Below are 1,153,433 nucleotides of genomic sequence, written 5' to 3' on the forward strand. Positions count from 1 at the left end.
AATTTTACTAATTTTAAATCTCCACTACGTAGTAAAATATGACATGTATTAGACCAGTAGCTCACAAACATTTTCGATTATCGAAACCCTTGCTGAATTTAAGTTTTATTCTGTCAAATTTTGACAAATATACTGCAAAAAGATATATAAAAATGATTGCAGTAAATAACCATTTGTAGAGGCTTTTGGTTTGCATCAGCTGTAGACACGTACTATGACATTAAACGTGATTCACTGTATTAGACAGTAACAAAGAGTCTGGTTTCGCCCTAAATCATCGCGATCGAGAATTAAAAGGGTATTGAACTATCTTCATTCTGAACGGTATAAAATCCAGGACGCTGTCGTAATGAATCATGTCACTTCAGACAAAAATTAACTTCCTATAAGCACATTGGTCAGAACGATAGAAACTAATCTACCTATCGCTTTTATATTTAAATATATTAATTGGCTATGTGCAACACAGTTAGCACATTGAATACCGTGTGCACAATTTAAGCGTTTCAGAAACCTTGCGTTGCGTCATTTCAACTTCATATAACAAAATCACACGTTAAACTGTGGATTTACAAAATAATTAAATCAGTGCTCAAACAACTGTGAATCGCGTATAATTTTGTGTTAATAATTTAAAAATATATTTATCAATAATATATTATTCTTAATTACGAATGAATAAATTTGATTAAATATGTCTTTATCGCTCTATCAATTAAATTAATTTAATATTTTATTTAAAGTACTAACTATTCACAATAAGCTCCTTAAAATTGTTTTTTTCGGGATTTGTACCAAATGATAATTTGTGCAGCTAGTAAGACTTCATAAAATCTGATAATAGCTTATTGTACAACAAAATAATTGATAAAATATTTACAGAAATATTGAAATGTTAGTTTTATACGTAATGAGAGTCTCCGATGTGGTCGTCGATGATTGTGCTTGGCGAGTGTTTGGTGATGTAACCGAGTATCACATGTTTTATACTGATCCTTTGAATAAGCTTGAATAGGTATTAGCGCATGAACTCATTATTTGTCCGATAATTATAAAGGATAATATTATATATATTAATCATAGGATAGCGTAAGACTCGAAATTTCAAAGGCTTGGATTTTATTTTGTTGTAATTAATGACATTGATGCTGATTTTTAAAGTTGGCAATTGTGTAATTCTGTGTATTTTGTTGATTTATAATTTCTGATTTTTCTTGTTGAAAGCCAAGTATTGTCCTTTGCATGATTTTTAAGTCATTAAAATTGTTAATAATTGCATAGATTGTACTATTATATTTAATTTAATAAGGTTAATATTACTGTACTAAAAATAACTGTAATATATTGATAAGATTGATAAATTTACTCGCAGTTGCTTAAACATTAAGGCTTTGAGCAAAAAAGTACTCAATACATTGTGATTATATTTATTAAAAATAAATTATCCACATATAATTTTATATTGTATGATTTAATTTATATATTTGATAAAATAAAGTATTTTTCCCAAATGTTATTCAATTAAATCCGGTAATTAATAACATTTTTTTTGTAATTAATTATAAGTTTTTCTTTAAAGTGATTAATCGAACAGGCTCTGAATATATACTATATCTAAAGTATGCGAGAGAAAATTAATAAATTTGTGTCAAACGATATTTATAATCGTTTATTGAAATGTTATTTTTAACGTTCGCTTTTCACAATAGTGTTTTAAAAACAATACTCTTACTACCACATATTTTAAACCCTTAAATATATATTATTATTCTGTTAATTAATGCACTTTTTAAAATAGTATTTTAATACCTATATTTTACATTATTCTAAGAATCATTTTATGTAATGAATAAAATTGTATACACTTGCTGTTGTACATAAAAAAATATGTAAATTATTTTATCCACTTAATATTCTACAAAATTTTATAACCCTAAAAATAATGTAATTTTTCAAGCACAAAATAAAACATATGTTAGTGCTTTAATAATAATTTACATAACACAAAACTCATGTATTTTTAATTCAAAATATACGTATACTAAAACTATATCAAGATACATAAAAGCTCGCGTGGTAAAAGGAATAATTATATATTTTTCAGCGATATAATATTACCTTAAATCTGGTTTGCTAATATTTTATTTTAAAATATATGCTTAGCATATCTTTGTATTATATCATGAAACATATGTTATTAATAAATTTATAGCACGTTTAGTGTCATAGTTTATTGCATATCTCGAATTCATTTAATCTAATGATTGCTATAAATATATCTCCACACCACTATAAAAAAAATGATTGCTTCAATTTCAAAATAGATTATTATAATCAATTTTATACTAGGAAACTATGCATATTCATTATATTGTATAATTTCCTGAATGTGACAATCTTTCTGCTTATCTCCTTAAACATAATTGTTTTGACACGTCTTTCATAATACATTATGCATGAAATTGCTCTTCTCATACACGTGACATATTTTGATGATATTTTATGTTAAAACGGTATTTTCTCGGTTATTCTTGCATATAATCGAAATATATAGTTTTAAGGGTTAGACTATATACAATACAACATATAAGATTTTATATTATATATGATTATAATTTAATAACGCAATGTATTATAAATTTACAGTTCATATCGCTATTTCATGGAAAAATTTAATACGATTTTCACGCAACCTTCGTAGCTATCTTTGCAAGGTACTGATCATTAAATGGATTTTTCGTGCTCAAAAACAGAGAGCTTTTTATATAATAATTTCTAGCTTATGTATTCATACATAATAATAAAATTAGAGTGACTTATGTTTGTATATATGTACATGAAAATACCGTTTATTATTAATTTGAATAAGCTTGCCTTTTTACTGAGAAAAGGGGTAATATATATTGCAGCAACTAAAAGCACAAACAAGTTAACCCGTTTCAGTTAAAACCAACTTGTACATAACAGAGTGCTTTTAAAAGCTCAACATCGTTTAAAAGCTCAACCAATCGAAGCAAATTAAATATTTAAATTGCGTAATTGGAATTTATATCATGTCAGGTGACTTTCGCACGCCATCTCAGATTACCGATTATAAATATTAGTTCTAAACCTTAACTCACCTGTTAAACAAAAAGTAAATAGTCGCAACTTTATTTTATTGCTTTTCTTATTTTATTTAAAATAAAATTTATATTATTCTTCATAACATTAACAAAAAAAAACATAATTATACTAATGTTTCTTACTTGTTTTAGCTACATTAGTGTTCTTCTAACAATCTGATATATTCAGTTCATTTAACGAAAGCATAATAGGGTTCAATTTAACTAGAAAAGATCTGCTCTGTTTGTTCATATTATAGCAGCATTTTTATCCGTATATCCGAAAGTCGTCTATGTGACTAAATCCGACATATGACTTCTAACAAAGGATTTTCCACAGAAGGATTTGAGGACATGTGCAATCATTATTTTTATTATTTTAAATCTAGTTTCGGTGACCTTCGATCAATGGTATATGTTGCTGTTTATCTCTGCTGTTAAGGTCGTTCAATAAACAAGGAACCCCGAATTAAATTCCGATTTCCCCACAATAAAATTCTGCCTTGGGGCTCTAACCCTTTACACTCGTTTATTTCTACATTCGCATTTAGCACGCACACATTCCACTCTCGAACTCTCGCACGATAGATAGTGAAAAGTGAACATTTCACGCCGCCGAGAACATCACACAACTTTTAACGAGATGTCTCGTTAGCGAGGTGTAGTGCACGTTCTTTCACCTTGAATGTTTAACTATATTAAAGTTGGAAATAGTGTGTAGTAATATACTACTGTAATACAGTAAAACGCTTCTGCAATTCGCATCTTCGCTTTAATTAATTTTACAGACATGAAAATTATATTATTTAATCATTATGTAGACTTAAAATGTTAAGTATCTACCGTTAGAGTCTTTCTCTGTTAAATGATGCCAGGCGATTCAATTATTATTTTAAGCCTTATGTATTTATTAATGTGACCTTTTTACTTTTCCTTGCATTTAATACATATTTTTTATATACAAAATGTGTGTGAAAGTGTTTGAAATATCTTGAAGTGAAGTGCTAAAATATATTTACACAATAGAATTATATTGTGTATCGCGCAGTCAGCTTTGCATCAATAAACTGCGCGGACTGAGGCCAGATCTCCTACCTAGGTTGTCGCGAGTAACGGCTGTCGGGTACACCGGTGCTAAACTATTGATAGTCTCCGGAATCACTAATCAATTTAAGGAAAAGTATTTTTTGCATTTTGAAGGTGAAGAGATTTAAATTTACAGCCAAATATATGCCGCAAAAAATAGTAATAGTTTATGATAAACATATATAAATTAACACATATATGCTGCTAGCTGCCATAAAAATTGAAAGACGCTGGAGTGTCGAGTTGAATTATCATCGGCGGTGATCCGTCGTGAAGTGTTCTTGTGATGCAGGTGGACGATCCAATGTGACTCCTTAGCGTTTCTCTTGCTACGTCTTTCATCGTCTGCCAACTCTGTGTCATATATTTTATTATGATAATTCGAGACAGCTCTAGCGAATTGTAGATGAAAATGTTTGTGAGTCAATTGCATCGCTTCTTAGACACACCCAAGTAATGTGTTTACATTTGTAAATAGGAACGGTCCAGATTGCTACTCTGACAATTGTTATTCAAGGAGTAGAAAAAATATTGTTATTCGCATGGTATAACGCATTACTCTTTTCCACACAAAGAGTAGTTTTAGGAGTCTTGAGATATGCTATTAGATAGTCTGTAAAATATTATCGTTGAATAACATAACATCTTTTTTCTATTGAATTAAAAAAATCAGTGAATGGTCATTAAAATGACCTCTAAAATAAAACAAATTGTCCAGCTTTAAATTTAAGAATATAGTAATGAAAAGAATCGCAATGTTTACCCAAAAAAAAGAAAACGTGCATTTATTTGTACATTTCATTACCAACAGAAAAAAAATGACACTTTTTAAGAAGTGCTAACATCGTCCCGTCTAGGGCTTCCGACTCATGTAGAACCGGGTACCCACGCGTTTATAAAATAATCGAGTGCCTGGTTATTTTTATTTCAATATAATATTCGATTTCTCATTATTAAATAAATATCTCACACAATTATTAAGATGCAAAATTCTCCAGCAATTCTTCTATTTTGGTAAACTCATTTAGAGATTAATGGGTAGTGAGCGTGGTGTATCGAAAAGGGACAGAAATACCTATTTATCAGTTTTTATTGATTCACAGCGTAATTTTTATGACATATTTTGATTTGTAAAAAATACATAAGACGTAATCAGGGGACGGTTGTACACAAAAACGGCATTTAAGCATATTGTCATTATTTATTGTCAGTGAATTATGATTGTTAGTTTTGATCGCTATTCATCGGTTGATGGTTAGACCGCTAGCAAGAGATTTGAACAGATTTTTTTTTATATATTAAATACAATTTTGTTATTAATTACATCAAATAAATTAATATATATCTTTGATTTAGAAGTAACAAAAAGTATTAATTCTTCACTTTTTCAAATATGAAAAAAAAAATCTACCTGTATTTACAATTATGTGATTCGTTAATAAAAGATAATAAATTTTTCACTCAAAATTTTATAATCTTAAAAAAAGAGCGATTCTGAAATATTTCTTTGCCATTTTTTCTATCTTACTTTGGTTTCATGACAAATTTTAATCTTGACTGTGGACTTTATAATTTATACATTATGAGTAAAATTAAATCTTTTTTAGATACAACTTTATAAAAATTACGCTAGTTTAATCCGCAGTGTAACATAAGTTATCAGTAATCTTCAAATATTTTAAAAATGCTAAATTTGTGACAAACAGTGGTCAGCTAACTCGTTTAAAAACAATTCAGAGCATAAATATGCCCTTCCCTTATAATTTATTAAAGGGTAATTTTACACCAAGACAGCGCTCGCCCTCATGTATTCAAGAACACGATAGAAAAAATCAATGAATTTTTTAGGGATCTCCTTTTTCACCCACCGTATCATCTATTTAGATCCCTGCAACAGTTTTTAGGTAGAAAAACACATTTTACAAAAAGAATTTAAAACTTCAAAAAGTATATTATTTTTTATTTAAAAAGCACTATCATTTTTGTGCAAAAAATAGAATAATAAAAAAAATTGATATAGTACATTATAAATTACAAAAAAAAATATTCTACAAATGTTTTTTGTCTATCTAAAATAAGTTTTCTATCTAAAAGTGACTATAATCTAATAATATAACAATGTAAATTTAAAATGGTTAGCCGATTAGATATTTTTAAATACAAATGCGAAGGCTTGGCGACCTGTTCCTATCACTATTCTATTGTTGAGACAACTCTGACGATATAAATAACTTATACAATGCGATTCTAAAGTCTTTGCATTACGTTAGTGCATTCCTTTCATTAAAAAATCAATAAAAAGGCAAAAATGTAACATTATTTTTTCACTAATCTTAAAATAAACAAAAAAACTGTTTTTTTTTAAAAAAGATTTTATTACAGGGTAAAGTTTGTCATATATGCAAAAAAATAAACTTAATTGTTGAAATGCGATATAAGTTAATTAAAACCTTAAGCTTGTTCAAAGCACTTCGCTTACAAAATGAGCATGTAACTTTTAAATAATACTATGCAGTTAGCTACGAATTCACAACCCAGTTAAAATGTATGTATATTCCCATCCGGTATTAAACTTTTAATATACGCTGTACTATATTCTTAAACGCTTGTGTAAGTATATGTTTGCGGAATCGTTCCATCTAGCTTAATATTTTTATTATAGTATATTATAAAACAATAATATTATTTTTAAAGTTGGCTCAACCCAGCAATATAAAAATCTGTAAGAATGAAACGAATACAATACGTCTATCCAGGATATAGATCTAAAAGACACAATTAATTAATTACAGCGAAGTATAATGTCAATTGTTAAGTGAACGATATTGTATTACAATACCCTTTTGAGATAAGGTTATAAAAAGATTCTGCAAATTAGATTATGTTGCCATTAACGCAAAAAATAATCCACGGTCTAAGATGATCTGACTTTTTGCGTTATACTAAAACGCATCAAGATAGTTTAAAACTTATAAATAATTATAACTGTAATATGTTGTGACCCAACTGATAAAATAAAAGGGATGACAATAAAGAACACTGTTCTTGTTGTCATCCTTTGTCACTGATGGAAAACAAAGAGATTTTCCTCTGTTCATCACGACGTGTTTTGATCAATTTTAAGTCAAAACCTGATAACAAATGTTACCGTTTCTTTGAATTTATTATAATTTGAATTACGTCGAGCGGCGGATTTTTTTTGTAAAATAGTAATTTTACGTTTCAGCTGCATTTTTATGATTCATTTTTAGTCTTAACGTGTATTTATTGTATTGCACAATAATACAACATAAAATGTGAACTTAGCTGGTCCATTTTTTAAGTATGTATGTCTTTTAAATGCGTTATTCTCTTGAGTGTCTTTGTATGCAATTTATAGTGTACTATGAACGACACAATTTTTAAAATATGTATATGCTTTAAGCACGACTTTATTGTAGATATGGTAATTAAAGTCCATTAAAAATGCATTGCTTTCTTGTTATATTGCAGAAATTTAGCGAGTCGTATTTTATTAATATTATCTTGATGTACATATATTACAATCTTATACGTCAGTCGCATATGCAAATGCAATATATGTATTCTACGCTATTTAATAATAACTTTACTCAAACTGTAACGGTTATAATAGATTCTCACGTAATTACTATACCCTAAACCGAGAGGTATTTTGATGAAAGCCAACTTTGGCAAACTAACGTGAGCAAAATTTGTATTGTATACATTCACACATACACACATATGTGCTACATACCATAATTTATACAGTTAACTATCAGACAAATCTGTGTAGCAGTTGCAGCTAAAAGAGAACAACTAGTAAATACTAATTAGACTTCGGTATAACCCATTTATAAATTTCAATCCCTCAGAAATATTATTTTTTTAGTTAAATATTTTTATTTGGCAAGGTCGATTTCTATAGCGGTTTTTTTTTTGAAAGGCTAGCAATTAATATTCGCAAGATAAAAAGCTCTCGTTGTTCGAAACAGGTCAGCGGTCCACAAAGAACTAATAGTCTAATGCTTGTGATGTCCCATTTTTATAATGAACATCAGCTGATATATGTATGTATAATATCAATCCTTACACGTTTCATATTTATATAAAAAAACATATAAAGTTCAATTCGCAAACAATATTTTAATATAATTATATAATAGCTTTGAAGTGAAGATTTAAATAGTTCGTTTGAGAATTTAATATGAGTTGCAGCTCTTTGACATAGTATTTATAATATGTTCCTACTATGCAATAAATTAAATTTGCTTTTATATAATAATTAAATCGTATATTTTTTCTTGTTAAAATATTTTCATAGAATAATATTACATCATAATAAACCATTATTCGGTTCCAGGTAAAACGTAAAGAGCTTTTAAAAATCTTTGTAACTCAATAGCATTGTATGTGTATTTTCAAAAACGTAGCTCAAACGACAGCATAATGCATAAAAGTCGTTTGAGTAAATCGAAGCCATATTTTAATTTATATAATGAGCTTTCAAAATTGAAATTAAACTTTTATATATCAAGAGATTACGTTTAAAATTGAAACATTATTTGAGAATGTCTTTTTTAATCGACTATATACAAAAAAAAAATATTAATGTTCTTAAATATATTTTTAATTAAATTCATGGATTTAAGACAATAATTAAAATTATATAAATCGATGAATATATTCAAAGCTATATGCAATCACATAAAATTTCATGCAGCTTTTACAATGCTTACATTGCATAAAACCAATTTACGATCACGCTAACCAAAATTGGTTAAATACTTTGCACATTTGTGGTTGATTACCATATTCAATATTTTTTTTAATTAACTTTACTAAATCATACTTTATTATGATACAAAAATGTATTATTATAATCTTTAAATTAATCGTAGCTAAGTAATGTATATACATTTGAATTATGTATTTTATTATATATACAGTCTAAGCATATTATGTTAATTAAAAGCAACAAAACATATTAATCATTGTTATCGTTACAACTAACGTACCATAATTAAATGTATATTTATCCATATACAGTAAAACATATCTAATTATAAACTCAGTAGAGCGAAATTTTTCAAAAAATTCCAGTCAATTTAAATGCCACACAAAAACAAACCACCTTCCATTCTAAAAAAGATGATGAAATTCAATACAAATTGCACTTGTAACACACCTAGTCTGATACAGAGAGCACTTATTGCAATTTTTTTGTCTAGCAAAATTTTCGGCAAGTATTGTTAGACCAACAGCACGGGTTTCGTCCTGCCCATTCTACTGTTACTAATCTTCTATCGTTCACCAAAACGGTGACAACTTCTCTCGATGCGGGAATTCAAGTAGACGTCGTGTATACAGATTTTGAGAAAGCCTTTGACAAAGTTTGTCATAGTTTATTATTAAAAAAATTGTCTAACCTCGGTTGCTCGGATAATTTAACTCAGTTATTCTCGAATTATTTAGAATATTTTACCCCTTCGGGGGTTCCTCAAGGATCCAATCTGGGCTCTCTGCTTTTTGTGTTATTTATTAATGACATAAATACAGCAATTAAAAATTCAAGTTTTCTTCTGTACGCAGATGATTTAAAATTATATAAATGCATTCGATCTGTTGTGGACTCCTTCTCTCTACAAAGTGATTTAGACTCTCTTTGGAGATGGGCTTCCGTTAACCGTCTGCCCTTTAGTGTCGGAAAGTGCCATACTGTGTCATTTTCTCGATCAATTCGCCATCAGCTTATTTCTACCATCTCGGTGGTAACATTTTGACTAGAGAAACTTCCACTAAAGATCTCGGAATCACTTTCGAGAGCAAATGGAGGTTCTCTCTACACATACACGACGTCTGTGATAAATCTTCCAAGATGCACGGCTTTGTTATGAGGAATGCCTTTCACTTTGGCGGTCCGTCAGTTATTCGCATCCTCTATGACACCTTAGTTCGTAGCATTCTTGAATCGGGATCTATAATTTGGAATCCCCGAGTAGCCAAATATTCCCTTTTAGTGAAAAAAATTCAAAAAATGTATTTAAGATACCTTTACAAAAGGACATTTGGTTATTATCCGTACATATATCCCAGCGCCTTTTTTTTAGGAGCGTTGGGATATGATTCGCTGAGTTCTCGCAGAAAGTTGTACGTCGCTAAACATTTTTTCAAATAACTAAAAGGTGCTTTCGACAATCCAGCTATTCTCGAGGAATTTCAGTTTTGGGTTCCGGAACATTTTCGAGAATTACGATCGCGACCTCTTTTGATGGACGTTAAGGCTAGGACGTCCGCACTTGCCGACTCGCCTATAGCTATGGCCATCCGGCTTCTTAATACTCTGACATTACATATTGACCTGTTTAATGTTAGCTACGAGGATCTGATCCAGTTTGTATCATTTAATTTTGATATTTTATAATTTTTTGTTATGTTTATTATTTTTAAGTATTGTTCTATTTATGTATATATACGTTTTTTGTGTTTTATAAATTTAAAATTTGTTTTCGACCATCGTGGCGCATTGGGGTAATTTGTAAGGCCACGATGGTTTAATCTAAAAAAATAAAATAAATAAAATAAAATTGCGTATCAACCATGAGAAATGAACTTGTCGCATATACGCGCTATCTTTTCAAAAACATATCTAAAGTAAGACATTCTCGTTCTTTTCTTTTGTTAAAATATTTTCGTCATAAAAAAATGCACTCGTTTCGTGTTGATGTTGGTTTAATTGACGAAAATATACACTGTAAATTATTTGTTCTCTTGCCCATCGATTCAAATATTTTTAATTTTTTCTTCATTAACCCGTAAGATATAGGTTTTACACTACTCTTTGTAAGGCTTAAAAAATCTTTCTCTAATTGTTGAGCATATGGAAATTTTTTTCGAAAAATAAATGCTTTGTAAAAATCGATTCACCAGCAAAGACTCTTTAACTTCCAATAGCCGCACTTTAAACCCTAAATTTTTTTTTTCATCTCACAAAAAAACGTTTTAAAGTGGTTCGCAAAAACGTCTTTTTCTCCGAACGGTCGCCACTCATTTATTTTCGGGTGCGTAAAACAACCAATCAGCTATGGAATTGTAAGCATATTTAAAATTATTTAAAAAAATCGGGTCATTAAATATATGGAGAGTGAATGGTCTATTTAATAACTGCGTGTGCTTTTTTTTTATTTGTGATTTTTTTCAATTTAAGAAACTCATATTACGTATTTTTAAATTAACTGTAATCGATGAAGGTGAACTTTACTGTAAATATTTCTTAAATTGTTAAAATTATATAATACCAATGTTTTAATTGATTTTTGACGTTTTCATTGTCTTTTACAAGTAATAGTCAGTAACTATATATGAAAATAATAGTAAGCTCAATACTATGAAATTAAATACAAAGTAGTGACTTCTTTAATAATCAATATATTATCTATGACTAGTATGAATGTAAAAATATATAGTAGCTTACAATAATTTGATATATTGTTTTTTAATATATCATACATATGTTTTTAAATATAAATATATAAACAATTATGTCAATAATAAGTAAATGCCTTTTTTATTATTTCCAATAAATTGTGGTTATTATTGTATATGATTAAATATCATGCTTCATCTAAGCAAATTTGTCCTGATTTATTTACGGTTCAGGTATTTAGTGCGGTTATTGGGCGCAACATCCAAAATGAAAGGTGTCACAGGTTCTAGCATGTGCTGTGTTCGATATTAATTGTGTGCCATTCTGTGCAAATTGAATTTTAGCCAACAAATAATTGTCGACTCTCGTTCAATGCCGATAAGTAATCTACCAAAGCCACGCAGTTCTATAAATGAATTTTCACCGAGAGGCTTTTGCATGATTTATTTTTGCATTTATACATAAAAGATGAGACTCGAATGCTATTACAAAAAAGTAAATGTGAATATATTTGTTATTAAAAAAAAATATATTTTAATATTGAATATGATTCATGTTGTAGGTCTCATAAGAGTAAAACAATTACATGCACAATGGAGCTATTCATATTTCTTTGTGTAGCACGACTCGTATATAATAAAATTATAGGAATCATCAATATAGACACTTCCATTTAGGTCTCAAAGTCGTATTTTAATCATTTTAATATTACTCCTGAATTTTTAACGTTCCATTTTTTAGTGATTAGATGCCAAGTGCAAGCATTTTTCCCTCCTCATAATTTGACATTCCCGTTTTATTATTCTTATTCATCTTGAAGTACCCTTGGTGTTGTCGATCACTTATTAACTTGAATCTAATTTCCGATAATGCTTAATTAATACTATTTGTTCGTGAGTTTATCTTTTATGAAAGTTTTATTAATGTTTTTAAACCGTTTGATATTTTATCTTATATCACATAAATTTAATAAAATATATAATGATGAATTTAATTTGTAAGGATGAATAGCAATTTATTATATATGTCTGTTATAAATGTATAGAATAGATTATAATACTACAATAGATTGATTTGCTGAGAAATAGATTTATATACATAGATCTTAAAAATAATATGTATTTTAATTAAATAGTATTTTTAGCTCATGTGAGCGTATTTAAAAATAATAAATAAATAAGTTAATTTAGTTCTACATAATACAGCGCTTTTGCATCACCCCTACTCAAGAATCAAGATGGAATGAAGACGTTAACTTGTTGAACGAGGCAATTAGTCGCCGTTTCGCTGGACTAGAACCAGAAACAGGAACGAAAGAAATAAAATTCATTCCGGGCAATTGCCACGTGGTCCATTAGCAAGTGTTTGGCGAGCGCTTCATTTTCGCCCGAACGTTCATTAAAATCACATACGCCCGAGAAGAGAAGATTGGAGAAATATTGGTTCCGAGTCTGTCCATCTGTCAGCCTTTCTGTCATGGCACATAAAAATACCGGTTCGGTGATTATTACGTAAACGAAAATTGCGCACAGTGAAAATTTCAATCATAGATGATCAATATACATATGTATATTTAAGAATACGTCATTATATATGTAAAATAATGTATGTTTATAGCACAGATGTCAACATGATTTTACAATTATATTGGTAATTTACCTAATTTAACACAATTTTTTACTGATAAATCGCAATTGAAACTAAAATTAAAAAATATTTGACTATATATATTATCAAACAATTATCTAAATTTTGAATTTTTTCTATGCGCAATAATCCGGTCACCAAAAATACCGTCATTATACAGATTGGTCCATACGTATACTAATTCCATGTTGGTATTTTTTACAGGGCTGTGGAGTCGGAGTCGGAGTCGGAGTTGGAGTCGTGGAGTCGTGGTGTTTTGGCCGGAGTTGGAGTCGGAGTCGGAGTCGTGAAAAATGAGCAACTCCGAGCATTTTTTAAATTATGAAATTTATGAATTTTTAATTGCGTAATAATGAATGTGTATAGCGTATTAATATTAAACGTGTAGAAAAACACCAAAAATACCTGATAAAATTAAACTTTTTTGAGTCGGAGTCGAAGTCGGAGTCGGAGTCGGAGTGGAGTCGTGTTGTTGGTAAATATCGGAATCGGAGTCGGAGTCGTGTTTTTTTTAACGACTCCACAGCCCTGATTTTTTAATATTTTTGTAAAGTGGTACATAAATAACTTTATGACAATTTTTTATCAGAAATAGATTATATGTGTTACAGTAAATATATTTTACCCATTATATTTCAGTGAAACATTTAAGTGAAATTTATTTCTATTAGTGAAAATATAATTTAAATAATAGGTGCTAGAAAATTATACTACTGTTTTAAAGTCAATGAAATTTAGTTTAACTATTGCGAAACATTGATTTGCTGTTTAAACACAAATCTAACCTAAATAAATTAACCAAGCCCAACATGACGTAATGAAAGTTATAAAACTAATTATAGTTTTTGAGCTTACATAAAGTCAATTCATATAGGTTAGGTTTACGTTTATTTTTATTTATTTTAAATACTGTAGTATTTTGTCAAAAAATGCACCATTATAATTCTGTGAATTTCCGATCCATCTATGAATAAAAACAGTTTTACTTATACTCAGCAGTACAATTATAAATAAATTGTTTGATATATTAAAACTGGCTGAGAAAGTAAAATTATATTTGTACTAGTAAATATATACCATATACATTCAAAAACTGTACATTGTTTATTAGATAGTAGATCATCTTAAGACTAACTCTTAGCTGCTCTAAGATGACACTCGACCAAATCCGATGCTTGCAATTGAAAAGCAGCATGGCAGTCAAGGTCTGAACTCCGAAAATAATTATCTAAAGGTTTTGAAATCTTGACTCTTTTTCGCTAATAAGAATGAATAACAAACTCTGTATAGCTTTTTTTTCTAGTAAATTGCTAAAATATATAACAACGTACTGAAACAGCTCTGGTGATATTTTACAATACATGACTTGCAAAATGCAATTTTTTAGTGTAAAAATGCTTAAAAATATTTGTATGTAAAAATCATTCTAAATTAACAATATAAAGCAGCTTTTTTTTATAAAAGCAATTAATGTTTTAACGGGATCTACTGTGAACGGCACAAATCACATAATAATATTCGTTTTTTCATATATAATTGTTAGCCCAAAAATTGAAAAAAAAACGACTTTTAAATTATAGCAAGCAAATATTTATTAAGTCCCAAACCATTGCATTATCCAAACGATGTGTACGAAAGACTTTCTCTAGCTCGAAAGAAGTATTTAATTTCGAATACGGTATACCAAACTCACTTTTATCAAAAACTACCACTTTGCTTCTGACTTGGAATAAACTAGAGATTAGCCAAGCGGAGCTACGCTCAGTAGATCGAGACAACCCTAGAAGACCGAAGAAGCAGTCGCTTTCCATTTTCACGTCAGAGTATATGTGTTGCAATACTACAAAAATAAACACGTATAAATAATTACACAAATTGTACGGCTTATTTTAAAACTTTGTAATGGTACCTCTTCACTCTCTGGAAGTTACCGAACCCAAAGGTCTACCGAATATGGTCAAGGTCGCCGACTTCCGAGTAGCGTCCACACTGCCCACAAAATGTATAAATTGCGCACGGTGTGGTATTTCGATTAAAATCGACTATGAAAATTTAAGCGCAGATAAAAAAAAAGTTGCTCTGTAAAGCTGATAATTTTTCGCACCTCGTATATTGGGCATTTATTATTATTTTATTTGATTTACAGCGAAAAATTCTAACCATTGATTGTGATAAAACAGGTAAGTGTTTCTACGTTTCATAGCTTTTTCTTGCAATAGCTGTCATATTAAACACACAATATTATTTTGAATAAGTACCATTTTTTAGTACTTTTTCCTATATTTTTTTTTAATTTTGAGTTCATTAGTTATATTTTCCACCACTTTTTAATCTAGATTTTATATACAATATATAGCTTAGGTCTTTCTCTTTATGATACATGTAAAATTGACTGCGGATTTTTGCGGTTTTTAACACATTGCATACCTTAAAAATGCATTATTCTTAAAAATGGGACGGGGCTTGGACGCGAAAGTTAGGACCTAAACCTTTTAAACCATTATAACTTTTTAAATAGGTAACGTGTTAACGTCAAATTTAAAATACAGTTTTGTAATGATTGTAATTTTTTAATAATATGGTTACCGTGGTAAAATCAGTAAACGTCAAATTGTGGATCGCGTAAAATAAAATAAAAATTGGTTTAGAATCATCAAATATACACATATTTAAAAAAACGATACCGAGTATGATAAAATGCTAGTCAAATACTTTTTCTTAATAAAAAAACAGCAAATTTGTGACATATACAATTTTTTTTACGCTACGCGGCGAAATTCGCACAACCGTTCAACACGGAATTCCTCTTCCTCGGGCCTACAATTAAAGAAATACTTTAAATACTTGTATTTTTTAACACTTATAATATTATATATTTGACTAAGAGCACTTATGGAATGAACTAAAGGGGAGAAATAATTTTGGCCGTCCAGATCGGGCAAATACCACACAGTGCAGCGATCTTGAAGACGCCCATATTGAAATTGAACCGAGACACTCGTTCTATCTCAGTTTGCGAAAAACCATATCATTATCTCTCTCACTCTCGTCACTTAACACGCGAGAGAGCGAAAGGGGAAGTATTTCGCCACTTGCGCTCGAAAGAACATCCGACTACTATTTCTTTGCTCTCGGAATTTTCGGAGGCGCTCGAAGCTGGCAAAGTCGACCTAAATTACCCCCACTTTACCTCCCGTTCGCGGTAACCTCGGAGAACTTCCGAGAGATTTTAGAGCGGGGAGAACCGAGCTCGACCGAAGTAACTCCGAATTAACACATTATATTCTCCGTCCTTGGCCAACCGTCGCCTACTTTCGGAGAGTGAAGTGCAGGCATTAAATGCAATGTCTGAAAATAAATTTATTTACTTATAATAAGTTCCCTTGATTAAGGTTAAATGGAGTGTATAATTTTGATACAAATCCTTTTTTTAATATTTAAGAGATATAGAATAGTATTAGTAACTTACCAACAATTAAAAATTAATATAAATATTAAATAACTATTGCTAAATGTTTTTATTATACAAATAATATGCTGCATTAATCAAGTTTGTAATTATACTATATGGACGTCTAAGTATATTACTTATTGAAATGATTCATCAATCAAACTATTATATATCTACATGTATGTATATTATACACTATGTGAATACATATATACAGAGAATGCAATACTGATCAAATTTTGACAACTGTTAATATGACATAATTACGAATAGCTGATACAATCACACGTGGATTACAATCAATTTCATGTTACATAACTGGTGAAGCTTCGTAGCTTTTCATATATGATCATATTATCACTAAGGGAACAACAACTGCATTCATTTTCGAATTGATTTGTGTAAATGCATTTATAATTGCATGAATTTAGTTAAAATTTAATTTAGCTTGGTTTAAAACCGGTAACCAGTATCCTAAATTGCTATTTAATTGTAATTAAGTAATCAATTGAAATCGAAATTAAAAGGAAAATAGCACGTACATGTGTTAAGCCAAGCTAAATTAAATTTTAAGAAAATTCATTTAAATAAACAAATTCAATAATGAATGCACTTGTTTGTTCCCTTAGTAACAAACAAACGAAAAATAATAAAATAACAAGATCGAATCAAATACGATGCAGCTCAAGAGTCTGTGGCGGCTGGGTGACGCTCAAGATGATGAGTCCAACACCGGTGGTCGAAACGTCGGCAAACGAGATGCGAATAAGAAAAGGCGCGATACAAAATTTCTCACATCTCAAAAAGTTAACTAACGTGTTGAATAAATACGAAGCAAAAAATTCGTGGAAGCAAGGCCTTTAAACTATTTTAGTAAATGGATGTCAAATATGAAACGGTGACAATTGTTGTTACGCCAATGCACACATTTGCATTGGCGCAGGCATTTCTGGACCACAAAGGGTATGAATATGCATTACGCAGAACAAATATAAAGCGAGCTTTCTTTGTTTCGAGTTTAAACACAATTCCATAGTGTAAAATGCTACAGAAACAAAACTGTATTTATGGAAATTTGATTTTGCCAGAACAGTCACGCGTAAACATCAAATTATATCGCATGTGGAAGTGAGTTGTGTGTATGTGTATGATAAGTATGAAAAGTTTTGGAAAACAGATGTTTCAAATACAAAGAGAGACGTAGATCACTTGGTGCTTTGGTAACAGTGATGAATTGCAGCTTTCAGTAATACAAGAACAGTCGTTAAGCGATAGTCGTTATTTAAAATAATACTAGAAAGACAATTTATTTTATTTCTTTATCTCATCTATTTTGTATAATTATAATAGTCCTGCTATTCTAAAAAAAATATTGTCAACCTTAGTATTTTAACTAAAGTATCGTATAATATTAACACTAGTCTCTTACTGATTTTCATTTTAAATAAAATTAACTAAAAACGTAAGAATTTGAATGTAGATGAAATTTCTCTCTATAGGTTTTATTTTAATGGCAGCCCTTGAGTCTCATCTGAGCATTAAATGTTTTACGAGCAATTATCAAAAGTATTTTAATATCTTATATACTGTGCCAAAATAATTAGTTTAAAACCTGTGTATACTTATGAAATCATTGATCAAAGAGATATTTTCATAAATGGAATTATTTATCGGATGGTTCCGTTCTCCTCAATGTACTGAACTTAACATTTCACATATTATATATCAAATTTATTTTGACGTACGAAACTCCTTCGTGATTTATACTTTATATTTACGGTCAAAGAGGAATCACTTTGAACTTTCTTATCGGTCTATACAACAGAAGATATATCATATAGTATACGTATGTGGTTCAGGGGTTAGTATTGAATTAAAGCGTTGCTTTATGTGGGGTCATCGTCATAAAAACCATTTTGACTCGCACTCTCAGGATCGTTGTCCACTGAATCCCAGTAATATGATTTATGACCAAGGACTGAGGTCGCTTCCGATGATATCTTTACGCCGGTAATATTTTCAAATTATCTTCGATATGAGTATGTTGTAATTATATTCCCTTATAAAGAACATATTTCATCGATATTGTGGCTAAACATATTTTAATAAAATATCTACACTAATTTCCTCTGAACATTATTTGTATAAAACCATTTTTAGATATTTTAGCCTATAAAAATGAAATCCGAATGTTGGACTCGTAATGCGTTTGGTATAAAGGCATGGTTTATACCTGTGTTTAAGGGCGAGTAAAATCTTTATGAAGGATGAAATCGTAAAATTTGAGATATATCTTTTTATCAAATCGTGTACTTTCTTATGCCATCTTACAGTAAAATGCGTGTATATATATTTAATAAATGTAATGTATTATATGTATATGATATGAGGATTATTGTCGAATACTTATATAATATAAATATTAATAATACACCATTCCATTGTATACGCCAATGTTTTACTAATGCTAATTGATTATCCAGAATTTTTTAATATCATATCATAAAACCCTAAATAATGTTTTTGCTACGTATAATATGTTACACCATAAAAGAGAAACAGTCATTTCGGCGATCGGTAACGGATAAAGGGTAAAAATAGTAATATTATGCGCAGGGTAGAACGTATTATTTGGCACGCATCCTTTCCAATAAAGAGTAGTTTTTCCGGTGCTTTTAGGTGAATAACGTCTCAGAACGGATATGCTATTAGGTAGTCCATGTATTATTTTCAATTATTACATTATTATTTGGTCACGAGATCTCTCTTTCATTGATAGTTTTACTTTCAAAATGTGGTGGTTACTTGTACATTAAATTATAATAATTCTTACAGGTAATTAAAACCCTTGCAAATCCGACATTCTTCTTGATATTCACAAATATAATACAATAAATATATTATATAAAAAAAAATATATATATATATATATATATATATATATATATATATATATATATATATATATATATATATATATATATATAATATATATATATATATATATATATAATATATATATATATATATATATATATATATATATATATATATATATATATATATATATATATATATAAATAACTGTCGTTATTTCGAATATTAAATTGGACACATGTACCTTTTACACAATGTGCCCATTAAGTACCTCCACGCGTTTATGCTTCACTGTCATGTATTATTTTGCTTGTCAAAATGTTTAAAATTATGCAAAATATACATTTGGCCAACATTAAAATACAAAATTGATATTTTTATGTTAATAATATGTCTAAAATTAATATGAAATAACCAATAATAATATTTTTTTGCTATTACTTATTATTATAACACAATTTAGCATACTAAGTTAAAAGATTTTTACCTAAATAAAATGCACTCATTTAAGAAATTGTATTGTTAAACTATTTTTTAGAATATTAAATTAATGACTTATTATTTAAAATTTTCGGGTTTTTAGACCAAATGGACGCCGGAAAAGCCAGTACCAGTTAATTATATAAACATAAAAATAACTGATTAAGAAAATAGATGTCGTTAGCAGATGGTAGAGTTGAAATGATGATCTTCGCTGGCGTGTCGAGTTGTATTATTATCAGCTGTGATTTCAGTAAAGCAGTTGAGATATGCCGTGATTTTGTGATGCTCTCTGGACAATCAGGTATGTCTTTGTGTCTCAAAGTTCGTATCTACTTGTCTCTGCTGCTGTGAATCCACGGCGTCTTTCGTCTTATGTGACTAAATGTCACACTTTTTATAATGCCGGTTCAAGACAGTTTTGTCGAATCGCAGAAGAAGGTGTTAATGAGGCAATTGCATCATTTCTTGGACACACCCTTGAAATATGTTTATATAATTAATCCAGATGGCTACTAAAGAGTTCAAAGATGAATAATCATATACGAGTCTAGCGCGCGTTGATTATATAAATAGTTGTTTTTATTAGCGATATTAATATGTGATTAACGTCTCACGTACTATTGGGTGGTCCGTGCAATGTGTCCAATTATTAACGTAATTTTTTGGTCACGAGATCTCTCTTTTATTGTGTTGTGAATATACTGTTTATTGCCCTACTTTAGAGAATGTTCGTTATGGTGTCTTTTAAATTTTTTCAATTTCTCCACGAAATCATAGCCGACAATTATACAACTCGACATTCCAGCGAAAACTCACCGATTTTGCGGCTTAAATATTTCTTTATATATGTTTATAAAATAAACTGTTACCAGTGTTTTCTGCGTAGTAAAAGTAACACCTCTTTGGCGTCAAAACATTATGAACATGACCATTTAATACAAAATAAAGATATGGATATAAATAATGACATTTAAATAAAAAACAAAGCTCTTATAGAATTACGTAATATTAATGTTTTTTATATGTTTTATTAAATTATTTTCTATTATTCAGTCCAAAATGATAATATAAGAAATAAATTATTAATTCTTAGCATATTAATTCATATGTGGCATAGTTTTAAGAAAAATACTAATAATACTTATATATTGAAAAGGTTTTTGCGATACTATTACTAATATTTAACAGGTGACATATCAAAATATTATGTCTAATCTAATATTCGATCAATTTATGTTTACTTGTACAGCAATATCTGAAGAATATAAATATGTTTTTTATGATTCTATTATTAAAAAATACACATTACGTAATGTAATATCACGTTGTGATTAAAGTTCAGAGATCATCCAAAATTCATAGAAATGTTCACATTAGACTTACTTAGTAAAAACTTGATTAAACGTGGATTATTCGACATCAAAGAATCATACATATTATTTTATTTTTGCCTTGAAAATAGAAACACATACTCCGTGTTTGCAATCTACATAATGATTTTTATATATTTTTATGATAGAAACAATTTTCCAAAAATAATATAAAATATATAAGTATGTAAATATTATATTTATGTTGCACACAGTGTATGAAATTAACTCAACTACAGTTTCACACGCAACTACAATATAACGGTAAAAAAAACAAACCTCTATTTTATGATGTATATTTCGCATTTTTCTCATAACTAACACGTATTAATATTATTTTAACTGTTTATTTGTATTATATATTGATCATGTATTATTACGAACCTATCATCGATAATTATCCTGCACTTTTTATTATAATATATAATTTAAAATAATTTATAACTCTAACATATTTATTGAAAGCCAACGGGGTGGGCGACATCTCCAACATCGATATATTTCCGTGACCCTATACGTGCGTTATGGTGGTTTGTACGTGATGGAAAGCTACATGAATAGTACATACACGTCACAGCTCTACGCAATTTAATTTTAACTAATAATCGACTACGACGATATGCGTAACGCACATCTTGGAAAATATCATTTATGGTATTATACCTAAACACAATAATCCCGACTCATTATCATGATAACTTACTACAATGTGAATACGATCATAAAAAAACAATCGTCGAATATTATTAATAATGGAGATGATATAGATCGGATGACCTTATTCTCATAGTAGATAGGAACGTTTATGTTCATTATGATTATGTGTACCGGCAAATTAATATTACACATAAAGAAAACTCTTTTAACAAATAAAAAAAATTGCGTAATCATTCTTTATAATTCACTCTATACTTATAAACCTGTGTAACCAATCGATGAGTTACGTAAACTTTTTAATTTAGCGATATGTAGTAGATTTTAGTTCTTATCACCTTAATTGGAATTGTAAACTTCACGGATGTATCATAAAATAAAACAGTAATTTAAAAGCCTCAACTTCGCCTACTTATTAATCAATATGGATATTTGTAGATATACTAGATGTGACTTTTATTTGCGTAGAAATTAATTGCAATAATAATTATTCATAAGCCAATTACGGACTTTATGCTTCCTAGTAGTTATCGACTTATAAATTAACTGTCTGAAAAATAATTAAAAGCTCAAAGGTGCTAATAATAAATCTTACTAAATAAACAATATGGTTTGGACATTCTCAACATATACTCAAAGACTCCACAGATTATTGTTATTAATTTAAATTCTAGAAATTACAGTTATATTTTAAAATATTTATTGCTATTTACAATATTAACGAACTTTCCAGCTAAGTATAAAGAAATGATTCACCTATAAAATATTCATTTAGTAAATAAAAAAAAAACTTTTTCTATTGACAAATAAGCTAAAATGAACATATGTATATTAAATGCTCTAGATTTGTATAATACGGCTATTAGATTCTAAACTTTCATGCAAATTTCATATAGATAAACTAATTCAAAGAAGTGCTTCCAGCTCTAGAACTAAACTCTATCCCACTATTTAACGTAAAGTAAATTTATTATTGAAACATATTACTAATGTATAAATCTGGACCTGGAATTTTGTATGTTTTCCCGCTTTGGGTTACACAATAAAACTGCGAACCCAGCAAAATATTTTATTAGGAGTCAAGTTACGTCAAACTCGGTGTTAACCGGACAAAAAATAGAATACTACAATACATTAAAATAAAAACACCTATCAAAATATATGTATGTATATTAAACTGATATTTGAGAATCAAATGAAGAACATCTAAACCGAATTTTGACCAATAGGAGAGCGCACAAAACAATTATTACTTCTCAGAAGTCAAAAATCCACGTCAAAAGCAATAAAATCGTACCGACGCCGCCGCAGTGGGAACGCTCGTTACCGAGCGTTCCCACTGCGACGGCGCCGACACGATTTTATTGCTTTTGACGTGAATTTTTGCCTTCTGAGAAGTAATAATTGTTTTGTGCGCCCTCCTATTGACCAAAATTCGGTTTGAATACACTTTGACTAATACTCTCACATCAATAAATTTTGAAATTAATAAATCTCTCATATAATTTTTTTATGAGGTTCATGTCATAGAAAAAGCTGCTTTAAATTTAATTTAAATGATATTTGAATATAATTTTCTTTAGTAAAATGTTGATAATAAGTGAGTTCCAGCACCTTTTTTGTTTCAAAAAAATCCATGATTATATATATTATTTAAGCAACCCTGACAATGTTATTACCAAGTATCAGCTGTACTTACAGTATTCTATTAAAGTTATAATTGAGAGCATAAAATAAAAATACAATCATAATACTGCTTGTTGATTTAGTTTCATCTTATACAATATATTATTCTTTAAATAATCATTTTATGATTTTATTTGGAAAGCTTCTGGGAACTTCTACTTATTTTACGAGAAACATATATCAATGGATATACACATATAAAAAACTTAATAACTATTATATATTTCAAGCAGAGTATTTATCTATTATTAATTATAATTGACCATTTTTGCACATCACTTTTGCACATTTGTTGAAAATATCTGAAACACCTATGAAAATTATTTTTTTAGAAAAATAATTTTAAAGTATGCTCTTTTTAAATTACTTGAAATTCTTTAATATAATAAAAACGGCTTCGCTATTCTATTTACCTTAGTACGCAAAAACAACCTAGATTATAATAATTAAAATTTTCCATAAACGAGAGTATAATCTGCGGATTATTTACGAGTGCTTCTAGCGTTCATTAAAAAGCAAATAAGGACAAATAAATCATATTTTTACGATCTATTGTTTTAAGATGCATCATTTCAGTTATATATTCTGATAAATGCGCATATCTGTACGTACATATGTACCCGCTTAAAAATGTATAATATATATTTCTTTTTGTCCAGCTGATCCTGCATGGAAAAATTGCACATGCATATGCTGTACGTGTCGGGAATTCCAATTACAGCTTCGTTCCGTGTTTACTGAACGATTGTAAAATCGAACATGAGGACTGCATAGTTCATATTTGATATTTTTTATATTTTTAGTAGTACGCTGTTTACTTGTCATTATACCAGATCCGTGTTCTAAATTTATAAAAACTCGCTAGCTGTCGTGTCCTTCGTTGACTTTCAGTTAACTACATAATAAATCATGTTGTATAGTAAATCGAGCAAAAAATTAACATCGTATTTTGCGGCCAGAGTGCTGAATTTCAAGAGTTGATTTACTATAAAAATCAAGTAGATTCTAAAAATAAAGAATTTACATATTAACTATGGTTTTACAGTTTGACGTAATCCCGTAACGTATAAAATAAATTGCGAGTGAAATAAAACATATTATTAATGTGTTATGTTCTTGAAACAATAACATTGTTTTTTGTGAAGCAAATTAAAACGTTAAATATTATTTATTTTGTAATTTATTAATGGCACTAATAAAACGCATGAATACTTCAACGATTAGTGCACCACCTGCAGCACCTTTTTGTTGAACCAGAACCTTTTTTTTTCTTTCGCCTTAATCTCAATGGGGGCAAGAACTGGAAGACATTCGAGGTGTAGATCTTGGATCTTCCAGGTGCACTATCTCCAGTAGCAAATGTGTATAACTATACTCAATTATACAAAGAATGACGATGGTATACAGGATATTAAATAATCGCATTCTGAGATAAGCGATTGCTTTCTACGTGAAAAGTAATGCTTAAGTTGCACGGTGAATATTTTGATATTGTAGCGCCGGTACACATAGCGAGGGCGTGCGCTAATAACAGAAATTTGCTTACATTTTCTGTCTGCAATGCTAGATTAGGTGCGTGTGTGAACTATTTTTTGTCTGTGTTATTTTTCCGTTATCCTTACCTGCGAAACAGATACTATTAAATACTATTCTATAGCTATTTATTTTATCTCTATATTATTATTATAATTATTGGAAACATCTAATAGGTTCTAAAAAAAAAATGTATTTATCTATAATAATTATGTCATTGTAGGAAAAAATTTGATATTCAATAAATTAAATATTTTATTTAAAAATACCATTTTAGTATTTAAGTTTTTTTTTAATTTTTTGCAATAATATAAAATAAAATTATTTTACAATTAAAAAAAATTATTTCTAATAGATGAATGTTATGTTACAAAGTTGTGAGTTTTGGTTTGAAGATTAAATAATATCATATTACTGACTCCGCATAGATGGCTCTAAATATATATAGTTTTGGTTTGAAACTTAACTCTGAAAAATCAATAATACCTTATTTAACTTACTCAAGGTGTTAAAATAAAACAGCAGTTATTACAACAAGATATTTTTAATTAAAATGAATAAATTCAAATATAAATGTGTTGAAAATCGAACAACTTTCTGAATTATAATAAGTAGATAGACTATGTAATAAATTACACTAAGGATTCATTTGAATTGTATCAATATAAATCTGCTCTCCTCGAAGCTCCCCTTCCTCTTCAAAAATCACATATCGTCTCACCATAAATTCATTTCTTTACTTAAATGCACGTCAACGCCTCTCGTCGCTCCGTATTATATGTACACAAGTTTCTTTTACATATGGCACTTAAACAATAACAAAAATAAATCAACTTTAATGCTTACATAAAATCATACAATTAAATTATTAATGAATTGATTATAAATATTTAACTTTTAAAATATTATTTAATATAGGTAATGCATTTAAAAATAAATATTAGAGCAATATGCTCAGGTTTAGTTAATAAGTTTTATATGCAAAAATGTTTTATAAGATTCAATCTAAATGTTTAATATATGAATAATATAGTAGCAAAAAATCGATAAATCCATTAAATATATAAAAGTTAATATCTGACAGGTTGCCAACAGCCAGAGTGCTCGTCCTTTCTGAAGTAGTGTGCTCGATTATCTGGAAAAACTGTCACAGCCGGAAATTGATTATCTTGAATATACTTAAAGGTACTACGGATCTGGAAATATATATAAAGTATTGTTTAACGTTTATATATTAAGTAATCTCATTTAATTTCTTACATATTTTTCAACAACTTACTTGTGTAACAAAATGTGGAGGTTCCACTTGTGGCGTAGTCGACAAATGTTGTAAAAGAAACTCATCCGACTGTTTCAGCCATAAGTCAACACCTCTCAACGGTTCATAGTTGAACGGTCCAATACGTAACAGTCCAATATTTGTATCATAAATATCTATCACCTAAAAAAATCAGAATATAATTATTAAATACGTTGTTCGTGGGTTTATATTTTATTTTAATACTAAACCTGATTGGCATGAGGCGAACGACCGGCCAAGTGACGAGCCAAACGCAACGATGTATCAGGACCCTTCTCCGGGAAAGTGGCTGGGAACAATTCACCACTGCGAACGTTAACACCGACTCCGTAAATAGCTGGCCACATTATACCACAGCGCACTACAGTATTTAATTCGCCGACGCATGCTAATGTCAGATCGATTTCTAATGGATGTCTATGAAATGCATCTGTAAGAAAAATAAAGCAAATTTTAATACTTGTCTATAAAATACCGTTAAGCTGTTTTTAAAATTATTATGAAAGTATGCATAATATAGAATAGATTCGTTATTCTCTCATTCAATGTTTCATTATTGTATTATACTATTTTTTAAACTGAGATATTGAATTCACAATCTCTTCTATACTCTCGATGTATTCATATAATGATCTTTATATGTGATAAATGATATTAATTGAATGGTCAAGTGTTGAAAAGATACAATAACTAGTATCAAAATGCTGGCAAATCCGGGTACCGAAGCTAGTTGCCTTGATGATGATGAAACAGTAATTTTTTTATTATTATTAAAAAATAAAATATTATAGGATATTCTCTATGCGCTGAATATAGCTCATTATTATATAATTCTTATGCTATTTTACGATTTCAAATTATCATCACTATATTGATCCGTGAGATGAGGAATATCTGAGAAAATCTCATTTTTTATGTTGAATCGGTATTAAAACTATATAATAATCACTAATTTTAATGTTTAATTTAACTTTTAATTTCAGTACAATTTAAAGTGATTGTTCACTGGCTCTTGATATAAAATATAGAATATACTTGATAGTGCGATAAATTGCTATATATGTACTTATTTATATATGATAATCACGATCGTACAACACAACATTTTATTTAATAAATTCAGTTAATCTGACAGCGCAGTGAGAATTTTTTTGTAGACTCACAAACACTGCAATTTCTGATAGCTCTATAAAAATAATACATTTTTCAACATCAGTTTTCAAAAACTAATGTAATAACAGTAAAAGTAAGGCACTTAAAAGTCATTCTTATTTCATTGAATATCTAATCCCACATTTTTTTTTAAATTTCTATCGTATTTGGGAGATTGGAATTAGTGTTTTGTATAATCATAATTTTTAGCTTTGCCTAATAGTATAGATAAATATAATTATGATGTTAAATAAGAATATTAGCAATATTTCCATGACAGATTCATCGCATCGTCGCTAGATGGAATATGATATAATTCCAATTTGTATGAATCGATAAAAACAGTATTCTAAAGATGTCTATAATTACCATTTTAGAAGGCAATTTTAAAAACACAACAAAAATAGTAAGTCGCATAAATTTTAAAAATTTGAGTCAGCGGTCATAAACAAATACACCCAGAAATCACGTGAACTATGACCATTGATTAAAAATATAACAAAGGAGAACTGTCATACGTTCTAAGCTACTCCGGTACATCACTTTCATTGAATAAGTAATTATAAACCAGAAATGTAATAGCACGTGATGATCACGCATTAAACATTGTTTATGTCTATTGATTTGTTTTTACAAATCAACAAACTATTTTTACGTGACTTGACAAGTTTCCTCAATACGTCATGATGGTCATTACACAAACAATGATTATATCATTAAATATTAAAAAAAACAAATATGGTGCACACCTAAAATAGATGAGCACCATCCCGTATATATTTTTATAGCTCCTCATAGCTATCGCTAAAAACATCCTTATGTTTGGCAAGCTCATTGAGAAGCTAGATAGCTCTCTAGTGCTGGCGTCCTGGGCGCGACGGGCAAGAATAAGGGATGCGATCGCGTCTCCAGGCATTGAAAAATTGTCGACACCGACCCTTAGCAACTTCAAAAAGTGCTTTTTTCAGTACAAATTACGCCGCTGAGAATGCAATGAATTTTATCCCAAATCTCCTAGAAAAAATCTACTATTTTTAGTGGAAATTTTATATTGTTCTTAATCTTTCTGCAATAAAAATTGTTTCTAAAAATTAAGTTGGTGATTTTATTTTTTATCCCAAAGCCATTGAAAATGTGTTCGAAACTGTCATTATTAAATATTTATTATAGCACCCTAAATCCTGGAAAAACATGTTAAAATATATTTAGGACGATATTAACATATAAGATAACTTACTGATGCCCATCAAGACACTGTTAATCGTAAACCACAGATTCGCAAGCCAGATGTGAATCATTAAATTTACGTTTATGTTATCGTATTCTTGTTTTACATCAAATCAAGACCAACTAAATCGCAACCTCATCAAGGAACCTCGTTAAATTTAACTATGCGAAATTTCGACACACGTACCGTCCGTTGTTTTACCATACACGATTTTTTGGTAGACGCCCGAGAAAGATTTCGAAATGTTTCTGTTTTTTATTATTCGTTTTCGTTTTTAATGGTAGAGCCGAATCAAGGAATGAAAAAAACACAATCATGAGGTCAATAATAAATGATAGGCTTCGCGCGGCGTTCTCAGCGTCCGACGTAAAATTAGAAGTCGTAATTTGAAAAGTATCATTCGTTTAGATTATTATAATTTGATTTGGTTCGTGAGTGAACGGTGATTTATTTGCCGGGAAGGTTCGGACACACAGATTACAAAAAATAATAACAAAAATGTATTGTTATCTTACGCATGATCGAAGCGAAGAGATCCTCGGAGTAGCGGTAGGGATCGGAGAATCCGCCGACTAGCTGGACTTCAAGTCTGCCTTCTGGATAAAGATCTCTGGCCAATTCCTGGACTTTATTCACCATGCTGTTTACTGCCTCATCTGTGTCTGTTCCGTCCAAATGAGCTAGTGCTACAGCTCCAGAGCCTGAAATGCAAATTTTATGATTTAATTGGTATTTTTTTAGAAAAAACTGTGGTGTTGATGGCAGCACAGCTTGGTGTCCATGGAAACGAGTCAGAACACGCTCTATAAAATCAGTGATTTATCACTTGATTTACGCATCTTGTTTCGGTAAATGCGTGCGAAACATGCACGACGAGTAATGCACATAAAATTTAAAAAAAATCCAGATACTTTACAAAACAGCCCAGCTATAAGTTTTCTATTAAAACGTATTATATTTTGAAGTTATAGTTTAATTATACTATAATATTTTTTGCAACGAATTTAAAATAATCTGAATTTAGTGATCACAAAAATTCTCAATTTTATTTTTATTTTTTTTATTTTTTTTTATTTTTACTTTAGAGAGTACTAATAAATATTATTTTAAGTCATTTTAAACTGGACTTTGTATATAATAATAATGATTAAAAGTAAAATAGTGATTTTTTTATATGAAAATAGCTATAAAGAGTGCTCACTATTTTTTTTACCACAAGTTTTTCGCTAGAATGTTTTACATTATTTCACCGGAATATCACCTAATTTAATTTAATTCCGATAAGATTCAATCTTATATTATATGAATGTAACATAATCGCTAACTTAAAAGTCGATTAAATCACTATAAATCAAGTTATTTAATAAAAAAAATAGTTAACAAAGAACCAACGACATTAATCAGCTGTTTAATATTATATATTTTATGTAGAAATATATAAATGTATTAAAAAAAACATAATACACAAATGAAATAGAAAGCTACCAGTGAGAGATTTTCTCTTGCATATAATGAGGAATAATTGATAGTATTCTTTGAATGCTAAACCTATAACTTAAATAATATTAATGAACAATATGTAAAATTGGTGGTTAGGTTAGTTAAATACAGCAAAATTAATAACAAACATTAAGATTAAATCTTCATAAGAGGGCATTGTTCTAAATACGTAATTTATTACATTTAAATAAAATACAGTTGAATGCATATTTTTCACTAATATAATATAAATATAATTTCACTAAAAATCATTCAAACAAATTCACTGGTCAATATCAGTGAAACATTATTGTTTCAAGTACTTCCGGAACATTTTGGTTTATGTGATATGTTGCCTTGTAACATGTGACAGTTGAAAAACGTACATTTTCTGTTCAAACCCAAACCTATACGAATTTTTCAGAATGCTAATTCAAAAACAATGGTTAATTTTCAATGTTAGGTTAGGTTTTTTTTATGTATCGCCCCACAACTATTTTTTAAAACGAAGTTGAAGAACATTATCACGAATATAAAAAATAAGCACTATTCTGATAATTAATTGACTTTAATAATTTTGATTTAATACTTTTTTACTATTTAATCGATATAAAACACATTTTTTAACATAATTTTTTTTACAAGCAAAAGACAGTTTAGATTAGAGCAACATATAATTTCACTAGCACTTATCAGTGAAATTATATTTCACTAGTGAAAATATATATATATCTGTCGATAAAATGTATTCTAAATTTACTGAAATATATATGTACATATATATCTACCGATGAAAATGCCAGTAAAAGTATATTTTCACTGGTAATACACATTCACTGTAACATAGTATAACAAGCACATGACTTAGAATTCATTATTTATTAGTAATTGCTTTGTAAATAATCAGAAATATGTTTTAATATTATTTTTATAAATGATCATAACTATATTATTATTTACAGTACAATTTATAGCCTAGAACACATTTAAAACTTCGTTTTATGCTTATAATTATAATTTCTCAAAGCAAAACTTATGGTTTTAGAAGAGTTACGAAAATATTGCTCTCTATTTTTTTACAACACGATAATTAGATATGTTCTAGCATATTAATGTATTAAATTAGCTAAGGATAATCTTTGTTATATTATTTTGCCACAAATATTCTATAACTTACATAGTTTTTTATAATATAACTAAATTAATTTTTATTTAATATTATATGATTATTGTTAACTAAAAATAAAATGAATAATATATAAAATCAGCATATAAATTAAACAAATTTTTTTTTATAAAAAAAAAACAGTATTAGCTGGATAGAGATGCTTCTAAAAACTAAACAATTGAAACTAATCCATCCTTTATGCCACAGACTGTCAATTATAATCAACTCATACAAAGCGTAAAAGAAAATACATATAAACAACAAGTCGCACAGACAAGGTAATAAACGAGTGAAAACAGTAACCATATAATTATCCCCAATTCAGTGCTTTCAAGCTCTTTCGTTCCCTCTAATCGCTATTGACGTCTTAACAACTATAATGTAGACCGTGACGTAATGAAACTGTCCATTTGAGCAATTTGATAAAGGTTAATATAAATTATTTTTTGAGTTTATAAAAGTCTGTTTAAAATCTCATCCCATCATCACATATATATATTATATGCAGTACACATTTTTTTTTAATAATATAGATCAAAAGCTTTGCTATATGTAGATGTACGTATATTTAATGTTAAATAGTATTTATAAAGAATATTTTTTAATGGTTAATAGTAACGATAATGCAATAAACAACAACGTAGTGTCATGTGCATGGTGATAGAGACAGATAACTCCCCATCATCTTCTAAATTGGAAAAAAGGCAGGCGACCATTAACTTCATAAATAAATATAAACTGACCTGAGTGCCTCACTACGACGATAATACATGATGTAGTATCATCTGAGCCGAGGATGTGAATATTTCCTGAAAAATCATAATATATTTGTTAATGTACATCAAAACAATAAAGAGCCTTACTTATAAAACTATTATCCAATCGTTTCGGAAGGATCTGTGTAAGGTGGAATATATGTAATGTTAAACAAAACTTACTATCATGTGGTACAGTAGCAGCCATCTCTCTCTGCAAGACATACAGCAGTCCAGCAGGACCTACAACCTTGCTGGGCGAAGTTAACAACTGAGCTGCAGTCTCCCGATAAACGGGATGTGCAGCGAACAACGCCCTGGATTCCGTGGGCCATTCCTCCTGCAGCACACCGTTCAGCACCAGAACCATCCTGAAACACCATAAACATTAATAATCGAACCAATTATGACCGAGTTGACGCGCGAGACTCAATTTAGCATAATCGTATTCTAGAATTACAATATGCGCATATTGAGGCGATAGATCGTAATCGCATTATGCATAGCTTTATAACCACGCACTGGATGTGTTCATTAGAATTGTTATTATTCAAAAACCAAACTATCGCACAATGGTATAGCGATGAATATTCAATGTGCGGGAAGTTCACGACGGCGACCCCGAAAGGAGATCAGTCGAAGAAAACGACTGAGGTTAATGTGCATATGGTACAATAACATAATTTCATTTCGAACTTATCGACAAATCATTCCAGATCAGGAACAATATATTTACAAATAATATTATTATAAAAATAGACGCAATGGCCGCCCGGGTCGAACGCGTGTAATCTTAAGCAATATTTTATTCGAAATACAAGAGCAATAACATGGCGAGAAATTGCATCACTCAAGACTGAATAAGAAGCAAACCTTGCTTTTATTTTATTATAATTCTTCATTAGATTAATTTTACATAGAGTTTGAAAATATTTTTAGTATATTTTAAGTTGCAAATTTTTTTTTTTTTTTTTATTTGACTATGATTGAGCAGTTGGACAAAGGAAAAAACATTAAGCAGCAATCAATATATCAACTACATAAATAAAAATGTAGATTTGATATTGGAAGAAAGGCAGGTTATCAAAAACATCATTGAAAAAGTACATATATACAAAAAACTAGTCATATAAAATATTAATTCATCAACTGTAAGATAATACTCTCGCTCGCACACGTGTGTCACGCCGAAAGCAAAATAATAAAAATGGTTGAGAATCACTGTTCTTTAAATTAAATGATACAACTGTTTTTTTCTAACGATCGTTCATAAACAAATTACGCGCGAGGCGATAACAATTATTTAACTCATATGAATAGACGCTGTAATCGGTTGTGAAAAACCCATTAGTGCATATGGATGTTAATTTAATTAATTCTTTGAAACCCCTATGCTACGGTGATGATGGATAATAATTGTAGTTTTTCTTGTTAAGTAGTGACACGCAGTTTATGTTTTAGATAGTCGACATAAATGTATAAATATAAATATATTTTTAGTACATACATATAAACAATTATTGATAAGAAACATCATCAAAATATTAATAGCTAAAATATAAACTGATTATTATTAAAATTGAGTATAATTAAATAAGAGGAATCTTATAACAATGACAGGATTTATCACCACTGTCAATTGTTACCAATAGATAAGAACTACTACTAATGCGTTAAAACTTCACAAACATAAAAATTACACAAGTAGAATCTTAACAAGCACTAATGAAGATTATATCGATATTTATAGATGATCAAAATCAGTGGTTCTTAAAAAATGACACTTTCTTTAGGAAAGATATTCCGATCTACTAATTTAAACTTAAACTTTAAAGCAATTTTATATATTTTAGATCCTGGATTAAAAACCCCTATATTATTCACAATATTTTATTTCTTTATTTTCATAAAAAAAATATGATTATTTTAGTTTTTAATTACAGAACTATCGTACTTGAGCGATACAATTAAAGCTCCAACTTTTTAGCAAAATACTTAAGGTCTGTGATTTGAAGTACGAAAGTTTTATATGAAACTGAATTGCAAATCTATACTATAAAACAGAAAACACCTGTGTCTGTCTGTCTGACCCAATAACTCCTCCAAAATAATGAAAAGTAGCGACATGATATTTTTACATGCTTGCAACTTTCAACAAAAGTTGAAATTTGAGCTGAACAGCGACGTGCTGACGACCGATTATGTGTTACTACAATATGTGAAGAGAATTAAATATTGTAGCCATGTAAAAAAATGTAATAACAGGACAAATAAAATTTATTTCAATTATTTAAAAACAAGAATCTATCCCAGGCGAAGCGGGATAATAAGATATAAAGTATAAAACTGATTTATTACAAATTTGGTACCATCACTTTCAGCAGAACCACAATCCTATCATGAAAGATATATCAGTGAAAATGAAGCATAAGTATATCCTTAAATTGTGATTATTTTATTCATATTAATTGAAGGATATAAACAATTTTAATGGTAGACAGAAAATAAATTATTCTTTAAACTTCATATGTTGATTTTAAGTATCAAGGTTTCAAAAATTTGTTTTCTAACTGCCTGAATTTTTTTTTATAATTTTAAAGATACAAAGTCTGAACAGTGTTTTGCGTATTTTGTTTGACTTTCTGTTCTTTGCATGTATACATAAATGATTATTTATAAGAGGCCTAAAATAGTGAATGTTTATAGTTGTAAATGTGTGTTTATTTTAATATTCAGATATACTTTATTTAGAATTCACAATCAGTATGATTTAACATTGGTATTTTTTAACCGAATAAGTCTTAAAAGATGCGTATTAAGAATACCGTTTCTTTTGGTTTTTTTATGCGTATTTTTATTGTTGCGTCCTATATAAAAAATGTATTTTCACTAAACACATACATTTACTCTAAAGATTTTTTATAAATAAATACAACAATTCAATAGACCTAAATGTGTAACCTAAATATTTCCATTTTTTTTTAAATTTATCTTTGCACATGCGTGCGCCCAATGCGTTACTACGGGGTAAGCCTGTACCAACTGGATATGTCAATCAGACCTAATAAATACCTTCTAATAACTATTAACCACCAGACTGAAAGTCTGGAAATCAGTGAAATATATAAAATTAAGACGTGTAATATAATTTATAAAAAAATCGAATTTGGTGCCGTGGCTCGAACCTGCGGCCTTAGGGTTACCAGTCTGAGGTGTTACGGACTGCACTATTCTGTCCGTATTTATTTATCTATACTTCAATAAAATAATTACGCTCCACTGACTGTGATTTCTAGATCGAGTATAGCGAAATTTAGTATTAAATGACTACATTATATTTTCCAGTTTAATAGACATTGTGTTTTTGATACGAGTACTTTTGTATGTTACGTAAAAATCACTAATGTTCTTCGATTGTATCTTAACTAAGAAGACGCGTATTAAATAACTATGGATATAACATTTTTTATATAATTTAAATTATTACTTTTCCTATGATCTGTTCATACCTAACTAGACCTCATTAAAGATACACGCATTTAAAATGTGAAACAAGATAAAGATTCTGTCTCTTGGAAAGATGTAGGGTTAACATATTTATAACTATAAAGTCCATTTTCCTATTTTTAATCAATATTAAGGTCACAAATAAATTAAAGATTGAGAAAAAAGATAAATGGCCATAAAATTGCATTTCGATATTCTTTTACTAGAATACCTAAAAATTAATTAAAAATATATTCAATGAAATTTGAAACATCCCTCATATATCATCATGCGGTCTCAAGTCCTTAATGATCGTCCATACTTGGAAACTTGGATATTTTTGCGTTTTCACGACCGCTTCGTGAAAACACACATACAAAAGCAGATAGCAAAGGCAGAAACGCTCGAAAGAGGAACATGAGAGCAAATAAGCCGCAAGTCACATATTGTTCTGCGATCGTGACAAGTGGGAACTGAATGATTGGGGCAGAGATTAAGATCGGAATCGCCGCGGGACGCTCGCGATCTTTGCGGCAGATTGCACAGCATCACGAGAGCTGGACCATTGGAGAGACGATGGTGACTGAGCGAAACTGCAGTACCGAGCTTTCGAAAGCATCGACCAAATTGGGACAGTGTTATATGTATATTCGGAATTTTCGTACGTGTGCCGATGGGACAAGTTGGCGATATGGTTTAGTTGGGGTTTAAAGCTCTAATCGTTAATTGCCTTTCACAATCCTCAATAGCTTAACAAGGTCCAGTACCAAAACTGTCGTGACTGTTGCCATTTAACCACCATTCGAGTCGGAATGCAGGGCATCGCAAAGGAATTGATTGTTTTTTTAATTGTATTGAATTAAAAAAAAAGTTTATTATTTTGTAATTAAAATTTAGTGAATTATTAAATAATTTAAATAATAACCCAATATAAGCATAGAGTATAAGTTAATATTAAATTTTGATTTGATGAAAAATAAAATACATAATCATAAAAATAGATATTATTTACTTAAATACATCAAACATATTTTAATAAATTTACTGATTATTTATAAATTATAAATAATTGATCATTTAATGTGTAGCTCTTTTCAAGTTGGAAAAAGCAATAAAGCTATAAATATTTTAATATACGTCAATCATATAAATCATACAAACATTTAAACTGAAACGTCATAGATATAAGATTTTATTGCTGGAAACGCAATTTCTCAACGTCAACTCGTTTAATTTATATTATATACCTATTCACTAATAAATCGTAAATTATTTCAATAGGATTAAAACTAATAGCTATAATCAGTATGTGCATTACGCATTCAAAATAATTATTAGTGCTGCATCTGCAATTCGAAAGCCCTGAAATGCAACATCCGAGTAATTCACGACGAGAGGAGCAAAATAAAGGACACTATGCACTACACAGCATCGTCTGTGGGGTCCTTTAATTAGCCGGGAGAATCAACAAGATGGGGCACATAATTAATCGGCCATAAGATTGAGTTACACCCAGGACTAATTGGCTCATGGGATATATATAGAGAGATCAGGTGGATAGGCCACTAATTGATCACGAATATGAGAAACGCAATAATTTCAACGAAAAAACATAACGCGTAATAATTATAGAATAATTATAAGAGCCATATTGTTCAAATATCGGCCAATAATATTATGGCAAATGTGATTGAGTGCTGCAATTCATATTAAAATTTATATTGATAAGATATATTATAATAATAATAATAATAATGATGATAAATAATACGTTATGTTTGCTCTTATTATATTTTTCCAAAACAGTGCTTCATCAATGCCATTTGATTAAATTCATTAATAATAATATATAATAGAGAAAATTTATATACATTTTTATTAGTATTGCAGTGACCCTTTTAGAAGTTAAAAAATATATAAAATAATAGATAAAGAAAAGATAAAATAATCCAATATAATATTTTAGAGGTATTATTTGCTTATATTTAACAGATTTTTAAAATATTAAACAATTGGTTTAATAGTATTCGTTTGTACTATATACATTTAAATACTAATAAAAGTAATTTATTTATTGAGCACATTTAAAAATTAACTAAGATGAAATAAAATTGCAATGTAGTAAGAATTGCTCTTTTACAGATCATACCAATTGTATTGTGTGCATTATGTTTGGCACTTAGATTAAATAAAAATCGCGAACGTTTATTGAGCGTAAAAAATCCCATGACTTATCAAATAAGAATTATTAGGACTACTGCCTCTCAAGTGCTTCAGATTATTTGCTTGCACTTAGATATTGAGTTCATTAGTTTTATCAATAATAATAAGTAATATTTATCGTATATTATAAATATAATAAATACCTAGATTTTATCAAATTTTAAATAATAAATTTATTATGATGTAAAAATAATAAAATATTTCCATATAATATATAATTTAATATTATACAACAATATTATTCAGATGCCTCATATTCGATTAGGCGGATTTTTAACAGTAAAATTTATATTTTAATATCAAATACAACCATATTTGATCAAATATCTTTCATCGTAAATACACATAGAAACTCTCCGTTGATATTTAAATGGGTACGATATTAATTTTTATTATTACATATTTTATGCAGATTTATATAAATGTATTTAAAAAAATCTTACGTAAATGAAATAGAAAGCTACGAGTCAAAGATTTTCTCTCTTATATAATAATGAATAATTGATATAGTCGAAGTAGTTTTTGACTAAATTCATCAGAGACATTTAAGTAATCCGGAATTTTCGGAACTGTTGAATCCACAATTGATTACCTTACAGTACATTACCCATCTATTTATATTGACAAAAATGTTTTAGATAGTATTGTTATAAAAAGGCGCTGAAATATTTGAACAAGCTTTTAGTGAAATGTCATAAGTTGTGCGTTTAGAACGAAATACCGGTACCCAGCACACAAGTATGACATTGCGCCATGGTGCACACCGGTGCCCGTACTTTAACCCTTTGAACGCGGAAATCGACTAAAGTCGCCCAGTTGATTTTTTTTATCTTTTTACGCAAAAATCAGTAAAAAAAATGCTTTTCAAGAAAAAACTTTTTTTTGTGAATATGCATAAAATATAATTTTAAATAAATAAAAAATCAGAACATTTAAACACAGTATCAAGGTAAAATTTGCATTTTTCAAAAAAAAGCAATTAAATATTATTTTTGATTAACGAGTCCAAAGGGTTAAGAAAAATGTATATGCGCAATTGATCACATTCAGGATAAGCTTTAACGCCAAAGTGCCAAAGAGCCAAAGATGCTATTTTCCAGTCGTATTCATACTATAACAACAAAGAAAAATATATTTCGGTTTTAATTATTTAATATTATTTATATAATTTGTAATAAAAACTATTTTTAAAATGTTGATAAGCAGTTAACAGCAAAAACATATTTTATATGGCTTTGTTCCTAATCATAGTATAATAAATTATAAATTTTTAATTAAATTTGAATCAAAGTATCAATTTTAAATATAAAGTATATATTTTACATTTTATTAAAGTTTTTGTATATGTATTTTGAGTCAATACCAGTGGTATTCGGGAAATCTATTTAAGTATAAGTTGTCAAGCCCTTCAAGTGACCTTTAAGTTGCACAAAAAATAATGAAAAAAATACTTTACTACAAAAACGAAAATTATAGATATTTTTTATTCTTTGCCATTTTAAAAAAACCGTTTCTTATTATAAAAAAATAAATATAAATATTCATGAGAAAAATATTTTATAAATAATAATATAAAATATTTACTACGTCATTTTATTAAAATCATAAAAACAATTTCTCGCTGCGCAGCTAATTTAAATACGCTTTAAGCTTTTAAAAAAGAGTCTCAGAATTTCTGCAACATTCTAATAAAATAAAATTATAAATTACAGGTTCTTTAAGCGATAAAATAAATCGCGTTAATATCATTGAACAAAAAATCTACTATAGATAAAACATTCAAGTGAGCTTTGGCCACTGCGTGGTCAAACAATTCAAGATAAACACATTTTTTAAAGAAAAGTCTCAAAACCTTTTTTTAGTCTATGGAGTGATTTTATTTTTTTTTGCGAATTTTATAAAAATATTTTAAGATCATTTTAATTTCTAATATAGCTCTCTATGTATTGAGTTTGTAGACGAATGATCTAAATTAGTGATTCTATTGATCTAAATTAATAAAAAATATTTGACTGTAACAATTGGTAATGAAAAACAAAACATTTCTTAAGCTATTGCGTCTCAGATTGATGGTTTAGAAATTTGTTTAACCTATATCGTGTGCATGATTTGATCATGTGGCATTTAAACATTAATGACTTGGACTATTTTTAATCTAATGACACATTTCAAAAATAAAATAGTGAAAACATTTCTAGCAGAGCATTAAATGTCTATAATTATAAATGCTCATTTCTCTAAATCGCGTTAACGGACAGATAGGTGCTCGCATCGATACTCATCTCATATTTTATCACATGAACTTACATACACTCACATTATTGATTTATGGCAAAATCATGATTGATTGTCCAAGTTTTGCATATCACACGCGGCTGGACATGAATCATGATGGTCATTCTCGGACGTGAGCGATGATGCTCCTACGCCTAGGTAACTTTCGCCATTTTAGCACCTGCCAAGGGTGAGCATTCGAGATAATTACTTACTTCAAGTACAAAAACTAATGGTGGAGATAATGTGGTTGTAGCCCGTGGATGCATCGTGATGCATTGACACCAGTTCACACAAAAAAAAACAATCGCACTTGAGAGATAAGTCAAGACGCAAACAACACTGACGGATATATCGGTTATTATTCCTATTCAGCGCACGAGTCCAGTTTATTTTTATGATATATAAACATAATTTAAAATATGTATGCACTCACAGAGCGACACAACAATTGTTATTAAATGTGTATTGCTATCGATCAGTGTAATATACTATGTAGATCGTATATTTATCCTTAAGCAACCCCAAGTTTAGAATCTTCTGTATAGACTAAAATAAATTATGATACTAACTATACTTTTGCAATGTGAATTTTCACTTAATTTCACTACCGAATAAAATAACTAATATTTACATTATATGCTCTTCAAATCTGAACCTAAATTTAGACTGGAAATCACTCTGCGTGAAACTAAGCATGTGCCATTAATGATCATTTTATTAAATTAAGAGAATAAAGGGAAATTGGTCACTACATTTTAAGTTTATGCCCAAGTAAACGCCAATTGTTTATTAAAAATGTGTATAGCTAAAAATAAGACTAGAAGAATAGAAACTGAACGTCTAAATTTAAAAAATGTTTAAAACTCTAACATTTTAACAGCAAAATTGTATCATTTTTCTTTATGGCTAAATGACATTATATGCGATAATATTAAAATTAAAATAATATGTAAATATAAAACAATTAATTGCTTTTGATAAAAATATTTTAATATTCGTCGATAGTGAGTAGAACAATACATATTTTATTACCCCTTTTTTAATTTACTTTAAAATTAACTAAATCAGTAATACATGTGTACATATATGCTTTTAAACTTATTAGAAGATTTTCGAGTAATCTAAACATCTTACAAAATGATTAAAGCAATCTAGTCTTATAAATATTTTTGAAATATCTCGTTCTAAATTTTCATATTTTTTTGTCAAGTACTCTGTCACTCTGCAGCTACCGAAGTAGTATTTCGCAAGAAAATTATATTTGTTTCTGACTAATTTAATCTGGGGTTTTTTCAATCTGGGATTTTCCCGCACACTTATTAATTCGAGATCGGAATGTTGAATTTGCAATTTTTACCTTAAAGTACATTAACCAATTTATATAAATTACCAAAAAATATTTCGATATCCTACTTATACTATGAGGTTAGTGTTCAGTGCTAAAGTTTAACCAGATTTTGGGTGTATTAAATTGATTTTCAAAACACTGGTTTTGTTCTTAATCGTTTGTAAATTATATTCATAAACGATGTTCTAATTATTTGATATTGTTTTACTGAAAATCTACAGTTATAATTTATTCAAAAGAAACGATAAAATTCATCTCAACAATTTTTCGATAAAATTAACAAAAATTCTATAAAATACTTAAAAATATATTTTTTTTAAGTTATAAATTTATACAAACTTTTTAAATGGATTACAACCACCTGAATTTTCAGAACAAGTAGTGTTTTTAACTAAATTAAATTTACAGCTGCATTCAGAGCAGGTGGTGAGGAAAGAGACAGAGACTTCCGATTAAATTACAATTAGCAAACATTTAAATTCGACTTTATTGTACATAAGGATGAAAATAAATCCTTGGCAATGATTAATTGGCCGGCTAAATGAAATACGAATCAATGTTTTCTTGTAAATGCTAAATAAATCATAAAATACGAGTGAAAATAAATTAATAATTCAATAATTATGTACTCCTAGGTTTTAATAAATGTTTTACCATTATTTACGTTTATTTATATTTTAATTATTAACTATAATATATGTAAGTTATATGCAAAGCATTAACCCAAATTGTTGTAAATGAAATTTATAAAAATATATAAATACATAATGTATATTACATTTTTTTCTAAGTGCAAATTTATCAAATGGAAAACATAATGAGAAAGACACTATAAATTATCATTATCAAAACTACTTTGATATTAGGCAAGCTTTGAGTTAAACGTAATAAATTGTGTATTTAGAATCATAACTTGAACAATTAACTTATAAACCTTTACAATATTTATATAAAAAATAATGATAATTTACAACAGTTAAAATATTTGCTGATAATTTATGTTATTGGGAGAATATTGCATTTGGTTAGTAATTTAATCAAATAATTGATAGCATATGTACAAAAATTTAATGTAATTTTCGTCGCTTTCTTTGCTACAATATTTACACCTTTCTTCAAATAAAACATATGTGAATTTGCGAAACATTATCTGTTGGAAAAAATAGCTTACTGCGGTTTATTTATGCTCTGAATTTATAGAGAAACCTGTTCTTACGTCAGGTTTACAAGAAATGTACAAATTAGGGAAACTAAGATTATCTATTCTAATCGTTTACTTTCTGCTCTTAATATAATAAATACTAACCATTGAAGTACGCAAGACCAGAAAAGATTATAACCAGGAGTTTAATTTCAATGGAAAAAATACTAATCAAACTAAAGCAAAACAGCGCGTTTAATAATAGCTTCACAGAAAAATCTATATCTTAACAGCAATGAGTCAATTAAATAACATGTTACTAAGAAAAAAGCTTGAAACCAATAACAATATATATATCTTTTGGTTTACTATCCAAAATAACCAAAAAATACTGAATCGTCGCACAAGTCTAAATTTTTTTAAATTTCTAAAAGAATATAATCCATAGATGCCAATTACAGATAATATAAAATAAAATAACAGCGAAACAAATATATACAAATGAATATATGTAACATAAAACAACAAAATTAAATATATGATAACATTTTAGAAGTGCTTTAAAAAAGTTAATAACCTCTGTTAAACATGATATATTACATACTTTTTTAAAATATGCAAAATAACATGTAGGAAATAATTTTAAATTGTTTAATTTATATTATGTCTGGTAGCTCGGAACTAATTTGAAATTTTGAAATTATAATTCATATCTGATTATATGTTTTCCTAGATTGTTCTAATCTCACGGATGAATATCATCATGAGATATTAAAATAAAATCGAGCTAGGTTGTACATAGTGACATATATTGATTGTAAGCTGCAATGGTAGTATTTTATTATTAAGACTTTTTTTAGTCTGTTTATTGATTTTATTTACCCCGTTGTAACACATTTGGCTTACGCCTATCATGTCGCAACATATATTTAAAGTTGTAGATATTACAGCTTTAAGGGCAATACAATCCTTATTTTGTATTCTATGCTTATTTTATATCATTAAGCTTGAAAAAATTCTAACCAACAATATGTGGTTTTAATGATTTTATATCTGATATAAAATACATACATTATACATTATCGTTGCTTATAATCTAAAAATATTTTATGTACATATGTGCGAACATAGCAGTTTTCTTATCACCAAATAACATAATATAGACGGGAAAAAATCATCATAAAATATTAATAAGATACTATATTACCTCAACTACGTCACTCGCTAAAACAGTTCAATGAATATAATTACACTTCTAAGAAATATAAGTATGAACTAAACGAACGACCGATGAAACTAATACACTATGTATACGACCAACCCAGAACACCAAGAATCACTGAATGAATAAATAATGGAACATTGTGACCAATGTCTGCGTTATAAAGTGTTATCTTATCTCCTAAAGCAACGATTGGTTCACATTGAGAATGTACATAATCGGATGCTGATTATGAGCTCATAACATGTTCGAGTGTTATTCGAGCAGCACATTAAATAAATAAATAATAATTAAAAAACATTATTAAAAATAAAAATTATCGCAACAATAATCGAAAATATTTAAACGTTTAACATTATTATTGAAGGATTATAAAAGTAGTATATTTTAACATTTAATATTATTATCCAAGGATGATGTTTTTATTTTGAAAATATCTTCTCAATATTATTTTAGAGATAACTTTTGTTTTATTTATTTTATCTATGAGATAAAGACAAACGCAGACATAAATAATGTGAAAGATGTTAAAAATGATGAGCGATGATAATTCGTCGAGTTCGAAGATTATTTTTGTGGCCATAAATCACTATCTCCATAAAACGGATCTTATCTTGCCATAATATATTTTAAACATGTGTGTCGTTGTCTCATTGTAAACACCAACTATGTCATAATATTTTAATTATTTTATATACATTTTTGATTTTTCTTTTCTATGTTACTATCGAGGTTTTCCATTCTGTCCTTAAATATTTTATTATTAAAACTACTCCATTCAATTTAAAAAAAATGCTCTTACTAATAAACTAAACAAAAAGCGCCACTAAAAAAATATATATAATTCCTATCAATCCTTTTATTAAAAAAAGGAATAATAAATAATTCTAATCATAATGAAATAGTGTCGACTACCCGATTAGGTATAAATCCCAATATGCGAAAAGATAGGAGAAGTATAAAAAAATGCGAAATTACGCGTAAACATATATCATAGTACTGCGCTCATATATATAGTATATATTAAAAAAAAACAATATAAATACTTCATCATAATCAAAAAGTGGTAGCGTGATACTGTCTTTATCTAAAACAATATATTCTCTCGTTATGCGACCTGTCGTTTATTTAACGTCTGTGCGTACCGTCGTCGTCGTTCGGATAATATCATTATTTTGAAATAAAAAAAAATCTATAACGACACGTTTTACCAGCGTAAAGTGAGATATGAATATTAAAAAAATGTTTAGTAATTATAACGACGTTATGATGCAATACAGTGCAATGAATGATAATTGTTATTTATCTATAATTAACCTTCAATAAATGATTTATACATTAGAAACAAGCGTTTTTTTTATTATTGTACAAAAAGTTTACAAAGATAAATTAATACACGTACACGTTAAATTGAATGAGCCATCTCGACGCAACGAGACTCGACTCGAAACACAGTTACCGGCCATTAAGCCAATTAACTTGACGGTTAAGTTAACCGAATCAGAAGAGGAAAGCCTCCTTCGCACGTCGAATCCATTGTTCCACTAGACAATTTGCCAATAATTAGGCAGCGTTTAAATTTTAATCTCGAAAACAATCGGATTTCACACAGAAAATAAAAAAAACTGTATCGAGTCACGCGCGACGTTCAATAAACAACTTTAGACCGTAAAATGTTAAGAGAGAATGCATTTTAATGCGTTACGAATTGCACAAAGGAATGCAATAAATAAATTTGATTTTATTATGGAAGGACTAAGATTTGACTTGACAGGTTTTGATTTATATTCTACAATAATTGTAGTTCAACCCTCATCACTATAATAAAATCTATAGAAATCAAAGAGAGCATTGAACAGAGCAAATTATTGATCAATTAAAACGCAATTAAATAAAAAAAATATTTTAATGAACAATAAAATCTGTACAAAAAAATCAAACAATAAATAAATAAAACGATGCGCTTTAATAAATAAATCAAGAAGTCAACAACTAAAGAAAATTATTAGTTGTTAAAATTAAATGCACATCTTTTATATAATAGGTATTTAAGGTGTCCTTTTAAATACATAATTAAACTAGTTTTTTATTTTTTGTAAATTTTGGCATTCCTTGTTTTATATACCAACGTAAAAACTTCAACTTCAACTTAAAATATATACCAACGAAAAAAAGATCTTTAAAGTTTATACCAACTTTTCCTCAGTGAATAAAAGTCTCTAACAGTTGATAAATATCCATATTTATATCATAATATAAACTAAGGTAATAAATAAAGGTAGTAACCTGTGTTAGATACTTAATATGATATAACTAGACTTTAAAAAACTTATTAATTAATAAAATAACGACAGTAAAAGTACTTTAAAAAAATATTAACTAATAAAATAACGACAAAAAAGTGAAAATATTTTCTAGAGGTTTATGTATCAAAAATTTCACTTTTTCTACTTCAAAAATTCAAAATAAAAGTATAAAATAATACATATAAATCGAGTTGATTTATCATTGTAGCGATAATATTGTTGTACATCAGTATAATCGAGATATAATGATGCTGCTTTTACTGCTTTTAAATATAAATCAATTTGTATTTAGGCGGTAGTTTACTGGATTATTAAATCATTATATTTTTTCTAAATAAAATGAAAATCATAAAATAAAATACATTTTTGACCTATAAATGTACGTATGATATTAACCGATAATTACACATATCGACCGTTAGATATGGAAACATGTCAATTTATAAGAGTACACATTAAACGCTATATGCATATATTACAGTGCCTTATTTTATTAATAATTAGTAAATCGAAACCCGTATTTAATAACAATAATTATACGTCGATTTCTCGAGATATATATTAATATATAATATATTCTATGTAAAACACATTAATATGTCTGCTATTTTTAATAGAAATTGCAACATTAACCAAAAGTATCGTTCTGTAATAGCATTTAGCAGTAACCCAACGAACCTCGGAAGAGCGTTCGAAGGCATTTAATTGAAAACTTAGCTGGAAACGCCTCGCGAGATAAATATCTCGGCGCTGCCCTAACCATTAAGCGCCGTACTAGATAATCCGGTTTTATTGCTTTATTATATTGAAAACGGTTCGAAAATAGAAATTCCGTGAATATAAACTTTCTTAAAAACAACGAGAACTTTGAAATTGAGTCGATAAATCAAAAGTTTCGCCACCGCAGCCGACAGCGCAGATGCTTGTCCATAAAACCCTTTTACCAGTACCGTGATATACTGTATTTAAATTAAAATCACAAGAAATTGAAATCACGCGGTAGTGAAAGAGTTACTTTTTTTTATAAAATTGCCAAAAAGGACCTTCGGCGCTTTATCACGAACGAAACAAAAAACGCCTCATCTTATACACGCATCAAAGCCGGATCCTGTAATCGACTTAATTCGCCTTCATAACACCACAAGCAATTATTAAATATAATAAAATTATTATTTACACTAATGACACATGCAAGGGCGAGATCATTACGCCTCTCGATACAAAACGAACCGACAATTACACACATAAAGAGCAATCAATGCGCACAAATTACAAAGCGACTCGCGTTTTATATTATATATTTATAAATAACATTAAACGCGCACGTACGTATTTATTTATAACTTGTATTATATATTAACGTCGGATGCAGTGTGTAGATTGTGAAAATCGAGAGTTGTTTATGTATATACAAAAATTGAGATTGAATACATAGTATATACTTTATTATCATATTACAGATTACTGGCGATGCATTAAGATACGGTCAAAAGCCGTTAAAACGTACACTTTATTGTTATCTGCTTATAATATGAGTTAGTGTTTTAGTTATTTTTTTAATCAATTAACGTCACCGTCGATACTGTTTAATAAGTGGGCATTTTTATCTATAGTGTTTTATCTTTATTGTAATGTGAACCAAAAAACCGTACATCATATGAAATATTATTAATTATTTACTTAGGATTACTTGACTTTTGAAAGTTAACAAAGAACATCAATCATTTAACTGCATACTCAGATGCAATTGTTAACTGTCATTGATTAAAGTGAAATTCCAAAGAGACACGCGTTCTTTTAAAATAATATAATAGTAATTAAAAATTAACAAATCAGAATAGTTTTAATTCAAGTTTAAAAAATCACTTATTAGGACAATTTAAGATTTTTTGCTCTTTTTTAATAAAAATATAGAACGTACATATGTATACATATTCATATATATTCAAAATTAAAAAATTGAAATTAGGTATAGTGTGGCACATACCCTTGAACTGGCAATAAAATATATATGTATTTTATCAAGTACCATGATACTTAAGCAATTCGCTAATTTTTTATACAGAAACGATTTAATAAAAACGTTTGTCTAAATAAAAAAAATGCTTTAAAGCTCAATGTCATTGAATCAGTATGATAAAATTGCCAAATAATATAAAGTGGAATTTTTACGATACACAATAAAAAATTGTGGCAACCACACATAGATGCCCACGTTTGAAAGGGTCTTATTCTCAAAACTTAATTTACTGTGACCAAAATGACCATCCATCAACAAAGAAACAATAGCGTAAAGGATGGACTACACAAAACCCCTCGTTACGACCAGAAAAAATAAGTGTTCTTACTGTAAAATTCTTTGTTGCGAAACGGTTACGGATATAATAAATCACCGGATCTACAAGATTCTGTTGCAACAGAATACGACCTTGGACAATGGTCATCAAGCAAATGTCACTTTCTAAAGACGTATACCTATTTCGCTGTTCTAAGAAACGAGATGATCACTGCATGAATGTGATTGGTCAGCAAGCTTTGCAGTCCTGGATACTTAAGCCTGGACTCCGATGAAGAGAAGGTAGTCACAAGCACTTACTCGAAGAGTGGAGGCCCTCCTCCCGCAGACAACATACTGTCATGGGCCTAACATTCCGAGAGGAACTCCTCGATACGAGCACCACCGTAGCAGAGATGGATCTTCCGCTGTACACTCGCTGCCACACCACCTACTAGAAATCTGAGGACCTCCCACGAACATCACCACTGCGCCAGCTTCTCCACCACCGCTCGGAGAAAACGTCTCGCCATTTATCGTCTGTCGAAATTGTAATATAATCTAATAAAACTAACCAGATTCCACTAAGCGTCTCACTGGCTACGAAGTCACACTCCTAGTTGGAATAAATTCACTGATAAATTTATTTTTGGATTTGGTAGAAAAGTCTTTCGAAAAAAGATTGCTTGATATCAAAGAAGATAAATTGGCGTAACATTGTCATGAAGATGTTAATACTCAACTGAAATTAGAAGCTTGTCAATCAAAATGCAACTAAATGAAAAAGAAATGATTTGTGTATTCCGTTAATACATTCTAGAAAAGATATCCAGAAAAATTGTTCCATTTGATACGGAATCTGAATACCATTCCCATTTCTAGACATTTTACACGAATTTAAGCGCGGGTTTCCAAAGATGAATCTAATTACCACCCCATTAAGATCTTCGTTGAAGACTAAGACAATTGAAGCACTTTTGTTCATCAAACTTTTTGGACCATCTCTGAGAATAACCAATCCATCAAAGTAAGTGGTTGATATGTGTCTACTTAAGAGAACGACATTTAGCAAGGAAAGGAGTTGATAAAATTTGTCTTAAATAAAATAAATTAAATTGTATAGAACTGAATGTGTATTTTTTAATAAAATATTAACAGTGTGTTATTTCCATATTTTTTCTTATTACAAAAAAGTACTGCATTTATATATGAGACAATTATATACAATATAAGATAGCAACAGCAACATTACACCAACTATTGCTTCTCATCATTCAGGAAGCTATTATACGTTTATATGATTATTATTATAGCTCCTCGTTTACTATTGCAGTGGCGTTATCTGAATAAGAAATACTTCTACGCGAACAAGAGCCTCTTTATTATTTAAGAAAGTCTAGATGGCAACATGCGGCTGTCATTTAAGCTTATTGACATTCAAGTCCATATCCTTTACGTCAGTGGTAGTCAAAAGATTCGCTACTAAAAGTAATAAAAGCATCTGTGGCGGAAACTTTTCAACATCCCAAAACATGTACTATGTATAAGACTCTGGACTAATTTTAATGTCAAGCTATAATTAATTATCGACGCAATATTCGGGATATATTTAACACAATAAATCTGCTATTTTATCGAGAAAGAAATGTCTATAAAGAATTTTTGAAAAATTCTAAGTTTATGAATAAAAAAGTTTTTTATTCATACACTTAGCTTCTTTGAACTTAACTTTATATCAAATAAAGTTATCTTGTGTTTGCAACGCATTGTTTTTAAGTTTTGGTTTGATTCATGGTTTCTATTTCTGTTTTAACCAGAACATTAATACAATATTCGGTTAATTAAAAAAAATTGGTCGATCTCTAATGCAGTGTTAGAAGGTATTTTTATAATCCAAAAATTCGGTTTCAATGTATTATTTAGCCGATAGTCACAGATGCAATAAAATGAAATACAAAGCTGTTTATTTAAAAAATATTATTAAAAAATAACCTCTTGAGCGCCCTGTAGTTCATTGTCAGTCGCGTGATCGATGGTCGCGCGATTTTGAATTATTGCCCTCGATCGATGAAAGTCGCACAATGGACCGACAGATGAATAGGACAAGATCGATAATGCGCCACGTATATTATGTACTGTTAATATTAGGTTTCTTTTTTACTAATAATCGACTAACGGCTTGTAAATATACCAGTATAATAACGATACGTAAAAAATGGATATGTATACACAAGCAATTGTGTCTACACGCCTATTTGTTAACATCGACATAAAAAATATGATGTTATATAAATTTAATTTGAAATACCGGATAACGTCTTGGTTGTTCAATTGTGTTGCGAATCTGTTGTGGTATTTCTGAAAATTTTCACGGTAGATGATACAAATTAGAGAAATGTGTTTTTCAATTGCGCGAATCCATTTTATTTTTTGCAATGTACCGCAAGAAAAACGAGAGTCAATGACGTTACTGCAAAAAAAGATGGCATAACATATTACATAATGTGAGTTATATAATATTTAAAAAAAAAATTTAATTAGAAACCTATTAATAACAAGCATTATACTCACAAAAATGGTTGTGAAACATGTATTACTTTATTCTTACACACTTAGCTTATCCCGTTTTTAATGATAACATATATGGTTAAAATAAAAATGGGATTTATAAAATTATCCTACTAAATATCTAAGATAAATTTTTAAAAATCTTACAATTAAGTAAAATTAAATGTATTTCTCTTATGCAAAAGGTAAGAATTGGACACCCCAATTTTTAGGATGTCTTGTCGATATTAATGGATCAATTTCTAGAATAATAAAGGAATTTGCGACGCATTAAATATTTTAAAGATGCTCTTGTTAAAATTTTGTTAGAAGAGGCGTCATAAACATGACTCATTCTTAGAATACAGGGAACTTTTATTATGCAGTTATAAACTTATGAAAGTCTAATAAAGACATCATTTCCTAAGATTGATTTTGAATCCTGTGTTAATAAAATAAAATGGTTTTCCTTTTGAGTGTATCCATAGCTACTTTCCAGAGGATTCAGAAACTATAAATTAATGGTGATATAATCATTTTGATTGTTATTAAATTCATTCTTAGAAATTACATTTTGTTATTTTTATCCCGATCTAAACGCCTTTATGGTTGAAAAAAATGTTACCATGAATCTTTGCTTAAATCATAGAATTAATCCCTATTGCTGTAACATATGTAGATATTTATATTCATTTCCACGTCTTACTTTTGCTATAAAGATTCTATTGCAATCATGAAAACGTTGCTAATTATTAAAAATACTTTTAATGCCACATGTTCATAATAAAAATTATATGAAAATATTATTTGCGGCTATCATTTACACGGTGAGCATAATATTGAGGTTTTGGTCAGTTCTAAAATGTTTTCCCGCCAGTTGTTGAGTCACAACAAGTAGAACAATATTGATTAGCAAATAATGTCATATTAAGCAGCACTATAGCTATTTATATAGCTAATTAAATACATTTGCAGCAATATAAGTAATAAAAAGGCAAATCGTAAGTCAGATTTAATAAAATTTTGACAAGCTGTAAAATTTAGCTGTTCAAACCAAAACCTAACTCAAATAAATTAACCATTATACCATTATATTCATGTAGCTAATGATTTTAATATGCAAAAACATAAATATTATGACCAAGTAATAACTATTTATTTTGAATATGCATAAATATTAAGCTGACTAAAGATATGTTTACTTGCTGATAAAATTTAGTTTGTTTGTTAAACAGATATTGAACCTGGTATTTTTCACTGTCGACAAAAAGATGGTATGATGTCCAAATGATTTAATAACTGTTTTTTTATGCTAACCCAATATTTAAATGGCGAATCATTTAATCACTTCTCTATTTTTCGATAGTCAGTATTATTTCCGTTTAAACTTGCTGACATTAAAAATTGTTTAAGCATGATTAATATATGCTCTTAAATTTTTGCCTTGGAATCTAGTACAAGTATATTTTTGGTGTCCAGAAATTAATTGTTGAATATTTTTATTAATTAGAAATTTAATAATGAAAATTATTTTTATAAAAAAATTGTGTTGCGTTTGTGAGTAACAAATACAAAAAAAATGTTGCTTAGCCAGATTAATCATATCAATTAAATAATAGCCTCCTGTCACTGGATTTAACCGATAAGGGATTTGACTCCCGTTGCCAATGATTATTCTCGGCTCGCTCCCGGCGCTTAAAAGGGTTAAACTCAAACTCAAAGAGCACTTAATGTATGCACTGTACAATAATCGATTATTGTTCCCGTCGTCCCGGGTCACGGGCGAGCTCGATCGCGAAACGTTTAAGGATATACCGGACATTGTAGTAGAAGCCGCGATAGAGCGAATGGGAGGGGCCAGGTCCTCAGCTTTAGCTCCCTACGGCCCGAGGGTAGCGTCTCGAGACACGAGAAGAGGATGACTTTTTATTGTGCGATCGTGGCCGTCCTGTCTAATGGCGCTCATGTTGTGTTCCGCTGTGTTGTGTCCGCCGCATTTATTGCTCGTGTACATTATTTTTCCTTCCCGATTTATATGCTCATGTTTCGTATATACACAAAAGCCAATTATGCCCCTCCCGTCGGCCGGCCGCTCGGTGCCCTCGCACGCTGCTGCTACACACGCGTACGACTCCTATTATGGACCGTCATCGACCGGTTTCGGTTTTATTGTCTCCGCGCCCGGTCGATATTGTTAATAGATATTGCTAGATGAGATTCGCAAATAGAAATATTTTAGAACAGTGTTTCTTAAACTTTATCATAAAGCGAACGTACAAATTTGAGAGTAAAATGGTCAATATATATTTTATATGTAATATTGACTAGTTTCACCTCGATTGATTGAGTCCGTGCTGCGCTATCTCTGTTTGTGTACGGTATTGTTCGGTCCTCGCTACGTTTGCAGTGAAACAAAACATTTGCAAATTTAACGAAGGATAATGTATATGCTACTCCGTCAAGAAATACGTTTTTTAGTGACACAAACCCTTTAGAGGATCAAGAAAATATTAAAGGCGAAGCTCGCCAATAAAATACTAAAATGAGGAAATTATGCGAACTGTGATAGCGAAAGGATGATCGCAGAACAAGCGAGCAATTCATTGAATTTTAAAGCTTGCACTATACTCTCTGGAAGTTGGCCAAGGTTGCCCAAGGACGGAGAATATAATGGGTTACTTCGGTCGAGTTCGGTTCTGCCCGCTCTAAAATCTCTCGGAAGTTGTCCGAGGTTACCGAGAAAGGGAGATAAAGTGGCGGTAATTCAATCGACTTGGCTAGCTTCGAGCGCTTCCGAACATTGTCGGCAAACGGACCGAAGTCGGAGCTGCTCTTTCGAGCGCGAGCAGTGAGATACTTCCCCTTTCACTCTCTCGCGTGTTAAGTGACGAGAGTGAGAGAGATAATGATATGGTTTTTCGCAAACTGAAATAGAACGAGAAACACGGTTCAATTTCAGTATGCACGTTAACACACATGTCGAGCGCTGCATTGAGGTCACGTGGTCAAGTTATAATATCACATGCTTATCGGGGACTTCAACAGACTCTTACTGACATCTTTGAATATTTTAGTGCACCAAAAGGGATTAATTATATTTTTGATAGTATATTCTTCTAACAGATATCGTTATTATGTTTTTTTCATATAAAATTAAATAATTAAAAAATAATTAGTGGTGATTTTGTAAAAAAATCGTTTCGAATATCGTTATGTATTTTCCTAGATCGGCTTATATAAATGTCACACCATAACGAATTCTTATTTTGAATCGATGGCGACAAATTCTAGGATAGTCACAGATGTGATGTTCGTATTCTGAAGTTTTATTTTTATGCCTTATGGCATTTTGCAAAAGCCGACAAAGATTTTGCTTGAAAAGTTTTCACTGATATTGTATTGGTGAGAGCCCACACAAACTTTTATAATTATCAGTAGCGTAATTTTAATAATATGACAATTTAAAAATTGCAATTATTTGGCACATTTTTCGATCGCGCGCAAATATGCCAGCTGTACGTGACAGCAGCCGCCGTCCGGACGACATATGAAATTTGTGGCAATGTGGCCGCAACTTGCAGACTTCCGACTTCCAGAGAGTATAGTGCAAGCATAAGACGTTTTGCACATTGCTACATAAAAAGCTTGTCTGTGAATAAAAAAATTAACTTTTTGGATTTTTTAATGATTTTCTGAAAAGAGCGTTAGATAAAGAAATAACAGAAGACGAATCATGTGTTATGATCCTAAGACTAAAAATCATACAAGAAATTAAAAAAGGACTAAGTCCGATTGATCAATGCAGATATTTTTTTGCTCAGTCACGAAAACGCACCTTTTTACACAGCGCTTGAAATTTGACTTTTTGGTGAAGAAAAACATGCTCCCGTTTTTACAATCTCCTTACGACTCAAACAAACTGCTTTTTTAAATTGAAATATATCAGGTTCAAAAATTAAACCACCTTTCATTCAACAACTGGACCACCCAATATAGTGGTCAAATCAACAGGTCTAAAATGGTCAAAAAAGCTTCTAGAAAAAATTACAATAAAAACCTAAATAATATTTTTTGGCAATCTAAATGAAGATGAACACCACTGTAGCTAATGATAGATTTATTTTTATATACTGAAATGACATTTGCTTAATGCACGAAAACTGCCTAATTTACGCATTCGGCAGATAATTTGCCTACTTTATAAATGAAGCAACGGGCTTTCACTTTTCATTAATTGTGCAATTTTTTGGCTTTTTTACTTAACAAGCAATTTCACGGATTTGGTGTAACGTATACAAACTTAAAAAAATAACGCAAACATTATGCTCATTTGGACATATGTTTTGAGATAAGGAATGAAAAGAAGAGTTCGTTCTGACCGTTTAATTCATTTTTTGTTGACGCGTCTTTTCAATACTTCAAACCTTAAAAGTCCAACGGCATATATCTCATTCCCGAAATGGTATAATAAATAAAACTAAAGCAAAAATAATTTTTAAAAAACGCCAGTTTTAGACTAATATTCTTTATAAACATAATCTTTTGGCCTAGCTAAATATATAGAACAAATATCCAAGAAGCTCCGAAACATTGAAATATACTGATTTGAATACTTAGGACATTAAGATTCTGAATAATGTAGAGTTAACGTACATATACAAGTGAGGCTGTAGATTAGAAAGACTCGTTCATATGCACTTGGAATATGAATATAAAAAATAATGATTACTTAAGTAAATTATAATAATGACAATATATTAAATAATCAAGTCCCATAAATGACTTTCCCTTCTCTTCCTCAGACTTTGCCGCATTAGATCACTACATTTTTCCAAAGAGTGCAAAAATATTTGGACAGAATGCGATTGGTCATCATAAAATTATGTTCGCATGCAATGAAGTTTTTTGGGGAGAGGGTAGAAAATCAGATAGCTCTTTACAACTACGCGATTATTTTCGACCATGCATATTTAAAATTATTTAATTAAAAGCGAGCTTTCTATAAAAGGTTAGAAATCTCTGGACTAGAGCAAGAAAATTCAACAATGGCTAGTTTTACAAACATATTCAAAACCGACGACATCGGCCACGTGCACAATGGTGTCGTAAGAATCCGCAGTATGCAGAAAGCGCATCTTCCGCAACAAGCATCCCGGGCTAATAAATTATTTAAATTGCGATTTTGTCGTTTGTCTTCTCGGACCGCTCGATTTATTGCGCATCTTTTGCCTGTATTATTTCGTTTCGCGAAACTCTCTTGGCGCTGTCGTGACGCTTTCCTGAGTTATCGCCGGATTTACCGTAAAATATCACTCTGCATGATTTATCCTTAGCCTCTTATTAACTCGTCACCCACGGATGATACTCCTCTTCCGATATAGATTTCAACAAAAACTTGTATATAATACCCGTGGGAGTGTAGCCTCCTAGGATAAATAAATCGATTACTGAAAAGATAATATGCAACGAGTAGACGGTCAGGGAATATATGAAATGCCTCCGGTGTATCGGCTGGGAGTTTCCTATTTCCATATACCAATATCCGAGGCTGCTTCAATTCGCTCTTCTCCTTGCAAGTGCTTATTACTGTCCGGCCCTTTTGCGGTCTAGGTTTCGTATTAAACGTAGCTGTCTTGGCGCAAATTGTTAATCAAGAGACGTATGCAAATCTTAGATTAGGAACGGGGTAGATGGTTGACAAAATATAACTATTTAATTTTTATTCAAATTAAAAATTTGAGAAGGGTCTGTAACCTTTATAAGAACGCGCGATAAATTTTACTTTTAATTTAAATTAAATAGTTTATTGAAAGAAAAAGAAAAATACTTGCTTTGTATGTCTCAATTTTTAAAAACAGAATATCTTCGACAATTCAATAAATATTTTTACAGAAATTTAGTAAATTACGCAATTTAAATGTTTAACAACCGATAAAATAAATATTAGATATTTACAATTTCCGTATAATAATAATAGCATTAAAGAGTGTAAATATTATCCATTTAATACTATTTGCATTTCAATGGTTAAACGAAGCTACAAAATAAATAAAAAATCAGTGTGCATTGAGAACTTAAAAAATACTTTTAAATATGTATGTATAATACATGGAGTCCGGATAATTTATCGCCAGCAATTAATCGCTAGCAGTATACAGACGCGTCAATTGATCGCATAAAGAATTTATAGCCTACAAATTTTATCCCCAAGCTATACATATAATTTATTTAAACTTATTGGTCATTTTAAATTAATTATTTTTACCATATGCACAGTGAATTAAGGCAGTTTTATTGATATTGACCAGTGGAATTATCAATAATTCACTTTAACTGTCCTGATTAGTAAAATTATATTTATAAATAAATATTATTAAAATAAAATTCTAGATGCTTTTTTTATTCAAAATTATTAAAAAATAAAGTGACTTTTGCACCAACCTGTACCTAATTTTATGTTTGTGGTAAACATCGATTCTGGAGATTAGTGGGTTAAAATGGTATCGCGTAATATTTTTCGGTATGATTCTATGTTTGGAAAGCTTATGATATATGATCTAATTAGCTGTTTATAAAGTAAAAAAAAAAATTCTGTTAAATTTCGGTTTTAAGTTCGCTATTGCAGCAAGCTATTTAGACCTGAGTTCATTTAATACAGAAGTGGTAGAGACAAGGGTTTTTTGCGTATTGTAAAACATATAATACCAAAGTTAATTTAATGTAATATAATTAGTCTTCGCCAGGATGTGAAGTACAAAAAGATAAAACAACTAAGAACAATGAATTGCATTTATTTAACCCAATTTCGTGTGTAATAAAATTGAATTAATATTTAAATGATGGTTTTAAACTTAAATAAATTTATCGAATAATTATTTTAATTTTTATTGTACATAGTGAATAATTTATGTATCAAATAAGTTATAACACTTTAATAAATTTATCAGTAATATTAGCTTATATTCTATTAAAATATCATAAGATGCATTATACTGAAAAAATGAGGAATAACAGCAAATTGTATTAACTTTAAACTGAGATATTTGCGTTTCTTTGATGTGATATAAATTGTTTGGATGCAATCGAGCGATTAGTATAATACATATATCTGTTATTATCATTATATTATATATATCATCAAATAAAATATGCATATATTTACAAAATCATGAAGATTTTATTAGCAGCATAACATTATCTATATTTTCCCGAATTTCAAATGATTGTAATAATAACTTTGAAATGCTGAAACCAGTTAATTTTATTGTAAGCCATTGAATTTATTACACATGCTCAATACTTGTGTTACAGATGCATTTCGATATATACATAAAATACTGCAAACTGATCTCGAAAGGTTAATACGATTGAATAAATTGTTACATTTAATAAACCATAAAAGTTCTATATCGTCCATTTTTAAACCGATTTTTTACACCGTCTGATATTACGATGCAGTGTCGAGCAAAAGCCTCATACCGAGCTTTGTGGGTGTACTATAGTATGCATGTAACAAATTGCGAACCCGTTTATCTTTAATACCTGTAATTACAAGGCCTCGGCTACGAGTGGTCATCCTGTGTCGTCCAACCTCCAAGGAAACAACATTGTTCTTGAGCCTCATCGACATTTTGTTTGAAATGTGCTGGTATTTGCACTGGGATAATTAAACGGTAATTGATCGCGTTTCGCGATCGCAAAAGTGAAGCCCACATGTCTCGGTGTTGCTCTGGTGAAATTTTAATTGCACATCTGTCTTTCGCGAACTGGCGTTTATCCAACGCTGAGTTTTCAATAGCGGGTCTAGGTGTACTTAGTCTGGACATCAAATGGATGATAGTTGATCGATATTGCGTCGCAATCTGACGTGTGACGCAAGCAAAATTACCCTAGTGATAACTCATTTATGTTATATTACAAGTGGATGGATTATATGTTTTACTTAAGAACGAATAGCCGCAATAGTTTATCGTTGCTTTCTACACCGTAATATGGAGATAAAAAAATATTTAGTGACATCTCTTGTATACATTTGCAATTATTTTAAATTTGCAAAATAATTTTATTATGTTAATTAAAGACTCTTTGGTAATGAATCAACAGCTTAAATTATTTGTTTTAATTTTAACCGACTATAAATCCTTGAATACACACAGTATAAAGAATAGAGAAATTTTAAATTTGAGAAATCGCAATTGTGCTTCTAATCAAAATTAATACTGACTCGTATTGTTATAATTTAAACAGCTGTCTTCAGATGGTAATAATACATAGCAAAGTGAAAATGATTCATCAAAATATGAAGATATAAAACAAACATGAAAGATATGAAGGGTATAATATTTCTGACAAAAATCAGGGAACCGTAATATAACAAGTTATAACACTATTATTTTATGTGTGGATATCAAAGTGTTAACTTCACAAAAAAAAAACTACTTGATGGTTATTTTATTTCATAGATCATTAAAAAAATTCCATTGAAAAATCAAAGGATTTTTTTATCCCTTCACCAAACATCCTACAATGGTGTTTTCAATGACAATAAAGTTGTAAGATTTTCGCAGAATATGTATCACGATGATAGAAACAAAAAATGGAGCTGTTTCACATAAAAATAGAGTTTTAAAGTCATTGAAATGTCACAGTAAATGTGTATCTTTTAATGAAATAATATTTTCACTAGTATAAATATAATTTCACTAACTGTTTCAGTAAAATCATATCCAAATACATTTTCACCAGAAAATATATATTTATAATAAATGCTTTAAATAAGCATTATGATTTCCATACGTAATTTATTTTCATCGGAACGGGTTCTTAAATCACCAAAGCAAAGATAAATCCGCCGGCCGGTTAAAGTAAAAAAAAATTATTTAAATATTTTCGATCTTCCGAGAAAGTATGCATATTTTCAAACATTTGCCAAGAATACCTTAAGATTTTTTTTATCTGAATGTCTTATTTTATTACTTAGGCAAAAATAAAGCGAGTTCAAGCGTTAAAAATTTGTAAATATTTTTTTGTCATTCATATTAGGCATGAATCCGCCTTTACTTATGCAGCGTTATAAAAAGTGCAGTGGTTGCAAAAAATAATTATCATTTCCCGGAAGTCAAAAATTCACGTCAAAAGCAATAAAATCGTGTTGGCGCTGTTGTAGTGGAAACGCTTGGTAACGAGCTGCCAGTAAAAATATATTCTCACACATTCAATGTAAAATATATCATAGTTAGTTTTTAAAAATATTCCTAAAAATTTAATTGTATATATAATAATAAAAAATGCTTTCTGGAGAAATGAGAATTTTCGATTTAACATTTTTCTCGAGAAATTCTCGAGAAGAAACACTAGTCGTATCCTTCCATATTGATTTTTACATAGATGTTTTTAATTCTTCATATAAGATTAAATACTAGAAAAGCTTAAAGCATTAAGCGATTGTATTTGTGACTTGAAAGTTAATTCGCTTAAAATAAATGAAAAGCGCTTAAAGTAAATGTATCATATTTCAAAGATTAATTCACAAACAACAGCTTTCAATTGCACAGTTTTGATGAATCTAAATGATCAAGCAGTACGAAAAATCTATCGTACTTATCTTAAGAATTAGTCGGTAATAACTTCGGAAGCTAATTTGTTCCTTATATTGTTTAAAAGTATTTTTCATACCAGAAATATCTTTTACATTGATTTAACATTATTTTTTCGTTATAGATATCTAAATAATTATTTAAATAAAGATTCGATTGTATTTTTTAGCAATATCCATTTACTTTCTCTTTAAAATTTTATCGACAGATGTCACAATAACAATAAGCTATTACTAACAATAACTCTATAAAGCGCAAATTAATCAGGCTAGCCAAATAAATTTTTATTATTATTGATTATTTTCACATAAATGATAGATAAAGCTAGGTAATAAATTTCGAGCTAACGGCTGGCGATAATCGCTATAGAAACGTTTTAATGCTGTATAGCTATGTTATTCTCGCAAGAAAAAGCTGTATATAATTCATAAACGTTGTGCTTTTTAATTACAGTGTACGTAAGCGTACGATGAAGATATCAATGGAAAAAAATCAAAGAGCAATAAATATACACTGAGAAGAGGTGTGGTGGAGTCGAAAGGAGCATACCAGGAAATATAAATATACATAAGGCGATCGAATATGTGTGTTATTTATTTTTACATTCTCAAATCTGATTGTAATAATATACTTGTACTATACATAAATACGAAGTGTTCCACTAAATACAAGATATCTGTATTTACATAGTAAATTGTAAGTGCATATATGGAAGTATACAAGTAAGCAATCTGAAAGTATCTACGCATCATAAATAATAGCTATACATTTTTAGGAGTGGTTGCACGTGTGCGTTCTATCGTCTAAATCGCGAATAATGCACCGCTTTCTATCGAACGCTCAAATTAATCAAACAACAATACACGAAAAGAACTCGGGGAAAACATTCTAAATCATAGGTAATAAAAAAAATGTCGGCCACATTCTATAGTAGACTTATGAAGATTATTTTCACGACCGGTTCCAGTGTGGCATACCGGGTGTATATAACATAAATTTATTGCATTAGTTTCACCTTTTGAATCGTATTCGATCACCGAAAACAACGCCGACAATGGTAGAAGAAATCATGATGCTGTATGTATGTATCTCTAAAGTTAGTAATAAATGTTTTGACACGCTTGTACGCGATGCTATTAAAACATTACATAATCTTAATAACACAAAACGAGTCGAATAATAGAGGTAAAATCAAGGAAGATAGCTGACAATACTCGAACGGGTGAAAGTTGAAACGAAGACGTTGTCAGTATAAGACTTTCAATTTCAATAAATAATTAGTGTTTATTATGCAATATAATCCTATGTAGATTTATTAGGGAAAAAAGCACCGTAAAGATGATTGATTTATGCTCACGATTAACAACTTATATAATAATACTTTTGAATGTATTGATAATTAATAAGTTTATATACTTCATATATTGTACTTCATAGGGAAAGGGAGCAAGATAGAGATTATGATATTGACTATTTTTCGTCTTGAAATCTAAGGTTGTCAATCCAAGCTGAGTGATATGATTTTCTTAAATCTTAACAAAATATACTTATTATTAAATAAAAAAGTATTTAAGTGGCTTGAAGACAATTATAAAACATGCTAGTGTGTATTGCGTTTATTAAATGACAAATCATTTATCTAAAATTATCTGCAATTGCTTTTGTCCAACACTGATTATTGTATCGTATGATCTAAAACATGTATATTTTATAAATCGTAGAAAAAAGCAAGCTAGAGTAATGGTTCCTTATAAACTAGTTACAGACCCTATGCTTCCTTTTGATTATTGACCGATAAATTTACTGCCTATAAACAAATCATACACATTGAAAATAATAATAAAAATTTGCCCTATGAGAAATTATAATTTAGAATATTTTATTCTGCTACCGATAAATAACAGAATAATATCCTAATGCTTCCACTACACCGTCGCAGATTTCATATGCCCGCAAACTTCGCGGCGTGCATGACGTTCGGACGGCGGCTGCTGTCACGTACAGCCGTCATATTAGCGCGAGATCAAAAAAAGTGCCAAATAATCGCAATTTTTAAATTGTCATATTATTAAAATTACGCTACTGATAATTATAAAAGTTTGTGTGGGCACTCACCAATACAATATTAATGAAAACATTTCGATCGTAAATATTCAATTTACACAAAATCTTTGTCGGCTTTTGCAAAATTCCATAAGGCATAAAAACGATACTTCAGAATACGAGCATCACATGTGTGACTATCCTAGAATTTGTCGCCATCGATTCTTAGTAAAAATTCATTATGGTGTGACACATATATATTGTATAATATATAATATAATATATAAACCGATCTAGGAAAATAAATAAGAATATTGGAAAAGATTTTTTTAACAAAATCAAGAAACACTAATTATTTTTTAATTATTTAATTGTATATGAAAAAAAATATAATAACGATATCTGTTAGAAGAATATACTATTAAAAATATAATTAATCCCTTTTGGTGTCCTAAAATATTCAAAGATGTCAGTAAGATCGAGTTTCATAAAGCATGTTAACATGCGTCCCACTGTAGCATGTAGTATTATAAATTGACCACGTGACTACGATGCAGCGCTCGTCATGCGTGCTAACCATAGGACGCCTACGCGCATACTGAAATCGACGCGAGTTACTCATTCTATCTCAGTTTGCGAACCACCATATCATTATCTCTCTCACTCTCGTCACTTAGGGAAATATCTCATTGCTCGCGCTCGAAAGAGCAGCTCCGACTTCAGTCCCTCTGACTCAGAAAAAATGCCGACAATGTTCGGAAGCGCTCGAAGCTGGCCAAGTCGACTGAATTTTACCTCCCCACTTTACCTCCCGTTCTCGGTAACCTCGGACAACTTTCGAGAGATTTTAGAGCAGGCAGAACCGAACTCGCCCGAAGTAACCCACTATATTCTCCGTCCTTGGCCAATCTTGGGCAACTTCCAGAGTGTAGTGCAGGCATAAAGAACAGTGTTCTTGAACTTGGATTGTAGGTATTATTTATATATTAAATAAATAAAAAAATTGAATTGTTCAAACTTTTGAATTAAAACTAAACATAATATGTCAAATCTCTGACTATCAAAAACATCCAGCAACATGATATTAAATAATTAATGATTCATACTTTATCCACAACTTAATGATTCTATTGCCCTTTTCAATAGTTAGCCTTAGTTCAGTATTTGCTTAAGACTCAGAAGTTTTGGCCCATCAACAAATACGACCCGTATCTAGTAACGTTGGACTTCCTACTTGAGCTGTCGCGGTCAAGTAAATAAATCCCGTCAAGTGCGAGGTTCGTCCAATGATACGATTATTCTGTAATGAAATTCATAGCCAGTTGTTTTTCAGTCTATGACAACGATGTTATGTATAAGCAAAATGTATAAAAGTGGTGTCCAGATTTGTGATTCGTTAAATAAAACACCATAAAGAAAATAATGAAAAAAAAGCTTTGTCCCTTGTTTGAACAATTGATAAAAAAACATCGATTCGTTTATAAGCAATGTATTTTTATGTATTAGTTAAAAAACATTAGAACATAAACTTTTCTAACTAAATTTTTAATGAAATTATTTAATTAATATGCTATATGTATATGTTATAGTTAATGTGCATTATATATAAAAATATATTTTCACTGATATTTCATTGAAAATCAATATAAATATATATTAAAAAATCTATGTGAGTTTTAAGGCTTTCATTTGACAGTCGTTAATTTTGAGACGCAGAGACATTTGGGAGGTGTATTTGTCTACCCTAAATTTTGTAATAAACATGTGCCATTTGTTAAATTACAAAATAATGAGACATTTTTAAAAAAAATCGAATTAGAGTTAAATTAAAATTCACTGCGTCTCATTATTTTACGTATACTTCATACACTGAAAATATGAGAATTTTCTTTAAAAATTAAAATCACGTTTAATTAAAACGTTTGATTGTACTGAAAATTTTCGTTTGCGGGGCATTTTTTTAAATGTAGCAAAACTGAAAATAAAAAACATGCACGACATTAGGAGAGGTTGTAATTTTATATATACATTCACAAACTGGCTAAGTTTTGTTCCACCTTGGAAAAAGGTGAGATTACGTTCCTGATCAAAAAGCACGTGAAATAATTAAAGAACATATTTTTTCATTGTTTAATTGAATCGATGCACTAGTAGGGCAAAATAAATTGGCCCGTATACTGACTTATCATCTTACGTAGATGATCTATTCACTTTTATAATAAATTCTTACGCTTTTTATGCATTTTTAAGTATAATTAGTAATTAAATTTATGGTAACATTAACTTCAAGTAGTATTAATGTAAGTACTATAATTGATTAACGCACAGTGTCACTTTTTAATGCAATATTCCTAGTCAGTCCCGATGATGCACGTGGGAGTGCCCCCATCATATAATTAATTGCACGTGTCCGATGGGTCCGTAAAACTGGCTGATTTATGAGGTAGATCTCAAACGTCGATGAGGCCACCGCAGCCAAGAGGAAAGAGACCACTTAGGCCGCAGACAAAACCTGATCGTAAAACCTCACAATCGGACGAAAACCCTATCGGACACTCGCTAACCCATAAGTAATTAAAATATCAAGTATTGTTCGTCGACTCAGCGGAGTCGGCCGCATCATCAGTCTCGCTAATGAGGAAGTGCATTTTAGATGGCAATTGCTCAATTGTAAAATCACGAGAGTGATCCTAATTAGCCGACGATTGAGATACGTTGAGTTTCAGGAATTAACGGTGATTGTGTTATGAATATCGATAGAGCAGAGGGCTCGTGTGCTTCAATAGAATACGCAGATGTCGTGCTAATTGCTTGCTTTGATGTGTATATCCACGCAATGTGAAATGACTTTACAATATAATCGATTCAACCGTTTAAATTGCCAGTGTTGCAGAATTTTATCTATTAGAAAATTTCCTCTCTCAGACAATTTGTATGCAATATTCTCATGGAACAAAATCTATGTTTGTAAATAATAATATAGAAAAATTATTGAAATGCAAATATTTAATATATTCGAAAATCATTGAAGGCACATGTGCAATTTAAGGCCCTTAAATGAGTTAACTTTTGTCTAATGCCTGCACTACACTTTCTGAAAGTTGTCCGAACCGAAGTTACAACTGATGTGGGCCGAGACCTACGACTTCGAGTAAGCAACCACACTGTCGCAAATTTCATATGCCGTCCTGACGGCGGCCGTGAATAATGTCCGGACGGCGGCTTCTGTCACATACAGTCGGCATATTTGCGCGCGATCGAAATATGTGCCAAATAATCGCAATTTTTAAATTGTCATATTATTAAAATTACGCTACTGATAATTATAAAAGTTTGTGTGGGCACTCACCAATACAATATCAGTGAAAACTTTTCGGTCGTAAATATTCAATTTACGCAAAATCTTTGTCGGCTTTTGCAAAATGCCATAAAGCATAAAAATGATACTTCAGAATACGAACACCACATCTGTGACTATCCTAGAATTTGTCGCCATCGATTCTAAATAAGAATTCGTTATGGTGTGACATTTATATAAACCGATCAAGGAAAATACATAACGATATTCGAAACGATTTTTTTACAAAATCAAGTACCACTAATTATTTTTTAATTATTTAATTTTATATGAAAAAAAAAACATAATAACGATATCTGTTAGAAGAATATACTATCAAAAATATAAGTAATCTCTTTTGGTGCCCTAAAATATTCAAAGATGTCAGTAAGAGTCTGTTGAAGTCCCCGATAAGCATGTAGTATTATAACTAGTCCACGCGACCGCGATGCAGCGCTCGACATGCGTGTTAACCATAGGACGCCTACGCGCATACTGAAATTGAAGCGAGTTACTCGTTCTATCTCAGTTTGCGAAACACCATATCATTATCTCTGTCACTCTCGTTACTTAACACGCGAAAGAGCGAAAGGAGAAGTATCTCACCGCTCGCGCTCGAAAGAGCAGCTTCTACTTCGGTCCGTTTGACTCGGAAAATATGCCGACAATGTTCGGAAGCGCTCGACTGAATTACCCCCACTTTACCTCCCGTTCTCGGTAGCCTCGAACAACTTCCAAGAGATTTTAAAGCAGACAGAACCGAACTCGACCGAAGTAACCCACTATATTCCCCGTCCTTGGCCAACCTTGGCCAACTTCCAGAGAGTGTAGTGCAGGCATAATAGTAGCACTTCTCTAAAGTCAAGAATTTTCATCAATTGTATCGTCTTGTACTCGTAATTTAAAAGTACAGATCCCTGCTAAAATTTTAATCTATTGAAATGCATATTTTCACGGCATTCGCGGATCGCAATCTTACTCGGGAGTTTTACAAAAAAAAATACTATTTCCCTTACTTGAAAGTTCGATGGATGTAAATTTTACTAATATTTGACGTTCAATATTGTTTTAACTGGATTAGTAAATAAATAACAACATTTGAAAAGTATAAATAGTCAATAAGATATCCTTAAGGTGTTTTATTTTGAAATTGACATCTATATTTATTTTTAACATAATAACCATCGCCTTTTTTTATTTCAACGCCATATGAACACATTTGCTTAAAACTTAGTCAAGGGAATTTAATAGCTAATTTTAGACACAATTTTAAATGTTTTTACATTTTCATCAAATTATATAAGTCCCGTATCAACAAATTGCATCTATATCATTAATATGAAACAAAATTATTATCTACCTCGGTTATATAAAATTATATATTTCATCTATATGTATCCACAAAATAATGATTATATGCACATTTAACCGTTAATCAAACAAATTGCACACTCGCATGCGTGAGAGAGTATAATACAACCGACAGTTCGATGTTGAATTTTCCACAGGCAGCAACAAGAATAACGAGAATTACAATTTAAGTAATGACATACACGAATATAACTGGATAAGTAAATTACGAGGATACAATTTCCTCCTGGTTGAGTACCGCAAACCGGTATCTCGATACCATAACACAAGTGAAATGGCTTATGGATACTGATAGAAGAAGATGAGAACAACAACAAACTGGTAAGTGAATAGAAACTGAAAAAGCGGCGTTTGTGCACAGACGTCTCCGCCAGTTATAGGGAAAAGTTACAGTGGACACGAAGCAATAATCTATTAATTTATTGTCGGCGATTTATGAAAGCGGCATCGGCGTGACATGACATGAATTTTTAGAGATATCGCGGGAAAAAGAGATAAAGGCGGTCTTCGTGCGGAGGCTTGTGCTATATTAGAATATTTGTATTTAATAGATGGTACATATTTTATATTTTAAGCATATTAAAAACAAAATTAGCTTTGTAAGGAATACACATAGTTATTGTATCAGGAAGTAAATGGTAGAATGATAGATGCTCTACTGACTCTAAAAAGATCACATAAACGAATGTGAGGAACTATTTTAACCAATTAATACATGTGAGAAATTTAAGTGTACAATGCAGACTAATATATAATTTATAATTTATGTATAATAGATACTAAATAAATAGAAGATGCATATTGCTAAAATAGTATACAACCTTAAATTCTAAAAAAAATATTTCCCGTGTGTTTTTTATATGTTTGAGTAGGCAGTCATAATATACTAATTGAGCATGATTTATAATGTATGTATACTGTATTAACTAAAAAACATTAGAACATAAACATTTTTGACTTCAATTTTTAATTAAATTATTTACCCTTTGTAGTCCAAAGTTTTTTTAATAAGTGTTACCCCAAGAGCGAACCATTTTGAATGAATATTTTCAATTAAATGATTTAATGATCATTTAATACAATAAATTATATTATATGAAATAAATTATATTTTAGCAGATTTAACTTTAGAAGTTAAATTAAGTATATATTTTTAATTATAATTTTAAATATATATAATAATTTAAATTATATTTATTACTAAAAATATTTTTTTTTTAAATTTAATTTTTATAATTAAATGGAGTTTAATTGATACTTATTCAAGAAATGTACTTATATTAATCCTATTAGATTATGAAAATTGTTATATTAGTCTATTATTTTATTATATTAAATTGAGATATCTATTATTCATAATATTATAAATTTTATGATATGATACTAAATAACTTTGGAAAAAATGTTCAGACGTTAAAGACATAGAGCTGTGAGTAAAAAACAGATGTCCAATACATGCGGACAAAGGACTCCAAAGGGTTAAGAATACTTGTATAATTCAAGAAGCCATATCTAAGAATTAAATCCGCTTGTCAAAGTCTGCAAAGCAATGCGTAAATATACTCCGTTCCTTTTAACATAGTCACTTTGAGGTCTATCCATTTCGTCATTATTCATAAGCGAAAAAGAGATAACAACTTTGGGTGTACGCCCCAACAATTTTCTCTAAAGTACAAGATGCAAATATACGTTTGATATTACTTATAATACATTACTCATTTTTATATTTTAAATAGATTTAAAAAAATTAAAAAAATTAAAAATATTTTTTAATGTTGAAATAATAAAAGTTATAAGCTATCGAAATCAATCATTTACGTATGTATAGCGATAACAATTTGAAGACGTCCGTGCGCTGCGAGTGTCAGAATAACAATGAAGTAGTTGGAACGTATATGACAATTTTGCTCAGCGCAAGCAGACCAATGAAATACGAGATAAGCCTCAAAGTGACTCTGTTAAATGAAACGAAGTATATTACATATCACGGTAAAAATGCAATTTGTCAAAAATATTTTTGTAGTATTAAATAAAAATATAGATATATTTTTATTTTACCTCATTTTATAATGAGATAATGATTACAATTTTTCAACTCAACAGTCATATGATTATATTAAGGTTTATATCCTAAATTTCCATTATTTATCTTCGATGCACAGTGTTTAGCGACCGAGTTGATGGCGTCACTGTTGCAGCGGCCCTTTGTGTCAGTCAGGACTGCAACGATGATGATGATGATGATGATCATGATGAATGAAAGCGGACCGAGGGAGATAATAACCAGTTCCCATATAACACACGATTGCGTCTTCGGCTGCGCGATAGCTACTCCTTTGACAATGATGATAAAGGATGAATGTGCAATACCGTCGTCGCAAACCCATATTTATATGCGGGGATCAAGTCATTAATGATCTCAGTTGGGATTACTTAAATGTGAATTTATTGTAATAAATGTGAATATCGAATTCAATACAGTAATAATATTTTATTGTGTGCATAAAAAATATTATCGATGACATGGAACAGCTAATATCAATTAAATTTGCGGAGACATACTAATAAAAACAATAAGTTCTTCTTGTTTGTCATTTTTATTAATGGTAAGAGTGGTATCTAATCCAAACACAACTAGCCACTCAAGATCGGCTTATTTCCTGTCAATATCTCCAAAGAGAATTTCCCTATTTAGGAGGTCACGAATACACGAATATGAATACATTCGAATATTCGAATACTTATCTATTTCTTATTTAGTATTCGCATAATTAATAATCAAATAACGAATAATTAAAAATCCTAATCGAGACCCATTCAATTGAAGTAAATACGAAATCTTGCTAGAAATGCTCTTGGAAACTTTAGCTTCGACGTTTGAACATCTTAAAAAATTTAATGTCAAGAAATATCTTTAAGATTTAAGATTTAATCCACTACCTACTTCATACAGTCAGAAATCGCGAAAGGAAGGCAATGTGCATAAAGTTCATCGTAAACCACTCCAGTATGGACTGTTACAAAAAGACAGTGATACTTTATATGATGATTCAACTGCATAAAAAAGGGACAAATAAAAAACCATTTGTTAATATAGTAATACGTATATATTCCTATAAATAAATGTATATGTACATCCGGAACATTCAGCTCCGACATATCACTACACAATTCACCGCCGAATCAATACTCTTTAATGTAAATATTATTTTAATTGGTACAGGGAAAAAAAGCAATATTTATTTAGAAGAAATTAAATAAAGGGGACTTTATTAATATTTCTATATTTAATTTTTCATCGACTTATTGAAAATGTGTTTTTAATATAGTTCACATTTGCAATTCAAATTGGAGCAATTATACAAGGACTTATTTACGTCTATTTACGACCTTGTCACTGACTGAATAATAATTGTATTATATACGAAGAATATTAGGAAAGTTAAAATGGAAGCGATTTTTAAAATTGTGCTTGCAGTTTTGAATTAAAAAATAAGAGATCCGTTTGCAAGAAAAAAACTGCTTCATAAATTAAAACGCTAATACAGTGTCATAAATTTAAAATATAACAAAATATAAAATAATAAAAGAGAATCTGTTTATATTAATGAACTGATTAAATTAGGCTAATAAATTCTGCGCGCGTTGGGTGGCGTAAAGGAAAGCAAGCGCGTGGTGTAAGAATCAAGAATTTCGTTCACATTCTGACAAAATAGTGAATATGGCAAGATAAAAAAGCGTTCTTAATGTATTATGAACAAACGTAAAAATATTTTTTTAATTTTCTGTTGAAACATGACAGGCGTTAAGGTAAACGCAATCGACAACTACTAAGTAGTGAGACACCGAATTTAAATTAAAATCTGTAAATTAGTGACATCTATTTTATTAATTAAATAATATACTAACTATCTGTTATCACTAATTAACTGATTAAATTAAGCTATTGAAAATTCTGCGCGCGTTGGGTAGTGAATTGTGTGACTTATTGAAATCAAAAAACTCGTCCATATGCTGACAAAATGAATATAGGTAGATACATAGTGACTATGGTAAAATAAAAAAGCGTTCTAAATGTATGGTATATGAATACAAAAATGTATTTACTGTAAATCTTCTGTTGTAATACAGTGGAGTTAACACAATCAACAACTACCAAGTAAGTAGAAAAAGTAAATATCCGATGATCGATCGCAATTATATTGTATTTGTATAATATAATAATCATTAACGATTGAAAATATTAAAAAAGCTAGGGTCCATATGGTATCAGAAACCAGGTCTTTCAGGTATTAGTTACCGACTTATACTAATAGTCAAAATGTTTTTTTTTTTTTTTTTGCTTTCTGAATATTCCTCGTTTTTGTTCGGTTTTTCTTTGGTATAGCAATGGAAATAATAAATATCATTACCTTTCTAGTGAAGTAAGATGACAAAAAAAATATAATATAGTAGTATTTTACTTATAAAGCTTTTTGTAAATTCATGGGATCGGTCAACCGTTTAACTTTCAAGTCACATTGAGATCCGCGAATGATCTAAAAATATGCTTTGCTTTGTGTTCAAATTTTAGTTGAGGCCACTGCTCAAAAGCCATTAATATAGTAACTAAAACCAAAATAAGTCGTTATTTAGTTTTGACTTTAACCTGATTACATCTAGTCAATTGAAATACAAATATACAATTCAACAATTGTTTCTGACGTCGCACCATCAATGTTGCGCACCCACCCGCCTCTAACATGACCCGTTCACGATTGATATGAAAATTTTCCTTTTTTGCATGTGTCAAACACGAACGAGATCGTCGATGCGATTGTTATCCGTCGAAAGATCGTGCGTCAGTAGCCAAAAGCAGAAGCAACAATGGAATAATGGAAGCACACTTTATCTGGCAGAGTCATCGGTCCGATCCACGCACGTGGACTTCTGAACAATGAAGATTTTTCATAACAAAGCGAAAACAGCAGGAGACGAATTGAAATGTGACACGAGAGTGTGCTCAAGCGATATGTCGATAACACGACAAAATGACTCTCGCATCCAAAATGGAGTTTCAAATTGGTTATTTCAATTTAGCGCCATTAGCGAAGTTTTGATGAGTGTATGCAAATGCAGGAGTACCTCGAAGCCAAGCAAAATTCGTCTACCTAATCGATTTGCAGTTGCAATAATCTGATATAATATTTATAATTTATTAATGCAGATTTACAAGCATAGACTCACAACGTCACAACTTGACAAAGACCAAAACTATCATATTAATCTTTCTAAAATGACATTTTTTTAATGCTTTTTGTATAATATTTAATATTACTAGAAAAATCCGTTCCTACACATTCATCGCTAATGATGTGTGTTTGAAAGATAACTAAAAATATTTTTTAATTAATAAAAATTAAAGCAAAAAGTAATACAATCTAAAAAAATAGAAGCACGCGGACATATAATAGTCTAATAAAAGTCAAGACGAAAAATAAAAGTAAAATAATTTTATCCCTGAAAGACATATTTCAAAATTGACAAAATTCAACATCTGCTGTACCATATGATTACAAGACTTAATAAATATGTATTTAACGATATTGATAAGTTAAAACTAAAATTTCGCTATAGAATTTGATTTTGCAAATTTCCGTCAAATTACCATCAATTTATTGAACACTTTTTTTAAAAATCTTTTTGAGTATATTTTTTGTGGCAATCATGTCATTGGATCTAGTGACGTGTGGATCAATAGTCAAAGTAATAAGAATAGAACTGTATATGCGTAAGCCTAATGCGTTGCAACGGAGTGAATCAGTACCAACTAGATAAGTATTTTTTTTCGTACGAAAAATCGTAATTTAGTAAAAAAAAAAAAAAATCATGGAATCGGTGACATCTACATAACTAATTATAATTTACAATCAATAGATAACACATGGCAGATAAAGCCGATTTTTAATAATAGCGCATTTTTATAAATAAAAATTCTGCTTTAAGGGCCCGAACCCGTGGCCTGTGAGTTACTAGTCTAGGCTTTACAGACTACGCTATTCCGACTTTATTTCTGGTATACATCAAGCAATATAAATATGAAAAAATAAAAGTGTAAATTTAGTCAATTTTTATATAAAATGGGCTGGTAAATCAGTTTTTTTTAAACATGTCTCTAAATAATATACACAATAAACAAAATAACAGTGATGATAAAATGACAAAAATACTTATAATTCTTTGTCAATATAAATAATGCATGTGATACAAATTTCATATAATATTTATTTAATTTATTTATAAACTAAATTAAATGCTATAATTCGATTAATTGCTGGCGCTGTTTATAAGCATTAAAAAAATATCAATAAAAATTTTATTTTTAACAAAAAATTATTCGAAAATTAAGCAAATTTCCCGAGAAATAAAAATTCTCAATTTTGCTTTTTTCGAGAATTTCTCGAAAAATCATTCTCGAAAGAAAACACTATGTACACATAATATGTGAGCATTATAAACAATAGACTCAGAAGAGAACAAATTTAAGTTTTTCCCCAACTAAATCTTTATTGTACATTATAATTATATAATATAAAATTTAATATGTTTTAAGCATGAATATATTACATGCTTTTATTTATAAACGATAAAAAAATATAGATGGCATTTTATTAAAAAAAAACAAACATGCGCTCTAGTACATAGAGGCAAAAAAAGGCAAAAACCTCTCGTGTGTCACCGTTCCTCACAATTAACTATCGCATTATTACATTTAATGCTCATACAAAACCTTGTGTGTATTTCTGCATTTGCGTATTGCAATAGTGTATACGTTTTAATTCTAAACACGGCTCTTAATGAGCTCGTCGCGACTTTGTTGCAGTTTTTAGTTGCGATGTTAAAACCTCATTAAGGCTGTAATCGAATGCACTCGTGATGGATGATCGTCTCTCAGCGACTGCATTTATTACGTCAATTATCAACGTCACGATGACCGAGAAGTAGTACTTAAAGGCTTGAGACTCACACTTGAATTTATCTATATATCTATCGTTTGAGTTACTTTATTAACTCGCTATAAGTAAGTTATAATATTTTTATTAAAATGTTTTTAAAATAAATCTATTAATTAAATATCAACATAAACACAATGAGACCAAACATAATATTATGTTCTAGTTACTCAATACAGTTTAGAAAGCTACAATACTCACAATAATAGTAAAACAATTTTGAATTTCGGTTAACAAAATCTAAACTTGACAAATAGATACATATGATCTAAATTTGGCATCAGAACAAAAAATCTAAAATAATCTCTCAAGCATTAATCAATGCTCAAATAAAATCTGAGACTGTTTAGACTATTTATTTAATAAATAAACTAAGCACGTAGTACAAAAGGTTAAGAGTTACCAGGTTAAAATTCCCAGTCGCTGACTCATCATCGTGAACACCGCCATAAATATATAATAATAATAATTTATTATAAACATTTTTTTCGCACTTCAAATTATCATTTTTATCGGAAGATCGCTCGTATTATGAAATTACAGCGTTATATAAAACGTTAATAATAAATCAAACGCGTCGACTGTGCGCCCGTATTTATTTATTATACGGTTAACTTACTCAAAAACGAGTTTTTACGTTTTGGATTTGTTTATGTAAGAAAAGTGTTGCGGCATATGGCGAGTGTCAATGTTAAGGCGGAATTAATTTCTTTTCGCGTTGTTTTTATGTATTTTTTACATACACAGTTGTGGTAATTTTAACGTAAGACTGATTGCGGCGTTTCAGGTTCGCTTACAAGTGTCGTTAATAAATTTCAAAATGTACTGTTTGCTGTAACAGAGGATAAATAACAAGGCGAAATTGCCTGCAATGCCTAATAAACGTATGCCACTGGAAAATGGCGTTGGGACATATTTCATTTTGATACAGTACATACTTTTTAAAATGTATTTTGTATAATTACACTATACAATAACTTCGCTCTATTGATAGTTTACAACTTTACATACAAAAGTTATAAAATTTAAATTTATTTGTTCATGATATACATGTTACAGGGAAATTATATTTTCACTAGTATACATATCATTTCACTAACTCAACCAATTAAAATGTATCAAACGATTGATTTATAATTTTAATGTGCAATATCAATAAAACTGCGCCAATTGTTTTTAATTTAAAATGATCAATAAATTTAAATAAATTATATGTATTGTTAAACGTATATAATATATTAATATTACGATAATATATGCTTGCAATCATTTGTAGGCTATAATTTTTATGCGATCAATTGACGCGGCAGTAAACTTCTAGCGATTAATTGCTGGCGGTAAATTGCTGGCGATAAATTTTCCGGAATCCATATATCATACATATATAATTCTCTGCTGCTTATCAGTAAAACTGTATTTATTCACAAACGGATGATCCGGTATGAGATCAGACACTCACAAAACTGTGATGTCACATCGTTCGACAAAATACTTTAATATTTAAAAATAATTAAGTCAAATCCAAACATTACCAAAATAAATTAATTTAATAAAAGCTAAAAAAAACTGGAGTTCGATATTGGTTTTCACATAAAAAATATGTTACAATGAATGTGTATTTTTCAGTGAAGTTATATTTTCATGAATATAAATATAATTTTAGTTATTATATGAGTAACATAATATCTAAGTACTTTTTACTGGTAAATATATATATTTCTAATATGTGATAGTGAAATTATATGCTGCTCTAAAATGTATATAAAGCTCAATTTAACAATTGCGAAATGTTTATTTGCTGTTCAAACCCAAACCTAACCTAAAATAATTAACCTTATTGGGTCAAGTTGGGTTTAGTTAATTCATTTGGTTTGGATTGGAAGCTGTTCCATGGACCTTTCGCAACTGTCAAATTGAGTATATTTCTAGTATAAATATACATATACATATGTAACGGTGGAAATATATCATAATACAATTTCACTGAAACGCCAGTAAAAATATAATTTCACTTGTAATACACATTCATTATAACATATGTATATGATAAATAGTGTTGGGATTTATGTTATAAAATTGGATTTTTAAATTAGCAACAAGAAACTATTCTATGTATATAAAAATGATTTCACCAAACTCTCGGTTTTGATGTTTATTATTTATTCCTATCATTATTTAAACGTATATAATATATTAATATCATAAGTTAAATTTCAGCATGCAAAAGTTTTTTGCTATAATCAATTTTACTATTTTCTACGACTTCTTGTGACACATAGCTGTATGCCTTAATTCACTGGAATTATTCACTTACTTCACTATAACATTTTTTGCTACAAAGATTTTTATAAATTTCTGATCATCTAATTTATATTAAGACTATACAGTAGTTGAAAATTTGCTATTATTTTTTTAGCATATGTAGTTTTTTGTTAAAAACGATATTTTTGAGCGTAAACTATAGTCATACAAATCAGAATTTATTTTACTGGTTATGAAACATTTATGGATGCATAGATAAATTGTCACATATTTACCAAAATAAATAATAAAAAGGCCTGTATTTATTGGGCAGTGGCTTAAATAAATGGTCAGTAATTCTATAAATGTCAATTTTGACCAATAGTTAATTAAGCGTCAGTTTTTTTTGTAAATCTTACGTTTTTTTAACTAAATAGTTATTTTAACATAAAATGAAAATAAACATTGCTATAGAAAAGAAAATGGCTCTATAAAAATTTAACATAAAAATTTCAGTCGCAAAGACTGTAAATAATTGATAACTAGCCATATAGTAATGAAATTAATGATCATTAATTTATAATAGAAATCAGCGAATATTTTAGTTATTGCCATAAACAAATTATACATGCTTATAACTTCAAGATTATTTTCATGCGTCATGTTACTTAAAAAAAACTTTATAATTAAAATATTATCGGTACCACCCTTGATCATCAATTGCTTTTATTAAAGTAAGTGTTTTTCCAATAAGCATGATACAAACACACGTGCTGATCGCATATTTGGGCAACTTGAAACCAAGATTATGCATTTTAAATAAATTATATCATTGTCAATTCTACCGATTTTTTAATCATCGCCGTTATTTAGAAGATAATTTAACCAGATGTTTAGTAGACAATAGCACCAATCATTTAATTGACCAGACTCTATCACTTCGCTTGCGACTTGGAATGAACGAGTGTTTTATCTAACTCGCACCAAGCAGAGCTACACTGAGTATCGACCGAGTAAACCCTTAGAAGATCGAAAAACCAGACCAAGTCCAGCTAAGAAGTCACCAGAACCAAAAGTTTAAACAGATATTTTTTTAAGATAACTTGGAGATTATGTTACTCAAGACCATAATACTAAGCACGTATTTATACAAAGAAACCTCGGTTTACGAGCATAATTCGTTGCGGAAACACGTATTTTAAAACACTCGTATATCAAAGAAAATTTCCCTATAAAAAATAATGGTATCTATAGTTGCTTTCAACGTTTCAAAACCCAAAATTATTTATATAAAAATGATAACACAAAATACGCGTATCACTGAAAGCTCGTGGATTCTTTTTTTAACTTTAAATATAAATTTTTCCAATGACATTTGCTTTTGCTTCCTTTTAATTTTTTGTCAAAAATGTGGCATTGCATTGTCATTAAATAGATTCATGGCTCTCACTACCACAGCCTTACCCGGATGGTGCTTTTCCACAAAATTTTGCACTGTTTTTTACATTTTACAGATATCCCTAATCTTATTTGATGTGAGGGTTTTCTCGACTTCTTTCTCCTTCTCAGAAGAAGAGATATTTTTTGCGTCATGCTTTTTAGAATTCAATTCCTGGCCATGTTTCCTCGTATACCTTTAAGTCCCATGTTCTCCCCTAAGGAGACAATTTTATCGACATTTAGCAACTCCCATTTATGATCAAACCCCTAAACGAAATTAGGCCACAGTTTTCTGCAAGCAGAATCAAGAGTTATCTTGGTAATCCTATCAATAATCTTAAAGCAGCTTACGATGTGAAACTGATTATAAAGTTTTCGAGGATAAGATTTGATCCTTCGGTCACTTCAAAGCATCGCTGAAATAGTGATTTAATGTAATTTAGTTCGAAATGATTTTCAGATCCATGGAATGGATTAAGGAGATAGGAGAAAGAAACTTAATCTTACTAAACTCAAATTTTTTCAGTTAGTCTGCCTCAAGGATGAAAAGAAGCATCATCCTTTGTGTGACAAATTCTTTTCCAAAAACGTATGTCTTCATTACAAGAAGAATCATCGACTCTTAAGAGTAATCATCGGCTTAGTAGGAAAGAAAGTGACGCAATATTTACTACTCGCATTGCAAGATATCGTTCATTTATCAAGAAATAATTAAATTAAAAAAATACACGTATTGCGAAATTCTCGTATACCAAGTTTCTCACAATCTAATGTTCTACTGAACCAATATTTGCTTAATTTTTACGGCAAATTTGAAAATTTTAATAAAATATATTTAAAAGCCTAAAGCATTAAATATGTTTAAAATGCACTTAGTATCATTGACAACTATTATAAACAATAAAAATACAGTTAAGAAAGACTTTTAATTTTTTTTCATCGAGAGAAATATTGAAAAATATTTTTGCCAAATTAATATAAATATAATTGACGATATTTTTAAACAAGCTTTTATTGGAAAATAACCAAAATACCTTAATCAATTTATCTGGTCTTTTAAGCCGTATATTTTTTTATTAGGAGATAACATAAAATGTGATATTTTCAAATAAAAACATTTTTATTAATTCAAATGGTATAAAAAAGAATCAGAAAAAGTACTTTTTGGAATAAAAAAACTTTTTAATAGACGATATATTAAAATACCTCAGTGCATATTTTTAAATACAAATAATACATATTTTTTAAACATGTATTTATCAGGCGCGTACGGTAAGATACATTTCCATTCGCTCGCTCGCGTGTTAAGTGACGAGATTGAGTGAGAGATAAGGGCGTGCATTACATGCGTTCCACACACCCACTTCTTCTCACTCACTCTCATCACTTAACACGCGAGCGGGCGAAAGGGAATATATCTCGCCGTACGCGCCTGGTATATTGGTATTAAATGTCCTGAAATTTCATGGTGGACTCAAGATTTAGCGGTTTATCGTCGTTTGGATGTATAAAATATAAAATATAACACAAATATGCATTATATTTACTATTACTTATAAATAATTATCAATAATTCAGTGATAATTTGTCAAATGTAACGCTTAAGATTAACAAGAATAATAAAAAATCGACTAACCTGAGTTCAAATCAATCGACAGTCCTTGGAGCAGTTATCGGCAGCAGTTGGTGCAAGGCGTGAGATCTGACTGCACCTCGCGTAAATCTATTAAATTTACACGTGTCTCAGTTACATTCTCGCATTGTCCATTGTTTATATATATCAGCACACGTTTATGTACAAAGCACACGCGCGAAACGATCGCAAAATTGACGATTACTACTTTACTTGACGACGTTTGAACCGAGTCGGTTGTTTGCGGACAGTTTACCGACAATAATTCCCATGACGAAAGCTCGAAAACTCGACAACAACGTTCGACCTGTATCGAATTCAACGAGGTTATGATTACCCGACGGAGTGCTCGGCGAGGGCGTGCAAAATTGCCACCTTCAGCTGGTGCGAGACACGATTTGATCATTGTATATAAATATAAATAGATAATGGTGATGAAAAACACACCCTTGATTTGCGAGAATTCAGTCGAAAGGCGAATGTTTTTATTTGAATAAACCTGAATTTTAGAAAAACTAAACTTCTAATAATCCATTATTTGCTTATTAATCATAGTGGATTAAATTATTTATTATTACAATTTGTACTTTGAGATTAGCCTTATTAAACTAACTAGTCTTTTAAACATTTATACCTTAATAAAACTAGACAACTTGATTCACTAAAACTTTGAAAATTTCAGTCAGAAAAAGAATGGTTTAATCGCGATTCAAATCATCCGAGTTTTTAATGCTTGAAGGGAGTGATAGTGAGAATACAAGAAAAGAAGATACTAACAATTACATTAGTTACGTGACGGCACTGACTTCTGTTGAAACTTTACTGGACTACATCGACTTAAGGGCATTTGAATATAACGATATAATAGCTCTGAAAAAATCATACTAATATTTGATGATTAAAAAATATTATAATTTATATTGTTAATATATTACTCATATTTTAAAACCAAATAAAAGTTATTGTCCGTATTTTTCAATTATCCGTACTCTTCAACCCTAGCATTAGCCCAGATAATGAAGAGTATATTGTACTTCAAAAATAGTTTGTGAATCTTGTTTTAGCAAAAAATTATAAAATTTTATTAGCCATAAAAAATATCAATATTTTATTCAATGAAAATTTAAAATCGATTAAAACATTTTAATTAATTTCTCACATGATAGACCAGCTGTATAGTCAGCGGTTAATACCAGAAAGACGTGGGTTCAAATCCCATATGAAACTTTATGTTTTTAAATTTCCATAGTGGCAGATCTGCATTATTAATAACTATTACATAATTATAATTCCGATCCATCATCACAGATTTGATTTTCCTAAATTTGTATAATCCCACGATATCTCACTCACTGATTTTCGTGTTGATCGTACATATAATGTATGATTCTATAGTATAATTCTCGAATAATGAGCTATAAAGATATAAAGAATATCATAAATGTACAAAAAATATATTGTGTGAATAATATAAATGAAGAATGTGGAAATAAATACTGTAAACATAATTGTATTAGTAACTTACAATATAGAAATATACAGTATTTTAAAAACTCGATTTGTGATTCTAACGAACTTTTTTTATGTAACATTTAGTATTTTTTTTATTAACAAATCTATTTCAACGTCTTTGTTAAAATACTACGTTTCAAATTTGATTTCCATTGGAATAATAAGGAAATTTCAAAACCGATCTATCGGTAAATTTATATATTTTATAAGACATAATCAGTGTAAAGCTGCTCTATAGAGCCAGTTGCTGAAGTATGTATAATTCGTAAAGTAATTTTTTAAAAACTGTAACCAACAATAATAGTCACATTATTTAATAACGATCTGTCCATATGTTACAGAACCTAACACTAAATAAATATTTTTGGTCGTTGCAGAAAATAAATAAAAAAGACTAAGTGAAAATTTACTAAAATATCCGGTATTCGTGATAATGATAGATTATCATGTAGAAGTAAAAACTAAGGTATTTTTTCTATAATCACAATACGTTTCACTATTGTCTAAGAATGATACTATATATTTGCTGTTAAATAGTATATACAAAAACAATTAATAAATGTATATGATATAATGTGAAAAATCTAAATTAGAATTTTATTAAATTAACTCATATATTTTTAACTTTAATTAATTACTAAAAATAAAAAAATATTGAATGTTATATAATATTTTCACCGATATCAATGGAGGGGTGTACGCAATAAAATATATTTAATAAAGAAAGCTTTTGTAGTACAGCTGCCTTTTATTTATTTAATATAAGCTAAAATAAAAGGTACTCAGAAAGTTAACTTATTTTTAGAAATAATGTATTTATAAATAAGGAAATCACTAAAATAATTTTAACCTTTGTGAGATAATTATTTTATTAAAAACTATCATAACAATCTAAATTACGTTACAACAGCTATTCGATTATGTGTGTGTATATTTGCAGTATGTTTATTTTAAGACTATATATTATAAATAACCTAATATATATAAATCTATCACAAGTCAAAAAATAAAATGCTTTTGATATAAATTGTATATAATTTTACTTTAGAAAAATAAATTAAAAAAATGTTATTTACTTATATAAAATATTTCAAATGTTTAATTTGGTTCATATATTTCTCAAAATAAAAAGTGGAGGAAAACATAGTTGAATTTATTTAGGATCTTGATTAGTATAATTTGTCATTGTGCTCCAATAATAACTGTTTTTTGCAGTTACGATAAGAAATAATTAATTAGCACAGTTACCGAGCATTAACGGGTTGTCGACACCACCCCTAAAAAGTGAATTGTAACCCAACGCTCCTAGCAAAAACTCACTAAAAGATAAATACAGATACGACCCTCTTATAATGATATCTTAGAATTTTTACTTGAATTCTCTCTAACAATAAGGAGTACTTTGTAGATTACAGATAATGGAGCCATATTCGAGGACGCTACGAGCTAGCGTATCGTACAGAACGTGATTGACACGCGTTCTGTATAACGAAACCAAGCATCTTAGACACCTTATAACAAACTTTGGCGATGTGCATAAAAAATCTCCATTCTTCACGAACGTTACTCTCAAGTCATCGACGGTATTTCTGCTTAACACAACTCCACCTAATCTGTAAGAAAATTCTGCCGGAAAAGAAGATCTACAAAATATGATAACAAAAGAAGTAGATTGTTGATCGACCACTTTTACAGTCTTTCTGTAAAGAGAGTGAATCCGAATTTGTGCGAATACTATGAAACACCATCAGCTTGTAAAAATATTTCGAGTTATCAATTGCTGCATTTATATCGTTATTAAAGATCAAAAAGAGCAGAAGATCCATATTGGATTCTGTGGTAATCAATTGAGCTGTGCTATATAATATAATATGGTGGCTGTGTTAGAAAAAAAATATAAGAAAAAATCATCACAGCCAAATTCTATATGGCAGTGTGAAATTTTGGTGCAAAATTTTTAGCAAAATTGTGCACATCATTATGAAGCGCAAAATTGCGCACATGAGGATGCAACATATTTTTTTTATTATTTTGAATATTACATTTAATATGTTGGGACAAACGTTGTCCAATAAATGGCCTGCAAAAATATTTTTGCGGACCGCGAAAAAAATATTTTTTTATTTTGAACATTTTATAAAATCTAAATATTTTTTTATTATTAGTAGTTACGAAAAATTTTAATTTTATTTTCTTTGTATAAAGTGACAAAAACTGATTATTTAATTTTCTGCCTTTTTATTTTTTAACAAAAATATTTGCAAAATAAAAAAATGGCACGCGGGCTATTTTAAGCTGGACAGAGCTAATTTAGAAATTTAAATATGTGTTTTCAACTTATACACATTTTTCTCAAAAATTGTACCTATTTTTTTTTGTATAACGTCTGTTCAATTGAACAATTTATTTTTATTATTTTGAAAACATACGCGAACCAACAGAGCCAAATTAAAAAAAAAACATTTGGTGAGAACATGTTAAATACGTAACATATTCTTGCCGGAAATTAAATGCTCACTTCACATGAAAAAAATACATGATAATACTATTTATTTTAACTGTTTTTGAATCGTATTAAAAATAAAACAAAGAACTTATTTTTGATAAAGTTGCAAGTAAAAAAAATTGACTTATGATAGTGTCATCACAATACCTCTTGTACACGAAACAAAGACAAATATACTGTGTAAATCAAGAGTGAATCTATATTTATATACAATATCATAAATTTTGAATTCATAAAAAAATATTAATTAAAAAAAAATATATTCAATTTGTAGCTAAATCATTGTCAAGATCGTTTTAGAACGCTCGCGTAAAACGTATGCAAAATTACCTGTTGATATCGAACGTATAAACACTACTAAAATATAATGTTAAATAATAATAAAAATAAAATAAAACGTATTATATATTTGTAAATAAAAACCTTGAAAGTCGAACGTGCTCACGGTACTATTATTGCAAAAATTTAATTGAATAATCGGCCTTAATTGAGAGCGCGGTAATATTTTCAAAAAATTTAAAAACAGTAGTATTCTTTTTTCTAAATTAAATTTTTCAATTTTTCGCTTCTCGTACTCAACGCACTGTCTCGCCACTGTCGTAATCGGTCATAATCGGACACATTAAATCGGACTTTTTGACAGATCCGATATGAGCGCGGCGAATCGGCCTCAGAACGTCCTGCCCGGTCTGAGTCGAGCGAGTAACTGCAGATCAAGAAAGTGGCTCCGAGCACAAATGAACCGAAGAAACTGTACCCACTGCTGGGCCCACCTTCATTCAATTCAACTCACACACACACACACTGGTGGTTCTCAAATGACAATTAATAAGCGGATTGAGAACGACCGTTGGCCGTGCGCGAAGAAATGCTTTCCGGGTCCTATAAGTTCGATGGTGGGAATTTAATTTGGATGGAAATTCGCTTAACCGTTTAAATGCATCACGGTTGAACGTTGACACTTTATAACAGATTCTCAAACTCATGAAGCACAACCCGCAACTGACTGAAACTCAATTAGTAACTATTATGCTAATAAAGCGTTGTAAAAATTTTTTTAAACATCCCTTATTTTGGTGAAATAAATTTCATTACTTAGATCATCGGTAGGCAACCAGGAATGACCTAATGTTATTGAAAAACTGCACAATTTTTTTATATTAATGCATTATTTGTATTTGTATTCATCTTATTTATGACCTCTTTAAGCTTTGCTGTATACATTACTTATATATAATAAAACAACTAAATAAATCGAAATATTCGAACTCATACTGATTTTTTACAATCTTGGCAGTGTATACTGAATCTGGTGATTTATGCCATATAATAATAATAAAAAAAACAGTTTATTGCCTTGTGTGACTAGTAGTATCATATTATAAAAATTGAATTTGTTTGTATAAAATATATTATTAATAAATTTTATTGGAATGCTTAACTTAAAATTGATGTGTCTCTTTTTAAAATGTTTAGCACTTTTTCCAATGAGTATTAATAATAATATGAACACATGAAACATATAAACGATTATATAATATGTACATCCATTCATTTTATGGTATTTATGGACAAATATTAATGAGGCTCACAATACAAATAAATATTATAATTAAATTTATGTGATAGATAAATAATTATTATTGAACACATTTGCGATAAAACATCGTGTATGCTCGACTTTAATACGCGGAGCGCGTGCCACTTTAGCGATTCACCAGTTCGTATTATCATCGAATATAGCTTTTTTGTTTGGAATCTCAGAAATTCAAAGTATTATAAATTAACTATGTTTATTAATTATTAAAGTTAACTTTCTAACGATTATTTGGCCACAAAACGCGAATTGTATACTCTGGTTGTTCTAAGAATGTATTATGAATCATGCACAATACCCCCACAATTAAGCTGAAATTTTTACCGTATTAAATTACATTTTTCTTACAAGCGAAATTATTTCCATTAAAGCTATATGTCTGATATTTGGTAATAGAGGATTAAAAAGAGTCAGACCTATGACATAATGCGACTAGCCAGTGACATACGACAAACTAAATATTTTTAGATTCACTAGAGTTAAAATTGACAATTAATTTATATTTATTACATAAATTACTACATTTAAAAAAAATTGTGGTCGCGCAGTGATTTTTAAAATATTTGAATTTAAAATCGTCATTGCTTAAAAGTTGATTTAGCTGTGAAGTGCTATTTTATATTTTTTTATCATAAATATTAAACTAAAAATCTATGATTAGGTTTTTCTAAATTTTTTTAATTCTATTTTTTTTAAGTCGTAGAGTTTGACAACTTGTTAATTCTGTTTTTAATATGCTCAACGCCTCGTATATGGTATTGCAATTTTATTATCACACAATAACTAATCTTGTTTCACTAATGTTACGTATTGTTTGCAAAAAAAATACAATGATAAACATCGCAGCAAATCAACCCAGAAGCCTTAATTAATCACGAAAACATGAACAACAAAAGAGAAGCACACATTTCAAGTCGTTAACACGTGAAAGAGGACTGTCGCACGATGCGCCTTACAATAATATCGAAAGACAATAAGAAACCGTAATGACATTTCCACGACAGGTGACACTTTCAACGCCAGGTGAATCTATTAAAGTTATTATGAGAATGTCGTTCAAAGTCACACCATACCATCCGACAAAAAACAAAATGTAAATTAAATCACAGGATGTCCTACCCTTTGGGATCGATAATATATACCACAATAATAATAAAAAAATAGTGGATTAAATAAATAGCGTTAAACATTCGATAACCTTATAAAGAGTCATTACAATGCTGGGAAACTTGTTGGCGTTTAGCGATTAGAGCAACTCTTTTCAAGACACTACTTTATGTCTACACGGAAAAAATGTAAAGGCACTCTTCGTGCGTAAGAAAAATTTCACGCGGGTACGTCGAATTATTATAGTTCCTCCGGCGTCTGTGACTAACTAAGTTTAATTCGTAAACGACCGTGATAAGACTATAAAAAGTATTATTACTATATATTTCGAAAGCACACTACACGAGACTGAGTTTAAATTAATTTATGGAGTTTTGATCCACGGTGATATTTTTTACATCTTTTTAATTATATGTTTATGATTAGGCCATAAATATTCAACTTTGCGTTAGTTTATTGCAGAGCGTATCTAAAACTATACTATTGTATATGAAATAAATTTAATATAAATATGCATATATAATTAAAAAGAAGTTTTAAAAGTCAAACGGCCGCTTGTTTTTATACTGATAAAGCGGTTCTCGAATGTCCAGGCCAAAAGCTTATTATATAATTTTATTAATAGCTGTATAAAATAAGTTTAATGTTTAAAATTTATTTTATTTATTTATTAAAATTATAACCATCGTGACCTGACAGGTAAACCTAATGCGTCACGATAGTCAAAAGTATAAATATATCATAATACATATAAATATATAGTATGCACACATACAATTTCATATACGTATAATAACACACACACTCAAAGCATATAAACATAAAAAACTAGATAAAATAACAGACACAAATCACCTCAACAGGTGTGCATTGTCCCATACGAACTGAACCAAAACTTCATATGTGCAAGAGAAAATGTCAATATATCTATGGACAGAATTGAGCAGATGAATAGCCTTAGCCAGAGAAGAGTTGGCAAGTGCTCCAGTTCTAGACTTTACAGGCAAGAATAGTGGACGCGACCGAGAACTATAACCACCTTCAGGAGCCCACATTTGAAGCTGCTCGAGCACTGAAGGATTGTCTACGATGCCCTTGAGCAATTTCCAGAAAAGCACTGGGAAACAAGAACGGATAATACCCGTATTCCTTCAAGTATAAATATCGAAGAAATTTACGTTGTACTTTTTCCAGCTTCAATTCATTACATTGATTCATTACGCCTGGGATCCAAATGATGGAGCTAGTTTCTAGTATGCTGCGGACTAGAGTATCATAAAGAGTGCGCAATACTAAAGTATTCCTGAGGTAACGCGCATTTCTCAAGATAAAACCGAGCATTTTTAAGGATTTGCTTTGAGTCTCTGCAATGTGCTGGCTAAATTTCCAACGTTCTTCGAAAGTCACTCCTAAATCCTTAGTTGAAGAAAACTTTCCAGAAAATATCCGCCTAGATGGTATGAATATTTTGCCGGCGTTAACGACCTTGAAAATGAAATTGTGTGACATTTCTTTACACTGAAAGGCAATTGGTTATAGCAAGCCCATTTCCATATAGAGTTGAGATCCTCCTGTAGGTCGAGGGAATCAGAAATCGAATGCATTTTCTTGTAAATTTTCAAGTCATCTTCATATAATAAAAAATCTGAATGCTCTATTGCTGTTTCTATGTCATTAATGAACAATAAAAACAACAATGGACCCAAATTGGATCCTTGAGGTATTCCAGTAGGGGTCTTATATCGTTCTGAAAAGGAGTTATTATACTTGACGAATTGATATCTATTGGTCAAGTAATTTGAGAATAGATTTATGAGATCTTCAGAAAACCCGAAATTAGATAACTTTTTTACAAGTAAAGCATGGTTAACTTTATCAAATGCTTTTTCAAAATCTGTGTATATGACGTCCACTTGTACACCAGAGTCCAATGATTTTGAAACATAGTTAGACAAAACCATTAGATTAGTGACAGTGGATCGAGATTTACGGAAACCATGTTGTTGGTCGAGAAGCATACACCTGCAATGATTAAAAATGTATTTATGCAAAACAATTTCAAATAATTTTGCAGGTGATGAGATCAAAGCTATTGGCCTGTAATTGTCAATCTGAGATTTGGGACCCTTTTTATGAATCGGAGTGACTTTTGAACATTTCCACAATTCTGGAAAACAAGAGGATCTCAAAATTTAATTAAATATAAATTTTAGAGGCTGTAAAATACCAGACTTGCATCCTTTCAGAATGTAGTCTGGAATAAAATCTGGTCCCGAGGTAAAAATGGACTTCAGTCTGCTAAATCCATATTCCATATCAACCAAACTAAAGGTTTTGATTGATAACAAAGATGACCATGAACGATGAGTCTCATCGTAATTAGAATTAAACTCTAAATGTGACCCATCATTATGGTATACGGTTTGAAAATACCTAGCAAATCCATCTGCAATCTCTTCAGAACCTTCAAAATTGATGTTGTTCCAACTCATCGATGACAGTAAGGATTGGCCATCGCGTTTTGAGTTAAAGAATTTCCAAAAAATTTTCGGATCTAAAATTATCGACTTTTCACAGTCTCCAATATAGTTCCGATGGCAATCGGAAATCATCAATTTTGCACGCGATCGCAGAGTACGAAATTCTTCATAGATGCGAGAATTTCGTGTTCGTTTCCAGATTTTATGTATGACATGTTTCTTTCTATGAATTGTAATTACCTCATTCGAGAACCATATTGGATAAATTATATTAGTCGTTGGATATCTTCTGGAAAAACACTCATCAAAAATACCATAAATTAATTTATAAAAAACATCAAGAGCAGAACTAACATCAATTGTTTGATACAATTGTGTCCAATCCGTACGAGACAGCAAACCATTGAGGTGGTCAAAATCCACTTCCCTAAACTTCTATCCATACAGTATATTCTTACGTACTTTTTCATTTATAAATGGACGTGATTTTATATCACATCTAAACCGAATTTTGACTAATAGGAGAGCGCAAAAAATAATTATCCCTTCTCAGAAGTCAAAAATCCACGTCAAAAGCAATAAAATCGTGCCGTCGCTGTCGCAGTGGGAACGCTCGTTACCGAGCGTTCCCACTGCGACGGCGCCAACACGATTTTATTGCTTTTGACGTGAATTTTTGCCTTCTAAGAAGTGATAATTATTTTTGCGCTCTCCTATTGACCAAAATCCGGTTTAAATATTCTTTGATCAGCCCTTTTATATTAGGAGTCCATAATAATATCGATAATGATAGCTAACATATTTTTAAAACATAGTGTAATATCGAAATGCAGACAAACTATGGAGCAATATGTGAAATGCGATGTCTGTCTGTACTTATTATTCCGCATATTTTCCCCTGAGAGATGAGTTGGCTTAGTTTGTATTTTGGACTTGAACTAATAAAAGATCTAAAACTATAATTAGTTTTATAACTTTTATTATGTTAGGTTTGGGTTTGAACAGCAATTGGACGTTTCGCAACTGTCAAATTGAGTTTCTAATGTCTAACAATTTGAGAAACTGATTTTATGAAATGTATATTTGATACTTTACAGCATTGTGTTAATAAAAAAATTACTTCTTAAAATCGAAACGATATTTTTTTTGAAGTCAGTGAAAAGGAGGATTATTCTATTATATTTCCTACATCATATATAAACCAGAATACAGCCATAGGAGAGGTACTGAACTCTGGCATTTAGCTGAGCTTATGTTAAATCGACACAGACGACACATTTAAGTCCAGAGAAGAGAAGCTAATTCACTTCGGTCGTCAATGCAGTCACCTTCAATCGCCATGAGTTTAATACCGAATCAATATGATATCATCTATTTACAAAATAGTTCTGCACCTCAAATTAGCCAATTGTTAAGAAACTCTGCGCGCCACAGCGCTTCCAAGCCATACAAACATTCTAAATGTGGATTTTAATTTTAAAAATTCAGTCCGTCTACTGACGAAACGGCGCCGATTGCGGCCGATCAAGATGCATCCCAGAGACGCATGTAAATAATTGTAAAGGTGCGGCCGACCGATAATGAAATTACGGTAGGTACCAGTACATGCCGTGCCATACGGCACCATGCCGGCGGGACAGTGCCATTGTTTATAGATTGTGGCCGCGGCGATCGGCGAACGGGTCAATAATTCTCTCGGAAGGCATGGGAAGTGCTTGGACATCATAATTACACGTTCACGAGAGGCGATATATAAATTTCATGCGGAATTGTTGCGCCGGCTTTTCTAATTCTATTGGGTGCTTTATTGATGGCTAATTACATGCCAGCGGGGCGACGAGAGTATTCGAACCACGACTGGTAACGGCAACACCTTCGACGCCCGACGCCGATTGGAAAGCTCTTCCTTAATTCCAATCAGCTGATTAACTATTTAACTTCATCGCAAAAACATTGGAAGATGGATCTCAATATTTATTTGAATGGTCAGTATTTATATAAATTAATGGTTGTTGTAATATAAGTATAGTATTTTAGTGAAACGATCGGTGTATAATAATATAGAATACATCATCAGTATTTATTATAAACTTAATAATAGGATCTATACAATTAGGGTTATTATTACTTTTATTGAAACAATAAAATAACTTTTATAGAAAGCAGATCTATATTTTCATTCCAAGTAAAAGAAATAAAACAAACAATATTAACAGACACAAGGCTAAAAAACGCGGCGGGGTTTGAGTGAATATCAGGAAAATCGGAAAAGGGAATGAAAATTATCAGAATAATATTTAACGCCATATTAAGGCTGGAATACTCTCTATCGTCCTGGAAAGTAGTAAATTTAAAAATGATACCAAAACAAGAAAAACGACTCGTAGAAAGTACTGTCAAAAGTAAAACTGTTATTTCAACGAATAAACCCGATAATTGGAGAGAAAATAATTATTCCAGATCATCAATTTGGATTCAGAAATTGCCACAGGACTATAAAGCAAGTCCATAGGATTATAAAAAAAAATCAGCAATGATTTTAAGGGGAAATTGTACTATTTGTAGTATTTCTTCTTCGGCGAGTGCTTTATTTATGTTATTAAGTTTATTTGAATATAAATATTTACATCTAATTTGCCGCCTAGTCTTAATCTACAAAAGATACTTGAGTTTTGAAACTCACTTTCTAATTAGGAAAAATCACTTCCCAACTACAACTTGACTTTACATTAGAGTTCAGACTCTGAGCTCGCTACCCGTGGAGCTCGCGCCAAATCAGCACAGACGGTTTAGTGCGAGCTTAGAAAGGCAACTTAGCAACCTTTTTACGTATATATTAGTGTATATTAAAATTAATTTATTACACAAATTTGTATGCCTGGAATATTAATTCGTAACTTCAAAATATTAAAAAAAAATATTTGTGTATTTATATGTATTATGTGTGTAATTATATGTATTTTAACATATAATTACGAAAAAAATAGGTACACTTATTAATTTAATTGAAGAAAATTTATTTAAATGAAAAATATAATTTAACCTTATTCTTTCTTTAGGGTCTTTTATTTTATTTTTTAATATTTTATTGTAACCTAACAGGCGTAAAACCAATGCGTTACAACGGAGTAAGACGATCAAACACAATGAAAACCTACAAGGAAGTATAACAATAAATTTATTTTAAAAATATTATATTTTAAAATACATATAATATCACTTTTGCGTTTTTTTTATAAATAAAAATTCAAGTCTACTGCTGTGACTAGATCCCGCAACCTCTGGGTTCAAGTCTGAGACCTTACGCACTACTGACCATTCAATACAAATATTAATCATTCAACATTATAAATATACTGAAAGCTTTATTTCTAACCAATTAATATAAATACTGGCCATTAATTATAAACATTGACATTCAATATTAAAATACTGATCAAATAAACAAGCCTTTAAAGCTTTTATTTATTAAATCAATTTAAAATATTTGAAAAAAAAGTTTGACATTACTTTTAAAATTATAAATGTTCACTTCTTAACTTTTTACTACAATGATTAATATGTAGAATTAAACGCTAACTTCACTAAATAATAAAAATATACATTCATTGTAACAATTGATTGATATAAATACTGTGCATTTTTTGAAACAGCTTTTGAACAGATAGTTCCAAATTTTATATTTTAATAATACACAATAATAGTATGTCATAATTAATCATAAATATAAATTAATACTGGTTTTTGAATTGATTGATAAAACAATAGATTTAGCCATAATTTTTCGATACATTTGGCAATTCATAAAAAAACAAAAACAACTAACGATGCAGTTGTATCCTTAGAACAAAAAGTTCAACAATGTTATTATAGGCATATATTTTTTTCAAGATAAATCAACATTTTTAATAAATTTTTGCAATATTAACTAAAGTTTTTTTTATTAATTTAGTACTTAAAGCATCCTGTTTTTCTATGTAGTACTAATTAATTTTAAGTATTATATATTATAGAATACATCGGTTCAATGAGTCAAACAATGGAGGACGAAATCGTGACTTTGTCACTACTCACAAAGGTAAATTAATACCAAAGTCATAATTTACTCGCAATAATTATGTTAAAACGCCTATTTATTTTATTGTAAACATGGTATAGACCGACGCTTTGATGTATAGTGCAAAAAATGCAATTACTTTTAATGTGGCATAAATATTCTATGATACGAATGTTTACACAACACAGCGGAATTATGTAGTACAAACAATATACGTTCGATGGACATTAATGCAATATTGAATTTTAATTTATTACCTCATGAATATGCATCGCATTCGCGTTGATTCTACAACATTACATACACCTCGACGCGTTAACGACGCAATTTTTATTCGGTCAAGTAATCCACGAATGCGTCACGGTTTAATACATTACTAACACACAATACAGAACGACCAAAAAAATCGGTCATTACGGCGATGACACGGGTAATAAAGAAATTAACGGGCGAAGTAAAAAACATATTGGAATTTTTGCTCGTGCACGCGTTTTGCGAGAGAATCAGAATGAGAGGAAGGTAAAAAATAAGAAGGTACTGTTGCATCGTCTACTGAGGAAATCACCCTGAGCTCATGATGAGGTTGCGTGGCGAGAACAATTTGTGAGATATTTTCATTACGGCCGGCCGGTTGGAGCAATCAAAGAAGGTCATGACAAACATTCGTGTGTTTCCTTCGAAACACGAACCCTACGCCTTGTGTTTACGAATTTTACACTCGGCGCAAACGTATTCATTAGTTTGAAAGTCTGAAAATTTGCTCTCGGAGGTCGCAAAGACTCGGATCGGTTCAGCTAAAGGCACGACTGTGCGCGCCTAGAAATTAAATACCTAATCATATACTATAATCAAAATAGTTTCGATTCAGATAACGTAATTTATCTCAAATTATTTTTTAAATATTTTTAATTTGATAATTTTTTGATAAGTGATATTTATTTTTAAGATATGGCAATGGCTTATGTTGTTTGTATTGAGTATTATCACTAAATTGTGATTTAGTAATTGACAAGAAAACATGCATGTCATGTTGAACATTTAATCGATTTCGAAGGATGTTTTTCATGACTACAAGTATAGAAAATCTCGATTAAATTGATTGAATTAAAACTTCCATAACTCGCTTTGAAAGACGAGGATAAGCTACTTTCAGTGAACATCATAATTATTCAAGAGTTATGCTCTAATTGTAGTATATTTTTGTCCTAAGACATATTAATAGTAAGGTCAGTAGCTTTAATACAGTTTACACAAAAAAGAATTTCAATTTAATCAATCTAAAAATAACATTTAAATTACTTCTGTAATTTCCCGAGTTTTTGGCAAAGATCTTTTTTTTTAAATATTGACTTAAATATTTTCATTTTAAATTATTTTGGTCAAGCACGCCAAGAAAATTTGTAATATTTTAGATGTATTCATAAGAGTTATTTTACAACATTTAATTAAAATATTAATTAATTTCAAGACTTATCATATTGAGAGCAAGCGTAATTTTGACTGCTAGAGAAGCACTTTTTATTGTATTTTGCTACCAATTTACTTCAATATTTTTAAACGACTATGGCTAAAAAAATCAGGATAAGAGTTAGTTGCTAGTAAGCGCATTTATTACCAGCGCATGTTTGTTTAAAATACAAGAAGTGAGGATGATCACTATTCGCAGATTTCTACCGAGCCCCAATGGGTTTGTGATTAACACGTACAAAATGTGTACGTACAAAATCTACTCATTTGTCGGATGGATAGTGACGGGTGGCAATAGTATTATCAAAATTTCAATATTAGTTACATGGTTATTGGAAAATATATGGAGCGAAAAATCGGCGGACGAGGCACCGCCAATCGGCATCTTCCTGTCCATGTCTACCAATGAATGTGTTCCCTCCACTGCCATCATGTCATTGTTACCATAGTGCCGCCAGGTAATATAAAATAAATCATAAACATTTTTACAATATTAAAACATTAATAACACAAAACTATTAAAACAGGAAAAACTGATGACAGTTTTATAATCAACGCAAAATTTTACATTTATATTGAGTGAAAATAAAATGTATTCAAGAAAATTTTAATGAAACTATTACAGATTAACGATTTCATTTATATAATCGTTATTTAAAACAATATGGCTGATCGGCCAGCTGTTTTTTAAGTCGCGTCAAAAGTTTTTTTGCTATAGGTGTATTTATTTTAAAAAACTACTTAATATACAAATAGTAAGAAATAACTATATAAAATCTCAGCCTAATAAAAAATGTACTACAGAAACTGCAGGAATTAGGTATATTTCTGTAAATAAAAGGTGCAAAAAAATATTTAATCATTTTAATGTTTATTATAGAATATTTTATACCCCTTTATTTATTTTTCTATGATTTTTTTAACGGAGTTACGAATTTTTTTGTAGATAACTGCTAGCCAGTTGCTTTTTTTTAATCGCGTTATAAGTCCTTCCGCAATAGGTATACAGTGAAATCTCTTTGTAACGAATACCCAAATAACGAAATTCCCAGTATAACGAATTTTTTATTTATCCACGAAAAACTTTCATACAAAATATTTTAATTGTATCGAAGAATGATCTCAGTATAACGAATTATTTTAATCCGAATTAAAGATTGACACAATATTTCTTCGAATTCAGGTCGTCCTTGACTTGGCGTGTGCCAGATGTGTTTACAAGCGACATTCAAGGTGTTTCGCCGATCCTCAAACTTTTTTTATAAAACATTTTTTTAACAAATTTTATTGTGTTTATTAAAGTATCCTTAAAAATGGACAATTATTTTGATTGGTTATTTTGATGCTGTAGTAATATGTTAATTATAAATAAAATCAAAATATATCACCTTCCTTACATTCAATGTAACGAATTTTCAGTATAACGAATTTTTTCGGTCCCATGAGCTTCGCTATACTGAGATTTCACTGTATTTCTTAAGAAATCTACCTAATATAATATATTTTAAATTACAAAAATAACCATAGCAGTAAATTCTATACTAAAAATAGTAATTTAAAAATTACAGTACCATTTTTATACTATTTTTGCTTCAAAAATCATATGTAAAATTCTGAATAAAAAAATATTAAATATAGCAACTATACATTACCACAATAAGAATAATATTGACCAAATTTTTTTTAATTTATAATAAGAATAAGCATTTAATAATGCAAAATCTAGTGTTAACATAAGTGTATTATTTTTTTATAATACATTGCAATTAATCGTGAAAAAATGTATTTTGTCAGATTAACAGTAAAAATCAATGAAAATAAACAAAAAGGAACCTATGAAAAATAGAGCTGATATAAGCATGAATTTTTACATATAGCTCCAGTTATATTATCTTTGTTTATTTGAATATATAATAATTATTATGGAAAATATTTACTGTCTCTTTCTCTAAAGTAGTTAGATACAAACACTATACATTACATTTTGGCCGAATTTTGTAAATTACTGTTTTTGAAATAATATACTCTATAATAATAATATATTCCCAAGATTTGATCCCGACTGATGCAGAGTCTGTGGTATATCGTTTACTTGCATCAAATTAGATTAATTTCGGCGAAATTCTAGACATTATCCTTAAAGGCGTGTGCGAAACCAACGAAGCGGGCGTCCTGCGGCGTGGAGCGATAAAATTATCATAAAATTATTACCAAAAAAATCTCATAAGCTTGTTTTTGTTTTTTTGCAGTCACAAATCAAATCCAAAACTCCCCTCGCAAACCATTAATAAATTAATTATAACGCCCAAATACGTGTGTGTAATATTGTACATAACGAACAATGAACAATATTTTGAGTGCGAAATTAACACAATCGGCCGTTTAATTAAAATTAAGACACCTCATGAGAGATTTTTGTAAATATGTTAATTTGTTATTAATTAATAAATTCGGGTTTATGACCACTACGTACGCCACTGGAGTGAAATTCTGAATCTCTCAGCTGAAACGTTTTCTCATACCGAGAGGTCGATTCTCGGACAAAATCTAAAAGATCTTGGGAGCAGATAATGCAACGCGGTGCTCCGGAGACGAGAGAAGATGATACGATATCGACAAATTGTAGCGAAATATTACATAATTCGCGAATTAAACTGAAGATCGACGTACGATGCTGAGGTGCATTTAATAAAAATGGGAATTCCCTAACTAAAAGAACGTCATAAATTGTGTACATATTTCTCTGTCATAGAATAGCAAATAAAGACATAAATAAATACATATTAGCATGTAATTAAAATTGAACGAAAATAATCGTTAATCATTAATAATAACCGAACTATCTCGTGAAGGTTACATATATAAATCGGAAGACGTTTTTTCAGAAAGTATATACAAAAATAACTTACCCAACGGCAGAGTCAATAATTTTTTTCCAGCTATGGAACTATTACTTTTTTAAACAAACTACTCCTAGATACGACGTAACTAATAGACACAACGGAAAATAATAAACAAAAGAACAAAAACATTTTTTAATTAAATATTTTCAAAAAAACATTCGAATTACGTACTCTACTGTGTTCTCCTAGACCTAGATGTATGCAAAATGTTCAAATGTATTAAAGTAACTTTTTTCTCAGGGTCTTAGAGTGAAACTCAGCAATTTTAACATAATATATATTTTCATCACAGAAAATCTTATTTGTCAAAAAAAAAAATTTACATTATTTCCAATTACACCTAAACAAATATAAAAACCTAATGTTAGATCTCTCGCGTATTATTTTCCTTTAGAAACTTTTGGTATCACTTAAATCGAGTACTTACTGTAGTTTTACGATCGTGTATTAAAATTGTGACTATCGAAATTTGTCTTAAATTTACCCCTACCCTGTGCGGCAATAGCATCCCAGCTCCACTTTCTTTCGGCTGATAAAGATTGTTCCTGTGGCGGTAGATTCCCACGCGCCAACAGATTGCCGGTTCGGCCGTCGACAATAATTATATTATGAAACGTTATTGGCCACAGCCGAGTGGGAGGAGGAGGTGGAACGGAATGCGCAGGTATGCACCGCGATCGACGCGATAGCGCGGACGTGCCAACGGCAGACATATAGCCGACTTGTCAATCGGACGCACTGTCAAAAAACTGTGACGTCAACGGGAGGCGGGCGCGTGTCAACGCTGCGAACTTTATTTGATGACGTGAGAAATAAGATTGGAATTCATCTTAGGACGGTGCACTCAAATAATCGATTCACTGAATTATCCTAGAAACGGAGCAAACTCGCGGTGGCCAAGACTATATACAATATAGGGCGTCTTTCTTCAGTTGATAATGACCAATTGAAAGTGAGAGCTTGCAAAAACAGTTAGGCGGTAGTAATCCAAAAGTTCTGGACCACTTAACTAAAGAAAGAAAAAGAAAAAAAAGAGCTTAATTAATGGGTGCCGTATAAACTTAAAGAAAACGGAAAATGACGAAGAATTTCGTCATAAAAATAATTTAATCAAATGGGTATGACGAGTTAAATCGTCATAGATTTTTAATAACTTAGAGCGAGCGAAACGAAGAATAAACACTCGTACTAATCACACATTTTTAAGCCAGCATAAAAACATCAAAGATCACGCCATCATGTCATATGCAAAACAGTTTCGTACTAGTACCATTGGATAATAATCGTACTCTTTGTTCAAGTATTTATTATTCTAGTAAAATTATTTTAATGTATTATATATTACTGCAAGATATCATTTAAATATGTTTTATTATTGATTTCTAAAAATGTTGAAACGTCAACTGAGTGAAGATAAAAATGAAAAAACACTTACTGATGATAATAAACATGAAATCTTTTCGCACAAAAAAATTAAGAACCACTGTTTTGGAATATAATTTTTGTAATTTGTAAATTTTATTTTCATTGTTGTTTAATTATTTTATTATTTATTTAACACATTTTTTAATTGGCAATTTCTTATTTCAATTTTTTTTATGTAAATGAAATTCGGTATATCGTTTTCTAGTATTATGATATACTAAAAATTTACTGCATTTCAAATGGCTATGACGTCTTATTCCGTATTATCAAGCGTGACGAGATATCCCGTTAATGGGATAAAAAAGTCCCCACTATAGACTAAATATATTTATAATCGTCATAAGTAAATTCCCCAGTTAAAAGGTTAGAGGGTACAGAACGAGCGTGACAATAGGCGGATTTATAATAAAAATAGCCAAGCGGAATCTTTTCAATTGAAAAGTTCTTATATTAATTGTATCTGTAACACTTCGGGGATACCTTCAGGAATATAAGTGCGATACAAATAGTATCGGTAATTTCAAGTAATTTATATCCCAAAATGTATCATTATAGCGATCCAAACGTTTACCAACCGCTCCACAAAAACCTATTATTAAAAAAATGGACGGAGATATAACTAATCCAATTACACTTTAAGCAAAAAGTTGTCGAAAATGTGTATAAAGGCAGATACACAGAGCTCAAATGACAACTTCCGCTCAAGGCATCAGCTCGTGACACTGTGTTTGTACAAACTCGAAGCCAAGAAAAATCGGTAACCACAGGCAGAATTTGTACAACAGAAGGAGAAGATCAAAGAAGCAGTCGCTACCTTTTTCAAGTCAAACTCTGGTACAGCTTGACGTCCAGAATGAAAAACATATACAAACTGTACGTGAACGTTATTCAATTTTTTGCACAATATATAATTATTAACAAAAATAACTTTGTCTTATATCAAAAAATAATCACCACTGACGCAACGGCCAGGACACTATCACATGACAAAAAAAATGTACATTATTAATCCTGAAATAATATTTCATAGATATTTAGCCAAAGTGTAAGTAAATTTTAAAAGACTTCAACTCTTCTCGTGTTTTAATATGACAAAATATACTAATAGAACACCTCAATATTTTTCTATACACACGAGGGAACATAATTTAATTAAGCGCCTCGGCTCATTCATGTATTCAATTTAGTTCTGATGCAGCGACGCTTACAACAGATACATTGTCTCTGTTTTAAATTAACCACTGTTTAGCGCTCCTCAAACATTTTCAAGCCTCTCGGCTTAAATATTTGTTTAATAAACTTAAGTGATGGGATATCATTGTAAGAAACTTAAGTGAATCATTAAAGTGTATATATAGTTATATTTTTTTTTTATATATAATATATATTTTGAAAATATTAATTGGGAACCACCATATAGGTGATGCGTAGGTGCCCGCATAAACGCATTCGGTCTACCTAAAAACTTAACGAATTGGTCCATTATATCTCATCACGCTCAATATGTCGTATATTTCAAAGATGCGTAGCTTTTGTGTAGTTGTGTATACTTTTTCCGACTCTATTATGGAATTTTTCCGTAGAAGGATACGCCTTCTTCGATTAAAACGACACAATGGCGTTGTAAATAAATACTAACTGCGCTGTTTAAGGCACTCGGTGGCTAGCTTAAATTAAGAGTACGCTTTCAAAAACGTGACCTTTCACGGTTATATCTAATTTATTTTATGCGGTTGAATATAATAATATGTTTCATAGGTCGATGTATTTCTATTGATAAAATAAAGACAAAGTATGATATAATAATTGTAATTTAAAAATAAGTATCATCTTGACTTGATAATAAGACACTGTACAAGAAGATTTTTGGCACAATGTAAAAATTACTGACTGATTTCAGCTGCATCATTAGTTTTTATAGACATCCGTCGATTTCATTTATGTTGCAAAATATATCATCTATTTTTTTTTTAAAAATACTGAAAGGTAATTTATAATTACATTTCTATTCTAGAATATTTTTATTACAAATTTCAGTGTAGGATGAAGTACAAATTAAAATTGATATTAGATGTATAAAGCATAACTTAATTTTATCAAAACATAACTAGATAAGAAAAAAAAGTAATAATAATTAAGTATATACAATAGATAAAGGTCTTGTATATTTGTGACAAAATGTACAAAATTATCCAATTCAATCATCAGATAACTTTTACTTTGAAAAAGTTTTTTAAAGAAGATTGAAAAACAGTAGAATTTTAATTACTTTTTCATCAAAATTAGTTGCGAATTTTTTTATGCATTATTTGAATTAGATGCCGGGACACGCATATATACGTCATTCATTGTTCAAAGAAATAACAATTTAAAATAGGTAAATTAATATATATTAAAATTCTGCTGAGTTGATAATTTATTTATTCAAATAAACTATTTTATATGGTTTTCAAACTACATTCCCTGTTTTATTTTTAAATAATATTTTTCTGAACTAAGCCATAAAAAAATACGAGATAAGAAGTTTTGACCAAAATTTTTATGAAATATTACTAATATTCAGTAGCACGAAAAAGGGGCTCAATTGCGAACTTTATAACATACAAACCTACATTGATTGCAAAATTGATTGACGAATAAAAGCCGGTACCCCCAAATTGAGATGGTTGTACAATCGCAAATATATTTTTAATTATCTTATTCCAAAACTTGTGGTGAAATTATTGAAAATTAGGCGTGTATCAATAACTATTGTTGGGGTACCAACGATTTGCACAATTAACTTAGATGTTATTTTAGAATGATCATTTCGAACAAATAAAAAGAGAGATCAATATGTCTCAAAGGTAAGGCCTTAACAATGGAAGAGAGAGCTCGGAACTAGGGCTTCCAACCCGATTAAAATGTTTTACGGTCATTTTTTAAAAACAACTATTTTGTTATGAGGTTAACTATTTTTTACCGTTATTTTTAAATTAAATAAAAAATATTAAGTTTTTCTCAAAAATTATAAATAACGGACAAAATTTATGAATAAATTCCTAAGCGAAGCGACAACGATGGACTGTCTCATTGCTTCAACTCAACAAAAAAGATTCTTTAATAATAGAAATGCATAAAAGTATATCATCCATTATGACTGTTTCAGAAGTGAAAGACGTTTTTAATGAATTATTTCAACAACAACAAAAATTTTAATTATTTTAAGATACTAAAGGGCATACTGTAAATCTCAAAAAAATATACAATTTGTTATTAACGATTAAACCTACATTAACCGTGAGAAAAAGAGTTTTTATCGTTGCAAATATTTTTTGTACAAATGCAATGGTATTTTTTAAATATTATTTTTTTATAATTAAATCAACCGCAATACACATACACTCGTTACAATCTACAAGTACCGTAAAACTGCTCTTTTGTGTGAAAAGGATGTGCGATACGTTCAACCTTGCGCAATAAGATTATTGTTATTTATACCCCTTGTTAACGATCGCTAAAAGTGGACATCACTTTAATGGGTGTATTCAAAAAGCGATACAATTGGCCTATCAACGATGCAATTCACCAGAGCTGTCTCAAATCCGTCGGGAAGGCAGAGAGAGAGAAGCAGATGAAAGAAGATGCTACTGACTCAACCCCAAGGAATCCCAGGCACATCAGTGGATAGTCCAGCATCATTACAAAATCACATCATAACAAATAACAGCCGACAATAACTCAACACTCTCAGATTTTCAAGACCAGCTATTTTGACTCCACCGCGTGATAACAGCAGCTACATTTATATACATATATATATGGTATTGTTTAATAAAATAAACTGTTATCAGCATTTCTAGCTCTTATTTTGGCTTCAAAGTCACACACTTTAGGCTCTCAAACCTAAAACTATTTTACATACGCGCGTTTTACTCCCAATTACATCGTATCATTGAACATTTGATCATATAAAATGTATTTTATTGAATTATTTTTATCTGCCAGCGCATACGTTAATTTAAGATGACATTGCGACACAAATTGAACACTTATGTACATATGCACTGCTATGTTATTAGCTAAGCACACACGTACGGATCTAATTTGCTACATTTGACGGGGGCCCAGTCAATTTACCATAAGACTCGTTTTTTTAAAAAAAAAAAATTTAAATGCTAATTAAGCTTCGGAACACTATTTGCAAACTACATTTTTCAGTAGTTCATTTATTTTGCAACGTTATGACATTTTCAATTTTTACATTGGCCGCCATTTTGTAAAAAAAAATATTTTTTTATATACAGAACATATAGGGGGTGCTCAGTAGTTCTATACGATACAAAAAAAATATTTTAAATCTTCAAAACCAAGCAGTTACGAGCGTTAACGCTACTAAAAGTCTCAAAATCGCTCGTATGGGGGTCCGATCGAATTGATACATCGCTGTTTTTGAAGCAAAAAACTTTTTTTTTATATTTTATTTAGATAAAGTTTAGGCTTTTAAACGTTTCATATATAGCAATCTTTTCGTTTAAAATCAAACCTACTGAGTTACGAGTGCTTAAGTTTTTATACTTGTCGCCATTTTGCAAAAAATTGACACATTGAATTTTGCTAGCGAACATATAGAGGGTGCTTAAGAATTCTTAACTGTCACCAAAATTCAACTTTAAATCTGTATAAATAAGCTTACACTGACCTTAACTATAATATATTGCAAGTCTTATAAGCGTATGTATGATGGGTCGATCGACTCATAACACTAAACGTGTTTTGGAAAAAAACTTTTATTTTTTAATTTTTTTAAACATAAGTATATTCGAAAGTTCTATTTTGTATCAAAAATTCAAGTCTATATCTTTAAAAGGAACCAAATACTAGCGTTAAATATATGCCAAGTCGCATAAAAGCTCGTATGGGGGCCCGGTCAATTTACCATAAGACTCGTTTTTTTTTAAAAAAATTTAATTTTTTTTAAATGCAAATTAAGCTTCTGAACACTTTTTGCATACAAAATTATTCAGTAGGATTTCATTTTGCAAAGTTTTGACACTTTCAATTTTTACATTGGTTGCCAGCTACACGTTGGAAGTAGAGTCTCCAATTACTCGAACCATCAACTACTCGAGTATCGAATATTAAAATTTTAAAATACTCGAGTACTCGAGTACTTTCGAGTATTTACCAAATGTACCAAAATAGCTATTATTCAAATTCGTGCACATATAAATAAATAAATAAAATACTTAGTATGTTAATTTTTACAATTATTTTAACTTCACGAACATACTTTTTAAAAACAATAATGCAAAAAGTGTCTCGAATTTAATATTACTGCTAACCTTTGGTTTAATATTACCGTTATGGAATAAACCCTTTCCGTTGCTGTTGATGTTGGACTTATTGTCATTAACGCGTTGGATAAGGCTTCTAATTTATATCTGTTCGCTTTTTATAGGTATAAAATTTTTTGAACTCTCTTTTTATGTTCTCGTCTTTCATTCCCTTCTCTGCTTTTCTCTTATTTCCTTCGACTATTGACAAAATAGCATTTTGTAATTCTTTTTGAATAGATTTTTTTTGTTACAATATACAATATTGATTAATGCGAAGAATTTAAATCTATATCCTTCGAAGATGTATTTGGGTGAATCCCTTTCACTCTAGAGCTAAACGGTTCGCAAAGAACTGACTTTACTTTAAATGCCTTTAAAACACACAATTGTTTTGATTTATATTTTAAGCTGAGGGATCAGTATAAACAATTGACAACACTTTACGCTACAACTGCATAGTCATAAAACCTAAAAAATTTTTTGTTGATATTTCATATTGTTCATTGCCATAAATTAGATAAGTCGGGACTGTCGAACAGAAAACACAAAAGAAATTTCTCCGTCGTACCCAATAACATAGCCGACGACCGGAACTATGCAACTATGGAACTATGAAAAAATTATACCTGATAGTAACCGCTCTAACTCGGGACTTCGGGCATAAACGCCAAATAAATGCAAGACGTTAACCTTTACCGGACCGAGTTAAAATTATTTTTGTTTCTGAAATATTTCAAATTTTTTTAATTTCGAGTATTAATCGAGTAATTTTCAAAATACTCGATTATCAAGTACTGGAAAAATAGACAAAAATACTCGAGTATCGAGTACTCGATTACTCGAATTGGAGACTCTAGTTGGAAGCTACTTTTGGAATTAAACGTATCTAGAAAACTTATAGCGAAAAGCTAGAAATTAATGTGATTTTGTAATAGCTAAAAATCAATGCTCCAGTTTGAATCATTCCTTAAACACAAACATGTTAAATACTTTTATAACCACTCCTTTAGCAGCTATCAATGCTGAGGTAATTTACTTTGATTTAGGGAATTTATTAAGCTCAGCTGTCAAACTAGTAGCTTCCTCTTTGTACTTACTTCCTAATTTCACGAACCAAGAAATTAATTTCATCGACTTTCAGATTACGTTACGAATAAAAAATACTATAGAATGAACATCGTGTGTGTATGGAAAGCCCATTAATGAATATATACTATATTGTTGTAAATTAAATAAATAACTACCTACATTATAGGTTTAAAATTCGTTAACCTATAAATATGCCGCTAAGCTTAGTGTATTATTCGCTAATTTTTAATAAAACAAAAAAATATATTATACGTAAGAAAGAAGACAGCAAGAAATATATAAAGATAAATATACTATATAATTATAAAGATTTCTGATAAAGAAACAAATTTAATTGGGCCAAAGTTCTTTAGTCCCAATGTGCTGTTAAAAATCATACAGGCATGGCTCTCTCGCATCAGATTTCACACCACGGACGACACAATCTCCCATAAGATTCCCACGAACCGCTCGACAAAACCAGCCACCCCACCCCACCCCACCCAATCGATCACCGTTAGAGATTATCACCTGAACACTGTTATTTTACACCGCAGATTTCGCGGCATCCCATATAAAATGCATAATAACAATGCTAACGACGGCTTGATCGATAAAGCGACGAGCATGGTTACCGACACACAATAAAATAAAGTTTCTGTACCATCCATGGAAATAGTATTATGAAACGTGAACCATTAAGGCCGTTTCGTTGTCCGTCGCCCGGCCTATGATTTACGAGAGGCAATTACCGACGCAGCGAGCAGTCGCCGTTAATTGTCGTCCCACCTTTTAATTCTGGTGCTGTTTGGTCGGCGTTATTTATGCGTTGGTTCCGATGCTGAAACGTAACGGGGGTGATGTATGAGGCGGCAATGTTTGCATTTTGGGTGTATTGTTATAAATCAAACATCAAATATGTGATCATACAATTGCTAGAAATCGCAAGCCTGACCGTCCCTACATATTTATTTGTCTTTTTGTTGTAATATGACATGTACAAGCCCAATGCGTTACAACGGGGTAATTATTAATACATAATACACAATAACTACTAATACATCATATGCATATAACCAAACTAGTCTGAGATTTGGTGACATATAGCTAGTTTTTATTCACTTGTTGCAATTGTGACAAATATAAATCGGTCAATAACGATTTTAGATCCATGTCTTTAGATTGCTCATTTTCCAAAAAACAATGTTAATAGGCATCGTAGTGAGGAATCGCTTCTTTTGGAGCAGTTTTAGAATAATCTCGATGAGGGTGTTTTGTCGAGTAATCCGTGGGAATTTCAGGCAAATGTGTCGTCCGCGGACCGCTCGTGTCAGTGGCGTGACCGAATCCCGGACACTTTTACATAATCGTGGCCATGACAGGATTCGCCCACCTCGTGAGTTAATTGAATTCACAGACGAACGGGACAGGTGCTCGGGACGCTGATCCACGCTTTTGACTCGTTTGCCTCTTGTTTGTACTGAATTAACGTATCGAAGGCGATGGCGCATGTACATTGTACCTACATTAGGCTACAAGTCATGTCTTTGTTTTGCAAAGTACACAAAATAGTTATGTAAACCGGTAAATATATTTCACTTAAGGCCCGAACACACCAGCGCGGGTACCGGCACCAATAGTTTGACACATCGGGACACAAATAAGATTATAATGTGCAAAATAAAATTGTAATAAAATATCATATATGTATGATTTAAACCAGCTTTTCGTAAAAATCATAGATGTATTTCAAAACATTGGCAATAAGTAATATATGGGATTAGTTTTATGAGTAAATAGTGTATGTAAGATTGCTTTTCACATTAAAATTCTCATCTTAACCAGTCAGATAACATCAAACGGGTTATAATTATAGTTGGTAGTAAATAAAACAGACATAAGCCTGAAAATAACATCTGCTTTATAATTTATTATATTTGTATTACTGCAAGACGTTCACTATAAAACTAAATAGTAAAATGATGTATTTGGTTAAATTATTATTATGTTTCGTAATCATATTGCATAATATGGATCCTTGATTGCACTTAATTGAATTACTGATTGATACATTACAAGCAGCTCTTTGAAGTTTGCATTAAACCAAAAGTACCTCGGCGTTTTCATGGATTTAAAAAATGAAAAGATTCTCACTATGCTTCTAAATGGTACAATTTGTAGCAAAATTAATAAATTTAACGCAAATTTATCGCACCGAGCGGAGCTATACAGACTTGGAGAAGCGAAGTAGCCGCCGCTTCCCACTTCACGTCAAGCCTCGTCCAACTACAAAGTTTGAATTCTGGGGCTCAGGCCGATCTTCTAAAACGACTGTATTTTACGACAAAACTACGACCGCAATTATGTTTCTATAAGTTATTACACAAATTGTGTCTAAACAACACGATAAAAATATTACTAATTATCTTGTTTCATTTTTTTAGTAAAGTTTTCAATTATCAAGAGTTATTGTTATCTCGACGCGACCAGAGCATGATTAATGGCCCGGTCATCCTGTGGTCACACCTCATCTCGGATTACAGCGTCCTGATTAGTTCATTAGACACATATGGTTCATTAGGACATTATAAATGGCCGACATTTGTCTTTATTGTGTCTCGCCATTGTTTTAATATATTTTTACGTACTTTCTGAAAATTTTCCCTTAGGAGATTAGATCGCGGGGTGGCGATTGCTCGCTCCTTGAACATTAAAGGGAAAAATAACCGTCGATTTGTTTTAACAGGATTTGCATGGCGAAGGCCTCAGGGGGAACCCGTCTTAATCGGACCATCAATCGCCATCGGATGGTTACAAATCGAGCACAATCTCACAAATGTGTGGCTCTAATCTGATCTGAAAATTTTAATAGAAAACTAGATTGATACATGGGTTCAGAAAGGTACTTCTAATATATGGCAGTTGGATTAAATTGATTCATCTATTAAATTTTTACTGTATAGTTATTTGATTTTGTTACTACATTTTCAATATATTCAGAAAGTTGGTATTTTGATTGAGAAAATCTCTGAGGATCTGTCCAAAATCAGCCATAAATATTTACTCACAAAAATAACGTATTCGGCTAAGTATTTATGCGATCGACATTTTGGCCGCCATAGACGATATTATATTATATGCATACGAAATTATAAAGATTAAAGCCTTCATCCTCCCGATCTGTGAATTCAATGTAACCTCCGCTAAATATCCGTTACATACAAAACAATACTCGTCTCGTCGGTTGAAGTATCGCATACAGTATATTTTTTCTCCTCGAAAATATGATTATGTCCTTGTAGCATTGTTTGTTCGTAGCATTGTTAATTGGAGCACGATCGTCTCCTGGCGTGGGCGGATCCCTATACTTGTATGTAAATCGTCGTCATGTTTTGCTTCGATTTCGCGAGTTGAACAACCGTTTTGCCAACAATCGCCCCTTTGGGGGATAGTGGGCGTTTGGTCAATAAATTAACGGAATCCCTTCGACTATCCCGGCTTGACCGATACAAATGCGTTCAATCCGTCTCCCCGCACCTCGGATTTCAATACCGCCCGCCGAAGACTGATGGCCCTTCGGTAGGGCATCATTTTCTAAACCGGACGCTGCACACCAAACTCGTCGTTTTGCGCGAGACCGGATTGAAACGGTGGAAGCTTTCGCCAATGTTGAACCTAAGTACTGTTATATCTAAAGACCTTAATAAGTAGAAGACTATAGAAATAATGGATTGATGCAAAATATTGTCTGAAGAAAACCTCATAATGAGCATTTAAAATATTTTAAATTGAAATATGTACCAAAAAGTAATAGCTTTAAAAGCCAACAATACTTGCTCCATAAATATAACGGTCGACTAAATTCAGTGCTAGTTCAGCATATACAAAATAATAAACGTATAATAAGCTACCGATTATCCAGTCGAGTTATTTAATTATATTAATCCAAGTGGATTACCACTGCATAATCAAACACTTGCAAGCCCTTTTATGCAACTGAAGAATTTAGATTCACCAAAGCTGTGAAATGGAACTCGATTAGTTGTAAATGCATTGAGCACATGTAATTGAGACGAAGAATCTTTTAGCTTCAGACTGCTTCAATTGTTAAATTGTTTAGCAAATAAATAAGATAGTCGCTAAAGGTGACAGAATTTTAATGAACCGCTTTTCTCATTGTTAATATTATGTTGCAGTCACGAACGAAGCATCCATACACTTGTATGTGTTGGCATTTATATTAATTCAATTAAAATCATCGTCTATGTTAGGGGTTAGTAAACTGCGGCTCACGAGCCGCGTGCGGCTCTTGATGTATGCGTATATTGAATGTAAAAATAATCATAGCAGAAATTCTAATTAATAAAAAAATATCATTCGCTACTAAAACAATGAAATATAGAACTGTTAAGATGTGTTAAGATGTGACATACCGAAAAGTAAATTATATAAAAATTACTGATTTTTTATCAATTGCTGTATTTTTATCAGTTATATAACACCTGTAGGGCATACAAAATAACCTTTGAATGTTTGGATACAATTCGTTGCATTCTCAGCATAGCGTCTACAAAATGAAGCACTTTTTAAAGTTAATAAGATGCGGTGTCGACAATCCGTCAATGTTTGGCGACTTTCAGCTGTGAGCTAGAGTCCTAATCGCGTCCCTTATTCTTGCCCGTCACGGCCAGAGCGTCAGCGCTAAAGAACACTCCTATCACAATCCAGCTTCTCAACGAGCTTGCCAAACACGAGGGTGTTTTAAATGATAGCTAAGAGAAGCTGGGAAAAAATATGTTGAATGGTCCTCATCTATTTTATATGTGCACCATAATTCTGTTTTATTTATTTTTTAATATTTATTATTTTATTATTGTTTATATAATGGTCATTATGACACATTAGAGAGGCGTGTTAATTCATAATGGTCAGATTTGTAATAAAAAATAAAAATAAAATGTGATAATTTACATTCCAAAAAATAAAATTGCATCAATTTTAATAGATGATGCCAAAAATATGAGACATTTAAAAAAGTATTTGTTGTAATTTATAAAGAAAAAAATATTCACGGGGTCCAAAATTTAATTTTGTAATACACCAAAAAAGCGTTTTGTGCACATACATTTTCAGAATAAATTGAAAATTTTTAGGTGAAATAGACCGAAGTTCATATAATATATTTCACAACAAAGGGGGTTGTTTTAGGGAGGCTCAAAAAAATAGCACATCACACCTAATAATCTTTAATTATAAATTACAATGAGATGGAAAAAAACTACGTTTTCAATACTTGATGAAGTAATCTCATTTCTACATTTTGAAAAAGTGTCTAAATATTTACAAAAAATATGTGTGAGGTATTCACCCAAATGCGCAGAAAAATGCGTAACGACACTTGCAAACGTAAAAATCAGTAATAAAATATAATTTAACAATTGCACAATTCAAACAAAGTATTAACCCGCAAGAAGATTCCGAAATATTACCACAATAGATTTAAACTGAACAGAGAACAGACCACCACGGCTAAATCCTCGCAATATCCAGAGAAATAACAACCTTTTTGAACATAAAGGAATGCATAGAAAATGTTTTAAAGCAGGCCATTTATCACATCGTTATTACTCCTGTAATGACCAAATAATCTATACCCTTTTATGCATTATAGACTGCATAAACAATACCCCATCGGGCAACAGAAAAAACTACATTTTTATTACCCCCTTTGCATTATTCGATCTTCGGACTGTGTTAATTTAGAAAATTTCACTCTTTCAATGCGTGCACATATTTTGTTGGTCGATTATACAAGCACAGCAATTGATCGACTGATATCTGTATTATTGTGATTCGCCGGAGATGTCCTGAATCAACGGTACAAAAGGTCTGATTCCAAGAGAGATATCCCAAAGGCAGAGACGAGTATACGTTCCAGACGCTCTAGAAATAGTTCTGCGACTAGAGACATCCTTGCGAGTCGAGACAAGCAACGATAGACCTCAGAGGGCCATACCGAGGACATCATTCTCCCGCCAGCTTTTCCACCAGCGATTTGGTATATGTACTATAACTTAATAAATTGTTACCAGCTTTCCTGCGTTTATTTCTAGCTACAAAGTCACACCCCTTCGGCCTCAAAACGCGAAAAGGCAATACCTTATTTAAGTTCGATTATAAGGGAATCTTTTCTGTAATAATTTAAAACTAAAAAAGCAACTTGATTTAACGAGCCTTTATTTAATTACCTTGCCATTGAAATTGAAGATTTTGGGAAAGGAAAATTAAATTTGTTTCACAATACAAGTTGAGCACTTTAAAATATCTATAGAAAGCTATGACGCCATGATTTTTTTATTAGCCAATGGAATAGCCTTTTAAACTCATATGACCAGCTAAAAATAATGGATTTAATATTTTTACTATACATATGTATGTGAACAATAATTTTTAAGCATGAACCATATAAAAATATATTGAGAAACCTGAAACTAAGAAACTACAAACTTTCAGAAGAAGTGCTGGGTTATTGCTCATATTAGTTTTAAGGAATGCATACAAATTTAAATCGTATTTAAAATATATATTTGTGACTCTAAAAATTCTAGCTCGTTGTGCTACTAATATCTGGCTCTTTTGAACTAAGAGTTTGCCGATCTCTGGTCTAGGGTCAAGTGTTGAAGTATACAACATAATTAGAAACAAAACGCGGGCGAAGATGGATACGAAAGCTAATGTATTAGGAGATGGTTATAGTACGTATATAATTTTATAAAAAAAAAACTCATTTTCAACTCTAAGGCAGATTTATCATCTCAAAAACAACATAATACGCCCATAAACTAATACATCATTTAGACATTGAAAATATGAATAATTTATTTGGTTTAATTTTATAAAAGCTTAAAATCAATTTGAATGTTGTTATATTATATAATTTACAGAAGCAATCTCTAATAAACTAAAACAACATAATAAATAAATATATCATTCGTACAACAAAAACATGGTAGTGAATACTTTCATGTTATAAACATTCACTGAATATATAAATAATCATTGCGGAAGATAATCATAAGATTGAGGAACTAAGTCTAGAAATACTAAAAAATAATATTTTACTTAAGCTTAAGGTTAAATTATAATACATGTTTAAAAGCTTGTGCTAATATTACTTATATAACGTTCAACCTGTTCCATATGTTACTAAAAAAAACTAGACATGAACATAGTACGTATAACAAAAGCTTTACAACGTGCCAGTGAAACTTGAAACACAATAATGCATATCCAATTTCCTGATTCGAACACAATAGTAGAACGTGAAAATTGAAAATGTGATGTCGTTATATAATACGTAAATGTAATAAAAAAATATATGTAATAATATACATTTTTTATAAACATAGTACGTTTCAATTAAAAAATAATATTTATACATTCAGATTATAGAATATTAGACAATTAAAAATTAGCAATAATTAAAATGTCATTGATTTTTAAATGAAACGGTTAGTAAAGCTTCTTTCGGAACAATTCCTTAGGAAGAGACTAAATTTATCGCAAAAACTTAGTTAAAATCATACTAAAACTAGGTATTTGCATTTGTAATATGTATTTGCGAAGTATTTGTTACGCCGGCGTTGTATAAGCACACGATCTGATCGTATATTTGGGCGGATTAGAAGCTAAAATAATGCACTTTGCTAACACAAATAAAAACATTGTATATACAAATGTCAAAAGTTGACAACGAAAATGTTGCCAAGTCTCCAGTTGTATAAAAATAGTCGTTAAAAATAAATATTATCAGTAAAGTTTGTTTTCACCCTAAAGCATCGCATTAGCTAGTCGGTCGAGAGTATAATAAAGTGAAGATCACAGCCGACAATAATTCAACGTGACACTCCAGCGAATGCTCTCAGACTTTCAAGCTATTTTGGCTCCACTAACTAATAGCAGGAGCTACATTTCAATATATATTTGAGAATTAATATATGCTCATAAAAAGAAAATGTTACTATGTTTTCCAGCATCTATTTTAGCTGCAATCCCTTCGGCATCAAACCCCAAAAAAATTAAAGACTACATTTTTATCTGATATTTGTTTGGTAAAATAATGCGTTAATTTCAACAGTTTAATTTAAATTAAATCTTTCATAAAGTATCTAACAGATTTTTTTGTTAAGCATATTTAAAAAAAATATAATTATTATGAAATAAAAACATTTAAAAATGCGCGCCCTAAATAAACTAGTCAAATAACTGAATAAATCAGCTGCTCTTCCAAAAGCATTGATTGACCTAAGAATTCCAATATTCTACGCTATTTTTCATGAACCCATCTACAAGAAATGCGTCTCGCGTGTCTCTCACAGCAGCAGCCACACGACTAAACTCCTCTTCCGAGAATGCACGTGCGAATTCCTGGTAAGAGGAATCTGCGTTATCTGCTCTCCGTATCCGCGGAACCAACACGGTTCAAGTAGCCGAAAGGAGCATTGTTAACCAAGCCATAAATAAATATATATCTCACTTTTAAATCGCACGATATAGGACTAAACGCGTGTCCGAAGAGCTGGTTTTGATAAATAAAAAAATCATATATGGAATCTTCTTACCTTTAGCGACGTGTCGAATTCACAGTTGTCTGAGCATGTTCACGCCGCCATGATCTGAAATTACAATATAAGATGTTCAAGTCAAAATCGTAAGTCACGTTGACTAAGCATAAAGTGTATACTATTAATCCAAAGTGTCGAATAGCGATAAAGACGGACAGTGCGAAAGGCAAATTTGAAAGGTTTGATTGGCGTGTGTGTATGTATCATATGTGTCGAAAGGTGAAAGTGTTACATAAAAATTTAATGATGTTCTGTGGGAGGATCGAAAATAGTTTTCCATTGTTGATTATGTGCATCAAAAGCTCATCTTGAAATGATTAACATAATTCATATGTAAAAAAACATTGGAAACCACTGAGTCAACTCGCATGTTCATTACATGGCATAAAATATAAGTGTAGTTTTTAACGATACATTATATAGGGTGTCTTAAAAACAATAATAAATTGATCGTAGTAAAAATGTCAAAATATGTTATTCCCCGTCGAAAAGCATTAAATCAACGACGACGAGGATAAGCGACACGTATGAACGTTTATTGTTAAGCAACATCGACGAAAGGTAATGTGGTACTAGTAGATAAGGGCATGCTTTACCGCCCGTGCGTGCCGCGTATCGTCGTCGTTGATCATCGACGAAGTTATTATTAAAATAATTAATACCCATTATTTTTAAAATATCAACTTGAGCAAAAATACACTATTTTAATTTCAAAATACCATCGTTTATTTGTAAGCATCAACCAAGGACATATGTGCTCTATATATTTTTTAATTCTTATTTACATTATGCTCATCAAGATAATAAAGAAGCTAGATGTCTTCAACGGAATTCTTTGGGCACATACATCTCAAGATGTTTTGTTTAGAAAATAAATATTTCAGTTTCACCAGAAAACAATATTTCAGCTAAGTACGGTTATTAAGACATTTTAAGAGCAACCAGAGTAAAAATAATATTTATTTGTATTTATAATAAAAATGACTAAAATCAAATAGAAGAGGAACAAATAAATAATGCCGAATATGAATTCTATCCATTCGATTGGCGTCGATGAAAAATTGATTTAATTAAATAATTATAAACATTAGGCTAGTATGGAGAGTTTATAATTACGATTTATCCGAATTTTGTTTGAGACCAAGGGTCAGTCCTTCCTGACCTTCCAGACCTATTAGCAACGCGAAATTATCCCGGATCGGAGAGTTATTGGGATAAATCTTGGCAATGTACAATGAATGAATGACTGGGTCATGTGTGGCACGGTCTGGCGGATAATTTAATGAAGTCATTAAGCTTCATTAGGCTCAGCCATTAGCCGGGTCCAGCACCCCGGGCCATCGGCCATATATTCGGCCAAGAAGGGACAGTGGGCGTCTTCTGCTCCGGAGACACGCCCATTTGGGAATTGAAATGTGAGGAACACACACGTGACACGTATGAGTCAAAATCTTTATTAAACAATACATTGAATTATTGTAAATATCAATAAATATAAATATTGATTTAAAAAAATGTACACAATAGAAAAAATGTGATCACCTGTTTTGGTGATTATTGCGGAAAGAAATATTGCGAACACGAAAATTGCTGACACAAAATTTTTTGACATTACAAAATAAATGTTTATTTTGAAATTTATAATATCCAAAATAACTTAAGCATGTAACACAAACGATAACAATAAGGGTGTTTTTTTAGAGGTATAGAACTTTAAAATTAGATAAAACACATATAAATCGTGGTAATGACTATGGTATTAGCTTTATTAGAAAAATAATTTTATGCCATTAGATTTTTTTCTTTAAAGATGACTATAGTATAAAGAATAAATTGTCGCAAATACGCGTTAAAAGCGCAATAAACCAAAGTGCTATTAATTTAATTGATATTTTTAAGCTGACAGACGTGATGCATCTCCAAATGACAATAGAAAACAGCCGTTCTGTGCCTTAAAAATGGTTTTAAATTTTTGTGTTAAAGATAAATCAAACTGACGTATAACCTCTAAAGTAATTAATAAAAATTGCCATTGAAATTGAGGTAAATCCAGGGAAGTACATTAGAAAATAGCTAACAATAATAGACTCTTATGGCAAGTGTCCAAATATACTTAAAATCCCCTAAAGAAAATTTAGAATGTAAGCTACTTTGCTGTAGAAAAAAATATGCATCTTATTGTTATTACTATGGACTAAAATAGATACTGTACGATAACTAAAAACGCCGTAGTGGCCTAAAAAGAGTTGCAGGTAACAAAAAGAATCCCGAAAAAACATGTCTATTTGATGAGCCATTTGTGGAATAATTATTTTTAATTTCTTAATCGAGATAATAAAACAGGATCGATTGCTTCAATTATTATAAAATAAAAGACCCACTATAGTAATCAGTAACAAAGTTTTTAAACATGATAATGCATGTCCTCGACCGTAAAAAACCATACCAAAAAAATAATAGAATGGAAAGTTGTCGATCATCCTCCATATAAATGTCATCGAATTGAGATTTGTTGAGATCTTTGTAGCATTATTTATGTTTTCTGGGTTTTACTACTAAAAGAAATATAACATATGTCAGACGATATGACGACATACTAAATTACCATTTTAGAGAACTTTTTTTCCTAAAAAGTAATCAAAAATATGCTATAAAAAGACAAATAATAATAGTATGATTGTATCAGACGCTACAAATATAATTTTTAAAATCGCGTATTTTTACCAATATTCACGCAGTGGAGTCTATGTAAAAATCAGTCAAACATTGAAAGACAATATTGATGAAGTCTTTTATTACGTACCACGAGTTTGTGGATGTTTACCATATAACAACAGTCAAGCCTACTACTGTATAAATATCAACGATAAGCTGAATATTAGAGAAAAATTGAATTTCTCTGTAGGCTATTTAGAGCAACACATAGGGTACAGTTGATAATCTATGGATTATATTTTAATTCATAAATAAACCTTACAAAATGTCAATTTACAAAGTATAAAAATATATAATGATTTTATTTCAGCAACGTCTCGAAAAATTTTATATGTTTTACACAAACTATTATTTAAGTTAAATAGTACATAGTTTATGTAAAACATGTCAAATTAAACCATTATATATTTTAGAGAATTATATAAAATATCTTTAATTGTTTCATAAAAGGAAATGATATGTGTTCTTTTTTTACTTAAATTTCCAGATAATGAAGCGACAATGGTCATCCATAATTGGGCACTAAAACGCTTTTAATTTATTATTATATGTATTATACATACTAATGCATAACGTTAAAAAGCATATATGAATGCTTTTTACAATATTATGGATGTATGGAACGAAGTAAGAAAACATTACCTTAATGGTATACGATGGATTGTGAATGGTTTTTGATTTTATGTGCATATATTACACATCAAAATCTTCCACGCCTTTCAATTTATTTGAGTGTATACGTATTACACACTGTAATTCAGAATGCGGCAAGGATATTTATCCTTCCATTATTTAAATATTGACGTTTGTATTTAAAATATTTACTTATTGCTATGATTATTTTTGATACATGAAAGAAAGTACACTAGTACCTGCCGAGTATTTTAGAATGGTTACATTTTACAATTGTAACCAACTAAACATTAAAAAGTGGCCAGTAAATTTGTTGTTATTTTACTGTTTTTATGTTTTTTGGTTAGAGGGAAAAATTTGCAACCACTTCTAAATAGAAATGTTTGGCACCATCAGAGCCACTCGTGAATAACTCTGGTGAGTTAATCAAATACGACACAAAAAATGTATTAAATCTAGTGACCAAGACTTTGGTGATGTCATCATGGAGTTAAATCAAAAAAATGTCCAACAACAGAAAGCTAGTTACCAAAAATTTCATTCATCACCAATCTTACGTGTTCAAGGTCACTTCGGTTCTTGTACGAATGTAAATATGACGGTAGACATGTGCCAAGATTCTCAAAGAGCAGCGCCAAATAGCTAGATGTGAATATTGGCACGGACATTGTTGCGAAATTAAATTTTGATAGGAAAAATCGCGATACCTGTGCGTTAATTCTGATACTGCGAAAAAATAAACACTGTTGAGTGAAAACATGTACACACTTTATATTTTTGATTGAAAATATGCATAAACATCGTATTATAAGAAAATATATCGCTAAGCAATTTTCAATATCAGTATTGTAGTATTTCAGACAATATTCAAATTCTTAAATAACAGTATTGATACAACCAAAATACTATAGTTTCAGTATATACCATTTAAGATGGCTATTTTGTATTATTGTAGTCTATACCATGTCCATTACTAACATTTATTATATTTATTTATTACAAATCAGGTTAAAATAACTTGACAGGTCTTCCTGTATGACAGGATATAATAAATCACTGGATTCACAACATTTCCGTTGCAATTCAATACGACCTTAGACAATGCCCATCAAGCGAACGTCGCTTTCTAAAAGCGTAAACCTATTTCGCCGTTCTAAGAAGCGACTGCAGTAATTGGCTGTATGAACGCTGCATAATTGCGATTGGTCAGTAAGCTTTGCAGCTCTGGATACTTAAGCCTGGACTCCGATAAAGTGAAGGCAATCACCAGCAGCCACTCAAAGAGACCAGCAGACGCTCTATGCCCGCGGACAACATACAAACATGGATATCCCGCCGCCAGATTCTCCACTACCGCTCGGAGAACATACTGTCACCATTTATCGTCTGTCGCAACATATGTAAATATAATGTAATAAAAACTATAACTATATTCCACCTTGAGTCTCCTTAAGGTTTTCAAACCTTAAAATACAAACAAGTTGTATTCAACATTTCACACAAATACTTGCAAATACTCAAACATACTTAAAAATACACATACTTTAACACTTATATTATTAAAAATGCACACTAAACGTTAAATTATAGCAATAAATATGTTTTTTAACTATTGTGAGTACAGATAAAACAGATGCACCATAACACAGTGTGGGGGATCTTATTCTTGAAACTAGCGTTAATTTACTAGATTATTTATAAAAAATGATTCTTCGTTGCATTGAATAAATATTTCTTTGTTACGAAACGGTCACAGGAAACAATATATCACCGGAAGACAAATAGCACTGCAAGGCCACAAATTCCCGTTACACAATTAAACCTGGGAGATATCCATCAATAAAATGTCACTTTCTTAAGGCGTATACTTATTTCGTTGTACTAAGAAGCGAGTGCAGCGATTGGCTGGATGATCGCTGTATGATTATGATTGTTCTGCAAGCTTTGGACTCCAATGGTGAGATGGCAGTCACTTGGCAGACTCCGGCAGACACAAAAAGAGACCAGCAAACGCTCACCCGCCCGCGGATAACATACTGTCATGGACGCTTACACCAGAGGGATCAACCCCACCGTACGAGTACCACAACAGAGAGGGATTAACCTGCGCAATACCGTCTAGAACTCTTAAGGATCTTCCACGGACAACATCCCCGCGCCAGCTTCTCCACTAATGTTCAGAGAAAACATCTCGACGATCTAATAAGATTCTCACAAGTTTCTACCTCCGTCTTACTGGCTGCGAAGTCACACCCCAAAGGATTAGAATCCCAAACACATAATTCAAGTTCTGTATAGATATCGCCGAAAACATCTTTGTGTATGACAAGTTTGTTAAGAAGCTGGATGGATCGTCCTTGAGTCCTGGCATCCTGGCCGCAATGGGCAAGAACAAGGGACGCGATCGCGATTCTCTAAAGTACTCTAGAGCTCGCAGCTAAAAATCGCTAATCTTTGATTGTCGACCCCGCCTTTTAGAAACTTTAAAAAGTGGTTCATTGAGGAAATGCTACGCTGATAATACATATGGATACGATCCGTACTCCCTATTGTAGATATATGTATTTAAGAAATTGTATTTAAATTCTCTTTATAAACACTATTGGATATAAGCAATCACCATTAAGATAAGCTGCCTCTAAGGTACCTACTGAGTATAAAGGAACAATTTTCATGAGTTTTGGAATGCTTGGAACGCTCTAGTCAAACCGGTTTCGAGCAATAAAAGTATATTAGATTGCAATTACACGAGAAGCATAGCTTAGCGTATATTATGCCAAAATATAAATTAACATATTATTGTTTTAAAGTTTTCAATAATTAAATTTATTATTAGGAGTAACTTATATTTTTAATATACAGTAATTATTCAAATAAAAAAATCTTGCTGCGCAGCTTGAGCATCACACGTTTTTCACGGCAATTTAAACCACAAAGGAAAGCATTTTTTTTACTTTTGATGGTGAGGGTTGAGTTTTACATAGCATCCGAAACTATACTTCCAACCGCGAAAGTTTATAATGCGTTCCGTTTTTTAGCACCGTTTATTTGCATTTTGAACGAACGATTTGCATACGATCACAGCACGACACCTTGTTTATTATGCATGCATCCGAGACGCTTAAAGTGTTATACTCAAGACATTGTTCGTCGATTTTTAAATACATAGGACCACATAGACATTAAATACCATTAGGAAGACCAGGATATTTTAAAGAATTATAAAATAATGACTCAAGAAAATCTACAATTCTAATCTCAGGACACCCAAGAAGCAGCCCTAAACCGCCTGACCCTAATAAGGTAGCTGGTAATGGAATTCAATAATGATGGGTATGCACTATGTACGTACGTATGCATGCAAAAATCATCAGCAATACCTAAACTGGAATTCTCTCAGTGAGCTCGAATGAAGATCATTAAATTATTCCAAAGAATCGTTACGGCCACGATCAGCGGCAGGTTCGATAAATTCTCGCCTATTATGCCTAAAATCATAAATCCCTGACTGCGTATAAGACCGTAATGTTCGCACGCTTACTATATAATATTTCACACTTGTATATATACATAAATATATGGGAATTGCAGTGCAGGGGTTAAATAAAATAATCATAAAATTCAAGTACATATAGTAAAGGCTTTCTGGATACATATACAAATTGAGATAAATAATTATAACATCGAAACTATGCATATAATCTAACATTTCAATAAATAATTGTTATATACATATACAATATGTACATGTATATAAATACTGCAAGACAAGAAGGTTTTAACTGATATTTTTGTCGAATAACTTGCATATGTATATGTAAAACCAGCAAGTGAAAAACGTTTTACAGATGTGAAGAAAATTATGGGATTTAAACTATACACATATAAATGTGTATTGACGTTGAATAAAGTATGTATTAATTTATTTACATAAAATCTTATTTTAGTATGAATAGAATATGGGTTAATATTATGATTGCTATTCATAAATATATTGTTAGCTATTTCTAATGACAGTGATATTTTTAATTTAAGAAATTGTTTAAATAAATTAAAATGTATTTATTTACCATTGAAAAGAAAGCCTTAAGCATAATGATACAGTTTTGTTACAGATTATAAAAAAGAAAGCAATTTTCATAATGTCGAAATATATCGAAACCATGTATATTGTTCCTAAAATATCTGACATGATTCCACGTTAGCTTCAATCAAACTAACGAGCTTTCATTAGTTTCATTGTCATTACAATTTCAACAAAACGTGATTTTATTTTATTTATTTATTTAAATTAAATTAAGACCATTGTAACCTAACAGGTTACCCAAATGCGTCACGATGCTCAAAAAGCAATACATCTTATTATATCAAGGCCGCCGAGAGCCAACCCGGACCCTGGGAAAACAATGAATCCGGGCCTCATGACAAAAATGGCATTTTATATATTTTAACATCGTAATATAATTTTTTGAATAAATAACAATAGATACGAGTTAACCCTTAGGTATTTGATATGAATTTTCAGATCGAATAGCTAAATGTATTGCTATTAATTTATATTCATTGAATATTTTCTATCATGTCTAATATTTTTTAAACATTCAAAAAGCAATAATTTGCAAGCAAATTTTAACACAAATGGAGCCGCGTCAAAATACTACAATCTGTCCCTTTGAATAATAATGTTTTTTGTGAAAGTACTACCTAGAAAGTGGATGCTTTTGAACGCAATGTTCTGCTCCTCTTATTTATTGTATATATGTATGTACATACATCTCAAACAACTGTAGTTTAGTTCAAATTCATTATTTGAGGTCGGTTTTTACTTTTTTGTAAATATATTCATGTTATGATTTTTTCCAGAATTGGGCCCCTCTCTGAGAATGAGCCCCGGAAATTTGTCCTCTCTCCCCCCCCCCTTCATCTCAGGTTACAAACTGTATGATTGCGCAAATAACTCGAGAATAACCGAGTTAAATCATCTGAGCAACCGAGGTCCAACAATTTTTTTACTAATAACCCATGACAAACCTTGTCGAAGGCCTTTTCAAAATCTGAATAAACGACGTCTACCTGTATCCCTTAATATGATAAAAGAATCCACAAAAAAAATCGTGAACAAAACCGCTTTACTGATTAACCTGCAAAACGTGACATGAGAACCACCAGAAGTAGAGATCGCCATGAAAACGTAAAAACAAAATTTGTACGTGGCTTTCATAAAAAGTTAATCACTATTGTTAATATTTCCATAATAATTTGTCACGTCACGTCACATTTTATGGCATTATCATACTCAATACAAAGACATTTGTAAAATGCCACGATTAAGAAATTAATACACGCCTGATAAAAGAGAACAAAGAACTCAGCGTCTCATACGTTTTTATGTGTTATTTTTTTATACAGGCTTGGTGAAACAATGAGGCCTACTATAAATATAGAAATACAAATACGGACCCAACATCAAATGGCATTAGATAATAAATTGATTTTCACTATAAAACCTTAAGCTTGCCTTAAAAAGATATAACGTAAATATGAGCAATTAACAATTGTTCCTTAAAGAAAACTTCAAGGTATTTTTTGTTGCTACTGCTATTTTACTCAATTACATCTGCTGACATGCATAAGGTATATTTGCCCTCACAGCAGTTTTCCTAAAAAGTAATTATATTTTTCAGTAATAGATTTTCGCATCTTCCAAATAAATAATTAATAAACAAATTAAAAAAGGGTAAATCTGATTGGTCATTGTAGATAATAAAAATTCGTTTAAATTATATAATTATTAAAATAATAAAATGACTGTATTGATACAATATAGTTGTGACAGGTGAAGCTCTGTATGATTTTGCATAACTTAGCAAATTAAAATTCATAATAAGAGAAACTGGTATGGTAAAGAAACTTTGAGACAAATATATATATTTATATTTAGTTTTTAGAAAATTAGATAGTTAGATAGTTTTCTAATATATTTTATAATAAGAATCATATATTTTGTAAGGGTAGATAGATTTCTAATATATTTTATAATAAGAATCATATATTTTGTATATTGCGATAAATATCGTCTTGGTGTCTCTCTAAAATAAAGTATTTTATATTATTGTATATACGTATACATATATTACTTATGTAAATTTTATTTAATAATCTACAGACCACCATTAGCACAGTACTGTTATAAATCACTGGTTCCCAACCATAGTCTCCCTACCCTAAAAATTAAAATGATGTATATAATACTAAAAAATAATATTGTATTATAATTTAAATTTACTTATTTTCATTACCAATCGTTCACACTACAACGACGACGACATGGTTCATTGCTTTTAACATAAAATATTAACTTCTGAGAAGTATGATTTTTTTGTTATTCGTAAAAGTTTCTCGTCACCGTCGTACTGTAAAAAAATATATAATTCTAAATATTCATATTTTTTATTTATATTAAAAAAAAATATATTTTGTGGAGTTTCAAACACCTGCACATTTAATTTAAATGTCATTCTAACGACTAATTCAAACAAATGAAAAGAAAAACCATCTCGTCTCAAAGTAAGGCCTAACAATGATTGAGAGATTTCGGGACTGAACAATTTCGTTAATAATTGCTACTATTTCACGGATCACCTATAAGCACATCTGTCCTGAGAAAATTATCACTCGTAAGCACCAATTAGTACCGGAAAAAACTATCTCTGTGTATAAAGGATGAGCAACAGACAATGCGTTTTAACCTGCGCAAAATAATATATACCAACGTTCACCGGACTGTTTCACTTTTAAGGCATGAACACATTTCGTGGGAGTGTCCAAGAAGCGTTGCATTTGGGCCGCAAACATCCTCACCTGCAATTCGCCAGAGCTGTCTCGAACCAGCAATATAAAATATGTGACACTTAGTCACAAGAAAGCAGACAGACTGAGGGAGACGCAACCAGAGACACACTAGGAAAGACGCCAAGGAGTCACAGCACGAGATAAATCAGCGGATCGTCCAGAATTATTATAAGAACACGTCATCACAGAGCACAACCAACAATAATTTAACTCGACACTCCAGCGAAGAGTTTCAAGACCTGCCATTTGACTCCACCACCTAATCGTTATTACATTTCTATATATTTATTTGTGATAATTCATATATGCTTATAAAATAAATTGCCATCAGCTGTTCCGGCGTCCATTTTGGCTACAAAGTCACACCCCACACAAAAAAAAATTTAAATTGCGCACAGCGTAAATTTTAAACAGCAAAACTCTTATCATATATGAGCAATATACACATACATTTATATTAAAGAATATGTCACTTTTCGTACTACCTTGTTTTTAAAATTACAGTGGTTGTAAACCATTCAAAAATATTCGTATAAATTTAATTTATAGCAAAAACATTTTATGAGAAGATGGGAAATCATCATTTAGCATGAATGTATTTCAATAGCATTAATGCTAAATAAGCTATATATAACCTGCAAACGTCTTGTTACTTAGTGGTTAATCAATTAATATAAAAAATGTGATTATCCAATTTTTAAGTTACCGTCAGCTTGCGGCACTTAACGCAATCGACGCCACTAATTGATTCATCAAAGCGGTTCACGAACCAGAAGACAGCTTTCGTTTTAAATAACGCTAACTAAGAGTCTAAAGCAATTTACTCCACGGTCGGAGGAGTTGAGCGTGCATCTCCCCTGGCATCTATCTTGCACGCTTCCTGGTGCTGATGAGGACCAACTTTTGCCACGGGCGCACATTATAAATCGGGGTAAAACTATTGCGGAATGTTTGAACATCAACGTAATACATTGACTAGGAAAATTCACACTTAACCAGTGAAATTTAGCATCAAAGACTTTAATAAACTTCTAAACGTGTTGCCTATAGATGAAGATATTCTAAGGAAACTGTAAATTGCTATCGGATACTCCGCTTCCATAAAATACCATTGTTTAAACATCAAATATATTAGTGATTCAGACACGTGTTTTTAGTAGCAAAGTCTCATCTCGCGCGTCACTAGATAAGAACTATTCAGATTCACCCCCACTATCTTAAGTAATGTCCATTCACACTAAAATATACTTGGCAATTATCTTGCCTTGTCTTGGAAACTAAGAATCATTTTTAAAACACTGACGTCATGAGCGGATCTCTCGCCCTCCAAAGTTCAGATTGAACATAAATTCGTTGTAATTTTCAGAGAGGTGCCGTTATATCGCTTGTTAAGTGGATTTTCAATATTTAGGATAGTGTTTCATAACGGTTGCGAGAGATAGTATTGCGTGACGCATCCTGAGGCGTTATCTTCTCAAGGCATCTTGGCGACACGTTTGCGAAATGTTCCAGCTTCACGAGGAATGTTTTGAGGTCTTTATCACATCGTGTGCGGAGAGGAATCTGCGGTGGATACTTCTATTGAGACGTTTTGATACATCACTACCCCGAGAAGGGTTTATGTGGTATTTTGATGTAGCATTAAAAAAAATTACAGACTTGAAACTATCTATGAATAAATAAACATAAAATATAGAACCCCAAAATAAGAGTTTTAACTGATATTTTTGTCGAAAAATGAATAGCCCAGCGTTTTACAGCGAATGATAGTCGCCCATTTTAAAATGCCTATATCAAAAATTAAAAGAAAAGCGTCATTAAAAGCAGACGCACTGCAAGTTCACACTGTGTTTTTGTCTAAAAATATGTATATCATAAATTGGTGACTCTGAATCTCCAAATATTCGTTAATAAACTTTGTAGTTAAGAATTTTGAATGGCACTTGGCATAAAAAAGGTTTTCCACCCCACTACATATAAGCCATGGAAACATCGTTTTCAACAAACTTGAAACAAAAAGATTTTAAAGAAATTTTTTATAGCCTTGACTTACCTGGACGGGTTACTAGTTCACAGGTATTTGGCTTTCTTAATTTTTATATACAAGCGCATGGCTTGGACTAGAGAAAATGCACAATGCATACAGATGGTGCTGTTGCTCATCCATAAATGTTATACACTAACTGTATAATCCACAGAGAGCACATAAAGAAGCTTATTCCTGGCAGCTTTAAGCTTCAGGCTATTGACCAGAATATGGACTCGCAACACCAACATCTCCTACGCGCAAGTGCGGTGGCTATCCAGAGGAAGAGTTCTTTCACGCTTTATTTGAGAGAAGAAGTAAAACAGATTCTTAGAGAGCAAAACCCGGCACAATTAGAGCCTTTGTTGGATGGCATAACATGCATATATGGCGGACATATTTAGTTTTTTAATAAACTTAATATTTCTCTCCAGGGATCTTCAACAAATATTTTCACATTGAGAAACAAAATAGAAGCGTTTAAAATGAAGCTGGCTTTTTGGGATAGTCGCATAGAAGAGGAAAACAGAAATATTTTATCTAATTTTTATTCAATATTCGAATAGTTGAAACCTACGAATATTTGAAAACCCTAATGCATAGCCGAATCACTATTAGAGAGAATGCTGAAGAATTTGCAATTAGCATAAAATGAGTAGCGGCCAAATTTGTTACAAAACTGTTAATTTTCAACCAAAACAGCATCGTATATAGATTGCTGAGCAATTATTAATTAAATGAAGTGGACATGTGACGAATCATGATTGTATGGATATGACATTGAAATAAAGTCAAACCAAAAAAAGCACGTCAAGTTCGATCAGATGTCAATGTTTTCGTTACTGTTCTTTGATTATAAACTACGAATTCTTATCAACAAATTGTACGGTCTATAAGAGTATTGCATTTCAGTTTTACGCTATTTGCATTAAGCAACTCAAATATAATGACCAGAATTGTAAGCAAATAACTCTTTGATTTCGCAGCGGTTTTCATTCCACTTCTAATCTGTATTTTTGGACAAAAACGACACCGTCGTGATGCCACAGCTTTTATATTCAACAGATATAGTCCAGGTAAAGACGACATTGAAAGGACGACATTTGCTACCATTAGTGAAAAAAAATCAAAATAGCAGAATGAGCTAAAGACACAAATGTTTCGCTTTAGAAGAAACGCTGACATAACAGTATATTATCAATACTGAAGAAAAAACAAATACTTTTTATAAAAAGATAAATTATCAGTGTTTTTAATAATATTTCTTGTATGAGCAAATGTAACATTTTTTTTATGAAATATACATATGTTTAACTCATCAAATTGTTGTTTACTAGTCTTATAAAATAAAATCTAAATCTATTGTGATGTAATAAATAACACACAACATAATTTAAATACATTTTATATTTGTTACATAAAAATAGGAAGCAATGACTCATCGTTGCTTCCTATTTTTCTAACAAATCTAAAATATCTAATACATCTAATCATCCAACTTGAAAACAATTTGATAAAAAATTACACAATCTTTTCTTACGGTCGATTCTTATACTTTAATAAAATAAATCATACAACAAAGCACATCCCTAAAATAAAAGTCTTAGCAAAAAAGCACACTCCACAAGAAGTAGATAAATTTTTATTCGTGAAAGAATATTTAAAGCTTTTTAATATTTAGAAAATGTATTGAGGGAGTTTTAATAGTCTTTATATTGTTAAAAAAAGGCTAAAGCTATTAGCCACTATATTTACAATATATTAAAGTTTTCAGAAATGTCATAAAGATTTATTGTGCCCTTGAAAATAATTATGTTCTATATAGTATATACCTTTTTAAATGTTGAACTATGAAGAATATTTCTGTAATCCTGACCTAATATAATATATGACCAGAGATAGTTAAATAACAATATTTACTAATTAAATAAATAAACTATGGTTAATCTGAGATGTGATTGTTTTAAACATGATTGCATCATAATAGTAAAATGATTCCTTAACAATTCACAAGTCTATACTGTATTTGTTTTAACACAGTCAGTTCGAGAGCTACCAATTTCATCATTATTCATAATTGAGAAAGAGATGACAAGTTTGGGTTTACGCCTCTGCTATTATCACTAAAGCACACGATACGGATATACGTTTATACGTAATTGATAAATATAAAAAATATTGTAATGATTTTAATATTTCTATATACAAGAGTAATGATAAGTCTATCGAACGTGTATCCATATCGCGTACTTTAGATCTAATAGTAGGGACGTAAAACCAAACTTGCTATCGCTTTCTTAATTATGAATAATGATGAAATGGATAGCTCTCGAACTGACTGTGTTAACGCAAATAAAGTATAGTGTCACATAGCTAGTAATACATTCTTTAAACACATCGGTCGTTTAGTAAATATGTAAATATTATTGTTGCAAGTATTTCTGATGTCATGGGTCACATAAAAATAAAAATGTACGAAAAAGTAGTAACTAAAAAAGTATTTTTTTTATTAAATCTCGATAATGGAACATTTTAGACCATGTATGTATTTAACGTATTGTGTTTAAAATTGTATATTATACATATATCTAGAGTTTTGAATTGTTCATTTAAAAATTGTGCATATAAACTTATCACATTATATTGTGCAATTCCACTATTTCACATCATATTGAGTAAAACAAGGTTAAGAATAAGACAATTTAACAGTAAATTTGTACGTTTTAGATATGTATGTAATGTGTATATTATAAATCTTTCTTTTATTTATTGTTTCAATCCATAACCACTGTTTTGTTCAATGAAAACAACGCAATTCAATACTCACAAGGTTGCGAATGGCAAATACTCGTATGTCGACGCTCTACCAATACGAGACGACGAAGAGCCGCGAACGAACACACTTTCTAACGATAAAAACTAAAAGTGAAAAATAAACAACCCGAGATAACCCAACTTTTTCACATCCAGCTGCTGTCAGTGACAAACGTCAAAAAAATGACGCGCGCCGATCGCGCTGCCATCTGGCGGCGACTCGGAGAAACATCTGGCGCAATAGCCAAGTCGTTCGTCATCGTCGCGAAACTGCGTGTTTTTTCACTCCTACGCATTTTTTGCTTTGAGCGTCGTTTTTTCCCGACAGAAAAGATTGCATTGAAGGGCCAGGAATCTGGAGTGATAAATAAAGATTTTGTAGACACGACTAAAACGTCCAATCGTACTAAGACATCGAAATTAATTAATCAGATTGGTAATTAATTAAGATTATTACGTCTGATGGAGTACTAATTTTATTTTTTTTTATAAAATAAATATTTTCAGCGGATTTTAAATTCGGCCGTTAACTTAACTCTTAAACTGTCAAATTAGACGCTAAGTCACGGCGCTAATACATATCGGCGCTAACTAGACGCTAAGGTAACGCCCTTGCAAATTTATTATCTAAATTCCTTTTTTTTTCTTTCCGCCTGAGGTTGAACAGATTTTGCGATAATACAGATTGCGCAAAAATGAAATAGCATTTAACAGAAGGGCATTACCATTCCTGAGGCTATAAAATGTATTTTGAAAAAAATGTGTACATTTTATTATTTAAGGATATTTTCACTAAATAAACCTGCCTAAGATATGATAAAATCAAAGTCGAAAAATTGTTAAAAAAAAATATCAAAGGAGGACACTTAAAATCAATAGACCAATATTGCTGTGGGAGCTAAAAAAAGTCATCTCAGAATGATGTTTTCGGTTATAGCTAGTAGGAGCTGGAACAATTTATCTGGATAGGTATGTATCTCTTGTAAGTGGATACATTTTTATGAAATGCTTGAATTTTTGTATAATATAAAGGCTATCCGATTCCTTGAGATATTATAAAGACATAATGGTTAGATTTCTGATAAATAAATAAAAAATCATTTACGACAATTATGTTTGATTTTGTAGTTCCGTGTAATATTTATAAAAGAAATACTTTAAGTTCATGAATATATTTATACATATACATATGTATATGAATATGGCAAAAAAAAATATGTTTTACATCCCTTTATAAAAAAATATATATCATTGCACAAAAAACATTACATAATGATTCAGCTGTAGTTTGGAAATAGCTTACAATTTTATTTTCAAAAATCTATAATAAAATTTATTAAAATATTAAATAAAATTGATAATATATTAATGTATTTCTGTTCTGAAAATACATAAATGTGTTTTTACATATCTACTTACTAATGTATTATTATATCGTCATTTAACATATATTTATGTATTTGTTTAGGAGTATTTAAATATAAAAAACATTATCATGTATTGTTTTTATAAATTTGTACAAAAATTATTGATTATATATAATACATTAAAATTTTAAATGTAAAATCAAATTACTATTAATTTTATATAGAACAAATATTGGAGGTGTATATTTATAGATATGAAAAAGAGTCTAGGTCTAGTTTAAATTATAAATAAAAGATAGGTCACCCGGTTAAAGGCAATGAGCTACTAAATATTGATCAGTGTATCTATTGTCTACTTTGATCGACATAGAAAGATTATTATCGATAGTTAATCAACGATTATCGGAACACGTCTACAAATATACTTCTAGGAAGCGCAAATGTGTGATCTATATCTACTTTAGTACTGCTCATTACGCCACTGATCTAGATTTTGATTCTAATTTCTCATCTAGGTATCATCAATGGAATGATTAGCCGCTTTCAAATATCAAAAGTATTTTAGTACATATATATATACGTAGAAAAAAATAATTCTTACTTGTATTGAGCAAATATTCCATTAGATCGTTTTGATTCCTTTTACGTCATGAAAATTCCGTCTCACGTTGTCATTGTCAATTGTCGAATTGGCATTGACACTCGTATTCTTTTTCTAATATGATGATCATTTAGTCGGGACGAATCAAAAACCCATGCCAAGTTTTGATACACCTCATGCTTGGAATCGTCCTCTTAACGGCGGCGCTAGAAATCGATACGTAATTTCTTATTTCTGTCTGTAAAATCAAAAGAAAACGATAAGCGAGTCTACAGTCTGTCTACTCACCGTTTGTCACCCACTTTATTTATAATAAAAAGCAACCCATTAGGTAGATAAGTTATAGGTTACATGCAACGTGACTACAGTTTTATTAATAAGATTCTTGTCATTAAATGCTTTTTAACTTCTGGACTCTTAAAAGAAAGACACAAAAAGCGGCTTTGTGATTTTGATGACTCGAAAGCGTAATTTATAACTTTATATTTACTTTGCTACTCATTTAAATTTCCGCATGAAATTACCCTTATTTAATTAGTATTTTATGTGTTGTTCACTCAACACGCTTTATCTGAAAACACGCGTTTTTTCTGGTTAGCTTTTGATAATGGCGTCAGGGATTTAAAACATGTTGAAAATTGAATATATTTTAGCAACTCGAAGCAGGTGATCTATGATTTCTCTCCTTCATTATATTATTATTTATACAATAGACAAAGTTGTGATATGAGTAATATGATTAAAAAATTAAAAGGATGTTATTATTAATTGAATTGAATTAAAAGAAATAAAAGATTAAAAAAATGAAAAAAATTTCAGCTTTCTCCCCCTTCTTCCTGCACTAATATATTTTATCCGTTTCATTAAATTAAATGAATTGATGCTAAAGATCAACAATTACTTCTACAACAATTAAAATAGGATTGACTGCTTAAGGTTCGTGGGAGGTGCATTCATAAGTGGCAAATCCGTTTAAATCCTCGATCGTCACGTGCGCTTGTTAGAGTAAAAATCAATTTGTTTTACAAGTTTCAATTAAATGTATTACATTTACAATAAGTCAACTGCCACGTGATAGGTAATCCCGACATATTATTTATATATTATTGCACATCAGCAATAGAATATAATATAATTTTAATTACTAATTCATATTATAAAAATATTATTTTTTAAATTATCGCTCTGGTTAGCTAATAGCCTCAATTGGCTTAGCTTAAAATTTGTCAAAAAGTTACCGATAATTTATAAATATTAATCAACTATTATTAATAATATAACTGACTTACCTACATATTAGTTAACACGGCGCCACGCTCAAAAACCACCAGTTGTTACTCCCCGCTGCGTTTCCCGTGACTCTAGCGTGGTCTCGTTGCTGTGCGTATGCGCTTGTTACTTAATCAGCGTTCGCTCGTTCATGAATTTATTATATGAAATGGAAATGAATATTAAAATATTTTATGGTTATCAAATTTGACAGTTGCGAAACGTCCATTTGCTGTCCAAACACAACCCTAACCTAAACGAATATAATGGTATAATGATTCATTTATTTTGATTAGGTTTGGGTTAAAACAGCACGGGAAACGCGGTAGTTGCTAGTTTGAAACTATTAAGATTTTTTAAATATAATATTTTTTACAATATTTATTTCTGATAAACGTTTAGTAAAAGAATGTATGTATAATTTACATACATAATGTATGTAAATTTTAATTTGAACTAATCCATATCTTCATTTCTAAATGCATAAGTTACTTTAAATATGGTTAAAATTTTAGCTATCTCTACTATATTAAATAATAGCAAAAAAATCAAAAACATTGTGCTGCGCGGTTTAGCAAAACTATATTTAAAAATATTATAAAACTATCATAATTATTAAACTAAAAATTTGATGTGACTGAAAACTGTTAAGCTTTTATATGATTTTTTATTCATCATTAATTTTATAACTCATTAAAAGAAATATTTTAACTAAAGGTGAAGGTCTCTCATATATTAAATTTAATAAATCACTATGTAAGGTATTAATGTTTGTTTTTAAAATATAATTATTTATTTGCTATATTTTTTCATGTGAAACAAACCGGCGCAGCTAAAATATCAAGAGCTCTCGATAAATCCAGTATACGCCAAATGCAAACCCCGCCTTACAGAAATAAACTCCCGTCCGGAGATCCCGGGCAGTCGTCTGCAGACACCCGGGCATAAATACGCATGGTAACCTGTCCGCCGTAAAGCCAAAAAACGTTTCGGTACTTGACCAAAAATAAAATACTGAGACAAGGTGCAGGAAGTGCTACGCTTTCGGTCTGTGCGTGCAGTGAGAATCGAAACTTCCGGACGAGCTGAAAGTGCGTTAACGCGAGATCGTGTATCTCTATCTGTATTATAAGCCATAAAAATATTTCAAGACTGGAATCATATTTCGACACGCAGATTGTTTCCACTCAATATTGTGCAACGTGTACTAATTTTAACCAACGCGTCAACACAATCATTGTCTAGCGTTCGAACTGGCGAGAAATTTATAAAAAAAATTATAATGTATGTTTTATCACTCATGCATATAACTAATAATACGTGTAATATAATCGGCAATCAAATGCTACACCTCTTTTAAACGTCCCTTCTAAAATGTTCACGCTGGCAACCCTACTTATTCTTCATTGTATACATGATAACACTTTTTTTTACACAAATATAAAATAAATTTATTTATTAGCATTATTAACCGTTTCACCGCGGATGGCTTCTATAGAAGTCATCAAGAAAATCGCCAGTACTCATAGGGCACATGGGTTTTAATAATAATATGGTTATTTAGTATAATTTAAAGCTGTAAATCACTTGAATTTATTAAACCATAATATTTTGGAAAATATGGCATGAATATGTGCCCCCCCCACATATTAAAAAATTATGAAATAGCGCGCGAAAATATCAGCCGCGGTGAAAGGGTTAACTCTACGCTGATTACAACTGTATAATTAGTTTTTTGTTATTTAAAATAAACGTTCAATTTTATTAATTCCAGACACTTTTACTATTATCAATTTAAAAATTAGTTTTTATCAACAATTACAATATCAAAATCGACATTTGTTTTCGCTGTGCGCGTGTTTATTCCCGAAACATCGAATAAAAATCACAATTAACCATTTATCAAAGTCGTCAATAACTCTAATCTGGTTTCTGAGCGTGGCGCCGGTAAAACTGACAAGTATCCTAAATATTTTGTATTATTTGTGGCGATTATTATATCAAATACATCATAATAAATTATAATGTATAGCCAAAAACTAAATTAAAAATAAACTATATGGCATAATCTATATTAAAAACTATACTAAAATTTGGATATCTTATAAGAAAAAAATAGCATAAGATACAACTAAAATCAACGTGTATTTTACACAGATTGAATTATTTTATCTTTATGGTAAAAATATATTTATACAGTGTAATTAACAGCTGTATTCTAAAAATAATTAAATGTTATCGAAATTTTTATTCGTACAAATTTTTATGTAAAATTTTAAATATATTAAAATATAATCTCATAAAAAATATTGTTCGGATTTTTTGCAAAATTAAACTTGTTATTTGTTTTATTTTATTGATAATAATAAAGATATCAAACATAACCAAACCAATAATATGATATATTATGCTATTACTATTAATGGCTAACATTTTTGCTTATCAATATCACAATATAATTGCTAATTTTTTATCATTAATTAATAAAATGACAAAAATAGGGACAATTTTAGTAAATCTAATAGAATCTATTAACATTATCATAAATTAACTAAAGAAAATAATAAATATTATTATTTTAATATCATATTATTTAAAATATTATATACTACTATCCAGAAAGAGAAGACAAATATTGGGACAGTTTTATATAATATACTGTAAAATTTGGCAATTCTCAGAAAATATTAAATTTTTATTCAACTAAAACAAAACGTCAGTAGGCAATGGTATCTGAATCAAACACAATAGTTTTTACCATGATTAAATAAAAATAAATGGATAGTTAACCCAAATTGAATACAAAATTAAGAGTAGCGTATTTGAAAGAGTAATAAATGAACAGGTAAAATAATGCTTTTTTTCATACAAACGTATTTAAAACAAGCCCAGACGGTATATACAAACAAAAGATCAGGATAACAATGTTCATTGGCTCATGTTCAACATATCTTCAGAATTAGCCAAGCGAAAAATGTGAGGCCACTCACCAATTAACGCTTAATGCTAATAAATACCTTTTCATATTGATCATAAAATAATTAAGAATAAAAATAAAAATTATATATGTGTTCCCTACTCACAAATACTTCAATTTTATTGTTTTAGAACCATTTCAAAAAATGGTAAAATAAAATGGCAGCTCCAACCAAGAAAAGTTTGTCTGGGTCTATTCATAGAATTAGAGAATTCGAATTGGAAAAAGTAAATATAATTTTATAATTGAAATTATGACTAACTTAATATTTTTATCATTATTACTTATGTGAAAATTTCAGGTAAATCTTGCAGAAGAGTTTGATATATTGCAAATAGTAGGAGAAGGATGGTTCGGCAAAATTTTGCTCGTCGAGCATCGCGTTACGGACACAGAGATGGTATTGAAGGCTTTGCCGAAGCCTTACGTACCACTGAGAGACTTCTATAGAGAATTTCATTATGGCTTACACCTCGGAGTGCACAAAAATATTATTACAACTTACGACGTAGCTTTTGAGACTGCCGGATTCTATGTATTTTCCCAAGAGTATGCACCTCTTGGTAAGTAATGATTAAAAATAAGTTTTTTTTATACCCACACTTTAATTTGATTAATTTGCACAGGCGATCTCACGTCAAACGTATCCGATACAGGAATTGGTGAACTTCACACGAAAAGAGTTGCCAAGCAGTTAGCCTCTGCGCTGGATTATTTACATTTGAAAGATCTTGTACATCGCGATATAAAATTAGATAACATATTAATCTTCAAGTCGGACTTTTCAAGGATAAAACTATGTGACTTTGGTGAGACTAGAAAGTCGCAAACAGTTATCAGACGAAGGAACGAGTGGCTACCATACGCACCGCCTGAAGTGTTAAAGACACCTGTAGAGGAAACTTACAAGTGATTAAAACATTATATTTATAACTAACGAATACCTATATATATTATCCCATTATAAAATATTTTTTATCAATTTCCAGAGCTGTAACTTCGCATGATGTATGGCAATATGGTATAGTAATATTTGTATGTCTAACTGGTTGCTTACCATGGCAAAAGGCTGCTTTAGATGATCCTAGATATGTAAAGTAAAAACACATTCTTATCATTATTCTTCATAATATATATTTATAAATACATTCATATTTTATTTTTATGTTTAAAAAGGTACCTTGGTTGGCATAATAGTTCTAATCCGCTCAAAAGACAACCAAAACTATTCAAACTCGTTTCGTCGAAAGCACAAAAGTTATTCAAAAGATTCTTAGATCCCCGACCTTTCAAAAGACCAGCTACCATAGGAGATTTACATAAATTCATGGACGACAGATGGATGGCTAAAGGAATTAATGATAAAAATGGAACAGGTAAATTATTTTATTTTATCAATTAGATATTATAAGACTAATGTATTAATATATTTACAGTTGGCTCAGAAATTGATGAACTGTGCCCATCAATGTATAGTTTTCATAGTGACATAAACGAGAAGAATAAGCTGTTGCACATGTTTTACGAAGCAGGTATTGAAACAACTGTTGATAGAGCTGCAAAAAAAGAAAGAATTAGAGAATGGATTCAAAATAGTGTAATTATTGAAGAAGATGAAATGGAAGTAAATACTTTTCATACTTGCCAACCAATATGCTTACTTTATAATAAAATAATTCTGATGTTTGTATTTTAGAACGATAGCAGTAATTTAAATAGCATTTACAATTCTGATGAAGAAGAAGACAACATAAGGACTGCTCTTCATCCGATCGAACAGAATCATCAACGATGGTCATCTATAAGATACAACGATGAGAAACATATCAATCCGAGAACTGGTGAGGTTTTAGAAAAAGGCACAGCTTCAAACACCAATTCGCCACCATTACCGTATGATATGCAGAATTTCCAACCGTTAATGACTACCGCAAAGCAATTATTAAAAGACAACGAAAGTCCATCGCACGGTTCTGCGAAAGACAGCGCTTATGGATCCATAGATTTTAAAGCTTCATCATCAAACGCCCCAGCACAAGAACAACATCCGAACGGTAATGATCTGAGTGATCCGAAAATTTATCCTAGTCAGCAACTACAACAAGTATTACAGCAATCAAACGATACAACAAGTATAATAACAAAATTGCAACAGTACAGTCCATCACCGATATCGAATAATAAAATAACGAGTATTATGAACGGGCAAAAGGATAAATCATCTAACAGTCTAAATGATATGAGAAATTCTCCGCTGCTTAAAAAGAACACACAAATGTCTAATAAAAAACAATTATTTTCGCCAATGAAAGACACACCTTACGACATGAACAGTGGGGTCAAATATAGTTCAGATTTAGCAAACACAAGCAATAATAATGATATGACGATGAACATTGTACAAGGTAATATGAAGATCAACCCATATTTTTCCAATCAAACTTCAAACATAATGGGGATGAATCCTCAAATTTCTCAGATAGAGTCTTTGTTCAACATGAACGAGGCTACGTATGATAATAATCAAATAACTTTGTCTGAATCTGAAATCGATTCATTGAAACAACTGAAGAAAATGCTAATTGAAACGAAAATTGGTTTATCGGAGTAAGTATGAATGTGTATGTACTGATATGTATTAAATGCATACCCTGAAATGAGCTGGGACCATTAAAGATGAATTAATAAGCTTAGAAAAGATGTTCTTGAACTGCTATATATATTTATTTCAAGTGTGTTCCCTATTTATTAATTGTTAAAGTATATTTTTACTTTTATAAATGTATAAGATAAATTAATATTATATTGAATAGTGCATAATTTTTACTTCCCTCGATGTTGTACGTACAATGTAATGGTTCTTTTGATATTTATTTTACATTAAACATTTAATAAGCGCTGTGAAATATCGTAAGTTTTATACTCGACAATTTTTTATAATTGTATGATAAATTATTTTATATTTAATTGTAAGTATTGAAAAAATAAAATATATATATATATAATACAATATTTGCAATGTTAATAAAAATAACAATACATAAATGTCCCCAACTAACAATGGCTAATTGCAAATTAAGCAGACTAACGATTTACTGCTACTGAACTAAAAAAAACACACAGTAAAATCTCTTAGTATTTATAGAATTTAAAAAATGTATTGAGTCATCTATGTTCATAAATGCAATGTTTATCAGAGGCAAAAATATAAATTACACAAGTCGCGAAAGACGGATACAAAAGGGTCGTCTCGAGAGCGCAAAATTAGTTGAACATTAATAACATTAACGTTCCGAGTAACTAATATTTTTTATAAAAAAATATTTAGTGTTCAATTTATACATAATAATTTCTATGCCGTTACCCGTTCAGCACTATTGTTACGACTTGGTAAATTTGTTTATACGAGTATCGGGATGAGCAGACCGGTTATTTACTAATCCAAAAACGTGTATATTTGTGTATTCAAGTGTTGATTGAATTATTTAATGAGTTTAGTGTATTCCGAGCGTCTCGTCGGATTAATCGGGACCGACTGACGCCAAACGTCAGATTTCACTGCGAAACACTAGGCATACGAATCTTGCGTCAACAACTATTATTATATTTTTTGGGCCATGGACACCCAGCCCTTATTTATTAGCTACTACGACACTTACCTAGTCGGGCTTCGCTTCAGTACTCTGCTCGCACTGAAGGAAATTAAGGGATAGCGAGATACCTTAACTTACGAGTTTAATTTTTCTGTGACGGAGCTAGTAACTCAAATTACTCGCATGTCAAATCAATTTTCCTCACTGAAATAATTTGAAATGGTATTAATTAAAGTAACCAGATATAGAAAATATAAAAGAAGGACACTTCAAATAAAGAGACTATTTCGATTTTTTTGTTCGAAAAAAAAACAAAGAAAGACAAATTGTTACGGAAGTTTAAAAAAAGTCATTTCGAAACTTTTGGTTTAAAGACCAACTCGGAAATTTTTATTCAAGGAGATTGTTGCGGGTGCTAAAAAGTAAAGGGCATTTTGAAAATTTTCGTTCAAGGAGGGCAAAGAAGAACCAAAAGTGGATGAAAGGACGACAAAAATTTTGAAGAAGACGTCTGATCTTGCATTACTCCATTTCAATGGAAAAAATTTAAATTATATTAAATCTTCTGTTATAACCTGACAGGCGTAAGCCCAGTGCGTTACAACGGGGTAAATCTGTACCAATTGAGTACAATAATCAACCTATTACATCTGGAACCATTAGTTAACGCGCGTATTTGAACAAGTACCGAACTAAAATAAACCGATATTTTTCGGTTCAGCTCCGGTTTTCATTCCGACAATTTTTTTCCAGTTCGGTTATGGTTTGAATCCCTGATTGATATAAAAAATCTAAAGATCTAGTACAAACTATCTTCATAAATACGTAAATTAGTGTACTATCGGTATAAACGAGGGGCGGTTGATAATTAGTCGGCCTAGGTGAGAAATGGCGCCAACAGTATCACTACAATGGTGTTATTCATAAATACTAACCTTTAAATGTTTACTTGTTAATTGTCAGCCTGCTGCGTCATTTAGTTTGTGTTTAACAGTCATTGAAAGCCAACAACTTTTGCATTTTTACAAAAATGAATAAAATTGAATATCGTTCAGTGATTAGATATTTGTTTTTGAAAAAGTAAACGAACGATGACATCAACGCCGAATTAAATGATTTATGGGGACTCTGCGACTTCGATATCAGCAATAAAATATTGGACGGCTGAATTTAAACGCGGTCGTACGAGCATTTTTTTGATGATAAGTGTCCAGGCCATCCAAATGAGGTCACCACCCAAAAATGTTCGATAAAATCCATAAAATGATAATCGACGATCGATTAGATAGCTGAGACTGTGGGTATTTCAACCGAACGGGTATATTTTGCATAAATATTTGGGAATACGCAAGCTCTCTGCCAGATAGGTGACGCATTTGTTTTCTGTCGACAACAAATGCGATCGTCTGGCCTTTTCGAAGGAGTGTTTTGTCATGTTCAACCACAATAAGAAGAACTTTTTACGCCGTTTCATAACCGTGAACAAAGCATTAATACATCGCAACACACCAGAGACCAAGCAGTCGAAACAGTGAACAGCTCCTAACGAATCGAAGTCAAATAATCCAAGGTGTGTTTGTGGGCCAACATTATCATGGCCACAGTTTTTTGGGATACGAACAATATAATTCACATCGATTACTTTAAAAAGGGAAAAACGATCACGGGAGTATATTATGCAGAACTGTTGGACCGATTTTACGCAAATTTAAAGCTAAATTGACCGAATTTGTCGAAAAAAATTGGAAAATCGTTGAAAGAATTGTATAAAGCTAAAAAAATATTATGTTGAGAAATAAAATTAATTTTAACGAAAAAGGTTGTGTTTTATTGCCTAGGCAGACTAATTATCAACCGCCTCTCTTAAGGAAAGAAAAGATGCACAAAAATATACTAGGTACGCATTATAATAATTATTTTTACAAAATAATATTTTTTTTACTTTCTCTAAAATTATCAACTTACGAATATTTATTTAGGTATATATTATGTTTTGTTATTATTCTTTTTCTAAATAGTTATTTAATTTTATAATTGCTTTTAAGTATTAAATATCAAATATTAAAACGCAAAATAATATTTTTTAATTATTTAGTGTCCCCGAAACATAAATTAATTAAAATTAAAATTGTGTTAATAAAACCTTTTAAGTAGGAAAAAATAAAATGAATAATATAAGTTTTGCTTATTTGTATGCATATATATATATATAGTTATATTTTTTCATTAAATAAATAAGCAGTGTGTATGGTCGAAAAATATGATGTAATGGCCATGCTTATGATTGAAGTCTATCATAGCGGGTGATCGTGCCGTGTTTCGCCTATCAGGTTATTTTACGCTCATCGTGAATGGTAAATAACTGACAATTTCACTGATTTTGCCTTACTCTTACAATTTACCGTCCATGGACTTTGATCTGCTTACGTTAGAGGAACACCGCCAAATTGTTTACCTGTCACTTTTTATATTTTACCGCTAAATATCCTTATCGCCTTAAATTCCGTTAAAATACGTATTTATGTACCGATAACATTCAATTTGAATATTCCTCGCCGAGTATTATCATCCGCGCGTAAGTAGCTGCTCTAGATTAACGTTTATAATGTTTTCTGCAGATTTGACAGAAGTAAAATGGAGACAATACAACTTCCACCGACGATCGTCTCGTACTTGAAGAACAATGATGAAATAGAAGGTAGGCATTTTACCTTCAGTCGAAAGTAAGGAGTCGGATGTATTGTATTGTTAATTGTATTTACGTTGTAAATTTCAGATGATAATTACGTCATTGGCGGGATCTTAAATGACACCTGTCACGCGTGGTTATCGAACGGATCAAAATTCATCGTAATAAACCTATCGACCGCTGTTAAGACTGCAGCATGGACATTTGGTGCAACTTTACGGTAATTTTAATATACAATAATAACATTCTACCTAAAATAATTGGTTCAGTGACGATTGATCCCCAAAGTTTTTATATTTGTAAATACTAAAAAAATTATATCTAAATAGGGTAGGAGCAAGTTCATAAAAATATTTCTCTCGTACGAAAATTACATATAATTTTAGATAATCAAAAATGTTTTCATACTTACAAACCGTTAATGAAAAAACTAATTACACATATATTCAATCAAAAGCTACATGTGTAAATAAATAATTTTCCCAAATTTATAAATACGTATTTTTACATTTTCTTTTACTGTTTTAGCGATATATCGCTGCACCATAACCAAGGAGTGAATATATACTATGTTTATAATTTCAGAGATTACAAAGCAAGAGTTACGTGCGTGTATGAACTAACAACACCGTTGATCGAACAAACGATGCAATTACTCATTGGATTAGAGTGCGAGTTGATCGGTGGCATGGTGTGCCTATTTCATTGCAACGGTTCTCGCATACTTAGAGCCATTCAAATAGATTGTCAAATAGTTTGCTTGCAATACGTCGAAAAGATAAACGGCAGTCCCTTTGGATGTTTCGACAGTACCGTTATCATCGGAACGCACGGAGGCGGAGTTTTCCTATTCGATTTGAACAAAAAAGATTGCATGGAAGGTATTAAACACATGAAATAATCCAATACTATTTTTAAATAATGCTTATTGTATATTTTAGCCATTTCAAATATCAACAATGACATAATGGACGAACTGAACAATGCAAATTTGGTCGTCCTTTCGATCGACAACATAAATATTATATCCCAACAACGGACAATTGCCTGTGAAAAGGGACATCACATAGCCGTTCAAATAAACGAAGGATGTAGTCATAATTTACAGTTCATATTGCGCGATCCAGATAACGAAGTCAAGCTGGAGACGGATAGAGATCAAGTTTTTGTCACAAATATACTTTACGTGTCGCAGTTGGAGAGTTTAGTCATAGGGTTGAGTATAGGAGCATTTCAAGTATGGAATCTGCAAACTTTAGAGTTGCAGTTCACCTCGCCTTTAAACGTTGGAGGACTACCCATAGCTCACATTGGATTTATGGTATAAATTATATATTAAAAAGTGAGATGTGGCTATAAATAATCTCACGAGTAAGCAAAGTGAAATGGGAGCAGTAAGATTGAAAATAGACATCTGAGATCTTGAATGATCTCAGATGTCTATTTTTCATATACAGCCTTGAAAGTAATAGTAGGGTATCCTTTAAAATGTTGCAAAATCTGACCAATATATTCTGGTATGATCACTGAGAACACAGGGGGACGTCGAGGAATCCGTCCTCTTCACTTCATTCAGTGACAATTTGTGATAGTATCTATATCTATGATTTTTATCCCATTATAATAGATTCTATATAAGACATTATTTGATATGACGCGAAAAAGTCATCAATGTTTTATTTGTATATTTTCGAATTATCAAGATTTAACTATTTCCCAACGATATGTAAAAAATAAAGTTCTAAGATGCTCGTCTGATTATTTGATAGCTAAACCTCACGAGTTATATGTATTTTTTTATGTTTGTTATATTAATACATAAGTATTTTTTAGGAACCCTGTGATGATCCCAGAGCTTTTTGCTATCTATGGGTTATCCATTCAACATTGAATAGACATGATGAAGGTTTTCCAATAGCCATCATGTACTCTTTGACTTATGAAGGAAAGAAGTTGAATAAAGATCATAAGACGACATATCTAGTATGAGAATGATTTTTTGTTTTAGCCTTACCTCTAACATACGATATATAAAAACATTTCATTTTTACAGAATTTTCTATCATGCAACCTTCGGTTCAATTTAGATTTAACCAACATTGACGGTGCTAACAATATAGGAAAATTCATCGGCGGACGGAGTTTAGGATGTCAGACTTTAACTAAAGCTGCCAACAAAGATGATACTGACGAATGTAAAATATCATATTATAAATGTATAAATATTTGTATTTAATCAATTTATGATTTTCATTATAGATGTTCTGAATATTTGTCAAATGGTCTGGGAATGTTGGACCGTGAGCGCTATTGCTCCAGTGCAATCTTTAATGATATTCTTTGATATTGACCAATGGTACAAAGAACAAATGCCAGGTTTGTATTACACAATTGATTTAAACTCGCACCTTTTGTATTCATCTACTAATAATGACGAATTTTCAGAGATATGCGAATTGAAGACCAACAATTACTTATCACTGGTGAATTTAGGAGATATCTTTGCTCACACGGGAAACTCGTATCTATGCGACGTGAAGATCAATTCTGATACATTGACTTCGTATGTATCTGTGCAAAGATTAGAGGAACATTTCTTCCCAAACGCCATAGGATATGGTCAGTATTTTTAATTTATATATAAATTACACAGGCCTGCAAAAAACTACATTTTGAAATTGTTTTATTTTTGTTACTAACTGGTTTTTATGCAATTTTTGTGCTGATTCTAAAAATGACATCCATTTTTTTCTATCTGTCGGCGATCATGTTCATATTCCATTTTCCTTGGTATCGCATTTCCATTATCTTTATGTCCTGGTGAAATCTTTCACATTGCTCCTCGCTTACTGCACCCAAATTTTCAGGAAAGTAGTCAGAAGTGAATGGAGGCAATGTACTTTTAAACTTATGTTACAGCCCAAGATCTTTAATTTTTTCAACATATCTTCAATAATATACTTGTAGTTTGACCCTTTTTTATTTCCGAGAAAGCTGATTACAAGTTTAAATGCTTTTCACGCCTTTTGCTCACTATTTTTATTTTTTATTATGAAATTTTCATCCTTCATAAATTTTTTGATGTCAGGTCCAAAAACGTCTTTCTTCAACTTTGCCTCTGACAAACTAGGGAATTGATCTCAGAGATACTTTAAATATTCTCCTTCTTTTGGTAAAGCTTTGACAAATTGTTTCATCAGACCCAGCTTAATGTGAAGTGGTACCATAAACATGTATTTATTGTACATAAAAACTGTTTTATTGTATTTTTCATTCTACTAAATGTCAAAATTAGATAGATTTCTTTCATTATTTTTCCAGTAATCAGCAATGTTTACATTCAAAACAACTTTTACATCACAGGCCTGTGTTACCATTCATGGACTATAACTTTGAATCTTGTTTTAGAATGCCATTGTCTTACGAACACGAACATCACAAAATTCGTGACCATGGGCGTCCAACGTCAACTCTTAGCTTCAATAAACGAGATTGGACCTTCAATTTTACTTCATCCTACAAAGCTGTTCCATCAGTGCATAAGCACAGGTCTTATACCTTTATATGTAGATCCACAACCTAGCGTAAATACGCCAGAGGTAAGATTCTCTTAATTATATAATTATAATGTGTTCAAAGACTAACATTTGAATTATATTTTGTAGCCGATCCAACGAGAGATATTGCTGTCGGTAGCCCTCGAAGCTAGATTGATTCAATTTCTAGGTAAATGTGCTTGCGATTGGGCGACTGGATGTCACTCTTCAGTTGGATGCACTCTGCAACTGCTCTTAGATTGGTCTTGGAAGAGGACATTAATTTTGAAGCAGAACGGTGATCAACTAGCCGTTTCGTTCTTCGACCATTCCGGAGAAATGCCCGATAGATTTACAATACAGTGCCTAGACAATTGTGTCAGACAATTGGGACACATTGCTATGTTATACAACATCATCATTGAAAAGTGTTCAAACTATATTCTGCCAGATAGTAAGATTTATTTATATTTTAATTTTTATAAATTTGTAAGTATCTAATTGTTGTATTTATATTTTATAGAAATTTTTGAAATAAAGCACTGTCAGAAGATTGTAAAGATGGTTGCTCAATATTTTCAAGTAATACAATGGTTTCTGAACGTCGGACTCTTGCCAGAATTTAGCGACGATCAACGGGAAAACGACGATTATCGATTACCATACCCGATACAATCGCTAGTGAAGTTTTATCAAAATAGGTACATTATTGTTTTATTAGTAGCTCTAGAGTACAAATTAAACGGCATCCCCAATAACACATTTCCTTGTCTTAGTACTTATTGGAATAATTAGAAAAGCTACAAAATGAAATCTTTATTAACACTTAAAGTATAATCGCTAAAATTATCTGATCCAATATACCCATGGACGAATTAATTTGCACATTTTAGTATTGACTTTCATTTATGACATGGACGAAACTCGCAATTACTAAATATACTTGCTAACTGAAAATTAAAATTTACGATATACTTAGTCATACCTTTTTGTGCTGCCAATGAGTTTAACATACTGCTTAGGTATGTAAAGAAATTATATAAGTATATTTTTTCTATAATTTTAGGCGTTTCAAACTTCACTGCTTAAACGACGACGATCCGGCACACGAAGACTTGAAGAATAAGCACTGTCACTTCTTATTCATTGATCAATTCATCGATATCGAATGTTCAGGATCAAAATTACAATTGTAATAATTGTTTATATTCTTATTTAATTTTATATACTACTTGGTTGTGTATTATAATTTTATTTTTTGATCAGATTATGGATGCAAGACGAAAGCACCATAAAGGGACTGTATCCACCGCCGTCTTTACATTCATTGTTGAAGATTTATCTGATTCCGGACATGAAAGAGGAATACAAGCACTCTTTAGTCCTTTACGCTCTGGTCGATTACGCTATGATGTACGATAGCGAGAGATACGAAGGAGTCATTCATCGTTTGATGCAGTTCCCTACCATGTTCGGTCTGAGTAATACTGCTATAAAAATAACTCAAGCTTTCTGGCATTTAGACCATAAAGACTTTCAAGTGAGTATATTTATTTTATTGGTATACAAGACAAGAACATTATTATAATTTTTATATTGTTTAGCTTGCACTCAATCAACTACAATGCGTACTAGCCGGTGGTTGTCTAACCCAATGGCAACACAATGTCGTTTTATCAGCACTCTTAGTTCAGAAAAAAACCCAATCAGCTTTACAATACTTGCACGTGCGTAAACCGTGCATTTCGTCATCCGGAAACGAAGGTTTTATAAATATATATGATGATTGGGACGCATGCAGCAATTTATATCTGTCTCGTGGACTGATGTACGAAGCGTTCGAGTTAAACAAAGAGTCCATCAAGTCTCTTCCGGCTTCTGTGCACGAACAGAGGCTTAGAGTTTTCTTTGATGGTATGCATCATAAAAATATAAAGCATATATGAAATTACATTTAAAAAAATTGTAATTAAAGGTTGCAGGAAAGTAGGACTATTATCGAAGGTCGTTTTGCTTCCACTGACTCAAAACGAAGAAAGTGTCTTCATCAATTACTTGAAAGCTATTGACGATCCTCAATCTAATGATATTATCGTACTATACTATCTGCGTCGATCTAGGTATATAATATATTATAATTATTATTATGATAAAGTACTAATATTGAAATATTCATTTAAGGTATATTGAAGCAAAACAGGCAAATGAGTCACTCAAACGTTATAACAGCAATGCTCAATTACCTTATGATGTTACAAGTGATTTTAAAATGCGCAAAGAACACGTTCATAAAACGGAAGCTAGAGATCAGCTCGTCGATTTATATTACAAAACTCTACCACCAATCACTAGACAATTAGCGCAATACACAAATACGAATCACTTCAACCAAAAAAGTTAGTTTTTCATATTAAATTTTATTATTATATGTATAATACATACTGAAACATTTTATTTATAATTACAGTGATAATACCGACACCGATGACTGTGAATGTCCAAATATCGACTCATAAAGCCGCTTCATATAAATCTTCATTTATACAAGTATGTATTACATCTCATATAATACATGTTTAATTATAATATATGATTACTTTATTCAACCTTATTTCTTTAGGAAACAATCGATAAAGCCAACGAAACTTGGTTGAAAAATCCGACCATAGTTCGTAATCTGAAGCGTGCATTTCAAATTGAAGATACGCCATTTTTGTGCACTCCAAAGCTCACTAGACGTTCCGAAAGGTATATCATATCCATATCTGACGTGTTTATGTAATTTAGCTGTTATAATTTATGACTGTTTTTAATAGATTTGACGAAAAAATGAGCACCACTCCTGACGGTACGCCCGCAAAGAAGATAAAGTTAAACGATGAAGCAGACGAAATGGTAACGCCAGAGAACGTCATTAGTCCAAAGTTGAAAAAAGAAATTGCTACGTTGCTTCACACTCCTTTGGTAGAAAGAATATGTCGAAATTTCACCAGTTCGACTAAAAACAACCGATTTTCTTCTGCTAGAAGATCGTCATTCAGAAACGCAACTCCGCAGAGTATTTTAAAGGTGATGATTTCAATCAAAATATCTAATTTAAATTTGAAATATATTTGGAAGTAATGCTGATTAGTATTTTATATACAATTGTTACAAAACAACTATCGATCTAGTCTGAGGAAAACTATCATTCATCATGTATCGTTTTTATTTAGGTGAAGAAATCACATGATTGTTTAATTCCATCGCCAATTGACGAGCGATTAACTATGGAGACGGACGATGAAATTGATGCAGTCAGTCAATATTCACATTCAACAGTATCCAGGTATATACACTTAAGATTTATATAGTATATTTAGTAAATCTTCTTAATGACGATTAATTTTAATAAACTTTAGATCGATAAGATTTAATCTACCGTCGCAAAATAGTTCCCCTCATTCTTTTGACTATGCATCTGATTTACAAGATAGTTACAACGAATTGTGTGGGCACAGTATAAACAATCAAGAAAGTGTATGTATACAAATAATCTATAACACAATTGCTCATTGTAAAATATATTTTCATTATGCAGGTTAATCCTACCAATAAAGTCAACATCACTCCACGTAAGAGCATTCATTCTAATCACACAATAGTGAAAACACCAGAAACATCCATTGAACACATAGAAGAAACTCAACTAGAAAATGATGACGATGAAAGACAGTGTAAGAGCAAAGAAAATTTAGAAACATCTATTCAGCAAGTCGACGATGATGTTTCACACTGTGAATCGAATAACGACGATCAGAATAGTGTATATTCAGTTGATGATAATATCAGTCATCGTTCTATCGATTCAATGAGCGATATCACTTCTATTGGTCCTTCGCAAAGCATGGTCAAGTTTCCGAGAGCTAGAAGAAGTATCAGAGAGTGTAAAAAAATGGATAAGAGTAAAAGCTTCTATAAAAGCATGTCTATCGATGAAAGGTATGTTTATTATATTTTTATTTTTTCTTCATCGCCTCATTAATAAAGATTGTAAATTCACCACTTAAATTAAGATTCTATCGACGTCTGAAAATACTATTTTCTGTTCCATGTTGTTTCATTCTTAAATCTGAATAACTGGGGAATTTTTCATGTACATATTGAATTCGCGGGCCTGCAAAAAACTACTTTTTAAAAATGGTTTTGGTTAATTGATTTTTATGCAATTTTTGGTGCTGATTCTAAAACCGATTTGTTTTAATCTCTCAACTTCATACCAAAATAAGCAAAGTACACTTTTTCTTCAAAATCTGAAATGTCTCTTTATTGTATTTTTACAATATAATTGCGACAAATATAGCAAAAACAATCCAGTGATACACACTAGGTGGACAAAGGGACTAAGGGACATCATTTCAGCTTTTTCCAGAGGAGGGCAAAAGTTGGCCGTTTTTTAATATTTCATTAGGATTCATAGTATTTCATTAAATGACATCCCTTTTTCTGGGCAAGTGATCCCTGATTAGAATTGACGTCAAAAGCAATAAAATCGTGCTGTCGCGATGCAACACTTGATTATTTAGTGTTCATATTAAGACTTTTTATAACAATATTAAATGAGAATCGTTGAAGCACAACTAAACCAAATTTTGACCAATACTCTCATATCAAAAGTCCATAGTAATATTGGTAAGGATAACTACCATATTTTTAAAATATAGTGTAATATCTGTGCAGACAAACTATGGAGCAATATGCGAGATGCGATGTCTGTTTGCAAAGGGTGGGCCTTTCCAACCTTTTTTTTTCGTCCTACGAACGAATTCTGCGAACTTCGGTCATAGTAGATAACCGAAAGATGTTTTTCGAAGGCGTAAAAGCATTTTTTGTTGAGAAGAATCTCATTGTCTAGTATTTCGGAACAAAATAAAGGCGTATAAAGGATCATGGATTTTAGAGCAGCACTAGTCACTCGGGTATACTGAGTGAAAAACGACTACGACACCGACACAATTTTATTGCTTTTGATGGGAATGTTTGCAGACTAATTGTGGAGCAATATGCGAGATGCGACGTCTGTCTGTACTTCTTCCGCTTACTTTCTCCCGAGAGATGAGTTGGTTTAGATTGTATTTTGGACTTGCCCTAATAAAAGTTCTAATACTATAATTATTTTTAGAACTTTCATTAGGTCAAGTTGGGTTTGGTTTGGGTTTGAACAGGACGTTTCGCAACTGTCAAATTGAGCTATATAGACATTTTTATTTATTCCGATATAATTTCACTCAAATGACATATTATAAAAAATATTTTTGCGATAGATTCAAGACTGTTTTCTTTTTAGATTTTCTTTGAGGGGGTAACCCAAGAATTTTTGGTTTAGAATCAGAAACGTCATTTAGCTTTTTATTGCTTTTTTTTTTTAATATTTCGATTTTATCAAGATTTTTAGTATTTAATTAAATGATATCCATTTTTCTGGCCAAATTCAAGGGGGAGCAAATGCCCCCACATGTCCTCTTAAATAACGTCTCTGAAAGGACTGGAGAGACATTGGGATGAAAGGAAATATGTGAGGGATGGGGAAGCAGGTGACTAGTGAACTGGTTCTTACTAGTTTTATTGTTATAATTATGCTAATTTCAAGTAGTTTGGGGGCAAATGCTTTTGATTCTGATTTGTATTCTCTTTTTAAGTATTAACATACCTAAAATAATTATTTACTCTACCATAAATATGTATGTATTGCACATAAAAACAGTTACACATTAGAAGTATGATTTGTGAAGAAACTATGTGACCGATTTTTTCGTTATTTATCCAGTAATCGGCACATGAAAAACTATATAAATCACTATTTACATTCAAGACAACTTTTACATCGCAGACCTGTATTATCAATTCCTTGATAATCGAGTTTTTTTATTTATTTTCCTTTCCAAAAAAATCAAGTATCTTTCTACAGCACAACATTATAATTCTTTAAAATCTCTAATCCTTAAAGCCCAATACCCTAACTATATAATAATTTTGAGAAAAATAAGCATTTTGTTTTGGTTAAATCAAGTATAAGCTTTTATTAATAAAAATTATCATGTTTGTTTTCAGATTTGATATCATGGAAAAGTCTTCGTTTATTTCACAGGAGTGCTCCGTTTTTAATGAAACTAAAGTTACTGAAAAATCTGCCTTCGTCTCTGAAGTTCAAAATGATAATACTACTAACGTCTCTATGAGTGCAAATCTTATAAACGATAGTTTATTACCTTCGGAAGATGAATCTATTTTGGATACGTCAAATGCGACATTTTCCATAAGTAGTGAGATAAAATCGCTTTACAAAAAGTCAATTTTAAATGTTGGATTGGAACGCTCTAAGTCAGTTAACACAACGACAAACGATTCTGTGACTGAAGTTAAAAATACACAATCGTATACCCCAGAAAAAAGTAAAATTATATTCGAAGAAGTCGACGAACATGAAATTATTCATGTTGAATCTGAATCTAACGAGGAAGAAGATGAAGATTCAGTTGTTGCAGAAGCAGATCAAGCTATAGCTGAAGATGATGATTTTGAAGTCGATGCTGTAGAAACAATTAACATAGAAGAAAGTGAAAATGACAAAGATGATGTAGATCAAGAGCCCATTGAAATCCTCGATGAAGAACCATCAGAAGACGACATTGTAATCAAAGAACCTACAGAAATCTATGATGAAGACTCTGCTGTAGATGTTTTAAAAATCCAGGATAAAAAGTCTGCCATTGAGACGGAGGATATTTTAATTGAAGAACCTTCAGAAGTATATGATGAAGAACCTACCGAAGCAGCAGATGATATGTTATTCGAAGATGTTTCAAATATTCAAGGTGAAGCACCTTCTGCAGCTCAATTAGATGAAGGTATAGTTGAAGAACCTTCAGAAATATGCAATGAAGAACCAGCTGAAGTATCAGCAGATGCTATGTTATTCGAAGATGTTTCAGAAATTCAAGATGAAGAACCTTCTGCAGTTGCATTAGACGAAGGTATAGTTGAAGAAGCTTCTGAAATATGTGATGAATCCGCAGCAGTAGCGACCGGTGATATAATCGAAGATGTTTCAGAATTTCAAGATAAAAAATCTTCTACTGTTGTAATAGATGATAATGTAACCGAAAACACTTCTCAAACATATGACGAAAAACTAGATATTGCGATTGAAGAACCTTTACAAATATGTGATAAAGCTGTAGACGATGATATTTTACTGAAAGAACCTACAATTAACGAAGAACCGCTATTAGAAATCCAAGAAGAATCGATTATTAATGAAGCGAAACATTCAATCCTTCAAGATGATGATTCAATTATTATTGATACAGAAATAGAAAAAGAACCGCAAATAAAATCTGATAATGTTTCTATCGAAATTAATGATGATTCTAATGCTTTAAACAACAATATTCTTTCTAATGAAGAAATTGATTCTGATTTGCTAGTAAACGAAGAGTCAATAGTTAATACTATCATAAACAGTGATGAAAATAATACTGAATCTAAAGAAGACGAGGATATGAAATTAATATATAACGAAGATGATGAAACTGAAGAAAATGAAGATTCTCAAGATTTAGCAAATAAAGCTTACATTGTTAGTATTAATTTAATATATTACTGAATTATTTATAATACTTTGGTTTAATATTATTTTGTTTTACAGGAAATTACCCCAGAAAACTCTAATCAAGAATGCGATACTGAGATTAAACATAACAGCATTTTGTCTGAAAGTCTCGATTCTTCAGTTAAAAACGATACAGAAGTAAATATTGTTCCTGATATTAATTTGGCAGAGAGTAAAGAAAAAATTGTCAAAGAAGTTATCGGTGATTCGAAATCTGACTTAAATGAAAAAGAAGTCAAGATTATTGCTACTGAAGTAATCGTGAGTGAAACTGCAGCAGATAAAATGGAAGTGGAGAGTATTGCTACTGAAGTGGAAATTGTGAATGAAATTGCAGCAGATAAAACGGAAGTGGAGAGTATTGCTACTGAAGTGGAAATCGTGAATGAAACAACCGTAGATAAAACGGAAGTGGAGAGTATTGCTACTGAAGTGGAAATCGTGAATGAAACTACAGCAGATAAAACGGAAGTGGAGAGTATTGCTACTGAAGTGGAAATCGTGAATGAAAATGCAGCAGATGAAATAGAAGTTACGATTGAGAATGCTGTCGGTTTAAATATGCCCAGTTTGGAACACGCGAGTTCTAACGGAGATAGCAATACGTCATCTCTCCATCAAGGCACATCGAAAGTTTTGCTTTCGACGAGTAAAAGTAAATATCGGAAGAGGGTTTCTTCGTTTTCATCGGATAATTCTTTGCACATAATAGAAGAGAATTCAGACAGTGTCATCGTTGATGATTCAATCTCTTTGGAAAAATCGACAACTAGCACCAAAGACGATATACAAAGTGATGAAAATGTTAGGCGAAGAAGGAAGAGAGCAGGCTCAATTAGTTCGCTGGATGAAAGTAGAATGTCCAGTTCGAGGCGTTCAACAAGAAATAGCTCCAAATTAGATATGTCTTTTGTTTCTCAATCGTCTATGGATAGCGATCAAGAATCAACAACTTCTTCTTTGAGGAAAATGAGACGCTCTGTATTGACCAAACCAAACTTGTCTGTGATACCTGAAGACGAACGCTCTCACTTGGATAGAACTGCCATGAGCAGAAAGAATTCAAGTACCTCAAATATAATCGAAGAATATTCTTCAACGAGAAGGTGATTAATAATCTTATAATTTTTTTCTCAAAAAAATCTGTCATAAATATATTATATACTTTAGATTGACAAGGCACCAGCGGTCACTTTTGGAAAAATCGATTGAGACTTCTTCATCATTGCAAGTTGAAATAAGTTCGACCACTAGAGATTCTGGAGATTCGGGAGATTCCAACGGAGACGACGAACACGATAACGTGTCCCACTGCAGCAGCTTCACTGAAAAGACCCTCGATCCAATCTTGCTTCTGGATAAACGAGATTTTGAAGGTGTGTCTCGTGTAACAATCATTAAAACTGCACGATGCTAAAAATATTAACAATTAATATCCTCTATATAGGTCAACCTGACTTAGACGAATGCGTAGTATGCGATAGTGCCATTAACAGTAGTAGAGCTTCATCCGTCATTTCCGACATGGACGTTGATACAGGTCAACAAAATTGTGTCACTAACATAATAATGGTTTTTAATAGTTGTATAATTAGATAATGATTTAATTCAATTCGACAGGCGGATACAGTTTGCGAAAGCGAGATCTCGAAATTTTCAACAGTGGTAAAATGGCTCTGAAAGGTATGTCGAGTAAGATATCTTTTTATATATAAGCGTTTTATTTTATTTTTTTTCATTATAGACTATCATAAATCAAGAATCACTCCTGTGAAAATGATGGATTCCTCGATTGATTATCCCTCGGGTTCTGGCAGTCCAAGCTCTCGTCCCAGAAGAATGTCGTTCAATAAGGCCATTGAAGCTATCTGTACTCCAAAGAAGAAAAAAAGACCATCGACTGATTCAAGGGTTTGATTACTTGATTCATATAACTACACTTTGAAAGCTTTATAAATCGTGACTACTATTTATGTGTATTTTTCAAATATAACAAATATAATTTCACTAATATTCAGTGAAATCATATCTGAATATATTTTCACCGGTAGACATGTGATATATTTCTACTAGTGAAAATATAATTTAACTGATAAGCGCTAGTGAAATTATATTCTGTTCTAAAATGTCTTATGAAAATCAATTTGACAGTTGTGAAACGTGCACTTGCTATTCAAACCCAAACCAAACTTAAACGAATTAACCGAATCAAAATTGAAAAACTATAATTAATTTTAGTCAAGTTGGGTTTGGTTAGATTAAAAATAAACAATTTTTGTTATATATTCTTCAGTATTTTTTAAATTATAAATAAATGTTCTCTTGTTTCAGAAAAGTGACAGTGATTCATTGAACATGTCTCTAGCAGAAAGGCTACCGATAGGTAATTTATTTTAACCATTCCTATCCTAAGGGGAACAAAAAAACCTCACAGAGGGCGGGCCAAATTCGCAACTCTTTGAAAAACTCTTTCGTTTACAAAAAAATCATAACTTCTTATCCAGTGCATATTTAAATACAAATTTTGTAGAAGTTGTAAATCAACATCTTATCTAATTTTAAAATGTCTACCTTTACAAAAATAATATTTTTTCAATTAGCAATCGTTAGTAGTACTAAACAATTCGCACTGTATTTGACTTACGATCTATACAGAACAGACCCAATATTTATTATTCAGATATTAATTTAACAATGACCTAAGTTATGTTTCTAAGTTGAATCTATATCTCAAAAAAAATTTACAATAGAATTTATAGCTTGCAATGCACAGAACAGACCCACTATTTATTCTACATAAAAAAATTAAGAACAATTTTACGACTAAATTATGACCATAAATGATTTGAAATTGATGTCACGTCAAGTTAATTTTGGTGTCAAAAGCAAAGATACACACAAACTGCGACCCGTTTTATGATTTTTGAAATAGTAGAAAAAATTATATATTATACTTTAACACTGGTTTACTTTTACTTTCTATTCCATTCAACAATTTCCTGTATCAATAATATATTTTTTATATATATAATTGTCATAACTTTATATAATCGACCTTACTGTTGTATTGAATTATATTTTTATTAAATATACATAAATAAAAGTTAGCGTAAAACAAAAATTGGCACCATTTGAACTAATCTTACTCTGGCTTAAAGTTACAAAAATGGAAATTATCTAGCTTTTTATTCATAAATATTGTTTGATATTGCAATTGGATGAGGAATTCACTAATTATATTCATTTTCAAAACATTTGCGGGCCGCGAGTTGTGGATTACTGGCGTCAAGTCTGTGAGAATATGAACTCAAAATAGTTGACTAATATATACGAAAGAATTGATATTTTAATTAAAAAAAAATAGGTATAACTAGCTGCGGTACCTCACGACAGTGAGTTACCGACAGTTAGATACATTGTTTTTTAAATAACTGATTAAAAAAATAATGTTGAATAAAATTAACGTACATAATATAATACACTTTTATAAATCCTTTTTGACGTTTTCACAAAGGCCAAAAGAGACAGTAGACCCCCCCAATAACACGGTAAATTGGGGACGTGCAGTTGGGGAACTAGAAAATAGTACAATTTTTTGCAATACGTACATACGTGGGATATCCTCCCTTTGGCTCGCTCACGCATAATGTAACGGGCACCCAAATAGCACGTCCCCAATTTACTGTGTTATTGGGGGGTCTATTGTATTACACTTTTACTGCTCGAAAAGTTGTAAAAGTAAATCACGGAAAAATAGTACGAAACCGGCGTCCATGTGCTAAGATCAATAAATATTAGTATTCTAACATATATTTTACTATTAAGCTAAGCGATTTTTTATCTCCCTTCGTTAAATAAATAATTTTCTAGAATATTTGGTTGACTTTATTTTAATTTATTTTAGATGATACAATAATAGAAGAAACGGCAAAAACTGCTCCTAGTAAGTTTGTAGTAAATATATTTAATATTTTTTATTATTTCGTAACAAAAAAATATATTTTTAATAGGTCCACAACAAGAGTTTGACAAATCGAAGACTATGACTCCAAAGAAGAGAATTATAAGCGAATTTGCTAAAATATCACCAATCGTAGAACAATTGCCAATTGTAAAAGAAATTGTTTCTGAAAAAGATCGATCAATTATAACAGAAACATCGATGGCTATCAAAAAAATCAAAGAATCAATTACAAAAGATACTGTAACTGAATCACCAAAAACATCTACATCAAAAAAGCATTTACCAATAAATGTAACCGAAAAACTTATGGAGAAAATAATCACAACCGAAACGCCTAAAAAATTAACCAAGCGATTAACAGATATAGCTGAAAAATTGATTGAAAAAGCTAATGTAGCTCAATCACCAAAAAAATATACTGTTAAACAATCTTCGATTTTATCTAAAAAAGAGCCGGAAAAAGAAACTGTGACTCAATCGCAAAAAAAAGATTCTGTGAAACAATCCCCGATTGTAACTGAAAAAGAGCCGGCAATAGAAACTGTGACTCAGCCGCCAAAAAAATCAACATCAAAGGTCGTTTTAAAACGAGAAGCACTGAAAGAAGAAGATAAACTAACGGAATTACCAGTCATAAAAGAGAAGAGAACCAGAAGAACGTCGTTGATGCAATTCGTCGAAGGCGATCAAGCGGGTAAAAGTGTTAAAGAGAAAAGAATTAGGAAAGCTGCTTCTTTGCACGGCGACGATGCAGATGTAACTAAAGATATCGGCAGTTCTAGTACACATACCGAAGAAGTGACCGTAAAGAAAATAAGAAAAGCAAGAAAGGCGTCTTCGTTACACGAACAGGAAACGCAGTTAGAAACACCCGTCCGAAGGTAGATTGCCAATGATCTGTGTATGTATTTATGATATTTTATTTCCATTTTTTTTTAGGACTAGACAATCAATTATAACGACTCCCTTATCGAAAGAAGAACGTATGAGCATCATTAGCAGAGAACCGACTTATAAAAGGCGAACTGGTGTCAACAAGGCAGTTCAACCGCTTGAATTCACAGTTAAAAAGAAGTGATGTTAATTTTTTTCCATTTTTATATGATAATTTTTTGTGAGTGAGAATATTAATATAATAATCAACTTGATACTCGTTGAAAGCTTTTGTTAATATATAGAATATTTTGTGTATATTAAATAATATGTTTACATAATTGCCGTGTCTTATTTTATTTATCAACATATAAGATATTGTTACACACAGGTGGGAGCTCCAAGGAGACGTTTAGTGTCAGTGACAATAGAAAAAAAGATCATTGTGTAAATATATTTATTAGTTGTCAAAGTTTATATAAAACCTCATTAATCCATATAAAAATACATACTAAGAATTTTAGTGTGTTAGGAGGAGGAAACGAGGTACGCCGATGACGCAACACTCATCACCAACAAACTAACGACTTGATCTTACAATTAAATTGAGTAACACTAACGGCTCATAGAAGATGATTTCGTTGAAGAGTTATTATAAGGCAGACAACGAACATCAGTATTTTTTTATTGGATTGGTGAGGCTCTACTTTCATTCAATTAAAATAAACAGCATTCACAGAACGCGTTAAGAAATTCGGTACAAAATTTAGAATACTATGTATACACAATCGGTGTTTTTATTAATTCAGATAATGTGTAAAAATTAAATTATATCGACTCCCGATCTTTAATTAGGGAATTTTCTGTTTGTACTTCTAGAATATCACGCTTTCCGCCGATGCGTTCCGTCACAACCTTATCTTTGTTATCTTCACTTTTAATTATAGGTAAAACTGTATTAGTTTTGTTCTTAACATCTTTAATCTCTTTTACTACAAGTTTATCCACTATGCCAGTCTGATTAAAATTTTTTAAATGATCTTTATCAGGTTTTAGCTGAGCTTTAACTATAGGTTTGGGAATCTCAAGATCATTAATTTTGTGTGTATGATTTTTATGCACCGGTTTCGCAGTTGCTACAACCTCCATCATTTTTTTGGGTGCAATATTCTTATCTTTATCCCTTTTATCGATTGTCTTATTTACGTTACTATCCAAGTCAATTTTATCCAAACCCAAACTTTCAATGGCTATCTTGGCTAACTTTTGTATATTTTCCACCGCTTTCTTTTTATCTTCGATGTTGGAAATGTCCATATTGTCCACTTTCTTCAGCAGAGAATCTTTGTCGATCTCTTGTTTGGTCTTCTTCATTTCTTTCAATATCTCCTTCTGTTCGTTCATAATCTGCCGCTGCTCTTCTTGGTGCCTCTTAATAGTATCGATCAGATCCTTTTTTTTTAAATCATCTAATTTTTCTTCATCTAACTTTTTAACATCTATTTCTTTCACTTCTTCCTTTTCCATATTATCAATTATTTTTACATCTTTTTTATTCAAAGCATCTAATTCAGGCAATAGATTAATTTCTACGACATTTTTTATCATCGGTATATTTTCTTTTACGATAACCTTTTCTTTTTTAGAACTACTGTCTTTTAAAACATTAATATGATTCAATTCCATAAAAACTTCATGTTTTTTCTCGGGTTTAGAACTTGAAATCTCGTTACCTAAAAAAAATAATTAATATCAATAGTAGAAATTTCCTATGAATTTCTGGACTTTATTAGTTTTAAAGACACTAAGTTTCCATCGTAATTTAATTGGCTTTAAACATAAATAAACACCCAAATGCATCCAAATCAAAAAACATGTTTATAACATTTTGTCTAAAATGAGTTTCAAAATCCACTTGACTAAGTTTCTTTTTCTTTCAAAATAATACACTCGCATTGCTCTAAAATGGATAGAAGTTAACTAGCAAGTCAAAAACATGTTAATTACATATTTTTATGAGAGTCAAATATATTAATTTAGGTCAAAATTGTAGCCTTGTTATATTTGACTTTGTAGTAAGAGAAAAAAATATGTTTCATGAATTAAAACACATTAAATCTTATATTACCGAAAAATATGATATTTACGTTTAATAAATTATAAGATATCGAGAATTGTGGGTAAAATTCCCGCAGCAAAATCGAATTTTTATTTTAATAAAATTATACTAGTAATTGAAAGCTCTATTGTAAATTATTTAAAATATATGTTACCGAACAATCAACACCTACTTGTAGGTGTTAATTATTATCTGTCATGTACAGTATATTTACAATGATAATAATAATTACCATGATTTAACGGCGGCGGTGGTAATTTCATCTCGTTATTGCCTATATATGAATCATGTTGAATCTTTGCTTCGTAATTAAATTCTATACTTTCGATTTCGGCCGCTTGTAAATTGGCATAAGTTCCCAATACCATAATGATGATACCAAAACACAAAACGAGCTTTAAAAAAAACATAAATAAATAAAAAACAACTTAAATATATAAGCATAGATTGAATACCTGCGCTAGCATTCTTTCGTTTGTGTTTTTTATGGTGATGCATATGAAACACATTGCCGGAAATATTACGCAAATCATCACTCCTATCGTTGAGCCGATAAATCCCAAAACTAACTCAATGTTTGGCAACATTAGGCTGATCAAGAGAGTCACTCCAATTATGCTGACTGTTAGGCACTTGAATCTAAAGTCCGGTATCATGTTGTGTAGTAAATCATATGGGGAAACTTGACCCTAAAAAAATATAAAATTGTGTTAAAGTTTAAATATTATTGTTTGTATTTATGACTAATATGAACATACCTTTTTATATAATAATGAATATAAACTAGCTCGGCATGGAAAGATTATCAATGGAAAACTGAAAGCCAAAGACATGACAAATCCCATTTTGATAACATCACTAGCCGTGGTTGGACTGAGATTCGTTAAAATGTTACCTAAAAGAAATTATAAGATCATTAACCCTTAGCTTGCTGAAATCCAAGTTATTGACTTTTGCTACATTGGTGAAAATTGCCGGATTTAATATTATCATTGAAGAAAGAATCAGATACATTTATGATGGTTATTGGGTATTTGCTTTAGTGGCGAATAACATGTTTTATTATGTATTACATCAATATTTAGATAGTAATTCTAAAAGGCTCAGCAACCAAAAGGTTAAATAAATATATATTTCATCCTATAAAGTTCATTTTTCCTATCTAAAACACTTTTTTAACAATGTTTTAAATATTTATTTCAGATAAAGTGAATGAACTTCTGGAAAGTTAAGGTATAAAATACTTATTTTAAGTAAATAATTTTTCAATAAAAAATATACAGGTGGGGGGAGGGGAATTCAGAAATTTTAAATATAAGGCTCATAGAAAATATTATACACATACATATATGTATAAACAAGAAATGTGATGTGCGGCTTTTATGACACTTGTTTTCATGCTCACAAAATGCTTAATAGTAAAAAAATAAGTCAATCGCAAATAATAATGCTTCAGAAATATTTTCTAGGGTTTGTACCTTTACTTTATGAATATCACTTGAACAATAAGTTTCCTTCAGTTAAAAAAATACTGCATCTCATAAAATGTTGTGATTTCCCATAGATTAAAAAATGGACAATAAATTAATACTAACCTGATATAGTCTGATTGCAAAAAGCAACATATCCAAAGAAACCAACTAGAACATATACCGTTGAACATATGGTGACAGCATTTTTTGTGACCACGTTCATCTTTTCTAATGACGCATTTGGAAGTGTATCATAAATTTCAAACAACTGCCTAAAATGACAAAAATATTAGTTATAAAAATATAATTTCATTATATAAAAATAATACATACGTTTGACAAAAGAGAGACATGGAAAAGATTGGCAAACATTGTAGAACGCCAGAAGGCTGCCAATATTCTACTTTATCTATCCAATCGCCTTCGAGCATATGACTAGCAGCTTCGCCTATAATCTGTAATAAATATAAAATCTTATTATGAACTTCAAAGAAATTTAGACGTTTTTTGTTTTATATTTAATATTATTAGAATTTATGATTCATAAGAAAGGTGAAGGGCTGAATCATTTAAAATAACTCTTAGATACCACCAAAGAAATACTCTTGCACACTGAAATAATAAAGTCAAAACTCTACAATGATACAAGAAGACCAAGAAAAGATTGTTTATATATGAAAAGAAGAGCTTTCAAGTGGCTAGAACTCATAATTTGATATCGTCAAACAAGATGGAAAACGTTAATTAGTATTATATTTATATAGCTTAGGGAATTATTATATAGATGATATTTCAGATTTTTTTTCAATTGAGGAATTTTGCTAGATTTATGTGGAAATCAGCCTTAAAAAACTATTTTTTTATGAAGAAGACTGTCACAACTTTAAATTGTCATTTTTAACAATAGAAAATGGTTAAAATTATCTGAATTAGGCTGATAAAATGAATGTATAAATAACTGAAAAATGAAAATATATACCTTTAATACCAAACAAAAATAGAATCCGATAGTAACTGCACACACGTTACTCAAACTATCTACGTCTTTCAATAAACCCAGAGGTAAAACACAAACTACCGATAAGATTATCATAACGCTTGTTCTGCAAGAATGTTTCAAGTCATTATTTATAAGATTATTATCAATAATAAATAATTAAATACATACCTTAAAACGTTGCTTTGGTTTATGTTGAGCATTTTAGCAATTATTTGCGGTCCCAAGTCTCCGACGACGACAAAATACGCTATACACGTTCCCATTAAAAATCCTATTATACCTATTTCGACGACAAACTTGCCTGGATTGCCGAAGACATAAAACGCTAATATTTCAAAGTTTCTTCTTCTGGATTTAATAGCCGACTTTAATAGAAAATGACTTGCCAACCTGGATATCAAACCACTAAGCAACAAAAGGACGATGGACAGTATTATACCGCACTAAAAAAATTAACAAAAATAATGCATTATTTTCGAATTATACAGGAGTGTATTATTATGTAAAATCATTGTTGCATTCATAAAAAAATAATATTCAGTTGTATGATTAATTTATTTTGAATATCAAACAACAGTAGAATTAAAAAGATAATTATCATATGGTATTATGTCGCTATATACCTGTTTAAAGCAGTACGGCATCGCCAATATGCCTACTCCGATAATACTATTCGCTAAAGTGATGGCCTGTCCCGATATGGCCATCTTTTTTAGCTAGCTTCGATCACACGATTGGTTAAAATAATACTTAAACCACTGAGCAGCAGCGAAAGCTTCAAAGGCATTGCTTCCGAGTCGAAACTTGGTAGCAAACAGAGCAGTTTGAAATGTAAACAAATAAAAGTTACGCGTTGACAGTTCAAAACGTCATCGGTCGCCGGCAAGGCTAGGGATGTTCCATGGTGATAAAATACTCGTTAAATTTGCAAAAATCTGGCAGCATTAAGCAATTGTTTATTATATTTTACCAAAAATCGCTTTATTAACCAAATTAAAATTATATTAATGTCAATATTTAATTTTAAATAGCAAAATTTCACATTTATTATTGGTAATAAAGTTTGGCGCACATCTAAATTTGATTTAAATGTAATCAAAATTGATAAACGTTTTTAACTTAAAAAATATTTTCTTATTAAATAAAATTAGGTTTTAAACTGGTGTGTTATGGCTGGACTATATGTAAATAGGTACTAAACAAATAATTATGCTTTGACAAGGGCAAAAATTGCACTTAAGTCTCTTGAGTACCTTCCATTCTCCTTTTGTAGCTGGCTCTATTAATAATAATGATATTGAGACTCAAAACTTATAGCCCCTGTAGATATTCATTGCTAATTATAGTTGCAGTTAAGTGAAAAGAGAGAAAGACGCCAATATACTGAATGCCCAAGATAGGGGTAAGATTGCTGCTTTCCTTGGTACTGTCAGTCACCCTTCCAAGTGTGTCAACTGTATCGGTTCATACAGTACTCAGGAATGTTGTTGGTTGTTGCTGAACCATCATAGAAACTAAGCAGTCTTTTACATGTTATCTCGATCGATATTCTATTTTTATTTTATATGATTAAAACAAATATTAAAAAAAAATTGTAAATGTTCTCTTATTTTATTGTATCGTGTACACTTTCTCTATGATGTAAACCATAGGTTCCCAAACTGCGGTCCTCAGCTCCCCTAGTGGTATAGGAGGGAACAAATGGAGCCCTAGTTGCTCTGGAGGTAGTTGGGGAACCTTGAAAAAAACAAAAAGGGGTATTTTTAATATTATGGTACTAATACGTTATCCGGAAATTATATGTTATCCGTTATTCCGGACCAGGAAACCAACTGAGGTCGTCCACCGGGACAAACTAGGTTGAGATCAGCAGTGGACCATCGTCGTACGATGGGAAGCAAACGTGCTCAGTGCTAGGGTCGCTAGTGCGCCAAATATGGTTTACCCAGGTAAAAAATACCAAGAATTCTGATTGCAAAAGCAGATACGCATATTTTACCCTGAACTATGAACTGCGGCGAGAAAATTGTTAGTTGCATTTCCATTATCATACTTGGTAGAACGTGGATTTAGCGCAGTCGCAAGCCTTTTATCTTAAAATATAACTGACTGCAAATAGTTGAACACAGATTTACGAATGCTCTTGACAAAAATTGAACCAAATATAGTCAAATTACTGTCAAAACACCAGGTTTATCCTTCACATTAAAAACTAATTTAATTTTTCTTTTTCTCTTATATTTTCTAATAATTAAGTAAGTAACCTACAACTGTACAACTGAGTCAATTTATATTTTATTTTAATAAATACCTTTATCATTTTTTTCAAATAATTTTATTTCCAAAATACCTGTTTGAAATTAAAAAAATACTTTCGAAGTTGTATAAGGGTTTGCAGAGATTTTATTGCAACGGCCTTATTCCTCGTTCACCGAACATCATTTCATATTTTACATGTAACTGTAATAACTTTTTAATAAAAACACTACTGCAGCGAATTCCCAAAAATATTAAGTAGAGCATCATCCAAACTAAAAGATAAACTACAGCAATAACAGCAAATCCTGAATTATGTTCTCCAAAATAATTGATTCCTACTCGAAACAACAGTAACAAAAAATCGCATTAATCTCTTAAATTTATATTATAATTATTTACATATATATATATATGTTAATATATCAAAAATAGATTAAAATAATTTATTTTTAATCTTTAATACATTACAATAACAAATTTCATAATTTATCGGTTTACCAGTTAATATAAATATATGCACAACACATTACATGTGATATTGTCTCATATGACGTAGAATAGAATTCCTAGTTTTTAATGTCTTAGCACATATGTCACATTTAAAATGTTCGGAACTGTGATATAAATACTTGTGGTATGTAAGACTGTTTAGGCTTTTATACATTTTATTACATACATCACATTTAAAGTTATAACTCTCTTTATGAATTTTATGACGATTGATACATTCAAATTTAAGATCTTTAAGTAGATTATAGAATGTAGAATATTTGAAATTTGGTAAGTTTGGATCATCGTTGACAGCTTCCATTACTTTCCGTACAGTTGGATGCTGCCGACTAAAGTAAAAATTATCGACCTTTCTTCTTATAGCATTTTTGTAAGACTCGTCGATGGTGTCAACCATCTTTCTCTTCTGTTTCTTCCTATTAATAGGAGCAATACAGCCAGATTTTTCATAATCTAATATAGTTTTTTTTATTGTCACAACACCGATTCCGGTTTGTGCAGATAATTCAACGGCTGCCTTATTTTTTGATATATCTGGATTTTCTGTTCGCATCTTTTTAAATAAATTAATAAACATGAGACGTTGTTTTTCATCCACTACCTAAAAAATATTGAAAAATTTATTAGTTGAAGTATTTAGTGTGTATATATATTTTTAATATAGCTGAAGTGTTTTACCTTTCCTCTTTTATTTTTCTTTACAAGAGAAAGTGGATTATTTTCATACACACTTGGAGAATTTTCATATTTAACTTGGTTTCGATTCTAAAATGATAATTGAAATTGTTAATTTAAAATAGTGCCATAATTGTAGAGTACACTCAGGATAAGGATTCCGGTTTGTAGTTGTATGCGTGTACATTATTGCTCAAAACAATTTCGCTCAGAATATTATTTATTTAAAAAAAAAACATGTTTATTTAACATAGATTTATGATATTACAAAGAGTCCTTTATAAATTTTAGACATTATACTTTATTTCTTTGGATTGGGCGGAAAGTGTTTTTTTTTTTCCGAGTTTAGGCATAATTCTAAAAATATTAAATAAACCATAATTAATTAACTTAATCGAAACACAATAATAAAATTAATTTAATTTTTATATTTCTTTTAAAAATAAATCCTAGAAAATATAATCAAGAAAATTCCGTGTCACACTGCACTTCAAAAATAAATAACCTTTTTTCTCCCTTTCATATACCTGTATACAATACATTACCCCGAGCGTACTCTAGTAAAAAATTGTATTTCATATATAATATTTACACATACTAACTTTTTTTTTCTGAAGAGATGATGAATTAGACGAATCGAAATTATTCTTAATTAGTATATTTTTAACATCATTTTCTTCTATAAAATAATATATACATACGTAATTAAATTTTTAATATATAATATAATTATGAGAAAAAGCAATAAATTATTAACCTATTTCAATGTTATCGCCCAATGTTTCCGAGTCATTTTCTATTTTAATTTCAACTGATTCGAACTAAAAGAGACGGTTCAAATTTAAAAGTGTTATTCAATATAAGTAATTATTTATAAGTGTTTACCTTAATATGTTTAATTGTGTTTAATGAATCATCGGCTTGACCATCTTCATCTTGGCTATCATATTCTATTTTGATTTCGACAGGTTCAGACTATAAGAGGGCAGTTTTAAATTTGTGTTTATATTTTTTAAATTTGCAAATGGTTATTTGCATTACCTTAATTGTACATTTAGTTGCATTTAAGAAGTTGATGTTTGAATCATCGTTTTCAATTACCGGTTCTGTAATATATATGAAAAATTTTATTATTCTCACTATAATATTATTTGTTTACAACATACCAGTTTTAACAAGTAGTATCGTTGTAGCAGGGTTGTTGTTTATCAAAGATGTTTCTGAAATTTACAATCAAATCTATTTATATTATTGTTCTAAAATAAGTGCAACATTGCATTATTTAAAATTATATTTTGATAAAAAATTACTTTACTTACCATTCGAGCATTGTTGATATTCTGGTGTTAAAGTTTTGTTCTCGAGTTTTTTATCATTAGTAAAAGAAATGCTGGGCTTTGGATTTGCAATATTTTTAGTGTTGATAGACAGCGATGGATTTGAGAATATAGTAGGATAAGCACCACTCTTTAATCTCGGACATTTATAAGCCGTTTCCAGTAGAGTAACGTCATCACGATACATTTTCGCATCTCGTTCGATAAAACGTTCTTCAAAATGCTTAATGCACACACCCGAATATGTGCTAGGAACAAAGTTATCTCTATTTATTGCATCTAACCATTGCTGTCGTCTCGCGTTGTCATAAAAAGGAAATTTGAAAGTTGTCATATATCCTGAATCTTTGCTGTTACTCTTACAATAAGGTACGCAACAAAATTGCGGCATCTATAAAAATTATGATTTACATATTATCATATTAATAAAAAATAATTTTTAAATTAAAGTAAAAACTACTAGCTTGATTATGTTACCTTTACATAATCTAAAATATAGACATAAAACCATATAAATTGGCAAAAGTATTTTCTTTCACCCAATGTGATGACATTTGCCGGAGAAATGTTGCCATATTGCAAAAACATACTACATATTTGTATGAAGTTTTTATCAAATCAAAAGATCAAGACCGACGATAAATGCAAGTTTTAATGTAAATAACCACTGGTATAAGCAGATATTGTTATATTATTGAATCTACTACAGTTAATAAAATAGATATAAAACTTTTTATTAATTGTAATTAAAGGCTAAAATATTATACTTTACAATTATTGTAAAATATTGTACTATATATGTATAGCTTTCAAATAATCGATATTAATATGCAGTTGGAAGCTAGATGTCTATAATTTTAATGATTGTTATTCTTTGATAAACTTATATATGTAAATAAGGACGAATCGAAGAATTGAATCAGCCTGGGCCTATTTTTAAAATATCAAAAGAGAACACAAAAAATAAAAGGTCACCTTGAACATTTTTGCTCGTTAGCTAAAAAAGTGTCTCTCTTGGCGACTTTGATGGGTTCGCACAGCCAGTGCGGCCTCGTACACTGTCCACTCATTTTAACACCAAACATGTAACTACCTACTATAAATATTTAATAAAATACTACTGCAGAGGTTCAGTCTGTGTATAATTGCCACCCATCACCAAAGTTTACAAAGTTTTGGCCATAATAAATATTTAAATAAGTCCTCACAAGTATACATAAATATGTAAATAACTCCCCACAATACTATGTAGACCTTTGTATATTTTATCATACATGTTGTATTTGAATTATGACTCTTTTTATAAAGATTCATATGAGTTATGAGGTGTCTTTGTTATCACATTTATCACATTCAACGTCGTAATCATCTTTATTTGTTTTCTTACTGTATATTATGCTGTATTTAGTTTTAGATTGTTTATCACATTTGAAGCTGATAGTATTATTAAAAATATTCACATGAGTGCTCTACGAACTTTTGGTTTTGAATGTTTTATTACATATTTTTCATTTAAAATAATTATAATATTTATTTGTATGCTCGTCTAAATATCATTTGGACTAATAGTTATAAAGAAAATAACTATTTGTTCGCCAGAAAGAAAAAAACTGTACAATGTAAAATAGATTTATTAAATTTTTCATAACAATTTATTGCAGTTATAACTTTAAGAATACCTATGAGACTTCATGTGCATTGAAATGTCATTTTTAGTCTTGAACCTTTTGAAACATTTATCGCAACTAAAATCACAACTATAATTATGAATTTGCATGATATGAAGCGAAAGGTATTTTTTAGTTTTGAACGTTTTGTCACAAGTATCACATTTAAAGTCATAAATATCTCTGTGCCATTTACTCCTATGGCGGACGAGGTATCTTTGAGTTTTAAAAGTTTCATCACATTTATCGCAATTAAAGTCAAATGCATCATTATGAAGTCTCATATGGTGTAAAAGGTACCGATTATATTTGAAAGTCTTATCACATTTGCCACATTTAAAATCGCGGTAATCTAATATCACTCTATTATGAACGATCATATGACGCGAAAGGTTCGCTTGAATTTTAAACGATTTATCACATACGTCACATTTAAAGTTACGAATATCACTGTGAACCCTCATATGCTGGAAAAGATTTCCTTTAGTTTTGAATGCTTCATCGCATAAATCGCATTTAAAGTTATGAGAATCTACAACAAAAAATCCTTTATCGTGAGTACCCATATGACGTGAGAGATTTCCTTTAATTTTAAATGCTTTATCACAAATGTCACATTTAAAACTACATATATCGCTATAGAGTCGTATGTGGTTTAAAAGGTTCGCTTTAGTTTTGAACGCTTCTTTACATATATCACAAATAAAATTACGAAATTCGCTATGGCTTCTCATATGAACTCTTAGAGTAATGCTATTTTTTAACGTTTTATCACATATATCACATTTAAGATAATTGGGATTATGGTATATATATTTGTGTTCTGTAAGGTTGTGTATTCCTTTGAACATTTTATCGCACATATCACATTTAAAGTTATAATTATCTTTATGAACACTCCTATGCCTTAAAAGATATCTTCTGGTTTTAAATGTCTTATCACATTTTTCGCATTTAAAATCGAAAGAATCACGATGAATTTTCATATGACATTGAAGATAATTTTTGGTTTTAAATAATTTATCACAACTGCCGCATTTGAATTCATAGATGTTGTTGTGGCTTCTCATGTGCACTCTAAGATTATTTTTATTTTTTAATATTTTATTGCATTCTTCACATTTGATACCATGAGAATAGCGATGAATATTCATGTGAGAGGTGAGGTAATTTTTAGTTTTAAATTTTTTATCACATTTTTTACAATTAAAGTCATAAATATTGCTGTGGTTTTTCATATGCACACTTAGGTAACATTTACTTTTTAATGTTTTACCGCATATATCACATTCAAAGCCGGAAGCGGTAATATTACTTCTGGTTTCAATTGTTTTATCACATTTGAAATCGTGAGAAATTTTCATATGCTCAGCTAAATGACATTTGGATGCAAATACTTTTTCACATATGCCACAGTTAAATTTTCTGTTCATATAATTAATTAGCCACGATGCGCTTTCATGATCAGAATCAAAGCCGAGATGATTTTGAAGAAAGTTCAAGTGAGTGAACGTTGTATGACAATGCTCGCATTTATGTTTCATATATTCTTCATTACCGAGCGTTGATATATCATTTTTAATCTCAAATGAAATTGGAAGATCTGGAAAAATAAATGTAATTTTTTATACATATTTTTTATAAATATTGAGGAGTATATACACACCTTCACTTTTTTCATGAGTATTCTTCTCTCGTTGCTAAAATAATAAAAATTGACAATTTAAAATTAGTAATCTTGATTATAAAATCTACAACTTTCTCAGACATATCTCATTAGTAGACAGAGATGATAAATTTAATTACTTCCTTTCAGTTAGCTTTAAACATCAAAGCATTTATATACTCATTATATTTTTATCATCAATATTTTCTTATAAAATAATATATTTGTATATCGTTGGAATTTACGATCACAAAGATGCCTCAAAATGGTCCAATATTTTCCCTAAAATGAGAATTACGTGTCTTTAAAATCAGACTTTCGATGTGTTAATGCGATAGGAAGCAACGAGATAGGAAAATGTCAGTATTTGAATAGTCAATGACTGAATTGTCCTAATCATTTTTATCGAACTTTCTGAAAAAAAGCCTTTGTCTTGTTTAAGATATAGATGTTTATTATTATACAATTTTTTAAATGCATCTTCTGAAATCAATAATTTTGCGTTGTGAATTTTTTTTCAACCTAATGATATATTTATAAAAATTAATATTATTTGTATTAATTATTTCTTAAACTGGTAGAAGTAATCAATTTTCAAAAATGATTATTGCAATGCAAAAGTTTTGACTGACTTTCGGATAAATATAGCTATAACATTCACATATACGAACATTTGTGCCTTGAAAAGATGCCATATCCTTGTCGACAGTATTCTCAATAAGTATATCTTTGATGTCCTTTGCTTCTAGAATGTATATTCACACGTGTAATTATGCATATTATAGCGATTATTTTAATAATAAAGTTTGTTCTTACCTATATCAATTTTGTCGTCCATTCTCTCGCTTTGTCTGTAATTCTCAAATTTGATTTCAATATGTTCAGACTATAAAAACACAATATATTAAATTCAGAAAATTATCTACACTTATAAAGATGGTTATTTTATTTCACCTTAATCGTACATTCATTTGTGATAGGAGAAGCATTTTGAGTATTTTCTTCGAGGTCTGATTCTGTAATATAGGTTATCATTACTTACTATTAATAATATGAAATAATATAATTTTTTGATATCATACCCATTTTAATATAATGCTGTGTTGCAGTTTGATCAGTAATTGTACTGGAAGTTGCTGAGCAGTCCTGTGTTTTAACATATTTCTCTTCATCTGTAACAATCTTGTATGTGAAAGATATCGAATTCGTCGATAATTGTTAGAAAATATTTTGTTGATTTTCTTGAAATATTACATTACAAACATTATCAATGTTAAGCAAATATTATTAACCCGGTTTTTGCATGATTTGATTTTTTACTTTGAGTTTCAGTTGATATTAGTGAATAAATAAGGATAGCAATGACCTCAGCCTCCACATAAATTAAAATACCTAATAAATATATAAATTATTTAACTCAAGGAAATTTATTACAATAATATATTAGATAAAATATTGCTCAATGTAATATTTTTTTTAATAAAAATAAACATATTTATAAAAATATATAATATTTTAATGCATATATTATTCGTTTTAGGTCACACTAAAAATAAAATGTTGCTCAACCTAATATTTTTTATTAAGCTTAAACATATGTATAATATATTTATTTAATACTCATCTTTTATTAATGTAATGAATAAACAATTTGTTCTATTTAACAATTATTTTATATATTGCTCATTTAAATTGTCCTCTTATATTCACTTCAATGACGTAATTTAAATAGCGAGAGTTGAGGTAGGTATATAGGATACAGTAATGAAAAGGTATCTCTGAAATGGCACTGACCATCCGAAGATTGTTGATTTTCCGCTCTGTTCTCGATGCCTACTTCGTAAGTAAATGTATTGCCGAGATTTGTATTTGCAATCTTCCTGCATTTTTTGGTGCTCATAGACGGCGATGGATTTGGAAATATTGTAGGATAAGCATCTCGCGTTAGTCTCGGGCATCTAAAAGGCACTACCAGTAATGTGCCGTCATCTCGATACATTCTCGCCTCTCGTTCGACGAATCTTTCTTCGAAATGTTTCATGCAAACGCTCGAATATTTGGTGGGAGCAAAGTTATCTCTTTGTATAGCATCTAGCCATTGTTGGCGCCTAGCGTCGTCTTTGGGAAATTTAAAAGTTGAAGTGTATTTTGTATTCCTATTATTACTAGTACACCAAGGAACACTGCAAACCTGCGGCATCTGTAAAAAAATTCAATTTGAAAATTAATTTTAACAAAAAAGTAAACACAATTTTGGCTTACCTTTGTTAATCGTAAAATAACAGGCGCACCAAAATGTCTTTTATTTTTATTTTACTTTCCAATAAAAAAATCGAATCATAAGAAATTACCTTCAAGTGAAAATAGATCAATTTAGAAACAAATACAATATGAGAGGCGCAGTGTAGCGCTATATTAATTTACCAGATATATTCTTAAACATCGTCATATTTTCTTAAGAGTCATGTGGACTTCTTTGAGCATTTTGGATTGTAATGTGTAGTTATCGTTCTAAGTTTATAGTCTACTAGCAGACATACATCGATATTCTATATATATAAATATGTATAAAATTATACATATTTTTTGATCCATGAATTCAATAACACTCGAAATAAATATGTAGTGCGATAATATTATTTTGCTTTCACCGTCGCATTGACAGTCTGTTAATCCAGTGCTGCCATATTTAAAAATCATAAAATTATATGTCTATTTACGTAAAACGATTAAATAGGTACTAATCTACATTAAATGAAATTGAAGTCTATAGGTAAAATAAAATAAAAATAAAGTATATGCGATTTTTTTGTTTGTGGAGAAAAAATGTCATCACGGAAATTTTTGTCCGATGAGGTTAATTGAAAATAAGTCATTTCAAAAAATTTACTTAAATACCATTTTTAAAAATGTTTTGAGGAGATCTCGATACCATGTTAAATATAATCAAATACCTTTATTTCTAAAAGTGGATAAATATGTTATTCTTGTTATTTTTCAAAATAAAATACTTTAAGTTTTGTAAGTGTGTACATATGTTTAACCCTTTTATTTTCATTCAATTTTTTTTCTATAATTGTATTAATAAGCCACTATGACCAGTGATGTAGTTCTAAAAAAAGAAGTAATGGAACGCTATTTCTCTTTAGGGATGACTATGTGAGCTCAGGAACAATTATCCATACAATAAGCTGTCCATTAGAATTCAATTAAGCTCAAAGAAATTTTAACAGATCTAACGAATCCGTTTTTGGAAAAATATGCCAAACGTCATTTCAGCTTTACTACATCACTGACTATGACAAATTAGAAAAACATGTAATATTATTTTAAAAACCTCTTGGGTCGACAAAGGTTCAAGCTATTTTTTTTTGTAATTCGTTACTTCGGATACTTACGAATGTCGCTATATTTGCCGCATTTCGGCACGTCACTGCGACGTATAGATCGATGAGCTGTCAGAAGGGGTGATGTCTGCCGACAGCGGTTGGCGGCGGATTGAAGCAACGCAGAGGAACTTAGAGTGCGCCGAACGACATTGTCACGTGCCACACGTGCGTTCGATTCGCTGGCGGTGGGTCGTGCGTGGACACAGCTCCAGTTTGCGCCACGAAGCTCGCACCACCTGTCAGTTGGAGCTAGACACTTGCAAGGGCCCCGTCAGCTTCTGGGCGGAGCGCCTTCAGCTGCAGAACTGGTTGATGACCCTCAGGGACGTTCGCATCGCAGCCACCCAAATCGCCAGCGTGTAATGGTACTCGAATAAACTTTTTATGTTTCAATTTTTTTTCGTTTTATTTCTTTCCACCCATCCCTGCGCTCCAATAAAACCGTTTATTTTTTTATTAAATATTTTATTTACTGTAATAAGTTAAAATATTGTTAATATATTTAAAAAATATATATGTAAATTTTTAATAAAAACAAATACATTAATATAACATGCTGTTAGACATCATTCGAAGGCACTCGACAGTTTTGAGATTCGTCATGATTAATTTAAGTCACATCGGCAAGACGACGTCAGACGCTTCACTGAATTAAATTCAATTGTGAAAGGCAGTGTTTATCACTAGATAAGGCGGAAGATATAATTTATGGCACTTAATTACAATTACATAAAACGTTATTTTTTACACATTAGTATTTTTTAGATATGAAATTGCACCAATGTTAACGCTTCATTTTTTCCAGGATGGGTATTATCGCATCGAAGGACGGTCTCTTGCCGGAGTCTTCGTTCATGCAGATTGTTATTAACTTTGAGACTTGAGGTGAGATGCCGGGTCCGATCGAAATTCGCAATCCTTCCAGAGCGATCTTCATTCCGCACTCCATTGGCGACAGATCGGCGAAAGGCACCTGCAATTAAAGACATGTTTTAATATGGAGAAAGAGTTGAACCGTCTTCGTCAGGAAAACGCTTCACTTTTAACGTTAGTAGAGAGGCTCGAGAAAGAAGGATCCGCTCTGGCGGGACGTTTGGCTTGCGTAGGCGGAGAAGAGGCTAGAGCCAGAGGCAAAGAAGCTCAGTTGAATTTACAGCGACAACTTGCCGAGGCCGAGCGACAGCTTCAGCAGGCGTTACGAGAACAAAATCGACAGACGGACACGAAAAACGCACAAAAGAACGACATGATCGAGTGTCTTCAAAAGGAACTCACTAAAATAAGACTGTCGGAAGCCGAAAACGAGGCTACGATACGAGACCTAAAGACTAGAATCGGAGAGCTGGAACAAGACAAAAAAACCATGCACGAGTCGACCGTAGACAACTCCGTCGCGCATCTACAAGAAGAGTTGATAGCCGTCAAGCTCAGGGAAGCCGAAGCGACCCTATCGCTCAAAGATTTGAAACAGAAGGTGACTGAACTTTCCGATCAATGGATTAAACATTTACAGGAACACCGTTCGGAGAGTCGCAACGCTCAAGCGTCTCTGGGCGTTTTGAGCACGCCCAAGAAAATAATTAGAGCTTGGGAGAACAGAGGCGCTGATACGCAGCGTCTCGAAGAAGATCTCATGACGACCCGAATACGGGAAACGGAAACTTTAGCGGAGCTGAAAGACTTGCGACTGAAAGTGATGGAGATGGAGACTCAAGTTCAAGTGTCGACTAATCAACTGCGCCGACAGGACGACGAGAAGAAATCCATGCGAGACGAGATAGAGAAGGCTCAAAAGAGAGTTAAGGGACTGACGAACAAGCTGAAAGAGAACGAACAAAGATACGTAGATTTGGAGAGCAAGTCCAACTACGAACAAATGTTGACAAACATAAAATTTGCGGAAGATTCTCAGCGCATAGCCGCATTGAAGCACGAAATATCAATGCTCCAGATGAGAAACCAAATCACGATCACTGAAGACAAGCTGAAGAATAACGAAGATAAAATAGAGCAGGTGCAGCAATTGCACGATAAAACAGACATGTAAAATTAACACTATATACACATCAGTATTATTAAAAATGCCAATATTTATATTAAGTCGTTTAAAACTCATTCTAGTCTCATAATATGTGTTGTGATTAATTTTTGTAATAATTTATATGTGCCAAATAAAAGATTTTTACAATCTATAAATCGGCATTTTACCTCACGAGTGGCCAACTCCCACAGCAAGATAGCGAAGCTCCACATGTCGGCGGCTTCTGAATTTCTTTTCGCCGGTGGTTTTTGAAGTGATTCTGGAGACATCCATGCCGGCTCGTAAATCCTGCCTTTTTCTTGGAAGGAGAATTTCGCATCTCCCATATTGATGCGAGCCGTATAATCTTCATCAATCTACACGTAACAATATTAGCCTTTTAAAATGAAATGAGGTAACGAATAAGGGTATAATAACATTACACTTTCATAAAATTTAAAATTAAATTTCAGAGAAATAACTATTTGAGATAAAAAGATAAGCTGCATCAACGCATTGTTTAAAATTACCATAATATGTTTGCTGTTGAGGTAATATGTTGGTATAATTTTTTCTCTGTCCAACGAATACAAGAATGACATTCCTTTGGCGATATCGTAAGCGAAACGTATAGCCGCACCTGCGTCGACCACAAAACCTTTACCACTTCCTCCCGAATGAAGTAGATTGTATAAAGAACCCCAAGCCATGTACTGGGATATGACAATCAAAGAAGGCGGAGAAACGCAGCAACCGATCTAAAAAAATAATCTAATAATAATATTCCACCAACGTTAAGTGTTTATTGATCGTCAGATAGCATAGGCGAAAGGAGTTAGTGTGATACTGGTAGATAGTCAAATAATCTGTTCCTATTTACTGCAAAATTTGAGCGAACTATACCAAAAAAATTATCAATGTTTAAGTATAAAAATACATAATCATTGGCAATATAATGACCTAATTTTAGCAAACAGATTGGCACAACAATGAAATCATTTTATATTTATGAGTATAGTGTCCTGGTATTATGTAAACATCAACAAACAAGTTTTGAGTAAGTATTTATATATTTGATCTACATAATTGTTGAGTGAATAATACTTATTTTATGCGGAAATCAAAATTTACGTTAAGAATTTGTTGCGAAAAATCAGTGTTGTAACAAAAAGTAAAACACAAAAAAATAAACAAGTATCTCATTCGTCTTCTTTACAATTGTAACATAACTACGTTAATATATTAAATTGAATCACACGTTGATACTTTGTTGAGAGAATACGATGTGCATATACAATATTCAACTGATGATCTTAGCACGGAAAAGGCTTAAAAGATTGAACTTACAATGGGTAGGATGTTTGGATGAGAAAAGATTCTGAGCTTTGGAAATTCTTCATTGAAGTCTCTTTGGATTCTTGTGGTACATTCTCTCAAAGACAATACTTTGGCGACGATATCGTTCTTCTGCCAACGGCCACGCCATGTCTCACCTTTTCAAATCATATATTTAATAATTCCAAAATATTATTAAAGTAAAATTTAAACTACCTGAAGGCGATATAGCAATTCGCGTGTGCATCTGCAGTTCTTTAAAGTTAATGCCTTTGTGGCGGGATAGAGTAGCGTCTCTGCTGCGAGTTTTCAAGCCCAACCATGATTGATCCTTGAAATGCATTTTGTTCAAATCTTGTCCGTTTTCAACGGCCAGCTCTTGAAGTCTAAAAGTATTCATAAAACAATAAATAGAAACTTTATTCTATGTTTTTTTCTTTTATACCGTTGTGCAAGTGTACCCCTGGCTTTATCCAACGGAGTATCACCGTCTTTGTTAGCCAGTGATACCAGTGCTCCGGCCATGACCAAGTCTTCACAGATCACCCCATATCCCCAAAAGCAAGCATAATGAAGGGACGTATTGCCGTGTTCATTTATAAAGTTGACGTCAGCGCGATTTTGAAGCAACTAATTAATAAATAAGTATATTATTCTCTATATTATCATAAAATATGTGTTTTAAAATATAAATACCAATTGCACAATGTTTCTGTGTCCGTGTGCGGCGGCCAAATGAAGTGGAATATCGTCTCCTCGATTCGTAGGATTGATACGAGCGCCTCTTTGCATGAGCATCTCCACGAGTTTGATGTGACCTTCCTTGCAAGACCAGTGTAAAGGGCTGAATCCATGATCGTCACTGTAATTATATTACAAAAGTTCAGGGTGGCTTTTATAAAATGAAAAAATGTTACAAAAACAATCTTAAACACTGATCCGTATATATTTTTCATCATAATTCATATTTTCGTGAATTCGCTGAAATCAGCATTCATTCCAGTTCTTCTTTTAGTTTACTAAGCATTAATCTATTGATCAAAAAATACAATTAACACTAACATTGTGTCCAGCTAAGGCAAAAATAAGAGTTTTGGAGCGGTGTGTCATAAATTTATGTTTAGTAGACAAAATGTTAGCATTTATTAAAGTAAAAAGACTCAATATGAGTAAGTTCTGAATTAAGGAGTTAGGTAACAGTGTCCAATTGAAGTTGAGCTGGAAGTCTGATAATTTAAAAAAAATCTCGAATCTATCTCAAAAATATATTATTTTTTTTAAATATGTCATTTCAATAAAATCATATCAGAATACATTTTCACCAGTGAAAATATAATTTATCTAGCAGGTGCTAAATAATTTAATTACTTATTATTTATTTACATGCAATGTATAAATATTACAGTAAATGTGTATTTTTCAGTAAAGTTATATATATCACTAGTGAAGTGCAAATACATTTAAACCAGTAGATATATAATTCTAGTAGCGAAAATATAATTCAACTGATAGGTGCTAGTGAAATTATATGCTGCTCTAAAATGTCTATGAAACTCAATTTGACAGTTGCGAAACGTCCATTTGCTATTCAAACCCAAACCTAACCTACACGAATTAATAAAAAATGTCCTAATCATTTTACTGCCACTGTAAGTATCAACAAGTGTTCATATATTAATAACCAGAAGTGATTTTTTTCGTGTTCCGTTTGAAGTTTCTATAAAAGTTAAGTTTTAGAAAATTATTTTATAATATTAATGTAATTTTTGATATGTTGTATTTCTCTTTTTAAAATAATAAATGTGTACTTATTTTTTTATTAATTAATATTACTTGAACAGAAGGAGCGTTTTGACATTTAGCCTGCACCAATTAATATTATATTTTAACTCAAGGATTTCAATATTCTTGACACACCTACGGTACGTGACCAATTGAAATAATGTTAAAAAGTTGTCATTATTAAATTAAAATGAATATTCAAATTCCTACCGGAAGTCTTAGAATAAATCTTTATTAAGATAAAATGTTATATTAATTCTAGAATATAGTATGCGTAGGTGGCTAGACCAAATGGTGTGCTAATTCGGATATGTCAGGTTGGACACTCCCACACGCGACCTGCCTTACTTCTACGACAAAGATGAGGCAAAAATGGGAAAGTTAATTATATAAAATTCACTCGTTCTTACCCCAGGTTCATGTCGTGCTCTGTATCGTCCAACCAAACGCGAACTTGCATCGCGTTGCCGTCTCGACACCATTGGAATATGTCCTCCATGTTTATAGAACACAATTAGGCGAATACGGAAACAATTTCACATATATATCGCTGCGTTCTATGAATCCGTAGGCAAAATCCGACTACCTGTGTATATATAAACACTGTCGGTGACGTAAGGAACAGACCCACCCAAAACTTTTTAAAACAATCTTAACACGACGTTTTTCGACCATTGTCAATTTATGTAAAACCTACATTTTGACATGGGAAATTTATAATTTCACTATAAATTTAACAGTGTCCAGTATAAATTTGCAATATGAATGTAAAATTTTGCGCTATAAAGACTGAACAACTTTTGCCCTCTCACATGGAAAAAGTTGAAATGATGTCCCTGTATTAGACAAGTTTGTTTATAAAAAAATTTAAAAGAGAGCAGGTGGGAGCATTTACTCCATTTGAATTTGGCCTGAAAAGTGCATATCTTATAATGAAATACTAGAATTTAATCGAAATATTAAACAACCGCTCACAGACTGGATAATTTTGCTTCCCTTTCTGAAAGCTGGGAAAGTAGCAAATTTATAAGGGAAGCTATTAAATTCTTAGTGCAAATAATTCATAAATCAATTTAAAAATAATATATGCTTAATAAAAGTAAAAAATATATAAAACGTATTTCAGTATTTTAAAGCTCGAACATCATGGGTACAAAATATAATTAGGTGATTCAATTAAGAACTTAAGGTATTTTTATTTTAAAATTCTTGTTATCTCACGTACACAGATAAAACATATATGTTATATTAACTAGTTCTTACAGTTTTAAACAAATAGCAATGTAATTACAAAATATTCCTACAGAATTTTACTTATTATAAAAAATATATAAATTTAATTTAACCGTGATAAAACGAAAGATTTTACATTTTTATCTAGCATAAGCGAACAAGATATTTTCATAAAGGGAAAACATTAAATATATAAAAAATCATAAATGGTATAAGTTGCTCAGACTTAAGATTTATTACATACAATGTTGTTTAATTATAATTAAATTTAGTAATATGTTTTTATTTACATCTCAATGCACGTTCATATACGAATTTATAAATGCATGTTCATTACGTAATTACTCTAGAATTTCGGGTTTTCTTCTTTCGCGTACGACCTTGATCCACGTAAAAATGTAGTCTTATCAGAGAAGGACCAGTGAAACTCCTAGATTTTGGTTTATAAAAATTGCCAGTATCACTTCTTCGACCTATATATAATAGTGTTCAAATTGAGCGACATGCTGAATTTAAATCTCAGTTTGATCGTGTAATCAATTTAGTAAGTTATCTAGGTAAAGCATTTAGGTTTCACGTCACTAATACTAATTTATCTATAGCAGAATCGCTTACTTCGACATTCTCTTTGAAGAAAAATATGACGCGAGACAAAATAACTATTGTTTAGCGATGATTATATATTATTTATACACTTATATAGACTGACAGCTACTTACTTTTACTCCCCAATTCATGATATCAGTCTTTCATAAATTCACGCCGGTTTACCTGACCACAGCCATCATTCGCGACCGCCCCGGTAGGAAGCTAGACTCAGTCTGCACTGTGTACTAAAGCAAAAGCTCAACTGGATCGAAAGGTCGTAGTTACTAATATATATAAAGTTTATATGGCGATTGCAATTTTTATAGGAAAGGAAGATTATGAAAATGTATAGCTGATGCAGAATTTTAATTATTTATTTAATAAACTGTGCAAATATTAACATATAATACGTTCATTCTATTATTTAAATTATATTATGTAATTTTTGACAAACGTTGAAATGTAGCATGGCAATATATTTTTCTCTGATTTTATTCAACATGTTTTGTTTTCTATTCCTGATCTGTTCTACAAAAACTAACACAATAGATAAAGCCATGCCTATAAAAAGGATTTTAAAAGATGCAATAATTTGATTAAAGCCGACTACTGTGAAACTTTTGTTCGATTGACATTCCGGTTTTCTCGCTAACCATTTTAGCACCACTCTATTCAATTGCCCCGTTTCAGCAATTTTATTCATTCTAAGACATAATTTAACATATGATTGATATTTATATTTTATATATTTATATACATATGTACGATTACATACCCCCTTTTGAACATTTCGGAGTACTGCGATTGTTTCATTGCCAATATAGCTAACTTGCCCTTTGATATTACGTCGATTTCCTGAAGTTCGCATATTTCAGAAGCTTCGAAAGTCATTTCGATCAAGTGATAGACAAGACTGTATTCAATATGGTATGCAAAGCCACCGCGCTTAACTTTTTCGACGCCTTCTTCTAACGAATAATAAAAGCTTTTGGTTTTCTTTTTTGAATTGAAGTATGCCATGTTTGGATACACTGGAGTCTAAATTATTTACATAATAATGTAAAATTTATAATATATATATATATATACAAGTTTTAATGTAGAGGTTCATTACATCAAATAGTAAATTGTGAACGTATCCGACGTCGAAAGAACCGCAGGTTAAAGGACTATTTGCTAAATCTACAATATCAAACTTTTGCGATCTAAAGTTTAACAACGAAGAGACGATGCTCGACGTGTAAAAGTTGTATATGATTAAACAGGAAAAAAAGAATATGAAATATACCAAACGACTGGAAGATGTAATAGGCATTACTTCTGATCCTGAAACAACAAATTCATGTTATTAACATATAATATATAAAACATATATATTTATTTAGTTATCATTGTTGTACCCATTTGGCAACAAGCACTAATAACAGACAATACTATATCGCTTATATTCCAAATCGTCTTGTTAATATAACTAACAAATTTATTTTCAATTGATAAAATACACCACGTTGTTATGATTATCAAGAAGATTGTTGATAAATAGCAATACCAAATTTTGTTTTCAAACGGAGAGTAAAAGCTCATTTTAACATTTCCAAAGTCTCCTAAGTAACGAAATATAAACCCAGCTCTAAAATGTATTAATAAATATTTATTTTATTTTATTATATAAAACACATAGAGTAACGAATGATAATTTCTTTATATAGAAACATTCATGTTTTTCCATTTATTATATTCAATCCTTACTTGAATGGATAAGTAGAATATATAACGTCTGATATTTCTATTCTTTCATTATCTAATAATAGTCCACCAGCCATTATATCTGCCTTTTTATCACGTAGAATACCCAAAAGATTTTCTGCTTTGTACGATCCATTAGCATCTCTATCGCTGAAGTTGTTAGCAAAGATGAATTTTATTCTGTAATAAATATTAATAAATATTCATAAACATAATTCAGTAAAAAATATTAAAACTTACTTGAAATTGTATAGATTTTGCAATAATACAATGAACTGATAGTTTAATTTAAATATAGTATCTGAGTAAGAATGTTTATAGTCTGTTAAATAAGCATGAGCATCAAGTTTGCCTTCGTCACTTGAAATCAGCGTCACAATTCTCATCATCATTCCTTCTAAATGGAACCTATCCTTCATATGCAGTATTTTATAAAACATTTTCCATTCTAAATTTGTGTTATTAAACGACCATTTTCCGATATACGTTAAATTGAATCGACCATCTCTATCGAAACCTGTGTGGTAAGCAGAATAAATATCCATCTCATCTGTGCTTTCTCCAAGATTCGCAATAGATAAATCGGTTACGATATTAAGCGGAAGAGTTTGTAAATATTTTAAGGTATTTCCTATCGATCCGCAATCATAAATCAACCATTTATAAGTGTAATTGAAGTAACTGAAATTCTGTGAATAAATAATAATCATCATATAAATATTTGATAATATAATCGCATTTACCTCTAATAATAAAGTGTTTCGGTCGTAACAGCAAAAATCATAAATCACACCAAACAATTCTGTATAAGCTCTAAACATATTTTTAAGATCCTCTATTTCATGGTTATCGACATTGATCATTACAATTCTGATGCCATAATTTGACATAAGCTTTGTCATTTCAACTTGTTCTATAGTAAATAAAATTTTATAAATAAAACATAATATATTTTAATATTAATAATAATTATTATACCTTTCATTGACCAGCATGAAAGCATGATTATATTCTGAACATCTCTTTCATTGTAATAATCGATTGTGAATTTTTTTAATATTTCTTTTCTATTATTTACTTGTTCCGCTTTTACATTTACAAAAGTTGACACCAACAATAATAGTGCAACAACCCTAATTTTAACGAGCATGTCTAGTGCGTATTAAGCTCTATCAATTTCTAACTTCAATACAGTGAAACAATTTTCGATTATAAAAATACCTAGCATACAATATTATTTATGAATATATAACTAAGCAGCGTCAATTAAAATTGACATATGTGTTTACGTTACTTTTTTTATTTTTTTAACCCACTAAAGCTATTTGTTTGCATAGCAAAGCTGATAAAACACTATCTAAATATATCAATCTTGACTTATATGACTATAATATATATTGTAACTATCTTATATGAAATTGTGTAGATGTATACACTAAATGTGAAATGAAACGTAGCATAACTTCTTTATATAGCTTCAATAGAAGCGAATCACAGAGCATTATTAATGCTATTACAATTTTGTGCAATTTTGCAGAATCAAAACAAATTATTAGACAATTGTATTTGCTCTTTGATTTATAATGCAAATTATACTTAATGATGTACAAAGCTAACTAATGAATAAATAAATTGAATTAATATTTTCTAATCTTCTTTACAACTTTCTTGATTTTTAAAACTTTAATTCCATATTTAAACTTTTCTATAAAAACTATAATAAGAGCCAGAATAACTCCTATGCACAGTAATATATGAATCGAGATGATCTGCTTCAATCTAACTTGTGAAAACGTCAAATCCATTTGGCACGCCGGCTTTTTAGAAAACCACTTTACAATTTCTTTTCTCAGATGACCTGTTTCTGCAGCTCTATTTAACCTAAATAAATATGTTTTTACGTAAAAGATATTTTATGTACACATACAATACTTTTATACCGCACCCGTTCTATACGTCTCATATTTAGGCTACTAGGGATTTTTCAACCGAGATTTTTGAAAATATCGACAAAAAACAACGTAGAAGATTCATATTTCAGTAAAAATATAAAAAGTTGAAAATAAAACAAAATTTAAAGAGTGTAATAAAATCATTGTATAAAGCGTCATTCAAAACAAAGGCGGTTTCCAAACAAACCTTAAAGAGAAATCGATTAAGACGTAAACAATGACTAAAACAAACTTTCTAAAACCATAAACTGTAATCACTGTAGTCAAAACTTTTAACTGTTTATAACCACTAAGCTCTAAGTATTGTATTTATTCAATATATGATGCTATCATCGGGATTTAAAATTGATTAAAAGAGAAGAGACCACAATAGATTAATTTATAGAGGCCCACCCGGGAGGCACGATGGACTTTAAAGAAAAGTAGAGTTTGTCAATACCGTTTAAATATAAGCTATATTAATTAAGATATTTGTAAATATATTTAATAAGCATATGCAATAAAGTTTCAAATATATTGGGATTTACTCGATTTTTTACTATCTGTCGAATAGTATAAATTTGTTTTCATCCAGGTACTCGCATTTGTTGAACGCATTATGTTATTTAAATATTTGTTTAATGTCTTTTATTCCTATGTATTGTTTTTTCTGAGCATTAACGTAAAGCTAATATGCCCTTCATATATATTTGAAATAAACTTTTCGTCAAAAAAATGAGAATACAAATAAAATGCAGAGAGCGATACATGCAAATACATGCGGTACGACTTATCCGCATTCGACACCGCCACCCGGCACTGGCACCTGAATTACATCTGTATGTTGTATATATTATATATAATAGTTTGTGCAATAAAAATATATATCAAACATATTTTTACACCACTCGGTATTGAAACCATATAATGATATATGTCAATCATGAAATTCATATAGTTGGTATTAATCCAATATTTTTATTATGTATAATTAATAATACTGATGATAAGTATCAGAAAATCAGAAAATTTTGCTGATAAAGAATTATCTACTCAAGTGCTGTGATTCACGGGTGAGGTATAAATATATTTTACGAAAAAAAGTACCAACCCAAATTTGAACATTTCTGTGTATGTAGAATTTTTTGAACCCAAAATAGCCATCATCTCTGAAGGCATAGTTTCTATTTCCTTCAGTTCACATATTTCGTTAGAATCTAGTCTATTTTCTATTACTCTATATATTGAATTGAATTCTGCATGATACGCGAAGCCTCCTTGTTTAACTTTATCTATACCCTCTTGAATGGGTATGTAAAAGTTGTTCTTTTTCTTCTTGGAGTTGAAATAGGCCATATTTGGATAAGCAGGCGTCGGCAACTGTATGTCAACAAAATTTGTCATGAATATTTAAGCAAAAATAGATATTAGCTTTAACAATTTACATCAAATAATAAATTGTGCATGAATCCAACGTCAAAAGATCCGCATTTCAAATCACTATTGGCTAAATCTAATATAGTGAATTTTTCTTCTTTCGTATTTATAAGCGTAGATACAATGCTGGACGTATAAAAGTTATAAACTACTGTAGAACTGAAGAAGAATATGAAGTATGCAAGCCTGCTTGCAGAAGTTGCGGGAGTTAAACTGGTACCTGCAATAATACAAAATATGATATTCTTATAACTATTATTTATAAAATTAATATTATTTAATTTGCGTTTGGTTATAGATGCCCCATGTATTAAAAAAACTTATAAATCCACAAGAATCCATTATATTAAATATTAAATAATTGTTAAATAAGTAGAAGTAGTGATAGGCTATTTTTTCTATGATCTCAATTAACGTTATCGGAGTCATGCTTTTTTTACCACTGTTTATGACCAACTAAGCCAAAATATTTACGAAGATCTACTATTAATTGACTACTATCTAAAACCGCAAAATATCTGCAACTTTTCAATAAACCTTTACAATTTGCGATGATCTTGAAATCGACCTAATTTCTCAAAAACTCGTGCTTATGATTATGTAAGCCAGCTGTTTTACACACTTCCTAAAAATATACATTTATCTAAATTTGCACTGAAGCATTGGAATTTATTAGTATTTAACTCAGATTAACTATAAATAAAATATATATGTACATGCATACATATAGAAAACGTTTGATAGTTTATCAAAATACTTCAGATTGATCACCAGAAAAGTTCATTTTTCAGTGCAGAAATTGGTGATATTTTTATTTTTGTATTCATTTTTTGCAAATTTCTTTGAGTATCGAATAAACAGGTAGACTTACTTTATTTATATAAAAAATCACAGTTTTTTTTGGGACTTCTAACCATAGTCGAATAAACTATTTCAAATTTTTCCGGAAGTTATCACATAAAAAATGATAATACCATCAAGAATAAATATCTTACATATATTTTTCAATCACCAACTTGAATTGAGCTTATAAAAAATATTAGGATAACTCACCCATTTGACAACAAGCTCCAATGACCGATAGTACAATTTCTCCAAAGTCCCACAAAACTTGACTGTCTTGTTTAATGTATGTATATTCATATTTCAAAACACACCAAATGATCAATATAACCAACAGAACCACAAACGCGTAGCAACCCCAAACTGTACCACTGAAAGGTAGATAAAAAGTTGCTTTGATACCATCTAGCTCTCCGAAATGAAGAAAGACAAAACCGCACCTAAAAGAAAATAATTAAAAATTACAACCTCACTATAATTCCAATGTTGAGAACTAAAAAATATTATCAGAAATATTTTATTCTTTTAATTTAAATTAAAGTTCTAGAACGAATAGAACTAAGTTTTTATGAGTTTTATTTTTTTTAATTACTAAACTAACAATATACCACATAAAGGCATTACATGCATACATGGCGTACTGAAATAGATCCTTGTCATTATCGCTGAATACGCCTTTGTGTAAGGCAAGCTCGTTGAGGAGCTGGATGACACGCGTATGGCGACCGTTCTCAAGCGCTGACGTCCTGGTCATAACGGTAGAGAATAAAGGACGCAATCACGACTCTTTATGGTACTCTGCAGCCCACAGCTGATAATATAAGCATTGGATTGTAACACCAAAAAGTGCTTCATTTAAAATACGCTACGCCGAGAATGCAATAAATTATATCTTAACGCACCTAGCAAAAAGGCATTAGAAAACAAATAAAGATTTTTACTATTTTTAATATTATTAACCTCCCGATAAAGACCAATTCGTTACAACTGGGTAAATCAATTAGACATAATGAATATTTACATGTAAGTATGGAATAAATTATTTTGTGAATTATACTTATAATCAATATATTTCACTTTACAGCTGCGATCGGTTTTTAATAAAAGCGTATACTTATAAATGAAAATTTGAGTCTGAGGCCGTGGCTCGAACCCGCGACATCTGTGTTATCAGTCAAGACCATGCGAAATTATAACTTCATACACACTCTTGCAACGATATTTGAGAATTTTTATCTGAATTCTCTTCAACAATAATGAATACTTTGCTTCACTGGAATTCCATACATTGAAATTAGATTTATGAATGTAATGAATTAACATTTGTACAGAACGCGCAGCAGCAATAAATTGTTGAAGTGACACGCGCTCCGCATAACAGAATCGAGCAGCTTTAACGCTTTATCGCATATTTTGCCGATGTACATTCTTACTCGAATATCATTCCCAAGTCTTTAACGGAAGTATCTCTGATTAAAATCTTCCGCTGGATAAGAAATGTGACAATGCTAATTGATCGATAACCTTATTATTTGTTGTAGAGACAACGAATCTGCATTTGTGTGCGTTCTGCGTTCGAAATTGTCGCATGCATGGCATAAATAAAGGGAAGAAAGAGCAGAGGACCCAAATTGTATCCCTGCAGTACTCCAGAAAGAGCGAAATATTCTTTAGATCAACGATCACCAAAGCTAATATATAATAAGTCATAACAAACTTTGTCGTTTGCTTTTTGAAAGTTGTTATCAATTACTTATACTCTTAATTCCACACAATAAATTTAAAAAAGGATCATTTTTTATAATTAATCTTTGCTTGACATAAATTAGGATTTTATTATAATATTAAATTTATGTAACCTTAGCGGATAGGTCATATAAAGAGATTCGCTTATAGGGAGTCTGTCAAATTTCATGAACAAAGCTCCAGCCATAATATCTGCTTTGTTTTCGGCTAAAACTCCTAGTAAATTATCAGAGCGATATTTTCCCTTTGAATTTCTGTTACTCCAATTATCAGCCATGACAAATTGTATTCTAAAAATAAATTTGATTAGACCATAAATTTATAATCTATTTTTATATACTAATACTCACGTGAAATTGTACATCTCTTTTAACAATAGTATCATTTGATAGTTCATCTTAAATACAGTATCCAAGTGCAAATGTACATTGTCTATTAGATAAGTATGTGTGTCTATTCCATCCAAGTTATTCTCAGTCAGAGTTACAGTTCTAATGGGATAACCAAAAAGATTGCTTCTTCTCTTAATTTGAGATCTGTCGAAATACTTCTTCCATCCAGAATCCTTCTCGGACCATCTGCCAACATGATCTAAAAAAAGACCAAAACTTTCGTTTTTTCCTACCTTGTAAGCATCATAAAGATCCACGTGCTTCAAATTATCACTGGTTTTAGCCAGTATCAAATCAGTGGATATGGAGAGTGGAAGACTTTTGACTATGCTGGTGTTTAAATGATTGCAATCCAAAATTATCCAAGAATATGAAGATGTGAAGTAAGAATATTTCTAAAAATGTTGCATATAATTTCTGTGATAAATCAATTTTAATAATTCGAGTTGCTTTGTATTACCTTAAGTATAACAGTGTAACAGCAAGAATCGAAAACTACTCCAATTCTATTGCCCCCTTCGAATAATGTATTAATATCTTGATTCGTACGAGGCATATGATTATTAGTGATCGGTATTGATACACGAATGTTATTTTTGGAAAACGTTTTTATTAGATTAACGTGGTCTGAAAAAATAAGGTTTTTAATAATAAAAATCTACTGTTTTATAAGCAATAATTTTAATAATAATGTATTACATAAACTACGTATGGACCAGAAATTGTAAAAAAATGTAAATATACTATTTAAATTTCAATAAAAATTAAGAACGCGATGCTATAGTGCAAAATTACGAGTGCTAAGCGCGAGATTATGAACCTAAGTCCGAAATATTAAGAGTGCGGATGTATAAATAAATTTTAATTAAATTAATCATTTTTCTTTCTATAAAAATCACTGATAAAGGGAAGTTTATTTGCCTTTTATATTGTAATACATATCTAACAAAATAAAGGATTACTGATGATTTTATGTACTTTCACATCCAAGAGATATATTTTTAAAATATTTTCACTAAATTGTATGTTTTTTTCTCTTGCTTAACATTCATATCTGTACAATGTTATTAACAAAAAATATTAAATTGATATAGATATTATTTATTTTAATTTTATAAAAAAATATACGTACCGAAATGAGACCAACATAGAAACATTACAACGTTTTTAATGCCGCGAGTTATAAAGTAATCCAAAGTCAGATTGGAATGAATTCTTATCTTTTCCCTATGAAGCTCACCGCTAGAGCGATGGCACGCAACCAAACAAACGATTAGCCCAAAAGTAAATTTCATATTTTTACACGCCTTTAACCGTAAAATCGATCCGCATATCCTCCGACTTGGTCTGAAAATGAACTGAAAATTTTCATACAATACAATCACGCCAGCGGTGAATTTTTTATGAACTTTTTTTGTTATAATGAATGTCGGTATATGGCTGCTATTGAATAGGTACCTCATTGGAAATCTGAACATCAAAAAGAAAACACGCGCTTTCATGAAAGTTCAAGATAAAAAAGATAAAATAAAATAAATTACTGTATGTACAATAGTAATATTAAATGTAAAAAAAAATGTTACTCGCAAGTACTATATATGTATATGGGTAAGATTATTTTATGGATACAGCTTCTCAAAACGGATGTAATGTTGTATTAACCCGTACATTCATATGGTAAATAAATTCGAATTTCATTTTATCACGCATGCTTTATACTTTTATGTACCACCAGAATTTCGTATTTTCCTTAATAATGAACCTTCCATAATTTTTTTGTAGTATTTCACTTATCTGATATCTTGAAGTCTTTAGTAAGTTTATAGCTGTTTAATTGAATAAATGTTTATATTTTCTAACAGAAAAAGCGTTAATTTTCTGATAAAATTTATAACAATTTTCCAAACAAATTAAAATAAATTTTCAGAAAATAAAAATCTCCCTGCAGTGTTGACTTGCTAAAACTTTTTTAATAAGCATCTTTGGGAAAATCCCGGGGGTAGACTAAGATAAAAGAAGTGCGCTATCATCTCTAATCTGATCAGCAACCCGAGATCAACTGTACGGTTAACGGCTATCCCTAGCGCTTGGCGAAAGGGCGGGGTTTCTCGGAAACATTTGTCTAATCGAAATTTTATTCGATAATCTTACACTTTTTAAATTAAAAATATTTAATGACCCTTTCTGTTGAATGATGAAATTTTGTACATCCGAATTTGCCGAAGCTTAAAAAGTTTACCCATAGAAGCTTTATGCCTGCACTGCACTCTCTGGAAGTAGGCTATGGTTGGCCAAGGACGGAGAATATAGTGGGTTAATTCGGCGTTACTTCGGTCGAGTTCGGTTACCGAGAACGGGAGGTAAAGTGGGGTTAATTCAGTATATTGTCGGCAAAAGGACCGAAGTCAGAAGTGCTCTTTCGAGCGCGAGCAGTGAGAAACTTCCCCTTTCGCTCTCTCGCGTGTTAAGAGACGAGAGTGAGAGAGATAATGATATGGTGTTTCGCAAACTGAGATAGAACGAGTAATTCGGTTCAATTTCAATATGCGCGTAGGCGTCCTATGGTTAACACGAATGTCGAGCGCTGCATCATGGTCACGTGGTCAAGTTATAATACCACATGCTTATCGGGGACTTCAACAGACTCTTACTGACATCTTTGAATATTTTAAGGCACCAAAAGAGATTAATTATATTTTGAACTTCGGTTCGGACAACTTCCAGACAGTGTAGTGCAAGCAATACAATATAGTTTTAAAGTATTTTTATAATAATATAATCAAAGATTTACGTGTATATGTAAGTGTTAAATTTCGATAAAGTATTCAATGCTTAAACAAAGTATGCACTAACTATGAGTTTTAGTTGACGCTTACAATGCTTCATTTCGTGTATACTTTTCCTAGATTATGTATGCTTTAACTAGTGAATGTGTGAACTAGCTATATCGTCAACGAACAAGATTTGACAGACGAGCGTGTTTGCCAAACAACCTAATTTCAAATGACTAATCGTAGAGCCAATAAATAAAAATAGCACTGGACTAACTGTAAGCGAGCGTTGGTCAGAACAGTGAGCATCCCATGAATAACTCTCTACAAGTAATCCACTTAAAAAGAGGATTATAAAAATTGGCAAAAATATTTAACTAATTTAATTGATTTAAAGTACCTAATAAATACATAAATTATTTTATTTATTTTAATTTGTGTGTAATGTAACTGAAGTGATTTAACAGTGCATACATTTACTAGTTCATGTTCACGTTTTCGAAATTTACACAACAACAAAACAACAAAAAAATACCTATTCTGATTCTGTCAAACAAACAATCACAATATCATTCGTTGAACTTTGTATATGTATAGACAATATAATTATTAACTTAAGCAATATTAATGTATTTATATCAAACAATAAACTTCCGAACCACTCTGTATCGCGATTTCGCGCAGAATTCTCGAGCGCCTGTGCGAGAAAAGGCTTTGTGTTGGTGGATTTATAAAGGAGAATTTTTTTCAGCAACAACAGTAGACTGAAAACCGTACTCGCTGAGTGATAGTGTATCGTGAAACTTTTACAAGGCCAATAAAACTTTCTGCGTGGCAAAACACAAATAATAAAAGCGAACTAAATGGGGTAAGTAATAAAAAATACGATTTATGTATCTAGAAAAAATAATTTATTGTTTCTGATTTATGGCTACTTTTAATTTTTAAAATATGTTATATTATCTTAAATACATTCATAAAAATATGTACACACAATAAACATACATGAAAAGGCTGTACATTGCGTGTCTAGAAATGTTTGTTTAGGGACATATTTTCTAATTAGTTATGTACATATATTTATTCATATTATTGTTTTAATTTATTTTTGTGTACGTTACATTATTGTAAGTAAATAAATAACAATTGATGCGTTAAGCAAAACTTGTAATATTAATTTTTATAAGTTTGAAGCATAATTATGCAGTTAATTGTAATTAATATAATCGGATGTTTAAATGTACTTAGATATCAGTAAATATATGTTAATTATCAATAATTTTAGATAGAACAAGCAAAGGAACCATCTATACTGGATTTAGTTCAAAAAAATATATTTTCCCAACTAAAATATCAACATATTTTTAATTTAAGATGGCAACCTGTAGAAGCATCGTCCAGTCGTTTTAATTCGGGTCGGCATATTACCAAAATATAAATTTGGTATACTTTTAGAATGTCGTGCAAAATTCACGTTTTTCTCCTTTTAATTTGAAAGCAATAAATTGCGTCAAATGCCTCGTTCCTAATAATCGGGGTCTCTAATTCATCGATTAATAATAATTGGTTAATTCGACTTATATAAAGTGTATAACCCAAGTACTAATTTCCTCTCTAGTTAATTATAATCTAGTGTATTACATGTATCCAGGGCATTTTCGGAAATAAATAATTATTAGGTTATTGTTATAAATTGTAATTGTAACCTTATTTCAAATTACGTACTTTCGCAATTATAGATATGCTATATATTGCATATCTGGAATTATAATCTCCAATCGAGAGATATTTTTAGTTAAACTTCTGATTATGTGTGTTTACGGCTCACACAATAAGCACTGGTTTTCAGAGCTATTTTAAAACACTGTAGATCAGAAGCGATTTCAAGTGCCCCGTGGTTTTAGTACCGATTCTAAAAATACGTCATTGAATTTTTTGTTGTATATATTGTATAATAGTTATGTCAACATTAAAATGGGCGATGATGCGACCTTTAATTTAAGCATGGTTCATGAAAATGTATACATTAATATCGCCATCCAAAATACAGTTATAAAAAACAAGTATCTCCTCAAAATGTCGTCATTTGCTTAGATGCAGTTACACACTATGCTAACTAGAAATTAGATTACAACTAATTTCCAAATATCGAATATTAACCGATATAATATCAACATAATAAGAACAAACTTAAAATTGAAAATTATTCGTATTGATTAAAAAAAATTAAAAAATCAACACAAGCCATTGAAAAAGTTCACAGCTACACAATATTTACTCAGAAGTATGAGTATTTTTTTATAATTTCAGCAATTATAACGTGTTTTTTCCTCGTTATTTTTTTGTCTGCTATTATTTATTAAATTTCGAAAAAAATTAAAATATACAATTTGAGACACAGCTATGTTTTTAGAGTTAATCGGTTTTTATAATAGAAATTAAATATTTCTACCTACAAATATAAATAAATAGTCAGACAATTATTAGAATAACAAATAGTTATAAAAACGGTTGATATTATTTAATTAATATTCGGATTAGAGTCTCTAATACATTATATAATTACTACGTAAAGGTTACCTAATTGCTCTAAATAAGATTAGGAATATAAAGTCTATGATAAGACTGTGAGGATCTTGGGTTGTCACTAGAGAGAACATAACACTTTATTATATTACATTTTAAAATTATCAAAAACAAACTACTAATTAAATACAGATAAAAAACGTCACGGAGCACATTATTCGGGGGCACAGTCCATCGGTGACGCGCTATCAATCAATCGACATGCTATCGTGAATAAATGTCGCAGTCTCTGGAGGCGAGTTCTGTAGAATACATTCTCGATAAAGGGCGCCGTTGGGAACTTCCAGAGAATATCATAATTTGAACTTAAAATCCTGACTGACCCTTTAAAAATCCGGGTGCTGGTAACGGCAGTGGTGCACATAACGGATTTTAAAATAGTATACTCTGACCCACTAAAAAGGACCTCGATCCTCGATAAATTACACAAAAACTTATTGCACGGACTCACCTTTTCCTATGCAGCGGTATAAAAATATGCAGTTGTTGTGAAACACTTAAAAATATTAGTACGAATTTAATTTTCTTAAGAAATTAGCTGATTTTTGAGATGAGAATTCGCAAAATACAAATTTACGAGTTAACTTGGGCATTTCCGGGAAGTTAATAAAGCCCAACAAGCTAAAGTTAAACATTTGACATTGTGCCATCTGCGGTGCTCGTATCTAGAGACTACAATCAGAATATTAAAATACTCGAAGACTGGATATATTCGCTCGTTTTTAATTATTTGTAGAGTATTTTTTTATATTTGTAGTGGAATATTTGGAAATTTTTAATTTTTAATTAACAACAAAAACCGACTAACTCTAACTCTAAAAAGTATTTGCGTATTTTAACAACGCAGGTAGTCAATTCCCTTTCCCCTGATTTATTGCTCATTGTGTCTCTGTTTAAGAAAATTTATCTTTATTTTAATTCCAACAGTCATAGAAAGCCATTACAATTAATATCCGACAAACAAAATAACAGTAAAAAAATACTTTTGTAATAGCCGAAATTACAGAAATTAATCATACTTCCAATATATTATAGTGCTTCTGTGTTTTTTTTATATCTTTCAAATCAGTACGAATAATTATAAATTTGTAATATGTTTGTATGCTTTTATGTTAAAATATTTGCTTTAACCTACCGAGTAGTCTTTTTGGTAGTAGGAATAATTTAAATAAAACTTGGTACTGATTTAAAGTTTAAAACACTATTTTTATAATTGAAATATCAGGACTTTTTTTAATTGATTTATGTGAGCCTGTAAATATATTTTAATATTAATATATTTTAGCGTTTACTATTCCATATTTGTATAGTTAAAAATAACCAATATTTGTAAAATATAGTCATAACCGTAGGCTCTAGCATAGTTGGCTTGGTAATTTAATGGGCATCATGGGAAAATCTTGGCGTCAAACTAAGAATAAGGAAGTGCGCTATCATCTCTGCTATGGTTGATCCTGATTTCCCTAGCGCCTGGTGAAAAGTGGAGGTTTTTTGGAAGCATTCAGAAATGTGTGACTAATCGAAATTAAATTAAAAATCCATTAAATTGCTTCCGAGAAACGTTGTTATATTGTTTTTTAAACGAGTGTTTATTCGAAACAAGGGTTAATGTGTTATTGAATGTACCTAACTCAGCATAAATTAACCACTTCGATATGTATCTACAGATTAGTAAAAGTTAATAAAACCTAATCTATTGAAGTCGATCGACATTTTATTTATAATAATTACACAGACTCGATAAAAGTTTATCCAAACCTACGACCTATCGTTTGATGGTGAAAGGCTTTTTTAATTATGACAGTGTGTTTGCAAATGACAAATATTTGCTGTAACTGCTTTAAATCATTTGGTGGCGCAGTGAGAATTACTAAAATTTAACCCATTATTTATTGCAAAAAGAAAGAAGTAACGAATAAAAAACATCTAAATTTGTCGCAATATTTTTTACATATTGACGTAAATTTTTTTTTATATTCACCTTCAAGGCCGCAATTCAAGTGCTTTTATTTTTAGTTTACGGCACCTATTTGTGGCTTGCGCTTCAAACAGTTACCCTAGACTGACCTGTGTGTATATAAATGTAAAAGGGCATTTTTTAAAATTGCAAATAAGTGGTTACCAAGAATTCAATGAATGTTATAATAGCAAAAAATTTGCATATTAGGACCCCCAAATGAAATTGAAATTGTGACCTAAAGCGGAAGTAATTTGTATACAAATGAAATTCTAATTGCGACCCCAGCGTGAGAAAAACTCAATCGTATCGGGGTAGTATGCAAATGTTTATCACCTCACTCACGGCCAAGACATACTAGTATCGCAATGTTCTATTTAGAGTACACGTTGAGTGACCACTACAAAGCCCGGCGACGACATATAGGCGTGAAAAGTGTCCGATAAAATCAGCTAGCTATGTCTGAAACATTCGAGGGGTAGTTAGTCTGAGGTCCAATGACCCACATTTTCAGCTCCCAACAGAAGGCCGGGCCGGAACAGTTCGATATGTCAGTTTTGCGCTATAAAACTCAACTGTGGCCCACTTACACTTCCCTATCGAGCTTCTGATCGAAAAGCGAATGATCAGATTATGTAGACCCGTTTTCGGATCAAGGTCGGAATAGCTTATTAAAGAATCAAGATATCTCTGAATAACATAATGTGGGTGTAGCGGCAATTTCTATAATATTATATTCTAAAGGGATGGAATTTTAGCTTTTTCCAAAGGGAGCCGTCGCGTTCACACTGCGACGGCGCCGACACAATTATATTGCTTTTGACGTGAATTTTTGACTTCTGAGAAGTGATAATTGTTTTTGCGCCCTCCTATTGACCAAAATTCGGTTTGAATATACTTTTACTAATACTTTCATATCAGAAGCCTGTAGTAATATCGACAAAGAATGTTGACAAACTATGGATCAATATGCTAGATGCAACGTCTGTCTATAATTCATCTTCCGCTTACTTTCCCCTGAAAGTTGAGTAGGCTTAGTTTTTTTTTTGTTTAACTGGACCTAATGAAAGCTTAAAAACTATAATTAATTTTAGAGTTTTCGTTGGGTTTGGTTTGGGTTTGAACAGAAAATGGTCGTTTCGCAACTGTCAAATTGAGTTTCATTGACATTTTAGTGCAACATATAATTATACCAACGTTTATCAGGTAAATATATATATAAATATTTTTGCTAGTAGAAATATAAATCTACTCATGAAAATATATTTGGACAACACATTCACTGTAATATTTATACATCGCATGTAAGTAAATAATGATAAATATATAAAAAAGACCACATATGAAAAAGCTAAAATAATTTTACCAGCATCTGCCACTGGTAAAAATATATATCTACCGGTGAAAATGTATTCCGATATGATTTCACTGCAATGTCATATTTAAAAAGATATTTTTCGGATAGTTTCGGGGGGGGGGGGACAAAAGTTGGCGAGCTAGTGGTCGTTTTTTTAATATTTCGATTTCATTAAGGTTCATAGTATTTAATTAAATGACATTTATTTTTTGGCATCGAAAATACAACCACTTCCATCTTCACGTGAAAATAAACTCCCTTAACACACGAATCAGGATATAATCATAGCACGAGTTAAATATTAATTTCAATTGTAGAGAATAATTCGAAAAATACTAAACGTACTGAACTATTTATGTATTTGACTATACTTATTATTTTATAGGTAATATATTTAATGAGTGATGCTTTATTTTATTACATATTGTTGAAATATACATTGAAGGTTACTGACGATATATTTCACTGTTAACTATCACATTTTAAATATGGATATATCCATTTACTTATTTACTGATAGTGATAACTTGATAATGGTTTTCCGTGTGCAAATTTCAAGACGTCAGAACAAATTTATTGAAATGCTTTATATTTAAGATACATTAATAAATAAACATTTTGACTGAAGATTGTGGTCTTCTGATGATATTTTTTTATAGAATTGTTATAGAAACCATTTGCATTTTAAAGTTCATCGTTAAACTACCTAAAGCATCTTACTTATTTTGTCGCAAAAATCAGGTACATTTTACCATCAAATATATGATATTTTTCAATGTTTTGATTTGCAAACAATTATATTGAAACAAGATTGCTAATAATCTAAGCCAAAATATTTACATAGTCAATTTTTCAGGCAGGATTTATCAAAATTGACTAGGAAATACAAGAGTTACCTTGTGTTAATTTATTGTATACATTAAGTATACGTACCTTTTAAAAAAAAAGTCATAAAATATCACTAAAATAAAATGTTAAAAAACCAGCTTCTTCGCTGAAACCGAAACTTTGGCGCAAATAAATCTACATATAAACAATATCCCAGTAATATTGATTTACATTTTTCTATTTTTATAAAACATTCACAGGAAGTCGGAGTAAGCGGTTGACAAAGTTTCAGATCGCTTCAGTGCACATCTTAAGAGGCATATCTCCTTGCATTTTTTATCTCTTTCAAATATTGAAATTTCTAAGAATTTGGATTGTTTTCATTGCCTCTGCGAAATATAAAAATAAGAAGAGACACATTCAATAGCAATAAATATAAAATTTTCGCATCTGGGCAAAAAGCACTTTGGGAACTTTTATATACAAAAGTATATATTATTATTTAAAACCAGTATTACTGTTTTCTTTAATATCGGTATAACATTTAACAGGGTTTTCATTTACATTATTTTAACGGAAGGTAGACACCCGGAAAACTCGAATTTTCCGTTATCAATTATTATATCTAAAATAATATCAATATTTATCTGGGAGATTAAAAAAACTATAAAAATATTTTAAGCTACTATTATTTTGGTTTTCATTATAAAGTTTATAGGTATGGTATAATTTTTAAAAAAATGAGCACAATCATCGATTTCATTTTTTACAAAAATTGTTTTACGAACCTGCTGTAAAGCTACCAACAGGTCACGGCCGTGTCTGACCTGGGGAAAGTAATTAATGTGTTGGTACACAAACACATGCTTAAGAATGCATGTGAAAGTTTACAATCTATGTCATTTGCTCAACTTATTTTTTTTTAATTATACTTTTTAAAGATCGACTAGTCCTATTATATGAGCACGAGTTTTTTCGCCATTGAATAATGTTAGCAAATATTTTCTATATGTTGTCATAAAAAGTGACTAACGACCAATGATTTATTTTGGTATTTTTTGAAAACTAATGAGTGTTATGACATTTGCCATTTTGCTGAAAAGCATTATTTAGGATTAAGGCAATTTGATTCAAAATATAAATTATTGTATGTTTGGTACAGAAAGAACATTAGTCGTTATAACTATAAAAATATAACAATAAAAACAAATAACTTAGTTCTAAGATTAATAAATATAAAAAAAAAAAAATAGTTCATGGAGTAATTAAAAAGTATTTCCTAAACGATTTTAAATTATTTAAAACATAATGCATAAATCATTTACCTTAAAAAAAATTATCCGTCGTGTAACAATGAAGAATGCGCAGATTTAAGGACGATAGAGACTTTCGTGCTTTGAACGTATTTATTATGTTTAAATAAGACGATTTTGGTTAATCTGCATTGGATCACAAATTCACAAAGGAATGACCTTAAACGTGTGGTCACACTAAGTTAAATGACCCTGGTTAAACCCAACAATGTGCTTTCATTCTATGGTTGAACTCGAGGTGTCGTTAAATTAACGAGTGAAAAACAGACACTTTTCGCGTGTTTTGTAAGCGATTAAGATACATCGCTGATTAGAACACTATATTTGGACTGGTTGATTATAAGTTAGTTAATTGCAGAAAGAGTGATGAGGCGAAATTATCTCCTGCAATCAATTAGTTAAAAATACTATTATTTTTATGGGAATACCAGTATATACATATAAGTATAAGGGGAGTTACCTTAGCCCAAATTAATATTTGGAAAAATGTATTTAAGCGACAATGTTAATGAATTGCCGGACAACAGAAATATTAAATTATTTTTTTGTAATATTTGCTTAACAAAAGCTTTAAAGAAGCAGGCATAGATTTTTATGTCCTTCTTTGTATTTTAATGTAACGGACGCTATAGAGCTTTACAAAAACAAAAGACTTGGAACGAATATTAACATTTACTGATTAAAGGTTGTATTTCTGCACGACAACGTATGGTTGTTGCTGTTGCCATATTGCTTTATGAAGGAAATCATATTTCCATCACGATGGAATCAAAAATTAAGAAACTACTTCAAATATAATTGTAGCGTCCTCCGACAACAGTTGATCAACATAGCAATTCTTAAAGCTTTCATTGAAATGACCAAAAAAATAGATTTTTTTTGGCATTAAAAGCACACAAATTCAAAATAAAGCTAGTCTAAAGGCATACCGTACGTACAATGAAGGAATTAGTGGAAAATATAGTTTCTTTGAACGTGCCTTTTTTTATGACAAAAGAAAGCACGTTGAATGCGAGAGGGCTGCCTCGCAAATTGTTTAAATTTAAACTGTTGTTCAAAGATTTTTAAATCCAACGTACAGAAGTCTAATAAGAACGGAGATCAACAAATGCAATTACACCCGCAAAGTTTGTAATTAGTCGTGGCAGTTGAAAGTTGGTGAGCACTAAGCCTCCCTCGGGCTGGTCATGTGTATACACATGACCAGCCCGACATACATTTGGGACTCGCTCCCGACTACATCACCAACTTTAGCTTCAACTTGATCAAGAAAACAGCCGATTCGCTCTTCACGTCAAATCTAGTCCAGCTCGATGTCTGGAAACCAAAGTTCAACCCGCTTCGGAGAAGATTAAATACGGATAAGAGGACTTAATGCAGATACGGATAAGAGGACTTAATTTAATTAATTAATGATATAATCAATAATATATAAAAATGTATGATACATATATATGCAGACGATACTTTAATTTATTGCATAGATGATAATTTTAAAGAAGTTGTAGATAACTTTAATAATTAATTAGGTATTATACAAAGATGCTTTAAAAAATAGTGTATCTAAACTAAATGTATGTTTATTATAAATATATATGTTAGGTAATAATATATATTTATGGGTAATTGTAGATAATAAAAAAATAAAAAGCATTGTAATTAGGTAAACAATCAAAAAAATAGTAGAAAAATTGGTATTTAGGATGAATATGTATAAACACAAAAAAATAATCTACAATTGTATTATATTGCCCCACTTAAATTATTGTGCAACCATAATAAATATGCTCAATGAATTAGATAAGAGAATGTTGCAAAAATTACAAAATATAGCAGTGAGAGTTGTTTTAAATAAAAATAGATTTACTAGTTGTAGAAGTATGATTGAAAAATTGAAATGGTTGGATTGTTAAGAGATATTGAAGAGGAATGCTTGAGTATATATTTATTATATTGTATTATAAATTTTTCCCGACTCCGAATTTAAAAATTTCGATAAGATAATATTTTTTTATGTAAATAACAACAAAGAAGAAAGAACAAAAAATAATTATAATAATATTGCAAAAAATAATTAAATACATACTATTTCTAATATGTCATATGAAACATGACCCTGGATGTCATTCGCTTGGATTAGTGCCGTGCCATTGTATGTGTCTACGTGTAGGAATCTGAAATATAAAATAAATAAATTTGGTGACTTCAGTCTTTTTACGCATGTGAAGCAAAATAACATATATGTCTTGAGCATGACAATACCATAAAAACTCTTATCCGCCCGTTTCAATGACTATGATTATATTGTTTAGTAGTGACTTAAAAATATGTAAACGCTTGTACCATCCAGGTACCGCATAAATTATATTGTGGATGTTTTTTTGCCTGAATCTTATTCAAGGTGACTGATATTTAGAATATATTGAGTTAAAAACTAATTTTATTGCTTCCAAGTGGAGAAAGCCTCGATTGATCTAACATTATCTGTAATCATATAGACAGATTCGCAACAGCACAACTTTGAGCTATGTTAGTGGGTTAATAGCTTGTAGATTTGTTGCATGCAGAGCAGCTTGTGCCAGTCTCCGAAGGCCCTCCCTCGCCAATAAAACACTAAACACCCTGTGCATGGCGAGCACGAATTTGCTTCGGAAGTTGCGCCGAAGAAAAGCGGAAAAGCGACCCACAGAACCAACCCCATATAACCACCATAGATTTACATGGGTATCGAACTAATAAACATTCGTTGCCTAGCCTATGATTTTATGGTTCGTTCCTGATATGCGTGCATGCCTAAAACATCTTAAATAATAAAAAAATGTCTATCTAATCAATATAAGTAGATATAATGCTACACCATGACTATTAAGCTCAATAAAAATTAGATGATTAATGGACAATTTGTACATAAATAGCTGTTATTGGATAATAGAGCTTTTCGCGTTATTTATTATGATTGGCGATTTTGGCGAATTTTCCAACTATTAATATTAATAACATGAGTGGTTATTTCATCATATATTATAGTGCGCGAAAATAGTAGATAATGGTTACTTTCCGTAATACAAAATACCGCACCCATCACTATCGCGAATTGCTGTATAGCTTAAGTGTACATTTGAGTAATCAAATTCATATATGAATTGCTTTCTTCGGAAAAATATAGGTCTTGGGCATATTAAATTATGGATTATGGGAAAATATATTTTTTTCTAATAGAAGCCAAAGAAATTTTAGTCTAGTAATATTTTAATGGAATGGGAGATCTGTGTCTCATTTTCTGGTATATTGTGATTAATGTTATTCTAAGAAAAAAAATCGCTCACGTATTAAGAATAAATTCACATAAATTCAAATAACACTAAATGCATTGCTTTCAGCTTTTTCAAATCACCAGAATAAAGATCAGCTGCGATTCAATTAATTCAGCAAAATTAATAGAACATTTTAAATACACAATTTTATCGAATTTATTGTATATACAATAGCTAATAATGTTTTAAACAAATTTGATATACAAAATGATCAAATCCGTATCGACGTTTATTTTATACAGATTTGCGAATAAATTAAATAACTAGAAATAAATTAACCGCGATCGAATTATTGAATTGATTGAAATAAAATATTTACGTCTTAAAACAACAAATACACAAACACAAAAAATTATAGCGCACACCTGTTTTTGAGATAAGCGTTAAACGACTTTAAATGGTGGGCCATTTCAACATTTTGTTTCGTTCAACGAATTTCGGTCATAGTAGATACCGCCGATAAACATTATATTTACAAATGTTTTTCTAATGCATAAAATCAATTTTTATTAAGAAGAAGCGTCTCAATATCTCGCATTTCAAAACAAAATAAAGGCTCATAAAGAACCATGGATTTTGGAGCGGCACTAATCACTCGCGTATATTGAGATAGAAAACGACTACCTGTGCTGCTCAAATATATATATTTTTAATTTCATTTGAGATAGTATGAATATTCTACGAATATTCGAATATTCATTTAGTTGAAAATCTTTGCACAATCCTCAATCGTATAAAAAAACATATTTATGCATTAAGATATAAATTATAATATAAAAGTATATTGTTTAATCTACCTCGATTATGTTTAATGCAGTGGCGTAGCTAGGCGGACCGCCCCATGCGGTACTTGCTTAGAGGCGCCATTTTCGCAATGGATGGACGGTTCGTGTAGTCTAGTTTTTAAAATATAGATCCACGATCATCTTAGAGCTAAGTTAAATGTGCAAAACAATAATAAATGTTGATTTTATGACCCGACCGGTCATAAAATGCCACCCCTATAAAGAAAAATATTTTTGGCCGACCCGTAAATTTTGCCAGTTTCTTAAAATTGGTAAACGTCAAAGTTACAGAAGATGTTCTCTATTGTTTATTCGAGTCGAGCACGTGCTAAAATAATATAATACCTGATAACCATTACCATATTTCATCAAACTTGAAAACTATTTAGCACATTTTTTATATGCATTTAATATGTAAAGGGTAGGAAATATACATTTAGTTGTATATTATTAGAATGGTCAGATTTTGTACTAGATAATTGTATGGGGGGGAGGCAAAGTCTGGTTTAGTGGCTCATATTCACTAACTAAAAAATATATAAATCTTGATTTACATATACAATTAATATGCATGTTATAATAATCTTACATACATGATCATATTATCATAAACTGTCTAAAGAGCAACATCAATATGCTGTTCAGAATTCCGATTTCCCAGACACGCTAGAAATTAAATCATTAAATTACTCCACTGATCTGTCGTTATAGTTAAAATAATTTTATCATTTTAGGCGGAGAGACAGCACTGCCAGAAGGAGATTGACCGGTGCTGGTTTTCAACCAGAAAATCACCTGGAATCTGGAAATTCACATGGATTTCCCCCTGGCACCACCGTCGATGAACTTAGGTGGTATAGTAGACGCAAAACAAACGGTAAGTTCATACATTAATTACAATATTAATACTCTATTATATATTATAAATTTGTTCAATAGATACAACTCGCTGTCATGATAACTTGCATCCAGAAACAGGATCTTTAAAAGATATCACATCCGAATACACCAGATGCTTTAAACCTCCATCGATGGCTTCACATTCTTTGGGAGATATCACAGACAACCTCAGAAAAGTAATGATTATAAAATGTAAATGTGGATTGGAGGTATAATTAATGATGTGATGATTTTTAGGAACCTAAGCCGATGAGGCGATTTTCAAGCCGCTCCGAAAACATGCTAAATAAACAAGATGAAAATGATAATAAGTGGCATAAGCGTTCGAGAAGACAAAATCTTAAGTTGGAAGGTAACTATTTATTAAATTTAATGTTTTTATTAATGTAACGAAACTGCGATTTTGTCTAAATTTAATACAAATCGAAAGACTTGGCTTCTGGGTATGAATGCTACACGGGGTTGACTTTATATGTATCAATCGAAAACGGCTAAATTACAAGTGAAAACAACTTCCAGGTGACATGTTGTTCAAAACAGAAAGCGCAGACGAATTTATCGAGTACGTTGCTTCGAAAAGGCCGGACCTCCTCCGGAGAAGCACTCAATTGAAGCTAGAAGGCGATTTCGATACTATGACCGAGAACAGAGAAAAGTATATCTCCTTTGGGAACCAAGAGAGACCTCAGCTGTTGAAAAGAAATACCAACTTGCATCTAGAAGGCGATCATCTTTATCTGGCCGAATATAAAGATCTCTTCGTGGATTTTCCAAGAAAAAGACCCACTATCTCAAAACCCAGTCCTTGGTTGCGAGTCGACGGCGACGAAAAGATGAACACGGGTTCGGAAACCATGTGTCAATTCATAGAGCATATGCTCGATGGCAATAAATCGCAACTTATGAGAAGACACACCAACCTCAAGTGCGAAGGGGATCAGACTTTCATGCCGGAGTATACGGCCTCTTTTAGGGAATACCCTATCGAAAAACAGTATTGCATCAAGCAAGTACCTAGTTTTAAGTTAGAAGGGGAGCTGTACGCGACGCCCGAATACAGAGATAAATTCACGGCTTTTCCGTCGAGCGTGAAACTAGATCCGATCAAACAGCCCGACAACCTTCTGTTCGAAGAGGAACCAGGCTCAAAACAAACCAAGTCAAGCCAAGCTTTAAACATACTGACTGATAGTGGTCTTACTGTGTCCGCAGATAACACAGCAGTCGTGGCCAAACCGCCGACGTCGCCAAAACCCCCATCTCCAGACTTGCCAAAGCTCAGAAGCAAAAATGAAACTCCCTTCTCACCCAGCTCCAAGACGAACAATGTAAATTATCCAATTCCAAAACTGTCACGACCTGTCACTCCAGAAGGTCGTCTCACAGCTAGACCTCCCATATCATCGCGTGCCAGAATTTCACCGCAAATGTCGCTCAGGCAAACCAAAAAGGAAACTCAGGTATCAAAGAGCAACCCTCGCATGAAACGCTTCAAAACTCAAATGTATATTAAATATGTCTTAAATCAAAAACAGGCAATAGCCGACGACGACAGAGAGTTCGAGCCCAAGTATAACATTTACGGGACTTTAAAAACACAACCGATGAAACAGCCTGAAGATTTATTATCAAACAATCTAGAGAGCAGGCCAGAATACAGAAAAGCGTATTTAAATTATCTCATAAGAGAAAAAGTACCGAGGAAACCAGACGTAAGTCCATAATCCTTTAATTATTTATCTCGACACAAACCAAATAACTTGATATTTTAGATCGATGATGCTGAAGACTTGACAAAAAATATGGGAAAGGATCACAAGATGTACCAACCTACACTGAGAAGGTTATACTAGACAGTAGACGCTATATCTCAAATATTTACAATCAAGCATTAAATAATATTTTTAATCCAACAGAGGATCTAATACAAGTATGAATTCTCCAAGGAGACGATCTGCATCTCCTGTTTATCGTATGCAAGTAACCAATGTGGATGAACCGAAGAAAGGTTTTGGTAGAAGAGCAGTTCCAAGAGCAAATGAAAAATGTAAGTACTGATATACTTTTAAAAATACTGATTTATATTATCATACCCATTTAACAATCAAATTATCATATGTATTACCTAGAAACTAACATTTTACTAATACAATTAAGTTTTAAATGTTTTAATCATGTGAAAGGTTACTAATCAATTAGACGCGCAGCGCAAATTTTTTCATCTAAGCTACCGTTTTATAAAAAAGTGTGTATATGTACTTATTTTCCATTAACAAACAGCTATTTAATTTTAACTTAACTTAAGCGTATTTTAAAGAGTATCTTATTATAAGGGATATGTTTCACCGCTAGAAACATATTTTTTCCAGTGAAAATATAATTTATCTGGCAGGTGCTAATAAAATTATATGCTTTTAACTTTTTCATAAGTACTAATACATACATTTACATATTAATCATTTATTTACATGCGTTATATAAATGTTACAGTGAATGTGTATTTTTCAATGAAGTTATATTTTCACTAGTGAAATCAAAATAAATTTTAACTAGTAAATATATACTTCCACTAGCGAAAATATGATTTAACTGCTAGGCGCTAGTGAGATTAAATGCTGCTCTAAAATGTCTATGAAACGTAATTTGACAGTTGCGTAACGTTCATTTGCTCATTTGTTCAAACAAAAACTCACCTACACGAATCAACAAAACCCAACTTGACCTAATTGAAGTTCTAAGCTAATCAGAGTTTTAGAACTTTCATTAGTTCAAATCTAAAATACAAACTAAGCCAACTAATCTCTCAAGGGGAAATAAGCGAAAGAAGAAGACTGACAGATGTCACATATCGCATATTGCTCCATAGCTTGTTTGCACTTCGATATTACACTATGTTTTAAAAATATGCTAGCTATCTGATATAAGAGTACTGGTCAAAGTATATTCAAAGCGAATTTCGGTCAATAGATGGGTGTAACAACAATTATTACTTCTCAGAAAGCAAAAATTCACGCCAAAAGCAAAAAAATCGTGTCGGCGCCGTTGCAGTGAGAATGTTCCCACTACGATAGCGACGGCGACAGCACGATTTTATTGCTTTTCACGTGGATTTTTGACTTCTGAGAAGGGATAATTGTTTTTTGTGCCCTCCTATTGAGCAAAGTTCGGTTAAGATATGCTTCACTCGATTCTCACTTATTGTTAGTCGTAATATTGTTATAAAAGTCTTAATACACGATTTTAATGCTTTTGGGGGGGGGGGCAGGTGAAATAATTTTCTCCTCTTGTATTCGCCTAGAAAAATGCATGTCATTTAATGAAATACAATGAATCTTAATGAAATCGAAATAGAAAACGAGCAGCGACTGGCTAAATTGTGCCCCCACCCCCCAGAAAATGGCTAAAATTTCGTCTCTAGATTTATTCACTTTTAATTTCATATCACCGTGTTTATTTATGATGTAATAAATTAATAATCAACATTTCTTATACTTTTCAGCTCCTAGGCGAGGAAAGAAAACCACAGAATATCCGCTTCGCAGGGAAAACACAGACAACATAATCGACACTGATACGAAATTCTCCAGCAGGTCTAATTGGATTAAAAATATAGCACACTCCAATGAACACACAACAAATATGAAAAATCATGATAACCAATCATTCATCGTACTGGACAGTATCAACAAAGACAGGAATAGGAAAAAGTGGGACTCACCTTGGTGGACCAGCTCTTACAATTAAAAATTGTACATACACTATCCATTTGTACGTATATATAATGTGGTTATTGGATTGCTAATAAAGCATATTTTATAGCTATTACTGCCGAAATGTAGGAAGCAATAAATTCAATAATGTAATAGGAAAATGAAATTTTATTTCTTCAGTAAAATAGTATATTGGTTAAAATGAAAAATATATATTGTTTTTAATTCTCCCTTGGTTTCTTTTAATTGCATGTGACCTTAACCCTCGCAGTAATTCCGTATTATCAGACTTGAAGGACCAGCGAAACATATTTGAATATATATCGCCTTTTTAATAAAAAATAATATTTTGTATCAATCACATAAAAGTTGAAATTACTGAGTGAAAAAATTCTTTCAAAAAACATTCATAAAAAAGAAATCAGTCAAACCATTAGAAATAATAATAATCAACTACATAGTATACTGGTGGAAGTTAAGCTGATAAAATGCAATTGTTAAAATTCACTATTTGTATTTGTTTTAAAATTGATGATAATTAAAATCAGTAAGTAATAAGGAAAAATAATCTAAAATAATAATTTTATACAATATTGTATTTATAAATAAATCATAAACATGCGAATTAATGTCTTTCCAATACAAAAAAAAACAAAATGTTTTCGTTCACTAATCAAATCACAAATTAACTACTGTAAAATAATAACCAATATATTATATTATAAATAAGCAAATAATGTTTTTATTCAGTAATTAAATTTTTAAAAATATTTAATAAAAATATGGGTATAAATAATATAAACAAGCAAATTAGTGATTATCAGTAATATATATTATCTTCGAAAAATACAAGAGCAGCAATTTAATAAGCGCAGCGACGTCACACACAGTACCGCACTCAATTTAATGAAACGATACTATGATGACATAATGATACACATCTAGATAATTAATAGTAGAATAATGGGCATTAAGTGTGTTTATTTGAAACGCGAAATCCGGTCTACCTCGAAATGCAGCAACCCGTAACTTGTTTTTTATTATATATAAAAATATATAAATACAACTGTCGACTACATATTAATTATGTTTATGATGATCATTATTAGGAATAAGAAAAAATCAAACCAATACTCGCACAATTCATTGTGTATACATATATATGTTAGCAGCAATATAAATATCTCGAAAATTACTGAATCAGACATCGAAAGTAAAGATGATATGTTTGTATCTCTTACCAGCCGTACTTGACTGTTGCACCAACACAAAACGTAATTTAATGATTTTTCGCCCAATGTTCATTTGTTCAATTCTAGTTATTATGAAATAAAAATAACTATCACCACCGATATACATAAAACTATTTTAAATTTTTATTTTAAATTTAGCGAACACGTATACAAATTATATTAATATGCACTATTTCAAAGACGAGCTCCATTATTTTTTTTAATTTAGCAAAGAAGAAAATCTTACTTGTGTTTTACAAATATACAAAACAAAAATTGATATCTTACAATAAACTTTCCCCGGTTCCAGAAAAAATTATTGTCCGATAAAGATAAAGGAGGACAAATTGCTGTAAGAGCTCAAACAAAAAACATACTTTCGGAAATTTAGTTAAAGTAGTCTGGTCACCTTGCTCCATTTCATTATAGTTTTTGCTAACCTAATTTTTTTATAATTTTATCTATTAGATAGAGCGTATAGCTATTACACTTATTTTAACGCAAACACAGCGTGGCCCGTGTTTTTTTTACTGCCAGGCATCGATCCGGTTAAATTATATTTTCAAATAAATCAATAAATAATTTATATATCTATATAGATAGATAGTGTCGTATATTATTTTAATGTTATATTAAATATATAGTTTTAAATCAATTTTATTTGAATCGTAAAAGGGGAATTCGATCGCTATGCGTCATGGCCGCATATTGTCGCGCTTGTACCTACGCGGCGTCGGACGCGTCAGTCGCATCTTGTTGTGGTCGTCATGGGTAGAGCGCGACGTTCGGCGGCGAGTGTGGCGGAGGCGGCGACGGAGGCCGAGGCGGAGCACGAGCCGGAAGCGGCCCCCGAGGCGAACGGGCAAGACGCGGACGCCGGCTCCGCGGACAGCGCGTCCCCTACTCCCCCTGCCCCTCTCAAAAAGCGCGGCAGAGCTCGCCAACCGCCGCAACCCAAAGCTGAAGAGGAAGGCGCCGCCGAAGGAGAAGACGATGAGGACGATGACGATGACGACGAGGAATACGAGGTCGGCTCTTCCACTGTATTTATCGAATTAGCGCGTATTATGCAAATAGCGGCCGGCTTACGCCGCTTCCAAAACATCGCTGCCTGTTTTCGTCCCCTAACTCAAAATGGAAAGTGCTTTGTCCCAAATCGACATTAACTGCATTTGTATATGCCATTTGACAATGAAAGCGTCAAATATGCGCCATATTGGATATCCGCCATTTTTTCGGCGGTGTTGCCATACGCCGCGACTTCTTGATTGTGTCTATTGTGTATAGGGGACTCAATGAGCGCTTTTCTCGATCTTAGATATCGAGATAATTTTAATCTTAATTTTTGACGAAAGACATTTCAAACCGTGTATTACGGCGATTTTACGGGGGGGGGGGGCAATGTTTTGGGCAATAAAAAGAATCGTTAAACTTTGGAATCGAAAAAACCGGGTCGGAAATGTGTTGCGTATTATAATTTTATTCCCCTCCTGCAACAGCAATAACATTTACTCTACTGATTAAATTTATGACTAACAAAAAATACGTTTTTACAGACTTCTTAATTATTATTATCGCAATTTTAGATATTTTTAATTATTTATTTTTGTATCAAATGCTTTGTGCAGGAATGGCCGCTATTTTTTATTATTAAAAACTCATATTTTTTTTTAGTTAATGACTAATGGCATTTTTTAAATTTAATTTGAAAATCATTATATTATACAATTTCACAAGCGAGACATAAAACTAATGCCTAGGGAACAATGTTAGATAAGTAAGTCTATTTACGCCATATTTGTCATGTTTATAATCTCATTTAGAGGTCAAAAACGTTTTTAAATAAATATTCCCTTAGTAATTATTTTAATACATATGTTTTTTTTAACATATACCCTCCATGTACAACTTTTGGTATTAAATAACACTAACATTTATATTGCCATTTATAGTACAGTAATCCCTCGACTTACGCGAACTCGAAGTTACGCGGTTTTTTATTTTTTTGTTTGGCAACATTGCCGCCCGATATTTTTAGTTGAAATTTCAAAAAAAAAACATTGAATATTGTCTGGAAGAAGCTTTGTTTATTTTTTTCAAAATGAGACAGAAATGTCACGCATGTGATAGAATAAGGTCTCGATTTTGCCAGGTAGTTAAAATTGGAAGTTGACGGTGATGATATTAACGAGTTGCTGGAGTCGCATAGTCAGTAGCTGACAATCGACGAGCTTATAGAGATGTGAGAGCAAAACGACATTGAGGAATCCAACCCTTCAGACCCAGCTTCGCCACAAAAACAGATTACAATTATTGCAAGCTTGAGAGAAGGTCTCAGCTCTATTAAAAATGTTTTAAAAATCTTAAAAAGCATAGACCCTAACGAAGAGCGAATTACAAGCACAAAGCAAGGAATAAAAAAATATTAGCTTGCTACGAAGAAATACTGCGAGAAAAAAGAAGGCATTGTGTCATAAGACAAATTTGTTAGATTTTATGAAAGCGTTGAAATAACTTTTTCATGTAACTTAATTATTTTTTGTACAACTACCTGTAATTTTATTAAATATTTTCCTATAAAAACCAGTGTTTTTGTTAGTCTTTGATCCCAATTAAATAAAATATAATCAAATTTGTGATTTTCGTCAATCCCACCTATCGCGTAACTTCGTGGTATTACTGTACTGCAGGGGCCGGCTAAATATTGTTTTTTACATGAATCAATTAAAAACAAGTCAAATTACGCGCTACGTAACGGTATTTTTTTTATTTTATACTGATATAACTGATATTTTTTGTATTGTTTAAGAATTGTATAAATATTATGTATAAATATTACTTCCTAATAAAAGTATGTATGTTAAACCCAGTTTTTTTAATAAAATTACTCATTTACAATACATAAATATTTTCCAGTTTGGTACCTGGCCCGCCGAGTCTAAAATTTTACAATCTGGCCCTTTCTAAAAAAAGTTTGCCGAACCCTGCTGTACTGCATCAGAGACTTGTAATGTATTTGAAAAAGGCGTCTAACTGATTTAATTTCAATTGTAAAAAACTGTTTTCTTCTTTGCATATAAGATATATTATTTCCTTCTCAAAACACTAGTTATCTAAAGTCTCAAACTTATTAGTAATGAATTTGAATTCGTAAGTAATTTATGTAAGAAAAAACAAACAATATGCCAAGGCAAAATGAAGCGTAAATAGACTAATTTTTGAAAAATACTATATAAATATAATCAGTGAAAACATTTATTTATTATGACTTACATTAAAAACACAAAAGTATTCGATATAAACAAGAAATTATATTTTTTTGTAACTTAACTATACTTTTTAAAGAATAACCATAATTGCTCTGAAACAAAAATATACAGAAAAATAGAAAAAAAATATTTATTTATTCAGCATATGTATAATTATGTATTAATTGCAACTTAAGTAAGTCTTAAAAGCCAATTCTCACCCTTTAAATGCATTGGTAGATTGCAATTAATAAAACTCATGTAGCTGATTTTACTGTAAAGTACGATTTTAATATACATAATTTTCTTGCTACCTTTCTTTTGATAACTTTTTACTAAAATAAAAACATTTCTAATTCAATTTTTACAATTTCAGGTAGAACAAATATTAGATTCCAAAAAAGTCAAGGGAAAACTTCACTTCCTCATCCGATGGAAAGGCTACCAGCCAGAGAGCGACACTTGGGAGCCCGAGAGTACTCTCAATTGCCCAGATTTGATTGAAAAATTCAAAGAGTCACAGGTTTGCCACCGTACAAATGTTGACAAAATATGACTACATTGTATTAATTTTCTTCTTTATTTATAGACCAACGGCAAGAAGAAAAAAATCGGACCCAAAAGGTCTAAAAAAGAATTCGATTACGAGAACGCCGATGAAAATGCAGAATATGAGGTATCGTTTGCGATTCTATTTTATATACTCGCCTTTTATATATTAATTTTTAATGCTTAAAAATTATAGGTTGACAAAATACTGGAAGTACACCACAAAAAGAATGGATCTCGCGAGTTTTTAATCCACTGGAAGGGATGGGCAGCTTCGCACGACACATGGGAACCGGAAGACAATCTCTGCTGTCCAGAGTTGATGAAGAGATTCATGAGCAAGGTCAGTTTTGCTTATTTTTTCTAATTGATTGTCGGCCCTTTTTAACTATCGTTTTATTCAGGTGAAGGCGAAGCAGATCGCATCACCGCGCGATTTACGCGTGGCTCCTAAAATAACGAAACGCTTCACCTTAACGAGCAAAGACTCCGGTCGGCGCTTGAGTAAAAGGAGTAATAATCGTCAAAGGTAAACAATGTTAAAATCAGTTTGTCGAGTGTGTCTGTGTATGCAACATTATAAACGAGACGATTGCTCAAAAATAATTTTAATATTACTAATGCTTTATTTTGTAATTGAGTTGATTATCTTATCTGTAACTAATAAAACAATTATAAAAAATTCATAGTTTATATCTAACAATACCCCCTTGTTATTATTTGACCACCTATTTTTTATATCGGCGACGCCTCCGAACCAGTCGCGTATTATTTAAGTGCAGTAACGATACAGCGAATTAAACATGATTTTTTTTATTTCAGAGTTAGGTATGATGATGCTGAATAAAATGCAAGAAATAAAAAATATGGCCATCGTCGGGCGAAAACAGCCATATTTATTATTGCAGATTTAAAACTTACTATAATTGGAAATTTTATATTATAATATAAGTTATTATCTCACACAACAAACTTCCATGTTTTTTCGTTAAACAATCGTGTGCATGATAAATAACAATGTGTTCTTATATATTAATAAATACATTTATTGATACATGGTTGATACTATCGATGTTTGTGGACTATGCACAATCGACCTTCGGTTCTCGTTCGGTTCCCTGAGGTGTGTAGATGTATTATTTTTAGCTTGAAAAATTTACGTTCTCACCGACTGAAACGTCTTAAAACACTAATAGTAAACGTAACGTGTCGTCATAATTAGATTTATAACTTAATGGCATAGTTCATGTCTAGTAATAAAACAAAGTTCAAATTATCGAGTATGTATATAGAAAATGTTAGAAAATAGAACGGAAAATTGTAAAAAATATTTCGTATCCTGTGTGAGGCATTTTTTTTTATTAGAATAATGTGAACGTGTTTTTCTTGCTTTCAACTGATGTCGTTTTTTCACTAGTAGATATTGTGTATCTCTATTTGTAACAGTAGACAAATAATATAAGTTGTTTTGTTATCTTCTGTATTTTAATCGTGCAATGTAAACGATTATTAAATTCTTTTAAAGAAAAATTATCGATTTGAACTTTTTGAGAAGTTTAAATTTTCTATATTATACATAACAAATAAGATATATTTTTTATTACTATTAAACTTCTGATTTTAGAATTTGTCCTAATTAAAAATGTAAGTGAAAATTCGATGTTTTACTTCTTTTTCTTTATTATAATTAAAAATACATATATACAAAAAGTGCAGTTAGTTTTCTTGATTGACTTAATCTCTTAAAAGTAAAAAACGGCAATTATAAATTACTCCTAACATGACTAGATAAATTTCGGTAAAATGTTACAATATTATTTTTATGATGCAAGATTTAGATTATGCAGGATAACACAAAAATAAAGGTGACACGTGTTATACATTTTGGTTGAGGCTTTTTATTATCCTACCTTTCCTTCTATTGGCTCCGCCTAGAAAGTGTAAGCGTAGTGACGTATTACAAAAAGTAACATTTGTGTAGAATTTGCTCGAGCTCAATACTTAAAATGTTTAAACACACTTACCTTTATATCTCAGAACTCAGTCTTTACTTAATTTGAAGTAGAGGGCTAGGCGGTGGTCAGGGTTTTAAACTGCAGTGTTTTTATTGAGGACAATTTATATGAGAATTTACCTTGCATAAATGCACTTATCTCAAAATAATTTCCTGTTAAATTGCACCCGTTTTTATTCATAGTTCTGTAATGTTTCTTTCAGCCGACGATCGGGTGAGCATGCACCTTAATGCCGTTCTCGTGTGTGTTGGTTTTAACGATGAATTTATATTACATCCTGATGTGAAAGTATCGGTACAATATAGATTATGCTTTTACATACAAAAATATATCTCTCTAATTGTTTCAAATTAACGATATAAACTAAGCTGATCTTCAAGTTCAGCCATGTTAGAAACTTGAAATTTATCCTTCTCTTCTTTTAATAGATTTAAAATGGCTGCCAACTGCATTCGTTCGACCCTTAAACGAGTAAAATAAGCGAATTAAGTGACGAATAGCGGTGTATATGAACGCCGATATATACTCTATTTCTTCCTCTCGTTGTTCTGGCGTCATATTGGCGCTCAATTGATCGACGATTGCTTGACGACGCGCCGTTTTTATTCTCGATTGTAACGTTTCTGCGCTTTTCGTTTCTGTACTATCGGGAATGTTCGAGAGTCGCTCTTTGATCTGAAAGATCAGAAATTAATGCAAGTTGAAGAGCTGTTGAATATCATCGCTGCGAAGTTACCTGTCGTCTGGCGTATGTCGTGTAGAATACGGAGGCCAACAACGCCAGCAGTGTCATCGTCGTCGCTAAAAGATAATAAGGAGAAAGGTTTTGCGTGAATACTATAACGCTTTCCTGCCACCCGAGCGTGTGAGCTGTCATTTTTAGCAAGCTGTCAAGACGTATCGAACACCCACAATGGCCGCAAAGTTTGACAGTGCTACCATCGTAAAAAATAATACCGCTTTTCAGGTAACTAGCCGAAAATATCGGTTACAATATAACTGCTACATGACAAATGTACACATTATCGAACACACAAATGGTATGAATAAAATTTATTATAAGACATTTATTTGGATCATTTAACAATCATGAGATCCTCATAACTAAAGGGTTTTTTATTACTAAATCATTATCAATTGATTAATAATAGATCTGCGAGCATAACGTTCTAAAATTTGGCTATAACAAACTATTGATAAAACGGTAATTTATATAAGTAATGAGAAATAATTTAAAAATAAGATAATTCATTTAGATTTTAAGCAGCTACTGTAATAATTAAAATCATCGAATTTTTTTTAGTGATGTCAAATGAATTACAGTTTTAGAAATGTACATTAAAAATTAATATATTTTATCTTAAGAATTATTCGTTTAAAAATATTGTAGAGTGAATGAACTGCACTTCTTTTTGGGTTTGAACAGTAAATGAACGTTTCGCAACTGTCAAGTTGAGTTTCATATATATTAAGGAGCAGCATATAATTTTACTAGCGCTTATCAGTTAAATACTATTTTCACTAGAAGAAATGTGTATCTACTGGTGAAAATATATGCAATATGTAAATACACATTCATTCTAACATTTGTACATCACATATATGTAAATAATAATAAGTATGTAAATGTACATATATATTATAATGATAAGTATGGAAAGTTTTAAGTCATATAATTTTAGTAGAACCTGCCAGATAAATTATATTTTCACTGATAAAAATATATATTTATATGTGAAAATTTATTTAGATAAAATTTCACTGATATGACATCTTAAAAAATATTTTCTGGATAGATGGTGACGGGTGACAACTAGTACACATATTGAGCAGTTGCAGTAGTATTTTATTAAAAAGTTTAGGGACGGTTGATGGTGACGGGTGGCAATTAGACACAGATTGAGCCGCTGCAGTAGTATTTTTATTGACGATTACAGTTGTTTACATTGTAAAAAGGGCGGACGCGAGAAGATGCGTCCGCACGCCAGGAAGGTTGCCAGTGGAGAGAGAGATAACCGTCACGCCAATGCTACTCCAGCGCCGACCAGTTTTGGCCATAACAAATCTAAACTTGGCTCCCATAAAAGTATATAGTTTGCATAGTTATTACAATATGTGACCGGTACACGAAGCAGCACCGGCAAGTGGCAAATTTTGACCATAATCAAATCTATAAAAATACATAAATAAATTAACTCCCACAGATTCGAAACTGTTTTTTTATATTTTCTTCGAAAGATAGCTTGAGAATTTCTGGTTTACAGTCAGGGACGTCATTTCAGCTTTTTCCAGGGAGGGGGGCAAAAGTTGGCCAGTCAGTGGTTGTTTTTTTAATATTTCAATTTCATTAAATGACATGCATTTTTCTGGCCAAATTCAATCTGGGACAAATGCTTCCCACCTGCATTGTTAAATAACGTCCCTGGGATCACAGATAATTTTTTTAACATTAAATTCAAGTTTTTATGGAACCTGATCTGGTGATGTATTCAGGTGACATGTGTTGCTCATATTAAACATATCAACAATTTAAAAATAATTTTATGGGAAAACCCAGACCTTCTTTGGCGGACGTATGGTGATTAGGTGCAATTAGACACATAATGGGACACTTTTATTATTTTTTAAATTAGTGTAAATAACATCTACTTGATTGTCTTATCAAGATTTTATTTCACAAAATTGGAAAAATAGAACAGATTCGTTTCTACTGATTTCAATACATGATATGATATCTCACACTAATATTTTAACAATAAACTTCATCAGAAATAAAAACAAGTAAAGATTCGTATTTTATATAAATTAAAATATAATTATAAAAGGGAATAATAGTAGTAATAATAATTATAAATGTGTTATTAATACAAACACACACAAAACTACAATAATTAAGCAGGAAAGAAACATTATCAACTCCACTGAACTTCTTAGTATTATAGTTTATATACTTAGTAAATTTGCAAATGCTTAAATATATTGAAAGTAGATTTATACAATGCGACCAGATTTTGAAAATAGCAAAAGAGGACACTAAAAATAAAAAGCAATCTCGGATTTTTTTTTCGAGGAGACCAAATCAGGATATTATTATTACGGGAGCTAAAAACATGTTATATCAGAAATTTAGAACTTTTGTTCAAAGGTCACCTCGGAAAATTTTCTTGAAAATTTAAGGAACGCAAATTGCTGCGGGGGATAAAAAAAGAGTCATTTCTAGAAGGACAAAAAATTTGAGGAGGACCTATGTTCACCTTAATTAATATCAGTTATGATTTTCGGAATCTTCAAGTATTTTATGTTACAGTTCGCTTGTAATTCCCCGTTCGATATTAACTCACCGGCGCTAGCGTCGCCGCTGTCATATCGACCGTCGCAGAGCAGCGCAGTACAGTTCGTTCGGCTCGGTATGGCGGCTCCCGTGATCGTGCCGGCTTCTGCCAAACACACAGCTACGGTACGATAGACTTACGGACACTGCTTACGGACTTACGCATTACGCAACTCGGGACGATATCTCTCATTGCGTATTTTGCGCAAGGCCGGGTTAAACATTACCTTTTCACATTGCACTGCTATTAGATAACGTCAATGTGCAATAAACGCCGGTTTATAATTCACTTTTAAAATCAATTTTAATTATATTTTTCTTTTGATTTTCAGCTCATTTTCTTGCATGGACTGGGAGATACCGGGTAAGAAATTTATTGTGATTTTTAAATATTAAATTGTTTTTTTTTCATAGTAACTTGGAAACGATAAATTATTGTTTTCAATTTACATTTAAACTTATATATTTTAACACATTTCGCGGTCCGCTATTTTTGCGGAATTTTAAATATATATTTCTATCTCAGAAATATAAAATTTATTGCGTTCGTACGATATTTTTATGAACGGACTGCAAGGTGTTACTGTAGTATTTATATGAGTTTGACTGTTATATTCTGTCTATGTATGAAAAATGTATAATACATATGTTCTGAAAAATTGCTCTAATCGTGGCCTTTGTGGGATACATCTTTCGTTTGTGAATATTTTTCTAGGGTTTTACTAAATCTAGAGCCATTCGCGATAAACTCGTGAGAATAGAATCAGCCAAAATAAAAATAGATGGACCATTCTGACCGTTTCGTTTATTTCACGCGAAAGCGCCTTTTCAGAAATTCTATTCCTAACGCTTACATCACTTTATGAAAATATAAAAAATCAATTTATATGTAATAAAAAAAAACATTCCGATTTAGAATTATTAAATTCAATAGTTTTAAATCGGAACGGTGTTCTGGCTTACCTTCACCCTTGCATAATTGAATTGCCGTAATTAAACATTTTAAAACTGAATACTGCTACTTTTGCGATAATTAGAACAACTTTTTTTTTAAATAATCATGAATTTTTATAGATTCACAATGATAAAATTATTAAAAGCTTAACTGTGGATCGCTTACCATTAAAATGAAAAAATAAATTAGTCTTTAAAAAATATGATCGAGAGCCACTGACCTACTTTAAATAGATTGAGACAATTTCAGGATCAAATATTAAATCATGGCTGACTTGCGGTGGTGCAGTGTATTTAATAAAAAAGGAACTCTAAATGTATTTATTTTTTAGAGACAGGAGATGGAGGAGAGGATATCGATTTTTTAAATTATTTTTGGTTAATATAACTTTGGCTAAAAGTAGGCTATCATATGTCCCAGTTTAATCGGAATTTTCCCTGTTTCACAAAATTTCCGAGTTGACTATTTTTTAGCTCCCACAGCATTCCTAAATTAACAAAAATTTCCGAAATAATATTTTGAAACAAGATGGCAGATCAGACTAACCAGCAAACTTTGATCGATAGAAATCTGATGAAAACTATTTTTTTAAATTTCTTTTATATAGCTGTTTTACATACTTTACTTTTTTCTCTAGAATTTTTAACACTATCTGCAGGTCCCAGAATTTTCTGTTCTGGACTACTTCGTGTGACAAAATTAAAATATTAATATCTAAAAATCACTGATTTTTATTTTTGAAACGTGCTTCTGTGAAGCTGTATAATTTCATACTGTGCTAAATTTAGAATCTAAACTTCCAATTTGGGTTGAAGTTGTTTAAAACAAAATTTTCTATTTTAGCCATGGATGGGCGAGCACCGTTAGTCATATGCGACCTTCGCACGTCAAGGTCATATGTCCGACGGCGACTACTATGCCCGTGACTCTCAACGCTGGGTACCGAATGCCTTCCTGGTTCGATCTGAGGACCCTGGATGAATCGGGTCAAGAGGACGAAGAAGGCATCGTAAGAGCCAGCGAAATAGTGCATGGAATGATTAATAACGAAATAAAGGTAATTAATAATATAAAAAAAATATTTATATTAAGAATAGCATTGCAAAAATTCATTATTATTCACAGTCGAATGTGAGTTAATATTGCTATACATTTAAATATGAGCGAAAGATTTCCGTTCTCCATTTCCTGTCCCATCTCTTATTAGGCTGTAAAAAATTGAAATCTGTATAAAAATATTTGTAAAATCTACTACAAAATTTTTTTTACAGCAATATATGATTTTAAAAAGAGTATTGCTATTTTATAACAAAAGAAAATATTTTTTCTTTAAAAATCTATAATTAACACTACTCGCTGTTTAATAATGTTACAATATCAATTGCTTGTGTTTTCTACACCTTATGTTATTTATTTTTCAATATATTATATTAACATTTAACCAGCGGGTCGTTTTTTTTCCCGCATGATCTTTAAAAATGGGCTGTTTCGCGAGAACTTTACGCAACACAGATTTATAACAAAAATATATGATAACTTTTGAATTAAACGGAATTAAAAAACAAAAATTTATCAAATGTTCTGCATTGTATTGGTTCATATGTTAAAATTATTTTATCAATGGTTTTCAATCTGTGGTTTGCATAAAATAATAATTAATATCATAAAATTTGCTTTATTCTACTTTATTATATCTCTAGTTTAAAAAATAGATATTAATTAATTATGTAAATAAAATAAACTATATGAATTATCATATGTAAATTATATTTCGGTCTTCCATGGGCTAAATTTGTTATGCCAAGCTTTGTCACACTTTAAAAGTAATTTACGATCGTGTTTTATTACTTTAGTTTGTTAATGCAAAGAGTTCTTTGATTGTCCCCCACATGTGAAGTTGTGGTGACAATAAAAATATTTTAGCCTTGAAATTTTTTTTTCTTGTAGTACAAACCTTCATTCATATATGTCATCACAAAACACTTCAGTGTTTGTGGGTAGAAACAACTGGACCCGTCAAACATCAGAAATCGTAAAAGGTAGTTATTACCCGACCTGCCCGTTACCGCCAGTGGACGAAATCGGTAAATACTACCCGACCCTCCGGTTAAGTGTTAATATTTTGGATATGATCATTTTATATCTGTCATTTATGATTGGATTATTTCCGCTTTTAAGATGTATTGATTTATATTAGCATAAACCTTACCTAACCGTTATCTCCCAGTGATCTTAGTTTTAAGTTCATTTCAGCTTAGTAACACATTTTTTATAGATCGAATTTCTTTATTCAATGGTTGTAAGTCTAAGACTAAAAATAATAGATTTATATTCTAGGGCAGTAGCATAAAACTAATGATGCAGCTGTTATCAACTTGTAAGTTAAGATTAAATGCTAACATATATTTTATAATTTTTTGTTTATAATTTTTTCAGGCAGGAATTCCAGCTAATCGCATTCTTTTGGGTGGATTTTCCCAAGGAGGTGCGTTAGCGCTTTATTCAGCTTTAACATTCCCGCAGACATTGGCAGGAGTTACCGCTATGTCTTGCTGGATTCCTCTTCACAAGAAGTTTCCGGAGGAGATTAAATGTTCCAAAGATTTGCCGGTATTTATTTGTAATATTTTTCTTTCTCTATAAATTTGTGTTCCTGATATTAATGGATTACTTTCTTACGCTTCAGATTTTACAATGCCACGGCGACTGTGATCCGGTCGTGCCCTACAAATGGGCTCAGCTGACCGCTACTGTACTCAAGTCCATGATGAACCACACTGAGTTTAAAACTTACCGCGGCATGTCGCACTCTTCCAACGAAGATGAGCAAGACGACATGAAGAACTTCATTCATAAATTGTTAGGCAATCCTCATATGTAAAATAGTATATTCATTCAATCATTTCCGATTAATTTAATCGTAATTGAATTAAAGAATATACTATAACTAGGCAGGTTGAAATTCTAATCCGATGATTTACATAACATAGTTTTAACTGGTTGATGAACCTATTCATTAATTGTACGTTTTAACTTCATTATGTAAGCTAATGAATTATACATTATCATTCCCTTACATCACAGCCGTTTCATTGTTCGTTGAAATTAAAAAATATATTTTTGTACATAGTGTTATTTTGCTAATATAGTTACGCTCTTAACAAAAGCTCTTCCTTTGACCGTGCTTGAATTCGATAAAGTTATAAATAGTTCAGTAATATTTAGCATAGGTATTCAATTAGTTACTATGTTTTCATTAAATAAATCGGGTCGTCCACAAATCGGTATTTGATAAAATAGAAATGACGGTTTAACACACAAAATATCGATTCACACTTTGATGGTTTCATCATAATGTTTAAAACAATACTCTTCCAAAAAGTATAAATATTTTTATTTATCATAGATAAAAATATTTTTGAAATATATAGTTAAAGTATGCAATGTGATAAATAAATTAGGACCATTTACTTCGGTGGTCGCTATGGGTAAAATGATTGTTTTTATTTGATTGATTGAAAAATATTTTGAAATTTCAGAATAGAAAAATCATTTTAATAATAATTAATATATATTCTCGAAAGGTGTTTGTCGCTGGTTGATTCCATACAAAAAAACTTGATTCTTGAAAACTTGAAGATTTTGTTACTTTCTAATCAACCTGAGATTATTAGTAAATATTTTCGTATCTAAAATTCTGATATTTATTTGGATAAAGAATGAATTGGCCTAATATTTTCAAGGTTATTCATGTAATTTGTTATTTGCATATCTTGTTAATACATTAGTACAAAACATTATAATATATAAAAGAAGTTTAAGTATATTAGTAAAAAATGTATGCGATTTTAAATGTACCAATAATTAATTCAAATTGATTTTAAAGGTCATTCTAATGCGAACATTTCCACGAATTCACTCACCAATTGTTTATAGCGTAATTCGTATCTATTAAAAAATTCTATGTAGGAATACACTCAAGACGGCGAGCCGTTTTATTATATCGGATATTGAAAATTTTTAATTTACTCGCGTTTTACTCATTGATTATAATATTCATGATTCAAGTAATGATCATTTCTTTGAAGAAACTATTTCAATAAAAATATATATTTAAAAATTGACTTTTTATTTACATTAGTAATATACAACTTTCATAAAATTATACATTATTAGATCATCCTTAAGGTCTTTTTATTACATATATCATAAAAAAAACAATACTTGAATTCAGGGCCGTGGAGTAGGAGTCAGAGTTAGAGTCGTGGAGTCGTAGTGTTTTGGCCGGAGTCAGTGACGTAACTATGGGGGGGCGGAGGGGGCGGGCCGCCCCGGGCGGCACTTGCTTGGGGGCGGTATATTCGCGATGGGATCGTTTAGTGTGGTTCTTAACCCTGAATGTACTAAAACATATATAAATCCACGAATAACAAGAGATTAATAATAACCAATTTATTATTTTAAGAAATGCTGATTTTATGACCCTGCAAAAAATGTATGGGGGGGAGCGGCAATTTTAAGGATCGCCCTGGGCAGCACATACCCTAGCTACGCCACTGGCCGGAGTTGAAGTCGAAGTCGTGAAAATGAGCGACCCCGACCATTTTTTATATAAAATGCATTTTTTTAAATTATGAAATTTTAATTGCATAATAATGAATGTGTATAGCGTATGAATATTAAACGTGTAGAAGAAAACCAGAACTACCTGATAAAATTCAACTTTTTTGAGTCAGAGTTGGAGTCGGAGTGGAGTCGTGTTGTTGGTAAATATCGGAATCAGAGTCGTGTTTTTTTTAACGACTCCACAGCCCTGCTTAAATTAAATGAACTAGTACAAAAAAGTTCTATCGTCTGTATAAATTGAAGAGAAGTATGAATCAGGCATTCAACGCGAAAGCGCAGCAATGGTTTGAAATGTTCGCCACTTGCAATTATACATGGTACCAATTGAAATTTATTTACAAATGAAAGTACAGTATGGTGATGCATGCCTGTCACTTCAGCAAGTGTATGAGTGGACTATGTTACGAGTTCTATAGCAAACTCGCCTCTGCAAAATGGTTGTTAATTTGTATTAAAAGCTATAGACCAAAAACTTGCGCTTTAATAAAGAAGTAATTTTCTTAGCACATTACCGGTTGGATGCCAAATAATTGGCTTTAGTTAGACTTACGCAGACAATTTTTTAGCGCTACAGCAATATTTATTTAAAAGTGGATTACATTTAATCAATCGACTTTTTAACAACTTGTTTATTTTAATTAGTTAGGTATTTGAATATGGCAATTTAAAATATGCAATGTTATGATGAATACAAATTGTAAAGGGTGCGATTTGACAGGGAATTATTTTAAGAGATATGTGCATTTAAATAAATACTTTGTTCCATAAAAGAAATTGTTTGTGCATTTATGTAAGATAAGTCTTCATAAAAGGATTCGTTTCAGATTTCACTTGCACCTAATCTGTAATCCACAAACAATACGTTTTATGGAACAATTATTTTATAAATTGCTCATTTAAATTGTTCTCAATTGTAAATAACAAAAATAATTTTATAAATAACGAAATTTGCCTGTGTTTTAACGATAGTGGTTAACCTCAAAACCCCATCAGTAATGTGTTAATATGAAGGTGATTTAGAATATCTTTAACACGTTGACTGCTGATGGAATTTTCGTAAAATGTCCAATTAATAGTTTATTGTTTTTAGGTTTAATTTAATATAATTACTCGGAATACAATTATTTAATTTGTTTTGAGATATTATTGGGGTAAATTACAGTGTTTTTTCATGTGTCGGTAAATATGATATATCGGCCAAGTTTAATAGTAGTTTATATATAATGTGTGGCCGACAGCGCAAAATGACAATCTAGTTAGGTATATCGTGTCGGCCACCGGTGGTCGACACGGCCTAAACGGAATACCTTGGTGTCGGCCACCGGTGGCTGACACGGCAGTCAATGTGTTAAATATTTAGAAGCTATCAATTTCTTGATATAAATTACTCTCAACTGGAAGGACTATATCATATTTTAATTCAGTACTAGAGATAAATTGCTTATAAAACAATATATCATAATATCAATGCAGATGATACGGTAATCACAAGCCTGTAAAATAACCTAAATAATATATTTAACATATTATGTTTGACAAATTATCTCTAACGAGGCAAATGTATATTGCCTGGATGTTGCGTTTCTGGTTAAAACGTAGCATTTTTTAGATGTATTTTGCTGGACCAGCCGCGGCAGACTCGCCAATGTTATATAACCGATTCCAGAACCCTTAGCTTCGGTGAACGAAAACTCTCCTTTGGCTACGTATCCCATAACCTCCCTCGAACATTGGTTTCTAATATCGCTCTCGTCGCTAGGCAGCCAAAGCTCTCTCATTTTCGTTGCATATTCCTCGTTTAACGCCAAATTGTTTTGTTTCGGCACTGAAACATATTTGTTGGCCGTTTCCTGTTAAACAAAAAGTTAACAATGGGCGTTCATTCATATTCATGTTTCATAAATACATACCAATATTTTTCTTTTCCTTCTCACAGCTTTTCGGCGAAGCTGTTTTAACAATGTCTTGTGAGCCGCCCTCAATGCACACCTATCCTTTTTATTTACATCTCTTCTCAATGGTTCTACAATATCTGTTTGGTTTGAAACTTTGTCGACAGATTTCGGAAGACAAATAAGAGCAAAATCCGTAATTTTTCCTCTTTTCTCAGTAAGCAATCTTACGGGAATTAAGCAATTATCAGACCAATTAATCGAAGTATCGACTTTTCCTTGCACAACCATTTTCTAAAAATATAATACAATATTACAATTGAATGTCCAATAAACCTGAACGCCATCGATTTCTCATGAATTGTAAATGGCACTTAAAAATAGAAATTTCTTAAAGGTAATTCCAAGATCTTTAGTGAATGTTTCTCTACCCAGATTGTATCGAAATTAGGAGCCAAATCAAATCTCTACTGTAATGACTGGAATATGAACAGAAAGGACTTAAAATTACATATATTATAGTTTTTTTAGTACTGGTCGATTTAATACCGGCCATGAGTATACAAGCACACATATAATGAAGCAATTTGGCATATGAGCAAAAGTCGTCTCAACACTCGACTGACCAACGGGTCATTTATTCATTCCATTTCGCAAGAACTTTGGGCTACACCAAGTTACAACAAAAAAAAATATGATAACATTTTAATTAAAAGTAAGCAAAAGACAAAATAAAATATCAAATGATCCGACTTTTATTGGTACATATGTTAAAATTACTTTATTTGGTTGGTTGTATAGGATCAAAATTAAAATTATAAAATTTGTTTTATTTCTAGTTTAAAAAATATCTACAAAAACACTATAAAAAAACACTGGTTTTGAGGATTAGTTGACATGCAATAATTTTGTTTGGTGTTTGTTTATTATCACAGCCCTGTGCGCAAATTTAAGTTGCAAAATGTTCATTTGCTTTTCAAACCCAAATCTAACATAAACGAATATAATAACGGTATAATGATTAATTTGGTTAGATTAGGTTTGGGTCTGAACAGCAAATGAACGTTTCGCAATTGTCAAATTTGAGCGTGGCACCGTAATAAAAAACAAGTACCAAAATTTGGTTCAAGTAAAATAATTAATAAGTCAATTTTTAGGTACTTTCCTGTTATCGGGGGGCAAATTTATTCAAAAAAAATATTTATTCAGTTTATTTATTTATATACAATTATAAATGGCATTTTTTAAAGTAGATTCGTTGCAGTTATTAATGAGATGTTCACTGTTTTGACCAAGACGTTGTTTTGCTACATAAATTCAATAAGAACAGTGAACACAACAAAACACGTTCTTGCAGGAATTGTACGGCTTCTGTTTCGGTACGAGGCGGATTCATCAACACATTCCTTTCAATGAAAATATAATTGTATATAAATACATAAAATGTATAAATTTGACCAGGAAAGTAGCAAAAATAACTTTTTATTTAGGTTTAAATTTAAATATCAACGTTTTCCTTCATAACAACATTTTTCGTAGAAACAAAATCCTCAAAATTAGCATTTTCCATTTTTTTATTATTTATTTTGAATTTCAAAATATTCAGTTTCTTTGCATAATTTTTTTTAAAACTAGAAATAAAATATATTTTATGATTTTAATTTTAATCTTATGCGACCCACTGATAAAATAACTTTAACATACAGTAGACTCCCGGAGAACACGTTTCTTCTTAGCACGATCCCAGAGAAAATCTATGATTCGTCCCCGACAACACGCTTCCAATTCTTGAGCAGGAAACACGTCACATTGGCTCACTAAGAATGATTTGATACGGTATGGCATTGCATTTTGTACGTTCGTCTCTAACTCTGTCCCGAGCTCTGAATGATACAGCAGGGATAATCAACTATCAATATAAATATTATCGACACTTAATTTTTTAACTGCTGTTATTATTTATTTTAATTTTTAATTATAAGCTATGTTTAACTGGAATAAAAACAAATTTAAAAGAAAAGTTATTTTCTTAACCGGAACGTGGAGATAAAATATTTGTAATTTTAAAAGGTTATTTACATGAAGCGACAATTCATACAAGAATATGGGATTATATTGGAGGAAGATTCCAGAACAAACATATATTTCTAGAAATGTAAAATCTGCTTCTGGATTTTAAATGGCTAAAGTGGGTAAAATCTGAATAAAAAACTACATTTTGCAGAAGAGCTGGAAACATATTTATTAAATTTGCTCCTTAAACCGAAGGTTGTGCAGAATTTAAAAAACAATTTCATAAACCTCTAGCTCCATATTACAAGTTATGAAAAGAACTTTAGACAATCTCAGAAAATAAATCAAGATAATAATAGAACAGATGGTAAAGAAGATCATATACCAATTGATTTTGGATGATCGAGAGAGTGATTACTGTTTTTCTTTTATACAATAAATAAATCTGGATTTAAGCCTCGGTTTAAAAGTAAAATAAAAATAATATATCATGTAATATCCTTTCTATTTCTCGCACTAAAATGTAATATAAGTACAGTTGTTTTGAAAACATTTTAGTTGAAAATATAACTGTGAAACAAATACTTGTGTATGTAAATATAAAAGTTGAGTTTTGCTCTCCTACTCGTCACTTAACACGCGGGTGAGAGAAAGGAAAGAGATCATATCATTGCAAAAATTTGTGTTATCAGGGAGTCTACTAGTATAAGTCAAAACATTGATAAATTTATGTTTTTTCATTACTTTTAGTTGAAAACGTCACTCAAACGTTAGCACAATAAACACGGTGGTGTTTTTCTTTTTATTATAGCATTTATAATCATCAAAATGTATACCTGCAAGTCTTCCAATTGTTTTTTATCTCTTAATACATAGAAGTTATCTCGTTTATTGCCATCGTTCCAGTTGTTCAATAACGAGCTCCAGGGACAATGGAAAGGAGCTTTGATAGCAAATTTAATGAAATTTACACGCTTTTTAGGTGGCAGCTTAAAGTATTTTTCCATCAAGTTCTAAAATAATATACATAGTATATTTTATAAATTGGATTATATAGTATTGAAATTGAATTTAATTCACATTTTTTATACGTAGCTCTTCTTCCTTTCCGGCTTTTGTATCAGGTTGCACTTGGTGTACTCCACTTTCGAAAGCCAACTTGGTCGTTTCTCTAAGGCCTCCAGTTCTAGCGCCTCTCAATATAAACGCTAACCAAAACGGCATTCCATATCCACCGGGTACAATAACATCCCATCCGCTATTATAGCCTAAAAATGTAAATGGCATAAAAAAATGAAAAGAGTAATAAAAAAATGTAATACACCCAAAGCATACCTAATCGTTTATACTTGGAATTTGTACTTCCCGGTCTTTGAAGCAGAATTATAGGTATACTAGGTAAGTCCGAGTATGAGTTGCAAGTTTCTCCAGGTACTAAAATTGTATCGTGCCGCCTTTTATTAATCTCAAATGTAGAAATTTTCTTATCGTACACGAGTTTCCTTACTTCCGAATTCCACAATTGACTTTGACTCAAAGTTTCAGGAATCACAAGCAAATGTTTAAGTTCAGGTTCTCCCGGTTCGAGTATAGCTTTGGTTCTTTTGGCAGGCAAACCGATTCTGGGATCTTGTACGTTCAAGCCCATTATCACGCGACATCGCAAATCAGCAGGAGTTTTGATATGTTTAATTTTACTCCAATACTCATTTTGAACTTGATGAAGTTTTAAATTAGTGTCGTTTTGAACAAATTTATGGAACCAATCTTCCGGTTTAGAATATTGATTTGTTGTAACGATATTTAACGCTTGAACTAAGACACTGTGCGATAGTGGACCAGTCAACCTAAATCGATTTAGACTATCTTTAAGTTCAGTCATTTTTATATTATCGTTACTATAGCAACTAGTTTCGGATATAGCAGCAGTATCGAGTTTTCTTCTCTTAACACCTTGATCTATGAGTGTTATATCAGTTTTTAATTTAAATAAAATGTTAATTAAATGCACGAGTCGGTTGTAAAACGATGGATGTGCAAATATCCAAATGCATTTATTTTGCGATGTATTTATATCGTCGGTAGGTTTCCACAGAAACATGACTTTCCCGATGCATTCGTGCGGATATTTATCTATATCAAAAACGAACGCCGATCCTTCTCGCTGTCCGCTGACAAATGCATTAGCGACGATTGTCATTCCACATTTGGGACTAGTGATCTTTATAAATCCGGCAACTAATTCGTTCATCGGTCCGGAGATTTGTACGCATTTGTAGTATGATATATCTTGCAATAAGCAGTGAGCAGAGCTCGCGCGATAGCAAGCTCGAAATGCTTTATCGCACGGAGCCTCCGGTAACGAATAGCCCCAACGTTTCGTCATGTGGAATCGTTTCGCGTGCCAAACGTGAGTTTCCAGCCATCTGTTTCGTATACGTCTGTGAGCAGTGCGTTCCAATAGATTCCTCAACCTTCTTCGTTTCTTGCGAGATGCCGGCACACCCGAGCGGTGCTGCTGAGCTGAATGAGCTATTCTCGCTCTTCTCGGAAGACGATTAGTAGCGTGGCTCATCACCCGTCGTCGCATATGCACCGGCAACGATTGGAAGATCAATTTCGTACGACACGGCTCCAATATGCATTCAGTCATTACGCTTATCTCCTTACTCCTGGCTGCTGCGAACTTCAAGATATTCACATCGTCAGGAAGCTCGACGTTTCCCCCGAGGGAGGAGTCGAACTGGAGGCGTTCTTCCATTTTTCAGAATGTCATGCCGCACTTGTAAACATAACCTAACAACTGTCATCAATGTTACGATGCTGCCAGTTGTAAAATAATATCCAACATTGTTTTTTAAAGGCTCGTATTTTTCGGGTCAGAATTTTAACATGGTTTTGGTCAGAATTTATATTATATGGGTCAAAATTGATATGAAATGGTCAGAATAAATATTAGATTGTCATAATTTATATTATTTGGTCAGAATTAAAATTAAATGGTTAGATTTATGATGACACATGGTCAGATTCGATTTTTTCATTCTAAAATAAAGCAAAATTCATTTTATAACATGGTTTTTATTTATTAATAATTACAAATTTATATTTTCTTTAATATTGTATTAATTTGTTCTCATTTCGATATATCTTAGACATTGTCCAGCAACATCCAATTTATGACTAACTGTTCAAAAAGCGAAGACGCATATGTGAGTACCACAATTGGAATGAATTCCTGCGTAAAATATGTGACTATGGCAGCAAGTTACTTTATTATGACCATGTGCTATTCTTAATCTGACTGTATACTATTTTTATTTTGACCGCTTATTATTTTTATTATGGCCATTTAATATCTATTCTGACCATTTTGCTAACAAAATTCTGGCTGAAAATTTATTTTTATTCTGACCAAAATTTGATTTAAATTTTGATCATTTAATTACAAGTCTTTTTCAAATAAAGACATATTTCTTATTGAAAACTACCAAAGAATAAAAATGACAACCTTTCACGTGTAAACACAAATTAACCCTTTGTGCTCATAAGGTGAATGGGACTCACCAGCTCTTGGCTTTATATTAAAGATTTATTAAAGAAAATTTATCTATAATTGTTTGTTTAATTTATAATATAGCAACATCTCACATATTATTAAACGTACTTTGGCGACGGGAAGTGACGAGTGGCAATTAGACAAAGATCGAGCCGTTTTTTTGCCATAAATATTTTAAAAGGGGTGGTCACCAGATTGTCTTAATTTATTGTTATGTATTGTCAACCAATGATACGTGAGAAAACCTAAGAAAATTAAAATATAATTTTTAAAAATGCAAATATTTTATCTGATTTCTTCGTGTTTGGTATTAGCTTATTAATATTTATGATCTACGTACATAATTTATTTTTTTAATAAGAATTTAACATTTTTCTTGAGTTGGTTACCTATCTAGTACAAAAACGTTTTCAATGCAAAGGATTAATACGTTTTACCTAATCCAAACAAACGCTTTACGTTTATTCGATCAAATTTGCTGAAATATTTGGAAAAATTGTAACCCATCTTTATTTTCTTATCCGGCCTATTCTCCAGATCTGGCTGCAATTGGAACATTTCTTAAAAGAAAAAAAAGAAAACACAAGACGAGCTAAAATCGGCCATTTCGTCCTTTTTCGAATCTAAACATACAGAAATTTATAAGAAATTTTTGATTTGCAAAATAGATGGCACAAAGTCATCGAAAATCATGGAAATTATATATATATATATATATATATATATATATATATATATATATATATATATATATATATATATATATATATATATGGTGTCCTAATGTGCATAGTTCTACCTTAAAATATAAATAATATTATTACTGTAATAAAAAAATATATTTCAAGATACTGGCTGTCCGTTGCTGTATTTTTGTGTAGACTCGTCTGTCGTTGGTTGAAGTTGTTGCCGAAAATGTGAACAGTATCCCAAACATTTCGGGAATTTCACTGTTTAGCCAAATCGTGTCTGATTAAGTTTACAGTCGAAACTTAGACAAAGAATTGGTGTTGCTGTTGGAGATGTGTCTCCAAATAGTGTGCGGAGCTGTGTATGTGGCACTCGGAGGTCCCGGCCGGCTAGGAAGCTCCCAGCCGCGTCCACAGGAAACTCTTCGCAGTGGAGTTGCATTGCGACGGGTCGTCGTTTAGTTTGTGGTTGAAACTGAAACGATCAGTCGGTGCTGCAATCCGTTGCTAAGTTTATAGTCGAAACTTAGACGGGCGTTGTCGTTGCTGGAGATGTGTCTCCAGACAGTGTGCGGAGCTGTGTATGTGGCACTCGGAGGTTCCGGTCGGCTAGGTAGTTCCCAGCCGCGTCCACAGGAAGCTTTTCGCAGTGGAGTTGCATTGCAGCGGGTCGTCGTTTAGTTTGTGGTTGAAACTGAAACGACCAGTCGGTGCTGCAATCCGTTGCTAAGTTTATAGTCGAAACTTAGACGGGCGTTGTCGTTGCTGGAGATGTGTCTCCAGACAGTGGACGGAGCTGTGTATGTGGCACTCGGAGGTTCCGGCCGGCTAGGAAGTTCCCCGCCGCGTCCACATGAAACTCTACGCAAGCATGTGTGATGGTCATCGTTGGTTGCGGGTTGGTTGAAACACTGGTATTGGCTGGAGAATCCATCGCGTCGGGGTCACCAATGAAGCGGTCGCGGGTTACGCTTCTGTTTTGTAGTTATCGGCAGTCCGGTTGACGATCTGTGATAGGACGTTTGTACAGCGAACTGTACAAAGTGGCCCTTATGAAATCGTCCGGTACGCTCTTGACACGTGTTGACTGGGATCCTTCGACAGTCGTCGATATTAAACCTCGAGCGCGTGTCCTGGAGATGGTTGCTCGAACAGGAGGCGAGGTGTAGAATCCGTGTAGTCCAGTGAGTGTTGCAGTGTCAGAAATCCTGAGTAGAATGTGTTAAGTGAGCTTTTGGCCCCCGCCTTATATTCCCGGTCGGGTGCGTTAAGGTATCCCCACTCCTCGCGTTGCTTGCGGCTGCGGGAATGCGGCGTCATTGTACGACGCCGCTTAGTTCGGGCGCGCGGCTCAGCGGGACTTCACTTTTGCGTATGATGCGTCCCGGACGGTCGTCTCGGGATCGCCATATATATATATATATATATATATATATATATATATATATATATATATATATATATATATACTGTTCTAGATTCTAGATTTTTAGATTTTGGCGAGTATAATTATTTCTTAAATCTCGGGATTCATCGCGATTTATGCTTACTTGTATTCTATATTTGGGCCGTGATTTACGAAGCACAAAATCAGAACTATTTTTCAGTCCAAAAACAAAATTAGTTCAATGCTTCCTAACGGGAAAGACCATCTGAAAAATGAATCCCAAGGGGTATAAAAAATCTCATGTGCAGACTGCGATAAAATCTACATTAGACAGTCTAATAGACGCATCGCACACAGAGAAAACGAACATAAAAATGATGTAAAAAAATTCAAGAGCAGTTCTACTTTAGCCGAACATAGTTTTACTGAAGACCACAAGATTGATTTTGACAGTACAACTATAGCTAATATAAAAAACCCTTTTGTTCGTACGAAACGAGAAGCACTCGAAATAGAGATCCACAAAAAAATCGCTATGAACAAAAGAGATGACAGTAGCATATTATCGAAATCTTGGCTTCCGGTTTTAGAGTAATTACGAAAAATAAAATCACAAAAAAATGTCACCAGCCAAATTGCCACACCATTAGACAAAAACATTAACACAGACACAAATGAATCATCCAAGACAAATGGACAATTAATTAATATAATTAATAATGCCCCACCGGAAAGAGTATATATGACAAGGTCAAGAACAAGAGCGGCAGTCGCAAGCAATTCCTGATCATGGCCGGAAAATCACGGCCGAAATATAGAATACAAGTAAGCATAAATCGCGATGAATCCCGAGATTTAATATATATATATATATATATATATATATATATATATATATATATATATATATATATATATATATATATATAGACCTTCACAGCACAGCAATCACCTTCAAAGCAAACTAACGACGAAGACAACAGCAACTGACGATTTAATGGCTTTAGCTAAAACATATTCCACAAGACCAGAATGTGAATCTAGAACAGTGGTTCCCACTTAAAATTTGGCTGTGGCCGCATTACAGACATCAACGGTGCTATGGAAATGCCTTGTGGCCGCACCAAATATGGATTTTGGGATGTGGTAAAAATAGCTGTTGTATTTACATAAAAATGAATCAACTTATAACTATATATTCAATAAGACAACATTTAAGCATATTGATTTTTATTTATTTAAAAGTAATTCAAATGGAAATTGTTGAACAGTTCTCTCTTCCAATATTTACTATGATACGTTTTTTGGTGGAATGTTTGTTGGTGGCCACACATGAAAACCACCGATCTAGAATGTGACTAGCTCCCGACCATAAGTGTTACGCAAAAAAATAATTAACGACAAACTTTTTTGAGGCGAAATGGGTTCACCTTCTTATTTATCCCAGAACTCCCCTGCATTCTATTCCTCACCATTAGCAACTTTATCACATGCAACTTACACATCACCCCTACAATCACCTGCACCCATAACAATTATTTCCTCACAAGTTACACGGTCTGCAACAAACCATTTCCAAATACCTACAATACAATTCACATAATCAAATCCCTATAACTTTAGTTTCTTTCATATACAATTAACCACCTGTATTAATACAAGACCAATCTCTTATTGAAGATGACAAAGAAGAAACACGCTCTGCATCCTAGTTCCTTTAAATATTATTTGTTAAAATTTCTTTTACTCAGGTTAAATTAACAATTTTAAATTTATTTAGTTTACTTATTTTTACCACAGGGGTACAAATTAGGACCATTGTTGTTTTAATATATATATTAATGAAAAAATGTATAATACATACATCTGCTCGCAGACAATTTAATTTGTTGTATATAACTTAAATATAAGTTGTAAATAAAAATTTAAGTTGTAGATAACTTAAATAACCAATTAAGTATAGTAGATAGTAAAAAATATTGTACCCTAACTAAATGATGATTATTAATTATAAATATATGTTATAATAACATTTGGCGACAGGATGGTGACGGGTGGTAATTAAGACACAGATTGAGCCATTGCAGTAGTTTTATCGAGATTTGATGTTACATGTTAGAACATACAATGAATCTTATGCACGTAATGCAATGTATATAAATCAATATATGTAGTAAAACATAAGTTCTTGTTTTCTAAAATTATTCTTTGTTTATTTGAATGACATGCGTGTACATAAATATTTCGATTAAATAAAATATTAATTTTGTATTCAAATATTTTCTTATTTTCATAACTAAATACTATTGGAGCAAAATACGAAATGCAAATATTTTACTTTATAATATATAAATTATAAGTGCAGAGTATCAGTATACAATAGTTGTAAAAAAATTACCCGGAACCGAATAGGGTACCCCGTTAATTTATGAAAATATACCCTAGAAGAGGGTAATGAATTTGGCCGTATATTTGAATGCCCTAACTCAGTCGGCCGTCGCACTCACGTCGTGGTCCACCTAAGATCGTAGCTATCACTGTGAGATATCATATGCTCTGATAGTTTACTTTTCAACAATTTTTACATTCAGTCACAAACATTGCTGAGTTACCAGATGTCTTGTAAGTGACCCTTTATGTGTAAAAAAATGCTTTTCCACATTCAAAGTCACGTACATTGCTACGGTTTTACATATGTTTTACAAATATCCTTTTAAATTTAAATGCTTTTCTACATTTTTCACACTCAGAGATGAATCTTGCTATGAATTTGCATATGTCTTGAAAGATTGGTTTTAAAACTGAATGCTTTTCCACATTTTTCACATTCAAAGTCACGAATATTGTTATGAGTATTGATATGTTTCACGAGTGCGGATTTATAATGGAATGCTTTTCTACATTTTTCACATTCAAAAAAATGAATATTGCTATGAATTTGCATATGTCTTGAAAGCTTGGTTTTATAATTGAATGCTTTTCCACATTTTTCACACGCAAAGGCACAAACGTCTCTATGAATTTGCATATGTGCTGAAAGATTATTTTTTGATTTGAATGCTTTACCACATTTTTCACATTCAAATGCACGAACATTTACATGAATTTGCACATGTGCTGTAAGATTGGTTTTAGATTTGAATGCTTTACCACATTTTTCACATTCAAAGGCACGAACGTCTCTATGAATTCGTATATGTGCTGAAAGATTGTTCTGAGATTTAAATGCTTTACCACATTTTTCACATTCAAAGGCACGAACGTCTCTATGAATTTGCATATGTGCTGAAAGATGGTTTTGAGATTTGAATGCTTTACCACATTTTTCACATTCAAAGTCACAAACATTGCTATGAGTAATCATATGTCTTGAAAGTTTTTTTTTATAATTAAACGCTTTTCCACACTTTTCACAAGCGAAGGCAGAAACGTCTCTATGAATTCGCATATGTAATGATAGACTCTTTCGAGATTTGTATGATTTATCACATTTTTCACATGCAAAGTCACGATCGTCACTATGAGTTATCATATGTATTGCAAGTGTGCTTTTATAACGGAATTCTTTTCCACAGTTTTCAGATTTAAATGCATAAAAGTCTCTATGACTTTGCATATGTGATGAAAGATTGTATTGAGATTTGTATGTTTTACCACATTTTTCACATTCAAAGGCACAAACATCTCTATGAATTTGCATATGTGAAGAAAGATTGTATTGAGATTTGAATGCTTTATCACATTTTTCACATTCAAAGTCACGAACATCGCTATGAGTTATCACATGTATTGCAAGTGTGCTTTTATAACGGAATGCTTTTCCACACTTTTCACATTTAAAGGCACAAACGTCTCCATGACTTTGCATATGTGATGAAAGATTGTTTTGAGATTTGAATGCTTTACCACATTTTTCACATTGAATATCACGAATGTCGCTATGAGTTAACAAATGTCGTGTGTGACTTATTTTAGAATCGAATGTACACTCATTTTTATTAGAATCATCATGTTGTACTCTTTCCAGTTCCTAAAATTAAAATTGTATTCATTAAACGAGTTGTAAATATGAAAAAGGAAATCTTTTCGATTATTACTTGGGTGGTGTCGCTAATTTGATAATTCGCCTTAAGTAAATCCTTAACATCGTGAATTTCTAAAGTCAAATAATTGTTGAAATATATTGAAATGTTAAATTTGAATACTGTTTACTGTCAAACCTGTTTCGAACAAATCGTTTATGTGCGTGTGCGTAGCTTGGCTGTTATCGTATTCGCGTTCAACGTTTAAAAACTTGAAGAGAAAACATTATCTTTAATATCACATGCATTAAAAAGTTTCACATTACCAAGTTGTTCATTACCTCGACTTTACATTGTATCATGTCAAATGTTCCTTTGTCGTTTTGTATGTCAGCTTCTGCAAAAACTTACTTATTATTGTTTTTTATTACTTAGTTCGTTACTATTCGGTGACTTTTTTATTATAGCGTTTTTGTTGCTGGTAATTTTAATGAAAATTTTCAATATGTAATTTATGCAAGTATTTTTTCTCTGCACGCATCCGCATATTTTCCTTAAAAATATTCAACTATGAGTAATGAAGTATTGACAAATTAAACCAATAAAGGACGCTAAATCCCTATATTACTATGTGTCTGTCAAGCAAACATTTCAATTGAGATCAGAAAAAATAAAATGGAACATACCGATTTTGACAACCGCCATTGTAATTCCGCTTTATAACTAATGTCTGGTCCAAATAGAACTAATTTTCGAGCATGACTGAAAATAAGCAGCTTAAAAAGTACTTTTTAAATGTTTGCCTTTACAAAAAACTACACATAAAAATACCTCATCAATTGTTTGTTTCAAATGGTAATTTAGCATAGTTTAAATATACGCTTCTGCATCTAAAGCAATACGTTTTTTGCTATTTTGTGTCTATGTTCTTATTTTAGATTGTTATAATTATAGTCTCTGATATATTATTAGAGGATCTGTTGTAGTTACGCGATATATTAGTAGTTCGCTAGGGGCCAAGACATGACAAATTTATAGATGCCCGCTATATATGTGTATCTATATATATACAAAAGAGATGATAGTAAGATATTATCAAAATCTTGGCTTCCGGTTTTAGAGTTTTAGGGGCTGTTGGTGAACGCGGGCGGCAATGAGACACAGATTGAGCTGCTGCAGTAATATTTATTTGAGATTGACGGTGATTACATTACAAAAATGGGGCGGACGCGCGACGGCACGCGTCCGAACCCTTACAAGCTTGCCGGTCGAGAGACCGAAAACCGTCACAACAATGCCACTTCTGCGCCGACCAGTTTTGGCCATAACAAATCTATATTGGCCCCCATAGAGTCATTACGAAAAATAAAATCACAAAAAAATGTCACCGGTCTAATTGCCACACCATTAGACAAAAACATTAACACAGACACAAATGAATCCAGAGATTTAAAATATATATATATATATATATATATATATATATATATATATATATATATATATATATATATATATATATATATATATATATATATATATATTTATATATATATATATTTATATATATATATATATATATTATATATATATATATATATATATATATATATATATATATATATATATATATATATATATATATATATATATATATATATATATGTATATATATATTTATATATATATATATATATATACACATATATATACATATATATGGATTTTGAAATCTCGGGATTCATCGCGATTTATGCTTACTTGTATTCTATCTTTCGGTCGTGATTTTCCGGCCATGATCACTCAATCGATCGCAAACAATTCATGATCATGGCCAGAAAATCACGGCCGAAATATAGAATACAAATAAACATAAATCGCGATGAATCCCGAGATTTCAAATATATATATATATATTTATACAGATATTTAGAGCCCAGTTCCAAACAAACCCCCCCCCCCCGCATTACACATTAAAAAAATCTAATTATAATAGATATTTTTATATTATATTATAAATCATGCACAAAATATGATAATGCTTCTCTTTGTAAGAAACGTTAAATTTAGAATAAGCTACTTTGTTTTACTAACCAATAAAGGAGAAGATGAAAGCCAGTACCTCATCAGAGAATTATACAAAGGCTATCGAGAAAGTTTACAAACATAACAATAAACACATTTATTAGTATCTAAAAAAATATACATTCGTGAAATTCTTTAGTACCGCTAACTTTCAAACAATTAAAATTATTCATTAAAATATTCTTCTTGATGAATAAAGCAATCGTAAGCAAGTATCTCGTGTATTTTTTTCTTTCAAAATATCAACGAACCCTTTTTTCTTACGCCGGTCATACTTTTCGCTCCGTCTGTTGAAATTGACACAATTTGATCGAGTAGAATATGATGTTTTTCCATGCATTAAATTACAGCACTTGCAATATTCTCTCATGTTTGAGCTTTGAGTGGCAATAATCCTAAAAGTTCTTCTTTAGGATCTGTAGAGAAAATAAATCGTACATAAAGTGAAACTTGTACTGTACCATTATTGTCATAAGACTCTTCAACTGCTGTTGATAAATCTAAAACCAATTTAAGATCTACGATTTGCCGGTTGGTTATATTCGAAGATATTTTGAAAGTTCTATCTTTTACTGTTTTAGCAGACAACGGCAACTCTTTATTTTTTTTAGAATAACTGCTTTGTTTTTAAAATCACGAAATAGCTCTCCGAATGAATTTATAAAACAGCTTTTTAAGTATTCGCCGTCGGTGTGAGGTTTTCCTCTCTTAGTAATCTCTCGATTAACCACAAATCTTGCAATATTAACATTGTTAGAAGATTAAATATAGAGCTTGATTTTTCTTGAATCTTCTGAAGTTCCTCAATTGCTTTGTTCCTTGCATCACCGACAGGATATTTAGCGCTAAGAGACTCTTGTTTAGTTGTAGTGTCTCTTCTAATTTGACTTCTTGTTATGCGGCAATTTTTCCTTGCAAATAAGACAGGTCGGAAGGCCATTTAAGTTTATAATAAAAGCAAAAATCTGTCTATTCAACTTGAAATTCACGGTTCTTTTCTTCCATTTTTATCTGCTTCCTCTTTGTAGCCATGTCAAATGGGTACCACCTAAAAAAATATTTTATTTCATAATAATAAAACCACCAACATAAAATAATTACAATTTTTAGATTACAAAATTACCTGTATGATTTGCAGCTCTCTGGAAAAATACAGGTAACTTTATACTTGGAGTATGCAACGACGTTTTGACGCAACAGTCATTTAAAGCAGAGCCACTCGAGGTGCCAAAGAACCACAGTTTGCCGATCACTGTATTAGACCTAAATCAATAAAAAATACCTTCGAAATTTATGTCCTGCATTTCTTTTTGGTATTATTCGGTAGAATCATTTTATACTAATTTCTATGTATTTACTTTTTTTGAAACTTGCAACAAAGAGCTGCAATAGCCATTTCTATCCAACTCTACTTAATGGTAATCATAATAAAAGTCCATTATATTATATCAAGTAATATTTATTTTTTTACAGTTGCAAAAATAACACCATTACATAACTCGTTTCCAGCAAAAATAATTAACGATAAACATCTTGATTCAATATTAGACCATAAATTTTTCAATAAATTGTTAGTAGCAACATGAGTTTCTTCTTTATCTAGTTGGCACTTTTCCACGTTTATATGTGCTAAAGTAAGATTATATAATTTGTAGGAATCACAAACATGTTTTACAATCGATTCGTTTCCATCAAATTCTGCTACCTTAATAACGTCTTCCTGCTTCTCGTCGTCAAAACATTTCATGAATTTTTTATAACGATTCACCGTATCTTCCGAGCCGACGACCAAACAGGATTTCTTCTTCGGGATGACCTGATTAAATATATTCGAAACTAACTGACTCTCAGAGGTTCTTAAGTGATTGTAATTGTTTACATCTGTGCTCCTCTTTAAAATAGAATCGCCGAAAGCGAGATGCTTGGTCAGTTTCAATTTTACTAATTTTAACGAAGTCGTAGCGTCTTCGACGGAACAATGTCCAGCGTTGCCGCTTTGTATGGTTTTACCGAGAAACTGTTGTGCCAACTGTTTCAACTTTGATTTACGGCGTCTCTCTCCCGTTATATTGTAGATAACGCTCGTATCTATCACGTACGGATGCATCATCTTAAGAGCGTGCAGATCGAAATTCAAGGATTGACCCACTAATATTGCATCAGTCGGTAAAAGTCTTCTTAAATCATTTTGTACGTCTGACAGACGCGTTTTAACATCTTGCAGTGTAATTTTTGTAATGCCAGAAAAAGACGTCAAGTAATCGACGATTTCGTTATGCGGTAAAACATATTTTTCATAGACGATTTTATAGTTTTCATCGATTATCGAAATTCTTGTCAACTCGTTGCCTTTGCGAGTTCTACACATTTCGCAATCCAATCCAAACATGGGAGAACGAGCGGTGACCGGTTGATACGTATCTTTAGTCAAAACATAATCGGAGTAGAGAGATTTCAATTTACCTTTTAATGGAATAGGATAATTATCTTCTACCATCTGCCAAGCTGAAAGCAACAGTTGCGCCCGAGAAAACTCGTCGTCTATTTTATCAGATTTCAAAGCCGGTCTTAATCCATCCACAACGGGGAAAACGGCTTTAAGCATAACCATTAAATCTTTTCTAGATTCCAGAGCGACGGCCATACTTCCGTATTTTTCGACAAGATCAGCCTTTTCCAAGTCCGATACCGGAACGACGGCAAGTTCGTCTATAACGGAACCTTTATAAAGCGACGGAGTGATCACCTCCAATTGATGTTCGTATTTTTCATTAAACGTGTAAAGAGATTCTCTCGACGAGTAATCGTACAACGACAGTCCGTCGACGACCGTCACAATAGTATGGCAAATACTCCCGCATCGTTGTAAATCGCACCATCTCAAAGGTAAATAAGGAGATTCATCGCCGATGATAGAATTTATCAATAAATGTTGAACGTCTGTGAACAAAATAGGAACTCGTTGGTTCATGTGACACGACAAAGACGCCTGGTTTCCGGCCATCTTCAAAATCATCAACGGTACTTTAAGTCCGCTTTTAAGTCTTCGAACTATCGTTAAAAGAGCTTTAGTTTCATTGTCGAGATTTGAAGTAATCGCTGTCGTGGGATTTGAAGTATCTTGAGCAGCAATTTTCATATTTCCTAAAAATAAAACATTTATAAAATATAAGTAAACACAATAAAATAAATAAATATTGTAAAATACACACCATTTGGTTTGTCACAATCGACGTCAATTTTCATTTTCTTATTAACGCATTCGTGATTATCTGATTCCTCCGTGCCTCTTCCTCCGTGCCCTACCAATTCGACGAAAGCTTCTAATTTCTTCTTTTTATTCTCACTCTTCGACATCTTTCTCGGATTGTTCATCATAAACGTAAAACACCGAGGTTATATAGATACATTGATGTCACGTTTGACATTATTTTGGCCGAAATAGTACAATATTTGACCAGTAATACTACTGTAATATGTACTCCTAAAAAATCAGCATTTAATATGTATATATTATAAATTATACATATAATTATATATATAGTTGTAACATCGTATCTTGCTATCAAGTTTTATTATTTATTATTTTTATATATAAAGAAATATGACAACCTTCAACAGCAACCAATTGCAAACACCATTGATCAAAAACAAACGGTTTGGTTATTAGGGTTATTTTTGTGTACGATATATGTGATTTTGTATGCATCAAAGAAATGTTGTCGATTTGTAAATTTTTATAACAGGATGTAGGTCAGACGAAGAAAAAATGCGTTGCAGATTTATATATTAAAATTGTCTCAGTGTGAGCATGACCCTGCTTGTCGTTCGCTTGTATAGTGCCGCGCGCGTGCATGTGTGTGTAGGTGTGTCCACGCGAGCCAACTCGCAGACCAACCAATTGATTTAGTTTTGTTCACCTTATATTTCCAACAATACGACTAAAAATGTTTGTTTATTGATATAATTAGAATGTTTAAATCATGTTAATCATACATATATAATTTTAAAATATAAAAATTGAGTATTTTGGCTGTAATGATGTGTTAAACAGAGTAAGTAGCCAATAAATTATATCGCTAAAAACGCATGGCGTACAGCGAGTAATTAAGAATTTACCGGTCGGCGGTCTAAGGGTTAAACGCGATTTGCTTGATTTCCTTTGTTTTTTTTTATTTTCTGTTCCAGATGCGTACGTTCGTTTCGTGGCTTAAAATATTAGAAATTATATACCGATCGCCTGTATCCGCCATCCGTCACCTTCCGTCGGCAAAATATCTTAATTTAGAATTAAATACTCGCATCCTGTTATGTACAACCCATAAATTAAGTTTTAGACGCTCGTTTCCGTTCAAATTATTATTTAAATGCATCCCAAATTCCTGGTGTATTGACATCATACACTTTCGTCGTCACGAAGAATAAATCCGTGTAAAATATGTATAAATACGGTGTAATAAATTTAATAAAACACAGAACCGTTTAGCCGGTCGGGTGATACCGAGCTCTGATTTGGAAAGTATTTTTCATAAAATAATACATTTTTTAATAATATAATAATACATAAAAGCAACAAATTTGTGGAGACGTTATATAAACGTTAATAAATTTACATTGACGATAATTAATCGCAAAATTACGATTGGTGAATTAACCAACCGAATTTTATAGTATCACACACTCAAAAGAAAAATTGATTCAATGCGTATTTAAAGATATCACACATTACAAAAGTCATCGATGATTAAATGAACGTATAATATTAGGTTTAAAAAAGGTGGATGTAAATGTTATTAACATAATCCTTCAACACGTGTTACCAGGCGAAACATATACTTATAAATCAGTAGATACTTTAGAGACGGTGATGGTGACGAGTGGTAATAAGACACAGATTGCGCCGCTGCAGTAATATTTTATTGATGATACTTGTTTACATTACAAAAAAGGGCGCGCGTGCGACGGCACGCGTCCGAGCCCTTACAAGCTTGCCGGTAGAGAGGGAGAAAACCGTCACGCCAATGCTACTCCAGCGCCGACCAGTTTTGTCCATAACAAATCTAAATTGGCCCCCATAATACTATTATGAAACAAGATGAAGCAGTAAGTTATCCAACTGAATTCTTGAATTCACTTGATTTAGCTGGATTGCCACCACACGTCATAAATTTGAAGATTGATGTTCCTATCATTACAATTAGCAATCGTAACAATTATGTGGATTGAATTTAGAGAATCCATGTTTTACTTATGGTAAATTACACGTCACATGCTCTAGTATAGGAAAACAAAGCGATTTGTTTTTTTTTGCGGCAAATGGAATCACCAAAAACATTCTATATCCCGGAGCATTGCAATGATCTTGAAAATAATTCATTAATTTCAATTTATTTAATTAAAATAAAATAATATTAAATTTTAATATTAATTTAAAGCATATCCAGCTACGCTTTGAACGACTGCATATGCCGTTCATTATTTCAAAAATATAAATTATTAAAATATCATTGCTTTGAAAATTTGTTAACGCCTATTGAAAATCAGTGCATACATTTGCAACAAACCTCAAGTACGCTAACCCTAATTCATCTATGAAAAATAATTCAAGAATTTCAGATATGGATTTCTGCTTCAAAAAATATCGGTTCGAATTTTTTTATTAACCTTTTAATTACAGGCACCAAAGTAAGCCATCGAGTCGGCACATGACGCAACATTTCAGACCAATCTTCTTCTAACTATTCAAACAATTATTTTAGCTCTACGATTCTTTTTATCGACGAACTAAATTCATTATATTTTTTTTAACTTTATATCAAAAGTTTAAGTCTGCGTAGCTTTTTAGCAGTATTGTGTAGCTTGTGACAATTACCCCCAATTCCAATTATATTTGAATTAAGGTTTCTTGATTACTGAAATTGACGTTAGCATTGTCGGCGTAAAAATTTGTTTCACTTTGTATTTATTAAATTAATATCTTTTAAAACCACTGTGAGTAGAAGCTTAATAATTTTTTTTTAATGCCCCGTTCTTTGTTAATATATCATACATTTAATGGATAATTAATAATAGAATTTTGTTAAGTTGGGATTTTCAAAGCAATAGGGATTTTTAGAGCCCGACAGTCCCGCTTAAATAGGGACTTTTGGCAACCTTATATGAGGGAATTACAGTAATATTACTGGTCAAAGATTGTAATATTTCGGCCAAAATAATGTCAAATATGACATCAGTGTGTCTATATAAAGTCAGTGTTTTACCATTATGACGAACAATTCGGAAAAGATGTCGGAGCGTGAGAATAAAAAGAAGAAATTGGAAGCTTTCGTCGAATTGGTGGGGCATGGAGGAAGAGGCGATTCATCAGATAATCACGAATGTGTTAATAAGAAAATGAAAATTGACGTCGATTATGACAAACCAAATGGTGTGTATTTTACAATATTTATTTATTTTATTGTGTTTACTTATATTTTATAAATGTTTTATTTTCTAGGAAATATGAAAATTGCTGCTCAAGATACTTCAAATCCCGCGACAGCGATTACTTCAAATCTCGACAATGAAACTGAAGCTCTTTTAACGATTGTTGGAAGATCGAAAAGCGAACTTGAAGCACCGTTGATGATTTTGAAGATGGCCGGAAACGAGGCGTCTGTGTCGCGTCACATGTACCAACGAGATCCTATTTCGCTCACAGACGTTCAACATTTATTGATAAATTCTATCATCGGCGATGAATCTCCTAATTTACCTTTGAAATGGTGCGATTTACAACGATGCGGGAGTATTGGCCATACAGTTGTGACGGTCGTCGATGGACTGTCGTTGGACGATTATTCGTCGAGAGAATCTCTTTACACGTTTAATGAAAAATACGAACATCAATTGGAAGTGGTCACTTCGTCGCATTACAAAGGTTCCGTTATAGACGAACTTGCCGTCGTTCCGGTATCAGACATTGAAAAGGCTGTTCTCATCAAAAAATATGGAACTATAACTGTCGCTCTGGAATCGAGAAAAGATTTAATGGCTATGTTTAAAACCGTCTTCCCTGTTGTGGATGGATTAAGACAGAGTGTGGATGGATTAATAGATGACAAGTTGTCTCGGGTTCAACTGTTGCTTTCGGCTAGGCAGATGCTAGAAGATGATTATCCTATTCCATTAAAAGATAAATTGAAATCTCTCTACTCTGATTATGTTTTGACTAAAGATACGTATCAACTGGTCACTGCTCGTTCTCCCATGTTTGGATTGGATTGCGAAATGTGTCTAACTCGCAAAGGCAGGGAGTTGACAAGAATTTCGATAGTCGACGAAAACTATAAACTCTTCTATGAAAAATATGTTTTACCGCATAACGAAATCGTCGATTACTTGACGTCATTTTCTGGCATTACAAAAATTACACTGCAAGATGTTAAAACGCGTCTGTCAGACGTACAAAATGATTTAAGAAGACTTTTACCGACTGATGCAATATTAGTGGGTCAATCCTTGAATTTCGATCTGCACGCTCTTAAGATGATGCACCCGTACGTGATAGATACGAGCGTTATCTATAATATAACTGGAGTGAGACGCCGTAAATCAAAGTTGAAACTGTTGGCTCAACAATTTCTCAGTAAAACCATACAAAGTGGCTATGCTGGACATTGTTCCGTCGAAGACGCTACGACTTCGTTAAAGTTAGTAAAATTGAAACTTACCAAGCATCTCATTTTTGGCGATCGTGTTTTCAGCGATAGTTACATAGGTGCAAATAACTACGATCACTTAAGAATCTCTGAAGGTCAGTTAGTTTCAAATATATTCAAACAGATTGTCCCGAAGGAGAAATCTTGTTTGGTCGTCGGCACGGAAGATACGGTGAATCGTTATATAAAATTCACGAAATGTTTTGACGACGAGAAGCATGAAGATGTTATTGAAGTAGCAGAATTTAATGAAAACGAATCGATTGTAAAACATGTCTGCGATTCCTACAAATTATATAATCTTACTTTAGCACATATAAACGTGGAAAAGTGCCAACTAGATAAAGAAGAAACTCATGTTGCTACTAACAATCTATTAAAAAATTTATGGTCTAATGTTGAATCAAGATGTTTATCGTTAATTATTTTTGCTGGAAACGAGTTATGTAATGGTGTTATTTTTGCAACTGTAAAAAAATAAATATTACTTGATATAATATAATGGACTTTTATTATGATTACCATTAAGTAGAGTTGGATAGAAATGGCTGTTGCAGCTCTTTGTTGCAAGTTTCAAAAAAAGTAAATACATAGAAGTTAGTATAAAATGATTCTACCGAATAATACCAAAAAGAAATACAGAACATAAATTTCGAAGATATATTTTAATGAATAGGGTATAATACAGTGATCGGCAAACTGTAGTTCTTTGGCACCTCGAGTAGCTCTACTTCAAATGGCCGTTGCGTCAAAACGTCCTTGCTTACTCTAAGTATAAGGTTACCTGTATTATTCCAGATAGCTGCAAATCATACAGGTAAATTTGTAATCTAAAAATTGTAATTATTTTATGTTGGTGGTTTTATTATTATGAAATAAAATATTTTTTTTAGGTGGCACCCATTTGACATGGCTACAAAGAGGAAGCAGATAAAAATGGAAGAAAAGAACCATGAATTTCAAGTTGAATGGACTGAGACTTTTGCTTTTATTAAAAACTTAAATGGCCTTCCGACCTGTCTTATTTGCAAGGAAAAATTGCCGCATAACAAGAAGTCAAATTAGAAGAGACACTACAACTAAACAAGAGTCTCTTAGCGCTAAATATCCTGTCGGTGATGCAAGGAACAAAGCAATTGAGGAACTTCAGAAGATTCAAGAAAAATCAAGCTCTATATTTAATCTTCTAACAATGTTAATATTGCAAGATTTGTGGTTAATCGAGAGATTACTAAGAGAGGAAAACCTCACACCGACGGCGAATACTTAAAAAGCTGTTTTATAAATTCATTCGGAGAGCTATTTCGTGATTTTAAAAACAAAGCAGTTATTCTAAAAAAAATAAAGAGTTGCCGTTGTCTGCTAAAACAGTAAAAGATAGAACTTTCAAAATATCTTCGAATATAACCAACCGGCAAATCGTAGATCTTAAATTGGTTTTAGATTTATCAATAGCAGTTGAAGAGTCTTATGACAATAATGGTACAGTGCAAGTTTCACTTTATGTACGATTTATTTTCTCTACAGATCCTAAAGAAGAACTTTTAGGATTATTGCCACTCAAAGGTCAAACATGAGAGAATATTGCAAGTGCTGTAATTGAATGCATGGCAAAACATCATATTCTACTCGATAAAATTGTGTCAATTTCAACAGACGGAGCGAAAAGTATGACCGGCGTAAGAAAAAAGGGTTTGTTGATATTTTGAAAGAAAAAAATACACGAGATACTTGCTTACGATTGCTTCATTCATCAAGAAGCGTCTCGTGTGCAGACATTTCCAGAATAAATTTGCAAAGTTATGGTATTGGTGATTAAGGTTATTAATTCCATTATAACTAAAGCTCTTAATCATCGCCAATTTAAAGAATTTTAGTTGAAATGGAGAGTGAGTACGCAGATCTGTTGCGTAATAAGGTATGTTGGTTATTAAATGGAAACATTTTAAAACGTTTCGCTTCTTTATTGACAGAAATTAAAGCATTTTTCCTTGAGAGGTATGTTCACTATCCAGAACTAACAAATTATCTTTTTTTGCTCATGATTTTGAAAAAGAAACTTTGATTCACTTTCCAAACCCGCTAAGAAAATAATTCTGATATTTTTATTAGCTATTTCAAAACAACAATCGTAAATATGAGGGAAGCATTTCTCAATAGGTTTAATGCTATATTAACTGTTTCAGTAGTGAGTCAATTTATAAACCTTTGTTAATTTGTTAAAAAAGGGTTAAAACTGATCCTTACCTTTACTAGACATCTGAATTTGTTCCAATTCGTTTTGCGCTTGCAAGGGTCACTGGCTTAAACGTTGACCAAACTTGCTTCCCCAGGGTTACCATTACTGGTGAGTGATCCAATGACAGGTCTAGGAAGGATTCAGCTTTTAAGTAGTTGCCAGATATAAAATTTCTTACACAAAAGGCAATGAGATTTGGGTTTTTCTTGTGTTTTTGGGCCAATATGTCGTTTCCCCCGTTGAGAGCACCTGAAGGTTATTTTTATTCATCGCTTTGAGAAGCTTAGTCTGGAGCCCCACTGTGTGCTTAGCATTGTAGTCCCTTGCAGTAATGAATCTATCACCAAGAGTGTGGTAAAAGTCTTTAAAATATTTTATTTTCAGTTTGTGATTTGAATGATCGTGTATTGCACTTATTTTTTTTACTCACTTCGTGGTGATTTTTTAATTTTTTTATTATTAGTTCTGCGGTTCCTCCGTGAGCATATATAGCATAGTCAGGCATTTTAAAGATAATGTATATTTTATTATTTTTGTATAAAATAATGGGCAAATATTTATTTAAATAAGTTATCATCGTCAGTCACATTATAATTGCAAAAAATAACTTTTTATTAGCAGTAATTTAATTTGTTTAAAGAAAATATGTACGTAAATTTAAAAAGAAAACTTTTTAGATTGCGAACTATAGATAACAATTCACACGTCTGAATAAGTAACGAAATAAAATACTAAAAAAATATTATCAATCACTCTAAAAGATGAATCAAAATTTATTTTGGGCAGATTTGAAACTCTCGTTAAGACCAAACTTGAAAATATGTTTGACGTTTGTTACGATCAGTGTCAGTGATAGGTTAAATTGTATTATTTACTAACCGATTCGCTACAATGTCCTTTTTACAGCAGTTTCTTAAAATTGGTACGCCTATTCATTATAATAATTCAGTAGTGCAACGTACTATTTTCGATTTACTTTTTTAGAACCAGTTGATCCAAACGCTGAACACGGGGATGATACAATTGAATACAGAGTTAAGGCAAGTTATTTAACTATAATCTGAATAGCAACTAAATTTAAAATCAACACATTTTTAGTGTGAAGATATTAAGGTAGAACACGACGGCGACAAAGATTTTGACACTGACAAACTAGATGACATGATTGAAATAGGTTAGACATATATACATATTTGTATAAATTTTCATTGATTAATTATATATTCTGTATAGAAACACACGATGTTAAAGACATACTCCTTACAAATTCTGTCGAGGTATCTCAACAACAAATTCAAGTAAGTATCGTTCAATTCTGATATATAGTAGGTTCATTTGAAAGTGTACTTTCTCACTGAGTTACCAAAAATTCCTATTTGACGTTTTCAAAACTACGATATATCATATATAATGTACTACATTATGTTATAACAACTCAATAAACAAGTGTGAGATCCTTTATGTATATTACCTTTATTATTATTTTATGTATTTGGTATGAATTTACATTAATATACTTTTAGATGCATCAGTGCAATACAAACTCCACAGGCAGAGATGTCAAAAGTAATGAATTAGTATATGCAAAAAAAAGAAAAAGAAATATAAATAATTGGAAAACAACGATTTGTAGAAATAAAAGAAATAGGGGCGAATCTTACATCTCTAGAACTACGAAGAAAGAAATACCCGCTAAAGAAATTGGCCCGCCCTGTCAATGCAAATGTTTCGATAAGATCGGAATAGAAAACATTCAAGAGATTTTCAATTCATTCTGGAGTTCTGGTAATTTCATTATTTATTTGTATTTTATATTTTTGTGTATGTATAATATATAATATATTTTTTGTTTATAGGCGGCTATAATATACAAAATGTATATCTATCTAAACTTGTATGCAGTGTTGGTATTAAAAGAAGTTTGGTAAAAAAACCGCCAAGCCGCACCCTACGACGAATACACTGTCAAGTGCAGTGTAACAATGAGTATAAGAATGTGTGTTTCAAAGCATTTTGCAGCATACATGGCATTTCTGAAAAGCGTGTTCGAACTGTACTTAAAAAAGTCAATTACACTGGTATTATTTCTTTAGATGAACGCGGAAAACATAAGACTACCAATATTCAATCGGTGGAGATGAGAGCTCACGTCGAAGAACATATCAAATCATTCGCTGTCGTTTCTAGTCAGTACAGTCGAGCCGTAAGTCCACAGAGAAAATACTTACCAATTGGGCTGAATTTGAATAAATTATATGACATCTACAAGGAATGGTCGGCAGACAAATATCCCGATGGCAAAGTGGCTAAAAATAATTATTATCGCAGTGTTTTTAATAAAAATTTTAATATAGGTTTTAAACCACCGATAAGCGATATATGTAACATATGTGGTAGACTTTCAATATCTATAAAAGGCTTAGATAAAGAAAAGGACATTATAAGAATCCAAGAACTGACGATGGAAAAGGAACTACATTTAAGGAAAGCAAAAATAGCTAACGACTTGCTAAAATTTTACAAAAATAGTAAAGATTCAGTGGCAGCCATTGCAATAGATTTTCAACAAGCTTTACCGACACCTAAAATATCTAATGATTTTCAGTACTATAAATGTAAATTATGGACATATAATTTTAATGTTCACAATATTAAATCAGGAAATGCTACCATGTACGTATGGGATGAAACTATTGCTAAACGAGGTTCTTGTGAAATAGCCAGCTGCTTAAAAAAATATGTCTACTCTTGTATCGACCCGAGTGAAAAAGAACTAGTAATCTTTAGTGATAACTGCAGCAGCCAAAATAAAAATATAAATATGGTTTTAGCTTGTTTGCAAATGATACACGAGGGAAAATTTACAAATATAAAACATATTTTTATGACTCCAGGTCATTCGTATTTGCCCTGTGAACGAGATTTTGACCATATTCAAAAAGTAATTCAACATCGTGAAGTTTATAACAAGCTTCATTTTGAACATCTTATTAAAAACTCACGTACTGTCAACCCTTTTAACATAGTACAAATTAATAACACCGATATTTTTCATTTTGACGTTCTTCGGAAGTATATTACCAAAAAATATCTGACTGGAACAAATTTCAAAGGGGGAAAAATATTTGAATATTCTCAAATGTATAAGCAAGGTTTTGAGATTTTTCCATTTTATACCACCGATTTTTCAATTAAGATTTCACTTCAAAAGGGTGAAGAAAATATAATTTATGATACAAATTTCGATTTGTCAAAACAAATTTTGCATTTTAAATATTCATCGCCGATACGGATTCCATCTAAAAAATTAAAGGATATAATAGACTTAATGCCGTTTGTTCCCTATGTATGGAAAGATTATTTTGACAACGCTATTGCTGTTCAAAGTACGAATACAATAGATTCAGAAGTTAAGGATGATGATGATGATGATGAAAATGATGATGATCATATTGAATATTATTGAAATGTTAAATGTTGTTTTTTTATATGTATATATATATTATGTTTATATTTTTCACTTAAAATAAATAATCGAAATGTATTATAATTTTTTATTTATGTTTTTTAAAGTTGCGGTTAACTCGCTGTTAATATTTTCAACGCCTCACATGATTGACAAACAATACAAGACGACAATAATAAATAGTTTGTGATAATTACACACTTGATAATTTTCTTTGAATTGATAGAGATCAGAATGGGCTCAGCGGATATTAGACAAATAACGGAAAATGTGGTTAGATATTTATTTTATTATAATATTCTATATGTACCAAAAAACCGTCACATACAAAAGAGTTTTTTCTCTTCTTATATGATTCTTTGATTGACGTTAGCATGTATTGTATTTCGATAACTTTGTACCCTAAATCACCCGTGCACACCAAAGTTCTTCCCAGACTTTCGCAGTATACCGTAAGCAAAATATATTTTTTTAAATAAGAGATTTACAAATAAATCTGTGCATGCAGGGAGTTTAAATTTGAAGAATGTATAATATGTGTAATCATAATGGGCAGGAATAGATAACTTTTCAATTACCAAGAATCTCACAGAAGAAATCGTAGACTTAAAAAAATTATAAGGTCGTAATTTGAGAAGATTTTAGAGATGGATTTAGATGAAGAGAGGCACTAAGCTATTTCACTTGCGAGGCCATTATAAATAACTGATCAGTATGTGAATCTCCAGCGTTTTTCATGTCAACCACAATTACGTTCTTAACTTTCTTTGCCACGAATTTTATATTGTTTGATATGAGCAAGTAAACACGGATTCAATTTTGATGCTAGTTCTATAAGTCAAAGATAATTGCCGTTATTTAGAGATCAAATTGTGATTCTCTCCTTCAGCTGGAGGCCCTAGGCTTCAGTCTAGTTAGCCTATAAGTAAATCCAGCGCTGGATGCACTATATGCATTTCAAAATATAGTGGTCATATAAAAATATCTAGCCTCATTTGCAGTAGATTTAATCAAGGTGTACATTATTTATTTACCTAATTGATTTTACAATAAACAATTACTATAATCAAAACATACATTTAAAACAAAATATAATTTATGACTTAATGGACGAAGGTGTTTCTTTATTTCATTAAAGAAACTCGCTACATTTTTTTGCGGATTGTTATAGGAATATTTTTATACAAATTCACACTACCATACAATATTCCCCTGGCCGTACTCCTTTTCTTATACCGAACTATCTTTAAATTTTCTCTATTTCTAGTATATCTGGTACATATTTTTTTATTACATACTTATTAAAATACTCTAGTAACATATTATTTTATAACTTATAAATTAATATTATAACAGTAATCTTCAATATTTATTGAATATCAAACCATTCCAATCTTTCAATCATATTTCTACAATTAGTAAATCTACATTTATTTAAAACTACTCTCATCGTTCTATTTATTAATTTTTGCAACATCGTCTTTTCTAGTTTATTATGCATTTATAATATTTTTGCACAATAATTGAAGTGGGGCAGTAAAATACTATAATATATTATTTTTTTGTATTTATACAAACATATTTCTCATCTTAGTACCTATTTTTCTATTAATGTGTTTACAATTAGTCCTAAATATTTATGATAGTTTTCTTATATATCTTTATAATTAAAAAATATACTTCTAGTTTAAGTAAATTATTTTTCTATTACGCATAATTCATTATTCAAGTTACTACAACATATTTAACATTAACATCTATGCAATAAATTAAAGTGTCGTCTGCAAACAGATGTATTTTAAATTTATCTATATTATTAATACATGTTATAAACAACAATGGTGGTAATTTGAACACCTGTGTACACGGTGAGATGTTATTTTCTATAGTCTATACTATACTTTATTGTTCTAGTTTGAAAAAAACAGTAATTTTAAAATGAACATACTTATTTAATTGAATACTCATATTTATCTCTAATTTAGATTAAAATTGAAAACTTTTTGCGAAAATCTAAATTTTAATAATATCATGTGTTAAGGTTTGTAATACAAAGCAATAATTAATGTAAGATAGTTTATATATCGATATTTGCTTTTAAATGCCTTTTTCTCAAATATTGACGAAATTTTGTCATAGTCAGTCGCTTCTTAATGCTTAGACCAAAATACAAAAACAAGTTTGACGTTTGTTGTCATCGATGATAGGTTAAGTTTGTTATTTACAATCGAGTCTTTACAATGTCATTTTTACAGCAGTTTATTAAAATCGGTTTGTTGTTTATAAATAGCTATTGCATATAATTGATAAAAATATTGTCATCCTTGTATTATTTTCGATTTACCGTTTTAGAACCATTAGATCCAAACGTAGAATACAGGGATGATGAAATCGACACTATAAACACCTTTGAATATAAAGTTAAGGTAAGCTTAACAATAATAATTTGTAAAGAACCTAAATTTGAAAACAACGTATTTCTAGTGTGAAAATATTAAAATAGAAAATGACTGCGACAAAGATATTGCCAGATTGGATGACATGATCGAAACTGGTTAGAAATTGACAGGTATTTGTATATATTCACATTTATAGTATTTAATTGAGTGCCGTTGTATAATTTTTTTGTAGAAACCCATGACGTTAAAGACATACTCAATACAAATTCTGTCGAGGTATCTGGCCAACGATTTCAAGTATGTATACTAAAAATGATTTTGCATTTGTTGCTAAAAAATATATAATATGTTACACAAATCGTTGGCTTGCAATAAGAATCAAAAAATCAAAACGAATACCATTTCATTTCATAATAACATTTCAAAATATTCCGCTACATTGGATGGTGTTTTAAGATATATTTTTGAGGATTTTTTAGTATTACCAATATGGACCATTTCCTGTTGATACATATTAAAAAGTAAAAAAAAAATTTTATGTAGTAGCAGTCTTCTTCCAAACCGACGATATGTAGAATTTAAATGAAAATTAACATACTTAATTACTTTTTAGCAACTAGAACCAGAAACACACGAGTATCGCTTAGGTCGGTGAATATTTTTTACTTACTATTATTAATTATTTAATAAAATATAATATTTTTATGCATACTGTATTTAAAACATACAAATAATGCATATTATACAATCATAGATTTAAATAATGTAAAATGATGTGTTTTCAGGTGGAGATCCATCAGGTCTTCAGGCAAAATTTAAAAAAATTCATATTTGCAGCACTTGTGGAAAAGCGTTTAAAACTATAAAATCATTAAAAAGTCATATGGTTGTTCATAGCGTTTCTTATAACTTTAATTGTGAAATATGTAAAAAAACATTTAAAATTAATAGTTCTCTTACAAGGCATATGAATACGCATAATAACTCTTATGACTTTAAATGTGAAAAATGTGGAAAAGTATTTAAATGTAAAAAGTATCTCAAGTCACATAATATACGCGTTCATGCTATAATTAGCCATTCGAACGACGTTAAGTGTGAAAAATGTGGAAAAGTATTCAAAAACAAGTTGAACCTATTTGTGCATATTATGAAAATTAATTTAGATTCAAACAATTTTGCATGTAAGATTTGCGGTATGACTTACAAAACAAAAACAACTTTTTTAAGACACGTTATTATTCATTACGATTCCTACGATTTTATATGCGATATTTGTGGAAAAAAATTCAAATGTAGGGAACACATTGTAAGCCATATGATCGTTCATAAAAATTTAAACAATTTTACTTGCAGCAAGTGCGGTAAATCATTCAAAACTGGCAAGTTATTAAAAAGACATATGGTTACTCATAGCGATTTTTACAAGTTTAAATGTGACATATGTAAAAAAGCATTAAAAGATAAACATGCTCTTAGAACGCACATATCTATTCACAATACCTCTTATGACTTTAAATGTGGAAAGTGTGGAAAAGTATTTAAAAACAAGGTCAACCTTTCACAACATTATAAAAATAATCATAAAGAATCTAAAAATATCGTATGCGATATGTGCGGTAAAGTATTCAATACAAATTCAAAAATGAGGTACCATAAGATTAGTCATATCAATTCTTATGATTTTCGATGTGTCGAATGTAAAAAAGGATTCAAAACTAAAGTACAATTTTCAATGCATATTAATAAAATGCATAATGGTTTCAAATTTGAATGCAACCAATGTGGCAGAAAATTCAAAAACAAACATTCAGTTTTCCAGCATATAACTAAAGTTCGATGCGAAATTTACGCCTTTAAATGTAATAAATGTAAAAAGGCGTTCCCGATTAAAACTTATCTTTTAAAACATGAATGTTCAGCTGACCATTAGTGTACTTGTTAATCTTTGTTAAATTGTTTATGCACCGTAATGTAATATTTCAGGACAAACATAAATTCGATAACATTCATAGTTAATCAGTATTTTGGTAATTATTACTTTCATGAAAATATGTCTACATATATTTTGAAATGCATATTAATATATTGATGTATAATATTAACAAATAAAAATGAGACCATAAATTTCACTTTTTAATTCTAATAAGAATAAATAAATAAATATTTAATCACATATGGGTGAAATGTTTTTAACATTAACAAATATATTTTAGAATAATAAACTTTTTAGTTCTTAATAATTTTGAAGCTAGCAAAGGTCTTCTGTTTTCTCTAATTTAATAAACTTTAAATATTTAGTATTTAATTTCATATGATTATTAAAACGCTTATATGAGTTTGAAGATTTATTGCATCATTTGGAAAGTCCAATATTTTAGGGTTATTAAACCTGTTATTATAAACTGTAAAAAATAATATTACAGCTATTACTGTATTTCCCTGAAAATAAATCTCAGTTCTATTTTAATTTTTGGTCCAAAATACACACAGGGTTTATTTTCAGAGGGTGTCTTAATTTATATGTAAGAGTTAAACCAAAGGAAATCTTAGACAGGGATGTCATTTAAGCTTTTTCAGGGGGGATGGCAAAATCTGCCCAGGTAATGGTCGTTTTTTCATTGAGCTGGTCCGATTCGTATCATTTAATTTTGATATTTTTTTTTGTTTGCTTCTTTATATGTATTATTTTTTGTGAATTGAAATAATACAATTATTGTTTTCAACCATCGTGGCGCATTGAGGATAACCTGATAGCTTACGATGGTCTTAGTCACTTTCTGTGCATGTAATGGTCTCTCGTGAATTACATAGAGATTTTCCTTGCCCTCATCAGAGAAGACGATTTTCTTTGAAAAATCACTTTCTACTGCTCTAATAACTAATCTGCTTAAAATTTTCGCGGTCTATGATCTCAGGACTTCAATTCTTGTGTTATTTGAAATTTATATGGGTGTAGGTGCAAGTCCAGATGCAAAATGCGCAAATGGGAGCCATAAGCTGCGAACGCCGACGTTTTGCTCATTTAGGGATGTTTCGGAAGCTAAAAAAGGTTATCTCGGAAATTTTTATTCAAGGACAAGATTTTTGAATAGGACATTCGTTCACCTTATCTTGTTCAAGTAACCTGCTCGTAATGCAACTGTCAACTGTCAGTGATTTTATCCCATGAATTCCTTACTTACTTCACGGCCTCTCGTAGGCCAGGCTTCACAAAGTTTCCACACCGATTCCTCTCTATTCTATTTTCAGTATATTCATTGATTTTCATGCGTGACTGATTCTTGAACAGTTTATTTTTTGCAATTGTAATTTTTTGGCTGCTTGAATCATTATTTGAGAAGAATACGGGTTTCAACCCGTATTAGCAAACCACTGCCGACCTCGCAAAAGAAGTGGCAGCATTAAATCAATCCACTTCTTTATAATTGATTTGCCAAGCTTTTTCGGTTTCAATGACATAAGTTCCTGAAAAATGTTCAAACTTGTATTTTTTGCTTTTGGAGATGATTGGAGATGGGGCTTTCTTGCCATTCAGACGAATCGTCAAAATACAGGTAACATGTGTACTTTCGTAACCAGTGGTAGGAATATAGATTGACGAGGTATCAATTTGGCCCATAAACGCTGCAGTTTTGTCAATAGCAATAATGTTGGGAAATTGGTATTTTGAAAAGTTCTTCCAGATTAATCAATGACATTTAAAATATTTATTATAATGTTATAAATTATATTTTGAAATTGCTTTGAAATATTCAACTCACAACAATAAGAGTAAAAAAAAGTAACGTATGGAGTAGTTATTTTATAATAATATTACATATGGTCGAATTTTGAGCTGTTATGATTTTGACGCCGACGACGACAGCGCAAGCATTATAATATTTCTGCTGTCGCGGCAAACGAGTTCTATAGTTAATTTGGTGATTAAAATATATAAGAATAAGACTTATAAGCATATTTTTATAATTGACATTACTTAGATATCATATTATAAAGTAAACAATGGCTGCGAAGAGCAAAGCTACTAATAAAGAATCTCTAGGTAAATAACACAATGTCTGAATAAGCCTACATTTATTTATAAAAGCTTTACTTGCATATGTAATGTAGATACTCTAAATTGGCCAATCGATGACATGCTAAAGCTGTTGAAACTCTTAGAAGAGCAAATACCTCATAATGATAGTCTAAGTTTTAAATCGCGTGCCAGCAAAATCCCATGGGAGAAGGTGATTGTTTTTGAAATCTAGATCATTTTTATACTACAATAGTTGATTTGTATATATCGCTTACTTATAGGTTAGTTTTGATAATTATACGGAAGACGAATGTAAACAAACCTGGGAATTAATATCCCACCGCTTGCGGAGGTTTAGATTGTTGAAGGAAATGATCGATGATGCCAAAATATGGGTGAGCCGCCCTTGGACAAATTTTTATCGCAAGAAGGCATCTGTGAGTTGACTTTTCCAACTGGTTAAATCTAAATTATCAAAGTTTTTAAACGGTGTTTTAATTTCACATTGTAGAAAACGCATCCTGATAAACCCAAAAAACCTTTAACTGCAAATCAAATATTTTTCATAGAACAACAGTCAAGCATGCGAAAGAAACACCCTAATATAACTATTGTAAGTAACACTTTATATTTGTCCACTTTATGTTTTAACTGATTTCTTTACTAATTGATCGACATTATAAACTTACAGAGGGAGAACTTTTCTATAATCATGAATAAGTATAAAGCACTTTCAGCAGAAGAGAAAGCTGAATATGTAAAACGGTCCCAATCGTTAAAGAATGAATATCTGATTAAAATGAAAGCATTTTTGTAAGTTAAATTAAAGTATGAAATAAATAAACATAACAAAAAAGTAGTAAAATAATAAAATAATAATAAATATAACCTCAGGTTTGCCCATTTTGGTTAACAAATATAATCTTATTATTTATAACTTTTATTATAGATTACAATATCCAGCTGAGGCGACGGCATCGGACACTAAATTGATGAAAGGCGACATCATAAAAGAGAGTGCATTTAAATTATATTTAGGTGAACAAATATTATCAAATACTAACAGTAGCGATAAACCTCTCGATAAGCTAGTAAAGAAATATACTAAGAAGTGGGATCAACTCAGCGAAGAGGGAAGACTAGTGTGGATCGATTGCGCCAAACAAAATGTAAATTTTAATCAATAATACTATTGATTCTAAACATGTTAATAAATTTACATTACACTTTTAGAATAAAATTGAAAATAAACTCAAAATCCCAAAGGCTAAGAGAAGCATTACTAGTGCATATTATTATTATTTAAAAAAAATGATGTCATCTGAAGAAATTCATAATTTACCTCCAGAAGTAATACTTGTATATTTTTTTGTGTTGGTTGTGAAAAAACACTTATTTTATTTTCAATATGATATATTTTAGAATAGAAAGAAAGCTATATCGATACGTTGGAAGAGGTTATCCAAAGAAGAGAAAGATTCTATTTTAAAAGAACATACAGAAGCTCTAAAAGCTTCAGGAGTTGAAGTTGCAGTGAATGGAATTAAAACAAAACGAAAAATTGTCAAGTATATTTTTCATTGATTAATGTATTACTATATTTGTTTTTTAATTATGCATTTTTAAATTTTAGTAACGATCCTTCAATACCTAACAAGAAGATTAAAGAAATGAAAAATTCGTAAGATAATTTAATATAAAAAAATGAATGAAAATCTGTTCTAATTTTATTTATTTTTTAGTTTAAAAAGTGAACTAGTAGAGGTTTCTGATAACAAAACAGAGTAAATATAACTTTAAAATTTATGTAAGTGTATAATATAAATCTGATTGTTTTATCTTTTATAGAGTAACATGTGATATTTTCACAAAAGAGCCGAAACAGCCACCAGAGTAAATATATTTTTATCGTTAATGTATATTCATATTTGGCATATATTTTTATAAAACCGCTTTCTTAGGGAACCGATTAAATTGTTTAAAAAGGATATGCGAAAAAAAAATATTAAATTCTCAAGTAAACAAGAATTGTGTGACGCTTGGGATTCGCTACCAAAATCTGAAAAAAAAACATTTGAGAAGCAAATTAAACAATTGAAGGTGGCTTATTTGGAAGAATTTGAAGCTTTTATTTCGTCACTATCTAAAAAAGAACTAAAAGCTTTTAATAAAAGTAAACAAATTGTAGCTGACAGTTAACTTTTGTATATCGTTGCTTATGTATTATATTATATTAATAGTGTAGTAATAAATCAATTTGACTGAGTTTTATATAAGAAAAAATATAATACAGTTTACAAATATATATGTTTTATTTTATTTTTAAATTTTTTGTCAGAAAGATTTTAGAGGAGAATTTACCCTCCCATTGAATTTGGTCGTTAAATGAAATACTATGAATTTTTATGAAATTAAAATATTAAAAAAAATGAGCAATGACTCCTCCTGGAAAAATCTGAATTGACGCCACTAATTTTAAACCAGAAATTTTTGGGTTAACCCTCAAAGAAAGTCTAAAAGAAACAGCCTTGAATATATCCTAAAAATATTTTTAAAATATGCCATTTCAGTGAAATCATATCGGAATACATTTTCACCTGTAGATATAATTTATCTGGCAGGTGCTAGTAAAATTGTATGATTTCTGCTTTTCCATATGTAGCAATATATACATTTGCATGCGATATATAAATTTTACAGTGAATGTGTTTTTCAGTGAAATTCACCAGTAGAGATATGTATTTCTATTAACAAAAATATATTTTAACTGATAGGCGCTGGTGAAATTATATGCTGCTCTAAAATGTTTATGAAACTCGATTTGACAGTTGCGAAACGTCCATTTGCTGTTCAAACCTAACCTATACGAATTAACTAAACCCAACTTGCCTAATGAAAGTTCTAAAACTAATTATAGTTTTAGAATTTTTATTAGGTCAAGTCCAAAATATAAACTAAGCCAACTCGTTTCTTAGGGGAAAATAAGCGGAAGAAGTGCAGACAGACGTCGCATCTCGCATATTGCTTCAGAATTTGTTTGTTCTTGGATATTAATTATTTAAAAAATATGATCATTACCAATATTATCACGGTCTTCTGATATGGGAGTATTGCTCAAATTATATTCAAACCGAATTTAGGTCAATTGGAGGGCGCAAAAACAATCATCACTTCTCAGAAGTAAAAAATTCACGTCAAAAACAATAAAATGTTATCGAGCGTTCCCACTGCGAGGCAACGGCACGACTTTATTGCCTTTGATGTGGATTTTTGACTTCTGAGAAGGGATGATTGTTTTTTGCGCTCTCCTATTGGTCAAAATTCGGTTCAATTGTGCTTCAACAAATCTCACTTAACACTTTACCTACCGCTCACGCCAATTGGCGTCCTGAGTGTGCCGAAAGTTAAACACCGCAGACGCCAATTGGCGTCCCGCGTATGTGATCGTTTCCATGTCAAATTAAAAATATATGCTTAGTGTTTTATTTGATTTTTTTAAGAGATAACTAAATAAATGTATGAATTTTCGTTTTATTTTGAAAAATTTTTTTTTTAATTATATTTAGACAAATGCGAAGGTTTTATAAATATATTTTGTATTTCTTCCGGTATCTTCTTCATCCGGCAGTTTGACTACCAGACAAACTTATGTATCTTTTGATGCGGTCCGAATATTTTAATGATTTTTTCTAGACATGTTATAAATGTATCAATGAATCAATTCAAGTCATTAATAAGTGGTTCTCAACATGTGGTTCGCCGGAAATAGAAAATAATTAATACATTTCCTTATTATTAGTTTTTAAAATTGATTGATGATTTTAAAATTATAAAAACAAGTAATTTAGGAATTTAAATAAAAATAATTTAAATTGAGTTAACGAGCGGTTCTCAAACTTTTTCAAATTTCTGTGGCTTTACATGTTGGAAAATGTTTCTCCTCGTATCATTTGAAAAAAACTATTAGTATCATTTAAAACTAAATAAAAAATTAACGTTCGTTATATGTGTATTGTAAATCTCCAAGTGCATCGATTTCCAAAATATTCATCTGACACTTTAAACTTTCATTATATAACTAGTTATTGTGAAAAGTGATTTACACGTGAAAGACAATGTACAATATCTGTGTATGTGCCTGGAAGAAGAAAGAACCGCGTTCAAAGAAAGAACCAATTTGATGGAGCGAATTACAACGGTAAGTGAATATTTTATTGCAAATGATTTATATATCAGTAAAAATGTCATTTCCACTTTTGTAGATAATCATTTGCACAAAATATCACAATACGAAAGAAGTGTGCTTGAAAAAATTTTCTACAAATTTGAAAAAGTTTGAGAACCGCTGGTTGACTCAATTTAAATTATTTTTATTTAAATTTCTAGGTTATTCATTTTTATAATTTTAAAATCAAGGTAATCATTTTAAAAATCTAATAATAAGGAAATGTAATAATTAATTTTTATTTCCGGTGAACCACCAAATAATGACTTGAATTGATGCATTGATACATTTATAACATGTCTAGAAAAATTCAACAAAATATTCTGACCGTATCAAGATACATAAATTTAAATAAAAAAGGTAAAATTTGCGAAGATTTGCGAAAAAGTGCCGGTATTTAGCGTAAGTCTGGTAGTGAAACTGCCGGTCGGTAAAGTGTTAATATTGTTAAAAAGTCCTAATATGAATGCTAGATAACTGAGCGTTTCCACTGCCTCCTCATGATTTTATTGCTTTTTACGTCTGAGAAGGGATAATTGTTTTTTTGTGCTTTCCTATTGGTCAGGACTCAGTTAGATATGCTTAATTCAATTCTCACTTATTATAAGTGGTAATATTGTTATAGTCATAACAGAACGTATCCACTGGTGATTTTATTGCTTTTGACATGGATTCTAAACAGAAACGTGATTAGGGGGGATTTGTTCCCACCTGAATAATTTGACCATTAAAGATTAATTTATTCCTGAAACTATTATCTACATTTCAAAAATACAATAGAAAATATAGATAGAAAAACACATTAAATCAACGTTACATTTCATAAATTGAAATACTGAGCTGCTGGCGCGTCAGACACATAGGAGTGTAAAGGCCTAAGAAAAAACTCAACTAGGTCTCATTTTCATTTATTTCATAATATTCTTCAAATGGCAAAGAATAACAGTAAATAGTTCATCATATAATGCAGTTACACTTTCTCGGAATATTAATGGCGAAACCAACGTTTTTTGTTGTTTATGGTGAGATTTTTAACTTTTGCAAGTTAGACCTTTCAATATAAACCTAGCATTGCTTCTGGTTAATATACATTATAAACAAATTAGTTTGCAAAACATATAATTTATATTTGAAATGTAACTCCCATGCTTACTGAGTATGATACCGCTGCAGTTATTTAATAAAGTAATAAAACATAAGTATATTTAATTTGTTTCAATCAAATCTATTTATATTATTTTCAATTTCTGCATCACCATCACCGTTGTTTGTGTTTTCATTTTCCATTTTGATTTTTGTTTCGAATCTATTAGTCAATGGCACTTCACAGCTTTGAGCGATGCTTTCGGGCATTAAAAACGTTTTGACTTTATGTTTCTGTTTTATTTTGTTCCTTAACGCCGACATTGTAATCAGAATTGCTTCTTCGGTCCGTATCGTCCTGGAACCTTGGGTTGGAACAGTGTTAATATAATGATCGAATAATAAACTGGGATCGTCGGCTGTCAAATTATCGTCGTTTTCTAGAGCGGCTTCGATTCCTTGCAAGCCACCGAATAATATTAACCCATGATGATATTTTATTTTCCCATCTGGTATTTCATCTAAATGTGTTCCATTATCAGAAGTGCCGATGGTAATATCGTAGCTAAAATTTAATAAACAAATCAATCATACAAATATACAAATGGAGTATTGCTCGTTTGTTAACTCAAATGTTGCTTACCCATTTTTATAAGGCGATTTTGAAAATACTTCGCTGAGGTTATTTGCCATCCTTACAACGTATCCCCAATAAACACCAGTCTCGGCTCTCGGAGCAGTTAGACTTTCAATTTTGCCTCTTAACTTTTTACTTTTTTCTACTGTAGGTGGTAGCATTCTAACAGTAACTCTCAATCCGGGGTTTAGTACTTTATCTACAGTCACGTCTTGTAATAGTCCGACGTTTACAATAGATCCACCGTTTGCTCTAATTGGTTTCGTCGTTATAATTCCTTCTCTAAACAAAAATGATATTTAATATATGTTAGTAAAAAAGTAAACGCAATTTGTATGAAAAATAAAAGTTAAAATAACACATGTTGACACATTAATTTTACAAATAGAAAAAACTAGAGACTTGAGCAATTTACCTAAAATGAAAATTGTTTTTAACTCGCAAATGATGCGGGGCATCTAGCGGATTCAGTATGCCAGCGAATTTCAAATCTTCGTGTAACGGAAAGAAGAACTTCCTTAAGTACTGTGGACATTCTAGATATTGCAATATCTTCGCAAGCTGAACGCAACTTTTCCGCGCCACTTTCGTCCCCTCCATGTCGTCTATCTTTGATTTTTTAACGTCCATTTTATCACCGATGTCGTCGTATACTATGATCTCGTCTACGCTGAATATGCTAGCGGCTCTCGCTATCTGACCGGCCAGATAAGACCTCAGCTCCGGTGACTGAGCGTTTTCCATGATGGACCCTGGCACGGCAATGCTGATCGTGGAGAAGTTTGCGTTCTTAGCTTCCTCTTCGGCTTGCCTCGCTTCTTGTTCGACTTTCTCGGCCTGGTCCCTGGCGCGCTTCATGTGTTTCATAATCTTTTCTTCGTTCCGCTGCCTTTTCAAAGCTTTCGATTGTTGCGAGTATTCTTTCCATGATTTGTAGCCCTCTGGGACGGTCGTCGCCATTTTTAAACAGTTTAACGACCAGTATGTGATGACAACTAAAACCGCATGGCGCACACGCAACTGTCAAACTGATGTATACACTGATGTTGCCATCTTACAATATTAATATTGTTTTCATTTCAACTGGAAAATAAGTTGAAAATGTTTCGTGTTGTTATTACACTCCGATGAATCTGACATATTTTTTTATCAACTATACATAATAAAAATTTGTTATTACTGCTTTTATAATAAATAATAATTGCAAATGTAAGCGTGAAAAGCACTTACTTCATAATTGAAATAATCTTCGTCTGACTCCAATTAGAACGTTTCAACCGCGTCTTCGTTATCTGAGAGAAATTCTACACCTTAAAATTCGAGGTTCAAATCATCGGAATATTATTTAAACTAAAGTTAGTTTATATTTAAACTATTTTACAAAGTAAAAGTATTAATTATACTTGTTAAGTAGAAAAATAATCAAGAAGCGAAGGAATATTCTGTGCTTCGACGTAAATCCCCGACGACAGGCAAACAAATACTGACGCACCATTTAAACGCCGTCTGATCCATGCATCAGAGCGAGTCAGAGCGTGAGACATCTTCTCCTACCTCTCTCGCTCTGTCACACGTACTTATGTCATATATAATAGTAACGTTGGGACCAATAAATTAACCACTGCTAAAGATCGGGCTTAATAGTTTCGTATTCTTTTATCAAAAATAAATTCGCATAGCAACGAATGAATTAGTATGTAATTATTTACACGTGTAACGCATTAATATGTAATAACAATGAAATTATATTTTTACTATAAGTATGAAGATAGCACTGAATAACACACGACAACACTGATAAACAGTTAATTGCGGTTTTAAATCGATGTTTGGCGCTTTAAGTTTTAAAACGTATTTATGTAGCAAAACGTTGTGGCCGCTTTCGCAGATATAGGACAAAACAAATGTTCTTAACCATTGGATGCTGAGGGTGGGGCCGATATAATTAACAAGTACTAAAATATTTATTCATTTGGTTATACATTTTATTTATTTATATACATCACTGTTTTAAGTAAGCACACCACGAACTCTACAACGAACTTACTTTAAAATGTTATTTATAATTGTATATAAAAAATTATAATGTAGAATAAATTAAACCCTCGATAATTTATTTTAATAACTGATAACTTAATTAATTATTTAGTTATTAAATAATTAGTTGTAACAAGTTGTATTTTTTCATGAAAGCATATTATTGTAAGAAAATGGGGAGAGGGTTGCAAGAGTGCAAAATGTAATTGATGGCTAGGGCAAATTTATTAAGTTGAAAACATACGAGCTAAGGGACACATATTATTTAAATAAATTTCATTTGACGTTTAGTTGTTATCACATATATTTTTGTCAAATGGCAATATTGTTATCTGCGAGCGTGTTGCCTGTGCGTCGCGTGTTCGGTCAAGTTTTGGCTATCTAATTAACGTTTTATTGTTGCTAAGTAGATACATACTTAATATTGGTAAGCACAATACGTTTTTCTATTTCCATTCAGAATACCATAACTATATAAATCACTTGCTCATTAACTTTAAAAGTTTTGTTGTATGGTATGATTTTAATTGAATAAAAATAAGTTTATTAGCTTATATACTTTCAGCTATAGTGCTTAGAATGCTAATTCATAAATTCATACAAGATTCTAACTAGACTGAAAATATTAAAAGACTTAAAAGAACATATAAAAAGTTAATTTCGGAAATTTTCAATTTTTTGAAGGTCAATTTAATCTTGAGGTTATATATGTTTCCATTGAATTTATAATTATTATTCGTTTATAAATTCAGCATGTTCGCTTAAATTTTATGACCGTTTTAAAGGTCAATTTAATCTTAAGAATTTATTCAGCGTGTTGTTGATATTGAATCAAATGTAAAATTATCGCGTAAACATGCATTTATAATTTTATCAAAGAACTCTCAACCTTGAATGATTGATAACGACCGAAAGACCCTTCACTGAGAATAATATTTGTTTTGTACGCTTGCGTCATCATATTAAATTGCTCTTATTGCGATTGCAGCCGCAGTGTTGAAAAAATCGTCGACTTACAATGACTACTTCTGGATCTCTCGGTAAAGAAACTAGTTATTTTTTTTTACAAATAACTATTTTAATATTTTAAAATCGTTTAATTTGGCCGTTTTTCACATTCCAGCGTTATTCAGTGTCTCCGATAAGACAGGCTTGGTACCGTTCGCCAAATTTCTCTCAGAATGCGGCTTAAAGCTGATCGCCAGCGGCGGCACAGCTGTGATGCTCAAACAGGCGGGATTGAACGTCACAGAAATTTCGGACGTCACCGGAGCGCCGGAGATGCTCGGCGGTCGCGTTAAAACACTGCATCCCGCCGTGCACGCTGGCATATTGTCGAGACTGACGGACTCTGACCAAAGCGATATGGCCAAGTGCAAGTACTCCATGATCAGCGTTGTGGTTTGCAATCTATATCCGTTTGTTGACACAATTTCCAAACCGAACGTCACCATTGAAGACGCCGTTGAGAACGTCGACATTGGCGGTGTCACACTATTGAGAGCCGCTGCTAAGAATCACGATAGAGTCACTGTCTTGTGTGATCCGACGGATTACACAGATGTTATGATCGAAATGTCCAACTCCTCGGAAAAGAAAACGTCTAAAAAAATAAGGTACATTTTTATTTTTATGTAATATCCGCGGGTGATGATTCAACTTTTTTCTTGCTATATATGTTATAATTTATTTAAGGCAAGAGTTAGCATTGAAAGCTTTCACTCATACGGCAGAATACGATACAGCCATTTCGGATTACTTTCGTAAACAATATTCAGCTGGTACATCACAAATGAATTTGAGATATGGTAAGCAGAATCAAATAAAGCAACAATTTATTCGTATCTACAAATATAATTTTTATTAAAATTAGGAATGAATCCTCACCAAACGCCGGCACAGATTTTCACCACCAATTATCAGTTGCCTATTACACCGCTAAACGGCTCTCCAGGGTTCATAAATTTGTGTGATGCCTTAAACGCTTGGCAACTCGTCAAAGAGTTGAAGCAGGCACTCGGTTTACCGGCAGCTGCCAGTTTTAAGCACGTATCGCCAGCTGGAGCGGCTGTGGGATTACCGTTGAATTCTGAACAGGTAAATTTGTTGACTAATATAGTAATATTTGTATACTAATTGATTGTTTATTATCTAGGCATCTTTGTGCATGGTGTCCGATCTTCACGCAAATCTCACGCCGTTGGCTACAGCTTATGCTAGAGCGCGTGGCGCCGATCGAATGAGTTCGTTCGGAGACTTCGTTGCTCTTTCTGATGAATGTGATGCCATCACTGCAAAAATCATCAGTCGCGAAGTTTCCGATGGTATTATTGCCCCTGGATACAGTGCAGAAGCTTTAACTATCCTTAAAAAGAAGAAAGGTGGAAAGTACTGTGTGATTCAAGTAAATATAGCAATATATCCTTTTGTATTTGTAGCAAAAAGTTGGCTCTTTATGATAGTTTAAAGATTAATTTTAATGAAGTAAATACAATGGTATATAAATAATCAGTATGTGCATTGTAACTGGGGTTTGCAATACCGGTAAAAAGTCCTTCGATACTATCGATATTACAAAATGAAATACCGGTAGTACCGAAAAAAAAAAGTTTTATTTTTAAATCTGTAAGTTTTATTTGCCGAAAATATCTCCATGTCTCCGTAGCTTAGAACTACGAAAACGACGGTGCCCATATTGCTTGAAAGCAGAAGCGGAGACTAAATTATGCTTATTATAAGGGATTAATCTAAGTAGTGTTTTCGGCGGAGAATATTAAAGTAGAATAGTATTTTTTATTCTATAATATTCACATAAACATATGTAACTTAAATTTAACGTTTAACATTAGTAGAAATCAATATACATATATACAAAAAATAAATCTGTAAAAAATAAATATTATTGAGATATTCTTCAATAATTATCAAATGTGCAATAATTAAAATAAAAATATATAAATAAATCACATCTTAATTATATAAATATCACAATCATTAACCGCTTGCTAGTTTATCATATTATGTTTAATATTTATATGATTAAAGTGGGAACGCTCGTTACTGAGCGTTCTCACTGCGACGGCGCCGACACGATTTTATTGCTTTTGAAGCGAATTTTTGCCTTCTGAGAAGTGACAATTGTTTTTGCGCCCTCCTATTGACCAAAATTCGGTTTGAATATACTTTGACCAGTACTCTTGTATCAGAAGTCCATAGTAATTTTTATCATTTTTTTAAAACATAGTGTAATATCTAACTGCAGACTAACTGTGGAGCAATTTGCGATATGCGACGTCTGTCTGTACTTCTTATTCTGTGTATTTTCCCCTGAGAGATGAAGGACTAATTTTGTATATTGCCCTTGACCTAATGAAAGCTATAAAACTGTAATTAGTTTTAGAGCTTTCATTAGGTTAGGTCTGGGATTGAACAGCAAGTGTACGTTTCGCAGCTGTCAAATTGAGTTTCATAGACATTTTAGAGCAGCATATAATTTCACTAGTGCATATCAGTTAAATTATATTTTTTCTCTAGTAGAAATATATATATTTGTAGTGGATCCTCAAGGGATCCGGTAAAGGTTCGAAAGTGTAGTGAAAGAACGATATGGCGTAGCGTTGTTTATTCGCAGCGGCGTCGCGGTAGGACGGGTTAGCGCCAGTCCTTACCGTACGACTGCCGGCTGTCAGCAAAAGAAGAGCGTTTTGCAGCAAACAGGCTGTTTTATAGGCACGCTTTTGGCCTTGACAATGTTTATGTTGGCCATAACCCAGTATACAATATTCTAAATATATATATATATAATGGTGAAAATGTATTTGAACTTCACTAGTGAAAATATAACTTCATCGAAAAATTCACATTCACTGTAACATTTATACATTGCATGTAAATAAATATTTATAAGTATGTAAATGTATATATTGCCATATGTGGAAAAGTTGAAATCGTATAACATATCAAATAAATTATATTTTCAATGCTATAAATATATATCTACCGGTGAAAATGTATTCTGATATGAATTCACTGAAATGACTTGTCTTTAAAAATATTTTCGGAATAGATTAGACTATGTGGTCGTTTTTTTAATATTTTGATTTTATTAAAATTCATTGTATTGCATTAAATGACATGCATATTTTTGGCCAAATTCAATTTGCCCCTCTGCCCCCCAAATGAGGTCCCTGCATAAATTTAATTATAAAGCTTTCACTATGATTTTTTTATTACCAATTAATTAAAATAATAATAATACTGTCAATAAAAGTAATCCTGGTATTGAAAATTCCAGTATTATTGCAATCTCTAATCGTAACATACTCATGCATTATCAATTATACAAATGCAAATAATAGTGATTTTAGAGTATTTTATCAAAGAGAAATTCTTAAAAAATATTTATTTTTCCAAAGAAATAGAAAACAAAATTAAGAAAATTTTAAGAATAATATAATTAAAAAGAATTACTGATTAAAACATCAGTACCTGTTTTAAAATTACACCAGTCTTTTGCTTTCTTCTACTACACGTAAATTAATTTTTTAGATGGACTGTAGTTATGTACCGCCGATCATGGAACGTAAAACTTTATTCGGTCTGACTTTGGAGCAAAAAAGAAATGATGCCATTATTGACGGAACAATGTTCAAAAATGTTGCGACTACAAATAAGAATCTCCCCGAATCTGCCATACGGGACTTGATCATTGCAACGATAGCTTTGAAATATACACAGAGCAACTCAGTCTGCTACGCGAGAGACGGACAGGTTTGTATTGAATGTTTGTTAATTGTTCAAGGTTTGTTTATTAATGTTTGTTTTTTGTTAGGTTATTGGAATTGGCGCTGGTCAACAATCTCGCATCCATTGCACACGCTTAGCGGGTGAGAAGGCCGAGAATTGGTGGATGCGTCAGCATCCGTTTGTTCAAGGCATGAAGTTCAAGCCAAACGTCATGAGAGCTAACATATCAAATGCGATTGATAACTATGTAAATAACACTGTTGGTAAGATAATTTTGCCGCTAAACTATAATAATAATGTATAAGATTCAAAAAGTAAAGATATAAATTTAAAAAATATTTCTAAGCAATTTTATTTAGGGATTGATTTATAATACATTTGGTACGCTCTTTATTTTTCGAGATTGTCCACCTTAATGTGTATGTTGTTATCGATAGTTTCAATCTTTTGGTTTGAAAAGTTTATTGATTTTTACAAATTAAAACAAGGAGCTCATCAAAGAATTAATGGCCTTCCATTAATCATAAATGTCACTTTTTCAAGCTTTAAATTCATATTAGGAATTTGCGTCGCAAACGTTGTTTTAGCTGAGGTCTGGTCAAGTGTTGTTAACCAAGTATAAAATATTCGCCTTAATTTTTACTGACCTTATACAATGTGTCGATTTTTATTTATATATTTAATCATTAATTATAAATTTTAATAGGAGTAGATATGCCAGTATCTGATTGGGAGGCTGCATTTGAAACCGTACCGCCAAAGCTAGAGAAAGCCGAACGATCCAGCTGGTTGGCAAAGTTAGATAAGGTCGCATTAGCTTCCGACGCATTCTTTCCATTCCGTGACAACATCGACAGGGCCGTTCAGGTTTGTCTTAAAATATAATGCTGATTTTAAGAAAAAATAATATTAATTTCTATGTTTCATTTTTAGTATGGTGTCCAATATATTGGTAGTCCTTCAGGATCCAATAATGACGAAGATGTTGTCAAAGCTTGTAACGATCATGGAATAACATTGGCATTCACAAATCTTCGTTTATTCCATCATTAAAAATGTAATCATTCCAAATTTATAATAACAACTAGGTTGTTACTCTTGTTTTTTTTTAAATATTTTTATAAATATAATATACCTATATATTTTAACATTGAAATATATACATATGTGATTACTTTTTGTAAATACTTAATAATATAAATGTCGTTTTTTTGAAATTCCTTTTATCCTAATTATGGTGACATTGAGTTTATAACAGTTATAGTATAGAATGGAGTGATGAATTTGTTTATGATTTAAACATAAAACATAGAATTATTTTAAGAGATATGTGCATTTAAATATATATACTTTGTTCCATTAAACAAATTGTTTGTGCACGTATCTAAGGTTATTCTTCATATTTTTCCTTCAGAGGATTCTTTGCAGAGAGTTATTTATAAGGTGTTCACTGTTCTGACCAATGCTTGTTTGCTCACATCTAATCTGTCCAACAGTAATGCACAAACAATTCGTTTTATGGAACAGTTATTTTATATACTTTGAATCAAATTTTAATATTATTAATTTATTCCTAAACATTAAAGTGGATATTTTATAGATTTTAAAATCCATTTGATCAATAAGCAAGTGTATGAGAAAAATGTATTATGAAATCAGACAATATTAAATGAAGTAATTTTACTATTTAATATGTTACTAGTGACTAGCTTAATCCATTACACGTGGATCTGAATGATTATTACATTAAAAAATATTCGTTTTATGAACAATTTTTTCTAGCATTATAGATCAATGTTACAAGTCAGTGATTATTACCCAAAAGACCTGTGTTTAAATTCTATTATCTTTTTTTTCGTGTCTGTAGGCTTGGAATTAGTGATTATTATATAAATCCGATCGATCATCAAAGTTCAGGTTATTCTAGATTTTCCAAAATAAATAAATATAGTGATGATTAATTAAAATCAAATTAGATCGTACATATTAGGTACAAAAAAATTCTAATAAAAAAATAACTGTAGGAAATCCTTATATTATCATTTTAAGCATATGCAGTGGGGAAGGGGACGGACCGCCCTGGGCGGCATTTGCTTGAGGGTAGTATTTTCGCAATGAAAGGACCGTTCATATTATGTGGTTCTCAAACCGAATGCGCTAAAAATATATATTCAGGCTTCCATAAAATATTTCACTTGTATAAGGAAGGGTCAGCGAAATTGTGACAGTCTGTGACAATCCCGGTGTCTGGGGGGTAGGTTTTAAATATGTGACATCCCGAATTTGAATTTGTTAAAATTATAACCATCGTGACCTGACAGGTAAACCCAATGCGTCACGATTGCCAAATATATGCTTATGAATATCGAGTACATCTTCTATTATTATTATACAGAACACTTGTGGAAGAAATTTTTCAGCGACATCACATAAATGCATTTGAATAATAGAGCCATTCAAATGAATTCGAAAAAATGAATTCGTTAAAAGTTAACAGCATATTCTGCAAAAAATGACCGTCTACAAACAAATGTACTTTACAAAATGCAGTAACGTCACGACCCAAAAATTGCAACATTAAAAGGTCGCTAACAGAAAAGAAAATAGGAAAAACTGTACACAGCAGTAAAAGCAACTCTCCTTTACTGGTACAGAATACAGGTTAAAAAATAATACGTTAATTTAGCCGATAGTATACGCTTTTGAAAATCCACAACTCCATCAGCTAAATTTTACACACGCATTAGCTCCAATGAGTTGAGTAAAAGCAGGTATAAAAATAACTTTTATCCTTCAAACAGTGAGGATTTTTGGTAAGTAAAAGTCATTCATATTCAGAATTTCGCATGACTTTCGCTCTGGAGTACTGCGCACTCCGGCGCTAGGCCAGACCTCCTTCCTTGGTCTTTTACTAAGACTTTTTATTAAGAATAAAATATCGATTCTGCTACAGGAATTGTTTATACACACTATTGTATTGCCTTCGAAATATTTATTTAGAGCGCCGGGTCATAACCGGGTGGCGAACCTCTAAGGAAGTGGATTTTAACCATTTTAATTCCAAGGGCCCATTTTACCAGTCAGATGGAGTTCACGAACGCTTCTAAAATACATTTTTAAGCAGTAAGTATATTGAAAAAAGTTGCAGAAATTAAAAAAAACATGTATATACCAGGCGCGTACGGTGAGATACATTACCTTTCGCCCGCTCGCGTGTTTAGTGACGAGAGTGAGTGAGAGACATGGGAGTGCGTTACGTGCGTTCTGAACGCCCACTTCTTTTCATTCACTCTCGTCACTTAACACGCGAGCGAGCGAAAGGGAATGTATTATATCTCACCCTATACGCCTGTATATTACCTATTAAACTATGGGCAAAAAATAATAAAGAAATAGCCATTGCATTCTCTGATTACCTAACAAAGGCTTTTGAATTTTCAGCATCATGTCTAGAAAAAAATAAAAATAGTGTGGTACTTTAAACTTATTTATTTCGGAAATATTTTTTATATTAAATAAAAATCCTGTTTTTCAAAAAAAAAAAAAAAAAAATAATCTAATGTTCGTCAATTTGTTGACGATTTCTAAAATAAATATAAATATTTTTTTAAGTTTTCTTCTAGATTACTGCTTATTTCATGTAGACGTTCATAATCGAACATTAATATTTTTTCTATTAAAATTGGGTCTATATAAGATTAGTTAGATAATTCTATTTCTTAGAATTTGGTTTTATTCGGTTAAATATTCTGTACATGACTTTAATGGTGATATTATTGATTCTGAATTAAGACTTTCGTCTAACATTGTTATATTAATTAATATTATATATTTTAAGATGTTATACCAAGTTATGAAAAGCGTAAAAATCAATTATCTGATAATATTTTCCACCTGCAAGTTCAGGCTAAAAATATGTCTCAATGGTCTCTAATCGTGCTCACACGCTCCCATTATTGTTTATTATCAAACGTTTATTATATTACGATAATTAATTTAATAAACATACCAGTATATACAATACATGTTACTGGTTTTAACCAGTGGTGTAGTGGAGCCGGAACGACGTTTTTTTTATCTTTATTTAAGGCAAATTAAATAGTCACTGAGAACACATTTTTTACGGCACACTGCACAACTTAACTATAACGAAACAAACAAAATAATTAGGGTAATCGTAATAAACTAATATCTTATTGTTTATCCTATTATGTTTAATATTTATAGGATTCCGTGAAGTAAGCAAAAAATTTTCAATTCACGAAAATAGAAAAAGCCTGTTGCTTTATTTATAAATCAGGTATAAATAATAATAATAGTAACTATTTTTAATGGCAATATTATTTAAACACATAGAACAGAAACAAAACGTTTAGACCCTTCAGTAATCGTTACGTTTCCCAACTGTTAAAAATGACATTTGGCTTAGTTACAAAAAACACTACCGGAGCGCTACTATCTCATTTTTATGTTTAAATTTTTAACGGATTTATTCAACGCGTTACTTAGCTTTAATTCGTTCTTGTGTTTGTTATTTTTATTATTTGTTTTTGTTACTAAGGCAACAACACGTGCATTAATTTTAGAATTGGTATTTTTAAATATATTAATATTTGTGTAAATTTGGTTAAAGTCTGATTTAGCTTGGTTTAAAACCGGTAACCAAGTATTTGAAAGTATTTTTTCGTCGTCCCTTTTATTAAGTGCTATTTTTCTTTAAATTTCGGTTGCAATTGCTTCCCTATATATTTTTTATAATTGATTTATGATTTCTGAGAAGTGATATTTGTTTTTGCGCTCTCTTATTGACTAAAATTCGGTTTAAATATACTTTGACTAACACTCTTATATCATAAGTCTGTAGTAATACCGGTAAGAATAGCAATCTTATTTTTAAAACATAGTGTAATATCCAAGTGTAGATAAACTATGGAGCAATACGCGAGATGCGACGCCTGTCTGTATTTCTTCCGCTTACTGCCCCTTGATGGATGAGTTGATTTAGTTTGTATTTTGGATTTGACCTGATGAAAGTTCTAAAACTATAATTAGTTTTAGGACTTTCATTTGGTTAGGTTTGGGTTAGAATAGCAAATGGACGTTTCGCAACTGTCAATTGAGTTTCATACATTTTGGAGCAGTATGTATAGAAAAGTTAATCATATTATTTTACGAGTATTTTTCAGATAAATTATATTTTTACTGGTGAAAATGTATTCCGATGTGATTTTAATGAAATGACATTTTAAAAAATAATTTTGGTATAGACTGTTTTTTATATTTTTTTTGAGGGATATAGTCGTTTTTTTAATATGTCGTTTCTATTAAAATTCATAGCAATTCATTAAATGACATGCATTTTTCTGGCCAAATTCAACATGGAGAAAATACCCCCCCATCTGCTCCTCTAAATAACGTCTTTGAAAAAACTTCGCTCTGTTCCTTTGAATAATACTTAATGCTTATTGTGAAAGTACTACCTATAAAGTAGGTGCTTTTGAATTGTATGTACATATAAAAAAGCAAAAGTAACTTATACCCGAAATACATATGTATATCGCAAACAACTTGTTTAGTTCGGATTTGTTATTTTAAGTATTTTTTTAGTTTTTTTATTATAAATATATCAATGAGCACGGCCCCCAGGAATTTGTCCTCTCCTTCCCCTCTCGATAGGCCTTCTCATAACCTACATTATTTTTTAAATCGTGGATTGGTTTGAAGTTTATAAGAAAACTTTTTATGCGATTTTATTTCCTTATTTTGTATTATCAATAATAGGTCACTTAGGTTCTTCAGCGTTTTCACATATCAAATTGGGGAAAAATGAAGCTTTTTGTATTAATTTACATAAAAGCTGAGATACCCCGCGTCAAATGATGGTAGGGAATTACACACGTAACTAGTGTGGTAGTAAATACTACCTGAAATTGGGTAATTTCCACGGTAGATAACGCTGAACGATTGACCCACTTATTCATGCGGGCCGTCAGATGACAGACAGCTGATCGCGCCGTGTATAGGTGCGCTGAAAGTCAGGTGCGCCAATAGCGTCGGGGGGCGGAGTCCGCCGGACCGCCCCGCGCCCCCGCCACGCGCCGCCAGTGCCGGCGTTTGTTGTCATTTTGCCGTAGCCTGTCTTTTTGAGTCGCACTCGCTCTATTTCCACTATTGCCTGCACCGCATCGTTCCGTCCGTCGTGCTGTGAACACCCGTGCCATGATTCGTGCGAGTGAAGTGCAGTGATGGAAAAATAGGAAAGAAAATGGATTCAGCGCGAGCCCGGAGGAAACAGGCGAAGCCGCAGAGGAAAACAGGTGAGTGACGTTTTCTCTTTCACCACGTGGCGCATTTCCCCCGTGAATAGCACAACACCCCCACCCCAGATCCAGACTTGCGTGATGGTACTCTGGTCACGTGACCGAGACCGTCAGCTGGGAACGATGAACCGTCATTGTCGCTTCGTCTACGCGAGGGTCAGGGTCGCCGAGGTGCGACGCGATTTTATGGGATTCTCCCGACTTTTCTTCAATTTAAAGTCTGTTGCGCATACATGATTACCAATCTCTTTTATGGCAAGCTTAAATTGGATTTTCCTGGAGGTTTTTCTTTGTTGTTTTTTATGTCATTTATAATGGTTAAAAGCAGTATTTGCAGATATTATTGGTTGTTCAGATAATTTTATTTTAGAAATACTTAACGATAATAATTTTAGCATTTGGAAACCTCAGCATAAAAATAATACTAACAACGTTATCTGTACCTATCTACAAGTATATTTTTTAAATTTTCATAATACATACAATATTTTTAATGCTTAAATCGAAAACTATACATTAGGTAAGAATTAATTAATAAAAAATGATCACATCATATATTAAAAGTCGGGTAAGGTCTCATTATCGTTGAAATAATAAAAAAATGTAATTTGTATAGGGAAAGGGGGGGGGGGACGTTATTTGTATATATTTATTTGGGTTTTATTATGGCCATAATTTGGCGGTTTTCTGGAAAAACTGAAGTAACGGATATTCTCTTTGTGAACTTTGGCGGGTTCGCAACGCCGATGCGGCCTCGTGCACCGTCCACTTATTATTATGTAAACAATTAACGTTAATTAACGACTTTTGTTTAAACAGCTCATTTTAATATTTTGGAGGTTATAGAAAAGTTTTGAACTTTATAGTAGGTGGTTTAGTTATATACTCAAAAGAAAAACCGTTATCTGAATATAAAAATGGCTAATTTAACATTTCTAGAAAATTTCGTTAATAAATTACAATAAAAAATAAATTCTGCTAAACATCAGTAAAGTCATTTCAGTTTTTTTCAAGGGGAGGGGGCAAAAGTTGGACAGTCAGTGGTCATTTTTTATATTTCCATTTCAATAAAACATGCATTTTCTTTTTCCACGTCAAAAGCAATAAAATCGTGCCGTCGCAGTAGAAATGCTTGATTTTCTAGAGTTCATATCCAGACTTGTGAGAATCGATGAAGCACAACTTAACCGAATTTTGATCAATAGGAGAGTGCAAAAACAATTATTTCTTTCTCAGAAGTCAAAAATCCACGTCAAAAGCGATAAAATCGTGCCGTCACCGTTGCAGTGGGAACGCTCGTTACCGAGCGCAAACTCGTAATTGAAAAATTAAGAATTTTCCCTACGTGGCCAAGTTTTTTTTTAAATAAAACATCATAAAAGCTTGGAAATCACTTTTTAACGTATGTCGATGATCTCCTCAATTATTTCCCAATTACAAAACAGCAGTAAAATTTTAATCCAAAATCCTGCTGACTAGAAGTAATCCTTTAGCCGTGGCTGATATTTAGGCACGACATTAAGAACTTTGCTGATATGTAATGGGCACCTTTTCGGTGCTATAAATTCTTTAAGTTTTATAGTTTAATAAATTCAAGTAGTTTTATGCTTAAATTATATGAAATAACCACAGTACAAGGTTTCATGGCATCTTTAAGTTCCGAACGCGTATTTGTGATTCTCTTGCTAGCATGTGTATATGCCATCCGCGGCGAAAGGGTTAATAAAAGTCTAATATTGCCAAATAATGCTTGTTGTAATACTCATATTTGGTTCTTCTGTCTAAAAAAATTCCAAATTAATAAATTACTCATTACCAAGCTCCCTAAAAATGTATCTAACACAGCATCAATTTTTCTCAAATAAGCAAAGGGAAGCCACTGAACCGTAACTCATTCTCTAGAACGCTTCCTCTTTTATAATAGAGAATAGTCTGCCGCCTAAAAAAGGTGACGGTACTGTTTGTGTTTGTTTACAAGCTAACGCGTAAACTGCGGTTGTTGACCTCAAGACGTTATCATTCATCATTGACGAGAATTAAAAGCAACGCGCGGCCGTGACCGTGATCATCGCCAGATGCGCTCGAGAGCGAGAAAGCGAAGGCGAGGAAAAAGACAAAGCACGTCTGGATAATCTGGATAAAAATACCCATAGTAGATGACGTGTGTTGTATCCATTCGATTTATTTACACATTTACAGGATAATCGACAAACCTACTAATTTTCCTTTGTTCGCTAAGGGGGCCTAAACTAGGGTGTATCTCGTTATTCCAACAAAATTTTCAATACCAGTACTTTCAATGTTAAAATATCGGTATTTCAGTATAACTTATAAGGCCAAATAAAACTGTACTAACGGTGATAACGCATCTTGTGATATTTTTCTGAAAGCAAAAGTTTTTAGCTGGGTATTGGGATACTCGGTAATTTTTTCTTCATGGAAAAATATTATGAATGTATAAGTTATATTATGTAACATGCCGTGGAATAGAGGGATATATTAGTAGGAAGTACGGTAAATAAGAGTATTCATTAGTAAATATATGTATATCAGGCGCGGGCGGTGAGATACTTTCCCTCTCGATCCCTCTCGTGTTAAGTGACGAGAGTGAGTGAGAGGCAAGAGCATGCGGTCTGCATGCCCTTATCTCTCACTCACTCTCGTCATTTAACACGCGAGCGAACGAGAGGGAAAGTATTTCACCGTCCACCAGGGCCGGCCCTAGGTTAATTAGCGCCCCAGGCAAAAACTAAATTTGCGCCCCCCCCCCTAATAATACTTTAATAACTCATTACATGAGCGCAAAAATATAATTCAAATTAAAGTAATTTAATATTACATGTATTTGACACCATACTCTTTTTTGCGATTGTGGGTATTTAAGAATTTGTAGTTTTATTTTCGTCGCGATTTTTTACGCGTGAAATAACCTAAAGAGTACACAGTAGTGTATACAAAAAAATATCAGATTATATTCTTCAACAATATTGTTTGATAATTTTAAGTGAATATTGCGCCTTTATTTGGTATCACGGCTCCCCACAAGATCTAACACCCCAGGCTATCGCCTGTACTGCCTGCCCCTCGGGCCGGCCCTGCCGCCCACCCCTGATGTACATACATACATTACATACGTATGTTTATTTTTTTATTTGAAGTCTTTAATTTTATAAGAAAATCCATGAATATAGTGTACTTATTCATATTTTATATTTTATTTAAAAACCTATTTTTTGAATACAGGAAATTTTAATAATAATTTATTTTTTCCGTGAAGCATATATCACATTTTTTTGGCAGCAATATTTTTTTGCATTTTTTCTATATTAATATACGCATTGTTTTATATATTAAAACACATAGAATTCATGTGTGTTCAGTCGCAATAATTATTTTTATACCCATTAAAACTCATAATCGTTGAGCTAAAATTAAAAGACATGCTAAAAGTGCCTTGGGGTTTCAAAAAAAATTTTTTTTCTGGACGGCGTAAACATATGATATTGCGTATCCGAGTAAACACAGCATCCTTGAATTAGACATTCCTTAGAATATTGCTGTTATTTATTTTTATTACTTTTTATTAATCTACCGTTCACCGTTATACACGCCACATAGTCTACTAATAAACGTATTAGAACATAAAAAAACTTCTTTTCAATTCTTAAGGTTTTATAAGCTAGTACACTATCGCACAAAACTTTTTCAGAGCAGGAAATAAGGATATTGATAGTCCATTAAAATTTTCTATTAATGACACTGAATTGATAGAGTCTTTCAACATGTAATATGTTTGTAAGTCAATTATTTCCATCTGTAAATAATCTGTAACATCGAGAAACAAAAGAAGAAGCGAAGGAATTTGTCTAGTGCGTAGGGAAATCGTGAAATCGATTAAAATCACTGCATTCAATTACTAAATTTACTTATTAGCGCGCGCGCGTATGAAATTCCCGAGAGTGTGGAGCGCTACTCGAAGTCGGCGATCTCGGCCGACTTCAGTTGTAGCTTCGGTTGGACAACTTCGAGAGAGTGTAGTGGAGGCATTAGATATTATATGAGCGACTTAAATAATAATGAAATTTTGCATTTTTAACTTATAATAATATGTACTTTTAGTACATATTATTATAAGCCCTTAATATGTTATATGGAAAAATTGTCCGGAACGCGATCCAGCGTTGCGCAAGGACTGCTTCATAAAAGTGGAAGACACTTGAGCGTATTAGTCGAGGTAAATTTAGCCATTATGACCGTGTACGTGAGTTTCGAACGCTTCACTTTGAGCTATATAGGGCCGTTGCAGAGTACGCGTTTCTACCAGACAAAAGGGCCTTTGTTTAAACACTAAAGTTCGATTGCCTATGAATATCTTATCGCAAATTGATCTTCAACGTGTGTAGAATCACCTGGATAGTTATCTGTAAAATATTATAATTGAGCGAATATTTTAATTTAATTATTTACAAAATTTGCTATACAGTTTCCGCACACATATAATTTAAAAAATTTTATTCGTGACAAGACGCTGTCCAGTCGTTTGGTGTCGTTTTTATGATTAAAAATATACGAAATTGTCTCAGGAATAAATCTAGATCTATGCGGGGAAAACCAGACACGATTCAGTGTGGGATGAAAGATGAAAGAAAGGAAAGAAACATAAGTACATCTATAAATAATATTATATATATGCGGGAGTGTAAAAAAAAATTAGGCGCCGAAAGTTATACTGTTCGCGTTTAAAAGGAACGATACATTTATCAAATTAAATTAGATATATTTGACGTGAATGGCTTGTCTTTATTTCATTGAGGCGATATACTATATATTTTTTATGATTATTTTTTTGAGAAAACAACTCTTAAAGTCAACTTTGCTGGCCATGTGTTTTGTCATTTAAAAGGCTTCCTTCCTATGAAGATAATATGTAGATTTATGGTAATATAATATAGTAGAATTTATTTTAGGTATTTGAACAATTAAAATTGAAGTTTATATTTAGAACTAGTGAGATGAACATAGACGCTTTTATTAAGATGTGGAAGGCAACTTTCATTATTGATCTGACTACGAAGTTGCATTATTATGTATAGTTGGTATACCTATATGGATGTGAGAGTAGATGAATCATGTTAAGTTACGAAAACTTTTATAATAAATATATAAATAAAAAAACATTGTGTTTCCCATTTATAACTTTGTCAACAGGTACGTGTTACCGTTTGCGGTCGCCTGATTAGAAACCAAGGTTGAACCAATCATAACTACATAAGTGGTCATCCGGCAATTTCAAAGTGCCAAAGATCACCTGTATTCCGTACACCTCCACTCGGATTCCGACTGATGAGCAGCAACGAGGTGTTAACAAGCGAAAAGAAAAAAAATCACATGGCCAATTCGCGAGTCATAAACGGTATTTTTAGCGGCTATAAAATCACCTCTCATAAAACGTGTAATTTACTATTTATCTAATTTAGAAAATCATACAGTCTTCGTTTAAAAATTTCACCGGAATATCGTAGTTGTCGCGTTCTAATAATTATAGCTAATTAGAATGAGTAATAAATAAAGTTTATGACTTTGACAAGATAACGATGACGCTCGTTAGTGGTGTAGCTTGGTACATTACCAGAAATAGTCGACAGGATCAGTGTAAAATTTTGATTGAAAAAAATGATTTGGTGTAATTTTGATGATAAAAATTGTAAGTGAGTAGTAAATATTAAAATATTTAATCGCAACAAAACAATGCGAAATATAAGTTAATGTAGATTAAGTTACTTGCATTTGATTTTAAATTAGATAAGTTCACTAAATCACAAAACTAGAAATCACGTTATTTTTACTCAATAATCAAGAGCCTGAAAGTGTGCGCGGTTTTAATAAAAAAATATAGAATTTATATTCAATTTTTTAAATCATATATTGTGCAATTATGATTAAGCATATAATGTGTTACGCAGTTTTCAAGTCGTCTCAAAGATTGGATTGAACTCTTGTGATTCACATGACAGATGATAAAGAACATTCTTAAGGTTGTTTCGGTAGATTTGGCGCAGCTCCACTTTGCTCGAGTTCAACTGAACTCTCGTTTATTCCAAGTTGGAAGCGAAGTGTCGAAATGATTCAATAGTCTCGTTTTCTGGTTTATATACCCTTTAAAATGGGGGAGAGACCAAGTTCCTTCCAGTTTTCGATCGTCTGACTAGTCAGGAAAAATCGAATTATTTTTTATTGTCTTATTAGATTGTATCACTGCGTATCACATGAAACGGTATGAATAAGAAAAATAAAAATATCAATTATTTTGAAAAAAGATAATGCGTGCATTAGGGTTTACTCGCAAAACCGTTTTTAATCTATTTATTCTTTCAAAAAACCTCGCCACCTTTTTGTAATTGGTCGTCCCACTGAAAAAATAGGCCATGGATACAAATCACTTTTACTATGTTTATAAATATACAAAGACACTCAATATGACAGGTATTGACTAGAGATACACTTGAAAAACTACCTACTTATATGTGCTTTTAAATGAAAGCAATTCAAAGAAAATTTTTATAATTAAAGTTAGTTTAAAAAAAAATTAAAAGCGTATTTGATTGGCATATCCTTAAATACACCACTGATCGAGTTAACTTTCTTCACTGGAATTAATGACGTCCGACTGCTCTCTGAGATAACCTTTGAACAGGTGGAGAGGTCAGAAGAGATATTGACGATCAAAAGTAGAGACGCTGTTTAGAATCAGCGTACTCTCGGTGTCGACAGGCTGAAACGGGTCAACGTACGTTTTATGTCAACACACTTGCGAATGAAGATAATTTGTACGCCGGATAGATTTGTCTCAATCGCTTGGATCTCACCTGAATTATGTTGACACTTCCGGCAGAGAAAAAAATATATCGACTCGAAATAGTCGTTAGAAAATCGATTTCGCCAACGTCTCGTAATAGCAGTATAATTAGCGCTAAAGACTCTCGGGAGGAATGCATATTGAATTTTATGGTGCAGATAGACGTTCGCTTCCGTTCGGAAATAAAATTCTGGCAACATTAAACTATGCGAGAATTTCTTTTTCGGGTCGTTTTAACGAGCCAGGTGCTCGCGAGGGGGCCAGAACACACCGGCGGGAATTTCCAGACATAACCGTAAAAGCGGCTGCGGGGCTCTGCCCTCGCAAATGTTTTCTAAAAATACCTGAAAATTATCTGTAGCGGGGAATGTCGACGGGTTAGGGGTACTGTCACTGAAAAAAATTAACCGACCGCGTTAAGCACCGTCGGTAGTAATAATACCTTTCATACCTTTCTCTGGTTAATAAATTAAGCTACTGACTGTAGCGTTTTTGCGGATGTATTTAATTAAGCAAAGTGATGTTCCTTTTACTAAAAAACATAAATCTTGAATATTTCAAGTCTATTAATCAAATAGTTTACACAGACTATTATTTGAGTCATCAACTATAAACGGTCAAATATTTTCCATAAAAAATATAAGAATAATAATATGGCCTTGACAGTAATCATGTGTTTTAGTAGGCGTATGAAATCAACAACAGAGAAGCTTCTGATGTTTTCTATTTCATGAAAAATGTGAAATATATATTTTTTATCTCTACCAACGTACGTGGTGGGGGCGTGGCGGACCTGCATCATCGTGTTTATAACTCCGTACCAAAACCAGACCCGACACATTCAACTACGCTTTGACGCTCGAACCACTACCGTGTTGAGCCAGGACTCTTCGGTTAAAGACTTCGACCATGACTTTTATTGAGCAACACCTCAATGACGCACACTCGAGACATTTCATTTCAAGAAGAATATTTATCAACGCAACTGAATACTTACTGTCAAAGTAACTACGACTTGTACGCTTAATATTATATAAATATCGTCAAAGTTTATGATAACGCGACGAGGATGTTCGGCTTCAAAATGTGAATCGCGGGTAACTTCAACAATTTATTGGTGATACGCTACTTCGTAGAGTCCTCGTGGCTTCAATGTCTGAACTACTCCTTGTTGTTGGAGAGGATTCAAAGAAAATTTCTCATATTTCCACTAGAAGGGGTGCTAGTCTTATTCGTAATTATATCCTATTGACTTTTTGCTAGGAGAGTTAACCACTTAAACGCCAGCGATTCACCGGTTGATTATTTTCTTAAAACAAATTAATTAATTATTTACAGATATTATTATCTTAGCTAGCTTAGTATTTTATATTTATATGAAAGTATTTTATATTTATTTTTAAAACGATATTATTATTTAAATTGAAGGAAATTACAGGTTATTAACTCGCTGGCGTTTAAAGGGTTAATATACAATTTATTGCCTTTTCGGCGTAGCGTCTACTCAACGAAGCACTTTTTAATGTTGCTGAGGAGTGGTGTCGACAATCTGTCAATGCTAGGTGTCTTTTAGTTGCGAGCTTTAGAGAATCAGTTCTTAAACTTATGTAGTCAGTGGACCTCCTCTTGAACAACATTTTTTGCAAACTCCACCTTAACTATCGTCTCCATCCCATCCCATACTAACAACGTCGTTTTTGACACTTAATTTCTGGCTCAATAATCTCATTGGCACTACGATTTAATAAATATCGGTGAATATGTATCTCTTATTATTTAAATAAATAATATTTATAGAGATCAATATTTTTATTAGCATATAGAATAAAAAACATTATATAAATAAAAATAGTAGTAAAAAAATAAAAATCTGGGAATTAAGTGGATGAGCCTTAATGAAATTGATAAATTTATCTAATGTTTTTTTCTAAATCTGTTGACATATATTTGAATACTAATGATTTTTTGTGTACACAGCAATAATTTCAAACGAATTGAGGTGCGATACTTTTAAGCAATTAATTCATTAAAAAAATTATAGCGCATACCTTAATTCAAGTGGTCTCCCACGGTGTTTCGTTTTAAACTAAGAAACCCATTTTTTATTCAATGGTTATCGCGAGTTGAACTGGCCTTTTTATGATTATAATGTACGCTAATCCTTCGCGTGTTTCAGTTTATGAACCCGACTTGTTCTAGTTATTTAAACATTTCATAGACATACATAAAAATTGTAAATCAAATTAAAATTCTTATTTTATATAAAGAACAGGTGTATTTTTTATAACGACAGTATCTTAATAACAGCGATTTATTGTGCACATATATTTGCACTAACACCGAGTCCGAAATAAATAGTAGAAGAATGCTGCGACGTAATAAAAAGCCCCTCCTTTTAAATTTTTATTTTCTTATTACTCTTCTCTTGTAATCTAGCAGGCGTACGCCAAATGCATTGCAATAGTGTAAATTTATAACAACACGGTAGGTCAATCGGCACAATGAATACCTACAAGTTAGTACATATTAAAACCACCAGACTGGATGTTTGGGAATCGATGATATATAATTAATTATAAAATATTTTGTGTATTATAATTTATAATAAATTTATGCCTTTGCAGTTAAGGCCGGTTTTAATATTATCGTTTGCAGTAAGATGCGTCACTTTCTGCAGAGTTCTGCGAAACTATTTGTATATATTTTTAAATTTCTGGCAATTTTTAATTCTGAGTGTTCTCATCTTTTTTTTATTTGTATTTATTTAATGCGGGATTGTAATAATTCCCACCTTAATTAAATTATGGAAATAAATACGACGTTATATAATCGACACAAACTTACAATTAGATGCATTTGTAAGGATTGCAACAGTCTAAAATATATTGTATAAATCGTTTATATTGCTTTAGCACAAGTAATGCCCATTCTTTAATTCATATTCGGTATAAGAAGGAATTATGCACAAAGCTTGAAATACGTATTTAACTATGAAACACAACGAATTTTTCAAGGAATGAGCCAAACTAATTGCACAAAACAATTAAAATAAGGAAAAGCAATCTGCTTTAAAATGGATATGCCTATGTATATCGCCTCATAGAAACGCAGATAATTGCCTATAAGAGATGAAATATATAAATCAGAACAATCATCACAGACAGTCAGAATCTAACATTTCAAATCAGAGATTTGTTTCGTTAATATTCGCCTAGGGATATTCGCCAAATAAGACCTACGATTAGCTGATACAATTTTTAAAATCAGAAGCTAGCCGATATCTGGTCTCTTTTCATACAACTATAAAGAGCTTAGTTGAGCCAATACAACTACGACGAGGTACATTAGAATCAGCTTTCTTCTTTTTTATGTATCGCTAATACACATGTAATAGAAGCAACCAGCAGAATCGGTGCAACCATACTTATTTTTTTCGTCGGTTCATAACAATTTAAAAACTTATGAAAAAAACATTTATTTAAACCGGCCTAAATAGTGTTTAATTATTTTTTGTAGAATAACGCGGCTCATGTTGTCTTGAGTTTTAAGTGCATTTTTGCCTTTTCAAGTTTTTTTTACAGCAAAGGGCAATCGTTGGTCTCCACAATTTAATCAAGTATGTCAAATTGAGTTAATTTTATTTAAAAAGTTAACTGTGAATATGCTTTTAGAATTTAAAATTTGTTCCATTGCATTGGAGATTATTGCATTAAGTATTGATGTAAACATATATATACACATTTAGGTCACACTGTATCATTGTGGTGCTCCCCTCTCCTATTTCTGTTGTTTTCCGCGTTTCTCTGACGCAGGTTACTGATGTGTGAAGCAAAAGCAGTGTATCTAATTAAAAGTGTAATTAATTGAGTGTCTTCTGCCGTCGTAGGGCCTCTTCGTTGTTTCGTCTCCCTTTTCCACTTGCCGTGAGCTGCCAGTGACACTTCTTTACCTTCTTCATCTTCAGCAAGGTGACTCTTGAATGTATTCCCAGTGGTAGCGAGATAAAATAAATTACATTTACAAAATCAGTTTTGGTGACAAAGCTCTTATTTAATTTATTTTATTGCTATCGATAGATGGTTAAATGTTTTGTTTCTATAAGTTAATCGAAAAATATATATTCAGAAAGAATATACCATATCCAAATGTTACTTCTAACATTTCAATTATTATTATCTATCTGAAGGTTAATTTGCAATTTTTTATGTATATTAAAACAGTTCAAATATTATCTTGCATACCAAAAACAAATTATTTATAGCCATTGTTTGTTTATAATCGCAAAAAGCATTGATATGTAACGACAGGTTGTCACCTTTATTTGATATTGTATAATTTTTAACGAATCGATACTGCGTATGCGAGAGTTAAAAATTATAGTACACACACACATATTAAACGTAAGGCGAGATTGATCGATACGTTTCTTAGAACGATAGAGGTAGACATTAATTTTATACTCGTTAAGACATAACGGCGATTATGGTGGTCGTTCAATTAAACAGTTTATATTTCGTAAATCACGAGCCGCCTTTGCACTCGGCCCGCCTAATTACGCTCGAGTGTTTATGAAATAATTATAGCTCGGTGAGCTCAACCAGCCCTCTGCAGCTCTTGCTAAAAGTTTTGAACAAACTCCGTCTCCGTCTCTTTGTCGGCGTGTAAACATTGAAATTGTTCTTTGTCGTTAGCAATCGCACCTGAAGTAAATAGTTTGCTCTTCGGAAATTTGATCCTGATTGGAACATGATATGTTAATAAAACATATCATATCTCCAACACGTCATGTTACACATACATACACCTATGTATTATGGATTCTATGTATTGATTCTGAAGTCTTAAGGCTCGGCCACACAGAGAGCGGTCTGTCGCGGCGGGAAGCGATATCTGACCGCTCTCTGTGTGGCCGAGCCTTTAGTATTTTACAATTCCCAGTAATCGAAAAACAATTTCCCGAGAATTTCCGGGACTCGAGACTTTGATTATTTTCCATTTGAATTATAAAAAAATTATATAATTTTTTTGGTGGAATAATTATTTGACGAAAAAACGTGTTATGGGTAGAAAAACATAGATATACGAATGTATATGTATATACCAGTGGCGTGCTGTCATACATGCGATAGATGCAGCGCATGCCTTCGGATTTTAGGATCAAAAATTTCTTCGGTTGAAGAAATTTTTGGAACTTTTAATTGGTAAGCTGCCACGAAACCTAAAGTCTGATCATCCCAAAAGTCGGGCACACACGAGAATATAGGCTTTTACATGTACAAGGTTTCTATGATGAAACAAATCTATTTTGATATATACTAAATTTACCCATTTTAAACCCTTTCATTGTTCATATAAAATACCACGAATGACTTACAACTATCTATAAGGATTAATCTTCTTAATAGATAACAATTTAATCTATAACAGTTTTTCAATGTGCGTGCCGCCGAATAGTTTTTGGAGCTTAGCAAATATGTAAGATAGGAGGAAAATAATATGCTATCGATAACCAGGTGAATAGGCCATACTAAGGAACCGGACAAAATATTAGAATATTAGACAGATTAATATTTTTTCTAACTGTTCTATTTGTATAAATACTACCCTTTTTGGAATGGACAAAGCACGAAATTCACAAAAAAATAGTTTTATCGTAATCGCGAAAAAGTTAGGTCTCTAGTAATAACACATTAAAACTAAATATGAGACAAATAAAAAAGTATTTAAAAAAATCATACAGATTCACCAATTACTACTTTAAGTTTTAATATCGTAAAAATAATTTTAAATGAGTGCATATCGTCCGTGTCATTCACCAATGTCATGCATTGGTATGCACCTACACAGCGGTAAAACTTTTTGGAAAAGGGTTACAATTAGGTATTTAAAAAATCGTAGGTAACTCCCTTTTTGATAATTATACAATATGATTAAAATGAATTCGGCAAAATTAATGTTTTAACCCTTTGCAATCACATTTATTTTCAGATGATTTTATTTATCATACACTTTGCGCTTAAAATTTATATTGCGCTTGTTTTCGCCATTCACGAAAAAGTGTAGTTGTCTAAAATAAATGAAAAAAAAGTCTGGCGACCCATATACCTGCCCTATAACTGTTTTATTTGTCAATTTAATGAGACATTATAGAATAAATTTACTGATAAATTCAAAATCAGCGTTTCATTTTGTACAAAATATATGTATATCGTATGTATGGGGATTTAGACACGTTCATGCTAAGACTATTTCTACCAATTTTAAATCTTGTACAAGTTTCAAGTTTTAGAATAATCTTTTAATGTAATCATTTTTTATGATCAATTTAATTATTTTTTAAAAACTTTTTTAATAAATTCCTAAATATTTTGGTATGTCCAAATATGGTTTTAATTTCAAATATCATTAGGGAATAACAGTATTTTCATTTTTCCAAGGTATCGGGTTTTGTAATAAGAAATTACATTTTTTGTCTTCCACTGGAATTAATGTATAATTGTCAATTGAAGTTTGGTTAGTCTTTTTAAGAGATTTGATCTTTTCATTGAGCAATGTTTCAAAATGTTGTAGTGCTTGTTCAGCTGTTATGTAATTATTTGATTGCAAAACATTTTATTATTCGATTTTAGTGATTATTTTAAATATTTTTCTTAAAAACCACAAGATTTTATGTATATTTTTATCATTCAAATATTTTGTCAAATATTGTAAATCTTATGCCTGCACTTCACTCTCCGAAAGTAGGCGATGGTTGGCCAAGGACGGAGAATATAATTTGTTAATTCGGAGTTACTTCGGTCGAGCTCAGTTCTCCCCGCTCTAAAATCTCTCGGAAGTTCTCCGAGGTTACCGCGAACGGGAGGTAAAGTGGGGGTAATTTAGGTCGACGTGGCCAGATTCGAGCGCCTCCGAAAATTTTCGGCGAACGGATCGAAATCAAGAGATTGAAGGCGGAGCTGATTTTGATTTTGATTATAAGCGGTGAGATACTTCCCCTTTCGCTCTCTCGCGTGTTAAGTGACGAGAGTGAGAGAGATAATGATATGGTTTTTCGCAAACTGAGATAGAACGAGTATCTCGGTTCAATTTCAATATGGGCGTAGGCGTTCTTCACGATCGCTGCACTGTGTGGTATTTGCCCGATCTGGACGGCCAAAATTATTTCTCCACTTTAGTTGATTCCGCAAAAACCGCAAAAATCCGCAGTCAATTTTACATGTATCATAAAGAGAAAGACCTAAGCTATATATTGTATATAAAATCTCAATTCAGCAAATTGATTTTCCATACTTTTCCTTAAAAAATAATAGAAATAATTCATTAGTTGCACACTTGAACGTTTCCTGTTGATTATTTATTAGTGACAGCGAAGCCTCAATTCAACATAAAATGTCTTATTTACTAACATTGATCTATTCCGGTGCATTGCAATCATCCATCATCTTCTTTTTCTCCATTTGGTTTTAACTTTTTTTGTGTTTAAAACACGCACATAGTTATAATACGCGTGAGCACATAGAGCAGTGACAGCTGCCGCCTGTACGTCCTCCATGTCGGGAAGCGCGCACGCGTATGAAATTCCCGGCTGTGCGGACGCTATTCAGAAGACGGCAACCTTGATCGACTTCAGTCGAACTTCGAAATTCCCGGCTGTGTGGACGCTATTCGGAAGTCGGCAACCTTGAGCGACTTCGGTCGAACTTCGGCTAGGACAACTTCCAGAGAGTGAAGTGCAGGCATTACAGTATTATTTATAGTAATCTTTCCGCATTATTGCTTTAAGATTCGATTTCGATTTCCGAAAGATATTTAAAATACAGAATTTTTTGAGCGTCGAGGCGTATCAAAGTTAAGTGTATCTAGTCCGGTTTTGTGCTGCGTTATATACACCGTCATACGAGATATAATTTTTACGACACGCTATCGTGAACAATTAATGTGTTCAAATTAAAGAAAGACAATATGATGCGGTTATTGCTGACTTTTGTAAGAAGGAGCGTCGAATAAAATTAATTTTCAAAAAATAAATACATGACATGTTTATAAAATATAGAAAATAAATTTAAAACTATAGTTTTTATTCTGCCCCCCCTAACCGCATGCCCTGTTTCAAAGTCACCGCACGCCACTGGTATATATTAATTTATTAAAATCAATGTAAAATATTTATTTACCTAATATTTTACATATTCAGGGCAAAATAATATTTAAAAAATATTATATAGGATAGCCTTTTTCTTATTTTCGTGTTGAATATTCTAGCCGTAGAAAATATTCGTTCGCTTTCTGTTGAAGTAGGCTTTATTGAAGAATAATTTTTATAACATTTAAATTCAGAGTCCGAGTTCTAGTTGATTCCAAGATCTCAAATTCCTTTTCATGATTGTATCTATTATTTTTCATCGTTAAAATATGTTGGTGGTGTAAACTTTATTCATTTTGTTTTAATCGACATAATGGCAATACAATCACTGCTTTCTTCTTCCTCGATTACTTCGATATTCAAACTTTCTACAATGTAAAAAATTCGTTTCAATAATTCTTTACCATATTTTATACGTTCTCTTTTGGGACTTATTGGTAACATAATTGAGGTTTTGTAACTAATAAATAGGACAAATGAGGCGCATATTTCATTTTTCTTCTATTTTGTCTTTCAGAGTTAAAAACATTTTTTGCAAGTCATCTTAAACTTTGCTTGCTAGTTGTTTTCGACTCTGCAGATTTTATTAAAAACATTAAATGTATGAAATTTACACGTTGTGGAAATATCTCAATTTATCATGTGTTATTGAACCAGTTGGTCAGCAGTGAACTTAACCTTCGTCAGATGAAAGCTGAATATTCCAACTTGCTATACAGTTCGATGAATCAGTTATGTTTTGTTGATACAATAATACATGCTAATATAATAAGTTAGGTTCACAGAATGCATATTGGAATTTATAAAAGTCGTGCATTAACAGCTTTCCTGTAAAATACGCAAATAAAAAGGTACCATACTCGAGTATTAAATACCTACATTTTTTATTTATTCACACAAAAATTCTGCATTGTATGCAAGGTTTCCACTGTTAAATATTTTTGCTTCAAAATAGTAAATTACATCATCAATTTTGTGAGAATATGGCTTAACTTAATAAAACGCAAAGGACGCACAAGGTAAATCTCTAAAATCGGGGGATCGAAGGTCGGCGACCCTCCATCTCCGGTTCAACAGGAAATAACCGTTTATACAAGGTAAACTCGCTAAACATCAAACGTTAAACACGGACCACTGTGTATCACAATAACGGATGTGCGAGAGGAAATTTCGCCGTGATATACCTTTACGACCTTATTTACTTTTGTTGCTTTTTACCTTCGTAGCGAAATTTTCCAAGAGTGTGCGATATGTGACTATCGTAAGAAAATGTTTTATTAAAATAAATATTTTTTTATTTTACAATAAAAACATTTTTTTTATTGAAAGCATTGGAAATCTGACTTGTTCTTTAGAAAACATATTCTGACATTAATGAGACTACTGCACTGGCAGCACTGTACAAACAATCCAAATAACGATGATAGATTCTTCTCCTCAGTTTCATTCAGTGACTGTTTTAGCAATTTTATGCAAGCAAGAACGAATAAGTGATTAATGCGAGATATACACATTTGAGCGACCGAAAATTAGAAGATATGTTTTTCTCATTGCATTCGTGCTCATATCAAGCACATTTTCCAGTATATTTATTTTCCCCTCAGGTTTTCTTAATACATTATATAAATTTATTATTATACTTTAAATTACAAATAAAATTTGCACATAAGATATTTTTTTATTGTGTTCTATTTAGTAAAGTTTTCAAATAGAAGCCTATCCGGCGTCTAACGACGTGGTAGCCTCATTTCCTGTACCTCCTTTTCCACCCGTCCCCACACCCTTTGTGTCCGAACGATCTTGACCACCCTTGTCTTCCCTCCGGTCTTCGCCGAGGGCAGGGAACGACAGGTAGTATGAACTACTTCTATAATTCAATTCACTTCTATTCTCCTTCGGATTCGCCCATCGGACCCGTCGTTCGAATTGAAGGAATTTATTTTTCTCTCTTTCTTCGCAGCGGCAAAACTCAATTAAATATTATCCCAAAAATATTTATATATAAATATAATAATAATATTTGGCACACGCCATTGTGTTATCCCTTATGCTTTATCAATCCAAGCGCAGGGCTTCGTTAACATTATTTTGTTCCCGACACGAGGTGTCTGCGGGTGATCCTTTCCAATAATTCAATTACCGATGAGATGTTCGAACTTCTCCAACTATCCCACGTAGCCTCTCCGGCGATGGCCAAAGATTGCCACCCTACGGTCGACGGGGGTTGCATTTAATCCCGGCTCTCGATCGTACCGAGAGATATCGTATCGGATTGTCACCTACCTGTCATTAAGATTTTAACCCTTGCGTATACTATATGGTATATATAAATACGTGGAATTATGTACATTAGAATAGTGAGTAAATTACCCACTTAATACATATGTTTATATCTCAATTTGTCTATCTCGCGAGATGTAAAGTCAGTAGATTAAAAAGCGATCTAACATCTACTTTACAGAAGAAATTAACACATGCTTAGATGTTAACGCTATCAAATTTTTCTCGCCTGTTTACTTAATATAATTATATATATTTTAATTTAACTTAAAACATGATTTTGGAGACCGAATGAGTGTGATTTGTCAGTCTAGATCTGTCTTGTATCGATGTATTATTGTTCAAAGTAATTCGATAATTAACACCTGAAAAACGTAGGTTCAAATCTCATATGATATTTAGTGTTTTTAAATTTTTAACGGTCTGGGAGATTAGAATTCATGATTTTTATATATTTATATTAATTCTCACCCACTCTTCTATTCATAATTGAAGGGATTAACTCATGTCATTAAATCAGAAAAAGGTCAGTTCGGCTTTTGATAAAGCGTTTTAACACTTTAAAAAAAAACTGGGTTCTTCGTTAAATTGGGACACCACCGTGAAAAACCTTTAACCAGCTAAAGTCACACGGTACATGTTATAAATTAAAAAAAAAATAGAATATCCGTCCCATTGAAAAAATAAAACGTATACATTTAAGTTTGCCCTCTAAATCTGTCCTAGCGGTCAATAGCAGTTTGTTTTAGAAAAACTCGCCAGTCATTAGTGATTGGTCGTTTCACAGTAAAAGGGCTGCCAACATAATCCCATATTAAGAAAACCTTGGATATAAATACAGGAACGCAAGAAACTGAGAATTACTCTTAGGCACTTCGTCTGAGTCTTTTTCAGAGACACATACTTGATCGTCCATTTTAGAGTTCAATAAGAGCTCCTTAACTTGGTACGACCAAAACCAACTTCGGACCAGAAAAACTCGCAGAAGCCGCCGCTTCTCTCTTCGCATTCACTGATCCAAATCGAGCTCGGAATCTAGAGTGAACCCGCTTCAGAAACGCGTAGAGGCTACGGTGTTTTTCATCCATTATTATTATTATATTATAAATTTAGATTATAGTCAAAAGTCAGAGGTAGTCAGTACATTTTTACAAAACTTTACGTTTCAGCTCCACCCACGGAAAACATTTCTCAATTGTAGTATAACAAAAAATAAGCCCTCTGACTCGAAGGTCAGAACAATGAATGACACTGTTTCTACAGACTTATTTAATTATGGTATCTCACTACTTATGTAGTAGTGATTGATTATGTTTACCGCATTAGGCTAACGCCTATCATGTTGCAAAGAAAGATTTACAATAAATAAATAAATGTTAACCAAAGAAATCAGCAAGTGTCTAGATATATCAGATCGTCGAGTGAGTGGTCCGAATTCCGTTTAGAACTAAGGTGTTTTTACAAAGCTTTTTTTACATGATTAATGTTTAGTAGTTCTGAAACATCATATGCAATTTAATTTTGTCTGTTTAGACCGAAACAGATTTACATTCTCCAGTACGCTCTAGAATCATTTAAAATTAAATCTGTCTTTTTATTATTTGCTTTAAGGGGCTGTCATCCATAGTGACTAAGTTGCCATAAATAATTGTATCGTATTTTTATAAATAAGTCCTTAATATGTTTTATTTGAGTTTATGTTGTTCTCATTCGAAATAAAACTAACTGTTTTATTTGAGTTTATGTTGTTCCCAATCGAAAAAAAATAAGTGGTCTACTTGTACTGTATTTTTCAAAAGTTTATCAATTTCTGATTTGTATTTTTTTTATTATTTATATTTATTGCATCAAATCAAATAAACCTGTTCGTGTATATTATAACGTGTAAGAGTGAGACTCGTGATGAAGAGTAATTAAGTTTATGTGTCCACAAGGTATCAAGGAACGGCGCCTCGGTCCAGACGCCTCCGCTGGGAGTCAAACGACTCTACCCCAACGTCCAGGGAAATTTTCTATTAACCCAGACGCCCTCCTTGTACAGACCTAGGTATGCGCGTAATTCTCACCGGCTCCATTTTCCATTTTGTTTATTGTCAAAATTAATTACATTTACATCGCGACACCGTTTATCAATTAATTTCCACGTCTCATCTTAATCTCATCGCTCTAAAGGTGTCCAAGTACTAGCCAGTATAAACTTAATTACGAGCAGGCCATTTGCCCTAAATAGCCGGGGCTATTTTGCCACTCCTCACTCAAAATCCAATCTGACGACGCTCACTTTGTCCTCGAGATAATCAGGTAGAGGCCAGATAGGCGTGTGTTGTGTCGAGTGAGCTTCTATGGTTGTGTATAGGTGTCTGGCGTCAGGTCGGCGGTGCGTTCGCCCAGGGGGAGGCTTCACCCCTGCCATAATGTTGAATCAACCGACCTGTTTATGTTTATCTTAATATGCTTGCGAAAAGCTATCCTTCACGATGTATAGGTACAAACACGCAGTGTATACGGGGCGTTTAGAAAAGTGCTCCAACATATGTACATTTTACGGCATCGTATGATGAAATTCCTTTCATAATCAGATAACCCCATTTATGTTTGACAAAATAAATAAGAGCACAAATATTATTTATCATCGACGTATACAATGTTGATGATTGCAATATTATCAATATTATATTAAGTGAGTTTGTTAAATATAATCAATTAAATAAATTTCGATCAAAATTGTAAAATTACACTCCGAGACGATTTTCCAAATTCTCTCCCTTATTCAGAGCCATTAACACGGCAACTGAGATGCATTTTTCTGGATGCACGTACTTGGACCCTTATCGATTGTACCGATTCGGTTGCAAGAATGAGATGATGTATACGTGTGATTGATTTATTGTGACTTTGATGGATCGCTTCGAGTTAACCTCCCGCGATTTTCTTCCGCTTTTCCCCGGTCTCTCCATTTTGGATGCCAATGCTTCGGAAAATTACCTACGAACCGGGATAGGTAAAAGCGTACGTAGCACACCGGCATGATTGAACGCCACAACGTTTATTGTCGTAGCAATAACACGATTCGGAATGTATGTATGTGTATGTATAAAAATATATATTTTCTGTTAAGTAATTTTATAATTTTTTGTTAGATTTTCTTTATTTTTCTGTGTATGTTTTAGTGTTTTATGCAGCTAATATATTTAGTCAGATAATTATCTGATTCTAAAAATTACGACATATTTTCTTTTGATTTTTAATTTGGTAAACGTGGTAAGTGTCATTTGTACAGATTTTTTTTTCTTTTTGTAATCAATTAAAAATAATCTTCAGTAATTTTTCTCAGATTAAAGAGCCGACGCAATAGTTTCATGGACGATTTTTAAATCTTAAACAATCTAGTATATTTATTTATTTCTCTGAACTTTCCTTAATACATTTTTGTCTTTCTTTCTTTCTCGTTAGATCTTCTACATATGAGTTATCATTAGTAATTATAAATACTTGTCTAAAAACTTTATTTATCGATATGAAAAAATTGTAGCATCAGTTCCAGTAAAATTTAAATAAATATATCAAGTGTTTAAAACTAGATTTATTAAAAAATATATTTTAATTATAGCTTTTTTTAGAGTAAACAAGGGTAACTAATTACATGAAAAAAATATAAAGCTTAAATGTAATAAACTTTAATAGCTAATTTATTCAAAATAATTTTCAGATAAGATGTGCGCAATTTGATATAAGCGAAGGCTTCTGCAATTACGAAATATGTCCACACCTCTAGAGAATAAAATTTGCTTGATTAACATTTCGAAGGTCAAATAATGCAAAGGGTTAAATGTTAACGGTGTTTTTTTCTGTTGCCTGATGGCGTATTAATTTCGCAAACGTTATGCATAAATACATGAAAAATATATATATATATATATATATATATATATATATATATGTCAGGTCACGATGGTTATAATTTTAATAAATAAATTAATTAAATATATTTTTTCTGTATTTAGAGGGTAATTACGACATAGTTCGACGCATTTTTTTTATTTATTCCTTTATGTTCAAAAGATCGTTTTTTTCTAGACATATAGAAAAGTTGAAATCATATAATTTCAGTAGCACCTGCTAGAAAATTTATATTTTCACTGGTAAAATATATATATCTACTGGTGAAAATATATACTGATATGATTTTATTGAAATGAAATATTTAAAAAAATATTTTCTGGATATATTCGAGACTATTTTTTCTAGATTTTCTTTTAGGAATAACTATTATATATGAAACTGAATGTATCATTTATTTCTTTTGCTGCATTAAATCCAGTTGTCAAATTACCGATAATATAAACTATAAAAACATTAAATTTATATAATTAATTTTTCGATATTTCTTTGCTTCTTCTGTAAAAAATACTGTGACCAGGATAAGTGGGAGTAGTTAAGAAGTAAGATGGTGACAGTCATATCGGACATTGCGAACATCCTGGCTCTAAAAGACATCAAAATACCACACGATCGTGATTTTCGAAGACGTTTCGGAAACCAAATCTGGAATTCCTCGACAATAGTTTGATTATAGATGTACCTTTCAGTAGTTTGAAGAAATGCTTAGCTACATACAACTTTTTGCGAAAACTCAGCGAATGGTATCACAATAATTCTAAAAAAAAATGCGTTCATACTTTAAAATGGAAACAGTCCATATCGTCACTCCAGCGGTTGGTAACCTAAATGTAGAATAACAATAATATTATGTGTAGAATTTATTGCACGCATCCTTTCCAAACAAAGGGTAGTTATGCCATTACTTATAAGTAGTGTTATTAGGTGGTCCGTGTAATATTTACAATTATTATTATAATTATTTAGTGACAAGATCTCTCTTTTATTGCTGTGTATATACTGTGTGTAGTCCCACATTCGAGATGAGCTGATTTCTCTATTATAATTAGAATTACCTCTAAATTATAACAAATTGTGCAGGTAGTTGATATCTTATTAATATTATGTAATTTAAAAATATATGTTTTATTGTAGCAAGCCCTCACGACGATAAGTCTTAACTAAAATATGTTATGGAATTTAGATAGTCATATTCCGTTCTTTTTATAATTTAATATTCAAGTACCAGCCGTCGTTTTAAGCCAAAACCAGTACGAACCTTCAGGCAAACGTACAGTCAGACGCACAAATTAATTGAACCGATTCACATAAATTAAAACACGACTCTCCAATCCCCGTTTCGTACTCCGTCGCTAATTTCTGCACATCAAAGAGCAATTCAATTCCGAACGATGATTTACACCGGGCGCCATTCATCATCTCTCTCTCTCCGTGTCGGCGGCGAAATAATATTATATTCCGGGAATAGACGGGTAATCCGGGTTGTACCTGAAGTGTGGCCGACTTCCCGCGTGATTAATGCCCCGGGCCGGGACTCACCTTTACTTGTCACGGGACACCGGGACAAATGGCGCGACGGGACTCTTTGATGTCGGCGTCCCGTGACCGTCGGTATTAATTATTGCCATTGCGCAAGACGCACCTTGGTAATTGCGCCGAGTGTCGCCGCAGTAAAACAGGCATAGGTACTTAGGTACATGGAGGTACGCTTGTGACGTTTAAATTAAAACGACGCCGCACCTCTCGGTTGATATGTCGCCGGCCGTTGAAATCTGAGCAAATGGACATCGGAAAATTGGCCACGGATGCAGGAATAAATCTAAATGCAATGGGCGAGATGGAGAAGTTTAATTTGGTTCATATACCAAAGCTCAAATGAAGCTTAAGTTGTGTTTAAACCTAAGTACTTGTGGATAAGTTCGCAAAGTGCAAAGTATCCATTCTAACTATCATAAGAAGAATGTAAGAGAGTTTATTAAATAATAATTTATTAAATAATAAATGAGCTACTCATTAACTGACTTTAGGCACAACCTTATTTTCCTTATTTTATTTTTGCGAAGAAAATGCACTGTGATGAAAAAATCTGTTTTAAACTTTTCTGATTGTTAGGACGACGATGGCAATGACGACGAATATTATATTATAAAATAAACATAATGCTTTGTCATATAATTTAATAACAACATAATTTACATTCCACTTTGCTTTAAACGCACAATATTCTAAATCCACTAGTCTCTTTTTTTCTAGCCTTGCCAATAACAATATGATTATTCACGGGTAATACAATGAGAACAATATATTGGAAAGAGCATTAAACAAGGTACTGAAGAAGCTGTCGAATTATAGCTGCGTAACGTTAAAAAAAATGTTAAGCAATGGGAGCACCACATACGGTTATATATTGCAACTTCTCAACTCGATAGTTGCTCGTTTTGTAATGTCGTTTAAAATGATAAAATATATTCTTATGCCAGATTAAAATAGGCAGTAGGCCGTAATTTGATCCTGATCTAGAGCCATGGCGTCGATTCCGCTCATAAAAATCGTTTTTTTTAAACTAATATAATAAACTACTAAATAAAAGTACAAGGTTTAAAAATGCTCTTAGTATAGTTATATTTCTGTAATATTTACTAATAACTAAAGAAGGTATGTATCTTTTTTATATTATACGTTAGTAATCTAAAGGTAAATTTATAGATAGGAAAAGGTAATAAATACATTAGGCGAATAGGTATTATTCTAACAAATATCCATTTGTTTGTTTGTTGATCGGCAAACAATACACAGTTCTGGTTTATATTGGCGTGTATATAATAGAGTGGTCTAGGTTGCTTACGTGTTATGGAAAAATGTGGGCTTTCCAAAATAAAAGGGTATATTAATCAAGTAGGCTGTCTAGCGCGTGCCCGACAACAAAGGGATAATGCAGTGTTTGCTATATAATTCCACGATAAAAACACAATCTCGTAATTCAAACGTGTTTTTTATGGGATAGTCGCATAGCGGAGACTCCCCGCCACCGGTCAGGTATTCTTAAAGGCGATATTTATGGTATTTATGGATGAATGGATTGAGAAGAAGAGAAAAGAACGCGCGAAGAGGCTTAGTATTTGCAAAGTGTGCTCGACATAAAAAATACAATACTTACAATTGAAATGAGATTATTAAAATTTTCTTATTGGGTCAAGCGCCTATCAAATAAAACAAATTAAACATCTTATTTACATATTTTCTAAGAAAAGCACAGACGTTTTATTATTATTTGAGACCTGCCAATTTAATTCCTCCATTGTATGTCAAGTATGCCTGCTATATTTGATTCGAGTACTGTCTTTGTTTATAGTGTCGTAAATTTATGCTTGTTAATTACATGTGGTCTAATTGATGGAACTTTTATGTTCTCATTAAACTTTTTCCTATAATATATTAAAATAAAATATGCATTTTCTTTATTATTGTAACATTGTTTTATTATGTTAAACTTTATGTTTTACTGCTTAGATGATGCCATAACATATTTCATGTCATCATATTCCTTGCTCTTCATCTCAAACATACCAATCAATTTTGGTATCTTCACAGCTGGTATATAGTTAAATCAAAAACATTATGTTTTAATATTAAATAGTAATAAAAAGTAGTAAATTATACGTTAAACATTTTCTTTGCATCTGATTTTATTATAATATATGTAAGATAAAAGCTTTTAGGATAAAACGTTAGTATATAGTGTCTTTCTATGATTATTAAGTCACTCTTATTAAAAATAGGTAAAAACGTGAAATAGCAGGTAACACAAATAAGAGATTATTATTTTTTCAAATCTCAACTCTCATCAACATAAATAAATCTCAAATATTAAAAGTAAACTTAGAGCTAAAGAAAGCCTAGATGCTTTTACCCGCTTCCTGTGGTCGAGTATTGGCTCTTACCCATCAGTTCATTAGCAACCGTAGCTTCAACATCATGTAGACTTAGCATAGCCGGTTATGCGCGCACGAAGTGCTACACCTCCGTTTTTGACCCAAGCCGTCACGATCGCCTACTGCGGCCGGGTTCCCAGTGACGATTATTATTTGGAAGTGAGTAGTAATCGGGATGAGTTACGATCCGCTTACTCAGGATCTCTTTAATAGATAAGCTTAGAGCTAAGAAAATTTACAAGTTATATTTATTCAGGTCAATATTTAAAAATTTAAATGTGTTTAGAGCCCGTTTTTCACCGACCGCCTATACTCTCATCGATAGTATTAGTGTACCCACAGTCTCGCAAAATACGGCTTCGAAGGTGGAAAACGCCTCTCAAGAAAAAAGAGCCCGACGCAAGAAAGAAAGAAAAGCCCTTTGAATTTCCCGGCACGCGGGCGGGTCGCTTCAACGTAATAATCGCACCGTGATTTATTTTGTTTTTATTTTCCAGCATTTCTTTGGTAGCGTGTGTACGTACGTACACGGTGGATTCTAGATGACCATCCATACCTTTCGCCCCGATGACCATAAAGTGTGTTTTGAGCTAAAAGGTGGGTGTGTGCAAAGCGTGCTCGATTCAAATTCGTTTTGGGACTCTGGGACCCATACCCCTTTACACTGGTCAACCTTAAAAAGGATTACTGCATGTAAATTTTTATGGAAGCGTGCGATCAAAGCTCATAGTACATCTACGCGAATTTGTGAGATATGCCACTTGTCCTATAGTATTTTTTATCGCCTATGAATCCAGTGCTAAATACAAAAAGTTACTAACATTGCTTTTAGAGACCTACCGTAGCTGTCTTATAAATTTTAGACTGAAACTGGAACTGCGTGTTTTAGTTTTAAGCGAAACCATAAAACTAAATACGAATATTTTATGAGAACGTTATAAATACATTAGTATTTATTAAGTACCATAAAACAAATAAATAAATCCAATCATATTCAAATTTAATTTTAATAGTATGCAAACTATATAACAAAAAATATATAAAGCGTATAGTCCACCTGAAGTTTTCGCCAGATAGCGGAATTGCTCCCCGAGATTAAATTAAACTTTACACCTATGTCCTGCCTCTAGTGACCGCTTTATGAAAGCTCCTCTTTGATGCAATGGTAATCACAATTTTCAACCCCACGCCACGTATGTATGCAAACACCTTCAGATATATAAAAATATATACCTACCTACATACGTATATATAAACAGAAAATTTCTTAATAAAACCGCTCGCTTTTATTACATACCTGGTAGCCCGCAACTATCATTTCCATCGTGATACACCGAGTTCCGAGGGGTGTAAAACGACCTTTGTGATTCACCTGCACAGGTACAATCACATCGTAAGCACGGCGGGGACCTTTCAGGTCTTTTATGGGCCGTTGGCAATTCAAACAATAAGTTGACGACGCCAACATAAAAGTTACTTTATGACCTCTTGCAGCGAGAGGGAGCCGGCATTAAATGCACGAGAATACACGAGGAACTATTCCCACACCAGTGTTTCATATATAAAAGAACATACATTTAATAGTAATTAAGGTCTTATTTTCTTGCAACAGCAAGAATAATCAATAGAATCCACAAAACTAAGATTTGTATTATTAGAGAATATTTGTTTATTTAAATTAAATTAACACCATCGTGATCTAACAGATTACCCTAATGCGTCACGAAAGGCAAAAAAATATAATAAAAATAATACATGAAAACAATCAATAAAAAAATCATAAGATATTAAAATTAAATGATACGAACCAGAATATTTATTAATTTATAACACCGGACTTCAGAACACAATTGAAATAAATAAACTAAAAAATAAAAATATGTCTATTAAAATGATTTGTATTTTGATAAATTTAATTATTAGCACCCTAAATAAAACTGTTAAGTCTATTAATTTAACTACTCCTCTACCTACACACAATGGAGAAAAATGGAATTCTTCGTTAAAATGGGACACCGTTGGATTTTTTTTAACGGGTTATTGATATAAATACTGGAACGCAGGCTACTAGGGATAATTTTTACTCATAATTTCACTTCTGATAGTTCTTATCATAACCTTCTCTAAGAGATTTTCGCTCCACACTTGAGCACCCATATAGGAATTCATTCAAAGCATTCGAACTTCAAGAGCCCTTCAACTTGGAATTAAACCGAGAGGAGACTGACTCAATTTTACACTAACAAAAATCGTAATGACCGCCGCTTCTCTCTTCGCATCTAATGCACGTTCAAAATACAAAGCAAACCCACTTCGCAAACGCTTGCACGGAGCACTTCTCAACCGTTGCTTAACAAATTAAATTAAATTAAATTACTATCTTGTGTACAAGAAGGCCGGAATAAACCGTATCTTAAAAATATATTTAAAAATATGCGTTTGTTAATTAACTGTAGTGAAAAATTTGACAAAATGAATCATCTCAAGTATTAAATAAAGTAAAAAACATGTAATTAACTATAATCTTAATCCAGCTTTAAATAATAAAAAACTATTTTTAAATGGCAATTTAATTTATTTATTTTATTTATTAATTACTTTTGTTTTTGTCATTGCTTTTTGTTAGGCCAAAGTACAGATAAATTGTCCCACCTTATGTATATGGTCAAAAATTCCTCGACAAACTTTTTTTTTATACGAAACAGAGAATTACAGACAAAAAATCAGATCCCCAAAAACGTCTACTCTTCATGAATCATTGTCGCAATCAAGCACCAGGTTGAAACGTCAAAAGATAATAACACAATCGCCCTTTCCATATCCATGTGTAATCCTGGCCCTTTTTTGAAGCACTTCTTCTCTCTCTTTGTGCGGCACGCCGATGTGCATACATCCTTTTATAAATAATAGGCGGTCGCCGTTGCGACACATGACGTATGGCAGTTATTTGAGCTTCTTTCACGGCACAAACTGTAGGTAGTAATAGGTAGTAGTACCTACCCCCCGACGAAACCATTAGAAACGAAATATGTCCGACAGACGCACTAAGCCCACCTCTCTCTCTACATCAAATTAATCTCTCACTTGGCTGGCCACCTACCTTCCACCTGCCACCTCGACCCCTCCTTGACGGCCGCTGCCATTGATCTGGACGATAATTGGAAAGGAGCAAGGGTAGCTTCTACACTATTAAATTTATTATCACTTTAATAACGCTCGCCGTGGACGCGTGACACTTGACGATAACGATTCGATTCAATTTAACGCAGGATCGGTAATGAAGTACGTAGATATATGAAAATATCATATTTGCGGGATGAAAGGGGAACGCGTAGGAAACAAGCCTTAGCAAGTTGCCAAATGAAGTGGGAAGGCGTTTAACGTGTTGGCAGCCGTTTGCCGCCGGTGTAAACGAAGCGACGTGATCGGAAAATGCGCCCAGGAAATATTTTACGATTTTTCTTAAACACATTTTATGTCTATAGTCGTTTTATACATGTGCGGAAATGAAAAATTTAGGAAAACTTACTATATACGTAAAATATATGTTGAATAAATATGAGACGATCAAAATTAGGCATAAATTAACAGCTTAACGCTCGGGTTTTTTTTGCACACAAATATCTTTTTTAGTAAATTCCCTATAATTTGTAAACCAACTCAGATATTTTATTAAAATTTAATATGATTTTTGCATGAATATATTGTCAAATATGTCATTTAACCAGTGTTTCTAAAGTTAAATTATGTGCTAGTTAAATTATATGATTTAAACTTTTTTATATATATTTACATATTTATCATTTTTTATTTACATCCGATGTATAAATGTTACAGTGAATGTTCATTTTTGGTAAAGTTATATTTTCACTAGTAAAATCCAAATACATTTTCACCAGTGGATATATATTTCTACTAGCGAAAATATAATTTAACTGATATGCTGCTCGTAAATTTCTATGAAACTCAATTTGACAGTTCATTTTCTATTCAAATCCAAACCTAACCGAATGAAAGTTATAAAACTAATTATAATTTTAGAACTTGAATTAGAGCAAGTCCAAAATACAAACTAAGCAAACTTATCTCTCGCAGAAAACAATTATCACTTCTCAGAAGGCAAAAATTCACGTCAAAAGCAATAAAATCAAATTTGCGCTGTCACAGTAGGAACGCTCGGTAAAGAAAAAATCGGTTTATATGTGCTTTATTCGATTCTCACTCGTAATATTGTTGTAAAAAGTCTTAATATAAACGCTTGATAATCGTTTTCACCGCGATGGCACCATTTTATAGCTTTTGACCTGGACTGGAAGTTTACTATATGTCAACACTGAGCAGCAAAGAAAACACGACTTATTACCAGCTAAATATTATGAGCAGATATTTTTAATAATTTTTAATGCCTAATTAAAATAATTCGCATATAATATGGTTTGAGAAAATATATCACAACGGTGGTTGATTTTTATTTTTATATGTAACATAGAAATGGTTCACTCGTACCTATTATTATTTATTCAAAAATTATATTACGATGTTAAAAAATATATAAAATGCTATTTTTGTCATGAGGTCCGGAATCATTGTTTTCCCAGGGTCTGCGGCCCCGAATTCGGGGATTCCATACAGAATAAAAAATGCTTTTATAATAGTCTCTTCTGAACTATCGATCGAAATGTATCGCGAAAATTGCTTTTCCCTCAGTGCTATTTTGTGATTGTGATTTTAATTAAAAAAAACTTTTTTCAATCACCCCAAATAGAACGAAAGAGGTGAAACATTTTTGAATTTTTTTAAAGATGCATTGTCCAACGCCCCCAGTGATTTTGAATATGGTGATATGTGCGAAAGTGATTCTAAGTCAAATGCACGTGAACATAGTTTACTTTCATCCAGTGATGGTGATATCCCAGAAGACTGTAGTGAATTTGATCCAACAAGGGATAAGCAAGATTTCGAAGGTATTCCAGGGGTAAAAGGTTTTCCCAACAACATTGAAAGCATCGAAGAAGTGGGCAATTTATTTATTGGCAAAGATTTGTTCGAAATAATAGTTTCGGAAACGAACTTAAATCATCGGCAAACATCTCACAAATAAAACAACGTGAGAGTAAGTGAACTGAAAAAGTAGTATAGTTTACTTATTATAATGGGTATACTTCATAAGGGATTTAAATGATTATTGGTCAACGAACCCTCTATTTGAGACGCAGATATTTAAAAATACTATATCAAGAAATAGATTTAGAAAAAATTAATTGTTTTGCATTTTATTAATAATGCAACAATTTCAAATAGTACAGATAGGATGGCGAAAATGAAACCAATTCTTGACTACTTTTTAGTCAAATTCAATAATGTTTACTAGCCAAAGCAAAATCTTTTCATAGATGAAGGAATTATTCCATGGTTAATTAGATTTATTTTTCGGGTATTCATTCTTTAACCAAATATCGAATGTTGAATATAATAATTTGCGAATCAGTTACCTGTTATATTTGTAATTTTAAATTAAACACCAAAAATGCAGAAAAATTAGTAAGCACAGTGATGAATGTACCAAACCCATGTCATAATAGCCAGATAATAGACATGGGAAAATAGACCAGAACGATCGGCTTTATAATATATAAGTCTCAATGTATAATGGACTATATATTATATATATATAATAAATATATGTAATGTGTTGAACGCGCCGATGTAATACAATATTTCAAAAAACAATTGAATAAACAAACAGTTGTTTATTTATTTATTTTAATGAGCGTTGTTTAATTCGTTCAGTGTCTAGCAACATTTGAATCCTAATGGTCAAATTAAATTCAAAGATTTTATTTTGAGTGTGGCTACAAGATTGATGCAGAATTCAGTGAAATCTATCAATTCTGAAGACATTTCACCGGTTTTTAGTATATATTGCCGTGCCCGTGCTGTAGTTTTAATAAAAAGGCTTTCGGATAAGCTTAAAAATCATTAGTCAATAAAAATTTAAAATGGAGAGAAATATGTGAAAATTAAGTGTCGTGTTTGTTCTGCACATGGAATAATACGGCATACATGTGCAGAAGTTGTGAAATTTCTCTCCATATTGCCTAGTTTTTTTAGTGTAGTGTAGTGTAGTGTAGTGTAGTGTAGTGTAGTGTAGTGTAGTGTAGTGTAGTGTAAACGTGTTCGGGACAGGTGTACGTAGAAAATGGACGCCGAAAAATTGGTGAGTGCAAATAATTATATTATTTTAAAAATCGTTTATACAAAAATTATAGAAGCATTTAAATATACATATTAAATTATAAGTAACTGGTTTGTAATCATTGCAACTATTTTCAATTTACAAAAAATATTAGGAATGAAAAAAATATTTATTCGTTCAGGATTTTATTCCTCAGATTCTTTTAAGCGCAATAATATTTTTTTAAAAATATTTTACCTAATATAGGCAATAAACTAATAGGGCGATAATTTATCCGAATGGTAGCTTTTTTCTCCTGGTTTTTTAATCTGTGAATAATTGCGATTTTCCAAATGGTGAAGAAATATCAAAATAACAAACACCCCGTAAAAATGTTCGTAAGCTAATGGATGCTATTTATTGGATGTCTTGCCACATTAAAACAAATCAGAAAAAACCTCTTCAATGAGTGGATGTTGAAAAATACGATATAATTGAAACACAGGGGCAAAATCGGGTTTGAAAGCTAGTTAAAACGAATAATATTAATGCATTAGAACAGTAAAAGGTATAGGTAATAAATTTCCATTTATTATCGCTAATCAAGGTAATAGTAGTATGCTTTAGGGTATATATTTATAAATAGCCGATATAATCCAAACTATATCACTAGTAAAAATAATATGAATGTACACCTAGACTAGATACAATTTAGAGCTTCTCATGGTGGAACATCCTGTGTACAGGCTGAATAGTTTTTCCTCGGCTCACGCCACTTATATCCTTACAAACAAGAAGATAACAAAGGGGATTACGCCGTTCGCCGTTACGGAGGGCCGGTTTTTATCTCATCTGTCCCTTACCTTTGTAATCTGCTGCCGCCGCGAGACGCGCTCCCGTTTTTTGTCCTTTCCTCTTCGTGAGAATAGAGAGACCTTCGTCCCTCACGAGGTATTGCGTCTAATTTGAAGCGAAACAATTGCCTTTTGGGATAAGCCTCACCTTTTACTCTCATGTGTCAACTTAGTTTGTCGGTAGAGAGAGGAGTTTCGCCCGCACGGATTTGATTCGTGTAGGGCTTGGGAATTAACGTGCTTTATTTATTTTATTTTTGCAAGGCAAAAATGATATATTTAGAACAAAATTACCGCAGTGAGAATCGAATTTACACATCTAAACCAAATTTTGACCAATAGCAGAGCGCAGAAAACAATTATCCCTTCTCAGAAGTCAAAAATCCACGTCAAAAGTAATAAAATTGTGCCGTTGCCGTTGCAGTTCCCGCTGCGACGGCGCCGACACGATTTTATTGCTTTTGACGTGAATTTTTGCCTTCTGAAAAGTGATAATTATTTTTGCACTCTCCTATTGCCCAAAACTCGGTTTGAAAATACTTTGATCAGTCCTCTTATATTAGAAGTCCATAGTAATATCAATAAGGATAGCTATCATATTTTTAAAACATGGTGTAATATCGAAATTCAGACAAACTATGGAGCAATATATGAGATATGATGTCTGTCTGTACTTATTCTTCCGCTAATTTTCTCCTGAGAGATGCTCCGTGGTATGTTTGCGATAAAACATACACGTGACCTAGGTGTTAAAGACGTCGCCAGTGCTATAAAACGTTTTTCTGCTAAACATGAAACGAGGCCCCAACAGCACGTCAACATCGAGGCAGTTATACTCCTTAATGTTGATAACTTGAAAAGACGTCTCAAAAGGACTAAGCCCTTAGAACTTGTCTAGTTATCATTACAGGAGCTCATTTACTATTACTATTATTAGTGGACCCCAATGGCTGAACATAAATTATTAAATATAGAGTAAAATTAATTTTTAGTCATAAAGAACAAATTTAATGCTTACATTAAAATAAAATGAATATTTGTTATTTTATAGGTTTATAATATACAATCATTTATTTGATATTTATGGTACACGATGGCTCAAAAGTTACATTATTAATATTTCAGATTAGAATAATATCTTTTTTATATTTAATTTTGTAATATAACATGATTCAACGTGTACTGGTTTAAATATAAAATCACACTATTTTGTAGTACTTACTACCAATATTTCACCAAAACTTAATTTAATCTGGGAGTATAAATTTTATCGTAATGTAACACCTTTTGTCAGATTTAATGCTTCATAATCACTTAATCGAAAGCGACAATGTGTCACAAAGTAACACGGAAGGTGTTAACCATCGTGTATTGAAATTATTGCGAAAATGCGAAACGACACATTCTAGATCACACATACATAGGCAAAGTTTGAGCGCAACTGGACCGCGAGTGTTGCCAGTGCAATAAATAAAATACACGGCGCTGGCCGTTTGCGAACCACGTAGTTCTGCACGTGTCAATAATCATTACAACCGTGAAATTAATACAATAAGCCGATGGACGTATGCATGGGTGGTATACTGAATATTTCATTTATTACGAGCGTGCATGTTTATACAATGAGAAATTTATTATTATGTAATAAAATTAATTAGTTAATTTTTTAATCTATATGCGTTTGACCAATGCGTCATATATGGCATTCGATTTAAAGTATAGGGCTACACTTATTTATCTTTTTTTTTATTTTTCGACAAAGGATTTGACAATTGTATATATTTATGGTTGACATTTTAAACGTTTTAACAATCGTAGACATTCACATTCTATTTATTGATGCATTTATTAACTTTATTCACATTAAATAATCACACATCATTAAAAATGCGGAGTTTGCTTATACGACCTAATTAGTCTAACTCTGCCATTTTCCCAAGTTGTCCAAGCTGTTCTCAGGGAATGTATAAAAGGGTTTGCAAGAACTCAATGCTACATCATTTAAATTCATCTGGACTCTTGCATTTTATACCATCGTCTGATACTCTCACCAGATTTATTTATTGGTGTACATATTTACACAATATATATACCATGAAAAAATTCAGCGTAATCAATTATCGGCACTATCTATTGTTCAGTTATGGCAATTTTTCCTTTACACAAATGCTTTGCCAAAAGTATTATAATAATAATAATATTTGAAAAAAAAATATATGAACAATATATAAATTATTTGTTTCATAAAACCAATTGCTTGTGCATTACTTAGAACAGATTAGGTGCAAGCAAGCGGGAGCGAGCGCGCATTGGTCAGAATTAATAATTAATTAGTAATTTTCCTAAAAAATAGCTTAAATAAATGCACAAATAATTCGTTTTATGGAACAAAGTATTTATTTAAATGCACATATTTCTTAAAATAATTCCCTGCTAAATCGCACTCATAATATTTTACTGCTGTTTAAATTATATATAAGTCATTGAGAGCGAGTGAAAAAAAAATCGATTGCTTATTAATGTTTGTAAGTCAAAGTAGTTTGGGAGACATTAGATGAAATTAACTCTGAAATGATCCCTGATTTGTTTCGCTCACTTATAATAATAAAACGAGTGGAATACCTGTTGGAACTCTGAAAGCTCGTTATTATAATACTACAGGGTGGGGGTGACTTTTGCACGCGACCAGGGGACGCCCGTCCGGTTCGCTGGCGTTGATGTACGCCGGCCATTTGTTATTCTTCCCTGGACTTTCCCCCGCTGCCGTGCAAAGCCGACCGGAAAAATACTAATTTGCGAAAAGCGTGCATTGCGCGCAGAAACAATTCTGTTATTTATTGACGTTCGAGGGAAATATCATCTTTGCTAAAAAAAGTCTAATCGACGGCGTCACTAATAATTTCTACGTAGTGTAAATATAATTTCCTGAAGCGCTGATAAGCCGCAAAACTGGCAATAAAATATGCACGGCGCAATGGTGGCAATAATGGTACAAATAACGGGCCGAGTTGTCGCAGCGGCCATAATTATCGTCCTGAATTGCAACTACAATATGTTACGCTGATTTATCGCCAAATCATTGTAATGAGCGTCAGTTCCGGCGCTGACTTTCTAAAACGCAGTAAGGCACAAAGGGAAAATTAGTTATGTTAGGCGTTTAAATATTACAGTTTTACTTTCTGTTGGTTTCTGAGGTTTCCATATTATCACTGCTAATGTGTAGTATGAATTTTGGGTATTTTCATAGCGGGTTTATAGATGTATTAAAAAGTATTAGAGCCGGACGCCCGTTCAAAGCAACAACTGGTAGAGCTATATTGCGAATACAATGCATAAGACTTTTAAGACAAAAGTACGTATCTTGATGAGTTAGTGGTCCAAAGTAGTGATGTTGGTTAGGTACGTTAGATGTCGCAAAAAGCCATCTTATTTGATTTTTCTGTTTATATATATTATATATACATACCGTATTAAATATCGCAGAAGATGTAGCTCATTATTAGATATTTTTGTACTATAAATGCACGAAGTAGCTCGATTTAAACCATCATTCGATATTAATACGTAATATTATGAAAAACTGTGAATAATGCTCAAAATTGTAACGAATGACTAATTCTGATCTCATAGACACGATATAAATTTAAAAACACTAATGTTCGTATGGGATTTGAACGTTGATCTTTCAGGTGTTAGTTGTCGACCACATCTTTTTTGCTGTTCATTGACGGCTAATAACTCTGGTAAATGATAAACAGGTTTATTTTTACAAATAGGCCGAATGATAAATTTTGTTTACAAATCACATTAATTTTGTGTATGCCACATTAGAGATTTTTTTATAAAATTGAACCAATAATCATATGTATTATTTACTTTAAAATTTGTAAAATAAATCAGAAACAAGCTAGATTCTAGCTAATCACATTAAAAGCTTGCTGTTAATGTATAGCCAGGTTCAACAATTTCTCTAAAATCCCACCTTACACACAAAATAACTTTTTTTAGTGAGCCAGGGCCTCGAAGTAGTTTTTGATGCTTGACATTTGAATAACTACTGTATTCTTCGACAATTATTGTAGTACAACACCCATTTATTATCTCTGAATAGCGACCAATTTCAAGATACAGAAGCTTCTTTCTTCGCTCAATTAGTGTATCACCCATACATCTTGTATCCAAGCCTTCCCAATCTTCTTTATGTGTCTATGCATTCTTAAATTAAACTGATTTAGTTTTTCGGCCAGCTGATGGATAGCTTGGTAGGGTTTGCTTCTGTAGCTCTATTATTTATTATTGCTTAGGAAGGTTTAAAAAAAATCGGTTCGATTTTTTAAAATTTATGAATCACCATCACTTAAAAAAATTTTTTTGTGTCCGTAATTGGCAATTTTTTTAAAAGAAATCTGTATAAAATGTAATTTTGTATAATTTACATGTATTAGTTGGTAAAAATTCAGCCATCGTAAATTTTAGAGACTATTGTTTTTAAATATCGGAATGTGGAGTTTAGATGTGTACCAATACAGATATTAAAAATATGTACTCTGGTATGAACGGCCACTGCAAGACTGATTGTTAAAAAAATATTTTAAAAATCGACATTTACTTAGGGATTACCTCATATATAAAACATTATAAGATAAATGAAATATCAAAGTATTAAACACATTTTTATTGTAAATATGTATGTATGTAACATATAGTTAATATATGTTTAAATAATTCATAGGTGCGATGGCTTTGAAACGAAATTCGTTTTATTGACCCTAATACATATTACAATAAACATTTATTTGCTATCCCATCCCGACATAATCGGCCTATCCACTTTCGCGACAGTATAAAAATTTTCCCAACTGCCTCGACGAAAGGGATGGGGGGAGAGACTCATAGTGGAAAACGGTGAAAAACAAGCGTCGCGGCGCCGAGATTTATGCGAAATTGTTCTAGTTTCGCCTCGGATGGAAAAAAAGAGAAGTAAAACTTTTCCGCCCTAAGTGGAAAATACGCCTGTTAGGCAGGTAAAAGGACGGAATAAGTGGATTGGTTTCTAGGACCGGAGCCGAGGGCTTAGCAGCTTCCCCGCACGCGCTTTAAATATGTCCCCGAGCTAAGGGTAAGGCACAAAAAAAAAGCTTTACGAGCACTCCTTACTTACCCGGATGAGTATATTCTCGAGACTCCTCTGGGCTCACCTCCGAGATAAACCCGGGACAGATTGAGCGAAGACGAGGCGTTTAGTCCTCCCGGTACATTATTGTAATTGGCTCGGCTGGGTGCTGGGATAAAGACGTCACCTGGATACAAGATGGATTGAATGGGAGAAGGTACGTACTTGATATGGCAATAGCTCGTTTGAGAATCCGCGGACTTTCGGATAACTTATTTTTATAGGCGCAAATGGCGATGCGGTAAACCCACCGCGTATGTTCGAAGGGCTGAGAGAAATTGCCGAAATGCGTGAGAAAACCTAGAACCGAGTAGATTGGAGTATATTGCTTTTTTTGAATGAATTTAAAGTGCGCTAGATAGTCATTTCAAATTTACCATAATCAAATATACTGTATCTTATATTGGTATTAGCTGTATACCTCTTTCATACTTAAAATAGTATTCAACTTATTCAACAGAAGGCTACTCGTATGTCTTCTCGAACTACATAAGCATTAAGTATATCTTAGTCTGGCACATATCTCATTAAAACTTATCAATATATGTTGAACAAATTTAATAATTGTTTTTGAAAGTTCAACATATGACCCAGATTGAACTTTTCGCAAGGCCGTGTCCGAATTCAACTTGACTTTAACACATTGACCACATTCCCATTGCAGGCACGACACACCACCTCACCCCACGTCATTAGTGATTTAACAGTCTAATCCCGCCCAGTCAACTACAAGCCAACCATCCAAAGCCCCTCGAATCCCCATCGATCCTTTAACACCGTCTTGGGCAATAAGCAATCAATATTAATGAACGCACGTCCTCTTGCTATGCTAATTCTGGAACATGGTGTCCAGCATCCCGGAGCGTCTTGCGCATTAATCAAGAATCGAAAGTCGAGACACTGAGATAAATACGGTGCTAGAGACGCAAAAGTGCAACTGGGATAATGCAGCGGTAAATTGTAGAGGTTTTTAGTTGCTTGGCAAGGCAAACGGGCGCCGGTCAAAAGACGAATGTATGATTTCGCTGGCGAGGAAATTTTTTAGCACTCATTGTATTTTTAGTGTTCATCGTGCCTTGTATTTTTTTGGTAAAAAACCGTGAATTATTAAGAAGATGGCTCCACAACATGATCTGTGCACATTATTAAGAGATATTTCAATACCTAGTAATAACATAAACAATGTGGAGAATTAGTCTATAAATTTGTTCAAAATATAAACAGGAGTAATGATAAGTATATCGAACGTATATCCGTATCGCGTGCTTGAGAGCTAATAGTAGAGGCGTAAACCCAATCTTGCCATCTCTTTCTCATTTATGAATAATAATGCAATAGATAGCTCTCGAACTGACTGTGTTAACGCAAATATTTAAAAAATATGATATAGAAAAAAATTTAAATTTGATGACATTAAAAAAAATGGGGAAGAAAAAGTAAAATAATTAGGAAGAGCGCAAAAAATCAAGGGATGTTTGGACGATTTATAAAATTGTGTTGAGCTGTGTTGTCTTGACATGAGATAGATAAAAACTGCTATTTACTAAAATTTAAATAATGCTATTTACATTGAAATATGATATTTATTCACTCCAGTTACTATTTAAGATATATTTAAAATTAACCTTTTCTATAAAATGTAGTTTAAAATACTAATCATTATTTTTTAGTATATTCAGTAGGGTTCTCAATCGAATATTCGAATAATTGATTATTCTAAAGATTCGACCGGTTTTAAACTACATAAATATTCGAATACTTGATCAAATATTTGTTTATACTGTCTAAAAAATCTTAGAATGATATAATTTGTATACTTAAGCAACACGGTAGTCGTTTTTTCCTCTCAATATACCCGAGTGAGTGTCGCTCCGAAATCCATTGTTTTTTATACGCATTTATTTTGTTTTTAAATGCGAGACATTGAAATGCTTCTTCTCAATAAAAAATGCTTTTACGCCTTCGAAAAATATTGTTTATCGGCGGTCTATACTATGACCGAAATTCGCAGAATTGAAATAAAAAAAGTATAAAGGCACAGCCTTCATTATCGTTGAACGCTTATCTCAAAAACGTAATGTATAAACTTTTGTTATTTAAAATTAAAAAGCACACATTTCTTGTAATGTTTTTATGCTGGTTGCATAATAAAAGCTTTCGTCCCTATGGTGGTTATTCTTAAAGTTGTCAGTATTAAAGTCGTAAATAATTGCTTATTAAAAGACTAGAAATTTGCGGAAAAATGTTAGAGCTTTAATTAATAAATATATTCTGATAAACAATATATTATTGTAAACTAATGATACAGCTAAAATCAACGTGTTATTTATATATAAAAATACTTATATTTATAGCATATATGTATGTATGTTGGTCCGCATTCTTTTTTTGTATGCTTATCATTTGACAGAAATTATGTGGAAGCAATTCAAGTTCACTCTTATGTGACTGCTTTTTTTGTTAATACTGTAGGCGGAGTTCTTCTACTCTGTTCTTCAACTGTCCATAGCTGTAATTCTAAAAAAATGTGCCTCCTGTCCCAAGAAATTGAAAAGGCCGGGACGCAAGAAACGTCACACGTGTCAATCCACGTGTCTCGGCCGCGAATAGCCCGTTTCGCGTTCTTGCCGAGAATTTCCTTCGCAAATGTAGCCGTCAGTCACGTTTAATGGTTATTTCTTGTCACCGGATGTTTCCGCGGAGCTGTCAGCCAACCTGGCTGCCATGACACACGCGGTTTTATTTCGGATGTTGACCGGACCCCGCGATTTGTGTATCATCTACCCAAACCATCACAATCGTCTTTTGTTTTCGTGCCAATAGATCCAGAAAAGTTTGATTGATTTCGCCACCGAGTTTTCCAAGGTGAAGTCTATAAAAAATAAAACACCTCATTTATAAAAAAAAATCTGTAGGAAACATTTGAACTAATTCAACATTTTTATGGGATAATCAATTTACAATCTTACATAAAAAAAATATGAATAGAAAGTAATTCCTATGTGAGTAAATTTGCAACAAATAAAAATTGTAAATTAGTATATCTCATTGATCTGTGTACAATACTTAATATTTTTGAAATACACTATTTTTAGAAAATTATATAAATAATAGGAATAAAAGTTGCTGATAACCAGCACAAAAAAACAATGGTAGAAGTCGGTTAAAATACCTGGGTTTGAATCCCTTGCGAGGTCTTAGTGCTTTTTTAGTTTTTACCGTGTTTGTGGGATCATAATTAGTGATTATTAATTAAGAGTTTCAACCACCTACAAAATTTCTTCTAATTTAGAAGATATTCTAAGGACCATTTCTAACAATCGAAAACACGTCTCAAAAGTAAAGATAGATACAGTTTTTTTCACAACCAAACAATATAGTAAATTAATGAAAGTGAAAAAGTTTTTGTACATAGTCGTCTTATTGATTTTTATTAGAACTCGTAGACAATAGCACAATAAAAAAATAACAATAAAAGATCAGCGTATAAAGTATTTTTAGAAGTACCTGAATGTAAGGTATATTGTTTAAAAGTTTCTTATTATTTGAAACACAAAATATATGCATAAACAGAGAGACGGTTAATTGTTAAGGTCGACATTCGACCTGCTTGCTTATTATATTCCCAAAAAAATATGAAGACGACAATTTCAATAAATTTGCATATTCAAGTGAAATATTTTGGTTAAAAAAATGTTTCAGATTTTTTCGTCTTAAATGATCTAGAGGTATTAAATCGGTAATTATGAAGTTATTCATAACTACTTTTACGCTAAACGGATTTGAGCAACAGCATCTTTTTCACTTAAATTTTCTGATAATATAATATATTAAAAATAAATATTTTATATTAATAATTATAATTTTATAAATGTTAGTTTCTTATGGATCGCCTTGAATTATATATATTTCCGTTCTACTTACCTTTGATTCCTCGTCATACCTCGTATAGTTTAAAATTCGATCAAATAAACATTACTCCAGTTGGATGTCTTTGATCTGCCGGCGATTCATAAACCGATTTATGACTCAAGCCGTGTTTATTTGAATTAAGTTTAAAACACTCCACATCTTGAACGATTTTTAGAAATTAGATCATCAAGATCAAGGTTCGACCGTTAGAATAAGTCCATTAATAAGCATCAAAAGCATTAGCAGGTGACGTCGATAAATTAAACCTAAATGCGAGGGGTGTTTGAATAGTTAAATATTATACATATATTATTAGAACACTACAGAATTATACTATGTTTTATAAATATTTTTATTTGTTAAAATATATTTGACAAACGATTTTATCCTATTGTAGAGGTCTTAGTAATTCAATGGTTATGTGTTTTAATTTTACAACGAAAGTGATATTAATTTAATAGGACTGTAAGTTTAATATAATTCTATGTATATTAATTTTCCGCTCACGGTTAAGCATTTCTAGTTATAGTTCTCTCCATTTTCATTCTCACTTCCTTTATTCTGATATGAAAAACAATTTAACATTTATAGTAAATACAAAAATTAATAAAACAAAGACTTGTAATGGATCATAAAAAACAATTGTGGTAGACTATTCTTAAGACTTAAAACTCTTTTCGTTGTTTTGTTTGTGATTTTTTTTATCGGCCTGTAATTATATAATTATAATTCTGATCGATCTTACCAGATTGAGTTTTTCTAATCTTGTGGAAGAATATTGTGATAAATAAGTCTTGCATAGTGATATATATTAATTGTGAGCTGTAATAATGGTTTATATTTATTAAAATATGTTTACAGACTTTGATTTTACTCGGATGTCTCACTACTTGAATTACTTAGTAGCGCGTATGCTGACAGATAAAAATAATTCAATAAAATCAACATTAAAAAGCACGATGTCGGATTCTTCTCTCTTCTATTCACAATAGAAGGGATTAACTCGTGCTATTAAATCATAAAAAGGCCAGTTTGACTTGCGATAAAGGGTTTTAACCGTCCAAGAAAAATAAGATTCTTTGTTGAAATAAGACACCACCGTGAGAAAAATTTTAACAGAAAAATTGAAAAGTACGCTTCACAAATCAGAAAGAATTAATATATCCGCCACATTGCGAAAAGATAAAGTGTGTATTATTCAGGATTTTATTCAAAATGGTTGTTTGTGATTAGTTTTACCGCACAACAGCAACTTATTTTAAAAAAATCGCCACCCTTTCATAATTGGCGTCTTAACGAAAAAAAAGTTCGTGGAGTGAGCTATGGATATAAATAACGTGGGCAACAAAGAATCATCCCATCACTCTTCAGACACATCGTTTGAAACTTCTCAGTGACTTCTTCTACTGACATTCACACTTGAACATCTACTTTGGAGTTTAAAAGATTGAAACTACAACCATGAGGAGGCCATCTCAACTTGAAAAAGCCGCCGCTTCTCTCTTCACACCATCTGGTCCAGCTCGACGTCCAGAATTCAAAGTTAACCCGCTTCGGAAACGAATGACGATTACGGATTCTTTTATTATATATTCAGACTATAATCAAAAGTCAGAGGCAGTGTCGGTACACTTCTACTAATTGCGAGACCTATGATTCAAAATTAATTTTAAAGCAAGATGAAGAGAGAGAGAGAGACAGAAAAAAATACTTTCTGTGTTAAAATATATCCTATTCTTAACCTTGCTCTTACAGTAGGAAATTAGGTATTGTTCCAAATGCATTGTTTATTGCTTTAAAATATAATAGTTTATCTGTGATAATAGTTTGTACTTCCACGTCTCATAAAGTCTACCATATTTTGGAATGATTAGTAGGAACATCAGAATGTTGAGAACTTTTCGTACACCCCATTGAACGTGATGGTATTATACATCCCAGAGTCGTAAATCATTCGTCGAATTTAAAGCGGCCGATTTTATCTGTAATGACCATAATAAAGGTGGTAATGGCGCCGAGACGCACGTCTCATTTATCGACGGCGGACGTCGTCTCTCACCTGTTGGCCGACGTCCAAAGCGCGCGCCCCGCACAACAAACAAAGCTACGGCAGCTCTCTCCAGAAATACACGCAATGGTCTTCCGAGGAAGAAATGCGATCAGAAATAAGCGGGATGAAGGTGAACGAACACCGCACACCTGACTGGCTAAAAGCGGACGGACAACCAAACTACCAAATCGACGGAAGCCGCCGGAGATTTCCGGCGCGGGAAGTCGTTGCGCGCCGTCGAGCTTGAGACGTAAGAGTAGAAGGAGCCAAATTTTGAGCGCAATTAGCGTGAAAACGGAATGGGCGGCATCTAGTATCGAATTTTAAGTTTGAATGGTAGAGTAGGTTCCCATATTAGTATCTCAGAACACGCTTATCTCATTGCCGAACAATAAGAAGATTCCTGCAAATTTTGCTTGGATATGAATTATTAAAGTTGCGTCGACGTGTATGCGATTTTAATTCTGGACATACAAAAGGTGTCCTCTTGTATGTAAAAATGTATAAATTATAGTATTTTTAATAGTTTGAAATATGGTCGTAAAATTTGTGCAATAATTATATAAATATATGTACATGTCTGCATCACCGTGGCCTCTAAAACTCTAAGTTAAGCGCAACTTTCAGCTAAATGATACTTAGGTTTTTGTGGAAGTCATGACGGAAGTGGTTAATTGCAACAGTGTTCTGAATTACAAATCATAGAATAATGAGAGGTACTCCAACATTTATTCCAGTCTTCAATTCTTTGACCAATGCTGATAATTCAGGGCTGTACCGGACTCTTTGTTTTTGTCTATTAAATATATTATCAGACTTTGGCGTAAAGATAGATTTAAAATTGTAATCATTAGGTTAATTATTATTATCTGGTATGCAATTTGTCTAAATTATTCGAACCTTTCGGCACGATTAGAAATATAATGAAAAACGCCATATAAATATTTGTTTAGTAGTCGGCGAATTTTAATCCCACCCCATCTACATTTCTTTACATATGTAGTCATTTATAAATATTCAGAAAATAAACTATTATCATCTTTTCCATTGTCTATTTTAACTGAAAAGTCACACCCCTTCGGCTTTAAAACCCGAAGGTATTATTCCAGCACACTTATAGATTAAGAGTTTACTAATAGTAATAGCATACAGTGTGAAGTTAAATTTACTCCGTGTATTTCTGATAATTTCAATGTATATGTACACAGAATATTTATTTAACTCAAAACCATTGTTTAATACATTATTGAATTAAATAAAATAAAAACAGAAATTAAACAGTCAAAGCTGATTTAAAAGTTAAAAATATAATATAGAAATAAAATGACGAAAATATACACAGAGATCATCATATGATTCCGTAAAAAAAAAATACTATATAAAGAGTATTTATGGAGTTGTTAATTCAATATTGAAATATTAACACATTCTAGTTTTTCGTTAGAAACCTTAAAACAGTATTTCCAGATATATAATTAACGTTTCTACGTAAGTTATTTTTAACAAATTTAAAATTAAACTATGTAGGATTTTTGACTTATGTGTAAAATAATGATTACTATACGTAAACGGTCTCGTTTTTAGATATTATGGTTTTTATTTTGGTAAAAAATTTGAAAAATCCGTCGTTTAGTTAAACTTAAATTGTATTTGTATAATTAATAATATATTATGTCTGTTTATCAAGAATACTGTGTTATGTAATTACTACTGTAACTATTGTAGTATTTGAAATAAAATATTGGTTCCCAGTATTTCTCACGCACTGTTATTTATATAATAACTTTTGCTTTAACATATATTTTATATAATTTATGATTTATACAATTACCTTAGATATATTTACTCCAATTAAGTTTTATTGTTCATATAAATTTTAAAAAGTGACAAAATGAGGTGTCACGTTCATAAAAAATATTATATTTTATTTCTTTCCGGTTTCTTTGATATATTTTATAGTGAGAAAAATATAGATATTCCGATAGGCGTCTGATCAAACTAAGCGTAAAAGTTTCTAGTTTTACGATGGACGATCTGTAAAATTCGTGTTGGCACAGTACCTAATTAGCCCAACTAATCACGATTATCATTGTGACATCCCCGAAAGATTGAAAGATAAGATTAGTAAGTGTCTCGAGCTGTTCGAGTAATATATGAATTTGTTATACATATCTTGAAAAAATCATTTTTTTAAATGGCGTGTTATAGAATTTATAACAGGATGAGATGCCTATTTATAAGAAACAATGTTAGCAAGGTAAATCCAGCGCCTGAAGCTATTTCTGTTTGGCCCCTCGTCTTTGTACTATTCCAGCGAAGTTATGCTTAATTTGTAAATAGTGGGGAAGTGTTTCGGAGAGTTTCTTTGTTTTCATTTCGCATTGCTATTATATAGTAGTTCGTTTCTGAAGAAATGTAAAACAGCAAAGCTATGACGAATACCTTGATAATCCTTTCAGAAGATAAAATAGCTCTTTGTAGGTGATGATCGTTTTGATCTTTTAAGTTAATTATAAATACACGTTTGTAAAGAACTGAACAAACAGCTTATCGTTTTAACAACGACAAATCCATATAATATATATTATTATTTATCTTTACATTAGAGAAGCATTTAAAATTTGTTTATCTATTACCTTCCTATTTTTATTATAAGCTATATTGGTAATAAGATTGATATTTAGAAATTCAGATTATAATTAATTACTAATGTATATTTTTATAATCTCTAACTATAATATAACGTCGTATAATCGAAGTGACTTTAGTAAAAAAAACTGTTTATAATTTTTAAGCTATAGTTAAATTAAGTTCTAATCATTAAAGAAGTTATACTATCGTATGAAAAAATCAAGCAGCGTAAATTGCGACTGTTTTTTCACATATTGAGTGCCACGGCTTAATTGATAGTTTATTTACATGTAATTTACAATGGTGGTCGCCAAATTCGTAAATTAATCTGAGTTAATGTTTAAATGCAGTAGTGGATCTTTTATTGAAATGTTTTTATTTACCTCAGGATTTTATAAAATATAATTTATTGTTCATCGCTATGGTAATCGTTGCTATGATGAGTATTTCACTCATTCTGGAGTGTCACAGGGATCCAATTTAAGTTTTCTTCTCTTTTTGATTTTTATTAATGACTTACATACGGCAAATAATAGCTCGGAATATTTATTGTATGCTAATGACCTGAGAGTGCTTAAGAGTATTTGCACAATTTCGGATTCTCGCTTTACAGAAAGATCTGAAGTCAATCGATTTTCAGCAGCGTAAAGTGTCACATTGTAACATTATACAGAATTTTATTACAGTTAAGGCGGAGATATTTTAAGCAGAAATACTTTCATCGATGACATGGAAGTGACTTTCGAGCAGATATAAGGTTTTTTATGCACGCTAAAATTTGTGATAAAGCGTCGATGATGCTCGGCTTTGTTATGCGGAGCGCGTGTCACTTTATTAATTTATCTCCGATTCGCGTTTTATACGATACGCTAGTTCGTAGCTTCTTCGGATATGGTTCCATTGTATTTTTTTCTTCTATGTTTTCTAATAGTTTTCGAGCTATACAAATGTTTCTCATTTGGAAGAAATACACAAAACCCTTTTGTCTATTGTATATTATAGATTATTACATGTTCATGTTCTTATACATTACTTAGATACATGTTCTTCTGCTCTTTAAATATTTTCAGAATATTATAAACCTATTTATCATTTTTTGAATTGCAATAACAGGGTCAGAATCAAGAAAAAACAAATATTATTTACTATTTTTTTTAATTCGATCGACTTTAATAGCGTTTTTTCATATTCATCAAGAATAAACTCATCAATCAATGCATAAATTATAACGTTTACACGTTTCGACAAATCGAGCCGTGATTTCGTATAGCGCAATTCGCTTTTACGACACACGTCGTATTAATAATTTATTAACGCGTGTCTGCCGCCGAACACGCGTTTATAATATATAGCTTAGGTATACGTACCTAATGTATTATATATAAATAATACACATATAAATAGGCGGCAATAAAAATGTCCGAGCTTTAACTAGGATTCGATTTATGCCAGCTTACCTTACAGAATCGGGTTAAGTCTGTGTTTACGATTTTCAGGTTTTGATGTCTGCTCAACGACGAACGATTGATGATGAACCGTCGTTGAGTTTGTTGGTTTTGGTTTTAACGCGGGAATATAAGCTATTTTGTGCTATAAATCAGCGCGGGGATTGGTTAAAATTTTGTTATAAATTATTTCTGTAATAAATTGGGAAATGTTTGACGCCTTTGTTGCGATTTGAGGTAAATTTTATATTTTAGCGTGTGGGTTTTAATTATATGATGGAAGAGAGAATATACAGGGTAAAATAAGTACTTTTTCACACGTTTTTAAGAATGCCAAAGGTCAATTCAATGCGTATATTTGTCTATTATCTTAAGAGTGATCATCTATAATGATTCATTGGCCATAAATAATCATACCATTTGTCAGTCCTTTCATGAAAGTTTCATTTATTTTTTACGTAATTTCTATCAAGGTTTCGTACTTTTCCCCAATGTATTTTCTTACCCTCCCTTATAGCTTAATTCTTCACAGTAGTGTAATTGCAGCAATTGTGGAATTAACTTCCCTATAGCTCAATTACACACAAGTTGTGGAAAACCACATTCGCAGTTTGTCTTGTGGTCTGCTTGAACATAGACGATCTATCTTTAATATAATTATTAATGTGTAAAGGTATTGTAACTGAAAAATGAATCACAAAATAATGAATGTAAAGCAATGGGCTACGAATGTATCTAATTTATTAAGCAAATATAATATTGTCGCACAATAATTGAAGTGGGGTAATATATTATATTGTAGATTTTCTGTATTTATACTTAACATACACAAATTGTCATCCTAGATAATATATATATTTTTTACTACTTTTTTTGATTATGTATTAAAAATATTCCTTAATTTATATATTATATATTTTATATTATGAACTGTTTCTATATTAGGGTTTTCTATAACTATTTGTATATTATTATCTAACGTATTTTTATAATTAATAATCATGCATTTAGTTTTATTCTCATTTATTTTAGATTTTTTAACATATTTTTTATTATATTTAATTTTTTATTTTATTTATCTACAATTACTGTAGTATTATTACCTATGCAATAAATTAAAGTGTCTTCAAACAGATGTACTTTACATTTTTTTATATTATTGACTATGTACATATATCATTAATATATATTATAAACAACAATGGCCTTAATTTGGACCGCTGTGGTACACTGTAAAATATTATTTTCTGTTTGGAATAAGCAAAATTTATTTTTATTTTTTAGTTTTTCTTTTTTAAATAATTTTTTAACCGTCTTAAAACAATTTACTTATACCTATAAAAACTTATGTCTATTATTTCGAAAACCTTCTTAGAATCCAAGAAAACTGCTCCAATGATTTTGTTCGTATCCTTGGATAACAACCAATCATTTATCACTACTTTTATATAGCTTAGTGATAAATGATTGGATAACAACCAATCATTTATCACTAAGCATTTTTAACATCATCTTTTTTAATTTATTATCCATAATTTTCTAATTAATATTGTCCATATTATAATAACATACATGTTAACTAAATTCCAGTCATATTTTTGGTATTCTAGTCTTAATTTGTTAAAATCTATTATATTCATTTTCTCATTTTTTTTTTACTAGAATTACAATAAAATTATCAGTAATTTTTGATGTTATTTTTACTTAACATTGTACTCTTTTACTATTGGTAAAAACTCAATCTATTAATGTGTTCAAGTTATTAGTTTTCCTTGTATTTTCGTCAGCACATTGTTGTAATCCAAATATATTTATCCATTTTCATATTTTTAAAGTATAAAAATCTACACATTTGTTCCAATTAAAATGGTATCCACAATTTTATCAGAACTCCGTTCTGAAATATCATTTATGAATTCCGAAAATGAATTTGGATCACTATTTGGAGATCTATATGCTAAACATAATAATATTTGAAAAAAATTCGATCCATCGAATTATGTTCAACGATTAAATTTAAATTTAAGTTTTTTTTTCTCCGCAAAATAGTTACAAATAATGAGCTAACCGATTACCCGGTTTAGTATTTCTAATCTTACAGATACATTTTAAAGTTGATTAACCAAAGTCGTGCTAGAGCGCAATTTAACACGAGCAGAAATGAATTTTGGAATGACGAAACGCTAGCAGATTTGCGAACTCCAGTATATTAATTGGCACACGTTCCTGTTAAAGTTTATTCGGTTAACTCGCAATTTACCTTTGATGAATACAAAAAAGAATCCAGCCGTTTATATTTGTGTATCTTAGAAGCCGAGCACATGACGTACATCCTCTCGAACCATTCTATTTCTGCGCAATTAGTCTCGCACGTGTCCAAAACACCTTGATTTGGCACGTGGCTTCAAAAAATTATCTCCGACCAATTATTTCTCCTATAAGCTGCTACACGTAACGTTAGATACTACTACAATGTAGTTTAAGTGTTTGTAGTTAACCGACCGTGCCGATCCGAGGCCCAGTTCTTAATTATAATATCTTCATCAGAGCGATATTTGCGCAAAGCACTCGAGACGTGATAAATCACCTGCGCGTGCACTCGAATTCGCCATTTGTAATGCCCACTTGACTGTTGATTTAAATCGTTTCTGAACACACTGTGGCGTGCATTGTGGGATAACGATCGTTATGACTCATTTTGTGGCTATTTACATTAAAATGTGTATTTATGTTCACAATTCACGATTGATTGGCGTAAAAAATCAATTACTTAAATTTATATCCTTTAAAGTAAAATTCATTTTATACAAAGTCTCTGTCTATACAAAGCTACTTAAACTGCAAAAATATGCGGCTTTAATTGCTATTTTAAAGCAGCATTTTCAGAGCTAATTTTACAATTTAAGAAAGCAGCAACTGCATTTCAGTGTATTTTATACTATATTTTTAGTTGCTATCGACACTTTGCCTGCGGTCTTGCATGTATAATGTATAGATTTGTAATTTTCAGAATTATTAATTCAAGTGGCTTTATTTAACTTACATAAGTTTATATATTCATAATGAAAAATACTGTGTAGATTAATAATATGCCCTGTATATTTCTCTTTTGGAGAGTATGTTAATTTTTTGCCATATAAAGCTTACAAAAATTAGACGAGCATCTTTAAAATATACTTTGCATCGCTATTGCCATAAATAAACCAAACATTGATAGCGTAGAGATTGAGACTTCGTTATAGGAATCCTACGTTATAGGGGGACTAGGCACCCATAAAAAAATTAATGTTAGGTTCTTTCAACTGTATTTTGTCAATTTAACGAAATCATCAAATCATTTTTTACCCATTTTTATGTGTTAAGTGACCTTGTATGTAGTTTGTAAACTAGAGCACGTGCCCTATGTTCTTTAAGTTTTATTTAACTGCTGTAAATCTTTTGTCGTTTTCGATTTATGACGTTTTTAGTGTATTTTTTTTTGTATTATTAGTTTTAAAATTATAGAGATTTTACGGTATCATGCTTTTATTAGAAATACCACGTATTCGATTTGAGCGTGTAAGTAGAGCATTTCAAATACATTCGCACCATTATAAAATATCAAACGGAATACCGGCCTAAATAAACTATTTACATAATACGCGTATATCGATTTCTGTAAAAATATTATACACATATCCTGTTCAATATACGACTATCGGTTTAATTTCGTTATTTACTTACCGTAATTTTAACGATCATAATATTTACATTGCACGTTTTTCCCGACTCTTTCGCGAGTCGTTTCGTGATTGACGTTAGATTTATTTTTACAAGGAATGGGTATCGGCTAATTCGTGGAACTGTTAAATATTCGCCAGTCTATAAGCTGGTCTAAAAAAATACATATAAATTCAGGTGAGGGCCGACCGATCGTAAAAAGTTGATGATATTTCATATTTAACGGCTGGCACGGCGACCGCGATATTATTTCTGATTTTTACAACCATATGTCGATTCGCTTTTGAAGTGGTCGAATATTTTTAAAAGTATTCTGAAAAATATTTCTCAGAAGTTTAACGCGCATACTGTCAATACCGCAAGGTTATTAATTGTATATATTATATATATAATATATATTATATTAAGATTTTTTAAATAATAAAGTATCAAAATAATATATATATGTATATTAAACTCTATTAAAAGAAAAAAATAAGTACTTTACATAATTTTTAGATGAATAGTTTTTTAATTTTTTTTAAATGCTGACATTTTTCGCTTTGAATTTGTTAGTATCTGTTTATAAATTATACTACTTTTTCCAGTAAGCACTAGAAAGCCCATGATTTTTTATAAATGTCTGTAGATATATTTGTGGTGTATATATTGTTTTTTTTATGAATTTAGTGAAGGCAATAATGTTATCGTGATAACCTAAAACATTTTTAATGTAATATTTATGGTAGAATTGCATATAATGTTTTATTTATAGCTATTTTATTGTTTTAAAACTCTTGGGCTAAAGATTAAAAAAAAATTAAAGGTTATGAATAATGCTTTTCCACGGGAAATACTAGGAGATCGCATATGAATAAAAATAGAGCCCATTTTACTTCGATTGGTAACAGCTACAGCAATGTGACACGAAAAATACAAATATAAATACAATTTCAGTCTATACATCTCACTGACAAGCTAATTTGCACATTGCTTCCAAAAGATTAGCATCACTAAAAGGTATTAAAAACGGCCTTTCACGGCATCATTGATGATAAGATGTGCTTGCATTGTTGCCAAATCTCCAACTGTTTATATACGGTCACACAACGATTCTTGTAATAAAAAACAAAATAAAATATATTTTTGGGATATGGGCCTTGAACTATGATGTGGATGTTCAAGTATATGTCAAACAGTATTAAAGAGGAAATCCTTAGACAAAATGAGCGGAATATGATTTCTGGTTGCCAGAGTCCTAGCTTCATCGTGGTGAGCTCTGTGATCCGCTTCTTTTGAGTGGGACAACCAATTCGAGAAGGGCGGTAAAATTCTAAAAATATAAATTTCTACTGGCCGATAAGGCAGATTGGAAAAGATTACGCGCGTAATCCACTCTCAGGGCAAAATATTTTAATCATTTATGATATATGGAATGCATTTAATCCGTTAAGTGGTCTCCCAGCGGTGTTTATTTATAAACGTAGAAACCAATTTCAATGGTAAAAAAATGTTTTTCCGCGAGTGTAACTGGCAATTATTGATAAGTATTAGTTTAAATATACTGTTCTTTCACTACTTCGTTGTATACATTTTATAAATGTAAATTAAAAGGCACAATTACCTCTAATTAGATAATATTTTAGCTTATTTTAGACAGTGTCAAATAATATTTTCTTCACTTATATTATTTGAACAATGAGATATTTAATTTATTCACTAAGAATTCATACATCCCCTCTAAGTCCGATTTATTTGTATGTATTTATTATTGCACAAAGTAATGCATGTATAGGTGTTAACTGCTCACGCATTTTTCGTATGCCGTTGAATAAAAAAACTGCATCTGTTCGCAAGCACAACTTTTGATATCACATGGATGACCACCATAAATAATTGTATTGTCTGATGCCATGAATTAACTATAACCATTATATTGAGACTCCTACATAAAAAAATAATGCTTGAAAAGGTAGTTGTGTCTCTGATTAGAAAATCCCGCTTTTAAGGTCTGATTTGTCGTTTTTATGTAGATTATCTACAATTTTATTTTATTTTGAACAGTCCTTTTGAATAGTTTTATTGAAAAGTTAATTTTCTTAATCAAAACTTCTTACCCGACTTAATTTAAATTATTTTGCTACTATTATACGTATTAAAAAAATATTATTAACCCTTTCACCGCAGCTGATATTTTTACTCGTCATTTCGAAATTTGTTAATGTGTAAGGGACAACTATTCATGTCATATTTTAAAATATTATGCTTCAATAAATTTAAGTGATTTACAGCCTTAAATTATATGAAATAACCATATGATTAGGCTCAAAGGCTTGTGACACCTTTAGGTGTGCAATGAGTAGTGGCGATTTTCTTGAAGACTTCTATAGAAGCAATCCGCAGGGAAAGGGTTAATTATAACTCTATATCTAAATCACAATTTTACATTTTTACATCATCATTTATCTTTGCACGTTTAACTCTAATTCATTATATAATACTTTAACTATTTTTTAATGTTACTTAAGTTTTCGTTTAATGAATGCACTGTAATTTTTATTTTATATAATCACTCACACAATATTATATATTGTATCGTTATATCTTACAAAATACTCATGATTATTATTAAAAAAAAAAAATGTATATTTCTACTTTTTCGTGCAAATTCAATATATGGAATCAAGTTATAATTACATGTTTTAATCGTGTGAAAAATATATGTGAGGAAAAACTATTGTTCTAAAAAAATATATACAATTTTCTCTACGTGTCAAAGTAGTATATATATTATATTTTTTTATAAAAAAAATAGTTTTGTACTATTTCACTATAGAAATATTTTAAAGCAATTCTAAGATCCAGAAAGCATTTCCAATCTATTTCACCTAGAGCGAAACCCTGTTCGTCGAAGCGCTCAAATCAGTCTTAATTTGTCGCCGGTTGGTTGACAACTTTTTGGTTTTGTTTGATTTTCTCCTCTGGAAAATTTCGATGTACGTTTTGAAATTGGCTAGTATCCTAGTAGTAGTCGCACTGGATTGGCGACAAAGTGTGTAATATTCGGCGTCGAGATGAAAGTGGCGTCGAAAGGTGTCGCGGCCCTTGTCACCGAAAATACACTCACTCTTGTGTGTATGTTTGAGCTTCGGCAATTTGTTATTTCAGGTGTTTACAAACCGCGGGTCGGTCGCCAGACTTTCGCGGTTATACCGTAAATACCCCCCCCTCCCCCCGGATCAGGCTCATGCGTCATTGTGTTTGATCGATTTTCTAAAAATGTGCGTCAATTGGAAGACAGTAAAATGGATCGGTTTATAGCTAAAAAAGAGTCACTTTTTAAGCTTGATTTTTTCATTATATGAACTCGATTGGACTATTATAGTTATAGAGTGATTTATTATTTATTCTTTGAATTGAGAGATTCTAACAAATGGCAATTGAATTAAGGCTCTCAAGATGTGACGTTAAAAGAGGAGAGTATCGCGAAGTTAGATATAACATTAACGGATAAAACAAACAGTTATAAAGTCGAAGATATATGCTAATCGTAGAGCTATTTAAAATCAACATAAGTCAACAATATGTAGAAACGCATTAGTTGGTATTTAAAAATGGAACTGTTTAAAATCTGTATCAACAGTAGTGCGTTGTCCAATTCAACATAAAATGTAGATATTTTGCATATCGAATCTTTAGTATTTATATTTCTTCTAAAGTTATCTCTTTTAAACTTACTCTAACATTAGAGAATTGCTTATATTATTAAATAATTAAAATAACAAAAAAATTAGATACTGTTTAGAATCTATACTAGATATTTTTTTATATCCTAGTGAAATCTGTAAAGAACCTGAAATAAAACATCCAAATCAGTGATATAAAGCAGGTCACCGGTATTTCATAATCAAATGAGTTTTTGAAGCTGATTAATAAAAGATTGTCGAATGATTTTTAGTTTAATTGAATTTATTTATATCTATGATTTACTTTTAGGTCATCAGCAAACCATAGTTGCCTTTCTTGACATCATTATTTAAAATCAAATAAATGATGGGTGAGCAGATAGATCGAAAGAAATGTCAATTTGGTTACATATTAGGTTAAAGAACTGGGTAATTTTACCTTTTCTAAGTCTCAATATTTCTAATGAGGAAGCTGTCAGATGCGAGAAAAAGTTATCGCTTCAAAATCACGCCATTATTTATACATTAACCTAAATTTATATATTGCATACGTAAATATCCCCGGTTGTATACATTATTTGATGGACGTTTTATTAAGGTGAGCGAACCGTTAATTCTCCTAGCTCGTTATTGCGTAAATCTTTCGTGCTGCGAAAACAAATTAAGCGAAAAAAGTGTTTACTTTAGCAGCTTGTAGAGCGCGCAGGAGAAAACGTTTGTTTATCATACAGTTAATGCACTCTAAAGTGTAATAGTTTATTGCAGCGAAAATGCACGAGCAAAATTTGTTTGAAATTATTGTAACCCAAGAGAGAGAAATTTGTGTGGTTATTAATCGCTAAGCATCATCATAATGCATAAACGATATTAACTTAACAGTGTTCGGGAATGAATACATTGATGTAAGAAATAAGTTGAAGGATTTATGTTATACGTTGAATTAATGCAAAAGTCATTTGTAACCGAGAGTTTTAAACATAAAAGTTTTACTTACTCAACTCTAGTTTTCATATATACATATGTATATATTTTATTGCTTAATACAAAATTATGCTGTAGATAGAAACTTTATTTTACTAAAAACTAGTTATTTATTTTTTACACTACATTCTGCTGTGATTATCTAGAAATATTATATAAATAGATAGTTCGTTAAAATATATTTTGTTGTAAAATTTTTTTCAAACAGTAATTTATTTAATTATTCAAGTAAATGCAAACAATCTGCACAATTTGTTATAGTTTAGAGGTCGCTTTACTAAACATTCAAGTAAATAAAATAAGAGATACAACTGTCTTAAAAGTGGGATCCACACACAGTATAATATCACAACAATGAAAGAGAGATCTTGTGACTAAATATTGTAATTGCGTTAATAATCGGGAATATCGCATATTCGTCCCGAGACGTTAATCACCTACTATTTGTTTGCGCTAGACTATGAACATTATTATTATTCCTCGACTCTTTTATTCGATTATCGGTCGCCGGAATAGACCATTTTTCTTAAGGCGTGAACACATTTCGAGAATGTGTCAAAGAAGCATTGCAATTGGCTCGCAAACATCCTTATTTGCGATTTGCCAGAGCTGGCTCATACATGCATTATAAAATATGTGATACTTATCAAAATCGTACCACAAACACATATACTTCAGATTAGTAGCATTATTATGCTTTCGGAGGAATTTCGATTTACTAATATTTTTTAGTAAAAAGCATTTAATAGCTTTGCAGCTATATTTCTTAATTTGCAATGACAATGAATTTATTATAAAAAAACAAGGAAAGTCGTTAATGACAAAAATTTACTTGACAGATTAATGTTTTTCTGAAAATTTAAGTCGCAATTGCACAATTAAAGTCATCAAAAATATCAAAAATATAAAGACTTTTAATTTAGAAAACTTTACTAAGTACTCGTTGACACTGAAAAACGCCATAGACACGCAATGATATATTTTTGAATGATTTGGAAAAAATGTTACTTTACTAAAAAAACCTCATGTATAGCAAAAATGTAATAAAAAATAGTATTTTTCTTTTTAAATATTCGTTATATCGTAAATGATAAATTGTTCGTATATATAAAATAGTATTTTATAATCATTTTTTTATGTCGGTCAGTGCGGAACGTACGTGACAATAATCGCAATAAACTAAAAGCATCACAATCGTCATTCGAGCCTATATGCAAATGTTATCATATAACAAACGGGTCGCGAAGTTGGCATATCTCACACTTGTTCAAAATATTTAACGTCCATTTCTCGGAAGAGCTCCAATATTATGATTTTAAAAGTCCAGTAAGTGAACAAGCTTCCACTTGAACTATATAATTTGTAAACATCACAGTTCGTACAAACTCGAACCTAGAGTTTGTACGAACTCTGAACCGATCACTAACGAGATGGAGAAATCAGCCGCTTCTCTCTTCACCCTGGTCAATCCACTTTGCATACTGCTAAATAAAATAACTTTGCGTTTACACATAAGTTAACATAATTATTAGGCTAACCATAATTATGAAACTTTAAAACAATACAGATAAAAAAACAAAAAGTCATCTTCAAATTTTTTGTTCATTTTGAAATGCGGGGTGCTGGTGGATCTAAAAAAATCAACATGGAAATTTTATGAAATTGAGACTGATGTGTGAAACCGGGACAATCTTGATTAATCCGGGACGCATTGTAAGCTTAATAATTATACAACTTTACGTTATTATGACTAAATTTGAAGCACAAATATCAAGTATAAACAAAATCTTGAACGCAATAAAATTTTTTTTTTTTTTGAATTTTTTATGAACATATCTGTGATTATTTATTATTATTTCCTTATGCTAGGGTCATTTTAGCAATATATATATATTTATCCAATAATGAAATAAATATTAGTTGTAGGAAAAAATCATGGTAGTTGTCCGTGTGATACAAAATTTTGTGTCTGCGAGGTCTGAAATGTTTGCGATCGCTGCTTTAGAATATGAGTAATTTATGGAATTTCGGCAATAACAAAGTACTTTATATTTCATTTTTTTGTTGGCTATTAACTGTAAATTTTGCATAAATAAAGGCACAATTTGGCTGTGGATAATGCAGTGTTATATCGAAGAAAAAATGATTACCTTTGTTATTGTTATATACAAAAACATACACACTTGTATTCTTAGATTTATTGGTCGGTTTTTACTGATTTTTAAAATTAAAACTTGCAAAATATTTCACTAAAAATATAAACGAATACTTTACAAATATTTAATTCACAGCTGCAAAAAATTAATTCAGAAATATGAGTAATTTCTGGAATTTTGGCAATCACTGTGATAAATAATACACAACTGTGTTTTTAGAGTAAGTTTTTTTTCCAGAAACTAAACATGTCAAAATATGAACCAATACAAATAATTGGACAAGTATTCAAATAAAGAGTATTTAAAAAAAGCGCAAATGTATTTGGTATTTAAATATTCTAATATTCGGATAGTTATGATCTAATAGCAAAATAAATAAACTAAATATTACATTTTGCTGTTTTGATTAGATTTTAATTATTAATACGATCTATATTTTTTTCTTTGACGTAGTTATAATTGGTCGTTTGTTTTTTTTTATTATTATTAAAGTATTGCTATAATTCTAAGCTTATTTGAATAAAAAAAACACATATTTAAAAAAATATTAAGTAGTTATGTCAATTTTCTACTGACTGTCTCTAGAAGTTATTTATATTTAATTTACTAAATTGTATAATTTGAACTTAAAAATTGTGCCGTTGGCTCGATTTGTGCCCCTGTTCCTGTACACCTGTTGCACATGACTACTTGCGCCTGTTATATCTTCAGGGCAGTAAACTGGATAGTTGAGAGTTTACTCAGCTTACTGTATTAGTAATTCCCCTACTCGCCGCTAGATGCCACCGCACTTCCAGTCGCTTGCGCAGCGCCTCATCTCAAACATTGGCTAAATTTAGAGAGTGGCTGAGCAAATACATAACACAGAGGTTGATCTCTAATTTGTGGCTGCGTTGACAAGCCATTTAGTTCACGTCTGGGGCAACTTCAAAGTTTCATTTGTTCGAATGCGTGTTTGTTCGCCGTTAATGATCTAGGTTAACATATTGACAGTGATTTATGGCGTGGAACGCGATACCATCCCCGCCGTGCTACAGCTTCTATGCTATGCGATTAACCTCGCATTGTTTGATCGATTATGCAAACGCATCTTTGCACCCAAAGCGGTACATGCAGCTGGAAACACAAGCGTTTGTGTTTATGTTTTGGTTGCGCAAAAGCGACGATGGAATGATTTATCATAAAATCTTTGGCGCTCGAGAATGTTGTGTGTTTGCGGTATGAATTGTTATGTAAACACTCGTTCGGGTATTGTTGCTGCGTGTTTTATGATAATTACGCCCATTGATGCATAAGTGATTTATTTGTATCGAAATTAATACGTTATGTTCTTGGATTGAAGCCCAATTTGAAGATTCAGTCGGGTAATTGATGTGTGAATAATGATGAGCGTTGCCGGGGAATGGAATCAAACCATTCAAATTCGTTTCTGGTAATTATTTGTTACTATATATACAGCAAAATGAGCTATTAAAACATTCATTATTGAATAGCAATAGCCACATTTATGGACGGACTCAAGGGGTGACTTTTAATACATTTATATAAATACTGGCGGTATACCAAACTGAAGCTTAAAAAATTAAATGATCTATCTCTCAATCCTGATATTCATATGTATTAGTGTATCGATCAGCAGTAGCGAATCTGCTCTGTTTTTCTAATCTTACGATGAAAATAGATAGTAGTAGATAATTTTAAAAAGGCTTTTGATAAAGTTTATCATGTCTTAATAGGTTTTCCCAGAAGCATTGATTTTTTTAAATGTTACTTTTAAAATATATTTATTATGGGCAGCACAAGTAAATAATTACTACTAATTCTTATATGATATATTATTAATCTTTTAACTAAAATATTAAATGCATATTTAATTTACAGTCAATTTCCATTATATAATATTATTAATCTATTTTGAAAAATATGACAACATCCTATCGTAATGCTTGCACTACACTCTCTGAAAGTTGTCCGAACCGAAGTTCAACTGAAGTCGGCCGAGGTCGCCGACTTCCGAGTAGCGGCCACACTGTCACAAATTTCATATGCCGTCCGGACGGCGGCTGCTGTCACGTACAGCTGACATATTTGCGCGCGATCGAAAAATGTGCCAAATAATCGCAATTTTTAAATTGTCATATTATTAAAATTACGCTACTAAAAATTATAAAAGTTTGTGTGGGCACTCACCAATACAATATCAGTGAAAACTTTTCGGTCGTAAATATTCCATTTACGCAAAATCCTTGTCGGATTTTACAATATGCCATAAGGCATAAAAATGATACTTACAGAATACGGACACCACATCTGTGACTATCCTAGAATTTGTCGCCATCGATTCTAAATAAGAATTCGTTATGGTGTGACATTTATATAAACCGATCTAGGAAAATACGTAAGGATATTCGAAACGTTTTTTTTAACAAAATCAAGTACCACTAATTATTTTTTGATTATTTAATTTTATATGAAAAAAATATAATAACGATATTTGTTAGAAGAATATACTATCAAAAATATAATTAATCCCTTTTGGTGCCCTAAAATATTCAAAGATGTCAGTAAGAGTCTGTTGAAGTCCCCGATAAGCATGTGGTATTATAATTTGACCACGTGATCACGATGCAGCGCTCTCGACATGCGTGTTGACCATAGAACGCTTACGTGCATACTGAAATTGAAATTTTTACCATTGTCACAAAAAATATCTTTGTGGCAATTGTTGTTCTTCAAATAAGGTCTTCAATTTTCGTTTGCCCAATAATCACCGTACCTAAATAATCCAATATATATTTATTATTGCAATAGTCTCTCTTGACTCATTTTATTCCTCAAATAAGTCTTCAGCCTTTTTAAATTTGAGAAACGTTTCTCCGCTGAACAGCTATTGGATAGTTAAATACAAATAGTTGGATAAATATCCTTGCCAAGATTGTTGTTGGTAAGATTGGAATTGGATGGACTGTTTTACTTGAAAAATTTCAAAATTATGTGGCTATCTTAAACTTATATCATCTTTTTTCATGACTTATTAATTCATTTTTTGCATAGGATTTTTTTCATCAGCACTTTTTAAATTGCATGAAATTAAAATAATTATATTTAAAAAATATGTTAATTGGTCAGAAAAACGATCTATTATTGTATATCAATATTAATAATATCTAGCATAGAAATATATACAATGGTTTTTGTATAACAATTTTCTGGGCCTGAATTAACTATATTATTTTTATTTAATAGCCATTTTGCTTGCTTCGAAACTTCAAGTGCTAACATCTTAGTAAATGGTAGAAAAATCAGAATCACAATATTTTCTTATGTATTTTAAAGTTTCAATCAGATTATTGCTTAAATTTCGAGTGAGAAATATTTAGTCTTTTAAAATTGCGGTTTATCTATTATTATATATAATTTATTCAATTAGTTTCTATACATGTATTGTGTTAACATGAATTGTTGTTTACACCCTGTAAATCTGTTATGTCCTACACATAACAAGACTAAACGATCAAAGTAATCAATAATTAGAAAGAGTGGCGTCAAAAAACAAACAATCGAGAATTCACCATTATAATACACCGGCTTACTTTACAGCACGCGTGATGAATTTTTTAAATTATTATTTTTAAATATAGTATATTATTCAAAATATATTATTGTAATATAATAAGAGGTGATCGGGTCAATTCCTATAGGTATCTCTCTGTTTAGTGAGAAAAATTGTATATCTGTTTCAGTCACCGTCCATAATAAACGAGGAATTTTCGCATGCATGGATTCACTAAATTTTGAATCTGGATAATAAAAATAAAACCAGTAAACTCAGCATCCAGCCGTCCGTTTGACGGCAACACCTGGCCGTAAATCATCCAATTTGTTTCGATTAGAGACCTGGTACATGGCATAGAATAGGTGGGTCATGCGTATGTGTGTGCGAGCGTAAAATCGAGCCCACTCATGTGCGACATTATCCATGCATCATTGTGGGTAGGAGACCCAGGAGAGAAACCGGGAAGAGAGACTCGTGCGACCGTAAATCACGACACTGGTGTCTCCAACGTCAGGTGAGAGAGAAGCAATCGACGACGCGTTGATGATAATTTACGTTAAATCGAAAAGGTTGGTGAGCACTGGCGCTGGCGAGCCGCACTATGCGAGCCCTCGTGTGACGTGTATCCAATCAGTCTGCCAGTGACGTGCTTTATCCCGTGATCTCCAGACGAGGCCAGGTAAATGACAAGAGGAAATTAATGACAGGTGACGCAATGGCATCCTATGGGCAAAGTTTAACAGTGTAACGATAATTACCTATGAAATTCTGTAGTCAAAGGATTACAAGATATTGTAATAAAATAACACAATTTTTTAATATATACCCCTTGCTTCTTAACGCACTTGTTACATCGTTGCACAAGTTTCTTTATGCTCTCAGAAAAAAGCGATTCACACATGTACCATTATTATTCTTATTGTCTCTACGAGTGAGTAGATTATTGAAGGGATCTGGGCTATAGAGGGGACAAGGCTCAACGGTGTTGAGCTTAGAGTTGTTATGAGATCTTGTATGTATACTTATTAAACATAATTACATAAAAATGTTATCTGCGCGCTCAATGTTGTCTTTAGTCGTGGCAGTGAATGTGCGTTCGGGTCCTCCTGCATCCATATCACATATGCGACTATATTTTAAAATTTTGAATTTATTCGTAAACATTCTGTTTCGGGAAAACACCATTGTCGTATTATTATCAAAGTCTTTAAAATCATTTGGCAACAGGCCATAACAAACAAATTATTAAACACTGCTGTTATTTAGTGCAAACGAAAAGCGCAGCGGATATGGTTGATACCATGACAGTGACAATGGAATTGACCTCAAAGGCAGCTATGATAAGATTAGCCTTGTTTGGTGAAACTATGTTCGTGGCGACCGTTCGTCAAATGAGATAACGACCTTTCTCTGAACCACTTTAAAATAGCTCACCAAGAAAGGTATTAAACACTGATGAGTAATTTTGCCTCCACTAGACATAAGCGATATCGATGGTTTTGAGCAACGCTCTTGGGTCGTTGACCAGAGTAGACGGTGCAGCTTAGCACGAAGACCTACGTTTTAAAACCCGACCTCCATGTTTTTGCCCTTGGTTTGTTAGTTACGCTTCAATTTAAGGCCTCATAACAGGTCGGGACCTCTCGCCTCTGTTATTTAAAGACTCCACTTGCAGATTGCCTGACGTCAAAGCTTTGTCTTTGGCTGGCCAGGCCCATGTTTATGACATTCTCTGGAGGGCCTCTATCGACACTCTCAGATGGCTTAAATTACTTTAAGTCTTAATCTCCGACGGCATCTCTAAGATCCAGACAGGTTGTTGTATTGGCTATAAATCGTCTGAGTCTTATCCTGTTTGACCGCTTGACGCAACTCGTTTCTAACTTCCGCTACTCCCAGATCCCGATAAAGCTTTTTTGCCACCTTGCGCTAAAATCATTTTTGTCACCCTTTATATATTATTGTTTCAAAACATGATTTTTTGACAGCGAAATAATATAAACACAAAAGTATTAAAAAAAAGTTCTTTGAAACTTTTCTTGATACATTCGACTTGAGTCAAAAGAATGTTCATTTGAACTTTAAGGAGCAACGTCAACTATAATATATACATAGACTGAGAAGATCGAGGTAACAGTCGCTCTCTTCTTCACGTCAACCCTGTTACAAATCCAGAGTCCAACCCGATCTTCGAAGACCACTGGATTATTCAGATGCAGACAATTTACTTTGCCTTACATAAAAGTGCACATCCTACTACTAATGTCAGGACAGATGAAAAACGGGTTTTTCCTGTGAGAAAATGATTTGAAAAATATATAAAAAAGCAACTTTCCGATTGTTGTAAAGTAATCGGGCAGCTGCTTCGATGTAGATTTTCCAGAATTGTTTATTGGGGTATCTATTATATTTTTTTTAAATACGCAATCGTTACTAAAATTGCATTTAAACATCTCTGTAATTTGAATGCCTTATTTGCGATCACGTAAAATGCAATTAACGGGTCTGGTTTTTTCCTCATAACATTTGTCTTCGGTGAACTTTATAGTATGTAATTGAAATTGTAAAAATTATGCCACAGATTTTATTATTATTGTATAATACGAATATTTTTTAATGGATGATTAATACAGTAATTGTTCTTCTGTGTTATCTTTGTAACGCGTGCGTTATTAGTAACAACAAAATAATTCAAATGTTTCCGTTCAACATACTAAGTCGAGCGCATTAAATAAAAATCAATGACAATTTTTTCCTCCAATGCGGTCTTGTAATTGAACTACCTCCCCTCGCAAGCGTTCTTTGGAAGCTCTCAAATTGAATTAGACGACCGAAGGCAATGAAAGAGTGAAAAACGCTCGTTTTCAGGTGAACCCTCTGCCACAAAGGCCTCGGCTCCTGTCACGTCCCAGTGGCACCGTAGTGGGATGACCTCATCCCATTTCCAGGTACCTACCTGAACGTCCACCCACCGACATCGCGTTTAACCCCCGACATCCACCGGCGGTGGATCAAGCCAGTGTCCACTTGTCAACAAGATGGATTACGAGTCCGTCGCAATTAATAGCCGGCTGATTTAGAGTGACGTATAAACGTAGCCGACGTATGTTACAAGAGGTATGACATTTTTTCCTCGTGTTTTCCGACGTCAATGGCGTCAAGGGGGAGTTTTCGGATTGGTCATTAATATCGGCTTGCTTGGAAAATAATCATTGATCTTATTGTGTGCTACAGTTTTTGATATGAATACGAGTAGACCGGCGGAATGATTCAAAACAAATATATACGACAAAAAGTCCGTCAAGATCCTATAACTATATTATATAATAATATGCAAATGGATCTAAGTAAGGTACAATATTTAAGTATTTTAATGCCGAGAGCCACTTACGGGGCTTTGCGACCGTATTGCCAAGAGCCACATATGGGGGCTCTCACTGGTTTTGTTGCTTTTAAAAAAACATTTAAAGAAATTAATCAAAACTAAAAGCTTTTGGTTCTTCTCTAAATTTGTTCAGAGTGTCATAATCGTGATTTTTGCGTTGAAGGTTTCAGATGTTCCCACCGGTAATGATTGTTGTAAGGTGTAGATTTAATATGAACTAATTATGAATTGATTTTTATTTATATCTGATTGAATAAAAACAAGATTGATAGTTTGCTTATTGAGCGTTAACCCTTTGTTCCGGTATCCGGAAGGAAGGAAGGTGTTCCGCGTGCATTTTGGCTCCGTGTCGTAAAGAAAAGAGCGTTTGCAGCCATTTTCGGTTTTCGCAGCCCGGAATGCTCATTGCCTGACACATGATTAATGGACGTCCCTCCCCCACGTGGGCCGGGAGGTGCTCGCATACCTGCGCGCCACCGTTTGGAATGCACACACGTTCGAACACACGCGCGCCAGCGAATTTATAAAAAGTAATAAATTATTATTTTTCACGCTCGCTTTGAGGCGCTTTTCCTGCACGGGATGAGCGTGTAACGTTCGGAAAATTTACAGACGAGAAAATGTGTTTCCCCTAGTTGTAGTTTTCATAAAAATAGACCTACTGATGGATGGATTTGAATTTATTGTTGTAGTTTCCTGTATGGGTAATTATACTATTTGCCTGCAAATGAATGCATTTGACAAATATTATTAATTTCTGATATCTGCAAAAGCCAACAAGCTCAGGTATCACATTAATTAATTTTTGATTGATCATATAAATTCCATTATGTTAAGCAGGGACGTCATTTTGGGTAAACAAAGGAGGGGAAATGCACCATTTAGATCTTTTCTTCCAATAAAGTGAATTGTTCTATTATTGCGGAAATAGCTCCCTCGGGAATGTTTTCGTTAAGTGAAGGAAAAATATTTACTTTTTTTTCTATTATTCGATTTTTCCAGAATTATTTTTTTCCGAAATCTTGTCAATTTGTCAACGGATGTCAACATTTTTTTGTTTTTTCCTTGAATGCTTGTGTTATCGTTATTTAAGTAATTAAAAAAATCTGCTAAATATGCCATTTTAGCATACCAATCATTATTCTGAAGACATTTTACAAAATCATCCATACCTTTATTTCGAAAAAAGATTAACAATTCATTCTTAAGTTCTATGAATCGGCTTAATACTTTAAACACCTTACTTCAGTGTGAAAAAGCAAACACTCGTACTTAGCTTCCATAGAATTGCATTGTTTTTTTAATTTATGTGTTTTTAAAGGTCTTGATTTTATAAAATTCACCATATTTACAACTTGATCTAGTACAGGTTTTATTGCTGCTGGTAATGTTTTTCGAAACTAAAGATTTTCTATGTAAAAAACAGTGCGTAGATATAATATTAGGTTTTCTTGTCTTTGCAAGGGTTATAAATCCTTTAAATGATTCTAAAACAAAATATCGCTTGGAAAGTTTATCGTTAACTGTTTTTTTTTAATATCATCAGACATATTTAAAATTCTTTTTTTTATTTTATCGTTTGAAAGAGGAATTTTTATAATTTCCTTTTTTGCTTCATCACCAAACATAATTTTTCCTATTTCACAACATGCAGGTGAAATTAGAGACTGCTATAGTAAAAGGTTTTAATTGTACAGCAAAACTCAGCAATCTTGTATGACGCCAGTTGTGCCTTATCGGAAATTTTACCCGTTTTTTCCAAATATTTTGCTTGTTTATTTTGCATGCTTAACAATCTTTTGAAGTAATCTTTACTTTTTAATGCAAGATCGGCGTGCTTCGTAGTAAAGCGGTGATTTAACTTGTCAGGACACATCGCACTATTGGACAGTTTTTCTCCACATACAACACATAGTGGAATGTGAAATCCTTCCTCATTGATGCTAGTAAAACCGAAACGTACATATTCTTCAGAATACTGTCGATAATTTTTTTTTGATTTTACTGGATATATGAATTTTCTTTTGTATGAGACGTGTGATGTCTAGTAACATCGTCACTACTTCTTTTACTTGTACTATATTTTGGTCTGATTCACAATTTCGTTTGGTAATAAATTTTAAAGAAGAAAATATTTAATTTAACTATACACTGTATATGGTCAAGTGGAGAAGGAGTCGATGATATTACTATAAAGGCTAGATTTAGTAAATTTATTTATAAATTTGGATACCTGTGCAGAGGGCTTTTTTTAACGCGTTACACGTTGACGTCCAACATTTTCCTTGCGTTATTTATCACATACGCCACGGTGGCGTATAGGACTTCATTGTCAAAAATATGTGTAATGTTATGTTTTTTTCAAGTTTCTTCAAGATATGGCAATATACATTCACATTTTATCGATATGTAATGAAAATATATTTTTTTTCTACTATTTTCAACGGAAGAACGTCATTTGAATATTTCGTAAATTTGGCACATATAAATTAGATTTAAATAATATTTTTCATATAAATAAACTTCAAATCATCGACATTATACAAAGGTGACCTTCGGGCATTATGACATCGGTTGACCTCTCATTAAAATAAATCGAATAAGAGATAGATATTCTAAAAATAAACATACACACTTGCATTAAAATAATTCGAATTAGAGATAGATATTTAAAAAATAGACAAATCGTCAACCTTTGATAAATTTTTTTTTTTTTCGTAATCGAGGTGCATGACATTTTGTGTTTTTAATCCAAATGGTTTATTATCCATGAAGCATGACCTTCAAGTTGTCTCGATGCAATTAGAATTATTTTTAAAAATCAGTAGCTTTACGACATCGGTCGTTAATGGTTGTAAGCTGTTTCGTTGCATTTTTCTGGAATAAGTGTTTTCGTTCATATTTTTAATAATAATATCCCTTTCAATGTTTTTAATTATTGTGCATTATAAAGTGATTATAATAAATATTTAACCATTTTAATTAATTTTAAACTAAAATAGTGCTTAATTTTGTACTCAAAATTTTGAAATAATTCATTCATTCCTATATTTTAAATTATTGTGTATTATAAAGTGATTCTAAATATTATTTAATCATTGCTAAATATGTATATATATATAGTGTTGCGATCTGGAGGGATGCGCATGCGCGGGCAACACCCACATAATAATATATATTTCAAAATACGTTAGGGATTATTTGTGACGTCTTGATTTTATTAAATAATAATTTTCATTCGTGTGTGGTCTCAATATTTAAAAACATTTTATTGGTAGTGCGGGCGTGTCGCGACGCGTTCGCGGGCTTTCGGCCTAACTCATGCGCAGATCACGCGCCCCCACTACCGATCTGCGATCGCGATCGCGATATATTTTCATCACATATCGATAATATGTGAATGTATATTGCCATATCACGAAGAAACATGAAAAAAAACATAACACAATACATATTTTTGACAATGAAATCCCATACATCAGAGGACGCCACCGTGGCGTATGTGGTGAATAGCGCAAGGCAAATGGAGGACGCTAACGAAGCGTTTGCGGTGGGCAACGCGTTAAAAAAAGCCCTGTGCACAGGTATCCAAATTTATAAATAATTTTACGAAATCTAGCCTTTTTACTAGTATCATCGACTCCTTTACCACTTGACTATATACAGTGCCTAGTTAAATAAAATATTTTCTTCTGCACGCACATATATACATATGTACATGTTGTTTAAAACGCTCTCAATATTTAAAAACATCTTGATCGGTAGTGCGGGTGCGTCGCGACGCGTTCGCGGGCTTTCGGCGTGATCCCGCGCATTTCGATCTGCGCGGATGGCAACCGACGCGTCGGTGTCGGTTGCCACCCACGACGCATCGGTTTTTGAAAATCGTCGCGTCGTCGAATTTTGGCAAAATTTTTAGAATACACGTTTACCTTCAAATATTTCTATATTCATCAAATTAAAGTTACATAATAAATTCACTTATAATTAAAGTGATACAGCTTTTAATAAAATTATTTAAGGTTGAGAGCTACTAATGAATTTTATCAAATTTTCCCAAAAAGTATGGTTCAATTTCATCGGAATTGGATAATATCAAAATTTTTGCTAATTTAATGTGTTTCCAATATTCCCAATTCGTTGGTAAATACAATTTCGAATTATAATATTTTATGATTAACTTCAATTTTCCGCGGACCTGATGTTTAGAACCGTTGAATAAAAGCGGAACTCGATACCATAATCTATTTTAAACAATATCACAAAATTTCACGGCTCGATTTATTACCTTTGACGTGAATTTTTTACTTCTGAGAAGGGATAATTGTTTTTTGCGCTCTTCTATTGGCCAAAATTTGGTTTTGATGTACTTCTTAGATATCGTCACCGTCGTAGACGCTGTTGTCACGTAGATGCCTAAGACGCTGATGGCACGATTTATTACTTTTGATATGTTTGATTTAGAGTATTTAAAAAAAATCAAAAAAATATTTAGTTTTGGATTCGTTTTTTAATGTTTAGTATTGGATAGTATTGTAGTAAATAAAATTATAAGCACGATTTTCGATAGTTGTACTTTTAATTGGATAGATCAGCGTTTCCCAACCTTTTTTGACTCGCGTACCACTTGGTAGTACATCACACTTAATTGTACCACTTCGTAAAAATGATTGTATTTCGACAAATTTGTTATTCTATTCGCATTATACATTTTATAGGGTGACTATATATCTCAGAACTCAATTTATTTAAGTAAAAAAAAATACCAAAGGTTTTATTTTTTCTGATAAAAATGAAACATTTGAACTTTACATATCACAATGTTTTTTTTAAATAAAAGATGCCGAAGCTCATTTCTTGTCGAAATTCAAAACCAGGACATTTAAAAAAGTATTATTTTAACTAATTTTTATTAAAAAAAATTACATAGAAATGAATTAAATTAATTGTATATAAAAAAATCAAATGCGCCGCAGGCAAATTTTTTTCCTAAAAAATTACCGATATTAATAGAAAATATATGTATATAAAATTAATTAAACACGGTAAATGTAAAAATTGTTCTGATGAAAACGAGACAATTTACACTTTCATTATTTATAAATTTACAGCAGCCGCAGGCAAAATTTTTGTTTTAAATATAATAATATTAATGAAATTGTATTTAAAAATATTTTTATTAACATTGTTATCAATTTATAAGTTTAATTTTTAAGCAAATTTTACGAAAATATAAGTACAATAATACAAGCAAAATAAATTTAATGAGATCCTTGTGCTTGTTTCGAAGAACATAATTTTTTGAAATTTGGTTCAAAAGATGTGTGAGATATACCCTTAAATCTACACCTGCGTCCAATTTGTTTCGATACTTATTTTTTAAAAGAACATATGAAGAAAAAGCTCTTTCTACTAATTCCGTACTAGTGAACGGTAATACGAATTTAATAGCTTTTTCAGAAAGTTCTTCATATTCTTAATCGATGTTCAACCAAAAATTAATTAGATTGTTTCGTTCGAATTTTACTTGTATAGTTTTGTCACTTGATAAGTCTATTAAATTTTCTTTATCTTTTATTGATAACGATGAAGCTTTTTCTAAGTTTTCTGCATAGAAGGGGTTTGAAATCCAATTATTATCTTTGTTTTCGGGTTTTGGAAAACACTCCATGAAAGATGATTTTAATCCTGTTAAATGAACTAATATATGTTCTTGTAAATCTTGAGACAAGCTAACCTTATTTTCAACCTAAAAAAAATGTAGAGTTTCGAATTTTTCCGGTTGATTGTTTTCGATACACTGTTTCCAAAAATCTAATTTCTTAATCATACTTTCAATTTTATCATTAACATTAAAGATCGTCATCGAGCTTTTCTGAAAAATTTCATTTAGGAAAAATACAATAGCTTAAATGATATTTTTATGATTGATTTTTTTACTTTTTATGTCCGCCATTACTGATTATTTTTCGCGTACCACCAACTACCCACTCGCGTACCATAGGTGGTACGCGTACCACAGGTTGGGAACCGCTGGGATAGATTAATACTTGTATTATTATGGACGAAATATAATTAATGGTTCATTATCCACACGTCTTGTGTGAGACACAATAATATTTGAATTAGTGACATTTCGTTGATAATCTAGTTAGATTTTTTCAAAAACTTGAATTGAAACATGTCATTACGCATCTTTTTACCCTTTGCAAGCCATATAAAGCACATCAAGACATCGTTATGAATAACACAGGATGATTTTCAACTTCCATCGCCCCTTTGGCGTTTATGTATTTTTGCAATGTCGGCTGCCTGTTGTGGTTCGGTGGTGGTGTCTTCGGTGGAACTTTTCCATGGAACACAGCGATAACACCAAAGTCACCAAGGTGTGTATTGGGAAAGTGGGGTTTAGGGTCTGGGGCACACCTCTGCGGGTTTATGCGCCGTAACAACCTTTCCGGCGGGGACTACCTTTAGTAAAAGCTCAGCCGAGCGTAAGAATTCGCATCCTATATACTTGGATACGCGGTATTATGTATGTGTGTGTAGGAGAAGGAACAACGGGAATGGATATCGCGGGAAAGCCACACAGTGCAGGAGAGTGGAAATTTCCCAAAAATGCAGCATTTTCCGAGTGCATAAAAGCGCACTGTTGACCGACTTGTTGGCATTTCGGGAACGTTTCACAACTGGATTTTTTTTTAAAAATAACATATGTTTTTGTAGGTTTACTTTAAATAGAATCATTACAGTTAAATATTTTAAAATTTTAGTAGAAATTAAATATTGTTAAATAAAATAAATTATATTAAATCTCTAACAAGCAAATACATAGTCCCTGAAAAACTTTTCATATTGTCCCTAATAATGTAATAAAGATTTATCGTGCTAAAGAAATAGCGTATTAATGGAACTCAGAATAAAAAAAGACGACATACCATTACCTTACGAATATATTCTCGATATATTCTGCCACCCCCTATCTATATTTAAATTTTAAAATTTATCCCAACCGCCAAAGAAATAGGGAAGACGTACGCCATTGAACTTATCAATGTGATGTTTTATGAACGATTGATTATCATATCAGCCGAGGGGTGGGTGATTGGGGCGCCGTTAGGAGCTGGGGGTGGCGGTTCTGTGCTCCATTGTAAGGTGTATGATTCATTGCTCTACCTGCCTTTTGGGATATATCGGGGGTAGAAAACTGAGGCTTAAGCGCTCTGTCTTCATATAAAGGAATGAATGGTTCGGTGATTGGTAGGGGAGGCCCGATATCGTATATTCTATGCGATCCATAACACGAGCATGTTATATTACTTGTAATGTAATCTGGATAAGTTATATATCATTCACGAATATACGCCCGCTGATATTTCGCGATCGTAATTTTATGCCGGGATGATTTATGACTTTGCAGTTAATGTTTTTAGAAGGGAGGTGGAGTTGTTTTGGTGATTGCTAATTGACGCGATGTCAAGATTGCTTTTTATATATTGCGCACAGGATTAAATTATAAATTTATTTAATACTTCATTAAGTATTTGAGCAAAACACATAACACCTCGTCAGCAATGCTGCGCACTCACCTTAAGGTTGTCGAATAGAATCGGCATGAAATATTGCCGCCGCTCTCGGCGGAGGTTAACTGGCGAACTGAAAACTTTTTAATCCTCTTACCAACTGAATCCTCATTGATGGCACGTCACGGCAAATTGGATGGGTCTGTAATGGTAGTCGAGTGGAATCGCACCGAATCAGGTGAGGTTTTCAAACGTCTCTATAATAATACTATATAATGCAGCGAGTGAAAATTCTTAATTAAAAAGTTTCATGTTTGAAAAGGTGGGCAGAGGGGAAGGTCTATAGGTGCGAAGAGAGAAAAATATTATAAGAGACCAAAAGAGCACTTTTGTGAAGGAACTGGGAGAGAAAAATCTTAGTCAATTTATTACGGGGGCGCTAAGTGCGTCCGGAAAACTTTGACTAATTAAAAAACTATTCCACGATCTACTTTATCACAGAAAAATATATGCACATTTCATTAATATTTTTTTCTTGTAATACTAATGATTTTATCATATTTTAATGCCTTTTGATGGCTCATATGTATATCATATTTTTTTATTTAATAAATCACTAAATTTGTGAAGAAATTAAAAAAAAATTGATCTGTCAATCATACCTAGAAAAAACACGTGTCAGTAACCTCGGTATAAAATAAAAAAATATTACTTTATATTCACAATGTAACCGTGTTCCGTAATTTACTTTCGGCGCTTTTATTATTAAACACTTTTATATCCGTCAAAAAAATAAGTAAAGGAAAAAATAAGTCGCACCGTAAGGCAATTTCAATTAGGCGCAAACTGACAGAAAAACACTTTTAAAAGTGTTAAAGAACGCTGCGTGAATTATTAATAGATTTGCGAAAGAATCCACCCCTCTTTGTAACTCTGTCGTCTGCCTTACAAATAAAAATATTTTTTATTTTATTTTTTATTCAGTATTTCAATGATACATATGATAAATTATTAGAAATTAGGTAAAAACTCAACATATATAGGTATATTTTAAGATAATATACTAGAAAGTTATGCAAGACTTATATTATTATGTAATATAAGTATTGATTTAAAAAATAAAAAATCAAATACGACCCATTATTAAAATCCTAAATAACTCAAAAATATGAATAATGTATTGAATTTCGGCAATTAAAAAATGTTTTTTTTTTATTATTGTGTTTGTTAACTACTAGGAGTAATGATCATGTCTGTTTAATCCTTTGGACGCGTTAATCAAAAATAAATATAATTTTTTTTTTAAATTCAAATTTTACTTTGGTTCTGTGTTTAAATGTTCTGATTTTTTAATTTTTATTTATTTAAAATGATATTTTATGTTTATTAACAAAAAAAAGTTTTTTCTTAAAAACATTTTTTTTACTGATTTTTGAGTAAAGAGATAAAAAAAATCAATTAAGCGACTGTAGTCGACTATCGCGTCCAAAGGGTTAAAATAGTTTATTGATCAGAAGATTACCTCTAATTAGTGCTAATTAGGGAATTATTATACGAATTCTATAATAAAATCAAAATTAAAATAATTTGATCGTAGGTAAGAGTTTAGTGTAAAATATTCAGAAAGGGTACATATAATAATGTTTATTGTCCATAGAAGCAGATTTAAAAATACATATTTTAGAACTGATAATCCAGGTGTATGACGGAAGTATTGACCTTTCCAAACACCTTTCCGAATAGGCGCCGTTAAAAACTTGAGCGTCCTTTTTGTTTTTGACGCGACCTGTAAGACCTTCGAGATTTTCACGCATAAAAGAAAATTAATTTAGGCTTCGTTCTACGGTGAAAAAAAAACAACCCTCGAAAAAATTAGGTGAAAAAAATCCCCAACGTTTGCCTGTGCGTGATAGGCGTCGCGTTGTTATTTGCAAATCGAGAAATTAATTAAAATATTTTATGGCTATGTATATTTTTTAAATGCTGTAACCACTTGAGTTGGATAGAGTTGTGTCAGACGTTCTCAATGTGTGTTATTTTTTTGTAATTATATGCATCGTCGACTATAGCGGTATACATTTGCATTTGATTCGATTCGCACCCCCGTTATAGCCGACCGCAATTCGGGTTAAATCAAACCCCATCGTTTCATGGCGGGATTCATCCCGTATGCGTTGTTTTACATAAATATGTAGAGGGTTCGGTCCCCGCGCGTTTGCCGTTACCTGCCTGTCATGTTATTCATATTAGGGCGACAGGTATTGCGATCGCATCTGAACAGATTTTATTATAGATACGTCCATCCAAATCACTCCCGCGGGAATTAAATTGTGCATTCGCGGCGACGCCATTTTTCACGTTGACGGGGGATGACTTTTACGCATTGTTCCGCATAAATATGGTGTTTCATTATTCTTGTTAAATTTAAAGAAATTTAAATATTTATTGGCATTTTAACCTATCGATAATTAGCGAATTAATCATTTGTACCCCACACAAATAAATTGATTCGATTGACTATCGACATCATAAACGTTGGTATGAATGCGATGAGGTCGCAATAAAATGGATTCCGACGCGTCTGTGCTCATACAATGGCGTCTTTACGGCTTTCACTTTAATGTTTATCCATCACGAGTCAAGGATGGGTGGTAGTAGTAGCAGCACAACACACAACCAAAGCAGTAAACATTTTAGTGTTACGACGAGAACAATGCTGAGACACGGTGGTGGTGTGCGAACCATTGCAAACATAACAAGTGAGTGGGTAGAGAAAGTTTCCTCGAACTTTTTTTCTTTCGGCAAGAAAGAAAGCTTTTATGCGTGCCCCATATTTCAACGAGTGATGGGAATATAATGATTGCGATTATTGTAGAGGAATAATTGCTTTCTCTACCATGGGCTAATAGCGTGGCACCCTTGCGAAGTGATTATCTATCTATCGTCAGATTTATGTGTTGTTTATTATGTGTCGATACATTTATATGTATAATGTAATTAATTACTACTTCACTGTCGTATTTGTATGCGTAATTTAATGTTTTTTTTTCTTGTTTCAGGTATGGATTACATATAACAACTTTAATATGCCCGCTTAATTCGCAAGTATTTTTTTTATTAATTACATTTCTAAAATTATTTAATTGATCTTAAAATATTACGGTAATTTAAAAAATGAAAAATGGATCAATGTCAAAATTATTTTGTCGGTATTTAATCTATCGTTTTTGGTAATACATACATATATTACTTACTTAGCATAATGTCCATTTTTTAGTAGTAGATAAAAAAATTCTGCTACTAAGTTTTATTTATTTATTAAAATTAAGATTATCGTGTCCTGATGGCTTATATCTAGTTCGTCACGATGGCTAAAAAATAAATAAAAGATGTGACAATTTAAAAAATATGTGCATACTAGGCACTTGCGGTGAGATAGTTCCCGTCTCGCTTGTTCACGTGTTAAGTGAAAAGAGTGAGTGAGAGATTAGGGCATGCGGTCCGCATGTCCTTATCTCTCACTCTGGCTGTTTGAGTGACTCGTAACATCGCTATTTTTTTCTGTGTGACACATAACAACCGCCACATACTGCAATCAAAGTGAAGGAGTTGAAACAGTTTTAATTCATATCAAAAAAAAATTATGTTGAAGTATAATTATATATTTATTTATTTATAGTAGATTTTGACTATATATTTTATAAAAAAATCTTGCATCAATAATAATGATCTCACATATACGATTGAAATTGAAAATCCCTAGGGTTAATATGGGATTAGAACCAGGTCCTTTATGTATTATTCACCAACTTAGACCACTAGTAATGATATTAAAATGCTTACAATGATGCAGGTTAATATATTCTTGCCATATATTATAATTATAGCTCCCATCAAAATACAATTTTTGAGCAATGTAAAATGTTTAAAAAAATACGAAAACGTAGTCTAGCAGATATTAACTTATTTTTCACAATAAATAATCAGTTAACTCGTTTTTGATTTTGATTTTTTTGCATATAAAGATAGAAAGGTGGTTCTTCTGGAAGTATACACAAATAAAAGTTTATTAAAATTATACAAAAATACTTACTTTCAATTTAAAAAATCGTTCAAATTTATATTTGTGCGTTAGTTTTTCAGTAAATATGCAAAATTTGGAATTGCCAGGTTAATTATATAATAAAAGTGTATTGTCTTCATAATCCGAAAGAGTAACTAAGCAGTATTCACAACGGATTTAATATCATACACATTTTATACTAGAGAGAAAAAAATACAAATTGGAAGGAATGGAATGTTATTTTAGTATTGATAGGTGGGTGTGGTAATATAGTAAGGTTAAATTTAATAAAACCAAAATGGATAGCATTTTTATTGAGTGAAGGGATTAGGGTCCATATCAATATTTGTTATTTTAAACTATTCGAATATCGGATATAAATATTCGATTATATTCGTTAAGTTTTAATAATACATTTTTATTTATGAATACAGATTGATAAATACATATTTTTATGTTAACAGTAAAACGTATGAAAACTATTAATGATTATTTAAAAACTAAAAGTGCATTGAATGTTTCAACTTTAAATAAGTACAGAATTTTATTTTAATTATTAATGCTGCTGAAAAGACGCATTTAGTTGTTGTTGTACTTTATTGTCATATATGTTTTTATTTTAGGCATACCTAAAATAAAACAATATTAGTATTTATTTAAAAATCACAATAATAAAATTAAGAGTCTTTAAGAAAGTCACTTCGAAACAATATTATTTTGTGAAATTTCAGCAATTAAAAAGTCTATGCAATTGCTCTTTACTCGGCTTTTAGCCATATTTCTGTAAATCACATTAAAATAAAAAGATTATGTTTCAAAACAGAATTGCAGATCACAGTTGGCTGTAGATACTACGCAACATATTTTCATTTATTACTTCATTTTTAAAGTAGTAATATTTGTCTAAAAAGTAAAAAATAAAAATATTCCATTAAAATATAAACGAAGAGTTGATTAATATTGGAATTAAATTTAGATAAAAAAGGCGAATATATTCTATATTTGAGTAATCAAATATTTGGATTAGAGTCTCTAATACCAATGTTTAGAGTAATGTTTAAATAAGACATATCGTACAGTAACATAGTAGCAATTTTGACAGACATACATAAAATTTTAAAATATAAAGATAAATTTGTAGTAAAATTTGAAAATATAAAGATAAATTTGATATTAAAAATATCTACTCATGATATTAACCTGATAATTAGTCTTAAACATTTAACCGTTATTTGGTATACGAAAATAATACAACAGCAATTTGAATCAGAGTACAACATAAATTTGATTTTAAGTAAAATCAGTTTAGGGCCATTTTTGCTGATTAAGATATAAATATATTTATATACCTTGTTCCTTGTACTGGTTTATTAATTACTTTGTAATTGTGACCGGTTGGTAACTATGATATTGTGTACATATACCGAGGTGTGGTGTAGGTGATAATTAAAATCTGTTTTTGTTCATTAGATAACATTCAGATAAACCTGTAATAGTTTATGTTTACGCCCACCGTTTCCGTTACACGTGTGGATGCTGATAACGTTGTAGTTATGTAGGTGTTGTATTATATGATATACGGTTTTGTATTACTAATATTTTAGGTACGTAATAAAAGTGGTAGTGAACATTTAATTTCTGTCTTGGAGTAGGCGAGTCGATTCCTTTACTTTAAGTTTAATGAAATTGCATAAAATATTTCTAAATTTTGTATGTTGGAGACTTACTTCCAGAGATATAAAACAACAATGCAAAACTATCTAAGAAATGTAATTGTTACTTAAACATTTAATTATTTTCAAAATTCAATTATATTAGAAAATAAAAAGAAGACATAAAATTATACGAAAAAGGGCAAAACATTTGCTAATCACAAAAATAACTTTGTTGCTAACTGTGCTCTGAAATTAAGGCACATTACATACTCTTACATATATAGAAAGCTCCTAAACATGTTTTAAATATAAAAACAGAAAGGAACTTCTAGAACTATGACATTTTAATACTTTATAATTACTAAGCAAAACAAGATATGTCTTTTTTTAGTGAATCGTTTATTAGAGTTTCTAGATGTAATAGTTTTATATGCTTTAAATTAGAGTCGATTCATAGTCGATACATACTAAGGTGCTTTTTTAATCAGCGTTTGTATTTTTCATCTAAGTTTGCAATCGCATCTTTAATGTGTAGGGAAAATAATCTGTTTTAGTTTTATTTTTAGTTAGCTCTTCAGTAAGTTAATTAAAGTAGATAAGCCATAAAAAACTACGTGTTGTTAATCATGTAATGTTTGATTCCAGGTAGTTTTCGATTAGTTCTAACCGTCTATATGCATATGCATGAGGGACATTAGAGCTATTATATCGGTATTATGTATCATTGTGCAAATGACCACATGTTGGCATAGCGGGCCGCTTGATTAGACGTGATGTGTTTGGTAGCCATCGCACCTTGATCTAGAACACATGGCCCAACACATTGCCCTGACGTGCAAATTTACAACTGCACTCTTGTTACACTACACACCGCCCAGCGATGTTCAGGTGAATTTTGGATAAATTCACCACACGGCGGGTCGTTGCCAAAATCAATATGCGCTAAAACGCTCATTATCTGCCTCTCTCGTCTACAGTCGCGTCGGTTAGGTGCGGCACGTACGGTTTCTCTTTTGGAGAATTGTCCTAAATTGATTTTAACACTGAGCACATACATATATGTATAAGCAGAACCACCGATTCAGGGCCTAATGATTAAAATGTAATTTTATATATTTTTTAACATTGTAATATAATTACTTAAATAAATAATAATAGGTACGAGTTAACGCTTCTTTTAATTAGATATTAAAAATTATTAAAAATATCTATTCATGATATTAACCTGATACTTAGTATTTTTTTTCTGATGCTCAGTGTTGCCATATAGTGGATTTCTAGTACAAGTTAAAAGCAATAAAATCGTGCCATCGCAGTGAAAACGCTCGATTATTAAGCGTTTATGATAATATTTCGAGTGAGAATCGAATAAAGCACATCTAAACCAAATTTTACCCAATAGGAGAGCGCAAAAAAAAATTATCCCTTCTCAGAAGTCAAAAATTCACGTCAAAAGCAATAAAATCGTGCTATCGCCGTCGCACTGCTACGGCACCAACACGATTTTATTGCTTTTGACATAAATTTTTGACTTTTGAGAAGTGATACTTGTTTTTGCGCTCACCTATTGACCAAAATTCGGTTTGAATATACTTTGATCTCCACTCTTATATTATAAGTGCATAGTATTATCAGTAAGAATAGCTATTATATTTTTAAAACATAGTGTAATATCGAAGTACATACAAAATACGGAGCAATATGTGATGTCTGTCTGTACTTATTCTTCCGCTTATTTCCCCCTGAGAGATGAGTTGGGTTAGTTTGTATTTTGGACTAGACCTAATGAAAGTTCTAAAACTATAATTAGTTTTAGAACTTTTATTATTTTTGAATAGCAAATGGACGTTTCGAAACTGTCAAATATAGCTTCATGTACATTTTAAAGTAGCATATTAGCGCCTATCAAATAAATGATCTTTTTGTTAGTTTTCGACCATCGTGGCGAATTGGGGTAACCTGTTAGGCCACGATGGTATTAATTTATTATAAAAAAATAAAATAAAAAATAAATAAATATATATCTACTGGTGAAAATGTATTTGAACTTGACTAGTGAAAATATAACTTTTAATTTTAGATAGATCATGTATACATACAAGTTATCCGTATATTTAATCTAAGCCTGTTTCTCTCTACTAAGGGTGTCAAAAATTTAGGCTCTAGGCATTTTTTTACGCATTCACACGTACACTAAAAGATCACAAAATGCACGTATTTTTGCACTAAATTTTATTGAAAAAAACAACAGATTTTTTATCTATAAAGCGAACAAATATGAGATATTTAACTAATAAATTGCAAATTTCCTGAAAAAATATTGGCCATTCTTAATTTATAAAATCTAAATCTTTTAAGCAATCCAAGTATTTTTTGGCAAAGGGACTCTGAGGGAACCAGCTTAAAATATAGACATTCTTTTTACTCTTATGTTGTGGTGGTATTAATGTGTATTTTTTTAATGTAACCTATTATTTTTTGCACAAAAACGAATATTTAATTTCTTTATTTTAAAATACGTTCGGTATAAAATGTCTTAGTTATGCTCAATATATAGTTACTTCTATAATTTTTGCGTATATTTATACTACAATATTTAGACCCTGCGAATAATTAATACACTTATTATCAAAGAAAAACTCTAGTTTGCTATTTTAATAAATTATTTGTGTTTGACAAAAGCTTTTTTGTATATGTAATTGCTGTCCAAAATTTCTAACAAATTTTATGTAGATAATACAAATTGAGTTTGAAAACCACGTTTTTTTAATCGAAATTGCATCTAGCGAGCATATTAATATATGACGGTTTTTTAGGGGTGGTCAGCCATAATGACTTAGTATTTATTTTTAATTTTAATACATATAAGATATTCTCTATGAGTTGAAAATTGCTCATTATTAGAGAATTTTATATACCAGATATGTACGAACTAGCTCGATTTTTATTAATCGTCACGATGTACATCCGTGAGATTAAGAAAATCTTGGTAAACCTAAACTATGATGATCGATCGGAATTATAAATGTATAATTATCACTAATTTCGATCTCCCAGACACGATAGAAATTTTATAACACTAAGGTCCGTATGGGGTTCGAACCCAGGTTTTTTAGGTGAATAGATTTATACCATTCTTTTATCGTGTATTAAAAAATAAATGTATTGTCTGTTACTATGAATAAGTTTTTTCCGCCTCTTAATATTATTATTTTATTAATAGTTTTATTTTAGCGTAAAAATAATATTTTAATCGTCGAATAATCTTCCATCTGAAAAATGCATAAACGATTTTTGATTTAGAAAATCCGATTCGTTAACGAGGTTTCTATTTAAATATTCGATGTTTGATTCAAGGAGTTTAAATGTTTGATATCTAGTGTTTTACATAACCAAATTTGATTTCTCTAGACTTTAACATGAATCGAAGCCATAAAAAGTTAAATAATCGGTCAATAGTTAAAATTATTTTTACGTCTCGTGTTGTTGACGTCGGTGGGTCGTTTAGTGCTTTCGCCTTAGAGTGGAGCGTAAATCGACAGTAAAATAATAGCCATCGTAATAATTTACTACGTCATACTTTTTAAGATTTCCCAGGTAATCCGTAAAAGTTTTACGATCCGCCGACTTTATAGACGCATAAGTCACGGTGTCGGCGATGGTAAATCGTAAAGGAAAAGTGCTCCTGTCGGGTTTTTCCCTTTTTCTTGTTTCCGTTTTTTTTGCCTGTTCTCAGTCAGGATGGAAAGTGCTGTGGCAACGTAACGGCAGCTGACCAGCTGCAACTGAATACCTCGGGAGCAAACAAATCAGCGCGAAACTGTATACAAGTGCCAGGGGGACTATTGACGTTTAATGGAGCGGTACAGTTAATCCGCGCCGAAACGGTGTCATCGCTATTTTTGGCCATTTGTTTTACGGACTGTTTGCGCACGTGTCGAGTTCTTTGATAGGGTATTTATTAATTTTATAAATATTTTACGACACATAAAAAATCTCTATGGTTTTTTAATGAAGAACTGAAATCACAACACGAGTTAAAGCTGAGGTTAATATAAAACTTTAATAGATTGTGACTGTATATTTAAAAAAAGGTATTTTTTTCATTGATGTAAATATATATTTTATTATTTTAAAATACTGTAAAAAAAATAATACGATTTCCAGCTTTGCATCTACATATATTTCATTTATAGGAAAAGGCTGTCGAATAATAGATAAATACAGTGCTTTTATCTAAAAAAAAAATGTGTTAAAACTCATATTTTGTTAATCTTTTATATGACAATATATATTGATTTATTAACATAAATTTGATTAAGACAATTGTTTTATAGTAAATTCTAAACTTTTGTACAATTCTATAAACATCTTCAGGACAATGTTTTTGAGCAAGTACGCGAAACAAGCAATCTTTTTTGATTAGCTCTTTTAATTTTGTATAAAACATACTTGGATCAACGGGACGATTCTTTCATAAATCATTTTCATAAAGTAAGATTCCCCAAAAATTAAAATTACGTATAGCAGCAAAACAACGAATTTAGAGTAGAGCTCAAAAATCTGTTTTCTTTCTTTGAAATATTTTTATTTTCAATACCAATGTTTTTATTTTCTCATTTAACTTGTACTGTAGGTCCAAATTTAATTCTGATGATTCTCAGAGAGTATCACACACCAATCCTTGATCCAATAAGAAATTCTGTAGATATAATTTTTATTTTTAAGCCATCTTATGTGTATTTATCATTATCATGCATTGATTCTTTAAAATTATACACAATAAATTCACAACACTCAGCCCCAAATAATTCTGCACGTAAATGCTACCCTTTACTATTCTTGCCGGAGCATGGAATATGACGTATGGTTTAACGATAAATTATTTTAATCTATTTATTCCTGAAATTTTATTGCCAGTATCAGCTACTGATAATTCTAGTCTGTGATTAGCACATTAAGGATAACATTCTGACAGAATTTTTTTTTATGCTAACTTTTTTATCCTAACATCACAGCAGCGCCGTTGCATGCCAAAGAAACCATTTTTTGGCATCTTATAAGAGTGAAGACATTGAAGTAAGGAATCGGATGCTCTTTCTGCCGTTAATTTTTCAAGTTCTAACGAGTCCAAAAATAAATTTATCTGTGAATTCATTTAAACATATTCGATATAGCATCGCACATACACTATGAAGGTAGTTTTCTTGACTATTTTGGTTAATTAATCAATCATAAATTAAATATTATTACTAGATTGAATAATTCGTCAACCACAGTTTTCCTAATTTCTTCGTTTTTATGGTTAACAAATATTTTTATGGTAATATACGTATTTGTAGAATGAAGAATATTACCCATTTAACTTCGTTCAGTTCTTGCATATCAATTACAGTTCCAAAATAATGTACAGTCCGTCCAAGATATGAACGCTTATCGTCACAGTATTAGTGAGACAAAAATAATAGGGTGACCATGTGAAATTACAAGTGCAATTAATTTTTACTTTTTTAATTTAATTTGTTGAGGAAAGTGTAAAATATCACTTTCTTACTTATTTTGTTTATTTATATACATATTTAACTCAAAAACATGATAACAGTTTTGGAATTACTCTCTAGGTTAAATATCTGTTTAATATAATATTTAAAAAAATACCAATAGAATATTACAGGAATTGTTTTTAATTGATTACAAAATTACACAACATGACAATAATTTATAAAAAAAATATAACACATTATAATTTTTAATTCAATTTCCAACGTATGGTCACCCTACCTTTAAAACAGCCCTGCTTTAGTATTGGTAACGTTCTCCTATCGGTGTAAACAAAAACTTTATATGTATGTTTGCATGCGTACACGCACCCTTATTTCCAACACAACGATGATGACCGCTAACATCTTGGATGGACTATAATTATTGATTTTATTTGCTAATTTATATGCAGTTCGAATTTTTTTTGTGAGATAGTAATTATTTATAATAACATTCTCAAAAGTCATTTTTTGATTTTTTGTAATCTAATTTTTCCCAGAAATAAGCTCATCTGTTGCTTTAATCTTTGTGAGAATAATTTCTTATTGTTAGTCCGTTATTTAAAATATTTGTTTTCATTTTAGTTTTAATTTTTAGAGTTACAACTCTCGTATAGCCAAGTTTAATTTTGAAAACACTGAGCCGTTCATTTTTTGAGCAAAAATATTTTTTTTTGATCATAGGGCAACAGTCCGGCTAGTCATTTCTAGTTTGTCTTCTCAAGATAAGATTCAGAAATATCAACAGGCGACGTTATTTTCGTGTTCTGTCGACGTGTCTGTTAAAATTCTGACGTCTTTATTAATATGACTTAGACCAAATATAACATTTTCAAGAGTGACTTTTAAAACTAGGAAAATTCATCGATAAAAGGTGCTAGAACACCGTTTAGGTGCGTTCTATGACAAAAAGCACTGGTTAAGGTACAATTTTAATAAATTGATGACTGTTTGTTTGAACAATTTTTATTTTATGGTGTACAATTTATTAATTTTTAATAATTTTTGCACTGAAAAGAAAATTTGTAAAGAATATCATTACCATTTTCAGCCTTCTATCTAAATATATTAAATTTATAGTAAAATATAGTCGAATAATAGGTAAATCGAGCGCATATCTTGAGAGGCTTAATGATATTTTTTATACACCATAATTTATTTTAAAGAACTGCGTAATAGAAAGATATATATAATTTAGCTTTATTTTATAATATTTTCAAAATTGAAAGACCAAAATGGTTGGAAATGTTTTGATTTTGAATTATGGCTTTCTTTTAAATATAATTTCATTAAATGATTTTAAAAATAAATAAATGTGTACTGTTTAGAAAAATTAATCACGGTTATCTGTATTATTTTTTAATGTACACATTTTAAATTACGTTGCTTGTTCAAAATATATCAGAAAAATTTAGCTAGAGGGGCGTGGTTTTTTGCATTATGCATTTGAGAAGTAAAGTTGAGAATTCTCATTAGTCGAGAAATAAAAATCATCGAGAAATCAGAATGCTTACATAAATTCTAAATTAATATATTCTTCAAAAAGCTCTCCTAAAGATCAGGTTTACTATACTCTCGGCTGATTGACAGCGAGCCTGTTTGGCAAAGGTAAATCCCGAGCGCAAATAAAACCTTAGTACATACACACGTACGCAAGTCGGAAAATAGTGGCGAGCTCCGTATCAGGTGACGTAATTAAAGTCGCCAGATCGGGGGCCCGTAAAAGGTTGCAGCCGCCGTTGTCAGATGTATCGCAGACGGGCCCGGGTGGCGTTAAATGCCTATGCCTGAGAGGGTGACGGGCGGGGGAGGGATGGCGCCGGCGTCCATGGGGGCGTCGGCGCCGCGTGTTTACCTGCGCCCCATCCCCAACCCTTGGCTGTCTGCGGTGCCAAGTGCCACAAAACGTCGCAATTCACCCACTTCGGCCGGAACTCTGATTTCGCTTCTTGGATGTGATTGACAACTGTAAGAGTGTTAATATTGTAATCGATGAATCCTCGGTACACATATTTTTATGTGAAGGCAGTGACAGAACAATAGCGCAAAAGGACACCACGCTTTAATAATTTTATTACAAATATTTCATTTAGATTTTGAAAAAACATGATTAAATATACCCTACGTTTTTTATTCTATTCCAGCTATTAAAAAAATATTATAAAGCTTACTAAAATACATGATATATTTTCAACTGCTAGTGACCTTCGATATCTAACATTAGCTTAAACATTGTCACATCAAGTTATGCCTCTTCTGACTGTTGTAGGTTATTGGTAAAGCAGCTGCTTTTTCCGCTCGGATCAGCAAAACCTATACATTTGAATGTCCCGGCAATTATTAGAGAGTTTTCCTTAGAACATATAATATGTATATAAATAATTGAGAAAAAATAGTATATTTATATATAGTTAAGATCTTATATTATATATTATCCGCTTCAACCTTATACATTACTCATATAAATCAGGTAATCAAGGACCAAATAAGAGAGTAGATAGCGAAAAAGCACCTCAATAGAACCTGCAAACATTTCATAGGGGTTTATACGTTGAGTGTATGCTTATTCCAGGGTTCATCTCCCGTAAGAGGCTATAAATCTTCTCGACTGAACGGCGGCGGTGGCCTTTCAGCGTGCTGTTTCGCAACCTTTATTTTTTTCCTTTGCTACCTATGTGACTTTTCAGCGCAGATGGAAAAGTACTGTAACGAACCGGGATTCTTATTCACCATTTCGGCTAAAAAATCACCTGTCGGACACTTTAACGCTGATTTAACACAAGCGTTCCGTTCCTTTGAATAGTGAAAGAGTCCGTGTTTTCACTGAAATAAAAAGTAATGGAAAAGTCGCATCCCTTGTGACTTTTCAAATAAATTGTTTACGCTCTCCGTCCGCCAGTTTTACCTGTCTGCAAACAACCCCCAGCGGTCAGTTTTGCGGGTAGCATTTCACTCTGAAAGTATCTAGGTGTAAACTGGGAGTATCTCTTGTCAATATTTTATAACGTTAACATATTCGTGAGGTTGTAAAGAAAAAAAATCATTTAAGTTGCTAGCTTTAATTTTATTTTTGTATATATTAGATGCGTACGTATCATATTTAACACAATAATATATAAAATGGGTAAAAATAATTTATTTTTATTACGATAGAAATCCTTTTGTAAAGACTACAAAAATATTTCTAAGCACTTCTTTTTATTTTATTTTTTAAGAATTTCTCGAGATAATTGTCTAATCGAAAATTTATTTTTCTAAATAAATTTTATAGGTCAATTTTTTGATTAGAATTAAATTTATAGAAATATTTTTTGTTGTTTTACAATCACTGCATAATAATCACCGGGTCCGTGCCAGATGTTTGATGATATGCATGCTTTCTTAAAAGCATAATTACTTACTAAATCTTCGCATAATCAAACAATATCAAGTGGAAGTTTGAAGAAGTACACATTAATGGGATTGAACGAGTAATTATAATTCTCACTAGTTCTAATCCCATTATTCCCGATTTTCCATTGTTTTGAGTCCTTAATTTTCATGTCAGAAGTATTTAAATATCAAAAAATTGTTTTTAAAACAATTTTTTCGTCTATTCCAATCGGCTTTATCTTTACTTTAGTAATTTAAATACTATCCATAGAAAGAGACCGCTTCGCGTGGGAACCTGCAGATTGCAAAAATGTGATTTGTGGGCCAAATATAATTTAATTATTAAAGACTTTACAGCCTGTAAAGATAAAATAAAGTACATCCGTACAGAAAAAATATACTATTGACAGCCAAAGGGGGTTTAATTTTTTTGTTAAAACTATTAGAAACCATTGATTCAGAATTAAGTTCATATGTAAACATGTTATTCGCAGGCTATTAATAGCAATTTTAGGTACGATTCGGGTATAAATAAAGAGTCTGAAATTCCTTCGTAACTTGACGCTTTATTCGGGTTCATTAAAGCAAATCATGATCATGTTTAAGGACGATAAATATTCAAAAAAGATATAATATTTTACAAATTAGTTTACTTCCATGGTAGAAATGTGTAAGAAGGGTGAGATTTTATAGACTCTTTCCATAGTCCATAGAATCATTTGAATCAATCGATTCCATTGAAGAAATCGAACATTTATCGTTAGTTTCTCAATAATACATATTTTTTATTAAAAGCTATTTTGGAAAATTAAAATTCTTATTTCTTGAGAAATGAAAAACATTTATAAACCAGAAAGCCTAATCACGATAGACCAATGGTATACTAGGTAACTAATACTCAAAAGATTTGAGTTTAAATCCCATATGAACCTTTGTGCTTTTTAATTTCTCTTGAGTCTGGGAGAATTAGTGATTATTATATAATTATAACTCTGAACAATTATTATAAATCAAGTTTTTCAAAAATTTTCTTATCTTATGGATGAATTTCGTGATGGTTTATTCAAATTGAGTTTCTTCAGCTTACTTGAGAAGGTCATATCACTTAATTTAATATAAAGAGCTTTTACATGTATAATAAATATATTTATACCAAAATTGTTATATCAATATATTTAAACTGAGCATAGCTTTTAAATCTTGCAGCAAGAAAAATAAAACAGATCTTTACTTCTAATTATGTTAGCTAGATATAAATATCTTAATATTAACACAAATTTCTAGAACTAAACAATGCACATACGAAGGCAGAGAAATATTTTTATAGGTTTGTTCAAAGACTTATAAAATAATAGGCTATATTAAATCTGTCATTGCTATAAAATAAATTCAATTTTTGAACTATGCATGTCTTTTAACAAAATAGTTTACTTAAAGAAAAAATAATAAATAAGAAAATTAAGTGACTTAGCTGTTATACAGATAAAATGAACAAGAAATAAAATATTTCATAAATTTTAATCTAAAAAAATATTTAAATTTGGAATCAATATTACCAAAACTATTTATTAACATCTGTATTTAATCTGGTTTTTGCACCTCTTAAATAAACAATGGTTTAGTGCACCGAGAGTATTTGAAAGTAATAGTATTATTTATTGGTAAAACAATCAATGTACAAAGTACAAATTGTAGCATATATAAAGCGTGTAGTTATCTTTGAAATTTTACCTTTTAAAAAAATTGTATCAAGTAACGAAAATATATAATAGAAAGTCTTATGTTAATTTTTAAAAATTATATATACCTGATTTTTAAACGCGTAAAATATTATTGTTTTATATAAATAACATCTTCATTTTTGAAACCTCATATTGTATCACATATCAACAAAAAGGTGAGGAAACGTTATATATCCAATCACGGACACAAATGCTGATCACGTACTCCATGTGTGGAGCAGCCTGCTCCCCTTTTCCAGCACAAAGAAATCCTGGGGCATATTAATGGCGAGAAACACCTGACCGATCCGGAATAGCAATAACACATCTTTACATCTCAGACAGAAGGGCAACCTATGTACATATATACGAAATACGGTCCCTTGGCGGTAGAGCACGCCTGCTCGTGATATTTAATAATTTATTGTAAGGTGATCGGCGCATGCATGTGGGAAGGTATATAACGAATGTTTAAAGGTGATTTATCCCCGGTCGAAAAGGGCTAGGGGATGAATTCACGAGTGCCTTTAGAATAACTCCTTTCCACTTCGCAGGAGACCACCTGCTCCGTTATGGGTGGATTTAGAATTTTCCGGTGAGCCGTATTTGATTTATAAAGTTCGTACCTTTCATATACTAGATATGTTCGACACATACCTTAAATATTTAATCCATGTCTAAGATATATTTATAAGTCTAATTACAATATTTGCTTCATTTAAAACTTGTTAAAAGAGGCATAAAATTAAGAAATTAGTGTCGCCCGAATTTATTTAATATCGGAGATTTTGTCGGCGTAGCAAACGCAAATATCCGCACGGTATTCATTAATTATTTTTATTAAAGGCAGTTCACCAGGTATTATTATATTTTTATATAAACTACATACTTTTCGGTCATCCTGTATCTTTCTCTCCGTATTACTATTTCCACAACGAACTACGTGGGCTTTACAATGCAGCACACCATATTTTATACATTTCGCACAATTTTGCCGGTAACGAGAATACGCCTAGCGAGATAACGATATAATCCGGCATTGTGGTCACGTAGCAAACAGGAGAATCCTTAAGTAGCCAATACACGGAGGAAACACCTCTCCAACCCACCTTTCGATCTCGCGGCTCCCGATGGCCCAGACAGGTCTGGCCTAGGCCCGCATTACCTACTTGACCCCCGTGATAAATGGCCGTGTGTTCGCCAGCGTTGATAATATGTAATATGATTTAGGATGCTCACGTGTGTACCTTTTCTGAGCTTTAGTGAGCTTAGTTCCCAATCAGCGCTTTACTTTTTGACAGTCGTTTAGGGCTCTATGTACTAATGTCCATATTAATGAAGTTGCTCAGTTCAAAAAAATAATAATTATTATTATTTACAATTATCTTTACACTTTATTTACGATAACACAGTCAGTTTGAAAGCTATCCATTTCATCATTATTCATAATTTAGAAAGAGATGGCAAGTTTGGGTTTACGCGCCCCTACTATTTATATATCCGTATCGTGTGCTTTAGAGCTAATAGTAGGGCGTAAACCCAAATTTATATTATAAAATTATATTATATCTGTTATTTTTTCAATATTAACAAATTTTATTTTATGGCTTGGCACAATTTAATATCCAAGGTTTAGAGTACATTATTATATAATAAAAAACATTGTAAATGTTTGTCATAATTTGATTTTATTAATTAATAATCTTCTGTTGTAACATGACTAGCGCTAGCCAAATGCGTTACAACGGGTGTTGTAACGCATTTAGCTAGCGCTTATCATGTTACAACAGAAGCAAGGCAGTGCGTTACATAATTAACTATTATTATAGCTTTGTATCATATTATAAAGGACGGAATAGCGAAGTCCGTAACGTCTCAGATTAGTCAATATGAAGTTGCGGGATCGAGCCCCGGCAGCAGCACTCAAATTTTTGTTTAAAAAAAATGCGCTAATATTAAAAAATGGCCCCAGCTGTAGAGACATTTATTGTTTATAAATTATATAGCACATAATAATTTAAAATTAGTAATATAGATGTTCCCGATTCCAAAACTTTTAGTCTGGTGGTTAATACTTACTTGTAGGTATTCATTATGTCTGATTGACCTCCTCAGTTGGTACTGATTTGCCCGTTGTAACGCATTGGGCATACGCTTGTCAGATTACAATGGAAGATTTTATATAAATAAATAAATAAATATGCACAACCTATATAGATTTTATTTTATTCATTCATCACGATTAAAAAAATCAAGAAAAACCTAATCTGTGATGATCGATAGAAATTATAATTATATAATGATCAGTATTTTCGATCTCTCATACACGATATTAGTAAGAAAACATTAGGTTTTATGTAGGATTATAACCTAGGTATTTCCTATACCACTGGTCTATCGTGTTAGTATAATATTGTTAACGCTTTATATAATTCATATTTAACGCTTCTAATGCATTATCCATATAATTCCATGTAGAAGTTTTGGTCAACTATAAGCTTGTTTATTAATATTAATTGTATGTCATTTTTTTCTGAATATTACTAGTAATACTTTTGAGCAGCTTAGAGAAAAACATATTAATAATGAAATTGAAACTAAAAGTAAAAAGTAAAAATTAAAAAAAAAACATTTTGATCAACTTCAAAGTATGATTTTTATTTTTATTACTTTTGGTCCATCTGCAGCTCCACTGTAAAACTAGCACCTGAGTGCAATTCCTTCATAATGGAATATAGCCAAAGAGGTTATTTGAAAATAGTATTCGAAAACTATGGCACCACTTTGATTACGGTTCCCGAGCGCAGTTTAATGCGTCGTTTCTTTACGACGCAATCAGTTCGCGGGGCTGATTGCGGTCGCAGACACACCTGAGAATGCCTGCAATTTGCATACTATTTCCCTAGAAACACCTTTGCGAGGGAGAGAGACATCCAGTGAATTGTTTCTGAATGCCTTTTTTACATTTAAATTGATAGTGAATTTATTTACAACCCTTGTAAGCGTGTACTACGCGAAAATGTCGATTGTCGATAATTGTTTCATTCGACGTATTTATTTGTCAATTGTGTATTTTTAAATGAGTATATACTACATGTATTTTTTAATTGTATGTACAGAAAATTGTAGTACAAGCAATTAATGATATAGAAAAAAGGAGAGCAATCAAAATAAGTTAATTTATAGTTGAATCATACATTAGAAAAAAATCTGCTTTAAAAAAGTATACCGCAAATAAAAGTTGAAATACAAGAGTAAAGCTTTTTGTAAGCGCTTTCCATTAACATGATAGTCGATACAATTTGATTATTAAACATATTTAATCATTAGGAGAAACTATACTGAACAAATATTTAAAGGTTGATTACAGTTTTAAATGTGGGGTGAATAGTGAGCGTTGTCGGGGGTTCAAAATGTATTTTTGTCTAATGTATATATGGTATCTGGCTTAAATTATTATTGTCTTATACATACAATCTATTTAGAAATTGAACACAGTCCAATAAGCGAAAAATTTCTTCTCCCAGATAAATTCCGTAATTTCCTGCTTCACATAACATGAGTACCAATCCTCACAATGGAGTCACAAAAGACGACAGGTAGCTCAGATCACACCGTCGAACGTTTCCATTCAATGTGAATCGGTGAAATTCGACAGAGTGGTTTCTATTCCAATCGTCGAAGTCCGGTGGACGAAGGTAAAGAAAGGGATTGCAATAGAAAACGAAAGACAGGTGCAATTCCCGCAGGACTTTGGGGTCGAGTTGTCTTATCCGAGATGAGATTTCACTTCACATTTAAATGCGATTTTTTATTGCTCAGGTATATATCTTGAAAGAATTTCACTTGGATCGGATAGAGCAAGTGGTAAAACTTTGCCATCTCATATCATTCGAAAGACATAGAAAATAATAAAGGCGGTAGCAGGTGAGCCTTAAAGTGGAATTGCCAACCTTTTTATTTTCCACTTCGGTTTGGGATCGGTCACGGTGGCCCATGTTCCATTTGTCACTTGGAGCGGGTCTTTTAAAATGAAGTAGCAGGCCACAGGGAGAGAATCGATGGATGCAATATATACCAAGTTAAGCCTGCTGTAATAAGACCTTTGAGAAAATATATTTTAAACTCCTAAAGCCGAGTTAATAGGGTTAACATTTCGATTGAAAGCGTTGCTAATAATGACATATATTATATGTCATTATTATATATGTCATATAACATACATATAAGTTCATACCATAACTTCTTAGGCATTTAAAAAAAGTTGAGATGAAGCAGATAAAGCTTATTAGAGATATCAAATTTTATTTTAATATTATTTTTCTAATATTGATTACAAAAATATCCTTAAATATCTGACCATAGACGATGCTTATTGATCTGCTATTGGTATGTTTAAATTAAATTTTACTCATAATAAATTATGGACATAAATTCGGACTAGTGATTTTCATGCTTTAAGTTCCTCTATCCATTGTTTAACATTAGTGATTTAATAAGCATCGGTAGGAAACTGTAAAATTAAAAATATTATTACATGTATTTATATACACATGATAAAGTTTAATGAAAAATACATAAAAAGTTATTTTTACATGAAAAATATGATTTTTGTCGCATCTAGATTTTGTTGCAAAGAACACAATTCGGTAGATTATATAAACTAGGCTTAAATTTAACTTTTTAAATATTTCACCATTTTATTAACATTTCTCATTTTTTGGAATTAGTAATATTTTTTTAAATTCTAGTTAATTCATGCCCCAAGGGAATTAAAAAATTGAAAAAAAATCACAAAATCTTCCTTCAATTTTAATATTCATGTTAATTTATTTTTTATTCTTGAAATTATATTTAATAGTAAAATAGTGGGAACGCACGGCACGGCTTTATTGCTTTTGACGTGGATTTTTGACTTCTGAGAAGGAATAATTGTTTTTAGCGCTCTTCTAAAATTGTCAAAATGGTCAAAATTCGGTTTAGATGTGCATCCTTTATTCTATTCTCACTTATTGTAAGACATAATATTGTTATTATAATTCTTAAAATGAACGCCAGATAACCAAACGTTCACACTGCAACGGCGACGACACAATTTATTGCTTTTGACGAAAATTTTTGACTTCTGAGAAGGGATAATTGTTTTTTGTGCTCTCCTATTGGTCAAAATTCGGTTTAGCTATTTTTTTTTGGTTCTCATTTATTGTAAGTCGTAATATTTCCACCGCGACAGGACGGCACAATTTTATTGCTTTTGCCGTAGATTCTGATCAAGAACCCCCTTGAGTTTAGCCAGAAAAATGCATATCATTTAATGAAATACTATAAATTTTAATGTAATCGAAATATTAAGAAAAACGACCACCGCCGCCCCCCCCCCCCTGAAAAAAATTGAAATGACATACATATCGTATTGCGTTTTCGCTAAAATTTATGTCGTTGTGACCGTGTGTATTATTCTCATCATGAATTGATAAGATACATAAAAATTTTGGGCTATTTATCGATAAGTATTAGTTTCTTTACCAAGTAAAGTAGCAAATATAAATTTTCACTTCAGACGAAATATTTTTTATTTCGGTTATTTTGTATAAATCATTGTTTACAACAAAAAATATTAGAACATAAAATGTAAATATTTTTTTCGAACGTTTTGCCAGGACCACAATTTGATGCACTTCACTTTTATTGTATCTTCCAAACTTTTCATTATTTTTTTGTTAAAAATTATCGCCTACTAATGAGCTTCAAATCTTAATTAAATAAAAATTAGTTGCTTGCTAAATATCAAAATACGTGAAATGTTGTAGTGGTCCAATTATTTTGTCATACCCTTGTATATATATTATATATATAATCATTTACAAAATATTGAAGATTATATATTTTATAAAAGCTGTTTCACTTAAAATAAATAAGAATGTACGTACCGGATTATGCTTTAATAATATTTCTTGGACACACTTTGCAATTTCATTGATCATCAATGATGCTCTTGCAAAGATAGACCGGCTATCAATGTTGACAGATTTTATTTGATAAAAATATTTAAATGTTCTAAAAATAATTGTCTTACAACAAAGACAATATCGCGCCCCGATAATTATGTACTAAGTGCATTAAATGCAATGCAGATAGTAGAAATTCTTAGCTGCAGTAGGTAATATGGAATTTCCAGCTGTAATGACAAAAATTTTCTTTTACATCATTCAAACGTCTGAAGCTTTTTAAACGTGGGACCGGATTCCAAGAACGCGTGAACCCGCCTCACGCCGGCCCTGACAATATGTGACGTGGATTAATTTATGTCATATTGTCAACATCAATAAGCGGAGCATCCAAAACACTTGTTGATGGGAATAATTTAACTTAAAAGATAGGAAAGATATTTTTGTATCTATTAAAGAACCCATTGTCAATAATTTTTGTATAATATTTTATTATTCTAAAAGTTTTATTAAAACACTTTGGAGACAGAAAAAATGTATCACAATGCTAAATTTGACAAAGTAAATTACAAAGGATATTAAGTGTCCACGGTCCCCGGGGTTCCGCCACCTGGACGGGACGACGGTGTATAAACTAGATTAGGTTCCGGGCTGATAGAGTGCCTGCGGATGGGGTCCGCGGGGTATTTGCCGAAAAATAAACGAAAAACTCAGATAGCGGCCACCCCCCGTATAGCCGTAACGGAGGTCCCGCGGGAGACATGTCCGAGTTTATCTCCCCTCTGGCCAACGTAAAGACTTATCGCGACTAAATCTAACGTCGATCTTCTATTCTGTGCTATGTACACGGGAAACTGGAAGAGAACTCCTAAAACTGGATGATAAATGTATGTTCTACGCATCTATAAAAAAATGCACTAAAAACTATTAGAACTGTCATATATATTTCACAATTTAAAATAACGTTCTAAGCAAAAAGTAAGATACGAAATGAATAAAGATAACTGTCTGAAATAGTGCACATTTGATAATGACCTAGAAATTTTTAGTCTAAAAAGGGCATGGCAATGATGTATTCTATATCACATTTAACATACATCAGCAAAAAGATCTTTCTAACATTGGAATAGATAGAATAAAGTTAAAAATAAAGAAAATAAAAATTAATGTGTTTTTAAGGACTAAAAGCAAATGTAGTTGACAGACAATATAATTTCTTAGAACGTACAAATTGTCTTTCATATTTTCTTAAAGCAACTCTGTTCAAACAGGATTAATCTAATTAAAGTAATTAAATAAATCAAATATATGGAATGCTTGCAATATCAACGTTTGTATTATATATTTATATATCATTATAGAATCGGTACATGAACTATCTAAGATAGAGTTCTAGATGAGTTATTATATAATATTTATTACGAAAATTTTAAATATAAAACTACAAAGTAAAAAATATTAAAAGTATTTACCATAGAACCGACTCACTAACATTTTTAGTCTTCATCGTGTTTAAATTACCTCTCAATCTTAATATCACTGGGCGTCAAATTTCGCATCTCGCCGCATAAAAATATATATTGCTCATCTATCTGCGTAACACTTTTGGCTTAAAATACCGAATGGAGGTATAAATTTTCCCCTGGATTTTCACTTTGTCTGTCAGGTAACAGTAGGAGGCAGTAAGAAGCGTAATTTTTCATACTCGCCTAGGGCCATTACTCAGCGTCCCGCTTTAAAAAAGCGAAGACTGGGGAGAAGAGGTGTTAAAAAACAAGAGCAAGCACCAATTACCCGACATTACGCCTCGAGTGATGTAAAATATTGCATTATTCTTGCAGTCGGATGTCGGCCACTAATGAGACTACACCCTTCTTTCCCTACCTCGCCGACTGAAACATTAGAACTGACACTGTGTACTTTTTTCAAAAGAAAATGCAATATGCACTTAAAAACGCCAGCGGGAGATATTTACTTAATAAACACGCGTTAATTAAGCGGTTTGTACCAATTTGGGTATTTTTTGGGGTATCGGGCTTTAAAGTTGTAAAGAGCAGGTTAATTGATTGTGTTTTGCACGTAGTACATACGCTTTTACGACTTGTATTCCGAGCCACCCTTAAAAAAGGTGCCAGGCTATTTATCTATGCTGGCTCCTCTGTTAGCGCCCGACTGGTTATTTTTCACCGTTGTTAATTTCATTAGTGGAAAATTTCTCTTTTGCTTCCACCGTGCCGTGCGAGGGGCTTAGATAAAACGATCCACTTTTTATGTCTGGACGTCATTCTTTGTTATTTCGTCGGCCGTTGGCTGACTTTGTGTAATTTAACTCTTCATGGTAATAACGCTTTTTTTTATTTAATTAGAATTAAATATTTGTTACGTTTTTGATGTTAAAAAACTAATATTTAGATACATATTAAAATATTAGCGTTTGAGTGGTGTGATTTTATGTTTTGTTGAATCAGTCTGGTATATATTTTATTAGATTAAATCAGGTGTCAATGCCGGGCGGCGATGTCGAGTGCGAAAAAGTCTATAATATGTGGCGTATTGTAACAGGTCGTTGAGTCCCAAGTAAAGTTATCGTAAAAGTGCAGACTAATGCCTTTCAAAACATGTGCATGTGTGTATATTTTATATGCTTACTCTGAGCAGCTTGGATAAATTAGGAAATGGTGTATTTAAACCAATTATATTGTGGTGGCTTTACGGCTCTTTTACGGGAATTATGAAAATTAATATTTGTCAAGCATAGTACCTTTGTTTATTAACCTAGAATTTCAATGAGTGAATGATCCTTATTTAGTGGTAAAAACTAGTTTGATATTATTATTTTTATTGGCATTTTTACTATGGTGAACAGTGAAAATAAATGCTGCTCAAAATTCTGAAACAGCAATTGGCTGTTCAAACTTTAACCTAATGAAAGTTCTGAAATTAACTTTAGTTATTGAAATTTTATTTGGATAAGTTGTTTAAATTATATTTAGATTTATTTTATTTATTTTAAATATGACGAACGATGAATGGAGGTTATAATGCATTGTTATTTAACCGATTGAGTGACAAAATAAAAAAATACGCCCATATTAAGACAAGGAGAAAGTGTTCTTCCAGCACTGATACACACTTGTGCAATTTTGAAGGCAAAAATGCATGAATTTTGCTTCGAATTGTTGCCGCATCCACTATATTAACCAGATTTAGCCCTTAGCGACTTTTTCCTGTTTATATGCATGAAGAAATAGCTCCCCGGAAAAAGATTTACGTTGAACGATCATCGCCGAAACAGAAGCCTCTTTTGAGCGCCTCCTAGAATCTTACTTTTTGGATAGTTTGAAAGAGGCGAAGGGTATCAAGCTAAAATGAGAAATAAAAAGGAATCAATCCAAAATTATGTGTTTCTCTATTGTTTTGTAAGGACTTATTGAACCACCCTCGTAGTTTACCAAAATACAAATTCAATGAGTTTTATGAACGGAATGAACATCTTATATCATGAATATAATTTGAATCCTGTATACAATTATTTAATGCATTGTTTTTAATTTGTATTGATATATTTTACAGTTAGCTTTTAGCTACAGAAATATGAGCAATAAACAGTTTTTAATATTTTTCCGTTAAATGCTCACATTGACCGGTAAATTGCGGTTAATTGTCAGATCATGATTGCTTTTCATATTTTTATTAAAGTAATGTATCTTTGTACACATTTTCGTTCAATTAAAGTTGATTTATGAACATATTGTCATACATATCATAATGTGTTTATATAAAACAATTACACCATTTGTGATATTTTACGCTCATGTTTACACGTCAAAAACACATCTTCGAGTCTACAATTTCACTCGAATACAGCCAAAAAAATTGGCACGCTGTTCAATCATCATCATCATCGTCGTCGGTACATATTTTTTCCAAATTATTTATGTCATTTGTAATTGCTTTGGCACACGGCACCAGAACCTATTTGGCATCGGGCTGGCGTCGTGTTGAAAACGCTTGACATATTGTGAATTAGATGGACTGACTTAGCCATCCGCGAGGGGGAAAACCCGATACAATGTTCTAGGTGCGTTTTTTGAACACTATTAATTAGACGCTGGCGTGCGGCCGAAGTTTGAGAATCTTCGGTACGTGCGGCCCGCGGGCCGAGCGCGTACCTGTCGGCCGCTAACAATCTCGGTCGGATTCTACCTTGCAACGTGCTTCGAATTGCAGACGAGTCGATCGTGCATAATCCGAGTAATACCTGCTAGGCGATTACCAGATCGTTATGCAGGTGTTACGTCACCGCCTGACTTAACCCTTAACGGTCAGATGGATTTAGATTTTAGATGATAAGATAAAACAGGCTGGGAAATTGATTCATTTTATTATTACTGTATAATTTATATTACAATATATTTAGACCTTCCCATCACTAAATAAAACTTCCATTTGATCGATCCGTCTGAGTAGACTAGTTGATGTCTCCATCTAGAAGGAAAACGCTATCTCTTTACGTTTATGCAACATTATGATTGATAAACGCATTTGTGTGCCGTGAATCTTTGTCATTGACTTTGTCTATGAGAAATATTATTTTGACTGTATTTTACAGAAATTAAAATATTATGCCTGCACTACACTCTCTGGAAGTAGTCCAAGGTTTGCCAAAGACGGAGTGAGTTACTTGGTCGAGTTCGGTTCTGCCTGCTCTAAAATCTCTCAGAAGTTGTCTGAGGTTACCGAGAACGGGAGGTAAAGTGGGGGTAATTCAGTCGACTTGGCCAGCTTCGAGCGCTTCCGAATATTGTCGGCATTTTTTCCGAGTCAAAGGGACCGAAGTCAGAGCTGCTCTTTCGAGCGCGAGCGGTGAGATACTTCCCCTTTCGCTCTCTTGCGTATTAAGTGACGAGAGTGAGAAAGATAATAATATGATGGTTCGCAAACTGAAATGGAACAAGTAACTCGCTTCAATTTCAGTATGCACGTAGGCGTTCTATGGTTAACACGCATGACGAGCGCTGCATCGTAGTCATGTGGTCAAGTTATAATACCACATGCTACAGTGGGACGCATGTTAACATGTTTTATAAAACTCGATCTTACTGACATCTTTGAATATTTTAGGGCACCAAAAGGGATTAATTATATTTTTGATAGTATATTCTTCTAACAGATATCGTTATTATATATTTTTTCATATAAAATTAAATAATTGGTGGTACTTGATTTTGTTAAGAAAAATGTTTTCTAATATCCTTATCTATTTTCCTAGATCGGTTTATATAAATGTCACAACATAACGAATTCTTATTTTAATCGATGGCGACAAATTCTAAGATAGTCACACATGTGGTGTTCGTGTTCTGAAGTATTATTTTTATGCCTTATGGCATTTTGCAAAAGCTAACAAAGATTTTGCGTAAATTGAATATTTACGACAGAAAAATTTTCATTGATATTGTATTGGTGAGTGTCCACACAAACTTTTATAATTATCAGTAGTGTAATTTTAATAATATGACAAATTAAAAATTGCTATTATTTGGCACTTTTTTCGATTGCGCGCAAATATGCCGGTTGTACGTGACAGAAGCCGCCGTCCGGACGTCATTCACGCCTCGAAGCGCGCGGGCATATGAAATCCGTTTACTCGAAGTCGTAGTTCTCGGCCGACTTCAGTTGTAGCTTCGGTTCGGACAAATTCCAGAGAGTGTAGTGGAGGCATTGGGCTGGACGTTAAGTTTACATTTGGCCATTAGGAATATATTGTGCCGCAGCGGTAGTTTTTTATTGCCGTTATAGTCAGCCTTATCAAATATAGGTTTTTCAGGCGAATTATTATATTTGTAATATACTTTTAAAATCGTAATCTATTGCCACGTCAGGAATTCCTCAAAGTTATAATCGCGGTCTATTGGTGTTATTTATGTTAATTATTAATATTAATATAGTTACTCATAAATCACATTTTTGCTGATGCCCTTAAAGTTTTCTTTAAAATTGATTATGTTTAAAATTTATGTACGTTATCATCCGAAAATATATTACCATGTACCATTAAAAAATGTCATTCCATGACATATTCTAAAACAATAACAAAGTGAAAATCGACGGTCATGATTTTTATTTTCTGTGTGGATTTCTTGTTTTTCGTATATTACCAGGAGTGAATAATTGTTATACTTAATTTATGAAGGTTGCTCTGTATGTATAGCTTCTTTTAAAAATATCAGCATTGTGAGCCAATAGCGCAATTAAAAAAATCTAAATCAATCAGACGAGGCGCGACGCACATAATAGCATTTCACGTGCAAGCTCAGGTGGGAGAGGGTTTGAATTTAGATTTAGACTATCCTGAGATAGCGCCGTTAATAAGACAGCGGGCAACCGACCAAGACAGTCAGCGACCGGTGAGCTGCTAAACTCGCATTGTCTCCTCTATCGTTGGATTGGCCTCGTTCAAATTAGACAGCCACGCGGCCAGCGATTCGTGCGATTTCTGCACAGAAATCTGCGGACAGCTGGCTGCCATTCCGCGTGGCGCCTCTCATTCAACAAACAAAACGTCCGCTTGTAGACTTCTCTTTTGCGTGTGACGGCTGTTGAAATGATTTGACTCTTCGGCGAAAACTCGGTCGACTGTGAAAAAGTCGGAAATTGAAAAACAATCATTTAGACGCGACGCGACGTAAAGTAAGACGACGTGGAAGTGTGATGAATTGATCTGCGTTGGATAGGTTGTTTGTGTTCTTGTTCTTGTACTTTGGTTGATGCCAGTTTTATTTATTAGAAAATAAGTTTTTCAGAAGATCGCTTTTTTATGATAAATATGATATTTGATACAGTAGTTTTTGAGAAATCGTAAACATACAATTTTTACATATTAATGGTCTAGATGTAATTTGGGCATAGCAAAAATAAACTTTACGTTTAAGAAAAAAATACTTAAAATTTCCATTTAATTTAACTGCTTAATTAATTATTATTTAAAAACAAACATTTCCAAAATATTAAATCGAGAGTAATAATTACAGTATACTCTCGATGATCCTGGCTAATGCTGGAGAGAAAGTCCACGGATACTTGAAAAACACGGCTAGTCCAAACTATTAATTTTTATTTGATTTTAAAATATGTATAATATATTTACAATACAAATTATATTTTTTTTATATTATCATTTGCTTTTGAGAATCTCTCAATAATTTTCGAATATTATTATAATTTTTTCTAAGAGCTATCATATCGTTATATCTAAATCTCCATTGGTCGACGAAGATCAGTAAATTCAACAGAAGTCTTGTAACTAATATAATTGTTAGTATCTTTAATATTACCTGTATACTCACTATCACTCTCTTTCTCTTGTGTTTGAGTGACAATATAGAATATATCAGCATCATTGAAGAGTTGAAAATCTGGATCATTTAAATCATTTATTTCAAAGCAATCACATTTTTTATTAATCTAAATATTTCAGATATATCACTTGCCTTAGATTTTTCAGAATCAAAAACATCTATTTCTACGATAAGAATAATCTTTCTACGCGATCGAACAAGTATTACTGGCTTTATTTTTCAGCAAGATTGTGCTATTCCACTTAAAGCATCCAATAAAGAAATTGGTCAAGCCATCGTTTTTCTCAGCGAGAGTTTTAAAAATCACAGTAAAATCTTTTCATTAATATAACATCTTTGTTCAATTACACTTGTAAGATTAGGCGAAAAAATTGCAAACCGTCTTAGTTTTCAATTCGGGTGAGAAGCATCATTATCTATTAACGATTCTGCTTTTTGTGAGCACTCTTTACTTTTTTAAAAAATCTCTAACTTCAGAAATTCATCTATCAATCTATCTATGCTTCTTTTTGGCTATAATAATTATAGCAATGCTTGAAATATAAATTTATTTAATCTCAAATTAAAAATTTATATAAATTTTGGATATCCAAAATCAGTTAATATTTTGTTTCGTATAAATTTGTGCAATATATTTTATTTTTTAATTTGCAATGAATTCTTTATGCCGTAGTTCTGCGTTCTTAAAATTTCGTTTTGAAGCTCAAGCTAACTCTTAGCTATTTAGAGATGACGACTTGGTTGTACCAAATCCGACAATCGAGGTGGAAAACTGTTTTCTCCAGATTGTGTCGGTTAAGGTTTTAATTCATATTGAATAGTCACTAAATAGAAAACACTCATGTATTTATAAGTTGCTAGTAACAAATGTGTGGAAAGTCGAATAAAAGTTTGTAGTGATTTTCTTACGTTGGCGTTTCAGCTTACATATCAACGATTCTCCCGTTTGGATTATTTTTGCTTAATTATTTGTAATTTAAGTGAAACTAGAATTCCATTCTTATCTTATAATACTATAATGGACTGTGCAGCTGCAATGCTTACGAATATTTTAAGAAATGCTTTGTAGATTTCGCTACTTGTTTGGGTAAATAGTCTTTTACCTCGAAAGTATTGTTAAATCAAAATAATTATTTTAAGCATGCTAGGCTTCAGAAAATCCCGCTTTAAAAGTATTATTTGCGCCGAAAAGAAAATTCCTTTCTGTTGGTTTAAATGCACATATCAGAAAAAAAGTTAATTAGCTTCAACAAGTAATCGGAACGCGACGATATAGGATGGTCATCACAGACTATAAAAAAACTGATTTATTTAATTCAGAATCTCGTAGCTTTTTAGTTTAATACTAGTAAATTATTTATGACAATTTTATTTATTTATATTAGACGTTACATTGGTTTGTATTGAATCTTTAAGACGTCTTAACTATTTTTACTCACACTTTCCACCAGTACATTATAAATGTGTAAATATTACCACAGAAAAAATCTAAATAAGTCTTGACACAAGACCTTAACTAGTTATTAGAACAAAAAAGTAAAATATGTATATGAAAATGTGAATAAGTTAAAATATAGGGGTTTTAAAATTAAAATTTGAATCTGAAATGTGAAACTTGTAAAGATATATTCTTATAAGTTGGTGTTACTGTAAAACTTTTTAGCTGCAGGTGACGGCTGATTAATTCTTAAAACATGTAATGATTGAGGCATGCATAAATTTTGAAGTACATGAAAGAAAACTTTGTTTGTACATGAAAGATTCCCGTGTGTGTTCGTTGAATATGATTGTTTTAAACACGTGTAAGCTTCGATTGTGTGAATGCTATTAATTATATAAAATATAATTGTATTTGAAGTGACAACTAGAATATAATAAGTATTGTATATATTAACAATTAATACCTCTAACTAAAATATTGCACTATGAAAAAACACAAACAATCTTGTTTCAATAATACCATAATGAAGTTATAATAATATTTTATATAAAGCTATTTGAAAAACCTAATAGCTGCTCTCCTTTTTGAGTCATTCTCGTATTTTACTGAAAATGCGATCATAATAATGTATAATGAAATATTAATATTAATTATAATTCAATATTATTTTCATATAACACACAGTGTCTACTTTGAATAAACAAATACCGTTAGAGATAATTAATCTTCATCATAAATTAAATAATATAAATAACATGACTGTATTTTTAAAGAAGCTGTTTCTATTTAATGTGTATGTTTTATTTTAAAGAGCAAAATCATGCTTCTAATTGTTTTTTATTGTCTGCAGATAAATCTTAACGAAAGATAACAGCTCGCCAATGAGACCAATGGTTTGACATTGGAAAATGCCTCACATTGAATACCGCCCAAGTGCAACTCATAACTCAAAACCTCGAGTAATTCAGAAAATCTCTCCCAATAAACACTCGTTAGATTTTCTTATTCCTGCAATAAATAACAAGGCGAGGCAGGAATCTGACGCATTTGCGGATGCAAATAGCCGAGATCGTCCTCCTGTCGTGTCCCGATGACGATATTCGCTCAACACCTGTAAATGCTTAAGTGATCGTAAATCAAGGGAACAATGCGCGCCTCGAATTAATTATATTCACTTTACAGTTGTCTGCCCGGCAAAAAGTTCAGTGACTAAGCTCAGAGCCAGTCGGCCGTGCAGTCGTAGCGGACTGATGCCGGTGACCGAAACGAAAGCTTTGGCCAAAAAGTAGCATACAAAATGTGCATTTGTCGACTGGGAAATTTATTGCTGTGGTCTAATAAATAGTTGTTTCAATGAAAAAAGATTAATATTTTGAACAAAAACTAAAATATCTGTTTTCATTGCATAATAACATTTAAACTTGCCACGTAGTTGATAATGTAAAAAAATAGTGATTGAGTAATAAATATTTAGTATAATATAATAACATTTTATATATTTTATGTACTCTATAATTTAAAAAATACGTTAGGTTAAAGTTAAAATTAAAGAGAAATTATAAAAAGTTAAATTTAATTTGAAATTAAAAAAATATATTCTTAATTAAAAAAGTGACACACAACAAAAATGTAATGTAAGCAGATAGCTTTGTGCTTGCCTTGGAAGTTGTTTAAGCATTTCTAATTTAAAATGTTCTCCGACTTTCTATATTAATTTGAACATCAATTTTTATACAGTAGTAGAATAAAAAAGTAATATAAACGTTTATTTATTAGAAACTAATAATTATAAATGTAATTAAACATCTTTTTACTTTAAAGATCACTTTTTAGAAAACCCTCTTGTCTTAACCAAAATTTAAAATACAAAACAGGGTTTGTAGAAACTTCAACTACCTGTACAATTAAATAAGAGGTCATTCTAATGATCATTTCGAACAAATGAAAAGAAATACGACCTCGTCTTATAAGTTAAGCCTAACAATTGCGTTATAAATTGATAATATTTTACGAAACATCTATTAGCACACCTGTTCTGAAACGCTAATCACTCGAAATCACCGTCAAGTATCGGTAAATTACCCTTTTGCGTAAAAAATATGTGCGATAGACAATGAGTTCTACTCTGCGCAAATGGACTATTGTTAATTTAGCCTTTTATTAACGATCGCTGAATAGATTATATGGCAGTTTTTATTTTATTGCGTAAAAATATTTCGTGGGTGTGTCTAAAAAGCGATGCAATTGGCCCACTAATATCCTAATCTGCGTTTCGCTGCGACAGCTGTCTCAAACTAGCACTAAAAAATATGTGATATTTGGTCACAGGTGGCAGACAGAGGATGATACTATAGAGACTTAACCTTAAAGTTCAGTACGAGGCACATCAGCACAAAATCTAGCATCATCGTGATATCATATCATGACAGATCAAAACCGATGATCTCTGGCCTTAAAACCGAAAATATTACAAATAACCTACTATTGAAATAATACTGTCTTTAAATGGCTCTAAATTTATTTTGAAATCGATATTTTTTTTTACTGTACTGAAACATAAATTACTAGCAGTAATTTAATAATAAATACGTTATATTCTATTGTATATCGCAAAAATAACGAAAGTCGTTTAGTAAGTTGCTATATTTTATAATTTAAATAACTGTTGTTATACATTTTACCTTTAATCATTTAAAACCTCGCAAACTCAAATAATGTAATCAAAATAATAATATATTTTTTTTACTTTACTTCAAATTAAATAATTAATTATTATCTTTAGCTTGTATTTTACGTGTTTTTGCTGCTGTTTAAGTCTTGCAAGTCAAGATTTTGTCAAGCAAGTGTGTGGCTAAAAAATCTAGCAAAACCTAATTTGTTAAAATCGATTAGAATTATTATTATATAAAAATCACTAATTTAGATTTCTTAAACACAATTTAAACAATTTAAACTGTTTAAATTGTGATCCTTAAAAGCGACTAAACCTTCCTGATCTTGTCTCTTCTAGCAAAAGTTTTCAATAACAAAATTCTGTTGTTTGAATGACATCAGAATTTTAAATTAAAAGTCATTTTTATTTTGCTACTAGAACTTCGTAATTTTTTGTCTGTGTGATACATTTCGGCCGCGATTTCTTTTCGTATGTTGTTATTACATATATACGAATAGAAATCGCCAAGTATCTCAAATATAAACAGGATTCTTAAGACAGTTGCTAATGCTCTTAACAATAATAGTTTCTAAAAGTACTATTGTAATAAATCGAAGATAAAGTAATTTTTTTCAAGGAGATAAAGTTAATGCCATTGTCACTACAATAAAACATATTTCTCTTATTCAAAACTTGTGGGAAGGATTTATTATCAGTAGTATTTAATATAATAATGTATAGTAGTCATCCTTGTTGGATGGACATAATCATATAAAAGGGCTTTTCGCGAACACATCTTTAACACATCTTGAACACATCTTGAAGAATTTTATGTTAATATAGGCTATGGTCTGGATGTAAAGCAAGTTAAGTATTGTATGGAATATTTAAGTAATGTATATAATTATAAAAAAATATCAGCTCTCTATATAATATTGTACATAAATATTTAATATCAATATACCGATATATTCATTGTATTATGGATTAAAAATGTATTACAACATTATCGTACACACAATAGTGACGTCACTGTCATTCATAACTCTCCGATGTAATTTCCTTGGTTTGTTCTTGGCACCCGTTAACTTTTTCCATTCACTCGGCCAAAGTTGCGATGCGTCGTTGAACGACTGGGCCGTTAGCGAATTGACGCGATGCGGCTATATCGTAACGTTCAAAGCGATTTTATTTTGCGATCGTCACAACGATATCGAATGTCGACGGTCAAAAGCTTTCGTTTCTGAATGCATATACACAATCTAATGTATAATGGGTACAAACAGCACAGTCGTGATTTACGACGGCCGGTGTGTGTTGTAATATTTATGCTCCTTGTGTCTAGGTCGAGAGGTGGGCGCGAGCTTTCGATATCCGACCACCGGTGTATGTGTCCGAGGAACGAATTGAATTGCACGAATGCAGTTATAAATGGTGCGTTCTTTACGTGGCCGTAAATTACGGTTATTTTGGCAAAGGTTCTCAAAGAGTGAAATTCTCATTTGTTAATCGTAGAACATTAACAAATGTTGTCTTCTCTCTTTGTACTAGCACAGTTAACTTACTAAGTAAACGTTTTTAATAATATATTTAAAGGATCTTCAGTCTTAGTTTAGAATCTTGATTATATCTCGATTAAACTGTGTAATATGGGAATAACTTAAAGAACATATTTTAATACTGTTTTTATATAAAGCTTAAGTAATAAAAAATAGCACATATTAATTTAGGTGTTTATTGATTGTAAATTTATATATAATAGCAAACTGTTTGATTTTATAAAATACAACAATATTACTCTCGGCTAATTTATTTTTTGAATAAAATTGAACAGCCTGATTTTATTCATTGGATGATTCGGAATATTTTGCTAGCTTAAGATTGTTTTTTGAAATTAAAGTAAAAAATCAGTTTTAATTTTTTACAATTTAATGTGTTTTTAAACCATCAATAAGATAACTTTGGCATGTTCTTACTTTAATTATTTAGCTATTTTCTTAACATATGTACATCAAAAGTAAACACGTGTTCTTACTTCTATATTTTTTTTAAATGTATGCTAATTGCATTATACTACAACATAAAGAATGATCATAAAAAAACATTAATCTTAATTATTTCAGACTATTGTTTTATATATTTTACATGCATGTGTATGTACACATGCATATAAAATATGTAAAACAATAAAACAAGTTAGAGAAAAACGAAAATACATCAAATTTTTTTATAAAATTTTCTACAGCTGTTATAAAAATTTATCAATACCTTCTTGTTTTTTTAAAATAATAGTTTATTTTTATCATTTATTGACTTCACATTGTTTATTCTCGTATCAAGGAATTGATATATTAAGATATTAACGTAGGAATTCAAATTGCATCAAAAATTAAGCAATGAAATTAGGGAATATCGTGATTGCTAAAATAAAAATAAAATTTTCTAAAATATTCTTTCGTCACGTTATTTAATATAAATTTGCACGTTATTTAATATATTTTGAAAATAGGCAGATACATTTATAAAAAAAAAAATATTTTACTGAATAATTGTATCTTTTCTTTTTGTTCTTTATATATCAATATGGATGAAATCTTTCAGAGTATATTTTGTGGCAAAAACAAAACTATTTTTTCTATTTATTATTTTGTCAATTTAAATTAATTTTATTAGTATATATTGGCTCTCCCTTCTTTGCAGACATGGACTTCTAATACGTTGTTAAATACTTTTTACCCCTTTTGACTAATCGTCCTCAGTTTAGCGCCTAATTACCGCCCGCCAAAGGACACAATGCATATCTAAGAAGGAGCAAGAGTAACCATGGCCGGCTACCATCAAAGGACACTGATGATGTATGCTTTCGATTGTCGTTATTTGCGCAGAATTCGTCCCTCTCGAACAGCGGCGCCTCGGTCGCATAAATTACGAGCCGGTGGGCAAAACAAAAGGTCCACTTGTTTATTTCTAGTACACACACACAATGATCGTTGGCCGCAAGCCAACGTTCGCCATCGTTCATATTAATTGCCTCCGCGTCAGGTGTATAAATGCTATACGCTATGGCAGTGGTCGAACCGAGATTCATGTGTTTACTAATTGCTCGTGTGCTAGCTCTGCCCGACTTCCGTGACATTAGGAAAGCTTTCGATTTCTGGTAAACATCAAAGAACGACGGACGGGCGAAATAATACAAACGTTATTCTGGTTCGACGGATCGGGGCGAACGCACTATACTGGACGTGTGTACAATCGGTTTGTTTATTGTGGGTGCTCGACTAAAAGTTTTTTCAGAAGTAGGTTCGTTTATCAGTTCGTAAATTAGTATATTCGATATATTTTCTTGTGGTTTGAATTCGTTAGAATCTGAAAAATTGTGTTGATTGTGTATCATCATCATAAAATTGAACAATTGTAATTTTGAGTCCAGGGTGCTTACTTTTGTTAAAAAATATTGTTGCGCAACGATTAAAACGTAGGTTGCAGGCGTCTCCGAAGTGGGATTGCTCTGGATTCCGGGCGTTGAGATGGACCAGTGGATGCGAAGAGAGAAGCGGTTGCTTCTACGATCTTCGCTGGTCTCCAGTTGAGTCTGTGTCTTCTTGGTTGCAGTTTAAGTTAAAGATTTAATGCCTTGAACTTCGATGTGGATGTTCAGAGAATGTTACTACGTTTTCCATTGCAAGAACCACTGCCGTTACCGGTAATAGAGCCCTACGAGACCAACCCAATGGGCGGCATCCAGCTTTAAAGGGCCGGATGAGCGGGATCCACCCCCCCCCCCCGTAGTACTACGTTATTTGTTAGAGTCTCAGTAGTGTTTCTCCCGAGCGTTTTGGGAAACGCTCTCCTGACCACCAGCAAATATATTGCATTGAATTTGCATAGCATTAGCTTTGTAAGCTACTTCATTTCTACGCTTCATTCTTGTACATCCCTTTCGTGATGCCTCAGTTCCAAATTTAGCCCCCGGTTCCTAAGAGCCAGGCTCTTATTAGCCAACTGGGGTTGAAATGCAATGCTTTGCTCGTCATTTGTAGTCCAAAGGACGCTACCTCGGTTGGGTGCTCACAGACTTTACTTCCTCTCAAGAGCTTGGGGTTTCAAGCTCAAAAGAGGTCCCTCACTCTTCCACACTCTTAAGAGCGATCTCCAGCGTGTGGTCGACTGGCGCCGAATGTGGATGTTCAATTGTAGATGCCAGTAGTGTCAGAGAAAATCTCTAAGAGGAGGTATTAAGATGAAGTGACGAGTAAAAGTTATCACTGGTTGCCCGCGTTCCAGTATTTACATCAGTGGACCTTTCCGTTGTAGATTTTGTGGCCCACCCTATTTTGGTGGCATGAACAATTATAGAAGGGTGGCGAGGGTTTTCAAATGAATTGGCGTTGGCCGCTAAGGCAGGTCAGAAACGGTCGTTTTGAGGATAAACCCAAATGCACGGGTTATTTATTTTCAAGTTAGCGAATATTGACCCTTTATGATTTATGGCGTTGTGACCTAACTCGAACTGGTCTTTTTAATGATTAATATAATACGATATAATAATACCTCTAATTGTAAATAAAGGAGTGGTTCAATTAATGAACCCTACAATATAATATTGTTTGAACCCTACAATATAATATTGTTTGATCACTATATCCGTCTTCAACAAAGTCAAAATTATTTAAACTTCTTACAAATATTCTATTAAAATTTTGCTTTTTTATTTTTTTTAACATAATCTAAGATACATATATTTATTTCCTGATTTTAGTATTAAAGGTATTAGTATTTATTAATCTTTTTTTTTAATTTTACATATAATATAATTTTCAAAATTATTAGTAGTTGTCATATATTATTAAGTACCTAACCTAGTAGGTTTTTACTCAAATTTTAAACAATATTTTTTGATTAAAGAAACAGGTATATTTAATTAACTGTTAGAAAAAAATTCTTTGCATAAGTGTATTTTCAATCAAATATTATTTATTGATCTTTGGAAAAAAAAATTAGCAAGCAAATCATTGCATAATCATAAAGTTAATTATGAGAATTTTCTACTAAAGATTATTGTACGTTGATCATCATCTCTTTAGTTATTGTTTTTACTATAAAATTTGTAGATAAAAATCATATTATTCAATAACAAACTTCAAGTTTATTTATTCAAATAAGGGTTCGAGATTAAATTTTGCAAAATTATTCTAAACATCACTATTGTATGAGAATTTTTTAATTTCATAGTGATTGCGTTTTCTAATATTTATTTCAAGTAGCTGTGTTGATAAGTCTTTTTGGTAGGCAATTATTTCCCAGCTTTATATAAATAATTTGTGCCACTTATAAATTATGATACTTGCAAAAGCATATTTCCATAATAGGACAAATCTAGTCAATATTCTTATCTTATTTGGAATTTGAATAAACCGTTCTTTCTTCAATATGTTCCAATTTGACTTGCCTTTTCGTGAATTGTATTGTTGCTAATATACAAATTGTACTATAATAAGAAATTATTATTGTTTACGCGTAAATTCTTGGATTGCACATTTTTAAAAATGATGAATGTATACGAATACAATAAGAATTTGGATCATGACGAAACGTTTTAAAAGCGCGGGCAAAATGGGTTAAAGCTCTGAAAGCTCAGCGTGAAACGGTGTGTTATGAATAAATATGCACAACTGACAAAGTGCTGATATATTCTGGTGATTAATGTGTTAAGCGAATAGCAGTTAGAGGTTCACTATCGCTTTTACTATTTGTTTTTAGAGCAATAAAGCCGTGCCGTGTTACTGACACAAATAAATCAATCATTCGACTCAGACGCTCGTCGGACGAAACGTGAAAATATTTTAAAATTCTACACATATAAACTAAAATTTACAAATGTAGGGAATAGATAGGTTTTAAATATAGCGTTGCAATAATTTGTTTTCCTTTCGGAACAGTGCATTAAGATCGACAGCAACATTTTTGTGTAGTTTTTCCTGTAACGTAATCGGAAAATTATTTAGCTTTGCTTATTAGTGAGAAATATTAGTATAAAAAATACACATGCTTCTATATACATATTTTTGGCATATTATTAAGAAAAAAGATGTATAATAAAATATAAGCAACATAATAATATATTACAATTTATAAAAAATAACAATATTTCTTCGTAATATGCATAAATATAATATTGTCAATATAAATAATTATATGGATGTAATTAAATAAAATATGAAAAATGTGTTTCATTAGAAGTACAATAAACGTATAGACAGAATTACTTTTATTTAAGTATCATATATAGATTTAATTATTATATACGACCAATATTGCATTAGGAAAATGCTCTTGTTCATGAACAAAACTTTTTTGTCGGTAGTAAAATTGTACGTTATTTTTTAAAATCTTTAGCTAATACATTAATAAAGCTTTACCAATTTTGTACAAATACTACTAAAAAATAATTTAATTTAAGACTGCTTTAAATTAAAATTATATAAACATACATTCACCTGGAGCACGTAGTTTTGTATAAAAAAGGCATAAAAAATCTAGTTCAGTCGTTTCGAGCTTACTCTTACTAATATTTGCATTCGTGAGTAATAAATATTTTTCTGTTTAATTATTCATAAGAGCACGATGCACGGCGTCATATAAATATCGTGGCGGCCGGTAGGGAAATGAAAATTTTCATTGTGCACGGGCGTCGCAAAACGGTCACGCTTCGCGGCCAACTGGCAACACTGGAATAAACATTTTCCCGGAAAAAAGCGAAAAAGAAAACTGAGGTGGCTTTTGGTTTCACGTGGAAAGTGCGACAAATTTATCGCTTCGCCCTTGGGTCCGATCGCAGCCATGACAAATTTGCGCCAGTGGTACTACGCCGTAACCCTTTAATCACCGCATAAATTTGTTAATTTTTTTATGAAGTAATTAACGTGTCTACGATATGTTTGAATAATGTTTTAATGTAACTAAAAAGCGTCTATGGTATTTTATTAGAAATAGTGTGCGGAAAAAATTAAAAGCTTAGCTATAACATACGATAGAGTTTTATGAAAATATCTCTCAATACAGATCGATTTAAATAATATTTGATATTATAAATTCATTCATTACATGTAAATTCTATATGACTGACATACCTGATCATCTTAACTCTCTTAATGTCAACTTACAAGGAAAAGGAAAACTTGTACATGAACCATATTTCCATATTAAATCATTTCAAACAAAATTACTTCTCTTGAAGAAATAGTTGCAACAAAATAATTTTTCACATTTTTATTCTTGCAAAAATTTGCAAAAATTTATGCAAAAGAAATTTACATTTTCAGCTCAAAGTTGCATTGAAAAAACTGTATTGTTAGAAAATGAGCTACATGTGGGGCTTAAAGTTTTTTGTAAATATAAAAAACTGTTCATTTTATTCCAAAATCCACCTGAAGTAGATTCTAAATAAGCAATTAAAATTGATAGATTTGCAATCTAACAATACTCTGAATTCTTTGTTTTAAAATTAAAATTTAGCTTAGTTTTATTTTTTGTTACCAGAATATAAGCATGAAATATTTCAATTTTTTTTTGATAATTTTAAACATCTTGATAAATAATTTAAAAAATTCAATAAGTCATATTAATAATATTACCTTCGTATAAAATTTTATATCCGGCCCACCAATAGTTTAAAATGTTCACATGCGGCCCTATCTCTAAAAAATTTGGGGACCCCTGTTCTTGTGAGCTATCGATTAGTGATCAATTTTCGTGTGAGCAATAGTCCGTTTACCTTTGTACTTACTGTATATATTTTTTTCATTAATTCGTTTACAAATATGTTTAATTTTTTCAATTTTTAATATATTTATTTTTAGCATACTGCAGTCGCTTTCATTGAACACAAAATTATTTATACATTATTAAAAAAAAAACAATTCAAATAAACATAATTCGAACGATCATTTGAAACATATTTGCCATAAAAATTTATTGGGTCGTGTCAAAAGTTCAAGTCCCCGCCAACAGCTTTTTCCAGGGGTCACTTTCGGAAATGTCGCCTCGGGTGTTCGTCACCCAATAAATTGTTTCGAAATTCCACCGAAACGGGCCATAAACAAGCTCGTCGCCGTTGTTGTTGTACGAGGATTGGCTGCTGCAGTCGAAGGGCATAAGTTTTGCATCCGATATATTTTATCGCCTCATCGGCGTCGTCGCTTTTGTATTCAGTTAGCGCAGTTACGTGACGCGTAGCGTAAATCGGATTACCTGAATAAAAAACTAAAACACCATCAACGAGCAAACCTGAAGCGCCGTGTCGTTAAATATGCATCCGGCGATCCAGTTAAAAATTTATGGCGCCCATACCGTCACACTTTATGAAGTGAAATTTATTGCGTTAATTTTCCACTAAAAATGTGTGTATTTTCACTCTGTGTGCGCTATGAAAAGCGACGGTATAATGAAACTTGTATTGCCACTAAATTTATGTCGTATATATTGTGTAATATGGCATACTTTTTGCGCTTTAGCAGGTAGCTTTAGTGCACTTTTGTGTCTTCATAATAATGCCCATCTAGCGACGTGAACTTTTTTGTAATACCTTTCCTGACGCATTTCAAAAGTTCACCTTAGTAAAAAGAAGCAAAATGCAATTTATTAAAGTATAAATAGCGCTTTTTTAAAAGTTGTTATATTTAATTTTAAATTATTGTATGCTTTTATAAATTAAAAATGGCTTAAATAAACCATATTTTAATGTTGTTTTTTAATTATAATATTCACGATTTAGTAGATGTCTAACTTTACCTCCTATTTATGACGTCATTATCAATGATTTGTCATTAATTATGTATACATATTTGTATATATGCAAAAGTATCTAAAAACACAATTTCTCAATTTTTTTTAAAGAAACGAATACTAGGTGTGTAGCTTAAGTATATAAAAAAAGTCAGTGCAAAGTTTCAAAAACTTTCGCTTCGTCTAATTTTTATCCCCTCGCATAATTCGAATCGGCCCGTGACACTTGACATTGATTAAAATTTCATTTCCTCCATAGACCGCCGCTACCTCACACCTGCACAGATTACTCGGAATTTTCATTTAAAAACTTCCCTCGCGACGGATAAAAGTTAACATTCCATCTTTGCCGAGTTCCGTCGCCTTACCTCACCTTGCCAGAAGGAAGGAAACTAAGCCAGGAAAGTGGAAAAATAAAACAGATCTTGTTGGAAAAACTTTTTTTAACGAGAACGTCGAAGGGAGGCTGCGGCGGTCCTCTCCCGCGCTGCGAGATGAGTGAATTTTAAATGTTATTATCCAAGTTTTTGTCCGAACTTCGTCTCGAGTTCAGGTAAATTAATAACGCTTCAGAAGCTGAAAGATATTCCGAATTTCTTAAATAATTTAATCTCGGGGACGAAAAAACGTATTGTTCGATGGAATGGAATAACTTGATTAGAAGTTTAATGTATTTTAATAATAACGAGTTTTCAACTATCCTATAGCGCAGTGTGTATGTATTTGTGCCTATCTGTGTTAAACGTTACATTTGGAGAACTTTTCTGGGGAAATAGAAAATCAGGCAAGTGAAGGTAATCTTAATTGGAAAACCTGTCTTGAGACGTGCGGGATGCGCTCAGATATGTGACTCGGCAATTGCCTTAAATTCTACAAATGTAAGTTCTTCCGCTCGATAATAGTTAAGATTGTTGTAAAATTCAATTGGGGGATGGATTGAAATTAACTGTTTAAATCAAATAAAATATTTTAAAACTTAGTGTGTTCTTGCACTAAAAAAAGTATATTTATTTTTAATCTCAGCCATTTTTTTAGTAAAGTAGATGCGTTGATTATATACATACATAATTTATTTTTATACATATTTACAAGTTCAAACTTACATGTTTTTTATGTTCAGAAGATTGATGAATGTATCTATATAGTGTTGATTGTTTTTTTTAAAGAATCTCTTGAAGTAGTAAATCGTTATGAAGCACGCTATTTTGAAGTTTTTATTTAGTCTTAAGAATCCCATTGATAGTAAGTGAAGGTAATAGGACCATTGGTAATGTTTTTATTTACTTTGTCTAACCTAATGTTTTTGCAGCTCCTTCAAATATTTTTTTAGCTGCATTTGATGCTCCTCTATTAATATCGCCACACTTTTTTCTAGATTATTAGCTACTTCTACAAAATCCTTCATGACTTATTTATTATAAAGTTTTTCTATTTAAGCACAGGCTGGTCCAAGCTTCTCTAGGCAGAGTTCAAAATTCTGACTCACACTTCATGTTCAGATTTTCCTTTAGGTCTCTTGCCATACACAATGTTTAATTCTTCATTACAAAATTTTCACAGCGTCATGAACCTAGAAACATTGCAAGCTTCAATGCAACTTGTGATAAATGCTTTAGTGTAGGACGTATTAAAGTTTGCTAAAATGTTGTTGTATATTGGCTTAATTGGCAATTTTGTAAAATAATGTCTTGGAATGGAATTTTAGTTAGCACAAAGCAACAAAAAATCAGCTTAAATTTTTAAAGGTGACAATTTTTACTGCACATAAATATGTCGTAGTAGATAGAAGTAAAACAATGAAAGCTTATTCATAAATTTATTTTTGTTTTAACCTAGAGTCACATATTAAATTAAGTAGGTTTTAAAATTCACTTGCACTTAAGCCTGCAAAAAGTTATCCTCATTAGTTTCCGGAAAATTTAAAATAGCTTCTAATTATTAAATTAATTTTAAAGTCTTCTTCATATACTTTAAAATTAATTTCAAACATTCACGTTAGGCAGGAAAACAATTTTTTTTTAACTGTAGATATCCAAAGTTGTAATTTTCTTTCAAAAAACTCTTACTATGTAACGACAAGATAATTTTATTGCACTATGTAAAAATATCTGCAGATACATTGTTTCAATTAACAATGCATGTCATTTCTTTTGTGATCATCGTGTATCGTTTCGAAGTGCTTATGAACTTTAGCTGAAGCCAAAAAACTGTTTGCAAGTATTATATCTTATGACATAAAACACATTGCATCAGAAGTATCTGATTTTTTATTATACGTAAATCTAATATTTAGTTTACTTTCATCGTACTTCCGTTTTGTCCTGTTCATATGTGACGCCTCTCTTATATTATATTATTATATTTTTAAGAAACTGCAGTTTGCATGGAATTTTCTTCTTTAATCGTAGGTCAGTCAAATTACCACGTCTACCTTATGCTAAAGTTTCTGTGTTTACATAAAATTCACTGATAGTTTTTAAATAATATTTCCCTAATAAATAAACAGTTTTGTCAAAATGTAAATTTCACGTAAATTTAAATAATTTATATTTTTAAAATAACTTAGCGTAATGTCGAGTGAATAATTTATAAATAGTTATGATTGAAATATAATTTAATTTACTTGTAAAATAGGTAATATTCCCGCAAACTTGTTTCATCCAGAATTTATTCAGCTGAGTACTTACCATATATTTTGAAGCTGCTTTTTGATCTTTTAAGTAAATTTGTGTGAAAATTTATCAGACTTGACAATCTTGGCAACTGTCAACAGACTAATGACAGTCAGCTGCTGCGTCAGTAGGGATCCGCGATGTTACTCGTACCTTAGTTTGGAAAAACTTGCCCTAAACAATATTCAGAAAGATATTAAGACACGGTTGCTAGTAGAGGTTTGGGATACTGAAAAAAGATCCAAACTTTAGATATTTAAATCAATTATATACCAGTCATTACACATGAATGCGATTTATTGGGTATGGTATTCGCTTAAAAGAGACGGTTTTTTAACGAAAAATCCTGAGAGAAAAGGTATTTACACCTATAAAATTTGGGTATGGGATTTTGGAATAAAAATGTGATCGGAATTCGAAAAACTACTTAATTAGGAAACCGTCAATAGATTCTGTAGGTCCCATAGACTTTTAAGTTGTTATTTCATAAAGTTTTCTAAATAATTTTTCATTCTAGAAAAATATCGACTTACGGTTTTTTAATACCAAAGTTGTAGACATCTTTGGTTTCTGTAGATGTCTACAGTATTAACATCCAAAGGTATCTATTTATGTCTTGATGCTGTGTGTGTTTTGTTTTATTTATGTGAATTTATAAATAAAAAACATTGACTGTAGACATAACACAAGTTTGTTCGCATGTCACTGTCGAAAAACGTCACCCTGGATAGAACATTGTAGATTAGGGGTGAAAGTTATTCGCGTCGCGTGAACTCACGTGGATGCGAATTCCCGTGGAAAACTAACCATCAGTTCGGAGGTGAGTCGCGTCGGGTGTAGGTGAGTTCTTATCGGGTTCACGCCCGAGTGAGCTCACACCGCGGGCGAAATTCACCCCCGCAGCCGCGCCTTTTAATAGACTCATTCACCTTGCACTAAACAAGAGAAAACACAATTATTATAGAAACACGCACGTAAGCCTCGCATCAACAATATATGTACTTGTCAAATATTCAAGCACTAGATAGATTAAAACATTATACATTCACATACTTTGATTCCCTCAGTATCTCGTTGAATTTTGAAACGATTTACAAAGTTGATTGATTACAAAATCGCCTAAAAAACTAGTAATTTTTATATTTTTAATTATATTTGTAGTAGTATTCACTTCTAGAAAAATCTGTCATCTGAGTAGTGTGCTTATATGTCAGACGAAAATCACAGCTTAGAATTTCAAATGATATTCTATAAACTACTGAAAGGTTCTAAATATAAGTTAATCATCTTGTTATTAAATTGTAAGTACATCAACTTAAGTCGAGCTTCAGTGGCAAATAATCTAGCTCAAGCTGCAGAGCTTTCAAAAGCTCTCTTCTCGTGACTCGGGTCTACCTTTCATGCCGGTGTCGTTGTACGTACGATAGGTGAGTGCGAGTAAGGTTGCCAACAAATGCAGTGTCACGATCGTACTAAGCCCAACTTTGCCTGGCAGACACGTCTTAATAACACCTTTATGAATCGATTATCTATAGACGTAATACCGCCGGGAGCGCAAGGGATAAAATGGGCTTAGCGACGGATGAGCAAATACGTGCCGTAATACGTTACATCCCTTCGGCGATATTACAATATCAACGTCGGCGATTGTTAATGCGTTCTGATTTATTTGAACGCGAGATATCAATTTGCGGGGAACGGTAGACTAAGCTCGAATGCCTGGGTGGTATGTGGGTGCGAGGTACTCGCGAAGTTTGAAGGTAATATTACCTTCGGTATGAAGTGGAACTAACTAAAATCCTCTCTACACAATTGAATTTCAACCCTTAATAATTGGGGGATATAACTGCTTTGAGACTTTATGATTAAAATTAAGTGTTTCGGGATCCGTTGTTCAGAGGTGGGTGAGGAGCGATGCACAAGATGCTTTATGGCTTTATTATTAAATTTTAACTTCGATTATTTCGCGTTACCATTATAATCACTTATACTCACTCTTATTACTCACGTGTATATACGGTGTGCTAACTACAGTTTTAATGTATAAATAAAAAATATGATTTTTAATTCTGACCGTTTGTCAAAAAATCACTAGCTTTTAACAATGTTTCTGAATATATGTTATATAATTTACCGATAATTTATTAATACTATAACAAATATAACTTATTTAAAAGTAAACTATGAAATTGTTTTAAGGACTCTTATGCTGCAGGTAGTATGCATATTTTTTTCTATAAAAATGATAGTAAAAAAATATTTATAGAAATGATATTTATAAAGATTTAAGAAAAGTTTCAAAAATTAGAATTAATTGTGTTTATAACATCTAAAAAATTTTTTGTTATATTTTTTACCGTATTTTTATTGTTATATTTTTTACTATATTTTTCAGCGTCTGGAATATTAAATCAGTGTCATTGTCAAAATTAGCCTGATTGTAAGTCATAGCTACTTTTTTAGATAAATAATATTCAGTTACGAATCGTCTCGTTTTGCAATTCTAATCAAAATTGCGGTCTTAGATAAACATTTACCTGTTTAATATGTATCCAAACCGCAAAAAAAAAATAGTCTAAGGCCGACCGAGACGAACTCTTCCAAGTATAAAAGTTGCTGTTTCACTTCTGTGGACTATCTGAATAATAATGATTCGCGGAAGGCGAGTCTTATTATTTGTTCAGGTACTGTCTTATGAATAGACTGTTGAATATGGATTGGTGTATGGAGAAACGGAGCGATCGAAAAATAAGGAAAATTAAAATAAATCAGATGGGAAATGTGTATGAAAAAAATATACAGTAATCTTTCATTGGTTCAAATTTATAAACTGGATTATTAATTAATAATTCTTATTTCTTATATAGATTTACATGAGTATGTAATGCATTATCTCTTTTTATATTGCAGGAAAACAATAAAATTATTTTAGTGTTTGTAGATCAAAACATATAAGGCGTTAAAAATATTCAGGGCAAACTAAACAAGGTATTGAGTCAGGATAATATTCTAATAACTTCGAGGAGTAACATATTAAAAATACTCTTTTTTTAAGGATTAAAAATTATATTATGATGAAAATCGTTCTTTTACTTATGTTTAATTTCAAACACGTTAAATCAATCTTTAAGTAAATTATCTCAGAACACACATTTGTTGCTTTGACCTATAATCTAATGCCGACTATTTAATTAAAAAATAATACCATACGCCTTTTAAAATATTTATAAAATATATAAAAATAGATACATTATATTAAGGTTTGTTATTAATTTTAATACTGTTTGGCCCATTATCGTTTAGTTATGAAATAATATATTTTAATTATAACTTCACCAATGCATCGTTTGCACAATACACGTGTAACATATAAATTATAGTTTAATCGTTGGCGTTTAATCAAATTCTCACGTGGCGATTATGCGCACGTGCCGCTCGCCAATCCAGGTGAGTTTATGTAACCGTCGTCTCGACTTCAGGGGCAATTCTATAAATCAAAACGGCACAGATTTGAAAGTTATCTTCATTAGGGCGCTAATAGTTTCCATTCGGGTACGTGAGCTATTCGCTCGGTCCAGAATTGTAGCCTGGCTATAGACAGCGCATTAGGGGTGGCCTCCCCTCCGCAATCACTCTGCAGATTACCTGACTTCCCCTCAGAGCGACCTCTGCCGACAAGTGCGCAAGCTTTATAGCACTATAAAGCCCTTCATCATTGTGCTAGTGTTGGGATTCCCAAAGTTTACAAACAGTATTTAATTTTTGTTCTTTTCATATATCCTACCTTTATAAGTATGGGGATTTTCAATTTGGTTGTTGATTGAAATGTTTGTGTTAAGGCGTCGAATGCTCGAGTTCGTTATGCGGAGCGCGTGTCACTCTACATATTTGTTAGCGAATCGCGTTTTATACAATTCATTAGTCCGTAGCTTTCTAAAACATAGCATCATTATTACTCATTACATTTTCGACGCAGCGTCTATTCAATGAAGCACATATTTATGGTACTAAAGGGTGGTGTCAGCAATCCCTGGATGCTATTAGAGAATGTCGCAATTTTGTCCTTTGTTGTTAAGTAATAGAGCACACTGGATTCTTGAAGTCGAACTAGACTTTAACTTAAAATACAAAAAGGTTTTCTCACAGTGGTGTCCCATTTGAAACAAAAAGCTCCCATTCTTGTTTTATGTATTTGAAACCTGTCTTTGTAAATCGCATTCCGAAACTGGCTTCGTTTTTAAATTTTCCTAAAAGCTTTTCGACTGCTTCGGAGACTGCCGATTTAATTCGTCCATTGGATGGTACAGTTGTTGAATCAACTGGTGGTTCAATTGATAAACCCAATAAATGTGTTTGTTTGACATATTTTATATACACAATATAGAGTCTGATATTTTTTAACTTTTCGTGGAAAGCTTAGCCATTCAGTGAGCCTCTTATTATAATTCAAATCGCACATTATATTATACTTATTATATAAAAATATATAATACGTCAGAAATAGTACTAATTACTTTATACATATATAAAGTTACCGTTGAATTGACTTCTCACCTCAATACCGCCCACAGTTTGGGAATCTCGGCTTCCGTCCGGTGCGGCGGTAGTTCGGGCAGAGATGTAACGGAGTGCCGATTTAACGTAAGAGTGTTCCGTCTCCGTCCCTGTCGGCCGTCTCATCGCGGAGGAAATTAATGATAGGCATCTGCCCTCATCTCATATCCTCTTTACCTCTGCGGATCAGCCCTTAGGTAAGGTGAGGCGAGGCGGTGGCTGGCTGCAGCAACCCTGCGACCCACGTGGATTAATGATTCTGGAAGATTCAATGAGGGGACGAAGCCAAGACAATTCATATTATTCAAAACGTACTGGCTGACAGGCGGGATCGATCCGCTTAGACAAAGGAAAAAAGGAGCACAAGAATTTTTTTATAGATTATATCTATAATATATTAGAAAAATATGTGTTTTAATTAATCAACAAAGAGTACATAACAGTTCTATAAATCAGCAAAAAATTTAATAAAGCAGTGCTATAATTTCTGTGAGGTTTAATTGGGAAATCACTCGTAAATATTGTGAATAGCAGAGTTTCTAAAATTGAACCTTAAGAGACTCCAGCAGATCTAAAAGTTGACAAATAATTTTCAATTTTATTTCGAAAGTTTTTAATGCTTAAAAATGAGTTTATTATTTTTAACTATAGCTACTGAAAAAAAAAATAGTTTATATATAATATAATGCCTACGTGCCAAACGAGATCAAAAACACTGCTCCTGTAGTCATTTTCCTGTCAAAGTACTTTTGGATATATTCACAACTCGATGTGGTTGATCCGTGACAAAATGAGAACATTTAAAGCCAAATTGCTTATCAGACAAGATATTATTTTTTCAAAAATGTTCTAGAACTAAATTTTAAATTAACTTTTAGTAGAATTCGCGTCGGGCAGTAAATTTATAGTTGATAACTCAATGGGATTTTTGTTTGATTTATTTAATAGAATAATAAAAATAACTGTTTTTACTTATCCAGTATTAAATCGTTGTATATATCTAAACTTAGTATTATATATTTGCATGAATAACAAAAAAATAAATTGAGCATTATTTAAAAATTTCAACATCACCCGAAATACTGTATAGTGTATACGTTCGTTTGCATTACACAACGTACGCGTATGAAAATCGGATTAGACCTTTAAAAAAAAAATGGTGAAAGAGGCCTTCACGCAGGTTTAAGTTGCCATATAAAAGGATTATAACGGCGAGTCTGAAACAATGGGACCGGGATTGAATGTAAAACAGCTCCCGGGATTCGGGATCCGGCAAACGAAGAATTCATTTGAGCGCGTCCGTCTACCTTTGGAGCAGCGTTAATCCGCATTATACACTCCGGTGTGTATTCGGCGAAATGTACGAGTGGCTAAAGTGGAACGAAGCTAAAATTTTTACAGCCTACGAATGAAAAAAAACACGTGGTAAATTTGATTTTCATTTTCGACACGTGTTACGCGTGCTGCCTGCCCGTCCGCGAAGGAGCGGCTGCTATTTGTAGGGTAATTTCCGGATGTCAGCTCCTGTCCAATTTGCGAAAATACTTTTTGCTCTTTTACCGGCTCTCCCTCATAAATTTTTATACGTGGTGCTCTCGTGCTCCCGCTTTCGCGATGTACACATTTAGTACTGTAAGTTCGCAATAAAAACCTCACGATATTATGATGTGAAGATTATTTACATATATAATACTAACTAATATGTTTGGGGAATACAGAATAGACAATGTGAAAATAAAAACAGTGGCAATAACATAAATTGAACAAATATAAGCATATCTACCTTACCCTTCACTCTTCGGTCAGTCGTAAAACTTATTCGAAATTAATTTGTTTTTTCGAAGTCAATAAAATAAATTTTTCAATTGACTTTACGCATAATGATTTACTTGATACATATATTTTCCACAGATTGACGAATTACTATATAATATTTGCAGTTACACAGTAACTTACTAATAAAATGATTACAATTTATTAGCTTTTTCGAAGGAAAATATTTGATAATGGATTTTTGAAGACTTTTTGCGTGGTCTAAAGTGGTCTTGATCTCAAGTATGAGCTCTCGTATATTTCCTAATCAGAAGTGTATAATGTCGGTATTACCAAGAGAAATAATAGTCAATACTGGTATTGCCTGTATTGACATTATTATTATTTTAAATAATTGGTATTAAAAAAAAAACGAAAAAATAATTTGAGTACCCCTCGAATGTTTCACTATGTTTATTGATTAACAAAACCAAAGCATTCGAATATCACAGCAATGATTGCTTCGATATAAAAATTATTTTAATTATATCATTATATTTTGAGTGCTTACGAGTGATTAACTCCTCGGGATGGATGTGCTAACAGGTGTTTTGTAAAATCTTTATAATTATTACAAAATTTCTTAGCACTGAGTTCTCTCTTCTATTAATCCTTTTGTCGAAGCGAGTTAGTTATTTCTTTTTATAATGTTTGAAATTGTCGTTTGAATGACCTCTGAGTTAACAATGCAGCCGGTTGGAGCCTCCACAAGTTTTTCATACGGCGGCATTCCAGATAAAATAATATTAATTAACAGTTTAACGAAAACCCTTCCGTTTAAATTATTGTTATTTGGACGGTGCTGGAATCGATTTGTAGGTTTCGCTACCTGCTTATGGTACGCTTTTTGACGGATTTCTTGTATGCTTTTATGAATCGGTCGGTTATTTAAAATATTTAAAAGGGCGCATTGCTTTGCTATTTAACCGTATCTATCCACATTTAAGCATCAGTAAGGCATTTTAAGCGTCATTATCGCTAGTTCATTCTCATCAAATTTTTGTCTGGTTCATTTTATGAATTATCGCATCTTGTACAATTAATTTAGCAAACGACGATTTATGGTGGTCAAAACACCATAAGTCTTTATTATGCAGATATAGTTTTTATTTTATTTGACAATGTGTTTTATTTGTCACCTTGATATTTATACTATTATGAACTAAAAATATCAGCTGATCAATTAGAATTACTATTGTATAAAAAAAATCACTAATTCTGATCTTCCAGAAACGAAGGAAAAACTTCGTTAGTTCATGTGGGATTCGAACCTATGATTTCTAGCTTAGTAAGCATTACTTATATTGCTCTAACAAACTTGTCAAAATCGATTTAATTTTTTATTGAATTTAAGAAAAAATTAGTACTATTTTACGAAGTAAAATAAATGTAGATCACAATGAAAAAACACTTATTACAACGAAAATCGGTTATAATTTCTTTCAGACTTAGTTTTGTATGTAGCTAAAATATATATGATGGCCATTATTACGTATTGGGAGAAACCTGTCAAGTTATGATGGTTAGATTTTTAATAAGACAATAAACAGTGTTGATATACAGTTCTGTAAATTTAAACGTTTTTTTTTTAACTATTTGATGTAAAATAAGAAGATGTTTCATATATTCCCTTGAAAATTTTGAATCAAGTCGCATAATAGAGGCCAAAAAAATAATAAAAGCCAATGATAGCAATGAATACAAATATAGCTAGACGAAAAATCGAAGTAAACGTAGAAAAAACTTACATAACAGCCAAAACTCACAACATACATTTTCAATCATTTGCATGATATATTAAATATTCATATGATCAGAAAGTAATATATATATATATATATTAATTTATATTTTAGATACTCTCAACATATTGAAAGTGTACACAATATTTAGATAATAATCTAAGCATCGTTTAACTACGAGTATATAATATTACCAATTAATTGAGTAACTCCTCGCGGTTAGTCTTTGATAGGAACCCTTGAGCATATGTGTGTTTAATTTCATATATCTAGTACCTAGCTAGGTAAAGAGGGACCATTGGTGGGATTCCGATGGTAATTGTAAGTTGGCGGTGGGATTGCGGCGGCAACGTATTAATTTAGATCCGGAATAATTTATAGAGTTTGTTAGGTAAGCTCATTTCGGATTATAACCAGGTAAAAGTTGGGCTAACACGAAAGGAATTTCTTTATTTATAAAAAATAGTAGTATATTATGAATCAAAGCATAGCATTAAATAACATTTTTTTCATTGAAATTTTAAAATAAAGTAATAGGTGTAATTATCAGGCTATGCATATTTTACACCTCTTTTATCTTCAAAATAGCCCCTCACACAATCTTCTTCCTACCTATAAACGCCAAGACATAATAATATTCACCAGCAGGTAATAATTTTCTTGACTTATGACGCGTTACCTGGATGACGACTTCCTGCTGTTTGCAGCACACAAACTTTTTATGCGTGGCACTTTTTACGAGGATCACCCTCACCCTTCGGCAAATGCAACAATATTCCGCAAAATATATTTTTACGGTTTACAAACCACCCCTTGATTACGTTCGGGCATCGCAGACAAGCGTTTAACCTTGTGGGTGGGTTGTGAAAATTCAGCCTCACTCAGCGCTTGTTACACATACCTGGCTTACCGTACAGATCATTGCTTAATTCAGAAGGAAGGGTTCGGTTTGAGATCCGTTTAAAAGGTAGAGAATAAAAACTGCGCCGACTGAGTGCAACATTAAAAGTTACTCACTTAACTCGGGCGTCAAACAAATTAAAAAAAATAAAAGAATAAGAGAGGGAATGTGGCTATGGATAGAGATAAGTATGCAGGACGCGCTGCGAAGGTGGAAAATCGTTAGTTGAAACTCTTCTAAATTCTTTTACAGTTCACTTGATGACAGGTAAGGTGAACGGAGAGTTAATGAAAGCGGAGAGAATTGCCGCTTCACATTTTTACACCCAGAGGACTTGTGATAGAAGTTGGACAATGTTTTTTTTATTAGTCGTTTTTCTTCTAATAATAATGTTCCCAAGACGACGAGGGTATGTAGTACGCACAGACGCTTATCGTACGTTAGAACTTATAAAAAAATAGGTTATATATATCTATCTAGTCATTAGACTATTTTTATTAAATAAAAATAGTCTAATGACTAGATATTAAAAAGTTAATATTTTTCCACAGAATACGAAACTACTGCATAATAACCGAAATAATGCAAGAAATACATAAAACTGACAGTTAAAAAGATCAAAAAAGTTATTACTATGTTTTTTTTTATTTTCATTAAATATCAATTTATATACACATTCTGTAATAATGTACATATTTCCCATTGATTGTTGAATATTTATTCCCCAACGGTGCCTCTCGCGAGTTGTTGTTGTGTATACGCAGTCTTTATTTCGCCATAAATATTCTTACCTCTGAAAACACCATCAGCACCAATAAAGCCGAATCAAAAGCTTCTACTGCGCCATTCTATTCCCGTATTTTATTTTTGGAACTTCCCGTTGTTGTAAAGGTGAAGCAAAGAAAAATAGGCGAAATTAACGATTTGTTTTTGCCGAATTGTATAGGAGCGAGAAAAAAATAGAAAAACACGACGAAATATCTGACGCCACTTTGTATTTTTTAAGCCATAGAGGGGTGTTTTGTGCCACGATCGGGGATAAATTTGCTGGAAAAAGAATAACGTCGCGTCGGAAGTATGTGACGGTGAAATAAGGTGAAAAAATACAGGGGGTGATTCTCTCTTTTTAATATTTAATATTTAAAATATATTCGCATACTTATTATTTGCTTAATTTTATTTTTAATATTAATTGAAATCATCATCTGTGAGATAAGGGAAATTTAGGAAAACCTTCTATGATTATCGATAGAAAATACAGTTATAAAATAACATATATTCATAATCGAAAAATTAAAATTACTAGGATAATTGTAATTGCTAAATTTTTTTTACTGGTTTTACTCTACACAGAGCAGACGTATGTTAAAATGGGTGTAATTAATTGTATAATGATTAAACTTATTTTTTATAGTATAAATTATTATTATTTATAGCGCGCTCTTTCTTTTTAAAAGCGGTCTAAGGGCCGCAATGGCAGCAAGCTCTTTGGAACAAAATTCAAAAATGTTATTATTTAATTTAAGCTTAATTTTCTATATTAATAACATTTGTTTATCTAATTTATTTAACATATTTAATATTGTCGCATAGTAAGTAAAATGATACTATTGTTAATTTTTTTTGTGTTTATATTGAACATATTTTTCCTTCTGCATACTATTTTTTTTAATATATAATTACAATGTTCCTTAAAATTTAATTTTGTATCTACAATTACTCTAAAATATTTTATATTATAAACTATTTCAATAATAGAGTTATCTCTAACTATTTTTATATTATTGTCTAACATAATTTTATAATTTATAAACACACATTTTGTTTAAGTACATTATTTTTTGAACATATTTCTATTACACTTAATTCATTATTTAAATTAACTACAACTTCTTTAATATAATCACCTATGCAATACATTAATGTGTCGTTCACAAACAGGTGTATTTTACGCTTTTTTACATTATTAACTATATCATTAATATATAATATAAATAACAATGGTTCCAATTCAGACCCATGTGGTACACCGTGAGATATTAATTTCTCTTTTAAATATGCATAATTTACTTTAACCTTTTTGTTTTATTTTATTTAAATATTTATTAAACCATCTTAAAACTATTTCACTTATACCGATATTCTTTAATTTCTTCAACATTATTCTTGTCTATTGTTTCGAAAGCTCTATTGAAATCCAAGAAAACTGCTCTAATGATTTTTTCGTATCCTTGGCAAACAATCAATCATTTATCACTACTTGTAATGCAGCCTCAGTGGAATGTTTTCCTCTGAATCTGAAAACTCTGAAAAATATATTTATATCTATTATGTATACCGTTTGAATTCCACACTCTCGAGATTAGGTACATTAGTTTAGAAGTCAATACGATCAATTAGATATTTTTAATAAAAAAATATTATAACTTTTGTTAATGTATAATATAATAATTATATACAGCTTATTAGGTAACACTATTTTTTTTAATAAAAAAATTGCATCCCTACATTTGAATTCAATAACTTTAATCTGATCTAAATAATTAGCATAAAAATACCTTGACCTGTTAAGCTTGTTTCGTTTTAAGCACACATTGGAGTTATTGATTATGTTAAGACCTTGAACTTAAACCTTAACCTTTATATCACAAGCATTTCACAGAATTTGACTCATATCCGATACGATAAACGTCAAACGCACACACACGTAAACAAATTTTCCATTATCATCCTTTCGCAAAGGTCCCGCTGTTACTTATTCAGGTCGTACACCTTCAATATGGTCTTTCAGCCCTAAGGTCTACGCCGACGAGTGGCTAAACGTATATTTCAGCCTGGGCGACATCTGTGAGCGACACGTTATTACAGGTGCCGCGATATATCGCCGCTACGCGAAAAACAAACCACCCTCGCCAGCCAGGTCCTGAATAGGTACCCGCGCAGAAATCATCCGCACGTCGATCGTAAACTACGCATACTTGGCGACAGCCCTGCCGCTTGCAGCCCTGTCCGGTTTATCCGGTTTTACGAGGCCAAAGCGCCCTTATAACCTATCGGGGTTTTATTTTGAGTTTTGCGCAGGTATTTTTGCGTGTAAGCGAAGCCTGGGATTTTTTTCGGTTTATAAAATAATAAAAACTAAAAGTCAGCTTCTTCATATTCATAGTATAAGATGACACTGTAGTGTTTAATAAGGCATTTCCTACATCCCACTAAGCCGATCGATAGATGAGGCAAAAATATTTTTTTCTGTGACACGTGCCACAGCACGCTTTTTGCCACTTTCATTTCTAGAATTTTTCCCGCAAAATGTTAGAAATGAAAGTATATTTTGTTATTTTTTATAGTCCTATATCAGACGTAGGCAATGATGTTATTTTATTTACCACTTTTATTTAAACAATATGGTAGGGTTCTTTTAAGCCATTGCCATAGGTTTTTCAGTCAAGTAGTTTTTCTTTTTGACAATCCTCTTTTATTTTGTACTGCTCTTGGTAAATTATGAAGTGTATGTTGTTACCAAAAAAGTAAAATAAATATATGTCGTATGTAAAATATTTTTAATTTAACTAATATGCTACCATAATACATACAAAGGGTGGTCAAACTTCACGCCTCAACGACTTGAGAGCCGCAATAATTTTTCTATGAAATCAAAAACAGTGATTTCATAGATAGTTTATTATAAGTTATATTTATATACATATATTTTGTATGGATGCAAACTATTTTTAACAACAAACGAACAAATAAAACAAATTATTAGTAATAGGGGAGCGCAAAAACAATTGTTCCTTATCAGAAGTTAAAAATTCACGTCAAAAGCAATAAAATCATGTTGTCGGTAACGAGCGTTTACACTGCGACGGCACGATTTTATTGCTTTTGACGTGGATTTTTGACTTCTGAGAAGGGATAATTGTTTTTTGCGCATTTGCTATTTGGCAAAATTTAGTTTAGATAAATAAAAAATATGAGCGATTCATTGCTATTTCTATGTCATTATTAAGCAATAAAAAAACAGTATTGGACCCAAATTAAATCCTTGCGGTACTCCGTTAGAAATATTTATCGTTCTGAAAATAAGTTTTTGTACTTGACAAACTGATATCTATCGGTCAAGTGATTTAAAAATAGTTTGATAAGACTTTTATAAACCCAAAACTAATGAAATGGTAAATTAAGACTTATTACAAAAAAAAAATTAACTCTGTTGCTTCTTTGCTGCTTTGTAAAGGGCATTCTCTGGGAGCATTGATAGATGCTCTTCTCAGGATGATGCTTAAAAAAGGACACCCTATCAGTCAAAGGCATCGCGATTTGTGGCAGGACCATCTGGTCAAGTACAAAATCTTGGCGAATGGCAGCCCGCTACGGTTTTGATCTGCTTTGCGACTTGACAAGTCGTCTTTGATTCTAAAGTAGGCGGCTCACTCAGCCATAAGCTAAACACTGTGGCTCAAAAACGTTGATATTCTCAGAACCAAAAACCCGGTTAAAATAAATTTTAGCTACGCTTTCCATTTTTCTTGAAAAACAGTTTAAGTTGGTTCCGAGAAACAGCGTTACCTCATTTTGCAAAGTTTGCCTCGATCTTTACGTCTGTATCAATGCAGTTCATTTGCTTAAATTTTAATTCACTAACTTTTCTTCGCCTACTAATCTTGTCGAAGGTATTTGAGACTTAATTTTGCATTGTTTTTGGACTTATGATTGAACTATTATATATTATTCAGTAACTGCGCCAAAATACGCCTACTTAAATTTTAACCAGCATTTTAATCTATAGAAAAGCCTAATTTAGCCAGAATTTTGAACTATTAATAAAAAAATATAATAATCTTTATGCTTAGCATTTAAATGTTTTTATGATCTAAAATAGCATATGTTTAAAAATGCTATTATTATTTGTATTTTTAACGAGCGTTCCCAATCAAGTAAATTAAGCCATTTTAATTTTTTTTTAAAGGTAGTCACCGCATTTTAATGAGTCATAAAAGTGTAAGTGAATCACAAATGATTCAGCAACGACGTGTAATGTTTTTCCAGTGATAAAATTTTATGGCATTCGATATTAAAAGGTCGATTGATGAGTCAAGATTGGGAATGAGAAATTTAAGGTAGATGTTACCATGGGGTTTATTTTTATATTCATGATATTCTGTGACTAAACGTAAAGATTAAAACTAAAATATATATATTTTATAAATTTGTAATATAATATTTATGATTTTAAATTAATATTTATTATTTAAGTAGATATGTTACGTGCATTTTTATACATTATTTAACATATTTACATTTTACATATTGTAAAATGTTGGTCAACTAAACCTAAACTTTGTAATAATATATATTTAATTTTATGACTTTTTACAAAAGATTTTGCCATTTTATTTATTAATGGTAATTGATAATATTATATAAAAATAATTATGATAAATGAATTCTAAGTAACACCTTTTACGCCATTGTAGACTCGTAGTATGGAATTTCAGTACGATTTAATATTCCCTTTTGTAGGAATAGATAAATAAATATTTATAAGCTAATATAGTAGTTATTTGGTTTTTAAATGTCTAAATAATTTTATCTCAAAAGTATTTGGACTCGACTCACTAAGTTCCGTATAAATGTTTATGTAATTAAGCATCTCGAAAAGGCGATGAGATCACTTATTGTCTTTATACTATTTTTCATAATTTAATATGATTAATCTTTTCAAATAAAAATAAATAAAAATATGTTAAAACACTTTTGTATTGTAAATAATTAAAGTTATTAATGTTTGCAAAGATCGTGCATTTAATTTATGCTGTCAATATATTACAAACGATTTAGAACGCTTCGATCTCTTATAACGAAATAAAAACGCATCGCTATACCGATCCCTCGGCCAACAAGTTGTTTATTATTGATCAAGAGCCATTCCGTTCCCTTAGGTCTCATATGAGTTATGCTCGTCGTTGGGGGGTGGTTCAGCAGTTTCGCAAAGTGACCGCTCACCCCTCCCCCCTCCTAGTCACATTGTTTGTGATTTTCGCGTGGCCCTTTTATTTTCCTGTTATCAGCTCCCTTTATCTCCCGGCGCCCTAGAATGTCCTCGGCCACCCCATAATAGTCCACCTAGTCTCCATCCTACCTTTGGGTATTTACTGTTGGAAGCGATCCCAAGACGCCCATGGGTAGGAGGATACGATCCGAGAAATTATTTTAAATATAATTTTTCAGACTGTTGAAACAGGGGTAAAATTTATGGTAAATAAACAATTGTATTCTAAAGCTTGCTAAGTGGGTTTTAATAGATTTAAAGTTTAAAAGTGAATAAATGTTGTATACGAATTGTAGGTGGATGCTTTGTTGACTTTCTCACCTCCGTCCCTAAAATTGAGAATATCTAATCTCTAGCAGAACATAAATCATCTCGATCTGTTCCCCTTGAGACTCAGTCTAGCGTTTCAAGATACTTTTTATATAATGTTTTACGTGTTTTTTTTATCCACGCAGAATATATTTTATCATAATTTTTACGTTTTCTAATATATTTTTTAGTATAACAATTTAATATCCATAAAATGTACAACAATATTATTGTCACATATTTAAATGATATCATAAATTTTTTATAAAGTATTATCATTATTGTTATTTTAAAAACAATACTCATTTAAATATAGCTTTGAGTTTTATTTTATTTTTATAAATTAATAAAGCGATAAGGGTTATTTTTTTTTTAAATGTTCCAATTTATATTTTTAAGTCTATTTCTGTATTTCGTATTAAAAGGATGTAGGAATTTTTATATTAAAAATGTCAAACTATGCTTCAGAAAATAATTAATTTTATGTGTCGAACTATTCATAGATATTTTTCCTCCTTAGATAATCCTTCGAACGCTATAAGCTTTTAATGATCGAATTGAGTGTTCTTTAATAAAATTAAAAAAATATAAATTAATCACATCTTTTCAGTTCAACCACCCAAATCAACCATAATAAGATTATGCACCGCCAAAATTGCATTGAAACCCAAATCCCACAAATCGATTACGCTACGTGCGAGTGAGCACGCGTATCGCACAGGGGCAGTCATCATCATCAAGGTGTGCGTGCGTAGTTGTAGGTACGGTACACACGTATGTATGTACATGTCCCTAGCATAATCCAACTGTGAAAACACTCATTTTCACGCTTTCGATGAATGGCTTATCGACAATTCGACGCATGCACATCCGCCACCCCCTTGCCCTACCACGAAAAGGTGAGCAACCCCTGGCCGCGGACGACCCCCTCGAAACCGCACCGCACCTGCCGCCCCATTGTGTTCAGTTCAGTTCGCCGTCGTCCCAATATATCAGAAAGTCGTTAATTTTTACGAACGATAACGACCTATGTATGTGTTGTAGCGCTAGGTACCTAACGGACGGTTCACACGTATTGCGATTTCAAAATTGGCGATAAATTAATACGACCTGGTGTAAATTTCGTTTTTAATTATTGAAAAACTCAGGTTATTAAATTTAAAAACTGGAATTATATTGAGTGATTTAAGGTAAAAAATAACATAACACCAAGACCTTGTAAATATTTAAAAATTATTTAAAGACGATCTGGGTGTCTAACAATGCTCCAAGTATTTTGATTAGAGGTAGCCTCATATATTGCCTAATCTATTAATCAATATTTGTTTAACGCCCCCCGATATTTTTTCATAAACTGCTGATAAATATTCATCAAAATTTATAAACATTAAGTAGAAGGATGGTAACGGATGGTAATTAAACACTGCAGTAGTAGTTTATTAAATTTATATAGTAGCTTGATGTTTAATATTATATGGTGATCGGCGGGCGAGACCCCGTCAGTCGTAGCACTCCCGTAGTGGTCCATCAAAGAATGAACTTTGCTTAGCTTGTGGTAAAATAAATCGGCCTTCCCACATTATAAACGTCACAAATATTTAAAATAGCCTTAGTATCATTATTGCTTTTATAAAATTACAAAAGTAAGCAATGTTAAATATGCTATATTTTAAAAGTCTTAAGCTTCATATATACAGGCGTTACTGGTTGGTTTTTCGGGGGAAAAAATGATGATTATATGACTTTTAATTATGCATATTTTTTTTGTTTTATATGTTTTTTGGTTAATAAAAGAAATATTTAAAAAATATGTCTTATTAGATTAAACAATTTATTTTATCATATTTTAAAAATAGTGAGCCTTAATTGACTCGTATATTAAGACTTTTTGCTACGTTTTTCAATACCTTGCTTAGTTTTTCTGGTAATGGTGTACTTAAACTATTGAACTGTAACGAGTTTGAGAGACAATCTTGAAGGCAAGTTTGTGTTAATATTAAAAAAATATTTATTGTATTAAATTTCTAAATTGTTTTACCTTGATCTTTACAATGAATACGTCGCGCAATTTATTATGAATTGTTTAAAAAAATATTGCTTCTTTCGTTGTTAAGTATTGAATGATATAATGTAACTAATTTAGTGCAGATATATTTAATTGTCATAGACTTTTTTTCTTTGAAACTGGTAGATATATTAAATATTTTAACGAAACTAAGGTGATTTTAATGAATAACAATCATTGGCTTTTATTTCTCAACAATAGTACTATTGTTATATATTATGAATATGAACATGATATATTATAAAATATTTTTGTCTACTAGATATCATTTTTAACAGATCTTGTATACGACAAAAAGAATGTTTGATCTATAGTAAAAAACAATAAAAAAATAAAACACTTTAGAATATTTTATTCATACCTAATTTCGTCAACCCTCTGTTTCGAATTTAATACAAGAAATTCTTGGACATATTTGTCGTGTATGTTGGCGGAAACAATATGAGCAAACGCCGACGGAATACAAACTTGCGCCAAGTTGGCACACCTGTCGTGCGAAAAACTACTTTTTGCAATCCCTACCGCCCTAACACAGAGCGAGGTAGGGGTTGAAGAGGTCGCAGATATTCGCAAAAACCTTCGATTTGTGCGCTTGCCGGATATGTGTGTGTGCATGAAGAGAAAATGAATTTTCGCACGTGACACAAATACGAGCAAAAATACAATCTTAAAAAATGTAATCAGATTTGCTCTTTTTATTATTAGATGCAGAAGACTAATCACTTTAACTTTATCTTTTCTCAATATTAACTTTTAGTTTATAGTTAACCATATACCAATATTTATATCTATATTCTTTTTATTTCGCTTTAATACTGGCATTAGAATTTCATTGGTCAACTTTAACCGTAGCACTACATAACTAATTCGTTAGTTAAAAATATATCAGTATGATATTTTTCAAAGAGCACTTTTCTATTTTTAATTTTAACATTTTGATAAACAGGCAATGATATTTAATTTGTATTTCTGTTGATGATTTTATAAAAACAGTATAAAATAAATTTCGTGAAAAATAATTTTATCATCAAGAACAATTAAATATGTTTTAACATAAAGTGAAAAAAAAAGGTAGTTGTATTACTATATTTAGCAAAGTAAATAGATTTTTAAAGTAGTAATGTAGTACAAAAATCGATATTATTTCAAAAATGCAGGTTACTTTTTCATTACTATCTAAAATAAATAAATTTGATGTGAACTTTTCAAATACCGAAATTGATTGTTAGTATTTAAACGACCTCAAATGATCGCTGACTATTATGGTGGACATCCATTGAATCACTAATTCTCCCTCGTAAGCCTCTCATTAATGGGTGGACGGCTTTAATTGAGTCACCACAGGATTGTGCCTAAATCCATTTCCATTTTTGACATAATTACATTGCACACGTTGATTTTCTATCTAAAAATTCAGTTTGCGTGGATTGGAAGGTACTGCTTTAAAAATATTTGTTTCTTAACTAGCAAGATAGGTAATGGATGTATGCCGTATGAGAATGTGTTTATTAGAAAGTTTTTTTCATATGTGTATGTGTGTATTTGTGATGTACGTTCACATTTTCCGGGAAATCCAATAATATTCACCTGGCGCCGGAAGCTGTGGCGGTGCGAAACACGCGCAATAAAAAGCGAAACAGGATATCGGCTGGGGTGAATCGGACCCCATTTTCTGGCGAAGCGGGTATATTTCATAAAATCTCCGGCAAAACATCGTCGGGGAGCCTTCCAAAACTTTGTATATGTTTGCCTTGTTTATTGAAATTTAATATTTTATTAATGTATTAGAATTAAAATAAAATACTAATTTAAAACCATTAGATTTATTGTAACTACATTTTTTTTTGGCGAATTCTAAGCGAATATGCCAGATATTATATTGTCATGTTGCTAAATAACTCAATTGCTAATTTTGGGTTCCTTGGTAGTAATGGTACTTTATTGTGTAGCGATTCATACACATCACCAGTTAAGAGACACGCCAGACGCGCATCTGAAGTTCCTTGAACTGTACCCACGAACATAGCAGTTGTCCGGAAAAATTCTGCATTCATACTACCCCTTCCAACGAGCGTATAATAATATATACATACTTTGTGAATTTTATGGATCCAGTGATTTATTAAATCTTTGACCGTTTCGTAAAAAATAAATATTCTTTCAGTGCACCGAAAAATCTGCGTGCTATTTATGTTTTTTTCTGATCGTAACGAGGGCTTGTGTGCTCCCAATTATTTACGCTATTGTCTTGTTTCCTTGTTGATGAATGATCATTTTGGTCACAGTAAATTAACACGAGTTTTGAGAATAAGACCCTTTACAAACGTGGTTTATTGTTTCCTGTGGTCGTTTCGCAACAAAGAAATATTCTTTTAATGACGGATAATATTTACAGTAAGAACACTTTTATCGTAACGAGGGCTTATGTGTGGTCGCTACACTATAATAGATAAAATTGGTAAACATGTAGTAAATTTAAAAAAAATTGTATTTTTTAGGAATTAAAGAGTTAAAAAACTTATAGTTAATAAGTTGTTTTCTAATTGGGTATAAAACTAATTAATTTATTTATCTGTTAAACAAAACTATATTGCGTATTTGAGCGTACATTCAATAAATAATATTTATTTACAGTTCCAAAGTCGCAAACAAAATCGAGTTAATATCTCGGCCAAACAGGTAGATAAACTTGGATTACACATTCTATAAAATGACGTTTTCAATTTTTATTAATTGTTAATCGATCGTTACATATTAGTCCTGCGAGCACAGCTATGCTTGCGAACCTAACGCCCACATTCTTACGATTCCTACTGATTTACGTGGTGGGGATACGGCGTACTCGCGCGACAGTGAATATATCGCTGTATACAACGGGACTAGACACCTGACTCCACCCAGACTATTATTTTGCTCTAAAGACTCATGTTTAGCAACATTTTCAGGACATTGCTCTAGAAATTGCTTAGTCACAAGAATGATTAACTACTAACGCAACTAAATGATAGTATGTGCATTAATGAAGAGTCTAGTTCCGCCCCTAATTACAAAAATTGATTAGATTAATTGAGAACTGAAAGGGGCATAAATTTTTTCTTAATTTATAATAGAAACTCCAAGATATTTTAAAATTATGTAATTACTATTTCCGATCTCCCAGACACGATACAAATTAAATAATACAATGGTTCACTTTCACACTAGTCACTGACTTTACCACTGGTCTATCGTGCTAGTATTATATTGAATGGTCAGTTGCACTCGAGGACCATGCTAAAAATATAAAAAATCACAACACAAAGCATAGAAATTTATATTGATTTAATGTTTAGTAATGTTATTTTTATGTAGAATTATCTTCTGATCTTTGTACGTGAATTTTAGAAAAATAGCTATATAAAACTAATCAATTATTATATTGCAAAAATATACAAATAATATAATTTAAAAAATATTGTCAGTCTTAAACATAAAACCACTTTACCTTCCGGAAAAATATAAAATTGTCTAGTTTTAGAACCGCGTATATTTCTTTCAAGTCTGTCACGTATTTCACCTTCCGCGCAAGGAAGCAGTAGGAGCCCTCTGCACGCAAAAAACTCTACTACAAAAGTTTTCCGAGTGAAAAGTTTTTGTTAACAAGACCCTTTCTTTGTAGCGAGCACGTCGCCAGCCCTTGAGGTATCGGAGACTCGTACTTTGGCACCCTTTTTGTTTCACCTTGCCATATGTGCAACGCTTATCGGCACAGTATTATACATGTGCTTTTATCTACTTAATACATTAAAAAATAGCTTTGGGAGATAAAGGGATTAATATATATCATTGATATATTTTCAATATAGCACAAATCTTACCTCACACGTTTATGGATTTATCCCATTGACATTGACACTGTTGCATTATTTAGAATTCAACTCTATTCACATATGTATGTATTTTGACATTAGCATATTCGATCCGTTCCATATCCCCTCTAGTATTATTACGGTAGCAATAGGGGTTGAATTGTAACGCTATTTGCTTAGTCGGATATTGAGTCCGTGGCGATGAATCATCTTCGCCGTAATTTCAATGAATCTGTTCCCGGAAAAAATCTAGATAAAAATACAGGCAATCTTGTCGGATCGTTAGAGTTAAACTGTTCTCGGTATTACGGTTACGTTTATGCTTTTCGTAGAATCTATCTCGTCGCTCATAATAATATAACGGGCGTTTACAAATTACCTTGGGAATTAAGCCGACGATTGATTAATTGATAAATAATTATTGTGAGCAGATCAATAAATCTGTCGTTATGCCAATGTGCTTATCGAATATGGTGTTAGTTTATTTTATTAACACAAATGTGTACATACATATACCCCATTTATAAAATACATAGTTTTATTATATAGCAAAGTATGTCTAAATTAAAAAAAATTAACTAGATTTTAATTGTAGTAACTATGTATACTTTTAAAATATTTATGTGTTAAAAATGAATATAAAATGAACATAAAATTAAATACATGAAAATTTTATTCATGCTTATTTTTCAAATTATCCTAAAGGTTCCCCAGCCAAATCTCACCCCTACGTATAAGTATCTCTGTGGCCTTAGCGAACATCATTCACATCTGCTGCACCTTTTCGCAATTTCTCGCCTATATTTCCAAAGTACGGTCATGCATTAAGGACTTTTTAATGTGTATAAAATACTAGAGCTATTTATAACAAAGAAAAAATATTTCATTGTAGCATCCAATATTTAGCTATGCAAATCGACCAAGACACGGCGTAAAGTTATAGCATCCCTCTTGTTGATGTCGCCGCTTGTTTGGCAGAAGTTTCGACGACACCACCCACCTTCGTTGGTCAACCTTGACAGTGTGTTACCTAAGAAACTTCAGTCGAATTTACAAGTCAACCCGAGTCCCCACAGTCGAACTTTCCAACTTGTCCGGATTAAATTGAATCGGATAGGCGAAATGGTCAATGCATTCACTCGGAATTCGAATACGAACTTCTGATTTCATTATATAGGTGGATATTGTGTGGTAAACGCTCCAGATGGTTGCTTAAATGGGGGCAAATATATAAAGTCTCAAATAATCAAAGCTATTAGATTTATTTGCGGTTTTAGTTTGCAATTAAGCATTTAAAATTGCCTTATTCTATCAGTATCTAGTAAATTACTGCTCGGTGTGAAGAATTTTATTGAATTGGCAAATTGGTTTTTTTTTATGTTCATATTTTGTTGAGCATTTTTATCTATAGACGAGGTTTACGACACAAAGTTTAAATCAAATATAAGATAATTGATTCAATTATAAAATATATGCTGAATAGTGGAAGAATTTTTATTATTTATTCTTTCACTTATAGTAATTAGTTTTTTTTAGTTTTTAATTGTTTTAAAGTCACGTATGATTTGTGTGAAAATAAAAAAAGTTTTACCTTTGTAGCTTTGCACGCATTTCGTAGTCTTAAATCGTTTCCAAAAATAGGGTCAAATTCTTAGTTGAATTAAGATTGACGCGAAGTTCAAAGTAGCTGCTTCCTTGGATTTCTCAGTCTCAGCCAATACCTGGCGTAGCTCCGCTTGGTGCAAGTTAAGATGAACTTTAGCGTGTCCCTAATCAAAATCAAAATAGTAAAAAAGTCAAGTTTTGGCTTGTGTAAGTTTTAAATGGAATATACTAATGCTTTTAAAAAAATGTAAATACGCTATGTTTGCGGTTATATACCATCTCAAAGATAGGGGAGGTGCATTTAACCTTCAGGCCAATGTGACATTTTAGGCGAAAGCCGACTATGTTGTTGTCTGTTACTTTGTTTTGAAAATTACCTCTGCTGCAATTTTGAATTTTTTTCAAATTTGTTACTTGACACTTGTAATTTAGGTAATTTTTAGCTACATTACAACGTCCTTAGGGACTTGTATTACCTCCTTTGTATTTGTATACATGCAGCATGTGTTATTACCAGTGAAAATATTTTTTTACTGACATCAGAATACATTTTCACTAGTAAATATATATTTCTACTTATAAAAATGAAATCTAATTTACTTTTAGCTACATTACATTCACTCGTATTAGTTGTATTATTATATATTACCAATGGATATATATTATTACTGGCATTCATATCAAAATACATTTTCACATGTAAATATATTTCTACTATTAAAAATATGCTAGGCAAATTATTTGCTGCTCTAAACTATTGACAGGTGTGAAACATATAAAAAATCACTTGTTTAATTCTGTGTGGCACCAGCAGATTTCGTTAAAAAATAGTTGTAGGGCAGCACTGGATCATTTGCGCAGTGAATGAATATTGACTAGTGATATTATAAATAAATTGTTTATTATATTTCAATTGACCTAGTAAGTGAAATAATATTTATACTGGTGTAAATATAACTTCACTGAAAATACACATTTACTGTAACATTTGTGAAACCTAATCTGATAAGCATAATAAAAGTTTAAGTACTATAGTTAGTTTTAGAACATTCATTATGTCATGTTGGGTTTAGTTAATTTTCGCAACTTCAAATTGAGTTTTATAGGCATTTTGGAGCAAAATATAATTTCAATAGTACCTACCTTAGTAGAAGTGTATGTATATCTATTGGGGAAAATTTATTAAGATATCATTTTACTAAAGCAGTTAGTGAAAATATAATTTTACTTAAAAATACACATTTATTGAAACATAGATATTGTCTGTTTTTTGTTGTCCATTTGAAAATTGTCTTAACCGGTCTAAATCTTTAATCGTCATTTGCGCCATAATGCCGGCGTAATAAATAAACTTGTTCTGCAAGTCGCAAATATTATATAGAAATTAGTGTTATTATTATTACACTTTTTTATACATTAATGGTTTATTATCATATTAAGACTAAAAAATTCGTTTATTATTATAAATATTTCATTAAGAGCATCGAAAAATATATAAATTATTAAATTGCGTAATAAAACAAGAAATATTAATTTTTCGACAAATTTTAGAAATATCAGTTTATATATAAAAATCCGTTGCTTCTATACCGAATTTAATTTTTCAAATACAAGCACAAACCACATATATTACTGGCTTACTCGTCACAAAAACTACAACCGTTAGCAAGTAACAGGTGTAGTCTCAGACCCAAAGAAGTGCAAATTGTTCGCCGAGAAGCAATACATCATATATTCGGTTTTGCAATAACTCGCCACATGTGCCTCGGTCCACAAGATTGCGGGGTCAGCGCAAATCGAAATGCCAAAATTATGAAATAAGATAAACTTCCACCTACTCTCTTGCATTTACATATATTGTACAAGAGCTCTAGAACTACAGGTGAACAGGTGGTGCTATGATAAAAACGTAAATTTTCAATCTAGAGGCGTCCCTGTGGGCTCGTTTCGAGATCCCCTCTCTATATACATAGATGCTGACCGAGTGGTATGCAAATAAAGCTATGACATTCACAAGTCGCAAGTTCGGAAGATGTGGGGTGGCGTCCCTTGAAAACTTAATCACATTTCTGACCTCACGGAATGGCCGGCAGATGTTGCCCGAGAAGACTCTTTTTCGGATTGTGTCCCGTGAACGCGACCCCATCGCATCTGAAATTACAATTGGGGGCGACGATGAAAAAAATGAATGTGTAGGGTTGGAAAAGCGTGATGAAAAAGTGCATGTATTCAGAATTTGGCATATTGGTAACGCGAGAAAGAATATTGACAAAATTTTAAGGACCAACTGAAATTATAGAAATATTTACTTTTTAGTATTATTTACAAAATGGTATATAATAAATATAATTAAAATAATATGAAGAAAATTAAAAGCTTGAAAAACGGCATAAAATATGAATTTAGAATACGATCTATGAAAGCGTTAGTATTATTTTACTAATGTAATAAATAAAATAAAATATAGCTGAAGTATAATACTGAAGCGTATATGTATATCGTAGATAATCGCTCTGATAGTAAATTGCCTGGAAGTTCTTGCAGCGAAGTAGTATTCCAAGCAGATAGTCCGGTTTTGTACCATGTAATATACACCGTCATGCGCGTAAACCGTATGCGCATTCCCATAAAGCATGCATTAGGGCACCATGTCGACGTCACATCTCGCGTCTCTTTCTAGCATTCTCTCGTCTCTTTCTAGCGTCTTGGAGGCGCCTTGCTGCCGCTCGCGCTGACTTTTACTGCACAACCAAACAACTTATTCTTATTTTAATGATATTGTATTGATTTGTTCTCATTTCGGTATATCTTCCGTTACGCACATTGAAAAGGCAAGTGGCAATGCAGTGTGATCATAGTTGCTAGGTTTGTTGGTATAGTTCGCGGGATTTCAAACGCGCGTCTGGCTTGTCTCTTGAATAGTATTGAGTATGAATTGCTGCAATTCGACAATTAAGCAACTGATTTACAAGTGCCTTTAAGCAATAGTTGAAAATAAGCTGTTCATTTTTTTCTATTATGTATTCTATTATAGTTTAATTATTAAAAAAAAAACATATTTTAATATTGTTAAAATATAATGAATCACGAAAAGCACACTCTACACCTATGTATATTTATTCACCCCAACCTTTAATGCGTTTAATAGCGTTTCTTAGAATCATAACATTCATTTTAAATTTGCCGTACATATGCCCCTTAAAGAGCAAAAATGCTCTTTCATACAACGTCGTAATGCAGAAATGCATTTGGTTGCAAATGAAGGACATAAAGCAGATCCTTTTCGGTTTCGGTTCTGTCTGAAATAGTACAGGGTGGTAGGTAGATACAGGGAGGTTTAACAAAGACGCCGGCGTGTTATCATCATTACTCGGGACGCTTTCATCCACTCGGGGGCGCATTAGCACAAAAAAGCTTGTCGTGAAACCTTTGTTATTCACGAACCCATCCCAGAAGCCCATCGTGTAGCCAGAGCCCGAGTCCACCGAGCCTCGGGACGCTCCCCATATCACCTTTGTGTGTATCCCGCATTCGGTTTGGTTCTTAATGGCGATAGTTGGGTACCTCTGGCGGTAATACATTAACACCTTTCAAGTCTTACGTGCCCCAAAGGAGCCTTTGTACTCTTTTTATACTTTCTGTGTGATTCCATCGGTGACCCACACACGCCCGTTGTCTCCGTGTTTCTTTATACACAAAGGTGCATTACGGAACAGCTAAAGCTAGAAAAACACATACTCTATTTTTCTATATTTTATTTTCACATTTAAACCTCTGAAACATATTAGTGCTTTTATACACCTTAACGACCCAAGATCAACTGTCCGGCGTGACTCACAACTGTTGCTATACTTGGCACCTGGAGAAATTTTTTTAAATCACTCAGGATTGTAATAACCCTAAGATTTTTTAGGAAAGTTTAATAATCTTTTTTATCCTCTTTGAAAAACAGTATTAAAGTGTTTCCGAGAATCGTTATCTTTGTAAACGGTCGCCACACAGTAAACATGACTATCTATGTAAATGTTAGTCAGGAATAAAATCAACAATATTTTATTATTTTTTTTAGCTTAGCTAAATAAATATTATTTAACAATTGTTTAAATATGGATTTTTTATAAATATCTACATACACAGATACATAACACACTAATAAAATATTTTAATTGTAAGTATAACACATGTGTCATAATCAATTGTATCCTATTTTAAATTGCCTTTTTTTTCTTATCACAATATGACGTAATTATATATTTTTTAATTTAATAATGTAATATAAAATTTATATTTTTCATGTATAATAATGAGGTCAATTTGAATGAGCAATGTATGAAATAATTGTTTCATAAAAGATTGTTTCTGTAAAGTGGTAGCGAGCGTGCATTATTTAGAACAGTGAATACCCCATGAATATTTATTATTAATTTTATGAAACAAAGTATTTATTTAAATTTACATATTTCTTGAAATAATTTTCTGTTAAATTAAATATTGAAACTTTTAAATATATATAATAATAATACTAGCTCTATTTTATTTTATTTAAATGTGGTCTGTTTACTTGGTCAATAGCAATTTTTATGATATGTGTATATGTTTCCTTTTTTCTCGTTTCTCACATCTACTAGGCACATGGAAAAAAAAATAACATGTGGGAAGTCTCCAACTGGAGGTTTTCTTTTAATAATCAACATTAAATTATAGTACGTTTGATTAAGTTAAATTATAGTCTAATCTGTATCTTATTATATATTAGTTTGTAGTACTTTTATTAGTGGTCATGATATTGCTTATGTTAATTAAATATATTTTTAAGTTTTAACATTATTACGCGTTTAAGTCTACCCTTAGTTATAGGATTGTCTCTTAGCAGATTACTTGCTAGTAGTATGTTGTAGTATGTTTTTGCTCTGTTTAAATATTGTTCACTTATCTATTTTTCTTTTTCTTTTATATTGACACAGTTATATATAATTGTTAAGTTAAAACCAAGAAGCACCGTTCATCAACCTGATAAATTTATTCTATAATCTCTCAAAAATATTCATATTAGATATGGAGGTCACATCCCAAATCTAAGCTACATAATACCAATACGGTTTTATGAGTGTATGAGTTATATATTATCATTTTGTTTTCGAATTTGGTCCTGTGAGCCATTACAATCTGGGAAGTTAAAGTCGCAGATGTTTCCTTTTGTTCTAAATATGAGTTTTTTCTAAATATGTGGAATTCATTTCCCGTTAAGGGACACAATAAGACAGTATCTTTGTTTATCGTGAATGTCAAATGGATTAATTTATTTTTATTAGCTCTGATTCGCCATTTAGAGAGCCGTTTGAACTTTCAGAGATGATCTTGCAGTCTCTTTGATGCTATTTTTGGGTCAGCATCAGACGTCATTATTGTAGCGTCATCGTCAAATGAAGCAATTCTTTTTGAGTTCGTCTGAGAAAGATCTATCATGTATAACAAATACAGCATCGGTCCATGAACGCTGCCTTGAGGCACACCCAATTATATTTAGTACAGTTTTGTGTTTACGTTCCCGATTTTAATTTAAGTGTCTATCTTTTAGGTAAGATATGGATTATTAATTAATAATAAGATGTTATGTTAATTAAGAGTAGTCCTGGGTACTTTGTCAAAAGCCTGTGTTGCATTTTAAAATACAGCTGAGCAGATTTTTCTATTTTATTGATATATTTTGCCAAACTATGCACTTGTACTATTCTAGATTTAGTAAGAGATTAAGATCCTCTATTACCAGTGCGATTAGTTTAGATACGTAGGAGGCAATATCGTCTGTTTTTTTCTGGTTTCAGTAAAATACTAATTTGCGCAACCTTTCATTGATTTAGAAAGTAGTTTATTCTGATTACTGAGTTGAATAGTAACAACAAAAATTAATATATTAGCATATGAAACAAATTTTATTTGATTATAATGCACATTTGGATTATTTAAAGAATGACATCAATATAAATTAACACACTATTTTATGATTTTATTATATTAAAAAATTACCATAATGTTTAAATTATACATTGATACATAATAAAACGACTTAGATTTCAATAAATATTCAACACGTATATTTCAAACGCGTTATTTAAATTCTAAAAATATTTTGACTCTTCATAAAAACTGTATATTTATCACAAAAATGCTATTGTTATAATGCCAACATTTTTTCTTTTATATTCAACATTGTCACCTAACGTTGACATGTCGTATTTCATTATTTAACGATCTCATTTTGCATACACATAATATTAATAATTACGACTTCATAAATGCCACATTTAGATTATTATGTAAAAAGTGAAATTTCAAAACAGTGTAATTTTGCACAATAGGTTGAAAATAAATTAGATGTTTTATGGGTATTTTATTTATTTATTCACAATATTTATTTTGTGCGTGTGGGTTGACTGTACGATTCTTTAGTGAGTATCGCTCTTTTGGTCCTTTGTGGCTATCCTCTTTGATTAACTTTGATCTAGGTGTGGCTAGGTGTAAGGAGGGCCGAGGCCCGAGGCCACAATGCCAATACAATTTGCTATAAGGTGAGGAAGTTCCTTTATGTGCGAGGGGAATCAAGATCTCCGACTGAGATATTAGCGACAACTGCGCCAATGGAACGGAAAATGACAAGAAAAGTTTTTTTTTGCTGCGTCATAGTGGACAATAAGTCGCACGAGGTAGATTCGAGTCGGGTTGTCTAATTAAAAACACGCTAGATTTACTAACGAAGAACATCTGAAAGCTTCCTTATTAGTATTATAAATAGCTAGTATCATATTTAAAAAAATTTAGATAACTGGACTAATCGATGCTACTAATTGTTTCAAACTTATAATTTTTAAATAAAAAAAAAACAGGAAAAAATTATGATATATAAAATTCTGATCCATATATAGACTGCTTACAATGAAATATTTTTAATCTATAGATATTCATATGATTTTTAAATATGATTTTGTAAAAAATATATGTCATATATTATCCTGATGGAAAAAGGAAATATTTTGCTAAAATATGTGTTGATTATATTACGGTTCCGCATATTCGCGTGCTAATGAAACTTCGCGGTCAGTTCGTTCATTCGTTTTCGAAGGTTAAAAATAATATAACTTGAGCTTATTAATATCGCACAAACGTAAAAAATATTTGCACTTTTATCTAGATATGGTAATACATACGTTTACAATTATTTTGAGAGCGAAAAAAATGTAACCTTTTGTCAAAACATATATAGTTTATTTAAAATTCAGTGAAAATAGCGGACCGTAGTATGTTAAAGGGCATCTAAACGCAGATAATCGGCTATAGTATTATATTATTTAAAACATTCCTAGAGAATATAATCTATTATATAATTATGACAAGCTGACCAAGACGCCAGCACCGTGGTTATTGGGAGAATCACGACGAGTTTCTTGATGTCCCAATACCCAGAAATGTTAATCTTGATTCTTGGTTAATTATTATTCAACCTTTCAATATAATTAAAAATATTTTGCAGCTAGTCAGCGGTCGACATATTGTTGAAATAAGTAATATAAATTTGCATTTACTATTTTAATGCACCTGTAGTGGCTAGATAATATATTTATTTAAAACCTCATTAATACCATTCAAAATCTGTAAAAAATTGCACATAAAGAAAAAGTATCATTCATTTTGAGCAAAATATGATTTTACCAAATATGAATCCTAACTTAATTTCTATGGATAGGGTTTTATAGATAGGATTTTTTTAGTGTCATTTCTTAACATCTACTGTTTGTAGTTGACTAGACAAATATTATTGTCTTATTTGTTTCATGATACTTTGGACTGCTTAAGTAACTAATTTAAAAAACTATTATTACTTAATTAAGTATTGAATTTAAAAAATTCTAATATGTTTAAAAACAGATAATTTGTTTACAGCACACAAGTTAGTAGGCTTTGTAATTTATTTTCATAAATGGTAATTTATCCTTCATCTGAGAAAGTCTCTTCGAAGTGATTTTTTAATGGTATCGAATTTTTGTGTTAATATGTGTTAGACTAAAATGACAGTAACAAATCACAATGAGAAATGTTGTTATTAATAATTAATACATAAATTAATTTTAATATTACCTAAAAATATTTCTGCACATTTTTAAGCACGGAAAAAATCATCAGCTACCTATTAAAATATAAAACTAATAATGCACTGAATAAAAATATCACTGAGGACACGGGTTACAAAAATCAATACCAGGGGGTACAGATCCTCGGCGACGCGTCATCGCTGGCGTGTGAATGAGTTCGTTTCTCAAAAGCATAAATATAATTTTACCACGCTTTTCTTATCTAAATAGCAGTTAAAAAGCTGATCAAAATTTAGTTCCCTAAAACGTTGTTTGACGAACGCTAGTTAAAGATTTTTCGATTGATTTTTCATCTCTTTACGCAAAAATCAGTAAAAAAGATTTAGCAGAAAAAATATTTTTGATAAATAAAGATAAAATTTCATTTTGCATAAATAAAAATTATACAAATCAAAACACAGTATAATTTGCATTGTTCATAAACTAATTTGATATTTATTTTTGTTTTACGCGTTTAAAGGGTTAAAATAATCGTGGTATATTTAACAAACTCTATTACTAACCAATTATTTATGGTACTCTTTAGGGTATTTTAAGTAATTTTACACAAACATTGCCTTATTTCAAGTTAAATTTTAATATTATTAAAAAAATCTTGCTGTATTTTACAACACAGTAAGCTGCTTTAAATCTTTAAATGTATAAAATATTTAATACCAAATCATAACTATGTCATATTAAATTTCCTAATTAATTCAGTAACGATTTAAAAATACTTTAAAGTGCCATAATATATGACAATTCAAGGGTGTGTATTTATGACATTAAATGCTCGGGCACACAGAGAGCGATCTGTCGCGGCGGGAAGCGATATCTGACCACGGCGACAGGCGGTCCGGTTGTATTATGTGATGTTGCATCAGTTCTGTCAGACAGAACGCGGTCTACGGCGGTCTATCGCAGATCGCGTTCTGTCTGACAGAACTGATGCAACATCGCATAACGCCGCGGTCAGATATCGCTTCCCGCCGCGACAGACCGCTCTCTGTGTGGCCGAGCCTTAAAAGTCCAATCATCTGTCTGGAAGCGCCCTAAAGTGACAAGACAAAAAAAGCACGCTGAATTCGATCTAATGTCAAGGTTCTCCTTACTGTTTACTTGAATTATAGTTCACTACATATTCTTAGCACTAGGTTGTATATTCAATAAGAATGAGTGAGATTATTACTTTCCAGTTTTACGCTGATTACACAGAGCAATCCAAAAAATGACAAAAATTGTGGACAATCAACTTTACACTTCAATACTATTTTTTTGTTTTTTTTTTAAAAAAAAATGGCCGTTTTGTAAATCTGCAGCTACTATATTTACCAGATATGCTTTCTGCAATTTTTTCCAGTTTCTGCAGATATGTATTAAAAATAAAATATATATTTTTATCATAGAGAGATAAAGGCAATATCTATGAGTAATAAATTAAAAATGTCGTTATTCTTAAATTAATAAACATGCCAAGTTAGCTGCATGTGAAAATCTCTTAGTGGAACACTATATATTTACATATTAATTTAGCTTTATTAACTGATATTAAAAAGTAATTCTGTATTGAAATCATTGTCGAAGCGCTTTCTTCTGAATTTAAATTTTTAATAAATATAAGCAAATATTTTCAGAGTTTAATCTGGGAAGCTAAAAACTAGAGAAGTTGAAAAAAAATAGATCAGTTTATTTATTACCTGGATTTTTTTAATTAAAATAAGATAACTGTTGATCTTTGATTGCTTTTGTTATGCTAAAATTTTGAAGTTAATGCGTTTGGCATCCATTAAAAGGTTATTTATTACCGTTAATGAGGTATATTTAAATGAGTGAAAGAAGTGTTATTTATCACCTTTAAGTATCCGTTGATCCTGCACGTGTCATTTAAAATTTGTAAATAGATCAACTCGATTGTGATTGGCAAAAAACTAAATTACAAGAATACTAATCCGATTTTGTGATTGAAGCTGTCACAACATAGATACACATAGAAGATCAAAACCACTAGATTTTAAATTGATTCGCCCAGATATAAAATAGAAAAAAACTCAATATGCTATTAAGTTGTTTCAATAAATTTTAGGTAAAAAAAATATGTTTAAATTCAATTTTATTCACACTTTGGATATTTTTATTTTATATTAATTGTTATATAAATAATACATACGTTATGGAATTATGTTAATGTATGTACAATATATTTGTGAATGTACATATATGTTTATTTATATGTGCATAATATATGTACTCTAGCCTCAACCGAATGCCAGTATAAAAAGTATGAAATTATTATTTTTCACTTTTTTATTTAAATAATCTATCATACATTACCTGATTTGATTATTATGTACACGGGCAACTTATATATTCTTAAGCCATATATAACTGCAGTTTTCTACTATCCGTAACTTTAAAAAAATATATACAAACAATAAACTCTGTAAGTTTACGTCAGATTCTGTCGTTCTTGGAGACCATCCAAAAAATGTGCGTTCATTAATTAATAGTTGTTTTTCTTTGTTCTGAAAAAAAAATACTCAATTAAATCGCAGACGGACTCATTCAACGAATGTCTGTTTATACGTGTCGCGTTATTCGCTTTCTAAACAATTTGCAATAATTTGCAATAAAGTATAAAAATTTCAAAGGAGATAATGAAAATAACAAGCATGAAATGTTCACGTAACACAGACGGAACAGTTATAAGTACCGATTAGGAATTGAAAGAAAAGTTTGTTTTAAAAATTTGTTTCTTAATAAAAATTTAACAAGCCTATGCAGTTTATGAACAATGACATAATGTGTTATGGTGTCATATTTTTAAATCAATTTGTTCTGCAACAGTTATTATTTTAATTTTCATGTTATATAAGGATTACAGTAAATATTTTAAAATTACCTAATATTGACTCTGCAGTGAGAGAGTCGTTTTAAAAAGTATATTATTGAAAATCAGAGAGAAAAATTATTTTAAAAGTAATTTGTAATTTATTGGCAATGTTCAATCAAAATTTAATTAAAAATAAAATAATTTATGGAGCAATGATTTTGATATAGTATAAATAAAATAAAATTACCTTATATAATTTTTATATATACATTTATTATCAGTTAATAAAATATTACAAAAAGAAGATTTAGGTCACGATCAATACGCCAGAATCATTATCGATATTCGCAAAAAGAATACGATACACCCGAGCGGATCGTTTTAGCAATCAGAAGAATTCACGGAATTTTGAAGAACACAAATTGGAAGATCAAGAGTTGAGTATTTAGGCTTTGGGAAGATGTTCTCCTTGGGGTTGGAATCCGTTTTCGTCGGCGATGTAATTGATGGTGTATACTTTTCCGTCTGGAGCTACCCACGACATTGTTCCTCTGACCACCAAAGCTTCGTTTTCTGTTCCAACGTTCTTCAACTGAGCTTCTTCTTGGCGGTTGGTTCCGTCACTCGTTTCAAAACTGTGATACATTATACAAACATTGAAAGAAAGTGTGTGATATACAACTTGATTCTAAGGAATACTCACGCAAATTTGTAGCCATCTACGCCGATGTTGTCATTTTCGTATCTGAGGATTTGGACGTCCTTTTGAGGTGCAGCGAAGGCTACAGCCACGACGAAGAAGAGGAAGAAGAATGCCTGGAGACAATTCGAAAAAATATTTATAGAAGAACTTCACTATATAATCACTATATCACTGATGCACAAGTACCGCTTTCATTTTTGTATGTGGATTTCGGTCTTCTAGCTTTGAACACTGGAAGAATGATGATTAGACTAAGAAGATGTTCGAGTTTATATACCCGCAGATCCACCTCTTCTTCTCGATCGTTTCGAGATGAAGATGAGCAGTGTTAGAACAATGGCGTTACTTCATTTGACCGAGTGTGGTTGCGCATAATGGACGCATAACAATCTGGATAGTTTATCGATCTGGAAGAAGTTTTCATTGTTGTTAATTTATGATAATTATGTATGTCGCATTATTCATAATATATGTGTGTGAGGTCGTCTTAATTTATGATACGACTTTCGCTTTCTGGCTGCGTTCATTGATGAGCAACATTTTGAAGAAGTTCAACATTGACACGATTCCCACATTAGTGACTAATCAGCGTTAAATATTTTACTTCAGTGAATTATCCCATCGCTGTGTCTAGACAAGTTTTAGATTGTGTAATTGGCGCATCTTCGGAATTTCGTAAATGTCTATTGGAAAACGATATATGTCAATATGAAGTCTCAATTTGAAATTTCATCGCTTATTTCTGTAGATGATTAATCAGTTTTTGGATGACATTCGGTATGATTTATCAATAATTGACAATGATTGGCAGCAAATTACGGTTACCTTGGCACACGGCGGATGAACGACCTGCCCGTCGGCGGTGTTGAGAAATGCACCTTGATATTAAAAATCTGGGTTCTTTCTCTAGCCATTTTTGCTTCAATAAATAATGTAGATTAAATTTCAAATATTTCGATTAATTATTATTATATATTTATTAATTTTTAATACTGTAAGTGTTAATAAATCATCATATAGTGATCCTTGAATTTCATAAAAAATCATGTTTGGCAAAAAAAAAAATAGGTTAAGATCATTTTAGATTCATATATAAAATTAGTATTTTTTAAAAGTAATAATCGATATGATCTCGTTAAACTTTGCTTTAACGAAGTACTTGAAAATATATTAAAATGCATTTTTATGGTTATTTTTTATTTTATTAATTTATTTAGCTTAATAGAAAATGTTTACACCAAACAAATTTTAACTGCACACACACATATAATATATATTAACAGAAAAAAAAATTAATGCTATAATTTATTTCTTAATGAGCGATTGTGTTTTATATTCCATTTAGGAAACGCGTTACAGTTTTATTTTTGCGGATTGTCCTAGGAATATTATTATATAAATTAACACCTCTGTATATAATTCCACTGGATGTTGTTAATTAATGTTGATACTGTTTTTGTATTATACCTAAATCATTTTTATTTGATTTTAAATTGTTCAAAAGTATTAAACCTTTTGGATCTATGCCACACTGCTAGACAAAAAATTATCAAGGGCCGTATATAGAATTTAATATTTATTTTCTACACGTCGAATACAACTTTTTACAAATAAGATAATAGCATAATATTCTTTAAGAATAATATGTTATTATCTTCATTTAGAAGATTTAGAAACTTTAAATTATTTGTGGCTTTAATCCTTTTGATCTTATTCAAATTTATTTTGTCAATGATGACGTTTTAAAATAGCTTTATCGATTTAGAATGTAGTGCTAATATTTTATTTATCCAATCATTTCTTTGAAAAACTCGTCCTTAAGAAATCAGATAAGTCAGTTCTTCAGTAATATTAAATTCATTGTCAATTCCTTGACATAAGTTAAGCCATATCTGTAACATCAGTGCTTTCATTCAAAGCTATGAAATCAGATTCAGAAGTATCTGTATGTTTTTAAGAAAAATTATTTCTGCTACATTTTCAAAACTTTAATAAATTCATTATCAGTCAACGGATTTGCTTTGACTAAAAATTTCATTTATCTGCTTTTATTTAAAAATTGAGAAGTCATTTTTTAGATATTTATATTTTTGTCTACGACAGATTTCTTGCAGTTACTTCAATTTTGAAAAAAAAATTAAAGCCTTTAAAAATAAAAATTTTTTCATTGAAAAAAATGCTTTATATTTGTGTGAAAATTATTATTGATATGTTTTAATTCTGTAAACTTATATAAACGATTTATTAGTACACCTCCATAGTCTCCGTCCTTGATAATATAAAGAAAGTTCATCGAGATCAATTTAAGACGTAACCGCAAATGTCAGAGTGTAAAAAAACCGAACTGATTTTAAATGCTATGTATCATACACAAGTCGAAACTTGATTCAAAGATGCGGTTATTAAAACAATAAAAATATATTTAATAGAATAATAGAAATAGACTTGTTTTTTAATTGACTATATTTTATTAACCTTGAAATGATACAATAATATAATTTATTTATTTTATATTTGTATTTTTTCAATATAATAAATTATTAACATGCTACATGTTGATCCATTTTATTGATCATTTTTTTAATATGGAGCTATAATATAATATATTTATAAAACTAATCATGTCTTATCAGTTGCAATAAAATAAAATATTATTGATCATAAATCAACGATAGGTCATGAAATATGTAATTTGACCCGATGTATCAATAATTGTTTTTTTGTAGAAGAACGTGTGTACTGAGCATCGATAAATGTCAGATTTTATTATGAGTAAATTTAAAAAATGTCAGAGGTTCAATTACGTAATGATGTCTGGATATTTTCTGCATATTTAATTTTAATTGTCGACCATTCATCAAGATCATCTAATAAATAGTAAAAATTTATTTTTATCGATAAAAGGTTGGCTACCGATGCATTCAATGATTTTCTAGTAGGTATTCGTCTCGACCTGCATGTTTGGCACGGCTAATTATTACAAGCGCCGAACACGTTAAACCCGTGGCACAGTGGAACACGTCGACAGTTCACATCCGTTATATATTTACGCAACGGAAACATACGTCTTGTCGATGTCCGGTAAATTTCGAAACGGTCTAATGTGTAGATAGTATTATTTTTAAGTAGTTCACAATAAAATAATTTAAAAATAACTTTCAATTTCATACTATTTTACTATTTATAGTTGAATGAAAGTGACGAAACTCTTCATTGTTAAATTATGATGGTATGATTCGCCGATTAAATGAATTATATTGTAACAATATTCATGGAACGGTTGTGAACCTTCACTGTTAATCAGTTTTCAAAATACATTCTCTTCGTAATTTATTTGCGTAAATTATATTATATTACGAAGCAGTATTTTTAACAACATTTACTTTTCGTGTAAAGATTTTACTTAAAAAAAATAAACCTGTTGTTATTTGCAATTCTATTTTTATGATACAATAAAATACATAAGGCTTCAAATAGTATTTCAATATAGGAAAATTGATTCGGTATTTTTGGGTCACTCTGCATACACGTGCGGTTGAATACGTAATTTGAAGATGAAGTCGAGCATGAGCCATTCAAACTTATAAATAAACCATTATTATGTTTTAATGAATGTCGGCTTTATAGTGTGTTCTTCTATTTGTCTCTCCATAAACATACCAGCCAACTTATTGAGGATGTTAATGTGCCGAATCGCCTCATCTAACCTTTGAGACTCGTTCGCTCACCTGACGATTTTCGGGTTTTCCCCTTGATTAATGCGTCTGGTGGTGTTTTCATTGGCAGCCGACAATGTCGGTTGCAGTTAAAAACGATTGTTGTGCCGCGAATGCATCATCAACGAACACTCATGACAGAAATAAACGTAATCGACCTGTCGCGTTGTGATTTACGGTTTTTTAGACAGAAGATGTGTCCGAATCTGTCATTGCAATCGAAAATACTATGTATTGTAATTAAATATTATATAAGTACGAAACGTCTACACTATTGACATAATATACCACACGTGTATTGGAATTGTTACCACTAGTGAGTCTCAATGAATCCTGTGGCTGTTAAGGTTTTAATGAAGGTCTGAAGTCTTAATGAAGCTTGCAGGTTCAAAATGTATTGCAGTTTTGATAAGCGTTTGAGGTATTCATATAAAACTCTTGGTAGCTTTAACGGTTTCAGTAACTGAATTACTCTTCTTAATATCTATATACGCACATCTTTAAAAAAGGCCAGGTCTACTCGCGATAAAACGATTTTTAACCGTTGAATAAAGTAATGAATTTCTGAATTAAAAAATTTTTTTTTGAGAAACAATTTAACGTATTTTATTCACACCACAATCTATAAATTATTTTAATTATAAATAATCTTTATTAATCACGTTGAGAGTAGATAACGCACGTAGCAGTTTTCAATCTGCCTTATCGGCCAACTGAAATTATTATTTGTAGAAATTCGCCATTTTATTTTCTAAAAAACACATTGGTATCTTATATTAAAATAAAATATAAATATTTTAAATATTTTTTTAGTTCCCCTTGTATTCTAAAAGAAAAGTTGATTTTTAAAAAGCAAACACCATATGCTTTTTATTCACTTGGTTTTATCTGAAATATTTATATATTTTAGGTAATCACAAAATATTTTTCTTAATGAAACATATAATTTACTTTTGAATATTTATTTGAGTTTAAAAAATTAAAAAAATATAATTTACTTAAAAAAATATAAATTCTTCTTTCACCTCTCGGTCAATTTATTTATTCATTAGCATAACATGCTGGAAGATTTGGTGTTAAATATTTTGATTGCTCCCTTTCTACATTGTCTAAATTTTTGTTTTTTTGGTCTAGGAGACTAATGAGTAATGTTTAGAGAATAAGCCTTCCAGCTAAGTTTCTTGATTTTATCGAGAGTCAAAAAAGCTCGACTGACTGTTAAAACTTAAATGTATGAAAAATGACGTTCATTTTGAGAGTACAAATTATTTTTTATTTTAATTTTGAAGTAGATTGCATAGTTTTAAGCGTGTTAAGGAAATGTAATGATCCGCTATTATATAACAATAAAACGAATATTTATTTGCCATTATTCTTATTTTGTCTTGGCAATGATCACAGCAAAAAATTAAAACTTAACGTCTTTCATACATAATAAAATATAACAGTCTTCCATATTTTTTCCATTGATTATACACGTCAAAACTCAACAAAATATGCCTTATAAACATATAAAATTAATATTGATCCTATATATACATATATTACATGTGCTAAATATAATTATGAGGCATATATTAGTTAAAAAACCGATTCGATTATTAAGTGTGAGAATATTATTGTTTGTAATTATGTAAACATATGTTTGAAAACTTTTTGCACAAAATCAATAAATATATTCACTTGCGAATTTAACTTTTTTATATTTATTTAAAAAAAACTAAATAATATTTTTTTGGTAGAGCCTAACTTATAAAGCTAATATTTTATTAGATGCGGTGATAATATTCAGTAATTCTCATATTTATAATAATTTAAAGGTTAAACAAATAGTCTCTATGAACAGTAAAAGCTAGTAATAAATAAAGTGATTATTTTAATAGGTTGTCTAAATATCAATTGATTGCCTGAATATTTTTTAATGCATCGTTAACTTTAAACATAATATTATGTATTTATTAAATTATAGATTAATAATGCTACATGTATATTTTGACCTTTTTTAATAATATATTAGCTATAAATTAATTTTGATTTAATCTACTGATTTACTCACTCTTGAATATTAAAACTGAATTTGCTTAACAACTGTTTTAAAAAAAACTTGTGGAGTGTTTTGTTTTCAGGTTTACATTCGAATTATTAAATATCATGTGCTATTTTAATTTCTGTAAAAACCATACAGACATTCTCTAAATAAAACATTTACTAATTGCTAACTAACAGTTTTTTTTAGCAAGAAAACATTTACACATATCCTATTAGCCGTGGAAGGCCATGAGAAAAAAATAATCTGCTGTAAAAAAAGGCAACGAGAAACTACTAAACTTAATTGATTTCCTGATAGAAATTACATATTTAGACATTAAAATATATATTAAAATTACAACATACATGAAAAATTAATTATAAATGTGCAATAGAATTTCGATTATTAAGAATTGACCTGCTTAAAATTTAGCTTACAAATAATTTAATTGTCATATAAATTTATTTAATTCTGTATATTTATTTCATTTAATTAATTATGTGTATTACATTTATAAAAAAAATAGTAGGAAGAATATTAACAATTCATTAATGAATGTTAATGTGACTCTAATCGGAAAAACTGGTTTTAATATATTTTTTGTCAATGAATTTAAAGAAAAAACTGCTTTGTATAAAAAATACACATAATAAAGTTTTAATTTAAAATTTAATATAAAATAAAAAATATATATGGTTGTTAAAAATTGGTTAATAAACCATTGTTTTTTGTATATTATCATATAAAATACCTCTTCAAATCAGTGCCATTTATTTGCTTCTAAATTAATATTTAGGCCTTTTAACGTTATTTTTTGTGCAACATTGCTTAATTTACATATTATAAAGCGAGTTATTGATATGTGTTAGACTCACATGCAAATTACAGATTTTTCCAGCTATTACCGGTATTGATACCATAACGGATCACGAGCAAACAAACCTTGATATTTTTAAAGACCAATTTGCATTTCTATTTCAGTTCAGCTCTAAATGCCAACGTATAATACATACATATATCGGGTCACTTGACCGAAGCAATCTTTACGAAGTATGCAAGTCAAGGCGGAGCACAAATCGTTGGTAATATTATAACATGTCCTATAACCATAATAAAATCACCTACAATATTATTTTTTCCCTCGACACTTTAGCCAAGCGTCTTGGTGCGCTTCGACGCCTATTTGATACGTGAAATATGACTGGTCATATTTTAAATAACTACAGTGTTTATGAACAATTAATGGGTTGTCTTCTGAGTTTTGATTTATCACATTCTTTGTCCTTAGATACGCTCCACCAATTATATATTTCTCGGTCGATGATTATCTTGGCCGCGCGACGGCCAACCTTTGTTTTTAGGATTTCCTTTTACTTTTTTTGCTACTGTTATTGTTTTGATTGTTATTATGGATTTTATGCATCATTCGATTGTTCCATTTTTAGGCATTTATCTCTATTGGCATATCTAATTTTTATTGAAATTTATCTTATCGATTTCATCTAGACCTAGATCAATTTCAACATTGTGCAAAATATGTTGCATTACAAACATAATGTAAGATATTTTTATTCTAAAAAGTAATTAAAATTCATTAAAAATATTTTTTTTACTTACTATTTGCAGAGTTTAATATTTTTCTGAAAAGCTCTTTGTTATATTATATCATCGATACGATTAAATATTATACATCTGCACAGCTGTGTTTTCATTTTTATATGAAAATCAAGAGATTTACCTTTTATTGATATTTTGTTTTATTACATGTGAGATATTTTCTATGTGCTATAAGTATTTTCAATACCTAATTTGTACGAGCAATTTTATTTATTCATCGCGATGGATCGGAATTATAATTATAAATCAATCACTAATTCTGATCTCCTAGACACAATATAAATTTAATAACACTAACATCCACATGGGATTAGAACCCAGGTCTTTTCGGGCAAGTCAGCAACTTATACCACTCGTTTATCATGCTGGTTAATTTATATTTAACTCAGACTGCTTTAAAGCAATAACTTACAAAACATTAAAGTAGTCAGAGCTGGAGTCAATAGAAATGTACTGACTTTGCCTATAAACTATATTTAAATAGTCTTTATTAAAATGACTAAATAATTAATTAATAATTACTATTTACTCCCAGATACGATTGAAATAAAAAAAAACACTAAGGTCCATATGGGATTCGAACCCAGATTTTTCAGGTCAATAGTCACAGACTTATATCACTCGTCTATCATGCTGGTAATTTAATACTTATTATGATTTTACTTACTGAGCTTGTACGAATTCAAGCCAAGTAGAGCCGCCGAAAATCAAGAAGCAGCCGCTTCTCTCTTCGTGTCAACTTCAGAGATTAACCCGCTTCAGATATGATTGGTTTCCTCAGACCCAGAGGATTACACGTATTAATTACTATAATGGTACAACTTTACGTAAACGTGGCTCTAATTCTTGCAAAAATACCGATTTTGTATTATATCAAAATAAACGCCTTTGGCATAAAAACCGAAACAAAACTATAACATAGAAATCAAATATTCTTAGAAGTTTTAGACTCCATTTTATATGGTTTTTGAGGTCTCTGAAAAAATATTAAAATCTTTCTCTTATTGAGAATTTTTAGCTTTTGGTTCTAAAATATTTTCGGGCAATGTGCTCAAGAAAGTTTTTTATGCTGGTTTTGGCGATGACATCGGTAGATTTTTACGCTAGATTTTTTTGCGCTGACCTCAGTGTTAGCTATGAGGAGCTGGTCCGATTTATTTGGTATAATTTTAGATTTTAAATTTATTTTATTTTATACTTTATTTAATTGTGATATGCTGGCTACTTATAGTAATATAAATTATTTAAATAAAATTAATAATGTTATAAAGCATTATTTAAGACAGCATGAAAAAATATGTTTAATTTCGCTTATTGCAAGATGTTTCTAAAAAAAAAGCTTGTTAATGGTCATTATTAAGATGTCAAATCAATCTTAATATAATATGAATTAACGAGATTATTGTGGACTAAATATTTCAGTAAGCTTATATATTTTAATTTATTGCAAACCATATGAGTAATTATTTATGTTAAATAGTAATACTTTATATACATGTATTATTATTATAATTATCTAATTCATTATATAATTGTATTTAATATAATTATCTAATACATTATATAATTATATTTAATATAATTATATAATGTATTACTATATAGGTACATATATAGAATAAAAATAATTAAAATAACATAACATTTATTTTTAAGAATAAACCAATAAATTTTGAAGAATATTTTAGTAAAAAAAAATGGAAATGCCTATATTTTGTATGCAAGTATAAAACAACTATTGTTTTGTCAGGCTCAATACTATGTGATACCTAAACTTTAACTAATAAGTAAATATTTAAAGCTAGTTATTTATATAATCGACAAAAAATGTTTGTAACGTCTAATCACACGGTTGATATTGGCAACTCATTGCTAAAATTCTTATTCGACACATTCTCATCATCTTCGTGACGATGATTCGTTCGCATAATTGCCGTTGTTGGGAAACAATCCGTTCATTATTTATGCATACGTTTTCGCAAGTAGATCATTGCGTGAGCGTTTGTCGTATTTTTTTTGCCGACCAAATTTCTTTCTACCGGTCCGTGTAAATGCCAGACCGAAGGGCAAGAGACCGACGATGTGTAACCAGTCTCTCACCTCTGACCTCTATCTTTCTGCTAACACTTCACCTGGTCGGCGAAATGTCAAACTGGCTCTTACAGGTGTCGCGCAACTTTCGTAATTGACTTCGTAACTAACCGTAGACGGCACGTTGTCAACACGTGAACGAGACGAGTTGACATTTCTTTGTGTCGCCGCTCGATTGTCTGTCGACGTGGCGTTGATCGAAAACAATGGTGGGATATTCATTAATTTATTTTTGTGATGTCTAAATTTATGCGTTGAAATATTCGGAAATAATTAATTCTAAAAAATATTGTGTTGACGAATATTGGCACAAAACTTCATGGTGGCGCATTTAAAAACAGCCCGAACATATAAATATTATTTTTTTAATTAAAAAATACAGGAATTATTCCGAAAGAAAAAATAAAGGCAAAACTAAATAGAAGGAATTTTTTACTTTTTGTGCAATATTGCTTTTTTCCGCTAGGGTCCGAAAGACGTGGCAGAAATTATCAGGTGTCAGTCGTCTCAGGACCCGATACTCGAGACGTTCTGATTTTCTACTGAACAAATTGTTAAAAATAAATTATTACAATTTTATCACTAGAAATGTTTGTAGTGCTGAAATTAATAATTAAAGAAAGATTGAATAGATCAATAATAAGCATTTTTACAACCATAAATTTTAGTTCATTTTTCCAAAAGCCTGACTATTTTGGAAATAAAAACTATTTTCAAAGATGTTCCCAAAATAATGGAAAACATTTATTCAACCGATTTTTCTAATTTTGATAGTTCGGAATCGTATACTAAAATAATTAATAAAGATAATACTGATGACAACTTAATTATTATTATGTTCATAATTATTTTAGTCAGTGTTATTTTACAAAAATTATATTTAAGCAACTCATTAATTGCCATTAAAAAAATACTTGAAATTAAATATATGTAGCATAAAAAAACGCTGGTTAAACACATAAACTTTTATCATCGAAGACATAGAACGTAGTACCTAATCCAGTGGTTCAGACCTTTCTAAAAGCTATTAGTTGGCGGGTGCAACAGACTTCTGTCTGACTCTCTAAGGAAAGCTTCACTTCATGGAGGCAGCTCTGTAGGTTACAGACTCGGTGAAAGGAGTAGTTGTACCTCTTTTTGATGCAAGTCTAAGCATACGATACATGTAGGTGTAAACTCCTGGTCTCACCCTGTGGATACAGGTCTGAAGGCTGCAGTCTCAAGGAAACTCGATGCGGGGCTTTCTCCGAAGCATGATTTAAATAAAAAACGACCGAGCTGTCATCCTAGGTCGAACGTTTGGTAAATAGTGGCTTACTACGGTGTTGTTCTGCCAAGAGACTTTTAATGGGGGTCCGCTTTTACTTTTTTTTTTTTGCTCAGATCGACGCCAACAACTCAAACAAAACTGTTGATATCTCTGGTAACTAGCGAAGGAAGCGGGTTTTTCGAAAGAACTTAGAAACTCGTGATTAGCTATTCTATATTTATTATAAAATCTTTATTCGTATAAGTTGTTTTGAAACACGTTGTAAAGCAGGTAAAAAAAATATTCTTAAAAACGTCGTTTTCTCATTTGGCGAACGGTCGCTACAATACATAAATATTTATCTTTAAATGTATTTTTATGGCTATGGTAATTAGAGTTTTGGTACTGATTTTAAAATAATTCATTGAGTACAAATTCAATACATGTTTTCAACAAAATACTGAAATAATTTACAAAAAATATATGTTTGTTTTAAATCGAAATATTTGAAATATTTTGCTATTAATTAAGCAAAGAAATTTATTTGAAAGGATTATATGTAATATATTATGTATATACATAATTAAAATATATTTTTTTACTCTTGTACATATGATATTTCTTTACCTAAATTATAGTAAAATTTTGCAAAGCATTAATATCGCTTAATAGATATTCATATAGAATACTATTACAATTTATTTAAATAATGCACATTTATGCATCATTTAAATTACTACTTATATCTAAAATAAAATACATATTTGTATAAATTTCTATTTACGCAAACGAAATGCTTTTAGCTAATTTATAGCTTGATTGGTATTTGAGCAAAAAATGGAAATTTTCAACAGAAACGCGATTTGAAAATCTCTTTTACAAATAAAATTGTTTTAATTAGCATTTGTGCTGATAAATCAATGACAATATGACATATAACAAATCTAAAATTTATTCCTAACATTTATGCTTGCGTGCAAATTGACACTTTTGCAAATGTCACGGACGTTTTCATGGAAATATGCTGTATTTAAAGTAAATTCTAACGGGCAATAAAATTAAATTCTCATTTAATTGAATAACTTAATTCATCCTGATCCGATTGATTTCATAATTCAGTAATTATATGTATATACTTAGAATAAATGTTATCTCTTATATGTATAATTTCGAAATACGTATTCAATACATTTCCTTGTAAGTGCGTCTTTTTGAATAGCAAAATTGTACATAAAGCTTCGTAAAGCCGACTATTACAAATAAATTAATGGAAATTTCATAACGGTAGCACTCTCAGATTAATTGACGCAACTCTTTGCAACACCAAATGTATTATATATAACCCACGTTGCGAAGATGAATGGATAGACACAATATGTGATGACATTCAATATCGTTGTTAGATTATTTCTAACTTCTTCCGCATTGTCCGAACGTTGGGTGAATACCTATACAAAACGAGATGACATCAAATCAAGCGTATGATATATTGGATGGGTGTATATGAGTGTCATAATGTGACAGTGTTGAATAGCCGGTGCATTGCTAATGTACTATTTAAATGCTTTCGATTTTTTTTAAGAGTCATGAGACGTTTAATCATCTCGCTGACGTATAAAATGCGAGGTTATAAAATTAAATCTTTTCGATTTTAACACGTGTCGTGTCACGTTGTATACATGTGTAATGTAGAATTTTTTGTTGAGTCAATATAATTGCTTAATTTTGGCAAGATAAATGTTGAATGTTTGCTGACATATTGTGGCATCAGTAAATTTTTTTCTATATAATCTTGCAACTTCACATAATAAAATATGATATTAATATAAATTTCAAAATATTAGTAGAAATAGCATTGAAGATTTAAAGCTACTCTTTTTAGTTCACCAATAAATATTTAGTAATCAGCAGGAAATTCAAATATATTTATTAAATCTAAAGAAAAATATACGCAATTTTTTAATATTAATACAATAGCTTTTGTTTTTTTACGTTGTGTGTATTTAAATGTCATGTCATGGCTTTGCTTTTTTTTTCGTCTCGAAGGTCGATTTAACGACTAAACCGAGCCAAATCTGACGATTGAAGTAGAAAGGCTGACATTCTCTGGATTAAAATTCTAGGGTCGTACTTTGCTGCGAGCTTCACTAATGCAATGTAGTTCTAAATTAGAACTCAAGATATATATTATAAACAGAAAATAAATAAAATAAAATTGAGTCGAAAGTAATTGCCTTTCTGGAGCCAATCATTATGACCAATCATATATGATTTAAAAGGTAACTGCAATTGTAGTTTATGTATACATTAATATGATGTTTTTAGGTTTCGCAACCTGCTTGTGAATCGATTTGTACTGAAATTTAACGAAAAAAATGTAAAAAAAAACACATTATTATATTGTTAATAATGTTTAAGCAGGTAATAAATATTTTTGGACAAATTACTTTGCATATACACGTTTACCTAATGAGCATATGTGTCCAAAAAACACAAATAAGGGGAATATTCTTTCAAAGTAAAACTATATTAAAACCTAATAAACATTGATGAAAATAAACCAGAGAGAGATTCTGAAAGTTTATTACAATAAGATCACTACCAAATATACTTATTTTATTCGGAATATAAAATATTACACCTACAGGGTAGTTAAAATCGTGAAAAAAAGTAAAATTTCCATGTAGACAAATTTTCTCTAAATTTAAAAGCTAGCTGACATTTGGTCTCGACAATATGAAACCGGGTGTCAGACCTTGGGTAACCATCATCTGTATAGTAATTATATAAGGGTTAACAATTCTGATCCATTAGAAAATACTATCACAGGCTTCGCTTCATTATACTGCTCGGAATAAGGCAAGGCAAGAACACCTTGTTTAGTTTTTTTTTTAATTTTAACGATACCTGTTTTAAGAGAAAAAATTGCGCTAAAATAAAATTTTTGCGTCATATCGCTATTTTTTTATTCTAGAAATTATTTTCTGCCGGTTAACTCGAATTCCATTACTCTTATTTGGTGCGTAGATAAAAACTATTAGTACTTATGACTTTCTTGGGCGCTTTTTTCTTGTCACATCTTGCACAATTTAATTGTATCGATTAATGATAATTACCATAAATGATTTAAATAATTTAGCAAAGCACTATTAACTTCTTAAGGTGTTTAATCAAATTAACAGTACTCTTTTATTGAAATAAATTTAAAAAAATATTTGTCTTATGTATCACGTTACCTATTTTAGAAATAATTATTGGTTAACCACTTTCTTGATTTAGACGAATATATTCGTCCAATAATATATGATTTATTTCTGCCATCACTGAGTGTACTTGTCCTTTGAATTTATTTATTTTCTGAAGCTTACCACATTTTAACTTAACTTAATATATAAAACTATATAAATATATGTTTGAGGTGATCTAGAAATAAATGTCGTTTTTTAAAATAAAAATAAAAGCTTTTGCAATATTTTTAATTAAAGCTTTAAATATTTTATTTCTTAGAATAAAAAAATTGCCCGAGGGGTGTGAGCAAGATATATCTTCAAAAAGAAATTATGATTTGAATCAAAATTAAAAGTGTTTTTTTTTTTATTTAATAAAAAAACGACATTCAATTCAAGATAACCTCATATATTATTATACCAATACATTTAAGAAACTTTTTGAAAAAATCAATTCTAGACAAATAAATAAAATTAAAGAAGTTTCAATTTACATTTATTTATATTTAAATTATTTACTCCTAATAAATATTAAATGAATATATTTTTTTAAATAAATAAAGTCATATAATAGAAAAATATATTTTTTTTATATTGAAGTTTTAATCAGCAAAAATATACATTTAGAAGTCTTTATTTGTGGCAACTTTTATTGTTTGTCAGTAATTTTGTTTATTTTATTTAAAAAATATTTTATTATGGCATATATCGCCATATGTAATATTTTTACATTATAGTGTTAAGTGCGTCACGCATATCGTCGTCGTCGTCATTGCTTATCGACGGTAAATAATATTAATTATTAAATTTTATTTTTAGCTAGAAACTAAATCCTAATTGGAAATTAATCGCTATCGATTTAATATTTGCATAAACATTATCTTTAGTTTGGTGATTATAATTCAATTTATAGAACACATTGTTTTTAAATTTTTAAATCTGTAAAATTAAAAAATAAAGCTCACTGATGTGCATAAGTTTCTCATAGCATTATAAGTTACTCGTTAATGCTGGCTTAAAATAAATCAATAGTATTTATTTTGGACAGCTATAAGTGTTTATTTAATACCGATACGTTTTTTTTGCGATATCAAAATAAACCAAGAAGTAATAACTAAATAAAATAAATTTAATATCTCAGTCTGTGTTACTTTGATTGATGCAAATATGTGTATCATTTTTATAAAGAGATAAACTGCTTTAAGCCTATTTTAAAATTATTTTGTATTTTATAAATATATTGTAAAATATTTCTTTGATATATTTTTATTATATAATTTAATAAAATAATGAGAGCATCAAATTCGCCCGCATTTTCCATGGTCATATTTTATTCACACCAAAGATGCCACTAAATTGCTAGGTGCTCAGGTTCCTTGGACTAGATTATACATAAATCTTCACAATCTCTCTCACGGCGCCATAAAAAATGCGAAAAGTCTAAGGTGCAAAATAAATATTTGAGGTATGGCACAAGCTGTTATACATTATTATGTATATAAAAGTATTCCTGTGTAGGTGTATTTATTTCATGCGTACGTTTAATTTATCAAATACCCGTATTACGTTAATTAAACATTCATTCTTTATCACATCGTAACGATCATGCTTAAGAGTGTTCGTCCATGATTTATATGGCACTTTTGCGGTGTCTGGAACAGTGGATGTGCGATATAAAAATACCATGAACTCGTATATCAAGATCTTGGTACGCCAGAGCTGTCTTACCTGTCTCCAATCTAGAAGATTGTCTGCCAAACTATGCGCGTCTGTTTTTCCATGGGTGAAAAATAACAAAAAAATATATGATCGCATTCAAGTTTTTTTAGAAGAGAGCAGCGGAAATAAAATAAAAGACGCATATTAAAATATATTTATATATTGAACGAGAGAGAAAGGGAAAAAAGTTATTCTTTCGCTATTCAAATATTCAAACTGCGAGGTAAGATCGTTAATTGGTCCCTAAGGTATTTGGGACGCAGACGGGTCTTATGTTTCAAAGGAATTATCTGTGATATATTATATGTATGTATTTACACAACTAAACAAACGTATAAATTTTCTTTTAAGAATTTACTCATTGTCTACGATATATTCGTCAGATGAATATATGTATCGGGTGGATACAAAAATTAAATGCGTGTATCTCGGTTATGCAACCCTTTATTTAACAGAAAATATATAAAAAATAAATAACCGTCTGCTATCGATTTTTACTCATAAATCATTCCAATAATAATGTTTACGGCAGTTTTAATAAAATATACCATTTGAACAAATTTGTAAATTTACATACATATACATACGAAGTCAAATAAATATTTGTATATGTATATTTATATTTTATGTATCAAATCATGTTCTTTTTATTTGATACTCCTTAAGAATTTCTTCACCCAAAAATATAATATGAGATTTGGTTAGTCTAAAAATAAAATTTAAATGTACAGATGCACATGCCATCGCGTTGTTAAACACTGAGCTATCATTAGGCGTCGATCGATTTTCCGTTGCCCTTGTATTATTTGGTCACAAGGGCTCGCGCAGACTGCGAGGGTATCCAGGTTGGGGTGGGTTGGACGAAATGGTCTAAAAGGATTACTGGGAGACGGGACAATGCATTAATTTGCATCGAGAGCGAAAGGTTTTCTACTGACTGATGCAATACACCGGAGAAGGGAACTTCGAGTGTTTCACCATTAAGTCCTAAATATCTATTGTGCCACTAGCAGATCAAGTGCGGTTTTGCCTACGTCTGTGGAGAAAAATATTTACATTAATTTTTAATTATTTTCTGAGGAGCTCAGTTCGATTACCAAGAAGAGGACAGTTTAATTTGGAGGGGCGCAGAGTGATTAATGCAAAACCATTATTACCTTTTAGGGCGTAATCCATCAGTGCTGTGTATTAAATAAACGGGCGAGTGACGTTCCGTCTTTCAAGTGATGCTTAATGGCAACTTCAGACTGTTATTTTGGATTGTATATATTTAAAAACTTAAAATCTTTTACATATCTTCAATTATTTACATTCAATTAAAGCTGGACCACAGATAATTTATTAAATGCAGTTTGTTCTACTACTAGCTTTCATATTAGGTTTTTAAAATTTATATTGATATTATATCCACTTGCTTCTGACTATATAATATTTTCATCTATGGGCAAAAACAAAAAAATGCCAACTCTGTGGACGTCTCCTTCCAATCTCTTTCAATTTAAACAGCTGGTGAGAACATAAATCCAGTGAACAATGAAAATAATATTCTACTGATAAATGCTACAGCAAAAATATGTAAAAAAATTAACACTTGTATATCAAAGCAAAAATTCCCATAATAAATAACGAAACTTAAGTTAATTCATCCCAAAGAAGATTTGGGTAATGCTTAGCTAGACTTATTAGAATGGTCTAAGTAAAATCTATTTTTTAAGTGTCGTTTCGGTCGATTCGGCGCATCTCTAAACTCTCGCTATTTAGAATAAAACACAAAGTGTTATTTGTGGTGCTTTCTGTAGTTAAATTCTGATGAAATTTTTTAAATTAGGCAGTTTTATAAGCTATAAAACTGTCATACCTTATAACTTCTAAAGTCTAACGTCTCTTTTTGATTTTGATACTCTGACTAATGCTGAAGATTTAGAGTGGAATGAGACTTTTTGCTTTTGCTTAATATATATTTTATCAGACAATTTGATGTGTGTAATGGCGTAACGGTATCACTTTAAATGTTTAATTCAAGCGCTTGTAGTTGATCGGCGAATATATTCGGCACTAATCCCTATATTTTGGTAAATTGAGGTCCAACGGTTTTAGTGTTTATGTTGGAAAGTACCGTTTACTTGAAAGCAGTTTAGATATGCATAACTGTTTATTTGTTAAACTGACAACAAATTTCGATTTTTAATTAATTCGTAGGACATAAAAAAATATTATAGATTAATATTATAATTAAAAATATTATAGATAGGTTTCAACACATTCTCTTAAAATCGCAATGGTTCTTTGCTTTAATCACGTATGTTTTATTGCCTTTATTATAAATCCCTCTGCTTACAACCTAGAAATTTACTTTTTACTGTATGAATTAACTTGTATTTAGAGATAAGTTAAACTCATACTTTATTTCTAGTTCATCATTCAACGTCTAGCACCATTCAACGTCTAGCATCATTTATTGAAGCAAAAAATATTTAATTTATTTTTGCATTGATTGGTACTATACCCTATTTGCGTTAACACAGTCAGTTCGAGAGCTATCCATTTCATCATTATTCATAATTGAGAAATATATGGAAGGTTTGGGTGTGTGCCCATACTATTAGCTCTAAAGCACACAATACGGATATACGTTCAATATACTTCAAATATTATACTATGTCATACTCATTATAAATTATAAATAATTTTTGCCAATGTACATTTTTCTAGTTAAAATATAAGTTACATTATATATTTAATAGTATTCAATGAACTTAAAACTTTTATAATAATTTAATGTTCAATGAAAGTAAAGTATCAAATTAGAAAATGCTTGATAGCTCATATTTACAACTACAATCGTCCATATGGTACCGTTGATTTCTTGCTATTTACTCTTATACAAAGTTCATGATTGATTTTTGCAGAACAATGCATTATTATTGGTTACCCTAGTCAGGTCGGCATCAGGAGAGCAAAGGGGAGCCTCATAGGTAGCTAGTTCCCTGCTACGCTACGCCAATGGACAGTCGAACACCTAATACCTTTAAAAGAGTCGAAATGGGGGAGAGAAAAGTGCCCTTCGGCGGAGGTAACCCTCCCCGTGTTTTATATTTGCGTTGAGCGACAGATGGCGTTAATTCCTTTCTTTAAAATTACACACATGCGGGATGCTGTGCCACGGACTGGATATACTATAAGGGAATTTTATTGCGTCAATGGGGATGTGTGACGGGATTGCGTCTGGGAGGATTACCGTCAATCGAAAAGGTGAGGGGAAAGTACTGCATGTGGTGTATTATTACAATCGATAGTCTGATCATTTCAAGAAAAAGATGACATTGATACATTAAAATAGGATCATATGGTCCAAAACTAGATAGAAATATTTATCACTATTAAGAACTATTTATTTTTAAAATTTTATTTAGCTTGAAAGTGTAAGGACAGAATAAATGTGGCAATCGTGCGTTGGTATTTTGCGACTTAAAACAAAACGAAATAATTGTACGGGAAATTGGGAAAGCAAGTCAGGTTTTCCCATTCAATAAGGTGTCTGCAGTACAAAAACACGTTCAGAGGAGAACAGTGCGAATTGATACTATTTTTTTATTTATATAAAATACGAATCTATGCAATTATTTATTCAAAAAAAATACTAATTACTAGCTATTATATCTACAATACTTATTTAAGTGTTTGTATATTTCACTTAAATGTATACATTTAATATTATTAATCATATGTAAACCGTGAATACTATGGAAATTTAAAAATATAAATAATGCTCTTTTTGTTATGGTATGTAAGTATTAAAAAATATTATAAAAATATTTTATAGGAATATAATAAAATATATTTTTTTTATATTAAATACTCAAAATGATTATTAATTATAAAACAATGGTTTTATTTATACTTGTGGATATAAATATTTTCTAAACGTAAATACTTATATAATATGAATTCAATGTGAGCTATATGCTTGCATAACTTATTCTATGTTCGAATCTGAATTGGAATTGTAAAGTCGTATCATCCGTTCAGTCGTAAGTCATATTACGTGTTGATTGCCCATCAGTCACTAAGAGATTATGAGAGTACGCGATCTGGTCCGCGTCGCTTGGCACTCCATTTAGCGGCTATATATCGCATGGCACTCCATTATCTCCTATTCGTCTCTACTGCCGTCACATTCATTAATATAAATGTTAATAATGCAATTTTATTTGAATATAAATAATTATGGAACACTGACTTTTCATTCTTGGAAATATAAAAATATTCCGCGAAACCACACTAACCCACTAATCTCGTGTATTACGATAAAAACAAGCATTAATGTAAATGCAAACACAAAATGCCAAGGCACATATTGCTTTAGATTCTAAAGACATCCATGGTTTTAGATCTTCAGTAAAATGTACTTCAATTAAAATTTAATTCATTGTATTTTTTCTGTTTTTTTTTTTTAAATTTTATTTTGCTTAAATTTTAAAAGGTTTATTGTTTTTTATTAATTATCACCACAAACGTTTAATTGTCTTGTAGATAATATTATTTTTAACAGAAATGTTAGTTTTGGGTGTCCATAAATAAAAATACATAACATAAAACAATATTTATTTAATAAGCAAGTTGTTTTATATTTGTTAAGTAAATTTCATGTGAAGGATAGTCTTTGTAGGACAATTGGTCCTAGAAAATAAAATATATCCTTATTTTTCTAGCAGGACAATTAAAACATGTTTCAACAGTTATCATTTAGATATAACTACTATTTTTTTGTAATTATAAGAAATGACTACTGTAAGAAGTGTTGATTTGTTGTTTTGCTCTTACTTTTACTCAACTTTATAACATGCTAAATATGCTTAAAAATAATTTAGTGCTGTTATATTTTAGAAAATTTATTATTCTGTCTAATCCTTAGTGCAAATTGAAGATATAATTTATGAATAAGAATAAGTCTCATCCGACGCCGTTTTCCTCCGTTCTCATTAGCCGCGTTAAAAGAATAGCCGGCGCGTCGTTGTACACAAGAGGTAGTTTAGTGGCGTACCGGCTCTGCTGAAAAAAGGATGGGGTGTGGGTGACGAGGGAGGTATGAGGCGTCGTTGTCCCGACGTCAAAATGTAATTAATTACGAATTCATGGCCTGTACCTGGCGAAAAACGCCTTGTACCAAACCACCCATTCGCCCACCCATTCACCACCCCGCATTTTCACACCCAACTGCGTAAACTGAGATGACTTGCAGCATCCGCGTTATCGCGTCGTTATCTCCAGAAAGGTGATACCTAGGTTTTTCAGCGGTTCAAGATAAATGGCGCAATAAATTATCGATAGGCTTGCGTTAAAGGGGAAATAATTATTACGTTATATACAAGAAGACCGGTTTCAATTTTCGCGAGCCTCTGACAGGTCTATCTCATATCGAATATGAACATTTTGGTGGGTGGGTTGGAAGAGCTTGCCACCCACGCCTACCTTTGTTTCATTTCCTGTCAGAGAGATTGTTCACGCTTTGCGTTCTATCAATGAAGATTTTTTCCGCAGTTGCACTTAGCCAATAAAGGTATACGTAATAACGCATCGGTGGCGTTGTTCAGAATCCAATATGAACCGGGTTTATCTTTCCCGTTATTAAACTTGCCGTTTAGTACATAGGCAAGCGGGTGTATGGTAGTAGGAGTAGGCAATTGTATTCTGAAATACTGTAAAATCTGCGATAACCAAACTAGTTTGAAAATAATAATTATTTCACTAGTAATATTATATTTATTATGCGACTTTTTGACTCTAAAAAAATATATATTAAAATACATATTTAAGCGTATGATTCAATAGTTGTATGATAATTGAAATATACTGTTCTAGTATTAAATTGTGAAGACCTAATACTTAGTGGATATTAAACTGAAACTTCTATTTAAGCTATTTGGGACTAAGTCTCTATTCTTTATTTTTGTCTAACTTTTCCTAGAGCATATTCATTAGTAATTTATATGCTTAAAAACCAATAATGGATTGTTTTTTTTATATATATTAAATTTTTCAATTAAAAATAAAAAATAATGTTAAGCCGCAAAATTCTAGGGCAAAGATCATAAAAAAAAATATAATATATTGGAGTGTATCCTTTCAAATTATATTGTAGTATATTATTAAATTAGTAAAATTCAAAGCGTAACCAAAAATATACATTTTCCATAAATATATTTTATTAGTGATATAAAGTAAAATTATATGAATATTATAAAACAATACAATTAGTAATTTACATTAGTACTGTACAAAAAAATCACTTAAAAATATAAAATTGGGGGATTTTAAAATTAAGGTAAAAATAATGTTTAATATTCAACAAAAATATAATTACAAGTTTTTATTTTTATAAACGCAAAATAAAATAAATTAAAATGAAATGTAAAAATCAAATAAAATACACTGTATTCTGAAAAAATATTCTGTAAAATTAAAAATTTACATTTAGTAAATTTATAATTTTATCACCAATTTAATATTGTATTGATTGAGAACAATTCTCATTTTTCATTTCGCTTTTGCTATTTTATATGTACATACATTGAAAGCGTTAAACATTTTACTGGAAAATATGAATGTGAAATTTAATTTATATGTATCTTTTCCTTATATATTTTTTCCATGTATAATTTCTTTCTTGTGTTAAATTAAAATATATATTTTTTCCTATGTAATTTTATAATGTTACTTAGTTTTTCTATTATACTACTGCATGATTTGGGATTAAGAAACTAGTGTTGGTTTTAAAGGTATTAAAATATTATTATGTAATTTTTAAAACTTTATCCTAGTATTTCTAATAAAGCTACACAAATACATCTGTAACGATTTAATTCATAGCCCTCAATTACACGCATTCTTAACATTTTTATCTCACGCGAGTCTTCACCATAAAATGTTTTATAATTTTATTATATATTGATTACTCAGGGAAGAACTAGTACAGTTAGTCAAATCGTTAATTTGGTTCATAACGTTCCATTTTCATGTGTTCCCTTCATCGCAACTTAGTCTCCAATGTCATGCTTAAGTACTTTGCGGTATTGGCATAGTCATTATTAGTAATCGATAGATTTTAAGATTTAGTTTAGTTATATTTGATAAACTAATCTTATAATCCACTTGTTGACGGCCAATATTGCATTGCAGTTAATTGGTATATTTTTTCGTAATTTTTCCGGTTGAAAGGATAGTTATATCATCCACAATTGTAGCCATCGTCGTGTTATATTATTGCTCGATATCGCAAGTATATAACAATAACCTAGCTTAGTCTTAGAATACGACCTTTAGGTACTACAGCAGTTTATTCTTAGGGTGTATGTATATGTTTCTTATTACTTCGAGCCTGTACCACACCTTATTAGCTGGAATGATGTTTAAGAATAAATATTTATATTTAAAGTGTTTTCTGAATTACACTTTCGTTTAACTGATTGTCCTCAAGTATTACTTATTATCGAATATAAACCAGTTTTTGAGTAACTGTCAGTAGCGATATTGCCTGATTTAAAGTGACATTTTCTCTTGTTTTTCCTGGTTTTAAAATGTAAAATTCATATTCTTATTAACTATTTTTTGATAAGAACACATATTAAAGAGGTAAATATTATGTTCAGCAGATATTTAATTTGCCATTTTGAATATTTTTTTACTAAAAAATCGTTATAATTTATATTGGAAACACGTCACCAGAAGCCAAAAAGTTATTTAATTAATTTAACCGACAGTTAAGCGAGCGAGAATAAAACGCACTTTGGAAAAGTCATTGAAATTTTTCGACCTGGGGGTTAGTAGGGACGAAAGGTAAAACGTTGTCGGTCGTGCCGCATGACAACGCGGCATGTCCGATTGAATTTTAATTTCCCCCATCGTTCAGCGGGAAAACAAAGGGTGGTTTTTAAAGCGGGGGTGGGACACAGACGAGCACACATATTTGAGGGTGTTGAAAAATTTCACCTGCCACGTCGAATTCCGGGTGTAATGTAAAACCTCATTGCCCGCCGTTGGAATTCCGTAACGAAACGAACACGGGCAAGCTTTACGACCTCACGTGAGCAATTATTTTGCTTTTTAATAACACTGAAATTTAATTTGTTGTGCTCTAAAGCGAGGTAAACGTATTTTTTGATTTTTTGACATGTTTATATGTTATTTATCCTTGACATTTACACATTGGAGAGGATCGTGTCGGTTCTTTTCTATTCTCAATACGCAGAATCGAAAACTTTTATTATACTTCTAGTAGAAAAGTGGTATTCTATACACTTTGGTATCTTTTTATTTTATAAAAAGCACAGCTAATAATAAGATTCGTTTTTAATACGTTTCCTTTCATAAGTAATTTTGCAACTTTTCTTTTAAAATAACAGTTTATTTCTTTAGTTGTATTATATACTAAATGAATTTTTCAAATAATTTTTAGATGAATTGTGTTTTTTTTTAATTAAACTTAGACAAATTAACAATGAAAACTTAGTGAATCTATTTAAATTAATGCTAATAAAATACCATACATTTATTAAATATGACTGAAATAAGTTATAAGCAATAAATAATAATTTAACTATCTCAAAAATTATACTCGACGCTAAATATCAGAATATAAAAATATGTTTTTGTGATTATTAGGTGAAATAGAAACTCTAAAATTCTGAATATATTTTTATAAAAAAATAAAAGTTAATGCTCTTTTTAATTAGGTGTTTTTGCTACTGCTTGTTTTTCATTATGTGGACATTGATTTGTTTTAACATGTTTATAATTATCAATGACATGTTTTTATGACACATTTAATATCTAGTTTTTTTGTCAAAAACATCTGTTCTAGTTTTTACAGCGGCCAGAGCCGAAATATATATTTTTATTATCATGTGAACTGCAGTAATAATGATTGCGAAATATTACTATAATATGTGTTAAGATTATTATTTAAGAATTAAGTATTAACTTTTTTTACACACTCTAAAAAATCGACATCTAAAATACATTTTTTATGTATACGCAAATTATTTTTATTATTTTTTACTGTAAAATCAGCTCCTAATACCGATATTAAATAAACTCTAAATATTAAATAAACTCATTTTCTTTCAGCTTAGAATTTTATTTCTGTTAATAGAAATAAAAAACTAAACCGCCATTTATTCACATCTATAATTATTACCAGCAAAAACGTGTATTAAAAGTTATTTTTTTTATCGCATGTTAAATTATTATATAAAGTCTAAGGTCAGCAATATATAATGCAACTGAATTTTTAAAATTTATTACATTAGCAATTCCTTCTTACGACATTATATTTTTTAGTAACAAATTACGAAAATATGTATAAAATTAATTTATTCTTAACCACATACATAAATATGTATTATACTAACTTTTCAATAAACCTTTCAGTGAAAATTTGCCCCTAAGCGAAAACAAAATTGACAGGTGAGTCTCCTAAACAGTAAGCAAATGGATTGACGTCGAAGCCACTGACGTTTATTGTCTTCACCTTCACATAAGTGAGGTAGAAAAAACACCCTACCCCGTTTTATTTTTCGTCACAAAGTGTTACAGGCACAAACACACAGTTTCTAAAAGTTTCCATATTATAGTATACTTTTCGGTGTATTAAATAAAATACTAAATATTAAACTATATCAAACGACACCTTCACGCGAGTTGCAAAAGTGTCGAACTGTATGAAAAAAGCTTGGTCGAGCTTTCAGGGGACTGAAAATATCAGACGGGGGTGCGAAACTACACTAAGCTCTATGTCCGCCACTATCCGCTTAGTGGCGCTTTATATGATATTTGTATAAAAGATACACAATAATTTTTACTTTGTTAAAATACTATAAAAAATACGCATGTGTATGTCGATTTTGGTTCATATATATTATATGTATAAAAGTGGCGTAAGCCTATTTCAGAATGGTAATTCCTTCCGTGAGGGTTCGAAATTGCTTTTTTCAGGTGGGTGTAAGTAAGGAACGTGCAGATGCTTAATTCGATTGAATTCCTTCTGTAATTCAATTCTCACTTTGTGATCGTTGAGCGAAAAAATATTTGCCCTCCGCAAACATACATAATGTCCTGAAAATTGTTACTGTAGTAAATGTAAATATGACGTGAATTTCAATAAAATGCTAAAAATATGTATTTCTTTATAGCATCGAAATGTTTTTGGTTATGTATATAATACATAATTTTAATTGTTTTTCTGTAAATGAAAATATTTTTAAGCCAACAATGTATTTCAAATATATATAAAAAAACATTTACAAAATTTTTAGTTTAGTAAATATACCTAATCGTTTTTATACAATAAAATTATTATGCTTATATGAAATACTAATTCAGATATAACATGCTTGCATGCTATATATTGCCTTCCAGGTATTTTGTGTTGATTTGTAACGACGCCCGATAATTTAGTATAGTTCAGCACATTTTAATAGTCGGACGCAGAGTGCACGTAATCCGGAGGTCTATTTTCCGGGCTGCTGACCCACGTGCTGGTTTTGCGGAACCCGGAACTTCAAATGATGACGATAACGCTCGCACGTTTCAATTCGTCATCATCACTCGTCGGCTTTAATTCTCTGTTATAATTATATTATTATTTCCACGTGCGGTTTACGCGGCGAACAATAGCACTGGAGTCCTGGATGGCTGAATAATGCTGGCAGAGCAGAAATTTGCTACCCGACATTTACCATCGGCTCTATTTATAGATTTGTGATATAAATATATTATGTTATGTTGGGGAAAAAACGGTCCAATCGCATCTTTACCCCGGGGTTTCTTCTTAAATGGATAGGTGAGAGGAAAAGACGTCACCGGTGGGTGACCTGTTTCCGCCATTACCTCATGCTGGGATCTTGAGTGCCGGTGTGTGTATAGCTACAAGCCACTTTTCTTTTGTAACTTAATGATCATCTTGCTTGCCGAGAGGCTGTGGTTTCCAGCTGTGAACTCCACCTTAACATAGTATATATATACATAATACTATTTATTTGTTTCTAATATATTTTAATATTATTTATAAATGTTATTGAGTGGTTTGAAAGCAAAGTCGACAAACGCGTTTATTTTTAAAAACAGTTTTTATTAAAAAAAAAATAAAGGCAAGAGTAACATAATATAGTTTGTACTCGTTTGTCTTCACAGTAGAAATACATACGTGCTGCTAGGTCCGTGGGCACTGTTTGCAGGACTTTAAATTGGTGTTGTGTACGAATCACTACAATATTTTATTATATTCTTTGACATGCCTTGTCAAATTTTGTAAAAAACATAGGTGGTTAGTTCCATGTGAGATGTGAGAATAGCATTTCAAATGTTAATACATATCTTTTATAATTGCCTATACGAATATTGTATAAAACGATGAGATTTATACGATTAAGTTGAAAGCTAAAAAAGCACGTTAGGTCCGAGGCGAAAATAAGGTGGTACGATTGTCTGGTGGAATTCTTTTGAAAGCGTATCAGATGAGAGAGGTGCAAAGAACGATCACGCGACAGATCATCGACAACTGGTAATTTATAGTCTCGAGATTTTTCTTGCAAAACACGAAAATAGAAAAGATGGCTCCGTTGATAATGCACGTGAAAATTGCTCGCGTAGAAAATGTGGTGAACGCACACTGAACGCTTTGCCAATAAATATAGATTGTATGTATCACCATGCCTTTGTATCTGTGTAGTCTAAAATTTATATTAAAAAATTAAAATTATGATAGTGATAATCTATAACATATTTATTTTTTGTTAAATTAACAATAATGTTGTGAAACTTTTTTAATATTTGTAACGGGCTTTTTGAATATACATTGTTTTTATTATATTTTTTCTCGAACGCATTTAAAATAAGTATTACCTAAAACAAATGGTTGTAAAAAGAGTGATTCTATCTATACTTTATCTAAGAGTTATTGCCATAAATTTCTTGATTTTATGAAAGCACGGTAATTTTATTTAATTAAGGTATTTGACGAATATTACCAGTTATTCATTCGCGGCTTAAATCGCAAAATCTAAGTTGATTATCACAACACGAATTAACCCTAATTATTTGTACCTTTATTATACTATTCAGTTATATTATTATACAATGGAACTTATTTGGTGAATATTGTAAAAAGCAAAGAAACAATAATTTAATAGTGGGAATCACCAGTAAATAAAATCATTAGCCAAATGCAGAATTCGTAAAATGTTCTTTAATTTTAATTTAATTTTTTTTAAATTTGCAAATGAACTATATTTTTTAAATATAGTTACTAAAGAAATATTTATATAATCCATTTATGTATAATATAATTATTACCGATGCTGTTCCACAGCAAAATAAGTACATTTAAATTTTATTAAATTAAGCAACTTAAAGTAGTTAATTTTTAGTACATTTAAAACTATTACCTGATTTACATAAGGTGTATGTACGATACCTTGATTATATGTTGTTGGAAAATAAATATGGATAACGTATGAGTTAAAAATATTTAATAGCTATCAATTAAAGAATTTTTAAAAATATAGTATTATTTTATTATTTTTATAGTGATTTAGAAGTCAAGGTTTTATTTGATTTGCTTTTCAATTTTATTTTTAAAAATAAGGCATAAAGTGTATCTCAGGTTAGATTTCTCGCATTGAATTTCAGCTTCGGTTTGCTATTCGTTCTCGGGGTAGACAATGTTTGTCTTTATGCTCCGTGTATCATATCTTGGGATGCCGGAGGAAGCGTATACGTTTGAGTCGCCTGCTGGTCTGCGGTGAGGAGTTACTGCCCTGGGCGGTCACTTCCGGCGGAAGTCGGCAATCGCCGTCAGGGCCGCCTCCCTCCGAGGTACACATGTCGCAGCGAATGCCTTCCGGCCGCCTTTATTTTTTTCGCAACCGGAACTTCCTCCGTGACCGTTTCAGGGGTTGGACATCTTGAAGCTTTTGTTGTTAAACTAGCAATTTCAGCAGTATCGTTCAACCATTTTTATTGTGGTTTACATATACTTAATTATGTTAAAATATGTAATAACTAGCCGAAAGCACTATTCTATTATTAGTAAATATTCTAAAATAATTGGGTCATCACATTAATAATGTATTATTATAAAAAAAATTGAGCTATAGAGTATATTAAACTCTGTATTAAACTATAAATGTTGTGTCAAAGACTGCAGAAAATATGATTTATTACTCATTTAAAATGTCTCAGTCCTTAGAACGTAACTCTTGCTGTATAAATCCTAGTGTTAAATTAGCCTTCTTTTTTAATTTTTTTTTAGTTGGTTGAATTATTAATAGTACAATTATTTTGATCAAGTTTGATAGCAGTTATTTATATTCCACCAAATTAGAATAGCTGTCATCAATGTAAATAATAGATTTTTAATCATCAGTAACACTTATATAAAAAACATTTTTTTTCCTAATAATTTATATTATTTTTTGCAGATTTTAAAACTGATTCAATTTGTAAAAAAAAAACATTAAAGCAGCTTATACACTTTTTTTGGAATGGTTCAGCTTATTTTTTTACCGTCACTATAAGATTTTTATTTACTATCATTTGTACGTTTTAATCATCAGATTCCTTGATAAGTTCTAGACTTGCCTTATTTTATTTTTTATAGTTCTCAGACAAAAACGCTACAATCTTCTATGTTCTATAGTCACACAAATACATCTAAAACATAAATCTCTAAAAAAAACATTAGTGGTCTGACGAAGCTCTCGAAGCAAACATAATTTACGTAATTTGTGTTATAGTGTTTATATATTACTTTTCTAATTATATTTTTAAATTTACACATGTTTATGTGAAAGAAATATTGTAATTTACGAGAAAATCTGTACCAAGTAATTATAAATAGTCTAAAAATAAGTTAAAATCACAGAGGTATATTTATTCTCATGAACAAAAACTAAATGTTGAAACTATTTCTACTACAATAATCGTAAAATTAATTAAGTCGTACTGTAATAATCATTAAAAAATCTGTAAAAATAACATATAATAAACAATAAAATTAAGTCAGATACTTATGTTTATATTTCTGTAGTCCGACTTTTTTCAACAAATATCAAAAATATGAATGTGATATATATGCATTTAATTTGGAATAAATTCAGCGAGCTTACGAAGAGTAAAAGGGTATAGCAAACATGTTTTATTTGCGTAAATTATATACTCTCTTCGATTTATTTATAGAACAAAAATATTCATAACTGCTTAAAAACAATTATTGTATTTTCTGGGTAAATAATAAAATAATTATGTGTTACAGTAATTTTTTTTTATTATTATTACTATAGTTTTATTAACCGATTCAGTGAAATGATAATCATATACATTTTCACTATAGATATTTATTTATATTATATTGATAAATATATTTATAATGGCTTAGTTAGAGTAGTTAAATTTAGACATGTAACAGTGGCGTAGCCAGAGTATGTGCTGCCTGAGGCGATCCTTGAAATTGCCCCCCCCCCCACCCATACATTTTTTGCAGGGTCATAAAATCAGCATTTCTTAAATAAAATAACTGGTTAGTGTTAAGTTATTGATATTCATGGATATATATTTATATATTAGTGCATTCAGGGTTAAGAACTACACTAGACGATCCCAACGAGAATATGCCGCCCCCAAGCAAGTGTCGCCCGGGACGGCCCGCCTCCCTCGTCCCCCTATAGACACGCCACTGACATGTAAAAATAAAACTATATTGTAAAAAATAAATACATATGTTTTTTATAAAATACAATAATATCTATTTTTGAGCAATTCGTAGTAAAAAATATACATTTACTGTAACAGTTGTGAAGTATCCATTTACTGTTCAAACCCAAACTTAAAAAATAAACAAAATCTAACCTGATTTATATTTTTATTATTATACAACTTTCATTATTGGAAGTTATAAAACTAACCATTGTCTTTAAACTTATATTAGCTCAATTCGTTTAGATAAGGTTTGGGTTTAAACAGCAAATGAAGAAAATTGAGCCACATTGATATTTGTGAGCAGCATATAATTTCACTAGAACCTGTTAGAGTTTAGGTATTGGAAATAAAATAAATATAATTGAAAATGTATTTTAATATCTATACATTATTTTTAATAAAATATCAATGTACATTATAAAATGTATTCGTTATATGTTTTCATTCTGCTTTTTATTTTGAATCAAAATTAAATTTATTTACATTTATTAATATACTATTAAATATTAATTATATTGAAACATATTAGATTTATTTTATTAATTTATTTAGATTAATAGCTATTTTTTACATCAAACAAAAATGTAAAATAAATAGAAAATAAAAAGAGACTTAATATTATATTTTACTTTTTAATGCACGAATGTGTTTTTTATTGCACTTAGGAAACCCGTTGTAGTTTTATTTCTGCAGATTGTCCTGGGAATATTATTATACAAATTCACACCTCTGTACTTAATTCCCCTGGCCGTACTCGTTTTCTTTTATATAACTATCCTTCAATTTTCTCTATTTTTAGTATTAAATATTATGATTTCCTCTATTTTTAGTATGTTTTTATAAAATACAACAATATGAATGCCGTCTTTAGACTTAGATGAATTATTTGTTTTTATACCATATCTAATATAACGTAACCATGTGAGTACAAACAAAATAAACAATGTCATATATTATTCAAATTTGTTTTGTATAAAAAAAATCTATATTCTATTACTAAAACATTGTCAGAAAATTAATTATCAAGCTGTTTTATTTAAATATTTTTAATTGGTTTATATACTGTAATTATGGTATATTTGTATGTAGCTTTAAAATATAAATTGCTACCAGTGTTGGTCTATATTTTTGTGGCTTTTATCTTTATATTTTGAAGCTTTTTCCGATACGCGTCAGAAATACACTTTTATAAAGCTCACCTTAACCAACACACGTCCACCTTTGTAACGTGGACATTTTTCCACTCGGACAGGCATAAAACCTCTCATAAACCTTGAAGACCCCAAAATACACCGCGGCCCTGTTTGCGACGTCTCCGACATCGGTAAGTAATTGATGACATAATGCCTTTTCTTTATTTTCCCAATGATCGCAGTATATTTTCCCGTTGCCTCTTTTGATTTGTTTCTTCATTTTATCCAGCGCAGGTTCCCTACTCCCTTCGCTTCCGAAGGGGAGAACACCACCTTGCGGTGCGTACACCTTTCTTATAAATTGATTGTCCCCAAGCTGCGTGTTATTGAACGATTTAAAAGCGGACATGATCTGAATCTGAACTAAGATTTGACCCTTGGGGTTGGATTTCTACCTACTATCTACTCACGCACACAAACAAATTTATATTGGAAAGATTCGTGTTGATCTATGAGAGAATTTGGATACTTGTGTTGGTTTTATTTCATTTTTATTTTTACATACTTAAAAAGTTTCGGGGTTGTTTGTGTTTATGTATTGTTATTTTTTTAGTATTTATTACGAATGATTTTCTTGGGGTTTCAGCTTTGGTTTGACAAAGGGCGGTTTTCCGAGGGAATCGCCTGGACGGCGATAAAAAATGAAGACGCCCGTGATTAATGACGGATAGTTTATCAAAAGTTGTATACCGTTTTTTCTTCATTGTTTGGCTTGGAACCTTTTCGACTAGGTAGGCCTGGGGGGAAACCTTCGTTCTACCTTCCGTTTATCGGAGTAGTTTTTTCGTAGATTTATTTATATATAAACGCACGGACAATAAATAAATAATATATTTTATTACAAAAGCAATTATTTTTGCTTGTTAACGTTGTAAGCACATTGCAACTATATAATATATTTATTTTTACATAGACATAGTTTATTAATTTGCTTATTTTATTATAATAGGGTGAATCTATTCATTTTCTATTTTCTCTTAATAATCTTGAATCGTGTTATATTCATATATATTTTTATCCGCCAATATGTAAAAAAATAAAAAGAAGCTTATCGTGTTGTTCTAAAAAAATTTTCGAAATTTCTCAAGAAAGCACAAGATGATGTGATAATGTCAGCTTAAAAATATTACCTTTTCAATAAAACAATTTAAAACATATTTAGTTAAAATAAACGTACACGTTGCTTGTATTTATTAATATATTTAAAAATTCTGTGTAATACACTGATTTTATCCTATGTGCTTTAAAAATATTAATTTTTATTGGACAAAGAACTGATTTTCTTTTGGATAAAAATGATGTGCTTCATTTATTAATAATAAAAATCCTAATGCGATAGATATATATTAATTTTATTTTTATTACAAATCTAACCATACAAAATATAATTTTAATAATAAATATTGATCAAAAATATATTCCATGGTAATTTTGTTTATAAATGATGTATGTGTCAGTGGTGTTTATTTTATACAATTAGTTATTTTTGTTATAAAATAATATTTGTGCACTAAAATTAGTTACGTTATTATACTGTTGTATACTTATGCTAAAATATACACCAAATATTCTTATCTGTGTCTGCATCTCAATGATTCAGTCGTCTATAAAGCGAGTTGAACTCTAGATTCTAAAAAAATCGTGAAGAGGGAAGCGGCTGCTTTCTGAATCTCGTCTGTTGATTATCGGCGGTTTAATTGCTACGAGCTCTCTAAATTGAGGTGCTCAAATAGGAGTTTTAAATATGTTGTAAGAGACAATAAGTAATGATTTAAGCGCTGTGTATTCGATTTTATACACATGGTCACCCTAAGGGAGGCGAAATGTCTGCCCACTTTTTGCTATCACTACCATTTACGCCGAGCTAGGAGTGTAATTAAATCTGCTTCTTCACTTTCTAAACTTTTATGACCTTTATATTAGGGTTTAAGCATGTTGCAACCAGTTTTCTAAACATATTTAAAATTACCGTAAATAACAAGTGTGAGATCTGGCAACTTTGCGACCAATTGTTGTCATTTGTTATAAAATAATAAATTTGCAAAAATTTTAAATGGCTATTGAGACGCTTTTAGTTTATTCTGTCTATTGTCACGTACGGTTCACATTAGCAGGTATGAAAACAATTTAATGCGCTCTTTATGCGTAAGAAGTTTTGTTCTTACGGTCAGTTCGTGAATTTTAATAAAAGCTATGTACTTATAAGCGAGCACTGTGTACCTTACAATTTTATAATTTTTTTTAATTATTATTAATTATTATCAAATGTTAATTTGTAATCATTATCGGTCAAAATTATTCTTGCATTGAAATTTAAATATATTATTATCTCAATTTCCAAAACGTGCCAATAATCAAAAATAATATTAAAGGCGAATCGGTACCTTAATAAAATATTATATTAGCTAAAGTCAGTAGTTCGTTGATTTTTATGTTGTAGTTTACAAATATATTAAATTAGTTAGAAAATCAATGTGAATAGGCAATATTTTATTTTTTACTTCTTATTATTACCTTACATGGGAAAATAATCGTAACGTGGAGATAAAACTAGACTAGGGGGAGTCGACATGTTATTTTTTTCTCAATTTTTTCATACTTACCATGATAAATAGTGATCGGCGATACGGCGTTGAATTTGATAAAGAGCGGCCAGTTATTTGGTCCGCGTTCGAAAGTTCCGGGCCCCGAGGTGAGTCCCTCAGAAAGAGGTCCATAATAACTCAAGCGGCGAATCTGACGACCTTTCGACTTGCAGTTATTTATTTTGGCTTTGCCACCCCCGCCCCCTAAAAACGCTCAGATTGGGCGGAGGCGCAGCACCTCTCCGGGGCCTTTCATCTGGCCCCTTTATCTGGCCCTTCTCCGGGGGCTAGTTTTTATTTATAGGCGCATGATCGCAGGTTATTCGACCGCATTATTAATTTTGCCATCAGACAACTCGTTTGCCTTTTGCTGTATTTTTTTATATTTTTCGCCGGGGTGGCTCGTTTCCCTCGGCTAATGGCTTGTTTTCCTTGCCGTTTCCACAGAGGAGAATTGTATATCCAGCGGATATAAATTTGCGTGCAAGGCGAACGAATATTACGATTTGGTGAGATACCGTGTACAAATTACTATTTTTTGCATATTTCATAACGCCTCTTCGATGGTCGTCAACCTTTGTTTCATTATAATAAAATGTGATATATATAAAATATATTTAAATATAGTACTCTTGTTATAAATAAATAAATATATAAATTATTAATTTAAACGATGTTATTTTACTTTTTTGTCTGGGGGTTTCTTTTTGTATAATTTATTAATCAAACCGTCATGCCATACCGTGACGAAAGCTTTTTCTATATCTAACAATAAAAGTCCCGTACTCTTTTTCATATTGCAATTAGCGCATATTTGTTCCGTCGAACTATTAAGTGGATGTGTTGTTGAATGATTTCCGCGAAAGTTAAACTGTTTGTTTATAATTATTAACAAACAGTTCAGCTTCCGCAAAAATCACTCGACAACACACTTAATATATTTCCCAAAGATTTTTTTAAACGGATAACAATTATATTTTAAACATTTTACTATATGACGGTAATTAACTAATGGGGGCGATAATTAATCGGAATTGTAGGATTCTTATCGGATGAATTTATAGCAGTTTTACAAATGATTGAGAAATACCCAAAAACCATTAAGTTGATGTGTTCTTCAGTGATTTTTGCGGAAATCAAACTGATTGTTAATAATCTTATTCCTTGAATCTTTTAAACGCATAAGAATTATTTAAAAAAAAAAAAATTTTATTACTGTAATAAGCTAATAGGGGCGAAAACTTCGGTCTGTTTTTTTATCAGATAAATTTTAGCGGTTTTTATATTTTGTGGTATGATAAGCTTTCACTACTCATATATAACACTTTTTCTCATCGACAAAACACATTGTGTGCATCACCAGCGATATTTTGTCGAAAGTTGAAATTTTTAATTTGAACTTGGCTAGTTGGTTTTTATGCGGCTTCTCATCATGCCGTAAATTCCGCGTAACTCAATTTCGCCACCCCTGCACATTATCGGCGGGGTCCCGCGGGACGATAGCTGCGTCCCCGGGAAAAGTTTTAACGACAAACAAGTTTTAAAATTTAGTGCAAATTTAAAGCGCTCTCGACGACGAGTTTTCACCTCAAAGGTAACCGAAATTAAATTATTTTCGCTGCCGCAGCGAGAATCTCCGGGCAAGAAGATAAACGCGTAATTTAGCGTGCGCCGCCACTGCTTTTATCGGACCAATTTCGGACGAAAATGTTAACCGTGCTCATTACCGGAAGGCGGGGTCGGATGTTATAACTTTTAAATTAGCAGGTGAGCCGAGCGGGAAAAGTTCACCTTAAATATTAATCGAGTTATGAAAGCGCTTACAAATTTTAAGAGCAGTAGAATTTTACTCAAACCTAGGAATATTTGAGATAAATTTGAGCTGTGTATTATAATCTAAGTAGATGTGTAGAAATTAATAAATCTTAATGTAATATATACAATAAGTAAAATAAATATAAAAATAACCATATTTTAGCTTAGGGCTTAAAATTTAATCAATAAGTTGTTACACATATTGCTGTATCTTATTTAAAGTAGTTTTTATAAAATAAAATATATATACAATATTTTTAATACGTTTATTTTTTATTATAATTAATTTTACGTACATGTTTTCATGTTAACAATTTGATATTCGATACAATTGGTGATTATATTAAAAAAAATAACTAAGAATATAGGGATATGTATGTTTTTCAACTTGATCTGCAAACAACCATAAACATTAGATAGCGCCAAAATACACAGAATTGCACAATAGCCACACATCCTTTCGAAAGCCATAAACTATATTACTACAAAAAATATATTTTATTCATAAGCTTCGAAACTTACAATAATGACATTGCATTGCTTAAGCTTTCCGTTGATTATTAAAGTAATAAACTACACGGGTTAGTGATTATTTTTTTTTACTTATAGTAGCAGTATTAATTTTAATTATTTTTACTGATGTTAGAACCAGCCATTATTCGTGTGTTGCAATTTGTTATGCTACTAAAAGTCACTGTTAATAATAGATTATTAAAAAAATAATCTAGAGTTTCCTAAATTAACAAATAATAATGGAGCACCAGAGATGCTAAAAGTAATTATTGCCAAAACAGAAACCGTTCGTTCCCAATGACCGTTCCCAAAAATATAAATTACCAAATTAAAAACAGTTACTACTTAATGACTACTATGACGCAGCACATTGAAAAAAAACTTACAATGTACTTATATAAATATTAAATATATTTAAACCTTCGGTTCAAGGATGATTTTTTGTAAAGGCAAAGTCTTTTATTAAACTAGTGTAGCAATTAATAAATGTTCGTGGTTGCATTCGTATACTACAGGCGTCTATGAAGTGAGTTTGCTCTGGATTTCAGTTGTCACGTTGGACCAGTAGACGCGAAGAGAGAAGCGGCGGCTGGTCTGAAGTTGGGTTTTTAAACTCTGTAGTCAATGTTCAAGTGTGAATGGCAGTAGTGTATGGCGGGATGTCCCCAAACTAAGCTTCTAAGAAGTGATTATTGTATGTTAATATTCCCGTATTTATATTCATAGTTCTCTCCATGAGATATTTTGTTGATATTTTGTGAAAGTTCATTCGAAACAATGTGATGTTGGCTGATAAACAAATTACGTATGGCTGTTTCGAGAATAAAACCTAATGCACGCTTTATCTGTTTTAAATGCGATGGATATTTTAACCTTTTATGAATTATAACGTATACCTTGTGACTTTAGCTGTTAAAAGGTTTCTTATGGTAATGTCCCATTTTAATGAAGAAACCTTTTTTTTCGATAATTAAAATACTTTATCACGTGCTAAATTATCCTTTTTTATAATTAAATAGACTGAGTTAATTCCTACAATTGTGAATAAAAGAGTGTTTTAATTGATAAACCAAAATATTCATTATTTGAACAAATTATACCGAAGAGTTTTTACTGTAATTTTTATACAATTTATACATAAATATAAACGCAATTTTACAGCTGGTAGATAGGAACAATTGTATGTTTATTATATACCGTACGCTTTAGTGATCGTTAATTACTGATATACTGTGATGTACATCGAGTGTACATGTCCTTATTATTTAAATATTTTTACAAAAATGTTTATATTTTAGGTGTTGCGAGATACACTTACATTTTTAGTAAGATTATAACTACATATAATTTTATTTTGAAAATAACAAATAATTATTATGTCAACAAATTCACAGATACCATTTTTTGCTTTATATAGGAGTAATGGTTGCATACAGAGGTTTTTAACTTAAGTTTTCAACATTGTTTTTGTAAATATATATTTGCTACATTCAATTTAAGCATTTATACAAAACAAAATAGTCAGTCCTTATAGCACAATAATTGTTACGACTTTTTTCATTGTTTAGACTTATATATAAAATTATTATTTTTAGTAGTACATGTATACATGTACACTAAGTGTACATCATCGAAGCGCGCAGATTTTTTGCACCTTAATATTTTTTAGTGAAAAAACATGCAAGTTTAGTGTTGAATAAGTATTATTTAATTTAAAGTCAAATTGGATTCTAAAGCAGCATATTAATCTAAATATATACAATATATACACAAATATATATATATATATATATATATATATATATATATATATATATATATATATATATATATATATATATATATATATATATATATATATATATATATATATATATATATATATATATATATATATATATATATATATATATATATATATATATATATATATATATATATATATATATGTATTTAAATATGTGTTTCTAGCTTATACACGCTACTAATATATCCATTGTGTTAACAAATGAATATTGTGAATAAATTTAGTAATATTTCAAACCATTAGTAAAATATTTATAATTTCTTGCGACCAACTTTATGAGCAATCCATATGGATCTGAATTTTTATTATATTAATAATGATTTGTATAATTACGTATATTTTGCGATTTTTTTGCACATTAGTACATTACCATCTGCTGGTGATTGAATCACGAAGCCAAATAAGATGATTTTACATGGGCTATTTACGTTTATTTTTATTAATAGACTAGAAACATATTTTAACGGATATTTCTAATAAATATTAGTATGAATATCTGACTTTAGTAAAAATAGTAATTAACTTATCAGTATTTTGAACAAACCCTTTAATATTTTAATCACTGCATTGTTCGACCCTTTAATCACTTCAACCATTCCATATAAAACACAAAAATTTAGTTTTGCGACAGAAGCTGTGTCTGAGCCGGCCGTGGTGTACCTATGTATAAATACCTGATACTTTTCTCCACTCTGTTGGGTGGGGAAATTTCCGTTTTAAATTGAGTTAACTTGTTCATTAGCGATAAGCAGCTTGCAACTGCCTCCCTGGGCATTCTTCGGCTGCTGGCTGTGCTGTAGTGTCATGCCTCATACTACCACCACCAAATAATTCGGTACCGCGAAGGGCTTACGTTGACAGTCCGCCGAGGGCTTGGCGAAATTGTTTCACGGCTGTTCCGGTGCTTACCTCCAAGGGGAAATGAATTAAGGAGCCGAATCTCTCTCTACTAGGGTATAAGGGTGATCATTTTGCCAATTAACTTACCTATCATCTCAATCAAAGCGGGACAATCTGGATTCATTAACGAAGGTAGGAGCAGTTAAGAAGATTATGAATTCAATTTGTGTGTATTTATTTATTACAATAATCGAAGGCACAAAGATAATAATATGTTAACGAGTTTTGGGTTCGGTTTCAAATCAATCAAGCTAGAAAGAAAAAAAACCGTGCTACTTGTACATTTGTATTGGGAATATTATTGAGAATAGAAAATTAATAATAATTGTATAAGATATTTTAAAAAAAAACTGCAAATTAAAATCTTTGTAAGTTTTCATTTCAATCATATAAAAAATATGTTATTATATAATTTTAATGTGTTATTAAATGCAGCTTTTTGTAAAATAAAAAAATATACTTTAACTCTCGCTCATATAATCATTTGATTTATTATTATTTTAAAATATAAAAGATGCGTTCTAATTTATTTTAAATTATGGTTTATTGTATATATAAACGACCCACGTGTTTCTCAATTATATCACCACTCACTTTCTGAGTCGTAGATCTTCAAAAACGACTCGCTTATATACTCACACCTGAAGATGATGAATGAAAAAAATCAGCAGGCAAGCGGCCAACTGAATTTCCACAAATCGCATACATTATTTCAACGATCAATCGGCAGTTTATTATTTCCTTTGTGTTTTGATTGACGTGCACCCAGAACAAGGTAGGCACGTTTTTAAAAAATAATAAAAAACTTTAAACAATTAATCATACATATTTTTTCAACGGTTCATCAGCAACCGTTGCCAAAAAAAAAATATTTTTCATCGAGGCTAATTAATGGATACGAATCGATTTATTTATTTAAATGCAAGTGAGAGTTTTTCGCAAATTATATAAAAGGGCGTGTACGTGCGAGGGGAGGTTTTCAGCAATTCAATTTGCAAAAATACTTTTCTTGGCGAGCTTAATAAGGGTGTGGTGCTCACGGTAACTGCCGCCATAACCGAGCACTACCCAGTTAAAATGAAACCTCTAATATAGCGAATTGAATTAAAAATTTCATTCGGCGGTCGTTACGCTTTACGTACATATACCTGCACAGTGTCTGAGTAGTCGGATAAATCTGCTTAAAACTGCTCGAGAAAATTAGAGTGAAAGATAATTTTAGTCTCAGGCAAGGTCGTGTACATGAATTGATATTTAATACATGTTTTTTTTAATTACAATGTACGACAAGATTAATAGTCTGCGTATAATTTTGTTTAAAATGTAAAATAAATAAATAATTTACAAGAGTTAAAAGCGAAAATAACAGTAGTCATTTTTCATTGTTAAAGCCACAAAAATAAAATAACTTAATTTATACGTATAATAATTAAAACGTATTAGTTTTTAATTCATAAAAATATTAAGCATAATTTTTTTTATCGTCTGATCACAAATCTACAATTTTTTTATTTAAAGGTTAAAAATCTTTTTTATTAAAACATTTTTTTATAGCAAATTTTCAAAATATAAATTGCTTTAACATGTTATAAAATCTATGAGACTTAATTTACAGTCTTAATTATTTATGTGGTGGTTTCTCACATATAATAGACTAGCATAATTTTTAGTATGTAATATAATAAATATTTTTCCTTGATTTACAGTAAATTGTTAGATGAAAAATATTTTTAGTTTCACTTTGAATTTTTTTATTCTTCGTAATAGACGTCAATACAATGACTTTAACGCTTCTTTATGGCTGCATGATTCTAAGAATCGAATTAAAATCTTTTTGCAAATGACCCATGTATAATTGGTGTTCTGGTCTGTTATAATAAAAACTTTATCGTTACTTAATAAAATACAGTGCTTTTATAGCCATTTCTTAAACTATCTATTGAGACATGGAGCATTTAAAATTTGTACAAAAATTTGTAAACGAATTATGTTTACTTATTCTGTGATTCATAGTTATCTTAAATCGTCCGGGATACGTATACGTAAAAAAATAAAACCATAAAAAACTACAATTTGAGTAAAGTATATATTTTTTAGTAGAAAGTGTTTTATAAAGAAAATCTTACGTTTTATTTAATTTTAAAATACATTGGCTAAAAAATAAAAAATACATTTTTTTAGTAATTTAAAAAAACGATATTATTTCAAAATAAATATCTTTTAGTGACCATAGTAAATCGAACGATAATAATTATTAATAGTATTAACATTCTTACAATTTTGAAAATTGCATATGTAGCGGGCCGATTTATTTTACCACAAAATTAGACTAACATATGATTTATTTTGCCATTAAATTGGGGTAACATTCACTACTGGTGAACCACAACAAAAATACGACGGCCGGCGTGACCTCGCCCGCCAGCTGTTATATTATCCGAATTAATAACCATGTAACTATTATAACAACTATGCAGTGGCCCAATCTGTGTTTACCTTGATACGCGTCATTATCCGTCCAAATATAAAATCAAAAACACTAGATTGCTATAACTGGATTTTAAAACGAGCCATCAAAAGTATGCACTAAATTTAGGAATAAAAAATGTTATTATATCCATGGGTTTATTTTTTATATTAAGTACATAACAAATAGCATTAAAAGTAATCAGATACAAATAATCGACAATAATAAATAATAAAAATCTTGGGTTTATGCGTTCAAAAAATGCTGTTGTGTAATCGACAGCAAAGGAATTTGGCTCGAACTGAAAATAATATAATTCCAGGATAAATTTAAGAGCATTAAAAATATCTTTGTATAATTAAAATATGTTTTTTATATATTAAAAAAATATTTTTATTGTTAACGCATCTAACATAAAAAACGACGGACGAAAATGTTATATCTTCTCTCTTTAATACAAACGTAAAAATTCATAACATTGCCTCTAGTCTAGAGAATACTTTTGGTTTGAATATCATTTGAAAATATCAAACATCTTTTAATTAAGCCGCCGATGTTTCGCCCTTGACTAATCGGGCCTTTCAAAGGGCGTATATCATCAAGGTGTCTTGAGAAACTGCAAATTAGATAGCACCAGAGAGCCTGCGCCCTCCAGAGATGCCGCTACTTGAAACAGTGGAGCGTCTTAAAAATTGCGCCATTTTTGTTTCCGAGCCGGAAACAATAAGTTTTTCAAAAGGTCGCTATTAAAACGGTTATTATTTTGCCAACAATTAAATTTAATTGTTGGCAAAATAAAATATATTTTTAGAATGGCATGATTTGCTTCTAATTAAGGTTCACATAAATGTACCACAAAGTTCACAAATTAATATATTTAACCAGGCTCCTAAGGTTAATATTACTGGCAAATAATATTAGCATTAAAAAGCTGTAAAACTAGTTAAAAAATAATATTAATAAATAATTTGTGGTTTTATAAAGCTGTGATTATATTTAAACATATATGCATAATTGTATAAATATCCTTAGATTATTTTTTGATTATTAGTATTTAAATAAGATTTTATAAAAACAATAAAAAATGTAGTGTTCAATTAAACCCACTCTCAATAAGTATGTTAATTGACATGAACATCGTTATTTTCGCTGTACAGCATATTTATTTCATACAAAATCAAAAAACACTTTTTCACAATGCTGTACATTTCAAATATAAACACGATTCCACATCCTTTCAACGCTGCAATATCTTGAGTGTATCTTGCATATAAAAAATGTGTACTGGCAACGTGCAAAACTTACTGCCCACCTTCCCGGTCACGTCCTAGCCATAGTAGTTTCTTAACGTCTTGGCCCTAGCTTAACTCCCATCGTCTGGGCTAAGGATGGTCGTATATTCAGCTATTTCCACTTCGCCAACGTCGCCTGTATAAATAAGCCTCCCTGGAGACTTTTCGTGAAATACATACATTCATAATACACAATCTCATATCGCTTTTCTTTGTTACAGGTAAGCAAACATAAAGACAAGATTGCAATCGGCGCCGGAGGTGAGACTGGCGTCGGCGTCGGAAATTGTCACACGGTCCGCTGACGGACGGCGCGTGCTAATGGCACTGGCGCCCTCTTCACGTCGTAAGAAATAATCTTTCAGCTTATTCTTGTGGCACTTTAGAAAAAATTGCGCATGTTAATATTTTTTTACAAAAGTAGAATAAGATAATATATTTTTGGAATTATTTTCTATCTAAATACTCATTGGCGCATTTATCAATCACGATCGTTTGGCATCAATTAGGTTCTCGTCATTTTTAGAATTTTTAATAATATGGAAGTAGTATATTTTGTTCTTTTTAGAGTTAATTAATATCAGTGCTTTATAATATTTTTAATGATCGGCTTCCATTGAATCTGAAAATACATTCTCGTACCCCGTTCTCATTCTAACCTAACCCTAAGGTTGGCTTAATATTGTCTTTCATAATGTACACAGATTCAAATTTTGCATCAGGAAAGTAATTAGAGTAGTGTGGATAGTTAAAAATGCTTGTTTTATAAGTGTATTAACGCTAGATTATTATATAAAATTAATTGATAATATTAATAAAATTTGCACCCCTTAAAAAAATAACATTTAAGAGCATCAATTTAATATAAAATAACAAAGTTTTCCAGGGAATATATAAAAAGTTATTATTGTAGGTATTTAAATATAAAATATAAAAATGCTTGTCATACATTGTTGTTATACTAACTATTATTAACAAGATACTTTTATAAAGTTTTACAGACTGTTAATTAATAATATTAATAAGATTCATATCACTTAAAAAATAAACAAAATAATATGAAATAACAAATAGTTTTCCATGAAAAATATTTATTACATTCAAAAGTTTTATTCTCAAACTATTAATTATGTATTTTACAAAAGCATAAATATATTATTTTATATTGTATATATCTACTATTATTTTTTATATATACTATATATGAACATTCTTTTACAATTATAAATAATAATTTAAATTGAAAATAAAATAGTAATACCAATATTAAAAATATATATAATTTTATACGTTTTTACACTAATGTTATATTCAACCTATATTCACAATTTTCACTTTAGACGCAACTTTGTACACATATACTAAAACTTTCTACGCCGAACAAAAAAGATGCGTCTTCAGAAAAGTTTTATTGCTTTTTTACGTTCGAAGGTTCAATCGCACCTATACGCATACAGACATTAATAAAGCTAAGCTCTTAAACATTGTAGGATAATACATATATATGTAATTTGAGTTTATTTATGTTGAAATCGATCTTTCTCTTAACATAAATATTTTTTATAGCGTCATATAAATCAATAGTATCAATTCTGGGACCAATTATTCGAAATATACACACATAAATTACATTAGAGCTTTTTTAACTGAACACACCTCTCTGCTATTTGTATGCGAACGCAAAGTATGCAAGTCAATAAAAAATGATATACGAGAACAATAATGATGCTAGTTGCCGTCATAAAGCATATTTTTTGCATAGAATCCGAAATATGATGGGTTTGTAAATTAATCAATCAAATCTAGTGTTTCAAATACGCCCTCGACACAAAATTGGCTCGCACAATTGAGTTTTGTATAGGTTTGATAGTTTATTTTATTTAAACATTCGAATAATTTATGATTTTTTTAGTACGACAGTTAGGATTATAAATCAGTAGCGGTATAGCTATCAATGGAAATGATCAAATTATATATAAATCCAGATTTTCTTTATATTTATATTAAAACTTTAGTAATAAAAATATTTTTTATATAAATAAATGCCTTAATATTCTGATTAATTAAGCTGGAAACCGGAAATCTTCCGGAAAATTTGCATTACAAATTATTTTATTCACTGCTTTCGATTGAATTCAATACTATAATATAAATAAATAAAAGAGTTGTGCTAATGTTTTATTAACATATGTTGATATGTAGCATAGCGTATGTATTTTAAGGTTCAAATTCAGTAGGAATCCATATGTTTTATTTAATAATAATATAAAATTTCTTAAAAAAATACATCAATTATTTTTAGCGTCTCAATACTTTTTCAGGTATATCGTTTATTATACTGACAGAATTGCTAATAAAATTTTATATTTGGATAATAATTTATATGATTATTTATCAAAAAAAATATATTTTTTTAACGGTTGAAGTAGGACATGTATGGGATGTACCTTTTAACGTTTGTACTTCCATATATTTACGTATTTTAATTTGTGATAAACGAGTCCCGGATGTGATCATTAAATGTGTATACATGTATTTCTATTTCAGTTAAATACTGAAACAAGCTCAGTTTTTAATTAATTTTCAATGTTAAATTGATTTGTATGAAGTAACCGTATTTTGTACCTATTGTTTTTTTTGTGTTAACAAATATATTATTAGTTATTATTGTAAAAATAATATTATAGTTTTGCATATAAAAAATAGTTAAATATTTTACTCTCACGATTCGTATTAACATAATGTTATTATTATATTATTGCGAATACCTACATATTTTTCATTCATAAAATTTGTAAGCTTTCTAATTACTATTTTCGCTTATTAAAAATGTATATTTTAATTTTACTTAATTATAAATGCATTATAAATGTAATGCAATATTTTTCCAATATAATCTTACAAATTGTTCCCTGTAGGGGTACGGCTTAATCTCTCAAGTCACGTAAACTAATTACGTTAACGAATATTACGGCGAGATATAAATATGCAAATGCGACTGAAAGTGAACATTACGCCGTTATTATATCGTCGAAAAGTACCGGTAAAAGTTATACGGGTTAAACGAGCGATCCGGTTTATTGCCCGGGTATCAGGGGTGTGTTAACCCACTTTGACCATTCCAAGGTGCTTTTCCGTTATTATTTTTCCGTTTATTTTCATTGCAAGGGTAAGCAATAGTGCGATGAATTAACGCTCTATTTACAGAGCCAATATCCTTCGATTCGATTTTTCATCTAGTTGCAAACACAATTTTATTATATTATACATATATGTTAAGCGATAACTTATAAAATAAATAACGTATATTGTACAAATACATCTAGTTGTGTTAAGATGGCCGTGAAAATAATGAATTTATTTATAAGTCAAACTGGTTTTTGGTTTTTAATGAAATCAATAAACAGGATCAATAGTGCCGCTAAAGTAAAATACTGTACACCAAACTTTCGCATTTTGAAGAAAAGAGCTATTTTTAAAATTTAATTCTTAATATTATTAACACGATACTATATAGATACAATCGATTTATTTTATTTTATTTTATCTGTAAAGTCCGTGCAGATGACATGTGATATCGATCATATTATCATCATATATATATATATATATAAGTAAAAAAAAATAACTTGTTATTTCGAATTTTAACATATAGTTTTCTACAAAAAATTAAACTATTAAATCAACCTAATAGTATAATAAAATAAAATAAGGATTATTTAAATCAAGTAATATTTTGAAAAACAATGGAATAAATAAAATCACTTGTTTTTTCATTTAATTTAATTCGTTCAGTATCTATCAACATTTGAACCCTAACAGTAAAATTAGAGTCAAAGATTTTCTCTTGCAATTTTCAATGCAGAATTTAGTGAAATCTATCAATTCTGAAGACATTTAACCGGTTTCTATTATATCTTTCCTCGATTTACTAGAAAGGCTTTCGGATAAGCCGAAAAATCATTTGTCAATAAAAATAAAAAGTGGAGTGAAATATGTGAAAATAAAATGTCATGTTTGTTCTGCACATAAAATAATACAGAATACATGTGCAGAAGTTGTGAAATTCCTGCTGAGTGTTTTTATATAAATAAATCAGTGTAAAAAAAGTGTAATAATAAAAATATATGTGAATGGGCAATCAGTGTAGTGTAGTGTAATTGTGAAAATAAATGTGTTCGTGACAGTTGTATGCAGAAAATGGACGCCGAAAATTGGTAAGTGCAAATTATATTATATAATATTATAAACGGATATTTGTTTTTCGTATATACAAAAAATTATAGAAGCATTAAAACATATATTATTAAATTATAAACAATTGGATTGTATTGCCCTTGCAACTATTTTCAATTTACGCGAAATATTAGGAATGAAAAATACATATTTATTCATTCATGATTTTATTCTTCGGAGATTATTTTAAGCGCAATAATATTTTTTCTTTAAAATATTTTACTTATTAACGGGAATAATTTATCCGAATTGTAGCTTTTTTCCCCTGGTTTTTTAATCTGTAAATCACTGCGTTTTTCCAAATAGTGAGCAAATATCAAAATTACAAATACCCGGTAAAAACGATCGTAGGTTAATGGTTGCTATTTCTTGGAAATTCTTTGATTATTTGTGTAATCTAGTTTATTTACATATACCGTAACGTTTCTACTTTTAAATTTTGCAATAATATACTGAATGAAAAACTTTGTTCGTTTATCTAATGTTACAAAGTATATTCAACCTGAATTTTAGTCGACAGGAGGGCGCAAAAACAATTGTCACTTCTCAGAAGGGAAAAATCAAAAGTCAAAAAAGCAATAAAATTGTGCTGGCGCCGTTGCAGTGTGAACGCTGGGTAGCGAGCGTTTCCACTTCAACGGTGTTACATATTATTTTAACCCTTTCAATGCTACAAACGTCAGTTGACGTTAGCATAAGATATTCCACCAGTGCTATGGATGTCTATTGACATTTACCACTTTTTGAGCATTTTATGAGACTTATGGAAATCATATTTAAAAATAATTGATAAAATTAAATTGCCATCCCTGGAGAAAAGTAAAAAAAATATATAAGATTTGGGTTTTATATATTGGTTCTTTCGTCATGACGCTTGCATACAAACTTTGCGAATCAGTGTTTGCACAAGGAAATAAAATACCACTTTATAAATGTTTTTAGTGGCTGAAGTTGCCAATTTTTTTAAAATTCATATACCATGCAATTTTGTATAAATTGTTATATAAAAGTTCTGCCATTGTAAATTAAGGGAGCCGACTTTATTTTTAAATATGTACTAAAGTAGAAATGGCCAAAGCAGAACTTAAAAGTGAAAATCATTTTTTTTTCGGATTACTTGTATAATATAATATAATGAAAAACGCTTTTTGAAAATCTAAATATATTATGTCGTTTTTAAATATGCATTAATCATATAAATGAAGGTTTGGTATATAAACGTTGATTATGTTCAATGAATAAAATAAACTAATTGGCTGTTTTTTTTATTATTGACTAAGAAATCGCGCGCTTTATCGCACTGATTTTGTGACTGATTTGGGTGTCAGAATATGGAAAATATTAGCATAGTTCAAATTGGTTGAGTTCATTGAAGTTTATGCGAGGAATTCTATACATAATATAATATTTTAATACATGGAAAAACACTTTTTAAAGCTGCTAGTAACGATTTTACATAACTCTAACTTTTTAACGTATCGTTTGAAAGTATGAAAATAAAAAATAATCTATAGGTCTTCGATTAGTAAAGCTACCCATGCTGTCTATTCTCAACCAGATACTTATTGGACGTATTGTAGTGTAGTTGTTTATTTATATTTGTATATATATATGTATACAGTACTAAAGTTAGCGACCAAATGTGAAGTAATAGCGGATTCGAAGCCAAAATCGCCGCTAAATATAATATGACAACCTCTACAAGTTAATTAAGCCGGTGTATATCGTCACGCATGCTTTACGGCGCATCTCGCACACACTAGACATTAAAACATACTCCGCTTAGAAAATAAAACAAAAACCGCGATCTCGAGCGTGACACGAAGTTAGTGATGCCGTCACCTGGCGATGCCAAGAAGATATCGTCCATCACACAGGCGACGTCTTTGTTGCCGTGGGCGTTCGAAACAAGGTGCCGCCACAAATTGCGCACAATACCGCGATCATCTCGGCGCTGTGTTCACCACCTCGCAAGTCGAGCGTTTCCTTCCTGGATTCCTGGATTTATCTTGAATTATGGCGGTGACGCACGGAAAAGTGCGACCAATTAAGTGCCACACTGATCTGGGAGCGAGATTGCTCTGTGAAATAGTGTCGTCTTTACATGTACATATGTTTAGTCGTAAAATAATGAAAATTTTAAGCGTTTTTATCTCTCGAAAAATTAAATTACTGTGTATCATATATAATAATTATAAATTTACTTTCATTCAGGACAACATTAGACTTGTAAGCCAATACGCTAAATAGAGGTTAGATAATTTGGATATATAATTTCGGGTTTTGAGGCCGAATAGGTGTGACTTTGCAGCCAAAATAGGCGTTGGAAAAGCTACCAGTAACAGTTTATTTTATTAACATTTATATGTATGTATAAATAAAAATGTAAATTCCGCTATTAGGCGGTGAAGTTGTGATGGCTGGTCTTGAGGAGTCTTTGTTGGAGTGTCGAGATGAATTATTGTTGGCTGTGATCTGTCGTGATCTGCTAATGTGTCTCTTTTGCTGCGACTCTTGCTGATTCTGTCCCTGTGGCACATCTTTTATAAAGCTTGTTTGAGTTTCCCTTGGCAAATCACAGATGAGGATGTTTGCGGGCCAATTGCATCGCTTCTTAGGCACATTTACGAAATGTGTTTATGCCTTAAAAAAACAGCTTAAGCAAAATATGGGAGACATTAGTATTATGCGAAGGGTAAAATGTATACACAAATTTAGTAGTTTTTCATTAAAACCTTATGTTAATTATGTATTATAATTATCTAGAGAAAACTTTTTGGTTTGATTTAGTTTATTAGGATAATTTAGGCAAAACTAATTTTGCATAGACGACACAAAAATCTGTTTACGTGTTAATTTAAAAAAATGTTACAGCTTCGATCTTTTAAAACTTTATTCAACTTTTATGTAACAATTTTACTTTTGCTCTATAAAAACAAAATACAGCACATCGTCTATAAAACATTTATGGGTGGTAAAATCGCGTAGTATTTTTTTTAATTAACTTTGAATCAAAACAGTTTCAAATTTGGCCTTAACATTTGTGCAACAATTGATATAATACTGCGTCACATAGTTTCAAAGTTTTATCGAAGATCAGGTTGTACTCTTGGGATTTAGATGACTGCTTAGCCGATTTAGATTGGAATGCTCCTGTTTCTCAGGCTTATATAAGTCGTCTCGGTAACTCGGAAGTTGGACGCTCTAAATGAAGTTTCTAGAGAAAGTATATTTATGATTAGGTGCTGAGGGAACTAATTCAGTATTGCCGTGTTCTAAATTATTTACACTTATTAATTAGGAGAAGTCGATCTCGATGTCAATTCGGAGTAGAAACTGACTATTTGTTTTAGACTATTAAATAACTTGTTGGATTGTATCTGCTTAACGTTGACTTAAAAAAGATTTAATTTGCAACGTCGTGACTTGATTTTGTTTGGCGTAGATATTTGAATATTAACTCTCGTATTATGGAAATGTTTTGAAACTGTTAATGGATACAGTTTAATAAATGTTTGTTTATATATTTAATTGTTTTTTCAGGAAGACAATAAAAAACTTAGAAAGTCTAAAGAAGACAAAGATATTAATTAAAAAAATGCTTTTATCAAGTCTTTTTATTTTCACTAATTTTGTCGCAGCCTTTAAGGTTGGTCCTAACAAGACCTTTATATTCTACTGTCTTTAATATTTTGACAATTACTAACCGGGTGAAAAACGCACTTGAAATTATTACTTTAAATATATAATATATGTATGTATTATATATAAAGTACGACTTTGGGTTTCCCGATGAATTAACGTAGTTTTTTAGTAACTATTTAAAAAAATCGTTTGAAATTTACTGTTTATTATTTGCAATTCTCAAAAGAGTACTATAGTATGTAGTGAGAATCAATACTTTTTTATGTTTATAAATGACATATATATAAACAATATTTTTTTTATATTAGTTAAGCATTCAAATAAAAAGTTGCAAATGCATTTTATTTATTGGTAACATTAATTTTAACTCTTACGTTAGGTTTTAAAAATGCTGGGGTTCGTAATGCAAATTTAATAAAACATATATATAGAAAAGACTGTATAATTTCTGAACCTACAAATCAATTATCATAAATATGATTTTAGATACTATTTAGGAACTTCGCTTTTTAGCAAAATGTTGGTTACTAGTATTAATAATGTGTCATTGTTTGATTAAATACAATTGTGGATGTCATATCTTGTTCTTTTAGCAGCTTTAAACATGACGTATATTTATAAATAAATTTTATTCTTTAGACTACTGTCTGAAAACTTTTTCAACTCACGGCACACTGGGAAAGGGAAATTTGTTTCGCGGCGTAGAAAATAAAAATCCTTTAGAAAATTAAATAAACTTTATCTATATAAATAAAAAATGAACAATAAAATAATTCTGTTAGAGAGAGGAATACGATTGAATTTGCGAAAGAATTATGTCTCAATCTCGGAAATTGAGTAAAATTTCTTTAACTTTTTTGTTTGATTTTGCAATTTATTTTGCATATTTTTTAGGTAATTTCTCGGTTTGTCCTTATTTTAGAGATACTTGTTTTCAAACGACGTCGTTTTATTTAGAAGTGTTGTTAAATAAATTTTTGTTATGATTGGGTAGAGTTTTTGTCATTAAATTTAAATACGACTAAAAAAAGGTAACATATCTCAATAAACAAATTTTATTCCCGTCACGACGTCCCTGAAACGGATTAATGGCAAGCGCGGCAAGGTTGCACGGGGCTCTTGCCCACCTTTTCGGAAGTAACGTATCGCACCGTAAGAGCAGGGGCTGGGGGCACCTAACCTACGTCCGGGAAATGGGAAAGTTGTGTCCCGGATCAGGTTAAACGGATTATTCCGGGTTCAGGACCAGAGCCGACGTTGCGTGCACTGAAACCGACCCGAGTGCAGATACCGACCGAATCGGGAGACGATAACCCTGGTCGACACCATCCTCTTTTTCCGAATATATCTAATATAGTATGTGCATATCTCATATGAAGGTTGAATTTATATTATATATATAAAGTCGTTATAATTAATTCACAGTCCCAAAACAATTCACAAGGCGGACGGAGTTGACAAAATACCCTCCCACCTTGGTATAATTTTGGGTGCCCAACCCCTTTATATTATAACGCTCATATAATAAACAGCTTAAAGTTGGCAATTCATTTCAATAGCCGCAGGATATACCTGACCGTAATAATAACTGTCCGAGCTTCGTGTTAATTTAGATGTCAGCCCTCGTGGGATTTTCTGCATCGCTTACCTTGATGTTGTTTCAATGAATTGAGATGAATTTAGAAATTTAAGGACTTTTATCTAACATATATCAGACAGTTATATTATTATTAATATTATATATTAATATTAGATATGAAGGGCATATTATATTTATATAATAACATTTTATTTTCATTGATAAGCTTAAATTTGGTCCTGAAAAATTATGTAGCCTGCGAAGTTCTAAAAGTCCACGATTTTCTATTTTGTTCCAAATATAATATGTTTTTTCCCGATTTTTTCAAATATTTTTTCGTTCCATACACCTTATTCAAATTATTTTTAACCCATTAATATAAGATTCTCACACACACCTCTACTTTTCGAAGTTTGATTTGCTAATCTGTCATGATTAAATCGGCAATAAAATTAATGTTTACTTTACTGTTTTCAGTTGCAGATTTTTCTTTTCGATAATAACTTTCAATGCTTTTTTCTTATATTTAAATTTAGCTGCTCAATTTTTGCCTATTGTCTAGGTATAAGAGACAACATGTTTTAATAAATTCGTTGCGGTATTAAGCTTTTTATGCAGCTATTGAACCACTTACTAGTGTTATTATATTTTTTAAAAGTCGATAAACACTGCACAAAATTCAGTAATTAACAGTTCAACTTTTCAGACACTAATAAGCGTTCACACAATCTTACAAAAAGATGCGTCTAGTGCTCATCTTTCTGCGTCAGTTTAAATTTAAATAATTTATTTTTAGCACGATAATATCAAAGATAAACCTAATGAAAATCATAAAATTAAGCAGGTTGTGTGTAAAAATATTGTAGATTACAAACTGTCTCTCTGGTTACGATTTCTGGAAATCATTAGAATTAGGCTACTCTTTCAAGACTACTAAAAGTTAACATAAACAGCAAAACCTTTCAATAAAAAAATCGTTAGATACAGGAAGTCAGTGCATTTGTATATGTGTATGTAGGGATAACGTTACACGTACAGTAGGCGTTTATCCCTAAACGCCTATCGACGCTAACGACACCTAACGGACGCCGGCGCCGGTAGATAACCGACACTATCACGTTTAAAGTGTAATCTCACAAGATTAAGCAAATGCTCCTTAACATACATTCGGTCACCTTTGAGGAAAGCTCACAGGGCGGTCCAAATATTTGTATCAAAATAGTATTATTGTAAATCCACATTTCACTCAGCTTGAGTTTTCAAATAATCGTTATGTTTAACTATTCGAATATCGAATACACTAATTTTTCAATTTGCGTGGTAGATACGTTCCAAAAAATATCGCAAAATTTGTAGTAAAATGATTGAATAGAATTCACATGTACTTTTTAACATTTCTTTAACTTATAAAACAGACGAGAAAAATATTCAGCGACATGCGTGTACTTCAAAACACCACTGCATGGGTAGTTGGAGAGGTTCCTGTTGTAGGTCAGGTGTAAGAAGTGGGAGATAGCCGTTATATATAGCTGCTTTTTTCTTAACCGTTTTAAACGAGTACTGCCTAAATCAAAGGATAAGTGTATATTCGTATAGGTATTAAGAATCGAAAAATATAGTTTGAATACACAAACATTAAAAAATAATAGTAAAAAAATTTATTTTAATTATTCTTGACAACTCGGTATGTTTAAAAACTTTATTATTATGAAATACTTTAGAAAGTCTTAAAATTAAACATTATTGAAATTTATTTAAGAGTGATATATTCAATACTTACCATTTAGAAAGCCCACAGCTACAAAATATATACTATATATGAGTAATTTCTGGAATTTCGGCAATCATAGTGTATTTTTTATTTTTATTTTATCTACTATGTTTCAGGCTAATACCAATTATTCATCATTAAATGGTAGTGGGCGGGTAAAAATACAGTGGAACCTCGGTTTGCGAATCACTTAATTTATTTATTTCTTGAGTGTTTCGCAATACAAACCAAAAATTTAAATCAATTTTGACCTAATGAACGATCGATGTCTTGCAATACAAGCAGTGCATATTGCGTTATTTTTTCCCTAACTGAGCCGATAAATCTTTTTGCAGACAATAATTTTTCTTTCAGTAAAGATATACATTTCGGAAAATAATTTGCTACTAAGTTTTGTTGTTTATGGATATGTGGTTCCACGACAAATGCCCTCTGAATCCTTGGCCTAACAATTGGTCTTGGTGACTAATTGGCCCATGCGACATAACGTCTACAAACAAAATGTCCAAAATGATTTTTTTTTATAAAAACGTTCAAAATTTTTATTAAATGTGGGATAATGAAAGTTTACATGTAGTTATTTCGCAAAGTAATAAATAAAGATAATCCAGACAGGCGCATGTGGTGAAATACATTCTCTTTCGTTCGCTCGCGTATTAAATGACGAGAGTGAATGAGAGAAGGTGACATGCGTTCCGCACACCCATTTATTCTCACTCACTCTCGTCACTTAACACGCGAGCGAGCGAAAAGGAATGTATCTCACCATACGCGCCTGAATCCAGACTAATTAAAATCCATTCACAAGGTATCAGTGCTATTATTAGTTTTGTTAATTTAATAATATTAAAATTAAAATAGATCGTATATTATTCGAAAAACATATAGGATAGTAATATATAGTAAAAACTTTATACTTCCTTATCTGTGAATCTTAATTTTTTTAATTTCTTTTTTGAATGCAATGAATGGTTGTTAACATTGCACCTATGAATTAACCTTTTTAATGTGCATATACAATTTAAAAAAAAATGTAAAAAATATACGGATATTTTGTATTAACCATTTTTAAATAAATAGTTTTGGGTTTTAGAGAAAATTTATTTAAGTTTACATTATTTCTTATAAAGAAACCGCTTTGATATACGAGCACGTTTCGGAAATAAATTATGCTCGTAAACCGAGGTTTTACTTTAGTACGAAAAAATATTTTCAATACACGAATTTAAATTTAACTTGAAATCTCAAACCTTGATCAAAAAAATTTGGCACAGAATATCTAGTAACGACGTAACATTAAATTTATATTTTATAAGAAGAGGCATACCCAATTGCCTTGAAAAACTTAATTATCATTTTCAAGCAAATTATAAATAATTGCCAGATTGGTTATCTTTGCTTTTTTAAGCACCACAAATATATTATTTCTCTTTGTTTCTGTAAAAGTCCATGTCTTGATTCCATAAACATAAACAGAATATTGATATTTTTTCTCAGCATTTCTATTTCATTTGAGCGTTAAAATATTTTTGTATGAGTATATTTTAAAATATTATTATATATATATGCGACAGTCTGTAGCGTCTGACGTAATAAAGCGCAATCCTTGAGGGTTCGCTTAAGGAAGAAGGCCACGCGGGATTAGGCTAGAAACAGAGGGCGCAGGTTGGCGGATCCACTATCTAATGTTTATGCTGGGACAATTCCGGAGGGCCGAGAGGGTGCCCGGGTTCCGTTGTCCCGGAGGCGGCACCTTGAGGCCAGATTAGAACTTCTGCGAGCCACCTCTTCAAAAACACCTTAGTGCCGGATTACGAGACCAATGGGAGACAATTGTCGGGGGTAAGACTATCCGGGATAAGGTAACGATCGGGACGAGAGTCGATTTGGACGATCTCTCTCTCTATTTCGCTGGAAAATATACATACCTACATTCACATATAGTAATTACCTAAATATGTACAACAAATAACTTTTTTGTATATAGTTTTTGATTCATAAGTGACTATAAAATATCGGATTCGGCAAAATCCAAAAGATTTAAGTGCGTCACAGTTTCATAAATATTCTAAATAAAAATATTCTTAGCACGAAAATGCGACCCTGTTTTTGAGTTTCATAATTTACTGTTCACCTCTTAATACGTGAAATTGAATTAAAACTACGGCCACAGGATTGGACGTGCGTTAAAACGTACACTACTCGTACAGCATAATCCTTTACAACGACTCAGGATTAGGACGAGCGTGACCTGGAATGGGAAAAGTGGTGCATTTGAGGCCGTGAGGTGATCAACGGCCGTAAAAGAGGCGGCCGCAAAGCCAGCCCCGGTTCGGATTACAGATAAATATTTATACGAGACGCCGTCTTTTTTTCTTAAGGCCTCTTTGATATAAGGCGAGCATAAATCCCGGCAAGTTAATCCGTAATAGCCCATTACTTGAAACGTGGAAGCCTTTCTTGGAACGGCAATTGGTCCAGCTCACCGCAATCCGGTTAAAGTTTGGCGGACGACGCCGACTTATCCGGAATGAGAGGCGTCCCAATGTCGAATGATGATATTTTACCAAATAAAAAAACATGAAAAATCGCGGATTTTTTTAGCACTAGAAATATGAATGGCAAAAAATCAGAACCGTGCTAAGGAAGGGGGTGGCAAAATCATTATTTCTAAATTAGCTCTAAAGGGTGTGACTTCACAGTCAGAAATAGTTTAATATATATTGCAACAAACTATTGTGGGCAAGTATTGTTTTTCTCCGAGCGCTGGTACAGAATCTGGCGGAGGGTTGATGTCCAGTGAGTGGTCCTCTGAGGTCTTATAGTCTGGCCCGTAGTCTGTCAAGTCTGTCACGTTGTCCTGCCAATGTCCTTCGATGTCTGTTCCTTTCTGACTTCGTCCCTTGAAGACAGGCCTTAAGTATCATAGGCTTGGAAAGCTCTTTGTCGAATCATAACCATGCAGCAGCCATTCAACTAATTGTTGCACTCACTTATTTTACCAACAAAATATTATTAAAAAATGTTTGATGGGCATTTTTTGAAGGTTGATTTTTACAACGGATTAAATGTTAACGGTGCTTTTTGTCTTACGATGGTGTATTGTTTCCGCAACCGTTACGCAACAAAACATATATTTTTCTCTGCATCGGAGGGTAATTACGATTGATTTTAGCTTATTCCTTTTTTCTGGACATAACAAGAGCTATTGTGGTTGTCCGTTTGGTTAGGTTAGATTCATTCGTATAATTGTCATGGTACGAGTTTAAAGAAGATCCCTCACGAAAAAAATATATTAAAGGCAATAATAAACTGTATTATTTATTGTGCTAAAATAATTTTACGTTATATAAAAAGTGAACTATTTTGAAATCTTTACATTCTTTTACGATTTAATTTGCAAGCAATTTATTATATAAACATATAGGGACAACATATCATTTTCTTAAAGTATTCCAGTAACCGTTTTTTCAGCGAAAATATGCTTCAGTTAAACTATTTAAGATTCTCAATAGCTCATGCCAGGCTGAGCAATTTGTGTATATCTTCAAAGTTACGCAATTTTTAGATATAGACATAATTATTGACGATTTTGCTTCCCTGAAGGCGACCTTTTTTAAAATAAAATAGTATTTTGCCATAAGCGTCTAGAAAAATTATGAAATAATTATAATTCAGTTGATATTAGGCATAAAGTAACAACAATTTGTAGAGAGGATTAGTTTTGCGGTTTCTGGTAATAAAGATACTGTATTCATGTCGCAACAAAAGGGCCTCTATAATAAATTAATATAATTTTACATGTAATTATTTAATTACAGAAATCTAAAATTTTGTTTCATATTAATATATTTTAATCGAGCCAAAAGCTTTATAATGAAATTGAATTTATAATATCTGATAATTTAATTTTATCCACACAACAACTATCGATATCGGGTATTTATTATTGCACAAATTAAACAGATACAATTAAAAATGTTGTGATATACAAATATATTTTATAAAGACTGATGCATCGACAGGCTCTACACAAAAGTAATCTTCTAGGCTGTAAATGTCGTTTTACTGCTCACTACTTACATAATATAAGTTAGTTTATATAGGTCAATTATTACTCAATAGTCTATAAAGCACTACTTAGTTGTCGAAGTTTAATCCACGTTTTAAATATAATAATGATATAACGACTAATTTTAGTTGTATATTTATCAATTTCTATTAATTTATTTCTGCTTGATCAATCTGACTTCTGTCTTTGCGTGAGATTTAAACCCTCGATATTACATTACACTTTGTTAGTGGTCGATTTATTTATTAAATATTATTATAAATAAATTAAATTGTGTTATATTGAAATTTGCACATCTTAAAAACGACTCCATAGTTCAGGTTTGTACTTGAAGTTATAACGTAGCGCGGTACTCAGACAAAGGTAATTGGATTAAAGTGGCATTAGAGTCGCATGTCCTCCACCAACCTATCTGTATATTTATATACCTATAAGCGTTCGTACAAAGCTCGATTTGACAATGGAACGAAATTTATTGCCAACTTCATAATCTGTTTTCGCACAAACAGAAGGAGCGAAGAAAAAACGCGAAAGTTTGCGAAAAAAGTTCACCTTGCTTAAGTGTAAAATCTAGTATACAAAAAGAGGTTATAAAGACTTTTTAAAGAGAAAACTTTCCTTCCGCCGGTAACGTTGCTGCCGAAGGAGGGGAACCGAAAAAAAGAGAAGTTCACCTTCGCGGCTGGCAGATAAACGTGTGCCCCAAATTTCACTCGGAGATGAAAATCGGGGTTAGGGGGAAAATAGGGGAAAAAAGAGTGCAAAAGTATCCGACGGGTCCCTCCGAATGACCCCGTGTTAACGCTGTAAAACTGTCTTTAAACTTTTAAGTCTCGGTCATTAGTAACATCCCAGAGGTGAGGGGCTTTAAAGCAAAAGGCCAAATAAAAAGGGATATTCCAGCGCACGGCAGCTACCTGCTTTTATCTGTTTGCACATTACCTTTCAGGAGAGACTACTTGCTACTTTATTTTATTTCCATTGTACTGTGCATAATGACCGAGACTTTCCGCCTCCCCCATGGCTTGATGGCAGACGTTTGCCTACTTAATAACGGTTTATTTTTCCCTAGCTATGGTTTAATTGATTTTTTAATTTACCCAACGTTCTATTATTATCTAGTGATTTAATGATAATATAAGGAATAATCTATAAAAGATCATGAATGTATCAATATCTCTTTTATCTGAAAAATCTGATCTTTTTGTTACATAATTACGTACACTTTTAAAATATACTTTTATTTGCATTTTTGAGAATATATTATACATTAACATTGATAGGATCATTATTATGAAGCATTATTACTTAACAGTTTATAAGCTCATTAAATAAATAAACATGCATAGCTAAAGAAATTCCAAGATCCAGATTAATAATCATACGATTACATATTTCTTTTTACCATAATCTAAAACTCGTAACTGTAGGTACTTTTACTTCTATATGATTTAGTTTAAGATAGTGTAAAAGTTTACTTATTTATATAGATAGTATAAAAGTTTGCTTTACATAAATATAACTTAACCTATCTACCTCCATCAATCAATTTTTTATAAACGAAATTCTTCCAGGGGTCTGAACCTTCAAATAATTTATTGCGGTACCTGTGCATTATCGACTTATCTTCCTGGTCGGCTGAAATGAAGCAGTTTCCACTCGGTTAACCTCCATCTCCATTACCTGGCTCCGTCAGTCGTGCCGGGCACCTCGGCCCCCTATTCCTTCAGGGGTCGGCCTCCACCTCCTGGGGTTGACCTCTGCCCTCAGCCTCACCTTGTCGCGCACGATCGTATTTATCCAAGAGTTATCTCAACACTTAGCAAAAGGCGACCGAACACACATAGAAAACTGCCAGATAGATAGTAGGGAAAAAATATTATTTTTCTTAATAGTTTTCTAAATCGTTTAACTTTTGAAGGAGGGTTTATTATTAAGGTTTTTAGAAAACACACTGAAACAATACTTAAAATTACATGCTGATTTTATCAGTACTGTTATATATTTTTTAATTAACTAATTAAATTATTATTAAATATAAAATTAAGCTTATAGTTCATATTTTTATGTATTATTTATAATAATTCTTTGTTTTGTATTAAAGACTATGATACAAGTAAGTCCGTGTAAATTTAGGAAAATTAATATTATTATTATTATTTAAATTAAAATAACCAGTTATAGACTAATTTAATTTTGATCAGCAATATTTTTTCTCTAAGTTTTGCCAAAATAAATTTCGTTTCAAAAAAATAATGGTATTGCAAAGGTTAGTGCAATTTTTATGTTTCTCTATTTTGCAAGATTAATAAAAAGAGTTTTTTTAGTCATAATATTATATATTTAATTAAGTGAATCTCTTTATTATATATTTATTGGTTATATACCTTTCCTATATTTTGATAGTAAAATACAAAAAAATATTTATTGTTCAACTACCTACTATTGTAAGCAATAATTTTCAGCAATGACGATCATAAAAAAATGTTCGAATTACACCATCCATTTGAGCTTCCATATTAAATAACCAATATTTTTAACTAGATTATTTTCGTTGGATATTCATATTAAAATAAACTAATATATAGGCAAACTTACACGGGCAATTGTAAATTATAATCGTACAACTGATTAGAATTCTTTATTAAAACAAGTCGTTTTTATCCACTTGCTGATGTACAATTTCTAAGAATCTCGAAAGGGTTGGAACGTTATGGTATAAAGTGTATTTTTCTATAGTTTGAAATCCATAACAAAAATAAAAAATTGTCTTTTATAATATATATTATGTTTACTTAAAAAGTGTATATTTTGTGATAGTACTAGTTATTAATATTTTAAGTTTGCTCGACTTATCGGTGATAATAAATCTGACATAGCGAGTCCAGTGAAGGCAATAACGACATGGTCGATAAAATTATAAATGACAACTTTAACTACGACTCCGTCCCATACAGCACGATATTATCTGGCATCATCACCTGAAGGGTTAACTTTTTTGATCGCGCCATAAAAGCGTAATGATACGTGTCCCCGTATTTATCGACGGACTTTATTACTGTTTTTAATGTTGGATATTGCATGCGGTTCGTTGCACCCGATATCTAACGAAGAAGAATCCACGATATGGTTTTCTCCTCTCTTCCCCTGTTATTCTCTCCAGTTACCTCAATCTACCTTTTTACGATGTTATACGAGCTTTCTCCCTATTTTCTCTCTTTTTCTCGCCACCGGCTCTTTTCTTGCTGCCTTCTACCTTAGCGACTCTTTTTATTTTTCCTTGCCGATAGGTGGTGATATGGCCGTGTTGTTTGCAAAGCCTTAATATATATATAACATACAAACGTTATTTAATAATAATAATATATGTATCAATATTTATTGTTATTATGATATTAAAAGAGCACCATTGAGACAGTATTTTAATTTTGATCGTCTTTTTCTTATCTTATTTATTGATATGATTAATTAAATTTTACCTATGCTTTTCATTACCCTTTACAGTATGCGAATATAGTATCTTACGTATTATTTTGTTATATTCACTGTTTCAAATCCATAGGTGTATGCTATGAAGTATTGTGAACCATTAAATATTAATCGACTTGTCACTGAAGGATGCAGTAGCGTCAGATCCTGCCGTTTTAATAGGATTAAAAGGTTAATCGTATTTTTTTACTACCTGGTCATGTGCTGGGTAGGTGGGAGGGTAACTGTTGTGCTGAATGCGTCATTAACTTCATAAAATCCAATAAGCAATGAGCATACAATCGGCGACCTTCGTAAGGGCATGAGGCGTCTAGGGAAGGGCAAGGCTCTGTGGCCGGCCGATAGCGGCGAGTTACGACCCTCGTGGAGGGTCGCACACCTTGGGGGGTGTGGGGGTAGTTCGCAGGAAAAGGCAACGACGAGGTAAAATCACCGGACAGAGGCCTGTAAATAGCGACGGTAACGGTGTTACGGAATCTTCACGCTTTTTTATATTTTATAATAAAACTTTTTTCTCAAATGCTTTAGTGATTTAATATAATATTTTTATTTAAAAAGTCGTAGATGTATTGATAATATGCTTTATCTAAGTTTGTCTTTTTATACCACCGATGGATAAAATTCTTTATTCAATTGTGTCGTTTAGTAGACTTTGGGAAAATTTTGCCATTCAATTTGTACACCTGTTCCCGGGAATTGTAAGTTAAGCGACTTCACCTGTACGTCCCTGGGGCACCTTGACCGCTGATTTCGGGGTAGTTTTTCCCATCCCTGCAAAATCGCCTCGGTGGAAAACGTCTCGAGTTAGTGCCGCCTGGCCGCGCTCAGATAGAAAGTGTAATACCTAACTCGCGTGGAAACATACACGACTGTAATACGAAGGTACAATATGAGTCGCCGATCGAGCTGGGACTTTATGAGCGTGGTCGAGTTTAGAAAGAAATCTTTATTTGTAAAATTCTTAAGTGACAGATATGTATGACTTTCTTGTAATTACTTTGCTTCCATTCGAATTAGAAAATCAGGGGAGCCAACATTTTACATATTCAAACATCTTTAAAGATCGAGAGTTAGCTCTAGAACTTAAGATTACTAGCCCAATCTAAGAGAATCTAAGTCTATATACGAAAAGGCTGCAAAATATCAACTTTTACAAAAAACTATCGGAATTTATTATATATTATATTAAGTTTATAGAAAAATATCAATGTATGCTCTTGAAAGATATACGAGGTCAGATTATAAAGTAATGAGACAAATTTGTTTTGACCTTGGTCCTTTCCTACTAAAAATAAAATTGCCATGCCCCTGAAATTATTAAGTTTGTAAAAACATGTGTGTGCTTCTCGACACAAAAATAGAATCGCGGTATACTGTAATATGGTATTTCATATTTTTTTGTGTTAAGCTTGATGAGAATGCCATGGCAGTATTCCTTAGCAGGCATTTGGTAATGATATTATATCACAAGGCATAAAAAGACTTCAAAGAAAAATTAATTCTTCTTGAGGTTGGCACAATGACGATTTTGATTTTGCTTGCTGCTGCATTAAATATTGCAATAAATTCATTTTCTTAAACTGAGAAGCCATGAGGTGCGATGTACTTCTTAAATAGTTTCCCCTTGATTAATGAGCTTGTTTAGTTTTTATTTGCCCTTTCATAATATGAATAAGATAATGAAGCTTTCTTATCTTGATATTCCGCAGCACTTCTCGTTCTGTTGCCATACGTCGGAGGACTTAAATATTCATAATAGCCAATATATTATTTTAATATATAACTTTAACCACTGTATTATGTATATTTTTTAATAAGCTTTTATAATAAAAAAAAATACATCTATAGATCCACAGTTTAACCCCTTTAGTGCCAAGCGAATTTAAGCGGTTTATGCTAAGAATGCCAAGAATTATTTGGCAAATATAGATAATTTTATAAATATATTTAAAAAAAATATTTCTGAAAATGTTTATTTTTTTTGGTGTGAATCACTATTTATTATAGCAAAAAATGAAATCCAGTTTATACCAGTATGAAAAAAATATTTCATAATTTAAAAAATACAAAACTAGTAACGGGCACCCGCGTCCTAGCGGCATTCATGTCGTCGTTCTTAAGCGTACTCCGGTGTCTTTATGGCATTCAAACGGCTAATGGACTCTATAGTGACCTTAACAAACTTTAAATTTCCATTGCTTAGCGATCTGAATACACTAATTCCATAAATATTCAGTATCAAATATTCTTTTCATTTCAATAGTTAAATTTTGATAAGCTTCTCAAATTCCACGTAGCGTTCTTCAGAGCTGAAAAAAAATATTAGGGAATATATCATTATTAGAGAAACTGAATGTTGAAATTCATTCAATTTTAAGTCAACCTGAATATGTAACCTTTATAGTCAACTTACTTTATTATTCATAATAATTCAATTTAAGTACATGTGTTTTATGGTACATTTTCATGAAATGATTCTCAATGAGTAAAAATAATATTATTTTTAAATAATAAAAATAATATAATATATTGCTTTTTAATATACATTTAAATTATTTTTACATTCTTTAACTAAACTTTTTTACTACTTCTTTATATACTTAGTATCGACGAAATATCATTAGTTAAAAAAATTAAACTACACACGTATAGTTTAGTTATACTTATAGAAGATATTTACTTTTCTATACTTATAAAATTAAATAAGAAGCTCTGTATTAATTGTGTTAAATTTTTTTAATAATAAAATATTGACTAATATTTAAGAAATCAAAGACGTATGCTATAATTGTTTTAACCTATTTATTTAAATACGTATAGTTGTTAGGGGGACTATTTAATTTACTTTAAATTTATTTAAACAAATAAATTATTATTAATTCATTTTATTTAATATCGCAGTAATTAAATAATAAATAAAACAAAACTATACTTTAAGATATTTTTAATTCAGTTTAAATATATATATAATATATACTATAAAATAGCTAAACGTATTTGTTAAATCTTATTTGATATATAAGCTATAGAATACGGTTTTATATTGTTATATAAACAGTTTTTTTTTTAATTAAGCGATTCTTTAGTTGACCAAGAAAGCGTTGCTTCAAACATCTGGCTATGCGATAAGATCCCCACCTTTAGAGCACAATCTTCGTCCAAATTGTGTTTGAGGTAAAAGTTTTACGTAGTTTCGAGTTGAGTTTAGCAACAAAAAGTATGAGAGATAGTGAGAGGTCAATCCCCACAGGTTGGTTTGTTTAGTCTGTTACTCCAGTTTTTCTTTCGGAAAGTTTTTACAGTCAAGTTGTATAGCCAAAAGGATTCAGTGCTGAATAAAAAATAAATGTAATTAATTAAAACATATTATATAATTATGTTTTAAGTTATTTTAAAATAATTATGTTGCATTGAAAATATTCGTAAAATAAAAATTATTATTTGCTGCGAACACAGATAGAGCATATATATTTAATACGTTTTTACTTAAAACGATACCAGAGAGTTTTATGTGAGCCGAGAGGTGAGCACTGATTGGATGTATTGTAGGTGAAATGGAGAGTTATTCAAGTAAAGTTTTCTCATATAAGGGAATTGATAGCATCGACGAGCGCTGAGGATCATCACTCACTTCCCCCCTAAGAGCCATTATAATATTCCGCGATAACGTTTATCACTCACCTATAAAGAACCGTCTTTATCGTCCGGCTATTATTGACCAATTATGTAGTTATAGCTTCCAGATTATATTTAATTTGAAAATAGTGTGTCTCTCGCGTATTTTTTTCGCTCAAAACCAGATGGGATTTTTTTATTATGCCCAATAGTTCCCACGTCACTATTTGGGTAATATCGCCAATTGCGAATGTGTGGACCGCAGTCGGTTACCGGTCCGGCCCATGGGACCATTTGGACACTTCTGTTCTATATGCAGACCGACCCTTGGCCAACTAGAATTCGTATTGAACTGCCGAAATGTGGATCAGGGTGGGTAATTCCGCCAATGAAAAAACGCGTTAAAAACGTTTTTAAAGCTGCGAAAATATAATAAAATTTAGAGCGAAAAATTGGCGTTGATAAATCTGCATCAAATCTGAATTCCCTCGTGGGATGGAGGGCAATATAAACGAAGAACGAAAAAGGGAGAAATCGGTTTAACAGCTGATTCGGTGTTGCAGGGGAAATATGGCTGCGTTGAATGGCTGCGGTGTCAGATTCAATTCGTGCTATTCACTTTTCCCTTTTTTGCGGGAAAATTCCCGGAAACGTGTAAAGTTTTACAGTGTCCGGCGGAAAATAGGATCTGGCAAATAACGTGGCGTCGTTTATCGCCCGATAGGTTTTGAGGCCGATTGTTTCTGTTTAGATACATTTTCACCAGACACGTAGATACATACATAGACACATGTGTTATTGTTGGTACGATTGCTAAGCAAATGCACAAGGCTCAAATTTACGAGTGGGTATCACGTTAATGTTATTTTTTTTGTATATTTTTGTACGTATCCATTTTATCATTACCTTTCTGTGTAACTTGCATTGTTCTATATGTATACTATAATACTAACTTTTAGCTTAAAAAAATTGTACTATTAAACTGACTGACTCATCTCCTTTAGGTGTTTTTTTTATTTATTTACAGTTACCCTAAATAAATCAAGAATATATTGTTTATTTTTTTATTAAATTTATAAAAAATAAAGAAAAATTATATTTTTACTAGCTTCACTGAAAAATACACATATGCTGTACCATATATACTTTTTACTACTGATAAATTAAATCGTTACATTACTATTTAGCATGTAGCTAATTTAAACCATCCATTAATCAATATTTCTTATAAGCCATTAAGGTTATTTTTGCAAAACTTGAAACGCGATCATCTCATATTTCAGTATAATAAATTATTCTGTATTTTTCTAAAGTACCTATATAAAAATCATTAGGATTTAAATAATACGACACATGATTTCAATGATCTGGATTTGAATCCCATATAAAAGTTATACTATCGTATCTATGATATTGGAATTAAAGAAATTTTTATATAATTAAAATTCTTATCAATTATCAAAGCTTAGATTTTTAATGATTTCCCTAATCTTAAGGGATACATATCATGTTTAATAATTAAACAAAATTCCTAGTTCATTCATATTGACATTTATTGATTGCCAGCTGTAATAATAGCTTATCATTAATACAATAGATGGCTTTGATTTGAGTTCTTTTTTGTAGGTTTTGATTGTGTTTAACCCAATGTCTTATGTCAAATGTTATAATGAAAGATTTAAAAAGAAATATATTTGCTATTAAAGGGAAATATAAAATATTATTAAACAATATATTTAAGGGTGTAACGTGTGTCTTTTAAAAATGGAAACTTCAGTTTTTGCCCAGAAAAGCACATGCGCGTTTCAATATATATTTGCATAGTAAAATAATTAATTTAGTGATCAAAAACATTGTATTTACCCTAAATTTTATCAATACGATTTATAAATAAAATACTTGTAGATATAATATATACCATGTACATACATCTTCAATAATTCGTTAGAGAAGCAGTAGGAGAATAATCTAAACGAACGTTGATTTTAATATTTTAAATTTTACTTCAATAATTTAATGTGATTGTTTTTATATTTAATAAATAATTTATGTTCGTATTATATGATTTTTAATATTTATATAATATTAGTCTTAGTATATATGTCCTGAGTGGGCTTATTTTTTTTTAATATGAAACATTTCTAAAGACTTTATTTTTCATTTACTAAACATAAATAAGTTATTTGATAATAGTCTTTAAATTGTTTCTATTTGGTAAGATAATATATGTAGTTAAAGAATACCCTTTTGTATATACAAGTGTTTGTTATCGCTTCAGCGTTGCAAATTACGGCTTTCAAATTGCCCATGGTATAAAAAGTGAGTTGTATGTAATCATAAGTTCCCAGGATCAATGCACAATTTGTATTTGCAATACGGCATAGCTGGAAGCAATAACAACCCAGCCATCAACACAATGCCAGCTCATTATTCACCCTCAGAGTCGCGCGCCCCAATGAAAGAGTGGTCCGGTAAACAAATTTCCACCTAGGCAGCTTCCGACAAAGGAGTCTCCCACGTGCCGCGGCTTTACTATGCGTATGCATCATCCCTGCCATTATGCCCGTTGCATACCTAGAACTCTTGATCACTTGATCGCTTATAATTTTGTTTGATTGCGTCCTATTCACTCGGCATTTGGGGGTCGCTCCGGGCGCATAAGACATATAATGAAACTTTTGAAAGCCCTAAGTCCTGGACAAACATTGCGTAACGGCAGGAAATGGAATGGACGTAATGCAGAGGGCCATCTCTGGGGTGATCGAAGTGGTTGAAGACCTGCATTATAACCAAAAATGTCACGAAATAAAAATGAAACATATTATGGGACATGTGTATACTAGAAAGTCATTGTTGCGAATTATTATAATATTGATAAGTCGGTTTTTATATGAAAAGTCGAACCAAACGAATTGCTTATCGACATAAATATGACTTTACACTCTTGTCGCATCTTACATGGGTCTGACGTGGTTACTATTGTAGAATTGAGCGCGTATGATGTATTTCACTGGTCTTTATCGTATAATTAAAAAAGCAGTATCACTTAAAAATCACTGCGATTTATAAAATATTAAGAACAGAAAATCTACATAAGTGTATAAATATTTTGAGAACTTTTCTACTATATATTAAATAATGAACCACCAATATCGCGTTTTTCTAGCTAATTCCAGCTAAAATTCGACAGGGAAGTTTGTTCGGGTTGTTTATCTTTATCTTGTATACGAATGATATCCCAAAATTAAAAAAATACCCTATATATGCTGACATAGCAGCTATTTAATTATGCTCTTAAACTAATCACAGATAAATTAAATATTTTTTTTGAAATCCTTAATAAATATTTTGAAAGGTAAATAATTAAAATTAACTAAAAGAAAACTGAGTCGATTATGTTAATAAAACCTAGACAAACTTTTTACCGCATCTTTAAAGTAAACAGGGTACTAACTAGGGTCTTTAATCGAATATTCTTCTCATATTTTGTTTCAAAATGCAAAACATGAGACGCTTCTTTTCGTCCAAAAAATGATTTTACGCCTTAGAAAAATATTTGTAAATATAATGTTTATTGGCGTTGTCTACTCTGACTGAAATTCGTAGAATCTGTTCGTTGAACAAAACGAAGTGTTGGAAAAGCCCATTTTCATTTAGCTCTTATTTCAAAAACAGGCGTCGCAATTTTTTGTATTTGTTGTTTAATAACGTAATTATTTTATTTTAATCAGTTCAATAATTTGATCGCGGTTAATTTATGCTTAATTATTTAATTTATATGCAAAAGAAAAAGAGATTTAAAGAAGCTGAAATAACGTGATGATCAAATAGTGTGTTATAATAAATTCAGCATTTTCCTTTTGCCGCTCTCACTGACCAGTATTGTGTTACGCATATTTTATAAAATTCAATAGTAGTTAATGATAAATTAAAATAATGTGTATCACTTGTACTTGATATTATTGTTTTAACTTGTGCTTTGAATATATTCCTATATATCATCTACATTTTAATACTATTCATTGTATAATCTAATTTAATGCTTGAGATGTTGTAATACTGCATTTAAAAGTACTGGAATACTATGAACTAATAATCTTCAATTAAATAACTAATTTTATAAAACATAAGTAACCAAAAATTGGCGATACCTAAAACATTTTTTATCAAATTTGATCATCATCTACCTACAACATCCATACATTCATCATCGAACACCACAATGCACACATTGTACACCGCAATTGCCATTCCGTCCTTTTATCCGACGCTCGATTGTGCATAACGCTCTCGCCTTCTGTCAACTATTTGGCACATAGTAGATCGACACCGAAGAAGGAAAGGTGGGAACTACCCCAACCGGTTGTGTTTCACCCCTTGGTGCAGCATCAACCCCCTATGCACGCGCCACCCCGTCTCATCGACGGCCGCGACTTAATCTGCCTCAGGCTGACACCTGAGTACACTGCCCCCAGCGGGCTTAGGATTTAGAATATTGCCGATTTAACGGGAGTATATAGAGAGGGGGTTGAGAGACCAGGGACGGTGCGACAGCTGTCAAATCATTTCAACTGATGGACAAAAGAAACACTGGCCGGTCTTAAATGGGTTTGGTTTTCAAAGGTAATATTTTTTTATTACGTCTAAAAAACTCCAATGTAGTTAAAGGAAAATAAATTAAATTGAAAATATATATTTAAAACAAGACATATTTATTATTTCTCATAAAATAAATGATCCTAAAATGATTTGCGTGTCTGTTTTAAAAGCAGTCTTCTTAAAAACTGTTTTCGGTTGCAGCATCCGCTACCACTGGTTAAACAACGGTGGGGTGGAACTTTTTTTTAGGTATTGTGCGGTGCACGCGCTATCGTGGACGTCGACCTATTCTCACTTACGGGGATTTATTTGAATGCAATTGGCTCCAGGCTTTCTAATGGGATGTGGGCTGATTGCACATATGGGCATAATGGACGTCCGATACTTATCCCATATGTGGCAAAAACAGTATTTTTTATTTTTAAAATTGCAAGCCCAACTGTGTGATTTCAAAAGGGTTGGTATTCGTAAATATGATACCTGCAACAATAACAAAAACATTATTAAATGTTCTGTTCAAAAGAAAAATAGTCTTAATTAGTTTATTGTCTAAATACAACTGAACTTCCCCAAATTATTTTGTCTTATATATATTTAATATATAATATATTAAAAATATTTGTTTGATCGTCACAGGATTACGCCACGATTAAACTCTTGGATATACTTTTTTTCTAGAATTAGAGTTCTGATTTGTGATGATTTGTTCATTATCGTATCTGATAATTATTTGGCTGCTGCACTTATACATAATATTATTACTCTGGCCGCATTTTCAGAACTGCTACATGTGTGTTCATGTCTTTCATGTCCAGATTCTACCTTTACAGTTTTAGTTTTTATTTTGATATCGCTAGAATTGAATCAACCTTTCTAATTAATCTTATCTTTAACATACATATATCCATTCCAAGCATATTTTTCCTTGTCTTTTTGATTTATTATCCTTGAATTATTCATTTATGAAGAATATAAACTAAGTAACTCAAATTAGTCTTTCTCAACAATGATCTATAAAATACAATTATCTATAAATAACACATAAAATATAACTTATATGTGCATAAAGAGATAAATACTTGTTTTCTTGCTGTACTGAATTTTTCAGCAAAAACAAAATGACAAATTGTTTAAAAACCACGACAAAAATTATTTTTAAGGACGCAACGAAATTTTTTGCGAACGTTTTTAGTCAAAATTCAAAAGTATACTGAGCGCTAGTTCTGGGTTATTGGAACTACCTTTATGTAGTTTAAAATAGATAATTGTAAAATATACAATTTTTGGAAATTCCGAAAGTTTGTTCTCACAGTAATTTCCAAGGCTCAAAATATACAAAGAAAATCGCGTAAAGGGCAAAATTCATGATAAACATTTATCAGTAGTGATAGTTATCTATATTAAAATTACCGACTAAAGCCAACATGTTTTATGATGTCGGGTAGCTCTCACGAGTTCTTGAAAAAAATCAAACGGTTGAAGTGATATTTTATGATTAAATATGCACAAATGATAAGTAAAAATATATATTATATACTTTGTTTGGACCGTATAATAATTTTATCTTTTAACTCGGTTCTAAAAAATATTACTCGTACTTTCGTATGTACGTATGTATATATTTTAATATGTAGTAAATCACGTTAATTGATTAATTAATAAAAGGATAACATTACTAAATAAAAGGATAAAAATAAGATTTTCATTACATATTTATTTGTATATGCATTGCGTAAAAATTCCTGGGTTATTTTGACAATTAATCTCTAGTGAGCACTTATAAAAGGTAGTCTAGAAACATTTTTTGTCCAAAAATTTCCTTTTCACATTTATTCGTGACACAATTCTTCTTATGAAAAATTATTCTCTGGATATATTAAAAATATCTATTTGTAATAAATATGTACATATTAAAAATAATCATATACTTTTGTATCTACAAACAAGTTTGAAAAAAAAGGATTGTCAAACAAAATGGAATGTGAAAAATAACATCTTTTATCAATACAACAAAGTTAATAAAACATAATTAATTAAAAAAAAGTTGCAAAGGGTTCCTGTTTATTTTTATCGGTATATTAACTAAAACTCTATAAATATATTTTCATAATTATGAACTAATAACTTTAGTTAACTAATTATTATTTTAAAATTAGATCTGTTGTAAAAACTACATCTGAAATCATTTAAAATTAGAGGATTGTAAAATTAAATGTAAATTTATGTTTAAAAAAAATACAAAGGCAATAATATATATATATATTTTTTTATTACAAATCTATATTTCCCCAATGCATCGTGATGCGTATTATAGAAATAAGAATTAAAGCAATAAATATGAGACTTATTTTTAGTTTTTATATAAATATGAAACTGTATTTATTAATAAATTAATGCAATACATTATATTTTAGCAAAAAAATTTTAATTTTAATTGTTGCTTTTTATTAGATAGTATGTACATTGTTAGATATTACGAGATAGGGAATATTGTTATGTAGATAGTATTTTATAAAAAATATTGAAAATATACATGTATATGGATATGTAAAACAACTCTACCAAAATTTATAACAATTTGTAAAAATGCCATTATAAATAAAAACACATTTATATTTAGCTTAGAATGTTAGAAAATATTGTTTGAAATATGAATATTATAAAAAGGCAAACAATAAAAATGTTCTGTTTTAGCTAATTTAATGGATTGATAAAAATATTACTATAGAGTTTATAGATAGTTAATATAATTAACATAAAAGCCTACGAATATAAAATACAATTACGAAAGTGTAAAATATTTTATTACCTTATGTTTTTTTATATTGGTTACATACCTGTATCCATAGAATATAGTTTTCGAAATATGTCTCGGCAAATATATAAAAAGGTCATGATGGTCCCAATCGATTCGGCCGTTGTTTGAACTAGGATCAAAGCTTGTTTGCATATCTGCTCACCTCTTCGTAGATCTCTCTGCTTTCCATATTACGCTCTCGACTGACAAAAGCCCTTTCCAATAGGTAAAACACTTAGGCAAACACGTTCTCTGCGCGCACGTATTCATTTTAACAATCGACGTCTACCTCTTTTTACCTTCAGGCAATACGTTTGTTCTCTACCCTCGGAAAGTAACTTGCATATGGAGTGCAAAATTACAAGCGCATTATTCTTCTGTGGATATTTTTTCGAAGCAGATGCTGCTATGTAGAACGATTACATTAATTGAATATGGTATACGGGATAGATCCCTCGATTTCGGTGCGATTACCTGACGTCGGGGGCTAATCCGGGGGCATTAAAGTCTTCAATCTTGTCGGTTGTCGGTCCCTGATCGGTCCTAATGGCCCACCGTCGGACAAGGTAAAAACGGCCGATACAAAATGAGATTATTTCACCTACATCAAAGTCCGGCCCTGTGATGGATGAGTGCAATTACCCAAATGAGCCGAAACGAAAGAGGCAGACACCTGACGCGTCCGCGGAAAATGGACCAGAGCTTTTCGGGGGTGTGTGCTTCGAACTACCACGCACTTCGATCGGCGATCGCCAACCTTTGAAAGCTCGTTAGATGGGCCTTGTCAGAGCGCGTGCCGTTTACGACTTAGACCATTGTGGTTTCTAAAGCTTTCTCTCTGACAATAATGATTGCGACGCGGTGGAACTTATTCGGCACACGTGTCGTGTCGTGCAATCATTTGATGTTTAGAAGTGCAAGAAAATTGCACTAATTGCTGGATTTTACAAGTTAGTTATGACAAAAAACAAGTATTTTTGCATTTGTAATATATGCTCACTCATACAAAAATTACTATTTAATAATAATTGTATACGTATATTTTCATTTACAATTATGTTTTGTATATACATTTTTTTATTGTTATATTATCTTAATTTTAATTAAAACTGAAAGTCAATTTATAGATGTAACAAATACAATACTTTTAGTTATTAAAATCTAAATTTAAATTTATTCAAATATTTTTAATAACTTTGGCATACATGATAACACAGTATAAAACTTTTTTATCTTTCATCGGCGGGAACGAATTCGCGCAGCCGTTAGTATGCAAATTTCTGCGAAAGCGGCGAAAGTGGCGGTAGCTCTTTTGCTTTTGAATAATCGCATTTATATAGTGTGTACATATGCGCCAACAAAAGCGCTCGGTTGTGCAATATAAATTATGAAACATCCACTTTCCATCGATAACGGTCCAGTTATCGCGGCACCCCCTGTTCGGATCGAGCCCGACGCCCATGCCACCTTTGTACGGCTCACGTTTTCAATTTATACCTTTTAGCCATTAGACGCATGTAGGTGCATATAATATGGGTGAAACGTGTGCAACTAGCGCGATGTGACAGTGGCGGCACAAAATAAATTTAGTGTACTATAAATAACAAACTAATATCGTATACTTTGAAATATTAACGAAGAGTTAATGAAAATAGTGTAAATTAAACGAAAGATTTTTATATGTATATTTTTATTAAATAATCAACATAGACTAGTGAAAGACTGTGCCTATATGCATATGTAATATTAGTGCCAGTGTCGGGCGGCGGTGTCAAATGCGGAAAAGATAGTCGAATCCAATGTCCGGCGTGAATGCGTTAGTTTCTGTCGACGTGTATCTCTCACCACTCATTGCCCAGCATGATAGACCATCGGTATAATCGGTGACATAAATACCCGAAAGTTCTGGGATTGAATCCCATATTAACCCTAGTGTTTTTTTACAACTTCTATTGTGTCTGAAAAATTTAGCTTAGTGTTTAATTATTTAAGATACTATCAATCAGGTTTTTCTTGGGGACAATTTGTCAACAAAAATGTCAAACCAAGAATTCTCATTTCTCGAGAAATTTTATGATTTCAAAGCATTTTTTTTATAAAAAGTTAAATTTGTACGAATATTTTTAAAGGATTTACAAGTGCCCCTTTTATAACACTGCAAAATTAAAGTTCATGCCTAGCACGCATACATGGTGAAAGGTTTTGGTAGTGGTCTGGGAACGACAAAAAAATTACTTACAAATTTTTAGCACTCCAACTCGCCTTATTTTTGATTAAATAATAAAATAAGATACTCAGATAAGTAATCATTCTGAAGGTGTACGTGCCAGATGTTTGAAAATGTGCATACTTTCTCGGAAGACCGAAAATGTCTGAATGTCTAACGATTTTTTTACGATTTTCTATTTATCTTTGCCTTTAGTTTTATCTTTGCCTTGGTGATCTAAGAACCCGCTCCGATAAAAATAAATTACGCATGAGAATCGGCAGAATGCGAAATGATTTAGAGCTATTTTTCTTTTTCGATAATCCAAAAAGATTTTGTAAAGTAGTAACAGCTGTTATTGCCAATTGTCTCACGATTATTATTACACTCTGAAAATGCGATGAATTATATTGTAAAGTATCCCAAATAGGAGTTCTATTGGTTTAATAAATGTCTAATAAAACAATATATACCTATGTACATATGTATTAGGACTCTCAATTATTCATAGTTTTTAACTATCCGAATATTTTAATAGATTCGTATTTTTTTCTCGGTTTTTACGGATTTAAATTTATTTAGCCAGTTAGTGCAAAAAATATATTAATTGCCTGTAAAATAATATTTAATTAAAAAATCATTATTAACTCACATAATTATTTATTTAAAAATAAAATATAAAATATGGAAGGCGTTAAAAGTATAATTGCCTAATTTATTATTTTACATACTTTTTGATTAGGGACGTAATTCCGAGAATGTCAAAAGCAAATTTACAGCTGATAAATAAAAAATAAATAAAAATTGATTTTTATGTTTTTTTGAATTACGCGATTTTTTCGAATTTCATTCGTGATAGTATAAATTAATATTTTACAAATATTCGAATATTCGTGTAGTTGAAAATCGATCGAATAGTACAAATAATTATATTTTCCAATATTCAAACGTTAACCCAAATATGTATACTCATGTATTTGCACAAATAATGAGTATTTATATAAAATATTTTTTTAAAAAAAAAATTATATATTTTTTTTTCTATGATTCAAATAAAAAATAATAGTGACATACAAGTCTCAGGTCCCATGAATTACCAAGATTTTGAAAAGTTGTATCTCGATTCATGGGAATTTTAAAAACCTTAATCGCAATGCTTCTAGCAAATAGGCATTCTTGTTGAGTTATCTCTTAATTTTTTTGTCATAATATACCAAACATAGTTTTTTATTATATAGTAATTAATATTTTTTATAATTTAATTAAAAGCGTATTACATTTTTAATTTCTTTACAGAAAACCTTGTCCACTATCACGGGCGCCATTGAATTGTCTACACACATGGGGGCTAAGCGCATAAATAAATACGTTGGGGTGGAATTGCAATTATTGCTTTTATACTGAGTATATATGCGTCGCGTTTACCTATGTGATACCTAGGTACGGATATCTAAAGCGGCAACGATTGCAAACAATTTAGAGAGGCTGATTCACAGATATAAAACGAATTACTCTTGAATTCGAATTAAAACTTCAATAATAACTGTGAAAGTGGTTCAAGGAGAAGGTAAATAAATAGTTTTTCTATCCGTCGCCGGTGGCGCTAGAAGCCATTGGCGTAAAATAAATATTAATAATAATATAACAAATTAATAATAACGGATTCAGCTATTTTTATCTGCATGTTGATCGATTTTATACACAATGGCTATTCTAGCTCAGTGGCGGCGCGTGTCGCCTTTCATCCCCCTAGAATAGAGGTAACACAATATTTTCAATTCAGTTCAGTCTGCCGTAAACAAATTACCATTCTATTGTAATCGGATTGCGTATCAAGAAAAAAATAGCGGTACTCAACCTTTGATTAAAGTGTACACGTGCTGCGAAAATTGCGTCCGATTTCGAGTGGTATTCTATCTGTTCGTTCGTGCATTTCTCGAGTGTATTTTTGTGGTGTTTAGTATTCAAGATGCCAACTGTCATTTTATTGCATATAGTACCGGTAGATCCGGTCTAAGTATGATAGAGATGTCATATTATAAAAAATAGTTTATATTTCTTTATATATTATTATTATTGACAAATCAATTTGTATTTTAAAATAATAGTCAGAATAAAAAGTTCTTTTCTTTGGCATCTTTAAAACAATATCAGATCGATCAATGAAACTAGATTCAACTGCGTCAGTTCAGCAAATTGCCCCAAGATTAGTGGCGTATACGCCGTACACCTGTTGCGGATGCTGTAAGAGATTAATTATGAGCCCCATCACGTCCGACCGAGAAGAGAGAGAGAACGGAATGAAAAAGTATAGGTGGCCAAGTGGCACCTGCTAGTGTCACCTCTCTTCCACACCTGTGCCCTTCTACGTGAAATTCTTCTTTATTGTCGCCTCCCAAGAAACGGATGGATTGTACGTGACTACCTTAACAGAATCAATCTACTTCCGCGCTTTGTTCCTAGATTGCTAAAAATATAAGATAGATATAACCACAAAGAATAAGAAAATTTTCATCAATAAACGTACAACATAAAACAAGGTATTTGTCACCCAGATATTTTAGTTTAATGTGTATGTGAAATTACACACGAATCAGTTGTATCGATAGATATTTATATATACACAATTAAAATATCTATATGTTAAGTAAAAATGAAATAAAGTCCTGACCTAAGTGTAAGCGTGTATATGTTTATATAAGATATAGGGATTTAATTATACATTATTACATTATTATTGTTCAATTATTTTTTAGTTCACTTACAGTTCGTATAAATACGCGAATAGCTTTATCTACGTCTAAAGAATTCAGTCTTCTTCAAAGATCGGGTTGAACTCTTGAGGCATTGGCGTAAAGAGGGAAGCGGCTGCTTTCTCTGTCTTCTCAGCTTTATCGATGGTCGGCATAGTTTACCTTTGTGCGTGTTCAGATGAAATTACTTTTGTTATAAATTCAGAAAATACGTGCATGATGTGTGTTATATATGCGCATATATTATTATATATGTGCTTGGTCTGACTGCGAAAGGTTTTATTGCTCACTCATTGGGTGTGTTATTTGATATATTTATTTACGGCCATTATCTTTTTGGAATATTAGAGTAACCGTACAGATTAAGCAAATCTCTTAATTTGCCATTCCAACCTGTTGCACTTGTCAATGTATTATAATATAATTTGTATTTGTAAGGAACCTTAGCGCTAGTTAGGAACGCTTTTAGCTAATCCCCTGAATCTCTGATTTGTTTCGTATAAAATTCATCTAACGGAATAACAACGACTCTTGTCGGAAGGTCCTAAAGACTAATAATTTGTTTAATGCACTTTAAAGACGTATTGCGATTATCTAGTCTAGTGTTTCTCAACGTTTTTTGCCCATGCTTCACCAAAGCATCTCTAAAATCTTAATGTCCCCTCTGTGACAAAAAAACATGGCGTACATAAAAAAATAAAAGAAATATTATATGCTGCTCTTAACTATCGTTGAAACTCAATTAAATGGCTACGAAACGCCCATTTGCTACTCAAACATAAATCTAACCATAAAAACAACATAAAATAAAATTATAAAACAATTTTTAATTTTTTTTATGCTTAATTCGTTAAGGTATGGTTTGAGTTTGCATATACTTTTACTAGCGCGTATGTGAAAATTACCCCCTTTCAACATTTATTTCAAGATCATGGCAATAATGTAGTTTAACATATTATTTTCATATAAAAGTACAGCTAAAACTATTGTATATCTGTGTGTTCTTATCTTGTTTTACATATTCTAGCCATTTTTCGAGCAATGCGTGTGTTTTAATTTGAAAGAGCACACGAAACTTGTACAGTTTGTATTATTACTAATTTTAAATAAAAATATCAGTAAACATGTTCTTGCCTTGAAGTCCTCATATATTATGTACACGCAGCGGCAAATTTATTATTCATTCATACTAAAAATAACATTGCAAATATTTTAGGGTGGTAATCAAAGCACCCTGTCGCATTCAAAGGCAAGAGCAATTTAAAAAAGCTTCGGTGAAAGCATCAAATTTCATTCATGGATGCTCCCGCGTGCCATATGCATCCCTCTCGGTCGCATCCCCTCTCACCTCAGAGGTAAGTGGGCAAAATGAACGCAGCCAGAGGGTGTTTGTGGGGCATGTGTCGTCAAAACCCTAGAATCATTCCAATTGTAATTATCGAGCAATTCTGAGCCCATTCGCTCAACCAGATCAGATTACCTGGAACCAGAGAGGGATGATTTTAATCTCGCACACATCACGTACGCATAATGCACTATTTTTTTGAACAGTCTCGTTATGTTTCTAGTGAAAAATATTATTTTTGGAACTCTGATTACATTTACATGGGAGAGCTGAGTCATTGGCGTTGTAGCAAATTGGAGTGTTCTCATTATCAGGTATTTTTCCTGCCTCTAACAATGCGTTTCCTGTGCTTAATTCCAGCCACGTGTTACACCTACAAATTAATTAACTGGAGGATGTGACTCAGTTATCGCTTGTATCATGGCGCGTTCTCGCTAATTAAGCGAATCGTCATTTTTCACCGAATATGAAGGTAATCGGTGTGAAACTGCGGTGAAAACAATTTTATCGTCGTGAACACAAGGTCTGTTAGTGTTTCCTGTGTGCCTCGTTATCGAAGAGAATTCAATTAAAAATTGTACTATAAATTATCAATGTATAAAATGTACCGTTAAATATAAATGTAAACTGTTGATTGTAATTTGCAAAACCATTGGGACATTAATAATTGTGTAAAAGAGTTTTAAAATAAATCAGACAAGCCCAAATTAGTTTACTCTATTACAGGGATCAGCAACATTTAAATCGTAGTGTGGCACGTTAGACTTATATTTTTAATTACTCAGCTTATTTTTTTAAGATTTAAAGCAGAATTATTGAATAACTAGCTACGAACTATTTAAAATTTTTACAAAAAACATCACATATATATTGCGAATTTAGAAAAACGCAGTCAAAAAATTAATTGGTCGCAAAGGTCTTAAAAATATATCATTAATTATTTTTTCAATTGTATTATTAGCAAACAGTATCTGTAGATTTGCGAAACATTATGTATTTAATAGGACAGAAACACAAATTTACTATTGCATTTAGAATACAGAGTTGAAATGTGCCATTTTAATTTATATGTTTTTATACTATCTCCAACTAAAAAATTCGAACCAGCCAAACACATTGGTTTTTCCAAACCACTTATTTCAATATTTGTATTGTAATGTGATAAATCGTATTTTCTTGCTTTAGAGTTATATTTTCATTTTCTTGTATCTGCATTAGTATCTTCATTTTAATTGGAATTTCTTTTGTAATCAGTCAATTTATTTTAATAAAATAAAATAAATTATAAAGGATTACAGTTTTGCCCTCTAGTTTATTAACCGCTGCATTACATTTATTATATAAATTATTTAAGATTAAAATTTAATTTATATACGTAACTTTTCTATTTTACATGTGCATGTATATGTTTTCACCGTCAGAATGTTTAATGTCCAATCCCAAAGAACTCGTGGCCAGGTCGGCTCGCCAAATAAGAGCTTTCAAATTAAAATGAGACCTTTTCAATTACCCTCGGGACGGCTTGATCTGACAGCTTTCAGCTCGGGTACTACCTTTCGGCAAGTTTTTCATTTTACCTTGAGATGCGCCCACCCTAATAATGTCCATTCGTCACGGGCCGCCGGGACAGGTCTGTCTCTGGCGTCTCTCTACGTGTGAATCGAATGAATGGACCACTAAATTAAGTGTCACCCACCTTCCGGATCTTTTCTCATTTATTCATTCCTTTCTGTCCCCCTTGAATATTTTTTTGTGAACAATTCCACAGCTAGGTGCTCGAGCGAGAGTGAAAGGCGCTCTTGGCTTTCTTATTTTACTCGCAAGCTATTTTTAAAAGCAAATTCTAATGAATGGAAGTTAAAGCAGGCGTTTGAGTAATGCTGAAATGTTACATAATATAAATAGTGCTTTGCTTAAGAAATTAATCCCAGAATATTCAGTGAAAAAGTAAACTTTGAAATATTTTAATTTGTGAGAAATTATACAATTAATATATTTATATCCTGGATACTATACTATTAGATTTGTAATTAAATATAAACTAATAATAGGCTTACAATATTGATAATGTTTATTATATTCAAATAGCAAATGCTACTCGGATATTGAAACTAAAAAGATCGCAAATATGTGGATAAAAAGATAAAATTTGAGGTTTTTAATTTAAAAATTTATAGCATATATAAATTATTTGGTTAAAAAATAATACAATTACAAAATTAAAAATCGCTAACTATGAATTGAAAGACAAGATAGTATATAATTTATCTTTATAAAAAAGATGAATTATAAATGGTTAACTGATGAATTATAAATGGTATAATACTAGCGATTATTTCGATTTTTAATTGCGGAATTAGTGACACTTTTGATCGAAGTTTAAAAAATCTAAATACTAGAATACGTATGTTCTGAGCTTCTTAGTGTAAAAATAATTTTCAAAAGATTTTTTTTTACGTATGTACATATTTCATTACACCATACTTGAATATAAATTCACGATGAACAAATTCCGATTAACAAAAATCTGTTAACGTGCCACTTTTCTCGAATCTCCTTAACGATTCAAAAAATTTCAAATAAAATAAAATAGTTATACGCTGCTTGTTGAACGCAACATATAAATGAGAGACACGCAAAAATCTTATAAACAGATGCAACATAAAAGTTAAAAGGCTGTAGAAATAGTTGGGACTAGAAAATAGTTTTAAAACTCATTTTAATATGGTTAAATTATTATGGTATCTAAAAGGCTAGAAACTTTTTATCAACTTATGTTTATCATAAATTTCACACCATTAAAGCATATTTATAATTTATGATTTGTATATTTGTCAACGCATAATTAATGCGATTATCTCTTGGATACATTATTATGATTTACAACTCCTGATCGCTCATATTCAGATATAAGCTCATGTTTCCTTTGAAAGCTCTATTTACGATTTTCACAAAATCGCAAATCAATTCAAAGCGCTCATAAAACATCAATATTATGTCATTGTGGCCAGCGTTTGATGGAATTAAGACACTTTTAAAGACTGCCGCCGACTTCTTCAAGCATTATCGTAAATAAATTTATCCGCATATATTTTTATATAATTTACGTTAACATATTTCATTACAAAAATATATAGCTATGATCTCAAACAGTGTGATTTAAAAATTTGTTATATTTAATAATTAAAATATCAACCTTTTTCATTGAATAATTAACTAAATATACAGATACTAAACGTGTGTATTTCTCTGTACTTATATTGAATATTAAACTGGAAATAAATGCTCTTTGATGTTGTGAGCGACGCTTTTGATTATTTATCGAGGTGAGTCGGGGAAAACCCGCTAGATGCCAAGGTGAATTTTCTTTTCTCATTTTTTTCCGCAAATTGAATCGACTTGAATGGCTGTGACACCTCTTGATGTTAGTGCCAGAAATTTAATTTCTCATCCGCCTCTGGGTGTGTTTTTTTGCTTTAACTTTATTTATTTTGCATTATAGAAAGGAAATTTTTACACCTACATGTTTATTTTTTTGCCCTTTCAAAAATTAAGCGGTTGTGTGTTAAAGCCTTATAAGTTGCCGTACAGATTGGTTGAGCATAAAAGCGAAATCAGATTTGGTTAACAAATGAGATTGCTCCCTGCAGACGAATAATTCGCTTTTGCTTCTACCTCCATGACCGAAAACGTGATTTCTTTGGTAGAAATGCATTTTAACAAAGCAGACTACTTTAAATCGAGAGAAAGCTTTTTTGTTAAATTTACTTTATATAAAATTTTGTGATTTTAAATAAAAGTATACTTTTTAGTTTATATAAATTATATAAAAAGGCTCTTAAAAATATCTAAACAAATATTTTTTAAATATTCAGTTCCAAGAATTAGAGGCACTCTTCCTGGTTCTAGTTTTCATGTTCTAAAGTTTGAACTTCAAGTCTTGATTTCTTCTCCAAATCATTAATTTGTATCCACTGGAAACCATTTAATTTCAAAGTAATGTTGACTATTAATTCGGGTACTTTATTATTTTAGTTGTCTGTTTCAGGCTTCTAAATTAATTTAATCGTACGACAAACTAGTCTAGTGACGAGTAAACAATATGCTGGTACTTTATATTATATGTATGAGCTTAATTTAATTTTGCAAAAAACCTATTTACTCGAGGAAAATACTTTTTAAATATTAGTCATTTTGTTTAAAATAATTAATTTTACTTTTATAGGCTTTTCCTAAAAATCATAACGATAATACTTTTGCCAAAACCTTGTAGTTTAATGTTAATATGTATTAACACAGAGAGCTATAAAAACATCAATCTGTTGACCCATTTATGATCATTAAGCAGATTATCCTCAATATATACGTGAATTTCTACACATCGCTCAAGTACTTTTCTTCGGCTCAGTCATCTTAATTATTGAATACCAGCAGTCCAATGTATTATGAATCAACATGCTGCGTAAGAGTAAAAAATTCTTGCTTGTTGGCATTACAGCATTTAATTCAATATAAACAAAATAGAAGGGATTTCGCATTCGATAAAAAAAGATCAGGACTTAATACAAAAAATAATAAAAAAAGCTCTTTAACATTGGTCATGTGATGCGTCATCCATAAAAATATCAACCATTATACCCTATCATTTAAAGAAAAATATGACAATGACAAAAGGGAATATCTTGAATAAAAAAATCAGGATAGTCAGATTGACTACATACGTTTCCAAAATATATTTTATTTAGTGTAACTGTATTGCTAAAAGTGTTTATACGCAATACTTGTTTCTTTGTTGTATCGACTCCGTTGTATTTGCCCACGGGAGTTGCTCGCTGTGTACGTGCTGGTGAGGCAAAAGACGTCGCCCACACCAACTTTCTTGTTTCCTCCTCGTCTAGATTTAATGGCATTTAAATTAGGTTTTTATTTACCCGTTCGCTGTCGGTAACGCGAGATTAAGATGTAAATAGCTTCACGGTTTGTTCGCGACGTCATTTACAAAGTGGCTACCGTCGGGGGAATGTGTGGTCCGTGAACACAAAATAATGTTTTGCGACTGCTTCGTTTTTATTTCTACGTTAGAGTGAAATGAAAATTCGGAACACCTGAGATGTTATCAATGCAAAATGAATATTTAAATTTTTTAGAAAGAATATATATTAAAAATATTTATAAAGACTCTGTGTGGAAAAAATGAATCAGGGTATTGATTAGTGGCTAGAATAAAATAGGTATAAGGTTCGTGGTTTATCATAAAGATCGAATGCTTTTTTGGTTTTATGTTAGAATAGCTGCTTTATTCAATTAAAATAAACTCAAAATAAACTAAACATTTAATATTGTTTTTATAATTTGTATATATTGCATTTTTTATTATTTAGTAGTTCCGAAATAAAAGTCGTATTTTTTATTGCAACAAATTTGCTTTTATTTTAATCATTCAAAATATAATTTTACTTTTAAGATATAACATTTTTTAATTCCATTTGCATAACATGTTGGAGGTTTTGCTTAAAAATATTCTAAAAGTCTTTTCACATCGTCTGCATTTTGATTTTTTTCCGTCATGGAAGTATTTAATCAATCGAAATAAATCTTGCTTTATAGCAAACCCTTGAGATAGTTTTGCTACCTGACTTTTAGATAGATAAAACCGCTATCTTCTACATTAATTGTTATTTATAACACTTATTTCTCATCTGAGAAAAAGCGACTCAGATTCAATATTCAGAAGCTCTCAGTATATGCAGATATGCGCCTATTTATTCTCTTAGCTTAATTTGCGTGGAACCCATATATATTGTTTCCAAGCCTTCCCAATATTCTGAATATATATATGCACTGTAGAATCGGACAGCCGCTAAAACTGCAGCCAGGATATCATCATCCATCTTTTCTGGTCTTACACATCCAGGACTATTATTGATGTCGTAATTTCTCGTACAATTTTTTTAAACCATATTTGGATTTCTCATAAATCATCTACAACTTTTTGTTTTTACTGACCTTAGTTGTTGTTTGGTGTTTTCTTAACATATTCATAAAACATGCATTTTTTTTATGAACTGTTTACTTTGTAAATTTTTTGACCTAATTTTTTTACAATATCAGAATGTGAAATTTAAATGTGCACAAACATAGATGTAACAAAATATGTTCTTAAGTATCAACAGTCGAAACACGACTGACTGTTAAATCTTTAATTTAATAAAACGACATTTATTTCGGGATGTAAGTATTATTTGCATAAAAAGTTAAGTAAATTCGCGAATTCACTACTTGAAAACATCATAAACCAAAGTGTAATAAAAATAGACAAGATATATAATAATCTAGAAATACAAAAATGAGCGTAAATGCAAATGAACGCTTCACGATATATTAATTAATGTATTTCATTTTCTTTACAATTGGATGAATCAACGGTGATATTGTTCAATTTCTTGTTTTTATTAGAATGATTTTTGCTGATTTTTATTTTAAAGATTTATTTCAGTCAAAGCTTTGTTAATGAATTTATTCTATTGGGTCAGAACGATAAATATTTTTTAAATATTTTGAGATATCACTACATTATTCAGCAAATAGTTTAATATGGTTTTATAGCCATCGTGACGCATTAGGTTAACCTGTCTCGAATTTAATAAATAAATAAATATGATAAGAGACCAAAAGCTTTTGACAGATTTCCAAAAAATATTCATATTTACAAAAAAATACTATTATTTCAAAATAGTTGTCAACTGTAAGATTTATTGATTTAGAAAAATTAAAATTCCGATTCAATTTATTGTCAATCTATTTAAGGATTGTTCGGATATTCAATCAGATACAAATACATTTGCAGAGCTTTTTAATTTTGATAACAAGCGCTTGAAAATGAAATTATTACTTTCAATAATATATTTTTTTGAAAGTCAGGACTTTTGACAATATTTTTGCGAATATATATGTAACGAAAAATATCTAAATTAAAACTAATCTGTGAATATTTGAATTCGTGTTTTGTATTGACGTATTTATGTAAATCAGAATTGTGTATCTTAAAATAATAAAACATAAAAATTGCCCGACAGACGAATAGTCACACGAAAGATTCTTTAAGATTATTGTTAACCAATTATTTTCCTGATTTTCTTATTATAGCAGAATAATAAAATGTACAATCTCTTTATTAAATATTCTTTGATATGTACATTTTATATTGTACTAAACCGTAAATAATATTAAAATAGTTTATAATTTGTCTATTTCATAAAAAATCCATTCAAATACTTAAATTAAAATAAGTCGATCGCAGTGTGTCAGAAAAAAATATAGTCGATCAAAATTTTGACCAAGTTAGTCATATCTGGCATAGTGCATTGAAATAATTGTATGCCCTTGAAATAAATGTAAAATCATTTAAAATATTAATTATTTTATCTTTGAAGCAAAAAACTGCAAAATTGCTAATCAATAGAATGTGTTCTTTAAATATTATGTAATACAATACAAAAATTAACTATTATAAATCCTAGCTTAGAGTACTAATAATATTTTTACTGCAATATATTTTCAGAGTAATATTTTTTTGCCCATTTTCAAAGATCTGATGAACTGTGTTATTATTACTATTCTTTCGAATGACGTTCGTATCTAACTCACTGAAAACATTCAAAGACCCACGCAAAGTTTTAAACGATTCCCATAAAAAATATACAAATTATTTAAGCAATTGTCTGTCAAATGCGTTTTTATGGTCCCTCGCCTTCGCTCACCGTCTTTCGTCTATTTCGTCAACAATACCATGAGCCTCGAAATTTATCTACCATAAATCCAACTTTTATAATCATGCATACATAAATATTTTTTCTTCCATCCGCAACTTTACGCTTTCCATTCGCCGAATAAATTTCGCTCCTGGACGCTAAGAGCGTTTAGCGCCGTCAATTTTCCAATAAAGATAATAAAATACGCCCGTGTTGCGTGTGTTTATTAAACGGGAACACGTCTTAAAAACGTGAAAACAGGATGTAAAGTCACGCTGGGAATCGGCCTAATATATTTGACGTTTTATTAATCTCCTAAAAGAAGGTACTTTATGCGTGCTTTTAGAGCTTTCGAGTTCGCGAGCCATGAAAGTAGATGTACATACCTACAGCTCGTTGGTGGTTTAAAAAATGCCTCGTCGTAAAAGTGAGTTCGCACAGCCACCGTTCCGTGTCTAAATGGCAGATGCACAAGATCATGCTTTCCCTGGGTCCCAGGGTCCCAGGCGTCATCAGGGCAACGGGGCGGACATTATTTATCGACGACACCGCAAAATTGCGTCGCTTGGGGTACCTCAGAGCAAACAGGGAACCACACCTGATGAATCTATGGAAATTTGGGATATTTTCATATAAAGATGGGTAGCTTTTGAGGAGATTTCACAATTTTCAAGTTATTTATTATTTTATGAAAATTTTGATCAATAAATTATTATACTAAATTGAGATATTAAATTTAATATCTAAAAGAAGAAAATTTTTGTATAATTTCAAAGCAGCAGAGGCTTATTTCTCTATAACAAAAGTAAAGTGCTTGTAATTTAAAAGGTTTAAACCTCTTAAAACAAATAGATAAACAGTTAAGTGCCTAACAAACTGAATAAAAATCACAACGCAGCAGAATTCTGGTCTGCGGTCTGCACAATTGTTAAACTGTTAGTAAGCTTTAGCATGATATAAATTTTAGAAATAAGTACAATAAACTTTATAAATTGATAATGATTGTATTACTAAAAAAACGGGCTTACGAAATCAAACGTTATTGATATGTAAGATACTAAGCTCAAATAATATTATATATATGTACAAAAATTTAAATTTTTTTTATAATTTTCTTTGCAAATATAAAATGTCGAAAAAGCTTTTGTGCTTGGCTATATTTTACAATTTATAAATTTAATTAAATCTAACAGTCATAAACATCGCTAAAAGCTGTGTTTTAAAACAAACGCCGCAGCAGGTGAGCCGGTTCTATTTTGATGTTTGTTTATGATTAGTTATAGAAAAAAGTTAAAACGTTTCATGTGGTTCACACTAATCCGACTTAAACCCGGATATACTAGCAAAAATATATATATTTTATAGTAGAATGACTGTATCTCGCGCGGTGCTAATCTCATAGTTTATTTCATTTTATAAACTTAACTATGATTATCGAAAATGTAAAAAATAGTAGTTATTGAATAAAATACAATATAATACATCTGTCAAGTGTGTTGATATTAAGATTTCATCAACTATTTTCTAGCAATAATTAATGTTGTTTTGTTATTGTTGAGTTGAACAACTTCCGTTTAAATATAAAACAGTATAATTTTTATCTCTCATTAATCCAATGCGTCGGTTTTAGCCTAATTAATATATTTTTAGTTCAGGAATTAAAAGGTTCCAGGTGATTTAGAAACGTCACTTTGGGACACCACTCCATTTGTTATATTTCTTTAAGCTTTCTGACATATTAAACAGAACGGCTGTATTGTGTTATATGACACCTAAAAATATACTTCTCCTGCTTTATTTTGTTATATAAAATTTTTATTATTAGCGTTGTATTACTTGGTAAAATTTGCACAATTTCATCATATACTTTTTATTAATAGCTCGCTGAAACTCGAATCTTGTTTTTCCAACCCACGCATGTCAACTATTTTTTACAAAGTTTCCGGTTCACTTTGTCTTCTTTGCTAGACGACACGGGAGTTGTCAATAGACTAGAAGACAAGATGCAGGTGTTAACGTCATATTTTAAGAGCGCTTTTTATTGAAAAAAAATGAAAATATCCTGAGACTACACCTAGTCTATTTAAAAATATTGAGGTAATCCTCCTCTCGCTTCCGCTACCGACCACCAATTAGTGGGTTTTATCGTTTGTTTTCTCGCTTTGCTCCGAGATATGTGTCAGTGGCACTTTCGGAGACTGATCTTATGTTATGTGATTTTATTTTAGAAATTCCCTAAGAAATTTATAATGTTTATGCATTACGCCGAGCGCCTAATCCTTCCTGACGCTCGCCGCATATCAAAGTTGTCTGAAAATATTCATAGATTGAGGAATCTTTTATAATAACGTACAATGCAAAAATATTCACTTTTAAATATTTGTCTTGTGATAAAAAAAATTTATAGTCATTAATAAATTAAACTGGGGAAATGTTTGAAAAAAACCGCTGTTTGCTCATACCTCGCTTATCATTCTGTTTTATCGAAAAAACCGAAACCTTATTTAATTATATTAAATTTATAAAAAAAAATATATTTTATCAACATCACCTTTAGTAAATAATAATAAACTAGAACGTTAACTTCAATATTGAATTTTTTGCAATTGCCCACAAAGTATTATTTAAAATAGATTTCAATGAGAATTGTAAAAAGCTTATATTTTATTTTGAAAATCGCTGTCATTTCATTACCTACTTCAGGAAAAAATACACATAATAAATTTAGTTATAAAATATATGACAATGTGTTTGTGACCAATTTGAGTGTCCTATGTTAAGAGGACTACATATTCAATGTAGTATCTCAAAATTCTTGCTGCTTGAATTGCGACACACGCATTAATTTGAGCATCTTGAGGGCACTGTCTTGTATAATCACATACTGTGTACCCTTAGGCACTGGTCTGGTTGACAATGCAACTGATTCACTTTTAATAGAAAATGCAAAATACAAACTTTCAGATACCTGTTCATAATATAATATAAATATTATTCATTTTTATCTCTGACCAACTTTCTGCTGAAATATGATTCTCTCGAGTCGCATCAACAAGTATACTTTGAAAAGCATTTAATTGAGTTGCTGTTATGGAATATTCACAATCCGGAGATTCTAAAAGATTTTCTTAAATTTTTGTGTTCCACTTTATAACCAGCGCTTGGGTTTTCAATTTATGTTTGAAACATCGCATGCAAATACAATATCAAGTATAGCTTTAGATGTGAGGCACCAGCATAAATGATGATGTCCTTGCTGCAGAAATGGAAGTAAATCTTACTTGAATTATCCATTAGCTGGCCGAATAACTAAACCAGTCCGATTTATCAGTGCATAGACATACATAGAAGACAAGAGTATGAGTTTCTAAGATATTTCTGATCTTAAGGCTGATTGCCTTTTCTTGATAATTTAATAACCGTAGATGGTAAATGTTGTTGTACCACAACAGTTGTAATATAATACAGAGGTTATCCTAGAAGTCAGGGCTCACTGTAAAAAAAAATTTGTGCATATGGTGGGATTGCAAAGCGAATGTGTATTACGAAACTCTTAAAGCCGACTAAATAATATCAGCAAGATTTTATTGTGATTGGCCGGATTATTTGCACGAGAAAAAAATGTGCACTGTCAACAAAATTTGCATATTTCTACGGTGCGTATCCATGTGGCGAAATTGACTCTCGATAAAATCAAGGAATTTGGCTGGAAAATTATATCTTATTCACTTTATTTTACAGACCTTGCTTTTTCCGACTATCATTTATTTAGATCGATGTAACACTTTATAGATAGAAAAAAACAAAATGCAAATTAATTTTTGTTAGAAAATACTATTTTATGCATAAAGGTATTTTACTTTAATAATTTTCAAAATATAGTGCACCCAATATTTCTATTTTAAAATATTTTGCTTGCAAAACTTCATATTTCTTTTAAATTCATATTTTCCTTATTTACAAGCTAGAAAAGTATGGTTAGTTATAATTGTGCTATAGTCTGGCTTATTGCAATTTGTAACTATCAACACTTAACGTCTTCTTATACCCATTGCCTAAATATATCCAGCGATAGTCCTTCAACGGTTAATTAGCTTCGATCCGCCGCATACCTTAGGTCCCGTCGAGTAATTGCGTATTGATTCCGCGTGCGGCCCACGTGCATGCGACCGGTGAATAATTTGCACGAGCTCGTTAACGGCCTCAAGATTAATGTTCATTGTCGCTGCTGCGATGTTGAAATATCGGATCTGTCCTGGACCGGTTGACTTCTCGCAATGCACCGGCACTTCATTACGGGACGCCTCACACGATGGCTGTTTGGAAGAGTGGAAAGTGATAGATTCGTAGAAAGGCGACGGAAACGTCCCCTGCTGATGTATGACTCTCCGTTTCGAAGCACCAGCTACGATTGGTTTTATCGCTTGAAACGCACAAATCTGGAATATCAGATTTCAACGCATGGAAACTTGGCAATTAAGATTTTGTTTGGTTTATAAATTACATTTGTTAATTACTAAAGATACGGGAAAAACAAAAATCACTAAAATAAAAATCTTCAATTTAAAGGTCACCATAACGACCACTTGAACAACGCAAAGATAAATATCCCACGCTACATTAACGTAAACATTTAAATATTTATTATTTGGGATTTTATGTCATCAATAAATCGCGTGAAAAGCAGAGGACATAGGTTAAACCCTTGAGGAACTTTCGAACGTATGTCTGGATGAGTTGTAATGAATCGTAGCATATTATCAGAAATAAGGTGACCAGACGTCCTTCTTTGAGGAGGATTGTCGTCTTTTCGTACTTCTTTGTTCTTCTAAAATTTTGTTTAGTGTTTTTCTTTGATATTTTAAAAATCTGGTCACATTATCAAAACATCTTGCATAGTGGAGCGATGTAGTTATTATAAACATGTTTTAATATAAATTAGGTGGAATGAAATCCTCTGCTGACTGTTGAACAATGTTTATCTTTAGGGATCATCAGCCATAGTGGCTTAGTGGCCATGAATAATTATATTGACTGTTAGGTGACAAAAATCTGCATATTTTTGTCGTGATTTCCATAACATTGAGCAATTCTATTTCTCAAACATTGTCAATTAATTTAGATCGCCCCGACTATAATTGTCCATAAAAGGGTTCGAAAATATCATTTTAATTTTTTGATTTTATCATCGACTTAATTAGCGATTTGATTTATCTTAATAACGTAGGACGGTCAATGTCGTGTAAGCAAAGCTTATTCAAATAAATTGGTAATTTGTGAGTAAAATATCGAAACAATTACTATATGCACCTTAACATTAAAAAAACCCAGTTTATTATCAAGTACTTCTTATGCCACATTAACCATCGAGATTTTCTAAAAAAATAACGATTTTTAATTTTTGCTCTTCATGTACATTTTTCGTGGTTAAATATATTTTTAATATAGTAAAATACCAGTTTAATTAAAATATTTTATTTACATGCCATGAAAATTTTAAATATAAAATTGCCCGTAAAGTGGAAAAGAACAGCCCATGAATCCGAAAAAGTAAAAGAAAATAATTTTTGTAATTATAGTTATATATTTATATAATATATATGTTTTTTAAATTTTAGTTTTCATTTAACAAATTAAATTTTTATTTAATATTATAGCTCAACGAAGGTAAATATTTGATTATCTTTAATATAAATAATTTAATAAAAAACTATGCCATTTTATTATTTCTGAAATAAAAATATCACAATAAATCATCAATATAAATATTATTATTTATATGTAGCTATCTAGTTTAGTCTGAACGCAAGTCCCTTTCAAATAATAGCCAATGGCCAGTTAAAGTTTAATAAGTTCTACTGATTTTGATCTTAAAAGACATCTCGACAATTTTTCTGTCGTTTCAACAGTTTTGTGTTCCATAATGTGAAGTGAGGATAGAACTATCAAATAACGAATGGATCGAACATAAATGTACATATGGTATTTATATAGTTTTTATTTGTTAAGATTAGGATTAAATGTAATTAGATATGTGATTAGTTTGAAAGAGACTTGTATTTTCAGAAATAGTACATAAATATTGTATATATTTACCTGATACCAAATAGTTATTAGGAAATAGAAAATAAATTTAACTTAAACAGACTTTTATTAAAAGTTTTAAAATATAAATGTTTTTAGTTTTTCGTATGCCCTACATATTAACAATATATGTAAAATTTAGGAAATTTTATTGACCTTAAAGTCAGTACAAATAAAGAAATTTGAAACTCAGGACTGTCAATATAATACACATTTTTATTAGGTAGAGTGAGTTTTATTTATTTATTTAGGTCATGCTCATTGACCAAGATATGTTTGACCAAAACCGAGCGGGTAACTCTCGCCTGAATGTTGTACTACTAATTACAGTACTGCGCGGACGCGGTAGCAATTAGCGAATGACACGTAGAAGTAAAACCGTCCTGTTTTTTACAATACTTCGTGCTCCGGTAAGACGGCATTTCCATGTTGAGGTTAAACGCGTAAGGATTAAGTGAGGCGTTTTCTATGTTTTGAGCAATGATCTATATTATTAATATAAGTAATTTGATGTGTATCAGATAAAATAAAAAGGATGGTATTATATATGTTCATATCGGGTGGTTTTTAGGTAGGCTTTTTACACAATATTTTTATTTTGATTTTAACATTTTAAAATGTTGACCAAATGTGTTATAAGTGCAAATGCTTCCAATGAGCTTTATTTTATTGGTGATATCTAGTATCAATTGTTTACAAGTATTTGTTCAGCTTTGCAAATTCTCTTTGAAATCATTTATTAGATACTGTATTATAAAAACATTTGGTTTTTATTTTGGGGTACCTTGTACGTACACATACTGTATATTTTTATCACCGCGGCTAAGAGCACCGAAAACAACTAGTATGTTCACATAGGTGCAAAGCACCAGCCACCCACTCGTATTTGTTGAAAGCTAAAATTTATTCGAGTAAACGCTTTCGTTTGCGCCAAAGGGCCGTATTTCAGGACACAGAGTCGTAATGGTCGTACCTGAGTCACGTTTTGAATATAAACTTAGCGAGTTTAGGCAAGCAACGGTAGCAGTAGCGGCAGTTTCTACGATTTTCCAGATTATATTTTAAGCTTAACGAATAAGAGGTGTGCCGTGTTTAATGACACGTTAAATGTCTCTCTGCCGCTCGTCCGGGAGCGATCTTTTTTTAACCGTTTTCTATCATGTTACTTTGCGTTTACACATTAACGACGCGAGACCGAGAGGGAAAAGCGGTAAGAACGCATTAGGAGGGCTCGTAATCATCGCGTCTGATTTATTGCACGCACTAAAAGCCCAATTTTCGTATCAAAACATTGCAGGCATATGTACCTGGACGGTTAACTACAATTTCGACCATGTACTGAGGCAGTCACTAAATTCTTAGAAGTTGTGGTTCAGATTAGGGTATTCATTTTATTTTACCGACCAATGCAAAAATCATTAATTACACACATAGATGACTGGATAGTATAGGTATAAGTGATTCAGTGCTAAGCTATATTAGTTATTATTTATGACATTGAAATCAAAAAGACAAAATAAATAATATTAAATTATAAAACAATACTACAGAGATATAAGTTAGAGAGGAGACAAATTCATAGGGCTCGTTCTCCTTGAGGGGCCCGACTCTAGTAAAAGTAAAAGTAAAAACTGTTCTCAAATAATAAATCTAATCTAAGCTACAGTTGTTTGAGATGAATGTACTGATGTATTTCAGGTATACGTTCCTTCAGACCTTTTTATACAAACAATAAATAAAAGCAGCGGAACATTGCCTTCAAAAGCACATACTTTCTAGGTAGTACTTTCACAATAATCATTATTATTCAAAGGGACATATTGTAGGCTTTTGTTTAAATTTGTTTGCAGATCATTGTTGACTTTATTGCTATTTAAACGTATAAAAAATATTAGATATGAGAGGAAATATTCAACGAATGTAAATTAGTAGCAGTAAATTTAGGTATTTGATCTGAAATTTCAAATCAAATGAATATCGTTTGCAGCTGTCAAATTGAGCTATGAAGCTCAATTTGACAGCTGCAAACGTCCATTTGCTGTTCAAACCCAAACCTAACCTAATGAAAGTTCTAAGATTAATTATAGCGTTAGAACTTTCATTAGTCTAAATACAAACTAAAGCAACTCATCTCTCAGGGGAAAATAAGTGGAAGAATAAGTACAGACAGACATCGCATCTCACATATTGCTCCATAGTTTGTTTGCATTTCGATATTACACTATGTTTTAAAAATATGATCGCTATCCTTACCGATATTACTATAGACTTCTTAAATACGAGGGCTGATGAAAGTATATTCAAATCGAATTTTAGTCAATAGGAGAGCACAAAACAATTATCACTTCTCAGAAGGCAAAAATTCACGTCAAAAGCAATAAAATTGTGTTGGCACGATTTTATTGCCTTTGACGTGGGTTTTTGACTTCTGAGTAGAGATAATTGTTTTTTGCGCTCTTCTATTGGACAAAATTTGGTTTAAATATGCTTTATTCGATTTTCACTTGTAATGTTATTACTAAAAGTCTTTTCACGAGCGTTTACACCGCGATGGCACGATTTTATTTCTTTTGACTTGGACTGAAAATTTATGGCAACACTGAGTAGCAAAGAGTAATTATCAAATAAATATTAGAAGTAGATATTTTTAATATTTTTTTATACCTAATTAAAATATTTCGCATAAAATATGATTTTAGAAAATATGTCGTTACGGAGGCTAATTTTTATATTTATTTTTAGCATAAAAAAGGTCAACTCGTACATATTATTTTTTATTCAAGAAATTACATTAGGATGTTTATAAATATATAAATTACCATTTTTGTCGTGGGGCCCGGAATCATTGTTTTACCGGGGCCCGGGTTCGATTTACATATTTATTGGGTGTATATTTACAATTAAAACTATTGATATGCATATTTATTTTTAGTTATTTTTATTCAATATAAATTGAATTGGTTTTAATAAAACTGTATTTAGTAACTTTACATATTAATAATTAACTTTTTGTGTTATTATTATTGATAAAATTTTCACGACGTTCACTTTGTTGGTATTTGTAAATATCATATAAGCAAAATCAATATTTTTATCTTCAATCCTAACTATTAAAACACGTAAGTCTGCATGGTATGATTGATCGGTTAACTAATTAATTAATAATTAACTAACTAATTAATTAATACGTTTTATTGTGTATTAATCATTTAATGAATAATTTACAATACTCAAGCTCAAAAAATTACTTGGGAAAGAATATAGTGCTTTATTATAAAATACAGTGCTTTAACATTGCTTGTATTTTTACTTGAAATACCTTAGAAGCACAATTCAAAATATAATTACACCTTTCTCTAAATAAATGATTGAAATTGAAAAAAACAATAATAACTTGTAGGGTTAGAAAAAAACATTAAGTGATTCTAATAAAAATAATCTGCTTTTCTTCTTTAATAACCATCGCTTTGTCTCTTAAGAAAAAAATATTATCGATACGGCAACTGTAATATTTGTTAAATTACTTCGTAACCAACCAAAATTTTAATTTTTATAATGAATAAAATATTTATATTAAAATACTTTATAATTATTATTATGAACTCTTACACGAAAAAAAATTTTAACCAAGCATAGAAATTTATTTTAGTCATATTTAATAAAGTATATTTTTTAATTTAATCAGATAAATGAAATTTATTTTTAATCTGGCTAGGCAGTGGATTATTTTAAAATAATCATTATTTACATTATCTTTAAAATAACTTTTATTTTATTTCATTAGTTACAACTTTTTTTTCATTACGTGTGTATTAAATACGTGGCTTTCTTTTTTAACAATATCGATTTTCAATCTTCTTGCTTCAGTCATATTAATTATAATTCCAATGTGACATATTCTAGTTGAAATATGTTGCTGTGTTTATGACTCAAAATATTTTAGTAAATAATAAAGAATCTTCGTTATTTCACCTTGATGATTTATGGTATAAAAACAAAATTCATAAGCTAACAATACATCGTAAATATAGCAATAAATTAAAATTATTTATTACTTAAAGCTTAAAGTGACAAACTATAAAATATTTTAATTAATTATAAAATTACATAAATTTTGCCTTGGAGTTTAATTTATTATTCATTTTTAAATTAATTGCTAAGAATAGAAAGTAAGCTAGATTTTATTTAATAATTATAACCATTTAAAAAAAAAATTGGTATGGATTTACGACATAGTTAATATATATTTATAATGCACAATAACAATAGTCGAACAATTTAATTACATCATTAACGAATGTCAATTGATTTTAAAACGGGCTTTTCGATTGTTTTTCTTTATTACTGTCTATCGAGCTCTTTGGCAGTGTTTCCCAAACTTGCACGTGTCTCAAGAATTTTGATCACCTCTGTCCGCGAGAAAAATGGCAACAGGTGCCACAGCTCATAAGAGTTTTACATCACACACACGTTTTACGTTTCTATATATTTTAACGACCACTGGCTGTGTTTTATCGTGTCTATAGTATAAAACATTGGTTTTAATTACTAAATGCTAACACGTGTTTTTTAATAGTTACTCTCAATAATGCGTCAAGCGCCTAGTTTTCAAAATAACTTAATTTAGGTGTGCACAAGTATATTATAAGTTAAATTTAAATTGCAGTTTTGGTTTATTTATTTACAATAGAACTTCTATTAAAATTAAAGTTTTATTACTGTAATAAGAACACGTGCAGATATACTTTAAGCTTATTTATATCAGATAAAAAATAAACGGAAAAACGTTGATAAACAAAAAATCTATATAACTTAAGATTGATTTAAAGCTTCAACAACTAGTATTCAATAATATACCAATTCTTTGGAAAGGAGAGCTAATAATTCAATTCATTCTTTTCTGTATCTCGAATAATTAAAATGTATTAATTATTTTTAATTATATATTTACGTTTATATTATTGTATTTGTATTACATATTAATAAATGTATATAAATCTGAAGGCAGATAACCATTTGCACTTTTTTTATTTTATGGTTGGATACTTGTAGTAATTATATTGATATTGTTAAGCTATTTACCATTTTTTTTTCTTAAGCTTCTATATAAGTTATTAGTTAACTTATATTATCTTTTTTCTGTGAATGTCTTGTTTCTAGCAATTCCTATATAGTATTATTATAACAAAGTTTTATTTTTATAGCTTGAAATATAATAATAATATTAGTTTTTAAATATAAAGCGTGTTTTTAACTATGATAAATATAAAACATTTATTTGTAGGTATGTTTCGGACTATATAAAAAATACTTGTTTTCACGTATACTTTTTTGTCACAAAAAATCTCTATATTAGATAATAAGTAGATGTCATCTACACTGATTTTGAAAAGGCTTTCGACTAATTTTATAGAATAATATATGAAAAATTTTGTATTTCACTAATTAATATACGATTAGCTCAATATCAATCCATACATTTACAATTTTTTCTCGGTTGAACAGTTGCTTATAAAATCAAGACACTGAACTGTTTTACATTTATTTTTGAAATTTCAATTTTTGTTGATTTTTTATTGAAATAATTTTAGATATTTAAAAAAAATAAAAGACTTGAATTTTTTTTAATATTATAAAAATATTTAATACATAAAAGGATATTCTAAATCCATTGTTTATATTTTTACCTTTGAATGTGGTGTATTTATCTGGTTTTAATTTAATGAAAAAAATATTATTATAATATTTAATAAAATAGAGTCACCAGCCCTGTTTTTCAGGTACATTCGTGAGGATTAGTCTTGAGTTCTGAACGACCTTTCTCACGATCGCGTCCAAAGGAGCACAGACAGTAATATTTTCGGGTCAACAGCATCGTTCACTCACTAAGTGTCTAAGCTTATCGTTTTTTTTTCATTCGTACACACACGCAAAGAAAAAGCTTTTATTCTCTAATTTATCGAGGTGTTTTTCGCGCGCGTGTGATTTTTTTTGAATTTTTCTGTGAAGCCAGCCATTAGTCGGCATCACAGTCTGAAGACTTTGGTACGATTTACGGACGATCTCCGGCGAATTTGTAAATATTTGACACGGTAAAATGGCACATACAGGGATTATCAGTGGAAAAAAACTGAAATGAATAAAAACACACACGGATCCCGTTGGAAAAACTTGAATATAAATCCACCTGATCACCTGTGAGATACAAATCATTAACGTCGTTTGGCCCGATTGGGTTTGATTGATTGGACTGGGTTTTTGTCGAAATTAATTTGAAACTAGTTGGGCGTTCTTAATATGTGTTAAAACTTTAAAAGCGACGCGATAAATATTGATTTAGAAGACAAAAAAACTAAAATTTTTATATATAAATTATATTTTAATCTATTTGTATGTGTGGACAAGATGAATAATCTACAAGGAAAGTTAAATTAAACGGTATATTGGCAACATTCTTATTAGGGTCCGTGGCGTGCAGAGCTTATTAGTCCTCAGTCACTTTCAGTGTGATTTTAGTGTATATTTTAAGTCGCTATGGTATGTTTGTTTATTGATTTGTTAACTTGTTTTTACTTAGCAATGAAGTTATGAATAGGCGAAATTGTTTCATTTTAGTGTAGAAAGAAATGTTTTTTTTTGTGAATAGATTTGTGAAAGAACATCTGTAGTCAAGTATTAACTTTAAGTTAATACTTGACTACAGATTTACTTTCAAATAACTAATACATTTTAGGACGTATCTACATTGTTCATAATGAAACTTTCATAAAAAATAAGACTATTGGAAACTCTAAGCTTTAATGACTGTTGTAAAAGCAACTGCTTTTCTCTGGTTTCTGTTGTCTGTCTTGATCGATTTGGCATAGCTCTATTTGGTTAGATTTTGGATAAGCTAACGTTATTCCAAATCAAAACGTTGTATTTTTGAGAAGAAATGGGGGGAAGTTAACACCTCTTTCAGTCTTCGATCCTTTGACAAATGCCGGGTGAATCAGACTTTTTTATTGTTATCTAATACAAATCCTATAAAAATAGTTGGTGCGTGAATCAGTAGATTTCAAATCAACACAATCGATATCGAAACTATCTTCTAGAATGCGGCATTCGGGGAAGCTGTGTTTGCTACCTGTTCTTAGATATTTCGCAATCGACCTTTTTTGTTAAAGTAATATCTAACGAAGGAAATGTACTAGTTCAGAAGTAATAATAAATACCATTAATGAACATCTTAATTATTTGTTTGCTACGCTGACGAAAGTCCTCATTCTTAGGAAAACCGAGTGACACAAAGATATTAGTTATATGATCGTTTCAACTAATCAACTGTAACTAATTGCTGATTATAGATAGTCTGGCATTAAATAACTCATAAAAATGTAACAATTAGATAATACAACGATAAATTGCGTGATTCTTCAGTGTATTATTATACATATTTGGTTAAAAAAATTCTTACAGATCTAGTAAATTTAAAAATTGACTTCTAATTGTTATTATCAGTAACAGTTTTTCATAAATCTACAATGTATCATTAAGTATCATGTTAAATAATGTAGAGAAACAGAAAACTACAAAAGCAATGAAAATAATATTTTTAAGTAAGCACAAATCAAATATATAAAACATATCTACTCATCTCAATCATTTGCAAAACTTAGTCAAGATATAACATTTATATCACAGATACATCTTTTTTCATTTGATGGTAGGAACAAAACAGCGTGTATTTTATTTTAGAAATAGTTAAAAAGTGTTTTTAGAACGGTTTAATCAATTATTACGCAAATACTTGATTATTCTCGAAATATTCATTGATTTTTAGTCAACCTAATTAAAATGGGTATTAAAATTTGTAAAAATATTTTTAATCATAGCGCTTTTTTATTATTTAATAATGCTGTAAATTATATAACGTTATACAAAATCAAAAAATTATATTTTCATTATTTATTTTAAAAAAGAGATCTCAAATAATTGCTATCTTAAAATATAACAAGAAATCTAATTTAGTATTTACTAATAAGATATATTGCCTAACGCGACTCATTTCTAAAATATTTATATTATTCCTCTGTAAGCTTTTCATTTTTAATTTTGATCCAATAGATAATACAATAAATGTATGATGATGGATTTTTTAAATTTACTTTTGTATGCAGTGAAATCTCAGTATAGCAAATTTTTGTCCATTTTTAAGGATACTGTAATGAACATAATAAAATTGGTTAAAAAATGTTATATAAAAAAAGTTTGAGGGTCGGCGAAACACCTCGAATGTCGATCCATTCGCTCACTCCAAATCAAGGACGAACTGAATTCAGAGAAATATTGTGTCAAGTTGTAACGTCATTCTCAAATTCTGATCAAAATATTTCGTTATACTGAAATCAGTCTTCGTTACAATGAAAACATTTTGTATGAAAGTTTTTCGGGGACAAATTGAAGATTTGTCCCCGAAAAACTTACTAGGAATTTCGTTATTTCGATATTCGTTACAAATAAATTTCACTGTATTTTAATTTGTATTGTTTCTAGTCAACGATATATGTTTCATGGAATTGTTATGAAAATATCATCAGGTTACTAATCTTTCAATTAAAAATTCGCAAATCCGTCCCTAATATTAGTAAAATAACGAAATATTGGAAAATAACTATTTATATGATATGTACACTAAGTACGGAAAAAATGCCGTGTTTTTCATCTCAGGAAAACCTCAATTACGATTTTTAAAGACCTAACAATTTTTGCTCTGAAACAAATATATCTACAAGCAATTTTTAATGTATTACTGCATATTGATGCAAATTACTTTTTACTGTTATAATTTTTTATAATATTTACTATCTAAAGTCTTAAATTAAATAAAGACTTAAAAATTACATTTAGACTAAAGCATTTAAAACACAATATATTATTTATAAATGTAGAATGTTACTATGACTTTCGAGAAAAAAAATGTCAATGTTATGATAGATCTTTCTGTATTATGAATGCTCTTAGCGATATTGTAAGTTCTATATATAACGCCACTAAATGTATTATGATAATTTAATATGATCAACCTAACTAAATAACGATCTTTCAGACATTGAAAAAATTTCATGTGATGTGTGTCAACGCATTTTCAAAATTAAAGACATCGGTTTGAATATTTTCAGTGCCGTCACGATTGACATTTCAATGCCCATTTTTTTCTATTATTGTTTTGCAAATATTTATGTTGATAAAATGTTTTTATTGTAAACTTCTGAACGGATCAACATGTATTGTAAAATTTATAAAACATCTAACAGTGAATAAATCACATTGATTCTTATTTTTCACATCTTATCTAATTTATAAATTTTCGATTTTGTCACACGCTTATTGTGTGCCATCCATTCAGACACACTCTCGATTGAGATCCACGGCCGCGGCTCGGTTGGCTTCAATTATATTTATTACTATCAAACTATCAGTCTTGTCAATTAACGGACCGGCCGCGAATTAATCACGGTCCGTTTATGCGATTTGACGTTTTTAAAAGCCCACAACTGAATTATGGGCGCCACAGCCGCGCGCTTCGTTTCATATTAATAAACGAACAAACCGGCGTCAATCATACCGATGGAATGGCGTCTGTGGCCTTTTGCCGACGACGGACAGGTGCAGGAAAAGAGCACGACAGGAGAACAATGGCTTTTGCTCGTTTGCTTCTATTTGTATGGTAGTCATAGTCCGAGAAGAGACGACGTTGAGGAATGATGCAGATCGATCTTTGGATCGATTGAAAGGTATATCTAGGTAGAAGAGCTGGCAAATAGTCAATAAAATTACTATACGTTTTATAAAATATGCATAATAATGGTCTCTAATTTTTAGTCTAATTTTTATTATTTAGTTGATTTTTATCAACTTATGTCTGTCATAATGTTATTTTATTGTTCAAAAAAATTTTGGCTTTTATAAAATCATGGGTTTTATTTCTTTAAAGAATATATACGTATATACATTTATAGAATATATTTTTTCTGAAAAAATATTTATAAGTGATATTATCGTTATGTTTTTCATCCACTTAATAATAGCATAACAAATAAAAAATACATTACTTCTATAGAAAACTGTGCATAAATGTATATATAATATAAACTTGATTAGATTTGGAGGGTAGTGATTATGTCCGAGGCTCATCTATAATCAAAGTAGCATGACTCTTTTTATATTTCTAATAGCCTGCAAAGCAGCTTTGAAAAATTCTGTTTTAATAAATTAGACAAAAAAATTCTTTTGGACAAAAATATATTTTAGACAAGCATTTTATATACGCTTCGTTTTATTAAAAGGATCTGGTAGTTTAAATAATCGTACTGTCTGTTGCTGTGAATTAGTTCTTTCACACATTTTAATGAGAACAATGCTAACTTATTTGGAGTTGTAATATTTAAACCCTAAGACGGTTCATTGTCTATTTACTAGCAGGTTTTAAATAGCTTGAAAGCTCTTAAAAATTCTGTTTGTATATCATTGTTAGAGAGATTTCTGCGCTGGGATCTTGAGATGTAGGACATCGTGTGGAATAATTACGCGTCACATTCTAGCAAATAATAATTATATGAATAAATTTTCTAGGTAATGTTAATAACAAAAAGAATATGTAGCTTTTTTAATGGCAAATAAATACATAAAAATAATCTGATGCTCAAAATTCAATTTTTAGTCTGGAATGCTTATTTTGATATAACACAAAATTAATTTTTGTTGAATATTATATTATGCATCAATTTAAATCACGTTCATGTATAGTTTGCATGTTTATTTTATAGTATACGTGAAGTTCTCTTTCCGGTGCTGTATCTAAATTATCCAGTCGTTTCCGAAGCGGGTCGAAGTGGATTAGGTTGTTGTAAAGAGGGAAGCGGTAGCTTCTTAGATATTTTTCGGCTGTAGTTAGTTGGCAGCTTCTCTTACTTTAAAAGCTGTAAAAAGTTGTTGATGATGTTTTTAGACTAGTTCCTTGAGGGAAAGTTTTTGCGCCAACATGCAATTGAGATGAACTATCGGTGTGTTATTGCGCTTGACCATTACGTGGTAGTTTTAAGTAGGTTAGAATGGTTGCCACCAGTCGTAGGTCTGGAAAGCTATTGTCATAAGTTTATGACCTTTGCTAATAAAAAACACAATGGTACTTGTACGTATTTTTAAAGTGCTCTTTATATATTATCAGTGGTCAAAACACATTGGATCGTCGTTCCGGTACATTTTTTGTTATATTTAAATATATTTTCACTTTCAATTTTCACCAATAATATATTTTTAAAAAGCATACTGTATAACTAAACCACAATGCAAAAAAAGTTACTAGGGTATTCGTCTCCAGGCTCACATAAACTTAAATCTAAAAGCGTTTCGGTACATATTTTTTAAAACTACATCATTGTATGATACAATAGCCCTCGATTCATTCGCCTATTGTCATGTACGGTCTGCACTGAGCGCTTACTTTTTTATAAATGTACCTAAAGTTCTGATAACTAGTTAAAAAAGGCCTACCAATTATCTGGCGTTTTTGCTTAAAACGTTTTGTTTCTCACGCTCAGTGCATCAATTACATGAAAAGCTTTTAAAATTTCATTGTTTTAGATCTTTAAACTTACGCTGTAGATTTTCTGGGTGGGCTAATTGATGAAACTGATTTTATTTTAATTATATATTGTTAAAAATGTAATATAATATTATTAAATAATTTTATGCTATTTATAAAATAAATGTCGAAAAACATTGTTTTAATAGATTTTTACATTTAAATCTAGTTATATTATCTTTGTAGCAAACATATTGTTGTCCGATGTTATTTATTTAGAATGTTTTGCGTTATTATGTAAACAAATAATATTACCGGTATACATTAAAATATACGATGTAGAAGAACGAGGTAAACTAATGAGAATAATAAAAGAAACAATCATCTAATAAATTAGCGCGTTCAGTCAACTTAATTAAATCTATTTCGTTGTCTTAATGAGCCTATCGAATGCAAAAACAATAATAAAATCTTATTTACGATTCAATTCTCTCCTCAATCGTAAACATGTACATTTTTATATTCCGCTTCTCTCAAATCTTACAAATAGCATTCAATTTTCTGCACGACACTGACAGTAAAAATTGAACGTTCCCGTCATTTTTACAAACACCCACATACGTTTTGATAACATATTCATTTTTCCAATTTTCCAAGATTCAGTAGTGTTGTTTCGAAATAAATTCCGTCAGCAATCATAATTTTGATTAAAATTCGACCGTTGATCGTCAGTCATCGACTCAGTTGACTCAGCAGCGGTCATCGGCACAAAAGACGCAAAGAAGAGCTATTTTCATAATATTTTTATTATATTAAAATAAATACAACTCGGGTGCGTATTAATAAAGCTCAGGGAGCTTTTTATGTTTTATATACGCACATTATATTTTTTAAATATATATTTTGAAAGCCGCACGACGTTATTAATCTCAAAAGTATGATATTCACCTAACGTTTATGACACAAAACGCCTGGGCGGCGTGGTCGTAATTTCACATAACGAATACGCTTTTTATAATATAAATAATTAGGCGAATTTACACACGTGTGATGGGGCATAAAAAGTGGTGTATCAAAATAACCAATGTTACTGTTCCCAATTTGCTCTAAACCGGCAACTTAATGTATTGTCGCTTTTAACGTAGACTATGAGCTAAATCGGGATTACCTTTAATGACATTGCAGAAAAATAGTCTTGTTTTTTTTATAATTTTTATTAAGCCGTTAAAATTTCGTTTCGTTTATTATCTTAAAGCAGTCAAAGCATTCCCAGCCGCTACAGCATTCTTCGGTCAAAAACCAATGGGGCGTGTTAATTGGATAATAGAAGCTAATTGCGATTCCTAGAAACTCGTCTGGCCCACAATGCACGACTTGTCTTTCATCTTCTTCCTGACTGTTCCCGGTTGGAAAATCGATCTATGGATCGCCGGATCGATAAGTTCTTACGTTTTGACTTGATGCCAAGAGCCATCGCAGTAATTCATTTCGTTCTGGCTACATGTGTTCGTCTCTATCGTATTACTACTACCACGGATCTGATGTTTGCTACAAAACGTCGTTTAACGTTCGATGTGCTTTATTGCAATATTACGGTTAATAATATAATTTATTTTTATTTATTGCAGGTAAGTTTATACAAAGTATATTTATTTTTATATACTATGTGCAGCAAAATAAAAATATATTATAGATTTCTAGCAAAATCATTGCATACTTTATTTTATTTTCAATGAAAATATGATTTAATTGAGATTATGTTAATACTATTTTCAAGGAAACTGTTTAGTGTATATTTTTCTAACATCGAATACGGCTTTAGCTTCAAATTGGGATATGAAATTAAAGACGGAAAAAAAGCAAAGAAAATACATTTTTGTCTCTTTTTAAATACAATTTCACTTTGTTACAAAAATATTTTATAATTGCTTGATGCAGAATCTTAAATATTAAAACTCAAATTTTTATCTGCACCTTTTTTATATGTCGTGACAGTATTCTCGAAGTTTTTCGTTAGGCTGAGTTTTACCTCAAGAGCAGGTAAAACTCTGAGATTCCGGTGAATTTTTAACTAGACCAGGGCTGATATAAGCTAGAAAGGTTTCGTTACATGAGAGTTTTGTTAAAATTAACTTTGTACAAAATCGAAAGCGAAGTGGTAGTTTTTAATGATATTTCTGATGGAATTAAGTTTAGCACACCATCGAGTTTGAGTTCATAAACTATTTTTATATTGAAATTTTTTCGTACTTTTCGAGGTTAATCGTCTGGCCAATACGTAGTGAAAACAGGCTATTTGTTATTGTCTTTTAAATATCTAATTATATGTGTAATGGCGATGATTTATAAGTCAGTAGACTTGATAATGATGTAATTTCTATGAACTACATAATCTCGAGTTTTATATTTGGCACCGACCGTATTTTTTGTTAAGTTGGAAAGTGGTTTCTGAAAGTGCTTACAAATCTGCTCAAATGTGCGACTGACACACACGCTTATAATGGCAATTAAGGGGGGAAAAATTGTAAAAAAAATATTTTTTTTCAACGTAAAAAAATAAATTAGGTATAAATAAGCAGTTAAACAATAAGGATAATTTATTATGCTAATAAATAATTTACGTAAAAAGTAAAAAATATTACTCTTATAAATAATTCAATATTTTTTTAAATATTACCAGACATTCGATAATAATAAATTATTATTACTGCTTACGTATTTCTAATAATACATATCTAAAACACATATATAATATTTTTATAATTTAATGGTATAATTTTTATATATTATTATTTCAATAATTTATTATTATTTTTATTTTAAAGTATTTTACTCATTTCTCACCGCGATTAACTTAAATATTTTGCCCCAAGTTGGTATTTATATTTTTATAAGTCAATTATATGATTTTGCGATTAAAGTTTAGGATATTACCTTGCTTTACCATAATAATGAAAACAATAACACGTAAATGACAAAGTATATTAATTCTTGTAAAAATATCTTAAGTCTAAATCGTAAAACGGAATCGTCTCATGGGCAATAGTTGGCATTGACAATAAATTAACACTATTTAGTCAATATTATTTATTAACCATAGAACGTAGCGGTTAATATATTACTCAGCTATGGCATTTTTTAAATAAATAGTCTAACATTAAAATGCCTCGGTAACATATTACTTTAAAAATGATATATTATTACTCAAACATTTATTTTTAATATGATAATCAGTAACTATACTTTTATTAGTAAATCTAAATTTTGAAAAATTCTCATTTATGTAATTACCTATACTAATATTTATTATTTTACTATTGCAGTTTTTAAATATAGTACCCTCTCCTTACTTATATGTTGCTGCTCTCTTTTTAGTACATAACTATAAATTTAGTCTGTCTAATATATTTTTATTTGAATCATGTTCAGCGTGAAAATTATAATAAGCTCTTATAGTAAATTTACACATAATAATTGTCCAAAAAACATCTTCATAACCCTTTCAGTAGCCTACGTGACCATTTACCTCTGCATATTTTTATCCCACTTTCTCACACGCGCGATTTGCATAACGCATTACGGCAATTCTGCAAGAAATGCAAGCGCAATTAAACTTCAGCGCTTCGCATTATTTCTAGTCGCTTTTAAAATAGTATCGCAAATTTTCCGCGACGCCATTATATCTCATGTGTAAATAACGTGGGGAATAAATCCGATTTATTTAGTAGTTTCAAGTACTCCTTGCACCCACCTGATGAAACTTGATTATAGCAATTACCGTGAATCAGAGTGGAAATATTTGTTTTTCACCAGGAGGAGACGGGAATTATTGTCGTTCACCTTCTTCTCCTTCTTTTTCTACAGGCGAGGTCTAATTAATTTCGTTTTTGCGAGCTGGGATCGCGGGCTGTCAGCCTGTAGGTGACAGGATGAGGGATTTTGGGAGCAGCCGCACCTTCTCCGTCCTGATTACCATCTTTTGCCAATTAGTAAAACACACAAAACTCCTCCTCGGCTGTGTTCGACTGTGCCGGTGCAAGGTCTTACCTATTAACTACAGTGGTGGTGTAAAGATTAAAAATATTCAATTAAGTTTTAAGAAAATTCAGAAATTCAAGAGTATAAATATATTATTTTAGAACTCTGCCCGTAATACATGTTTAAGTTTATTTAATTTTAGTCATTCTATTATACTTGTATTATATTTATTAAAATAAAAATGTGAAAAAATGCTTTCTATTGGTTCAATAAACTGCGTGAATTGTGATTTTTCACAGTTGTTTGAACGGTGTTTTTCTGCTATCTGTAGTAAGCATGTTATTTTAGTTCAAATATGTCTTTTTATTCTCAATTAGCGAGTAAGTGTTTTTAATGCAATTTATAAAATGGGCGGGCGTTGACTTATCGAATATGACGTTACTTTTTAGCGCGTTCCTTTTTTCGTCTTTGAATTATCTATAAATTGCGGCTTTTACGGCATTGATATTTGAGGCTTCTATTGTATTATACCTCGGGAATACGCAATCATTCTTAGAAAGGTCTGTTTTTGTGAATTATTTTTATGGCGTAATTTGGCATACATTATTTGCAAGTATGTTCTTGATATTTTATTTATTTGTTCGCGTACTATGAACGCTACATAATATTATGGTATTATAATTTTAATAAACTTACAAAAAATTATGGGTGTATCAGATTAAATCTTATGATTTAGAAATATTTGCTTACGAAATATATAAAAAAGTTATATGTAGCTCTATCTGAAAAATTCAATGATTGTCTCAAGGCTTTAAAGCAGGAGAGATATATTTATATTTAAAATTAACATTATTAAATCAGAACAGGAAAATAAACTAAAGTTTCTCAAATTGACGCACCACGTAAATATTGCTAAATTAGAGTAGATTATATGTAGTATGTTTAAATCATGTATTTAAACTTTTTTCTTAATTTAGATTGCGTTAATTTATGTAACATATTTATTATATATTATTCGGTTTTTGTAGATTTCTTTTATCAATATTTTTCACAAAATTATTATAAAATATTTTTAATGGTAATGGTGATTTATTTCATACTCTTTAATTTATAAGTATTATTTTCTATAGAAATCATTTACATTAATTCAAATTTAAAAAAAATTAATGTTTTTCATTTTTTATTTCTTCGGTTATATATGTGAACATATAACTATCTGAGGACCACTGTTAATATACCGCGGTCCTTCTGAAAGGGTTAATAGTACAGTAAATAGCCGCTTTTACTTCGACCGTCCGATTTTGTCCAGCATAGCGATCGCCTTCAAACTCCTAGAATTAAACTGGATCTTTGAAACGATTATATGACAAATTATACAACAGCGAGAACAGTCACCATATATAAATTTGTTCATTATGATTTTAATATACGTCCATATTTAAATTAATACTAATAAAAAAATAAGGGATTACACACAAATTAATAGTAAATGCGTGTTCAGATCAGTTCAACCGCAAAATTATAATTATTATTTTAATAATTAATTTACCAAATAGAAAAATTATGAGTCACCCTACTTCTTTTGCTTACAAAACAAACTTTCTAGTCGCCTATCTCTTGCTGGGGTGGCTCAGCGTCGGAATATCCAACCCCCCTAGACAACGTGACTACCTTTTGATTGAGATGATTATTACTCTTAGGCGTAAATTATTATTATGGCAACACTGACAATGGCGCGTTAATGACTCGTGGCTTAGTCGTTTGCGTGAGATCGCAAAAAGCTGTTTATAAATAATACACAATATATTATATATTACGAGCCGTGTTATTTGATAATAAATAACACAATTTTTGACGTGAATTAACGGCAAAAATAATTTGTATCGCCGAACGGGTGACTAAATATACAATAACAAAAAACACTCAATATGGTTCTGGGTCACTATATAATGTATTTTTTTATTCAAATTATTTTCGTATGTCATAAATAACAATTTGGCATTGTAATATGATTATAATTAATGCTTGGAGGTCTCGCCGAGAACGTCAGATTTTCGTCAAGTTTGTGAAGAATATAATAAGTCTGTCGGCGATGACATTCTAAGCGGATAGAAGTTCCGCGAAGGTACATTTTAATTAATTACTACATAGCATGGCTTACCTACTCTGCTCGAATTTTGCATAATGACTCGCTGCCTTGTTGTATCTCGCGAAAGCTTCCCAAATAATTGTTTTTTTTTTTAAATTGTTTTATAAATCAAAATGACAATTCTATATGATAGCTTAATAAATTTTATTGTATTATACATAAAACTGACTATTAAGTTACAATATTTATATATTTTAAAATCTGTAACAGTCACATAATAATTTTCGTTGATATTATTTAAAAAATGTAAGTTTGTAATATTATTAGATAAAATATAACGTTAATAATGTCTAAAGACGTCGAACCATTATTCAGCGTGTAAAATGTAGATTAGGCAAAATAATTATTATTTTATAATTAAATATTTTAATTATAAAATTATAATTTAATATCATAATTTGAATCAAAATTCATAAGGTATTAATGTATAAATCAAATGCTTTCAATAGTGCTAGTTTAATTTATTTGTATATTCTTAAATATATTTTTAAAAGCAGCATAGTTTAGGCTTATATTGGTGACGTTAGTGTTTGACCAAATACATACTTATCAGATTAATTTTTTTTATACGTTAATTCGTCTTCGGTGAATCACAAAAATGTAGAAATCGGTTTACTAATATTGTAAAAAAATATGTTCACGCCTTCGATAAGTGGAATTTGTAAAATGAACACATTTTAAATGTCGATAATGCAAAGGGTTATATTATAATGTTGGTTTCTACGCTGATTAGATGCATTGTCTCTTTCATACTTATAAACAAAAGGGTAGTTTTTCTGGTCATTACGAGCGTTTAAGTGTCCAAACAAGTTGTTATTTTCTTTTTTTATGTTTAAAAATGTCGTTTAAATAACATTGGCATTAACTACGTAATGACAGTGTCAAATATTCGTCTTTGGCCGGTCGACCCCATTTAAGTTTTAGCGACAAATGGCTCAACGCTGAGCTTTTAACTTTGACTTACCGGTTTGTTTGTTTCATGCATTATATAAAAAGCCTCCAAATCTGCCCTTTCGTAGTGAGGCTTTTCTTAGAGGTTGAGTCAAAAGTTTATGCCTAGATTTATAGTATCCTCTGGTAAAGTTCCCCATCGGTGCTTTTTACCGAGACTGCAACTTTACTTATGCTTTTTATAATAGCTGTATAAGGCTCAAGAAGCTTCGGCCCATTAGCAACTACAACCTTTATCTAGTCAGGCTTCGCTCTAGAAAGCCTGAAAACAAGATCATCGAAAATAGCATCAATGAAATTATAATATAAAATTAAAAATATTAAAACAATGTTTTCAATATGAACAGTTTTGGGAGCTTTGGCAATAAAAAAAGGTAAAAATATAGTTTGAAGTTAGCAAAAATAGAAGTACTTTTTAGAGAATTAGCATGACATTAGAACTGGCCCCGCTTACAGCAATATCTATCTGATGTGTCGCGAGGGTTTGTGCCCCTAAATAATATGCTCCTTAAATCTGGTCCTCACTGGAGTTTTTATTATATTGATATGACTTTAGGGGATATTTCAGAAGTTTTCTTTGAATATTTTTCAACACCAAAATATACTTCACTTTTCTTGATATCCAGACAATAAAGGCATATTTGAAAAGGCTAGAAACTAGCGTATCATATAAAACACAAATCGCCAAAAACTTGTTAATGTGACACGTGCTCCGCATAACGAAGCCGAGCATTCTCGACGACTTATCGCAATATTATTATTTTATTGTCTAACGAATCTAGCATAAATTGCAAGACTTTTATTCACTTCTATGCAACTTCATTATAAATATATTGTATATATATATTGTAAGTTATTTAAAAATTATTGAAAAAATTATCTAGCCCATTTTTTTCCAAAAATATTTTATTTCTATTTGATATATTTGTATCGCTAATGTAAAATATTAAATGATGCCTCTTTTTACTTAATGTATTCTTAACTCTCTGGAGAAATATTGCACAAATTTATTTTATAATATATTATAAAAGTAAATAATATTATTTCTGATTAATCAGTTTTTTTAATACTGCGAATTTCTGTTTATTATTTTTTTTATTTCATCAACCCCCTCTCCCCTAGAACTTAACCATACTTGCTTGTGTATACCCAAGTATGTATGTTTAATTTGTCAGGCGGCAGAAGTATTAGTAAAAGGTGGGTACGCATCTGCGCGTAATAAGATTGTGTAGCTTTTAATTGAAGTCCCCTAAAACCAGTGTATAATCACGCACTGAATATTTATCCGGCCAAGAATCCCGTTCCAAAGACACTTGATTAGAAACCAGGTAAGCGACGAGGGAGAAAACAGCACGTGTTGCCATTCATTTCGAAAGCATCTCTCCCGGTTGAACCACCCCTCGGCGCCAGTTCATCCCCGGCGGTACTTAAAATACAAACATTCAATTAAAATGCAAAGTAACACGGCAAAAGGTAAAGGAGCACTCCCCCGGCTTTTATTTACACAATTACAGATGCGGGAGCAGCTAGCTACTATATATATTAGTCTATCTGTCTTATAAGCGGGCCTTTTATTTGTTGTTCCGTTCGAATTTTCAATTTTCAACTGAGGCGATAACGTCCGTCTTAATTCAAAAGATTGTGTTTTCTGAAAGAGTATTTTTAAAGATGTCAAGGTAGTGTTGTTTAATTAAGGTGTAGATTAATCTTATCAGCAAGACTGCAAAGAAAATTTCGAATGAACTTTCGCTTATGTTTTTTAATGTATCTCATATACAGATCTTGTGAATATTTTTGTTTTGAAAAGTCAGATGAATTATTTAACAATCAGACGAAAATATATTTTAAAGGTCATTGCTAACAATCAGATTTTTTATATAATGAGCTGTTGAGGCTACATTTTAACGTAGTACTTATTATTCTAAAAAAAAAAACATTGCTCAAATTGTTGAACGTTAATAATAATTTAATAATCATAAAAACATATCACGTTTTAAAAATGTTTGCAAAATTTACAAAATTTTATCGACATGCTATTACCAATGTTTTAACATTTTATATAATATACATATTTATATAATATATAGTGTAGATCATAATAATTATTTCTCAGTACTTTTAAATTTTTCTGAAATTTCTAATTATATATTTTTTGCTGATTATTTCTTAAATTATAAGTATGGCTTCAAGTGATGTTATTTTGTCTTTGTAGACTTATTTGTTAGTTTTACCCTCGCGGGCTACTACAATTAATTTGCAGTCTTGTTTTATAATAAAATGCTAGAAGGCAGTAACCTCACAACAGATCACTAATCTTAACTTACATCTACCGAAAAATCAATTATTCACGATCAAATATTTGCATCACCTCCGAAAGCAGAGCGTAGCCTCCACATAAACAGTTTATAAATTTAAATTTCAGTTGTAAATTAAAGATCAGTAAAATTCGTCAGTTTAAATAAGGTCGCCGAGGCAAGGGAACACGAAGAAGAAGAAGAAGTGGAAGGGAAATGGGGTGTGCGAAGTGAGCATCTTCCCAACAACCAACCACCCTTATCGAAAGTAAAAGCACGGCAATAAATGCGTACCGGGGCCTAAGTAATTTTTGACAGTGCCTAGAAAACAGATAAATATATTTCGGCTGAAACTTTTGTGACACACCCATATTTATTATTCTGATACACATGTATATGAGATAAACAAAACAGCCACCCTCGTGTGGTGTTTGTTGCTTAGGACGGATGCGAAACCACCCTTGGGTCACCTATTGCTGTTTGTGACCTCAAACCAGGAAGGCTTTTTCAATCTTTGACGTATGTTTTGCGCCATTGCTACGTTTTTTCTTTCCTTTTCGATACGCACATATATTCCGACGATGACAGTGCCACTTTTTTCCTGGACGAGCCAGACAATATGTCTGACGATATTAGAGCAATATGCGAAAATTCTTTCGATGTTTTGTTGGGATTTCTGAATATGTAAATCTATTTAAATAATATGTGGTTGTATTTTAATTCGCCTAAAAATATACAAATTATTTTTCATTTAATTTTAGCACTTCATGATTATTTTTTGTAAACGATAACTAAAAAAAGGAATTATTTATTTTTGAGCTGATTAAAAGCACTGCAATTTTTCTCATCGTCAATGACTAAAATTTTGTCTGTATATTAAAATAGCAATATTTATTACCGTATTTTTTAGAAAATAAAAGCAGTCCTCAATTGTATTATATTAACCAAGTCTATTTCGCACTGATATATTACACAGTTTTATATTTATATTCCAAATAATCTCTTACTATTTAATAACATTAAATTCGTAAGCCGAAACGACATTTTTGTTTGATGTTAGTTTTAGTTAGAAAAAAATATGTTTAGTCAAGTTGGTCATATTTGAAATTTATATTTATTAAAATAATTATGTTACTGCATTTATTATATTATCTCATAATATATATTAAATAAGGTTTCTGCTTGATTAGTAAGTACTACACTTGTACACAGTTTTATCTCCAACACGGGGGTGGTTTTTCCCACACCAACCGCCCAAAATAACCCCGTTCTCTTCCTTCGTCTCGACATTATTTACGCGAGAAGGTAGGAAAGATTTCGTGAATGTAAATTGAGTTTTACGTTGTATTAAATGCGGGCCCGGAATTAAGCGAACAAGGTGGGCGACAACGCCTGCTTAGCATATTTCAAGGATTGCGGTCGTGAATCTTACCGATTTAACTACAAGGCGAAAGATTGCATAAATAATTTATTGTTTTCCCACCGGAGAAGGGAGATTCTTGTTTGGATCGAGACGAGAGCGGTTGTGGGGCAAAGTTGATTAATCGCGGTAAAAAATAAATAAGCTTGAAAATGGCGTGTCAAAGGACCTGACGAATTTCAATAAATGCGTAATAATATGATTATTTAGTTTCCAATATATTTTATTTATTCGGTGTACTGAATATTTTCATTTTTTTTGTGCTTTGTTGTTTTTTCGTCGTTTCCGCAAAACGATGTTGGGTCATTTTAAATATTTTCCATGTTTTTTCTCGGAAGTAAAATAATAATTCTTCTTTTTACCTTGTTTGTTTCTTGTCCACATATTCACCATAAATTACATTTTGCTACTATCACATCAACCGGAATATATTCGCGTCGGGTAAGAAAAAAATGTCTCAAATTCTCCCTCCAAATGTTTTATATAAACAAAAGGCCGGACCAAGGTGAAAAATATATATCGTGTACACACTTTTATATATGTATTTTATATTATTAAGTTAAATTTTTAGCAACGTAATACAATAAGTACAATATATTACTACCGCAAAAACCATATTTTTTTATTAACACTAAAACTTTTAGGATGTAGAAAATTAAAAAAAATATTTTAAAATAAAATAAAAATATATTTTAAGCACACTGTTTCATATAAACATATATTTTCAATATATTTAAGTTAAGATGTATTTTAGGCATTGAATATATTAAAAACAAACATAATGACTCTATTTGTTATTATTGCAAGTGGTGGGAGTATGGAGATTTTATGTTATGTGCTAAATTTGCCTTTCATATTAGTATAATGATGATTTATTTTAAATGTCCATTTATTTATTGTAAACATAAAACAATAATTTTTATTATATTATCTTGAAGAATTTGATTACGTAATAATATAAAAAACACTGGTTCTATCAAAAATAAATATAAGCTAAATTTTTTTAACATATATGTATATTCCTTATTTTTCAAGCTTCACCTAAGTTGAAGCTACTATTATTTAAACAGCATTTTTCGAAAAAAAATCATCAAACTTTTCACATATATACAGGATATTTCAAAGAGGTTAAAACAGTTAAAAGTTCAACTGTTATGTTACCTGTTTGTTTACAACCCGTATGACTACTTTTACAGCAGTTATGATAGATTGACAAAGTTGTGCTAGCACATAGCTTACGGCAGTAATGCTAGGTTGTCCTAGTTATGCTATGTTAAAAAAAATACATGATTTTAAAAGTATATTTTTTGTTTTTATTTTCCAATGCGACCATTAAATGTAGTGCGGAACGCACGCCCTTATCTCTCACTCACTCTCGCCACTTAACAGACGAGCAAGCGAAAGGGATAGTATCTCACCGTACGCGCCTGGTAGTCAGCTGTTTGTTTACTTTTGCTAAAATTTATTTTGTTTTTTCAACATAGCATAACTGCCGTCAATGGTATTAAAAGTTTATATTTTATTTTTATTTCATAATTAAAATACGACAATTAAATGTAATTTTGTTTATTTAACTGAGTAATTTTACCAGCTAGTTTATTATCACAGCAGTTGTGTACGGTTATACTAGCACATCGTTTACGGCAGTAATGTTAGGTTATGCTAGCACAGGGTTCGGAAAACTTAAACCAAAAGAACCAAATATGAGTAGCACAATTTATATTTTTATTTAGTGCTATAAATATATTTTCACAAATACGATTTACTTAAGCAAATTAATAACATGTTATATATGCTAATTTATTAAGTAAAGAAGAATTCCTAAATAGTTCTAATGTAAATATATGTTTTATTATTAAATTATAAACATACATAATTTTCATGGAAAATAAATTATACATATTTGTAAACAATGACCTTGCATTTCTTTGGACAGTTTCTGTATGTTTGGTATGTAACTTTTAGTTTTTAAATTCAGGCATGACTCCAAATTTTCTTTGGGTATTTGTCTTCTTAAAATACTTTTTATATAGTTAATATTTACAAATATTTGTTCAAGTCCATATACATGTGGACTCGAATACTGTAAGAATAGCAACGTTATTTTTTTCAGCTGGGCGTAAGAGTTTGAAATGTTATTCCAAGTATTTAAAATCATAAAATCTACCTTCTGTGTGTAATTAGATTTTATGTAATTATACTTTAGTTTTTTCACTCGAAATCTTTAATTACATTGTCAAGACAATGAGCTTTATAACTCTTCACTCGTTAAATCTAATAATTGTATTTAAAAAATTCTCGTGTCAATATCAAATTGAGAAAAAATATTTTGTGGACTTTTGCAATTAGAGGATTCAATAGAAATTCTATGTTTTAATTCTTAGTGTTTTGGCATAAAATATTCTCTGATATTTAATTTTACTGTCATAAAATATTCAGTGCTAATGAAGACATTGATTTTTTACCGATATTTATATAATTCATTGAAGTGAATCAATGATTCGTTCTTAGATGTTTAACGAGAAGTATCAATTTATGTTCGAATGAGATCAATTTTACGAGAGTATAGAATATGTAGTGTTTTCTTTGCCTTGTATTTATGCCTATCGTGTTTTAACAAAAGATTTAAAAAAAAACTTTTCAATGGAAATACATAAATTTAGTTAATAAAAACTCGTGCTAGACTTCAGAGACTTCAGTCCCTAGAGTTGCACCACGGAGAATAGGCACCAATAGAGCTTGTCTCAGAGTAAATGAATTTGTGCCACTGAGTGAACCTGTACCTTTAGAAGATACGCCACTCGTTTTTATAAATGACCGCAATCTTCGTGCATTGCTAAAATGTTGTAATATAATAGATTTAAAATTAAAAGTCTTGAATTGCATCTCGTTTGCCTAAACACACATCTTTGCTTGAATTTAGTTAACAGATTAAACACAAATTGCACTAATTACTTAAAATATGCTAACAAGGCGTCACGAAATATATTACATTGTCCTAGATTTAATAGTGCTGGCATACATTAATATTTAGTCGAAAAAAATCCCTTACTAATAAAATGCTCTTTTTTAAATCCTAATTTTTTACTATAAAGTTATAAGATTTGGTACAGACTCACAGTTGAGCATGTTGAAATATATTTAAACGTGAGTGACGAAGTACAGTAATACTAGTTAATTTTTTGCGTTTTTTGGAAAGTGTATATTTTTATTTATTTAATTTACCTTTCCATCTTTTTAATAAGATATGTAGCTCGCTATACAATTTAAAAATTTACGTTGATATCTCTAATCTAAATAAAAATTACATATTTTTAGGACTAATATAGAAAAATATTTTGTTAACAAATTAGAAGCTTTGAAAATCTAGTCACTTATATTTACATTACATTTCATAAATATCTCGATGACCTCAAAAATTGATTTGAGCGAGTTTCATATCTAATGACACGTATATTAATATAACTCTCACCATTCATGTCAGTATTACTAAAATTTATACATATTAAATATTTATATTATATATATTATATATAAAAAACACGAGAATGATTAGCGCGATGCGCAAAACCAAGCCGATCTGTCAACCGCTTATTTTAAAATTTAATCCTACATTTCCACAAAATAAAATATATTTTATGTCATACTCTAGAACACACGGGGCAAATTATGACACGTTCAAAAATACACGCTCTAATCAGGTGGCCGACAAATCAGCGAACATCGTCGCCATTGTACGTACATCGCATCACGCCCGAGCTTTCAAATAAATCACAACGTTAAATCTGAGAGCTCGAAGAGAAATAAAACGCCCGCCTGTCGCCGCCGACGAAAGTTGTCTTTATTGCCTCAGCTTAAAAACTTTTCCGACGGGCAATTTCCCGCAGCTTTAAAAGCTCGCCCACCTGGCGAAAGGACCTCACCTGACCCCACAATGAGGTAGCATCTGGAGTTTGGTCGTAGCCCATCGACTCGAACTTTAAGTGTTCGCGTGTCCGAAGTGTCCGAAAGATTCTATTAATCGCAGACTGTAGTGGGAAGGTAAGGCCAAGTTCAATTTGGCTTGAATTACCTTCGGGCGGTTGTTTAGGCAAGTTGTCGCAAGTCGCTGCATCCAGTCTGGAGATAACTTTTGACTTATTTGTTTTGGCAACTCGGGTTGCACTCTCCAACTTTAGATACTACGCTTTGTGTATTTGCATGTGTGCATAAACAATATACTATACAAATATATATTTAAATCGATAAAATTTATTTTTATTATCTACTTAAAATAAAGTTTGTCATCTGACAGATATGGAAAATCGCACAGTTAACTACTGTTAAATATGTCAACTCGAATAATTTACAATTAATAATATCTTTCTGAGAATTGAACGGTAGATATGACATTTATTTGGTAATCAATTATGTTGGCTCTTAATCAACTCTAGAATTACAGGCATGATTATTATTATATAATATGAATATCTAAAAACAAGTAAAACATAAATTAAAATCTGTAACAGATGTACGATCAAAGAAAGCTAAAAAATAATTATGTTTATATGTACATTTCAATTTATGTATTATAATATAACATTAATATTTAAATCAAATAAAAAAATATATTTCTAAATTTAACATCAATAGATCTTAGTGAAAACGTACTGATTTTACAAAAGCTACTTTTTACTTAAAATTTAAATTTAATATTGATTGTTCTTTTATATTATAAAGGCAGTGGTTTTTCATTTTTTCAGCAATGATAAAAACGTTTTGTATATTGTTTATAATTCAGTTAAAAGTACAATAAACAGAATATTTATTATATAATCGAAAATTAATATCACACATTTAAAATATAATTTATTCAGCAAATATAATTAAATTTGTAAGTACTGATAAAATCTTAAATATTTAATGAATACTGATGTATTGCTGTATTTTATAAAATTAGACAGTGTATTTTTATTTATATATGTACATATATCTACTTTAAAGATAATGTTGAATTATATTATATAAGCCCAAAAATAAACATACAAAAAAATATTTATATTTTGAGTTGTTTGATAGTTATATTTAAAATTTTACTAATATAGCATTCGTATCGACGTTAAAGGCGTAGATAAACTCCTACGTTATAATACATTTTTGAAACTTTACCAACATAGTTTCACTAACCCTTGACAGAGCAATATTTGAATAAATAATGTTTAATTCAAAAGTCCAATAACTCACTGACGGCCGGCGGTCGGTTATGATAATTCGGTTTTATTATCGAATAAAACTTCCGCAGGGTCAGAGGACGCGACCCACCTTTCGAGGGTCACCGAATTTAGTTGCTTAACCCGTTGGCGCCCCCTTGGAGAAGCGTGGGGGTAAATTTGAATTTCGTATAAGGGTCCGTATATAAACAAACATAAACAATGGCCCGTCGTTCGGTGTTCTTTGCCCGAACGATTTCCATTTCCACAGTTGTGCTTTCTGGCTGGACGGAGCTTAATACACCTGCCTGTTTCGACTGAAATTTATACAGGTTCATGTATAAATATAATAATATTATTGTACGCGTGTGAATGTCGAAATTCGTATAATATATCACATTTAGCTCGAACTGTAGGGTTAAATGGTATAGCAGTGCTTTCAAAAGTGATATATCTTTGAAAACGTACCAACTGAAATCGTCGTTTTCAGTTTCGAGTGTTACTGATAACGATACATTTTTTAATATGTTACCAATAAATAATATTCTATATATGTATGTATTAAATTAAAATCTAAAAAATATACTTGTTTTGCACAATATTTAATTTAAATTTAAATTTTATTCTAATACTTATATACTGTTTTTATTGAATGCTAAAAATACGTTGTATTGCTTATCTGCATTTATTCCTCCAGTTGAGCTTTCGAATTTTTTACTGCTGACTAATTAGTGGTTTTTTAAAGTACTTAATTTCAGTTGATTGTTGTTAAGAATGCCAATAAACACGTATTTCTACAGTATTTTTTAATTTAAACTTTCCTTATTAGGAATAAAGCTCCTATTCGCATTGATTTCGTTTTTGTAATATTATTTGTCGAGCTTTAAAATTATCCTGATATATATTAGTGGTGGTTAAAACTTCAGCATTTGAATGTTTGCTCTTTAATTGTGGATCTAAAATAGTTTATATGATTAGATCCGCAAATATTGTAGTAAAAAATTATGTGTATTTTACTTTAAAAAGCATTTAGAATACATGACAGCAAAATAGTTTAATATCTTAGCAATTATCTTGCATCAGCTTCAACCGCCGCTAATATACAAAAGTCTAGCTTTAAAGCTCGTGAATTAATTTTTATTATAGGTTTAAGGATTAAAGGTTTATTTCTTCCTAATTGGTAATTCAAAAAGTGTTGTTTTTTTTTCACTTTAATTTGATTATTTTCTAGTTCTGTCTGACTTATTTTGCCGATGTTTATATTTATTAGATTTTTAAGTTAAAAAAAACAATCTAGAAATAAATATTCATTAATACACCGTGTTTCTATACCTAACTAGAAAATATCTTAATTAAATTTAAAATAAACATATGCGTTTTGATAAGCTTTATGTTTATTCTTTCCATAATTCACGCACGGTTAAAACATTTTTTATGGCAGTTTGTTTGTTGTTATCTTAATTATTTATTTTGTTGTAATAAAACACGTTTTCCATTGGTGTGTCATATGCTACAAGCGTCTCCGAAATGGGCTTGCTCTGAACTTTTGATACCGAGCTAAATCAGTAAATGCGAAGAGAGAAGCGGCGGCTTCTGTGATTTTCGCTGGTCTAAAGTTCTTGATCGAGTTTCAAGTTAGAGAGCTTTTGAACTTTAAAGTTGCTATTTAAGTGTGAATGTTAGTGGAATAAGTATTTTTGACTGGAAGTCCTCGGACGAAGTGCATTTATTCTTGGTTGACCGCGTTTTTATTTTGTTGTTTTTACAAATTGTCGTTCGACGTTAAAGCACATAAGGAACTGCTCTTTTTAGTGAAATCCTGAATGCACGCGTTATTTTTTCTCAAGATGACAGATATTTTAATCCTTTCTCGTTCATAGCGTATACCTTGTGTCTTATTATGCTAGAATATTTTTCGTGGTGGTGTCCCATATTAACGAAGAAACCCATTTTTTGTTAGACGGTTAAAACTTTTTTAAATGTTCTGAATTGCCTTTTGTTTATTAAATAGAAACAAGACTTTTTTCAATTGTGAATAAAAGAGTTATTTAATTGATATATCCTTATTTTATTTTATTTTCTATATCTTTGGAGAAAGAAACGCATTTTTATGATTACTACTAATGTTAATTATTTTTTGTTTTGAATTTCTGGCAAAATGATAAATTGGTCCAATGTTTTAAGAAATTTAGACATAAAAAATATACGTTAACTACAGTATATTTTTATGTTTTTTTACTGATTTTATTTACAGCAATTTGATTCAATATTTATGCAGGTAAATAATATCAAAGTTTGGAATTAAAATATAAACGAAAGCTAAGAATTTTAGATCATTTATTATATTATATAAGTGCATATTTATTAAGTTATTAATTTATTTTTATTTCCAAATTAATGTAACATTTTAATACTAAAATATTTAATGCATATTTAATTTATACTCACTTTTCATCACACAAGATTTAAAAAATACAACATTTTATTGTGTGACTTAGCATTTACATGAAAACATTGGTTTTTGTTTCATTGAGCCAGTGAACTAATCCTTGCCAAAACTTAATAATATGATCGCTCTATTTGTTTATCCCTTTATTATAATTTTCTTGTTGACTGGCAAATGTTCAAGGAAATTGAATTAATATTATATGTTTGATTATCGTAATTCTTAGTGTCGGTCATAAAACCTGTATTATCGAACAGTGTTTTTGAAATGTTATTCGTAATCCATGTTCCATTTTGTACTACCTGATCTAAATGTGGCTGTGAATTCTGTGTATCAAAACCACTACTTGTCTTCAGTAAATATTTAAAAATATTGCTTTTATTAAGAAATTTAAGAAAACTTCATATTTATCAAAATTGAAAATTTTTGCATTTCTCTCGAGAAATTATTATGAAATAATATGCGTCTGTTCAATTTAATTTACACTTTATTGATTTATATATTTAATGTAAATCATTAATTGCAGCATAATAGGCGTAAGCACAATGCATTACAATGGATACAACTACTTAGTAGTGAGATACCAGACTAAAATCTGTGACATCTATTTTATTTATTATCACATGTAACAATCAATCAATTTTATTTTAATAATTCATGACGATATATGTATATCTAAAATATAGGTAAATCTAGAAAGCTTAATATATGATAATCGGTCAGAATTAAAAATAAATATTACTCACTACTTCTGATCTCCAAAATACGATAAAAATTGAACAGTATTATATCGATTTATAGTCCCTGATTTATATTTATTGTCCTGGTGTAAAACTAGCAGTGTTTCACTACTTATAGGCGTTTCTGAACTGAAGAATACACATTTTTAGAAACTAACAACATTATCTTATTGCAATACCTGAATACATGTTATTTTTAGATCTAATTTCCGAACACCGTTTTCGATAACATGCTATTGATATTTGTGCTTTCTACGATTAACATTTGTTTGAAAGTTATTATACTAGAGTTTTTAGTCAACTGTTTTTTTTAACTACAATTATTAAACGAGCTAACGTTATTTATTTTACATTTTGTAGAGTACGTTGTGTGATTATTTTTTTTATTATTTGAACATCAAAAATGGCCATTAACTTATATGCACCTTTTTAAAGTCGACCTAATTCCTTGAACAAAAAAATAAACCTATATCGCTATTTGCACTTTATGTGCCACGCAACTCTTTATAGTGAAGTCAGAATTACTAGCAGCATTATTACAAATTGCGAGGTGAATTTTTTTGACCTATTGTCAAATTTATGCGCCAGCTTAATTTAAATACATTTCCTGTCAAATTAGCTACACGGTCGTATCTCTGGAGATTGTTTTGTAAGTCATCGCATAATAATTAGTTACAACTACTTTTAAAAATAATAGTTGTCAAACCTCAGATATTTTAGGCATCGTTTAAATTTCGGTTTATGTTCTGTTATGGTTGTATATTTCAGTTGTATATTTCTGTTTATTTTTAAATACTATAAAACATTTCAATATTAACCTGTGCAACCACTACAAATGTTAACTAGCTATGTTTTGATTACTTACGGACTATAAAAATACATATAATAAAAAAAATATATTGAGTGTTTATGTTTGTTATTTTTTAGCTCAAATTCGTCCCTGTCGTTTTTCCCAGACGGTTCGTATTCCCTTTTAAAAAATAATGCTTTTTTGATGGGCCTAGGTAACCTGTGGTCCCATCTGTATGCCAATGAATGCTTGGCACTGCTCCAACCCTATTTGATTTCACGCCAGAGACACCGCGTACCTTTGCATAGCTCTGCCGACGTTCAGTTTATACATGACTACTTAAGACTTGATACTTTACGGCACCTTAAATCTATCGTCTTTAAGTATACGACGCTTGCCACTTTAATGATGCATACATTGCCAGGTCTCGGGACACGTATGTAAAATATTTTTTTAACTGGGATCCCTTTTTTAAAATAGATCGACACTCGCTCTCTTTTTTTCGATTTTTCAGCAATTAATCCGTTCGATAGCTATAAATTACGTATTTATAGAAAATCGGTAGACAAAACAAAGTGCACCTGTGAGTACCTATTAGGTTAATAGATTTGTTGGCAGTGAACAATTTAATTATATTGCCGTTTGGCGTCTTTGATAATATTAATCAGATTTAAAAATAAAAAGTAATTAAAATTTAATAGTTTATTCTAGATGTATATGGTTGACTCATTAGTTTCTTTTAATTAAACGTATGCATTAACTTATCTAAGATTGTGTCTAAACATTTAAAGTTCTACCTAATGAAATATGTAGAGGTAGTAAAATGAATGGAGATTACATAAATTATTTGTAATTTAAGTGAAAATTATACTGATTAAAAACATAATGTAATTAATGATATACATGTATACAACTTTAAAATATAAAATAAAATATTTTTATAATAAATTCGTTTAAAAAAAATATATTTACTTGTAAATTAAGATCATACGGTAAATACTTCAATGTATTTTCAATTCCTTACAAACAATTAAACGAAAACGTCAACCGCAAACGAATATGTTTTAAGCGTTACAAATAGTTTTTGTATGAAAATACAAAATTCTATGAATTAGTCTTTTTAAAATATTATTTTTAAACAAAATAAATAACTGTAAAATATATCTTTATAATTTATAATTTTAACGTCCTTTAATTGGTCGTTGTATTTTTTACATACTGGTGTTATAATATTTTGAACATATTTATGAAATAATAGTCCATTTTTTATCATTAAAATGTGTTTTACTTCAATTTTTTTACAATTTATTATTTATTTTGCACATTTACTGCAAACAATAATAAAAAAATAATTATTTGATGCATATTCTCAAATATAATACATAATTTTTCGTTCATTTCATAATCTATTTCTGGTTATTTTACCATGAAAACTATATTTATAAGCGATAAAAAAACTTTTTTTTGTAGAATTTTCAACAAATATTTATTTTTTAAAATAAAAATTTAAAACATACAAAATAACTTTTTCGAGGACGGTTAAAATCGCTAAATTAGTTTTTGATTTGTTAAAAAACTGAAAACCGCTTTTATTTTTATACGATTTTTTGAATGCCCTTATTTAAATGGATATATATTAAAAAAATACTAAAACAGCTGTTTTGAACAATGTTCTAATCTATTTTATGCAGTAACTGTATATATTATTTTTGCAATAACTGTTTATAAATAATATGGCGATTGGTGGTCAAAAAATAATTTACAAAAACAGACATGCGAAGTTGTTATATACCAATGCTTTGATTTATAGAGAATAAAATACCAATCGCACCAAGTTGACTACCACTGTTATAGTAGATAGCAAATAGTTAAACTAAAATTTTTTTGTTGCTAGAATTTATTTTTTTATTATAAATTTGATCATAAAACTTATCAGGTTTCCCCAATGTCCCATGTTGACTATTATATTGTACAAACGATAATTATAAAATGCATTTAAAATTAAAAATATTTTGAACACCAAAAATAAATAGGAACCAGCCTACATTTTTTTAAATTTCTCTTAGCTATCGCCGAAATCATTATTGTGTTTGACAAGTGCATTGAGAAGCTGAATGGCTCATGTAAGGCCGCATCGGGTAAGAATTAGGGATGCGATCGTGACTCTAGATTCTAGAGAGTCGCGATTTAGCTACTATAGCTTAACCCTTCATGTGCTAGGCTTCACGGATAAATCCGAATCATCGTGTACGGCTTTTAGGTGCGAAATTAATTTTCATAAAAAGTCACGTAATTAGTCAGTTATACATTAAAAAATAAAATTAAAAATTTGCTCTAATTTAATTAAGTAATTTTGTTATTATTATTCCAAAAAATGTTTTTTACCATTTTGAATAATTTTCAACGTTCACGAAATGACACGTTTAATTTCGACGATTGTGTGTGTGCACAGTAAATATGGCATGTCATGTTTCCGAGTTGTTCAAAGACGTTCATTGTTTCACCTATTTGTTTACTTCGTTCCACCTTGTTCGGTTTAATTAAATCGCGGTATCAAACATGCATAATTATTCATACTTTATGTATGCTGCGAGCACATACTTCCACTAGGGCTTCTTCACCTTGGGAGCGCGTACTAAACTCGCAGATATATCTTTCTTATTTTTGATTAATGTGCTCGCCCATACACGGAATTATTAATGTCTCGCCGATCAGTGGCGGTGCGCGAAAAGCACCCAATTAACCGACGATATATTACATTAATTTAATATATTTTATCCGGTGTAAATAAATTGTCAATTAGACGCAGCATGTCGACCTATTTGCGTATATATTTTCAGAAATTTATCGATCTGGCAATGAATGCATGACTAAATTGTACTCATAATAAATTTCACCGTGCAATCGCAATAATTCTCTATATATAAATATTAGGATATAGTGGGAGTGTTTTGAAAGAGAAATTTATTTTAATTTAATTTATAAACACTTTTTTTCAGTTTGCCTTTAATTATTTTTTAATTGAATTATTAATGATAGCGTTTATTTACATTTTGGTTAACATATAAATGTACTAATCATTTAATAACAGGATAAATAAACAAACGATTTAACATGTTTTATTGCATCAATGTTGTTCTATTGCCAAACTTTATTATCTTGAATATTTTATTTTCAACGGTGTGCAAAAATACGCCCCTGCAATCTAGTCACTTTTTATTTATTGTTTTTTTTTATTTAAAACAAATATTCATTGAACGCAGTATATCACAAATATTCCATATTTATCTTCTATATTCTGGGAATTTTACATAATAACATAAAAACCACAATATTGACACTGGCTATTTAGTTTAAATAAGATTCGATCCTAATGTGCGTTTTGACCAAAATGGTATTATATGAAACTTGTGTTCATATTCTATTTAATGACGCATAAATTATTATTGTAAAAAAATATTCAACAAATAACTTTAAATAAAAATATTTTAAGAGTATGTTTTATGACTAATGGTCACGGAGTTTTTGTGTACTGAACTAGAATTTGATTTCCACAAACATATGTAATATACTTACAACGTTTAAATTTGTATTTTATTCTTGAGATTTTTTAATGTATGCTTATTATATACATATGTATGTATAAAACTGTGAGATAAAAAAAAACAGTTAATTTATATTTAGATATGGTTTATCATTCGTGTCGTAGCTCTGCGTCGTAAAACTCCTAATTTGTCTCAAAGCTCGACATAACTGTTGACGACTCTACGTGATGACATGCTTGGAACAAATATGATGATCGAAGTGAAAAAGCTACTTATGATTAAAATGTTGTTTTAAAATATATACTCATACTGGGTGACTTTTTTGCGTGATTTGTACAAATAGCAATATTTGGACTGAACTCTCTTTTAAGCCAAGGTAGCTAAAATTAGTAATTAATGTGTGAAAAATTATATTCCATCGGCGGTGTTCATCCCTTCAGCTTTCTCTTGGCGAATTAACATATTGTTACATGTCTATCGCCATCCGGTTCCTTAATCCGCTATCGTTGCACTGTATAATGTTAGCTACGAGAAGCTGGTTTGGTTCATATTATATCATTTAAAAGATTTATTAATTTATTTAGCTCAATAGCTAATTTTTACATCAAACAAATTTTAACTAAACATGTATATATAATATATAACATAAACAGAAAAAAAAATATTAAATACCTATTAATATTTTCTAATTTTTATACAAATACTAAAACATTTATTTTCAATAATGTTTTTATTTCATACTATGTATTATTTTTTATCATCGTGATGCATTTGGGTAACTTGTTAGGTCACGATGATCTCAATTTAATTTTAATAAATATTGTATTAGTACTTATTGAGTATATTGCGATGTTAAGAATTTTATTTACCTACTTTATTTAACTTAAACGTCATTCTAATACTCGTCTTCTTGTTTTTCTCATGTTCTCAATGAATAAAAGAATTTCTTTTGTAAACAGATTGAACGCAAAATCACAGAAATAACCATCAACACTTGCATGTGATTATTAAGACGTCTTTTAAAATTATGCTCCCATCTACTACTTTCATTCACGGCGTGTTTACGCATTACAATATTTTATTTTTTACATTTTTTTGCATATTTTATTCGAAATATTTTCATTCTGAATGGCCGAACGGATGATATCATAATTTTACTCGGAACTAACTGCCTTGGCTGCTCGCTCGACTTTTGTTAACCGCAAAACTATAATGAATCGTGCGATAGTAATCACCTGTTAAAACATAACTCTGTTCTAACAAGGTCCTAGTTGTTTATTAACTGTGAAAATATTAATACCACACATTAATGACGATTCTCGCGTGACGCCGCTGAACCGAAACGTTTTTCCTTAGCCACGCTGGTTATCTCTCTCTCTCTCGCTCGGTTTTTCTCTCGGATGTCTTACATTCTCTCTCTTGTTCCTCCTATCTTCGGTTTCTTCACAACTTGTACTTGCCGTGTTTTTGGTTCGTTTACAAACCGACATACCGAAAAACACGGTTCCTCTAATTCCAATAGTCGTTAACATGCGATCGGTTTTGAGAAAGAAAGAAACTAGAAATAATTCGTGTTTATTTGTTATCATAATGCAGTATGTATGTGAACTATATTTATAATGTAATATGTTTATAAACAAAATTGCATAATCTATGTATTTGCTATTTTTATTTATTTCTACTGTTCTACTGCTGATTTGATTATATTTAATAGTTTTTTGACATAATTGGTAATATACTTATCGATTTGAAGGAAGCAATACGTTTGTTTTTTTCTTTGTCTTAATAAATTCAAAAGTATCAGTAAACAAATTAATTTTAATTAAAAGTTTCAATAAAATATATGTATTAATTCGTAACCAACTTCATGCATTATACAGGAATCTGGTTATTTTTATAAGAAAATATAAAAAAAAAATAAAAACATTCTTAAGGATTTTTTTATTAATATAAATAGAAAATTGGCCCATAAACCCTATACTGAAACTATTCATATCTATTCAACGTATTTTTTTGTATTTGGGATTCCATATGTTCTATAAATTTTAGTAATTTTTTATTTTTTAATGTAACTACTTCTTTATTAATTGCTTCTTTTAAAATGTATAATAATAGAAAAATAAATATATTTGTCATATCTACTATGTTTAAAATAATTCACGACTTATCAACACGGAATATTGACATGGACCATAATATTATTTGTTTTCGTCTTTGCTTCCGCTACTCGCTACTACGCGGCGCTACTTTCTGTAATTCTAGCTCTCGTCTGATAACTCGTATTATTTATTTTTTACACTTTTCCATCATATTAAGTGCTTTTATAACTTTTCTCTTACTAACGATTATTCTGAACATTCGTAATTGTATTTTAAACTCGCAAGAAAGTTTCTTGGTTCGTATTTACAATATTAACTCGCGCTTTCATCGTCTCGATTTTTCATTGTTCATTTATCAATATTTCTCTTTGTTCTTGTTTCAGGTGAGGCCACTTTGCACATACTTACACAGCCAGCGACGACATATGTGTCGTCGCGTTCGTAAATTTTCACCGACCGCAATTTGTATCACCTCCGTACCACCAAACATTCGCAAACTATTCGCGGCTGATAAATGGCGCTCAGTCAGCGACTCCTTTCTCCTCTCGAACTGTGTCTTTCGTCGGCGAGACCAGAGTGCTTGTAGTATCGCCGATGTACTAAGGTTCGGTATGGTTTATTGACTGTAGATTTTTTGATTTTATTATATATTATATGTTTAATTATATATCCAAAATTGTAAGACATTTCTTTTAGAAATCGAATTACTTGGAAATAAGTTGTGCAACTAAATTATTTTTAACAATATCTTAGATGACGTTTGAAATATGTTTGTTTGCTTTTAGAGTGTCGTATGTCAACTGTGATTTTGTAACAATCTGATGTTGATTTAAACCAAGCGGTCAATATAGATTTTTATTATTATTGCGATGTAACTCAATTTAAATTTTAGACATGGGTAACAAATACGGTTTTAAATTTTTTTTAGTCATATGTATTAATAGTTTAGACACTCCTTAAAAAATTAAAATTTTATTTCTATAATATAATGATATATTAAACATATTTTATCGGGACTACCCGCAATTGTTGCGATTAAATACACGCAAATACTAGCGAATCATTTAGATTATAAAACTTATTGATTATATGTGTCTTTCTAAGTATTTTTATCGTCGGCGATGGACGATGCCAAATACTTATGGTTTTGACTGTTGGTTGTATTTCTGATTAGGTGTTTATAAGGATGACTCAAATTCCAACTTTACTAATGAATGTCTGACACAAAATCCTTAATTATATATTATAGCTAATTATGAAAAAAAGTAGCATTTTGTTACATTATCTAAGGAGGCAAAGATGATCAATACAAAATGCCGTACATTATATTTCTTAAAAACAGTTTGCTATGTTTAGTGGATTGCGTAAATATTTAACAATTTGCCTTTAGCGGTATTCCACATTGCTGACGGATTTAGTATTTATTTTTTTTTGGTTACAAATTCATTCGTAGACTAAACAATAATTTGTATTTTTTTGTACGCAATTGCAGTTGCTAAATTAGTTATTTGATTGCTTTGGATACATTTGCTAATGTTTTGTGTTACATTTATTATGGTGCATTATTGTGATATAATAATAAAAATATACACTTAGTGTTATCTGTGTTATGTGGATTACACCGAGGTGGGTTTTAATTTTTTTCATTGATATTTTATAAGCGATTGTGTTAGTAATTTATATGGCATATTATTACGGTATGTTAAATTTTGGAACAATTAAAAAAAATATATATAGTATAATTACCAAAAATAAACATTGCTATATTTGTTTTTCATTTTGTTATTTGTTTTTAGGAAAATAACATTTTAAAAAGACTGATAATTGAGGCATAAGTCGCTCTTTTTCTTAACAGAAAATTGACTACTTCGAGAATATCCTTTTATCTTTAATTGAGGTGGGCTGTAGTTATTAAAGAGTGCAAAATTTTTTATATATTTTAGTTATGTTACCTGTACAGTACTGTACTATATATTTGTGATTTCTTTAGTAGATTTCTTGTTAAATTATTTGAGATATTGATTTCTGTTTTTTAATTTTTAGTTCTGAATTAATATCATCAGCCATCTATAATTTATCACGAACTTGTATATTATCTTATTTGCATGAATATTTACGTTGAGTTTCTTCAATGTGAAACGTAAACAAATACAGTCAACGTTTTGTCGGATAGCTTAAAAATCTTAAAAATATTCAAAAATCGTGCTAGCATAACAAATAATTGCAAACTTTGATGATAAAGGCAATTTTTTTTTATTCGATATCGCGAAATTATTAATATTGTCATCATTTTTACAAAAAGAATCTATCAATACTGCATTAGTCAATTTTAACCTTTAGACCATATTCGATTACAAAAGAACTAAAAATCTTGGAAAATCTTAGAAAATCACAGACATAAAAATTATAGTTAATTAAATATTAACTGTTTTAGGCCTGAAATATTTTTCAAAAGTTGTTCAAAAAACATTCCTAGGTACCAATCACCGCTAAATAATATTTTTAAGAGCATTTTCTTACAGTAAAATTACACAATATAAATAATAGATAATTCCATCTTTGAAAATTAAAAAATGCAAACCGATAAACATATAAATTATTTCACATCTTGTAAGTTTATTTATGAACCAAAAATCAATATTTTTTAATTTCTGTTGTTATGCGTATGCCCAATGTGTAAATGTGATTTACCCCAACGGGGTAAATCTGTTCCAATTGGGTAAGTTAATCAGACATAATGAATGGCTTTAAGTATTAACCATCAGACTGAAAGTCTCTAAATATGTTATTTAATTAATTATTATTTGTAATAAAAATTTTAATTAATGAATGTCACTTTGTAGCTCGGGCCAGTTTTTATTAATAGTACATTTTTTTATATCAAATATTTGCTAAATCCGCAGTAAATAGAAAACTAACAACATTATTAATTCTTTGAAATTCAAAATGCGTAGTGCGAAATTGGTTTGCCTTGATAATATTTTCATCACGTGTACTCAACGTTTCAGAAGCTAGTTTAATTGGCTTGATTTTATATTTTCTCAATAACATTTACGGTTTTCCAAGTAAGTGAAAAAATATTCTGAGAATTCCCGGACGGTAATTATTGGGAATTACCAATCACTTAATTTCTTTCAGTGTTTACTTTTGTTGAAATAAAATACAATTAGATTTCAGTAATAAGTTTGTTATAAAAATATATATATATAGAGGTTTTATAGGAACGAAGCGTTTATTCAAATAATATAAATAATTTTATAAACATACTAATTATATATATACTATACATGTTGCTGGTTTATAGCCATTTCATGTTTACAATTTGTTATTAGCTAAATGAAAAGAAAAATGACAGTGTTCTTTAATTATTGGTATTTGAAGGTTAATATGCATTTTTAAGATGAATTTATACTCAAAATAATATATAATATACCTTTTTATAAAGGCGTATTACATATTGCTTTTATAATTTTATTTTAAATGAAAAAATATAATTATTGGTGTTACTCCAAACCGGGCAGACATATGTATGTTGAAATGGGTCGAATTAATTTATAGATTAAAATTTTAATAACGCAATGGCGGCAAGCTCTTCAAAGTGAAGTTCCAAAAACGAACGAAGCGTATAATTTTTGAACATTCTACTGTAATTTGTATGTTTTTACACATGGTAGAATTTTATTCAAATAACATAAGAATTTTACGCACTGCTTGAATCAGAACGTATATTTTCGCGTGTTTCTAAAAAAAACAATTTTTATATTAATGTTTTTAGTCAGTATTTGTTAAAAGAAATGCGACACAAATTAACAAACGCTTCAAATCGTCATTATTAATGCGCACATCGAAAGGAGCTAGAGTTAAACCTCCTGTATCTCGACCAAGCGTATATAAGCATATATATAAGGTTTATTATTAATTTTTATTCCTAACTTCTCAAATGTAATAACCTTCATCCGTCTTTTAAATCGACTATACGCATAAGTCCCTCGGGTCTTTTATATTGTTTTTGGCTAAAAACAGAGAAATTAAATAAATTAAAAATATATTTACCAGTAGTATAAAAAATATGAATAGATTTTTTATTTTTTAAACAACGGCATTTTTGCGCCCGCACTCTAGCTCGCTGTTTTTAGCGGAAGCCAGGAAACGGTGAGACGGATGCTCTAGAAATAGTACTACGGTAGTTCTAGCGACTGATCGACTCTTGATTGAGTACTGTATTCCAATTATCTTTATTAACTTGATCACTTTCTATTTACAGTAAAAATATAATTCAATACACCCGTGAAAAATTATAATTACATATTATTGCGCAACACTTGTAAATAATTACATACAATTTGATTAATGTGTAACATGTGTTTATAATAATTAATTCGTTACTAAGCGAATTTATTTTTAATAAAATAATATGCGGTTATTGAACCCGATCATTAGCGGTAGTAAATTTGTTGGTCCCAACAAATATATTTCATTTGATAGCACATTCATAGAACGTGCTATGTATCTGTTTCAATTTTAATGATTACACAAACTATTTTTATATGGAAACGACAAATATAATTCCACCCAAAAAGAACCTCGTTTATCTCAAAAATGCACTTCCATTCGAAATTCATTTCCAATAGGATTTTTTTCAGTTTTTTTGCAGGCTGTTTTCTGCAAAAAAACTGACGAAGTAGAATATAAGAGAAGAAAATATATTAAGAAGCATTTTTGTTTATGTTTTAAAGGGATGATTATTTTTATAAATTTGTGATCGTTTTTAATATGAACTAGTAAATATATTACCTACTACTTTATCTCCATATTATCACAATTTTCATCAAACCCTTAGACAAAAACATTCCTAGGTACCAATCACCGCTACATGTTTAATGTATGGGGTTCATACAAACAATATTTTGACTGTAGTTTCAAAACTTGACGTGATACATCATGGTCACCATAGTCTTTGAATATGAATGATAAACTTGGTCCAAATCAGTCATCAAAATCTTTGTTGGCCAGTGTACTTTATATATCAAAATTATTAACACATAAAAAGGATTAAGCTGAGTCTTAGTCATGTTGAACACGTGTCCTTTCAAATCAACTGACTGTGTTGATCCGAAGGAACACATGAGAGTGGTAACACTGCACACTTGACATATCTTCTCCTACTTTCGTAAAAATACAATTAAATTATTGTCCCGATTTCGTCTGAAAAAGAGATGTTTTCAGCCAGTCCATTGTACACGGTTGTATTATAGAAGTGTTTAGAAGCAATTTAAATGCTATTCCCCAGTTTTTCGAATCGACTCATCCGAATGGCGAATTTATCGCGTGTGCGTGTCCCGCTTCGACGCTTGTCTTTGGAAACAAACGATTCCCACCTGTCGGCGTGGGCCAAAATTAAAACGCGCTGCCCGCCGAACGGAAATAATAAACAAAAGTTGTCACATTCCCATACACCTACCGTGATTCATGGTCCATTAGCAGACGAGACACTAAATCTACGTGCGCCGCATAATAAATATTCAATATTTTGACAAATTCTAGAGGTTTTCGAAGAAAGGAAGAGCGGGTATTAATTACGAATTATCGACGGGGAGAATAGGTTTTCTCGCTTTTCATAGTGCATTCTTCAAAGAAGAGATACTAATTTACATTTTTTGTTAATATATTCAATATAATTCTAGATGATCGCTTCAAAACATACTAATTATGTAATATATATAAAATGTATGTCATCAAAGCGGGAATAATATAATATGTTAGCTTTACTGCTAAACAGTAATTTTGTGATGGGCATAGGAAGATACTTCCAGGAATCGTTACGGTCTTGTTGTTCGGTTATTTAAAATATGTACCAAAACAGTTTAAACCTTTATATTAAAAATCTTTTCGAATTTGCCTCTAACAGGGTTTCATGTGAGACATTGCAAATATTAGTAAAAGGCTCAATAATATATCATTTTTTTAAAATTTTCTTTCATAATAATATTCATCACATCTTCAAAAGTAAATTAGGTAAATATAGTAGCTCCCAAAATACAATCATTAAAGCCCAATAAATGAATAAATAATCTTTCGTTGTAGTATTTTTAAATACATTTATACATAGAATGTATATTGTGATAAGACAACAACAGATATTTTTCTAAGTTCGGTTTGATTCAAAACTTGTTATCCGGGAATTCAAAACATATTATCCTCGGTTGTCGGAAGGTATTCTGGTGATACTATATTCAAGCTTAACTAAAAGTCTATTGTTGTGTTTACTTACTATGAAGTCTGAAATGGCAGCCTAAAAAGACAATATTTAAAAAAACATTCACGCCGTGTTATCCTCTCTGCTGTGCTTGACGACCCAAGATCAACTGTTCGCCGTGGCTCAAGACTGTTTCTATCTCTGGCAAAAGTACTTAGAAACGTGTGATGTCCTATCATGCGTTCTTATCTCTCTCAAAATACAGTTTTAATTGCTTGTGAGAAATGTTGAAAACCCGTTCAAAATTTAGTTCCAAGAAATGTTCTTATTAGGCGAACGGTCGCCACAATATTTTAATAATTACCCAGTAACGAAGAGAAGATTACTGGTATTCTTTAAACAATCTATTCTTTCTGTTATATTTCATTCTAAAAACTGCACATTCAAACAAAATTATTTTTACAAGTGGTTCAGCTATAAAATTTAGGTTTATTTTAATTTTAAATTTTTTATATAATCAGATTATATATTTTTTTATAATAAAAATTCGTATTTTTTGTTTTTGTTGTGATCAGAATTTATATTAAATGATCAGAATACATCGGTCAGAATAAATATTAGAAGGTCAAAATTCACAATAATTGCTCAGAATTTATATTAAATGGTAAGAATTATTTTGATAGATAGTCAGAATCATTTTTTAATTCAGTATTTATTACAGCTCATTGGTCAGTATTTATAAAGAATAATAAGTATTTATTTGATATGATTTGTATTTTAACCTCAAGATCAGTTTTATTTTGAAAGATGGTCAGCATAATACATGGTCATTATCAAAGTATTTTAGGGCCATCTTGTTTGGTTGGGCTCGCAACATGGCCAGTCATGTGTGCTCTCCGCCGCCGCTCTGTCGTCATTCCCGCTTAGTTTGTCGCTTTGAATAACTTTGCATCCTACATATTCCAGTCCAATAATATTAGTGCCAGCAAGATATTTTATCAGATATTTTTAAATTAAATGATTTATTGTCTATGTATATATGTATATTAAGTGTTTTTTAATTCACACGATCGTCCTATATTTTTATTCTGACCCTGAATAAATAATTATTACCTTTCATTATTTTAATTGATTTATTTTGGCCTGATTTTGTATTCTTTTAACAATTAATATAATTATTATTAATATAATTATGATCGAGATTTGATTTTTATTCTGAGATTTATTTCTACTATTTAATTTATTGCATTAAGATATTCAATTAATTTTACGTTATCCAAAAAAAGCTATTTGTTTTCAGTCGTTTTCTTAATTCCCTGAATCCAAGTAAATATTATGTTGCTAATTTTTTTATTAATAGAAAAATTGTATAATCTAAAGCTTAGGGCAATTTAGAACCCTAATAATTACTTTGATTGACCAATTGAATTCACCAGTTGCATCAATTATTTATTAGCATTGCCTTCGCCATGATAAATAATACTATATCATATTGAGAACTGCTCAAGAATTAACGTGATATATAGATCCTTCTCTCATAATCAATTTTTATGTCGTAAGGAGCGTCCAAAACACATATGCTGACAATGATTGTTCAAGTGTTAAAGAATATAATATAACTAGGAAGATAATAGTATAAAAAAAATAATATTTTTAATTTATACTGCAGTCTTTGCTAGAACACAGTGTATTTTAACAACTTGGGCAGTCAATTTTTCCACTGCAGTATCTAAAGCTGTGTCAATTTTTGTTTTGCAAAATATATATTATTTTATAATTGTTAAAACTATTTGGACGCGATAGTCGACTACAGTCGCTCAGTTGATTTTTTTATCTCTTTACGCAAAAATCAGTAAAAAAAATGTTTGTAAGAAAAAACTTTTTTTTGTGAATAAACATAAAATATCATTTTAAATGAATAAAAATTAAAAAATCAGAACATTTAAACACAGAACCAAAGTAAAACTTGAATTAAAAAAAAAATATATATTTATTTTTGATTAACGCGTCCAAAGGGTTAATAAAACAGCAATCACATACAATATAATGAAAATAAAAACATTGTAATAAAATAAATTCCAGAAATTATTCATATTTCCGAGTTAATATTATGCAGCTGTGTACTGTCATCATTAAAATCAATACTAATAATATTTATTTTGATGTGTGTTTAAAGTAATATTTTTAAATTATATTACAACTCAAATATTTTGTACTTTCTGAATATATGTCTTAAAATTAAGAATTTAAATTAATCTTAAAATTTTTAAATCTTAAAATTTATTAAATTATAATTTTATTAATTGTAGAGAAAACTAGATCCGTATGCAATATTTTTAAGAAATAAATAAAAAACATTATGTATGTATATATAGATAAAAATAGAACTTCATGCTTTTAAAAAGTTTTTATCATTAATATTTAAATATGTATTCATTTTTTAACTGTAATTTTCGATTCCTTTTGACCTTACTAACATATTAAAATATTGTAATATATTATTTAAGTTATAAATATTTAGATACTATAGTTAAAAAAATTTTATGTTGCAATGGAATAGTTATAATAGATATACTTATAAATATTTTGTTATTTAACATAATTAATAAATGTTAAATAGAAATGAGTTTTTACTACGAGGTCTATACGGTAGTTATGAAATTTATATTAAATATGCTATATATAAAAAATGTTGAGGTTTGAAATTCTTTACTAAATTTAAAACATAATGTTGTGCCGAGAGCTGTGATCGTCGATGTGAAATCACATTAAGCATAACCCTATTCCTTTGTGTGAAAATACGGTGCACCTATTCATAAGCCACTTGTCATCGATGTTGATAGGTCACTGCAATTCACCGTTGGCACAGACATCAATGGAATCAATTTTCAAATACGCGTAAAGCAAATATGGCCTGTGACACAAGACGAATCGCGGGTTATTCGTCTTGCGGTTGGCAAGGGCTACCGCGATTATGTCTTGGAACAACGCGATTTCTCAGCTCTGAAAATTCACCTTCATAAATTACACGGAGCTTTTGGAAGAGAGATATGGAAAGTTTAATTCGATATTCAGCATATTGCCTTGTAACTTCAAAAGCGACCCTCTATTAACACCCTTTACTGGGGAGAAAATTCCATAATTGCGAATGTGTGCCAAGGTCATTCGAGCGTTGCTTATTTATTTTTAATTAAAATCTTCACTTTCGAAATATGAATTTAATATTGAAAAAATATTAGCATTCAAGCGCACGCACGTCAGGGGGAAACAATAACAGAAACTTAACAATGAGCTTTTGTGGTAACACCTTTTGTGGTGGTTATGATTATATAATTCGGTACAGTCAGTTGAACGGGAGGTCTCTCAATATTTATTATCATGTTCATAGGTAAAGCTTATATATTTGGCATTTATTTGCGGTCGCCATTCCAATAAGCGATTTTGCTAACAGGAAACGTTTTAATAGCGGCATTATAGATAATTATTGCTCCGTGCAATAATATGGCAGCTGGCGTCGTTTGGAATCTGTTCAAAGACGAAATACGCGTGTATATGCTCACCTTAATTACGCAGTTTCATCATCATTCCTTGGAAAATATACGTACGAAATTAGCTATTTGCAACATGGACGACGGCGAAATACCAGCGTTGCATAAAGATTAATGAAGTAAATGAAACGATTAATATATACTGATTATAAATATTTTTTATATAACTGTAGAAAACTGTATCACAAATTATTATATAGTACGACCAATATTTTTTTTTAATGTTTGATCTACATAAAATTCTATGACAAAACTGAATATTTTGTAAAAGTTCTCTATCGCCTTATTATAGAATCAATTACAATATATTTATTTTCTTCACAAAAAGCACTCAGTATTCTTTGAAAAAAATACTTTTTAAGGCACATATAAAATATTTACTTATTGTGAAATATTTTAATTTAATATTATTTACATATAGCAAGCTTCTCACCACTTACACACCCCATGGGGAAGCAATCAGCCGAGTGACTTGCCGTTGCTTACCTCCCCACAGGTTACGACAAGTTATAATACTAGACTTTCTCAGGAGGCTCTCTTTGGTCTTTTGTCTTATCGCACATAAATTAAGCAGACTCTTCATCCGCGGTTTTGTCTCGCGCACAAGGGGTTGACAATCTTGGGCCTCGTCATGAAGCGGAACTTGAAATAATTTTACACGCAGGAAAGCGCGCCGCCGCTGGCTGGGGTGAAAAGTTCAGAGTGTCTTTGAGATGTGTATACATTTTCATCATAAAGCTTATATCCGCTCGTTTTGATGTAATAATTTTATAATAGATGCGACTCATTATTTTAATTACGTAATACTATGTTTATTTTCTTATTGGTGCTCAATCGACAATGTACTCTTTTAAATATCAAATCATAATGAAGGGACTCTCATCCCCTAATAAACTTATTACTTACTAACTTTATTTATATATACGAACAGCTTGAAAACTACTTCTATAAGATTTTTGATGCAGCTCCTACAAGCCAAATATATATACCGGTATGTCTATCGATCGATAGTTTCACAATTTCGGACCTTTAAAAAATCGGATAGCTCTGATTTTATTTCAGCTGGTATGCTTAAGGTAATGCAGGATGTTAACACATCAGTGATTTTTATACAAAATGTTAAATTTTTTATTATTATTATCATTATGGGTTTAATATATAAGTCATATGAATAAATTGCTACATCAGAATTCCTCAATGTTCTAATCTCAGCCAGCTATCATTTGTTCTGTTTACTATTGATATTATTAACGTTATTTGTAATAGCGTGATTCATCGCACATAAGTTGTAACCGATTTGGGTGTCGTATAGAAGCAGACTACAGATTAAACCAGCGTATATAAAACATATAAATAAAGCCTCAAATATGTTGGGAATTGTCTTGCGATTGTAGATTTCAATTCGAATATTCGAATACTGAATTTATTCTCCCGTTTTTTGTAGTATTTTTTATTTCCTAATGAAAACTGCACTCTTAAATCACAGTTGTGTATTTTAACAACGCAATTAATCAATTTTTGAGCTTTGTTCTACAAAATTTATCAAAATGTTATTGAAAACAGGCATTACATCACAATATAATATAAAGAAAATATTTCGTAACTGAAGAAATTACATATTTCTGAGTTAAAATTATGCAGCTGTAACCATTCACATTTTTTATCTTTTTTTAGTAAGTTTAATTCCATCTGAAGTATATTATCATAGTAATATTTTTAAAGCATATCGATTTGTAGTTGCTACAACAAATTCCTGACAATAAAACCAACATATACAGTCACTAAATGAGTATTTTTGACAGCATGAATAATTAAAATAACACTCTGACCTTATGTCAATGGTCTTGATAATTTTTATTGTTTACATACAAATATGTATGTATAAAGTTGTGCTTATAATTTAAACTGTATTATTCGATTCTTTATAACTTTAGCAACATATTTAAATAATCGAATATTTTATCGTTTACAATTTGATATTTGAATAGTCGAAAGTAATGACTATTTGACGCATCAATTAAGGAGCTCAAGGCATCTGTGTGATTTGTATAAAAACCTAGCGCGTACTACCCTTGAGCATGTTTCTCTGGTCTGTTTGACAAATAATATAGGCGACTCATTTTTCTTAAAAAAGTTCAAAAACGGCTTCTCAGATACCGATACACAAGGGGATATAAATATTATCTATTTTTATGTCCTATAGATCATAATGCGATATGATTTATCAGAGTCGCGTCGACAAGTATATTTTCAAAAGCCTCTTTTCAAGCTGCTTTAAGCAATTCGGAGATTCTAAAAGAGCTTAATTTCTGCATGCTACCTTATTTCCAGAGTATTAGACAAGTTCTTAATACGCACAGCTATCTGACTTTTTAACTTTTTATCGGATAATATTGATTTTCTTATCTAAACACATGTAGTTTGTTGATGCATTGTTATTATTGTAGATTTTTGTATATGTATATATATATTTAGCTGTCATATAAATAAATATTATAAATAATTCAGAAAAATATGGTTTAAAATAAATTATATTTTTTTGCATTTCCTTAAACTTCAAATGTTGATTATATATTATTACTCCACAATTACTATCGTAAGCTCCATTTTTTTGGGGATTAAAAGTTTCAAATGTGCTTAAGCGTATTAAAAATTATAGTAGATAAGCTGTGATTATTGTAAAATTATATTTATAAGTTAAATTATTATATTTATATTATATGGCAAAAGATGTGTGTTATAAAAGATAAATATGTTATTTGAGTTTAATTTCTCAGAACGAGGTTGAAAAGCGACCTCGTTCGTTCGGCGCCGACCTGCTTGTTATTCCGCCGTGGAATTAAGCCAAACAATGATAAAGGTAATCTGGAAGCCTCCGGGGGGTGGATTCATTCCATCCCTCACCCTTCCGTCAAAAACCGACGTCGTCAAGGTGGAATGTCGGCGCTTGAAGATTACGCTACCTTCTTACCCTTTTGAATTGATATGTATGTGGCAGTCATTTAAAGGGTTTACACAATCCACCTTGCATATTTAATGCTTCGCTTGTCTCGTTTGAAAGCGGGTACTTACATTGCTTGGCTTTCGTGTGTAAGCACAATCTTAGAGGTCTTAAAAATGTTTTTTATCTGGTTTAAATATTAATACACACATTGTATATTGTTTTAACTGTTACTGCCACTTTGATTTTGCAAGTATTTTCACTTCTAGTAAGAGTAAAACATATTTAAATAAAAATAATATACAAAGTTTTGCGGACGGATGATCGGTGGACGAGGCCACGCCGGTCGTCGTATTTACCCTGCTACCATAATGAATAGGCTCTTACAAAAATAATTATAAATTTAGTCGGTTGATAAAATTATGTTGGTAGCGAATTATAAAAGTTCAATCTCGACTGAGCTAGGTAGGGAAGAGGGCAGAAATGCTTCGTTTTCTATATTTATGCAAACTAAAATCGCATTTTTCAAGCTGTTCTGTATTATTTGAAATTTATTTAAAATTTTTAAATGTATCTTGCAAAATTAATATCGCAGGTTCTCGTGATTATTATCGATAAAAAGTAGTGAGAGGTCAGATAATTCTTATACAATTTTAAACGGTTCCCTAGGCTTCTGATAGTATCAGCACAGCCCTGTATAAATTACATATGTACCTATCGTTATTAAGATAAAGGTAATTGAAGACAATTGGACCTAATCAAAACCAATTTACCAACCGCTGTTTCGACGCACTACTAGGTAGACAATACGGGTTTGTTTGAGGTAAGGAAGCTACAATTATATCACATATAACACACACACTTCACTCAAACAATTTATGTTTGTATGTGAGTCTTCATGAACTTTGAACTCTAATTTATTATTGAATAGTATTATAATGGTGATATTTAATTGAAATTCCTTAGAATAAAAATATTCTCATTTTATTAGTTGCTCTAACTGAATGATTTAAAGTCGCGATATGTCACATACAAAGTAACTTCGCACATATGTATATAATTTAATGGAGTCAAATATTTTGACTTCAATTTAAGTTGCACCTGATTTGACGCATATGAATATTGTGAGGTAGATACTAATGTTGTAAATATTTGTATGTTCAGTTCTTAAGAGTATATCGCCAAAGCGTATTGAGTGTTAAAACCAAAACATACTCAACGTTTCTCAATATTAAGATTAGAGAAAACCAGTAATACATAGATCGGAAGTCGTTCTTTAGAAATAGTATGCAGATGTGATCTAAATTATTTTTTATTGCGTACTATATTTAATCCCCAATGAGGAACTGTTTTTAATTTAAAGAGGTTCTAAATTTCATACTTAAAGATGAGGTTATGCAGTGACTACATTATTCAGAGTATTATTATAAAGTGCAGTTGAAAAAACTTTTAACGGATGGAACTTTATATATACAGAAATATAATATGTTATATTTATTTGTAGACCTAATCTATCCATATTATTTATATAGTGACTTCAGATTCAATTCAATCTGCTTATCTTTTCAATATGTCATCGCATCTGTCGGTGTACATTGAAGATTATTTGCGCATTGTATAATCTTATAATTAACGCTTAGCTCGTACAGATCATATCTTAAGTTATTCATCTCAATAGCGTGTGGTTATCGATTGCTATCAATGTATACATTCGAAATACCAGACATCGCATTTATTTGCACTCACGATCGAGTGATGCAAGGAGACTACTTACGTACTGTTTACGAAGAGATTCCATTCACAGGGGCATGGGAACAATCACGACAGCTGGTCTCACGAAGCACTCTTGCTTCGAGTACCTCCTTACCGACAATGGCTCGCCAATTGGTCGTCAATTGGAGGTGTGGTCGTCGTCCTGGTCCGAGAGGTAAACGCACCTAGCGCAATGGACAGGACCGGTGTGCGGCGGTAATTGCTTCAATTGGACACATCCTCCTGTCTGATTGTGTAAACTTGATACGGACGCACTCGGACCAGACGGGTTCATCTTTAACTCTTTGGCGTGGCGGAAATTGTTTCACACAATCCGATTGATTTAGTGATGGAATTAAACGTGGCTTACCTTATTAAATAAAGACCAGCGTTTATTAAATTAGGCCATAGCTAAAATTTTTTTAAAGATCAGCATATTTTGACAAAAATATTCATATAACATTGCTTTAATAAACTAACGTTATACTCTAAAATAACTAGGGATCAAGCTTATTAGAGTTATATAATTTGATAAAATCGTTCAATTATAAAATATCTTTAGTCCCAAGTTCTTCACAAATATTATTATATTATTTTTCGGTATTATTATAGCACTTTAATTGTTAGTTTTTTTTAGTTTAGTATAAAAAGGTGTGTAATATATATTTTAATCGCTTAATTTTGACTGACTCAAATTTTTTAAATACTGGCGTTACTCCACACCGAGCAAATGTTTGTTACTAACGGTTTAATTAGATGTTTATATAGAATAAAAAAATGTAATCTTAGCACCTTTTCTGTAAAATATTGGTTTTACGGTCGCAATGGCAGCAAGCCTTACCTGAGTTCTGCGATATGTTTATTATATTTTAGCTAGGAGTCCAGATGTATACCCATATTTGACGCTCACTTTCCATTAAATTTACTTTTCTTGTTTGTTTTTTAAAGGTAGAGGCAAGTCTGTGTGTTGTAAAAGTTAAGATTTTAGTTTTATCTTAGTTTAATTTAATATTATATTTCATAAGATAATTATTCAGGTTTTGTGAAGGTTTTTGTAACTTAATAGCAATAGGTTTAATACTGTACAAATTATTTATGACCACTGTGTCGTCAGTGTTGATTAATAAGTCAGTATATTTTTAAAATAAGAATGACAATATTATTTAAATGCAGGGTGAATCATATGTTTTTGCACCTTTGAAAATTCAATAAAAATAACTACAGGTCGTATGATAATAAATATTTATTTCATTGAAAGATTACAATTGTGAAAATAATGTCTTAAAAATAATATTTACTATTCCGCCGCTGTCATTCCTCAAATCTGGCACTTCTCTGATCGTCCTTTGATTGTATACTGGGAATTGCGGCTAGAAAAAATCCCTCAGTATCTTTAAATATTTTTAGAATTACTTAAAGGGCTTTGAAAGAAATAAGAACTGACATACCCACCCAAACTGGCACTTTAGAGAATGGAAAGGTCTATGATGTTTTAGTTTGGGATTCTTCCTGATCCAGAACCTAAAATTCTGCTTAAATTAAAATGAAATTAAGCTTCGTCGGACAATAAAATGTTGTTGAAATTGGTGAACCGCTCGAACGAATGTTTTTCGTAAAATCTAATAATTTACTTTTACATCGTGCAGCAATTGAATCTTATATGGGTGTAGTTTCAAGTTCAGTTTCAAAATTTGACGCAAAGTTGATCTTGGTATCGCTATATCAGCAGAACGCTACTATAGCGATACCAAATTAACTTCTCTGCTCCGTTGCCGCCGGACTTTCTTCTTATTTAACGTTGAACCGGTCTCCTTGAACTTCCTGAGAAACAATTTAATTTAATTAATACTTAGACATTGATTCACACTGTGTAATCGGTAGTGAGCGTTAAGCAGCCGTCGAGTAATCACCTAAGAATCGTTGTTTTTCTAAAACGTGTGTTGTTCCCCCGTGAAGTAATCCTTTGCGACTAAATTTCCAAGAACCAAATCGCCCGTGCAGTTCCCTCTCAGAATCAATTTTAAAAGTGCAAAAACCTAAACCCTAACATATATACTATATATTAGAAATAAGAGAAACGGCTCGAGTAAACTATTCTGCATGACTACAGCTGATTTTATGTGGTATCGAGAGTACATTATTTTGAGAAATAACATAGCTTCAAGCTTTTAGGCTTAGGCATATTATATGCATAATCAAGGGGCTCATATTTAGATAATTCATTGTCTTTTAAAATGCTTTTTTTATATATTGCATTAATAATTCTGTGAGTCGTAGAAAACATTTCCCGACTCAGTTAAGATAAATCAACAACTTTATAACCTATTATGAGTTGATATTTAAATTCATGTATGATTTTAACCTAAGTCTTTTACATAATAGTCATCGCTATTCACCACTGAACTATTGTGCTTGTTTTTTTTTATTACTCTGTTTACATATTTTAAGAAGAAACTTATTGCGTTTAAATAAATCTTTCAGTAGAAAATTATTATATATAATTTTACGCGGTGTCGAGTGTTCATTATGTTCGTAGCAGATATTCGGTGGATTTATATTTGTAGTTTGTGAATCAAACCGTCATGCCATACTGTGTCGAAAGCTTTTTCTATATCTAACAATAAAAGGCTTGTATTTTTCATATTAAAATTAGCGCATATATGCTCTGGCAAACTATTAAGTTTTTGAGTGTCTTAACGAGTGATTTTCGCAGAAGCGGAAGTGTTCGATAATAATTTATAACGCATAAGGATTATTTTTTCAAATATTTTATCAAATGACGGCACTAAACTGTTAGAGTGAAAGCTAGTTGGAATTGTAGATTGAAGGCGTCTTACTATTGGCAGTAATAGTATTAGCTAAACAATGCATTCACTAATGAATGGATTATAACTTAATAGTTTCCCAATTGTCTCTGAATCTTCCTGCTCTGTAATTATAGATAATCATCTATTTATGAATAAATATATATTTTCTTATTATTTCTTTTGAGTAATATCAATTGCATTTTTTTGACTAGAAAATATTTAATATCTATTTTTATTTCAAAGTAATAAACGTTTTAAACAATATCATCATTTGATTTGAAGGGCATATCTCCCCGGGCGTTTGCACACTCCTCTCTCCGCCACATTGGTCGTTTAACACCGCAAATCGTTAAGTGGCATGTCATTTTTTCGCGTCCGAAATGGGGAAAATATGTTTTTGTTGATGGAACACGTCTGTTAGAGCAGGGCTGCGATCGTAAATTGCGCCTCGTACGGTGCCGCAACTATGTCAAGGTATATACAACGGATAAAAATACAATTTAGCTTACCGTTACAGACAACTTTGCCAATATCCGACGGTCAGAAAGTCGTAAAAAGTTTTTGAGTGCCTACCAGGAGCACTGCCAATCGCTAACAAATGGCCGTAATTAATCATCTTATTTATCGGACGGCGGATCGCTCACGGCGAGCGCACGGAATATACTTAAGCAGTAGTTTATTTATAAAAGTAAAACGGATTTTTATGGATGATAATGATAGTGCGCTGCCGGAAAACTTATTAATTATAATAAAAAATGTATACGAAAAAGCGTTCAATTTACACATACAAATCTATAGTGATTTTTTTGATTACAGTTACTAAATTACACAATATTTTGTGAGCTAGCATCGATTCTTTTTTTAAATTGTCTATTTTAATTATAAACTTCATTGTTTTCTCAATAGTGAAGATTACTCCAATTTACAAAAAATGATGAAATATACAACGATAATCACTGTCGGTAGGCTTTAGTGGACCATAAACACAACGTTCAACATGGCAACGTTCCTCGATATTAAAATCAATGTTGACGTCATTTTCAATGAGTGGCAAAATACATAAACTTGTCTGTTTATCCTCGAGAGGCTGCCATCTGTATGTGAAGTAATTTCGCTTGTCTTAGTGTACTGTAGAGTGGAAATTTGGATTCGTTTCTCTTCTTCTTTTTTATTATTGATATATATGTGGCCGTCCAAAACTCAGAATATGCATTATGTTCCTATTATCTAAAATTTTGATTCACCTTTGTCGCTGGTGCTTTTGGATCTTCTTAATCGTCGGAATTTCATTGTAGTTTTTTTGGGTTTTAAATCCAAAGAGGTGTGTTGGTGCGCCTTTGGAGCTAAATATACGCTGTAAAATCTGGTTACAGCTTATTTTATAAACAAATTTAAATTGACACATATAAAGAAAGGTGGCTGCCACTAGGAGTTAAAAGTTGAAGTCTTAGTTAGCGTGTCGGGTTGTATTATTGCCAGCTGTGATATCTGTGGGGCGACTGGGACGTTATGTGCTCTCGTAATTGGTCTCCTGGCTCGTCTCAATTGCCGTGACTCCTTGGCTCTGGGTTAATATTTGTCATCATGGTCGGATTTGTAATAAAAAGTAAACAAAAATATGTGTCTAGAACCTTACATATTACGTTATTTCAGCCTTTTATATATATATTTGTAATAAAAATATATCTGGATGATGAAAATTATAAAATTATAAATAAATCTACCTAATTCTGTCCTTTTATTATATAGTGCATTTAATATATTTAGCTCTTCATAAATATATATTTTTTCTATTTCACTCTTAGAAGTGCAAATTATATTATTTTTAAATAAATGAAAAATATGTTATAATACAGAGAGTCCCAAATTATAAACATGTAATTATAAATAGTTATATATCTTGGGTTGTATTTGAAATCTACTTTTAGGTTTTTAAGCCAAGATTGTGTAATTTTGCACCCAAATATACGCCGGAAAAGTTGGTATTACAGTTAATTTTATTAGCATATATAAATTTTCACATATATAGAGAAATGTAGATGCAGCTATCAGGCGATGCAGTTGAAATGACAGATCTTGGCGTTGCAAGTTATATTATTGTCAGCTATGATTTTGTGGAGAAGCTGGGATCTGTCAAGGTGTATTCTTCTGATGGACGTCCTAGTGTCCTGAGCCGTCTATACGATCAAGTGTCACATATTTTTTATCATGTTGGTTCAAGCCAGCTTCGGCGAATCGCAGTTGAGGATGTTTGCAAGCTAATTGCATCGCTCTTTAAAAACACCCAAAAAAATACGTTTATACATTAAAATATAAATGGTTCAGATGGTCACTCCAGTGAAAAGGTATTATTCAGTACGCATCCATTTCAAACAAAAATTAGTTTTTTAGTGATATTTATGAGTGATTAAGGTCTCGAGGCAGATGTGGTATTAGATGGTCCATGAAATATTTTAAATTAATAACGCAATTGTTTGATTGCGAGATTTATTTTTCATTATGACCTTTGTATGTAGATAGTTAAATCCCCACCGCTTATTAAATGGCGTTCGAGTGGATATAAAGATTAAGATTGCGTAAGGCGTTAATAATGCTCGACTTTCTCATGCGGAGCGCGTGCATTTATGAGTGATTCGCTTTCCGTACAATATGATAGATGAATTTAATATTATTCTTTGGAATCCCAGTAGAACGATACCCTCACGGTTAATAAAGAAAATTCAGAAAAAAAATCTCGGATAATTTATATTCTTTAGCTACAATTTATTGTATTATTATATTTTTTGTAAAACAAGAATATTAATACAAGTACCAAAAAAAATTTAAATATTTAAAATAAAAAAAATTATGAGTTTGTAAGAAAAAATATATGTTTGTAAAAATCATATATCAAAAAAAAGTATGATTTTTGCTTTTTAATAATATTGTCGAGAGAGTTAAATCTATTATTTAACACTATTAAAAATAAAAATAATAACGCTACTTGTCTTTCTAAATATAGGAAAATGTTACTCAATATAAATACATTTGCCAAAGTTACATATTCATTATTTAATATTTTATTTTATTAATTTACTTAGCTTAATAGTTAATTTTTACAAGTTGTGATTTCTTGTTACGAGTTTTGAAAATTAAATTTTTCGCAAATTTGCCTTGTAATCAAAAGTGTTTGCTGAAAAGGTGCCCTATAATGTTGCGATTACGTCCTTAATGCGGCCAGAACAGCTCCTCGACCATATTTGTAGCGATAGCTACCATATAATTTAAGTGGACATCTAGTTTATGTGTGTACTATTATAATTTTAGTACAGATGTTTTTTTTAATTATGATGACTTGAATACCAATGTATACAAATTTTCTTGAAAACCGGATAAGTTTCTATTATAGTATATTTTATTATTTCTATTTTGCTATTAACATAAATCTAACCAAGGACCTTTTGTTCAATAATATTTGTTAACTGTGCTATCGCCGGCCCTATATTTAAACCTATTTCAAGGTAGGACACATTTGAATTTGACACAATAAAAATTCATCTGTCAATAAACTTATTAATAAAGTAAAATAATAATTCAAATGAAACATTAATAATTTTAATATATATTTATGTTTAATTAAATTGTATATCTAATATACATAAAATATATATTTACCATGTACTAGGTATCTTCGAAAGTCGTAAAACAGTATATGCGTCCACACACCACTGAACACAAGTAGCGCACATTGTACAACTCACTTAACAAAAAGATATTTACTATAACTCTGCGGCCATACTACGTTGTTTATTTTGCAACATTTTAGAGGGCGAATTTTCAATTATTGTAAATAACAAATACTGCATTGAACGGCCTTACTAGCTTTCACATGAACAACGAGAGAACGGATGTCGCCGTAATGAATTTTGAACCGTACAGTTAACGTTTTCAACTCGAAATTTATACTCGCTTATTCACTTACTTTAAGCATGTTGTTTTAAACAAATTTATTTATTGTAATTATTAATATTGCAATTTTTGGCGAAACAGCTTCGTGCGCCGTACGCACATCTGCGTGATTCACGCTAATTGCTTACGTCCGTGAATAAATATTGTTAACCGCCTCTACATTTCAGTTAAATACGAGTATAACGCGGACATTGTCATTACTGATGGTTTACTGTCACATTCCGAAGTCACACAGGCGCAATTGTTTTATTAACCACTTTTTATTGTTGTTGAAAAAAATATAGCATTAAGGAGAATCATTAACATTATTTAGTGGCTGCTAAAGATCACATAATATATGAGATTCAATAAGATTAAATTTTTTTATTTCATAATATTTTTAATCAAAACTTGATTAACAATATTATAAAATATAGTGAAATTCGATTTTAGAATACATTATTAAATTAATATAAAATAAGACATAAAATTCTCACAACAGTGACTAGACTCGTGCATTTTGTTATAGCCCATAATCGCAAACACTTAACGAACATGCGTTTGTTGAGTTGACCTATAATCTTTGCAATGCTTCATATGATCTTCAATCCTAGTAGCCGCTTAAAATATCACTAGAATATCAATACATTAAAGTGGAACCTAAAAATGAGTCTCTATAAAATTATAGGTAATACAGATTTTTTTAAATTGCAATAAATTGCGGTCAAATGTAATTAGATTGTCAGTAAAATACTTTTGATTTATGACCCTCAAAAAGCTTATTTATAACAACTTTGGGTTTTAAAAATCGTAGTAGAGAAATAGTAGCTGTTGTTAAAAATATATTGCTAAAGACTTTCCTAAATTTCTCTTTCAATCCCAGGGTAATTTCAGGCAGATTAACGTCGATTTCCTGCCTAATTCTTTCATTTTAATCTTCAAGAGAATAAAGATGATCTTTAAAATCTCAAAAGAATCATCTTTAAACTTTGTCTTGATATCCTCAATACCATGGAATGCTTATGAGCGATATTTTTACTGCTTTCATATTTTCTGGCGTTCAAACAGTTCTAGGTCTACCAAGTAATTTTATTTTTAGTGTAAATCTAGTTGCACTACAATTATCAATCTATATCAAAATCATTTTCTGACCTTTTATAGATGCATTTTATTATTGCATAATGGTTGTTCTCATAATACGCTTGAACAACAAAGTCCCGATGTTTTTTTACTATGTATAAGATATTTTTCTATAAGTTAATAAAGTAGCTCATTATTATATAATTTTTAAAACCAAATATGAACGACTAAGCTCGATTTTAATTGCTCATCACGATATTCATCCGTGAGATTAAAAAAAACTAATGTGTTAAGATTGATTATAATATAATTATATTTTGGGTTTTGAGGCTTGTGACTTTGCAACCAATTATATACCGTAAAATCTAATAACAGTTTTTAAATACATATAAATTACTACATATATAGAAAAATCCCACCATCAGGTGATGGAGATTTTTAATGTCAGCGAGTCATTGCTGGCGTGTTGAGTTGTATTATTGTTGGCTGTGATGTCTGTGGAGTAAGCCAGGATTCATCTGTGTGTTTTCGTGTCGATGCAGTCTTCTAGGTTTGCGTCTTTTTGTGTAACCAAGTATCACATCCTTTATAATTCTGATTTGAGACAGCTCAGGCGATTCGTATTTAAAGATATTTGCGAGCCAATTGCATCACTACTTGAACACATCTTCGAATCGTGTTCACGTTTTAAAATACATGTCGCTAAGTCGATCGGTAACCTTTAATTTTTTTATTCTTTCGTTGTAGTCTAACAGGCGTAAGCCCAATTCGTTACAACTGGGTAAGTCAAGCAAATATAAAAATACATTTAAATAAGTATTAGCTAAAAAAATTATATCACTTTGCAGCTAAAGCGCATATATTTTATTAGCGCAATTTTATAAATACAAATTTGAGTCTGCTGCCGTGGCTCGAACCCACAACCTCTAGGTTGTGAGTCTTTACAAACTATGCTATTCCAAAGTTGTTATGCGCAGGATAGAAAGTATTGTTCTTTCCGAACATAGAGTAGTTTTTGGCGTTACTTATAGGTGATTAACGTTTCAGGACGAATGCGCAATTAGGTGGTCCTGTGTGGGAAAAGGTCATTTAAGCTTTCGATACGGGTTGATCTTTCTTTTCATTTGTTTAAACAGTCGCTATAATGACCTGTAAATTGAAACAAGTCAAGCAGGTGGTGAAATAATTACTAATTGCAATCTCCCAGAATTCATAGAAATTAAAATACCTTTAATTTAAAGGTATTTTAGAAAATATCACCGTTTCTCAATTCACTGACGAGTGAACCTCAGAAGTGTTATGAATTGTATTATATTATTTTAAAAATATGTGGCTCATGGTACAAAACAAGTTCAAATGTAATTGTTAATTGAAACTATTTTGGGTTATCTATATTACTATAATAATAATCAGTTATAATACTCATTAAAATTGTGTATGTGATGTAAAGAAGCTACACAAAGTGGACTAATAAAATTAAAATAACAATACTTAACATTTAGCATATATTGATTTACAATAATTTGAGATGTAAAAACTATGCTGTAAATTAAAGTAAACGACAGTTTTTTAATCGTAAAATTATTTTTAATTTAATGGCAAATTTATACGTAGATTTATAACTCGCTGAATATATTTTATGCGTTTACCAAACTGAAAAATTACTCTTACATCAGAGTAGATAATTCTTGACAATAACTATTAGTGTTTGTTTGAACCATGCTATTTTGACAGTTTATATAGGTAGTAATAAAACACATAATAGAAAACCATATTGTCTAAATCATAGTTTAATTTTTACTATTCAGAATAACAAATAAATATTTAACATAAACCATGTAATAGTCAGTAATTAAAATTGATTTATGATAAAAGTATAAATAAAATCAAGCTTAACCGTATTTTATAAAAGTCAGTGAACTTTTACATACTTCGCTTAATCTTTTTATAGCCTCTGATACCAATTAATCTCATGTTTCGTACCTTTAACCGGTGATGACGCATACCCACATACGGTGTTTTAATATCCCAGACTATAAATGAAACCCTTATTTACTTGTAAATTGACTTCAATTTACCTCAATTACCGAAGCCCTCCGGTGTTGTGCATTGATGACACTTTTTCACAGTAAAATTAACACACCAATGAAACGTAATTTACCCTCATGTCGAGGCGTGTTCAATTTTTTTTTCTCGTCCGTCCATCGGTCGCAAACCATTTATTTGCTATTAGTATATTTATTAAACTTTAATTGCGCCAAATTTTCAAAGATTTTCTCTTTAGCTTAAAATTTATGAGCGCGCATTAAAAACGGTGTTTTCTTATTAATGTTGTATTACGGCATATGTTTGTCGCCCGTTATACGGACAAACATAAATGTTTTCAAAGCTCGTTAATATGACTTAATTTATATGTATGCTTAATATTTTTTTCTTATACTTACACGTGCCTTTTCCTAATTTATTAGGCAATTTGTTACTTCTATAACAATTCACTTATGAAAAATAAAATATTCACGAGTAGTTTGCTCATCATAGAAAGCTGTTATTTTTATGTTGTGGATATAAACGGTGTATTCCGGGAACATAATAGAATTTATGCTATTTTTCAATTTATACACGTCGTCGCGTTCGTCGGTGAAACGAGTTATCTTTTTGAGATGAGGTTTTTCTAAATTCGTTATAGTGTACTCTTATGCTCTTTAAAATAAAATAAACATTTTAAATGGCGTGCATTCAATTGGTTATCCCTGACTAGCTGCAATTGTGCACTGCGACGCCGGTTTGTGCTTTTAATTGGCATTGTTTTTATTGGTTCAACATTACAATTAACGCAGTTAAGTAGTGAACGGAACACGGACATAATTCTAAATTTTGGCTTACGTAAATGTGCATGCTTCGTTTGATTCAAAACTCGCCTAAGGTTATATTTAGTTTATCATAATAATTTTATTGTAGATTTAAATATTAATTATTATTATATTACCGGAATAATATCTAGATTGATAGTTTATAATATATGTATACATTATGTAAATAAACATAAAATTTTATTATGTTTTTCTAGATGCCTTTGTGTATGTTTTTTGTATTAAAGAGATATTAAATACTTAAATCGGTCTATCTAATAAAAAATCAGAATATATAGTTCAGTATAAAGCAGCAAAAACTCACGTATGGTAAGCTTTGGCGTCATAAAATTTGCCCAGTTTATTATGTATAAAATTTATAGATCACTTTGCAAACATTTTCAGTTCCCAACATCATTTCCATTACAAGCTATGCATCTTTAAAATATATTTATACAATTATCAAATTGAATTGGATGATATTCTGCGAGAGTTTCAATTACTCAAGATGTCATTGTAATGACAAATTCAAACAAATAAAATAAAATACAATCCCTTCTCGAATTTAGACTTAAAAATTAGGTTAATAATTATTAATATTGATTAATACATCCGTCTTTAGACGATAATCACGATAATCACAGACAATGCGTTCAAACCTGCGCAAAAGGACTATTGTTATTTTTACTCCTGGCATCTGTCAGTATTACTTTTAAAGTGTAAACTTTGTGAATGTATCCAAGAAGCGATGCAATTGGCCCGCCATCATCCTCATCTGCGATTCGCCAAAGCTGTCTCATACTATTTTTATTAAATCTTTCACTGTATTACATATGAATATAAATATGGCTAATTGGCGTGACGTTTTGTCGATTTCTTGAGGGTAGTTATTTTTAATGCTACAGTCGCAGGTCTGATTTTGATGGTATTTAAGATATATTATATAAACTATCTCAGCAAAATACCTGAATATATATTTTAGAAAATTGTATTATTAAAAATAGTTTTTGATTTAAATAACGTCGTTAAAAATTATATGGTTCTCATTGATCTAAAATGAAACGTATATTTTGTATCGAATATCTAGATAATGTATGAAATATAAAATTGTATTTTAATTTCGAAAGATTAAAGATTTTTTTATATCCTGGAAAATTTGATTTTTGTGATATATCTCGTTTTAAAAATTAAGTCAATGTTAGATTAATGGCATTCGTCGTTAATATTAGCAACTTTGTGTTCTGTAAAGATAGTAAATAATATTCTAATTTGTCGTATTTATGTGTCTCAAATGATACACCTAACAAGTGGGCTATTTAGGACCAGCTCAGCATTGAAAATGCCATAAAACTGTTCGTCGTCGATTCCATAAAACAAATTAATCGATTTTTGCTGACATGCCAGACTACTAGACTAGCTTTCATCTGTAACTTTGGTCTGTAAAGACAACGCGGCGTGACGGATCACCGGGATGGCTGCCCACCCAATCAACCGCAGAGCTTTCGCAATCAAAAGCTCATCGATGCGGATCCAGGTGGATTATGCTTCTGGGAAAAGCTCTTCGACCGATATGAACGGCAGTAAAACGCGCGACCGACTGTATCGTCGCGCCAAGCTTTTGAGCCGAAGCGTTTATTGAACGAGCTTTAAATATCCGGAGAACCGATGCCAATGCCGATCCCATTCACGATCCACAAGCTTTTTACTCATTGATGATTGATAATTACAAGTGAAACATCCTCACTATATTTAAATATATCGTTGTTGAAAACACTATCTTCATTTTTTTTAAATTCAAATGCTATGCCCTGTAAGACTTGTAGTATCTATATTTCATCTTTTAGCTAGAAAAAGTAACGATTCACTATATTTTGAATGTGGTCTAATAAAATTTGATCATAATTCAATAACCCACCTTCATTTTAATTTTTTTATTAGTTACAATATTAATCATGGTTTACGGCTGAATAGTCGTCTTCGGTGCTGCTACCGTTTTTGAGAGGATGATATATGTTTTTATAAGTGACACGCGCGTTTTGACGTGTCACGCTGATGGATGATCACGTGACGCGCGAGCAGATTCCGCGACGGTTCGGTTTGTCTTTAGAACCGAACCGAATCAACACGTGTCTCTGGTGATTCGCTTTGTCTTTGAAGCACCAAAGGACGACACCCATATTTCAAAAACTGGCTTGTAGCGATTGAGTCCTCTTTAAAAAGTCGTTTCAAATGCAGCAACTTAGAGCTTTTTATTTTTGACTCTCGGATTTATTTATACATCTAAATGCAATTCAAAATTTATAATAATTTATTTGCTTCAATTATTAGTTTTTTCACAAAAATTAGCATTTGCAGCAATTTAAGAATCACTGCGTAAAGTTTTTTTTGAGTTTTTATTCATGTGTTTAAAATCAGATTTTATAAAAAAAATATACTATAGTTACAGTATTTTATCAAGAATTTTTATTGCTGCTTTTATGTTAAAAATTAAATTTGTACAATTATTTTTAAATGTTTTATAATCGCTGCATTTTTTATACGGCTGCATAAGAAAGGGTGGGTCTGTGTCATAATATTAAAAATATGCGTGTTTTTCGAAGGCTTTTAACAGAGGTCAGAATTATTTAAACGGTAGAATAGTGTTGTTTATGATTTTTCTACTACTCTAATCAGTCTTATATTTATTTTATTAATCTTAGTACTACATTAATATTTAAATAATAAATATTTTTCTCGTGTGGGAATCTGCAGATTACAAAAATATATGGGGTCTTATTATATAATCACGCCATAAAATTTTCCTGCCAGATTGATAACAAATTTTATAGTTAAAATAAATAAGAATAAACTATATTTATTATTATTAATTATTAAAACATGTTATAATAATATTCAACTAGATTAAGATAATTTTAATTAAGTCAATAGTTAATTTAAATAAAAAAAAAGAATATTCTCATTACATATAAAAAATATGTGAATTGCTAATACAAAAAAATATGTCTTTATTTTAATTATTATTCAATTTAATTATTATTTTGTTGTTGCAAAAAATACAAAATATAATTTTGAATGAAACTTGATTTATTAATTGTAAAAATATAATTTAAAGAATATAATGGTTATATGTTCAGGAAATATTAAATGATAAAATTAAAGTAAATAATAAATAAAAAAATGAAAAATATACGAAAACGTGTACGGCCAAGAAAATGTTGTACCGAGGAGTGAATTTATATAATATTATTCTAAAGACAATACGCATTAATGGAATAGAAAAACACCTTTGTACATTAAGACCTAAATTATAATATTATGTTTATGTTTTGTTAATTTGTTGTGTTGTGTATTGTATTATACAATTACCGTTTATCTAAATGAATTAATAACCATACGCATTTTATATGTTATTCATACAAAAAAAAAATGGTAAAAAATACATTCAAACGGCAAATCAAAATTGTTGTTGCAGCTTTCCTCTATCACCACTTGCATTTTGCCTTCTAAAGCTAAAAATATATATTTGTTTATTACGTTATAATATACTATACAAAATGGTTTACTTGGCAAAAATAGAATCAAAATATCTCAATATAATTTTTTGTGCAAAAAAAATCGAATCCTAGTAAATTAAAATATTATTTCTCACGCAATAAATTTTGAGAACGCATTAAAAATGCTTAAGCATAAATTTTAATAGATTCGTTTTAACTGCCGTATTTATTTCATTAATAAATAACATAAAGATCAGGGGCTCAGGTTGAACCTTTGAAGAACACCCGAAGGGGTGAAATACTTTTGCCTTCTCAAAATCAACTTTTTTGCATCATGAGGTTTTGTCACCGTATTGGTGAAAGACCAAAGGTTAATAACAGTTAGATGTAGCATACCCGAAGTTGCCTCTTGGGAAATCCCGATTAATTTATAATAATAATCCCGACTTCCGGGATTCACGTTTCAAAAATCAGGACATATTTATATATTGATGATATTATTCCGTTATAAATCTATTTTTTCTCATAAAAAACAATAGTCGTTTCAACATTTATTGCTGTTTTATTGTCTGTCCACATCCTCTGTAGAAACTGCAGAAATTGAAAACATTTTTAAATCTTAAAAATAATTATAAACTCTGATGTAAAAATGATCAACTTCTATACACCAAGGGTTTATGTTTTATGAAACTAAATGGATCTCATATATGTATATTACTAGGGGTGCATATTTTTACTAAAAATAATTAAAATTATGTAATAAAATTACGATTTGCGAATAATTTAGATATATGCAATCAATTAAAGTTAACTTGAACAATTAAACAAAAGCTGGCAACTATATTTAATCAATTGGCAATCTTTATTATTAATGCAGAAGTTGTCTAAGATTTAAAGATTTCCCGAGAATTATCGGTTGAGAAAACCTAGCGATTTTTTTTTACAAAGATTTTTGTAGAATTTGCTTCAAATCCTTTATTTTATTATGTTTCACTTTATATTAAACCCAAATTTTCACACGATTATACAATTACGAAAAACGCCGCTATTATAACTCCCATTATACAAAGCGCGTGTGGTTGCTTTTCCTCGTTGGGGTGAGCTCGTGTACAATTTTCCCGCTTTTCATGCGAATATCCTGTGTCGGAGCGCTTTGCGACTTTCCAGCACACAACCTGCGACTTGTTAGCCTCTTTATTATCACTACCTCATTCACCTCAGCCCACGGGGGTAAGGGTTCGAGGGTTAACAGAGGAGGCGAGAACGCGATGAACATGTCCAAAGTAGGTGACTACGCCACCTTTTGTGGTCCCACGACCCTACCACCCCTCGCTTCACAACGACGTTACTCGTTTTGTATATTAATATAATATTTCCCCAAAGAGGTGTTGCGAGATAATTCGGTTGCGGAATTTTAAAACCGCATACATGGATACACGCGTATTCTTTGATTTATAAGGTAAATTGCTTAGGGAAAGATATTTTTGAGAATGACAACCATGAATAAGTAGTATACATAATATTACAATAAATTTATAAATAAGTTTAAGTGAACCAAAATATGCAGTTCATTTAGAGCTATAAATTCATAATAAAAACTTGGCTTAGTAAACACTAATTTGTTAATAAATGGCTTTATTTAAAATGTATAACAATATTTTTTGTGCTGCATTCTAATTAACTTCACTTAAACTATAATACAGCTATTGACATATACATACAATAAGATATAATATATTATTATAGAAAAATACATTTTATATTAGTACAAAAAAATACGAAACACTGATTTGACAGTTATTTAAAAGAGGCTTAAAGTAATGACGTCATTATGTCTATTTAAACAACAGTGTCAATCAGACCAGCTATGAAAGCGACACTTTCCCTAATTTAATTTAAACGTTTTATGAATATAAAGCGGTGCCTTGGTTTTCTAATTTAATTCCTTCTCAAAGGTTATTTGAAAACTGAAACTATATTTCCCATCAATATTTTTGATTCATCGTTCATTATTGGCCCAATAATCCAAGTTGTTCAAAATATAATCCTAAATATTTTTAAGCAACACAAAGTTACTAATTGCAATGCAGCTTGAACATTAAGATATAATTCCTAATTAAGATTTCCGTACCTGTCGCCAGAATTGAACACCTGTTCGCCACCGCGCCGCGTAGCGCACCGCAGCATCCCGCGGGACTCGTTAAGCATTCCACTTCCCAAATCCCTTCTGTCTGCACCACCGTAGGGTCTGGATTCTACGGGATAAGTTACGTGGCCTTATATAAAGCCTACTAGCAGCCTGAAGCAATTAACACGTCGTAATTAATTAATGCTCCCACCGTGCCAGCCGACTCACCTTATTGCTTTGCTCCCGCGGGAGAAACAATGAGGTGTGCCGCATTTACCCCCGTGCAACCTTAAAAAGGACATACGTGTTTATTTACTAGAAGGCTTTTCTAAGGCTGCAAGTTTTAAAATATTTTTGAACAGGAAATATGAATAAATGTATGGGAAAAATATTTTCAATGGCGTTTTAATGTAATTAAATCGCAATAAATTTTCACCAGTTAGGTGCAGATATTTCTACTAGCAAAAATATATTTTTTGCTAGCAAAATTATATGCTGCTCTAAACTGTCAAATGTAAAAAACGACGTGAATGGTGGTTTTTAACTGACAGTTGTGAACGCCAATTGGTAAATCCTGTACGTCACCAGTAAATTTTGATGAAACTTATACTTTGAAGCAAGAATGTTAATAAGGGTATTCGGGGGCTTAATTTTGATAATTTTTGTAATCAGAAACCCTGAATTTATAACATGTTTTGAAGAAATTTAGAAATTAATAAAAAAGTCCACAAATTTTCATCCTTGTTAATAAATTTTTGAGCACAACCCCCTGATTTTAGGGTCTGTTTAAAAAAACAATAAAAAATATGGGTTAAGAACTTTAAATGAAAAAAGCTGAAAATTTGTAGACTAGTGTTTTTTTGTTTTTTTTTTAGATTTCTATCAAAAATCCCTCAATTCAACATCTAAAGGTCTTTAATTTAGACTTTTGAGCTAAAAAATATAACAAAAAGGTTTGAGAGCAAAATTCTTCAAAACAGGCCTAATTTCAGGGTCTTGCGTTTTAAAAATTTTTAAAAGGCTGAAAATTTGTGGACTTGTAAATTTATTTTTTATTTTTTCGATTTTTCTTAAGAAAATTGTGGAAAAATACCGCACAAAAAAACTAAAATGGCTAAAATTTGTGAAGTATTTTTTTACGATTTTTATTTAAAATTGGTCCAAAACTCAGTTTTGAGCCCAAAAATATATCAAGATGGCTGATAATTTCTTAACTTGTATAATTTCTTGTATGAATTTTCCGAATCGATAGAAATATATTTCTAATAGCAAAAATATAATTAATCTAACAAGCACTAGTCATATTAAATGATGATCTATAAGGTCTGTAAATTATACTCAATTGGATATTTGCGAAAGTTTCATTTGCTGTCAAACTCAAACTTAACCTGAACGAATTAACCTAATGAACTTTCATTACACCAAGTTGGATTTAGGTTAGCTTTGGGTGTAAATATTTGAGCGCAATACAACTTCAGTGTTACTACAGCTTTATTAAATAAATTCAGGATTTGGCTACCTCCAAATCACTAAAATTTATTATAGGACAGTGAAAATTAGAGTTAATCTCCATTCATTTATCTGGCAATATGCAAACCGCAACGCCACCGTAAAGAAATTACTTTAATCTTTTGACTTGTATAAGTTCAAACCTTTAAGCCGATACCATCAAAGTTAGGTCAGATTTGATCTTGACAAAGATAATGCTTAACAAATTCCTCTAGAATAGAAAGCCTAAAATAATTTACCATCTAGAACTAAGAATGATTTGACTATCACAAATTATTGTTTTCAAAACTATTGGCAAGTTTGCAACAACTGACATATATTGTATTATGATTAAGTCAATGTCTGTTCAATAACCACATATTTGTTTTCTTTTACTATTTTTATCGTAAAAAACAAGCTTGAATTGGCAACTCAACATTAGATGTGTGATGTTTTCTAAAAACTATTTTAATTAAAGTAAATTATGTAATTCCGTAGATCCAGTTTTTGTTTATATTGCTGTATGTGAATAGCATTTATGTATGTAAAATGTATAGTGAAATAAATTTAGGTCTCAATATTCAATCACCTTGAAGCAGATTTTATATAATATTTAATTTATATAACGTATTTTTTTTTATTTATGTATATTTTTTATACAAAAATAAAAAAAAATACGTTAATGTTAATTTTATAACCCAGGTTATTCCATAGTTTTTTAAACGCGTTATTTATTACAAATCTTGAACATATCTCGTTGAACATCTATTATTGGAGCTATTCTTAGAATCGCCACAACAACATTTTTTTTCACTTGCCCCCCGAACCGGACGTTATGGCCGCTTTTTTATTATTATATTTTCTTTCATTTTTTGTGCCTAATATATTTTTTTATTTATTTATTGAGGCATAATTCAAAGATGGCATGATATGTGTGTCCCGTACGAACGGTCTTGTTGCTACACACCGGCGGACAGGGGAGGTCGCACGGTTTATGGCGCGTGTCGGCCACTGGGCCACCCTGTACTACCGGACTACCCCCTATGCCTCCATCGAGCTGGGGGTCGTTAAATATATACTCTCCTTTCCGCAAAACAACCTAGGAGAAAAGGATACGTTATTAAATATAAAAATCCTCAAAAAGAGAGTTGATGTCGATCAAAATTCGCGTGCCTTGTGGTTAAATTTCATCTTTTGATATTAAGATTAAGCGTGTCCGACTACCCTCCGCTTTTATATACATTTTCGTACTAAAATAAACCCCTGAGGTAGTTCTTTACCTAGTGGATACGCCTGGCTGGTGCCGGAGGTGCTTCTGTAACAAATACAGTTATGATTTTACGGAGACACGTGGTATTATATATTTATTAATTGAAAATTTAATTTTGTACATATAATCATAAAAATTATTTAAATTATTAAGTTACCTCACGCGCCGCCTTTGTCGCATTGCGCCTCCCACGGTCGCCGATTTCTTTATTTATATTCACCTTATATGTATATACACGTTTGCTTGTACTATATAAATGCAACCAGCATAGCTTTTGTATTTATTCACTTTAAACAACATTCTTATACAGTGGGCCGTAATTCCTGTCCGCAACTATTGTCATACACGTCGGGGGTTAGTTTTTGCGGACGTTTCCGGGGCCCACAAAACGATTTACGACTCGAGACCCCTTTATTTTTCTAATACAAAATTAAATTGCATCTCACTTGTGTAGTTATAAAATTATTATGATTATTATTAGATACAGTTTCGTGGAAGAGCAATTACTTTTAATTGTTACAAAGGTCATTAGCTGGAGAACCGTTAGATTGACGATAGTGCCTCGTTTAATTTTTATTGGGGTTATGTATTCTTAAAATGAATGGTAAGTGACTTACTTTGCAATAGTAAGAGTTACACAATGGAGTTACTAGTAAGAATAGTTAAAAGGTTTAAAAAATATTATACACATATTATATGAATATAATAATATGACAATTCCATTTCTATCGTATATTTAAAGCTAATAATTAAATATCATAAGTAACTGAAAAATTATGGACAGAAATATTTCTGATTTTTTTTTATTTTAAACAGATTAAAATTTGTAAGCAATCAGAAAAAAATATTTCTGAGGTAAAAATTTTAGCATTGCATCAAAAACTAAAATAAATAGCTAACAAATTCTAAAGAGAAAATTTCTAATTATTAAAACTTGGCTATACATTAATTACCAATCAAAATAAGGGATGATTTCATAGGGCAAACTCTTACAGCTATTAACAAAATTACAGATATGCTAAGTCAAAAACTATAAATAGCTTAAAATTTGTGGATAAAATTTTTTTATTTTTGTAATTTTAATAAAACAATCAGAAAAAAAGAAAATTTTTGACGTCATAAAGCCAAAAGCTCATAAAATTATTTGTAGACAAAAATATCGATTTTTTTTTATCTAAAACAAAAACTTATTTTTTATTTTTTGTTTATAAATTATTATTAGCTTAAAAATTTTGGACGCAAAGCTATGATTTTTGCTCTTTAAGCATCTTATATGTGTTTTCAGCCCAAAAACTCATAAAAATAAAAAATACTGCTGTTTCTGGTTTATCACAAATGAGCAATTAGAGCCCGTCTTAAATGAAATTAATAAAAATTAAAATTGGGAATCTATATTTTTATGATTTTTTTGAATATCAGATTTTGTGTTTATATATTTTTTTAAAAAAAGAACTTAAAACTTTGGCTGTCATTTAATTTGTTAATCAGAAATTCTTTTCTCAACACTTTTTTATTTTTTTTAATGTGGTTAATACAATATTTATATTAAAATTACATTATGAAACTCCATTATAATCGTTATTTACTCGATGTACTTAAGAATGAGAAAAATCATACCATTAGCTCCCTTCCAAATAAAATATATATTTAGGTGCATCTAGAAAAAATGTCACCAGTGTCAAAATTAGACATGTTGAAAAAATATATTAAAAATATTTTTACATATAATGATTACTGACATTCTTCAAAAGTAATTTTCACTAGTGTGAGAATTTCTTAAACATTTATTAGAATAGCAATATTCGCTTTATCTTTTCGTTGCTTACACAAAGATTAAATTTATAAGTCGTCTGATTATCAAAATTGTTGTAACTCACTTTGTTCTATTTTCTATAATATTTTCAACAAATTTATTAGTGTTTTTATTGTTGTTTACGAATCCCTGCACATCTGAATTTTTATTTGTGCTTTCTTCTAATATCATATTTTAACTATGGTATAAGTTACTGTTGAAATATCATACATTTTTTAATCTAAATTAGATGTAATATCTGAAAATTTAAATTTATCGTAATGCATTTTCAACGGCAGATTCTTTTATAAATTATGCGTATATTTTATTTTAAACATGATTTTTGCGTATGTTTATTTTTATTAGACATATTTCTTTTATAGTTATTGTTATTCTACGTTGTATTAAGTAATATTTTGTATAATATACCTTAACATTTTTTTGTATGTTTTTGGTAATATGTTTAATATAATAAAAAATATATTTTATGACTCTGAGTTTGTAAATAGACAATTTTGTCATGTCTTAGTCATGTTTTGTTATTTTACAACTTTAAGATTAACTCATAAATAATACACAACTTTACAGCGTGTTATAGAAATATTGGTTTATTTATTAATATGTTGTATTATCATGCGTAATGTTTAATATCTTGATCTCGAATGACTATGGTTATTCACTGGGATAACTTCAATGACATTAAAAAAGCTACAACAACCATATCTTGCATGATATATCGCAATTCTAAACGTATTATTAATTATCATTTTTGATTCTAATCTCCCAGACACAGGCGGGCAAAATAAATAAAACCATCACGTCAGATCACTTGATACCATAATCCTAGCGACGCTCAGGAATGAAATTCCTCGGGCTTTGCGAGCATGACTTCTTCCCGGGCGATTGTCATGTACAAACGCATCAGCAGTCCCGACAGGTGATTTATGCGAAGATCAGTTCATCGGTACACCAATGACCAGTAACATCACCGGTGGTGGCCCGTCCCGGATGATTTGATCCCCAGTATGCTGACCATTAAAACCGAGATAGTTAAACTTGTCTAAAAATATTTCGCCTCATGTCGCCGACTCCTCGCACGTGACGAATTTATTCAATCGTAAACGAGCCGTTGGCATAAAATAAAACCGAGATTATACGAACGACGTGAAAAAATAAATTGTTTTTAGGTGCTTTTTTTATTGCGCTTACGTACCGAACGACACAGGTCATTTGGTGAGATGCATCGTGTATTTTTTTTATCGGCGGAGAAAATTCATTTGGACGGAGGAAAATCAAGCGGGGTGAAAAGATGGATGTGTTTCTGTGTTTTAATCGAATCGCCAGAAACGATTTGCCCAGTGATACTAGTGAGCTGTATGGCTTAGTTAGTGATACAGTTTAAATGATTTAAAAATGAAAAAAAAAGTTTACAGCGATAAACGATTGTGATAACTATTTAACTCAATGTATTTACTTTAAGGATATGGGTTAATAAATTAAGGTATAAGCTTATGTTATGCATATAATATAATGTTAAAAAATATACATAAACTCATGAAAAATAAGTCTATTAATATACTGTACTGACTGTATATATTTTTGAGCCGTAAGTTCATAATTTTGTTTCACAGTATAAGATATTTAAATCAATATTATCTTTGCCCATCTTTGAAGAAATTGTCCTATTTTTCTTATTGTTTTGATTCCCAGTGATCATTAATATTTTAATATTTTCGCATAAAGTTAAAAAAATATTTCACTACATCTATTTTTATAAATTTTAGAAAATCTACTCATTATTAAATCCAAGATCAATTTTTATTGCATCATACATTCGTAATAATGCAAAATATATTTTATTTCTCTTTTCTGAATTACTTAATTATTTTATTGAATCATATTACTGCACTATATAATCATAATATAGTACATCATAACTTCCCCGTGGTTATTTCTCCGGCAGGCATGTCGGGCACGCATCATTGCCGAAAAAACTAATTTGTGGGCGCGTCCGGGAGACGGCCGTCTCTTCCTGGTCACTTCCGGGTACTTCCGGCGCCTCCGGAGTCCACAAACTCAGAGCCATTTCACAAGGGACTCCTAGACTATTCACGTAAAAAGAAAAACACAGGAATTATTTATTTTAATTAAAATTTAATCTCAAAACTTCTCTATTAATTTTCAATGCTTCGACCCAACATAGCTAAGCGTATTCATTACCACCAATAATTCATCTGTATATAAAATATTTTTTATTTATACACATGTACAACTACAAATAAAAAGTATACAGTTTCAAGCCAGCGATGATTTAAAATTGTTTCAGATTTATGTTTATAAGTCGCTGTAATGCATTCCGCTTTAGGAGTGTATTTTATATTAGGTGGCGGCCGTAATAACACTTTGTTAAAATTACGCCCCACGGAGCTATCATAATTTTGAACAAATAACAACCGGTGGTGCCCGCTTCGGCAGTTCTCGATGGCGAATCCCGCCGATTATTATTATTGCGATTTAAAATTTTAGGGTTGGCGAAAAGTTTACTAGGGCCTCTAACAGGTCGTAACGCGCCTCAAACCCTCTCGGTTAAAACCACCCCTTTGCCCGTTCAGGGACAGTGGTGCGATATAAGTAATAATATAATCGTTTGATTAAATTGTGAAAAAAAGATCATAGAAAATAAATATGTATATAATATCTGATTTTCCAATAACCTAATAATAGTCGGAATTGTTAATACCGATTAATAAAAAAAAATGCTTTAAATTCAACAATAACATTATTAACTGCGTTATTAATCATATCTTGATTATATACATATATAATATTTTTTTTGTAAAATTAATATATTATATATTTACAGCTAAAATATATTTTATATTAACAGCTAAGATGTAGGCTCTTAATAAAAAAAAATTAAGACAAACAAAAACATTTGTATTACAAATATTATTTTTGTTATCGTCATAATGAATATATTATACTAAATGTGCATTTTTCAACGCAGTTATATTTTCACTAGTGAAAATATAATTTTAATAACTGTTCCAGTGAAATCATATCTGAATATATTTTCATTGGTAGGTTATTTCTACTAGCGAAAATATAATTTAACTGATAGGGGCTAGTGAAATAATATGCTTATTAATTTAAGATAAAAAAAGTATAGTTTTAAAAATGTTTTAGAACCATCATTTGGTCAAATTGGGTTTGGTTCATACATATAGGTTAGGTGTGGATTTTAATAGAACATTTTGCAACTGTTACAGTGAATATGCATTTTTCAGTAAAGTTACTTTTTTCTCTATTATACATTTAATTTTACTTATTAGGCCAGTTAAATGTATCAAACAATTGATTTATGTTCTCACTGGTAAATATCAGTGAAACTGTATGTTTTCACTGCGTGGATAATCTGGTACACTTACATTTGAAATAAATTATATATCGCCCTACAACTATTTTTTTAACCACTTAAACGCCAGCGACTCACCGGCGCGCCCTTTGATGATTATTTTTTTTAAACAAGTTTATGAATTATTTAAAAAATATTTTTTATTAATTATTAAAGATTATTGTTCTAGATTCATTATTCAGTAAACCAAGTAATTTATATTTTTTATTATTGTACATATTTCTTTTAAATCTTACTCTAATAATATAAGAAAATTTTGTATATGGAATCAGTCCTTTATTTTATTTTTATATTCTACACTCTATTAATAGAACTAATCTTAACAAGACATCCGCCCGCCGCTCTATCGTCTTAGAACATTTAATCCGATCGTAATAAAGAATGAAAATACACCTTCTATTTCGGACACTTAGGTGAGACAAATCGGAAAGAATTCCACGGTGATGTGCAGAGTCTCCAATAAATCTCTCGCCCACGGCCTAGGAAACCAAAACACACACGGCGTTGTTTATTTGTCTAGGTGATGCGATCGTTCTGTGACCAAACATACTTGGTCGCCATAAATGATCGCCTGCCATTTAACGAAATCGCCCGAGAAATCCCGACCACCCGCGGCCCGTTGGCTTCAAAGAGCTTCCGCGATTAGTAAAACGCTTTTGATTCCACGCGAGAGTTGATATGAAAGACATTTATGAGCGAGGTGAGCATAGGTGTTGTTTCGAGTCAAGAATACAAAAAAAATGTAGGTGATTTAATAGAAAATATATTTTTGAAGTTTCTCGTAACATTTCTTTTGAATATTTTACATGCCGTCACAAAAACCACTTTTTAACTTTGGCCTACAAAAAAGAGTATTAGGTCTGCCATATTTTGGATATCAATAGATTTTAATGACTTGCCTTAGCTTGTTTTAAGAATTGTACGTGCTGAAAATAACGATTACATTATTCAAACCAAAGTTTTTAGTCAAACATGAACTGTTCAAATATAGCATCTGGCCTTTAAATAGAATTGTGCTACATAAAATCTGGTCCTTTTTAGACATGGTAGTATCGTAAAAGAGCATATTTGACGAATTGAGAGAATACAATTATAATGTATACGATACAAATAGAAGCACATGTATTTTTGAGAGTCTTTTTAAACAATACAACTTTTCCTATGCCACGAAGCGCATAAAAAATTAACGATTTTTTATGAGATTTATTTATTTCAAAATTTATTGCTATGAGAGTAATGGTCAAAGTGTATTCAAACCGAATTTTGGACAACAGGAGGCCGCAAAAACAATTATCACTTCTCAGAAGTCAAAAATTTACGTCAAAAGCAATAAAATCGTGTCGGCGCCGTCACAGTGGGAACGAGCGGTCCCACTGCGACGGCGCCGGCACGATTTTATTGCTTTTGACGTGAATTTTTGACTTCTGAGAAGTGATAATTGTTTTTTGCGCTCTCCTATCTGTTCAAAGTTCGGTTTAAATGTTCTTCATTTGATTATCACTCATTAAAAATCGTTAATTAAATTGTAGCTTCTTATCTTTCAATATTTTCCGTCCATTATCATACCAATATTGTAATATTTTCTGTCGTCGTTTCAGTTATTGTTGTGGTATTTTTTTAATGAGACCGGCGATTGAGAAGTAACCAAAATTTTCTTTCACTTTTAAAGTTAATGTTAAACTTTTACACTTTAATATAAAAAAATAAAAATAATGACGTAATATTTACGTATAAAGAAATAAATTTAATGCTACGCAAATTCTCAATCGATTTTTGAATATCAAAAGTACCGGAACGCCGTTCCACCGCGTTACATGACAAAAAAGCTCTGATAATAACGAAGGTAATTAAAATATATTGAAACAATGATAAAATGTTTAAATATTATGCAACAAATTTATTGTGGACAAAATGGTTTCTGTTTAGGATAAGATAAATAGGTAGTGATTTTACAGAAATAATAATGATAAATATTATTGTATTTTTGGGTAGGTCTATTTATTCGATTCTCTAAAATATTTTATTTAAAAAAAATATTTTAGCCAATTTATTATCCAACTCTAAATTTCACAAACAAAATGATTCAAAATGATTGGAGTTGTCAATTTTTTTTAAGATTGTTTGATATTTTATAACATATTTTCGGTGCAAATTTGCATTGTCAAGTTATTTCTACCATAGGTTAAGCTAACTAAATTCTGTGTTTCAATTGCATCAACGTGCTGATTTTAATTTTTCATCAGAACGGTTTTATTTATTATTTATTATTATTTATTTTATTAATTTATTTAGCTTAATAGCTAATCTTTACATCTAACAAATTTAGTAAACATATATAAAAAATATATAAAAAATACATAACAGAAAGAAAAAATAAAAATATACAATAATAAAGACTTAATATTATAATTTATTTCTATATGTACGAAGGTGTTTTTTTATTCCATTTATGAAACCCGTTATATTTTTGCTGTTTCGGATTTCTCTTGGAAGACTATTATATAGATCAAAACCTCCGTACATAACTCCCCTAGCCGTACTCGTTTTCTTATACGTAATTATCTTTAAATTTTCTCTATTTCTAGTGTTATATTTATGTACATCTTTATTTCTTATTAAATACTTATTAAAATATTCTGGTAACATATTATTTTCTAACTTATATCATATATAAATACTAAAACATTCATACTCAATATTTCTTGAACATTCTACCATTCTAATCTATCAATCATACTTTTACAATTAGTTAATCTATTTTTATTTAAGATTACTCTCATTGCCCTATTTTGTAATTTTTGCAACATTTGTTTATCTAATTTATTTAACATATTTAATAGTGTTGCACAATAATTAAAATGGGGCAATATTATACTATTGTAAATTTTTTTTTTGTATTTATACTTAATATATTTCTTAATCTAGATAATAAACCTATTTTTCCACTAATTTTTTTTAATATGTAATTACAATGTTCTTTAAAATTTAATTTTGTATCAACAATTACTCCTAAATATTTTATATTATCCACTATTTCTATACTAGAGTTATTTATTACTATTTTGGTACTATTATCTAACACATTTTTATAATTAATAAACATACATTAAGTTTTATTCTCATTTAATTTAAGTACATTATTCTTTAACCATATTTCTAATATACTTAATTCATTATTTAAATTATTTACAATTTCTTTAATGCTATCACCTATGCAATACATTAATGTGTCATCCGCAAATAGATGAATTTTACATTTTTTCACGTTATTAACTATATCATTAATATACAAAACAAATAACAATGATCCCAATTTAGACCCTTGTGGTACTCCATAAGACACTAATTTCTCTTCAGAATATACATTATTTATTTTAACTTTTTTCTTTTATATAAGTAATTATTAAACCATCTTAAAACTATATCACTTATACCTATACTCTCCAATTTCTTTAACATTATTTTTCTGTCTATTGTTTCGAAGGCTCTCTTGAAATCAAAGAAAACTGCTCCAATGATTTTGTTTGTATCCTTAGCTAACAGCCAATCATTTATCACTACTTGTAATGCAGTTTCAGTGGAATGCTTTTCTCTGAATCCCGATTGTTGTTCACATATTATGTTTTGAGAAGTAATAAATTCCTTTAATTGTTTGATTACTACTTCTATTATTTTTTATATACATGGTAGCATGTTGATTGGTCTCATTTCTTCAACTTTTTTACTATTTTTTATTTTAGGTATAAGTACAATAGTAGTAATCTTTAAATTTTCAGGCATTTCTCCTAAGGAGAGTGCTTTATTTATTAAATAATTAATTTAGTTCCTATTATTTCCCATGTTTCTTTAATTATATTTATATCTAGTTCATCAGTACTAGTTCCTTTTTTAAATTTACATATTATGTTGTAATGATATTGTCTATGACCTTAAAAAGCTCATAATTACAAAAATATGCCAAATATTTATTCGATTTTAAATAATCATCATAAAATTCATCCGTGAGAATAAAAAAATATAGAATAATTTAATCTGTTATGTTATAATCTTCGTAATAAAAATTATTTAATTATCACTAATTTTTATCTCCAGAAACTATGGAAAATAATAAAAAAAACTAACGTGTATATGAAAATCGAACACATGTCTTTCACAAAATTATGTAATATTGATTAATTTTGTTTTATTTAGAACTTAAATAAGTTGAATTTACATAACTGAAAAGTGTTTCTCATTTATATTATTTTATCTGTATTTTTTAGGTGCGATCCTCGGCCTACTTAAAATTGTGTAGCCCTGATCTAGTGGACGTTGAGATTATTTAACATACCCGTTCGCATAGCTGTAAATCTCAATAAATCATTTCCTATCCATATGAAAAACACTTCCAATGGCTATGTTTTACGGGTGGCTATAAGTCAAGCTTTTCACGAGCAATCAATAGCCACTACCCACGTGGACGTGTCCGTTTTTCACGGCGATTTTTCCTAATTACCGGACATATACGTTAATATCTGTTTTGACAGTGAAGACTTGCCGGTCGTTCGGTCTTCTTCACGCTCGACGTGCTGTGTAAATTTCTTAAAGTTTTTCTTCTTCTACAATTCCGTCATGGAAAAATTGCGCCAACTGACAAATCACCGAATAATGAGTTCCTACCGACTGCCCTCACGAGCCGTGAAAATCGATTAATAACGCGAAAAAATCGCTATTTATCATTGTAAATAAATTATAAACATAACAAAAATAATATTAAATACGCGTAATAATTTCTATAGCCTTGATTTATTATTTTTTAAAAATAGTTTCTACGAGTGTTAAATAATATTAAACGCGACCTTGCAATATTTAATTGGGCTTAAAGAAAACTGTATTTCAGAAATGTCACAATTTTATTATATGTTATATAACTGTACGTTGTACTTATTTGTACATATCCAACGTTCGCTCTTTGACAGCTTCGAAAAATCTCAGTCAAAGGATGCAAACACCGTATTCTCGCAACTTCAAAGGTTAAGTGCGAATCCGTGATACGCAATTATCTGTTGTACGACGTGACTGCTGAGAAGACACAATGAGATACCCTTTTATTCGAGAGAGAGAAAGTCTTTTTTACTTTCTTTCTTTTGCCAATCGCAAAGGCAGAGCAGACGTGACATCTTCTCAAAATTCGATAGCTTTGATCGCGACCAATGAAGAAAAAAATATATGCATGGAAATGATAAAAAAATCTCGCTCTGATATGCATGTAAAATTTACATAATAAATACGCACGCGCCATTTTATTTATTTTTATAAATAAACGGTATGTACAAGTATATCCAAAAGTGTATGACCTAACTGCGTCATAAGTGTGATTTTTTAACATATGTAACAATCAATGCGATAAATCATTAAATTGATAATATTTTAGGCGAAATAATATAAAAATATTTCGCTACTAAAATCAATTATTTTACAGTTATTTTCTCTAACTCATAAATAATATGGTTTTACTTCTTCATTTACAAAAGTAATTGATTCTGAGTCTACGCGATTTTTTTAAGATGTTCGTGTTATTTTATTTGAATGATCTCTCCCATTCTTTGATAATTTTAGTGATAGAAAATTTATTATGAACAATACCTAAATATCGACTATTTAAGTTTAAGCACTTTAAAGTACCGATTTATTTAAAAAAAAAAAATTTTTTTGCAAGTTCTAATGTATAGGAACTGTAAAAAAACATCTTGCATAGAAACGTCTTTTACAGATATTAATAAATATTAAACACTGATATAGAAAAGCTTTCTGGACTATTTAAATGGTCTTAATTAACCGTTTGGCATCTAGCTCGATTATTTAATACATATTCAACGTTGAAAAAAATCAAAAATGGTTTTGTTAATTTGACAACGTCAAACACGGCGACGTGTGTTATTACTTTTAAAAGATTCTTTTAAACGTGCCATATAGTAAATGGAGAAATCCGATATTCGAGATGCTGCGTGTTCTTGTGTCAAAAGCTAAGAGAAAAAAATCCTAACAAACACACACTATTTTTAACGATATTCTTTGAAGAAATGTTCACATAGGAACAGGTAAATTGGCACAGAAAATACTAATGCTGTGACACAATTGTTTTGTGGCGTTGCTGCTATGATGGCAAATAAAAAAAATAAACTGTCGGTCAAACATCAAGTCGGCGAATTTATTTAACACGCTACGTCGTTTCGAATCGAATCGAATCGAATCAATAAAAGCCGCTGTAAACAAATACCGATAGCCGGGGCGAACGTCTACCGAACGTACCTAATAAAAATTCTTCGAAATCAATATATTTTTTCGTCGCGTCCAAATCCCTTTTGCTTATTCCATTTTCCCCTCTGTCCCGTGTATACACAAGGTGGATTCCTATCGGCGAATCTATTTATGTTACACTTTTCAAGTGCAGTGGCGGCGCGCGATGTGAATCAGAGATCTATCACACGGTCGAGTAAAAAGTTTGTAAGGACATTTGAATTAATCACAGTTCTAAATACATATTTTCGAGACTGTGCTATTTTTCAAATTGAATCTACTATTAAACGTTCTATTTGATTTAGTAGATCCCGTTATTAAAACATTTTATAAGATAGAAATTGTATGGGATCGTTTAAATTAAAGCGACATGCATACTAATTGATGCACAGATAATAACGTGGAATTTATCTTAGTATGTGCTATGTCATTAATTTTATTAAAAATATTATCACATTTATATATTGAAAACTTTAAGTTAAATTAAATTGTTCATTTCTCAAAAAAAAATCTAAATCCAAAATTTTTTTTTAAATCAAAATTTTTCGAGAAATTTGTAACCATTCGAGCTTTTTTTTGTTAAAAGTTTAAATTTAAATTAGGTATTTATAATCGATTTTCCTTATGACATTTTTTTGGTTACCAATATTAGTTCATATTTTGGTAGAATAGTTATTGACAATTTTTTTCATATATATATTTTTCGTGTGAGCACTATTTTGAATATCCCGAAGTGATTTTATTTTAAATTTAATTGTAATCCCCAAATGAAATAAGTCGTAAATCCGCATATCCTAAGAGCTTCTATATCTTGAAATCGATTGCCTCTTATCGATCATTTACTAACCGCAGATTAGAAATGGGTGTTGTGAAGACAGTGGTTATCCAAAAGTCAAGTAACAAAACCTATCTCGAAGTCTAGGCTTATTGTAAAAAAGTTATTTTGTGTGTATGGTGGGATTGCAAATAATAACCGCAAGCTAGTATTGAGGAATGAAGAAAAGGGCACTTGTCAACATAAGTTGAATTGTTCTACAACACGTCAATGCATGTTGTCGAAATGTGTCGAAATTGACTCTCAATAAAATCAATAAAGTAAGCTGAAAAATTTTTTTCACTTGCCTTATTTTCTAGACTTTGCTCCTTCTGATTTTTCATTTATTTCGATCAATACAACACTTCTAAGAAGGAAAAAAGTACAAACAATGTGATGTGAAGGCTATATGATAATTTTTAATAAAACCTCTAACATCTTATGCTAAAATAAAAAGAAAATGAATCATTTTGTGCTTATTTTTAATTATAATAAGTAAAAAGTTTCTCTAAAAAAATTTTAAATAATAATTTTATTATAAATAAGTAAAAATATTTTTAAAAATATGCATATTTCTGAAAAAAAATTCTACCTAATATATATCTTTTATTATTTGAGACGCCCCTGTCTGTAGTCACGAATCTTTTCCCGGCACAAGAAACACTTATTAAATGTATCGACACTTTTATACACGCATGTATCTGTATATGTGTGCAAACATAAATGTTTAAGCTAACATAAATATGTACATACATACACTGATAGTAGGGTCCAATATAATTTTTTTAAATCTAAGCGATAGTGTTTTGAATGTTTTTTTTCTAATATAAAGGGTTAATATTTTTTCTGTTACGTGCGTTTATATAAATATTTAACTTATTTTTATTTATTATAATTCCTATAATAATGTAATATATGATGTTTTAAAATCAACACTTGCGTGTATTTGAGTCATATACTACTTTGATATTTATTTACATATGAATACAGAAAAATAAATATATCATTATAGGATTTATCATACATGTATAGGTGAACATGTATTTATTTATTGTAACAAATTTAGAATAGGAAATCACGCGGACGGACGTGTTTAATATTCCAGATCGAATTTTTATTGGCACTGGAAAACGGGAATTCTTCTAGTGCCAGTTTTAGTGTTCCGAGACACGTTACGTGGAATTTCATTTGCTTTTTTCCCCGTCGTCCGTCGAACGAAACAAACTGATATGTTATTCAATTAAGAAGATTCGCCGTTTCAATATGTAAAATATATGCTTGATGTGTTCTGTAGAATTTCTTGTTCCTTCGTCTTTTGGGATACAGCCAGCGGCAATAAATGAGGGTGAAACGTCTCTCACTTGCCGAAAAGCGACAAATTTCCTAACAAGCGAAAGGCATTGTATCCACCCTAATCGGCAAATAAGATGCAAAAGTTAACGTCGTAAATTTATCGAAAGAATGCTGCCACCTAAGCAAGGGTGGGAAGATGGAAGGGAAAAAATATATATCTCGAGCCGTGTGGGGGATGCTTCGATTCTCTTTAAACACTATATTGCCCGAGTTAAAAACGCTACCGACACTTGAATAAATTTCGGGTGTTGGGTTGTAAGGGTAAGGTGCTAACATGGAAGGGTCCTAATATTTATCTTAGAATGAAATACCAAAGATTTTCTTCTCACATATGCATATAATTATTCATTCATTTTTTATTTTAATATATTATTCATGTAAAAAATAACTTATTTTTTTGACAATTCTCAACTTAAGAGGTTGATCACTCTTTTACAGTGTGTTATATTACAGCCACACAAAATATCCACATGATCAAATAATACTTATCCTCTGCTTTATTTCCTATATAAAAATGTACGACCTACATAAATTACAAATAACGACACTTTCGTTTCCTTCACGTGGTCGAATAAACGACCAAGGTGTGCAAACTTTTTTTACCTACCTATCATAGTGTTTTTCCTCCGATCTCGCATTTGCCATTATGGCAATATTACGTTTGGACGGTGGGTTAGCCGCTCGACCCTAATGGCTTTGTTTTGCTTCTTTTTCGGTTGAGATTTTTTTTGAGACGTAAAAAATAGTAACGATAGTATTGTTTATATAATCTATTGTATCTTACGTACCCTAGTTATTTTGATTAAAAATTATTTTTATGTGAATATGACATTTAAATGTAGGTGCTTCTATTTTTATATAAAATAATAGATCATTTTTTTTGGTATTTAATTTTCTTATATTCGAATTGTGGAGAGATTTAGCGAGAATCTATTAGGTTTCTAATTTCAATTATATATTTATGTGTATGTATATCATAACTTCTTATTCATGACAGCGTTACAATTAATCGGTTTATTTTTATATAATTAGATAATTATATAATTAATCTTAGAGAAAAACTTTTTCTTGCTCTTCCTTTATGTGTATGTATACTTATGTATATTGCGAATTTTTGGCTCTTTCCTACTCACGTATATTATAATGGAAATACCTTTGGAAGAGGTTTGTACGCCTGAGGCCATCTTTTCCAACCAATCTGACCAAGAAATTGAGTCACTCCGGTTAATAAAATGAGAAAATACGTAGGGCCACGACCCTATAGCATCCAAGAAAATTCCGGTAAAAAATACACTTTTCCTAAAAATATTTGATGCTGATATAAGGGTATTAATTATAAAATACATATTTTTATTTAAATGCAATCGTATATTTATACGATATCTGTATATTTAAAATGCAATCTGTATTAGAAAATAATCACATGTGGAAAAAATAACATGTAGAAAGTCTCTTACTGGAGGCTTTCTTTAAATAAGTTTTATAAAATTATAGTATGTTAAGTTAAACTGTAGTCTTAAATATATATATTATTATAATATCTTATTAAAGATATTTCTTATGTTAATTAAATAAATTTGTTAGTTTTAACATATTTTAACTCTTAAGTCTACGTTTAGTTATAACACTGTCTTTTAGCAGATTACTTGCGAGTATTTTGGGGCGAGTTTTTTAATTTATTAAGATTTTGCTTACTTACGCAGTTGCAGTCACTAATTATATAATTATTTGTCACAAAACAGCATAAGAAATTTATTCTGGAATCTCTCAAGAATATTAATATTAGATATGGGGGTCACACTCCAAATCTGAGCTTTATAAGACCACGCCAATTATATGTTACCATTCTGTTTTTTAATGATAAATATAAATTTGGTCCTGTAAGTCCAAGATGTTTCTTTTGTTCCAAATATTTGTTTTTTCTTCGAGATAAACTTCAAGATATTTATAAATTCCGAGACGGAGCTCACTTGTAATATCCATTTTCAAGTACAAGTAACTTTGTTCCGCGTGTGTATCGATTTAGTTTCATTATCTCTGATTCGCTATTAGAGAACCATTCATGATTTTTAAAAGATAATTTTGCAACAAATCTAACAATTTTTTACTTTCTCTGAGCAAATACAACTTTATTTAAAGAACGCTGCACTGATACACACTAAATGACAATTGATACAGTTTTGTGTTAATTTGGAAGTGTCCATCTTTTATGTGGGATTGGATGTGTTAGAGCAGTCTCTTACTTTTGTAGTCTAGGGTGAACACTTTGTTAAAAACCTAAGTTATGTTTAAGAATACGACTGAGGATTTTTTTTTATTCGCAACCTATGAATTTATAGAATATATAGAGTAAAAGTATAATGATTATATTAGTGAAAAAAAATCTATACTGAACTGATTAATACTTATTAATTCAAAAATACTGTACATTAAACCAAATCAAATAGGATTTTAATGTTATAATAAAAATATATTTTTATATAATTTTAAAATGTATTAAAATACAATATAATTATATCAATATGGTTTTGAAAAAAAAAATTGTATAATATTTATCATAAGTTATACCAATAATTAATATATCATAATTAAAAACACATTTTTAGGAACAACTAACATATTTTAATTCAAGCACCATTACAATCCCTTAATATATCATATTTTTAAAACCAGCCTCAAGCCTTTTTGTCTGTTATTTTTTAACATAAAACACCAAAGATAGCATCAGAGAAAGGGGTGTCGTTGAACTATTTATCTGAAAATAAATCATATACAGTGGGTAGGAGGAGGCAAGCACCTGATACAGATGTCGCGGTGATAAAAATGAATAAGTTTGTAACACAGGGTGGTCATATCTCAGGGGCGGCAAGTGGCCGGTCATGTCCTCGTCTCATCTGACCGCTTCAACCCCACACGACCACCCCTTTGCAACCCAACCTGTGTTATTGGAATATTTTTCATACAAACACGGTTATAGGTGGACGATCTTCTCGGCCCTCGGGTCACTCTTTCATATTATATTATATACACAGAGAAAAGTATATATGAAAATGTAAATACAACCCTACCCCTATGCTGGCTGCCTTCTACTATTTTTCGAATCATATTTTTAATAAGACCAATGTTTGTCTTATTATCAGTAAAATAATAATTTACGTATTAGGTTTTATTAAATATATTATTGCCATGAATCAATGGTTTATAAGTATATATTTAAAATATTTTCAACATCTTTGTTGTTGTTTTCAATATTATAATAAAAAAACAGTAATATTATCTAATACAATGCTTATAAATATTATACTTTATCTTGAATTTAAGTAATATATATTAATGTATGACTACAGCTAAATTTCATATGAAGAAAGAACATAAACGCGATTGGTTCGAAAACTTTTCAACGTCTCTTATTTCTATTTGTAAAAAAAATGTTTCTTACAATTTATGACCTTTTAATTAAACTATTGTTTTTATTGTTTTTAATGCTTTATTGATAATATGATAATATGATACAAAAATAACCATCCCAATCAAAAAAATATATGTAAATATATATTTTATTTTACATTTTTTTTACATGATCAGTATATTTGTATATTTTGACTGTGCTTGTTCGCATTTTTTAACATAATCTGAACTATGTATTAAAAGGCAGCCACTAATCTGTATTACATATCAATTAATAATCTTTGTAATTATGGCGACTTTTGGCCTGAGGCCTTTTAGCAGACCAGCACGGTAAAAAATGTTTATCCTTGGCCGGGCGCCCCTTTAAAGGTCTACACCCGATGGTAGCCTAGTGACGAGATTAAGTGATTGAGGCTGAGAGTAGGGATTGCAATACCGGTGGTACTGATACCAATAATTGGGGCAAAAATTACCCTTCGGTAGTACCAGGTTACAAAATAAAATACCGGTAGTACGGAAAAAAATTTTTTTAACGGTTTGTCTAACGGTACCTAGTAGCTTCCAATAATTCTGTTATGTATCTAAAAAATGACCGCGCCGCTGCCGCCTACCGGCCCTTTTTTATGATAGAGAAATCAAAAGCAGGTTTTGTATACACGAAATTCTTACTACTATATGTATATATTTATCTCCATTCAGACATATTTTTACGAAAATAGTCAACGGATAATGCTTCACTAAACATGGGTGTAAAATATTAGCAATAAATGAGTTTCAATGACTATATTTAAATAAAAACCATATTTAAAAAATTTGCAACTAAAAATATATTGTAGTAAACGATATGATTAAAAGTGTTTTTTTTTTAATTTCAAACTTGATTTATCTTTAATTTTTAGTAAGTAAATAAATATGAAAAAGATACTTTAATTTTTTATTGTAGGAACAACTAAACATTATCGATTTTTATTACCTTAAATCATTGAGGGTACACAAAAAAAAGTTACAAATTCCTAAAATACATATGTATTATAACATAATTTACTTAAAAAATGTAAATCAATGATTTTAAAAAAAAAAATTGCATATGCTAGGCCATATTATACTAAAAAAAATATGCAGTTTTTATTCTATATTATTAACAAACATTTATAACTCAAATTTAATTTAATTTTAATTAATGTACATATATTATGCACTTAAAATCAGAGCAATGTTTATTTGAACAACTTTTCAATTTCAATGTTTAAGGTATTAAGATATTTTTATTGTTTAGAGAAGTGTAGTTTTATAAATGGTTGGCATTATGGATTACCTTCAATTTGAAATGTTTATTGAAGTTTCTCAAACCAACTATGTTTTACATCTTATAGCGCAGTTATTCTTATCAGAATATATTTTAACGTACAGTAAAAATTATACACTCAAATATTTTTAATAAAATATTTTAGGATTAAGACATTTTCTTCTAAAGTACTCCATACATCAAACGCCATAAACCCACGCCTGTCCCACTCTTGTGAATAATAACTTTTTATGATTACACATGTGACGCATATGTATGTAAAAAAAATATTTCACCTGACCGCAACCCCCGAATATAAACCCCCGGTGGCACATGTCCGTTGACCATAAAACTGGCCAATATCTTTTTACCTCACGGCGAAGCTGTTATGTATTTTTTCTGACCACCCACCCTTATGCGAAGGTTATTTTTATAGGTGCGATGGCACCGGACTTGACTTTGATATCGAAGGGTGAGAGGACATGTCTTCTTGTGTAATATAACCGAATCCTATATTAAACTTTTTTGATTGCGGTTTTATATTTGCGTGCTCGCGTCACGACCGAAACGAAGCTTGTTATTATAATGAAATCTTCGGGATTACAACCTGATCCGAGGAGAAAACGAGATCGAGATGGGTTGAAGTTGTTAATTTTTAAAACGAGGCAGAGGAATCTCTTGAAATTATTGCATGGAAAGTTTTATGCATTTATATCTTAAATTGACGATATACACTTCATATCGGATGAAATTAACCGGACCACAGACTAAAAGCAAATTTGTTTAGAACCTTCGTTGAAATATGCGGCGTTATTAACCCGAAGGGTGCGCCCTTTGAACAAGTTCGTAGGTGGTTCTAACGGTCATTCGTCCATTCATGGATATTCATCGGCGGAAAATAAGATATTTTCTTGTCGGAATCGGTCCACGTACGCGGAAATATGCGTATTCAACAAGATGTCTTTTTCCCGCAGCTTCCGGATAACACGGAGTGCGGGTGGAAAGTGGGGGTGGAAAAAAGCAGATGTCGCCCGGATGATATTGTAGGAAAATTGAACGCTTTCAGAAGAGGGAAAAATTACGCACATGCATACGAATAATATGCATATGTATCTACAGAATATCCCTTAAAAATTATGCATTCATGTACCTTGATATTTTATTATATATAAAATATTACAATAAAGTTATATGTTCATATGAGCGTCAATCTATATACAGAAAATTAATAATGTTTATATTTGTATTTTTTTACAATACTTAAAATAATATTAATTAGAAATAATATATACAAATTATGTATGTATATCTATTTACATCTACAAAAATACTACATAAATATGAACATTATTTACTAAATATATTTTCTTAGAAATAGAATATTAAATACAAAAAAATACTTCATTTTTTTGATATTTAACTATTTACTAAAATTCCAATAACTTTAACTTATTGAAAAAAATATTATATATATAAAATACTTTTATTTTCTTTTAATACAATTTCTTTAAAATTAAATTATTATTTTTTAATTGCGTTTTACATATTTATATAATTCACATTGCTTAAATTCGTCACATTTATTTATCATATAATAAATTATGTTTTATTTTTTCCGAATAAAAAAACATTATGCATCTATATTTTTTCCGAAAGTATATTTTTTTTGATAGGTGGTATTATTTGCTAATACTTTTAAAACCCTGTTTTATGTATACCATGTATATTTTAAAGTTTACGTAGAAAAGACAGATTTATAATGTAATCAAATTATATCTATTAAGTAGTTATTATAGACTATGAGCTTAAAAAATTATGCGAAACAACATGATAGTAAATGATTAATATCTGAAAAACCTAAGTTTCATTTGTTTTATGTATACCATGTATATTTTAAATTTTACGTAGAAAAGACAGATTTATAATGTAATCAAATTATATCTAGTAAGTAGTTATTATAGACTATGATCTTAAAAAATTATGCGAAACAACATGATAGTAAATGATTAATATCTGAAAAACCTAAGTTTCATTTTCAATTGAGTTTAAAATATCGAAATTAGTGACTATTATAATTTCGGTCGATCATCACAAATTAGGTTTTCCTAGATTTCTTAATCTAACGGATGAATACCGTTAATAATAAATCAAATCAAATCGAACTAGGTCGTGCATAGTGACTTATATTGATTGTAAGCTTTAATAATAGTTTATTAATATAGATAGATAAATTAATTTACTGATTTCATTCTGTTTTTCACCATTTATTTGAGGGTATTGATTGTGTTTACACCGCTGTGACGTTTTGGGTTAACACCTGTCATATTACAATGAAATATTTACGATAAATAAATTCAGTATATTCTCAATTATCCATGTGCGAATTATCTGTGCGTGAAATAAATTCAGTCTTTTAATAAGAATGCGCGTCTGTTGCGACATATGAAACAGTGTGGTAAGGTAAATGGAATAAAATAAAAAACTTCATATTGAGAAGTATTACCAAAAATGAGCATGACTAGATAGAGGTTTTCTAAGATTTGTTCAAAATTAAATGGGTCCCTGAAAGCGTGAGATTATTTTAACCACGCCGGCGACTTACCGGTGAGTCACTTGTAAATTATTTTTTTTAACTAGTTAACTAATTATTTAAAGCAAACGAAAATCCCAGATTTTCTTAATAAATAAAAAATAATATTCTGTATTGTAAATGTCTTTATTATACGTATTTTAAAACAAAATAAAAATTGATTATAAATATATGAAATAACTGTAAAGTATGGGCAAAAAGGTTAATTTCTTTAGGTTTGATAGTATTTGTACATTTTTATGGGCCGCATTGTATTTATACACGCATTGGTTTAATTTGGTAGGATTTTATTTACGGTCGCCGCAAATGAGACGGTTATTGGTGTCTGCGGAGTCAGTTTATTTGGCGGTTACCCGGGGCGATGGCAAAATTTTCACCTATTAAGCCACCGAACGTTATCTAAATTACCTCGTATATTTCGCGGCCATACTTTCGTTTTTACCATGCATCCGCGGTGTATAGGAAGTTCAGCTAAAGTACCAACTATCGTTTGATGGGATGTATTAATAGGTTTTTAATACTAAAATAATATACTTGTAATTTGATTTTTTGCTAATGTGGTAAAAAATCATTCGCACAAATACAAATTATTCTTAATTGATTAACAATACACTTTATTATTGAATTATTTATTAAAAAACCATGAATATCATATTTGAGGAAAAGCCTGTCAAGCTTAATATAAAGCAATAAAATGTGTACTAATATTTACAATTTATAACTTGTTGGCATTTTTAACTTGGAATTTTAATTTTAATAAAAAAAATATATTATCTTAGATATTTTCGTATTTTACTTTAGAATAAAACTTAGCATTTATAATTATATTTTATTTTAACAGAAAAATACTATATATTGAATATGGGTGCATATTGCAGAAATTATTCAAGTTTAATTAAGTTGCTCAAAATTGTGAAGTTAATATTAATACTATTGCACATTGTAAATTGTTAACTTAAATCTATAATAATATTTTTAAATAAATTGTAACTCAAATATGTACATTTCACATTCCATTTAAAAATCACTTAATCAATAGTAGAAGAATTTAATTTATAATAAGACTTGTATTGTATTTTATAAGACTTGAGTTTATTGTGCATTTCTATTAAATAATTATTTAATTAATACTTTATATAGTTCTAAATCAGCTACTTATCCGATAATATTCGTCTAGCCAAGAAGACAAAAAAACTAATTAATGAATGATATTGTAATTGTTTCTAAAATTGTTTCACTGATATTCAATAGCTATTTGCAATTTTTTTTGGGTTGATTTCATTCAAATTTTATCCATTAAAATAATTTTTCCATAAGCATTAAATAATATCATGTTTTGTTTTAAATTATTTAATTGTTTTTTTTTTTAATTGAAATTATATGCATTTTACATTTTATTATAATAAAAAAAAAACATGCAGAATTCAAGGATGTTGCTGAAGTTTAAAACAAACCTTATCTGACGGTAATCTATTTAGTACATAAAAGATCAGCGACGTGACGGCTAATCTTTGACTAGTAAAATGAATTTGAAAAAATAAATACCTGCATTTGTCAACCTTATTTAGATCAATGATTAACAACAAAACATTTTTTTTAAATATTTTCATGGATTAAAATATAATTAATATTTATTAATAATCCTAAAATTACATGAAACGAGTCGAGGCGAAAACTCTAATTAAGTGTTAATTTGAAAGAGCACATAAAACATTGTTCAATATATATTATAACACTTTTTACAATAAAAATGTCAGTTATTAGGGTCTTAGGGTCTTAACATTCTTTGTATGTAGACATTCTGTTTTTTTGATATTTATTAATTTCAGAAGAAATGAGAATTCTCATTTCACTTCTTCATTTTTTCAAGAATTCTTGAAAAAAATGATAATTAAAAAATATATATATATAATATATAGTATGTGACTATTAATATAGTATATTATTGTAAATATATATATTTGTATACGTGTAAATATCTTTACTGTATTTTAAGAATTTTAGTGTGTTACTCATACGCGTATGGTGAGATACATTTCCTTTCGCTCGCTCGCGTTTAAAGTGACGAGAGTGAGTGAAATATAAGGACGTGCGTTACATGCGTTCCGCACGAGAATTTCTTCTGCTTATAATATGCATAGCAATTAAAATATAAAATAATTTAAAGAAAAGTAGGTAAAACATGTGGCGACAGGTAACAATAAATTATTAATATTTCCGTTCGGTATATAAATAGACGGGACAGAAGCTCCACAGAACGGTCGCCCGATTACATTACGAGACTCGACTACTGGCTCCGCTCACGCCCTCGCCGCTTCCACCGACTACTTGCCGCAGCCTCGACCATGTGCCGCCATCGTCAGCCACCGTCGCCGCTGACAGTCGCCGCCGCCGACCACGCGGCCCGGGAAGCACCCGGCGCCGTCACGCACCCGTAGGGCTACGCCACTGCAACACCGAGCTCCATCACGACGACCCCTAAACTGGTGACAACCCGACGTGAGCACGAGCTCCAGCACCAGACGACACGACCCCCACAAACATATAAATAGGTACTTTATCACAAAATCTTTTCAAAAAGTACATACTATCTTAAGTGAAATCGGCCATCCTTGTTTTTTCTGCTAGGAAATTTTTGCTGTAAATAAAATTCGAGAAAGCTCCCATATATTTTGTAATCTGCCGTTGCCACGCAAAACGGTATCTTATTATCTGATTATAAATGTAGTTCTCAGAATACCAAAGCAAAGATAAGGCTGACCAAAGTAGTTGAGAATATCGTTCTGATGGCTCATTACAATTCTTATCTTGCTTGCCTGCCGCTATACCATTGAAATTCGGTAATTATTTCTTCCATGTGACACATGTCGGCCGCTATAAATATAAAAATAAAATATTTTCTGCGAGTGCGTTTTTTATAATAATAATCGACGCAATACAAAAATCTGTAACTATAAATTTAGATTTATTATGTTTTTATATTAATATAAATTATCTAAATATGTATACTACGTGGCAAAAAAGTAATGTATATATGTATACTAAATGGCAAAATTTAATTAATTTAAAACAAAATAAGATAGGCTATTTTTGATTAGGAATAGATGACTTTATACCAATATTTAGTAGTTTTAATAAGTAAAGTTTCATAAGCGTATTGAGCAGTCTATCTAAGAACGCTACATTTGTATGATCCATAGACACTTGTGCGTGACGCGTGTCGTCGTCGTGCGGGGTATAATTCTATTAAAAACAAATTAATAATAATCAAGTAATACGTATAAAAAAATATCCACAGAACTATTTAGTAAGAATATCTTTATACTCTTTGCTACGTTCTGTTCCTCCTAATTGTATTCTTTTGGTCGTTTCTTTTTTCATATTTTTTCATTATCCATTTCTACTTTGTCGCACAACGCACCTAGATACAGCTTATTAGACGTCGTCGGCATCTCTCGCTTTCTAGTAAAAGTATAATAAAAGAGAGCATCGTTCAATGGCGAATCTGACCAAACAGTCGGACAAAGGGGTCGCCGTGGGGTGGCCACTTGCGCATAAAATGCAATTTCCTTTTATGTCCACTCCGCCCCCGTTCTTATCCGTATGCAAGATATTGTCGTGGATATAAATAATGCAAGAACATCGACCATTGGCCTTTTCATATTGTGCACTGCGCATTTGCATAACACCTATGGAATTTGCACTTTCGCTTCAAATAACCAACCATATTGAATTTTTTTGCTATTTTTCGGTGATCAAATAAGAATATTTAAGTAGCATCTAAATTTTCCATGATATACATTTAACCTGCATTGATGGCAATATAACTACATATAACCAGGACCAACTTTAGGTGTTTCAGTGCCCAAAATTTATATCCACTCCCTTTTTTCATAATGATTTTTTTCCAAAATATAAAATAAAGTACATGAACAAGAAACATTTTATGTGAAAAACCAAAAAAATCTTATTTTTTTTTATACAAGATTTAGTGGAACTTGTTTAGTGTACTTTAAGTATTAACTTCTTTTCTAATCTAATTAATTATCTTAGGTGCGGTTGAATTTATTTGTTTTACTTTAAAAATTATAAGACCTTTTTATTTAATTGAATATATCTAGCAACTATTTTTTTAATTAAAATAATTAATTTAAGTCATTGCTCAAAATACGCTTTTCAGCGTGTTATTTTTGACCAACGACATTTCTCCTCGAATTGAACGTTTCTTTAAATAAATGAGCACTTTAGCAGAGTTCACTTAGGTGGTTACAGATTAGAGGGTGTTTGTAGTGCTCAGTTGAATCCCACCCGCCCCTCGTCCCGTGACTGAAACATTTAGAAGAAACTGCACTCGCTTTTGTCGATGCTGCACACCCAGTTAACAAATTGCCCCAGTGGCGGCGGAGCTTTTTCCTGTACACCCTGAAGGTACTTATCTCGGATATGATTTGTTTGTACGCGGCGTATGTTCACATAAATTGTTCAAATCTAACGAGTCGGTTTTGGACGGAGAGAGTATGTGTGGGGAGGTGTACTCATACCCCCGACGTTTTAAGTAATTGCCGTGGTTTACGGCGGTAGTGGATTGCTGTGAAAAATTAAAATATTTTTTACGTATACCAAAATTCATAATCAACAATATCGTGGAACCATATTTTTGTATTATATTATATGTATATATATAAAAAAATAATTATCAGCATAATTGATTGGGAAGATCTTAAAGTCTGTTTTTATAAAATACAACAATAATATTGCATACTTTAATAAGTATTAAATATTAAAAACTTAAATGATCCTATATATTTTTGTACTTTCTGCATTTTTTATGAACTGAAACATTAGTTGTTTCATTATATTTGAGATTACGGCTAATTTTAACAACACATCACTTAAAACTAAAAAATGTGAATGGCTAGAATATATTTTTTCATAATTCCCATCTATTTAGAAACAAAATAAATTTTGTTATGCACTTGCTTTAATGTTTATCTGGTAAGACATTAAGTTCCTCCATTACCGGTTTAATCATTTTTATTAGTTTATAATTTTTATAACATTATTGGTAAGATACTTATCTGTAGGAGGCAATATTGTCTGGTTCTTTTCCTCGTTACAGTTAATATAATTTTAGCAATCTTTCATTGGGTTGGACAGTAGTTTATTCTAATTACTGAGTTGAATAGGATGGTAATTATTCTTATGACATTTCACCCAATATTTAATGCAAATCACTTACAAAAATCTAAAAAAAATTTTAATTATTTTATTTATATTTTTTTTCTTTTTCTTTAATTTCAATTGAATCCCACCCTGTTCGCATAAGCACAGTTCGCTAAGAAAATTGCTGCGAGTAAGAGTATACGGTATGGTGTACGTTTTACCTTTCGGGCAATTTGATGTATCGGACCAACAGACACAATAGACACGGAGAGCACACACACCCCACACCCCACGAGTTATCGGATGCGAAACGATGTCGAGGGGTGGCGAAAAATTTTCGGGGATGGGGGTGGACATGGGGTGCCAAGAGCATTGTGTGATGGAATCATTTCATAACTCAAGTGATGCGATTGGTTTTATGGCTTAGTACACGGCCGGGTGAGCCATGAAGTCATTGTTGCGTCTCTACCTTTGCTCAATTTATTTTTTCATCAATCTAATGCACTTTTGCTGTAGAAGCTTTCCAATATAGATGTACGGGTATTAATCTTATTATACAACAATGTATGGCAACTTTCAGTGGTTTTTATTAATATCTGGAGTTGGGTTGTACAATTAATGTATTACACATACGTATATTGGCTTGGTAGTTCAGCTTTGTACTAAGTGTGTGCTAAAGAGGTTTCAATCTCCACATATATTACGTTTGAAATTTGTTGATGGGCGCAAGTAATTTCGGTCGTGCGATAACTGGGGAAATCAAAGGAGGTGAGGTGAAACTTGTTGGATTCTACCCACTGACTGTGTGGTTTATGGCTAGAGTCGAGAAGTTTCACGAACATATACGTAGACTCAAAAGGGCGAAGGTGTGGGTAAAGTTTCGAGTGACAATGAACCGCGGGACGAATGTGTCATGAAACATTGTACCCTGAAGGTCTCGGAATGATACCGCATCTAACATTCGTGTAAAAATTGAGGTTCGCTCACCAAAATTCCACATAGCGTTTGAAGAATCACAATTTTTATCTCCATGAAACATTGAAAAATGCTAGGTACTGTTTGTATATTAATTTAAATTTAAATATTATATGTATGTGATAAATATATTTTTTTTTGTCCATTCCGTTTCTTACTAATATACTTTGCAATTTAAATCTCATCTTCATAATTTAAAATCGATTTATATGAGTAAGTAATATGCTCCCCATTCTTATTATGTATTCTTCCAAAATTGGTATCATTAAGGTGTATCATTTTGAATATATTACACACATATGAGTATACATATACATATATATCTAAATCACAACCACCCCAAACCCCGGTGTATCTTATTTTATCACAGCGCGCAGAATAAATTGGAATATTGATTAGAGCACCTCTTATCCCGTTCATTTGAATATGTTGCTCATAAGCCATCGTCGATCAAGATAAGCGAAAACCACCCCATTTATACTCACCCTGTATGGTGTATAAATATAAAAATACCCCGACGAACTTTCGCCCGCCATATTGATACTACGATGATATCGCTACGTCGCATTATGTCAGAATTGTAATGAGGCATCAATTAAGATTATGGAAACCGTCCCAGGCTTCCTACGCTACGCTACACAGAGCATCCCCTGTGAGAGTGAATTACCTTGTACCTTGTATACCGAAAGACCGAAGAATGAGACTTCTCTTCGAAGTCGCGCTTTGAATGTGCTTCGTTACCGTATCGTGTGCGAATCGAGCCAATTTGGAATATTTCTGACGTGGGCGTATTCGGTAATGGATAATTTGATATATTATATTTTGTAGTAGATGTTTTTATTTGATACATTGAGTCGAATATATCATTCTTCTTTCGTTTTTATTTGATACATATATTTTTTCATGCAGGTAATCAGTAAAATAGGTACATAAAACCATAAGAATTAAGATTTTCACTTAATCCTATGGTCATTACGATTCATTGTTTTCAAATCTGAGTGAAAAGTACACTTAAAATATTCTAATCATATATTTATTTATTCAAATTTAAATATATGTATAACGTGATATAACATTATAAAATATATATAAATATGTGTATAGAATTTAAAACATAAGAACAGGAAAAAAGGACAGACAAAAATCACCTCAACAGGTGTCCATTATTCTATACAAACTGACCTAACTCGAGAAAAATATCAAGATCTCGGTGTACAGTATTGGACGGCTATTGTCAAAGAAGATTTGACAAGCGCTCCAGTCCTAACCTTTACAGGCAAGAACAGAGGACGCGAACGTGAATTTTTACCGCCCTTCGGGGTCCATATTTGGAGCAGTTCGAGCACCAAATATGCCTGTGATTAATTAACAAAACTTCTGCAGGTTGAAAATAAAATGTATCACGGTGCTCCCTAATATAATGCACTAATAAACAGAAATATTGCGCAATTTTATTTTTTGTTGAACATTTAATGACTTTAAAAAGCAGTTTTAGGAATTATTTTTGATTACTTCTTAAAGCTGATTATATTTGTTATAAATAAAAGCATTTAAACTTATGTTAATATGATCTAAACAAAAATGAAATTGAATCTTGAATCCACTGTTAATGAAAAAAATTGTATTTCATTAACTATGTTTATGAAAAATAATTATTCAATAAAAAAACAAGTATTATATTATATAAGATCCGACATTCGCTTATGAAACTTACCCTTAACGTTTCACCCGTTACGTCGTACACTTTGAGTGACTTTTGCCTTCGCGTTGTTGACTTTACCTAATGAAGCACCACTTTGCGGAGGCTTAGTCGAAAAGGGAATTTTCCGTGTATTATATTCTTATTGTGAGCGCGCACACACCCTCCCGCGTACAAAGATAATGCATAAAGGGCCAATTAATACCTATATTGTCTATACGGCCGATCAACAATGGGAACTTTGTTAACAACGCGTGTCCGTTTGTTTCGTCATAATCTCACGTTGGTAAATTTATACATTTGTGTGCGTTCAAGGCAACTTTCTGCCGAAGGGAGTTAGCAGGCCTAGTGCTTGTTTTATAAACTCGGAGAACAAAGATCACAAAAGACGTCGAGCAATAATCTTAAATGTTTCTTGTTATGTACCGAGGCGAGTGTGTAACATTTGGGGTTAACGAGACAAAAGGTGGGATTGTTAGCTGGAGGTGGAAAGTCTTATATGAAAGGGGCCAGGAAGTCGGCCCCTGTCGCCAGAGGTCCCGACTCTTTACTTGATTACATCCACTGTTTTGTGTCTGTGTGTGTGTGCTGGTTTAGGTACCTTTCAGTCGGTGTTCTTCTTACGTAACCCTTTTATAGCGTTCGCTTTCCATTGTTGTATGCTCAACGCAGGAAAAGCCCGTTTGTTCTAGGGAAATTGTGGAAAGTTATTATTTAGCTATTTACGGAACGCTTGCTATAAGAAGGACGACTTATGTTTCAAATAGGTCATGATTAAAACTTAGTTATATATATGATATAGTGACAATCTACAAATATTACATATGTAGATGAATTTATAGTTTTAAAAATATCTAGCCTATCGAGTTAGCGCACAGGGCATCACGAAATGACGCACAGAAAATATTTATAATATTCAATTATGCATAGTGGCAATAATTAGTCCGACAAAGACGCCAGAAAAGTTATATTATATCAAAGCAACATTGGGTTGAGCACATCAATAGATAAAAATGCATTATATTTATGCGCAATTTAGATTGACAAGGCAATATATAATCCTAACATTAACTGAGGAATTTAAAAAAAAAATGACTGAGTTTATACGCAATTTGTCAAATAGCCTCAAAAGCAATAAACTGAGATCTTAACAGAAGGGATTCCTAAAGCAAATTTATTTTCAACCGTTACTATGTCTATAGACAGATAGCCAGAGAAATCAGCCTTACTACTTCAATCGTCATATTAAAGTCCAATCCAGCTGACGCTTCTAAGGCGTCAGAAGTTGAATTTTTAAATTTATTTTTTACAGTTGAAATATTTTGGTGGTGTATTAATTATTTATTAAATTCTTCCTTAATCGATATTTTGACAATACAATCAGTGCTTTCTTATTTCTCGGTACTTTGAAATTCAAACTTTCTACAATGGAAAAAAGTCGTTTTAAGAATACTGGACCATATTTTAAACATTCTTTTTTTAATAATTTGAAAAATAGTTTTTATTAATAACATTATTTGAATTCTGTAACAAATGAATTAAATGCGTATATTTTGTTTTTCTTCTATTATGGCTTTCAGAGTTAAAAACATTTCTTGCGAGTCATCTTCAAATGTCGTTTGCTACTGATTATTTGGGTGTTTTTGACTGCAGATTTTATTAAATACATTAAAGGTACGAAATATTGTGTAAATTTTACAAGTCTTGATTTTCGGGTTAATTTTTTCAAAATTACCGAAAAAATTCTAAAATTCTCGGTTTATTTCGACACGGAATCCCCAGTGGCAATGCAATGTTATGAAATTTGATATCAGAAAAAAATAAAGAATATAAAAGTACACTAATTTAAAATTGTAGAATATATAACTACAATAAAACCAAAATATATTTTAGACATATTTTGTAATATTTTTTTTAGTATATTAGTAAACTACAAATAACGTACAAATATACTACATATCATAAATATAAAAATTTGATTAAACATGATTTTTTTTATAATTATATATTAATGTAAAAGTTAAAATATTTTATTGAAGAGAAATAAATTCCCTATTGGAAAAAAACTTATATGTATTTATAACTTGATTTCATCTCTATCGCAATATTATTATGTTACAGTATAACTAGGTGATGTAATATTTCAAACAGAATAATTATATTCAAAGCACTATATTTTATAAGATTAATTATAAAGTGTGCTATTATTACAATAACAACACAAGACAATGAAGCATCTGGTTGATCAGCCACCGTCATACTTTTGCATTATCTCGACTTCCTCCTCACCCGTGTTTCTCGTGTACTACCATCCGAGATTCACCTCCATTATTGGAGAATCCGAATCACTTAATTATTGTTTTCAAGTTTTCCTCGGTTATGGAAGGGGTGGTTCGCAAGAATAAGGGTGGCTGGGTAGGCGGAGTGAGCGAGACGAATATACTCAAGAATACGGAAGAGACAGGAAGGGCAGTCACGCGTCTCTAGTCATGAATCAACCTACTCAATTAGGGATCTCTTACCTTAATGTACACATCGTTATTAAAGCCTCATGAGATTATATTCATTAGGGATGGCTGTCTTTGATACGCGCTTGCCTATAACTGGTTAATCGAGGTAATTGATTAATGTTACCCATATAGATATACACCTTCTGTCACATTAACATGTCTGCAAATATTATCTTGTTGCTAGTTATACATTTATTCTGTTTCTGCAATTTTTTTTCTTATTTTATAAACATAGCATACATTTATATGTAGTGTTATTTACATGCTACACTTCTTTTATTAATTAAATTGTCACACAAAAGCGCGGTGAACCGCAGATAAAGGATGACTCATCAATAAGCTAAAGAAATTTTCCTAAAATCCTTGTGCCAGGAAAAAATTATAATAATATAATTTTTATATTAAATTACTCATTTAATACAAAGTCATTCATTTTAAGATGTTTACTTTGTTTATTTATTTATAAATATAGCGTAATCATTATATACTGAATATTATATATACCTAAGCGATTTAACAATTCTCAGACGAAAGATGAAACACGATAATTTGTATTGGTAAACATTTCCAACTACAATCCAACGGCGAAAACAAACAAATTAGCAACGTGAAGTTAAGCCTTCGCAGAAGAGAATCGAAGGATGGGTCGGATAGCTAAATTTAAGCATCTGAAAAGGATTTTATTGAAAACATCATATCCATAACTCGGCGAAGGGGGAATATCGAGTGTCGGACTTTATTCGATTGTCTTGCGAAACTTTGTTTGCACACCTATATCGAGAGACGATATTATTGCCATCGACTCTTGTTTACACACCTAAATAATGGTACATAATGAAAAAGTTTTACACGAGAGAAAGAGCAAATAATCATTATTGTACTAAAATCTTTTACGTGTATCATACATTTTTTTCATAATAAAAACTATTAGCAACAAAGAGCGAAACCAAAATTATAAAGCATTTCAATCCCCTCGCGTAACTAATTCAATTTGATAGCTGAAGTTCATATCTATTCTATTCAGACATAAACATTTTTATATCTGTAAAGTCGTAAAAAATTCTCAACATCTCATCAATCGTTTATCTAATGACAACGATTTAAATATACCCAATACACTATATTACGTAATAGAATATATTATTTTTCGTAAAATTTCATACATCCCCTCACTCCAATCCCCTTTTTGCGATACCTATATAATATAATATAAGCTTAGGTGGTGGTGGAAGAGTCATAAAAATTTATTGCACAATTATAGATATGAACAACACACACCCCTTAATACACAAAGTTGCGGCGTGTGATATAACGAAATTTCTTTCCCTAGGCCCGAGAAAGGTAAACAACGTGGACTTTGCTAATCTTACGTCCGAAAGTTGGACGTAGGACCAATCATAATAACGGCAGATAGAGATTACGTATGGCCGATTGGCCGACACTTTTCCATTATATCTTTTCTGTGTTGTTTGCTTTAAAAAACATTTTTCTTATTCGCTTTTTTTTGTTTGTTTGTAGGTAAGATAAACGAGACGCTAACTGGCATGTAACTCAAAAGTCTGGTATGTTTTCTCACTGAATATTATTTTGAAAGATGTTTATTTTTCAATTTTGTAATAACTTAATTTTTAAAAGTAATTTATGTATATATTTATTTACATCAATTACTATTTTTGTATTATATTTAAACTAATAAACATATTTTTATCTTGAAATCGCTAAACATAGCACTGCACTATTCACTCTCTCGATTTTTCTGTCTTCAAACCAATCGCTCTGATACTTTCTAACGAAACATCACAACTTGGCGCTTAATTCAAAATCAGATACACCCAAAAGGAAAAGTTCAGGGAGAATCCCCTCACACACAGACCAGAGATTTTTTACCGCCGAACAATAAAGTCGCTTCCTGGAGCGATTGTAAAATAATCAGTCTCCCGAGACCGGCTCGTTTGTTTTTGTTTTGCCAGAAAATAATTTCATCGGGGAAAACTTTCTATTTCATTACCAGTCTCTCCACTGTTTATATCCATCGGCGCTGCGTGGAAATGTTTCAATTTTGCCAGTTGATTATGGTCCCCGACAGTCTCCGGAGCAAATTGCACGGCGAAAGCATTCCCGGATCTTCCGGGATCATCCCGTATCGCGATTAAGTTCGAAGGTAAAAACGATACAAAGGGGAGGGCCCCGTCTAATAATTGATTTTTATTGAGATGCTCGAAAGAAGCTCGTAACAAACGAAATTGACTTGGGTGGAAGACAACGTAGACGTGTGTTAAAAAAATCTCCCTTTTTATTATGCCGGGTAGTGTGAGTTGTAAAAAATCTACGCTTCGATACTTACAATGGAAGCGAATCTCATTAAATTAGGATAAAGATTGATCGCATTCGTGATTGGCTTCTTTTCGTGTTGTTCTTTAAGGTAAACAACTTTATTTGTGTTTCGTTATGAAATAAATTATACTTGGAACTGAAGCTAATGATCGTAAACTCAATGAATCGGATTTTATTCTCTGTGACAATCCAATTTTATTATAATTTGAATATTAAATTGTTGTAAATGCTTCATTTTGATTCATAATTATCTATCGTCCTTGGATGATAAATACATTCCCCTTTTAATACTATTTATATCAAGAGATATATTATATTTCATTGTCATTAAATACACATATAATACAAATATAAATTTATGTAAAAACCTGATTACTAATTATGTTATGTGAATTAGATTTTACATAAAAATTAGCACTGTACTTGTTTATCGATATTTTTTTATAAATAGCAAAAGTATATTTAAATAATTGTTGTATATTTTTTAATTTTCGTACCTCGGTTGCTCAGATGATTTAACTCGGTTATTCTCTAGTTATTTGAGCGATCATAAACATTTCGCATCATAAGATTCCCTATCGAGCTCGACGGTTTACCGTTACATTCTAATTAGAATCCACTACTATTTGCCTCTCAGCCATACACTGTGGGGGTGTTACCCTGCGCTTCTAAAGAAATATTTACCATTTGATTTTTATTATATAATAATGCTCTTTTCTTATATTAAATATAAATATTTTATTGCTTTTGGAAACAAAAATAGTAGGAATACATTTAATAATGACTATAATAATTAAATTTATTTAAAATATCGTTAAATTTCTGCACAAAATTAAAAAAATCAGATACATAAGTAGTGAAATTATGGTATGAAGTTAGTGGTATTGTAGGCTAATCAAATTTATTCATTTAACAATCCAGAATTGACGCCGATCCCCTAGAAATTAAAGTGGGAGTTGTGTTGCATGCAACGAAGAAAGAGATAAAGCATGCTCTTTCGTGTAACGGTACTTCGTCCAGATGACATGGGAATCTTATGAAGCAAACAGTTCATAACCTATTGCGGCTGATTGTTGAAAGAATATTTTACTCCTTCGGGGGTTTCTCAAGGGTCCAACCTGGGCCCTCTGCATTTTATTCTATTTATTACTGACATTTACAAATTTAAGTTTTGTTCTATCGAAATCGCTTAGATTCATTCAATCTTTCTTACTGATTCCTTATCGGACTCCTAATTAAAGTGGTTTTGAAATTTCGTGTGTATTTTGCCTATGTTCTTCAACTAATCTATTAATATAAATATTTATCGTTTCCTTAATAGTTGTTACTAGAAACGTATTTTAATGCATCAGTTAAGTCTTTTTGTCTTTGTTTTTCTATATATTGTTGGGATAAATTATCATGTATTTATTTGATGCAGATTTAAACTTGATTAATTGCTGAAATACGAATTCAATATTACGAAAACAAAAATTACACAAAATGTTTCGGCAGCTAATTTTAATGGTTTAAATACTTTGATAATTTCTGCCATTTTCACTCAGTTATTTTTGTTAAATGTTACAAAATCTCTAAATCTATTATCATTTTAATATACTTAATTTTAAAAATATAAATGTTTTAGCACACTACAAAAACTATTTAACCAAGTTTTATAATCAAAAATAAAAAAAATACACGCTAGTTTCTGAAATTAATTTAGATACGTTTAATTTTAAGTATTGCTAAATAATTATAATTTTATATAATATATTTTAGGTATTGACAAATATTTTTTACTAATACAGAAAATTTATATATATTCTCAGTTTCACTATGAATTATTGAAATTCATATTGCGATTGCGCGGCGCCGACACGATTTTATTGCTTTTGACGTGAATTTTTGCCTTCTGAGAAGTGATAATCGTTTTTGCGTTCTCTTATTGAACAAATTCTGTTTGAATACACTTTGATCAGCCCTTTTATATTAGTAATATCGGTAAGGGTAGCTATCATACTTTTAAAACATAGTGTAAAATCGAAATGCAGACAAACTATGGAACAATATATGAGATGCGATGTCTGTCTGAACTTATTCTTCCGCTTATTTTACTCTGAGAGTTTGTATTTTGGATATGTGATATGTTCTCACGACACGTTGTAAAATATCCGTCAGTGTCTCTTGGCTCGTTTATGCTTCTGTGACTCAGTGGCGTCTTTCATCGCCTCTCTGCTGAATCTCTTCTTCTGTAACCAAGTGTCATATATTTTATACTGCTAATTCGAGCTAACTATGGGGATTTGGACACACCCACAAACTGTGTTCACACCTTCAAAGAGAAACGGTTCATCTGGTATTATATTACCGGCGATCGGTAAACAAAAAGTAGAATAATATTAGGCGCAGTGTAAAATTTATGGTCTATATAGCACCCTTTCCAAACAAAACGTAGTATTTTCGGCGATATTTATGGGTTATTAACATCTCGGGATGAATGTGCTATTAGGTGAACTGTGCAATATTTGCAATTATTAACGCTTGTCTGGTCACGAGATATCTTTACTTTAATTGTCTAGTCACGAGATATCTAACCAGTTATTGTGTAAATTACTGTGTGGCCTCACTTTCGTGCCTTTTGATTTATTATTTTGTTTGTTTGAAATGTTCGTTAGAATGGCCTATAAATTATAACGAATTGTGCAAATGGTGGAGATCTTTACAATATAATACACAATATATTTACATAGATTTTTTATAGTTTAAGAATGGTTAAGTCAAAGTACTTAAGTTTTTGACCAATAAAATGTGTCCGCAATTACTTCTGGCTCGAAAACATAAACCTTCACTAAATAAATAATGAACAAATAGTGCTTTGTTTTATTAGGAATAAATCTCATTTTTTCCGCCGAGTGTAAATTACATAATTTCACGAACAAAAAGAAAACAACAATACCGGTGGTCAACTTGTAACTTGAACCGTAATCCGTCGCACTTAGCGCCGTTGGGTTTCGAACGGTCTCAGGCACTTTTGGAACTTTAGTTTTACGAGGGTGCCAAAATGCAAAGTTGTAGCGTAAACCTTTAGCGAGTTTGGCTATAATTTATTGTCGGACGCAATAATCGGACGCGTGCCACCCCTGGCGGCGCGGTTATTACAAGGATTTGCAACCGATCCCTTCGCTCGCTCCTCCTTCTTCCACTCGCTACTGGATCAAACTAATTAATTTCGCATAACAACCAAAAATACATCAAAGTGAGCCAGGCGGATTCTTACCGGCTGCAAAGGGTCCCTCGGCCCTTGGCCGTAACGGTGCTTTAATATAAAATTAATTTATGATCCGTTATTATTGCGCCTTGAATTATAAAGCGTCGGCCGCTAAGGGTTAAATCGATTTTTGTTTTTGATTGATAATTAAAGCTCAGCTTATATTGATAATATTATTTATAATGGTGAATATGATATACAGGCATACATAGATATTAAACTTTAGCTTTAAAATATGACACAACTTTCTAGAGATTCTGCTCATTTTTTAATGTAATTTAAGTGCAGATAGATTTTACATTTATTTTATAATCATATATACATATATAAATAAAAATAAAACATAATCTATAAAAACCAATATGTATATGTACATATTACAATATTTTTATTGTCCAATATACTTTGTTTTTATATACCGACAAAAATGTGATCCATGAAAATTAATCTAATAAAAGGCGTTTACGAGAGATTGCATATAATTTTATTAAGTTAATTAAATCAAAGCTAGTGGATAACTTACAAGTGAGAGACTTAAGTTATTTTTTTATTAATAAATATAATTTATGATATGTAAGAACTTCAGAAATCTGTAGTTTCAATATTTTTGTAATAACATTTAAAATTTGCATAAAATTAAAAAACATTATCTAAAATCTAATAATGTTATTAATCTAAATTCTCTGCAATCTTTGCTTGAGAAATCAGTGTTTTTTTTTCAAAAATTTGTAATATTTCATATTTATATATAATCTATACTATGCGGTATTCAACCAAGTAAATACATATTATAAAACTATATGATTACAATCTTGTCGTTATTAATAATATTTTCATTAAATCATTTTTTGTAATATTGTAAATCATTCGCCTTTCTGTTTGAGTTAATAGTTTTGTTGTCTTACTTCTAAATATAATTAAATTATTAGAAATATTTTACATAAATAATGCGATCAAAATTTATAATATTTTCATTCAGACTGTACTCAGCAGGAGTAATTTAAGCCAAATTATTTTTGTTACGAGTATTTATGTAGACATTTGGAAGACTATCAACAACCTATCAGCAGCTTTGCTATAATTATGAACTGAATTTAGCAGTCCTCTATATTTAAAATAAGAAAGTAATTGAAGAGTTAAAATATAATGCTAATGATAATACTAAAGTTGATCAAAATATACATAAATATGAATAACGAATATAACTTTGATGCAGCAAATATATCAGTCACGAATATTCATATGGAAATATTACAAAAACACAATTCGTAAAATCGTAAAATTATTTCAAATATCTCTAGTTAGAAAATTTATATTACAAATATAATAAGCGCTGATTTTTAAATGTAAAATAAGATAAAAAAAAAGATTGAATAATTTTATAAACCAAAAATGTCAATCAAAAATGCGCTTATGTATTATAATAAAGATCACGTGTAGAATAGAGAAATCGTTTAAAATGCTGAAATAATAATAATAGCATTATAATTCGGAAAAATAGCTATCAAATGTTTGAGCAGAAAAAATTGATTTTGTTACCAATGTTGAAACATTTTTGCTCTTTTTTAAAAAATATAAAGAGTAAAAATAGTTTTTAGAATTTTATTTTAATTTAGAAATTTGTTCGTTTATCGATAAAGATATATACAAAATATTAAAATAAATATTAAAATCAGATTTTAGAAGCAGCTAAAATATTTATAATTCTGGGAAAGACAAATTCAATACATGTCATATAGAAAAAAAATTCTCTTTCCGATTAACTAAATTATCTAATTAAAAAAGCTTATAGGTCTTGATATAATGGTTATGAGAAATATTTGGCTCTAACATTTTTCTTGTTTCAAATATTTTTTTTTATTCAAAACCTTACTTTAAAATAAATAAGTAATTCCACAAATTCAGCTTTTGTATATAATGTAATACATATGTATTTACGTTTCATTTTATTATTATGTTGCCAAATATTCGTTTCCAAATGTTCTGTTTGCAAGCACCGAAATATTAAAAAGCTCTTCGATAATTTTTATATCAATATTCAAGCTGTTAACACTATTTAGATTATAGTAATTATACCACTATTTTACTGGATAATACAGTAGTTATTAAGCAAATATACTTTATATAGAAAAAAACTAAATTTAATAACAAGAGGCTGATTTTAAGAAACTTATATTTACAAGTGTTGTTGTAGTGTACGATTATGTGCTTATTATATTCATTAGTAATATTTATGTGTAGAAGTTTCCCCTGGTTAATTTTAAATGTGTCATGTCAAAGTTTTGACGTTAAATGTTTAACTCATTGCCGTTATGCCCATAATGTACAAATCTAAAAACGTATATATGCATATTTATCTTTTATACTCGCAATAAAAAGGGTAAAGGTGTAGGGGAAGAGATCGCAAGTAGTTAGGAACATCTGGCAATTAAATTTGTAAAGAGAATTAATCCGTTTCCCTCCGATGCTTTTTGTTTACTTTTTCTGTTTGCTAAAAATCTGCAAACAGTTGCTCTGAACCATTATTACAAATAAATATAATGTAAACTAATTTTCTTCACAATATTTTATGCTCATTGACTTTGAAGTTTCAAATGAGAAGTTCTTCTTGGTAACTATTTCATTACAGAATCTGACATAAAACAAGATTACGAGCATTTATTTTTTTTCTGTTTGTTTATATTTAGTTTATTTTATATTTTTACTATATGTAAAAGCGAAAATGTATGTATATTCTTAATAATCGTTGATATACGTGAAATATTCAGTATATAGTATAATAAAAAAATAATTTTACGCAGCACGCAACACTGTTGGTTCTGTTAGAATATACCAGGCAAAGTTGTGTTTACAATGGTCGTGTTAAATCTTATTTATCTGCGTTCTTTATTTTTTTCTGTGCGAGTTTCCATTATGTTTAAGGCAATGAAACATAAGGAACAAGCCAAATGGTGTCATGTTTAAATTACGAAATAATAAATCTGTTGTCACTGATTATCATTAAAGAAATACATGCAAAAATCAAGATATTTGTTTTTAGGCTCGTAGAACTTATTGAGTTTATTGGTGATAAATGTCTTATATCGCAATCATAAAATAAAATTCTTTAGATGTTTTTCAATATCCTTTAAACGTATATCACTTTCAATTGATTTTAAAAATTTTAGACGCAAATGACTCCTTCATGAAATGCATTTATGTATAAGCAAATACTATACTTTTAATAAAAGGTTTGCCATGCCTTAGCGGTGAGATGGGGTCCGAGGGCGCAAAACCGCGAAAAAGGTGGAAAACGCTCAGCGCTCATAAATCAAGAGACTTTCAGATAACAGCGTTTGCCTTTAATATTCCACTTTATTGGAATTACGCAACCGGGATTATTGTCGAATCGGTATTATTGAGTTTCCGCCTATTGTTCTCCTCTTTGAAGTTATCCGAAAAAAATAAAATACACATATTATATTTATAGAGAGAGACCCGAACGAAACGAGGGTGCGCCAGGTGCTTATAAAAATATTGAAAACGGCTCTCAACCCTTACAATGGTTATATTTTCGCGGATTACTTACCGCGTTTTTTAATCGAAACGACACACATATTGAAAAAAAGCTTTAGGCCGCATATTAGGTTGGCGAAATTTATTTATTTTAATAATCCCCCGCGTATTAATTTTATTAGCGATAAATGTGTAGAACGCACATGTTCGGTCCGTGTTAATCGTGATTAAAAAAATCATATGAAAACGTGTGTAGTAGATATTATATTGTCTTGGTAGGTACGATGATGTTAGGCGACAGACACCGTCTCGTGGGAAAGTCTGCACCTGTTAAATTCTAACTTCTGAGCCGAGTGTCCTGGACGAGAGGGAGAGGCAGCGATCGGACCAATTCTGATTTGTTACAGTCAATGTTGGAACTTTGAAGTTTTTTTAAATAGTCAACATTCTATTCGATAGAATGTTGAATTTTTTAAGAAAAATGGGGATCACCTTCAAATTATAAATTTGAGGGTATCTCCATGTATTCAAGGTATAATATTCCTTTAAGTTATAAATGTAGTATATTTAAGTTTTATGTGTGTATCTACAATAGTTCAAAATATTATTTTATAGTATTTACCCTATTAGAAAAATATATGTAAAAAATTACAATATTAAATCTGAAAATTTAACAGTAACAAGAATCACGTCTTGTTCTTATTTTATATTGCCAATACTTTCCTTGATTGTAATGTTTTATTTTTATTACTGGCGAAAACGCAATTCATTTTTGTGTTGTCTTGTGTCATATTCCTCTGGAGGAGGAAACGAAGCAGACTCCTGACTAGGGTTCTAAATCAAATATTCGTTTATTCGAATTATTCGCCCACTTTTCAACTACATGAATATTCGAATAAGTGAATGCTTATTCATAAAATATTCGTTTATACCACATCTCTTATAAAATTTGAAAAATATCTTCAAATGAATTAATTTGTATACTTTAGCAACACAGGACTCTCAATATACCCGAGTGACTAGTGCCGCTCCGAAATCCATGGTCCATTATGCGCATTAATTTTGTTTCGAAATGAAAGTCAATGAGACGCTTCTTCTTAACAAAAAATGATTTTACGCATTTGAGAAACATTTGCGAATAGAATATTAATCGGCGGTATCTACTATGACCAAAATTCGCAGATTTCGTTCAGTGGAAAAGACAAAATGTCGGAAAGGCTCACCCTTTATTATTGGTTAACGCTTATCTCAAAAACATGTGTGGGTCGCAAAATTTTGTGAAGTTTGTGTTACTTTTTTGTATTTGTTGTTTCAAGACACAAAGATTTAATTTATGGTTATTTGATTTATATAAAAATCTGCACAAAACTTAATTAGATATTGTTTATACAATAAATTCAATAAAATTATGTACTTTAAATGTTCCAATAATTTTTCTAAAATAATTCAATCCCAGCTGATCTTTATTCTGGTGATTTGAAAAATCTTAAATGACAATCCTGACCAAAATGTATGTAATAATAAATTAAGTATTTTCCTTTTGATTCCCTCACTGATTTTTATAAAATATGCATAGCACAGTATTGTGCAGCGAAGGCGAAGCTTCGGCGTCATGCAAACTGCGGGTTCTGTCACAGGAGCCAACCGGCCAAGGACTGTACTTATGCGCTTGCCTGGTATGATGCCTTTAATAAAAGTCTGACAAGCTAAAAGTAAAAACCATGGAATCAGTCACGAAGACATAAGTCCTTGTTTTAAAGTGTGCGTTCCTACCTAGTCAATAATTGAAGACCCACCGACCGGGGTGTGTATTCTTGATACAATTTTGTATATGACTTTTTTTATAAATATTCATATTCTTTATATGACCTTCATAACATATGACTTGCACTGTTCTGAATTGATCGGTATGGCTAATATTAGTGTAATCACTAGACACACGCGTCAAAAAAAAAATTTATATTGATAATTAAAATTTTGAGCTACCGTAAGAAATCCACATTCTCGAGATTATATCGGCTTTGATATAAATACAGGCAATTATGTTTTTTTTATTATGTAACCTTATATTACTGAGTTGTTTTAAATTACCTAATAGCATAAAACTTGTTAAAAAATAGGATTCGTTTAAGTAAAATAAAGCTAGATGACCTGCTTAAAAAAATAACCCGAAGCACGAGATATAAATATAATATATTTTATCTAAAATTTATTGGCTTTTTTAATAATAAAAATAGAGATTTGTTATTGTTTCTTCGACTAGATTCCAATCTGGAAATTTCCTGAAATGTCTATATTTAAAGTACGCCTGCTACACAATGTCGCCATATTCATACAAATATGTTGCTACCATGACGTCATCGTGGGAGTCGCATACGTCGAGTGATACATATTTTTTTCTCTTCAAACGAACAACTCATCGATTTGCTTTTCTTGCAATAAAATTATGGAGAGTACACGTGAGCATTCTTCTTGGATGAAAGAGCGAGAGAAACAAAGAGCAGGAAAAACCAACCAGCGCCCAATGAATCACTAAATTTTACCAGGTATTATTCTAGAGCTCGAATTACGATTATATATATTTAGGCGTAACGCTTATACAAACAAAGACTGGATTCGACCAATGGCCTGCATGTTGCGTCATCATTGCTTGATTGCTTTACCAGGAAACATTGAAGGCCTCAGATAACCTCTTCACTTCACCGTCGCAGTTGCAGCAATCAACAAGAACAAAGCGATTGGTGATGGGTTCATTCCCCGATGACTGTTATCAGACAAAGTAGAAGCTAATGTCCATCCGTCTTCACCTTATTTTTTGCGTGGCGAGCCAATCGCACAATGATCTCCGTTCACAGCCTCCGAGAAGTTAATTATAACATCGCTCGTACATCAATGCCAAAGGTTGAATACGGAGGTTAAGCAAAAATGGAGTGTTATTTATAGATTTCACCGAGATGAACGGACATTGGACAAACTCAAGGCTAGCGGTTATCTTATTTTATCGTGTGTAAGGTATTTTTTTAACATAATTATATGTAGCAAGTGTAAATGAGATTTATCATCCCTAAATTACATATTTTATTGTAGTATATTAATAGGTTTGGTAGTGTAATAAATTATTTTTTTCAACATTTTACATTACAGTTACAGTAATGCTTCCTATACCCATTCGCTTCAAATTAAGCTTGTTTGTATAATATCATTGCTATTATCACTTATTTTTATAAAAACGATATTCTATCTCATGAACAATTTTTTTTATGTCGGCTAGTTTAATTTTGTTGTACTCTCTAGTCTATTTATTTTCTCCTCTAACGTTTCATCAGCATTATTTTGACTGGTTTAAGTTGATTTGTATAAAACTATTATTATCATTAAACGTTTATTATAAACTAAAATAAACTCCAAAATATTTACCTTTAAAGTTATTGCTTTTTGCTATCGCAGCTTTAAACCCAAGGTAGAATATAATCTTCTTTCATATAGAATTTACAAATTACAAAAATATAAACTACATGTTTATATAATAAGATATAAGATGAAAAGATTTACAAATTTATTTTATCTAAATATTTTGATTTATAATTAGAATTACAGAAAAAATAATTAAAATTATTTTTACACATAAATGCTAATCATTCTGCGTGTTTTTTCCTGTATTAAAGTTGTTCCATTAATAAAAAAGAAAAGTTTAGAAAATTTTGCTTCACTTCACATTATGTTAATACGTATTATAGCCGAATAGGGAAAATGTTTAAAACTATTGGAAAATAAAAGAAAATATTATTTTAATAAAATCGAAATTTTTTATTATTATTATAGAATGGTGAAAAGTAATTCTAATAATATTTTAATATTATTTTTCATCAACCGTATAAAAAATAAGACTAGGAAAAGGTACTTCTCTTAAAAGCGTTTATTCTAGTCTTAAGTTTGTTTTTATTATGCGAAAATTGATATTAGTGGGGTAGTTTGCTTACGCACAACATTTGTATAGTATTTTCTACTATTATATAAAGATAATAATGCTCTATTATCTGACCTTTATTTTGCTTATTAAGTTTTGTATGAAGAAAAATTGTGGTACTGGTAATTGTCTGATTGATTGTTTGTAAATTTAAATTTTATTTTTAAAGTTCTGTTTTATTTCTATTAAAATTTGGTTTGAAACCATAATGGCGTCAAATAGGAAATCCAATACTAAGCTTCTATACGATTTACGATATATATGACCCCAGGTTCAGTAAACATAATGATTGTTTTTGATTATTCGAATGCTCTTGACCAAAAAAATATTGATTGTTTTCTCAGGAGCAATCTTTGCTCTTTATACCATTCGATACGCATGCACTTGTAACATGCGGGATCACTGGATGTTAATAAATAATATTTTAATTATGCAAAACGTAATTTGATCAACGTCAAATATGTCAGTAATTTAAGTATTAAAATTAATTTAAGAAACTGAAAGCACCAAATAGAGAAACGATCTCTCTTTAATATAAAGACATTTACTTTATGCGCATTATTTAATATAAACCTGTTTTAACTTTAACATTATGATTTGATAATTTTTTATGTATATCCAAATATTATTTACGTGCATGTAGTTAATTTAAAATTAATGTCTTACATGCGCGATAGACAATGCGTTATACCCTGTGCAAAAGGACTATTGTTATTTTCATTTCTTGTTAACGATCGCTCAAGCGGTTTCACTTTTAAGTCGTAAACATATTTCGCGGGTGTGTCCAAGAAGCGATGCGATCGGCTTCCAAAGTTGTATCGAATTATTAATATAATTTACATATATGCAATATTCTCTTTCAGCTACATTATGCTTTTTATCAGAGAATTTCATATCCAATTTATACACGACATAGCTCAATTTTAATTCATCAGATAATAATTAATTAAGAAAATCTAATCTAAGATGATTAATCTAATTTAAAATTCTGATCCTCCAGACTTAATATATATTGAAAAACATTGTTAATACGATATTTGAACCTAAGTCTTTCAGATGTTAGTCAATGAATTACACCATTGATCTATCGTGTAGCTAGATATAAAATCCAATTTCTAGGAATATGTTTACTTAATATGTTGAATATGCTTTATCAGTATTAGTGTTTATTATCTTGTAAATATTCATTTATCGATGAGCAGCCCTGGATAGTATATTTCTTCGAAACGTTAAGTACTTATATGGAGATGCGTTCCACAAACATTTGCTTAGTGGCCAGTGGCGTCCGCCAAAGAGGTGAAACAGCATTGAACTCTTGATTTATTTACCAACAGTCGGATTCATTGACAGGCCGCCAGATATCAGTGGTTTGATGTATGTCAAAATGGCTGACACAAAACAATTTTAATTACCGATGGATCTACGTCGCGTTCCAATTACGCGCCGTGACGCTCGCTCTTTTTGTTTTTCTCTTTCATTTCCTTTTTTTTCAGATAATATATTTTTTCAACGTTAATAAAATAGAAAAACAACAATAATGACTTTGTTTGTCTACGTAAAAGAGGCGAGGCGTATATACCTCTGCATCATGTTGTATCTATGACGATTTCTCGGAACCGGTTTAACGAGTTGAGAACAACACCTTTATCATTTAAAAATATAGTAAATATTATTTATTAAATAAAAAAGAATATAATACTTTTAACTATGACACGATGTTATGAAAGTTGTTAATCAAGGTTTTGTTTACATTTAAATTATGTATCTGATCATCAATTAGCTAGGCGTACGTTCGTGATGATAAAAACAGATCGTCTATATCACCAATAGTTTATACAACCCTAACTATCGATAAATTCCTGTGATAGCTGATTAATTTTGTTGGTTGTTTTTATTGCAAAATGTTTGCGTATTTTTTTATAAGTATATATAAATTACGAAATATATATGGTAATTTATATACTAAATATCAAGTGATAGAGTGGAAATGACAGGTCTTAAAAATTGTAAAGTCTTTGTGGAGGGTTGAGTTGAATTATTGTTGACTGTGATCTATCGTGATGTGTTCTTGTGATGATGCTGAACGATCCGCTAACTTCTGACTTCTTTGCATGTCTAGTCGCGTCTTTCTCGGTATGACCAAGTGTCATATTTTTTATATTACTAGTTCGAGACATTTCTGGGGAATCGCAGATGTTGGCGGGCCAATTGTATTGTTTCTTGAACACACCTACCAAACGTATTTACTTCTTGAAAGTGAAATGGCCAGATGGCCGCTCCGACGATCGTTAACAAATAAGTAAAATGCTAATAGTATTTTGCTCAGGATAAAATGCTTTGTCCATCGCGCATCTTTTACAAACAAAAAGTAGATTTTTCGGTACTTATGAGTGCTAAAGCGTGATTAACGTTTCGAAACGGATGTACTAATGAGTGGTCAATGAAGTATTAATACTTATTAACGCAATTACTTAGTCCCGAGATCTTTTTTCCGTTGTTAAGCTTTAGTTTCAAGACGAGTTTTTATATGTTTAAAATAGTTGTAAGAATGACTTTTAAATAAATTGGGTATGTGGTTAAAACTTCAGAAGCTTTTATGGAAATCACGTTAGTCGCTCAATAACGAACTTTTGCTTACCTATCGAAGTGCTTTATAGTTATTTTAAGGTGAAATGACGTCTCCGTGCTTTCAATATTTAAATTAGAAACAATTTTTTGTACTAAGAACATTAGTCAAATAACTTTCGTACCAAACGGTCAGTCAACATACCGATAATATCGATTTTCACCAGTCGCAGCTAGTTTGTAGAGATAACTAATTATTTTATGGCGCTCAAAAAATCTAAAATCTGTAATTAGAAGATCGCAATCCTTATCGAGACTTTCCGCGAAAGACTTTGAATTCCAGTCTATTGATTCTTGATACTGATATTTTTTATATTATATACTACATATACTGCCATACATCTTAATCATATATGATCACCACGATAATAATATTTATGTCGTTATTATAAATTATAATTTCGATCGATCACCCTGAATTATGTTTTCCTAGCTTTTCGTAATCTTGCAAATCTTATACATAATTGTTATTTTTAATAAATTTCATAAAAAGTTTTTTGTATAACTTACTTTTACCATCTGGTGACTACTGAAATTAAACTTGTGTTATTCTACCTTTATATAGACAAGTTTGACATTCTCAAAATGTGAATAAAAAATGTATATGTAACGTTCGTTCATCACTGTTCTCTAAGAATCCACCTCTACCACTTTTTTCATACAATCTTTGCAGGAGACGAACGATCATCGCTGCGCGCCATATACCGTGACTTTTTTTAAACAGTCTACTCATTAACTACCATTTGAATGTTTTCGCCTTAACCGATAGGTGGCCACTTCTCAGAAGTGCTACCCACCACACAAAGATGACCTCTCATTTGAACGAGACAAGCAATAAGCAAGAACCAAAGCACCGCCGCACCTCATCCTCCACTCGCTTCCAAGTGTTGATTACCATGACGCAAAGTGGTTGCTCAGATATGAAGATGCGCTCCAGAAATGTCTCATGTCGTGGCATTTTATTTTACCGCGGGTCGAGAGAAAGGTCACGGAGCAATGACATGTGTGTTCTCACACGCGGATGCTGCAATGAGCTGTCATTGCTTCACCCTAATCACCATATACTACTCATGTATGCATGTATGTTCAAACAAATACACCACACTAATCATCGGACTCCTTGTGTGTTTTTCCCAGGGAGTGTGTTGAGATGACACGTATGTAGGGACCTTGATGTGTTTTATTTGGTTCAGAAGACTTTATGTGTCATGTGATATGGGATGGTATCTCGGTGTAAAAGTAATAAGAATTCCATGTGAGAATCGAGAGCAAGGTGTGTTGTTTGTTTTTAAAGGAAGCACTAGCTATAATTTACTGAACGAGTATCTGAAGTAAAAGTAACATTTATCAGCAGCTAAACATATTATTTTAGTTTTTCTGTACAACTATGGATGTACTTAAATTACATTTATAGACACTTAAATTGTTTTTATTGTAAATAGTTCAATTCATAAGAATAAGTTTTCATACTCGAAAGCAATTTAAGTGAGTAAACTTGACGGAAACCTTTAATGAAGCGGGTGTTGTTAATGACTGTTGAAAAGATTTGTGATGTTGGATCAAAATTAATACCTTATTTCTCTGTTTTGTTAAAATTTTATTAAAATGGCTGATACTAGCTTCTTTCATATACAAGCTTTTAAATACAAGCAAAAGTCTAAGAAGTTTGTAATATTTTCATACATTTATTTTTATTCTAAAACATATTAACCGTTAATTTTTATATATTCTGCATAAAATTACGTGATAATATGATCCCTATATTTTTCATATGATTTGTGTATATTTCCAAGTCTTCATTTTAGATTGTTACAGTGTAATTCAAAATCTTTACATACTTGAAAAAATAATTCGTTCAACGAATTAATCACATTGTGGGATGATCATAAAGTAACCCTTAACTAATATATACGTAGATCTACTTAAACTTATACATTCAAAATTCAATTTAAAATAAAAATAATACTTTGAAGAGTAAAAGTTAGTAAAAGTAAAATCTGTAGAAATACAACAATAATGAATAAAAATCTTATTTGATAGTTCACTCGAATATATTTTTAAGAAGAATTTTAAATCATCAATAACACACATTTTCTCTAAATATAGGGTCTCCCAAAATCTTTTAAGATTCCTTAAATATTTCAACTTAAATAACAGTCTAGAGGCCAATGGGTCCATTTTAACTTGGCATCCAGGTGTACTTCTAGTATTTGTCCACTTTATATTTTAATAACTTCCTTATTTAAATTACATAGGTGAAGTAGTTACTGGTTTTGTGAGATGTTTGTAAACAATATAGTTATGCCTCACATCTAAAGGTAACTTAACTATTTATATATTAATTTATTAAATCGCAGTAATGATCGTCACTCTTTCGCTAGTTTAACACCTAAACGGGGCCCCGTAAAATCGCTAAAATTCGCACTTTGATCGCAATATGTCGCGATATCGCGCGCACGTACAATATATAATAAACATTAAAAATCTCCCTCAATCCAATAAGTATTATCAGTGTTTTTCAAAGCGTAGTAAGTTTTTTACGAATATGGGTCATGGGTGATCGGACGCGTAGTGTCATCGTGTCATGTTTGGAATACCTTCTGCTATATCATCTCGGGTCACTGGTATATTTTCGAAAACACAGGCACAGATAGCGGTCGAACGTCACCATTAATTAAAACTTCACCGAGAGCGATAGTGTTTGCTTTTCACACATTTGCGTCTCGGTAAAGTGGATCTTGATGACGTCATCGATGAGTGTGAGACTATTTTTTTGCTCTTTCACTTTGGGCTCGATTAGATTGCACATTTGGGGTTGATGAAGTGGATTTAGCTCCAAAATTAGATATGTTAGTAATATATCAATTCATTTATAGGTTTCTCAAAAAAAAATACCGTAACAATCGTGAATTTTAGAAACAACGAGTACGCTTATTCGTAGCAATTACCTGTAATCTTCAAACATCCGTTGAATAATTTAAATAAAATAATGTTTTGAGGCACGTCCAAAATACCGGCGTCTTAGCGATGTACATATATTGTTTCTGACGCATTTAATGCTTAAATGGGATTTATTGTTAACGACACAAATACCAATAGTATGAACTGCATTTAAGATAACTGACCACTTCTCCGAGCCGGTACCGGAATCTAGAAATCCATTGTTGCTGGACTTACGCAACCCAGGAAACATACACTAGAATATTTCTGTAAAATATTATCTTATAAAATAGTTCCGATTAGTAAAAGAGACAGATTTAGTACATATAAATAGACACCTTTAATCTCCAAGAGTTTAATTTGAACTTCGCGACCATATCATGTATTTATATTAAAAAAATCCATTTATTGCATCAATTTGTACCGCCCGATTTTCAATCATTATAACTTTAAAATAATTCGTAAACTTGTAATACCTTGTACTAGCAATATTTATTTATTTATAGATACAAATCACTGCCACTCAAACTCAAAAAAGTTAAAACACATAATAAAAATCTAGGTAGGAATCATAAAAATTGATACGCTTTAAGATATATACTATTTTTCAGTATAAAGTTTATAAGTTCATGTTTAATAAGTGTCGAATCTAAGGAGGGTTTTTGGTTGCAAATACTGTCACATCCTAGTATTACTTGTGTATTTATTTATTTATTCTTATAAAACATTCAAGTAAGATTTATTAGCGCTTTTATCGTGTGACCTGTTGTGACTTTGACCCGCCAAAACTCCCGAAACTCGTTTGATTTATGGCGCATTAAGACTCTCCTGGCTTGGCTCTTATTAATGTAATATCCAACCTTCTGGTCGTTAACCGGTGCATCACATGTGCTGTTATCTGTTAACCGTGGGACTGGTGTGGCCATTCTCGCCGTGACATTTCACCATATTATTTATAATAGTATGCGCCGTACACCTCATCAACGTGAAGAGCAAGTCTGCTAAAGAAATAAACACACATGTGATAACGTAATGATAATAAGCGAGAATAGTTCACGATTAGGTCATCGAGTCTAATAGGGAATTTGCTTAGTGCGCACAAAACTCTACATAATATAGCCGCCTGTAATTGTGTGCGTTATGGGGTAAACCTGAGCCAAACAGACATGACTTATTAAGTTGTTAGAATGGCATATCGTCATGTTCCATGACTTAGGATTTGTATGTCTCTTCATAATCTGCTTACCCGTGTCACTGCAGTCTACCCTGATGTCACCATGTCTCACTTACTTTATATTGATCGTTCAAGACAATTCTGGCGAATCGCAGATGAATTGCATCGCTTCTTGAACACACTTTCAATATGTATAACACATCTTAAGAAAAAATACGGTCCAGATGGCTCTGTGGCGATCGTTAACTAGTTAGTATTATCTAGCGCGTGATTTTTTACATTAGATTTTATTGACGTTGATAATGGGTGGTTAGCTTCACGGTAACCAGAGAGTTAAGAAGAAAAATTGTTATATACGCAGTCAGACGTAATGTCTCTAGTGTGCAAATCCTTATACAAAGAATGTTTTTTGTCTTACTGAGATCTCTTTTCTGTTGTTCAAGTGGTTATTATGATAACTTTTAAATTACTACTAATGGCGCAGACGGTTGTACACAATGTAATATAATTTTAAAATATTTTTTTCGGTTTGTAGCTCGGTAACAAAAAATTTGTTTTATTATTAATTTTTTGTCAAATTAAGCTGTAGAATTAAATATTGAAAAATAAAATCAAAAAATAACATTTTTGTGTTAATGCAAAACGGGTGATAAAGCAGCAGAAACTTTTCGTACTGTTAAGGAACAAATGGTGGATAGGTGGTCTAGAGAATGTTCAGCGCCCCGGGTTCTAAAAAAAACAAAAGACATTTAAAAAAAAATTCTTAGAGATAAAACAAAAAAGTCATCAAGGAAATTTTTGTTTAAAATCCATCTCGTAATTTTTTCTCAGAAAATATTAACGAAGGACAGATTGTCGCGAAAGTTAAAAAAAAGTTCGTTGTAAAAATATTTGTTCAAAATATTTTCATTGACTCATAATTTAGAAAGTTTTGTTCAAATACCATCTTTGATTTTTATTGAAATATCTTTTTTTAGATAACACTGTAGATTAGATAACACTGTACAACATTTTTGTCACAAAGATATTATATAATTAAAGATTCCGCGAATCAATAATATTTTTTTGAAAGTTTATGCGCACAATATACATATATATTAGATACCTGGTTTTGTAAAACTGTTATTTTTTGTAATTGTGTTTTTAATCCGGCGAGGCGCCAACCTGCGGAAGACGTCCTTCTGTCGCGTCGCTAATCGAATAAGTTTTCCGCTGCTGTTCCACCTCGTTGTTGCCCATGTAGTTCCCAGATTGCTAACTAGCTTCCCCATAATCTCAACAAGGAAGGAGAGTATCATATGCGAAGTAATTGCTAACGTCAGTTAGAATCTGCTTTTTGAATGTTTTTTATAAAAATATTTTAGGGTTTTTTTGCACAAAATATTTCATTTACAATAGAAACGATGCGTTAGTTTTATAATATTGAAATTGAGCTATTATTATAATATTTTCTATTGTTGTTATATTTTTTTGTTAAAAATTATAGCTCTTTGTTAGTCAGTTTTACAATTTTTATATTTATTCTGCTAGAAATACACTTTTCAGTTTTATTTGTCATATTTTAATATTTTTATGTATATGAAAAACTGCACACTGATTTAAAATAGTGTTTAAAATAATTGTTCCATATTATTGATATCTTAATTATCTTTGAGCTTACAATTTATTATTATTAACAGTAATTTAAAGATTGTTGTTATTAAAATTTATATGAAATTTGTAGATTGGTCCCAAGTCCCCTATATTTATATCACCTGACGACGTACATAAATGAACCGCCTCGCGCGACATAATTACACCATTTAACACATAAACTACGCGTTCAATATCTCACCATTTATATATGTATTTTTTTAGCAAATCTAGCATGTTTTAGCTTGTAAATAAGCACAAATAAATCTCGCTCGCTAACGATATGGCGAAAAGCTCTTGACGCTTCAAAGCTTCCAGTCGAAAGCTTGCGTATAAATTGTTTGGTGCATTATTGTCGACGCCGAATTGGACGCTTGTAGTTTTTATGAGAAAATATCAATCAAACTAAATAACATTTGTGTTTTAAAATAATATATACGTATAACGACGTCAACGACTCTTTGTGTGATAATTATTATTTAAAAAAATATGTACAACGTATGTTCATGAACTGAAATGACATAGATATGATTAGCGTTAACGTGTCGTTAACCTCGAAATATAACAACGTTTTCACCTTGGAATATTTATTTTGTGAGGTTATCACACTTGTTGTAGTTTACGAATTGTTCCGTGTGATATTTTGTGCTTAATATGAAAACATGTATCCAGTAATATCTGCAAAACATATTAATTATTATATTTATTTTTAATTAAATTAATTAGTACATAAAATGTATGGTGATATAGTCTCCTAATTGGTTTGGGAAAGATTTAAGGCAAATCTGAACAGTTAAAATATGGAAAAAACATGTTAATTTTGTTATAAGACAACATTATTTAGTGATGTATTTTTGACATAAATGTCAATTAATATGTTTTTGCTTTGGCGTCTATATTAATTAAAATATAATAAAACAGTTCACGGAGTTATATAACTTTAAAATTACATACATATATTATTTATTATATGTAGCATAAAGGCTATACAGATGTGTAAAAAAATGTATATTTAATGTGTTTTGAAACGCGATGGCTAAAATAACTTAAAAAAATTAGACAACCCTATGTTTATTTTTATTTTTTATATTAATATACTTAAAATATTTTCTATGCGATAAAAAAAACACACAATTTATTCAACGAATCATTTTTTTTTTTTGGATTTTTTGGATTTTTATACATATATATTTTTATATTGGTTTGAAAAACCCTCATACTTTAATTATATTTTAATCAGACAATATGTTTATTATTTTCTTAAAAAGATTAGTTTGAGTTTTACAAACAGAAATTAGTTCAATTCATAATTGTGAAAGTGCGTCAAACGTCTCTCATTTAACCTACATTTCCATTTCACAAACGATCTAAGTGTGTAAATGACATTTTTGTCAAGAATGGTCCACCCCCGCATTCCTAATACCTCCACCTGTCTTCAATAAATACCTATCACATTATTATTTTACAATTTCATAATTGATTGTCCAGGTGCGTCTCAAGCGTTCAATCGGCCATTTGGCACCGTAATCAGACGTACTATAAGTCCGCGCTAAAACGCGTATAAATCTCTGCAAATTCCAGTCCAGCTCTGCCAAAAGCCCACCTTGTGGCAGTTGTGGGCGTGAACGTCACTCCGGTGCAAAACTAATTATAAGAGTTGCGACGGGGAGGGATTTTGCATTCGGAATTCACAATGCAATCTCGTTGCAGCCAACTCTCAGACTAACAAACTCCTAACTCCAACCTGGAAAAGCGCAGAGGCTTTCGCGGAAAAATGGAAATGCAGCGACGAGTTGTGTTTGCTTGCTTGTGTTCAACCACGGCTCTTGCTTACCTTATTATATATAGGAAATTAAGTACAAAGTGCTACGCAAATTTATTTTATACTAAATAAAATTGTTCTTAATATAAAAGGTTAAGTACCATATAAACACATTTTTCTTATTATCACGTAAAACCTCGAATAATATATTAAGCAATGAGATCATTCTTGGGAATGACTAGTATTACTGTTAAATAATAAGCATATCTCCCTCTCCATCTGTAAAAAAATATCTTCATACATATGAAATACCTTTGTAATTTTATTAATGCAAATATAAGTTTAAGCTTATGACGCATACATCCTAACACATTCCGCATTTGCAGAAAAACGTGCGAATCGTGGCGAACGTGTGTAGTGAGCAAGTCTTAATTTCTCATGGGGAAGCGTAATTTATGCTCCTGTTACACGTGTCCTCAGTCTCTGCGATAAACCGACGCCTTTTTACCCACCGACGCTCCTGGGGGCATAAATAAATATCCAAAGACCGTATGAGAATAACAAAAAATTTGCGTAGTATAGATATTAAGCAAAAGTCTTCTCTAAAAATAAATCTTAGTGGAGTCGAAAAAGATTGATTTTCCCAGCTGAAAAGTTCTAATGAGAATTTTTCTTTGAACGTTAGTCACTCACCTTTGTGGAATCTATGACGCCATATAAGAAATTCCCCCGTGATCTCACACGTGAAATATTCATTGATCTCTTCTTGGCAGCGCTTGCTGTTTTTGACACTGTCGGGTGAATCACTCTTGTTTTGGAATGCTTTCTGTTATGGTCGCAAATTTTTGTACCATCCTGAAAATATTTTGAAATTCCATTATGTTTCTTACAGGATTTTTAAACTAATCTAAGTGGCCAGATATAATCAATCCAATTAGAATTATTTTTAATTCAACGCAAATAAATAAAAATGCAACCAAATCTAAATAAATAAATATTACATACGTAAGCATTTTGTAGTTTTTGAAAACACTATTTACTCATTGTTACATAAATTGTAAATTATTACAAAATAACTAAAACGTTTTTGAATGCACTTTGTTAGCTGTATTTACTCACATAAAAAAATTATCTTTTGCATTAAAGTATGCAAATATATATAAAAATATATTTATTTATTTATTATTATGATTGTATTTTATATGTGTTTTATTGCATCAGTTTATCATATAATATATCTTACAGTGAATGTTTCTTACCAGCGAAAATATATTTTCACTGGCATTTCAGTGAAATCATATCGTAATTTATTTTCACCAGTTGATATATTTTGGTTCGGTGACTATTCCGGACAAAAAATTTCTTAACACGGAATATTCCGGAAACTGATTATTCAGGAATATTTCTTACAAAAATATTTTTAAAATTATATAATTATAAATTATTTTACAAGTTTTAAAAATAGTATCATAATCCTTATAAATGTTTAATTACCATAAAATGTAAATATATTTTCGTCATAAGTATTTAATGAAGGAATTACCTTATTAAACTATAAAATTTGCCCAAACGATAAAAAACTAAAACGAGAGATGTTTGCATAATTATGGATTAAGAAACGATAATAAAAGGACGGTACAATTTGGCTTTATGTATAAAAAATTGGAACTCCCTAATAATTCTAAGTAAAATAATCGATTCAAACTTGCAGTCATTTTATATGATCTGCTTTTGTGTATATAATGTTTTCGCGTTTTTATACTTATATATTACATATTTTTCAACTTACATAAACATCTTAATATTTCAGTAATATCTAACCATACTTTTAAAATTAAAATATCATCTTTATTTAATACTGCTCATATTGCCTTTAAACTTTTAAAATATTGTTCATTCTCCTTCATTGCACAATTTTTAAAATTAATTTATTATTTTATGTTTATTTTTATATACATATATATTATTTTTGGTGGTATAAGTATAGTTTTGATTATATAATATAACTAAACATACCTACTATGAACTGTATATTATTATTTAAATTTTTTAATATTACTATCTAATATAATTTTTTAAATTATTCTCATATGTACATTTAGTTTAAGTAAACTGTCCTGTAACTACTTTTATATTGTAATTTATTTGTTATTAAAATTAGCAATTCATATTCTTGAGTACTTTCGCCGCTACTGCAGATATTATACTTGTATTTTATATTTTTAAATATATTCTAAATATTAAAAATTCTATAATAAGTAATTAGAATATACATTTCCTTTTTTAAATAATTACTAAACCAGGTAAAATCTATAAATATCCAGTTATATATAACATACAATACAATTTTTTAATGAAACTCAATCTGGCAATTATTTATATTTTATTTATAATAAATATAATGCATATTGTCATTATCTAAATAAGTTCTCACATCAAATGTTATGAATAAAATTAACAAATATTTTAATTAGACTTATGAATATAGATTAGAAAGTATACTTATATTATCGCTAATTTAAATACATTTAAATCAATTTTTAATCCTAACTACCGTAATAAATAAAAGCTTACTCATCGCAATATGATTTTTTTATAATTTAATCAAAGATTCAATCCGTTCTGACCTTATATGGACCTCAATTTTCGTTATCGCGCAAAATATTTTCCTACGCGACCATAGATTGCGTTAGTAGCGCTACTGGTAAATCTTTCTACGTTGTGGGTATCCTTACGATTATTTTATATGACAAAAAACATTAGATTATATATTTATTTATTAATTTATTCTATATTTTATTTAAATTAATATATATATTACCATAATTTAAAATATTTATTTTATTAGAGGTCGTTCTTTATTATGTGTTTATGGAAAGGATCAAGTTACTTTGTTTTTGAACTTGAAGGGTTTGTAGTCGGCATCTTTGATATTTTTCCCTAATATAATAACATTCATTCTCAGAATTACCAATACTATTTATATATAAATGTATACATTTTTCAATATAGTATATTGTCATTGATCACAAAAGAGATCCACGTCCATTTGTAAAATACGTGCGTTTATCTCCATTTTGTTAACGTTCCAAGGTGACTCGGTTCACCTTGGAACGTTACTTTTTTTGTGCTCGCATACCAGGTATAGAATCGTCCGTATCTTCGTCTCCTTCATCCATCACGGGATGTCACAAATAAACACAAAGGACCAGGCGTTCCTTGTGTCTCCTTCACACCCACTCTCCAGCCGGCAGTTCATCCCCAGGTCTCTAAATAACTTTGTAGGTAAAAAATAATAGCTCTGCTCTCGCCGACTACAAAAAACCTTTGAGGTGGGTCCGTAGAAACATGGCCGAACAGACAGGCGTGTATAATTGAAGAAATACACGCTTTCCTGTTGATGATTTCTACCTATCGCAGGTAGACTGAGACACACAAATTTAAATTATGCATGCTCTACTTGCACAAAATAATATAAAATTAGATTTATTTACATATTAAACTAGTTAAATATCCAAGCTATTGCTCTATTTAACTGTGCAATATGAAAGTAAAAAAATACGAATATAATACAATAAAAAAATAATGACTAAATAATTTGCTGTGAAATAAATTACATTTAATTAATATTTACAACGTAATCTTGAAATAGTAGTAGAGCATATATTCATATATTACTAACGGATGCTGGGAACCTACTAATCGTAAAACGCATTTGTTGCTTCAGGTAGGTATAGGATACATAAGGTGTTTATTTTTAGTTTGAACAAAAAAGCAACGGAGTGGCCATAAAAAGTTTATGGTTGTGAGCGAAAAGGTGCATCCTCAATAAAGTTTCCGCGAAGGAGACTTCATCATCGAAATATGCATAAAATCATAACTTGCAAAACATTGAATGGTTTCCAGATTGAAATCAGCGTCGAGTTTTAGAGCTTTATTCTATTGGAGCTTTATTACTATTAGATATTGTGCTATACACATTTACACTATGAGTCACCTTTAATTATCAACCTACAATAATTATTAAAATTAGATTTGAATTAAGATATATATTTTAATTCACACTCATAATAATAACACTGCAACAGAATTTTTAACAGCAAAATAATCGCTCTTAATATTTTTGCTTTGACATAATACTCTTTTTACTGCATTTGTATCGATTGTAGATATTGATGTATACTATTATTTAACGCTGTATAAAATATATGATCTGAAAATTTTGGTATAAAAATTACTTCAGTACGATTACAAAATTATATTAAAACTTGTAAATAAGTGTTTTATTGTAATAATCTTTGCAAAAATATAAAATGTTTTTACTTAAATCTTCATAAGTATGATGTAATAAAATTAGCTTTGAATTTAATAAATGATAATTATATATTAAAATTAATCTTATAAATATAATTTAAAATTATTAATAAGTAATATACCAAAGCAAAAATATTTATTGAAATAAAAATTATACAACTAAAACTCTATTAATTAATTTTATCTTAGTAGCAAAAAGAGCGAGCTTCTTGCAATTTTTGTATAGTTGTAGTGTTTTTATTTTTATTTTATATGTTCATTATAATGCGTTATATGTATCACGTATTTATTTTTATAAGCATCTTTGTGTATTTATTGCGGTTATTATGAATATATATGAATATAAAAAAAACACAATGATTGCGGCTAGTATCTATGTATTAGAGTACTTTTTTCATATTAACTGTTTTTTTTTCGATGTGTAAAAAATAATATTGGATATCTGTGCTTGTAGCTATACTTGTGAGGATGACATAGAGAGCGTCCGCAAGAATTGTTTGCATACGCGCTGCGGACGGAAAAAATTGTTATCGCCCCGTCGTATTGGTCAGAATCCTTAAGGGTATAGTGGAAAGGTTACCAAACTGTTCCGAGTTACATTTATTGGAAAAACATTTCGATACAAGGAAAACAAAATTCAATTCCATTTTCATCTCGAGAGGAAGCTGTCGGCCGCTAACCGGGGGAGACCTCTCTCGCTCTCCAAGACCATTCTTCCGTTTTATTTTTTTCATATTCATTTTACATATGCACGTATATCTTAACATGGTAATAACAACACATAAAAGGTGACTTTTGTTGTCTGGCGTGTGTTTTGTATTTTCTACCACCGAAAAAATAAAAAAACCCCACCGTCCTACAATGGGGACGTAAATCGCCAAGAATAACAATTGGTGGGCGCCGAGGCAAAAAATATTTTTGTTGCCGGCCCTGTCATGTCAGTCCGTCCGTCATTTCGCTACAACTTTAGCGATTTTTCCCCTTCGTGTTTGACGATGAAAATGCCTTTTCAGCCTATTAGGTACCTATACCAAAGAAAAAAATGTACTTTTTTAAATATAAAATAAAGTTATTTAATTTGGTAATAATTATAATTTATATTATTAGGCCAAATTAACTCATTTCTAAGAGAAAAATATACATTAAAAGCCACTGATCAATGTTTATTTGCAAAGTCTTACAACTCACATTTTTATGAAAATTTAATTAAGGTTATTCTTGTTAATTATTATTTTTAATAAGTTAAACTTTCTAATGAAAGGTTAAATAAAAAATATTTATATTTATGTTACAGTTAGTGAAACTATTTGTATGTTAAGTTTTTAAAGTATAATGTCACAAATCTCAATGCATTTGTATCTTTAATTATATTTTTTTAATGAAAGGTTGGATAACATTTTTAGTTTTTTTATATTTCAATGATCTATCTATATTTATGTTTTCAACACACAGCATCTTCATGACATATGTATATACAATTAGTGTAGCTATTTATGTGATATATTTAAATGTGATATGAATAGTATAACCATTCATATTTTAATTTAATAATATATATTTTCAATTAAAGGTAAAAGAAAAACTTTATTTCATTCCAGTAAATTTTCTATTTTTCAATTAAAAGTAAAAAAAAATATTTTATTTCAATAGTGTATTACAGTATTTGAACGCCATTTTTAAAAATAAATTTAGTATATTTATGATGTGTTAACAAGCAAACTAAAAATATCAATAAAAAAATCATTATGAAAACATATTACTATTAAGTGAACATTCTTAAAAAAAATTATGTATTATATATTTCTAAAAATATAATTATCTTTAACACATTAAATACCGTGTGCAAAAATTTGTGCATTTTATTTCAACTATCAACAAAGAAAACACACAAGTTAAATTTTATATTTACTGCAACACATTATTTAAACATTTAGCTAAAAATGTTAATAAAATCATGTTACTAAAATAGTTTGAAAAAATGATAAAGTCCTCTTCATAACCTTAGTGACTCTAGAAATAAACACATTTCAAGCCCCTTTATTACTTACTTACTTACATCCCGTCACCATTTATCGGCCTTCCTACGCACATTCATCAATACCTAATTTATCTGAAAGGTCTTCTGAAGTTTTACCGCTAATAATGATTCTTTAATAGTTTTAACCTGTTTAAAATAGGTCAGTCGCTGCCAAACATTTTCGAAAACACAAATTTATTTTATTGCTATAGCTGTCGATCAATAGTGTGACTTTGAATGATTTTACCATTACAAATAGAAAATCATTAAAAAATTATCGAAAATAGGTCGCGGTATTTAATGTGTTAATACATTGAAAACCATGTGCAGATATTTGAATGTATCATCATTTTAACTTCAAAGAATAAATACCACACGTTATATTGTGTATTTAATGTAACGCATTATTTAACCCTTAAACTAAATATGTGAATAAAATAATAATAACCAAATTATTTTAAAATCCTTCTATTCATCTTCTTCTTTAAGAAATAAGCACATTTTGAAATGTCATTTTTATTACTTATTTACATTATAATATCAATGGCCTTATGAGTAATTTGACTTCTGTAAACTCTTAGGTAAAAATTATTGTTTTAATAAATATAAAAAAATATTTCATTTCTTAAATATTAATAGTAAGCTACCAAAAAATTATTTTCACTGAAAGCAATATTGAAAATGTTGAAAATTACCTACATTGTTTTTTTCATAAAAAATCATTTTTTTTGAAGTAATAAATATGGGAATTTCTTGCATTTAATTTAGCTATTAATTGCAAAGCTTGTTAAAGTTTAACAGATAAATTAAAATAACTGAGGTAAATTAAATGTAAGAAATATTTGTGATTCTGCTTCTTTATATATTATACTAACCAATATTAAGTCTTTAATCAAATAACAGTTATATTAATATCTTATTTTTCATCACTATTTGAACGAGCGATATGAGCTTCTTATTATATTATAAAAATGTTTAATAAATTAAATTAAAAGGCAAGGTCAATTTTTTTTATATTTATATCATATCTTAAATTATTTATAATGAATCAGTATATTTTATTCAAAGCAGTTTATAGATTTACTTAAAGGTATAAAAACACTTGAATATGTCTCTATGAACACGTGTTTTGACTTATCCGGTTTTTTTCTATGCAATATGCAAGAAAGGTATATATTTTTTCTCACAGCAGTGTGTTGAGTTCACAACCAATTTAGGACCTCCTTTGAGCTCTCGCAAAACAATCAAAAATCAAATAGCACTTTTAACAAACGACATTTTAACAGACTCACGGATATTTTCCAGGCCATATATTATCTTTTGTAAAATAAGCATCATTGTACTACTTCATAATGGTGGCTTGCACGTGTCCTAGCGTTAATAGTATTTCAAAGAACTTTTGTGGTCCTTGGCAGATTTCAACGGAAACCATTTTTTGTGTCCTTCGTCCCAAAACTGACAGGTTTCGACATACCTGTGGCGAACGAGGGATTCTCATTCGTCAGGTATACGGGCGTTGGCGGTTTGTTATTTTGATTGTGCAGGTGAATCGTGCCAATGATACGGCACAGGTAAGCTCAGACCAATGAGAGCTTTGAATCGCCACAGGTGTTTTTACCTGGTAGATACACCTGCCGACCAATGAGATAAGGGCAGGTGAGAAAGATAGAAGCGCTTCGTGATATCTCCGTCTCTCACTTTCTCGCCTGGTTCGTAAGGATTTCACCTGTTGTCCAATCGCAAAACAGGTGGGTGGGACAGGTGCGCAAGGTTGTATGGAAAACGCCCATTTTAGACAAAGGATGCCTTTAATAATAATAATTAACTGTTTAATCAATCAAATATTCAGTACGTTATAAATAAAATTATGTCAATATTTAAATTGAAAATATGCAAAAATAAACGAATTATATTTACCTATCTCAGTTATAAGTAAAGGTTAAATTTGGGATTTGAACTTAAAGAAAAGTAAAGTATGTGTTTTAAAAGGATAGATGCGTTTAAAAAATAAATAGTAAATAGAAATATCATTGTGGTAAAAAAGTGCAAAATAATTGATGATTTGATTTGTTCTATTTATCTATTTTTTTTTTGCTGACATTTTACATAAAAGCTTGATTATTATTATTATCATTGTGTAAAATATGCATACAGCTTTATATTATCCCATCCACGTATTCTCTCTAGCGCCGAACAACAATAACTCAACATTCGCACAGTGACCAGAGTCCGTGGTCCGTGGTTCCTTTACTTTTTGTCCGAAACTTTAGAATTTTCTCCTTTTGTATTCGCTCCCCGGGCAGAATCAAAACTTTTCAATATTCAAGAGTTTTCTATGGACACGTTCCACCTAAGCAAGTTTACATCAAAAAAGTTGCGGACAAACCGGCTATGAATTTATATATTTCGCAGTTATTCAAAGGCGGTCGTACGCGTGTGTTATTTATGACGGAAATGTGGATTTTTAAATAATTATGTAAAACTAGTATCGTACCGCTTGACAAATAAACAGAGAGTATATTATAAAAATAGTATAAATTAATATATATGTATTTCGCATTATAATTAATTAATAATGTACATATAATTAACAAATCGAATATTGTTGTATGTTATTAAATCAGCCAGCAGGGACGAATAATTTAATGAAATACTATGAATTTTAATAAAATCGAAATATTAAAAAAACGACTACTGACAGGCCAACTTGAAAAAATATTGAATGTAAAATCTAATAAGTATTAAATATGAATTATTAAAAATATTCATTCAATTTATTCCTCGTTTATTTAATTGCATCATTGTGCTGAGCAATTTTGGCTCACGAGTACTGCGATGATCGGTATAAACGATTTTTAACTATAATATCTTTGAGAGAGAACCGAGCTTTGCACATTTATCACTTTGTAAATATGACAAATTCTCACACGGTTCTCTATACATTTCATATTTATTTACCGCGCACATCTAACGAAATATAAACATGAAAACTTTTTCTTTCTACCTTTCCAAAAATTTTGGCAAAGCATTCGGACGCCGGCGACATCAGTGGCCACATTTGCATTCGGCACCACAACTTCCGTATATAAATCATGCGACAGTGTCCGATATCTGGAGGTATTCACCTTTGAGAGCCATTTTAGGAAAGGGGAGCCGAAGTTTCGCATGAGGCCATTCAAATATCTCATGTATTGTTGCTTTCTTCGCCGAAAAAAAATGTGCAAGCTTACTTACTCGAAAACCGTTAAATCCTTGCAGATGTGCTTCAGGATGGAATTTATTATTTTATGGCCCTTGAGCTTTTGTTTATTCTACTTGTGCTCTTTGTTGATTGTGAGAGACGCTTAAAAAATAATACATTCTTCTTAATTCACAAATTGTTTTTACAACTGTTTAATTATATAATATTAAGTACCTAACCTCAGTTAATAATTAAATACAATATGTATAGATCTTTATTAATTATATTTATAGATAATAAGTTATTAAAAAAATAATGTTTTTGAAAGTATCCATTTAAAAACAAGCTTCTAATATATATTTATAAAATAGGAATTCAATAAAAAAAACCTATGTTAGATTTTATATATTACATAATTAGATATGTTGTGAAAACAGAAATAAAAAATATTATATATTACATGGAAAGTGACATATTATACATACATTACCAAAAAAACAATAATATGTTCAATGTGCTGCTTTAATTTATTGTTATAGTATTTAATGCTTACTGATGTTAAAGTATTATATTTAGATTAAACGCAGTGTAACCATAATAAGCTTAAACCAAATTTAATTGTATTAAGCTAGTTCAATATTATTCAGTTATTAAATAATTAAATAAAAAATTGTAGCTTCTTGGCATTAATCTTAGCGAGTCTTATTTAGTAAAATATGCTAAAATATAGTTAGAATGTTTAAATTCCATATTATTTTATTTAAAAAAATAATATAATGACATATATACATAATTATATATTATATAAAAGCGTGTTTTAGTGTTAAATATGTAAAATTAAAACTATTCGATAATAGATGGCGCACTTTAAAGTAGCCTTACTATATTCATGAACAAGTAAATATGCGTAAGCTTCTTTAATAATGTGTAAATTTTACCTAAAATGTAATAAATATATGCAATATAATAATTGTATATAATTATACATATAAACGTATTATTTTATAAAAAAATATTTACTGATTTTACCTTTTTTAAACATATATTTTAATGCGTGTATGTACATACATACAATAATTTTTATTGGTTAACAAATAGTACAACTATCTGATTTTAACTATTTTAAAAAAAGTTTAAAACTATTTTCTGGATTTTATAAATAATACATAAGACAAAAATTAAGTCCGTAAATTAGTTACAGCTTACAATAAATTTATTTATTATTTATTCATCCACAAAATTAAAAATTGTGTGTGTTGCTATATTGAATTATCTGTGATGGTCCATTGAAAATATATTTGTATAAAAATAACTATTGCTTATCTCTAAGACACGATAGAAATTGAAAAATATGGTTATCAAACCCAGATTTTTCTGGTAGTAGTCACTGAATTACAGTACTGGTCTATCGTGCTGATTTATGTAATTGTACTAATAATGAAAACCACTAGATTTACTTAAATAAAAATTAGGTATAAAAGTATGTTTTGCGAATTAGTTTTGTGAACCTATTGAACTCAATGTATCAAAATTCTCAAAAAACTATCACATCTAAAAAAGTTCTGGTATTTGCAGCTCTAGCAAAAAAATAGTTATATTTTCGATATATTTATTTATTAAAAAAATATTTTTTTACAATAGTGACTTTTATGTTGTTGAATTGCTTTTGCTAAAATTTCAATTATAGATTTATGAAACATTATTTTCAAACTGTTTTTATTTTATTTAACCGTTCTCATGCCACGAGTCATTAAAGGGGCTCAGTCGCTTCGCGACCGTATTGCCAAGATATTTTACTCTCATGAGAACTCACTTACGCTACAAAAAATATTAAAAAACTATTGAGTTATACAGAGTAATCTATGAAAAAATGTTTAAAATTATTACCACATTAATGGTTAATATTAAAATGCTTATTTTTACTCACGTTTTACGAAAATTTAATTTGGCACATTATATATGTATTCATGTATATAGAATTTCGTTTGATTACAAAAAGGTTACATTCCCCTGCACTCGGTGCATCATCGTCGTTAATTGGGCACCATGGTGACGCGTCAGTTCCGCTAATTTGCGGGCTTGTCTTCCCAATGGAAAGTTGCACTTTGATGTGATTTTCGATTTAATTCGCACAGGAATGCGGTTCACCGCGCTTGATTTATGAGGAATTTTAATACGGACGCGTTTATCAAATGTCGGTGCTAAGCGAAGTCAGGAACTCCACCGAAGCACCTTGGGAATTCGCGGGATATTCCTTTGGACGTCGCAATAAAAATGTTCATATAAATTTGTCAGCTTTTACTGATTTTAGAGCTAACTTATATGTATATATTAATAGAAAATTAACTATAATGTTTTTATTGGGAATATTCATGTCGGTCGTTTAACTCACGGAGATATGGCAAAGTTCTCAGAAGAGAAAATCGGTTATCTAATAATAATAATATGGTATATCTTTAGGACAGACACGTGTTCCGTTAACAATAAATAAACATAGATAATTTTAACAAAAACATATGTTTGTTTTATAATAATCATATATTTACAAAACTAAGTTTTGCTTTGATAAAATAGTCCTTAACAATCCATGTTTGGTAAAAGTATCGATTAATTAAGGAAGACTATGTATTATTTATTTAAATCTAGGTGTTATATTAATGCCTTCTAAATTTATCGTTATCGTTAACCGCTTCATTATCTCATTTTTGATATTATAAATAAACAACATTATATTGTTTTAAAATCAGAACTTCACGCCAAAGGTATTTCTGTCACATTTCCATATCATACATGACATTGATAATATTAAAACTTATCTAAAGTATGATACAATGGAGCAATTATGGATTTCTTTTATTCAACCGTTGTATAACAATAACAATTAATTGTAAACACATTCTTACAATCCCAAGTGCGTCGTCATTCGTCAAGTGCTTCCATCTTCGTCCATAAATCATCCTTGCTAATTATTTCACCGAAAAACACGCACAATGGGCAATTTATTCTTTTTCGCGAACCTGGTGACGGTTTAGCGTGTAGTAGAGACAAAGTGCGCGACGGGCGTAAACAATGCACCGTGAAAAATTGCCCAAGAATAATTCCGTCATCGCTTCAATTATCATTAATATCTCGGCAGAAGGGTTCCCTATCTCTTTCGTCTTACATAATGATAATGGGATATAACCGGAATAATGTGGAAGACAAAGCGCGCATCCGGCCGCGGACGCCTACCTACAAAGCGGCCATTGTCACAGCAATAAAATAAAATAAAAAAGGGCCGCATCGAGGGGGTGAGATGAGAAAATTTGTGAGGATGAGAGGATAAGGAGGATTTTTGGATGGGGTTGTCTTGGGACCCCGCACCTGCCTCGATATTGTTACCTCTCGCAAATGTATTCAAAGCTCTAATAAACAATATATTTGTATACCTAAAAATAATAAAATTAAATAACCACATTTACATCCTTAATTTATTGTGCAAGAAATTTTACATTGTGTGTTTTCGAGGATTATTCACAAAATATTTTTTTTTTAGATATGTATAATAAAAAATATATATTTTATTTCTCTTAAAATTTTACATATCAAGAAAACTTTAAACCAAAAAATAGCAAATTTCTTTTTTTATTTAGAAAATCATTTTTACCGGTCGTTTTAAAATATCACATCAAAACAAATCGATTCGATATTTATCTTATCTTGATTCGTTTCAGACTCTTGTTAAATTAATTTACCATACATTTAGTTTAAATGCAAGAAAAGTAAAACATTCTTAAATTTTTATACTGTCTTTGGATTCCATAATTGTCAAAAAATAAGAAATAAAAAATATATGCTATTTCTTGAGAAAGACTCGAGAAAGAATTCTTGTACATATTTGACTGTACAAGTTAGTCATAAATGTTACTTAAAAATATTTATAATTATGCTTACATATTTCCAATTTTTTAATAAAACAATAAACAAATATCCTACTAGGTGTTTAAAATTAAATATTTTTAATATTTTTTAACCAGTTCAACGCCAAGCAAATTTCTATGAATTTGCTCTGTAGGCCACCATTTTCAACCCTTTAAATTATTATGAAAGAGGAACATTATTTACCTGGAAAATCACTGTTTACTTTCCTTTTTATTAATTTTACCATAAAAGTGAAAAAAAAGCACAGAAATAACAAGTTTTAAAAACCACTGTCAGGGCTGCCACACACAAATATTATATGTAATTTATATTGTATGTGGTTTATATTATATGTTTTTGGTTGTTTTTAATATTTGTATGGGACACGATAATTTCCGTTGTTTTAATCAAAACCTTTTATCAAAATAGCGGCTACTTCATATATTTAAAAAATTTCAACTTTGTCAAAAAAATTTAAAAAAAAGTAAATATGGCAATAATGTTATAATATAAACAAAAACAAAATTCAAATTCAACAAATGTTTTTTTTACAAAAAATTAATATTGTAAAAAAAATATTGTAGCAGCCCTAACAACGTCTGTATGCTCGATCGTAAATAATAAAAGAATGGTTCAAAAATTGCACATTTTAACGATCACATTCCATTTAATAGATGTCTCTGTATTAAATTAACGAAAAAAAAATCAAATTTATTAATAAATGTGTCCGTAATAACATTTGCGTGCCTGCACGCGCTGGTGTTTGACGGTCCGACAGCTTTGGCGTGCAGGCACGTCACTGGCGTCTAAAGGGTTAAATATGTTGATTCTTACCGTAGTTCTTAATCTAGTATTTTTTTTATTGAATACGTCAAATTTCATAATAAAAAAACTAAAATATTAATAAAAAAAGCCAGACAATGAAAAAAAATTAGGGGTGGGTGTCTTGAGATCTCACACCTGCTGTGTGCTTTTTATTTTTGTGGTTGTTGAACAGTCACTTATCAGGGGTATGGTTTGAGGGTGGTTGAGTGTTCTTGTCTGAACATTTTTCAAAGTAACAAGTTTTGTACGTGTATATTATTTAAAATTTAAAAGTTGTTTGCTAATATATAAAATAATATTTTTTTGTATGGCGTACGAAGTTTGTTATAAGTATATAAAAAAATAACTAATCTAATCGGGTAAATGGTTTAATTTATAAATAATATTTTATTCGCATGCAAATGTGTGTGGTTTAATCCTTATTTATATTTTTCTGTAAAAAGTTAAGTGTTTTTTTTATTTACGGTTTAACATAATAATAAACAAGGAGTATATATTTTTCCAAGATAAATTTCGATTGGCCGGAATCTGAATACACTCAAAGAGCTTTTATTTTTAATATTTGCATTATTATTTTCGCGAAGTGTGCCCACGCAAAGTTATACTCTCTTTGCCGATCAAAGCCATTGTGTCCACAAAAGTTTAATGCGTTGTTTGCGAAGCCAGAATATGTAATGAAGGCCTTTTTCGTAATTAAGGTTTATAAGATAAAGCCTCCGTTGAAAGTTTTCAAGGACGGTTGGCCTTACAATGATTTAAATCTCAACTTTTCATCCGAGCACTGGCGACGGGCCAAAATAAGTAAAATCCGGTACATTTTTGATGCCCCAATAATTTATGTCTGTTTTGGATACTTGTTCAATTTTTGAAAAGCTCTCCTGATGCTCAACATTCTTGCTTTACGAAATCACACATACATCAATTTAAATTTCCGAGATACATATACAAACGTTTATTCAAAACATCCCCCTTTTTAAACGGAATATTAAAATTGCAATTATAAAAAATCCTTTCTACCCCTTTTTCCTGCGAACCGTGAAAAAATATAATAATGACTGGATCCATTTTAAATATTATAAAGTATTCAGGCTTCACCTACCAACTTTTTGAAGCGTTAGCGCCATCTGTCGCTGGCGGCAGGTACAAGAGGAAAAGCGTTTTTCATTCCCGAAAAGCTCTGGGAAAATATATTTCATTTTTACACTTTTTCACTCCACATCACTTGCATTCGCGCGCGATTCCCAAAAACTCCGACGTCAAAAAGCATAGGTGACACACACGGCTTAATTAATTATCATCGCAAAAAAATACGCACATTTGACCGGAAAGTGTTAATATTATACTATCGCGAGTAGGCACGTCTATATTCCTTTCATTATTCACAGTCACGCACTACCTATCATAAACGCCAGAAAGTAATAAAATTTTCTGGAAAATAAAAGAAAACTTCCCCTCTTTGTGTTTAGCGTTGTATTTATACGTTGCGCTACTAATATAAATACGACCACTTAGTAATTTCATTACTTCTTAGTGTCTAAATATCGCCAAATTGTCGACGAGAAACGACTCAATATACGTGCGCTTGTGTATAAATAAATAAATTAAAGGGTTAACACACCGGATTACGGTTAGTAAGTTTGTAATAATAAAACAATACTTGAAAGAATTCAATCTCATATGCACTAAAAATAAATCATCACTGTTAAAGATAAACATAATCAATATTTAAATATTTATTTTAAAAGAATACCAAGTCAAACGTGTTATTGAAAAGGAGCCTGTATGTTATGATATTTAAAGTAGGAGACCAGATAGACGAATTGTATTATATTGTAGATGACTTCATATTATAAAATTTCAAGTATGTGAATATTTTGATATGGTTTGCCTATTCTGAAAATAAAATTTAATTATTCCAAAGCAATATTTGTTATATTCTTTAAACATTGGATAAAAATATTAGTTTTTGATTAAAAAACTCATCAATTTTTTTAATCAAAAACAAAATAACGTCATAAATGAAATATATGTTTATGTTACGGTGAATTTATATTTTGACAGGTATAAATATAATTTTAATAACTTTGCCAGTAAAAATGTAATAAATTGAATTGTGATGTCGTTCCAAAAAATACTACAACATCCAAAAAAAAAAAAAAACCTTTTATTGGGTTAAGTTTCGTTTTGTTTAGATTTGAGTTTAACAGCGTGTAACTATTGTATATACATATATAAAGTTTTCATTTACATCTATATAGATAAAATCATGCTTGTGTGTGTATCAATACAAATAGGTCTCTACTTGATAATATTTTCATTATCATACTTTTTAAATAAAGAACTGCGTATTAATTTTTCTGATTGGAAAATATTTCTGCTGGTCAAAGATTTACTAAAAAAATATTATATTCAATTTATCCCACTACCAATTCCGTCCCTAAGGCGTTGAAAGTTCCATCAGACATATTTTAAGTTATCCGGGGTTCGGCAAAAAGGTAACCTTCTTCCTCCTTCGCGGTGCAAAGTTGCCGAGATGATAAATGTAATTTTAACTTAATTCCGGGCGTTACATTAAGAGATGGCGTATCTAATCTGGGCGGCCCGCCGCCGCGCCGCAAGGTGTACGAGAAAGTAAAACTTTAAAACTTTGCTATCGCGCACATCCGGAATTTAATTTGGCCCGAGTGCGGCCCCGTAATTACCCGCCCCTAATGGAAATCCATTCCCAAATTGGGACGCCACTTTTGGATTTTGCGCGGACGCTTTAAAACCACCGACGCCCCATATAGCTCCGGTGTGGAACGTAGCGGCCCTGCCCTGGTGGCAGCGCCGGGTGTACGTGGCGCAGAAACTTGTATGCAGGGCCGCATCGGGCAAAAAAAATAATTATTTTAAGCCAGTATTCATACACATGTATATAAAATTTGACATATTTTCTGACCGAAAAATCAGGTATAGAAAATCATTTTTCCCCGCATAAATTGAAAATGAAATGGTCCAAATGATGCAAGAAATAAATCATATATTTTTAAAACTGTGAATTCTGATGAACAAGTCGCGGAGCTTAGATGTGTTGTCAGAAGCGAGTTCTGTAAGGAAGTGTCAATGTTTTTTTTGCGTTTATACACTTTCTAGGGAATGTTTCGGGATCGTCTTATTTTTATTTCAACGGCCAATTACGAAGATTTGGGGTGTAATTAGATTTGTTATTACCCGTCTGATTTTATATTAAAACGTTTTTATGTTACCTGATCATTTAATATTAAATTAGTTTGCGATTTTGCAACTTAGCAACTTGATGTTTCAAATCTCAATATACTATCGAAAAGCTCTTGTGGTGCAATTAGCTAATTCCTCTGGCTTGGGATACACAATAGCACTTGTTGGACAAAGGCTTAGCGGCATAAACCAATGCTGTGTCGTAAAAACTATTGGCATTAGTTTATGGCGCTTTTAACGCGTGATATTTTTTCTCACGGTCTTTTTCAATGAACACTTTTAATGGCGCAGTCCGTAACGTCTCAAGACTAGTATTGCGGGTTCGAGCTTCTGCAGCAGCACTCGAATTTTTATATATTAAAATGCGCTATTATTATAAAAAAAAATCAGCCCCAGCTGCAGTGACATCTATTGATTATAAATTGTATAGCATATATAATTAATGTTACAGATGTCACCGATTCACAGACTTTCAGTATGATCGTTAATATTTACTTGTAGGTATTCATTATGTCTGATTGACTTATTCAGTTAGTACAGATTTGCCCGTTGTAACGCATTGGGCTTACGCATGTTAGGTTATAACTAGGGCATCCAAAAACCCAGCCAAATTCATTACCCAGTTCTACGGGTATTTGTCGGAAAAGAACCGGGTACCCGGTCAGGTTCCGGGTAATTTTTGTAGGCCGTTAAGAGTCTAATTTTTATTATATTTGAATTTTTGATTAAATATGACGTGATATATTTAATTATACTTTAATGACTAATATCATTTTAAAAAAAAATAAGGTATTGAAATAAAATCAATATATTATGTAATTATTATTACTTTACTCAATCGAAATATTTTTACATTTCATCGTTAGGTACATATATACATATACTTACATACTACATACATGTGTAACATTACAAAACCGAAATATTTATTTTAACACATATTTGGCAATAATAATACAAATTGCACATGAAAAATACCGAGGAAATAAATTTTATTAAAATTATAAAAGAAATTAGATGATTGTATTTATTATATGTATTATATGTAGGTAGAGAAACAAAGCTTATTTTAGTGATGTTCTTTTTGTAAAAAGTTGTATTTTAAAAACACTACAGTTTTCGGACAATATAATGCATAATATGTATTAATTATATAGTATGTATTATATATATTTGTACGTTTCGACAGGTATAATTCTGTCATTATCACCATTGCCGTATGAAAAAAAGAAATACTGACTTTTTATATGAAATGTTAAATTTTGATATACATATGTAACCAGGGATTTGCTTAAATTTATTTAGGTCATTGTGGCTACTTTTAAGCGCGCCACCCTGCTGGTCTATTCATTATTAGATTATCAGCTCACACGTAAGCGCGTATAAAAAGCGACACGTTTTTAATAAATTACATCCTGCGAATCCCGTAATCCGCGTCTGAATAAAATAATTTCCAATATGGTGTGTACAGTACGTCCGTTTCGAAATCCGTACGTGTACGTAAAGCACGGGTTTTACTCCCATTGTTTAGCGGAAGCAATTACTCCGGCGTTGAACGTGGAACATGTGGGGATATGAAATATTCCCGGAATTAGCACCTTTTTTAATCCCTGTTTAATGAGACCCGGAGAGTGACGTTACACGGACGTAATCCCGGTCCAAAAGCCCCATGCGGGTTTATATATATTAAAAAACACCCGGACGACCTGGGGCAGAGATAAGAAAATTCATTAGTGCTTACGTTTTTATATTATTCGTGGGAAATGTGTGTTCTTGTGGATGGATATTGGATAAGACGAAGATGGACTTGAGTGCCGTCTTCGAAAATTCATATGGTGTATCGAGTAAGCTGGATTTATTCTAATGTTACTGCACATTCTTGCACTAGAGTTTTCTCACTTTCGCTTAAGTGATACAGTGAAATAAAATACAAACTATATTTTAAATACTTTATTCCATTAATGTTATTACAATATTTAAAAAAAAACAGTAAAGACAATTTAATTTCATACTGATTTAATTAATTGTTCATTTGTTTAGTCAACAACATTTATTTAAAATAAGCTTTTTTTATCTTTTGTTAGGGCGATCTATTATTTCAATTATATAACGATCGCTAGGATACTTTTTGATAAAATCAATCGATTTTACAATTGAGAGGGATAGGTAACTAGTAATAAATGGTTAAATTTCACAACAAACATTATCTAATAATCTAATAATATTACTATGTTGTATTATAAAAATATTTTATATTTTTGTAGGTTCGCATTCTACTGTAATCCAAGACGTCCGAAAACCGTCCGAAACTTTGAAAGGACATCGATCTCAAAACAAAGGTTTGTCGATATCAAACAATAACCCGACTTTTCGTTCGTATCGTTCCGGATTTCCATTTGAATTATTCGAATTGTTCCTTAAGTTTTTCCCTGACCGGATTTCCCCGAGGTAGCAGGTGGTCAAACGAGTTAGTCACTCGGTCTTAGATAACCCTTTCGACATCTGGTCGCCCTAAGCCTGCCAGTAATCTTAAACCAACAACATAAGCTTGCAAAACACCGCTCCTTGCACCACCTACCCAACCCTCGATAGCAAACACCTATATAAATATTACCAGGAATTATCGCCGCGATCAGCCTCCCATGATAGCTTAGATGGTGATTTCTCATGAAAAAGCCGCGAGGAAAATCCTCGTATATTTTTATTGCGGGTCAAATTTCAATGGGAAGGCGTATTCAATATGGCCGATCAGATAAATGTATAATTTATGAATCTCGGCCAATTTCACTGCCAAGAAATTAAGCCTTAGCCATATTTATCTACGCATGAAATCTTAATTAATCCTGAAGAATTTCTAACCAATGAAGCGAAACGAAAGTACTTATGAATTTTGGCATCGGCCACGTTCCGAGTTCACACATCCTTTTCGTGTGTTTGAAATATACGGAATATTATATATTATTTATCAATCAGAGTATAAACTTTGGAGGGAGGTGTGTTAACGATTTATTTCGGCGCTTTTCTTTGAGGCTTTTTCGTTTTTAATTAAACCTGAATTTGTCTGGTGGAAAATCGGCTGCTTTGAGAATATTTTAAGGTATTCCTTTATATAACGATTTTTTTAATTAGTTAGATATCAGGTTTTTTCATTCATCGCTTAACGTAAAATGTAATTTCAAATGATATATGGTGGCTCAAAAAAAAAAACATTTTTAAATAACCATATACCTACAAAAAAAATAGCTACTATTTTTAATGGTCACATACTACAATTTTTAATTGAGAGCGCCACTTTAACAATAAGATTTTAAATTTTAATGGTATTTTCACATAAATAAAATTAATTCATATAGGACATTTTTTTGAGTCATACAAAAAAAAATTATAATAAATATATAAAATAAGTAAGTACTTATTTTTTTTGTAAAAAAGGTTAGGTTTAATTTGCTGTGCAATTATCATATAGTTACGTAAAAAAATATGTTTAAAAAGTTGATTTTAAAAATCTCTATAAATATGAAAATTTTAAACATAAAATAAGGGTATTTTATTAATTCAAATTTTATAATAGATATGAAAAATAAGTGAGCCTTTATTTTTTATTACAAAAAATATTTGTAATATTATTGGTTAAATTGATTGAATTATTCTATCGCTAAAATAAAAAAATGTTTTTTAGAAAAGGGTTGATTTACTCTTTTACAGTTATAGAGTAATTATACTAGGAAGCAAATGATGGATTTCCATTATTTAACCTTTATTTGGATTGCCATTTATCTGCAAGTTTGGAATTTATAATAAATAAAAATATTATTGTCATGTAATCTTTAGCAAAATTTAAAGTATTTTGCGTTTCAAAAATAATATTGGTTAGCCACAATGCGTCCACAAACTGTGTGTACCTGATGTGAAGAAGACAATACTATCCGACATACGTAATGTCTCAGACTGGTAACACAGATGCCGTAGGCTCGAGTCACTGCAGCAAACTTGATTTTTTATTTAAAAATTGCGCTATTATTTAAAAACCGACCCCGGCTACAAAGTAAGATTTATTGATTTAAAATTATATGAATCATATTAATTCATAATTATTTCTCTACCATATTTTATGCAAAATATTTTAATTAGGCATTAAAAATATCTAATCATAATATTTACGTGATAATTACTCGTGTTTTTTTTGCTGCTCAGTGTTGCCATATAATTCATTTTCAGTCTATGTCAAAAACAATAATATCGTGCCATTGCGGTGAAAGCGCTCGATTATCAAGCGTATATATTAAGTTTTTTTATGACAATATTAAAAGTGAGATTCGAATAAAACACATCTAGATGGGAACGCTCGGTATCGAGCGTTCCCATTGAGACGGCGCCGATGCGATTTTATTGCTTTTGACGTGAATTTTTGCCTTCTGAGAAAGGATAATTGTTTTTGTGCTCTCCTATTGACCAAAATTAGGTTTGAATGTACTTTGATAAGCCCTCTTATATTAGAAGTCCATAGTAGTATCGGTAAGAATAGATATCATATTTTTAAAAATGCAGACAAACTATGGAGCAATATGTGTAATTCGATGTCTGTCAGTACTTTTTCTTCCGCTTATTTTCCTCTGAGAGATTTTGGGCTTGAACTAATGAAAGTTTATAAACTATAATTAGTTTAGGTTTGGGTTTAAAGAGCAAATGGACGTTTCACAATTGTCAAATTTTATATACATATTAACGTAGCACATTAGCGCCTAATTATATTTTTGCAAATAGAAATATATATCTACAGGTGATAATGTATTTGGACTTTACTCGTGAAAATATAACTACCAAAAATATACATTCACTGCAACATTTATACATCAAATAATGATAAGTATGTAAATATATATATTACTACATATAGAAAAGTTGATATCATATAATTTGAATAGCACATGTCAGATAATTTATATTTTCACTAGTAAAAATATATATTTACTGGTGAAAATGTATTCTGATATGATTTTACTGAATTTACGGGATTGATTTAAAACTGTTTTTTCTAGATTTTCTTATAGGAATAAGCATACGAAACTGAGTGTATTATTTATTTATTTTGCTGTATTAAATTAAGTTGTCAAATTACCGATAATACAATATATAAAAACATTAAATTTATATAAATCAGCTGGTGCTGTTGATGATTTTTCGTTATCTCTTTGCTTCTTTCTTAGGCACTTGATTACGTTTTGCATGTCAGGTTATAACCGAAGGTTAAAAAAATAAAAATGTAATAATAATATAACAAACGCAATAATAACGCATCTTTTGAGAATGACTCACTTTAGATATACAATTACGTCACGTCACTGTTTTCTGCTTTAAATTTACAACGCATTTTTATACATTTGCTTTGTAATATAATTATTGTCATAAACATAAATAAGTTGCGATGAATTTCTTATTCCGCACACATGAGACTGTGTGAACCTCACACTTTAAAGGCTTAGAAATACCCATGGGCATTTCAAATACACTGAATAATTATTATTGTAAATATGACAGTTCAAACATTTTGATACAGCAATTTCTATATTAGTTCACAAATCTTTAATAACATTTCGCCATATCATGCGCACACTTAGGTAAGCGTTTCGAATTATTTTCAAATCTCTTCTCTTCGGCTTCTCCGGCGCTTTTATAAATTAAATTTGAAATAGAGCCATGTATAAATACGTGTGCAGAAGCAGTAGTAGCAGCAGCAGGATCTTGAAGTTTTCCACCTTAATTCCTCTCTCTTCGCGCTCCGTTATTCTCCTTGGCAAAAATTCCTCCGTGATGTTATTAATGCCCCGCCGTGTGGAACTAATGTTTAATATTCTCTTATTTCACAACGAACCCGGAGGTTACGGTCCTTACACAGCCGGCTAACTGCTGAATTTCACGTCGTATAAAGATGTCGTGATTTATAAAGACAATTCAATTGCGATTTTGTTCCGTGCGGAAAATTTTACGCGGCGGTATAAAAATGTTCCGCCTAGGGCACGTGCCCCCGCAAATCGAAATCGACCCTGTTTGTTTTGTTAATCAAAAGATATGTGTGTGTTGTGTTGTATATTGTAATAATGTATGCTAAACGATTTTATGCACTTTTTCACAAGAAGCTGAAGGAGACGGGTTGAATTTTCCTTTTGACAAGGCAACCGCAAGTGAAAAACTCGTTTCGTCGCTGAATATATATAATATAATATAAACTTTAATTTAACAGAGTATTAAAAACGTATGTATGTTAAGATAGGGTATGCTATTAAATATGTTTGTGATACATATAAGACCTTGCATATCAGCAATGATGAACAGAATTTTATGAGTAAATGTAAATTAGAGAATTTTGTTTTAAATGGTTATCTTATATTTAATTATAGATAAAATCTTGTGCTACTTATATTGATTGTTGATTAAATATTAAATGCTAAAATTGTGTTCCTTAAAATGTCATTCATGGTTGCTTATTTAAGGTAAAAAAAATCGATATTTTTTTAGCGATTATTCTATATTTGTAGTAAATATACAATTCAGTTATTAGTAATATTTTTAAAATTGCAATATATTTTTAATTTATATTTTATCGCTCCTCTTGGCAGACCTGAGTAATAATTTATAATTAATAATATAGATAACACAGATTCACAGACTTCAGTCTGGTTGTTAATATTTTGTCTGATTTACTTACCCAGTTGATACATATTTACCCCGTTGTAACTCATTGGGTAAACATCCGTTTTCATATAAAAATAATTAATACAAAATCAGTGTATATTTTTTATTATTTAATTTTATTATAAAATAATTTAATTTAATAATCAATAATATCAGTCACTAATAGCTTAATGATTTTTTTTGTAGAACTTTAAAATGGGAACCATTTTAATGATACTTGCCTTTGTCTCCTTTCAATGATTTGACGAAATTGTGAAATTGTATTGTCATTAAATAGATATATGCCTCGCACTGCTACATTCTCAATCGGGTGGTGCTATTCCATGAAATTTTTCATTATTTCCCACATTTTACAGATATCCATAATCTCATTCGATATGATAACTTTCTCGGCCCCTTTCTACTCGTACTCTGTAGCCTATTGCTGTTGCTCGCGATGTAGATCGATTAGTTCTTCGGTGGTCAGCTCCTAACCATCCATGTTCCTCAACTAATGCTTAAATATTTTCTTCATATTCTTCCACGAGGACGCAATTTCATCGAAAATTGGCGGATCACATTCATAAGCAAACCAATCAATGCAATTAGGCCACAGTTTTATTCGAACAAAATTAAATGCCCATGCTTTATCGATCATTTTGCAGCCTTACTAACAGCAATAATTTGATGTAAAAAATTTTGAAGTTCGAAATGTCCTGCTGATCCATGGTGGATGAACAGGAGATTTTACTGCAAGAAGAATCATTAGCTAAGTTGGGGAGAAATTGATGCAGTACATTATTTTCGTATTGCATGTCATGGCTCATTTAACACATATAAAGCAATCAAAAAAATCTGCTCGTTTTGCGAAACACTTGTAAACTAATTTACTTGCAATTCCTAAATATCTTACTATTATAGATTTTTTGTCAAATATGAATTAAACTCTTCAGTGTTTTCATATTTTCACTGCGTTATTTTATTTTATTTTTCATTTAATAAAAATCAGTATTCGGGCGGTTGGTTGCTTATCGCGTAATTAAATTTCGCCTGGTGTTTTTTTCTTCTTGGGAATCTAATTAAAATTCAATTAATTTCCATAAGCCGAGTTTACTTAGAGCCCCGGCATCTTATGTCACGGAATACCTTGTTATTATAACAACGTAACGGCTCGGCCAAGTTATTAATTCGAACTAACTGGATACGTCAAATACAAACATCGGTGTTCTGTTCGGTTTTATTTCAGACTTCAGCACGGTTCGCCTTTCGATAAAGGCGAATGTAAATTATTTTAAAGCTGAAGGAATAATACGATTACTTTTATTTTCTCTTTAATGTAAATACATTTATTTTATATAATTTAAGCTTAAAGCTATTTATAACCTATTGGGCTGATGTGTTAGTAGTATTTATTAATTTAGTAACAGAGTAATATTTTTTATTAATTAAGTTCTAATTTTAGGTATAGTTAACGAATTATCTAATAATATCTTTAAATTATAGATCGAAAAACTACGGAGGTTTTTGTTTTTTTCACCATTTAGATAAATTTGCAGGGATTAAAATTATTAATAATTCTTAAATACTTAGTATAGAGAGTTTAGAGGATATTGTATCAATTCCCATTTTAGGTCAATCAGCACAAAAGGGTAGCCATTATCGTGGTGAAAATAATTTTATTCCTAAAAATAAAATTTATGCCTTTATATGTTTATACATTTTATGTTTACAACTAAATTTAAGTTTAGTGTTGTCGTAGTTAGCAATTATGAAGATTTGACAGTTAATATGTTCTCGCTTTATATTATTTTTGGCATATTTATGACAATATTCTTTAATTATTGGTATTAGAAATCGACTTAAGTTTTTAAGGTTAGTCAATTAAAATTAAATAATGCTACATAGTATTTTTATCGCAATATTTCAAAATACTTAAGAGCTTAAAAAAATAGTTGCTACTGTTACTCTATATTTTAATACTAATCTAATTAGCTGCTGATATTGTAAAATTGTATTCTATCTTGTTAACGCGTTTCTTTAGTTAAATATCAGTTTAAGGGTCGCAATGGCAGCAAACCATTGGCTCTGTTCTACGATATGTTTAAGCTTAGTGTTCGGGAAAATATTTTAGGAAAATAATGGTACGATAATTGATTGGAATGCTATCTTCTTTACAAAGTTTTTTTATTTAATATTTTTTTACTATTTTTTAGATAGTAATGAAATTCTTAAATGATAAGCACTGGTCAAATATATTTGATTGTTTATTAAATGTATTGAATAAAGTTTTTTTTATCAAGCTGTTATCTTAAATAGTGTGGTCTTGTTTGGTAACACAAAGGCTGAAGGTTCGAGCCACGACAGCGACTCGAATTCTTATTTAGAAAAATAAAATACACAAATGTTTTAGTTTTTTTTTTGTTCGTGGTATTCAATTGTATATATCTTTAATACATATATTATTATTTTTAAACATAACGTTACCGCGAGCCACCATCGTGTTTAGTATCCTTTCTTCGGTTTGACAACGGTGCACCCGAGCCCGAATACTGATGAGCTTTTGAAAACCACCCCATCTTCAGGAAGAAAACCAAATATCCACAAATTTCGATGCTTTATAACTTTCCGACCTTAAGGTGGTGGTCCTCTTGATTAAAAAAATATCTATAATATTTATCTTAAATACAGTTTTCTTCGCGGAAAACCCTCCGCCGTCATTTCCATATCTAAATCGCGACCGTCAATTTATGAATAATTTTTTAATCAATAACGTCGACAGTAAAAAGCGTTCGACTTTTTAATAATATAATATACAAGTAGCAAAGTGGAAGAGGTTGAAACTTGTTTATTTTCAATGCGAACATTATAAATTGCTTTCGTTGGAATATTGGCACATGTCAGAACGTGTTAGCTACGCTCAATCTTTGTTGCTCACTTTTTCTTGCATAACGAAATGAGCTGAAAGGCGTTCAGGGTGGCGAACGGTAGCGACGTACTTTTAATTATTGCTTCATGTTCGAATCCGCCCCTGGCTTTTAAATTTCCTCGAATCTCGCCGAACTGATTGCTCAGTCTATTAATGTCGTCATTGAGACGAATAATGTTTGGAATTTAACGTGAAAAATGTATATATTTGATCAAAAATGTTTATTTATATATTTTGTATTATATATTATTTGATTGTATGTTTTAGCTAATAAGTAATAATTATTATAGTTAAAACTGCAAGAACCAGTAATTGGTAATAATATGGAATACACTTGTTTCACTTTTAATTGCATATATTAATAATTAAGTAAATTTATAGATTATATTTCGTTCGATGGCATTAGCTGTATCATTCTTAAATAATTGCAATATATTTTGGGTTGCAATATATGATCGTATGTGGTGCACCTATTGCTTTATATTCCGTTGTGACGTTAGCATAATTCGACAGTGTATTTAGTGCCCCGTATAATGCTTTTTGGGATATTTTATTACCCGTAAAAAATCATCATGTCATTTTTAAATCAAAAAAATAAGAGATTCGTGGACTTCCGAGTGTTGAGCTTTTAAAGCAGAGTAAAATATGAATTATTTTGATATTTAATTAGATGACAAAGTTTTATGTTTATTGTGCAATGACCTTACATAGGTGTATGTACTAAGATAATATAATATACGTCGTCATTACCAGACTAAGCTAACGATATTTACAACTTGTAGAAAAGCAACGCATTATTTTTGCGAAAATAAAACAAGGAAGATGTGTCTGTAACTAGAGTCAGTTAACGAGTAACTTATTTAAAAACCATTAAAATAAATTGTTTGTTGCATCTTTATATCAATCTAGGCTTTCTGTGAGAACAGTTGCTAGAAGTGTTGAGCACATTGTGAGTAACATCAATAGACAATTTAACACCATAGATGATTTTGAAAGATTTCTAATTTTTTAAACCCCAGTTTGTTGAAATGTTATCTTAAAAAATAGCAATTACAATATTTTTATAACTAATGCTTATTACTAGAGATACGTTTTATACGAAATTTTCGATAGATGGCAATATTTATAATATATTTTTTTAAGGTTCACTTAGATTTTACTTTCTTGCCCGCCGAGTCTAAAATGTTTTAAATCCTGCTTTTCATAAAAAAGTTTGTCGATCCCTAATTTAGATAATAATGTGAAAATAAATTGTTAATTTAAATAATCTTAATGTTCGAGGCCCAACTTGAAAGTCTCTGGCACTACACAGTAGTGTCCAAACTATAAAACGGACCGATTTTTTTTAATTTATAGAGAGTGGCAGTCCCCCAAGATTGTCTCCTCTTCCGCATACGCTTATTTACGATTCGGCCATTGCCGGTGGCCAATGATATTTTCAATCGCAGGCGTTTACGGCCGTCGGCCGGTTTTATTCGCGGGCGCCCCCGGGCGACCGGCTTTTCTTCTTTCGGCCCGCCCGCCCGGTGTCTCCGAGTGGCGGCCGTTAAGTTTTTGTGCCGTCGTAATTCTTGTGAATTTATTAGCCCGCATAAAACGCATAAGTTTATTGCCTTATTTCCTTAACGAACGAATTTGATGCGAACGGGCCCGTACAGGTCCGCAGCTACGGTGCGTTACGCTTAATTGTAACACGTAACTCTCTCCTGCTTAAAACTGGTAAAAGTTTTTTCTAATTTATTGATATGCAAATAGTTTTTTGATTAGTCTGAAAGAATCTTACGATTTTCGATCAGCTGTTGCCGCATCGGTTTATTACAGTAATTTAGTAAAATATTAAAAAAAAAAAATCATTACAGGTTCCAGCAGTATTACAAATAGTTTGATTAGATGTAATAATTTTAACGTAAAAAAGAGTAAGGGCTTTTTAATTTTAGATACAGAAAAAACCTTTTGCACAGTATGAAATGACTGTACAAATACATAAATATTAGATTTGAGCAGATATTAGGAAAATTAACAAGATTTTTTTAAATTATAAACACACGGGAAAGTAGTCCAAGCGATACCTGAAATAGGAACATTTGCGATTGATAACGATTTAATTGAAAAAATTCTCCCATCGGAAGTTTTGGACGATGTTCTAGATCTTGAGCTAAATATATCATAGTTAGTCTTTCTATAACTTTCTCTTATAAAATGTTATTAATAATACAAATTCACAATTATAAACATTAAAATAATTGAAAACCGTGTTCTTGAATTTTATTTAACAATGTTTTTAAATTCGTAAATTTAAATATAAAAGTTGGAACATATGGTTAAGAAAAATAAAATTAGCAATAGATCATTGTTCTTGTATTTAGCTACAGACATATTATTTTTATTTAATTAAATGCAAAGCACAATATTCCTGTTTTGTCTCATCTTCTCAAAAAACATCTTTATGTCGCAACCTTTTTAATGTGTTTACATATTTTTTTAACATCCACAAGCACATATTTCAACACTCGAGTTACCAGATTCGAAATGCTCTACTCTAAAAGAATGCAGAATTGGGCAATAAAATATTCGAGGTCTGTTGCGTTGCGCCCATCGAAAGGGCACATATACGCATAATAGTTTTGTACACATGTAGTTTTTGCCTAGGCAATAAAAACTAAGCAGTAAACGCGATATCTCGTTTTATGCTCGGCGTTATTCACGAAGATTTTTAGGTATGACCCCGAAGAGGTCTCGCGTATCTCCTTGGACAACTCTTAAAAGTAAAAAAAATGCTTGGGCAAGCAGATTAAGCTATCACTCTTTTATTTAATGCTTTGTTGTTAACAAAGAGAGGAAATCAGCGATGTGAACCCGCGATGTGCTGACAAGGACCATTTCTCTATTTTGCAAATGGCCATGCAAGGATATAAATTTTGCAGAGGCACGAATAAAAAATAATTCCGCCCCGGCTCTTATTGTTTTCGCATGAATTTTCGAGTGGATACCATAAAATAGGCCCCGTCGACGTATACGGCCGTAATATGGTGGACCGATTTTTTTCTCGGTGAATAAAACGATCAAGGTCGGAGAGCCTTTCCAACGGCTAGCTTTTTTTTATTTTTAGGAAACGGAGAGTAAATATCGTCCGTGAAAAGATCGTCAACACGTGTCCATAAACGTAAAGAAGAGCACTTACGAATTTTATGTTGTGAGCGTATAATATAATCTTGTATGATGATGAATCGAACCCAACGGCAATTTTAAATGTAATGTAAAAAAAATAATGTTTCATAATTCGCAATTTAAAATATGCATTGAATATAATAATATTTTAAAACAGCCCAAAAAATCTGATTAGTTTTATTGATTTTTCCGTATAGTGGAAATTAGTGACAAATATTTATATATTTTTAAATATATTTTATTTATTAAGTAATTTATTATGAAAAATAAATTTAATTTTTTTGTATCATTTTCTAATCTGAAAATCCTCTTTCTATTACAATCCATATACATATTACTATTTTATTGAAATATCAAAATACTTATTTTAAAACTAATACTTTCATTATATATATTTTCTCTAAAAACATACTAATTTATATTTCATGATTTTTAAACTTGTACAGTATGCTCTCGATTACCTGGGAAAAAAAACATGGACAATTAAAAAATATGGGTAATTCAAACTATTCATTTTTATTTGGGTTTTAAATATGTATAAAATATTTACAATTCAGATTATCAATTTTATTTATTTATTAAGATCATCTGCGATTCTCATTGCTTTTGAAAATTTTATTTTAATCAGTTAGAATTTTTTTAGAGCAAATTATGACACATTATTTCTTTTAGTTCTTCTTCTTTACGAGTTCTTCTTTACGTTTATGGACACGTGTTGACTAAACGCTCTTTTGTTGTATATTTTGACTTTTAATTTTACCAGTTTTTTTAAATTAAGCAATGCAAAAAATAATGAAGCATTTTTAAATTTGTTTATTAATTTAATTTTTAATAATATTGATACGCGGTTTTGACACTCTTGTCTTAAATGATCTAGTTTTGCTTTTTGAATCACCATAAGTTTCATTCTATGTGTTTCAGATGCATTTTCGCAACGCATGACTCTAATGTGCAATTATATGATTTTAAAATTAAAGTTAATTAAAGAGAAAATATAAAAATTGGATAATCGAGATTACATTTATTTTTTATTTGTTGTACAAAAAGATGATTGGCTTAAAATCAAATGGTTGCACAATAAGAGTAATGAGGCAGAATTATATGTATGTATACATATGTTATAATTCAGAATTAATACATCATTTTTTATTATATATAACTTTTTTTTCAATAATACTTCATAGAAATTTAAATTAACCATTTATATTTTAATATCATGTACAGATTTATAAATTCATTATTAATTTTGCCCATTAAATATATAATATATTATACTTTATTAACCTTTAAACTCGAACTCAAGTTTTCATTTAATGAATCCAACATGAGTTTGCAGTAATTATGGTCATCGTATCAGCATCTTATCAATTGGGAAATAGTGTATCCCTATGTGTCATTATTATTGTTTACGTGTAAATATTTATCAATTATTACACAAGTCATCGCTTTGCACGTTTCTTTGTTATGATTTTTTATCTGTAAGGTTGCTTTTTTATGGGATTGTGTTTTATAAAACAATTTTCTTATACGCCATATAATAAAGTGTCCCAACCGCGAGTGATTTTAATCTTTGATATTAAAAAGAGCAACTGGGTTATAAAATACCTTGAGCCCTCTCTTTCTCTCTCTCACTTTTCCATTCGTGTGTAATAAAATAAAATCCGTGAATAAGCAAAGAAAAGGAATGACTGTTGGACGAAACAAGGGCAGCGAACGGGGGTGGGTAGTCCTAGTCTTGACACCGCCGAGACTCGAGGATATATTTTGTTTATACTTCCCCGCGTTGGGGGTGGTCGGTTGAGCCACCCCACAGCGTAGATCTCATAAAACTTCTGTCGCGATAAACTCGATTGAATTTCAGATACATACGGGGAAACAATGTCTTATTTAAATTCCGGGGAAAAAGTGAAAATTCATTGCAGATCCGTGCGGTTTTCGACCTGAAGGCGTATACAAAGGGAGATAAATATACACAGACGTAAAATGTGTATCTATGTATACATTTGCACAGAAAATCTCAATTCTCAGGTCTTAACAAGGAGAAGGTGGGTATACCACCTCGTCTCCTCACCCCACAATATCCTCGCTGAGATGCAAAAGTTTTATTTGCGCTACGCCAAGAGCAGTTTTCCGCTTATTCATTATAATTTTGTTTCACTGCGCTGTATAGATTTACAGAGTGGCCCTTCGAGTAAACTCGTCAAGAAAAGGGCCTCTTGTTCCTTTGTCGTGTTTAATAAATTTACAAGAATCGCAAATACTTCTACGAATCCATTATGAAAAGTATTTTATTATTTTTTTGCTACCGATTACCTTTTATTCTTTGTTGTATATAAAATACATTTTTTATGTTATATTATTTAAGATATTTTATACGTTTTGAGATATATTTTTATTTAAAAATACGGTTTTATGGCGGAGATAAAGGTTGTAATGAATATATTTTTATTTTATCGAGATTTTGTTAATCTGACTATTTTGTATAAATAACGGGCATTATCAGGCTTAGTTTAATGATAAAATCGTTTTAGACATGAAAACATTCACAGATGTTCTTTTTATTTATTTTGGCTAACACGATATTCCTGTAGTATGAGTCATTGACAATTACCTGAAATACTTGGGTTTGAATCTTATATGGATTAAAGTGTTTTTAAATTTCTATCGTGTCTGGATTATTGTTTAATTATAATTCCGATTGATTATCACATCTTTTCAGGTTTTCCTAGATTTTTCTAAACTCAATAATAAATAATTGTAAGTATTGTTTTAGCACTTAAAACAATACATACTTACTAATTAGATAACTATCTAGATATGTATTTATAAAAAGCAAACCGACTTTTAACCAACTATTAGATAATATTAATTTATTCTCAGTCAACTATTTTTTTTTTTTTTCTTTAACTTTTATTAATAATATTTATTTAGTAACTCAATTTAACTAAAATAATGTTGGTTGTTAGGAGTTGCAGACAAATGTGAAAAATAAATATTTATTAAAAAATGTATACAACCTTGACTCGCCATCCGCAACCCCACGTGGAATCTGAAACATAATGAAAGTATTAAAAGTGACAGAAACAGCGGACATATCAGTCGCGCTCTCGTAAAGTTTTACGATCTATCGCTTTTATATTGGAGCGCTACAGGGGGTTCAGGAAATGTTTGCTTACGCTTATATACCAACACACCCTTATGCATTGATATACTTTATACATTCGACGAGAACAAAAAGTTTCCTTGTGCCTTGTGAGAGGAGACACACATCCAGTCGTAAACCGCTTCGTTTTATAGGTGACTAAATGAGCAGCGAGCAAGAAGCGTAAACAAGGAAAAAGTATATGATAAAACTATTCAAGACGCGATATTCGCTATATCGCCAAGGTGCAATCGCGATTCTATTGCACTTGTAAGAATTTTCGATAGTAAACATGATATTTGCATGCTCGTTTTCACGGCGGCGAATCGCTTTCGCCGGTTGCCTTTTGCCAAAGGTCTGGAAATTATCTTGGACGGTTTTCGACGATCGGCGAGAACGTTTGGCGAGTCGTTTCGTATGGAGAATATGCGATGGAATAATGATGGGTATTTGCAGAAGTTTTAGTAATATGTGTGCAAAGCATCGGGTGTAACGATATTAAGCTATAAGTATAAGTTTTCTCAAACAGTTTATGTATTACAAAAATACTTGATTTAATTAAAAAATATACAAATAAATATTTCATGTATTTAAATGCTTTCGCTTAAAAAGGTGTACTGATTGTTTGATTTAAGTTATATACTTTATCACACATGTGAGTAAGTCGCATAAAGGGTTTATATGATTTCTTCTAAATCTTATACCTGCACTACACTCTCTGGAAGATGGCCAAGGTTGGCCAAAGACGGAGAATATAATGGGTTACTTCGGTCGAGTTTGGTTCTGCTCGCTCTAAAATCTCTCGGAAGTTGTCCAAGGCTACCGAGAACGGGTGGTAAAGTGGGGGTAATTCAGTCGATTTGGCTAGCTTTGAGCGCTTCCGAACATTGTCGGCAAACGGACGGAAGTCGGAGCTGCTTTTTCGAGCGCGAGCGGTGAGATACTTCCCCTTTCGCACTCTCGCGTGTTAAGTGACGACAGTGCGAGAGATAATGATATAGTTTTTCGCAAACTGAGATAGAACGAGTAACTCGGTTCAATTTCAGTATGCGCGTAGGCGTCCTATGGTCAACATGCATGACGAGCGCTGCATCGTGGTCACGTGGTCAAGTTATAATACCACATGCTTATCGAGGACTTTAACAGACTCTTACTGACATCTTTGAATATTTTAGGGCACCAAAAGGAATTAATTATATTTTTGATAGTATATTCTTCTAACAGATATCGTTATTATATTATATTTTTTTTCATATAAAAGTAAATAATTAAAATATAATTAGTGATACTTGATTTTGCTTTAAAAAATCGTTTCGAATATTATTATGTATTTTCCTATATCGGTTTATATAAATGTCACACCATAACGAATTCTTATTTTAAATCGATGGCGACAAATTCTAGAATAGTCACAGATCATTTTTATGCATTATGGCATTTTGCAAAAGCCGACAAAGATTTTGAGTAAATTGAATATTTACGACCGAAAAGTTTTCACTGATATTGCATTGGTGAGTGCCCACACAAACTTTTATAATTATCAATAGTGTAATTTTAATTAGATGACAATTTAAAAATTGCGATTGTTTGGCACATTTTTCGATCGCACGCAAATATGTCAGCTGTACATGACAGAAGTCGGCGTGCGGACGTTATTCACACCCGCCGTCCGGACGGCATATGAAATTTGTGACAGTGTGGCCGCTACTCGGAAGTCGGTGACCTCGGCCGACTTCAGTTGAACTTCGGTTCGGACAACTTCCAGAGAGTGTAGCGCAAGCATTACAGTTTCTAGTTTATTAAACAGCTTAAGTGACATTAAATAAGTGATACATATTTCTTGGAGATAGCTAGGCTTTCTATAAGAGTTCTGTCGGAATTTATAGTGTTGACTATTGCTTTCACTGATGATATAACATAGGATATTATTATTGTTATTGTGAAATAGGTATGTCGTAATTACACTACACTTTCAATTGAGCAATTGCAATTTCGCAGTTGAAAATGCATTTGATTTGATTCCCAAGTCATCATCATTTCCCGGTCTTTGAAAATGCACAAAATTCACCCATATTCATAAAAGGGTGACAAATTATCCTAAGTTAGCAAAAAAATTATTCATTTTAAATATATATATTAACCGTTAAGATTATTTATGATTTACATCGCTAAGATTCATTGGGATAATTTTTTAAAGAAATAGGTTAATGCTAATGTTATAAAAATTGATATATTTATTTAACATATAGCATATAGATATTTAATGCTATATGAGATTAATCATTACCTATTTATAAAATTAAAGTCCTTAAATCTTCACATGAGATAATATTATATTTGCGGTTCTTAAATAAAAAATAAATGATTGAGTTACTTTTTAATATTCTCAGTAAAATAATATACATTTAAAATCTAAATATTCTGTTTAAATTATTTCTTATTTAATTCGTGTATTTGTACCTATATGTAAAACTAAATCTTCTATGACTCGTATTTAGTGTCTTAAATTTACCGTCTAGTTAGTGATTTTCAATATATACGTAAGTTAAGTTCTTTTAATAAATTCGCTCTATGGCTGATGGAGCCATGAATCCGTTTTTACGGAATATATTTTCTATAATTTAAAGCTTAATGCAATTCTATGTATTTTACTTATTCACTCAAATTCAAGAGTTGTCGGGAAATTGCACATAGCATAATCGACCCGTACTGTATCCGCCCTTGAGCCAATAGCAGCGTGCGGAAGGTACGTCACCTGCGCGGTTACCTGGGGCAGGTGCGCGCGCCGCGACGCACCCACGCTACCTGCCCACGACAGGTACACCGCTCACCTGTTATTGGACGCAAGCCACGACCACGCCCCGCGACAGGTGACGGCGCACGTGATTGGGCGAAAAATCATTGGGCAGGTGGGCACCGACCAATTAGCTTGCAGGTCACCTAGGTAGGGAAAAATCGAGAAATTATCTATAAAAAAAATTACGCTATAATGAGCGGCATTATTAAATTAAAAGTCTTAGCGAATGTTCTCAGCTTTCAAAACTTCATGTAGAAGGTTTTGAAAAGGTGTTTTTAAAGCTCCCAGTAAATAGCTTAGTTTTTAGCTTTATTAATCAAATTAATCATACATAAATAACAGAATTTTTAAAATATATTATTTTTCGGTATATTCTATAAAAATAAATAATAATAATAATATGCAGTTAACTATATTGAATATTTTTAACTAGCTTTGATGTCACCAATCATATTACCGATATTAAAATAAATAATTGCTATTCTAAATAAGCATTTTTATTAAAAAAAGATCCATCGTCATTTCAATAGTAATCTTCATATTGTCTTGCAATTAAAAATTCAGTACTTGTACTTTTTTTATAATATACCTATATAATTATATAATTTTGGATAAATCTAATAATCTCTTCATTAACAGTATTTCTACATTTCGCATATGCCCTTGCATATGCGAAAAAATATATGGACGAAGATTTAAATATGTGGTATAATATAGTATTAAAATATTAGCTACTAAATAAGTTGTAATTGTAAATATAACGGTTAAGGCCAAGAAACGAGGTCAACGGCCAACGACGCTATTGACTTTGATTTCGCTGCTCTCAAATAACATTAACACACAATGCACATCTTTTTTCTTTTTAATAATTTAACCCTTTGATTCGAAAGTCAAGACACAAAAAAGAATTTATCGACGTAAAAATAAAATTGGTGGCATAGGTGGGACTCACGGGGATACGCTTATTCATAACAAAAAATCTAGAAGAATAGGGTAATGCTGGTCTAATTTAAAATGTAATATTCAGCATGTATGTAGATGTATATATTTATTGCTACACGTGATCAATCATTAACTAATTATAAAATTAAAGTCCTTGAATCTGCACAAGGGTTGATATTTGCGGTTGTTGAATAAAAAATAAATTCGCAATGCGGCACGCAATACCTACGCATTCTCGTTCGCTAACTCGTTTCTCATATGCTAATTCGTCTCTCTTAATTCCTTTTTATTGAATTTGACTATTCATGTTTCCTAATGGCGATTGATGTGCCCCGGCGGCTGACTTTATTCAAATTCGACTCATCATGTGAGTTGTGGTAAAGGAAAAAAATGTGGCGCCGACGTGTTCGCGAAGCCCAAAAACATGTTTTCTTCGGCTCAAGGCAATAAAATTATTTGGCTATTAAAAAAGAAGCGCGCGCCGGCGCGTGTTCGAAACGTTTTCGAAAAGTAATACTCAAACTTTTTTGGCCGAGAGTCTTCTTTTCGGTTGTTATTGTTAGAAGGATAAGGCATCGGAGTTGTGCCCTCTAAGCATGTTACGGTATGGTATGACCCAAAATTTTGTGATAATTGCCGATTGAAAAACTAGTTTTAAATACAATGTACTCTTGATTATCTATGTTATTGCTAGCGAAAAAGGGTACCGAAATCTATAATTTTTTTCAGCAAGAGTTTTAAAAATATTAGCACGGTAAAACCGTTTCATTGATAATCTAGCACATTGGTCCATGTTTGAATTAAGCTTGTAATAATACGCGGTAAAAGTTTTGTAATCATAAGACCGTCATTCGTATTCAAAATACTTTCATTCGGATGAGGAGTTCCGGGTTTTGAGGCTGAAGGGTTGTGACTGCAGCCAAAATAGATGCCAAAAAGCTAGAAACATTTTATTTGTTTAGTATGTAAAATTAACACTTAGAGATATAGAATAATAATAAAATATAAGTAATGCCCTCCGGACGATCCGCTGATGTCTTTTCTCTCGAATTTCCTTAGATGCTGTCTGTTTTACTGACCTTGTTTCTGATCGACTGTCGCCTCATTAATTGGTTAATTGTCTGCTGATGTGACAAAGCGACACAACTTATATACTCTTGATTCGAGACAGCACTGGCGAATCACAGATGAGGATGCTGATGGCCAATTGCATTGCTTGATTGTTTAACCAATAATATATGTAGAAATTAATTTTTTGAAATCGTTAACGCAAGGGGTATATGACAATAGTGTTTTACGCAGAATAGACGCATTGTCTATCACATATACTTCACGCACAAAAGGGCAACTTTACGAGTGGTTAATGTATTAGCAGGTAGATGTTCTGTGATATATTTAATTATTTCGCAATTGTGACATTGCTTATTCTCTTATTAGGTCTATGTCATCAAAACAAATTGCTTATTTCCTTCTTATTATATTTGAAATGGCCGTTTAAATGAATTCAGAGTTAATGGTATTTATTTTGATTTTGTAAATTTAACTAAAATATAACAGCCTATGTCAAAGTTGTATGATAAAGTGTTGAATGTTCGATGAGATAATATTTGCCTTTAACTCGAAAAGAGTGAAATTTAAAAAAAGAAATACAGTGAAAATTTGCGCTGAAATTTCAAGTAAAATAGCTAAAAATTGTCTAAGAAATCTCTTCAAAACCCTTAAAATTATTATATTTTTAACACTGTTTTCTTATTAAATATATACTAAAAAGCAAAATAAAACAATTTCGATTATGTTCCAAAAATTTCTTCTTATGAAAAAGTAGAGAAAATCTTTATAATGACTTAAATTTTCTGTAACAGAAAATCGAGTTATCGAATAACTGGTAGAGTGACTGCATATATGGAATACCTATATCCGTTTTTCGTTTACGTTATGAATTTATTTTCTTGAGTAGTGAAATATAAACCCTTGACGTGCTCATTGTTCCGACAAAGACCTACCTAGATGTTTTATATTAATTTTACTCTTAAAAGCTTCCGATTTAGTAATAAAACACGTGTAAAATACGCGTAATTTTTAAGTCTTTCATTGCCACATGGTCACACGTCATAAAACGTCAACATTTCAACATAGCGCCGAAATTTCAATCTGAAAGACGCCTTTGTTCCTCTCTTTGCCGTTAATGCTTACTCGGTCGTAATCTTTACGTAATCATCAGGCCGATCGTAAAAACCGAGACTGGTTTCTACCGAAATCTTACCACGTAGGTGCAAGACAAAAGCACCCATTCATTTTGTATATCCATCGACAGTCTTCCCTAAGTGAATCATGGTAGTCACGCCCACTGATTCGCTCATCAAGTATTTCATTACCATTATGCAAAGGTATGTTCTCTTACAGTCGAAGGAACAAAGGCCTCCATTGAGGAGACGGGGCACCAGATCAAATATTCAACGGATGGATGTTTATTTTACGTTGAGAAACGGAGTATTAATTTGCCGATTACCGGTCGCAGGAAATGAATTAATGAATACATTATTCATCTCGCCGACAATGATTCTTCTTATTCTTCGGCAATCTTGTGATTATCATATGATGAATCCTCAATCTGATGAGTAAATTTATTTTTTGAACCAATTCTAATTTATTATTTTAATTTTAATATACAATATGTATTATTATATTTTCTTTTAAGCATTGTAAAGTTTATGGCGTAATTTAATAACATTTCTTCACGTTGTCTCAATAAAATTCAACTACATATTAAACATCATTAAAAACTTTACGATTCACAGAGTGTTTAATTTTAGACTCTTTACTACACTTCCGTAACGTCATAATGCATATTATACAAAGTATTTGAAACAGAAGCAAACAACAACGTTCTGTTGTAAACACGTTTTGTTCCAGGTCATTTTTGAAAGTATATTGAAAATTAGAAGAAACTCGCAGAAAAGTTTTATAGTTTCCGGCGGCACGAACGACTTAAAGCGTCTCGGCGACTAGAGGTCATTGTGTATTAATTAAATTTTCGAACAACAGAGGGACCCTATTTGATCTTGAGGACTGCTTTGATCTCCGCTAGACCATTGCGAAATAAATTATTTTCACCTTCCGTCCTTTCAGTAGCTGACAAAGTCGATTCATTAAGTTTGTATGCAAAATTAAATTTTATCATGTCGCGATAATCACTATATTCATATTTATTCACAATTAAAACTTTGGGGTTTTAAGGTCCAAGAGGTGTGACTTTGCAGCCAGAAAGACGCTGGTGGAAACTAGTAATAATATATTTTCGTATAACATATACATATATTGGAAAAAAACTATTATGGGCGAGTATTTATTTTCTCAGAGCGCTAGTATAGAAGCTGGCGGAGGGATGATGTCCAGTGGATGGTCCTCTGAGGTGTTTTGTAGTCTCCGCTTCTCTCTCGCCGTCTGCCATTCGTACCTTGGAAACCGACCTTATCATTGGTTCGGAAAGCTTTCTGACGTATCATAATCATGCAGCGACCATTCAATCAATTTTTGCACTCCTTAATTCGACTAACGAAATATGTAAAATATTAAAGTGATATTTGCTTGATGGACATCTTTCGAAGGTCGAATTGTGCATCGGGGTAAATGTGACTAAACGGTGCTTTTTGTGGTCCGGTGATATATTGTTTTCGTAACCGTTACGCAACAAAGAAATATTTTTTCTCTGCATCCGAGGGTAATTACGACGTGTTATTTCTTTGTTACCCATTTTTTCCCTCTCAATTAGTTTTCTCTCCGTTTCCTCAAAGCTTTCTCGAAGCACTAAAGATCTCAGAATCACTTTTTAGAGCAAATAGAGATTCTTTCTACCCATAAATACGTTTGTGAAAAATCTTACAAGATGCTCGGCTTTTTACTTTAGCCATCCGTCAGTTATTCGTATCCTCTATGATACTTTAGTTCACAACATTCTCAAATCTTGATCTATGATTTGGAACCCTACCAAAACCAAACACTCCCTCCTAATGAAAAAAAAAGACAGTTTAACAAATAATTGACATTTAATAATGTGACTGATTGTTCCATTGTCCGAATAACTGCACGTCTATTGTTAGTGTTTAAAGTTTATTGTTTTATTACGACAGTATCATAATAATGTTCTATCATTAAAGAGTTTTCGTAATCTGCCGAAACCTTTGAATGCTTCCGTCGTGTTGTTTCATGCCAAAGTTTATCAAGAATGCGTTTTCTCTCCATTATTACGCCAAAAGAAGATAACATTTCTCTTTGTCGTTGATGACTAGTCACCCGACTAATTATTTCCCGTCGATGATAAGCGGTCGGTCTCGATTTGTTTATTAATCAACAATGACACACGTCTGATAGTTCAGGAGAGGACAGCACAGTTCGGATAAACTACTAATTGTGGTTTTAGTTGTGATAAGGGTTCTTATCGCGTTTGCGGTGCATGATGTGGCAGGTCAAAGTTGCAAAAAATCGGTAAACATGTGTGATAAGGTGCAAACTACAATGCCCTTATCGGGGTGACCATTTGCCGAGCTATGAGGTTGTGACAAGTCAATGGCATTACTAATCGTCCGTATATATCTATATTTATACAGAATGTTTCTAAAGTGACCGTTAATTATGATAAAATTAAACATATGTGTATATGTGCATACATCAAAAAGGTTATACTGTAAATTTTAAACTCAACCGATTGATTAGTTTTTTTTTAAAGTTGCTTAAATAAAGTCATCTTAGTGTGATTTAAGAAGTTTTCTCTTTGCAAAACAAATTTGTAAATAATAAGCTAGAACTGCTCTTCTGCAATAATACTGAAATTTTCAGTACAATAATGTGATTATGAATTGATATACCTAATTGTCATAATGAGTTTTGTAACTTTAAATATTGTTTAGTTGGCAAATATGATAGATGTCCATTTATTTAGAGTCGAACTAAATTATTTATTGAAGCTTATGCTGTGATATATTGTTGAATGTTGATTCATGATTGCGAGTTTTGCGAAATAATCCGAGGATTTAATAGTCGGAAAAATTTCTTTTAAGATATTGAATAAAAATGTATTTAATAAGCATGTAAATATATATAATAAACAGATTATATTTCAAAATCTATTAACAATTATCCGTCTTATGCATATTTCGTGTTTCAAACAATAAAAAGCTTTTAAACAAGCTTTCTTACATTCAAGCACTTCTAAAAATACTTTATACGCTGATGTATACGAATCATAATAAAATCAATAGAACGAGTGTGCACAAAAACCTTTTTGTCCTATTTATTTCTTCACTTTTTAATTTATTACACTGTCAGAAAAAATATTTTTGAAAATACGGGCACTACCTAAAACTTTTTTTGTATAATATGTATAGGAAAACATCGTTTTTGATCCACCGGTTCTGGATGCCTCCTATTTTTTTTATACCAGAGGCCAGAACTCCACTCGACAAGTTTTTTCAATGAAATATATTTTTATATGACTCATTATTTTTTGCCAGTTATGAATATTATGTGCGTAGAAAATTAGAAGTCTGTTTGTTTAAAATAGAACATATTTTTTTCTAAAAACAGATTCATATGATTAAAATGTGATTTACTTAATTTTTCTTAAAAATTGCATGTTTTAAATTTATTTTAGAATATACGGGTACTACCGGTGTTGCAATACCTACTCTTCTATAATGAGGTAAAAACTTATGTTAAAATTTAGAGAATTTTTTTTTAAAATAGAAAATATTTATAATATATACTTTTATTATCAGGTCATACACTTTTTAATCGACCCCACATATAAACTACATTTTAAAATGTAGTCATGTTTTAACACTGTATAATATAGTATGACAAGAGTATTAAAATATATATTTAAGTATGTTATTTATGAAATATATATGTAAGCATTTATAATTTATACTTGAGAGGTGAAAGTTATATTTTGTTAGATAAGCCCCCCGCCCACTATCGCGTCGATTGTTTGATCTATTCTTGACTTTCGGAAGTAGCAGCCATCACTCTTCCAGATTCCGCCACTTTCTACCGCCTCATCCCCGCTGACACTCAACCCTACACCCTACATACAACCAGACAGAGACAATCGTGGTCATTGTTATATTTTCGCGTGTGCTCGATGAAAATCGGTATTTAGGGGGGGTCGGTCATCAGACGATGACTGACCGTGAGGTTTGAAGTTATTAGTTAGAATGCTGACGAACAAGGGACTTTCCCCTATTTATATAAGTGTGTTAATTAGATGTAAGAGAGGGGTGGTTCGTCGTCTTAGTCCATAAAAAGCCCCTCTGGATCAAAACTCTTATGTAAGTTCATAGATCCCACATAAACAAAGAGTTGTAGTGTTTATCAATATGAATGCTGACGAACGAAGGACATTCCCCTATTTATATAAGTATGTTAATTAGGTGTAAGAAAGGGGTGCTTCGTCGTGTTAGTCCATAAAAAGGACCTCTGGATCAAAACTCTTATGTAAGTTCATTGCTCCCACATAAACAAAGAGTTGTAATATATAAATATATAACACCCCCACCCTTAGAATGAACTAATTTTCCCGATGAAATTAGTGAATCTGTATAAACAAAAAATATTTAAATCTTTTCCCTTACTGGATAAACACCAAATACTGATTTTGCACCTTGCTTACATATTTTTACATTTTACAATTATTTAAATTTATAATAAGACGCACGTTTTACAATTTCTGATTTACAAATTTGTTATACATGTTTTAAAATATGCATCAAAGTTATATTTTGTATTTAGCATTATATAAATCTGGACATATTTAATTTTAAAATATTATTGTTAATTTTACAATTTTTGTTATTTTACCTGTAGCAATATTGTTAGTAACATATAAAATAATAATTTGTTATTTTTTTTATAATTCTTAGTTATACTTATGTGATTACTTTTAAAGTTACAATATATGTAAAACGTAAACATTTTATTTTAATTTTTTAATTATATAATTATGGCTGATATAGCTCAAAAACATACGTAAGTTTATCAAAATAACATTTATATATTTGATGCAAACATTAAATTTTAGTTTCTTATACTAGACATACTATATGCTAAAATATCATCAATATATGAATATTACAATTTTTATTTCTAATTATAAAGGTACGGCTTATTTAAAAGTTTTATTATATATTTTAACATAATTCGCTAATTCGCTAATTAATAATAATACATTTATGTTTATTCATTCTGATACAGTTACGTTTTTAATTATAACATTTTTTAAATATACTTTAAAGTTAAAATTTCGCATTCTCGATATTAGACATAACATAGTAATTTCAGGTATTTTATACATAAACATTTCTTTTCGTATTTAGTTTTACAATACATTTTACGATAATTTGTTAGTTTTACAAACGACATTTGACCATCAGACAATTTAATCAATTTAATTAAACAATTGTATAACGAAGTTTTAATGATATTTAGATTATCATCATATCGTGAACTTTATTATTATTTTAAATTACAAATATTATTAAATATTTAATTATTAATATAAGTGATCAATAAAATGCACATTGGCATTGAATTTTAAATTTTTTTTTGAACAAACTCTTTAGTTTAGCAAAATACGTTTAATTAGGTTAACATTGAACAAATTATATTTTTATTATTTTAATTCGAATATTCATTTTATTTCAATTATACTTTTTGTAATTTTTTTATTTTTTATAATGGGAATTATTTTCTATACAGTAAGGATCGATGCGAATATTTATTTATCGCGAAAATCGTAATATTCGTAATAATAACCATTCTCTCTGCTGTTTTGAGAGATATGTAAGCTATTTCTTTTGCTTTAAATAAATTAGATGATTTTATCTCTGTTCTTTCGAGACATATATAATATAAGCATTTCTTTTTTTGCTTTTAAATAGAATAGATCAAAAATTATTTGACTGTTCTGTTCCTCAGAATCTGACAGCAAATTTAATTTGTGATGGCTTCCCTCCAGTAGTGGCGCACGTACTGCTGATTCCTCTCCCTGGGTTAATAACACCAATCACTGTCATACTAATTTTTTTATGACGAAATGGTGGCGAACTTCATATGTTCGTTCCTTAATAAAATGGTGACGACCTGTACGGCTCGTCCCTTAATATATTCAATGCTACATCAAATCTCCTGGATCGATGAGCGATCTATTCTTTCATAATTCTTTTTTTTTTAAATATAAATTAATATCATCATTATAGTTGTTATTATTATTATTATTATTGTATATTTTTTTTTTACGAATATCGATCCTTAACCATATTATTTAAAATTAAAAGATTCCAATAAATAAAAGCAAATCTTCTTTAAAATTGTTAATTATTATTTTTATAAATATTTTATTATAGTTTCCCATTATTTTTCAAAACATATCGTTACGTTATTTTAATATATTTTTTAAAAACTATTGTTTAAAATTTATCAACAAGAAGCATAAAATTTATTATTTTATTTTATATGGTTTATTTGTTCCTTTAATTAATATTATCCAAATTGTTTATATTATAATATTTTTATTCTATCAGTATGTACCTTAACTAATTTATTTTTTATTTTTATTGTTACATTAACTCGACTGTTTATCTCAATTACTTCATAAGGTCCTGTATAATTTGGATTTAGTTTCTTAGATGTATTTAACTTTCCCGAACTATTTATTAGATAAACTAAATCACCTGGTTTAAATGTACGTAAGATTTTGTTTTTATTGTATTTATCGCAGGTTTTTTCTTTATTTTTAATTACATTATCACGAGCTATTGATAGCGATTTGGATAGTTTTAATTTTAAGTTTTCCAAATAATTATCATAAGTATATGAAAATTCTTGTGATGTTATGGAAGACGGTAATCTGGGCTGACTACCGAAGATTAACTCGAAGGGAGTAAATTTAGTTGTTGTATGAGGCGTAGAATTAAAACTAAAAATAGCGAAAGGTAACCAGTCGTCCCAATCGGTTTGATTATCTTTTATAAAGTGTTTTAGATATTCTTTAATGGTATTATGTGTTCTTTCTAAAGCACCGTTCGATTCTGGATGATAAGCAGACGTTTGGATTTGTTTTATTTTAAACAGTTTAGAAATTTCTTTAAGAATATTAGAAGTAAATTCGCGACCTTGATCGGTGAGAATTTTATTAGGAATTCCATAATTACATATAAAATTATTTGTTAATACTTTAGATATGGTCAACGCTTCGTGATCAGGAATTGCGTAAGCTTGAGTGAACTTTGTTAAATCATCTTGGAGGGTTAAAATAAATCGATTTCCATTTTCTGACACGGGTAACGGTCCAACAATATCGAGCGCTATTCGTTCAAAAGCCTTTTCACTAGTTGTTGTAATTTCTATTGGTTGTTTCATTCTTTGTCTTGTTGTTTTATTTACTTGGCAGGATTTACACTGCTTTACGTACTTTGTAACATCCGATTGCATATGTTTCCAATTATATTTCCTTTTAATTCTATTTAACATTCGATTACAGCCTGTATGTCCTCCGATAATGGAATCGTGATATTCTTTTAATATAACAGGAATTTGACTACGTTCAGGGGTTATCATTACGTTATTACATATGGTAACATTTATATCAGAATCTTTAAATATGAAATGAACAATCAATTTTACCTTTTCCCATTTTAATTGATCCAGGCCACATCCTATTCGTGGCATGGATATTGTTTTTATTTTATTACTCTTAAGAAATATTCGTAATTCTAACAAACTATAAAAAATATCTTTATACGTGGGTTTATCCCAATAGTTTTGTTTTGTAATTAAATGAAAAATTTTAAATTGCTTATTTTGCGACATTAATATGTTATGAATTGAATGTTGTTTACTAGATAATTCTTCATAATTATCTATTATCTCTTTAATTTCTTCAGCTATGCCTTGACCCATTTCTAAATCAGCTGATATACAGTGAACTATGTGGTCTTTTTGGTCAAAAATATTACCTTCAATTTCATTGAAATTGCTTTCGAAAGGTTTCCTATTCATGTAATGATATTTTATGAAATCTTCATATGACTCTTTTTTATCAATAGCACAAAGTTGTATTGATTGTTGATTAGTTTCGTTGTCTATGTTGATGCGAGATAATGCATCAGCATTTGAGTTTTGCTTGCCGGGCTTATATGTAATCTCATAATCAAATTCTTCTAATTTAAGTCTCCAGCGTATCAATCTACTACTGGTAGGTTGTTTAATATTAAAGAGATATTGAAGAGGTTTATGATCCGTAATAATTTTAAATTTTCTTCCATAAAGATATGGTCTAAAATGACCTACAGACCATACGATTGCTAGTAATTCTTTTTCGATTGTACTGTAGTTTATCTCAGCTGCACTTAGAGTACGTGATGCATAGGCAATGGGCAAATCTTTACTTAATTCCTTCTGACTTAAAATTGAACCTATAGCATAATTAGAGGCATCTGTAGTTAATATAAATTCTTTGGTAAAGTTTGGATATTGTAATATGGGTGCTGTAATCAATTTTTCTTTTAAAGTTTCAAATGAATTTTGCTGTAAATGTGCCCAATCAAATTTTACATCCTTTTTTAATAGATTTGTTAAAGGCTTTATTATTTTACTGAAATCTTTTATAAATTTTCGATAATAACCGGCCAATCCCATAAACGCTTTAATGTCTTTAGGATTCTTTGGTACTGGATAATTTTTAATAGAAGTTATTTTATCGGGGTTAGGTAATACACCTTTATCAGTAATTATGTGTCCAAGATATGCTACTTCTCGTCTAAGAAATTCACATTTTTCTGGTTGTAGTTTCAGATTATTTTTTGTTAATCGTTCAAGGACTGATTCCAGTTTAATTGAATGTTCTTTAAGAGTTTTTGCATATATTACTATATCATCTAAATAAACAAAACACTGTATACCTGTTAAGCCAGATAGTACACTATTCATTAGACGTTGGAAAGTGGCTGGGGCATTTTTTAATCCAAAAGGCATTCTATTGAATTCATAATGTCCACTAGGGGTAGAAAAAGCAGTTTTACTTATATCCTTTTTATTCATGGGTATTTGATGAAATCCACTTGCTAGATCTAATGTCGTGAAATAGCGACAGTGTCCAATTTGATCTAGAATATCATTAATATTTGGTAATGGGTATGCATCTCCAATAGTTACATCATTAAGTTTTCTATAATCGATAACAATTCTCCATTTAATATTTCCTGATGCATCTTTCTTTTTTGGAACTACCCACAATGGCGATGACCAAGGTGAATTTGAAGGTTTAATTATGTTATTTTTTAACATTTGCGAAATTTGGTTATCAACTTCTTTTTTGTGGATTTCGGGATATCTATAAGTCTTAGTTTGAATTGGAATTTCCGAATTTAGGTTAATTTTATGTTCTACACTATCAGTAAACGGCAATTTATCTTCATTTAAGTGAAATACGTGTTGATATTTTTCGCAAATTTCAATTAACGAATTCCTTTCTTCAGGGTTTAAATGATCTGTTTGAATCAAGTTCATTAGTTCTTGTTTTCTTTCTAATATACCTCTATTATTAGTTGATGTTTTAATATAAGTTTCCTCAATTGGACCGAGTTTTACTTTTAAGTTATGAATCGTTATTTGATCATCAGTTGTATTTAATATTGTGCATAATGCTTTTGAATTATCATTCACACTAACTAAACATTTGGGCAAATAGACACCTTTTTTATTTAAGAAAACATCGATAATTCCCTCTTTAATTTCAGGATTAGTTACCATTAATTCAATTAAAGTCTCTGTCCTAGGTTGTATTAGATGAGCATCTCCAGTTTTATTAATAATATAAGACTTTTTAGTTTCTTTTATTTTTAATGGTATGTGGATATTATTTATAATGATGAAATCTTGTGCATAATCAATAATAACTTTGTTTTTATAAAAAAAATCATTCCCCACTATACCATCAAAATTAAGATTAACATCGTCATCTTTGATTACATGAAATTTATGTTTAATGAATGTAGCATTAAAATTTATTTTTAACATTATAGACCCTATTGTTGAAATAGTTTGATTTATATTTATACCGGTTAAGTGTAATATATCATTTTTTTCAATATGTTCTAACAAATTTGAGGGAAGGCATTTTGATTTTATTATGGAAACTCCTGCTCCAGTATCAATTAAAAAATCTTTTGATACGTTTCCAAACAATAAATGTATATATTTCATAGAACTATATGTATTACTTTTAAAATTTATGATCTGCTTGGTGTCTAATAATCGTCTCTCGAATTGACACAAACTTCGACAGACGGAATTCCGTTTAAATGATTTACTGTTTCATTAGGCATGACTACATCACAATCATTGCTTTTGCTGGGAAATCTTTTGCGACATTCATCATATAGATGACCATAAGCGTTGCAATATTTGCAAACTTTGACTTGACTTTGCTGATCATATGAATTTATAGTATATTTTTTATTCGTTCCACTATTATTATTATTATTATAACGATTATTCCCATTATTATAATTATTGTAGCGATTATTACCATTATTATTATTATTGTTATAACGATTATTACCATTATTATTATTATTATTATTATTATAACGATTATTACCATTATTATTATTATTATTATTATAACGGTTATTAACATTATTGTAATTGTTGTAACGATTAGTACCAGTATTATTATTATTATTGTAACGATTATTTCGATCCAGAGCATAATTCGGTTTCATAAAACAACTATTGGGCGAATGCCCTAGTTTCCCGCAATAATTACATGGCTTATTAGTTATGGTTTTTTGTTGAAGTTTAATTATTCTTTCTTCTTCCAACGCTATATTAAATGCTTCATTAACTAATTTGGGGTTTCTAGCCCTAACAAATGTTGAAATAGACGGAATCAAATTTAAAATAAAAATTTGTAGTCCCAATTCCTCTATAGTGGAAATTTTTCCACTTAATGTGTTTGGATCATTAGTATTTCGTCTAACACAATGAATATATTCCTTTACACTTGTTTCAATTCTATTTATATAATTAGACACGGGTTCATTTTGTCCCTGTTTACATGATTGCAGCTCTAATAAAATTTGGGCTTGGTGTTTGTTTTCCCCAAAATTTCTTTTTAATATTTCTTTTAAATCATATAAATTAACGATATGATGATTGGCGCATACCATTTCGGCTTTACCGCGCAAAGACGATAAAATATACGAAAATAATATTGGCTGCTGTATTTCTGTTGCTTGGACGTGAGCCCTCTCACAATTCGTGAGAAATGAATTTAATTCATCTTTATTCCCTTCGAATGGTCTAATAAATTTGAAGAGTAAAGATAACGGAATTTCTACATTGGAAGTGCTACTTTTAACTATTGGTTCTGACATGTTGTATACAATTTTTATTATATATTTAATTTTTTCTTTTGTCTAATTTGAAATTAATTAATTTATTTATTATTTTTTTTTGTCTGATAATCAAAATATACGTTTGTACTTACAATTTATTTTTCTAAAGTTGCTAATTGATAAAAGTGCAATCCGCTTGGCTCAACGAAGATGATCTCTGCTTGGCTCAACGAAGATGATCTCTGCTTGGCTCAGCAAGGACGCTCTGCTTTGGCTCAGCAAGGACGCTCTCCGCTTGGCTCAGCAAGGACGCTCTCCGCTTGGCTCAGCAAGGACGCTCTCTTGGTTTATTGATGATATTGGTTGAAGTTACGATCTTCACCGAGTCCGCTTGTCTCGTAGAAATTGTTATGGGCTCTTGGTCTCTTTAAAGGATTTAATCCACCGTCTCAAGTACCACGTAGACGTTATGACCACGCAGAAAATTAGTGATGACGAATGATATAAATGTAGTGCCAACTACAGTGATGAACTGGTCCTCGGACGATCCCTCAGGATTCTGGATGTCGGCTTCTTGATGAGTGGTCGATTCCAGTGGCACGTACAAATCAACGTACACACTCTAATCCGCAATAATCCCAGCGCTGCCACCAATTTTATGTTATATTTTCGCGTGTGCTCGATGAAAATCGGTATTTAGGGGGGGTCGGTCATCAGACGATGACTGACCGTGAGGTTTGAAGTTATTAGTTAGAATGCTGACGAACAAGGGACTTTCCCCTATTTATATAAGTGTGTTAATTAGATGTAAGAGAGGGGTGGTTCGTCGTCTTAGTCCATAAAAAGCCCCTCTGGATCAAAACTCTTATGTAAGTTCATAGATCCCACATAAACAAAGAGTTGTAGTGTTTATCAATATGAATGCTGACGAACGAAGGACATTCCCCTATTTATATAAGTATGTTAATTAGGTGTAAGAAAGGGGTGCTTCGTCGTGTTAGTCCATAAAAAGGACCTCTGGATCAAAACTCTTATGTAAGTTCATTGCTCCCACATAAACAAAGAGTTGTAATATATAAATATATAACATCATAAACGATAAACAACCACTTAGCAAGAAATGCGCTCCCACCTACAAACAAGATGAAACGCTTGAGCTAACACTTTGACGGCTGATATTCAGTGTATATTGGCGTTTTGTATCGAACAATGATATGTGTGGGAGGACGTGGAGAGGAGAAAGAAAAAAAAGTGAAATGCCGGATGTTACTTTATGTTAGAATGCTTAGGTGGTCCTTTTACGGTCTTGCCATCCATTAGTACCGTTGTTTCCCCCTGGGCATCCTGATGGGGGCGAAGGAGAGATCACATATCGCGTATCAGCCGATGCGACAACTGGGACACTGATTCGCAAATAATGGCTTCACCTAAAAGACAAATAACAAACAAAACTCCAGGGCGTAGGTGAGATATTTGAAAAAGTTTCCCTCTTGCCACTTGACACTTTGCTGAAAATATGCGATGGAGGAAGACGGAAAGAAAATCGCATGGCAAACATTTGTACACGCCTTTAATGTTTGTGTGATGCCAATAATGGGACAACTTTTTTTATACAAGCTTAAAAATCATAAGATAATTTACTTGCAATATGATTACTTTTCTTGAATCGTTATTTCATATTTATTAAATGTGTTAATGTGGTCTGGGTTTACTGTTTATATTTTGAACAAATTTAAAGACATTAAAATCATTACTATATTTTTTTTATATTTATCAATCAATCCGAGTAATGATTAGTATATCGAACGTTTATCTGTATCGTGTGCTTTAGTGCTAATAGCAAGGGCGTAAACACAAACTTCCCGTCTCTTTCTCAATTATGAATAATGATGAAATGGATACCTCTCGAACTGACTGTGTTAACGCAAATATAGTATAGAATGTTTTTACAGAAAGCACGGTCCAGATGGCTTCTTTGGCGAGTAATACAATAATTGTTTTTATTAATTCAATTATTGCAATATTGTCTTCTGATACAAAAATATTTTTTCGATAATGATAATGGATCGTTAACGTCTCGGGACGGATTGTGCTATTTATGCTATTGCTTTGTGGTAATGAGATCTCTATCTCTTTGTGTGATGTTTGATCTAAACGTTTGAAACGGGTTGAGATCTTTCTCTTCGTGGTTTAAGTGGTCGTTATTGTGACTATTGCCGCAGGCCGTTAAAACCCCCTCTAAAGAGTTATTTAATATAATAATACAGCTAAACGGTAGAATAATTTACTCTATACAACTAAAAAGTCAATAAATAAAACTAGATGTGACGTTTTAAATTGAATGAGTTTAAATCTCAGCATTTTAATTTTGACACCAATAGCATTCATATTATGTTTCGCTTACAGTGTCCCTTGCGGAAAGTCTTATTTTCAGGTGGTCACTTATAAACGATCATAATATGAGAATCTCACAATATAATTATAAAGGTTGAGTTTTTATGTGATGGCAATTGGTGATTATTGACAGATTTTGAAAGCAGTGGCTATTGTTAGATAATCATGTATGTTCCTTAATTGCAGTATTCTTTGATTAAGCCTTTATTTTTTTTTTACTTTCTAGAGGAACTCTCAAAGAGCAATTGCAAGAAAAACTTTATTGTCCAAATAAAATAAATTTATGCTATACGATAAAGTTTAAGGCTTATTTTAAGGGATGTGCGAGAATCATAAATTTAAATATTTCAGAACAAATTATTGTCGTGCGGGGAAAGCGACAATATTTAACAGATAACATCTGCATAGACTTGAAAATTAAGACTATCGAATAATAAACGCTGATACGACTGCGCAAGACTTAAGTTTGCAAGGGATTAAAGGTCAACTATGTGTGAGGTTTTCATAACAAGCTTAGCTTCAAAAAAGTAGGTATCCAAAGAAAAAACATATTAAATTATAAAAATAAATCTAAAATAATATTTTGATATTATATATTTATTTTTTACTCAGTTAATCGAGGGATACCAATATTTGCAAACAAATATTGACAATATCAAAATTTTTATACCTCACCATTTTTCATCCGTCTCGCCCGTCTGTCTCAGAGTAGAAGAAAATTGCCCTTAAAAAAACACCCCCTTAACGTTTACCTCCTCGCGCTTTTCAATTTTTCACGGATAATTTTCTCCGTACGTTTTTTCTTCTTTCTCTTTTCTTGTATTTTTTCGACGCTTGACCGTACATCTGGCACCGGACCGGCCGCTTGTTTTATTGGAAAACTTTTGCGAAGATGTGCTATTTTATACGGTAAACTTGTTTGCGTTGTAGGTACTTTGGAAAGCGATACGTCTTGCACGCAGCCTAATTTATATTGTATCGGTGTATCTTTGACAAAAAATGCGTACACATCCATATATAGAGATACGCCAAGTTTTGTTCGGATAGATAAGAAGGGGTGGAAAAACATGTCTGACGGAAATTACCGTGACAGGGATTTCCTGATTTATTTCGGCTAATTGATGTTCGCTTACTCAGATATCGTTCAGAATGACCCAAAGAAACTTCGCTTGACTAACTAAACAAATTTTGTGAATAAATAAAACCGACTCGACAGATTTGTTTATTTGACTTCATTTATAAAACGCCGAATCGACATGGAAATGTTGGTTTGGTGGTGTTGAGTGATTTATTTTGGTGAAGGTCGTAGACTAGCTTACTTAAATTATTATAGAGGGAGGAGAAACTATACACTTTTCATATGGATAATAGTAGAAAAATCAGACGCTTTGGCTGTCGGACATTTGAGGTGCGTGCTCAGTCTGTTCAGTATTCGAGCGTGCGGCCCGCGTGTAATAGGGCGGATATCTCCGTGGGCCATGCGGCCCGTGATGGATTGATCGCCTTTCTCCAACGATCCGATCTTTGCCGGTGTTTGCTCGCTCTCCACAGAAACAATTTATCATTTTGGTTCGGGCCACCGCCCTCATCCAGCGCCTATTCCTACTGTCTATACATGTAATTATTTAATTATATCTAAAGAGAATCAACAAAAAATCTGATTCCTAATATAAAAAATATATCAGCGTTACAAAATCATTTTATTAAAAATTGACCTAAGCAATTGCTTCATATGTGGTTCTGTTTCTCCCCACACAATTTGACGTGGTTATAAGATCAAGCAACATTGTAAAAAATGTACATTTACTTTTACGTTAAAATTAAATTTTATTAGAATATATGTATGCATATTTATAAATTTAATTATTATTTTTAATTATTAGGCTAAAATAAGGGCAATAATTACAGTTTAGTTCCTTAAAATTCTAATACATTTTCACTCAGCTGATTGTTAACTTTAATTATTGAAATAAGCAACAGTAAAATCGGCATATAAATTTGATTTCTGACGTTCAAAAAATATTGAAGTGCACCTTCAGCACTAACTTGATTATTTAAGTCCTTGCTATGAAATAAGTTGTCCAAATGTAAAAAACAAGTTATAGCTCAAGCTTTTGGAGGGTTACGCATTGTCGTGAAAGAGAATTAGACCTTTTAAATTTTTCGGGGCGAAGACCTGACGTCGCAGTTCTTGGTGCATTATTTCTCATCTGTGATGGGATTCCTTGTATTAAAAAAAACATTAAAGATTATATCTAGTATAGACCACCAAACAGTTACTACAATTTTATTTTGCTGTAATTTTAATTTTGCAAAATGGTCAAACATTTCCTGTTGTCGTTGAAAATTACAATACATTCGAAAAATGATTCGTTTTTTTCGTAAAGAAAGCGAAAAACTTTGCTCTGCGTTTTCTTCACTTATATAACGATGATTATTTTGGTTTTCAATTAGTTCCCGTCAAGCTTTTTTTTCTAAGTTGCTTAAAGTAGTTTTCTTTGAACGAATTATAAATTAAAAATATTTTTTATTACTGAATAATTGAGAGAACACTGTATTAAACTTACATAAAGTAAATATTATTCATTAATTATTTAATGCGTACGTTTTAATGTGTATTTATATAATGTCCAAATGTGAAACGTTCCTTACGCATTTAAAAAATATGTTAAATGCATGTGGAAGGTCATACGACACATAATATCTTACCAGTTGACGTGTTGAAAGACCGCAAGGTCTCTCGATGATTGCCATCAAACGAAACGTTCTAATTTGAAAAAAAAGTGTAGAGAGTTAAAGACATTACCGTCGAGCATGCCAATTTTTTTTGACACGAATATCCGAAAACGATTAGCGAAAGCTTCCTTTTCGTTCCTGTATTATTCTTAGAATAATTAAGGATGTTTTTGTTTTTGGATTTTTTTCGGTATATAATATTTTTAGTATTTTTATGCAACATTTCTTGCCACGATAATGAATCGCCGGGCCATCTGGTAGAAATGACGCACATAACAAATGGCCCAGTTATATGGGAGTTGGAACCGACGGGTAAATATAAAGGTGAAATGGATTTACTGACAAAAAATATGGAGGACCACACGGTGCTAGGATGATGGGCCAAATATATCAAACACCTTATTTTTTCGCAGGCTTGATGGCTTTTACGGAGGGACCACGTACGTCGGGTCGCAGAATCGTTTTATTTTCTTCTTGGACGTGTAATGGAGAATTTCTGAAAAAATTATTTGAAAAAATTCGCAATCTATTCGTGGAAATTCTAGAGCAAGAAATAAAAATAATTTTAAAATTATTTAATATATGTTTGTTTATTTAAAAAAAATGAGAGCAATAAAATTTTAACTGTTTTTAATATTTTTCTGTACGGCTGACGCAGATAAAATAACTACTACATAGACTAAACGTCGATATGAATCAATTTTAGACAGCAGCAAAAAAAAGATGTATGTGAAGTATGCATATTTTGTTGTCGAATATTTTTAATACTTAAAATTAATTAAGTCGCTCAAATTACCCATTCCATCGTGTTTCCCCCTTGCAACCTTTGTCCTACGCGAATTCTTTCCGGCAATAGATCGATGACGAAAGTTGTCACATCAAGCAAGAAAATACCCGGCGGGAATTCTTGTCGGTATCCTTGCGCCAATTTAAATTCCGAACTTTCGCGATGTACCGTAATAAAGACGGTCAATTTACATTAGGGCCGGTGGGAAGAGCGCCACCCCTTGTGCCACCCCTCGGGCCTTGACGGACGGGCGAAATGTTCTAGAAAATTGTCCTTCCTGAAGGAAAAATCTACAAAATAAATTGTATGCATTTTTCTACAAGAGCATACTACAACTCTGCTCGGAGAGAGGAGCGAATCCTGACGCACGTGAAACTACCCTTAGCCAGCCGAGCGTTATAAACGGGTCAGCGGGTACACGCGAAAACATTACACTTCGTTACGACGCATTTCAATTTATTGTTGCGAAACTTTTGCGCAAGGATTCGCTGATACTTATGCAAACTTTAATCTAGACGCATAAGATGTACGGGGGCCATAAAAACGTAAGACATTAATCCTTTGCCATGTTGAGCTGAAGAGATTTCAAAAGACTAGAATTGCCTTAGAAAGTACAAAAAAACTTTTACGTCGATCTAGATATGTATTGTGTATGCGTCACGAAGAGATAATATTCGAAAACCGCTGAACAAAACAATAATTCAGGGGACATATCAAATCTGGACCCTGCTTCCCTCATTCCTCAGATTTGCGCCATCAGATAATGCGCCCATTTGCTTTTCAAGTGAAAACGTATACGAGGGCGAAAAAATAGCAGAATAGAATGTGGACGTACTCGATAAGATATGCGAATATAAAAATATTTATGCACATTTTTGCGGAAATATAATTCTTGCGATTTATTACGCAAAACGTATAATAAAACTGAGGGACTACATTAGCCGGACGCCAGGACGATTTATGTAATGTACATTTTTCGTTTGCGTCGCACTTAACCGTTTCCATCTACATGTCTACTTGATTAGGCGTGTTTTTATTAATGCCTTTATACCTTAACGCTGATGAAAGAAAAAGATTCTATTATATTCCACATACTAAATTATATATACTATTTAATATGTATGTGTAATAAATAGTGAGTAGCAATAAACCTTTTATTTTTTTTATTAAAAAAACTTCCCAATCCATTGTTTGATCACATATTTTTAAATAATGTGAGTCTAGATCTAAAATAAAAGGCATATCATTAAATGTAAGACAAAGGTCAAGGAGTAGAAGCGGTATCAAAATAATAGCTTTTTAATACATAATATTTCAATGGACACTTTTGACTGTCAGTTTTTTCAATAGACGATTATTTGTCTTATTTTTTATGTACTATAAGTAGCAATTAGATCTCGCCTGTATAATGCATGTGTGTGTGCATAATGCATCTGTGTTAAAAGCGCCATAAACCATTATTTTAATTAAAATAATATTGATAATGTTTTAGTCATTTTGAGTTTTAAGTTGTCCACCATGAAACTATCTATGCCTGTCTATCGGTTTCATCTTTATGATTCATATTATAAACACCAAAATGAATATGGAAACTTTCCAGAGTAACCACGACCGACCTTTTCATCTGCACTCACCGCTTCACTGCCATTATTCCCGCTGTCGAGATTTACATTTTATTTTCGGACGGCAATATTCGTATTCGACTTTCGAACTTGGGGAATCTCGGTAGTCCCCGAGGTGTTATTTGTCCTGCGACGTCCTTCGGCGGACAGGGTCGAGACGCGGACAAATCGGCGTCGTTACGCCACAGCCGACGCCCTACGAATACTTGATTAGGACCTAGTACATGAAAATATATACAAAAAAAACCTCCGAGGTACTAAAAAAAACTTGAAGGTACCACAATAATAAAATCCAACTTAATCAAGTTGACGTGCCTCTATGATTGGATGAATTTCCAGACATTATCAATGGTATTTTATAATAAGAATTATTTCATTAAATGTAGGTGTATAAATTAGATTTAAACTGTCAATATATTTCCTTGTAGCTTTCTAATTAAAAATTTAATTTAAATAAAAAATACGGATTTCAATAAATTATTTAGTAGAAACGAGATATTGATATTAAAATTTGTCTTCATTGTAAAAATACTAAAGGTACAACAAACAAAGTAGGCAAATGTTCTTCATTAGAAAAGCAATATGAGAAAACGCAAATAAAATAGCATAACAATTCTCGAGACTAATTATATAAGGACATGCATCGCCTAGTATATAATATATTGTATATTTTTCTTCATGTAACAGAAACTTTGTAAATGATCTTGTTGCATGCATTAAGATTTAAATTAATAATTTTTAAGTCTACAGGTGGTAAATGATCCGTCAGACTACTCTTTATTTTGTAAAAGTCTAAGCAACTGATGCTTGTTGAATTTAGGTGTTAATATAAAAATCTCAGTTTTTGGTTGCTTACATATGAAATCATATAAATCCATTTTATTTTGTATGTTATATATATATCATTTTAATATTATTTAACGTATTTAAAAATATATATATTAAAGGCAAATATTATATTAAATGTCTCTTTTGCTAAATTTTAATTTACCATAAACAGCCCAGATTTTTCTTTGCTTGGCCTCGATTAACGAGGTGTATTTTTTAACAATCTTCTTATGGTCTTTGACATTAACATTCTGTTTATTTTAAGATACATTGTTTAAAAAAATGCCTTGTGATTGTTCGCCGTGAGGGATGCGCCGGTACGTGTAAAAATACAGGGGAGTATTGATATTATGTTCTCGAGATATAGTTTTAAGATTTTATTCTTCTTCAATTATTCGATTTTTTAGTCTGATTTTTAACTATATGAATATTCGAATATTCGTTAAATATGCGTTTATACTACCTCGAATAAAATTTGAAAAAATCTTAGAATGAAACAATTTGTATACTTGAGCAACATAGGTAGTCGTTTTTTCTCTCAATATACTTGAATGTTTTCTCTCTCAATATAACAGTAGTAGTGCAACTCCAAAATTCATGTTTCTTTATATGCCTTTATTTTGTTTTTGTAACAAAATCGTCTTCGAAAAACATTTATGAATATAATGCTTATTATTTGTATCTACTATGACCGAAATACGCAGAATTCGTTTGTGGAATAGAGCAATATGTTAGAAAGGCCCACTCTTTATTATCGTTTAACGCTTATTAAATATTTGTGAAATTCGTGCTACGTTTTTGTATTTGTTTTTTCAAAGCGCATGGATTTTATTTTAGTCTATTTAATAATTGGTTTGCGGCTAATTAATTTATAGTTATTTAATTTATAGGCAAATCCGCACAGAAAAACGCCGATACAGATCCGATCTTAATGTATAACAATTTTTTTACAATTATTATTAGCTATTGCATATACAAAAAATCAATAAAATTATGTATTTAAAATGTTTCATAAATTTTTCTGATAATCGATCCTGGTCTTAATTCTGGTGATTTGAAAAAGCTGTATTGACTTTATTAAAAAGTATGTTATAATAAATTGAGAATTTTTATTTTAACAGCATGTTTTATAAAATGAATTATAATATATTTTTTAACCAATAAATATTTTTAAATTAAATAATATTTTACAGGAAATTAATTAATTTTTTGCTTTTAATCAAATATATATTAAAAATATCATATTTTTATAAACTTACTACAATTTTTTTTTAAATTTACATTCGGGTTAGTATTAAAAACTTTAAATATCTTATATTATTATATTAAATTATCATTATACATTTATTTGTAGTTCAGTGAAAAATAACAGCGGTACGACATGCGCCACATTAAAAATGCATAAATATAAAAACGTCAAATCTATACCAATATCTCATATAAATAGTTTTGTTTTTTTCGCGAAAACTTTCCGAAACAAAGCATGTATCGCCACTCCATCGCCGATTCTGCTAGCAAAATTACGCACGAAATCTCAGTTTCTGCCGCGCAATTGCCCCGGGATCAACGTATTTATCTAAAGAAACGCTAGGTGGATGTGTGCTTCTTCTAGGTGGGTCGCTTGAAAAGTTTCCTAAAGGGGGGAAAGAAGGGGGTGGGTTTGAAAAGGAAAAAAAAACGTTGAAGGGTACAATCTTGATGCAAAGTCGTGACTTCCCGCAAACGATTTGTCAAGCACCAAAATATAAACCGGGTCATTTGTTCGAACCGGGACAGGACCTCCCGCTAGGGGTCCCTTTTCTGGTCCCCGGACCAGAACCCTCTCCGTGTTTGCCCCCTGAGATAACTTCAGGTGGAGTTTTATGAGAATGTTAACTTTCGTTCCGCAGAAATGGGTGCGTGTGTGTGCTCCCGGACCAAAACGCTCAAAAGAGGCCTATAAAATATTTATCGGCGTTTTATGTCATACTTACGAACATATAAACGTGCAAAAAACGGATACCGATAGGTATGCGGTTAACGGTGAAAAATATACGGAAAAGCGTTTCGTGTGCTATTACTACTATATAATTTAGCCTGAGTAAATAAACGCCAGTCTTGATTGTATCTATGGCCTGATAAAAAAATGGCAACGTGATTTTTTGTTGTTGATTAAATGAACTTATATATGTGAAATTTATATGAAGTGGTAGTTATTTGGTAAAGAATCAAAGAAAGTACAACGTTCCATTTAGTCTTTCGGACTTTGAGGCCAAATATACGTCAGAAAAGCTGGTAACAGTTTATTTTATAGAAATATAGAAATTACCATACATGTATATAGAGAAAAGTAAAAGCCGCTATCAGATAGTGAAGTTGAAATAAAAGATCTTGGAATTCGGATAGTCTTCGCTGGCGTGTCGAGTTATATTATTGTCGGTTGTGATTTCTTGGAACAGCTGAGACCTGTTGTATTGTGTTTACTTATTGCTCTGTGAACGATCCACTGATGGCTCTTGTGTCAATACAGTTTCCTTGCTTGTCTCTGTTGCTACAACTTTGTGGCGTCTCCATTTCTGTGAGCAAGTGTCACATCATTTATAATGCTCATTCGAAACAGCTTTAGCGAATCGCAGATGATCAATTCTTGGACACACCGCAGAATTGTGCTTTTGTTATTCAGGCGATTAATAGCCCAATAGTTAAATAACAATAATAATATACGCGAGGTAGAATATATTGTATACGGTGCGTCCTTTCTAAGTCTCGAGACAAATGTGCTATTAGGTAGTCCGTATAATATTTCCAATTAATATTGCAATTATATGGTCACAATATATATTTTTAATTATTATGAATATACTGTGTGTAGCCCAATTTTTGAGACAAGTTTATCTCTCTTTTTGCTGGTTCAAAATAGTCGTCAGAATACCTCTAAATTTTCACAAATTGTACAGGTGGTTGAAATTCCCCATAAGTCCTTGATTCGTTGATTCGAAATAGCCATATTTAGTAACCTAGCTTTTTTTTTTTTATTAAATATGCGATTCGGCGATGCTGCGTTTAGTATTTATATTGTGGAGCTTCACCACTGACTTTTTTCGTTTAACTCTTTGAATGCGGAAAGCGACTAAAGTCGCCCAATTGATTTTTTTATCTCTTTACGCAAAAATCAGTAAAAAAAATGCTTTTCAAGAAAAAACTTTTTTTTGTGAATAAACATAAAATATCATTTTAAATGAATAAAAATTAAAAAATCAGAACATTTAAACACAGTATCAAGGTAAAATTTGCATTTTTCAAAAAAAAAAAAAAAACAATAAAATATTATTTTTGATAACGCGTTCAAAGGGTTAAGAAAGGTCCAACGGTTTTAGTACTTTTGTTCGATATGCATAACCGCACTGTGTTAGTTTCGCCGATGAAAACTCAGATTTTTAATGCACTCGAGAGACACAAATCCTTCAATATTGCTGGCCGAGTTTTGTGCCGATTGCAGTTTGTTGTATCGAGAAAGAGCTGAAAACAGTATATTGTTACGTATATAGAAAAATGAAGGTGTCAATATCGGGCGGCGGAGTAATATTGGCGAGTTTAGAAAGTCTGCAGAGTGAATGGTAGTCGATTGGTGATAAGTGATTGCTGTCTGATTTTAATGATCCTAATAAAAAATGATCAAAGAATATTGAACCAATGGGAGATCGTCAATTAAAGAGTCTAGCTCTACCTCCAAATCCGATATTTTGTGTTGCTCCTTTGATTGACATTGGGTGACAGTCCAATAATTAGAAAAAATAATTCGAACAATGCTTATTCCACGCAAGGTTTTTAGTGTTTTTTTATAAGCTAGTTTTGAAAGGGTTTTAATAAATAAAGGATTATTGTTAACGATTACGGGTGATCCTGGCATATTTTTTTATTATCATGGATAATGAATTAAAACCTAGTTTTTAATGTTTCTTGATTTAATGAATAATTAATAAACAAAATATATGTATATATATGCCAATAATAATATTAGTACGATATAATTAAAGAACATGATTTATGATCTCTACAGAAAAATATATTCTCTACCTCTCTACCATTCCCAATTTAAAAACTGCATGTTGTATGTAGTTTTAAAAAAAAAATAGCCTAAGCTTAAAAGCTTGTTGATTTTTTAGCAATCTCATATTTAAATTGTTTTATTTCATGTTAATTTAATTATTAATCCCAATAAAATAGGAACGCTTTAGTTATTTTTACATTTACATAATATAAATTCAAATACTTTATACGACTTCCACCGAAATACATTTCTAAACTAGTTTGAAACTTAGAGCTCGGAGGGCTATAAACGTACGCAATTCGAAATTTATAGCCAAATGTATTATATGTACATGTGACGTTGTGTAATAATATTTCATACACCTAATGATGATTTCGCGCGTATGCGATTTTTAGGAATATTACACTAAAACTCACGTTTAACACACCTATTCCACACTGTCTACCATGTAATTTATGGAATAGCGTATGAATGGAGCTTTTGAACAGGTTACAAATGCCACAGTTCGCGTGATATATGACGAGTTTGCATATAGCAAAGTTACTAGTGGACACTCTTGATAGTAATTTACAATCACAATACCGGGATGATATGTAAATTTAGATTTTTACAGTGAATTTGTGGGTGCGAACGCTATTTGGCAGAGCGCGAGACAGGTGACGCAAATATTGGGTCATCCTATAAGATTATACTTATTTGTTGTTTTAATAAAACATATTTTTTGATGGATAGAATTCGTATTTTTAATATACTTAGCAATTTAGCATGGGTCAGATTTAAAATATTATAGACAATAGATATTTGGAACAGATTATTAAAATTCGGACAGTAAATATATAAATGCATTGGTTTATTTCAACGTTCTAACAAACGCGTTTCAGTAAAAATAAAAATAAATAAAGTCAATCCCAAAATAAAATGCTTTAAAAATACCTCATATCATTACAATTAAAGTTAAAAATGAATAAATATTTTAATTTTTATCAAAAATAGTAAAAAATCAGTGTGAAACAATATTTTTATATCATTAAATATATTTACTATATGATTGCTTACTCCCAAGTTTTGCTTTTATTATTCTAGAATAATATAATTAACGGTTATTTGGAGGTGATGATACGTTGAAGATTGCTACAAAAAATCGTTATAATATTCCGAGTAGACTTGTCAAGTTTTCCGGTTAGAAAAATTGAAACGAATAGCTGGTATCACTCTTTCGGGACTGCTTCTCTCCCTAATTGACCATCCAGACACGGCACCAAATTAATCTAGCCATATAGTGATAGTTTATCATGTCTCTTTTCAACATGTTCGTCATATTTATAAATATAATATCATACATTACATCCACCCAATTGATTTATTGCCGTTTCGATCGTTCTCCATTCCGTCCTTATAACCATAGCCATATTTTTTTTTTACTTTGTTGTTGAACATCAAATTAAATAAATTTACGACATTATTTATTTATTATTATGTGTTCATTCCGCACTTCGCTTTATATTTATATCAATTTTATATTGTCGAATAAATTTATTTTCGAAATTGGGTTATGAATGAATTTCCAAAGATGAATATCGTAAATAATTTATATGATTAATATAAACGACCGCACTATTTCGATGAAAGCGTCATCTTTTACACGTATATTATATTTATATTAACGCGTTTTTTGTGATATATGAAATGTCGTTAACATAAATATATCGAAATTTTGGAACGTGCGTATGATTTATTTTCATAGGTGAAAATGTCAAGAGAAACAAGATTCATAATAATAATTGTAATGAGGTTATCGTCTAAAAAAAATACAAACATATGTTTTTATAACATTTATTTTTGTATTTGTATGGATTTTCATTCTAGAAAAATATTAATCTATTTCTATCAGATATTTCATATATTTTTAATCCTGCGAAACTTTAAATTTGTTTGTACATATTGAACAAAAACGCTTATGTAATACATAAGATAATAATTCTTAAAACCTATATATTTTTGTTTGTTGCTATCAACAATATTAAAAGTATAAACATTAACTTTACTAAATCGTTTTTTATTCCATGTAAAATTTTAACCATCGTTGATTGAAAATATGCAAATATGGTTAACTTCAATAAAAAAATCGAATTATTTTTAATGATAATTATTTATAGGAGATTCAAATTCAGTAAAAAATAAAATTATTTTTCAATTCTTGTCCACTTTTCATTTTGACTTTTTGGTTACAAAAAGGTAAAATTTGCCCTTTATATTTTTTTATCTGCGCATACATAATATAAAAAATTAAAAGTCGACATATTGTAATGAACATCCCGTGTCCGGAGCGTTATCATAAAACCCCGATCCAGGATTGGTGCGGGAGGGCGACGGTGTCGGGATTCTGTACGGTTGTGGGACAGGGACGAAATGTCACTCTGCATGTGAAAAAGTAAAAGTTTCATAGAGCTGGTTGTCGGCGCCGCAAAAAAGGCTTTTGCGGTCGACCGTCACGTGGCACGCCAATTAGCCGGGAATGGAAAGCGTTTAGCGGCCGCGAAATGGCAACCCCCAAATAGGGATGGGGTGGAAACGTACACCTACAATTTGGTGGCATTTGTGGCCCAAGTTAAAAAATAAAAATATTTTAATTTAACTTCATAGAGTTTATTCACGTTGTAATGCTTATATTTGGCTAGCCTACATTCAATCGAGTTTTGTTACCACAAAATCATTTGTTTTTTATTGAACGATTTTCAGACCAATATGCTCGTTAAATTGCGAGAGCAGCATTACTGTTTAATGTTCATTTTCACAATAATTTGCTGTCAAAGGTAATGCCTCTTGGAAATTAAATCTACTTGAAACGAAAAAAATATATTTAAATGTATCCAAAAGGGCACAGGCTCTCTGGTGACGCGACATCCAATGCTACTGTAATTAGTGAGGCGTGTTCTAGCGATGTCAATTCTCTGTAGGTCATAGTTATATCTGTGTAGGTAGTCTTTCTGAGGACTTAGTGACTTAGAGACTCTCGAAGACAAATTCCTTACAATCAAAATTTTTATTTTCTCTAGATCTTGTCATTTTAAAATTGCGTGCACAAATATATTCAGCACAGATTAGTTTGAGTCCTCAATATTAGGAGAGGAGGAAGGCACTAGATTTTATTTTAGGCGAATCACTTACTGGATTCAAACGAAAGTAGTGCAATAAAAGCAAATTTCTGAGATATGTGTGATTCAATGAAAATTTTATCGCTGAGTCACCTCTTATCTCGTCGTACCTGAATTTTTTTTATTTTTGTGTCTATGCGTACGTTAGCTACCACATTTTTCATTGAATTGTCTAAATTTATCCAAAATTATTCTTCTTTTTCTGGTTTTATGTCCGATTCTACATTAGATGTTGGCGACCACATTATTGATACGTTCCATTTTCGGTCCTTGATTGCACGAAACACTTTATTACTAATATTGACATTATTATTATATTTTAATTAATTGATAATAAAAAAAGACCAAAAAAATAATGTTCATTCATTTAAAGTCGAAGTGAATGCTTTATTGCTAAGCCTATCTGTAATATATTGTTAAATGTTGATACATGCTTGCGAATTTTGCGAAAAAATCCAACATTTTCTTTGAAGATCATGAATTTAGATATAGTAATTATTGTCGTCTTCATATATTTTTTAAATATAATAAAGAATCAGGTCAAATCTCGACTTAATTTGCTGACATTTGTGATCAAATATCCGTCTGTTTATGCATATTTTGCGTTTTTAATAATGATAAGCTGTTAAAAAATCTTCTTTACATACAAGTTCTTTTTAAAATACTTTATACGCTATTCGTTTATTGTGTTGTTTACGCGTACTAATAAAAATCAATAAGGCGACTGTGTACTTTTGTACCATTTATTTTTCACTTTTATTCATTTAAAATATTGTCGGCAAAAATATTATTGAAAATTCTGGCGAATCTTTTTTATTTTGTAACAATAAGTCTAGAAAATCTTCGTCTTTGATTGACCGCTTCTGGATGCCTCCTAAATTTTTATACCAGAAGTCAGAGCACCACTCGTCAATTTATTACAATAAAATATGTTACTTATTCTTTTTGTAAGGTTACAATTTTCCGAAAGAACCTTATTAGAAAATGCGTAGAAAATTGTAAATCTGTTTGTTAATAATGTGACATATTTTTTGAAATTAAAATCAGATTTATGTGATTAATTTATATAATTTTATTTTAAATATTATTTAATATTCATTTTAGTATATCTTAACAATTTTTATTTTCGATTAACTCATGTTAAAAGTAACATAAATTTAGGTACTATCGATATTTCATTTTGTACTGGTAATACAGAAGGTTGTTTATACCCTAATACCGGTATTACCGGTATTGTAATCCCTAATTTTAGATACTTTACTTTTCTCCATTTGATAGTTGAAAGAAGTTCTGAATCGAGTCTTATCATAGAGAGAATTTAGTCGTTGGAACTTTTAGCATACATATATAAAGACACAATTAAAACTGTATTTATATTTAAAGTTCAGGTTTAGCATCCGTATAATATCACTGACCAGACATTACTTTACGAATTGTTTATAAGACTAGTACTAAATTTTAAAAACTGGCTTCTAGAAATTTAGGTGTGGACTTGTCAGAATACATCTTGTCATATATCCAACCCCATGTATTTGAAATGATTAATCTTCTCAATTTTATCTCTGACTAATGTTAAGCTTACTGAGCTTACGGGAGCTTGCTAATAACTATAAAATTTATTTCATCGATATTTATGTATATGCCATTTTAAAACATTCTTTCTTTACACTATCAAGGGTTTTTAAAGTTCATTAATAGTCTCAGAAAATATTGCCGTGTCATCAGCATAACGAATTTGTTATTTCTTTTGTATATGATTTTGATATACATATATACATATATATTGAAAAAAGTAGAAGAAATGCATAATAAAATTACAAAAATACTTTTTAAATCTTTAATTCAAAATGAGCTTAAAATATGTCCAATACATAAAAACAGTTACCAGCCAAGAAGAAATAATCCAAGAAAATACATCGCCCATAAGTAATTGTTTAAGGAAAAATTTGTAATTGAAGTTTAAAATTTAATACAATATATGTATTTAATTATTATTAAACGTACTTGTGATGTATATATAATTCAAAAAAATTATAGACATAATATTTATAATCTGACTGATCCTTGATATGAATTTTATTAGGAAGAGCTTAAACATATTTGTTAAATTTTGTTTAAAATTAATTATTATTGCCAGGCGCGTACGGTGAGAAATATTCCCTTTCGCTTGCTCGCATGTTAAGTGACGGGAGTGAGTGAGAGATATGGGCGTGCGTTACATGCGTTCCGCACGTCCACTTCTTCTCACTCACTGTCGTCACTTAACACGCGAGAAAACGAAAGGGAATGTATCTCACCGTACGCGCCTGATTGCCATTCTCTCCATTCTGATACATAAAAGTCGCATCTCCAAAATTGCATTTAATAATAGAAAACAATCAAGATGTTTAATAATAGCTTTACTATTCATTGAACAAATTATTACTTTTTTATGAAACGAGAACCAGATAAATCTAGTTAATTAACTATTACATACCTTATTTAAATAAATCAAAGTAAGCCACCTCTTTTTGTCCCTAGAAACCTATCTTCAATTATTCATCATCCTCATACGTCACAAAAGTTCTTTCAGTTTATTCATGCTTACACCCCTTGTATACCTACAGCGGCCAACACATGTGGATATTTTAATGTACAGGCAATTTATCACACGTGTTGCTTCTCCCGTGCGCTCACCTACCTACTCGGAAGCTGAAAAGCGATTTTGGCGAACGTATATATGTTTTTAAATGGCATTTCCCCCCGAATGTCCCCACGTAGTATCTCCCGTGTCCTATTAACCGGAGCGCTTTTATCGAACGTGTTTTTTTTATTTATACTAGGTACATAGCCAACGAATGCCGGTGTTGGCTATTATTATGACGTTCGCCTTTTTCCCGGTTTTGATTAATCGCCTCCCGTGGGAGTGGGTGCTCGGTCTTCGGCGGGACTCCTTGACAAAATATTTATTGTAGTCGCTTGACGGGCACAAATCAAGCGTGGTCGGACATGGACGGACGCCCCTGATTCATGATGGATCATATGTCCGAATCTTGCGCCAATTATCGTTAATCAAGATATGGAGGAGTTTGAGTGGAGAGATTGAAAGCGAAAGGAAAGTCACGTTAAAACACACCATTAGATTTGTTATATAAAAGGTGAAGTACTATGTAATTTTTCAAAGATCTGCTAAATTGATTTTACCATAAAGATTTTAATCTAGTGACTGTTAATGATCTTTCAATCTAAGTATCATAAAGAAACATATGAATTAGAAAATATATACGATGCTTGTCTTTAAAACGATATTAAAATGGTCATAGGAGACATAAACGCTAAAGTAGGATAAGAGATAATTTATATATCATACAAACAATTGGCAAACATAGTCCGCATAATAAATGCGATGACAATGGCACAAGGCTTGTGTACTTGGAGGCGTCCAAAAATGTGGTTATTGGTAGTGCCTTTTTTCCACATAGAGATATTCACGAAGGCGCATGGAAAACCAAAGACGTCATTGCAGCTTTTTCCAGGGAGGAATGCAAAAGTTGGCCAATCATTGATGGTTTCCATAACTACTATTAATGTGCTACACAGGAAGTACATGAAGCATATCAGCGGCAGAAAATCTCTTAGGATTGGTACCAAGAAATAGAAAGCAGGAATGCCAAGAAGCAACCAGAGAGAAAAACCTAGCATATAAAATAATGCAGTAAAGAAATCATACAAGAGTATCAGTTTAAAACTACAAATTATTGCGCAGAGAGGAAAAAATCATAAATCATCAGAATTCATAGAAAATTATTACTCTCAAGAGACACAAACAAATATTTCAAGTAGTGATGAACACTCTATAAAGGAAGTAAACAAAACCTGTTTGCATCTTTAAAATAATAAGTCACTAGGTACAGCCAACTTTTATGTATATATGCTAAGAAGTGGTAGGGATACTCTTCTGCAACACATATAAATAGCATTAATACATACTCTCTGAATGGAATAAAGGAAATATATGTCCAATACATAAGAAGAGTGGTCAATTGATATGATCGAATTGTAGTAGTATAACATTATTAAATACAGGTATAAATTATTATCTAATATTATAGCGAACCGCATGCAATTCTTTAATTTATTATATTGAAGCAACAAGCAGTATATATTTACATATATAATAAATTTGTACAAATCTTCGGCAATGCAGATGACATAGATATTGTAACAAGGGGAAAAAAGAGAGCCAAGATAATAAACCTAATAATACGAGTAGAAAACGGTTATGGCTCACTGGATACAACATCTTGCAAATATCTAAATAAATGAGTTTATATACTTGGTAACCGGCAAACATCAGCGAAAATCGAATAGTGTCATCAAATTAAAAATTACCCCTACATTAAAATTTAATAAAAAAATATAATAACAAATATCACACCACGTTTGATAAAACAAATTAAAACCAGTAGAGGGAAGTTTGGTAATCACACATTTTTTTGGCCCTCCGGTCCGGATGTTTACATCGGAATTCGACCGTGTTTTTCCCATTCGTATGCCGCAATCAAATACTCCCACGGTGGTAGTATCTCTCCTGTTTCAACAATGAACCAGGTACGAGGAAAATCGCCGACGATAATTACAGACCTCACCCCCGAGGCAGTTTTTCACTCGAAAACGCGGGGAAAATCCGCAAAGGTATTTTGGATTCGGTGTATTTTCAGCCGGTGTTTGCTCAACACTCGATGTCGACGGTGAACGAAAAAATCACAAAACTCAACAAGGGATGGGGACTTGCAAATCATCCCTTGTGGATAGGTATAATGTATATTACCGAGTATGTGAATATTTAAAATAAATTTAAAGGAAAGCATGTTTGAAATCCAATCTATATTAAAATTAAATTTAAATATACTGATTAATTTTCTGTTAGTAATCAGTTTTATCGTTGATGAAGGAGAACAAAATTAAAATAACCTGATAGGTATCGTTGATTAATTATATTGTTTTGATACAAAACACACAATAACACGAGCCATGTGTACTTTATTATATATTTCTTTATTATTAAATTCTAAAAATAAAACGAAGCCAGTGGATAGGTATAGCCTATTATGGCTTATACGCTTCTACCCACATGTGGGCTTCTAATAACCACCCACCTCGGACGAGCACCCGCTTGCCATACGTGCTGCGGTACTTAAGGATTCATATTTTCATCCCATTGGAATTTTATTGCTTCGAGGTCCACTCTGAATATATTCGTCACATACCATTGTAGTATTTTATTATAAACTTTAATCTTCTAATGAAAAATATATTCAATTTCGAAAGCGAAATTATAAAATGAAGAATAATTATATTAAATAACAATTAAGCATTTTTATTGTTAAAAGATAAAATTACTTTTATTATATTTTAATGTCTGATTATGAGAGATTATTTTTTTATTAAATTAGTGTATGTTATAGTAAATGTGTATTGCCAGTGAAGTTATATTTCCAGTAAATACATTTTCACTACTAGATACATAATTCCACTAGTGAAAATATATTTTAACCAAAAGATGCGAGTGAAATTATATGCTTTTCAATGTCGTTGAAATATAATTTAACAGTTACGAAACGTCCATTTGCTGTTTAAAACTTACTTAAAAAAAAGACCAAACACAACTTGTCTTAATGAAAGTTCTAAAATTAAATATAGATTTTTAACTGCTATGTTAATTCGTTTAGGTTAGGTTTAATTTATTTTAAACATTGTAGAATTTTGTCGAACGACGTGATCGCGTACTGGATCATCCCTTTTATAATTATTATTTAATCCGTAATTTAAATTCTGTGCAAAAATAGTTTTTTTTTATGTACGGTTAAACATACCGTTGATGATACATTGCAATCTAACCGTATAATAATTTGAAATGCTATTTTCAAAGGGTTTTCCATACAATTTGTCAAAGAAGTGCGCATAAAATTATGGTTTCATCAAGTCTAACTGATGAAGCGGCACTTTGGCCCTTTGTAGACCACAGGCGAAATTAATTCAGTCTTGAAAAATGGACGTGGTTATTCAAATGAGGTACATGCCAGGGATATTACGACGTTGGCAGGTACATAGGTACATGGTACACGGTCTGACATGGCGGCTTTACATTACCTCGTTTCATATATGATGCTCCTTTTAAATTCGCATACAGGGTCCGGTGGTATGCGCCACCAGACGGTGCCGTCGTTCTTTATTGGATCAAAATGATTCTGTCCGTGGGATGAGGGTGCTGCTGTGCTAGCTGGCTGGCAAAAGACCTATCCAGGGATGCTGCGAAGGGTAGCGCTGCAGGCTCAGATATTAAAAAGTGTATGTGAAATTATTAAATCGGTAATGAGAATAAAATGTATATATTTTAATTTAAGTATTCAACTTAAGATATTAAGTAAAATTTACAATTTTTTTTGTTCATGTGACAGTTGTTTTTATAATGTGACTTAATACATAAGTCAAAAAAACATATACAAAAAATGCAACTTAACGCACAGCGTTTGAAAAAAATTCATTTAAAATAAGTGCTAATAATATAATATCATTACCATTTAGAGCTGCAAAAGACATTATATTTTACGCCATAAAACCATTTATAAAAACAGATATCTCTTATCGCCAGACATTATTATTTGTCTGAGTAATGTTACATACACTGTTGCCTTGGGCTTACGTGTGTTATGCTACAGCGCTAGATTCATTACACTACTAATATCGCTTTCGCAAATTTCATTTCTAGCATTGTTATTATTATTTTTTATTTTGATATCGATATTTTGTCTCAAATATTGACGGTGGAGACAATTGTTTTCGCCAAAGAAAAATAGTTTGGCAGTGTGATACCAATACGCGCTATATATATTTATTTAGGTATTATAATATTATTAGAAACTCTTAGTGGCTACGCTAAAAATTGACGATTGATACTTAACTGGCAACTCATTTCAATGGTCTCAAGCTGAATGTCTATGAAAAGAGATCTTTTTTTCCATTTAAAAAAAATGCTAATGATTTAGGTAGTATTAAAATTATCCGTATTTTCCATTATAAATTTTTATTATGAAGAGTGCAGCTTGCATAAGTATGTAACAATCTTTAGAATTATTATATATATATTACATACAACGTCAGAAAATAGTTTTGGCCGAATTCCTTTGCTGTTGACAAACAATTATTTTTTTTTAAATCATATTTTATGTTAAATATTTTAATTAAAATATCTACTCATAATATTTACTTGTTTTCTTTACTGTTCAGTGTTGCCATATAGTGAATTTCCAGTCCAGGTTAAAGGAAATAAAATCGTGCCATCGCGGTGAAAACGCTCGATTATCAAGCGCTTATATTAAGACTTTTTATAACAATATTTCAAGTGAGAATTGAATAAAGCACGTCTAAACCGAATTTTGACCAATAGAAGAGCGCAAAAAACAATTATCCCTTCTCAGAAGTCAAAAATTCACGTCAAAAGCAGTAAAATCGTGCTGTCACCATCGCACTGCGACGGTGACGGCACAATTTTACTGCTTTTGACGTGAATTTTTGCCTTCTGAGAAGTGATAATTGTTTTTGCGCTCTCCTATTGACCAAAATTTGGTTTGACTATATTTTATCAGCCCTCTTATATAATATTAGAAGTATTGTAATATCAGTAAAGATGGCTATTATATTTTAAAAACATTTTAAACACGGCCCTGGGAATTTGTCTCTTCTCCCCCCTCTCGGCAGGCCTTCATATTATACATAATAAAATATAAACCTAAACAGAAAGTAAGAAAGACTTATTATAATAATTTATTTCTTAATACACGAAGGTGTTTTTTTATTTCATTTAGGAAACCCGCTACATTTTTATTTTTGCGGATTGTCCTAGGAATATTATTATACAAATTCACACCTCTGTAATTTATCCCCTGGCCATACTTATTTTCTTATACCTATATCTCTATTTTTAGTAATAAATATATGTACTTCTTTCTATCATATTAAATTCTTATTAAAATACCTATATTATATACATATTAGAACATTAATAATAAACATTTAACCATTCCAATCTATCAACCATACGTTATGTATTTTGTTAAAAAATATATAATAATGAAAGTTTTCTATTATGATGCACAACATATAAATTAAAATAAATAAATGCTTTATTACTATTTTAAGAATATAATATATAATAATGTTTTGACAAATTCAATGTATATCGTTGAAGCAGTAATTACAAAAATATATGCCATCCATAATACATCGACCAGATAGGAAAATCTCATCTCACTGAAGGAGTTTCGTTATGTTGTACAGTCCGTCCAAGATATGAACGCTCATCGTCACAGTATTGGTGAAAAAATATAATAGGGTGACCATGTGAAATTACAAGTGCAATTCATTTTTACTTTTTTAATTTAATTTGTTGAGGAAAGTGTAAAATATCACTTTCTTAGTTATTTTGCTTATTTATATACTAACATAACTCAAAAACATGAGAGCAGTTTTGGTATCACTCTCCAGGTTGAATATCTGTTCAATTTATTATTCAAAAAAATACCAATAGAATATTACAGGAATTATTTTATTGATTAAAAAATACCACAACATGACAATAATTTATAATAAAAATATACCACATTTTAATTTTTAATTCAATTTCCAACGTATGGTCACCCTACAATTAAAACAGCCCTGATTTAGTATTGGTAACGTTCTCCTATCGATGTAAACAAATTCGCGGAAAACTGTGCATGTATGCATGCATGCGTACACGCACCCTTATTTCCATCACAACGATGATGAGCGTTAACATCTTGGATGGATTATACATATAACATATAAATTTTGTAAAAAAACTTTCAATCATCAATATTTGTTTTTTAGTTGTGGTAATTAAAAAAAATACGTGGCATCCTTAGAACGTATACCAGATAATAAAATATCAAAAATATCACGCGAACGATATCATACAAAGTAATTCGAATAACGAAGTGCATGAAAACATCGGCCTAAATTAATTCATTAAAAATTCAATTTACAAAAATAAAATCGCAAAATCAACTTTAAATGATTTTTTTTAATATATTGTCATATATGACAAAAAAATGACCGTTACAAAAATTTACATTATAAAAAATGCCACTAACTAACAGATAAGAAAAAGGACACTGCTTAAAGCCACACAATTTAAAAATCATTTTATAAATTCAGGTAGTTTAGGGAGAAGCAGATAAATGATTTATTTGCAAAAATAATTGTTAACATTATATATGATTCAATGTCACAAATATAACCTACAGATATTTCTGTAGTTCAAAAATTTTAGCTCTATTTATAGGGGCAGACTTTATGCATACTTTAATATAAATATACTACCTAAAAACTACTACTTAATTTTTATATTTTTTTACGAATTTATACTGACGACATTTAATTTATGCATTGGCAGTTATGAAATTCGTTTTTAAGTATGGATATTAATAATATTTATTTAAATGGTATTAAAATGACAATTTGCATTTAAGCTGAAATTATTAAATTGAAAAATCACGTCAGATTTTAATTAGTTTCTACAATAACTAATATTTAAAAAAAATATCCGTATATGATATTTTTATCCTTATTTTGTTAGTAGTATCGAATTTACTTAATAAATTATAAATTAAATACAATTTACGATACTAAGCACGATTTATGTGTCGTTTATATCATTGCCAATAATTACGGATACCTTAATTATTTATTATTGATTGAATATATAATTGTAACTCATTGTGGTCATATACAACTCCTACATAAAACAAATAAAACCATTATATCGACTTACTAAAACATACAAATTTGATTATGAATTTAATTTCATACAATAATAATTACTAAGAATAAAAAATAAGGAAAACCTATAAAATTCTGTTTAAGAAAGTGGTTTACGGCGATTTTAATGATTTCTTTATATTGTTATCAATTAATTTAATTGTGGTTTTGTCAGTAAGTATCAGTCGGGCCGTGTATTCATTTTCTTGGTATATTATTTAATAATAATAATAATATTCGTATGCTATGAGCAACTACGCCACTGCAAACTACATTTTTATGTCGTCCCTCGCGTGTTCCATCATAGGTGGTCGACGTTCATAAACCGTGATGTTTCGTAGAAAATTAAGGTTTTTCATACAAGTCTATATTATATGATATAACGTATACTTATAGTATATATTTAAGTTATATATGTTTTATCCATTCATCTTCCAATCGGTCCGGATGACTTCAAACATGGCGAGGTATAAGTATTGTTCGATCTTTTTGTTGTTTTCTCCGTGTCCAACTGGGCATGAGGAGGAGAGTTAAAGTTAAATAATAGAGGTACAAAGATACGGGGGGAAGAAAAGAAAATAGAGCAGTGCGTATTCAGGAATTTGGGAGCATTGGTTTCGGTCAATGGAAAATGAATGATTCGCTTCATTTGCCACATGGCCGGCCGACACGTACCATTTCCCTATTTCCTTTTCCTTTTTGTATATACGAACGATCTACACCACGCACGGTTTACCTATGCGTGTGATTTTTTTCTTGTTTATTGATACAGAAATAGGTTGTATAAAAATATTTAATATATATGTATTTAATAATTTGGTGTCAATCTGTCAATTGGTTTACTTATCTCTAGCCCCGAGGCAGTTTCGGTCTAAAGGTGTTTTGAATGAGGTATGATTATTTACGCTGTAGATTTAATTCGATATACCCCACTTTTGTACCCTGCATTCAGGGTAATGAATGCGAGGGTGACCGGAACTCGTTACCGGATCGCCCGCAGCGCCACGCGTCTATTTTGTAGCTTCGTTAAAACGTAACTCGTTTATAATTGGAGTAGTTTCGATCTTGGCGTGAAAATTATGATTAAGTTTTTTTTATTTAGTTTGAAAAGAAAGTAGTTGTGATTGTGCTTGAAAATATGTAATTTATAGAGGTACAAATATTTTGTAAATAATTTATAGAGATACAAATATTTCACCATAATAAACAGCTTCTTGAAATGTATTAGCAACGTTCATTGCAAAAATTATGAAAAAAATTCTATGACAATTTAGTTCACAAAACTCTTTAATTTAGGATCCCTGTATAATAAAATACTCCCTGTGAATAGAAAAACTTCAAAAAATGTTCTTGAGATACCTTTATAAAAAAATATTTGCTTATTATTCGTTCATGTAACACAGTGCCCTTCTTTTTGGATTGTTGGAAAATTATTTACTGAGTTCTCGCAGAAAGTTGTATGTCGCTAAGCATTTCTTCAAACTAATGAATGGTGCTTTCTACAATCAGACTATTCTCAAAGAATTCTAGTTTTAGGTTCCGGAATGTCTTTGAAAATCACGACCGCGTCCTCTTTTGCTACCCATTAGAGCCTGGACGTCTATACTAACTGGCTCTCCTATGGCAGTCGCAATCCAGCTCCTTAGTACGTCGGTATTGCACATATGATCTCCTTAATGTCAGCTAATGTCACATGATCTCTTTAATGTCAGCTACGAGGAGCTGGTCCGATTCGTTTATTTTAATTTAATTTTTCTTCTTTCTAACCAGTTACTATTATTTGTGTATTCTTTTTATTTTATTTGTAGTATACTGTTTTGTAAATCGTAATATTAATATGTATTGTTTTTTATCATCGTGACGTATTAAGGTAACTTTTTAGGTCACGAGGCTCCTAATTTAATTTAAATTATTAATAAATAAATAAGAGTAGTGTATCTGAGTTTTTTTAAGTTAGGAAATAATTAATTAAATTTATGTTTGTGAATAATTAATTTAACAGTTTATACTTGTAGTGAAGTTTGAAACTATACATTTCTAAAAAAAACACTTAAAAGCAACCAAACATGTGTGAATTAAGTTTGTATCAAAACAACTCAGGTAGCTATTTTATTTTTGTTATGTACTGCTGTATTATTTACAGAACAATTGTTTTATTTTTTATTTTGCGAAATTGATCTTATTATTTGTATGTTTTTCATAACAGGACATACCAATTAATAGATAACAAACAAAATAATTAACAAGAAAACACGTTGAAATTCCAGAAATTCCTCATATTTCCGAATTAATATTGTTTGTCCGTGGAATTACTTAGCCGGTATTGATATTTTAAATATTTTAAATTAATATGAATATTTTTTTATTTTAGATTTGTCTAATAATATTTAAATTTGAGCTTTGGACTGGTTTTTAGTTTGAAACACTTATCGTTCTATTATTTTATTAAAATTTTACAAAATAAATCATTTTCATACTTTTTACTGTGTTTTTTTATAATCATATAAATTTTTGTTAATGAACCTGTGTTCAATTACTCTAATTATATTTTTATATTATTTTTAACCTTACGAATATATTTAAATAATCGAATATTTTATCGTTTCCTAGTTAATATTCAAATAGTTTGAAATAACGAATATTTTTAAACTAGTAATATTTACGTCATCGTTTCATCCAATAATCTTTCGGAGTAGGGAGTAATTAACAACATTCGTTATGTTTATGACACAGCAATATTTAATTAGACTGTTGACGACCTTTAAGGATTCGTGGAAAGTGTAAATATGGAATGTATAAAAAAGAAAACAATTTTGCTGCGATAAACTATTTACTTTCATAACGGTATAAATTTAATTGGAAAATAAATACCTTTCATGTATCGTAGCTAATTATTTAATTCACTAAAAATATTTTATTTAATCGATACATCAAAATTTAAAAATTATAAATTGCTTCATAAACATCTTTAATAAACAATACAAATCATACTGAAATTGCGCCATAGCATCAGCAGCCCAAAAAATAGTCAAATAAATAATCAAATTAACCAAATAAAAATCCAAGTTTGTACCGAAACATTTGGTTGGCGAGCGTTATATTTTTTTTTTCGCCATTTCAGGACACATTTATTTGGGGCATTTAGTAAACTACGTAATACGCCCATTTTTATATGGCGAATATTTTTCGGTTGTTATTCGCACAACAATATTATCACCGCGTTTGACATATTTATAAGGCGTGTAATAGAAACAAGGAAAATATTTTTGCCGTAGTCTTTTTTCTTGCCTTCCTACATTTTCTCCTCTCGCTCGGAATATTAAAGCAACATTAGGAGTGTTTTCCCAAAGGTGGACACAATGGCGAGTTACTCTGGCAGCCGCGCCTTTTATTCGCCGGTACTCTAGCACTTTCCGCGATGCCTGCCTCCTCTATTGTTGTTTATGTCAACAATAACTTTAACTCCATTTCGGTCCGGCAATATTCTTCCCCCGCGGCCTCGGACCTTCTCCCCTTTCGCACAACACACACAAACGGAAATAACACACAGACACGAGGATAGCATCTTCAGATATAGAAAGATTCTCACCCCTTGGTCCGGTGGAAAAACCTCGACACAGAAACCTGAAGGTGAAGTTCTTCTACTGAATTTTATATTATAAAATATGTCAGCTTAGTTTTTATTATAAAAATAAATTAATCATAAGCATTTATATATTTCGCGTGTGAAAGTCTGAGATACCTTCTATACAGTTTTCCTAGCCTAAGTATATATATTTTCGGGTTTTTAGGCCGAAGGGGACTTTGCAGTCAAAACAAAACGGTTAAGTTTATGAGCATAAATGCATTTCCAATTATTAGGGGTACCCAGAAAAATGACTTTTTTTAATGAAAATATTTTTTTCAATTACAAATTTGCAAAATATTCCCCATCGAGAGATACAACCTTATTTCATCGACCAAATTTTTAACTTCACCGACACTATTAATTTTTTTTACCATCTAAATTATGTTATAAAGACTTGAATAAATAATAACCTGATGGTGCTATATCGAAAAATATGGAGGGAGAGCAACTCTACCCGAGAGCATTAATTTTTCTCGCGTGACTCTCGCATTATGAGGCAGGCGCGTCGTCTTGTTCTCGTCGCTTAGTGCGTGTGGAAACCACACGCCTTGTTTTCACGCCTTTCTAATATTTTTAATACTTCTTTTAATGCTAGACTATGAATATATTCTCTTATCTGTTAACTTCTGAATCGAAATCTATGTATTGCAGGGGTTGCCAACCCAAATGATCATAACTCCGCGGGCCACATATAGAATTATATATCCCCATATTAGATTTAGATACACTATAGACATTTTTTGTAGTGAAAAATTGTTTATAGTGTATTGGCCATTATAAAATAAATATATTTTGTAAAAGTGTTTGAGGCGGGCCGCGGGTTGGCCACCCTTGATGTATTGTCTTTAATTTCTGCAGCTATGCCATCATCGTCGATAATTTTTGGTTTCCCACTTATAAGCTTGTCGTTCAATCAAAAATCTCCAGATTTAAATCTTTTAAACATTTTTTTAAATTGTAGAATCAGTAAAATTTAATAATAGACGGCACAGATGTTTTTGGTTACTGTGTTGCCAATTTTTTTTGTGAAATACATACCGAAACAAAAATCTTCCATTGAAACTTGAGTTTTTTTGTTGTTGTTGTTGTGTTCGTAACGCATTGTCCAGATGTTAATCCAAACAAAAGCAAAAGAAAAACACACAACTGACTGTCAATGTTATTCAGTATAAAAACATTTTTTCTTTTGGGTACTCCTAATATATGTATATGGAACTGTCGTGTCTCTAAGGTGTGTCTTCCTTTGACTTCTAAAGCGTTTTAGCGTGTTAAAAATATGTGACCAAGTGTCACATATTTTAAATTGCTGGTTCGAGACATCGAATCGCAGATGAGGATGTTTGTGGATCAATAGCATCGCTTTTTCAACACACCATAAAATATGCCCGAATCGTAAAAGTTTCGGCGATTGTTAACAGAGAGTAAAATAACAATAGTATTTTTTCGCAGGGTATAACGCATTGTCTATCGCGCATTTTTTTCACACAAAAATGTAGTTTTTTATGTATTTATGGGTAATTAAGAGTAATTAGTAATCCATGAAAAATAACAATTATTAACGCAATTGTTTAGTTCCGACCTCTCTATTTTATTGTTAGCCCTTACTTTTGAGACGAGTTTGTATTTATTTTTAATTGTTCCAAATAGTCATAAAAATGCCAAATAAATTAATTGTGCAAGTAGTTGTAACTCCCAAAGTGTTATTTGACTAATGGAAAACAAGTTTTTGTAAATAATATTTTTTTATCAAGTAGTCTTTTATTAATATAGCATATTTTTTACCATTGTGTTATTGAATGTGTAATAGCCATATGTAAAAATGTATTTATTATTTGAACAATACAAGAAAATGATAATATAATTATACTGCGTAAATTATACGATACCGTTTTCTATATAAAAATAACCTTCTGCGGTGGTACCTGATTAAAATTTACAATAAATGTGGTTAGCGTTAAAGCATCTTTTGCTTTATTAAATCGTTTTAATATAACTTAATCGTCATTGTTTACATGTTTAAAATTAACCACACACCACAAAGATGACGCGAGGCTCTTATCTGTAGATATTTTTTTTATAAAAATCACATTTAATAATACATATTACCAAATTGAACCTAGATTTTTAATTTATTTGTTATTAAATATTTTATTCGTGTATATATTATATTTGATTCGGTAAAAAAGCACAAAGAGTTCCACCAATGTCCGGCCCCGCATCATATCTGGCTTTATTTAGGTGTCCCGCTGTGTGTGGGATTCTGGGCCAGCTGTCATATATTAAATTTGTATGGTCGGCCGTATCGTTTTATCCTGGCGACCTTACGCCTTGATGCTCCTCCAGGATGTCCTTTGTTGGCGCTAGGTGAAGATCTCAGGATTAGTCCTGGGAGGACGCCGGGCTGCCCACCCTCATACGTGAGTCGTAAAAGATTATATGAAATATACAGTGAGTGGGATCTTGATTTTTTCCCTCTGGAATGGACGTAGTGTTTTCAATGTGTGACACGGGAAGCCTTTTTCTGTGAAGGTTCTATTGGATTGGCGTTTGAGTTACGTATATAGTTTATTGTGTTATAAAAGTTTGAAGCTTTCTAAATATAATTTAATAAGAGTCTTATAATATACTTACAAGTAATCTCAATTTTATGTAGGAGGCTAAATCTTGAAGTATTCGCTTAGGATTTTTATGATAGTGCAGTAAAAATATATACAAAACATTATTTATTTTTAACGTAATGTTAAACAATGTTAATAAATGTTAATCATTGGCAAATGCAATGTTAAACAAATAGTTACGCCTTTGACAACTAATTATGCTACATGAATTAATTTCTGATCTTTTTTGCTTGGTCCATTTTTTCTAAATTATATATTTAAATTCCAGCAGTAACTACTAATTTAAAGAATATAAATTGTTTTTAAAATGGATTTTTTAGAATATGTTTAATGTTTTAATGTTAAAATTTTACTGTTGGTTTTGTGGTTAACTTTGTATATTTTATTTCATTTCTTAGAACTTAAAATGTTGCATTTTATAATATTTTTACTGACATTGGTGGCTTTAAAATATTGATATTCGAAGCAATTTAAAATATTGATATTCGAAATCAGCAATTTCTACTTCATTTAAAATGAAGTAGAAATTGCTGATTTATAACCTTTTTTCAATAATTAAAAAAAATAGAAAGGTTAAATGAGAGTAAAAATAATAAAAAAAAACATAAAATTAATTAAGGAAATATTACAAAAAGTTACACATAAATTAATTATTTCAATAATTTTAATCTTAAAAATACTTTTAATCATATACTTGAGTAAGGACTTAAAATATGCCTCTAAAGCAGTGTTTCCCACGGTGGGGCGTACGCCCCACCGGTGGGGCACCACGCCTCAGAGGTGGGGCACCACGCTTCAGAGATGGGACATCACGCTTCAGAGATGGGACACGTTGGAAATTATCAAATATTCCACATATAAATATAATTATCAAATATTCACGACTAAATATATCCACGTGCGTAGGATTTCTTAAAAATTAGATTTATACCTGCTGGGCATGACGAATGCCTACCTTTTTGTCTTCTGTGTGAGAAATCCTTTACCAATGAAACAATGAAACGAGGTCGTCTTGAAGCACATTTGAAGGCGAAACATAGTACTCATAATAATTCAGATATTATTTTTTTTCAAAATCTTAAAGAAAAATTTGGTAAACGAACAACATTACCAAATCTATTTTGTGCACAAACTGCAAGTATTGATTGTATTCTTGAGGCTAGTTACCAAATTTCATTGCTCATCGCTAAATGTGGAAAAAACCATACTATAGGAGAGGATCTAATCAAGCCATCAATATCAGCATTTCTTAAAACAGTTCTACAACAAGATGATAAACTCGTGAAGGCTATGCCCTCTTAGCAACACTACTGTTTGCAGAAGAATAGACGAATTGAGTGAAAACGTTGAAATCCAACTTGTTGAAAAGCTGAAAACAAGAAAATTTTCACTACAAATGGATGAATCAACTTTGAGTGACAGTGAAGCCGTGTTGCTAGCTTACGTAAGATATATTGATAAAAGAGAATTTGCAGGAGAAATGGTATTCTGCAAATCATTAGAAAGCACCACTACCTCCAAAGATATATTTAATAAGCTAAAAGAATATTTAGATGGTAAAAATATACCAATGAAAAATATAATATCTTGTGCTGCAGATGGTGCCCCCAATATGATGGGAAAGAAAAATGGCTGCTTAAAATTAATGAAAGACGAGAATCCAGATATGACTGTGGTGCATTGTGTTATTCACAGGGAAAACTTGGTGGCTAAATACATTTCACCTGTTCTAAATGAGGTACTAAATTCCGTTATAAAGTGTATCAATATGATTAAAACTAGTGCTAAATCTGAGCATCTCTTCAAGTTATTTTGTGAAGAACAAAATGCGGAACACGTAAGACTGTTACTTCACACTGAAGTAAGATGGCTCTCAAAAGGAAATTCATAAAAAAGATTTATGGAATTATTCGATACCCTTTGTGATTTTTTAAGCAACCGATCTGATATGAAGTTTTTGATGACGGTCGACGGTAAAGCATTTGTAAGCTATTTAACTGATATATTTAAAAAATTAAATATTTTAAATAGCCAACTTCAAGGATCGGAGAAAACACTTGTCGATGCAAAAGCAAAGATATTTGCATTTACCACTTTTATCGAATTATCTAAAAAAAATATTTTTAACAACAATTTTGAAAAATTTTACTGGCTCCAAAAATGTGAAGTGACTGATAATGCTAAACGTGTTATTTTGGACCATCTGCAAACTTTATCAACTGATTTTGAAGAACGATTTGCTGATTTAAAAGAGATACATTTTCCAGCTTGGGTGACACAACAATGCTGGTAGATATTTCAAAGGAAAATTTGTATGAAGAAGAACTTTCGGAAATGCAAAATGATGTTTCGATTACAAATTTATTCAATATAAAAGGAATAATGGCATGGATGTGCGAAGAAACTAATACAAAATATTTTAATATTACTTTGCATGCTAGAAATTTATTATTACCTTTATATACGTTTTGAAAATTTACCTACTGTTTTATTAAAAAAAGATGCCGGTGGGGCATATGACTTTTGAAAAGACTACGGTGGGGCATGGCATAAAGAAGGCTGGGAAACACTGCTCTAAAGCAACTTATGTTTAGGATATTTAAATGTTTATATTTAAATTTAAGTTTGATCATAGTCTTCGTTTCTGGAGATTAGTGGGTTACGGTATGATTATAGCATTGCTTATTAATTGTAAGTAATATATTAAAAAAATAATACGATTTTTTTTAAGGCATTTTTACCTAATATTCTAACCGGTTTCCTCTTAATAATTTAGAGCTTGAAAAAAATTAAATTACTAGTTCTACTTAATACTGCGAAATGTGATGTTATTACTGGTCTAATTATCTGCTTATATAATTTAATTTGCTTTTCCTAGTTGATGCGGTTTTTTAATTTTTAATGTCGGTTTTGGGACATCGTTGGCAACAAGTCATTTGATTTAAGTTCCACTATATTTTTAGTGAATTTAAGTTTGGAGTATTTGCCATTCGTCCTCCATTTTTATTTTTATTCACTTTTAATGAGTGAAAGCAAGTGTTGTCTGCGTGCTGTAAAAGTCATTGTTTCAGTTTTGTCTTGGTTTATTTTAATTTTTTATTTTATAAAAAAATATTAAAGTTTCGTAAATATTTTTGTAATCTAATTGAAAATTGGTTTAAGACTGTTATAACTAATTATAATGGTTGTATTATCTACATACATTAATAAGTCAATATTCTTTTAAAAATAGGAATACAATATAGAGAAAACTACCATGCAGGATTTTTGACTAATTACTTAGCGAAACCTCAGAGGTATGAACGTATTACATGTTTACAATAATCAGGGCTTTTATATTAAGATTTTTTATATAATAAACCATTGTGGCAAGCAGTGTCAAATGCTTATTCAATGTCTAGCCTGTAAATAAGTATTTAAGTATCTTAAGTATTTTTCGTAAAAAAATTTTTTAAATACAAAAAGTGTCGGAAAATTTGCAATATTCTTAATATTTTATACTTACATAAATTTATTACATATCATTTTCTAAGCTTTTAATACTGCAGTAATAATGTATATGACCTTTTTTTAATCTAGTCATTTAAAAATTCTATGAATATTCTTAATATGGCAATATTTTAGTTAGCAAAAAACGAAGAAACAGTTCTTGCATGAATAAAATAATGTATTTAAAATGTATCTCTCGATGATTGCTAGGTCCAAGGGAAACGCTTGCTGGACTTCAGACGCGCGTGTGCCGTGTCTCTTGACTCTTGTTATGAATGAATCGTCACAATGGTTCTATGAAAACCGGTATTACATACCGGTATTACAGACTTGACTTACAAGGATTTTGATATTTTTTTTACAATTGCTATAATGAACCTTTAATTTGTTGCTAACAATATAGAACAATTATTTTTCTCGAATTAAAATGATCCCATGACATATGTCATTATTTAGATCAATGGTTTAGTATTTTATCGAACTCGTCTTCGTACACAATGTACGTATATTCGATGTCGATGTGAGTTCTCCTTATTTTTCATACCATTATTACGCTCGGTTTGATTCTACAGAGCTGTTTTCATCCCCTAACACTAATTACTTTACTGTGCAGCAATTTTTCGATGCACCCTGCCGCATATACAAATGCAATAGTGTAATCATAAATCAGGAACAATTCACGTACGAACATAGAGAGAGAGAGAGGACCAGAGGAGGTCGGAAGGGCCTCGACCTCCTATCCACGGGAGGTCCACCTATCTACGGCCAAATGGACCTCATAAGTATGGGTTAACAAAAACGTATGAACACAATGTCGCTAAGTGAAGCTATAGCTCTTCCAGTAGTACAACACTGATGCACTACTGCAAACTGCAGTTGGAATAGGTTCGAGGACGCATGTGCATATAACGGACAAGGGTGGTACCTATTGTTCGGATGATAAATAATAGAAGTTTTTATTGTCACACGCAATATTCACTTGATATATGGCAGGATGAGCCGCTTGAAAACCTGTCGATGATGTGGAGTGAAACCGTTTTGATTTTGTGGAATCAAAGGGTTGAGCATTGTGGATTGCGCATATAAATTTAAAATAGAGCGTGTTGTATACATTGGGTTTAATATATTTAAATTATTTATACAAAATAATTAAAGAGGGCAAACATACCTATTCGATCTCATATAAGAGAATACTAGCAGGTGAATTCAATTTGTCATTAAAAAATAAATCTAATGATCTCATTCCCGTTAAAATTCCATGTTATACAAATAACTATTTTCTCATAAATAAAAAAAATTTAATACCCAATTTGTACTAGCTCGATTTTAATTATTCATCACGATATTTAACCGTGAGATTAGGAACACATAGGTAAACCTAATTTATGATGATCGATCCGAATTTTAAATATATAATAATCACTACTTCGGATATCCCAGATACGATAGAAATTAAAAAACTACTAAGGTCCATATTGGATGGACAATATTCATATAATATATACAATAATATACGATATACCCAAGATATACAATATTATACGATATACTCAGGTTACTTTTAAACTGAATAAATACTGTATGAGGTACATTATATGTATAATATATAACTGAAACTAAAATTTAGTATCAAAGATTACTGGTAAGGTTTATTTGAGGCAATAATGTGTTTATCTGAAATATAGAAAGTAGAAATGATAACTGACACAGTTGAGCTAAAATAAGATGGATTAATGAGTTGACTTTCATGCGTTTGAATCAAACACCTGGTATTTGTGCCACGGTTAAAACGTTTTAAAAATATATTTGCAATTCAATACATAAATCTAAGAGCGTGGATAGTTTTTCTAGTCGTTGCTGACTTTTTACAATCTCATTATATTTAAATAAGTTTTCTAGGATGGGAGCCACGCCCATCGGGAACATTCAGGCAATTAATTTATCGTTTAGCGCATATATAATCGTGCGTATACATACGCAAATGAATGAATCACTTTGGACGAGTTTTAAAAAAGACACTACGATTCGAATCGAATCGCGTTTAGTACAAATTTTACTCAGGTCTTGATTTATAGGCCATAATTCTCCGACGATTTATTCCTAGTCACGGCCGATCTAGACGTTGCACGTTCCGGAGATTTACTATCAGCGATGATATACTTAAAGCTGAAAAATAAAGCTCCTGCTCAAACTTTCTTACTACGGTCCTGGAGATTTGACGCAGACGGATATTATATATTTTTGAGAATGATGTTTAGTAAAGCACTTAAGGTGGCATTCCATTGCGAATTCATAAATTTCTGGTAGCTTAAATAGGTCTTTCAAATAGGAATGCTGTATTTTTTATTTAATTAGTATCGTACCCGTTGAAATCTCAACGATGAGAACAAAAAATAATAAGAAGTTCAATATATTTATTACACATAATTTATTTCTAGAATGTAGTAATCAAATTCTATAAATATAAAAACTGCACCAAAATATTATTATATTTTATAAACATTAACTGTTTAAAATCCAGCAAATTGATGTTGATTCATGAAAATAATATTGTTTTTATTTATGAAATGTATGTTTTATACAATATACATACAAGTAAATATCTATTTTTATGTCCAATATTTGACATCAATAAACAAAAAATGTAAATAAATTGAGGCAAATTTATAACCATAATTATAATAATAAATATCTTACTTACTCTGTTACACACAGATCTGGGAGTTTTTGTAATAATTAAACACATTGTTGTTACAAATGTTGCCACTCTTATTCCTGCACTACACTCTCTGGAAGTTGTCCGAACCGAAGTTACAACTGAAGTCGGCAGAGACCTACGACTTCAAGTAAGCGACCACACTGTCGCAAATTTCATATGCCGCCGGACGTCGGCCGTGAATGACGTCCGGACGGCGGCTTCCGTCACGTACATCGAAAAATGTGCCATATAATCACAATTTTTAAATTGTCATTTTAATAAAATTACGCTACTGATAATTATAAAAGTTTTTGTGGGCACTCATCAATACAATATCAGTGAAAACTTTTCGGACGTAAATATTCAATTTACGCAAAAACTTTGTCGGCTTTTGCAAAATTCCATAATGCATAAAAATTATAGTTCAGAATACGAACACCAAATCTGTGACTATCCTAGAATTTGTCGCCATCGATTCTAAATAAAAATTCGTTATGGTGTGACATTTATATAAACCGATCTAGGAAAATACATAAGGATATTCGAAACGATTTTTTTTAACAAAATCAAGTACCACTAATTATTTTTTAATTATTTAATTTAATATAAAAAAATATATAATAACGATATCTGCTAGAAGAATATACTATCAAAAATATAATCAATCCCTTTTAGTGCCCTAAAATATTCAAAGATGTCAGTAAGAGTATGTTAAAGTCCCCGATAACCATGTGGTATTGTAACTTGACCACGTGACCACAATTCAGCGCTCGACATGCTTGTTAACCATAGGACGCCTACGCACATACTGAAATTGAAACGAGTTACTCGTTCTATCTCAGTTTGCAAAATACCATATCATTATCTCTCTCACTCTCGTCACTTAACACACGAGAGAGCGAACGGGGAAGTATCTCACCGCTCGCATTCGAAAGAGCAGCTCCGACTTCGGTCCCTTTCACTTCAGTTCTTTTGCCGACAATGTTCTGCACTTTACCTGCACTTTACCTCCCGTTCTCGGTAGCCTCGGACAACTTCCGAGAGATTTTAGAGCGGGCAGAACCAAACTCGACCGAAGTAACCCACTATATTCTCCGCCCTTGGCCAACCTTGGCCGACTTCCAGAGAGTGTAGTGCAGGCAATAAACAACTATTTTTATGTTTCTGAAAATATGTTTTATTAGAATTTCAGTGAAATCATATCGAAATACAGTTTCACCAGTATATATATATTTTTACTAGGGACAACTTTTCACTGAAATGTGCTAGTGAAATTATATGCTGTTCTTAACTGTCGTTTTATAGACAAAAACGTCCATTTGTGTGATTTTTTAATATTAAAACATGTTTTTGCTAATTAAAATATCAAATTCTATTTATTTTATTGAAATTTTATACAAATCTTATTTATATTAACATTTGATTGTTAAATCCAGGGCTGTGGAGTCGTTAAAAAAAAACACGACTCCGACTCCGATTCCGATATTTACCAACAACACGACTCCACTCCGACTCCGACTCCGACTTCGACTCCAACTCAAAAAAGTTTAATTTTATCAGGTATTTTTGGTGTTTTTCTACACGTTTAATATTCATACGCTATACACATTCATTATTACGCAATTAAAAATTCATAAATTTCATAATTTAAAAAAATGCTCGGAGTCGCTCATATTTCACGACTCCGACTCCGACTCCAACTCCGGCCAAAACACCACGACTCCACGACTCCAACTCCGACTCCGACTCCGACTCCACAGCCCTGGTTAAATCTTATACGCTTCATTAGCTGTTAAATCCAAAATGTTTAAATTCAAGCATAATATAAAATAATTAACCTAACACATCTTTAAAATGTTATATTTTTATTTTATTTTCATTAGGTCATGTTGGTTTTGGTTAATTCGCTAACGCTATGTTTGGGTTTGAACAGAAAATAGTCTAAGAGTAATTTTTAAAGACAGTTGGAGCTAAAATAATACAGTTTCTCTGAAATTGACCAGTGAAATTATAAATCAATTGCTTAATACATTTTTACTTGGCAAGGAAATGAAATTATATTTATACTGGTGAAAATATAATTTCACTGAAAAATACGCATTTACTGTAACATACATTGATAAAAAAAATACGTTCCCTTTGTAAACAATAAGTATAATATATAGATTTCTAGCTATAAAAACAGAAATGATAGTCTTGGAAAAACAAAATTAAATGTACTTCAAATTATAATACATATCATAATTAATTTTATTTTTCTTTACCATTTAACCAAACCAAAATCATAAATATTATTTCGGAAAATATAAAAAAGAAATATAAAAGAGAAGAAGAACGATTTTGTAAAAAGAACATGTTCATACATTAGGTTTTATATCTGAATTATGATATTTATTCTTTACTTTAAGAATTTAGTTGTATTACATTAAAATTTTTGTTGGCCAAGTTGCGAACGTTGAAAATAGAACAAACCATTTCTATCTAAATTTTACAACCACAAAGATATTAGGAAATGGTGCAACAAGCAATACTATTGAAATAATCTGTCTTTTCTATTTAACGCTTATCCCAACATAGATAAAAATAATATTTGTGTTGAGCTTTTACGATTTTTTTCTTCTGATTTTTATTTTCTTATTTAAGCTGTGCACTCCTGTTAGTATACTTTATTTTTATTAAAATATAATTGTACTTTCTTTTCATATATTTTATTGCGTTTCGATAGGATTTCAATTGCGTTCTTGCAGGATATTTTTTTATCACTTTTCCCTGATCTTGATATAAGTAGATAATCATTAAACAAAAAAACACCAATAAAATATAAAATCTGTAAATTCCAAAATACTAAATGTCTATATTGGATTCATTGACTTTCTGCACAATACCAGGTTGAAAATTTTTTTTAATTTGCCGACAGCAGTTTTAAAGTGGAACGAATGGGCATTTTATATAAATAAATGACCGTTCCCAACGCACAAAAAGTGAATCTGGCCATAATCCACCCCTTGCTTGTTTCGTTACCCATAACTCACACACGCTCCTATGGACTCACTCGTACATACATACATATCTACATGGGTGTATGTGCAAGTAAATGGATTACGAACACATTGTGATTGTACCCCATAAAAGTGCTCGGCGGACTGCACGCTGGGAAAGCCAGGACGAACACTGATGAAAAGGTATAATCAATTAACCTTGAATGGACGATTATTGGGATATATGCGAACAGGGGTGGCGCACGAAAGGGGGACGAGCCGCCCTGGGAAGTGGAGGACGCGTGCCCGGCGCGTGCTCTTTCATACTCGCTGCATAGATGTCGCTAAATGCTGTGCACGTTTTTTAAAAACTGCATCGAATGACCTTTTTAATGATGTTGATGGATATGAGAAAGAAAGCACTCGCGCAAGGACTAATCGTAATTTTATTTGAGGGGTAATGAATGATGTTTTTATAAGAAGTTCAAATTTGCGCGAGTAGTCTTTAATTACTAAATGTCATGATGCAGCTGTTGTGTATAAAAAATATTTTTTGCTAAATGGAATCGATATTTTACACTATAATATATCGGAAAAAAATGGCGAGAGAATACTTATATTATAAAACATATCCCAATTATTCATAATGTTGTAAATAGTCGTAGCTTAATTCACGAAGACATTTCTAGCTATGGTGTGAAGCACTTGGGATTATTTATCACATCGTTAGTCCATGTAAAGAACCACTAATGTAATTTATTTTTTGATAAAATCAATACAACCTTTGAAGTTTGAGAGAATTAAAGAATTCGTGGGGGTGTTGTACCCCTTCTCATATGCGCAAGCATTTATTTTTTCATTAAGCGCCCCCATTCACGTGGGATAACAAGTGGGTGAGCGCGGGAGCTTTCGTTAATTTAATTCCCTCATTGTTGAAGCTTTCATACGGAAGCGTGAGACTAAAATAATCCATTCGGGACGAATGCAATTTTGCATCCCGAGACAGACGTCGATGGATCCCATGCGAGAAGATGCACCAGATTCTAAGAAATTCACACGGCTGTACTATTCTGGAACAACCAAGGTGGATGTTATCAAATCTGCTCTCGTGCCGCTGTTGAGGTTGGAGCCAATAAAGTTATTATTTATTGTGCACGTGTTGACGTGTATGACAATTTGTTGATATGTTGATAAACGAACGGTGGAAATGTTGTTATTCTGGTGATAAAGCAAACAGGTGTCTTTGAGTATTTTTCTTATAAAAATAAGTTGTCCTTGTTCGTGAAATTGTATATTTGTTAACTCAACAATAAAATTAATCATAAACATATAAAATTTAGGTAACGGTATTTAACATAACGGTATTAATAATTAGCATATTTTCTAAATAGTACGGAAATATTACGGAATTCGTTCTTCCCCTTATTACATTTTGTGATCTTTTTTGACTAACTAGAATGTTTTTATTTATATAACATTACAAGAACGCAGGATATACAACCTGATATTTAATTAAAAGTTTTAATTTAAACAACATTATTTTATTCCACCCCCTTTGTGGTGTAATAAAACAATTCTAAAATATAGGAAGGCGTGAAATTGATCAACAATCAGTTTGGTCGTGACATATTTTTTCGATCACTTCCATAAGTTTTTGGTAGTTCGTTGAGTTGTTCAATCAATTTTTTTACATTGCTAAAAAGTAAAAATACTATTGAGCTGCAATCTAAATTTGTGCTCACGTTTTGCATTAAAATGATTAAAAACAATAACAGTTTATTTATTCACCGCTTTCATTGTTCCATCTATAAAGTGGATACCTTCCATTTCGGAATATAAGAACCACCTCTCTGGATTTCGCAATTCGCGATATTTCGCCATTTTGACCACGAGCGTAATACACCCTAATAAATTTATGTATCACTCTTCTGCAACCCAAATTAGTCTAGCTTTTGTGTCGGTTGGCCTATTTTATGCTTTGATGCATTTCTTCGGTTGGTTTTCTTTACTAAGTTTACGACTACACACACCTCTTTTCTTAAGCCGCTTGTAAAGATTTTCACATATATTTCTTAATCAAGTGTTTTGCAAATACTTCTCTCTAATCATGTAAGTAAATTATTAGTATCACTCAATATTCACCAAGGGAAGTTATTTTAACTCTTTACCCTATGAATTGGAAACTTTACTACTCAAAAACAAGTGATAAGAATTTCCGCAAAAATACAATCAATCAAGTGCTACGTTTTTTGCACTCTATTGCATATAATCGAAATATAATATTTAGCGAAGTCTGTGTCACTTTTTTGATTAATCCACCTTTATATACTACGTATGTGGGAGGTTAAAATGGCAAGAAGCTGACTTGACTTTTACACCCCTTTATATTGTTCATTATGTATACTATTTTATTTCTCATACTCTCACACAATTAAATCGAACAATTCGTTCATCACGAACCGTTTGTGCAACACTAATTTGCCCATTGTTCACCTTCATCCAAAGGATAAATAAGAAGGAAAATTTATAATTAAAGGGAATAAAACTAATAACGATACGACACGTGGCCTTATGATGCCAAATGATTCGTTCCACGTACAGGAGCACGTGGAGTGGAAATCAAAGCGGTGAAAATGAAGGGTGACTATTGCATAAACCCCCAAACTGTATTATACATGTATTTATGGACACGTTCAAAAATGCTGTATGTGTATTTATTATTATAAAAATGAAGGGTATGAAATTATTTGTAATAGTAGAAATTCATATATTGACATGAATAGATTAGAATTCAAAATACTTTTTCATCTCATAAATTCTTATTTATGAATTAAGATGAATCTATGTAGGGATCTTTCGTTTTACCTAATATTTTTTAATTTTGATACCAAAATGTAATATAATATATGGAGTGTGAGTGCTTGAGAATTTATCTCTCAATAATCGAGTAATAGCGTCCGTTATGGTCCACTATAAATATAGTTTCACCTTGTCTGGCTCGCAATCGAAATAATAATTCAAATTAAATTTAATTCTAAAGCCACCCCTATATCACGTGTCTCAATAATAACTCACCCCGTCCATCCCCTATACATGGCACACACAACGAAAGGCTCAATCGCGCATGAGTACAAAAGACGGTTGGGAGCTGCAAAAAAATAACCAGGTCGCTCGACAAAAGGGTGCTGGGCACAATGCAGTTTGAGGTAACCTGATCCATCAATACCACACGCGCGAGACAATCGTGATTGGATTTTGATTCACCTTTGGGAGAGGGGGCGAGATAAAAGAGCATCGAACGGTTATTTTTTGAAATTGGCCGTTAACCGATAACCAAAAACTAAACACTAAAAAACACTGATAAATCTGGATGTGGTATTTACTAGGTTTCAACTTAATCATAAATTAATAATACCGAGATACCAGCGTGACAGATGACAGATACCTTGATACTTATTTTATCCCATATGAACCTGTTTTAAATTTCTATCGGAATTAGTGATTATAATAAAATTATAATTTAGATAAATTATCTTAGATTTTTCTAATCTCGTGAATGAATATTGTAATGATAATTAAAATAAAATCGTGCTAGGTCATGCACAGTGATTGATTGTAAACTGTTATAATAGTTTTTATTTAATATTTTTGGTTTTGTGTCTTTGCAGCCAAAATAGACGGCGCAAAAATGGTATATATGGAAAATGTAACTGATGTTGTCAGGTGGTCTTGAAATTTGGACAGTCTTCGCTGCAGTGTCGAGTTAACTCTGTAATCTGTCGTAAACATCTTTCTCCGTCTACCTTTCTCTCTCTTTTTGCTTTCCAGCCTGCCTCAAAGTGACCAAGTGTCATATTTAATATAGCTGTAGACAACTCTAGCGAATCGCAGATGAGGATGTTGGTGAGCCAATTGCATCGATTCTTGGACATATCCACTACATATGTATACACCTTAAAAGTGAAACTTACAGATGGCCACTTCGGCGATCGTTAACAGTGAGGATAAAAATAACAATTGTCTGTCGCGCAATATTTTTACACAAATTAGTTTTTCGGTACTTATGGGTGCTTACGAGGAATTAACTTCTCAGGAAGGATATGCTAATAGGTGGTCTGTGATATATTAACAATTATACACGCAATTATTCCTGAATATCTCTTTCATTGTTAGGCCTTACTTTGGAAACAAGTTTGTATTTTTTTTATGGTCATTAGATTACATTTTTATAGTAATTGTACAGGTGGTTGAAACCCCCGCAAGAAAAATAAATGGCAATGATTAACAGACTGACGTCTCATTATTTATTTAGTAGTTGTTTGTTGTGACTACTTTGTTGCAAATGCGAGTTATTGAAATATGACATTATTGTTAAAATATTTAACTACTTATGTTTTAATTCTTTTTTCCCGAAAGATAATTAAACAGTTTTTAGTTTAAGATATAATATGAAAAAAACAATAATAATATATTTTATGTAACGGCAACTGATTTTTTTTAATTTTTTGAGAAAAATAGCAAATCGAGAATTCATATTTTATACAGATATTTTATGCCAAAAAATTTTATTTTCACAAATATTTAAATTTTACAACTTCCGCATTTGTTATACAGCTGCATAAAAAAGGCGGGTCCGTGTCAGATGTTTAAAAATATGCGTACTTTCTTGAAATCTTTTATTAGAGGTTGGAATTATTTGAATGACAAAAATTTTTTACGATTTTTTTAAAAACTAATAGGCCTTATCATACAGTCGTATTATTTAGGAAGCATCCTTACTTCCCTTGTGTGTCATACCGTCGTCTATCGGAGACTTAGATGTGGTATTAAAAGTTATAAGTGGTTTTATATATAAGTTTAATTTAATTATTACTACCTTATAATTTTAATATCTTTTTAATTGTGTAATTAAGAACTAGATGCTTGAGTTTAACATGATTTATTAAGTTTTAGTTTCATATACGATAGTTGACCAATCATTCCTGTCTAACATTACAATTCTAGCATCATGCAAACCGTTGGATTTGCAACCCTAAACCCCCACTGGTCCACGCGATTAGATTCGCGCGCGACAAAAGTCAAACCATGAAAGAGAGGGTTACGGCCGCCCAAATTTATCCCCCTGCATAGCCCGGTGAGAAGTCGCCGCGGCGCTTACGTCGTTCCGGCGTCACGACGCCCGTGACGTCATCGTGGGGGAGATGTGACACACATCCAGCATCTCTCGGGGGGAGATAATTTGACATTGTGTCTGGGTGAGTCACCGTGTGCCACCCCGACATTAAGCACACGTACGGATAGGTGATTATGGACGGACAAGTGTGCGTCTAATTGCACTTTTGACTTTGGACCAACGTCTTAAGTCGCATTCTTGCATAGTCACTAGTATTGTTTTAATAAAAGACCAGCCTAATGCCTGAATGTGCAGTAGGTCACTTTTAATTGAAACAAGGAAATTAATTGAATAAATTATTATTTAAATCGACAATTCACTAATGCACTTGTCAGAAGTATATCAATTCAGTGTCTCTCAAATATGCCCATTTATCTTTTGCCAATTAAACTATACAAGCAATAATTTAAACTTGAACGTGAAATTGTAAAAAGCCAAAGAAATAGGAAATTGAAAGGAAGGCGCTGAATTTTCTGGTTATATTAATGCTAATTGAGGTTTTCTTATTGTTATTTATCATAGATGTCTGCAGATACTCTCTAATACCACATAAGTCTCATAATTAAAAATATAATTATATCATGAAGTAGTCTTGGAAATATTATTTAAATTCCAATTCATTAAAGCAGTGGTTGCAATCCACTTTCCGTTCGTTTACCTAAAATGTATAATGTCGTCTTTCATAAAGTAGCCACTATGTGGTTCGGTCGTGTAATTCAACGGGACTTATCGCATTATCGAATGAAATAAAGTCGTTTTAAATTTTCGTGGCTGATCTCCTTGCAAGATTGCGCTTGGAACATGGGTATATAAATTATTTTCTTGGAGGTTCTCGGAGTATTTATTAAAGCACTTGGTTTAACATTTGCTTGCGAAAATATTTACTTAAAATAATGGTTTAGTCTAATTTAATAAAACCTAAAAAAATAAATTCTATAGTAGTTTTATGTAAAATATAATAATAAATAATATGAATAGCATATTTTAGACTTACACTGTACCCAACGCGACTCTCAAATTGTAATATACTGAATTTGTGCATATAAAATTTACAATTAAATATGAAAAAAGCCCTAAATTCTTAAAAGTAAGCATTGCACATATTTTGTCAAAATACATCTATACTCTATTTGCGTTAACATAGTCAGTTCAAGAGCTACCCATTTCATTATTATTCATAATTGAGAAAGTGATGGCAAGTTTGAGTTTACGTCCTTACTATTAGCTCCAAAGTACACGATACGGATATACGTTCATTATACTTATCATTATTATATATAGTTCACGGTCTCTAATTAAGTAAATTTGATTGACATAGATATCTTAATCGTTATAATTTTAAACAATTATTAGTGTATTTTTTATTTTATTTATATATATGTATATATATTTGTTTTTGTAATTAATTATTAAATTTACAAAAATGAGTGTACACATAAATAAAATACAAAGTACTCGATTTTAATGATTAAAAATATATTTATAATAAAAAAATATTGTAAACATAAAACAATAATTCATATAATTTAAAGAAATAACTAAACAAATTTTGTAATAATAATAGCATCAAAATGTGTGCCTTGGCATTTTGCCCTAAGATATTACAATTTGAGTTTTTGTGCTTACGCTAAATATTTTATGGGTTTTTTTAGATTGAAAAATGTCATTTAATCATAATCGTACAATTTTTTAAACATTATTTTTATTATTTACTAAAAGTTTATTCACACTAGTTACTTTTATTTGGTTATACAGTACACATTTCTCTTAAATTTTTAATTTTGTACGTAATAATAATTTAATTTTAAACGACAAATTTCATATACTTGATATTACACATAATATTTCTAATATTTATATTAATGTCCAATTAAAATTCCTATATTTTGTTCTCTACGTGTGATGTTCACGCCATTGTCAAATATACAATAAAACCACACAAAAGCACACCTACACGTAAATATAATTTTTCATAATCGCACATATACATCCGCACATTTAATACATACAAAAGCCCGAGTCTGCAACAATAACGGCGCGTGATCTCACACAACTTTCTGTCCGAAAGGGCGACATATGCGACCCCCAAAAAAAAAGATATACGCCGGAAAAAAATATGGCGTTTTTATTATTTACCTACGAATAAAAGAGAGTTTTCGGTACATACGGGGATCGCACGGCGAAAGAATAAACTTTCGCTCCGCCGTGTGAATTATTGTTATGGCGAATAATAAACGCGGACCGGTGTGTGACCCCCCACCCTCGCTATTACCCCCACTATTACCGAATTATGTCCAATTTATTCCACTATAAAACGCTTGTTTTATACGGCGATTTGCTCGGACGTAGCCCATAACTGGACATAATATGTTTGTGTGTGTAGTAGATACATTTTTTTCGCTCCATTCCCAGCTTCTTACCAATGTGTTATCCAATTTTAGCTGCTGGGTAAAAATGGTCTTGTATAGCTTGAATGTGCGTTATATAGATGCATATTTGTTGCGAGGTCATCTTGATACGCGAAACGGTAAAATATCACAAATAGAGATAAAAAAATGCAATTATTGAATAAAATCCCTGAATTTTTATTTTTTAATACGAAAATTTTAATTAATTAAGCCAGATAATAACATAACTGATTTTTATGAAAGTTAGCAACTACATAAAAATACAGTGTTAAACAAAAAAAAATAAACTTTAATTTTTAAGCCACCTTATTTTATATTTAAAAAATAATATAATAATATTCCATTTCGTCGAACGACGACAATACACAGATTATTGCTCACTGTGTCAAATAAACATGAGAAGTAGAGATCTTCCACTAACATCATCTCTCCGCCAGCTTCTCAACCACCGCTCGGAAAAAACGATCTCGCCCATCATATTAACTAATATATTATTACCAGCTTACAACGACGTCTTTTTGGCTGCAAAGTCACATCCCTTAGGGTTAGAAAATCTTAAAGTGGTGAACCCGACGTGATTTGAACACGCAAAGTTCAACAAACCTTAAAAAAAAAATTTTAATTTTCAAAGGCATAAAAACATTTTTTTTAAAAAGGTGTGAAAACATTGTCTCGCATTTCTTTTGTAATTTTTATAATATATGGTCATTTATTTAAAAAGTTTTAATTCATATAAAATTGAAAATAAATGACCATGAATTTTGAAGCGGCGCTAGTCACTCCGATTGAGAGAAAAAACGGTTACCCAAGTTCCTCAAGATTTTTCAAATTTCATTTGAGATAGTATAAGCGAATATTTTTCGAATATTTGCTAAATTATTTGATTATTCATATAGCGAATATTTATATAGCTGAAATTCGCATAATCGAATATTCAATTAAAAGTCCTAGTGAGGAGGTAGCATAGTAAGAGTATATAGGAATATACTATCTGTTCCTATCTACCATTATCGCATTACCTTCATTAATTTATGGTGCACATGCATAATGTTCTTAACTTAAATTAACAATAATGATCTTCTTAGGGTATCGTTATTTGTCATTATTTTATTTACAGTTAGTGTTTTATATAGTGTTACTTAGATATCTAAAACAAAGTGTAACATTCCGTTCTTTCCAGTTACCGTATCAATTGAAAAGTTTGCTTTTAAAAAACCCTGTATCGCAAATAACTGTTTGGGTCGAGTCGGTGTGAGATTAAATACCTGCGGGGTAGTTGTGAGCTGAGCGTAATGACACGACACCCCCCTGCAAATCAAAAGAAAGGGTGACATCGGGGCGGGGGTGAAATGTGCAGACTTTTTGCATATAATTCTCATTTATCATTGGTAATGCAGCGCACCCTGGGGTGGCTTTGATAGGTGCTATGCATGTGGCCGACGCCAGGGCCGCACTTACAATGTCAATAAAATAAAATATAAAAATAGCTACTATATATAAGTATAGTATTTAACATATTTTGTGTGAATATTGATCAGGCGAATATTTTTCACAAATTTAGTTTGCTGTTATAATATATTATAATAGTGTTTTGATTAAACCAATAATTCTAGCTGGCATGTCTAATATCTATCTACTTTTAAATTTATATAGTTAAATATACAACTAATACATTTTCATTTCCATGATTTTTAATTACTTTACGAAATTTATTTTATTCAAAACTAGATACTACTTTAATTTGTAAAACTATTATTATTTTGCAAATTAACTTACAGTAAAAATTTGTAATATTTAAAATTATTTTTTTGCATTTTCCTATATAATTTTTTGCTTGTTAGTAAAATTAATTTATTAGTTTAATATCTCAATAAATAATTGTGAATTTTAATTGTATAAATGACACGCCGCTTGAAGATAAGAATTCGCATTAAGTAGTTTCTGGGTGAACAATTTCTAAGAAAGTGTAAGGCTTGGAACGCTTTAATTTAAATTTCGGCGGGCCACACAAAATCACTAGCAGACTACGTAATAGAGATCGCTAATATAGTATTTTGCGACTTACCGAACAAGTGTATTCGTCACGTTGCCATATATGAATATGAAATTTTTTTAGCGAATTTATTATTAACTAATAATATTATTAACTATGTTTTTTAAGGATCTATACTAGATTTAATATATTTTTTAAATCCTTTAATAACAATTGTCTGCTAAAATCTATGATTAATTAGACAGTGCATTTTTAAGTAAATTTATATATGAAAAATATTAAAAATTGTGTTTTTATATTAAAATTATTATCATGTAAGTCTTTCTCATACATTTCAATCACTTAAATACATTAGCCCAATTCGTCTCTGCGCGAGGTGGTATTTTGTCACACACGACTTGCTCTAAGCAAAAGGACAGTTTATGTTTCGGAATAAGGTGAGGGTGATTCCTGACAAAATCCGTTGGAATTGATTGTGTTTGTACTCTCCAACACTACCGCGAGAATGGTGTCAGGCTTCACTTAGCTGTACTCGCAGATATAGATAGAGTACTATAAGTAGTTGCTCACCTCTCCGCGAGGAAGTAGTAACTCCGTGAGCATCACAAAGGAACCAACGGGAGCTTTGTCTTTGACATATTATGGGAAAAATTAATGATGGCAGCATAGCAAGCAATACACAGAGCTCCCACAGACAGGCAACTATGACTATGAGAAAATGGGACGCCGAGACACGGTTCGATGGCATTAATCTTATCTGGAAAATTATATTTTCCAAAGGAAAACATCTACAGCGACGGTCGGGTCGTTTTGATTCATTTTTCCTCTTGTGAATTGAGTATGTATTTTTTGCGTACACTTATATCGCATTATTGCGACACTTAACCTTTAAAGTGCCCGTTAAGAGGGGTTTTCATCTATCATTGCAGACGTTTTTATTTATTTTTAAATCTAAAATTAAATAATACTATTACCATTTGGCAATGGTTGCATATAAGTATTTATACATATTACATTACTAATTGGAAAATCAATGTCCGTAAGGGTAGTTATAACTACTTTTAATACTCATGAAAAATATTTTAGTATATATTCATAATATATTAGGTATTCCTCAAACAACTTTTTTTAAATCAGTGTTGGTACACATTTCAACTCCATATTTCGATATAAAAAAAAATTGAACCGCAAAATTTAAAATGGCAGAATCTTTATACAAATTTGCATGTTATATAGATTTATTTGTAAAAAAATTGGGCTACGGGCATTAAAAAATTGTGAAGTAGTAAGTGATCCATTAGATAATTGTATATGTAAAGAGGGTTTCAAAAATTTTAAACGGAAAATTACAGACAATTGTGAAAAAAGCTGATCCTACGATCATATTGTATTGAAGATTTTGATGTCTTTTACGGGCTGCTTTCGTCGTTGAAACTGCTGTCAAGCTGTTTCTTTTAAGTATATTACTTCTTTCTTACCTCAAAAAAACAGAACATTGTCTTGCAACGATTTTAATTTTTTTAATTGCTTTATGTTTATTTATTTTTATCCCAAATTTAAAAATATAATCAACTATTGTAAAAATATGTATATTTTTAGTTTTCTCATTTTTAAATTAAAAAAAAATTTAACAAATATTTATAACATTTACACCAATTATCACAAAAAATTATAGTAAATATCTAATAAAACGACTTAACTTACCCTTTGTGAGTTCAAATCCCCAGTGCCACGTATGATCCTAAATCACCCAGAAAAGATTAATAAGATTAATAATCACCCAGCGTCCAGGAGAAAATTATTATTTTTTTAATACCATTGCTCAAATAAATTATGCGCATGTCATGCGTGTTTATATAAAGTAAATTTATGAGACTCGTGTGTAACACGTGTCAATTGGGCATCATACGCATAACGCAATACATATCATACGTACACGGTACACCCTGTAGTTACAGTGTTGTGTATTCTGTATGACACCAAGTGGGCGTTTTGCGCGATAGTTTTTCTCACACGCATCTGTACAATTTATTATCTGTTTAAGCGCACCCCTTTGCCCCCTTCGTATCCTTTTAATTTATCCAAATATTGCATTAGGAGAGCTTATGTCACTTGCACACAATCACGGCGCGGCGTGCATACGTCATAAATCGTCCCTGACCTGTGAATTTTGCGCGATGTGTCGACCAGGGGTTGCCAAAATTTATATGAAAATATGATTTAATCTAATTAATCGTAATATTATTATTTGTTTATGGTTTTTGAGAAAAGCCATATTCTAGATATATATTTGTACAGAAAATAAAAAAATAACTGAAGGACAACTTTTATATACTTTGTCTATAATTGACTAAAAAATGTTACAGTTGCCTTAAAAAAGAGAACTAATTGTTTCAATAGTAACAAAATAATAAAAAAAACATTAATCGTAAAATAAATTATTAGTGAAAACGACAAAAAAATAGTTAATATAAAAGTATTCGCAGTTTTAACAACACTTATTTACAGAAAATATATTGATATTATTTTCATTTCTAACCGGTTTTATTTTTGTAATCCCAAGAGATATTTTATATCGCATTCTAGGCCAGTTACGTTTAATCTTCATTTGTGTAACAGCACCCAAATGAAACTCTTGAAAATTCATATAACATTGCATGTTATATGGATTAAAACGACTAAAACCGGTTCGGTAATTATTACGCAATTTTTCACTTAAAAATAGAGAAAAATATAAAGCAATTGGAATTAAAAGTAATATATATTGAACAATCAAACAATTCCTTATGTTCAGAATTTCCGTTTGCGCAATTTTTCACCACTAAAAACATATGTTAAATTACAGTAAAAATTAAAGATTTACATATATTTTTTTGCATATTTATTGTTTTAAAATCATTATGCCGCGTATGGTCATGACAGTCAGGTTTTAAATAAAAAATCTGGGGCTTCATATTTAGACAATTTTTACCATCGATGTTGACAACAAACATCTCAAGAAAATGATGGATTCAGACCTTTGATTTCCCTTAAAAGAACCCGTAGAATGCTAATATTGGCTATTTAAACGTTATACGATATTTCCATAAACTTTAAATGGCGTTATAGCTCAGAGTTTGGGTGCCGCATAAATTGTCACATAAGAATATAATAGATTGTTTTGGTTTAACATAACTCCCAGTACTGTACAATTATTCAAAATTAAATTAGAGTAACACTGTTTGAGAATCGTAACCCACTCTTGCGACGATTTCCAAAGAGTGTTCCGCGGCGCGTGCCGATGTCACCGGTCGCCCGCCGACCGCATAAAAACTGCATTCAAATGTGAATGCACACGCGCGTAATAAAATGAATAAAACCCGAACGCAGATAATGCACTTAGCACAGTATCAAATCAGATTTGCACCGTCGGCCACCCATCACCACCCACCTCTCACTACCATCGCCCTAAAAATCATAGAAAAAATAGAACTGTCAACCCCCGAATGGAATCGCTTCCATCACTTTCAACTGAGTTAACTCGCATTTTGACGATTCAAAAAAGGTTTGTGAGTATATGTGGAAAAAATATTGTGTCATTTTTTCGACGAATCTAATACCTCTTTATTAAATAGTAAGACAAGTTTTGATTAATCAGTAAATTTTATATTAATCTTATTAATTGATGCAGTATGTGTCCTGGTAAACAATAATGTGAATAAGTTTGACAAAGATTTGTATTTTTACAGACGAAATTTGATAAAATCTGTGTTCAGTTGAGGGAATAAATTCAATCCCGCCTGTATGGCAAACCTTTACATGCGTCACCGCTACCACTATTCGCCATATGTGGCGATAAAAATCAAATAACAATTAAGTCGTCTAAATTTACCTACCCACCTAGGGTCAATGAGTACACAAACACATTGTGAGAGATGCGAAAGATGCGGGTAACACTCGAGCAGCATAGGTGGTTTTGTCCTATTGACACAGCGCTCTTAAAGTGCGGACCACTATTAGTAGATTGGTATATGAATACCCCCGCCCGTATGGTTGTGTCAATTAACCACCTTATTTTCGGCATCGGCTTCAGGACGGACAGATTCCCACCAGCACGAAAACTGCCAATTACCCAGAATGGTGGCTAACTGCCTCACAGCACGAGACGTTTTGATGCAATCGCCGAGGGCAATTTGTCGTGAGAAGATGGCTAATTCTGGAATTATTTTATTTCTGTGTGTGATGTTGGTGAGCCGGATATGACTTGTTTTTGGTAAATAATAACTAAAATGAAGGATAGATAAATTAGTTATACAGTTCTCGTAGTGACTGCTCTTTGACAGTTCGAAATTGTATGAGCCTGTGTCTATCTATATTTGGTGAATTCAAGTGTATGATTAGTTTTGTACTATAAGCATACATCATCGTAAATTCAATTTAATAATGCCACTTTTTCAAAAGCAGCAATAAAATATCATAAGTTTTGTTCACAAATATAAGCTAATAGTTATAAAAAGATCATTCATGGATGAGCATTAATTATATTCAAACAAAGTAGGTTTGAATCGCGTATTAACTTTTGTGTTTTTTTATTTGTATCGTGTCTGGGAGTTAATAATAAGTAATATTTATATAATTTTAATTTCTATATGCTTGCACTACACTCTCTGGGAGTTGTCCGAACCGAAATTCAACTGAAGTCGGCCGAGGTCGCCGACTTTCGAGTAGCGGCCACACTGCCACAAATATCATATGCTGTCCGGAAGGTGGGCGTGAATGACGTACGCACGGCGGCTGCTATCGTGTATAGCTAACATATTTGCGCGCGATCGAAAAATGTGCCAAATAATCGCAATTCTTAAATTGTCATATTATTAAAATTACGCTACTAATAATTATAAAAGTTTGTGTGGGCACTCACCAATACAATATCAGTGAAAACTTTTCGGTCGTAAATATTCAATTTATGCAAAAACTTTTTCGGCTTTTGCAAAATGCCATAAGGCATAAAAATGATACTTCAGAATACGAACACCACATCTGTGACTATCCTAGAATTTGTCGCCATCGATTCTAAATAAAAATTCGATATGGTGTGACATTTATTGTATATAAACCGATCTAGGAAAATACATAAGGATATTCGAAACGGTTTTTTTAACAAAATCAAGTACACTAATTATATTTTAATTATTTAATTTTATATGAAAAAAATTTAATTACGATATCTGTAAGAATAATATACTATCAAAAATATAATTAATCCCTTTTGGTGCCCTAAAATATTCAAAGATGTCAGTAAGAGTCTGTTTAAGTCCCCGATAAGCATGTGGTATTATAACTTGACCACGTGACCACGATGCAGCGCTCGTCATGCGTGTTAACCATAGGACGCCTACGCGCATACTGAAATTGAACCGAGCTACTCGTTCTATCTCAGTTTGCGAAACACCATATCATTATCTCTCTCACTCTCGTTACTTAACACGCGAGAAAGCGAAAGGGGAAGTATCTCACCACTCGCGCTCGAAAGAGCAGCTCCGACTTCGGTCCGTTTGCCGACAATGTTCGGAAGCGCTCAAAGCTGGCCAAGTTGACTGAATTACCCCCACTTTACCCCCAGTTCTCGGCAACCTCTGACAACTTCCGAGAGATTTTAGACCGAACTCGACCGAAGTAACCCACTATATTCTCCGTCCTTGGCCAACCATGGCCAACTTCCAGAGAGTGCAGTGCAGGCAATAGATTTTTTTCAGATTGACCTAATCTCATGGATGAATATCGTGTTGATTAATTAAAATCGAGCTAAGTACATCTTAGGTATAAAAAATCTCAGATAATGATATGTATAGAATAATAAAAAATATGCTTTTTTTTTCTTCTTAGACTTCTTCACTTAACATGTTTATGCGACAAGTATTATTCTCACGGCTGATGCGTCAATTTTGATGCTTTATTTATGTTTGGGTGGTCACCATAAAAGCTTAAGTGACGTAAAGGAATATTTTTGAGCGCATTTCTTTTTCGCAATAAATTTTAAAACTAAACTTATAAATCATGTAAAATATTATTAAAAATGGTCAGCTACGACAACTTTATATACTTATAGCAAAATATAATTCTGCGTTGAATTGGTTTAATTTTAGAACATCAATATAGAAAATATGAATTTAAGTTATTACGAATATTTATCTTTAAAAGATAGCTATTATTACATATTTTTTAAACTATGTTAACATAGATTGCAAAACGTATTTAATAATAAGTTAATTGTAGGCTATTTGACTTTGAATGTATACTTCCAGGGACACAAACGAGCGATATATGGGGGCCTCTCGTGTTCCCTATTAACCTAGGACCGTTTACCCTCACTTTCATCCCACTGTGATCCATCACTCAAACGTCTACCTCTATAACAAAGTTCAATTATTTTCTGTGCACACTCGTTGGAAACCATCATACTCTTGTATGGGCATCAGTCCACCTCAGCACGCCACTAAATTAGTCTGAATTGGCTTCAATCAACCCCGATTAGGTAATTGCGTATGAGGGTATGTTTTTTTGTACCATTCTCCACATGCAGTAAATTTATATTATGGTTTTATAAAAATATAATTGATTATATAATTAAACACAAAATCACCGTCGCAAATTATGGCAAAAACTCACTAAATAGATTTGCGACTACAGTGAAAAAATTCAACAAAAATATTATTCCATCCACTATAACGACACCAGAGGTCTTCGCCGCTAGTGTCTTTATAATACGGCAAAAACTCGAAATATTAGAACGCAACAAAAAGCCTTTGTGTCGTGAAGGAGAATAATATAAGACAAAAGACAGCCCCTAACGACCCGTTATCATTATGATAATTTTTCTAAAGAGCGCAAAGTGTTCATGCCCTCATGAGAGGTGCATTTGTCATTTTAACCGTGACAAGACCACCGTACACCTAGCAGAATAAAATAAAAATAATATAAAAGTCACTATCAAATTAATATAGGATATGATTTCTAATCTTGATTATTTGCTTAAATATTAAATTTAAAACCAATTAAGTGGATTGAAACTATTCACACAAAGCTGTATCGATTCTTATCACACACAGTTCTATTCTGAAATATTAACTGCGACATATGCGTAGTTTTGCAGTGCCGATACTACGGCAGAAAGCGGCAATCAATCAAAGACCGGTTTTAATTAAACCGATACGTATTGTGCTCGGCTTTTGTCTGGGCTTCTCGCCCAAGACGAGAGAGAGAGAGCAAGGGAGAGAGATACGCCCGCCCAAGTTGATTACCCGATATGAAATACATAGGTACGAAGTACATATTTCGTCCATATTCGAGTCTGAGGTAAACATACCCGAGGCTGTTGGCAGAAGCCACCCTATACCATACATTATATTGAGAAGAGCTTCCACCTTCCAAAGCACGTAAGCTCTTCGAAGGCGGATGCAACAACCGGCTGTGTCGATGCCTTTGTAATCTAAAATCGGAATATAACAGCAGTTATGTGTGCTATAAGTTAATATATAGCGAGTCTTAGAGTAGCAATAAAAATATTTTTAATGACTTATTTCTAGATATTTGTAAGGGATGGAAATAATGTCAACATGATTTAGGGATTCATTCACCTTTATATTTATAAAAGTAGGGTAAAAGTACATGAAAAAATGTATAGTTGATTTTTTAAGGGGTGACATATATGAAAGCTGCATTTATTATGTAAATCATGCTTAGAATCAAAATGAAATAAATTTAATTGTAATGTTTGAGCATGTGATATCTATGTATGCAATAATGAATGGACTACTTCTGAATGCACTGCCCTATTATTGTAATAGAAATTTAAATACAAATTGTAGAACTTTTTCGTATGCAATTTTTGTACATTCATACACATTTGACTTGTATGATTTTATTTGTATTTACAAACTATTCAGTAGTTTTTATTTGTAAATATCATATTTGCTGACACACTAACTAAATTGGAAGTTCATATGTTTTTAATAGAAATGTAATATAATTTATTCATAAATATATTAGCATCAATTAAGGAAAATATTGAAACATATTTTTCTTCAATATTTTTATATATTATTGTCTTTTGTGAATTTTTTTATATCAATTCAGAGGCTCGAAATATTTTTTATAAAATAAATATTAGATATTTTTTATAATGATCATTTATTTCGTAGTTTTTAATTTATTGATATTATTTTCTAAGAAAACCATTTACCTTAAATCAAATTAAAAAAAATAATATAGTAATATAATGTTTTTATTTATTATTTTCTCAGCTATATATTCGTATGTATCTGGGGTACCTCAAAACAGTGAAAAATCAACCGCCGTACATGTACGGCGATACCGCTCAAAGGGTTAACAAAGTATTTAACAAGCCTTAGAGCACCGCAAGTATCAATACTTTAGCGCCTACTAATTATTATATTTATAAAATATATAAATACAGTAGTTTTAACTGAATATTTTTATTGTTTGCTGATAATTTAATAAAATTTAAATCCATTAATAAGAAATTAAACAAAAACATATTTTACATATAATATAAATTACATTTATTGTAGATGTGTAGAAATGGGCAAAGGTTAATCGACAACAATTTAGCATTAATTAGTGGTATACTGTTATATTTTATAGAAATCTATAGCCTACAAGATTTTCCTACGATCTTTGATTTATTATTATTTATTCTACATCTGATAAAAAAATAAATATTCATATGAGCTAAGATAAACCGTCAATTTCAAGCATTGATTAGTGTCATATTGTATTATAATATTTTATAATTAACAACTAAAAATATACTCTGAATACTTATATATGAATCATTATTACTTAGCCTATTATATGGGATCCCAGTACTATGAAATGTTCCTATTTTTTTATTAAATGGTAAACTGGTAATCTGCAACTAAAGATTTCGTAGAATCTCGGAAGTTTAATTGATATATGTTAGGTTTAAAAATAGTTAGTTACAAATTAGCAATAGTCTCATTAGAAAAAAATACGTATTAATAAAAAAATTGATGAATCTAATGTCTACTATTTAAGTGTTTATTTTGAAACATTTATTTTGCCGTTCTAATTAATAAATTACACTTTAATTGTGTTTATATTTTATATATCATTACCAAGGGATGAATTATTTGCAAATTATTTTTTTATTTACTCTTCGTAAGCAGTTCTATTTAAATGAAATATATTTAGTATTCATTACATTCATTTCTATAGAGTAAATGGTAATATTTACGCTCGAACTTTAATCCAACTCTTAAAATTCGGTCTGTTGCCAATCTGTACTGAATATTTAAATTTATATCAAGTTATGAAACATAAAGCATTCAACCCATCCCATTCTTGCGTACATGTGTCCACACATAATTTCAGGCATTTGACCGAATCCATTCGCACACAATGCGCATTATAACCACCTTGTGTAGGATCTCCAAGTGCCACCCCAACACCAACACAGTCCGAGATTAATGTGTAGACACGTGGACAATGATCCCGCTATTATAACCAAAGGTGTATCATCTCGGTCCCGGTGGAATGTTTAATCCACCTTAATGACATTCCAGCGAAATAGTCCAGGAGACCGGCCATTGTGCCCCGGGCCATCCATTGTGTCCCCATCCCCATCTTCCGCCATCTTCAACGTTACTTGTGCGAAAGTTAAAGCTCCAAGCACGCAAGACTAATTGGCGACATTTCGCAAAGTGGAAGTCTATCCTGTTCGGGGACCATAAAGAGGGACATTCTGGCAGCGTAATGAGGAAACGTTGACCACACGATGCATCCCACCTACCTACCTCTCTTGACTAGCTGTTTGCTAAATTTAGGAATCTTGAGATTAATTACTTTAATAACATGGTTCATCGAGTGTGTGGAGTTTTTTGATGTAACACAAGCCAGAAGATTCTCTTCTTTCTACGCTGGACACTTTCCAGGTGCTAAAGTAATAAGGGTGAATTAAATTAGTTGTGTGCGGAGGACCCTCGCATGTGGTGTATACTTGATAAATATGTTTGTGTATTAATTAACTTATAGCGATGTTGTTGCAAAGATGCCTTCTAGTTAATTGCTTAATATTTTTAATAGTATGATGTTTAATATAATTATTATATAATATATAGATTATGTATGCAGAAATAATGACTTGCAGTACAACACTATCCCTCATGTAATGCAATTTCTTTAACCGTTATAAATACGATTCAATATTTTTTTTTCTGATGTTACAATTTTAGCTTGACTTTCTGATTTTTTACTAAAAAGTCTAAAATTAGCACAGCTGAAATATTCGCAGCCACTCAAATCAAAAATTTAAGAAAAAATAAATAAGCAGCTAATGGGTTTATTACATTTCTTACAAAAGCCCAACTATGATATATATTAAAACTTTTCTTGAAGTTGCTTCTAAAAATATATTTGAATAATAGAAAGATTTATTAGAACCACATTTTTATATTTAAGATAGTTCGAAATTATATATTGCACTAATTATTTTTAATACTAATGATAATTTCAATAATTTGACGTTATCTAATAAAAAACCAGAATATTTCTCCAAAAAAAAATGTTTTATATTCGACGAAATAAAAGACTTTTGCAACCAACTGGAGAACGGATACAAAATTTAATTTTTTTGTGTAAATATTTGCGCGTAATTTAACCAACATCAACGGAAAGCTAATGAGTATTCTTAATAGCAGAAATATTTACTACGAAAATAAGATATATTGTATATATCTGATTCGTGTCTAAAAGCCTTGATCTTTTTAAAAACTTATTTTTCTCAGCTAAAATAAAATATGAATTTTTATTTTATACATAATTTAAATTGCGTTTTAGTATTTGTTATAAATAATTAATAAATAAAACAAAAAAAATTTTTTTTGATAATTTAATATGTATGTTTTTTAGACATATCTATATACAAATATTTATCTAAAATATTCTTAAGATTTCCAGGGTTTAAAATTATTTAGAATTAAAAATTGCTACCTCACAATATAATTAATATTATATAAGTACTCAGTATTAATACATATTAATATGTTACTGCCTGGCTAAGCATTTTTTTAAATTATTCAGCACTGTATAAGTCGCTGTCTATTAACTTGAAAGATTTGGGTTTGAATCACATATGGATTTTAATGTTTATCAATTCATATCGTAACTGAGAGATCAGAATTAATGATTATTATTTAATTATTTTTAATAAATCTTTCGTTGTAACCTCACATACGTAACCACAATGCGTTACAACGGGTTAAATCTGTACCAACTGAGTATGTCAATCAGATATAATGAATACATACAAGCAGTAACCACCAAAACTAAATGTTTGGGAATCGGTGACATCTATATTAATAATTATTTATTATTTACAATATAGTTTCAACCAACATATGTCACTGCAACTGGGGCCGGTCTTTTAATAATAGCGCATTTTTTATAAATACAAATTCCGCTGCCGAGGCTCGAACTCGCAACTACATAGTTACTAAAAACGTTACGGATTATGCTATTCCGGTATTATATAATTATAATTCCAAAAAAATATGACAGATTATGTTTACCTACATTTTTCTAATCTCACAAAAGAATATCGTGATAAAGAATTAAAATCGAGCTAGATCATACATACTATGTATTAAAAAATATTCTGCATTTATTTATTTACACTTTTAAATGTTTTTTTTTTCAATTAAAAGTTCTAATTAATATTAATAGTATTTTTGAAATTGGTATAACATTAAAAATATTTTTAGTTTTTTATCATTTTACAGTATTAAAAGACGGGCGTTAACTGCAATATTTTTTGTTCAAGTTTTATTTTAAAATATCTCTTGTCCTGTACTATTTTGTCGCGTGTGCTTATGCCGATTTACGATTTTGTCCGCGCGTTTTTGTCGTGTACACTTTCTACGGGACGATTAATTTACAATGTCAGATTATTCTATAGATTCTTTACTAAAACTTTAAATACCAGTATTATATATTATAATTCGATCGACAGAATACATCATTTTTTAAGGGTAATTTATTGCTTTAAGGGTTAGGATTTGTTAATTGCATGATGTTTCGCTAACTTCATCGATGTTGTATTATAATAGATATAATTTAATAGCTTAAAATTAAACTCTGGTCTAAAACCCTTTGGGTTAATCGAATTCATACCGTCGTCAAAACGCTACCAGCTACTTTAACGTTTAAAAAATTGCCAAAAGGGCATGCGTTCGTAAACTTTTTCCAGGAACCGTAAAACAATTTGCGGGGCCGCAACCACCTTCGGCTGGTTAGCATGCGGCCCGCGCGCGCGCGCTCAGGTTATTCCAGTGATATTTCACACATTAAACGCTCCTTTAAAATTCCCATAATCCACATATACACAGGGCCGGGTAGCCCGTTTTTTAATGTATGAATAAACTCGCATATTCCCGCGGTGCGAGATAAAATATAATAAAATATTAAAGCGGGACTCCGTTCGCCGAATGCGTAATGCGCCGCGGGCGGACGGGCGGCAAATTATTGCCAGGTCGTGCATAAAAATGTTGGAACGGCGCCCGCGGCACGGGGCGCCTAAATTACGGGGCTCCTAGCTTTTCACTTCGACGCCGCGTTAATTATTGTCGTTTGTTTGTCGACTTTTGGCAATACAGTGCAGTGCAACGGCAATTTCAACCGATGACTTGACACTGAGTGCGACGTATGTCAAGTCTTTAAAATTTAACAACTATAAATATTTAATCAAAAATAATTAATACCTAGCGAATCGTCCATTTGCTGTTCAAACCCAAACCAAACATAAAAAAAGTTCTAAAACTAATCATATTGTAGTTCAAACTAATCCTACTCATCTCCGGAGTTGGCTTAGTTTGTATTTTGGTCTAAAATCTAGATTTTATTATTCTAACACTTAGATATATCTTATCGTACGGCTTATTTTAAATAAATTATTTACATAGCATATTGTTTATTTTATAAATTGAATCATAGCTTTCTGATTGACATATTTATAATTCATTCGATTCGAGGAGTTCACAACTCTTTTGTTCAAGTTTTAAAGTTTGAACGCCCCTGCAGTGTCCAACACATAAGGATTAGCAAACGCTCGCACAGTCCGATGACTGCATCGGACATCATCGGCCATTATTCCACTACGAATAACCTGTCCATGCGGTTTGACAACGGCTGTCTAGTACCGGCGACTGGCGTTACATTACACTCCAGTTCTTCCAGCTGTCAATGATCGTAACCGCCGACCTCTGTTTCCAGAAAAACCAATCGCAAACAAGAGTCGCTAGGGTTGAAAGTACCCCACATGCCAAACGAAGATGGGCTCTTCGCTCTCGGACAGAGATCCCTCGGTTGACCGTGGCATAGTGCGCTCTATTGGAATAATACGCAAACCTGACTCTCGTTCGAACCCCGTCTGTAAAAGTTTTCACCCTCGCCACGTAGGTATATACGTTAATGCTTTTTGTGATATTATTTTTAGAACCAACAAGTGCCACCATACATTTTTGCAAAATAAAGTCATAGTTTTGTTGCTAAAGCTTCAACCAAAGAATGAGAAGTATCATGTAAATATTTAAGAGTAATTGTATTTAAATTAATTAGAAGTTAGGAAAAAACTGCAATTACTGCTAACTTATATAGACTCTTGAAATGTGTGTTTCAATATCAAAATTTAATATGTTAAAAATAGCTTGATATATATTAACTTTGCGAGAAAAGTCAGATTTGTATTGAGGTCTGTAGTTTGTTTTGGATTAAAAACTGCGATATCTATTTGCCATTGTAATATTGTATTTATTTAAAAATTCTTGGTTATTCTAGGACGAGTTTCTCCCCATAAATTCAATGGTGTTTATGTCAACAAACACCCTTCCTATGCGATGACTGCGTTCTGACATGTCATTGTTGTATTTTATTAAATTTGCCACACCACTTGCAGAGTTCCCTCTGCCATTTGCAGATTGTGCTTCGAGGTGTCAATAATATTGTTGATTGTATTACAAATTCAATGGGACATACAAAAAGATGACGCGACAAATTAACAATGATATATGGCATAATTCAATAAAATGATGCATTATTTCCAAATATAATGTATCGTTTTTATTTTAATCATACAGTGAGCTAATATTAGTATTGAATGTTATGTATGTGTTGTATCAAGACGTATTTAACTAAGCGGAAAAGCCATAAACATGCATTTGACATCAAATCACAATATGCTCAATTTGAACATTGCTTATATATTCACATATATAGTATATGCAATACATTGTTGAGAAAGCAGGAAGTGTATTATAACTGAGTAAATCGAGAAACTTTGTCAAAGTTATTTTATTAATGCCCAATATATTTTCTATTTTTTTAAGCTATTTTAAATAACATGATGATGAAATGTTCAGTATTTTATTTCATTAGTTACACAGAAATATTTATATCAATATATTGAGTAATCCTTACCATTTTACCTGAAATTATTAAATTACTGAAACAACTTTTTGACCAATCTGTGCCAGCCGCTCAAAGCCGTGTAAATCCATGGTTCTTAATCTTAAAAGTTTTTTCAAAATAAATTCAAATACTGTTCAACCCAAAATTTAAACAATATATTTTGAGAGCATTAAATTCCGAATCATGAAGTTCATGTTGACTAACGAATTTTCATATATTTATTATTTTGTGCCCTACTGTAGGTATTTGTCGCGAGGATTAATTTATTTATTTATTTTAATTGAGATTAGTCTTTCAGTTGTACGATAGCTTTTTACGATAAAATATTCATGCTAAAGGATATCATATATAATGGATGATCAAACTTCAGTTTCCAAAATTAAAAAAAAAAAATTGATTTTTTTTATTATTATTTGAACATTTAATGTAGAGTACGCTCGGGATAAGGATGACGGTTTGTTATTGTGTGCGTGTACATGTATATGAAAGGGAGAAGCGATGTAGCGTGTACTTCGTTGTCTCGCTTTCTCTTTTTAGGACAGTCGCTGATTCGTCAACGCTGGTATTCGTCATTAAAGTGCAGTGTGGCACAGAAGTTCGATCTTCTCTAGTGATTTATTTTAAATAATTTTGTGTTGATATTGGTTTAACCCAGATATGCCCACTGTCCCATGGGTAGGTCACTAAACTCGTGCCACTGTTTTTTATTTATAAATGAAATTTTACGAGAACAAAATTTCTTGGACATATCTGGGTTAATTGATATCAAGGCTTCAAATATATACTGTAAGTTATTCGTTCTCTTACCCGTGAATTAAATTTTTTAATTATTTTTCCAAAAATCCGTACGTTGCTGGTTTTTTTACACTATTCTCTGTAAGGCTTAAAAAAGCTATTATTCTTATCGTTGCGCCAATGATAATTTTTTAATTTATTCAATGGATTCTAATGATTTAATAGAGTCGAATAATTTCTTTCCCCATTTTATATCTTTTTGCTTTTGAAGAATAGCTAAAGACTTTTTTAAAGATTTTGGATTTTTTGCAAATATTTAATTAATGTCCGTCGAAATTTCCAACTTAGCTCAGATGTATATATGTTAAATAAACATATATTTTATTTTAAAATAAAAAAATTAAATATTCTGAGCGAAATTGTTTTGAGCCACACAGTTCACGCACACAATAACAAACCGGAATCCTTATCCCGAGAGTACTCTACACGCTCTTTTTTTATACGGTGGAAATGTTCCGAAAAAAACGTGTAAAAAGTGATACAATGTATAGAAAAATCAAAGATTGGTTCCCTAAATTTAAAAAACCGTGTTATTTGAAAAATTAAAACATTGTACTATAAAAAATCGTGTAAAAAAGGGAATAATAAAAACCAAATAAATAAATTCTAAAAAAAATTTTATTAAAATTTTATACATACGTACGTATTTTAATTAAGAAAAAATAATACAATAGTAAAAGTTTTTTCATTTTATCTAAGATAAAATTTCGACTATTCGATGACTTTTTCGAACTAATTTTTGATCTAGAAATTACTGATTTTCGATTGGAATCTTCATTATTTTTAATTATGCAATGCAATGCTGTTTATTTAAAAATATAATTGTTTCTGAAAATCGTGTAGAACAAATAATTCGTGTAAAAATGTAGTAAAAATATGTATTCACAATTTTTTTTGGACCGTGTTATTTCAAAATCGTGTAAAAAGAGTTTAGTGTATTTCATTAATTATTAAAAATAATATCAATTAATTTTAATTTACGATTTATTACATATTATACATTGATTGGAATTTACGATTCTCTGGATTAGTAAACATAATCCTGAAGATTTTAGAATTGATTTTTTTCCAAGAATGATTGAATTTATTTTTCATTAAGTATTGATATAGTATATCTTAATAATTATTAAAAGTATGCACGACTTTTTTAAGTCTAGCATTTTTCTTTACGGTATGCTCATTACAATATAATAAAATTAAATTGCATTTTAAAATCTAATTCTTGAATATTTAATAATATTTCATACTAAACATAGAGTTTTATTTTTGCCTTTAACAAAAAATTAGTCGTCAGTCTATTTTTCATGGAGCGCTTTACTTTTTAATATACTTCTATTTTAATTTCACCAGTTTTATTTCAAGATAATGTAGAGGCTATACTGAAAAAATAATAAGGCACGGGTTAATAATTTCAACAAGCTTGAGACCTATGTTGATTTTTTGTGAGCCTTACGTTACAGTTAATTTCGAGAATTTTCTTTTATTTATATACTAAAAGCATTAAGTATATTTTATAAATATCCCAAAATCCCCTCACAAAACCTTGACCTTACCCCATGCGAAAAACATTACAATGGGGCTGCGTCATCGCTAAAGAGTGGGGGCTGCTAACAAATGAAAATCATGAAAAGTCTTTTCAATGACGGCCCTCTCAGGGGGGGGAGCAGTGTGTCGGAAGTTGCACTTCCGGTGACGTATGCGCGCGCACCGGTCCACGCCGAGTGACTTATTTGCGCTTCCTTCCGGTACGAGGGTGCGCCATATTGTTTGTCGTCAACGGGGGCGAATGGAAATGACTCGATAGGTAATGGACGTCGGAACAGTTTGTCATTCAGCCATTACTGACGATTTGTCTCCTCACAGAGAAACGGAAAGATCGAAGCGAACGGGAATTAATTCCCAAAAATGGCTTTTCGATATGTACGTATCTGAAAGTAATTATCGGAACGTGTTTGTCCAACAACCGGCGCGACTGTTATTGTGGCTATAAAATGAATAAACTGTTGCTTTTAGCGTTTCGATTGTGTGAATGAGTGATAAGATGAATATCTATAGTAGAGCGATATCTATAGCTAGATCAGGGTTGGCAAATGATTTTATATGTGCTTAGCAAATATACAAAAATAATATTTATCGAGTTTTTGACGTATAGAATATTTTTAATAAAATAAAATAATTATTAAGAACATACAAATAACTTGCTTTTGTCTATTTCATATTTCTTTACAGGGAATGTGTTTTACTAGTTAAAAATATTTTCACTGGCAATTTTATGAAATCATATCAGAATATATTTTCACTAGTAGAAATATAATTTATCTGACATATGCTAATAAAATTGTATTATAAAATGTCATTCTACAGGCGTAACGTGTAAAAAAGCGACTTTTCTTTAACTGACAGTTGTGAACGCCACCTGGCTTAAATCCCTTACGCCACCAGAAAATTTAATTTTAAGAACTTATTGTAGGGAGACACATTATCTGTTAAAACCAAAATGCTCCCAACGTTAATTTACTGTATTACCCACGCAGTGAATAAATAGATTTTCAGTGATATCGACCAGTTTAATTAAAAAGCATTTCAATCCAAATCAAAAACATATATGTACATTCACATTTAAACCAAAATGTTCAAACCCAAACTTAACCTAGAAGTATTAACCAAACCCAACTTGACCTAATAAAAATTCTGAAGTTGTTGAACTTTCATTACGTTAATTCGTTTAAACAGGATTTTAAACAGTTTGGGTTTGAACAGCATGTGAACAATTTACAACTGTCGAATTGCGTTCCTTAAACATATTATATAATATAACCCACACTTTCCTATGCAGCACTATAAAAATACGGAACCGTAATAAACCATTAAAAAATATTCCTACAAATTTAATGTTTGACCAAAAAGTCTACGATCATTTTCTCGAAAAATTAGTTAGCTCGGTCATGACCGGGAAGGGGTTAAAAATCGTTACAACGCAAATAAATGACAAAAATCGATATTTTATTTTCATTTTTATTTCACATTTTTTTTTAATAGCCGCCATTTTAAAAATATACATCGTAAATATCTCGATTAGTTCGCTAGCCAGCCTATATTGCCATATTGTTGTAAAACAGCGGATAATAAAAAGTGAAAATATCTTTAGATATGATTTCACTGAAACAGTAGTTGAAATATAAATTCACTGTAACATATAACAAAAGTTTATATTTCTTATCATGATAGAATGTAAGCGATGATCACTTATCTATTTTTAGTTGTACTAAAAGATATTTCGTTTCTGTAATATTAATAAAAAGTATTCCACTTAGGCAAAAAATAGAAATAATATTACAATTGCGTGAAATTAAAAAAGCTTTGGTCCTATTTAACCGTAAAAATTGTCTGAAATCAAATGATCTGTATTTCCATTAAATTAATAAACGGTTATTCTGATACTGAAAACTTAAGTATTAGAATAGCGGCATTAAAAGTTTTACAAGAGATGAGCTAAATTGGTATAGTCCGTTCAAGATGTTAACGCTCATTATCGTTGTGTTGGAAACAAGGGTGCGTGTACGCATGTATGCATACATATACAGTTTTCCGCGAATTTGTTTACACCGATAAGAGAACGTTACCAGTACTAAAACAGGGCTGTTTTAAGGGTAGGGTGACCATACGTTGGTAATTTAATTAAAAATTATAATATGAAATACTTTTATTTTAAATTATTATCATGTTGTGTTATTTTGTAATCAATAGAACAATTCCTGTAATATTCTATTGGTATTTTTTAAAAATATTATATTAAACAGATATTCAACCTGGAGAGTGATTTCAAAACTGCTATCATGTTTTTGAGTTAAATATGTATATAAATAAATAAAATAAGTAAGAAAGTGATATGGTGCATTATCTACAACAAACTAAATTAAAATAGGAAAAATTAATTGAACGTTAAATTTCACATGGTCACCCTATTATATTCTCTCACCAATACTGTAGCAATGAGCATTGATATCTTGGACGGACTTTACATAGAAATACAGACTATTTAGAATGATTAAATATTGCTAAACCTTGATGATATTTGTTTTTAATAAAATAGAATTTAAGTAGCGATCTAAATATAAATTATGCTATGAAATGTGTCATAATATTAGGGAAATAATTGTATTGCTATCCACTAGATTTTTTAAATCATTATATAAAGATACAAAACACAATATTCAAGCCTCATTTGACACTAATCGTTTGATCGATTCTTACATCCATCCCCTATTCAAAATCCATTGACTGCGATATATTTAATGCGAAACTGATTTTTTGCCACGCTCTCCTCCGACATCCACCATTGTATCCAAAACTACACAAATTGTCCAAACACGTGTCGATACGCATCGCGAACCTTTTTCAATACTCTTTCCCATCTATCTGATAACTCTGCTTCTACTGCCTTCGGTGATTCATATTTTTGTCTAATGCGCCATTGTATTTATATTGTGTTATAAACGTCGCGGGGTATATCGCTACTTAACCGCCCCCCTCTAGGCCTTATATAAAGTTGCAAAGATGCCCACTAATCTTGTTTTATTGCTGTTATATGGGCGTATTCGAGAGGTATACACGAATGCGGATTTATTACCGTTTTGAAACACTCAATTCGCCTTTGCCTCTTATACACACACATGAATAAATAAGGTGATACATTGCAATGTTATTTGCCTATATATTGTTTGTCGGTACGCTAAACAAATCATTGTAATGTATCGAAAGTATTAACGACTCTCCAAGATGGAGAGAGAGAACAAGTGAGGCCATCATATTTCACGTGAAAAAAATGTTTACTCTCATATAAATTTTGATATTTTATGACAGTGAAGGTAAAAATCATGGTGTTTGCTACCGATAAAGTTATGGATTAAAATTGGATAACATTTTTTGTATGGCTGAAGAGTACGTGATCATATTTTAAAGATTTTTACTTAAATATCAACCACTTTTATTAATGCGTATATTAGGACACATGAAATTTCCCTTTCATTGTTGTGAATATACTGTGTATTGCCAGAAATTGCTAAAAATGACGAGTGGTCCAAGACTTTTACTATTTACCTGAAAGATCTGGGATCCAATCTTATACGGATCATAGTGATTTTAAATTTTTATCGTGTCTGGAAGATTAATTATTATTACATACATATAATTCCGATCGATCATCACATATTAGGATTACCTAGTGATGATTAATTAAAATCAAGCTAGGACGTACATATCTGGCATTGAAAATTCTCTAATAATGAGCCGAAAATATCTTATATATATTAAAATTAAAAATGTTTATTAGACTGGCCTTTAAATTATAACAAATTGTGTTTAATGCTTTTATTTTACAACCAGTGGCATTTAATTGAACAGTTTTAGTAGATGCAAATTCATCAGTAGCATAAGTTTAAGGGTATGTTTGTAAATCAGAGGTTCAGAGTTCATTAAATTAAAATACATTACGGTCCGTTCACTCGTTTTCGCGTGATAGCGAAATTTTGATGTCAGTCTTTAGTAACATAACTGAGTAACTGGTTACTTCTTATTTTTTTACCATACATGGATTGTTTAACATTTCGTGTCGGATTTCTTAATATTTTAATATAAAGGTTTCATTTATTTTGCATAGGTACACAGATTTCACTTTTGCATCCGAATGACCCATAAAATAAATTGAAGTACGTCAAATTCGTTATTGAAAGTCGGCGCGGAGTCAATAGCTATTCGGGCCGGTGTCGCGGCAGTAGTAGCACCCCGGGTGGCGGGTAAACAATTTGAGTCCCGCCTTTACGACCCACGTGCTGGTGGATGCTGGATGCTGGGCTTATCTCCTCTTTTTATTTGTATCGGGGCGCGCATTCCGAGAACCAATTTCAGATTGCGAATACGGAGGATGATCCGCCACGGAGCACGAGAGTTATGGCCTAATATGACACATATCTGCCCTCGGCATGTGGCAGTTTACCGACGGTTATGGCGGCTGTACGCAAATTACTCTGCGATTTTTTCGAATTGATCTGTCACGGTGAAAGTGTTGATACATGGAAAGCTTACTCGTATATTTTCTCATGAAAATTTATGGAAGTTGCAATGTTTTGTTTTTTCTTGAGTATCGGCCTTTAATTATTGCTGCAGCACCAACAACAGTTTTGATAAATGGTAGAAAATTTAATATTAATCGATAAAATTACTTTTGGGTTTTGAGGTCGAATAGGTGTGACTTTGCAACCAAAACGTTGGAAAAGCTGGTAGCAATTTATTTTTCAAAGGTATATAAATTGCCACATATAAAGAGAAAATTAGATGCCGTTATCGGGTGGTGTAGTTCAAACAGCAGGTCTTGGAAGTCAAAGCGTCTTTTCTGGAATGTCGAGTTGAATTATTGTCGGTAGTGATATGTCATGTTGTGTTCTTATTGTGATTCTTGCGATGAAATTTATTTTTTGAGTTTATTTAAAAATTTATTTTTTTGAGTTTAGATAAAAAAATATTTTTTTAAATAAAAACTGATTCAGATAAAAATTACAATTTTTGTGATAATATAATTTTTTTAATAATTAAAAAAAAAAATTGAGTTTAGTTAAAAATTACAATTTTAGAGTTAAAATTTTTTTTTTTGAGTTTATTTAAAATTTATTTTTTTGGGTTTAGATAAAAGAAATTTAAAATAAAAATTTATTTAGATAAAAATTACAATTTAATAAATTTAGATGGGCGAGTATCGTTTTCATCGAGCAGTGGTGGAGAAGCTGGCGCAAAGATGATAATTGTAGAAGGGTTCCTCTTGTTGTGATGATCGTGTTCGAGAGTTTCAGGGCATATCTTCGCGTCTGTCTGTGGAGGCGCATCTACCAGGTGGGACGAATCTGCGAGTGTCTGCCCTCTCCTCATTGGAGACCAGCCTTAAATATTCAAAACTGCAAAGCTTGCTGACAAATCACAATTATGCAGCGATCGTCCAGCCAATCGTTGCACGCGCTACTTAGAACAACGAAATATGTATACGCCTTTAGAAAGTGACATTTGCTTGATGTACATCTACTAGGTTGAATTGTGCAGCGAAATATTGTGACATACAGTGATTCTTGTCTTCCAGTGATATATTGTTTCCCATCACCGTTTCGCAACAAAGATATATTCTATCAAGGCACCGGAAAATCCTTGCATGTTTTTTTCTAGTCGTAACGAGGGCCTTTGTGTGGTCCCATTTTTTACACTATATTGTTTTGTTTCTCTAAATTATTGATGAATGATTATTTATGGTAAGGATTTTCTGGATTGTTTAAAGCATATTCAAGTTGTAATCATGTGTAATATTTATATAAAGGTATTATTAACTTTTAGCTTAGTACAACTTTTAATTTGTGTTTTACAAAATAAAATATTTTTTTACCCCGAGTAATACGATAAATGATCATCCCTTTTAAGGTAGCAACTATGTGTTTCCTTGGATATTGCCAAGGAAACGGAAGTCTTCCTATAGGCACATCCGTCCGCGGATCATGGCAATAAGAACGGCGCAATAAAAAAGATTACCATAAACAAATGTCAAGTTCAAACCGAGTCGCCGCGGCCATTAGGGCCGATGGGCGGATGGCCCATAACCGTAACTCATAGGTCCCGCGAAACTCTCACCTATACCCACCAGAAGAACGAACCCCCAGACCGCTCAAATCCGATACGCCTATAGGAGCATAAACTATATTTGTCATATCAAGTAAATTGGATTGGAAGAGGTACTCGCTTATCTGAAAATACAACGAATCTAAAAAAACGACATTGGTGAACCTAACTTGATCTCTACAATTGACTCTCATTTGGTTTTAATTCGTTTTTTTAAAACTAACAATAAAAACAATAAGATCAGTAAAGACCTAGTCATTATGTTTCAGAGAATAAACTAAATTATATACTAAACGTACTAGGGATCCAAAAATAGGCCAAAAGTCAGTTTACCATTTCGAAATTAAATTGATTTTTCGGTGCTAGAAAATCTCCAAAAAAGTATGCAACGTGTGCAACAAAACTCTAAAAAAAGAATCAAATGCATCTATCCATTTAGTCAGAGAGGCACATTTGTAAAGGAAAAATATTAATTAGATAAAAAAAGGAACATTTATAATTCATAATAATTTTTATATATATATATACTAAATTTTTTTTTTCGATATAAAAAGATTACTTAAAATCATAACGCATAGGATAATATTATATTATTCTTGATGATTTAATTCAACATTCCAAATCCAAACTTTTCTATTTTCCACATTTCTCTTAGTTTTTTTCAGGGGGCTGGCTTTCATTCCGTCTATTCGCCATAAATTCAGGAGACGCATTCACGCGTTTACCCGCCGCCCATCTTAGTGGCCCTCCGTCGAACTTTATTGTCGGCTTTCCGGTCCTGATCCGGCCCTGATTTTTATGCGCTCACGAAACGGGAAATATGAAACGGACGCGTTAATGCCTGCCGCCAGAGTAAATTCGCATAGGCGCGTGATTATATCTAGAGACGAATGGCCGAATGACTTGCCACTCCTATCCAACAATGGACCATAATAATAATGTAATACCTATAAGGATGTTATGTCTAGATGGATAAATCGCTTATGTTACATATCAATCATGCTTCTAGATGTGTAATTATGCGCGAGTGTAGACGTGCGGCCGCTTATTTGTAAAAGGTGATGTATGGTCGAGAAAAATGATCCGATTCGATTCGATGTATTTTATTGTTATTAATTTTGTTGTATTGATGGACTACTTTATTATGTGTTACGTATGAGATGTAATAAATCATGTTTTACTATTTTATTTATACATATAGGTTCATAAGTAACATTACATTTTTTTCTGTGAAGTGTATTAAATTTTAGGATAATTATTTGAAATCTCACGATCTCACTCAAAAATTCACTAATTATAACAATTTTTTTTTTAATTTGTAATAAAAATAGCATAATATTGTGGAATTATTCTTAAGAAATTAATAAATTCTTCACTTGGTAAAAATTTTGCCTTCGTAAATTTTTGGGCCCATTATTTTGCATCTCGAAATGTGAAGTCTAGATGTATATGTAACACATGATGGCTAGAAACTTTCATATATTAAAAAAAAAAAACAGATTACCTAATATGTATAAATTGAATCAACTGTTACTACTATTCTGTGATTTCCTAAATCAAATAAATGCTTTATAAATATGATCTGGAATTTGTATCTTTGCTTTTTGAATATCTGTCGTAGATCTACACAATAATAAATTAAATTATTTTATAACGAATTGAAAATTAAAATATAATACACCCATACCTCGCTTTACGGCCTAGATACGTTCCACGAAATTTGGCCGCAAAGCGAAAAGCTGTATAACGAATCAATTATTCTAATACAAATTCATACAAATTCAATGGGATCGGTTCCAAATTTGTTAAATATGTAACATGGTTTATCATTTAAAATGCATTTTATCTTTTTATTTCATTTAAATCAAAAATACATACATAACAAGTACATACATTTGTACATAAAATAATAACAGACTCCAAAAACCAACAATAATCCATAAACAAAAATGAAACAACTTCATGTTACATAAAATATGTGTATGAATACATAGATGATTTTTTTTAAAATGCCTTTAACCCTTTAGACGCCAGTGACGTGCCCGCACGCCAAAGCGGTCGGACCGTCAAGTGCCAGCGCGTGCAGGCACGCAAATGTTATTACGGACACATTTATTAATAAATTCGATTTTTTTTTCGTTAATTTAATACAGATACATCTATTAAATGGAATGTGATCGGTAAAATGTGCAATTTTTGAACCATTCTTTTATTATTTACGATCGAGCATACAGACGTTGTTAGGGCTGCTACAATATTTTTTTTAAATGATAAAAAAAACACAATGTTTTGTAAAATAAAACATTTTTTGAATTTGAATTTTGTTTTTGTTTATATTATAACATTATTGCCATATTTACTATTTTTAAAATTTTTTTGACATAGTTGAAAATTTTTAAATATATGAAGTAGCTGCCATTTTGATAAAAGATTTTGATTAAAACAACGGAAATTATCGTGTCCCATACAAATATTAAAAACAACCAAAAACATATAATATAAATAACATACAATATAAATTACATATAATATTTGTGTGTGGCAGCCCTGACAGTGGTTTTTAAAACTTGTTATTTCTGTGCTTTTTTTTCACTTTTATGTTAAAATTAATAAAAAGGAAAGTAAACAGTGATTTTCCAGGTAAATAATGTTTCTCTTTCATAATAATTTAAAGGTTTGAAAATGGTGGCCTACAGAGCAAATTCATAGAAATTTGCTTGGCGTTAAACAGGTTAATCTGAAGACGATCAAGAAATGGTAACCTGCAGATCACTGTCGTTCTCATTTTTCGCTGGTAAGGATGGGCCTGGCTTAAAAAAATTGTCCAACGTTGTTTGTCTTGCCTGTTTGTCTCTTTCGTTTTTCAGTGATTAATAACAGCTAATGGCTGAGTTAATTTCTCGAGAAACTTTAGCGCTAAGTTTTACGTCAGGATCGTTTTCAAGGAAGATGTTTATTCCTTGTTTGAAATAGGAAAAAGCTTTTGACAATTTTTTTGATGTTAGCTGTTTGAACAGGCTCTGTCTCTTCATCTAATGCCGGTTCTGCTTGCAACTGAATGAGTTCCTCATATGAAAGGAGCTCCCTATCAGTTTCAAGTAGATCAAGCATATCACGTTCGTTCAAACCTTCAAAGCCGAGATCATGTGCTAGATCCAAAATGTTTTGCCTAATTTCAGGAAGGCAATTAACTTCTGCATCAGTACTTTTTACACATTCTGGCCATATTTTTTTCCAAACATGGTTCATTGTTGTTAATTTTAATTCCTTCCATGATTCACTGATGCTGTGAACAGCATCATTGGTGTTATAGTTTTTCCAAAATGTTTTAATTGAAGATTTACCATCTGTTTCCCTTATAAGTTGTCGGAAAGTTCGGCGTAGGTAATATGCCTTAAAAGTGGCTATTGCACCCTGATCCATTGGTTGGATCAGAGCTGTTGTATTTTTCAGAAGGTACTCAATCATGATATCATCAGATGGTTCAAATAAATTAGTAGGATGCCCTGGTGCATTATCCAAAATTAGCAAAGCCTTGTTGCTTAAGTTATTGTCTCGCAAATATTTTTTCACTTCTGTGCAAAAGTGGTTTTTGAACCAATCCTCTAAAGTAGCTTTAGTCATCCAAGCTTTCTTGTTGGATCTCCATATGACGGGTAATTGATTTTTATTTAGTCCTTTAAGAGGCCTTGGATTTTCGGACAAATATATTAAAAGTGGTTTTAGCTTAAAATTACCCGCGGCATTTGCACCAAGTAGCAAAGTTAATCGTTCTTTAGACACCTTATAACCAGGCGCAGATTTTTCGGTTTTTGAAATGTACGTGGAATCAGGCATTCGCTTCCAAAAAAGCCCTGTTTCGTCTACGTTAAACACTTGTTCAGGTTTATGACCACCTCTTTCAATAATTCCCTTTAAAATGTTAGAATATTCCTTAGATGCGGCCTCATCGGCGCTAGCTGCTTCACCTTTCATTTTAAAATTATGCAAATTAAATCAATTTTAAAATTTTTTAAAAAATCGACATCGAAAAAAAGTTTTTTTGCCGTTATAGCGAAACATTTTAGGCCGTAAATCGAAAACGTGCCTTAATCGAAGAGGGCCGTTATAGCGAAAGGCCGTATAAAGAGCGGCCGTATAGCGAGGTATGGGTGTAATAAGTTTCACGCAAATCTGGATAATTCTTACATTAATAATATATGTAAATATTTTAAAAACATACAAAGTAACTCGCTGATTGTTTCTTTATAATATTATATTTATTAAAACTAATGTAATATAATAAAAAATAAACAATTTTTATCCAAGCAAATAGATTCCGAATGTAATGTAATTTTTATCCATTACTTCACCAACATCAAAAGTCTTTCACATCCTGCATTCTCATTGAGCCTCTAATCGAGCTTAAAATCGAGCTATAAAGACATTTTTTAACCGATCGTTTAACATATAAGCACTCGGCAATCATAAATATGGTCGCGGGTGGTTGAGCCGGGCCATAACTGTCGCCGCTTGTCAATACGCCACATTTCACCCCCAAATCTAAATGTATTGATACAATATAAACATCCCCACAATACCGTTCGGCGGGGAAGATGGCCCTTTTTACAGAATTTCGATTTGCCCCAAGCGCGAGACGGGCGCGGACCTTGAAGGGTGAAAACCGTGTAGTTTTAAATCACTTTCCCGATGGCCGATGATATCATTTTATGTATGTGGGTATCTGGATTAGGGTGGGTTAAAAATTAGATCATGGATTTTTAGACAAGATTTTACTAAAATGTTATTATATTTATAACATTCTAATAAGTCTGTATTATTATATTGTATATTTAAAGAATGAGGTATTTTATTTTTTTGTGTAGAATTTATTCAGTTATATGCTTACATTTTTGTTGTGAATATGTTTATATTTAGAGGGACCCGACAAAGCCGCGCCGGACAATCCCGCGCCGACTAAGCCGCCCCGACATAGCCGCGCAAGACAATCCTGCGCAAATCAAAATTATAAAATTGAATAAAATGAAAGAAAATGATTTTTTAATTCTAATTATTTTGCTTTGTGGACAGCTCTATCACTAGTGATTCGCTTTTTGAACAGTTAGTCATAGATTGGATGATGCTGGACAGTTACAAAATATACCGAAATAAAAATAAATCAATACAATATCATTAAAAAATGCTTAGGTTGTTTGGTTCTACAGTGAAAGTCGGCGCGAGCGGTAACGAGACGCCTCCCTTTTCCTATATATATTTGTAGTTATTAATAAATTCAAACCATGTTATAAAATTAATTTTGTTTTGACTTTGCGTAGCTATGACGGCGCGGCTTAGTCGGCGCGGAATTGTCCTGCGCGGCTTTGTCGGGGTGCCCATAAAGAAACCGAGAACCTTCGATAAAAAAAATTACATATGCTCTCAAAAGTCATTCTTAGATCTTTAGTGGAAGTTTCTCTAACCAAAATGTTCATACAAAGATCGTATGAATAATCTGATGGCAAACAAAATCGATATAATGACACATAATGGCACTTTTCGAAACTAAATATAGGCACCCCGACAAACATCCCCACAATACCGTTCGGCGGGGAAGATGGCCCTTTTTACAGAATTTCGATTTGCCCCAAGCGCGAGACGGGCGCGGAAGAAAAGGTTAGAGAAACTTCCACTAAAGATCTAGGAATGACTTTTGAGAGCATATGTAAGTTTTTTTTATCGAATATTCTCGGTTTCTTTATGAGGCATTTCAGTTATTCGTGTACTCTGACACTTTAGTTTGCAGCATTCTTGAATTGGAATTCTTGTATCTCAAAATAAGTTTTGAAAAGGTTCTTGAGATACCTTTAAGGAATATATTTAGTTATTTCCCGTTCTTGTATCCCATCACCTTTATTTTAGAAGCGTTAGGATACAATTCGAGTTCTCGCAAAGCATTTTTTCAAACTACTGAAGGGTGCAATCAAATTGTTCTAGAATATTATTATCTCTAGTATACCTAACTTATAGAGGTATTGAATTTTTTCCAGATATCGTGTCCTGATTTGATTTTTTTTATAATATGCATGTTTGTGTATATGCTACGAAAATGTGAGCGATATTGTACGTCTCTTGATTATGTTTACAAGTTAAAAAATTGTATCCTTTATAAATATATTTAAACGAGTAGCGTAATCTTACAGCGAACTATAAAAAATAGTTTATGACGCACATACGCAACCTTCGCGTCGCACCGCAAAACTCACCCTTGACTTTTTCCGCAATTTTCCTTTCTTTCCGCATTTGACATACAACATCAACTTACTAGAATATTTTCGCATACGTTGACGTTATTCTTACACATTTTTCGACACAATCTCAACATTGAAGATGGCCTGTGGTGTGTAGTCTTTGGTGAGAAAATTGAAGGTTCGCACGTTGTTTACAGAAAATATGTCAAGTCGGAAGGAAGGCGCCGTCGTAAATACGGCACGTTACGATTATTCGATTGGAGAGGAGAGAAAAGGAGGAATGAAAAAAGATCCGGGTCCGTGGTGGTTCCGTGCTGGCGCATAATCGGATCGTGCTCGAGATTCGGGATTGTCCAATGCATAGGGCATTTTGCGGAAATTGCCACACGGTGTTTGCTATGTATCATCGACATCTTCTTCGGGGCAAAGATGTCGCTCTGCCGAGCGCCAGTGCTGTTCAGGGAGATATCTCAGGGTTTGTTTGCTGCGAACACAAACTTGCAAGAAAGCTGCTGCTTATTTATTACCTTGCACGTGTCGAAGAAGAAAATGTAAAATAAGGACGATAAAATATTTTCGAAGAAAAAATATTTATTTGAATATTATTATTAAACATTTTCATCTTCATATTTGCTTTAGATAAAATAACAATTAATCCTTAACCAAACAATTTTGTTATCCATTATAGACATTTTTTAGATATTATTCTTATCATTTATTTGCTTTAAACGTATATAATATTCATATATAAAAATAATACACACTATTGTAAATCGAAAATATATCAACCTTTTGACATTATATGATGTATTATATTTAGAATAATTCGGCGGAAATTTTCCGCTGGCTCGATTTTCGATATGGCCAGCTTCATATTTCACCAGGGCCGGACAGTGTCTTGACGCGCCCGGGAGAACATAAATCAATCGTCGTAGGTGTGCAGATCGGGACATGATAATAATAGGTAACAGAGAGATTAAGTCGTGCGAAGCATGAATAATGGAGCGATCGAGTGCGCTGAAATAATCCCTACGTTCTCTCTCCCACCGATGATTTAATACCCACGATGAGCTGTGAGCTGTGAGCAGAGAGACAGACACTTGTGTAAACCTATCGAAAAAGACCCTTTATCCCTCAAATGGTCGGTCGGTTGATACCATAATCACATTACCTGATAAAATATGTATGTGTTCATTTAACAGCAAAGATTAAATATTATATATAGATTATTTTAATTTTTAATTTTATCTTTTATGATCCAAACTAAAATTTGGATTTCGAGAAATCATTAAGTTAAGACAATTGTGTGTTCGTATATCAATTTATAATATATTAATTTAATATACCCTATATAGTATGGAAAATGTTTTTCAGTTTTTACACACCATGGTCTGTAGATGTCTGTATTGACATAAATCATATTTTTTAATAATGTTTACTTTTTGTATTGATTTTTTTCATTATATACATCCATTATTTTATTATTTAACTTAAGAAAAAAAGCATTTTTTAAATATTTATTGTTATTCCTCGTATTTATATATTTTTTATTTATAATACTATATTTAATATACATTTACTAGTTTATAACCATTTTTATCTTTACAATTAGATATTAGCTTAAATCAATAAAAATAAGAATATAAAACAAAACGCTTGTGGTTTAAATTTAAGGTAAAAAATTAAAAAAAGCTTTTACAATTTAAGCGAATTAAAAATAAAAATATAAGAATCAAAATAAAAAAAAATACTGGTAATTTGGGTATATATCATTAAAGAACTGGAATTATTGGTATGTTGTTTTTAACCTGTAAAGAAATATGTGCTTTGGTATTTTGTGCTTGTATTTAAATTTAATGTTATTTTTATCGTAATCACCGATACACAAGCTTAGTGGGTTAGTATATATTCGCGAGATATATTTATAATATTTTCTGGTATGAAAATTGCAGTATTTTTTAATTATTCGTGTTTAAAATTTAATATTCAATTTGTTAAGATTAGTATAAAATGGTGTATTATATATTATTTTTTATAGTCCACAAAGGACAGGCATATGTTAAAATGGGTTTAATTAATTGTTTATAGATAAAATAAATATTTTTTATAGTTTTTTAAATGTCGGTATAAGGGTCGCAATTGTGGCAAGCCCTACGTAGCGAAGTTTCAAAATATGTTTATTAAATTTAATGTTTGAGTCCAGGTATTTACCGCTTGTTTTCCATTTTACGTTATTGCCTTCTTCATTTAGAAGAGGGAGTGGCAAAATATTTATTTGAGATTTCGAAAGATTTTTGTAATTTATTCGCGATTAGTTTAAAACCGTAGTATATGTATCGTCAGCGTACATAGATAAATAATTTATTTTTTTATTTTGGGATATCGTTCGTAAGTTCGTTCGAAGAGGAACGACCCGAGAAAATTTCCCTGAGCAACTCCAGCTGGAATTTTACGCGGGATCGAGTGTTCATTATTTAGTGCCACAACATAGCTCATATATTTTTATATAAATGCGTTTTTATTAGTTTTAATTCACTTAGGACAGTTAATGCAGGTGTTGGGAACCCTAAAAAATTAAGTGAATACACAATTTCATAATTCAATATCAAAATCAAAAAATTATACGCAAGCCTTTAGATAAAAAAAATCGTAATCAACAGTCGATATATACTCATGTATGCTATCTTGCTTCTCAACAACTTACTGCTGTGAATCATAATTTTCATACTTAGCGCAAATAAAAACACAATTACGATCTCAGATAACTGACACACATTTAGATGATCAACTGAAACTGCGAACGTCTATGCTTGAACCAAATATTCAAATGCTTTCCAACAGAAAACAGGCACAAATCAGCCAATAAAGGTTGTTAAATTGTAACATTAACAAATATTTTTAATTAAGCATGTACTTTATTATGTCTATTTCTTATAGATATGTGGCTGAGAGGGAGTTTCAAAAATTGAAATAAAAATAAAAATAAATTGGTTTGGATTAAAAATATTCCGTTTATAAAATTAATATATAATATATTACGATTACTTTAAATATGTGTAACATTTCTTTGATTTTCAATATTCAAAGAAAATTTTTGGCAAATATAGTTTTAGGAACTTGCGTATTTATTGTACTGAGACTTTAAATTTAAGTCTATGTCAACCCTTTTGCTATATTTTTTAAATCAATATAACATTTTAATATAAAAATTATTGTGTGGAAACAGATTCCAAAGAGATTTATATCAATAAAATTAATAATGAGATTATTCAGTTCAAATACGTATTTTTGAAAAACAAAAGAAAAATAATATCAATACTGAATTTTTAACGAACAAAAATATTGATTATTTGATGCCATAGAAACAGTAAAACAAATTTCAGTATTTAGTAAGTATTTTCTAGTTTAAGTGTTTTTTTTTTAATCTTATATAGAATAAAACCAGATATGGCAATCGTTCAGTGATCAATTTATGTTGATACATAGTGTAATAGCTTAAATTATATTTGCGTATTTGATTTAATTTCATAAAGGTTTTAGTTTAGTTTGATATTAAGGTTTATTCTTTAGAATATAAATATATATTTTTAATGTTTTTATTGTTGTTAAAAAGCAAAATCTGGTTTTATTAAATATTAAAATTAAAAAAAAAGTGTATTTTGAGTGAAAGTGTGTAAATATAGTTTTATTGTGATATCTGTGTTAAAAAGTGCTTGCAGTCTTAAGCTAATCGTGAGTAAATTTAAATAATATTAAATTAAGATTAAAATGAGTCAATATATTTAACTCCAACGAGTTAAATATATTGACTCTGTTTTAAACGAGCCCTATTTATAAAAGTATGTTAACTATGATGTGTGAAAATCAAGGATCGCATTCCTTCGTCTTTAATGAAGCATTTGTTTCTGAGCAAGTGATTTTTAATATATTAAAATAATAAAAATAGATTAAAAAACATTAAAATCTAGAACCACTCCTATGGAAAAATATTTGTGTCCATTAGAATATAGTTTATGTGTGTTGATTGTCGATTGATTGATTATTATAGATTCAAATTATATTTGTCTATAGTGAACTCTTAATGTAGTTAATAAGTACAACTGATAACATAGCCTATTCGCGACTGTCCCATTATTCCAAATTGAAATTTTCACATCCCTATAAACATAACCGTAATATCCAATTTATGAACATCACTTTCGGCGCACTCTTCAAAATGTCACAGATCTGGCGCGAATGTCAGCATAAAACTTTATGCTTCATAACAATTTTAATTGTCAATCCATTGTTATCCTTATGACGTGCCTGATTGCAGTATAAATTTGTTACGGTCGTATAAATCACATCATTGATTGTTATTGCTTCGCACTTCGCACAAACGCAGAATGGTCCTCTCCATTCACCATCTCTCTCTTTCTACGTCCATTTAGGGGAGAGGATTCACCTTATTCGCCTCTTTGAACATTTACGCCATGGTTTAATGTAATAATTCCGTCCATTATTACCTATCCGATGTGCGGTGGGAAATATTATATGTCCGTGACGAACTCAGATTCACATACATACATATCCACCCACTCACATTCTCCCCACGCAACTCCTACCCTTTGTACTTAATTCCGCAGAAATGCTCCTCCGTGCTAAATCTGACCGTCGCATTCAGTGCATCGTTATGATCTAATCCCGGAACGAACGAGATGACAATTATTCATCTTTGCACCTAATGGATTGGGACGCTGCTAATCTGTTGTCGCTTTGAGTGATTCAGGAGCAATCTATTACGTGCTACTGAATACAATACAAGAATACGCGTAAATTTTTTTTGTTGTTAATTTTGTTCATATACTTATAGACATAACATACAAGTTACCGAATTTTTAATATATAATTAATAACATAAAAGCCCAATGAATTATAAAAGGGTAATCACGGCAACACCTACAAATAGACTAAAATCAGTCTATAAATTAGTGATTTGTATTTTATTAGTTATAAACTATTATTACAAGTAAAAAGTCTCGTATAAGTTTCTAGCGCGTCTTCATTTGTCTGCTTTTCTCTCTCTCCGCCTGTCCGATTTCCTCCCAGTGAGCAAATGTCACATATTTTATATCGCTGATTCGTAACATCTCCGGCGAATCACAGATGAGAATGTTGGTGTGCTAATTGGATCGCTTTTTAAACTCACCCATAAAATAGTAGAACTCATTGTCTATTGCGCATATTTTAAAAGCAATGATTATTTTTTCCGAATGCTTACAAGTGATCAACGCCTCAGGACGGATGTTCTTATAGATGTTATGTAAAATAATAACAATTATTAACGCTTCAAGATCTCTCTCTTAGATTTCTCTTAAAGTGGCAAGTGCTCCAGTCCTAGCCTTTACAGGCAATAACAGAGGATGTGACTAGCATTTTTTTTTTAATTCATAATTCTATAAATTATTTCCGATTTTTTTTTATTGTTTAAGCGAATTTTCTTTATCAAATGGCTTGACAAAATCAAATTTAAATTCCCCTCATTATAATGAAATATAAATTAATTGTACACAATATATAAATAAACAATAATGTTATTCTTTCTTCATGATATTATCAAGGATATTTCTATATAGCTATTTTAATAAAATAAACAGATTTAATAAATTTGTTATTGCGTGAAAGTTGTAATAAAAAATATTAACGATGGGTTACATAGAAACACTTGTGTGTATAATCGGTAAACGAAAAAATTACATAATACGCGAAAACATTATATATACTCTATTTGCGTTAACACAGTCAGTTCGAGAGCTACCATTTCATCATTATTCATAATTTAAAAAGAGATAGCAGGTTTGGGTTTACGCTCTTACTATTAGCTCTAAAGCACACGATATAGATATATGTTCGATATACTTATCATTACTCCTGTTTCTATTTTGAACAAATTTATAAAAATTAAAGTCGTTACCAAATTTTTTATATAACGAACGTAAATCCCTATAGCGTGTTTTAGAGTTAATTGTAGGGGCATTAACCTAAACATACCATCTCTTTATCAATTGTGAATGATGATGAAATAGAACTCTCGAACTGACTGTGTTAACGCAAATAGAATATAGATAAATGCGGATAATATAAAATTGGTACTAGTTTAAATTGATTATTGTAATTAAAACTTTTTATAATCGTTTTTAATCCATAATTTTACCATAACATCTCTCGTTTTACTTTTTTTTTCATTTGGCAAACTTTATAGTTCAATAAGGGTAATTGCTTCATTCAATATTTTTAACGAAAACATATTTATATTTTATGTAAATTATTTATTCATTATAAGGATTAGGATATTACATTTTTAACTTGTATTTATGGATATTTTTGAATAGTAAAATAAAATCTTGAATACGCATTTAAGTAAAAAGTATTGACAGAAAATATCATTAATTATTATTTAAATTAAAAATTGTGAAGACCATATAAATAATAATGTTACTTTATTAATTTCTTTAGAAAGCTCATGGTTACTACGAAGATTTTTTTAATTTAATAACGATTTAGTTATTAATATTGAATGTCTTCTTAAATTGAGATTTAAGAATAGATGTAGGATTAAATTAATTCATAATTATAATAACAATAGATACGATGGATATATAATAATATTTTAACATTAGCTAATAGAGAAATTAAATGTTTTATATGTCTTTTAATTTTTTTTATATTTACATATTTTATTTATTTAATTTTAATTTTTTTTAAATTATTGTGATATTTAAATATATATAATATTTGGTGGTTTCTTCAATTGTATTTTGATTTAACTTGATTTTTATCTATTATATTATATATAAACATTTTTTTATCTTTACGAAATCTTTTTTCGTTTGCTCAGTTGTTGATTAATTTATTAATAAATTTGGAAAATTATTGCAATGTAATTAGATGTTATGTAAAAATATTTTTTTTATCTCCACGTATTTTCAATTTTAAAGAATTCAACATTTAAAAAATTATTACGCATATCTAAACAGTGCTGTTAATCAAACAATATAAATATAAAACAGGAATAGTTCACAGAATTACACATTAAAAATAAAAAATTAAAAATATTAAGGCGATGATAAAAATAATTAATCGGCCAGTAATTAAATGATCATTAAATAAAAAAAATATATTGATTATTACATAAAACGATAACATATGCTAGCAAAAAATATTACAATTAATCGAAATCTATTATTGTGATTTGTTATTAATAAGTATTAATTAGTTTTGTTATAAATAATAATTATTTTTTGTGTAATTTTTTTATACCTTGAATTAATATAATAAAGAGCCTTAAACTCAGATTTAAATATATAAAACAGGTGCTAGGTATTAATTATTAATTCTAAAAAAATATTTTTTCCTTATATTATATATTGTTTTAATAATTTAAATAATAATAACGTATTTATTATATGTACTTAGTTACTTTAAAAATGTATAATATAGTAACTTAAATTTAGTTTTTATTAAGCTAAATATTTTTTACGCATCATACTCTTATCATAATTAATCATACATATGAAATAATAAATGGATTTTGGGTATTTTGTCAAAGCCGTAAAATTTCTATATTGACAATAAATATAACGTTCTCCCAAAAAATATTACAACAATATATCTTCAAAATAGTTGGTTGTAATTAGTTAACTGATTATATTAGGAAAGTTTTAATGAGTATTTTGTAAAAAATAAATGCCTATTTTTTTGTGGCGATTCTTTTATACAGTATAAATTATATGCAATATAATTTAAAATGTTTTTTAATTTTGTTAATTAAAATCAGTATTTAAATGTTTTAAAATAGTATTTTTAGCATGGTATTTTATATATATTGTAGATGTAGTTATATTAAATTTGTGACAAAAATCTTAACATAGTATAACAGTATGATTGCCACTAGAGAGATATTCGCGAAAACGTTAAATAAATGTTGGTAATTCTTTCATAAATTACTATAAAAATATCATTGAGACTGATAAGACCTATTTATGTATACGTATTTATGGCGTATCAGTGAAATTGGGCAAAATCCTCATACGGAACATTTCACCTTCCTCGCCGAAGTGTCCCCGATAAGTTATACGAGCATCCTTTGGGATCGGTGCGCGGTTTCCTGGGCCATCAGCGACGGGGTAAATTGGTAAGAAGACACCTACTTACGTCTCCTTTATAATAATGATATAACATATCTGGAGCCATAAAATATCATTAGGTCACTTATTACCCGGGGCGCTCTCTCTCTAAACGGAAAGCCCACCCCACCATCCACCGAAGCGAAGTTTACTGCTGGTTATTTGCCGGAGGAGAGCTTCAATCTCGGGAGAATCAACTAAATATATATCAGCCGAGGCCCGGTAGTACTTCCTATCTTGTGTCTTAGTTTCTCGTGTCTCGTCCCCCACAGGAACCGTGCTACAGATAACTAAGTGGCTCCGAAGGCGGGCTCGAGATAAAGGACTCGCATCCTGTGTGTACTTTCTCTCCGTGGTGGATACCTTAGTTTAGTTGTCCTGGCCTAAGATTTCGTCCGTCGACTAATGACTAATTAGGGGCGGCTGGTGTGGGTTTGATACCGCTCACGGCCTATGAAACTCAGATAAAACTGGCAAACACCACTTCGGTGGGACAATCGCAGTTTATGTCGGCCGATCGGCTTGGTGTAAGTTAGTTAGGGCAAATTGAATGAAAAAATACCGAGGCAAACTATATGTAATGATAGTTATCTGATTACTAGCTAGGGATAATTACAATATAAATTTGTTATGTATATATGTATTTAAATATATTATTATTTTATATAGCAGTCCATTAAAGATTGAATTAATCGAGTGTCTGTTTTTGCTAGCTACGTATACCTTAATTTATTTTTTAGTCTTTCAAATTGATGTTCTAGTTTTAAAGCTTGAAATTTTTATATCATAAAACTCAAATGTTATTATGATATTTGTCTCTCTCACTTAAAACAAACAAACGATATTTTTTACTGAATATTCTGCTGAGTTTTTTTATTTTACTTTTTTTATGTATATAATTGAATAAATACGATAAAGGGCTTTCAAAACACAGATAATTTAATTTTTTCAACTATATAGCACGAATGAGTTGCAGCACAATATTTACTCGAATAATAAGAAGTAGTTATCTAATTGATTTTTTAAATTTCTTTATTCACACTACAATGTTGGTGGTCATTTCTTCTGCTGAATAATTTTAACCCATCACAACTGTGCTATATTTATGTATGTATTTAAAAACAAATGCAGAGTTTAACAGCTTTGAGCCAATGCACCACAGAAAAAGAAACAATACAAATATAACGATTAATTGTGTAGGGAATAAATTCACGTATGATTGTGTAAAGCAGGGGCTGACAAACTACTGTGCGCGAGCTGGTTTTAAATTTTACATTTTATGAGATGGCCAGCCGTCGATTTGAGAAGTTGCAAGTTACCGTATGTGGTGCTCTTATTGCTTCACATTTTATTGTTAACTTACTTAGATATAATTTAACAGTATCTTCTGTGCCCTGTGAAACGCTTTTTGCGATATTTTATTTTTATTTTATTACCTCTGGATATGTATCTTGTCATTGTCAAAGCAAGAAAATAAACTAGTTGATTTTGAATGTCATGCTTTTAAATCAAAGTGGAGTATGATTTTTTTTGTTTTTGGATTAGATGATAAAGTATTATGTTTATTGTGTGATGAGATTATAACTGTATCCAAAAAATATAATATACGTCTTTATCATTAGACTAAGCACTCGACACTCACTACTCGCAGAAAAGTTGAAAAGTTTATGACAGATTTTTATGAATATTTTTAGGAAAAAGTCAGTTTAAGACTAGCTTACTAATAAAATAAAGCCATTTATTGATAGTGAATTAATAAAGTCGTATATTATTGTTGCAAGCTTATTTTAATGTATCATGATTTCTGTGATACCAGTTGCGAAAAATGTTGAGCACATTGTGAGTTACATCAATAGCCAATTTAATAGCAGAGCAAATGATTTAACTTGATTTATTTTATTATTCACCATTAGGTACATTGTGGGAAATATCTTAATTAATCATGCATTGAATCAGTTGTGTCAGTATTAAACTTAACCGTCACTTTTTTATCAGAAGTGGATGTTAAATATCCTAACTTGCTCTATCATTCAGAAATTATAAAGCTTAGTGGTGGTAATGTTTTATTGCTATATTTTTAATTCAAAGACGCGATTGTAATTTTTATCGATGAAAAAACCCGCATTAATATATTATCGAATATTGAATTGTTTTGGGAATCAACCTTTGCAGCAAATATCATGGGATTTCTTAATAAATTCACATTCAAACTACAACGAAACACATTTATTTTTGCTTTCTGGTTCGCCAAGCCTATATTTTCGATTCGGCTCTTTACAACAAAAAAAGTCCACACGTTTAAAGACAACAAATGTATTTATTTCTTAGAGATTTGCCTTTTATTTCTAGCATGCTTAATTAGCATTTCACCAAGATTGTCAATTATGTGTAAGGAATTGACGAAAGCCATGAATGTTTCTTTTAAGGTCAATTTCATTATACAATGTATGCCATGACGTGTAAAAATAGTTCAACATAAAATATCGTTAATGCTCAATTATTAACACAAAGTCTGATAAATTTTGGAGTATCCTTTTAACTTTTTTTAATGCATATCTTGTTTTTTTCAGATGCACAAACCTCTGCCCCGACAGTCGAAAATAAAACTCTAGACACTTACACAGCCAATGAAATTTCCGAGCAAATGGAGCAAGAAGACAATAATCACAACATATGCAAGCGGAGCAATGGACCGATAAACGGTTATAAAGATAGATTGCCTACACCGTTGCAGGGAAAAGACGATAACTTGGCAGGGTCGGAAAATAAGCCAATAGATAAGACTGATGGGCTGAACCAAATCCCAAAACATGTGATAAAGAAACCAAAGAGGTCTTCGAACGGCTTGACTATGCCGCCTCTGCTCAGGATACAAATAGTCAGTAAGAAAAACGCCAATAATTGCAAAGGACCTGTCACATGTGCTACTAACGCCTCTTTAACAGCTTCGGCTGCGAGTGCCAAAAGTGTTAACGGTAACGATAGTGATATTAGTAATAACGCTAACTGCCTTCGAGGTAACAACTGTGACGCTTCGCTTATGTGCCTCACTACAGATACGAGCATCAAGAAGAGTGCCTTAAAACTCGACAAAGGTAAGTCAACTTTTATATATCATATTTATGTGAATTAAAACCCTGGTTACATTTTCGATCTTGACTCTGAAATGCCTCATTCGGTGACCTATTATAGCGACCTTTTTATAAGAATAGGTATCAATTAATTGGCGATGACCATCAATTTTTGTTTTAACCCACCCACACGCCTCTCCACTGTCTGCGGGTTATCAATTAGTCGTCGTTTGTGGAGTTTATATAGTTGGTTATTTGCTGTGGAGCATCCGCCATCTTCGTGTAATATAATCTCGACATTATTACCTAGACGTCGGCGCCACACTGTGGTATAAATCTTACCATGAAATCAAAATCAATGTGTACGTGAGGTTTAATTAGTGGTTATACATTCAAGGAGACTGTTCGTCTTGTATACTGATTATTTAGATATGAAAAAATTTGCGTACATATTAATACGTGTGATATTCGAGGGTAAATTTACAAGGCCTATTTTTTCTGTGGTTACACTTTAAAAGTTTATCGTGTCTTAATCGCTAAAACGCGGTACTTTTGTGAATTCCGAATACCAAATAGACTGTAGAAGAATTATTCAATATTCTTTTATTGTGTTGAAATCATAAAACTCTTTCCATTTTCAACAAATACAAAGTCCATGTTAAAATAATATATAACAAATTGTTTATTCATCAATACTTGAAGATGTACGCAATTATATTGGCATTGTTTTCTTCATAAAAAATGAAATTTTCTTACACAATTTACTATCAAAATGAATTTGAAACATTTTTATTTGCTGATAGAGGGGAATCGAATTGACTTCACGCTCTTTGGGTATCAAAGGGTCAATTGGCTAGAATTCGATGCACCCACCAACCAGACCATCTAGGGCTAATTTGTAAGCATCTAAAACAGTGCTGCATTTCGTTTACGATGCATGCCGTAAAAGTGTGTTCTTGGTCCGTTGATTAGTAGACCAAATACCGCAGGACACTTGACACCAATTAACTCCTGTATGGCATTGCGTGTCGCAACGCTTCGTGATGACCGCCAGAGACACATTGCCCTGTCGCAATCGACAAACACCCGCATTGGATGACGTTTTATTCGTACTGTGTAGGGTGACCACAATTGGGACACGTGTCGAGCAATTAAAATTCTTATATGATGCAGTAATACATCTCTTCCGTTTTTCAAATCAAACAAGTCTCATAACCGTTTATTTTTAATTTAGAAAATGGATACAATTCACATAAAATGAAACGTGTATCGCGTTCTTACCTCGTCATTAGTGGGTTAATTAGTCTGGTGCTCTAATAAAAACATAGTTTAGTATTTATAAATTTAAATGAAGGTCTCACTCTAAAGTCGGTTAGCGGCTTACAGCATTTGATTTGTGGTTCATTTGGTAAAAACCAGACTGTTGACTCTTAAGGTCGACGAGAATATTAATTCCTCGTCGACCGACCTGTTGTAGGGCTTCGTAGTTTGTAAATATAAATGAAAGTGAATGCTTGTATCAATAATATTACGAAATCTTATCGTTTTTTTCTTAAGCCGCAAAATATAAGTTTTTTTTTACAATTTTTACTTACACGTGGGATATTTCACATCTGGTATATTGTATCAAAATTATTTGTGACTTATTGATAATCATATTTAAATTTCCTTTTTCAGATTTTTTTTGGGATTCGCTAGTTTATTTTAATTATTTTTTAGTTTTGCAACAGTCAAATTGTGTTTCATAGACATTTTTACATTTATCGACAATAAAGATTTTTTTTTGTGATTTATAAAAAGTTACTAAATAGTTGTGCTATGATGATCAGATACATTGGAAATAATCTAACGAAAAAAGTCTAACTGTGATAAAGCCCACTACTTGAAAAAAACGCAAGCAGAAAAATTCGCTTCCTTCCGTTAATTTTTTTTTAACAGAAACTTGATGTTATATCGACAACAATTAATGATTATTTCATTTTATAATGGTTTATTATAAAACCATATATGTACTTATATGCTAACTTATCGTCTTTTTTTGCTTCGATGTCAAAACACAAAGAAATCTCTGAGTAAGTCTCATAGGAAGTGTTTCTTGGTTTCCTGCGTTCTTGTATTTATATCCATGGCTCTCTTGGTTGTTCGCCCGTTTTTAGTGGGACAACCAATTTCAGAAGATTGATTTGTTGTTTTTAAACAAATTGGCGTTGGTATTTTAATTCTTTATAAACGGGTACCTTGTGACATAAGCTATTAAAAGGCTTGTCACGGTGGTGTCTTATCTTTACAAAAAAAATACAATTTTTCTAAGAGTTTTAAAACGTTTTATCATACGACAAGTTAGCCTTTTCTATAATTAAATATCACAAGTTCATCCCTCCGATTTTGAATTTAAGTGTAGTTCAATTGATGTACCCGACACCCAAAGTTTTAATTTTAATTGAGGATCGTTATCTTTAATATTTAGTGACTCATTTAGGACATGCACTACATAACACTAATATTATCAGTTTATATCCAATCTTCAATATTAACACCAAATAGGGTATACTAATTTTATATCCTGATCTTGACTATCAAACCGCAGTTTGCGTTCAGTCAAATCCCGATTACAAAATTACTCGATAATATAATGTTAGTTTATATGACATCATCTCTCAAAGTATCCCGCTAAGATCTGCTCTTATAGTCACCCGCCAAGCGTCTGCTTTGAGATCGTACATATATTTTTAAGGTCCATCGTCAATTTTTGATGGACACACGTGGCGATCAGACGTTGGTAGTGCGACTTGGTAGTTTTTGCTCTGCTTCTCCGATGACGTTATACGTTATAGGTCGGACCGTAATCACCTCGTAAACAATCAACGTAAAATTATACGGCAACGAGTTATTAACTGGCTCTCCACGGCCCGAGCCGTAATTATAATCAAGTATCCGAAGTGTTCGAGGTCCGCTGCGGGGGTGGTTGGCGCCTTTATTACGCCACCCCCTCACTCTTTATATGGCTGCCGTCCTTAACGACGAAACCGCCCCCCGATACACCCAAGATCACAACACCGCCCACCTACCCGCGCAAATTACCTATAAAATTTCAATAAAGCCTTCTTCTTCACGACAACGCGGACGTCTAATTTTTGCGACGCACGCACTGATGATAGGGTGTGTGTTGTTATATTATATGAATCACGCGGTACTAATTTCTTGGAAGCTGTAGTATGTGTATCATGCGAGGGGGTTAAAACAATGACAATTTTAATAGCAGGGTGTCAGACGTGTATAATAAATTATTTTATTTTTATTTCATAATATGAATATTCAGATAGTAAATTCTAAAGCATTTTATTTTAGAATTGATTTAGAATTGCAGTTATTTTTTAATGTTTTCGATACCCTAATCTTTATTCAACAATTCTTGAAATTGTTGACAAAATTTAACAAACGTAAAACGCCTACCAATATGATTTTTTGAATGAGTTCATCAGTGACAACTAGTGGGTGCTTTTATTTTATAAAAAAAACATGAAAAACAATAAGCATTACTTTATTAAAAAAAATAAAAGCAATGCATGTTTATCAATAAAAAAAAATATTTAAACCAGTCTCCGTCTTTCATATTAACTGCTTACTCTAACTTTTTTGTCGGATTGCATTTAATTTACACATTTGTAATTTTTTTCATAATTATTATTACTTTTTATTATTATTTATTTGTGAATATAACACCTCATAAAAATATATTTAGGATTTAAAAAATGTTTACAATTTCTGTAATTTATGCAGAGGATGTAAACAGACAATAAAACCGCAATAAAATTTGTAATGAGAAAGTACTTGAGATTTATAACGAAATAATATCATCAATATATAAATAATCGATGTTTAAACATCACTGAATTTTTCTTGATCCAGTTTTTTAAATGCGAATCCCGGGAGTCGTGATTATACAAGTTAGAAAATTTCTCTCCTGGGAAATCTACAGAATAATGTGTTAACACTTTTAAAGTAAAACGTCTAGATAGCCACACATTAACAAGTCCTTTTACGCAGAGTTAAACGCATTGCCTATTGCGCGTCCTTTCCAAACAAAGAGTAGTTTTTCTGGTGTTGCTTAAGAGTGATTTATGCCTCGGGATTGATGTGCTAAAAGGTGGTCCGTGAAATAATTACAATTATTATGATAGGCCTTACTTTCGAGATAAATTAGTATTTTATTTCATTTATTCGAAATGGACGTTAAATGGGCTTTAAATTAATTGTGCATGTAGGTGGAACCCCCACAACCACATTCATTACTTTTAATCGATTCAAAAGATAAAGGAGTAAAAGGAGCAGCGGTCAGTTTATGTTTAAAATTAAATGAACCAAAAAGTATTACTACAGCATAAATTTACTCTTAAGATTCCTGACTGAAAACTGTGCAATAAAATGTAGTTGGTTGTGAATGCTTCTCCTGTGTTTTTAATAATGAACAATATACAATAGTTTTAATGAAATCAAGTACAAAAATTAGTATAAAATAAATTATATATTTAAGTAAATTTATATGATGATTTATATCATACTTTGAAGCTACATTAAAATGTTGCAAAAAAATCTAATTAGAAATAATAATTTTCACGTGGGCTATGACTATCACTGCCGAGCTCTCTCGCACGAAACGAAAGGAAAAGTGCGTGGCTGTAAGAGAGATGGAAACACCGAGGAAGAAAAGCATATCGGTGAATTAGCTAGAGAAGAGAATTTAAAGGAAATTGTGTCTCGCCCTGAGGATTCCTTTCCGTGCGGTTTAACAGCGCGACATCTGCGAGGCCGCGGATAGATAAGTCACGGGGCTTACAAAGAACCAACTTTATTCGAGTTAATTAAAGGGACTGAATCCCGAACGGGGAATCGCGTTTTATAAATAGCTACAAGGCCCCGGTCTGTGATAAACGGGCCCCGCAACCTCCAAATGAGCGAAAGCCTACCGTAGTCCTTTCAGTAAGACCAGGGAAGTGAACAAATTAAAATAATATTTAATTTACATGTTATTAAAAAACATAGTACTTATACAATATTATCCTGATTCTTGATTTCTTGCAAATAATAATAAATAATTAAACTGTAAAACAGATATTTGTTACGGATCTTTGTAACATAAGTCGGCGTATATACAATATATCATAATATAAAAATAATTTAACCCAAACTTATTTAAAATAAAATTTTATTGTATCAGAGGTGTTTTTTATTGGAAAGTAAGATAAATTAAATGTTTGTAGTTATTTCATTTTTGTGCAATTTGTATATGTTTATTTTTATTTCCGTAAATACGTCCGTTGGCTCCAGCGTCTCTGGATTCTGGACGTTAAGCTGGGCCAAGAGATGCGAAGAGAGAAGCGGCGGCTTCTGAGATCGACTGTAGTTGGGTCAATCTTCACTTAAAGCTCTGAAGTGTGAGTGTCAATAAAAGTAACTCTTCTTAGAATATTTTGTTTTTTCTCCTTTTGGGTAGCGAGTTTGTAAACAGACTGTCGTTAGCCGTTAGAGCTGATTACGAACGGCCGTATGAATGGCAATCCCGAATGCACACCTTATCTTTTTCCAAAGCATTTGCGATAAATAATTTTAATTTTTCTGATTTATTGCAGGTACTTTGACTTAATCTGCAAAAAAAATTTTCTCACGGTGGTGTTTTATTCTAATTAAGAAACCCTTTTTTGTCTTTTGACGTTTTAAACCCGTTTTTATATATTATATGCTGACTTATGCACTAGCGTTTATGATTTATTTATGTTTTTTGACTTGCCGTAACTTTATTGTGTGGTCCAATTGTTAAATAAAACGGTAGATCAATTGATAAATAATTTATGTAAAAAAATATTCAAATTTAATTTTAATTATATTGATTTTCTTTTGCAAAGAAAGTAAGTGGGTAATTTTTGTTTGATGTCAATAGCAGCAAGATATAATTTTTATAAAATATTTACTCCGGTATAATTCAGTTAGTATTATTTTTTATCAAATTTCAAATCAAATTGATATATTATTACATAATCTAAATTGGATTAGGAATTAGAAAATGTTTGCAAACACAATATTTAATATAAATTGATATTTAAGATTTTTAGTTTTTTTTAACCTAAAACCCAAATTTGTTTTAAAATGCATGATATCAAATTTTGGATTCTAAAATTCTGTATTAAAAACGCAAAAATATAAATAATTATTTAAAACTCTTCGATTTTTTGATTCACTACATCTTCCACATTCAACAATAATTTGTAGCAGTTAAATCATGTGAATTTATTGTATTATTATTATTACTAGATAACTCTCCCACATTCTGTCCCCTGAGTGATCTATGGAATTAATTTCTGAATTTATTTTTAAAAATTCTTTTTAAGAAATTTTATTAGAAAATAATTTTATCAAGTGAAATTAAAATTACTTATTCATAGTATATGTTCAATTTGTTTAACTAATTGAAACGTCGAGAGCATTCAAATCTTTGAAAGTTTCCAAAGCAATTTATAACTACTCATCTCAATTGAAAAATAATTTTGCACCGCCGAGCTTTATCATCTGCCTAATTACTCTCATCCAGCGCGCGGCTAATCTGAAGATCAATCGCCGAAAACTTTCGTCGTCTACGTTGATTCACAGAGCAAAGGTCCAAAGAGACGGACGGACGGACGGTGGGTGTATCTACTACATAATTCGTTTAACTTTCGAATAAGAATAAAGAGAGCGAAAGCGGCGGCGGCGGCAAAAGGCATATTCATCGCGAAGGGTAGATTTATCGTGAGCGAAACGCTCTATAGAACTGATTATTCAATTTCATCTCGGAAAATATTTACACGCCGAAGCGAGGGGAAAGGGGCACAGATTACTTTCGCTCCGAGTTCTTCTCTTCTCTTCTCAAATTCAACACGTAATCTGGAAACAGTCAAAGCAGCACGCTGGCTGCTTGCTCCGAATGAAAAACAAAGAGCGGCTCACAAAGAATTGAAAATAGCGAAAAAGGGAAACACGGGGTGGGGGTGGGGGTTGGAAGACCGAAGGGATGAAAAGATCCGGAAACGAGATTAAAAACTTCTTATTCATTCCTATGTCAAAGAATAAAGTGTGGTCGATGGTATCGCGCGGGGAAGAAGATGCCTAATAATTGAACCCTATCGGGGTGGTTGGCTCGTTTGGTTTATTATTATCTTTGAATCCGAATCAGCGATCATCAACAATTTGAAGAAATTTTTCTTTAATAATATATAATAATATTCATATAAGTTTTGTATTACTCCACGTATTTTTTTATAAACGACACTTTTTTTGACAACATTTCAAAATTTAATATTGATTTATTTTTTCTGTACATTGTATATTGTTCTTTTTTTCTTATTATTTTAATTATATGTATTCGATATTGTACAAGCCGGACGCGTAATTCGACTCACCCCCAATTCCGTATCGGTGTCCGAAAGTAATGATCCCTCTTAATAAGGTTTCCGATTGCCGTTACATTATTGCGTTTATTATAACCGGTCATGCCACTACTTGCCGATGAACATACCATAATAAATTAACGTTTAATGTGGCGAAATAACAGCCCCTGTCTGCGCCGGACCAAAGGAGCACATCCAAAAGTTATCGTAGGTGATTCGTGATCTATGGCCAGACGTTTGGTCTCGAATTTAATTTAAGGGTTAAAATAATAATTTAGAGGCTTTTACTTTCGGAACGCCCACACCTGTGCGCGTCGCTTGCTATTGGTTTATCTGCATGCTGTGGGTTGGCCAATTCGAAAGGTGAGATAATACAGGTGGGCGGAAAACAGGTTAATTTGCACAGAAATTCATATACTATTAACAAAATCAATGCTATGTATACACTACAAATTTTGATCTCTGGAAAGTGATATTTTCATTATATTTGGGTTTTACACAAAATTATTACTATTCGAAAAAGTATGCTTCAAACTATATTGAAGGATATTTATTGTATCGGGATCAGTAGCAACAAATTTGCTCTAATTTTTTTCAATTCTATGAAAAAAAAATGCTCGATATGGACAATTTGATATACATTGATTTTACAAGGGCTTTTGATAAAGTTTGTCATGCTTTGTAAAATAAATTTAACTTTTTTCCTTAACATTTCTTAATTTTAAATGGAATACTTTGACGGTATTCTAATTATCCAGATTTATTTTTATCTTGAAATATAATTTCATCAAAATTTAATATATTTCATATAAAAATGGATAGTTTTTGTTTTCCTGATTATTTTTTAATATCATACTTTTCAAATCGTTGTCAATAAGTTCAATATAGGTTGCCATTTGCAAAAGTGAGAAAGGAGGACGTTGCAAAATAAAACTAAAATATATACCTTTATTGTAATAAAAAACAATAACTTCAATATTAAAATATTTTTTATGACATACTGCTAATACAAATAATGCATTTAAACATACTTTTCCTAGCTACCTATTGTCGACAAAAGTTATTCGTTTCCTGCTAAGTAACTATAAAAATCCGAGCATGGCATACTCTTAAAATTGTATTGATTCAGTATTATAACCTTCACTGACTCGCCATTAAATCTATTCTGTTCCTTGGTCCATTGAGAGTTTATTAGTGAAAAAACCATCTCAAAGTTTGCGTTTTGAGCAGAAATTCAAGAATAAAATTGACAAATTATCAGTAATTCTGAAAAGCAAGCAATATTGAGACAAAATTAAAAAAATATCGTCCATTTTTCGTGCAGCGTGTCTTCGAAAATCTTAATCTCTTCAGATTTCAGAAATCACAACAGGCTGCAAAATTAGTCATATAGTTTCACGTCATCAATAATAACATATATTTTTTGCTCAATACAAGAAATCAAATCTTCATATTTATACTTATTGTATTCTTTAAGTAGCATCTGTTCAAAACACTTAAGCTCGCACAGTTGTCGGGATTCAAGAGATGCTTAATAAATGCGTTGAAATTTATTATAGATGTTCTGCTCTTCTTCCTTCAAATCATTTACTTCAAGAACAATCTGATTCACTTTCAAAGGCACGACTTTGTCGTTAATTCTGTTGTGCAGCATCCGAAATATTGATTTTAAGATGTTCACAATTTCCAGTATTGGGTTTTCTTCTTACTCTGCAGATGAAAGTGTGAACCACAGATATACTTCCGAATATGAATTTTTAAAAAAATCTTCTTGTTACTTTTATAATGCACAATTTTTTTAAAAAAGAAGGACATTTTATGGTTGATTGAGGATATTATATTTTAATTGAAAAAGCCTTCTTCCTTTTGGATACCATATAGTAACCCTAAATATAGGTAACACAAATCGTCTGAATACATTGTCAAATCAGAAAATCCTCAAGGCTCTTATTTCTACCCATTAATGTTTTTTAATTATATTAATAAAGTTATTCGTAATTCTAAATTCTTATTTCTAGTAGATGATTTTCAAGTAGTCCTTAAAATATAATCGATTCCATTGAGGATTGTGAAAAGCTTCAATTTGCTGTTGAAAATCTATGTGCATGGTCGTCCGCTAATACATTACCATATATCATAAGAAAATCTCATTTAATGATATATCCAAAAGCAAAAAAAACACCTAAATTTAATAATATAATAGTTAGCAATGTGCTTCATCGAATAATCGATTATGGTGTACTATTTTAAGAGGAATGCATATTGCATTAGCATATATAATAGCATACATATGCAATAAAGTCTTAAAGATGTTAGGATTTGTCTTGCGATACGTGAATTAATTGGGAAGCTCGAGGGCACTGTACGCCTTGTATAATCACTTAGTACGTAGAATCTTCAAAAATGCTTTTTTTGCAATCAACCAAAAGGTCAAAAATGGTTTCTCAAATACCGGAAAAAAATATTTTTCCCCACTTAAATATGCTGAGATATGATTCCCTCGAGTCACGTTGACGAGTAAACTTGAGAAAGTTGCTAATTGAAAATATTTGCAATCTAGAGGTTCTGGAAGAACTTCATTTTTGTGTGCCACTTATGTAATTACTTAAGCTTTTTTTATTCATTGTGAATTAAATCTAATATTTTTGAAAACATTTTTATTGTACTTTTTCTCATAATTTTTACAATTTACCCCTTCTGAATTAACTTTTCAAATTTACCGGGATTCTTGACATTCTGAAAATATTGATTTTAAATTTCTCGTTTTTCGGTTAATTTAGAAGGGAAATCGTAAAAATTTTGAGAAAAAGTTAAATATAAATCATAATGACTAAAAACTTACAATTTTTTTGGTGCTTTGATGACTGTACAAGTCATCAAAGCACCCAAAAAATTGTATATTCTTTGTTGTTTCTTATGCTTGTATTTCTTATTGATTTTTATCGGATTATTTGAGGTTTTGGTCTGTATTTTGCAGTAAAAAATCAAATAAAAACTTTAAAATAGCTTCGGCTCTAACCAGATTTGCATTTCGTATATTTCCGTTTGTATTATTTTTAATTTTTTTTTCTATGAAATTTTTCCGGTAAACAAAAAAACGAAGAAAAAAATTCTAGTCACAAAGGAAAAAATCAAAGATATTGATTAAAAAAAATCAAGTTTTAAGATTATTAACATATGGATTTCCAATTAATCTATTTTTTATAGGAGGATTAAATTAAGTAATAATCAATTGTAGATTTTTAAGAATTGTGGTTATTGCAATAATATTAAAATATATTTAATCTAGCGACGATTCTTTATTTAATTAAAAATATTGCTTAATCAACATTAGACAATTTTCATGTTTTTTTAGCATAGTTTTGTTTTTACTCAGTGATATTTATTCGCGATTAGGAAAAGCATCAAAACCAAATTTGTAATGAGCAATAAAAATTGTGATTTTTAATAATCATTGATACCTATCTTTGAGATAATATTATAATTGAAAAATACCGTGGATTTGTATTAGTTTGAACCTTATTTTTAAATCCGATAGTCTTTTAATTTTTCATGATTTGATACGTTTTTTTTCTCTGTGATTTTTGATCAAGAAATCTCTAGACTGAATCCCTTTTATATACAAAACGTATACATTAAATTTGTCCATTATCGAGGGGATTCAAGCCCCCGAAGATCTGTCTCGTTACTCCGACATAGATGGTGCTCTCTTTTTCCCTTTCGCCGCAAATCCTTTAATACCCAACCTCGTCCAATTAAAACAATTAACAGAAGTAAAGTCGAAAGTTCCCTTGCACGAATAAAGCAAAAGCAGCTCTGGCATTTCACCTAGCTCCACAATTTTCTTTACGTATTTCCAAGAGTATTTAGCGAAAGAATCCGACGGACGGGAGGCAAAACGCTATTAGCGGTAAATAGCAATTAAGCCGACCGTTGTTTGTCCATTATCCGGAAAACGGAAGACAAATCTGTCAATCGGGCTATGACGCGAGATGGGTTTAATTAAAAAACTTTTACCCGTTTCGCTCCCGCCGGATTCGGGAATCGGAACAATAGGCATGCAAATGATATATAAACCAAGAAATTAATTAAACCATGATCTTAGGATTACTCTTCTCGGTGCGTTGTTCTCCCACTCTTGCAATCGTTTTAGGTGGGGTCAGTATTATTTATTAATTTCGCTTCCGTGCGTGGTCGTGCATTAAAACGACAATAAACCAATTCGGTGTATGGTATAAGATTACCACTGGAAAAGCTCCCCGTGCAGAAGCATTGACCGCAGCATCCCTGGGGAGCAATATCTCGGTAATGGTCGAATCCTGAATATGACCTGACCGACTACTTTCCGGTCGCATAGATACCGGATGAGTTATCTGCCGGGCACTCCCTTCGACCCCATTTCAATGAAGTGCTTATATTAAGTATTAAGACACCCTTCGCTGCTAATTGGTTTTGGTTCGGGCTTTGATTTTTGATCTTTCGAAAAGGAAAATATCAAAATCTCGGTTTCAGTTCAGAGAGAGAATTATTTATTTAAAAAAATAATATTTTTAATACCTTTATGGGTATAATATTTATTTGGAAAAACATAACATTTGCCATATATAATACTCTATGCCTCCTTTTTTCGGACGACAATAATGATTTGTCCAAGAAATTTAGTTTAATTACAAAATTTTAGTTCGTTAAAATTGAATTTGTAGTTATCTTGATACCAGTAAAATTGTTTTATTTTAGTTTTGCGTCTAATTTTAGTTCTATTACTCTTTATTGTCTGAAGAATATTATTAAAAATATACCTTCAATATATTAAAAATATTTTTTATTCTAACTAATAGCCCAGTTTTCCTAGTAATTTTATAATTTTAATAAAATGAATTTAATATTGTAAAAATATATAAAATAACTATTGTCTATAATTTAAACTTAATCCTTTTAAGCAGTCTAAAGCCATAACATATTTTATTAATATGACTTTAAATAAACCTATTAAATATAGATAAGCTACTTATTGTATAATGTTAAAGAGGAAAAATAGAGATTATATATGTAGGTATATATTTTTTATCGCTTCCGCTGGATCGAATTTGCGCCGTGGATAAATCCGCGTTTAATGCTCGCCCAATTCGGAATAAGGCCGCAGATAATTCCGTGGTAAGATATATCAAAAGGTACCACTACCAAGGGCGGACAAGAGAGTGGGTGATATTATAGTATAGTACAGTGGAATTTTTAAAGCGAAAAAGAGGCCCCGCTGTGATTGCCAACTCGGTCCGTGAAACATAAGCCGGGCCCGGTGCGCCCCCAGGAGTCGGGGCGCCCCTTACCCGCGAAAATCCGCCCCTTGACGCTGGATGGAAACCAAATACATTTGTCAAAGCTAATGTTCAACGTAGGCCTTCCGTTAAGTTTCCAACCGACCTCAGCACGTACACTTATTCGACAACAATACCTTATTTTGGCAGAGACTTTGTTAGACCTTTAAAATTTATTAAAACTAAAATTACAGAATTATATTTAAACCATATTTTATAATTATTTATTTAAGTATAAATAAAAGTTATTGTTTGCTAGTTTAATTTGATTTGTTAGAAAGATTGATGTTCGTTAACGAGACTCATTTTTAAATTCTTAAAAAACTTTTATACTAAAAATGCTTTGTTTATATTTCATTGGCATTTTCATCATCAACATTTAAATTGCTTCATACAGCATATAAATCAGAACGTTCCAAACCTTATTAGGTCATTAAAAATTGTTTGTAAGTACTTAGAAATTGTTTGCAGATACCTGAGATACAGTTTATCTTTATGATAAATGCTTATCTCTAAACGACTTATTGAATGCAATTAAAATTGTATGTTTAAGTTTATGTACAAATATATAACTAAAATCATTACAGAATAAATACATGATAAGATATAAATTAATCATATTAAAACTGGTTTTCTAATTTTACAAATTGATCTAAAAATTCTGTTTTTTAAATCCACCCACTTTAGAATTACAATTGAACTAATAATTGAGGCGAGTCAAAGAAAACTTCCAATTTCTATTCTAATCTTTCATTAATTATATTTTAATGCAACTGTCTTAATCTGTTTATAGAAAAATATTTCACGTGTAATAGGTTATTCTTAAGTACTTAAAATGTGATACCAACAAAAATTGTGCTTGATAAAACTGTATACTATTTATATTGTTGCAATATTACATCTAAAACAGACGTACGAATTAATCGCAAAATTATCTGTAGCTGATAGTTCTTTATCGCGATGGCTTCCTTCAGGTAAACGTTAAAGTTGCAGTCAAATTCTAGGTATTGTAGAGATAGATCGACAGTTTCGTTATGTTCTGCATTGGCATTAGGGAGAGACAGTGTCTTTAGTTGGCTGGGTCATATGTAGCATCGATTCCAAAGCCTCGATCATTTGTTGGCGTTGACGTATTATTACGTCCTTGAGTTAAAAGTAGTAGAGCTTGAAGGTCCCACTCTGAATTCGGCAAGCAATGTCAACTCTCATATTAGCAGAGTTGTGGTTCATTTCGTAGAGACTGGATCAGCTGACACTCGAGGTCGGTCGACGAGAAGTTTATTCTCTTGTTGCCTGATCAAGTTTTTATGTCGCGGATGATTAATTCAGTTTGTGAATTGCACAAAAACTTTCGTAGATATTATTACGCAATTTTAACTTTTTTAGCGATTTTTCTTCTCAAGCAGGTGTCAGATTTACATTCCGAATTTGATAGTGATGTCACGATTTTGCCCCCTTCTGCAGCTTAAGATCCCGTTTTTTATAATAAAATTATCCGTAACTTTAATTTCCTTTTTTGGTGAAAGAATATTGGTTACAAATATTTTTTTAATTATATTTGGAAATGTATTAATTATGAATTGCTTTTTGTAATACGTTTATTTAAATATGAAAATTAATTTTTTAAATATGTTACTGATTTGAAACCGTTTTCATTTTTACAATTATATTATTAACTACAATATATTATAAATAATAACATTATTTTGAGGGATGTTTTATATTTAAGTGAAAGGAAAAAGAAAAATATTATATTAAATGTAATAAGTGCTAATTTAGGTACATTTAACTAATGATCTGGAACTATTGATATGTTTGTGCTCATATTTTAATGTTGTTTTTATCGTAGTCATATATGTACATGAGATTAGTGAGTTAGTGTGGTTACGAAAGGCGAAATATTTTAAGATCTTGAACCATTCATATGTTTTTCAGCCTCCAACGTAATATGTGCTTAAGCATTTTGTGCTTATATTTAAATTTAAGATTGTTTTTATCGTAGTCTTATATATGATGTATGAGATTAGAGGGTTAGTGTGGTCACGAAGGGCGAAATAATTTTTGATTTGATACATATGATTTGAAATTTAGAAAAATAAGTATTTCCACATCGGGAAAGTATTTATATTAAATTGGGTCTGATTAATTATTTGTGTATTAAGGTTTCATTTTTTGTTGTACGCGCGCTCTTTCTATCAAATATCAGTCTTAAGGGCACAATGGCAGCGTGCCATATTATAGTGAAGCTTAGTCAAATTTCCTACTTTTTTACTTTTCAAGCATAGGCAATTTAAGTTTTATTACATATGAAAAGTTTTTGAGAAAATATCGAATTTTATTCAATTTAAATATTAACATTATTTACGTAAAATGACAATTTAACTAAAATCGCATTATGTAGTTGAACGGGAGCTTATATATAAAATACCTGGAAATTTTGCACTGCACTAGCAAATTAATTTTGTAGCTTTATAAGGCAACCGGTAACAGAGACGCTCTATTATAATAAATCGAAGGATTTAGATATAGACTCGTTATTTTATTTTAGTAAAATTACTATTCATGATTACTTTGGAATTTTATATAAAAAAGAGTATAACTATTTCCGTGGTTAAGCATGACAGGCACGACATTTTGTACTCATCTGTACGTTGCTGTACTGCTGTTTTTATCACAAGAATAACATATTTTTAAAATGTTATCCGTATATGATCACAAATGTCATTATCGTAGTTATTCAGTTAACATATTTAAATTCAACCCGCTTAATCATGCTATTAATTGTTTAATTGTTTGATGAATATATTACACATTTTTCTAAATATAGTTCTATAATTATGTAATGAAATATTTATTTTTTAATTAAACCCAAAAAGTAAGTTTAATATGTTTATACCATCGGCACATTCATAAAGACCCGACGACTAAGTGGAAAATAGGTATGGTGCACCGCGTACACCATTTTATGTGAAAGACGTTCAAATATACGCGCCTCCAGAATGAGTACCCCATATCCGGTTCACTCTATGTTTATTATATTCCCTATTTTCGCTACAACTACAGCTGGCTCAAGCCAAATATTCGCCAGCTTTGGCCAACCTTTTACGGTCTTCCGAATCGCTTACTTCACGCACGACACCATAACGAACGGTATTTCATACGTTTTAAAATGTTTTCTTTCTTTGGAATTATATAAATGGTTCAATGGTGTTTTCGGTTGAGGGAGAAAATTCAAAGAAAATAGATTCCCCCTTTTATTGTAACATCAAGTGCAACATTGTATCGTGGAGAATATTTGATGGTGTACCGCAGCCTGCTTAATGGTGGTGCAATGGGATTTTTGGCGTTTGAGGGCAAAATGTTTCACGGAGCAATGGGCACGTCTTGGAGTGTGGATATAATTGAGATTATTGTTGAATTGACGGCTTATATAATACATTTATAGTACAAAACCTAATCGTATTTATTGATTATATTTTCATATCATATTAATCTTTATTAAAAATGTCTATACATATAATAAAATAATATAAATTTTTATTAATAGTAATTTGTATAGTAAATATATATAATATATGAATATATGCAGATAATCACTTTGAAATCTGTAATGGTATTGTATATGTTTGTTAGTGTCTTTTTTAATTACTGATATATTATAAAACATATACAATAGTTACTTTCAAATTTATTTTTTGTTTTATTTATTTATATTAGATATTATTTTTTATATAAATTTATATATGTTTTTGGTTGAGCTTATTTTTCCTTCATTGGTTCTACTGTTTAACAGCAAAATATTGAACATTTTGTCTTACACAAATATTTTTTTAAACGACTTAGAAATATAATAAAAATCAGAAATATGCTGTAAATAAAAAAAAATCGTTTAGACATCATTTGGCAAAGATGTTTAAACGAAAATTTAATGAATGCAAAAGACATTTTCATGAAGACTATATATCGAATATAGCAAAATAAATTATTAAAATTGTCATAAAAGTGTTTCACTGGTCCTTCGAGGTCTGATAAAGACTGCTTTTACTCTTTTTCAAATGTTTCTCTAGTCAAAATAGAGGTGATAAATTATTTCGCAAATAATTACTAATACAAAACTTTAAAATATTGCATTCTTAAATTATATAATATTTAAAAACAATTAAAAACCTATATCATTATTGTTTAATTCAAAACAAAATTATTTACACACGAAATTAAGTGAATTTTAAAATTATCTATTTTTATAAAATTTAACTTATTTTGTGAAAAAATATATATGAACACAGTTTGTTAAAAGCACATTTTTATTTCACGCGCTATTCGATTTTGGTTCAGCTCATATTTTTTATGTTCAAAGAAAATTTCAAAAATGTTATGAATATTATGCTTAGTACTCACCAATTTCCTATTAGAGAGAATGTTAAAAAATTTTGGTATTGTTTAATTAATGCAAAGTAATTTTGCCAAAAAAAAAAATGGTATAAAACAGGTAGCAGCTAGGTTGATTTATATTCTGATAAATTGTATAATCAAATCACTGACATTCCAGATCTGTTTATGACAGAATGTATGCTTTTGACTTTAAATAAAAAATCCAATTGTTCCCATGAAAGCGCCTTAAATAGGCAAAAGCAAAAAAAGCACGCCAAGTTCAATCGAATATCAATGTTACTGATTATCAAATTAAAACGTTGTAGTTTACTACGAATTCTTGCCATAAGTTTGCACGGGAAATAATAAGTATTACATAACTTGTAATTACGCCGTTTGAATTAAGTAGTTCTAAGAAAACGACCGGAAGTATAGGCTACTTAAATATTAACTTTGTGGGATTTTTGTTAAAGTTTCCACCATCAAAATGCCACAGTCACCATATTTAGCAGATATCCCCTGTTACATTTACCTGTTCCCACAGATAAATAGGACAATGAAAGTACGTATTGTGGCTCTGTATTCCTGTTTCTGGATGTTTGTCATTTCTCGAGAAATGAAAATTTTTATTTTTACATCCCAATTTTTCACACAATTTTTTACAAAAAAAGATGTGTTATATTCATTATGTGATTATAATATTACAGTATATAATTGTAGATATCTTTATATTATATAAACATATATAAAATATCATAAATAATATTTTTTGTTAATATTTTGATATGTAAATTATATTCTTCATAGTAATTAAAATTAAAATAAATTAAATGGTAAAATATTTATCATTTATTAATACATAATATACATTGAATTTTTCGATAGAAAAAACTATGTAGAAACCCCTCATACATATTTGCAATCTGCCGATTTTCAGGCGAAGCGGTTTCTTCTTATATGAATATTATTGTAGTTCTTAGTTTACCAAAGCAAAGATAAGGCCGATTAGAGTAATTAAGAAAATCGTAAACGTTTTTTTCTAAATCAAATACTTCTGACCTCTATTAAAAGCTTTGATGAAAAATATGTATTTTCAAATATCTGACACCCTTTTTTATGCAGAAGTATAAAAAATGTAAAATGAGGCGCAAAAAATTAAGTAGAAATCAGCAAATTTTTCGGGAAATGAGAATGTTGATTCATTTCTCGAGAAATACCTCAAAAATAATTTTTGAAAAGAAACTAGCCATATAGGAGAAGAAATTTAGGAGTGATTTTAACTTCATACTATGAAATATTTTATTTAGAATTTACATTGACTGTATGGGAAATAGTTATTTGCTGTCTATTTATTTATACATACTTTTGTCATACAAAATATAATTTTATTTATGTTAAATAAAGAGTTTTCAATTCTTAAGATTTGGAAAATATGTAAAAAATATAACTAATATTTTTATTTCATAAAGTACATTTTCAATAGACATGTTTCATATTACTCCGTAATTTACCGTATTTCATGCTATAAACGCAAATTAAATATATGTATATCTCGAACTACTGCGACATTTGAGTCATTATTTTTGTTTATTGTTCTCAATTCTACTTGCGTATTTTACTTTTATTTATACGTTAAATATTGTCGAGATACATTTTCATTATTCTATTTTATATTTTTATTTTTAAGCATTATTATTTACGGTTAGAAAATTACGCATCAACAAAGCGAATATTTCGCCGGAGATTATGAACGCGGTCTTCGAAAGTTTCTTTGACGTAATATGATGACGATAAATGTCACGTAAATGCGTTTTGTTTTATTTTAGTGCTTTAGCAGATTTAACTACCGAGCTTTGAGCTAGGTTGTATCGGGTAGCTTCGTCGACAATGGCACTTGGCAGAGGCGCACATTTAGGCAGGTTTTATTGCTCGCTAGATGTGTTCGAAAGGGGTCAGGGATGCTGAAACTTTGCGGGAATGAATTTAATGATGGAATAGGGATTTTAAAAGACAATTATAATATAATTTATATTTACTTCTCGCCTGCACGTTTTGAAAAACAATCAATATCAGGAAAACCGACATGAAAACTCTACAATATTAATCAATTATAAGTGTGTATTCAATGGTTAAATATTGGTGCGTTTACCGATATTTTAATTAAATTGTATTTAGTTGAACTAATTAAATCCTAAAATAGCTAGGTTAGATAAAAGCGTGATATCATAGTTGTTAATCAATAAGTTATTATTCTTTGTGAATTTTACTATCGTTTCGTGGTTGAATTTTAAAATAATTATTTCATATTTTTCTTTTGTGGTTAAAATATATTTTACATATTTTTTAATTTAAACACTTATATATGTGTTTCAATACAAAACAAACAGTAGGTAAACAAAATTATAAGAAAGATAAAAATATTTTTTTCAAAGATAATTTATCAAAATAGCTATTTGCCGGAAAGTCATTGAATTGCCATCGATACTAATTAAACATAGTTAAGGAATTAGTGTTGAGATTTTTTTCTGGGTTAATCTATTTTTCATAACCTCGGTTTTAATAATTTAAATGCTTTTTTTGTGTATAGTAACATTATAATTTTGTTTCAATCCACTAATACATGTTTAATGCAAACACTTATAGGAAATGATCTAGTTAGTCCTTATTAACAAAATATTAAAAACAATATTGACATTAATTGCTTTATAAAGATTATGTACTAATAGTTTTTTAAAATTGACATAATAAATAAATTCAATTTTTAGTTATGTGCAAAGTTAATAAAACTACAGTTTTGGTGCATTCACATGATACCATTATTTAATATCTGTCGTTATACCAAATAATTACATTTATTGTTTTTTAGATGTATGTATGTGTTACATTTACAGTGAATGTGTGTTTTTAAGTGATATTAGTGTAAATATAATTTCACTAATTGTCTGATCTTTCAGTTCAAGTCATGGGGTTTATTTCGTAAGCACAAAGATTGTTACGCAACGATTGCGTCATATTGTCGGTACAGGCGTAGGTTACAGGCGTTTCCGAAATGGGTTCACTCTGGATTCCGGACATCGAGCTGGACCAGTGCATGCGAAGAGAGAAGCGGCGGCTTCTGCGATCTTTGCTAGTCTAAAGTTAAGTCGGTCTCCTTTCGATTGCAGTGAAAGCTGAAAATCTGATGCCTTAAATTCCGATGTGGATATTTAAATAGAGTCAAAGAATTTCTCTAAGAGGTAATCCTCAACGAACTGTCTGAAGTGCAGTGGTGGGTAGAAATTCTTAGATGAAATCTCTAATAGATATCAACGTTCCAGTATTTATATCCAATTAAATTTTAATTGTTTGCCATTTTAATTGGTGGCGAGTTGTTTGAATTGCCGTCATCCACAAAGACAGGTCAGAAACGGTCGTTTTGAGGATAAACTCTTCTCAAGGTTGCAGATAAATTAATCCTATTTGATTTATGGCTCATACCATGTAGCTTAATTTGTTAAGAGGTTTCCCACGGTGTTTCATTTTAACGTAGAACCCTATTTTTTCTTAAACAGTTAAAACGTTTTATCATTAAGTCGAACTGTTTTTTTATGATTAATAGTATGAGTTAATCACGTTAATTGTAAATAAAGTAGTATGCTTTTACTCATAATAACCATGAGACGGAAGAAACACAGGTTAACTACGATTAATTTAGCTGGATAGAAAACAAAAGTATTTTGAAAGCTAAGCATCAGTGATTGGTGCTGCGTGACTATGGATAAAATGAGGTGGAGAATAATCTTCGGTCCATGGCATATTCTAGGCTTTATCTGTATGATGCAATAACATCATAAAAAGCACACATGGACTAAGAGATATTTTTTTGACTTTTTGTTTTTATTTAAACTTTTCTGTATTTAAAGCAGATTTTAATTCGAATTTAAAACAGATAAACATTAGTTTATTGTTTCATTAATATATCCACAGGTGATTCCCACTAACAGAACGAAGTTTTCTTCAAGCTCACTTCACAAGCCCTTCGTATAAACCGACAGTTGAACATCCCTGGCATGCATAGCGTGAACAAGGCACTTCTTGTTCATCGGCCGTGGAGTGGCCGTGTGCCTAACCGTCTAAAAAGTAGGCGCTGCAAGCAACATTTCCCCGGCGAAAATAATATTCTGGCATCGAACAATAATATAAATAAAGCCTGCAGCCCCATACAGACTAATTTATAGCACCATGTTTATTGTAATTTTTGCAACGTATATGGTGCTTTATGGGCGCGGGATACACGATTACCTCAGACGGGGCGCCGGTGCTTATCTTTTGCGAAGTACCCACTCAAATTCTCGTATATGACGTGATATACTATGTACTTTCGTGTGTATGTAGTATATGTTACTTACATTAATCCTTTCATATGTAAGATAAATTGCTTTTATTAAAACAAGTCATTAATGGGGTAATAAAACCAGGTGATATGATGTTTCGTATTTATCGGTAAACACGGGGTATCTAAATCAGATACATATAAATTGAATCATATAGTAAAAAATATGTATTGTACATATAACTATTACATACATAATGTACATATAATAAATAGTTCAAATTATATTCTGGCAAAGTATAAAATTATTGAAAAAGTGTACAACCCTTTTTACGTCTATATTTATGTTCAAAAATATTTTTTTTATTAAAAAAAAATATAGATAAATGCCTAACTTTTGATTAAACACAATATATAGATTTATTACCACATATTTACTTCTTAAAAATTTATGGTTAATCAGAACATTCGGCCATGTTTACTTGAAAGGAAATTTGTCGGATGAAAATTGGACAAAACTTTTGAAATTACCATGTACATTTGACTTAAATACAATAAAAAAAAATTATATTAGGAACTGAATATATAATTTTCCCAATAAAAGATTACCAAGATGATTGAAAACTAATAACTTTTAAGAATATATTTATATTCATATAAAAATAATATTGCATTTTATTGAACTGATATTTTTTTTCTGTTACTACTTTCTATTAAATTAATTTATTATATAATTTAATACTACTAAAACTGTCGTTTTTAATAATATATTTAGGAATTGTATATATTTATTCATTACTTAATATTATACATATGTATATACTTGCATAAGATTGTTAAATCCCGCCGACTGACAAGTTTTTCCGCAAGAAAACTTTTTTCTTTTCCCTTCCTGATAAAGTACAGCGCATTTGGCATTTACGAAAATTGTTTATATAGATGTTTTTTCTAGTAACTAAACAAGAATAGTATAATCTGAAAGCCGTCGCCGAAATTTATATACAATATATACTCCGAAAGTTAACGCTGGCGTAATGAAATTTCTTCGTTAAATTAACACCAAATCTTGATACACAACCCTTGGCTGTCGTCGTCCTCCACCTCTTTCTTTCTCTCTGTATACATATACAAAGTATCTGCAAGCATAAATCTCTAGAATATCTTCTTTATTCCTAATTCTGTGCCCTGTCAAACGGGATAAATATTGTCAAAGATACGCCCGCCTATGAGAGGACGGCGGGCCATTTCTGCGCCGGTTCACTTTCTTATTACCATTGGGGATTCGCAATCTTTCGACAACCCATAAACTATTAAAATCCAAAAAGAAAAACTAAATAAAAATCACGAAGCGCCAGGCAAGCGAGCATACGTTCCTTGTACACTGCTGAACCATACATTTATTTTATTGTGTTTAGCTACTTTTTCAGAAATGAGATATTTTACAATATCAAGTTGATAATTACTTATTGATTGATTTAATGCGTAAATGAATAATAGTAATGATTTATGTTCTCAACAACATCGTTTCGATATAAAGCGAACAATTTTAGCCATTATCAAAACAAACAATCCGAGAACTAACGGAATGTTTAACAATCGATTTATAGTGACATGCGAACATAAACACATTTAAACCACTTAAAATTACAGAAATTTTTCAACTTCAAAGTGCCTAGTTATTGTTAACGAGCAACCATTATAGATCATTGGACAGATTAATAGACTGTTATTTAAACATTAGTTTATGGGGGTTTTATAAGCGTTATTTTAATGCAGGGTAGACAAGTGGTATATATCTGATTTTTAAGATACTTGGCTAATTTTTCGATAAAATAATACAATAAACACAGTTGACGTTTTTAATATAGTCATAAATTTAATTTAATGCATATTAATAAAAATACACTAAACTAAGGTGATCAGACATTTAAAGTTTTTATCTGGGAAGCAAAAATAAATTAAAATATAGTACATATTGTGTGTTAAGCAAATGGTCTTCCTATTTACACAAATTAGATCAGTGGTAGCAATTTATATCAGTAGTTAATCTTGATAATTATTAGAGGAACTTATTTATTTTTAATGCTTTTATTCGTTCACGTTTTGATTTTAAACAAATTTTAAATTCGGGAGCAAAATTTCAAGAGTGTAAAATCTCACCGTAAAATAAAAAAGTTTAAATATTTTTATTAAAAAAATGCTATTTTGTGTAATATACATATCCGCGTATATGATATGGCTTTGTAGCGTTACATATTTTTACATAAAAAAACTGTAAAAAAGCATACTTTAAAATTTTTATTTATCCGCGAGCAATTTTTCATTTTTTTCTTAAATATTTTTCAAAGCTTTTTATTTTTGTTTCAGAAAATGACTTATAATTTTTAGTTGTGCTTTACAATTTGTGCAATAATGTTCGTTTCTGTGGCAAGGGCCGGCTGCATCTGGGACGGTTATCAACTTGGGAGGGGCGCCAAAAATTTAAATAAAGGCGTAGCATTTCCTTCAAACAATTTCAAACAATGTTAAACCACTAAAAATTAGAGAACACCCAAAATTATTTCGTAGCGCTAGAAGATGATATTGATACATACATACTTTTTATGTTGAACACATTTATAAATTATTTTAGACAACATCACTGGTAATCTAAAAACGCTATTTTATTATTGTTTAAAACTGAAAAATACGTTATTATGACTGTTTTGAATATAAACATATATTTTCTTAGCTCAACTTATAATAGAGCGACTTGATACTAACCTTATATTTTACTCTGCACCATGTTGCTCTTCTATGCACACTTTAGCTAGCTACAATTATATTCTTTGTTCTGTGGTTACCATACAGTTGTTTTCGCCACTGTTTTTAAGCGTTGCTCTACTTTTATATTTTAGATCTCCAATGCTTTAATTGATTAAATATTTAGATTATAATAAACAACCACTATGTAGTTATTAAGTAAAACTACTCTCGATTTTTAATAATTTAAAAAACATCCATTTGTTTTATGACCTCTGTAACAGATATTGCAACCCATGAGTGAATAAGTTTTTGTCTTCAGAGTTGTTTAATTTTTTTCTTATTTTTTTATACATCCAGTAGGAATAGAAAATATATAAAGATTAATTAATTTTTCGCGCATAATATATATTATTTTTTTGTAAACATTCATATAATTGAGTTTACTATACTAAAACCCCTTCAGCAGGTACCGATTCATATTATGTGTCTAAATAATTCACGTTTGAGGTGTTCGGCCATTTCAATACGAACGTCGTTGCAGTTAAATCCTGAACGACCAAATCAGTTTTGTAACAGGAAACTGCGTCCGGACCGGATGGCCGTTGTCTAACGTTTAATGGCCACCGTATAACGGCTAACGACTGGCTGCTAACGGCTAACAACACAAGACATATAGCCCGAAGCCCTACAGGGCTCGACTAATTGTTTGCGTTAGACACTCGATTGTTAGGCAAATTAACGTACACCCGACTTATCTCTCGTTTTAATCACACAAACACATACCAACATTATACATCTTTGCTATGTATAAGTCGCAAGTTTTTGTATTAGAAAAACAAATCTCCATAAATCAGGTGAACCCTCTCGTTCACTATTCGCGTCGAATTACTTTAATATATTGTCTCGTTTTGTGTACCGAAATGAAAAATGCACCTAGCGAACGAATTTCATTTAATCTGATGCCAATAAAAGTTTGCGCAGTGTGTTTGTGCAGGTTTAACTTTGAATACTTTCTCAAGTTCGCTCTAAGGCGTATTAGAGTAGGATTGTTTAATCTAGCACAGTTATTCTTAGCCGTTTTCGTTTGGAATAAATATTGAAATATTTTTAGTAAACGACCTTACTTATCGAAATCGGTGATTATATAATTTATTATAAATTATAATCAATGGATGTCATTTTTTAATAATAGCGTTTTTTACACTTTTTACGTTTGCTGACGTGGCTCGAACCTGTAGCTTCTGGATTATCAGTCTAGACCTTACGGATTACGCTATTCCGACCTTATAATATTTCTTGAGCTTAAAATTAACTAACTATAGTATATTTATTTTCAAGTGTCAGTGCCCAATAACATCTTTTAACGTGTAATCATAATGTGCTCTTAAATTTCTGCCCTGTGATAGGTCTAGTATAAAAAATTGTGCGGGCTTAAAAACCTCCATATTTTCTATAATATTATTTATAAATAACACTATAATTAAAATTTTTAGATTTTTATAATAATTTTAAAAAGCGGAGGGGGTGTGGGGAAGGTAATATTTTAAAAAACGTGTTTGCAAATCATAACAGATTGTAGCTCTTACATTTAGACTAGAATTTGCAAATTTCAGGTTCCTTTGGAAAGCAATGATTTAATCAGATTTTTACTTATTTTTTTTAATTTTTAGGATCATTGGTAATGATTTTGTTTCTTTGGTTAAAATACTGAAATTAGGGTTTTTATTTTTTTTAAATTAGTACAAATTATAAATTCACTTATTTGCATAACCAGCCATGTATAGTCCGTCCAAGATGTTAACGTTCATCATTGTTGTGTTGGAAATAAGGATGCGTGTACGTTTGCATGCATACATACACAGTTTTCCGCGAATTTGTTTACACCGATAGGAAAACGTTACTAATACTAAATCAGGGCTGTTTTAAGGGTAGGGTGACCATACGTTGGAAATTAAATTAAAAATTAAAATGTGTTATATTTTTATTATAAATTATTGTTAAGTTGTGGTATTTTGTAATAAATAAAACAATTCTATTTGTATTTTTAAAAATATTATATTGAACAGATATCCAGCCTGGAGAGTGATACTAAAACTGCTCTCATGTTTTTGAGTTAAATATGTATATAAATAAACAAAATAAGTAAGAAAGTGATATTTTACACTTTCCTCAACAAATTAAATTAAAAAAGTAAAAATTTCACATGGTCACTCTATTATATTTTCTCACCAATAGTGTGACGATGAGCGTTCATATCTTGGACGGACTGTACATATATAACATGTAGCAGCAGTCTTATCTTACAAAATACGAAGTCGAATTGTATCATACTAATTAGGTACTAAATGTATCTATTGTATTTAAAAGCATAAAAAAACGCAACAACTTAAATCCTTGCCTTTCTTATGTTCATAAAACACTACAATAAGTAAACGGAATATAACTTAAATCTATGTTTATGAATTACAAATATTTAAATTGTAGGTATTTCATTTTTTTATATGACATTTCATTGCAAATAATCATTTTTTTTTTAAGAATCCATACTGTGAAAATCCGAAGCATACGAATTTTTAAACTACAAATTGCAATCTTAATTTGTGACACAGTAGTTAAAAGTTTGATAGACATTTCTACAGCAGATGGCCGATTTTTGACATTTTTCCTAGAGTATTTACTTGTTAATCACCCACAAACTATTAAAAATCATTTTGTAAATTGTAAAACATATATTATTTTACTAAGAACTTTTAAGCATTTCGAATGTGAAAGTCGCAAATATTTAAATGAATTAAAGGAAAGCTTTAAATATATTGTGTCATACAAAAATGAATATAAAACATGTTATACTGCTTAAATATAATTAAGCTCAGAGATCTAAGAAGAGTAGCAGCTATTGAAATTAAAATATTGTATAAATTTAAATGAATAATTAAACCGTTACTAGATGATAACACACAATACGCAAATTAACTTTTTGCAAAATTTCGATTATGCGGACCGTGACATTTCCTCGCCCTTTCCTCCTTTATCACATTTGCCTGTGACATTCGACATCCTGCTAGTTTCACACTGTGCCGAGATAAAGCATCACCGGAAAGTGTGTTCAGGACACGCGACCAGCGTAAACGGCAAACGATCAAACCAACTACATTACTGTATTCCACTTTGACTTTGAATAAACAAAACCGCCGGCCTCTGCCTTTGACCGGCAGGTTCTTTGCGGATGACCCCTCATGTGGGCAAACTGCAAATACCCTACAACGGATTACAATTTCTCAAACGTGCCTTCTCTCAAGACGCTTTAAAAATATGAAAATTCATTGTGACATTTGCTTACTCTTGAAAAATAAAATAATAAATAAAATTTTTAAACAGTTCCAAATCAAGGTTGAAATCCATAACCACGCTTTCGTATTAATAAAAAAATTTAAATAAATCATATTTAAAATTAAAATGGTGTGTATGTTATAGAATATAGAGGTATTTTAAAATACAACGCACCGATGGAAGCTGTGCAAAAAAATATCCAAAGTAAAACCTCTCAGACGACCGCACGCTGGATTTTACTTCTTGCAGCCAGCAGACCAAACTTATAGTCACTTTTAGAAATTGTCACCCGTGTCGTTTTTTAGCGGTGAACACCGCAACTCGATTTGGCGATTACCCACTCATTTCTCCGGTTTCTATGCCCCACACCATCACCCAGGAGGCCCAGCCCCGTAGCTTCTATCGAGTTAACGGCCAAACGGGGGTGGGTCAGACTCTCCACCCCGCGTCCGGTTTTAAAGTTACAGGACACAGTTTAAGACTTCCGATTCTCAGTTTATGATGTCGTCAGTTGAACGAGGTTCACTTTGGAAATGCGAGCACTTGGTTCCGCCGCCATAAATCGCGCCGTTACCAAACTGAACTTAACTATCCATTAAAAAAGGGTGTTTTATTTGCGCGTGTTATAAATACACCTTATATTTTATTTTTTAATTGTAATTTTTATTTTACATTTATGTTAGATCCATAAGACATATAATTATAGAAATTAATTTATAAAAAACGAGGTGTGGCTATTTAAAAAAAATATCTTATGTTTTAACTATACTAGGATTGGCAAAAAATTAATTGCGGTGTATTTGGTAATAAAAAAAACATAAGCGGTCTACTTAATTTTGACCTCCGTATTTTTTTTCTAGCCCTCCTTCCCAAAATTATAGAAAATCAAAATTTTCGGTTTAGTTAATTTTGTGTGAAAAATATAAAAAACATTAACAATATAAGTATATAAATAAAGTTATCATCATATTATTTTAATTAAGGTATTTATTGCGATTAACCAATGGTTATATATTTAGACAGTAATGCTCCTTATATGATCACAAATTCTCAGTAAGTTATTGAAAATCAGTGACTATTGCAGGAGCATCACTGTCGAAATATATGAATTTTGGAATTGAAATAATATATATACTTGCGAACCGTTAAAGAAATATAATAAAGTCAATTGTAACTACATACATATGTGCATATAGCTTTCGGTTACTTAAGTAAACAGTTTGTGGGGGTCGATTAATTTGGCTACATTGGAGCTATGCGGTACACTGGCACCACAGACTGATGAAACGGTGTCGTTAAGTACTACATGCTTTCTCAACGCAGTTAAAGCATATCTTGCAGTACTTTTATATGCACTGTTTCTTCTATAAATATTCTGCAGCGAATAATCTGCGTCTTATTGCAGAAAAAATTGTAGTTTACAGCTATTTTAATATATTTTCAGTATGAATTTTGTTACTTTTGAACTTTCAAGTAGCTGTTTTTAAAAAATAAAATACAGATTTTTAATTTGTCGTGCATGATGAAAATTTTAGATATTTTTCTATTTTATTGATTTTTTTGAATAAATTTCTACGGTCTACTTCCCTGCGCAAAATTGTTGGTAAAGTTGGGATGTTTGACTATTAATCTGGTTTTTTTAATAAAATGCCTTAGTTTTATTAATTGCTAATATTTAGATTACTAATTTTTTTTTATATAGCTATAATAGCATATTTGGCCGCGCAGTGTTATTTTTTTGTGTATTTTGCTCGAGTTGTATGCGTAGAAAAAAAATATTTTTGTGGATTTTATTTATAAATGAAAATGTATGGCAAACCCATTATTGTTTTAGTTACGTTAAAATGCTACTGATTGTTGACATTTAATCGATAGTAGTCTTATTACTGGAGTTAAAATGGTAACGATCTACAAACTCATTTAAAAACATACGTTTCAAAGGGTTATCTTTAAATGTTTGTTTAAGATTTCATTTAGACGACATCTTTATTGCCTCTACGTTTACAAAACCGGTAATATTTTTACATGTTTTGGTATTTATTTCTGAGTTTATCTAAAATTTCTAATGGAATCATAAATATATGTATTATATTTTTATTCTTCTAATTTTACTAAAAACATATTTCATTTAATTCTCACGAATTATTATATTAGGCTACCTAAAATATTTATTGTTTGAAGTTTAGAGCATCGTTTTAGTCACGTTTTTATTTTTCGAGACAAAACCTCAGCAGAAATATCAGTAATGCTTCAATCAGATCCACCGCCTTTATCCTTCACGGATCTTAAATTATTTTGGGAGCAAGTAAAAGTAACAGGATACTAATCCAGATTATTCACCTATGTTTCATCGACTTTTGAAAAATCCAATAATACTTTAAAATACTTTTAGGCTTGCATTTACAAAATGTATGTCATTATTAAAGAGAATAGAGAGCAGAGGACCTAAACTAGATCTCTGCGGTATATTCAGAACAATCAAAATACTAGTCTAAGTGACATATTAACGTATTCGCATAATTTATTTACTTATATATTTTAATTATATGCATTATAATAATTAGTTTTAATTATTTTTTAACGAAATCTTATTTTAGTATTCTTTTTTGGCACTTCTTTCCATTCTCGTTTTAAAAGAAGCGATATTGCAATTTTTCAAAAAATGTAGAAAAATTAAAATTTAAAATAAAAATTATTTTTAATTTGATTAACAGTATTTTAATATATTTGATTCGCAGTATTTAATCCATATTAATATGAAAAGAGTTTTGCTTGCTATCCTATACGTGAGAGTATCGTACAAAACGTGATTTCAAACACTACCCATAACTCAAAACTCCGCCTAACTAATCTAATACAATTTTAACAAATATCGCCCACTAATCGCCGCGTTGTGTGTTTCCAAGTTGTACCAAACACCGACCGACGTCGGGTAGGTGGGAGGTGGTGGTAATCAAAAGCGCGAAACACAAGTAACCGAAACGAGGCGTTGATAGTTTGGACCTCTAGTAGTAGAAGTACTAGATAGAACGCTCGCAGGGTTTCCGCTCGCTCAACTTGCCGAAGATGCCTTCGTCCTTGAGTGGCGAAGGTTGTACGTACGAAGAGCTTGCGGCCTTCTACGGCCAAGTATTTCCATTAAGTGGTCAAAGTGTTCCGAACGTCCCTCATGTATCCCGCTTCCTAGGCTTCCTTCCTGTATTAAAGCGCGGGTGAAACTATGGAATTAACGCTCGACCGCGGATCGTGAAGCAACATATTTTTAAATAACTATTTATTCATAATTAGAAATTTCGACCAAAAGTATTTATAATATTTTAAAAGATAATATGGACTCTATATATTAAGCTATTGCTTTATATTTTATCAGACGTTAGCAATCATTTTAGTTTCATATATTTTGTTTACATCTTTTCAAACCACATCCAGAGATTCATCAGTCAGGATTTTCTTCTTTTGTATTGTATATTGCCTTGATTGATAAGGTGTAAGCATTGCTGTAAAAGTTTTTTTTACGCATAATATTATATATACCTAAGAAGTAGAAGCTATGTTGTGTCACTAAAAAATGAATACTGGATACCGCGTAAAATTCTAGCTAGTGTTCTACAGGCTTTTAATAAGCTTCTTTTCTTCCGATAATCAAACTGTGCTTCGACAATTTTTAATTGCGGATTATTTAAAAGTCGATGAAACATTTGTATTGGATACGAAAATGATTAGGATATAACACTGAAAGTTTTGAAACGTCAAGAAAAAAATCTTTATGTTAACGTAAGATTTATCGTATTGATTTCTTATTGGTGTTCAATCATTTAGAGAGATCAACGGACCGTTACATCTTTGAAACGTATAAACTGTTCGAACACACTAGTTAAACTGCAATTCTCGCATCCACTTTATGTAAGTGATCACGTAGAGTTCCATTTTTTCCCAATTGAATATGTTTACGAGGAAGTTGAGCATGATTGCATATACCATATAAAGATGTAACCGTCGCGTCGTATAATAATCAAGATTTTTGAAGTATAGCAATTATTAAGCATTATCTAGAATCTGCAGTTATGCGTCACTTTTCTCTTTTTCTTTCATCTTTTCAACATATTTTGTGCCAATGAAAACTAACGCATGAATATACACTGGACTGTCAAATATAGTCACCTATATTTGACAGCCCAGTATTGACTATATTTTTATTTATTTATGACAAACAAAGAATTCACATTAATTTAGTGAATTTGTGCAAATGTTGTACAATATTATAAGTGAGGAACCTATGTCCAAACGAAGGGATTTTTCATCATGAAAACGCACCAGCTCACACTTCACTACTAATTCTTGCATTTTTGGCTAAAAAATACAGTGTGATTCTGCAGTCACCATTTTAGCAGATTTTACTATTCTCTCATATAAAGAGGACATTAAAAGAATAACGTTTTGCGATCATTGAATAAACAAATTTAAGATCGCTGAGTGAAGTAAAGATATATTATACCAAATGGTGTTTTTAATAAATATTTTGCGGATTTAAAGAAACGTAGAAATCAAGGTTTTATTTGATAATTTTGTATAAAGTTGTCGATTTAATTATATAGGTATAAAAGTTCCATTTTTTATCTCTAGTCTAAATATTTAAAAATGTGATTATTTGTAGAATAAAATTCAAGGAAATATGGAAGATAAGAGAAATTTATAATTTTACAATAGTTATTTTTGAAGTAAGAGGTAGCACGAAGAAATATTGCTAAAAGTGTGTGTTTTCTATGCATGGTTTTAATTTCTCTACAATATGATTACGCTGTAATAGTCTCGCTTAGTTTAAAAAACTATCGATGAATAATTTCCACAGAATAGCATTACAGGCGGCTCTCGACTTTCGCACATAATTGGTTCCAGAAAATGTGTGCGAATGTTGAATGTTCGAAAGTAGAGGGAAGTAAAAAAAAAAAACTGTGTATATTTTAAAATATTTATTTATCAAGTAAATATAAGATGTTTAAAAAGCGTTTAAGACACATGTTCAAGTGTGGTTTGCGGGTGTTTCCTTTGAAAAGTTATCGAGACTGTTTTCCACTATTTTTTTTTTCTTCATATAGTATTTTATAACATGTTATGTCTTTATTGATCGCCCTACGCACTTGAAATATGCGTTTTCCATTGGGATCACAATCTTCCATAATATTTAAAAATTTGTCAAGATGCGTGAAGGCTTCATTCATATTTTTCATTGTTAAAGAGTTTTCCAAAATAAACCTGTCTCATCTACATTAAATATTTGGCTAAAGGAATATTCTCCATCTTCAATAATTTTGGGTAGTTAGGAAATAAATACTCAGAGAGACATCTTTTTGATGTTGGTCGTCGATCCATGATGACAAAGATTTTTTCATTTCATCCATGTTTTTTTTTTTGGAAACATATCTTTAAAGATTGTGGAAATATATCTTTAATTTCCACAATTTTGAACGTATTCCTTAATTATATTTTTATTTTGCAAAATTGAACATATCGTACGAACGTACGATTGAAGCAAAAGATTCACCGCTATCAGAACGTCCAATAATTTCCTTCTTTGTCTCGAATCGTATGAAGCTTATGAGTTCTTGATTTCTTTTTGTTTGCATCAACACTGAAGTTTTTCCGTTTCTCACTAATGTTTATCATTTATAAAAAAATGTTTTTTTTTTAAATGTGATAAATAGCGAATTGTGCGAAAGTCTAGGGCCACTTGTAAATAATCATATTTTTTTCAAGTGTAAACTGTTTCTTTATATGTTTTGAAACTCTTTTGCTATCTAACTACTGTTCTGATCTGTTCTGCTTATCGCAGAAAATTTTTTTTTCATAGCAGGTAATGTTATACTCAAGAATGTTTCTCTCCTTATTAAAAAAAAATAATGAAAAACATACTTCGAAATGGTGTTATTTATTTTTTTAACCACTTCATGTGGTACCGTTTTCTCATTTTTTTCTCACCTTTCCTATGACAAATAGATGTCATGAAATGGTTGCAGAATAAACTTAAGTCGGCTTAAGTTAAACTGCAAGAATCCGAAAAGTTTTTTGTGGATTAGCTTTAACAATTCTTCTCGATATTTTTTTTAATAACAACTGAAATAGATCTTCGACGGGTCTCATTTTGAAGGTTAATATCGACTGTACAAAATGTATTGAACCAACGCCATACAGTTCTCTAACTGACAGTAGCCTCGCCAAATCTCAAATTGACGTCTCGTGACTTGCGGTGCATTTAAAAAAAATTAAACTATCCTTCATTTGCGTTAGCACAGTCAGTATATATATCAAACATATATCCGTATCGTGTGCTTTAGAGTTAATAGTAGGGACATAAACCCAAATTTTTCATCTCTTTCTCAATTATGAATGATGAAATGGATATCTCTCGAACTATATAGAGAGTATAGTACAAAAAAATCGAAAATCTTTTTTTTAATGCACAAGAATAAAAATATAATGATATAAAACAACCTAATATATCTTACGAATACTTATTTAATGGAGACATATAAGTATTGCAGAATAAATAAATACTTATTATATTTTTTTATCACATCTCATTTGACAATGGACTATTACGTTTAGCGTACAAACATTTCAATAGTCTGTTGCAGTTTGCTATGTGGATACAACTATTGTAATTAGCCTTCATTTTTAAAAATTTCCAGAAATTAATTTATATATAAACCTTTAACAACAATTGCTCAGACGATGATATGAATTTTAAGATCGCCAATTTTTTTCTTTATCAAAGTAAAGTGACATGTTTACATAATCCCTAATGCACAATTATTCTGATAAGGTAACGAAGCAATTACCCCTCAGTCCTTCAACGCCCCCTAGCCTCCTTAAATCCCATTACCGTTTTCTAATGTTTTAGCAAGTTGTGTGTACCTAAACTAGATATTCTCATATAACTTGTACATTTGCTCCTCGTGCGGAACAAAGGAATTCTGTTTATAGCAGTCGCTTCGCGGGAAAGGGTCAAGTTTCTTGCGGAACGGAATAGTTCACCGATGTTGGTACAACCAACCAGCTCTACAGCAATGTACTAACCTAAATACTTGGTTCCATTTGCATGTATACTTTTAACGAAATCAGCTATATTCTTATTATATACCGAGGAGACATAAATTACATCTGACCCACCTTCGAGAAAGGTTTTCGGCAGTCGGTTAGCGACTGGGATGATGCATTGCCCACTTACAACTTGTTTCGTGTTCTGGAAAGCTAGAGGAAATGGCTCCGGAACAGCTAGTTTCCCAACTTTTCTCCGGGAAATTGTAAATGCCTAATCCCGTCGCTAAAACAATCACGCGAGCGTTATTTATATACCCGCGCTTATTTTTTGTTTGTGTATACTATAAAATATGTGTATGTATGTTTTTGGTGAAACAACCACCGGATTTCCCCTATGTTTCTATCTCTGGTGAAAGTGGGTTGGGTGGTTTGCTATGATATAATCGAGCGTGTGTAATGGCTTAACCAATTATAACCCAGCAACGTGCAATTTATTTACCTTGTGGCAAAAACAACCTGAAATATGCGTACATCTATCATGATCTTGTTATGATTTCAAACACACGTTTCAAGTAGTTAAAACAGTTGTAATGGCGGGTCGAAGCGAAAACGGCGATATGCAACCAGTTTAATATATGTATAAAATATATTTTTGTAAATGTTGCTTAAATATCTTAAGCAACATTTACAAAACTACAAAAATATTATTTAATGCATTATTCTAAAATCATACTGACGATGAAGTAAAACCTTGTTTTTAAAAGTCGCATCCAGATTTTATCATTGTATTTAAAAATTATATTCATATTTCTTTAAACAAATCTGACCACACTGTCTTGACAAATATCTATATTGTCTATTATACAAAAAATATATAAGCATCATCCCACAATTGTTTTTCCAGCAGAAATTTGTGCAAAAAAATTGTTTTCATTAGCTAATATTCTAGTCATTAAGGGACGCGATAACGACTCTCTAAGGCAATGATGTCTAACCCGAGGCTTGCGGGCCGCATGCGGCCCAGTCGATGTTTGTGTGCAGGCTCACCTAGCGGCCGAGTTACGATTTACGTTTATTATACATACACGACACAAAATAAATATTTAAAAAAAATAAAAAATTTCCATATAATGTTTATTTACAAATCTGCGCGTATAAACCGTTTTATGGAAGGCGCGAATAACCGATCCTTAAAAAAATAATTTTAATTCTTTTTATTTTGATTTTCTATAGCTCTTATTTTCATTATGTCTGAAACAAATTTAATAACATTTGACGAAAATAGACAGTTTCAGAAAGTAAGTGTATTTTTTCGTTCATTTAATATACTTAGAATAGAATACTTTAATAATAAAATCATATAAATTAAAAAGACATTGTGAACAAATATATGGTCATTTAAAAATACACAGGCAATGAAAGGAAAGTAAAATTATAATAACTTAGTGATAGTATAGAATGCCATCGTTCAACATATATTTATTTTATGAATTTTAAACTATTATTACAGCTTACAAACAATATTAATCATCACGATATGCATCCGTGAGATGAGGAAAATCTAAGAAAACTTAATCTGTAATGATCGATTAGAATTATAATCATATAATAATCATTAATTCCGATGAGTTTTGATCCTAAGTATTTTAGATATTAGTCACCGACTTATACCACTGGTCTTTCGTGCTAGTTTTAGTTAGTGGTCCTATGCTTTCTTTGAAATTTTTAATTGATTTCATTATACCCTTCGCGGCATTAAAAAACAAGGAAAAATATATTCAAGAGCTATGTTAAACGTTAAGCATGGAAATAATATTTAATTTGAATTAATAATTTAGAGTGAAAGTCAGTTTTTTTATTGAAATTTATTATTATTAATATATAATTTAATTTCAGTATTTTTTAAGCTAACTGTGTTAGAGTTTTACTACACTACCTTTGAATTTGTTTCCATTCAGTTCTGCTTGCGATTCATAATGTGGCTTAAAAAGTGTATTTTTAATGTAATCGCTATGTATTCTCTCACTTTGGTTCACTGTACTCGCGTCTGATACAATACGCGCGTGCTTTGGCGAAATAAGTTGCAGAAATTGAATTAGGCGCGCGTATTATTATTGCTTGCGAACAAACGCGTCAAGGAAATATAGTTTGCGACCCTCGCATCCACATTAATCCACAAGTTTCCATCTTAAACAACTACCCCTTTAAAATAATATATCCGTTTGCTCGAAACCAAAATTGCTTACACATAATATATGCTACAGTAAAGTAGTTAACTGAATTTGGATCACATATTCTTGCCTATGACACGCCAACCGTGATCGATACACTTTGTGGAATCCGATTTTCATCAAAAGGTGTTTACTATTTACTTTTTATTCGCTTCCTTGATATACCACATGCTACACAATTTAATCGCGTTTAAATACAAGTTTAACAAACTATCAACAACCTTAGAAGGTTTAACATGGATCGAAAACGCGAGTACACCGCAACATTCTCCTGTCCGTTTTCAAATTGCATGTGTGTTCAAGTACTGTTTTATATAATAATTTTAATATTAACTTTGGAAATTAATAAATTAATTTCTGAGCTAAAAATATTTTTTAAGTGGTCACATTTATTTATAAATACAATATCTAACAGCTTATTTTTATTTGCAAATATTTTTATAATTTAGATTACTCTCAATAAAAGTCTTTAGGGAAGGAATCTTGAAGCAGTTTTTACTGTGGTACTGACTGATGTTTAAGGAAATTATTATCAAATAATAAAATGATTTAAATAAAACTAGTTTATTTTTATATCTAAGTTATTTAAAACTCATATTTGAAAAATAAAATTATGTTTATGTCACTAATGCTACCGTAAAAAATAAATAATTAGCTTGATTATATATCCCAGAAAAAAATAATTATACAAAGATCAGATCAAACAGTTTATTAAAAATTGCAAGCATGGTTGAATGCTTGAATTTAATTTGTGGTGTTACAATATTGCTAGGACAAAAATAAGTTTTTATTGTTAATGAATAATATTAAACTTTAACAATCAATGTGTATTTTTTTTATTCCACTTAATTTTGCTCTTTAAAAAAAAATTATTATGTTTATATTTCTATGAAAAACATTCTTTATATAAAAAAACAAAAAGCTTTATTATTAAACGATAGTACTTGAATGTATCTATATATTCATAATATCCAGTGAAACACCCCTGTCTTGAAGACTTCCTCTGGTCAACCGCATAAACTTGGAGATCTCAAGAACTATCGTCATGAGTGAAGGTAGCCGAACGAGGGATAGGGCTTTATATGAACAATCCTGTACCCCTTTTCCATTTACACCAATCCTTTCACCACCCTATCATTAATTAAATTACTATATACTTTAAACTCATACCAATCAACTCACCCCTTTACTCTTATAATAAACGAAAATTCTTAATGCGTTGCAGACTTGAGTTAACGCGTTACTTATTTTATTTGTAAATATTATATCTCAGAGCGCGCACTTAACAATAGTAACTTGATAGGTGGGAAAGTTTCAAAAGGGCCTCGGGGTACGCGAACCTAGAATGGTAACTCCTCACGGACCTTTATTTGCATGCACAAGATTCATTGCTGTCCAGATAAATTTCTAGAAATTCTTGCGACGTTTGAACTTTGCTGTTTCAAGTTAAATTGCATGAACGTGTATTATAATATATTGAACACAAGTATTTTAATAAATCACGTGTAAATTGAAGAAGCAATAATCTAAATTATAATTATAATTACTTTTCTATAACGATTGTGTGTTGTGTATGAATATTAAAATCTACATACATATATGTATGTATGTATATATGTATACGTAGGAATTCAATTTGTTTTCACAATATTGTGCCGGCGATGTCTTGCATCACGAGCACGCATTCCTTGGTGTTTCCTTATCTCGAGAGCTTCTGCTCTCCATACACTTTCAAAACTGGTCCACCCTCTTCTTCCTGGGCACCACCACCCGCCATGTTTCATTCGCTGGCCATCCCGCGACTCAACTATGCGAAATATTTTTAATCAATCTCAATTAGGTAGGGATCTAATGCCCGCTGGCCATGCTTGCCCATTCGCCCGTGATCCATCTCTCTTTCTCTTTCGCTCCTCCAAGTATCTGGCAAGTTTTAAAGCGTTATTATATTCAAATTGAAAATTATTTACAAGACGTTGTACGGGTATGTAAAAAATCCCATTATCTTTTGCAATATGGGATCGATACATTGTAGGACATATTAGAACTTATAATGAAACATATACCTCTCGATTGAGTACAAGATGTTTATTGTTGGTTTTGACCTTCATTTTTTTTAACCCACAAATCCCAAAAATTGCATATTTTATAGTTATATATTTTAAACTACATAGGGTAGTTGCTATATCCCAGAATTGGCGCTGAGTATACTTGTGAATTTTTACTGGAAACGTTCGCAAAAAGTTTCGTTACGTCTTTGTCATGGTTTTAAAACACTGTCATTGTGTTTTTAGTGAAAAAAATTTAGTACCGCAAATAAACAAGTATGCATATTTCTTTTATAGATCATTATCGAGATAGACTAATTTGAGTTACCCTAGTTTATATTATTTATATATGAACAATTCAAGGATTAGTATAATATACTTGGAATAGATTCAATTCTGGTGACGTGAAAATCAAAACAAAGAATGTAAAGATAGAATCTAAACAAGTGTTTTTAATAATTAGCAGAAACGACAATGAACAACCAATCACAATTCTAGAAAATATCACAACTATCTGCTCAGAAATAATTAAAGAAAAAAATTTTAAATTTGGAGGCCTCAATTAATTTTGATTCTAGAGAAAGAATAGTTATACCTGTAGAATATTTAAATTACAGATTACGTGTTTTACAATTTAAACATATTTTTAGCTGCTTCTGGATTAGAATGAAGCAATCCAATGGGAAGCTTAATTTTTGGTCGGGAAAGTCATATCATGTGGAGCCAAAGCGTGAAAGATTATTTGTGGATGAGACATTCTTACTGTCTCCCCCTATATTTTCTAATTATTTTATCTTATGTCAGCTAGAAAGGATGGAGGTTCTGAATTATTTTTTCTATTTTTTTTATTACCTATTAAGACTCTTGAAAAGTACACAAAATCATTTTATATAATATATTAAATATAGCCATTACATGAAACTGCGGTTCATCAAGCTTTGCGAACGATATTTCCACAAGCTAACATACATGTTAGCTTTTTTCATGTGCTACAAACTCTTCAAAATTATTTACCTTCATGTAATCTTTTGACCAGATAGAGCTCTGTTAACCAGTCTTTTCGTTGGTTGTTCATCCCATTGTGACTGTGAGAATCTTGGGTAGCCGATGGAGGATCATTTTAAGCCTATTACATAGTTGAACAAAAACTTGCTATACACATGTTAATATAAGGTTGGAAAAGCGTAGTCCAGAAGGACTGAAATAGTAACCCAGAGGCTTCACGCCTCAGTAGCAAACTAGAATTTTTATTTATTAAAATGCGATAATATCAAAAAAATCCTCAGCTGAAAAGTGACATCTTCTAATCATAAATTACAATGCACATAATAATTTATAATTAAATATAGATGTCACCAATTCTTAGATTAAAAAGTCTAGTGGTAAATACAGTATTAGTCATTAGTTTTTGCACTTTTTAAATCGCTTTTAAATGGCGTGCTGTCGACAGCGCGCGGAAGTTTGTCCCTTGGAAATTTAGTTGCAATGGATCGCTTTACGGGGGAACAAAGCGTGTCGGGGAATTTTTGATAAAGTCCTTGTCCTGAAAATGTGCGCTGTCCTAACTAGTTGACAGATAAAAATTATCTGAGGAAATCAAAAATATTTTCGGAAACAAATATATTGAAATTTCTTTTGAAAAGTCATGCATTATATATTTTTCATAAGCAGTTTTAAATGTGTTTCCAAGAAACGGCGTTATCTTACTTTCTATACCGACGGTCACCATATAACCATCTTATTTTTCCAGTGATTTCTATTGTGTTTAGGTGAATATTTTTTTAGCAATTCGTTTAATTGATGCGGAAGTATGGAGCTTTTAAGCTATCCTAAGCTTTCGTATATGTCTCGAAATTTGAAATGTTTGACTAATCCCGTACGTTGTTAAATGACGGTCATTATCAATCATGGTTCTAATTTTATCTACGTCTGTGGTGAAAGGTCGTCAGGAGTGAGATTTATATTTGCCATAAAAATTTCTCTCTCCGAATCTCTTACAACCCATTTTTTTCCTTTCGATACTCTTTCATTATCAAAAGAGATACAGAAAAACTGAATCTAAAAGAAATTCCAGCCGATATATATTTCTTGGGGTAAATCGGTAAAAAACAGTAAGTCATGACTGTCTATTTTAAAAACAATGCAACTAGTAGTAGCTAATTTAAGCATATTTTCAATAAAAATAAATAGTATTAGTGATGAAAAATCTAAACACTTTCGACTTGGTCGAAAATTAAGGCGAAAGAAAAAAAGTAACTTTATACGTTTTATCGTAATCTGATTTTGTCAAAATTTACATGCTAAAAATACGGTAAAATGTCAGCTCCCAAACCAAAATTATTGTGTAGTTGCGGTGTGTCTCCGCAATATCAAATTGCTACTCTTCAAACAAAGGGTCTGATGCAAATTGTCCGTTTTATTCCTAGTCAGAATATATAATTGCGGTGTTCTATTAAACGGCCGAGGTGAACGAGTGCTTTGTAATCTTGAAAATAAGCATTTGACCAAAACCGTGTCCGGTCCCTTTTGCATTAGTATATACGTATATATATACACAAGGCGTCTTTATAGAAGGGTGGAAGGGAAGGTGCTACAATCAAGAAGCCAGGCGTAAATTTCGTGCATAAGATGCCTTTGACAGACCACAAGACTAGGGTTGGACTTATGATTTACGTGAGAAATTGCAGATACAGTAAAAACCATAGTAAATTTAACTATATGTTTTAATTATTTATCAGAAACTTTTATTTAACTATTATCTTTAAAAAAATGAGATATGTTGATAACAGTTTAAGATGATTTTTATTTATAATAAAATATTATATATTTTCTCGTTAGATATAACCCTAAGGCGAGCATAGGGGTTAAATCTGAATCTGCTCCGAGTGAACGCATCGCTGATCTTGACAATGGTTGGTCAAGGTGAATGATTAATGGCCTGCACTATAGTTTCATACGCAGTTTGATTAACGAGACGTCCCATCAAACGATCCAGTATTCCCTGTGTGTCCTGTGAAATATCCCTTTTGCTGGTTTAAATTTTGAATTTTGAAATTTAAAGGTTCCCATGACACCTAGCTGGAGATGGAAGTCCGGTAAAGGGGTGCAGCATTTAGTACCTAGGGGGTGGTGGCAGATTTAATTCATTTAGAAGCAATCAAGTGGCCGGTAAAGCCGGGATTCAATTCGAACTAATTGGATTATTCTATTTGTATGAGACTTCTAAGGCAAGATTCGAAACGTAATGCCGAATTCGGAATAGGAGAGAGAGAGTTTTGTAAGATGTTCGGGTGGCTGATTCAGCCACCTAGGTGATGGGACCCTCGGCGAGCAATCTACCGAAAATCTGTCTTTCTGGGTGCTTACGAAAATGTGTAATATGTATAAGGTAGAATAGGAAAAATATGTTATGCCTATCTACTTGTGATACCTTTAAAGAATCTTCCAAAGAGAAAATATTTATATTAATGAATAATATTTGTATTTGATTTACATATGTTTATGTATATTATATATACTTACCATTACTGTGATTTTATATATATGTAATATCACTGTTATTCATAAAAGTTACAATTAAGAGAATTACATTACATATAGCTTTGATTATTTTAATCTTGAATTTATTTTGATATGCATTTGTGTTTACTGAATTAAAATAATAACATTATTATATAATATTTTGTATAAATTATAAATAACAATAATGCAATAAATTTGCTCATTTAGTCTGTTTATTTTTATTATTTAATTTATTGAAGTTGCCTTTATTAATTATTACAATTAACAATCAATAGATGTCACTAATTATCAAGAACTAGCTTGATTTTATTTTCATTACACATTAGATTATAAAATCAAAATTGTATAAAAATAACTAGTTTTGATCTTCAAAACCTAATTCGAATCAAGGTTTTTCATGTAATACTCACTGTCTATTCTAAAAATGTTGCCAACTATTTAACAACATTGTTTGTTTTATAATAGATTATATGACATAAATATTGATGTTTGTTACTTTATGTAGATTTTTCTTAAATTTAAATATAAGTTTTCATAGAATTTATGTAACATGAATAAAAAATAAAAAATATTTTACCTGATTCTTTTCAAATTTAGGCTTAATGGATAAATTGGGTTAAGCTTAAGAGTTTCACGAGTCATCGGACAGTCGACAGTAGTTAGTCCAAAAGGGTTATAATGAAAGGACAACCTCTTCATGGTTTTGAGGTGGTGAAAGGGGGACGCCCGAGAGACCCAAAAGTTACAACATCTTGTAGCAACTTGCATTTAGGCCTTAAACAATAATACACAACCCTCCTGACCACCCTCTCGTACCAAGGTGGGACCGCAGCACTTGAGGCAACGAATTGCTTACCTAGAATTTGAAAAGGGACTATTCAACTTTCGCACACTAAATCAAAATAAAATGGAAATATAAACACGTTCTAAATTAACAATAATAATATGCTTATAAAGTCCGAGTTGCTTGTATAATACTTAGTCCCTCTGGAGATAGTAGTAACAAACGCACGAAACTTCTTGCCGTGATGAAAATTAAACGAACTCTTGGAATGCGCAAGGTTTACGCTCATATATTTCTATTATGTCCATTTCACATAAAGGATAGCCCTATAATTTCGACCCTCGGTCTCTACCTATGCCCCTTTAGTTTTGGTGGTAAATACCTTGCTACAGTAATCCAACGATTCTCAAATTTTAGTAAGCTCAGTTAAATTAAGATTATAACAAGAAAATACAACAACATAATAACATTTGAATTTCCTTAATGTTGTATTAACTAGAAAAATAATAATAATAAGTTATGTGGTTTATAAGCAACCATTAACAAACACGATAGATCACGGGTTATAAGTCGATGACTAATACTTGAAAGACATAGGTTTGAATACAATGAAAAGTATTTTTTTTTAATTAATATATAATAATTTTAATTCCGATAGATTTTTTATAGACCAAATTTTCTGAAAACTAACGAATAAATAATAAAAAATAAAATCAAGCTAGGAGATGCAATAATAGTTTTTTATTTATAAACTGTAATAATAGTTTAAAATTTATGAAAATATGTCACTGATTTACTGTGTGTTTCACTACTTACTTGTGGGTGTCGATTATGTTTATCTCGTTGTAATGCAATGAGCTAAATGCCTGTCACGTTGCAACGGTAGATTTTTGATATTTCATTTGCATCATATGTTCAAAGTAATAATATTTTATTTATAGTAATAATTTGGCAGAGATATTATCTATTATTCGAATATCGAATAATAACAATTAAATATTAAAATATTGGAATATATTCATAAAGTTATATGAAATCAAAAAATATTTTATGTAATGAAAATAAGTAAATACATACACATTTATATGAGAGCAATAAAAAGTATCATGATTATTTATTTTAATTTAAAAAATTATAGTTCATAAAATTAGTTCTATTTTAATTATTCCTACTGCAGAAAACACTCATTTAGTTGCTGCTGATGTGGACTTTATTGTCAACAGTATATCAAATATTTTTTTATAAATGTATCTAAATATATCAAATTGTTTTAAATTTACCTTTGTTTTAAATTTTGCATACTATGACTAAATAGCTTGTGTTGCTTAAAATATTATAAGCATAATTAATTATTTTCATCAAATTAAAAATTAAAATATCATTTATATTAATCGTTGATATAGAAAATTCAATACCAACCATTGATTAGCTTGGAAAAATAAAAGTATTTCTTGATTTTAATTTACAGCATTGATTGATTAAGTGTAACTATTTTAAAGGGTACTAACTTTAAATATAATATAGTAGTAATAATCAAATTCATTTTAACTTTTATTTATATCACCTCTTAATAGTACACAGGAAAACTGCATTAAGTGTATTCATCGGAAACCCAAACTAAAATTCACTAATCATATCGCAAAACTCATGTCTAAAAGGCTTGCTGCTATTGCGGCTCTAAAACCGATACCCAACAGTAAAATAGCATTACCAAAAACTATTATATAATCAGATAATTAGACCAGTAATAACAGATTAGTAAATAATTTTTTCTAAACTCTAGAAAGCGATAGAAATAATATGTCACACCTTTTTATAAACCATATTAACTCGCTAAGCAGCAGAAGACCAAACTTAAATTTGATTTTTAACATAAAATGCCCAAAAAATCCTGCTTTAGAGGCGCACATTTATTTTTTAGTAGTGCCAGGTCTTTGGTTAAATGATTCGTTTTAAATAGTCACAAGTTAATTGATTCCATTTTTTTACTTTGTAAAAAGATTTGGTAATTTGTTATGAATTTATCTTATGCTTTTATTACAAAAAGTTTTATTTTTTATTTTTTCTTATAAACTAAAAAATGGTTATAAACCAACATCTTGTAGTTATTTTCCTGTATTTGTAATAAACGTTTTTATAAAAAAATCGTAATTGACAAAGTTTTAATTTTAAAATTATAATTTATATGTTAAAAAATGTTTTACATAAATATTTATTATACAAAAAAAACATGACACTCTTTAGCTTGATTATATTTAAATTATTCATCACGATATTAACTATGAGAATAGGCGAATCTAAGAAAACCCAAACGGTGATGACCGATCGTTATAGAATTATATAAAAATCAATAATTCCACCTTTCAGACATGAAAGATATTGAAAAGCACTAGGGCACTTAGACTTCGAGCCCAGATATTTTAGGTATTAGTCATTTTTTTATATAACTGCTATATACAATATATCATACAATTGGTATGATACATATGTTATTTACTTGGAATTAAGTTAAAAATAATATACATTTTACAGTTTTTCTTAGTGTTATTCTTTAATTTTTGTACTGTAAATAACACATATTAAAATGCTGCTTAAGTTGAATTTAAAAAAGCAAGATATTTTTGCTCAATCAGAGACTGAATTTATACTTTAGGTTAAGACGTTTTACAAGAAGTCGACACTTTCGGAACCACTTTCTTGAGCAGCCCTACTCCTCGCGTCCTCTCGACCCCATTTCCTTCCCTCCTGGGCAGGCACTTCAGCCGGACTTTGTCGCCAACTTTACTTTTAATAGTTACTGTAAACGCTCGTGTGCATACATTTGTACTAATTCTAAGGTCCGACTATTAAATTTGCTACGCGGACCGGCGACCGTTGGAATAGTAATAAAGGTTGGACGACGGCACAATTACCTATTTGAACTTTACAATTAATTACCTTTCGCCTAAGAAATTACACGCCCTGCAAACTAAAACGAAACGGAGGCCCAAAAGCATTATAATTTCAAGAAATTATTTATTCCGCTGGAATGTAACAACAACTCAAACAATTCGTCCTTTCGAATGACCAAAAAGTTTTGAGACTTCTTACTTAATAATTTTGTAGAAATCGGGACGCTGCTAAAATGCCACAAATTGTTTCCTTGATATCGAATTGTTGGGTTTAACTAATTTAATATGTATTTAAAATCGTTTCGAACTACGAAAACCTTGTTAATTAAACCATTATTTTAATTATAGTTTCGTTGTTTTGATATCGTCAATTTAATGAATTTATAATATAATTTACAATCTATATTTTTATTACATTTTATGAATATAAAATCATACATTTATATTAAATTTATAACTGAGTCTTATTAAAGTTATTTTTTTACATTTTTTTACAAAACTTGTATATATCGTTTTTTACTATTGATATGTATTTATAATGAGCTAATTTTCTGTACAGAGTTATAAATATATATATTTTTTTAATGAGATGCTAAAATATCAAAGCTCATTCTAGTAGTCAATTTTCATTTCAAAACATGAATCTAAAAAGTGGGACTTCACGAGGCAATCTTTCGATAAATCACATTTAGATCTTGAAGGTTTGCACACGCGGTTTATGCCAATAATGAGCAATCCTTTCAGCCGGCATTTATCAGTTTTCGCTAACCGCGATCGCCTAACCATCATTCGGGCGAAATTTATCGCCGATCGGAATGGCTGAGCACACATCGGGAGCCCCGATGGCCACTAAAAGGTAAACTGGCAGTCCAATAATCCTAATTGATAACGGGGCCCCGGCTCCTTCGTCTTGATATTAACTAATACTCTGAAATCTCCAAACCCAATATTGGCCGACGTCTTAAGAGTATCCACCGCAGGCCGGACTTGCAGATTCTGCAAATATCCCCCATACCTAGGGCCTGGGGGCGTCTATCAAAGAGAACCTTTTCCGATTATGGCTTACATAAACACCCGATATATACCAGGAGGGATGAGTTTCTTAGCCTTTGGAATTATATCATAACAAGGTAATTCTATATGGCTTTTACGCAGCGTTTTTCTCGAGAATATCTTGAGCGGTGGATCGACAACGAAGGACGATTAAAGTGAGCTTAGTTTAAAAGCTACAATATTTTCAATGATAACATTTTAACAAATATAATAAAGTATGAATAATTACATGAGTCAAATTTGATTTATAAATAACTATATATATATTATGTAATCGACGTAAATGGAGAAATGATTTATGAATACATATATAGAACAGATATATATTTGTCTCGTGCGTTAATATGATCATAATAAGGAAAACCGTAAGAAACAATGTAATCTTTTCTCTCGCCTTTTAAGGCAAATAAATAATTTTAAACATTATTTTTAAAAACTAACTAAAGCAATGCATTGCGTGATTAAAACATACTATTGATAATATCGATGATTAATGACGACTTACAACATTTTATATAACATCATTTCAAACCAATCAGACAAAACATATGTTAATAATAAATAATATATTTTTGTATTTTCTGTAGTGATCATAAGTCTATTACTATTTTTTTGCACTCTTACAAGTACCATATCACTTCAATTCTATATCGGTTTTTATAATAAACCGCCGAAATAATGCACTTTAGAAATCATATATCATTATCGCTAGAAGCGCATATTTATTCTTGCATATGCACATTTTGTGTGAAAAATATAGCTTTAAATCTATTCGGGCATATAAATTAAAATACAGCAAATTATTGTCCGTCACCATCAAAGGAATTCGGCCGACACTTAAAATCGTTTTTTACATTACTTTCCAGCGTTTCTTGAATTTATTTAATAGAAGCAATTGTTTCTATTATTAAGTATTTTTTTTCTACATACTGCTTATATTTAATTATCTAAATTATTTTATACACACTAAATCATTTTCTAGTTCCTTAAATATTTTGAATAATTCATTTTCTCGACCTTTCTTGTTAAAAAAATAGGTTCTTACTATATTTTTATTATGGCGGAATATTTCTATTGTATTTATGTATTGTAAATATATTTATTTTTGTATGTTTAGTTAATGTGCATATTATTTTAATAATCCATATTTTATATATAAAATTCAAAAGTACTTTATAGCATATTTCTATTTATTATTATTTACCGTTTTCTCAAAAAATTGATTCAATAAAATGCTTAAGTTATACTAATAAAAAAATAATAAATAATAAAATATCAATTGATTTTAGGGAATATTTAAGAATTATAGAAACATATTTATGACTTTAATTTTTATGGTTTAGTTGAGATTTTTAGCAATTTTCTGCCTTATGTTAAAATCAGTTTTTGTTCTTTATTTGTTAAAATTATATCCCCAAATTATTTTACTGCTTGTTTTTGATTTTTAGTCAATATTTAACGATTTATAGCTATTTTAGCTTTTTTTTTAAATAATTGACATATTGATTGTAATAAACATATCTTTTAATGGTCCGATTGTGTCTTTCTTAGCGTTTTAAATTTAAATTAGACTAATGTTATCTTCATAGACATTAATTTAAATTTAATATGCCTATAAAATTAGTAAGCAAAAGGTATAAATTTATTTCATAAACTATTTGATGGCAAAATAACAATTACATTTAATTTTACTAATTAAACTTTTGCAAAGCCACAGCGACGGCTCGCTGCCAAAGTCAATTATGAACTTAATTATTTCGATAATCACAAAACTTATCGACAGACCCTTGGGTCGCATTTCAGAACGAATCTCTTAGGTATATTGAAACACCTAACGTCTTTAGACCCCCGATCGGGTTAGTTACGTCAAGTTGTTTGAATCAACTCGGTAAAGGGCAATCACTTGACTTACCGATATATCCACCTATTAAAGACTTATCGGGAAACTGTGGAAATTACTTGAAGCGTAAATTTGTCGGGAAAGCCTATTTTTACTTAGTGGAAAGTATCCGGCTCGAAACTTTCTCTGTTTAATTTTAATGTAGCTAAACTGCGCCTCTAGGACATAAATAATAAGTTAAAGCGTTACATAATATAAATATTAGAGTCGAAGTTCTATAACAATAGGCCGGTCATAAATCAAACTTTTTTAAAAACTTGTATCAAAGTCTTTCGAGCGTAAAATCGTCACGTTGATATTAGTTTTATTTTATGGGGATTTTTTAAGCTTTATAATGTACTCTTGGGCGCGCTGACCAAAAATTAATATTCATCCTAGTTGTGTGCCGTATTTACATATTATTGCAGAATTTTAGCCGAAATACGACTCCCATGGGGGTGGGGGGTGAAAGTTTGATCGGGAGAGATAAATCACCGAAAATTTTGTCTTCTTTAGCCAACGATTTATAGGCTTTCGGCCTCATGCAGATTACTAAGTGTTATAAACCCCGTTTGAAGGCCGGTTTTTCTCTTTAGTCTTTTTTTCTTGCCGCCTTCCTTTCGGCGAAAACACTTCACCAAATCCAATGAATAATAACAAGGCTGTTTGCCTTTTGGATTACTTAATCAGCAAGAAAACATAAAGTAGCCAAGCCTGTTAGATTCCCGGCATACATAAGCATAATTCAAAGTATTTATTTAACAACAATTTGTATACGACGCTAACATGTTGAACGTCTATATTATGGCGGAAAGAATATTCTTAAGTATTATTAGCCTCTATATTTTTCAAGAGGATTCTTTACTATACGTACTTTGTGAAATCATAATACAGATAATATATAAAAGGAAAAGCGTATTTTTAATCTCATAAATATCTGCGGAAAACGATATCTAAAATTTAATTTAATTTCACATAAATATCGTAACAAATATTATCCAAAACTTTTATTGCATTTATTTTTTTAAAATACATTCTGTAATAACTGCTTATATTAATTAATAATAATAAAATATTTATTTAAAGATTTTCAAAGCTTCATTCAATATACATATATACTTATGTGTAATCCTAATTTTTTATATTTAAATAATTTGTAAACTTTGTTTCATTCAACAAACTGTTAAGAAATATTTTTTTCTGGGAAACGTAAATAAATGTCGCATTTAATTATATTTTATAAATAAATAAATTGAGGTACTATGGAGTTATAGCTTTTTTTTGTTTTCGATGGAATGAATGATATTTATATGTTTGCAATGATGCATATTGTATATGGCGACTTTTTTCCTGATTTGCCGCAAGATGACTCCTTTAGGATCAGTTAATTTGCATAATGTGGTGTTGAGTAACTCGTGAGTGAAATTTTATATAATGAGTGAAGTTTTTGTTTAATATATCTTAATATAAATAATTAACAGAGAATCAGATAATAGTTAAAGAAAACAAAATTTAAAAGGATAATGATTTTTTACAATAAACACGAAAAATCAAAGGACCAGAACCCTTCGATTGACTACAGCATGTCAAGTTATGAAGGAATTTCGGGCTCCCTTATTTATACCTGAATCATAGACAATTGTTATTAAGAACTTATTTATTATTACATTTTATGGCGTAACTCTGTGAAAAGCCCCATACATTTTTCAATTTGCAGATTTCTTCTAATCTGATTAAAAATGTATTTCTTAAATTACCAAAGCAAAGATAAGGCCGATTAGAGTGGTAGAGAAAATCGTAAACATTTTTTTTGCTATTAAAACATTTTTGACCTCTATTAAAAATTTCCAGGGAAGTATGCATATTTTCAAACATCTGGCATAGCACCCACCTTTTCTTATGCAGTAGTATAAAAAAAATCGGCGGTTGTAAAACATTAAAATATATTCGTAGAGTACGCTCGGGATAAGGATGCTGGTTTGTCATTGTGTGCGTGCACATGTATATGAGAGGGAGAAGCGATGTAGCGTGTACTTCATTGTCTCGCTTTCTCTTTTAAGGACAGTCGCTGATTTGTCAACGCTGGTATTCGTCATTAAAGTGCAGTGTGGCACAGAATTTCCATCTTCTCTAGTGATTTATTTTAAATAATTTTGTGTTGATATTTGTTTAACCCAGATATGCCCACTGTCCCATGGGTAGGTCACTAAGCTCGTGCCACTGTTTTTTATTTATAAATGAAATTTTAAGAGAACAAAATTTCTTGGGCATATCTGGGTTAATTGATATCAAGGCTTCAAATATACACTGTAAGTTATTCGTTCTCTTACCCGTGGATTAAAATATTTTAATTATTTTTCTATTAATCAGTTCGTTGTTGGTTTTTTTACACTATCCTCTGTAAGGCTTAAAAAAGTTATTATTCTTATCAATATAATTTTTTAATTTATTCAATGGACTATAATGATTTAATAGAGTCGTCGAGCCATTAAACAATCTGCGAATAATTTCTTTCCCCATTTTATATCTTTTTGCTTTTGAAGAATAGCTAAAGACTTCATTATTTTTTTGACTAGTGAAAGACTTTGAATTTTACAAATATTAAATTAATGACATCAATATCTAGTTTCTTCGATTATATATTATATTTTTAATTGTCCGTTGTAATTTCCAACTTAGCTCAAATGTATGTATGTTAAATAAACATATATTTTCTTTTAAAATAAAAAAGATAAATAGTCTGAGCGAAATTATTTTGAGCCACACAGTTCACGCACACAATAACAACCCGGAATCCTTATCCCGAGCGTACTCTACAGTTTAAATTTTTACTACAAAAAGGCGCTATGAAAATTTTTGTAGAAATAAAATGTTTCGATTTGGCATTTTTCTCGAGAAATTCTCGAGAAAAACGTTACTCACGCCCCATATTCAACAAACTTACATACAACTTAAATTTATCCTATTGGAAAGATAAATAAATAGCCGGAGCACAAATATAATTTTATGAGATTAACAAACTATAATTTTCTTCTGAGATGAAAATACTCTAGCATTGTTGCATAAAATTGAACTTAAAGTATGTTATGTAGATAATCAAATACTACTCTAACCATTACTTTTCTATTTGAGGTACCAGAAAAGTTCACGATCAATAAATTTATCGAATGGAAAATTTACCGATCCGCAAAAGTTCACCGATTCTATTGTATAATTTACCGCCGATGATTAATTTATTAAAAACTGTGAAACGTCAGTAGACGTATTTATTTTTTTAGTTGGTCGTTTCAGGAAAATACCAATTAAATTAATTTTATTAACTATTGATCCAATTTCAATGAAATTTAAAATGGAGCGATAAAATAAAGGGGTAGGACGTTTCATTGTCACCGTTTCTGCTCTAACCGATTAATTATTTTTATCATTGCCTTAATTTGATATCGTTTTTTTAGATTCATAATTCTGTTATCTTTTTATTGTTTGAGCAAATTTTATTTGTTGAAATGCTTTGGAAAAATGTAACCTTAAAGTTGTTCTCGTGAAAATTAAATGTTAAATAATTATACACAATATTTCAATAAGCAATAATGTGGAACCATGTTGTAATTCTTTCTTCCTGATAATAGAACAGTCATTTGTATATATATAGATATTTGAATAAAATAAACGTATTTTGTAAATTAATGTAAAAAAATAATAATACAAAGCAATACATGTATGAATAATTAGTATACGAAAAACTACATAATAAGCAAAAACTTTATATATAAAATTTATACTATAGTTAAAATCGTTTATTTTACTTAAAAGTTTTAAAGAGGACTTACACTTTTTTAAATAATGTTATTTTGCCATATATTTCAGGAAAACATGTTTTTTTACCTGAATATTAATTTATTTATTCATATTGAATATTTTCCTTAATCTCAATATGTAGGATTAATTCATAATTATAATAACGATAAATAAAATGGTTATATAGTAATATCTTAATATCAGCTATTTTAGATTTTATATGCCTATTGAAATGTATTTTATTTTAAATTTATTTGCTTAAAATTATTATTATATTTACATATATTTAGTTGTTAATTCAATTGTACTTTGATTTTTATTTATTATCATATATCAATAAATTATTTTTCTTTACGATATTTAGAAACATTTGCTCTGTCGTTTATTTATAGACAGATAAAATGACAAACTAAATATTTAATATGGTAACTGTCTTTTTATAGTTTTAAATAAATAAATCATTAGCTATCAATTGAATACGCAAATTTTCCGTTTGACAAATTGCGGGTCGATGATTATTTTCTATGAATCCATTTGCCAAATTTACTGTCGGTAAACTTTCCGTAAGTGAATAGCAGTCAGTGAACTTTCTGGATACTCTGTTTATATGCGCCTTTTGATACTTCTTAGTAATCAATTTTAATGGAATATAATATTTATTGTATATCATTAACTACCATAACCAATCACAAGTGTTTTTTTATGTAATTTGCTTAAATTTTCCACTTTGTGTGTATTTAAATAAATATCTTAAGATCTCATATTTTAAATAAAAATATATGGCGATTTATTGTATCATATATTTCTGGCTATAAATCGAGTTCTCTTTTTGTTGTATAGATGATTTTAATAATTCATATTATTTAATAAAATATTTATTCAAATTTTGTGGCAAAAAAGCTGAGAGATTATAATATTAGAGTAATTAGTAATGTAAACATATAATAATAAAGTTTAAGAAGAGCATCTTAGGCATTTTGATGCTTCAAGATAAGTCAAACCCTGATAAATATCTCCATGACAAATCTGCGTGTTTATGACCGCCGCCAGCGCGGTAATAATGTACCTTTAATGAGTCCAAGTTGCACTGTTAAAAGTTGCCAAATTGCCATGGGACCGACGCACATAAATACAATATAGTATATATGGGGGCCCACGGGGGGCCGAGCCCCAAAGCTAGGTGTGTACGAGACTTGGTAACAAGTTTCGCGGACTCTTGGCCTAACCCTCCTCCTTGTGTATATAAAATAATATTTATGACCTTTACGCGATAACAAAACGCGGAGCACTTGTGGAATCCTGGCGGATTTGCAAATGATGTAGTGGCTGGCGTCGCTGGGGGATTTTTCCGAAATATTTAGGTACAAGAATTTTTTTTTTTTTGTTATAAAAAAATCGCTAATATGTCTTGCTATATTGATCATTCTATACATCGTTCAACTTTCTCAGAGTTTGAATTGCCTTAATCTCTCATCCTGATAAGCTTACACACTCTCGTATATTTTACACGCGTACTTTATTAGCAACATACCGACTTTTATCTCTGCGGTCGTCGAAATGACGCAAACGACGGTGACAAATAATAATCATAATGCTAATGGGCATTTTCTGGATCACGAGTTTGCACTATCGTCACTTGCTCATTGTTGCCCGATGAATAATATATAGCATAGCAAACGGCACCTGTCTGTCTACATCGAGAATATTTCATTAGTGCGGTCATAAATTCGAACGAGCTTTCGCGGACTCGTGATGAAACGTGCAAAGTGTGGCGCGAGATGTGGGGGTGGTATAAAGACCGAGACCTGGGGGCGGTCTTGGGTGTTGCGAGGAGTGGGTTTGTGGGTGTGATCCACGCATTGTATGCATGGCGGACATCTCGCTTTGGGAAAGTGGATTTCATCTCGCTTCGAGATTTTTCACAGTTGAGACACCGGTGTACACGGTGGGGTAAAAGTATATTTTTTTAAATAGCAAATTCAAGGAATTCGTATCAAATGAAATAATTATAATATTCATCGTTATAACTTATATCTTACTTTTCTCCATCAAGAATTAAAAGCAATGCTTCAATGGCCATAAGACTTGGCTCAAATATACTCCTTGCCCATCTACCCAACTCAGTTTTATTACGTAATTTATTTGTCGCGGATTTCCACGGCATTTTGTAACACTAGTGAAGGTAAGAGTCACTGTTCCAACCGCAGTGATATGACTTCTATGAAATTATAATTTAATAGAGATTATCATTTATATTTTTTTTATAACATATAAAATATTTTTAATTAATCATCAGGATATTCATCCGTGAGATTATAAAAAAAATTGTTTTAAATATTAATTTACGAAGCACCAATATGAAAAAGAGTATGTTTTCTTCTTCTGACAAACTAGAACTCAAACAGTATGAATTGCGTTTTAAGCATTATCAAGTAATATCTTCAGAAATACCTCTTCAGGCAAGCAGCACCAGAGGGCAACTAAAATTTTTTTTAGATTTTTGGCGACACTCTGATGCTGTATTGCCTCAATTATCATATAAATTGCACATATATTAAAAAGCCGTATAGCTTTAATTAATAAAATCACGCTTTTTTGGTTAAAATAAATTTCTGTAGCAACCGTTACTACAACAAATGAGATAGCACCGTTGTTTGAACCCAGATTAAGCTTGCTTTTTAAGAAAATTTTTAACGTTTTCAAATACACATCTTATCAACGAACACGAATGTTCTCATATAGTCATATTATGTATCGGAAAAACAGCCATAATTTATAAAAGCCGAGAAACACATCTACACATGTTTCACCACATGAGATAAATCCGTTTCTGAGAACCAGATTACAACTGTTTTCCAAAAGATATTATTCGTAAAAATTATTTTTCTTTTTAAAAACGCGAATTGATAAAGATTTTTATTTACACTCTGTGCGTATTATTAGTACTATAGCACAATGGTAAAAAAGCAAAAGTTTTTAACCGTCTTTAACCCCTTCAGACCTGATTTATTGTTAAGTGCGATAAAAAATATTTTTTGATATATTTGGGTTCATTTAGGTTTAAGGAAAATAAAAACATTAAAATAAATTTTCTATTCTCATATTTACTATAAAAAAAAATATGTACATAATTATGTACAAACCGTCTCAAGCGTCACAATGTAATGAAATCGATGCAGTTTTTTTTTAATAATTAAATGAAATAAATTCCACACAGACATAATTTGTATAGCTTATACTATAATACAATTAAAAACTTATTTTTAAAACATATTGATAATAAAATAAAACTTTTTACTTGCGGTGGTACGAGGCGAAACAATTTTGTTTTTTTGTGAGACATAAATGTACTTTACATTTATCACAATAAAAATGTGTCCTCTTATTGCAGTTATTTTTGCATCTTTTTCCCTCTTTGTTATTATCGAGAAATGGCATGTGGTCTGTCATGTCATATCGTATTTCCGATATAGGACGTACTTCCTGACCAAATTTTAATCGCTTTGCTAATGGTGATGGCGAACTTTTGCTTGGTCTCCCTCTATTAGATAAAATATTAGATTTGCCCATCTTTACAAGACTTTCAGAAAGACGCATCCGAAAATGTAATAAATCTAATTGTTTTTTATGTGGTATATCTAATTTTCTCATTGCACATCTATATTCTAACCAACTATTTACAATTGCCAAGTCCACCGCATGAAAAATTAATCGAAGGGTCCACTTCCTCGATCTAATAGATATTCGGTAAAGCCCTATCAATTGATCTAAAAGATCGACGCCTCCCATCGATTGATTGTATAGCTTTACAATTTCAGGACGTTTTACTTTGATGTATTTTTTTTCTTTTTTCTCCCAACGTTCAACTTCATCAATTGCACCAGTTCCAACGAAATTTGATGCGAGTGTAACTGCACGGCTATCCAGCCATTTGACTAAAACTACTTCACCATCTATGCTTGTAACTTCATCGCTACATCCTCTCGTTTCTTTTTTCATATCTTTGTCGGATCGTAATGGAGGATTAGCAAACCTGTTAACTCGTATTGTTCCTGCAGCGTATATTTTACGGCAGTATAATGTTTTTAATAAATCGAATGAAGAGAAATAATTATCATAATATAATTTATGCCCTTCCTGTTGAATACTCTCTGTTAGATGAAGCACGACCGATGCTCCTAAACCATAGAGTTTTTTTTTGTTGCAGTCTAACTCCGTCGTATTACCTTGGTAAATAATAAAATCGTACATCTGTCCTGATTTTCCACAAAGAACAAAAATTTTTATTCCCCATGGTGACGGTTTTCCTTTTATATACTGCTTTATTGAGAGTTGCCCTCTAAAAGGCACGATCTGCTCATCAACGCATAAGTTTTCTTCCTTTTGTAAATCAAGACAACGTTTTCTAATTGAATTATATATTGGACGTACTTTATAAAGTTTATCAATATTATTTGCAGGTATTTCTAAATTATTTACAAGATGTAAATTACTCCTCAATTGGAAAAATCTATCCCTTGACATTGAATCAATAAATAAATTAATACCAAGAGATCTATCCCAAAACAGACGTACTCGAGGCAACTTTAAAGTTCCAATTGCTATATGTAGTCCAAAAAGTGTTTTCATTTCATTTTTATCTGACATTTTATAATTATTACAATTTTTTTGAATTGCAAATAAATTTGTAAATTCGGCCATTTTTTCAAAATCCTCTTCATTTATATATTTATTGAAATAATTTATCGGATCCAATATATCAGTATAATTCAAGTTCGTTTTATCAGTCCAAGTTATGTTTGGATTTTCAAAATTTCTACGCCGCCATTTAATATTTTGTTTGTTAGTTATCAACTCGTTATCTTCAGTGTTACTAATTTCAATGTCGTGTCTATCTGCTGGAATATTATTTGCATCCATGCGATCAGCACCTACTCTTATTATATTTGATGTAGCCTCATATTCAGTGTCCATGTCTTCGAATTCGTCATCATCTAGTCCAAAATCAGAATCTTCAAGTAATTCGTAAACTTCCTCCATATCCTTTTCGTTTGTAGGGTCGTAGATTCTTTCTAAAAATATTTAAATAGCTATTTTTATAAGTAATTGATTATTTATAGTGCATAATTTACGATTGAGTAGTACAAAAAAAAACATTATCGAAAATATATTAATTCTTATATTGCAACCATGGGGACTATTTGTACATAATTATGTACATCATTTTTAATTGATCGTAAATTAAAAAAAATGTTTTTAGGAAACAAAAAATAATAATAATAAATCAACTGTAATCTTTCTACATTATTATATGTAAATATTTTAAAACTTTGATTATAAGTTCTGTGAAAAAAATCAATTTAAATACACTTACCTTGTACTTTTGAAAATTTCTCGGCCATGATGTCTTAATTTACCGAATATCTCAGGAACAACTCGACACACGCTGACGTAAATTTTAAGTAAGGTTAATGAATGTTGCCAGACTTAAAAAAATTAGGTGTGAATAAAAAATATCGATCCAAGTTCATAAAAAAAAATAATGAACTTGATGTACATAATTATGAACACCAGGTCTGAAAGGGTTAAAGAAATCTTCATTATTATTATTTATTAATTTATTTAGCTTACTAGCTAATCTTTACATCAAACAACTTTAAGTATATAAACATATATAAAAAATATATAAAAAATACACAACAGAAAATAAAAATATACACTAATATGACTTAATATTATAATTTATTTCTATATGTACGAAGGTGTTTTTTAATTCCATTTAGGAAACCCGTTACATTTTTGCTTTTTCGGATTATTCTTGGAACACTATTATACAAATCAAAACCTCCGTACATAACTCCCCTAGCCGTACTCGTTTTCTTATACTTATCTATCTTTAAATTTTCTCTATTTCTAGTATTATATTTATGTACATCTCTATTTCTTATTAAATACTTATTAAAATATTCTGGTAACATATTATTTTCTAACTTATATATAAATACTAAAACATTCATACTCAATATTTCTTGAACATTCAACCATTCTAATCTATCAATCATACTTTTACAACTAGTTAATCTATTTTTATTTAAGATTACTCTCATTGCCCTATTTTGTAATTTTTGCAACATTTGTTTGTCTAATTTATTAAACATATTTAATATTGTTGCACAATAATTAAAATGGGGCAATATTATACTATTGTAAATTTTTTTTTTTATTTATACCTAATATATTTTTTATTCTAGATAATAAACCAATTTTTCTACTATTTTTTTTTAATATGTAATTACAATGTTCTTTAAAATTTAATTTTGTATCAACAATTACTCCTAAATATTTTATACTATCCACTATTTCTATACTAAAGTTATTTATTACTATTTTGATATTATTATCTAACACATTTTTATAATTAATAAACATACATTTAGTTTTATTCTAATTTAATTTAAGTACATTATTCTTTAACCATATTTCTAATATACCTAATTCATTATTTAAATTATTTACAATTTCTTTAATATTATCACTTATGCAATACATTAATGTGTCATCCGCAAATAGATGAATTTTACTCTTTTTCACGTTATTAACTATATCATTAATATACAATACAAATAACAATGGTCCCAATTTAGACCTTGTGGTACTCCATATGACACTAATTTCTCTTCAGAATATATTATACACAATTTATTTTAACTTTTTGTTTTCTTTTATGTAAGTAATTATTAAACCATCTTAAAACTATATCACCTATACCTATAAAACTATATCACTTATAAGTAGAGTTATATTTTTATTATTTACATTTTTTTTTTGATTGTGCATTTTATTTATATATTTTTCATATTTATAAATAATCAAACTTATGCGTACCTCACCTGATTTAATATTATGGTATACAAGGTGTGATAAAAAATACGATGAAACTTTCTCCTTCATCACGACAACACGTCGTGTGTCGCGCTTCTGATCCGTAAATTTTTGGCTGAAAAAAAGGTTCCTGTTTGTCACATCTACCTTACTCTCGAGATTTAGCCCCATGCGACTTCTGGCTCTTTCCAAAAATAAAAAACATGCTAAAAAGAAAACGTTTTGCCACCATTTTCGACATTGAGAGGACCACAACGAAGCAACTAAAGGCCCTTCCAAAAGAAGCCTTCCAGAAATGCTTCCAATCATGAAATCAACCTTAGGATTATTGCATCGCTAGTCAAAGAGAGTACTTTGAAGGATATTAATTCAAATTTGCTCTAAGCTTATTATTCGCCATATTTTTAAATACAAATACTAATCTGTGGTGTGATTACTTATATCAAATTTACTTTAATGCAAAATTACTTGATCTCCTTTGGCGTTCGTGTATTTTTATAATTTTGTATAATTTTAGATAAGCCAAAAAAGCGTTAAACCGCGGCCACCTCAAAGGATTGTAAATCACAACACCCTCAAGTCGCATAAATTACAACGGTATATTAAATCCGTTCAAATCTGGGCGCGTTTTATATTCTCGGCGCAGTGTTTCAAGTTTGGTCGGTGGGCGCCCCGCTTTTTAAAAACGGCAATAATTTATGATTTGCATGTCCCGACCCTAAATCGCGAAAGCCAAGGAGTTCATCCACCTTATCATATTTATTGTGATGGTCGGACAATCCGCAGAGCTCGCCTAATCATCCCTCGTTTACGTATGCGCCAGAGTAACTCCTTAGAACAAACGCACGATTTATGGGACTGTAGTACAACTGTCGACGCACTATAAATAAGTTTAAGATGAGTGAAAAAAATATATAAAAAACTGATTCAAGTCTCACAAAATTATTTTAAATATTAATATAAATCAATTTCAAAATAAAGAGCCTAAGAAATATTTATACTTTTGTATTGTCAGAGTACTGCTCGTATTGCAAGACATCACTCGTTTATCGAGAGGAAATTTTTTTTTTAAAATGCTTGTATTGAGTTGGTTAAATGTTTATGTAGCACTGAACTATACAGATTAAAAGTCTTTCGTCTATAATTTGATATATTTCAAGTATCCTTGAAGAATTATTCATTCATTTTAATAACAATAATGGGGTTTAAATCAATTAACACATTAACTCCCACAATCTATATTTTATATTTTCCCCTTCTTTGACTAATATTCTTCTAATGCAAATTCGACGTACATATGCGCTACCGTAATTGATAAAAGAGTACACGGGATCCCCGCGAAACGATTCATAAAAAACACGAAAGCTGAATTTAAGTGCACGCAATTTTCGCTAAGTGCGCTCGCCTCCTCTGACTGGGCCAAAGGGAAAGAAAAACGAAGGAGAAGGGAAAGCCAAGAAAAAGGGAACCAGAAAAAAATATATGTATACGTACATATATAAATGACGTTATTATTTATGTTAATTTTAACGTCATGACATTAAATAACGTTTTGGTGTGCGCCATACCTTTTTCCTCACTTTTTTCCCTCCTCTCTCACTTTTTTCTCGCCACCCGGGAAGATGCCATTACTTTTGCCCGCCATGCCGTGGTGGAACTGTTAGCGAGTTCTCGCGAGTAATTGCTGCACTTTACATAATATTCGCGCCTTATTGGTAAAGTCATTTCTGCGTCGTCGGTTCAATCTCGACCACCTCACCCTATTTTTCTTGCAAGATGAAAGGAATCATAAAAAATGTATAATAGTTTACATCCATCATTCACAAGAACAGGTTTTTACATTAAATGCGTAATGATTACATTTTTAAGGACAATACACTGAACATTTATTTCAATAATAGTAAGTCTTTTTGTGTTCTGTTATTATTTCCGTAAGCATTCAAGTGTAATGAAAAGTTCCAATGGACGTTATTCAAAAGATAGGACAAGGTGACGCATTATTTAAATACCAGATAATATAGTAAACGTCATATATCACCAACAAAAAATATTTTAAATACTTAGGATTTTTAGTTAAGAATTGATACACGGTGGAAATAAAAAAAATACTTTTTTATGCAACTTTTATTTAAATATCTAGTATTCACATTTATATTTAGCTTCTTGCTTATACAACAAAGACTCTGCAATTAAGTATTTAATAACGGAAAGAAGTAGATCTCATAGTGCTTAAACTTAGTTTGTAATAAGGTTGAAATATAGATGCTTTTTCTCACTAAAAACTGTGTTGAATCGTAGTATTTTTTTTATCTTGCTAAAACGGGCTTCATTTCAAATACATGTCTGTTTAAAAGTCCAGATTTTCTATCTCTCTTGCAAGTAAAAAAATGCGCAGTACTTTATTTGTAATGGGAGATTTTTTTATATGTTTTTTTTTCTTTGCTGTTTAAAGTAAACTTTACTTTCCTTGTTATTATATTATTCTAAAAAATTGACTCAATCGTGTCCAAGCAAATTTTTAACCGGTTGTTTTATCAAAAAATATTTGTTCTGAATCTTCCTGACATTCATGGTTTTCCTCTAACACAGCTCAAACAACGTTCAAATTTTGTTGAAGACGTTATTCTTATAAAACTGGGTTCATCTTTAAAAATTTTTCAATGTGCCTGTTTTATGATATGTTAAACTTATATATATATATATATATATATATATATATATATATATATATATATATATTTTATCATTTTCACGACTAATGTACATCTGTTAAATATCAAATAAAAAGCTGGTATTTTAGTTTTTCATGTATTGTACATTTTTCGTGATTTTTAAATGTAGATAAGTAATTACATAGCTGATCAATTAAATTCTATATTAACATTATTTGATTTACTTATTACAATTTTGATTATATTTTCTGTGAAAAAATCAGATTTAATTTTTAAATATCTTTGCCATGACGTTTCAGCCTGATACATTTCAACATAAATTTCATGTTATTTTACAAACATTGTAAGCAGTAGCGTAGCTAGGGTATGTGCCACCCAGGGCGATCCTTAAATTGCCGCCCCCCCCCCCATACATTTTTTCAGGATCATAAAATCAGCATTTCTTAAAATATTAAAGCGGTTATTATTAAGCTCCTGTTATTCTTAGATTTATATATGTTTTAGTGCATTCAGGGTTAAGAACCATCGCGAATATGCCGCTCCCAAGCAAATGCCGCCCGGGGCGGCCCGCCCCCTTCGCCCCCTAATAGCTACGCCACTGATAAGCAGTAAATATTCATATCTTAATTCATTATTACTAAAAATTCTAAAGTTTGTATGTATGATTATTCACCTTATGTCTGAAAGGGTAAATAAATATACAATGAAACCATTACAGTGCAATAATGCAATATTAATCTGACTAAGCTTTCTTACAATATGATTCAATATGAAAATTAGGGAAAGAAAATAAAATCATTAAAAAACATTGTCCTTAAATTATTCAATTCATATTTTTAAAAATATTCACTTAGTCGTTTACTCTTATCAGTTCCCTAAGGTGGCGGGGTCTTATAAAGTTATCTCAGAAAATGTGCAATTCATTTGACTTTAGACCAGAACTGGTCAAGGAAAAACCGCAGATAGTTCTTAGTATGAATACACGTGACTGTGACTTTCCGATATAAATATAAACATCGTACATTTATTGTTTACTGATAATGGTGAATAATTATGCAACATAGAGAAATATCCTAAAATTTAACATTTAAAAACCGTGTGTAGTATTTAATTATAGATTTAAATAATTTCTTAATGTATCTATAATACATACCAGTAGTTAAAAATAAGCGAAACTTTTCTATATTAAAAACAATTTTATTTTAATCTTAAATATGTATGAGCTATTTTTTTATATATATAAAATCAGATTATAATATAAATACATATGAAGATATTTTAATTTTTGCTAAATAAAATTAGTAAAGCTTAAAATTATAATATTTCACTAGCGACTAACTTTATAAGGTATACAAATATATTTTTATTTTCTTCTTTAAATATACAATATGTATTACCTGTTTATTTTTAATTTATTTTAGATTACACTATCTTTCCTAGATCACTCAAATAATTACAACGATATTTGTAATATGATGTGATACAATTTACGGTATTATTTTTAACGATGCAATACATCATATTTATTTTATACACTAGTCACTCCAAAACGACATCATTATAAAAACACTCTTGGGAAAAATGAAGCTTTTAATTGATTAAATTTAACATTTGTATGATAATTTCATTCAGCTAGAAGGTGTAAAAAATAACGCTTCTCTTCGCTAACAAAGCCACTGTTTACAATGAACGTCTACATACATTTTTTTTCACACCGAAAATAATTACCCACAAAACTCGATTAAATTAAAACCTAAACTCGCTTCGACAACCTTTCGTCCCGAATAAATTGTTTTTATCCCCGCAGGAATGTCTCGTCAAAGAATTATTATTCTCCCCAGACGTAGCGCAGTAAGAAGTCGCTTCGCATTTAACCCACATTCATTCCCGGTAAAGAACCTGGACGGAGCTGGGGGCAATTCTTACGCATAAAACGCAGATTTGCCGTACAATTTGGGCGCCCCTATCAATCTGGGGGGCCCCCGGGGGCCGTTAGCATCGCCGCCAGAACATTATTGCACGTTAACGACCGTTTTAAAAAGCAGAGCCGCGTTCGCCCGAAGGGGTTGTCGCATTTTATTTTAATTTAACTTAAATAAAAAATCAATTAAGAATAAAAAAACATACTATTTATAATAGTATTTTATTGCATTAACTTTACTTATCACACGATTTTTTTTAACGTTCTTCAGCCACTTCGAACATATCATTTTCTTCTAGAATATATAAGTAAGTTTAAACCAGGAATTTAATTAGTAAATAACTTTTTGCAGAAGCTTCTACAAATGTAAACTTACTGTTACTATTTTTACCTAGCTCTTTAATGATATAAAATATTCGCTATTTGTTATAATTTAATATAGCCATGGGAAAACCTGGTTTAAGCAAGTTCGCAATAAGGCTGAAAAAAACCCACTTAAAATAATCTGCTTTGATATTTAGTTGTCTATTGATGTCACTCACAATGTGCTCAAGCTTTCTAGGGCAATTATTACTCAGAACATTTTCTAATGATCTGAGTAATATTTGGTACTAATTTAAAATATTTTGTTAATATATCTTAGGACATAGTTAATTATATTTATATATTTAAAGGGATTTTAATTATTAATTTATTTTATAATAACGCAAAATAGCTACAAAAATCTACATTAACCCTTTTGACGCGTATAAATATTAAATTGTTTTTTTGAAAAATGCATATTTTACCTTGATACTGTGTTTAAATGCTGTGATTTTTATTTTTTTAAATTTTATTAGCTATATGTTTCACTTCGCTGCAAAAATAATAATAACTATAACTAAAAAAGTGCTAGTGGTAGTGTGGTGCCTATTTATTCACTATGTCCAAAACTAGCTGGTACTTATAACACTGATATGATGATATTATAATAATTTTGGCGGACTTTAACTGGAACACTATGACCGGCGGTGCCTCATCCGCCGATCTCTCGTATCATATATCATGTAACATAACTGTTTGTCATTCAATAAACTAATATAGCAGTGGTGCAATTTGTATATAATTGTCATCCGTCCACCAAAGTAGCATAAAACAAACTACAAAAAAGATTGGTAGCATAAAATCAACATTATTTTTTTATTATAGATACTATTTTTGTAGCGATTTTTATACCAAAACTTTTACATTCTAACACAGTTTAAAGTGTACTCTTAATAATAAAAAACAGACTCTGAATTATAGTATATTCAATCGTAATAATTGAATCTTTTTTGTATTTTGTTAAAGCAAATGTTAAATTTTTTTATATATTTTTAAAATTTATATCAGTAATATTTATTTGAAAAAGTATTATCTTATCTTTGCGGGAAAATATGTAGTATATATAATATTACTAATATCATCTGTAGAACAGGAAAGGAAAGTGAAACGTCATAGGTATATAATCATTTTTCCTTCTCTTATATGTATTCATTTTAAAGTATAGTAAATTTTAGCTCCTTCTGAATTTTCTTATTTATTTATATTAAGATCTTTTAGATCGATTTAATATTTTACGGTCTCAAAGTATTGCTTTAAAATATTGCAAAATATTTTCATGTATCATTGTATATTATGAAGTTTAAAAAATAGTAAAATTGCTCACTCATAAACATTTTAAGCATTACATAATATACAACCAAACAGTGTCAATATTAAATAGTAATGTTTTTAAAATACATATTTGTTAAAGTCAATGTTAAACTATATAATACTTAACGGTAGACATATTATTCATGTTTGAGTCAACATATTAACAGTTATCGATTAAACGGTAATAAATTAATTTATATTTTCTAATTCATTGTATTAAATTACAAATTCCCACTGAATTAGATGATTAGTAATAGACCACACACTGATAAGCTTAATCAATACCTTTTCTTTATTTGACAGCTAGCATCGACTCTTTGTGTTACATAACGGCAATTAAAATTCTTATTATGACGCATATTGTAGGTGAATATACCGCCACAGAGTTTATTAAGGTTTTTTAATTATCACTTAAAAAATTGTTTCAAGCCAAAATACATTTTATTAAAATATTATAATACAGTAGAACAATGTCGGGTTCGCTTGAGTTATCGGCCGTGAACAAAAGAGTTCCTCCTCTTCCTTTTGTCCGTTCCTCAGACCATGTGTATCGTTTCCTCTGTCGGCATTCGCCGTACCGGAAAGGTGGGACCATTCCCCTTTTTTACCATTCCAGACCGAAAAAACACAGGGAACGACCCGCAAAGCAAATAAGCTCAGACACCTTGCCCACCAACCAAGTATTTTAAAAACTTCCATTGTGTTCCATCTCACGGCCCAATGAAAACACGCACGTTTCTGTGTGTACCAAATTAAATTATGACTACCCAAAATAATATTTTATTCTCATATATGGTAAGATGACCTCTGGAATGATGAGTGATAGCTTAGGTTTTGCCGAGTGGTTTTAAAAGTGAAAATAACAATCGCATATTGTGTGTGATGTATAATATAGGAATCTAAAACGTTTGTGTTTATTTATAGTTGGAGTTTGAACCAGTATCGTGTTCATTCATTGTAGAATTTAGTGGTTCGAATGTTTAAAATATATGTGTAATATTGTTATGCAACTCTTTGCTATTATTTTATGATATAATAATGAAATATTTTCCTTTATGTATTATCAATCTCATAATATATCTTCGCGCTTAATCGCAATCTTATTTTTTTCAAACTTTCAGATCAAGTAGAGGTAGAAAATACACAAATATATACTTAAGTAAGTATATGTTACATTCACTATTGTATGATATGCATATATTCATGATGTTTTCAAGTCAGTTCAAGTCTAGAGTTTTTACACGACTAAAACTCCATATTTTTCTTCAATGCCTCCGGTATCCGTTTTAACGCATTTTTTCAGGAGTCAGCTAGTTTCATGCAGAAAATTATTTCGCTTTAATTCAGATTTTTATACGCTTACTGATAACTTTATGGTCGCTTAAACAAAATCTAGTAATACATAGGAACAGACCTGTCTCTATCTACCCGTACGAATGCAAGCATCCTCTTTTCATTTATGCAACTCTGATGATTGATTAAGCATATATATACAACCAAAATTATTCAAGAGTTGGTGTTTTTATATATTAATAACACATTTTATCAACAAGATAAACCACTAGTGTAGTTAGTGACTAATATTAAAAAACATGGGTTTTATGAAATATATATACATATAGTATAAATTTATTATATATACATACAAATCTAAAATCGGAATTAATGTACATATATTACATTAGTTCCGATTGATTATCACATATTAGGTGTTCCTAATCTAATAATCTTTTGACTTTAAGCTGTAATAATAAGTCAATAATATAAAAAATATTAATTTACTGAATTCAGTGGATTTTTAGTTCTAAAGTGTTTTTATATGTATTTATTTCATAGCAAGGTATAACATATAACATTTTACTAATAGTATGTATTAAGAAATTGCAGTTGAAATTGTTAAATAAAAAGCCGCGTAGCACGAATCTGTTCCATATACTATTTTTAAATTGCTATTAAACTTTAACGCATTTTTTTATGTTTTCACGTAAATTATTTCAAATAAATAAGATCTCCAGATTAATTTTTCATAGTAAGAAATTCTGTATTTCTTTCACTCAAATTTTAATTTGGTTCACTTATGTGTAAATTACATATGTGAACACTTATGTATAAACTTGTTTTAATATTAAAAAACATTTCTGAACGAATTTTAATTAGCAATATAAATTCGTAGAATTATTATTTTTTGAGCACCGAGTGTTTCTCATTTGATGAATAGGTACTGTGTATACGTACTTGCCATATCTTGGTACAGTAATCTTCTTCAAGATATACAATAAAAATATTAAAAAGCAACGTGCTGCCCATTTGCATGGCGGCCGTAAAAGTTAGCATTTTCTTGCGAGCACCTCGGGGCCGCGGTATGCTCATCGCCGCGGAAGGCGGATCCAGGAAGTGGGTGTCCTGAGGAGAACAGGGATGTGAGCACTTTGAATATGGCGCCTTCTAAATAAATATTATACGGTGAAATGTACCGACAATGCGGCCCGGGCACACTGTGCGGCCAACCGAGCGTGGAACAGGGCATTCACTACGAGTGCGGCCCGTGAATAATTCATTAGCCGAGAGACGGGGGAGAGCCCGGACCTCTACCGTCACTCCCCTTCGGTGGAACGAATAAAAAAATGTGATGATTGAGATTTCAGATGCTAGGATGTCGGTTGAGAAAGGGATGTTTGACGCTTTTAAGAATCCGGTGAGATTTATGTATTTGTTAATGATTTGTGTGCATTATTTATTTTGGTTGTTAATAAATATTTCTTACCTTAAATACACAGTTTCTTTAGTTTTTTCGTAGTGGACACTTACGAAATAATGTCGTTGTATGATGTAATGGTTGTATTTAAAAAATGTAGTAATGGGAGTTATACAATGGTAAAAGTTATATAAAATCAACGATCATGCTGTGGTGTGAGACGGTATATTTCAAAGGTGATGCAGCTGATTTTATTTTGGATAGTCGTCGGATGTTTTTTTAACGTAACAGTTGAGAGCATAACTGTTATGTTTTTATATCACAATTTTGTTCATTGCCAGATTTTAGTCTTGGTATATATTTAGCTATTAAAAGATTGAATTATAAACACTACTACCCTGTTCACGTTATAGAGATGGCGATAAAGCTTGTCTATAATTTATAAAAACAATTGACTGTTTAATTTAAATTTATTTTAATTTTTTTCTCTCGAGAACCTACCTTAATATTTTTTAATATTAAAGATCAAAGTCATTAGGCAAAATTTTGTGCACCTAGATGTAGGTAGATAATTTATTTATGTTTTTCGTGCTAGAATTAAAAATAAAAATGAAAATGCTAAGCCCGTGGGTAATGCGGCATGCGCTTCAACCACTGAATAGCATTGGCAATCTTTACTCCGTCTCGGTAATACAACGGAATGCTCGAATCATTACCTCTTCCACAAGAAAAGAGGGTAGAAACCTGAGTTCTTAAGGGTGAGTTTGGAGAAGGGCACTCGAACCAGTGTTTTGTCAATGTCGACACGGCCGGTATACGGACCTTAAGACGCCATTTTTTCTAACCCCTGGGCCTTGAAAATTAATCGACCCGATTACGCCGCCGTAAAAGATTTTAAGCTAAATTATAAAGGGCGTTGTCTTGAATTATACCGTGAATTTGGTAAGTCTAGAATTCCCACGTGGGGGTGCTAAAGAAGGGCTCGATTTTGGATGGAGGAAATGTTGGATTGAACCTGTGCTTGGAGTGTGACAGGTAAACGAAAATGCCAGTCAATAAATGGAAAGGCATTACTCAACATCGAGCCAAGAAATAAAGTCATTTTTTAGACATCTATATTGATATATATATATATATATATATATATATATATATATATATATATATGTACTAAACTTTTTATGACTCAATTTTTAAATTATAATTGTAAGACTCGTCTATGTTTGTAATAAAAAGCCAAATTGAATCAAAACAACATAAACAAATCACATGCACGATGCAAGTGCAACCGACTGTTAAGGTGCACTAAATTCGACGCGTGGGCGAAATGATAACTCACATCCTTTTTCAAACAAATCTCTCTCATTACGGCCCTGATTTATATTTTTAAACCGGTCATCGGTTATTGAGATATATAGCTTTTTTAACATTCCGCCGGCGGACGTTAAATAATCTTTATTTGCTTATCGGAAACGAACTTTTAAAAGATAAAAATGTGTAATTTTGTCGAAGCGTATTCAGTAGGGGCATATATAGTAGCAATTCAGTAAATCTCTATTAGGTTCGACTCGGCTGAGAAACGAAGGTAAAGTCAATCGATGGGAAAGTTTCCAAAGAAGCGAATAGAGAGCCAATAAAGTAGCACTGGACATTATTACGCTTTATGATGCGCGATTTTTCTACCCAAAAGAAAAGTAATTTATTACACCTGACTTTTGGCCTCCTTTAGTATTATATTATACTATAATACGATCGTTATGGTTTTGTCCTCGGACTTCGTCAAAGACGAGTGTGTCCACTTAATATTGACCCTTGACATTAATATAGTCTCACATCAATAAGCGGAACGCGATCAAAGGAGCCAAGTGGCCGAGAGGAATCCGTCAAAGATACGAAAATTTGTTTATGGATAATATTTTTTTCAAAAAAGGTTATTAGAGAAGGGGCTGGAGAATCCCAGAGAGCCCTCATCCACTCGTCTTGTATTTCCACAACGATGAACACTGAGACTTTTCCACGTCTGTTGCGGTAATACGTCGGAAAGTGCACTCGGTTCTTTTTATATACATATATAAAAATGTTTTATATTGTATAGGTATGTGATTAAATTCAACCACATTTTACACGTCAAAGATATAAATAATTACAAATAAAATGTATATTTCCTCTAAGCCTCGTTATATAGATAATGTCGGTTTTCAGGTACGTCAAAGCGTTGAGTCACGCAGTCATGATACATATCCTTTCTCGATAACACAACCGATTCGATAGGAATCGAGCAAAAAACATGAAATACACACACTGCGTCAAGCTTTTTAATCTCGCCTTTACACATTATTTCAATGCCGAAACGCCCAAAGTGCATTGAACGTTTCGTTAGGTTATCAAGAGTCGCTTTCCGGCAGGCAAACTGTGTGGGCGACCTTCGCCGGATATCCTTATCACCGGGAATGATACCGTATTCTAGGTAAAAATAATGGTGATGCTGCGTTTGGTGTGTAATTTGATTGTCATCCATGAATACAATTTGCCTTTCGGAAAGTGAATTAGACTGTCACTATTCATATATTATACTTAATCTAATGTTGAAATTTGATATAAATTATTGGATATATTACACACACTTCAATTCAAGATAAATATAGAATATATATAATATGTCTATATAATTAAATTATAATATTAGCTTCTAAACATTTTTTTTTGGTCTATAACATTTTAGTAAAAAGGTCCTTGTTATATTTAAATCATTCACTAAGGCTAGGAATAATACTTTTGGAGTGTTCTCCCACATTTTTATATTTTTCAGAAACAAAAATCACACAGTGATGGAAACATATCTGAACATCCTTTTTCAAAATTTTTTCTCAAAATCACATTTTTTTTCAAAATACAACTACCTTCTCATTTATTGTTGAAATATCACATTTTAATGAGACAAACTGAGAACGTTCTACCTACCGTCACTAAAAATCTGGCCATCTTTGATCTCTTACCTTCGTCCGAAAGTAAAATGCGTAGCTCATTTTTTAGTTCGAGTACTCTTTTAAATACTTTTCCGCGACATACATAACCAACGAAATTCTGTGTGGAACAGAAGATTTTTGTTACTACTGGCAATTTCGTTACATAGTATTGTAAATATTTTACTATTCGAGGGTCTCGTTTTTATAAAATTACCTACGCTAATAACATCCATTTTGTATTTCTGGCTCCGATTACTTTGCCGCAATAGCTTTGACTATGGATAATACAGTGTATGAATATCACACGTGGTTAGGGATTCTGTGTCGAGACAACCCGGGTATTTATTCCCGATAATTCAAAGATTTTTTGCTGTCTCGAGTCCCGGGAATTTAAAAATTAATAACCCGGGACTCGAGACTTTCCGAAGTGCAATTTCACAAAAATATGTAAAGAGCGAATTTGATGTCGAGCTTAATTTATGTCTCGATATGAAGACAAGGTGGAATTCCTTATTACCCATGATCTCGAGATTTTGAAAGTTACGAAATTGCATTAGAAAATCATTAATTGATCTTGGCATCGGCCAAATTTGTAATGAATCGAACATTCACATATTGGAAAATATTTGTGAAGTACTCACTCCTATAAAACTGGCAGTTGAAGCTCTAGGTCGTCGAGATGGCACTTTATTAACTTTCAAAATTATTGTTAATTTCCTTTTAAAAAAAATATTTGAAATCAACACAACTCTGTCACACGAACCACCAAAATATTTCAACGACTAGAAATAAAAAATTCAACTTTAAAAAGGAGTTTCAGATATTAGACTCAACTATCAAGCAAACTCCGAATCTAGAGCTTTTATTCAAATCATTGCTTACAATTAAGCTAACATCTACAGAAAGCGAGAGAGTTTTTTCTACATCTGGAATATTTGCCACAAAAACCAGGAACATGCTATGTGATTCATCATTAAACGCCTTGGTGTTTTTAAAAACATGTTTTTTCTTACAAAAGTAAAGGTTTTAACTTAATATTGATATAAATATTTCGATTAAAAAAATTGTAATAAATTAAATTTAAATAAATATCGAATAAAGTGTTTTTAAATTGTTTCAATAAATTTTCACCTATCGTACCTATAACACAAATAATATAAGTTAATAATAATAAATTAATTGAAGTTAATAATAATAAGTTAATTAAAGTTAATAATAATAAGTTAATTTTTTACCATAATTTTTTTTCATGATTATACGAAAAATAATCAAAGTCTCGAGTCCCGGGAATTCCCGGGACTTTAAAAATTTGGGTCTCGAGTCCCGGGAATCGAAAAACCCCGAGACCTTAGAATCCCTACACGTGGTGCTATTACAATTACCTGTACCTCGAATCCAATTAAAGCAGCTGCTCCATCACTAGTTATCTCATAAAATATTGTGTGTAATAAAGAAATAATTAACTGCTAGAAAATATCTTTACCTGTACATATGTCTTTGAGAAGCTCACAAAAAAAACTATAAATACCATTAGCTGCACCATCTGTGCTTTCATCCAACTGTATGGTGAACTTCCTACAACTACAAATTTGTTTAAATAATTATTAAGTTCTTTATTTTATTAACAATTATTTATATTCGCCTTCCAACAATATTTGCTGTCACATTTTTTCAGCATTTATTTGTGCTTCAGAATTTTTTTTTGTTTTAAATATTCACATTATAAATATTTTATTAATCACTACCCTATAGTCGCGATTACATCCGTTATTCTTAACTGTTGTGGCCAGAACGTCCAGCCTTCCAGCTTCTCAATGACATTGTCATTGAGAAGCTGGCAGGACAAAAACCAACCGCGATGCTGTAAAAATTGAATATTATTTAATATTTTATTTATGGCATATGATTAAAAAAAAGTTTTACGATATTTTTATTTGCAAATATGTACCTTTCACTGAAGTTGTAAAATTCAAGTAAAAAAGCTTGATCATCTGCTGGAGATCCATTACGACTAATAGGAACATATGTATATGTATATTAAACACAATAATTAATTAAAATACTAAATTAACCCAACGCCTTGGCTCATTTCTGACCATAGATATGGAAATTTTCGATATACAAACATATATCATATGTGTGGGTTTAATAATATGCATATGAATTTTCTTACAGATTAAACGATTAAAATATTAATCGTTTAATTAACAATAATATATTACATAATATTCGTACTCAGCCGATATTCGCGTCTAAAATAAATGAAAAAAAAGACTGACGAGCCATATACCTGCCCTATAACTGTACGCATTTATTGCAAGTCGAGTCGATAATTATTTGTCAATTTAATGAAACATTACACAACAAATGTAATGATAAATTCAAAATCAGAATTTCATTTTAGTAAAAAGATATGTATATCGTACGTATGGGGATGGGGAGCTATACTTTCGTATGTACTTAATGATTAATAAATAATAATGTTTTCATTGGCCAATCATTTTGATTGTCATTACGCTCTGGCACATGAAATTCTAATTTTACCGCATATTTTTTATTCTTTGTAAATTTCTCACAATTTACATATATTTTGTATACCTAATTCCTAAAATATTCATTACTTGATTTTCTCCAAGTATTATTGCGCTCTTATGACGTGCTCTCTTTTTTCAAACGCTCATATGACTGTCTGCGCATTTGACGCACGCTATTTTGTTACAGCGCTACTTTGGAAACGCTCTTTTGTCCGCGCTCATTTGTGACGTTGCCCTATTTTAGGTGTGCGGCATAACTGTTTTTGTATAAGTATTTATTTTTAAATGTTTAATTGTATATAAATATTGTTTGTTTAATGCCCTTAATGACGCATTGATGAGTCCTGTCAAATCATGAAGGCCAGATTTTAAATTAAAAATAAATTAAATAAACTGCAGAATTATATATTTCTTCGCAAATATATTTTATATGTATATAGCAACGCTAGGTAAATTGTCGAATACGTAACTAGCTACTCGAAGATTTGAGCCATCGTTATTGCCTTATGATTAACGCGCAGATGGTGCCGAATAAATAAATAGCGTACAGGGTTCGTCCGAAATGTGTCCGAAGGTCCGGTCCCCATAATCTACCGCCGACCAAAAGGTTAACATTAGCGTAGCCATTGGCCGAAACCGAATTGGGTAAACTTGTAGTCAAACAAACTCGTAACTACGTAAGTGGGAGCCAAGTTTGGTCCTGGGATCCAGCGTCTTAGTGACACTGCTTAGGTTTACAAGTTAAACACATAACGTCAAGTAGCAGGCGTTTGCCGAAGCTCAAGCGAACCGTGGAAATTTGCAATATACAGGATGTGCACGCCTGGGGATGGTTGGGAAATTAGAAAATGCCATAAATCAACGCTACGTTCGATGTGTATACTCTTTATAATATAAACAAACATTTTTGGGAAGCTTTTTATAATTAATTTTATTAGGTTATCAAATTGTAATGATAATATTTTATTAACTATTTACATGAGTATTCACATATTGGAGCTTTTTTTTATGATTCAGTAGAATATGTTTTTATTGTGATTGCATTTTATTGTTGGTTTGGGTCTGATTATTATTTATTTTTTATTTATGTTCGTTTGTATTTGTATATGGTGCGTGAAGGATTTTTATCAAACCATTCACACACGGGAACACGGGAATAATTTATTACTATTATAAAACAATAGTACGTCGGACGATTTTTCGCAAGATATTTTATGTATTGTACAAGAAACAAGACACTCTAGATTTTCCGCTACATAAAATTTTACCTATTCAAGTCGCGAATCCGCAGTTATGACTCATTATAAACATCGTCCCGACAATAAGTTATCGCATTCGGCCGGCGATAAATAACCAAAGGATACTTTAGTGAATATACATTTGGATATTCCGGATACCGTCTCTAGTGATTTGACTCTTCTTCGGTTTGCCGAACAGTTAAATTAATTACGGAACGCAAAAAGAGGCCCGTTGAAAACACGACACTCTTTCTCTTCTCTCGGAGACGTTGAAATTTAACTGTGATTTATGCCCTGGCCGAGGAACGGGTTAGGCGGACTTTCGGTTTAACTATTAAGCGTAATTGCGCTGAAAATATCGAAACGGATCCTGCGTAATCGAATTAAAAACGGTTTTGCGCTCAAAACATCCCTCGGCCGCTTTGGCGCTCCTTTAAATCAATTTTAAAACGTTTGTTTACGTACAATATATAATTCTAGTAGGTCACTTGCAATTTCCAACTAACTGACCCGGAACAATAGTTCAGATACGTTTCTATAAATGGTCTTAAAAAGTTAGCGAATGGATTTTAGCTCGTACAAGAGCGTCTACCACAGAACCCTTAAATAATATTTAGTAAATTTGCTCAATGTTCAATTGATATTTTATTTTATTTACAGCATATGTTATTTTATGTTAGGTTGTGCTTATTATGAACAAATTATGTTTTAATCTATTTTATTTAACTTGTCGTTTGTGCAAAATCTTTGATAAGCTACTCAAGAGTCGTGTTTATTTAATATGTTATATTTTTCATATTATTTATATAAATGATATAAAAAAACTTGCGGTAAACTTTGCATGAATAATACGGATTGAAATTCTCGGAAAAATCTCTGTATCGGAAAGCTAATCTTGCAAATATAACGATATTTGCAAGATTAGCTTTCGCGAATTTGATTCGAAGCAGCGGTTTCGTCCCTTTGAGGTCCTGTGTTATGTGTATTAGCAATTCCGTGTTTGAACAGATGTGCTCCTTGGACACGAGTTTCGGTCGAAAGGACGAGAGAAAGTGCCGAGATGGGTCAGTAAGTGAGCCAGGACCCACTTAGCCACGCTCCGTTTACTTACCTACACTGCCTTTTAAGCTCTGATGAAACTTTAAACACCTTATGCAATTTGCCGTGTCCAAAGGAGGGACGCCATTAGCGTATTTTTCATCATATCGTAAAGTTTTAATGCACCTAATTAGCATGTAATAATATTTTATAAATATAGAACTATTCATAGAAAGCAATATAATGATTTAATTGTGATTATATATGGATATAATAAAATTTCAGTATTAATAAATTACATTTTTTTATAAATATTTGAAAAAAAAATATATTATATATTTTTTAACAATTTTTTACCCAAAACGCAAAATCCAAGCTTTTGAGTGTTTTAGAGAGTCGCGATCGCGTCCCTTATTCTTGCCCGTTGCGACAAGAATTTCAGCGCCTGAGAACGCTCCTCTTGCAATAGCCAACTAGCATCTCAATGAGCTTAGCAAACACAAGATTATGGAGCTGAAATTTCTTGTGGCATAGTGTTTTTCTATTTAAGTGTGCAGCATTTAAATATTTTTTAGGCAGTAATAAATGTGATTAAAAGGTCCAGGGAGTATGTGAGATATTTAAAGTGACGCCTCAAATAGTTTGTCATTATCGTGGTGAAAAAATTGTTTCTTTCGATGCCATTTTTAAACTTCATAAATATTTAAAATACTTATTAACATTTATTGTTACGTTAATTTGTTTATACAATTCAAAAATAGTTTATGCGGATATTTTCTGACGAGTAAATATCCGCACTTATTTATTCTAATCCTTCAAATTATTGTGTACGTGGCACTCAAAGCTTTAACACCGTCCTGAATTTATAGATATGTTTTATTAATCTAAAATTACTCAATATAAAATATAATTGCATGTCCCTTTAATGTCCTAAATATATTCAGGATAAGGTTATTTTTCCAAGAATTGATAATTAAAAAACGTTTTTGTCACTGAAGTTGTACATTTTATTTTAATAAATTCATGTAACGTGAATTTAATACTCATAAATAATTTTTAATTTTGAATTGTTACACGACCGAAGACATAATAAAAATGGTTTAAAACAAAATACAACCATTGACACTTTCTAAAAAAATGGTCTTTGATACGAAATTAACATATATTTACAAAAAAAATAATCTAACTATTAAAAAACTTAATTGAGTTATTGCAAAAAAATACGAATACATTTCTTATGAATTAATTTATATCGATTAATTTTGCTCATAGAAATATACATATGTATATTACACGTGCTAAAGTTTATTTTGATTATGCGACAATCAAATTAATAATAACCACGTTATTGAATTACTCTCTACTGCTAAAAAATATTTTCCATAAATAAAACTTGTATGTAAAATTACATGCTTAGATCTTGTTCCTAATTTTGGTTCTGAAAATAATAATAATATTTCAGATTGATATATTTTTTTAATAATTATCTATGATGTATAATACTGATAAATATATATCGGTACATAGTCCATACATACGTTTATAATTTGCCAAATTTATAAAAAATGTACTATATGTATTTTTTTTATTAAGTAGTTATTTTCATTGCTCGCCCCTTAACTTAATTAAAATTGTAGTAACAAGCTAATCAGTCCATACTTATATTACTGTTACTTAATGGGTTTAATAAAGAGGAATGTTTTAAACAAAATCTACATCACTGTACTTTTTTCACGATACATAGGTATACACGGTGCTAATAGTCTTAATAAAATATTCACAAGTAGTAGAAAATCGGACGTTTGTATATCTCTCATGCACAATTAAATGGCCGGCGCGCATTTCGCGAGGGCAACACGCAAAATGACTTTTGTAAAATATCAGCAATATATTTCGTTTTACAGGGTCTGGCACCGCGGGGGGCACCGCCTCTCGAAAATAGTGCTCTTTGTATAAATTACTTCTTCTTCTCCCCCACCCGGTTTTCCAGCTTTACGCACCGCTACTGATACAAATCTCGTAATCTATGACAAATAATATCGGATGTTTTCAAATTACGCTCTTTAGCGAAACGGGTTCTTACATTATTTTGCCGCTTGTCCCCATCGACCCTGGAAAACTTTTCAACGGCGAAAAACATTAGCTTATATATTACACTATAATGATCAATCATCAAGTGACCTGAAAGAATGCTTTAATATCGCTGATTACAACTTAGTTTTACACAAAAATATTTTGACTCCACCCTGTCCTTTTCCGACAGCGTTTACACATTTTTTCACTTGAATAGAAATTGCTACACGTCACGGTGTGTAAGTGACCGTGTTAGGATTCGGCGTCCCAAGTAAAAGTGTCACCCTGAGTGACTTATCAGATTGAGCGGCGATTCGCGTTGAGCTCCTGAACAAGGGAGAGACTTCCTGCGTCCTATCTGTCAGATCGCATATATCCATGATTTATGGTCACCAGAATTCTTTGTGTCGTCTGCTACATTAACTTAGAGGGGGACCTACGTGTCCTCTTGTGCTTAATCACCACCCTAGTGTAATTGCATCATCCCTGTACGAAAAAAATGTTCATGGCATGCAAATTAATTGCATGGATCATTAGTTCCCGTCGGAATGGGTAAAAGCCAAGAACTGTCTGATCGGAACCAAATTATTGCTCGTCTGAGGATTTATGTTCTTTAAGGAATGATTGCGTTTTTAACAGTAGTGTATGAAGATAAATTACCTTAACACAATTGAGTCGATCAATATTTCTGTTTATCAATGAACGTCTCGGCAGTCATACTTGGTAACAGTCTCTTTCTGAGTTCAATACGAAAGGTCAACATGCTTGATGCTTCGTGTGAAGCAGTGGCGTACATTCATTCTATTATTTTTCTTGAAAGCATCCTGGTCAGATCAGATCTTATTTTCTTGTTTAGTAGATGTTAAAGTATATGGCCAAACATATATCGAAGCTCAATTACTTTGAAGAAGTACATAGATTTTAGTTATCTTCTATATTTTTTCATAGTCTCAAAAAATATTTTTAATGTTAAGATTGATGCATTAATCTACGTAGTACCTTTATAACAATTTAAAACCAAGTTTGAATTCTATAGTAAAATTATAAATTATTGAAGTAGAGAAAGTGAAATTACAGAGAAGTTATATTTATTGTAGTATTGTATAGACTCGACTTTTATAGTTATTTTTTTTTGTAATAATAAATATTATAATTTAACCGTTTGAATGGTTTAACTGAAATAAAAGTCGATTAATTCTAAAACTCAATAACTTGATTGACTTGTGAGATTATATACTGATTTTTCTTACCACGTATCTATAGTTTCTTGGTATATTTTATCATTTGTATAATACGTCTGTTTTCAGATACTATTCTGATATTTATTTTATTATTAACGGATTAGAATATAAATAATATTAACTGAGCTAGAAACAGCGTATAACTTTACGCATATTACAGATAATTTAATGTTTGTGGAAAAAAATACACGATGAGAAAAAAATAACGTGAGCAATAAGTTGATTAAATTCACAAGTAAAAATTACACGTGGTAAAATTAACCAAACCAGTAATAAGCATTTTCGCATTAATATATTAAATTGGTAATAAAAAATAATTTTACGTAAAAAAATAAAATGTTTAAAAAGAAAAATTCAGTTATATAGATTTATATATTAAAACTTTTATTTTATTTACCGTCATATAATAAAATTAATTTCTATTTATTGTTATTATTATCTATTAAAATTATTTGTTTATATTATATGTAGCCGTTATGAAAAATTGTTTATCTATTTTGAAAAAAAAGTAAAAAAGACTATTAAAAATTAATTTTACTTTTATTTCTGTAGCTCCCTTTTATTTTCCTCTATTTTTAAAATATTTTTCTTAGAAATCATTAAAAAGTAAATTTCTAATATATTTAATGATTATTTTAAAAATTCGTTTAAAATCACTTGAATGAATATATTTATGGAAAATTGCACATTTTTGGTTCTGCTTGTAATACTATATACAAACACTAGAAGGGTTAAACTTGTTACTGAAAAATGTAAAATTACTACACTGAAATTACAAAAAAATTTACAAATGCATAAAGCATTTATAATTTTTATTGTGTAATTCTATACGTGTGTAATTTTTCTGTGTAATTTTTTCTATGTGTAATTTTAGCAAATGTATTTTTTTCTGTGTAACTTCATCTTGGCACAATAGTTGCAAAAACAAATCAATAATTTAAAAAAATATATAGCGTTTTTTAATAGCAATTTGTTACACAAACAATTTTTTTTTCTACGTTTAAAATGAAAATACTAACCTAGTGCCTAAAATTAAGCAAAAAATATTTAAAATACGTAAAATTCATATAAATGTATTTTTTTTTTAATTATAATTTGTCAAATTTAAAAAAAAATTATATGTCAAATTTTTATAAAAATTATAATTTGTCAAATTTTAAAAAAAAAATTATAATTTGTCAAATTTTTAAAAAAATTATAATTTGTCAATTTTTTATAAAAATAATAATTTGTCAAATTTAAAAAAAAAAGTGTAATTTGCAAATTTTTAAAAAAATTATAATTTGTCAAATTTTTAAAAAAATTATAATTTGTCAAATTTTTAAAAAAATTATAATTTGTCAAATTTTAAAAAAAATTATAATTTGTCAAATTTTTAAAAAAATTATAATTTGTCAAATTTTTAAAAAAATTATAATTTGTCAAATTTTGAAAAAATCTTGAAAAATAAAAGCGACGATTTAAATTCTAATTTTATATAAGTTATAGTACAAAAATTAATACTGTAGCTGAAATAACGTAAATCTATCCAAACCCAGCACACTTTTAAATTGTTTTTTTTTAATAATTTATTTAGCTAATATAAGTAATTGGTAATACATTAAATAAATTTAATCAAAACATACATGTAAAACATAATATAAAAAAATACTTTAATATTATAATTAATATCTTAATGAACGATTTATAATATTAAATCTATGCACATCTTTATTTATTGTTATTATTAACACATTTTGTATCATCAAAAGTAAATGAAAGGTTGCATGTGTATGTCTAATATTTTATTAGTCCATGGACGTCACTGATCGCATTCAATTCATAAGTCGGCTCGGTGACCCTAGAAAGCGTGGTGCGTGGGAGCATTCGCTCAAATATTTCAATCTAAATTAAAAATATGACAAAACGCTAGTTACCTAACGCTCGGTTTGTTGTTGACGCTTTTCAGTTTTTTATTAGGTCAACAGGGTCGCTTTATGTCGTGGAATTGAGCACTGGGTACCTAGATAGCTTCAATTTAAATTATTATTGTCGATCTGACTCAGAGTCGTTTGGAGGCTAATTTTGATTAGGTAGCGTGCATCAACGACCAACTCGTTTTCATCTAATCTACTACTTATTTGGTGAGTCATTAAAAATATGGACAGTTTGGTATGTGCGTAAAAACATTGGTATAATGATGCTTTATAAAATGTAGTCTTATGTTTTAAAACTACTCTCATTTATGTATGATATATCCACACAAATTTTAAAAATCACATTACCATTTATTCATATTACCACCACTCGATCTCATATAACCCATTTGGGTCACAATGTAAAAACGTCGAGAGCGTTTGGCACATGTGCTTCACGTCGCATACCTTTTCATTACAGCGCATAAAGGTTGATTCACGTTGATTAACGACACGTAACCGAGCGAAAGAGACAAAGCTATGCCGTTCCAGTGCCGTAGAGCGAGATCAAAGTTTTTTTATTTTATTATTTCGCTCTGTTTGTGGGCGGGTTAAACGGAGGGTTAATGCCGCCCAATAAAAATATCTCAGAGTCTCGCCTTCCTTCTCTTTCTAGTCTTCGTGGCAAGTTTTTAATCTCACCTTGTACACAGTGTGGTTGCGTCATTCCCTCGAGATGATGATGTCTCCGTTTTTTTGCAATGTGAGGCGCCAGCTAAGCCATTGCGACTTAATTGTTCGGCCAAGGTGACGGGTGGAAACTTTTTATTGCTTTATATTAGATGTCATGTTTTTAAATTAGATTATGATTCTTATTTAGAATGATATAATTTATGTAAATTATGAAAACGTGTAAAAACATGTGGCGCCAATAAATAAATTAAGTAAACATCTTACTGGTGTTTTTTTACGAATAAAATATTATTTCACATCATTAAGAGTACAGGAACGTAATATAACTTGTTCAAAAATGCAATTTATTGCTAATACATAAAATCAATATAGTACTATAAAGTTTTAATTTAATTTGAAATACTTAGGATCTGCTGAAAATATTATTGACGTTTTTAGATATACCTGAGAATAATATTGGTAAATTTCTAAAACAACATTTGATGTTAATTATTTGCTACCTTTACATTTATGTTATATTGTAATGTAATTTATTTCGTGCAATAATTTTGTATGAGATAATTATTAATGTATTACATAATATATTTATAGTTAAACGATTCCATAGAAAAGATTATAAATAAAAAATATCTCTAATTACATGATAAAAATATGGGATAAGAAAACTTCTTTAATTAAAAGCCTTAGCGACACTTCTCGTCTTTCCAGTTCAAATCGTAAAGATTTCGGGGAGGTTTTGAGGTATTCTTGTTAAAAGCCTCTTTAGTTTTTCATAGCTTTCAATATTTCCCAAATATTTTAGTAAATCGGAAAAAGATTAAGGTGAGAGTATTTCCGACTTTCTAGTGAGGACTATTTGCTGACACTGCTAATGTATCAAAAAAGATTTCTAATTTATAGATTTTTTCGACTTTTTTTTGTCGCAATTTAGACCAAGTGTTCGACTACACATTATTAATATATTATGAAACACACCAAGCTCCTTCGCATTATTAATTGATTAAATTTATCGATAAATATCACAGCTGCAACCAATTTTTTGGTGTTATTTTGGGTCCTGTGGTTTTAAAGGTTTCAATAATTTTGCCAATTCTTGTAAGCTTCGTAGTTCAAAATTTATCACGAAGGGTTTCGAGGAGAGTTTGTGATTTTTAAATTTACTTCTTGGTAAATACAGCTTTCAAAAATTGATTGCCATAACAAAATAGTTGTTATCTCTACAAACTAGTTGCTAATCTGGTGAATATTGATATTATCAGTGTTCTGACGGTCCGAATTATATGGAATGCTGAATAATAATACCCTCAAAACAAAGGAGCCTCCATTTTTATAACTTTAAGGGCGTCATTTTTCGTCTTAGTAGCTAAAAATCACTTTGCCTAAACAACGAGAGAATTTTATTTTTTATTTTAAAATTTATAACGGCAATGCATTTAAAATATAAAAACAAAAACAATTATATTAAATTATATACAAACAAAAAATATAATACATAACAATATTAATTGCAATTGAAAAAAGCTATACAGTGAAATCTCTTTGTAACGAATACCGAAATAACGAAATTCCCAGTATAACGAATTTTCAATTTGTCATACAAGAATGAATAATAACCAAATATTCTCTTATTAATGTATCTCAAAAACTTTTTCGATTAATAGGAAGTATTTGTGTTTTCAGGTATTCCAAATTATACATCCGGATTTTAAAACGCTGCGAACTTATTTTTTTTTACTTTTTTGTAAATGTTGCATTATTACATGATTTCTATTTAATGGTTACTCATATATCATAAATCAAACATCATTGAATGTAGATCAAGTAGAATAAAATATTAAACCACCACTCAATCGCATAAGTATTCAAGTGCTAGACAACAAACATCGATGGCAATAAATAGTCATACAATCGTGTGAAACTACTTCTCTGCTCATACATACATCTAATTAAGAGCATGTCCCTCATGGCCCCCTAGAATTAAAACGCCGCACACAACAAGGTCCATAAAACACGCACTCGAGTGCTCATTAAGGATTTGTCGATGCTTTCATCTCAGCCATTCCACCATCAATTTGTGAATGTTTTCGTTTTTTATTTTCCACACATCCCAAGTGGCCATCGAGAACGTCATCAGGTCGAGTGGACACAGTGATGATTTCATCCAGCCGTTAGGAAACAATCCCATAAAAGCCATTAATCATGGTCGCATAACATTATCGGACAATGATGAGGCGGCGGTCGAAAATAGTAAATCTTTTCGCTTTTACGACCTTTGGCGAAGGCAATAAATAAGAAGTGGAAATTGTAGAGAGCGAGCCTCTATTTCTCTCCCCCAGCGAACCGACGTTGATCCGCGGGCATCAATTAAAAGACCTACAATAAATCTGAGGCTCTTCTTTTAGGAAAAGGCTTGACGCCGCCAGACCGACGTCGTCTTCTTTGATTGCTGTGGTTTCCCAAAATTTAAAGTCACACTAAAAACGGCGACAAATTACGCAACTCACCCCTCACGCCCTTATTCGTTAGGTATTTTCTATTATTTTTATATTTTTTATTTACTCAAATAATTTAACGAACCGTCTAAAAAATAATTACGGTATTAATTGAATTAATTGAATAAAGTATCTTGTATAATTTAACTCAGAATAAATTCTTCATCGTGCATATTTTTAAAACCACGTATTATTCATTTTCTTATCAGCGTCAGAAAAACGCATACATATATACAGGTGAAAAAAAGCTGACCTAATAATTTAGCGGTTAACCGACTGCGTCTCTCGCGTGACTAATTAAAACCAGGACTGTAATAACGATCGAAATAACTTTTTCCAGTGACAAATTCACTCGGAAATCATGATAATATAATGATGATAAATTCAGAGGTAAAAACGCAAAATGTCGACAGCAATCTTGTCGTTTGAATCGGTCATAACGTCGTAAACGAAACTGTTAACGGTCATCTTTACGACGATAATGCGACAGTAAAAGTTATGTTTCATCGTGAAAAAACAATTTGCCATCGATTATGAAGTAAAAGTAGGGGGGTCTAGCATGTTATTATATCCATAACGTTATGAATTATATTATATAAAATATGCTATATATATTAACTACTGATACATTAAAAAAGTGATCCACTATACTGTGAGTTCAACTCAATGGTAAATAATAAATAATCAAAGTATAAAATACGGAAGCTTAAAAATAATATTTGTAAAACATAATCCATTCTTTCTATTTATTTTTTTAAAAAGTCGATCGATTTGGTATGAGTTTTCTCAACGACTCAAGTAAAGTAGGAGATTATGGCTTTAATTATTTATTAGTTTGTCGAACACATTAAGCGAAAATTATTATTTTGATATAATTTTGTGTTACTAAGCTAACATATAAAAATATATGTAAAATAAATTACAGACCCTTACTAATAATGGACAGTTTCTACACATTTTGAGTTTTTAATCCCCGAAGCAAACACTTTTCAAAACATAACTTCTATTTTATAGAAAGAAATAAATTGAGTGATTCTTCTTAACTAATTTGCGTATATAAATTTAGCAATAATTATTTTTATTATTTTTTAATACGCTCTTTCAAATAAGCAAAATTGATTTAAATATAATTTAGATTATAACAAAGATTCATATATTATTATTCTATAATAAATATTTGTTTCTAAGCTAGTTTTATTTTCACCCTTATATTATTAACGTTGACAAGTACATATTGATTACCAAATTTAATTTTAATATTATGTTTTTGCTTCTGTGCGTACGATGTTCGTCTTTGTGGTAGTTTTTACTGTTTGGTGCGGTAACGACGCCACACCGCGGTAACACCAGTAATTAGAGACCGTTATTAGTGTCATTTGTAAGGATTTAACCCCGAAATGAGTAAGGAGGCCTAAGCGAAGCGAAGGGTTGTAGGGAAAAAGAAGATTTACCGGCGAGCCGCACCACCTTGCTCGGCAATTTCCTGCCGGGAAAATTCGTTATTAATCACGTTTATGCGAATAATTTGTACATCATAAACTGCTTGAAACTTCTCTAAATTAAATAATTACTTTTCGAAATTCCTCTTCTTCTTCTACGTTCCTTCTTTGATAAAGATCGTGATATATACAATAATTACGGCTTTACTTAATTTCCGCAAAATTATTCTTTAATGTCGCGAATTTTAGCCGTTCCGATTGTAGTATAACTGTAACACTCGTAATTTGGATATTTTTGTTTGGTAATAAGCATCACAATCCAATTCATCTGCGAGATTTATCTGAAAAACTCATGCATACTTAGTAGTAGAACTTTTTTTTAATTTTAGCACCAGAATCATAAAAAATTATAAAAAAATATAAAAATTCCAGAATCATTAAAAAAGTTTTGAACATAAAATTTTAAACATAAGCGGGTCTTCATGTATTCTTCCGCTACCACTAATTTTTTTTAAGTGTGAAAGGTTTTGATGTGGGTCTGAAGTCTTTGATGAAACTCGGTGACTCTTTTCCGCTTCCATATTTTTTTTAAGAAGGGAGTCTTCAAATTGAGCTCTTGGTAACTCCAGCTTTCATACATATTTATAAACCCATTGGTACGATACAGATTAATGTTGCTAGTTGCGATTCGGTTGAAGATTTTTTTTATTGTCTTTGAATTTTGCTCTTCATATGCAAAATACATTGATTCAAAAGTTGTCGAAACACATATTTACACATGTCAAAAAATAGTGCTTCTAATATTAATTTATAAAAATAACATGTATTTATAAAAATATGACGTATGAGAATACCCGCAAATTTTAGTTTTTTGGATATCATGGAGCTTGAGTTAGTTCTTGGCGGCTCTGAAGTGAAAGCTAGACTAAAATCTGACCATTAAAGTAGAAAGGATGCTTTTCTTCGGGCTTGGAGAGTGTAGATAAAAAGGCTCTTAAATGCTAGAGTATTTTAGTTTTTAGGACGCCATGGAGCTTAGTATACGTCAGGTCTACGTGAAGCCCAGGGCGATCCTTAAAATTGCCGCCTTCCCCCTATACATTTTTTGCAGGGGCATAAAATCAGCATTTCTTAAAAGAATAAATTGGTTATTATTAAGCTTATGTTATTCGTGGATTTATATATGTTTTAGTGCATTCAGGGTTAAGACCACGCTAGACGATCCCATCGCGAATATGCCGCTCCCAAGCAAGTGCCGCCCGGGGCGCCCCCCCCCCCCCCCCCATAGCTACGCCACTGCAAAACGAGACTGTAATTAAAGTCAGTTCGTGCGTAGCTGATTTATTCACTAAGAATAAAAACCCATTTACTGATAGTAAATCATTTTAGTCATGATTGATTATTTTAGTCGAAATAGTGTGTACCGGAAAAAAAATATTTATATTTATCTATCAACCTTTCGGCAAGAACAGTTGCTAGATGGATTAAGCACATTGTGAGTAACATCAATAGGCAATTAAATAGCTAGTGAATTTACGTACCTAACTTTGTTCTTACGGTAAGAACAAAGTTAAGTAGTATCGGTAATACCAATGCTGCTAAATTTTTGCTATCTGAATGAAAAAACTTAGACCAAATAATTTTAAGGAAGTTTAAAAAGCGTTAACAAAGTACAATCTTATTAGAAGTTGACTGAAATGTGTCACATCCGATCATGGTAAGAATATATAGTATAAAATCTGTTTTTTAGTTCCTGGACCTTTTTACCTGCTTAACTATTTTTAGTATATGTTTGTATTTTCCCCTTGTTTTTCCTTTCTTTTTCTTCTTCTTTTTATATTTGCACGCATATATACATACACATATATACACATACACACATATATACATACACACGCATATATACATACACACATATACACATACACATACATAAACTAGTATTAATTTGTAATATATTTTTTTTAATGATGCGTTTTTATGGTTGTTAATTCTTTCGCGATGTTTTACTCTTAATTTATCGAAGTACTGACGAATATGGCCAATTAAAATCATTAGCTGGAAATATATTTATATAAATTTACTGTGAATGAGTTTTGATGCACGTGAGTAGGTAACGTCTTTGCGTTCTATTTATACGATTTTTCTAAATTATTTATAAACATCGGTACATGATACAAATATCTATAAAACCATTGATTTGCAAGATGTTTCTGTCACCATTCTAATTCTTTTTATTCTATGTTTACATCCAACAGAGACCATGATTTGAAAGCCCAGTTTATATACCTACTTAAACACCTTTGAATATGCAATGCTCTTTACGTATCCATGGCGTTAAATAGGAAAACGAGAGTTTAACGAGGCGATCGTGAAATAAGTAAGTAGACGACGGTTTTATTCACCAATAATATCCCGTAGCCCTATTCCCGTCTAGAGAGCAACCCGTTCCCCGTGTAGATGATAATATAACGCGAACACGTCCCGCAGATTCCGCGACGTCTCCTCTCTTATACACCACCCCTTTACAGACGGCCTCCTGGCACTTCATTATTATTACCATATCAAAGTTGATTGCACCTTGGAGAAGAGAGAGAGACCTAAAGGGCTGTCACAGACACTGCAACCTGAGCGCCCGCTAATAAAGGCAATAGGTGAGAGGTGCTTCAAACATTTTGCACTCAATAAAAATAGTTTTGAAATATTTTTTGTCTTGTAACATAAATATGAAGGTTTTAAGATAAAACTCTATAATTTAATGACATAAATATAGTTATTACGTAATTTTATCTATTAGACACGTACTTTTAAAAATAAAAAAGCTACTTAAACCATAGTCTAATTATTGACGGCTATTTTAACAATTGACCGCCACATGTTACAAACTTAAAAAACTCAATAATTACGGAGTTAAATCATCCGAGTATCGGGGTCCGACAATTTTTTTAATATTAACCCATGACAAACTTTGTCGAAAACCTTCTCAAAAAACTGGGTGTGCCTCTTTTAGTGCCACATAGCACTTAAAATATATTGGTGCCCCTAAAGTATATATAGTTTTAATAAAATCTAGATAAATTATTTTATGTGAATTTAAGAAATACATGTTTAATAGTAAAACCACAATCAAAACATTATATAATAACTTTAATGTGTCTTGACCACTCAAGTTTCGGAACGAAATAAATACGAAATATTAGTTGTGCAGAACAAAATAAAATACTAATATTATTTGATCTTGCTTATTTTTTGGTCTCAACTTCTCAAATTGTTGGCGACACCTCACCAAGGTAATATTAAATACCGAGCCGTAGCTCTCTCCCGGTCTGCGAAAGGCGTCCTCCCTGCTGAATACAAATCGACGACAAATTAAGCATCGTAGTCACCAACCAACCACCTTATGTCATTCACCATTGTTGCCCCTAGCCACCCCCTCCCTACCGAAAAAATAAAAAAACTAATATTGTCAAACGACCTCGGCTCTGAACATAGGTATTCGTTTATGGTTATTAACCGGTATATTGCGGTCTTAACCGGAATATAAAACGGTTTAATCAGCAGCAGGTTTATTGCGGTCGGAATATTTTTAATATATTATACGCCAGTTTCGAGATCTACATTCTGCATGATCCGTAGACCACGTAGTTGTAGTAAATTGGATCAAAGGTCCCCTGGTACCTGCCAGCACGAGCGCGGACGCCTGGCGCCGCTAGAACTCCGTGCCATGGCATCTCCTCATTTGTCTTCAGACACCTATAATGCTTTCAGAGCTTCGTTCTGACTTGCGTCACACATGTCGAAGCAGGGGGGCTAAGTAAAAAGGCTGTAAATTTATTTAATATTTTGAATTTGTTATCTTAAAAAATTGTAATATACATAGCTTTTTTAAACAAAAATGGTGCCGGAACTCGCTTCTTGTCAAGCTTTTTACTAAAGAAAATTATATTCAAATATAATTTACATAAGCTTTAATGCAGCTATTTCTGTGCCACGAATAGCATACAAAATTTAAGAAAAATCTTTACTTTAGTCATGTCAAATCTAATGGTCAAAGTCAAAAATTCACGTCAAAAGCAATAAATCGCGCCGTCGCAGTGTGAACGCTCGGTAACGACCGTTTCCACTGCGACGGCACGATTTTATTGCTTTTGACGTGAATTTTTAAAATCGCGCCGTCGCAGTGGAAACGCTCGGTAACGACCGTTCCCACTGCGATGGCGCGATTTTATTGCTTTTGACGTGAATTTTTGACTTCTAGGAAGAGATAATTGTTTTTTGCGCTCTCTTATTGGTCAAAATTCAGTTAAGATGTGCTTCCTTCAGTCGATTCTCACATATTGTTAGTCATAATATTGTTATAATAATTCTTAAAATGAAATTCCTCCACAATACTACCATTTTTATTCGGTGCAAACGCAATTTCAAAGTATGTTTTGCAACTTCTTTGCTGTATAATAATTGTCATGATCTATTCTGGTTATCATAGATTCGTTTTGCATCAAATGTTATGATTATTTTCAAAAATCGTTTTCTTTTGTTTTTAATAAATAATGTAGGCAACACTTCTTTGTTTTTTTCTTTTTGTCAGTTTGTGGGTTTGCTTGGACTAGTCTATTTTTTCACGTTTCCTAGTCATCCAAATGTTGTGAAACGGTTTCGAGAGAAACCTCTGCATATAATGTGAGTATCTGAACAGTTATTTGTTGATTAGCTTAAACAGTTTAAACGCTTACAGTTTTCGGATTAATATTACCCCCTATCAAATCGCAAATTGAAATTTTTCATAACCAGCATTGCACAGTGTTTAAGTTTAAATTCGTAAAAAAAACATTAATCGACACCTGTATAGGAACGCAAAAAAATAAAACACATCACCACTCGTAAAATAAACAATAAATACATGTATTAATTACGTACGTATTATTAAAATCAGGGTTTATTTTCGACTTTAAAATCGAGTACTTGATATGAAAAAACGTAATACTTACCTACTTTAAAATTATAACCATTTTAATATTTTTAAGGCAATATGTGGAACATAGTTTGAGAATTGTCGAAAGCACCTTATTTGTTGCACCTTGTATATAAATATGACACAAAAAATAATTTCTGTAATAAATAATAAACGGTAGATTTCATAATCAACCTATTACAGTTACGACTTCATAAAAAAATTAATACAGTATTTTAACAGCAGAAATTGCAAAATTACCCTTCCCTATAAAATTGCTATTTTTTATTTTTATTCCAGAACATATAATATAATATTAACTACCGCCTGTGACAAAAAATCTATTTATTCAAAGATTCGTGTTTCTTGCTTTTAGGCGAAATTGTCTAAAATTCTGTATATATTTTTTTCAGTCGAAAAAATACACAAATTGCTAGTCTTTCAAGAGGCATTAATGATTTTACCAGTTTTAAGGATTTTTCAGCTAAAGCGACGGATATTGGAATACTTTTTATATATGCTGTCTCTATATAAGTAATTATAGTTTGCTGTCAAATAAATCGTTAAATTAATTTAAGGATTTCTAAATGGTTAATTTTTTGCAATTTTCTTTCAGACTAAAATATTTTGACCGATTCAAGTTTCACTCAAGATTCAAGTTTTAAATTTGATTGCAATATCTATAGAAAATCTACTCAACTGGCGATAATATATTTGAACCAGTAAAAAAGTTTTTAGAATCCCTAGTTTACTTTTTTATTTACTGTGTTAACAGCGTGTATGTGTGTGAATGTATTGCAAATTTTCTCAACTTCATTTAAATTACCATATTCATCAAAAGCTATTTTTCTTTCCTTAAATAAAGGGTCTACATCCAACGACTACGCTAGGTTCGCTCATTTATTTTTGTGATAATTGCATTTCTTAAATTTTCTATGAACCTACTAGAAAAATATACAGTTATGGTTTTGTCTGTTGTAAGATATTTACTCTGTCTATTTTCTTTAAGATGTTGTTTCACACTATGAAGCTGCAGATAAAGTAAAAATCTATTTTTTTTTTCCTAATTTCATAATTTTTCTTCATTTGTATAGGTCCTCTAGAACATTCAAGATCTTTAGCAACTATTTGTAAGCTGCAGATACAGAATTTTTGGATGACCACTAAGTACTGCAATATTTTAAAGACACAGGTAAATTTTAGAGGGAAAAAACTATATTCGCGCCATTCTCATACCACTGCTCTGAAATATTGAATAGCAAAGTTGTTTTGTGCTATTTTGATACAATGAATAAATACTATTAATTTTTTTGTGCTATTTTGATACAATAAAACCAATGAATAAATACCATGTTCTGTAAGCATATATTTTAATTTCAGTATACTGTGAGCACTCTGTAGAACAATCGAAAGAATAGAAAAGTACTCTTCTTTATGAATTTCATTCAAAATAATTTTCTTAACTACACTGGCAATTTTGAATGTAAGTAATTTTTCTTATTAATCAACGTTATATCGCTATTTATTTTAAATTTCCGAGAGTTTAACTTGATCTTCGAGACGTTTTGAAGACTTTATGATCCAACGAATGAGACTTTTATATATACAATTTGTACGTGAAAAATATTTTATAGTCTCGGTAATTTTTAATTAAAAATAAACGCATCTATTAAGTACAGCAAATTCGGATTTTCAAATTTTGTAAGTTGATTTTCTCAATCTGAATAGCTTGACTTTGACCCTAATCAATACATAATATATCATACATACAAAGTATGTTTGAAACATTAGCATTTTTTAAATAAAACTTATATATTATGTATATTACGTCATATAGTAAAGCACCTTAATATAAATATAATACAAGCTCCATTCATTTCCCATCAAATTTTATCACCGCCCCATTTGCCTATTCCGCTTTATTTATTAAATTATTTCACATACCTCATACCCGTGCAATGATCACCTCTGATACGACAATACGCTTTTATCTACCTTATTGCCCATAAGACGGCTCAATCTTTACGTGATCCGCCTCTCTAAACAATCTATTAAGTCCACATACGTGCCATACTCACAATCCTAACAAATTTATAAGACTATGCGGAGTGCTTTCGCATTTTCCTGAAATTCTGACGTCTTCATAGGTCATCATCGTAGGTATACACCGCAAATATCCCGTGGGATGTTTGTGCCCCGTTTCGTGACGAAAGGTTCAACCCTACAGGTTGGGGGGTCGACGAGGCGCTTAAATTGCCGCCATAAATCGGAAATCACTTTGCCGATCTGGGAACCCCTATCCAGGAAGCCTGGGGTGGTTTCCTGGCTCTAGGTGAGCAACAGACACTGTTTGCTTTTGTTAACAACCTGTCGGCGAACGGGGCACGTAAAATATTCCACCCGACCCAATTGAACGTGACACGTGACACTGTGAGACGATTCGTTATTTATCACATTTTCAGGGCCGCATTTTAGAAAAAACAGTGCTCTAAATAAGTATGGATTTAATATATTATGTATATATATATATATACTTTATAATAACATACAATATTCGACATATGTATTCACTGAATTAATTATGTTTGTGTATTCTCCGTTGATTTTTAGAATAATACTTCAGTACAAATACTTGTTTATAATAATTTTGCCCTTTTAACCTTTATGAAAATCCGGCTCTGACCCTAACGCACAAACCGCGACTTCATTCACCTTGAAAAGGGGCAGCATAAACCAAACATGAATTATGTATTACGATTGTCCTGTTCAATCTCAAGTTATACGACGAAGAGAAAGCAACTAACCAAAACTGCCAGCAAACAACGATTTATATACAACTTAATTACCGAAACTCAATGTGTAAGAAGTACACTAGGTGCAATTACGTTTATCGCTTTATTGTAATGGCCTTTTGATAGTTTAACTGCTAGCGGTGTAATTAAAAAACAACTGAGCAAACTTCGGTCGGACTTTCTTCTTTTAGTTTATTTAAATCTTTCCGGAGAAAATTTCTCTCGTCGAAGGTCGGTCATCAATCTGAAACGCCGAATTTCGACCCTTTTACATTTTGTTTCCTGCCACTGGTGCCGGTCAATCAGTCAACCTGGCTTCCTTAGGAGCTATACACCCAAACCCCGAAGTCGTCGCTCGGGGCGCTAATCACCCTCACCTCACACTCTTTTCCCACCCCCCGACAAATCCGTCGACCTGTGCCGTGTGATGGATTACATCGTCGATTAGAGCAGACCACAGGGGAAATGGTATGAGGAATAGGTGAAATACGTATATAAATCATTACGAACATCCGAACGAATCTCATCCATCTCGTCTGATTATAATATGTATGTTACAAAAAAATAATTACACTCAACTACATGTTAGACATTCTGGAAATAATATTTACAATTAAATAAATTATTGATTTGCATGAATATATATATATATATAAAACCTAAAATTTTCCCACTGGTATTGGCAATTAAATAAATACGTAATTCAAATTAAACACATATTTCTCACTAAAATATATATTTTCCTAAATAAACGTAAACTTATTACGTTGTATTATTTAGTTAGAATCCAATGAAAGTTGTACATGTACGTGAGCAAAGTCTTAGGCGAAATTGGTCCCGGTCGTCGCGAATTAACGCATATAGACAGATTGATTACTCTCGTTCCACATGGATAGATTAATCACGACCGAATTCAGATATAACTCTCTTGTCCCAGACAGTATTGACTAGTAACTCGAAATAGTAACGGAGCCACACACACATATATCCACAAAACGGATTATATTATGCCGAATGTAATACACATATCAATACCTTTTGATTATTTCGCGTATTATACACTAAGCAAGTTATACGAACCAATTCTGCGACGCCATAAACGCTAATTCAAATACAATACGCATGCGAGCGACTTAGAACGTATTAGAAATTAACACATAATATGGATAATATACAATAAATAAGCCTTCAGTATTTTCTTTGTCGTTTTATTCTCTAAATCACCCTGTTTCGAATTTTCGCAATAGAAAAATATGATTTCAAAAAAATAATTAAAAATAATATTTGTCGGTAATTTTCACTAAGTTGTTAAACATCTCAATGCTCTTACTTACAATGTCTTTTCTGTTTATTCTTACGTCTTCAAATAAAAAATAGTATGGGTTAAAGATTATAAATATATTTAATGCGAGAATATTTTTGTAATTTTTACTAATAAATTAAATCGTTAATGTTTCTGCACACATTGCCTCAATCAGTAACTTTTTGAACTCATAGGCTAAAAATATAATTTTTTTAAATAAACATATTTTTTTATATATTTGTATGATGTGCTTTAATACATAAACTGCTTTTTTTCTTTTAAGAAAGTGACAAGGTGATTTTCTAGTGAAATATAAAATATATTTTTTATTATAAAAGTTCAGTGCATTATATCGCACAAAAAATATTTTTAAGACACTGTCATTTTATTTAAGTATAACTTATTTGATTAATTTGTAGCTATCAACCAATCCATTAAAATAACATTTTTTTTCGCGGATCTTTAATGTGTGGTACTTTAATTAAATGGCATCTTAATATTTGCTGTAATAAAAATAATTAATCAATATATTTCTCAAGGATCTAATGTTTATTTAATTGCATGTTTTTATTCTTTGTTTCAATATTAAAATGATTCCTATCGATTATTTTTTTAATTTCATTTTATTTAATTTTTTTAATAATTTTAATAATTTGATTTAATTATTTATAGTATTTTATTTCCATATAGAGGTTTTAAAATTTTGATTTATGTATTTTTTGCTTCGTCAATCACTATAAACTAATCCTTTACTTCACATTTTTAACTTTTTGTTAAAATTTTCCAATAATTAGAAATCACATTACTGCCATTATAGTTTTTCTAAAATATTTTTATTGTTTTAGTCGACAGTTATTAACAATTTTAACGTTAAAAATTCTTTATAAAATTGCTTTAATTAAATAGGTCATCTAAGAATTTTCTTTTAAAAACTAGAATTTTTCACCTATTCTTAAATGCTTTTATTGTCACATATTAAACGTAAACAAATCACTTTACAAAATCGCCTCATCTCCTAAAGGGGTTTAAAATACGCCATCTTAAGAACTTTCTTTAGAGAACTAGCATTTTTCGCTTATTTTAACTTTATTTCACTTATTAAAAAATCGTCTTGTTCTTCAAAAGGGGTCCTAAAAAAACTGTGCATGTACAAAAATAATACAATAAAAATAAGACATGTATAATTTTTTTCGTAAACCGTTTAATAATAAACCTTATTATTAAATACGTATTTACATATAGCTACACTTATATTATTGCATTTTTAAATAATAATTATGCTATATACCATTTTTTTTTTCTGCATGATTTTGAAATAATTTTGAAATAAGGTGGTAAATTAGGCTGACTAACAAACTGGCATATTTACAAGTTCGATTTCTTAAAAAAGTTTATTAAAAATCCAATAAAACATGTTACAAATCAAATGCTTTAAATACTTTCTTAGAAAGATATTTAAAGCAGTAATAAATTATTATCATCACACACCGCAGTTTAATTTTATCAGAAATAATAAAACACTAAAACACAATTTACTTAAGTTTTTTATGTAATAAGAAGTGATTTGTATAAAAAAAAAACAGTACACGTCTGCTTTTTGTCTTAAAATAATCGATGTCCAACAACTTTTTTCCTATTTTTTTGTTGTTCAGATTTTTAACCATATATATTATGTTATTTATCTAACCATAAATCGTGTAAATTATATTTTTTTTTAAATTAAATGAGAAAAATGTGTCTTGTATTTCTGTAAGTCTTGTTTTAATGGGAATTGTTTAAATTTATCTTAGATCGGTTGTAATCAGTTAAAAAATTCTAGCAATATATTTTCCGATTAAAATATCTGCAAAATAAATATAAATTTATAATAACTAGGTATTCACAAGTATAATTTAATTATTTATTCATTGAATAATCAGAAAACAGTTACTTGTATTGACATTTTGTAAAGTTTCTATAGTAAAATGCTGATTTATATTTAGAACATATAATTAAATTTGTGTTTTATAATTAAATATACCTCAAGATTATTAAATAAATATAGTTTTTTGGAGAATGTTTACCTACATAATTTTACAAATATTGTAGCTTAACAATAGTCTATTTTTTTAAATTTGAAGTACCTAACTAATATTATTACCTTATTTTAATATAAAATAAAATATTAATTAATAAAAAAAACTTCTTTGAAATGACTTTAAATTGATTATCAGAAATAAATAAGTAAAGCTGCAATTTATATGTAAAATTCGCAATTCTCAATCCAATTCATATTATATTTTTATAAATAAAATAACACTATCATTAAAATTTTCCAAAAAATTAGGCACTTCAACTTTTAATATAAAATACAAAAATATATAAAAGATACTGCATATTTAGAAATTCAAATTAAAATTGCTTAAAATACTGTCGCTTTCTGGTTTAATTTAAAAGTAGTTTAAAACTTAAAACATACTTACGACACTTAAAAAATATTTTGTTTTCCTAAAAAATGTTCCAACTCTATCCTAAGACGTAAGAGAACAGCCATACGATTTTTACCAATTACGCTTTCAGCAACTATTATTGGTAAATATTTATTGAGCTTTTTTTATGCCTTAAAAGTTTTCCAACCACTGCTCTGTATAAACACGTTTACGCAGGCATCGTCTCATTATAAATTCCTTGTAAGAAAAGCTAAAAGAAAATCCTTCCGCGATAACCGTCCGCTAATACTGCAATTGAACCGGTCGCAAGAGGACAAAAAAATTAAATTGACTCGTTAAACACAAAAGGTTTCTGTGTAATATAACTCTCCGGCCGCCACGATGGCCGCATTATGTATATTAGTGCGATTCTTTGGATTTTCAGTTACTTTTTTGCTTCTTGTAAGTACATTTTTTTGCTCTTGCTGAATAACAAGCCGGGAGCGCACGCGCAAAAAATTAAATCGTACAGAGGAGGGACCTCTTTAATTTTCCCTGTTCCGCTGTCAGTTCATAATTACTGCGAAAACGGGGGCGGAAAATATCCACAACAGAGGAATGTGTTTTTTACGTTTGAGTCGTCAAGATTCAAACTTTTTTCTTAGAAAGCTCTTGGATATTTTTAAATATCGCTTAGTATGCTATATTTTTCTTAGAATGATCGCTTAATATTCGTTTATATAATTTGAATGTCATATTTTTAGAACAGTAGTCCTTTGTAAAATGTAACAATTAAATTTCTCTGTTAAAACGTTTATTGTATTTATTTACTTAAATTTAATTAAGACCACCGTGATTTTACAAATCAGATCAAAAATACGTTTTCGAAAAACAGCGAGGCTAACTTTGCAATCCTTTAATATTAAATCGGGAACCAATTCAGCCCCAAAAAACTTTTTAAATATTGCTTAAAGCCGTCCGCAATATTTTGCGAACCAAATAAAAAAAAATATAGAACGCTTTAGGATCATTAATAAATTTGTTTTGCCAACTTTTGTGATACTTTTGATGACAATATATCATCAAACGCTTAATGATCAAAATTCCTAGAGAATAGATGGTTACCACCATTTTTTTCATAGCTTTGTTTTTAGCATTAAAATTATCTCAGCACATATGCCACGTCAAGCACTCGAGGTGTCTTATAAATAAAACACTGGTCGAACGCACAATATACCGCCTCATAGAAGGCCGAGAGAGCAGATTCTATATAAACACATACTCTCACTCATCCCTAGTAAATAAAAATCTTTCAGATTATCAAACGTGCCATTTGAAACAACATGTCGTGAAACTCATTTTTTTTATCATATCCTTTAAAATTGACAAATAACTTTAATTTGTGATACAATAGTTTCAAGACACGTATTGATTAAAAAAAAAATTATTTAATAATAAATAGATTCAATGAAACAAATAGGCGCCTAATCACCCTATCATGAACAACTTTATTTTTATTAATGTTCTATATACATTGACCATGAAAGAAGCATACAATTCCTAAAAAATAAAAAATAGTTTTTTGCAACTTATATATCAAATATTTCATGTGAAAAAATACATGACTGTTTTTTTTGTAAATAATTTATTATCATAGTTTTATATATTTATGTGTATCAATAATTTGGATTTATTATTTTTTTGCTTTGATGGCGCATTGGATCAACCTTTTAGGTCATAATAGGTCTAAATAGATAATGCATTAGTTTGTTGTGAATAATGAGCAGTAGCATTTTACGTATATTTGTAAAAAGTCTGAAGGAAAATTATAACCTTCACATATATTATATTTATAAATAAATACAGATGTTTTTAGATATTTATTAAACTTATAATTCAGATTTATTTTAAATGTTAGGATAAAATAAATTTTATTATACTTAAATGCTATGGAGATAAAAGCTGCACGATAAGCAAGTTGTATGAATGCTAATTATTGACCTGAAAGTCTTGGATTAATATTCTATATGGACCTTCGAGTTTTTCAATTTCTATGGTTTCTGGAGATTGTAATAAGTAATTATATTTCAAATCAGTAATCACAGATTAGGTTTATTTGGGTTTTCTTAATCCCATAGATGAGTTTTGGGATGATTACCTAGGGCTGAAATTTCTCTAATAGATCCCTTTCGCTCATAGAGAATATTTTATACGCATCAAACTAAAAAGTAGGTTGGCACCCGAGTAATACGTAAGATTTTCATATCTAGCTTATAAAAATATTTGAATATTCAAAATTTCGATACCATTACATTTTTAATGGCAAGTTTTATAACTTGCCGACTTATTTTTCTTTTTTTTTGCCACCCTCGTCACTGTTTTCGCCACCTTTTCGGCCGGTAGTCGCCACGAAGTCGGCGAACAAGGGGTGGCGATGGTGGCCTATCGACAGAAGGTGTTTTGCATTGATTGGCGAAGCAATTAATTTTTAATTAGGGATGTTTTTGTGCCGGATGATCCGGAGGGGCGGACGGATCTGCCTGGCTATTTATCAGCATTACTTTACCCACCCTGTTCATCCGCAGTTTGACTCATCAATTCTTGTTACCGTTAAGTGGGCGATGAGTAAACAATTCCTATGCAAAATTTCTTTATTCACTTTAAAAAATCTTAGTTGCATACTTCATCATCGGTTAGTTGTAATTATTGTAGTAATTTTCTTAAAGTGGGTTTTCCGCACTTACAATGAACGGTAAGCAAGGCATGAAGTCATTAAACGTTAAACATATCCGAGTGCCAGACACCAGAGTTTATTAAGGCAAAAAACTTAAATTCGCGGTGCGCAAATTGTTTGGTAGAATTGCAGTCTGCGTTATTAAGACGCGAGCAAGTGTCTGTTGCAAGACTTTCTTCTTACCTCTCTCAGTTTTCCTACATCAAGACGTATACAACTATGTGTTTGTATTTGTGTTATTTTGCTTATTTCATATTATTAACATACAGTTGGAATAACCGAGGTTCACACTCGACGTAACAAATCATAATAGATACGAGCTGTAAAGGTTCGCATGAGCAGACTTGATTCGCTCGGTGAAATATGAATGTGTGGATACAACGAAAAAATGTTTCTATTAAAAAAGGTTCTTAAGACTTGAACAACGTAACAGAAAGTATGAATCTGACGCGAGCGAACTTCTGAATTCAAGTTGGTGTATTAAATTATAGCATAAAACACTATATATGTATTCTTTTTGCGGCAAAGAATATGCAATTACATTATTATCGTTCGCTTATCTTAAGCTGTAAGCATCCCTTGAATTTTTAATTGAAACTGTAACTAACTTGTTTCCAAATCAGACTCTAAATTTGTAAATTTCATTAGATAAAAAGTGTCTGCTTGTATCCTATGAAACTTAAAATAAATATGAGCATCATTTGCATATAAAATTTTACTCTTCCGTCGCGTTTATATTTGATAAATTAGGAAATGAAAATAGGTATCTAAGCATTTGCTAAATGCATTGAAAATATTATTAAACAATTGAAGTGAATGTGCCACACAACTCATAACAGAGAAGTTAGCAATGCTTTATATATTAGCAGTATAGTCTTAGATTGAAAAACAAATTTTCGTTCTATTATACGGTAGTTAAATAATATTTTTTCATAAATATACTTATGGATGTTTTTGAAAGACTTGATAGAGAGGAATAATTTAGAACTAGCTGGAGAATTAAATTCCTTCGTGACTTATTAGCTGGAATCTTGCAATTGATAGCTGCCATTTACAACTCAATATCTATAAATGATTTATTTATACTGATGAGTTTTTAATTTGTATTGTTGTTTTTCGTGATACCTAACTCACTATACATAGGCAGTTATTGTAAATTTTCAATATAGATACACCCACTTTGAATGTGTGTTTATAAATATTGTATAAGTAACATCTTGGATGAATAGCAGCGGCAAGCAGTCTACGGGTGGAAACAGGCAGATAAGTAATATGAATTCCTGAGCTTCATCGAGAATATTCCGACCCCCGAGGGCATGTGTGTAACATCGAGAAACAATAACCCAAGAGGTGTCTTCCGCCTCCTCGGCAATATTGCTATATGGATACAAAAAAGGACACACAAAGGAATCCACAATATGTATCCCAGCGTCGGTGTCCCTGCACAACGGTCTTCATTACGAGGATTTTTCTTTGATCCAGAAAATTTCTCCTTTTTCAGGTCGAAATTCTCAGTGTCTTCGTTTATTTTTTATGAGATGTAAATTAAAATACAGTGTGTCATATAATATAATATGGAAATACCTATCGTTACTCTATTTATTAGTAGAATTATACACGTCTCATTAAAGTAAAGTGTAGCTAAGTATTATTTTTGCTTGCATTAGATAAAGCTTTGATGTGCAGTTAATAGGAAAGAGTTACATCAACACTGATTTAAATAATTCTGTGTTTTGTGAATAGAAGTAAAATATATTACAAAACAATATAATATAGATGATATTATTAGCTTTAAAAATTTATTTTTAAGGCGTTTTTAATGCTGATTGATTCTGTGGCTTGTTATTTTAAAGATATATGCAATTTTTATTAGAGTCGTTTTCGTTTTTTTTTACACATATTATTTTCCTAGAAAGCTAGACAATTTTTCGTTATAAAATGAATTATGCGTTGATTAGTTTTTCTTAGTAAATATATTTTTTTCTGTACTATTTTACCATTGTCTTCACTTTTTACATTTGGTATAATCTTTGTTGAAAAAACTACCCGTGCTATAGATTTAGAATCGGCATTTAACTTAAAATAAAATATTAAAATATACGCCAGTAAAAAAATGTTTTGCAATGTAATCTAAGTAAAACAACATAACCAATAATAGCAACAATAAAAATTTTGTGTAAAATTTTTTTTATTGTTTTATGTAGTGAATTTTGTACAAAATTCCTTTTTCTTTAAAATTTTTAATTTTAATCAATAGTCAAAATTTTTTTCTAAAAAATTAATTTTTGATTAACTTTGAATAAAATTAATTAAATTTATTTTTTAATTTAGAACATTCTTGTAAAATTAAAACTTTACTATAGATTATTTTATATGATATATTCTTAATTGACACTTATTTATAATATTGTAAATACTTAAAATAAGTGTCAATTAAAAATATTTCTGCAATAAGGTTTGCTTTGTTTGAAAAAAATGCTTGAAAAAATGTTGAAAATCGAAGATGAAAACTTTTCAACGTAATTACATTTCATGCATAAAATAATATTTTTTTGCAGATAATCTAAATGTATTTAAAACAGAGATTTTAAAATATTTAAAATTAAAACCGAGTAGAATTTTTTAAAACATTTTTTCAAAACAAATTTATAGGACTTTTTTATTTAGTTTTTATACATACTATATGTAAAAACACGTTCTATTCAATATTTTATAAGCCTTAGTTGTATTTATGTGTAATATTTAAAAAAAAATAGCTTAGAGGTGAATCATTAAAATAAAACAGAAATTTACACACATTTTAAAACTTTGCTCCTAATGGTTTGCTGCTATTGCGTCCTTTAGACCGATTTTACTAAAAAGAGCCCGCTTACTACAAAACAATAATTATAAAATATCGTAATATTTTTTTAATGGGCAATATTTATTATTTTGAAATAATATTAGATTAGCAATGCTTTTTCACTGTGTTTTTTTTACGATTTTTTGCCAATTGAAGTGTAATTTTTTTTTAACAAATAAAAAATGTAAATTAAACTACTCTTAATTCATCATAAACACATAACTAACAATTTATTACTTGAAATGTTTATAAGAGTGAGATTTAAAGTTCTCTAAAAATAAAATTCACAATATCTAGTTAATAAATTAAATATATACAGTAGTAATGTTTAACTTTTATAAATTAATAATTTATAAATTTAATCCATTTATATATATTTAATTTGAAATGCTTAATTTTAGCAATAAATAAAAAATAAACTTATTGAAGAAGCAGTATATTGTTTGTGATAATATTAGGAGAAAAAATAATTATCATTAAAAAAAATCTCACTTCGGTTTTTTATTATATATTTTTCTAGTAGATTTAGTTTATCTATTTGTACAATAAAATGTGAATTTTATTCTAATTGCTTACCATAACAGATTGATAGATGATTGACACAATATTTTTAATAAATTCAAGAGTTTAATTTATTTTTAACAAATATAAAACGACTTTTTTGTTAATAACTGAACTAACAACTGAACGCTAACGACTATATTATGCGCTACGTTCTTTTTAAAGACCATCCCATTGTACAGCACAAACTCTGAAACTCTGATATTACAATATACACTGTGTATATTATACTACAGAATTTTGCAATATTACCCGGAGCGGCGAAAAACAACATTTGCGCCGCGTCGATGCCAAACAATTGTTTTCTTCAAACAATTCGAATACACAATTTAGTACTAAATTATATTCTATTGTGCTTTTTTCTCGGATGAAATATCCGTTTCGGAGGTGAGCCGGTCTCCCCTTAATATTGGGCATAAGTGCCTCTACTTGACGGTTCATCATAAAAAACAAAGCACTCTCGATGCTGGAGCGTAAACAACCCCCAAACACAACCCCTTGCCTCTCTATACCGCGACGAGAGAGAGAAGCAATAAAATCATTCGTCGAATGTAATGTATCCGCGGGGTTGGCCATTGAGCTATAAAAAATCTGCATACCGCTTACCTATATGATATTTTGCGTATTTATTGCACAATGTAGAGAGAGTCAAATTGGAAAATATCGCGTAAAACATAATAAGAGAGTATATGGAATTTAATATAGTCAAAAGCACAACATTAAAACTTAGATATGCTAGAAAATTATATAAAGTCGTATTTTTCATAAAATGATACAATACACCCTTAGTTTGGCTTTCATTAATAAATTCTTCAAATTTATGATAATGTTATATTCATAGTGTACGTGCAATGTTTTAATTTAAGCATATTTTTTATACTACATTTTATAAGTATATATTAAGTATGATAAAAATGTAATATAATATAATTACACTTTGTGCTAAAACAGTTATTAAAACAATTTCATGTACTGATTTTTTATATTTGTGGTAATAATAAATACAATTACTTATTAATGAAACTATTTTTTATGTAGTAAAATATGTTTTAATGAAAAATTTAAGAAAATTATTTCTTATATAACTTCTAAACATAGTATATAATATTTTAAAATGTTCGTTACAAATTAAAATTAAATTTTACTTTTTATTTTTATTTTTAATTTTAATATTAATAAAAAAATTAAGTATAAATTAGTTACTTAATATTATAAATAAGTTTTTAAAACTGTACAACAATAAAATTTAAATATTTCACTTATATATCTTACATTTATTTTAATAAAATATTGCAGTAATTCAATGACTATTTTCGATAATTGCTTAATTTTTATTATTTTACTATGCGCTTTTAAACGTAGTAAAAATAATATTTACTGGCATTTGATTTACTGCCTTTATATTTTTATTGTTTTCAACTTTACTTATATTTCTAGTATAATATATAGTAATATCATAATTAGGAGTCGAATTAAATTGCTATCTATTAATTAGCTTGCCTTAAAATATACTCATAATCCAACTTATAAATAAACACTAGTCCAATTTAGTTATTGTAGCATTTCTCTCAACCTAGTTTTTATTACACTATAAAATAGCTCGTTTTTGCAACAGTTTAAAGCTATTCAATTGGAAATTCTGCATTACAAATAAAATTGTTACATTATAGAGCATCTTAAAACACATAATTTACATGATTTTTTAAATTTATTTCACTATATATTTTTAAATGTATGTTGCCAATATTAAGTGATTGTAGTGTATTGACTAATAATTAATCTTAAATAGGAATAATCATTTTTGTTTCACTGGATATATTCTGAAATAGCGTAAGTGTAAAAAACAAGTAAAAAGATTAGTAAACTATATTTTAACAGATTTAAAACTCACCCCAACATACTGGCAAGTAATTTACTAAAATACAATGTAACTAAACGTAAACTTAAGAGTGTTAATATGTTAAAAGTATCAAATAGATTTAATTAACATAAAAGTACTACCAACTAACCTATAATTAGACTATATTTTTTATGGTATTATTTAAAGAAAGCCTCAAATGGGAGACGTTCTGTATGATACCGTTTTAAAATTGATCTGCTATTACCTTTTTATTTTATTAATTCGTTTATATATAATTTTAATCGTGTTTTTATCGTCTAAAATATCTCCTTGATTCATCCTATGTAACAAAACTGTTGTAATACAATGAAAATATTATAATAAATAATTACAATCCGCAAATTAATTTCACAGAACGCGCGGTTATTATTATGATCTGCGACGGTCGTAAGGATAAAACTTTGGCAATATCGTCGCCTGGCGGTTTTTAGTCGGGGGAAAGCATTCAATCGGAGCCCCAATGCGGCCCTGTCCACCTCACCCTACTCGTCAAAGGAGGGCTCGCTCCCTTTATTTCTTTATTACAACGCATTATAATCGCAATAATGTTTTAATTTTTACGTTTTGACAATTTTTTTAACACTCCAGGGAGAAATATGCTCCCTTTTTAACACACGCTTTAATTGGCAATGAAGTTATGACTGCCTTTATGATGAACTCGGCAAGAAACGTCTACCTACAGAGCGGAGTTACAACCATAAATTGTTTTATGGAGTGTTCGCCTAACAGCCTAACTGCGTTTAATTACATAAAAACGCAATAAATCCGAATCCAGCGATCATCTCTCTCCCCAGATATGAATTTTCGGTTAACGACCTAACTTTTATTTTAACTGTATTTTTTTATATCGGTGATTAATGCGGTTTTATTTCTCTTTTTTCAGGTGTCGCCGCTGCCGTCTCACGTGAGTGATTTTTATTATTGTTTTTTTTTATGTAAATTTATTCTTCAAACGAATGCATCCCTCTCAGTGTTTCTTGACAATGTATACCCACAACTTGGAAACTCTGATGAATTCTGCGCCCTCGGGCTACCAAACACCTACTCGAATCAGAACCGAGAACAAGCAATCAAAGAAGTTGGGGTGTAATAGTGTTAAAAACGTGAACAATAAGCTTGGAATATTAATAAATATAAATATTATTTATATTTTTTTGCTAATGGATAAAATATTTAGGCATTAGTTTAACGGACTTGTTCTTGAAATTGTTAGCTAATATATTTTTACTTTACGATTTATTTCCAATGACAATATTAGTTAGCTTAACTTATTGTTAAATTAAAACGACGTTAAAATTTTAAAATACCATTTTAATTTTATCATTTGTAGACAATATTTTATATATAAATAAAAATATCGTAGCAGTGAATTAGGTACTAAATCTTTCAATTACATATAAACATATATGTGTAATTACTACTGTTTCTGATTTCTGGACATTTTTCACTTGACTAGAAAAAAATACTGCTTAAAATTTCTTAAATTCCTAAAGTAATAAAAACTGATTATTTAAGTAAAACATAATCATATGTAATACTTACGAACATGCATAACTAAAGCACAACCTTTTTATATTTAATTTTAACAGAGGTGTATGTACCTGTTTATTTTATTGGTATTTTTTTATAAAATTATTTAGAAAACAATGTTGTAAATTATTTTACAACATGTTTGTTGTAAAAAAATATGTTAATTTTTTTATTAAATGTTAGTCTAGTAAAAGTATAATTAAAGTTTTAGCAATGTGGTATAAATACATTAACTGGTCATGAAATATTTTTTAGCACTGTTCTCAGTGTTCTCTTATTTATAATAAATTTTGTTGCCCTTAACGATTCAGCTTAACTTTTCTATTTAATTTTTTTAACCATCTTGAAAATTCAACATGTTTCTATATTAAAGAAATTTATCGAGTGTTTTTTTTTTTATTATTTGAATTTCAGTAAGAAACTTAATATTACACTGTTAAATATTTCTGAACAAAACAAAGTACTTATTTTTTGCATTATTAGTTATTAGCAATAATATCAGTTACTCCAATTGATTAGCTTTTTTTAATGAGAAAATACCGTTTATTTGAATTATCAATGATATATACCCATAATATTGTATCTTACAAAGAAATCTCTTGTAGCATTTATATATTTTTTACAATCTTTCGAATGCCTATTATCGTATTCGTTATTTAGATTCATTTAATATTACTCTTAAATATTTTTTTGGCAATAATTTGTATTAAAATAATTTATTCAAATAGAGGCCGACCCAATTTCAGGCCATCAAAGAACACACAAGCCGCCGCTTCTCTCTTTGCATCTATCGGTTTAGCTTGTTGAAACTGAATAAATCAAGTTTAACAACTGAGGTTCCATTGTACATATAGAGGTACATATAGTTTTATTTACCGCAACGACAATATTTTTAACCCTAAAATATACAGTAAACATATCTTACCCTTAAACATTTCATTACTAGACGCACTATCGCGTAACGTTTGATTACCTTCACACATAAATATGTTTTATTGTACATCCTGTTTCATCATCATCTCTCTGATAAATTGCCCGAGTTACGTTCGCGCGTGCGGTATGATAATCATAACAGTAAAAAAAGCTTTTTTGATTAAATTACTCGAATGAGCGAACGAACGAAAGAGGGGCTCCTTTGCGGCGGCTGTGATTACGGAGTGGAAGTGTATGGAAGGTGGGCGTATGGTGTGTGAGCCTTTGCTCGTGTGGGCGGCCGCCGGAGGGCACGGGCCGCCCATGGCCTCTCCGGTGTCCTCACACCGCAGATGGCCACAGGATCCGGGAAATTAGATGTCAGCGAGAGGGACGCGTTTGGGGAAGGCTACCTGGGAATAAATAAATAAATATAATATTAATAATGATTTTTTATATATTGTATAATATATTAATCCTAAAATTCTGATATAATTCGATATATCCATGCTGATATTATTTTCATATAGTCTAAACAAAATAAATGTAGCACTTATTTGATCGTTATTTTTTAGTTGATATATAAAATTTTAGACTTTATTTTTGTTGAAAATTTACACCCAAAACACATTCCAACCATTATTTTTCGCCGAAAAGTCATACTTTTTTCTGTTATTTTCTGGTCGAAAATTTATACATTAAACAGAACATACATATCAGGAGAAATTGACGTCAATGATCCAAAATCCCTTACGTGTTAAATAATTTAATTATTTCAAAAATGGTTACAATATCATTAAAACAACATAAGCAGATATCAAAATATCTAGATAGGTTCGGTGTCAAAAATTCGTCGCAAATCAGGAAACTAATTTTCAGGCTCATAAAATGCATTATGACTTTAAAATTGCTGTTTCAAAAAATTTGTACAATAATTAGAAAATTTTGAAAGTTTTTTTAAATGTTTTATTTTATATTTCTTTTTCCTTATTCTAAAAATGTAATAATTATCTATATGGGAAAGTTTATTTTACTTTATATGTTCACATATAATAATTTATTTAAAGATAAAAGATAGCTATGTTTACATTTATTCACATAATTGAAAATAAATATTATATAAAATTTTCCGTATTTTAACCCTGAGGGGTGTGACTTCACAGCAAGTAAGACGCAGGTGGAAATTAGTAAGAATTTTACTAGATTATATTATTGCGACAGACTACGATTGCCGAGATCGTTATTCTAAGAGCAGTGGTAGAGAAACTGGCGCAGGGATGAAGTGAGTGAAAGATCCTTAGAATTCTGAATTGTGTGGCAGTGACAGTATAGCAGAGGTTGATCCCTCTCTACTGCGGTGCTCGTATTGTGGAGTCCCTTTGATATGAGCATCCATGGCCGTATGTTGTCCTCTGGTGGGCCGAATCTGATTTTTTTTCAAAATGACATTTTTTTACATTTGTGTTTTATTTATCTTATAATTACACTAAGCGCAAAAAATACTATTTTATTTTTTATTAGCTTCCGGTACTTTCTAACCTTTCATGTATATTGATCTAAATTTTTGGATAAAATTCAATAAAAGTTTTTCTTCGAAATACTTAGATTTGCTATAAGACACCATTTTTGGTACGTAATAACTTTTAATTTCCATGATTATTTTAAGATATTTAAAATAAATATATATGAAAACTCAGTACTGGGTATCCTTGCGAATAGCCCGAAGAGATAGGTAAGAACGGCGCCAAATTGAGGTGTCATCGCAAGACAACGGCGTCGCGACGCACAATAGACGAGAAGGTGCTTCCCTGCCGCCACCTAGCGGTGACAAATTAAAAAACTCCAACATCGGAGGGTCGACCGCCACACTACAATATTTCACTTTTTGCGGGAGCACAAAAGACCGCAAATACATACCTAGGTATGTACGTATTTGCGCTTTTGTCCGCGTATCCGTTGTGTCGCGTTTGAAATTTTCCAGGGTGGATTAGAATATTTGGGTCAAAAGTTATACCAGGTTATATTTCGAGCAGCTATCATGAAAATTTAATTTTAACATGTACGTTGTACTGCAGCGTTGAGCAATAACTTAGTTTTGAGTCCACTTGTACATGTATCACTTTGTATTGTATCAATAAGTACTAGAGTAGAAACTTCAGGAGTTCAGAATATAGGGGCGAGTTCAAAAATGTGTCCATTTATTGTATTCATAATATTATTCCGCAACCTTCGAGGAGCTACATAGTAAAAAGTTGATGAGTTGTAAAAAAATATGTAATCTTGCACTACAGGTTAATAATCCATGTCAGATGGATGTAGAAATTTACCAAAAATAAAATTAATAAACAAGTTTTTAGCTAATATAAAATTTGTACGAATTTATCATCGTCTAAAAGTATTTAGTTAACTGTTAATATTAAAAATCATTTTCATTTCTATAACAAAACATAGCAATTTGTCACCCTTTTTATGTATTGGACACATAATTTCTTTATTTCATTAAAAGGGTATATATTAATATTGCCAAATATTTTAAATAATTTTGTGAAAAAAAAATATCTTTACCTCTTTGAAGCATCTCTATTGAAAGATTGTCTGTACCTGGTAACTTGTTATTTTTTAGGGTTATTAATGTTTTGTTCACTTTCACCAGAGAGGGTTTATCACCACTTGAAATATTTGTTTGTGTCTCTTTGGAGTAGTAATTTTCTTGTTTTGAGTCGAACAGGTCATCGAATTGTTCCACCTATCTACATAAGATTTTTGCTTTTTCAGTTATGATGGTTCCTTCTTTATCCCTACACGTTCTTTGGCTTAAGCCCTCTCAAAAATTGAATAACCTTACGGTAAAATAATCTACTGTCATTGGTCAATCTCGTACAGTATGTTTTTCGCTTTGTTGTTTTTTCTCTTTTTATTTTTTTATATTTTTCTCTCTGTGCAGTAATTTGTATTTTTCAACAGATAGGATTTCTTTGGCACATTATTTTATTTTCTGCCGCTGACGTAACAACAATTTTACCATAACGCCACAATTTTATTTTCTCTAGCAGCTTAAATAAATCACTGGATTCACAAGATTCCCGTTGCAGTATACGACCTTGGACAATGCCCATCAAGCAAATGTCACTTTCTATATTTCGCTGTTCTAATAAACGAGTATATCTATTAGCTGGACGATCGCTGCATGATTGTGATTCGTCAGGGTGTGTCACAAGCAGTCACCCGCAGAATCCGGCAACAACATATTGTAATGGACGCTCACATCCTGAGAGGTACTACACCATTCGAGTACCGCAACAAAGAGGGATCTTCCGCTATACTGTCGCTGCCACGCCACCTACGATACCTCTGAGGAACTCCCACCGACATCATCCCTCTGCCAGCTTCTCCACCACTGCTCGGAGAAAACATCACGCCCATCATAGTCTGTCGCATGCGTCACATCCCTTAGGATTCATTAGTCTTAAAAAAATATTTTGCAAACCTTGCCACCTCCTTTACTTTTAGGGCTTAACACAACTAATAACTATAAACAACAATGAAAAATAAATAATAGGGATTATCGGACAAACTAATACTATTTATATAAAAGTTTACCATGCGCTTTCCAAGCTTAAGATTTAATTATTTGGGAATGGGAAAAATTTACATACAATTGTAAATAATGACATTCCCTAAAGTGAGACAAACAATTGTAATGCAATAAAGGTGGGGCTGTAAAAGGTCGAAGGTGACATTAGCGAAGCCTTGGCACCTTCATTTGTGCGTTATTGCCCGCCGGGACGGTTCGGCAATAAAATAAAATCAGCGATCCGGCGCCGGTGGATTTGTCGCCGGGATCGCCTCTGGAAGCAACAGGCTTCCGGGCCTCGCCACCTGGCCTCACTCCGCAGTCCCCTTACAGCGAAGGGGGAGCAAACAGTGCACCACCTGCCACCTATCGACGACCCGCCGCTTTTCCGATAAACGTTATGAAAACTAATGCGCTCGCCCACGTGGAAATTTTCACCGACCGGAAACGGCAATGTCCCACTTCCGCGTCCGGACAATTGCGCGACTTTCGACTTTTTCTCTTTCCTCCTTTGAATATACGTTTTGAGTCTTTTATTTTTACGTGGCAATAACAATACGCGGGTGTTCTTTTATGTATCTTTGACAATTTTTGTTTGTTTTCGATAACAAAAATAGTAACAGCGCGTGGAGCTCTACACGTTGTACATGCAGTACGCTGTTCTACATGAAACAATGTTATAATTTATCATATTGATTACTTACTTTTATAATTTTAGCATTGTAGGTATCAGTGGATCAGACGCAATTTAAACTATTTGTATATAATTATGCAAAATACTTTTATTTAAATAAAAATTGAGAAATTACAATAAAATATAGATACATATATTTAAATTTAAATATTATTATTTATTTTATTGATTTATTTTGCTAATATAGCTAATTATTTATACACTTAGCTTTAAAAAAAAAGGAAAGGAGAGTTTTTCTGGCGTGTACAGTTGTATTATTGTCAGCTGTGATTACGTAAAGCAGTTGGGATTTGTGTTGCAGTGTGTTTATGTTGATGGACGATCTGCTGAAATTTATATGATTTATTTGGCCTTTCTCCTTGTGCATCTCTAACCGTGTCTCTCATCGCGTCATCCCTTCTCTGTTTCCAAGCCAAATGTATCGCTTCTAGGACACTCACATGAAATGTGTCGAAACCTGAAAAAACGGTATAGATGGTCATTCCAGCGATGTATCAAAGGACAGAAGAAAATAGTATAATGCGCAAGATAAAATATATTATTTAGCGCGCATCCTTTCCAAACAAAAAGTAGTTTTTACAAAACTTTTGATCACGTGATATTTTTAGTTGAAAAATTGCAAAAGAATATTTTAAAAAATATTTCGCATAACCATACTTACTGACTAATTTCCATTTTTTTATTATTATTAATTTTTTTACATTCTAGATTATTTCTTATTTTTTCTAATTTAAATTATAAAATTAGTTAATTCTCTCAAATTTTTAAATCTTATTTATGATTTTGTATTAAAATAACACAATTAACACATTCAAAGAGTTGCAAGCTAATAATATGTATTTTATCTAAAAGTATGTTTGTAAGTTTATTAATCATATTTTAATAAACTTTTTATATAAATAAAAAATACTCATTACGCATGAAACCTACACTCGGAATATAATTTATATACTGAAATACATACCTACTAAAGTATTTTTAATTATTTCGAGGAGATTGCGTCATACTCTCAAAGTAACAAGATAAAACCACGAAAAGGTTTTAGAGATATTTTTCATTTTTCGATTAAAAATACTATTTTTGATTAAAGAAAATGATACAATTCATTTAAAGTATGCTAAGGATGTTTTTTTTCAATAAAATAATGCGCGTTATAAAAAAAGTATTTCAAGTTTTAAATACAAATAATATTACTAATGGAAAAAAATACGTTTACTTATTTCTACGCTTACTTTTATTTTTAATAAGTTCTTTTTCCTCCCGTTTGACGTTTGACAAATTTTGTCATTGCCCAAAATGTAAAAAACTAGAATGTAGTACAGAAGGGAGTTTGATGCTCCTAATATTATGAAATGTCTTGGAAAATGTGTGCAATTTGCAAAGCTGAGTCGGATTTGTGTGTCGACTTAATAAAATAATAAGAACTGAACTTATTTTACAGATTTTTTATATTCTTATTATTATACAAAATCCAATCGAAACAAAATTAATATGAAACCAGCTCTGAAAATAATTTAGACACGTCTTAATCACGATTTCATTTTTGGCTTTGTAGCAAGTCTCTGAATTGGTCAATTTGCTTATTATCATTGGATGATCTTCCAGCATTCTTTGGCAGGATTTTACATACTTTTACTTTATGAAATTTAATGATATGTTTATTGCTAAGTTATTATATTTTACTTATGAAAGTAGTTCAATAACTGTTTGTGATGGTTTAATTATTGATTTAATGCTAAATCGGTAAAAGGTTACATAATTGAACTATTAACTTTGCTTATAAACTCAAAATTCAATTTAACAAATATTAACTGTAAAAAATACTAACCAATTGACGTTAGCGGATTAATCATGCAAATAAATTAATTTAACGCATTATTTGAGTTTTAACGGAAGTAGGCAGTATTGCCAAATAAAAATGCGTCAAACATATTATAAAAAACAATATCTCTACATGTTTTAATTTATTTATTAATTTAAATGAATGATGCTAGCTAAATAACAAAATATTACTTGTTCTGTCAATGTTTATTTTGGAGAGATTAAATACTCATCTAAAGTTAAATTTCACACACATAACTGTCAGTGTTAATATATTTTATGAATATTTTGTATTAATTTTCTCGATCATATATTGTGTTTAGGTGCAAATTCACGCGTTTAAAGTCAACTAACTGTTATAGAGGTGGATGGCGAATTGGTCAAACAAACCGTTAGGGGCCATCAGCACGCGTTACGTTCCGCAGTTTAAATTCCCACATTTGCATTATCGCAATCGTTATATGCGTAATGTGCAAACTGTAAACCTAAAATTTGTACCCGCCGACGCGGTATCGTGTATTCGCTATACGTATTTAAGTATTTGATACAGGGGAAAACGACGCCTGTTTTGCGTGCTCGTTTCAGTGAACATTTTCAACCTTTGCCTCAACGCAATTAGCCAAATGTGATGGGATTTTGTGTAAGTGGTGATTGTGAATAAATTTAGATACGCATTAACATTTTTATTATATGCACATGTAACCAAAATAACAACAACAAAAATAATATAACTTCATTATATAGAATGTTATTTGAAAGATTTTTTTCGTTTTGAGAAAAATCTTACTTTTAATTACATATTTATTATTCAATATATTATACGTATAATTTATTTAAACTACCAAAGCTAAAAAAAATATGATTTCAATGGGGTCGTCCGGCCAAGGACAAACTAGCTTGCTTTAAGACTTGCTATAGGGAGGCAATAAGTTAATGGTTTATAGATACTAGAGCGTCATGCTAATAAAATATAAGGCGCTGTTTGTTTCTGCTTTGATTTAAGACCCAAGATCAACTTCCTTTTTGTGATGCTGAAAAGCATAAATAGTTATCGCGCCGGTTTACCTAACTGGCTGTCACTAACGATAGACTAGGTCAATCCTAGCCTCAGTTAACGCAGTGTGCTGACACAAAAGAATTTAATCTTATGCAACTACTTAAAGAGGCCCAAATAGACCCAATATGAACGGTCTAGCGTGACTTAAATATACCAGGAGCAGGCTTCACCGGTTTTCACCTAAAACGCCAGCTCCAGTGGGTTACCAAAAATAATCTAGGCGTAACATTTTCTTCGAAAAATTTTAAACAATGTTGCTAAAAAATATCTCAAATTAATTGGAAGTTCAGAATTAGAGACCACTCAAAATTATTCCGTAGAGCTAGGAAATGATATTAAAAATAAACTTTATTTATTTAAGTTTATAAATATATACTGATACTTGTAAATGTTGACCAAATGTCAGTTACCTTGTCTTAAAAACGTTACAAAAAAGAAATTGTTTTTATTCATCTTTAAAACTTTATTTTATAATTTTACATTTATTATACAAATTAAATGTACAAAGATTCAATGGTACATTTTTAACTCTAGCATAGAAAAATGTTTAAAACATATGTTTTTGCTCCCCTAATATTAAAGCAATTCATTGATAGTAAATATATATTATATTTTACTCTGCACTTTGTCGCTTATATACTTTGGTCAACTACTGTTATTTTCTTAGTTCCGTACTATACAGTTGTTTTTGCCGCTGTTATTTTTTTTTTGTGTTGATATACTAGCTTTTAAGACTTTAATGCGTAAATTTATTGAATAAATAAAATACGACAAAAACTGCAATGAAATTAATTTATATTAATTTATATTAATATGAATCGTAAAATGCTTATTGATCGCAAAAGATAGTGCAGTAGTGTTTGATTTTTATATTTTAATATATGCCATCTCATGTTTTATATGTAATGAATTTATAATGCATGGAAGGAGGAACTAACTAAGTTTTTGCCTGTGGTGCTAAATAATGCCGTCTAACATAGGAAGGGGTTTCCAAGAAACACTAAGAAACGCAAGATTAGCAAACGATATTTTTCTAGACTCTTATTACGTATTTTTATCTCTCAAAACGCGGTTTTTAACTTCTTTAAGACGAACAGAAATTAGTAAATTCTATATAATAAAATTTGAAGCCAAATAATAAATTTTGAACAACTTTAAAAATACAAAAAAAGGCAATTGAATTTTATCCGTAATTTTGTGTTAAATGAAAAACTATTATTGGTAAAGTGAAAAGAAATGTCGTTTTCATTTTAGTGAGAAAAAAATTGTTTACAAAATAAATGTTTAAGATAAATTCCGAAAAATAATTTCGATTGTTATTTATGATATTTCTGCATAATTTTGGTAATTTTTCGATACCTCTTTTGTAAAATTTTTGCGGTTTTAAATTAAAAATTAAATCAAAATGATTCAGATATTTTACATTGAATTTTTATTTTTAATAATTCTACCTTTAATCTAATTACAATAATGTTCGGCTGTGACGGTCTGACATGGTTTTAATAATTGATAACGAATAACACCCGAAATATACCACCAGCCAAAAAAAAACTTTTTAAGGTCGAATATTGTCAAAGTGTTGAAACGTTGTTTTTATGTGGATAAATGATCTATTTTTCATCTCCAGTAACAAATTGTCTCAGAAACGGATCATATATGCTTAGCAACGAAGATAAAATTATCCCATGTTGATCCAAAGCAGACGGCGATAGACTGTGCAGAACCCAAACTCCTCGCCTATGTTTTTTTACCAAGCCTTTTAAAATTATATTTTATCGTCGACCAGGGACAATCAATCTCTTCAGATAAAATTAATTAACGGTTTTGCGCAGATCTGATTCTAACACTGAACAAACTGACTTTAAAACAACATAAAATACGATGTTTCATTTCTCTTTAACGAATTTTACATTTACAAAAAAATAATTTGATTTAAATATATAAACTATATTTATTCTCCTTAATGTGATTTTTTTATGAATCAAAGATGAAACTAGTTTGCTGATTTAATCTATTTGAAACATTGAAGCACATTTTACTTAACAGAAATAATTAAAATAATTTCATAGCTTTCTATTTATTAATAGTTAGCAATTCTAGACGTGTTTCTGTAGACATATTTCGAATTAATGGCTTTTATTAGTACTGTACACCTATGCTCTCCACCTTTGAACGTTCAGCGCTTAGAACTGTAAAGCTGTCAGTCGGGCCGTATTTCTACCATGCACAATCGAACAGGCAATGCCGAGGGCAATAAACGTCACATTTTAGATCATAACTCCCAAATACCACCCCGATATTTGCGTGCAAAGTACCAACGAACGGTGAAAATCGAACGGAAGCCCCAAACGATACCGAAAACGATTTTCATGCCGGAAAAATCGCGGAAAACACACGTATACATGTTTAGCGTTAAATCGTTAGTCTTATACATACATACACTATTACATTATATATTATAATTTATATTCGTGATCTTGCACTCTTCGCTCATAATATCCTGAATTTGTTTATCAACTCGTTATTATTCAATTTCTCACAAAAAGGTTTCAATTTCAGTCAGTATTGTAAGTATCAATCACGCGGTTACATCGAACGACAATCAGTAAATTGTGCTCATGTCACGTATGACGTTTTATATTTCCATTACCGTTAGCTTCCATTTGGCACCAGGAAAACGCGGCTTCGAATTACTGCCATATAGTACCCATTATACTAGTACTGCCTTTCGGTCATAAACACGGCGAACAAGTATTCAGACACTCATATCGGTGCACATTACCCACCTTCATAATGGCGTTGGTAATGAATAGCGACCTAACATTTGGTCGAAACACCGGTGATTTCGCTTTGTTCTCAATCCTAAATGGCGGTGGATTAATTTCAATTTTTATTACTTTTTATAAATAATATTTAGTTTATTACATTTTTTTTCGATAAGCAATAAAAGGAATTTCATGATAATTGAAAAAAAAATACAGTGAGGTTAGATCTTGGCAAGATCTATACCCGAGTAACCATGTAAAAACCAACTTCGGTCGCGTGTTAAATAACGATAGTTAGAGAGAAGATGTGGGCGTTCGGAACGCATGTAACGCACGCTCTTATCTCTCACTCACTCTCGTCACTTAACAGGCGAGCGAGCGAAAGGGAACGTATCTCACCGTACGCGCCTACTCGAGTTCCTTATTGCCGCATGTATATCATTGATAAAGCAATAAAAACAGGGGACCCAGATTGGATTCCAGCGGTACTTTTGAATGAAAAAAATACTCATCAGAGCGATGATTTTTATAACGATAAATATTTTCTTGCCTTTTTATCTTATATAGATATATACTATGTACTGAAAAAATAATAATCAAATATACTTTTGTATTTAACAAATTGACAAATCCTCTGAATTATGACTTATCATAAGATTTAAATTTTATTAAAAAAAATTTAGCACGTTTTTTGAGAATCTCTCGTAATATTATCTGCAGGCTGTGTAGGTTGACGGGGCGACACGACCACCACACCATTCACATGTCAAATTATGCACCGTTTTCATCAGGGTCGCACTTCACGTGCGGCTATGATGATTAATACCGGTTCCGGTTCGAATCAGCCAGATTAATAGAGTCGTTTTAAGTGCCTATTTTATACCAGCACACTCCTGAAAATCGTGATGAATTAGCGTCGCACAAGCGTACGTTGGTATGTCAACCTTGTGGCTAACTTTATGACACCATTATCATGTATTTTTGTTTCGTTTCTTCTGAGCAACTTATGACGATTCCAATGTAGATTATTATAAAGTTATTCAATAAATATAATATTAAATCAAAAATGCAAAATATATTTCATACTAAAGTATATTATGTTTTTTAAATTAATATTTTTTTAATTGTTTTTAAGCTTCTCGCTGTTTCACTTTGTAAGGATGTTCAATTTCCTTACAAGGTGACCAAATTTTAGACATTTGAATAACATACAGATATTTCCAACTATGAGTCACCCCTTATCTTGCCGTACATATTTTTTTATTTATATGTCTACGTTGGCTGTCTCATTAAAATAACCATAATTTCACTTTTTAGTGACATTTGAGAACAGGTACTTTGTTGTAATACTCAAAATTGATTTTAAATGCTTAGAACTAAGTATTTTTTAACAATTTTATTATAGTTTTTAATGTTTTTTTCGAAATTAGCCGTTTTCCTGGTAAACTTTACATTTCCATAAATGATATTATTGGTACTATTTCTAAATAAACATATACGCTGATGAATATTTAAGTTTAAATATATTATATAAAAAAATCACGCATTTCGTTTCTGAACTCTCAAAAGATTGAAAGGAAACAATGTTCACATCATTTGACACAGAAAAACGATCAGCACCAAATCAACCGTTCGCATTTTTTCCAATAGGTATATCGCTGAATAGTATAGATATTTTTTAAATATGCGAAAACGCCGAGTCGGAAAGAGTCTTACGTTTTAGTGTTTTGAATCAAAGATTCGACAATAAAAGTCGCTCGTACATAAAAGAGCCGTTACAGCGAGGAAAATGCCTCACCATTAAATGTGTCGGTGAATAAAAAAGCGCGGTTGGAAAAACACTTTTCCTCACATACCTAGTGTGTACGTGTGTAGTGAGCGAGGAAAAAAACAATAAGAAGACGTCGGTTCATTCATAGCGTTTCGAAAGTGGAACGAATAAAGGCAACCTTTCGGCCCGCACATTATTCCTACGTTATGGCCCTTCTATATCTCCCTTAAACACCAATATGTTTTATTTGGTACGCGGCGATATGCTGAAATGCGAGGAAAATATTTACGCTCATAACCTATGCGCACTTTGCCCCATGAGAAGGTGACGATTCTGAAACGATTTGTTAGGAAATATGCTTTTTTTATTAATAATATTATTAATAATTAAAAAACGGCTTAACACAGTTACTTAGTGATTGAATTGACGAATACAGTAAATGTGTATTTGTCAGTAAAATTACATTTTCACTAGTAGAAATACATATCTGCCGATAAAATGTATTTACTGAAATACTAGTGAAAATATATTTTCTTTGGTAATATAGTACATTAACAGTAACATATTCACTAATTTCTCAATTTATTTATTATTCGTTTTATACGATTAAGAAAAAATATTTTTTAAAAACTTTAATTAAAATATATTTAGTGTACTAATCCATGGGTTGATGGCTTACTCCTACATCTAGAACCTCTCCCACTGCACACTCATTGTGTATTGAATTGCTTTTTAGAGTGCAAGCGTGTTACTAACGATTTTATTCAATAATTTTATAATTAAATAAAACGATAAAAAAGTACACGAAATACGCAATATTTTATAGATCGTTTCTACGGCGTAAGTCGAGGGTTAAGTGTATATTATTTCGGATGTTATACATTTAAATAGGGTAATTTAGTTTAATATTCTTAATATCATTATGATAAACATTTTATATTAAAAAATATTTATTTAACTATATATTTTTTTTAAAAGACAAATTATATTTAGATAATAAAATTATTATCAACCTAAACAATAATTATTTGTTTGTAAGCATAAGTTAATTTACAAACAACATTGCTCATTTTATAGTTATTTCAAACAATTAAATTTATGCATAAGATTAAACCGTTCTAGCTCTATTTTTTTCATCGAATAAGCTTTGTCTAGGAATTTTGTTTAATATAAAAAGACAAAAATATAGTGATTTTTACTTATTTATTTGTTTGTGGAATTTCGAACAAAAGTTTTTGCAGTCATTCGGCAGCATGATGTCGATTTTTTCCATTCTAACATTTACTCTAGAGTCTAAGCTATCTAATCTTTTATATTTCTGAAAATATTTTTAACAATTTTAAGAAATTTGACTTTCTGCAATGTAATAACAGTATATTTTTGCATATTTCTAATAAATTATTGCCTTTTCTGTATTTTATCTTCTACATAAAAAATCTGGGCTCACTCATTTTGTTGTCATACTAATTTATGTAATCAACAATTACAATTATATATCCTTTTTTTATGTATATAATCACAATCTTTCAAGTACCTGTAATTCTGTATTAAAATGTTTTTTTCGTATTCGCATATTTACAATCTGTATAATTTAAAAATGATAGGGTTATATTGACTATTCACTACCTTATTTTATATATTGTGATAATTAAACCCTACAGGGTCTTTGACAATCCTTGTCATCACTTAACTAATCTGTATATAAAAATTTAAAAAAATAATTGAATCAAAGCCTTTAAAGTCTATTTTTCGGCAAAATGTGTACTTGATTTAATTCAAAAATATATATCTTCAAATATTTTTATTATAAAATAGGAATAATAAATGAGTAATTATAAATCTCCTTGCAATTGAGAATTGTTACAAAATCTAATTTTACAATAGAGAAAAAAAACTTCTTTAGTATTTTTTTAAAATTTATTTTAATATTTACCTTTTATGTTTGGACATAGAGGAATAGTTTAAGAATAAAAATTACAAAATTGACCTTAAAAAATTGTTAAATTGTTTTGTTGACATTGATTGTTTTAAGCTAAACAATAGACACATACTGTTTTTTAAAAAAATACTTAAAACATAGATAACTTTAAATAAATTATGTTTTAAAGTTTGTCACTTTAATCACCATAGTTTCTGTGTTTGATATTATGGGGGATCTTATTCTTGAAACTCGCGTTAATGACTGGAACCAAAATTTATATTCATCAACAATTGAGAAGAACAAGACAATATAGTGTAAAGAGTGAGACTAAACAACGGCCCTCGTTACGACCAGAAAAAATGGTTTCCCATAAAGTACATGCGAGGATTATCCAAATGAATATTTCTTTGTTACGTGACGGTCACGGAAAACAATATATCACCGGAAGACAAAAAGCGCCGTAAGGCCACAATTCGACCTCGAAGATGTCCATCAAGCAGATGTCACATTCTAAAGTCGTATACATATTTCGTTGTTCTAAGAAACGAGTGCAATGATTGGCTGGATGATCGCTGCATGATTGTGATTGGTCAGCAAGCCCTGAATACATAAGGCTGGTCTTCAATGAGTATCAGGTAGATACCGGTAGACACTCAAAAACACTCGCTTATTCAACCCGCCCGCAAAACATATGGTTTTGGACGCTCACATTCTGATAAGGACTCCACCATACGAGCGCCGCAGCAGAGATGGATCAACCTTCGCTATACTGTCGCTGCCACAGCAATCGGAGCTCTTAGGATTTTCCACTGACATCATCCCTCCGCCAGCTTCTCCGCCATCGCTCGGAGAATAACAATCTCGCCCATCATATGTAATATTAACTGATTAAATCTTACCAGTTTCCAGCTGTGTCTTACTGAGTGCGAAGTCACCCAGGGTCAGAATCTTGAAAATGTAATGTAGATAATATTAATTATAACTTTTAAAATGTTCATAAAAAAAATTTAATATGTATTCAGACACTATAACAACACACCATGTAGTGAATTTTTTGATTGCTTAGTTAGTTCGTGCTGGCCGTTAAGTGAAAAGTTTGAGGAGCTCCATCACACGAAAAACACCACGGCCATTCGGTCAGCACATAAAAAAGCAAGAGCGAGACGGCAATATGGGTAACGAAAGTAAATCGCAAGGGGTGATAAAATAAAACAAAAACAAAAAAGGGATACACAACACGCGCCGAGTTCGGCCTAAATGCAAACTCGAAAAAAAGCAGTTACGGCCAAAAACATGAAAGAGGAATGACGGCCCGAGTGGATATGCGCTGGCTTTATTTCCATTTTCGTATGTCCTGACAAAAGCTCAGCTACGACCAAGGTCGGCAAACTATTCAAATAGAATGGTCAATTTATATGTGTGTTTGTGTATGTGTATGCACTGTACAATGCGTCCCGTAAAAATATCAAGAAAAATATAAATATAATTGCATTCAAATTTTATTGTTGTGTTGAGCTTATAAACAATTTGTTTTAAGTCACTGTGTCTCTGTACAAATCTTGTTTTGTATATAAAGGTCTTTTTGAATTTTTGAAAATTGAAAAAACCACAAAAAAAATATTTATTTTGTATTTTTAAGTAGCTAGCAAAGTAATGTCATAAACCCTCTGTCGATTCTAGTCGATGGATTAAGTTCCACTTTCCTGGGTAGTGGCTCAAAACCGTTGATATTCCTAGCATAAACAGATTTTTCAGAACCATAAACCTATTAGAAACGTAAGTTTCTTTCGTAGAGCCATGCTTTCAATATTTCATTAAAATCAGTTTTAATCGCGATTTTAAGTCGTTTTTTTTTGGTTCCAAAAAACGTATTTTTTTTATTTTTCGAACGGTTGTTACAGTTCTGTTTTAATGTGAGAGTTGAGAATAGTTTGACTTTTACATATTTTGGTCAAACTATTATTTTATTCGAAGTTAATGGCAAGAAAAAATGTTTTTATTATATTTTTCTTAAAGATATATTTTTAAAACAAAAAAAATCTTGTATTTTTGGATTAAACCCAATAAAATATTCCATTAAATTTATAAATAGTTTAACAATTGTCGTGAACACTTAAATACTATTTAACAAGCTTATAACTGAATGTAATAAATATCTTATTTGTAACTTATATTTGAGCATATGCGTATTACATACAATAGTAGTAGTAAATATATTTGTCTACTATTCGTAAAGTATTCATCTAAATTATTTTTTTAATTTTTATTGCCCTAACTATAAAAACCAAACACTTAAGTAAAAATGCCCTTGGTAAAATATAGAGCATTATAACAATGCAAAAAGTTATTTATTTTTTTCGAATTACCGCTACATTATTTACAATTAAACCTGTTTTAGTTTTGTTGTAAAATTTATCTTCTTATGTTCACGCCATGGTCGCATACAAAATAATATGAAAAACACTTTTTAATTGCAGAAATTCCTCATATTTTTATTTTATTTATTTTTATGCAGCTGTAGACTTTCTGTATTGATATTGATTCTTTGATTATATTGCTCTTTTTTAAATCAATAGCAATAATGTTTCATTTTAAGTATGTCTTAAATAATATATTATGGTAATATTACACATTCCGAGTTGTAGTAAACACAACAAAAGACGTAAACTATATCTTTGAACTTATTATTATTTATTTTGGTAAAAATAGGAGCTTTAAAAGAGTACAATTTTATGTTTGATTTATAATCTGCTCATCACATTTTTTATATTCTAATTGTTTTTTACTTTTCTTCATACTATCTACATGCAGTGTTTATTTTAAGCTTTTTCACATTTTTATTGGACACTCAGTATACACAGACCCCTCTTTATAACCTTATACATATTTCGTGGGGCTAAATTAGGAACGAATAACTTCTTTCTGCTTACCATCGCTAGGTCCGAACTAGGGGGGCTTATATCGTAGGTAATAATATAAACATGCGAAAGTGAAACCCCTTTTTTTCATTTGTTGTCGCAGAGATCTTGTTTGTTAACGGTATGTGGAAAATATGAAGTGGACACATAAACTGTCCGCGGGGCCATTTTCCGAATAACCAGCTTACGTATTACATTTCGTCCGACAATGGACGCAAGTTATTGCGGAATGAATAAATGTTGTTTATGTTTTAGTGTATATGTACATGCGTTACGTAAGCATGAGTATATCAAATATTTTATTGTAAGCAATGTTACACTCAAAAACTTATTAATCAAAAATAATACTGCGCTAAGAAAAATATTTTAATATAATAAAATTCCAAATAAACGTAGCAATCTCTCCTCCGCTTATTTTCCAAATCTCACTATGAGCGATATAAAAAATGCAATAGACTCAGCGCCCGTAATTGAAACAAGCCAAAATGCGGCCCTGCTCAATCCAGGAGCAAACTGGGCCATTCGTTTAATACAATTGCCCGTGTTGTCCCGCTGTGTCACCAGATATGGCCGCCTTTTGAGATCACAATCACTTTTATGATGTCGAAGTGTCGAGTGTTTTTACTCTCTCCATTCGTTTCTCCCCTAAGAGAAAGCAAAAATAAAAAAAACAACACCCCCTAAGCACTATCTTTCCTAGGTATGTCTTGCAAATTCATTTCTTCTGTGCCCTCTCGCTGATTAAATTAAATCTCGTTTTTTATTACATCCTCTAAGATACCTAAGGATTTGATTGAAACGAATTAAGTATGATTTGAGAGAATATAACCAAAAGCGTCGATTTTTTTAATGTTTTTATAATTTTATTATTAAAAATATTTTTTGCAAATAAAGCATAAGTATAAAAAGTGCAGATAATACCTACTTTTTTATTATTTTAATTATAATGGTAATTAAATATAACATAATTATTAAAGTTGCCTCAATTTAAGATAGGTATTTTGAAAGATATCATAGGTGAATTTTTGTTAACTTTTTAAATCAGTTAATAATAAAAATATGACATTGATTACAGTTGATGTACAATTCCTTTTTAATATGCTGCTCATATATTTATATTTATTCTTAATGTAGATATAAAGCTATCATTATAATCCTACAAACTTTTTTTCCTGAATAGCTTTTAAATTACCTGACAAAATTCTCTCTAGTGTGTAAAGATACTGCAGCAAATAGAAAATCACATACATGGTTTTTACCTGTTTCAATATAATTTAGCATTTAAATAATTTAAATTTAAATCGTGAATAGAATAAAATAAAAAGTATATTTCATCTTGAATTTAAAAATGGCTTTGTAAGGCTCTCGTATCTTAGATAACTATATTTTATTATTGAAAAAACATAAATCCCATATCGCCAGCTTTGTGCCACACAACCTATAGCAGTGAAGCGCTATCTATATTAGCAGCATTGTCTCGGGTTTTAAGGTTAATTTTTGTTCTAACGTTAAATATATGTATTAATTCAACAAGCTTGTGGTCTTCTATCTGCAACTTTCAAATTGCGATTGAGAGTCTCTCATATTGTTTTATTATATGTATATGACATGTTAATGTCTAGCTCAACAGAAAAAATAACGGTTGACTATTGTCAGAATTGTTTCCATGACAATTTTGTTTAGGTTTCAAACAACTAAATTTAAACCAAAATTTCATTGGCCAAAATATATTATAAACTGAATGTTCGGTTGGTCTTTAAAGACTAAATACGTATGTATGTCAATATTATATGTAGTATATAACACTATTTCACTTAAATGGTAGATAGATTTGCTTTAGACAAATAGAACAACGCTAGAGATTATCTTATTTAAAATACACTCAATTTAAATTTTGCTTCATCTCATGATTTAGTGAGATATAAGTTTTTTTCCATCTTGATCTAAAACAGGAATTGAAATATTACATTTTTTGCATATAAAAGGTCAATTCGCCGTAATAAATTCACAAATTGTTCATTCCGCCCTCGTACGTATAAAAGTGAATATTTTTCAATATCACAAATGTATGTAAGAAAAAATCGCGCCAAAAAGGAAAGTTTTATTCAGCGTGTAATTTATTATATTATTATTTATAGTTAATGTAGTAAATACAGTGACAAAGTATCGCGTCTTCAGATGGTATTATTGAGTGCAGAGCAAAAAGAGCGTAATATATTTATGCGAAGTAATATATATTGTTAGCATAATTATCACTTTAGCAAAGTAAGGCGCGCTTTTCTGCGGATTTCTTCCTATGTATTATATACAAATATTATTTTTTTCTAAGACATGGCGGCGCTTTTGTGCCAAACTAAGGATATTTATTAAGAGAAATAAACCAAGATGTAACCCACGTATAAATTCGAATGAATTATAGATTTCACACATGCCGTTTGCATTATCCGCGGATATGAGATAATATTGCTTGGGGGATAGGAGAGAATTTTTTTCTTCTTCATCCGTACCCCCGAAAGAATATGTAAATCCGGCACATAAAATCAGCAAAATTTATCACCTAAAGCAATCATAATATTGCTGTTCATCTCTAAAACCTCAAGAATTATCTAGGCTGTGGAATTTTCGAAAAGAGAGGGCGGTGAAATATGTTTGGTATGGAGATATGTACGTGTATAAAAAAGGTTGTTTGCTAAGAATGACGTATAAGATGATCTTCTTTTGTGTCGTGCGAATGTATAAAATATTATTTAAATCGGCGTTGAAAGAATCATTTTATATGGTAATAAATTAGAAATATTATGTAATTTGTTTGATCTGTAATGTCTGTATTTTTTTACCTCTAATGATGGTTTAAGAATATTTTGAATAATGCCCCAAAGCTATCAAATGTGTATTGTATATTACATTGTTCAATACTGCAAAGTAAAACTAAAAATAAAATTTAGTATAAGATATTGTAATACTTTGGAATTTGTTTGTAGACTAAATAATGAAATCAAATATTCATTGCGAAATTTTATTAATAGAAAAATGTGTTTTTCTCGTAAAACATAACGTTTATGGGTCGACGTGGTTCGCATCGGTAGCAGCTCTAGATTGAAAACCCCTGACCCAGGGATTAGAGAAGGGATTTGGTTTACGCGTGGACTGGCATAAGAGAATGCCCTTAAGAGATTGACAATATACAAAATTACATGCGAAGAGCACTGGCAACACTTTTCCAAGATCTCGCCCCTCCCCCTCCTAAAAAGTAGCGGGGGCGCTTTCGAAATTATCGAAAAATCCGAGAAGAAGTCGTTAAGGAAGTTTGTTATTATTTTTTAAGGCAAATAGTATGCATATTTCACATGTTATGGCACTTTCGGTTCGACTTGATAAAATTGGCTTTATTAACTATGCATATTTGTTGCTTGGGAATAATTTTATAGGCTTTTGCGGTGTTCACAGGATGGCGCAAAAGTAGCAATCGGTTAATGGGTACGAGAAGAAAATTTGTAAACATAACAGGTCGCCGATAAGTAGAGGTGGCCTTCCCCTATATCCCACCCTGGCGCCACTAGGAACTGTCGACGGAATACCTAATTGTTTCACTTGACAAAACTTATCAAAGGGGGTGTTCAGTGCATTTTTTAATATGTATATATAAATTATTGTGACTATATTTTTCGGAAATCCACAATGATTTTCAAATTTTACGATTATTAATTCTCGTTAATTTATAAAAAAAAATGTGCTTAATGATTAATATCCATGAAATTAATTTATAAAAATTCATAGCAACTGCTGGGCTAAACCAGTTTGTATGATCAAAGTGGAAGCACCATATCTTCTTTGCATTTTAAAATCGTCTGTGTCAATTTGGCGTAAGCTCCACTGGATGCGATTTCAGGCTCTTATTTCTCTTAAAATATTTCAATATAAAACAATTTTTTAAATTGTTTAGTTTCAACTTCTGTATACTATTTTTTGTTATAGACAATGTTGTAATTTAACCGTTTGAATCATTGAACTTAAATAAAAGTTGATCAAACCAATTTTTATTTATTGATTTATAAGATAATATGCTAATTTTAAAATTGTCATAGGTTTTTCTTGGCAAGCATTTTATCATTAATACGTCTAGTTTTAGATAGTATTCTGATATTTATTTTATAATTTATTAAATTGTTGTATCGCATTGTAATAATTATATTATTATATCTAAAAACAGCGCATAACTTATTATATTGTTTATGGAAAAAAATAGCGGCAAAAATAATGAAATTTACTGCAACTTATACACGATAAGTAAAAAAAACATATGCACTATATTTCAGAATAAAAATAAGCATTTTCAGAATAAAATTATAATTAAAATCTGAAATTTTACCTAAAAAAATAGTCTTTATATAAAAATAAAATTACAATAAATATATCATTCACTCGTATTTTTCTCTATTTTTCAAGTAAAAATTTTAGTTACTAATAAAAAGAGTAGCATTTAAATGTAAAAAACTAATATAATTTTCAATTTGGAAAAAGTATCTATTTACCAATAGAATATATTTATGGAAAATTGCACATTTATGGTTCCGTTTGTGATTCTTAAATACACACGAAAAGGGTTAAACTTTTTACTAAAAAATATAAAATTACTGCACTGTGACATTTGTTAATTTTTATTTTTTTACTATACCGTGTAATTCTATGCTTGTAAAATTTTTACTGTGTAATTTTTCTTTGTGTAATTTTAGCAAGTGCATTTTTTCTGTGTAATTTTATCCTGACACCATAGTTTATATTCATATTCATAAAAACAAAATTAGCAGCAATTTTTTATACAAACAACTTTTTTTCTATATTTAAAATGCCTAATAAAAACATAGTGCTCAAAACTAAGCTATAAGTATTTCAAATACGTTTTATTTATATAAATAGATATCGATTATTTCAAGCATAGTAATATATTGCATATATTTACGATAAGTTATTTATAATCATTGAAACACAGTATAAAAATTAACACTAGCTGAAATAATTTAAATCTAGTCAAATCTGGCACACTTTAAAATTGTTTGATATATTTTTTTTATTTTTCATACAATCATGATTTTAAAGGTTTCTCTAATGCGTCGTAATGACCAATATACAATTGATTAAAAAATATAATAACAGTTACGGTGCATACCTAAAATAAGTACCATACCAAATATTTTATTCAGCTTTTCGTAGTTATCGCCGAAAACATCCTTGTGTTTGGCAATTAAGTCCTGTCCGTAACGGTCAAGAATAAGGGACGCAATCGCGACTCTCTATGGCACTATAAAGCTCGCAGCTAAAAGTCGCGGAACGATTTTTTCTTAAATTTAGAGTATATCTCTATTATATAAAAAAATATATACCATACCTTAAAAAAGCTTAAGCGACGTCTATGTATTTAAATAAGCTTGCAACTAAAAATGCCATAATACTCGGTATGAAGATTTCTGTTTTTTTAAAATAATAACTTTAGCTATCTTTCATTGCATATACAAATATTTTATCTTAAAAACAGCTTGTTCTATAAAATTTTGGGTAGCGATAAAATAATATGCAGTGTTTTTTTTCCAAAATTTTATTTTGTATTGCGATTTAATATTTCAGTAAATAATATTCGTAATCTATTTAAGTATTATAAATATAAAAAATATTTTGATGATGCAACCTCTATATCGTGTATTTTTTATATTCATCTCTCCACCGTGGCTGTTTACCGAATGAAAGAAGGGGATTAGAATGTATACAGAGACAATAGAATGGGAACATTTGTGTTTTATTTATTTATTTTTTTGCCTTCGTAACGCGATCAGCATAGGTATGTTTGATTTCGTAAGATACCTATTTCGGAAAATTACCGAAGAAAAACTTGCTCGGCTGGGTTGAGATTTTCACTTTGTGTTTTTGTGGTGCAAGAGCCCATTTTTTAAAGCGGGAAAATCAGCGGAAACGGAAACTCTCCGGATAGCTTCCGATTGAAACTTTTTTTCTTCGTTCGTCGCGCGGAATATAAAAGACAATCGGAAGATAGGATGAAAAATTAATAAGATCCTCCGGCGACAGTTTGGGGTACCTACTCGCTTAAATTATTAGCATACACTTTTTTACGAGAATATTAATTTTCTTTACATAATAAAATAATTCAACTTAACTCAAACTATTAGCACACTTCGATTTTAATTGATCAGCATTTAACACATGTATCAGATATAAAAATAAAGTACTTTGTACATAAACAATATATTTCATTTGACTATAAGTACTTCGTGATAGTCTTAACAGAAAAGCACTCAAATATTAATTTATAAAGTATTTTGAACCATAATAATAGCCAAAAATAACTATAGTTATATGTAAATTTTCGCAAATAATTTTAATTAGTTTTAATATTGGCAAAGTTTTATAACTTTTACCGTGTAAATATTATCAACTAGCTACATTTTATGTTTAATAATAAAGGAAGTTGGAATTCTATTTTTATTCGTTCTACAGTAATTACTTTTTATTTATAGGTAAAATTTATAAATATAATCTTATTAAATGAGCAATTGCCCATTTAATTGTACTTTAAAGCAAATATAACGAAAAAATTGCTATTTTTGTTTCTAAGTATTGATTAATGAAACATCGTAACCAATTCATATTCGTTATTTAGTGGTTTATTTGTGAACAATCCGAATTTTTTTACTGTTTGATCTAATAATAATCAGGGTAATAGAAAATAAATAAAATATGTAAAATTTAATTGTATTTAGACAAAGTAAAATACCTAAAAAATTCATTGTTTTGCTCTATTATTATTATTTGTGCTACTTTATTTTTATATTATTATGAAGGGCTCTAATATTTTTTTGCAACCGGGAGCCTGATATTAAACATATTCTCAGTATAAATCTGTACAAAGGGACATACTGTACGTAAATATATAAAACATAAGATTTTTTGTCCATTCCGCCGAATATTATGTAGGCGCAGATACGATATACGTACGTTTTTTAGTTAATCCACCCGCAAAATAATAAGCCTGTCGTCGTAAAGTGAGCGACTTTCTCGTGAGCATGCTCACATACATACAAAATATATTTTCACATACATACACTAGCCATTTATGATTGTATGTTTGGTAATTCGCGTGCTTTTTACTGGTTCGAGCGAGCGTTTTTTGTGGGCGGCCCCTAGCGCCGTTTAGATTTATATCTGGCGAAATTATTAAACGTTGTTGTCTTACATATATCAAAAGGAAAACGTCCCAGTGTCGGTCCGGGACCCGGTTCGTGCCGGTTCTGAATGGGTTCCGTAATGCTCCGCCGATATAAACAGAACTATAAAGGAGACAGGATTTACAGAGCCGTTCGCATAATGAGACGCACCATAGGACTATTCGCTTATTGTTTTCAACGCTGGGATACTTCACCATGTCTTCATATGACCACTTATCAAATTTGATCAGTATGATATTGAATTTTTCCTATGAAGTTATGGAATGAATAAAGCACAGTGAACTACAGATTTGCGTGCAAATGGAAAAATGACACGAGTCAAAAAATATTTTTGATTTTAGCATTTTTACTTTAGGACACATTATATGTTTTTGTTTAGTGCATACAATAACTGGTTACATTTTCATAAATTATTTTGTGTATTTTGTAAGTGCATACATTGACTAATTAATGTATGCGTTTTAAAAGTTCACACTTTGCCATTAACATATACAGTAGACCCCCGCGATAAATTGGGGACGTGCTATGTGGATGCGTGTAGTTGGGGGACTAGAAAATACTCATACATTTTTTTGCAATACGTATGTACGAATCAGGCGCGTGTGGTGAGATATCCTCTCTTTGGCTCACTCAAACATAAAGCAATGATCATCCAAATAGCACGTTTCTGATTTACCGTGGTGTTATTGGGGGGTCTACTGCACACTGCTGCTGTTATTATGCGCTCAATGAAAGACTACAAATATAAATTGTTCTAAACCATTTTTTTTAATATTATTTAATTGTCTACGTTAGATCTATCTGGTCTTAATATACCAACGAAAGAAATTCACGCGAACCCTGAATTGTCCAGTTTTAAAACATTGTTTTTGATTTATGCTTCCACTTTTGAATTTTCACTCATACACCCAAAGCCACTATTGTATTGCGTCGGTCCCCTTGGTGTGCCTCGCCCGGACAAGGATCATAATTCAGTTTTTCCGGTGTATGATTTACGCAAGTCGCCTTAAGCTTTTACTGCCAGATTTTTGAGAACAAGAAGTACACGACAATTACCCGCGGCGCTGTGGGGGCGTGAGCCGACCCCGCGGGGGTCGAAAGGATAAAAAGTCCAAAGGCAAAGGTGGACCACTAGTTCGACCCCCTTTTGCCCAAATTCCTTCTAGCTGGTGTGAGAGAGGCGCAACCGAGTCTGGCACACTCTGCTGCCGGGCATACAAATTGGCTGATTAGAAAAAAATCCTCGGGAGTAACACGAACCGACTATTTGGGTTAATAGGCGGAACTGAAAATGTTTAGTGTATCAAGTGCGTTTGTAACGCGGGTTAAAACACGCGCCACCCCAAGGGGGTTGATTCATTCATTCGACACCATCGCAATACGCAAACAAATTTGTATCTCTATATTTATATATAATTAACAATATAATTATGTTTGTCATATTTTTCTTACCTTTATTATATCTTAGAGGATATTTTACACAAATTCACATATTTTAAAATATTCCTTTACCGAACTCATTGTATTAAACACTATAATTATCAATGCTTAACAATTATGCAATAATTGCAATCTTGGATTTCGGGATTATTTATTAACATTATTAAACACTCCTTTTTCTATTTAATATTTCTTATTTTCATAATTAATTTTAATGGTAAAATTTCTCAACAATTTCTGTAAAATTTTTAGATATATTAATTTATATATTAAAATAATTAAATATTTACATACAAAAGTCAGAATAGCATAGTACGAGAGGTCTAGGCGGGCAACCCAAAGGCCGCGGTTCGAATCACGGCATTAGATTCGAATTTTTATTTATGAATATACGCTTTTATTAAAAACTGCCCCAGCTAAAAAAGTGACAGATAATGATTATAAATTCAAATACACATACTAATTGCTTACATTACATAGATGTCACCAATTCCTAGGCTGAAATCTCTGGTAGTTTATTCTTACTTGTTGGTATTCATTATGACTGACTGACATTCCTAGTTGACCCCGTTGTAACGCATTAGGCTTACGCCTGTCAAGCTACAACAGAAAAAAAATGACTTCATTTTATAAAATCTAAATAAAGCGACGCACCCCTTATTGTTATAAAAACTTTTATTTACTTTTTAATTTATTATGCGTCATATACGTATTTGTCTCCTAGTGTATTTTTGCTAGGGATGCTGGGGCACATTTCATTGTATTCTTAGCGTAGCGTCTAGTCAATAAAGCACTTTTTGAAGTTGCTAATGGGCAGTGTCTACAATCCGTCAATGCTCAGTGACGTAACGATGGCTGCGAGCTTTAGAATAGAATATTAAAGAGACGCGATTGCGTCCTTTGTTCTCGCCCGTTACGGCCAGGACGTTAATGCTTGAAACGCCCCTCTTACATGAGACATCCAAACACATGAATATTTTAGCGATAGCTATGAGGAGCTGGAAAAATATATGTGGGATCATGATAGTTTTTTTTTCAAATCTTTAATTGTATAATTATTGTTCATACAATAGCCATTAATCTAAGAACTTTTATAATTTCAACCATTTGCTCTCAGTTATTTTTTTAAATGTCACGAAAAAGTTTTTAGCAGGTAATTTCAAAAATTAATTGCTTCAGTATACTATGAAGACCATCCAACCTATTTAAATTTGCAGTTTTTAATAACAGTTTTTGTGCTGATTTTTGACATATGTTTGTAGTTAAGCGTTATTTTTAGTTATTAATATTTTAAATATTGATACATTTTTTTTTACTCTATTTACTATATCGCTGTAAATTTTAAGAAAAAAAATATTTTTAGTTTTACTATAACTTACTAAAAATTATCCTTTTTCATAAACATCAGTAAATTTGCTTTGCTCTTTTTCTTTAGAGTGACGTTGTAATCTTTCTGCTCTTTTTGACTGAATTCTGGCATAATAAGATTTCCAAAGCATATCATGATGCTTGCAACTGTGTTTCTCATTTCTTGATGTTTTTGTTTCTCGAGTATAAGAAATTGACTGATTGAACAATTCTCGAGAAATTTGCAAATGTCATAACGAAATGTTTGTTATCGAAATATTATATTTCCTAGAGTCGGTCATAAAACTTCCATCGTTAAACAATGTATTTGAAATTTTAACCAGAAATCCTTGTCCCTCTTCTCACTACCTGCTCTACAATTGCAGCGGTCTTAAACCATTTAAAAATATTAATATTTATGTAAGATTAAGGTAAAAAATATTTTACAAGAATTCTCGAGAAAAAACACTACCTGCAATTTTTTTTCGATTATGTATCCCGGGATTAATTGTTATTGTAAAAAGTCCAAGGTCTCAGGATTAAATATCAGTGTCACAACGGAGTGTAGACTATTGCAAATGTTGGATCATACTCAAATTACTGTTCATAACTGACTAAAAAAAAGCAAAATCTACTCAAAGACAACTTTGAATCAAGCGTTTCTATGGAGACTCGGTATAAATGTTTCAGCTTATACCTTTTATCACTTGTTCAGAGCTTTGCAAAGCTGTCTTTATGGTGTTAATTTTTCAAACATCGATCAAAACAACTTTAATTAAGTTTTCGCTAACCAAATATACTATAAAATACACATACATTTTAAATTTAACTTTTTTCCTGAATTTATAAAAAATGATTGCAAAAACACAAAAAAAATATATTATATTATATTTAGTTTACCCAATATTTTACTGTGTTATATTTAAATTATTTTAAATGATAATGGACCTATCTTTGATACTTAATATAAAAATAATCTTAGCATACATTTAACTTATTATCATATTTGTTTTATATTTCTTAAACAATTACTCAATAATAAGACAAATTAAAACTATGAAACTTACACATAATACATAAAATCTCTCGTAAAATTCAGATATATTGCGCAATAATATTGTTTGTATCCTTAGCTACCTACTCTTAAGCTTTCGTAGATTTTCATTATTTTAAATATCATATTATGAGAAATTTCAAATTCCATTTCTTGTTTGCTGTTTATTTTATTTTTTTATTACCTTATTTCGTACAAAAATATATCTAATATACTTAATTGATTTTTATATTATTTTTTCCTGATGATTTTCCCTCAAAGCTCGTCAATCTCGGTAATGCGCATTCATGAAAATCCCATCTAAGGAAAGTATTTTTCTGATTTTCTTTTATTCTTTAGCTGAATTGCTACCGCCCACCCTTTTTGTATTCTTTATGCCTTGGCTAGTAGGTAACATTTAATTAACTTAAAACATATGTATGAAAATGAAGACGTTCCAGATCGAGGCACCATTACGTATAACGTTTATTTTGCTGTATCGCTTTTTTCCGCTTTTCTCATTGCGTTTTACTCTCCAGCCTAAGCAAAAAATATATATATCCCATACACAATTTTTCATATAATCATCATATAAGAATAATTTATTTTCATTGCTCACCGCAGAAAAAAATACACGCGGACTAATTTAATATACATTTTTTATTAATATATATTTACATAAACGAAAGCCCATGTCTTACGAAATATAACAAACGTAATATATAAAAGGATAGCAGAAAACATACTGCTTTCGTAATATTAGCTTGATTAACCACAATACGGGCATTCGTCACAAAAAATAAACGAATTTTATTATGCGTATACCATAAATATAACTTATTTTTTGTATCAAGATAGAGGAATAACAAACACACTAGAAAATGTTATTAGTTTAGGTTTATTTTATAATTCAAACTTTACGATTGTTTAAATTTTAGTTCATCATCCTTTTACCTTATGTGTGCAATTTTCAGAATTGTACAAATGTAGCGGAGCTTTACAGTGCCATTTCAAGGAGTTTATTTTATTCAAACTTTATCTAGATACATTAAAATCTCTCTTATCTCCGAATAACGTCGCGGAAATTGTAATAAAATATGAAACGTATGTTATTGTTTTACTTAAACTATTGGTACAGTGACTTTAAAGAGAATTCTCAAAAAACTCGATTTAAAATATATTTAAATATATATATAAAGATTTACAAAATGCAGAACTTTTAAAAGTACTAATTTTTAAAACTTGCATTTCTAGGTTTTTAAAATAGAATTTTCAATAACGATAAAACTGATAAAAAAAATTGAAAAATCCAACAATAAAATTGATAAAAAGAATTTGCGAAAATGATAAAAAAAATCATTTTCATATTTACAATATCTTACTAGCTACAATTTGATAAAAAAAATAGGAATACATAATTAAATGTTGGCGGTTAAATATTAAATATAAAAACTAAAAAATCATTTACAATTTAAGCGATAATTTGAGTAAATATCAGTGCAGATTTAAAACCACTGATATATTATCCTTAGCCTTTAAGGCAATATGTTCTTTGGTATTTTGTGCTTGTATTTTTGTATTCTTTAAGGTTGCTTCTTATTGTAGTCACTGATACACGATATTTGTGCGATAGTGTGGTTCCGCGAAATATTTTTGTAATTTATTCTGGTATGAAAATGACAGTGTTCTTTTATTGATGATATTTTAAGACAAATGTGCATTTTTTAAGATAAGTATAAAACTGTGTATTTTTATTTCGAATGCTTTTTAATTTTAAAAAAAAAATAGTATTATTGGTGTTACTCCACACCGAGCAATTATTTGTTAAAATGGGTCTAATTTGTTGTTTATAGATTAAAAAATAAATTATAATTAGCCTATACTTTTTATGGGTCGCCGCCTACGGTGATCCTTAAAATAGCCGCCCCCCCCTCTCATACATTTTTTGCAGGGTCATAAAATCAGCATTTAATAAAATAATAAATTGTTTATTATTAAGATCTTGTTATTCGTGGATGTTTTAGTGCATTTAGAGTTAAGAACCACACTAGACGATCCCATCGCGAATATGCCGCCCCCAAGCAAGTGCCGCCCGGGTCGGCCCGCTTCCTCCCCCCCCCCCTCAACCCATAGATACGCCACTGTACAGCACCCATCTGGCAGAGAACTTCCGCATTCCCTAATATGTATATAAAATGTTGAGTACCCGTTTGGTTGAAATGCCTACAGTTTTAGGTATCTAGAGCTTAGTCACTCGTCGATTATCATATAATGGATTTTTCGACCATTTTTGACGTGGTGACTTCATTTGGACGGTCTGGACGCTCATCATCAAAAATTCTCGTACGACTGTGTTTAGATGCAGCAGTTCAATACTTTATTGTTGATATCGAAGGCGCATGTTTAATTCGGTATTGATCCCATCGTTCAATTTATTTTTCAAAAAAAATACAATATTCGATTTTCTTCATTTTTGTAAAGATTCAAAAGTTGTTAGCTTTCAATGACTGTTGAACACAAACTAAATGACGCAGCAGGCTGATAATTGACAAGTAGACATGTATAGATCAGTATTTATGAATATCATCATTTTGGTGATACTGGTAGCGACATCTCTTACTAGGCCGACTAATCATCAACCACCCTTCGTAAGTCATTGCATTGCTTCACCGGTGCTTCTCAAACTGCCTTAATGATACGTTTCTTTCTATAATAATTTGTACTGCTGACTTATTTCGATTCAACGGGTTAATAAGAATCATGTTTTTTTAGTCAACATACCCTTTCTTAGAGGTAATGCAGCTTCGGAAAGCAGTCCACATCCCACGGACATACAGAGCATCCGCACAATGAGAGAGAGTTGCTTACCATTTTACTTTTTGCTTGCATTTAATTCCGCCGGTAGTCCGCGACGTCCGCCTCCGCCGCGCAATAAATAACGTTTTACATGCAATAAATCGCCGCAAACCGAATTTGTTTCACTTACCGAGAGAGAGAAAGAGAGCGGCCGCCACTTGTCGACTGTTACGCCACGCCACAAAACTGCGATACGTCTTTTTCGCCGGCCATTGTTGCGCCCGCCACCTATGTGAACAACCAAATGCGATACGACATTTAAAAACGAATGTTGTGTGTTGCTTCCTATGCACTACGTATAGTACGAAAGTAAATTAAATTGCGCATTAATAAAGAAAATGCATTATCTCTGCCCTCCTTACTGCACTGCGCCATTGTTTGTTTCGATACTATTGTTCGATCTTGCATTGTGGCATTGGTGTTGTTGGATCTGGCTTTTTTTTATACATTTTTTACTTTTTAATTTGTCTCAGCGTTCGATGTTCAGGAAAATGTTGAAACAGAATGCAGGAATAAAGTTTATTTTTAGATATATCTTTTGGATAAAACAAGCTAATATTTACCAAACACATTATGGAACTTCGCTCTTAAGGAAAAAAACGCGCTTAATACAAAATTTAATATCCTAATACAGTGAAATCTCCGTGTAACGAATATGGAAATAATGGAATTCTCAGTATACCGAATCTTCAATTTGTCCCCGAAAAACTTTTATACAAAATGTTTTCATTGTAACGAAGATGGATCTCAGTATAACGAAATATTTTGCTCCGAATTTAAGAATGACGTTACAACTTGTTTTTGCTTTAGCGTAGGCCTGATGTGTTCACAAACGACATTCAAGGTGTTTCACCGACCCTGAAACTATTGTGGCTTTTTTTATATTCTTATTGAATAGAAAACTGGATGACGATTTTTTATAATGGACATTTCTAACACGATACAGATCAATATAAAGTTTCTTTAGATTGTTGAAAAAACGAGATTATAGTTCGCCGACAGGCAAATTTTATGGTGTAAGTCTGTGGAAAGCCCTCATACATTTTTGTAATCTGCCGATTGTCACTCAGAGCTGGTTCTTCTTATATGATTAATAATTTAATTCTTTGATTTTTAAAGTAAAGATAAGGCCAATTAGAGTAGGTAGGAAAATCGTAAAAAAACTTCTAATAAAAATATACTTCTGACCTATATTAAAAACTTTACAGAAAACATGCATATTTTTAACATTTAACACGGGCCAATACCTTTTATGCAGCGATTCTAAAACATTTTAAAATATTCGTACAAATATTACAATAAGATACTTGATGAAAAATCTCGATTTTTTTAGAAATATTCCTGAGAAATAATTCTTAAGAAAATCACTTTCTATAGTGGTTAAAAAAACCTGACCTAACACAATATTTCTAAAAATCAGTGACATTTATTTTATTAATAAATATAACTTTGTAGGAAAGGCCTGTTTTTATTATTATCGCATTATTATTACCAAAAGGTCGAGTCTGCTACGGGGACCCGAACCCGCGAACTCTGGTTTATTAATCCAGCGCCTTCCGGACTATGGTATTACAGTTTTACGGCCCGAAGCAGGTACTAGCCCTCTTTTTCCATTAATTTTTAATATAATTTTATATATAATAAAAATCACTTTTACTTATTTACAAATATGGCTTTTAGTTTAAACATAATTTATAGTCTACTTCAAAAGTTCCGTCTTTCAATTTGTTTAGTATTGCATCATTTAATTAAATTTGTAATGTCTAAAAGTCTCTTTTCTTTTTGAAAATTATGTATATAAAGAGCAAAAAAATATTATTTCTCAGAAAATTTGCCTGTTGAAATTCTTGTATCGATTTTTTTTCATTAGTTTTTCTAATAATTATTTATGGATTACTAAGCATAATGTTTATATTTTAATTCACGTTTTCATGGACAGTTTATGTGTTATACTTCCTATCCGCCTTATCCTTCCTATCCTTATAATGTGGTTATACCGCCGTGCGAGTACGCCGTATCCCCACCATGTTCGTTGCAAGGGATCGTAATCGTAGACCCGCGTGTGTCGTGTCTCTTGACTTGTGTTAATAAGTATGAATAGCTACAGATATACGCATTAATTTATATTTAATTACTTACTCATGTGTACCTAATTATAAACCTATTTTAGGTTATTTAGCAATATTATGCGCACTTTAAGTATAAAAAATTATTCAATAGAAAATATTTTATAAATTTATATTTTTTTTATTAAAAAATACCTATTAAAATTAACTACCAGTGTTTAAATTACCAAAAAAAAGTAAACAAATGTCATATTTTTCATCGTTATCAAAATTTACGACATTGACCCGCAAACATGCGTTCTTGGACCGTTAAATGTTAATCGCTTAGAACGTGTGCAATTACGATAACATTTTATTTTATAGCTGTCATCATATTCATGTTTTATCAATCCAGTTTCGAAAGTTTCCGAAAATAAAATTGATAGACATTACCCCAATACCCACTTCACTCGAGCAATTAATTCGCTCGCCTTTATAATAATGGAAAACTTATTACCCATTTGCGGACTAAAAGCCATCCGGCCAAGTCCGAAGTAATTCAACGCGATATCCAGCCGACCAGAATAATTGGCCGCAGTATCAAAACTAGCGAAACGTCCCTGTCGCACCCAGCAAGCTAAGCCACCGGCGAGAACGGGACAAACTAGCCCCGGCTCACCTATACGTGGGGGCCGAAACTTATATTTGCGTAGAGAGGTCGTGATGCCAACTTTTAATTGATTAAAACTTGCGGTCACGATATAAGCCCGCCGCGCCGTGGCTGTGTGAAGGTTGGTTCTCCGAGCCGATATGTCTAAAATGCTTCATATCTATAATATATTTCTATCGACATATATATTTTCTTGTTGATTGTTATCAACACATAAGTTATTTAGATAATAGGTGATTTTTAAATTGTGTATCGTAGTTAGATAAAGTTTTATTTACAAAAATAATAAGCACTATTTTATTTTAAAATAATTTAGTTGAGGAATTAGCGTAGCTTAGTATTTAAATACACAATAAAATAATCAGTAGATCACAAATATTATATATAAAAATAAGTCTGGCATTATCATGATGGAATATAATGCTCTTTCTACTAGTCTCTTTTCTCAATTTTTTTCAGTTTGGTCAATTGTAAGTAGTACTTAGTGGAATAAATAGTTTGGTCACATGAGCTCGTAGTGCGTGATACCATTTTTATTCCGCTATATACACAATGGTACACAAAATATACATATATAGTTGTATCGATAGTCAATACTGGCTCATTCTGCTGTGTTCTTAATTTTTTGTACTTAATCCAATTTTGATTTTTTGTGATGATTTGCTTAAGAAAAAGCTTGTTTTAATGGTTTCAACTAACAAATCACAATCAGTAATTTATTTTACCAAACTTTTACTATTTAATGCGGCATTTAGTCAAATAGTGTCACTATTTATCATATACATTTAAATTGTTACTTTATAAATGAAAAAGTATATTTTAACATTAGATTAGTTACTATTCAGTTTATAGTATAGATAATGTTTTTTGCTATATGCAAGGTTAAAATCCAATGTTATATACAGATTGAAAAAGTGGGGATAAGATGCATCTTAATTACGTGGCCCGTGTGTTATTTGTGTTGGTATTGGAAAAGCCAAAGTTTAGAAGAGGCTGCACTCGACGAAGCCGGCACAAAGAGCAACTTATTCTAAGCTTTGCATACGAAAGCTTAACGAACGGCAAACACTCGGAAGAAGGAAGCTTGTTGTTGTAGACAGCCAAACATCTTGGGCTTGTTGAAAGGACCGAAGAACGAAACTTGCCGCAAAGCGGAAAATGCCAAAACAAGTACTACGCGGACGAATGGTGTGACGGTTCGGTGCACGCGAAAACTGCTTGTTATGACTGAGGTAGATAAAACGTTCAGGTACTAATTATTCATTTTTACCTCTTGTTTGAAGTGCTGGGTTTAAAAATTATAAATAGGTATAATATTGAAAAATTGACCGATACATATAAAATATCTTTTCACATCAATATAGTCATGGGATAAAACGTTATGTAATATAAATAATAATTTAGGACTCAACCTTCACTTGACACAAGACAAAGGACGTTTTCCAACTGTGGACCGTTTCAAAGTTGGCCAATTTAATGCGTCTTTCTTAATTAGATAGCGCCAGATATAAAAAGTGTGTGCGGTACTTACGATTTCGTCTTTGGTATAATAAATGCAGTCTTAAGTAATCGCTCGGCAAAAGGGACATGGGACCTCCTTGCTTTCGCCCAAATCCACTAACCTCAGATTTATTGCCCCCCGAGTTCTTGAGCGAGCGAGGCGGACCTGGCGTGATCTCCATTCCGTGCGGGATTTTCACTAAACCCAGTTAACGGTTTATGTGAGTTCAAGTAGGAAAAACTTCGGAAACGCAATTAAGGTTTTCCACCCGGAGTACCGAAATACCCTCTCTCTCTCTCTCTCTCCCATAATCGTCGCCCGCACCTTAAATTTCCAAAGTTTTCCGTCTAATTTACATTTCGCCTTAATGCATCATCGCTTTTTATTAAGATAATCGCGCCCTCTATCCAATGATAGCGTTTTTAAAAAATCAAGGTAAAATATAAAACATAACATTAAATCACTGACTTGATTATAACACCAGATATTACTTGAAAAGAAAAGCAAAATTTGATATCTAGCTATTTCTTTTAAGCTCTTATGAGCGTGATTAATATCAGTTATTATTATTGATACTGTATAACTTATGCTTTTGAAATTAGTTTGGTGAAATTTTAAAATAACAACATATTCAGAAAAGTGTTTATTTTCTATATTTTTCTTTTTTCGAATGAGTTTTTACTAAGACACTTTGATTTATATAGATGAACATAATATATAATCTTTGTATCTGCTAATTAGTATTTGAAACATTAATTAATTTTAACTAATAATATATACTGCTGCTTTTATTTTAACATTCCAACGTAGAAAACATTTATTTTTCCTTAAAAACGATTATTCGTTAGACAAAATAATGAAGTATATATTAAGAACTTTTTATACTAATATATCATAATTTATGAAGGAGAAAAGTTACTTTAAACTAACGACATTTTTGCTTAAAAAAATACAAATAATTCTACTTATATTTAATTATTTTTTAATGTCACTATTACAAATATTTTTTATAGATATCAAGACTTATACTGTCTTGGTTATTTATAACCTACCGGCTTATAGACAACACAAACCATTGAATGAGTACTTAAACGTACAAAGTAATGTGTGTATTTTTTTCTCCTGCATCCCTAGCGTTTTCCCTCGCGATTAATCCCTAAATGTAGTACAACCGCGCTCATAAATCGTTCTTTTACCTTTGGACTTTTCCATTAACACAAAGGGGCAGGATTGGGCTATTAATTGTTTGTCCACATGTGCGTTGAAAGGACCACAATATCTGTTGCGGCCTTTTCGACAAATATTTATTTTAACTAATTATATTTTCACAGTTGAAAAAACACGACAGCTTTAAAGCTTAACAATGCAGCATTGTTAAAAAAATAGTTTTTAATCTAAAATGTGAGGATTTTTTATGTTTTAACTAGCCTAAAAAAACGTAATCAATTCGAATGAAATCTTTCCGCGCAAAGCCTTCACTTTATACTTGCTTTTGGTCCATTCCGTGCTATATTTACCTTTTACGAGATTAAGATTAAAGGTTTTGCAGGAGAAAGATTGAATAAATTATCGCGATTTCCCTCTGGCCGCACATTTATTTCTCCCTTTTAAATTGTAAATGTTAAAACAGTATTCCGGCTACTTTCAAACCGAGAGCCGAATTTACCTACGAAGCTTTCAATTTTCGCCAATTTGCATATTGACGAATTAGACATTCCTTGAATTAATTTTTTCGATCAAACTTTAATTAAAAACCCTTTTGCCTCAATCAAGATGATTGTATGTACAGTGCCTACGATGGATTTATTTTACTTTAGAGTATCCCGGCAATCTTACTTCAATAATATATCCTACATTCATAGAATTCCCATTTTTTAATATGATATATTAATAACATGTAATGCTTCAAATTTACATCAAATTTGATTCTTCTTATTCTTATTCTTAATTACCATTAGGCTTAAAATAGCATTCTGTTTCATAACTGTATCATCAAGTTCTCATCAATGCCTGAAAAACTTTAATTTGTATTTGAAGCTCTTTAAACACATCTAATATTATATATATTGAATGTTATTTAAATATTTTTTTTTTATTAATTAATCATAGATCATTGTGAAATCAGAATTCTTTAAAAATAATTTTTCAATGAATTGAATAAATTTTCTGAAAAACTGCCGCAGTTAATTTGTTAATTATTTTTTTTATTTTATTTCATTTTAAGCTACTTAAATTTATATTTTGTACCCAAACTGAACATTATATCTAATTTTTAAAATGATTTGTGATTTGTCTCGAATCTTTTTTTGATAGATATTTCTCAAAATTCTCAGTCAAAATATTTATCTAATTTATTGAAAATTTTGACAGTTTAGTTAAATATAAATAAATACTCTCGCTCTTAATCACTTCATTGCTCTACGACGCCCCTTTTCGACTATTATGTTTATCATCACCATCGCATACACTCACGATAATATAATTTTGCGCGGTAATTTGTGCGTGGTGCGCGCATTTGATGCGAAATTTACGAGTTTTCATATGCATTTATTGATTCGAATCTGTAGCGGCATCCACTCCCCTTCGAAGCAATAAAAGCGTTTATCCATTTTTCGATCTGTGCGTCAATAAGTTTCCTTCGACAATATAAAATTTGCATAATAAAGCGTTTACATTTCGACGCAAGAAGATTTTTACTCTTCGCCATGAGTATTTCCAGTGTCGTAAATCGACCGGGAGGGCAATGCAGGAATTCCGATCAAGATACTGACGCATTTAATGACTCGGGTGCAGAAATCATGCCAAAATTCGCTGGTTTCCCATATAAAAATATATGAGGTTCAATCGCTTCCAATGGGTCTGAGACTCGTTTTATGAATCAGGTATTTTAATTGTTTTGGAAAATATTTTATTACATATACGTAAAAAAAACCAATAGACAAATGTAGTATGAATTAACCAAAATGATTTATATTTTTTTCTCCAATATTATATTTTGATAATAGTGGAACACCCATAATTGCACAATAGCCACGCAGACTTTCGAAAGCCTTCTACACTAATGGCCTCGCATCAAATAAGCATTATTTAAACTGACCTTTATTGTCATTAAACCTCGAAACCAGCTAATACTAAAATAGTAAACAGATTATTTTACTTTGATGTGGTTTCATTCTAAAAATTTGCTCGCAAACTTAAACATGTACTGTAAAGAGTGATAATACACCTTGATCACATCTAAAAATAAGAACTGTCAAAGTATAATGTCAGATATATCGACTCTTTTAACTTAGGAACTTCAAAATAAATATGGTAATCCATTTGTAATACCAATAATTAATCGTGACTAACTTTAAAACTTTTTACGCAGCTCTTGAGAGTTTCTTATATTGTTTTAATAACCTACAATTGCAAGTATAATTTTAAATGATTAAATATTCTATAAATTTTGAAATAGCGCAGATCGTAATCCGTCTTAGAATGGTAATACAGAGGCCGTGGGTTCGAGCCACAGAAACTGACTAAAAATTCACCGTTATTTAAAACTAGCCGCAGCTGCAAAGTAATATATTTGATTATAAATTATAGTACAAATATTAATATAAATATTACCGATTCCCAGACTTTCAGTCTAGTGGTTAATGCGTCCTTATATTTATTATATCTAAATGACTTACCAAGTTGGTACAGATTTGACCCGTTGTAACGCATTGGGCGTACATATTTTTAAGTGAAGCTTATCTTTAAAAATATAAAATATTTTTGCAACCCTGATTATTTTAAGGTCTTTAGCTAAATTTGTCACTAAGATTAGATTTTTCTCTCAATCTTATTTATGTCTCTAAATAATAAATATATTCTAAATCTCTTTTTTCATCACGTACATCCCGTCACCATTTGTCAGCTTTCTTACGTACATTAATCAGACCCTAACTTATCATAAAGGTTTTACAATTTTTTGCGGCTAATATTTTCCCTGAAATGATGACTAATTAATATAAGTTATTATTAGTTGAAAAAAAAGTTTTTGTCCTAACAATAACAAATAAGCCACAGTGTTCATGAAATAGTATTTTTTTATTATTTTATTTAAAATCCATAGTAATATGACAAGCGTTAGCTTGTCATATTACTATGGATTTTATGTGTTACATGGATATGGATTTTATATGTTACAGCGATAACACCATCGAAACATATAAATAAGTAGTGAGAGAGCAGTCTGTAAATCATTGACACCCATTTTTTTTAAATTAAAAATCTGTGAATGTTTCAACCACCTACACAATTTATTAAATTAATTTAGAAGCTATTCTAGAATCAGTTAGCACAAACAAAAAATAGAACATTATATCTCGAAATTAAGATAATAATGACAGAAAGTAATCGAAAAGATATTATATTTCACGGACCACTTAATAACACATACATCCAGAGATGTTACACTTTGTGTGGAAAGGATGCGCAATAAACAATGCATTCTACACTTCGCATAATATTATTAAGGCGTAAACATATTTTGTAGGTGTGTCCAATAAGCGATGCAATTCACCCGTCAATATCCTCATCTGCAATTTTCCAAAGCTATTTCGAATCAATATTATGAAATACGTGACACTTAGTCATAGTGGAGACGCCTTGGAGTCTAAAATCGTCACAATAACTCATTACAACAGATCATAGCCGACAATAATTCAACTCGACACTCCAGCAAAAACTCTCCCAAACCCAATACCTGCCACTTTAATTCCAACAGCGGCATCTTTATTGCCATATATATGTTTATACATACATACATATATGTGGTGATTTAAATATGCTTATAAAATAAACTTTTACTAACTTTTCCGGTGTCTATTTTTGCTGCAAAGTCACACCCCTTCAGCCTCTAAGCCAGAAAAAACTATTGTTACGGTTTACAATCAATATATATCACTATGCACGACTAAGCTCGGTTTTATTTAAATTATTCATCACGAAATTCATCTTTGAGATTAGAAAAATCTAATCTGTCATGATGGATTGGAATTACAATTAAATAATAATCAGAAATTCTGATCCCCCAGACACGATAGAAATTGCAAAATTAAAATAGAGAAATTGATTCCAAGCTAGGTCTTTTATTAGTCACCAACTATACCACTAACACTTAGTTTCAAATATCTATGTATATAACCCAGTTTATATATTTTCAAAGTAAAATATATATGTTTATTCATAAACATTTTTTTAGTTAATTAACTAAATAATCATATAATTTAATAATATTCTTGGTAATAATTATATGTACTACTATTTTCAATATTCACGCATTAATCAGCGTACAAAAATCACATGCCCATTATGAATTAATCTAAAATAATAATAAAAATCGTAACCCCTTTTTGGCCAATGATTCCCACTGCTTACACAAAAAGGTAAAGTCGATACACAAAGGGTTGGGCTCAAATTTAATTCGAAACTCTGTCGGTTCTCACGTGTTTAAATAAGAATGTTTATTTAATTTAGATTACAATGTAATTCTGCTTCGTACTCACTTTGGGGCAATTTAAAGCGCTTTTATACACTTTGCGAAATTGAAAGCGCGAAAGAGCTTTCCTTAGGTATACTCACATACAAAATTGTAACCGTACACTATGTTATTCGGTTATAAACATAACCGTTGCAGATGCGTATCAATTTTATATTCGTCGGTTTTAATAAGCCACTGTAAGAGCGGACTTTAAGAGCTTTCGAACTATCTTCTTAATCATCTCAATGGCGCACTTATTTGTTTTAACGTCGAATTGACTTCTGAAGCTTTCGTTTTGAACCCTCACGGGGGTGGTGGTGTATTATAAAAGGGGGTCGGTGGGCTGTCGAAGAACCCATTCGGTGAATTGTTTACATACATTTCGCGCATCACGGAAGCCACTTTACCAAATTTACATTGAGCCATGTCTGCCTAATCACAACTTGTAATACTCGACGTGATCGTGAAACAACCACCGAGGTAACTACAATATTTACATCTGATTTTACCTTTGCTTTATTACCATAACACATACATTTTCGATATTGAGAATCAAACAGAGTGGGTGGCAAAAGATGAATTTACAAATATGCAATATTTAATAGGGATTTATAACTAAACAAATACCATAGGCCAAGCTTTTACTAATAAATAAACTTCTAATTAACCCTTTAACTAAACATATTTAATTTACAATATGCTGATTTAGATGACAATAGATTTTCCTAATCATCACGACTATCATTCATGTGATTGAATATTTTTTAAATGGAATAAAAGACAATTTTTATTTCACACCCCTAATATTTCTGTCTGAGCGTATTACACAATATATCTATACTTACCCTCCAGCATCAAAATACCTGCTTTCATCATTTAACTTTGCACCTAAACCACAGTCCTCTAATATCCGGCCGGATGTTTGCACCCACGTCCCGGGATGAAGGGTTCACATACCCTACATTTCCTACAGATACTCCACAGAACACAACACTTTGGTGTCTTTGGTGACTCTTCTTGAACGTACTACATCTTGCGGAAAATCGAATCAGTCAAACCTCGTCGGACCTGTTGATGGCATTCAACCCAAACCAGTATTGTATTTATGTACCTACATATATACTTCGCAAGAACACGTTGTATTTTCTTAACTTGATCGGTTTCCATTCGCGATGTTTGGCAATTATCAAAATAAATAAACAATGATAGGAAATAGGGTGTTTTGATAAGTATTGTGTAATTTGATGGCATCTCTGAAATGGTGCACATGGCCGACAGATGCTTTATCGCCACATCAGGCACAAAACACAATTACACCTCTTTCTACATCAATATTCACGGTGATTTTCCGGGAAAATAATCTAACAGACAAAATAATAGAGGTCAATGTGTCCTACTAAATTAATCAGTTTTAGGATACAGTGGCTCAAAAAAAATATAATATTACTTTTACTTTAAGTATTTACATATATTGTTTATAATAAAAAAATAGTATTAAAAAAAATTGAAACATCACTGGAAAATTTCTGAAGTAATTTTAGCATTTTGCTTAAAAAAAATCGAAATCTTACATTTTAAGAGAAAACTTAAAACGTAAAATGGATAAGAAATCTGTTCCTAGCAACCAAGGTCAAAAAAATCATCGTTATCTTTTACTCTTTTTTTCAACCTATATTATAATGGGCTAATTAATTTTAAAAATTGGTTTTAAATCTCAAAAAAATATAGCTTAATATAATAGCATATTATATAATAGCAAAGTATTTTTTTAATTTTGTTAAATTTTGTTTCTTCACTTTCCCATAGCTCCCAAAAGAATGTGATTTCATTATTTTCAGATAAAATGTAATTAGTAGTATATAAGTAATTATATTATTTTTTCCTTAAGATATCAGTACGAAGTGTACAAGAACTATATGATTTACTTAAATTGCTTTAAATGAAAAGTTATATACATATTATATTTATATTTGAACTTCGCTTTTTTTAATATCAAAAATTATCATAAGTTATCTACACACATTTTTCTGTATACAAAATGTTGTAGTTTATTTTAGATATTTTGTAGTATTACGTTCAGTACTACAAAAACAGTTATTTCGGGATTCTCCTTATGAATACCATATAATTTTAAAATGTGAAAAAGCAAAGTAAAAAAATTAAATTATTTTCAATCAAATTAAAGGTAAAAAAATTACACTTAAAAGTATTAATATGTTTTTAATATAAAACCTATAAATATCATATCAGTCAATGGAGACGCTATATTTTACCCCGCTGCCGCTCCTTCTCGGTGCTGCTCACATAGCTCTAACGATGATAACTGTTTCGACTACCCAGAAAACTTACTTGACATAATAGTATTTTATTCAAATTTACATTTTTCAAATAATTTTGAAATTTCTCCCAAAAATATTTTATTTTTCATTTATACTCTCCATATATGAGATTTTTAAACCTATCTCAATTTTACTCGTGCATAAGTAATAAAAAACTTTAAGCAGCTATATATTATTTTATGTTTATTGCGAATACAGTTTAGTAAAAATCCTACTTAAACGATTTTTGACCAACAGCAATTAGATGGATTAGTTAAAAAATGTTTATATGGGATCATTTATATTTAATTTAAGATTATTACATTCACATCGGGCTACGCATATATGCGTCTTTTTTGTACCCATCAGAGTACTTCTTTGGGCACTTTAGTCACAAAAATTGGGTATACGTATAATTTCCAAATAGTCGTTATTCTTAACTATTTAAATATAGAAAGTAAACGATAAACTTTTAGAATATTTGAATATATTATATAAGTGATGAAGAATCGAAAAATATATTTTCAATAATGAATAAAAAGTCATATACTTATATTTATATGTCATCAAAAATACAATTAAAAGTTAAAAGGTTATTTACTTTAATTTTAAAATATTAAAGCATTAAGTGTGTTGAAATTTAAATCAGTAGGAAGATAAAAATATATTATCAATAATGCAAAAATGCAAAAAAGATAAATTTCACAAAACAAAAAAATGCACAGTTGGGCTATAAATAATAAAAAAGAAATGACAACCGGCGTTGTAATACACAATATCTTATAAAATTGTACACAACTGTGTTTTTTAAATTTCTGCTGATTTTAGGAATTAAAAATAATAAAATATTCAATAGTTATTAATAAATATTAACCTTAAATAGCATTTGCTATATATTTTTAAATTAAATAGTATTTTTTTTTCTTACTAATAATTGTATGGGAAGCATTAACTAAAATATCTGTCTATGACTATTCGGTCAAATAAATCCTAAGGAATGCATCCTTTGAGTGGGTTTATTTTTTCAATCATTGCAATTAGGCATTCTGGTTTCTCGATGTTTATTATTTCTCGAGAAATAATAATTCCCATTTTCACTTCTTGATGTGATTATAATAATACAATATATTATTATAAATATATTTATATTATTGATGAACAGAGAACTGCATTATCATTGAAGAGAAAAACTTCAATAGTTGTTATTGACAATTTTATTTGAAAGTTTATAAAAAGGTATGCATATTTTTAAGCATCTGGCATGGACGCACCCTTTCTCATGCAGAAGTATAAAAAATGCAACAAACATTTGAAAATATTCGTACAATTTTAATTCTAATAAAAAAAGGCTCTACGAAAATTCTCGAGAAATCAGCAAATTTATTGATAAATAAGACAGAACTTTTAACAAAGAAAGGTTCTTTTAAAACTCTTGAGAAGAGACACTAGTGTCAATAAAGAACTATTATCAAAGTGTTATAAAATGACGCATTTGATTTTATACCCCTTAATTGGATAAATGTACCATAGTCGCTAAAGTGTCCCACCGTCTCAGGTTTCATATTTCAGCTCTAAAACAGCCGGCTTAGCATATTACTCCCCCGTTGGGACCCTCGTCACCCACTCGGGTAGCGGCGACACGAAAAAGGTGTTTCTGACTTTGGCACAGTGCAACGTGAGGGACTCACCTCCATCATCCCAACCACCCCTTTATCCACTTCTTGAAAATTAATCGAGTGCCCTGGAAATTAACCTGAATTAATTAACGAACTGCTTTTTTCTCGCCAATTGTTATTTTTATAACGACGAATGGAGACTTTGCTCTCTCGATATGTATGTCAGTGTTGCACAACCTTGACCGTACAATCACCTACGTGAATGTTATTAATAACACTACGCGATAAATTTACACGAGCGCTTTTATCAACCGAACAAAAACAATCTACGTTCGGAATGTGTTTTCCGTGAGATAAAAGGTCGAATTAAAATATGCCAAGCAATGCTTACTCTCATAGGTAATTAATGAAAACAATGAGTCGGAGACTTATCAGGAATTAAATAATAATAAAAGGTTAGAGGATGTTGTATAATATATACAATACATACGTCTGTATATACACGTAGTTGCCGTAGATAAGTTGAAAGGTCATATATATATAAATTTCTAATGGCAACAGTTTTAAGGATTTATATTTTGAAAATTGTTTAACTATGTTCTAAATGATACATTTCGAGTTGGCAACATGTTCACGCCTATCGTGAATAAATTGTGAGGTCCTTCGGAATCCTACAGCAAATACAAAGCATTTTTTATTACCATGTCAATCATTATACATAGAAAAACTCCGTGTTTTTTATAAATTATAAAAAAATACAAATAAATCGGACGTATATAAAACTATGTTTATATTAGCAAACACATACTTGTATATATATGTGTGTCTATATATAATAATAATAATAATATGAGTTTATTTGAAATATAGTTATTATACTAACTTGACGAGTGGTATAGCTGGCCATACACGCGCGGATCTGTCCGTCGCGGTACCTGGCAGACAAATCCGATTGTGTGTGGTGAGAAAAAAACACAGATTTTTCTGCTCGCCGTCTGTCCGCTGTCCGTGCTCAAAATTTACGGATCAGTATTTCCAGTATTTTTTGTTAAAATTTCTCCCTTAAGTGATTTTATCACCCGGGGCATTTCCGCTCGCCTGATTATTGACCTGAAAGACCTGGTCTCGAATCCCAATAGTGTTTCTCAATTTCTATTGTGTCTGGGAGATTAGAATTAGTGATTGTTATCAACCGGCTTTTATATAAAAAAAAAACAATTTTTGAATTTTATTATTTCATAAAACACGGTTTTCGAAATTTTGCAAAAAAATAAAATAAAATAAGAAATAATAAATGTTTTCTATATTTTGTTTATTTATGTAGATGAGCAAAAACCAAACATTCAAATACCCTGGAAATTATTGATTCAATATATGAAATATTCCTAATTTATACTTATCCCTATCAATGTTTACTAAGGTCCAGCACGAATTATCATGTTTAGTAGAAATTTGTAGCTTGTTTGATTATGAATTGTTTTTTTTTTTGTTGCAATTCTAACTTTTTGGGCATTGTTGTTTTTGTCGTTCTTAACAAATTAAATAACCTAATTTTAGAAGTATTTATTTAGTAATAACGGTGTCAGCACTACCGGTATTGCAATTCCTAACTGTAGCTATCCGACTCCTTAATACGCTGACATTGCGCATGATATGTTTAATGTCAGCTACGAGGAGTTGGTCATGTTAAAAAAAATTAACATTTACTTTTAATAAAATAATACAATCTATTTTTTGATTATAGTGACACATTGGGAAAAGCTGTTAGGTCACAATAGTTTTTGTTTAATTTAAATAATAAACATTACTGTTTTATTATTATTGTATTTTAAAATCACCCTGTATTAAAATATATTCTAGGTGGACTTGCAACGTATGTAGGCTCTCGTTAATTGATTTATAACGCGTTTGAAATGATATCCCGGCATCTAATGTGGTCAGGGCTTTTTAGACAATGACGGGGAAAAACACACAATTAATAAATCTGACGTAAAAATGTGTGGTTGAATTGTATAAGTAATCAAAACAAACCGCTAAAATGTATTGATCCGTTTATATGCACATCTCTTAGCTGCGGTTTTTATTAGTCGATATCCACTTATATGTTTCTAACATAAATATAGCTCAGGGAAATAGTAATTAAATAAGTTATATTTAATGGCATGACGTTTTATTTTTGAGCGATTAAAATATGAAAATGTACCCATTTTATCATTTTTACAAATTTTCTCAAAGCATGAAAAACATTACAAAAAAAATCTTATTTTGAGATTTTTGTGTAAATAAAAATATAATATAGTGTGATAGAGAAAAATCCATCGGATACTAAATCACATGTATAGATAAATGATCATTGATTATTTCAATGAAGCAGTATTTAAAAAATGAATTGATCCAGAATTGTTTAGCTTCTCTAAGAAATCATCGAAAACGTTTTCTGACAAGTTCGCTGAGAAGCTGAATGGTTTGTCTTAGAGTAGCGTTCTCTAACGCTGACGTCCTAGTCACACAAGTTAAGAATGAAATAAGTCGCCAAGGATCGACGGATTGTCAACACCGCCCCTCAAAAAGTGCTTCATGTAGTATACGCTACGTCAACAAAGAAGACAATGGACTCCAACGCTTTCAGTGTAAAAATCTTTTAAGAAATTTTCACTGAATCATTTCTAGAATACAGTATATATAATACTATGATACCTCTGCAGAAGTAAAAAATGTAAGTTTTCTAAAAGGAACACATAAGGAACTTCTGTCGGAAAAAAATATTTTGTATTATTAATTTTAATTAATTTATATTGAAATTCATTGAACCATCAAGATGGAAGCCTCTGTTTCACGGGTACTGGTAATACAGCATCGGAACGCGGTGTTGGCGTAACACGATATCCGCAAAAAACAGTAACACGGCGCGCTGCCAACCTGTCACGGGGCGGCACGGGACAATGCGACACACTTTGAGACGGGGTGGCACACTGGCGTGCCGCGAAGGGGTGAAATAGAGGGTGGTGGCTGTGAGGTGTTGACTATGGAATTACATTTCCATTAGGCGGCCGCGCAAAAAACTGTTGCGCCACACACGGGCTAAACGTGAGAGGAGGCATTGTTTCACCGTTGGATCAGTACCTATCGTCGGCTTTGGATTCTGGATTGAAAAAAGCTGTGATGGCAGTTTATCAAGATTAACCGTGATGTATTTTTATCCCTTAGTATATTGATTTATTGCATGTAGTTGGGTAACAAGAATTTTTATTGTTCAGTCTAAAATAGAGTACACAAAATTATGCCACGAAGCGCATAAAAAATTAAACAAAATGTATATGCGAGATTTATTTATTTCAAAATTTATTGATATGGGAGTCAAAGTTTATTCAAACCGAATTTTGGTCAATAGTAGAGCGCAAAAACAATTATCACTTCTCAGAAGTCAAAAATTCACGTCAAAAGCAATAAAATCGTGTCGGCGCCGACGCAGTGGGAACGCTCGGTAACGAGCGTTCCCGCTGCGACGGCGACGGCACGATTTTATTGCTTTTGACGTGGATTTTTGACTTCTGAGAAGGGATAATTTTTTTTTGCGCTCTCCTATTGGTCAAAATTTGGTTTATACGTTCTTCATTTGAATCTCACTTATTGATAAAAAAATAATAATTAAATTGTAGCTTCTTATCATACCAATATTTTAATATTTTCTGTCGTCGTTTCTGTTATTATTTTGGTATTTTTTTAGTGGGACCGTCATTGAAAAGTATCTGAATTTTCTTTCATTATAAAGCTTCTACACTTTAAAATAATGACGTAATATTTACGTAAAAATAATGAAATAAAATGTTGCCCAGATTGGCAATCGATTTTTAAACATCAAAAGTACCGTAAAAAAAGTTCCGGAACGCCGTTCCATCGCGTTACATGACAAAAAAGCCCTGACTATATCTATCTAGTGGCAATAAAATTCAATGCAATCTATAAACTGGAAGCGTTCTATATTGACTAGAAAAGTTCTATATTCTAAGAAAGTCTCCATGGACTGAATTATCTTAATGATAAGACACAGTTGAACTTCTTTCAAGCATCAAACAGAAAAATTTGAAGTACGATGGAGAACTGACATAAGAGCAAACATGGAAAAAATTATAGAAAAAAATGCTTCGGAAGAAAGAAGATGTCTTGATTTCTTAACAAATGTTTAAAAAAGAGAGTGATCAAATTTTATTACCCTAATGAATAAACTACTATTAAATAATTTAGATCCACTAAAAATTTGCAATGGAACAGTTTATTTTAAAGCAACAAACCTTATATATAAATTTTAGAAATGATCCTGAATTAGCGATTAAAATACAAATTATAATTTCTAGAAACAGATTGATTTCTAGCGATTAGTTTTTACATTTCAAACAGCTTTAAATTTAATTAGCCTTGTTTTTGTCATGACAGATAAACATAGTAAATCTCCTTAGTAGACTTCTCTCATAGTAAATTTTATATTACTTTATTTGATGGCAAATAAAAAATATGGCTAAATATTTTCCTGCTACATATACTAAAAATATATAATTTTGACATGCATTGTCAGATGAAGAACTACAATTTTTGGTTCATCAGTATAAAACCCTTATATATCCATTAATTTTTCAAAAATATTGTATATTGAGTATACTGCTGCCTTTACTTTTATACTTCACATTTTATATTACATAAATATGATTTAATTTATAATTAATAAGGGTTCTACGAATCTTTATCGTTGGAAAAGGCAATTATCGATAAGCCGTATAACTCCGACGAAATATTTGCATTAAACCTTCTCCACCGAAGGCTTTCCAATGTATATTTTTCGTAATTGATTTGATTAACTGTGGAAATTATTTCAAAGCTACCGCCGTATATAATTCTACGGGCATACATACTTATCATACGTAGAAGCGGCCATAAAGTCTAATTGCTCTAAATTAACGGTGAGCGTAATATTTATAGAGAAAGTTTAGCCTCGGGGCCCGGGAGAGAGAGAGAGTGGAACCTGTTAAATGAAAACGGCCAAGGCTTTCGAGGAGACCCAAGACGACCCGCCCAGGCGGTGGGCGGCGCCGCCCAAACTGTGTCCGCCCTCGTACCCCACCCATCGCGCCCCCACGGGACCTTCGTCGGGCTGAAGGTGCCAGGTGCTACACTCACACCAGGTCGCCTCATAAATCACCGCGTGAATGATGTCTTATCTCTCGGTATCTGTTTTGCAAAAAGCAGCAAAAAATATTTCGAGATTAATCCGACAGAAAGAAGAAAAACACAGAATCCATTATGGCCAGGTTGATTACAAAGATGGATGGTAGACTTTTGCACAATGAGTGTTGAAAGTCAAATTATTATTTTTGAAGCGGCTGTGTCTTTTTGTGTGGTGGTGATATGCTTGAAATTTAACATAAGCTTATGCTCACGAACATAGTCCAATTAAGTTTAAAAAAATAATATATTAAATTTTAGTTAACGTTTGATAATATGAAACCATTAAAGATACATATAAAAAAAATTAGACGACTTCTTTTAATACGCATATACAGTTAATCAATTTTTAACTTGATAAATAGATAAATTCATCATAACAGAAACATCATTAATTTGTTTTATAAACATGTTTTCTCTTAATTTCTGCTGTAGCAAAATATTTACATATTTTACAATCGTTCAGGTAATCATAACAATTCGTAGTAGTAATAAACTTGTTTTGTAATTATTTTTAGGTATCTTGTCATACGCAGTAAACCCCAAACGCAATATATCATATTAAAAATAAATTACAATAATATGGAAGTTGTATCGAAGAATGGGCAATTCAGAGACTTATTCCGCCCAAAGTGACGCGTATTTATTTTTTCTTTGCTTTGGATTTCCCAGCCATCATCTGCGAAATTAGCTCATCTAGCCAAAGAGATTCATCATTATTGAACGGTTGCCTGAGAAAGCTTTTATACGAGCGAGGGGGGGTTGATAGATGGTGCGAGAGTATCATTCCGTCTATCTGATAAATCAGGTCAGATAAAACATTTTTATATCTTAAGTAACTGCGGATAAATTAAAAACGAGTTTCACATCGTCTTCGCGAATATATTCAATCAATCATTTCGCTAATGGACTATAGGCGCGCCTGCAAATTCGCCATAGTTTCCACCGTGGCACAAAAGATTTGGAACACTTGCGTATGTGTGTGTGAGAGAGAAATTATTTATTTTGGTGTGTGCGTGCGTGCGAACGCATATGTGTATTTTCCACCTAATTGTGAACGACTGAGAAGATTCAAACCACAGTTATGTAACGCGAGATTGGATAGGCGAATTTGGGTCCTTGGAGTCAAGCATAGGTGGTAGAATAATTTTATATATAAATTATATATTTTTAATTATAATAAATAAAACCAAAAATATTTTAAGAATTATAAATCGAAATTTCTCAAATGTGATTTTCTAGAAAATCTAAAAAACACAGTCTCAACTTCTGAAAAATGTATAAAAAATCCCTAAAGATTTTGAGGTATATTATATATATATATATATATAAAATTACACTTAAGATTTTAAAGGTAAATTTAAAAATATGGGAAACTTTTATTAAATATTTATTTTCAAAGAAATATGTATATTATATATTTTTATTTGTTATAAAACTTCCACAGTACATTTAAAGAAATACTATGATTTTATCTGCTAAAATAATTATTAATAAATAATAAAGTTCTGGTGAATATATAAATAAGGGTATTAAGTTAAAATTACACATGTAATAAATTTTACAATGCAGTAATATCACATTCTTTAGTAATTACCCTGTCAATCTGCATTTAAAATATCAAAAGCGGAACCAAAAATATATTTAATTTGTGATAAATTTTAATTATTTACAAAAAAAATTTTTTTTTTTAAATATTCTACAATTTTATTAGGTATATATATTACATTATTTAAATACACATTAATATTTTGATATTATTTATTCTTTAAAATTCACAAAAATACAAAGGTGTTTGAAATATTGAAATAAAAATAAAATTCATTCTTAATAAAATAAAAAGAAGTAAATATAAGAAATTTATTTTAATATAAGAGAGCAAATAAAAAACACAACGTGTTCTATTCCAATTTATATTACAAATTGTGTTGTATAATATTTGTTGTTTAAATTGCATTTTTATAATTAGCATCACTTTCTATCGCGAATAGAATAATTTATAAAAAATCCTCATTTTGGTTCCACTTTTTTGTGTGATTCTTTCTATGTATAATTTCCTCCTAGTGCTGTATAATTTTTTTAGGTGCTTTTTTCTCTAGTAATTTCTTTCTGAAATCTTTGGTTTACATATATACATAAGTGCGAAAACAGAAATTTTAATTCTACAAAATATTTAGCAATTTTTTGCTAGCTAACAATAATAACTTAGTGTATAAAACTTGCAACTGAAGAATGTGAAATTACTTGTTTGTTTTCTTGTATAATTATTTTCATGTGTAATTTCTTCCTGTGTGGTTTTTTTCTAGTGTAATTCTTTCTATCTACATTTTTTTTGTGTAATTTTATCTGGTACATTTATATCTTGTACTATTTCATCCTAACACCATAGTTTATATACCTAAGTATAATTAAAAAAACAAAAATTTACATATACAATACATAATACAATAAAAAAACTAGTGCCCAAAACTTGTAACTAGATAATGTGAATTAACTGCAGTGTGAAAGTTATTGCGCGTGTAAATGTTTTATTGTATAATTATTTATATATAAAATTTCGGTACTTGTTAATTAGCACGACGCCAAGATCAGAAACCACCAGTTGTTACGCCCCACTAAGTTTCTCGTGCTGTTCAAACCCAAACCTAACCTAAAAAAAATCAACCATTATACCGTTACTTACATTTTTAAGTATCAAGTGCATTTTTTCTGTGTAATTTCATCCTGACACAATAGTTTATATACATAATTGGGTAAACAAAAAAAATAATTTTGCTTTTATTTTTACTAGCTATGTTTTAATGCAAACATTTTTTACATTTACAATGCATTATGCTTGTGTAATTTTTTCCTTTTTAAATTCTTATCCATGCTTAATTTTCTTAAGCGTAATTACAAAGGATAACCCGTATAATTTCTTCCTTATGTAATTTTTGTGGTAAAATTCATCACGTGTATTTTTTATTGAATAAATTCATCATGTAACCAGACGTAAGAAATTTGACAAAAAATCTGTATTTTACGATCATTGTGACTTTTTCTATCAAATAAACATATTTTTTTAAATTATGTCTTCAAGCTATTTTGTAACATATATTTACTACGTTTATTTATAGAACTCACATAAACAAACATCTATTTAGGTGCTTTTAATCAGGGATATATAGGTGTATATCGGGCGCGGGCGGTGAGATACTTCCGTCTCGATCGCTCGCGTGTTTAGTGACGAGAATGAGTGAGATATAAGAGCATGCAGTCCATTCACATTATCTCTCATTCACTCTCGTCACTTAACACGCGAGCGATCAAGAGGGAAAGTATTTCACCGTCCCCCCCCCCCCATATTTTAAACCTAAATAAATCCTTAGCCCTCGAGCAATATTTTTTAATAAAAAAATATATTACGGACATATTTTATTTACGATCCGATTTTACCTTTATTTGCTGGCTTAAAAAATAATTTCCAATTTAGTTATGCAATAAAATTGTATGTATTGAAACAATATTTTTCTCATTATGAATGATCTGAACGACAATTTACATCTGTTAAAAAGCTTTTATAAATAATAGGATTTTTTAATTCTAATTAAAAAAGTAAACTGCTTAGAAATAGAGCTTGCAATGAGCTTTAAATGAGCTTTTGTTACGTGAAAAAGTTTTCTACTTCGTTTTTGTATCTCATAGCAATGATTTTGATATGAACTTTATTTTATTGTTTTTGTTTCATGGTACAGTATTAATCAAAATTTGAAGTATATAATCATGCCTTTGTAATATTATGAAGGAGAATAAAATTTACAATTTCGTTTAAATGGATTAATTTAGTTCAACCTTTGACTTTATAGTATCCCTAATGCAACATCGTAGATCAATATTTTTTAATATCTCCGTAATTATAATAACGCAAAAGAGCAACACAACATTTGTTCGCTGCGCGCGTTCAATGTAGCGTTGATAATCTCGAAATAATTTAATTATACAATGCCGTTGTATAGAAGGAGAGAGATAGAGAGAACTCCGACCGTACAACCGTGCGCTGCATAGATTCTCAGTTTTAATTTCGCGAAATTGTAAACGCCAGTCATATAATATAAAACGTAGTATATACACAGATACAGTGCCGCCACTGGCGATTTTAAAATTTGCCATCCTCACGTAAATTTCGCAGCCTGCCCGTACACACACATGTCTGAGCAGAAGAGTTATTGATTGTAAATTGTTTAGGGGTTGTCGGCGGTGAGGAGGAGGGTCTCCGCCCCCTGGGGGCGCTCATCCTACGCCACCCCAAGGTGCGCCCTCTGTCAGGCCGCAAGTTTGCCTCATTAATATCAGTCTCTGCCCCTGTCCGCCGGGCTAGGTGGCCCGGGTGGCAAAAATGATAGGGGATGGGGGTGGTATAAAGTCAAACTTTCACGGTGGAGAAAAATCCCACCTCCGCCGATCATTAAAACTCGACGTGTATATATTATTAATACCGAAGAGGTTCGAATCCAGATTGAAAAGAATGCCATGTTTGAGTCGAGAATTTTTTTTACTGCAAGTATGGGATTATTTTGTGTCGGTCAATGTGAGAGTTGAGCAACAAGCAAAACTTGAATTTATTGTATTTATTTATTTTTATATTCTATGTACATTTTTTTAAGAACCGCTGATCCCCTCACAAATACCCACTAATCCAAAATTCAACGCAAATTAGCTTAATTGGCTTGAATTTCAAACAGAAAGATTTGCCAAAGCGTTTCTTTTAAGATTCATAATTAAATAAAAATTGATTTCGAATATATATAAAGGAATTTTTATTACGTATATTAATTTAAATAATTATTAATATTATTTATTATCATTTATATTGCTTCTAAATATATGTCAAATGCCTAATCGTAGATGCCATAATTTTAATAAAAACAATAAAATATATGTAAAAATATTGTCCTGAATCCAAGTGGAACGAAATATTCTTGGTTGTTAGAGAAAATTTTAAAAATAATGGAATTTTTGCTAGGAGCGTTGGAATACAATTAATTGCATTCTCAGCATAGCGTCTACTTAATGAAGCACTTTTTAAAGGTGTTAACAATTTAGAGTACCTTAGAAGGTCATAATCGCGTCCCTTATTCTTGATCTTTACGGTCAGGGCGTTAGAGTCTAAGAATGCTTCTCTTGCACAAGTCATGTTTTCTGCGATAGCTATGAGGAGTTAAAAATATGTGGGATAGTGCTTATCTATTTCAGGTATACACTATAGCTGTTTTTTATTGTGTAATTAGTATTTATATAATAGCAATCATGGCAAATTGGGGAAGCCTATCAAGTCATGTTAGTCAAAGTTGTAATAAAAAATATATGACACATAACAACTATATTTTATTTTTAAACAAAATTCAAAAGAGATGTTAGTCTTATAATTTTTAAATATTTAATAATTTAAGGCACAATAAATATAATAAAATGTCAGTTTTTTTAAGAAAAAGTTGGTCAGTGATTACAGTTATATAGTCATGATTTTTTAATAAAAATACTGTATATTTTTTTAAAAAATGCTATTTATCATTCTCTTTAAAATATATGTAATAATTTTTATAAAAAGCAAAACAAAATTATAATTTTATTATTGTGCATTTACTATAACTTACTGTTTAAAAAAATAATAACTAAAGTCAATCGATATTAATCCACTAATAAATTCCAGCACAGTGATATAAGTCGATGACTTATTCCTAAAATTATTATCGTCCTATATGGACCCTAGACTTTTTAAATTTCTAATGTTTCTGTGAGATCAGATTTAATAATTGCTATATAGCTATAATTCTGATTGGTCATCACAAATTAGGTTTTATATATCGACAAATAAATGTCATTAGTAATAAAAATATTTTATAAATTATAAAATATATGTTAGTTATTTCTGTTGGGCGTCTCACTATTAATTTACTTACTACTTGTTAATAGTATATACCCAGTTGTAACATATTGGGCTTACTATAAATGAATACAATACGTTTTTTGAAATAAAAATAAAAATTTAGTTTTTAATATTTTTTTTAATTTATAAAACTGTGTTTAACACAATAATAAAATTAAAATATAATTACACAATAATAAACTCTATTAAATTATGCAAGGATTTATAAAAAAATATAAATATTATAATTTTTGACACTAGATTATTTTAAAGTATTACTCAAAATAATAACTTTAATACTTAAGATAAATATTTAAAAGCAAATTATAAATAATATATATTTTAATAATAAAAAATGTAAAGAAACGATTAGAAAATGTATTATGTATCTTTATAAAGACAGTAGCTTTATTACCTGGCTTTGCCAGAGATAGATTTAAACTCATTTTTATTGATTATTATTCATTTTATTCAGCTTATTATTATTAATTGATTTTAATTTATAATAACAGTATTCATCGGCACATCAGTGTCAATTTTAATTTATAAGGTGAAAATAGCACAGTTTACCTTGAAATGGCAATCAGAGTTCTTGTGTATTTTCTGTTCTATAGTACAGATACGTCCTGCTTTTATTACAGAATACATTTTATAAACAACAAAATGCATTTCAATAACCATATTTATGAATTAAAGAAAATATACATTAAGCCAAAATAAACAGTAACCCAGAAAAATAACTACAAAGAATACATGTTTACATGCACTTTTTTTCAAATTCTCACATATCTAATCAAATTATACTAGAACACGATGCTGAATTTTATAATAACATTTACATTAACATTTTTGTAGATTGTTTGCCTAATTTAATTTTTTTACGATCCTATGATTTTAAATAATTTTAAATGAACTAGTTCATTGACAAGTTAATAAAATTCATACAGCTACTACTTTTAAGATTTATTATTAGTGAATAACAAAAAATAAAAAACGAATGTACAATGCATCTACACCTATATATTAATTACATCCAAAATATTTGAGGAAATTTCATTCAGAATAAATATTCATCATGTTATTTATTTGACAGATTATACAAATCTAAAAAAACTTCTGTGATGATCGATTGGAATTATATAATCATATAATAATCACTAATCTAACTAACGATCTCATAATTACGATAGAAATTAATAAAAATACTAGGGTCCATATCGGATTCAAGTCCTAATCTTTTAGTTATTAGACACTGTCTTATAGTAATAATCAATCGTGCTAGTGCAATATATACATACACCTATATATTTTTTAATTAATTTAAATTGTTATTTTTTTTGTATTCCCTTATGAAATTAAAAAAAATCATACATACAATAATTTATTTTTCTCTGAATGATCATATGCTTAGATATCATAAGCATATTTCTGATAACGCCACCTTACCTGTTTATAGTATCATTTACCTTACCAGCAAACTTTCCTCTTTGCTTTCGACTTTATCGTAATCTGAACAGACAATCTCCGGCCAAATATCGAGCTTTAGAGTGCGGTATCGCCATAAACTTATGGTCTTCCTCCAGTCCGCCGTGTGATATCAAACACATTGTTCTCATCAGCCCCGTTTTGGTAGGTGTTTTTCTCCTTCTTTCTCCTTTTTTCGTTCCTCTTTCCCGTCCTACCATCTGGTCGCTTCTCACTTTTTGCGCCCGTCAAAAAGTTGCGCCCGGGAAGTTTTCTCGTTGAAAAGTTTCAGCCAGTGCGAAAGGTTTATGAATTGTATCGCCGCCCCGTGTGCGCCCAATGAAAAATGTTTTTAATCAGACAGCCTCAGAAGAGAGGAGGCGACCCATATTTTCACGATACGGTGAAAACGTGCGAAAAAATCGCACAATGGGACCTATAAAGTTTCGAGTAGAATGGGTGAGGGTGAAAACCTTTTTGATACATATTATTCCGCTAATTATTTTTAGGTTGTTTCAAAACGACCTACTTTAATTTTATTTTTATTTGACAATCAATTTTAAATATGATGATCTTCAAAAATAATATTTTTATGAATATAATATTACATATGGATCGATAAAAAAAGTAATTAACTTAACTATAATAGTTATATATATGCTAAGCCTCTTTTTATTAAATGATGATACAATAAAAAGTATTGTTTCAATTATTGCTATAAAAAGATCTAATTAAAAAAATATTAAATAACTTTTTAACTTGCCGGTACTTATGTTATTATACAATATAACGTAAACAAGCTGTACCTGACGTAGCCCAATCATATCAATATTATATGGTAAAGGTTATCAAGCATATATCAATGTTTTATTTATAAATATAAATATAAACGTGTAATGAGTCCATTGATCTAGCTCTTAATTATACATATCAATCTGATATTTAAACATTCTTCTCTATTATTCGTTAAATGGCAATAAGACATATTTAAATATAAAAAATCTAGTATTTTAAAATTTATATTTTTGCACAAGTATGAATATTATTAAAATAATATTTAGGTTCTCTCCATCTAGTGAGCGATTCTTAATTAGATATCACCAAGTCAAAGACAAACGAAAATCTGAAAAAACCTCACGTGAATATGTGTTTAGAATTTAAAATAGAAAGAATTTTAAATTTAAATACATTTAAAAAAATATAGATCTTATGACTACAATAAAATTATTTAAAAATATATATTTTGGCAATATGTAATTCTAACATTAGTAAAGACTACCACCATGAAAATTTTAGCTAGAAAGAAATCAATATAGATGAAATGTTATTTTTAATAATTCTTCTAGCGAAAAATTAAAATAATTTATACAATCAATAAGGAATGTTTGTTGACCCTATGAATCATAATTTATTTACAAAAATATTATCTTAGCATGAGCTGTGTCCAAAAGAATTTCTGAACTGTATTTAACTCAAAAATATTTATAATCATAATTGGGACACAAATTTGTCATTTTCTTCCAAGAATTTATTAGTAAAACACACTTTTTTAGCGCTATGCGACAAATTATACAACGACATTTTTTCTGTGAGATTTATTAGTAAAATTTATATTTTTTTTTTCGTGTCAGATAAGACGGTTATTTTATTTTATTTTTTAATAAAATTCTGACCATCATGACAGGTTTCCCCAATACCATTTTACAAAAAATACATATTAAAAATAAATTTTAAAAAAATATGGCGCACATCTGAAATAGATAAGCAGATCGTTCTCAAGCGTTGACGTTACGGCCGCGATAGGCAAGAATAAAGGACGCGATCGCAATCGCGATTCTTAAACCATGCGTAAACCATGATTTTTTTTTGGGGTCGTAAAATTCGAAGAAATTTATTTGATCGAGTACAAATAAAATTGCGAAATAAATAAAAATTATCAAAATGTATATTTATAGTAATAACGGCAGAGGGGCAAACAGGAGACGGTTTTAATTTTTATCATATAGAGTGCGAAAATTGCGTACTCTCTCAGTCTATTAGCGACTGGCAAACAAATCAACACGTGATGAGGATGACCTATGACGTTCACAAAGAATGATTTACACAAATTTTCAATGCAAATTCGAAAACAAAATCATTAGTGCTTTGCAAAAACATACCTCACATTGAATTAGTATTATTCAAGTTTTTTTTAATGTTTTACTCTGCAAATCAAACCCGGGCATCTTCGATTCTTTATCCTAAACTTTGCCAATATGCATAAAAAATCTCGATCTCTGCTCAATTATTACTTCTGAGTCATTTTCAGAAGTATTTCTGCTTAAAACACCATTAAAAAATAGGACAATGTAACCCTTGGCAATGCTGAAAGGTCCATAATCGATCGATCAACTTAAATATTTTTTTAAAGAGATACACATTTAGCGCTACATTCATGAAAATGATGAGATCTGCGCAATTTACGCAGAGCGCAGTGTGCACATGCATGAGGGCAGCGCTCTGCGTGTGCATTATTTGGTTTGAGTCTTTAAAGTCCATACTATTTTATTACCAACGACGCGGCGTGTCTGCTATGACTGAAATTTTAGAATTAGTTTGTCTACACTATTGCATCGTTTAACTAAGAGCCAAATAATAAGTTCAAACTGTGTCAGTTTTTTCTTTGCCAAAATGAGATCTTAAGTCAATTTAATCCACGGACACCTCACTCCCCACAGATTTCACCCGAAGCCCACCCGGTCAGAATTCGGCGGGAATTATTCCGCCGTAAAACACAACATAAACGTAATACTAATTTGGAGCGATCGTAAAAACCTTGAATTTAAATTGCCCTGAAAAGGGTGGGGGCGGAGTGACACGGCCGCCTGGTGCGCGCTTCGGCCGCGAGAGCGACCCACCGAAGAAAAATAATATAATAATAAAAGACTAATTACTTGAAAATTTCCTCAATAAAACCAACACGGCGGCCGGGACGAAATAAAGACCGAACGGAGTGCAAAAATAATAAAATAAATTAATTAAAAACACCCCTCTCTGGCGATAAGGGGTGGGGGGAATAACACCCCTTGGCTCGCGTCAATCCTCCTCAAAGAAAAGATTTCCTCCTCCGCAGCCGTCTTAATTCCTCGCCAATTTTAGAAATGATAAAACTGTCATTAAATCCTTTTCTTTTCACCTTGTGCCGCTCGGTAGGGGAATCGCCGTGTCAGCTGTTGCCAAACGCTGGGCCGCAATAAAAGGGTGATTTTTACGAGACTAACAAAAAAATACATGAAACACCTATTTGTGTGGCGGTGTAAATAAAATAATTAAAATGAAAACGTATTTTTAAGTAAAAAAATATATTTTTATTATTTTACGAATAATTTATTAATAACTCAATTTGTTATGAATTGTTGGGTTCCATAGCGATTGATAATGGCAAATATTAGTGTACTTGTTTTAAGGTAAGGATTCGACTTTCTTTATTACATTAAGTTATATTAGATGAAGGTGCTTTAATTAAAATGCTTACCTTTCATGAGAGTGATGTTCGAGTAGATATAAAGACTTTCTATGCGCCATATGCTCGGCTACATTATGCGGAGCGCGTGTCGCTTTAATAATTTATTGGCGATTTGCGTTCTGTATATGACACATTGTCTGGAATCCAAGTGAAGCTAAGTACTCCTTATCGTTAGAGAGAGAGTCATATCCGAATTGTAGCCTGGTGTATTTTTACTAGAAGCGTTGAGATACAATTAATTCCATTCTCAATAAAGCACTTTTTAAGTTTCAAAGGGGCAGTGTCGACCCTGTCCATGCTCGGTGACTTCGATAGTGACCTCCAAAGTCGCGATCGCATCCTTTATTCTTACTCGTTGCGGTAAGCACGTCAGTGTTTGAGAACGATCCTCTTGCAAAAGCCATCCAGCTTCTCAACGAACTCATATATTTGTGTACCATAACTGTTTTTTATTTATGTTTAATTGTATATTTTTTATAATGCCAATTATAACGCAACCTTTTAAATAATGATAGTCATATTTGTAATAAAAAATAAAATTTAAATAAAATAAATTAATTTGTTATTAGTTGAACATTAACAAAAATGTGTATTACCAGTGAAGTTATATTTTCCCTAGTAAAATAATAAATAACTCAACCAGCTACAATTTATTAAGCAATTGATTTATGATTTCACTGCTTGTAAAGTACAGTTTTTTTAGTAGTTAACTTAATTAACTTAATTTTAACAATTTTTCCAATTATTTTTAAATACAGATATTGAAAACATCTTTGTCTGTTGAAGGGCAATTTATTTATATGTGACATATATTTTTTAAGTATGTTATAAGACTCCTTTTCTTATATTTAAATTAAATTTACACATTGACACCCACTGACAAGTCGAAATTATCCTTTTTATCCCTGATTATGAGGAGCGATACAGCCGGCCACCTTTCCCCGCCTCTCGCGAAATCGAAATGGCAACTTTCCACCCTTTAATTTCGCCACTCACCCCTATCTGCCTAATTTAGCATCTACATCCGGTTCCTAATCAACCGTCGCTCCCTTCCGCCACTTGCGAAAAGATTTCCGAAGGCTGTGTACACAAATTACTTTTGATTTCGCCACTCGGGGGCACCGAAGAACGATCTTCGAATAATATTGTCGTTTGATTTCCACCGAGCGAGGTCTGGATTATTTGTTTTCAAAATAAAAAATGTTTAATCAAAAAATATTAGCAACCGCCGCCGAGAGTTTTTTCGTTGTATTTTTCCACTCGCCGACCCTTTTATCTAATAACCCTTTGAAGATCCCTTTCAACACACCTTCTGAAAGAATCTCGCTGAATAAATTTATCTCGCAGATTAATCAAATTGTTTTTATTCGCTTTATGGAGGAGAAGAAAAAAATGATGTTTATGCAACAAAGTTACCCTTCTGCGGTCATTATTGTTAATGACAATATCTACGCACGAATCTATACGTGAATAAGAAACGTCTTAGATGATATAAAAATCTATAATAGAAGAAAATTGAATCGCCTAACGAAAATAAAATAGGTGTGTGCGATATTATTATTATTCCGTGTTATTTTATTTTGCGGTGCTACAGGATGATTACAATTTACACCTTTATAGAAATTTATTATTAATGCATTTATAATAAATTATAGAAAAAAATCAATGTTTCTCAACGTATGATTTCATTGATTTTTTACTGCTTTTCTAATATTAAATTTCAATCATTTATTTTACACATTTTTTATATATTTTTCGGCTTTTGTGGATTTTAATATTTTTTTTTATAAAATTAATATAACATATTTTTTGTTATGTTCATTTATGTACTCTTTAATTTATTGGTATTATTTTCTATAAAAAAAAAATTTTGTTTAAAAAATCTAGGAATGCATTAACAGAGAATTTTTATATTATTATTGTTTAATTTTTATGAAAAAATATATATTTCAAAATAGTGTTACTTTATAAATTATTATGATTTTCTAATATCAATACTAGTACTAATATTAAAAACCAGCTATACTTTTAACCACTTAATATTAAGAAATCACCGAAATAAACTGCTATATTTTTCGCTGCAAAAAATCATACAGCCACATTGAAATGATATAAACGTAGCCTCCGAGTAGAAAAGTTTTTTTACAGATTTTTTAATTGGCCCTGATTAAGGCCGGTATTGGGGACCCTCTGCGGCGCGTAGGCCCTAATTCCCCGAATTCAATCCCGATGCAAATTTTATTGGATTCTTTTGCCGAGACGAGGAGAAGAATTATTCACGGCCGACCGAACCACGGTGTTCCCGTTTGGCCCGCTCTCGGATATAAAGTAATTACGGCGGGAGAATTTAATTAGAAGTAATTAATGGAAAACTCTTCTCTCGTCTCTCTTTTTCTCCACACTTCACTTCTTCTTCTTCTTCTTCTCCTCCGTGGCTGCTTCACCTCTCTCTTGGACCGCAACTGTGATTCGTTCACCCTTTGTGTTTTTCTTCCACCCCTTTCGAGGTCCTTTTTTACACACCCCCATTTTCTCGACCTACCCCCTTTAAGCTAATGCTCTGCGCTTTGATGGAAACGTCGTTAGTTCGCGAATTAAAAATGCATTATTGTAAAAGTACTTACTTCTTCCTCCTTTTTATAATTGGCTCAATGAATTATTGCTTTCATTTATCTGTGAGGCTTTTTCAGGATTTAAATATTGGGTTGATTCGAGAGTGTATTTAATGATTTTATAATGAGCTTAATCAATAAAAATCAGGAGATACTTAATCGATTTACCAATAATATATATTTAAATATGACGATATTAAATATTACCAATATTACGATATTTTTTAAATATTCATAATCAATTTTTCTGAGAATTTTTATGACTCAAATTACAGAGACTCATATGAAAGCAATGCGTTTTTTGAAATACTTCACTCATAGATAATTAATTTATTTAAAGAGAATTTATTAGTTGCACAGTGAAATTTTTTTATAAATTAATTTATAATACAATAGTAAAAAGCATAGCCGATTGATAATTAGGCATAAAATAAGTAGCGACCACCCTTAATCGTTGCGTTTAAATTGTGCTAGATGCGACTAAAAATTTCCTACTAAGAAGTACAACATTTTCTGTCATGCACATCCACAACAGGCATTTATTGGCATTTAAACTAACCGCAAAAAAATAATTTCTAAAACAATAGACGCGATAAGACGCTACTATTTTTTCTGCGGCGTAATTGACGCTTTCAAAACAATATTACATTTTTTATCCTACTACGTTTTAAAATAGCAAAAAATCACGTCCTTTTGATATTTATAAATTTGTTATTAATTTTAAATACTTTGTTGCAACCTAATAGGCGTAAGCCCAATGCGTTATAACAGGATAAATCTGTACAAACTGAGTAAGTCAATCAATCAAAGTATTTAACCATTAGACTAAATCTATATTATTAAATATAAATTATTATGTGTAATATAATTTTTGAATCAATAAACGCCACATTTTGCAGATAGGACCGGTTTTTAATAATAGCGCTTTTTTTATAGATAACATATTTGAGTGCCACCGCAGGGACTCGATGAGACGGCGCTATTCCGCCCTTAAATAAATGAGCATTTTTGCAGAAATAGACAAAAAAGCTATGAAAAGACAATCACTTCAGTGTGTACAAAAAATTAGAAAGACATCGTTACATTTTACACATGCAAGCGCTATAACAATTAATCGCAAAATAGTTAGTCGATGTGAGCAGGAAAAGACCGGACGGGTAAAAATGATCTGCTTTAATATATTAGTTAATTTAATATCACAGGGAAATCCCTGTGACACTTTTTATTATATGACTTACCACTTCTGACTTAGAAATACACTAGGGTTTGAGCTTGTACCTTGTAATAAATTGACAGTGACGACTAAATACAAGTTTATAACTTAAGACCAACAGATAAAATCAGACTTTTCTCTTCGATTGTCTGATTTGGTTCAGACTGTTTGTCGCCTTGAAGCGTCAACGGTCAATTGAAGTCAATGACGTAGAATCACGGCACACGGTATTTTTGATGTAATAGCCGATTAGTCATTACAATTAATATTACCTAAATAAGAGCAGCAAAAGTGCTTATCCAGAAATCCGTACACGTCCGCATGTCAATATGACCTCGAATCCTAGTACCGCAGGGGGTCGGCGGTAAACTGAAATGAAAATAAATCCCTGGTTAAATCGACGACAAGTGAGGGTACATTAGGACCGCCTATTTCAATTCCACCTTTCCCGCGAATGATAAAATGTCGGAAGCTTGCGGGGTTAAGCGGTCAGAAGCGAGCAGCGATTGCCAACCGTTTCCAAATCAAAACTCCAACAAACACATTGAATCCTATCAAATATTTAAACAAATAATATCACAAAAACTAATTTTCAACAAAAAAATGTGATACATATGTACCTCTTTATGGAATGCACTGTTTGTATATCGGTACTCGTGCCAAAAGGAATATATTCCTGCTTTAAGGAACATGACACGAGGTGGTCTGTGTATAACCGAACCCATATCCTACTAGCCGGGACCCACCCCGAATCTGATAGTGAATTAAATTAAAGTTAATTAACCGGTGCTCTATATCTCGTGTGTGTTACTTGGCGAAGTATCAAATAGTTACACATTGCCGCCTATTCGCCATAAATTATATCTGCCTTTAACCTATCGCAATGTTTACACTACGTATGTAAACTATCACCCCTTTTCATTGCCGGTAAATTACCGGTGTATTATTTTAGAAATTAATAATAAAATAACCGCAGAATCAATTGTTTGCCTAATCAGAAATGTTGATGTTTTTAATGATATTTTGCCTAATTGAATTAAAGTGTTTTTAAAATAATATATTTTCCCGATATGTAAAATTTTAACAAAAATGTTATTATATTTTTTTTATTAAAACGTATACTTAGCTACGATAAATAAATTATGTAAATAAAATATAATACATAGGGTATCTAATCGTTTTTAATATATTCATATATTAGGTAATCCCGGAATTAATGTCGTTTTTTATTAAAACTCAAACTTATTTTTTTTTTCAATTATTTAATATTTTTTTAATACAAAGTAATTTCTAGTGTTATCTACGACTCTTTGCCATCTTGTTACTAGATCTAAAATTCCTTTCTCATAAAAGGCTTTTGGTTTAGATTCGAAGAACTCCGAAAGACCCGATTTCAGTTTTTGTCGAATTGTCTAATTTTTTGTTCCCTAATTGCGTTTCTAAAAAGCGAAATAAGTGAAAGTTGCTCGGTACCAAGTTCAGAGAATAGGGTGGATGCAATAAAACATCCCAGCTAAGGTCCTGGATTTTTTTACGGGTAATATCGGCAACATGCGGCTGGGCGTTATCATGTTGAAGAATGACATTACTTTTATTCACAAGAGCAGGTCTAATTTTTTGTAACGTCGTATTTAATTTGTCCATCTGTTCACAATAGAGGGCTGCGTAACAGTTTGCCCTTATTTTAAAACATCATAATAAATTACACCTTTCGAATCCCACCACACACACAATAATGCTTTCCGAGGATGTAGTCCTGGTTTTGGTGTTGGAATTGGGGTTTGACCTCGATTTAATCATTGTTTCTATTTTTTTATATCATGATAAAGAACCCATTTTTCGTCTCTGGTGATAAGGTCATGGAGAAACGGGGTAAAATGTTGCTTTTCTTGCAGTATTTTGCATGTGTTGAGGCGTTGAGCTTTGTTGCGTCGGTGAGCGCGTGAGGAACCGAGATACCTTATTTTTTAACTTTTCGCAGTTTCTCAAGATAACGATGGGTGTTCGACCGTGATGTGCCGACTTTCTTCGATAATTCATCAATGGTCATAATCGGATTTGCTTCGATTTCCGCCTTTAGAGCTGGACTATCCACTAGACTGGGCCGTCCACTTCGAAGCTCGTCCTTCAAATCGAGATTGCCCGTTGGAAATTTTTTGAACGCACTTTGGCACTTTCTTTTGTCCAGTATATCATCGTAAATGTCATAAATGCATTCTGTTGCTTCTGTCGCAGTTTTTTTTTAATGAAACGAAAACAGCATACAGCTTCTTAAATGTGTTTCCGAAGGACACGTCTCTGCCATTGTTTGTAAATGGGGTAGAAAAGATTTTTTTTGTTTAAAAGAAAGGCAAAGGATCACAGAAAAGAAAAAAATTACAACGCACGTCTTCACTGCTCATCGGACCCAAAAATACTAAGCCAAAGTTGCCTATTAAAAAAACGACATTAATTCCGGGATTACCTAATATATTATAATACGAAAGAAAAAAGAAAAAAAATAGTATTTGGTTACAATTAGGGATTCTGTGTCGAGACAACCCGGGAATTTATTCCGGAGAATTCAAAGATTTTTTGCTGTCTCGAGTCCCGGGAATTTAAAAATTAATAACCCGGGATTCGAGACTTTCCAAAGTGCAATTTTACAAAAATATGTAAAGAGCGAATTTGATGTCGAGCTTAATTTATGTCTCGATATGAAGACAAGGTGGAATTCCTTATTACCCATGATCTCGAGATTTTGAAAGTTACGAAATTGCATTAGAAAATCATTAATTGATCTTGGCATCGGCCAAATTTGGAATGAATCGAACATTCACGTATTGGAAAATATTTGTGAAGTACTCACTCATATAAAACTGGCAGTTGAAGCTCTAAGTCCTCGAGATGCCACTTTATTAACTTCCGAAATTATTGTTAATTTCCTTTTAAAAAAAATATTTGAAATCAACACAACTCTGTCGCACGAACCACCAAAATATTTCAACGACTAGAAATAAAAAATTCAACTTTAAAAAGGAGTTTCAAATATTAGATTCAACTATCAAGCGAACTCCGAATCTAGAGCTTTTATTCAAATCATTGCTTACAATTAAGCCAACATCTACAGAAAGCGAGAGAGTTTTTTCTACATCTGGAATATTTGCCACAAAAACCAGGAACAAGCTATGTGATTAGGGATTCCAATCCCGGGCCAAAATTTTGATCCCGGGATTTCGGTATTGCAATTAGTCGATCCCGGGATAATTTTTATGTTATTTTATCGATAAAAATAATTTAAAATGAATAATACAATATATTTTTACATCTGTTTTTTATAACGTACAATGTATAAAGTACGTATAATTTTAGTCTAAAAATAAAAATAATAAAAATAAAAAAGGGAAGGTCTTATATATTTATTTGAGAAGAAAAAAATGAACTTTTGACAATGTATGTACATACCTATGTACATTCATAGACAATTAATTGAAAACATTATTTTGAATAAAACTCACGAAGTAACATCAAAGCATCAATTGTTTTATCATTTAGCCTTGATCTGATTTTGGTTCCTAAGCAGCCTGCTGCTGAAAAAGCACGTTTAGACTCACAGCCTCAAAGATTCACAGATGACACGTGCAACTCGCGCAAGTTTGTACACGAAATATAACGATGTTGTCAATAATAATTCGATTGTGCTTGATAAATCAACCAATCCGAAAAATTCGGGATTATGTTTTATAATCCCGGGACTCATCGGGTATTGAAAATCGTTCGGGATCCCGGGATCCCGGGATTCGGGATCCCGGGATTGGAATCCCTATATGTGATTCATCATTAAACGCCTTGGTGTTTTTAAAAACATATTTTTCCTTACAAAAGTAAAGGTTTTAACTTAATATTGATATAAATATTTCGATTAAAAAAATTGTAATAAATTTAATTTAAATAAATATCGAATAAAGTGTTTTTAAATTGTTTCAATAGATTTTCACCTATCGTACCTATAACACAAATAATATGAGTTAATAATAATAAGTTAATTAAAGTTAATAATAATAAGTTAATTTTTCAACATATTTTTTTTTAATGATTATACGACAAAATAATCAACGTCTCGAGTCCCGGGAATTCCCGGGACTTTAAAAATTTGGGTCTCGAGTCCCGGGAATCGAAAAAACCCGAGACTTCAGAATCCCTAGTTACAATTTAAAGTAAAAAAATAAAGGCCTAAAATTCGAATAAGAAATTGGAAAACAAAGAATTACCAACTAATAAGCTCTGGAAACATTAAAGTGTACGCTTCTGCCTATATGTAATAAACTTTGCCATTTTATGAGTTTAGTTATTTAAATAATATTATATAATGTTTTCATCGTAATCTGTGACACTTAAAATATTTGTTTTATTGTGGTTATGTAAAAAAATATATTATTTTTTGGTATTCAAATAAAAATATTTCTTAATCGTTACCACTTTGTATTCAGTAAATGAGAATAATTGTTTTATCGGTTAAAATCGGAAGAAAAGGACGATTTTTTTGTAATGCAGTTTTGGGATTTCTGTTGTCTCAATATTTACAACTTAGTCTTAAAGTATGAATCTACTATATACTTTATCACTTAAACACAGTCAATCGATATTGGAACTAAAGCAAAGTTGAATAACACACATCTGGTTTTGAATTCATCTCTTAATTATTTGCTTCAAATGCCAAAAAAGCCACCTGAGATTATTATTAAATATTATTATTATATATAACGGCAGGACGTTTATCGGTTAAAATGACTTTCAAACCAAAAAATTATCGAGTGATTAACTGTATCGATTAAAGTTGCATCTGTGTTCACCCAATTTAATGCAGTTCTTTTTCTTGACACAATGTCAGATTATAGTTAAAAAAATGTATTAGATTTTTTGTTACTCTGCATCTCTAATTAAAAAATATTTGTTGAAATTAAAACACAAGGTAGTTAGTGAAATTATGCTTGTTATGCGCCTAATGCTTTTTGCTAAATCAAGTTTTTGCTGCTAATGGCCGCCGAGAGAGAGGTGAGCAATGATCGTCTAGCTAGGGGGTTGAAATTTTCGCAAAGAACGAAACAAGCATTTAATTCAACATACAAAAACAAGTTTGTTGTTGTATAAATTACGAACGAGCATTGAATAAATCTGAAAGTTGGAATTTTTCAACGTTGTCTCAGTCGAATTTAATAACATTACTTAATCGCGTCTGAGACTAAGTCACCTCGGGCTTCGTTCTTAAAAATACTCGAAAGAACATTTGAAAGAAAAGAGAGAAATCGCGAGTAGTCTAGAAGCGGCGAGGAGGTGAATTAATTAGCTCCATAATTAAACTTTGAACTTGGCAGAGAGGACTTTAACTTGGAAAATTCACTATACACTTTGTGTTTATGGATATAGCTCAATTAAATCGTTAACTTTTCCATTACAGGTATATTATATAAATTTTCATTTATATTTAAATCATTATAAAAAACGTTATTGTTAATATAATGAAAGTTTTATATGATGCATTAATTTTAAATTAATTCAATAACGTTAATATTAGCTGAAAAATAGTTATTCCAAAATAATTATAAAATTAATTTTAAATAAGTATTTTAATGTGCTTTTATATTATGTATTTACTCCTTTTGTCGTTTGAGTGGATGAAGGCCACATAGCCAGAGTAATAATTTCAGCATACCACCGTCACACGATCTCCATCCACTGGATGTGTGTTTACTGGATACTTGGGCACCATAAAGAATAACCACCGAACGGTTTTAATGAAAAGTCTTCGTCTGCAAATTTCCAGCATGTACCAGCTACTAGGTTCTCATTAGAGCGACCGGTGAAAGAGCACGTTGGCGACGCACATTAATCACTCAATGTACATGCAGTATATAAAAAGAGGACTCTGTGTGTAGAAAAAATGTGCGCGTGTCTAACAAGAACACACATGATTTATTTTTGAACGTGAAAATACAAGATACGTAGCATGAAAACGTAGTACGGTTACGGCGGGGAGGTTCCATTAGCGAAACCTGAGGGAAATTAATGTTTAACTCTCCGACGATAACTCGTTTGCCGTCAGGAAAATGTGGATTTTTTTATTTTTTTATGACCTTTGAATGTTTATGCCAAATTAAGGTTGAATGTGAAAAAAATGTCAAGCGCAATGGTTACCTTTTGTATAAATGAAAAATGGTGATTGTTTGCTTTCAAAAATCACAATTAAAAAATCGAAAATGAAGTATCATAGATAAACATAGCTTTTAAAAATAAAATATTTATGCCACAGGTAAAAGTTTTTATTTTTATAAATTTTTCGTGAAGCTGATACAATAGATATGCGTCTATCCTGCGTAAAAACTCCTATCTAATAATATTCGACAATTCACCTTGCAGATTCACTTTTTCAAGGCGTGAACATATTTCGTTGATTGAATAATTAAGCGATACAATTATTGTCATTAAATTATTTCTACGATCTCTGTAAGAATGTTATAGCTAAAGAAATTTCCACTAAAGATCTCGGAATCACTTTTGAGAGCAAGTGGAGATTCTCTATATACGTAAACGACGTCTGCGAAAAATCTTTCAAGATGCTCGGCTTTGTTATGAGGAACGCGATTCACTTTGATAATTTGTCAGTTACACTATACTTTATGACACTTTAGTTAGCAGGATTCTTAATTTGATATCTATATTTTGGACTTTTTCTTAATTAAAAAAATCAGAACAGATTCTTAAGATCAATAAAAGCATTGAAATCAAGCGCGTACGGTGAGATACATTCCCTTTCGTTCGCTCGCGTGTTAACTAAAGAGAGTGAGTGAGAGATAAGAGCGTGGTTACATGCGTTCCGCATGCCCATTTGTTCTCACTCACTCTCGTCACTTAACACGCGAGCGAGCGAAAATAAATATATCTCACCGTACGCGTCTGGTTGAAATACGATTCGCTGATAAATCGCAAAAAATATATATTGCTAAGCATTTCTTCCAACTACTGAATGCTGCCGTCGATAATCCAAATATTCTTGAAAAGTTTCAGTTTTGGTTTCCGAAACCACGATTGCGTCCTCGGGAGCCATGGCTATCGCCATCCGGCTATACGTTAACATTGCACATTTTTAATGTCAACTACGATGAGTTGGTCCGGTTATTATTATTTTATAGAATAAAATTATTATTTCTTCACTTATATAATAAAACATTTTCTTAATAATTTAAATAATAATAAAAAGCTCTAGGCTCTAGTTATATATTCCAATCCCAACTAGAAACTTTTCACAACTCATTTTCAAGTTTTGCGATTCTCGAGCCACTAAAACGCATACACTTAGTTTTTTCTTCAAACTCACACATATAAATTTGTGTGTGTGGGTACACGTTTTTCAGTGTTTCTCTTTTTTTTACCGCGAAGCGTCTGTCAAAGCAATGCAACATCGGAATTAAGTTGCGGAGTTCTTGGAGCGTTAATCACCGACCGTGCCCGGTCTGGTGGATTTTTATCAACTTTTTTTAACACACCCCACTCTTGTATTGTAATAATTTTTCAGCAATGCCGTTTCTTGCCCCAAACGGGGCACGTCCCTCTAGTGGCCTCACTCGTGTGCCACAAAGGAGCCGGGGTTTGCATTATTCGCAATTTAATTAGTCGGTGGAGGACGTGCAAAGTAGTCTTGATGAAGTAGATATTAAAAAAAGCTTCGAATTTAAAAAATGCAGAAACTTTAGGTCTTAATACTGGCAATATTTAGACTTATATATTATTTTTTTAATTAGTATTTTTTAAGGACAACATTATAATTTATACGGTTTCGGACAATATATATGCTGAAATAAAAGCTTCATTTCTTAAGTAAAGTGCCAATATTCAAGTAACAAATAAAAATACGTGCTACGCGAAATATATATATATATATATATATATATATATATATATATATATATATATATATATAATATAATATATTATTATAATATATATTTATATAATTTGTAAAAGGAGATAATCTTAAAAATATAAAAAAATAAACTATGAAAAATAAAAGCCTAATGCAATTATATAAAGATTTTTTTGCTAAAATTTCATAAAAAATTGTTTTTAAATGAACAACGGAGATTATATTTCATTAAGTTATGTTTTATTAAATTAAAATAAATATAAAACTAATAAATGTAATAAAACCTAAATAACTTGGTTTACGAGCAAAACAAGCAACTTCTTCAATTAATTTTGACTTAATAAACAAGATTCAATTAATTTTGACTCAGAACACATTGTGTCACTTTCTCTCTAAATATGTCGATAATTTTTAGACTTAAATTTTGGAAAAAAAATTGCCATTTAAAGTCTTGTCTATTGTGGATATTATTCCAGCTCATTCTCCAGACCTTGCGGACAACTTACTGAAGGGATTCAGGTGCATTAAGGTCAAGTTTCTTCTCGAAAGTTAACCTTATATTTTTCAAGACGTGAAAATATTTCGTTGCTTAAATAATTAAGCGATGCAATTGGCCCACTAACATTCGCATCTGTGATTCATCATAATCAGATTTTTTACTGATACCGTTACACAGATGCACATATATGTTATAGTATCAGTAAAAATTATCAACGTCACCATTCTATTAAATGTGTAATTCAGATAATACCGTTTCAGCGTATATATACCTATACACCAACCCTCATTTTTTTCAAAGTGATTCGTTACTATTAATGCATACCATTTAATACGCATAGATACGCAATATCGTTTTTACATTTCAATCAAGATCCAATCATACAAATAAATAAAATTATAAGACCCTTCTAGCAAGTTTTTCGTGACTAATTTCGTCATCTATTACGGGTAATCTTGATAAATTTATTTTTATAATATATTTTTTTAATCTAATATCAAAAACATACAAAGAATATAACTGTATAAACATTGTAGAGGGTTTAATCAGCTGCACAGTCAACGCTAAAGTCATTCAAACGACCTTATGAAAAGAAAATATCAACTCGTTTTGTTAAAAGTTTTAATAACAATGTGAAAATACACAATACCAAAACAGAATTTTTGAATAATATTTTTACAGACCGCTTACTTGCTAGCACATTAATCACTAGTAAGCACCAGAAAAACTACTCTTTTGTGCGTAAAATATGCGAGATAGACAATGCGTCTAACCTGCGTAAAAACCTCTCACTTCACTTTTTTAAAGCATGAATATACTTCGTTGGTTAAATAATTAAGCGATACAATTGGCTCACCAAGATCCGCATCTGTCTCAAATCAAGATTATAAAATATATGACACTTTGTCACATGAGCGAACGATGAAACTATCACATGATTCAAGACGATCAGAAATGAGCTCAAGCAGCAGACGGCATACGAGGCAAATCGAGAGAGACCTGCATCTACACGAGAGATATCAGCGAATCGTCCAGAGTACATCACTTCTCCACCAACTTCTGCACCAGCACTCAATCTACTACACTATTTCTCTACTGTAGTAAATAATACATAATAAACAAATAAACTGTAAGTTTTCAATTTATAGCCAAAATAAATTTTGGCTATAAATTTACACCCCTTTGACCTCCTAACCCGAAAACAGTTTATATTAAATTATAATAATTTATTTCACAAATATTATTTTAATATGTATAAAAAAATTGATTGATCCTGTTGTCTCAAGAAAATCCCCTGATAGTCATAACACACAAAAAAATAAGACGTGGTTACTTTATCGCTGTAACATAACCTAAATCTAATCTCAAAAGATGTTTTATTACAGATAGGTGCGCATTTCGAATATCCGATTTTAGAAAACGACGTCAAAGAAAGGAGGAGTTGGGAGAATTTTTATGACACTTTACGAGTATGAAGTGGCAGGGCGCGCGCACACACCGGTGAACGTATAAAATCAAATGACTGCCCGAAGGCAAAAGTATTAAAACATGATCGTCCTTAAGGACCCGCCCAGGGGAAGACATGCAATCTGCCGTTGTCAGCAATCTGTGCAGCCAATCTCGAACGGAAAAACGTGTAAAATGACGGGCGTAGGTGGTCGGGTTCTTTCTCTCCTGTGCCCCGAGGCTTAAGGTGAAAATAAACTCAGAATCGGTTTCCTTTGCTACACTGTTATATTACACACTATAAACTTAACGCCGATAGCTCGCTCGTGGCCATATTGTTCCCCACAGTGAAGACCTGATCAATCTTCAGGCACTTTTTATTGCGATTTGCCTCCTTTGCCGACCCGGATGCAGTATTAAAAATTTCGCCGTTGTCAATAAAAGCACGGAGCGTCAGTATATTGGGTAATAAGGACGACTATGTGCGTTTGGTTATCACAAACCTAATAAGACTCATATCTAATAATAATAGTATGAATCACGCACAAGCATTTTCCGAACGCATGTAGCATAAAAAAAATAGACTAGCGTCCATGATATATCAGTATTTTAAATATCGTCTGTTTTTTGGGCCATTCTTTACATACATATTATATAATTGATTACGAATAAAATTGTCAACGGTCGCAAAAGAGCCGGATAATACTCAAAACGCATAGTAGATAGCAATAATCTAATTAATTTTTAATCACAAGAATTTATAAAAAATATTTTTAATTATTTTATTTTTTTGGTAATTGTATATTTCTAGAGAAAATATTCTGAATTATTTATTATTTTATGATAATCAAAATTATTGATTTTACTATAATGTACAAAATACGAAATGCTGTTAAAAATAATTTTAGGTGTCTGGAAAATTATAAAAATATATACAAGAAGTTGATTTTTTCCTATACATATAATATATTATTTATAAGCACACGTTGTTTATTATTAAAGAATTCTGAATATCTAATATGTACAACTAGTTTTTATTTTTAGAATATTTCGAGACAAATGCAAAATACTGATTTTTTTCATGCTTGAGAAATATAAATGTTTTTCAAGAATAATCATAATATTTTGTTGCTAAAGATTTATACAAAAATTCTAAATGGTTAAAGTAATAGTAATAAATCTGCTAATTTCACAGCTCTATTCAGAGCAGGTAGTTAACAAACAGCCAGAAATTTTTAATTAACACTTCGAAAACATTGTTTGACAACAGTTTTATGACTGATAAAAATAATAATAATGTATTATATAAACCAATGACTTAAGAATAATTATATTATTAAGATTATGAAAATGATTCATTTGCATATAATATTTTATCATTTTAAGCAAAACACGAGAGAAAACATTATATAATGAAAAATGACATGCATTAAATATTTTAGTCAGAATTATGATAATATCCCAAAGAATAATTTTAAATAAAAAAATAAAAAATTAAGTTCTTTAAGTTATATTTTATGTTTTAATTATTAACTATAATTGAATTTACGTACATAGATAGTTATACTAATTCTTCGCAGATGAATTCATAAAAAATATTTGATATATACAAAGATATTTATATATGATAATAATATAAATACATATAGTATAAAACATATTTTATTTTATATATCCAAGTTTCTCAAAAAATATACATAAATCCTCAATAGATGAGAAACAGCATGTACGACTCAAAAAAACAACCAGTTATTTGGAAAGGACGCGTTCTTTACAATACATTCTACCCAGCGCACATTACTATTGTTATTCGACTCTTTGGTTACCAATCGCTGAAATGGCCATATAGAGCGTTTATTTTTTATAAAAAAACATCTCGTAGGTGTGTCCAAGAAGCGACGAAACTAGCTCGCAAATATCCTCATCTGTTTTTCGCCAGAGCTATATCAAACCTGCATTATAAAAGATGTGATACTTGGTCACAGAAGAGGAGACGCCACAGAGTCATGGCGGCAAACTGTATTGACACGAGAGACATTAGCGGATTTTCCGGATTACATCACAAAAACACATCACGATAGATCACAGCCAACATTTCTCTATATAAGTTATAATTTATATAGGTTAAAAAAAGAAACTGTCAGTAGATTTTCCATTGTCTATTTAGCTGCTAATTCACATCCCTGTGGTTTTAAAACCGGTAACTTTCATTGCTAATTTATTTTTTTATAAAAATTAAAAATGTGGAAAAATCTGAAACACTACACTTTGGATGAAATGTTTTTGATTTTTCAACGGTTTTCCAAGATATACCAAATATCACTGATTAATATCAAAATTGATTAACTAAAAACGCGCCATAGCATAAAAAGTGCGTCGTTGGTCAGAATTTAGTGCCGTCTATACTGGTTTTCTTTATCAGTTATTTTTATCTATTTAGTTTATTTTTATGTCACTACTTATCTGTATATCCTGTTCAAACTCGTTTTAAGATTTCTATGAGCTTGTTTTCTTCAAATAAATAAAAATCTTATTTATGTACACTCCAATCTAAGCAAATTGACACAGGTCAAGCACATACAAAATGCTCCCCTCCACATTGATCTTAAATTGCGCTTGTACGTTATGAAACATCTTAAATATCTCCCTAAATCTGCACGTTTATCTCACAATCACTCTATATTCAAATATGAAACGAGCGTCAAACATGCAGCACAACAGGTAGCCAAGCATAATAAAGCACTTTAAATGCAATAACTTCACGTTTCATCCCATATGCTGTGTATATTTCCTGCAGCGCCTTTGTCTTTTGCAAATCGATGTTTCGTTTATATGACTCTGTGACAGTTACAAGAGGATTGGGAGATCTCTATCGCTCCAGCTACCCCACTACCTTCTACGGGGGTTGGAGAGACACAGTAAAACACCGACACGACGGTATAAAAAGAAGAAGCCATTTACGTATTTTTGATTGCCTTCGATATAAATAAGAAGACGGCGCAAAAAGGTAAACATTGTTTCGGCATTATTGCAAGTCTCGGTGGAAGCGAGTAAAAAGCTCGATAAAAAGCTCCGCAGTAGGCTTTACGACGGATCCAAGGTTTTACTCTACAGTACAACCAAACAACAACGCCCACGTTGTTGTATTATTAAATTGTTATTGCGAATCGGAGCCAATCAACGTTTTTGCTATCGGCCTTGATTAGATTCTTTGCGTGGGAGTGTTTTCGATATTCATACTGATACAATATTTAGTCTTATGCGTGTTTATGGCTCAATAATAAAATAAATTGTTGTGAATTTCTGTACATGTATTGTATGGTTAAAAAGTAACCAGCCCGAGTTTTTTCTAAAAAAATATTCTTCATTATTAAAATTAAAATTAAAATATCATACATAGATATACTGGTAAATTAATAAATCTTTATTTCTATAGGGTCCGTCTCTAAAGGCTAAATTTGTCATCGATATAACGATAAAAGCTTGGCACATTGTGTGTTATTTATACATATATTGAAAACTGGCATTGGATTGTGTTTTTGTATCCCCCAAGGTGCAATGCTAACGGTTGCCTTTCTTTGCACAAGGGTGCTTTGAGTGTTGCAATAAAGCTGCATCGTTGCGTTTGCGGTGACGATTCACACTCGGCTCCAAAGTGGATTTAAGACATTGTGGCAAATGCATTTGCGTATGTGTTTTTAACGGTAGCCGCGACCTAGTTCTGAGGTTTTATTGAGGCTTAGTCTGATTGGAAACCCACAATTTAAAGCCATTTCATAGGTACATAATGTAGTTTTTAGTCTGCCAATTAATCATATGCCTCGCTTGAATCTTTAAGTGTATTAAAGTTTTATTACCGCATACATGAACACATTTTGGAGGCGTGTTCAAGAAGCTATGCAATTTGTACGAAAATATTGTGAGATATTAGCGAATCATTGAGAGAACGTCACGATGACAATCTCAGTTACTCAACCAGCCTCAACACAAATTGATACACTATTTTTGCTACTATGATAAATTTTACATATTAAATAAACTGTTATCTATTATCTTTTCCAGTTTTTTTCATTTTATGAAAAAATCAGAAACTAATAAAAGATTCAATAAATTATTTCCTGAATAATTTAACAGCAGATAAAAACAGAATATTTTTTTATGGAAAGCAAGGGAAAGGTTAAAAATAAAAAGCCAATTAAATAAAAAATACAGGACAACGACAGGAAGTGAAATAGAAAATTAAGAAAATTTTAAACATGCTTATTCAGTCCCTCCATTAATGGTTTCGTTGATGAACTCCACAATATACTTTTTATTGTAATTTAAAAGTACAAAAAACAACACATATGTAAATTGCGAGTCATCGCTCGGAAGGGAACGATCTAGATGAATTTTTTTGCTGCAATAATGGTTTTAATTTATTTTGCTGTAACCAAACTTCTTCAGATAAATAACCGACTGCATCACAATCATTGTTACGCGATCCTCAAAAATCAATAGTTAAAAAAATACGTTTTATTAGCATTTATACGGTTTGATCGACATTAACCTCAATCTTTATACTAAATATGTATTACATGCTCACGTTTAAAACGTACCTGGTTCAGTCAAATCTAACATATATGTGCATTAAATCGGAAGCACTGATAATGTTTATGTATTATAAAAAAAAACTTACTTTTCGGCCTCGGAGCTCGTCGACGGGAATTCAAAATTTGAAGATTTCATTACGAAAAGTGTTTTATGATTATTTATCTAATTTAATCAACGTATTCTTATAATCCGTAGTTAATTTGCACTCCGATTATTTTTATATTTAGTCAAATCGAACAATCAAATCAAAATTATAGTCGCGTAGCAAAATTTTACTAATGAATAATAATTATTTAAAACCGTTGCCACGTTACTGTCGGCCATTTTGTTTTATTTTTCATTGGTCGACAACAAAAGAATACATTAGCGTAGGCTCGAAAATCACCGTGCCAACTCTATTTTTATTTTTATTAATTATAATTAAGTATATTTCTTTTGTTTACCTGATTAATCCATGTATGTATATATTTATGATTTATAAATTCTTATACTATTTTAGATTTTTTAAAAGAAATCTCGCACGTGTTGCTTTTGCTTTCCATCACGAGCAAAACACCTTTGAAGAAAAGGCTTATTGTTCGCAAAGGGCCATAACACGGCTTTGATTGCCCACCGACAAGGATCGCAGGATACGTCGTAAAACGGCCCCGGAAAATAAAGCTTTCCACACACACACACTCACTATCGTCTTGTGTGTTATCTCCGAGGTCCTTGGCTACATCCACCTTATCTTTAGAGCTCGTTCCCGAATTCCCAACGAGCGGGATGCGGACCGGAAGACGCTCCACGGTGTTCAACTCTTGCGGGAGCAATAAACGTGCGAGCACCTAAATATGGTCATGACACCGCAACACTATCTCCCTTTGTCTCGGCTCGCGTGTCGTAGGACCACATCCTAGACAAGGCCTATATCGCACGGGAGCGTATCGTCTCAATTGCTACGAATTTCCCTTTTTCCGGGTTCGTCGGTAGCAAAGATGGGAATAAACGTAATCGTATATAATAAAAGTTTGCCGACCACTGACACGTTCAAATGTGTATTAGTTTTATCGCGTTAATAAATCTGCATTGATTCCTTAGCTATCTCAGTTAATTTATCTTCACTTGTCAATACTAAAAATCTTGGGGTGTGGTATAAATCGCGTCGATTTATCAGCTCTTGCAGCTCTATTCCCCTGAGGAATTCCAAATTCCTGGATTGCAACGATTCGACATCAAAGACAATAATTATTAGTCTTCGTCAACATTTTTAGTAGTATCGCAAACTTATCGCAAGTTTAGAACAAGTCTGTCAAACCTTAAGTAAAAATATTACCGTTAGTAGGGTCTGCAAATCCTTGAAAATAACCAAGACATTTTTAATTGAAATTAAATAGGGACTATAAACACAAATAGTGAAGATACATGTTATTAAAATTAGAAAAAATATAGAATAGAAAGAATTTAAATCTAGTTTTTATGAGACCTCTGTGGTAGTTCGACGTCGCTTAATAAATTAGATATAGCTATTAGATCTTAATAAATTGAATGGTTTTTATCTGTCAATGAATATACATATGTATCTAGATTTTACGAAATTCATTGTTGAAAATAAGTTTCTCAATTTTGCGGCAAAATATGATCCCTTTCACTCCTTTAAATTATAGTTACAGCAAAGATATTATAGTAATATATTTTTAAATTTTTTGAAATCTTGAAATTGACGGAAAAAATCCGCACTTATTTCATCAGCTAACTTTCATATGATGTTTGCAACTAGGTAAATATTTAAATTAGCTAACGTTGATTTAAAGAGCTTTAGCTTCTTTTTAAATTTATTCATATGATATTTATTCAATATTATGTCGCTAGTCTTTTTAAATTTTAAATTCAACTCATTCAAATGGTAAAAAATAAAAAGCATTGTTCGTATGTGTGTACTCTATAGACTCGAAAACTACTAAACCGATTTCGCTGAAAATTTCACAGCTTGTTGTTATTAGGGACAGCAGTGTTTAGAGATTGAATGAAATGCGATATGTAACACTTGTTTTTATAGTGTTGTCAGACTCAAACGCGCTCGCGATATTAACAAAATCAATTCCGCACAATTCAATTCAATTTTGATTGAATTCATGAATTGATATTGAGCTTTAATTGTATTTATTTAATTTATATACATATGTATATACTTAACTTTAGCAATAGCAAATATTGCCAGGTCTGCTAGTCAGTAATAAATGCAAGATCTGATAAAAAAGTAAGATCGTGCATTTGATTTTCTTGTGTCAAACTTGACAATGTCTTTAAAAAAATAGGTAATTTTTTCGAATGGCAAAAAGCAAATCGCCGAATGAAGCATCCATTTCACTTAAGAAATAGCGAAACTTACGATGAGTTAAAGTTCTATTACCTCCTCGAATGATGTTGGCGAATTTTATAACTACTTGCATGGTAATAATATGTCGTAAAAACTTCACACAGAGGGTCTCCTGGTGAATTATGCAGTGCTTTGTAGAAAAAAATAATTTATTGTTTCAATAGTGTGGCTTTGGCTCCATCAGTTACGATGCATGAGCATTTGTTATATCCTCCAAACATCATAACAAAGTTTTGCACTCTTTCAATGATATTAACGTCTTTAGTACACTTATTTTAAAATTTAAGACTGTGAAGTTCTTCATTGATACTGAGATAATGCCAATGTCTCAGTATTAACTTTTCAGCTAATTATTACGCCATTTCCACCCTCACAACTCCTCACTATTACATCATGACTAAAAGAGTTTTTTGCTTTCAAGAAACATTCATGGGCTGAAATAATGTATTTGGATGATTTGTTTTGCCCATATTAAATATATATTAAGATATATAGAAACATGTCGCTAATTCTCATCTACTACTTTGTGCTATTCTGGTAGTTGATAATCGTTTGTGCGTGCAGCATATTGTCTTCATCTGATAGAATCAACACCATTCTGTATTATAAGGCCGTCGCGTAGGATTTTCCCATAGCCGTGACGTCACGGTCCAACGGTATAGAGCGCGACGGTCGGCGGCGGCCAGAACTAAACCGTCCGTTGGCGCGCGACGCGTCAGATTCACGTGCGCGTGTTTATTTACCAAAAATCGGTTAAATATCGCAGTTAACCATTTATCCGTGTCGTCGTGTGTTATTCAGTGTTATTTGGTGTATTTGCAACCATGGTTTATACGTGTTGTGTCCCAAATTGCAACGGAAACTACAAGAACGGCCCCAAAGTCAGCGTCTACAAATTTCCTCGAGATGAAGCGACTAAAAACAAATGGATCCGGGCGATTCATCGAGCACATTCTGCTCCTACTCGACATTCTAGGGTACGTATTGTTTTTACACATATAAGTGCTTGTTTATATTTTGCATGTTGATCGATACACACACCTAACCTACAATATAATGGATCATAACATAACATAGGTATGCGAGCGCCACTTTACCGAAACGGATTTCAGACGAAATAGTGAATATTATGACGAAAGAACCGGACGTCATCTGAGCGTTCCCTTGGACAAAAAAGCATTGAAAGAATCAGCAGTTCCGACGAAGCTACCCAATTGTCCAGATTATCTATCTGCTTCGGCTTCTACTTCGACCAGAGAGAGTGCAGAAGAGAGACGCACGCGTATCGACAATTCCAATATAGAAGCTGCAATTGCCAACAGCTATCGTTCCAAAGCTAAATATGATAGTAATAGAGTATTTTCCAATTTTAATCAATTTATTGTTTGTCTAGATAGCCATAATGTCGACGAGGAGTGGACCATAGTCAAGAAAAACGGCCTGGTAAAATTTATTTTAATAGAAGACGTTCCAGCCCCCGTCATTACGCTCTCTGCCGTATTTAGCCAAAACTTAAAATTAACATTATATAAAAACAAAACCCAACTAACTCGCTTAAATAATAAACAAATCCCATTAGCGTTTCAAAATATTAATGATGTAATTGAAACATTAAATACTTTTAAATCTTCTCACCAAAATGTAAACGAGAGTTCCGTCGATGACAATATTCAATTGATCCTCGATACGTTAGCATCGACTCGTACATTAATAGATGAAGATAAGAGGAAATATATCGATTTTTAAGTGAGCAAGTAAAACTTTTCAATTGTAAAAAAAATCGTTATAGATATTCACCTGATTTTGTAATATTTTGTAGCATTTTGTTCTCAATATCTCCCCACGCATATAGATACATCAGAAGCTTTGATTATATGATTTTACCTCATCCGACTACAGTTCATAAAATTTGTTTAAAATATAATACCGATCCTCAGATTGAACAAAATGAGGCAAATTTTTTAACTTATATTAAACAAAAGTTTCATTTTTTAAAAGATAGTGATAAAGTTGTTAGTTTAATGATTGACGAAATTTATATTAAGCCATATTTTGATTATAAAGGGGGAAATATTGTAGGTATGGCTTATAACACTGAAGAAGCAGCTAAATCTGCTCATGTATTTATGTTACAAAGTTTGCTTTCTTCGTTTAAAGAAGTTGTGCATATTTTACCTGTAAAAACGATGAAAGCAATGGAATTATTTAACTTCATTAAGAGAATTGTAGTCGGTCTACAGAATATAGGATTTAATGTAGTCTGTGTCGTAAGTGACAATAATTCTATAAATCGTAAAGCGATGTCTTATTTTGCTTCACCTCCTCAAGTCAGTATAGTTTACAAACATCCTTGCAAAGATAATGCACCTTTGTTTTATATTTTAGATTCTGTTCACGTATTGAAATGTATACGAAATAATTGGATTAATCAGAAAGATACCGATCAGTCGATTAAGTTTCCATCTTTTGAAAATGTAAACGATGATACTTTATCTGTAGCTTCCTTTTTAAATGTGAAAAAATTGTATCAAATGGAAAATAATCAACTTGTCAAATATGCTCACACATTAAATTTAAAATCTCTCTCACCTAGTTGCTTTGAAAAACAAAATGTAAAATTAGTATTAAATATATTTAACGACAATGTTATACAGGGACTGTTAGAAATAGGTCAGCAGCATAATTTATCTAACCACCGATCTACTGCTGAATTTATTAGATTAATAAAAACTTGGTGGGAAATAGTAAATGTAAAAACACTGCACAAAGGTGACAGATTTAGAAATCCTCTTCAAAATCCTCTCGTACCTGCCGAAGAAAATTCAAAATTTTTAGAAAAATTTCTAATATGGTTAGATTTTTGGAAAGGATTAAATGTAAAATGTAATAAACTAACCAGAGAAACGCACGATGCAATTTCCCACACGACACACGGGCTTTTACAATTAAGTGAATATTGCAAGGCAGAATTAAATTTCAAGTATTTGCTTCCAGGCAAAATTCAGACAGACAATCTTGAAGCCCGTTTTGGTAAATATAGGACGATGGCAGGTTCTCAATATTTAATTACAATAAGACAAGTGTTTGAAGTTGAATCCAAAATTAGAATCCAAAATTTATTGCCATTAACGTTAACGTCTGAAAAATTTGGAAATATTAATTTAGAAAATAGTATAGAAATTGATAATGAACCTAACGTAGAATCAACTAATTTTATGTCAGAAACAACAGACTTCGATTTAATTTATACTGAAGAGGATTTTAATATGATTCAACCACAGTTACCTATATTTACATATTTAGCAGGCTATTGTGCAAGAGTAGTACTAAAAAGAGTTAAGTGTGATATTTGTAAAAAGTTTTTAGTTTTAGACAAACATTTAAATTTTGCTAATTTAGAAGAAAATTTCAATTTTATTAAAAATGTTGATAGAGGCGGTTTATTGTATCCGCACTCTGATTTAGTAAATGTAATTATGCTAAATTACATTACAATAAACAAATTAATTAGCACTAATCATGAAAATAAGTTTTTAAAATGTAAAGCTCAGAGGGAATTAGTAATATGTTTAACGTTAAATACAGTCGAAGAACATGATTTCTTTCTATCGGAATTTTATTGTCCATCATTGAAGCATACCGATTTTAATATTTTAAGGCTATTAATAAAAACATCTACAAATATATTTTTAAACAATTATATGAAAAAGAAAAATAACATAATATCGATTAATTCTGATGGAAAGAAAAGGAGAAAATTAGAAACACTCACCTCGGGTAGTTAGTTTTAAGATTTTTTTATTTTGTAAATATGTTGGGTTTTGTTTTGTATCATACCAATTAATTTTAATTAGACATATGTCAACTTACTTTAAAAGAGATCAGCTGAGCTGCAAAAAAGATATGTATTCAAATATTAATTTGTATGTATAAATATGGCAATGATTGACTTAATGTATTCACTTTTCCAGATCAAAACAACAATAGATTGAAGTAGCGATTCGAGAGAAAGCTGTTATATGTCAAATAAAATTCAAGTTTTATAAGTGAAATGGACAAAAGTTATATTTATAAACAAATTATCTTGAACTATAAGAATGAAATTTATGTTAAGACCATGTACTAAAATTTGTTATATGTTTTATGTAATTGAATATGTAAACTCTTATCAAATAAACAGTGAAAAAGTTTTTTCATTAACATACAAATAAACTAGAATTTTCGGACATTCCTTAAATGTACTTTGTTTTAATTATATTTTTTTTATTGACCTATTTTTAAAAAATGTTCTGATAATTTTCAAAACTAGTAATAAAAATCATAAATGAAACCTTGATTTTATTAAATTTAAGAATTATTTTTATTCTAAAAAGGCTATTAAAAATACCGAAATCGTAAAAGCGCGTAGATTCTCTAGTACGTTTGCCGCGCCGAGTATCCCTACACCCAATGACGTCACGCGCGCTGCTGTCCGGCCTTCTATCTAGGTGGTGTTGATAGAATACTATTGGTGGACTTCATATCAGTGCTCGATAATACAGTTATTAGTCCCTTGAATTGTGCATGTTGTCGTCGTCGTCCAACGACGAATAATATACTATAATTTATATATTTTATTTTATTTATTTGCTAATGTAACATTATTAATATATAAATTAAAATATAATTGAATTGACCCAATAAATTTTTGACATGCGATTAGATTAAATAAATATTAAATAATAAGCGTAAATTATTTATGATTATGAGCATGTAAATCATGGCAATTATTAATGATGATGAAACACTAATAACATATTACGTGTATACTTTATAAACACGTAATAAAAGTATGACTAATCGAAAATGTCAAGGTGTGCAAATTTCATTATATTTGTTACTGTTACACAGAAGAAAAAAATAATTAGGCACTTTTTTAATTAATAGATTTGCCAATGTATTAGAAAAGTGACTATCGAGACTAAAAATGGCAAGATAAAGGACAACGTGTCCGTATGATTTTGTGGTTTGACACGATCGCGATAGCCGCTCTCGGCCCATCAATCTTGAGTGGTTTTTCCGGATTTTCCACCCCACTGAATCGAGTAGTGTGGGGGTCACGTGGTTTATTATCCACGTGGGACTGCAAGCCTCGTCGAAATAAATATATGTCAAAAACCGATTCGATTTTAATTCACCGTGCTTTACAGCGAGTTTATTGCGATAATTCTCTTTCACTTATGAACTGAATAGGAATAATAAAATAGTTTTGCGAAATTAGTCATAAAATATCACTTACTTTAGATTATTTAAAGAAATACATTAATATATACAATCGATATATACTTTTAATATTATATTACAATTATTATAAGGAATACATAAAAGTCAAATGTTTTTGACTATCCTACGGATTATACCTATATTATTTTTTTATATAATATTTCAAGATGTTCCTCAAGATTTAACTTTAATTTTACAAAAAAAAATGCTCTTTATTTTCTGACAACCTATTATCTGAAGTTCTCGGATTCATGAAATTCACCAGATAGGAAATTTCAAATTCTAAATGTCTTTTAATGGTTTATGAGGAAAATTCTGAAGGTGGTAATTAATAGTGGCCGTAAATATACGCCACTTGACCTTAGTGGTACCTGGCAAGTCCGGCCCGTAAATCACGGCTCACAGGCCTAGGTGCCACTTGCCCTCGACTTGCTTAATTCAATCATGATAACGGCGGTCAGAAACAGAGAACAAGAAATAAATTGACCGATAGTCGCCCCTTTCCCTTACATCCCTTCTGTTTCATTCGTGACCGGTCAGGGTTGGCAAACCGCTTAATTGGCACTGATAAGAATTTGTCTTGCATAACAAATATATTAACAAACATTTCACCAATCATGACTGAGCGTACATATCGATTTTTCTACATATAAGTACTTTGCTAAAATTTAGAGTAATTAAATTATTAAAAATAACCTAAAAGCGATCGATATCGGGCTACAATGGTATTCCGATTTACCAGAGTACATTTTAAAGGTTTTCATTAATTTTGTTCCATAAAATTATTTTCAGCAGCGCGTGCTGCGAATTTAAATACCTGCGGACCGGGTGCGGTCCGCGGGCCGCAACCCACGAACCCTGATCGGGTCACACCGGAAGATAACAATTCACCGAGTGGGGTCAAGCGGCCTTCTGAGGTTAACTCTAACCCCCATACATTTAAATATGGAACCTGAGCCAAATATCTATTTTCACAAGCGAAAAAATATGATAAATGCAACCGAATTAATTACAAACATTAAAAAAATATATTAATTATTATTATTAACCAGCACTATAGACCAGTGGTGAACAAACCTCAAAGGGTCTGGTTTTGAATCTAATATGATCCTACGTGTTTTTAAGAAGAACAAAATTAGTTATTATTATATACATATAAATATTATATAATTCCGTTCGATCATCTCAGATTAGATTTTCCTACATTTTCCGAAACTCATCAATAATTCAAATCGAGCTAGGTCTTACATTTTATGTATAAAAATTATCTAATAATTAGTATATCATATATGTAATAAATAGATTGAATAATAAAATACAGATTATTCTGAAAAATATACATTTTATTCAGCTATTCTATCATTATGATAAACATGATAATTAAAGTGACGAAAGATATGACGCTATTTCAAAAGAAAGTGAAAGGTGATGACTTTGACATATTAATAATTTATATATATTTTACTAAAATTTTAACTTGTTGATCTTATGTTTAAGTTTGCTTTATTTTTACTGTTCAAAGAAAATATTTGAAGATTGAATCTTAATTACGTCTACTATTATATAAGCAATAACCCCTAATACTATTTTTATAATATTATTTGAGTCGAAATATGGTAATATATAAGAATAACTGAAGCAGCAAAATTTGTATTAGTATTAAAATTATTGTAATATTATAAAAACACTTATTAAAATTAATAATTAAAAGAAAATATAATAAAGTTTGTCGAAGGGTCGAAATTTATTTAGTTCATATTGAGCTGTAATGTTTTTTAATGATAAAATGGATTAAGTCGAGCACAGACAATCAAACAGTCACCATAATTATTTGTTGTTTACTTTTATTCAGTTCGTGCGGCACCCATTTGTCAAGCTTTTTTATTAGTTTATCCGTTTTTAGTGGTCACTTTGATATTCACGTGATTCTGATTCAAGATTGCGCACGACTTTATTTATCTTCAGGGTTCTTATATCAATCACATTTTTTTAAACCATAATTTAATCAAACGTTATTTAACAATAAAGCATTGTCTTTACAAGTGTCTGTTGATTTAATTAAATATCCTAATTTCAAGCAAACTTACTATTAACATAATAAAAATAAAAATAAAAAAAACTGCAATTATATTTTTAACAGGCTAATAAAAAAAAAATAATATTTATCATAAATATTTTTTTTATTTAAATTTAAAATATCTAAAACTAGTTTCAGATAACTCTTTTATGCGCTTCGGTGATGTATACTTAGCGTACATTAAATAATATATTAAAAATACCTATTTAAATTAAAGAAACATATTATTAGGAAAAATAATTAAAATAACAGTCAAAGTCAAAATTGATAATTATTATAATATAACTGCTGAAAAATGTAATTTAAAAATACTTTAAATTAAAATTGTATTTGAAGTGCCTATGATACATATATATTACATCGGCACGCACTTTGGGGGTTTCCGCATCGGCAGCCCTCATGGACCAAAACGGCCGCTAACGTCGCAAGGTCTTAGCAATTCCAATTACGCATCTGACCACAGGCGCCAGTCAGAAATGATTTGTTTGATGTCATTCTGCAAGTTTGGAAGTTACGGCACCTTGTCGCCGAACCCACAGAGGGTCACGGAGGGGCGCCGAGGTGTGAGGACCCGCGCCGCAGCACCTGCGGCACCGCCCTTGCGGTCTGCGCCCCCCGAAACGCGGCCGCCCTATACCCCTGACATCCACCTGACGATTCAAATCCAAATTCAATTATTTTATCTCTCGCCACATACGTACAATAAAGCTTTGGATAAATGTTACATATCTGGTCACACATATAAATCGTAAAAATCATACTTCTTTGACTATATAGATAGTTTGTCTAGAGGTCCAAAATGTATTAGGTAAATAATAATTTTACTAATTTAAGGTTATCAGTACCAAGTTCACAGATAAGAGATTATATGTTTTAATGGTATTATTTCAGATTAACCCATTGACTGCCGGTTTTTGCTACTTTATCATCATTGAAGAAAGATAGAAAGTAAAAAATATCTTTCAACGCATTCTTTAATTATAAATTATTTTAATTATATCATCTAGTACAACCTATCTTTAATTGGTAATAAAAAAACAGTAGCATTGCATTATTTTCCAATGAAAAAGTTTTTTTTTTAATCATAAATTTCGCTCAAATTTTTCAAATACGTTTTCTTATTTAAATATAATTATTGAGAATCAATTATTGTTTACATTAAACATTTATGTTTAGTGAATATGTCTGATTTGAAGAAAAAATGTACAAATAATATTAAAAAAATCGTGTATTCAATACCTGCTTTTAATTTACTTCGCCAGCCATCCCTATCAGAAAATTAATATACCGTTAGACTTGCCTAAAATAAAGCAAATGTATTACATTTATGTTGACACGTCAAATTATCGAACATGTTTTATTACATTTTAAGAATTTGCGTTGATATATCGGCCTGTAGATTTTTTTGCGTAAGTGAGTTTGGCAATATTGTGGCTCTCTAGGACTAAAATGGACAATGTTATTCTACTTTGATATTCTAAAAAATAACGATTATCTCTTAAAAATGTATTATGACATTTTTCCTAGAAGCTCCAAAAACTAATTAATTTCATTGCGCGATAGTGATTCATAAATTACTTTTAAAAATCCATATCATAAAGATATTACACTTAAATGCAATAATATTGATTCCCTGAGTCAAAAATCTCAAAATCAAAAACCTTAGTCGACACAATTACCCCTTTATTATATAAAAAGCTCTACATTCGATATCATCAGTAAATTTTAAATTCACCAGCAATTAACCCAAATGATGTCAGTTGAAACCGCTGTGTTTTTGTTTGTTATTTTCATTTATCAGTTATGTCAGGGCAATTATCGTTTTTTACACGCAGTGCTTATAACAATTTGGAAACACCGTAAATAAACGTCCGGGGCCGGATGCTGTAAATCAAGCAACAAAGATAACCTGCCATATCTTGTGTGTACCAAGGGCCGGTGTCAAGGGTCACCGTGACTCCACAAAACAATTCATAACACACACACATATTTTCACCCTTTCCTATCCAATTATGTATTTGTACGTGAGGGGCCGTGTGTTTGCTCTTCGGACATTCGATTAGTTTGCGCAAACTATTATAAATTTAATTTAGAAGATTGGCTGAAACACAAAAATGTCTGATTTATATAACCTGGCCAGATAAACCAGTCAGTCCATTAATCCGTGCTTGTCATACATATTTTTCCTCTTAGGAAATGTATACAAGTCATTAATTTATCATAAATAAAAGATTGTATAACAAATATTTTGATAACACCACACTAAAAATATTTTTCTGAAATATATTTTAGTGAATATAATTTCATATATGCATCTGTTCTAGCCGTAGAGCTGCATCACGTATGTCGTACCAAAGACCGATGTGAAAGTCTCGGTCGATTCGTCGTAGCTCTCATTGCTCCAAGTATGTGTCTGAAGGAATTTATTCAGTTTAGCCATGTTCTGACTTACCTTTGAAAATTAAATTCTCTAAAGACTGTAAGACAAGTTGTATGATTTGGGGCGGAACCAGACTTTTTGCTATTGTATAATTAAACTCATTGGCGTGTATAACGGTATCAGTCAAAATTGGCAACGTCATCATTCCATGTCATGTGTAATCTAGACTTGTGTACCCATTCTCTCGGCTCTCGGCTGTGTTCTAAGTAATTTGAAATTGTTTATGCATACAGTTTTTCCATTTATCATGCTCAGATACACAATATTTAATTTATGTTTCTATGAAGATCCAAAACAAACAAATTAATTTCTTCTAAGGGGTCTTTGAAGTAAGTCTTTCGCAAACAATTTTGACGCAACAATTACGGGTGGTCCCGACAATTTTTTTTTTAGTCTATTATGAACTTAATAAAAATACCGAATAATTACCGTAAATTAGCAAAATAAAATCGATGTTTTAGTATACATAAAGTATAGCAACATAATAAACCAGAGGTATAAAACTGTGACCTATATCTGAAAGACCTGGGTTCGAATACCATATGTTCCATAGTGTTTGCTGATTTTAATCATTTCTGGGCGATCTGAATTAGTAGTGATTATTTAATTATGGTTTCGATCAACCATTGCAAATTAGGTTTTCCCAGATGTTTGTAATATCACGGATAAATATATTGCTGAATATAATAACTGACTGTTACTAAGCCGTAATAATGGCTTATAAATATTAAAATAAATGTCACTGATTTTAGAATGGTTTCTTACTACTTACTAGGTATTTGTTAATTGTGTTTTCTTCGTTGTAACTAATTGGGCTAATGCCTGTCGCGTAGCAACGAAAGATTTATAATAGATAAATAAATTAAATCGATCACAAAACGTATATATAGTTTTTACATGTTGCTTTTTAATAATTAAAAGGCAAATACAACATCAAGTTTGATGGGAAAATAAAAGTTAGTAGGCTTAGATTGAGGTGATTGGACTTCGATTATCGCAACAGACTTTAAAACAAGAAAATAGGGTATAATTTCAATCAATAGTGATGATTTTTATTTAATAAAAATTAATATTAAAGGCTAAAGTTTATAAAAGTATTAAACCAAGTCCTAATATTATACATAAATCATTAAATCATATATACATTTATTTCGGCATATTTTGAAAGAAACTTGTCGGTTGCATTAGTGTCAAAATATGAATTATTTCTAGTTATCTCTAAATTAAAAATATACTAAAGAATCACCGTATTTTTTAATAATATATTTTTTCCCTCTGTACAATCGTCACCTGATAAATATAACCTATGTACAACGGTTATTTCGTCACCTGATAAAAAAATAATAGTTCCATTATGACGCATTGGAAAATTTGTCAGAAAATAAATAATAAAATATCGAGATATATATTTTTCTAAAAGTGAATATTTTCAGCTATGTATCACTATAAATATTGTTATTGGACTTGTCGCGCTTCTTCCTAGTTTTATCGCATGATTTATTAGTTCATCCAAAACATTATAATATTGCTGTCATTGCACCATGTATACCTACAATGCAGATAACGATAAGGTACAATCACCACACTCTCATTCGATTTACGCTAAAGCGTAAAATAATCTTGGTTATGAATGTATACACTTTTAGAAACCATTATCTTAAAAAAATTCTCCTGGCACAAGGAGGTCACTGGTGATATCTTATCTCTTTACGCGTACGTATAGGTGTCTCTTATCGCCCAATTAAATTTTTCGATTTTCCCGATTGGTTCACTTCTACGTTATCTCTACAGAGTAAAAAATGTGAATGAAGTCGTCGTGTGAACGTCTCCTCTCTTTTTAAACAGGCCCCCTTATCTCTTCAATAATAACAAGCGTAAATAAAACGCGACCCGAACGATGGCCGTCGAATGGGACCTTTGACATTTCGGTTTGACCGATTTTCCAAAAACTGTACCGAATACACAACAAACACATATGGTTGTTATCACCGTTATACTTCATGAATATTACCTCACGCGTGTTTATATTTAAACAAAACGGTCATGAGATTACTTTATGGAAACAATTTCGCGTTTATCTTAGGTAGTGTTTCCTGGAAATATTTAGAATGTTACATGCGATAACTGTTATGCTTTGCTCATGTAATTGTTATAGATCAGAAATGAGGAAAACGTAAATTTTTAAGTAGCAATAATATTAATACAACTTCGTATTTTCTCATAGGTAATATAGAGCTTTTAAATTAATTTTAGACGTTAAAGCCTCACCTCCCGTTTGCCATTTCATTCGAGTGAGTGAAAAGGGATGGGCGTGCGGAACGCATGTAACGCATACACACCCTTGCCTCTCATTCACTCTCGTCACTAGCACACGAGCGAGCGAAAAGGAATATATTTCACCATACGCGCCAAATCCCAACATACAATGTAGGAATTTATTAAATATTTATATTCCCTTTTTATGTTTAAACAAATATCTGTAAATCAAATCGTAGTTACAAAAAAGCTCAGATTATAAGCACTTAAAAATAAAAATAAAATTAACATAGTTTAAATCAAATCAATTTGCTTTTTTATATCCATAGGGCGTTGTAAAAAAAACAAGAGATCAACCCGCATGGTGTTGACCCTGGGGATGGTGTTGGCTGGGGGTGGGTGGTGGTAAACAACAATAACAGAGTGTTGCAGGCAGCAGCAGTAAATCGAGGATTTAACGTCACCGACTGTGTTCTCTCTCATCCACCTTTGAAAGAAGCTAATTTACATTGCATCAATTTCGTTCCAAGTTCCAACCCTCCCTACGAGAATACGTTCACCGTCGTGTGAAATTGGCAGATGAAAGACTAAGCAAAAGTGTGTATTTGAGGAATGAAAATAAATGAGATAAAGAAACGTTTCAATTAATATAATCCACAATCACGGGGGTGGATGAGAATCGTGGAGTAGAGTTTTCGGCACATCGATGATTTTCGCTCAAGATGTATCTATCAGAATAATTTGGAATATGTTATTTAAAAACTAATTACAGTGACCTAACAATAATATTTTACTAAAATGATATTAAGAATTTTAAAATAAAAATATAAAAAGTATAGATCTTAAATAAATTGCTGAGCAATTGTTGAATGAAGTTCCTCTGTTGAGTCGTAAGTGCTAATATCTAATTATCTCAATAGAAGCGGCTTAAAGAGCCGAGACAAAAAAAAGCACGTTAAGTTCAGTCGAATGTTAAGGTTTTCCTTACTGTTTTCTTTAATTATAGTGGTATAGTCTACTACGAATTTTAAACACTAGTTTGTATGATTATTATTGAGTATTATATCGCAGTTTTAATCAATTCTAAGTAAACTACAAAAACCGTGAGCAAACAAATAACGTACTGGCTCAATGTTCACTACTAATTAGTGCAATTTTGGCCAAAAATGACACCGTTATGATGCTGCAGTCGTATTTTTCTTCTATGAATTTTATTGTACCTGTTAATAAAAAATACATTCAAAGAGCAATATTTTGCGACCATAGATTCAAGATAATTTAGCATTGCAAATATTATAATTTTGATTAATCTTAGTATTAAAAACTTCTATAGTTTTAACTGGTATCCCTGCTCTAGATAGAGATTTACTAAGATTTTTAAAATCATAAGCCGGCTAGAAACAAAAAAACGTACCTTTCGATTGAATCTACCCACATTGCCTCATCAAAGCACCTTCGCAGTTGATTGCCTCTTTTTATTTCTATTACATTGCCATTCATATGCCCCGGGGATCCCCGGGCCTCGGGAATCGCGGAATCCCATATATCCCCACCCTAAAACACACCCACCACCTTTCACCCTGTTTATACTGGCTTTATTCTTACGGCACAACTCTCACAAATTGTATTGCTTGACGTGAAATCACAGAAATTCGCTTTGATACCCATTTTCTTGGAATACATTCTCGGCTCACTGTAAACACGTCGCTCTGTTTTTCACTATAAAAATGAGTATCACTACTCGGTTTTGTGCGAGATGCGAGTAGGAACAAACGACTCGTTTCCATATGTCATCACGTTAAAACCTACATGCTCCGAATACGTATTCACTCGGTTATGCGCTCTCCTTTATACTTTTTTTTATTTTTTTCTATTACTTCGCGTCCTTTCTTTATCCTTTCGCGAATGTGCGTCGCCAATCTTGAGATGTAGCAGAGCAATTGATAGCGACGCACGTTTGCTCATATAAATTAACAACAAGTCTTTGAGAATCGCAGACATAGTAAGTCGATTACTAACTCAAAAAAAAAACATTGATTTAAATCGTATATAAAACCTAATATCGTAACTTGAAGGTCGGAAAAAGTGGTTATTAAAATTATAATTTTAATCGATCATCACAGATTAGGTTTTATTTGCATTTTACAGTCTCACAAATAAATATCGTGATGATTAATTAATAATGCTAATAGGCGATGTTGACAACTCGTCAATGCTCGGCAACTTTCGGCTGCGGGTTTTAGAGTGCCCCGTGAATCGCGATCACGACCCTTATTCTTGCTCGTTGCGGACAACACGACAGCGCTTGAGGATGCTCATCTTGCACGAGTCATCTAGCTTCTCAAATAACTTGCTAAACACAAGGATGTTTTCCGCAATAGCTATGATGAGCTATAAAAATATAAGTGGAATGGTACTGATATATTTTAATTGTGCGCCATAATTATATATATATATATATATATATATATATATATATATATATATATATATATATATATATATATATATATATATATATTTTAATTGAATAATTATTGCTCGTAAAACGGACATCATGCTCTATGGGAAAATCTATGAAGTCATGATGGACGGATTTGTAATAAAAAAAAGTAATAAATAAAATAAGGTATGAAAAATTATATATTTGTTTATTTTATTTTTATTTTCTATGCAGTCTAATAAAATTTTATATATATTAACTAATATATATTCTCAAAAAAGTATTACTTTATGAATAAAATATTATTGCAATATATGTAAGATGTAAAAATAATTAAACTTGTGTCGACCATCCTCCAAATTATGTAGATAGCAACGTTTTTCGGCACACACATCAAACAATATAATAAGGTATCGCAAATATTTTTTTAAGTGATTCAATTATTCGACCCAACAACAGGTGTGTTAATTGCGCTATAAAAGGTGAGTTTGTATTTTGATGAGAAAAATCAAAAGGTATGCTATTTTGTCTCCCCATCAACCTCCCCTAATTTCGTTCCCGTAGTGGGGAGTGGATTCATCTCTCGTCTCGGAAATTATGCGTCTCTTGTATGCACGACACACGGACCAATTTTCTGGTACATCTGATAAGAAAACCCTTAAGAATGAATCACCCGGGGGGTCGCCCGGCGAATGGCTAATTGGTCACTGCGATGCAATATAAAAGTTGCGCTCCAAAGATTATGTATCAGTAAAATGAAATGGTGCAATTAAATAAACTAGTTGTTGGGGTGGCAAGAATGCGTGTGCAACGATAAAATGAATCCATTTCTGTATCTGTTTTAATATGTATTATTTTTTTGGAAACTGCTTGCATACAATGCTGGCAGTGTTAAGAAAAGTTCGGTCGATTAAAATTATTTCATATATTAGAACTATAAAAAAAATAAACATTCTTATATTTATTTATCATGTACGAGTACGTAAATGTTTTGATGAATGTCACACGTGTTAAGGGATGCAATAAAAAAGACTGTGTAACCATTTTAACATACTTCTCCACCTGCAATTTAGGTAATGAAAATATACAAGTCACTCCTATTATAAACAAAGCTTTTTTAGCAACTTCGCCATACTGGTGAAATATTTTTATATCGACAATATATCTAAATTGTCTAGGGGTTAGTTTATGGTAGCAGTAAAAAATAAAGACCACGTTAAACCATAGTAGCAACCAGTTATTGCCGATATTATTTATTTTATATTTGACTCACCGAGTACGTCCTGAATTATTGATGAGAAATTTATTTTATAAGTTGTACCTATGTTAATTTGGAGTATCCCGGCAGTATTTCGCTATGTTCTAATAAATAATAACGTATCGTTTTGTTTGATATTTTAGGATATACATATTTGTTTAATCAATGGTCAACAATTCATAGTACGATACGGTAGATATAAAAATAAAGTAAGCATCGTTTTATACAAGATAAATGCCGCAAAAAACTTCGTTATATATGACAAAATTATGTTGATAACTGATATTATCTAGATATTTAGTCAATCATCCAATGACTTGCATTTGAATAATAAAAATTGCATAGCTTTGTGGTGGTTAATTGTAAAAAATAACAGAATTAATATTTTTACCATAAAGAAGTTGATAAGAAAAATGTTAGCATATTCTTGAAATAATAATTATAATGCGGGTATAATGTACTTATACACATTATACATACAAAATAATACATATTGTTCTCACCTTCGAGTCAAAGAATTATTTTGTTAGAACAAAGTTTGTTATTAAATATGTTGCGAGGTGTTGTTCGTAGGCTGCAGGTGTCTCCAAAATAGGTTGGCTCTGGATTCGGAACATCGAGTTAGACTAGTGGTGCGAAGAGCGATCCTCGATGGTCTGAAGTTAAATTTGCCTCTTCTTTGTTGCAGTCCAAGCTGGATGGCTTTCGAAGTTCAGATGCCTTGAACTACTAATCTTCAAGTGTATATGCCTTATGATACAACCTTGAAAAATTCTGTATGTGGCAATGTATTCAGATGATTTGTGTTGCCATGTTGAAAATATTAATGACGATTTCAAAAGTAATTATCTACTCATTAAATCGTATTGCTTTATATGAACGGTGTATAATAATACACGTAAACAAAATAAATATATTTAATTATAATAATAAATAATAATAAAAATTGAATTTGCTCCGATTGATTTTCGAACCGGTAATGCGTTCTGTTGTTTCGACCAATGAAAAATAAGCATTCAAATATAAAACAAGATGGCCGACAGTAACGTGACAACAGTCTTAAATAATTATTATTTATAAATAAAATTTTGCTACGCGACAATAATTTTCATTAATTCGTCATTTGACTGAATATAAATAATCGGATTGCAAATTAACTAGGTGTGTTATAACTATGAAAATTAAATATATACATAATGTGTTAAGGATAAGAAGAATACATTGATTAAACCAGATAAACAATCATAAAACAATCTTCGTAATGAAATTTTTAAATTTTGAATTCCCGGCGACGTGCTCCGAGGCCGAAAAGTGAGTTTTTATAAATAGTCGGATTGCAAATTAACTAAGTGTGTTATAACTATGAAAATTAAATGTATACATTATGTGTTTAGGATAAGAAGAATACACTGATTAAATTAGATAAATAATCATAAAACAATCTTCGAAATAAAATCTTCAAATTTTGAATTCCCGTCGCCGGGCTCCGAGACCAAAAAGTGAGTTTTTCCTTTATATTAGATAAATATTATCATTGCTTCCGATTTAATGCACATTTTAAGAATTGCAAATAAACCAGGTATGTTTTAAACGCGAACGTGTAATATATCCTTAGTATGTATGGGGATTGAAAGTTAATGTCGATCAAATCGGCGCTGTTGCAGTGGTAACGCTATATATATCAGCTAACGGACAGATTGTAAATGTGTAGTATCTTGGATGTTATCTAATAGACGACATTTCACAATTTTTTATAAATATGTATATAGATATATAGATATTGTATATAGATATTTTGTATATAGATATTTTGTCTATCGATTATTGCATACCTGGAATAATCGATAGACAAAATATCTAAGAGTGGGTTATTTTTAATTCCGATGTGGCAAAATTATTATATGTCATGGATTTTATTCAATTTTTGTTCTGTGCCATCATTCCTTTTTTGGAATAGCCAAATTCTAGATATTCAGTTACATCAAACTTATGTAGTTTGTTCTTTTTAAAAAGATAATACTTGCCAACAGTGACTTCAACATGAGAAGATTCACTCTTTGTTTATATATACCAATTCTACGTTGTAGCCATATAGATCATCATATTGTTTCATCATTGCTTCTGAAAAATAATTAAAAACAATAAGACTGTTATTAAGAGTAAACAATAATACATTATTACTACTAATATAATCCATAAACTAAATTTAAACGAGAACCGAAGCACAAAATTGACTAAAGTTACTGTAAAGGATTAAGGCATCTTCATATTCTTAAAAATTATCGCAATATGTTATATATTAATTGTTTGCCATACGTAAATGTTATTAGATCTATAATTGCTTTTGAAAATAACTATAAACGATACTATATAGTAAGTAAAATGTAACTTTTTGTTTACACTAATACGAGATTTTTCATTATTACTACCATTGTAATATGTTTAATTAACTTTGGTATGTATACCTTTAATTGCCAAATCCCCGCTGTTTGTCTGTTAATATTAGATCCTGGAAAGTTAATAGTAACTTTGTTAGAATAACCGTGATATATTATTATTATAACCAAACGCTTACTGGCACACTCATAATTTATATTTTTGGTTATATTGTCTATAATTACAAATGCTACGTCACTTTTAATCATCTTCAATTGACACTTTGTAAGAAAAATTATGTGATTATAGCACATTTCACTGTTAATTTAATTGCACAAAACTGAGCGCTTGCCAGATGACAGAAAAGCTGTCACATGTAAGCAAATTTTAAAGGGAAATTCCCTGGTTTTGGCGCGCTAGAGAACGAACAAAAAAATGGATTTTATAGATTTAAATTGTTAAACAATTTTCAAAATATGTATAAAATCATCACATTCTGAAAAAATATTTTTTTTAAATATGTTTAGCTTATACGGGATTTAATATATAATATAAATAATGTGGATTTCTATTAGCTTTTCTATATAGAAAAAATAGGTATTTAAATTTTGGCTAACTATGGCAATTTAAAGTTATAGATTTTAGAGATTTTTTAAAATTTCGCTTGAAAAAACATTTTCAACAAAAAGGGGCAAAGTTTCAAAATAAGTACTATGCATTAACAACCAACTACTAAACACATAGTGTTGCAAAAATCCCTAAAATTAATTTTTATTTTCATATTTTTTAGCGGATGTGTAACCGATGCTATTTATTTAAACTGTAAACCTACTTTTAAATGATACAAAATGCTACGTTTTAATATTATTTTGTATGTTGAAAAAATTTTGCTATTTTTTGTTTTATTAATACTTAGTTGAGTTGCAAACCTATTTTAATGCTAACCCTAATTCCAGTCCACCTATTTTAAGCCCTAGATTTTGAATAAGAGATTAATATTTTTTTGTAATAGGTATTTTATGTATAATTTAGGCATAATTTGATTTAGAACCGTCACACTCTAATCGCCTTGAAAACATTAATCGCCCCCTTCACGTTTTTACGTCCTCCAATAAAACTCGCACGATTCCATAAGGTGGTTGGCGTATTACCGCGGTAGACGCATTACTCCCCCGCACCACTTATTCCCGCAGACCCTTAACGATGCACTTATGCAAATCGGATGGCTTTTTTACATCTTCGCCCAGCGACAATGTCGGGAGTTGACTTTCGCGACAGCCACCCACCCAACCCGACTTACCCCATTAGGTACCCCCGCTCATTTTAGGTGGTTTTACAAATTTCCACTATTTAGATTATGGACTACATGTGTAAGCTGCATAATCCGCGTGGCTGAAAATATTCGCATTTTAGTAGAAATTCAACCAGTTTTTCTCGAACTTTCAGTGTGTAAATTTTCCACTTGATTAATAATTAATATGTCAAAATTTTACCGATAAACTTGAAATATGTTTGACGGAATGGCTTAATGACATACATATGTAATTATTTTTAAGTCTCTAAACTTGCTCTATAGACGCTGTAATGCCATGATCCAGATCTGATAAAATTCTTCGTCCATTTTGTTATATTTTTATTATAAAACTAATTATTAAACATTCTTATTACAAATAACAATATAAATTTCGTTATAATTTCTTGGATTTATTACAGAAATAATTCTATTGCATATCTCATTATATGGTTCTATCTTATAAGATTACAGTTTCTAATCAGAATCTAATCTAATTTCTTCGGGTAATTCTCATAAGATTTTAAATCTTGGACTACAGAGATTTGTACCTCTTTCTATTGTAAAAGAAAGCATTCAAAATTTACACATGAATGGCGTTTGCATGTTTTGAAATCGAATTTATTCTAGCTCATTCTTAACATCCACAAGAAGAGTTTGATATCGTTTCTTAAAATAACTAAATCTAATGTATCAATTTAGTGTCAATAGATAATTATGCAAATATTAGATTAGAAATTATTAATATTATAAATATAGCAAACATTTGTTTTATTTGATTCAGGTGTAAATGGTTTATCTCTAACTTGATATTATCAATTGCTTGATTTTAAAACTAAGTTTGAATTAAAATAAAATTATATTTGAATAAATTTATGAAATTACGCAAAACCACAAAAATAAAAATGAATGATTTGGCATAGGTACAATTATTCCAAAGGAAGGATATAAAACCGTAACAATGAGCGAAATGTTTAATTTAAAAGGTGAGCCATTGCCGTTGCGGTTAAATATAACCGTTGATAAGGGAACTATGAATAAAAATGCTATTTCTTAGAATGATACATATTCCGGAAATACAATCCTTGTAAAATCAAATTTATAATATAATACATATATTTCTGTACAATACCGGAAAATACGGATGTTCTTGTACACTAATAAAATTTCTGGATAACCATATTTATAATAAGTATAAATAAAAAAACTTTTACGCTAATAATGTATAGAATTAAATACAAGTTTAAACAATGATTTTTTAATATATCAAAGCTGATTTTTCTTAAATATTGAATGCAACAAATGCTAAAGGTTTAAAGAAGTAGTGTTAATAGACTAATTATTTATTTAGCCATGTTCTGTGTAGTTATAAATGAAAACATGTTATGCAATTTGATATTTATTATATAATTATTAAATAATGGAAATAATAATATTTTTTGTACAAAGCTATTCAAAAAATATAGAAAACCCTTTTATCTTAAATTTGCATCAATTGCAGGAAATATAATATAAGATTTGAAGCGTTATATTTCAAATAAGATAAATAAAAAAAATGTAAAAATATTTTAAAAATTAACTAGCAATAATAATTGATAAGAGTCCCAGACTAGTAACTTTGAGGTTGCGGGGTCGAGCCCCGGCAGCTTGATTTTTTTATTTATAAAAAATGCGCTATTATTAAAAAAAAACGGCCCCAGCTGCAGTGACATCTATTTATTATAAATTGTATAGCACATAATAATTTATTATTAATAAAATAGATGCACTAATTTAGTCTGCGGTTTCACTACTTTTTCACAAGTATTAATTTGTTGACCGCATTGTAACGCATTACTAGGCTAAGGTTTATCATGTTACAACAAGAGATTTAGAATATTTTATTTAAATATCTTAAAAATGCTACACTGCATATTCTTAATATATTTAATCAACAAATAAAAACCATTCCTCACAATAGTCAACAATCTTCTTAATCCTGTCTATTTTTTTGGAGGTTTTCTGTTATTTTTAAACATAATTTCCGTTGATTTTTTAACAGATACTATATTTATAAATAGCAGTATGTATAATATCATATTTTTTTAAGGACTTGAATGGAGGATATTGTTCTGAACGAACATGATAACCTCTCTCACCTGCCCGTCCATCACTCTCTAGATAAAATAATAAGACTCAGCTCGAAAACTCAAGGTCGGTTCTGAGAGTCTGGAAGCTGCTTTTATAAAGGAGAGAGGTGCAGCAGTCGTAAACATTTCGACGGTCGGGCACGTCTGATGCGGTTAAAGAAGCTAATGACGTTTGTTTATAATTATATTGTTTGCAAGAGACGGCTGGGGGCGACTGGCGCCCCCGGGACTTCCGGACTACAGAGCCAAGGTGCATTCCGACATACGTATGTATGGCCGCATGCAGCCAGCGGTGCTCAACATTTGGCACGCGTAACACTGTGCGTATAATGGATAAGTTTTCACATACAGTCAAAACTGTATTTTGAAAAAAAAATACATTAGTTGTGTAGTTTTAAGGCAATGAATGACACATTTATGTGACAGATTCGATATATTGTCAATTATATATTGACATCGTGATTTTTATAATGCGGTAATGCCATTTAACTAATTTTGTAGAGCACATTTCTTGAAAGAATCCCCAATCGATACCTTCGACTCATTATCCGCAATTAGCATCACGTTGGTGACTAAACCATAAACAAGAAAAAATCACCCCATTCTTGAACCGAAGCACTAAAGCAAACAAATCCAAAATTAGACCCAGGGTCCAACGTCAAAGAAAGGGGTTGTGCAAATTGAATTTGCGCGCACATTAAACGGCCCCGCGCCTATCTTATTCCAAAAACTTTTTAGAAATTAGCGCAATTATCTTTCAGATATATAGAGCGGCTCGGATTCGATTGTTGAAAACAAATTAATAATAGCGTCTCCGCGAAAACATCGTGTTAATCTTTGTCCTTTTTCCCCGCTCGCCTGTCGAAAATTACGTTTTCATTAGCAGCGATTTAATGACTTTTAAAATCTCTTAATCATCGTTGTTTTCCGGCGGAGGTCCGCGAGACCTCTCCGTGACCTCCCGAGACCGCCATCCTACCCCCATAAAGAACCCACCCCTCACGCAGAGGATATACGCCTACGACGAGCCTCTGGTAATGCCATTCCGCATTCTGCTTATCCTTCTTACAAAGCAATTTAATTTACATGAGAAAGTATCGCCGGAGAAAACTTCTCTTCCTATTGATACTAATATTGGTGATTTACATCGACGCAAAGGAGGACACTTACATACTTTCACGCTCGTGTAGATGTAGAGTTCAATTGCGGATGTTTGCACACATTCACAATAGCAAAAAATATTTTTTTAAAATAGACAGGAGCAAAATAAAAATTCACATTCAGATTCAATGTCTCTCTATGCAACTTATCCTTTTTTTATCTGCAAATATATTTTAATATTTTAAATATAGTTAAGAATTCTGTATTTAAACGAATTTTATACAGATTAGTTAAAAAATTAAATTTTAAATAACGGATAAACATCAAAAATTAAAAAGTATATCACAAACTTTCTTATTACGTAATTTAATGATTAATTTTAAAAATTCTTACTACTAGTCCCTAATATCATAATATTTTCGAGAATGAGTGAGAGATAAGGGCATGCATGCCCTTATTTTTCACTCACTCTCGTTACTTAACACGCGAGCGAGCGAGAGGGAAAGTATCTCACCGTCCGTGCCTGGTATATACATGTTACAGGTTTAAAACCAATTTCATTTTTACATATCCTTCTATAAGTCGTCTGTACTTGTTCTAGAGCGCGTGTCCTGGAGGCAATTGCTCAAATAGGAGACGAATCCGTTGACGAAGAAACCGAGCGTCGATGTAAAATGGAATCAAATGTGCATAGTCTGGTTTTGTACGCGTAATATACATCATCATGCACGTAAATCGTGTATACCCAACCCGAATGTTGAAGGGGAAGATAAAAATGCGGCGTGCTTCTAGATAGCTGCTAGGTTCGTGGACACAGTTCGCGAGACTTCAGACGCGCGTCTAGCGTCTCTTAACGGTGTTGTATATGAGTCGCTGTTTTTTACAAATAGCTGCAATAGTTATGGGTGCTCTTAAAGTATAATTTTATTTCCTGAGATTAATTTCGGTTTTTCTCGTTTCACGAATAAATAAAATAATGATTAATTAAAATCGAACTAGATGCATACATAGTATAAAAATGATCCAATAATGATGCTGTCGATTTTCTATGAATATCGTAATAAATAACTTAAATATAATCTATCTATATCGTATTATACATAGTGACATCTATTGCTTATAAGCTGTGATAATAGTTCATAATTTACATACTTTGATTTTAGTCTGATATCTCCTTACTTACTTAGTAGTTATTGATTGTGTTTACATCGTTGTAATGAATGTATTTATATATATAAATAAATAAATATGTATTGATGTTTTTAAGAACACAAAAAAATCAGTATCATTTGAAGCTCATGGATTACAAATATAGATCAACTTTTATTTAAAAATCTACGGTCGCACAGCGTATTTTTTTAAGAGCATTCAAATATTTTATGCATTATATATTTTCGGTGCTTAGTAGAACAGAATGCATGGAAATATTAATTCAAACCAGTTCAGTCCCTGCCCTCGCTATCCTAAAAAAACATTTGCTAAAGGTAAAACATAATAATTAAACCAAATGTATCTTTATAAATTTAAAAAGTGGGCCGAAGGATAAAAACTTTGGGAGCAGCTATTCAAATATATATTTTTAATGCTGATGGTATTGTGATTCCCTGCGCAAAAAGGTTGAATTCTGCTGGACGCCACCGCGTGCATCCAAGCCGAATGTTCTTTTCGCGTGCTTTTTTTTCACCATCACTTTTTGGTCCAAAACGTGTTTGCGGCGGGCAATCGTCACCGCGGCAGGGGCAATTAACCCCTTAATTGTCGGATATTAATTACTGCGCGTTGCCAAAAAAAGCGCTATCAACGTCTTTGTGGCATTATGAAGTTTTTGAATGGGGTGCCCCTCTAGCGCCGGCGCCTAGCGGCGACAAGTATAAATTAATTAATTCAAATTAAAAAGTTTGCTGCGCTTCCGTCTGCAGTAAAACTTTGTCGAGCCGTTGCCGAGTCATTTAATAATCGCGATGAGGAGAATTGCGAATAGAGAGGGTAGTGGATTTGGTGGGCGAAATCTAAATTTGGGGTAGTCTCTTTCAGGTGGCGGTAACAGTGATAACTGTTTTTCTTTTATGACTAGCTAAGTATAAGCATTTAAATTCAATAGTTTGCTTACTGTGCGTTGCGATCCGTACGCTGAACCAACATTAAAAAATATCTACTCATAATATTTATCTGATAATTATTTGTGTTTTTTTTACTGCTCAGTGTTGCCATATAGTGAGCTTCCAATCCAGGTCAAAAACAATTAGCTTTTTTTAATTTTATCCTTAGCTAAGAAGATAACTTTATTATTTAAAATATCACCATTTTTAAGCACATAATTAAATTCCTGAAAATTCCTCATGTAAATATTGTAAATGGCAAGGTTGCAAAATTATTTTATCTTTATCCAATGTTTATATGTAGATAAAATGTAATGTGGCAATTGCTGTACGAAAATAAAATTTACACATGATGTGTCGGTTTATTTATAAAACACAAATATTTAATTTGATTCGACACATAATTTGATGTTCAGTTAATCTTAGATATGTAAAATAAATTAAACTTCTTTCATTTCCATTTAGATGATATTATAAATATAATGTTTGTATATTTTGATTTTTTTATCCACACGTTTGTCGAGTTTAAGACAATGGCTCCCACCGCTTTAAAAATACACCCAAATATTTAGAAATTCTAAAACAATATGGCGATAAAAATACATACAACACAGTCGGAAAAAATAAAGCACGCCTTCAGGTGGATTAAGTTTAATTTTATTTACGACCGAACATCTGTGCAACACATGTTTGGTGTAAATATTTTAAGGTGAGACCAAACGGTTCCCAGGTAAAAAGGAGAAGCGTATGCTTTCGAAAAATATGCTGCGATTACCAATTTTAACGGAGATTGAAGTTATATAGCTCTTTTCTCCGTATCCCCATATTTTATTTCTGGGGCTTTATTAAAAGAACGTGTAAGGTATCCCCAGCGTTGAATGGAATAACTGCAAACGTCATGCACTGAGAACAATGTAACAATGAAAAGACGTCACCTTTTGTCTTGCCTCGGTTGAAATATGAACCTGAAGCTGAAATTTGCGTGAGCTGATAATGGAACGGCTGAGAAATCCTCTTTGATATTGTGTTTTTTCGATAATTCCTGAGAATCGGTAGCAACTTCGAAAATAAAGCTCAAATGATATTTATACCTTATAAAGATTTTATGTAAGTGTTTAAAAAATATTATATGTATTGAAAATATATTGTACATTGTATTTAATTTGAGTAGTTTTTTTATGTATTTTTTAATTCAATCAGCATTACTTTTTTTTAAATATCATATAAAAATAAAAACAGTATTACAAAAAATTGCATTTTTTTCAAGCCTACTAAGATTTTGTATGCATAAAGTATTTTTTTTAAACATTAAAATATATGTTAGAAAGAGGGATAAAAACGATAACTTGCAAAAAATGGAAGTCAAAATATAAAAATATACTGTAAAATGGTGTCTTTAATAATAGCATACTATCTGCTTTATTAAAATACAAAAATATTATTTTCAAAATTTCTAAATAATTGTGCGAGTTTTTACCATTTTTATAACAATAAGGATTAGATACATACAATTTCATTAAATTTACTAATATTAATGTAATATTATATAATATATTCAAATGTAAAAAATATCATTTAATTTGTACCACTTTTAATTTTTAATGTAAGTACTAATACTATTAATTTTAAAAATAATGAGCAGTACATGCTTTTAACTTTAAATCAGTATAAAGTTTAATTTTAATTATTCCTATTGCCGAAAATCAGTATTAAACACTTATCTTATTTATTTAAAAAAATGTATAAAATTCAATACAAGCTTTCGCAAAAGTCCACAGTTGCACAAGATTAACCTTAAAATATGAGTGATTTCTGAAATTTCGGCAATCACAAAAAAAATATTCTTTATTTTATTTGTCGGCAATTTGTTACTATGAATAGTTTAACACTCTGTTGTTTAAATATACAACAAATAACTATATTTTTGCAATTAATCGGTTTTTAGTGTTTTTATAAATTAAAATTTTCCAAAATATTTTACCACAAATATGAACTATTGTTAGACAAATAATTAAAATAAGAGCAAATATATTCAGAATTCGAATATAAACTAACTGAGCATTTAATTTGTTGTCGAATGAGAATTCATAAAGTCAATGTTGTTTTTATTTTAAAATTAACTTATAAAAATTTATTTTACAACACACCATGGACAAAAAAAATCATTTACTTAGAATTTTTGCTTCCAATCTAAACGATTACCATTATTTTTATGTAATAGACTAATAGGACGAGAACAATGTTTATTTTTATAATGATTTTTTAAGTTTAATTTATACTAATATATTTGAAAAAATTGTAACCTTCTAAGAAACAATTTTACTAGCATATAATATTAGTTTTTCTAAATAAGAGCTTTGCATAATAATTTAAGATGTATGCTAAAATGAATAATATTATAGATGCGAAAAGATGCTAATATTTCAAAATGTGCAATTGTATGCTAAAATTCAATAAAAAAAAGTTTTATAAAAAATACTAAAAGAAATATTATAAAAAATACTATTGAGATTTCATCTGAAAAATATTTAAAAAATCAGAAGAAATGAAGTTTCTTTTAGTTTATTTAAAGAAGTTGTCTTAAAAATATTTAAAAGAAATAACGTTTTTTTTTTTTGAAAGGCATTTCAATATTTTTTAAATGCTTAAATGTAGGATAGAGTAAAATCAGTGGCGTAGCTAGGGTATGTGCCGCCCTTAAAATTGCCCCCCCCCCCCATACATTTTTTGCAGGGTCATAAAATCAGCATTTCTTAAAATTTAGTTTGTTATTCGTGGATTTATATATGTTTTAGTGCATTTAGGGTTAAGAACCATCGCGAAAATGCCGCCTCCATGCTAGTGCCGCCCGGGGCGGCCCGCCCCCTCCGCTCCCCCATAGCTACGTCACTGATTAAAGTGCAAAAATATATTTGTCCCTAATTATAGCATAAATACAAACATTATTTGTTAATCTACACATCATATAGATGACACCATAAAATAGTAACGTTTAAAACTGAATGTTAACTGAGATTAATAATAAAATTAAAACTAATGTTTTTTATATATACAATGCAAAATTTGCTGAAATTAAATTATCAAAGGGCGTCAATGTTCTTGCTATAAATTCATGACATCATTCTCTTATAATAGCATCATTGTCATAAAGAGTAATTAGCGATAAATTTCAGCAACAGCTTCTCTATTCGCACAAAAATTGATTATTAAACAAGTCTCACACTTGGCGAGATTAGAAATTGACGCGGTCATTATAAACACACAATATAAGTACAAAGTATTTGTGACTGAAATTGGTTTCAATTTACTAATCTTCGCTTTGCAAACAATTCTCGTAATTAGGTTTGTAAATTACTGTAACATACTAATATATAAGGCAATAATAAACAATAATTTGATAGTGTGCAGCATATTTATAATGTTACATTGCATATATAAGGTATTGAAACGAGGATTCAAGCGATTTTTTTTTCTCAACACCTTTGAATCCATTGTCCAAAAGTCTTAGCCGCTCTCTTGTCTTTGTCTAAAATTCTAATTTGGACTCGAGCACTTCACGCCGACCGACGGTTCGGACCATTTTAAAAATACTTTGCGCGTACTTTCATTATTTGGTGTATTTTTAGCGGAGGCCCCCTCGGCACCTGGAAGGTACGCTTATAACTCCGTGCCCGAAACAAAGGTGTTAGCCGTCGGTGGTTCGAGTGTCCGCCAGATGTGGGGTTCGTTTCCCGCAGCCATTGTTTCCAGTCAGAGCGTCGGATGCGGGCTATTTTAGAGAGCCCCGGATGCAAATTTTTATGCACGTGTTCCCAAGATCCTGTGGAACGACTCACCTAAGTTCCGAGAAGATCGTGTCCAAAAAATTCACGTCTACCTTGAAATCAAAGAGGCGCCGCTAGCTAAATTTTTTGCAAAGTTGCCAAAGTTTAATTTCTTATTAGACGTTTTATACAATTGATTAGGTTTTTGATGATAAATAATTCCACCATTGTTTATCTAGCCGCAAATGTTTCACTACATTTGTTGACAAATCCCTAACCGATGACACACGTTGAGGTTTCGATTAAAGATTGCGACCTCCCATACATAAATATAATATAAGTGTATGATCGTTGAAGAATTTAATTTATTATCAATTATGAAATTGCAGATTCATATTATTTATTAAATTAGATGATTCAGGTGATAAACGTGAAATAGGTGATTAATAAATAACATGAATAGACGTATGTGTAAATTAATATTTATCTACTGTCCGATAAACGGTTACAAGATGAAGAAATATTTTAAGATTATTTTTAAAGTAGTTAATAATTACATTTAATAAATTCAAGCAATTGTTTCACAATAACCTGGATAAGGAAAGGAGCTTTTAATTATTTAATAATATTTTGCTTTAAGATCATTAGAAATAAAATAATATTGTCGACAGAATTGTATTTGCAAATTAATGCATACAAAAATACATTACAATGAATTTGTATAAGATTGTAGAAAACAGGTGATAAATAGTATTGGTGACAGAATTATGTATATATTTTAAAAATATTATCTCTGCATTACATTAGAAATTTAATGAGCACAAAGTAGTTATAATGAATTTGTTTAATAAAATTTAAGAAAAGGTAGGTGATTAATTGCATTGGTGATTGAAATATATACATATATATTTTAAAAATATTATCTCTTCATTACATTTTAAATTTGATGACATCCTTACATACAAGCTTAAAACCAAAATTAGCTTTATTTAAGTTGTCTTAAAATTAAAATTTAGAAATTAACATAAGTAATATTATATGCAATAACACATCAAAATTTATATGCGTTAGTTTTTAGAAACATTAAACTAGCATTAAAATACATTTAAGATTGAATACTAAAAATCAATAATGTATTAAGAATACGACTGCTTAAAAATATATGTGAAGAATCACATTGAAATTAAATGGCCGTCGGATGAAAAAGTCAGATTGTTTAAATTTCGTTAAGTTTCAGAAATGTTAAATGGTTAAGTCGAATTGTTTATTTAGTGTATATATTTACAAAATTTAATAATGTTTATCTTTTCCTTCGCATCGCAAACAATATATTTATTTTGATCACAAAAGATACGAATATTAAAATATATAAATACCTCATTATCTAAAATAATAAAATAAAAATTATTTCTAAATGGTAGATGAGGCAATATTTCATAATATTTTTAGGATCAATCAATTGACCAGACATTGGTCCATTTAATTTATCTTGATAATAACTCTCGGTTGTAATGATTTTGAAAAGATTCAAAAGGTTGTAATGGATTATTCTGAGCGCAGCTTACCATATATATTTTTTTAACGAAATTCTTTGAGATTTTTATTTTTGTGCAATTATTGTGTAGACCGCTTTTTGTTGTAAATGCAATACAAAAGAAGCGCAGAACAAACTTCATAACTGTGACTGTTTTTTATTTTAATTCAGTTCGTACGACACTCATTTCTTAAGCATTTTTTTAACTAGTTTAAATTGTTCAGAACTTGGAATACTAATGCCATCATTATCAACTGAAGAACGCAAACGATTAAATGGTCCACTTTTTTCACACGCTATAAACACAATCGTTTATGTAAAGAAGCGCAGAAAAAACTTCATAATCCTGATTTTTTTTATTCAGAACATACAACACCTATTTGTTAAGCTTTTTCGTTTTCTTTGCTAACTGTCGAATTACAAGCTGATCATAATTATATTAAACAGGGTCAGAATGAATATCGAATGGTTAGAATAAAAATGGTATACGGTCAGAATAAAAACATAGGACGATCGGAATTAAAATATAGGACGATCATGTGAATTAAAAATAATATTATAGGCAGTAATTTATGGCAACAAATTAAATGATCAGAATTTAACCCTTTGAACGCGTTATCAAAAATAATATTTTATTGTTTTTTTTTTTTTTTTTTGAAAAATGCAAATTTTACATTGATACTGTGTTTAAATGTTCTGATTTTTTAATTTTTATTAATTTAAAATAATATTTTATGTTTATTCACAAAAAAAAGTTTTTTCTTGAAAAGCATTTTTTTTACTAATTTTTGCGTAAAGAGATAAAAAAATCAATTGGTCGACTTAAGTTGCTTTCCGCGTTCAAAGGGTTAAATCAACTTTGGGTCAAAAATCAAATCTCGGTTAGAATTTTAATTATCATAATTATATTATTCAGTGTCATAATAATCTGAATTTAAAGAAATATTTTAACTTAAATGTTCAAGAAATATTGAAGATGAATATTTTAGTATTTATTAAGATATTATTTTCAAAGTTATATAACTTTGAAAATAATATCTTAATAAGTATTTAATAAGAAATAGAGATGTACATAGATTTAATATTAGATATAGAGAAAATTTAAGGATAGTTAGATATAAGAAAATGAGTACAGCCAGGAGAGCTTCCTTAAATGGAATAAAAAAACGGTATTAAGAAATAAATTATAATATTAAGTTTTTTTATTTTCTGTTTATGTTATATGTATGTTTAGTTAAAATTTGTTTGGTGTAAAAATTAGCTATATCAAACTAAATAAATAAATATAAATTAGCAATAAATTATTTATTTTATAAATATCTTATATAATATATCTGGCTCGCGTCAAAACTATTGGACAGTAGCAAGCGAGCGTCAGAACATAGAACACTCCATGAATATGTAGGACGCTAAGGTATTTAGAGTGACGAACGAAGCGGGAATAACGACAGAGTGGCAGCAGAGAGCACGCATAATTATAATGATAATGAACTGTCGAAATGCGAATGATCAGTTGTACCAATCTTTAGCATTACAACAATAACAACCTATACGATAATAGTACTGCTAACTGAAAAAAATGATTCTGACCATCTGTCAAAATAATTATTGCCATGTAATATAAATTCTAACCATAACCATATTAAAATTCTGACCCGAAAAATATGAACTGTAATTTATTTACAAAGCTGAAATGAACATTTCAATGCTTGAATAAAAGAGATACGGTATTTTGGCACAATTTATTATATGAAGAATATAGTATATTGCAAGTAACAAGGATTCAGATTCTGATGTGGAAGAGACACCTATTGCTTTTATTAATAATTCATCAACTTTTAATGCATAGCACGTTTATCTAAAATATTTTGAAATGATTTAAAATATTTGGATTTCCAAAAAATAACTAAATAAATTAAATCAATATCAATCGAGCAGGAACAATCAATACAGAGTTAAGAACCAATTTAAAATACAAAACGTATAGAGTGCTGTTATTTTTTCTTAGAATTTTTATATTAGTTGTGTATAATGTGATTTATTTTAATAATTCAAAATTTATTTTTCATACTGTTTTTATTTTACTATTAGATTATCAAATAGTTGGAATCTCTACTTTATCTTACGTTTAATAAATTTATGTTATCAAAGTATAGACAGAAAAATGCATTTACATTTAAAATGGCACTATAGCGCAATTATTACTATCATAGCAAAAAACGACTCAATTGTTTTTTTATATAACATAACTACAATAAAACACATAATTACACAGAATATGGTTTTTATTATTAATTTTGTTTCAAATTGGGTTATTAAATTAAAAATGAAAAGCAAGCAAATAAGAGCATTTTTTTATGAGTTCAAAACGAAACAGATCGTAACTGGTGCTGGTACTGTTATGAAACGTAAAGCGCAATAGTGTTTAAAAAATCGTACAAGGACGAAAGTCTTGAAGATGAAAAAAAATTTTCAATTGATAACGCACAATCAAGAAAACTAGCACAAAAGTATTCGAACAATTCTGTACCACTTGAAACAGTCTAGAAAACTTGACAAACAGGTGCCGCACGAACTGTATGAAAACAAAAAAAACGGTACGGCCATTTTTTACGCTACAGAAATGATCATATTTTAATATGCGATATTATTTAAAAATACAATAACACTAATTATATAAATAAAATTGAAACATAATTGATGTAGAATAAAATAAAATTTGAATCGATTGCGCAATGTTTGTGGGTTTTAAAAAATAGTGGCGATACTGACTGGCGCACGTGCGAGCGTCGTCCGTGATCCGCCGGGCGATCGGGGGAGGCGCCTGTCGCTTCGACGTTCTGCCGCCGCCGTCGTTCGGCGCCACCGGCCGGCACCCCTTCCCTAGCGCCGATCCCCCCTCCCTTCGCCCCTCCCCCCGCTTAAAAGCTCGTCGGTCGGCGGCGACGGCCCACTCGGCGCCGAGCCGCTGCCTGCCATGGTGGCGCGCGGCGACGCCATGTTCGGCTCATACGGAGACAGCTACTCGTACCGGCTGTGGAGCCTGGCGAACGTCTGGACCACTTACAGTACCCACAGTGAGTACTACCGCCTTGCCGAATGAATACTAGTGATCCGAACCGAACCGAACCGAACGAAAACCGAAAACCGTACAGTGACCGCCGCGAGTGTCCCGCCAAGCTTGTGCGATAAACCGCGACAAACTTTTTATTTTTGCCCATAAAATTATTTTCCCATTGGTACTGAGGCTCGATTGTCGGTCAGGTCCGGTCCTGATTGATTGACCCGGACGGCCGTCTTGCGGACCCCTCCTGACCCTCCTGAAAAAATGAGAAGTAAGAAAATGCCGATGTCCGCCGCCGCCAAACTAGCCGCTTACCGTAAGATTATTATTTTTATTTTTATTATTTTGTTTATATCCCGACTTTGTATTTCATTTAAAAAATAATCGTAGCGTAATTAATATATTTAAAAATTCATTCAAATGTTTTTTTCCGAACAAGCTCGTTCAAATTATTTTTTAAATTTATTTATTTAAAATTGCCTATTTTTACCCCTACCTTCTCACCTGTACCTGCGTCTTTCGGTCGCCGCCCACCTGAGCGAATCTAACGTATTACGGACAGGTGCGCACCTTAAAACACGCCTCTCTTTGACCGACCGAAGAAAAACCAGTCTGAACAATAAAAGATAAAAACAGGTGCTCGAGATCGAGAGCTCGGAATGCGTCGAGGTGAATCACTAATGGGATTTCGTGATTTCGGATCCACTTGAACGACATTGTATCGAACGCGATTTTATTTCGGGCGTTCGAAAGGCAACATGGAAATAAATCTGAATCTGAAACGTTTGATTATTGCAAAGTTCGAATAGCAAAATGGTGTCGCGCGCGCGGAGCACAAGCCATCTGTTGTCGAATAGCGAAACTAAATAAATAAATACTCTCGTTCGCTTTCTCTCTCTCTCTTTCGCGCTATCGGGAGGTTAAAGTCCATTCTTTCGCCACTGTGGGTGGTCGCTCGTCGTATCGCCGGATAATCTTGTGTAAATATTTCACGGCGATGCCCTGATTTGCTCATTATTTACTCCGCGATTGTAACGTGCATTTATCGTCTATTTGTGTGAGTTGTTATCGAATCTGCGCCTTGAATTTATTTCAATAGCATGTAAATAGATTATAAATAAAATTCAATGTAATATATTAATCTTGCAATAATCGTCCATTTTTGTTTATAAGAAAATTCAATATAAAATCCATTTTTTTTAATTAATATAAATAATCATATTCAACAGTCATTCCTGCATATTTTTTGATATACTATTTAAATTTATATATTATACCAAAAAATATGTAAAAATATATAAATTTATGAAAAAATGTATATTTTTTACTATATAATATAAATAAGACGTAAATGCTTTATAAAAAAAGACTTTAAATTTTTTTATTGTATGACATTAATTTTGCGAGTTAGTGAAACGTAAATATTTTATAGTATATATTGTAAATAACAAGAAATGATTTATAAAAAAATTATTGCAAAAATATTTAAAAATTAATCGATTTTTACATTTTTTATTGAATAGAAATAATCTTGCAATAGTTTTAATTTTTTCTATAGTGTAAAAAAAACGTAAATGGTTTATAAAAATATACATTTTTTATTGCAATATAAATAAAATGTAAATGATTTGAAAAAGTCGAATTCAAAATACATTTGCTTATTGTAAGTATGACAGTTAGTGAATCGCAGTATTTTTTTTTGTATATATTGTAAATAACGAGTAAATGGTGTATAAAAAAGTTTTTTAAAAAAATCAAATTCAATGCAATATACATTTTTTATTGAATAGAAATAATCTTGTAATGCCTCCATACATTTTTTGTGTAATATATCAATAACATAAAAGTAGTTTATAAGAAAATGTTATTTTTTGTATATGAATATATAAATGGCTTATGTAATTGAAATAATATTGCAACAGTTAGTGAATCCCCATATTTTTTTTGTATAATATACAAATAACATGCAAATGTTATTTTTTTATACACAAACAAAAATGGTATTTAAGTAATATGCATTTTATATTGTGTAGCAGTAATCTTGTGACATTTAGTCAATCGTCCATTTTTTTAATATATAAAGAAATGGTTTATATTTTATTTTACAAAAATAATTTCTTTAAAATTTAAAAATCTTATTAAACGTACATTTTTTATTGTTTTGTGGTAATTTTGGGATAGTTTGTGTGAATCGTAAATATATTCTTTTATATTTAGGCTTAGGTTATTTTATATAAAAAAAATCGTATTCGCGGGATATCTTTTTTAGTTTTTGCAGAACTATGACAAAATAACGGAAAATAGTTGAAATATTCTTACTTTAAAAAAATATTTGCCGAGATTGAAAAACTAATTAAATATAGTTTTTTAAATCTTTCGACGGCTAACCACTCATCGCTGTTTTTTTGCGACGGGAATTATTAATTTCGGTATATGTTTAAAATTCTGGCGCATCAAAATAATTCCAATTATATAGAATAATAAATTCACTATAATTATGAATTAAATAAATTTAAAATGACTCCATTTTATGTTTTTAAACTCGTGAAATATAAAATTTAAATAATGCGTTTTAATATTTTTCATACAATTATTTTAAATTTAACTCTTAAAAAATATATATAAGTATTAGTTTAATAAAGAATATCTAAAATGTCCGTTTAGTGTAAAAATATATTTTTAAACAGTTTCCGTCAATTATTTATTTATATTTTTTATTTATTCCTGGTAAAATCATTTTTCGATACTTGTATTTCATAGATTATTTTATTTATAATAAAAATTCAATCGCATTCACGAGATCTTTTTTCTATTGTTTGCAGAGCTATGGCAAAATAACGGAAACTAGTTGAAATCTTCCTATTTAAAAAAACTTTAACTATAACATTTACGTAATTTTTATTTGTAAAAAAACTACAATGATTTCAATTAAATCAAACATTATTTTATTTTATATCTACTATAATGCATTATCATAAATAAATAAAATTTACTCTCCTGTTTTCGGTAGCCATTTTTTAAATATAATTTCTGATTTAACTTAAATTATTTTTTATTGTCGTAAAAACCTCGTTTCTAGGAACGAGGCAATTTAGAGACATTCATTTAAAAAAAACCTAAACCATATATGGATAAAAACAAGGTTATTCCAAATGTACCTCCCCCCCCCCCAGCCAATACGAAAGCAAGTGCTACTAAAAATTACAATATTTTAAAGTTAAAAGGCACGTCGGTCGGTCGGTATTTTGCACAACTTTAACATAGCCAGTTGAAATTTGGTACAAATGTTTTGACTCAATTACATAATCTAGGCGTATCCATGTTACGAATTAGCATAATTAAAGCTTCAATTGTGTGGCAGTATTCCAGATGTTTCCAAATATTTTAGCAACTAATAGAGAATTGCCGGACTTATATTTACTATTCAATGATAATTGTTATTTTTCGGTTAATCGATTTTAAATATCTAAAAATGTTCATTACAAAACTATATGCAAAATTACAGATTCCTAGCGAAACAGTAGCTCCAATATTATATTTACGGAAAATTTGCGAATAATACTAATGACTAATATAATGGTTTCAAAGCTGCTTTTTAATTATAGTAATTAAATTTTTAAATTAGTTTTTAGTTTTAAGATGAAAATATATGTCAATTTCCCATCGTGTTATTTATATCATTGTTTATTTTTCATAACAATTTAATAGAAAAAATATCATTTTATTCAACAATAAACTGTTTGAAAATATTATTGTTAAATTTTATAAATCACGCATGCATGCATGTGTATAAATACGACTAAACATGCCGTAAATAATTTATTTCACCACAAATATGCTGCTGTTGCGCAAGATTTACGCGACCAATTTAATTTGTATTCTTGCTTATATTCTTAAACTTTATAAACCGATATCGATGGCCAGTGTAAATTGGTTAACCCTATAATTATCAACTTTACAAGATACTGTTTAGTTGTTTCTGATTTATCTCCCGATTTTTTTTGTTAAGCCGCGAATGGTTTCCGATCGATATTTTTAGAACAAAGCATTATCAAGTAATTTTCAACCAATTTACACTTACGGCAGTCGTTATTATAATTGATCGTTTTTGGTCACATGATGTACTCATTGATATTTTTTAAAATATGGTTGTGTATTTTTGAGATTAAAAAAAATACCTATGGCAATAATAACTGTTGGTCCAGGTGTGCAAACTAAATTTACTCCAAACCCACACCCCATCTAAATAAAAACACATCTGGAAATGTCAACCCTATGTATCCACTTCCCCCGCTCTGAATTTCGCACTCCACCATAATAAATTACTATTATTCCGCCATTGTTTTTAAAATAGCACCTCTGAGAAGTCCCAGTGAACTCTGTTATCAAACAGAGGTGTTTACTGTGCGAATTGCCAATAATAACAACAAAAGATATCTGTAATTATTCAACGAATAGTACTTATCTGGGTATAAATTTGGTAATTTGTTTGTTACAGTTCCTCCGTTGACCGGCGGCGAAGACAAGAGTCCCGTTAGAGAAGAAGAAGAATCACTGGGCGTCGTGAGCGGAGGCGGTCGCGGGAGACGATCTCCGTCCCTGCCGCTAGGACCCGGAGGACCTTACACGTGCCCCCAGTGTGGAGGGGCGTACCCTTCGAGAGAGCTGCTAGACAAGCATGAGCTACTTCACTCTCCCAGCACACAGGTTAGGAGCACCATTGTACGTGAAAAACTTTCAATTATGTCAATCGAACGAAACCGCACTAATTAAACTGACTCATAGTCGACTCATTGATTATTCGATTCGTAAACAAATACAACTTTTAATTTTCTTCTCTCGTTAATATCGATAACCTGCGACCTTATCCGATAAAACTTTTGAGGTGCACTAGAACAAAGACAGAATTTTCCCATTACATCAATTAATTCTGATAGCAGATAACTGGTATCAAAACTTTGCTTAATTTGTATCTTTTGAATTGATACTTAGTGATTTTCTATCGATTTTTATTATATAGAAGAAATATTTAATAAAATTCTGCCTTTTGACAATACACCTCTTAATTCTCTCACTTAGCTAGGGGTTTCAAAAGTTAAACTTAATTATATATAACGAAGAGAATCTTGAGGTTTAACTTTGGTTTCTTTTGTCCGCAGTCGTGCAAGATTTGCAATAAGAGCTTTGCGAATGTATACCGTCTTCAGCGACACATGATAAGCCACGACGAAAGTGCGCTTTTGCGTAAATTCAAATGCAACGATTGCGACAAGGCGTTCAAGTTCAAGCATCACTTGAAAGAGCACCTCAGAATACACAGTGGCGAAAAACCTTTCGAATGCGGCAACTGCGGCAAGAAGTTTTCCCACTCGGGTTCTTATTCTAGTCACATGACCTCAAAGAAGTGTCTTGTCATGAATCTCAAAATGGGTCGAATAAGGCCCAACAATCCAGCTTTGAATCCGGAGAGGAGTCCGTCGAGGAAACGCTCGACTTCGTCTCTGTCTCAGATCAACAACAATACCTCACCGAACAACAACAATGCATTTTTGTCTATGATGCCAAACAAATACAACGAAGCTGCTGCCTTTTTAGCGTCGATCACTTCCAGAGATGGCGCGTTCGCCAACTCTCCCGGTCCTTTGACGCCTTCCCTTCATCCTTTATATATGCCTCCAAATTTACCTCTTCATCATCCCAGCGCAATCGCTCCTTTCAGCTTACCGGCTTCCCTTAGTCATTTAATCGAACAAATTGCCTCGTCGCAATATTTACCCCGTAAGATGGAAAACATGCTTCCGAAGCGAATGAAAAGCTCTCACTACGACCATGAAGATATGATCGAAGAAGTCAACGAAGAAGAGGATAAACGGTCGTCGATAGGAGATGAACGAGAACTCGTAATGGACATCGAAGATGACGAAACTGTTAAAATAAAACAAGAAAAAGAAAACGAAGAAATATTAAGACGTACTGACACTCCGACCAACTCTTATCGAGATCGAGTATCGCCAAATAATAACAGCAACAGCGGCGGATTGGGCGGTTTGAACATGATCTTAGAAACGGTCAACGCATCTGTGACCAAACATTTGCTTCAAGCGAACATGCACAAACTGTCGCCGAATTCCGGAAGCACGTGTCCTGACGTTGCAGCATCTCCGTCTCCAATATCTATCAAACCGGATCCGGACGAAGAATTGAAATGTCCAAACTGTCACAAAACGTTCAATCATAAGACTGAACTCTTGCAGCACGAACAAGTCTTGTGTGGGAAACTGTTTAGGAAGCACGAAGGACTGGCAGCTCAAGTGGCCGAGACGTTAGCGTTGAACAGAATGGAAGCCGAGATCCACGCTTCGATGAATAGCGGTGTTAGCGGAAGCGAAGACGACGATTATTCTAAAGAGATGGATGGAAAAAATCCTCACGAAAACGAGCGAAAGGTTCGCGTTAGAACCGCGATAAGCGATGAGCAACAGGCTATATTGAAAGAACATTATGCTCAAAATCAGCGACCCAACCGCGAAGAATTTAAAAAGATAGCCCAAAGATTAGGTTTAGACAATCGCGTAGTTCAAGTATGGTTCCAAAATAATAGAGCTCGAGTCCGACGAATGAATCAATCTCTTTCGTACGTGGAGCAACCTCTGGATTTATCGACGAAGAAGAATTTGCAATCTACTACCTCGAGTCCTTCGGTGTCGCCGTCTTGCAACGTGTCCGTTGTGCATTCGGACTCCGGAGAGGAGGCTGTTAATTTGAGTCAGAAATCGTCTCGCAGTCCTACGCCGTACCACAACCCTTTCCAAGCGCATTACCAACATTCCAATTGTTCTTCGTCTTCGCTAGTAGATTATAGGCATTCTCCTTCACCGAACGATGTACCTTTGAATGGCCCAAGATTGTTATCGCACCCTCAGATCAAAAGTTTACCTAGTCCAAATATTGGAGTAGTAAATGAAAAAATGACTTACGATTCGGATGCGACTGCGCCTCATTCTCCGATAATTAACCAACACATCGGTTTGGACATTGGTCGTGCATCGAGTTCTAGTCCTGGATCTGAGCGGCGATCTTGGGCCGAGGACGTAGATGATGAGCAATCGTCAAAGAAGAGATTCAAAGCTGGGATGATTGAAAATAAAGAACCAGAAGGCCAATTCATATGCGATCAGTGTGATAAGGCGTTCGTCAAGCAGAGCTCTCTGGCGAGACACAAGTACGAACATTCTGGTGAGTGATTTTGACTCTTTCTTGGGTTATTATATTTATTATTTTGTGTTAATGATTTCGTTTTTATAGGCCAAAGACCATACAAATGCTTAGAGTGCCCGAAAGCTTTCAAACACAAGCATCATTTGACGGAGCACAAGAGATTGCACACTGGAGAGAAGCCTTTCCAATGCATGAAATGCTTGAAGAAGTTTTCCCATTCCGGCTCATACAGCCAGCACATGAATCATCGGTATTCGTATTGTAAACCGTACAGAGAGTAATCAGTAAGTTCTGTACGCATTCAATTTAATGCTCGAAAACGTTTTCTACGAGAGGACGGTTGATTTTTCTGATATAATTGAAATTTTGCCTTAATTTGTAAAAATAATAATGAATATGCTATTTGCACATAATATATTTGTCCGTTGGGTTTATGAATCTAAAAATTGTTCTGGTCATTAAACCAAATATAAAGTATTAGGATAAACTATAATTATAATATAATATGTATGATATTAAAATGCATAATTACCACAATATTGTATATAAGTAACAAATTTTATTGTAAATCGTATACTGTAAGAGAATTTATTTATTTTCCATAATCTATGTTTCGCATCGTTTGCAAGAGTATTACATTCTTATCTATAAATAATTTACCAAAAAAAGTATAAGAAATTCAAAAAAAGTTTTGCCAAAGCTTTAATACATCATTTCTTACAAAAGTATATATATATATAAAATAAGGATTTTAATCGAAACCTTTGGGTGTTTAAATGTTTAAACTATTTTTATCTTAGTCAAATTCATTTTTTTGTAACGTAGTAGTAGATTAATGCGGTCAACAATATTCCCGATATTTTTAATTTACGTTTGCAGTACATTACTGTATATGATTGTAAAAAATTCAGTACGGTACCTGTACAAAATACTCAGTGATGTTTACTCCTAATTGCAAGAATATTATGAATTGTGATAAACGTTTTATATTTAGGAATATCTTATGAATTTGTATAGTTAAAAGCGCATTTGTTAAATTTTATTACTTTTTTTTATTTTTAAATTTATATTTACAATTTACATAGTGATCCTATTTATTAATCTACCAAATTTATAAATATAGATGTAAATTCTCTGTGCCAATTTTTTGTGATTGAATTTTGAATATGTACTTACCGTTTTTTGCCAAAGGTATATAATATTGCTATTCGCCAATTCATATACATATTATACGTATAATTTGCAGTCATTTAATGTGCCAAAGATTATATTATATATTTTGCTTTAACGGTGCCTTACCTTGTAAAATTTCGCTTCAAAGCGACGGAACCAGCGCCACCGTTATTTTGAAAAGCATACAACGGTAACATATTGTTCTGATTTTTTTGTCAAATAAATATAATACCAAACTGTACATAGCCAAAATCAACATTACGTAGCTAGTTATAATGTATAAGAAATTTATTAAATGTTCCCGTGAATCAATGTGCCAAAAATGAAATACCAAAAAAAGATAATTATGTATATCCACAGCTTTGAATTTGTGGTGTTATATATTATATATATATTTAGATTACAAATTGACAATACGTTGAATTTCTTTTTTATATATTGTATGTCTTAAGGTTTTTCACGTCCGTATTTATTGCGTAACCTTTCGGGTGTGTTTTCGTGCTAAACATGTTTTTGTGTCCGACGAAAATGTGTTTGAACATTCTGACGAGACTTTTGTGTATTGAGTGTTCAAGTTTCATTCATCCTACACTGTCATTCCAATGTATGAATAAGCCTATATAAAAATTTTGAATATGAAAGTTACGTTTTAAAATTATATATTAAATTTAGTCTATATATACATATATACAAAAAAAATATTACTGTTAAACAAATAGAGGTATTGCTATATACAATTTAAATTTAAAGGACACATAAGAAAAGTTATATTACGCTATATATATATTTATATATATTATAAAATAATCCTTAAGAGAGGTTATCTGACAATAAATAGAATTTATTGAAAGCTCAAAACGAAAAACAGTCTTATAAACGTGTACAGTTAAAAAAAATTGTTCTCTATATATGTATATTTTTAATGATGCAGAATTTCGTTTTATTCAAGGTTTCCAAAGCAACGAACATTGTAATGAAATATTCAACTTATTGTATACATTTATTTTAGTAATTATAAGCATTGTATAGATTTTAATCATCTGTACAGAAATGGTTCGTTTTTTAAAAAATAGCTTTTTTTTTCTTCAATTGTAACCATTTTTGTATTAAATATTTCTTTATGTATAAGTTTTGTAAATTTATCTCGATTCTGGCTAGGCACACCAAAGATTATATAGACGTGTTGCAATTTTGATATATTTTTGTATACTACATCGATTGCAATACGTCTTAGTTTTTTTTTATATTTTTTTTTTAATTCGCATTCATTTTGTGTAATGTGTATATTTTTACCTTTAGTCTGGGACTATAACGGCCATGTATATTCATTTTATGTTGTATTTGTTTATAACATTGTAAATTGTATACAATACGACCATAAGATTTTATAAGTTTATTTTTTATCGAAATAGAAAATATATATTATGTATACATATGTAATAATAAATATATATATATATACATTAAAATTATATAATAGTATTCAGCATGAATAATTACTTATAAAAATATATAAAATTATGAGGCAATATATCGTTTTATTCAGTCCTATTCCATTATTCCACACTGAGAGGATTTTTATAAAAAGTGTTGAGTTAAAATTGTATAATTAACATCTTAATAAATTTTTAGATACAATACTTTCCCGTAGTTACCAAGTACTTCATTAGAATACATTAAAACCTGCAATAAACTGAACCCAGAAGCTGAGAAGAGTTTCTGAATTTCATCGGAGTCTTCAGATTCACCTCGAAACCACAGGATTCCTTAACACGCAAAATATAAAAACGTAATGGTAAGATTCATCGAAACCCATTTTTTTATAACATAATACTAACGAGAGGATAACAGGAAATTATTTAAAAGAATTTTATATATATAAGGTAAATCTTCGGAAAAAGAATCGTTGCAGAGTTATTCATAACGTGTTCACTGTTCCGATCAATGCTCGCTCGCTTGCATCTTATCTGTCCAACAGTAATGCAAACAATTTGTGTTATGGAACAATATATTAGATATTGCTCATTTAAATTTTATATTTAATTCTTAGAGCAGTATTGTGGTGCTATGAGAGGTACTAAGAATTCATAAAATTATTACTTAATACGTTAAAAAGTACACTCGGTTTTCTTTTTATGCTGTTTTGAAGTTGTGCGGTTTATATTTCAAGAAGCACTTTTTTTAAAATAACTATTTTGACATGTTTAAAGGGTAAGAAATTTGGAGAATTTCGTCTCCATTTCATTGAAAAAGATGGTAATTCTGAACGAGCATTCAAGTTTCAACGCGAGCTTCAGAATTGCATTTCTGGATATCAGGAATTGTACAAAAAATTAGCAAAGCTTAATCAATGATTATATTATCAAAGGGAAAAAATCAACATACGTAGTTGAGGCTAGTTTTACTTGTGAAGAATCATTATCTTCAGGACATAGATCCGATGCACTGACTATCTTTTCTAGCTTCTATTGATGAAAGTGATTTGGAAGTGTAATTCATAAAATCACTGTAAACATCTTCCACGACTTAACCATCTGACTTGATTGAAGTATACAACGTCACCATGTTCAGAATCTTATTCTTTCAGGAACTCCTTAAATTGTCTCCTTGAATGTAATTCACTGTTTTTATAACTACTTGCATAACATGATCCATCGATAATACTTGGGCACATAAATTTCGTTGTTAAATCAAACAGTAGATAATTAACCCTTAATTACTAGCATGGGGTCAAAGCAATTTCGCATTAAAAAATGAAGCATTTGCTGTTTCTCGAAATTCCCCGCGCTCTTGCTAGCTTCATAATCCGCGTCGAAGTTTGTATTCCTGTAGCGAAAAAGTCACGGGAGTGGAAGGATGTGTCGCTGCGCTCTTAAGCGGTGACCCCGTGCGAGTAATTACGTTACTTTTTTGAAAGAGATTGATTGGGTTCCGTGGCCGTTCAAAGGCAAAGTTTACATGCCAAGCAAACCAAATAAATTCGCTATAAAAAACCAAGCATTGGTAGACTCCAAGACATTTTATTTGCTGGCCTTTGAGGTTTATTTTGGCAAACAGCCTGCGGGTCCTTACCAAGTCTCAAACAGCCCAAATGACATAGTAAAACGTCTTGTAGAACTGATAAAAGAGAGTAACCGTAGACAATTGGTATACGAGCGTGAAACTCGCAAATGAATTATTGGATCCACCCTACAAGCTCACTTTAGTTGGAACACTCAAGAAAAACAAACTCGATATACCTCAGGATTTTTTGCCAAACAAAACTAGTAAAACTAAACGCAAAGTTTGTGTGCAATGATCACTCTCAAATATACTGTCAACAGTGTAATAAAAATGATTCGGAGAGTTCCTAAAAATATTCTAAAATTTTAACTTTATCTCAGTATAAGTATAAATTGTTAATTTTTGATAATTATTTTAATTTAGCTTGTTTTTGTTTAATTAGATATTTAGTTTATGTTATTCATTTGCTTTATAATAGAATTAATAAAGCACTTTAATAATAAACAAGTTTTATTTACTTATATATTTAATAAATAATAAAAATTATTCCTACAATTTGGGGTCATCTGTGACCCCATGCGAGCAGTTATGTAATTTTCTTTGTGCGAGTAACTAAGGGTTAAATCCTCTCTTTTGAAGCGATTGCTAATTTTGTTGTTGGATTCTATTTTATCGATTATTAATTTTATATTTCCCTTTTCTTTACCTATCATAGCAAGTGCACCATCAGTTGATATTCCAGAAAGTATTTCCAAATCCAAGTTGTTTTGGCATAAACAGTTTTCAACAGCATGGAAAATATATTTTCCTGTTTTTGTACCTTTTAAACTTATTAAATTTAACATTTCTTCAGTTACTAGAAATGATTCATTTACTCCACGAAAGAACACTACAAGCTGAGGTTTGTTCAGCTTTTAATTGCGACTCAAACTCCTTGAGCTTCGATTATTTCCCTTCTTTATCGAACTTCAAATAATCCTTGTTTTGTTTCGTAATGCATCTTAACATTATATTTTTTAAATACAGCAACGACCTCTCGGCAAATTAATCACAATAATTTTATATTTTGAACTATGAAGAAGTACTTTTCTTCCCATTCCTCGCTATACTTTCTATTTTCATCCACTATTCTTCTTTTCTTTGAAGTCATACTGAAAATAAGAGAGATATTAAATATATCTATTTTTAATTTAATAGGAGTTATTACCTGGCTGTTGTTGTTTTAAATATGTTGTTGACGTACAGGTATATTAAAATAATTATCCTGCAGTCACAGCACACAAAACGAAACCAAAAAGCAAATTTTCACTTGAAACTGAGAGTCTGCGACGTATGTATTTGAACGGGACGGAAGAAAACGGGAAATAACCGGGTACTTTGTGAAAAAAACAGGGAGTTTTGCGAAGTTTGGGAATTTATAGGGCAAAATGTGTTTTTTTTTTATAAAGAAGCATTTATTTAAAATCTATGTATATAATGAATTATATACATAGATTTAAAATAAATTCTTCTCCCGGGAATAAACCGGGGTTTTTTCCTGTGAATAAACTGGTTCATCATGAGTTCGCAGAATATAATTTAATTATTCTGCGAATTCATAACTGTAAACTCATGAATAAAACAGGCAATATCTGTTATATATTTGAAAGAATATTATTTTAAAATCAAAGTTAATTTTTGAATATATAAATGCACAAATAATATAATTTTTTAATACATTGATTTTCACTACTTTGTCCATTATAAAATAAACATATTTTGTAAAAGTGTAATGAATCTCACGGGCCAAAAAAATGTTCAAGGCGGGCCGCGGGTTGGCCACTCCTGGTGTAGAGTATCTAGGTGACAAAAGTGCCATATGTATTGCGTCATCATTTAATACAACAATGTAATGCTTGTAATTATATCATTTATATTGTTGAGTATCTATTTGTATCATTATACAAATATGGAGCAGTGCTTTCAGATTAGTTACTCAGCATCAACATTTCGTTGACCGGCGTTTCTCTGCAAGCGTTGGATGCCGAAGAAGAGAGCGAAACTTTTATGATGTTAGAAGGAAAAAACTTGTTTACTTACTAAATAATAAGTAAACGGGCGTTATAATAAGGCAATACATTAGAAATATGTTGTATATTTTGAACCTTTGCGATATCCTAAATTATTTTATCACTTTTTTGGAAAAATATTTTTCTTGATTTTTAATATTTATAATGTTATAAGAGTACAAAGGGGAGGGTAGCCGATCTTGATTTGGCCGCGAGCTACTAACCTTTCTAATAGCTTGGTAAAATTATACAGTAAGATTTCATTGCTTTCTCTGTAATATGTTTATTAGAAGGGGGAGAGGTGCCTTTTCTTTTAATTCCTTCAATAATATGAAAAACTGCTAATACTTTTCAAGCCTCTTGTATTTTTTATAAATATTACAATTTTTTAAATTGTAAAAAAGTGTGATTAAAAATTTAGAATCAGTGAGCAATTTAATGGCTGCACAATCGAATGTTAAGACCAAATCTGTCATTCGTCGCGCGTATTCACTTTGTATGTAGATAGGTTTTTATAAGATATCCTCGTATTTTCTTTATTAATATATCCAGAGCCGGCATAAGATTTATTAACTTTTATGCTCCTATTTGTCTTTTTATATACACAATGCAACAACATCATTTTATTATTTTTCTAAATAAGTGAGGTGACGTCCTCCTTAAAAATGTTGCCCTTTGTCCGAAAGGTTCTAAAATGGCTTTTGAACAAAAAATTTTAATTTCCGAAATGACAAAAATTTTCGAGATAGCCTTTTTATTTCTAATGTGCTTTGATATTTTCAAAATTTAGTCCCTACCTACCATGATGATTCAATTAAATTTAGCCGAAATTTTGTACCTTTCCTCTTATTTCACCAGTGTTAATAAGAGTGAAAAACGTGATATTAGATTACATGAAGCGCTAACATGCGAGTGGTAAATTGGTAGCCGGAATTGTGTGCATTGTCTCAAGCGATACATGTCTATAATAATCAAAGTATGAACAATTATCACATTAGTAAATTAATCTTATCATGTTTCTTTTTCTAGATGCCCATCGTTGCTGTGTTCAAATTATGCTACCAACATTAGAGAACATCGCCAAAAAGACATATTTTCAATACAAAAAGTATGGAAAAATCGAGAATCAAGACATGTGTGAATGTAAAAGGTATTCAAAACATTTAACTTTGAAAAGTTTACAATTTTTATTAGATGTTTTTTTTTATCATTGGTTATACACTTCGCTAAATTTATTTATGGTAAGCATCTGTTGACAAATTTAAACAATTTTTTTCATAAAACATTCTGCAATATTTGCTTTTTTCATTTAATAAAATTATTTCTCTTTGCTTTAGAGAGTGAAAAGTAAGTCTTAGTCTTGTGAAACAATTTGCTTGGGTAATGATTGTATATACTTCCCGTAGCCTTGTTTGTGTCTGAAGAATCCAGTTGTCTCAGATGATCGAGTTAAACTCTGGATTCTGAACGTCGTAGCTAAACTGGGGCTAACGTGAACAGGAAAGCAGCTGCTTTCTTGGTCTTCTTTGTTTCTGTCGTTGGTCGGTATGACTCCACTTGGTTAGAATTCGATTGATCTCTCCTGTGTCTCAAGTCGAGTATATCAGGTAAAAGTTCTTGATAAAGTGCTGACGGAAGTGAACGTTATACACTCAATCTGTCTAGAGTAGGTTTCGTGCTCGCCCACTTTCGCCGCAATGGCCAATTACAAAGAATTTTACATATAACTGGATTTGCGTATGTCTGACTGTTTTTTTATCGAAACATCTTGCGTTGGAATTAGAGTCTCCAATTCGAGTAATCGAGTATTCGATACTCGAGTATACTCGTCTATTTTTCAAGTACTCGATAATCGAGTATTTTGAAAATTACTCGATTAATACTCGAAATTCGAAAATTTTGAAATATTTCAGAAACAACAATAACTTTATTAACGTCTTGTTTTTATTTGGCGTTTATGCCCAAAGTCCCGAGTTAAAGCGGTTACTATCAGGTAATAGTTTTTTCGCATAGTTTCGGTCATCGGCTATGCTAGTGGGTACGACGGAGAAATTTCTTTTGTGTATTGTGTCCAACAGTCCCGACTTATCTAATTTATGGCAACGAACAATATGAAATATCAAAAAAAAAATATTTTAGGTTTTATGACTATGCAGTTGTAGCCTAAAGTGTTGTAAATTGTTTATACCGATCCCTCTGCTAAAAATATAAACCAAAACAATTGAGTATTTTAAAGGCATTTAAAGTAAAATCAGTTCTTTGCGAATCGTTTAGCTATAGAGTGAAGAGGATTCACCCAAATACATCATCGAAGAATATAGATTTAAATTCTTCACAAGAATCAGGAGAAGTAGGAAATTGTATATTGTTAGAAAAAAAATATATTCAAGAATAATTACAAAATGCTATTTTGTCAATAGTCGAAGGAAATAAAGGAAAAGCAAAGAAGGATAGGAAAGAAAAGAACATAAAAAGAGAGTTCAAAAAATTAGATATCTATAAAAAGCGAACAAATAAATTGAAAGCCTTATTCAATACGTTTCAGACAACATCAACAGCAACGGAAAGGATTTTTTCCACAACGGAAACAATAAAAACAAAACTTCGAAGTAATATTAAACTCGAAACATTTAATGCATTATTGTTCTTAAAAAACATGTTCTTAAAGTTAAAATAAATTTAAAAATTAACATAAGTCTTTTATTTATTTATTTATATGTGTACAAATTTTAAAATTAGCTATTTTGGTACATTTGGTAAATACTCGAGAGTACTCGAGTATTTTAAAATTTTAATATTCGATACTCGAGTAGTTGATGGGTCGAGTAATTGGAGACTAGTTGGAATCTACACCGCTATGGATTCGGCAACCTCACACTTGTCGTTTAGAATTCGATGTAACACAACTAACGCATTTAGTTTATGACACTTTTAATGAGTTAGATGCGACGAGTTTTTTCTTACTGTCAATTTCAATAAAAGATTTGTATTTGCCGATGGGCGATAGACTTCACAATATTTTTAGTTTTATGGATCAAGAGCAGTAAATAATGTAAAAATCAGATTTGTATAAGTTTTTTTGTTATATTGGGTTAAATTTTTAGGTGATTGGATTTTGTGGACAGTAAATTTAAAGACAGATTTTTGTAGACAGGAAATTTCCTGACACGGAATATTCCAGACAAGATTTTGGAGACACTGATTATTCTGGACAAAAATTACGTAAGCATTTTGGTTGTTCAACCTCCAAGTGGCGGCCGATTGTCGAAAGAATATTTCACCCCTTCGGGGGTTCCTCGAGGGTCCAACCTGGGCTCTACTTTTTATGTTATTTATTAATGACATAAATACGGCAGTCACAAATTCAAGTTTTCTTCTGTACGCAGATGATTTAAAATTGTATAAATGCATTCAATCTGTTGCGGACTCCTCTCTACAGAGTGATTTAGACTATGGAGATGGGCTTCCATTAACCGTCTGTCCTTTAGTGACGGAAAGTGCCATACTGTCATTTTCTCGATTCTGTTCGCCATCAGTTTATTCCTATCATCTCGGTGGGAACATTTTGACTAGAGAAACTTCCACTAAAGATCTCGGAATCACTTTTGAGAGCAAGTGGAGGTTCTCTCTACACATACGGCATCTGTGATAAATCTTCCAAGATGCTCGACTTTGTTATGAACAACAGCTTTCACTTTGACTATCCGTCAGTTATTTGCGTTCTCTATGACACCTTAGTTCATAGCATTCTTGAATTGGGATCTATAATTTAGAATCCAAATATTCTCTTTTAGTAGAAAAGTTTCAAAAAGGTTTATAAGACACTTTTATAAAAGGACATAGAAATAAGAAAGATGTGGTGTGCGCAAAACTGGTGAATAAGACAAATGAGATTGACCCTCAAAGCGGACAGGGCTCTAGTGCGTGATAAAATTAATACTCTTCGTACCGTAGAGAACAAAAAAAAATGTATACCAGGAAAAAATCCTGTGCAGGAAGTGAAGATATGTACGTATCTAATTTATGATATTTCAACGACAAATTTTCTGAGGGAACAGGAGACGCAAATACCAGGAACTTCCACAATAGATGATATTGAAGTAGACAAGAAATAGAGAAATTGAATGAAATCGTAAGCATTTAAACTCTTTTTATTTAGCTGTTTACTACTTGAAATTAATTACTGATGGGTATTATGATGATAGGTATTATTATTAATGTCACTGTCAGGTAAATTATCAGCTTGAGGAATGTGTAGTTTATTTTCTACTCCTCCATCAGAAACTTCCATTGGCTCCTACATCAACCATTATGAATTCATAATTACCATTTACCACTGCCACTAATACAATGATTATAGTTGAAATAATAAGAGCTTTCCCTGGTGGTTTTTGTATGGTAATGTGCTTTCCATCAATGGCACCGATGTAATGTGGAAAATTCTACCTCTTCTCAAACTGTTACAGCTGTACAGTTTTCCATTCATTTTCATTTGTTGGAATCTGCAATAAAATTTAAATATTTTTATTTGCAATTATTTTTATACTGATTAAGTTGTAATGTATTTCATTACATATCTAATTTTTTTTAAGGTTGGCGAAGAAGGTTCTTTCCTTTGACCATCACAACAGCAGTCTACACCACAACAAAAATTGGCGCACAAGAGAAATATACCCATAGAAAACGAAGAAACTACATGGACTAGATTATTGGATATTGCCTGTCAACGTCTTCAAAATCCCAGCTCTGTCTCCCAGATCTTAGGAAAGAGGTGTGGCATAGAGTTCACTAAAATAAGACCAGATCAGCAATTGTATGCTAAAAATTCATTGATGATATTATTTTTGATGGACGATTAGGCAATCTCTACAGAAACCCAATTATCCATCTTTACCACTCAGTCACCCTTTACCAGGTTACCATTGGTATTCACACGCATCTTATCAACCTTCACCATATTCAGCACTAACCTCTCCATGAGTCTTGCGAAAGCTTTCGAGTCGTTGTCAGTCGACAGTCGACAGTCGACCCTGTGGAAGGTGCTCTTCTTTAAGGAACCATCTCTGGCATCGCAGCCCTGAATCTGAGCGCTGCAGCGGCTCTTCAGTCATACGACACAGCAACCCAAATCAGGACCCGAAACAGGACTACACAGTCATCAGTACAATATACCACAATTCATGAACTTTTTACTGATGATGTAATACAATTATTGTCAATACAAGTCATTAATAAGTAGTTGTAAAACATTGCTTTGAATTTAAATTTATACGCTGAGCTAAATTTTATGTCATGTGGAAACTTTGAATCTCCATTTTTGTAATATATTTTTTATAAATTTGAGAAATGACAGTTATTACTCCCTTTGATATATTCTTTCAAAACGTGGACCAAAGCCTTACATATCTCGACAATTATATTCCCAAGGGTTTGGGCTTTGATGGCAGTTTGGAATTTCAGATCTTCAAAAGAGTCGCCGCTTACAAGGTATCTCAATGTGGCTAATAAATCTGTTCTGCCGATATTGGTTCTCTCATAACTATACTTCTTTTTCAATTAAAGGTTGATCATTTCTAGCAACTCACCAAATGTATCCGAATCCATTCGAAGATAGTTTTTGTAGTCTACTGCTGAACTTATTTTGAGCTCTGCTACTAAACGGTCATGGCTAAAATCACTCCTCTTCTTCAACCACTCCTTCATCCAGATCCTCTGCTTACAATTTTTTAACACAGGTTTTTATTTCATTTTATTGTTTTATATTACAAATTTTTACATAATTTAAAAAGAAAAATAGTTTAAAATAAAACACGTAAACAAGGTAAAGCAGAAGAAGCGATATGTATAAATCTGTCAAGCGTCAAGTGGCAACTGGCGAACATGATTCGTTTGTTTAGAAAATTAAATAAATGTATTCTAAATCTCAGACTGGGATTAAGGGCCAGAATACCAAAGATAGTAAGGTTTTCAGAGAAATTACTATGATTCCCCACAACAGAACCAAATTTTCATTTATAATAAAATAAGCTATATAAACGGATTTAAATTTTTGTGTTGATTGTTACCCAATTATAGCGCATTGGGCTCACGTCTGCATCTTACAACGCAAAACTTACAATAAATAAATAAATAATATAAAGAAGAAGGGATGAACTCAACACGAAGGATTCTATTATTAATCTTTAGTACATGGACGTGTATATTTATTGTAACATAAAAAAAGTAATTTTTATGTTAATAAACAAATCAATTTACTAAATCTTTTATTGTTATTTTTATTATTACCTTTAAAATAATCATATTGTAAGGGTTCTTAAATATATGCTCAGTGAAAAGCAACAATCGAGCAATCACATGTCAATTTTAACTAATCGGATGGTAAAATACTCTCGTCATAAATTCCATTGAACAACTTGACTAAAACTCTATTCTTTCGGTAGGTATTAGAGATTTTTTAGCATAATGATTGCTCTTTAAACTTTTTTCCTCATAATTCACATTCTATGAACTTTGCAGTTAATCATCGCTAAAAGCTCAATAAAAACATTGCTTCCAATACGATGCTTTCGCAATCGCTTAAGGCCCACTGTCCACGGAGGCGTCGCTGCATAGACGCGTATTCGTCATTGTACGCTTGTACGCCTGCTTGCTGGGTACATATAAACCAACGAAATATTATTTGACTTCTTACCTGACTCCAAGCTTTCTCAGTCGACAGTGTTTCGTTAGTTTATATTATAAACTAACTTTATATTATAAACTAACGAAACACTGTCGACCGAGCTGCAACGTCACGCTCACGTCGCTGCATGCAAGCTTCATGACGACAGTCGTCAAACATGTCAGACGTCCGGGCGTATCGAACTGCGTGAACGTGTAGAAAACTAGAAATTTCAGCTGCTAATTTTTTCAGATCGTCGAAAAGTACAGGTGTCTTTATAATAGTAATCTTGCAAATTATGCAAGAAAAGATATTACTGAGAAAGCTTGGAGTGAGGTGGGAAGTCAAATAACGTTTCGTTAGTTTATATGTACGCAGCAAGCAGGCGTACAACAAGCGTACAATGACGAATACGCGTCTATGCAGCGACGTCTCCGTGGACAGCTCGCTCGGGCGTCTGACATGCTTGACGACTGTCGTCATGAAGCTTGCATGCAGCGACGTGTGCGTGACGTTGCAGCTCCGTCGACAGTGCTTCGTTAGTTTATATGTACGCAGCAAGCAGGCGTACAACAAGCGTACAATGACGAATACGCGTCTATGCAGCGACGCCTCCGTGGACAGTGGGCCTAAGTCAGACTTTCCTTTAAATTTTTGTTTACCTTTTAGTATTAATTAAACAAGTCATGTTTTTTCTCCTATAACTTACTTTCAAAATTTTCTAGTAGGAATCATTTAACTTTAGTTTCATATTTTTCTTGACAGCTTTTTTGTAGTTCTATATATTTATTTTCATATTTCTTCTTTCATCCATGAGATGTATGTAGAAGTTCTTTTGTCATTAAACTCTTTTTCTTTCCAGTCCGGTTTTGTTAAAATCTAGAGCTTATTGAGTTTTTTGTGATTAATAAAGGCGGAATCAGGATCTTCTTGGTGTAGCAGAATCATTGATGAGTATAGGAAAGGTTTTCAGAAGAGTTAATGTTTGTTTTAGCTTGTTCCTATATAACAAGTAATCAATATAAAGAATAACTACCATATATTCAATATTCTTCAGGGGTTTCTCACTTTGCTTAAAGTCGCTCTTATTGTGAATATAATATATATCTCATAGCTCTTCGACTCTTGTGTTCTTAAGTTATGTATCTGCAGGATCAAACAATTTAAACCTCATTTAAAGAGTTCTGCGAGATATCTATAGAGGTGCTCAAAAGAGTAACATTGTGCTACTTTAAGTAACCTAATTTTTTAATTAGTATAAATATAACTTACTAACTAGGCAAGTTAAAATGTATCAAACAATTGATTTATAATTCCGCTGGTCAATATCAGTATAACTGTATTTTTTCACTGTGCGAATAGTAAAAATAACACCTTTTGAATTTAAAAAGACAATGAATTTATATAAATTATATGTATTGCCCAGCGATAAATATGCTAGCAATCATTTATAGGGTATATATTGTTAATGCGATCAATTCGATTAATTGCTGGCGGTGAATTGCTGGCTATAAATTTTCTGCACCCCCATATTATTATTATTAGATTGTAAATTTTGCTTTGTGAATATGCTTTTGCCTGTATTTGGATTAAGCGTTTATTTTTAATTACATATTACGAAGGTTCATGAACTATTTCCAAGTTACAACGGTTCAATAAATGGATGTTACAATATAAATACGTGGTAAGAGTTTTCGAATCTTGGAGATTAAAGTAAACTGCTTTGCTGAACCAGATCGAACCCTCGAAGTGAAAGCGGCTGCTTCTCTGGATTTTAAATTCGGCGTTTTTGATTCGAGTTCAAGCTGTATATATTCCATGTTGAAAGTTTTGATGATTAGTTTCATATGGCAGTGTTCTGGTTTATATACAATTGGGGAAAAGGGTGGATATCTTTCTGAAGAATCTTTTTAGCTAACGATCATAATTTAGTAGTGCATGTTTAGCGTTAATTGATTTCCATGTAGACTGCTCTTTTTCTTTTCAAAACAACGGGTACAAATCCATTAGTCCTTATTATTATTTTAACGGGTACTATTGTGACATTTGGAATATTGCTACTCTTGCCGTTCTTCAATCATTCAGAAGCATACATACCTATATTACTTCTTCTTTATATATTTAGTTGGTAGTTTTAAGGAGAGATACAATAAAAAGGGTATAAATTATAAACACGTTCTTCATAAAACAAATATATTTCAATATGAAATTAAATCCCAACAAATATACAATTTTTAACGTTTTTTTATTACCTTGAAATATAAATTATGTTTTTTCCTATTTCAAAACAAAGAATAATGTATTCAATATGTCTTAATATATATTTTCGGAACTCCACATTGATTTTAAAATAATATATGTATATGAATATATACTATACATATAGGTATTTGTATATAAAATATTATGAGACAATAATACAAACGGTTATCAATTTTCGTTTATTTACAAAAATTTACTTTTTTTTAATTTGTCGATAATTTTGAATATAATCTGACATCCATAATGTATTTTTTTTTAGATTTTTTCAATATTTCTTTATTACAAGTGATCTTCTACACACACATTTATTGCACATTTAGAAGTTAATATACATTTATTAAAAAGATACGGAACATTAAAATTTATATTAATATTTTTTTAGTATAAAATGAAGTAGTATTCAATATCGCTTGGTTGCATTTTTCTGTTGACCTTTGTCCGACCTTTTAAATATTCCAAATTAAAGTTTAAAAACATTTTACGTCCCACATTTGATCCTTAATTAAAAACAATCGTGAGCCTAATACCGTTTTATAATAAAATGTACAACTCGTTATCGATGATCGCTTATTATGTAATAAGGCAACGAAAAACTATGTTAATTCAATAAATAATTCAACAGCTTTGGAATGAAATGAGCTTAATGATAGTCAAAGAAAAGCTATGCTTCTCGTTACCGGTTTCGTTTGGATAGACACGCGGAAGCGAACTGCATATGAGGAGCATTATTCTGTATATCAACAACAAAAATATGTATTTTTATATTGTAAAAAAATAATAACAATAATATGTATAAAAATAAGTAAAGTCCATTGTATCACATTTATTTCATTTACTTGCTTCCGGCGTGTCTACGGTCAAAACTACTATCATATTTTATTTTATTCTTGACTTATCTAGGCTACTTCAATATAACTTCTTGGTAATATAAGGGCAACAAACAATCAACAGTAATCAAATCATTACCGGGAGCAGTTTTTTTTTATAGATGCCCATGCATCTTCTGAAGTTAATTTATAATTACTTAAGACAAGTTTACATGAGGAAAAAAATACTTAAAAGTAATATATAATATATATTTATATGGGCTATTTAAAATCACACCTTTATCCTAAATCTGCGGTATCACATTTCATTTCATTAGTTAGCACCATTATCCAATCCCATACCATACACAATAATGTAAATATAAATATTTATCATAATATTGTTGTAAAACACATATAAAAGTAGATATAAAATAAAATAGTCATCCTTGCACGATCAATTGCTTCGTTAATAGCTATCCTCCTAAATAATTGAGGAACATTCACAGATCCCCCCTTCGCTTATTGGAATATAATAAGATATTAAAAACTCTCACTCTCTTTTTATCTTAAAATAAATTCAGTCTCCTCCTTACAATGGGCCAACAATAATGCCAATTTTTACACATACTAAACTTATAAAAAAACGATTAAATGACAAAGAAATCTTTGTTAATTCACAATGGCAACGTTTCGTACCGACCGAGAAAACTGACGTTCAAAACGTACGAATGCACTCTTTGAACTTAACAAAACGTACGCAAAACGGTCGTTATAGAAAACCATAAGAGATCATAGATACATCTTTATCGAGTAAAACAATATAACTAAGAATTGTCTTTGACATAAACCATTTGTTACACCCACCGTAAAATATCACAATCTATATCAATCACTATGTTCAGTATCAAAATGATTACAATCTCCATCATTTATGGTTAACCTTACAATATTGAATTATAAGAAGACACACTGTATTATATTTATGTATATGTACGCTGACGAGATGTCGCTAAGTGGAAGTCATAAACATTAGCATATTATGTACAATAAAAATATTAGAAAATGTTTACAATTTATGTATTATATAATGTATTTACAATAAATAACTCAACATATATATTAGTGCATTCCCATCACCTATCTTTTATTTTTAATATTATTAATTAATGGTTAGAATTTCTGCACAGCTTTGACCAAAAATGAGATCAAAATATTACAAATAAAATTTTGTTTTACAAACTAAATAAACTATAAGTGATCTTTGTTACTTGGAGTTCGACGAAAACTAAAGTAACCTTTCATTAAATAATAATAATTTTATTTAACCTGTCCGTCCAAATTAACTATATAATTTGTCTTTGCGATATAGCGGCATCTCGTCGTCGATTTATTAACCTATTTTCACACCACAACATCAAATAACAACTACATATAATATTAACAGTCAACATCAATTTATATATACCTATACCACAATAATCAATTTGCTTTTTTTATAATAATGCTTTTTTTATTTATAAAAATTCGATGATCAATTTCTGTGTAGCTAATCTAGGTGCTTTAAGCTATCACACGGTGTTTCGATTTCAAAGTATAACTTCACACGATACAGACCGATTGATGATTTTTTCTTACTAAAACACAAATATTCTACGGCGTACACAAAGCGACGTTATCAATGACTTGAATAGATGAGATCAAACGAAAGCGCTAAAACTATGGCAATGTAAGTTTTTAGAAAAAAATCTTAAACGATCCAAAAACACAGCCAAAAATGACGAATTTTGATTATAGATAACGTCGGTCATTATGTACCACACTTATGGAAATAAAGTAGAATTTAGTCAAAATTTTCACACACAAATATATGTATAATATATACGTTTATAATAAAAATGTACCAAATTTACATTAAAGTGAATTGCATGTGCATTTTACAACTAACTACATCGATAATTTGCCTATAAATGTTTATGACTAAAATGTGGAACATCAAATTATACGATGTACCAAAAATAATTATTTTTTGTAACGATGCTGTGGAATGTTAGCAACATCTAACATTTCGAAAAGTATGATATTGAATCGAAATATAAATTGAAAAGACATGGTGTCACATTTTATGCAGCACTTCATGGATGGATTGAATTAATGAATTTTACAAAGCTTGTATTGAAGCAATCTAGAAAGAGGAATTATCTCAAAATATTATTAATAGAAGACATGTTTTTCTCATAAATAGTTTATAAAAAATCACATCGATTAGAATTTGACATCCAAGATTGCCTTTCCTAGATTGCATCAACACAAAAAATTGTATCTCCTAATATTAGATTGAATAAGTGTAGCCTACATATCAGTATTTATAGTTAAGTAGAGAATTATTGGTTCTCATAATTGATCAATTTAAGAAGTGAGTCGACGTTCAACAAAAAATAATGTTACAAAAGTAATTAATTAGTTAGGAGATACGAATTGGTTTACATTTTTTTCTGATTGCGTACAAAGAAGAATTTATACTCTCTGTTTTATAATTCTAAACATTACCACAATACACTTTGACAAAATGTTTATACACATATCTCATTCAATAATTTATAATTAGGAACATAGCGACGAGGCAAAACCCGTCACTTGTTTCTTGTCTCGTTTCACTGTATTTTACTAATACGGATTTTAATTTACATTAAGGCTAATGTTTCCAAAAATACAACGTCAGTCATTTTAGTTGTAAGGATATTATACATATTTATATGTATATATATATTTATTTATTTATTTTTACACTGAAAACATTATAATTTGATTAAAAATTAGGAAGGATTCACTTGTGCTTGATGGCCAGAGCGAGGGTTCGGTTTCTTAAAAATTTGCTATAATCGAAAAATTAACTATTATTCATAAATATACAAATGTATATATTTTTATTTATTTACAACACGGTCAACGTATGTTATGTTATTTTACTATGGCCACAATAAATTAGAAAAAATAGAATTCTGTCGTATTGATATAAAGTAACATGACAAGTATTAAACACCGATTGTTTATACTGAACATTGGAAATGTATTGCTAAGATCACCGTATGTATCTTGATTGTCTTGTTAAAAATAAACCATCTATTACAAATTGCCCAAATCAAGAGATTAATTATGTACAAAAAATGAGGGATACTATTTTTTTTTCTCACCTGTTCAGTATAACAAAGTCGATCACATCATTAAAAAACTATGATATATGAGATCCCTCGCTCAATAATTTATATGTATAAGAGATACATATACATAGTATGTACATTTAAAAATGTATTTTATATATGTATATATATATACATTTATAAAAAATTAAAATGTCATGTGTACGCACACATATTTTTCTTTAAATATCCTGTTGTTTAAAACAGTTAACCTTTTAATTAATCAACAAGATAACATTAAGATCAAAATCACACTTATTAGGTAAAGTTTATAAACTTATTACATCAATATACATAATGAGGTACATCAATTTGGCACAGAGAGATTTCTTAATCTAAAATATGTTTAAGTGTATATGTTATATTGTTAGGTGTATAAATAATAAAACATTTAAATTTTCCCTATTTAGTACTTCGATGTTTGAATCGTCATTCGTTTATATTCTGATTTATTGTATTGTAACTCATCATTAAAAATCACAGCACTTGTGCAAAATTTAATCACTCTTTTTAGAGATTTTGTTATATTTTACCTATAAATATATATATACACAAATAGGGTGATGTGAAATTGTAGAAGACGTTTGCTGTTGCTGCTTTTAACTATGTAATATTTTTTTAATCTACCTTGGAGGATCTGTCACGAAGTATTTATACACATCTAGTCCATGACAGTTTCTTATCGTTCTCTTTAATTGAATTGACATATGATTGTACATCTATCATTTTCACGCCACCCCACGCATATATAGAATTGAAAATAGTGAGACACTTATAATAAACATCAATATTTCGAAATAAGCTAATATCTAATAATTTGGTGATGAAAATTTAACGTGTTACTTGCCAAATATGTCAAAGAATGGAATAGTTTTTTTTATAAGCACCTAAACTAGCGAGAAGAGAATTTGAAACACCGATAAGAATATGTTTAACAGACACCAAATTTATTCTAAATATATAATATATATATAGGCAATCTTCTGACTAAGACTTATCTGAAAAAATTATCTTTATCTAAATTTTCTTATTTATCACCCGTGAATATTGCATTTATGTCACTAATCAAGTAAATTGTATTGCGTTGTATGGCTTCGGTCGTTTTTTTAGACTTTGCGATCGTTTGAGATATTTGTTTCTCCTCAAACATCACTATAACAATGAAATAATGTCTATGTTTAAAATTTAATAGAAAATCTGTTTTTATACTATTGAAACAACCGACGGTGAGAAGATAAGGCAACTGAAAATCGATTCATGAACATTGTCAGTGTATATCGAACATATCCCTTGTTTGTCACAATAATATGACTCTATTATAAAGGTATATTAAAAAATATTTCAGGAATATCTGAACAATATTAAAAATTGCTATTAATTTGTATAAAATACCATCGTTAATGGTACGTTTAGTCGATGACAGTTACAATTGACTTGTATATCGCTAGCCTATGTTTTTTTCTTTATAAAAAAATCACATTCCAATTTTTAAATTATATATTATATAATTCTTAACGTGGAGCATTGTGGATGTGAGTTGTCAGGTGCTTCGAAAGATAATCGGCACGAGCAAAACATTTTCCACATGCCTCACAATGATAAGGCCGCTCTCCTGTGTGAATCCGCAAATGACGAGTCAAGTCACTTTTACCACCGAACGCTCTACCACAGAACAAACAAACAAACGGTCTCTCACCGGTGTGCTTGCGGACGTGTAGCTTGAGATTTTCTTTGGACCGTACGCATTTACCGCAGAACGGACATGCAAATCGACGTTCTCTCTGTCTATCGGCTGAATCTGCTCTTAGATAATTCAGCAGCGAAGCTTCGGAAGAAGCCACTCCTAATAAGCTAGACGCAGATATCGAAGAAGACTCTAACGAGCTCGGATCTCCACTGCTGCTTCCAGCTTTGTCGTTATTGGAACTATCAGCCATTGAGCTGATATTAGCGAATGAAACTTCTGATTTTTTCACAAGAGGTGACGCTGGCTTTTTATCTGACGTTGTAGCTGAATCTTTATCTATGGTCTCAGCTGAAACAGTTTCACTAGCGACGTTGGGAACGATTGAATCGACCGTGTCGTCTTGATCGATCGCGTCATCTTCGGCGGTTTGCACCGATTTTCTAGAATCAATATCAGAGTCTTCTGCATCCGTGATGGAAGAATCGCGACGTATGCTAGATACGCTCAAATCCATCTCTCCGGACCTTCCGATGAGTCCGTCGTTAGTGCTAGATACTAGATCGCTAGAGTCTAACGAGCGAGACTCACCGCTGCCTTTGCCGTGGAGACGCTCGAGAGCATGGTTCAAGCGATGCTTTTTGAACGATTTCAAGTAACGGAATTGCATGCCGCAAACATCGCACGTGAATAGCTTATCGGCTGGGAGACGAGCTCTGTGATTTTGCTCTCTGTGCTTAACGTAAGCCGATCGGTATCGGTAGCTCTGACCGCACTGTTCGCAAACGAAAGGCTTTTCGTCCGGTCCCGGAGGATGCTGTAAGGCAGCATGACGTTCTAGAAGCCACGCCGATGGAAAAGCTGCGAAGCAAGCTGGACAGCGATGGTCTCGGATGGTAGTTTCCTCTAGATACGGATACGTATGACAGTGACGCGGGATAGGCGGTGGAGGCAGATGATGTAGAGCGCGCGTAGGCAGCAAGTCTTGCAGAGCTCTTCGTTGTAAAAGAGCCAGCAGAGCAGCTGGCCATCCTCCTAACGGTGTTCCGCTGCGACTAGAGCCCGGTGAGCTATCCAACGCCATCTGAAAATTACAATTTTACAATCAGAATCATATTTCTATAAAAAAAATTGAGATTGAAACCTAAATTAATTCTAAAGGGAAGCAAGAAATGATTATTTACCAACTGAATCCCTTCTGCAGGAAAATCTGAAGAATTGTCTAAAACTAAATAAACAAATTAAAAAACAGGTAGCAAGTACAGATGCTTGTCAAATGAACTACCAAGTAATAAAACAGCTTCACTGCAATAAGACTATCTTCACTTAAGTTAAACATACTGAGTAGTTGTGCATGAGACACCCGACTAGATTCTTATTAAAAATACTAGATTTTGCGCACTACACACTCATAATTTCACAATTTGCGCTCATAATCTCGAGCTTTGCAGAATTGAAAATTTTTGTAGAAATAAATTACATTGTGATTAATAATTCTACACACAGGAAAAAACAATGCAAATATAATACTTTACCTTAATATTGCTGAAGATTAAATACATGATACAATACAATAATATAATAATAACTGTAGTGAATGGTTTATATAGCATTTATTTGTCAAAATTGTAATTTACAGCTATGATATGCATGTTTTTGTTTCGAATTGTGTACAAATAAAAAATGAACAAGTGATAAAACGAAGAATTCTTCTCCGAGCTGCATTTCGCACAGCCCGGATAACAATATTTATAAATTAAAAATTTAATTGACATTGAAGATATAAGAATAGACTTTTCTTGGTATTCGCTTATTATTTTTAGCAAAGAATGAAAGTTTCAAAAGCTAAACATAAAAGTAAAAATAAAAAATAGTAACGGAGTATTCTTCTGAATTGGATATCACAACAAGGTCGTATTTGGATAATATTTCACATGCTTATTATACAATGTTTGAAAACGGATGCTTCTTTTTATAACACTTCAACACAAAACGTTCCACATAGTATCAGACGTCAATACAATTTTTTTCAAAACCAGTCATAACTACTGTATTATGACTAGATCAAGTATCGAATAAAACGTGCTCAATACCTCTCCAATTTTCACAATAATTTAAGACTCATTTAATAGGTTACGCTGCGACAAAACTGCATATACATATATAAATAACTTTGAAAACGTAACAAAAAGGCTTGTTAGAATTTAACTTCTAGCATTTAATAAGAGCTGCTGAGTAACTGCTTTCTATTGTATAATAACAAAATTATAATAATACTGAAGACGATCTTAAAAACAATATATCGTATACAATAATTAAATAAATCATCGCTTCATTAATAAAAAAAAGACACTGCTTAAATTTTTTACTCAAAATCAATGGAATTGATCAAAATCTATGAAATGGCACCAAAAAATACATTTTATATATTCAATAATTATTATCAAACGATCACATAATTAATATATTGTGCAGTAAATATACAGAACATTATCTAAAAAATAATATGTATATGAAAACGATATGCGTATACAGAGGAGCCTTTGTGCATTTTGAATGTATTATATAAATGTAAAAACACGCTCAGATTGGTGTTGATATTACAAAAAATATATATGTACAGTCGAACTTGTTTATAATGATCATCAAAAAGAGTAAGTTAACTGCATCTTGAAGAAAAAGTTAATTATATGTGAACACATTTCTCTACACAAGTATTATATAAAAAACTGAAAATTATAGTAATAATGCTCATTACAGGCACATATTTGTTATGTCTAAGTTTGACTATACATATATACACACAATAAGCACAAACGAACCGAACGTAAAATCATGATGAATAAATCCGAATGTCATATCATATCTCATAACTTTACAATTTTCAACACGAGTATGTTGTAATCATTTTTTATAATCAATTGGTGATTAAATTTTGCTACTTAATACTTAACTGTGATTCGCAGCCTTCAAGTAAGTCTTATTTAGGCAAGAGGCACTCTAATATATATATATGTATAAATATATATATATATATATATATATACGTAAGTATATTGTGGTCGCGGTAATATAAAATATTTTTGCACTACAATTCATTTTGTGATATATATCGTATTAAATATATATGTATGTTTAATAACGCCCGACTTGTGAATATTGTTTGATGTTGTGATTATTGTGAATATATGCATTTTCTCAGCAGGTAAGTACTAGGCTCGTGTGAGTAATGTGTGTATGTGTGTTTGTGAAGAATTTACATAGCACTAAAGTGATTCTTGTGCCCAAATCAGGGACAAATGTTAAGATTTGAATAACTGCACTTGGGATGATAGTGTCCGCTGATATCAAATTATATAAACGTTACAAAGGGAACCGTCTAACGTTAGATTAACTATCTATGTACAAAGTTAAATTACATATAAATATATCTATCCAATATACTAATCATAAATAGTATCTCTGAGAGTTAGGAAACAAAATAGCTTTTTTATTATTTTAATTATTTATTTATTTAAAAAACACGTCTTCTATATTATACGATAAATATATAATAATATAAAACTATTTGTAATAAAAACTCGTACAAATCTTGATAATTAGTATATTATATATTTAATAATAATGTATTTATTTAATTATTGCTATGATTTGTTGTAAATATTTAATCTTTTACTTAAAAACAAGGAGAGGAACATCGATAAAGGTGTCAGTATTGCTCTACAGTTTGGTAACGAGTCACAATATGAGTAAAACAAAACGGAGAGTGCAGCCCTTCAAATAACAACATTTTTTTATACACGTGTAACAATATCCACCAATGATGAGTGCATTTTTGACATTTTTGTTACTCGTTGCAGTGCCCACCGTACAAGACGGTGCAAAACAAGGTTTATTTTTTAAACTGCGCTATTCGATAGAACTAGGGATTGCAATATCAAAATATATCATTATTATGATCAACGGAATACCAATATTATATTAAAAACTTGATGAGGAGAGGATACAGCTATGCTTTCAACACTGAAACGGAGCTACTCGATTGGCGATACGACGGAAGGACGTCTTCCGCCAATTTCATTGCCAAACAATTATGTTTATTTTACCAAACCTAAAAAGCAGCGCATTTTAACAAATTATTTTTGCTGCCAATGAAAAAAATTAAATTTTTACATTTTTTGGTAGGGTTAGGATTATTAGTTTTATGATTTTTTAGCTATTTTAACTTCATTTTTTTTTGTACAAATAAAATCACTTCTGAGTTGACAAAACTGACTTCAATTACTTGGCACCCGAAATGTTAGCAGAATAAAAAAATGGCCTACGGACTAAAATAAGATGGATAGCACTGTAGTTTATAGATGTTTGTATTGAATTGTATACATAAAAGTGAATTGTGAAAGCTCGTTTTTACTACACTGACTTAATGAATTTATATGTAGAGTGGCGTAGCTATGGGGTGGCGGAGGGGGCGGGCCGCCCCGGGCGGCACTTGCTTGGGGGCGGCATATTCGCGATGAATGCACTAAAACATATATAAATCCACGAATAACAAGAGCGAAATAATAACTAATTTATTATTTTAAGAAATGTTGATTTTATCACCTTGCAAATAATGTATGAGGGGCGGGGGCGGCAATTTAAAGGATCGCCTTGGGCGGCTCATACCCTAGCTACGCCACTGTATGTAGATGGTATGACATATACATAATACATGGTGTTTTTAAATTTACAAAATGTTAAAATGAAACATATTAAAATAATGTTATTATAATTGGCATTGATATACAAAATAATTTTAGTTCCCTTTCAGATGATAATTTTGTAGGAATAGATTTTTGTAGTAATATGCAAGAAAAGAGTATCCCTATATTATGTAAAAAGATCTGCGGTAAAAGAAAAAAATCGTTTTTCATGAATATTTAGAATAAATAGGTAAGCCATGAATTTATTTATATTAAATCTTACTTTACTGTAACATATTTGAAGTTATGTGATACATGCCAGTCATAAAAATATTGTTAAATATATTAAATAAAATATGTTGTGGTTTAATTGATAATGATTCAACTTTTTGTTTAAAACATATGTAAATTGGTTTAATATTGACAGTTTTATTACATTTGATATTGATATTCTAAATATTGCAATCCCTAGAGAGAACATTTTCAGGAGCTTCCAGGTACTCCGCCAATCTCTATCTTATTCACAAATTAATGACATTTCACGGATATATTATTTATCTATTGACAAGCGTTTTATATCAATCAAGTAAAAAAATATATACATACATAAAAATTAACGTTCAACGTTGATGATGCCGAAAATGATATAGAAAAGAACATAATCAAGCATTTAATTTGTAGAAAAAAAAAACAGATTGAATTCAATGAAAACTGTTACACGACACACCGCATAAAAATCATGTTTTAAAACTGAAGAACACTATTTTTTGTCGATGGTTTATAGATTAAGTTATGGAATGTAATCGAAGCCATTTATATGTTCATCGAACGGAAGAACGCTTTGTAATTTTACCTTGTTTGATATTCAAATGCCTATATGTACACACTACTGTGAGAATATACCGATTATAATTTTGTTGTTTTTACGCTGTTTAACTATAATATAACATTTAATTTAATAAAATATGGAATAACAAGTAAGTCGTGTGTTTACGTTGTTGTAAAGACTCGCACGTTTCTTATAAAAATAACGAAAAACGAAAACGAATTATATAAAAAAAAAAAAACGATACTCTACAATTCGCAATACAATACCAAGAAAAATCTCACTTTTCTTTTATAGCACTCACAATAAAAAATCCAAAAATAATCACAATATGAGATCTAGAAATATACACATATAAATGTTAAATACAATAATTATCTCCCAGATGTTGTTACCTTAACAGGATATCACAGCCAATTTTATTTCATTCAAAAGAATGAACAAATACCTTAACAGTCCATTTTTACGTATTGTATTTTGAATTGTCTTATTTCTAGCATGCCACAGTTACTTATGTCTTTCGTGATTTTTGAAAACGTGATTTACGTTAATAATAGTTTGTACTAAAAATTTATTGTGATACTATAAACTCATAGTATAATGCTTCTCTTAAATAATAATATCAGATGATCCAAAAAATTCTTAGTGTTTTAATTTTATGGTTTATTGTATTAAATAAAATTATTACTGCTTCTTAAATGTTTTTAAATCACTAAGAACTTTTCAGACTCTCTGAAAACGTGATATGATTTTGTAATATTTAAAAATAAAATAAATAATTGTACTCTCACAGTTTCAAATAAAATTTTTAAGCAAAGTTTACTGCTGAAGGAAGACATTTCCAGATAGACATTGTTCAATTAATGTTGTTAAGAACGCTTTCATATTTTTCCCATTGATTTAAGATATGTCGTGAATATATTATATAATACAAACTATGTAAAAACAGATCAGTCAAATTCTACGTTTAGTTGTTTTTTTATAAGAAACTTTCGACTCCGTTACACAGAATTTACAACAAAGTAAACACATACATTGGATTTTATCAACATGCTCTAAATATCCTACGATGATTGCTAACGCACTTTTTTGATATCAAAACAATATTTAAAAATTAACAATTAATTTTTATACGCTTTCGTTATTTATGTCTAACTTAATTTCATACGCCCCCGTTCGCCCCGTGAGTTTATCGGGGCTTTCACCGGGGACACTGAAGTCTATTTTTAATCTCTTCATTTTCTACATTTTTTATAATAATATAGTTTTGATAAGAAATTTCACTATCTTCATTATAAACAATATTAATATTTACACATAACAGGGTCATGATATTACTCAGCAGCGGAAAGGTCAAAGGGCTTCAAGCTAACTCTCAACCAGACACTCCAATTTTTTTAGTAATAAAATTGTTATTTCATCAACATCTTAAAAAACTTTTATTTTAATAATATATATATATTTATGTATACATAATAATATGTATATTGTGTGTGTAGTATATGTATAAACTAGTAATACGGATTTTTGTCATAAAAAAAAAATATTTTAAGCCTATTTTAATATGATTAAATTATTCACAAACAAGGAACAAATAAACTCACATAATAATTTAAGTAATAGGATGATTTGGTAAAAAAATACCACTAACAAACAAAAAATAAAATAAACAACGACGAAAAAAGTGCAGCACTGCGCTTATTATTATATAATAATATATACTTTCGTTTTTTTATAAAACTTAGAAAAAATAGTTAAATGCATGGATTAAAGAAATTTGAAAGCGAAAAACAGTTCTCTATTAGATAGTCATAAAAACCTACAAGACAGTTGCCATTAGACTAGAGACATTTTTCTCCAACCTTCAACCATCTCATCTTAAAAATGAGATCTATCAACATACTTAAATTTTACTGACTATATCACACTTTAAAGAAACTCGGAAGCTTCTAAAAATCCATTCAAAGCACCATATTTTTACCTCGTTAATAAAACATAAAACAAGAGCGCGTTATACGCATACGCTGAATCACTAACAGTGTTTTATTCGATAAAATTTACACTTCAAAACTCTAACTTCCAAAAAGTGTGCTATGCACAATCTATGTTACTTTAAACGTATCAAATCCGAAATTAACTTTTGATATGTATCATATAAGTTACTATATAAAATGAACGGAGCAATTTTGACGGTTAAATTTAACTGTAATTCAGCACATATCTTGTAAAAAAAGATGTTTGTATAAAAAAAAGATGGATTGCGTATAATAGTCAACGTACGAACGTACTTAAGAAAAATCAAACATGACAACTCTCTTGATCTACGATCACGATCTTAAGGGAAAATACTGAAGCCTATGTTATAGTTTCTTTGTCAAAAGAAAATAAAACATAACATCTAAATGAATAAAAAAATGATCGACTATTTGCATTATTTTTCAAAGGTGACAGTAACTAATATATTAATAATATTATATATGCATAAATGACAAGAGTTTTCACTTTAATAAGTAATGTGACTCCAATATCATATCGATAATAATATCACAATGGAGATGGATATATAATAACGATTTGCATAAACAAGGATATCTAATATTTAAAATATAATGACCAAAGTGATACTAAATTAAATACATCATAAAGGTTTTTACATCTTTGATAGGAAAATATGTTTTCAATTAAGATTTTCTTTGGCAATGTTAGGTGTATTTAGTTATCTCTACATATATATAAAATTTTAAAACAGATTTAGCAGTCCTCTGTTACAAAGTCTATCAATAAAAACCTACATTATACTACAAGCTGAACCAAAAAAACATCTTTTGATATATATGAAACTTCAATACAAACTCAAAGCAATGCTCAGCAACCTAATGACACCAAAGTTTTAACCATAGTGTACTCAAAAGATTAATTTTAAATTTATAAATCATACTTAAAAGAAAGTTCTCAACAATAAAAATATAAAAAAAATCTATACTAATTTTCATGGCACACGTATGATTTTTGAGTAAATTTTATTCCAAATTCTTAAAATATAAAATGAAATTGCTAATATATCAAAATTAAATGTCAATGTTTATTATTGAAAACAATACATTCTTTTTTAGTTATGTTTTATTAGCTAAACTACTACTTGAAAAAAGCTACTGATTTAAATTTATTTGTGCAAAAGTTGAGTGGCACTAAAATTAATAATGATAATAAAGTGTACTACTTCATAATTTCTTCATTTATTTATAATTTAGCTGATGTCTTAAGTAATTATTTAAATTATATACTTTTAGTATTTTGAACCAGTAGTGGCGCACTAGTTGCAGAGCATTCTTTAAAGATTTTTATTGTTAAAATGAGCATCAGTTGCATAAAGATGCTTTCTACAACACTGTATCATTATATTTTGTATCAGTTATCCTTGTTTATGTACCATACATAAGCGTGTATAACAGATAAGTATGCATTCTATTGCAAAAAAATAAAAATAAATCTTCATAATCATACTCGCTACTTTCAAAAACCCTTGAATTCCTCTTGGATTCATAATATGACCTTGAACGTTTACTTTAAATATTTTATAACATCAGTTTATGTTGTGAGTGTGTTTACGTCTTAAATATGCCTTAAATCGATTATTAATTATTTTATCATTTCAGATCACAGTTGCGCCATATTTTCTTATTAAATCACATTCTTAAGAATCGCCCTCGACCGAACAACACCCCCATGCGCAGCCACCGTGCATCGAGCGATGGACCTAGTCTGTTAATTGGTTCATGATGATGAGATCTGGCGTCGTGGCTGGAGATTTCATAGAAACCTCAGACACTTGACAAAGATGCCACAGCGGGGAGCGGGCGCGGCGGGGCGAACTCCACTCCTAATGTGGACTCTCCTCCTCTGTGTCCACGGGGCTCGGCGACAGAAACTTCCTGACGTACTTTGGATAGTGGGTCTTCTCGTGGGCCTTCAGTATCGTCGACCGGGAAAACGTTTTCCCGCATAGCGCACATCTGAACGGCCGCTCTCCTGAAAACGACCGAAAACTTGTTCATAAACGTTCAAATATAAGTTTGTCCAGATATTGGTCAAAAGCATCACTAAGATACATGCAAAAGTATGCAAGTTATCATATTGACGCTAATAACGAATATCTGAACCGATTTTAAGATAGGGAACATTTATAAGAAATTTACAATTAGATGCTTCTAGAATTACTGGAAACCGATTGATACATATTCTAAATAGAGATATTATTAAAAGTAAAGCAAGGATAATAATACCAACACAATAGATCAAAGGTCTTTGACAAACACCTGAAAGACCTGAGTTTAAATCCCACATAAACCCTTGTTTCTTAATTTTTATATCGTATTTGGAAGATCAGATTTAGTGATGATTATTTTTTAGATTAAATTAAGACCATCGTTGCCTAACAGGTTATCCCAATGCACCACGATGGTCGAAAACAATTTTTAAATTTTTAAATTTACAAAATAAAAAAAGTATATATACATAAATAGAACACTACTTAAAAATAATAAACATAACAAAAAATTACAAAATATCAAAATTAAATGATACAAACTGGATTAGATCCTCGTAGCTAACATTAAACTGGTCAATATGTAATGCCAGCGTATTAAGGAGCCGGATGGCCACAGCTATGCGGACGTCCTAGCCCTAACGGCCTTCAAAAGAGGACGCGATCGTGATTCTCGAAATTGTTCCGGAACCCAAAACTGGAATTCCTCGAGAATAGCCGGATTGTTGACAACACCTTTTAGTAATTTGAAAAAATGCTTAGCGACATACAACTTTCTGCGAGAGCTCAGCGAATCGTATCCCAACGCTCCTAAAAGAAAGGCGCTGGGATATATGTACGGATAATAACCAAATGTCCTTTTGTAAAGGTATCTTAAATACATTTTTTGAATTTTTTTCACTAAAAGGGAATATTTGGCTATTCGGGGATTCCAAATTATAGATCCCGATTCAAGAATGCTACGAAGTAAGGTGTCATAGAGGATGCGAATAACTGACGGATCGTCAAAGTGAAAGGCATTCCTCATAACAAAGCCGAGCATCTTGGAAGATTTATCACAGACGTCGTGTATGTGTAGAGAGAACCTCCATTTGCTCTCGAAAGTGATTCCGAGATCTTTAGTGGAAGTTTCTCTAGTCAAAACGTTACCACCGAGATGGTAGAAATAAGCTGATGGCGAATGAGATCGAGAAAATGATACAGTATAGCACTTTCCGACACTAAAGGGCAGACGGTTAACGGAAGCCCATCTCCATAGAGAGTCTAAATCACTTTGTAGAGAGAAGGAGTCCACAACAATATATAATTTTAAGTAATCTGCGTACAGAAGAAAACTTGAATTTGTAATTGCTGTATTTATGTCATTAATAAATAACACAAAAAGCAGAGGGCCCAGATTGGATCCTTGAGGAACCCCCGAAGGGGAAAAATATTCTTTCGACAATCGACCAGCATAGGTTACAAACTGTCTACGATTGCTTAAATAACTCGAGAATTACCGAGTTAAATTATCCGAGCAACCGAGGTTCGACAATTTTTTTAATAATAACCTATGACAAACTTTGTCAAAGGCTTTCTCAAAATCTGTATACACGACGTCTACTTGAATTCCCACATCGAGAGAAGTTGTCACCGTTTTGGTGAACGACAGAAGGTTATTAACAGTGGAACGGGCAGGACGAAACCCGTGCTGTTGGTCTAACAAAACTTGCCAAAAGTGATTATAGAGATATTTATGAATAATTATTTCAAATAATTTAGCAGGAGCTGACAACACTGCGACTGGTCTATAATTCTTTATATATAATTTTTCACCATTTTTATGAACAGGGGTGACTTTTGTGCATTTTCATTGATCAGGAAATGATGATGTCTTGAAAATCAGATCATAAATACATTTTAGAGGAGCAGCGAGACTGACTTCGCAACCCTTCAAAATAAAATCGGGAATTAAATCAGGTCCAGAAACGCCCTGTTTTTAATTTATTAAATCCGTATTTAAGATCTGAGTGCTCAGTTTCTTTGATGGTCAGTACTGAAGACCAAGAACATGAAGAAGGAAGCGACTGAGCAGAAGGCGAAAAATATTGCGCAAAACCGTCAGCAATATTTTGTGAACCTTCCAATGTTTTATCGTCGAGGTTCATCATAATTATAATTTTGATCGATCATCGCAGATTATGTTTTCGTAAGAGTGGCATTCCATGCTGTATTAATGATAGATTCATATTTTAATAAACTGCAATTAATAATAATATTAATAAGGCTGTTTTACTCTAAAATATCTTTGTATGAATTGTCGGCTTCCTTAAAAAAAAATGTTAAAATATATCAGTTTTTGTTACTGTCTGATCTAGAAGACAAATAATTGTAAATTCCTTTACGAATGATTAAGTAACTATTCACTTACCTGTATGCACTCGACAATGGTCCTTCATATGATGCCGAAGTTTGAAGGCCTTCCCACAAAACTCGCACTTGAACGGTCTGTCCCCGGTGTGCACCGGCAAGTGTGCTATTAGCGATGAAACGTCCGGAAAGCTCTTCCCGCAGAACTTGCACAGCACCACGTTTCCGGGTTCCACCGAGGCCAAGTCTAGGTCGAGTCCGTGGTCATCCGGAGGTCCGTACTGGGGTTGGTGAGGGGTCGAGTGCGGAGCCGAGGGCGCCGACGCCGCGTTGGAAGCCTCCAAGAGAGCACCGAGAGGCGGGATGGGCAAGACCCTTCCCAGCACGGACTCTCTGTACTTGAGGGTCTCCAGCGAGTGGGAGAGGATGTGCCGCGTTAGCTTGCTCTGGTGGGGGAATCCTGCCCCGCAGTACATGCAAGGGAACACGCGTCCGTCCCCCGCGGACCCCGACCCTGCGCCCGCGCCCACCGTGCCCCCATCGAACGACTCCTGCAACCACAAAAAAGAACATCAACTTCTTCTCTGGATTCGATCAACGATGCATCGGTCAATATTTTTTTATCTTTCTTAACTTTTCAAAAAAATCTACTTCGACTACGACTAAGAATATTATTCGGAATGTTTGAAATATGAATCTCTATTTGTTTTTTGCGGTACACTGGACACAAAGTTGAGAAGTTGACGCTCATTTTTGTTTGGCAGGTGCAGGATGGACAGGGCGCGGGGAAACGACCCGCCATAGCGATAAGACAATGCGATGGAAAATATAACAGAAACCAAATATATATGTATAAAATATATATGAATAAAAACAACCATGGCCAAAAAACGAAGGTCAACTTCTTGACAGCAAGGCATAGAAAGGGAACGTATGTTTAGTAGCATAGCACATTGACTTAGCATGCAACAAGATATAAAAAAATATATAAAAAAAATAATAAAAAAAAAACAAATAAAAAACACCGATTGCACGCTCAATGCTGTCCAGATCTACAACGGATTAAAATCCGGTCCGAAAATCTTCCAAAGACAGAGGCGAACCTTTTCAAAAATTTTCCATATGTAAGAGTCTTTCTTATATATATTATTTATCAAGCATGCATTAAGTTCAAAAGCACTACAAAACAATAAGCCAAATAAAAAAACATGCCACAAACACTTATACAACAAAAAAATCCACGAAGTCCGACACGTACCCAAGAATTGAATACGCCAAACGAGACAGACATTCCGCATTTATTTTAACTCATGAATTTTTCAATTATTAAAATAAAACCAATTCCGTGAAAGATTCCGGCATCCATAAATAAAAAAAGGACAAACGCCAGAAGCTTCCACAGGAAATGAAACGCTATTTAGCATAACGCTTTGGATTATTTTATTCTATCCGATTTGCACGCCTTTCTACTTACCTCCACATGATAAAAAATAAAACGTACGACAAATATAAAAATAATGTATACTCACAGATTCGTGTAGAGGATGCCGGTACTCCGAGGAACTTTCACCGCAACTTTTGTCATCTGGCAATCTATCCCAGTCTACTTCCTTTTTTAACGACTGTAATTGTGAACGAAACTTTAGCTCACTGTATTGTTGCAACCAATATTCAAGATTCAAGCTTTGAGATGCCCTCACCAGTGGCACTTGTTGAACTGGCGGCAGTCCCGACGGACCGGCGACTGGTTCACCGCCTACGCCAGTTAGTCCGGACAGTCCTCCTAGTCGTAATTCCACGGGATTACATGATAACATTGAACTATTGTTATTAGTACTTAAACTCATATTTAAACCTGAAAATCGTAGTTCAATTTTAGAGACTTTCCAATAATAATGCGATCCAACAAAGGTGTTGTTTTATACCTATGTTATCACTATGTCCACAATTAGAGTGTAATGAGGAAATATCGTCTTCGGGTGAGCTGGTCCGCATCACTTCGTCGGGAGGTTCTTCCTTCCCGCCTGGGTCTCTGATGGGTGGGTCGTATTGCGATTCGTGTCTAGATTCGTGGCGAGATTCGTGACGAGTTTCGTGTCGCGACTCGTGCCTCTGCTCTAGCCTGGATTCGTGTTTTATATCGTGTCTATTGTCTTGCCTAGATTCGTGCCTCGACTCGTGTTTGTTCTCGTGTTTCGGCCTCCGCACGTGCAGTAAGGGTGAAGTTCTAGGTGGGCTGGAGTCTTCCCGAGCGACGGTCTCGGAAGCGGACGGCGGCGGAGGTCTCACCACCGCCAAGTCTTGGGGTTCCAAGGGGGCGGTGGCGGATTCCGTTCCCTCCACTTCCATCGCCGCTCCTGCGTTCATGTTGGTCATCTCGGCTAAGCCTTTTACCTTGAGACTCTCGGCAGTCTTGAGCAGAGCCGACAGTTGACAGTACTCCACGTTGACTTCGCCTTTGTACATGAACTCGACGAGCGTCCGAAGCTCTGAGAAGTGAACGTCTTTTAATATAACTATAGGGTGTCGCGAAGGGTGGTCCACGAACAACGACTGGAAGTAAGACGAACACGCCGAGAGGACGACCTGAGTTGGAAACAGAGGAACGGCGTATACACATAGTTCTATAATAAAAAGCATACAACGTCGACTAAGCAACTGTACTCACCTTGTGCGCTCTGATGGATGCTCCTTCGGAACAGGCGAGCGTGACGTCTACTAAGCTTTCGTCCTGCAGCAGTTGGCTAAACACTCCCAGCAGGTTGCTCTGATGATTGTTCCACCTCAGGCAGTAGTGCTCACTTCCCATGTCTGAGCTAGCTCCCGCCGCTAAAACATTAAGAAATTATAGTTTAGTTTTATGAAAAAATAAAATCTTACAAAAAGTCGAAATATAAGTTCTGAAAATTTTTGAATCAGTAATAATAAGAAAATTACTAAACCAAAAGGGTGACAAAGATACATAATCTTTAAAGAAATCTAGTGAAGGGTTAGTTTAAGGGGGGGGGGGGGTAAGTTTAGGTATTTGCTCTTCATTGAATTTGGCCAGAAAAATGCATCTCATTTAATGAAATACTATGAATCCTAATGAAATCGAAATATTAAAAATCGAACACAGGCATTATTTGAATGGCAAAAAAATGTTTACGATTTTCCTAACTACTCTAATCGACATTATATTTGATTTGATAATCTATAAACTACATTAATAATCTGATAATAAGAAACGGCAGATTGTAAAAATGTATGGGGGCTTTTCACAGACTTAGGCCAAAAATACGATGGAAAATAAATCTCATTGTTTTTATAATCCAAAGTGTTTTTTTTTATCTTTATTTTATTCGAAATACAAAATTGTCAAAAAATATTGACAATTTTCTCTACGATTCAAGTATACGTGAGCTCAAAATTCCTTGGTAACTCAACACTAATCAATCGAAGAGATCGATCCGTTCTGGTCCTTTGATTATTCGCGTTCATTATAAGAAATCATCATCCTATTAAAACAATAATATATCTACAATGCTACTATATTATTATAATTACATTGTAATTTTTAGTTATATTTTTTATTATATGGCAATAATTCGAGAAATCTCGTAAATATTGAGAAGCGAAATAGAGAATTTATATTTCTCAAAAATTAAAATAAGTTTTTTCTTGAAATGATAATTTAGATTTAGACATTTTAACATTTTTTAGGGAAAGCAAAGTCTTATTTTTGGATATTATATTTTTCAGATTACTTGATTTTTGTGGCAAAAACATTTATCTTAGTATAATTTCAACGAAAGTACGTACCAGTCATACAAAGCTTTAAAAACGCTCTTTCGACAGTTCATTGAGTGTAGTATTGTAATGCTGTTGCCAAGCAAAATATTAAATAAACAAAAAGAAAACAATACTCATATGTTTTATATCTACTAAATATTTATAATTTAAAAAATGATGCCAGTTGCATCACAATCATTTGACTTACTTGCCAAAATAATAATAGCCGAAGAAGCTAACACTTATCTAGTTCTAAAAGTTCGCAAATTCATTGAATTCAATTAGTTTACCGAAGCACAAACTAATAATCAATGTTGGTATCCCTATTATGCTGCATACATGATTGAGGCAAAAATAAAAATGGATATTTTTATTTATTTATGATACGTCATGATGGTTATTATATTACAAACAATAATTGTACTAATGAATATTAAGAATAAATAAATAAAAAACAATAATGGTGCACATCTAAAATAGATATGCACCGTCCCACATGAATTAGTCTAGCTCTTCATAGCTATCGCCGAAAACATTATTGTGTTTGAAAACCTGGATGGCATGTACAAGATGAGCGTTCTCGATCGCTGACATCTTATCTGCAATGGCCAAGAATAAGGGACGCGATTGCATTCTAAAGCTCGCAGATGAAAGTTACATGCGAGTGTATTTAAAATTAACATAAAAGTAATTTCATTGAAATTGCCTTTAACAGAAAATATAAACATTATGTTTTGTTTTTTTTTTCAATACCAGTACATCCATATCTGGTTTAACACTATAATGGCCGATGATACAACATGTGTACCATGGACTTGCATATAGTTAATTGCAGATGGGTATCCAATCTTTGTGCCACGTTAGCGTTATTTAACATTAATATCGAAAATTATATTATTAAAAACATAAGTAAAGGATGAGCCAATTTAAGAGTATTAATTTTTGATAAAAAAAAACACACAAATTAAAGGATATTTTATATTGTCACGCCCGTAAAACTGTCTGACATATTATAAGATGATTCGCAAAGAATTTTTAAAAATATTTTTAGTGGGTCAATTAAGTATTTTCGCGTATTTTCGATTCGGTGTAAGCTCTGTTTGAAAGCGAGTTCGTGCAGATCTTTAGTGTATTCCAAGTCGGAAGCGAAGTGGAAGTTCGGTATTCGAGTTTCGAATGATATTTATGTACGTCTAACGTCCCTTAAAGTCATAGATATTTATTTTTTCATTCGTTGTATTATGACAAACGTAAGCCTAATGTATCAACTGAGCTACAAATAATAATTATCCACCAGACTTTTCAGTCTATGTATCAGCGACATATTTATTTTTTTAATTATTATGTGTATTATGCTTTATAATCAATAAATGTCACTTTGCAGCTGGGGGGAGTCAGTTTTTAATATAAGCGCATTAGTGGCCTTTCTGATATTTTTTAACCAATGGTGATGATTAGAGGCAGAATAAGAATATTTGTTTTTGTTTGAACATAAGTTCATTGGGACAGTGGATTTGACTCATTGTGCAAGTGGGATTTATTTACGGCATAAATATGGCAACAGTGGTTATATTCGGAGATAGTACCTGCTCGGCGGCAATATTAGAGATCATTTAATTTTATACCCTTTTAACAAGTGTTTGTTTATTGACTAAAAAAATATAACTTTACAATATGATTTCTACATTCAGTTGCAAATTAAAAGTTGAGGCCTGGAGCAACTGATTGTATTTTAAAAACCATCAAAGGTTATAAAATTTTGATTTGATTTCGTTCAATTAATTTTAATCATGTTATTATTTTATTGCGAAAATATCGAATTGCGGAAATTCGAAGCGACCCCTGCATATTATTATTAACTACTATTTTAATTAAATTTTCTATGACGAAATTATTATCCAAGCTACAAACCCTGATTGAAAGTTTCCAAAATCCGCCGACAGATGCCAGTAGATTAGCTCTCAAAGAGAGAAAACAAAACTCAACAAGTGGTCGTCCAAATATAACCGCACGCAGCTCCACTTTGCCGCCACATTCGAAGCTCTGGGAATTCGCAACGGGTCCGAATTTAGATTTGCGACATTGCATAAGACCCACACACATACTGATCGTGCAGAAAAACTGCCGAAAAGTGGCGGGGGGTGGTTGTGGAGTCATTTCCCACAGCGCTCTTGTGCGAAACGCGCCATGTCATATATCACTGTGGCATTCGTTCCGAGAAATTGATGCACTCGTCCATTTTTTATCGTTTTGTTCTACGGTTAGCGGCGACTAAATAATAGGAATTCACCGAGCAAAAAATAATATACACACGTAGCCGTAGAGCGGCCGTAGAGTGAATAGGAGCTTGCGGTCGGTGGGCTCGATTTTATTTTTTCGGCATTCTTGTGCGTCGAAAAAGGAAGCGATAGGTCAAATTGTCCAACGGACGCGGCTCGTTGAGTGTATAATATTGTTATGCTGTTGCCAAGCGAAATATTAGACCCACACACAGAAAAAGATTTTTGACTCTCCTCTAAACATACAGAGTGACAGTAACAACACTTTTTAATAATCATATTTCATAATCTACTATACATAAAAAATATGAACTTTAAATAAACTTTTTTAAGTGTACTTTAAAAATATTAGCACAAAAGAGTTTTTATTAATTTATATAACAGTGGGTGAATATTTTTGTTTTAATATACCACAAGTGATAACACTAAGCGTAAAATAAAAATATTTTTTTTTATCATATATCAGAACTTTTTATAAATTATTATTGCAATAAAAAAATCTAATTTTTAATGCGGTTAAAATTAATAATTTCTAAAGCATGCCACACAGAGGCGTTAATAAAATAATATAAATCTTAATGAAATTGAAATATAAAAAACAAACTGATTCTTAATCATCAATTCTCAGGTTATCCCTCAAAAAAAATTAAGAAAGGTTTTGAATCTATTCCAAAAATATTTTTTAAAATATGTCATTTCAGTGAAATCATATCGACAGATATATATTTTTACCAGTGAAAATATAATTTACCTGGCAGATATTATTTCAATTACATACGTAGTAAAAAAAGGTGTTTTTTTAAAGCTGATTTGTGCTCAATTTCATCCGAGCAAGCAATTCAAATAACCATGGATCGTTTTCGCACCAATAAATTGATAATACGCATCCGCAGAGACATCGTACAGTGTTTCTGCTGTGGAGCGTAGTATTGAGGAGGACCCGAATAAATCGATTCGCCATCGAGAACAGCAACTGGAGCTGTGTACATTCACTTTATGGAAGATTTTGCATTTATATACCATTGCCATTATTTATTTAAATGCGATGTATAAACGTTACAGTGAATGTTTTTTTTTCAGTGTAGTTATATTTTCACTAGTGAAGTCCAAATATATTTATACTAGCGAAAATACAGTTTAACTGATAGGCTCAAGTGAAATATATTATATGCTGCTCTAAAATGTCTATGAAACTCAATTGTTAAAACTCAAACGTTGCTGCTTAAACCTAAGCCTAACCTACACGAATTAACGAAACCAAACTAGACCTAATGAAAGCTCTAAAACTAAATTTTAATATTCTCATTAGGTCAAGTCCAAAATACTCATCATTCAGGGGAAAATAAGCGGAAGAAGAAGTAGAGATCTCGCATATTGCTCCATAGTTTGTCACTAGGTCTTAAAAATATCATAGCTATCCTTACCGATATTATTACGGATTTCTGTTTTGAGAGTATTGGTCGAAGTATATTCAAACCGAATTTTGGTCAATTTTGGCGCAAAAACAATTATCTTTTCTTAGAAGTCAAAAATTCACGTCAAAAGCAATAAAATCATAATATTGTTATAAAATGTTTTATTATGAATGACTCGTTTGGACAAAAGGCCTACTAATAATTAAAGATAATACTTAACAATACAATTGTAGACTGAAGTCTTGTGCGTAAAATGTGCGATAGACAATGCGTCTGCCTGCCTAGAAACCGCTATTATTATCTACCCTTGCATTAACGATTTCGAAAGTTTCACTTTAAATCGGTAACATATTGTTGGTTAAAAAATCAAGCGATGCAATTGGACCAACAACATCTGAATCTGTGATACGCAGGAGATGTCTCGAATTATGAATATAAAAGATGTGACGCTTTGACACATTACAGAAGATCAGAAACGTACTCAGACAACATACGGCATCCGAGGCAAACCGAGAGAAACTCGCATCCACACGAAAGTTACTTGTGAAAATTTGATGCAAATAAACTATGACAGAAATTATTATAATAAAAATAAGCACTGATATTGAATATTGTATAAATTATTATTCATAGTAGATATATAACATACTGTTTGATTTCATAATATACAGCAATATTTTCACGCGTCATAATAGATACGCGATGCTTCTCTAAGAAAAATTCTTATTAATAGTGAGTCATATCCACATTGCTTCAAATACAAAAATACAAACATCTTAGGAATTTCATTGGTATCCGATTATATGTATGTACTATGATTTCAATTTAACGATCCATATTCTACAATAATATAAAGACAAATGTGTCATATGTGATTCGAAGTGTGGTAACATTTTGCATCACAAATCATATTTAATTTTCTATTAGAAATATTGACTTCTTGAGACTAAAAAGTTAAGTAATACTTATTTAATCAAATAATTTAAATTCTATAGAAATATGAGGGTCTAGGTTTCTGAAAATGTTACATAATGACAATTGTTAATGCTGAACGATAAAGGATTTACCGAAGTCCATCCACAATTAATTCAAATCATCTTATATATTGTATATCAAGAATGATTTTAAAATCGTCAGCATATAACCAGGCGTATACCAAGCCATGGATCCAGATTTAAGCATTGTGTTATTCCAAAGAATAGTAAATACACTTTCGAATATTGTAGAGAATAAACAGCAAATTCTTATTTTAAATAGGTAGGCAAAACAAATAGGTGCAACACGAACTAAATGAAAACGAATGTTACAAAATTTGTTCTGCGTTTCTTTAACTTTTTAAATTTTTCGATTGTATTGAGGTCTGCACAATTGTTGGTTAAAAATAAACCCTTAAGCTTTTCGCGAAACTAAAATAACACCATAAGAAAATTTAATTTGCTCCACAGTTTTTTAAACCATGGCGAAACCATTACAGCTAATAGTTATTATCAATTTTTAAAAAGGTTCAATTCTGTGTTTTAAAAATATGCGACTATATTAACCCTTTAAAAGTTGGATGAGTTGGGCTAATAAATATTGCCTCATTCACTATAATCACTACATTCATTGCGGCAACTTATTATGTTGTAGGAACCAAGCTACCAAAACGAAACAACACTTTAAAATGAAATTACGTCTCTATAATTTCAACACATCTTAATTATCATAATGTTATAAATATGGAAGATCTCTTTGCTCCGAGAGCATTAATTATATACCTGCGTCCAAGAGGACAGTGATAATATAAATCTTCTTAGCTCGTAAAGATAACAAATTATTCTATGGCATGTTCATAAGTTCATCAATACACCCGGAAGCTGGGGTTACCGAGAGTTTTAATTAGACGGCTCTCCTCGAAATCTTCAGCGAAAAACTTTGAACTTGGTACCAGAATCATCCGAGTTTTATCGAAAACTTTAGAGCTTCTTTGAAACCTTCACAACGAGCTTCATCGAGACACTTCAATTAATGAAGTTATTTACTAGCTGCGAAAAATGTGGAACGTCCTCCTTGCATTTGACACTTTGAACATGCGTGATTATTGACAGCTGTCTGATTTACAGTGCTGCCAACATATGAAACTCGAATTGGATCATCTTGACAATTCTACATGATTATATTATTTGCTGATAATTTACTTTTCTAAAAAATATATTTAACTAGTTAGTTAGGTTTAACACAAGCAATAAAAAAATACGCAATGGAGAAGTTGTAACATATAAATGAACGAACAATAATTTTATAGTATTTGCATGGAAGGATAAAAAAATCGTCATGATATGGACTAGGTGTGGCTTATCAAATGGGTGCTATTCACATATAATAAATTAATAACATATAATAAAAAACAAGGGAGATTACTAAAAACGTAATTCAATATCATATCTTCATATTGAAGATTGCTTCGAGAAATATCATAAGATGGACAAATATTACAAAACATCAATATGTAATGTACATAAATAAATATATTTAGTGTTTCTTATATCAAAGTAATAAGATCAACAATAATAAATTCTATGTGATAAAAACTATGTTGAAACCGTTGGTAATGTGTGAATTCCAACACTGAACAATTAACTAAATACTATTGACAAGGATAGCCTAATTTTTGTGATTAAATAAACTGGACCACAGTAGATTCAATAAGAAAAAAATTTGTCCGGTAAAAGGTAAGATAATACTAGGTTTTGTATTATCTTAACGGTTTTAGTGACGTCAACTAACCGCCAAGATCATGCGATTTAGCGCCGTTGGATTTTTTGTGGGAGTCGTGACTACGCCGGCAACTCCGAAACGTTGAAGCACATAAAAACCAACATCCGCCAAGTTATAGTCGAGATTGGATCGGCTGCAAAAGCTTTAGAGACGACCATTTAATTAATATTATTTTTCATAAATAATAAAATACATAAAATGTTCAATTATTAAATCCGAAGATATCCTCAAAATTGTGTGTTTTTTTTTTTAAAAAAAGTTGGATCAACCTTTACATAGTTATCAATTACATATTCAAGTGAAAATCTAATATGATTTTCCTGAGCTTCCTCTATGTACTAAATCTGTTAGAAAAGCGATTGAATTCTTAGCATCTGCTCGAGCGGACCTCCAGCGCCAGCGCAGCGCAGCGGTTCGCAACAATTTGGCCATATCTCACAAACCGCGCGTCAGGTCACCGAGCCAGTGGGTCAGTGGGCATGAGCCAAGCAGGGCCAAGGCACATTATCGTACTACATAATATGCACACGCGTTATGGCCCGCCGCGGACACGATCGAAATAAATAGAACGGTCAAATTGGCAATGGTGCGACCGGTCCGGCCAAATTGGCGGCAATGTGCAGTCAAGATCAAGGCCGCCGTCACACGGTGTTTACAAAACCGGATTCCGGGCCTCTTTTACATAATCCAATGATAATTGGACACACGCGCGACGTTCATAAAGGCCGTTGCAGTTTTTGCGCGCGCGAATCGCTTCTCGCTTTGTAGTGAAGATGTCACACGATGCGTGGTGACGCAATATGCGGCAGCGCATCCGCATACGTCGCGTTGGGAGAACAAAAACCGGGTAAGGTAGCTTGATAAATTCGTTGAGTAGGCTTCTTTTAACTTCCTATAAAAAGCTTGAATCTCACAGAACTGATTCATTACCCTGTATCGATTTAAGTCATTCAGATAACGAGTCTTCCTGATTTTTTCACGATTCCTCTAGGTTCCTGATGAGTTAATGCCATACAAAGCCATCAACTAATCAAGAAAAACCCACTGGAAGACCCTTTTAAATACGATATACTTATTGGGCACTCACTATAGATAGTAGGGCGGTCAATAATAAGGCGCGTCCACACAAAACCACAAAGACTTTTGTTGTGCAGACAGTATAAATAAACAACAGTGAATTTCTTACTCAACATAATTGATCAAAATAAACCTGCACGTAATTAGTCAAAGCTGCTAAGCACATACACATGTAAAGCATTTAAAAAGAGCCATTAAGGACTCCATGCAACACGACATCACATCACAAACTTTATACAATTTTGAATACATATTTTTGCAAATAAATTATTGTAAAAAATGTTTTTGATGTCTAACTGCAGTCGACAATCTTACAAAGTTATTGGCAGCTGCGGTGACCGGTAGATCATCTCAATATGACACTAACATAATGATATGCGATTGAGACATTAATCAAATCTGCATTAGATACATTAAATTATACAACTAAATACACCTTAAATTGTATTAATGAGCTCTTTATTGAAGTGAGACAGTAAGCATGTGATGGATATTACAAAGTAAACTATATACATATTCTTTATTCTTTCATTTTAATAAACTGAAAGCCAGAGGAAAGAGTTTGGAAGCAAATTGTATTCTTAATAGAGAATAGTCTAGATCTAGAACATACGGCCCACGGGCCAAATCCGGCCCGCCACCGGATTTACCTTGAATCCGGTCCGTGGTCCTTTCATTCTTTTTCTAAATTTCACTTAGTTTAAATATACTATTAAATTTAAAAAAAAATGATCGCATTTCACAGACTCGTGATATTTATTGAAAAATATATTCACACACTTAAATAACAAAAATATACATATGCCTAATAATGAAAACAATAAATCCCTTCTCTTCCTCTGATAATGGTTCTTAGGTTAGGTATAAATGTACTAGTGCCGATTATCAAAAGTGATTTAAGATAGAAATCGCTCAAATTGAATCTCTATTTAGATTTAATATATTTCATTTAAGAAAAAGTTTTTCGCACAAGTCACAAATATAGAAATAATTTTCCGAGAAAAATGCAATTTTTCGGACTCTGGAAGATTTGTTTAAAAATCCAACAGTGACAATTTTTTAAAACTATCTTTTAAAATGTCATTACACTGAAATTCTGGCGGGGGAGTCATTTATTTCGCAGCTTACAATATTTAGAAAAAATCTAATCTTTATAATGACATAAAGATCAGAAAATCTAGATTCATTATTATTTTTAAGCTCGTCTAAAGCTTTTAATGTAAATTTAATTGGAAACGAAGTGTGTCTTCATATGCGTTAAAATGAGCATAACAAATATTTGTTAATTGAGTCTGAAATACTATTTTTGCCTAAATTATTTTATGTGTGATATAAGAGATAAGCTGGTTTTTTCCTGTTGCTTTAAATTAAGATCATTCAGATGTTTAGTCAAATCTGTGATCAATGAGCGTTCCCACTGCGACGGCAGTGGCACGATTTTATTGCTTTTGACGTGAATTTTTGACTTCTGAGAAGTAATAATTGTTTTTGCGCCCTCCTATTAACCAAAATTCGGCTTAAATACACTTTGACCAATACTCTCATATCAATAAATTTTTAAATAAATAAATCTCATATAAATTTTGTTTAGTGGCATAAGAAAAGCTGCTTTAAATTTAAATTGCTTTAGTAAAATGCTTGACAAGAAGTGAGTTTCTGGCACATTTTTTGTTAAAAAAAAGCAATCAGTATATGATAGGTTTCGACATTATTAAGTAATTATTCAATAAATATTTGAGACCATTATGATAAATTTAATTTTATCGATAATTTTTGAGAAATACAGGGTACAATTTATTTTCTTAGAAACTTTGGTTACGACAGAGTGATGAGGAAAAATACAGGAATAAATATGCTTCGATGTAAATAATGCAGCATCTATAAAGAGCTGTAAAAAAGTTTAGGAAGCACTCGATTAATCGTTTTGGTAAAAATAGTTAAGTCCATTGGTTGCATAATAACAATAACAACAATAAAATTGCACATATTAGATAAGTTAATCGTATAATGTCACAAGTCACGGATAATGTGTATTCAACTCAAAGATATTACATATAAAAAATATGCAAAAATAAATAATGTTAACACGACCAAAAAAAAGTTGACCTCTAAATAGACAATCTCAAATTAATACGCAAATGGGTTACAACTTCAAACAAAGAAAATAAAAACAGCGATTGTTCTCAGTTTTACTTTCTTTCTTTATAATTTTGTATTAAAAATATATCTTATGTAGCTAAAATTAATTTTTATTTTTTTTAAGTACAAACATATATTTATAAAAAACTATTGGAATTGCATCTGAGCATATGCCATTTTTTTATTTGATTTTAGTGAAACTTATTTTAAACTTTATAAACGTGAAGTAAAAAATATAAAAAAACAGACACGCACTTTGAATAAAATCAATGACATATAATTTTCGAATGAATATATTAACTATATATATATAATTTAAAATCAAGGGTAAAAATAATCCTCGTTTTTAATTAAGTTACAAAGCCGTTTAAAAAATATTTATTTTTGTAATCAAATTTTTATTTCTAAGTGTAAAGATTAAATCTGATGCACTTAACAGGCGAGGGATGGCTATTAATAAATTCATTTAAATTTATAAACAGCCGCTCAAAATTGGCAGGTGCTTCGATAGCAATAAATAACACACCACGCGTCTAATATACAATATATGTATAATAAAGATAATATAATAAATTGTATATTCGTACACAATACAGGTGAGTCACAATAACTAGATGATTGAATACTAAATGTACTTAAACCCTTTGGACGCGTTAATCAAAAATAAATATAAATTTTTTTTTTTTTTAAATTCAAATTTTACTTTGGTTCTGTGTTTAAATGTTCTGATTTTTTAATTTTTATTTATTTAAAATGATATTTTATGTTTATTCACAAAAAAAAGTTTTTTCTTAAAAACATTTTTTTTTACTGATTTTTGCGTAAAGAGATAAAAAAATCAATTGAGCGACTGTAGTCGACTATCGCGTCCAAAGGGTTAAGAATCGAAGGACGTAAAATACTATTTTTATATCTAGAACACTTTCCATCTAGGACGTAGAACGGTTTCTTGCATATATTGACAGACAAATATTTGTTTTAGAATATTTTGATGAGTAAAAAATGGTGAGTAAATAATTTTAAATACGCACTATGTTCTTATTTAAATAATAAAAAAATTAAGTGGTTCGTGAACAAATTCATTTCATGAAATATTAATGCAATTATGGATGAATAATGCATTAACAACAGTGAAGACTACTACAGTGTTAAAAGTAACAACTAGCTTTATTATATGTACCCCAAAAAATCCTCTTTGAACTCCAAAAATCCGGTTCATTATCAGATAAAAGCGGTGATTCAGTTTCGCACCTAATCATCTGAATTGGTGAGAAAGTAGGAATATTTTTTTCATCCACTTCTTCGATCGTATTTATCAGGGTTCGGCAAACTACGACCGACTGTCTATTTAAATCTGGCTCGCGAGCAAAGAATATATTTTAAGATATCAAAGTATGCGCTTTAACAGAAAGCTGAGGAGTTGCAAAATGTGACAGTATGTGGTGCTCCTATTGCTTCTCATTCCTCTGTGGATATTCGTCATGGCATTATCAAATCAAAAAAAGAGAGTAGTGGATTTCAAATGTTATGCTTTTAAAGCAGAGTGTAGTGTGAATTTTTTTTATTGAATTAGATAACAAAGCATTATATTTATTGTGCGATGATATCTGTACTGAAAGAATATAACATAAGTTGTCATTAGAACTTTTCTTGCGAAAATGACGCTGTAACTAAAGTCAGTTGATAAATAGCTCATTTATTAACTATGTAATACAATAAAGCCATTTACCGATGGTGTATTATTGTTGCAGCCTTATTTAAATATATTAGGCTTTTGATGAGAACAGTTGCTAGAAGTATTGAGCACATTGCGAATAACATCAATAGTCAATTTAATAGCAAAGCAAATGATTGTCAGACCTACAACGTTATTCGCGTCGCATATTCAATTAAAGAGTTAATTAAAAATAATCATAATAAGTACAATTAACAATTACTGACTTTTACCACATTAAATTCGAAATTAAAATTATATTTTTTTATGGAAATTAAAACCGTTGTTGGCAAAAATATGTGTAGAGCGGGTCAAAGTTTAGTTGGAAACAATATGAGGTTTGTGAAAATGCAAGGTGTTCAAAGCCTCTGATTATTGTATTATTCATCAAAAGGTACTTTGTAGGAAATATCTCAATCTATCACGTGTTATTGAACCAGTTATGTCAACAGTTCCGTGGCTTTTTTATTATAATTGGAAGCCAAATACACTGACTTGCTCTACCATACAGCAATTTGATGGGTCAGTCATAATAAATTTTTATCAACGAAAAAACTCGCCTTTAGCGAATACTGAATGGTTTTGGAAATTTTCTTTTGCTGCAAATATCATAAGATTTCAATTAATCAAGTGATTAATTTGTAAAATTATGATAATCTAAGATTCAAATTCCAAGAAAATAAATTTCTTTAGATGACGAATATGAGTATATAAGATCATATGCTCGTGGATTTATATTGGAATTTAGCAGCACCTAAGATACTTTAAAATATGAGATACGAAAAATCACAATTTGTGCCTAGAACATTTACGATCTGTCCCTTCGCAAAAAACCTCTGGTATAGCTTTAGCCATAAATTTATAATAGAAACTTACTTTACTTTGCACTTTCACTTCACTTCTGATTTGAAATACACGAAAGTTTGGCTCAAATTCCCATCCAAGTGGAGCTTTCATCGAATCAAAGCATCATTTAAATAGATCACTTCGATTGTCCGATTTGTTCCAGCCAAGCAGTCACTTAGAATCCCCAACTCGAGCTTTGGGTCAACTTGAAGACTACTACGACGCAGCACAACACAGCACGTAGCACAAATTGTTCTGCCATATTTCAACTTAAGTGCTGATCACAATGCACAATACTAATCTACTGTTACGGTGGAATCTATATCGTCAAAATATTATCATTATATTTGATTCACTCCTTCTGCAAAATGTGTTTGTATAACATCATTTAATATATATGATATCTCCAACACTAATTTAATAAGGACGCAGAGGGCGTTTTTTAGTTGTCGGTCGTTCCGCATCAACAGGTGGCGGCGGATCCAATGCGCGCGAATCGCTAACAGCAGCAGCACAGATCCGGATGTTGCAGATTCGGTCTCTTCCAAGAAGTGGCCAGCCAAGAGCGACAAGCCAAGGACAGGCGCCAAAGTGAGCGTCGACCTTGAAGCATCCACGGATTTCATTGCAAAAACATCGCGCGCTCTACACGCACCAAGAAAACGCGAATTATTTTGGTTCGCGCGCGTGTCAAGATCAAGGTCCTAACCGGAAAGTGGCTCAACTGAATGCAACTCGGCCAGGGGTAGTCAATGCTTCATATATCGCATGTATTACGGTAACACTGTACAACGATATTTTTGGCAAAAGGTATCGTCAATGTTTCGTTTTTTATAATTCGTAATAATAAAAATTATATTTTATATTTTTATGTATAATCACTTTACATTATATTTATTAATTTATTTTAAGTAAAAGTTATTGAATGAAAATTGTTATTAAATATGAAAAATTATATATTTTTTTGTACTTATAACAATTTACTGAGCATACTGTGGGAAACAACGATTGACAACCCATTTTTTTAAATATGATAATAAAAGAGTCTTGAAACAGGCAGAGAAGACATTCTCTCATGTCAAATTGACCCCTGGTCTACGCGCGCACCTGCTAAGTTAAGACTCGCAGAAATAGTGCGATTTTAAATTATTGTTTTCCTGTATATAAATAAATTAAAATAATATGATCCGAGATTCCTACGAAACAAAATTCTATTCCTAATAAGTTACGGATTAATTCGGGAGCTATGATCTTACACTTTGCAGGATAGTCGAAATTATATAATTAATAAGAACAATATACAATTATAAATGTAAATCTTACGCCTGTTTGGGAACCAATAACATGAGAAAATGGACGAAAATCACGAGAAATTCACTACTTATAGATTCGGATTTCTGGTACATAATGATTCAATTCAAGGGTCATAAACCAAGATTCACTTTTCTGCGTAACTTTGATTTTCAACTCAATTGGTCGACGAGAAAATAATCTTCTTGTTGACCGACCCTGACTGCCATACGCCGCTCATACACATCAGAATGAGAATAGACTCCTAAACAAGATGAATTTCCAATTGATTATATCTTATAGATATTCTAAAATATTATAAGAAAATTTTTGCAGCAGAAAAAAAATTGTGGAAAAAATAAAAATGCTTATAATTAGCATTTAATTATTTTGCAACTATAAACTACTATAAAAAATCATAAAAAGAGCTTTCTCTTCAACATAAAAAATATGCACTAAAATTAAACGAGTCTAGAAAAATGTATTACCCGCAATAAATCACCAGCAATTAATCGCTAGCATAAACAATTTATAGCTTACAAATGATCGCTAACAAATTTCACCGTCTAGAAGCAATGATATGATTAACGGTGTGGCAGTCTAATTTTTTTTTAATACCTACGTATTTTAAGACGAATAAATGTCTATGAAACTCAATTTGACAGTTGCAAAATATGCATTTGTTGTTCAAACCTAAACGAATTAATCTATAGGAAATTTAAAATTATAATTAGTTTTAAAACTTTCATTAAGTTAAGTTAGAATTTGGACGTTTTTTAACTGTTACAGTGAAGTTATATTTTCAATCGTATAATTATAATTTTACTAGCTAGACAAGCTAAAATGTATCAAAAAATTGATTTATTATTTTACTAGAACTATATTTATTCACTGCAACGATGGTAAAAATAACACAATTCAATTTAAAATGATCAATGAATTTATATAAATAATATATATTGCGTTGCGATAAAATATGCGATCAATTGACGCTGCGGTAAACTGCTAGCGATTAATTGCTGGCGGTGAATTGCTGGCTATAAATTTTCTGGACCCCCATATTATTTAAATATAATTTACTTTGTAAATACGAAAATGATTTTCCTGACCTCGAATTAAACGTGATTTTATAAAAATAATCCTAAATTTTCACATAACTATAAATAAGCTGAATATTTTTGTTCTTTATTTATTTAATATTTTTTTTTGGTAAGTTTCCCTGATTTAATTACAATATCGATTTTATAAACAAAATCTAGCAAAAATCTAATTTAAAATATCGATTATATATGTTACAGTGAATGTGTATTACTAGTGAGATTATATTTTCACTAACATTTAAATAAAATAATATCAGAGCACATTTTAACCAGTCGATAAACTGTTATTTGACAGGCGTGAAATGTCTTTTTACGTGCATTAAAAAAAATACTGTTCTAAAATGTTTATGGAATATAATTTTACAATTACGAAACGTTTATTTGCTGCTTAATAAAATTAATTAAAACTACACATATTAACAAAATTTAACTTGACCTAATGACAGTAATAAAACTAACTATAGTTTTTTTAAATAAAAACTACTTTTACTGCTTAATGTATGTTTAGTATTTTAATTTCGCAAAAATATTATTAATTTTTTTTTAACAGGTTTAGAAGGTAGTGTTATTTGCCAAAGTATTGCTTTCACTAAAGTATAATAGATGGTTTAGCATTATGTAAGAAATCTAATTTCTAAAATCAGTTAGCGATATCATGTTATTACTTTTATGTAGACACAAGAGAAAAATTACAGTACTCTCATTTTCGCAAGTTAAATATTATTTTTATATACATTTTATTTTTGTGCGTACGCTTAACTATTATACATAAAACACATAAATTGTTCAAACACCTTTCAGACAAGCTGTTGCAACACACGTGTTGTTTATGTAATCAGTACGGTCAAAATATGTGTGTATAGAAAAAAAACTTTGTTTGCGTAATTGGCGAATTGAGATCATCGCCTCCAGTGCGAAAATGCGAAAATTATGAGAAAATGCGCGAGGCGTTTTCTTGTTTAGCTTTTCCCCGACGATACCGTCAAAACGAATAAGCAGACTTTCTTTTAATAAAATACAAAATGCGTTTGATTACCCTGTGACTATATTTAGATGATTTGGACCTCTATGTAGGTTTATTTTAAACTCGGCCTTTCCATTTTGATACAATTACAGTAAAAAATGCCAAATATAATGCCAAACAACGAATATAATTATTATTCTAATTTAGAGGAGCCAATTATTCATAGATTAACTTCAGAAGGAATATATATAATCTATATTATAATAGTTCTATATTAATACTAAGTACTTATTTTTTGCCGTTATGAAAATCAGAACAATAAAAAACAACTACTTTCGAAAAAAAAGGATGTGAAACACACATATGTTTGATAAAATAACGTTTGGGAATATCAAATATAAATAATAAAATATGTATTAAAGAAAGGCGTATTTTTATAAAACAATGTTCATTCTTAAATAAATATGTTTCTTAGGAATAATTGTGCATTATTTGAATATTTTTGCGTACACTTATATTTATGTGCGTTACTAGAAAATGTATATATTTATTAGTAATGTACATAATTATTAGTTAATATTAAATATATATTTATTTGTTATTACACATATAGGTTATGTGCATGCCGGGACCACTCGTAATGGTTGTGAAGAAATTAGTCGCAAAAGGCTTGCTAAAAGAGTATTAAAAAACTCTTTGATTTATTTGTGTTGCTTGGATCTATTAAAACACGATGTTTTTCACAAGCATTTAACGGTATCCATTAACAGTTTCAAAGCACTTGCATAAATTAACTACCTTAACACAGACAAGGATCGGTGCCAAATTTGAAGGAATGCGGTGTATATCTCGGATAAACAATTCCGAATACTGGATTACACAGTCCATTGCCTAACTACCGTTACGCAATTATGATCTATAATACCAACAACAAAGAGTCTAGTTCTGCTCCGAACCGTCAATATTGGTCAGAGAACTAAAGACAAAAACGCATTATCAAAGCTTAGACTTAAAACAACGAGAGCCAAATTCGCACTAAATCTACTGAGACGACTCATAGAAATCTTAGAAAGCAGATTGTTACCAAAGGACAAGGTCTAGCTAAGCAGGCACTTGAGTCTCAAGAGTTCAACCCGATCTTTGATACGACTCGAAACTAATATATTCATTATTAAAGAAACTGAAATTTCAAAATTGTAAAAGTTTTACCTACGGATACAATGATTTTTTTGTTTGGTTTGAAACACTTCCGTTTACACTAGAATCTGAGTCGAAAAAATGATCAAGGTTGAGAGACAGCAACGTTGTACTTATAGTGTGTTAATTCTAAATCCCAATTATATTCTAAACGAAAAAAAAAATGCTGCTTAAATCAATTAAACTGTCGTGAATTTGAAGCAGCAAGAAAATACGTTGATAATATAGAAATAAATAAATGAAAGGCCATTCGATGAGCTAAAAAAATATATATGTATACTAATGGTAGTTAAATTTGATGAACGTTGTTCAGATATTGTTCGGAACTGTCATGCAACTGTAATATTAAGCTATCAGAAAATATCTTGCGCGTTGGGTATGAAAAAAGTTAAAAAATAAGTCAATCGCAAAATAAAATGCTATTTTCAAAAAATACAAACTTGATTGGATACCACTGAGATAATCTAAAGATCAGTCTGGGTTTATCAATTGAATCACTCTTCTATTCACAATTTGAGGGATTATCTTATGGTATTAAATTTAAAAAGGTAAGTTCGGCATATAATACAGCATTTTAACTGTTCAAGAAAAAATGCTTTCTTCGTTTAAATGGAACACAACAGTGAGAAACAATTTAACAGCTTAAGTCACAAGGTACACGCTATAAAACAGAAAGGAATAAAATATCTGGCACCTTGAAAAAAGTTGCCCACAAAACGGTCGTTTGTAATCTGTTTATTGGCAAAAACTCGCAACCCTTCTATAATTGGTGGTTCCATGAAAATCTGTAATAGAGGGGACATGGATATAAATAAAGGTAAACAGACAACTAAGAATCACTTCTTTTCAGACATTTCGTCTGAAACTTTCTCAGATATACTTCTGACATTCACACTTGAACATCCACTTCGAAGTTCAAGGCATCAGATTTTCAAGATCTCTCTAATTTGAAATGCAACCTAGAGAAGACCGACTCAATATTAGATCAGTAAAAATTGCAAGAAGTAGCCGCTTCTCTCTTCGCACCGGATACGCCTGGAGCCTACGGACTCACCCACGGACAACACTACTTAATTTTTGGGCAATATATTTAATATATAAAAATAAACATCCAAGTCAAGACTGATATTTTACTTGAAGTAAGGTTTATAAAAAAATGTTTATTCTATTATTCCATTGACATTATTCTAAATTACTAACCATGCTGCGATTGCCCTGTACAATGTACAATGACTATGATTGATTTGTCTTCCTTACACACGCACAGTTCACTAAGGCTATGCCTGACACAATAACACATACACTACGTGTAGTTTTTTTTCGACTATTTGCGCTTAATTTGAAAGTCAAACGAATGCGCAAATAAAAATCGGCGTCCTTGCGCATCGTTTTATATTATACAATTCGGCTGCATACATAGAGAAATTGTTAGACAAACACCGTCAGTTATTGTCAGTTGCCGAAGTTACATATTTTCGCAAGTGCGACGCACACACCTGGAATGAGTGTAAATAAAACACACGAAAAGCGAATGGTAAGAATGCGCGTAGGCAATTTATTCTCGTTCCGTCCGCAATGAATGAACGCAACAAATGACCTTCGCCAAGACCGAGTGGCAAAGGTCAGAAAGGACAGAAGGACGTCAGGACAATGGCGGAACTAAACGGACGTAGTTATAAAAATTACATAGGAAAGAAAGCGGCCGTTTTTAACAGATAGTTACAGAAAATGGAAAAATTAACATCTGTACAAACATTTTTCAAAGACAACGTGTAATTTATGACCATAAAAATTGGTGAAAATCTATGTGTGGACCGAACCTTAACACTATCACATTGGCACGATTATTCGAATAATAAAGTTACAAGGGTACCGGAAAGAAATACATGTTTTATTATAAACAGCAACGATTGCAATTTTTAAATTGATTTCTTTCCAGTACCATAATATTATTATAGCAAATGGTTATTAAATACATGAATGTACAACTACCTTTCTCTCTTATCATCTTTCTTAGGAACCAATGTTCTTCTCATGTCTATCCCCTCGATAGGTTTATATCAGTGGCGAATTACCTGAAACAAAAAAAAAGTTATTAAACTGCCAATTTTGTGCGCTGCATTTTGCTAAAATATTCTAAACCGCAACGAGTAGACTAAAAAAAATTAAACCGCTTTGAATTGCGTTGTGGCGTAACCGATTGTATTATTTTTTACAAACATGAAGCGATTTTTGTGTGCAAGATGATTTCCTGGAAAACCCATTACGCGCTAGACGACGTTTCAAATTAAGAAGTTACCGAATAGTCAGCTTCCGAAACCGTTTGACGTCACATTGAGTAAATAACAATTTAATTCAAAAAATCCAGAGTGGATTAATGCAAAAAATCGGATGATGTCACATTTTGCTTTCATGTATTTTTAAAAATAAAGCTGACTTTAACAGATGCAATTGTTGGACGAGATAAGTTGATACAGACTAGCTTCACTCTATTAAGCAAAACATAAAAAGGTGATGTTTGAATTAATTTACCATTTTTGATACAAAACGAAACTTTACTTTACATTCAGTGATCTGCTTTTAGATTAGTTATAAGTTGTAGCAATCGTTTTATTGCTTAAATCTATTTCGCAAATTGCAAAAGATAAAAATGCTTAATTTTCTTGAGAACTTAACTCATGGATATATTTTTTAAATGTTTTTAGGTACAGGGCTAAAAAATCAAAATCGAATAATTTTGAATTGCAGAAATTGAAGTTAATATATTGAAGATCTTTAATTTAAATTTGCAATTTTATTTAGTGTCTAGAAATAGCATAAATAAGTTTCTTCTTAAACTATTTTTAAGTGCAGTTTTAAATTAAAAAATATTTTTACATAATTATCAATAGCCAATTATCAATATTTTTTTGACTTAAGATTTTAAATTACAACTATGAATACTTTTCTGTAAAAATCGCTACAATATTATTATTGTTGTATATCATAATTAATCCTGAAAAATAAATAAGGATAAGTGCGCCTTAAAAAAATAAAATCAACAATATCAAAAAACAGATCTTTCAGTAGAAAAAGTAATTTTATATTTATATACATCTTATCTTTGTGTCAAAAAATCAAAAATGTTAAATTTAAATATTGGTACAAACTTTAATTAAATTAAATTTTAATTGTGTATAAGTAATAATATTTTTTTGTAAATCTTCCATTATAACATGACCAGCGTTAACCCAATGCGTTACAACGAGGTAAGCACAATCAACACCTACAAGTGAGTAGTGAGACATATGTAAATCAGTGATATATTTTTTATTATAAGCTAATTTAATAGCTTACAATACGACCTAATTTTTTTTAGATTTTTTCCACATAATTTATTTATATTTGATAATTAAACCTAATCTGGAAAGCGATCTCCTAAACATAATTCTGTAATTATTTAAGTACTTTTATATATTTAAACATCTATCGCTCATAGCTTTGGTCAGCAACAGACGCTTTATAGTTATTTTTATATGGTAAGATAAAATTGTTTCTTTAATTACAACACATCTTAGCTATCATAATGGTATAAATAAGAGAGAATCTTTTACTATTAGAGTACAATATGTTGGTCCAATCTCTATCTAAGTTGCAGATAGTCAGTAGAGATAGCAAATTATTTTATGGCGTGTTTATAAAATTTATAAATAAACATGGAAGTTGGAGCTACCGGAAGTTTTGATTAGTAGACCTCAAAAATCTTTGTACTTAGAAGCTGAAAGGAGTTGCCGAGTTTCATTGAACATTTTAGACATTCCTTGAAACCTTCACAATAACATGATTTATCAACGGCACGGAAAATTGGTAGCGTCGGTAAGTTTCATTGAAACCCGCAATGGATGCGCGAATAGATGACAAAACGCTATTATGCGTACAGTATTGTAAATCTAACGGAATAAAATAACAGTAAAAAGATCTTTTCACATCCGAAATTTCTTCAGGTCATCTTTTTTATCTAATGCGAGCAAAACAGTTGAGTGATGCTTAGACATTTTGCAGTGTTGCTTTCAGTGACAATGGAGTTTTCTTGAGGAGTTTCATTTTGGAGAAGTGAGATTTTAAAGTAATTTTTGCTAATGTAACGCATGACCATCAAACATACTATACTATTAAACCCTCCCTACAGATTGACTTTTAAATCTATCTTAACTATTTGAGAATTGCAAAAAATAGTTACGAGATCTCATTACGTAGCATTTTTCTTATAATTTGGCACCATCCAATTCGATCAGATAACGATCGATCAATGAATTCGCATTCGTGAATCTGCGTGCCAACTATCTCTATACACACATACATACACACACGCACACACGCACATACACACCTACACACATAATATAGTTGCATCATCGCCAAACGCGAAATGCACGCAGCCGTCTCGGTATTGTTTCGGCCGAGGTCGCGAGGGGCCCCGCCGGGGGGCTGAGGCGCGGGGGGCGACCGTGACGTCATCGACTGAGCATCCCTCCCCTCGTCCCGCGCCCACAATTGGCCGCAATAGTGTCACGGTCGCCGGCGAAAATTTAATAATAGGCCGCCGGCGGCTTTTTTCAGAGTGCAGCCGCCCAGAGCCGGACACGCACAGTTGAATGATTATAATAAAAATTATCGACGATAATAAAAGGTTGAGAGGCGCTGGGTTGCACGGCGGCGCGGCGCTGCGAAAGCGGGAAGTGTCTCAAGTCTGTCCATAAAGGTCTGTTTACACGAGTATATAATAAAATTATAATAATAAATATATAGAAATTACAGTGCAGGTTAGGTCAACTAATGAGGCAAAGGCTTTCCAGATATGTACATATATAATAATTAAGATAAACAATACGATTAGATTGTTGCATTAATTAATATGTAAAATAAATAACATGCTGTATGTTATACAAAACTATTTTTTTAATATAATAATAATTAACCTACTGTATTAAAATAAATTAGAGCTTATTTTTAAAAAAAATGCGAATGACGCATATGTGCGTACTCCGGCCTTAACATGTTATATTAGCGTTTCTTCCACCCCTCGACTCTTTTGATTTCATCCAATAAACTATTTTTTCCAGAAAAAAAAACCGTTAAAAAATGTTTACTACCTCAAAAAAAATAATAGATCGTCGTGAAATATCATCTTTATATCGCCTGTTTGACACAAACTTTATGCTTCGTCTCAATTTCTGGCACATAGAAGACAAAACCATCCGGAACACATTTTGCGTAAGTTTTCGTTTCAAGTTCTCATAAACGCAAAAAGCGTCGCACGTTCATCATGCGTATCGCAAAAGATGAAAAATGTGCAGATTTTCAAGAACAATCTGGCATTTATTTTTTCCAGGAATATGCTAAATATTCATGTACCTAGAATTCGCATGCATTAAAAAAAATAATTGTATTTTTTTGTGGTAGAAATCCATTTTAGTACTACGTTGTTCCCATTGGATTTCTACGTCGAAACGATTCGGTCGCACTTGCTTTTTCCAGGAACATGGGAGTTTTTGCCCCCTTCCCTTGTATTTGGCCAAAAAAAATGCACGTCATTTAATGAAAAATTTGACTGGCCGACCTTTGACTGGCCAACTTTCTCCCTCCTCCCTTCCCGGAAAAAGCCAAAATGATGGCCCTGATTTTAAACTCAAAACTCAAAAAAAATTTTTAAACATGTCATTTCCGTGAAATCATACTGAAATACATTTTCACATAATGTTCCATAAATAAACTGTGGGTCGCAATATTATTATTTATTGCAGTTTATTAAAATATAAATCACTTCTTATTAGTAAACTCATCTTAATCTGAATTCTGTACAATGTGTGTGATGTAAGTTAGTGTTGATTTTACTTTTGAATAATATTTTTTATATAAACTAAGCAATATGAGTCATGACTATTAAAATATTGAAAATCAGTGTTATAAGTCATTTTTATGAACAAACATTGGGAGGATTTATTAAAAATTAGTCACCGTTAAAAATTAATTTATTGTTTATATTTTAGTGACCCTAACATAAATGAAGAATATAGAAATGTCGCGTATTAAATACATATAACAGTAGTCAATTAACTATTTTTTGTGCAGAATACTTATATGTATTTAAAGAATATAATATAACTTAGAACGTTATTACACCACGACACAATATCAAGGAGAATTAAGAACAAAAAAACACAAAAAGTTAACACAGCATATTGAGTTGTATAAATATTTTTAAAAGTTAGTTTCCTAAATTAAAGCCGAAGACGAAAAACCGTTCAATAATGGTGATTTTGCTAAACGGATTAATTTAGCTATGCCCGAAGAAATTTGTTCTGAAATAGTTAAAAGTTTTGCAGCGGTAAGTTTGTCTTCATCAACTTACAAGAATACTTGAAGATATATATGAAGGAGAGAGTGTGAAGGAACAACTCAAAGAAAAAGTTCTTTACTTCACGCATTTTTCCATTGCACTCTAGCTACAAAGTTCAGGTAATAATTTATATCCTCGGTGAAAATAAAACTAAAAAACTAGCAGCGTTAAAAAGTTTGAAAATGATATAAAAAACCCATGCAATTTCACTGTATAATTCATCATCAAGCTTTGTATAGAAATTTTTCGGCAGCAGATTCAGTCATGTGCGTTGTAATATCAACAATAAATTTTATTTGCAAGACCGGTCTTAATCATCGTCAATTCAAAGCTTTTCTTGAAATTATTTAGGCTGAAAACAGTGATTTGTTGTACCAAACTGAAGTGAGGTGGTTGAATCGCGGAAATGTGTTAAAGCGATTTTTTGTTCTCAGAGTCAAAATTGACATATTTATGATCGAGAAATTAAGACATGTACCGAAACATGTGTTCTCTCGCTTTTTTAACTGCTATCTAAGAACATCTAAGGGTGACATAAACTTGATTGTGATTTATATTATACAGTAAATGCTTAAGAAACGAAATTAGATTTATTTTAAAGAAAACCTCAATTTTTTTTAAAAACAATAAACGTGACATCTTTCCAATAGAAAATTTTATTAAAAATATCGAATCTCTACAAAATGTTTTTACAGCCCGCTTTTCAGATTTAAGGGCAAATTAAAATTATTTCGATACAATTATAAGCATCGTCGAAGACGATATACAATTAGAGTTAATTGATCTTCAAGCGAATAATACCATGAAATTAATATTAAAGAATGAAAATCTAATCGAGTTCTATTACATTTTAGAGGAGAGCAATTTTCCTAAGATAAAATACAATGCAAAAAAATTAAATCAATATTTAGTAACATTTATATTTGCGAGCAGACGTTTTTTAGAATAAAGCATATCAAATCAAAAAATCGAACGTGCATAATTGATTTGTACATTTTTTACAAATTGGAACAAATTTAAACCCTAATATTAAAAAAATAGTTCCATGAAATAAGCACACTCTTCAGATTATTGTTTTCTATATCATATTAGAGTGTCAATTAAAAAATGTGAAAATTAATTCTAATAAAAAATATTTTGCTTCTGTAAATTTGCATGATTTTTAAGCATTATGGGATTTTTTAAATGGGCCCGCCAAGCATTTTAAAGTTCTTAAAAAGTTTGGGGTTTCCTGTATGCATGTTTTCGTAGGGTTCTAGTTCAATATACAATGTATACATAGATAAACAGAATTCCATAATATAGGGCAGTTGCGCGTTTGAGTTGCTGACCTATTTTAAATACATGGGAGTCGTTTATTTGATATTACGCCAAATAAAGTCATTGGAAATTTTAAGAGCATGTCTAGCTGCCTTTTGCATGGGTTTTAAATTAATATAATCATAATATAATTATGGTTTAAAATATATTAATCAATTATACTAAACAAACCTTTACGCAATTGTAGCGTAAAACGTTTTGACCCATTTTTTTTATATAGATGAGATTTGAGGACTTTTGTTATTAATGTTACGATCTGTTTGTTCTTTACTTTTCTGTAAACGTGCTTAGTTAGATAATGCTATTGAAAGGGAAATTGTTTGGTATGCAACAAATTAATTAAATGTCATTGATAATAATCAAAATTTGTACGTATAAGATACAGGAATAGTAAAATTAAAGCGTTTTCTAATCGACGTAAGTATGTCAAAACGTCTGCTGAAATTCAACAGCAACTATGTTTTTTATTTATTTAAATACGTATATAGTGCATACCAGCTTTACGTCAATATACATAAAAAATAAATTATATATAATAATGGCAAGACCACAATGCGTCCATTAACTACGAGTATCTTGATGAGAAAAAAATAATACTTTTCGATATGATGAAAAAGTTGAACAATTGTTCTTTTTGAAAGTTGTATATCGAATGATATCTCAACATATTTTCTAGGAATTTTATAGGAAATAAACATAGATTTTATTTACATTCTATTAAAAGTGAGTCGGTTGCATTATTTGGCAACCAGGTTAAAGAAACATACTCAAGTGATTATATAAGACACACAGTTCCCTCGAGCTACTCAATTGAGACGTACCGCAATTTAATTTAATGTGTTTTCTGTATACTAATCAGGCGCGTACGGTGAGATACATTCTCTTTCGCTCGCTCGCGTGTTAACTGACGAGAGTGAATGAAAAGAAGTGGGCGTGCGGAACGCATGTAACGCACGCTCTTATCTCTCAAATAACACGCGAGCGAGCGAAAGAGAATGTATCTCATCGTACGCGCTTGATCCTAATATAATTTGTCATCTTCTTGAAATAGAACACCAAAATCGGTTACCTATGCAATGAAACATATTATTATATTTTTTATAATCCAATTAAAGTAGTGTTTTTTTTACAGTATGTCATATAATGACATTTTTTGATCCTAAATTATAATTTAGTTGCAGATGATCACGCTTAAATTTTAATACAAAACAATTCTCAATGGAATCTATTTTAAGTAATTTAATTAATATCAATAATCGAGATTATAATCTAAAGAAATTATAGATATTGAAATAGTTGATAATATTAAATATTTAGGAGTAAATTGAATTTTAAGGAACATTGTAATTACATATTAAAAAAATTATAGAAAAATAGGTATATTATCTAAGATAAAAAATATGTTAGATATAAACACGAAAAAAAATTTAAAATATCCCATTTTAATTATTGTGCAACAATATTTTATATGTTTAATAAATTAGAAAAAAATATTTATAAGTTGAAAAAGTTATTAGTATTTACTTATAAGTTGAAAAATAATATGTTAAATAGGTTTTGATAAGAAATAAAGATGATTTAATACTAGAAAAAGAGACAATATAAGGATAGTCAGGTATAAGAAAATGAGTACGGCCAGGGGAATTATGTATGGAAATGTGAATTTATATAAAAATATTTCTAGGGCAATCCGCAACAATACAAATGTAGTGGGTTTTCTAAATGGAATAAAGAAACACATTCGTGCATTAATAATTAATTACAATTTTTATTTTTTGTTAAAGTTTATATTATGTTTAGTTAAAATTTATTATATTAGCTTAATAAATTAATAAAATAAATAAATAATATATTCAGACGACTTGTGTTGCTCATATTGAACATATTGACGACGATTTAATAAGTATGATTTAAAGTTTTTAATCATTTCATATAAAAATAAAAGCATGACAATATTGATTAAAAGCAATGTAAAAGCATCATATATCGAGTTTTTTCGTCACAATTAAAACAACAAATAAGATTCATTGCTACTGCTTTTGAATGATTAAGTATGGATTGGACTTGGTTTGAAGCATAATAAAGAATGATTATGAATACTTTGGCTGGTGCTGATAAAATCGACACCGGCCTATATTTTTTTATCAGATATTAGAATCAATAAAATAATTTCCGAATTCATTAAGTTATATAGTGACTATGTTAAAAATAAAAGGTATTATAAATCTTTTCAGGACTTAACTTTCCGAATATCGCTCGTAAATACATATTTTAAAACTTTGCTTACTTCTAAAGTCATATTGAACCATATCCAATTCAACATCTAACTTCCTTCAATTTTCACTGAACTTCATATGACTTATTTATATCACTACTTTGCAAAGCGCACAACCTTTACAATCACACAAATTTATGAATATCAAAAGAGTCTTCCAATATCGACTGACTCCCAAGAACTTCTGCGTCCTTGCTATCTTACATAACATCACATACATTTTTGTTTGGTCCAATCAAATGTCTCACACCACTCTTTTCCGCGAAACTCCTTATCTAGAACCAATCGCCACCATACCAACACGATAAGCCCGATATACCAGACTCGCTTGATTCATATACCCATAAGCGTTTGTGGCGTGAAATTTGGTTAATTCGATTTAAATGCGTGTATCGTTTTGCCCGCATCCACCAGATCAACAAGTGGGCAATTCATCATCGCTCGTGAAAATTGTGGGCTTTTTCCACTCAACACACACAAACTGTACTATGTGTACATATTAAATTGACCGATTCGATGACAGTTTGGAATTTCAGCCTATTGGCTTTCACTTGATAAATTTGTCATGTACAACCATATTCAACGCGGTATGTTTTTTCATTATTATATTATGCAATTTAAGATAAATATCTAGACAACTTTAATCACATTTTCAAAGATCTTAAAATATAAGAATTGTTTGAAGAATAACTAAGCGTGAAAAAAACGTTATAATGCAAAGTTGTTCATAAGTCAAACTTGAACTAACTATTTTATTCATATATATGAAATTGAAATATTTTATTATTTATTATTTTTGCATGTATGTAAAAAAATATTAAATAGATTAAATTCATTGAATTTTTAGCAGCTTTTTGCAAAATTGCAGACACAAAAATATAGATCACACAAAGACAACTAATAGTAAAACATAATGAAACGTCATATGTGAGTGATTTTTGATTTGACAAATCTTTTTTATAACGATGTCTATTAGGCGAAATATTATATAAAAAAAAAACACAGACTTGGCGCTGTAACAGTTACTAATACGTTGTTAAACACATTAGAGAACACACCATTCACACAGTTATTAAATAGTAATTTGATCATTTAACACACCTGTCAAACTGTCGAAAACATAATTGATTATTTTACTAACAGCAATATTATTAATATATATTTTTTAATAAAGTGCGATTTGTTACCGCCGTTTCAATGGAATTAATATTAATTTTTTTAACCTTTTAATCATGCGAAAGCTTAAAAAACAGGACACGGAAGCTGCTAATATTTCACATAGCCTGTCACGACTGTCAGGGTTTTTCCAATTGCGTGATCGGAGATGGGAAGCGTGCAATGATTTCATAGGAGATTTTTTATTTTGTCATGCGCTCGCACTTTTATTACCTTCTTATGTTTATATTACATGTATGCAAACGCGTTTTATAATATATTTTAACCATTAGCATATAATTATACGAGGTATTTTTATATAGCGTACAGCGTTATTATATCATTTTTTAGACATCCGCAGCAGCAACAATCGAACGCAGCTGCTGAATTTATTTATTATTATTAGACCTGAATGCAGCGATGGCCAAGTATTTCTGATTAAAAGCCAAGAAGTTCTAGAAAAGTGCAAACGAATAAAAACTATAATAATTCCAACGAATATTCAAATCGGTTTTAATAATAATCAAAATGACATTTAAACACGTTTTGGAAATCCGTTGAATATAAATTTGATTTATACATGAGAGTAAAAAAATATAAAACACCTATTAACCTTTTCCGGTCGAATGATGTTTGAATCGAATTCACATATTTTAATCGGTGATAATACTTTAACCGGATATAGTTAAAGTAAAAATACTCAATCAATGAAAGTTGATAAAGTATCGATTTTCCGGTTTAAAATTAAATAATTTCAGAGTTCGATTAATATAAAATATTACTTTTTTAAAAAAATAAATATATTAAGTACTTTTACATGGGGAATTTTAGTTCCTATTGACTTGTAAAGTAAAATAAATTAATAATTTATATTGTATTTCTAAAATCCACTGAATATTGACACCTGATTTTATTGTATTAAAAAAATTGCATTCCATTAAAACTATAATAAAACAACGCAAGGTTTTATTTAAGTTAGTAAGTTGTTTAGTTTTGCTCAATTAATCAATGGACATGATTATTCATTTTGACTCTCGCATATTCTCACGTACATCTAGCCCATAAAAACAGCATTGTCTTAAATGCACATGAGATTTATACATATGCTATGAAAAAACCCACAAAAGTTCAATACTAGCTTTTAGAAAAAGATGTAACATATTAAAGAAAAATTTATTTTAAAAATGTTTTATTTTTAGGACAAGCTGTAAAAAATGCATAAATACAATAAATTTTACAGTTGTTTTATTTTTATTTCAAAATAAATGGTTTTAAAAAAAATATTATATTATTAAATAAAATACATCAAAAAAGTTCAGTGACTATTTCAATTATTTCAGTTAACATACATTTGACCTTTTATCTGTATGTGCAAAAAAATCGGGTTATTTTAGAAGCAAGTTTTTTTTTAATTTAGAAAATATCCAGCTGCATGTAAAAGTATCATAAATTGCTGTTTTTTTCAAAAATAGCTATTTGATTTAAAGGAAATGAGTCTCTCTTAATTATTTAGATTTGCTCTTTTAATTATTTAAAAAAACTGTAATTTTTACTCAAAAGAACAGTATTTTATTTCAATTACTTTCAGAGAAAGATCTACGTGTATACTAACAATCTAATTAAACTATCAAAAACCAAATAAACCAACAGTTTGTAAGTAATATAGCATTATAAAAACCCTCTAATCATGGAAAAGCTATTCCACATACAAAGAATACTTGGTTAATATAAAATAATTTGAAGCGACTTTTTGACTAAGTTGGAAAAACTATACTTGCAGAATGTGTTTAAAATGGCCGTGATTGATCCACTTTTATTTTGTGCAAAAAAATTGAAACTACTCCCTGAATTTATCATCAACAAACGGAGCAACTATTGTTATGAGTTGAAAGCTGAAAAAAATATTATTTATGATGAAGAAATTCATCGAAAGCGATCCAATTGTCATTGGGGAACTAAGTGATAAAAAATTAAAAAAAATCAATAGTTTTAATGGGTATTAAATGATTAGAGAACTTTTAAAAATATTCAGAAGTATCCAGAATTATTATTTAATACTTGGTTTGTCGCAAACAGAGCCATAAATTCTATTAGATCGTACCATACCGATTAAAAACAGTAAATTGTTCCGAGCATTATTACAAGACGATAATAACATCGAACGGGAGACATGATTAATCCTCTATTAAGCAAATATTAATAATTTAAAAATTGTTTTAAAATACTATCTGGTGGTCAATACTTACTTGTAGGTAATTATTATGTCAGTTCTACAGATTTACCGCCATTGTAATGCATTGGGCTTACGCCTGTCAGGTTACAACGAAAGGTTAAAAAAATAAGTAATGATGGTCAGATTTTAATACAAAAGTAACATTAACAAAGGAACTGCTTTCGCTTTGAATCATCGACATTGCTTAAAGCAGGGGTACCCAACCTTTTTGTGACCTAGAGCATATTCTAAAATATCAATAAGGCGGCGAGCATCACTTATTTATTTAAAGCAAATTTATAATAAATAAAAAGTAATACACAAAAAATAAGGCCCTTGCTTAGAATGATGGCGCCATGCTAAAAAAGCAGTGGTTATGTACTTTCCGTTGCGTCACATTGCTGGTTTGGTCCTAATGGCTACGAAAGCGGCCAATAATGTTTTGCTACATAAATACGTTTTAAAACTAACCTCTAACCGTCATCAATTTTTGAGGGTTTATAAAAACACTGCCGTACCACTTCGCTTTCAACTTGGAATAAACTAAGGTTAAGCCGAATTCGCACTAAGTGATACTATTTCGAATCTACTGAAATTACTCTTAGAATATCGAGTAAAGTCGCATTATTTGACCATCCGACAAAGTCTAAATAAAGTAGTCACCTGAATTCAACCTGATTTTCGATACGACTTAAAGACTACGCGACAGACAGTACATATATATATTTATTATGCACAAATTGTACGGCCACATGTAAAACTGTTATACTGATAAAATTAAATCAGGGGTAGAAAATCTACGGTTTTAAAGACTAAGTATTTTAATAAAAAATCCAGGCATTGAAAAAAATATTTTCCTACAAAATAAATTTTGGATGAACATTTTCTTTTGAAAAGTGTGCAGATGTAATAGATTTTTTAACTGAATAATATAATGACAGATTCAAGTATGTAAATTAGCATTTCAACTTAATTTAGTTAATAGAACAACAGAACTCGGAACATAATATTTTAAAGGTTTTACTTGACTCGTAAAGATCCAATTAAAAGATTAAAAAAAATCTATTAAAGATTCTCAGCATTTTATTGCTGCAAATCCATATCTACTCAAACAAGACGCAAGCAAATACACTGTATATATGGTGTAAGATTTTCTTTAAAAATCTTTCCTAGAGAAAGCAGTCACAATAAAATCAATAGTAGGTAATAGCAAAATAAACATTTTTTTATCATATGTTTTTGTCACGGAAAATTACTGAAATCTTTTTCTGAAGTAGGAATACAGTAATTGGATTTTAACAAAATTATATAATGTATCTAATTAAAGTTTATTTAATGCGACCTTTCATCAGGATTATGCTATCTGAGCCTTTGCGAGCGTTGGGTGTCGAAAAATAGAGCTATCAATAGACTTACATTACAAAAGCAAAAAAAAAGTTCTCAGGCACATGCTCATTGATTAAAAATATAGGATTGTTTTAAAAGTACAATATACAAACTAGATGAGCTTAGAAATATTTTCTGGATTTTGTACCTATACTTTTTGAATATATCACAGTAAAAATAATATCTGAAGACATGTAGGTACATACCATGCGGTTTAAAAATTAGTACATAACCAATACACGTGAATAAATTTCAAGTTGAACGATACTCAATTTATTATTATTCTGTCACGTGCAGTCTTGTTTTTTCAAAAGCGCCAGATTCACGACATGCAGATTTTCATATTTGCGTAGCACACTCGCGGATTCTCCTACGCAACTAACTGCAGCCATTCTCAAAATCAATATGCATAAATTTGAATACACATATCATATAAATGTGAGCAAAAAGTGGCCGTCGACCGGTTCTCAAATGTTCGCTCATCTCGTGCTGCCAAAGTGACAGATAAAGAGGGGATGCGTGCTGCAGCCGACTACCGGGTGTACCATAAGTCACGCGACTAATACTTGGAGACACGCAACAAGGTCGACTTCGGTCGTGCTCATTTTTATCCAATTATTTTCATTATTCGAGTGTACGTTTTGAGCCACCCGGTGGCCGGGCGATCAGAGGCTATTATGTAATTGGATAGAAGTGGACGTAGGTGTAGCTGTTGTGCACCAATCGACAATTCTGCAACTAGGTGTGCTGTTAGTCGCTCATCATTTGAAATTCGTATCATCCTGATTCGAAGCGCTTGCGATGCCTACTAATGGAGACGAATTTAGTCATTATCGGATAGGGGAGCTCAATTTTTGTCGGGCGTATTAATGGTAAAGAGAGCAAGTTGAGTTGTTTTACCTACATAGCTCGTTGAATAGTAGGGTAGAGAGGTATTGAATTCATTAGACATAGTGACACGTAGTGATCCCTTTCCGATAGTATAGCTTTGTTTATCAATGTGTATAAATGTGTTCGCTATTGAACAAAAACTACCCAAACAGTTTTTATTTACCGTTTGAATACAATATGAAGCATACTTCTATTAGAAATAAACAAGCGCATGTGTTAGACTCCAATACTAATTTTGCGCCCCAAGATCTAAATTCAGCAAAATATACAAAATTTTCACACTAAGCTGTTAAATTGGTTCGATATTTTCAGCAGTTTATGTTATACAGTACAACAAAAATTTATAATAACCATAAATGGGGGTTCATTGAAAAATAAACATTAAAGTAAAATAACAGTTGATGAAAAAATTTTGAGCACGACCAAAAATATTTAAAAAAATAGTTTGAAAGCTAAACATATTTTTTTTATAAAAAATATAATTTTATAATACACAGCTCTCTGATTAATCAGGATAACAAATTCTTTAAAAAATATATATTTAAATATGAGATTTTTAACTTTTTATATTTATATATAAAATATACTAAAAGTTTTACATTTTTATTAAAATACCATTGATTCACAAACCAAAACTGACTAACAGTTAAAAAATATTGTGGATCACTGATATACATATCTCATACATAGTATATCTAGTAAATTTAAAACAATTTGAAAGATTTATATTACAAATTAACTGCTTCTAAAAATGTTTTGTGTGTGTGACAAAAAATGATTTTAAGTATCATTTTAGGTACATAAATTGCAAAGATGCAGCGAAAAAAATCAGAAAATTTTACTTATAATCTGTGAAGTGCGTAAATGTTATGATAATAAACTGCTATTTTCCCTTAAAAAAATGCCAAATTAATTAATCGCGCTGCATTTTAAAAAAATATTGGTCAGTAACTGTTGGCGAATATATTAAATATATTTTTTTCTTTATTAAATAGTATTTTATTAATATATCTATTTGATATTTTACTCATTAAATGCCACTATATTAAATATATCGAAACTTTAAGGTGTATAAATATCTGAGCAGATCTTGCTTGAGATTAACAGATTTTATATGAAAATTTAAATAGCTGGTCCATAAATGTTTCCTGGATATTGAATTTAAAGTTCATTAATTTTAACCTAATATAAGATAAATGTTGACATTGAGTAAAAGGTTGTATTTTAGAATATTTACTGTAAGCGGCAGTGGCGTAGTTATGGAGACGCGGGCCGCCTCGGGCGGCACTTGCTTGGGGGCGGCATATTCGCGATGGGATCGTCTAGTGTGGTTCTAAACTCTGAATGCACTAAAACATATATAAATCCACGAACAACAATAGCTTAATAATAACCAATTTATTATTTTAAGAAATGCTAATTTTATGAATCTGCAAGAAATGTATGGGGGGCGGCAATTTTAAGGATCGCACTGGGCAGCAGATACCCTAGCTACGCCACTGGTAAGCAGTTCTAAAGATCTAACCTCATTTATACTACATGTAAAAACAACCGCCCGGCAAAAGCCGTTATAATAAAGCACATTTATTTATTCATAGAAGCTACCATTTAAAAAAAAAAATTAGCTGAGATTTCTAAAATCATTACGCTAAGATGAAAACAATGGCAGTTATATTTTTACATTTTCCTTAAAAACCGTTATTTTTTAAATTTTTCGTTATATCCTGATAGGCGTAAGCCAAATGCGTTACAACTGGGTAAGTCAATCGGACATAACTAACACCTACGATTAACCTGAGACCTCGCGGTTACTACTTTCGATCTTATGTTTTTTTAATTCGCGTCATTAGTCTCTTTACAATATTTTTTAGCAAATTTGCTACAAAATAAAAATTGTTCTTGTTGGCTAAAATAATTATTTATTTTCAGTATATATGCATGTACAATACATATATAAAAAAATAAACATGCTGAAGAAAATACATTATATTTTACTAATATACCATAATTAAAGATATTTTTACAAAAAAAAAAAAAAAATATGGGGCCCTTAAATGATAATGAAAAACCGATAGGGTACTTTTGTAACCAATAACTTATAAGTTAGCATAAGACGTTTTGAAAATTAGAAAACATTTTTTAAATAATAATCATGATCTGGCATCGTGTTTCGTACATTTTAAAATATTTTTATAATACAACTCTTATGTAAAATTAAACACTTATTTTTCTTTAAATTATATAGTTGATTTTGATTTTTAAAAATCTAATAAAAACATACTTTTTAAGCATTTCAAAATAAGAATAATATATAATATATACATATTAATAATGCATCTAATTTGAGTTTATTTAATGCAACATTTGAACACGATTAATCTATTTGCACTTATGCGAGCGTTGGGTGTCGAAAAATAGAGTTAGCGCTAGACTTACATTACAATAAATCAAGAAGCAATTTTTCAGACATATTTGATTTTTATTTTTTTAAATCTGATAAAAGCATAGTTTTTCAACTTATTTGCTTTGACGAAATGTTTAAAGGTAATTTTATATGCATTCTCATGATTGATTTATAATGAAATATAGACATTTAAAGCTGCGTATATATTTTATATTAAATTCATGTTATTTTGAATCAGAAAAAATGAAATTTTTGGTACAATAAAGCACTAGTAGATTATTCTTATCAGTGGCGTAGCTATGGTGGGGCGGAGGGGGCGGGCCGCCCCGGGCGGCACTTGCTTGGGGGCGGCATATTCGCGATGGAATCGTTTAGTGTGGCTCTTAACCCTGAATATACTAAAATTTATGTAAATCTACGAATATTAAGGGCTTAACAATAATCAATTTATTATTTTAAAAAATGCTGATTTTATGACTCTGCAAAAAAATGTATGGGGGGGGGGGCGGCAATTTTAAGGATTGCTCCGGGCGGCACATACCCTAGCTACGCCACTGATTCTTATTGTTTCCGCAAGAATCAGACAGATTTTTTGTGAAAAAATAACATATGTTTTATTTAGCGTGTAATTTTACGTAAGAATTGAGTTTTAAATCTTGTTGTGTAGTGTTATTTTCAGTAAAATAATTTATAAAAGTGGTGATTCAAAGTAGGTGTCTATTTAAAATTTAATTTTGACTCATCAATGATATCATGATTGTCTATTAAACTAAATATTTAATGTAAATCCTTAGTTAGTTATCCGATTCAAATTAAAACTGTTATTTTATAAAATAATAACGTTTTCAACTGCAACTAATTAAAGTTTCTTGAATGCGGTCTTGTTATATACCAGTCAATTCAATGCGACCTTTCAACATGAAAAGATCCCCTGGTTTTGTCAATGGCCTGATTTACACGTTTACCTGAGAGAGGAGAATATTCTAGGTACGCTACTGAAGCAGGTAGTATGACACAAATATACGCGATATAGATAAGTTAATCTTTTTATTAATATTTACTATAAAAAAATCAGATAATATCGCGTTTTTTTCAGAACGACTCACTGATACGTTGTTTAGTGACGCAATGACGAAAAGTGTTACTTGCTCAAATTTTTATATACATATTTTATTTTTGATTATAAATCTGATCATCATGATTTGATAGATTATACAAACGATAATTATATATTTAAGCATTTAAAAAAATAGTTATGATACACACCTAAAATATATGAGCACCATTCTACATTTATTTTTATTTTCTTTGTGTTTGGCAAGCTTATTAAGAAGCTAGATGGCTCGTGCAAGAGAAACGTTCTCAAGCGCTGACATCCTGGCCACAACGGGTATGAATAAGGGTCGTGATCGCGACTCTCACAGCCACCAAGCATTGCCTGATTATCAACAAGGCCCCTTAGCAACTTCAAAAAGTGTTTTATTGAGTAGATGCTACGCCGAAAATGGAATGAAATGTATCCCAATGCTCCTAACAAGAAGACAATAGGATAGAAATTATCTGAGAACTTCAGGAAATATACTACTGATTTAGGATCGTACTTAGGATATTGAAGAATTTTAAAGCATAGTTTCAAATGAGTATATAATAAGATGTATTTACTTTTTTAATGTTTGCCATTGGATATAAACCGTCCAACAATAGCATGTTCTATAAAACGTATATAAACTTTAAATAATTTACAAATAATAAGATATATTGAAGTACAAAAAAATTAAATAACTATAGAATTCCAAATATAATTTAAATAATAATAATCAGATTCACCTGAGCAAACATTTTTTGTTGATAATTGGGTGAATACTAAAAATGAAATATTTGAGGAGAAATACATTGTGTACGCATGTGTCTATCGTGGTAAGAGCATTTCACGTCACGAAAATACAGCATTTTTCCAACCAACTGATCAAACGAATGAAAACGGATTTTCCACCTGATGCCCAATTTTATACAACGTCCATCGAATAATTTCGTTTTAAAAAAAAATGCATATTTAAAATTGACAGCCCACATATTCTAAAGAGTCACAATAAATACATACAAAATTAGCTTATATGTATTACTTGATAGTTAATTGAATAATAGTGATAAAAAATAACAATAACCTTAGTCTCGACGATGTTGAAAATATTTTGCACACAATAACAACATAACGACGATCGATTATATTATGCCGTGTATATTATAATCTTATCAGCAATGTGTTGTTTTGCATCGAGCCTTTGCCGGGCTTCATTCATTCATAATACCAACAATGATGAATTATTCAATGTAATTTATTAAGCGTGAGGTGTATTTTTACGTGTACAGTCGCATCTCGTTTAAACGCGGCCTCGATTAGTTGAGCGTTAATTTTTTCATCAATGAAGTAATTGTCGGCTGCGATCCGATAAGAACGAACATGCAATGGCTACGATTTTTTTATTTTAAAAATAAATTAGTTAACCCAACACTACTAACAAGTTAGGGCTGGCAAAAATAAAATAAATGTTAAATCAGTCATTATATTGAGAAAAGTTTTTTCATGAAAAATTATCTTTTACGAATATTGCTTTTCTTTGCTTTGATAAAATATGAGGCATACTCAAAAATTGATACAAATAGAGAAGATTTTTCAAAAGCATGCATACAATGGATTGTCGTAATGTACGCACTTGCACTATTTGTTTTGTTTCATAAACAGTGTTAGCAACTTATGTGATTTTTAATGAGTTTATCAATTACTTATGTACGTTACTTGCAGAAGAAAAAGATCACTGAACATAGATATCGAGGTTAAAAAAGAGATGTTTTAAAAGTACTTAAATATTATATATAAATCACAAAATAAAATGCTTCGCAAATATTTTCTAGACCTTGTATCTTGACTTTCAGAATATACCTCATATGTACATACTACGAATATATAATTATATACCGCTTTTTATATTATTTATGTACATATTAAAAATAAAAAAACAGCAATTTCTCTAATGTAATATTAAAATACCTCTCACATAAATTTTCATGTGATTTATCACACATTTTAATTCAAATAATTTTTAACCAATGTGTTAACGAAAACATAAATTACTTGCATTCTAAATTATAATGGTAAAATAACACTGGGCGTTTTATTAGAACGTCGTTAAATTATACTGATTTACGATACGAGTATAATAGCAATTACGCTTAAGACAATAGATAAAAAGCTCACAGAGAGCTTTCAGAGCTCATAGGTAATATATTAGGTTTCGCTGAAATGTTAAACAGCTTTCGCGCTTGACTATGCACAATGATGTTTTGATAGTCTCACGGGAAAGTTTTTTTTAGCTCATATACATTATGAGAATTCGGCCGTTTTTCGCTACACATGGTGCAATCACGTGTTTGCCAAATAAACATTGACAGACTGGACCAGTTTAATGAATGGACATAAAAGTAAATGAGTTTAATCCGATCGGTTTAATGGTTGACTGCTGTTGGTGAATGGTCAAAGCTCTCCTCTGTTGATGAATTGACGTATCGGCCAATTTTACAATTGAGAATTAAACGAAATAATTAATCTAGTGAGAATTTGGCGTTCACGATCAGCGCTTATTTTAACCGCTGTTTTAAAAGTGATTTAATAATTAAAACAGCAGCAATTGGTTATTGGAAGTGAGATAGACATGTGGGAAAGCACTCGGAAATTATTCAGTGAAACCGCAGTTACGTGACGCGAAATAATTTAATAAAAACAAGCAATGCCTATTAAGTAATTATATAATTAATAATCAGAATGTAACTACACAAAAAGATGAAGCTGTAAGATTGGAATGCAATTTGTTTAATGTTATTAGTGCGTTTGAGGTAATTCAGCGATGATGAACAAGCGACACATGAGCGTGCCAAGATTATTTATTGCACGCAAGAAATGTTGGAATAATGTATTATAGATGAAGATATTTAAAATAATATATTTTTTAAGCAGCATCCGTTCATATGAATTAACAATAAACAATAGCCAAACCTAACCGGCAATATATGTATGTATGTAGTTTGTTTTGTTTCGCGTCGATAAAAGAACGCGATGACTCGTCATGTACAGAATTCAGAATATTTACTAACGATAATTTATTTTCATTTCTACGATTATTTACTCTAGACATATCAATTCATTACCTCAATAGATCAATTACTTAAATTGATTAAACGAAACACCCTAAGAAAGTACACAATAAGAACATCCATTATTTGTTCAATACAGGCAACTTCATTTATTATAAGAATATTTTTGTGGCGAATGTTCGCCAAAAAGGATGATGTTTTTTGCAAAAAAAAATTATCAGCTTTCCAACGTTCTCATGATTTCTTTAAAACTGCTTTTCATGAAAAATAAGAAAGCGTGATAAGACCTCAAAAAAATCTTAAAAGTGATTCTGAGAATCGCTTTTCTACGCCAGGCGTTTTGAGCCAAGAGACAGTTGATCTTGGGTCGTCAAGCATGGCAAAGTGGACAGCGTATCTATATATATATATTCTTTTCTTAAGCCCTTTTCTTTTTGGACAGCAAATTAAGGACTGATTGTTAAAACTGCATTCCTTACGATAATTTTAAATATTTATTATGGTTTATAAATGATTGTATTTTATATGAAATTTAGAATTTATTAATATAATAATAATAAACATGTTACTATAATCATTATATCACGGGATGCAGTGTTATTAACATAAATTTGAATTAAAGAAAAATAACACACGCTTACTAAAAATTTCGGAAATTTTTCCAATAAGTGTTAATTTCCTAAAATTAACTTAAAATTATTTGGCACATAAAAATGGTAATATTTAGTTGTTTGTTAAAAAAGAATATTTTCAATAAATTCAGTGTACTGTTTTCTAAACATTAAACTGATTATTTTAATTAAAAACTTGATATTATTATTTAAATTATAAACCTGAAAATCGTTGTTATCACAAACAAAGGTTAAACCATAATCCTTATTATAATTCGTTAGATAAACTTTAAAAATGGTTAGTAATGTTAATCGCATAAAAAGCGAAAAAAGCAAAGAATTAAAACTACTATAGATAAACCTCTCATTATTTGTCGTAAAAGTAAATTAAATATAAAAAAAAAATATTAAACTATTTTTGGTTTAAAAATACACAATTAACACCTAATAAAATGCTTCATGGTTTTTCCGTAACTGGATTTCACACCGTGAGTTAAATAATGATACACTTACCTAGCACTAGTATTTTAATATTAAACTATTAGAAAATTATGAATAAATCTATAACTAGGGGTTAAGAAACTGCGGTTTTAAGTTTGCATGTATGGTTAATAAAAATCAAATTTAAAAAAAATGTTGTGGCGGCACAGAAAGAAAATATTAAGATTTTAATGGTTGCGGAAGGAAGATATGATTATATTTTTCAAAACGCCCAACGGAGCTGTTTTCTCAGATGGCCTGCTCCCAATACAGAGGACCTGCACCACTGTGCCTACGCTCTCTAGAGGATCGATGTTAGTAGATTACAGCCAACGTTTTATTTGGAGTATGAGAATGAATTATTTAAAAAAAAAATACAAAAAAAGTACAGAGCTTCGACTTATTTACTATATCTTAGAGAAGATTGGCAATAACAGCTATTGCTACGAACAAGATAAAAAACCTCTTTGAATTAATGAAAAGACGAGATTTCAAGTTTGCTGACAGCCAAATTTTAAAACGTAGCTAAGTGGAAAGCCCCCATACAATTTTGAAATCTGTTGATTTTCATGTTTTTTTTTAATAATATTAAAGTTGTTTTCTAATTACCAAAGCAAATATATAGCCGATTAGAGTAGTTGAGAAAATCATAAACTATTTTTTGCTAATCAAATCTTTCAAAAAAAAAAAAAAATGCTTTTTTAAATATCTGGCACGGACCCACCCTTTTATGCAGTGAAATAAAAAAAATGCAGCGGTTGTAAAACATTTAAAAATACTTGCACAAATTTAATTTTCAACAAAAACGGCTCTATGAAATCAGAAATTTCTCGATAAATGAGAATTCTGGAATTCGAAATGAAAATCTAAATCTTTGTGATGTACTACATATTGGATTTTCTATTTCAAAAGTTTATCGACCCATGGACTATAACCTCTACTAAACATAGCAAAGAAGGTAAGAAACCTGTTGAAACCTATTATGTATTTTATTGTACACCCTAAAAGGTTCGTCTTCATATTTTTCATATTAGATATGGCGGTGTATGTACATGATGTAATACACACGTAACTCGATTCTCAGAACATAATAATGCAAGTGACAAGGGTAGACTATTGATAGATCCATCGCTGTCAAAATGTTAATTTTGCCAGTGGCCGAGAGATTGCAGCGGAGAGGTGCTCCGAGAGATATTACAAAATGTTCCCACACTATCAGTTATGTGTACTGTTGCCATGTGCTCGTAAAAATATTTATACTGTGCTCGGCAAGGTCACGCGTCGGCAGCGAGGCGCGTGCGACGCATGCACTCGAATCGCTCAAACTGTGGGTCGCGGCTTTCATACACCTAATTTTCAGACAAGGGTTTTCAGTTAATTTCCTCACGTCAATAGCGAGGCGATTAACGCCTATTTAAGTCGGGCAGAGATGTTCTATGGTCGATATGCACTCTTACATTTAGAAACATATTGGATATTTAAAAATGTTATATTATTTTAATAGTACTAAAAGATTGTTTTAAACTAAAAAAAAATAATATTCAATATATCTGTGATAAAGTGCCATTGAAAAAAATGATATACAATAGAAGGAATCGATGCCTTTGAGATATAGTGTTTCAGATGTATGGTATTGTAACAAAGAGCATCAACCATTGTCTTGTCAATGTCATTAAAAGCTTCAGACAAATCCACTATAACTAGAATATTCTTAGAATAAGACATTTTAGACTTTAGTTAAAGTTAAAACGACGAGGGATGAAAGGCGCGTACGATCTCTAGTTATGATGAAAAGATTTATATTTTTTCTATTCAACTATATTAAATTTTAAATTGAATTGACTGAGTTTATATCAGTAAAACAGATTTTTTTATAATATTGAAATTAAAATTGATACATTAATAAATTGATGCAATCTACTACGTTGTAAGCAATTCCTTTGTACTAAATTATATTTTATTATTTTAATGCCACTGCACGATTTTAATTATCAATACAGAACTTATATATGCATATATGCTTAAAATAAAAAAAGGTTAATTTGTATATAGTAACATAGAAGTAGTTTTATAGCGAAAAATAGTTTGTTAATAATAGTAAAAATGTTCGATGGGATGATGCAAAAAATATCCAATCAACGAAATATAAGCATAGTATTACCGTCAATCTGATTATGGTATCTTCTTTGTTTATAGTGTCACAGGCAAAAGTACAGCTTTTGTCCAAAAATATTTTCACACTTCCTCCCTTGCGTTTCAGTGCGAAATCCTCAAAGAAAATTGGGCGTCGATCGTCAAATAGGAGAAAACTCTGAAAATTTTTCATAATATAGTTTTTTTCTCAGTCACAATTTAATACGATAGAGAATCGACGAAAGTATGTTATAAAAATATCAATAAAGAACACGTCGCATTACAATATGGCCTTCGAGTTAAAAAGATCATGGTTAAGGTCGTCAAGTTGCATAACTTTGCAGATCGTGGTGGTTTGAGAAGAACGATATAATATTATGTACATACAAAATATACAGGCTGATCCATAAAGCACATAAACAATTCAATAGATATAATTTAAGTTGTAACCAGAGAACAGGAAAATTCAAAATAAATAGTTCGTTTTGTTTAAAATATTGTCCATCCATTGTCCAACGGCGACGACGATAAACGGCACGCACATGTGTTTTATTGGTCAAAAAACATCGCTATTTTTACAACATATTAATCAATAGTTTTTGAACATGTCCTGTTCAATACAATGATCTTGAAATTATCTAATAAAAATAAATTACTTCAATCGTACTATTTCTATATCATAACCAGTAAAAACATGAGCATTTGAATAACATATATTTTCTCCTTTCAATCTATATTTTATCCGATTCATCAATTCTATTATGAGACACTCTGTATGCGTTATTATAAATATACTGCAAGCGCGATTACAATGTTTATTTTTCACGTAAATATTATTCGCAGATATGCGTAAGTTACACGTGCCTAATAACAAACGATAACGAATGCATTCTATACAGAAAGAGAGAGAGAATGAGCGAGAGAGTGAAACAAGCCACTCTAAAGTATTTAATAAATATTGACTTACATTGTATAACTTAAGATATGCTATAATAATACGTTTGTTTGGAGCAAAAACGTAAATGAAAATGATTTACAGCATACTTAAATTTAATCACAAAACCATAGCTTGCATTATTATAATTAAGTTATATGTAAACTATCTGCAAAGTTGGGCTTAGTGTTTATAGGTTTAAAACTATGTGGTTATAGGTTTAGATATTTTAGATAAATTATATATAAAACATTATGTCCCATTTTTAAGTACAATAATCAGCATTATTGTTGGGTTATATTTACCATTGTATATATTTAGAGAATGATCCGAATTTAAATACGAAGATCTAGGGAATTTATGTACTATTGTGTCATTGATTTTAAAGAGTTAGATTTGGAGCTAGTGTTATAAATTTGAGGCTACTCGATGAAAATCGATATTTATTGGTCAATGACTGACGTGTGCTTTCAAATTATTTGACGGAATGCTGACGAAGAAAGGAGATTTATATAATTATGCTAATTAGTAGTTACAACATCACGAAAAGGGGTAATCGCGTCGTCTTACAGTCTAAAAATAAGTATGCTGATGATCTTACAAACAAAGAATATAATATATAATAACACTAGCAATAAAACTGAAAGCATGTATGAAAGATCTAACAGATATAAAAATGTCCAATTTTAATTTGTATGAATCTATCATTTTATGTGCTAGAATATATATTAGTAACATTCTAGGGTATGTCAGTTAAAGATTCTAGCAAAAAAGAAATGTTTTTTAATAGCTTAGACTTATAAATATATAAAGTAACATTATTAAACCATAATTAAAAACATGCCTTCAATGAAATTTGGCTAAGCATATATATAAAATTATATTATATAACATTGCAAACAAAGTGTCTTTAATTTATACAATAAGTACTATATGTTATTACTGTTATTTTTTCATAAATATCTGCCTCGAATTCTTAAATTTATATTGCCGAATTTTATACAAAAATTATGTGTGATTTACTGCTATAAAAAAATATAATTTTAAGGATAAAATTAATACTTTTAAAATTGGTGTATTATCCATTGTGTGTTACTATATTTTTACGGTTTTCACATAGGACATCACATATATTTATAATTAACAAATACTCGGGAGCGATTAGTGCATAATGAAAAAAACAGAGAGCGATAAATTGTTCGCCTCGCTCGCGAGACAGGCTTGAACGCCACTGGCTAGATTTACGCGAACAGCAATAGCGGAATGGTATTTTGCAGTAACTGCCACTGATGCTGTTGTGCGTTGGCACACAAAGATCGTCCTAAAAATAACGATCGTAGGTTGATCTCTAACGATACGCATAGTATGGGAGGATCTGCAACGCAGCATCTCATCTCATCACGGTATCGGTGATTTTTAGCGTGGTTGAAATAAATAAAAAAAAACAATCTAAGATTGTAGTTATTACGTTTATAACCATCATAAATTCACAGTTATTATAAGCATCTAATATTTTGCATAAAAAATATGATGCTCGCGACAGCGATATTGCGTATGCTTTCTTTAGATCAAAATCTGATTGAGATGCGTATTAGAGCGCGAATCATAATTATTCGCTATGTAAGTAAAAAAAATTGAATAGCCTCACGATCAAATTCGATGCGAATAGCAAATAAAATGATATAGTAGCAAATTTACAAATGGAAGTTTATTTCTACTTCTAAGAACATAGGTTTAAATTCATAGTTTGGACTTCATCAAAATTTGGTACAAGAAATACATATAGACAGTGTATTAAATCAACACGAAAGTTACATACGTATACGTGCCGTATATTATAAAAAAATAATAAGTCAAATATATATATAAAAAATGGGATAATGGGACAATTTTTGTAAAAATATTTTTTAAATTGATACAGTCAAGTAATTTTATATATATTGCTATTAAACGAAGTCCTTCACTGTAAATTTTGTATATTCTTATGATTGTATATAAATATATATATGACTGGTTTTTTATTCATGTTTTGCATAACTTGATAGTGATAATAATAGTTTACAGAGACTAAAACAGACTCGTTAATATATATGAAAATTATTCTAATAACAATATACAAGTTATTTTATGCAGAAAGATCGTGTTTTTAAAAATAGTTGAAATCATTAAGAAAAACAATTAATTTATTTATTCCTGGTAAATATCATGAATAAGCCTATTAACTACAAAATAACTCACAAAATACTTGAAGAATCGATACCAAAAAGAGAAAATATTCTTAAGAAAAGCGCTTAATAAAATAATGAATATAATAACTTATTTATTATTTTAATAAAAAAAATAGTTTAGAATAGATTGAGAAAAGAAACAAAAAATCTGTAAAATAATATTAAAGCCTCTGAATGCAAATATAATACCAGTAGTTCAGCAAATTTAAAAAAATATTTCAAAACCTTCTATATTGCAGAAGAGAAAAACTTTAAAACAATAACGAAAAAAATGTGATATATTACAATAAATAATTTTTTTCAATAAATACAAAGTATCATAATTATGTAAGAAAATAATAATTTTAAATACGATTTCTTTTACCAGTAAATTTATTGATTTTTAAATCAGTTACGAGAAAATTTATTTTTAACAAAAAACATTTTAAATGTTAATCTTAAAATTCCAAGTACAGAAAATATTATAGCTGTTTAATGTATTATAATAGTTTTGAAGCAAATTTATATTAAAATATTAATTACTTATTCTATAATACTTTTATAACCGGCTCATATAAGTCAGTTTTTAAATATATTAATCTAGTAATTCAATAAAGCTAAAGACCGATTTTAACAAAAATACTGCTAATTCTGCGGAGAAGCAGTACGTAACTTTTTATGTACATAAATTTGATTATAGTGATGTATAAGCGATCAAAAATAAAAAAATATCATCAGGCAATTAAGAAATAGATAATTAAAATACTATTTTCAAAATAAATTACATTATAATAACGTGTTTCTAAATTCTTACAAAAAAAGTCAGTATAAAACGCGTTATTAATTTGTCCAAATTAGAATGCTAATTATTAAATATATCTAATATTTTTACATCCTTCGTGTACTGACCTATACGTGTATGTAAAAATGTATTTTTTTTTAAAGAAAGCTATTAAAAGTTTTAGCTCAAAATATTTTTAAGCACAAATTTTATTTTTATGAAATATTTTCTATTCAATTTTTTTCAATATCTTCTAGTTAATATTTATTTTATAATATTCTGAGAATATTATAAATTTTAATTCTATTTATTAAATCTAATTGTATTTGAAAAAGAAATATTTAATTGCTGGATGGATCACAGAAAATATTGAGAAAATTGATATCAAGACAAGAAAATATGTTGTTGTGTCGTAGCAGTTAAACAGTGGTGGGCAAACCATGGGTCCCAAAATTCACAAAGTTTAAAGAAATTTATTTGACAACAAATATAAATATGCAATTAATAGCGAATCACAATTTATAATAATTTATGAGACGGCAGCAGTGGCGAATAGGCGATAGCTTTAATCCTTTGTGTGGTATCGCCGTACATGTACGGCGGTCGATCTTTTACTGTTTTGAGGTACCTCAGATAGTTAAATATTTACATATTTATTTTATGTATACAATTTTTTTTTAATTTGATTTAATGCAAATAATATCGATAAATTAAAGAGTGTGGAATAAATAAATATTACAAAAAAAATATTTTAATTTTATAAAAATATTAAGAGCTTAAAAAAAGATTTAAAAATATATATAAAACAAAAACTAAATAATATATAAAAAGTATGTAAAATAAGTTATTGAAATTTAATAATAGAATAATTTTGAAAAAAATTATTACTACATAATAATACAAAAAAGTAGTAGTATAAAACGTTGAAAATCACTAAAATACATAAAATTTAATCACTCCCAGATGTATGCTAACAAATGTATATAAATGAACTTTATACTCAAAGGGTTAATAGGCGCCAGATGGAGTGCCAAGCGACGCAATGCAGATAGCGTACTTTCTCAGTCTCTTAGCGACTGACAGATAAGTATCACGTGATGGGGATGACTTATGGTTTACAATTTCCAATACATATTCGAACAATGAGTTTTTTGCAAGCGCATACCTCACATTGAATTCGTATATTTAAAGTTTTTTTTAATGATTTTACATTAAAAATATTTAATCGCACACACATTGGTGGTCGAAAATTAAAAAACAGTTCTCCATAAGAGGATTATGAAAGTGTTTTTAAGGCGATTAATCACAAAGATTAAATATTTTCCATGCATGTATATATCAATATACAATGTGAAGCAGACTCACCAGAATTGACCACAATATTTTTTCTCAAGGGTCAGATATAGTTTGAGGATAATATAGTAAATCTTCTCAAACTATAGTGCTATTGAAAACGCCGTGAGACGAGTACACGTTTTCGTGTAAAAAAGTGATAATTATTGGGTCAATATAATTAATCACATATGATGTGAAAAATATGAAAATCAGGTTTTTATTCATTGTTAAAATTTTAAGTATTTATTTCTAGCGTTAAAAATAAAATAGTATAGAATAAATTATAGAATCAGATAGATAGTTTTTTTTTTAGAATATTTTTAAAGTCCCATTGAAATTGTTTGGTGTTTTCTCGTGTTAGAAGTTAAATATACACAACACAGTGTCTCTAAACCTTATCGTAGAAAATGAAAATATACTACAGGTATGCACAATGATCCCCAATGCAATCGGTAGCGCGACTAGATAGAATAGCAACAAAAAATAATAATACAATCGAACATCGGTCAATCGGTTGATAACCCCCGTCTGCACCGTTTGCTTATAATGTCAATTTAGGTTTACCTATTTATTGTGTGTACTCCCACACGTATTTATGTGCGTTTATCAGCGAGAATTATGCAAATGAAAATAACATTAATCACAAATTAAGTTTTAATCTAATAAAATACGTTTTTAACATTTCGTTTACGGTTGCCAACCGCCGATTATGTAATATTGTTTATTGAAAGAATATTTTGGTGAATACGTATCGATATCGTTTTGGTTAAAATTTACCATCAACCCTGCCATAATCGTGTTTATTTTCTAGTTATTATATAATGGCTATAAGTTATATATGCGTGTCTCGTATAAAAAATGGATTCAATTCATGCCGAAAGTCGTTTTCTATAATTATAAATTAACTTGCACATAGCTGTGTGGTATCCGCAACGCAATTATTAGCTTAATATACATGAACCAAAATATTCAGAATAAGAACGATAATGATCGCAAGTAGTCACGACCTGACCTGAGGAGTCGCTTTGATTGAAATCTCCAATAAAACGAGACAATGCAAAACGCGAACTCGCAGAACCGCATAATGTCCAAGGCGAGTGTGCATTTAGCTGGAATGCAAAAAACTTCAATAATTCCCAAGAAGCGGCACCCTAGGACGTCTTATGGTTACCTAATTTTGTAATAAATTATTTATAGGTTTACTTTTTGTTATATTACATTATATAATTTAATGAGATATTATATTATTTATGATTAATTCAGTCCATTTAAGTATGCAATAATCATAATAAATATTAGTGTATCATAATTGACTATTAAGAATTCCAACGTTTTGGATATTGATGCTTACTAGTTTATCCCTTATTTATGTTTTAATTAAAATGCTTGTTTCCATAACGTATATTTATTACTAAGCTTCTCTATAATCGCAAAGGCTCAATAGAATTTGATTCTTTCATTACTAGGGTATAACGTATTTCTTAGCAGTAAAATCGATTTTTATTTATAATTAAATTATGAGTAATATATAATAATATAATTAAATTTAGAAATAACATACTATGAAAATTTACTTATATGTAGAATAACGCGTTTTTAAATAGTTAATTTAATTTTTATTATTTTTGTAAGCTTTGTTTTGAACAAAAAATTTTTCATACTAAATAAAAATATTTTAATCCAATTTTTGTGCTAGAATATAATAAATCTGAGACTGGTACCCTATATTAAAATTAGTTATTATTAAGACACAGCTTTGTGTAATATTTTTCAAGAATGCAATTGTGATACAGTTTTTGTAAAATCACAAGAATTAAATAACCTAACATGCGCTGATTGGAAAATTGTCTCTAGCATATCTAGTTTTTTTTATATATATATTAAACAGATATAATTTAATATTTGTTAGAAAACTAATATCATATTTATTTAATATCATATAACGCATAATCAGCCATAATTTATTAATTCTTTCAAAATTACAAGAAATATGTAACTTAATATATGTATGTGTATAATTAGTAACATATTACAAAGCGCATATTATTAAGCACTAATTTAAAAACTGTTATTAATTTTTCTATAGCATATATATACTTATTGATTTGTTAATTATTAGACAGGGTAGTTTGTTATTTAAAAAAAAACTAATAACATTTTTAAATATGGTGCATAATTTAAATACAATTTTTACTCATCATCCAAAATTACAAAAATTAAGTAACTAACGGCGCGGCGGTTTGAAAACTATGATTATATTTTCATATGTAGTTTTTTTGTTATTTAACTAACAGGACAAATTTATTATTTGTAATTTTTTTAATAACATATTTAAATATGGCGCATTATTAAAATTACTATAATACGGTTTAATTTTTTTATTCAAAATTAAAAAAATAAATAATATACTTCTGCGCTGATTTGAAAACTGTAATTAGTTTATTTCTAGCATATATATTTTTCTGTAATTATTAAAAAAAAAGTTGTGTTTTAAAATTACAAAAATGAAATAACAATATACGCCTACTTAAAATTTGTAATTAATTTTCTTTAGCAAACATTTTTTTGTTAATTATTAAACTTTTAAATTATAATATTTGCACAACATATTTAAGTACTGTGGTTGATCTTTCATTGTTTTGGGTTACCGCATATAGTTATATATTTACACATATAACTAAATAAATAATAAATAAAAACCTGATATTTATATATTATTTTTTTATATTTGATTTACTGTAAATGATTTATGTATAAAATAATACTGATAAATTAAAGAGTACGAAAAAAATTAACATAAAAAAATATTTTATATTAATTTTATAATAAATATTAAGAGCCTCTGGATTGATATAAAAAAGGTCCAAAAAAGGCAAATAATTCGTAAAAAAACGAATTTTTTTATTATAAATGTGTCAAAATAAATTGCTAAGACATACTAATACAAAATAATAGTAAAATAAATCAAAACAATAAAACGTTGAGAGTATTTACTGTAAATAATATATAAAATAAAATAAATAAATAGCAACATTATTAATTATGGAAAAATACGTAAAATAATTTTACTCCCAGGTGTATACTAACAAATTAACTACTATTAAAAGGGTTAAAGGTTTTAAAATACTTTCAACATAAAGCTTTAAAATAATTAATATTACCAGTAAAACTCAGCTTGTAATTAAAATTTAATTGTGTTAAGAAAGTGTAAAATCGTTGCACAGGGAAAATGAATAAATATTACACCTATGATATTAATTTATATTTATTTATTTTACCATTCTAAAATAAAATAAAATACTGTCATATTAAATTATAAAATAAAATAATTTACTAATAAAAATGTTCAACTTAATTTTAATACCATAAATCTCACAGTATCGATACAAATAAAGCAAAGCAAAATAATTTAAGATAACCCTTTACAAAACCTAATTTTTTAATGTATTTTTTATAAACATAGATGAAAATTTAACTGTTTAAATTACATTAGTAAAACTCAAAATAAATAAATATACCTTTACTATTGTACTTAATAAAGCCATTTGATTAGATGAAATTTATGCCAGTTTTATAAAGCAATATTAAGCAATAATCAGCGGCGGCTGACATGTGTCACACAGGCGAAATTCTAATGAGTGCAGTGGCAAGATATAAAATGACTCAATAATGTAAATTTTGCTTCAGAAAAAATATTTAAAAAAAATTGCCTCTATGCTTCCAAGTAGCTTTAAATATATATCATATGTAAATTAGCACCAAATTCTTAGCTTATGTTATATGAAAATAGGTATTTTTTGCGATTGTTTGAAAACAAGTAGAGTGGTGCTCAATAGTGGACTTACAATAGTGGACTTACAATACTATAAGCTTATAGCATTTTTTTGTAATTTTTTAGAGAAGAAAATATTTACTCATAGCAAAGTTCCAATACAAAAAAAAACATAGTTTAACAACAAAAATAATTTAAAATCAACAGGTATTTTTATATACAGTATAATTAATAAAGTTAAGTTCATCTTAAAGCATTTTTAAATTTTTTCATAAATTTACAATGACTTGTTTTAATATTATTAATTATTAGGAAGTCTATATTATAAAAGTTATTTGAAAAAAGTAATAATTAAAAGTTACAATTCAACTTTTATAGGTAAATCACATAAAAAAAAAGTAACACAAAGTTTAAGAATCACATCAGTGACGCAGCATAGGTAGATAATCTACAGCAGAAACTTGGTATATATTTAAATCTTAATAATTAGTTACACGTCTGTTGATATTGCTGACAATAGATGGCAGCACAGTTTTTATAAGTGTATTGTTTAGTGTATACACATATTCACAGTTCATTTAGATATAGACAATTTATTCGATTGAGCAATTTTAGTTATATATAATAATGTTGTAATTCAATATATTACATATTAAATATAAATGAAAAAAATGCAAGTATGATATAACAATCGATTTTTTCTTTGCTCGATCATTGACGACTGTTAGCGCCAATTTATTGCCAAAATCTTGACATAAGATCAATTTTATTGCAACGCACATCGTTGCCAAAAGCAATTGGCCACATTGCGATCGTGACAATGAAATTGCAATTATTACGATGCGGAAGTTTTCTTTCACCGTTATTTATATAACACATGATATTATATTGTAATACGATCATTTTAATAGCACGCGTTATGCGAGAGCATATATTAAAATTTTAGTTGAACCAAATAGCAGAACGTCCTTTTTTGCGAAAGATGTGAGGTGAATCGAAAGATCTCTCACACATTAAAAGGTGGGTGTCTCTGGTTTTGGTGAATAAAAAACGAGTCAAGCAAAAAAAAAAAACGAAACCGCAATATGCAAATTCGAGTCGCACTCGTTAAACAGTGGCCGTCTCGTGTGCGATATGCGTTTTTCCAAACCTGCAGCCTCCCACTGCTCCATACATCCATCTAAACTGGATTTGGCGAGTTGTAAAGGTCAATCTGCATATTACTGATGCAAAAGATGTCCCGATAATTATACATTGGAGCCGAATAATTTTAAAAGAAAAAGCGATTGGCAGTTTTTGGAACACTTTTTTCGTCAATTCTTCTATCAAATTAAAATTCCATAACTAAATTCACGATAACTGAAACGTAAATTTGACTGTTTTTTAAGTATATTTTTCAACAATCAATTTGTACAATTATTATTCGTACTTCTATGAAGACCTGCGCTAGCAAAAAGCTGAGAGCTAACGATCAATTCACACAAACGTCCAGAAACCATAAAAGAGTTCGGAAAGTACAACTTCAACCACTATTTATAATATTTCACCATGCACATTCAACATATAAAAAGTCTTAAAAGCCATGTTCCAGACGAATATGAGATGATTTAGATGAGTAAATTCAATAAAATAGAGATAAATACAAAGTTCAAAAACATATTTTTTTATATATATGTATATATGCTTTGATTTTCCCTACACTGGACTCTTTCAAGATTTCTTTTAATACGTGTGCTAATGACAATATATTCAGATAATCAGATAAGATAAATTTAAGTATAGAGCTAAGACCATTTCATCCCATCCCATGTAAAATAGTATTAACTTAACCCCCAAAAGTAAACCTTGCAGATACCCTACGTTAATTTTTCTTCGGTCGAGGGTGACTAATTTTCGGTAGCGAATAGTTATATTAGAGCTGTGTCACCTTGTGCCGAGCTTTTTCGAGTCTTGGCGATAAAGTTTCACGCGTGACACGCAAAACACACTGTGGCCTCCAGTGCGTAGCCCTAAATCGACCTGTCAAACATTAACCACATAATAAATTTACTACTACAGCAGTGCCAGGTGTATAGGATGAATCGAAATTTTGAAAAGTGATCGTTTTGCACGCAATTAGCCCAATGATGTTTCTTGTGTAGAGCTTTAATCGATTTATTTCTAATGCAGTAATACTATGGAATGGCAATAAATATGTATAAAAAACATTTTGCCGATTCCTTATCTCAAAAATAATATTAGAGACAGATTCAACCAATATTTTCAAACAAGTCCAAAATATCAATTGGATATCAATACAAAAAATGATCAAATTTTAATCTTGAAAGACAGTAACTATAAATATTGCTTAAAACTACCTTCTTCTCAAAAAATGACAAGTTATTAATGCCTACATTTACTGAGTTGGACTTTAATATTCTCAACGCCTTATTTGATATCTGATGCAGGATGAATTGGAGTTGTAAAAAATGTTTGAAGGTTTATTATTGCATACTATACAATTAATATACAAACACGTTCGCTAATGATAATATATATGCTATATATATAATACAAATACACGCAAATTATTAATATATTATATGAAAATATGATCATAATTGACAACATAGAATTAATTGATAGAATAACTGTATTTAATTCTTCACAAAAAATATGTTAAATTACGAATATTTTTAAGGGTACTAATGTACAATTTTATAATAGTAATTATTACATTACTATTATAGATTTAGGGTACTTTATTTCAATACATGACCACTATTACAGATTTGAATCAAAATAATATAGCATTTTTAATTTGCTATAATTAAGTTTTATTAATTTTTTGCATGATATAGGTAGGTAAGTCTAAAGGTTTTAATTAATTATAAAATAAAATAAGGTATAGTCTATATACTTTTATAATTATTTTTAACATATTTTGTTTATAGTTGAGCCTTAAAGTAGTTTAACATATTCTGCTACTATGCCAACATGATACAATATCATATGAAAAAATCGTTATTTTCACCTTTATATAAAGCTTCTAAACGACACAATACGCACGAATACACACACGCGTGATTATTTGCGCGAAAGCCTCGTTTAATAAATATTTTCTTAATTCTAGCATAATAAATATACGGTAGCTAGACGATAATGACCCAGAATAAAGCTTAATCGAATCACATGATAGTAACCAACGAAAAAAAACATTTAGTAAGGAATGTTGTTTTATAAAGTAGTATCATACTGGCATAGATGATACGGGTTTAATTAACCTCGAAGTTAATAATATAAGCTGCATTTTCCAGTATTTTTCAATAAGGTAAAAAAATCTTTACAAATATATAATATGAGTCAAAAATGTGTTGTACTATATATTTAAAAATATATGTTCTTTCCATAGACGAAAAAAAATACATCGAATTTTATTCTAATTTTTTCGAAAAAAAAAAACAAAAAGTTTAAAGTATTTCTAAACATAAGACAATGATGTATTTACATTAGATATCCTTTTTTTTTAAATTAGAGAAGTTATTTGTGCCTAATCTATAAAAAAGTACATTAAAGATGAAATACACATCCTTGATGGTATTAATTTTAATAGTATTATAAAAATACACTTTAATTGTGTATAAATTTAGGACCTTCTTTATCAATAGCAATACATCAAAAAAAAATTTTCTTTGCAGCCGAAATTGATCACTATTCGAAGGGTTAAAATAATCAACTCACGCATACTTTTACGTACGTACGTATATCAGTTTTCGCCATCGTCTACCGTTCGTGTCGAAGGGGTTAAAAAAACGAATTGGCACGCATACAACGGCACCGGATATTAATTGTCCGCGGCAGATCGATTCGTCTGTGTTTATATACTTTTCGGGCCTCAGACAGTTCGGTGTGTATATGTATATGTATACTATGTGTGTATAAATGTGTATACAATATACATATATTATTTAGCGTGTCGTGAGTGATAAGACCGCTGAGCAATTCACGCACGCACGCAGCACGCACATATCGACCGATTTAAATAGTGTTGGTATACTGTACAAGTGTGTGTGCTAGTCTACAATGATATTCGGTTTTATTAAGTAGAACATAACTTGAAATCCATTTTATGTGTAGGTATTTATAAGCGATGAAGTAATTTCAGCCTTGTGTTTTCTGTATTTATGTACAATAAAAAATAATTAAATTATCGAGCCTTTATAACGAAACTTTTTTTCTACAAAACATAATTGTTAAATTTCTAAATACGCTTTTATTTGCTATGAACAACTATCATATATGTATGATTAGTAACTTTGTTATTTGTGTAACTGAATCGTGACTAATGCAACTGAAAATTTAGGATTATACTACCTATCCCTGGACTTCAAAATCAAATTAGCCAAAAACATATATATTCGTGTATTTACTGATAAGAATAAGTAAAATTAAACACGAAATTCATTTAAAATTAAGTATTTGGTTTTGGATTCTAAGACCTCAAAAATTTTACAAAAGAAACAATTTCTTCTTAAAATTGTCTATTGCAATGTTCTATAAATAAATATTTATAAGCTCCCAGTGAGCATCATATTTTTATTAATAGCTTTCATAAAAATGATTTTTTCAGGTTTTAAGAAAAAAAATATAATTTATAACAATTAGATAATCTTACAACAAATAAATTAATGTAATAAACAGGAAAATAGATAAACATATTAAAAAAGTAAAATAATTAATCCCAAAGTATTTTAATTTAAAATTGTATTATATCTTTTTGTATATAATTTTTTGTCTCTGAATACTAAATTATATTACACCTGTTCTAGGAAATCACATTTGAATAAACAATATCTTGAAGTGCTAGTTACTAAAAAAATTGTTAACTTTCCATTACTTTCCCCTAATTAAGAATTAGAGTTGTAGAATTTTTTAAATTTACTTTTAATTGCTCTTTGGAATATTGTTTACTAATCTAAGCATTTTTTTCTTATCCATTCATATAATTTATGTGATTAGCTTATAGAAGAGTGTTACAAATAAATGTTTCATATTTGGTCTTTGCTGCAAAGTGTTCCTTACAACTGATAATAGCATTATATTTTTATCTAAGAGCAGTCAAAAAATTAATTTTAGTATTATTTTTTCTGTTACATACATATTGATAAAATTCGCATTTTGAGTTTATACAACTTTCGAATTTTGAGTTTTTAAAAGATGGTTATTTCCCACATCAAATTACGTAGAAAATCACTATTAAAGGGTACTTTTTTTATAAAATAAATTTCTACTAATAATTTTTATTGTTAAAGTACTACATAGAAAGTGGGTGCATTTGAAGGCAATGTTCCGCTCCTTTTATTTATTGTATATATATAAAAAAGGGCTAAAGAAACTTATACTTGAAATACATTAGTACATTGGTACATTTCAAACAACTGTAATTTAGGCCAGACTCATTATTTGAAGTCGGTTTTAAATATTTTTATAAATATATTCATGCTATGATTTTTTATAGATTTAGGTCAGTTGAGGAATTTGAACCCTCTCCCATCCCTCTCGACAGGCCTACATGTTTTTCCACAGATAATAAGTTAATTTTTAACAGCAATGTTACAACGCTGTTCTGTTCTATATGATATTTTTTTCTTTCCTATTTAATTCCTATATTTATTATACTTTTTTCATTTTTACTATTTTAATATTATTTTCAATTTTTTTTACTGATTGATTTGTGATATTATTTTAGAATGACCAATAAAAATAAAATTTACAACATGAACTAAAAATGTGATGTTGAAGAAGAGCTTTAATTACTGACTGCAGATGATAATATGTATAAAGATTTTAATGATGATGATCATCTTGAAATACAGGATGTTAAATAATCCTGATTTTAGAGATCTAGAGTGTTTTATTGGTAAAGGTAAAAATTTAATAAAAAAATAAAAGTATAAATATAAGAAGAACATAACCACAAAATTTATTTATTCATCTACTAGGCGTCAAGGATCAAGCAGTAAGACTTGAAACTGCCTAATGATGACCATAATATAGATAAAATAGTTTTTTGTACAAAGTAATATATATTACTAATTCTACAAAAAATCACGAGAAAGAGATGCGTTTGTAACCAACAAAATTGAAAAAAAGCCTTTTATATTTAGCTGACATTTAACATAGTAACCGGTTAAACTTAAATTAAGGGACACTAATGGAAAAGGTGTGGAAAAATTCAGATTAGTAATGAGTTTGAAGCGTTTCAGATTTCGATGATTGAGATACACGAGAAGAAAGAAGGAAATTTAATGTTTGCGAAATATGTTATAATAATTATAAATTAAAAGATTAACTTTTTTCTGTGAAGGTATTTCTTTTAAAAAAAAGTTTATTATCGTAAGCTAATATATTATTAAATAAACAATTAAAATTGAACCGATTTTTATTTCTTTATTTGTAAGTGAATAATAATTAAAATAAAAGGTGTATCTATCTGATACATTGCGACAAAGGGTGTTCCGCTGAGCATTGCTCCCATCTGAGGGTTAAATACTATATGTTTTCGTATATCCCATAATTTATTATCCTAAAGCAAATAAAATCCTATAAGAATAAGCAAATAGTAGTAGGTTAGTGTAACATATTATGAATTCCAGCATTTTTTGAAAGTAAAATAACAGTTAGAAAAAATTTAATCCTGCATTTATTATTTTATTTCCAAAAAATCTGACTTAGTGTCAAAAAGGACCTTTACTTTTTTAATTAAAATTTTAAATGCTAAAATGCCGATTTTTATGATTTTTTTACACGTTAAGGTGACGTTTTCCTTTTAGTTCAAGGTGTAATAAGTCAATTTAAGTTTCAGCTCTCAATTAATTTATACGATATTTATGCGAGATACTAGTTAAGATTGTGCACGAATCGTAGTTTCTAAAAGATTTGCTTTCCCAGGCAATTAATAAATTGAAATAATAAAAATATATTTTTAACGACTTTTATGATTTCTGAATCGCAAAGTTTCAATGGAATGACACACTTTTTACAGCCCAACTCTTTCCACTCTTCCCCATACAATCACATGGGATTACCTACACAATATGCGAGCGCATGTGTGTGTGTCCGCATGACGTTGCCCCGACACGACTAATTCGCACGCAATATTCACGCACGACCAGTTCAATTCGAACAAAAACGAATTCGAGCGCCGATTTTTTTGTACCTTTCCACCTCAGACGTGTCCGCTATTCAAAGCGCACGGTGTGCTTAGAAATGCGCAATTTTTTGCTTCGGTTTGACGAGCGAAAAATTTAGGTAAGACAATACACACGGACACACATACGCACTCGTACGTGTGAACACGTGAAGAGATGCGGGCGTTTGTCGTCGATCCTTTCAAAATTTTAATTTGGCCTCAGGTCATTAAGCGGCTCGAGGCGGATGAGAAAATCTGATGTTTAGGCATTTTAACTCGTGTACGAATTATACGAGAGATATTCGAAAAGTAAAGATACCGAGCTGGTTAAAATAGAAGCGAATCTTTTTACTTGGCAACGCAAACTGCTGCTGAAAATCATTGACATCTTGTTTGTTTATGGAAATGGCAAAATCGTATTGTGAGTTAAAGCAGCTTTTTTTTAAAGTAAAAATCAAAGACTGTTGAATTAATTAAAACATTGAAGAAAAGAATCGCTTTGATAGGAATTTAAAGATCGATGAACTTTATGAACTAAATATAGCAGAGCTAGATCATGCTATGATCTTTCATCCGACTATTCATAAGAGACAGTAAAATTATAGAAAAACAAAAAACTGTAACTCTATAAAACTAAAAAACCGACTGGAATGACTTTGAAAATTCCCGATGATATAGAAAATGCAATTTATTATCTAAATAAAAATACACAATATGGAGAGCGTCTTCCATTTTTGAAAACCAAAAAATGACAATACACGCAATCACCTCACAGCAAAGCCAAATCAAATATAAAAACGAGGCAATCTAAGAATATCTTGAAAGCCTTATTGCTACAGTCTACAGAATACTCGCATTGGAAGGTAACAAAGATAATACTATACCCTAAACAATTCTCTCCTCAATCAGATTTTATAATAGAAAATGAGTCAGAGACGATAGAAAAAAGCTGAAGCTTTTGGCGATCAAATACTAAATATATATAAATCATTTTCTAAGATAGACACTCGTGTAAATGATCAGAATAATGACAATGAAATTTACAATTAAATATGCGACGCGAATAATGTAAGTATGAATTGAGATTTTGATTGAATAGCATTATATGAGTGATTCTGCAATTGCAACTAGCTTCTTCAATATATAAAAAAAATAAAGTTGCCAAAATATCTACCGGCAAATGAAAAATTATTTGATATAAAAAAAATGTAACGTTTTTAATTTCTAATTCGTTGTTTTTAAATATTTTTTATCAATTTTTTTTAATAAATCTTTTTAAAAGATCACTAATAAAATTAATTTATATTAGTAGATAAGTATTCGACAAACGTTATATATGATCCATTGGTACTTGCTGTCATACAGTGGAACAACGTTACAACAACATAACTTACGTTATTCCACAATTGAAAATGTTCATTCTAGACAAAATACTATTTAAGTAAGCAAAAACTTTCTGATGAATAAATTGTGAAATATAATATTAAAAAAATCCAAAAATGAACGTATGTAAACTAATTTTTAACCTCATATAAAGTTGACTACGTATTTAAGACTTACAACGTTGCACTTCTTAAAATGGAAAAACAATATAAAAAAAATCTTAATAGAAAAGTTATGAATACGTAGAAGACACTAAGATATGACCTAATAAGCGAGAAAGTGATGAAATAATTGTGGACGAATGACATCTGATTAATGAACATCCATTAAACTATTAAAATTTTACTGAAACCAGAAAAAGAACCAAATGATATTGTCTCCTATAGACCGTAAAGTATCTTACTAGTTACAGAAAAAATATTTAAAAAATATATAAAGAATCTGAATCTCTTATCAAATTAAAAATTTTAATTTAAAAATAAACACTCACAATAGTAAAATATACAAATAAAAAATACTGCTCAGTCGTATTCTTAGATATATTACAGGCTTTTGATAAAATACAAAATTAAGAGATTGCTTCCACACAATATCTCCTTAATAATATACTACTTGAAAGATAGATACTTATAAATAAGGACCAGAGAAATAAACACAAAACTGTATCAAATATCATGCCTTTTTAAATCGGTGCTGTATTTATTACACACGATAGATCTTCCTTAGACGAACTCAACAAGAATTGTTACATTTACAGAAAATACTACAATAATGGCGTCTGATACCGACTCAAAAATAGCATCTGTAAGATCATTTTTTAAGAGTCCAGCTTGGCACTTTAAATGGCGAATCAGAGCTAATGAAACTAAATCAGTCTTTGTTACATTTACACTGAACAAATATGCTTGTCCTTCGATATACCTTAACGGAAAATGGATACCAAAAGAACTTAATACCGACAAAATACTGACATGAAATATTCATATTTGGACTTCACAGACTGTACTGGCTCACAAATCCAAATTCAGGCTCATCATTAGAAAACAAAATAATACTATAATACATCTTAAATCTGGTTTAGTCTTAAGGAGCTCATATTTAGTGTTTTACCTCCATATCTAATTCCAATATTTTCGAGAGATTCCAGAATGAATTCCTTAGATTGATGACCCATGCTCCATCGCTTAAGCCTAAGTGAAACAATTAAAAATACATGTGAACTATATTTGAAAAGACCCAAACATGCTGGCAATTAATCTACTAAATAATGCAATATGATAGAAATCAGATTATTATTTAACTAAATCAAATATACTATAATTTTATGTTAATTATTTGAAGTAAGTCTCCAGTGGTACGTTTTTTCTCCATGTGCCTAGGTACTTTGAGAAAGTTGAAAAAAAAACTACATATACTATAAATATGGCACTGTCAAAATATGCATTTTAAAAATAAAAAAAACAGAATTTTTTGTTAAAAATAGCAAAATATTTTAAGGGCTATATTTAATTATATTAAAAACATCATTGCTATAAAATTAAGGCTAATTTCTATACACCCACAAATATTTTATTTACTCAAAATCTTTCATTTCTTGAACTCAATTAAAGCTAATTTTTACTACTGGGATAAGATGGCAATAGAAATTTAATATACCTTAAATATGAAAGGGTATACAGTTTAATTTAATTTAATGAAGGATATACCTCACAGAATTTTTTGGTAAAAATTGTAATAATATATTTTGGATAAGAAAATCTTTTAACACAATAAATTATTTTATAACATACATTTCACTTTACTAAAAACATCATTGTTATAAAATTTAAGCTAATTGCTATACACACTAAAATCGTTCATTTCTACAACTTAAGTGGAGCTATTTTTTACGACTGGGATAAGAACAATAGAACCTTAATACACCTTAAATATAAAAGAACATAAAGATTTGAAAGATATATGTTAAGACAAAGAAAGACTTTCGTGCAAAAACAGTCCTGGAAATAAAAGTCAAAAGCACAAAAGTCAGTGTTAATCAATTTACTGCACTGCTGTAAAATTTAATTTATTTGTGCAGTTCTCTCAACAATTCTCTACCAGATACGCCTGCGGGTGATTTAGTGACGTGTCAAAAGCAAAATAAAATCTGTTAGTTCGCTGATTAGTATCGGACGCCGTAAAGAGTAAAGCAGTAAAATATTAAGTGCGCTTTACGACTGGTACTTCATAAATTTGCACTGTGAAAATAATTATAGACATACACTCGTTGAAAGATTTAGTGTTTCGAATTTATACTTTTTTTGGTTTTATGCAATTAATCAGTAGTGAGAGCCATTGCTCAAAAATAGTTTACAATTTTGTATTTCTACATCCGAGAGATCGTAGATAATAATTATATAAATTAAATAAAATCGACATAACTTTTATGTTTCAAGCATCATATATGTATGTAGAATATTTTATAATGATGTTATTTACTTAGTAATATATATTATAATATTTCACACATTAGTGTAGCAATTAAAGTGATTTTTGAAATTGCATTTGAAAGTGCATATGTCCAGTAAAAAATAGATTTTTAGTTTATTACATAAGAGAGAGGTATTGAATTCATTCAATAAGTAGCACATTCAAATCAGGTATATGTATATCTCTCTGTATATCACAAAAAAACGATTGTACCAGCGATTTATACACAATTTTACAGTAAAATATATACATGAATATATACAATAAATATTACTTAAATTTTTAAAATAAACGTATATTATAATTATTATTATAATATTATGTCGCAATTATTTAAACCTATTTATTAGATTAAAAAATATATGAAATTAATAAAAACGTAAATGTTAATGAATTCATATCAACATTCATCTAATTCAAATCAGCAGCAATGTTTCGTGTATCCAAATCATAATCATTAAACAGTTTGTAACGGTGTTAAGTTAACGCGATCACTATTAAGATTCGACAATACACACATTTAACTGTGTGAAATTTTGATTACATATATTAATGTACTTAACTCAATTTTATTACGTCTCGCTTATAGAAATATTGGATTCGTCGCATTATTGACATAATAATAATTAAAAAAAATATATTTCATAAGAAATACTTAAAATATCGAATTAAACCCAATAAGTTTCCTGTTTAAAAAATAAGGTAAAAATAAATTACTATCATTGTTTTATTTCATTAAATATTAAGATAAATTTTCTGCTCTAGATTAAAACGATGGATTTTTAAAGTATAGCAATATTTAACTTTATTTTTGTGATTGACTATAATATATATTTATATATAATAGTAAATAGTAAATTTAATTTAAAATTAATTTAATATTACTTGTAAAAATGATAATTTATAATAAGAAAATGCTTAGTGTTTTTTATATATATATTATAATTTTTAATGCATATTATCTGAATATAACGTAAGTTTATTGAAAAGCAAAAATACGTTCTTTACTGCAACTTTAAAAATTATTCTGGCTACTTTTTAGCAAATAACATTACAGTTCATAAAATTATTTATACTACAAAATTTTAGTTGTAGTATATTAATGTATGATTATTCCTTGATTTCTATTTATTTACTATCATACTATTATAATGATAAAATTTGACATATAAAATATATAATATAATAAAAAACTATTTATGCAAATACTGGGTAAGTAATTTTGTCTAGTATATTTTTATAATTAGTCAGTTGTTTAATTATAAGATTCTGTTATATTTTTTAAATTAGATAAATGGTATTTTTTAAAGAAGTATTGCTTAAATGGCTTTGTAAACATCGGTTCTATAACAAAAGTGACCGCTTGTTAAAAAACTTGTAATTGTTAATTGATTATTTAATAATAATATACCAATTTAATTTAAAGCTATTGATTATTTATTAAAAAAAATGATTTGTTGCTTTAAAAATTAATTGAATTTTTAGAATCAGTGTATAGTTTACATTTAAACTATGTTATCAAAAGTCTTTCAAGAAAAATACAGTAGACCCCCGAATAACACGGTAAATTGAGAACGTGGTATTTGGGTGCCTGTTAATTTATGTATGCTTCATACGTACGTATTTATTTATTTAGGTTAAATTAAGACAATCGTAACCTAGAAGGTTACCCTAATGTGTCACGATGGTCGAAAAAAAATGTATAGGTATTTTCTAGACCTCCAATTATACGCACCCAAATAGCACTGTTCAAATTTACCGTGTTATTGGGGGTTCTACTATATGTATATATATATCAAATAATGCAATTTAAAAAAAAAACACAATTTTATAAGAAATAGACTAGAAGAACCAATACTTTAAGACTGAATGAACATGTTATATAAAAATATTGAGCAATATTTCAACGATTTTCAAACTTTCTCTTCATTATTTAAAAAAAATATTATGAGTTAAACTTAGAATGAATACAAAATGTATTATATCAAGTATTTTTTACTAACATATCCTAGTCATTTTGAGTAACAATAAATTTATCAATATTAGTTAACTAAAATTAAATTTTAGTAATTTGCTAAAGAAAGATAGGAGATAAAAAAATCTATGTTTACTAATATTTTTGCTTTAGTATATTGATTTAAAAACGGGATATTTGTATGCAAAAAATATTAAAAGCATAAAAATATAAGCGTAAACTCAATACAAAAATTAACGTTTCATACAAAAACATTTTTTTTTTGTTATTTCCATAGCAAAAAATCACTAAAAATTCATTTACAACCCAATATTCTAAGCAACATCTAAAAAAATTCTCTACAATAGTGATAATTTTATATTAAAATACTGACGATTTTTTTGTAGCGATTTCCTCATCAAAAAAAAACACTTTTTAAAAATGATCATTAAAATTTTTAATAAAAAACTCAGAGTTTAAGTACTTAATATAATAGTACTTAAACTTAATGTAATAGTTTATTAAAATAATTCATAAATATAATTATTTAGAATTTTGAAAAAAGTAAAACTCAAAGATGAATTTAAAAATATATGTATAAATATTTTTTAGTAAATTAACTAAGAAAACACAACTTTTTTTTAAAAAAAAAAATAAAATAAAAAAAAAAATTCTCATTAATATTATGCATAAATACATAAAAAAGTGTGCTCTTTAATTTAGTACAAGAATGAGTATTTGTGATGATTTCCATATCAACAATTTTTTTTTAATTGAAGTATAAAGTGAAAGACAACAACATATCCTAATTTGATTAAAATATTTTACAAAAATAAAATTAAAAATGATTATTTAGTATTTTATCAAAGGAAAATTAACAGAATAATTAAAAAAAAATATTTTCATAAGTATATTTTAAAGTTAACCTTAAAAGTATATTATTTAAAAATTAACCTTAAAAACACAACCATTTCTTAAATAAAAAATATTCTTAACCATTTCTTAAGCAAAAATAATCATTGCATAAAAAAATACTGTCCAATTTTTTTGAAGTGATTTTTATTTTATAAATTTCACATCAATTTGAAAAAATCTCAATTAATATATAGAGTATAAAACTCAGCTTTGAATAACAACAAAACATATACAAAGTGTCATAGTTGATTTAAATAATTTATAAAAATAAAATTTAAAATGATTTTTTAATATTTTGCTAAAATAAAAAATTAATTTTGGAAAATTAAAAAATTAATTTTTAAACATTAAAAGGCATATTTTTATACTTTTTTATTTAGAAAAACCACATATACATGTGCTTCAAAATATAATTACTTTTTAAGATAAAGTAGTTATTCTTCATGAAGCATAAGCGCATGAAATGGCAAGCAGTGGATATGTCAGAGCGCATAAGCACGCTAAACAGCCAAGGCCAGGAGTTGTTAGATAATTAAGCCAATCTGGCAACAATTCGTGTTCCGATCGTGATCGGAGGTGGGCCTTGACTCAAAGCGACACACTTCTGCTTGTGAAGGTCATCATCCATCACATCGTATACTTCAGAGGAAAAGGATGCAGTCCCAACAGAGAAAGAGGGACTATTATGTAATTCAGACAATAGGCCAATTGCGTCCTATGCGTGAAATGAGTCGAAATGACCGTTGATAAGAGGCACGTTGGTCGTTGACAGTGCTTCTGAAATATACCCCAAAATAAAAAGATAATGATAACATATGATTATGAATATATTTAGCACATGCATATTATATGTTTTTTTTATAGACACTAATATTTTAAAACAATAATTAAGCCGCGCAATGAAAATATATCATAAAAAACACTACACCGAGATTAACTTTTATTTACCTATAATTATATTTTGCATGCTACACTGCCGAATCATTATGAATTTTCGCCATTAAGCGATTATTTCAAAAGAATATTCTGTGACAGTTACCAATTTATGTAAATATTATACATAATCAAAAATGGCAATAAACCATATATAAAATATTTTGCTAATATAGTGCTGAATTATACATATAATATATATTAAATACATATTTTAAACTAAATGGATAATTTCATAGAAAAATAAATAATGGCTATCTTTAGGTAAGACACTTGATATTTAAGAATTTATGCTTGTTGTTATATTAAACAAAAAAAAACTAAAAATGCGAAAATTAACCTCTTGAATATAGAATCTAATTAACGGTTTTTTCTTATCCTTGAGATTGGTTTGAAGAGGGCTATTGACGGAACGGTTGACATTTCAACAACATATATTTCCCACTTCAATTTTTTGAACATCTTTCATGTGATTGTGTCAATAGAAATAATTTATAAGTTTTGTGTACAATAATAATTTTTAGCATAAATGGAATATTTTTAATAGATAATTTCATTTGAAGGTAAAAATTGCATACAAGAAAATCTCACATATACTATAACATAGAAAGTAACCATAAAAATATTATTAAATACTTTATACAATAACTATCCAATCGTTACTAAAAGTAACATTGTTTAAAAAGAAAATTTTTCTTGTTTACTGCCACTAATGACTTTTTCACTTTATACATATGAAAATGTTAATATAAAAGTATAAGATAATTTCAGATGATTTTATACACTTAAACATTTTATAAACAATCCTGTAATATTAAGAATATTATATAATATTAAGAATATTTAACTGTATTTTTTTTAATAAATAGTACAGAAATTTTTTAGTAGATCGAATATTTTTTATAAAAACTCTGTTTTGAAAGGAAAAATAGCATATTCGATTAATTTATAAAGTGAAATGTATTAATTAATCATCTAAATGTCAACAGGTATGATTTTTACACGCGTTTTTTTATATGTATAAATTTATCGATAGTAAGACCTTCAATATAGCGATTGCATTTATTTATTGATCGAGCACTTTTTGCATCGCAAATTATCTATTTAGATGAGCTAAAAATCAGTGACCTTCTACGCAAGCTACCCTCAAATCGATTTTCGTGTCACGCACTCGAAACACGCTTTTGGGCATGATTTAAAATGACCTTCTCATTAAGTTTAGAACGTATGGCCGTTTACTTTCGTCGGTGAAACACAGACTCATCTTCAGCAGACCGTTAAATGGGATAATAAAAACATAACACATTGTTGAATATAATACATTTTATGTGAGCGCAATAAAAAATTAGCTAATGCTCGAAATTGCGTTACGGTCGTTTACATTATTTAGTTTCACTGGATGTTGTGATTTTATTGTAAATAGAAAATAATCTGATGCTAAAATGCGTTTCATATAAAACGGTATTGTGTATTATGTATGCAAATGCATGTAGTATATTTTAATTAATGTACATAATTATATCGTATATATTAGTGGAAAAATTAAACTAGCCATGAAACTACCTGTCACTCACGACTTGTATTATATGTCGACCGTCTGAAGAATACCTACATTACCTACACGAAAAATGCGGTTACTATTTTGTAAAATGAGCCAAAAAGAGATTCATATACAATAAAATTTCGGTGAAAATGAATCAGGTATATAAGCACCAAGTATTAATTCAACACCTCTACTAAAAAAATTTTTTAAAATGCCATTTTTTACTGTTACAATAAACACATTGCATTTATAGCAAATTATCATAAAAATGTGAATACTAGTGACACAAAAAGATGTCTCCACTATTTTGTTTAGAAAACTGTTAAAAAATGAACTGATTTTTGCATCTGAAAATAACCAGACGAATCTTATTATTACTTCATTTCCATTATTTTTTTATGGAGAATATATGCCAATTAAAGATATGTCAGATATGACAACTGAAAAGTATCCAACGTCTAATTACTATTATATATTCTGGATTTTAAAGCTCGAGAAGAAGTTCTAGAACGTTTATTGTGTATAATTAGATTTTGAAACCATACACACCAATCTATATTTTTTCTGCAGAAGAGTGCTAGGTTAGTAATTTTGTTTTGCCTTTGCTCAATAATATATTTTAACGGTCAGCAGTTTGAATAAATGATCAGTTCTTAAAAGGTCAGTAATTATATCAAAATGTCAGTAAGTATTTAAAGGTATTTTTTATAACGTCTAAAGTGCACTAATAAGATATTTTAGTTAAACAATGAATTGTAAGGTGCACTAACAAAAAACGTGAAGCTCAAATTTAATATTCTACGACAGGTATATTAATAATATAAATTACCATTTCATTTAAAAGTTACTGAACATTTAATTTGTTTGTTAATTGATTCTTTTTTATAGATTAAAAGGTGCAATTTGATATTGAAATGAATTTTGTTTCAGAGTCTACTAACGGTGACATTTTGATTTCACCGTTTTGATTCTAAAATTATTTGAGCAAAATAATTTAAATATATAATTAATAAGTTATTGTTATGTATTAAGACTGAATGGGCTCAAAATTACAATGGTTAAGGTTTAAAATTAAATTTATAACTTTTTTATTCGGTAACGATCTAAGTAAAGAAACATATTTCATAAAAATATATTTTGCGATTGACTTTAATTTTTATGTTTATGAATAAGCAATGGTCTTAATGAATTTGGTGAGCCTAGGAACGAGATTATTGATTCTAACGTTAGCCTTCTTTACTTTACTTGACGAACATGAAAAATAAATTTTCTAGGTTCAATAAAATGGACACATCTAAAGGTCGAACAAGGTTGTACTAAATCTTCAGTATTTAACGGAGCCTTAAGTAGCACTAATTTTTAACTTATTTTTTTTTCGATAATTTACATGTGTGTGTTCATTATGGAAATGCACACATGCATTTATATGTGGTAAATAATTCTCTTAACAACTCTTCTATAATTAGTTTTATCGCCATAGCAATCTAAGCGTGCGAGGTTATATTATAGCATCGTGTGTCGCTGCTGTAAATGCACATGATATGCATATGCATACATGTCGTATTATCTATATTTAATAACACACGTCAAATTATGTAAAGCGAACGCACGAAATGCGAGTTAATTTTAACCTCTCGCTATATGATAAAAAATCGTAAAGACAGAAAATTCAATACTACTCATTTTATAAAATATGTATAATATTAAATATATATGGTCAAAGGTATCATTTTAATTAAAATAATTTATAAGATAAAAAATATAACTAGTATATAATATTATAAAAAATGTATCGCGACAACTTTCAACGAACAATTTTCTTTTGAAGGACGTTTTTAGCCAGCGGTGTCCATTAGATTAATATTTTTGTTTTTTTTATCACTACTACCAATTTTATTTCTTAATTATCTTTTTGGAGACCAAATTATTGGCAAGACTTTCGTGGGCAATAAACGTTCCTCGGTCCAAGTCTCGTTCGCCGTCCGTAATTATTACTCGGTAAATTTCACGGTCTATTTAGCAAAGATCTACTTATCGCCGGTATGATTCTGCACAATGCTGGATGCAAATTATGACTGACGTGCGTCGGAACCAATTTTCAATCTTGACGATGATCATCATCTCTACGGCTTTTTTAACTGTGCGAAAAAATGTGTATGTACTTAATGTACCAGCAAACAGTAGTCAAATTGACGTTGAATGCCGATGATGATTAGTGTATGGCAAAATTGATGTTACACGTGTTCATCAAAATTAGATAAAAAAACATATTGCATACTAACTTTAATTCTTATTCAAGTTTATGTATATTACATTAAGATTTTTGTTCAAAGCCATTAAAACACCAATAAAAATAACGCTTAACTCTTCTTTAATGGCAATCAAATTGAATATTAAATAAATTTGAATATAAATTATCATGATACAACAGATCTAGCAGCACAATAAACAAATTGAAAAATATTTTTTTTAATAAAATATATTAAACAGACTTTTTACTAATCAATAAAATTATGATTTTTTTGTGATATTATAATAAATTAATTTTCAAAACCCATAAAAACTAAGTTTTAAATGCTTGCATAAAATGATGATGAACACATTTAAATCTATAGTATTTTTAAGTTGTTTCGAATTTTTACTCTCAACAAAAAACGATCAGAAGATATCAAAATACAGTGAGGAGTAAGAAAAAGTAATATTTTATTCCCTATGGTAATTTAAAATTCATTTAAATAAGATTTTTTTCGAAGACTTTGCTAAACTCAAAAACCTGCAATACGATGATGATATGGTACTTATTTTTTTAGATTAAATTAAGACCAACGTGGCCTAACAGGTTACCCCAATGCGCCACGATGGTCGAAATTACTTATGTTAAATAGTCAAAATGAGTTAAAAGCTCATTATTAAAATATATACAGCCTAAAAGTAAAAACTATATTTACTAAATATATAAGCGTATTCAACACAAAAAACAATAATTTGCTCAGAAAATAAAAAAAATACATTTTTAGAATTTAATTTGGACCAAATTTTTTAAAAACTCCTACTTCTTTGAAACCTTGTCATTTAAATGACAGCAAGCTTCTTAAAATAAAAAAATAAAGTATTTAAATACAACATAGAGAATAATTTTATATAGAAAATATATAGAAATAATTGGTATTTGCGGTATTTGACAAGGTAATATCTTATCTATTTAGAGATTTTGCTGCAAATGAAATTAAAACAGCTAATTAGGTAACACCCGAATTTTTCAAGTCTTTGACTTATTAAGTTATATTTTAGGTCAGAATCTTCGATATTGTTTATACCAGAAGGAAGAGGATTGCTGTGGCCTGGGTTAAAAATATGAAAATCTTGTTTTTAGCATAAGTTTGCAAGAATGTTGCTCTCTCAGATTAAATAAATAACCAAAAAATACTTGTATTATTTTAATTGATAATTTCACGAACCTAAACGGAAGGATATGGTTAAAAATATCTACCAGGTAAACTTACTAATAAATAAAAAAAATGTAGTTAATTATTCAAAGCATGCATACTTTTGTGTGATAGAGAAGCAGTATTTTACAGTCAACTTTATCAGAACTGCTTTTGCTAAAACTAACACAATACGTAGTACTACACACAAGAGATAAAGTGACAGATCGAGAAAGGAAAGACAATATTCCCTCGAATAAAGAAGATTTTTATTATATATTCTAAATATTAATCTACATCTACATATACCGTATCAGTAATATTGAAGTAATTAATACAAACTCCTACATTTTATTATGCATAGCAAGATTTAAAGAACAATTTTAACCTCTTAGCACCGGTAATTTGGAAAGAGCACTGCCTTCCTAATATGAAAAGAGTATAGAATGACCGCCGAGAGCGAACCCGGATCCTGGGAAAACAATGATTCTGGGCTTCATGACAAAAATGGATAATTGATAAGACGAAACTTGGTTAGAAAATGTTTCTTCGTTTAAAAATTAAAATAACAATTGTTTATTTAAAATAATAAAAACACTAAAACCGATTGACTGTACCAATTTTATTGCGGCTTTTTCTTTTATAATATTTTATATAATATAAGGCATAAGACCAATGCGTTACAATGGGGTAAGCACAATTGACAACTACCAGGTAAGTAGTGATACACCAGACAGAATTTATTTAATTATTTATCACGATATTCATCCGTAAGACTAGGAAAATCTAGGAAAAAATAATTTGTGATGATCAAATTAAATTATAATTATATAAGAAAATATAAATTTGAACTCTCAAACACAATATAAATTAAAAATTATATAGGATTCATACTATGATTTATATCTTATTACGGTTCAACATCAGGATTCTCAGTAATTATAAAATTTGTAAGCATGGTACGAGCAAATGTATTATGTTGGATATTTATGTTTTAATAATTATTTTTGTCTATACAATTAAACTATACACATAATTGATTTAGAGACGTTATATATTTTTAGAAAGGTTACAGAGATGTTACACATTTTTAGAAAGGTTGCATACAATACAATTCTAAGTGTGACTAAGCATGATTCTTCCGAGACTTTTTTATTTCTAGGTTACAAAACATTGCCAAATTCACCGCTAAATATTATAATTATTATTGTGTGTATGTATGTATATCGCAACTAAACATGCGACTAACGTACGGTCCATTGACTCAAAAATTGCGTGCCCAACAAATGGCCGTCTGGACCATTTTTTTCGGACTCGCACAATACGATTTTGGAATAATATTCGCATAGAACACATAGATAATGAATGAACCGGCGGTTATGGCGAATTCTCTCCAATTACGTACCCGGAACTGAAGAGCTCTATGCCGTCTGCCGTCATAGACTGCTGCACAGATCCTCAACCTTTGGTTTTCTGTTACTTTTTTTAAAATCTGTTCCGTTCTACGTCATGACCCGTACCGTTAAATGCGGTCGCTCGGCAGAAAATTCGCAAATCGACGGCGAAGAAAAAATACAATCAGCTGCCATCATGGAGAGTGACTACTGAAGGACGGGACATAATTTATTATTATTTTAGTACTCAATTATGTCCTCCCAACAAGCAACAGAACTGTGCCATAAAAATTACCTCTTTAAAACGACCTCAATTTATTTTAATATATAATATAATAATATACCATATACAATTTAAATGCTAAAATTATCGAGTATTTTGCCATAGAGAAAGTATTACACAATATAGTGTTGAATTTGTTGAAAAAGTGACGGCATTATTTTTTTCTAAGCACTACAGTTCCATTGTTCAAATACAAAATATTCCGAGAAAATTTAGAAAACTTAAAACTTTTTTTATTCATGTTGCATTTTACAATGCCATCTACGCAAAAACAACTTCAACGCATCGCTTGAACATAAAGCACTCTAAAATACATACACGACTTTTTCAATTGCTTTTTTTCCTTGATTTATTCAGCAGCAACTCAAGGCTATTTCTTTGTGACATTTTGCGTGAGACGTGCCTAGGAAGAGTATAGAAAAAACAGTCTACAATTGCACTCCAATATTTGATTTACATCACAGTGAATACTTCCCACATTTCTTGTCTACGTTATAAATAACTGCCATTCATTGCGCGGATGGTACTGTCAGCTTTGCAATATTTCTTCAATTTTTGGTAATTATGCCCCACACAATTCCAAGTAATTTTACTGGTGCGTTACGAACAATAAGACCACGGTTTTTATAGATTTAATGGCAGACGAGATAATTTGAATACCAACACCGAAATGGTATGTTATGTTAGCATAACCTATCTAGAGCAATGAGAAACTAATTAACCTGTAGTTTTATTTTAAACATTTTATAACAAGGGCGTCCTAAAATCACGCAATAGTTCCTTTGAATGCAACAACATTTATTGTTAATTCACAAAATGAGAGATATGTAAAAAATACTAACATTATTTAAGGAATAAATAATTATTTATTTACGAAACTCAATTTTATTGCGACATATTAAATATCAGACAATGTCATAGATGATTTTAAAAAATAAATCTGGTGTTTTTTATATTTTATGGATGAGCCTTGGGGAAAGAAATAGTCATACGAGCTGAAATTGAAGCAAATCCAACGGTAACCATCGAATACTTATCAAAGGTCGGCATGTCATATTCTACTACCAAAATATGCTTTAAATATGTTAAATAAGAGGGTTTTTGGGTTATACATGAATTGTTTTATCACTACAGAACAATGAGGATCAACCCATGTATTTTTTTGCGAAAGAAATAGCAATTACAGCCATTTCTCATCAGATCAGATCATATGGGACAAAAATTGGGTGTGGCTATCTCATGCAGAAAGAACCCCTAAATTCGGATTGCACTCTATAAATGATTTTCTTTGTCTATGGTAAGATTCTAAATAAATTATTTATTTAGTGTTAAAACAAAGTAAAGCAGAAGTGTGTAGTAAAGTTGCGTTATGTAAAAAGTGACAAAAAAATATTTTTCAACATAACACCTTTGCAACCTTGGTTAGTTTATTTTATTGCAGCCTCCCCATATCCACTTTCCGACTACAACTTTCAATAAAGTGAAACATATTCAATTAACATAAATAAGTAAAATTGTATCTTTTTGATTGTTATATTTTTAAACCAAAAAATACTAAGTAATTAATTTTAAAGTTGAAGGAAGGCTACATAAAATGATAAAAGATATATAATGTAGAAAAAATTCGAAAATACTGAAAAATGTTACCCGAGTTTTATTGATTAAAACAACACTTTTGGGTACTTCTAATACTATTCATGATTCGTAATTTAATAAAACGGTTAGTTATTGTAGTTAAAATCGAGCATTAGAGTAGTTTTATGATTAATTTAATTAATTTTAAAAACCGGTTTTAGATCTAGAACTTAAAAACTTTAGTAAATACCATCAAGATCCAAGGCCACTGAAGACATAATTTTCAAAATAAGTGGCAAGTGAAAAATATCAAAAATAAAATAGTTTTTATTATGGTATGCCATTAAAAATATTTGATTAAATTATGCAATTTTATATTTTAGGTAATCTAGAATTAGAGAAAGATTAAGTAATAGTGGACAATTTATATTTATACGTTTTGTAATAATTTCAGTTATTCTATTTTAATCTATTTGTAGTATATATATTAAATAAAAAATATAAATAGATATTTTCAAACTGTTTTTTTTATTATAAGAATTAAAAAACAGATTTCTATAAATACTGTAGTTCAAAAACAGTTTTTTTTTTCAAAAGTCGTTTTTTAAAAACTCTACTGTTTTATAAACTGGTCGTTACATTTAAAAGTCACCAAATTATTATCATATATGATAATTATTCTTAAAAACTGACCATTTAATTTCTTGATTTTTTAAATCAAAAATCTAATTTGGCAATCTTATCAAGTATTATATATGTTAATTTTTTTAATTGACTAATACAATTATTTCAATTTCATTTGAAGTTGAATAAAAAAAATTTAACATACCACTAATTGTATTCAGACTTATTTAAAAAAAAAGATTTCAAAAACCTGAGTTTTTAAAAGCAAAATAAATTATTAACTATATTAAAAAAAAAATTATATTTATTTATATTTTTTTCGGGACAGAAATTAACAAAATTATTAAAAAAAGTTTAATTTTGATTAAAGAAACGTTTTACTTGACTATTAAATAAAAAATCCATAAAATACCCATAATATATTTTTTACATATTTTATTATTTAAAATACCATACAGTTTAATATTGTAAAATTTAAGAACTTGGCAGAAAAAAATGGTGGGTCGGTTGATTTAATAAGGCCAAAAACTAGGCAGTAACACTGATATCACAGCGGTATAGGACAACACATTATTTGGTGGACTTTGACGGGAAGACGACGACCGGTGGCGACTCATCCACCGATCTCCCGTTTTATTAAATTTCTACAACATGTAAATTATTGTAATGAACTACTAATTCAGCGACTTATGTGTCTAATTGTCACCCGTCACTAAATTTCCGCCAATAAAATAATTGTTTTCACTACGAGCTAGCTGCAACTCAGTTGAAGATCGATATTATCAATGTTCTAACGGACTGTATGCTGTATGATTCTGAGCTTCATGATGAAAATGGCATTTTTATACCAGTAGTTTAGAAAGAACACTGTCTTCTTAATATGAAAGTAGTATAGAATGACTGCCAGGGCCGCCAAGAGCGAATCCGGGCCGAAAAAAACTTGGAAGCTGAGACTAATCGCAAAGTTTCATCGAAGACTGTACAATCATAGGATACATTAGGATTTGCAAGATAACGATATATAATAAAATTGGTGGTATCGGTGGAATTCATCGAGAGCCGCCAATTTACAGAACTATTTAACGGTCACTTATATTAAAATATATAATATGTACGACTACTTCGATAAACTAAACGTTCATTACCATAAAATAAATGAAAATCATTCTAATCCTTTAATTAAAAAACTATAAACAAACTAACATAAAATACCTTTAAAAAAATCACTGGTTGATTGAAACGCGGATTTTTTTAGCCTTCAAAAAAAAAATTAAAAGGAGAATAAGTACATAAATTAAATAGTTATTCAAGTTAAAGGCCCAATGCTAAGGAACTAGAAAATAAAAAAATAAACACTGTATATAAGATGTAATAAAAAATTCATAATGCGTAAGGAAATTAACATCTCTTAACTCAGCAATTATATTTTTATTTTAATACAAAAGAGTAGAAATTAATATTTAATAAATACTAATTTTCTCTATTTTAACCAGATAATCAGCTACAAGTGTAACATTGAATATGTACGTATGTATACAATTTTTTAAAAAGTAGATACTTCTAAGAGCAAAAATATACTGCTCTTTTAGTTTGATGTGTAAAAAATACTAACAAGTTTTTTTTTATATTTTTTTTGGTGTAATATTTTACCACTTTGATTATAATTATTAAAATCAATATACAAATAATTATAAGTCGAATAAAAAAATAGCATTTAATACAGTAATTGGAGCTTGCAAGGGCGAATTACCGCATATACATAAGATTTTTTACGAAGCAACTCGCTGCGCTGTGGTTAATTGCCGCTTGACATTGGTGCTCTTAATATTTATGCATATAGAATAAATACTAATACTACACTACCCTTTCATGAGCTTACTCATTTCATACAAGTATAAACATTTCATTAAAAAGTAATTGAAGCAAAATTTAAATAATATTTTAATAACGTCTAATTTTATATACTTTAAAATACAAATTATGCAGTGCTGCAGATTCACTGCTCAAAGAACGATCTACTCAATTGAATTTTATACTTCTTTGAAATAGTGATGTGACTCATACCCAAATAATTTATTCTACGGTATTATAAACTTCTTTGTTGCTTAGTACTGTTTTGGCAAAATGTTTCAAGCGTGTCACGTTATCGGAGGATTTCCTGTTAATACACACATATGCGTGCACATTCTACGTCAACCGATTTAAATTGGATCACCGGCGTAGTTGTTTAATCCCATTTAAGGCTTTGAACCTTTGGTTGTAATAAAACTTCAGGTACAGAAAAAATGCGAGCATACGCGGGGCTTGCCAACATTCTCGCTCGTTAAAGAGTTAAGACATATAATACAGACAAATTATAAGGAAAATATAAAACAAAATCGACCAGAGCGTTTCCTGCCAACCCTATCGTTCATCGTTACTCTTTTTTATTGCGATAGGTGAGATAAGATCGCGGCTTAATGATCGGACGTCCTTTATTGTCTGGAGGTAGTTGTGTATTCAGTAATCGATTGATGCGAACTGCGTTTATTACACACCTTTATGGCTTAATTGTTTTGCAATCGTCGTTGTGAATAATCGATTCAGTCTTGACTTGTCATTATTAATGGAAAGGAAACCCGAGGAATTTGTTCGAAAAATATTGACACATTAAATTACTATGGCGGACCATTAAAACCCATTTTAAAATCTAAATAAAGTATTTTAAATAAATTTAATTAATATAATTTTAATGAGGGGAAGAAATATGTTATATTAACGCAAATGCGATGCGTAATGATAATTTTAGAGGAAATGAAAACAGGAAAATTTCGTTTGAAGAGTACTAACTACATAAGAAATTCAGAATATAAAGTTTAATATTTTTTTAATGAAAACACGTCAAATAATAAAAAAAAATTTAATCATCCTCAAGTGAATAAGTCAATCAGAAATAATAAATACCTACTAGTGAGTATTAACTACCAGACAGAAAAACTGTAGATATTTTGTAGTTCTGGCCGGTTTTTATTTTTAGCGCTTTTTTTTTTAATAAAAATTTGAGTCTGCTGCTATTTCGACATTATTTTTTAATTTATCACTTATATACGATTTAAACTAAAAAATTATTTTGTGATAATATTTTTTAAACTTCGATAAGTAACATGGTATAAAATCGTTTCCGGAATATACTTTTAGGTACATAAACTAAGAAATACTATTAATATGCGGTTACATTATCCTGAATAGATATGGAAAATTTAACAAAATTCAAAAGACAAACTCAAACAAAAATTGCGTGATTTCCCACATTACAACCACTCCATAACCCGACCTTGGCGCATGGTGATTAGACCCATGAGCTTAGTATAACCTTAATATGTATTTTAAAACACTAGCCGATTATCTCACAGCATGAGTTGAGTTCGCTTTTAATATTCTAAACGCCTCATATTTTATCTTTTAATATTTCCCTAATATTTTTTTAATACTGTGTCTAAAAAGTAAACTGAATATTTTTAGAATTAAAACTGGATTTTTTTAAATTTAAATAAAACAGATATATACTAAAATGCAGATATATTATCTAAGATAATTTTTCAAAAGATCCGGAAAATATTCTATATATCTATAGAATTGACATGCAATACTTTTAAGCAGCAAATTAAACAATCAGAAACTTTTTAATGAAGCGGTTAGTAATATTATCAATATGTGGTCAGTTAATGGATATTAACTTTGTCATAAATGGTCGGTAACTTTTAACAAACAGTAAAGTTCTAATTGCGGTTATTGAACGGTCATACACACATATTTAAATTATTAATATTTTTCGAAACACTATGTGTAACTTTGTATGAAAATATAAATTATTTTATTTTTAAAAAGCTATTTCATCTATAATAAAAGGTCCAAAATACCTGATTTTTTTAAATGTATTTTTAGAATAATAATATGTCAATAAATAATTTTTTAAATGTATATTATTTCATATTAGTGTCAAACAGTATTTGAAACATATAATCGTATAAAACTAGTAATTTATAAAATTAAGGTCGGCATAGCGTGGTCTATAAGGTCGAGAGTTGAAATCCAGTGACCACGAGTTCAAATCACAACAGCAGACTCAAAATTTTTATTTTTAAAAAAATGCGGCACAAAAACAGCTGCAAAATTACCACTATTAAAAAAAATTAAAATGCATAAATAATATTTTTAATTAATTAAATATATGTCACTGATTCACAGACTTTCTGTCTGGTACTTAATATTTAATATGTTTGATTGACTAATCAAGTTGGTACAGATTCATCCTATTGTAACGAATTGGGCTTACGCCTGCCAGGTTTTAACAGCATATTAAAAAAAACTTTAGATTTAAAAAAATAATTATTAAACTTTGATCTAGAGATCAAACAAAAATTCTAGGATGTATAAAAAATACATTGTGAACCAGAGAACACATTAAATTTTTATTTATGACTGGCGGGCTATTTCGTCTTTGGGGAATTTTGATAGAATATTTTTTTCAAAATAACTGATATACACGTCTAAAGGGGAATTTATGCACAGGTGTTTCACGTTTAAAAACATTTGTGTGGATTGATTAATGTATAATATAGTAAATCACTAACAAAATCAAACCTAAATTAATGTTTTAATAAATAAAGGCCATAACTTAAAACTTTTAGCAATCGATCAATAACCGTTTTTCAAATTTTGAAATGAGTTCATAAGTGATAACCTTTCACTCAATTTTTTTTAAACTTTTCCCTGATTTTAATTCACGGCACTATATTTTCACATTTTGCTTGTTTATAATATTATATTGCTATTAACAGAAACAATTTAGTAATACATTTAAAGAACAGATTCTCCCTCTCTCTCACAAAAGAAACAGAATCACTAATCAAACATTGCGTGGCCATTTTAAAAATATAAGACTATTAAATGTTATAACATTTAATAATCTTATATTTTAGATTAAATTTAAAAATAATAGTATATACTATACTTAAAGGCATTATTGGTCAATGCTTCTAGGAAGACCCGTGCACTAACGGACAATTCACAAATTAAAAAAAATACTACTGATTTTAAAAGTGTTTAAGTACTACAAATCCAGCACAGAATTTTAAAATTTTCAATTTCTGTATTAAAAAATCTTAACAGAAAGTAAATTGTATATTGTCATTTTACGGATTATTTAAAAAGAGCTGTGTTGGGTATATAATTTTGCTTAGTTAACGGTCAGTATTTTTAATAAATAGTTATATATATTTTGACCAAAAAAACTATGCGTTAATAGATAGATGGTTCCGTAAAAATCGTTTTAAAAATATTTTAAAACACGAATCACAACTAATAATTAAACTAGTATTGTAAAAATGTATGTTGATATTTTTTTATAACGAGTTAATAGCCGTATTTTGAACTTTACTGTAAGAATTTACTAACCTTTTATGAAGAAAGGTACTATGCAATTATCATAATAATGATTATTTATTATTAATAATACTAGCCGTTTCATTTAAAGTAACTTTAAAACCTTACGGTCATTGACTTTCTAACATTAAAAACTTATGGACATTTAGATAATTATCTACACATATTACTCTAAAATTTTTAGACACTTAATATTTTTTTTAAACAATAATCAGCAATCAAAAAATTTTCAGATACATTTAAGTTGCAATATTTTTTCTAATACAAAACAAGTTGCAACATTGATTTTAACGCCTGCACTTTTTTCAACGACCAGGTGTTTAATTTCGTAATTGCTCAGTAAAAAAATACTGATTTGGCAAATTCAAGTAAAAATAGCGATATCTAATATTTCTGCAATTTATAATCAGTTTATTTTTGCTATATACCTACTAAGCTTATAATATTTAACCCTATGTAAGCCTATGATATTATTATATTTTCTCCCACTTTAAAAAAAATGTTAAGCAAATATTTTATCCATACAAAAAAAGTACGCATATTTTTGGATATTAAGATGCATTACGTTCACCTATTAAGATTTCACACAGATTAATTTGCTCGTAATCCATAAATGCTTACCTGAGCCATCAGCTTAGCACGTGAGAATATACTAAAAAGAAATCGGCGTAACGGAGATCATTATTTAGAGCGAAAAAAGCGTACGTTATGTGTGCGAACACATACGACTCCATATTGAAAATGGCTTTAGATACATTTAGTAATTATATGTCTACTTTTACATAGATACTCAAATGTAATATATGTAACCAAGCCCAACGGTAGACAAACTATATATAATTTTACAGATGAACCAAGGTGACTCATTATAGATACCAGATAAAAAACTAAACAATTTGATTTAATTTTAATACATGAAATTTGGATTTATGCGATTTCATTATCTGGTATCTGCAATCATGAGTCATTTTTGCAACATCTTAAACGGGAAAATGAAACTATTCATGGCAATTTAAAAATGTGGACGGAGTAAAATATATAGCAAAAAGCTGTTATGCCATTAGTAGATCTTGTCTAAATGTGCAGATCGACTTGAAGGTCACAAATGTGATGAGTAATACAAAACTGACGCACAATAAATTTGTTTAATATAATAAAAAAGTACATATATGTATTCGTACCAATTCAAGATGTTCTTTACATGTCACACAAAAATATGAAAAGGTCAATGCCATGAAATATTCTCTCTATTATGCTATAGATCCTTATTAGCATAAAACTAAAGAATTAATATCTTTCCGAATCATTAATTTAGATTTAGTAATAAACATAGGTTGGCAAAATATATCATATGAAGACTTTGAAAATAATCAGCCGAATGCTTAACTGAAAGGCTTGCACTTTGCACTCTTTACAAAATTAAGAGACTGATTCCACGCAAAATCTTTTTTGAAAGATGGACCCTTCTAAATTAAGTTCGGAGAAGTAAAGATAAAACTTAAATATCGTCAGGTATGCTTCAGGGTAGCGTTCTCGTATGTATACTGTATTTATTATTTACAATAGATGTTCCTCAGACTTCACAAGAATTGCTACATCCGAAGATACTACGATAATGGAGTCTGATTTTGACTCAAAAATAGCATCGAAGAGACTGCAAGATCAACTTTCAAAAGCTGATGAAACCAAATCAATATTTGTTACATTTAAGCTGAATAAATATACATGTCCTCTGATTTAACGGGAAATGAAAACCATAAAGAAACTCCCCAAACTGATCTGGAAAACTCATATTTAGAACAAAAAGAAACATCTGGGATTTCAGGATTATTATCGGAAAATAAAATGATAATGTATATAACTTTATCATAAAACTCAGACTTGGGGTTGGACAACATTCTTGAGAGATCCAGAATAAATTCCTAAGGTTGATGACCAGTGTTCTTTGGTTTAGGCCTAACAATTATATATTGACTGCAACTATGTCAGTTAAAAAGAAACAATTACAAAATAATAATAGATTAAAAATTCACCAAAACATATTGGCAAGTAATCTGCTAAGTGACAATGTTATAACTAAGCATAGACACAAAGTAAATTTGTTAGAACTAACAAATAGATTTAATTAACATAAGCAATAACATGACCACTAATAAAAGTACTACTAACTAACTTATAATAAGATAGAGAACAGACTATAATTTTATGTAATATTAATTATTTAAAGGAAGCATCCAATCAAATACTTCCTACGTCCCATTTTTATTTTTTAAGTAAAAAGACTGCATTTTATTAACATAAAAATATTTTTTAATAGATAATAAGTATCTTTTAAATTTCATGGTATGAAAATGTTAACACATTCTTGATTCCCATAAAACGGTATAGTTAATTTGTTATTAACCTATGGTTTTACATGTAGTAATGATAGCGACAAAATATATTATTTTGGCTATTTTAAGTAGCTTAAACTTGCATTGAAGTTTTAAAATGATTACGCTATAAAAGCTTCTATCATATATGTTTTATTATAAGCATAATAATATTGTTATTGCAAAAAAATTATCACGTGTTACTTTTTTCAATATTTATTGTGAAAATCAATAATTATTATATAAAATAAAAATAAGTGAAACGTATCAATATTTAATTAATAACGTTGACGTATTAGAGATGATTAATCAAGTCGTGATCAATAATTCTGATTAATGTACGCGATATTAAAAAAATAAATAAAATAAGTTCGAGGTTGGGAAAATATTTGATGATATCCCTAAACAGATCAACAGGTTGCAATTAAAATAAATCATTCAAGAAAAAACATTTTTCTTAACAGTAACTACTATAATAATTATATTTAACAATCACAATTATGCTCATCCTCCTTTATGATCGACAGCCACGAAAGCCATAAACCCCTTTCTTCAAAGAGCCCCAATATCATATGGCATATAAAATAATTAAACTCATTTTTTCAGTCGAGTGATTATAAGAAAACCTTATCGCATAATTGCCATATTCACTAAAACAACAGGTGCCTAAACTACAATAACAAACTACAACTAAAACAAATAAAGATCTTACCTGTTCAGCGCCGAGCAAGTAGTCTCCATTCAATGCCAATTATCCGCAGTACATTTTATCACACAACTAACTTCCAATATTTTTGCACAGACCGTTGATAGTTAAATTCGGTTTCAATCGTTTGCGTACTTCACCCGGCGAAATTTCATTATATCATAATTTTTATATATTATACACGTTTGCTAGTTAAAGTTCGAATTACGTTTGTTTGTTGGTAAAAACGCAACACTTATATTCATTTGCAATGCTTTGCTTAATCTGAAGTGTTACAGCATTCTTGGTAAAGCAACTGAAAACAAAATCGTTCATAAAGTACACGGTTTTATATATTATATATGTCTAAATAATTATTATGTTTAATGTGTGAGGTGGTGAAAGCTCATCCTTCTCTTGCACTGAACTTTCAAATACATTCATTCATTTCAACTATCAATATAAATAATAAACTGTTGATGATTCACATTGTAAATATGTAAGTTTCATATATCAAAGATTTAATTTCAATATTAATAAAATACAAGATACGTAATATTACGTGCGTGTATAAATGCCTCCGAATTCATACGAATTTATTATATACAATTGTAATAATAGGCCGATGACACATATCATGCCGCCAGGCTATTGTCTCTCACGTGAACATTCGTGCAAAAGAGTCACTAAATAATAAGTCACATTTAATTGAGTCGTATGAATGTGGTATATGAAAAAATAAGAAAAATGGGAAAAGCGCAGGCAATGTCTTATTTTTTTAATGAAATAGACTAGTCAATATAATGTTTCATTATGTTTTAATTAAAATATATCTGAAGATATGCTTGAAAAATAAACATGAAACAAGTTTTAATCCTTTTTTCAAAAATCTAAATATGACCATGAAAAACTTATGGTATAAAATAAATAAACATATTTACATAATTATTTATAAATATATTTTTATGTATTATTATTGTTGTTGATTGCGATTGTATAAATAGAAATAGTAAATGTATAATATTGATATAAATGGCGATATCAAGCTGTAGTGTGAATATGAAATAGGCATATGTTGTATTAAATAATATTAATAACGCAGTCTTAATAATAATAATATCGCTTCATGTATTTTTACCAAAATTCAAAGACTCAAACATTTAAGACACGTCTGCTCGCTCCTGAATCTACGCGCGACTGATCGAAATTGCTTCGAATCATTTCTGAATTGCATCGTACATGCAAATCGGCGCTGCAATATTTACAGTTTTATTAATTGCCCAGAACCTCAGTATCATGGCGTGTTATAAAATAATTAAATAAAAAAAATTAATCTATTCATCATATTTATATGATAAGATACAAGAAAAGGATATTATGAGCAAGATGCCGCGTATCCTTTAACATCTTAGTGCTACAACCGTATATTTTCGAGTCTATAATATGCGTGAAATCTGATGGATTTTTCGTTAATTTACTATGCAATTGTCCAGACGTAGTGCGATTAGGCGCAGTTGGTCCGGTCACTCGTGACAGGCCATCTGTCCTTGTGCTCTTTTTGCACGGATGCGATAGTCAGATACTATATGTACATTGAATCACACCATTGTAACATTACGTGATCGACAACGAGCACTATAGTTGAAGTGGTGATGACCAATGCTCGTAATAGTGAAGCCTCCGAAAAGAGTGATGTTTCATACAAGCGACTCTGACTCTAAGGGTTGTAAATTATAAAAGTGACATAAATATGGAGGAACAGATTAAAATTTGAATAAGTACTATATTTAAAATGATATACATATAAGTAATTATAAGAATGTATTTCTATTTACTATCACAGTTTTAAATCAAAGAAACTTATGATCCGTTTATGATCCTTGCAATAAATTAGCTGCAACATATCAAAGTAAGATATATATTATTATATACATACAATAATTATATGTATGTATCAAAATTATGCCATTATTATTCAATCTCAAATAGGCTTAAAATTCGCAGTATCGAATTGTCTATATTGATTAAAATAACCAAAGTAAATAACTGCACGAACTTGAAGCAAAAATAAAAGCAATCGCGAAAACAAACAAAAACACGGTTATCCGATAACCTGCGTTTTATTATAACACATATTGATGTTTTTTCTATTTGACAACAATAAAAAAAAACAATAAAGACAGTAAATTACCGAGTATAATAACGCATATACGTTAGATAAGCCAGTTTTTATTGTATCATTATTAATGGCGTGTATGCGATTTTACGACGACTTTACGAAGATTTTTTAAAGACACAAAAACAAAAATTTGTTAGTTTATCTTATGAGTGACACGCATAAAAGTAGCCCGAATATTGATTTTACCGACGGATATGCGATTTTCACGTGAGACTACAATGCGAAAATAAAAAGATTAGCTATCGCCTATTATTTAACCTATCGCATGCCAAACTATTACAAAATTGCACTATTTTAATTGACAAAAAAATATAATGTTACATCTGATTTTTTTTATAATATAGCACAGAATGTGATCTAAAACTTTAAATAATTTAAAATACCGTCTTCTATGCATAATAAACCATAACTAGTATTTTAATTGTAAGCCATGTATTTCTGTGTGAAAGAGCCAAAAATAGTTTAATAGATTAATTACAATAGCAACGTAAAATAACGAGTTTGTCAGTTATAATTAGAAATGCATACAAATATGTTAGGACCAGAAAATTTGCATATAAAGTACTACTTTTTTAATGACATATTTAATTTTGTGCGTATGTATATCAAAAATAAATTGTTCGTTGCATTGCTATTTTTTGGTTCTAAATTGAAGATTGACACATTGAGAAGCGTAAAATTTAAAATACATATGTACATAATATTATTTATTATCCACATGAAATACAGCAATCTAAACAAATACTATGAACCGGAATAACGTAATTCATACGATCCGAGGTTAAAAATCAAGCAAGAAAATCGAATTTTTATATTTAATAAAATCGTGGTTATACTGCATGGTGACATATGAGATTGAGTTTTGTTGCAATGTCTAGTATTTGAATTAACGCATAGTTTGAAGCAAAATTATATGATTGAGGATGATAAATAACTACTTTCAATAGGAAATGTTTTATGATTGGTTGCTCTTAATGACAATGAAGTTATCATTTTTTTAGGATTACTTGATATTTTAGATTATTGATTAATTTTAGCTCAAAAATAAAGTTAGCAAATATTTTAGTTAATTTTCAATCAGGCTTGAAAATATTGAGCTTTAAGCTCTAATAACTAGTTGGTTTAGCTTAGTGCGTATAAACATATATGATGGAGGTTTATTTACATTATAATTATTGGTTTGTAACGACACATGTTTTAATGCATTGTGTGAAGATTAACGTATTTTCACGTTCACGTCACAAGTTTTGAAAAGTAGTTTGTTTGGCACGTTCATAACAGTTTGGCAGTTCGTATCAACACCACTTGCACGTCATCAAAGCACACAAATTGCACTAGCATCATCATCGCCAATCACGCCTTACCTTTCTTCAACTTGTCACAACACCACCACCACCACCACCATCGCGGGCGTCAATCGCCACGCTGCCGGCTCGTGTAAAGTGTTAAAAGTGGACGCGGCTCGGGGGTGCGTCGCGCATCGGCTCTCGTTTTATATTTATCAGTCAGTTAGGTGTGTTTACCTCGCGGCGGCGGGCCCGGGCCGCGTGTCGACGAGCTCCGTCCGCCGCGGAGGCCGCCGTCCCACTGTCTGCAACTCCGACAGACGAGCTCCCCCCTCGTCCCGCGTCCGCTCCCACTCCGCCGCGAATCGGACGGGGCGCATGCGCGCGCCGGTGCAGTTTTCCACGGCCGCCAGGAAGTGCACCGTGGACTTTTCCGACGACCGACGAAATAATCGATGTCTGGGCGGCGCGACGCACACGAACGCACCGTTCGGTGTGTGTGTGAGGACGCAAGAACCGCCAAACTCAAGAATCTATCCTCTATGCTGCGAGGGTGGGGGTGGGTGCTCGGCGTTGCGTCGCGGGTGTGAGTGGAGGTGGAAGCGTGCGTTTTTGTTGCGTTCAAATTAACCCTCGCGCGTCATGCCATAAACCAGGGATGGCCAAAACGCGAACAAATTTTAAATCGCCCGCAGAAGTAAGTGTTAAATAAGTTTGAAATAACATTTTCATTCATTTCTTATAAACGATTTTTAACGGTTTTTTTAAATATGTAAACAAGAGAATATTTTATTAATTTCAAGCAGCATATAATCAATAAATCTTGTATAACGATCTCTATATTGCACATGTATTTTACCAAATTGAAATGATAGAAAGTATTTCTTTGTAAATATTACCTAATGTTTGGAAATCTGTCAAAACGTTTATTCCTGAGATATCTTGACTTTTAAGCGTATAAATGCTACGAATCAAATCACAGACGACGCTGTTTTAACCTTGTAAATCTAAATTCAACAAACTTGGTTTTATTGTGAAATCAGTAAAGAATATTAAGTCACATAGATAATTTTATTCAAGTAGATATTAATGATCATCTCCTCCTTCTCACAGGACCGCTAACAGCGAATCCGGGCCCTCTAAAAACAATAATTTCGGGCTTCTCGGCAAAAATGGCAATGTTCCGCTTTTTTTATTTTTTGTATAATATGTATAAAAAAGGGCTAAAGGAACATACACCTGAAATATATCAGTATATAGGTACATTTCAAACAACTGTAGTTTAGTTTAGATTCATTATATGAGGTAGTATAGTATATATATTTCTGCTATTAATTTTATTTTTAAGCGCCATTTAATCAAAATTTAACAGTTCTGTAAATTTATTTGCATCTGATTGAATATCCACATCTTGAATGAATTGAAAATAAATTGAAATAGAATTTAATTTTTCTGAAATCAATAAATCTATTTTTTTAATCTGTATTTCAGACATGTGTTTTTCTGAGTTGAAATGACACTAAATATTTTTTTGCAAATATTCCTTAATGCTTGTAATTCTGTCAAAACGTTTACCCCAAAATTTTAAATCAAAATTAAAGCTTGTATTTAAACGCGGAAATTCTACTAATTAAAATCACGACTGTACTGTTTTTACCTTGTAAATATAATTTTAACGAATTTAGTTATCCTGTGAAGTCACACAACCAATTTTGGACAAGTAGATTTTGATAACAAATCTCGAAATTTTTGCAAAAGCTGCGGTTTTATCATATTACACCTGTTTGTAAAATCTTTAATTTTTCGTCTCTGTCATTTGAAAAAGTCGCCGTTAAAAATATTTTCCTCTAACCGATTGAATAATTTTAAGTGGAATATTGATTATACTGTTTATGTTAAGTCTCTTGTTATATAAAATAAGAAATAATTCAGTGATAGCGCAAAATATTTTTAAAAAAATCGTTATTTTTACATAAAGCAATTAATTCATTAACGAGGCTTTGATTGCAATAGCAACTGTATCTTGGTTACACATTAATTGAACCTAGCAAAATATCGATTTCTTGAGCTCTCCGACGTAATGAAATCGCCCAACGGTTATTTTTAAAAATATAATAATCTGCAAAGATCATTCTAATAAAAATTAGCAATTGTGCAGTACAATCGACATCCGTTGATTCGTCAAATTGTAAGGAAAATAACATATATTCATTAATATATCATGAGTCGTTTATTTGCATTTCGATATTATTGTATATCTTGCATGTGTTTTTTTATTTCGCTCTTGTTTATGATGTGTTTGTAAATAGTGAATCCGCAAATTCAATTAAAGCGTCTTTAACAAATTTTCTCTTAAAAAATGAAAGCAATTGTTGCGGCCTTAGATATTGGCTTCAAAAACATATATTGCGTAATTAATTGCAACTATTTGAAACTCAGATTAAAATTTTATATGTAACATGTTGAAATAGCGCTTCAAAACGCCATATATCAGATAGCAACATTTCCAAAATATTTTCGGGATTGATCCGAGACTGTTTTTTCTAGATTTTCTTTTAGAATTAACCATATGAAACTGAATGTAATATTTATTTATTTTGCTGCATTAAATGCAGTAGTCAAATTACTGATAATACAATCTATAAAAACATTAAATTTATTTAATTCAGCTGGTGCTGTTTTTGCTATTTCAATATTTCTTTGCTTCTTCCTTGAGTATTTGATCTGAATATTTAGATCGAATACCTATTCACTGTTACTAATTTACATTCGCTGAATATTTTCTCTTATGACTAATATTTTTGGAACGTTTAAGATGCAATACAGTCAACAATAATTTGCAAACAAATTTTAGCACAAACGGAGCCGCGTCAAAAAACTACAATCTGTCCCTTTGAATAATAATGTTTATTGTGAAACTACTACCTATAAGTGAGTGCATTTGAAGGCAATGTTCCGCTCCTTTTATTTCTTGTATATATAAAAAAGGCTAAAGGAACTTGTACCTAAAATAATTCATTACATACATCTTAAACAGCTATTGTTTAGTTCAGATTCATTATTTGAGATCAATTTTAACTTTTTTTATAAATATATTCTTACTATAATCTTTTTCAGAGTCAAGCCCCGGGAATTTGTCCACTCTTCCCCCCATCCCTCTCGGCAGACCTGGTTGTGGGTAGTGTTAAGGAACGTAAGGTATTTATAAACAGTATTGAAAACGAAAGGCTTAAAACTTATTTATTTAATCAAGACTAATTGAAGGACTCGTATTTTTTGGGTCAGAATTTTAATACGGTTGTAGTCATAATTTATATTACAATATCAGAACACATCGGTTAAAATATAAGCGGCCAGAATAAATATAAGATGGTTATAATTTATATTAAATAGTTAAAACCAGGGTTTTTTCTTAAAATAGTACCGGAACAAAAAATTTAAAGTATCATAATACTTACATTATTTTAGATATGTTAAATCTAAAATTAAACGAACAAATATAAAGACTAAAAGTAAAATAAAATTGTAAATCATATATTTGAGTAAAAGTTTATAGGGATTTCCAAAGTTTCGTCCAATTCTCGTCTGAAAAATTGTCCCGTTTTATTTTAGTGTATAGTATAGTGTCTATAGCCTAACGTCGTCCCCTGAGAAACCACAGATCAACGTATTTTGAAGGATCGAAAAGTGAGAAAGGTGGTCCGACAACGTTTGATGAACAAAAGTGCCAAAACTGTTTTGGTCTTCAACGAAGCTCTTGTAATATTTAGATTAATTTGCGAAAACCAACGTTCACATTCACTTGAAGAAATGGGAATAGAATTCAAAGCATATATCAAACGCAATGTTTCTTCAGGATGTCTTTTTGAGAATGTATTCGCGGAATCCATGAATCTCTTTCGTTTAGTGGTATTCTGAGTGACATGTTTCTAATTTCCATCTCTCCAAATATCAACTGAACATCAATATCTTCAGCTTAATATTTTTAGTTAAGTACGCGCGTGAAATATTTTTTTAAGATTTTCAAAATCTTTTGATTTACCAACTATCCTAAATGAAGATAAAGGCAGTAACATAAAAGTGTCTAATTATGGGCTTACACCTGGATTCCAAGCTTAAGTTTAATAAACATACATTGAATTTTTGCTCTAAAGAACTTGCCGCCATCGCGGCCCTTAGACCGATTTTTAATATAAAAAGCGCGCTAACTATAAAAAAATACCATTTGTTATTTATTCTGACCCTGAATAATATATTTGTGCCCATTATTTATTTTAGTTCTGATCGTATGTTAATATTATTTTAATTATTTGATATTTATTTTGACCCTGAATAATATAATTATGACCAATCTGTTAATGAAATTGACAAAACAGACCTAGATATGATTTTTATTCTAACCCAAAGTTGATTTAAATTCTGACTATTTAATTTGTTAACTGAATACAGAATTTCGAGAAAATTTCTCATACCTGAATTATATTATTTATACGCATATTTATTGATTATACGTACTTAATATATTTGCTTATTAATGGGTTTTATGGTATTTTCTAGTATTCCATTTTCACGTTTTTAAAGTTAATAAAGCTTAATTCGATTTTTAATATTTTATAACTGTATAATCATTAAAAAAAATTTTCCATGACTGTTGAAAATTCTTGTTGAAAGTTATTTTTGAAATAATCGGTTTAAAATTTTAGTTATTAGTTGAAAGTATTTTTTAAAATACAGATACAGTCAAAAATCAAATTGTAAAAAAACAACATAAAATAAATGTATATATTAATAGTCGAGAAAAAAAATATACAATTTTAGTTTATAATATTCGAAAGTTGCTGATATTTTTTTAATTAAATTTTTAAAAATTCAGTTCTCTTGCCAAAGAATTATACACAACTCTTGGAAATATTGGCATTTGACCTTGCGCTAGCTACCCTCTTTGTGAGCGTCATATGAATAACGCCAATATTGCAGCATTGAAAGTATTGAACATAAAACTTTTCTTGGCCGCTCAAAAGAACAACAGTCTGTGAAACCTGTTGATATTTCACTTTATTTATACACATATTAGCATATTAAATTTATGTATTACGTCGATAAAAAACAATTATTATGACGTATACTAATAGACATAAATCTATTATACTTTTTGTAATGTAAACTTTCTAAATAGTCATAAAATATGCTCTGGAACGAGTGTAAAAAAATATGTTGATATATTAATTTTTACGTCGCTTTGAAAATATAGTTTTCAACGATGATTTTATAATCAGGCGCAAATTAAATTGTATTAAGAGGCGTAAATTATGGGTGTACGTGCGAATCTTTTCAAATACTTGCATGTGTATTTTTAATTGGATTTCCAGAAAATTATAACAATTAAAATTAATTTTGATTTGCAAAAATGCACCTGCATTTTAATGAAATCTAAGCATTATATTGTGGTGTGTCATATGTAACTGAATCCTACTGTTTTTCTCTGAATACATATAAATGAATCATCAATGTGAATTTAAAAGTATTTTATGCTTATATTTTACGAAAAAAAATCCAGCGCAAATTTTTTTATAATTAATTTATAAAAAATACCATATTTTAGAATTATTGATTTAGGATATTGGCTTTATTTTAATTCAGTGTGGTGGCGCAGACTCCTGATTAATCCTTTAAGAGAGGGCCCCACTCCGTGGAGGCAACTCAAAAGGCTGCTGTCTTGGTGGTAGCGTTCTCAATAGAATATTCAACTATTGCCAGATTTTCAACTTATATACATATCCGAATAATTGCTCAAATATTCGTTTATACTATCTCTAATAAAATTTAAAAAATCTTAAAATGAAACAATTTGCATACTTGAGCAGCACTCGTTTTTTCTTTTAATATACCCGAGTAACTAGTGCCTCTCCAAAATTCGCAAAATTAATATAAACAAAATATTGGAAAGGCTACTCTTTAATATGGTTAAACGCTTATCTCAAATACAGGTGAGCGTCGCAAATTTTTGTAAAGTTTGTTATACTTTTTTGTATTTCTTGTCTCAAGAATCAAAGATTTTATTTCAATTAGTGCAATAAATTGTTCACAGTTAATTTATTTCTAGTTATTTAATTGATATGCAAATTTGCACAAAATAAATGCCAATACATATCTGATTTTATGTATATTTAATTCGTTCCAAACATTATTAGCTATTGTATATATAATGAATTCGATACAATTATGTAATTGGAATGTTATATGCATTTTTCTGAATTAATTCATTCGCAGCTGATATTAATTAAGTCTCGTGATTTGTAAAAGCAAAAAAGAGTATTTACTATGACCGAAATTCGCAGAATTCTTTCGTTGAACGAAACAAAATGTTTAAACTGCCCAATCTTTATTATCGTTTAACGCTTATCTCAAAAACAGGTATGCGTCGCAAATTTTTGTTGTTTTAAGACGCAAAGATTTTATTTTAATCAGTTCAATAATTCGATCGCAGTTGATTTATTTCTAGTTATTTATTATATATGCAAATTTTCAAAAAAAACAATTCCGATACATTTGTTTTTGCACTGATTGTTTAAATAAACGAATGTCGGTATAAGCCGAGAAAAAGATACGAATATCAATTTTTTATTCAATATTCGAATAATTAAAAACTTTATTTGGTGGAGTGTGTGGTTGAAACCCACTTTTAAATATGCCATAAATCCTGGCGAATGGTGTCTTGCTGTGGTACTGGCCTACAATGGAAGCTTAAAAGTTATTGGTTTAAAGAAACATTCCAACCAGGCTAAGAAAAAAGCGAGTGCATGGTTTTCACTGCATGGTCGACGACCCAAGATCAACTGTTTGGCGTGGCTCATAGCTGTTCCTACCCCTGGCATTTTTTAAAATGGTAGAATTTCTCGAAAGTACGCAGAAACGTTTGATAAGATACGATTACTATACTCCTTAGAAATGTTTTATCACAATCTCTCTCTTTAATTAGTTTCGAGAAACATTCCTATGTATATCTTATAAATTATCAAAATAAAGGTTAATTTATAAATGTTGAAATATCTCTAAACCAGGTGTATGTCGGTTACCTGTATTTAATGAAAATGATAAAATTTTCATGTAAATCCAATTCCACTTAAATAAATTTATTTTAAATGCAAAGCTTAAAATGACTCTTTCGACAACCCTGACTGTGACGGATGTACATATTTGAAAGAAAACCATACAATATCATCTAGTTTCAAAAAAAATATATAAAATTCAATCATTACTTGCAACAAAATGACTATAAAAAAATGATGACCGAAACGCTTAGCAGCAGCGATCACTTATCATCATAGCCGCAGTGTTTCCTAGTGCAACTCAGAGCAACCCGTCATGACTGGTCATGGCATGTTAATCATGAACTTATCAGCTCAGCTCTAGTTTTTTTTTCACTTCTTCTTCTACTTGTTCGTCGATGGCGCATTATTAACTATTGTTTGTGGCGCATGCGATTATTGCACGAGTGAGGCAACAGTCGCATAAATCTTAAAGGCTCCACGCTCACGATGCGAAATCATGACTCATGATGTCCTTTCCTCCTTTCGCAAGGTTACTCTATTGCTCCGCGTGGTTCCCACAGACCGTCGCACCTCTTCGATCTCATCAGTGGTCGACAAATGGTCGCAATGTGTCGTAAATATGCCTTTATGACTAGCAAAAGGTGCGGCGTAAAAAGGGGGGATATAATAAGTTTTGGAAAAGAAGAGCATAATAAAAAGAAAAAAATAATCTAAAGATGAAGATGAACTCTTAAACATATAAGGGATATTCATAAAATTAATAAATTGAAGCGATTTTTTTATTGCACCATAAACAGCCGATTTCATGTGATGTGCTAGTGCTTTTCAAACCTTAATTACAGCAACGTGTACTGTGTTTAAAATATTAATTCCTAATTACTACCTGTCAATGATGATGTAAACCAGTAAAAGGTGATAAAACTGTATTGCTTTAAAAAAATACCAGGAGGAATTTTCGTTGTAATAGATTACTCATTGTCAGTAATGAATTTATTTAAAAAATAAGAGAAATAATCGCATTAATATGCGTTTAACAATCGATAAGCTTATTGTCTAAACTCTTCTTTATGAAACAGTTATGTATTCGTGTTTTATATTGCTATGAAATTTAAAGCAGGAATAATCTTGGATGAGGTCTGCATATTGCCTAAGTGTTAACCAAGCAAAATCTGTGAATTTACAATGTGACACTTTCTAATGAAAGAACTTAATTTATTAGCTTAGTGCGATCTATAAACTGTTTTGAACTTCTGACACTGTACAATGTCGTATCGGTTCCGTACCGCGATCGCATTGAATAGCATTAAGTAGATTGCGTTTTGCGCATAATTAAATCCACACCTACATTTTATCTATTGAATTTCGCACTAGCCACCTATTTATTTAACAATAATCGCGTTTAATGCCGCTATGTCGTGTCGCTGTGTGGTCACGTTTTTAACTCACTTTTATTGTTAACGTTTCGGACACAATATTTCAGTTATAGTCCGCAACGAAATGATAATATTGCCATACTGATTCTTAGAATTAACTGTGATAATCAGATAAAAATATGTGTATTCATCATAAATTACAATCTTATTTTTTTAAATATAAATATTTTAAGTAGGTGAAACATCACTATTACATTAAATTTAAAATGAGATAGTGATTTAATTTGCAGCTTATCAATAATAACAAGGTAATTTATTCGTAATGAATTTGTTAATTTAAACTGATAACTTCAATTAAGGTAATTGACATCATTATTGTATATAATTAGCACATATAATATATAAACAATAATATTTATATTTTGAAAGTATTATTTGTCAACTTATTTAATTTAAATCTGGTAATATATAATCGGACTACTTTTGAGAGCACTATAAATTTTCAACAAAGAAAATCAGATGCAGGCTTAAATCATAATATAATAGTTATAACTAGGGATTCCAATCCCGGGCCAAAATTTTGATCCCGGGATTTCGGTATTGCAATAAGTCGATCCCGGGATCCCGGGACCAGTCCCGGGATAATTTTCCTGTTATTTTATCGATAAAAATAATTTAAAATGAATAATACAATATATTTTAACATCTCTTTTTTATAACGTACAATGTATAAAGTACATATAATTTTAGTCTTGGGCTAAAAATAGAAAATAATATAATAAAAATAAAAAAGGGAAGGTCTAATATATTTATTTGAGACGATAAAAATTTAACTTTTGACAATGTATGTACATATGTACATTCATAGACACAATTAATGGAAAACATTATTTTGAATACAACTCACGAAGTAACATCAAAGCATCAAGCGTTTCATCATTTAGCCTTGATCTGATTTTGGTTCCTAAGCAGCCTGCTGCTGAAAAAGCACTTCAGACTCACAGCCTCAAAGATTCACAGATGACACGTGCAACTTGCGCAAGTTTGTACACGAAATATAACTATTTTGACAATTTTAATTCGATTGTGCTTGATAAATCAATCAATCCAAAAAATTCGGGATTATGTTTTATAGTCCCGGGACTCATCGGGTCTTGAAAATCGTTCGGGATCCCGGGATTCCGGGATTGGAATCCCTAGTTATAAATATTGATTAGATATATATATAAATAGATATATATAAATATTGATTAGAATCACACTAATAATATTTTTTGTATTCAGGATAAAATTACGACTTTAAAATATAAAATTTTCATTTCATTTTGATTATATTTGTTTAATGTATAAACAATTAGCTATATAAGCTAAATAAATTAATCAAATACAACAAATTCAATACCACTTCGCTTCTTACCTGGAATAACAAAAGTTGGTGCGTGCAGTAGGTATGTCAAATAGACCAAAACGACCCTTAGAATCCCGAAAAAATCTCGAATAAGCAGTCACCCCAAAATTATAAAAATTCAACTATACCATATTTGCGTTAACACAGTCAGTTCAAGATCGTTATTCATAATTGAGAAAGAGATGGCAAGTTAGGGTTTTCGCCCCTACTATTAGCTCTAAAAATTTGCTAAAAATTTGCTAAAGCACACGATATGGATATAAGTTCGATATATTTATCATTACTCTTGTTTATATTTTGAAATATAAACAAATTTTTAAAAATTAAAATCATTACTATATTTTTATAATATAATCTTATATTTTCACTAGTTAATTCTAAATACATTTTCGACAATAAATCCAAGATGTTAGCGCTCATCATCGTTGTGTTGGAAATGCGGGTGTGTGTACGCATGCATGCATACATACACAGTTTTCCGCGAATTTTTTTACACCGATAGGAGAACGTTACTAATACTAAATCAGGGCTGTTTTAAGAGTAGGATGATCATACGTTATAATGTGTTATATTTTTATCATGTTGTGGTATTTTGTAATCAATAAAACAATTCCTGTATTTTAAAAAATATTATATTGAAAAGATATTCAACCTGGAGAGTGATACCAAAATTGCTCTCATGTTTTTGAGTTAAATATGTATATAAATAAACAAAGTGATATTTTACACTTTCCTCACTAAATTAAAGCAAAAAAGTAAAAAATAATTTCACATGCTCCCCTATTATATTTTCTCATCAATACTGTGACAATGAGCGTTCATATCTTGGACGGACTGTACATATTTCTACTAGCGAAAATATATTTAAACTGATAGGTGAAATTATATGCTGCTCTAAAATGTCTATGATACTCAATCTGACAGTTTCGAAACGTTCATTTTCTGTTCAAACCCAAATCTAATCTAATGAATTTTTTAAAAATAATTATAGATTAGTTTAAGTCCACTATAAAAAATAAGCCAACTG

General features: G+C 30.7%; 25 protein-coding genes, 4 long non-coding RNA genes and 1 pseudogene across 80 annotated transcripts; 16 read left to right on the forward strand and 14 right to left on the reverse strand.

Moving 5' to 3' along the window:
• Positions 1-25,845: 25,845 nt before the first annotated feature.
• Positions 25,846-133,120, reverse strand: Ntan1 (N-terminal amidohydrolase 1). Of its 15 annotated transcripts, none has more exons than XM_088204764.1 (11): positions 132,243-133,120; positions 130,950-131,187; positions 113,939-113,992; positions 79,881-79,967; positions 32,583-32,770; positions 32,388-32,453; positions 29,513-29,698; positions 26,827-27,047; positions 26,597-26,758; positions 26,400-26,513; positions 25,846-26,124 (listed from the first exon to the last, which is right to left on the reverse strand). In XM_088204764.1, exons 5-11 carry the CDS (start codon positions 32,767-32,769, stop codon positions 26,113-26,115), a joined length of 948 nt encoding a protein of 315 aa, XP_088060890.1. In that variant the 5' UTR covers position 32,770; positions 79,881-79,967; positions 113,939-113,992; positions 130,950-131,187; positions 132,243-133,120; the 3' UTR covers positions 25,846-26,112. The 15 variants fall into 15 exon arrangements, with proteins under 15 accessions (XP_088060890.1, XP_088060891.1, XP_088060888.1 ...); XM_088204765.1 differs by having other exon boundaries at positions 130,950-131,155; positions 132,239-133,120; XM_088204762.1 differs by having other exon boundaries at positions 132,239-132,571.
• Positions 133,121-133,168: 48 nt separating this feature from the next.
• LOC148226612 (serine/threonine-protein kinase meng-po) lies at positions 133,169-137,893 on the forward strand. Of its 2 annotated transcripts, none has more exons than XM_088204758.1 (8): positions 133,169-133,309; positions 135,327-135,422; positions 135,497-135,758; positions 135,822-136,104; positions 136,185-136,292; positions 136,372-136,571; positions 136,632-136,819; positions 136,892-137,893. In XM_088204758.1, exons 2-8 carry the CDS (start codon positions 135,354-135,356, stop codon positions 137,804-137,806), a joined length of 2,025 nt encoding a protein of 674 aa, XP_088060884.1. In that variant the 5' UTR covers positions 133,169-133,309; positions 135,327-135,353; the 3' UTR covers positions 137,807-137,893. The 2 variants fall into 2 exon arrangements, with proteins under 2 accessions (XP_088060884.1, XP_088060885.1); XM_088204759.1 differs by lacking the exon at positions 133,169-133,309 and adding an exon at positions 133,362-133,502.
• A 3,169-nt stretch (positions 137,894-141,062) lies between these two features.
• Elys (AT hook containing transcription factor 1 homolog) lies at positions 141,063-157,842 on the forward strand. The gene is made up of 33 exons (XM_088204697.1): positions 141,063-141,142; positions 141,407-141,486; positions 141,565-141,697; positions 142,063-142,358; positions 142,419-142,798; positions 143,311-143,460; positions 143,531-143,672; positions 143,737-143,853; positions 143,923-144,096; positions 144,886-145,076; positions 145,143-145,467; positions 145,537-145,714; positions 146,080-146,205; positions 146,280-146,553; positions 146,618-146,927; positions 146,989-147,133; positions 147,195-147,409; positions 147,481-147,560; positions 147,634-147,761; positions 147,830-148,082; positions 148,229-148,341; positions 148,415-148,532; positions 148,594-148,994; positions 151,104-152,631; positions 152,701-153,770; positions 153,835-154,040; positions 154,112-154,204; positions 154,285-154,347; positions 154,409-154,575; positions 154,996-155,047; positions 156,569-156,607; positions 156,675-157,509; positions 157,568-157,842. Exons 2-33 carry the CDS (start codon positions 141,423-141,425, stop codon positions 157,704-157,706), a joined length of 8,505 nt encoding a protein of 2,834 aa, XP_088060823.1. The 5' UTR covers positions 141,063-141,142; positions 141,407-141,422; the 3' UTR covers positions 157,707-157,842.
• A 102-nt stretch (positions 157,843-157,944) lies between these two features.
• On the reverse strand, positions 157,945-162,955 carry LOC148226614 (solute carrier family 38 member 10-like). Its single transcript, XM_088204699.1, has 9 exons — positions 162,716-162,955; positions 162,261-162,535; positions 162,072-162,195; positions 161,426-161,547; positions 161,216-161,364; positions 160,379-160,515; positions 160,076-160,309; positions 159,853-160,015; positions 157,945-159,234 (listed from the first exon to the last, which is right to left on the reverse strand). Exons 1-9 carry the CDS (start codon positions 162,797-162,799, stop codon positions 158,330-158,332), a joined length of 2,193 nt encoding a protein of 730 aa, XP_088060825.1. The 5' UTR covers positions 162,800-162,955; the 3' UTR covers positions 157,945-158,329.
• Positions 162,956-164,780: 1,825 nt separating this feature from the next.
• Positions 164,781-167,470, reverse strand: LOC148226615 (uncharacterized). Its single transcript, XM_088204700.1, has 9 exons — positions 167,351-167,470; positions 166,856-167,264; positions 166,703-166,756; positions 166,578-166,642; positions 166,422-166,511; positions 166,294-166,357; positions 166,139-166,215; positions 165,540-165,626; positions 164,781-165,462 (listed from the first exon to the last, which is right to left on the reverse strand). The coding sequence occupies exons 1-9, from the start codon at positions 167,459-167,461 to the stop codon at positions 164,878-164,880; spliced, it is 1,542 nt and encodes a 513-aa protein (XP_088060826.1). The 5' UTR covers positions 167,462-167,470; the 3' UTR covers positions 164,781-164,877.
• Positions 167,471-168,486: 1,016 nt separating this feature from the next.
• On the reverse strand, positions 168,487-172,891 carry LOC148226616 (uncharacterized). 3 transcript variants are annotated; one of them, XM_088204370.1, is made up of 9 exons: positions 172,631-172,891; positions 172,469-172,557; positions 172,001-172,406; positions 171,289-171,378; positions 171,161-171,222; positions 171,023-171,092; positions 170,878-170,951; positions 170,207-170,240; positions 168,487-170,143 (listed from the first exon to the last, which is right to left on the reverse strand). In XM_088204370.1, the coding sequence occupies exons 3-9, from the start codon at positions 172,404-172,406 to the stop codon at positions 168,543-168,545; spliced, it is 2,337 nt and encodes a 778-aa protein (XP_088060496.1). In that variant the 5' UTR covers positions 172,469-172,557; positions 172,631-172,891; the 3' UTR covers positions 168,487-168,542. The 3 variants fall into 3 exon arrangements, with proteins under 3 accessions (XP_088060496.1, XP_088060497.1, XP_088060500.1); XM_088204371.1 differs by lacking the exon at positions 172,469-172,557 and having other exon boundaries at positions 172,631-172,758; XM_088204374.1 differs by lacking the exons at positions 168,487-170,143; positions 170,207-170,240 and adding an exon at positions 170,285-170,488 and having other exon boundaries at positions 172,631-172,858.
• Positions 172,892-173,638: 747 nt separating this feature from the next.
• LOC148226617 (ecotropic viral integration site 5 ortholog pseudogene) lies at positions 173,639-175,791 on the forward strand (annotated as a pseudogene). The gene is made up of 2 exons (XR_015812333.1): positions 173,639-173,960; positions 174,401-175,791. The product of XR_015812333.1 is annotated as an ecotropic viral integration site 5 ortholog pseudogene (transcript).
• Positions 174,272-179,380, reverse strand: Ilk (integrin linked kinase). The gene is made up of 8 exons (XM_088204388.1): positions 179,143-179,380; positions 177,647-177,812; positions 177,396-177,580; positions 177,167-177,336; positions 176,963-177,108; positions 176,146-176,373; positions 175,804-175,992; positions 174,272-174,568 (listed from the first exon to the last, which is right to left on the reverse strand). The coding sequence occupies exons 1-8, from the start codon at positions 179,229-179,231 to the stop codon at positions 174,380-174,382; spliced, it is 1,362 nt and encodes a 453-aa protein (XP_088060514.1). The 5' UTR covers positions 179,232-179,380; the 3' UTR covers positions 174,272-174,379.
• A 12,767-nt stretch (positions 179,381-192,147) lies between these two features.
• LOC148226619 (uncharacterized) lies at positions 192,148-208,399 on the forward strand. Of its 2 annotated transcripts, none has more exons than XM_088204379.1 (9): positions 192,148-192,287; positions 204,294-204,436; positions 204,499-204,635; positions 204,697-204,811; positions 204,979-205,919; positions 205,995-206,171; positions 206,232-206,302; positions 206,376-206,506; positions 207,959-208,399. In XM_088204379.1, the coding sequence occupies exons 1-9, from the start codon at positions 192,283-192,285 to the stop codon at positions 208,201-208,203; spliced, it is 1,965 nt and encodes a 654-aa protein (XP_088060505.1). In that variant the 5' UTR covers positions 192,148-192,282; the 3' UTR covers positions 208,204-208,399. The 2 variants fall into 2 exon arrangements, with proteins under 2 accessions (XP_088060505.1, XP_088060506.1); XM_088204380.1 differs by having other exon boundaries at positions 192,181-192,287; positions 205,672-205,919.
• Positions 208,400-210,120: 1,721 nt separating this feature from the next.
• LOC148226620 (uncharacterized) lies at positions 210,121-215,085 on the forward strand. The gene is made up of 6 exons (XM_088204389.1): positions 210,121-210,429; positions 213,026-213,172; positions 213,239-213,325; positions 213,395-213,541; positions 213,603-213,727; positions 214,021-215,085. The coding sequence occupies exons 1-6, from the start codon at positions 210,169-210,171 to the stop codon at positions 214,043-214,045; spliced, it is 792 nt and encodes a 263-aa protein (XP_088060515.1). The 5' UTR covers positions 210,121-210,168; the 3' UTR covers positions 214,046-215,085.
• LOC148226621 (uncharacterized) lies at positions 214,861-216,367 on the reverse strand. 2 transcript variants are annotated; one of them, XR_015812334.1, is made up of 4 exons: positions 215,950-216,337; positions 215,740-215,888; positions 215,223-215,675; positions 214,861-215,129 (listed from the first exon to the last, which is right to left on the reverse strand). XR_015812334.1 is itself a non-coding variant. In XM_088204391.1 (3 exons), exons 1-3 carry the CDS (start codon positions 216,088-216,090, stop codon positions 215,564-215,566), a joined length of 402 nt encoding a protein of 133 aa, XP_088060517.1. In that variant the 5' UTR covers positions 216,091-216,367; the 3' UTR covers positions 214,861-215,563. The 2 variants fall into 2 exon arrangements, 1 of the variants encoding a protein (XP_088060517.1); XM_088204391.1 differs by having other exon boundaries at positions 214,861-215,675; positions 215,950-216,367.
• Positions 216,368-218,422: 2,055 nt separating this feature from the next.
• Positions 218,423-222,993, forward strand: Apt1 (Acyl-protein thioesterase 1). Its single transcript, XM_088204390.1, has 5 exons — positions 218,423-218,670; positions 218,877-218,908; positions 220,343-220,556; positions 221,936-222,109; positions 222,186-222,993. Exons 1-5 carry the CDS (start codon positions 218,485-218,487, stop codon positions 222,378-222,380), a joined length of 801 nt encoding a protein of 266 aa, XP_088060516.1. The 5' UTR covers positions 218,423-218,484; the 3' UTR covers positions 222,381-222,993.
• Positions 222,994-223,611: 618 nt separating this feature from the next.
• On the reverse strand, positions 223,612-230,877 carry Pop1 (POP1 ribonuclease P/MRP subunit). Of its 2 annotated transcripts, none has more exons than XM_088204369.1 (5): positions 229,366-230,877; positions 229,111-229,298; positions 228,867-229,043; positions 226,036-226,311; positions 223,612-225,975 (listed from the first exon to the last, which is right to left on the reverse strand). In XM_088204369.1, the coding sequence occupies exons 1-5, from the start codon at positions 230,789-230,791 to the stop codon at positions 225,652-225,654; spliced, it is 2,391 nt and encodes a 796-aa protein (XP_088060495.1). In that variant the 5' UTR covers positions 230,792-230,877; the 3' UTR covers positions 223,612-225,651. The 2 variants fall into 2 exon arrangements, 1 of the variants encoding a protein (XP_088060495.1); XR_015812332.1 differs by lacking the exon at positions 223,612-225,975 and having other exon boundaries at positions 226,041-226,311; positions 229,366-229,464; positions 229,538-230,877.
• A 3,224-nt stretch (positions 230,878-234,101) lies between these two features.
• On the forward strand, positions 234,102-234,886 carry LOC148226624 (uncharacterized). The gene is made up of 2 exons (XR_015812335.1): positions 234,102-234,490; positions 234,596-234,886. It is a non-coding gene; the product is annotated as an uncharacterized LOC148226624 (long non-coding RNA).
• Positions 234,887-235,738: 852 nt separating this feature from the next.
• LOC148226625 (uncharacterized) lies at positions 235,739-249,799 on the reverse strand. 4 transcript variants are annotated; one of them, XM_088204384.1, is made up of 6 exons: positions 238,519-238,536; positions 238,374-238,449; positions 238,029-238,084; positions 237,886-237,958; positions 237,763-237,821; positions 235,739-237,695 (listed from the first exon to the last, which is right to left on the reverse strand). In XM_088204384.1, the coding sequence occupies exons 2-6, from the start codon at positions 238,390-238,392 to the stop codon at positions 236,412-236,414; spliced, it is 1,491 nt and encodes a 496-aa protein (XP_088060510.1). In that variant the 5' UTR covers positions 238,393-238,449; positions 238,519-238,536; the 3' UTR covers positions 235,739-236,411. The 4 variants fall into 4 exon arrangements, with proteins under 4 accessions (XP_088060510.1, XP_088060512.1, XP_088060511.1 ...); XM_088204386.1 differs by lacking the exons at positions 238,374-238,449; positions 238,519-238,536 and adding an exon at positions 249,720-249,799; XM_088204385.1 differs by lacking the exon at positions 238,519-238,536 and having other exon boundaries at positions 238,374-238,494.
• Positions 241,216-243,195, reverse strand: LOC148226626 (RNA exonuclease 5-like). Its single transcript, XM_088204381.1, has 2 exons — positions 242,985-243,195; positions 241,216-242,916 (listed from the first exon to the last, which is right to left on the reverse strand). The coding sequence occupies exons 1-2, from the start codon at positions 243,148-243,150 to the stop codon at positions 241,232-241,234; spliced, it is 1,851 nt and encodes a 616-aa protein (XP_088060507.1). The 5' UTR covers positions 243,151-243,195; the 3' UTR covers positions 241,216-241,231.
• On the forward strand, positions 245,967-247,969 carry LOC148226627 (RNA exonuclease 5-like). The gene is made up of 2 exons (XM_088204383.1): positions 245,967-246,199; positions 246,269-247,969. Exons 1-2 carry the CDS (start codon positions 246,037-246,039, stop codon positions 247,951-247,953), a joined length of 1,848 nt encoding a protein of 615 aa, XP_088060509.1. The 5' UTR covers positions 245,967-246,036; the 3' UTR covers positions 247,954-247,969.
• Positions 249,800-250,502: 703 nt separating the features above from the next.
• LOC148226628 (uncharacterized) lies at positions 250,503-253,255 on the forward strand. Of its 4 annotated transcripts, none has more exons than XM_088204377.1 (7): positions 250,503-250,633; positions 250,696-250,751; positions 250,810-250,885; positions 250,945-251,009; positions 251,235-251,496; positions 251,568-251,707; positions 251,805-252,000. In XM_088204377.1, the coding sequence occupies exons 1-7, from the start codon at positions 250,603-250,605 to the stop codon at positions 251,850-251,852; spliced, it is 678 nt and encodes a 225-aa protein (XP_088060503.1). In that variant the 5' UTR covers positions 250,503-250,602; the 3' UTR covers positions 251,853-252,000. The 4 variants fall into 4 exon arrangements, with proteins under 4 accessions (XP_088060503.1, XP_088060501.1, XP_088060504.1 ...); XM_088204378.1 differs by lacking the exon at positions 251,805-252,000 and having other exon boundaries at positions 250,516-250,633; positions 251,235-251,277; positions 251,345-251,496; XM_088204375.1 differs by having other exon boundaries at positions 251,568-253,255.
• A 1,876-nt stretch (positions 253,256-255,131) lies between these two features.
• Positions 255,132-257,703, forward strand: LOC148226629 (uncharacterized). Of its 7 annotated transcripts, none has more exons than XM_088204781.1 (6): positions 255,132-255,448; positions 255,530-255,603; positions 255,662-255,731; positions 255,809-255,873; positions 256,190-256,227; positions 256,362-257,703. In XM_088204781.1, exons 1-6 carry the CDS (start codon positions 255,418-255,420, stop codon positions 256,393-256,395), a joined length of 312 nt encoding a protein of 103 aa, XP_088060907.1. In that variant the 5' UTR covers positions 255,132-255,417; the 3' UTR covers positions 256,396-257,703. The 7 variants fall into 7 exon arrangements, with proteins under 7 accessions (XP_088060907.1, XP_088060902.1, XP_088060906.1 ...); XM_088204776.1 differs by having other exon boundaries at positions 256,190-256,223; XM_088204780.1 differs by lacking the exon at positions 256,190-256,227.
• Positions 257,704-259,421: 1,718 nt separating this feature from the next.
• LOC148226630 (nucleolar transcription factor 1-like) lies at positions 259,422-261,898 on the forward strand. Of its 6 annotated transcripts, none has more exons than XM_088204788.1 (13): positions 259,422-259,499; positions 259,560-259,621; positions 259,667-259,808; positions 259,879-260,034; positions 260,109-260,210; positions 260,289-260,410; positions 260,547-260,766; positions 260,831-260,947; positions 261,020-261,165; positions 261,231-261,278; positions 261,340-261,381; positions 261,446-261,490; positions 261,559-261,898. In XM_088204788.1, the coding sequence occupies exons 3-13, from the start codon at positions 259,716-259,718 to the stop codon at positions 261,794-261,796; spliced, it is 1,329 nt and encodes a 442-aa protein (XP_088060914.1). In that variant the 5' UTR covers positions 259,422-259,499; positions 259,560-259,621; positions 259,667-259,715; the 3' UTR covers positions 261,797-261,898. The 6 variants fall into 6 exon arrangements, with proteins under 6 accessions (XP_088060914.1, XP_088060911.1, XP_088060913.1 ...); XM_088204785.1 differs by having other exon boundaries at positions 259,690-259,808; XM_088204787.1 differs by having other exon boundaries at positions 259,422-259,490.
• Positions 261,899-264,714: 2,816 nt separating this feature from the next.
• LOC148226631 (28S rRNA (uridine-N(3))-methyltransferase) lies at positions 264,715-266,579 on the reverse strand. Its single transcript, XM_088204790.1, has 3 exons — positions 265,958-266,579; positions 265,549-265,824; positions 264,715-265,470 (listed from the first exon to the last, which is right to left on the reverse strand). The coding sequence occupies exons 1-3, from the start codon at positions 266,500-266,502 to the stop codon at positions 265,038-265,040; spliced, it is 1,254 nt and encodes a 417-aa protein (XP_088060916.1). The 5' UTR covers positions 266,503-266,579; the 3' UTR covers positions 264,715-265,037.
• Positions 266,580-267,890: 1,311 nt separating this feature from the next.
• LOC148226632 (bifunctional purine biosynthesis protein ATIC) lies at positions 267,891-273,526 on the forward strand. Its single transcript, XM_088204248.1, has 10 exons — positions 267,891-268,006; positions 268,568-268,619; positions 268,703-269,195; positions 269,275-269,387; positions 269,453-269,676; positions 269,735-269,983; positions 272,128-272,349; positions 272,411-272,588; positions 273,032-273,192; positions 273,259-273,526. Exons 2-10 carry the CDS (start codon positions 268,598-268,600, stop codon positions 273,376-273,378), a joined length of 1,782 nt encoding a protein of 593 aa, XP_088060374.1. The 5' UTR covers positions 267,891-268,006; positions 268,568-268,597; the 3' UTR covers positions 273,379-273,526.
• A 4,975-nt stretch (positions 273,527-278,501) lies between these two features.
• Positions 278,502-896,772, forward strand: LOC148226633 (uncharacterized). Its single transcript, XM_088204621.1, has 5 exons — positions 278,502-278,642; positions 668,482-668,556; positions 789,506-790,030; positions 896,566-896,586; positions 896,654-896,772. Exons 1-5 carry the CDS (start codon positions 278,591-278,593, stop codon positions 896,770-896,772), a joined length of 792 nt encoding a protein of 263 aa, XP_088060747.1. The 5' UTR covers positions 278,502-278,590.
• Positions 430,285-431,082, reverse strand: LOC148226634 (endocuticle structural protein SgAbd-6-like). Its single transcript, XM_088203469.1, has 3 exons — positions 430,926-431,082; positions 430,740-430,852; positions 430,285-430,671 (listed from the first exon to the last, which is right to left on the reverse strand). Exons 1-3 carry the CDS (start codon positions 430,932-430,934, stop codon positions 430,482-430,484), a joined length of 312 nt encoding a protein of 103 aa, XP_088059595.1. The 5' UTR covers positions 430,935-431,082; the 3' UTR covers positions 430,285-430,481.
• Positions 698,167-700,341, reverse strand: LOC148226635 (uncharacterized). Its single transcript, XM_088204567.1, has 2 exons — positions 698,481-700,341; positions 698,167-698,228 (listed from the first exon to the last, which is right to left on the reverse strand). Exons 1-2 carry the CDS (start codon positions 699,295-699,297, stop codon positions 698,167-698,169), a joined length of 879 nt encoding a protein of 292 aa, XP_088060693.1. The 5' UTR covers positions 699,298-700,341.
• LOC148226636 (uncharacterized) lies at positions 847,573-848,215 on the reverse strand. Its single transcript, XR_015812242.1, has 2 exons — positions 848,113-848,215; positions 847,573-847,810 (listed from the first exon to the last, which is right to left on the reverse strand). It is a non-coding gene; the product is annotated as an uncharacterized LOC148226636 (long non-coding RNA).
• Positions 896,773-979,514: 82,742 nt separating the features above from the next.
• On the forward strand, positions 979,515-982,646 carry LOC148226637 (uncharacterized). Its single transcript, XR_015812327.1, has 2 exons — positions 979,515-979,908; positions 980,009-982,646. It is a non-coding gene; the product is annotated as an uncharacterized LOC148226637 (long non-coding RNA).
• A 29,267-nt stretch (positions 982,647-1,011,913) lies between these two features.
• zfh1 (Zn finger homeodomain 1) lies at positions 1,011,914-1,019,607 on the forward strand. 4 transcript variants are annotated; one of them, XM_088203218.1, is made up of 5 exons: positions 1,011,914-1,012,038; positions 1,012,226-1,012,341; positions 1,016,524-1,016,747; positions 1,017,185-1,019,261; positions 1,019,331-1,019,607. In XM_088203218.1, the coding sequence occupies exons 2-5, from the start codon at positions 1,012,290-1,012,292 to the stop codon at positions 1,019,522-1,019,524; spliced, it is 2,547 nt and encodes an 848-aa protein (XP_088059344.1). In that variant the 5' UTR covers positions 1,011,914-1,012,038; positions 1,012,226-1,012,289; the 3' UTR covers positions 1,019,525-1,019,607. The 4 variants fall into 4 exon arrangements, with proteins under 4 accessions (XP_088059344.1, XP_088059345.1, XP_088059342.1 ...); XM_088203219.1 differs by having other exon boundaries at positions 1,016,524-1,016,732; XM_088203216.1 differs by lacking the exon at positions 1,012,226-1,012,341.
• Positions 1,019,608-1,025,898: 6,291 nt separating this feature from the next.
• LOC148226639 (uncharacterized) lies at positions 1,025,899-1,031,726 on the forward strand. 2 transcript variants are annotated; one of them, XR_015812185.1, is made up of 3 exons: positions 1,025,899-1,025,963; positions 1,026,497-1,026,617; positions 1,030,060-1,031,726. It is a non-coding gene; the product is annotated as an uncharacterized LOC148226639 (long non-coding RNA). The 2 variants fall into 2 exon arrangements; XR_015812186.1 differs by lacking the exon at positions 1,030,060-1,031,726 and adding an exon at positions 1,028,013-1,028,154 and having other exon boundaries at positions 1,025,924-1,025,963.
• Positions 1,031,727-1,039,742: 8,016 nt separating this feature from the next.
• mamo (maternal gene required for meiosis) lies at positions 1,039,743-1,142,916 on the reverse strand. 10 transcript variants are annotated; one of them, XM_088203545.1, is made up of 10 exons: positions 1,142,811-1,142,916; positions 1,139,136-1,139,424; positions 1,097,958-1,098,107; positions 1,074,527-1,074,609; positions 1,054,654-1,054,814; positions 1,053,911-1,054,571; positions 1,053,686-1,053,840; positions 1,053,515-1,053,607; positions 1,052,047-1,052,536; positions 1,048,279-1,049,620 (listed from the first exon to the last, which is right to left on the reverse strand). In XM_088203545.1, exons 4-10 carry the CDS (start codon positions 1,074,540-1,074,542, stop codon positions 1,049,472-1,049,474), a joined length of 1,725 nt encoding a protein of 574 aa, XP_088059671.1. In that variant the 5' UTR covers positions 1,074,543-1,074,609; positions 1,097,958-1,098,107; positions 1,139,136-1,139,424; positions 1,142,811-1,142,916; the 3' UTR covers positions 1,048,279-1,049,471. The 10 variants fall into 10 exon arrangements, with proteins under 10 accessions (XP_088059663.1, XP_088059665.1, XP_088059667.1 ...); XM_088203546.1 differs by having other exon boundaries at positions 1,048,930-1,049,620; positions 1,142,652-1,142,876; XM_088203537.1 differs by lacking the exons at positions 1,048,279-1,049,620; positions 1,052,047-1,052,536 and adding an exon at positions 1,039,743-1,041,164.
• Positions 1,142,917-1,153,433: the final 10,517 nt, after the last annotated feature.

The sequence above is a fragment of the Plectrocnemia conspersa genome, unplaced genomic scaffold, assembly GCF_051122295.1.
Source record: "Plectrocnemia conspersa isolate PC_06_02 unplaced genomic scaffold, ASM5112229v1 ptg000014l, whole genome shotgun sequence".
NCBI classification, from domain to species: Eukaryota; Metazoa; Arthropoda; class Insecta; order Trichoptera; family Polycentropodidae; genus Plectrocnemia; species Plectrocnemia conspersa.

Excerpts from the sequence above, each read along its gene's own strand:
- LOC148226627 (XM_088204383.1), top strand. The coding sequence starts at position 246,037 with ATGACGAACAATTCGGAAAAGATGTCGGAGCGTGAGAATAAAAAGAAG. Across the intron at positions 246,200-246,268 it reads CGATTATGACAAACCAAATG|GAAATATGAAAATTGCTGCT; the intron begins GTGTGTATTTTA and ends TTTATTTTCTAG.
- zfh1 (XM_088203216.1), top strand. The coding sequence starts at position 1,011,939 with ATGGTGGCGCGCGGCGACGCCATGTTCGGCTCATACGGAGACAGCTAC. Across the intron at positions 1,012,039-1,016,523 it reads GACCACTTACAGTACCCACA|TTCCTCCGTTGACCGGCGGC; the intron begins GTGAGTACTACC and ends TGTTTGTTACAG. Across the intron at positions 1,016,748-1,017,184 it reads CACAGGTTAGGAGCACCATT|TCGTGCAAGATTTGCAATAA; the intron begins GTACGTGAAAAA and ends TTTTGTCCGCAG.
- Ilk (XM_088204388.1), bottom strand. The coding sequence starts at position 179,231 with ATGGAGGACATATTCCAATGGTGTCGAGACGGCAACGCGATGCAAGTT. Across the intron at positions 177,581-177,646 it reads ACAGAAACATTGTGCAATTG|TTGCTTCAAAATCGCGCTGA; the intron begins GTATTTATATTT and ends TTTATTAATTAG. Across the intron at positions 177,337-177,395 it reads AGGGGTACACTTGCACAACG|ACTTCAAGAGCTGGCCGTTG; the intron begins GTATAAAAGAAA and ends GAATACTTTTAG.
- LOC148226635 (XM_088204567.1), bottom strand. The coding sequence starts at position 699,297 with ATGTCAGAACCAATAGTTAAAAGTAGCACTTCCAATGTAGAAATTCCG. Across the intron at positions 698,229-698,480 it reads TAATAATAATAATAATAATG|TAAATCATTTAAACGGAATT; the intron begins GTAATAATCGTT and ends CTAATGAAACAG.
- LOC148226629 (XM_088204776.1), top strand. The coding sequence starts at position 255,418 with ATGTCATTTTTACAGCAGTTTATTAAAATCG. Across the intron at positions 255,732-255,808 it reads GGATGACATGATCGAAACTG|AAACCCATGACGTTAAAGAC; the intron begins GTTAGAAATTGA and ends ATTTTTTTGTAG. Across the intron at positions 256,224-256,361 it reads AACACACGAGTATCGCTTAG|GTGGAGATCCATCAGGTCTT; the intron begins GTCGGTGAATAT and ends ATGTGTTTTCAG.
- LOC148226630 (XM_088204785.1), top strand. The coding sequence starts at position 259,582 with ATGGCTGCGAAGAGCAAAGCTACTAATAAAGAATCTCTAG. Across the intron at positions 260,035-260,108 it reads TTTATCGCAAGAAGGCATCT|AAAACGCATCCTGATAAACC; the intron begins GTGAGTTGACTT and ends TTCACATTGTAG. Across the intron at positions 260,411-260,546 it reads ATTAAAATGAAAGCATTTTT|ATTACAATATCCAGCTGAGG; the intron begins GTAAGTTAAATT and ends CTTTTATTATAG.
- mamo (XM_088203541.1), bottom strand. Across the intron at positions 1,053,841-1,053,910 it reads TGGACATAGTGATAACATAG|GTTTAAATATGAGTTTAAGT; the intron begins GTATAAAACAAC and ends TACGATTTTCAG. Across the intron at positions 1,053,608-1,053,685 it reads CAGTTCAACAAGTGCCACTG|TCGTTAAAAAAGGAAGTAGA; the intron begins GTGAGGGCATCT and ends TCACAATTACAG.
- LOC148226614 (XM_088204699.1), bottom strand. The coding sequence starts at position 162,799 with ATGGCCATATCGGGACAGGCCATCACTTTAGCGAATAGTATTATCGGA. Across the intron at positions 162,536-162,715 it reads TGCCGTACTGCTTTAAACAG|TGCGGTATAATACTGTCCAT; the intron begins GTATATAGCGAC and ends TAATTTTTTTAG. Across the intron at positions 161,365-161,425 it reads ATGTCTCTCTTTTGTCAAAC|GCAGTTGTTTGAAATTTATG; the intron begins GTATGTATTATT and ends TTGTCATTTTAG.
- Apt1 (XM_088204390.1), top strand. The coding sequence starts at position 218,485 with ATGATTTTCGGAATCTTCAAGTATTTTATGTTACAGTTCGCTTGTAAT. Across the intron at positions 218,909-220,342 it reads CATGGACTGGGAGATACCGG|CCATGGATGGGCGAGCACCG; the intron begins GTAAGAAATTTA and ends TTTCTATTTTAG. Across the intron at positions 222,110-222,185 it reads AATGTTCCAAAGATTTGCCG|ATTTTACAATGCCACGGCGA; the intron begins GTATTTATTTGT and ends CTTACGCTTCAG.
- Ntan1 (XM_088204764.1), bottom strand. The coding sequence starts at position 32,769 with ATGGTTCTGGTGCTGAACGGTGTGCTGCAGGAGGAATGGCCCACGGAA. Across the intron at positions 29,699-32,387 it reads CGTCGTAGTGAGGCACTCAG|GCTCTGGAGCTGTAGCACTA; the intron begins GTCAGTTTATAT and ends TTTGCATTTCAG. Across the intron at positions 26,514-26,596 it reads CTCCACATTTTGTTACACAA|ATCCGTAGTACCTTTAAGTA; the intron begins GTAAGTTGTTGA and ends ATATATTTCCAG.
- LOC148226631 (XM_088204790.1), bottom strand. The coding sequence starts at position 266,502 with ATGGCGACGACCGTCCCAGAGGGCTACAAATCATGGAAAGAATACTCG. Across the intron at positions 265,825-265,957 it reads AAAAACAATTTTCATTTTAG|AGAAGGAATTATAACGACGA; the intron begins GTAAATTGCTCA and ends ATTTTTGTTTAG. Across the intron at positions 265,471-265,548 it reads AAATCGCCTTATAAAAATGG|CTACGATATTACCATCGGCA; the intron begins GTAAGCAACATT and ends ATTAAATTTTAG.
- LOC148226633 (XM_088204621.1), top strand. The coding sequence starts at position 278,591 with ATGGATTCAGCGCGAGCCCGGAGGAAACAGGCGAAGCCGCAGAGGAAA. Across the intron at positions 278,643-668,481 it reads GAAGCCGCAGAGGAAAACAG|GTTCGCATTCTACTGTAATC; the intron begins GTGAGTGACGTT and ends ATATTTTTGTAG. Across the intron at positions 896,587-896,653 it reads TGTCGCCGCTGCCGTCTCAC|TGTTTCTTGACAATGTATAC; the intron begins GTGAGTGATTTT and ends CATCCCTCTCAG.
- LOC148226620 (XM_088204389.1), top strand. The coding sequence starts at position 210,169 with ATGGGTAGAGCGCGACGTTCGGCGGCGAGTGTGGCGGAGGCGGCGACG. Across the intron at positions 213,326-213,394 it reads ATGAAAATGCAGAATATGAG|GTTGACAAAATACTGGAAGT; the intron begins GTATCGTTTGCG and ends TAAAAATTATAG. Across the intron at positions 213,728-214,020 it reads AGGAGTAATAATCGTCAAAG|AGTTAGGTATGATGATGCTG; the intron begins GTAAACAATGTT and ends TTTTTATTTCAG.
- LOC148226634 (XM_088203469.1), bottom strand. Across the intron at positions 430,672-430,739 it reads GTAGATGGCTACAAATTTGC|TTTTGAAACGAGTGACGGAA; the intron begins GTGAGTATTCCT and ends AATGTATCACAG.
- Pop1 (XM_088204369.1), bottom strand. The coding sequence starts at position 230,791 with ATGGAAGAACGCCTCCAGTTCGACTCCTCCCTCGGGGGAAACGTCGAG. Across the intron at positions 229,299-229,365 it reads TTCCAAGTATAAACGATTAG|GCTATAATAGCGGATGGGAT; the intron begins GTATGCTTTGGG and ends TTACATTTTTAG. Across the intron at positions 226,312-228,866 it reads AACAATTGGAAGACTTGCAG|AAAATGGTTGTGCAAGGAAA; the intron begins GTATACATTTTG and ends TTATATTTTTAG.
- LOC148226612 (XM_088204758.1), top strand. The coding sequence starts at position 135,354 with ATGGCAGCTCCAACCAAGAAAAGTTTGTCTGGGTCTATTCATAGAATT. Across the intron at positions 135,423-135,496 it reads GAGAATTCGAATTGGAAAAA|GTAAATCTTGCAGAAGAGTT; the intron begins GTAAATATAATT and ends TGAAAATTTCAG. Across the intron at positions 136,820-136,891 it reads TTGAAGAAGATGAAATGGAA|AACGATAGCAGTAATTTAAA; the intron begins GTAAATACTTTT and ends TTTGTATTTTAG.
- LOC148226632 (XM_088204248.1), top strand. The coding sequence starts at position 268,598 with ATGACTACTTCTGGATCTCTCG. Across the intron at positions 268,620-268,702 it reads GACTACTTCTGGATCTCTCG|CGTTATTCAGTGTCTCCGAT; the intron begins GTAAAGAAACTA and ends TTCACATTCCAG. Across the intron at positions 272,589-273,031 it reads CTATGTAAATAACACTGTTG|GAGTAGATATGCCAGTATCT; the intron begins GTAAGATAATTT and ends AAATTTTAATAG.
- LOC148226616 (XM_088204370.1), bottom strand. The coding sequence starts at position 172,406 with ATGCCGCAGGTTTGCAGTGTTCCTTGGTGTACTAGTAATAATAGGAAT. Across the intron at positions 171,379-172,000 it reads AAATCAACAATCTTCGGATG|ATGAAGAGAAATATGTTAAA; the intron begins GTCAGTGCCATT and ends AGATTGTTACAG. Across the intron at positions 171,093-171,160 it reads CAAATGAATGTACGATTAAG|TCTGAACATATTGAAATCAA; the intron begins GTGAAATAAAAT and ends GTGTTTTTATAG.
- LOC148226621 (XM_088204391.1), bottom strand. The coding sequence starts at position 216,090 with ATGACAGCTCACACGCTCGGGTGGCAGGAAAGCGTTATAGTATTCACG. Across the intron at positions 215,889-215,949 it reads CGACATACGCCAGACGACAG|ATCAAAGAGCGACTCTCGAA; the intron begins GTAACTTCGCAG and ends CTGATCTTTCAG. Across the intron at positions 215,676-215,739 it reads CAACGAGAGGAAGAAATAGA|GGTCGAACGAATGCAGTTGG; the intron begins GTATATATCGGC and ends TACTCGTTTAAG.
- LOC148226628 (XM_088204375.1), top strand. The coding sequence starts at position 250,603 with ATGTCCTTTTTACAGCAGTTTCTTAAAATTG. Across the intron at positions 250,886-250,944 it reads AGATGACATGATTGAAATAG|AAACACACGATGTTAAAGAC; the intron begins GTTAGACATATA and ends TATTCTGTATAG. Across the intron at positions 251,010-251,234 it reads TATCTCAACAACAAATTCAA|ATGCATCAGTGCAATACAAA; the intron begins GTAAGTATCGTT and ends ATATACTTTTAG.
- LOC148226626 (XM_088204381.1), bottom strand. The coding sequence starts at position 243,150 with ATGATGAACAATCCGAGAAAGATGTCGAAGAGTGAGAATAAAAAGAAG. Across the intron at positions 242,917-242,984 it reads CGATTGTGACAAACCAAATG|GAAATATGAAAATTGCTGCT; the intron begins GTGTGTATTTTA and ends TTTTATTTTTAG.
- LOC148226615 (XM_088204700.1), bottom strand. The coding sequence starts at position 167,461 with ATGTTTTTGCAATATGGCAACATTTCTCCGGCAAATGTCATCACATTG. Across the intron at positions 166,512-166,577 it reads CAACTAAATGTACAATTAAG|TCTGAACCTGTCGAAATCAA; the intron begins GTAATGCAAATA and ends GCCCTCTTATAG. Across the intron at positions 166,358-166,421 it reads ACACAATTAAACATATTAAG|TTCGAATCAGTTGAAATTAA; the intron begins GTAAACACTTAT and ends CGTCTCTTTTAG.
- LOC148226625 (XM_088204384.1), bottom strand. Across the intron at positions 237,959-238,028 it reads TGATACAATGTAAAGTCGAG|TTTTTAAACGTTGAACGCGA; the intron begins GTAATGAACAAC and ends TTTCTCTTCAAG. Across the intron at positions 237,822-237,885 it reads AAACGATTTGTTCGAAACAG|AAATTCACGATGTTAAGGAT; the intron begins GTTTGACAGTAA and ends ATTTGACTTTAG.
- LOC148226619 (XM_088204379.1), top strand. Across the intron at positions 204,636-204,696 it reads TCACAGACAACCTCAGAAAA|GAACCTAAGCCGATGAGGCG; the intron begins GTAATGATTATA and ends GATGATTTTTAG. Across the intron at positions 206,172-206,231 it reads AAGTACCGAGGAAACCAGAC|ATCGATGATGCTGAAGACTT; the intron begins GTAAGTCCATAA and ends TTGATATTTTAG.
- Elys (XM_088204697.1), top strand. The coding sequence starts at position 141,423 with ATGGAGACAATACAACTTCCACCGACGATCGTCTCGTACTTGAAGAAC. Across the intron at positions 142,799-143,310 it reads TAGCTCACATTGGATTTATG|GAACCCTGTGATGATCCCAG; the intron begins GTATAAATTATA and ends AGTATTTTTTAG. Across the intron at positions 154,348-154,408 it reads TGGTAAAATGGCTCTGAAAG|ACTATCATAAATCAAGAATC; the intron begins GTATGTCGAGTA and ends TTTTCATTATAG.